The sequence below is a fragment of the Mixophyes fleayi genome, chromosome 1, assembly GCF_038048845.1.
Source record: "Mixophyes fleayi isolate aMixFle1 chromosome 1, aMixFle1.hap1, whole genome shotgun sequence".
Lineage (NCBI taxonomy): Eukaryota > Metazoa > Chordata > Amphibia > Anura > Limnodynastidae > Mixophyes > Mixophyes fleayi.
The window spans coordinates 150,029,292-151,182,724 of NC_134402.1; the positions used below are offsets into that span (position 1 = coordinate 150,029,292).

Consider the following 1,153,433-nt stretch of genomic DNA (forward strand, 5'->3'; position numbering starts at 1 on the left):
CCTTGTGCCACCAAAACATCTCTGATCTGTTGAAGTATGAAATCCACAAGACCTCTGAAGGTGTCCTGTGGTATTTAGCACTAAGACATTAGCAGCAGATCCTTTAAGTCCTGTAAGTTGTGAGGTGGGTTCTCCATGGCTCGTACATGTTTTTCAGCACATCTGGGGAAATTTGGAAGTCAAGTCAACATCTTGAACTCTTTTTCATGCTCCAAAAAAATCGTTCCTGAACAATTTTTGCAGTGTGACAGGGTGAATTATCCTGCTGAAAGAGCCCACTGCCATCAGTGAATACCATTGTCATGAAGGGGTGTACTTTGACCTACACACCCTCATTGCTGCTTCCCTGACACCACACAAGCACCAGAAGGTTATGTAAAAGGTTAATTCCTTTCCACCAGGGCTGGCGCTAGGATCAACAGTTCCCTCAGTCTGAGGAGGTCTGTTGTGGCTTCACTGCGCATAGGCCCCACTCATTCTGATTCCTGCACTGTTCAGAGTGGGGACTTGAAATATAAGGGGACACATTGTCTGCGCTGAATTTTTTTTCTTACAGCAGACAGACTGAGAGAAGCCTCTGTAAGAGTGGCTTCACCCACCCATTGACTGAATTAAGATCAATGGTGCTGTGCTATGCAAAGGCAAGACAAATCCGCAGGTCTGTCACCTGTTCAGAGGTATATGCAATGCCCATACAGACATCCCCCAACTTGGCTCAGTAATTATTGATAGTTGTCTAACTAACATGACTTCAAGGCTATGTAACACCATAAAAATTATAACACCAGGCAAGTCTTGGACTGAATTCTTACAACTGATAATCAGGGGCGGATCTAGACTTTATGTTTAGGGGGGGCGATTTTGCATAATCACGCCCCTCCTTTGCTCTGATTGGCTGGCCTGCATTAACCACGCCTTCCACCCGTGATTGGCCCGGCCCCCTCCCGTTGTGGTCGCCGGCTGGGACCACTCTGATTGGCTGGCCCGCATTTAGCCCGCCCCCTGCTCGCGCTTAGCCCCACCCCTCCCATTTTAATCGGCGTCTGGGACCTAGCTTTTTGCTGCTAGGGGGGGCGAATGCCCTGATCGCCCCCCCTGGATCCGCCACTGCTGATAATAGACACAGAAAAAGCTATACAGACAGTAGGAGGAAAAGACACCACCATAGCTGCATTATCCACATGTGTAGAACATATAATGAAACAAAATATAGTAAATCAGCGCAGAACTCCAGCAGCCTCCCATGTCCAGACTCTGATCCACATATACAGTCAATACCAATAAATTAAAACACACAACTTGGACATAGGATTGACACTAAAAATTGTTATGAACTATCAATGGTGTATGAAATTATAAATATTAATATGTTCCTCTTTTCTTTCTCCAAAATGATTCTTAAATGATATGGAAGATATAAAGTTAACCAGGAAAATGTCTGTAAGCAACCTTTTCCCTTGAATCACTGGTGCTGTATATTTCTTTCAGTACGATGTTAAGGTATATGTCTGTCCAAAACTTAGTCAATGATTCCGAGTTGTTCTCTTTCTTATGCTCTCTCAAGGGGATATATGAAACAACAGAAAAAACTTATCATAATGCAGACTTGTACATGTCCAATTTGAAACATACACCCCAAGTGTACTTGACATGCAGTACCCAAAACCCACAGATGACTCACTCTGTGATACACCCCTAAGGGAGTGCACTTACAGGAAAGGGTTTTAAACAACGTTGTGTAATCTCAGATACTTTCTTAATTTCTCTTTCAGCTTGTAGAGCTCCCTCGGAATAACAGTGTATATCAGAAAGATATGAGAAAAAGCACTAATAGAATGCATTACCTCTTTTATAAAAGGCTTTATTGTAACAGAAATAAAAAAACATATATACAAAAAAATCCGTCCTATAAACATCCACTTAAATATGGACTTTTACTCCAATGGAGATGGTATAACACGTATAGAATATATTTACTCCCGAGTAATTCAGGTGAGTAGCTGGCAATTTCAAACACACGATCTCTAGGGAAGAGCTGTCCTGATTTCGATTTAACATTCTTTGTCAAGGCATAAAGGTCTGAGCTCCCAAACACATGTTTAAAACGCAAATTAAAAAATAAACAGCTTGGTATTCATTTTACACCTGTGTCATTTAGCAATAAGAATTCCTGTAACAAAACTGACTAAATACATTATATACATCCCCTAAAACATAAACGCAATAAGTAATAATAAAATGAATCATTCATATCTTTTGCTAAAATAAAACAATACGCAAAGCTGTTTATTCGCTGTTCATAGACTTTGGTGCTTCTAATTAGATATTAATTGACTCCTGACATTGCAATTTGAAATATAAGCTTAAAATCCTTATTACCTATTGTGACTGGATCACTGATAAATAACTTATGGTATCAATTTATTTAAAGAAAATAGTGCAGGGAGCTTATTTATATGATTGCAAATGTACTTATTTTTGACATTGTGGTTATTTTGGTAAAAGGAATATCTTTATTTATGAGACCAGGGAAAGAAATTTGTATCTTGTTTAACCTTGCTAGAGGAAATGCATTAGTTCCTAAGGTATATATCTGATACAATAAGCCTTTGTGGATGGAGGTCTGTTGTGTATTGTGATGTGGGAAAATGGCTTTTTTTGGGGTTTGTAACTTTTTATGGGCATGTGTATTCTATAGCTGGCTGAAGAAAAGACCAATGTTAATTAGATCTTTTGATGTGTGAGGGTCCACTTGAAGACACAGGAATGTTTAATTAAGACCTTGCTACTAGATTTCCTGTGTCTAAAAACAAGATGCAGGGCATTTCACAGATAAATGTAAACATTGTAAGCTTTGCAATGCATGTAAATCCATGTTTGTGTAAACAAAGGGCATCCTGATTACCCTTTGAGGCTGTGACCAAACTATATAAAAGCACTTGTATTGAAAGTTGTTCTTCTGATTTCATCTGACCTTAGCACTGGTACCTCCAATCAGCATGACTGCAAATGAACATCACTTGCTTCAAAAACCTGCTTGAAAATATCTTCCATGCTGAAAATCCTGTGACCTACAGATTAGACCCAAAATCTAATCCGTTCCCGGCTGTTTCTGAGGTTTGGACCCAGTTTTTCCGGTATCACCGCTCTGCCTGCTACCCTGCAGCTCTGTTCAGTGTGATAGGCCAGGGAGGATCCATCCACAGCAACCCTGATCCATAATAAGAGGTCAGGAGTACCAGCCCAGGTACACCAGTAATGGGGTAAACTCGCAGCGTCAGTTACACAGAAGAAACCCAGTACTGGATGCCTGTAAGAATTCCAGTGGTGGCAGCATTTGAAAGCCCCTCCTACTGTGGCACGAGGGCGCATTTGGGATAACGAAAGGGAACAGTGGCAAAGTAAGCCCAGTCAGTTCCCAGCAGCAACAGACAGGGTGGCATAGGCGGTCCATCCTGTCACAACTATGATGTAACTTCTATCTCTAAATGGCTAATATAAAATGACACACACCAGGAATTCCTTCAGTGGTGAGTTATGATAAAAACTCTTCCCCGAAATTACTGTCTCTATTTTTATGATTCTGAAAGTCCGTAAACACTAATTACCTTGCACAAGAATCACAGGACTTTTGCCTGAGAACTTCTCACCACAAGACTGCGTCAAGAAATGGAGCGATGAATCCTTCACTACTGGAGTGCTATATTACCGTATAGCTATTAACTCACTTTTCACCTCATATAATCTTTCTAGTATATAATTATAGAAAGGTTTTATAAGAGGAACCATTTGGTTTCAAAATCATTGCTTAAGCCTTTAGGGGACAGTGTATCCATAGAGTAAATCAATCTCATCTCAGCTTGGGCTAGTTCTACATTAGAGTTCTTTTTCCTCCAATCATCTTCTATTCTCTTTAATCCACAAAAAAGTTGAAACGATTTCTCATCACAGTTGTGATGTTCTTTGAAATGTGCTGATGTAACTCGTATCCTTTCTTAATATTTCTAAGTATCTTAGAAGTTCTACCTATACATTTTTGTTGCACATACATTCAATCAAATGCAGTTTTTTGAATTACAAGCCATAATTTCCTTTGTGTTGTATACTTTACATTTAGTGGAAGATTCTACTTCTACCATTTGTTAGTGTCCTTCCTTGTATTCCTGCACACTAAACAAGAGCCACACTTAAATAAAACCCCTTTGATGCAATGATTTCCCGTTTGGGTTTTGAGAGGCAACTTGTCACTCACCGGACCGTGAGTGCCTCTGCGCTGGTGCGGGGTTCTCTAGCCTTCCTGCCGACGCCTGTCCTGAGCCGCGGCCGTCCGCCATCTTGATGGACTGCACATGCGCAGCATCCAAGAACTTATGACCTTTGCTTTTAATCTAATTGGTGGATCAGGCACCTCTCCCTATTTAAGGCACCTGTGCTCATTACATCGCTGCCTGATCTTGAGTCTCATTCCCTGCGAGTCTCTGAAGGTGTCTCCTGTGTTCTGCTAGTGTCCTCAGCTTCCTGCTGATTACCTGCTCTACTCATCGGGGGTTCCCATACCCGCTACTGATTCCTGTATCCTGCTCGTGTCCTCAGCTGTCTGCTGGATTACCTGCTCTGCTCACCTGCGGTTCCCATACCCGCTACAGCCGTTCAGCGCTCCTGCTGTGCCTGCATATCCTCGTGGACAAGCTTCTCTACTCATCAGCGGTATGCTTACTTGTTATTGACTATCAACTGTTACTTTGCATATCCGCCTAGGACAAGCTTCTCTACTCAGCAGCGGTATCCATACCCGCTATAGACTATTAGTTGTTACGCTGCACATCTGTTTGAAACAAGCTTCTCTACTCAGCAGCGATATGCATACCTGTGATTGACTATCAGTTATTATCCCGCATATCCGCTTAGTACAAGCCTCTACTCAGCAGCGGTATACATACCGTCATAGACTATTAGCAGTAACGCTGCATATCTGTTTGGAACAAGTTCCTCTGTGCTCTCATTGTCTTCATACAGTTATTGACTCTTTTCATGCCTCCATTCATCCGCACCTGAACAACTCCTCACTTACTAGCAGTGGTACAACTTGCTATACGCAGACCACTGACTTCCCCGCTACCTACCTGCACCTGGACAAGTCTTCTCGTCACAGCAGTGGTACAACTTGCTATACGCAGACCACTGACTTCCCCGCTACCTACCTGCACCTGGACAAGTCTTCTCCCATCACAGCAGTGGTACAACTTGCTATACGCAGACCACTGACTTCCCCGCTACCTACCTGCACCTGGACAAGTCTTCTCCCATTACAGCAGTGGTACAACTTGCTATCCGCAGACCACTGACTCTCCCGTTACCTTCCTTCACCTGCTCACGTCCACCCTGGTCTCCGTGGTTCAAACCTGCCTTTCCACTATAGATGCAAGTCGCTGACTCATCTACCAATATAGCTGCAAGTCGCTGACTCATCTACCAGTATAGCTGCAAGTCATTGACTATCATCTATTCCATTGGCATCCTCTCTCCATCTGCTGTTATATACGTTCCACTATTCACCCTGCTGCCAGAGGACTGCTGTGCAAACTCCGCCCCTCTGGTAAGCATAGTCAACTGGTGAATCCTGGGCAGAACTCCTAGTGCCCGTGACACAACTTTTGACAGGGTGATTTTTTAGAGTTAATGCCTTTCTGTGTATGAATTAGGATTTCCAGAGATAATTCGCTGCAGCAAGGGATCTTTTGTTACAATGGGCCAATGTCTCCTAATATTTTTTTCTACATTCTTATGATATGTATTGTATTGTGTAATGAATGGAATACCTGTTTTATTGTTCTCTCTATCTCTAGGAACTAAAAGTTTACCACTATCAAGATTGTTCATTTGTTCTATGACCTTATATAGATTAACTCCCTCCTATTCTTTTTCTAGAAACTGTTTTTTTTTTAATTTGTGATTGTTCATGAAACATATCAGGTTCTACACAGTTACATTTAATTCTTTGGAACTAGATAACTGGAATGCTCTTCTGCCATTTGTGCTAGTGGTTGTATTAATGACAGTAAACAAATTTGAGTCAGTGGGTTTACTATAGTTGCTTGTTAATACCTGATTTTCTTTGACATAAATCCTTAGATCCAAAAAATGCACCTCTTCCCTACTAAATCAAAAGTTAGTTTAATGTTTAAAGTATTTGAATTTAATTCATTACAAAATTTTTCCAAAGATGCATTATCCCCCTGTCATATAAACAAAATGCTGTCTATATATCTGAACCAGGAAACCAGATTCACCCCCATACTGTGATATTTCCAAACATGGGTATCCTCCCACCACCCCATGAACATATTCACATAACTGGGGACAAATCTGGTTCCCATGGCTGTTTCTTGATTTTGTACATAGAAATTATCAGCATCCCCCAAAAAATATTTTTGAGCAAGAACTCTATCCCTTCAACAACAAAATCTTTCAAACCATTTTCCATTTCTGTTTTATCCCAAAAATATCTCACGGACTGTAGTCCTTTTTCATGATTTATAATCACATAGAGTGAACTAAAATCTGCGGTAATTAGTTTATACATATCCTGTCATTTTATGTCTTTCAGTTTCTTGAAAACCTCCATGGTGTCTCTTAAATGTGATTTAATAGATTTCATAAGTGGTTAGAGATGAAAATCCAGATAATAGGATAAGTTGGAGTTCCTTGGATAGTTGTAACTAGCTGCCTTACATGCAGACTCACACCTGCCACTACTTCCATGTTTCCCTTTCAGACAAACAAGAACTGTTTTAAATATCCCAACCACTTGCTGGGCTATGCTTAGCTAATGGGGAGGTGGGTCTCATTAAATTGGCCCTTCTTTTTACTGTTCAAGTGAATAAAGCAAACCCACTTTGGTCTTGCAAAGGCCTTTGATACAGTGCCACACAAGAGGTTGGTTTACAAAATAAGGGAACTGGGTCTAGGAAACAACATTTGTACTTGGATCGAAAACTGGCTAGAGAATAGGGAACAGAGAGTTGTGATAAATGGAACAATTTCTAATTGGTCAAAAGTTTTAATTGGAGTACATCAAGGTTCCGTGCTGGGGCCACTCCTTTTTATTATATTTATTAATGACCTTGGTGATGGTTTAGAGAGTAAAGTTTCTATTTTTGCAGATGACACTAAACTCTGTAAGGAAATAAAAACAGAGCAAGATGTAGCTTCTCTACAGAGGGACTTAAATAAACTGGAGGATTGGGTGGCCAAATGGAATATGCGGTTTAACATAGATAAATGTAAGGTTATGCATTTAGGGATCAAAAACAAGCACGCAATCTATAAATTAAATGGGATTAATTTAGGGGAATCTATAATGGAAAAGGATTTGGGAGTGCTCATAGACAGTAAACTTAGCAATAGTGCTCAATGTCAAGCAGCATGGAGGGATTGCAGGAGAGCCAAAATAGGTTGAACTTGATGGACTGGTGTCTTTTTTCAACCTCATCAACTATGTTACTATGTTACTATGTTACACCTGTCTTGTAGACTATCCCTTGAAACAAGAAGCAGAGACAGGGGTGAAATCCATCATGTTCCACCTTCTACAAAAATGGATTATTGTCCCTGCCTCCAGCCATTTTGTAATTTTAATTGTCCAACACTATAAATGCACATGCTCTCATTGCTCTCAGGGACCACAGCCGAAATTCATTGCGCTTGAATGTACAGTAATGGGTTCAGGCTCATTATCTTTTACAAATCTCAGAGCAGTAATGTTGGTTGCAAACATCGTAAATATTATTCAGCTGCTGAGACTACAGCTGTCCACAATTTATCTTTTAACATAGAGCAAACAAAAGTGCAGTATGACGGAACAGTATTAGCCCACACTAACTAGGATCTAACAACTATCTAGGAACACTAGTAAGTGTGGACTCCAAACAACAAATGGTGCCTTACTCAGTTGATACCCCGGTCCTTAGAAAACATGACACCTAATTAGTGTCCACAATTTATGCAATAAGTAAAGAGAAATGTATTAAAAAGATGTTGTGATAAAAAAGTTTGTGAGTTTAATGCATTTTTCCAATTTTTCTTATGAAATATGTGTTTAATTGTAAACAGGATTTCTACAAACTAATTCCTAATGCTGAAATGAATGTCATTTAATTAGCATTAATCAAAGACCCTATATCACATTTATTTAAAATGTTCCCAAAAATATCACTCATGAGTGCTCTATGTACCATTATTTGTTTTGATAACTGAATAGTACAGCTTTGTTTGCTCAGAATCGTAAACACAATTCTTGATACCTTTTTGAACTGCACAGCACAACTTCTCTCTGTATTTTGTGTGATCAACTTTACCCAGGGCTTGATTATTCAATAGGCCGATTAGGTTGCAGCCTAGCGTGTAAACTTTGCGACAGGGAGAGGTATAAACTGAAATTTGTTTTAAAATATAAGAGAATAATTGTTCTCCAAAGTAAAAAGAAAACATGAAAGAAAAATGTAGTAAGGTTTTAATCTTGTCATATTTCCATGGTGAAGACTGAAGATAACCCCCCCTTCCTTCAGTAGTGCTCTTTTGCACTTCCGCTCAGCTATACAGTTCTGATTTTAATGAAAACTACATGAGTGACAAAGATTACTGTGACCCATATAAAAAGCCAAGTGGAGCTGAGTTTGGAAAAACACACAAATGTCAACATTAGTGGGGAAGTGAAGGAAGAAGGATTTTAAATTAATGTTAAGTTTGTTTTAACTTTTAGCATGTGGAAGACGAGTGGGTGCTACGAGAGTATTAACCTAGGGCGGGCTGAACCCTTAGTCAGACGCAAAGTATATGGTGAATATTTGTAAAAAAAACATTGGGTGAAATGGATATAATTTGGTGGCACAGACAGTTGCGCACGCAGGGGGGGGGGGGTTTCTGGGTCTCCAGAAACCCCCCTCCGCTAAAAAAGTGCCCTACATATTGGCACTGTACTATACAGCAGCCGCAGCACTGTCTAAGAAGCGTTGCCGCGGACGCTTCCTTGATGGCGCCGCGGCTGCTGTATAGTACAGTGCAGCCGAAATGGAGGTGCCGCGCCTGCGCGGGCGGATGCGCGGCAGCTCTCTAGGTTTTTTTTTTCTGGGGGTGGAGGAAACCCCCCCTGAAAAATCCTCTGTGCGCCCCTGACAGTGGCATACTAAAGGTGTATATCAAAGGGTATATTTAATGCATAAAAGACTTGTGATGAATAGCATTTAGGGCACTACAATTTTTGTACCTACCGGTTCCAACGATGTAAATACGGACATGCCTATTAGACAGTGTGTTTTTCTAGATAAATAATATATAGCAATGAAAGAATGACAAAACCCATATAGAAAACAATTTTATTAGACAAATCATTTAGACAAATTATACACAGAAAGCTCTGCCACTTGTAACGGAGGCCTCCAAAAATCTTTTCTGTATTTTTCATTTTAAATAGGCAGTACATCAAAATAGGCCTATTTTAAATACTGTACATGGCTAACAGTTATTTCATTTTAGCTAAATTTCACTGCAACATCTGGCATGTCTCTACATAGCTTTATTATATATATTTTTCGTTTTAACTTTTAAAATCCAATATGCATGAGACAAAGGATGTCGCAAGGGTAAACAAGATGTGCATGCTTCCAGACACTTGTACCCTTAGAAACAAAATGGCCTTCGCATGATTAGAATAGAAACAGATCTGCCTTACACAGTAGACAATATTTGAAGATTTAGTACAAAAGCATTGACAGTACAAGATGCACCCTGGAGAACCAGCATCAAAAATATGTATGAAGAATATATATATATATATATTTTTATTTTTTTTTAACATTTTGCTAAAGCAAATTGTGAAACATATAAAGATGAAAAATAACGTCTCCCGGGCTCCACCCATCTGTTAAGTGCATGCCTGCGCCTGGGTGTAAATAAACATATTATGCATAACTAACTAATGTCAGACAGACACTATAGTGATATTAATAGTTTTACAGGTAAAAAACTGCATGTCACAGTAAACACAATCAATGCTGTCATCCTTATCATTCATTTACTGCATTACTAAGAGACACACAGAGACTTATTTAATAACAAATTGCAAATAGAACAAATGTTTTATCAACTGGAATTAATTTTGATCAGTCTAGAGGAAGTTAGACTATTGGAATATAATATACAATGTGTTTGGTTGCTTTGAATAAAAGCACATTTGTGCTCTGTGCTCAATGTTAATAAATAAGCCACTTGATATCCTAATACCCAGAAGCCCTTTGCAGATTTTACTTTACAAAATCTCATGTAAAACTGCAATATTGGTTTACATTACAAAATACTAGTATCGTCCCGCTGCCTGTTGTAGCTGATACTATCCACCAAGGTGTGTGAGGTAATATTATAATGCGACAGACAACTGCTTCATATCTAGAATTGCAACCATATATGAACAGCAAACTAAAGCCTTGCACAATTTAATTAATAAGCATTAAAGGATAATTCCATCATTAAATTATATATGTAATAAAGCTAATATTTGCCCACAAAAATATGTCTGTGTTTTTGTTCTAATATTGAGACCCCGGGTGTAACGTCTGAAGGAGCTATGAATTCTAGTAGCAGTTTCATGACGTATATTTTCAAAATGCAATACTGATAAGGGACGGGCAGCATCCAGTTACATCACAGTATGAGCAATAATTGTGGCAATAAACTACACCCACATCAACCAATGCAACTTATCAAGCATTACAGCATCACTAAACAGTATCTGTAGCTCCCCTGTGCCATTATCACCGAGCTGCCTGCTGCATGGTTACAGTAGCTAGTGTTTGTTCTTATGAGCTAACACCTGTAGAGAAGACTACACAAAATGTAGCTTGAAGTTGGAGGGGTGGGTGAGACAGTTTCAGGGTTGCATAACAGTGTCTGCTAGACTGCTACCCATAACAACCTTAAATACATAGATTACTATTTTGTATTACGAAATATGTATGTTTGGCCTAAAATACTAAATCAAAGCCACTTGTTTGAAAGTGGAATTATCCTTTAAGAGTCATTTCAAACATTTAATAACAACCAAGTTTCAATATAATTTTAGTACAGTTGACATAAGTGTTAAAACACATCCCACTCCTTTACATTTTAAATAATTTAATCCTGAAAATATTGTCTGGATCTAGTTATTGTTTAAGAAAATATATCTTTGATGGTAAAGTTATACAGTTATACTGTGGTGTAGCCTCATCATTTTGGATTATGTTAAAATAAATCCTTAAAGAGTTTTTGGGATCAATTTAAGTGGGCCTGTCATGAAGGTTTTAAAAATCTGAAATTAGTAGTAAAATATGAATAAGGTAAAGCTGTTATTGACGTGTCTGATTCTACAGATAAACATCTACATAACTGTTCTTCTCCCTCTCATTTTGTGTTAAACAAAATAAAATTAACTGTTGGCTGTTGAACTTGTAAGTCTCTGAAAGTTGATTATGTAGACTTAGTTAGTGAAAGCACATTTGATGGTTAGAGCCCATCAAAAGTCTGTGTAGTAAACTGAGAGTTTAGGTTGTAAGGGTTTGTCCCCATGGGTATTTTCTTTTAGTTTTTTTTTTAATCTTTGCTGAAAAATGAAGAACAGCATATACATATTTTTAAATGCATTTTTATCTAAGCAATCTATTGTCATTAGGCCATAGTTGCCTACTCTCCCTGTATGTCTGGGAGACGGCTGGATTATTGACAGACCAGCGAGACTCCCGGGGGAGTATTCAAATACTACAATAATAGTCTGCACAAGCTAGACAAAGGCGGCTAATGAGCTCTTTTGTAGTCTTCTATCTAGAAAGCTGAAACCATTATTACACATTCTTCACCACCATTGTTATATGCTGTTTATTAAAGAACAATTGTGGACTGCAGAAATGTGATAGCTCATGTTATGCAGTGATATAAAGCCCTGCAATGTAGGACAGTGGTATGTGATAAGCTCTTGCCATTACTTTGGCACCATTTCTATTCATGGCATCAAGCTTCTAGGTCACCGATATGACGCAGGACATTCAGGATATCTTCTATTTACAATATTCAGGCAACAGTTAAAAAACTGGAGTTTGGTGTATATGCTCACAATACAGATCTTCATTCCCTGTAGTAACTTTAAATAATATCCTCCACTTGTAGCAAGAGGAGGCGGTGAGAATATTATCTGGTATAACCAATGAGTGCGCTTTTAAATAAACTAAGTTCAGTACTTTTCTCTACCCTGTTGAAACAAACGGAAATCGACACATATAAAATATAGTTTTTGGGGTAATGAAAATAATAGATGATGGTTTATTGATACCATTTCAGCATCATAACTATAGGTAGCACTTTACTGTATAGCAAGAGTAACGTAATGAACTGTCTTCTATCTGCTGGTTGTTTTGTGTAAAAAATAAGCGTTGGCAGGGCTGCTTAGTAAACTAGTTATTGCAGTATAGGGGAAATGTTGCTGCAGTAATAGTGTGTTACTACATCTTGTACTTTAGTATGTGGAATCTTAGGTAACAGAAATACTCTGATTCAAACATTGGAGCATAAACAGAAGCAGCTTAACTTGGGGGTATTACCCAATCTCATTGTACATTTAAACATAGCTGAAGTGGAACCCTATGGATTGAACACTACTTTAATCTATGGAAATATCAGTTTCCAGGGTTACTTTTCCAATTTTCTACAGTACCACCCTTTCTATGGGCCCGAGTCATTAAGGAGAGCAAAGCATAAAAAAGGAGTAACTTTGCACCTGGGCAAAACCATGTTGCATTGTAGGGGGAGGTAAATTTATAATGTGGGGACAGATTTATAGTTGGGGTAGGGCATGTCCTAGATCAACTTTAAATTTCAGTGTAAAAATAAAGCTATTAAGTGTTTGTGTGATAGATTAAAAAAACAGCCAGTATTTAACTTATGTGCAAAGTAATAAACTAATTTGCACCCCTTGCATTGTAACATGGTTTGTCCCGGAGAACATTTACTCTTTTTTTGCCTTACTTTCCTTAATGACTCAGGCCCTATATGTATCATATCTGACATCCTAGTATTGTAAAACTAATTAAGGCCACTCAACAATGCTCATGTTTATAGCACAGCTCAGATTTGAGTTTTTGAGCTTGATCTATATCTCTCTATCTATTGTTAAATCGCATTGTTTTTCTGTGTTGAAAATACATTCCATTGTCAACCCTTCCATGCGGCTGGAATACAAACAGAAACTCTACGACTGCAAACTATTCAGAAACTGGTGTATAAATTTTAGATTGCATTTCATGTTTACAGGAAAGAGGTGAAGGATAGCAAAACACAGATATCATATCCACTCAAGAGAGACCCTTTTATAGGGTATGTGACCTTTTCATTTACCCAATATTAAACTTGTGTTAATATTATATTTTACATTGTAGAACTCTATTGTTTCACTAAAGCAATAAACAGAAAATCCCATCAAACAGCAGATTCTGACCTTGGTTTTTAAATGATTAATAGATTGCATTATAATATAGCAAAGGAGTGGGTTCATATATTAGGCATTTTATGACAGATGATATAAAAACAACGCACCGTTTAAATTGTAAAGAACTTTCTAAAGTATACATTTCTGTTGTATATAATACTTTTTAGGTTTTTTTTCTGTTTTTAATAAAGCACTATTGTATGAGATATAATAGTTTGCTCCTACTCACTCTTGCACAGATCTATGCCCATATGTTTGTATACTTCATGTCTCTATGTTATGCATAATGTTGGAAATCTGGATAACGTTGACATTAGCCAGGTATTATATGCTTGGCTAAAGTTAAATCATATAGATCCTGAGGATATTTTTTGGACCTTTGTGGTTATGATGAGATTTAGGGCAATGGGCAAATACAATTCAAAGGGGTTTCCATTTTCCCAATTGAAAACCCAGTCATTGTAATTGATAGCACTGTAGACACAAGATTTTGATACGGGTTAGAAGGCAGAGCCTGAATTGTACATTTGTTTCTTTTCACAAACCAAAAATAAGCGAAAGCTAATAAAAGTATCCATCTCAACTCTATCCCTTGTCATTGCAGAAAATAAACATAATGTCAACATTGCCCAGATTGTAACACTATCCACAGCATATACACACCTGTGAATGCATACACTGGCATACATACATACAAATAACTGAGATGGTGCGGGATTTCACGCATAAACTGTACATAAAAAAAAAAAATCATTTAACTTGATTAAGTAACTTATGCACTGCTACAGTGCAAACATATGTGTAAATGTATTCTTTACTGGCATAGTAATGGCTTTTTTGTAGTCCTACTAAGTTGCATTTTTTTTTTTTACATGTGGGCTGATTAGGGTTTGTTTCTATACTGTAGGGTTAGCCTTTGGTCCACACTTACAGGACACGGCAGCAGCAGAGTATATAGGAGAATCAGCAAAATCGACTAAAGGAATTTGAATTATTGCAGATGTCAAACCAGAGAGAGAGATTCAAAATACATTGACATGTATTCAAAAATTAACACAAAAGAAAAACAAATTGAGGCAATGAAGTGAATTTCGAAGTTCTAAAACACATTTACAGACAAAGGATTGGGGGAAGAAAAAAGCAAGGAATCAAAATGTTTTTATTAATAATCTGGATATAAAAAAATACATCCATGTTAGTCCCATCATTTTACAGATGCTCCTGCAAAGAGAGTCCAAAAAAAAACCAACAGTGAAGAGACTCTCTAAAGCTCATATGGAAGTACCTCGGTCAGGGTCATTGCCAAGACTGAGCCCTAGAGAAGGAGTTGGCTGGTAAGGAATAGATGACATAGTTTTAATTGGACTTCGAAAAAATCCACCATTGGGAGCTCTGTGCCTGAAAGGACCAGTTCGGTGTTCAGGCACATTGCCAAATGCAAAACCAGAAGCAGCTTTAGTGGACAAGTTACGGCTAAGTGTCTGTATTTGCTCTGGTATAAAGGTCGTAGTGGTTATATGAGTATTCCTAAAATCACTAATTTGCTCCAGAGTTTGCCGTGTTGGCAATGTGTCGATGTCTAGTGGTGTTAGATCGACCGATGAGGAGGAAAACTGTTTATGAGGACTGTCGTCATCAGTGCACAGGCTGTTTACACGTCGGTGGAGATGTTCCAGGTCAATTTCTTTGTCATCCTGGAGGAGAAAAAGAGAGGGAGATGCACAGTATTCAGTAGGAACCATAAATATATGATGTTGGGCCTAGCCAGACATCAACTACCAAACATACCAAATAAAGTACTACAACTATACTAAACATAGTAGCCATACATGACAGTAAATGTAAAAGAAAACTAGGCTCATATACCTTTGGTAAAAAAACAATTCAAAATCGGAATACATTTGGGTAAGACTCATCATTTTATTGATGACGCTTAAATTATGTCATATTTTGGCTAGTGCCTTTTACATAATCAAGTTGATACCTGTCACCTACAGACAGTACAGATAGCCATCTTGAAAATTGAAATCAATATTTGTAAATACACTAGGAACCATTCATATCATTCAAAGCCATGTAATATCATCAATTCCTAGTAAATGGCTAGAATGCATTGAATACAACATTTGGGGGGGCAAATGTTTCATCTGCAGAATAAATGTTCTACCCCAACAATGGCACACATCTGAATGAATTGTCATCAACCCAGCACTCTTCATAGACTATACGTTTGGTGATATATATATCCTGTTCGGTTTGCTAATTTTTTCAGCGACTTTGCTCATTTATACTGGATTCACTTGAATTTTTTAAGCCGAAAAACTGTCAGTCTCCAATGAGTGCTGGTAATAGGCGTACTTTAAATGCTTACTACAGAATCAACAAGAAAATGATGAGAAGCACCATAAAATCCAATTAAAAATATGTTATAATAGCTGGTTTTGCTTTAAATGAACATACAAATACAGGAGTTTATTTCAGTTTCAGATTTTGTTATATCTAAATACTAGGAGGGTGAAGTCAGTGACCAATATAACCACTCCATGTTTATAATATTGTGTCTTACTTAATGGATTGATGATGATGTTAGATTCAGGGCAACATTGTAATAGTCTCATAAAAATGGCTAGAATGCATTGAATACAACATTTTGGGGGGCAATAGTTTGCATGTTTCATCTGCAGAAAAAAATGTTCCAGATTCTACCCCAACAATGGCACACATCTGAATGAATTGTCTCATAGAAAGCTATAACTTTCTAAGTCACATTAATACCTAGGGTAATATAACCTAATACAATAGTAAGACAATAGTAAGAATTCAATAGTAAGGCAAATATGTCAATATCATGTAGAACTTCATTTGGAATTCTGCTATCATTGTCACCCTTAAAGTTGAACTAACCCCATAAATAAACACACATGTTAAAACCTCACACAATAGTCATATATGTGATAAGTGGATGATACATTCTGACTTACATCATTTCTACAATCTCAGATTTTGCTGTCTGCAAACTGCTATGAAAGCGTCTCACAGTTTTGTGGTATATATATTATTCCAGCAAACAGTAAAATTACTTAACTTAAGGTAGGGGGGGGGGTGAAAGGGGGCGGGGATTGGCAAATCACATTATTTTGGCCCCGTCCCCACAATAAAATTTTGATTTTGTTGCCGGGGACGGGGCCAAAATGACACGATTCGCCATGAATTACGTCATTGAGGCCCGTCGGGTACAGAATGCGGAAGACTTGTCTGCTCTCCCAGGTGTCCGGAAGACATACCCAGAATTTGGGAGTCTCCCGGACATTCCGGGAGAGTTGGCAAGTATGATTTACACATTGATATATTTTCAATAGTTCAGAGAAAAATGTTCAGTTATATATTTGCATTACTTTTAGTGTCTCTGATATACTCTTGTAAGAGCCAAATAAAAATATGTATTAAAAATGTCTGCCTGCCACCTGCTCCTTATTTGAATTCATATCACCCAGTCAACTATTTCACCCTTTTCAGTCTTTTAAGTGTTTTTTTAAAATGTACTCATGCAACATTGCTCAAAAATTTTATTTTGAAATAAATACAATACAAAATGTTATTATTGTGATATAATTGTGCGTTTGAACATTTACATATTACATTGTGCTTCACTTGTGCTGGCAATGCCACTTTTCCAGCATCTTTGCTCTGACCAACGATTTGCACTGATGTTGCAGTGGACACCTGAGACTACAGGCAGTGAGGTCAAAGAAATCAGAGTACTTGGCTTACATCATGTGAGCAAATTCTGATGAGAATCATTTGAATGAGTCCTTAATATACATAACTGAGAACTTCTGGAGAACTATCACTCGGCAAAGACCCCTTAACATTCTCCTAACCGGGACTAAATGCAGATACTAATGTTGAACAGCAAAAAAAATATATGCATAATTAATTCAGTTTAGACCAGGAAAAATCCGGTGGGATATTTGTGTGGAAAATGGTAGTTTAGGATTGAGCACCAGATAAAATAAATTAGCAAGTATGGAGATAAAGGCTCTTTCCAACTTATATCATACCTGTCACAATAAGCCACACTGCAGCAGGTGCTGTCATTATTTGAACAACTGGGACACGTATCAACCTAAAAGGCAGCTGCAACTGTTGTGCTACAGATATTTACTTGTAGAATTGGAGACAAATGAATGATAACAAAATATTGTATTTACAACATGTAGCTTTAAATAATTTTTACATGCTGTCAACTGAGCCCAGATGATGCACATCTTCTTAAGAATAACACTGTACTCTTTTCAGCAATCAGAAACATTGTTGTCAAAACTTCCTTTGCAGTCAATATACTCTCATGTCTATTTATGATTGTATTTGATAATGTTATATAACACTTCGTGCTTTGTCTATCTGCAATTTAACAAAAAAGATGTTGAAAACAAACTATGATTTTGATTTAAAAAAAAAAAAAAAGCTAACATTTGCACATAACACATTGTGTAGTAATTGAATGCCTCTAACACACTGCAATATCTGCTGATGTGTAAAAACATATGCCGTTCTGGGCATATATTTTAATAATGATGAATGTATGAAATCCTACATTGGTGAAGTATATAAACTACAGCTGCAATTTAGATTTATTTTAAAAGGAAAAGTATAGAATAAAAAAAGCATTAATAACTGAAAGAGGTGGAAATTCTCCTACAGCTGAAAAAGGCTGCCCATTATTTTATTAGTGGCAGTTTAACACCATAAAATAAAGTAACTAGAGTATGTTGCTGTCGGACTGTATAGCGAGGTTGATTTATACTTTTGTATATAGATCATTAATAATGTCAGGAATATGGATAATGGTAACATCTCCTTGTTAATGCCAACATTATCTAGCTACCTTTGGATGATTTCAAAAGTGAATATTAGACAAAGATGTCAGTCTGACCCATCTCAAGACCTTTTGACCAAATTAAGCTAGGCTTAAATAACTGGTATGTATAATAAGCCTGTTACATTAATCAAGCTCAGGGATAGGATTATGTCTCATGTGATGTAAGCATTTTATTATTACAGAAATATAGTATTAAATCTTATTTATATTGTAATCTTCATAGATTCTGTATCCCACTGAAATGAGCATTTTCCAGCTCTACAAAGACAATAATGGGGAAAGAACGGCAGCGATTAAAATGAACTGCAAAACACTAGCATTTTGGTTTCTGTGTAATGTGAAGGGTAATTTCACTTGAGTGATTAAAATGCTAACTTTTAACTGTCGCTTTATTGCTAAATCACAAAGACATAAGACATGTCAGAACTATCAATTATATAATCATTTCTTTGTTCCGAATCTTCATTCGTTATTATGTATCAGTATTTTAAACATTAAGCATCAAGCATTTTAATTACTCACATGACATTACTATAAGTATAAGTTCATATTAACTTTTTTTTCTTTTTACATGGGATCATATGAGTGTATCCTAAAAAAAGAGAACTTGGTAGAGATTGTGTTTTCTTGAATTTTGCTCTATTTGTGCCACAGCATTGAGTCAACCAATGTGTGGAATTGTGCAGGAGGAAAGCAGGACAATTGTTCCCAAAAAAGTCACTCAACTGACATCTGGTTGATGATGGTGGAAATGTTTTTTCCAGAATATCTTATAAATGATATATGGTCCAGATCTGGTGACTAAGAAGGCCATGACATATGAATAACACCAGTGTCATGTCCATCAAACCACTTATGCACACCCTGTCCATCAGGAAAGAACTGGCAGGAAAATGGTGTGATGTACTATTATGCAGCAATTAGAATTGACCTTGACTTTTAAAGGAATGACTATACCCAAGGAAAATGTACCACGTAGTTTAACAGAACCACCAGAATTGTTTACTGTTGAAAACAAGCGCTGAGAGCTACAGGCTTATATATATTTAGGTTGGCACCACACATGCACTCATCCATTTGTCGAGAACATGATGAATCAAGATTATTCTGAAAGTAACACTTTCTTCCACTACTCCACTGCTTGGGAGTCCATTGCCTGTGTTCTTTGCACCACTGAACTCAAAAATGTGAAGACAGTTTATGTTCATGCATTGCAACTACGAATATAATATCCTGCTTCTAAGGTTCTTGTAAGAAATTGATTAAATTGGCTGCTCATGGCGTATGCACTTTTGACCATTGTTGCCCTTGGCTGATGATGCTTTTCACTTGCAGTGCCATGCTTATACAATGTTGCAAGTGAGCAATCACACCTCTTTCAAAATGTAAATGATAATTATAGACAGCCAGGACAGTCAAACATTTTTTTACATGCTATTACCATACTGGGGTGTTAGTTGATATTTGGAAGCCCATTCTTTCAGTGTGCTTGGTTTCCCTAATTTATACAGATGTTTCCATTCCTTACTCCATTACTTGTATCTGCAAGACAACATGGACAAAAGTATATGGACAGCTGAACATCCATATATGCTTGTTGAACATCTCATTCCAAAACCATGGGTATTAATTTGGAATTGTGCCCCATTTGCTATTTTAACAGCCTCCACTCTTCTGGGGTGGGTTTCCACTATATTATAGAACATGGCTGCAGGGGTTCACATCCATTAAAACACAAGAGTATTAGTGAGGTCAATACTGATGTTGGGTGATAAGGCCTGACACACATTCAGTGTTATAATTCATCCCAAATGTTTTTTATGGGCTTGGGGTCAGGGCTCTGTGCAGTCAAGTTCTTCTACACCAAACACGGGAAACCATTTTTTGATTGATCTCACTTTGTCCACGGGGGTATTGTAATGCTTGTGTGCAGCTGCTTCCTCATGGAAACCCAGTTTATGAATCTCCAACAAACAGTTCTTATGCTGACGTTGCTTCCTAAAGCAGTTTGTAAAACAGTAGTGAGTGATGCAACCGAGGACAGATGCTTTTATGGGCCATGCGCCATTTTGTGAGCTTGTGTGGCTGACTGCTTCAGGGTTGAGTTGTTGTTGATTCTCGACAATGTACACTTCCCAATAACAGCACTAAAAGTTGACTGGGGCAACTCTAGCAGGGCAATAACTTGGCAAACTGACTTGCTGGAAAGGTGGTATCCTAGGACATTGCAATGTCGAATGTCACTGAGCTCTTCAGTATGACCCATTCTACTGCTAACATTTAACTATGGAAATTGGATGGCTGTATGCTTGATTTTATACACCTGTTAGCAATGGGTGTGGCTGAAATGGCCAAACACACTATTTAGAAGGGGTCTCCATACTTCTGCCATGTAGTGTATGTGCATATATCTTCTGACTGCACTATGGGCCCTCAGTGACACTGGAGATGTTCATCCCCCTTTGTCTGAGCCCCGGATGGCCATTCCTCATTCAATTTAGCCACCCTTGTGTGTTGCCATCTTGGACAGTGATCTTGATTGACTATGTGTGGGGTCAGCATAACAACAACTCAATCTAAAATAGCTTCCAATTTTTCATCATCCCTTTCCTCTATTTTCCAGGGGGTCAAACACCTTACATGCAGAATTTATTTGAAAAAACTAAGTTGCAGTTTTGCAGACTGTAAAGAGTGACAAAATTTACTTTTATCTAATTCATCCGTTGTTGTGTATGTTTTGCTTCTCCTAAATGCTAGATAATTTACACATCAACTCTTCTGTGGTATACCTGGGAAATAGACACTCTGCAGGTTGCCAGCTGTTGTGAAACTACAAGTCTCAGAATACTGACTTTTCTTGTCCAATATATCTGACTGAATTAGGATAGCATTGGCAACATATAAACACAAATATTATTCATATACTGATGGTGTTTCAGTGATACATAAAATAGCTATTGTCCTGTAATTACCATATTTTTACATTTTACTTGTTCTTAATATTTGAACCTTTCCTCAATTTACATGGTACTTACAGTGAAGGCTGGTGGCGAATGCCTAGTAAGTTTTGGTTTGTAATTATGAAGCAATAAATAGCTGTTGGGCTATCAGTTTTGGTCTCCACTTGGGTTGATGAGTGATCCATTAGGCCTTGAGCTTATCAGAAGAGATTCCTGGCCACAGATGTCTGCCTGTAAATAATAAATCCTATTATGTTGTAGCGGGGGATGCCAGACTACATTTCATAGATATGTTATATAAATATGAAAAACCATAGGGCAGATTAGAGTAATCTGCTTGATTAATCAGGATTTTTTTTGGGCCAGGGTAGCATTTTGATGCTTTTCTTTTGCTGCAAGATAATGATGTATTCAATATCAGGTAAACTGAAAAAGTAAACTGTACTGTACTGTAGAACTTCAGTACTCTAGACTACTAACGTTCAGATTAGTCTTTTGTAGACCAATCTATAGATGACAACTAAAACTACCAAAGCAATAATCAAGTCGTTCAATACCTTGATAAAATAGTACAGACGTGCTGTCCCTCATAACACCATGGAGACAATATGATTCAGTTGGCTGATGACCCAACAAGCATGCTGGTGAGGTCATTGACATAATTGATTTTTGTACTTAGCAGATCAAATCCATTCATTATTTGATTAGGCACATCAAATTAAATGGGGACCACGCATGCTTCAAGGTCACAACTAATAGCTGATAGGATGTTATGGGCTACAGCACTACCATGCTTTTTATATGCTAATAAATAAGCCTTGGCGTATGATCATGTATGGAAATGTTATAGTAATAGAATGGAATAACATTGAGTGCATAATGAATTGAATGAATATGGTCCAAAATATTTGACCAACAAGAGAATCATCTTAAAAAGGTGCTTTAGCAAAAGTAGTATCTCCATTCTACTCATACAATGCCCAAATGCAAATGCCAGTAAAATATCCATAAACATATTTACTTTTATATCAATTATTACATTTCAAAACATGATAATATACAAAGTTGTCCAGATTTATGCTGCTAATATTATATAACAAGTCTAAGTATATAAGATTATTAGAAACAAAACAACAAATGTATCTGGTTGTATTCACAAATTTTGTCTAACACATGAAACAATGACAGTAGTAATAATAATCCATAGGGCTAAGTAATTTTTGGGCTATTAGATGTCTGTTTTAGGCTATGCATTGGGACCTATCATAACCTATATTGCATGAAAGGTTTACATGACACTACAGATGAATCAATGAATCATACTGATATAATTCTACAAGACTGGAACTAGTGTCATTTTGTATGATTCCCTACAGCTGTGTTAATGGAAAAGTGCTAAAAGGCATAAAGCTATCAGATCCAATTCATCAAGGTGTTATGTGCATTTTACTATTCAGGTTATGTCTATTTTAAGTACAACCTAAACCAAAGGTTTAAGTATATTCTCTGTTTCTCTGTATTCACTATTTCTGTGTCTAAATGTCTATTCAACAAAATTAGTTTGAAACACCCCAGGGTGTTTGTCTAGTGTCACATACAAGCTCTTTCCCGTATCTCCCCTTATTTACCAGCCCCGACACAGACGTTTGCATGCTAAAGCAGATTGGCCATAGACCTTACCGGGGCTTTTTGCCTGTAGGCAGTGAGCCAGTGACAGGCAGTGTGCACATAGTGAGCTGCAGCAGGTCCTGCTCAGCAGACATGCGGGTCCTGTAATCAAATGCTGAGCCTGCAGCCTTTAGTTATTGGCAATGTGTCTGAGGAGGGCAGGCTGCTTGATCTATTTCTTTGGGTTTGACCAGCTATGCTTGGCCAACCCCTGCTGAGTGAGACATGGGTTGAGAGCTGAGAATGAGACAGGCTGAGAGAGGTAGCTATGAGAGAGACAGGCTGAGAGGTAAAAGAGACACAGACTGAGAGCCTATAGAAAGACAGGCTGAAAGATGCAGCTAAGAGAGATACAAACTGAGAGGTAAAAGAGAGAGGCAGATGTGAGAGAGATATAGGCTGAGAGTGAGACATTTTGAAAGTGGCAGTTCTGAGAGAGACAGGCTGAGAGATAAGCGAGAGACAGATATGAGAGACAGGCTAAAGCTAGGTACACACTACACGGTTTTCGTCCAATAATCGGCTGAATCAGCCGACATACGACCGCTCGTTCAAAAGTCGGGTCAGTGTGTACAGTGACACGATGGTCGAAAGTCTGCCCAAATGGACGATTATCGCCTCATTTGGTTGGTCGTACCATTTAATATTTTCGTTCCAATCTCGTTTCCGCTGTGTAGTGTGTATAAGTTTCCGACCGATCCACAACAGTGAGTATGAAATTACAGTAATTGCTCAGGACAACATGGCTGTAAAAAGTCGGTAAAGGGACGTCCGCTCTTCCCTTTATCGTCCTAAACAAGGCTAGTGTGTATGCAGTCCATGGACCGAGCGATCGGACTATCGATCGCATGTAAAATCACTCGGCATTAAAAAGTTGGTCGAAATTTCTGTAGTGTGTACCCAGCTTAAGAGAGAGAGACAATCTGAGAGGTAAAGGGAGAGAGGCTGAATGAGACAGGTTCAGAGTTTGGAGAGAGACATATGTATGAGAGAGCACTGCGAATCTACTGTTTTACCACATCCCAAACGTTCTCTATTGGTGACTTTAAAGGCCATAGGAGTACACTGAACTAATTTTCATGGAACCAGCTTGAGATGATGTATGTTCTGTGGTATGGGATGTTATCCTGCTGAAATTAGTCATTAGAAGATAGGTAGTTTGTGTCCATACAAGGATGCACATGGTCTGCAACAATATCCTGATAGATTGTGGCATTTAAATAATGCTCAATATTTTATTAAGGGTCTAACATGTGCCAAGAAAACATTTCTGACCTTGCCCTCTGACCCTACTATCTGCATGTCGCAGCAGAAATCTTGATTAGTCAAACCACGCAAAGTTATTCCAGTCTTCATCTGTCCTGTCTTAGTGAGCCTGTGCCCTTCTGTTCTTAGCTGACAGGAGTGAAACCTGGTGTGGTCTTCTGCTGCTCTAGCCCATCCACTTCATGCGCTTCTGCATAGCACTGTTGTAATGCATGATTATTCAAGTTATTGTTGCCTTCCTGTTAGTTTGAACCAGTCTGGCAATTCTATTATGACCTTTCTCTGGTACAAGGCATTTCAGGCTGGAGACTAGGACCTACACAGGGTAACTACAAACAAGGTATGAGCTAGTGGGTAATCATATGGCTGTAATCTGATAATGTTATTGAATTGATATTATTATTATATTGTTCTGTGTGTATTTTCCCAAATAAATCGCACATTTATATTTGTACCTAATCCTTTATGTGAGCGTTTTGTACCCACTTGGGGACACTCGAGACACGTGTCTCCACAATGGCTATTTGGAAATGTAATATAGGATTAGCAATAATTTTTGGCTAATAGCCCCTTAAAGGTTCAACATTTAGTTATGTTATTTCTCAATTATTTATGCTTCGCTCCCCACTTTTTTAGCATCTGAATATTTTATTATAAATAATAAAAATAAATGCAGGAAATCCGTTTCAAATAGACAAAGCACTACAATCGTGTGTGACACTTGTACTATTGCACCAGCTTGTATGAGCATTTATTCAAGTGTACATATATTTTCTTGCTGCCCTGATCAATTTATATGGACGGTGCACATTTTAAGCCATGCATTCTCTCTCTATACAAACTGCTAATGTGAAAAGTCAAGTTGAAGTAGATGCAAGGTTAAGCATATAATTTTTTTTTTAAACCACTTTTACACTTGGGGGAAAATGTATCAAGCTGAGAGTTTTCCAGCGAGTTGGAAAAGTGGAGATGTTGCCTATAGCAACCAATAAGATTCTAGCTATCATTTTGTAGAATGTACTAAATAAATGATAGCTAGAATCTGATTGGTTTTTCAAACCCACCGGAAAACTCTCAGCTTGATACATTTACCCCTTGGTCTTTTCAGGAGCATTGAATCAGCCGACATACGACCGCTCGTTCAAAAGTCATATTAATTTATTGAGAAATTTAGGGGACAAGAGTGCTGTTTTTAGATTTTATTTTTAAATAATATTTGTGGAGTATATGTTAAATACATTGGTTTATTTCACCATCATTCCCGATATAAACAGGACATTCACGACTTCTGCATCTTACAAGGGGAGGAGCTGTATGATTTACTGATTGCCGGAGCTGCATTATTTAGTGGCATGATCTGTAGCTTGGGGGCATGGTTTTAATTATCTCTATATCCAAATTGAAAATGTTGGGACTTATGTTATTTAGACTGTAAATCTGGTCAGCATGTGCAGACAGTTCTTATACTTGAAAACTCATTTCAATTATCTTGCAAGTTGAAACACAATCTTTGCTGTGAAAAGCTCTGCATAATGCCATATAGCCTGGTACTATGGCAAAACAGCAGATTCCCCCCACAGAATTGAAAATCAGCAGCTGAGTAGAGGCCATTGTTTGTCCTGCGGAGGTTTGAGAAGATAGCTCACAGATGAACTGAAGACATACTTCACTCATGTGTGATCTGAAGGAGGTAGGTGAGACAAGCACTGACAAGTAGGCTGTTAATTACTGTCACAGTATTAATTACCCCTGATCTATGTAGACATCACTGCAATTTTCTTGCGCAGATCCCAATACTGCCAAATTTGCAACAATTGTTGCTTATGCAACACTAAGCGATATTTTATTTTAACAGATGTTCTAAGAAAAATCCATTGTTTTTAGTTCTCAAACTATAAGTCTAAAATATACCTGCAGCAATATTCTGTTCACTAGGATCTAGTGACTGTAGTGAGGCATCAAATCACTAGTCCCTAGTTATCAATAGATGTCATTACCCACTTTTGGCGACTGCTTGGTTCACTGGGAAATGTTTACAAACCAGTTATATCGGCACTACCACCTAAATTTTACTAACCTGATTATTCCCCTAGCTAGAGCTCCGGGGCTGCTGAATGCAGCTGTATCTCTGGTGTCTCCTCTGGCTCTGTTATACTGAACCAACAAATCTATTTTGTTCACCACATTGAGGTGTAGTGGGAAGACCAATCAGAAGCTGAATCTCTTGTCCTCCCACTCCCACCCCCTTTTCCATAGCCTTTTTTTTCGTCCAGGACTGTGAGAAGAGCAGTGGTAACAGCAGGTTAGTAACATTTGGTGGTACAGTTTGACAGTACAGTTATAAGTATTATTCACAATATGCTTTTATTATGCAATTTTGAAAACATTAACTTAGTCATAATTGCTCTTCATTTAGATATGATGTACATCTGTTATGATGATGACATTTTTACCGTTGTAAAAATCATGGAGTATGAGGTCCGTCCATAGAATCTTTACTCTAAAAATTATATCATGGTCAAATCATTAAATCTGAGTGGGCCAAGTGGAAACAATATGTACTGATCATCTGAACTTGAATTGTGATGTTACTTCTGCTTCATGTTATGTGCAGATATTACAAGGAATGTAGGCTGCAGTTGCTGCAGAAGGAGTGTTCATTATTTTTTTTTTTAATTTATGGATTAATTTAAAAACTATCACACCTTGAGATGACAAGGTATAGCTAAATAGGAAGTCTACTATTCCCTCCCTTAGTTAATATTTAGAACTTTAATGAAAACTGCAGCATGTAAAAATGGTCCAAGGAAAAAAATACTAAAAGGGGAAGGGATGTGGTGAGGGCACATACTAGAAAAGAACAATTTGTATGTAGGAACTTCATATGTGTACTGTGTTACAATCTACTCTGTGCTGTTGATGACCCTCTTCCTTCTATTATTTAACTATCAGCCTGTAAATTCCTGCTTGCCCTCATTCTCCTACTTACATCATGGCACTGCCCCTGTCACATACAGCCCTGTTCTCACTGACACAATCACATGACTGACCAGATCAATGCAGTCTGCCAGATCACTGCATTTCCTGAAATACTTTGTGTTCCTGTGAGTAGTCTAAAGTCTGGATTGGCTATAGGTTTGTCTATTGCCACCACTTCAAAACTAGGAGCTTCTAGGTCAATACGAAATAAAGATTGAAAACCTGAGCCAAACAAACCTTAGAAATGTGAAAAAATAATCTGTTTGGGTGAAGTTTGTTGTTTTTATGTTGGGCCAAATGTGTACAATTAAACACATGTGCAAATCATTAAGCAATAGACAAACTCCTAAACCTTTTACAACTAAGTATTAACTGTGTTGAATAGATGGCACTGTAACATCTGGCTGGTGCTTCCAATGACTATTATTATGCCCCTATGTGTAGGTGCAGGTACAGTAGATCAATCAATCAGTCTGACTATGAAATGAATTATGCAGGAACACCCTGAAAATAATAGTAATATATAGTTCTGGTACTTGTGTCTGAATGGAAAACATGTCATTACTTGTTTGTAGTGTTGATTATTACCTTAGACATACTAGACCTTGGCAAGATTAGTACGTAGCTTGTCCTGATAAACCAATTGATCTGATTTGCATTATCCAGCAAGAGGACAGAGGACTGTATAACAAATTTCCCACTTCTTTCATTTCAGCTTTCTCCAAAAAACAGTCCATAAATCTCCACTATAGATCATTAACTCAAAGGGCCTGGTTGATTCATGCTCAGACATAAGTCTGTTTGTGTGCCTTATCTTGTGTGATATAGCTCTGTGCAAGCTCAGAAACTGACCTTACGCCAATGAACGCAATTACATGCAATTCACATCTGAACGCAAATAACACTTATGACTGCCTACGACCTTATTGGGAGGAAAAGAGCTGATGAACGTAGGCCATGTACAACTCAGGTGCAGCCGATTCAAGTCCTATGATTCTCGTAAGTACACCTGGTTTCAGCCGTATTACTTACACCAGCTATAGGGCAGGTGTAAGTGATGACTGATGTTGAAGACTGACATGGCATAATCCTTGTTTTAAAAACTACGCGTATGTGTGCCACTAGCTAGCACAGAATTTGTGTATGCAAGTAAGCTTAACTATAAGCTTTGCAAAGGAAGCTTGACTACACGCATTGTATAGAATGCATTAAAAGAAACTTGATTTATAAATTTAATGCGAAAAATAAATAATAATCCATATTTTATTAATGATTAGACTATTGACAATTTTTAATTTATTTTATAATTTTACATTTTCTTATTCTGATGTGACCTTTCAGTGAACAGACGCTTGTGTGTATAGTGCAGTCTGTTGTGTATCTACATACGGCAAGTATGGTTGGAACTACGGAACAGTTTCGTGTTCTGTTTTAAAATGCAACTTGTGTCCAAACATAAATCAGACACAAAGGGCTAGATTTACTAAGCTGCGGGTTTGAAAAAGTGGGGATGTTGCCTATAGCAACCAATCAGATTCTAGCTATCATTTTGTAGAAGGTACTAAATAAATGAAAGCTAGAATCCCCACTTTTTCAAACCCGCAGCTTAGTAAATTTAGCCCAAAGTGTTTATGTTCCCATAATTATACTCATGAGTGTCCAAAATTAAGAGGAGAAGTGGCAACAAGTTCCTATAACTGTTTTACTTTATTTGACAACCAAACTAAATATAAGGTAGGTTTTATGTCCCAAGTAAACATAAAAGCAAATTTATATATCCCAGTTTCTAATTTAAGAATCGATGGAGTGCTACTCAGTTGAGATTCTCATTTCAGAATTTTCAGGGAACTGAAAAGAAGTTTCCATTCTTTCTGTCCTAACCGTGCTATTGGATGGGCAATAGAAGACTAATTCTGCTGCTATAATGAAGAGTTTCATTGCAGCGTCACAAAGGTGTACATTTCCTTTGCTTCAAATTTTCTATCAAAATAGATTTTCAAAAAAATGTTACATATGAATGCCAATGAAAATTGTACCAAAAGTTTAAAACATGTTGAAGCTTAATTGAATTTCATTTATTTTAATGAGACAGTATTTTTTTTCCCCTACAATTTAAAAGGTAAAATGCCGCACATAGCTTTGGTTGTTGATTTGCAGAATTTAAATGTTTGACAGATGAATGAATGAAACATTCAATACTATTCAATCTTGATCGAGTTTATATGTTTCGTAGTTCCCTGATAGAAATATATTTGAAAAAAGTGCCATATGACACTAATCTAAGAGTTGAGCTTTCACCAGCTGTGTGTAAGGATAATAAGTTATCCCACTGACAGTCTCTTGGTGGCCTCCAGCTAAAACAGCAAAAGAAGAGAACGCTACTTTACAATGGTGACTGAGAAGAAGGGGACTGGGCAGGCAATGAATGGCTCTACCAGGGGAGCATTTGACTTGGTGTTAGCACCAACCAACAATGTTTGCAGCAATCTGCTTTGGTTTTTTAAATATTTGTTTAAACAATTGTGAGATATTCTATTTATAAACTGTTGGTTTAAATGAGTTTTTGAGCAATGTTAACAATGTTTAAGTTAAGGGACAATTATTCAAGTTAAATCACTAACTGGCTAAACATGGATTTTTTTTAAATAAGTTGGTATAGTAGCAGGACATCGTTTTGAATACCAAAATATGGAAGGTACTCTTAGAATCATAAGAGGTTACACTAGCAACATTGCCCAGCAAACAGTCACTGATACCCAAATCTAAAAAATAATGATAGTTCTGGGTGTATTTATTGTAAAGCTCTTGTGCAAGCAGATTGAGTACCAGCTGCAGCCTGAAATATTGTACACTCTATTAAAAATCTGCACAGCATATTCTATATTAATAATGATGTCATTTGTCTCATGCCATGCTGTTGGCCTAAGTACAGCTGAAAGGACATCTGGTGTTAGAAAATCTGATAAGAAAAAAATGGACACACACAAACCATCTTTTTCCTGTATTGCCAGTAGTGCTGCTCTTTTATTGTAAATGGTTTTTATAAGGTTTAATTTCAATATTTTTGTGAGTTAATTGATCATGCTGAGGGCTAGCAGGTTGCTTCTCATCAACCGTATGTAGTATAAGAGCTAAAAAAAACCTCACAGTGTAATATTTTATTCAAAAATGCAACAAAATCAGCGTGTTCCAGATAACAGAGAACATAGAGGAGGCTGAGAAGTTAGTGTTAAAAAGGTATACATAGGGGGCCTGATTCACTAAGGAATGTAAGTTCTTTTGTGTGCCGTATTTTGCGTGAAATTGCTCTGCGCATGTTCACAAACGTATTATACGCCAATGAATTCAAGTGCATGCAATTTAAGTTCGACCACAAATAACAATGTCGTCAGGCTACGACTTGAAGGGTAGAATGGGAGAGTGGCAACGTAGGTGATGTACAGTAAGAGCGTGCCAATGTCAAGCGCACACACATTCATCCAATTCAAGCTCTGGGCATCTGTCAGGTTCGTAATTTTTAGCCGTACACTTGCACCAGCTACAGGACAGGTGGAAGGGCTGAGTGACAGTGATGACGGAAGCGCAGGCATGCCAGAACATGTGTTTGCAATTATGAGCAACTGAAAAAAATGCATTTTATGTGCAGTAGACATTAATAAAATCCTGATATATGTCTTTATGTTAACATTTTTTTTAAATGTATTTTTATTAATGATTAACAGGTTTTAATGTTTTTAATATTTTTTTTCTGTGTGTTCTGATGGGACATTATATTACACATATGAATTGTATGTATTCTGCAGTGTGTTGTGTGCATACGGAAGTGCCATATAGTCACAGAGTACGTATACCCGTATTCAGCTGGAAATGTTTCTTCAGATCTGCTAGAACTTGAATATGGGCCTACGTTCGTGCAGTTTCCATCCTTTTTTTTTAAAAACAAAATGCAAATTGGGTTCACTTTAGTTTCGCTCATGAATCAGGCCCAGGTGCCTCATTTAGACTAAGGGGTATATTTACTAAACTGTGGGTTTGAAAGAGTAGGGATGTTGTCTAGAGCAACCAATCAGATTCTAGCTGTCATTTTGTAGAGTGTACTAAATAAATGCTAACTCGAATTTGATTGGTTGCTACAGGCAACAACTCCACTTTTTCAAACCCAGAGTTTAGTAAATATACCCCTAAGAGTTAATTGCAGTGTAAAAATAAAGCTGCCCAGTATTTCAATGCTACATGCAAAGGCAGCCAGTAATTTCCCTACATGCAAGAAAAACCAAATAAACACTGCATTTGCACCTTGCATCGCAACGTGGTTTGTCCAGGAAAATTTTGCAAATTTGCACTCTTTAGCTGCATTTGCTCTTAACTGTAAATGAGGCCCAGGATGTTCATCCATAAGGAATAATTATAATAAACATATTCTGTTTACATGTATTTTACTTTCTTAAGCATTATTGATGAGTATTTGAAAAGGTTTGCTTTTTATCACCATTTGAATATAAAGTATATACATCTAGTTTTTCTCATCATCCTGCATCAGCCTTTATGCAAGGAGGAAGATATGGAGCGTATTCAAAAGCTTAGAGTTTGCATCGCTTCTGCATGACCATCATAATTTCAAGCATCTGTTTACTTCTTCCTTTTTGGCTTCAGATTAGAATTTGGCAGCACAGCTAAAAGATACAGTGGATTATTGTAGAAACCAAATGTACTCGGTTTTCCTGGCTGCATGAGAAATGAGCTCTGGGTAATTCATCACATTTTTAAATATTTGATTCATGTGACCTACTTTGCAGTTGGATACTATTATATGCTGATCTCAAGCTGTTGTTTTTAAAACATTAGGATACAGGTTATTTCAGGATTCACAAAAACAATTTAACAGGTATTGTGTCCATGTCATCCATAATGTTACTGGAATTCCTGTTTAAAGTTGGGGTGAAGTCAGAAAAGAAAACGACACACGTTATTTTTCCAGAGAAATACATTGTTCTACATCATATTAAATTCTATAAATAATTACCTCTTTGGAAGGTACTCTTGAGCCTTTCCTCTTGTTCCACCATGTTTCCACCATTGCTATAAAGCAGGACACAACAATGCCAGCGGCAAGGATGCAGAATACTCCTGCAAAACTTTTAATATCCAGGGCACTGCCTTTGTGTTTAGGTTCCACTGATGAATACAGGTCACAGTGTCCATTCTGTGGCCACCATTTATGCTTTAATAGGTCCATGTCCCCACTCTGCTGGAGTTCCAGGATCCTGCCGGAGACATGATATGCAAAATCTATGACCAGGTTAATCAAACAAAAAAGAACTATTGTGTTTTACTTCTTCTACCCTGCAGACATAAAAGAACATTCCCATGAAAGTCATCATAGTCAGGCCCATAACCCACAAAGAATGTACACATCAATACAATCTACAGAAATGTGTTGCCTCATGTAATATATAGAAACAAAATGGTGCATGTAATCACAGTAGCCTATAGGGTCAGTTTCATTGAATCGTATTGCAGCTCATCCATCCCAATAGCCATCATATAACACTTTCTGCCTAATGACAGGAGTTCACAAAGTGCGGGTAGAGCAATGTTTTTTTTTTTGTTGGTTTTTTTAACTTTCGTTACATTCACGGTGTGGTCAATGCATCACAGTTTAGCACTTTGTTGAGGTTCTTCCACTGGGAACCACCCGTCCCTGAAAAGCCATTTCAAAAACCTTTGCCACTGGGGTCTACCGATAATGGGGGATTCAAATTTTCTACTGATTGATGGGCAGTGTGTATTGCATGTGGCATCTGATTGGACAGGACCCATAATGTGCATGAATACAGTACCTCCAGCAGCCATAGCTCTTTTCTCATCCTTGTACCATCACATGAGTGGACTGGTTACTTTCCCCCAACTAAGTACACTCATCGTCTGAAATACTCTGTGCTGATATCAGCATTCTGTCAGTCTGATTGGCTAAAGTTGTTCTGACTCGCCCCTTTTCAGAATTGGTGACACAAGAAGAGGTTTATACAATCTTCTCTCAATAAACAGCAACACACTGAAGGTCATTAAAGATCAAGTGGGATAGAACTATTGAGTGCAAAAGCTATTTTTACCTATCGAGCCATCATGTATCCACTGCTTCTCCACGTAATGGGTTAGGGGTAAATGTAAAATATAAAACAAGCACATAGTTACTGTGGGCCTAATATAGAATGGAACATAGACGGAAGCAGGTGTATATGTATGATGCCGTATTAAGAAATGTGTCCAGGTTTTGATGACTAGCAGATGCATCCGCTTGACCATAGACACACCACTCAGACACTTGCGTCCAACTTGCAAACATGTACAAAAAACTTTAATTCTATATATTATGAACACAATTGCTATAAAGCATCATTTACACTTGAATACGCTAGCTAATACAGCAGGAAAAACTTCCCCACTTGCATACAAAAAAGTAAAATAAAAGTATGTTTGCTTCCACACGTTCTGCAAATCCTACTCTATGGCCAAGTGACTACTAAATTCTCAATAAGTGACTGCAAATCATTCAAAACCTCTAATTACAAGTGGCTCGCTAGTATGGGAGTTCAGCATCATCATCATCAGCTACTTACACCTGCCACCGACCACCCGTTATCAGCCATATCTGCGACTACATCCCATTCTGAATCCATACGCAATTGTTTGAATGTGCCTATGTTAAAACACTCCTTCTCTCCCCTGTTCACTTTAACAGATTTCCAGCAAGAGCAATGGTTAGTGTCCTGAGAAAATCACAACACAAGGAATGTGTAGTAAGCAATGCTTTGAACTGACTTTCTCTCTTTTGCAACCCATTAACAGCCCCAATTAGAGCTACTTTGATGTATTCCATTTGGAACATAAAACACAGAATAATTAACAAATAAATATACCATATTGTTTTGATTTACATAACACAAAATTACTTGGTTTTATTACAAATACATACAATGTCTGCCATACCATTATTTACATAATACAAAAGTACCATTGTAACATATTCCACTTATACATTATAGGCCTAATTAAGAGTTTTATGCATTAAGTCCTAAACTTATGAGTTGATATTCTGTCCCAAAAATGCGGTCTCTTGTGTATCAAGATACTTTCAATTCAAAACACAGCAGTATTTCTACATCAGGGGGTAAATGTATCAAGCTGAGAGTTTTCCGGCGGGTTTGAAAAACTAATCAGATTCTAGCTATCATTTATTTAGTACATTCTACAAAATAATAGCTTGCATCTGATTGGTTGCTATAGGCAACATCTCCGCTTTTCAAACCCACCGGAAAACTCTCAGCTTGATACATTTACCCCCAGGTGTACAAATGCTTATACTACGCCCAACTATAGCACAGAGATGCTGCTTGACAGTGTTTTCTATAAATCAGGAAGTTGCATTACCCTATCCATACACAATAAAATGTAATGAAGTGTCACATGCACAACAGATAATAGTGTCTTAACAGTGTTGTTAAAAAATGTGAAACTGTAATTAAACATTGTTTCCTGCAATAGTTATGACAAATGACAAATCCAAATAGAAATCCACAACTTGACATAATATAGCCAAGATACTAGCCAATTAAGTACTATCAGCTGGATGAGTAAATACGTAAACAGGCAATCATAAGCCACTATATAATGATACTGGTGTCATCATAATCATCAGCACATATATTTACACCAGGAATCCAACATAAAAAAAGAAGTGCATCTGGAGATTCGTCCAAGTCTATTTAAGTCGGAGCTCCAGGGGCATGCTTCAGTTAAGTGTACATGACCCTCTTTGCATATAGTATCAAATAAAAGTATTATAAATAGAATACCAGTAGCACAAATATAATACAAATATAATACAATATAAGCAAATCTAAAATAGAAAACAGATATAAACAGTTTATAAATGTAGGACTTCCATCTTATGGCAAAAAGTCACAATTCATAGCATGGCTAGCATGATCGATAGAATTTCTTCTGCTTCAATGTGTCCAGACATGTGAATCCAAAATTCTCTCAAAAAAAGAAAAAATAATAAAATATCTAGTGTAGTATATTTCAATGGATTAAAACATATCATGCACACACAGAAAGTTCCACGATTAGGCCTAAATAGATGTACCACTTTATATTCTAAGACCCAGAGAACCTAAGCTCAAAACTAAATACGAATGCTTTTTTTATATTAGTGCAATATGGAAATGTGCATTTCCCCCCCCCCCCCCCCACAAATATATATTTACTCTAAATGAGGCCTCCTGATAGCAGTATTTGTATTTAAAGAGAGAGTTATACAATGGAATTCTTATATTATAAATGACTTTTGTGCAGAGATTACAACTTGTTATAAGTGGAGAAATAAATATAAAGGGCTCCAGTTTAAACAAAGAGTCTTTCTTGAACCAATAGGACTGTACAGTGAACAGCTCTCTGGTCATTGTAGTGTAGCCATTATGATGCTTGTGCCTGCACTGTCCTACCTACAAGGACATTTTTAAAGCCTCACCTCATACCTTCCCTGCTCAGTAGGGTTTGCGATCTAGCTTTTGGTGTTTGGCACACATGGAAATAAAATGACTTGTCCAAGAGATCAAGGAGCTCACAACAGGATATACCAATTTCTTGTTACTTAGTATTTAAGTCACCTTATAAATCACACATACATTTCTAATAAATGGGATAGCTGGAACAAAGATGATTTTCTTTTAAAACTTGTGTGACCAACTTATAAGCAAAGAACTTGTCTACAAGCATTTTACTTTTCTGCAATTTGTCCACATGGTGGCAGCCTCAGTACACTGAATATTTCACGCTGCAGTTATGAGGCTATAAAGAAAGCAGTGGCAATTATTGATCTACCAGACTGAAAACATGCATTTTACTCTTAACCTTTTTAATGTTTTATTTTAAATTCAAACAATTATCCATGTTGCAATACCCTTGATAGTGTTGATGTAGAAATCTATTGTTCAGTACATTCTAAAGCCTGGTAAGTTAAGTTTGTACTGGAAAATTGTTCACAAGTGAACGGTTACATTCCCATTGGAGTTTCCTAGCTCATACGATCTAAAAACAAGACAAAGTGCCCATTTCTCAACCCACAGCACTTTCTTACTTGGTTAACTCACTGAGAAGTTGTAAGTGGCATAATAATTGTGCACCGCTCAGCACCTAAACAATTATTCTGTCTTAAAAGAAGTTTATTTTCCAATAAGGGAAATAAAAAAGTGTTATTTAGAGCTGGCGTGGATCTCTTGTCTCTGGCCTAGCTGTGTGACAGATGTTTGCAAGATGTTTCCTCTTTACCTGAGTTCTGTGTGTTTAGTAAAAGTGGCTGTTGTATTACTACTAATTAAAATATAAGTGCTATTAGGATGTACTATAAATGGAATTGTAATGATAAAAGCTGCTAAAAAAAAATCGTTAAATGGTCACTAAATCTAAAATATAGTAAAGAGAGGGAACTGTACATATGGGGCCTGATTTAAGTCCAGATGTACGACTGTTCGCATAGCGTGTCTTGCGTGATTTCATATTGCACGTGCCCAGATACCAAACTTAACACAATTCAACGTAACGTATCATAAGAAAAGCTTTGAATATGGTCGTAACTATTCATACTCTTTTTCAGCATGCAAATTACAGCCAATTTGTGTCCAGACTTGAATCAGGCTTATTCTGTATATCTGTAAATGTTGGCAGTAACTCTGTTATATATGATGCCATATTTAAGTTTTAGTGGCCACTGAGTAGGAAAAGCTGCTGTTTAGGGTGTCAATTTTTAACCCTTTCAGCACCGGAGGACTGTCTCGGGAGGCCTGACTGATTTTCACTCTTTAGTGCTGCATCAGATTTTTCCAGGAATAAACAATTTTATTTTTCTATTCATCCAATTCTTATATTATTTTTGTATTGGGACAAATAGGCATTATTATTTTTGTATATTTTGGTAAACATCCATTTCAGTGTAAATGCATTAAAAAGAGGGGGCAAGCAAAGATAAAACAACACATTATCCTTCCCTTGGCGACTTTAGAAATGCTCTTGGTTATTACTTTACTTTGCTTCCTTAGGCTGGCCACACAGTGGCATTAGTAACACCAGGGACAACGCTTGCACTTATGGCTGGGAGGGGGGTCCATGGATGACACTCCATTCACACCAGTGATTTCAAGTGAATAGGACAGTCAGCATCCAGTAAATGCAGCACCGCACACATGCTCATGACTGCAAGGGCAACTGCGGGTGCAAGTAGGAACAGAGTCATTGGAACCAATCACTTCTATGTCCAAACCCGTTTACATGAATTAACCAGGGTTAATATCTGCAACTGATTTGTACACCACTGGGTAAGGGGCTTAAATTACTCACATGGTAGCATTCTGGTAAATCCTTATTACTAATCTAGCAAAAGAAACTGTAGGTGAAGAACGCACTAAAATAGAGAATATGAAAAGAATATGAAGTGTGTTTAATCTATGTGAAACTATTTTATTGAGAAAGTATAAAAAATAATTAAAACATTGCAAACGTGGGGTTAAAACAACCAAAAAATGCAGGGATAAGACATTCCACAGGGGATTAATGTTAGGCCCTTACCTACTGGCATGATTCTACTAGCAATTTTAGTGATGGTACCAGCATGTAATTAGATATAACAGAATGGCGCCTATTAAGTTTTAATGTCCCCCACACCCACTTACACGAGCTTGTAATCTGGAGTAGTGGCGGCATGGTTATGTTTATTGGATGCTGCCTATTTACTTATGTTTACTGCAGTGTCCCTCATTGAACCCCCCAACTGCAATTGCAAGCAGTGGTTACCAGCCCATGTCGCTGTCATCTTCCTAACACCAGTAGGTAACCAGCCTCATACTAAAAATCACTTCCACTACTAACAGAAAAGCATACAATAATAATTATGATACAATGAACCAAAGCAAAAGTACAGTAATAGTGATACAATAAATCAGTAATAACAATGAGTCATATAAATGAACCTGCTTGTTAAAGTTCACTGATGCTTAGAAAATCAAGTGTACACAGGGATGTACTAGGAGCTGAACCACATGTCCTGGGCTTTAGGCGTGAGCAACAAAAAAATGTCTAAATGGTAAATAAAGTCCAGCTTGTTCCTAAGTTATAACATTGTAGTAACAAGTAATCAGAAACACAATAGAAATTAACTGAATATTGAAGAATTACAGATTAGTCTGAGACCATATGCACAACATGCAGTGTATACCACCCTGCTATAACATCGACAGGTTGCACCACAAAAAGGGTTATGACTTTGTCCAGATTCTTATTACACCTGTGATAGTGAACTTATATAGTGATCTCATCTGAAGTGCTTGACGGTAATAAATATAACTAGAGCTATCACAGATATTTTCGTGTATTATCCATGTTAATGGCTTTTATGGTATGTTGTGCTAATACGAATATGCGCCTAACATTTACTGAAATATGATCATGTGTTTACACGTATAGATGGAATATGAGCATATTGACCTTTTTGTAATATCTCCTTTTGTCAAATGTAAATATTAAGAAATAAATGTATAAAACATAAAAAGACAAACTAGATCTGGTTTCAAAAAAGGTGTTACCAGGTTCCCCTGCCATTCACTGGAGTCAGGGGCAGGCTGGGCTGGGGGCAGGGGTATCTGCCTACTTAGCTGGTCTCCATATTGTGCCAGCTGGGGCTGGGTCACTGGGCCACCTACAATTTTTTTTCTTTAAAATGTTCCTAATAGGTTGCTGATTCGAGTCTTGTCCCCCGGGCTAAAATTTGCCAGCCCCCTTGATTAGAGTGCCTTTGTCTTGCTTTTTGTCTTATAACCCGTTATCTGTTTTGAAAACCTGTCTGTCTTGTTCATTCATCCAAAGGAAACCAGACAAAAAGAGATGTGTCAATGGACAGGGGAGAGAATACTTTTCACTGAAATGCTAAAAAGTCCCTCAGTGATTTTTTTTTTGGGTGGTTTTCGGTTAAAGGCAAAAAAAAACCAGAATCTCTATTCATATTTATTAATGTTTTGTTTGTAGGAATGGTCAATGTTTCAATTGAATGGATCTGGTAAAAATCTATATAAAATATGTCTGTGTTCTTCTGCACTAATTATTTTGAGCTTAGAGTGGCTTTAAATTTCTTTATGTCAATCCAGCCTTCAATTTTTCTTAATCGCTAACACCAAAACTTTAGTGATGTATTATGGAAATGAGTACTGTGTAGGTAGCTCATGCACTTGACACTGTGAATAAATTTGGTTTGTATAAACCAGCACAGCAATTATTTGCATCGCCTTTGTCTCCAGAACCAACATAACGTCTCCTAGTTTACAAATGGCAACAGAATTATTCCCCTTCTGTAAAACAGACAATGAGTTGAGGAATCAAATTAGCATCATGATGAATCTTAGGAGTAGCAATGACTAGTGAACTTTAATTATTGTCTATCAGGTGTGTTTATGTTAGCAGTAAAAGTCAAGCACTCATTATAGAAATGGCAGGCATTATCTTTTGTAAAATGTAATCTAGGCAGCGAGTGAATAGATAATCAGGTTAATGAAAGCTAGCTAGGGAGATACAGGGGAGCAGAGCAATGAGACAAGGGTTCCCACTGAGAAATGAGGGCATAATTGCAACTGGAAGGAGAACACATTCAGTGATCTTTTAAAATGTCATTGTCAGTCTTAGGAACATAGTGATATTTTCATTCTAGGTGGAAAAAACGTGTATTTGTAAAAACCAGAAACCCACTAAATATTAGCATTATTCCATAAACAAGAAATCATGGAACAGAATAAATACTAAAATTATGTTTGCCTTTCAGTGGGTACATATTGTTAGAGGCCAATCAGACCTGGGGGTATGTTTACTAAACTGCGGATTTGAAAAAGTGTAGATGTTGCCTATAGCAACCAATCAGATTCTAGTTGTCATTTATTTAGTACATTCTACAAAATAGCAGCTAGAATCTGAATGGTTGCTATAGGCAACATCTCCAGTTTAGTAAATACAGCCCCAGGGGTGTAAATGTATTAAAGTGCGGGTTTGTAAGCCCACACTTTTTTTACTGATTTTCTGTGCAGTTTGGGAACAGTCAGATCTACTAAAGGCCGCATAAATTATTATAATTTTAAATCACATGGTTTTAAATCTCCATCCCATTTTTTTTTTAAATGGCAAGTATACAACTGTGCAATATATGACTACAGGGTTTGCAAAACCACACATCAAACAGAAAAACGGCAGGTTTTTTAGACATGGTTCTAATAAGTTAGATAGCTCAAACTGCAAGCAGAGAAGGGGGTGCCATAAACATATTATTTATGAGGGCAATCATTATTTATTCATTAAGGGGGCAATATTTATAGTAATCATGTGTAATAATTGTCGAGGCAATATAAATACATTTTTATATTAAAGGGTCAATATAAATGTATTATAGTAAGTGGGCAATAAAAATATATATTTATATTACAGGGCAATAGTATTTTATCTATGAGGGCAATACAATTTTTTGATGTTGAACACTTATTATATCATGATGGGTGTACCATTTATACTGTAGACTTGTGACACTACAAGTACAAGCATACATACTGACCTCAGACTACAAAATCAGCTTTTTGGCAGTTTGAAAGTCCCAAACTGTCACACATTGCCAGTGCTTTGGGCGTTTACTCTCTAAACCACAGGATAGTACATCCTACAGTTTGGGGCTGAAAACCACTGGCAATGTGTGCATCAAAAAAAAAGTCGGTGGGTGACATGCATGTGCATTTTAAATGAAAGTTCTTTGCGTTTTCTTAGGTTTATGGGTGCCCAAGTCACGGTAGAACACATGAGTGTGGGAGTGCAATTCAGGGTAGGCCACAGGTGTGTGGGTGCACAAGAAAGGAGACGGCACAGGTGTGTGAGTGCACAAGAAAGGAGACGGCACAGGTGTGTGGGTGCACAAGAAAGGAGACGGCACAGGTGTGTGGGTGCACAAGAAAGGAGACGGCACAGGTGTGTGAGTGCACAAGAAAGGAGACGCCACAGGTGTGTGGGTGCCCAAGTCAAGGGAGGGTATATTGACCTATTTAATGTCTTGATATAATTTTTGTAGATATGTGAACTCAGAGAAAAGCATCTCTCATGTTGTATGTCTATTCAAGATAAGTTCTCAGAGTTGCGTGAGTGGCACAGTGCCGTTTACCACTGTATCTGTACCCTGGGGCAAGCTGTGATGTCTGCTGGTTGCTGGAGCTGCAGCCATGTCTCCAGCCCCCCCTCCCGTCTCTACATCCTGATAATCTCCCGTAGATTCCATGGATAAGTCGGACTCCTGTGGATCCCTCCCCCTCTTATAGGCGGACTTACACTGAGCTCAAATTTAACCTAGCGCCCGAGGGCCCATGAGGATGCTGCAGCAGCAGCTGAGGATGGAGAGGCTGGTGTTATTGTTAGCTTGTGGAATATCCCAGCTGTGCTGGGTAGAGAGCTATATTGCAGGGCACTCATATCATAGCGGTGTATTGGCGGATTTGGGGGAGGTAATGGGTGTGGGTGAATGTGCAGGTGGTGGTGTAGATGATAAAGGTGATGGAAGGGGAAGTGCCCCCTGGTGTTAAATGCTATTGATGACTGAAAGGTATTATAGCCTCATGCATTCATGCCAGTTGCCGTCCCAGCTGATGTCCCTCACCCTGGGATCTCCAGACCCTCCACTGCCACAGCCGCAGGTCTCCCACCAGTTTTTCCTTTTGGGCTCAGGTTGATTCCATGTGTGCATCCTTCTTGAGCAGAGTCTTGGTCAGAGTCAGAGGCCGGTACATGTAATTCGGGTGCTCCTTCATGTGCCTCATCACAAATTACTACTGCTGGAGCTTACATTCTGTCAAGTGACTACTATTCCCATGTAACAGTACAACTTGTGTGTCCAAGCAGGATATGGGGCAGGAGGTGGCCGAGGGAAGTCCTGTGTGCCACGAGTGAACTGCACATGAGGACGTAGGGGTAGGCCGGCTGTAAATGGCAGAGTGCTGCAGGTACAGCAGAGGGAAAGAGAGGGAGCAGAGGGTTACCATTGTTTTTGAGTACTAGGTGGTGTACGCGTTGAACGAATTCCTCGGCACTATGTTGTGAATCTGGACAGTTGGCAGCTCACGTTAGGCATCAAGGGAGATAAGAGTGTACGGGGGAAGTGCATGACATCACTTTTGTTACACATTTTCATCTCCACAAATGATTTTTAATAGGTACCGGCAATGAAGTTTAACTTTAAAGTGCTGTTTAATAAATTTCCTCCCAGGTCTTGTTAGAAATAGAATTCTTTTCCTTCCAATATTAAAAGAAAAAAAATCTTTATTTATATTCATCAATGTATCAAAATGTACAACAATTCTCAATTTGCCCATACACATGGCGAAACAGCCAGATCTCTGTGCAGTTTGCATAGCCAAACAGGACAGATCTGGTTGCTCAGTAATCGAGATGTGCATCCAGATCTCACAAGGTTCAGTACAGTCAGAATTTTGCAGTTTCCGAATGATGTACAGTTTAGACGTTGATCATTATTTCTGGTTGTTTATGGCCTACACATGCAGCAATTTATGGTATTGGATTAGGGATTTAAAAATTGGAAATGTATAACAAAAGACCTTATAATGTCTTGAGGGTACATTCTCACAGGCAGTTATAAAACTTGCTAAAGTACCTGCACCATGTTCAATTGAAGGTGAATGCAGGATTACAGATTGTTAAAAAAGCAGTCCATGGAATAGTGACCAGTACTAACGGTACTGACTTCAAATACCTCATGGACCCTTGAAGCAACAGGCTGCATTATTGATCCATTTGGTGTTTGAAGTCAATACCCTGAGTATTGAGACTGTAGTCCTTTTAGTGATTAAAGGATCACTAATTTGAGTACTAGATGTATTCATCTCAGCACAGAAAAATACACTGTTGGTGGTACTATAGTCTCTTATGTGTACAGACATTTAATATGGCTTTGTTGCAAATTCCATATATAATTTTAAATTCCATCACTTCTGTCATAATGAGTACAAGGCCAATGATTAATATTACGTACATTAAAGTTATCTTTGTAAATTTCACAGGTTCTCAACAAATGAATCTTCATAATCTCACGGGCTCAATGCCAAAACCATTAACAAGTTATGTTTTATTCCATCCCTTTCTTTGATGGGTCCTGCTCTTAGAACATGACTAATACTACATCCGCACATACCTTGACTAAATAGTTCCAGCAAAAGCATTTCATTATTATAAGATTAGCAAGCTGGAATTTCAACATTTTAGTATTATTGATGCAACATGCAAACTGACAAGACTGAGATGATTAAATTCTATATCATGACACATGAAGCCCAGATTGCTGTAACAACTGACTGCACACAATGCTCTGGAGCTGCATGACTGACTCGTTGAATGGCCTCTAATGTCGGGAGCTTTTCTGTTATATTTAACTTTGTGAAGGATGTATATTTTGAAAAGTGTTTTAGTTTTTTGCCAATTACTGCAGTGTTCTTCATAGAAAAATACATTGTGTGACTTGTATAAATGTAACATTATCCAGTAGAAGAAACATGATAGACAAGCAAACATATACTGTAAAAAAAAGTATGCTACCAAACCTCACAATTTATTCCAGTTGCTGTAGATGTTACTTAGAAATAGTAGGATAACACTTGTATATTAAGAAAACTATGCCAAAGCATTACCATTTAGGTATCTATTTAACTAGCTGCAATAGGCAGGGGTGAAGGGGTTAACACAGGAGAAATCGGATGTTTTCTCCTACAAAACTACATTTTGTTTGTTATCACAGCCCACCCCCCCTCCCGCATGGCATCTGTAATGTTATGGATTTATCAAGCAGCAAAATGCTTGCTTTTCACTGCAAACTAACAAAATCTCACGGTGGCATTAGACAAGCGATTCCTATGGGGTCCTTTGAAGACAGAAGCGCTTTGTTTGATCCCCCGCTGGGTCAAATCCTATGCGCACGCATGTGCAGACTTTAGCCAAGCATATGCATTTCACTGTCTGCATTAGACGACATCCTAAAAACAGTTTTTGTAGAAGGGGCAGGAGCAAACACAGGATTTCTAGAGGGGGTGTTTCAAGCCACCATCATACAATTGATGTGGCTATCATTTTAGCTAGTTCTAGGCCATTCTCCAACCCCTTGTATTTGCACCATTTACTTCAAATACATGGGCAAGTAGTGCCCCCGATTCATATTATGCCACAAACAGAAGGAATCAGAGGGGAGGAACGGTTCTGTATGATCTGCAGCCATGCAATGTATGGTGGCTGGTGCTGGGGGAGGGACTAGCCTGCCAGTTAATTATTCCAGTCAAACGTTCCATTCCAGGGCTGGAGGAGTCGTTATGGGCAACCGGAAACCCCCCTAAATGCGCGTCTGGAGGGGTTTTTTGCCTGGGCTCTTAAATGGGAAATCACACCCCTATGTTATGCAATTATCCTTACTTTTAATGAAAGTGCAGTAAAATGATTATAGAAACCTATTCTCACATTAACCCAGGTGCATCAAGAGTCTGACTACAGGGAAAATAAGTATTTCCAGCTAATAATTTGCAATAGTAAAAAGTTGGACTGCCTAGACCTACATTTATTGCTTGATTCTTTGAAAATAGAAACATGTTAGGAAACAATGTCACATTTTATTTAGTATAGCAGCATATGTGGCAAAGTCATGCAGAGGCACTGGGGGAAGCTACGCCATAGGCATATATTTACTTATTGACATTTATTTATATAGCTCCAGCATATTCCTTAGCGCTTTATATTTGGGAACATCTGGGAACAGTTGGGAACATATATAGGTGAACATCAGGCAGGAAAAAAACTTGTAAACCCTGATGGCTCCTGTTGGATCATGGAGCTGCTGTCTGCCTATTGGCTAATAACAAATGTGTTTCTTCTCAAAATTCTATCAACATGCTCTGTAATTGACATTCATTTTTCTTTATCCTGTACGGAACTCTGTCAGAGTTCAATGTAGGATAAATAATGGGGCTTCTATTAGCAAATAGGCTGAAAGCAGCAATGTAATTCAATGGGAGCTCTCAGACTATGCAAGTGTTCCTATTGTCAGAGCCCTGATGAATGAAATAAGTATGGGCAATAGGAAATGTGCTCGGTGGAACACTAGTACACTAGACAATGGATTCTGTTGTACACTGGAATAGGTTGTCTTGTATACCCAGCCACCAGATAATGGGATCTTTTGTGCAGAGAGCCAGCTAAGGAATGGGCTCTATTGTACACTGGGCTATCCAAGAATGATATATTTTGCACAATGCATCACTTGAAATCAGCTCTATTGTAGTCTGGGAAAATAACAATAGACTCTGTACTGTATACTAGTCACCAGGCCATGGTGCCTGTATTGTATATTAACCACGTGTCAGTTGGTTATGTATTGTGTATTAGTCACCAGGATATGACATATGTATTATAAACTAAACACCAGTCAATGTAATGTGTGTTGTACATAAGCCACAATAGAATATGGTATATTATACACTTATTACAAAAATGGGGTTCTGGGTCACTGTATTCACATATCGTGGGCATTCGATGTCCTGATATAATATATAGAGCCATTTTTAGAATAATGTATAAAGTCACTACTGTGCCAAGCAAGTGGGGGCACCACTGGCTAATGTGAAAATAGTAATGGTGGGGCTGGATTTTTTTCAGGGCAGGAGGGAAGTTCAGAGAAAAATTGGGTACGTATTAACGCAAGCATTGGTTCTAAAGTTAACGGTCCTATATTTGTATTATGTTTTAAAAATGGCATTGAATCTAAAATATCAATAAAATGATTGTTGCTTCATTTATGTACTGTCAACATCAAACTATAAATTATGTTTTCTTTGTAAAGTGGCATGTTTAGTTGCTAGCAGGATTCTGCATAATCAAAGACTGACATCGGGATTGTGTTGAATATTAAACAGTTCTAGTAAGATTCTATATGAACAAGTAACCCCAGCGCTCTATAACACTGCCGCCTGTCCCACTGTGGATTTCACCTATCCACAAATATTATATAAACAAACAAAAACGTGGAACCTGGCACTATACAAAATACCATAAATAGCTCAGATACTTAAGGAACACTGCAAACAAACATACTTCCAATCTCTTATCTATGCTCAGGCTTCTAACCCCAAACGCCTTTTCAATACATTTAAATCTCTTCTCAATCCTCCCACCCCGAACCCTCCATCTACTATCAATGCCCAGGATCTTGCTTCCTACTTCAAGGACAAGATGGATAAAATCAGACTAGAAATGGTATCCTCCTCCTCGACAAGCAATCAGCTCAATTTCTTCCCACTACCCTCTGACACCCTCTCTTCATTTGACCCCACAAATGAAGAGGAAATTTTTACTCTCTTCTTATCTTCCTACTCTACCTCCTGTCCTCTTGATCCTATTCCCTCACAAATTGGTAGATGCCTGTCTCCTGTGCTCATTTCACCTATAACTAAAATCTGTAATCTCTCACTCTCTACTGGCATCTTTCCATCACTATACAAGCATGCAGTGATTACTCCTATTCTAAAAAAACAAGATTCCGACCCAAACTCTCTCTCAAATTACCGTCCCATCTCTCAGCTCCCGTGCCCCTCCAAGCTTCTAGAGAGACTTGCCTACACTCGCCTCACACGCTTTCTTTCCGCAAACAACCTTTTGGATCCTCTTCAGTCTGGCTTTCGTTCTCAACACTCCACAGAGACTGCGTTGACTAAGGTTGTCAAGGATCCTTAGATTCTAATTCTCCTGGATCTCTCAGCTGCATTTGACACTGTTGACCACTCTGTTCTCATACAAACGCTGCAATCCCTAGGGCTTCAAGACATTGTACTATCCTGGTTCTCATCCTACCTTTTTAATCGCTCTTTCACTGTTAATTTCTCTGGGGCCACCTCTGCTCCGCTTCCTCTATCAGTTGGAGTACCGCAAGACTCAGTGCTAGGTCCTCTGCTGTTCTCTATCTATACCGCTTCTCTTGGAAATCTAATAAGTTCCTTTGAATTGCAGTATCATTTCTATGCAGATGATACCCAAATTTATCTATCCTCTCCTGATATCTCGACATCTGTATTGTCCAGTGTAACTGAATGAAATAAAAACATATAATGTAGCTTTTTTCCTTTCATACATAGTCCATCACCAAACTGTTTATACAGATATCAACCGTATTATCCCACCATCAATATCCTATCCACTTACAAACAGTGGAAGAAATCAAAGCCTTCAGATAAGATGCTCACTCATATTTCCTTCCTTTTTCTCTATGTCACAAGATTCTCAGGAATAAAAAATATTTTCACATGTGTTGAACATAAAACCAATTCATATAAAAAGGTAGAAACGAATAGCCTTCTACTGGGGTAATGCAAGTGCCTCATCCTCTGGACAAGTCAATGAAATCACATCAAAAATAAGATGGTAAGTCCCGGGATCAATGTAGGGGCCTGATTCATTAAGGATCTTACTGTAATTCTGCTTTGCACATAAGTTAAATACTGTTTTTTCATGCAGCACACAAATATTTGATAGCTGATTTGTACACTGAAATTTACAGTTGATATTTGTGTGCTACATGAAAAAACAGTCAGTATTAACTTATGTGCAAAACAGAATACTAATTTGCACCCCTTGCATTGTAACATGGTTTTGTCCAGGAAACTGAAATAAGAAGTTTCTCAAGTTAAGATCCTTAATGAATCAGGCCCCAGATGTGTTTCCGATCCTGCCCCAGAAGCGGCTATTTGTTTCTTCCTTTTTAAAAAGATTAAATACTGTTGTTGAACTACAAGTCCTGGCAGCCATTTACTGCTATTATATGCTGGCATCTGGGGAACTACAAGTCCCAGCAATTGGAATTAATAGAAGTGTCAGCATGACCTGTCAATCCGAGCATTCTGGAACAATTCCACAGTAGTATTTTTTACTTTGCAGCCAGCCCAATTGCTTTCAATAGGACTGGAGGTCAGCACCTGCTCAACGAATCACAAGCAGCCAGTAAGTAGGCATAGTTTGTGATTGGCTGTACTTTTCCCATTAATTTCTATTGCAATGCATATCAATGGGCTTTTTACTCCAATTGCCTTATCTAATGAATGGGAATAAACAGTGAATGGGAATAAACAGTGATTTTTCACAGCACAATACAAACCGATGGATTTAAAAATAAATCAATATTTATTAGATTGGAGAGTTTGACAAATTAATTATATTTTTATTTATGTTTGAGTGTTTTTTATTTACTGAAGAATATCGCCTATTGATAGGTATCCCCCCTAAAGTCAAGAGCCATCATTCAAATGCGGAATGAGAGAAATATTCTTTGCACCAGCTTTGAAAATTTAGCTCACCTATACTTGATATATATGATACATGTGTGTGTATATAGTGAAGAGCAGCAGTGAACTGGACATACCTCCCAACTTTCCAGCCTGTATTGATAGGGAAGATGGGACAGAGTTCTCAATTTGGGATTGTCCCACCTAAATCGGACAGTTGGAGGTATGCATACTCCTATCTATTAAATTAGCCTTGTTGTATGAAAGATTTGAGCTGCATTTATATGGGAATTTACATTTTATTTTTCTGAAACTTGCAGTTTTATCTTTTTATATATATTACTAAAAATAACATTGTACTAATGAACATGCAGTACCTTGCTTTCTAGAGTACCTCAGGATACGTAAACAGAATAAAGAGCATGAGAGTGGGTTTTTAAGAAAGCAATGGTTAAAAAAAGAAATGCTATAAGCTGAGCTCAGGTTTAATCCAGTCTCCAATGCCGCAGTACAAAGATAGAAGCCTTTCAGTGCTTGCTAAGTTTATTGATTACATTTAGAACTCTGTGATTTGAATTTCCATAGAGGCAGGCAGTCTCATAAACTTTTAGTCTGAATTATCCACCCAAAGCAGAATGCAGGTTACTATTCTAGAAAAATAGAAAATTAATTCCAAGCACTGAATATTCGCTCTTATTGTTTTCGAAAGACTATAATAATGACAGATGTCTGCTTTGGAATCTGACAAGTAAAAAGCTCCATTTTAATTATATTTGTCATTATTTCTGTTAGTCTTTCAAACAGACTTGAAACAATAATAGTTTTCAGGGGCAAATGCAAGATTTCACAGGGAGTGGGAAACCAAAATACAAAACATATAGTATAATGGAAAGTATTAAAGGGGGAACATGAGATTTTCATGGGCACCATTACAATTTTCATGTACTAGACTATTTTTTGGCAAATGCCACATCACCTATACACACAAGTATGGCACATATGGATTCTGCCCTAACATAGTCTTCAAAGGACATAACACAATAAATATACATTTTTGAATTGAAGGGCTCCGTAATGTTGCCTGGTGATAATACATCTCTCTTCATTTTTTAAAAAATATTTTTAAGCCTTATTTTTGAAAATATTGATTTATATATTTTAGTCACCACTATCCCTTGTAGACAAGCTAGTGGTTTTATGCAAGGATTTATGTGTGCCCTTATTCACCTGCTCCCATACCTCTAGTGTATGTACAGATACATAAGTAAGAAAGAGGCCAGCCTGTCTTCTTTACCTGTCTGCAAATTTGAGTCCTACTGCAAGAATAAGCATCATTGCAAAGAGAGCAGCAAAAGATCAGTGCATTTTCAATCAGAGGTAATACAGCTCAAAGATGTTAAATGATTTTCATTAATACTAAGTACATTCAGATTTTGGTGTTTTTTTTCCAAAACACACAGATGAGGAGTTAGTAGCATGATTGGTCAGTGAATGACCAATAGAGGAGCATTCATTTCCCTCCTCCATACCTTTATAACCACTCTTACCAGACTGCTGCTTTCTATATGTAAGGTGGGCCAGTACTAAAAATAAGTAAAATTGTAAAACATGTTTGCATGTTTCACTAAGGGAAATTGCCCTTATTTGATTCACATGGAATTCCTTCTAGTTTTGTTCTGCTCAGAATTCCAAGTCCTGCCAAACCCTACCATAAAAATGACCCACCTGCACACTGCATGATAACAGTAAAATGATTAAAGCTGGGTGTACACAGGACTCCCATTTACCACCAGCCAATCAACTCTTTCCCATGCAGGCCGCTTGTGATTGGCTCACTGTGAAGGGGAGTCAGTCTTTGTTCATATGGTGTTTTGTAGTGTGAGTGGAGTTGTGTCTCGTTTGGACTCTGACAGTTCAAAAAACAAAAAAATATTTTATTTCCCAATTATATCACTCTATCACTCTCCTCAGGCATTGTCCCATCCTCATTCAAACACGCTCTTATCTCCCCTATCCTCAAGAAACACAATCTTGACCCCACCTCTCTTGCTAACTACCGCCCTATCTCTCTTCTCCCATATGCCTCCAAATTACTTGAGCGGATTGTCTGCAGCCACCTCACCAGACACCTCTCTGACAACTCCCTCCTTGACCCTCTCCAATCCGGCTACCGCCCCTTCCACTCAACCGAAACAGCCCTGGCTAAAGTTACCAATGATCTCCTATCAACCAAATCCAAGGGTCACAACTCCATACTCATCCTGCTCGACCTCTCCGTGGCCTTCGACACCATGGACCACCCCCTCCTGCTGCAAACTCTACTCTCTCTCGGCCTCTCGGGCTCTGTCCATACCTGGTTCACCTCATACCTTGCTAACCGCTCCTTCTCTGTATCCACCTCTGGTTCTTCTTCCACCCCCTCCCCTCTCCCTGTTGGAGTCCCTTAGGGCTCTGTTCTTGGCCCTTTACTCTTTTCGCTCTATACTTCCTCCCTTGGATCCCTACATCTCTTCTCCTGATCTTTCCTCCTCCCTCCTTTCTCGTGTAACTGACTGCCTCTCAGCCATCTCCTCCTGGATGTCTTCACGCTTTCTTAAAATTAACATCTCCAAAACTGAACTCATTGTCTTTACCCCACCCAGACCCCATTCCCACCATGACCTCTCTATAATCGTTAACAACTCCACTATCTCCTCTGTCACCCAACTCCACTGCCTAGGAGTCACTCTTGACTCCTCTCTCTCTTTTGCCCACCACAATCAATCCCTTGCCCAAGCCTGTCGCTTGCAACTCCGTAACATTGCCCGCATCCGTCCCTTCCTCTCAAGATGCCACCAAAACTGTCATCCATGCTCTCATCATCTCCCGCCTCGACTACTGCAACCTCCTCCTTACTGGCCTCCCCTGCTCCCACCTCGCCCCCTTCCGCTCTATACTTAATGCGGCTGCGAGACTCATCTTCCTCTCACGCCGCTCCTCCTCTGCCTCCCCTCTCTGTCTTGCCTTACACTGGCTCCCCTTCCCCTACAGAATCCTTTTCAAACTTCTCACCACCACTTACAAGGCTCTCTCTCAGTCTACTGCCCCTTATATCTCTAACCTCCTCTCCATTCACACTCCCGCCCGCTCCCTGCGCTCGGCCAATGATCGCCGCCTCTCCTCCACTCTGATCACCTCTTCCCACTCTAGAATACAAGACTTCTCCCGAGCTGCCCCCCTTCACTGGAACGACCTCCCTCGCTCTATCCGTCTCTCACCCAATCTGTGCTCCTTCAAGCGGGCACTTAAAACTCACCTGTTCCTTAAGGCCTACCAACCATCCACTTAACCTCTCACCTCTTCTGGTTCTCCCCTGCCCCCTTTCTCTCTCCCCGTTGCTTCACTGGCTCCCTTATGTACCTGATTCTGTTTACCCTCCCTTAGGATGTAAGCTCATATGAGCAGGGCCCCTCTCCCCTCCTGTCTCCACACCTGTTCTTCCGCTCCGTCTTTACAGTATTTGCCTGCCTGGAGTTTCTGAAGTTCTGGTACTTTGTGTTTATTGTTCTGTATTGTTTTACCCTGTATTGTGTACTGTTTGTGCTGTGTACGGTGCTGCAGATACCTTGTGGCGCCTAACAAATAAACGATAATAATAATAATAATAATAATTATATGCAAGGCAACTATCATGCACCATACTCCATTGTGGCTGCTGCATTTGTACTAACAAAGTTCATGGTGTTATTAGAGAATGCATGAGTATTAAAAACCAATGATATCATCTAGAATAACTCAGTTCATTTACCATCTTAACTGCTGAGCATTAGAAGACGTTCATGTGCAGCCTCGGACTGGCCTGCCGGACAGTCGGACTATGCACCGGTAGGCCCGATGCGTTGAAACTCCGCTCCGTCCGCTGTTAGGGCGGAGCTTACGTGGAACACCTGACTGGCGATATCGGTGGTGACAGCGCGGTGCAGAGAGAAAAAGGTCTTTCATGCATTCCTCTAAATAATTTACTTTACAAACAACTTAGGCATTCATTTACAGTCATTTACAGTCTGTTTTCTAAAGACGTCTTCACCATTGTCAAAATTTTCACCAATTTTGGCCAAAGGTTGCAGTGAGCTGACTGACTAAATATAGTGACAGAGCAGCTGCACAAATACATGGCAGTTTAGTAAATGATAGAATCCCTATGAAACATAGTGGCAGACAGGATGACAGTTTAATAACGTAAGGGACACATTTAAAAAAAGCAGAACACTGGCTGATACCATGGTAATTTTAGAAAAGAAGATATGCCAAGGTAAGCCCACCCCACAACTGAAATGTTTTGGGAAAATCACTGAAGCATATAAAGTTTGGAATTCCACCTAATTACTGCCTCTTGCTTCAGTTGGTGGTACGGCAGGTCATTTTTTTTAAGCTGCTGTAATAATCTACATGCAGGCACTGGATGCCGAAAATGCCCAGGTATTTTATGAGCACAGACAGATTTCCTGCACCAACCTCTTGTTTTTTTAATAAATTCTGAACAACCAAGTTTTGTGTGCAAAGCATGGTTTTCATGGAACATGGAAATTCAACCAGTCGTAATGCACACACTATGTTCACACCATTAGTGGCAATGTGGAAGTCTGGGCAGAGTCTTAAAGAGATGAAGCATTTTGTTATGACATTCCTGAGTTTTTCCAAAAGATTGCACTGGTATGCTTCTGACTGAAGCCAGTGAAACAGACAGTAACTGGACTCTGAGCAGCACACCGCCCCCCAAAAATATTTATTGATTTTAAAAGTGTTTGACTATGCAGGCAATTGAGTGAGGGGCAGTATCACGTCTGTACTATCAAGCGTCCAAAAGGCAGAGCGCTGTGACAGCACAATCTAACTAAAACAAAACATTTTTTTTAAAGAAACCCATTATATTAATTTGAATGATATTGTGGAGCAGTGTCTGCATTGCAGGGTAACTGTACTAATACTGTCAGTAGTAATACTTTTTCAACCACTATGAGTAAAAAAAGGGTCATGTGGGAAGATCTAAATCAAAACAATGCTTGTCAATCTCAAAGAAAACATTAGCTCTTAATGTAAGTCTTAAGGTGAAAAGTTACTGTGGTGATTTATCTAAAAAAATGAAAATAGCTAACTTATCCATATACCACACACAGTGCCGTAACTAGACATTTTAGTGCCCTGGGCGAGACAGGGCACCGGCGCACCCCATCTTAGTGGGAGTGACCTTTGTTGAGTGGGTGTGGCCAACCTACTGTGGGGGTGTGGCTAGCACTTTTCCTTCTATGTGTCTCGCTGATATTCTTGAAAGCTGTAAAGAACCCCAACAATAGTGAAAAAACTTGTATCTAGAAGAAAACCTATACACACTATGCAATATATATATATATATATATATATATATATATATATCTATATCTATATAAGCCTAGCGGCGTGTGTTAGTGTGTGTGTGTGGAAAAAACAATTTTCTCAGAAAGGGCTCATCCAATTGAGCTGAAATTTGATATACTGACATTATTTGACAAAAAAATTATAATAGTGAAGTCAGTTAACTTCCATCATCCCCCTTTCCCCCCGTGGGAGGGGTAGTAAATGATACATTTACGAGTTGAGGGCTCAAACTCTTGACTCCTTCCGGAATGCCAAGGCACAGATTAAGATTGAAAGTTGGAAGCATTATTATGCTATTGAGAAATATGAATGTTAAGAGAGGACTGTGCAATGGCACTCGATTAGTAGTGACAGCACTGAAAACGAATGTGATACAAGCAGAAGTTTTGACTGGCTCTGCTGAAGGAGACTTATGTCCATCCGAAACAGGACTGCCGTTTAAGCTAAGACGGCGGCAGTTCCCTTTGAAGGCGGCATTTGCTATGACCATTAACAAGTCACAGGGTCAAACACTTGACCGTGTGGGTATTTATTTACCAGAGCCTGTCTTTGGCCATGGACAATTGTATGTCGCATTTTCACGAGTACGGAGAAGCAGTGATGTGAAAGTGCAGGTTATGAATACTGCCCTTCAAGGAAGACTAATTGAGCACAGCGATAAGGTGTTTAGCAGAAACGTTGTGTATCGAGAGGTTTTAGAACAGTAAGACGATGGAGATTAAGGATGTGGCGATGAAGATGAAGGATGAGGTGATGGAGAAGAATGATGAGGTGGTGACATGTGGACAAAACCACGTTAAAAAAGGGCGCTTACGTCGGGAAGTAACGCTCTTCCCCTGAGGAGGCCTGGCCTAGCCCCAAATGCATGATAAGAACCTTTTTAACACCTTAAGTAGCTTGATTTGACTAGAATGCATGAGTATCATGCATGGGTTAACTTGTATATATATATATATATATATACACACACACACAAAAACTAATAATTTGACTTACTGTCCTTCTCTCAGTGATGGGGTGCAAATGAAAAAACTGGTTCGTCCACTGTACCCTAAGACAGGTCAGGTGGCGTGTTTCTCCTTCTCTAGTTGTTGTACCTGGGCCTGGTCTGGGACACAGGTGTAAGCCGCTCTAGTTAGGAGTTCCCAAAAAAATTGCTTAAAACAAAAATAAAAGTAATATAGCAATTTCAGACAGTGTAGCCTTTTCCTGTACATACTACACACAATCCCAAACAAAATGTACAAACTTGGCAGAGTGAAAGGTGATGGTGTATTGGGAGAGGTACAACTCATTTGATGGTGATATCAGCCAAATATTTTCCTGCATATTAAAAATATATAAAAAACCTGCTTGAGATATATTTAGGGATATCCTTACAAAGAACTAAGGATCAAATAAGGTTTGAGGTTATCATAGGGCAGACTAGATGGGCCAAGTGGTTCTTATCTGCTGTCAAATTCTGTGTTTCTATGGAGAGATGCTAGCACGGTGTAGAATATTAAATGATTTGGTGTGCTGGGAATATAACAGAGGCATGTGGGGGAAAAGCACAGATTGTATTATTAAAGTGACTTTGTCTTCCAGATTTTGCATATCATCATCATCATCACCATTTATTTATATAGCGCCACTAATTCCGCAGCGCTGTACAGAGAACTCACTCACATCAGTACCTGCCCCATTGGAGCTAACAGTCTAAATTTGCACATGTGACTGTGGACAATTTATTGCTTCATATTTCCCTTCTCTTCTATACGTCTGTATTCTTCTTCGCTATTCTTTTTCTATATTCTGCTGTCTGAAGACAGTCCTCTTCTACCTTCCCAGTCCAGCCGCTGCTGTAGCTCCTGGCTCTTTTCGGCTCCTCTGTCCCACTAGCAGCGTCATGACATTGTGACGGGGATAGAGGGCAGAGTTCAGAAGCCAGGAGGAGTCGGGTCACCCCCTCCACACAAATGCCAGCCATACTGTTACATGCAGGGGGGGGAGAAGGGGAGACAAAGGCTTTCACTTGCATGGGGGGTGGCAGAGACTGGTACACACAAAGGGGAGGGGGCAGAGGCTAACACATGAACACACACACACAAACACACACACACACAGAGGGAGGGGGCAGAGGCTGACACATACAAAGACACACATACACAGATGAAGGGGGCAGAGGCTGGCACACACACAGGGAAGGGGCCAGAGGCTGACACATACACACACACACACACACACACACACACAAAGGGAGGGGGCAGAGGCTGGTACACACTGACACACAGGGAGGGGACCAGAGGCTGACACATACACCCACACACACACAGAGAGGGGGCAGAGGGAGGAGGCAGAGGCTGGCACACACTGACACACACTGACACACACGGGGAGGGGGCCAGAGGCTGACACATACACACACACACACAGAGGGAGGGGGCAGAGGCTGGCACACACTGACACACAGGGAGGGGACCAGAGGCTGACACATACACACACACACAGAGGGAGGGGGCAGAGGCTGGCACACACTGACACACACTCACACACAGGGAGGGGCCAGAGGCTGACACACACATACACAGATGGAGGGGGCCGAGGCTGACACACACACACAGGGAGGGGGCCAGAGGCTGGCAGACACACACACACTGGGAGGGGGGCAGAGGATTACAAATACACACACACAGACACACACAAGGGAAGGGGGGACAGAGGCTCTCCCAAGCAGAGAAGGAAAGGGGAGGAGACAGAAGTTGTGACACACAGGAGGATGTGTTACAAAGACAGAAGATGTACAGAGGTGAAGCTCCGCCCACTTTTGTATAAGCTCCACCCCCTCTGAAGTCCGTGAAACTGGAGGTATGCCGCTGTCTGTCACACACAGAGATGGGGCCAATTTGAGGGAGAGAGACTGTCCCAGGGGAGGTTAGAAGAGGAAGCTCACATCATTAGTTTCCACGGGTGGAACCTGAACAGCATGGGCTCGCCGGCACTCTGCAGCCTGCATTCACAGAGCCAGGACACAGAGGCAGGTAGCGGGCAGCTGCTGCGCCCCCTCTGGCTTGCTCCCTGGACGACGGCACCGCCCGCACCACCTAGTTACGGCTCTGACCACACACAGTGGCAAGAGTAGGCTCAAACCATGACGCTGTTTTGATAGTAGTGGTCATACACATAGTAGAATGCTCTTGACAAAAGAATATATTTTGTCCACTGCTAATTAGTTTACTAAAATACTATTACTGCCAGTAGCTACTAATTGTTTAAAAAACTGCTATTTCAAGATACATTACCACTTACACCCTGTCCAACCCTCTACAACCCACTTTATGAGCACAGAATTGTAGCAAACGTCCTACCCACATGCTATCATTTGGAAAAAGGCAGCTGTGAACAGGATATAGAAAGAGAAAAGTATCTGCACTAGGTAAATCTCACACCAAGGTCTATTGATAGGCTCTCTAATATATTGTAGCCTATCAAAAAACAGGATGTTTATAATATAGCAAAGAGCATCCTGAACGGTGCACCCATACACCTGAAATGCAATGTATACCAAAAGTAAGAGAAAAAGGCAGGTGACTGAGGGGCACTCAGAACAATGGATGAGTGTATTTAATTAAATAAAATTCGATTTTATTGATATGCATTAAAATTTATTTGATAATTCATCCTATACCCAAAAGCTGGCGAAATATTAAAACCAAAAACAAAAACAAAAATGGATAAAATTGCAGATCCACTGCAAATTTAGCTCGGTGATCCTATATTGATTAATAGGCTCTAAATAGAGAGTATCGCTAATGTAGGTTATTATATAAATGTATTGGTAACAAGGAAAATGATATATAAGTTTCCTTTCTAAGGGTTCCCTAGTAGCAAATGAATCTCCTATATTGTCTCCAATGATACATTATATCTCTAACAAGATGTCTGTGTAATTGAGAGAAACCCCTAGTGGTGACTTATAAATAGCTATCTAATGAGCTATGGGGTTAATATATCTCTGAGAGAGTGTGATATATGAACATAGAATCAATTCAAGGAGTTGCGTGGACACCCTGATATGAGAACGCTGAATAAACCAATATGAATCTCCCTAAATACCCTCTATTTCTGTGAGGAGAAATCCCTAAATCATGGGGTAGGGGAGATGGTCTAAGTTTTTCCTACTAAATTAGCGTATTGACACACAGAGCTAAGAAATGCCAACGTGCGTTTCGCTAATCAGCTTTATCAAGGCTAACCAGAGCCTTGTTCCTGTGTGTCTTAAATAATGAAAGTCAGGTCAGCCCCTGATGACGTGAGCAGATTCAGCCAATCACGCCACAGTGTGAGTGACTTTGATGGACGTACTTATCAACCAATGGAAAAGATCGAGGACGATTAGGCTCCGCCTCCATGTCGCCGTGATAGGGCAACGGTAAAGAAGCAGGAAAGAGATCATAACTGTTCAAGAAAATAACAAGTATAGTCCAGAGATAAAGCATAAACAAGGATAAAGTTCCATTAGTAAACACAGTGTTGTTCCAGACAATCAGCTAATACTAATGGAGTATATCTAACAGTAATAGTTATATATACTTTATTCATCTACAATCATCCCTATTATAATGGGGGATAAATTGTAATTCACAAATCACAATTCTCAAAGTGGAAATATACTCATATATGTGTAAGTGAAGGGTTATATATCTGATGTAATTATTGAATCAATAAATATGAAGCTATGTATAGCTATAATGCAGGATTATGAATATAAAGGATATCAATGTAAAAATTAGCGATGGTAAGTCATAATACTGTGTTCCTTTATATATGAGGCAATAGTTATAGTATTAATGGGCCGAGATAAAGAGGGAAAAAATTCCCAGGCCCGATTGGTATATATATTACCCATATGATATCATATTAAATCACTATAACATAAAGACTGGACCAGTGAAAGAGGAAGAAAGAATCAATGAGTTATGGTGATCCATGATGATCACGTGTAAAAGGTGAAAGGTAAGTATTATTAATATATTCAAGTAAGGATGGCATAGTAAATGCTGGGAAGACCTGAAACAGGAAAATAACATTAAAAGTGATATTTAAGGACAAAAAATAGGATGCGTGCAAAAATATAGTGACATACAGTGTTGTAAGGGGTATAAACCCATAAGAGTGTGAATAGAAAAGACCTATTCCAAATATTACCGGTCATAAATCAAATATGCAAAATCTATTGATTATAGAAAGGCAGAATAACTGTTATAGTCATTCAATCCATTTGGAAACATACAACCCATCAGAAATTTTTTTTTAGTCTCTTTCCTCAGTAGTTGTGATTGTAAATCACCTCCTCTTAAATTTAAAGTAGTTTTCTCCATAGCAAAAGCTTTTATATGTTTTGGATCGCAGTTATGAAGATTCATAAAGTGTTTGGCTACAGTTGTCAATTTCTTAAAATTCTTCTGGTCTTTCAAAGCATTTATGATGTTGCCAATGTGTTCCAGGAGACGTTTCTTAAACGGACGACTTGTCATCCCTATGCATTTTAATCCACAGGGACAGGTTAGACAATAGATGACTCCATGGGAGTTACAATTTAAGAATTCAGTAATATGCCAAATCTTCCCATATTTGTCTGTATATTGTTTTGTTGGAATAGTAAATTGGCAAGCCTTACACGTACCACAATTAAAGAAACCTTTCAGTCTGTTATCTTCTTTTTTTGGGGGTTGTAAATGGCTATGAACCAATTTATCTCTTAAGTTTTTGGATCTACTCCAACTAAAAGCAATATTTTCATCCAGCTCTTTCTTAAGGTCTTCGTCAAATAGTAGTATGTGCCAGTGCTTTTGAAAAATGGTTAATAAGTTGGGCCATTCTGCACAAAAAGTGCCTACCATTCTGACTGGAGCTTTGTCCTTAGTTGGATTCAGAGTTGGATAGATAAGAGTATGTCTATCTCTCTGATCTGCAGAGATTTTGGCTTTCTGGATGAATTTATTTCCATAGCCTCTCTTCTTTAGGCAATTAGTAAGTTCTGCCGATCTAGTTTGATATGTTTTAGTGTCTGAACAATTACGTCTCATGCGCAATAATTCCCCTTTCGGAACACCTTTAAGGACTGGTGGGAAATGGGCACTTGAGTGGTGGAGAATACTATTTGTAGATGTAGGTTTTCTGAAGATGTCAGTCTCAAGGGAACCATTTGAATTCTTATAGATAGTAAGATCTAAAAAAATAATAGTAGTGTGATTGATTTCCGATGTTAATTTTAGGTTGAGGTTATTAATATTTAGAATTCTTGTAAATTCCTCGAAGAGGTCTTTCTCCCCCTCCCACAAGATAAAAACATCATCGATATATCTCAACCATAATATGATATGTTTAGTGAAGTTCTCATATCTTTCACTAAAAACCACCTCTCTCTCCCACCAGCCTAAAAAAAGACCAGCAGGACTAGGGGCACAACATGTCCCCATAGCTGTGCCCCTCATCTGTAAATAGAATCTATCGTCAAAAACAAAATAGTTTTTAGTGAGAATAAAACGCAATACTGCCAGAAGAAAATTACTGAATTACTAATTTTATTTAATTAAATACACTCATCCATTGTTCTGAGTGCCCCTCAGTCACCTGCCTTTTTCTCTTCCTTTTGGTATACATTGCATTTCAGGTGTATGGGTGCACCGTTCAGGATGCTCTTTGCTATATTACAAACATCCTGTTTTTGATAGGCTACAATATATTAGAGAGCCTATCAATAGACCTTGGTGTGAGATTTACCTAGTGCAGATACTTTTCTCTTTCTATAAACTATTTAAGTGAGGTTTTTTCCTCTTCTGCTTATCCTGCACAGGTATTATAAGATAAAAAATAATTTCTTTTATCCGATCTGTATAAATTTATTCATTATGACAAGTTTCAGCATCTGTCGCGACCTTACAGATAGGCAAAAAAAATGGACTAACAATGATGAGTTAGAATTTTTGAAAAACACTACCACACAGGAGGGCAATTTGAAGGGATGGTCTGAAATCTTAACAGAGCTAGAATCACATATGTATAAACAAACTAAAACGTATTGGAACAGAACGATGTTTAATAATTATATTGCGCAAAAAATGATACCGAGGGGTCTCCGTCCTAAATTATACCCAGCATTTGAATTGGCTACAGAAGTATTAAAAAAAGACTGGGAGACCACCCTAACCAAATGTTCCAATGATTTAATAAATATATTGATTAAACATGACACGATTCTTCTTGAGCAGTATGACAAAGAGATCACTGCTCTTGGAGACAAATTAAAGCAATTTGAAACTTCTGAAAATTTTCAGACAATGTATGAAAAAATGAAGACGGACCTGGATAGCTATGAGTAACAGATCATAGATAAAAAAAGAACTAAGTTTAATCGGGATAAACAGGATTATGCTCAGGACAGAGTTTTCAAATGGGATAATCGCTCTACCAAGCGCTCCGTTACTTCTTATAGTACCTCTGAAGTGGATTCTTCAGAAGGAGAGACCTCTTCTAATCAATCTATCAATAGATATCCCCTCAGAAGGGATTTTTTAGGACAAGGCACTTTAAGAACAGACAAAAGTGGCCCAAATATAAGAAGACGCGAAGGGGCAAGAGGTGTAAATCGTTACAATCAAACATTAGATTTAGAAGAAAAACCTTATCGTCGGAGCCAAAGGAGACAGAAATATTAGATATGAATCTTAGAGTTATTAATCTCACTGATAGAGAACTCTCTCCTCATCACATACGACTTTTAAGTAAAGGATTATCTTACTCTCCTGTCCAATCCATGAATAGATTTGAATGGGAAAAAGACCTTTCCCTTTTTGCAAGAAAACTACTTTTGAAAAAACTATTTTGTCCTAAGTCTGATGGAATTGAGACTAATGTTGAGACTTATAACCAGAGTAATATAGATATGTTCCCACCAATATTGCCTAATACCATGACCTCGGACGTTACACTTGATAGTGAAATTGACCAACATGCACTCACTATTTTAGAAGAATTACAAACTGCCTCCTCTGAACAATCTATGGAGACTTTTCCTAAACCTCAAGTAATACTAAAGAAAAAATCAACATTCATGCCGAATATCAATACATGCCTCCAAGTTAAAGTCTATATGGATCTCGTATCGAAAGATTTAGACAAACTATATGTTAAAAATATGAGACATATTAGATTATCATCTAATCTGGATAAAGACGAGATTCAGGCTCTTAACGACATTGCGGGATGGGAGGACACCATCATAAAACCCTCAGATAAGGGGGGCAATATTGTTTTATTACCAAGGGAAAAATACGCCAAGGAAGTTTTTCGCCAATTAGGTGATACTACCTGTTACCAACGACTTATTTTTAACCCCACGGCTAACTTCACATCTATATATAAGAACTTGATTAACTCGGCATTGAATGAGGGTATTATATCTAGACAGGATTATGAGTATCTTTGTGTTGAAAATCCAAAGACACCTACGTTATACATCCTGCCAAAGATACATAAATGTGAATGCAATCCCCCAGGGAGGCCTATAGTCTCCGGGATTGGAGGACTCACCGAGAATGCGAGTGTTTATGTAGACTCACATCTACGCAAGTTTGTGTTCAGCCTACCCTCATATACAAGGGATACTTTGGATGTATTGTCCAAGATTCAAGATATTGTGACAAATGAAGATACATGGCTAGCACGAATATTGATCATAATCAGGGTTTGGCTGCAGTCAGATATTTCTTAGAAATGGATAGACAAACGGATTTCAGTAATTTTCTTCTGGCATTATTACGTTTTATTCTCACTAAAAACTATTTTGTTTTTGACGATAGATTCTATTTACAGATGAGGGGCACAGCTATGGGGACATGTTGTGCCCCTACTTATGCTGGTCTTTTTTTAGGCTGGTGGGAGAGAGAGGTGGTTTTTAGTGAAAGATATGAGAACTTGACTAAACATATCATATTATGGTTGAGATATATCGATGATGTTTTTATCTTGTGGGAGGGGGAGAAAGACCTCTTCAAGGAATTTACAAGAATTCTAAATATTAATAACCTCAACGTAAAATTAACATCGGAAATCAATCACACTACTATTAATTTTTTAGATCGTACTATCTATAAGAATTCAAATGGTTCCCTTGAGACTGACATCTTCAGAAAACCTACATCTACAAATAGTATTCTCCACCACTCAAGTGCCCATTTCCCACCAGTCCTTAAAGGTGTTCCGAAAGGGGAATTTTTGCGCATGAGACGTAATTGTTCAGACACTAAAACATATCAAACTAGATCGGCAGAACTTACTAATCGCCTAAAGAAGAGAGGCTATGAAAATAAAATCATCCAGAAAGCCAAAATCTCTGCAGATCAGAGAGATAGACATACTCTTATCTATCCATCTCTGAATCCCACTAAGGACAAAGCTCCAGTCAGAATGGTAGGCACTTTTTGTGCAGAATGGCGTGACTTATCAACCATTTTTCAAAAGCACTGGCACATACTACTATCTGACGAAGACCTTAAGAAAGAGCTGGATGAAAATATTGTTTTTAGTTGGAGGAGTGTCACGGGCACTAGGAGTCTTTACCCAGGGATCACCAGGTGATAGGCTTACCAGAGCAGTATAGGTGGTAATATGGTACTCTGGTAGCAGGGTGATCACGGAACAGGAAATAGCAGATGATGAGATGCTCAGGAAAGTCTATGACTAGCAGCACTGGCAATATGGAGGTAGTAATACACGAGGAACTGTATGGACAAAGGACACGTGAAGGTAGTCAGTGGTCTGCGGTAGCAAGTTGTACCACTGCTATAGTGAGGAGGAATGTCCAACAGAAACGAGGAGGTGATGAGAGTCAGCGGTCTGCGGATAGCAAGTTGTACCGCTGTCTGAGTGAAGGAATGGAATCCAAGTGGAGGTATCCGGGGAGTCAGTGGTCTGCGTTAGCAAGTTGTACCACTGCTATGTGAGAGGATACTGGAACAGGTGAAACTGTAAACAGGAGTCAGTGGTCTGCTACTAGCAAGTTGTACTACTGAATATATATGTGAGGAGGTGCACGGGGAGAGACTGCAACACAATATATACACGGGCACCTTGACTTTGATCCACAGTAATATGCACAATATAAATGTATAAATGACTGAACAACACTGCCAATATAGAAAGTCTCTTGAAGTAATCCGGCATGAGATAACACAGTCAATGATGGCAGTAGAGTCAGCAGATAGTACACTCCAGAGGAGAACCAACACAGTCAATGATGGCAATAGACTCAGCGGATAGTACACTCCAGAGGAGAACCAACACAGTCCAGCAAGGTATGCAATACACAGCACAGTCAATGGGAAGTATGCATACCGTGGTTCAGGAGAAGGCAGTCAGACAGGAGTGCAGAGATACCTGAAGGGCAGGAGGCCAGCAGGATACAAGTCCCTGGATGGGTGAAGCAGGGGTCTAGCAGGTGCAGCGCACAGGTAGGTAGACCAGCAGGGAACACAGGAAGGCGTGGAGAGCGGATCAGCAGTAGATGGATGAGTAGCGCTGAGAAGTAACAGCAGCGGGTCTCTGCGGGAACACGGAGGTAACCAATAGCAACCAGCAGGTGCAGTAACGATGGGACACCGGAGCAGAGTAGAACTGGAACAGATGATCACGGAGAGTAGCGGGTAGCAATAGTGGCAGCAGACTCAAGGAAACACGGTAGAGTAGACAAGGACTGAAGACTGAAGCGCACAGAGGCAGCGGATAGGAATCAGCTAAACAGTCACGATGAAACACAGACGGGTTGCAGGTTGAAGACTGTAGTGCACGGAGGCAGCGGGTAGGAATCAGCTAGCAGTCACGATGATGAAACACAGACGAGTTGCAGGTTGAAGACTGTAGTGCACGGAGGCAGCGGATAGGAATCAGCTAGCAGTCACGATGATGAAACACAGACGAGTTGCAGGTTGAAGACTGTAGTGCACGGAGGCAGCGGATAGGAATCAGCTGGCAGTCACAATCATGAACAGGTGAGTGGATGTGGTTGAAGCCTGTAATGCACGGAGGCAGCGGATAGGCATCAGCTAACAGTCCCAATGATACATGGTAGAGTTGAAGTGATTAGAAGACTGTAGTGCACGGAGGCAGCGGATAGGAATCAGCTCACAGTCACGATGATACAGTAGATGGTAGAAGTGGTATGGGAACCACAGTAGCGGAAGTGGTTTGGAAACCACAGAGGTAGAAGTGGTTTGGAAACCACAGGAATCAGCAGGGCTGAATAAACAAGGAAACACAGGAACACCTTCAGAGACTCATGGGGAATGAGACTCCAAGATCAGGCAATGTGGTGATGACCACAGGTGCTTAATATAGGGAGGTTGCCTGATCTGCCAATTAAGTTAAAGGAACATACACTGGAGGTATAGAAAGGGCTGCGCATGCGCAGTCCCTCAGGATGGAGGACGGCCACGGTTCCTAAATGTCCGGGAAGAAGCACTCACAGTCCGGTGAGTGACAGTACCCCCCCTTTTAAAGGTGGGCACAGAACGCCTGGAACCGGGCTTGTCCGGATTTTTGGAATAAAACTTCTTCAGAAGGGCAGGAGCATTAAGATCTTCAGCTTTGATCCATGAACGCTCCTCAGGACCAAAGCCCTTCCAATGAACGAGGAAACGGAGGACTCCTCGCGAAATTTTTGCATCCAATACCTCAGTAATCTCGAAATCCTCCTCCTGATGAACTTGAACTGGCTGCGGTGCTGAGGAAGGAGTCGAGAAACGGTTAATGATGAGAGGTTTGAGCAAGGACACATGGAAGGCATTGGAAATCCGAAGATTCTTAGGAAGAAGAAGTTTAACACATACTGGATTGATAACTTGAATGATCCTATATGGACCAATAAAACGAGGGGCGAATTTCATAGATGGAACCTTCAAACGAATATTTTTGGTAGATAACCAGACACGATCTCCAATTTTTAGTGGTGGAATAGCCCGCCTCTTCTTATCTGCGAAAGACTTATATTTGTTAGATGTCTTCTTTAAACAGGTTTTGACCTGAGACCAGATATTTTTGAAGGTCTGACAAGCAGTCTCCACAGCAGGAACTTGGGTGGGCGGGAGGGCAGGAAATTCCGGAAAAGACGGATGGTGACCGTAGACCACAAAGAATGGAGTTTTGGATGATGACTCATGGTACATGTTGTTATGGGCGAATTCAGCCCAAGGGAGCAATTCTACCCAGTTGTCTTGGTTGGCTGAAGAGAACATCCTAATAAAAGTCTCAAGATCTTGATTGACTCGTTCCGTTTGTCCGTTAGATTGCGGATGGTAAGACGATGAGAGTGCTAATCGTATGCCCAAGGTTTTACAAAGGGCCCGCCAGAATCTGGAAACGAATTGTACTCCTCTATCTGACACAATCTCAGACGGACATCCATGGATGCGGAAGATTTCTCTAATGAAATGTTCAGCCAGAGTAGACGAGGAAGGTAAACCGGACAGGGGGACGAAATGAGCCATCTTCGAAAATCTGTCTACCACTACCCAAATAGTATTGTGATTCTTACTTGGTGGCAAATCAGTAACGAAATCCATACTAATATGGGTCCAAGGCTTGGACGGAATGGGTAGTGGTCGCAGCAACCCTGCTGGAGTTCTGCGGGAGGATTTGAACTGAGAACATAAATCACAGGAAGCAATAAACTCTTTGACGTCTCTCCTCATTGAAGGCCACCAGTAACTACGAGAGAGAATCTCAAAGGTCTTATGTTCACCGGCGTGTCCAGAAAAACGAGAGGCATGGAACCACGAAAGGATTTTCCTCCTCAGAGTAGGAGGCACGAGGGTCTTCCCAAATGGTAGCATTTTGGTGGATGAAGCAGCCAGAGAAATACATTTGGGGTCTAGAATAGCATGGTTGGGAACCTCTTCTACATCAGAGGACGTCACAAAAGCTCGAGATAGAGCGTCAGCTTTCTTGTTCTTAGCAGCTGGTTTGAAGGTTATAATTAATTCAAAACGGGAAAAGAAAAGAGACCATCTTGCTTGACGAGGGTTCAGGCATTGAGCAGATTGCAAATATGACAAGTTCTTATGATCCGTGAAGATCGTCACCGGATGGCGAGCTCCTTCCAACAAGTATCTCCATTCCTCTAATGCAGCTTTGATGGCCAGCAACTCCTTGTCCCCGATAGTATAGTTTTTCTCTGCGGGCAGAAGACCCCGAGAGTAGAAGGCACAAGGATGTAATTTTTGTTGCTCCGAGCGTTGGGAGAGAATAGCTCCTAAGCCCACATTAGAGGCATCTACTTCTAGGAAGAAGGGGAGTGTCACATCAGGTTGTCGCAGAATGGGAGCAGACGAGAAGGACTCTTTGAGGATTTGAAAGGCTTGGAGAGCCTCAGATGACCATTGCTTAGTATTAGCCCCTTTTCGAGTTAAGGCCACAATGGGAGATGCAATGGATGAGAAGTCTTGAATGAAGCGTCTATAGTAATTGGCAAAACCTAAAAAACGCTGGATGGCACGAAGAGTAGTTGGCTGAGGCCAATGTAGTACAGCATTTACTTTGTCTGGATCCATCTTCAGGCCAACTCCGGAAACTATATACCCCAAGAATGGAATCTGGGGTAACTCGAATGAACATTTTTCCAATTTACAGAACAATGAGTTTTTCCGTAGTCTGGAGAGGACCTCTGCCACATGTTGGTGATGAGAAGGCAGGTCCTGTGAGAAGATCAATATGTCGTCCAGGTAGACAACGACACATACATATAATAAGTCCCGAAAGATCTCATTGATGAAACCCTGGAAAACCGCGGGGGCATTACACAGCCCGAAGGGCATTACTAAATATTCGTAATGCCCATCTCTGGTGTTAAACGCGGTCTTCCATTCGTCACCGGAACGGATTCTAATTAAATTGTAGGCACCACGAAGATCCAACTTAGTAAATATCCGAGCTCCCTTGATGCGATCAAATAGCTCAGTGATCAGCGGAATGGGATACCGATTCTTGATGGTAATGGCGTTGAGTCCACGAAAATCTATACAAGGGCGTAATGATCCATCCTTCTTTTTGACGAAGAAGAACCCAGCTCCAGCGGGAGAGGTGGAAGGTCGAATGAACCAACGCTGGAGATTCTCCTGTATGTACTCAGATGTGGCTTGAGTTTCAGGTAACGAGAGAGGATAGACCCGACCCCTGGGAGGAGTCTTGCCAGGTAGAAGGTCGATCGGACAATCCCAAGAACGATGAGGAGGAAGACGTTCAGACTGAGCTTTATCAAACACATCGGCAAATGAAGCATACTGAGGAGGGAGTCCCGGGGAGGAAGATGAGATGGAAGATTGCTGTACTTTAAGAGGAATAACTTGAGAGAGACAACGATGGTGACATTCAGGCCCCCAAGACGTAACTTGAGGGGTGCGCCAGTCAATCTGGGGAGAGTGACATTGAAGCCATGGAAGGCCTAAGACAATCGGACTTGTCGTAACAGGAAGAATTAAAAACGAAATTTCTTCATGGTGTAGTACACCAATCTGAAGGGTTACTGGAGACGTACTCTGGGTGATGAGACCATTGATGAGACGTGATCCATCTATAGCCGTCACAGTAATGGGTGTTTTTAAAGTGATCACTGGTAGGGACCATTGATTCACTAGTGATTTAGAAATGAAATTTCCTGCTGCTCCGGAATCAATCAATGCCTGTGACTCAAAGGATTTGGTAGCAAAGGAAATCGTAACATCGAAAGCGCAGACTTTAGATTTCATAGACAATGGAGAGGACTCCAGGGACCCTAACTTCACCTCTCCAGAACTAGTTAGGGCCTGGCATTTCCCGATTTCTTAGGGCAAGAACTGAGCATATGTGTGGAATCAGCACAATAGATACAGAGTCTATTCTTTACTCTTCGTTTCCTCTCTTCTAAAGATAATTTGGAACGTCCTATCTCCATGGGAATCACAGAAGGTGAAACTGGACGAAATTGAGGGTTTAAACGAAGAGGTGCTTTAGCAGAAGTTGTTTTCTCAGATTCTCTTTCACGAAATCTCATGTCTACACGATGGCAAAGAGAGATCAAATCTTCTAGTGACGAAGGAAGCTCTTGGGTAGTCAGTGCATCTTTAATTTTATCGGAGAGCCCCTGCCAGAAGGCGGCAACTAATGCTTCAGTGTTCCACTGAAGTTCAGAGGCTAAGATCCTAAATTGAATGACATACTGTCCTACTGTATGGGAGCCTTGTCGCAAACGAAGAATGCTGGAAGCAGCGGAGGTCACACGACCTGGTTCATCGAACACACTTCGGAACGTGGAAATGAATTTGGCACTATCTTGTAGAATTGGATCGTTTCTTTCCCACAGAGGGGAGGCCCAAGCCAGGGCTTGTCCAGAAAACAATGAGATAAGATCGGCCACTCTGGAACGATGGGTAGAAAAATTTTGAGGTTGGAGTTCAAAATGGACTGAACATTGGTTAAGGAAACCTCTACAAGTTTTGGGGTCCCCGTCATATTTTGACGGAGTAGGCAGGTGAAGCGTAGGAGCTGTAGACACCTGGGATGGCACTGGGGAAACGGAGGAAAGTACAGGAGCTTCAATACTAGCTGTAACAGTCTGTCCAGATGTTCCTTGGGAGGTTAACGATTGGTAACATTGAAGTAACAGCTGTTGGCGAGCATCCTGTTGCTCCACACGGCTGACCAGATGCTGCAGCATCTCTTTAGCAGTAGGTTCCGTATCTGGGTCTGTCATGGCCTGATCTTACTGTCACGGGCACTAGGAGTCTTTACCCAGGGATCACCAGGTGATAGGCTTACCAGAGCAGTATAGGTGGTAATATGGTACTCTGGTAGCAGGGTGATCACGGAACAGGAAATAGCAGATGATGAGATGCTCAGGAAAGTCTATGACTAGCAGCACTGGCAATATGGAGGTAGTAATACACGAGGAACTGTATGGACAAAGGACACGTGAAGGTAGTCAGTGGTCTGCGGTAGCAAGTTGTACCACTGCTATAGTGAGGAGGAATGTCCAACAGAAACGAGGAGGTGATGAGAGTCAGCGGTCTGCGGATAGCAAGTTGTACCGCTGTCTGAGTGAAGGAATGGAATCCAAGTGGAGGTATCCGGGGAGTCAGTGGTCTGCGTTAGCAAGTTGTACCACTGCTATGTGAGAGGATACTGGAACAGGTGAAACTGTAAACAGGAGTCAGTGGTCTGCTACTAGCAAGTTGTACTACTGAATATATATGTGAGGAGGTGCACGGGGAGAGACTGCAACACAATATATACACGGGCACCTTGACTTTGATCCACAGTAATATGCACAATATAAATGTATAAATGACTGAACAACACTGCCAATATAGAAAGTCTCTTGAAGTAATCCGGCATGAGATAACACAGTCAATGATGGCAGTAGAGTCAGCAGATAGTACACTCCAGAGGAGAACCAACACAGTCAATGATGGCAATAGACTCAGCGGATAGTACACTCCAGAGGAGAACCAACACAGTCCAGCAAGGTATGCAATACACAGCACAGTCAATGGGAAGTATGCATACCGTGGTTCAGGAGAAGGCAGTCAGACAGGAGTGCAGAGATACCTGAAGGGCAGGAGGCCAGCAGGATACAAGTCCCTGGATGGGTGAAGCAGGGGTCTAGCAGGTGCAGCGCACAGGTAGGTAGACCAGCAGGGAACACAGGAAGGCGTGGAGAGCGGATCAGCAGTAGATGGATGAGTAGCGCTGAGAAGTAACAGCAGCGGGTCTCTGCGGGAACACGGAGGTAACCAATAGCAACCAGCAGGTGCAGTAACGATGGGACACCGGAGCAGAGTAGAACTGGAACAGATGATCACGGAGAGTAGCGGGTAGCAATAGTGGCAGCAGACTCAAGGAAACACGGTAGAGTAGACAAGGACTGAAGACTGAAGCGCACAGAGGCAGCGGATAGGAATCAGCTAAACAGTCACGATGAAACACAGACGGGTTGCAGGTTGAAGACTGTAGTGCACGGAGGCAGCGGGTAGGAATCAGCTAGCAGTCACGATGATGAAACACAGACGAGTTGCAGGTTGAAGACTGTAGTGCACGGAGGCAGCGGATAGGAATCAGCTAGCAGTCACGATGATGAAACACAGACGAGTTGCAGGTTGAAGACTGTAGTGCACGGAGGCAGCGGATAGGAATCAGCTGGCAGTCACAATCATGAACAGGTGAGTGGATGTGGTTGAAGCCTGTAATGCACGGAGGCAGCGGATAGGCATCAGCTAACAGTCCCAATGATACATGGTAGAGTTGAAGTGATTAGAAGACTGTAGTGCACGGAGGCAGCGGATAGGAATCAGCTCACAGTCACGATGATACAGTAGATGGTAGAAGTGGTATGGGAACCACAGTAGCGGAAGTGGTTTGGAAACCACAGAGGTAGAAGTGGTTTGGAAACCACAGGAATCAGCAGGGCTGAATAAACAAGGAAACACAGGAACACCTTCAGAGACTCATGGGGAATGAGACTCCAAGATCAGGCAATGTGGTGATGACCACAGGTGCTTAATATAGGGAGGTTGCCTGATCTGCCAATTAAGTTAAAGGAACATACACTGGAGGTATAGAAAGGGCTGCGCATGCGCAGTCCCTCAGGATGGAGGACGGCCACGGTTCCTAAATGTCCGGGAAGAAGCACTCACAGTCCGGTGAGTGACAAGGAGATCCAAAAACTTAAGAAATAAATTGGTTCATAGCCATTTACAACCCCCAAAAAAAGAAGATAACAGACCGAAAAGTTTCTTTAATTGTGGTACGTGTAAGGCTTGCCAATTTACTATTCCAACAAAACAATATACAGACAGATATGGGAAGATTTGGCATATTACTGAATTCTTAAATTGTAACTCCCATGGAGTCATCTATTGTCTAACCTGTCCCTGTGGATTAAAATACATAGGGATGACAAGTCGTCCGTTTAAGAAACGTCTCCTGGAACACATTGGCAACATCAAAAATGCTTTGAAAGACCAGAAGAATTTTAAGAAATTGACAACTGTAGCCAAACACTTTATGAATCATCATAACTGCAATCCAAAACAAAAGCTTTTGCTATGGAAAAAACTACTTCAAATTTAAGAGGAGGTGATTTACAATCACAACTACTGAGGAAAGAGACTAAGGGCTAGATTTACTATCAGGCGTGATGCATGGCGGCTTCAAACCGCCATGCATCGCGGCGGTTTTCCGGCGTGTTTGCATTGCAAACAGCCGGATTTACTAATGGGCGCATTTCAGCTTCAATTTGAAGCCGCCGGCGATGTAACGGCGGGATGTAATGCTCAAAGCCGCCGGCGGCTTTGAATAGAACATGGCGCTTTTGCTTTAAATGACGGCGCTTTTGTGTAAAGGCGGTTTTTTTGAAAATTACACCTGTCTCCTGGCCTGTTACTATTGGCTATTTTCAAACTCAGGAGATTTGACATCACAAGCCCTATATAAACCACTGGCCTGACACTTTTTTCTCTGATAGGGTTTAGAGGAGTTTTGTGAGAGGAGTTTGGAGGATAGTGGTTTGCTGAGAGTTGGTGTTTGGTGGATTGGTGGAGCGATATCTGATTGAAGTGTGAGTAGTCCTGTGGTTTTTTCCTGTTTTGTACATTTATTTTCTCATTTATTTTCTGTCTTGTATTTTTTGTATTTGACTTGTCCTCTGTCTGTGTTACTTGTGTGTGACTGTGTGGAGAGTGTGTCTGTAGGTAGTGTAGTTTGTTCTTTGTGTTTGTAAGTCCTTCAGTGTTTTGTGTTTTTCTGTCTTCTGGGTAAAAATGTCCAGAGATAGGAGGGGAGCAGAGGCTGAGGAGAGGGAGATGGAGGTTGAGGGGTCAGAGGAGGGAGAGGGAGAGGTTGAGGAGACAGGACAGAGCAGGAAGACCAAGACAGGGAGGAATGTGCGCTTCTCACATGATGAGAATTGTGTGTTGGTGCACAATATCATTCCCTGCTACGAGGTGATCTTGGGGAACCTGGCAGCCCGGACTCCGCTAAGGCGGCGCCACCAATTGTGGGGGAGAGTGTGCGACGCTGTTAACGCGGTGGGCCCACTAAAGAGGACAGTGGCGCACTGCCGCAAGAGATTTTCGGACATTAAGAGGAGGTTGAAGGAAAAAATGGCCCAGGAAAGGAGGTCCACAAGACGCACGGGTGGTGGCCCCCCTCTTCGCGTTGAATATACCAGCTATGAGGAGGAGCTGCGGCAGATAATGCCCCGTGAAATAGTGGAGGGAATTAATGTGCAAGACACAGATTCGCCCTCGTTTGCCCAAGGAGTTGGTGAGTGATTTGTCCTTTTTAAGCTAACAATATTGAAAATGTTTTTTTATTGTAAAAGTGTCTTTTTTACTCAATCAGTATGTAAAGGGCAATAATTTTGTTTATAACTGTTTTTTAATGTGCAAACACATGTCTTCCAAAGATTTATTATTTGTAAAAGGCTTTTTGCTGCAAATACATTGTATGCTTTTTCTAATACATCCAGATTCACCTGGACCACAGTTGAGTCCCATTCCTACAGCTACACCTCCACCTTCAGTCAGTGATTCGGCCACAGAAGAGCAAGCAGGTGTGTGATTTATGTTTTTGTGCTAAATAATGGAGTTAATTGTTTTTCTGTGGAAATGTTGCTGGCAAATTTTTTTTTATTAAAATATGGTGTGCTATGCGACCTTAGGGCTACATTTACTAAACTGAGATGTTGGCTAGAGCAACCAATCTGAATATACCTTTACTTTATTTATTGCATTCTACAAAAAGAGAGCTCAAATCTGATTGGTTGCTATAGGCAACGTCTTCACTTTTTTACACACGCAGTTAACTCAAAATACCCAGCATGTACTACACAGAGGGAGGACTGAAATAGGATTTGTGTACCCCAAGGCACGGTCTAGCCAGATATTGCGTAATAAATCACAATATTTGTAGGTTACAAATACTATGCTTTTTTAGCCCCCTCAACCATACATAGTTCATATGATACTGGGTATTAAAAGGATAATATGTGCATCCTTAAGCAGGTAGCATAGGACAATAAATCATTAATGCAAAAATTGTGAAACAATCTGTAGTTTGTAAAGATTATTCTTTCCTATCAAGTGTTCAGAATGCAATATACAAACATATTATATCCTATATACTTACCGTCATTTTCATACACAGGGCCCTCTTCATACCAGGCACCTCAGGTGGAGTCCCTCCAAATGTCCCCTGAGCCAGATGAGCAAACCATAATCACCCTGGAAACAGTGGATGCCCCTGTGTCTGGTTTCCAGGATGTTGCACCTGGCCCTGCTGAAGCCCCAGCACACCAGCAGCCGGCACCTCAGAGTATGGACCCAGCCCGTGAAATGGCGCAGTCTATTGGTGCTTTCCAGCAGCAGCAATCAGTCTTCATGGAGAGCCAAACTCACAACATTTCCCAAATTGCGGCCCAGTTGAGGCGGATACACCGCACAAATAGCCAAATTCCTGCTGCAATCAATCGTCTGGCTAATGCCTGGGAGCAATCCAATCTGCAGATGGCCCAAATGACTGGGGCTGTGGAGGCATTAAATTCCTCCGTTCGCGAGGGGAATGCGAACCTGACCCGGCTGGCAGGCCAACTGCAGCAAGAACTCATTGCCCGCTTGCCTGCACCCTTTTCCTCGGCCACCACAAGTACCGCTAGTACGCCAAGCACATCGGCACAGAGTACTCCTCCAAGGAGAGGTGCTCGCACCAGGGGTGGGCCAGGGAGAGGACAGAGTGGGGCAAAACATAGCGATATGCAAGCAAAAAGGCGTCGCTAGCGCTAACACATGACTATTGCCTCATGCTTTTTTTACTGTGTATAAGCATTATCCTTTATTATTTATTGTGTTGTACTGCAATAAATGCAGTTAAATTTCTATGGTGTCAGTGTTTATTTTCTGCTAATTAAACAAGAGTATAGTGATGTTTTAAAAAACTAGGCACTCAAATCATTTACACATTGCCCTCTGACTGTCACAAACATTGCACTCACATCAAACACATTTTAGAGAAATAAATGTTTTTCCTATTGTGTAGTAGTTTGTAATGAGACGGACTCTAATCTGCCTTCCGCCCTCTGTGCTCTGCACATCACCAGATGTGACACAGACCCCTTCTGCTTCAGTGTGTACTGCACTAATCGGTGGGGTAAATTGATGTAATGCTAGATTATGTATAAAACAGCCAGCCAGGATAATATCAGACCCCTTTTCAGGTGCATACATAACCACCCCACCAGATTATTCTAGTAAGCTGAACCTGGTTTACCAAAGTACAAATGTACGCTATAACACACCTCTACTAGTGGGTTTGTGCCTGAATTTGTGCTGTGCAGATGTGTGAGGATGCAGCAGAGGAGTCATCAGCCAGAAACCCATTCTTTATTGAGTACAGTTAAAATTGCTTTTACACTCTGTTAAGGGATTTGTTGCAATATTAAACAAATGTTGAACTTAGTAAAAAAATTGCATCGTGGGAAAACAGAAGAGAAAAAGAAACCCAAATTACACTGCCATTACAAGACACTGGCCTTTTAACATATACAATCCCAAAGGGACAAACTTTGCACATGAAATGGCCCTTTCCCTTCTGTTCAGATTGACCAAATACCTCAAACAGCACACTGTTTGAACAATCTCGCCGCTCACAAGCAGCGCTTTCATTTTGGTCTTTTGAATGGCGGTTTTCCGGCGCCTTTATAAACCCCCTAATAGTAAATCTGGCTGTTTGTATGTGGAGCATTGTTGAAACCGTCACGGCGCTTTATACAGAGGCGGGTTTGAAAACATCATTTCTGGCCGTTTGGATGGCGGGTTTAGCGTTAGTAAATCCGGCGATGGCTAAACCGCCGGCAAACCCGCCGAAAGTCGGCGGCTTTACAAACACGCCTGATAGTAAATCTAGCCCTAAAACATTTTTCTGATGGGTTATATGTTTCCAAATGGATTGAATGACTATAACAGTTATTCTGCCTTTCTATAATCAATAGATTTTGCATATTTGATTTATGACCGGTAATATTTGGAATAGGTCTTTTCTATTCACACTCTTATGGGTTTATACCCCTTACAACACTGTATGTCACTATATTTTTGCACGCATCCTATTTTTTGTCCTTAAATGTCACTTTTAATGTTATTTTCCTGTTTCAGGTCTTCCCAGCATTTATTATGCCATCCTTACTTAAATATATTAATAATACTTACCCCTCACCTTTTACACGTGATCATCATGGATCACCATAACTCATTGATTCTTTCTTCCTCTTTCACTGGTCCAGTCTTTATGTTATAGTGATTTAATATGATGTCATATGGGTAATATATATACCCATCGGGCCTGGGAATTTTTTCCCTCTTTATCTCGGCCCATTAACACTATAACTATTGCATCATATATAAAGGAACACAGTATTATGACTTACCATCGCTAATTTTTACATTGATATCCTTTATATTCATAATCCTGCATTATAGCTATACATAGCTTCATATTTATTGATTCAATAATTACATCAGATATATAACCCTTCACTTACACATATATGAGTATATTTCCACTTTGAGAATTGTGATTTGTGAATTACAATTTATCCCCCATTATAATGGGGATGATTGTAGATGAATAAAGTATATATAACTATTACTGTTAGATATACTCCATTAGTATTAGCTGATCGTCTGGAACAACACTGTGTTTACTAATGGAACTTTATCCTTGTTTATGCTTTATCTCTGGACTATACTTGTTATTTTCTTGAACAGTTATGATCTCTTTCCTGCTTCTTTACCGTTACCCTATCACAGCGACATGGAGGCGGAGCCTAATCGTCCTCAATCTTTTCCATTGGTTGATAAGTACGTCCATCAAAGTCACTCACACTGTGGCATGATTGGCTGAATCTGCTCACGTCATCAGGGGCTGACCTGACTTTGATTATTTAAGACACACAGGAACAAGGCTCTGGTTAGCCTTGATAAAGCTGATAAGCAAAACGCGCTTTGGCGTTTCTTAGCTCTGTGTGTCAATACGCTAATTTAGTAGGAAACGCTTAGACCATCTCCCCATCCCCACGATTTAGGAATTTCTCCTCACAGAAATAGAGGGTATTTAGGGAGATTCATATTGGTTTATTCAGCGTTCTCATATCAGGGTGTCCACGCAACTCCTTGAATTGATTCTATGTTCATATATTACACTCTCTCAGAGATATATTAACCCCATAGCTCATTAGATAGCTATTTATAAGTCACCACTAGGGGTTTCTCTCAATTACACAGACATCTTGTTAGAGATATAATGTATCATTGGAGACAATATAGGAGATTCATTTGCTACTAGGGAACCCTTAGAAAGGAAACTTATATATAATTTTCCTTGTTACCAATACATTTATATAATAACCTACATTAGCGATACTCTCTATTTAGAGCCTAATAATCAATATAGGACCACCGAGCTAAGTTTGCAGTGGATCTGCAATTTTATCCATTTTTGTTTTCGTTTTGGTTTTAATATTTCGCCAGCTTTTGGGTATAGGATGAATTATCAAATAAATTTTAATGCATATCAATAAAATCGAATTTTATTTAATTAAATACACTCATCCATTGTTCTGAGTGCCCCTCAGTCACCTGCCTTTTTCTCTTCCTTTTGGTATAAGCTGTGAACAGGAGTCAGCTATATATTGAAGATATTGATTCAAAACTCCAGAAATCCATTACTTTAATTAAATTTTACCTCGTTCTCAGATCAGAATTTGGCGCGAGAAACCAAGTCATGACTCGGTTCGACTCGGTACCCTAAAAAATTGGGTCTGTCGGATTTCTCTGAATCAAAACCGTTCATCTCTAATAATGACGTTAGAGGTGAACATTTCAATCAGTGGTCCATATAATTTGCTTGTCTCCACTGTTTATCTAGAAAAACATGCTCCATATTTATATACTGTTTAAATTGGATAACATCAACAATAATGGTTTTTCTTTCGGAACTCTACTGGCATACTTTTTCAAGTGTCAGTATAATAGCTATGCCATACTAGCATGCATTTTGTACATCAAGTGCAGGGAACGTGACAACGTAATTAATGTTATCACAATTTGCATCGAAATGCATCAAGGCACTGTCCACTTTCTAAGGAGTCTCCTCAGACATTCTGTATGATCTTGTCTTCATAACCACTTAAATAATAAACATCACATATTAACAAGATAGCATAATTAATAATTCAAAGTTATCCCATAACAATTTTTAGCATTTGGATCTTATAAATGGTGGTGGTCCCACAGTGGAACACCCACATGTCAATGGTTGAGAGAAAACTTTGGAAATATATAAAATTAGATATATGATGATTCATCCACCTTAATGAGTGAACTTTGTATTTTTTCTTACAAGGTTTATTTCAAAACTCTTTTATCACCTGTCTCCATATAACCAGGTTTCTGCGTGTTCTCACACTTTTTTTTTTACAAAAAAATCGCAGACCCTGGAGATCCTTTGACATCGCTGTCCAAACAGCAGTAGAACATTTATTCGCAAACTATAAATAGCATCCTGTTTTTTTTTTTACTAAGATATTAATTACATACTAAAGAGAACTTTTTCTGTCAATGTTAAACAGGTGTACAATATTATTAAACATAGTTACTTAGTATTGAAAAAAGTAAGCTATTAGATCACATAGCAACAACACGACATTGCGACAGAGCGTCAAAAATGCTGGAAGGACACCTCGCCACAACATGACATAACGACAAATCTTATTTTCTAAAGTGCTTTTTTGGTCTATTTACCAGAAAATTTACTAATATATGAAACACATTGCAAATCGGACCCGCACATAACCAGATCACCGCACTTTTATATATATATATATATATATATATATATATATATATATATATATGTATATATATATATATATATATATATATATATATATATATATATATATATTATAAATAGTACAGAAGACACATATAAAATACAGACATTACCATAGCTTGTTGTAATATTCTCAACCACTGTAAAAGTTTTTCAATAGTTAGGGCCAAGACACTTAAGAACTTTAAATCTGTTCACCCCAGTGTGAACCCTAGCTAAGCTAAGCATAGGGATTATTTCTCCCTATACTAAATGGATCGTCAATGCACACGGGACTTTTAGAAAATGGATGATATGCACCACTTTTCATGATCCTCCATCCATTTTCAAAAGCAGACAAAGCTGAAGGGTGCTGTTCATGTAATTCAGTCAAAATATATTGCTTTTGAAGAGCTTTTGTAAAGAGGAATGGACCAAATTACCTCCACAAAAATGTACCAAATCATTGTTTCTAAAGTTACTGTACAGGTTTGATGAATGTATTCAGAAAAAAAGGAAAACTACATTTTGTGCTTTATCTGTTTAGTTTGATATGCTGGGGAACATTTATAAAAGCTGGCACAAAGAAAATATGTAGTGTGGCCCATTCCAGCCATTCAGATTCTGTCATCTGATTGGCTGCTATTGGCAGCGCTACCTAATATCCACATTTCTTTTTAGAAATGTCAATCTCTTTATTTGTTGGCTGGAATTAGATGACCAGATCAGATTTTAGGCTAAATTAGTGAATCAATTGAGATAATTCTGAAGGGTTTGCAAACTTTTTGTTGCTAATATAGACTATGCAGTGGTATCATTAGCACTCAAACACAACAGAGATAATTCATGAAGAGTAACCAAGGCACATAGAACACGTTGATGGTCCGCCCACCATGTGTCTCCTCTCCGCAAGTTGAAAAATCTTTAGGAGATGCACTGTGCAAAAGTGTAAAAGTCATAGCAAATTCCAAATACTTACTCCTTTAGTACTATCCCTTTTTAATTAAATACACTGTACAATTGTTCCTTTAAAATGTTTATCAGTTAAGCATTATTTAAGGTGTAAATATATTATAACAGAGGGTGTCATGTGATTCTCTTTCATTTCAGGAGATTCAATAATTTGTTCTCCTAAGCTTTAAATTAACAAATGAAGAAATAAAAATAATTGCAACATAAGCTGTATGCCCACTTTCCTAATTGTCAAGCAGTTCTGGTACTAGTCAGCCTTGGCTGATTTCCACTATAATGCTGAAACCACAAACTTGGGGGTTATTGAATACATTTAAAAAGAACATTCTTCTTTCTTAAACTGACATAGTCCAAATGTTACAATAACAAAACAAAAAGCCAAAGTCAGGCTAGCCAGTGAAGGGGAGTTTCGAGGACTCTTGACTTTCATCATTTAGGGCTAGATTTACTAAGCTGCGGGTTTGAAAAAGTGGGGATGTTGCCTATAGCAACCAATCAGATTCTAGCTGTCATATTGTAGAAGGTACTAAATAAATGAAAGCTAGAATGTGATTGGTTGCTATAGGCAACATCCCCACTTTTTCAAACCCGCAGCTTAGTAAATCTAGCCCTTAGTGTTGGTCTGTGGTAGTGTGAAGGTTGACATTTTTTATGGCGAATATTTTTTTTCATTTGGACTACATTGGTTCAAGGAAGTAAAATTAGAATTTTTTAAATTGAATAACGTGCAGTTTTTACTCAAAATCGATTTGAAAATTGCATGTGTTAACATATTAGACAGCACTTTATAGAGAATGTGTTTCTATTATCCACATCAGTCCCTGTCCCAGTAGACAGTACACATTTTCTACCACAAACACAAGCATTAATCTACCAGCATGTTTTGGAATGAATCCCATAGTGTCCCTGCTATAGGGAAACTAGCTGAAGCTAATTGAGAATTTGGGTAAGAAATCAAGCTGCTTATTTTTAATTTATTTTTTACTTTAAGCAGCATGGTCTGTCTTTAGAATAGATCTGTAAACTATTCCACTCTTATCATATGTATACTTAAGAGAATCAAACAATAAAAATATCAAACAATAACTATAACTCAAGGTAAATCTTCTCGCCATTTGAAACATGGATCCTGTGAATAATGTTTCCAGACTAAAAATAGGTTACCATCCATTTCCCCTTTCACAGCATTATAGATCTCAAACAACAAGTCATACTAGATACAATAATTTGTTTCTGTGGATGCAAAAAGTTTTAGTACATGTATTTGAGTAGGGATGTCCAGTTGATCAATGTAAAGACCCCATTTCCTATAAAACCGATGAACCACCTTTTTGACAGGAGGCAGAGTTGCCCACCTACCACAGTTAGGGATGCTCAGGGTCTGTTGTTTTAAAAACGAGTGCCCTCGAACTTAAGCAATCCGAGCCGGCTCTGTACTTTCACGCGACGTTGGAACTGAAATCGAGGCAAAACGTCATCAGAGCATCGTTGGATCTCACAAGTTTTGAATTCCATAAGGGTAGCAGCGTTCTTAACAGTCTCCACTGCCATTGCTCAGCGTCATCATTGCTCACACAGAAACCAGGAGGGGTGGCAGTGTTCTTATCAGTCTTCAGTGACATTGCTCACACAGAAACAGAAGGGTTGGCAGGGTTCTTGTCAGTCTCCAGTGACATTGTTCTGTTACATTGGTCATACAAAAACAGGAGGGATGGCAGTGTACTTACCAGACTCCAGTAATATAGCTGTGTGCCATTGCTTATACAAAAACAGGAGGGGTGACAGTGTCCTTGTCTCTCTCCAGTTACATTGCTGAGTGCCATTGCTCACACAGAAACAGGAGGGGTGACAATGTTTTGTCAGTCTTCCGGACCATAGCTCAGTGCCATCGATACGGCAACCAGCTGCTGGCACCAGTCATGATGATACTAATCCTTCTACATCATCTACTAAAGCCTATGCTCAAGGGCACAGTGGGCTTAAGTCAGTGAAACTGAAATCCAAAAAACAAGCTTTTACACTGGTAAAGAAAAAACACCTCTTTAATAAAGGGAAAGTTTACTGTAGAAAAACATAAAATTGCCAACATGCTATTCTATCCAAAATATTAACAAGCATACCAACATCAGCTAGCTCCATTCTCTCAGCTAGATCCCAGCACCTGCAATGTGCACTGTCATTATCTTCACCATCATTAGTGTGTACATCATCCTCACACAATACTAATTTATCCCTGCTGGAATCCACCGTTACAGAAGTCTCTGCACTTTGATGTAATTGCCAGTAATGGCCTTCCTCGTCTAATTTGTATTTCATTTTACAGCAAAGCTTGCCAGAGAAACTGAAGGAGGAGAAGTCATTGTGTCAAGTAGCACTTGAACTGTTAGCTTGCTGGCCAGGAATTCATTGCATCTCTTGAGATCTGTGTCAGTTGGAAAGAAAGAGAAAACACAGTTCTTAAACCCAGTATCAAGAAAAGTTGCCAAAATGTAGTGATCTGATTTCAAGATGTTGATAACTCTTGGATCCTGGCAAAGCGAATAAAGTACTTCATCTACAAGTCCAAAATAGCTTGTGGAATTTATTTGTTTCATCTCCTCCTTCAATTTCTCTAGCTGCTGTTCCAAAAGTCTAATAAAGGGAATCACTTGACACAAGCTAACAGTGACTGAACTCACTTCACAGGCGACTACTTCAAGTGGTTTCAGCACCTTGCACAACACAGAAAGTATTCTCCACTGCGCTGGACTAAAGTACATCCCCCCTCAAATTCTATTCTTCTTTCAGCTGCTGCAATCTCCTACATGCTATTGCAGAATGCCAAAAATGATCCGAAATATTTTGAGACACAGACAGCATCTGCTGCATGCCACTGTCATTTTTTTTTTTAAAAAGCTCTCTACCACCAAGTTGATTGTGTGAGCAAAACAGAGAATGCGATGGAATTCTTCCTGCTGTAATGCTCTAACAATATTAGTGGCGTTATCAGAAACCACATATCCTCAGAAAAGTCCAAGCGGGATAAGTCATGCTGCAATGACATCCCTTAGTTTTTCAAACAGATTGTCAGCAGTGTGCCTCTTAGTGAAGCAGGTGATACACAGACTAGCCTGCCTCTGAAAGATCTGGCGTTGTTTGTTAGATGTTGCTGCTGTTCCTGCTTCTGAAGGCGATTCACCAACCCAGTGGGCTGTCACAATCATATAATCTTTAGTTTTCCCTGTTCCACTTGTCCACATATCTTTGGTTAAGTGTACAATGGGTAGAATCGCATTTTGTAGCCCAATAATTTTATTTTTTGTAACCTCTTGGTACAGGTGAGGAATTGCTGGTCTAGAAAAATGGTGTTGATATGGAATTTGGTAAAGGGTACACAGGACCTCAATTAACTGTCTAAAACCTGTTGCAATAATGGTGGATATTGGACGCAGATCTAATACTAGCATAGCTGCCATGGCTCCTGTGATCTGCTGTGCGACTGGATGACAGCTGTCATACTTGCTTCTTCTTGCAAAGGATTGTTTAACAGTCAATTGTTGTAAACTACTAGTAGTCTTTTTCTTGGTCTGCTTCTGGGTTGAAGATTCACCCTCAACAGCAGGAGCAGCAGCAGCAGGCCTAGCGTTCAAGGATTCTTCTGAGGAATCCTGGATAGGGGAGGAGTCATCTAGCTTTAGCAACTTGAATGCAGGACTAACTCCGATCACTAGTGAGGATATTGATAATGAAGGTGTTGGGGGTGTAGATTGCAGGTGCTGGGATCTAGCTGAGAGAGGGGAGGTAGCTGATGCTGGATTGCTTGTTCTTATTTTTTTAGTATATGTTTCTGATTTTCCCAAGAGCTTGCCATGAACTTGCTTTAAAAAGCATAACATGGATGAGGTTCCTAGATGTTTAAGGTCCCTACTTCTACCTACTGTGGCTTTAGAAATTAAAAGTACAGAATGAGACTCAATCGCCAGCAGCTCTGAGATTGCAGATTTCAAATTCTTTTGTGGAGGAATGCCAATAAATGCCCCTGGTACTCTTTCTACACCTTTATCTCCTTACAATAATCTTGCTCTATAAAATTATCTCTTATTTCTGCACTTCTCCACAAAACCACCAGAGTGTCTACTCCATAGTTTGCTAACAATACCTTCACTCTCCCAACTCCTTATAAATGCCTGTCCAAAATACTGTTCCTCCTGAAATGCTAAGTAAGAGCACAACCTGCTGTAATTCCCTAGATTATAGGTTGTAGCAACTTGCAGCTAGTGTTTAGAATAAGTAGTGTGGGCAGTTCTACAATTGTATATTGCATAGTTATATTGATATATGTATGATAGCACTATATTATATATTGGATGTAGGTGATTTGTCCCTAGAGGGTTTGGAGTGGGTATGAGATATTATATCCTTTGTTGTATTTTATCATAACTATGTATTTTAATTTGTTATATTGATGTACAATATTTATTGTATTAGTAGTGTGTACTTGGATAGAGGATTTTATTTGGGTGAACTTGGTTTAGACACTGCTAAATTTCTTCCTAGTGCCCCTACAACTAAGCTATGCAAAATGCTTATGACAGTTGATGTCAGTGAAGTTTAAGTAACATTTGTAATGGCACAGAGTAATATATACTACATTAATAGCACCAGTGGTCAAAGTGGAGGTATAAATAGGGGTACGCCATACAGCCACTTCTCCAAGTGCCTTCATTGTAAAACTATCAAATTCCATTGTAGAGCACTGTAGCCCGGCGCTCCACTGCAGTAGAAATGAGTGATAAAGATTATCTAAAAGTGTAATGACAATGTCTTATGATTTTATGATACAAATGTATATACTTTTATTACTCTGGCTAGAGTTAAATCACATAATAAAATGCAAATCATAGACTTGTGAATAGGTCTCTCATGGTACATACGATAGAGATGACCAAAAATATTAAGCTGAAATGACCTACCGGTATATTTCAACCAAATGTAGATCTTCATAAAAACAATGTCCCAAAGAGATCAAATGCGATTCCAATGTAATTAAGAAGAATATTCCGATAGGTAAACTCACAGTTTATAGGCAGATGATCTCTTGTATCTGGATGGTCTGTCCTCCTTAGCCGTGCTGGGCAGGAACAAATTAGTTATAAGTCCAATGTGATCCAAAAGTCTATTCCGATGATAGGGCTCACAGTTTGTTAGTAGATGATCACATAGGTATGAATGGTCCATCCGCCTTAGCTGTACTGTGCAGGGACAGTAGAGTTATGTGTTGTCTCATGGTACAATGATCGTTCAAGTAGCACATGCGCAAATAAGATCATTGGAAATGAGTATTCACCGGTGGTAGTGTGTATAGTCCAAACCAACGCGTTTCAACTTGTGACAAGGCTTCCTGAACATATATAAGTGTCTGTTCGCTGTCCCTTGTTTAAATATCCCTCATTTCGATCTATGATTGGTGGTGAAAGGACCCAGGGAGAAGTATCTGTATCTAGCATTCCAATAGGTGTCGTTGCATCACATGTTTCGGTTGCTAGGTGACAATCCTGTCAGCAACTAGGTTCGATCTACACAAATTCATTCATAAATACTCTAGTGTATGTAAATGTGCACCCACACTGAAGAATGGAAAGGATACTTTATGCTGTTTAAGGGTTAAAGGAATTGGTGGCACTAAGGCAACCTATATTAAACACTACAAAATGATAAGGCAAAAGCATATGCGATGACCAAATAAACACTGTATAAACACAATGAATTTGTGTAGATCGAACCTAGTTGCTGACAGGATTGTCACCTAGCAACCGAAACATATGATGCAATGACACCTATTGGAATGCTAGATACAGATACTCCTTCTTGGGTCCTTTAACAACCAATCATAGATCAAAAGGAGTGTTCTACAATGCTCTACATTCTTTATTCTCTGAGTGGCAGGGAAACCACTCAGATCTCCTGAGGCAGCACCACCAGTATTTACACTACTTCAGGTAGACAGCGCTTGTTTTTTTCCAGAATATCAAATTCCATTCACTTACATTCCCATTACATTTTTCATACCGCCACTACTAAATGTCCACTTCAAGCACTGAATAGCACAGTATGGCTACTTATGAAAGCAGCTTTGCTTCCTCAGGTAATAACATATCACTACAGGAGAAGTGGGTTAGAGAAGCTTGCACTGTCCATGTATGTATCTACACAGTAATACATACTGTAGTTTTGGGACTCATAGGCTGGTGTCAAAAGGGGTTATCAGAGAATTCCAGAAAACTGAGCACTTCTGAAAGTTTTTATACTGTTAAACTGAAATGTTATGGCAGTTGAAAATTTGGCCTGTGTCTATTTGTGGATTTAAGAATCATATACTGTACATGTTCTGCCGAAAATTAAGTTCAGTTTAATGGACAGACTGTGAAAAAAAAGAAGGTGCAATAATGACAAACAGAAGTCTGATTTTTGACAGACTATTACTGTATCTTCATAAAACAGGTTTATTTTTGTCCTATAAGACTGACAGATCAAATAAAATATATGTCTTAATTAAACAGAAATTAACATTTTCTTGAAAGCAATATAAGTTTGATTTTTTTAGACTGTAGAATTATGTTTTGATTTTGAAATGTTAGTTTCATAAGATGCTAAATTTAAAGGGCATTTCTACTTTTGGAGAAGACTATTTTAAATAAATTAGTTCTTAAGTACTTATAAATCTCGAGTCTTCAAGATGAAGCTCTGGTTTGATATGGTGGTTAGAAGGCTCTAACTGGTAATCCTTGCACATTGGCTAATCCTTTGTGGAGGATTGATCCTGAGCTATATTGTACAGGAATGAGGTGTTAATTCAGTGGTTAAAAGGAAAAAAATACAAAAAGGTTTATTGTGAGCTACAATGATTAGCTTCACAAAAGAATGCACATAAAGATAAGAAAGATCAGTCCATGGTTAGAGAGATGAGCTGATGATGAATGATTTTGTGAGTAAACACATTTTCTGACATTCAGTAGAAGACAAGAAGTAGTACAACATATCAATATTCTTTCTGGCTTAGTTACACTTTACACTGTGATCCTTTGCATATATTGATAGGTAATCCATAGTAACTGAACAGTATGCATTGACTCTGGATCTATTTACAGACTTCAAAGTAAATACAGTAAAACTATAAATAGTAATTCTCTATTGATCAGATATTTTTCACTAGTGGACAAGTTGGAGACAAATGTAGATAAAACTTACATACTAGTGTAGGGTTGGAAATCTATTGCTCGCATGGCCCTTAGAGCATTCCTATCTATATATATATATATAAATATATATATATATATATATATATATATATATATATATATATATTGTATCAAAAGGAGGCAATTAGCTGGCAATATGCAGAGAAAGCAGGGAAGTAGAGTAAAACATTGGCACAGTTATGTACCTAGGTGGAGGTTAAACCAGGTAAAAACATATGTGTAGTTTAAAATTGGTTTACTTACATGATTTAAAAGCTGCTTCCTCTCAGCAAACAGACAGGGTGGGTCTGATAGTCTAAACAGAGCCAGGGATGGGCGTTTCCTTTTAAAGAGAAGGTGGGTGTGTCACCTGTCCATCAAGCTAGGCCTGTGGGAGGAGTGTCAGGTATAAAACCCTGCTTGTTTCATTGTTCAGGGAGATCAACACTGGGCTAGCTTGCTGATCTGGACAGAGAGTTGGACTATGTATAGTAAGCGTTGAGGGTCTCCATAATTGCTGTGCAAGTATACGGTGTCAAAACATTATTACCATCCTGACAATAAAGAACCATAAAAAGGAAGAAGTTGTACGCGTGTGCTTCTGCAGTAGCGGGCTCTTGCCACAAGTGGTGTCAGGAGTGGGATGCTCTGGGAAGCAAGTTTCCGCTACCCAACCCGTGCAGACGTCAACATGGAGGAAGTACTGAGAACCCTCGTGAATGTGGCCGCTGTGCAGCAACAGCAGCAAGCTCAGATGCTACAAGTCGCCGAGGCACAGGTGGAAAACACAAGGCTCTTAAGAGAAGAGTTAAGCCAGGTGAGGCATGACAGAAATGAACCACCTGGTCCTGTTCTCCAGAAAATGTCACCAGCTGATGACGTAGAAGCATATCTGGTGTCTTTCGAGAGACTTGCAAAAAGGGCAAAATGGCCTCCTAAAGATTGGGCTGAGAGACTGGCGCCATATCTGACTGGTGAAGCTCAGCGAGCTTATATGGATCTAGATGAGGAACGGGCCTCTGATTATCTATGTCTAAAGTCTGAGATATTGGCTCGCATTGGAGTTTCTGGGCCAGGCAGAGTCCAGCGCTATCACCAATGGCGCTATGATAAAGAAAAACCGGTCAGAGCGCAAGTGGCTGAGCTTTCTAAAATTTTAAAGAAGTGGCTGCAGCCTGAGGGGAATTCGCCTTCTCGGATTATTGAAGTTCTGGCGATAGATCACTGCATCCGGGGGCTGAACCGCGATTTGCAAAGGTGGGTTCTGCAATCAGACCCACAAACTTATGAAGAGCTTGCCACCGTGGTAGAAAGGTTTTGTGCGCTACAGCAAATGACTAAAGAACCTGCATTTGTGCCAAAGCCGCTGCCCCGCCAAAAGCCAGGTTTGACAATCCTTGCCACAGGGCCCAATGGCAAAACTGCTACGGACAGAGGGCCAGGTGCAAAGCTGTCTAATCTGAAGTGTTTTGAATGTGGTGAGCCAGGCCACTTTAAGGCAGAGTGTCCTAAACTACAGGAACCCATGGACTGTTCCGTGGCACATATTGGACCTGCATTTCCGAGCTGTTTTACCATGAGTCTCACATCAGGAAGTCCTTGTTTGTTCTGGGTGACTGTGCTAATCAAGCAAAACCTTGTTCTGGCCTTGGTTGACTCGGGGAGTGAACTCTCATTGGTTTCCAGCTCTGCTTTACCCGAAACCATAACTTCTCGGTTTCCCAAAGTGAAAGTTCTTTGCGTACATGTCACAACAGAGGAGTATGAGAGAACAATACTACCAGTCACACTCAAAGACAAAACTGTTATGGTGGTAGCTGCCATAGCACCTAAACTCCCATATCCACTCATTTTGGGGCGAGACTTCCCACTGTTTAATGATGTCCACGGTGAGCGGATCCGGTCGGACATGCCGGCAACTAATGCAACGGTCAGGAAGCCTGGTCTTAAAGGAACCGCCTAAGAATCCACAACATCTGGACATCGATCTTTGGGAACCGCCAAACCGGAATGCCATCCTGGGAGTCACAGCAGGAGTTCCACAAAAGCATCCAACTGTGGGGAAACATGGACAGTCCAAACTAGCATTGGTCGGTCATGTCGCAGATGAGCCCACCCCGCCTGTCAGTGAGGATACGGACTGGTTTCGCAATACCAATTTTGTTTCCTTTGCAGGACTTTGCTCGAGACCAACTTAATGATGCCACTTTGGAACATGCCTTTAAAAGTGTGACTGACGTAAATGGGGTAGGGAAAGCCGCCCAGCCTGCAGAAGGTATACCATATTTTATTGTTAAAAATAATTTCCTGTATAGAGTTGCTAATGTACATGGGGAAAATGTAGAACAATTAATGGTTCCTCAGGTCCATGTAACCCTAGTGTTAAAAGCAGCACATACACATGTCTGTGGGGGACACCTAGGGGAGTATTAAACACAGGAACGAGTTCTGCTTAGATTTAACTGGCCCGGTGTACACATGGCAGTGAAAAAGTATTGCCGGTCCTGTCCCATTTGTCAGAGAACCTGTCCCAAACCCATGTACAGGGCACCTCTCATTCCAATACCAATAGTACAAGTTCCCTTTGAACGGATAGCTATGGACCTTGTGGGGCCCCCGGAAAAATCCGCACGTGGGCACCAATATATACTAGTGGTGCTTGACTATGCAACCAGGTATCCAGAGGCAATTCCCCTACGAAACATAAAGTCCAGCACCATAGCTAAAGAACTTGTATTGATGATTACACGCTTGGGAATACCCAAAGAAATTCTCACAGATCAGGGTACTCCATTCATGTCTAAACTGATGAAGAGCATGTGCCAGTTGCTAGAGGTTACGATGCTTCACACCTCTGTATACCATCCACAAACAGATTGCTTGGTGGAACGCTTTAACCGCACATTAAAGCACATGCTCAGGAAAGCAGTGGCTCAAGAGAAAAAAGATTGGGACACTCTTATTCCCTATTTGATGTTTGCCATCCGTGAGGTACCTCAAGCTTCAACAGGGTTTAGTCCCTTTGAGTTATTGTTTGGGAGACAGCCCAGGGGTATCTTGGATATGTTAAAAGAAGGGTGGGAGCAGCAAGGTCCCAGGGAGCCAAATCTGGTACAATTTGTGTCCCAAATGTATGAGAGGCTAGGAAAGATAGGGCCCATTGTGCAGCAACATGTAAAAGAGGCTCAGGAACGACAGAAGAAAAGTTATGACAAAAGTGCTGTTGTTCGATCTTTCAAGCCTGGGGACAAGGTCCTAGTCCTGGTTCCTACCCAGGAAAGCAAACTTTTCGCCCATTGGCAGGGTCCATATGAAGTTCTAGAGGCTGTCGGTCCTGTCAATTACAGAGTCCAGCAGTTAGGTAGGAGAAGGAAGGAGCAAATATATCATGTGAACCTCCTTAAACCCTGGCATGATGAGGAAACCTCTCCTCAGGTAGTGAGTACTGCCATTGAAAAGTCTGAAGTGCCCATAGAGCCAGCCTTGTCCATTCAGCAAAGGCAACAGACTAAAGAAATGATTCGCCGGAACAGTGATGTCTTCTCTTCCATCCCTGGGCGCACTACCTTAATCGAACACGACATTGTCACTGTGCCAGGAGTCATTGTCAAGCAGAAGCCATATCGTATTCCAGAAGCCGGACGTGAGAAAGGAGGTCGAGAAGATGCTCCAGTTAGATGTTTTTGAAGAGTCCACTAGTGAATGGAATAGTCCCATTGTGCTTGTCCCAAAACCCAATGGAACAATTAGGTTCTGCAATGACTAGTCTAAACAGAGCCAGGGATGGGCGTTTCCTTTTAAAGAGAAGGTGGGTGTGTCACCTGTCCATCAAGCTAGGCCTGTGGTAGTAGTGTCAGGTATAAAACCCTGCTTGTTTCATTGTTCAGGGAGATCAACGCTGGGCTAGCTGGCTGATCTGGACAGAGAGCTGGACTATGTATAGTAAGCGTTGAGGGTCTCCATAATTGCTGTGCAAGTATATGGTGTCAAAACATTATTACCATCCTAACAATAATGAACCATAAAAAGGAAGAAGTTGTACGCGTGTGCTTCTGCAGTAGCGGGCTCTTGCCACAATATATCTATACACACTTGATAGCTTATTTGTACACTGAAATATAAAGTTGATATTTGTGTGCTCCATGAAAAAAACAGACAGTATTTAACTTATGTGCACAATATAAAACTAATTTTCACCCCTTGCATTGTAACATGGTTTTGTCCAGGAGACTTAAATAAGAAATTTCTTGCCTAAATTCCTTAATGAATCAGGCCCGTCATCCCTAAGCCGGGATGAGACCTTAACTATTGTAGTATCTATAGACCCATCTCTTAATTGAATGTGGATTTCAATCTGTTTTTTCCAACAGACTAAATAAGGTTATTACTTCACTAGTACACCCAGAACAAGTTGGCAAAAATTGTCAACAGACTAATCTCTACTTTATAACAAAGTTATTACAATGGTGTAAATATGATAAGATATTTACCATGTGGCTTATTACAACAGTAAAACAGACGCCCCTATTGTGACTAAATATTTTTGAATGCATGATAAAATCTTGCTAGCTTGTACTGCAGCCAGTTGATGTGGAGCCCCATGGTTAAGTTACTTGTGAACATGTATACCTAAGTTTCCAAGAATAACACCACTATTGTACATTACACATCATTTACAGATTAAATATTATGAATTTGCTACATATTGCAGAACTTTGCATGGCTTTTAAATTGAAAAACCAGGGGAGTTTAAGCTTTACTACAATGTATAGATTGTTTTACATTTAGTTTCATTTTAATTGGTTGATGTGACCTTACTGCAAACAGTTACATTCTGCGATAAGGATTTGTTGGAAATTATGTGATGTATGAAAAAAATATATAAAAATACATGTTGAATGCCAAATGGTTCCATCTTTTTAAAAGCTTTTCTAAATGTAATCATTAGATAGGGATATTGTTGCCATGCCAACATAATTTATAAAATTTGTTATTCTAGTTTTTGACAGCAGCAATCAGAAAACTTGAGCCACAAAATAGTGATAAAATCAAAGTTAGATATTTTACTTTTAAGATGTGTGCTGTTGAATGTGGTATCAGAAATCATTGAAAGAAAAAGTCAAGAAAATGTCATGTATTCCGGTAAGTGGTAAAATGTTAAAATACTGAAGACATTTATGCTCTATTTTAGTACTTTCTGTTCACTTTTAACACCTTATCATAACCAATTCTCAAGCCTGCAGACTTCCAATGGTCAATTTTTTAAAAGTGACTTTTAACTTACATGAAGCCTTAAAGAAGATCTTATGATACTTAATTTTTATATATTATATTACAAGTTGAATTGAACTATGGAACCTTTCCATTAATGTTAGATAAAGGATTTATTTAGAAAATTAGTTATAAATTGTTCACTAGAAAAAGCAATTTTTTAAGGAAAGTCCTTTCCATATCTCAAATAAAGTGACTTTTTGCTTCTTACCTATTTACATCTCACTTTTTTAAACATAGAATACCAGTGAAGAATATTTTCATTTTAGAATTTATTTTATTTTAGTGCATGCAACTGGTGCCGCACAGGCACTTTTTAACGTTGCCTTTATCTAGTCAAAAAATAATTTATGAAGCAGAAAAAGGAACAGTTCAGTCTCCTCTTTAAATTTATGACAAAGCTCATGACTTTGCAGAGCAAGAGAGCAAAAAAATAGAAAGGAAGTTAGTATCTAGAGCTAGGCCTAACAAATACATTACATGTCACTTTGTTATCAATGACGGTAAGGCAGCCTATAAAACTCCTAGAAGGAGACATTGGGGAAATGGTCTGCCCATAAAATTAGATAACACACACTATGCTGGGCACAGCTATAGTGTGGTCTGATCAACCATTAGGTTGATCAGGCTGCTGGGTCCTGGGGACGCAAGTGCAGGCTCACTAACAAGCTTCTTTTTTTTTCCTTCCAAATGCCGGCGATTGGCTTCTTCCTCCTCCCTAGCCTCAAGGGGGTGGTCCCGCATGTCACTGTACCCAATCAGGCTGAGCAGGCAGCTAACAGCACACCCAATGCTTTTAGCTGCCCTCTCAGTGCAGCTGTAGTGTGCTGCTTAGTGTGGTCACATGAGATCTCACATCTCTCGTGACCACACATTCAGTGCATTCACTGACAGGACAGCTAACAGCATTGGATGCTGTTAGCTGCCTGTCAAGAAGATAGAAGTGCTGGTGCCTGGAGAGAAGAGGAGCAAATGACAGCTAGGTAAGTGCAGTTTGCTAAATATCGTGGGGTGCGGGGGTGACACATCGGTTGTAGAGGAGTGGAGATGACTGGGGAGGATTAATGAAATGGCAATGGGGAGTTAATGAATTCGCTAAAGGGAGGTTAGTGAATCGGCTAGAGGGGGGTTAAGCAAATGGCAATGGTGGGTAATGAACTGGCTAGGAAGGGGGGGTAATGAAATGGGGAGTTAATGAATTGGCTAGAGAGGGGATTAATGAATTGGCTAAAGGGGGGTTAATGAATTGGCTAGAGGGGGGTTAATGAAATGGCAATGGGGAGGTAATGAATTGGCTAGAGGCGGGAGTTAACTAATTGGATAGGGGGCGGATTTATGAATTGGCTGCAGGGGGTACTTAATTGACTGGGGTGTGGGTGAGCAAATGAGTGGTTGGGTGTGTGATGAAATGGATGGGGAGGTCATAAACTGTTGTTAAAAATGATGGGGTGGATGAATTGGCTGGCTGGAGGAGCTGTTGAAATAGCTTGGGGGGCAGGAGCTCTGTATTGTGTGGTGTGGATGTTCTCAGTGGTCTCAGCGGTCACTAGAATACTAAATACTAGACAGATGGGGCTGGTAGATGTTAGTATATGATTATAAATAATTTTCATATATTTTATTGCTAGAGGGTTGTTTTATTTGGTCATAATGGAGTGTTGTGTTTGTGTTTGAATAATTCAGAGTTTGTTACCAATTTGCATTTTAATACAATATTTGCACATTTTCAATACAGAACTCCAAATTTCCAGTAGCCAGCCAACTAACAACAATGCTCTAAGAACAAGCAAAAGAAAAGATCAGGTAGTCCACGCTGCAAGATCAGGTTAGAGAGAGCGGCACATTTTGTCTAATTTTGAATGCAGAATTTTACTGTAATGACATTTTAATATGTTTGCAGAATGAAGTGTTTTATGTATTAATTAACGTTTTACAATTTTGTGTATACATACGTTAAGGATTTGCATTTATTTAAATAATAACATATATACAGTGGTCAAAGTGGGCTGGTAGACAGTGGTATGCTATACCGCCACTTCTACTGTCTTCATTGTAAAACTATTCAAAATTTCCACTTTGACCACTATATATAGTGTATTATAGTGTATTAGTCTAGGGCAACTGGAACCCTTACTCAGGCCCTGGAAATTTAGAAGCAGTCTTAAGGAAATTTAGAAGTGGCGGTATGGAAAATGTAAGTGAATGGAATTTAATAGCTTTACAATGAAGACAGTTGGAGAAGTTGCGGTATGGAATACCACTGCATAACAGCCCACTCCGGCCACTAGCTATAGCTAGAAGAATGTTCTTAAGGATGTACTTGGCTTGGTGAGAAGGGCATTCCATCTAGTATGACACTATGACACATGGTATTCCATATGTAAGGTAACAGGCAAGACAATTTTATGTGCAACTTAAGAAATAAAGATTAATATTGTAATGCAATTTGTGCTGAAATTCAGAAAGTAATTGCTGTCTTTGCAAGAAACCAACTACTACTGAATATTAAGTATATAGCTAGTGAACTTTTCCCCACTGTTTCACACTTTAGTAAACATACAGCACACAGGAAGTTTTGTGTTTCTTAAGCATACATTGCTTGATGCTTAAAAATAACAAGTTCTCATTTGATGGGAGAGGGTTAAAACTTGAGGTTCCCTATTATTTTCAAACAATAAAATGAAGAACTTGGCAGAACAGGTATTTTGTGTATTATTATGTTCTACATGCAATTAATTTGTTGCACCTATAACTGTGTAAAAAGCAGTTTATGGACCTCAATAGATGTGCTGTTAAGGCATTTTGGCTCCATTGTCTTTGTGTAATAGTTATGTCATTATTGATCGATAGGCCATCCAAGCCTTTTCACCTTGTTGTCAACTAACAGCCATATATTTTCTAATCTAATTTTATTAGTGAAGTAATCACCCATCGTCTGAGAATGACAGTTTTCTCAGTTGAAGGATTTCCGCAGAGGCAGCATATAGCAAAGTATTTTGCTTTCTTTATTATCTGCCAAAATAACTTGATGTGCTATAACTGAGATGACCTGTAAAGTATAAACTGAAATGTATTCTCAGCATCAGGTTAAAAATCCTTCAGGGAAGCGATAGATAAGCATCTATATTAAAGAGCGTGCACTCAGGAAGGCAAAATCTCATTGTTGCTATTTTGTGAATGCTTCAAAGTGTAAGCATTGCGGTTGGAGGTCGACCTGTTACAGAGACAACTAACAGTCAAGCTGCTGCCTCGTTCTGCATAACATGCTGAGGAGCCTGCAGGAAATCCATAAAGACAGTGATACAATTGTATGAAACATTTCAACTTTTACTGACATATTATTTATTTTTAGTGAAATATTATGTTATTTATGTAATTTGAAAAAAGGGAAATTATCATAAACCTAGAGAACAAATTGTCTCATGAGCTGGAACTTCATGATGCTAAATCTCCGGTGTAGAGCATACTCTAACCTTGTAGGGTAAATGGGTGTCTCTGGGATGATCATGGGTATGGCCTCAGGGGCGCACGCAGGGGGGAGTTTCTGGGTGTCCAGAAACCTCTCCCCTCCGCGAAGAACAGTGTCCCTACATAGCGAAGCGTCCGCGGCGGTGCTGCATTGCAGTACAATACAGCACCGCCGTGGACGCTTCTTTGACAGCGCCGCGGCTGCAGTTAAGTGCAGTGCCGGCGAAATGGAGCTGCTGCGCATGCGCAGCAGCTCTTTCTATATGTCCCCCCCCCCCCCTTAAAATCCTGCGTGCGCCCCTGGGCCTAATATGATTAGATTTTTCATTTGGGATTGTTGCGTGTTGTGGATTACGCCACTTATCTGCTCTTCTGTAACTACCAGTAATACACTGTACACTGAGACACTCTTTCAGGTAGACAGTGATAGAGCAGTGTAGACGGGGGTCCACACCTTCATAACTACAGGGAAATACTGCTTGTGTAGAAGATCCATACTTGGTCAAGCTATAAACCTTATTATTATATTAGAACATAAGTGAATTAATATTTTATTTACCAAATGCCATGGATCTTGAGGGGTTTGCTTTTGTAAGCTATTTGGCAAGGTTTAATCCTAGGAAATCTGCAGATAGCTCAGAAGGCTTTGCCATTGCTTGTGTGGTGTGAGGACTGTGAAAAGTCACCCCCGATTTTGTTGCTATAGTTAGTTAAACATTATTGCAGGGTCATTCAAGTTTCTTCTTGAGGTATACTGTGATAATACATAGTAGTTTGCCTATGTTCTCAGTTTTGTACCTCAAAGTTATGGAGCTTTTAACAATGCCTTTGGACTATTCTTTCCCACCCTCATCTATTAGTCCCGTTTCTCAACTGAGCAGTATGATTCTTGCTGTGATGTCATGTTCACACTATGCTTCCATGTAATATCATAAGGACACACTTGTGATGTATTTAAGATAAATTTATGGGCAGCACGGTGGCTCAGTGGTTAGCACTTCTGCCTCACAGCGCTGGGGTCATGAGTTCAATTCCCGACCATGGCCTTATCTGTGTGGAGTTTGTATGTTCTCCCCGTGTTTTTTCGTGGGTTTCCTCCAGGTGCTCCGGTTTCCTCCCACACTCTGAAAACATACTGGTAGGTTAATTGGCTGCTATCAAAATTTACCCTAGTCTGTGTGTGTGTGTATATTAGGGAATTTAGACTGTAAGCTCCAATGAGGCAGGGACTGAAGTGAATGAGTTCTCTGTACAGTGCTGTGGAATCAGTGGCGCTATATAAATAAATGGTGATGATGATAAAATATAGGTTAGCAAATAACAATAGGTAGAATGAGGTGTTATACAGGTACAGGAAGATGTTTGAGACAAAAGTGCAATATTTTCCTAAATTTGTGTCACATAATGCAATGTTTTCATAATTTGCACCTACTTAGGAAATCGGCTCCAAAAACAGGTTTTTTACATAACTCTTATAATTATCTTGTTAAGTAAAATAAGGGTAGTCTAGAAACTGGGAGGAAACATAACCCATTTAAATATGCTATTTTATTCAACACCTGCATCTCCATTTCTTTGTGCAATTATAATAGCCTGTGGGGAAAGAATAAATTATACAGCAAAGGAGTAAATAAATGAACATTTATTTGCATCCAATGTAGCGTTGTTGCCACAAGCATATGTCTAGTTTACGTTTATGCTTAACGCAAGCCTGCAAGGTCTTATTTTATCCACATATTTCCCCCTTCAACTTAAAACACATTAAACATCAATTATTTATTTCAGTCCAGGTTAATTCAATTGGGAAAAACAGGAGCAGAGCAATGTATGGAACAGCATAGGTATGGTAAAGAAATGAGAGAGAATAAACACAATTTATTCTATTCTTAAATATGGCCTCAGAGCATTTATGATCCGGCATTCACGATCAATCCAAGATTAACATACAGACTGAGTAATAAATGAATGCAGTGCTGAGTTGTACCTAGGTGAAGCAGATATTAATGCTAAGCATGCTGAAAGTCTCTCCTTTGTCATCTGTCTCTTAGCTTTCCAGTGTCACTGAGGTAGAGACGGAAAAACACCTAATTTACTTTACCACAAGGTCTGAAAGCTACAAAAGCTAAGCCTGTAAAATTGGCCTGAAAGTACTGACGGAGAATCCCATTTACTTCAAAGTAACATGATTAGTATTCAGAGAAAGAGAATCATTCCTTTCAAGGGATACCTACGAAAATGAAATCAGCAGCAACCGTAGTGATAGCATTTAAATAAATCACTAAAAGGAGGCTAGATGCAATAATATGAAGTGGGATTACTCAAGTGTGCCACGGAATGACTTGAAAGGGACCCAGGGGACAAGGTGCAGGCTGGACCTCATGTTTACTATTATGCTAAATATCCTATCCTACTCAACAAAGAACTAGCAGAGCAGGCAGCATTTTCCATTCACTATTGTATAGAGTGCACCATATACTTAAGTGAATAATGAAATGCTGCTTTACAATTACGAACATAATTATATTTGCCATTTCAAATGCTAATCTTGCTTTATTTCTGTATACTGTTGTACTTTAAGGCAATGTGTTACTATGGTAACTGAAGTATAAACAATTATGCCAAACTATATTCAGAAAACACTATTAGAGGAATTACGTATTGTTGAAATGGCTGCGATGTGTCAACATGATGTGGTGAAATTACCAAATAAAGCTTATTCCTAAAGCAAGGTATACCTTTAAAATAGACACAGTGCATGACTTTCTATTGTCTGAAAGTAAATAAGTAGTGGAGCAATGGCCCATTATTACTAATGTGAATCGCTCAAGGCTCTGGTATGCCAAGCAAACATTTCTGAATTCAGCTGTTTGGTTGAACTATTGCGGTTTGTGCATTAAATGGGTTGAAACAATGCAGTTTATGCTTTTAAATGCAAGTGATGACATGTTTTCTGGTTCATGCTATATACGTACTGTTTTGTACCATATTATTGTTGGAAATGTTAGTAGTGAAGGTGGCAGGATAAAGCTTATCTCCATACCGCACATAGTTATATTAATATATGTGTATTGTGTGCACCGAAAACCTCTCTGTATACCCAAAACTGGCACTAAAATACAGCAATCAACATCAGTCCCAAATAGAAGCTTATGGCATATGTAAGAAAATCAGTGTATTCACTAACACACCCCAATAGAATACCTGGGGGTAAATGTATCAAGCTGAGAGTTTTCCGGCAGGTTTGAAAACCCAATCAGATTCTAGCTATTATTTATTTATTACATTCTACAAAATGATAGCTAGAATCTGATTGGTTGCTATAGGCAACTCTCCACTTTTCAAACCCGCCGGAAAACTCTCAGCTTGATACATTTACCCCTTGGTGTCCACATACTAAAAGGGCAGTTATTTACATTTTTTAACTGCAGTGACACAAAGACATGTACACAGTCAAGATTTCTATGTAAGTTGAGAGAACCAATAAGATCGCAAATACAAGACAGAATCCTTAGTTAATCTTTTGAGGTCTCTAGGAAGGATCATCCCAGTGGTGGCAAGAAGCAGTCTGCAAATATCCGGCTTAGTGGGTTGAGATTATATTATTATATATTATTATTATTATTATTTATATATATATATATATATAAAACACTGCTGGTTTCTGACATAGGTATATTGGCTGCTGGCTGTCTGACACTGGTAGTTCTGCCTTTGTCATGTTCTCCACTTGTATGAGTGAATGTCTCTGCGAACAAACCTAACTGATATATTGAACTGATTTTTTTTATATGACGTTAATGTTATTTCTAAAAAAATAAAAAGTCTATCAACCGTTTCTAAATTCTAGCTGTGTTCATCCACAGGATGTCAGGAAGTTAAAGGAGAATATGGATCTAAAGAAGATGGATATCATTGCATTACAGGAGTGTGTGTGATATGATTGGCTCACATCTAATCATGGGGTGCCCTCTTCAGACTCAATATACATATGTCAATTTGACTGAAGGTACCCTAAAAATGTGTAGACATTTTTTAATTTCTTAATTTAGTGATTGAATATGACTGTATGATAAAATTGTATTTAAGATTAAAATGACAACTTAAGACCAGTTTCAGCTTCATACATAGTAAACTGATCTTATATTGTTCATGTAGAAAAAAGTGTTTGCAGACGCTGACAAAGCAGTTTCACTTACCACAATTAGAGCAAGAAACTTATTGACTAAGACTATTGACAAAGTCATTCTATGGAAGATTTATTCTGAAACATTACCTTCAATAAACAAACTCCTCATGCAGAGCGTAAGCATGAACGTGGTTGTATTTATTTTTGGTGTCTTCCATTTGTAATGAATGTTTTCCCGTGCATACGTGTTCTGGAGTTAAAATCTATAGCAATGCAGAGTGTTATATGCCAGTAATTGCCATGTTTGCTATCACAAACGTGTGGCATACAATCCTGTGCACCTCTATTTGTGCAGGTTCATGTAGATTGCTGCTAAAGTGCATGGTGCACTTACAGCGAATGCATTTTCTTTTTTGGGGCTTCACTGAGCATGCGCCACTCCCCTGCACTGAAGAGCCTATTCTGATCTGTTTAGAATGGAGACTTGGAGAGTAAGGGAGAAGGCACCTGTGCCAAAAAAATATATTTCTTCGCCATGGACGGGCTGGAGGAGCATCCCAGCAACTGTGTCCTCCTGCTTACCAGGATTACCACGTTCAGTCGGTCCCATAGGAAAAATGAGAGGTGGAATTGCTATATATGTAAAAAATTAGATAAAGACAAATTGTAATAAAAGGCAATGCTGAAAGGATTGAGAATATTTGGATAATTTTAGTAACTGAGAGAGATTTGTCACATTGGAGCACCACCAGAACAATATGAGGAATTTAATATTTTCTTAACAGAGGAAATCACAGAGATATCAATAAAAGGTGAGATTATAATTATGGAAGATGTCTGTATGTCTAATTTGCAAAAAAAGCCAGGAGTAGTTATTTTCTGAATTGCTGGCATGGGACATCTCTCAGACATCTACTTGGGGCGCCAAAACACAATTTATCAATGCCAGATTTAGTGGAGATCAGATTTTAGGTGGAGTGCAGAAACAGAGGAATATACTAAATAATGCCGTTTTTAAATGAAACAGAACGTTGAGCTAAATACTTTAGTAAAATGAAGAGAAAGCCAATTTGGTTGTCCAAACAAGCGATAAATGTTAAGAAAACTATATCCAAGAAATAGAGACAGGCGCAATCAGAGGAGGATAAAAGAGTATATCAATCTAGTTTAAAGGAGATTAAACACATAAAAAAAGGTATAGAAATAGTAATGGTTAAAACTGAGGGGATATGTTGAAGGAGACGAAAATTTGCAGATTGCACAAATAACTAATTTTGCTCGGTGTTTACTGTTGAAAGATATACCTGACTGTACTAGAGATATCTATATAGTAGAAGAGGTGTTACTTGAACTCTAAAAATAAAAAGTAGATAAGTCAATTGTCCAGATTGTATATATCCAAGTGTATTACAAGAACTAAGCATAGTGCTTGCAGTGCCAATAACCAAATTGTTTAACCAGTCCCTGCTGATTGGTGTTATTCCAGGTGACTGGCGAATGGCAAATGTGGTTCAACTACACAAAAAGGCAGTAGATGGGAATATGATAACTATAGATCTGTGAGTTTCACATTGATCTGTCATCACATCGATAGTAGGTAAATAAATGTAATCATTAGAAAAAGAGAGGAATTTTTGACTATCTAGAGCCAATAAAATTACAAGATCCAAGGCAGCATGGCTTTTTTACTTCGTAACTAAAGTAATAGATCAGGATGGATAAGTATCTAATATAATATACAACAATTAAACTGATTCAGGAACAGAAACCCAGTGAATTATAGACAGTGGATAATGGAAAGAATAAAGGTTTGGCTAAAGGACAAGAGACAGATAGTTATAGTCCATTGTGTAAGCTCAGATAAAGGACTGATAAACAGTCCCAGCATCAGTTCTAGGTCTTGTTTTGTTTGATGTACTCATTAGTGATATTACTTTGGTCTACATAGGAAGGTATGTTTTTTACAAATGAAAAAAAAAAATGTCACAGGGTTAATAAGAGGATTCCTGGAACAATGGGACACTTTGAAATTTGAGGGAGGAATACTGACAGGTAACATAAGAAGGAACCTTCTTACAAAAAGGATGATAATCAGTTAAGGTGGGGATTCATAGAGTATAATAATTCATGAAAGCTTTTGACAAACACATTGTTATTCTTAAGCCTTAGAGATTGAAAATATTAAGAAAAAAAATACAGCTCCCAAATGAAACCACACACAGGTAGGGCAAGTGTAATAGCCCTGTAGGTTCCTTCTACCATCAACTTCTACATTTCAATCATTTTGCAGATCAACATAGCAATGATTGCATAGGAGCAGAAGTTTGCACATGGGGTTAGGGAGAGTTGGTGGGAGTTAGGGTGTTCCATGCTAAGTATGGTGTAAGTACACTTAGTCAGGATAGTCAAGATACTGCAGAATACATCCAATGCCTATGTGGAATATACATTCGCAAAAAAAGGCACATAAAAAACTATTCAATTAATGTCACCTGTTAATAATAAAAGCATTAATGACCAAAAAACTTTAAAACTAAAAAATGTTTTTTTATTATATTATTTCTTTCATAAAATACATTTATTAGGATGATATTAATGTCTACTGAACATAAAATATGTTTTTACAGTTGCTCCTGATTGCAACATGCATACGAGACTGTCATCACTAGTAATAAAAACTTAGACTAGCCCTGTAGCTGGAGCAAGACAAACGGCAGAAAAAGAAGTAACTTTGAGATGCTCAAAGCTTGAATCGGACATGGCTGTGGGCGCTCCAGTTTGACATGCCCTTATTGTAGACTGACTATAGACGAACGCCTTGTTCTCTCCCAGAAATTGTAGGCTGTAGTAAGTGTTCTTTGCATACAAAGATGGATTGAACATTGCTGCTTTTCGTTGTGTATGGTCCAGTTCTGGGCATGCGCAGATTAATTTTGCGCATGATTCGCACACAAACGGCAGACACATTCCTTGATAAAACAGGCCCATTATATGCATGCATTAGGTTATAAAATAAATCATATTTTGAAGAATATACAGTATGTGTTGCCAACAATATATGCATTACAATTGTCTTTTAACTAGTGTTATTCAACTTTGTGAAAATAATGTATGAGCTTAAATAGTGTAGGAGTAATTAGTTTTCATTATCTAGCTTTCAGTTGCTAACTGTCACATCGCCAAGTTGTGAGTAAATATTCCCCTATGCGTAGGTATCTCATTTATAATTTCATATGCTTTGCTAAAGTGGGCAACAATGTGAGATCAACATTTACTTTATATTCCACATTGCCTAAACAAATAGTGAAACAGAGTAAGTAGTTTTTGAGATGTTATAGTTTTATAATATAGTTTTCAATAACAGCTTTGCAACTGCTAAACACGCGAACTCTCAATTGCAGATTTAACTATAAATGAGTTTAGTGCCGTTAGTTCTATTCATTGATTTGCGTTTGCACATAGCCACTGGAGAAGACTTTACTGGTTGGAGTATGGGAGCAAGCCTAATTCACTGTATGTGTTTTTTCATGAATAAAGCATTAAACAGTTGTTATTATAGACTAAATCTCCAGGTATCAATGGGTTTTGCGTGCTGTATCTTTAATACCACAGGATAAAAAATCCTCTATTACATGGTTTGCTACAAAAAGATTTGTTGCTATTGTCAGGAATTATTTATAAATCTGCTAGAAACAAGTTATTATTCATTTCATGTATTCATAATTCACTGCGTATATATGTTGTGGCTTGTACATCTTAATTAATGGTATCTGTGTAGTGATTTATAAATAAAACATTTGCAATGTGTTGCAGTATGAAAGAAATACTAATGTCAATGCCTGCATTTTTCTGTGATTGTAGTTGAAGTATATTCATAGGTTGGTTCTATTGTACCATGTACCCATCATAAGGCGGTGACTTCTGCTTGATTTAGCTACTTCTGGCAAACTACTATGTTTGTTCTGTATTATCTCCCATTCAGTAATATTGGTTCCACAATATTAAGAGAATAAAGGGCCAGTGTCACAGTAAAATGGAGAAGTGAAGTTTGGGGATCCAACGTGAAAGATTCCACTCGGCCCTGTCTATTTTTATACATGAAAGGTATCTAGCAATACGTTACCTGGTTCCACATGCAAAGATGGATGGCCTTATCCTCTTCCAGGGTGAAATACATTATTTGCCTACACAATGAGGAAAGAATAATAGCTTGGATCTCGTGCCTCTATCTTGCCTTTCAAATCAGGGACCAAAATATTGAGCTCCCCCTCGACTGCCGTTTCGCCTTCTGGAAAACCCAGATCCAGCTACCTTGCAATAGTTGTAGAAAGTAATGCAAAGGCTTCTGCAACATTAATACCTCAAAGAGGACTTTTGTAACACTAATGCCGAATTCTCTGCTGCCCCATTTGGTCTATAGATCAGGCAACTGATATGAGTGGGCAAATCAATTTTCTGCTGCATGAGAACAAGATTGAACATGCAGTTGACTTTTTAAAGCAGACCAGTCACCTACATATAACTGCACATTAAATATCATCGTCATCATAATCATCATCAGCAACATTTATTGTTATAGTGCCAGCAAATTCCGTAGCGCTTTACAATTGATTGCTGAACAGACAATACATAACTAAACATATGTTTACTTTTACTATATCTTACATATACATTTAACTTCTTACACATTTGAATATTCATGAGTATTAGTAAACGAGAAAAGGAACAGCCCATGCACTGACAAGTTCAAAGAATTTTTTTTGGATGTTTGAAAGATCAAGAAAGTAGAAAGCTGTCCATGAAAGTACCGGCAAGTTCGAGCAGTTTGAACCAATTTAAGCTTAACCTGTTAGAGCTCCGTCAAAGTTGCTCTCTGTTTTCAATAATCACATTCGTCATAAAGCAAATGAGTTTGATGTGATTTAAGTGCGTAGAGTGTGAATGCGTTTGAGTTATAGTTTTCTTATCACATTTGACTTTCTAGTGCCTTCTTTCTTCAAAACTATACCAATTACCAGGAGACTAGAAGAATGAGGAGTGGTAAAACAATACATAGATCATTATGTAAAAAATCAAATAAAACTAATTATAATAACTAATTTAGCTTTATAATAATATATTTTATATAATGTATTTTATATATTCTTATGTTTTATTTTATTTTATTGGGGAGTGATTTGAAAAACAAGTGTAGTTAGAAGGGAGTGGGACACAGTATATTACATTTTTTAAAAGCAGCGTCAGCAGAGAGAACAGTTGATCAATTTACTCCTGCTGGTAGGCACAGCTCTGGCCCCTCTGGGGTGACAGTTTCTGCTCTGAGTGAGCTAATTCTAGATATAGTGGAAAAAGTTGGGAGTGGTTTGGCCCCCTTCAATCTCAGCTGAGTCAAGTCATGGATGCAACTCTGAATTAGAGGAAGGACTTGTGAATGTGGGTTTAGCAGAGATTGTTGAAAATCTAATATAATATGTTAATGAACTGCTTTTAGGAGACAAATCAAATAGGTGCGAATATTCTGTATTCATGATCGTGAGTCATTTTCCGTGAATAAGCATACATGATTCCCATTGCACAATTAAATGTCTATACTTTTTTTTAGTGTTTGTGAGCCAAATGAATTAACCTTGCAACCATATTTTTTTTACAATAGTAAAGTATAGGTTAGTGTAAGTAATCCAATTCAATAGAAAAGCCTGGTGAACGCAATATAATCATGAATGAAAAGGTACTCAATTCTCTCAAAATAGTTCTCACCTCAGTGAAAAGTTTTAGACATCATTATTTTTTTTTATCAAAAACTTAAAAATATATTACAGAATATCAAATAAGCACCTCTGTAAAATAGAAAATTATAAAAATGATTTTAAGATGAAATAAAACACATAAACTAAATGATTTATCCCATCTCAATCCCCCTTACAACATAACAATGGTACAGAGTGAGAAATGTAGGTTGCACAGATAGGTTGATTGTGGTGACTATATGAAACCAATGGGTTTTGGCATAGGTAATGTTAGACAAAAACATAATCAGAGGCATGTGAAATGGAAACATAATAAAATATCCAGAAGCATGTGAAAAGGAAACATAATAGAATTTCCGTAGGCATATGGAAACATAGTAGAATTCCTAGAGATCTTGTGACTCTAAAAGAATATATATGTCAACCTCTAAAATTGATAATTCTCCAAAATAACAGAGTTGAAAGAAAGAACAGGTAGACCTAAACAAATAAATGCTTCAGATGTACGTTTAAATAAAATTTAGCATCAGGTTTCTCCTGAGAAATCTTTTTTATGTAATTATTCGACAAACCAAACAAAATCAAGATTAGATCAAAAGTTTCAAGAAATAATAGAACATTTCAAGATAGCCTTAACCAATAAAGATGGAAAGAATATCTTGAGAAGGAGAGGAAAAGATTGTGTAAGAAGGGATAAAAAAAAGAAAGAATTTTAAGGCAATTTCCAGTGATTTCTAACCTTTCAAAGGTTCCTCTCAGAAATTTAGAGTTTGGACTTTTAAACAAGCTTTTATCATTTTCATTAACTTGCAGTGCTAATCTTTTTAATCAATTTATTGAATGGACAAAAAAATCATTAGCTCCATTGAAACATTAGGATTCCATGGGAAATCAGATTTTGGCTTCTGATTTGAAACCCATATCTACATACTATTCGCTTGAGTGAAAAGGGCGCTATGTTGACCTCTTCTTTGGATTGGTTAAAAAAGACTTTGAAGATTTAACCAACAATAAGGTGAAAAATAATTACATTTCCTAAGATTCAAGCTTTAAAATGTTTATTGGCAAAACAGAATGTAATAAAAAAAAAGGCTGACAAGAAAATATGTTGAAGAAGCATTTAGATTACTAACCATTAAAAAAATCAAAATCCTATATAGAATTGAAAACGGATCATATCCACAAATATGTTAATGAACTTGAAAATCTTGAAGAAAGGAAGTCAGTTTAATTGTCTAATTTTGGAATTTCTAATAATAATCCAAAGGTAGCAAAAGTTTACCATCTTTTTAAGATCTATAAGGATTTGGTTAATCCTATGGTACATCCTATAGTCTCTGACATTGGGTCTCTGGCATCAAGGACTTTGGAGTATATAGATATTTTTATAAAGTGGTATGTTTTAGATTTGGACTCCTATATATGTGACTTATATGTCTTACAAATATTGAATCACTGCCAATGGAAGACAAGTTACAAATGGAGCTCAATAGACTTTCAGTCTTTGCACAAAAATAGGGGTGTAAACTAATGTATCAAAGGAAAAACAATACTTTATATTGGAATGCATGATATTTGTGTTTGAGCACAATTATTTCACATTGCTGGATAACTAGTCCACTATTACTATAAGTACTAGTTGCAAACCTGGGCACAGCCATGGGAACTGTATTCACATCCAGCTATACAAACCTTTATATGGGTAGCTGGGAGAGTGACATTATTTGTTAAGATTATCCCCCATCTAAACATATTGTTATATATTAAGAAGATGAATTAACAATATTGTATTGCTCTGGAATGGGACTAAAGAGGAGTAAGAGTCCTGGATTTATTAACTTGCATAAAAATTAAAAAAAAATCTTAAACTTACAACAAACCTTGAGGAGAATAAAATTGAGTTCCTTGATCTAATATTGGATGCAAGTCAACTCTGCATTGAAAATAAAATAAAATATCTACATATATTACTATTTTAAAAAAGTTGACAACAACATTTAGTTAAAATACTTCAGTTGTCACTATAGCAGCTGGAAACAAAATATCCTTTTTTTTTACAGTTTGAAACTGACCCTTATTAGATATGTTTGATAGGTGATCAGTAGTTTATACTAATCGAATGGGAATGTGGATATCCAACAACATTATTAATTAGGCATTTGAGAAGGCATGGAATGTAGAAAGAAAGGAGTTGATACAATACAAAAACAAATCTCAAGCAGATAAGGAAAAATTATTTTATCTTTTTTTTACTCAATATAGTACTTCAGAAACAAACATAAAGACTATACTGAGCAATCATTACCATATTCTCAAATTGAATCTAGTGCTTGTGAGTAACCTTCCAAAGAAACCTAATATGGTACATAAAAAGGCAAAAACTCTAAAATCATATATTTCCCCAAATTGCTTAGACGTGAAAAAAGCCTGAACGTACACTCATTTTCTTAAAGAATTGAAAGGCTTTTCTCGCACATAGTACATGTAAAGTATGCTAATACGGGGGATAAAACCTTCTCTGATATGGATAAGAAAAGAAGAAAGAAATGGAGAGAAAATGTTTTATAAATTGCAATACCACTTTGTTAAATAAATAAATAAATATATATATATATATATATATATATATATATATATATATATATATATATATGTATTTATATCAGATAACAACTATATTCAAGAATATATATATATATATATATAGGAAAAATAAATACACTGTTGAATATTCACATATTATAATGTCTGTAATGTCATTGGCTGAGAGATGCTACTCTCTGAGTCAATATTATGATGGGTATGAGCAGTATATTGTAAACAATCCCTTTCTAACCTTATGAGTCTTGGTACAAGGGGCAATCTTGATAATTATGTTTCCTGTAAAACAGCTCTCCTATGACCTAAATTAATTGGTTTGAGTCTAATAGACTGAAATAAACATGTTTACTTTATTGTTAATATATAAAATTAGTGAAGTACACTATAATTATACTCTGTATACTGTTAGATCTCTTTAGATACTATTGTCTATATGTGTGTGTGTACTACATGCAAAAAAAGGCAATATTTTCTCAACATGGATAAAAAAGCATGTGTACCTCTTGCTGTAAAACTGCACCTTTTAGCTTTGCAACTAACTCAAAATGAGACCCTACATCATTATTTGCTTTGTGGGATAGTTCTAGATTGATATGCTATCCCAAAACACAGATTTCACTGTGACACCTACTACCCTTATTTTGCTACAATAAATCAATATTCTATTTAACTTGCATAGATAAAATAAGGAATAAATTGAAGATGAATTTGTTCTTGAGCAACATATCAAGTTATGGCAAGATATATTTTAACAAAATATTGTCATAAATCAACATGATCTAATGTCACTGGGCAGAGTTTGGTAGTGATGGCGGTTGGTGGGTGTACAGTAAAACCAACAAATATATAATAAAAACTGAAGACATTCACTAATTCCTTTGGCTCTGGTGCAGGAAGTGAGACCTGAGATTTAGCTGGTATCCAATGCTTATGCATCTTTATGCATGCTAACAATTCTACATTTGCAGGTGATTGGTGTCATGGTCTATTACTATGCACTGACAGCACTGAATACCCTCTCAGAATGGACTCTGACAGCAAGACAACTCAAGTGTTTTATTTGCCATTTCAGGCTACATATACAATTGTGATATCCAATAAGAAAGATAATCTTCTTCAGTGTTTCGAAATATCTTCTTAGTCATCTATGCCTCCACAGCTTGTGCTGTAATACTTGACCTAGAGGGGCAGTTATCTCGACTGACTGTGAATACATTATTTATTAAGCTTTCAACACCAAAAGCAGTGGCAGAACTAGACATCTGTGGACCCAATAGCAATATTTTGTATGGGACCCCATGCATGCCAAGGAAAAAAAACAAATGTAAATATGGAGCATTGACAGGGGAGGCCCCATAGCAGATTTACCCCCTGATGATCTTGTAGCTCTTATCTATTTTTCTTCCTTTTTTTTCCTGTAGAGAACAATCTACATAAGAAAATTAATTTTGCCTACCTTGTAGTAAAAAATATCCTTAAGTTGGCTTTAAACCTGTTTTAAACCTGGGAACTGAAATAGTTGCAATTAGGTTGTCTATCCAGTATTTGAATTAATGGCTGTCAGGCAATACAGCATTGCCTCAGCGATTATCTCTATTTCTTAATCTCTATCACAAACAGCATCAGATTTCTTATCTTTACTATTTCTGCTGCTAGTTTGTTATAATTTGATCAGTGATTTGTCCAGGCTGATTTACTCCACTTACTACATTAGTAGGCCCTTCAAAGGACTTTATCAGTTGGCATAAGTCCCCTATTTGTTGCCTTTGCTATGTATTTAAACATTCTGCATCAAGCATCTTAATATGATCAAGTAGTCATTGATGGCTATCTGTTGTTCATTTAACAGTTTAAGCATTTTTAGTGCTATGCCATTGGTTGGGAACCTCCATTTTCAGTTTGTGCACTGGCAAATAGTTTTTAATATATTATCATTGTTGTTTTTATTATTATTATTATTATTATTATTATTATTATAATTCAGAGCAGTATATTAAGGGAATTAAAAAACCAACAAATAACATACAACAAACAATGACATGAAACAAAAGATAAATATGCCCAAACACTCACAAAACGCTTACAATCTTAATTCGCAATCTACTGGTATAACAATTATAGCTGCTGGGGACACTTGTTGAAGGATAGAGTCACTGTACTAATTCTTGACTCCAGGCAGTGTGCTAGATTCTGGATATGGGCAGTTGTTAATTTCTAACATAACACTAGTTTCTGGCTCTGAGCTGTTGACAATTACAGGCACCGTGCTAGATCCTGGCTCTGTGTAGTTGGTAATGACAGGGACTGTGCAAGTTCATAGTACTTATGTTGTGATTTCCACCACCTTCTGTATTCCCCCCACCACAGAGCACTAAATATCAGGCTTCGCCCTACTATAGTTTACTTGCTCCAAACGTGGAGCTGGAACACGCATAGCTTTGCCCTGCTTTCCCCCTAGCTCATCATTAGTCTCATTTTGGAATAATCCTGCCTTCTCCTCAGTTATGGACCTGCAACCCTTCTTTCATTGATCCAGCAGTGAGTGCTCTTTCTGGAAGACATATTTTCTTTATGGAGCTTACCTCCACTGATTTACAGGAGAGATACTGCATATTAGTATATTCAATTAAATACCTATATAGTAAATTTCATAATGGGGATGCATTCCCCCATTGCACTATCTTGGATTCTGATTGTTAGCAATGGGCCTCAGTACGAGAGTTACTTTAAATCCTCTACAGGCTGCTGCTTGCGTTTGGCTTGCACCCAAAGGATCCTCATGTCACCAAGTGTGAGCGGTACATGATTGTACATAGTTCCAGCAAAATTGCATAGAATATTTCCAAATGTATCTAGTTTGTTTTAGAGCTGTGCAAACTGGAGGGCGCTCTGTCCCACATTTGATGGGACCGTCCAAAGCTGAATATTTTTAATGTCACTAAAATCCACATGCCAAATTCATCATCCTATTCTCTCTTACTCAGACACATCAAAGTTTAATCTTGCATGTGTTAAACTCTGCAAAATGCTAAATAGTTCACTGTTAGAAAAATTTGAACCTCCTTTACTTTCTTCTATATGGTATGTATTATCACTATCACATCATATGTAAGTCTTGACTTGTAACCTGATTTAGCGTTGGCTTCTGGAGAAGGGGCAAACATAATGACCCTGACCGTTCGTCAATAGCGAAGATGTAGGGCTTGATTCATCTTCGGACGACGTCCATTTGCATAGCTCTGCTCATGCCGAGAAACTGACTTACCATTGATGAATGCAATTACATGCAATTCATGTCAGAAAGTAAATACACTTATGACTCCCTACAACTTGAGAGGCGGACATGGGAGAGAAGGAGCAGACCAACGCAGGCCATGTACAGTAAGGGCGTTCTGACGCAGATGTGGCCGATTCAGTCATGTATTTCTCATAGGTATACTTGGTTTCACAGGTATCGTTTGTGCCCGTTATAGATCAGCTAACTGACACGGCATAGACTTTGAATTAAAAAGTACACGTATACCTGTCAGTAACTATCATAGAACAATTGTATGCAACTAAGATAGACTATAAAAACACATTGTATGTAAGCACAAATTGAAATCCTCTTTATTTTTGTAGTTAGTGTAAAAATAAAAAATGGTTATTTGAAAATAAATTTTTATATAAATTATTATACTGTTAAGAGTTCATCTTTTATTTTGCACTATAAGCTTTTATTGTACTTACACGTGTGCATATACTGCAGTCTGTTCTGTGTGTCTACCAGGGCCGGACTGGGAGTAAAAATCAGCCCTGGCATTTCAAGCATACAGGCCCATCTCTGTTGATGAGCAGGACAAAACTGTGTGCCGCTGTGCAGCATTATGTTGGGGGCATGGTCAACATGGGGCATTGATACATACATTATAATAAAACATTACATTTATCAGGCCCTCCCCATAATGCCACCCCCCCACCCCAGAAACACATTACAACACCCCCAGCCCACTGTACTTATCTATGCTTCTGATGCTGCTGACATCCATCAGAGTGGGAACTTTCTGTATAGTGAGCAGGGAATCTCTTAGTCTCACAAGATTAATAAATCTCATGAGACTTAGAGCTCCTCGGCTTCCTCTGCAGGCTGTGTCCTATCCAGGGACTGGGAGTAGCTATCCGCTCCCTCCTGCTAACCAGAGCTGGATTAAGGCTCGGGGGCCCTAGGCACTTAAGACAGGGGAGCTCCTATGATGTAATATGATTATTAGACACATTTTCAACAAATACACAGGCAATATTGTGAGCACTACTGTTAGGTGCACACAGTTCTGCCTTCACAAGCAGTACAATGTGAAGTAGGACATACCTCCCGACTGTCCTTGCAGTCAGACCAAATCCTGACTAAGCGGGACAGTCACCCACCAAATTCAGGACAGTTGGCACACTGTCCGGGTCTCTCCTACCTGTCTTGTCATTGTCACCACTTGTGGCTGCTGGTGTCTTTAGATCAGTTGCTGCTTGTCTGGATCCTGGAATGTTGGAGGCCCTATTAGGGAAAAGAAATGGGTGCATGAAATGTAGAAAACTCCAACCAGCACCGGTGTTAAATCAATATAGCACCCACGTTTTAAATTTAGGCCTCACTCCAGCCCCAACATTAAAATAATAGTATTCACATTTGATAAATACATCTATTTCCCTTCAACTAGCACTGACATTAAATAGTATATACATTTAATATATATACCTATTTCCCTACAACCAGCCCCAAACATTAAATTAATAGTATTCCCATTTAATAAGTTAACCTATTTCCCTCCCTCCAAACAACCCCAGCGAAAAATTAAATAGCATTTATGTTTAATAAAAATAACCATTTCCCACAATTATCTCAGGCATTAAATAATTCGTAATCACATTCAATAAATATACCTCATTTCCCCCAAGCAGCCCCACATTCACTTAATAGCACACATTATAGTCATATACTGTCCCCCACACACATTATGGTCATATACTGTCCCCCACACACATTATAGTCATATACTGTCCCCCCACACACATTACAGTAATATACTGTCCCCCCACACACATTACAGTCATATACTGTGCCCCCACACACATTACAGTCATATACTGTCCCCCCACACACATTACAGTCATATACTGTCCCCCACACACATTATAGTCATATACTGTACCCCACACACATTGGCCATTTTTATTGTCCCCCTCCTACAGTCATTGCCCCCTGCAGACATTTTCACCCCCCCTTCCCCCTGCAGACATTTTCACTCACCCCCCTTCCCCCTGCAGACATTTTCACTCACCCCCTTCCCCCTGCAGACATTGTAACTCACCCCCCCTTCCCCCTGCAGACATTGTCACTCATCCCCCCCTTTCCCATGCATACATTGACACTCACCCCCCTTTCCCATGCATACATTGTCACTCACCCCCCCTTCCCCCTGCAGACATTGTCACTCACCCCCCCCTTCCCCCTGCAGATATTGTCACTCACCCCCATTCCCCCTGCAGACATTGTCACTCATCCCCCCCTTCCCCCTGCAGACATTTTCACTCAGCCTCCTTCCCCCTGCAGACATTGTCACTCAGCCCGCTTCCCCCTGCAGACATTGTCACTCACCCCCCCTTTTCCCATGCATACATTGTCACTCACTCCCCCCTTTCCCATGCATACATTATCAATCACTCCCCCCCTCTTCCCCCTGCAGACATTTTCTTCGCCCTGCAGACATCACTTCTCCCGTGCAGTAATTTTTAGTTATTGCCCACCCCAGCCCCCCTCCGCAGTACCTGTCAATATCCCCTGGACGGATTACAAAGAAAAACAGCGCACCAACTTACCGAAGGGTCCTGGGCGGCTGCGTCGGCGCGATGTGACGTCATCGCGCGGCCGCGCGGAAGTTTTAAAAAAAAAAAAAAAATTGCGGGACTGGAACCGCAGGGACCGGACCGGCCCATACAGCCATCGGCCCTTCTGGCAAATGCCAGAAGTGCTAGATGGCCAGTCCGGCCCTGGTGTCTACGTATGACAAGTACTGTTTAGGCAGAGCGTACTGACACCCAGATTGACACCTAAACGTATCTTGAGATGCACTTGGATTTGAATATGGTTGAAACTACACACAACTTTTTTTAAAACGCAACTTATGTGTAAGTTGCGGCCAGACTTGAATCAGGCCCATAGCTCATGTGTTCCCGCTGTACTCTATTCCTCCCTTGTGGTTTCACTCTGTTTCAGAGCTGCTTTGTTGTAATTGATCAGGAGGGTCAAATGACATGGAGAATAATATTGTCATTGTGCTGTTCTCATGTGTTTTGTTTTTATCTGATATGCGCTGTAATCCCCTCTGTACCTCTTCCCGTACTCCCCTGTTTATCTTTCTGTGCCCCCTACCTGTTTTATTTTTATGCTTACAAAGTACCAATAAAAACTATTTATTTAAAAAAAAATGGTAAGTAAATGACATGTGCTTCTCTGCAGTTTACTGTTGTAAAACACTGGGTGTTTTAATATAAAGCTAAATTTTATATTTTAATTGGTTGGGAGGGAAGATAAATATTAATTTTGTAGAATAGTATTAATATAATAAGATGGTTAGATTCATGTAAACATGGTTAATATGACATGGGGTTTAACAGTAAGGTACAGCATACTTTATTTTTCATTCTTTTTTTATTTAATATTTTATTACATTTACTGTAGGTACATTTTACTTTTCATATCTGACTGCAGCCTAATTACTGTTCTGCAATGCAATTCTGAATTATCGTGCTACACTGTACATATTAACAACTACACAGTATCTTCTCTTCATATAATTTTCAGCAGCTGTTATGCTTAGACAAGTGTACTTCCATTGTTTTGTAAAAGTGTAGCTTTATTTGCCATAGGCACCTTTTAATTGAAAACCATTTCTAGTTCTATCATTTAGAACAAAGTAATACTGCTCATTTCAAGCTCTTACAGTGTTCCCCTGACCGGTCACCACTTTCACAATACAACAGCTGGTAGTGACATGTGAACCACAAAACAGACATTCCTGTCCCATGGCCGCCGCACAGCTCCCGAGAAATCCACGGGGAGGGGAGGGGGGAAGGGGCTATGAATCTTACCTGCATTAAGCTGCTCCTCTCTGCTCTGTCTCCTCCCCTCCGCTCACTGACTGTCGGGCTTGATATCATCATCACGGCCCGACAGTGTCTGTGAGTGGAGGGGAGAAGACAGAGCAGAGAGGAACAGCTTAATGCAGGTAAGATAAGAAAAGACGTGGGGAGGGGGGGGGCAGCGCCGATTTTGATTGACAGGGTACCTGCGGTGGGGGGTGCCAATATTTAAAGTGTGCCTGCGGGCGGGCGGGGGGGGGGGGGCGCCGATTTTCACAGTGTGCCCAGGGCGCCAAGGACCCTAGCACCGGCGCTGAGTGTGAACACTCCTCAGTAGCTGCTTCTGTATGAGATCTACTCATTCAATAAGTGGTCACTAATTTTAAATACCAGTTGTTATTAGATACCATCTTACATTCATCATCATCATTACATTCGTGAATAAACACAACTTTGTGACTCAACTTATTATTTATGGTAAAACAATTTGACTACAAAATAAGTGTCCGTTACAGGCTTAAAGCGCAAGTGGGATGCCGTGATGCTTAAGTTGAGGATCTAGGGTCTGATTCATTAAGGATCTTAACTTAAGAAACTTCTTATTTCAGTCTCCTGGACAAAACCATGTTACAATGCAAGGGGTGCAAATTAGTATTCTGTTTTGCACATAAGTTAAATACTGAATGTCTTTTCATGTAGCACACAAATACTTGATAGTTATTTGTACACTGATATTTAAAGTTGATATTTGTGTGCTACATGAAAAAACAGTCAGTATTTAACTTATGTGCAAAACAGAATACTAATTTGCACCCCTTGCATTATAACATGGTTTTGTCCAGGAGACTGAAATAAGAAGTTTCTTAAGTTAAGATCCTTAATGAATAAGGCCCCTAGTGCTGATATTGGTGGGTTTTGCTGCTGGTGGATTTGCTGGATATCGTGGGTTTTTACTGCTATGTCCTTTTATTTTGTTATAATGCTGCTCAGACAAGTAGTTATGATGACCCAGTGAGCAGTAATAGTCATATAGTTAATGCCTCTATGGCCACTACTCCACATGTTGAGATACACAATACAACTACACTCCACAACAGCTACACCAAAAGTTCTTTGTCCTAACCATTTGTTCACAAAATAAAAAATGCTCCACTCTGCCCTTATACAGTATTTTTAATTGGAACTTCAATTTCAAACTTCAAATCGAAGTTCGATGCTTAAGGGCGAGCTACGAACCTTGAACTCAAAAGTGTAGTTTAAAGTTCAATTTTAAAAAATCTTCACCAAACACCAAACTACAATCAATTTGTGAAAAAGTCCTTGAAATTCAACCAATTTTTGATCTGGTTCCAAACTTAAAGCATCTCTAATCCTGAGAAACATTCTATGATATTTATAAGCGACATAAGTTCAGTATTTTGGCACAGAATGATCACATGGCTCAGTGCCATGGAAGCGTCTGCCTATATCAGCTAATTTAAATAATGCCTAATAATGCCTGTGGAAAACAGTTTTATAGCAGATTGTATATTGTCAAGTGTGGTCAATCCCAATGTTAAATGAACTGTAAAACTGTGTTTCTCATCCTGTGCTGTGTTACCATGATCCTCGAAAGCAGCCGTCTAAACCATATACTTGTAGGTTTTATATACAGATCTACAGAACGTTAAGAACATGCATATACAAAAGATATACGTATATAGACAATAAAGTTATAAAGTAAGTTTATGGAAAAGCAATGTTTCTTCTTCCCAAACTCAATGCCTATCATTATGAGGGGCTGCCAGCAAAGAGAGAAAGAGCAGAAACAATAAGTTAAAAGAAAAAAACAACAATATTTTCTGGGCAAGACAATATAAGTAATTACTGGTATTTTTTACTTTAGATTCATAAAATGTTAATTACGTGCTTAGAAACCTTTGGAACCAAATGGTTTCCAACATTAATGAGTACACAATATAATTAAGATTCACACAAGCCTTTGAACCACAAATCCAGTTTTAAATGCATTTCTCATTGCTTTTCTAGTGAGTGTTTTATTTGTGTAACTAGTGAATTATTCCCCACAAGAGCCCTGTTAGGGCTAAATGTTATGCCTGCCAGCGATCATCTATCTTTGAGGCTCTGCTATATTCTTTATATGAACACTGTAAATCGTCTTTACAATAAAACCCCAAACAACACTGACTCAGCAGGAGATACTGTAATATCATTAGCGACTGCAACATTCCTTGTTCTTTAGCAACAGAAACAGCAGGCCCTGAATATTTTAAACACCGTCAAAAGTGTAGTTTGATTTTTGGCTGTACATATATGATTTACATAGTTAGTACTCCAGCAAAAACCTAAGGAGAAACACAAAGAACTGTTATTTCCCATTATCCAAGATTACCTTCGTAAACATTGCTATATTTATAGAACTAAAATCCATGCCAGCAACAGGAATTCAATTTAATGTTCATCTTAATATGCAAAATGCTTTGCAGTCATTGAAATGGTTTGCATTAATTCCAGTAAAAGCAGGTGCATGGGTTGTAGTTTCTTGGTCATAATTGTGTACTCAAAACGATGTTAGAAAAATTAATTATCATACCTTAAAAAGAATTAAACAGGTATTAAATATATATGGAATATAATAAAATTGTGTGTCCTCTTTTGAATGATCATGGCATATTTAAAAAAGATTTAACAAACTGTACCCACCCTTGTAATACAAAAGGAACTTCAACATCCAATCTCAAAACTCAAATTTAATTTTATGGTATCTTATTGTATGAATCTTGATCTGTGAAAAATGACCAAATGACTTGACCCACAGAATTCAGAAATTGTAGCCTAACGGCCTGATTTGGATTGAAGTCACATTGTGGGTCCTAAAAATAATTTGTACGAAATTTCAGTAGCAAGTAACTTGCATTTGCTACTCCCTGTGCCTGTAGAGGAAAATCAAGGTGGCACATCTGCAAGTTATGTCCAATTGCGTACATCTTGCAAGTTTTGTTTTAAATTTTCTTACCGTATGGAGTACAGGATTAAGACTTCATATGACATTATTATAACCACCTCTTGCACCCTCCTAAAGGTTTTTACTGTGCTGCTATCCACTTATGTTATTCCCTACCATGCCCATTCAGATCCCTCAACAGCCTTCAAATCTCTAAATGCTCCCTGAAAACCCATCTATCTAGAGCTTACCCTATTCCCGCCTTTACTACTCATACTGGTACACCATGACAACTGTCCCAATCTTTACTCTGAGCCACACTTGCTCCTCTTGTATCAGCTGTGCCCTCTTTCCACTTGTAAGCTCTTTAATAAGCAGGGTACTCCATACTAATTGTTTACATGTCTGCATTTATTTTGTGTAGCTTGTATGCTTCCTCATCATCAACATTTATTTATATAGCGCCAGCAAATTCCATAGCGCTTTATGCTTTATGCTTTATGGATGGCATGTGCTGCTGAGCACTGTGGCACATCACAAATCAGTAATAATAATAATAATAATAATAATAATAACATTAATAGCTGAAAATTCGAACTTTTAAAGCATATATTAATTCTTCTTGAAAGGAGAGTCTGAGCTTTGGCATCCCCCTCCATTCCTTATGCAATAGAACGTGACAGACAGTCATTTGCTCTTGTTTTTTTTACTTTGCTGCAACAATGTTGCAGCTCTGAAAAACAGCTAATCCTTACTGCTGCAAAACAACTACTGAGTGTAATGCATGGGTTCTTAAACTTCTTTGTTCCAGCAACCCCTTTGGCAGTCTGTTGAAGCCTTTAGATGTTATCTTGTAGCCCACGGACCAATCCGTGTTACAAATATGACACTGCTAATACTACTTTGGTTTGTTGCTTACCTTCATCATTGAAGGAAAAGATAAATTTCAGTTAGTGGGTAGTGAAAATAAACATCTAAGTTTGTGGTCCCGGTGAAATCTTTTAAAAGGTTCCCCAAGGGGTCTTTGGGCCCCATGTTAAGAACCCCTGTTATAACGGAGAATTCCACCTAAAATGTATTTATCAGCCAAGAGCCTCTTTCCTAACAACTAGTAGAACTACTGAGATCTTTACATGTCAAGCGACTCCGCAGTTCAGAAGCAGTTATCTGCCGACAATATTTCGGTCAGAGCAGAAAGTAAATAGCGACAGAGCCATGCTAAACTCTGTGGGATACTAATAGCCAAGAAGAAGTCAGGTCAGCCACTGAAATAACTATGTGAAGGACCAAGCGGTGATTATGTTTCTTCAGACCAGGTGCACAAGTGACTATTAGAAAAACTTTCTCCAATATGAAGCTGCCACTGCAGTCATCAATGGATGACTCATAGCTTACCACGTAAAGTACTCTTAAGTATATTTTTTGCATTATAGCTACCAAAATAGTCCTTACAGTATATGACAAATTGTGTGAGGAAGAGAGCAGCTACAAGAATGGGGAAGGATATTAGTAGTCATTGTATATCCCTTGGTGATTAAACATTTTATTAGTATCTCACCACACAAGGTAAATGTCATGTTAACTATGTTACAATTAGGATACTCTATTAATTGACTGAAGACATTGCAGGTTTTTGACTAAACAAGTAAGTTATTGTCATTGAATGGTTGCCACTCCCATATTTTTAAAAGAGCTTTTGTAATTACATGATGAGAAGTTTAGTTTGGGATGAATACATTATTTCCCTATATAATATACTGACATGTTCTAAATACGGCGAACTGTCTCATTGCAGCCCACTGGAAAAATGTCACCCCGCCCACAATGTCCACTACCATACAAGGTATATAGTCCACGTAAGGAATGGAGAGTATCACAGCCACATTACATAACATCCCCTCCGCTTTCCAAGCTGTGTGGACACTACTTTTATGCAGACCCTCCACGGACAACTTTGATCTTATATTTCTACTATATTGCCCTTACCCCATTAGAGACTCTCCTCTTCTTCCCTCACCCTCTTCTCACTTTCTCTTCTCCTCTAAAGCTTCCCTTTTTAATACCCCCCCCACCTCTCTCCCCTATTTGTTTCCCGAAAACAGGACACTTGTGTCCTTTTTGTTTTGGCATTTCTTAAATATTGTATGAATAAATATCTAAAAATGCTCTATTTGTTCTAGTGCTATGTAAATACCATACTCAGTGGATGAAGTGGTCAGGTATACTATGGTATGTCATACCACCACTTCCTTACTGCTTTGATTGTAAAACAATCAAACTCCATTCGGTTACATTTTCCATACCATCACTTTTAAATCTCCACTTCGACAACTGACTATAATAAAAAGGTCTGCAGTGATGGGAGGGATTTAGTGACAAAGCAATTATTAAACTTTTTTAGGGAAATTTAATTAGTCACAGTTAGCATCCTGAAAATGTGTGGTTTGTCCATGTGAATGGCTGTTGATTTTCAATTTAAGTGCTTTTTGTAATCTGCTGATCTAAATGGCTCTGACCCACTGAATGTTAGTAGTTGTGTTTATGAGTCTTCCATTGTTGGGCCATGAAAACTTCTTCTGCTGTAGACATGGTAAACACAAACACAGCATTGTGCATTTGCACTGTCTCCAATGGTCAACTCTGGGATTCCAAACTGCTGAAATGCTGGTGTATGTGGATTCTCCCAAAATATTTGCAACACAATGAAAAGTTACAAGTCTTTGAGGGTAAGGGTAAATATGACTAAGGTAAAAATAAACCTCTACCTTTTAGCAACAATTATTCGAGGAGTAAATGAATATGTATGTTGACATTTGTGCAAATGTGTAACCATAAACGAGATAATAGCTATACTTTAAAACAAAATAAAATTACACTCTCACTTTCTGCTATACTTCTAGTTAAGTTGAAGTTTAAGTTGAAGTATTATACTACTTATTAGTCATATCAGTGAAATAAAGCATCAAGCTAATAAATGTTTTGCTGGGAAATCTAAAAGTCTAGATAATTCATACATATGAATTTTATATTTTTGCATTCATTCAAGCTGATGCTGGATCCAGATTTGTTGCATATTAACCTATGATATATACAGTGCTGAGCACAGAATCCATCAAATACAAATAGACACTGCAATCAATTTGATGTATTTTAGAGCACTAGGTGATAAAGATTTGCTTAACATAATAAATGGTTCACCTACTGAAAGGCACTCGCATTAGAATGACACTAGTTAAGCAGAAAATGACTAAATGACTCAATATTATACACAACAGACTATTATTTTATAGAGTGCAAAATGACAAATGTATTTTTGCAGAAACAATAAGAATACTGTTTATTTATTTTGGGTATTTCCCTGCTGCTAAGAGTTACTGTCTTATATGACTTCAGTCTAAACATGGTAACGCAATGGTTCATAACACTATTTAAAATAAATTCATCTAAATGTGTAACTATTCAGTTACTCATGAAAGCATTTATAATAGGTAACAAACACAATTTTCTACAATAAATTAAATGAATAAGACTGTAAGAAACTGTATATCGGAAAAAAAAGCAAGTATGGCAGAATGAATATTATAGTCTGTGCTAGCTTCCAAGAGGCTTCAAGGATAAATATGACAATATATGTACTGGTTGTGACAAGCACACATGCCTGACAAGTAAATTGGTAGTGTTCCTTAAAGACACACAGTACACTTTATCCATCAAGTAAATATAGACCTGTTATCCCTGTTCATCATTTGAAGTGGATATATGTGATAATGCACTCCTCATAGGCAGGCTCCCATGGTGTGCCGTGTGTGCCCAATTTGAACTGGGGGCACTACTGGGGGTATTTCTAGACATAGTCCTGTCTAGGCGGCGTTAGACATACCCCTTCAGGGGCAATTTGTGTCACAGAGTATGCCTTTTTAGGTTTCCCTAGGTGCACACCCTAATGAAATGTGTTGCACACATCTATGGTTCACCTTACTGTGAAATATAATGATATTAGATGTCACTGAGAATTTTTCGGACCATATTAGTGCATGCACGCAGCCTCTATAGTCATTTCTATTAGCTTTATATTTCATGCGGGGTGCATTATTTCTTAGTAGATGTGATTAGTAGTTTTATGAAAAAGAAACTATAACATTTTAATATTTAAGTTGCAATTGTGTTAACTTTTGTAACTGGGGTCTGAGGGGGAGCCAGTTGCAGACAGATGATGGCCTGTATTTTATATAATATAATTTCTAACTGCATTGCATTTGAATGGAGCTAATAAAGGAGAGGAGATATACATACTGTGGGCCTGATTCATGTTCAGACATGAGTACATTTGTGTGCCTTTTTTGCATAAAATAGCTCTACGCATGCTTAGTAATAGACCTCCCGCAAATGTACACAATTGCATGCAATTCATGTCTGAACGCAAATGACACATACAACTTGAAGGGCAGAGGGTGAACGTAGACAATGTTCAGGAAGGCCATTCTAATGCAGTTGCGGCCAATTCAAATACTGGGTTCCTCTAAAGTAAATATTTTCCCTGTAACATTTGCATCAGGTACACGGTAGGGGTAAATGCAGACTGATAATGATGACTGTTATGGCATTATCTTTGTATTAAAAACTACATGTATGCATGCCACTAGATAGCAAAGAACATTTGTATGCAAGTAAGAGAAAATAAAAACACATGGTGGACCTCATTTAGATTCGGAGGCAAAGTCCGTTTTAGGCTCATCCAACAAAAAAACACTATCATGCATGTGCAGAAAGCAATATGCCTGCATCTTGGACACTTGCGCCTAAAACAGACTTTGCATCCGACTCTCAATGAGGTCCTGTATGTACAGCACACTTTAAGAACAACCTGATTTATGTATTTAATGTAAAATAAACAAAACTTTTTTTTATTAATGATTATAGTATTATAAGTTGAGTTCTTAATTTACTAATTATTTTTATAATATTTTTGTTTTTGCATATGTTCTGATGGTACTTTTTATTGCATATATGCATGTGCATATCCTGCATTGTATTCTGTCTGCTAACATAAGTAACACAGAGCGCACTTACACCCAGATTCAAATTGGTTGAAACTATACTCAAGTTTTTTTAAATGCAAGTGGGCTTCTTACATTTTTTTGGGAATAATGGACAGTAATTTTGGGGACTCCATCTATTTTACTGGTACCAATGAAGCACTTGGGAAATTTGCCACTCCTGGTGGCCAAATCTTGTTAAATACCTTGGTTCCCCTAGCCCATGGAGTTAGAAGATACTTAGGGCTTTTCAGCCTGGGGCTGTTGACCTTTGGGAGGGGGACACACTGTTCTTTAAAGCCCACCTGCCCATAGAGGCACCAGTCCTTAGCTGACCAGCCCGGGGGCTGGTTTTCACTATGTAAGAGGGGGCCCTGCTGTAAAATTAATCTTGAGGAGGAAAAGCATAACTCAAATTTGTAACATCTCTAGTGATTTTAAGTGCAAAGCAGACATAGGCCTGCAAACTATATATTTTTTTTTTGTGCAAATATTGGCTTGGATACAAGCAGCTGGAGATTTTTTTTAAATGATTTGACAATTACACAAAGCAGGTTACTATAAATTAGTGCTTCCATTCTGTTCTATGAATGTTGTAATTATTGGATTTGCATCTTCCTTTTTATATTTGGCACTCTATATATTTCTTACAATGCCACATACTCCAGCAGAGCACAAGCTTTTCTAAGCAATGTTATTAGCTTCCACTGACTAACATGTCATATGAATTCACAAACTTCTAGAACGTTATAAGAAACCATTAATTGGACTTTACTTTGACAACATATAATATTAAAACATACCACCACTATATTTAAGCTAATCTTACAAAATAAGGAAGGTATCTTAAGAAGCAAAAACCATAAAGTGAGACACCATTGTATTATTAATAGGTTTATGCTTCAATAACTGGAAAAAAAGTCATTTTTAAATGTGTTGAAGCAACTTTTAACAAACTAACAGAAATACATATATGCTCATATATTTAATATTAGGGTCTGTACTTTTAAGAGAACGGGTTGCACTATACACATATTGCATAACAAGAGACACGTCTTTAGTAATTTTCCATTACTGCACAATTCATGAGCAAAACAGATTAGATAATGGTCATATGATTGTATTTCGCAATCATCGCCAGATATGTCCAAAGAAATATTGGCACCGTTAAAGGTCAAGCTGACCATCCAATAGAACATGTTATTTTAATGAAAGAGTGCCAGCACAGATGTAAGCTGGGAAGGTGTGTTTTGAAGTTAGAAGGAGTTTCATATTCTATAAAAGAATAAGTTAATCAAATATAGGGTGTCAATTGGCATTTGAAACCCTGGGCGTATGTCTGCTTCGTCCAGTATGGCTGTATCTATGTATAATACCTTTTTAATAAATTATAGAAATATTATATTTTGGAAACCTGCTCATCTCATTTAATTTTTAAAGAGACAGAAAGAAAATAACTTATACAAATGTTACTAGCCCTTATTAGGTTTCAACACATCTGCACTAGTGTAGAATGTATGAGTACATGAGCAAGAAAAAAAGAAAGAAAAGAAATTTCCCAATTATTTTCTTACTGTTTGCCTTCACTCACTACGAATACAAGAAAAGAAACTTACCTTTGTGAGAATATATCCCTGTAAGGACTGCCATGTTGCAGTGCTATGCCATAGCCTCTGTCTGCAATTGTATTTGCTACTGTATAAAAGGAACAGTCTTGATCATTTATTGCTACGTACTCCAACACTGCTGCATCCCACACAAAAGCATAATTTCCATGTTTCACCTACAAAAACAGAATATACAAGGTAAGTGAATTTCATATACTTTACATCTGTGCCACATGCAGGATACATAAGACATACGTGAATTAAAAACGTGAAAATATCTTGTTAAATGTTAAGCATAATATGAACAATCTTAAATACTCAGCTTTATTTTATATCTGTTCTGTGTATATTCCATAAGCATTCATAGTGTCCTTAGATCAAGAGTGTGGACAAATTGCAAAATAAGGAATGACTCCTAACATTTGGTGCTTGGATTGTGGTACCATCAACCTGTGAGGCCAGATAAGCTCCTAGTATATTATTATTATTATTATTATTATTATTATTATTATTATTATCTTTGACTTATAAGGCGCCACAAAGGGTCCACAGCGCTGTACATTACATATACAGAATACAGAACCAAAACACAACATGATACACAAATATATACAAACACAGGTGACAGGGTAAAGCAAATCAGGTTATATCTGACAGATAGTGAAAGGGATAGTAGAAATCAGCAAGAAGAAGGCCACTTGTGTATTTATGAATAGTAAATGATTCCTTGTAATTTTGTATTCATTTGTGTTTTAGATGATGTTGTATTCTAATCAAATTGTGAGATCTATTCCCCATAAACATAATATTGAACTATGATTGGAGATGCAAAGCTGGTATCCTCTTCCTTGACTAGCAATCTGCTCAATTCCATCCCAACACCCTCTGACACCCTCTCTTCATTTGATCCCACAAATGAAGATGAAGTATCTACTTTCTTCTTATCTCCCTACTATACCTTCTGTCCCCTTGATCCTGTTTCCTCATCTCCATCGGTAGATTCCTGTCTCCTGTACTCATTCCACCTCTTACTAAAATATGTAATCTCTCTCTCCCTGTATCTTTCTATCACTATTTAAACACTCAGTGATTACTCCTATTCTGAAACAAATTTCTCACCCATATTCTCTATCAAATTGCCATCCCATCTCCCAGATTCCATGTTTCTCCAAGCTTCTAGATAGAATTGCCTACACTCTCCTCACACGCTTTCTTTCTGCAAACAACCTCTTCAGTCAGTCTCTCATTTGCAACACTTCAAAGAGACTGTATTGACTAAGGTTAATGATTTGATCACTGCTAAATCTAAAGGCCATTACTCTCTTCTAATTCTCCTGGATCTCTCTGTTGCATTTGATGCTGTTGACAACTCTCTTCTTATACACACACTATAATCCCTATGTCTTCAAGACAATGTCATATCTTGGTTCTAATATTACCTATTTAATCGCTCTTTCAGTTTTAGTTTAACTGGATCCACCTCTGTTCCAATTCCATTATCAAATGAAGTACCACAAGGCTCAGTACTAGGTCCTCTGCTGTTCTTGATCTATACCACTACTTATGGAAGCCTAAGAATCTCCTTTGGATTTCAGCATCATCTCAATGCAGATGATATCCAAAGTTATTTATCCTCTCTGGATCTCTCGCAATCTGTGTTGTCCCATGTTGCTGACTGTCTTTCTGCCATTTCATTTTGGATGTCCTCTCGCCAACTCAAACTCAGTCTTTCCAAAAAAGAGCTAATAATTTACCCACTCCACAACAGTAGTTAGTTACCTGACATTTCTATTTCTGTTGACAACATGGCCATAAATCCCATCCCGCAAAGCCCCCTGCCTAGGTGTAACAATTGTCCAGAGGGGTGATAGATACATGTGTTAGCCTGGTCTAGCATTGGAAAAACAGAGGTGCGGAGTCTAACGGGTCCCCCAGTTTTCACCAAGATCTGCTGCAAGGCAGGATGGACTTTTTCTTCGGGAACATGCAGGTTGAAGCCCTCTGATCAGCCACTAGACGTAACAGAGTGGAGAGACTAACAGGCCGGGATCTGGTACACAGGCAATAGTGCACTACGAAATCAGGATCCGAGAGAGAATGGTCAAAATAAGCAAGAACTGGTACATGAGAGGTTAAGAAGCAGAAGAACTATCCATAAAGAAATAACAAGGGTATCCAAGGTCAGCAGCAATACAGCATATTAGGGAGTCAGTCTGGTTATGAATACCTGTTGGTCTGACACAACTGCAGTGTCAGGGTAAGCTTTATATATTCTGCAGGTTTGAATATGCCACCTCCCAGCCACAATCATGTGGCCATCCAAACCAGGAAGTGCTGACCTCTACACAGAGGCAGAGGAAATCAGCAGCACAGAAGTGTGGAGCAGGTAAGTTTTGTTACATTCCCATTCCCGTGCACAGGACTTTTTTTTGGTCTACACTCACTATGTGGAATTCTCTCCCTCACACAATAAGACTTTCCTCTTGTCTTCAAACCTTCAAGCATTGTCTAAAAACACGCCTCTTCATGCAAGCTTATAATATTCCTCACCCACCCTCTTAACCTCCCCAGGTTACCCTATTACAGCCCTTTAGAAGGTTCACACAAGGCTACAACCCTCTTAACCCTGACTAACATTGCTGTGTGACTGGATCTTATAGCCCACTAACTCTGCATTCTGGATGGACCTACATGCAATGGATGGTAACATGGTTTTAAGCCCAATTCCTTGAGAAAAAAAAAAATCAACTGTTCCCCTTTACCAAGAGGGAGGGGACAGCTGATTATTTTTTCTCAGTGTCATAAATGCCTTTAGTATTATATAAATTAGTGATACTTAAGAGAAAAGTTTCAAAAGCAACTAATAGGTACTTACAAGTACAAGTGGACCACAACCTATTTGAACTATCATCATCATCATTTATTTATACAGTGCCACTAATTCCGCAGCGCTGTACAGAGGACTCATTCACATCAGTCTCTGCCCCATTGGAGCTTATAGTTTAAATTCCCTAACACACACATACAGAGAGAGAGAGAGAGAGAGAGAGAGAGAGACACTAGGGTCAATTTGATAGCAGCCAATTAGCATACTAGTATGTTTTTGGAATGTGGGAGGAAACCGGAGTACCCGGAGGAAACCCACACAAACACAGGGAGAACATACAAACTCCAGCTATTTGTACATGAATTAACTATGACCAGGGCTTACAAAAAACAACTATATTTTATTACTATTTTGTTATTACTACTTTTTAATCATCCCATCATACTCCAAATGTTTCCCACCTGTAAAGCCCAAATTTCTCAGAGCAAATAAAAGTCTTGCTTTGCAACATATTTAATATAATTTTATTGCATGGTACTACAAATAATACAGATGTGTAAAATATAAAAGTTATTTACAACTGTTGTTTTTTAATGAAATAAATTACAGTTTAACGGTAAGCTGAACTTGCCACCAGTATTGCCACCTTCATATCTCTCCCATTACCCTACTCATATTTCTCCCATTGCCCTACTTAAATCTATTTTCTTGCCCGCTTATATCTCTCTTATTGTGGTCCTCATATTTAAGCTATTGTCCCCTTGTTTCTCTCTCATTCACCCATCATATCACTCTTATTGCTCCCTCATATCACTACCATTGTCCGTCATATCTCTCTATTGTCCCCTCATATATCTCTTATTGCCCACTCATATCTCTCTCATTGCCTTCCTCATATCTATCCCATTGTTCACTCCTATTTATCTCATTGCTCACTCATATCTCACATTGTGCTCCACATATTTATTCTATTTTCCCCCTCATTTTTCTCTCATTCTCCATTCATATCACTCTTATTGCCCCCTCATATCAATACCATTGGTCCTCATATCTTTCCCATTGACCCTCTTATCTCTTGCATTGCCACCTTTGTATCTCTCCCTTTGCCACCTTCGTATCTCTCTCATTGCCTGCTCATGAAAAATGGTTAACATAATTATACTTAACCAATAATATATACTGTATAAAATTAGCATAAATATAGGTTGTGAGAGGAATGCAGGAAAACTCTTCAAAGGTTTGTATGTGCTACCCAGGTTACGACTATACAAATCTTTCACTTGATCTGGCTATTTGTAATATAGATAACTTGGTGTGCTGGAATGGTGAGTGATGGGGAGTATCTAGCTCCATTCTGGAATTTTTGAGTTATCTTTACAGAAACATTTCAGGTGTTGTCTGTAAGGCAGCTTACAGTCTAGAGAACTGCCAAGAGGTGTGTTCATCCTTTTTAAACAGGGAATCCACTTTTGGACAACTTTCCACTATTGGAACTACCACGTAGCTATTAGGTTTGGTGGCTCCCCAGGATCCCTTGTCCGTTACCTGAAGCTGGAAGCCACAGAGAGTAAATGCATGATAATCTTTCTGGGCTTCATTGAGCTCTGTGACATATCAGGTTACACTCCCTGCACAGTCACAGTGCCTTTGGCTCATGGCAGGTCCCAGACTCAGGTAAGATTTCAGAGGGAGAGAGGTACATTAACGATGACTTGTCCAAAAGCGGTTTTCCATTTATAGTGTATGAAATATTGTCCAGAAGATGGCAAGACAAGTCAAACTTCAGTGCCACTTAACACTAACAGTTAAATCAAACCATAAAATATTGTACAATGTAGTTTGAAGGTTATAATATAATGGTAGAATACATAAATATCATACATTTTGTGTTTTATTGTATCTGTGCTAGTCATTATGATAATTATGATGTGGCATTTCACAACAAGTGTATATTGCAGCAACTCAAATCCCTCTGTTTTCCCTATGATAGTTTACATTCTATATTAAGAGTCCCCACCCTTTCCAAAATAATATTTGCTGCTCTGACTGCTCCTGCCATAAATGGAATATGTAGCTATCAAGTTTCTTACTGCATAACCATCATATTATTTTGCTCTACTACAGCCATTTTCAGTATGTTTTGAAGTGTTAATGGCATTTGTACTACTTTGTAAGTTTTAGCAATGTCAAAGGCTTTATTTAGGCTAAGATCAGTACTTTGTTTTTGTTGTTCTTTATTCCATTAGGTTGACTGTTATTGAGCTAATTATGAGCTTTAACAATGTCAAGTACTTGTTTTCTGATCAGCACCTTGATTCTTTATGAAATTAATTCAAAAGTCCTTATGCCACACACCATTTCATTAGCTTCAACGATTGAATTATAGCTAATGGTTTTACTATTTCCACAATAGATTACTTGCATTCTGAACCTGTTAAAACATTTGTCTTATTAATGCTATAACTGTAAGTTAGGTTTGTTGCTATGAATACAGTTTAATTTGTGGCTTTGCTTGCATTTCGTCACGTGCTACAATTATCACAGGTTCCCAAAACGTCCGTAGATTTACAGATTAATCATCATCCTCATCACCATTTATTTATATAGCGCCACTGATTCTGCAGCGCTGTACAGAGAACTCATTCACATCAGTCCCTGCCCCATTGGAGCTTACAGTCTAAATTCCCTAACATACACAGACAGAGAGAGAGTCTCTAGGGTCAATTTTGATAGCAGCCAATTAACCTACCAGTATGTTTTTGGAGTGTGGGAGGAAACCTGAGCACCCGGAGAAAACCCACGCAAACACGGGGAGAACATACAAACTCCACACAGATGAGGCCATGGTTGGGAATTGAACTCATGACCGCAGCGCTGTGAGGCAGAAGTGCTAACCACTTAGCCACCGTGCTGCCCAATGTTTTTTAAACTATCTTACAGTGGTAAAGGTGTGTCCACCATGTTGAGTCATTGGTTGAAATGGAATAAAAAGAAATAAGTGAATCAACCCTGATAAATCATTTTTTTTTTTTTTTAGGTTGGACATATATGATTTAATTTGTATTTAAAGCAAAGTAATTAATGTGGCACAGTCAGTGTATTCTAATATAGCATTTGTTGTCCCATAATGTATCTGATGTACAGTACATGATTAATCTGGTCTGGCTAGCTATGCCATTCTTGGGGCCCAATTTTATTTTAAGTCGAAAATTATGTCTAGATGTCTGATAGTAAAGATATGTTATGCTGGGTCCCTTTGCTACAAAGAGTTATATGTGTACTGATTGTTTCCAAAAAGGACCAATCCGTTTCCAAAAAATACCACTCCCTTACCTAACCCTACTGTTATCAGTAGGGTTAGGTAAGGGATTGGTCCTGCCAGATTGAACATAGTCCAGCAGGAACCTTGGAAATGAGCTCCAAGTAACACCCAAGTCTCTTGTGTAATGGGTGCCTCATCTAGTGGAGGTAGGTGATGGTGACTTCTAGGGCAACTAGGAATTGCCAGCTCCAAAGATCTCCTCTTAGCAGAACAGAATATGTAGCAGCCTATACGTACTCCACTTTTCAGTCCATGTTCAGATATATTGATTTATTTTGTTTGTGTCTCCTCTAAAGGGTTTCCTGTATTGAGATATTCCTTCTTATTGATGAAAAGTGAAGAAGTGAAAAGTCATTTAAGTGGATGGCACACAAGTTGAAATATACAAATACCTACACTTCCATTAAGGATCTCTGTTACTTTTGAATGACCCCAAAATTCCCGGCTTGGTTTGTGTCCCTGACTCTCTTTACTCAAGCACCAGGTCACATCTAAGGATACATTTTGTAATTGTTTCATCCATTCTTCAAAATATAAAAACATTAAACTTTAAACGTAATTAAAAGTCATACATATTTTAGCTAGTAATGCTGGTGTTTAATCATGGACAGGTGCAGGCAGACATGATTAGACATGGAGGACACTGCTATACACCACGCTGGTTGTCTAGTAATGGCAACTGGTGTCCTCAGCCTATCAGACGGCAGAAGGTACCATCTCGCTCTGAGTTGATTGCTGATATCTATACTGACAGCGTCTAGCAGCAGCTACCTAGCTAATCTGATCATCAGCACCAGTGCAGCTAATCAGGCTGGACTCTTCCCATTGGCCTTTCTATGAATAAATAACTTTCTGTTTATAACCTGTGCTGGTGACGGTTTCTGCTAAAGCTGTTGTTTGTACTGATCTAATTGACCTACTGTAGTTATCCGATGCCTGGTTCATTAAGGAAATTTAAGCAATAGATTGAGTAAGTTTTCTTACTTAAATTTTCTGGACAAAACCATGTTGCAATGCAAGGGGTGCAAATCAGTTTATTATTTTGGACATATGTAAAATACTGGCTGTTTTTTCTATGTAACACACAAATACTTGATAGCTTGTGTGTACACTGATATTTAAAGTTGATCTAGAACATGTTCTACCCCAACTATAAATCTGCCATAACATTTTAAATTTACCTCCCCTCCAATGCAACATGGTTTTGCCTTACTTACTTACTTTTGCTTAACTTTCCTTAATAAATAAGGCCACCAGACACTACCTAGGATTTCACTGTTTTCTCCTGTCCCTGACCTTTGCTTGTTTTATGGAACTAATATTAAACCTCTTCCTTTCTGATCTTGGCCTGTTAATCCGATTTTGCCCTGAACTCTGCCAGCCCTGAAATCAATCTGTACTATTGATTAATTCTATTGAACACAACCAGTCCTGACTTCAGCTTGTCTTTTGATCACGCCTTTGAACTCAGTCTTACTTTAGGCCTGTAATTTGGAAGTATCTTGCTATTCGTTCTATTATCTGCTATCATAAACCGATTTTACCATGAGCTAAGACTTGGGGGCAACCAAGTGCTTTTGGTACATATTGTGTTCCTTGGAAAGGGGGCTGCTATAAGCGTAGACCTCATAAGGATGGTTTTAGTAGTTTTTGATCCCTTCTAATATTGCTTTAATATTAGTATGATCAATCCTCCATGAAACAGGTGCTCATTTGCATCATGTGTTCCATCTGAAAGTATTTAGCAGAATGTTTTCTTCCATGCAAAACTGTCATGATCACTTCTTTATTTACAATACTAAACTGTGTTGTATAATAAGCTACAAACACAAAGCTTACTTACTACCTAATGAACTTCTTAACAAAAAAAAGCCTATTTCACAGAAAATGGGCAAACCTTTACTGGTAATTTCCAGTTCATTAGCCAGGAACAAATAATGCAACAAATCATTGGAATCTATTTTAAAGTAAACTATTCAGCCTGTATTATTAAAGTAATTTACACAGTGTAAATATATCTAAACACACATACTGCAGGACGCAGTGAGGCAGTAAACAGTGAAGAGCTGCAGCTTTGCCAGTTAAATCGTAAAGTAAAACATGACGTTTACAAGACTTTGCATTTGTCACACTATCCTGATTTTTATGTTCACATAACTCCAAAGTTACTGTTTCACTGTTTGCATACATTTACATTTTGCTTAGCTTGTTACCTTTTCTGCAGGCATAACATGACCCCACTAATACATTATAAAATGAATCTCATTCACATCAGTCCCAGCCCCATTGAGGCTTACAGTATAAATTCCCTAAAACACACACACACAGACTAGGGTCAATTTGATAGCAGCCAATTAACCTACCAGTATGTTTTTTGGAGTGTGAGAGGAAACCGGAGCACCCGGAGGAAACCCACGCAAACACAGGAAGAACATACAAATTCCTTACAGATAAGGCCTTGGTCAGGAATTGAACTCATGACCCCAGTGCTGTAAGGCAGAAGTACTAACCACTTAGCCATGGTGCTGCATATAGAGTCTCTGTTGGAACAGAGAGTGAAAGGTAGAATGCTTAAAAGTTGTTATTTCATTTTTTGCACAGTGTCTACATATATTGGAGGTACAAATTTATTTGAAAAATAATACAGACAATGTCTTTGTCATCTCTACTCTGCATAAACCCTTCAGTTCCTTAAACGATGTAGATTTATTATATTTGTTATTGCTTGTCGTGCCTACTGAATCGCAGCTGCATCTAGTTGCGCATTTACTTTTCATCATCACTGTTTGATACAACTTGCCAGTACGTTCTGAAAATAGGTTGTCTAAAATAATTTCATCTTGTTAGGATATGTTAGCAGAATTTTCAAAAACTACTTTGCTTTATATACAGCAGACAAATGTTTGCCACGCATTACATTTTTATAATTCTAAACAGTGGTCAAAGTGGGGGTGTATTCGGTGGTATGTCATACCACCACTTGTCCTACTGCCTTCATTATAAAACTATCAAATGCCATTCACTTCCATTCCCATTACATTTTTCATACCGCCACTACTAAATGTCCACTTAGACCCCTGATTCTAAACCAGTTGCATAAAAATGAAGATACATTAGCAATACTTTTCTTTGCTACATTCATTCTTAACATTGTGGGGTTGTCAAAGTACATTTCCCTTTATTTTTTTGACTGTGCCAGATTTAGGCTTATTGCTTAGTAGTAAATTTCCATCTTCTATTGATGGCGATCAATCAAAGATGGAAATTTAGCACCAAGCAATAAGAGAATGGGATAAAAGTAAATGCCCAACTTCATCATCCCTCTGAGGGTGGCTATCACAAGAAAAGGCTTTATATGACACATGGAAATATTTCTGGCCTCGACAGTCTGGGAAGATCTGCTCCTTTCATCAGGATCAGGCATAAATATAAGCTATTGTTAGTAAGATTAGGAATTATTAGGAAAACAGCTGGAAAACGTATTGACTTAATTGTGGAGGTTTCCAGGCCCTCCTGAAATTTAGAGCCTAGAAAATGTAAGACTTTCTCTAGTCTCCTTGGTGAAGAGTGTCCTATTTTTGAAATTACCTGCCACAATAACAAACATTTTATTATAGTAAGGGTTATAGCCCTTGTTCATGGATAAATTAAGCATTAATATCTATATAAATAGTATAATCTGTGAGAGGCTGTGAAATAAAAAAAAGAGCAATATCACCATCCACATGCAATAGGGCAGAGTCTGCAGAAGGTCCTGGTTCCCAGAATCCTCAGTAAGATCGCACTGGAAAGTACCAGTTGTGATTACTGTCCTTTGAGAAATAGATGGATCAAGGGAAAACAAATTTTGGAAAGCCAGACTGTGGACCAGGTCCTCCTTAATCTTGTATTGTACCCTAAACAAAAGGGAGGTACATGGAATGCATAATGGTACTGAAGTTTTCTCTACAGGAACAATAAAGCGTTTCCGGGGACCATACCCTGGACATAAATGTCAGGACTGGTACACAGGCTGAAGATGCAAAAATCTATTTTTGCTTTCCACAGAACAAGTGCTGATCTCTGGAACAGTGCTGCTTTCGAGATGAAAGCACTCAGAGAGATTCTCTGTTGGGACAATGGATCTGCTATCTCATTGAATTTTAACATGTTTTGAGGTGGTTTCATTTCAGCATAGACCAGTTCCAAGTCTTAAAAGCCTCCTTGTAAAGATTTTTGGTCCTTGTTCTTTCCATTTAATTGATGTAAGACACTGCTGTCCTGTTGTCTAAGCAAAGAAAATTAGATTCTCTGTGTATATGTCAAGGAATTAGTGCATTAAGGGCTAATTTGGCCACACTTAGTAAATTAATATTGAGAAATCATTTGTGCCTCCATCCAGAGACCCCTCACAGCTCAATCTGGGGTAACCTCTTGCCATGTGCATATCACTATGACATAATATTAAGAGTTAAGTAGAACTAAAGCCAAAAACTAAACACAGTTGTATTGAATCTTATGTAGGAATCCTCTTTTTCTTTACCTGCTTTTTAAAATGATAAGAAAATTATTGTCTTTTTAAATGGGTTCATACTGTCTCTAATATACAGTAGTGAAATCCTAGAACTGGTTTTAATCAGGAATACTCTACCTGATTATTTAATTTTAAAAACTGTGATACACATGCAAAGGAGATTAATGAAAACAAGGCACTGACTTAAGGTGGACTTTCATCATTAATCGTAGTGCCACTAATTATGCAATGCTGTAAAGAGAATATTAATTTTGTCTGCAGCCAAAGTTTTTGGAGTGTGGGAAGAAACTGGAGCACCAGAGGAAACCCACACAAACATGGAGAACATACAAACTCCACATAGATAAAACCCTGTTCAAGAATTGAACTCATGACCCCGGCGCTGTGAGGCAGAAGTGCTAGTCACTGAGCCACATGTCAGTGAGCCCCTGCTAAATATTTTCCCTAATAAAGAGATAGAGTTGTGTTGACTCTTACAGAAAGTCAATGGAATGTTCTTTGCAATATAATCAATATCTTGTGGGATTTCTTTACACTTTACCATACATACATAAAAGCTGGTTCAATAGATTGTTGTGTTCTTGTCTTATTTTTGCTTCATTCATTACACTGCCTGTGTAAAATGATATAACTTCAATGTGTCATCAAATTTAAAGCGATGTGTCCTACCCAAGTTTTGATTGTGTAAGGAATACTTATTATTACTATTACTATTATTATTACTTTATATTATATTTATAAGAACTAGACCTATTTAAAAATGATACAATTAAATCTACAAGAACAGATTTGGAATCTTTGATGCAATATCTGACCCCAGTTTTGACAGTCATGTTCAATTTCAATTTTGCTTGAAAGGCTGCAATATGACTTGATTTTTAATAGCTAATTTTTAGAATAATTGGACGCAACTATTTACAGTGTTCTGGTTTTATTTCACATAGAAAAAAGCTCTGCGACTGTTCATAATGGGAGACAAACTAGTTTTATTAAAGAGATTGGGTGCAGGCACTGTTATTTAAAAAAAAATCTAAATAAAAACACAAAAATTGTCTTGACATTCTTACTATTGGTTGGTTATATCTGTGTCAGTCACAGAGGAAATAGTACTATCAAGTTACAAGTGAAAAACAAATTAAAATCTGTGTATACAAAAAAGGTGGTAACATCTTTTAAATTCAAACTTTAGTGGGCTTGACAATGGTTTGATTCTGTACCAAAATATGTTTATACAACTGTGGTCTGTAACTTAGTGTTGGCACTTCTTCTTTTATTTGATCGAGGTCAAGGGATTGCCATCAGTATCACAGCCAGCATAAGACTGTATCTCATCAGATCCCAGAATTGCCCCCAAGACATTTCACATATAGATAAGATAAATTCTTTTGACTCAATGGTTTGAGAAAAAAAAATATTGTTTTATTTCAGTTCTAAAAATTTTTTTAACTAACATATTGAAAGTTGAAAGATAATTTCAATGACAATATAAAATATATGTAACAGATGGATATATTATTAGATGATTATTGATGTACTGCACAAATTTTAAAAATGTGATGTAACAGACAACCTCTACTTGTATCTGAAACTCCAGAAACAGCAAATGTAAATGAATGCCAACTTTTATAGTTGTGTAAACTTCCATCTGCTAAAATTGAAGCTGTCATATAACAGAATTCAACAATATTCACAATGGAACATATTTAAGAGCAAAGGGGAAAAGAGAGCAGTGACTTAGAAAACTGAAGACAACTCTCAGTTCATGCAGAAAATCTCTGTAAGGTTTTGCAGCATTTGATAAAACAAAACTTCAAATGTTAACTCTGCCAGCCTAAATCAGTCAATTTCTTTTAGCAGCCCAATCCATAAAAGTTGGGGAAGTAAAAACAGAAGTCACGTCCTTGTACAGTGATTTTCAAAAACAGCTCAGTTGGCACCATTTTAATTTCCCAACTTTAAATGACGTTTGCCATTCTGTCTTTATGTATTACATCCCTAATTAAACTGCAATTAGTAAAACAATATTGTACTATGAGAAAAAATACATAGAAGTTTGGCAAAAACGGCATATTGAATATAGCAGTCTGTCTATCCAGGATTATAGAGATGGTCTTTATACTGATAAAGAATTGGGTTAACTGGTGAAAATTGCCATCCTAAGGAGGTGTTTTTTCTGACGAATAGCATCCGATATATTTTTGAAAATGGATGTGAGTCTTTGAAAGGTCCATAAAAACGAAAAAAAAAACATGTGATAAAAGTCATAGCAAAACAAGCACTCACATATGTAGACTTCGTTCTAACCTGAGTACGGGAACTCCAGAGCTTGCATAAAAAAAGGGTAACCAGGAGGCACTCACATGAATTTTCCAGGGATAATAGGCTTTAGCCATAACAAACTAAGTTGATAAATATAGTGAAGGCAAAACAGGTCTAAACCCATCGAGGCACGGATTCCACAAGACCTCTGAAAGTGTCCTGTTGTGTCTGGCACCAAGACGTTAGTAGCAGATCCTTTAAGTCTTGTAAGTTGTGAGGTGGGGCCTTCATGACTTCTTTTTCTGGCACATTCCACAGATGCCTGATCGGATTGGGATCTGGGGAATTTGGAGGCAACACCTTGAACTGTTTGTCAAGTTCCTCAAACCATTCCTGATTAATGCTTGAGGTGTGGCAGGGTACATTATTCTGCTAAAAAAGGCCACTGCCATCAGGGAATACCGTTGTCATGAAGGGGTGTAATTGTATGTATTGTATGTTGTATCAAAGTAACATCCACATGAATGCCAGGACCCAAGTTTCCCCTGCAGAACATTGCCCAGAGCATCACACTGCCTCTGCTAGCTTGCCTTCTTCCTATAGTACATCCTGGTGCCATCTCTTAACCAGGTAAATGACGCACATGCACCCGGCCGTCCACATGATGAAAAAGAAAATGGGATATATCAGACCAGGCCACCCTCTTCCATTGCACAATGGTCTAGCACTGACTTGCCCACCTGTGGCTACACCGACCCATACACAGAAACCTGCGATGCACTGTGTGTTCTGACACCTTTCTATCATAGCCAGCATTAACTTTTCAGCAATTTGTGCTACAGTAGCTCTTCTGCAGGATTGGACCATATGTGCTAGCCTTCGCTGCCTACTTGCATCTATGATCCCTGGAAGCTCATAACCCAGTTTCACTGGTTGTCCTTTCTTGGACCACTTTTGGAGCACTACATGCTGTATTCCTTGAAATATTAGGCATGTGGAGTAACAGTTTACAATCAGGTGGAAAGGGTTAGGGAATAGAGGTAGTGAGGAGGATATTTCTAGATAGGCCCTTTAGAACTGCATTATACCAGGTACATATAAGTATATGTGTCACTCACCAGACCGTGAGTGCCTCTGCGCTGGTGCGTGGCTCCCTAGCCTTCCTGCCGACACCTATCCTGAACCGCGGCCGTCCGCCATCCTGATGCTCTGCGCATGCGCAGCTCCCAAGAACTCTTGTGACTGTTGCTTTTAATCCAAATTGGTTGATCAGGCAACTCCCTATTTAAGGCACCTGTGTGCATTACCTCATTGCCTGATCTTGGAGTCTCATTCCCTGTGAGTCTCTGAAGGTGTTCCCTGTGTTCTACTAGTGTCTTCAGTTTCCTGCTGATTCCTGATCTACTCATCGCTGGTTTCCATACCCGCTACTATCTCCTGTGTACTACTAGTGTCTTCAGTTCCTGTGGATTCCCTGTGCTACTCATTGCTGGTTTCCATACCTGCTACAGTCTCCTGTTTCCTGCTTGTGTCCTCAGCTGGACTCTGATTACCGGATCTACTCACCTGTGGTTCCTACACTCGTCTCTGCCGTCCAGCGTCTCTGCAGTCCCTGCATCTCCGTGTGGACAGACTGTTCTACTGAATAGCCGTATGCCTATCTGTTATTGACTTTCTATGTTTACCCTGCATATCCGCTAGGACAAGTTTCCACGCTCAGCAGCGGTATCCATACCCGCTATAGACTGTTATTGTTACGCTGCATACCTGTCTGGAATTAACCATACTACTCAGTCCTTATATGCATAACTGTGATTGACTTTGTTGGATACGCTGCATACCCATTGGGATCAAGTTCCTCTGTGCTCTTAGTGTCTGCATCCTATAATCTTTGTATGCTTCCACTCATCAACACTTGTACACATCCTCACCTATTAAGCAGTGGTACAACTTGCTATACGCAGACCACTGACTTCCCCGCTACCTACCTGCACCTGGACAAGTCTTCTCACCATAAGCAGTGGTACAACTTGCTATACGCAGACCACTGACTTCCCCGCTACCTACCTGCACCTGGACAAGTCTCTTCACCATAAGCAGTGGTACAACTTGCTGTACGCAGACCACTGACTTCCCTGCTACCTCCCTGCATCTACTCACGTCCATCCTGATCTCCGTGTTCAAATCTGCCTTTCCATTATATCAGCTAGTCGCTGATTCTTTGACCAAAGATTGTGCCAGTCACTGACTTTCCTATTGTTTATTGGCATTCTCTCTCCATCTGCTTTGATATTTGTTCCGCTAGTCACCCTGCTACCAGTGGACCGTTGTGTGAACTTCACTACACTGGTAAGCCCAGTCATCTGGTGAAATCCTGGGCAAGACTCCTAGTGCCCATGACAATATGTGTCTTTATGTGTTATGCAACAAGCTGCGTATTGCCATCTTAAGCAACACTTTATAAATGTATTCTAAAATAAGTCTTAACACCGTCAATGTGCTAACATAGAGGATTATCAATCATTATAAGAATGGTCTCAATAGCTGTCAATATGTTTATATAAAGTTTACACATATTACTATAATGGATAGTCCTGCAGATAATCTAATAGAAGAGTATATTTGATTTTGGCAAAATGTCAGCATGTTTGTTACATTAACGATTATTGGATATGCAGTTTAGAACAAACACTGTGTATAGCATTTGAATAACCACGCCCATATTGGGAATTTAGGATTGATGATCACACTAATGGACATTCCCCAATGAAGTCGGGACACAGACGAAACACGTTGGAAGTTGACAATACAGAAAATAATATTTTCCCTCCCTCCTTATGGCTCTCCACTCCCCCCCTCCCCTCCGTCTTTGCCTCCGCTCTCCCCCTTTCCTCCTCCTACCCTTGCGTCTCTGTCCGTCCTACCCTCCCCTTAGATTGTACGCTCCTTCGAGCAGGGCCTCCTCTCCTCCTGTTCTCCACCACCTTAACTCTGCTCTCCAGCTCCTTGTCTCTTCCGTGAGGCCCTTCGACCCCTCTAGCTACCCAGCTGGGGCTCTCGCCTGTCATCTAGCTGTACTTTGAGCTTCCGAGTTACTGTGCTTTTTGTTAACTGTTCCGTGATGTCTCACCCTGTACTGTATTTCTGTCTGTCCCTGTACGGCGCTACGGATACCTAGTGGCGCCCTATAAATAAATAATAATAATAATAATAATAATAATAATAATAATACATTGACCCTTACAGGCTTCTATCACTTCCACCGACCGGAAACAGAATACACGCTCCTGCTGGCTCCTTAGAAAGACACAACATTGTGGCAGGAGAACAGCGTGAACATGGTTTATGAGGAGGGGGGAGGACACTGGAACTCTAATGTGATCAAGTTTTAACTTTGATACAAGTGCAATTATGGTGCAATAAAGTGTTTGTTATTGATTTTATTACAAGTGCCATATTTTCTTTTTCACTATCATAAATAAAACTACAAGCAAGATAGAGACATTCTAAGGACAGATTAGGAGAAGGCCCATTATTGAGAATCTACATGCATATGCATTATTTATCCATGTAAGCGCAATATTATTTGTACGTCTAATCCAGAAGGTACTTCACCATAGTGCTGTGTCTTTTTTTTATTTGCATGGGACTCTGGAATTTGGACAAGTATACAAACAGGAGTTTCGACAACAGGGATAATAAGCCACAGAAAAGAAAACACAATATAAGGACACTGAACTCCCCAGAACTGTAAGATACCTTTTATTGGCATCATATTGCAATCGTTCCATCTCTAATTGCAGAACACTCATATTTTGTTATATCACCTAGATATATAGGCCACTGTACTATTAGAACATTACATCATATATGAGAACCATTTTGAGCAGTGCCAAAACCTAATTTTATTTTCATATACATTTTTAACAAGGGAGGACAACCCTTTACCACTGGGTTTAAGGCAGCATCTTTCATATCTATCCACACTGTCTGATCGGTGGGTGCTTATGTGTATATAGTAAGATAGATAGCCTGTCTACAGACTATATTTAGTAAATCCAATTATCAAACCCCCTTATCTAATACAGCTAGTGAAATAACTACAAGCCACATAGAGAATACTCTGAATATGATATGCATAACTGGGTTCAGAAGAACTGATTGACCTGTAATTATCACACTTTACAGGGTAATTGTTAAGTTTAGGTATTGACAAAATGTAAAAGGACTGGAGGCCAATGTCTGAGCAAAGAGATTAGCTCACAGAGCTGAGGCAAAATCCAATAGGTCAGGTTCAAGGACATCTACCTATTTACGGTAAAACAAATAGCCCACCAGCTCATCTGACCCTGGGGCACTAGAGTTCTTAAGGTTGCTAGTGATGGGTAAAAGCTCATTACTGGAAAATTAATGGTTAGGATAAATCAAGTTTGCTTGAGAAATTTATGGCAGCTTTAGTAGAAAGTAGAATGTAATACAGTCCAGAGGAACCATCACTTTATTGTCCTTGTCACAATAAAAATAAAAGCATTTTCTGATTGGGTTTCTATAAGAATGTTTAGTTGCTGTTTCAGTGCCTGAATTTCTTACAGTAAAGACAAATATCAAGCTAGACAATTCCACTCATTCATCTTGGACAATCTATATAAAATGTTATTCAAGCAGTCTTCAATAGAACCTGTGGGCTTCTTGAACACCAGTTATGTGATCCCTCTGAATTACCTTAATAGCTAGCGATTTAGTGATAGGAATGATGCTTTTAATCTGGCTCCATCTTTCTCTGCTAACATTGTGTAGTTAATTGCAGTGGACTGTAGTCTGGCATTTCGACAACAGAGAATTGTATGGGCCACTAATTCCATAGCTACATAAACTGTTGGAAGATAAAGTAGCCTTGTCTTTTTTGCTGGAGGATAAGTAGTATGACTCTCCTATTCAAGGGTGGAAGTGCATTGTCGGGTCCACAAGCAAAATCTGTGTATGAGCCAAGCCGCACAGTTCTCACTTCCCAGGTCCCCCTCTCCACTCTCGATTGAGCACACTGAGGGCCTCCACTCTGAAGATGCATTTACTCTGCACTTTTGAGGTGGGTGTGGGGGCCTTGGAGGTGTCTCTGGGCACTGTAGCTAGTGCACTGCCTGCATTCACTATAGATCTATCCCTGCTCCCACCAACATCAAGAACAATCGCCTTATGACAACATCAAAGGCTGGGCCTCAGAAAGGTGGAAAATAGGTTGAATCAATGGGAATTTTCAACTATTCTGCCAACTGGTATTTACTCAGTGACTGTGACTTTCCAGACTAGTAGCCTTCTATGAATCCTGCATTTAGCCTGAGATTCATCACTTCTCTATGTGCCAAAGTTCAAGGGTACAGATGGTGCTTATTTTACTTGCAAAGTGTTAAGTACATTGGCACTAATCCTGATTTCGATACCATTGAGGTAAAATGAAGGATGCAGGGTCATTGTGGTGTGATCAGGCATGTTCATAGCACCTCTGATATCATGGGAATTAAATATGCTCTCTATAGACTTTCATATCCTTGCTGTGCTAAAAACAGATTGAAGCCCTGCTGATAAATCTATCAGATCAGGTACAGAATTTTCTTTCAGAGTAGTATTTTTTCCCCGGCTGAAACATTTTTCTATCTCTCATCAGGTGGTGATTAATACCTTGAATGCTAAAGATAAGTGGGACTCATTCTGTAAAGTGCTTAAGATGAGTTCCACTTGTCCTCATCATTTAAGGGGTTAAGCAAACCAACAAGATCCCTTCTGATACTGCTAAAGGAAAGGAATCATTCCTGCAGCAATAATTTGTGTGCATGTGCATGCTGGAGTCACAGAGTGTGCAATGTGAAATGTCAGGGATAGGTGTAGTCTCTTCTAGAGTCTATGGGGCATATTCAATTACGGTTCCGGTCCGCAGTATGAAATTGTGCGTTATTGCCGGTATTACGGTACCGCAATAAAGCAGATTTTCGTACGCAACCCTATGGGCTGCGAACGGAAATCCACATTATTGCGGTAAGTTAGATTAAGTTCGCGGCCCATTCACGGCCCGCTCCGGCGCGATCCCGCGGACCGGAATTGTAATTGAATATGCCCCTATATCACCCTATCCCTGGCACTTAGAAAGCTGGGGGTAAATTAAGAAATCCTCATGCATATGCTACCCCTGTTTAATTTTAGCTTGCTGATTAAAAATGAGCAGGAATTAAATAAACATGTGAAGAGCTTACAAGTCCCCCGCACAGCAGTGAGAAAATGCTAAGTGGCGAAGGGGTTAAATCACACATCAGAAATGCAGTTTATATAAAGAAAGGAATATAGTTATTCCGTACATGTGTCTTACTATTTTCAGTGTTTGCGCATTGAAAATGATCAACCTCTTACTATAAGTATGTGTTAATTCTTTGATTTAACTCCTGACATACATAGCCAGCAATAAAGATTGTTTCTATTCTATTTGTAAGCAGGATAAAGTATGAAATAGAGTTGAGAGGGGGCAATCCCTAGCTCCACCCTAAACTTTAGTGTAAAAAAGCTGCCCAGTCTTTTCTTATATGTAAAAGCAGGTAGTGTTTCCCCTGCATTTGCACCCCTTGCATGGTTTTTCCAGCTGCAAATTTGCTCCCTTTAGCTGGATTTGCTCCTATCTCTATATGAGGTCATTTGTGTTGTGTGTAGAGTCTTCTTGATATATTTCACTAGCCATACATTGCTTTTTGGACTTTTGGATGCTTTTTATAATAAAAAAAGAGTGATCAGTTAGTTTCTGGCTTTACATGTGTAATTTTCTCACAGTCTTTCTTAAAATTTTTAAAATTTTTGTATGTTATATATTTTTTAGTGACAGTGTTTGAGGTGGGGGACTTTTATTTACTACCTATAACATATGCATATACACTTACAAAGACATGCATTTTTTTGCCCTGTTTATACTGTGTATATAGTACTTTTACTAATGAAATGTTCTGAAACTTTTTATTGAATGCTTATTAAATTCTTTGCCTATAAATATAGTATTCAATCACTTGAATCAACAAGAAAACATTATGTTTTAGCGCTTTTCTATGGCTATAATAGCTGTTAGCCTTGTATTTCAAGGACGTTTTGATACATATTTGCCATGGCAACCTTTTTTTTGTTAACAATTGCGTACAAGTTTGTTCTGTTCCTTTATTTTTCATTCATCTGATAATATACTCCACAAATATACAGAATAGAAAGGTCTCTGTAATCACCATTTTATTTTCAGTCAATTTCATTTACTGTCATCTGTAGGTTTAGAAATGATATGCTTATATCCTTATTTTTACATTTTGCAGCAGCCAGTTCACAAAGGCTGAAATTGATGTAAGCCAGTATAAAATGTAGCAGTGTGAGAGGAATGCCATGGTAACTTACAAAATGATCTATCTTGTTACAGATAACAGAGAAGGGAAAACTTGACAGAGAAAGAGTTAATTCAGAAAAAGGCAAAGGCGGATCAGTGCAATGCCAGGGGACGGGTGATGCTTCTGCCTCCTGGGTCCCTCGCTCTGCTCTCAAAATAGCAGACAGGTGGCTTCTTCTGAGCATGCATCTGTACACTGTGCTAGCTCCAGACCAGCTTTTGCTCTGAAGAGGTCCATGCTTTGGTCTTCTGAGGGATGTAGTGGGGGCCTCGGAGATGGAAGGGACCATCACATCTGAGCTCTATAGTGGCAGAACCCAATGAAGTTCCACCACTGTTCATTTGGGATTCTTTTGATTGCATGGATATTGCCTTGGTATTGCCACAAGAGCCAGTCAACAGCACACGCCTTTAATTTAAGCCCCTGATTATGTGGGGGGAATGAGCATCCTGTTGATTTCCTCAGAAGACCATTCATCAGCCAGCTTGGGCCACATTTGGTGTGTGCCAGTTAAACAGTTTATTTGGCTCACTGACTTGGCTTCCCTCAATCAACACACAGGGAGTGTCCACCGTATACCCCCATCATCATCATTTATTTATGTAGCGCCACTAATTCCGCAGCACTGTACAGAGAACTCATTCACATCAGTCCCTGCCCCATTGGAGCTTACAGTCTAAATTCCCTAATATAGACACACACACACACACACACACAGACAGACAGACAGAAACTAGGGTCAATTTTTGATAGCAGCCAATTAACCTACCAGTATGTTTTTGGAGTGTGGGAGGAGACCGGAGCACCCGGAGGAAACCCACGTAAACACAGGGAGAACATACAAACTCCTCACAGATAAAGCCATGGTCGGGAATCGAACTCATGACCCTAGTACTGTGAGGCAGAAGTGCTAACCACTAGGCCATTGTGCTGCCCAAAATAACAAATACCACTTTCACATGCACAAATTAATGCCGCAACATTTTCAGAAGATTTTTTCTCAAGAGACTTAGTAAATCACTTATGTGTAAGCTAGTACATGCCCTCTTGCTTTAAAATTTTGGAAAATACATAATGCTAAAAACAATTATTAACACATGCACAATACATTGATGCAAATAAATTATATGTGTGTGAGGCTCTCATGATATTTGTGTATGAAAAGTTCTAGCTCAACTATGGTAATTTACGAACCTAAGAAAGTACAAAGCACAGTACAAATACTGAATTAGTGGTGTCATGTGCTTATTTTTATGCAACTGCATCCATTTGTATGGGGAAGTGCATGGATCTACTGGCCAAGATGGGATGTTTCTTCTTTAATGCACCTGGTCCTGCTCCCACATGCAAGGACAAGATTATGTAAATGAGATCTAGTGGCAAAGAAGATGCATTTAGGGCATTAAACTACACAAAAGTAACACATGTAATAAACATAGTGTCGATGCCTCCTCAGTTTCATGATTAATTTAACAAGTCATGAATGAGCAAAATTATAGGAAACAAGGTTTTGATTGTTTCCAATGCACATCCACACTCCGGAAAACATAGACTCTTATTCTTTTTCTATGTGAAATGCTGAAAAAAATTGAAATTCCATTCATATAAAAAAAGAAAGTAAGGGCATGTTCAAGTAATTGCAACCCAAGTAGAGCTAGATGCAGGCGCAGCCACACCTGTCAGGAGGTTTGTTGATGCTGGATGGCTTGTGCAACAATATGCGTGGATGAAGATGAGGCAGCACTAGTTAGTCCCTTTTGATTGGCTCATTGTGTATTTGCACTAGAGCTGATATAATAAAGTCATTAGTGTGCCACCTATATTATATGAAGTGTAGCTGTCTATTTGTATCACTTAAGTGATAAGTAATAAAAAACTTGAAAATGCAAAAATTACACATATGTTATTAGTTCCATCGTGCCTTCACTCTCATTGTTAATTTAAGCCATAAATTAAGCTAAGTAACCAGTATTTTAGGATAAAATCAAAAGTTTACACTAATGAAGTGACAGTAGTAGGAGGCAAGACTAAGCACAGATTGGTTTATCAGGAGCAATTTCAAAGACTGGGATGAGGGCGTGCACCGTCAAATGTCCTTGGTGTATAAACAAGCACGGGCAGCACGGTGGCTAAGTGGTTAGCACTTCTGCCTTACAGCACTGGGGTCATGAGTTCAATTCCTGTCCATGGCCTTATCTGTGAGGAGTTTGTATGTTCTCCCCGTGTTTGCGTGGGTTTCCTCCTGGTGCTCCGGTTTCCTCCCACACTCCAAATACATACTGGTAGGTGAATTGGCTGCTAACAAATTGACCCTAGTCTGTGTGTGTGTCAGTAAATTTAGACTGTAATCCCCAATGGGGCAGGGACTGATGTGAGTGAGTTCTCTGTACAGTGCTGCGGAATTAGTGACGCTATATAAATAAATGGTGATGATGATGATGATGATAAACAAGACCAGCCAAAATAAATAACTAAACTATTTGCCTCCACCTCCCCTCTTTCCAAAATCTCAGCTCAACGCTTTATTAGTTACCGACAGCCCTTTTCTTGCCTGCCCTTTTTATAAGCTCTACTGTCTGCACCTTCTCTCTCTCCATTGTACATAACCTGGAACAACCCTCACACCCACAAATCACTTTTATTGGTCCTCTTTCTCACCCACCTCCTCTTTTTGGTTATTGCTGACATCTCCCTCCAAATATAGGCCCCACGCAATCCCCACTATACACTCAGACTTCCCTGGCATCCACTTCAATCCCTCAAACCTCATTCACATCTCTCCATTACCCTTCCTCCCCTTTCCTGTGCAGAAATGTTAACTCTGCTATATCCACTAAGAAATTAAATTTGCAGATTTAAAGATTTGAGTCCCACCTACTAATAGGATCAAATGAAAACAAGGTCTCATATTTTTTACGTGTTATTTGCAGTCTGATTTTCTTTTTTTGTTTGCTCACGCAGTCTTACTCTGCAGGGAGAATTGGAAATGTTAACTCTATTGCTTTTGTCATTACTAGACTTTTCACCAGGACAGGGCTTATTGAAGGTGCATATTTTGTGCAAAGTGCAGGCCATCTCCCACTGGTTGCAATGGACACTCTGTGGAGCTCATGTCTCGTCTCTGATCAACCTCCAGCATTTCCAACTTTGACTTCCACTCTCTGATCTCAAACTATTTAATTCTAACCTTGCCTCCAAACTCCCTTACCCATGTGCACACAGTGACACCTAAAAGGTCTTGATATAATCCTCTTCTGAGTGTCAATTGTACCAGTCTTATCTCCTATTACTACCCTATCCTGCTTCAACAAACAGGTGTGAATATTTGGCACTTATAATGCTGACACAGTTTAGAAATCCAGATCCAGAAATCATGAAGACTATCACTGCGACAAGCTGAAAATGCCCACTTACTATATCATAGACAAGCAGTGTATCCAGAAGTTGAAATCACCCCTAGATGTAAAGAGCGACTTTCCTGAATATGTACAGTGTCAAATGATGTAAGTACTAATGGTCAGACTGAAAAAGGCGCTTTTAAAGCAGAAATGCTTGGACCCACCGCCTGTATAATATAAATCAGGAGGTGGGTCTAAGTATTGCCTCTTTGCGCCGTTGTCAGTCTGACCATTAGTAGTCACTGTACATATTCGGGAGGAAATTCTGGAGGTAATTTCAACAGCCCGATATACTGCCTGTTTATGATTTAATAAGTGGGTATTTTCATCTTGTCGCAGTGATAGTCTTTGTGATTTCTGGGTCATTGTAAACTGTGTCGGCATTATAAGTGCCATTAAAGTGAGTACCACCGAATCTAGCAGTCTTCTTCTAGTACACTACATTTATAGTAGTGCTAGGCAAGGCAGCTGCACATCTCACATGTCCTAAACGCTGCAGTGAGACTGATATTCCTCTGGCTGCACCACTCTGCTAATTCCTATACTGACTTCTCATAGCCTTAAGAATTCAATTCAAGCTATATACCCTGACCTTCAAAGATCTCTGCAATACCTCCCCTCATACATCTACGACCTTGTTATGGGGCACCCTCCCTCATGCCTTCTTAGATCTGCCTCTGACTGGCACATTTCTTTCTGATTGCCACCTCTCATGTCTCCATCTTATGAAACTCCCTAACCCACCTGACCAGAGTATCCTTCATTCTTCAATCTTTCAAGAGCTCTCTCAAAACCCACCTCTTCATTATAGTGTATACTACCATCCGCACACTACCGCCTACCATTCTATTCCTCATGCTCTTATTGTCTCAGCATTACTCTTTAAATTGTAAGTTTTCTCAAACAGGGCCCTCTCTACCCTGTGGCTCATATCTCCACCTTCTCCATCAACCTTATATTCCTTGTTTTGTTTCTATGTATGGTTTGTGCTTATTTATGTTATGTGTTGTTGTACTACATTTATGATGTGCATATATCAAAAAAGTGATATTTGATAAAAGTAAAAATGGAGTTCTGCCCATCAGAATCATGTGTTGCTTCCCTTATTACGTGTGTATTTTGCTTAATGTTTACACAATGTGGTAAAACAGTAAAATAACATCAGAGGACCTGGTCACAGGTGCTCTTTAGTACATGACTTTATTTACCCTCTTTCCTTTTAGAGACTATTTTGTAAAGCAGACCGATTAACCACATGTGTTCTGCTATAAATATATACTCACATTACAATGTGGACTTATATAGTTGGCTTTGGTCACATTGCGTTTACATAAATGGCTTATTGTGTTCATGTAAATCATCATCAGCTATTTATATAGTGCCACTAATTCCGCAGCGCTGTAAAAATCTGATTCCTTAGCACAGGCCTGACCAACCTGTGGGTCTCCAGGTGTTGTGAAACTACAAGTTCCAGCATGCTTTGCCAGCTATTGGCTGGATATCTACTTGCAAAGCATGATGAGGATGTAGCCACCGGTTGGCCAGGCCTGCCTTAGCAACTCTCTAACACCTTCTGAGTACTTTCTGAGCAATAATATGTGGCAAATGAACCAGCAAATATGTGAATACATTCAGTTTTATCCACAATATAGTAAACACTATACAGTAGAGCTCTTGCCTGACACACAATAATTGTCTGACACAATAATTGTTACTCGCTCAGCAAGGGGAGTGAATGGATCCTTGTGGAAGAAAAATAATCTAACAATATATTTTATTCAGACACGGAGAAAGGAATGTGACATAATATCGTTTCAGCCTAAATAACTTTTCTTGGCCTTGGTAATGAATGTTCAAGTGGGCATGCCTGGTGTTAGACAGAACAAATCCCATTTAAATAAATCATCACTTTGAATGCAGAGATCCTTCCATGCTTCTAAATAAATACAAACAAAGGTAAGAAAAAAATAAAAGCTGAGATGCAAACGAGGATTGTCACAAGACAAATGTTATATATATGTGATTATTCATGAAAGTACTCTCATGACAGCTGAAATATATTGCATGAATGTGTACGTGTTTCCTTCTGGTCAAGACATTAACACTGGATACAAAATGGGATTCAATGCAGCCGGTAATTAACTAACTCCAACCACAACTTATATTGTTAAAAAAGTTAAACAGTAATGATAAATATTCTAGCCCTGTGTACTTTCTGATCCAAAGGTAAGTCCAGAGTAGCCCTCCTCACTCTTGCTGAGGCTTGTAATTCTCCAGTCTGCTGTTAATGCTCTCTTTCATCATCATCATCATCATCAACTATTTATATAGCGCCACTAATTCCGCAGTGCTGTACAGAGAACTCACACACATCAGTCCCTGTCCCATTGGAGATTACAATCTAAATTCCCTAACACACACACACAGACCGAGAGAGACTAAGGTCAATTTTGATAGCAGCCAATTAATCTACCATTATCTACCTAGTGTGGGAGGAAACCGGAGCACCCGGAAGAAACCCACGCAAACACGGGGAGAACATACAAACTCCACACAGATAAGGCCATGGTCGGGAATCGAATGCATGACCCCAGCTCTGTGAGGCAGAAGTGCTAACCACTGAGCCACCGTGCTCCCCTTCTTTTAACTTTCCATTTGCATGAGGGAAAAAGAGGGATTCCCCCATGCAAAATGCACTATGCACCAAAGTAACTAAATAACATTAAAGAACCTGGTTCTACTTTTAGAGACTGCTTTCTGGGCTACTTCTGCAGGTTGGCAGATGTTCTGGAAAATTCTCATTGTAGAAACAATAAAACGGAGTATCGAAGTTCCAAATTACTACCACTTTAGGACCACCTCCTTCATTTATTTCAACTTGTCAGTTTTTCTCCTACAACACTGCTCAGGGTTACCCTTGTTTATGGCTTAAATGAATCATGGGTGAAATGATGTGTCCTTATTACATGTTTCAGTTTTTATGTGTTTGACTATTTGTATTACTTGGTAGAAGAACTTTTTGAATTTTGGTTTCCTGCAGAAGAGCAAATGAAAGGAAATTATAGGTTAGGTATAAGATTAACTCTACTGGACCTCAAGGCTGGAAGAGATTTCAAGTGTTTTTTAGTGGAGAAAAAGCTGTTCTACCTTCAACAAATCAGGGAACACAACTGCAAATATTTCTTCTCCACCCCTTTATCACATGAAAATAATCCTATCCTGGAAAATAATCTAGTTTGTTCAAAACAGTACAAAAGTAGTGGATTGGGGCTACTAATTTATCAAGGAACACCCTCAATCTGCCCAACATCTGCCATCAGTCACTTCAAAGGCCACCTTGGCCAGCAGATCCATGCTCTTCTCTTTACATCTAGGCACACTTACACAAAAGTAAGCATGTGACATCACAAAAGAGTTATGTTGAGATTTTCACTTCTGCAGTTGGCATATTTGATCTCCTACAAGGCTGCACTACTTTTGCATCCTATTACCAGTTAGGACAATAGTATTTATTAATGCATCAAAGCCTCTTTGATACTTAGGGAATCACCTACCAGAACTAATAAACTCACTTTTGGACAATAAAATATTTCAAGCCTGTTTCTTACTTAGCTACATTAAATAGATTGTAAGCTTGTGAGCAGGGTTCCCTTACCTCTCTGTTTGTATGTATTACCCAGTGTTGTTTAATGTTTGTTCCCAATTGTAAAGCGCTATGGAGTTTGCTGGTGCTATATAAATAAATGTGATGATGATGATTAAATTCAGAAAAGAAAAATGGCTATTTCGCTGTTTTTAAATACATTCATTTATTTTAATAATATGCAATAAAGTTGTTTTTAATTATAAGTTACAAAACAATCTAGTACTATGATGAAGTAGATAGGACTCTTCTGTGCACAAGGACAAAAACTCTTTTTTGAATTTACCTGTGTGCCAGTTTGATAGTAGCACCCCAAGAATAGATAAATAATTATATTACAATTAATGGAAGAACAGCTCCTAAAACACTTTATTGGTGCGACAATTTCCCTAACTCTATTAGCTAAATAACATACCTGAAATAACGGTTTCTAAATTGTTTGTTTTAAAATCTGTATTTTGGTTCTGCAAACTATGGAAAAGATGCTCTGAACTCCATTAAATAAAATCCTTTAAGGGCCTTTTTATTGTAGAGAGCTTAAGAATTTTCTGATATAATCGCCAACGCCATGTGATATTATGATGCCCCAGAAAGCCTTGCAGGACCAGCATTTTAAAGCTCCAATAGAAAAGTAAGTGTTTATAGGGGAACTGATAGTAGCCATGGCAGATATAAAGCCATAGACCTGGGGGTAAATCAATCAAAAAGTGGATTAAAAAACGGACATGGTGCCTATAGCAATCAATCAGATTCTAGTTATCTTTTATTTAGCACAGTCTACAAAATGACAGCTAGAATCTGGTTGCTATTTGGAACATCTCTACTTTTTCAAACCCGCAACTTCATCACAATCATCATCATCATCATTATGGCGAGGAACTGAATCATGCAAATAGCCTGCAGTGTCAGCTCTGCCCTTAAAGACCACTCTTCGTTTATTTAGCTAACCTAGTGAAGCGTACATCAATGACTTATGCTGCAGCAGAATGAATGAAGCGACTGGATTTTCTCACTCTCCTTCACTCAGGATGCAGGTAGCGCAGATTTACACTGAACTGTCAACAGCAGCTCAGCGTCTCTATGTTCTCACTAAATGTTATGCTGCCTTTGGATGCAGTCAGCATAATTTTACCCAGCACCAGCATCTCTACATTCCCCAAAGGAAGCTGAGGAGGAAATTAAAATCATGCAGGATCATCTGTTTCTTTCCATTTTCACCAGCTGCTAAACAACAAAAATCAAAACAGTACCGACCAACCAGATGAAGCGATGATCGGCACTTTGGGATGACTTTGGATCATCGGGTAAGTATACACACTCACAGATATCTGGCCAATCAGTTGTATATCATCTGATTGGCCCGATAATCTGCTGAAAACCGTGTAGTGTGTACCCAGCTTAAGTTCTCCCTCAATACAATGGGGCAGCACAGTGGCGTAGTGGTTAGCACTTCTGCCTTACAGCACTGGGGTCATGAGTTCAATTCCTGACCATTGGCCTTATCTGTGAGTAGTTTGTATGTTCTCCCTGTGTTTGCGTGGGTTTCCTCCGGGTGCTCCGTTTCCTCCCACACTCCAAAAACATACTGGTAGGTTAATTGGCTGCTACCGAATTGACCATAGTCTCTGTCTGTCTGTGTCTGTGTGTGTGTGTGTTAGGGAATTTAGACTGTAAGCCCCAATGGGGCAGGGACTGATGTGAGTTCTCTGTACAGCGCTGCGGAATTAGTGGTGCTATATAAATAAATGGTGATGATGATGAATACAAGATCAATGGGAATTTCTGCCATTATCGTCATAAGAGGAAGATCCTACACCCGTCTATCATTAATTGAATTGTGGCCACTGGGAACAAGATAAATCACAAAATACTCCTATGACTTTGTATTCACTACAATGTGAATAAAGCGTTGTTAGCTTAAGTGAATAATCTAGAGGTCAATTATTTCACTGCAGATGTAATGTTTACTTCTAAAAAGGCAGTGATATAAAACAAATTCCCTCAAAAGGAAATAATAGCACACTAGTAGCATAAGATCACTTGAACAATGGGGTCCCTAAATCCCATACAAATACTTTTTTCTGATATTGTCCCTGTTTGTAAGGATGTATGGTGTAGACAAGAAAATAAATAGAATTTTAGACCCTTGCATTGATCTGTTGTTTTTTTTATTTTGCCTGGCAGGCCAGATGTTATTTATTCAATTCTGACACAACAGTTTGTTGAAGCTGGCCATACCCTTACTTTAAATTTCCTTTTGACACTTGTCAAAAAGCAGCATTATTTTGGTTTATTTATTTTTGCTTTGCCCAAGTAGTTCTGTCTCTCCTAAGGCACAGAGAGATCAGAAGACAGCTTTCTGCTTGTTTAAATCAATAATTTCAAACTGTGAATGAGAGTTTCTATTGTCAATTCTGTTATGAGAACGTAACAAGCTACTAACATCACACTGAAATACAAAACGGTAAAAGAGGGACTTTTAGTTTATTGAACGCAGATGCACTATATATACATACAAATAGCGCTGTTGAATATTTTGACCAGAAACCTGTTATTCATAACGTTCAGGAAAAGTCGAAAAATAATTTACACCCATACACAGAAACACACACGTACAAACACACACACTCTATGGGCTAGATTTACTAAGCTGCGGGTTTGAAAAAGTGGGGATGTTGCCTATAGCAACCAATCAGATTCTAGCTGTCATTTTGTAGAAGGTACTAAATAAATGAAAGCTAGAATCTGATTGGTTGCTATAGGCAACATCCCCACTTTTTCAAACCCGCAGCGTAGTAAATCTAGCCCTATATCTATATTGATGATAGGACCATGATTTATAGAGGGTTTACAAACAAAAATTCCACATATTTTGCCTCAGGTTAGCACTATCTTATCATCACTTTAAAACATGTGATTTTGCGAAGAAAAAAGTAAATTCAGAGCTTATGAAGACCAAACATGCCCAATCACAAATCTGTGAGGTGCATGAATGCAGTTATCATGTATATCCACCAGGGTCTCCCAAGAGTGCACAGATAACTGAACTCAACTATGCTTAAAAAGACCACCCAGATATTACTACAGCAGGTTAATATTGACCCTAACATGCTATTAAAAGCTAAAAACTTGTGAAGGCTAGGTTTTCACTTTAAATTAGGTATTCATACTATATGCTTCATAATTATAGAAATAAAAACACACACACACACACACACACACACACACACAACAACAAACATTGAGACTAAATTCAGTTTTATTGTTTATACTTTTACTTTTATCCTTGTTCACAGTGAATTACCATGTTTAAAACTGATGGTATTTTTGCTTTTGTGTGTAGCTTTTCCTGATAATTTACCAGAAGGGTATAACAAGAAATCACTGTGTCCATAGCTCCAATGCCACACTCAATCTCAAAATGACAACTTCCATTTCAACACTATGCACTAATAACATTGTACTGTGTTACTGTGTGTTTAACTTTTACTTTCTACAAAAAAAAAAACAGCAAAAAAAAACCTGCTAAAAGGTTACACTGTTCTGTGTGGTTGTTGCAGCACAGCACAATGTGCACACCCTCTCTTAACTCCCCCACAATTTAGTGTCAGGAGTGTTTGCCTGTCCCCATGACCAAGCTCTATAACTCCTGACTCCCTCTTGTTGAGCACCATTCAGGTCATCATCCTCATAAAGTACAGTGCATCTGGAAAACAAGGCAGGATGCTGAACAGAGTTCATTGGCTTGGAGTGATGCAACTATCAGCAACCAGTAACATAGTTTGTGGGACTCCTCTACACTGCTTTGCGCTTACAAATAAATTGGACGCCGCTGCTTTTGGTTATGCGTAGAGTGATTTTACTCAAAATTCAGCACATATCAGCATTTACGTTCCTTAATTAATTAGTTTCGCAATGTGCACTAACCAATAGCAAGCAATTGCTTGCTTTCATTGTCTAAAGTGCCTTTATCAGATAAAAGCTAACTGATTGGTTGGTGCAGTTCAGTGCTACTCTAGTTCCCAAGTGCAATGTTGGTAAATGTTCCTTTTTTATCTCAACAAGTTTTTTCCAAGTTGCCTCATTTATATTTTCCACTGTATACACATACTAAACAATAAGATGAAGTCATTAGACCATCCCAGTGCAGAGATTCCCAGGCGTGCCTGAGCCATCAGATAAGCCATCTGGTGAATAGACAGACAGCTTCTACAGATCCCTGAGATAACCGAGCTGCATAATTATATGTTCAAATCAGGTTCTAGACAAGAACTTTATGGAAAACAATCTGCATATCATATTTATTAGAAAAAAACAAGTGGAATAAAAGTTGGAATAAAAATATGTGGTAAGCAGTAGGACATTTAAGTATATGTATATTTTGGCATTGGCTATTCTATTTTGTTTAACATTAAATCATGTTTCCTAAACTTTATAATGTCCCCTGTAGTATATTACATGATCCTCTTTTTTTAATTACATACTTAATGATTGGGGGTATTTTGTACCTCAATGACCAGATCAATGTTTATTGCATATTTGCAATGTTTTGGGTTCACTGGGATAAAGGAGTCGCTGCCTGCATAAGTAGTACGTTTTGGGAATTATGAATCAGATAGTATTTAATGGGGGTTTGGCCTCAAAGTTGTCCATCCAGGGTGTCCATGTTCTTTTGAAGCTGTTAGTAGTGTTAATCAGAGTAGCAGAGGTGTGTTCCGTGCAATAGATGGACCATATGCTAGTGATTGTAACTGTTAATGGAGGAGAGTCCATAGTTTTCCAAAAAGGATGCACTTTGGCACTGGGCACATTTAAAATGTGGTTTATGAGTTTATGAGTATGATGTTGGGTATCTGGTACGGATCTAGGTAGAAGGGAGCACAGTGGGAAATTTGGAATCTAAATATCAGTTATGAATTTTATGAGTTTGTGTATTTTGGTCCAATATAATTTTATTTTAAGTCCACCAAGTTTGCAGTAGGCTGCCCCTTGGCCACATGATCTCCAACACAGGTTTTAGGTATTTGGAAAGATAGAGCGAAGTCAGGTTGGCATCAAATAGCACCCAAAGAATAGCATGTATGAGTTCTCTATGATTCTACAGATATTGAGGTTGTAGCTAGATTAGCTTTGATTTTGGTCCACTTCCCATGGTTACCCACAGATCCCTTTCCCATGCAAGTTTGTGCAGTTCATTTTTTTGCTGATTATGTTGCAATATTAGCTGTTATAGAGCAGAGATTAAGCTCTTGGATAAAAGCATAGAGTTGTTGGTATAAATTGTTACATATAGCCCCCAGATATTTAATGGCTTTAATAATGGCAGCTATAATTAAGCTTTAATGATAAGAATATCAATGGGTATATTCAAATCCAAAATCTCAGACTTGTCTGCATTTATTTTATATCTGGATAGATCACTATATGTTTGGATTTATCTAAGTAAACTGGGAGTGTGATGTGGAGTTTGGTTATAGTCAGAAGTACGTTATCGGCATAGAGTGTTATCTTATGCTGTTGGGAGCTGATGGAATACTTGATTTATTTGTCTTATTGCAGATACAGGCTGCAAGAAGCTCCATTATCAGGGCAAATATTAAGGGCTGTCGGGGGCAACCACGTCTGGTGCCATTCTGGAAAAGAGTTAAGATAAAACTGTTAGTAAGGACAGACACGGTTGGGTTAGAAGGCGATTGTGATCCCCATGCTCACCAGGATCTGCTACATAAAGGAGAAAGCCCCCCTATCAAAGGTATTTTATGCACTGATGGACACCACCAGAGCCTAGAGGTTTTTGCGATTAGTTACATGAATCAGATCAATGATCCTCCTTGTATTTTTGCTATTTGTTTTAGATTTATGTTGAGAAGTGTGATCAGCAGATAACTATCTGCGCCTGTGGAATAATGACCTAGTTCAGTTATGACAACTATCTGTTCTAGTCATAACCTTGTCAAACTTTCTGCTGCTAGCAGAGAATTGAACGGACCTACAAGCAAAAGGAATAGGGAGTCTGCAAATATTTTATAGTAAGTGGGGTTATTTGCTTGAGAGATTTTCTCCGAGGTAATCTTGTTGTTGAGGAACAAACTTTGTGCGCTAGTCAGTTTGGCAGATGACAGGTTTGGAGAAGATTCCCAAGTATGCTCTGGATCTATTGTTTCAGTCTGAATTTTGTATAGAGATGTGTGATATTCGTTGAATCGCTGGGAAATATTTTTTGGATTATATGTAAGTTTACAATTTGCTTTCCTTTTCATAGTACTTCTGTTGGACTCATAAGAGGGTTTGGGCAGCTTTTTTGTTCCCCATTTGATTTAAATAACCCTTTAGAGACAGAATTTTGAGATAAGTGTTTTTCTTAGGAAATCTTTGATGTATGGTCGCTTGGTTTAAAATTTTGCCTTCTAGAGTTCTTATGCGCACTCTCTCTGCTTTTTTTTGTACTGCAGATATGTTTATCATGAACCCTCAAAGCATGGCTTTCCACAAGATTGATTGTGAGTTCTCAGAGGAGTGGTTATTCCCTCTGTAATCATTAATTGCATGGGAAATCTCTAAGATATACTTTGGTATAAGTAATAGAGTCTCATTGGAATGCCATAGAAATTGACCCTGCGACAGGTCAGAGATGTTGATCTCTAGCTCAACCTCTAGATGGTCTGATCAGGATACTGGGGATATCAGGACATCTTACAGTTTCTGTGTGTATAAGTGATCTATAAGAAAATAACTGAAGCATGAGTAATACAGGGCTGAGTAGTGAGTGCAGATAAGCTGATGGATAAGCCATTCGCCATGCATCATATAGCTTGTACAGTTTTATTTCTGCTGTTAGATTGAGGGCTTCTTTATTGTCCCCACAATCTACTACTTTATAAATGTAATGTGTCGATTTGGATCTTATATTGTGTTAAAGTTTCCTCCAAATATAATCATGTTTCTGGGAGTTTGCTCCAGCTTTTGAATCAAATCAGTATAGACAGCACCCTGCTGCACATTCGGGGGCCTGATTCATTAAGGCACGCATACTAAGCGCAATGTGCATTCATTTTGAAACACACGTAAATTGGGTATATGTACACCCTGCATTCAACAAGGTGCTGATGGGAAGATACGTGTGATGATGAATATGGGTGTAGATCTGCTCTGCTCTTCGAGACAAGACACTGCAGGATATATATAATACATATGTGGAATATAAAATCACAAAAGAAGGCACAGAAAAAAAAAGATATTCAATTAATGTCACCTGTTAATAATATATGCATTAAAGAAAAAGCATAAAAAAAATCAAAAAAAAAAATCTATGGAATGCATTCATTAGAATGTCATATGCATACACAGCCATCATCACTAGCTGAAAGATGCCCAGTGCCTGAACCTAACGACGCACCTTCCCCACCATGTTTCCTTCCTGAAATCATACGATGTAGTTAGTGTCCTTTACTCTAGAAGATTAATTGCAAGTGGACGTTTTCTGAGGCGTATCTGGGCATTCACAGTGTAATTATGCGCATTATACGCACAAAGTCGTTGTTTACATGCCTTTATAAATCAGGCCCTCATAGAGTTAATCAAGGCACAGAAAATGGGTGTTTGATTCAGTAAGCAGACTAATTTAGCAAATCTACTTTGATTGTCTAGGATAGTTTTCTCTACGATCAAATGGGCTCTGTGATTCACCAATATAGCTGTACCTCTGCGCTTTGCTTTCGCAGTCGAATAATAAGCATGAGAATATTGTTTGATTGCCAGTGAGGAGTATGGGCTTTAAAGCGAGTTTCTTGCATCATCTTAACCAACAATTCGCTCATATCACAAATGTCACCATTTGGTCATGCTAATCAATTTTCAGCTTCGTTAAAATAAGCTCAGTTTCATGGAATAAGAGGTGTATGATGTAACAAAGCAGAGGTGATCACCCTTGGTGCTGTACATTCACAGTCTTCAGTGAAAGCGCATACTCATTATGATCACTTTAAAGAACAAAATTGCTCCTTGCGCCAAGATCTGCAAGCATTCACTGACAGCCGAACCTGTGCAACAGCAGCACGCTGACTCACGTGGCCGCCATATTTACATATTTAATGAATAAAAAATAAAGTTCCATTCATTGATGCGGTAGCTTTAGAATTGATATTTATAATTGTTTGTAGTTAAAAAAGGGTTCAACTACTGTCTTCCCATCCTTCATTTACTGGAAATCAATGTTCCTCTTATTCTTGCTGCCAACAATTGTAACTATTGTTTGAATTTCTTGCTTCCACAGTGAATAGTAGAAATGGATAGGCCTCACTGGTTGACACAAAGGCATTGCGCTATTTGTGGCATGCTGCTGTGCTCTACTCGATACAATGCATACTTACATGCTTTTTATAACATAATTAAACATTGAAGTATATTCCTGTAAAAAATGCATTATATTTTATCATGTTGTGTCAAATTTTATATTGACTATACTGAATGGTACATTTTCATCATATGACAAATCTAAATTATAAACATTTGTCTAAGCTGAGGGTTATAATAATATAAACCTTGTACCTCTAATTATGCTTATAAAATGCTTGCCTCTAAGTGCACTTTGGCTTTATGTTTCTTTTCAAATAAAACATGAGATGTACAATACTTGTTTGAGAATCCATTTTCATCATGAAAAACATCTTACACTTGTAGTATTCCCAACAATTTGCTATGACTCATTGAAAAATACTTGTGATTAATTACTAAGGCAGAAAGCTTGAATCTTTATGATATTATCATCTGACCTTCTGTTTTCTCAAGCTTAAATATAACGTCAAATAATAATTTCAGAAAAATAAATGTCGTAGTTAGAAGAGTGTGATGAATGTACTATCTTTCTTTCTTATACTGCTAAAACAGTAAATTCTATAAATATGAGTGAAAGAAAAGGAAGTAAAACATCTATCTATTTTTGATCCAGCTCTCTAGAATAACACCAAGTAACACACAGGAGAAGAATAAAATGTTGAGAAGGTGTCATGGCTGCAGTGGCGGATCCAAGGGGGGGGGGGGGGGCGATCGCCCCCCCTAACAGACACTTGCTGCCGACGGCTGCACAGTATGTGCAGGTCCGTCCAGCCGTGACAGGCAGGGACAGTGTGCTGCCCGGCTGCTCTGACTGTGTTTAAAACACAATCAGAGCAGCCGGGCAGCTTACTGTCCCTGCCTGTCACGGCTGGACGGACCTGCACATTGTGTGCAGCCGTCGGCAGCCTAAGATGTTAGAAAGGGGCGGGGCCTAAATCCCCCCCCCCCCTAAATCGCCCCGGGTACAGCATTTTTCTAGATCCGCCCCTGCATGGCTGTTTCTGTTAAGCCAAACTCATGAAATGTTCCAGCTCTGTAACAGCCCTACTTCACCAATCCTTGTTTTCTGGAAGATTGGGGACAGAACACTATAAAGGAAAAGGACGGACAGCCATGTATCTTGATTGATCTCACCTAGAAATCAGCCAAGATATCAGGGTTTCTACAGGTGAGTAGTTGGGTGTCAGCATTGACAGCCCCGGGCAGGGGCGCACACAGGGGGGGTTTCTGGGTCTCCAGAAACCCCTCCCCTCCGCTAACGAAGTGCCCCACATAGCGGCACTGTACTATATAGCAGCCGCGGCGCTGTCAAAGAAGCGGACGCTTCTTGGACAGCACCGCGGCTGCTGTATAGTACAGTGCTGCTGAAACGGAGCAGCTAATTATGTATATGTATATATATACATATATACACATACATATATATATATATATATATATATATATATATACACGTATATATATATATATATATATATATATATGTATCTGTATATATGTATATATATATATGTATGTGTATATATGTGTATATATATATATATATATATATATATGTGTATATATATGTATATATATATATATACATATGTGTATATATGTATATACATATGTGTATACATACATGTGTATACATATGTATATATATAATCTAATATATAAATGCTTAGTGGCGTCTGTCTGTCTGTGTGTGTGTGAAAAAAAAAAACAAGTTGCAGCGCCACCTGCTGGGCAGAGTTATACACTAACCTACTAAATTCTTAGTGTGTGTGGGAAAAAAAAATAAAAAAGGGCTGAAATTTGGTAGGGCTCAAACTCATTTTCGTGAGGTAATTTTTTTTTTTAAATCCAGTATTTTTATTGAAATTTTTTAAGATATAAACATACTAAACAACAAAAAGAAAAGAAAAACAATCGCATACATATCGGAATTTAATGATGGAACTTACAAGATTACATTAAAGCATAATAATAATGTCACGGGCACTAGGAGTCTTTACCCAGTATCACCCGCTGATGGTCTTATCAGAGCAGTTGAGTTGGAATATGATACTCTGATGGCAGGGTGATAATGGAACTGGAAACAGCAGATGGTTAGAGAATGCTCAGAAAGTCTATGACTAGCAGCACTGGTAAACAATAGGTTACTGAACACGAGAATCTGGATGGACAAGGACACGTGAGGGTAGTCAGTGGTCTGCGCACGGCAAGTTGTACCACTGCTATAGTGAGAAGAATGTCCAGGAGTAATAAGGAGGTGGAAGTCAGCGGTCTGCTTATAGCAAGTTGTACCGCTGTCTGTAGTGAAGGAATGGAATCCAGGTGAAGGTAACGGGGAAGTCAGTGGTTTGCGTGTAGCAAGATGTACCACTGCTTATGTGAGAGGATATATGCAACTGGTGACACAGGGAAACAGGAATCAGTGGATTGCCTCTAGCAAATTGTACCACTGAATATATATGTGAGGAAGGACACGAGGAGATAAATGCAATGCAGAGTCTTGATCCCACGTTGAACTGCACACAATAATAATAATGAATGAACAACACTGCACAGATAAGCAAAGTCACTAGAATAGTCCAGCAAAAGGAAACACAGTCAATAATAGCAATAGTCTCAGAGGATGGAAACTCCGGAGGAGAACAACTCAGTCCAGATGGATATGCAATACACCAGCACAGTCAATGAGAAGTATGCATACCGTGGTTCAGATGAGCAGGCTGTTAGAGATAGCTGCAGGGATACCTGAGCGGCAGGGAATAGACGGGATGAGAAGTCTTTGCAGAATGGAAGCGGCAGGTAGGTGCAGTGCACTGTAGGTAGGCCAGCAAAGACGGCAAATACTCAGGAAGCAGTAGTATATTGAATAGAACAGCAGGAGACCACAGGAGAGTTGAAGCGATGTAGCAGAGCTGGAAGCCGAGGAGCGTAGACTCGATGCTAACAGGCAAGTTGACACAAATGAACACACTGTAGAAGCAGAAGGCAGCGGGTCAGCTGACGGCAGGTAGAATGCAGACTGGAGCGCTGAGACGAGCAGGACTCTGTAGACACGCTGAAGTAGCTAACAGGAATCAGCTGGAACAGTAGCGATGTAACACAGGAGAGTTTGAAGTAATCTGTAACTGTAGATACACGGAGGCAGCGGATAGGAATCAGCTGCTGGAGTCACGATGAAACCCAGGAGAGTTTGTAGTAATCTGTAACTGTAGATACACAGAGGCAGCGGATAGGAATCAGCTGCTGGAGTCACGATGAAACACAGGAGAGTTTGTAGTAATCTGTAACTGTAGATATACGGAGGCAGCGGATAGGAATCAGCTGCTGAAGACACTAGGAACACGAGGAATAGAAGTGGTCTGGAAACCACAAACGGCAAACAGGAATCAGCATCAGCTGAACACACGAGCAGGCACTGGAACACCTTCAGAGACTCATGAGGAATGAGACTCCAAGATCAGGCAACGTGGTATTGACCACAGGTGCTTAATATAGGGAGTGTTGCCTGATCAGCCAATTAAGTTAAAGGAACAGAACTGAAGGTTAAAAGGGACTGCACATGCGCAGTACCTCATTATAATGGACGGACACGGTTCCTAGCTATCTTAGAAGTAGCACTCACAGTCCGGTGAGTGACAAATAATAAATGTGCTATATTCATTCAGGATCATACATCGTAAATGCTTGTACATAAGTATGTTACACATGCAGGGTTTATTACATGGACTCAGATACTTATTATAAGAACTGCGGTAGCCATACATTTAAGTAGATAGAGCATCTGTACTAGATGACATAGGATAGAATGGAGACTCTAACCATCTGTACCATATATTCTCAAATTCCTTCAGAGCCTGTCTGCTAGTATAAACAAATCTCTCGTGCCTTATGGTGGTATTGACCAGTGCCTTCCAATTTTTAACCGTGGGACTCGTCGGGGCCAACCACAGCCTCGCTATACACACCTTAGCCAACATCAATAACTGTGAAATGTACATTTTTGTCAGTTTATTAACTTTCCCCTTCAATCGGAGCCCAAAGAGACAAGTGGCCGGTGAACTAAAAGACACTTCAATTCCAGTAACCTGAATACATCTCCTGATCCTTCGCCAGAAGATTTGTATACATGAACACTCCCATAGAAGGTGCCAAAAGTTAGCATTGATCGAATTGCATTTCGGACAGTTAGGGGTAGCATCTGGGCGAAATTTTGCCAATCTAATAGGGGTAAAGTAGGCCCTGTGTAAGATAAACACCTGTATTTGTTGAAATTTTAATGATGAAGTATAACCTTTAGTACTGTCTGTAACCATTTCCCACTCCTTGTCTGATAAAGGGCCAATATCTATTTCCCACTGATTCCTCAAACCATCCAAATCATCTGCAGTGGATTCATACAGAAGACATGAATACATTCGAGAGATCAGACCTCTATAACCCAAGGCCTGTAATTGTTTCCTCAGTGGATCCACCCCAAACACCAAAGTCTCCCCTTTAAATTGTGTGTTTAGGGCGTGTCGTAACTGAAGGTAAGAATAAAACCTTGTTCTGGGTACAGAGAATTCCCCAACCAACTGTTCGAAGGATTTAAGTACATTTGAATCATAAAGCTGACCTACCGACACCACACCCAACCGAGACCACTCCCTGGCCCTCTTCACTGTATTCAACTTCTCAAATTTCTTTGCCCCCCAGATAGGAGTATATGGATCAATGTCAGTTTGTTTCATTATTTTATTACAGATTGTCCAAATCTTAACTGCCTGAATCAGGAGCGGAGGAGCCCGCATACCAGGCCGCCCCGCCAGCAGTGACTGTAAGGGAGTGTGATTAGAATTAAATTGGTGTACCAACACCCAATGTAGCTCATGGTAATCGGGGTCCGAAACCCATGCCTTAAGATGGACCAATTGAGAGGCAAAATAATATAATTTCAAGTTAGGAAGTGCAAATCCACCAGAAGATCTGGATCTATACAGCGAGCTGAGCTTGACCTTAGCCCTTCCCCCTCCCCAAACCAATGAAATCAAATAGCTATCAATGCATCGGAAAATGGAGGGTGGAATATATACAGGTGACTGCTGGAGTATATATAAAAACTTTGGCTGCACCATCATCTTAATTAAATTTATCCTACCGGAGACAGAAAGTGGGAGCTTCTTCCATACATGAGTTTTTTCTTTAATGTATTTAATCTGGGGCCGCAAATTAAGTTCTACATATTCAGCGGGGGTATTAGAGATCCATATTCCCAAGTATTTGAATTTCGATGCCCATTTTAACTGTAAGCCTTCTGGCACTGTCACGGGACACTCCCATCCCAGAGGGAACACGCTAGATTTATCCCAATTAATTTTTAGGCCGGAAAAAAACCCAAATCCATCAACCACCCACAGCAAATGTTTTAGGGAAGTGTCGTGATCTGAAAGGAACAACAGCATATCATCTGCATATAATGCCACCTTATCCTCTCTGTGCTCTGATCTAAGTCCCACAATTTCTCTATCATGCCGGATCTTACAGGCCAGCGGCTCTATTGCTAATGCAAACAGGGCCGGAGACAACGGGCATCCCCAGTCTAGTACCCCGCTCTAATTGAAATTGTTGAGAAAGATGCCCATTGACACAGACCCGCGCCACTGGATGTGAATACAAAAGTTTAACCCATTTTATAAATTCCGGGCCCACTCCAAATCGGGACAATACCTCCCACAGGTATGGCCACTCCACCGAGTCAAACGCCTTGGCTGCATCCAAGGACACCACAACTTCGCTCTCAGAAGAGGGTGACCGCACCTGCAGGAGAGTATACAGCTTTCTAAGATTGATAAACGTGGACTTGCCCAGCATAAATCCCGTCTGATCCGGATGAATTAATTCCAGCACCACTCTACTTAACCTCAAAGCCAGTAATTTTGCTAGAATCTTAACATCATTTGACAAAAGTGAAATCGGGCGGTAGGACTCAGTTTACAACAAATCTTTCCCTGACTTAGGCAGCACCACCACTATTGCCTCTGCCATTGAAGGGGAAAGAGCGCCAATCTCACCCAGCTCGCTGAATGTATCCAACAACCTAGACACAAAAAAGGGCCGGTGTTTTTTATATAATTCAATTGGGATTCCATCTACTCCAGGGGCTTTACCATTAGGGAATGACATAATAGCTATATCAATCTCTTCAAGAGTAAAGGGTGAGTCCAAAAACTCCCTACTATCATCGGAGAGGACAGGAAGGGAGATACCATTCAAATACTGCTGTAACGTATCCATGTCATATCTGACCTGTGACTTATATGTATTCGTGTAATATTTATGAAATACCTCAACAATATCAGGCATCAGATACTTCTTAACCCCACTGTCATCACAGATAACCGATACTGCCGCATCCGCCCTCTCCGCCCTTGTCAGATAAGCCAGGAATCTAGCATTTCTATCGCCCTCTGCATATCGTACATGCTTAGAAAACAGAAATTTACGTTTGGATTTCTCAAATACATACTCTACCCACTCTCTCTGGGCCAACTGCCATGTTCCCCTTGCAACCTCAGTTTTGTCCGCAATGTATTGTGCTTCTAAGGATTTACACTTTTTCTCTAATATCTGTTCTTTTTGTCTGGACGACTTTTTAATTTCAGCTATGCCAGCAATTAATGTCCCCCTTAGGAAAGCCTTAAAAGCGTCCCGAACTAAAGGTGGCCTTGCTGTTACCAGATTATCTACAAAGAAGCCTTCCCACTGTGTCACCAAGGTCGCTCCTGTACCCATCAAGGAGAGCCAGAAGGGATTTAATTTCCAAAAGGACTGGCCTCTATCAATTGCAAAATCAATAGATAGGCAGAGGGGCGAGTGGTCAGAAATTCCCCTAGCCCTATATTCCACGCTCCTTACCAGCGGTATCAGAGAGTGTGACAGCAGAGCCAGATCAATTCTTGAAAATGCATTATGTGATGTAGAAAAGCAGGAGAATTGGACATCTTCTGAGTGCCTCAAACGCCATACATCTACTAACCCCTTTTCCTCAACCAGAGCAGAAAAAGCCGACTTAGAGTTGCCAACTACAGCATTTTTCTCTCGCCATCTGTCCACCTCTCCATTTATCACATTATTAAAATCCCCTATACAAATGGCTGGAACATCTGGGAACAATGCCATGCATTCTCCACATTTCCTTAACACCTCACCATTATACGGTGGGGGTATATATACAGCTAACAGAATCACCGGAACCCAATTAATGACAGCCTTCATCAGTACAAACCTTCCCCCTGCATCCACTTGAATTTTTTCCAAGGAGAAGCAGAGACGTTTATGTACCAATATAGAGACCCCTTGAGAATTAGTCGTGTACGTAGAGTGGTATGCCCTAACCTACCCATGCTTTTTTAAGGGCGAGTATTCTATCACCGTGTAAGTGAGTCTTCAATAGACAAACAATATCAGGATCATTTTTTCTAATTTGTCTTAGTACAAGAGAACGTTTCACAGCATTATTTAGGCCCCGCACATTCCAGGAGAGAATTTTCAGCTCCTTATCAGATGTACCAGAATACATATAATAGTAGTCCCTCTTATCTCACTACCCCGCATCCCACACCCCTGCAGAGCATACATTGACATACTTATATGCACATATAATCCTTGTCTATATATTTGCGATAACATTAAAACTACCCACAACTTAAATAACTTTAATACTAAACCCATACCCCCACCCTGTATACTCCACCCAACTTAAGTATACCTTAAACCCTAACTAAAATTACCTTAAGATATTCAGCAGGCCAGCACACTACCAAAAAAGGTCACCCGCCAACCCGCAAAATACCAGAAGATAGAGGAAGGAAAAGGAAGGAAGGAAAAGGGGCGAATTGAGACAAGAGAGGAAAAGAACGGCCTTAAAGCCATGGGCTCTCCAGCCCATTACATATTTTATTTTATTTTTTTTACAGTGGACCTTTCAATATTAGTTTGAAAATCACAGACCCCAACTGAGCGAAACACATTTTTTTTTTTTTTTGCACCACAGAAGAGAAATTACATTATGTATAGCAAATACCATGCATAATATCAATGACAAATCAGCAATGTCCAAAGGACTATCAGGAGAGACATAAAAAAGTATTCATCCAGCATCAGCGTCCAGCAGCAGCTAGGCGGTCCAACCAAATTGCAGCCTCTCGGGGAGTATCAAAAAAAATTGTAACGGCCCTCCAAAACCACTCTCAACCGGGCAGGGAAAATCATGGCATATGGGATCTGTAAATCTCTCAATCTTCTCTTCACCGGAATGAATTGAGCCCTGTTCTTTTGTACATCCAGAGCGAAATCAGGATACATTGCTACTCGCTGACCATTGTATTCCACTGAACCTTTCTGCCTAGCCAAGCGTAGAATGGTATCTCGGTCACGATAGTGCAACAATTTGGCTATGAAGGTGCGTGGGAGGGCTCCAGGAGGAGGTGCTTGAGTTAGAATACGGTGGGCCCGCTTCACTGCGAATTGGGCTGCAAATGAATCTGTACCAAACAGTTGGATTAACCACTTTTCCAAGAAGGATTCTGGGGAGACACCTTCTGCTTTCTCGGGCAATCCAACCAACCGAATGTTGCTGCGACGCAAACGCCCCTCCATTTCCGTAAGCTTTTGTTTAAACAGAGAGGCTTGCGACTCCAGACTCACCAACCGGCCCGCAACTGGTGCAGAAATGTCCTCCAATGTTGACACACGTGTCTCCACTTCACCCACTCTCTCCCTGATTTTTTGCACGTCTTGCCGGAGAAGAGAGAGGTCCACCTGCACCTCTCCTATTTTATCCGTAACACGCTTTTCAGATGCCCCAATGGCCTCCAGGACCTGCTGTAATGTAACTTCAGGGTCCTCCAGTGGAGCCGACAAAGGGGGGGTAACGGGATGTGATGCATCTCCTGAACCAGAGGCTGCAGTGGAGGAGCGAGCAAAGCGGTCCAATTTTCCCGCTGCGGTGGACTGGTTATGTTTGCCCATAATTTCACAGGAAAGATGGGATGATATTTATCCTATAAGCTTATATGCAACACTGTAACCTGTATAGCTTTAATTACATATAGGTGTACCGCTCAGATTGTATTGCTAGCAGTGCATTGCAGCCAGTTATCTTCACAGAGAAAGGTATATCTCCTCCAACAACACTGATAATGATAATCAAATAAGTCCAGAGCCCAATTCAGTTACTCCTCACTTGTACAAGGATATAAATGTACCTGTATCAGATGGATATCACAGGCTGTGTTCACCTAGGCCAGTATGTGGTATTACAGAGGCGCTATGTCCCAGCAGTCATCAACTGCCACAAACTGCCACAGACTGCCTGTAGTATTCCTCTACCCAGATGCTCAACTCTTTCTCTCCCAGTCTCGGGTATAATGGCAAGAGCACTATCAAAACAGGTACACTATGTACAGCAACTATTCGGATGCACAGTTTTGGGTCCAAAAGTTTCTTTATTCCACTATAACGGAGATCAACAGGATATCTGGGATGGAGAGCTCGTAACTGTGCTTGCTACTCCATGCTCGTCCAGGCCACGCCCCCTTCGTGAGGTAATTTTACCTCATGAACACACATGTGTAGAGGTGTGCGTTAGTGTGTGTGTGTGTGTGTGTGTGTGGAAAAAACTATTTTCTCAGAAAGGGCTCATCCAATTGACCTGAAATTTGGTATACTGATATTATTTGACAAAAAAATTAGAATAGTCAAGTCAGTTAACTTCCATCATCCCCCCTTCCCCCCGTGGGAGGGGTAGTAAAGGCTAAATTTACGAGTTGAGGGGTCAAACTCATTTTCGTGAGGTAATTTTACCTCATAAACACACATTAAAAAGGGCGCTTGTGTCGGGAAGTAACGATCTTCCCCTGAGGAGGCCTGGGCTAGGCCCAAATGCATGACAAGAACCTTTTTAACACCTTAAGTAGCTTTATTTGACTAGAATGCATGAGTATCATGCACGGGTTAACTTGTGTATATATATATATATATTTATATATATATATGTATATATAATGTGTGTATGTATAATGTATATATGTATATGTATAAAGATTTAAAAGGAAGGGATAGAGCTTAGGGGAGTGATAAAGGAGATAACAACAAACACCGTATCCCATGATCCTGCATATAAAAGGGGTACTATTTAAAAAATACTTGTCCACTGGAACCTGTTATTATGTAGAGGGTTGTACATGATCCAGTTTAAATTCTGATCTCTGTTTTTCACAGCAATTGAAAAGAGGAAGGAGTTTTTCTTGCCATAATGAATGTCATATGATTGCTTGTGAGACGCTCTTAACTAACAGCAGTTGGTAAGTGAAAAACTCTTTAACGATGAATGTATTTCAAGCAACTACATAGACAAATATGACAAGATGTTGTGACATCAAATTTAATAGAAAAAAACATGTAGTTCACCTTTTGTATGCCTTCTAGAGATTCCTGAACATTGTTTTCAGTTCCATTACTCCTGTTAATCATCCGCCACATTTGGGAATAGATGCTGTCCCTCTCAAATGGATTCATCCCTTTCACCCGAACATGCTCGTAAACAGCAGAGTCGAAGACCGTACCATAAGGAATATCTGTCTGCCTTGAAAGATCCTGGAGAGACCTAGTTTTATGAAAAATACACCAACAAATATTTCTTTACATGTAACAGTAAAAACTCCAAGTCAATATAGTAAACATACATTTTAGGCACTTTACATCACAGTCACAAAAGCTTAACAGCTTTTTCCTCTGTTCGGCTACAAATTACTTAAATTCACAGTTTACCATTTCAAATGCTGCATAGTTGTTGTTCTATATGTGTTTCTGGAGTCTCCAAGGAAGATATGACATTTATTTAACGATAACATCTAATGACGTCCTCAAGGTTCCAATGCAAAGCATTGTTTGTACAGGATCGGCATGATTTTTGTTAGGTCTTCCTTGCAATTAACAGAATGCATTGAATCAGTTGTCAATGGTTAACTTTACCAAACTGTCTACATCGCAAATCAATTACACAATATATATGGATATTATGAGTACATTTATTATATCCATTGATATTTAAATTCTATATATTTTATATTAGCAAATTCAATCATGCCTGAAAATATGTTTTACTCTTTACCATGAAGAGAACATTACAGTTCACTTACGAACAGTGCTTTGATGTGCAAAATGTGCAGTAAATCAAAGCAGCCAATCGGCAATTAGCTTTTTAGCTCAACGTGAACAATGAAAGCAATGTTTGATTGGTTGCTATGATATTGTACAAATTTTCTCTGTCCATTCTAAAAAAACTATTTAAGATTACCATGTTATATGGCCAAATTAACATCAAATGAGTAATTTGATCATTCACTATGAAAATGCTGTGCCATTTTTGCAAGGGATATCTTGCTATTTAACTACTAAGTTGCTTGTTAATAGGATTGGCCACTTTTTCTATTATAACAGACAATTGCAAGCAGTTGCCTACTAATCAACATTTGAGAAAGTAGCTGTTTCCTGCCTACACAAGGTATATACACCTATAATATGCATAAATACATATGATACATTTTTTGAAATGTGTTAGGAACATAACTTCTAAATGAAAAAAAAATATGATTTTCCTTTAAACAGTCTGGACAGATCACAAGTGATAAAATGGTAAAAACAAGTGTAATAATATAAATACATCATTCATTATGTACTAACGAATGACATTTTCAATGTGTTTAGAATTTCCACTATTTGATATTCACATGGACACAACACTTAATAAGCCTGTAAACACTTATTTTACATTTAGTAAACCTTCTGTATATACATCAGCATACATATTGAAATTTGTATGAATTTATTTTTTAAGATATTTTACAGGTCCAAATTAGTGTTAGCTCTCTGTCAAATGAAATGATTGGCCACTTGGTTGTGCTTTTAGTCCAGAGCAGAAATGTAAGGACTTCATTTTTTCTGTCTATTACCTGAAAAAATTGTAGTAAACTAAATATTTTTCGCAGGTAAAATATTGCTTTTTTAGCCATAGCATATTAGTTATAGTATATTTCCATTATGCTTTTCCATCTTATGCATGGATTTAAATTTACTTACAGTCATAAATAAGTTTATGCTGTTTTTGCTAAGGAAAGCAATAGGATTCTCTAGCAAGTGTACCGTGTATCAATATTACATGTTCGGTCAAAGCTATTATTTTTAAACAATTCTCAAAGAACAAGCTTGCCATAGTTTAACACTTAGGGGGTTATTTTCTGAAGGATTATAATTTGTCCCAGCTTGTTGGATGTTTGTTCTCATAAAACAGTCGCAGTAGGAAAAATTGAAATGAACAAAAACATAGGTTGGCTGCAGGATACTGGCTTCAACTAGTACATCAACACATTAGTAAATGGGACACATCTATGAATGTCTATGTATATTCTGATGTTAACAAAGCACTCATAACAATCTCTCAAAGTCCATGTACTGCTTCCACTCTAAACAGTTTACTGTTATCTAAATATACTACCTAACAAATATTTACTATTGAAATTTAGCTGCATTGAAATACCATCCACCAAGTGTACACTTGTTTCCGTGTCATTTGCATGTGTTTGCGGTACTACAAACCAATTAAACATTATCAGCATTCTCACTTGCTTTGCAAATATTTAGATGTTCACAATAAACACAGTGACATGTAACCAATCTGGCAAAATCAGTAACTGTACAAGGTTTGGTGGAATGATATAATATGAACCAAAATAATTAAATTCAGAACCAGTTAAACCAATTAAACTAATGGGTACTTTAACTAGCAAATAGCAATGACATGAAGAAAAGCAAATGGAAAACATTCACCTGGTCACAAAAAACATTTATGTACAAATATAATGATGCTATTAGAATTGTCTGTCACTGAAGCCTATATGCTAGAAAGTAATTAGTTACTAAATAATTGGAGAAATAACTGCTCTGTTCATTAATTTTCCAATCATTGCTTTGGAACAAGATACCCACACAGTTCCATGCAGCACAAGTTTTCCAGAGATAAAACTGCAGTTTGTAAAGTCATGTCAAGGCAGGGCAAGCATTTAACAAAACTGTTATATTAGTTGTGTCGTTATATAAATAAATAACTGGAGAATGTCTGGCTAAGTTTTCCAACTTTTAAGTGCAAATATCTTTTTCTATTCTGAATGTTTTTCTCTACATGTGAAGTTCTTATTTTTCTTATTTAGCATCAGGACTTAACAAAAAATAAAGGGGACAAAAGAGGTCGGCTCAGGGAGTAGGACATTCCCTTATTGTAACGTCAAGGGGAGGGTTGCTTGCTCAACTTGAATACAAATTCAAAAGAATGTGCCTGAACACACAAAATGAAGTTGGTCATAGAAGCACTCCAGTACAAAATATCCATAAAACCAGGTTTATTGTTTATTCATACTAAAAATCCCCTATTAAATCCTATTACTATACATGTCCAAGAAGAGGCAAAATTGATTCAAATTAAGAAAGAAAAGAATGACAATAAGTGAGAGTAAAATCAGAAATGAACCCTCCAGTAGAGCAGATTGTAATAATCTGTTATGTGATGATAAAAGATTTTTGTGAATAAATCACAATTAATGTATTCAATGTTGTCGTTATTACAATAAAATTGTTTTATTTAATCTGAAAATATTCTCCTACCTTTTTATTGAACCTACCACAAACACATAATAAAAAAATTATTGAACATGTCTCATATTGGGATGTTGGGATGTTGTAATGCAATTGCATATAACAGGGTAAGAAAGTCCTTATATTCAAGGGACCCTTGCGCAAATAGGGATAAAGATAAAGATTACAGTATTGGTTTACCCAAAGTGTTTTGTTTCTATAAAGTGATTCCCATTTAGTTGAATCTACAGAGAACTGTGTTACTAAAAAGTAACACTTTGTTAAAACGGAGTAGTAGCAATTCTATATTTAATACAAATATTACAAGTTAACAGATTGCATCAACCTGTCACTCAGAACTACAATATTATATATCTTATTCCCTAACATTAAGTTATAAATTCAAAGGGATTCTCCCTTTATAATGTTGTTGATTCCAGAATCATGCAAATCAAATCAAAATGCAAAGGATTAAAGGTTGTATATTCTTTCTGACATTCCATATCAGTCCAATTACATGATCTTACTATTGTATGCTACTGGATTGATTTCAACCTATTAGATCAAGGCCTATAAATCTCAATTGTATATTTAATATTTAGTAATGAAATGTGGGTAGCTGTACATATCCTCCACATTTACATTGCATGTGGTCATTAAGGGGAATTACTACATGTTCCGTATAACACTCTGTTAACTAATAATGGTTCATTAAGAGGAAACCTACGCATTTCAAATAATTTTGTTTATCTTGTTGATATAATATAAGTTCACTCAAGGAACCTCTATATGTCCCCTTTGGTATTATGATCCCTGTCAGGTAACATATAGTCATTCCAATCTCTGTATATTCAGTAAGTTATTCTGTTGTCTATTATATCTTGATCTATGAAGCTATTATCAGACTTTCTTATTATTTCCCTTGATAACATAGCTCCCACTTGTAACATCGTGTTAAATATTGGTTTGTAAACAAACAGACATGTAATTGCGGCCAAACGCTGCTTGCCAGCTTTAACTTCTGGGTTTGCGACATCATCTATGACACACAACCCAACGCTCGTTTCGCCCTATGAGCTTAAACATGGGAATCACCCATCTGCTCTATTAAGGTACATGGTATAGTAATGAACCTTGTACAGGCGTTGCCTCCTTAAATTATTACCTGAACAAGTCGGATCACATTGAGTCTCTTCAATGTGACGTCAGCCACCGCTGCCAGCTTCTTCAGGGGCTGCAATTGACAAAAGTCTACCTTGGAAGCTGTCATTCATTTCAGTGAGTCGGCAAATATCTCTTTGGTTTCCTCCTGCCGGGGTAAGTACTGTCGGGTTTTCCACGGCCGGAAAACTACCACCGATTGATATTATGTTTGAATCCATATTTATCCTCAACATCAAGAGACTTGGTCATAATTATACATATTTTTCATGTTCCACATTTATATGATCCTTTTACTTCTTCAGTTGTTTTTGCGGGTAAAGTGGCTCTCAACCAATTTGTGTCCTAAATTAGATGTTCGTTGGCAGCTGAAATAGGCTTTATTGCCCTGACAGTTAGCTAAATATGTGTCTGATATTAGCATCAACCAATGTCTTTGTACAATTGTTTGGATATCTCTCAACTCTCGACAAAAATCTCCCACAAATCTGATCTTGTTGTCGTCCAAAGATTTGGAACAGATTGTTTCATCTCGATTTTTTAAATCAGCCCGTTTGTAAGCTCTTTTTATAGCTCTTTGACTATATCCATGTTGCATCAGCCTCTCACTTTGTTCTTCTGCTCTTTTATGATAGTCGCATTTATCCGAGCAATTATATTTCAACCTCAGAAATTCTCCCTTTGGGATAGTTTTAATCACTAGGGAAAAATGTGAGCTATTATTGTATAGTATGCTATTAGTAGCTGTACTCTTTCTGTTCAGATCAGTTTCTATTTTGCCTTCTGATATTTTCTTAATAGTGATATCCAAGAAGTTGATACTTTTTAGATCCATTCCGTATGTAAGTCTCAGGTTGCTGTCATTGTTATTTAAAATCTCAATAAATTGCCTGAAGACTTCTGGACTTCCCTTCCAGAGGATTAAAATATCATCAATATTGCAGTATATTGGCATCAGGACTTTCAGGTACATGCTAAACTACTGCCTTAGAAAGTTCTAGGACAAGAAAAAGAGAAGGAACTTGCCTGATAATGGGATGTTTAAAATATATTATTATTATTATTATTATTATTATTATTATTATGGTTATAATTGCATAGAACACTGATAGGCAACATGAAACCCTTGGGGGGGCAGCACGGTGCGGCCCTCTAACCTTCAAAAGGGCCTCACATTACCTTTAACAGTAATAAGTTAAAACAATACATTTCATCAAAGATAGAGGCACTTATTTGTAATAACACATCATGTGGGCGATATTTTGCTCTAGTTCTGAAAATTAAAGTAAGTAAAATAAGTAAGAAACCTGAATTTTTATAGAGATACAGGCGCCAATTAAGTGCATAAATTTGCACCTATATATTATACCTAAGTAATGCATTTGTGATCGGAGTATGATTACACAATGCATACATTTGCTCAAAGCAACTACTCCTGTGTGTGTCTCATAGGTTCTTGGTGCAAATGTGAGATGTCATGTGTAAACCCCACCTATCTGTGTTTTTTTTACCCTCAATCTTATTATATTGAATCTAGTACTTTTTTACCTTAATGTTGCTATTGAAGTACTTTAGCCCTTTTTATCCTTTGTATCATATTTTAAGTTATGACAAGCTGAGCAGCAGCAACAGTATAATGTCCACATTTACCATAGAGGTACACATAAGTATTTATCTAAGGAAGCAGATGAGTGGGGGTGACACAAAGATAGAATTTAGTATTATTTAATTTTTTTCTATATTAAATTTTACTTTGTCCTCTTACTCTGATCTCTGATGCTGAAGTCTATATTGCTGGCAGATTGAAGGTGGATGTGTGATGTAAGAGGTTTGGACACAACCACTTTTCTCAGTCACCCACCACTGTGCTATTGGAGCACATTGATTGGCCACCATCTGATGTTCCTGCCTCTCTCTTAGTCAAATGTTCCTGTCTTTCCTCCAAAGTTGAGTACTGGAAACATGAAATGTGCAGTTCAGGAAGCAGCTTTGACTTCAAACTCTGATCTTTGGATGACCACCCTTTAATCTCATTCCACACTGGGAACATCAAGAGTACATTCAATAATAATGTGACAGTGACCCCTGATGGTACTTGAAGGGTGTAATATACTAGATAATGAGTGGCAGGTACAGAGCCATATTTACTATACAGACACACATAGGCTTGTTCCTAGGATGTCAGGGGAATTGGATTTTCACAAAGATATAATTTCAATAGTTTCTTCTATATACAGTCATTTGTCATCCGCCTCCATTCTGTAGTGCCAAAGGTCATGTTGTGGGCAGTTGGGAAGTAGGTGCATGATGTAAAGGGATTGGAACTAAAAGAACATGTCTATCTCATAGCCTTCTTTTAGGCTTAAAGGAGATAATAATTGTAAACAAAAATTCAGAACACTTCTTGTTGTACTAATTTATTCTACAAATTCCCCCCCTGGAAACTGAATGAGTCAACTTTATTTTTCATGGTTCTTAATGCTCCTGCCGTCTACGTTTGCAACCACTGAGTCCTATATTCCACATATTAGTGTCAGTGTGATCATGTGTCTCATTGCAAAAATTAGAGGAACTGTAGTACTTTGTTGAAGTATTCAGCTTATATGGTCATAATTTCTAATGACTGAATGGCATTCAGTATTAATTTTAATTAATCTATTGTTTTGAGAGCTAGTTTAAAAAAGGTTTTCTTTCTTTACTAGAACCTGTACTTTGTCTGTTCACCGACTGCCATGCTGAAACTCTACATACGTGGAGATTAAATGAACATGACAGATATTCTACAGTTCATTTTAAGGAGTCTTACATAATTACATTACTCGTTTTTCCTGGTTCCTGAGCTATTTCCTCAGTATCAATTAAACATTTATCGCAACTAGTTAATTGAAATAATGTGTAAGAAATATGAAATCCTTGATATTAGTTGTTTCATTTAATAAAAAAATCTCCCTGCACAACGTACTAACTAATGCAATACGCTGCATAAAATATCATAGTTGCTTTTCTGCTTTTCATCAAAGATGACATGTAGCTAAGCAAATTGGCTGTACGGTCTTTCTATTTTAAATAAAAAAGCCTACCCACATACAAACACTATTAAACATAATTGCCGTGCACTGCTGAGAACATTCCTTATTCCCACTGATTGTTTTTCACAATAATTCTTGTATTCTTATTCTTTCTACCCACGAGATTTCCCATTATCACCACTCACTGGCTAAATCACACCCTGCATTTCCCGTGAAATATTTGTAGAGCACTTCAAAGACAAAATTGAGCTTAACACAGGAAAATTCCCTTCTGGTAACTTTTCAGTAACTACTCCTCTGAGACTACTTGCAAACCTACTATTTGTCAAATATTCCGTTCATGACACCTACAGTATTCGCAAAAGGATCTATGTTCTAATCTACTTCCAGCTCAGCCTCTTTCCTACTACATATGCAATCATGGGACAGTCCAGTTGGAGGTCTATAGTATGTCTAAAATGTTGCCACTTGTTCAGAAAGCCTAAGTTGACCTCATAAGGCAGTCACAAGAATATGTGTGTAGACTCAACTACACACCCTACTATAAATAGTACTTTATCAAATAAGTGGTCATAGAACATGGGAATTGTGATTGCTATATACAATTAAGCAGAAAAAAACCATCTGTTTAATCTACCACAGAGAACATAAATCTTTCAGCATTTATATGAGAGATTAGTGAAATTTTCAAAACTGTTTTGTGTAGTATCTGCTATTGTCTGCTTATGGCCACAAAATTTCCAACATTTCACTGGTGGGTAGTGGTTCCCAGTCCTATTCCAACCATACCACACAGAATTATGAATTGACTGTCATCATCTCAGTTCTATTCATAGGCTTTAAAGCAAAATGCTACTTTTCCAGTGAGAAACTGCATTCTGCAGAAGGGTGAAGCAAAGAGACACTGATAGATTCACATCTGCAAAATGACCTGTTTAGCAATATATAGAATTTCACTGCAATGTCACTCATCTCTAATTTAAGTACACTGATACAGCCATTTGCCTATAGAGGCATCTGGTACAACACAAAATACATAAAATAGTGTATAAAAGGTACCTGTCATACAGTATATTGTGTATATATAAAGTTTACCATTATCAACTGAAACAATGGGAAATCCACATTTCTGTAGTGCATGTGCGTACCAAATGGTGTACGCATGCACCTGTATCTAGACTTTTGTGTATCACTGACTTGCATACCCTTATGCCTGTAGAGCAGGTCAGGAGTGGGCAAGCAGAGGCTGATTACAGTGAATGCATGTTCATGTAATTGTGACACAACTGGACATGACATCATTCATCGATGCCCCATTTTCCTTTCACCAGTTTACATAAATGTCCTCCATTGAGATGCTGCATCCAATGATAACCAAACCAAACATTAGCATATGCTGGTCATACATGCTCCAATATCACAGTAGATAGTGAGCAATTGGTCAACTATTGCATTATAATGATCCTATTAAAAATCAATATTGAATAACTGTAGATGACTTCTAATAGACTTTGCATGTGGTAATCTTTTCACCACATGTTGTAGGGTGACCAAATTGGATTAATTAATTGGAACTTAACAGACACCAAGGGCTTACACCAAGTGGTAGGAACAATCTCTGTGGGACTGGTTTTATATATTCTAAACTGAACTACAAAATACTACAATTGGCTACTATGAATCCATGAGAATGCTCTTATTCATTTATCTGTGCACCAGTTTTTAGTAATGTCTTATAATGCTAAAGTTTCCCATGATGGAATAAACAACTGTCAGTAAAAGCAAATGACATCTAGACATGTAAATTATCTAATGCACACAACAGCTTGTAGATAGAAATCAGAATATCTTTAGCTGAGCTGCTGTTTCCTGAGCACCCACTGCCCACTATATTTACACACAATGAGAAGTGGATGAACGATCTGCACTGGAATCACTGCTACAAATTAACTAATTGATTAAATAAATAACTAATTGTTTGAAACACATTCCATTTCAAAGTGCATGTGCTTAATTTTATGTCTTTTCAGTCATACAATTAGAATGACTTTTTCTTATCTCAAGTGTAACTTAGTGTTGCCAATCTAAGTTCTCTGAGAATACAATTTAATCAGTGAAAAATAAATATAATCATTCCTTCAGCTAATTGATGCCTTTGCTTTGTAATTATTCAATGTTAGGAGCATCCATATAATTATTTCCAAGAATGCTGCTTTTTGTTTGGAGCAGTTTGTCAACTAAACCCTTCTGGTTTTAACTTTGGTCCCTCATGAATACCAATCTCTCTAATTACATTCAGTTTATACTGCATACTATATTGAATAATGTGTTTGCTCCTTTTATTTTCGGAGGTTTCCAACTAATGCTTCTTCAGCTGAATACAAAATCCTCAGAAAAAAAAACTAAGTGTCATAAATTATATTAATAGGAAACATCTTGTTTAATATTTTCTCTTTTGAGCTGTGTAAGGCTGATTTTTCTGCTTAGTTTTATTATGAGGTGGACATAATAAATTAATAAACAAAACAGCAGCACTTTTCTAAAATACTTATAATGTCAGGCAATGAGGTTAGGGTAATATGAGATATGTCTATTCTTATTTACAACAGGGATACAAATGTATGGTAAGAACATGAATACATAGTAATACATAACTCATAAATGTCAGTGATGAAGATTCAGATTCATTTAATAATATGGTGCACTGGCACTTTGCAACCCATAGCAGCCAGAAGAGATACCCTATGCTTTAAGTAGTCAGGTATAACTGGTCAAAGAATACCAATATCTGATTGGTTGCTTTTACAACATACAATATATATATATATATATATATATATATATATATATATATATATATATATATATATATATATATATATATATCTATCTATATATATGTATATATATATATTTATATATATATACATACAAGTTAACCCGTGCATGATACTCATGCATTCTAGTCAAATCAAGCTACTTAAGGTGTTAAAAAGGTTCTTGTCATGCATTTGGGCCATAGCCCAGGCCTCAACCACCAACCACTCCCCACTGTCACCCCCGGCAACCACCAACCACTCCCAACTGTCACTTCTCCTTCAAGAAATATATATATATTTTTTTTAAATCTTTATAAACACTTTTAACAATTAACAAATTAAATTAACAAATTAATAAAACATCTTAGTATACCAAATTTCAGCCCTTTCTGAATTTTTTTTTCCACACACACTAAGAATTTAGTAGGTCAGTGTATAACTCCGCCCAGCAGGTGGCGCTGCAGCTTGGTTTTATTTTTTCCACACACAAACAGACAGACTAACACACGCCACTAGAGATTTATATTATAGATATATATATATATATATATATATATATATATATATAATTATTGGAAAAAACTGCACTCACATCTTCAAGTAAATCCACTTTGGGTTGCTCCACAATAAATCCCATTTCCATAGTAGCTAGCACATGTTCAAAAAATAGACAGGGCACTCACCATTTAAAACAGATAGATTATTGTTTATTTTCAATCCAGTTCCTTTATATTATAGTCGACATTTCGGTCTTGGATGTAAGACCGAAACGTTGACTATAATATAAAGGAACTGAAAATAAAGAATAACCTATCTGTTTTAAATGGTGAGTGCCCTCTCTATTTTTTGAATATATATAGGTATTATATGGAATGTGAAAAAGCACTTGCCATCTAAACCCAGCAGAAGGACCACATGTTCATGAGGATACAGACGATCGATTCAATATGAACCAGAAGAATTACTAAGTCACTATATGATCAATATTCATGAGTCATGACAAATATACATGTGGCACAGGTTTTTAGTGGATCTTAACCAAATATTTTGCCTCAAATATCTTAAATTATGGTAAACTATAGACTATTGTATAATTTTGTAATATACCAAGTACAGCTTGCAAATAAAGTGTGTTTAAATGAAGAATGCATATTCAGGTAGAAAAGTTGCTGGCAAACATTAACCCACCTCCTCACCAGCACCCTTAAATATGCAATAATTTAAACAATAACTACTCAAAAACGTAAATAAATGTATGTAAATAAAATCATTACGTTAGGTATTTCAACTTGAAATAGAATATCTGCCTGAAATAATCTGTTGAATTCCCCAATGTCATTTGACAAATAGATTGTGAATAACTGATTTTAATTAACAGCATTGTTTACAATGGAAATAATCAGTCCAGAGCTTGTTTCTATGGTTTCATATGTTGTTAAATAAGATGAGGTTATTCACAATCTATATGAAATGGCAGTAACAGTGATTTTGAGATTTCAAAACACAAATTCAAGGAAATGTTCTATTTCAAGTATCATGTGTTATTCTAGTAAGCTGTTGTACCCAAAATATTCAGCAGAGTTATCTTTAAAATATATTTTCCATCTTAAAGGCAAAGGACATCTATACCGTATTGATTATAGAAAGGTGTATAACTAAAACAATTAATAAGCAATTCTCTCACAGATCTTCACATTTTTGGGGATACTTACTGAATAGAGCTTTCAATTCTTGATACTGTCAAAAAGGCCGCTAGGTTTGCTGTATAAGAAGAAATGACAATTAAGGCAAACAGCCACCATGCTCCCATCATCATTCGTGTTGCTAAAGTAGTATAGGGGACATCACCACCTGTTAAAAAAGATAAAAAGCATGCAAAGAAATAAGTATGTAGTTTGTGAAAACGGGCAGTTCTTAGCAGCATCAGTCTATATAGGCTATGTGTTTCAACTGCAATGTTATTGAAAGCTTCACTTTTTAGAAGACAGTTGAATCATGCACTGATGTCTCTCATTTTTGTCCCATGATGGGTTCATAGTCTTGCAGTTTAGATGGCTTTGGCAAATCTCTCCAAGTTGGCGTTGTTAACTATCCTGTTTTCTTACTGTTTTGCAATTACAATTAGCTCAAACAGCTGCTGCAGCCAGTCAAAATAGAGTAAGGGAAGGAAGCTGGATTAGAAATTGTACCATCAGTAAGATTGTTTCCACGGGCACTTGAACTGAAAGACTGAGACACATAAAAGGGGCAAAATGGTACCAGCCATTGATGGTCCAGCTGGATCCTTTAAACCACATGTTTTTCCTCCTTTTTAAAGTGTATATATATATATATATATATATATATATATATATATATATAAAGCTTGTTTAAATAGGGAAAGCTAGTTAAAAGAAACTGATAATGTACAACAAATACAACTCCATATCCTCGTTCAAAAGTGCAGAGATGCACAATTATCTCTAAAGCACTAAGGGTCTCATTTAGAGTCGGACGCAAAGTCCGTTTTAGACGCATCTAACTAAAAAACACTATCACGCATGTGCAGAAAGCACCAAATCCGCCTGCATCTTGGACACAATTAACACTTGCAACTGCTTGCGACTCACTACGAGAGAATGGGAGGAATGTGGAATTGTGAAGGCGTGACCATGTAAATACATCCTAGTCGCAGTGAGGCGCAGACGCAACACACGTCAAAACAGGGCTAAAGCTGTGCGGCAGGAATTAGGTGGCGCAAGCGTTAGCTAGCTGCAGGAACTGCTCACAGCTCCATAGGGTATTAAGAGTGGGACGCAACTGGGGTTGCTTGCCACTCGTAATACCCTACCAAGCTGCGGCACACTCCCTACACTTCTTAAACGGACTTTGCGTCCGACTCTAAATGAGGTCCTAAATATCTAAGGATCTAAATACTGTATACTACTGTAGGCACAACAGTCTCTTCACAAAGAACACATGCAATTAAAGACTACAAATATAAATCAATTAATAAAGAGAAAACCAAAGGTGGAATATGATGGCTCTATATGCCTTAATACATTGGTTCAGGTGTAGGCCATATGCAATTAATATTAATTAACTGATTTACCTAATTTATTAGGAATTTGGAAGGTTACATGTGGCCATAGTTTAGCAAATAATTATATAGTATTTCAAAGACAGCAACATTTACCACTTTTACCAAATGTATAGCTTTTTTGCATTGAAACAGAAAACAATTCATAAGCTTCTTGAAAATTTATGGCAGACATTACTTGACATTTCTTTGGACCTGGTAAGGTTTTCCTTTTCCTTACCACAGACTTCCACTTCGATTTTTAATTATTATCCTTAGTGCTATTTTGGTTAATTGAAATATTCCTTACTTACACATATTATTGCAACTACTCGATCTTAAATGTTATCAGAATTGCCCATTCATAAACTGTTGGAATCAGTTTTACCTAATGTATAAATATGATTTTCTATTAGTAATCTATCATATCATTGTTTATTACCATAAAGACCAGCAATGAGAAGCAATTTGAAACATGTTACTGAATGGATTACTCCACATTCCTGACAAAGCACTGAGATGTCCAATATCTGCATGAGCCATTGGATCACCTTGAGAAACAGATCATGAGTAATCTACACAACGCTTTAACTTATGACTCATGTCCAAAATGTGCTCCCTTTATTGAGCTAAATCAATATCTCGCACAGTGAGCGGCACACTGCTGTTTCTCACTGACTTGGTTTCAAACAGTTTTTATACTTCAGATAAATGTATTCTTGCAGTACTAAGAAAGATTCCCTTCTGCACATTTCTCTTTTTAATTTCTCCCTCGCCATAAGTATTTGATTAATGATGCTAATCCTAAGAATTTCATTCAGTGCTGTAGAGGTGTCTTAGCTTCCACAAAACAGAAATAAAAAATGACAGATATAATCTGTGCAGTTTCTCATTTCCACTCCAGATCTGTATTTCTTCTTATCAAACAAACTCATTTTCTAATCCAATGGCAACAGCGACAGAATGCAGCTCTAAGATCTTGTATTCCTTTAGACCAATCTAATAATACGTTACCTTATCTCGCCTTATCTAAGAATACATATCATGATAACAAATGCTTTTAAGACTTGTTTTGTTTTACTTACAGAATATGCAATTTTGCCTATTAATTTTGACTCATAAGTCTCAATGAAAAGATAGTGGGAAAATAGAAATATCCATCATATGCAGTTACTGTTCAAGTAATGATTCTTTGCAAATATGAGAACATGCAGCATACATTCATTATAGCTGAGTGCTAGCTATCCATGAATAAGTGATTAGCTATTTTTCATATCTTGAAGTGTTAATAATTACATAGCTTCGTTTGATCCAAATTTAGAAAATGAGAAAAAGAAAGAAAGAAAGAGACTACTTTAACGTTAACGGTCTTGTTGTGATGAATAAAATTTTTACAATAGGCTATATTTAGTACACAGTATTCCATGATTTTTGGAGTAAACAGTATGCAGAATACTATATCACAAATCTACATTCTGCTGCATTTTATCTGATCATAGTCTTTGTAAATGCATTAGTAATAATGTAACATTACAAGTGTATACAAAAGTTACCATTAATGAATGGGTAAATTGGAGTGTTTTTTGTGTTTCCAAATCATTAGGTGGATAGAGTAATCCAAATTGCAGTTTGTATGACTCCCTCTGATCAGAATGTAACATTCTGCCACAGTTGAGACATTTTAAACAAATTAAAAAAAACTCACTTGTATTATTTTACAAAATATCTTAATACATTTTTTAATGTTTAACCTTGAATTGCAATACAACATTCTTGTGTGCAAACCACTTAATAGTCCGTTCTACTTCTTATACTGCATATTGCTACAAATGTAGGCACAGATTTGAGCATATATCCCATAAGTGCATATTAATTTTGCACTTACATTATAGAAGATTTACAAATTGGTCAGTGGGGTTTTTGAGGGCTACTTTAATATGGATTTCTGAGAATTCATGGAATACAAAGATATTTAAACATTCAAACACAGTATTGCCTTCAGGCCAGTTGAGGAGCCAACAACCTCTGTACTTCTTGGACCAATGTAATTTTTCTATATGTCTTCAAATTGGGAATACTGCATCTGCAAACAGTATGCACCAGTATGACATGAAAGAGCAGGACATTTACTTTCGTTCACTCTTCTTCTACCTATAGAAAGGGCACTTGACACAGTGGGTCTGATTTAGGGTTGGACGCAATTCAAACTGGTCAGCGCAAAAAGCACTTTTAGCAAAGGTTTTGTCTCGGTTTGCACTCTGACTGAGATTGATCTCCCTCTTGCACCTCTCTGCGCTTAGAGAGGTGGAACGGGGAAGGTAGTGGGCGAGCCTAGCAATGTAAAGGCGTGTTCACGCACTTTACGTGCTATGCTGAGATTAAAGCAGTCACAAATAGGTGTACAGGAGACATATCTTTTGTGGGTGCTTTCTAATGGTGCAACAAGACCTTGCTACATTGAAAAAAGAAGTTAAACAATAATTACACTTTAAAAAAAGTGTGTACCCCCTCCCAAACAGCTGGACCAACCCTAGTGCTGTTTGGGAAGGGGAAGCACAATTGTTTTTTTTATATTAATTTATTTATTCATTTATCTGCTTTACAGGGCTGCTGTGACTGAAACACTTAAGTGTATCATGCACACTGGCCCATAAGACAGACAAAGTGTTTTATTTATTAAGAACCTCCCTATCGCACCAGGATAATCCTTGAAACTCCACGTGAAGGGATATACTGAAATAAGTTATTAAGATATTTATATCATATATAGTACAACACCTAGAGATCGGTGCACCCACACAAGTTATCAAAATCTTAAAGAAAAAACTAGAGAACACCTTATGTGTCTTTGGGGCACTCAGAGCAAAAAAGAATCATTTAAAACATATCCAAATTTTATTAGTATAAATTAAAATAATAACAGTAATACACAATTAGAAGTAGTGAAATATTAAAAGCAAGTGTATGGTATAATTGACCAAAAAATCAAAAACTGTTAAGATCAATAGAATGACTATCGAAACGTGCTGTTTCTCCAATAATTCTGCATTCATTAGATAATAACTAGTTAAATGGGATGGAGGTTTGTGTTTGGATATCTGCCCACATGTAACTAGTATTGGGCTGGATTGAAAGTCTGCTAATCAAATAGCCATGTGTAGAAAGGTAACCACTTCAGAGATTGTTTATAGTGTTATAATTCAGATGCTCATGGGAACCCTACTACCAAGACTCGTATTATTAGTAATACAAGAACAAATTACTATGTTCCTGCTAACTATATAAGTTTCTTTCCTTCTTGTAAATGGATTAGCATGTGGGGTGAAACTAACGTTTACAAATGTTCCACACCTAAGTTATAAAAGAACAGTGCTCCTAATCATTTATAGGAAAGCCATAATAAGCTGAGTATATAAGCAGCTGCTATATCTTTATTGCAATCGCTAAAGAATCTAATCCACGTAGCCTCAATAGTATATTAATAAGTAACGGCAGACTTCTAACCATACTAAACCCCGCAACCCCCCAGTATAAAGAAATTATAATAGCGTATAAAGCAGAGGAGAAAGCAGCACGAGTAACACAGACGCGCGTTTCACTCTGCTAAGCTTTCTCAAGGCAACCCGATCCGGTGCTTCAATAGGCTATTTATAATACAAGAGCCGCCCACTAGTGTACGTCATTTTAGGCGGATACCATGGCAACTGTAAACAACTCGCATTCTCGGCATTCACAAGCCGTTTCTTGTCAGACATTATGTTGAACAGATATCATAGAGACATTGGACGCCCGATATTGGCAGCATGCTAAGTAGCATTTCCTCATGATGAAGGTAAGGTTCAAACAAAATGTAACAGAGAGCAAAACGGATACTGATCTGTCTGCAAGGAGGTGTTAATAAAACACTCTCTATCCTGGTTAACTGATATGGAGTTTATTGCATTCATTATTCTATTATTAATTCATAACACCATGCAATGAATGAATAGTCACCAAGGGCTTAAAAAATTAGGATAAGAGATCCATACCTAGATGTCATAATTAAATTAAATAAACTTGAGTTAATGGATATGTGCTTAAAAGTGAAGAATATTTGGCAGTCAATATATTGACATTGGATTAAGGGTAAAATGAAGAGGAAACCAATGTACTATCAAATATAGTCAAGAGTATCCTAATGAGAGACATTCCATGCATAAATTCATAGGGACTCCAAATTATAGCTAGAAGAGCAGTCCCAAGTAATATCTTTTACATCATAAGGGCGTATCAAAAAAAATGCAAAACATCCTAATATTATAGAATGTACCTAAAATTATTAAAATAGAACAAAAACTGTAGTCATGTGAAATACAGCAAAATAAGTGTAATAAAATCATAAATAAAATAGTGTGTAAGTGAGTCAGAAACTATTGTGCAAAAAAAAGACCAATGCGAAAGGGACCAAATTGGATACTCCATAATCTATAAATACATAAAGAAATGTGCTCGAGTATTGATTACACACTATTTTACTTATGATGTAAAAGATATTACTTGGGACTGCTCTTCTAGCTATAATTTGGAGTCCCTATGAACTTATGCGTGGAATGGCTCTCATTAGGATACTCTTGACTATATTTGATAGTTTATTGGTTTCCTCTTCATCTTACCCTTAATCCAATGTCAATATATTGACTGCGAAATGTTCCTCGCTTTTAAGCACATATCCATTAACTCAAGTTTATTTAATTTAATTATGACATCTAGGTATGGATCTCTTATCCTAATTTTTTAAGCCCTTGGTGACTATTCATTCATTGCATGGTGTTATGAATTAATAATAGAATAATGAATGCAATAAACTCCATATCAGTTAACCAGGATAGAAAGTGTTTTATTAACACCTCCTTGCAGACAGATCAGTATCCGTTTTGCTCTCTGTTACATTTTGTTTGAACCTTACCTTCATCATGAGGAAATGCTACTTAGCATGCTGCCAATATCGGGCGTCCAATGTCTCTATGATATCTGTTCAACATAATGTCTGACAAGAGACGGCTTGTGAATGCCGAGAATGCGAGTTGTTTACAGTTGCCATGGTATCCGCCAAAGATGACGTACACTAGTGGGCGGCTCTTGTATTATAAATAGCCTATTGAAGCACTGGATCAGGTTGCCTTGAGAAAGCTTAGCAGAGTGAAACGCGCGTCTGCGTTACTCGTGCTGCTTTCTCCTCTGCTTTATACACTATTATAATTTCGTTATACTGGGGGGTTACGGGGTTTAGTATTGTTTAGAAGTCTGCCGTTACTTATCAATATACTATTGAGGCTACGTGGATTAGATTCTTTAGCGATTGCAATAAAGATATAGCAGCTGCTTATATACTCAGCTTATTATGGCTTTCCTATAAATGATTAGGAGCACTGTTCTTTTATAACTTAGGTGTGGAACATTTGTAAACGTTAGTTTCACCCCACATGCTAATCCATTTACAAGAAGGAAAGAAACTTATATAGTTAGCAGGAACATAGTAATTTGTTCTTGTATTACTAATAATACGAGTCTTGGTAGTAGGGTTCCCATGAGCATCTGAATTATAACACTATAAACAACCTCTGAAGTGGTTACCTTTCTACACATGGCTATTTGATTAGCAGACTTTCAATCCAGCCCAATACTAGTTACATTTGGGCAGACATCCAAACACAAACCTCCATCTCATTTAACTAGTTATTATCTAATGAATGCAGAATTATTGGAGAAACAGCACGTTTCGATAGTCATTCTATTGATCTTAACAGTTTTTGATTTTTTGGTCAATTTTACCATACACTTGCTTTTAATATTTCACTACTTCTAATTGTGTATTACTGTTATTATTTTAATTTATACTAATAAAATTTTGATATGTTTTAAATGATTCCATTTTCCTCTGAGTGCCCCAAAGACACATAAATTGCACACAACTCTATATCAGGCCCTGTTTCATCAACTTTTCTTGCCTTTTCTCCCTTTCCCCTGTCCCCTACGTGCATGATGCTATTCCCACTACTCCTACTAATCTATCTATCAGCATGAAGAGTCTGAATTTTGGGACAATAATTACTCAATATTAAATTTTTTGCATGGCAAAAGGGGAGAGTAATTGAGTAAACTTAGAAGCTCTATGCAAGTGGTACCATTGTGGATGATTTAGGCAGCCACAGTATCATCATGCACAATGGCTTTATTATTTAAAAATCTACTGACAACAATTACACTATAAACTTTTTCTATTAGCTGAATGCCTGCAATTTCATTGGTTGAGATGGCAGGAATTTTAACTGACTAAACTTAAGTTTCTGAATATATAAGAAATCATTTACAATTGTACGGAAAGCCCATCTTTTTAAGCGTAAAATATGCTTTATTCTACTGCACATATACGCCAGAAGGTTTGGATAAGAAATGTTGATCCAAACCTTGTTAATACCACAATATGCTGAGACTGAAGATGTCAATTAAACTAAACAAAGAAACTAAATTAAAATAAAATGTTGTAATTTTTTCTGTGGTTGTTTAAATTCCAGATTACCAGAATGACAATGATAATCTGTGATGCTGATCATGACAAAACCTCTACTTCTCCTCAGAACTGATATAATTGACATAATTTAAATTCGCAGCACTTGACAATACACTTTCTTTTTACCAGTGATTTAGAACAGACTGAGACATTTAATACAGAAGTGACTAAACTGAAGTCCTTAGTGACCACATTGTTGGGTATTGAGCAGTGGTTATTTTCATCTAGTAATAAGTGGTCTGAGAAGTGAATATAAAATAAATACTCACTATGGTACCTGCTGACATCTATGCACGTATCACAAATACAGCTTTGACTAAAATTTGAATGTTCCTCAAATAGCTGCCAAAAGCTTTCATTTAGATAGACAACACTATACTTCGCTTGTAAAAAAACAGCTAACTGCAAAAATTCAGTAGGGAATCTTTTTTACTAAAAATAGCTATTTAAATCATTTGAGTGAGGTGAATTAGCCCTGATCACCTACAATTTCTGTGTAAATGAAAAACCATTATTCCATGTGAATGTATTACACATTAAAGCCACAGAAACATCCAAGTATCATATTGTCTTTTCAGAGATCCTGATTGGCTAACCACTTTGGTGCAGTACAAATTTGGAAAAGAAGAACAGTGACTGGTTTTTAGCTCTAAATCATCCTCATGACTGTCATACATATAGATGTTGATCAAAAACCACAACTGAGTGATTGATGATTTGCTATAAGCAAATGAGCACAAATGGCTAGTTGTCTGATCATCTATTCACATCCTTCTCACTTATTCACTTGCAAGGCCAAAGGGACTCCACAGCTGCTATCAATCATGCTAAATAAGCTCCAGGGATTGCTTGGAGCTGACACAGAGAGGAATGCAGTATGAGTGTGGGAGGGGAGTCGCCATGCTGTAGAGGCACTGTGACCGCCCATACTATCAAAGAGATGGACTAAGGAGCGTCTGTGAAATGCAGCACAGAATACTACACCCTAAAGCCGGTCTGCCCACTCTATAACTTTGGCTTTTCAGCTGCCGGGGGTTATTATTCTTATTATCGTAGATTTGTAAAGAGCCAAAATGCACCGCAGCTCAATACATCAGGGAAAAGGGGACACACATAAAACAAGAACATACAAGGCAGACAAAATAAATGCAGACCTGAAAATCTTAGCAAAGTGCCCCGCCCACTGACAACCCACCAGTTTCTCCTCCATTCTAGAGCTGTCTGTCCTCCAGTGGTGAAGGTAAGTAATACTCTAATACCCTCAGCATGAGTTTCTCTCTCACACTGTCCCTTCTGTCTCCCCTCCCTCTCTTCTGTCTCCCCCTCAGCCTGAGCCTGTCTCGCCCTCCCTTACTCCCTTCTGTCACCCCCTCCCACTGTTCTCTATTGCACAGGACACTAAAATATATAGATAAGGCCCTGTCTTAAAGACAATGGGCCTGATTCGTTAAGTAACTTAGGCAAGAAATTTCTTACTTAAGCCTCTTGGACAAAACCATGTTAAAATGAAAGGGGAGAAAATAAATTTTCTATTTTGCACATAAGTTAAATACTGTCTGTTTTTTCATGTAGCACACTGTTGAGAGACTGGACTCAAAAGTGTAAGAAACACGATTAGATGCTATACTTCCTATCAGGGTCGGACTGGTCCGCTGGTGAGCGGGACATCCCCTGGTAGGCACCAACCCTGATTGCTCCCTTCTTCGTTGTTGGAGGAAGTGGGTACCTTAAAATAATAATAATAATAATAATAATAAAAGAAAAAATTAGTATATATACTCACATGAATGTGGCGCCAGCGCCCCTCCTCCCTCCTCTCTGCTCCGTTCGCACTGAATGTTGGGCGTGACATCATCACGCCAACGTTCAGTAAGGAGCGGTGCAGAGAGGAGTTGGCAAGAAGACAGAAGAAGAAGGAAGCCAAAAGAAAAGGTAACTGAAGGAACGAAAGCAAAGGGAAGCAAAGGCAGCATGGCAGAGAGTGAAGGAGAAGCAAAGGCAGCATGGCAGAGAGTGAAGTGGGAGCAAAGACAGCATGGCACAGTGTGAAGGGGGGCAAAAGCAGCATGGCAGAGTGTGAAGGGAGAGCAAAAGCAGCATGGCACAGTGTGAAGGGGGGTAAAAGCAGCATTTCAGTGTGTGAAGGGGGGCCAAAACAGCATGGCAGAGTGTGAAGGGGGCCAAAGCAGCATAACATAGTGTGAATGGGGTCCAAAACAGCATGTCAGAGTGTGAAGAGGGGCCAAAGCAGCATGGTAGAGTGTGTAAAAGGGCCAATGCAGCATGGCAGAGTGTGAAGGGGGGCAAAAGCAGCATGGCACAGGGTGAAGAGGGGCAAAAGTAGCATGACACAGTGTGATAAAGGGGGGCCAGGAGAAGGGGGAGCAAAAGCAGCATGGAGGGCACAGTGTGATAAAGGGGGGCCAGGAGAAGGGGGGAGCAAAAGCAGCATGGAGGGTGCAGTGTGATAATAAGAGGGCACAGCATGGTGATGAAGGGGCACAGTAATGTGTGTGTGATTGCACAGCGGGCCTGTGGCAATGGAATGTGTGTGTGTGGTAGGTGGTAGCTAAATAATGGGTGCTATTTTGTTTGTGGGGTGATGGGGCAATTTAATTTTATAGTGGGGACTATTAATTTAAGATGGGGTGGTTTGGGGGCTATTTAATGTGGGGCTGAGTTTGAGGAGCATGAGGTCTATTATTAAATGTGAATATGAATTATTTAATGGCATTGACGGTTGCGGGAAATAGATATATTTATTATGTTTAAATGCTATTAATTCATTGCTGGGGCGGTTTGGAGGGAGGAAAATAGGTTTATTTATTAAATGGAATTACTATTACCTTAATGTTGGGGTTGGAGGAAGGCCTAAGTATTAATTGTGGGCCCTATCTACTCAACGCCGGGGCTGGTTGGAATTTTCTAAATGTACCCAAATGTATATTTTTTCCAAATAGGGCTCCCAACATTCCAGGATCCAGACAAGCAGCTATTAAAAAAACCAGCATCCACAGGTGGTGAAAGTGACAAGAACAGGTAGGATAGTCTATCAAATGTTCTGATTATAGTGGGACAATCCCGATTTTTGGTGACTGTTCTGCCCAATCTAAGGGGCAGGTCAAGACTGTGTACTCTTTATATACACACTGCATTCTATATATACTACACTATGGTGCTAGCTGTCCTTCATGGACTAACCACTCCCCCTCTAGTATCTGGCCTCGCCTCTATGATGGCTGGACACACCCCCTCTGGTGGGCCCCTAGCGTTACAGTCCCCGGTGGGTCCTTCATGCCCCAGTCCAACACTGCTTGCTAGTATAATCCTGGAGTATCAATGTTGAACATAATTGATACTCCGGCACTTGAAGAGTGCACTGAGCAGGTTCTTACAGTGGTTGGTTGATTGGGGATTCCCCGCATGTTTCATCAGTACTGGAGGTTAGTGGTAACACCTGAGAGTGGTGTTATGTCATCTGTAGCCTGAGGCTGAGCATAGCTTGGTTCTGTTATGGATCCTAATTGGGAAGGCCAGCAATCAGTGGCCTGCTGTGTGTTGGAGGAAGGCCAGTGATGTCTAAGACTGCTGATACAGAGAGGGATGATGGGGGATGCCGGCAATGCTGGTTCACCCTCACCTCTGAAGCCTCTGCACCCTTTGCAGTCTCCTGCTCTGATCTCAATAAAGTGGAGGCCTCTTCTGACCGGTGCATGCCCACTGGGAACATGTAACGGACTGAATGCTCAGAAGAGACCCCTATTCTAGTCTACTGAAAAAGATAGGGAGCCCAGGAGGCGAGAACAACATTGTCTGGCCCCTTACCAGATTTTGCTATGAGACTGAGAATGCACTGTTCTGCATCTGTTTTTAAGGATTTACTAAGGAGTTTTGCTATACTTCCTTATCATGAGCTAAAAACTTCTAAAATGTACAGTTGTTTCATGTTTATAATGCAGTTAAGTCTGTTTAAGCATTTATTTATTTTTATTAGTGACACCCAGCATTTTTAAAGATGTGGGTAATTATCTCATGAATGTGTCTATGTTAACTAATGATATTTCATAAAAGGAAAAATAATCTATAATATAAATGTTAGTCTGTCTGTGTGTGTGGAAAAAATAAAACCAAGCTGCAGCGCCACCTGCTGGGCGGAGTTATACACTGACCTACTAAATTCTTAGTGTGTGTGGAAAAAAAATTCAGAAAGGGCTGAAATTTGGTATACTAAGATGTTTTTAATTTGTTAATTTAATTTGTTAATTGTTAAAAGTGTTTATAAAGATTTAAAAAAAATATATATATATTTCTTGAAGGAGAAGTGACAGTTGGGAGTGGTTGGTGGTTGTCGGGGGTGACAGTGGGGAGTGGTTGGTGGTTGCAGGGGGTGACAGAGTGAGAGGAGTGTATTACTCAGGACCGCTGAGAGAGATCCCTGTGTCTGGATAGACATCTGGATAGATCTGGCGATGAAAATGAAGGATGAGGTCATGGAGAAGAATGATGAGGTGGTGACATGTGGACAAAACCACGTTAAAAAAGGGCGCTTACGTCGGGAAGTAACGCTCTTCCCCTGAGGAGGCCTGGGCTATGGCCCAAATGCATGACAAGAACCTTTTTAACACCTTAAGTAGCTTGATTTGACTAGAATGCATGAGTATCATGCACGGGTTAACTTGTACTTCAATAATTCTGAAGAACAATAACATGTATTATGATGAACAGTACATGAGAAGCAGAGCCGTAACCTAGAAATGTTAGTGCTTGGGTCAGAAGGAAACTGATAACCCCTACCCTCAACTACTAACCTTAAATATAACATTTTCCCCTTTCATCTTTGCACTCTGGGTGGTTGCCCCTCTCGCACAGCCCTAGTTACGGCCCTGATGAGAAGTGTAAGTGCAAATCGAATGAATGATAGCTGGACAAGTTGGATATATGATATTTCATACTGTCAACTGTTGTGTTGTGAATGCAGTAATGCTGTGATTGACTAGAATATTGTTTAGCACTATGCAAATCTAGTGCTGTGATTGGCTACAGACTGGTTCTAACCCTGGGAAAATTGAAATATTCTGGTTGTATACAAATTGGTCTGCTTGACCTGTGGGTATTAAGATCTCCAGCATTATTATATGAAATACAATATGAAATTAAAAAGTAATTTCTAGAAGTGCCTGCAGTAGATGCAGTGGGTGCATTTTAAGACATTGAGTAGATTTAGTAGATGTTAGGAAGCATAGGTGGAGTTTAGAATTAACACATATCTAGGAAAAATTAACAAATCTATCCCCCACTGAAGTCATTCTGCTTACATATCTTACATATGGTTTTCTATTGATTTGTTTCTGCTTGATTTTTTTTCTGTTTTCTTATGTGCCGATACATGTACACCGATCAGCCACAGGATTAAAACTGACAGGTGAATAACATTTATTGGCGCCTGTCAAGAGGTGGGATACATTGGGCACCAAGTGAACAGTCAGTTTTTGAAGTCAATTTGTTGGAAGCAGAATAAATGGGCAAGCATAAGGATCTAAGTCGTCTAGTCATAAAGATGACTAGATGACTTGGGGTTAGAGCATCTCCAAAATGGCAGGTCTTATGGGGTGTTTTCATTATGCAGTGGTTGTACCTTACAAAAGTGATCCAAGGAAGGACAACTGGTGAACCAGCCACAGGGTCATGGGCACCCCAGGCTCATTGATGTGTATGGAAAGCAAGCCTATCCAATCTGGTCCAATCCCACAGAAGAGCTATTGTTGCACAATATGCTGATAAAGTTAACAATGGCTGTGATAGAAAGGTGTCAAAACACACAGTGCATTGCAGCTTGCTGTGTATGGGTCTGTGTAGCAGCAGACCAGTCAGAGTGCCCATGCAGACCCCTGTCCACAACTGAAGCACCTATAATGGGCATGTGAGTGCCAGAACTGGACCATGAAGCAATGGATGGCAGGGGTTTGATGAATTACATTTTCTTTTACATCATGTGGATGGCCAGGCACATGTGTGTTGTTTACCTAGGGAAGAGATGGCATCAGGGTGTACTATGGGAAGAAGTCAAGCCGGCGGAGGCAGTGTGATGCTCTGGGCAATGTTCTTCTGGGAAACGTTGGGTCCTGGCATTCATGTGGATGTGGATGCCTTCATGGCAACAATATTCCCTGATGGTAGTGGCCTCTTTCGCTCTGTCACACTGAACTGATGGTTCAGGAATGGTTTGAGAAACATGGCAAAAATTTCACGGGGTTGACATGGCCTCCAAATTCCCAAGATCTCAATCCAATGGAGCATCTTTGGGATGTGCTGGAAAAACAATACTGAGCCATGGAGGCCCCACCTCACAACTTACAAGACTTAAAAGATCTGCTGCTAACGTCTTGATGCCAAATACCACAGGACACCTGCAGATGTCTTGTGAAGTCCATGCCTCGATGGGTCAGAGCTGTTTTGGTGGCATGAGGAGGACATGCACAATATCAGGCAGGTGGTATTAATGTTGTGGCTGATCAGTGTATTTCAAAGTTCTTTAATAAATAGTATGACATAAGTGGTTTGGAAAAAGTGTGAACTATTTTAAGAAACACAGCATTCACTCATATAAGAATAAGATATGAATTGTTAAAATATATGATTTGAATTATTAATAATAATAATAATAATAATAATAATAATAATATTGTGAATTAGAGATTTTGGGTGAATCATGTCTGATGGAGGAACAAGTCGTTTTGCAGAGGTGCAGAATTCCAGTGATAAAATTTTGGATCTCCACGTTTGCATTGTATTTAGAAATCCACATTTCACTGAATGAATAGAGCTGCGGTGGATGTGGTCAATTTATTCTGTGCTGTGCTGTGGTTGAGGTAGGTCTGGGAACACTTACGGCAAAATTCCACTGGTGAAATGTGTTACATTTTGAAGCCAAATGTGGAACAAGGGGAATATTTTGCAGAACATTATCCCTCATCTCTAATGAAAACACTTAATAAACATTAGTTACAATTAAATGTTTTAGCTCAATTCAGCATGCTTATATTCCAATTTTCTGCATCACTTCTTCACATCTTACCCAAACAGTATTTTATCATAAAATTCATTTTCATTAAATAAATATATTTTAAGTCTTAAGAGTTTTTAATAATTATCTAACAATATTGATGTAAGCTGCATAATATCTTTGGTATGTAATTAAAATATGAAGATTTCAGCTGTGCCCTCTTCCACTTAAAATGTGAACTCTCTCATGAGCAGAGCCCTCCCTACCCTTTGTTTTCAGGTCTGCATTTATTTTGTCTACTTTGCATGTTCCTGTATGTGTAGCTTGTAAAGGATGCAGAACAAACAAAATAGTATGATTTTAGAATTTTTTTCACAGTTAACAATGGAGAGCTTAACATAAGAAATATTATAACCTGCAATTCCCGTAATGTAATATACCTGCTACAATGCAAGCGTAGTCTACATTACATTGGGAGAACCTCACGCCCATTAAAATTCAGAATAAGTGAACATCTAAGAAACATTAAAAAAGGAATGACCACCCTCTCAGTACCTTCACATTTCAAGGAGAAACCTAGTTGCTCGATCGATTCAGTGATTTCTTTCTATGGAATAGATGGGAAAATAAGTGAGTCGCCAGAATTAACAGCCAAAGAAAGGGGGTATATTTACTAAACTGCGGGTTTGAAAAGTGGAGATGTTGCCAATAACAACCAATCAGATTCTAGCTGTCATTTGTTGTATCTACTAAATACATGATAACTAGAATCTGATTGGTTGCTATAGGCAACATTTCCACTTTTCAAACCCTGCAGTTTAGTAAATATACCCCCAAACCTCTGGTTGGTATCTCTTTAACAGACAGTGACAACATCATTCTTCCTACTTCCCAAGTTCGCTGCCTGTGTGCTACACTTGTCTTCAACACTATATTCTCCTTTATTCCTCACTTTCCCAATTTCCAAGTCATACTACTTCCACCTGCGCAACATCTCCAAAAATTGTAGCTAATTTGAGCATGGCGGATATGTTCTCCCCGTTTTGTTCCAACTTGAGCATGTTTGAGATTCATCAAGCTTAAATAGCTTCATTGTATAGTATTATAAATGGTTTTCTATGTGAACACAACCTCCAATTTAGAACAGTACAGTTCACTGTTTGAATTTAAAATTATTAATAATACTGTAAAAATGTAGATATAGAAGCTTCAGTTCTAACCCTCTTTCACAACATTTTCCAAACCAACATAATTATGTTGCCCTACTAAGAATTTTTCCCATTGATATCTGGCTGGACCCATATGCAATAAGTGGCCCTATGTATCAAACTTCTATTTCCCTATTGATTGTAAGCCTGCGTGTAGGGCCCTATTACCTCTCTGTCTGTCTTTATTATCCAGTATTGTTTTATTACTGTAGTTATTCCCAATTGTAAAGTTCTGCAGAGTATGCTGGCGCTATATAAATCAATATTGATAAGTAAAATAAAATTGTAAAAATAATTTCTTCTCCCTCCCCTTCTAGACCTCTTTAAAGGGAAACACACACATCAACAACCATCAGCATATTATACCACACTTCTTCATTAATCTGAAGATGTGCATAGCAAACAAACACATTCATGTCTATTATGCAGCATAGAACATTAACTTGACCATGAACTAATCTCAATGCTATATACCGAAAATAATACCAAACCCATTATTTATGACTAGATATATTCAGAATGCTTGAATTACATGCTAGATACATAGCCGCTGTGTTAGCTTTATTTAATCAGAAAATTTCCCAAACACACACATCAATCACTCTTTTGAAGAACAACGCCATATAAGTAAATTACCCTTGGAGCAGGGATGCCATGAAAACATAAGATATAATCTGCTTAAAACTGAAAAACGTGAAGCCCCTATGCCGAATGAGAAGACTTAAACCAAACTCCCAAATGCAAATGTGTACAGCTGCCAAAATTGGTCTCACTGTCAGCAAAAATCTTGCAGGAACAGCATTTGTGTGAATCACATTATTAGATATATTGTATTGCTTATGCTTGTCCTTCACCTAAGATGGAATTTTGGATCCATCCTAAAATGAAATTAAACGGGGACAGGTTTTCGTGTATGGAAACTGACAGTCAATGAGAGGGCTAAAAATGGGAAGTATTTATGAGAAAATGCAGTGGAAAATACCGATATTACCCATAGCAACAAGTCATATTCTGACTGTATTTTTTCTAGTGCAGGTTTGGAAATTAAAACAAGCATATCATTGGTTGATATGGGCAATATCACTATCACATTTTTACTTTGTAAAAATCTTCATACTTGTCTTCCATTGGTCATATTCCCAGTCCCATCTTATTTAACTTTGGACAAGAAGGTCACAACTGCCATAAATTAAGTCAAATACTGCTTTCACTGACATAGCATATCAAAATATTCAGGGGGGAAATGTGGTTATAACAAAAATGGTATAATGAAAAACTAAAAAAAAAATTACGTTTTGTGTCAGACCTGTAGCCAGAAAGATGTAGTGGGTTTCTTGGACCCATCAGTATACCTGATGGTAGCATTCTGATAGTAAAAGTAAAAACTCACACTTGCCAAAGTACGGTTTAGTCAAAGTCATTTTTACTGAATTTTGATGGGCGGTTTGTAAACCATTCCATATCAATGGCAAAACCGCACAATAAGCATAAATTAGAACTGACATGTAAGTTTTGAGATTTTAGAAACATATAAAACACACAGTACGTATGTCAAGTTGTGATTTACAAAACCGCAAGCCAAAAAGTATGAAAAAAATCCTACACACCTGATTCTTCTAGCTGAGATAGCTCAAACCACATAAAGTTTGCATATAGTAAGGAACTAAAAAAATATGCATATATATTTACCCAATTCCATCCAAATACCTTCCCTGGGCCAAGCAGTTTGAATTGAACATATATAAGTTTGAAAAAGAATCTTCTATCTTTGTTTTTGACCATATTGCAATAGGAGGTAAATCTTTCTAACTTGTCTTGATCTGTAATAGCCTAAGGGGCTAATTCATTTACAGAGTTACACCACCATACATTACAAGAGTAAGCTGAAGCATGAATATGAAAGAGAGTAACCTGGACTCCCCTTAGTCACCAGCTAGTCACATCACTAGAGTTTTTATTTTATTTTTTATAATTGTGCCTCTTTTATTTACTTATTTTTTACAAATTTGGTATAATTTGCAGGGGTTATAATTGTGGTCTCCCTGTTATAATAAAGGCTGTCTAAAGCCAGTGCTGGTTGAGAATTTTAATGGAAGGAGGCATCCTGCCTGATTTTTTAATAAATAATTTTTGTAGAAGTTTTGCTTGGCCGGATGAAACCCGAGCTGTTATTTTGGGCAAGTGCCATCTCGACAGGCAGAGAAAACCTGACACTAAAACCAGATGTTTAATTCACATACGATCTTACCATGCAGCTTGGCTTAAAGACCTGCAGTTTAGCTATTTTAAACCAACACACATCACATACGAACCAACAGTTTGAAATCCCATACTGATGCTTCAGCTATGTATGGCGATTAAAAAACCACACACAAAAAAAGCAGCTTAGTAAATCCTTTATAGGATGCAGTATTGCTTTTTATATGCCCTAATAAGTCATATGTAAACTGGATTATATCATACAATGAAACCATGTTTGGAATAAAGTCTTTCTTCTAATAGGGAAAATAAAGAAGACTTAGATCTTTAAGACATACAATATGCAAATAAGCCTGTACTATTCATGAGAAAAGGATCCTAGATAATGCCTTTGGCAGGGCCCTCTTAAGAACATCTTGGGCCCCCGGGCACAGCAGTGCACTGGGGCCCCTATATATACAAAAAAAATAATTATTATATATATGGGCCCTGCAGCCAAGGGGGGCCCGTCGGAGGAAGCCCAAAAAAAAAAACCTGAAAAAAGAAAAGAAGAAAATACTTACCGTGCTGTCAGCTGGTGATCCGGCTCCCTCCATGGTCTCCTCCTCCGTCGCGCTCCGCAATGGATGTTGGGCGGGCGTGATGATGTCACGCCCGACATGCACTGCGAGCGCGACGGAGGAGGAGACCAGGGAGGGAGGCGGATCGCCAGCTGACAGCACTGTAAGTATTTTCTTCTTTTCTTTTTCCAGGTTTTTTTTTTTTGGCTTCCTCCGACGGGCCCCTTTGGGCTGCAGGGCCCCCGGGCACCTGCCCATTGTGCCCTATGGGAAAGACGACCCTGGCCTTTGGCAGTGCTTTCAAATGGTGTTACCGATAAGTTTATCTACTTGGGTAGGAGAGTTTTATTAGAAAAACAGAAGGCAAACTAAAGCATCATGCGGATTATCGGACTCCTTTTATTAAGCACAGAAGATGAAATAATCTGCCATCGTCTCTAAGTTCACCTGATAGAGTATCCATGAAGCTTAATTCATGTCTTCCTTACCATACACTATCTCAGGCAAAGTGAGGCTGTTTGTTAAGTATACTTTTTTGCACTGTCTTTATTAGAAAAGCAATTAACAATCATGTGCTGATGATATTTGGTAACACAAGTTTTAGAAGTCTCAGACAAGTGAAGAAAATGATTTAACTCAGGAGGAAAAAAAAATGCAATTACATTGCATGTCTGTCACTTCCAATTATTCTGGTATTCCCATGTGCTCTTGGGTCAGTAAACAGTAGAGATTTAGCAAATAAAGTTTGTGTTACATTTAAACTGAATGTGAAATATTAGATGACAATACTAATGAAAGTATTTCAATACCGCACTGATATTTGGTAGCCTAATGGGACTTTATGATTAGATCTCTACACTGTACAGTACAGTCCTCCAAGTAGTTGTCCTATTTCATTTCCAATTGTTGTTTTTTTCATGCAGACTAAACTGTCATTTTTCAGATTATAGCACAGGCACTATCTATTCTCCTATTAGCTAAGCACAGAAGGAAAATGAAGAAAGAGAGACAATTAAATTAATATAGGTCTTTCGAGTAAACAGCTTCAAGGTAAAAACAAAGAACATTCAGCAATTAAAAATCAATTCAAAAGGCAAAATGCAGAATTATTTTACAGGCTTAGTAATACTGCAATTGTTTTATGCTGAAATAAATAGCTAAATGAAAGCACACACTAAGTTACATTTCTAATATCAAATTATATTTTTTCATGTAAGAAAGTATGTACCTAAAATAAACATAGTCATAATAGATAACATTGTTATTATAATTATTATTAGATATTATTTCAATGTATCTGGAGAATTGAGACAAAATAAACTGCATGGAAATCTCTTAATAAACTAGTTTTACTATTTATATTTTATACATTGAAATACACACAGGGTCAGATTTTAAATTTGACATACTGTATATTGCAATGCAATATTAGCATCTGCAGAAAACAGACATTGCAGCTGTAATGATACAGTCGTTCTAGGTGTGGGAAAGTGCATTGCAGGGCCTTATAGCAAAAGTTGGGTAGGGGTCGGGCAATGCCACTCAGCCTCCCAACTCCCCCCCGATTTGCTCTCAAAAGAACAGAGAAGGGTCCTCTTCTGAGCATATGCAGTCTGCTTCATGAAGAAGTCTCCACTCTGCTCTTATCAGAGAAGACTCTACTCTGCTTTTTGCATTGAGAAGTGCTGTGGGACCCTCAAAAAAGTGGGGCTCCCTCCATTGTGGCTGTATGCCTTGCACCCATGGCTGTTCCACTACTGAGTCAATCTGTACAGTTGTATTCATGGGGCCCTTTGGTACTTTGCTTAGTGAACATGCAGTATAAAGTTGCAGGCTATGTTTTTTTAGAATACAGCCTATGTTTTTATTAAATTTACCTTGCTGAACAAAGGATCCATACACAAACCACATGGAGTTGTAAAGTGTTGTAGAAGTCATAGATCCCATCTGCAGGCGTGGAGGATTAAGCCAGTTCAACAGGTAGACCAGAAGGCCCACTAATAAAACAGTTCCAGCAATGCAGGCCCACAGCGATAGGTCAAATGGTGCCAAGCAGGCAAACATGTCCACAGTTTTCTCTGCTTTTTTCAAAAGCACTCCCACTGAGTAATCCATATAGCGGGATGTGAAGTCTACTACATTCTCTCGGTCAGGTGTGATAGTCAAGGCAGAAATCCCCATGTCAGCTCTCTTTTGAAATACAGAAAAAAAATAAAACAATTAAAGATATATTTAAAACAAAAAATAGCAAAACAGCAATGAATACAGTCAGTGGTTTAGAGCAATTTATTGTATCATTTTGCTTTCAAATTAATTTCCTTTACAACGAATGTGTGTATGCCCATACTACTACTACTACTACTACTACTACTACTACTACTACTACTACTACTATTACTCCTACTACTACTACTATTACTACTACCACTATTACTACTACTACTACTATTACTACTATTACTAATACTACTACTATTACTACTACTATTACTACTACTACTATTACTACTACTACTATTAATACTATTACTACTACTACTACTACTACTACTACTACTATTACTACTACTACTACTATTACTACTATTACTACTACTACTAATAATAATAATATAAAATTACTGTATCACTAATCAAATGCATGTGAAAGATGCACTTTAAAGTACTGGTCACCTTATGTGTAACACATTGTTATTTTAAACACAAATGTAAAGCCCAAATTTGCAGGCTACTATGTTTGTCACTCAATAACAAGCGGCACTTGCTTCTAGTAGCTATGCCCACATTGTATGTATCTGAAATATAGGTTTGGGAAGCAATTATGTTTGACATACAACTTTTAATTTGCTTTATAACATTGTTTTATCATACCTTGTACTGTTAAACTTTAATACAAGCATTTCTATCAGCTAAACTACCACAGAATTGGCATATTTTTTCTGTAAAATTCTGCCAATATCACTATTAAACATTTAGAGTAATTAATAATAGAGTATTTATGACAGTGCATAGTCAGGTATGAATTTATAGAAATTCTGCATAGATGTAAAGTAACAGAATCCCAGGGCTGACAGGCTGTTCATTATTTCATGATCGTATTACAATATTGTTTTGATGTATATCTACAAACATTTAAAAATCAAAACTACAATCTCTCCTAAACCTAAGACGTCTTTGGATATTGCTTACATGATCCAAACAATAAACGTTTTGGTACTAAGATGTTAACATTCAGTTTGTGATCATAATAATCACATTCATCAGCATGACAGCAAAAAACAGTTACTATTTCGCCATACATAGTGGTCCATATATTAAGGCAAATGTGAGGATACCGACATTAGCTAGGATGGCAGTTACCCTCTGTGGGATTCATCTCACTCAGGTAGACCAGAATATATCCAAAATAAGACTTTATTACGACAGCACAACACCACAAGACCTCCACAAGATATAGTGTAAATGGTAGCTTTTGTCCTCCAGCAGCCTCTTGCAGCCAGCACTCCAAAGTAATAATCTCAGTCTTTTTCAGAGTCTTATCCTCTCGCAATATTACCACTACCGTTTAGCTAGACAGTTACCATGTTGCCCAGCCTGGGTTACTGGCTCACACAGACCCTTTCCTAATAGAATTCCTCCAACGGCACTATAATGCCTGCCCAGAGTCCTTTTCACTGATGTCTTTTACACCAGAATCCTCCAAGCTAGAATAGCTCTTTTGGTATTCTTCTCTCCCTATATTCTTCGCTGTATACACAGGAAGTAGGGTCAAATGTCTCAATCCTCCCCCTTACAGCAGGGGTCTCTCATTGGACACTTTAGCTGTTAGACATACAGGGGGGTATTCAATTGTTGCTTTTAACATGCTAAAACAAAAAGAAACGAGCGCTCTAAAAATATTAGCGTTAATACGGTAATATGCGCGTAAATACCGTTAATACGGTAGTTTACTCGCTGAATTTCATCTCGCAGCTCAGGTGGCTGCGAGATGAAATTTAGCAAGTAATTACCGTATTAACGCTAATATTTTTAGAGCGCTCGTTTTTTTTTGTTTTAGCGCATTAACGGCAACAATTGAATACCCCCCACAGTCTCTGTTACCTCGATTATACAATGGAATGGCTTGACTCAATTAGCTTGTTTGGCTGGAAACACTAAACATGGGGCTACAATATTACATCAGGGAATGACACTGCACGCTTACATGAAACAATAAGACTTTTGAAAACATTGTATCAGCAGTGTTACACCATCTGAGTCTGTAATACATTTTGATACAATAACAATTATATTGATACATATTAATACATTTCCCAGTGCTATCTCAGCCAGTATATTACTGTGGAGGCACATTGCATATCATCTAGAAGTTCTAACCTAATCACCTTTCAGATCACTCGTTGACCAGGGTTGCCAGCTAGTTAACTCAGACATTATATTGATTACAAACCAAATCTAAGCTGCACCTCATAACAATGGACATTTGAGACAAATGGTAATTACCTTAGCTAATATGAAGGAAAGAGCCTCTTTCCTCCATATTTGCCTCTTCTTGGCCATTTGGCCATCTGCTGAGTTGCTTGTCTGGAAGGAGTCAGAGTGAAGGTGAGTACGTATGGTAATAAGATTAATCATATACACTACAGGGCCTGAGTCATTAAGGAGGGCAAAGCAATAAAAATGAGTAACTTTGGACCTTGGCAAAACCTTGTTGCATTGGATAAGGAGGTAAATTTAAAATGTGGGGACAGATTTATAGTTGGGATAGGTCATGTTCTAGATCAACTTTAAATTTCAATGTAAAAATAAAGCTATCAAGTATTTGTGTGCTACATGAAAAATCAGCCAGTAATTTCCTTACATGCAAAATAATAAACTAATTTGCACCTCTTGCATTGTAACATGGTTGTCTAGGATCAAATATACTCCTCTTTTTGCCTTGCTCTCCTCAATGACTCAGGCCCATGGTGTATTGTGCCAACTCCTCCCTTGCTCAGAGGTCAGGCCTGCTCCATTTTCAGGCTTCTATCTGTATTGCAATGTATGCAAAATACCTATGCATGAGTGGTTTGAATCCTTGTATAAACAGCTGTGAAAGATAATACTTACATTTGTCAACCTCTGACATCACTAGTCAACACAGATAATAACACTATGGTGTTTATGTTAGGATATTCTTTATCCATGTCAGAGAGTGACAAAGGCAGAATGCTTCACATTCGTTCTTCTACAGCAGCAGTGGTGAACCAGTGACGCTCTGAGCTTTGAAATGTGGCTCCTGGCCAGGAGCATCAACTAACTATAGTTGTCCAGGCATCGGCAGTGGTAGATTGGAAAATATTCAGCTGCTAAATTGACCGAGAGCAGCCGCATCTTAAAACTTCCTCTGAACAATGCATAGAGGCCACAGTTTCACAGACAATCCAATCAGGGAAGGAGGAGAGAATGTAGTGTAGCCTTCCTTCTTCCTCTGTGCAAGTAAGAGGGCATGTGAGATCTTATGGGCATGTAAGGAGATGTAATGGATTGTGTATAAGTCTTTAGGCATGTTGGGGGGGTGGTTGATTGGCATGTTTGGAGTATATGGATGGTCTAATGGCATGTATTGGGAATTTGGGTATATCTGATGGCATGTGGGAAAATTAATGGGAATGTTCGGAGGTCTGATGGCATGTATAGAGAATTTGGGTAGATATGATGGTAATTGGGGAGGTTGATGGGTATTTAAGGGGCATGTGTGGATGTCTGATGGCATGTTTGGGGAATTTAGGTACATCTGATGACACATGGGGAGGTCTGATGGCATTTAAGGGGCATGTGGTCAGATCTAGTGGCACATGGGGAGGATTTTATGATTATTCTGAACATTTTGGCAATGTGTTGGATATTTAGTTTTTTTGCTTAGCAAGTTATTGTAAATTATATAGTTATATTTTCAATGTATGTGTGTACAGTATGTATGCACATATTTACACTGGGTACTTGCATATGCACACATATATAAAAGGTAAAGTTGGCTCTTTGCAGTACCTATAGATATTTTTTGGCTCTCAGTCTCTGACTGGTTGCCCACCCCTGTCCTACAGTTTTGAACAATACTTACAGCTTCTTGTCTTCAGTCCTGTCCTAATTCCTTAAATTTACCCCATTATACTGCACACAAAACAGTACCACCCCTGCATTTGTTCATTCTCCAGCCCGTCCCTCAGCAACAACCATGCACAGAACCTTCTTGCATGAAACAAGCTGGCATATTTCCTTTGATCATTAAAAACAAATCAAAACTAAACAAAATACTAAGTATAGAAGTACATCCTTTAACACAATAGTAATGAAAATTCTATTCCCTTATATTTCACAGTAAGGGGTGTATTATATGATTTATAAAGCAAATGTCCGGCTATTATTTTTGCAATCTGAAAATAGCAGTGTTGCAAATTATACTTATTTGGTAAAACATATTTTGTCGGGTTTCCATGATTAGCACATTCTCAATGCAGTGATAAAGATTACACTAGCTTAAACAACTTTCACTGTTCATGGGTTCATACCAGCAGTCAAGCAACAGATTGTCTCACATATACAACAATGGTTTCCCTACAGGAAGGCAAAACTGTTGGTTGATCATAGATTACCTCCTTTGAATTCCTTTCCATAGCCATATGTTAGTAGAAGATGTCAGGTGTTATTACTATAACATTGCCCCCTTACTGGACATTAGCCACAGCTCCAATATTTACCAGTTCTCTTATGTTGTAAACATGTCTCTTTGATTATCAAACTGTCTAGCAATCTTCTTTTCTAACCACCTTTTTATATGAGCATATCGTGACTCAAAAATTATACAGATAACACATGAATGCAGAAAATGAAAATCTAGAATGCAAGAGACATCGTTTCTAAGACATTTGCACATGCTCATAATTATGTCAATAGGAATGTCTGGATATGTCAGAGAAATTTAACATGAAAAAGTCAAGAAATAAGAATCAAATTACACTGACTGCAGTCTCATGGCACTTGCAATTTTACCATGAAACGAGATACAAGAACCAATTAAGTGACTGTTTGAATGCTGCAGCAAAGGTCTGAAATTACCTGGATAACAGCATGAACTTGTGTGAGAATTGCATAAAAAGAACCCTACAGATTTCTTCATGTCAACTTATCATCTAGAAAGAAATCTTATCTCCCACACACCCAACTCCCTTAAGTTATTAAGAACTGGGTGAACACACAAAATAATACACACTATATTATGGTGTAGAGATACATTCACACAATGGTACAAATAAATCAAAGCACAGACTTTTATATTATATGCAATGCATGTATTTGTAAAAGCTATTTTAGTAGAAGCATTTATTATATAACTAATAATAATAATAATAATAATAATAATATATATATAAAAAAATGATAATAATAATAATTTAAGTGTATGTTTTATTAATGCCCAGTAAACTTGGAAGGATGAGCAATTTTGCATATAAAACCTATTTTTTCATCATGATTATGTTTGGTAGTAAAGATCAATAATTATCAACAGTTAATGCAAAGAATGTGCAATACATACTGCTTTCTCTGTATTTTATATATTTTGTTCCAGCCTCCTGTATGTCTTAAAACATTTTTTAATAGCCTTAAATACATATCCCATTGATTCAGTTTTTGCTTCATCAGGTGTCTTGTATCTAAAGTTCTATGGAGAGACCAGCAGCATGATTGACACTGCTGGTTTTGTATACTGGATATCTCACATTCTGTCTCACTGCCCTTAGCGCTGCTATTATCATGCATCAGCAGTACAATTATGGTGGAAATGAGGCACATTTGTGAGACTTTGGTAATTGACAGCACATTACAGGTACTTGCAAGTGGGTAGGTATATTCTAATAACTACTGGGTAAAAGAGTTAGAAAGATACCTAACACAGAGGCTGTAGCTGAACATATAAGTACAGGAAATAACCACCAAACCACTGTCACCAATGAGACAGTGTACAGATATCTCACAAAATTGGTAATCTGTATACTATGTCCTATGAACACAAATCATCACCAGTTGATTGTATGTGTATATTTGTTAGTGCATTTTAAAAGCATCTGTGATCACAGTCTCTTAATTAAAATAGTATAATTCATGATAAAGGAGAATTCTACCACTGGAGGGAGTCCATATGATTCTGCTGCATCAGGTCCCTGAAGCCTCCAAACGTCCTGTGATTGATGCTTTAATAAATATTAAATAAATATATATATATATATATATATATATATATATATATATATTACATCAGATTCAATGATACAAAAAATGACTGTCAATCCCCAAAAGGCCAGATGGTGATACTGGAAAATATCTATAAATGCAAAGAAAGGGATAGGGCGCACAATAGTGTAGTATTTAGGAATATATTTCAAAATCCTTAAATGAAATATATATATGCGTACCAAACTGTCAATTTGTTCGAGCATGTCGGAACCTCATCCCCGAGTATTCAGGATCATAAAAAATAGGTTTTGTGTTTTGTGATATGTACCCAGAAAAAGCAGAACAAAAAACAGAGCTAGTGTGTTATCTTAATAAAAAGCAGAGAGTGCACACCATTCCCACTCCAGTTTATAGATGCGTACCAGATATAAAACAAGCATGCCTCTACCACGTGACGCTGTGGTACAGGCGTGGCCACAGAATGTTTCAGGATCCATTTTTTATAGTGTAAAGCAGAGGTAAAAAGTCACTGTGCAGACACAGGAAACAGTGGACTATTACACACTACTGGATTATATACAGATAAGCTTTTGCTTATCTATATGACACACATCTAATATATAAATGTCTAGTGGTGTGTGTTAGTCTGTCTGTGTGTGGAAAAAATAAAACCAAGCTGCAGCGCCACCTGCTGGGCAGAGTTATACACTGACCTACTACATTCTTAGTGTGTGTGGAAAAAAAAATTCAGAAAGGGCTGAAATTTGGTATACTAAGATGTTTTTAATTTGTTAATTTAATTTGTTAATTGTTAAAAGTGTTTATAAAGATTTAAAAACTATATATATATATTTCTTGAAGGAGAAGTGACAGTGGGGAGTGGTTGGTGGTTGAGGCCTGGGCTATGGTCCAAATGCATGACAAGAACCTTTTTAATACCTTAAGTAGCTTGATTTGACTAGAATGCATGAGTATCATGCACGGGTTAACTTGTGTATATATATATATATATATATATATATATATATATATATATATAATCATCACCATTTATTTATATAGCGCCACTCATTCTGCAGCGTTGTACAGAGAACTCACTCATATCAGTGCCTGCCCCATTGGGGCTTACAGTCTCAATTCCCTAACATACACACACATACACACAGACTAGGGTAAATTCTGTTAGCAGCCAATTAACCTACCAGTATGTGTGGGAGGAAACCCATGCAAACACGGGGAGAACATACGAACTCCTCACAGATAAATATATATATGTGGAAAAATGAGGTATTAATATCACCTCAACCTGTCAAATGCGGACTATAAATACATATACGTTTTCTAGCCCTCTGGTCCCCCATATTTCTCAGTCATATTTAGACTTATGTATATTTTATTTTGAAAGTAGTAAAAGGTCTCCCTAGCACGTATTGTTATCTTGCAGACTAGTCCATTGTTTCAGTCTAGGCAAAAGGGTTATTGTCCACCAGTCCTGTATGAATGTACATCACACCAGGGGGTCTCCTGTCTTCCTTTAGCTGTGGGTCTGTGTGTGCTAGGATAAGAAAAGGCCCACAGACAGAGCTCTATGTTTAATGGCAGAGGACTGCATTGTGTATTTAAATGTAAAGGTATCTGGATCCTGATCTCTCCTGTTTAAACAAACTTTGCTGTATAGCCACAGAACAATACCTGTTCCTAATTAAATCAGGAGTGACTCATCTGCTATCACTTTGTCTGTATATTTACCTGGGAAAAGGTAAACACAGAAAAGGACCAAGCAGGCAGGTCCTGGAATTGCTGATTAGGTCATTTTTGGGCTTAAAAGACAGCTACAGAGGACAGCAATTTGACATTCACTTGAAAGTGATAGCTGAAGTCAGGCTGGCTTTGAAATATAAATTTCTGCCCTGACAGGAAAGGGACAGTCAGTCCCTGGAGTACTGCCGTTGCCCTGATCTACCTCTCCAGCTCTCGGGGAGCTGTGTGTCCACCAAAAGCGGAGTGACAGGGACTTAGGGCCGCTACGTTTGCTGGTAGCTGAAGAAGATATATATAATTGATTATTATTATATTTATAATTTTCCTTCCTTAAATAACTATTGTCTCTATATCAAAGTACATAGCTTTTGTCTGAAGTGAACTGTGAGGCTCGGTACATTTACATATCAAAAGAATTGGCTTCCAATCAGATACATCAGCCCATCCCACAGAAGTTTTGTAATTACCTTCTGAAGACAAAACTGTCTTTTGGGATCAGACTGATTACGCAGACACACACACCAAGGATTCTCTCCCTGTTTGGACTGAAAAATAGTAAAGTATATATGAGCCCTTTAATAGGGCTCTACTGACATTGTAAATATGAGTAAAATGTACTCTGTGTATTGTTAGTGATCTATAGACTATAGGAGCTACAATAGGCTGTGTAGTAAACTTTGTTATAAAGTCACAGACCATGTGGTGTAGCTGTTAAGAAGGGTTTTGTTTAGGGTAACACTGTAAGCATAAAAAGTGTAGTTGCACGGGTTCGTCATAGAATTAGATGTTGTCATTGTAGTAAATGTTAGTTTGCTTAAGAAGTGATGCTGTTTAAGGGTTTGAAATTAGTAATACCTCAGGAGTTTGATTGTATCAATACAATAGACTTCATACTTGAATAGTATTGTATTTGATGTAGCAATAGTGTGGCTTCTCTGTGAATATCTACTAGATAAAGATTTATACTGTATTGTGTAACACTGTAAATATATATTGAAGTTCTGGTTGTTGATTTTAATACTGACTGTATTTGGTAGCTTGTCTGGCTGGTGTGTGTTCTCATCCCCTCCCCCCTATGTGTGTAATTGCTACTAGTTAAACAGATGTGTGATAAGATGAAAAGACTTCTTTGAATGTTGCTTTGAAGTTTGTAGAGATCTCCCCTCCTGTTAGACAAGAAATGTTAGTGAACATTGTGTGATAACTGCTGAATAGAGAGCTATTTGTGGTGGACTGGCTAATACTGCTTGCAATGAGTAATGGGTCGGTCCTGACTTTACATTGTTAGTAAGTGAGGCCTTGTGAGCCAACATGAGTTTGCAACAAAGCATGGCAAGTCAGCCATTTTGGATGGTGACTACATTGTAAGAAGAAGTTTCATTATGGTCTGAGAGACATACACACAATCACATGCACACACACACATGCATAATTAACAAGAAATTAATAAGTTATTGTACCTACACACAGAATGCCATCTATTATATGTACCTTGTGTAAGATTATGTTATCGAAATTATATTATTACATTATTGTACAAGTAAAGATTCTATTTCATACATATATATCTGCGTTGTGGTTATGAATTTATAATGTCTTGATATAGGAGATACTATATATATAAATTTGTGTGATACAGTAAATCAGGTTTAAAGGTCTGAAGTAGGCGTGTCATACGTGGGAAAGTGTAAATGCATATGGTAAGATAACAAGTTTATCCAGATATAAAAGAAGAAGATAGCGTGCACAATTATGGCGTAAATACGGGTCCTCTAACAGTAGCCTTAAAGGGGAGAGGGGGATAAGCTTGGATGGTTAGACAGCAGTCCCTTAGAGTGACAAGGATACTGGTGAGGTGGTTGCATTATACCCTGTATGTTGTCTGTACCAGACTGTAGTGTTATTTGTTGCAAGTTATTATTTAAATATGTTTATTGCTGTTTTATGCTACCATTTTGTTAAATAAACGTATTTGTTTTATTTCGGATATTTGCCCGGGTGATTTTGAACATTAGGTAGGTATTGGGTAGGCCAGCTGTGCTGCGCAGAAGGTTACGTTAAACCTGGTATCCTCACAATATATATATATATATATATATGTATATATATATATATATATATATATATATATATATATATTTATATATAGATAGATAGATATATAGATAAATAGATATATGTATATATATATATATATATATATATATATATATATATATATATATATGGCAGCATATATATATACATATATATATATATATATATATATATATATATACACATACATATTTAGAATGTACATTATTACCACTGGCTTAAATCTAACACTAGTTTTGTTTATGTCCTCATCTGTGTTTATGAAAATTAAATATGGAAGTGGAATCAACAACACCACTACCTCTTTTTCTGAGCACGTAGCAGGTCAAGAGAATGGTACATTAGAGGTAACTAAAACCCAGGATTTAATAGTTGAACTGTAAACTTCACTCAATACTCAAATTTAGATTTTGGTTAGAGTTTTAGAGGATGTATCTGAGGAAATTTGAAAACATTTCCCCTTTAAAATATTGAGTTGTGTTCATAAAAAATGAAATTAATTTAATATCAGCTGGTATTTATGTAACATAATGTTTCAATAACTAGAATAATGTAGAATTATGTGATAGTATTATATATAGTTATAGCATTATTCTCTTTCTTTTTATCTCATATTTAAAATGGTAAAACCTAAAAAAAAATGTTTTCTGACAGCCCTACAGTGAATTGGAGTCATGCCAGAAAAACATGACGTTGGAGTGTAACAAAATGGCTAAATTCTTAATCAAAAGTACGTTTTTTTTAACCACATTTTAGAATCACTTTTCTCTGCAGTGTTTGCATTTTCTGTAAAGATCCATAAGAAATTCACCACTCTCCATCCAACTAGTCATTTTTATTCTGACTTCAAGATTCATCATTTTGACAAAAGGCCCAGCACAGCAATTTCTAAGTAGATGCAATGAGCCTGTAAAGCTTGTGGTTTTGTTCTATGGCTAAGGTTAATAAACTTAACATTCTCTCTTTCCCCCTGCACCTGGCAAAACTGCTTAATTCTTTTACACCAAACGCAATTGTGCAATTGAAATTAGATGTGGTTTTCTGTCATGTGATATATTTGTTGTAAGCAATTTAAAGGGTGATTCAAACGTTGTCGCTTTCTTTGTTAAATTAGCATAATAGACCAAAAGAGGCTTATTTCGCAAGTACATTACCTGTTTTATATCTAATCTTTGGTTAGATACACGCTGTCACAGAATGTATCCAAATGTTACATCTTATTTCAAGAATCTTAATCCTCTGATGAAACCGTCATTCATGACGGAGAAACGCGTCAGTGACCTCACTTCTGGGAATCCCGATCAGCAGCGAGGAGACTGTTAGCTGCTTTTATACATACCCCTCCACACGCTCTCCGGATTTACAATCCAGTTAACTTTACTTGGTGGACATTTGTGTCCTAACGATCGCTTTGCTTGAAGCTGGTTACCAAACGAGAGAACCTCTCTGACACATATATTGGTTGTCTATTACTGGATACAGGTGGCGTCTTAATCTCTATTATATGGAGTGGTGAAGGTCCTTAATTGGACGTGACTTTGTGCATTTTATCACACTTATGATGACAGGAGTACATCTAACGAAATATATTTTTTTATGCTCATATCAAACTATCTTAAATACTATTTTTTATACAAAGAATTAATACATCAGTCATCATATGATGATTTAAATGCTGGTGAGCCTTAATTGAATTGTGCAATCTGGATTGCTGTAGTTGTGGGTTATTAGGCTACTTTTAGCCATATATGTGCATTATCTGTGTTTATTATTATTTTTATGTTAACTTAATTTTTTATATAACAAATAAATTGACTAATTTTATCAGTGCTTCCCTATTTTATCTTCTTACTCCAAGTCTCCATAGTCATGGGGATGGGCATAAGCACTCTCTATATGCTGTATATGGCCCCAAATCATGTCATATACTCAGCATCAAAAATGTGAAATCACTAGCACAAAAAGCCAGTAGGAGGTACCACTTAGACATTGTGTATGAAACCAATCAATCAGTTATAGAACCGGGGGCTAGGCTAACCCAAAAATGAGGTAAGACAGTTAAAAAGTCAACTAATTAATTGTGAATTCAGTCTTATCCAGCTGTTTTTTCTAAACAGCACAAGGAAACAGATACTATGTGAAACATAAATAGCTTAACTAATATACAGTAGCTTATCTAACACCTAAGTAAATGAAACAAATGTAAGATTACTTTATTTAATAACTTGTCAAAATGGTGGTAATTTAATTTGACAATTACCAATTTTATGTAGACCCTAAGGGTGAAATATTAAATGCCCTGTCAATGACAATCTTTATTTTCATTTTAATTAGTATACTGCTAACTGTTGTCTCATACTGTGGATATACATTATATCCTGATAGCCTGTTGGTGCATATTCAAAATGAATATAATCATCTATCTAAGATCTCATTTATAGGCAATGATATACTCGTTCTTCGGATATACTGAAGAAGGAGCAAGAGATTGTTATTTATAAGGAGCTTCTAATCATATCCTGCCAGGAAACAATGCACCTGATGTTTAGAGATAATGTGCTATAATGTGCTGAAAACATATTATACATACTAGAAAATAGCAAAATCGTTTTTTTTTTTTAAGTTCATTGGATTTTGGGGATCTTAAGTCAAATTCCGAAATGTAGGAAAGAGATCATCAACAAATGCAATAAATCCTCTAGACACTGCTATTGTGCAGTATTTGTATTTCAGGGCATTGCTTCCTCTGTAGCCTCTCTCTCACTCATGGAACACCAATGTAACAAGAAGGAAATGAAGTAAAATATTTGATGTTCTAGATCAGACATTATTGTTATGTTGGGTAGGAATAAACCTAGACTGATCTGACAAAACTAGAACTAGTATGTCAATGGCTTAAATAAATGTGGTAAATGAAGCACATACGGTTTAGTCATAATGAAAAAGTAAGTGTTTGGAAATTTGCATTAATTACAGCATGCAGAATAATAGTAGACTGTGTTCTGCATTTCTCTTAAGAAGACAATTGCAGACAGGCAGACTATTAGGCCCATAAGTGCTGTTCTGACATCACAAAATTATTGTGTCACTCATTATCATCATATATTTATATAGCGCCACTGATTCCGCAGCGCTGTACAGAGAACTCATTCTCATCAGTCCCTGCCCCATTGGAGCTTACAGTCTAAATTCCCTAACACATACACAGAGAGAGAGACTAGGGTAAATTCTGATAGCAGCCAATTAGCCTACCAGTATGTTTTTGGAGCGTGGAAGGAAACTGGAGCACCCAGAGGAAACCAATGCAAACACGGGGAGAACATACAAACTTCACACAGATAAGGCCATGGTTGGGAATTGAACTCATGACCCCAGCGCTGTGAGGCAGACGTGCTAACCATTGAGCCACCATGTTTCCCAGTCCACAAATGTATTCTATTGGACAGCACACAGATTTACACCAAAAAATGACATCTATTACAGTGTTACCAAATCCTTTGCAAAATGTTAGAGGGGCAGATGGGAGGTTTCCCCAATTATGCTGGATAAATCCTCCATTTTATTAAGTGAGATTTTATTTTGCCAGAAGAGATATTTAAATAATCTGATAGAGGTGGGGAGTGCTCATAATGGATGCATGTTTTATGCAGCACTTAAACGTTCTCTAAGCCATTGGGAAACAATTCTTTTCCATCAATTTCATCTAAAGCCCTTGCTCCATTTAGGTGCAAATAATGCTCAGTTGCTTAAATATATATGTGTACATGAAACATAAATATATATGTGTATATGAAACATAAATATATATGTGTATATGAAACATAAATATATATATATATGTGTATATGAAACATAAATATATATGTGTATATGAAACATAAATAATTATGTGTATATCAAACATAAATATATATATGTGTATATCAAACATAAATATAGATAAAACAAGAATTATAAATGGTGAAAATTTTAAAAGTTTAAATGAATGAATATGGTCTGACCATGCTATATGATGACAGTTTCATTAGAGCTTATCAGACTTTGTTTATTTCCACAATGAACGCATACAATCAATGCTCAGATGGACCATAGGCTTACTCAATGGGGACCTGCGCATGTTAAAATGTGCGCATACTCCAGTACACCTAACCCATGTATTAAAAATAAGAAATATCTAAACATGACAATTGATGTAAAGATGGGTCTAATAGCACTTTACTATCGTGAGTTATTTAGCATATTAATGGGGTCCAATGAGCAATATATTGGAAAAAATAGTGAAAAGTTCAAATTAATGAGGGTGGATGTCTAAAAGTACTTGGACATGACTTTTCTTTTAACTTCCCAAAGCTGCACATATTACAATGGTAGGCCACTAAGTGCAGTGAGTGCCTCAAACAACTAAAGAAATTGCTCACTGCTGTTGCATACATTGCCAAAAACAGGGCTCAAGGAGTCATACTGGCTAGCCTGGTCCTATCCAGTTGTTAGTAGTCCACAGAATTGTTTTTTAGATCATTAATTGAAATCAAGTGTCCATTAATTTCATAAACATGTAATGTGAATATTATTAATATATTGTTTCTCATTTGAAGTGATTTAATGCATAACAGTGAGGCAAGCATAAATCTGAGCTCAATAATATTCCCGTTTACTTGTATGTACAGTTTATTTTTAATATGATTAATGCAAACCTTTTAAAAAAAAACGGTACATATTCTCGATTGCTCATTATCCATGCATATATATTTCCCACGTAATCATAATATAAATATTACCACACATTAATAAAACATTACCAGTTGATTAGATGCATAAACTTATTTACAATTTATCATAATCATTACTATTCCCAGTACAATGAATTATTCATAGGGTATATTCAGTGAACATTATAATCTGATGAAATATGGAATTACTAAAGTTATCCAATCTCGCTTCTTAAATTATGATAGTTGATATCCGAAAGAACAGATTCTGTTATCCAATTGTGTAAGTGTAACTGTAAGTAGATAAATTACCATCATTAGATGACTTTGAAACCAGAAATAATTTACAATAATCTATGGCTTTCATACAAGAGTGTTTGAAAATAACACATTTTCCAACCTGTTAAAATGTAATATGACCTAGTGTTGTCTTTTGATGGGATTACTGTGTCACCCATACTCAGAAAAGAGCATGTGCTGTATTACTAATGGGACCTGTGGTGTAGAAGGAGATTCTTATTTTCAAATGAAACGTGACTATGAATTCTGTATTTCGTAATTCCTCTCAAGTGCTTTATTATGTATATTAATTTTTTTACCGACAAATAAAATAGCTTAGTGCTAATATATCAATGTATTTCTGAGGTTGTCCACTTGTAGACAAATCTCTCAATTTCAAAATCATCTTTCCTCATTAGTGCCTTGGAATAAGTCCCCTTATGCCCGGATTTCTGCTGTTACCTGTATGTAGTCTTCATTACTCCACTAAACAGATAACACACACCACATTAGTTACATACGCCCATGATGATACAGTGCTAGACATGGAAAAGGGAGTCCTAAGGGTTGGAGAGACCACTGTCAAAGCACTAATGTGGGCTCTATTGAAAGTGAACGGACTCATTAGAAAAAGTGGAAACTCCTTCATAAATGTTATGTTCAAGTCTGACAAATATGACTGTGCCATCAGTACTATTTCTCGGTCATCTCTCTTTTTACATCATATTACCTCTTTTCAGTCTCCTACATGACATCACTTCCCTCTCCTTTATGTCTTTACGCTAAGAGTTTACCACTGTTTACATTCGCTAGTCTACAACTGTGCATGTGTCACAGAAAATCACAAACTACCAATTTTAATAGAAAAAAATAGATGTGATAGCCATCAGTGCTTATTGATGAGGCCTGTGAATTCAGTGATTCAATAAACACTGCCCAGTTATGTCATTATATTCTGCATTGCATTTGCATCTCCAACTACCTTATCTTTTAAAACAAACATTAAAAATCAGGCACAGATTTATAAAATACAGTTATTCTATGATTATTCCCTTAGATACAACTGAGGCACTGTGTAAAATTCCGTTTGGGACATCGTGATTGTGTTAGTGCACTTAGACTTATGGTAAAGTACATTGATTTATAGAGCAAGATCGAGTATGTACACTGATATTCCTAGTTTTGCAGTTTTATTTAAAATGAAATCAAGGAGTGAAAGAAACATATTTAGGGAAATTCCTTGCTTTTATGCAAGGGTGCACCGTCATTTTCACTCTGGAAAAATGCTTGAATTTTTCACTATTTCCTTTGTGCCTCGTCTTATACTAGTGAATGACATAATTTACAACTCCCACTTGCACATTAGCAGAGAAGAGTATTTCTAGGCGGACTAAGTCCAAAGCAAAAAAAGCTTTGATGTCCTCTTACTATAGATATTATTTCAAGTCAAAAATTAGGCTAAACCAAGCAATATTTTAGGAAGAAAAGCTACAGTCAATGAAAGTGGTGGTTGTAATGATTTTGGCCTTTACTATGATGTTTACGCTTTTTTAGTGTCCTCCCCAGTTGTTTTCTGCATTTTTGCTTTTAATCACTTTTATTTTTTTATTCTCACGACAGGAAAATGGTTTGTTTATTTGCAATACCCCATGATAGATGAGCGAGTGAAAGTCACATCCCTTGTGACGTGTGAGGTGGATAAAGCCTTGAGTGACCTGTTGAAATTGCTCGTAGAACCCAAGTGTAATGTGTAACTCAGATGTCCCTCCTATTCAAATTATTACAAATGACCTTATTGTTGCATAGGTGCAAGTTTTGTCTATTGTGATTGTTGCTCGAGTAAATGCTTCAGCTACCTGAGAGAGAGGCTGTGGAATGCAAATAGAGTCCGGTGATATGGTAGAAATGATGGAGTTAAGATCAAGTGTACAGTTCAGGAAGTGAGCTAAATGCTATGAGCGTTGGTGTTTGCTCTGAGAGACACCCAGGAGGTTAAAGACTGTATTTGCTAGTTCCCCAAATGTAGCCTAAAACAGAGTGAGGATACCCTGAGGTATGTGAGTACGCTGGTATGACTGCAACCGTGTAGAGGCAGTGTAGTGGGAGAGATAGGAGTGAGAGAGACAGCCAAGTGAAACTACTGTCAATGGAATGGGCTACAGAGTAAACTGGTAAAATGTAAATAAAGATCTACCTCAATTATTTTCATTAAATGAGATGGCATGATCCCAATTCATTTCAACATGTTACAAACATTTCTTTCATGAAACTAACTTGTACAAGGACATGTGTTTGCTGTGCACCCACAGGAGTCTGAGATGAAAGGGACAGAGCTACAGCCAAGTGGTTGACACAAAGGTACTACAGAGGCAGATGCAATAGAGAAATGCACCTTCACCATGCACCAGGCAAGTAAGTATAATATACCCTTGGATGTCAGCAGAGATGCCTGAACTGGCTACAAATAATTTCTTGAACAGGTTTGTTGAACCGGTGGAAAAATGGGAACATTCTGCAGAATTTTTTGAATTTTTGATCTATTAAACAACTTGAGTTAGATTTGTTAGAATCTAACAGGTTCGATCATGCTGAGTCTGGTCTACCATGCTTGAGCTATGCAAATCATCTTGAATGTGTTTGAGTTTAAATTGATACATTTTAACTTGACAAAGAATAAAAATATGCACTTCAAACTAATTTTAATATTACTGAGGAATGCAATATGTGACCCTAAAAAGTACACTGAGAATGGTGAATGTGAGGCCCACATTTTGAATCAGCCTTTTTCAAAGTGTATTGTGATGATGGTCATGGTTTTCAAGCCAATAATATATGATTGCATTTCGAACTAGTTCAAAAATTCCAGATTCTCTAGGTGTCAGGGACATTGGAATTCTATGTTAGGGCATTGTAACAAATCCCCCTATGACTAGGGGGACGAGGAGAAAGATGCTCCACTTCCTGCAGGGAAACACTGGTGATGATACCACTACTGTCACTGCTGGTGCTACAGACAACCCGAGTTAGTACTCCTGGCAGCACTGGACAGAGAAACCTCATAAACATAGATCTGTCTTTGTGCTAAAGACACTTGATTACTTTCTGTATTCAAGCCTTTTTACAGCATGATGTAAAATACATTCTTTAAAGGGTAGGATATGAGCTTGTCACATGATGCTCTCATCCAACCCCAGGAAGACCTTTAACTCATGACAATAGTAGGCAGCTAACAGAGCTCTGAAAGTTTTCATACTTAAAACAGTTTAATACATATTAAAAAGTTATCTAATAGTCTGCAAAAGAAGATATAAACTTACAATCTGTTTTTTTCTAGTAATATAGCAAAATAAGTAATAACAAATAGCAAATGGCAAAAAGCAAAGCATATGGGGGTAAAAATAACAAAAAAACAAATATATTTTTAAATTCTTATGTTATACATCCATAATGAAGTAAAGTATTTCATAACTGAATGGGGCCTTTTTTATTGAGTACACATAAACAGATGGATGGATCAAGTAAACTCAACAGGTTTTCCTATTTTTAATAAAAAATCCTAAAAAAAATTCTCAAAATGATATACAGGAAGGGAAGTACAATTAAGAATAGTGAACTTTCATGGGAAAAATTGACCATGAATTTATATTGGATGATTGTACCAATTGAAATAATTTGAGCAACCACTTACTTATACAATAAGCAAATTCCACAGATGCTTACTGGATACAGCATGTACCCACACTTAAAAGAAATCCTATGTCATTGAAGGTAACCGTTAGACTGCATTGTGGCATTTTTATATAGCACCACAACAAACCTTTTGCTTAAAATACTGTTTTTTTATGTTTAAAACAGAGTTTCAGCTTTTTTATGCAATGTCCTGTAATTGGATGTGTTTGACACACACGCGCTTCACCAATGTCTGACAAAACAGTAGCTGCATGAACAATGATGGGAGGATTCATAAACCCTTCAAAATACTAATATCAGTAGATGATATGGGCCTGATTCCTCAAGGAACATATCTGCCGCTTTTGTTAGTATTGTAGGCAAAATCACTCTGCGCATGCTCAGAACTGGGCCATATGCAAATAAACGCAGCAACATTCAATGCATCTTCGTATACAAAGTACACTTACTACAGTCTACAATTTCTGGGAGGGAACGGGGTGAGGAAATAACTTTCACCCGTAGTCAATATACAGTTAGAACGTGCCAAACTCTAGCGCACGCAGCAATGTCTGAATCATGCTTTGGGCATCTCAAAGTTACTTGTTTTTCTGCCTTATATTATTAACAGGTGACATTAATTCAATATTTTTTTTTATTTTTTTCTGCTCATTCTTTTGGGAATGTATATTCCAAGTAGGCATTGGATGTATCCTGCAGTGTCTTGTGTAGTAAGGCAGAGCAGACCTACATCTGAATTCATTAGTGCACATATCTTCAGATCCATTTCTTGTTTAATTCAGGAGTACACAGAACCAAATTACATACATAATGTTAGGCTGCTGGCCCTGATCACCAACCCACATAACTAGATGACGGAGATCTTCGCCTATAGCAGCCGCCTTTCCCTTAGAGCTTGATGCGCTCACCGGTACTCGGATGCCCTCAGGACTTGGCTCCACGTGTAGTGTGGGTTGGTAATTTAGGACCACAGCGGCGGGCCAGGAGACTGGTAGGATTCAGCGGTTTCGTTTTATTAAGTGTATCAGCACATCTTGTTCCTCCTCATTACATTGAATGATATACCCAGTGTACCAGATGTTATCATACACTGCTGCTATGTATGTTCCAGGTTGCAGATCACTTTTGTCCACATTTTTTCTGACTGAGGCCATAGTGACACTAACTTTGGTTCCTCTTGTCTTTATATCGTCTGATGGAAATCGATAAATGTGTAGTCCATCATTACTAATAGGCCGAAATTGGGGATGAGAACGTGTTCCTGCCAAAGTGTTTGCCGTTTCTAGAGGGCTATGCAGCTTGGTTTTGCAGTCTTGTATTTCGTTTTGTGACACGTAAAAAAACTTTATGCCATGTACATTTTCATTTGCCCAGGTCCAAAGGCGGCAAGATGTGATGGGTTTCCACTGCCTGCAGACTGGTGCGTGTGGCTAGACGTTTAACTGTCCCTCTAATGCCATCACATGGATTCTTACCATGAGATGTTGCAAAAAATTTCATTCTGCTTGAATGTTGACGTCATACTTATAGAAGCATAAATTAAAAATGTTTTTGCAGTTCTTGTATTGTGCACTAGCACCATCACTAAAGTAGTAAACATACTCCAATTTTGACAATAGTATCGCTAAGTGTTTTATAACTACTGTAATGAAGGCATGCACAGTTATGGCTACATGGTCACGGGTATCACTAATAACGCACATGCCAACACAGTTTAAAGTATCACAATCATCTTGCCTAAAATATACAACAAGCTCATAGTCACCATGTTCTTTGGTCCAATTCAGTGACATAACTTTTAAGCTTTTTCTGGCTCCTTTTTTGTGAGACAAGAAAGGATTACAGCATGTTTTCTGAAATTCTTCATACCTTAGCAACAGAGGCATGATGGTAGCAGACTGAGGTTTCAGGATCATTGGTTACTGCATTTGAAACTTTAGTTCTCAGAATCAAAAGTTATTTTCCTTCATCTATAAAGTGGTCCCAGCTATGTACTTCAATGGTTTTTGAGTAGATAGTAATATGGCAGTCCGTATTTAAAAGACTACTAAAGGAGCAGCTGCCATGATTGACTCTTTCTGTGTCTCCCTCTCTCTTTCTCTGGAAAGTTTCAGTTTTGGTCTCTCTAAAGGGAATCCCCTTCCCATCAGTTTGTTTGTTTCATTTCCTTGTATGGGAGTTTTATCCCATTGCCTCAGTTTAGTTCACTTTTTTGGTATGGTTGTTAACAATGTGTAAATTATGTATGCTGTACAGCAGTAATCGAGCATCAACTTCATTATTTTTTCTCTCCACTATGAAGAATCTAGCGTTTTTAATTATATTCAAAAAACGTGAGTTTTTGCCGTAACACAAAACATGAGGCAGATACAGTAATTTGGTTTGGATTTTTGGATTCGGGAGGAAGAGTTACCTTAGGGCTCCAAATTTTGTGTTGATTCCTTAATAAAAACCCGTAATACTTCAAATAAACTGGATAAAGAAGCCGCGATTAGTAAATTATTTAATAAATTGAAAATCTTAATCAACTAATTGTCAGACAGTCAAGATATTTGGCAGAAATAGTTGTTTTGACATCCTCTATTAACTAAAAAAAATTCTTAGAAATCTGAGATGGGTGGTGGACAACCTTGGTTGAACTTACATGAAATGACCCAAGTGTATTTTTAATAGAGATGCTCAGGCTTGGATTCCTGAAAACCGAGCCCACCCGAACTTAGGGGTTTCGAGTACCAAGATGAGTCGGCTCGGTACTTTCGCGCTATTTCAGAATCCAAAACTAGGCAAAACGTCAATGTCACGTTGTCGGATCTCGGATCTCGCGAGTTTTGTAATCTATAAATACCGCCCTCCACGGCGATCTAGCGCCATTTGAGAGAGGGACAGAGAAGGGGTAGGACAGAGTATAGAGCAGTTGGGCAGGCAAAGTGATAGATGAGAAAGAGCAGGGTGGTAGCAGTGTTAGAGAAAGCTCCATTGCTGAATTTGTCATTGCTGAAATACAAATATAAATATACAAGTTCTTGTAGGCTTTTTTTCTTAATTTTCACTACTAAGTGTTGGGTCTAATATACACCCAAATTGAAGTGTTGCTTTGGTCATTTGGTCATTGCTGAAATCCTAATATACCAGTCCTTGCAGTCTTTTTTTCTGAATTTGCACTACTAAGTGTAGGGCCTAATATACAGTTATACACACAAATAGAAGAGCTGTGTTGGTAATTTTGTCATTGCTGAAATAGTAATCTACAAGTCCTTGCAGTCTTTTTTTCTTAATTTGCACTAATAAATGTACGGTCTAATTTACACCCAAAGACGAGTGCTCCATTGCTAATAGTCATTGATGAATAGAAAGACAAGCAGGCTTGTCTTCTGAATTTGCAGTGTTATATTGATAAAACAGACACATAGGAGGAGAAGGAGAAGAGGGAAACAGAAAATTAATAATCTTCCTCTTCCTCAGGACTGTCAATGGTGTTATAGTCTCTTAGTAGCCTGTGGATCAGTCTGCGACAGTCCTGGATGGTCTTCGTCTCCCTTTTAAAGATGAGGTGATTCCTGGCAATCCAAATAGCGTCCTTAAAGCAGTTCATTAGGTGCCAGGCCTCCTGGATTGCCCCAATGATGTGGGTCCCAGGAAATAATCGATAAAATACCGGATGGTATGAAAGGCAAGTTCTGGGCACACTGTCCTTATGTTCATGTTCCAAGGCATCCAACAGTGCCTGTGCAGTGGGGCAGTCCCATAAATACGCTGTGCTGTTTCCCTTCTGGTTATGCAGAAGGGGCAGTGGACATATCGGCACAGGTTCCTGGAATGCATGAATGTCCTGAGAGGCAGATCTCCTTGGATAGCCATCCATGCAATGTCTTTGTGTCTATTAGTAAACTCTTAGAGGCCACATTCTCCCACAATGTATTTTGTTGTTGCAGCAGGGAGCTTTAGCTCTGATAAGCTTGTGGACAGTTTTTGGCTTCCACAAATCTTGTTTAAGTCTGCAGATGGTACTCCCTCAGAAATTGTCCAACATGCAGGTAAAACCAAGGTGTAGTCCAGTTGTAAGGGAAGGAGCTGTCCCACTTGCCCAACCAAGGGTCCTCCAAAGAGGCAGGAGGAAAAAAGTGAGTCATGAACTTCCCAGCAGAGCAAATGTTCTTTTCAATAAGAGTTCTGTGGATGCAGTTACAGATAAAGAAGGCGCGCAGCATGGTGGGGATATCCAGGATCACTTTCCCACCTTTGAGGGTCTCCTTGTTCATGACCGCCCACTTCACTCTGTCCATGTATTAGCTGTAGAATTACCCCAGTTATTCAAGGAATGGGTGGAGCGATCAAATGAACCATAACTGATTTCATGATTCAAGGACAATTCCATCTTGCACCACTTTTCTTTTCCGCCACTGCTGTTTGGCAATATTTACTAGATGTGCTAGGAATTGTCGTGTGTTTGAGTCATTGCTCTGTCGCTTACCATCCAACCAGGTCGCTGCAGTATTGGTCCAAAAGTGTATGGAAATAATAATGTGACCTGTGGGGTGGTCAAAACTGACTGCAAATTACTTGAAATTAGTGATATTGAGGTTAATAATAATGTAGGATAAAAAAAACAGCAAAAATGATGTGATTTTAGCATATTTTAAATTTTTTTAAAAAAAATACAGATCCAAAACCAAAACAAACCTAAAACACGCAAGGGTGGTTTTGGCAAAACCAACCAAAACAAAAACCCAAAGGTAATCCAGATTCAAAACCAAAACACGGGGGTCAGTGAGCATCTCTAATTTTTAAGCATCTTTTGTGGGAATCAGTAATAGAAAAAAAAGATTATTTGCCAAAAATTAATAAATTTATCAATATTGCAAATTGGTTTTCATTGTTGTATGTTAAGACAACTGATTCATGTCTGAATACGCCATATCAAAATGTCTGATCTATTTTCATTAATAAGTGCTATGGCTTAGTCCTCCTTGCATGTGTGTGTGCATACACAGCTTAATAAATTACATCTCCTATACAGACACGTATTGATTATGCTCAACACATTTGATACGTGAACTATCATGTTTGATATAAGCCAATAGACCTTAATGTTTCATTTCCACTGTTATTTTTAGTGCATTTTTATAACTTCTGAAACAAAACAGCAAAATGAGCATTGGAGTGCACTGATAAGTAAAGCAAAGCTTAATAACCCAAATTATGATGCATGGTCTTGAAGTTCCAAAGTAAATTCATCAAAGGAAAAAATATAAATGAGAAAAAAAGCACATGCCTTGATCACAGGAGAACAAAGCGTAACATCAGAAAACTGGCCAAATGAATATTATACTGTAAAAATAAGGAAATGAAAAAAGTTCCATTTGATGGAAAGAAATGTAATATTGTAGTACAATGACTTACACCGCAATAAAAGAAAACAAACATAAAACACATCATAGTAATAATTATATGTAAAAATTGGTTATGCTGTAAAGGGAATATTTGGTGTTTAATGTGGGTTGTATTGATCCTGGCTTCACCTTTCAAAATATAAGTCAAGGTGTGGATGAATAACCACCTGCTTACTGAATAACACCAGAATATATAACGGGAAAGTATTTGTGAGCAGTTTTGTTTGAAGCCCCAAAAGTTCTATTCCTCATCATTCAGACACATTGCCTCTTCAAATTTGCAAATTGCAGTGAAATAATATTTTGGGGGGGGATTAGCTACAAATTGCCGGATACCAGCTTCTCCTGCCCACTACCTGTGAGACAGATATAATCTCTGTGAGCACAGGCGATACACAACACTGCAGGTAGTAGCTAGGAAGTTTGCTTAAAAGTCAAAATTCAGTGACTTTGTTTTAGGGTTTCTTTTAGTTAGAGTTAAGTTTTTCCTGTACCTGACTGTGTGCTGTGTCTGTTTCACACTCACTCAGTTTACATGCACATTTATCACCCTAAAGCCCTGGGTTCTTAATGGATCTATTCAGTCACGTGCTTCTTTATGTTGCGATGCTGAAGATCCATCCTCCTCTTCAGCGCATCAGGGACATGTAAGAAGAGGGATCTCCTGTATTTACAGGGTGCAGCTTTGGCCAATATGCCTTCTTCCATATTTTGGCCATGACTGTTGGTTTTGGACTGTCAGCTTGGTTTCAGCAGCAAACAATGCCAGCAATGGGTCCATGTTTTGGTTATGTTTATAAAGGGACTGGTGAAGCATTTTTTTTACATTTGTGGAGGGATAGCTGTGGAGCCATACATGGTCTGAAGCAGGTAGCAGATGGGTGCTGTGTACAGGGCAACAATAATTTCACTTTCAAAAATTGATTGTTATTTCTTATGTCTTAAACTTAAACAGCACGGTGGAATGATGCTTTGTTTCAAGAAATTATTTCCCAAATCAAGCAGAATTTGGCAAACAACCCTTATAACAGGTTTAATATTTACAGTAATAAAGAAATGTCAACATTCTGATGCTCTTTACATAAAGGGGAAAAAATACATATATAGATGAGAATGTATACTGCTTTCAATGGTTGAAATTGTTTCATCCACGATATAAGACTTGAAACAGGACTATCCTGTAATAAACTAAACAGTGGATAGAAAAAAAGTTTACATACCTTTTTAATACACTAATATCCCACCAGATAATTGCTATGGGAGGCATACTCTTCATGCCCCTGCACTGTTTGTGTACATGTGAGGAGCTGGCATCCACTTCACATGTGGTGAAGTAAGGGATGCTGGCCACATGGATGGGAGGGAAGGGTATGAGCAGAGGCAGAAGGGAAGGGAAAAAAACAAAGGGATGGGGAAGAAACAGAGGGGAAGGAGAAGGAGGGTACAGAGACGTGGGGAGTTATGGTGCAAAGGGGATGGGAGGAACAGGATGGAAGCCTGAAGGGACGAGGAGCAGCCCCCCGACCCTGACTGGCTGTGCACCTTGTCTGTCAACCTAGGGATCCTTCAAAATGTTCCTCTGCCTGGCTGTACAACTCTGGATGCAGAGTGGGCCCACAAGACAAGCGGACAGTGTGGTGTCCCCTTAACTCATGGGCCTGTGTGTACTGCACACCCTGCACTTATGATGGATATGTCATGACCAGTTAAGATGACAATGTATTCCATGGGCATGTGTACAACTAAATTGTCACACACCAGGCTCTCAGGTTCTGTCACTTACCTCTTCGTTGCCTTTGCAAGTTGTCCCTGCGATCCTCAGGCTATGCTGGTTTCAGACCTCTGTGTAAGATGCTGTCCAGTCTGTCTCCACTCCGGAGATCCCTCCAGAATCAGAGTATGGGTGTGGGCATCTTGGATTTGATGCCTCTCAGCCAATCAGCTGATAACAGCCTCCATTTCAGATTCCCTCCAAAATCAGTCCATGGGAACTGCCATCTTGGATATAGTCACCTGATCCATCTCAGCAACTCAGTGTGCTGCTTCTGCCCAGCTAATTGCAGTCCTGGAGCCCTTACCTGTTGCCAGTGCAACATTGTATTTCAAACACCAACCTGGTTCCTAGCAGTTTGCAGTCTTGCTATCTATCTTGCTTCAGCCTTGCTATTAATCCAACTCTGACAGTGCAGTCTGCATTCTAGTTCCAGTCTGATTCCAACACTCTGGTTCCATTCCAGCATGCCAGTTACAGCAATCCTCTTCCAGCATTTTGGTTCCATTCCGGTTACAGCAATCCTCTTACAGCATTCCGGTTCCATACTGATTACAGCATTGCGGTTACAACAATCCTCTTCCAGCATTCTGGTTCCATTCCGGTTACAGCAATCCTGTTACAGCATTCCAGTTCCAGTCTCATTACAGCAATCCTCTTCCAGCATTCTGGTTACAGCAATCCTCTTCCAGCATTCCGGATACAGTCCAGTCCAGCATTCTGGTTCTAGTCCGGTCCAGCAATCCAGTTCCTGTTTGCTCTCCTCTAATAGTGTAATTACCATCTGCACCAGTCCATTCACTACATGCAGAGGAACATTATCAGGCCACCCAGCTTTGTCCACATAGTCACCAGTCCAGCTACAGAGACACAACCCAGTCTGGGTACAGACAGATCCTGAGGCTTGACATAAATAGCTAATGGCACCAATGACAAGTGGAGATTTGTTTGTCAGTAAGTACATTGTAACAAACACAATGTTTTGTAACAAAAATGTATTTAATCGGTATTTGCACACTTAAAGATTAAATGGTACTAATGACAACTGCAGAAAAATATTTTACTTTTCCAACAGTCAGTTCAAAAAGATGATTAAGTGGATCAGTGTTTCTACACTTAAATGGATAGTGATGCTAAATATAAAAGGAGAAAATATTTATTGTGTGTGTGCTATCTAAAGATATACCAGTTTCTATAGCAAGCAATGTATTGTCTGGGTATTTTAACACATATACGGTACGTGTATACAGAACAGTGAGAAAAGTTCAAGTGAAGATGAAGATTAGAATAGTCAGAGGCCAAGCCACAGGGAAGTCACAGCTCACATCACCAGGGCCGCCGAGAGGGGGGGGAGCGGGTACAGTTTACCCGGGCCCGGCCATGCCAGGGGGCCCGGGCCGGGCCCTCGCTGCTAATTAAATTTATTTATTTTTTTATTTTATTTCCCGCGGGGGGGGGGGGGGGGGGGGGTGGTCTTGGGTTTCTTGGGAGCTGTAAGAAGAAATTAATTAAAAAAAAAAAAAATACTCACGTGATCGCGCGGCGCCGTGTCCCTCCTCTCCTCCATTCACACTGACTGCCGGGCGTGACGTCATCAAGTCACGCCTGTCAGTCAGTGAGGAGCGCCGCAGCCAGCAGGAAGAAAGAAGACAGAAGAGGAGACAGAAGAGCAGAAAAGAAAAGAAAGAAGTTGACAAAAGGTAAGTAAAGAAACGGAGAGGCTAGGGGAGGAAAACAGGGAGGGACAGTACTATAAAGAAAGGGGACAGAGAAACAGAGGAGGAAAAAAAGGAGAGAGCCACAGAGTAATAAAAAAAAAGTGGGAGAGAGGAACAGAGGAGGAAAAAAAGGAGAGAGCCACAGGGGAATAAAAAAAAAGTGGGAGAGAGGAACAGAGGAGGAAACAAAAGGAGAGAGCCACAGGGGAATAAAAAAAAATTGGGGAGAGAGGAACAGAGGAGGGAAAAAAAGTGGGAGAGAGGAACAGAGGAGGAAAAAAAGGAGAGAGCCACAGAGGAATAAAAAAAAATTGGGGAGAGAGGAACAGAGGAGGGAAAAAAGTGGGAGAGAGGAACAGAGGAGGAAAAAAAAGTGGGAGAGAGGAACAGAGGAGGAAAAAAAAGTGGGAGAGAGGAACAGAGGAGGAAAAAAAGTGGAAGAGAGGAACAGAGGAATAAAAAAAGTGGGAGAGAGGCACAAAGTAAAAAAGAAGGGGGAAAAGCAGCATGGAGGTCGCAGTTTGAGCATAAGGGCAGCCTATGGATGTGTGAAAGCACCTTGCGCACCAGAAGCTGTTGGTCCACGCTGACACTTTCCCCTGCTTGCAGTAGCTAAATTGGGGCTGTGAATGGGCGAGTATGGCTGGGGACCCATCCACCCTCACTATCACCTCAGTGCCCCAAGGGTCAGATATTTTGTATTTGTCTTACCTATCCACTCTCGGCACCCCTGAGTCCAAATTCTATAAATAATTTTGTTGGCAAATCAATACGGTTTGGGCAAGAAAAAAGTGATGCAGGCAGTGGAGAGACAATTGCACATCTGTAAGATTGTGTTTGCAATCAGTGTAGTTGTGATGAAGGGGCACAGTAATGTGTGTGATGGCACAGGGGGCTTGTTGCAATGTAGTGTGTGTGAGGTAGGTGGCGGCTAATTAATGGGCGCTATTTTGTTTGTAGGGTGATGGTGAGGCAATTTAATAGTAGGGACTATTAATTTAAGATGGGGTGGTTTGGGGGCTATTGAATCTTGGGATGAGTTTAGGGAGAATGAGGTCTATTTATTAAATGTGACTATGAATTATTTAATGGCAGTGATGGTTGCGGGAAATAGGTATTGCTGGGGCTGTTTGCAGGAAGTGAAATAGGTTTATTTATTAAATGTGAATACTATTATTTTAATGTTGGGGCTGGAGGAAGGCCTAATTATTAATCGTGAGTGCTATTGATTTAAGGCCGGGGCTGGCTGTAATTTTCTAAATGTAGCCATTTTTTTTTCAAAATAGGTCCTTCAACATTCCTGGATCCGGACAAGCCACAACTAAAGAAACCAGCAGCCACAGGTGGAGAAAGTGAGAAGAACAGGTAGGAGAGAGCAGCACAGTGTGTGAAATGTTGTGATTCTAGTAGGGACAATACCAATTTTTGGTGAATGTTGTGCCCAATGTAAGGTGTAGGCCAAGACTGAACTGTTTGTGTACACACTGCATTGTTTGTATACTACACTGTGGTGGTAGATGTCCTGAAAGTCAGGAGTGCTTGAACATATGTGACGCTCCGGCGAATTGAGAGCCTAGTGGTTTTTATGTTAGCCACGCCCCAATGGCACGTTTGCCACGCCCCCAAATGCATGACCACACCTCCCAAAATTTTTGCACCGCCGTTTGGCTAGCCACGCCCCTGAATGTATGACCATACACATAAATTGTTTTGCGCCGCCATAAGGCGGCGCAAAAAAATTTTGGGGCTTACTTGAATATGAGGGGGGCCCCATGAATTTGTTGTACCCGGGCCCTGAATTCTTCTTGGCAGCCCTGCACATCACAAGTCACAAACACAAGCACAAATAGTGGTATCCACATCCTCTTTCCCCTATAGCAATCCATGAAGAGTATCAGAAGGCCTGTATTTTTCCCTTTATAATGCTATAGACAGGGCGCGGACACCTTCTCCCTTAACTTCCAAGTGCCCTCAGAGCTGGGATAAGAATAGGCACACAGAGGCATCTCACTGTTGGGGAACTGTGTATGCGGAAATTCTCAGCACCAACACTGGGTGTAAACATATGACATTTGTTGACGCTTGCTGAATTGTTGGTGAATCAGACTGGTTTGCAAATGAAGTCATGAATTGAAAGTCACTGAAATTTGTCAGAAATCCAGAATTAGTTGAATCAATTTTATCATCTCTATCTGTGAGCAGGCTAGTTGCCCTGTTTTATTTACTCGGTTTGTGCAGACGCATCCATTCTTTGACATCTGCGTAGTTGATTAGTTTTCACATTGTACAATTTCAATCTGCTGACATCAGACTAATGATGCAATAGTGGGGGTGGGCACTGCAACAGTTATCCATATAAAACCCCCATCATGGTATTTTTTTTTTTAAATTCAGGTATTAAAGACAAATGCTCCTAGAAAGTGTATATAATAAATATTTCTGTATTGGTAGGTAGTTTAATTACAAAATAAACAATTAAATATCTGATTTTTTGCAAAGGTGGGCATGTCCTTTAAATTCTAACTTTTAACTGTATGAGCGCTGATTCGTAATTCCGTTTCCGCTCATTATGTGTTTTGTATCAATGTGAAATTATTGCCTTGCTATACCACTCATTTTTTGATTATTATTGATGTATATATTTTATTGACATAAGATTTTTATACCCTACTGTCTTTTCCCACCCTATCTGCGCCTTATCCCAATCATTTTTTGCAATCTAATCTGTGGGCATATTTTAAGCAATCCCTAGGGAGGAGAGGCTGCATTCCCAATTTCCTATCCCCTATCCCTGGAGGAGCGCAGGTGAAGCATCTCCACATTTGCTATTATATTTAAATTCTAAACCTACAAAGCCAATTTTTTGAGATTTTTCACAGAAATATGTCCACTTGATAATTCCAAGCTCCTGTCTCAATCCTCCCAGAAATTCTGTGCTTGCTTGTAAAGCCACCATCCTTGAATGAGAAATACAAAAGGGGGAATATTGCCCTTCCAAATGTGCAAAATCAGCTTTTGTGTTCTGGTGTATCATAAATAATCCCCAAAGTCTCAATTTTGTGGGGGGGTCCAATCTCTTTGAATGGGTTCTTTTTAACCATGACTCCAGTGACCAATGTACACAATTTACTAGACAAAGAGTCCTTAAATAGAGTGACAGTGAAGTCAAATGGACATTGCATATTCCAGATCAGGCTAAGGCAGCAGCACTTATTGAGTGAATAAATGGGCTGTTAATAACAGATAAGAAATTTACTAGTCAGTACCTTGAAGGGATGGAACAAGATATTGACTCAAGTACTGTCCATCCTCAATAATACTCAGTTGGATCACATCCTTTTTAAGACACATTAATTAAGGGGTAGAAACAAAACCAAGAGCACTGAACTTAAAATCGGTGTCCTTACATGCTAGAATACTAGGAGGGCAAACAAGGGTAATAATAACTGATGAATGATGATGTAGAAACAGAGGAGTCAGGCAGGAAGTTTACTCCTGGTTAAAAACTATCCAGCAGGAAAAGGAAATTCTGCAGTATCATAGGATGATTCTGTCCTTTTATTCTCAGATCAATGTAATACATAAATAGGGCTACACTGAGTAGTATTTTAAGAGAAAAACTGAAAATTGGAAATGAATAAAGGACGCCATAAAGAATACTTGCCAACTCTCCCGGAATGTCCGGGAGACTCCCGCATTTTTTGGGTGAGTGTGGAAATCTCCCGAATTCTGCCCACTTCACTAGGAAGTGCCCCACTTCCTAGTGAAGTGGGCAGAATTAGCTCCCAAACGCTTAGCACGTTTAGCACCGGCCCCCGCTGTCAAATTACGCGTTTTGCGTCATGACGTAACGGGGCAGGTCCAAAATGACGCGCATTTTGGAGCCCCGCCCCCGTCAAGCCCACCTCCCATTACAGGCTCCCGGAAAACAAATCTTCAAAGTTGGTAAGTATGCCATAAAGTGGTGATATGGTGGACTTTAAAGTGTCATTTGTGTTCTTTCTACCTTGCACAATTAAAGTCGGACCAGCAGAGCACTTTTATGGGGGCAGCTCAAAATTCATATTGCATTAGAAAGAAAATATTAGTATCAACAGCAACTGACAGGGCACCCTATGACTAATCTACCTATTTAATTATTAATATTGATATATATTTTAATGTTCAATGCATTTTATCATCAGAAATTTTCACCCAAAAATCACATCACATATATTACAGAAAAAGGGACAGCTATAGATCTGTTTGGCAGCTCCTCCTGTTATGAGATTGTCATCTATACAGTGAGATATGGGAACAGCTAAAATTAGGCCATTCAGGTGTCAAATTAAACTGAATTATTGCAGACTGTATCTTTCACATACACGCGGCAGACATTGTTAAAAATAATATTTCAGTCATGCATATGTGGCTTCTGTTTTAGCATACCCAAACAGTAATGGAATTCAAATATAGACAATTATCACACTGATAAGCAGAACAATATTTTGGCTGTATGTAACTTATTTTTTTTATAACAAAATATAAAGTAATTAAGTGTATTTGGTGCAAATGTAATGCAAAATAGCAAATATGCAGCCAAATGCCATGTGTAGCAAGTCTGAAAAAAGCAAGATAAATGAATCAACACCTTAATTAAAGGGTACAACATATTCAAATAAACTCTACCCATTTACATACACCCCAGTGTGCATGCAGTGTTTGCGGTATATTACTATTATATGTGGCATACTGCAGAGTGTCAGGGAGGCAGGAGAGTAGTTGCATGGAACTACTATAGACCCTCCAAATGGTTTCCATGCAGACAGCTGAATATAGCATCTGTGCACCACTCTATAAGCAGTGGCGCACGCAGGGGGGGTTTCTGAGTCTCCAGAAACCCCCCCCCCCCTGCGCTAACTAAGTGGCCGCCATAGCGGCACTATCCTATACAGCAGCCGTGGCACTGTCAAAGAAGCGTCCGCGGTGGTGCTGTATTGTATACACATACATGCGCAGCAGCTCTCTCGTGTGGTTTTTTTAAATTATTTTTTGGGGTCGGGGGGGGGGGGGAACCCCCCCTGACAATCCTGCGTGCACCCCCGAAATACTGAAATACAACAAATATTTAACATTACGGGGAAGTCAGATTCATACATGGGGTGGAGTGAGTCACTAATTCATTCTAACCATGAACCCCTTTAACGAAGGATCATCACAGATCATCAGTAAAATGTATTACAGAAAACGCATAGTACACTGAAAGTTCATATAACTAACATCAAGTCAATGCTGATAAATACAAAGCAATTCACTTCATTAATCTGCATTTTGTAAATGTAGCTGTATTTATACATTTGTTATACATCTGCTAAGGTGTCATTAATGCCCTAAACAAAAACACAAAATGTGAAGTAAAGAACCAATGGCTGGTCAGGGGTCACTATCCTGCCTGTATATCCTCTATTGCCCACTATATAATGAAACCTCAGCCTGAGGTTGTACTATCTATTTATAGATTTGTTCTCGCCATGTCTGCGTGGGTTTCCTCCGGGTGTTCCGGTTTCCTCCCACAGTCCAAAAACATACTAATCAGTTAAAAATAGATACCCCCCTTGCACCGAAACACCCCTTTTGCATTGATCTCTACCATTTTCACACAGATGTCCTATCTATTCTTGTATGAGAGCAGGGATCCTATCCATATTAGCACGAGAAACTCTACAGTCTACAATTTACCTTTTTCTAGCAAGAAATTCCTCTTTTTCCTGGAAAATTCACTTTATAGAGTGGAGGTTCTGGCCCTCCATCACAGAGATGTTCATAGTGCTTTGATTGTCTTTCTGATCAGAACTCATAACCTTGAATGGTCTCAGAAACTCCACACAGTAATGTTGAGGTACCAGGTGGAAGAGGAGGCATTGCATCACTGGAAATATGGCCAGCACTTCTGACATCGCAGCAGGTAGGCAGATGGTGGTGTATAAGGGGCAATGATGCAACTGCAGTTGATGTGACCCCTGTTGCTACTTAACAATATTTAATAATAATCATTTAATGCATTATTGTGCATAATTGGGGCCGCACGTTGGCAAAGGGGTTAGCACATCTGCGTTACAGCACTGGGGTCATGAGTTCAATTCCCGATTATGGCCTTATCTGTGAGGAGTTTGCATGTTCGCTCCGTGTTTGCGTGAGTTTCCTCCGGGTACTCCGGTTTCCTCCCACACTCCAAAAACATACTGGTAGGTTAATTGGCTGCTAACAAATTGACCCTAGTCTGTGTCTCTGTCTGTCTGTGTGTGTGTGTGCGTGTGTGTAAAGGAATTTATATTGTAAGCCCCATTGGGGCAGGTACTCATGTGAGCGAGTTCTCTGCACAGCGCTGCGGAATTAGTGGCGCTATATAATTAAATGGTGATGATGATGATGATATTAATGTTACAGGTTGGTTATTATAGGCCCCTTCACCATAGACAGTATCTATTTTATGTTCACCGGGAATATAAAAAATATTAGAGAACGAATAGTATAAAAATATTTAAACGTCAGTTCAAGCAAAATTTGAATGACTCCAGATTACATGATTGGAATTTTCTTTCACTCCCAAGATTTAGGAACTGGTATTGTTGTCGTGTCAAAAGAATGCAAGAAAATATTGATTTTATGAACACCATGACGGCTAGTTTTGTCTTTGAATTTGTGGGAGTACATAAACAATGCACACGATTCAAAACTGATGTATTATCTACTAACTAAAAACTTATGTTAAAATGCTTTAACCTTAGGAATATTTTTATGTCTGTATAGGTTTATTTCTGGAGCATGAATGAATACATGGCACCACTGAGTACACAGCACTAATTTACTATATACACTATATGGACAAAAGTATTTGGCCACACCTGCTAATTATTGAATTGAGATGTTTCAATCAGACATGTTGCAAAGAGGTGTTTAATATCAAGCACCTAGCCATGCAGTCTCCATTTTCAAACATTTGTGATACAAAATGTGTCGTTCTGAAGAGCTCAGTGACTTCAAGCGTGGTACTGTGATAGGATGCCACCTTTGCAATAAGATGGTTTGTGAAATTTCATCCCTGCTGGATATTCCACAATCAACTGTAAGTGATATTATTAGAAAGTGGAAGCGTTTAGGAACAACAGCAACTCAGCCAAGAAGCGGAAGACCACATAAAATGACAGAGCAGGGTCAACGACTGCTAAGGTGCATGGTGCATAAAAGTAGCCAACGTTCTGTTGATCCTATAGCTGAAACGTTCTGAACTTCTACTGGCATTAATGTAAGCACACAAACTGTGCGTCAGGAGCTTAAAAAAAATGGGTTTCCATGGCTGAGCAGCTGCATGTAAGTCTCACATCACCAAAAACAATGCCAAGCATCGGATGGAGTGGTGTAAAGCACACCAACACTGGACTGTGGAGCAGTGGAAATGTGTTCTGTGGAGTGACAAATCACGTTTCTCTGTTTGGCATTCAGATGGGCGAGTCTGTGTTTGGCGGTTGCTGTGAGAACATTACCTGCCTGTCTGCATTATGCCAACTGTGAAGTTTGGTAGAGGAGGGATGATGGTATGGGGCTGTTTTTCAGAGTTTAGACTAGGCCCCTTATCAACCAGTGAAGGGCAATCTTAATGCTTCAGCATAGCAAGTAATTTTGGACAATGTTATGCCTCCAACTTTGTGGCAACATTTTGGGGAATGCCATTTTGTATTCCAACATGACTATGCCCCAGTGCACAAAGCAAGGACTATAAAGACATGGTTTGATGAGTTCGGGGTGGAAGAGCTAACTGGCCCACACATAGCCCTGACCTCATCCCCATTGAGAACCTTTGGGATGAACTGGAACAGAGAATATGAGCCAGGCCTTCTCGTTCCAACATCAGTGCCTGACCTCATAAATGCTCTGCAGAAGCGGTGGACAGCCAGTGGCTCTAGAGCCACATGTGACTCTTTAAGCTTTGAAAGGTGGCTCCTGGGCGGGAACTTCGAAGAAATATAGTTGTTCAGGTGCCGGCAGGAGCAGATTGGAATACATACAGCTGCTCAACTGACTGAAAGCAGTCGTGTCTTGTGACCACCTCTTAAAAATGCAGGGAGGTCACAGTGTCACAGACAATCCAATCAGGAAAGGAAGAGGATAAAGTGTAATGTGCTCTACCACCTTCCTCTGCACGGGCAAGTAAGGGGCATGTGAGATCTGATAGCATGTGAACAGGTATGTAAGGATATGTGATGGTATTTGGGGAGATCTGATGGAATGTGTGTAAGTATGTCGGCATGTGGGGAGGTTTGATTGGCATGTGTGGAGTATTTGGGGAGGTCTGATGGCATGTATGCAGAATTTAGGTAGATCTGATGGCATGTGGGGAGGTTGATAGTCATTTAAGGGGCACATGTGGATGTTTGATGGCACGTATGGGGAATTTGGGTGGATCTGATGGCATGTGGGGTGGTTGATGGACATATAAGTTGCAAGGTGCATGTGGGTAGGTCTGATGGCATTTAAGGAGAATGTGGGGAGATCTGGTGGCATGTATGAAAGCTAATGGGTCAGTAAGGGGCATTTGGTGGGGTCTAATGAGCATGCAAGGGGTATGTGTGGATGTCTGATAGCATATATGAGGAATGTGGGTAGAACTGAAGGGGTGTGTGGAGGTTGATGGACATGTAAGGAGAATGTGGGAAGTTCTGGTGACACGTAAGGGGCATGTGGTGACATCTTGTGGCAAGTAGGGAGGTCTGACTTGCGTGTGGATAGGTATATTGACATGTAGGTAGTTCTGATGGGTATGTACGGGACATGTGGGGAGGTCTGCTGGCATGTAAGGGCCATGTGTTGAAATCAGGTGGCAATTGAGTTCTGATTTGCGTGTGAAGTGGTATAATGGCAATTGGGGAGGTTTGATGGGCACATAGGAATATATGATGGGCAAGTGGGTAGATTTGATGGCATGTAGAGAGGTGAAATCCAATGGGCATGTAAACAGGTCAGAGGGGCATGTTAAAAAGTCTGAAGTATAGTGGATGCTGTAGCAGTGTGAGCTGCTGTGAAGAGACTATAGGTAGCCCTTTGAACTCTCCTTCTCTGTAAAGTAAGTCTAAATTAAGTCAACCTGGAAGACAAGGGTCAAAGTTCAAGGCTAGGGTCAAGTATTTATAGTATCTGAAGTTTCACTTGGCAAAGTAAGGCTTGAAGAAGGTTTCATAGGTTTCTATGAAGTATTTTGGGGGAAACCTTAAGACTTGCTCATATATTTGTCATATTACGAAAAAAGGACTGATAGAAGGAAGCTGTTGTGTGTATGTTCTGAGGAATGTGATAGACACACATACATTGTACATGTTCAGCAGGTTGAAATACTTTAATATTGAAGTGTATTAATAGAGGCTGCTTAAATGGAGTACATCTCAAGACAAGCCATGATCCATATGTTTTATACGTTGGCATGCAAAGTGCTCATTTACCACTAGCCTAAATATGAACACGTTGCCTAAGCTAGAATATGTGGATTGAAAAGGAAAGGTCTCCAGAATTATGGGCACAACCATAAACAGATGAAGACAAAGAGTTATATTGAGAAATACTGATGGAAGATGGAACGGATTAGAAAAGAACCTACTTCTCTTCATTCTTCTTAGCATGCAGTAACAGATGCAGAAAATAGTGGTCAACTGTATCAAAAGGTACAGAAAGTTCAAGGAGCATAAACACTGAGCTGATACCTTAGGACAGCAATGTATAAGTTAGTAGTATCTTTAAAAAAAATCAGATTCTTAGGAAAGTGCAGTGTAAAAGCTCAAAACCATCCAACTATTTATGGCAAATGACAAAAAGGTTTCTAAACTCTTCTACAATACATTTTATGCACCACTGTTGCAGTAGATACAGGAATTCATATATCTCACAGGATCAATTCAAAACCCATATGGCCAGGTTTGGATATTATTGATTTATGCATTTTCAAGGACAGTGTTAATTCAGAAAATGTGTTTTTTTATGACCTTCCTATTTTCCGATCCCATTTGTCAACACTGTTCACTTCACAGTGTCTTTGAATGTTGATTTTTTTTAATCACATTCACCTTTTGCTTATAAATGAAACTGTGACCTTGGGCCCAGCACTCTATTTCTCCTTGCCTCAGTTAATAAATATTAGATGCTACTTGAAGAAAGGATTTATTTTACCTATTTCCTCTTACAATATTGCAATCTCCAGAACATGTCAGGAATTAAACTTATTTAAGAAAAAAATATTGAAGGTATGAGTTGCATATAGTAATAACACATTTCCTGAAATTGCCTCTGAAAGCAGAAAAATGCAAAATATAGTGACCAAAAATAGAATTCTATTTTTTTTCATTTGTTTTTTGTTCCTTAATTCATAATATTATCTTTCATACCCTCATTCACCTTAACTTCAGTCATAAGTAGGATTTTCAGATTCTGAGTTAAGGATTTTAGTAAGAGTAACGTTTGGATGAATAAAGATTCCCATGTGGTTATCACTTCCAGAAGCTAATTTGGAGCTATACTATTAAAGATAGTATTTATAATTTATGACCTCCTTAATTTTAATAGGCAAATTACAGATTTCATTTGATACTCATAGACATTATTGAATAGGAAGATTCGATACTTGGAAGAATTCTAAAATGTGGGTTCATTGCATTCACAGTCTATATCTATAATAGTTCTTTTTACATACTTCTGTTTTTCAGCTAAAGGTCAGTTTACATAGTGTCTTGTGCACTATGCATTTACTAAATAGAATGACTTGATTCTCCTTCCACCCAGGAAGAGCATGAAATATTATTGCTCGCTTTATATTTATGCAGAATAGAATATCTCTTCTTTTAAGTGCAAATGTTCAATGTAAAATGTCCTTTAGTTTAAATATGAGAGGTCATTTTTGTACTGTATTTGTGATTCTGTGTCTGAAATCTAAATATTATTAGATTAACAATACGTTATTCCACCACCTTATGTATCAATTGTTCTATTGCCCTTTTAAATTCTAAGCTCATTTGGGCAGCACCATCTTTTTGGTGTCATTGTACGGTGTTTATTTGTATATTTTATCAATGTATAATGCTACGTAATATGTTGTCACTTTATAAATAAAGGCTAATAATAATGTTATTAATGATGATGATGATAATTATAATGTGATAATTATTATCTAAGAATAGGTGATGTGCAATAATACTTTGTGTGTTCACTTTTAGACTAGATATTTGTAAAGGAGCACAGTAACTAATAATAGTAGTGAAATTTGGGAAAGGGAGTTTATGGAAACTTCCAATTAGTATTTAATGAAGCAATTAGTTAGAGGTTAATTAGATATACGCTGGGGATTCATTTTTATTTTTTTTCGGTTGTTCCAGATTCAACATATAGAAAAGCATCAAAGTCTTCTAATAAACCAGGTAGCAGTTCCAAAAGTACAAATTAATATATTAATATCCACAACATGGTGAGTGCTGCCAGAGTTGTCACTGTTGGTCACCATGGAGTAGGCAGGACCTCCGGCCACTGATGCATCCATATTTGTCACAAACAATGCTGCACACATAATCTTAAAGTAAATTTTGGCTGATTCCTGGCATAATACTGTAAGTAAAAAAAAAGAAAAAAAAGCCTTTTTCACATTAGAGTACTTTTTAAGTCATGGTCACACTCTAAAATTCTAGAATGTGCTAAAAATGAGACAATTGTCCATGTTCACAATCAGGGCCACCATCAGGGGGGTACAGATGGTACAGCTGTAAGGGGCCCGGACAGACTAGGACAGACTAGGAGGCCCGGGTAGACCTCTCCATCTGTCCGGGCCCCCTAGTTTGTCTGGGTCTCCTAGTCTGACTTCCGTGACTCTCCTCTCTCCGCGATGCAGCGGTTATCAGTTACTGATAGTTACCGGTAGCGCTCCCAGCCATAACACATTGCATAGTCCCCATTGCACTTACAGCACTGTTAGCAACACTGCATATGTGACAGTGGCGCTGTTTAAGAGGTTATTCAATATTATATGTCAGGAATATGTTTGTCATTGTGTTACCACTGCTATTTGTGCGGGGCTTTTATGTTTTTGCTTTAATGAGTGAGACCCAGCTCCAGTACAATATTATCATCATTTATATATATAATCTAGAGATGTTCATTGACCCCCGTGTTTTGGTTTTGGTTTTAGTTTTGGATCTGGATTAAGTTTGTGTTTTGGTTTTGGTTTTGGCTTTGGCAAAACTGCCATCATGTGTTTTGGTTTTGGGTCTGTATTTTTTAGAAAAATAGCTAAAAAATGCTTAACTCACATAATTTTGCTCTTTTTTGCTCCTACAATATTATTAACCTCAATAACACTAATTTACAGTAATTTCCAGTCAATTTTGACCATCTCCCAGGTCACAATATTATTTTCATCCACTTTCGGACAAAGACTGCAGCGACCTGGCTGGATGCTAAATGATAGAGCAACGAAACAAACACACAGCAGTTCATAGCACATCTGGAAACATTGCCACACAGCAGTGGCAGAAAAGAAAAGTGGTGCAAGATGGAATTGTACTTGGGACCTCCCACCCACCCTTATGTAAGATATTGAAAAGGACATGTACAGTTTAACAAAACAAACACTCCAGCGACAAGGAGTGGCTGAAGTTCTTGGTTTGTTTGGGCCCCCACAAAATAAGCTACCAATTTCTTAGCTGCCTTAAGCCCAACAGTACTGTCAATGAAATCTACATTATTAAACCATGTCTGCTCGTGCTGCATCTTCAATCCTTCTCCTTTCTGGATACCTCCCTCTCATCCCTGAAGAACTTCCAAACTTATGTAGACACAGGAATGGATATTACAACTGGAGTGGCATTATATCTGCTTCAGACAGACTGTGACACGGAATATGTGGGCAGCATGGAATCCGTCATATTGGAATACGATGCATTGAACAGAGATCTAAACCACTATATAGACGCAGTTGAGGAGACCGTACTAAAGTTAAAACGTGACCCACCGGATAAGATCCCGTATTTAAGAGAGCTGTACATGAGAAATAGACTGCGCTTCAGAAGAATAATACAGAGAAGGCCCTGAGGCAGGACAATAAATATGTCCAGTTTAAAAAACAGCTAAGAGACCTGAGAAAACAAATGAGTGTGTCATATGCCCCTGCAGACAAAGATTTGGAAGATGAAGACGAGGAGATCGCTGTCACCCAGAGCACTACTATAACACAGTTGGAGATGGTGAACCCAATGAAAAACAAAGTATGTGGTCACACGTACGAGAGAGAAGCAATTGAAAGGATGATTGAAAGCAAACTTCAGAAGGGTAAGTCTGCCAGTTGTTCAAAAATTGGCTGAATCACTCTGACGTGAGCATATCCGATTTTGTTCCAGACAATGCACTAAAAAGAGCCATAGACATTGACAGCAAAAAGCAAGGTCCTCACTGAGCTTAGTATCAGCCCCAATCCCAAAAAATATTAAAATATAGCTAGGTACCTTTGGGGTAAAGTGCAGATTACAAACTTTTTGTGCAATACTGATGAAACAGCAGTAAAGTGAAAGGTTAATAAACCAAGTACTTCAGCGACAAGGAGTGCCACTTTTGTAGCTGAAGAGCTTAGATGGCTTGGGCCCCCACAAAACAAGTTAACAATGTTCTTAAGGCACCTAAGCTAACAGTGCTGTTAATGAACTCTACTGTGGCAAGCTGTTGTTGTCATCATCCTCAGCCTCATCCTCACCCTCATCAATGTGTACATTATCCTCACATATTATTAATTCATTACTACTGGAATTTACCATTACAGAAGTCTCTGTACTTTGATGAAATTGTCAGGAAAGGCCTTCCTCGTGGAAATTGTAGTTCATTTTGATGAACATCATCTTTTCCACATTTTGAGGAACCTTGATAGCCTCCTACACCGATCGCTGACAAGGTTCCCGGCTGTGCTGAAAACTCTTTCTGAGTAAACACTGGAGAGTAGGCAGCTTACGTAGTGCAAAGCGAGTTGGTACAAGGGTCTCCAAATTCCCTTTTTTTCTTCCCAGCATATAAAGGGACTGTCTGATGTGTCTATTTCTATGCTGTCGTTAAAATAATCCTTCACCATCCTTTGGATGTTGATAGTAGTATCTGGTTGAGCTACGGCAGAGGTATCACGCTTTTTGGTCAATTCTTTTAGACCAGACAAGATGTCAAAATATTGTGCTGAGTCATCTGCATCATCCCTGTATCTCTTGGGAAAGCTAAGTTTTTCCTAGCAGCAGTTGAGTGAGAAACTTAAGGAGGAGATGCCGTCCTGTCACGTAACACTTGAGCTGTCATCTTGCTCACCAGGAGCTCCTTGCATCTTTTCAGATCTGTGTCAGTTGGAAAAAAAAGAGAAGACATAGCTCTTGAACCTAGGGTCAAGCATAGTCGCCAAAATGTAGTGATCCGATTTCCAGATTTTGATAACTCTTGGATCCTGGCGAAGCAAATAAAGTACTTGATCTTCAAGTCCAACATACTTAGCATAATTTCCTTATTTCATCTCCTCCTTCAGTTTCTCAAGCTGCTTTTCCAAAAGTCTAAATAAGGGAATCACTTGGCTTAAGCTAGCAGTGTCTGAACTCACTTCACAGGTGACTACTTCGAGTGGTTTCAGCACCTTGCACAACATAGAAAGTATTTTCCACTGTGCTTGAGTAAAATATATCCCCCTTCCTTTCCCAATGTCAATGCTTGTGGAGTAGGTGTGGATGGCTTTTCGCTGTTCCTCCATCCGCAGAAGCATATACAGGGTGGAATTCCACCTGGTCACCACCTCTTGCCTCAGTTGGTTATGAATTTTGGTAACGGGGACACAAGACCTCAATTAACTGTCTAAAACCAGATGCATTAATAGTGGATATTGGACGCATATCTAATACTGGCATAGTCGCCATGGCATCTGTGATCCGCTTTGCGACTGGGTGACAGCTTTCTTACTTGCTTCCTCTTGCTAAGGAGTGTTTAACAGTCAATTGTTGTAAACTACTAGTTGTCTTCTTCTTGGTCTTCTTTTGGGATGAAGATTCACCTCCAGCAGCAGCAGCAGTAGGACTAACGCTCAAGAATTCTTCTGAGGAATCCTCTATAGTGGAGGAGTATTCTAGCCTTAGCAACTTGGATGCAGGACTAGCCCCGATCTCTACTGAGAATATTGATGAGGAAGGTGTTTTGGGTGTAGATTGCAGATGCCGGGATCTACCTGAGAGAAGGGACTTGGCTGATGATGGACTGAACTTGCGAGATCCGACGATGCAAACATGACGTTTTGCCTCGTTTTTACTTCCAAGGGCATGCGAAAGTACCAGGCCGGCGAAGTTTGGGTGGGCTCGGTTCTCAGGCTCGGTTCTCAGAGAACCGAGCCTGAGCATCTCTAATATAATTATATGCAGCACTTTAAAGAAAAAAATATAATTACTAATTATTTTTTGATAATTAAAACTTTAAAAATTGTATTATTTATATAGCATTGTTTCCTCAAAAGGACGACATATTTTTGCAGAAGTGAGGCAACTATCTTGGAAGCAATCATTAACATCAGTCCCTGCCTCAATGGTGCAATTCATTAACTAACACAAATATACACCTACACACACACACACACACACACACACACACACACACACACATTCTAGGGTACATTTTTCAGTAGTCTATTAACTATACCACTATGTTTCTGGAATGTGGGAGGAAACAGAACTCTATGGGGAAGCTCACGCAAGCACGGGGAGAACATATAAGCTCCATACAAATAGTGCCCTGGTTGAAATCAAACTCTGCAAGATAGCAATGCTAACTACTGTGCTATCACATTGACCCAATATATGATACATGATACAATTGTAGTCCCAGCCCAAGCTCTGTGAATGAGGAATGCTAGGGACAAATTCAATTTTGCGTGATGTGCTGACTCATGTACTATCTGCACCGTATGTCAGGGGAGCAATTCAATTCAGGGACCCATGATTTTCCTTGTGCCTTAAATTATGCTCATTTTTACTTACTGGAGCAAAAATGAGCCAGACTTAAATTGTTCCAGTGGCATTTGGTTCTGATAATACATGAGTGAGTCACTTCGCTCCCCCATATATGCAGTGATGGTATTTTCTCAGCAATTAATAATAATGGTGGTGTAACTATTTAAGCAACATTTGTAACATTCTGTAAAGGGAACTTGTTATTGGTACATTTCAAACACTGCCCCACACAACTTGTAAAAATATATAAACAGAGAAGAAGAACATGGGCAGCATAGTGAACTGAAAAGTAAATCATATTGCATCTTTTCCAGTGATATCAAGCTGGGATAACCAGATGAAGCCTTGGCTAGTCACAGCTTCCTGACAGTATTAGGCCAAGAGCACACAGGCATTTGATTACTGCTTTTACGCCTCCATGACCGCAGCAGTCAATATTCAGGATCACTGATACTTAGGTAAAATGGATGTTCAGTACACATGGGTTTTTATAGAGGATAAATCAAAAACACAGCGGGTCTGATTCATCAACAAATGCAAAACGAACATAAAGTGCGTTTTTAAAAAAACCAAAAAAAAAACCTCACATACATCGGGTATACACACTTCCGTAGTCAACAAGGAGTGTTTCTGGAGATACATCTGTAGATAAATACGAATCTAGGTCTGCTCTGGTCTAACAGCCAAGGCACTGCAGGATATGTCCAATACATATGTAGAATATCAAGTCATAAAAGAACGCAGAGAAAAAAAAAATAATTATGTCACCTGTTAATAATTTAGTCATTAAAGACTAAACATTAAAAATTAAACAAAAATTTTATTACCCCACCCCATACAATACATTTATTAGGATGTTCATGTCTACTGTATATAAAAACATTTCTACAGTTGCTCCTGATTGAAAACACATGTTCCAGGATGCATACACAGTCTAGTAATCAGCACTTACACCAGACCTGTAGCTGGTGCAAGTGTTACGACTAAAAATCATATACCTTTGAGATGCTCAAAGCTTGAATCTGACGCAGCCGGGTGCGCTGCTTGAGCTTGGCACACCCTTACTGTCCCCTCCCCGTTCTGTCCCTGAAATCATATGCTGAAGTAAGGGTCCTTTGCTCTCCAAGATGAATTGGATGTTTCTGCGTTCTGTGGCGTGTGGGCCGGTTCTGGGCATGCGCAGAGTAATTGTGCACATTATACGGAGCAAATCACCATTTATACTCCTTAATGAATCAAGCCCAGCATGTATGATTTTATGTCACTATTGTTCCAATGTCCGTTTTCTTAAAAACATCTGTACGCTGAAGATTTTTATTACTTAGGGATCAATGATCTTGAAGATCGGCTGCAAAAGTGCTGTTTTCATGGAAGACTAAGTACAGTGGTCTAAAGCTGGAGCAATCATATCTGTGTTCCTAAGTCCTTATTTATATTAAATAGCGGTAATGGTAATGAATAATTACATTTAGCATTGAAATTATTTAAGTAATGCAGTGTTTGGATTATGAATTTTGCCTATTATTGCTTTTTATTGTGCTATTATTTCCAGCTCTAACTTACCTTGAACAGTAGTTCACCAATTAACCCATTCCATGAACCATCCTCCTGAGGACTTCCATACTTATGATCTGGAGCAATATATATTTCATATTTAAATCCCAAATAATTTGATAAGGCATCGAGGACATCAATAGAAAATCCTTGGTATTTCTTTGGCTTTCCCAATACATTTTCTAATACCATCACAAATGGTTCTTCCTGTAGAGAGCAAACAGAAAAAAATTAGTTTATTATTATTATTATTATTATTATTCATAAGAGATATCAATGTTTATAATAGATGAGTTCTGATGTCATCACTTCAGTGTTCATTGGGAAATCTTGTGTTATTAGGATTCCTGTGACTTGTATGAAGCACTTGGCATACAGCCTTCTGCTTTTATATGTTCATGGGACTCCTCAGTGACTTCTAATATCCATGTAATTTACTGTAGATGTGTGTGTTATCACATGGTTTTTATCCCATGAATTATTATTATTAATTTGTTTGTTGGATGAAAGAGGAGAAAAGGAGCAGAATAAAAGGAGCAGAATAAAAATACAAATATAAATATTAAGCATTTATGCTGGCTTTATTATATCACACATTTACAACTTTAATTATATATCATAAGTATGCAATATAGGCCATAAAGATTTGACAATCATGTACATTTTAGAGAAAAAGACTACATTTATCCACTAAAAAGTGGAGAGAGCAAATGTACTAACTGGGTGGCAATCCATGTCAAGCAACAATATTTGAAAGATCAAAATGAACTATTGTACGCTATGCAGATCATCAAACTACTCTAGGTCATTTTGTAAACATCGAGTATTATTGAGCTCCTGAATTCAGTAAGGTTTCTGGGAAAGGTAGCAAGGGGCAAATTGCTTCCCATACATAGTGGTCTATATAGAGGGCTGTGCAGAGCTATGTAAGTTACTCATTGGTTCACAGCAATTACACAGGAACCAGTCGCTATTAGTGACAATCTGGTTCCTCTACACTTGCAGTAGCCAAATGGTCACCAAATATATCTGTATGGCCTGGTGTGTGAATGCATTGTCCAGCAGGATATACAGTTACATACTGCTGCATTGCAAATATAACCGTTATGTTACAATGTATGTGATTTTATGGGGGGAATTCAATTCCCCCCGAAGTACCGCCGCGCTAAAACTATTACTGTTATTATGGTAATAGTGCAGGTTAATATTACCGCAATAACGGTAATATCTATACCGCGGCAGTACTTCGGGGGGAATTGAATTCCCCCATATGCATGATATTTTGTTTATGACATAATGTTCATGCTAAGTATTTGAGTCTGCTGTACTATTCACTATGATTGCCAAGCACCATAAATACATTTTTCTTTCCTATACCCAGGGGCGGGCTGGCCCGGGGGGCAGCGCCCCCTCCGGGCTGCTCAATTTTACTGGTGTTAGGGCCGGGGGGTAGGCCAGTCGGCCGCCCCCCCGGATGCATTATAGTCTATTTTCACAGGCGGCTGCATCACAATATACGTGATACGGCCGCCTCAGCGCACAGGCGGCCGCATCACGTGACACATCAATGACGCGGCCGCATCGCGTGTCACGTGATGCGGCCTCCTGTGCGCCCCCCGGGCTGACATCTGCCAGCCCGCGCCTGCCTATACCAATCATGCAAAGTATTCACTGTTACAAATGTGCTGCAATCCATGATATGGATGTCATACTAAATATGCTCTTTTTCAATAAAACATACAAGTATTATCCTTTTTTTCCCAGCAGAAATGTCTTACTTCCCATTGGTAATACCTTAGCCTCCATTTCTGACTATCCTTCTCATTCTGACCCTCCTCCTCAGAGATATAATGGGAGGTAATAATAACAGTGCCCCTCACCAACTCCTGTTTGTAAGATGAAGTTGCTGTTTAATAAATGCTTTATTGCATGCACTGTTTAGGAGAACTGCTACACCTAATAGGAGATCTGGTTTATTTTTAAGTTAATCAAATTGTTAAAGAATCAATGTGTGTGTAGGTGACAATAGATCTAGTATGATCAGATAATCAGAATAGGTTCATACAAAAAGATCTGATTGAAGCTAATTGAAGAGTGTGTATTATAATCATACAAACTCTCCAAGATTCCTACACTGTGCATGCAGTGGAAATGTACTTCTCTCTGCCAGATCAAAATTGAAATGTTCATAAATCAATTGTTATTATTTTGGTTTATAGAAAGATGTAAAATAATGGTATATAAAGTGATTGTATTTCAATGTGTGTGCTTCGCTACCGTATGGATGTGATTTTACAGAAGATCAATTGTTTGACCAAAAACAAAAGCAAATAAAAATGATGAGAGTATGGTACTCTAGTATGTGCAACTTGGCAACATTTTCCTATGTTTAAAACTCTTTGACCAAGGACTAGAGCATACTGATATTTGTTGCTTCTATTCTGATACAAGAAAAATAATAATATCAATAATTGCCACTTAATTCTCAACACACTGGTGCATAATATTACAGCTATAATTTAATGGAACAGGAATTTAAGCAATTTAGTGCTGAAAGAGTAGGGGTGCGCATGTCCCCCAATAGCTCTTAGTATATATATATATATATATATATATATATATATATATATATATATATATATATATAAAAATATATATTATTATATTATTACTATTTTTATATCTTATTATATATTATACATTATTATGTTTCTTGGCAACTGAGAAAAAATTGCCTAATTATCTACTCTACTATCATAACAAAGAAAAACTGTTTTAATTAAAGGTAAAAAAAAAACCTTTGTTTATCCAATCAGATAACTACAGACAATAGTTTATCTACATAATGCTGAGAACGAAGCAGCTGGCCGGCAGAGAGTCTTTTAGAAAGTGATGTAGCCTATGTTCAATAAAACTAAAACAAAGTAACCTGTTTTAATTAACAGAGTTCTTCAGTAGGAGACTATTTGTTTTTATTTGTAATTGATAGACATATGAATAGTCACAGTGTTGAATACAGACATGCAAGATTCGAGTAAAATGACCATGTTTAATAGCCATCTGGAATCTATATATTTGTGGATTGAATAAAGAAGGAAACAGGTCCTTGGAGGGAGTTTAAACAGAATGGAATATATGAATATATTTTCTAGATATATAAAAATTAGATAAACCAGTTACAGACTTACATTTCTTTTTTATTAGAAGTCTGGTAAATTTCTTGTCAATTCATGACCCAAACTCTAAAAAGATTCAGCTTCACTTGTGATTTCCTCACAAGAATACTAGCACTATACTCCTCTCCGGCGGCCAGAATTCTGATAACTGGCTTTACATCATCCATAGTAAAATTATGTAATGGTACAAGACAGGGATGCCCACACTCAACCTTGCAGAGGCAAAACAAGCAAACTGTGGGCCTCGGTGCAGTGAAGCGTGGAGGAGGGAACCGGGGCCTACAGCTCACTAGTTCTGACCCTCTGCATCTGACGTGCAACTAGACCCCTTTATCTCCATGGGCTCCACATTTGCTGCACCAATGGTAGTTCTGCTACTGTCCCCTTGATATTGGCATTGATAATAGAGCCCCTGGAGGCCAGGATATGAGCTTCCCAGGATATTTAAAGAGTGAAGGTTGGGGACTCCAACTACAAGATGGTCCCTATAAGCTGTCCCTTTTTGCAGACAATATTCTCTTACCCTCACACAACCACGTGTTATACTTCCTAAATTGTAAAAAATCATTGAATATTATGGCAGAGTCTCGGGATATAAAATATCTTGGAATTTCTATTAGTTAATGTTACAAAACTCTCTACAACTCTCTCTGCAAGAAGACAAAAGACATTGGGCTAGATTTACTAAGCAGCGGGTTTGAAAAAGTGGGGATGTTGCCTATAGCAACCAATCAGATTCTAGCTTTCATTTATTTAGTACCTTCTACAAAATAACAGCTAGAATCTGATTGGTTGCTATAGGCAACATCCCCACTTTTTCAAACCCGCAGCTTAGTAAATCTAGCCCATTGTCTCTTAGAAACCTTTGAATATCCTTCCCAAGTTATTATACTACTTTCAGACCCTCCCAATAGCTATCCCACTTTCGTCGTTTACTGAGATACAGCAGGTGTTCGCCAAATTTATATGGAATGGGAAGCCTCCAAGAGGTAATCAGTCAATTCTCAAGAAAATAATTATTGCAGGGGTAAGAGGGTTAACTGACATCAGTCTTTACTATTTGGCTACCCATCAAGCACAAATAGGTGCGACATATGCTCCCCTTGGCACTTTTAAAATCTTTGTCTCTTAATTCTCTTTCCTCCCTGTGGGAACTTCCTAGAGCATGTAAGCATGTTAAAAATATATGCTTCTGCCAACACTTAGTTCTGCTTTGAAAGTATAGGACACATACTGTACTCTTCCAAATTCAGACTTTCCACCGCAATCTCCCTGATTACACCCATATGGGATAACCCCAAATTCCCTCCAGGTCAGCCATCTGGGTTGTCTAGATGTTGCTCAAGCATGGGTATCCCTTGTCTAGCTCACCTTATTCATAATTCTCACTTTGCCCTATTGGAAGTTAGACAACACAAATTCCCCTTGCTGGGACTGAAGCTATTTGAATTCTGCCAAGTTTGAAACTTTGCCCATTTTCTCCCAACTTGTGACGCTTTTTGCCCACCTATCCCATTAAAAAAATCTTTGCTCATGAACCCCCTCTTTGACGAGGTATGATTACATAATTTATAATATACTTTTAGGTGTTATATCTGGCACCCACCTAATACATGAATTAGAATAGAAATCGTATCTGAGACCACCACCTGAAGAGGAGGCATGGCAGGAGATCAGAGAGAATAGGATCTCATTCCGCATTAGTCACATTGCTTAAAGAAATACTTTTATTATTGTATTATTACACTAATTGTAACAGTAACATGTGTCTGTTGAAAATAAAAAGAATTCTGGTAAATATAATAACCTGATCCTATTCTACAAGACAAACCACAGATGAAGATGTTCTTTTTTTAAAGTATTTAAATTTATTAAAATATTTCCAAAGCATTTTATGGCACAGCGTACATACACTAGAATGATTGTGTAAAAGACTCTACATGCATGATTTATAAAGGAAAGTAAGGCAAAAAAAGGAGTAAGTTTTGTCCTGGACATACAATGCAAGGGGTGCCAATTAATTTATTATTTTGCACATAAGGAAAATCATGACATTTAAAGTTGATCTAGGACATGCCCTACCCCAACTATGAATCTGCCATTGCATTTTAAATTTACTTCCCCTCCAATGCAACACGGTTTTGCCAAGGTGCAAAGTTACTCTTTTTTTTGCTTTACTTTCCTTAATGAATCAGGCCCTACATGTTCATTGAAGATTTGTTTTCAAGCACATAACTAAGTGTGCATGACGATATTTACTCCATTTATTTACGCTTATAATGCTTAATGATATCTCTACCTTGTTGTATTGAGAATCTGCTGTTCAGAGCAACCCAACCGAATATATTTTTTTTTCTAAAAATATCAGTTTTCAACACTGTCTTTTACGGATCTCCCAGATTATAGAAAGAATGATGCATAATTCAGAAATTACTTATAAAGAATAATGATGTACCCACCTTTCTAATGCTCTAGTTAGAATTTGTTCTTGTTTTGGGAGCTTGTACAAGTGGTCTTAATTATTTTATTTTATTTTACTTACATGTTGTGTAATACCAACACGCAAAATGTGTTGTATGCAGTAAAGTAAAATCCTGAAGGTGTCATATTTTTATCAACTGCTTTAAGTTTTTGCTACAGAGGAGAATTTCACTTCAATGTTACTGTGAGCAATTTAATTCATTGTTGGCAATTCTGATTTCAATTGTCAGTGTTAAATGCATTTTTATTTTTATGCTCAGTAAGTGTAACAGATTTAACCATTGACATATTTAAAAATTTGGGATATATTGTTGCACACTTTGCATACCTAAGCTAGAGAGAAAAACAAAAACGTATTTTCCTTTATTTGTGATTTTAGAATACTTTCAGCCCTTCTGCTCTGGAAATAACCCTCAAATACAGCGAAAAGAATATATTTTAATCCTGATAATGACAGAATAATTACTAATAAAATGTCAAATGATAATTATAAGCTTTCCCGGCTACTGTATGATCTCTTTCATTTTTTCATCAAATACTTGTCAGCAAAGGACAACTTGTGTATCTCTGAAAACTTGTTCTCCGCTCGTAACATTATTGAATCTCTAAAATACATTATACTGCATGTTATTAGAGTTTCACACAAAATGCGTATTCCACAATGTGGTACTTGAACATAATTTTCAGTCATCTTTAATCCTTAATTATTTTCTTTGTCAAAGAAATATACCACCTGCAAACATCTGTGTTCTTGCTAAGCTGGGCGTACACTCGTTTACTTGGTGTAAAATATGCAAATGTTTTTCTGTGCACAGGGCTGCCATCACTGTGGTACAGGAGGTACTAGTGAACATGGCCAGGCTGGCCTGCAACGCGAGGCAGTAAGACACTGAAGCTGCTTGTAAGCCTTTTTCACACCACCAGGCTCCTGTACAAGGCAGCAACCAAGAAGTGAGCAGTTACAGATGGAGGTGGACTCCTTGTGGGGTTGGCATTGAACACGAGAACAGCAAGAGTGGGACCTCTACTCACAGATCTTCCACCCCAATGGAAGTGATTATTGTCATTTTAACGTTAAAAACCTCTGCACTTTTACCACCATCTCATCCACCACTCCATTCTTTATTTAAATCTGTTTCGCGCTGATTACCCCTGTCGAAGATGAATAATTGGAAGAAGTCGGCTAAATTGATTAATTTTGGTTTACAGTGCAATTACAATTAGTACGCTTCATCATACCGGGGTCAATAATGCAATCGCACAGGTAAATAGCACATACACATACATTCACATCTACATTTGTAAATAGGACACATTTATTAAAGTTCCGACCCACATTAATTTATTTAGTAAATGAATTAGAGATTATTTATACATAGATAAAACTACAGTAAATGTAGTAATGGTTCAGGTCCTCAGAAATGTATGGAGTATGGATTCAGATTAATCCATATTTAACCAGCAGAAATCCGGTATCAACAGAGGAGCGATCACACATAGCGATTGCTAGTTATGTATAACACGAGATTAATACTCAAAAGCATTCTGTCTATGGGTCAGTTTAAACTGTTTTTTTGTCAGGAAGCCACATATGCAACAGATGGAGTGAGTTGCCCCGACATTTGGAAAGAGGATCAATTGAACTGATCTATGAGCAGCAGTCTACTGCAACATCAGAAACCTTGGACCAATGAAGAACTTTCTTAGTGTTATCTGTGTACACTTCTGACATCATCGTTTATTTGTAACTAAACTGTATATAAACTGGCCTCTGGTACAGGAACAGTCTCTTTGCAAACAGATATTAGCTTTGATGTCTGTTCCTGGATCCGGGGTGTGCTATGTGCAATGTATTTGTTTATGCTTTCTTTTATACTTTATCATAGTCTGCTGTAATTCTGCCATATTTTGCTATTAAATCTCTTTGTGCGTTGGAACCACATTAATCACATTGGAAAATCTTTATTGGTGAGATAGTAATAGACATAACACCCCACACGACAATGATTTTGCATCTCTGGGTAAAGAAGCTGCATCTATACAACTGTCATAAGAGATGCACCTACACACAGGAATTTTATCCCCCAACCATCACTTAAACACACCATTCAGGTATGCAGGACTGATATGAGAGTGGTGTGGCCGGTGCGACTGCCCAGGGCGCAAGATTTATAGGTGCTACCCAGGGCTGTCTAAAGAGCATTATAGGCCCCTGGGCAAAGAAGAGAACTGGGGCCCTACCTACATAACCCCTCACAGGAATAAAAATGTAAATTATCGATACAATTAAGCTAATATTTATTGGTACCTATAACAAAATTAGTGTTTCAACAGTAAAAACATTCTGTACTGCAGAGATTAATTCACACAAACTTTTGAACAATGTAACATGAACTTTGAAGTTGAAAAACAAGAAATTCAACATAAAAATTGTACTCAGTTTGTAAATGATACAGATGGAGATGGCACAGTATGAAATTACAATGAGTTATTTATTATTAATCAAGTGTTCAGCACAAATGTTTTATTAAAGAGGGATTGAAAATTCTAAATAAATCTCCCAGAATACAAAATAGTATGCAAGCCAATGGGGCCCCTGGGTAAATGCCCAGCGTGCCCATGCATTAAGATGGCTCTGGCACCACAGTCGCCTACTATCACACCAAGCAAGTTCCACAGAGTTTTCACAGAGCGAAATGCTGTTTGAGTGGCTGGGGAGAGGGGGGGGGGGCATCATGCTGCAGAGGTGTTCCACACTACTATCATAATAGTGGACGGAGAAGCAGCACAGGAAGCGCCTCCTTGAAGCTAGTCTGTCCTCCATCTTGACTATTTGGCTGTCGAGAGTTAAGGAGCAATCTTGGCAAGATGCTTCTCCCCCTTTGACAGACCACCATCCTCTTCAGCTCAGCAAGCTGCATGATAATGCTCTGCCCCCCAGAACAACCCACCAGCTTCTCCATTCTAGAGCTGCCTCTCCTCATGCAATGTAGGGAAGAAACACTGTAATACCATCAGCATGAGTTTCTCTCCCCCTACCTCCCTTCTGTCTCCCCCTCAGCATGTGAGCCTTGCCCCCAGCCTGTGTGTCTGTCTCCCCTTCCCTCCCTGCTGTCTCCCCCTGAGCATGTGACTCCCCCTGAACCTGTATGTCTGTCTCTCCCTCCCTCCCTTTTGCCTATCCCTCAGCAAGTGAGTGTCCTCCCTCCCTTCTGTCTCCCCTCAGCATGTGAGTGTTTCCCTCAGCCTGTGAGTCTCCCCTTTAGGCTGTGAGCCTGTCTCCCTCCCTTTGCTCTGACTCCCCCTCAGCATGTGAATCTTCTTCCACCTCAGCCTGTGATCCTGTCCTCCCCTCCCTTCTGTCTCCCTTCTGTTTCTTCGTCTATCTTCTCTGTCTTCATAATCTACGTCCATAATCTCTCGCTATTAAGTTAATGGAGAAAGGAACATTTAATGTATTGGTGAGGGTTATTAATTTAATGGGACTAGGGGCTATTCATTTGGTGGGATTATTAATTTAATGGGGGTTTGGGCTATTCATTTAATGGGGTAGGTGCTATTCATTTAATGGTGGTTGCTATTCATTTATTTGTGTGATGATTGTGATGGTGGGTGCTATTTGATGTTGAGGTCATGGTTGCGACTATTAATTTAATTGGGAGTGGGGTGATGTTTGGGCGCTTTAAATTGAATGTGGGACTTAGTTGTGGTAGAAGAAGGCCTATTTATGAAATGTGAACATTAATTTACAGTCAGGGCTGGTAGGGGGAATATGCATATGTATTAAATGTGAATAATATTAATTTAATCTTGAGAAGGAGGCCTAATATTGAAACATGGATCCTTTCATCTAATGTCAGGGCTGTAATTCACTATTGTCCCATTGTTATTTAGTCTCATTTTTCTGTGTTTATATTCTCATTGTAATTTTATTTTTATTTTCATTTTAATTTTATCATTATATTTATTTGATTATTATATTTATTTATTTTTATCTTTATATTGATTTAATTAGTTTATTTTTTATTTTTATTTTGATCTCCATATCCAGTACATATCATTAGTATTGTAACATCAATCTTCTGATAACATGTGGGGAAGTCTGATGGGCATCTGGGGAGTTCTGGGGGGCATGTGGGGAGGTCTGTGGGGCATGTTGCTTCTTCAGGCATCATGACTCCACGCTACACCTCTGCGTCGATCGGACACAGAAGGGTCGGGATGTCAGAAAGATGTGGGTGGCCCTGCCATATTCATTTGTACTGGGCCTAATTTCTGATGGCAGCCATGGTTATGTATGTCCACTAACATGTGTATGCCTACGTTCATATGCAAACTAGACAGGGAATAGGAGCAGGGAAGAGACATGCAAATTTGGACCAAGTACAGTTAGGGTTTATTTGTGTACTGAGGAATACCCACACATAGACTCATATACACCTGTCAGTAGCCATATCACTTGCGGGTACCTGAGAGCTGGTGCAAATACACACTGATGATCAGGCGCGGGCTGGGAGAGGGATGGCCGGGGGGCACACAGACGGCCGCATCGCATGAAATGGGATGCGGCCGCCGGTGAAAATGTGCTATATTGCACCCGGGGGGGGGGGGGGGGGGGGGCGGCCGGCCGGCCTACCCCCCGGCCCTAGTAGCGGTCTGACCGAGTGGCCCGGGGGGGCACTGCCCCCCTGCCCCCCGGGCCAGCCCACCCCTGCTGATGATGTTGATAGTCCCCAGCACTAGCTAGCGGCTTCTGATTGGCTGAATGTGAAGTCACCTCTGAATCTTTCTTTATTTCACGTGCCTATATTATGCATACTTGCCTACTTTCCCAGAATTTCTGGCAGGCTCCCGGACTCCTGGAAGAGTAGGCAACCCTCCCGGATCCTAACAAATGCCCAAAATCACAGCATTGAATGTCGGGGGAGGGGCTTAAATGTGTCATTAAGCCCCACCCCTCACTATTCAATGGCGTGATTTTCAGCATTTTATAGTAGTGGGGTTGGAAATATGGTGGCGCAAAGACGTCACCGCGCCCCCTCCTACTCCTGTCACATGACCTGTCCTTTAGGATCTCCTGGAGGACAGAGTCACAAAGTTGGCAGTTATGATATTATGTAATTTTGTCAGCATATATTAAGATGAATTTGTTGCTAGTTTGTCAAATTTGCTACTTGAACTTGAGAAGGAATATTATACCTGCTGTATTATAAAAGTTTTTTTCTTTTAAATCAAACCAAACAGCAAATGCATTTTTCACTATCAAAACAAAAGTTAACAAACTTTTCCTGTACTTTTGACCTAGCTGGATGTAAGTGTATGGGTGTAAATATTCCTAATGTGCCTCTGGCACATATGCGACTGGAGCAGAGACTGATGCATCTTAAGATGGCTCAGATTCAGACGATGGGCGTAAATATGTTTTTTTTTTACATGCAGATTTTTAGAACTTATCAACGTGGCCCTATTGTATCATCATCATCATCATCATCATTTATTTATATAGCGCTTGCAAATTTTGTAACGCTTTACAATTGGGCACAAGCACACTAATAAAACAATACTGGCTTATACAGACAGAGGTAAGAAGGTCTTGCTTGCAAGCTTACAATCTATGTGACAATGTGTTCAAATCTGTTGCATAAGAAAAGATAAATATGTTCCTTTATAAAAAAATGATAATCTTGAATGTGAAGCTATTTGTACTTACAAATATACGTGTGCATCCATTGTATTATTAGAGGGAATATGATAATAAGGAATTATGTGTGTGGAGGAATGCATAGCATTATTTTTGCTGTCCTTGAAACTGCCATTTGCAATCCTACAATAGACCATTCATTTCAGGAAGGTCAACTTCTCTTTGTATGTTTACAATGAATGTGTGCATTTTACAGGCAAATGGCAGTTTGAAAAGGTAATTTATAAAATTGTAAAATGTGTGCCTCCTGCATTGCATGAGCCATTTGTATATCTTTTTTCCCAGATGCATATTTTGAATAGAACAGAATTTGCAGGCAAAATGTGTAACACTGGCTGGGTGAATAAGGCATGGGTTTAAAATGTTTTATACATTGGCTCAACAAAAGACACTTAGGGGTAGATTCAATTCCCTGCGTTGTTCTTTAGATGTGAGCCGCAAGTCAAAATCTGTATGCAAATTACCGTAGTTACGGTAATAATACATATGTATTACCGTAGTAATGGTAATAATATGCGGCCTGCATTGATTTAAAGAACAAAGCTGGGAATTGAATCTGCCCCTTAAAACGACAAAGTAAAATGATTTATAGCAAAAATCACAATCCAGTGTCATTTGCCTTTGTTAACTAGTCATATGACAATGATATCAAATTATTAGATTCACCCCAACTACAAAAAAATATCACACAGGTTATATTTCCTGGCTTCCTATCAATATTGGTGTTTTAACATATTCATTGGTATTAAGTGGTAGTATAAAATCACTATGGCTATATAATAGCAAAAATAGAGATGATTGTAACGTCTGTTTCTATCTTCACCAATAAAGATTGTCTAATGCGATTAATGTGGTTCCAACGCACAAGAGATTTAATAGCAGAATACATCAAAACTAAACAAAATACATGAAAGTATAATCAACACATTATGCTTGCGTACTGGATCCAGTAACAGTGATTCAATCCTGAATTCAGTGGCCAAAGAGAGTGAGTGATACAGTCCAGTGGCTTTTTATGCAGTTTGAGTTGACAAAACAACATTGATGATGTCACACTGTACACAAAGATAGTAATAAAATAGTTCTTCATTGGTTCAGGATTCAGGTTATTCAAATACAGTGCAGGTCATAAGTCAGTTCAAAGGTTTCTTCTACAAAGGTGGGGGCAACTCACTCAAACTGTTATGTACGTGTCCTGCCCCACGAAACAGCTGAAAATCTGGTTTAAACTAACTCATTAGCAGAGTATATGTGAGAATTAATCTTACACTAATCATAAATATTGATCGCTATGTGTGATCACTTCTCCGATGATACTGGATTCCTGCTGGTAAAATGTAGATAAATATAAGACCAAAGACCATACATTTCTTAGGACCTGAACCATACATACCTTTAATATAATGTAGCATAATCTCTAATGCTTAATAATAAAAGAATGTGAGTTGGAACTTTATTATGAATGTGAACTATTTACAAATGTAGAAGTGAGTGTAAGTGTATTTGCTGTTTTTCCTATGTAATCGCGTATTTAACATTTGCATGCCGATGCGCACGAATCACAATCACCCACAATTCTGTAACAACTGATATTTATTCATTAAAAATGACTTCATCCAATTATTCTACTTCGACGTGATGCATATCTAATGGGCAAGTTAATCATTCATGTCCCTTTTCTCAAGTTGGCAAGTCCCATCAGATCAAGTTGCCATTCAAGTGTCACATGCAGTGGGGTTATATTTCCACATGTTGTATTTCTATTGTGCTTGTACATGTGCACCTGATAACCATTGTTTTTATTTGCATTTTGGTTAAACTTAACTTTGGTGTTCAATTTATAGAGAACAGATCTCATGCTTACCATCTTAGCTGTGCACAATTTTTGCTGTTCACTTTTTATTGGTGGTGAACATTTTTATGTATTTTGTATATCAAGAACTGTATAAATGCTAAATACAGCCTTGGATGTATAACTTTACGTTTTTATTATATGAACAATAGTTGCAGTTGATATCTCAGTAAATAAATTCAATGCAAGCACTACCCTACACAATCCCATTAACACTCTGCAAAGGACATCATTAAGGGGTAAATGTATCAACAGATTTTCTGTGATTCTTCCAGCGGTATTTAAAACAGCAAATTTATTAACAACAAGACCCAGCGTGTGCGGTTGGTAAATATATATTTTACAACCCAATACGCAGCGCTTTGCCCTTAATAATCCTGCTTTTCAGTATAGATACTACCACAAATATTGTACAGTACTTGGAATCAGTTACATTCCCATGTCATTGAAGCATAAATAAATGTGATTATGTTAATTATGCATAAAAACAAAACAAAAACATCACATGGTGTTATGTGTGAAAATTATAAGCTAGTTTGGTTTCACATTATGCAATTATTGTAATTGAGACATAAAAAAAGACTAAAGAAAGAGCTTTTGACGTTTCAAATATGTAAAAATAATGACAAGGGGTTCTGGTGGGAAGTCCTCAGCAGGTCAATGAGGTGAAAACTGGTGATTTTCTGATAACTGATGATTTTCACAGCAAAAAAGGATAATAAATGAGCAACATATGAGAATTAAATGTTATTTTATATTTTTATGTATGCCACACTGTTTTATTGTAGTAATAATAATAATAATAATAATAATAATAATAATAATGATATACATTTTATTTGGAATAATGGTAAATTTGAAACCTCTGCAAAACATCTTGCAGGATTTTCAGATCTGGAAATAGAATCTATGTTTGGATTTTTATACTCATGGATTTCTAGCTCTTCCTTTGATGAACTTCATTTGTCTCCTTTAATATATCCTATTTTGTTGTGTGAAAGTCCCTTTAGTACTAGTGGCAGCTCATTTGCAGATCTTGGTGAACTGCCATTTTGAATTACATCATGCTTACAGCCTAATTAGGAAATATAAAACAATGGGAGATCAGAGAATGTCAGCTTCTGAGAATTTAATGGAAGCTGAAGTAAACCCGAATTTGACTCTGTTCCCTGAGGCATGTTTTTTGTTTGAAGCAGCTTTTAGCCTTATAAAATTCCAGGCTTTAATACTTGGACCATGACCATGTCATTTCAAGATTCAGTACAACGCATATACACAATGATACATTGACAGATGTCAGGTAGATGAAAAGAAGGACAAGTGGACAGACACATAGCGGACTAAAAAAATAGATTGGTCAAAACTAGATATTTCAATCGAATGTTTGTCATTACTCTTTCATTGCTAGTAAACAAGTAAATTACTCAACCTTCACTGTATTATTTTCTTAACCATGAATATCTATGTTGCTAGAGAACAGGATAAGTATATTTTTCTTTTTATATCATGCTTCTTGTAGATATGTTTACAGTACATTACCTGTGTCATCAGCATTTGATGCCATCAATATCCCATGCTATACGCATCATGTGCCACCAGCCCTATCCATATTAGACTATCTATTCTTCACTATCTAAAAATGATATTTTAATTTATTAAAATAGCTGCCCGTTTGGTAGACTATGTATATGTCACGGGCACTAGGAGTCTTTGCCCAGGATATCACCAGATGATGTTCTTACCAGAGTAATATAGCTGGTACTATGGTCCTCTGGTAGCAGGGTGACAACGGAACAGGAGAATCAGCAGATGGTGAGAGAATGCTCAATGAAAGTCTATGACTAGCAGCAACTGGTAATGACTTAGATGTATGAACATGAGGAACCAGATGGACAAGTAAACGTGAGGAGAGCCAGTGGTCTGCGTACAGCAAGTTGTACCACTGCTATAGTGAGGAGGAATGTCCAGGAGTAGAGAGGAGGTAGTGAGAGTCAGTGGTCTGCGTATAGCAAGTTGTACCACTGTCTATAGTGAAGGAATGGATTCCAGGTGCAAGTAGGTAATGGGGAAGTCAGTGGTCTGCGTATAGCAAGTTGTACTGGAAGGCTTGAAGGGCCTCAGAGGACCATTGATTAGTATTGGCCCCTTTACAAGTTAGGGCCACAATAGGAGATGCAATCGAGGAAAAATCTTGAATGAAGCGTCTATAGTAATTGGCAAAACCTAAAAAACGCTGAATTGCACGAAGAGTAGTTGGCTGAGGCCAATGTAATACAGCATTCACCTTTTCTGGATCCATCTGAAGACCAACTCCGGAGACAATATATCCCAGAAATGGAATCTGGGGCAACTCGAATGAACATTTTTCTAACTTGCAGAATAATGAATTTTTCCGGAGTCTGGAAAGGACCTCTGCCACATGTTGATGATGAGAAGGCAGGTCCTGCGAAAAGATTAATATGTCGTCCAGATAGACGACGACACAAACATATAACAAGTCCCGGAAGATCTCATTAATGAAACCCTGGAAAACAGCGGGGGCGTTACATAACCCGAAGGGCATTACTAAATATTCATAATGCCCGTCTCTGGTGTTGAAAGCTGTCTTCCATTCATCACCAAACCTGATTCGAATTAAATTGTAGGCACCACGAAGATCTAACTTGGTAAAGATCCGGGCTCCCTTGATACGATCAAATAACTCAGTAATTAATGGAATGGGATACCGATTTTTGATAGTTATGGCGTTAAGTCCACGGAAATCTATGCAGGGGCGTAATGATCCATCCTTCTTTTTTACAAAGAAAAACCCGGCTCCAGCGGGAGAGGTAGAAGGTCGAATAAATCCTCGCTGGAGATTCTCTTGGATGTATTCAGATGTAGCTTGAGTTTCAGGTAACGAAAGTGGATACACACGACCCCTGGGAGGAGTCTTGCCAGTTTGAAGATCAATCGGACAGTCCCACGAACGATGAGGAGGAAGACGTTCAGACTGAATTTTATCAAATACATCGGCAAAAGAAGCATACTGAGGAGGAAGTCCCGGTGAACAAGGTGAAATGGAGGATTGCTGTATTTTGAGAGGAACGACTTGAGAGAGGCAACGATGATGACATTCAGGCCCCCAAGACGTAACTTGAGGAGTGTGCCAGTCAATCTGGGGAGAATGACGTTGAAGCCATGGAAGGCCTAATACAATCGGACTGGTCGTAACAGGAAGAATTAAAAATGAAATTTCTTCCTGGTGTAATACACCAATTTGAAGGGTTACTGGAGACGTACTCTGGGTGATGAGACCATTAATAATGCGTGATCCATCGATAGCAGTCACAGTAATAGGCATTTTCAAAGTAATCACTGGTAGGGACCATTGATTCACGAGGGATTTAGAAATAAAATTTCCTGCAGCTCCAGAGTCAATAAGTGCTTGGGACATGAACGATTTGGTAGCAAAGGAAACCGTAACATCAAAAGCACAAACTTTAATTTCGTAGAACATGGAGAGGACTTCAGGGACCCTAACTTCACCTCTCTAGAACTGGTTAGGGCCTGGCATTTCCCGATTTTTTTAGGGCATGAATTGAGCATATGAGTAGAATCAGCACAATAGATACAAAGTCTATTTTTTACTCTTCGGTCCCTCTCCTCTGAAGTTAATTTGGAGGAACCTATCTCCATAGGTATCACCGGAGATGAAACTGGGCGAACTTGAGGACTTGAGCGAAGAGGTGCTTTAAATGAAGTTGTTTTTTCAGAGTCTCTCTCACGAAATCTCATGTCTACACGGTGGCAAAGAGAAATCAAATCTTCTAGAGAAGTACCGGGTAGGTAATTCTTGAGTAGTCAGTGCATCTTTAACTTTATCAGAAAGCCCCTGCCAGAAGGCGGCAATTACAGCTTCAGTGTTTCACTGAAGTTCAGAGGCTAATATCCGAAATTGAATGACGTACTGGGCTACAGTACGAGAACCCTGACGTAGACGGAGGATGCTGGATGCAGCGGAAATAACACGACCAGGTTCATCAAATACACTTCGAAACGTGGAAAAAAATTTGGCACTATCTTGTAATAATGGATCATTACTTTCCCACAGAGGGGAAGCCCATGCGAGAGCTTGTCCGGAAAACAAGGAAATGAGATAGGCCACTCTGGAACGATGAGTAGAGAAATTGTGAGGTTGAAGCTCAAAATGAACTGAGCATTGATTTATCTCCATCATATTTTGAAGGAGTAGGCAGGTGTAGCGTGGAAGCAGTAGACACCTGGGATTGCACTGGGGAAACGGAGGAAGGCACAGGAGCATCAACAGTAGCTGTGATATTTTGCGCAGACGTTCTTTGGGAGGCTAACGCCTGGCAACATTGCAGCAATTGTTGTTGGCGAACATCCTGTTGTTCAATACGGGTAACCAGATACTGCAGCATCTCTTTAGCTGTAGGTTCCGCTCCTGGGTCTGTCATGGCCTGATCTTACTGTCACGGGCACTAGGAGTCTTTGCCCAGGATATCACCAGATGATGTTCTTACCAGAGTAATATAGCTGGTACTATGGTCCTCTGGTAGCAGGGTGACAACGGAACAGGAGAATCAGCAGATGGTGAGAGAATGCTCAAGGAAAGTCTATGACTAGCAGCAACTGGTAATGACTAGATGTATGTACACGAGGAACCAGATGGACAAGTAAACGTAAGGAGAGTCAGTGGTCTGCGTACAGCAAGTTGTACCACTGCTATAGTGATGAGGAATGTCCAGGAGTAGAGAGGAGGTAGTGAGAGTCAGTGGTCTGCGTATAGCAAGTTGTACCACTGTCTATAGTGAAGGAATGGATTCCAGGTGCAAGTAGGTAATGGGGAAGTCAGTGGTCTGCGTATAGCAAGTTGTACCACTGCTTATGTGAGAGGATACTTGAAACTGGTGCCACAGGGAAACAGGAGTCAGTGGTCTGCGTTCAGCAAGTTGTACCACTGCTATATATATGTGAGGAGGGGCACGAGGAGATGAATGGAATGCTGAGGATTTACGGGCACACGGAACTTGATCCCACGATGATAACCACAATACAATAATAACTGACAAGTGCTGCTTGAAGTATAAAAAGTCACTATAGAGATCCAGGTAATAGATAACAAAGTCAATAGTAACAATAGCTTCAGTAGATGGAAGACTCCGGAGATGAACACAACACAGTCCAGACGGATATGCAATACAATAGCAAAGTCAATGGAAAGTATGCATACTGCGGTTCAGGAGAGCAGGCTGTCAAGGAGACGTGCAGGGATACCTGAACGGCTGAACGCCGGCAGGAGGAGAGACCACTGGAGGATGGAAGTGGTAATCAGGTTGGTGCAGCGCACGGAAGGTAACCAGTAATCAACGGAGCAATACTCAGGAAGCAGTAGTAAGTAAAACTGGAAACATGATGAACACGGGAGAGTTGAGGCTGTCTGGTATCCGGCAGTAGTAGCGGAGGCAGCGGAGGGAAGGCACGCTGAACACGGGAGAGTAGAGGCGGTCTGGAATCCGGCAGTAGTAGCGAAGGCAGCGGAGGGGAGACACGCTGAACACAGGAGAGTAGAGACGGTCTGGAATCCGGCAGCAGTAGCAGATAGGAATCAGTGGAGAGCTGACACGATGAACACAGGAGAGTTGAGGCGGTCTGGAACCCGGCAGTAGTAACGGAGGCAGCGGAGAGCAGACACGCTGAACACAGGAGAGTTGAGGCGGACTGGAATCCGGCAGCAGTAGCAGATAGGAATCAGCTGAGTGCAGGCACGATGAACACAGGAGAGTTGAAGTGGTCTGTAAACCACAATCGAAGTAAACAGGAATCAGCTGAAGCTGAATACACGAGGAAACACAGGAACACCTTCAGAGGCTCATGGGGAATAAGACTCCAAGATCAGGCAACCAGGTAATGATCACAGGTGGTTTAAATAGGGAGGGTTGCCTGATCATCCAATCAATTAAAAGCAACAGGTACTGAAGGTTCCATAAGGGCTGCACATGCGCAGACCCTCAGGATGGCGGACGGCCACTGTTCCTGAACACAGGAGAAATGACACTCACAGTCCGGTGAGTGACAGTATAGTTCAGATTGATTGCTCAGTTTGAGATAGAACTTTAAGAAGCGTTGATTTCTTTCACTAAATACAGATGAAGATTGGTCTTAACCAGTTTATCTAAGCAATTTGACTACACATATGATGGATCAGTCCCTAAAAGATCAGATTATAAGGTGCCTGTAGGCAGTGAGTATGACTAGTGATTGATGACATTGCTAAGAGAATTTTTTTTCTGGTCAACTAACCATAAGATTCAGTGAGCCTTTGGACTTAAGTAAATGGACAGGGGCGCTCTTAAGGGGGATTTTCAGTTGCTCAGAAACCTCCCCTTGTTCTAATCACATAACCTGCTAGCTCCCAGGAACCTCTCAGTTAGTATCTGCATTAAATAAACTATAACACATAGTCTAGCGGTTAAATGTATTATACAGCGTTTTGTGCAACTCGATAAAATTCAGTGACATTGACAGCTAAATTTTAAACGGCAATGTATTTATAGGCAAAGTCTAACTATGAACACATTTCCATTTTACATTTAGCTGTCAAAATCACTGAATATCGGCTAGTTGCACAAATTGCAGTATAATACATTTAGCCTCAAGGAATTATTTTTGTGAGTATCAGCATATGTTTTCATGAACACTGGCCACAACAAAATGGCTACCCTAATTGAACTTACTTAGTTTTTGGCTCTAGTGTATCATTTTTACTTATGTTTTGTATCTAGTGCTCTTTTGTTTTTCTGATATATAGGCCTATATAAAAACCATAACTGTAAAAGGTTAACGACCTGTGCTCTGCAGTTTGTGATGTGAAGCACTAGTATTAATTTGGTAACATGGTCAGATATATGCAAAGGGTGTTAATAATTACATTAATAGTAACCCTTTATGTCTCTTTTTTATATTACATTTTATTACATTTATGTAAATTTAACCCCTCTAATTCTAGTTTTTATACATGACTACTACGCTAGTACATAATTTATGCACATATGGACCACTGCACAGTACCACTTCTCTTTATGTAATTTTCAGTGACTGTTATGTATGGAATGTGGATACGTGTACTTTCATTGTTCTCTATATTCTGGGCCTAGTTTTTTATGTACAGTTGTGATACTATGGGTGGTCCATGCTTGAAATTTGGGCCTCTCCTGTAAAACTGACTAGCATTCTACCACCTAGAATAAGGTCCTAACGCTTGTTTCATGCTCTGACAGTGTTTACTGCCTCACCCCCCCTTTCACACAGCTGCCTTTGCTCAATCAATCATGTGGCTCCCACTCAGATGGGGTGATGCTGGAGTAGAGAAATATGACAGATATATCTGTCACATGGTATCACTCTAGCACCTGAGTGGTGTCATTGTGTGGAAAGCGCAAACACTATTCAGCAGCTACTTCTGAATGAGTACTACTCACCAAATACGTGATCCCTAATATCTGTTATTAGATAACTTCTTAAGCTTTTGAACTCACCCATACTTATTATTTACAATACAGCAATTTGACTGCAAAAAAGTATAAGTTGTTGGCTTAATGGAAAACATGTTTTTTTTCTTTGTTCCAAAATCAAGCATTTCGTAACCCCTCCTTTATATATCCTGCTTTTGCCCCTGAATAGGTCTCCTATAGTGAGCAGCAGGATCCATTTTTCATGACTAAAATGTCTTTTGTCAATTTACTAAAATAGTTCAGATTTACAAAACAATTGGGTACATTTCTATATACAGTGCAGGTATATAATAACAAATATAAATGTTCATTTTGAAGTTCATTAAAACCTGTCCATTCTCTATTAACATATTACAAATTGCACTTTGGATGGTTTTTAAAAGCATACTGTGTGATAAATGGTACAATACATGAACTACAATGCTTGTACCCCTTTGTAAAAAACATGGTTACAACTGTAATCAAATTCTTACTTTATCATCAAGATAAGATGTTACTTGCTTTTGAAAAATAATTTATTGCTGGTTTTGCCCAGATCTGAGTAGTCTGTTTAAGTCAGTGCAAATGTTTTTTAAATTAACTACCAGATATATAAACATTTTTTCACAACTAATCAAATCCAGTTTATATACTGATACACACCTTTATACATCTTATATATCCATATATGGGCAGTACTTCTGGCTCACAGCACTGGGGTCATAAGGTCGATTCCTGACCACGGCCTTATCTATGTGGCATTTGTATGTTCTCCCCATGTTTGTGTGGGTTTCCTCCAGGCACTCAGGTTTCCTCCCACACTCCAAAATCATACAAGTGGTTCGTAAACTGTGCGCCACGGCTCCCTGGGGTGCCACAGCGATCTCACAGGGTGCTCAAGCCAGGGCAGGTGGCAAGTTGGGTAAACAAGTTAGGGGACTACTTGGTAATGATTTTGGCTTAGGGGCTTGAAAAATGATGGCGACCCTAAGGGTGTTGAACTGAGCAGGTTTGAGATCCACTGTACCAATAGGTTAATTGAATGCTAACAAAATGAACCATAGTCTGTGTTTTTGTCTGTGTGTCTGTGTGTGTTAGGGAATTTAGACTGTAAGCTCCAATGATGTGAGGGACAAATATTCTCTGTACTGCATTGCAGAATTGGTGGCGCTATATAAATAAATGATGATGATGATATGTGCGCATACTGTATATACATCAGTGTTTTCATTATTTTTCTTTTACTTCTATTAAATTTATTAACTTTTTCTATCATATTAAATCTGAAAAAACTCAGAGCAAAAAAGAAAAACAACAGTTTGAGCTGGCAGGCAAATGCAGTCATACATTCAATTGAACATATCATCAAACAAGGTCCTTGGGATCAGGGCCGTAACTAGGGCTGTGTGACAGGGGCGACCGCCCAGGGCGCAACGCTGAAGGGGGGCGCAATTTAGGAATATTTTAGGTTAATTTCGTTAAAATTGAGGGCTAGGGGGTCGGCATTTGTCTTTCTCGCCCAGGGCACTAGAATTCTAAGTTACGGCTCTGCTTGGGATGTGTTAGTGTATACAGGTGAATATCATTTTTGGTGAAAGCGGTTTATTTTTAATTTCCATGAGCAACATCCTTTTGTTCTATTTGGAGCATACCAGCAAAATTAGACAAAAGTAAGCAAAAGTACAGATGTAAAGCATGATGATTCTCATAGCATTAGTGTATTTATCACTAGATTTTTTTATGCTATTTATCACATTCATTTACTTACTTTGCAATTACTCCTCCTACTAACTCATTCATTTATTCGTTTTAGTTTTAGTGTAGTGCTGTGGTCGCCGATATTTATTGGGTCTTATTCATTAAGGAAATAAAAGCAAAAAAATGAGTAACGTTGGACCTTGACAAAACCATGTTGCATTGGAGGGGGAGGTAAATTTAAAATGTGAGGACAGATTTATAATTGGGGTAGAGCATGTCCTAGATCAACTTTTAATGTCAGTGAAAAAAAAAAGTCTTTGCGTGCTACATGAAAAAAACAGCAAGTATTTTCCTTATGTGCAAAATAATTAACTCATTTTTACCCCTTGCATTGTAACATGGTTTTGCCAAGGTTCATAGTTACTCATTTTCTTGCTTTACTTCCCTTAATGAATCAGGCCCCTATAGTTTGTTGTTATTGCCCTGCATTAAATATACAGATCCGTAGATACATATAGAGGGTAAACTACAATACATTAATGAAAATTGCTACCTCATACAGATCATAGGCAACACTGTGATCATCCATAGACCCATAAATCATACTTGCCTACTCTGCCGGAATTCCCGGGAGGATCCCGAATTTCGGGGAGTCTTCCTGGACTTTTGGAAGAGTAGGCAAAGCTCCGGCATTTGCCAAAATTTGCAGCATTGAATGGAGGGGTGGGGCTTAATTGTGTCATTAAGTCCTGCCCCCTCTAATGAATTCCGGCATTTTATAGTGGGGGCGGGGCTATTGTGACGTGACGATGTCACCACGCCCCCCTCCGACCCCACATGAATTCTCCCCCGGATCTTCCAAGGGGTGGAAATCATAAAAGTAGGCAAGTATGCCCTAAATGTAATCATTTATTTAGTCTTTATCTGGACACCTACATTTATTTATAAAATGCTATGGAATATGTAACAACTTTCAACATGTTGGAATAAGTTAAGAACTATACTATCTACTGTTCTGGAAAGTGGGAGTTTTTCTTTCAGTAACATCCAGGACAGAAGGCCACAATCTTTAAAACACAGAGCAGTATGAATTTTAGGAATTAATACATGTATGTAGGAGAGTGACCTGAAGACCCATTCAAAAATATCAAACTGCAGGTATAGTAAACAGTGTAAAATCTATAGCTGTATCTATTGGTCACATCCTCCTCTGTAAATGTAAGAAGATATTATTTCATTTTGCATAGGTGCTAGAGAAACCAGAGGATCAATATTAAATTTCAGCATAGAGAGAGTTTTATTTATGGGATTTTCTCATAAAAGGTATTGCAGAAGAGTCAAGTAAATCAATATGTCACATACTGCTTCCTGTAATACATATAGCACCACTCAGATGACGAAAATGAAACTTCAAGTGTGTTGGTTTATCTATCTTGCAATTGAGGAAAGGTACAAAAGTGCAGTTAGTCACACATCAGAAAGCCTGTTGGCAGTTCAATTTGAGAGGGCAAATATGGAGAGATATAATAGCCACCCTTGATGAGTGCACCCTTCCAGGGCAAAGTTAGTAGAAACATGAAAATGAGTTTGTACTTCAGTCCAAGGAACATGATAGAAAAGTGATACTTATCAGAGAAAAGTAGTGCTAAATCAGAGAGTTACAGCAGTCTGCACCCTAAACACTTATGTCAAGTTATGATGTATCTAGGACATACTTGAAAACAAAAGATGTCTCTTAATCAATGTATTCCTGGTAGACTACATTAGAAATAAAAAAAACCCAATAATCATTAAGCCAGTGTTACCTTGTGTACTTGGTACCTGTTAGGGAGGATAATGCTAGATATTGAGCCTCATTTAGAGTAACAAGTAAAGTAAAAAATATTAGTAAATTTGCTCTTTGGCAAAACCATGTTTCACTGTAATTTGCACAGACAGAGAGATGCGTCAGCTAGACTTTTGATTTGATTATATAATTCGGTTTGCACTGCATGAACGGTTAAATCATGTTTGATATAAGTAACATTAACTTCAGATAATCTTGAAAATTGTGTTTTTGCATAAAACTAAAATATGAGGCACTTTTTTGTGTCTAGCCCACATTCAGCGAGAACCACTATCTTAACACACTATGCCATGTGTTTTACCATACAAATGGGACGAATAGCACAAACATAGGTGCATGATGTAAAAAATTGGCTTATCTGCTACAGATGCAGTTTATTGGGGAACCCTTTTATCCCGCTTTTGGGTATTTTCAGCATAGAAAACACAATATTTCTTCTGACGAACAGTAGGTTGGTTGTGCATGGGTCATATGAATCTCAAATTCAAGGTGTTCAAAATAACATGCCTCATGCAATCACTTGTGTGAATGTCTTTACCCTTTTGGTCTTGCCTTCTGTAATCCTTGACAGTTTTGCAACATAAAGGGCAGTGGCAATTCACATTACAAGAGGAAAGGGAATTAGAGTTTATGCTTGGTGTCAAAATTCTTCCAAACAAATGACCATGACTCAAAATAGGCAACTTTAAATTTCACATTAGTTGTTACTAAACTACACTTCCCATGATGCATGTCTGTTTTACTTAATTCTGATCTACACAAAGAAAACAGTGAGGAAAATAGGATGTGTCAGCAAACGTGATTATATATTTTCTTTTTTTAACATTCACATCAAAATGTTGTATTTGAAGCACCGAGAGCTTTTATAAACATTTAACTAAGAAACATCAATGTCTATAGAACAAACTAATTTACTTTTTTGTCCTCTGAAATGGAGCCATATTGATAAAACCTTTATTTCATGGAAAATGCCACATTGATCTAGTATCGGCAAGTAGAGGCTTGATTCCACTGCATTGACTAGGCTCAGCAGTCTTCATTAAGCAGTGACTTTTTAAAATCCTTTTCATCCACACATAGTCAATAACCTATTAATGTGTGTGGGAAGAAAATGAAAGGACAAGTAATTGTGTAAGGAAATAAGAAAAATAAACAAGGAGCTGCAGTCCAGGTTTGAGCTGTGATAAACATCCTTTAGAATGGCAGGAGATCTTGTCATACTGAAATTTCGCTCATGAATGGATTTTGCAGTCTGCAATGCAACTGCAAATCACAATGCGTTACCATCTTCTGTCAAGACATCCCTTATGGCAATACACACTTGCTGTAAATTTCATAAAATCATGCAAGTGGTTTAAATAAAATATGAAAATCATTAAAACAGATTACAGTCATCATTGCATTGCTTACTTTATCCATGTGCTACAACAAAGCATTATTTATAACATCGCTTGTCTCGCTGCTTCAGTGGCAACCAGCCTGGGACGTCTAGAACCGGGGTTTGTTGAACATTTTAGGAGGGGGGGATACTTTTAAAAATAATATTTATTGATGTATTTGGTTATTTATTTTTGACTTACGGCAGGCAAATCATCATCATCAACACTTAAACTTTCACCAAGGTTAATGGACATGAAAAAGATAGACCTTCTAACAGGCATATATAAAGATAACTATATATATGATGCATTTCTAAGGGGAGTGCTTAACCTGCATGTACATGAGTTTACTGTACGTCACTTGCATGGGAACTCCCCGATCTCCAGGCACAATGGGCCACGAGTGCATGATATGTGTAACTGTAAATGCGCACATAATAATTTGGTGGCTGCGCAGTGCATCAAAACAGATTTTTACATGGCGCATATGAACTGGAGTCAAATGGTCACCGTAGGGAGAAAAAAATCTTTCAGTTTGGACTAGCTGTAATAAGTTTAGCATAATTCCCAATTAATTTTCCTGTTAGCAAACAAGTTTGATGACCCCTTCATTTGGGTTTGCTCATATTTATCTATTTATCCCATCTGCATAGAAATAACATCTCATGTAATCTCATTATTTGGCATGTTGCCTGTAAACATATATAGTTTCTGAGGAGTTATTTGGATGGTTTAACCTCCCAACTGTCCCAATTCAGTGGGACAGTCCAACAGTTTTGCCCAGGGACATATTTGTGGTGGTAATGTTGGGTGAAGGGAGGTATGTAATGGGCATCCTAGTGGTTTACAGTGTTATGCTGCCCTCTAGGGGTGTGGCCACATCCCCATCATGGTATGGCTGTGCCCCTATTTTGCCGTGGTCATGTCTCCTGTCCCGCTGGTTGGAACAAACATGTTGGGAGGAATGTTTAAAGGCATCAATCTTCTCTTTGATAAATTGTACCTACATCATACATATGATAGACCATTTTCTGTCCTGTCAGGCACAAAACAGTGCCCATAGCAAAACTTGAGTATGGGCCCTGTGATGCTCCTGTAAACTCCTAGGCTCCTCACTATGCTCTGAGAAGAGCAGAAAGGGGTCCTCTTCTGAGCATGTGCAGTCCACTCAGAAGAGACTCCGCTCTGCTCTTTTCAGAGCAGAGAGGGGCCCTCGGGGGGTGCTGCTGGGGCCTCGGGGAAGGGGGTGCAGGTCGTTCATTATTTACCTCCATGTCCTGTGACGGCATTACACCTTGCACTCATGGCAGTCCTGCCACTGGGCTAGACACAAATTTGGGGAAATGTAGCTGTCTTTTGTCTGCAGTCTGGCATTTGTGGAAATGGCCACGCCCTGCAATTATATCAGATCTCACCTTATGAAGGTATTACATTTACCTCCATAATAAACTGCTGTCCCAAGTTTTTGTGCTATGATTTTCACAAATGATTAACATTGCCAGGAGGGCTTTACAACAAGATAATGGATTATGAGACATATACATAGTAACAGCTATCTGTTGGAAAAGTTTAGCTTTTCTGTAGATAGCAGCACTGTGCAGTAGCTAGTATAGACAAAAAAAGTGAAACAAAAATATAATGATACGTATCTCTCGACACCCACATTATACAAAGGAAAAGCAGTACGTAAGGACAACCTTTAAGATTGTTTTCCTTTTTTCTGTGACATTTTCAACATATTTCTTTGTATATTTCTTTAAGTATGTAAAATACTGGTCATGTCATCATATTCCTATTTCTGGAAACTTTGCAAGTTCCCGCCTTTTCTATATAAAGATTACATTCAAAAAAAGTCTACATGAATGTGTGGATATCGCAACTGAGTGTTAGAATGTGATATAGCTCCAGCTAGACAGTATTAACCCAAACTTCTCCTCATTGTTTATTATTCTTACTAATATGGAAAAGCATCATTTGCAAGCACTGCTATTTAGCAATACCTTCTAAAAAGCCATACAATTAGTATTTAAAAGCCTAAACCCTGATTTTTTAATATTGGTATATTTGATTGTAAACGGAAGCTAAAGTTTATTTTAAAAATTTGTTTTTCTAGGTGGAATGTGTGCTGCATGTGAATTTGTAAAAGCGAACTTACCAGCACTGTGGCCACACGGAGCACTACACCTCGCATGTTGTTTTCTAGCTTCCTGTCTGTCAAAGATCCGTTCAGTCCAGTCACAGGATTCCACGAGCCAAGCTGAGTGGTAATAAAAACAGTTGTCAGGATCAAAGCTAATTGATGTGGTAATACAAGGAAATTACGTCAATAAATTATTGCATTCATCGTACTCATTAGACACATTAAGTACCTTTAACTGGAAATATCCATATGAAATTGTTCCAAAAAGCATCATGTCACAAAATTTCAGTGAATGCCAAAACTTTAACTCTTGAATACATTGGAGCAAAATAAATATTTTACTATCAAAAATAACTTCATTTTTTTACACAGTGAAGCACTTAAGGCAGTAAACCCACATAGGTTTTTTTTTCTGTCAATAGCAAATTAAATACATTTTAAGTTTGCATTGCATAGTCATATTTCTTAGCTGCCCTCCTACAAATCATTATCTCCTTTTCAAAATCTCTGGACGGCAGATAAGAATGGCAGCCAGTCCAACGCACAGACTCAGAGCTAGATTTACTAAGCTGTGGGTTTGAAAAAGTGGGGATGTTGCCTATAGCAACCAATTAGATTCTAGCTGTCATTTTGTAGAAGGTACTAAATAAATGAAAGCTAGAATCTGATTGGTTGCTATAGGCAACATCCCCACCTTTTCAAACCCGCAGCTTAGTAAATCTAGCCCTCAGACTCTCAGTATGTTGAGGGGGGAGAAGAAGGGGGAGGATTTTGCACTACAGACTGAGCTCACAGGGGCATTCCAATGCTTTTCTGCTTACTACAGCTTGTATCATGTGATTCTAGTTGCCATGGTAGTCATCTGATACCGTGGAAACTGTTAAGAAGTATAAATCATTGGTAGCAGCCTGAATAAACAACCTAAGGAAAATGTTTTTTAGCAAGATTCTTCTTATAGCCTGTCACAGTGATGTCTCGTTTTTTCATGGGACTGCTGCTTTAATAATGCACCTTGTGTATAAGAAATTTTGAATAAGGCAGAAATTTCACATGGGATGACATATAAAAGTGATATCTAAAGTGTTCTAAGATTTTAGTCTATTTTAGTTAAACAACGTTATTTAGTATATTCTAATGGACATATAAGATATAATTGCACATTAAAATGATTGCAAGTAGTGACAATATCTGTAACACAGAGAATACAAAAGCTTATACAGTATGCTGTCTAGTGAATTAATTACATATATGAATTTAAATAGTGGATGTGGATTTAAGTAGGGTATGGTGCTTTATATTAATAGCCAAAATGATGTGGTACAACATTTTGAAATATAACCCATAAAGAATAGAGTATTTGAAAGTGAAGCACATGATCTGATTAGTGACACTTATAATTTACATTATATATGTGCTGTTCAATATGACATTTACATCCCAACACTGCAATTTATTATTTATATATTTATACGCCTGACAGAGATGCTTGAACTATGGAATATGCACAGTCTTTTAAACATTAGTCTGCCAAACCTAATTGTTGCCTGGCTACATACCGCAAATCACTATGCAGCCAAACTGAGGTGGCTGTAAGCAGCATGTTTTATGTGGTATTTATCTATAGTATCCATATGGGCTGCTGGCTTATGGTTGTGCACTGAACTCAATTTATTACGCGTCCCTGAATTAGAGAACCAGAATATAGAAATGGTATTTTCGTTTATTTGGCCATGTAGACACCATCTTCCAGATATGATCTTTGGCATTTCAATAACTAAATGTTAGCTTAAAATCAATAAACAAATAAATATAAAATAAATATGATAAGGTAGAAAAAACAAGTATAATACAGTTATTTTTGCAAGAACATTTTTAGTCTTAAATAACTGCATTGTTTTTGAAACTGTCAGAAGACTTTGCTATCATTTTAAAGTAAAAATTTATAAAATTAGACATGTTTTGATACTGAAGTCCATTCGTTGCTTCCATCCTCACATTCATGCCTTTTCTCGCAACTTTAGCCCTTTTAATAGAACAACCTATATCCTCTCTCCTCTATGAATCCTATCTTACCATGTGTTTGCTTAATCTATTCTATCTTATCTCCTTCTTTCTTATCCTATTTTCTTCAATATTTATTCCAACCTTATCAGATTCCTTTAACTTATATCACTTTCCCCTCTTCCTTTAAACATGTTATAATAAAAAAAATCATCAAAAGTCCTCTTCACCCCAGGTACTCCCATGCAAAACCAGTCTTGCTTCTCCTCTTTTCATCTGAGCTCCATGAACAATATATTCATCTGGAGTTGTCAACTTACCATTCCTCTAGTTTCCTACTAGACCTCTACAATCTGGTTTCTACTACTCAGTCCTCTAAAACAACCCTTGCAAAAGTTGCCAGTAACTTAATCTTACTACTGCTAAACGTAAGATCACTACTCTGTGATAACTCTCTGTTACTCCAAGCTGTCTCTTGTTTGGGAATCCAAAATCTTGCTCAATCTTTGATCAGTGTCTGCCATACAATCTTACATTCCAACCTTGCCCTCTCTATGTCGGTGTACCACAAGGTTTTATACTTGGAAATCTCATCTATACATATAGTCTTGGGCAGCTTTGGCTTTTAGTACCCTCCTTCCGTTCATCGCTGATGATACCGAAAACTATCTCTCAGCTTCTTAAATCTCTAATGGATTTTGTTCCGACCTGACTGGCGAGTAGCTGTCTCCTTTATCATGTCTTCTTACTGCTTAAATGCCAATATATATAAAACTGAATTTGTCATTTTTTCTCTTTACCTGTTCCCCTACCAGATAGAGAAATTACTGCTGATAACATTCCAATATCTCTATTTAAGTAGCAATCTGTTCCCTGGCTTGCTGCTTAGGGGTCATTCCATTGCAACTGTCTCCTGCTTAAAAAAATATGTCTTATACTGTATGTCCTTTTCTCACTCATGATACAACTAAAATACTGGTGCATTCTCTAATCATATCCTGGCTAGACTATTGGAACACCATCCTCTCTTCTGCACTCCAGTCTGTTACGGTAGGAATTATGCAGCACCACTTAAACATCATTTCTTCCCACTCTTCAAATCCTCTCTGCCTGTCTCTAGACTGTCTGTCTATAGTACACAGAGTAACATTCAAATGTCTAAGCCTGTGCTATGCATGTGATCACTTTTTCTCTCCTTCTCTGATCACCACTTCTCACTCACACTTCCAGGATGGATATAGATGGTGTTTTATATTAAAAATGGAATGCTCCATTTTTATTACAAATTGAGATATCAATTTAAAGTTATAACAGCAGGAACTGGATTCTAAAAAGTAACATTGTTTATACGTGGTTAAATCTGCACTTTATAGTTAATGTTCTCTTAAGATTAATTCCTACTGTAGGGATTTATACTTTATTTAAATGGTATTGCTCTAAAAAAAAAAGCAAAACCCCAAATATTGAAAATGTGGGTGTCAAAAACATACTTAAAATATGAAAAACTGTATATGTGTTCCTGTATCCATTTCTGTCATATGATTCTGCACATATTCAATGTTGCTGGTGGAAAATTAATTTTCATCAAGTAATGTTGATTTTATGGATACTTGATGTCATCTAAGGCAATGATTTTCTTCTTGCAATGTGAATTATTGCTCCCCTTGTAATACTAGATATTACTATATTTTAAGCTCTAACCCTCTGTTTTAAATATTTTTTATTAGAGTATATTTACAAAATCATATAAATACAATAATAATTTAATAAATATTTATTGATAATGCATCTTTTGTAAATACAATAAAAAAGGATGTTTAAATCAACAATCCAAGTTTACTCATATGAGGATGAGGTGGCATTAATTTTGTGGGAAGTCACCGGAAAACCAAAACCCAGGTGCAAGAGTGAAAAAAAAACCTTGAGAATGGGTCTTCAATTATTCTATAAAACCCAATATTTCCATATTTTGTAGAATGACTTTGTGGATATATTAATAATGCAAGTCATGTATTGCATGCAGTAGGTCAACCACAACCTATTTAGGGGAGGGGACTAATAGGGACTACCAGTCAGCTGCAAGCTGAATCGTGTCAGCCGGGATTAAATGCCTAACTAATTTGTAGAGATGTTCACTGACCCCCGTGTTCTGGTTTTGGTTTTGGATCTAGATTAACTTTGTGTTTTGGTTTAGGTTTTGGCAAAACCGCCCTTGCGTGTTTTGGTTTTGAATCCCGATTTTTTTTCTAAAACTCCTATTTTTTGCTAAAATCACACATTTTTGCTTCCTCCCCCCTACATTATTATTACCTCAATAACACTAATTTCAAGTAATTTCTAATCAATTTTGACCACCTCACAGGTCACAATATTATTTTCATACACTTTCAAACAAAGACTGCAGCGACCTGGCTGGATGCTAAGTGACAGAGCAATGACTCAAACACACGGCAGTTCCTAACACATCTAGGAAACATTACCACACAGCAGTGTCAGCAAAGAAGAGTGGTGCAATTAGCAATGGAGCAATGGAGATCTCCTCTTTGTGTTTTACCTATATAACACAGTACAAAGTGACTGCAGATTTAGAAGACCAAGCCTGCCAGACCTATTATTTCTATTTCAGCAATGACAATTAGCAATGGAGCTCTCCTGAATGTCACTGGAGACTTTGAAGAACACTGCTACCCCTCCTCTTTCTATTCTATCTATGATGCTGCCCAACTGCACTAGAGACTGCCACCCCTTCTGTGCTCATCTGTGAAATGGCGCTGGATCGCCGTGGAGGGCGGTACTTATAGAATCCAAAGCTTGTGAGATCCGACAACGTAACAATGACGCTTTGCCTCATTTTCAAATCCGAGGATGCACAAAAGTACAGAGCCCACTCGGCTCGGTACTCGGATCTGCTAAGTTTGGCTGTGTTCGGTTCTCGGGGAACCGAGCCTGAGCATCTCTACTATTTTGTTTTGCTTTCAAGAGGCCAATTGGAGGGGACACAGAAGGAGGAAGAATTTCGGAAGCAGAGGAATATTCATTTGTAACACAGATGCAAAGGGGTAATTTATAAATATACATAAACCAGCGAGTTTATGACATTCCCTAATTCATTGCATCATCTTCAACATCTGTGATGTCCAACAATACAACACAACTATTTCCCTAATATTGACAGGTAGAGCTGCTAACAGTTCTAGTCCTCTGGTTTATTTCTGCACTGTATTGTATTCCATAAACCTCAGCAACAAATTAACTTAATTTAGACAGTAAGAAGTAATAAGACTGTAAAAATATTATGATTTTGAAATGTAAAACTTTGTCACATTACAGGAGTTATTTTCTAAAAGCAATAGATATCAATGTTCAACATTGACTATGTTCTCATCTAGTTGTTTTTCTTATTAATCTATTTCATCTATGTTGTGAAATTATTCAGCTTGACAGATAAGGAACACTGTAAATGCCTGGAAGATAATTTACAACAATGGACTGTAAAGGTATTCCATTAGATTGAAAGGCTAATTAACAATTGTGATGCTCAATAATTCAAACATTTGATTGTTAATATAATTTGTCCTAATCGATTACAGTTTGCCATTCTACACATTGTCAAGTGCCTTTGTTTGACTCATTCCTATGCACCCCATAGTAGATCTCTATCTTTTTGTGCTGGGCCTTAGTGTAGGTTGTGGACCTACATTCTGATTAAATGGTGGGTGGGTGCATTTGTCCCCACTACCAGACTAAATCCAGGACTGTCATTGAATGTGTGTCACACATGAGTGTTGCACGCAGAATAAATTTACCTAAATGCATAAAAATGCATAAAAAGGAGCCAGTCCCTAAATATTGACCCTCAACCACTGGCCCTGCCTTCCCTAACTTCCTTACTTCCACCAGAAAGACTGACGGCTAGAACTACCACTCATTATATCTCTATAGGAGTGTACACAATCAGACATAATAGTTATTCCAGTTTTCTCCCACTGTCCCTACTTATTTCACCATGGCCTTTTAGTCTAATAAGCCAAATAAATGATTATTTTTGTCCCAGGATATAAGTGGTGTCAGCAGCCCTTACAGGGAAAAAGGAGGAGTTGTTGAAACTTGAGACACCATGAAACCCTGATTGTTCTCTTTTTCAAACATTTTCCATAAATAAACAACATTTACAAAATTAGGCTATCCAAATTTCTGAAATTTGGAATCTCTCGAAACTTTATGAACTGATTCAGCCACCTCTATTAATGGATTATTATAAATTCAGTTCAGGGCTCTAGAAGTTCTAACTTAACACAGAGACATGTTAAGCAAGAATTTAATTGATTAATTTATAATAAATTGATAACTATAGCAAACAAAATAATATATTATAACATATACAAAAGACACTCATGATAATTCTAACAAACACAAAAGAGCATCAATCAATAAAATAATTACAGTAAAACAAAAGATATCAAGAAGTTAAATATGAAGCAATCTATGCATTTCACTGTCAAATTTTTTTCATGTCTTTATTTCTGATCTCTGACTGCTTCTATACCATACTTGACTACTCTCCCGGAATTTACAGGAGGCTCCCGAAATTCGGGGAGTCCTCCTGGACTCCCGGAAGAGTAGACAAACCTCCTGGATCCTATAAAATGCCGAAATTCATGGCATTCAATAGCGGGGTCCAGGCTTAGTTGCGTCATTAATCTCCGCCCCCCGCTATTCAATACCTTGAATTGCTGTAATTTTAGTGAAGGTGGGGCTATAGTGATGCAACAACATCGTCATGGCCCTTCCTACCCTCTGTCACATGACCTGAACTCCGGCATCTCCCTGAGTACAGATTTAAAAGGTAGGCAAGTATGTTCTACACCCCCTAGAATTTCATTCCTATTGATCTCTGTCAAACTCTGTTGCTTGCAAGGTAAACTGAAACACTACTTCCAAGGCCTCTACTCTTGTTGCAACCACTCAACCATAACTGTACTGAATATAATTATAACTGTAAGCAGACATCTATATCTACCTTTCTGTTTGTATATTGTCTGAAACAAATGTTGTGGTATTTTTCACATATTTTTTGTGCTATTGCTTCTGTTTGAATGGCTTAATGAGTCAAGACTCAGCTTTGATCTTTTATTCAGAACCGAGCAGGGAAGAAGATTGTATTGCAGCCACTTGCAAAAACAAGAGTTTGTGTTGCTTTATGGGAAGTTTAAATAAGCTGCAAGGGTGGGAATTTCATATTTTAGTTGGTTTAAGTAGTGACATCCTCTTATCTCTGCAAAATTATCTAATTCATGCATTACTTCTGGAGATGACTTATACTTTCAATACGATGCCGTTTAGGCTCTATTTAACGAATTCAATAAAAAAATACAAACATGACATATTAAATAGAAAAAATATATGTTAAAATAAGTAAAAAAAGAAGACACACACGCACACACACACACATTGAGGTCCTGATTCATTAAGGCATGTAAATTGAACGTTTTGTAAAAAAATTTTAAAAAAAAAACGCACATATATCGGGAATAAGCACATACATATTCAACTACAAGCACATCATCATCATTGAACATGGACCTAGGCCTATATGGCACCTATATGGCACCTGCTGTATTGAGACAAACACAACACATGCACAATACATATGTGGAATATAAAGTCACATCAGAATGCACAAAAAATAAAATTAAATATAGTCACCTGTTAATGATATAGGGCCTGATTCATTAAGGAAAGGTAAACAAAAGTAAGCAAGTAAGGCAAAACTATGCTACATTGGAGGGAGAGCTCAATTTAAAATGCAATAGCAGATTTATATTTAGGGTAGTGCATGTCCTGGATCAACTTTAAATTTCAGTGTACAAATAAGCTATCAAGTATTTGTGTGCTACATGAAAAAACAGACAGTATTTTCTAGAGATGAGCGCACTCGGATTTTGTGAATCCGAGCCCACCCGAACCTTTCCTATCCGAGTCGGATCCGAGACAGATCCGGGTATTGGCGCCAAATGAAAACTTGAAACCGAGGCTCGGCGTCATAATCCCGCTGTCGGATCTCGCGATACTCGGATCCTATAAATTCCCCGCTAGTCACCGCCATCTTCACTCGGGCATTGATCAGGGTAGAGGGAGGGTGTGTTAGGTGATCCTCTGTCCTGCTATATCTCGTGCTGTTCAGTTCAGTTCTGTGCTGTGCTCTGTGTTCTGCTCAGTCCAGTGGTGCTGTGTCCTGTGCTCTGTCCTTCTGAGTTCAGTGGTGCTGCTGGGTCCTGTGCTGTGTCCTGTTCAGTCCAGTGGTGCTGTGTCCTGTGCTCTGTCCTTCTGAGTTCAGTGGTGCTGCTGGGTCCTGTGCTGTGTCCTGTTCAGTCCATCGGTGCTGTGTCCTGTGCTCTGTCCTTCTGAGTTCAGTGGTGCTGCTGGGTCCTGTGCTGTGTCCTGTTCAGTGACAGTCCAGTTGTGCTGTTTCCTGTGCTCTATGCTTCTAAGGGCATAGTTATTTCCCCATTATTCCCAAGTGTTTTAAAAAATAAAAAAAAGTTATAAAAAAAAATACAAAATTTTTTTTTTTTTTTTTAAATTAATTACAACTAAATTTGCAAAACCAATCCTGCAGTATAAGCCCATTGGTACTGCAATATTACCAAGTTCACACATTCAGCAGTAAAGGTCCAGTGGTGCTGCGTGCTGTGCTCTGTCAATTTTGAGTTCAGTGGTGCTGCTGGGTCCTGTGCTGTGTCCTGTTCGGTCCAGTGGTCCTGTGTCCTGTGTTCTGTGCTTCTAAGGGCATAGTTATTTCCCCATTATTCACAAGTGTTTAAAAAAATAAAAAAAAGTTATTAAAAAAAATACAAAAAACTAATTTAATTTTTTTTTAATTACAACAAAATTTCCACAACCAATCCTGCAGTATAAGCCCATTGGTACTGCAATATTACCAAGTTCACACATTCAGCAGTAAAAGTGGTACTGCAATATTACAAAGTTCACACATTCTGCAGTATCAGTCCAGTGGTGCTTTGTCCTGTGCTCTGTCCTGCTGAGTTCAGTGGTGCTGCTGGGTCCTGTGCTGTGTCCTGTTCAGTCCAGTGGTGCTGTGTCCTGTGCTCTGTGCTTCTAAGGGCATAGTTATTTACCCATTATTCCCAAGTTTTTTTTTTAAAAAAAAAAAAGTTATAAAAACACACTAAAAAAATAAATTTAAAAAAAAATAATTATAACTAAATTTGCAAAACCAATCCAGCAGTATAAGTCCATTGGTACTGTCTGCAATATTACCAAGTTCACACATTCTGCAGTATCTTGTGCTACATATAATGGAGACCAAAAATTTGGAGGATAAGGTAGGGAAAGATCCAGACCCACTTCCTCCTAATGCTGAAGCTGCTGCCACTAGTCATGACATAGACGATGAAATGCCATCAACGTCATCTTCCAAGCCTGATGCCCAATCTCCTAGTACAGGGCATGTAAAATCCAAAAAGGCCAAGTTAAGTAAAAGTAGCAAAAAGAGAAACTTAAAATCATCTGCGGAGAAACGTAAAGTTGCCAATATGCCATTTTACGACACGGAGTGGCAAAGAACGGCTTATGCCCAGGCCCGTGTTCATGACTAGTGGTTCAGCTTCACCCACGGATCTTAGCCCTCCTCCTCCTCCCCCCCCCTACAAAAAATTGAAGAGAGTTATGCTGTCAGCAACAAAACAGCAAACAACTCGGCCTTCTAAAGAGAAATTATCACAAATCCCCAAGGCGAGTCCAAGGGTGTTGGTGGTTGTCAAGCCTGACCTTCCCATCACTGTACGGGAAGAGGTGGCTCGGGAGGAGGCTATTGATGATGTAGCTGTCGCTGTGGAGGAACTTGATGATGAGGATGGTGATGTGGTTATTGTAAATGAGGCACCAGGGGGGGAAACAGTTGATGTTCATGGGATGAAAAAGCCCATCGTCATGCCTGGTCAGAAGACCAAAAAATGCACCTCTTCGGTCTGGAGTTATTTTTATCCAAATCCGGACAACCAATATATGGCCATATGTAGCTTATGTAAAGCTCAAATAAGCAGGGGTAAGGATCTTGCCCACCTAGGGACATCCTCCCTTATACGTCACCTGAATAACCTTCATAGTTCAGTGGTTAGTTCAGGAACTAGGGCTAGGACCCTCATGGGTACAGGGACACCTAAATCCTGTGGTCCAGTTGGATACACACCAGCAACACCCTCCTCGTCAACTTCCTCCATGATCTCCATCAGATTCAGTCCTGCAGCCCAAGTCAGCAGCCAGACTGAGTCCTCTTCAATATGGGATTCATCCGAGGAATTCTGCAGCGGTACGCCTACTACTGCCACTGCTGCTGTTGCTGCTGTTAGTCGGTCATCTTCCCAGAGGGGAAGTCGTAAGACCGCTAAGTCTTTCACAAAACAATTGACCATCCAACAGTCGTTTGCCATGACCACAAAATACGATAGTAGTCACCCTATTGCAAAGCGTATAACTGCGGCTGTAACTGCAATGTTTTTGTTAGACGTGCACCCGGTGTCCGCCATCAGTGGAGTGGGATTTAGAGGGTTGATGGAGGTATTGTGTCCCCGGTACCAAATCCCATCGAGATTCCACTTCACTAGGCAGGCGATACCAAAGATGTACAGAGAAGTACGATCAAGTGTCCTCAGTGCTCTAAAAAATGCGGTTGTACCCACTGTCCACTTAACCACGGACATGTGGACAAGTGGTTCTCGCCAAACGAAGGACTATATGACTGTGACAGCCCACTGGGTAGATGCATCCCCTTCCGCAGCAACAGCAACAGCTGCCTCAGTAGCAGCATCTACAAAATGGCTGCTCGTGCAAAGGCAGGCAACACTGTGTATTACAGGCTTTAATAAGAGGCACAACGCTGACAACATATTAGAGAAACTGAAGGAAATTATCTCCCAGTGGCTTACCCCACTTAGACTCTCATGGGGATTTGTGGTGTCAGACAATGCCAGTAACATTGTGCGGGCATTAAATATGGGCAATTTCCAGCACGTCCCATGTTTTGCCCACACCATTAATTTGGTGGTGCAGCATTACCTGAAGAGTGACAGGGGTGTGCAGGAGATGCTTGCGGTGGCGCGCAAAATTGCTGGACACTTTCGGCATTCAGCCAGTGCCTACTGCAGACTAGAGGCACATCAAAAAACCATGAACCTGCCCTGCCATCACCTCAAACAAGAGGTTGTGACGCCCTGGAACTCCACCCTCTATATGCTGCAGAGGATGGAGGAGCAGCAAAAGGCCATTCAGGCCTACACAGCCACCTACGACATAGGCAAAGGAGTGGGGATGCGCCTGAGTCAAGCGCAGTGGAGACTAATTTCCGTGTTGTGCAAGGTTCTCCAGCCGTTTGAACTTGCCACACGAGAAGTCAGTTCCGACACTGCCAGCTTGAGTCAGGTGATTCCCCTGATCAGGCTGTTGCAGAATCAGCTGGAGAAAGTGAGGGAGGAGCTGGTAAACCATTGCGATTACACCAAGCATGTAGCTCTTGTGGATGTAGCCCTTCGTACGCTTTGCCAGGATCCGAGGGTGGTCACTCTTTTGAAGTCAGAGGAATACATTCTGGCCACCGTGCTGGATCCTCGGTTTAAAGAGTATGTTGTGTCTCTGTTTATGGCAGACACAAGTCTACAGCGGTGCAAAGACCTGATGGTCAGGAGATTGTCCTCTGAAGAGGACCGTGACATGCCAACAGCTCCACCCTCATTTTCTTCCACATCTATGGCTGCGAGGAAAAAGCTCAGTTTTCCTAAAAGAAGCGCTGGCGGGCATGCTGATAACATCTGGTCCGGACTGAAGGACCTGCCAACCATTGCAGACATGTCTACTGTCGCTGCATTGGATGCTGTCACAATTGAAAAAATGGTGGAGGATTATTTTGATGACACCATCCAAATAGACATGTCAGACAGTCCATATTGTTACTGACAGGAAAAAAAGGCAGTTTGGAAGCCCCTGTACAAACGGGCTCTATTTTACCTGAGTTGTCCCCCCTCCAGTGTGTACTCGGAAAGAGTTTTAAGTGCAGCGGGTAACCTGGTCAGTGAGCGGCGAAGGAGGTTGCTTCCTCACAACGTTGAAAAAATGGAGGAGGAAGTACACACTGCAGGGGGAGAGGAATCAGAGGTTGAGGATGAGGACGACATCTTGCCTCAGTAGAGCCTGTTTAGTTCGTACAGGGAGAGATGAATAGCTTTTTTGGTGTGGGGGCCCAAACAAACCAATCATTTCAGTCACAGTTGTTTGGTAGGCCCTGTCGCTGAAATGATTGGTTTGTTAAAGTGTGCATGTCCTATTTTAACAACATAAGGGTGGGTGGGAGGGCCCAAGGACAATTCCATCTTGCAACTATTTTTTTGGCCTTATGTGAGCATTCAACAGTCGTTTGCCATGTTCAAAAAGTAAAAGAAAATGCCAACAAATTCCATAAATTAAATCAAAAGTTAAATGCCCAGTCAATATTTAAAACAAGAGGTTTTGACGTGCTAGAATTAGTGTAGTGTTATGATGTTATAAACACTAGACTTGGAACTTGGAGGAGGTATTGTGGCCCCGGTATCAAATTGGGTACCGGGGCCACCCCACTACGCAGTCCAGATACTTGTTTGGTGGAATTCTGACCAGTTGAGGGTGTATTTATTTTATTGTGGCCCCGGTATCAAATTGGGTACCGGGGCCACCCCACTACGCAGTCCAGATACTTGTTTGGTGGAATTCTGACCAGTTGAGGGTGTATTTATTTTATTGTGGCCCCGGTATCAAATTGGGTACCGGGGCCACCCCACTACGCAGTCCAGATACTTGTTTGGTGGAATTCTGACCAGTTGAGGGTGTATTTATTTTATTGTGGCCCCGGTATCAAATTGGGTACCGGGGCCACCCCACTACGCAGTCCAGATACTTGTTTGGTGGAATTCTGACCAGTTGAGGGTGTATTTATTTTATTGTGGCCCCGGTATCAAATTGAGTACCGGGGCCACCCCACTACGCAGTCCAGATACATTTATTGGTGCGAATCATACAAGTTCAGGGTTTTTAATTTATATTGTGGTGACCACTCCTCTACGCAGTCCAGGTACATTATTCAGTGCGATTCAGACCAGTTGATGGTTTTCTTATTATATTGTGGTGACCACTCCTCTACGCAGTCCAGATACATTTATTGGTGCGAATCATACAAATTCAGGGTTTTTAATTTATATTGTGGTGACCACTCCTCTACGCAGTCCAGGTACATTTTTTGGTGCAATTCAGACCAGTTGATGGTTTTCTTATTATATTGTGGAGACCACTCCTCTACGTAGTCCAGGTACATTATTCGGTACGATTCAGACCAGTTGATGGTTTTCTTATTATATTGTGGTGACCACTCCTCTACGCAGTCCAGATACATTTATTGGTGCGACTCATACAAGTTCAGGGTTTTTAATTTATATTGTGGTGACCACTCCTCTACGCAGTCCAGGTACATTTTTTGGTGCGATTAAGACCAGTTGATGGTTTTCTTATTATATTGTAGTGACCACTCCTCTACGCAGTCCAGATACATTTATTGGTGCGAATCATACAAGTTCAGGGTTTTTAATTTATATTGTGGTGACCACTCCTCTACGCAGTCCAGGTACATTTTTTGGTGCGATTAAGACCAGTTGATGGTTTTCTTATTATATTGTGGTGACCACTCCTCTATGCAGTCCAGATACATTTATTGGTGCGAATCATACAAGTTCAGGGTTTTTAATTTATATTGTGGTGACCACTCCTCTACGCAGTCCAGGTACATTTTTTGGTGCGATTAAGACCAGTTGATGGTTTTCTTAGTATATTGTGGGGACAACTCCACTACGCAGTCCAGAAAGATACCTCGTTGCAACGTTTTGGACTAATAACTATATTGTGAGGTGTTTAGAATACACTGTAAATTAGTGGAAATGATTGTTATTGAATGTTATTGAGGTTAATAATAGGGTAGGAGTTAAAATAAGCCCAAAAACTTGATTTTTGAACTTTTTATGCTTTTTTCAAAAAAAATCCGTATCTAAAACCTTAAATCCGAACCAAAGCCTTTCGGCAGGTGTTTTGCGAAACAAATCCGAACCCAAAACATCGCGAAAATCCGGATCCAAAACACAAAACACGAGACACCAAAAGTCGCAGGTGCACATCCCTAGTATTTTCCTTATGTGCAAAATAATAAACTCATTTGCACCCCTTGCATTGCAACATGGTTTTGTCCAGAAAAGTTGAGTAAGAAAACATACTCATTTTTTGCTTAACTTTTCTTAATGAATCAGGCCCATATAGTCATTAATGCAAAATCACATATATACAAATTGTAACATAAGATTTTCGCTCGAAGATAAAACAATCAAATAGAAATCTCAATATGTTCTCGTGGAGGTAACAGGCTGGTTTAACACTAAAAATCAATCACACTGCAGAGCTCCGGTGCGAGATTAAGCAGTGAAGAGGTACGGAACCAACCATTGTGGAGATAATACGTTGAGTTACATTGGATGTCTTTATATAAGAAACTTGTTACACTGTAGAAATCCGGTGCGGGATGAAACAGTGAGGAAATAATGAATCAACCTCTGTAGGAGATGACACGTTGATTTAAATTGGATATCTTGGCGGATCTCATATGTGGGAAGATCCGGTGCTTGATTAAGAAGTGGGCAACACAGAATTAGCTTGCGGAAAGAACGTAGTGAATTATGTTGAACAGCGGAATCCAATAAACACAACACACTGTAGAGATCCAATGCAGGATTAAACAGTGAGGAAGCACGGGGTATCAACTTTCTGGAGGAGATTACACGCTGTTTGGAACTGGATAGGCCCAGAATGTATATATAACTGTTATTAAAGGCCAAAATATACCAATTCTAAAATAAAGTAGAGATATTTGTCTTCATATAAATTAGAAGCTGTAGAATAAAAATAGGGATATATTTAATTAGCTGACTTGATTTCTTAAAAATAGCTAGAAGAATAATGAAAAAGCTAATTTTGCTAACTTATTACCCATACAATTCCCATAATTTTTTTTTTTTTACTTGACTATTGTACAAAAAATATATTAATTATGTTTTGGTAGATTAAAAAATGTTAAAAAAGTATTGTTCACGATGCTGCACAAAATGCAACAAAATATCAAGGGCTCCTCAGGTACAAGTTTGGTACCGACAATAGCAACAAAAGGGTTAATACATGAATTGGGCTTTAATGAACAGTATTTAGAGATAAAAGTGTAAAAGTTGTAATTAACTAAGAGGAAGTCCAAAGTAATAGGCTGGACGTGGAAGTGACGTTTTTTTTTTACTTTATCCTACATATGCATAGCTGCCTGCTCAAATTCCTGCACATGGAGCCTGATTCATTAAAGATCTTAACTTGAGAAACTTCTTATTCCAGTCTCCTGGACAAAACCATGTTATGATGCAAGGGGTGCAAATTAGTATTCTGTTTTGCACATAAGTTAAATACTGACTGTTTTTCCATGTAGCACACATATACTTGATAGCCTATTTGTACACTGAAATTCAAAGTTGATATTTGTGAGCTACATGAAAAAACACTCAGTATTTAACTTATGTGCAAGGCAGAATGCTAATTTGCACCCCTTGCATTGTACCATGGTTTTGTCCAGGAGACTGAAATAAGAAGTTTCTCAAGTTAAGATCCTTAATGAATCAGGGCCAAGATCCTTAATGAATCAGGGCCAAGATCCTTAATGAATCAGGGCCAAGATCCTTAATGAATCAGGGCCAAGATCCTTAATGAATCAGGGCCAAGATCCTTAATGAATCAGGCCCATGGTCATACACAGTGGAGTAGTGGGGACATTGCTGTTTCTTAAATGTTTATTAGCCATGTTATTAAAGAAGACTTACAGTGTGATTATGTTCCAATACAGACTGTATCTGCCCTTTTCTTAGTAGTAAAGAGCTCCAGTACTTTTGATGGTATTGTGGTGCTTAGTTCCCAAGGGAGTATTTACCTATTTTAATTTATATTGTACTGTTTATTATGGATAGTCACAACATAATAATAACAACAGTACCTTGTATCTAGTTAAATAACACACATATAGGAATAATATTTAATGTAACATTGCTGCCTTATCCTACATGTTTACAACATTGCAAGCCAAGCATGTATAAATACAGGTGCACAACAGTGTTTATCAACTGCTGGAGAGTGAGAAATCAATAACACATCTACTGCTGAGAAGTAACTGTAATGTCTTTAGATAACATGCCTTTTTCACTCCCAGACACATTTTACTTATCTCGTCAAAGGTGTGAGTTCCTAATATTGATTAGATTGATATTGAACCAGTTAGCAGCTCATTAACTCCTGAGCACAAAAAAAAAAAATCATCAACTCATTATCAAATGTAATAAAAGCCAAGAAGATGTGCAACTGCTAATACATTCTTGGCAAGCTTAGTATAAATATAATGCTACACATGAGCTAAACAAACAGCATAACAATGCAGTAAATAAGGGGTCAGTAAGGAAAAGTGACCATAGGCAGAACTGTACAGGCATGGCGAGGTTGTTAGTGATTTATTGATAACAATTTTTATTTTATACAAATTTGGTGTATACGGTGCCTAATTTCTCAGATCAATAACGGGTTAATCATTAAATATAATAGTAAATTCTCCAGACGTTTCATTAATATATTCAGTTAAGTGTACATTGTTTTGTAAGAAAGACAAAATTAATCTTATAGTAATTTTCCATTTACTACCATTTAATTGTTACTAAATTTGAAATGACAGCATAATGACTTATTCTTCATATAAAGCATTCATTTGGAGAAGGAGCTTAGTCAAAGGCTTGTCATGCGTCATTGAAGATGTAGTTCTGCAGATTGCACGATGCTGACGTATATTGTGTGTCAATAGTAAAAAGATATTAAAAAAAATAAAGGTCTACTACCATTTATAGCATCTTAAAAGATGCCGTTACTTAAAAATAACATTAGTTTAAGTACCTTTCCCCAAGTGGGTTTAGTGTAAATGAATCTCACCAGTATTGAATATATAACCACTAAAACCCTTAGTGCTGTATACTTATGTTTTACATGTTTCCATAAGGTGTCCCAAAACACTGCATTTTATAGATACAGGTAAGGGAGCTGCAGTTTTATATTAGTATTTGCCACGGGATTACCTTGTAAACATGTTTAAGTGCATGAGATATAGGGCTCGTAGACACAGACCGGGCTCTCAGAATTATAGCACAGTTAAAGCACACAAACATTCCGAACAAGTTACTGCAGGTCAAGAATTTATTGAGTTTTTCAATTTTCAATTATTGCAATGTTCCCTGATAATAAAAGGAAACTGCTCATAGATGAGAGGTCACGGGCAATAATTTATATTGACTTGTGTATAACTCAGAAATGTTTTTGCTGTACAGAACAAACTTTGTTGTTTTCTAATGTATTTTGTACACTGTAAATTGATTTACACTATATAATACTTTTTTACTTGCACAGAGTTTGAAAACTTTGGTAAAGGTATACACGTGATTGTCCATCCACTGGCACGTGATCTAGGGGTTTTGTTCATAATAGAATAATTTTGTCTCTTTACATTAACAACCATGCTGTGACAACTTTTCTTGAAGAAGAAGCTTGCTGAAAGAAAAGAAGTCATACGGTCTATTTAATTAAATAGTTATGTGTGCACAAGTGTGTTATAATCCAGAGCAGCCAATCAGATTTTGAATTTTATTTTATTTAAGCTTATGAAAATGAAAGCAAAGGTCAGATTAGTTATATTGCATTTTTGTGCATATTGCACTACATTATTAAATAATGACTACAGTGTGATTATTATCCAATCTAGACTGTCTCTGCCCTATTCTTGGTAATGATCTCCAGTACTTTTGGTGGTATTATGGTGCTTCCTTCACAAGGGACAATAAGGTGCCCTAAAGGCAGCCTTGTTGTGAGTCCTACAGCTATTTTACTTTAACAAATGACAGCAAGGACAGCCAGGGTAAGATATATAATACAGCCCCATTATTATTATCTTTTATTTATAAGGTGCTGCAAAGATTCTGCAGTGCTGTACATAGAGGTTAGAACATATGACAAAATAACAGTACAAAAGTTACAAAATTATATAAATACAAACGTGCAACAAGTAATATAACACCTTTGTCCAGAATACAGTATAGCCAGTATATAATATATACTGAAATTGCCAGAATGTAACAATTTTACAACCTCACACCCTTTATACAGAACAATACCCATGCTGCTAGTAAATACTGTAAATCCCACAAACTCAACTTACAGTGCAGCTCTAATGCTCTCAGTATGCAGCACAGTTCACATATGATGTCCCTAATATACAGTACAGTTTATGTGCTCCCAGTATACAGTGCAGCTCATCACTCATATTCTTAATATAAAGTTCAGTCCCCATATTATGTCCTTAATGTACATTACAGCTTCCATGCCCAACAATAGAGGACAGCTCCCACTCTCTTGTTATACAGTACATTTCCAGTGCTCCCAATATATAGTACAGCTTCCTTGCCTCATTTCTCGGTACTTATAGCCTCTGTGGTTTTCCTCATTTCCCCTCTTGCCTCAAGTCGTGAGCCCATTATATTATTGCCCATGTTCTCTTATGTCTGTCACCATTTCTCATCTGCCTTCTTTTGTGATCTATTTCCCTTTGTCTTCCCAGCCCCCCTGTCTGCTTGTTTGATCTCATAGATCCATGTGCCTCTTCCCCCTTGTTTCTGTAGACTGATCCAGTATTTGTAACATTGAAGCCTATTGATCCACTACAAGTCAGTGCTGCTGCATGTTGAATTGAATTAGAGGGCACTGTGTGCTTTCAATGATACATTGGTTCTCTAAACATGGAGGCTATGACTCTCTCGCGACCGGTGATAGTTACTTTTTAAGGTGGGTATTGAGCAATCAGTGAACTTCTCAGAGGTGGGATCCCTTCCTTTCTATTTTTAGGGGACAGCATTTCTAGGGTTGAATTTCTACAAATCCATACTTTTAATACATTCTCCCATTAGCTAACTCTATTAATCTTGCACTTTATATGCTATAAACAAAAATCCTAGACATCCAGGTAGCCAGCGCCATTTTTTAGCTTAACAGTTTAACATATGTTCATTGTTTTCACATACTAGTAAGAGAACAGAGGTCCCACTCTGCTCTGAGATACACAAGATGCAAAAGCATATGTGCAGGAAAGTATGAGGTACATAAAGGGCACATAAATCAGATCTGGTGGTAGCTCTGCAAAATAAATAAATTAATAAATCAAAATAAAAAATATACATTAAGTTTTTTTTGTATTGTTACACAAAACCAAAGTCTGCAAGTTTTGTTTAAGAAGGCTTGGTATATTTCATCAAAATGAGTGTAATTAAACCTTCTTATAACTGCTGTACCCTCAAGCCTATTTTTTTCCAGCCGCCTTAATAAAAAGATTTCCTGCATTTGACATCAAAGCACACACCACTTTCTTCCATGTAAGAGCTAAGCATCCTATACCCCTGAAAGTGACTGTGGGTTGTGTCCGGAGCTAAGGATGTCAGTCAATTAGAGTTCTGTACTGTGGATTTTATTGCTTGAACTATAGGGATCTTGAGAATCTTAATTATACTGTTTTCTTTTTTTTACAACTACATTGATTGTTCTATCTTAGAATCGACTTTGTGAACATCCCCACTTTGTGACTCTGCTTTTTATCTAAGCTTGAGTAAAGATGGATACATTTGAACAGATTTGTAGTCCATAACTGGACAAAACAATTAATGAGCTTGGTTGCCAAGAGTAGGAACCAGCAGGAGCTTTTAGAGAACCAGGATAGATGGACATCCATTGAACTCAGTGTAAATGGTTCCCATAAGTTAATCACCATCCGCAATATTTTAGGTGCATTTGCTATTTCCTGAAATTAGCCTAGTCGTAATAATATAATATGATGTCAGATATAGCCATACATGCTCTATGAATGTGTTGAAAATATAAGTAAAGTACTACAGACAATGGAAGAACAAGATATAAATGCCAAACCTTGCACATTTACGCCTCCACACATAAACATGTCCTAATTGCACACTGGCGGCAAAGCAAAGCTGTGCAAATGTTTAATTTTGTGACCTTAAATGAATCTAGCAAGACAAGTCAAGGAAACCTCATGCTGATGTATTCAGGTACAGACATCAGTTTGGAAACACATTTTCCTTGCTCATAATCAAAAACAGTAAAAAATGATATTTAGTGTTGTAGCTGTACCCTCAAGCCTTGTTGCTTCTAAGGCAGATATCTCTTGTTCCGACTCTAACTGTAAATGTAATTTCAGATATCCCCAGATACTCATTACTTAGTGTTTGGCATCAATTCATGCATATGTTATACATTATTTATCTATGTATTCTAGTTTAGTACATGGTAGATATACTACATTACTAGTTATAGCCATTACTCTTTGTGGAAACACTTACTTAGTTGGTTGCTCTCAAAATAAGTGCAGGATTTTGTCTCCCAATTTAATTAGCAATAGCTAAAAGCAGTTAATTTGTTCAGATTGTTGATGGGTCCAATAGCATTTGTTGGATCCCTACCAAGCAGCTCAATGTCTCATGTTCTATTAATGTAGGTAAACTGTCATTTAATCTGTAATTTTTCATGTTCGTCTTTTTACTCTTGCCTTCAAAAAGGCTCTTTGAGGGTTTAAATACACATGATTACTGACACATTAAAGTAGCAGTATAAACTACACTGCTTCAATGAATTGAAAAGTCATTGGAAATTAATTTACATTCAGACAAAGGGAAAAGTATGATCACAGGATTCATTTTGTCCGACATAATATTCTCTTCTTATATTATTCCACTGGCCTTATTTTCTATCTATGTACTCAAAAATATCTGTTTAAATAGTAAACCAAAGAATATTATAGGGACACGTAATCATTGACTTGATCCGCATAAATGTTTGTAATGTTTTTTTTATGTCTTGAAAGCACTAGTGAATCACATCTAAAGCATGATTTAAAACACAAAGGAAGTAATTAACAAAGTGCTAAACATCATCTTCTGAGCACAATTGCAGTGATGGACCCACCATGCACTTTGTGAGTGAGGAGTGGCTGAGGGCTACTATCACAGTGATTACTGACAACTAGTAATAACAGTCAGAGTGGCTCTGAAGAAGTGATTGCCCCAATTCCACCAACCCAGCTTACTAATAGTACTGGAAAGCAGATTTTTTTGTGGGTTTTAATGTTATGTGCAGTCTCATTATGTAGGATATTAATTATATGTGGAGTTGGGATGGTTTGGGGGCTATTAATATTATGTGGTGGTATTAATCTAATTTGGAGTTGGGGAGTTAATATATTATATGGGCTATTAATGCAATGTGGGGTCTCTGTTAAATGCGTGGGCTAATAAATTAATTTTCAGGTCTCACTGGGGAAATATTGATATTAATATTGAGGTGAAAAAGGCCTTTATAATAAATATGAATGCTATTAATTTCACATTCATAAAATCGAAAACAAAGATGGCGCTGCCAATCAACAATCTTATACTCCAAAAGTGTAATAAATGTGAACTAAAATCAAACTCTCTGTGACAAGTATTGAAATTACAAAACAGCAAAACTTCAAAATGTTCAACCATCTCAATGTTTCCGAAGCCCAATTTCTAATTGATCAAAAAGTCCAGCAAAATATTTGTGACATTAATTTTTTTTGGATCTTCCTCCCACTTCTATCACATAGATATAAATAATAAAGCGAAAAAACCCCAACATAGTGTAATACTGTAAGTAATAATAATTAATATAGATAAGCTCCCAAAGTAATCTTCTCTTAGGTAATTAATAATAGTAATCAATACCACAACGTGAGCAGCTCAACACCCCCGTTGTGAATGCACTCACAGAATATTTATTGTAACATCCCGTTGTATATCAAAGATGTGTCATCTTCTTAGAGCCAATCACTTTGTGTATAGGAAAAAGGAAATACCACTAATAGTGTATTATCATTTACACATAATTAGATTCTAATTTAGTGGATACTGGTTTATAATTCTATGAAGGAATATTTGAACTTCTTCATTCTACTATTTATATTGTATAAGGGGAAGTCTCTCCATGTGCAGACTGGAGGTTGATCATACTAATGAATTGAAAGGTATCATCTGTGCTAACACATGTATGATTGGTTGGGGCTTCTTTAAAAGAAAATGGGTTTATTAAATCACATATACATTGATAAAGATTTTCAACACATGGTTTCTCTTGTGAGGAGGTAAGAAATAGTCTTAGATTTTCCGTCCTCCTTACATATATTTTAGTTGGATATGTATTACTTGTGTGCATTTGGACTTTCATATCAATAGAATAAGAATTTCCACTTATCATTATGCATTAATTAGTGGTTTACACAGTATACAATAAATTGTGAATTATAAAAAGTTTCCTATCATTAATTCCATGAGATGGAAGAAGTATACAAACATGTATTATTTAGAGATGTTTGAGGTTTATCTTCCATGTAACTAAATGTACCTGATTAAGGAAACTAAGCAAAGGTATTTATGGATGTAACTTGGATGGGAAACCCAACAGATACAGAAGGTTCAGTATATTACTGTTTTTGAAATATCGATGTAGATTTTTTTCATCATATATAGATCATTATAATAAATATGATTGTGATTCTGGATGTTATTTGCCTGTAATGATGATGTATATAGCACGTGTATTATTTAATAGAGTCACTGATGTATTTTATGTACATCGGGTACATGTTGGTTTGATCAGAATATAATATATTTTTCTTCTTTTCATTTTTTACATCTTGTTTGATCTCACTTCAGGTTAGCTAGGTTAAGGTATATACCTGAAATAATCTGCAGTATGGACATGATTGAGAACAACTGTACGTTTTTTGTGGGTTATTCGCAATACCAGCTAAAGCTACCTCATCATAGTAAAGCTATGCCATATATTAAAATAGGATCCCAAGTCGTATTATTTTATTTATTATATTCTCCCTTTTTTATATATTCTTATCAAACACCTAGAACTATAGATGACAATTTAGTGAATATCTACTATATAAATGCCTAGTGGCGTGTGTGAAAAAAACAACCAAGCTGCAGCGCCACCTGCTGGGCAGAGTTATACACTGACCTATATATTTCTTGAAGGAGAAGTGACAGTTGGGAGTGGTTGGTGGTTGCCAGGGGTGACAGTGGGGAGTTTTTAACACCTTAAGTAGCTTGATGAAGGATGTGGCGATAAAGATGAAGGATGAGGTGATGGAGAAAAATTATGAGGTGGTAACATGTGGACAAAACCACGTTAAAAAAGGGCGCTTGCATCGGGAAGTAACGCTCTTCCCCTGAGGAGGCCTGGGCTAGGCCCAAATGCATGACAAGAACCTTTTTAACACCTTAAGTAGCTTGATTTGACTAGAATGCATGAGTATCATGCACGGGTTAACTTGTTGTTTTATAATTCTGTAAAGGAATGTTTGAACTTCTCCATTCTGCTATATATATTGTGTAAGGGAAAGCTTCTCCATGTGCAGACTGGAAGTTGATCATACTAATGAATTGAAAGTTATCATTTGTGCTAATGTATGTATGATTGGTTGGGTCTTCTTTAAAAGAAAATGTGTTTGTTAAGGTCCCATATACCTGGATTTTCAAAATTAAAAAGCATTAGTGGCTAGTACAGCTGGAGATTACGCACTGCAGTGGACTGTTCCTCCATTCTTGAAATATGCAAAAAGGAAAGCCGCCCATCTTGATACCATTGTGGGGAATATATTTCTATGTGTATATCTAATGTGATTGGTGTAGGAGTCCACCTTTTATCCGTGTGGATTAATCTCCATCCGGGGATCATTGTCATTGTTGTTTTGAAGAATGTTTTTATCTTTTTAATAAATGTGTAAATGATAATGCACTATTAGTGGCATTTCTTTTTTCCTATGCATGGAGTGAGCTGATCTTAAAGGAATATTGCACGTATTTGGCTTTAAGAAGATGACACATCTGTGATATACAACACGATGTTACAATCAATATTCTGTGAGTGCATTCACAACGGGGGTGTTGAGTTGCTCACATGGTGGTATTGATTACTATTATTAATCATAACCAAGAGAAGATTACTTTGGGGGCATATCTGTGAATTATTATTTACAATATGTTGTTTTTTTTAGTTTTTTTTTGTAAAACTATTTCACGTGGGAGGAAGATTTAAGAAAAATTGATGTCACGTATATTTTGTTGGACTTTTTTATCAATTGGAAATTGGACTACAGGAACTTTGAGATGGTTGTAAATTTTGGAAATTGTAGATTTGAAGTTTTGCTGTTTTTGTAGTTTCAATACTTCTCACAGAGAGTTTGATTTTAGTTCTCATTTTTTTTGCACCTCTTGAGTATAAGATTGTTGATTGTCGGCGCCATCTCTGTTTTTGAATTTTTGAATATTGTTTGTTTTTCGACTTCACGGATCAGAAGCCAGAAAACAGAGGGCAGCTCTTGATAGTCAGCGCTAATACACTAATATCTTTTATTAATTTTCGATTAATTTCATGTTGGGGATGGTGGGGGATAGGTCTATTTATTAAAAAGGAATTCTATCTCTTCAATGTCAGGGTTGTCAGGGAATAGATATATTTAATAAATGAAAATGCTTGGAATTCAGTGTCGGGGCTGGTGGGTGGCCAAAAGGTCTATTTAAATTGGAATGACATTAATTATATTTCCGGAGTGGTTGAGGAGAAGTGGGCCTATTTATTAAAAGTAAACACTATTAATTTAAGGCCCCTATTAATTTAATGTTGGGGTTTGTTGGGGGGAGGTGAATAGTACATATCCATTTTCCAAACATGGCACCAACAGGATCCGGCCAAGCATTAAATGAGCTCAAGACACCAACAGCAGCACGTTGTCAAAGTTGCAAGAACAGGTAGCAGAGAACAGCACAGCCTGCCAACTGTTCTGATTCTAATGAAGTCATGATTTTAGTGGACTGTGCTTCCAGCATATATGTTTATTCTTGCCCGTGGCACTAATATGTCTAGTTAGGAATCTGTGTATAATTGTGATTTGTGTGTAATAGGAGGATACTGTGTGTGTTTGAGAACTGTGTAATTGGATCGGTTGCAGGTGTGTGTCTTATAATAACATTTAATTTATCAGTATGTTGATCCACCCCAACAAAAAAATCACACTATATTTTTTTTAAATACATTTTCATAGTAATTTCCTTTACTATATCCAAGATAGTTTCCCCTTGCTACTTGACTTTTTAAATATACAAATCTAATTGCGATGTGCTGGAAGTGAGATCAATCAAATCACACACATGCGCACACTCAATCAATCACTCTCACACATCTACATAAACTGGTCAGACACAAATGTTGAGGTGTTGGTGCTGAAGATTAAATAATATAGTTTGGTTATAAATCACACAGAAAAAGATGAAGAAAATGCTAAGCAAGTACATATTTGATCGTTTTCATACTTTATTACTTTTGTCTGCTGGCGCTTGATGGATGATTTGAAAATTGGAACTGAGAGCACAGATTTTCAAGTACCTATTTGTGACCTATCACAGGAAAGCCAACTTCAATAAGCTGGTATATAGGGCATGAAGACAAAATGAAGATAACACTCTAAGTTTATATAACAGTGGGGGTTAATATGGTATATTCTTCATCATCATCATCATCATTTATTTATATAATCATAGGAAATTTGGAGATAAAAGGTCATTTAACCAAAATGGTTGAATCAGTTATTATAACCTTCACAGTAGCTTTACAGTGTCCACACACATAATGACTGGATAATTTCTGGTTAAACAATATGATCATTGAACAATGATATTGCCAATCAATTTTACCACCCGTAAAACTTCCATCCTGCACACAACAAGCTGCATGCCCACAGTACTCTTTCATTCTGGCTTATGGAACTGCCTCTGTAAACGATTTTTGCATGACCATTTGAGAGATTATGGGTCTGGTTATAAATGTGCATGGTGGAAATAATAAAAAAAAACACTAAATATCCATTCTACTATCAGTTGAGAATCGCTACCCTCCCCCTTTGATTAATTTATACTTTTCATTTGTTTTCCTACAATACTGCTCTGTTTAGTCTTATTCTTATCTTGGGTTAAAATGAGAATAAAGGCACATTAGAGCCATTTTGTTTGTTTGAATGTTATAATCTAATACATGCATTGCACCATCTCCAAAAACAGGTAAATATCCAGACCTTTTGCAAGAAAAAAAGGTTATGTGGCCTCTTAGGGGACACAAGCTAAATGTACCTTCTATATCTACCAGTTAGATCCTATTTAAGTATTCATGCCCTGCATAACCCAAAGCAGTAATGTGCATTCAGAAATGAGCCCACCTCTCTGCTCAGCTCCTCCAATCTTAGACCCCTAATGACACAGCCAGTGCTACGTGCAAAACCTATGTGCATTACAGAAAATTAGATTCATTGGCGCAAAAACAGGTCGACATGGCATGATCACGGGAGGAAAATGTTTGCTCTTTCATAAATGACCCTTACAATATGACCAATAATGCTCTCATTCAAATAGTTTTACAGCAAGCAGTCAAACACAGTTTGGTTTGCCTGAGTTGTGTGATTTTTTATTTCACAAACACATTTTGATTATAGGACAACCAAATCAATGCATATGTGACACCTTCGCTGTGTGGTGTGCCCCATAAACACCATCTTATAACAAAAATATGTTCTGGCTACCTTTTTCTGCACCAGATGACAAAGAATACTAAAAATGAAAGAATCTTAAATGTAATAGAGATTTATCCTACTATGGCTCATGGCGACTCAGCTCTATGCTTCTTGGTGTGTTTGTACAAACTGGTTCTGATATTCTATAACCAATTTCAATCAGTTTACCTCCCCTTTTGTCTGAACACAATGGTTTCTCATCAGGATAATGTTGCAATCACAGCACTCACCAAGAAAGCCCTTTTTTATTACTAAGCCCACTTTATCTTTAACAAATTTTGGCTCAACAGTGAAACCAAATTGCAATTGCTTTGCTGAATGCCACTGGAGGAAATCACACTTAACCCTGGAATTAGAAATGTATTCTCTACTCTTATAAAAGTCCAGCATATTTCACCTCTGCTTTCAGTGCCCAACAGCTTGCTAATGACTTTAAATAAAAATGTTGATGCTATCTGACAAGATTTCTTACAAGATTGTTATAACTCTCACAATCCTGGTCAACACCATGGTCACCAGCAGCCATCAGCTTCTCTAGACCTGAAAATAAGAATTTAGTAACTTCTCTTCTTTCTTCTTCCCTTCTCACCTCCTGTCTAATTGATCACAACTCACCTGATATTTATCAAACCATTAAACCAAATGTTTAAGCTTTCTTTCCAGTGTCATATCTCTCTGTGCCTCTAAGCCATAATTATTCTGATTCTCACAAAGAATTATTCTATTACTTCACCTGTTCTATTTTTTTTTTCAAATCATGACCCATCAGAAATGTTCTATTCTTCAAATAACCCTTTTAAAAAGACATCTTTCTTTTGTGTCTGAATCATTTTCAGTTCTCATCTTTACTTCCTTTATACCAGCTTTCTTAAACAGTATTTATGTTTCATGCTTTAGCTTCTATTCTAAATTGTAAGCTCTCATGAGAATGGTCCACTTTAACATTTGTAGTGAGGTATGTTGATGGTTTTAAACAAATGTACATATTCCTATGATCTGATATTACTCCTATAAAAATGATACAAAACAAAATTTCAAGTAAAAAAAAAGACTCCAGCTGATTTAATGGAATACTAACATCTCAAAATGATTTAGCTAATGTTAAAAATATCATATTACTCTATTCAAATAATGCTTCATTATCTGATTGGGTGAAACACAACCAGCAGTGGACACAAATTAGGCTGGATACACACTACAGAAAATTTCTCCCGATGAGATATAGTTAAGGATTTTACTAACAACTAAAAATAAAAAGTCCCGATCAGCATGCTGCTTCATATGTACACACTGAGAGGCTGATTCAATTCGGCCATGTTAGTCTAGGAGTAACGCGGCGCTACCGTAAGTTTAACGGTAATATTTAGCACTTTTTACCATAGTAATGGCAATAGTGAGCAGGCCACATTATTCCTAGAATAACACAGCCGAATTGAATTGGCCCCTAAACATGTTTTACATGATTTACCTTCAGATCAGTGATCTCCATCTATCTCCATCAGCTGAAAAGTTTGTGACTCTGCACACTCCACAGACATCTATGGACACTGCCGGTCCAGAGTGCATACACACTGCAGATTTGGAATGACGTTGTTCCATCGTTGAAAGAGATTTTTAGTTTAGTTTAAAAATCAAATGAAGTGATACAATGTGCTTTGGAACGATAATCGTTTATCGTTGGAGCGTACACACTAATGTGATATAGCCCTGAACGGTCATTTATCATGTGATTGGCCCGATAATCATCACAAAACCCTGTAGTGTGTACCAAGTTTTAGATTATTTAGCTTGGTGCATGGCCTTTGCCTGTCTAACAAGGTCTAACAACCAGTAACAACAACAAAAAAAAAGATCACAGTGTCATTTTCCAAACTGTTTTTTAAAGCAATGTGTTCTTTGCCACTCGGAAGGAACTAGAGTTAAATAGGAAACTCTATATCACATTGATTTACTTCCTTGGATGTTTAGTCATTATCACTTACCACTTAAAAAGCATACAATAAAAGCAAAGAGCAAAGCAAACAAACCATTTTGTATTTATACTTTCCTGTCTTTTGATTTCTTTTAAGATCGCACACTTAATTGAAATTTTGCCTCTCAGCAAAGTAAAAGGCTCTCAACTTACTCAATAAAAGCTATTACAAAGTTAATTGAAAGGATTAAAAAAGTACTGCAATAAAGTTCACAAGATACACAGTTTTCAAGTGTATTGTTAGTTACATTTGTATGGTAGTAGTATAAAATCAAATTGTTTTAACCATAAGACAGTCTGGTGCCCTCCTACTAAAGTTAGGAATACATTACAGTATCATTCATACATATAAAGCAATAATAGCTTACACAATATAGCTGCCTCTGTTCTATCTGTTTAATCAGCTATACAATGTGACAAAGGCAAGAATAAGTAGGAAATATTGTATTGTTGTACTTTATAATGGAGGAGATAGTGACATTCATGTTTACTTGGACAATGCAGGGAATTCACAGCCAAACTCCACAGAAACAAACTTGCCATCTTTCAATCCATGCCTATGATGAGGACTAACTGCAAAATTCAACCAATCGGAGGACTGCTCTCTCTTGTAAAGATTCAAGAGCATCTTTGGCGGAATAGTTGTAATTGCTATCTTGGGAATATTGAGATACCTAGGACCAGTGTTCCCTCTAAGCTGAGCAATCTGGAAAGGAAAGAGTTAAAAGGTCACTCTAATGAGGGCTCCACCCAAAAGGTTTGCATTCACAATCTGCAGGATGTTTCCTAGTAAGATACAGGTTTAACTCAATCATTTCCAGATTGCTCAGCTTAGAGGGAACACTGCCTATGACTACTACTAGTTTTAAGCCTTTTATAAACCATGCTTACCCCTTGTTTACCAATTACAGCCTATCTATATTCTAACTACCAAAAGGAGAATTTATTTTGTATTTAGTTCCAATGGAAAGTGAACTAGTTACAGTTAGACATGTCATTTTAATATGTCATTTTCTTGATTCACACAAGAGTTCTCTTAGATCCAAAGTGGAAACCCATGGATTCATTTTTACATGGAAATGTATTATGCTGAAAGTTTATTGCCTATTTAGATAAGTAATCATGTTTCTCAGAAGTAGAAAATGAACCTCTTTACATTCTTGCAGAACAATTCAGTTTGTGCCGGCAGGAGGCACTGAAAGGAGACACAGTATAACAAGCAGTTATTTTAATATGATACATCTTTCTCATGCCCGAGGACAATAACAGTCAAATACTATTAGATAAAAGTACATCTCACCTTGGAAACTTTATACCTTAGCTTTTTGAGGGACAGAGTCACCTCAATTTAACAAGTAGTTCACCACATTTAGCTGAGCACTGTTACCAAGCATAATGCACTTTAAATTCCTTTTAGTGTAGTTATACACAGCATACTGCATTTTAGATAATACTTGTAATGCACTTAACTCTATTGTAGCGAGGCTGTCAGGAGTGAAGGTGTTTTCACCTCTTGACTTAATGTGTAAGTGGCGTGAAGTATTTTCCCAAAGGAGCTTTTGTAAATCTTGTACAAGGGATGTAATAGCTACTAATGAACTAGAAATTTACAAATAATACTTCAAAAACATCTATTAAAACGACTATAATCACAATAATACCATTATAAATAATAGCAATGAAAGTGCGTGCTCAATGTACATGTTACAGTCTTATGTTATTCATACCTGTATACTGAAGTGAAACCATGAAAATTGTATTAGCATTCTTATGACATGGAAAACTGTAATGCTATCGGTAAAAATAGATTTCTAGGTGTTGCCAGTTGCACTTACAAGGAAGCAGAGCTCGATCATCCATTAGGCAACATAGCCTCCCTCTTAGGGCAGAGAGGGCTGAATTACTCGAATCTGTTTTTATGTGTGCTTTGGTTTTTGTTTTGGGTAAACGGGGGCCCAAACCAGTTTGGCTTCTAGGGCCCCAGGGTATCTTAATCAGGCTGTCGGGAAGACAATGATCCATTGATAGTCTCATTTAGCAACATGAACTATGATTTAATAGATTTTCCCAACCATCATTTGAAATAACACAAGTGCATTTAAAACACATGTGAATCAGGTTGCTTTGGTTTATCGAACTGCTGGGTTACCAATAACAGTAAGCAATGACTATAATTATTCCCGAATGATCCCTAGATGTTTATCAATTAAACCTGATATATATATATATATATATATATATATATATATATATATATATATATATATATGTGTGTATAAATACATTAAGAAATGTAAGTACCCATTGGAGACTGGTGAGGTATCTGTGGGGGTACACATACAGAAGGACACCAGTTATTTTAAGAAATGCACTATACTTTAGAATAGTCATACAGGGGTAGATCCTGCCAGATAGGATTTTCATTAAATTTGTCCCAATCATGCAAGATCCTACTCTTCAGCCCGTCCCGCCAAGTGTCTGGATCACTTTTATCCCTTTCGCAGCCTGTTCGTGTGGTTGGAAAATGACCTCACACACAGGCCAATTATGGTCATATGCTAACTGCATTTTCCATCATGCACAATACGGGTTTTTAATGGGATCATTTTTGGCCTTGAGCAGTGTTGGTTTTAACAGATTAATCCAACATTTGGATGAATCTTTAATGTCTGCATAGTAATACTTTTCAGTGCTAAATGTTCTATTTGCTGTTGTTTTTCTGGCATAATTGTGCTTTTTCGTGATGACGTGTGATTGTTTTCTATAGTTTTTGTGCATTTATAGCTGCACATTCGCAAAATTTTACTACAGCGTACTCCTTAATACATCCCAATATCAGCGTCCTCCGTCAAAAAATAAGTTCATTTATTTCCCATTATAAACATATCCGCAATCATTATATATAGTAATAAAACCCATGTTTACATCATAAGGCTTGGTTCTATGTGACTACATATGTGATTTTTAGTAACCTCACAACATCCCAATGTTCATTAATTACATTAACCACCTTTCACTTCTCTAATCATGCAGAGAAGGTGGAGGCAACATGTAAAAGTGACTACAAGTATCATGCACTGAAAGTGATTTATCATGTGGCTACTCTATCTAAATTAATTTTCCTTCAGGCTTCACAATTACTTTTCACTACTCAGTATTAAATAACCTTGCTTCATCCTTGTGTTCCATAATATCAATGGCACAGCAATAAGCTTCCGTGAAAAGGCTAAACAGAACAATGCCTCCACCTAATCTGGAGTTATTGCTAAACATATCCTAACTGTTCAATCTCTCTGTTTAGAACTGCCAGTGTTCCGGTTTATATTAATCCTCCACTGGTTGAGTTATTTTGCTAAAGGGAAAAAATATATAATAATTACTGTCTTGTAGAGTTATACAGTACAATTTGTGCTCGGCTTTACCTAATACAGATGATATTTGCATTTTGAAATGAAAGCAAATTAGGTTTTCTCTCTTTTTTTTGCATTTTCATGGATGGCATTAAAGGCAATAAAATAACCCAAATAATTGCAATTGTTAAATGGAGCTTCAGCAGCAGAAGAACAAATAATGAGCATTTTCTATATTACTTTGATAACATTTACAAGATGTAAATACTGTGTGCACATTCACTTCAAATTAAATTAATCATTTGTGAAGGATTTAATTTAAAAAAATGTTAAATTAATGAAAGCATATATACAGTGTCAACATAATTATTTCAGTGTTAAAGCTTGAGGATTTCCAGGAACCAGAATATACTATCCCAAAACTGTCAGATCAGCAGGTTTTTGTAGCTCTTGGATTCATCTTTGTATCACAAGACAACATAATGATGGCATTGTAGTATAATGGTTTGATGAAGTTTCAATAAGAACAATTTACCTTTAATTCGCAAAATAGAGCAATAATAATATCTACACAGGAAATCTGTTGTAGATAAATAAATTATACCCTGAATGTGTCACATATATAATTCAATCCCTAGGCTGGTGTTTGTTTAATTTATGAAACTTCCCCTTGCCTTTAAACAATAAATCTGCAGTGTTTAATGAGAAAGACCCTTTTGAAAGTCCATAAAGGTAGAGCAATACTGGTTTATTTAAACATTATGATCAAGCTCCGACAAACATATGGGATCTATCTGATTGGGTACCAACCCCACTTAAGTCACTATAAATGCAAAAATACTAACGTGTAGAGGACACACTGCGTAGCAGCAACTCAATCACACTGTTTAACTAACAAATTATACTCCTTTTCTAAATGCACCAGATTAGGGTTCCTTGTCATGTATTTTCTACTGTCTGGAAATCGCTATCAAGTGGCACATATGCAATAAGGTAAGGTTTCTTGCCTAAAGATGTAGAAGACAGGGATAAAGATGTATAGACTGTTACATGCCTATTATCATTGCCTTGGCTGCCCGTATTACAGAGAAATATTGTCCTTATTACTACTGCTGGCAGATTACTGGGCATTACTGAAGCTGCAATATAACGAGACATGCTACCTCCACAAGGTTCCTGCTGCTCCAGTCATTGCTCCTCTGTGTTGTGCTGATACCTAAAGTACCTTGGCAGGGAGTGACATGTTGAAGCTTGTCTACCTAAGAGATCTCCTTCAGTAGCTAGGTTCATACAATACACTCTCCTGACCACACATGTAACTTGCTTATACGGGTCGCCATGACACCACAAACCATAGGCACCATTTTGTACTATCCCTCTATACCTTACACACCATTGGCATGATATTCCTGCACATAATAAATATTCCAGCATGACAGTCCATGAAAGTCTATTCAGGGGTATGCCCCTTTTCCTCCAAAGCTCCTTTTTCCATACAGTTCTTCAGAGAGCACACATGACTATTGCTACTGTTGTGCTATGTGCTTATTACTGGAAATAGCTGCTGGAATATTAATTGCTATTGCGTGATATATATATATATATATATATATATATATATATATATATATATATATATATTGCTCATATTGCTCTGTACTACTACTGATTGGTATGTGACTGGTCATATCACTATTACTACTACTGGGCATATTCCTGGGCTTATTTTCACTGCTGAAGATATCAATTAGGTGCCAGGTTGGATATTATTTGTATACTCTGTATTGTAGCCCGAATGTCCTTTGTATTATATACTAGTCACCAGAATGGCAGTTGTATTTTGGAACATTCTGGAAAGATGTCTGAGACAGCATTTTCCTCTATAAAGCAGACATCAGTTGAGTGACTTTCCTATGAATAAATTTCTGCTGCATCCTGCCACCCTATATATACTTACCTATTTAGAAGTGCTAGAATATCCCAAAATGCAATTGTCATTCTGGTGACTAGTATATAATACAAAGCCCAGGCGGGCTGTAATACAGAGTATACACATAATATCAAACCTGGCACCTAATGATATCTTCGGCAGTAAAAATAAGCCCAAGAATATGCCCAGTAGTAGTAAAGTAGTAATATATATATATATATATATATATATATATATATATATATATATATATATATATATATCTATATCTCTGTATCTATCTATATCTAGAGCTAGATATCTATATGTGTATATATATATATATATATATATATATATATATATATATTTATATATATATATATTAGAAACCATGTATTAGAGACATTAAACGTACCATTAAACAAATATTCCAAATGCTCTTGTCTCAAACACAAAGTTCTCTAGCAGAAATCTTTGTTATTTTATGTTAGTAAAACTATCCCACTTTAAATATGTGTGTGATACATTTCCATCAGCCTTACTATTACGCCACAAGGATCACAGACTTTTCCCATCTTTTATTTAAGGCACCTTTGACCTAACGCTACTGGAGCAGCTGGGCACTGCTGATACACTTGCTGAAAGCTAAAATATTGATGACAAAATTAATATATTTATGTTCTGAAATTACACCAACTGTCCAGTCATATAACTGTTATTACAGAATCCAGTTTAGATCATTTAATTATTCCTGCAACTTATTTGGATCCATTTTATGAATGTTTTTAGTTTATAAACATATGCACTCTTCTGTGTATTTTGTACAGCATTTAATTTCACTTGGAGCTTTAAAAAGCTGTAGAACACATACAAGGTCTGCAGTAGAATGTTGATGTAAGGGTGAAAAAGCCAAAACCTCTAGTATTTACCAAAACCTTACATTAATAATGAATGAAGATACAACGAACTCTCGATTTATTTTATATTTTATTTATGACCAGATTCACTTATGGGTTTATTGTTCACTGCTATATCTGATGACATCTTTGTGATCTTATATTAGACAGTTCCAAGATATAATTGTATATATAGGAAATTTGTTATTGCTGGTTTATCAACAAAAAGGCAATTTTATGTAATATAGATTTGTGCATATGGCTACCTGATCACTCACAGACCTCCTAACTTTTTTGTTGTAATCAGTCACTGTATTTAGCTCTAAAATTATTTTTCCACTATAAAGGGAAACTGCACAATATTAATATCTGAACAATAACCTTCCTCTACACAAGTAGTAAAACTTGAACATCCATATGTGGGTCAGGAGATAATCACTACCACTAGCGATGTGTTTTGCAAACAATAACTAACTATAGATAAATCTTCTCCTTTATAATAAAGGTCTGATAATACACAGACTCTAGGTAATCTTAAGTATGGATTATAACTTTAGTGATTGTGGCACTGGCGCTGCTACACATTGATGTATGTGCAATGACTGTGATAAACTACATCTCCCAGCGAGCGCCGTTGCTGCTCAGAGAGAAGAAGGAAGGAGTTGTACCTGCAAATAGACCTGCCTGCCAAGAGCAGGAAAAAGAGGAGCCAAGAGGGAGAGGCAAAGCCAGATTTAAGGAAAGACAGTGAGAGTGAGAGAGAGAGAGAGGGAGATAGAGGGAGAAAGAGGGAGAAAAAGGATGTGGGAGGAGCTTAGACACAGAGATTTTAGGAGAAAGGAAGGAAACGGAGCAGAGAGGGAGTCTGGAGATCCAGAGAGGAAAGAGATAAGGAGATCAATTGTACTGGATCCAGGGGCTGGAGCACCCACTTACCATTTGGGCCAGAGGGGTACACCACATCACCAGATTCAGGAGATGAAGCCCAGCAGGAGAAAGGGTGGAGAGACTACAGATGAGTATCACTGGTTATTTCACTACTTTCATGAGTTACGGACTGAGATATTGCCAGTAGGGTGAAGATTATAGGGATAGAAGATTATAGGGATAGAGAGATTAGCTCAGAAGAACCTGTGCTGTTATGTGGTAATATAATTGTTATGGACTGAGTTATTGGCAATAGGGTGAAGAGTTGGGATAAAGGGGAATAACCCTGAAGAGCATTTGTTGCCTTGAGTTTTGAGGTCTAGTGCAAATTGCTTGCGGCACTACAGATGCAAAAACATTAGAGAGAGATATTGTAAGAGGCCATCTTGGTAGAGGGAGTGAGAAAACATATAATTGCATACAGTTTGTGACCATTTAATAAGTCTATTTATATGTTGATGAAATTCAATATTTCAGCATCTGACAATTATTTGGAAAGGACAAGATTCAAAGGCCCATTGAGCTCCAAGTTGCATGCCGCTTGGGTGTAGGGGAGCTGCATATATACAGCAATGTTTATGCTAGTTATGTCTATACTGTATATGTATATATATATATATATATATATATATATAATAGCTGCACTATTTTGATATGTTCAATAAATGTGATTCAATTTCATGTCTCTGAACATATGTTAGTGGTAGGCTGGGGGTTCCCTAAGTCTGCTCCTGGTGTTTGTGGCCCTGGACATTTCCTAATAACCCATATGTCAAGCATATGTCAAGACTTAGGTGGAGGCACTGTCAGCTTCAGAAAAGTAAGAACAGTCTACTATACATTTATATACACACAATTCCCAGGGCAAACAGGGCTACATGATGTTTTTATACTGCTATGATTCAGTGGTAGCAGGTATGGATTACAGTGATCAAGCTGATAACTGCACCACACAGTGCTATGAAGCCACCAACCATTAAGTCTCAGTCATTTGTGTTTTCCGTGGGTGAGAGCCATTTCCCCTCTACCTAGCTATAGAACACATAAGGGCTCATGCAGAGCTGAACATAAGTCCTATGCAAAAGCGCAAAATGCACTTTTAGCTTCAAATGCGTAGTAGAAAGGATTATATCTGTTGAAGCTGTTTCCTCCCTGGTGGAAGATACGTGCTGATAATGATGATCCTCTGCACGGACCATGCAATTTCGGTAAAACAAGTAAATGGAGAGCGAGTCCAGTCAGCATGGGGCTGAATAACCTAGGGGAAATGGGCACACACATAAAATGCCCCTCCCCCCTTAGAATTACCCAACCTTGTGCGTGCTGAATAGCCCTGGTGCAGTAGGAGTTGTGGGTTAGTAACTGCAAACGAAGAGATAAATTGGCATTTTATCTGTGGTGCACTACAGGTCCCAGCATGCACAGGCCATTATTAAGAGGTTGGGAATGTTGGCACATGTAAAACTGCAATTACCAGCTTACCCATGGCTGCCAGGCATGCTGGCACTTGAGGAACCACAAGTGCTAGCATGCCCTAGTATCTAGTGTCTACTTGGACCTGTACTGCACCATAGAAAAATGTTAATAGAACACAAACACCGATTTTCAAATTACCTTCATTTTGCCAGCAAGAGCACTAGTACTGTTTTAGATTGTTTTAGGGTGGTGAGACATTTTTTTTTAAAATGTATTTATTTGTTGGGCTTAGCATATGCGCTGCTATGTACCTTACTAAAATATTTTTTTTTGCATACTACTGACTCTTAAGATACGTGCAGCTCTGAAAACAGAGTAAACTACGGGAAGCATAAATTGCTCTGTACATAAGGCCTTAAATGCTGTAATTAAACACACAGTTCATTTCCTCACATAGGATTTCCCATTACAGGGCTGTAGGACTTATTGATATACTTCCCATTAATCCCAAGGTAGATTCTGATCCTAAACATGAATCAGAAACTTTACCCAATAACTGCACATTTATTTATAAAGTACCAGTACTCTGCGGCAGACAATTATGTAAACCAAGTAAGCATAAAATATATTGTATATTAACAAGGATGAAATGTTATACTCAATAATGTTGCATAGATCTGCTAGTTCATGTGCAAAACTGTACATAAACTTTATTAAGGAGCAGATGTTGATGAAGGATAAAGAACAGGGAGATGTATGATCAATTATTGTAGATAAAGAGTAAAAAGCATGTGATGAGTGGTTGGAGGTTATAAGGCATGGCGGGCCTGATTCATTAAGGATCTTAAATGAAGAGGTATTTTATTTCAGTCTCCTGGACAAAACCATGTTACAATGCAAGGGGTGCAAATTAGTATTCTGTTTTGCCCATAAGTTAAATACAGACTGTTTTTTCATGTAGCACACAAATATAAACTTTAAATTTCAGTGTACAAATAAGATATCAAGTATTTGTGTGCTACATGAATAAACAGTCGGGCCTGAGTCATTAAGGCAAAAAAGTAAATGTCCTCTGGGACAAACCATGGTACAATGCAAGGGGTGCAAATTAGTTTATTATTTTTCACATAAGTTAAATACTGGCTGTTTTTTCATCTAGCACACAAATACTTGCTAGCTTTATTATTACAATCAAATTTAAAGTTGATCTAGGACATGTCCTACCCAAACTATAAACCTGTCCCCACATTTTAAATTTACCTCCCCCTCCAATGCAACATGGTTTTGTTCAGGTGCAAATGTTACTCCTTTTTTATGCTTTGCTCTCCTTAATGACTCAGGCCCTCAGTATTTAACTTATGTGCAAAACAGAATACTAATTTGCACCCCTTGCACTGTAACATGGTTTTGTCCAGGAGACTGAAATAAAATACCTCTTCATTTAAGATCCTTAATGAATCAGGCCCGGCATCATCAACTAAACTATGCAAAATAAGATCATATGAAATTTGATTTGTTATCGCTCCTAAAAATTATGTTTGTCTAATTGAACAAAGTACTTTTGCTGAAGCTCAGCAAAAATGCTAATAGTGGAAGGTGTATGACCTGGCAAAGGGGAAAGGATGATTGCAGGTATACACAAACTAGAGAAGAGATGTAGTTTGGTGCAGTATTGTACTACCATTCACAGCACTCACAACATATTCGACTGCAGTTTAAAGGCAATGGGACTGATTCATCAAGGAATGCATACTGAGCACACCCAAGTTCAGCAAAGAGCGGATCTAAAGATACGTGCGCTGAAGAATTCGGGTGTAGGTCTGCTCTGCTGTACTACACAAGACCCTGCAGGATAATAATACCTATGTGGAATATAAATTTGCAAAAGAACGCACAGAAAAAAAAATAGATTCAATTAATGTCACCTGTTAATAATATAGGCATTAATGATGAAACAGTTAAAAAAGTGGTGTTTTTTTCCATTAAATACATTTATTAGGATGTTCTTATCGAACATAAAATACATTTTTATAGTTGTCCCTGATTAGAAACATGTTACAGCAATGCATATGCAACTATCATCAATACTAATCAGGGCTTGTTCTGTAGCTGGAGCAAGAGATATAGCAGAAAAACAAGTACCTTTGAGCAGGGCCGTAACTAGGGCTGTGCAACAGGGGCGACCACCCAGCGCACAACGCTGAAGGGGGGCGCAATTTAGGAATATTTTAGGTTAATTTGGTTAAAATTGAGGGCTAGGGGGGCGGCATTTGTCTTTCTCGCCCAGGGCGCTAGAATTCTAAGTTACGGCTCTGCCTTTGAGATACCCAGAGCTTGAATCGGACGTGGCTGCGTACGAGCAAGCCTGACTCGCCCTTACTGTACATTGACTATGGGCGAATGCCCACTAACTGTCCTGTTACCTCACTGACATTGCAGGCTGTAGTAACTGTCCCTTGCGTATGAACATGAATTGAACGTTGCTGTGTTTAGTTGCGTATGGCCCAGATCTGGGCATGCACAGATTAATCATGTGTACGATACACACAAAATCGACATATACATTCTTTGAGGAATTGGGTCCAATGTGTCTTGTTCACACTTGCATATGGGATTATTGCATGTAAGATACATTTAGAGTGGTTTTTTTGTACAATTTTGTATAATAAAGTATTTGAAATCCTAAAAAATAAGTTGCCATATATTAAAAACACTATCAAAACAGAGCCCTATTTGTGAAAAAACCCAAAACGTGCTTGGATTCTCTAACAAATAAAGTTACTCTTGTTTAAACATCACACAGCAAATATGCAAACATGTGTCTGATCATGGAACTGTAAAGAACTTCAAGTCATAAAGAGAATGTCCAACTTAAATACCACCTACCTTCCCATACATCTCTTCACAAATACCTGTCAGCTCGATACCTCCGTTCTGTACAAGATCTGCGTCTCTCATGCACACTCATTACCTGCACCCATTCCTGTTTTTTCAGGCTGCATCAACTTTAATGGTATTCCCTACTTCGCACATTAAGACTTTCCCTCTTAACCTCCCTAAGTTACTCTATTACCACACTTTACATAGTTCAGACAAAACAACAGCTCTGACCCCCTTACCAACATTTCTGTGTGACTGGATCATGTAGACGACTAAGCACTTTTTACTATTGCAATCCGGTTGGACCAATCTGCAAAATGTAGCACTTAGCCTCATATATCAAACTCTCATTGTTCTATAGATTGTAAGCCTGTGAGCATGGCCCTACTACCTCTCTGTTTATCTGTATTACCCAGTAATGTTTATAGTTGTGTTTGTTCCCAATTGTAAAGTGCTACTGAATATGGTGAAGCTATATAAATAAATGTTGATGATGATAATAAAAGTGCTCAACAACATGCATCAACAAAGGAGGCACAATTGGTGCTGATTGGTCACTAATATCATAACACAGTACCCGTGCAGAAGTTTCAGTGAGTAATCATGGAGGCCCCTAATAAAAGACCCTACTTGACTGCCACATAGAACAGGAAGGCAATATTCTTAGCTGTAGAACAGTTACTATATATAACAACAGGTGTAGCATAGACTATAGTTTTATTATGTATCATGTATTGGGGCAATGTGGTATCACAGTATTTAGCATTGCTGTCTTTGGGGTAATGTGTTCAATTCCAACCTTTCTGTGTGGAGTTTGTATTTTCTCCCTATGTTTGCATGGATTTCCAAAAAAAAACATATTGGTAGGTTAATTAGCTTCTGACAAGATGGACCCTAGTGAGTGGTAGGGAATTTAGATTGTAAGCTTCAGTGGTGAAAGGACTGATGTGAATAACTAATATCTGTACAGGGCTGCGTAATATGATTGGTGCTATATAAATAAATGGTAATAATATTATATTTTGTTAGATATTAGTTACACATTTCCTTGTGGCAGCTTCTCATTTAATGTTCACAGGTACATGTTACCACTATATCCTTGACAGGAGAATACTCTATTCCAGTTTGTTTATTTCTCTTTATATCTGCAGAGGTGATAATGATAGTAATTTATCTAACCATCAAAAGTACAGCTACAGAAAATAGACTGTACATTGCATCTGCCTAGCAACAAGCAAACATTACATTACATTGCATTCAATTATTCACCGACCCTATTTGAATGCAAACTGGCATTTTAGTGACACGGGGCCTGATTCATTAAGGATCTTAAATGAAGAGGATTCTTATTTCAGTCTCCTGGACAAAACCATGTTACAATGCAAGGGGTTAAAATTAGGGATGTGCACCGGCGACTTTTGAGGTCTCGTGTTTTGTGTTTTGGATCCGGATTTTCATTATTTTTGGGGTTCGGATTTGTCTCGCAAAACACTTGACGAAAGGTCTCGGTTCGGATTTAAGGTTTTGGATTCAGATTTTTTTTGGAAAAAACATAAAAAGTTTAAAAATCAAGTTTTTGGGCTTATTTTCACTCCTATGCTATTAGTAACCTCAATAACATTCAATAACAAGCATTTCCACTAATTTACAGTGTATTCTGAACACCTCACAATATAGTTATTAGTCCAAAACGTTGCAACGAGGTATCTTGCTGGACTGCGTAGAGGAGTGGGTCACCACAATATATATTAAAAACCCTGAACTTTTATGATTCGCACCAATAAATGTACCTGGACTGCGTAGAGGAGTGGGTCACCACAATATATATTAAAAACCCTGAACTTTTATGAATCGCACCAATAAATGTACCTGGACTGCGTAGAGGAGTGGGTCACCACAATATATATTAAAAACCCTGAACTTTTATGAATCGCACCAATAAATGTACCTGGACTGCGTAGAGGAGTGGGTCACCACAATATATATTAAAAACCCTGAACTTTTATGAATCGCACCAATAAATGTACCTGGACTGCGTAGAGGAGTGGGTCACCACAATATATATTAAAAACCCTGAACTTTTATGATTCGCACCAATAAATGTACCTGGACTGCGTAGAGGAGTGGGTCACCACAATATATTAAAAACCCTGAACTTTTATGAATCGCACCAATAAATGAACCTGGACTGCGTAGAGGAGTGGGTCACCACAATATATTAAAAACCCTGAACTTTTATGAATCGCACCAATAAATGTACCTGGACTGCGTAGAGGAGTGGGTCACCACAATATATATTAAAAACCCTGAACTTTTATGAATCGCACCAATAAATGTACCTGGACTGCGTAGAGGAGTGGGTCACCACAATATATATTAAAAACCCTGAACTTTTATGAATCGCACCAATAAATGTACCTGGACTGCGTAGAGGAGTGGGTCACCACAATATATTAAAAACCCTGAACTTTTATGAATTGCACCAATAAATGTACATGGACTGCGTAGAGGAGTGGGTCACCACAATATATTAAAAACCCTGAACTTTTATGAATCGCACCAATAAATGTACCTGGACTGCGTAGAGGAGTGGGTCACCACAATATATATTAAAAACCCTGAACTTTTATGATTCGCAACAATAAATGTATCTGGACTGCGTAGAGGAGTGGGTCACCACAATATATATAATAAGAAAACCATCAACTTGTATGATTCGCACCAATAAATGTACCTGGACTGCGTAGAGGAGTGGGTCACCACAATATATATTAAAAACCCTGAACTTTTATGAATCGCACCAATAAATGTACCTGGACTGCGTAGAGGAGTGGGTCACCACAATATATATTAAAAACCCTGAACTTTTATGAATCGCACCAATAAATGTACCTGGACTGCGTAGAGGAGTGGGTCACCACAATATATTAAAAACCCTGAACTTTTATGAATCGCACCAATAAATGTACCTGGACTGCGTAGAGGAGTGGGTCACCACAATATATTAAAAACCCTGAACTTTTCTGAATCGCACCAATAAATGTACCTGGACTGCGTAGAGGAGTGGGTCACCACAATATATATTAAAAACCCTGAACTTTTATGATTCGCACCAATAAATGTATCTGGACTGCGCAGAGGAGTGGGTCACCACAATATATATAATAAGAAAACCATCAACTTGTATGATTCGCACCAATAAATGTACCTGGACTGCGTAGAGGAGTGGGTCACCACAATATATATTAAAAACCCTGAACTTTTATGAATCGCACCAATAAATGTACCTGGACTGCGTAGAGGAGTGGGTCACCACAATATATATTAAAAACCCTGAACTTTTATGAATCGCACCAATAAATGTACCTGGACTGCGTAGAGGAGTGGGTCACCACAATATATTAAAAACCCTGAACTTTTATGAATCGCACCAATAAATGTACCTGGACTGCGTAGAGGAGTGGGTCACCACAATATATATTAAAAACCCTGAACTTTTATGATTCGCAACAATAAATGTATCTGGACTGCGTAGAGGAGTGGGTCACCACAATATATATAATAAGAAAACCATCAACTTGTATGATTCGCACCAATAAATGTACCTGGACTGCGTAGAGGAGTGGGTCACCACAATATATATTAAAAACCCTGAACTTTTATGAATCGCACCAATAAATGTACCTGGACTGCGTAGAGGAGTGGGTCACCACAATATATATTAAAAACCCTGAACTTTTATGAATCGCACCAATAAATGTACCTGGACTGCGTAGAGGAGTGGGTCACCACAATATATATTAAAAACCCTGAACTTTTATGATTCGCACCAATAAATGTACCTGGACTGCGTAGAGGAGTGGGTCACCACAATATATTAAAAACCCTGAACTTTTATGAATCGCACCAATAAATGTACCTGGACTGCGTAGAGGAGTGGGTCACCACAATATATTAAAAACCCTGAACTTTTATGAATCGCACCAATAAATGTACCTGGACTGCGTAGAGGAGTGGGTCACCACAATATATATTAAAAACCCTGAACTTTTATGAATCGCACCAATAAATGTACCTGGACTGCGTAGAGGAGTGGGTCACCACAATATATATTAAAAACCCTGAACTTTTATGAATCGCACCAATAAATGTACCTGGACTGCGTAGAGGAGTGGGTCACCACAATATATTAAAAACCCTGAACTTTTATGAATTGCACCAATAAATGTACATGGACTGCGTAGAGGAGTGGGTCACCACAATATATTAAAAACCCTGAACTTTTATGAATCGCACCAATAAATGTACCTGGACTGCGTAGAGGAGTGGGTCACCACAATATATATTAAAAACCCTGAACTTTTATGATTCGCAACAATAAATGTATCTGGACTGCGTAGAGGAGTGGGTCACCACAATATATATAATAAGAAAACCATCAACTTGTATGATTCGCACCAATAAATGTACCTGGACTGCGTAGAGGAGTGGGTCACCACAATATATATTAAAAACCCTGAACTTTTATGATTCGCACCAATAAATGTACCTGGACTGCGTAGAGGAGTGGGTCACCACAATATATATTAAAAACCCTGAACTTTTATGAATCGCACCAATAAATGTACCTGGACTGCGTAGAGGAGTGGGTCACCACAATATATTAAAAACCCTGAACTTTTATGAATCGCACCAATAAATGTACCTGGACTGCGTAGAGGAGTGGGTCACCACAATATATTAAAAACCCTGAACTTTTATGAATCGCACCAATAAATGTACCTGGACTGCGTAGAGGAGTGGGTCACCACAATATATATTAAAAACCCTGAACTTTTATGATTCGCACCAATAAATGTATCTGGACTGCGCAGAGGAGTAGGTCACCACAATATATATAATAAGAAAACCATCAACTTGTATGATTCGCACCAATAAATGTACCTGGACTGCGTAGAGGAGTGGGTCACCACAATATATATTAAAAACCCTGAACTTTTATGAATCGCACCAATAAATGTACCTGGACTGCGTAGAGGAGTGGGTCACCACAATATATATTAAAAACCCTGAACTTTTATGAATCGCACCAATAAATGTACCTGGACTGCGTAGAGGAGTGGGTCACCACAATATATTAAAAACCTAAACTTTTCTGAATCGCACCAATAAATGTACCTGGACTGCGTAGAGGAGTGGGTCACCACAATATATATTAAAAACCCTGAACTTTTATGATTCGCAACAATAAATGTATCTGGACTGCGTAGAGGAGTGGGTCACCACAATATATATAATAAGAAAACCATCAACTTGTATGATTCGCACCAATAAATGTACCTGGACTGCGTAGAGGAGTGGGTCACCACAATATATATTAAAAACCCTGAACTTTTATGAATCGCACCAATAAATGTACCTGGACTGCGTAGAGGAGTGGGTCACCACAATATATATTAAAAACCCTGAACTTTTATGAATCGCACCAATAAATGTACCTGGACTGCGTAGAGGAGTGGGTCACCACAATATATTAAAAACCCTGAACTTTTATGAATCGCACCAATAAATGTACCTGGACTGCGTAGAGGAGTGGGTCACCACAATATATTAAAAACCCTGAACTTTTATGAATCGCACCAATAAATGTACCTGGACTGCGTAGAGGAGTGGGTCACCACAATATATATTAAAAACCCTGAACTTTTATGATTCGCAACAATAAATGTATCTGGACTGCGTAGAGGAGTGGGTCACCACAATATATATAATAAGAAAACCATCAACTTGTATGATTCGCACCAATAAATGTACCTGGACTGCGTAGAGGAGTGGGTCACCACAATATATATTAAAAACCCTGAACTTTTATGAATCGCACCAATAAATGTACCTGGACTGCGTAGAGGAGTGGGTCACCACAATATATATTAAAAACCCTGAACTTTTATGAATCGCACCAATAAATGTACCTGGACTGCGTAGAGGAGTGGGTCACCACAATATATTAAAAACCCTGAACTTTTATGAATCGCACCAATAAATGTACCTGGACTGCGTAGAGGAGTGGGTCACCACAATATATATTAAAAACCCTGAACTTTTATGATTCGCACCAATAAATGTACCTGGACTGCGTAGAGGAGTGGGCACTGGGCACCACAATAAAATATATAAAAAACCTTCAACAGGTCTGCATTACACTACACATACGGCTGCTCCTCCATCCTCTCCATCATATACATGTTGGAGTTTTAGCGTGTGACAACCTCTTGTTTTTGATAATGTCAGTGCATTTTGAATATTTTTCAATTTGCCCCACACCACTGAATGTACTTTATCTATGATACGCATCTATCTATCTTGACTGCGTAGTGTGGTGGCCCCGGTACACAATTTGGTACCGAGGCCACAATATAATTAAAAAACCCTCCACGTGTCAGAATTCCACCGAAAAAGGGTTTGGACTGCGTAGTGTGGTGGCCCCGGTACACAATTTGGTACCGAGGCCACAATATAATTAAAAAATAAGCTATCAAGTATTTGTGTGCTACATGAAAAAACAGTCAGTATTTAACTTATGTGCATAACAGAACACTAGTTTGCACCCCTTGCAATGTAACATGGTTTTGTCCAGGAGACTGAAATAAGATACCTCTTCATTTAAGATCCTTAATGAATCAGGCCCATAGTTATGTATATAACTACCGTTGACAGGTGCTTGCCATTTGAATGGTAGGAAAAAGCAAGTGCAGCTAAGTGGTCACTTTAGCTGTATTCAGCTTCAAGCGTATCTGAAGAAAGGTCTCTTGTTGAATATGGGTGTAGGTACGCTCTGCAAATATTTGACACTTGTCGTATTGAGACAGACACAACTAGAGATGCTCACTGACCCCCGTGTTTTGGTTTTGTTTTTGTTTTTGGATCTGGATTACCGTCGTGTTTTGGTTTTGGTTTTGCAAAACCGCCATTGCGTGTTTTGGTTTTGGTTATGGTTTTGTTTGGTTTTGTTTTGCTATTTTGTTGGAAAATCAATGTTTTTGTGCATAAAATAACCAAATTTAGTGCTCCACCTGTTTCTTGGATAAGTAATGTAATTGTAAAGCTAATAAATTAGCAAAAAAACAGTTTAATTCCTGGTAGGTAGGCCTTCATTAATTCTCCACACAAACCAGATTGTCTTCCTCTCCATCTATGCATATTGGCAATGCAGCCATCGTCTTTGGGTGTATATTACACCCTACAGTTATAGTTAAATATGTAAAGAAATGGACAAAGGCAGTTTGGTTTCTGTCTCTCTAGGCCCCCCTCCACTTGTAGAAAATACTAAAAAATTCAGCCGTTATAGACTGTACAATATCAATTGAAATAGACAAAGGCAGTTTGGGGGTCAGTCTGTGTATGACACCCTACCCATAATGAGAAATTGCCAAAACAGCAGCCTTTCAAGACAGTACCTGATATGGAAATGCCCCAAGTCCCTTTCCTCTTTGGGGGTAGATTGCATCCTAGACATAAATAGAAAGTTTTAAAAAGATATTATCGTCATCATCTGGAGCTTTATCCTCACCCTCATCAGTGTGTACGTCATCATCACAGACTATCAATTCATCGTCGCTTGAATCCGCCATTAGAGAACAGTCAGTGCTTGGATGTCTTGGATGGTGAAGGCCTTCCTCATAGAAGATGTAGTTCATTTTTATAAACATCATTTTCTCCACATTTTTGGGAAGTAACCTTCTACGGCGATCACTGACTAAGTTCCCGGCTGTGCTGAACACTCGTTCAGAGTACACACTGGAGGGTGGGCAGCTTAGGTATTGCAAAGCAAGTTTGTACATGGGTTTCCAAATGGCCCCCTTTTCCTCCCAGTAAGGAAAGGGACTGTCTGACATTTCCATATCAATTACCTCTTGAAAATAATCCTCCACCATCCTTTGCATGTTGTTTATACTCGTATTGGTGGAGTTATGGGCAAGGTGACACATTTTTTGGAAAAATCCTTCAAACCAGCCCAGATGTTATATTGTTCTGGTCTGCCCCCTGCATCTTCCCTGCTTCTTTTTGGGAAATTTAATTTTTTACGAGCAGCAGCTGCTTGAGAAAGTGAAGGAGGACACGTCGTCAAGCCCAGGCCCAGTTCAGCGGCCAACTTGCTGAGCAATAGCTCCTTGCAAAAATTTATATCTCGTTAATTTTGAAGCAAAGACTCAATGTAGGTCTTAAACCTTGGATCAAGCACAGTGGCCAAAATGTACTGATCCGAGTTCAAGATCTTAATAACTCGAGGATCATTGTGAAGTGAATGAAGTACTTGATCGACAAGGCCAACATACTTTGTGGAATTGCTTTATTTTATCTCCTCCTTCAGTTTCTCAAGCTGCCTCTCCAATAGTCTAATTAAAGGAATAACTTGGCTCAAACTAGCAGAATCTGCACTCACTTCACAAGTCACAACTTGAAATGGTTTCAGCACCTTGCACAGGGATGAAAGGATTCCCCACTGTGCAAGAGTGAAATACATGCCCCCTCCTTTCCCAATGTCATGCCTTGTGCAATATGCTTGGATGGCTTTGCGCTGTTCCTCCATCCTCTGCAGAATGTACAGGGTGGAATTCCACCTAGTTACCACCTCCTGCTTAAGTTGGTGACAGGGCAAGTTAAACTGCTCTTGGAGCTGCTGCAATCTCCTACATGCTGTGGCCGAATGCCTGAAATGGCCTGAAATCTTACTGGCCACCGAAAGCATCTCCTGCCCCTCACGGTTATTTCGTAGGAAGCTCTGCACCACCAAGTTGATGGTGTGAGCAAAACAGGGAATGTGCTGGAAATCACCCAGCTGTAATGCTCGCACTATATTGTTGGCGTTATCAGAAATGACATATCCTGTGAAGAGTCCAAGTGGTATAAGCCATGTATTAATCACATATCTTAGTTTGCGTAACAAATTGTCAGCTGTATGCCTGTTAGTGAAGCCGGTGATACAAAGAATGGCCTGCCTGTGACAAATGTTACGTAGTGGTGTACATGCTGCTGCTGTTCCTGCTGGTGAAGGTGAATGACCAACCCAGTGGGCTGTCACAGTCATATAGTCTTTGGTTTGACCACTTCCACTTGTCCACATATCTGTGGCTAAGTGGACAGTGGGCAGAATGGCATTTTTCAGCACAATCTCTACATTTGTACACACTTTCTGGTATAGTTGTGGAATAGCTTTATGGGAAAAATGGTGTCGCAATGGAATTCTGTAACGCGGATACAAAACCTCAATTAACTGTGAAAAACCAGCTGTGTTTATTGTGGATATTGGACGCAGATCTAACACTAACATTGCAGCCATGGCGTCTGTGATTCGCTTGGCGACTGGGTGACTGCTGTCATATTTGCTTCCCTTAGCAAATGATTGTTTCACAGTTAATTGTTGAAATGTGGGACTGCTCTTTTTCTGGGCCTTCCTCTGGGCTGACGATTCACCCCCAGCAGCAGAAACAGCAGCAGCAGTGGGACTAACACTTTCTTCAGAGGAATCAATAATAGTGCAGGAGTCATCCAGCCTTAATAAGTGGGATGCAGGGCTAACTCCGAGCGCTACTGAGGATAATGATGAGGATGGTGTGGTGGGTGTATTTTGTAGCCGTCGGGATGTCGGTGACCGGAGGGTCCTAGCTGATGATGGAGTGCTTGTAATTTATTTGGAAGAACTTTCAGCTTTTCCCAACACTTTGCCATGAACTCTCGTCAAATGGCGTAACATAGACAAGGTTCCAAGATGGTTAAGGTCCCTCCCTCGACTGACTGTGGCTTGACATACACTACAAATGGCTATACAGTTGTTGTCTGGATTGGGGTAGAAATAATTCCACACATAAGAAGTGGATTTTTTAGTTTTATGGCCTGGCATGACAATGTCCTTTTTCTTGTCACGTGCCAGAATTGCTGCCACTGGTGCAGGACTTACACAAACAACCTCATCCTCATCAACATCATCATTATCGCCCTCGTCGCCTACACAAATCTCCCCCTCATCCTGTTTTATTTCCATAGTGGCATCCTCAATTTGTGTATCACCGGCTACACTCGGGCTATTAAGGCACACATCAGCAGAACTGCTGAAAGGGTCACTCTTTATGGGTACACTAACAGAATGCTCACGATTAGACATCCCACTGTTGGATGGACTCTCCACAGGGATTGGTGTCATTTGTGATTCAGAGCAAACATTATCCTCTAATGCCTTACTGTTATCTTGCAGCTCGGCTTTGACGCGTAACAGTAGTTGTGCACCACTTGTAGGCTCGTTAACATTTTTGGATCTGCCACTAATACAGAAAGGTGAACGCCTCATTCTCTCTTTGCCACTGCGTGTGTAGAATGGCATGTTGGCAAATTTTTTTTATCGGCACTTAACTTTTCCTCAGTTACACTTCTTTTTCGCTTCAACACAGTAATTTTTTTTTTGGGGTGTGTTTTTTTGACTGATTTCAAAAGACTGTGTAGTTTGACATCGCCTTGCCCAGATGATGTACTGGGATCACTACCATCAGGACTGGTGACAGAACCTGGTTACTCATTCTGCTCATATGTGGACTGATTTGAATCCATTCTGAGTCCAAAACACTTGTAGTGCTACAAATTGTTTTAGATACTGCTGACAAATATGAATTTTGACAGCCAGAACAGATGGATGTGCATGTGCACAACCTTGGCATCCCCTTACCGTACTTGACTTTGTGCATACGCTCCTTCCCTTCCATGTTCCGTCTATTAAATCTTAGTGTGTCTGAAGTGTTCTTTGCGTTCAAAGATTAATTGGTTGTATTTGCGTTTACGGGTGTATAGCTCATTTCTGAGCATGCACAGTGCAATTTTCCAAACAATGACATCACATATTTTCATTCACGTTCTTTAATGAATCAGGCCCATAATGTTATGCTAGAAGGCATGTGCATAATGATGCAGTCATTGTATGTAATGTTGTTTTTATGGGTCCAATATCTATATCTGTTCTTGACTTTACCTCTCCCAATTAATTATTAGTGATATTAGCCACCTTCCCTGACCTTGCCTGTACCATACCATTCTTTTTGGGAAATTTTCACCAACTGAGTTTGAGATTATCAATATCACTAATCCTCCTGACCCAGTTATAGCTCTATTTCCCCACTGCATGATGTGCATTTATGTTCTAATACAAATTCTGCAGGGAAATACCTTGATATAGGGAAATCCACCTGGGCTTTTCGTAGGTTCCTAGATACTCAGCGCAATAACAAAGATATGCTATTCCTCTATTTAATCATGTTCCAACTGATGATGACCTCAAACTAACAATGATCTTCTGTCTACCAAAGCTGACCACACACAGTTCAATGCAGACACTCAACATGATGATCTCAATTTTAATCTGATGCTAGATCTGTAACTGATTGTGTCACACATGTCTTAAATACGGTTCTGAGTAACTGAATTGATTTGTGCATCTAGTGCATCATTGGATGATCAAAATTATGCTGACAGAGCAATGTTTGATTTGAAGGAATTAAAAAAAATTTCAGCCAGGAAAGAGTCACATTGAACAGAATTGTCAGCTTATTTTTTAAAAAAATACCAAACTGTCTGACCAAACATTGTTAATTATCCAATTGCAAAGCACTTCGGAATCTGCAGGCCGCTATATAAATAAATGTTGATGACGTTGAAGATGAAGATATCCTCCAAATGCAAGCGTGACCAATTGTAAAAAGCAAGCTGAAAGCTATCATAAAATCTCATCCTTTATATTTAAGATATCTACACTTAGATATTAGTAGTTGGAACATACAGTATGTGCGGAGCCTATATCTATCTAGGCATGTAAAAAAGGACTGCTCATTAATGTTATTTTTGTTTCTTACTCTTAGAGTTATACCTTAAATAGGCAAATGAATCAAAGCACCTATATTTAAGAATAAGCTAGAAATAATATTTTGTTACCAAAACAGAGTGATCTAAGGCTGTAATATATGTATGTGTAAACAGAACAAACCAGCACCAGTTATTTAGAGTGTAACTACAAACTGAAGTTTAATGCAAAAAATACAAATACATCGAGAGCGTTACAAGGACTCAGCCCAGTCTGTTTCATTTAGAAGTGCTCACCTTCATTGTTGTTATGGACATTGCAAAGTGTAATTTTCTATTTCTTTTGGATATGGTTGTGTATTGAGTGCCTACCCTATCTAGATTTTATATATATATTTATGACAGCAATACAAAGAAGCATGTGTAATCACAATTTTTTTGCAATTACAGAAACATAAACTTAATTAGAAGGTTTTCTAAGGATGCTATCCATACTCTAAAAATACATTTTCGTATTGATGCATTAAATTCAATTAGTTAAATTGATGTGCATAATTTGGGTATATTTCAAGCTGCTGTACATTCACAAGTTACACTGGCCACCTCCAGTGAACACAGACTATATCTAGATCAACTCAATCAAGAGACAGAAAAAGTTTCCTGCAAAAGAAAGGGCAATCAAACCGCCCTTTCAAGAGGTTGAAATTTATCTGAAGGAAAGCTGTAGTCTTAGATCATTGCCAGCAGCTGGAGAGAAGAATCCATTTTATAATTATGGATGTCAAATGGATTTTGTTTGTTAAGTAGGCTGTGAAATTCAGGCAGATACTTCCAATCACTGGCATATTCCTTTAGAACAACCACATTTTTTTCTTTATATATGCGTATGTATACATATATATATATATATATATATATATATATATATATAAAAATGTGGTTGTTCTAAAGGAATATGCCAGTGATTGGAAGTATCTGAAGTGCTGAACAGCTGTAGATATATTTTAAATTACCTGTACTTTATTATACCTGTGTTTTATATGCATTTGGTAATGTACATTTTTCTACAACTGGATAACAAACCTATATATATATATATATATATATATATATATATATATACACACATGTATTTAACAAAACATCACATATTACCATGTTGCAATTGATACAGCAGACAACTTTTATCTAGACATTCTACAATACATTCCAAAACTTAAGACTCATCCACTTTAACTGATTGAGAAAATTACTGTTTCATTGATCTAACATGCTCTATGTCAGCCGCCTGTGTTTTCTGATAAAGAACTGCGGTAGGTGCTGAACCTGATGCTGATAAGATGGTTTATACAGCACACGGATGACATATAATTTAACTGAGCGTGCATCTCACGAGGGTGGCCTTGTCTGCTGACAGCATAGGACAAATAACAATATGTATGTGCAGAATGAAGCAGAACTATACCTCTATACCACAAATGTGTTTGTGAAGTAACAAATTTCAAGACTTAACTTACAAATAAGACCAATTTTTGCAAAATATATTTATGTCATTCATTTCTGCACACAGTTAATTTCACTTTTTAGCAAGGACTCCTTTATTAAATCATATCTAATTAATGTTTATATATAGAGAGAGATAGATATATAGATATATATGTATATATATATATATATATATATATATATATATATATATATATATATGGATATATAGATATATATATATATGGATACATTTTCCATTTACTGTCACTAATGTTCTCTAAAAAGATTTTCTATATTTTTCTATATATTTTTCTTCTAGCTTTTGAATGAAAGTTATATTATGATTTATTATTTCAACTGCCTTCCGTTCCTGTAGTGTGTATGAAATTACAACCAATTTTTTGACCAAGTGCCGATAGTTCCTTAAACAGTGACTTCTTTCTGGGTGTGTGTATGTAAATTTCTGATGATCATACCTCTCCCATGTGGTGTGGGCTCGGAACGTCAGTCAAATGGGAATAATGGGCTTTTAATGGAGAAGCAACAGTAAACCTGTTTATAACGTTCCATATGATATAAATGTGTTCCTGTGTGCAAGTGTATACAACATGTATTCTTACCACACATAAAAATACATATTCTAAATAAAGTTTCATGTATTTCCAGAAGTGATAAGTGACCTTATATTTGATTTGCAATTCTTATATGCAATTACTTTTAAAATCAAATGACATCATATTCTTATATTTGTGTATGATTTATTTTACATATTATACAGTCTGGGCCAAAAGTTTTGAGAATGCCGCAAGTATTGGTTTTCACAAAGTTTGCTGCTTCAGTGTTTTTAGACCTTGTTGTCAGATATTGCTACTAAGTAAAATTACAAGCATTTCATAAGTGTCAAACGCTTTTATTGACAATTACATTAAGTTTATGCAAAGGGTCAGTATTTGCACTGTTGACCCCTCTTTTTGAAGACCTCTGCAATTCATCCTGCAATGCTGTCAATCAACTCCTGGGCCACATACTGTCTGATGGCCGCCTAATTCTTGCCTAGTCAATGCTTGGAGTTTGTCAGAATTTGCGGGTTTCTGTTTGCCAATCCGCCTCTTGAGGATTGACCGCAAGTTCTCAATGGGACGAAGGTCTGGGGAGTTTCCTGGCCATGGACCCAAAATGTTGATGTTTTGATCCCCAAGACACTTAGTTATCATTTTTGCCTTAATGGCAAGGTGTTCCATAATGCTGGAAAAGGCATTATTCATCACCAAACTGTTCTTGGATGGTTGTGAGAAGTTGATGTTTTTGTCACGGGCACTAGGAGTCTTTACCCAGGGATCACCAGGTGATAGGCTTACCAGAGCAGTATAGATGGTAATATGGTACTCTGGTAGCAGGGTGATCACGGAACAGGAGATAGCAGATGATAGAGATGCTCAGGAAAGTCTATGACTAGCAGCACTGGTAATATAGACGTAGTAATACACGAGGAACTGTATGGACAAAGGACACGTGAGGGTAGTCAGTGGTCTGCGGTAGCAAGTTGTACCACTGCTATAGTGAGGAGGAATGTCCAACAGAAACGAGGAGGTGATGAGAGTCAGCGGTCTGCGGATAGCAAGTTGTACCGCTGTCTGGGTGAAGGAATGGAATCCAAGTGGAGGTATCCGGGGAGTCAGTGGTCTGCATTAGCAAGTTGTACCACTGCTATGTGAGAGGATACTGGAACAGGTGACACGGGAAACAGGGATCAGTGGTCTGCCTCTAGCAAGTTGTACCACTGAATATATATGTGAGGAGGAGCACGGGGAGAGACTGCAATACAGAGGATACACGGGCACCTTGAACTTGATCCACAATAACTTGCACAATATAATAATGACTGAACAGCACTGTAATAATAGAAAGTCACTGAAACAATCCGGGCAAAAGATAACACAGTCAATGATGGCAATAGTCTCAGCGGATAGTAAACTCCAGAGGAGAACAAACTCAGTCCAGCAAGATATGCAATACACCAGCACAGTCAATGAGAAGTATGCATACCGTGGTTCAGGAGCAGGCTGTCAGACAGGAGTGCAGAGATACCTGAACGGCTGGAGGCCGGCAGGATGCAAAGTCCCTGGAGGGTGAAGCGGTAATCAAGTAGGTGCAGCGCACAGGTAGGTAGACCAGCAGGGGAACAAATACTCAGGAAGCAGTAGTATGTAGAACTGGACTCCTGGAGGACCCTGAAGAGTAGCGATGGTCTAGACGAGATGAAAGCAGTGAGGCGCAGATCCGATGCAAACTGGCGAGTAGAGACCAGCAGGAACACTGAGAAGCACGGAGAGCGGATCAGCTGTTGTAGACACGAGTAGAACTGAGGAGTAGCAGTCAGCAGGGCTCTGCAGGAACACGGAGGTAGCGGATAGCAACCAGCAGGTGCAGCCACGATGAAACACGGGAGAGCAGAGCTGAGCTGGAACTGTTGAGCACGGAGAGCAGCGGATAGGAATCAATTGTAGCAGTCTCGAGGAAACACGGGAGAGATGAGATGAGCTGAAGACTGAAGCGCACGGAGGCAGCAGATAGGAATCAGCCAAACAGTCACGATGAAACACAGGAGAGTTGAAGTAGATTGAAGGCTGTAGTGCACGGAGGCAGCGGATAGGAATCAGCTAACAGTCACGATGAAACACAGCAGAGTTGAAGTGGTAGGAAGACTGTAGTGCACGGAGGCAGCGGATAGGAATCAGCTAACAGTCACGATGAAACACAGCAGAGTTGAAGTGGTTTGAAGACTGTAGTGCACGGAGGCAGCGGATAGGAATCAGCTAACAGTCACGATGAAACACAGCAGAGTTGAAGTGGTTGGAAGACTGTAGTGCACGGAGGCAGCGGATAGGAATCAGCTAACAGTCACGATGAAACACAGGAGGGTTGAAGTGGTCTGGAAACCACAGGAGTAGAAGTGGTCTGGAAACCACAGGAATCAGCAGCGCTGAATACACGAGGAAACACAGGAACACCTTCAGAGGCTCATGGGGAATGAGACTCCAAGATCAGGCAACGTGGTGTTGACCACAGGTGCTTAATATAGGGAGTGTTGCCTGATCAGCCAATTAAGTTAAAGGAACAGGTACTGAAGGGTTTGAAAGGGCTGCGCATGCGCAGACCCTCAGGATGGAGGACGGCCACGGTTCCTAAACATACGGGAAGAAGCACTCACAGTCCGGTGAGTAACAGTTTTAGTACCACATGGCTGTGTTCTTAGGCAAAATTGTGTGTACGCAAAGTTGTAGGTAAACTTGTTGTAGATAACACATAAATCGGAAATTTCTGTGGTGTGTACCCAGCCTAAGACTTGAATCCATGGCCCCAGAGCTGTGAGACAGCAATGATGACTACTGTGTCAGTAGCCTATTTAACAGCTGTGGTAAACTACTTATGAAAAATATCACTTTATTTAGTGATAGCTGATCACAACTCTGGGTAGTATTTTAATCTACAAACCTTGTATTAGGCCCAGATTCCCAAATCACTACAATAGGATTATTGTGTAGTTATGGAAATAATTACCAGTGGACAAAGACAGCAATAGTATGTTATACTGAAAGTCAATGTTATACATGCTTATGTCAACGATTTGTTCGCACCAAAACCTATAGAACATCCCAAAGGGGAATACTGTGAGGTTTTCTGAAACTGATCATAATCTGTCTTCATTGTAAGCACAATTGTATTCTATATCCCCACATATTTCATGTTTTAACGCAATTATAAAATAATAGTGACTCTTGGCTGCTTGCCGTTCTAAACACATTTATTTTTTTCCCCTGAGTGCACAGATTAATAAAGTATATTCACAAAGGATTTTCTAAAGCAAAAAATGTAGAGGGCATCCATTAATTGTTAGGAATTCTACAGCAAGCACTATTCCAAAGATAGATGCATATTATTTCATGTTTGTTATTACGCCTACCAATTTTATAAAGAACAGTATAGGTGTTCTCAACACAGAACATTAAAGCTACCAACATCAGCTTTTAAATGAAAATTATACAACTAATACTGTACATTACTTTAAATTAATTTTTTAAAGCTTCAAATGTAAATGTGAACGTTTCCAATTCACAAAACGGAAGCCGTTTGTAATTTTACAAGTTCCTTTTACAAGGTTTGAACACTGGTTGACTGCTTGTCATCCCCACAGGATTATTAGTCAACAACCTATTGATAATAACAATTTCAAGCTGTTACTTGATGTGTGCCCTGGTGGGTTCTCTCATCATTTAATCATTTTCTGCTTACTGCCTATTTACGCTGTTCAGTGGGGTCTGATCACAATACATCTAGACTCTGAAAATCTTGTGATCATTTTTGGCCATGGGTATATTTTCATAGGCAACTGTTTTAATCTACAACATATCAACAATTAATACCACTGACTAGGAAGTTGAAAGCATTCATTACCAAGAGCAATCTATAGTTATTAATCTAAAGAAAAAGGACTTTGGCCAGGCAATCCATTGTGAGATCCGTTGAATTGTGTGTACTTATCTCATTAGCACGTACACATATTTCATAGGGTGGACAGCTGGAGTCATCTCTATGCAGGATATCTATTTCTCTTCTGTACAATCATTTCTGAAATCTGTTGGTCTAACTGCAACATGGAGATTGCATTCTCTTGCAAGGTGTTATCCATCACAATGCCAGGTATGCTGATACTGGATCAAACACTACAACAATGTGCAAGGACATCTCCAGGCAGATGTAGTAGGTGGTAATGAGTGGGAGGTGAAAGTAAAGCAACAATCGTTCAATTAACATGCTGTAGTTAAATGTTTATATCTCTTATCTCCTATAGATGTAATTACAAATATAAAAGTGGTAAGCACAAAGACTTATATTTTATATTTTATTATTTTTATTTCAAATCTGAATATATCTAATACAAGTGATACCAAAGATAAACTAATTGTATAACTATTATTATTATTATTTCTTTTGAACCCATTAATGCCTATTCATTGTCTATTTATATTGCACGGATATGGGCTTTAAACCTAGGCATCCTGTTTTAGCAACACCTAGCTATGATGGACATACATATGTGATTCCAGAGAGACTATCAATGCCACTATGAACGGATGTTGACTTCGATAATTTCTACACAGTGTCAATAGATCACCGAGTAGTGTATATAGGATGTGGTATTTCAGAAACCTGTCTTCCCCTGGTGATCACATTGCCATTATTGTAACTGGTGTTGACAGAACTTTGTGCCTTCAGTTGTGTCTGTGTCCTGGTGCTCTAAAGTGATGTGTACCTCAGCTGGTGTTTTCTTTTTACTTCAACTTCTCCTGCTGATTTTGTACTGCAATGCCTATTTTTATATCTGTCTTCATCCTTATATAGATCGCTAATTGCATACATACAATTGTTGGCAACTCTAGTAGCATATATAAGAAGGACAACTGAGTATCAGTGAATGCATTAAGTTTTTAGGGAAGAGGGCTGCTGTAGGTGAAGTTCACTAGTAGCCTGGTATAGTAGCTGACACCCTGGTGTCACTAGTGAACATTACAGAATTCAACTGTTTCATTAGTGCCTGATTACCAGATAGCCCATACAATATTTTCCCTGATCTTGACCCATTCTGCAGCTAGGGATTTGTGTTGGCTCACCTCAGGTGTAGGGTGTATATTCCACGGGGCCCCCAAGGAGTGTAATGGGCTTTGTTATAAAAATCCATAGCTCTCAACAGCTGCTGGCTAACTAGAGCATAGTCTGAAAAAAGCTAGAGGATGGTCAGAAACAAACCAAAGTCAGTGCTACCGGCACAATGTCAAAATTAGCAGCTCACCTAGGTCAGGGACAGTCTGCACAGGTTTCTAAATACCAAACAAGGAGATTTGCAAATGGGTGACCTATACTTGAATCAGCAAGACCAGAAAGACAGTTTGGCGCAGAAACCCCCTTTAAGGGTGGGCACCAAGTGCAGAATGGAACTTGTCTATATGTGGGCATCAAATGTATCCAGGAATGTTCTTCTGAGCCATAGTTTTCCTTTTGATTAACCATAAAAATGTACAAAATATTCTTAATCTTAAATTCCCCTTCATTATCCAAGAGTATAGTCTTTGAAAGATGAATAAGCCACAGGATTTCAACAAGAATAATATAGAAAATGTTTTATATGGGTGGCACAGTGATTAGCAAGGATGTCTCTGAGCAGGGCACTATCTGTGTGGAGTTTAAATGCATAGGTTTCCCCCGTGTTTCTGTTGGTTTCCTCCTGGTGGTCTGAATTCCTCCCCAATATCCAAAAAGCTTTTGGTAATTTAGTGTTTGTGTGGTAACAAATTTAAACTGTAGCAGGGACAGATGCAAATAATTAAAAATTTTCTGTAAAGCACTGCTTAATATGTTGAGGCAATATAAAATGTTTTTTGGTACAGCCATGTCCTATCTCCAGGTATTACTAAAAAACGTTTCCTATGGTGTTCATTAGCATCCTTTCTTTTTTACAAGAAAAATCCGTGTGAATAGCTACTTCAACATAAGACCAAACATTGAGAGATGAGTGACAGCCGAATCCCCTGAAGGGAGGTGTCAGGGATGAGTGCTATAAACAATAAAGAAAGAAGTTTATGAATGTTTTTGTTATGAGTGAACTCTGCCCAGGAAAGCAGCTCTACCCTGTCATTGTGATGAGCAGCAACATAAATACCAAGGAAATGCTCCAGGATCTGATTGACTCTTCTGGATTGTCCATTGGATTGTGGATGTGTTACTGAAGAAATATTTTAATTGATTCAATATTTTGTCAAAAAGCTCTCCAAATTTTTAACAGAAATTGTCCTCTATGATCCTAAACAATTTCAAGGCGATAAGCCGTATAAATGAAAAATGTATTTGATGGCTATACTGGCCAAGAAAATCATAGTAGGAAGACTTTCAAAAGGAATAAAGTGAGACACGGTACACCGCTACCCAGATTGCAGTAGTTTAGCCTTTGGAGATCAGTAAATCAATCAATTGAAGTTTGAGTCCATGGTTTTTTGAGTATATTAAGATGGTTCAAAATATCTGTAGGTAACTGAGAAGGTGTGTTTATGTTGTGCACACATAGTATGAATCTAGACAGACTACTTTAGATCTTTATAAAGACCAGTTCTCTGGTAGCTTCTGTGAAAAATATTTTTTTAAATTCTTGGATGCTCCACAAAGCCAGAGACCCATGAGAACAACACACTTTTATTGCACTCAGCCAATGTTAGACCATCACTACCCAAACCCGACCAATCGCAAGCAGTCACAGGTGTCAGATGCAAACAAATCTGCATACGTGTGTGGCTTGTTTTGTGGACATCCACAGTACAAAGTTATGGTTTTTACACTACACAAATGGACATACGTTCAACTCGTCATCAGGCCCAGTATACTTTTTTACAGCAATTTATATGTGGTGCTTACACTGTGCTGAATACGTGTCACTACATTTAAATTGCACAATACAATAATTATGGTCTCAATGTCTGCTCATTCACACCATAGATTAAACAAGTTTTTACATAGTGTGAACAGACCTTGAATTTCTTTTTCTGTATATTGTCTATGAACCGGATCTATAACTTTTTAATTGGCTTGCAAAAATAGACATTATTTTTTACCTATGTACATTTGACATGCACATATATCAAATGAGGAAAGCACTTTCCAGACCATTGCATCATTAACTTTATAGAAAGAGAGATAACTGAACCATGACTATTAGTTCATCAAGTAATGTAGCAGTGATTCTTTTGTTTCAGATATTCATTCCTTCTTAACTCTAGATTAATAGACATACTGAGCCTGGCAGTCAGACATAATTTACTATATAATAATTTCATTTCTGCTGGTAGTAATCAGTTTTCTAGGTCTCATATAATTTTATACTGTGTCTTGCTGAATTGCATTTTTGTTGGAAAGCATAGTGTGTGTAGGAAATCTTATTGTTAGTTAGAGATTAGAGAAATGTAAAAATGTCAAAACTGTTCCAAAAAAGATGCACCTCATTCTGCAATTGGTCCAAAAATGTTACATATTTTGTTAGTGGTATTTGGCCTTTAAGTGTTCCCGGTCCTAGTCCAACCACACCATACAGCAGAATAAATGATCATTGGATGCATTTGCGTCCCATAGGTAAGCAGTAAAAGACACCCGTGTAATAAGGTGAATATATATGCATATTTTCATTCGTACACAGATGTGCATCACTAGCATGTGTGCCAGGTTTATGTCAGGAGTAACACCCCATAAAGGTTTAGAAAAAGTTTAGGAATATCTTAGGGATGTGGCTTGACAGTGTTAGTAACAAGTGTGACTTCCACATTATGCTATTCATACACAATAAAATAATGTAATGAATTGTCACAACAAATTAAATTACATACAAACATATTTTGTTTACCACTTTGAAAATCAAATGGGAATGTTCTTTCCTGCCCCAGACCAAATGGAAATATCAGTTAAGCAATGCAAATAGATTGCTTCATATAATCGAGCAGCCACAGTAATGAATTATGTCATTTCATCTAGAAAGGTCTGCTGCTGATCGTCATAATAACTGCATCTTGTGGCACCAGGCCACTAGCACCATCAAGCGATAAGCCTCCTGATAAGTGTATTTGCAGCCAGGTCCCTAATTTTACTCTGTCTATGCTTGCCCGCACCATCCCTTCCCCCAGTATGCAACTCCAAATGTCAGGGGTTATAAGTGTACGTTTTGACAAAATCTCCATACGACCGAATGTGTACGCATTTTTTAACATAGTAACATAGTTGATGAGGTTGAAAAAAGACACCAGTCCATCAAGTTCAACCTATTTTGGATTTCCAGCGATCCTGCACTTATATTTGAAATTGATCCAGAGTAAGCAACCTAATCTGTTTCAATTGTGAAAATCCCCCCAGACCCATTATTGCAGTCCTATTTTTACCCTATATCCAGTACTATCCTTCATTTTAATTAACGGTCATATCCCTGGATCCACTTTTCCGCAAAAAAATTGTCTAACCCTTTCTTAAACAGATCTATTGAATCTGCCATCACAACCTTCACTGGAAATAATGCTCTTGTGCAGAAAATGTATATTTTACAGACAAAAAACAGAAATGCATCCAACTGTACATGAATCTCACAGTGCACAATGCCATTACGCAAACAGGTATTGCCAGTAGCTATTTATATTTATATGATTCAAGTTGCCACATTAATAGGTGGAAACATAACATTCAGTTTCCCCAGTTTTTTGAAAATTAAAGGAAATTACAGCACTACTGATTTATTTGTAAGAGCTATTTATATTGTATGCTAATAGATTTCGGGAGCAAGGCTATCCAGAAACCATCATCCAAGAGGCCATCATGAAAATTAAAGCAAGACACTGAACAGGTCTTCTCAACTATAAATCACGAAGAACATTAAGCAAAGACTGCCTTTATATTACACAATATAACAGTGAGTTTTATTTTTTAGAAACCTAAACTCTAAAGGATATGATAGGCCCTAGCTGTTTGGGTCTGTGGAGAGTTTGAGATCTGATTGGTTATTTACTAAGAATCAGTTCAGTTCTATTAAATGTACAATAACCAATGCAACACATTTCAATTTGCCGGTGGGATAAATTATACCTTTATGGACTCTAGAAATATTTAAATTTTCAACATAAAGACATGTTTGTGCAAGCACATCAGTTATCTGCTAGGTTGTAATATCTAGGAAAACCAGGCTTCATCTTAAACTTAGAATTCAAGAACACGTTAGGAATATTAAGAATCAGTTAGATAATCATTCAGTTCCAAAACACATTCTGTATCACTGCAAAGTGGACCCAGAACATTTATCAATTAAGGCTATTGAAGATGTAAAATTTGGGAGAGAAAGCGAATGACCTACAGAAAACACTAGCACATTAAAAATGTATTGAAATTTCAAAGTACAAACCCTTTATTCTCACAGTTTAAGTGAAAGATATTAAATAACCACTTTTATTTAACATATTTTATGTATTAATATTGTGTGCCTCAGCTGAATGCTTAATGGTTTACTGAGAACTTTTTCTGAATGGAGAGCATCTTACTGGTAGTGTAGTTGCTCTCGGAACTTATAAGGGAGGATGTCAGTGATGTAGATCATGTCCCTGTTTGATGATTGGACAAAACGAGTAGAGGAGCAGTTGTCACTCAAGAAGTTTATTTGATGTAAGTGGTTTCAGATCTCTAGAAGCAGCAATACATTGGACTTAAGATGTTTGTGTCTTAATATATTCTTCTTACTGTGCTATGCCTTATTGTTTTTCTGAGTGCACATATCTGTGGGATTGCTGCTATCTCTGCTCACTTCTTTTTGGAATGATTTATACCAATGCTGTACAGTGATCTAAAGGTTTTGGGAGAGATAAGAGTTGGAAACTGCAAAAGTAAGACTTATATGATCTATAGATAAGATTTTCTGATCTGATTATCTGGAACATGGATAATCCCTTATTGCATGCAGTGCAGCTGTCACTTACTTCACTATATGGCACCTCTATTATATTTTCCGATGCAAGTTGAATACCCAAGAAGCAAAATATGGCTTTAGAAATGTGGAAAGGTTTGCTTTCTACCTTCTTATTAGATCTAAGGACATATTGTGACTTAGCAACCATTTACATTCACAGTTTACTTGGAGGGTATAGAAGGCTCCAAAAATTTTGGTTTACAGGGAGCCTCCCAAATTTTGGGAAGAGAAGGCCACACTCCTGGATCCAGCTTCTCCTTGTAAAGTGGACGGGGCCTTAATCACAAGATTTGAGTGATCGGGTCCCAACCGACTCCACAGTGTGAGGATAGGATTCACCCCCCACACTTGCTCCTTGGGCTCCTTGATATATGTGTGTGTGTGTGTGTGTGTGTGTGTGTGTATATATGTGTATATATATATATATATATATATATATATATATATATATATATGTCTAATTGATCCTTACAGACAGACCAATACTTACCAGATCAGCATAGTACTTGGTATGAATATTATTCAGATCTTTAATTAACCTTAATCTTCTCTCTTGTCCTGAAGTCATATTGTGCTCAGGTCCGGATTAACCCGAGGTCTAACTGGGCTACAGCCCAGGGGCCTCGGGCATCCAGGGGGCCCTTGACAGAGCTCAGCAGAATTGTTGATCGGGACAGGGGCGGGGTGCCCCCGGCCCGATCAATGCTGAGCTCTGTCACTGCAGTCCTCCTTCTCCGGCGCTCAGTAATCTCCTTACTGAGGAGATCTCGCGAGAGTGTCACGAGATCTCCTCAGTAAGCAGCTTACAGCGCGCCGCGGTAGGAGGACCGCAGTGACAGGAGAAGGTAAGCCCTTGGAGGGGGGGCGGTCGGCTAACAGGGGGGCCAGTCTGCTAACGGGGGGGGCTCACGGGGGAATGGGGGCCCCCTTAGCCCAGGGGCCTCCATTCCGTTAATCCGGCCCTGATTGTGCTGCCCATGTCCAAATGTTCAAAAATAGCTTTCCTCTCTTTTCGCTACATTGAACAATAACAAATTATGGTTCTTATCTGCAGTAACCCCTTTAAGAAGATTATCTATTTATAACATAGCAATTGTCTTACAGAAATACAGCACTTCCATGGAATTTTATTTATTATACAATATAATAGTGGCATTACCTAGGCGTAGTAGACACTGAAGAATTAAACTGTACTTAATGCATTCAGAAAGGATGATGATATCTGTATTGTATAATTAATGATGGCTATAGAACTGGTACTTGGTAAACTCTACTTCTGTACAGTACATTGAACATTGATTATATGCACACAGACCATTACACATTCACATTGAAATGTATTTGTTGTTCGTAATGATGATGTAAAAGTAGCTCTATATACCATCCAGCAGCCCAAACACTTCTATCTCTTTAACTATACAATGTATATTATTGTCATTAGGTATTAAACATTTGCAGGACAAAAGGAATTCACTGCTTTATGTTGAACGTTAATAGAACATGCTGGCTGGGCTATAGCTGTCCATTTTTTCTGCAACAGAGGACTTTAAAACAATAATTTAAATATCAGAAAGATTAGGCTCAAAACCAAACAGCTGGAAAAACATTATGCTTTACATCAATCTTTTTGTTGTCCAGAAAATGTTATTTCCTGTATAACAAAATGTGTGTCTACATTAGCTTTACACAATTTGTGGGAGAATTGCCTGAAAACATCCTCCTTCTGCACAGAGTAGTCCTAATGTCAAACTAATATGGTAATGTCGTGGTATCATATACACCGCTATATAAAATAAAGCTCATACATTTGTATATATAACAGATAGATAATACAACATAACTAAATTGTACAATTAAAAATACTTCTCATTGTTCAATGAACAGTTAACCTGTTATCTGCAATTTATATTACCATGTGGTCTATTGTAAATGTATCATATCCCAAACATTAAAGAGCAATAGTCCATCATACTAATCTGAGTACAGTTAATTGTCTCAAATGAGTTCCATGAGTACTGGTTAATCATATGCTCTGGAAATTTAGCATAATATTTAGTTGACTGGGGGCATATACTTGTGCAGGGTGTCCCTGGTGGCCTGGGCTGCAATTGCCTGTGGTCTTTGTCGGCCCGGCTAGCTGTTGGTTATGGGCCTTCAGAGGATCCCCCTTCCCCCGATTACATGAGTGTTTAGCAGTCATAATGTAGAGTGATGTGGAGTGAATACAAGTGTGTGCATGGTGCAGTACAGAGGAAAATGGGCACCAAGCCATCTCAGTTCAAACATGAAGCAAGCTTTATTTAACTCCTCTAACTCCAGCACAATAATCATAACAGTTGCAATGCTATATTTACTCTTAAGAGGTGTGTATAGAGGTGTAAGATTGCTACTTTACTACATAGTTTTCTCACTGCTCCTGCACAGTCTCTTAATTACAGCAATATCAATGTTGTCGGATTACATGCCAACTGCTGGGAGCAGTAGTTCCACAGAGACAGACTGATTGTATCACAGAAGTTTCTCAATGATTTCAATTCACCCGACCACAGGCATGCAGACAGCCAACCACATAGATCCTCCAAGACTTCCATTCCATTTTCCAGGGACTCTCTCCTTTCATGAGGCACAATATGCCCTCATCCAGGGACTCTTCTGTCATACAGAATCCACCTCCTTGACAGCAACACTCCCAATTAGCTGCGCAGGACAGTGCAGCAACCACTCTTCACTGGCTAGGGATCTTTCCAAGAGGGATACTCTATGGGGTACCTGTAGAAAGAAGTTCCCAGACTCTCACTGCCTTTTCTCCCTGTAGTGCCAGCCTGTGTCTGCTATGGTGGTGTTATTTATGGGGCACCCCTGAAGGTGGGGATTCCCCTTGCTGGTTATTTGCTGTGGGCCTTCTACTGTTTGGACTCTGCCCCACCTCTGTACACTGGCCCTAATGACACCTGCTTGTCAACATATTGGGGCCAGCCCAAGCTCTGAGGAGAACCCCTCTGGTGCCGCCTATGAACTTAATGTGCCACCAATGGCACCTGCGTTGTACCACTCCGGGTGACCCTAGGTGGTTTTCTGACCACTGGCTCCCAAACTCCAGGGAAGCCCGGGACCTCGTCCTCATCGGTCTCGGATAAACAGCAATATGGCCGCTGTCTCTCAATTCCCGGCAAGCTCACATAATCAGCAAATCTAAGCTCCACTCCATTTCCCTGGTGACGTTGCTCTCCACATCACCAGTGCCATGCTATGTGAGGCACTACCCTCATCATACTAATACATCCCCAACAGTGACCTTGTGTGCCGTCACCAGAGGAATGGGGCCTAATTCATGCAACTCCTCTAGTGTCTTTTTCTACAACATTATAGTAAAGATTTTAGAATGTACAAATAAATGGTAATAAATGGCACACTAGGCCACATACTTGTGCCTTGTAGATGCACTTTAGTTCTAAAATCAGTTCAAAAGCTAACTTGCATGCACACATACTGCTTTATCTGCATTTACCACTGAAAGGCCCTTTCCCACTGGCATCAAAATCATGCTAGAAAAAGCACATAAATGATATGGGAATAGAACCCTTTGGGTCCAATAACTTGTTTTTTTAGATACTGCCTGTTCTATGGGGTCAATGGAGTTGCCTCCTTTTTCTCTCACCCTGACCAGAAGTGTAAGACCTGGTTGCCTCTACCAATCAAATACAATTGCATCTAACATGTGGTGTCCCTGATGTATTCCTAACACCAGTGTGTAACCAGTCTCAGGTTAATGAACTGCCCTGGAAAGAAGTACTGAGAGGAAGAGCATGCATAAAGTGAAACAGACCTCAGTGCAACTTTTGTTACAACATAATAAGAACATTAAAGGGAAAAGTTACTCTTGCAATAATGCACTAAGTACAGGGTAATGCACTGGAATCTTCTCTATTTGTATGCACGTGTATGTGTACATACATATCCACATTTTAAACACAAGGACTAATGGCATCTGGATTAAAAAGTAATATATTTAATTGAAGCTTGGCTCACATGCTTTATTTTCATAGCAAATGTAATTAAGGGAATTAAAATTACAGTCAACTCCCTGTATAAGGTAAAAAGGTGCACTAACGGCATCATGAGATTTGTATACACAGACAAATGTCAAATGTCATTCATTATCTATGCATTCAATAATATAATGACAACATAGAATATCTTCTCCAAAGATAGTAGTAAAACATATTTTGTATTTTTGGTGTTAAGATTCCCAGAATGAAATCAAGGTTAAAACGCTTTAAAAAGAAAACAATAATGAAGACAGAATTATTACAATTTAGTTCCTCTGCCTCTTTCACATTATTTGCCTCGATTTTACTTACATGACAGAGTCAAGTGTTAGCCACCCTTTTAAGTAAATCAAAATTTAAAAATTTGTATATGTTAATACCACATAATGATAATTAGCCATCATTTTTGGAGTGCTGGTTCATACTTCTTTGTTGATATATTTGTTAAGTGTTGTAATTATAACAATGGCACACATTACCTTAATCTATTAGATGTTAAGCATACATATCATATAGCAGGCTAGACCAGGGGCATGTGACTGCAATACCCAGAATCCTCAGCAAATTAGTATAAATTTTAGATGAACAAAAACTGAAAGGTTTTCTTTCATTGCTTAACACTTTTTTCTGCCTTTACTTGTGTTAAATCTAATAATGTAAAATGCCACTATAAAGGCCTGATACTTACTGCTGTACTTACTCTTTTTTTAATATTAGCAAAAAAAATGAATAAGTTTCACTTTGAAATGAGCTACAGCATCTCTGCTGAAAAAAAGTAAACGTATAATGTGTGTGGTAACACATTTCCAGGATTTTCTATGCCTTAAAATGCCTGTAAAATGTATTTTATAATGCCAGTGGGTACAAGCTTTACTGAGCATATTACAGTAAAATACAATTTTGTCAAATTGTCAAATCAGTCCCATATCAGTACATCCTTTCATTTGTTTTAGGAAATAAAAAGCAGAAAAGAAAATGTAGGGCCAGTTATGCTGATATTTTGGTTGATAAACGCTAAAAGTATTTGACATCAGTCAAGTGAGCTCATTATTGTGTGCACCAGCTTGTTTCATTTATCAAAATGAATTATGAACTATATAGGGTGGGCAAAATCAATAGTGTATGCCTTTATTTGCTTGGCAGAAATTATACACTCAACACATAATCACAAATAAAAAACATTCAAAAACTGCTAATTTCAAAACTTCACAAATAACCTTTAATGCCATTTAGTTGTGCATGCAGTGACCTTTTCAAATGTTACACAACAGATAGTCAAAGGTTTTCCTGCTTATTCCTAGTTTGCCATGTATCTCAAGTACATTGGCATCATGGTCTTAGTGATGCAGCCCAGGGGGATGTCACTCACCGTGATGCTGATGACATCAGGCACTGAACCTTATCCATCACTTTCAGGTCTAAACTGTGTTGAGCTTAAGGCCCCACTAAGCAACTGTATGGGCCTAGAATTTTATTCTTACTTTGTTTTTCTCCAGCTAAATTTCCTGCATGTCTGTTGACTTACAGGATTTATTTCTTTGTGTTTTTCGACTTCTGTAACTGTTGATTACATTATTGTGTTGCCAGTATGCCCGCAGTGCTTAAAAAGCACAGCACTGGGGCAACATGTATCTTCTGTGAAGAGAAGTGCTGCCCAGATTATTTTGTTAGAAAAAAATGTGGCTAAGTGCCCTAGAATAGTGCTACCACTTAATAACAATTTTATGGTGCTCCAACTATAAGAGCATAGGAAATTCTTCTGTCTGACCTCAATGTTACTGCTCTTATGAGAGTATCCAACTAAATGCATCTGTAATCTGAAATCCCTCTTTTCATTGTAATAAGCTTAATCATGTTCCTATTTATTTTACTGTGATCAAAAATTGCCTCAGGAGATTTTAAACACATCAAGAGTGAATTGTACTATACTGAAAAAAGTTATAATGGATTCATCTTTATTTTAAGATATTTACCAGTAATCACCCTGTCATTACCATGACTAGACTTTAAGAAATTGTAATGATATAGAAAACATAAAATCCCTGATTGTTAGCAGGTCTGTCGTTTTGACTTAAATGTTTTTTAACAGTTGTAACGATAATATTTTAGAGTCTTATATTAGAAAGTAATATTATAAATATTGTTCAAATCATTACTTAATATTGAAGAACTGTCTTGGACGTCTTCTATCTCCATCCTTGTTAAAGAGAATTCATACGAAAGATTTTACAGTTGGTACCTGGTCCCCAATGAAATGCATAGGATCTATGATTCTAATTCTTCACAGTGCTGGAGAGTCTGTGATGAGACCGATTCTTTCCTCCATATATGGTGGTTCTTCCCTAACATATCTGCTTTCTGGGACAGCATCGCTAATCTTCTGGGCAACATAACTAAAGTCTCTACTGCCAAAACCATTATGCTTTTCTCCTGGGACTTCCCATAAAGGGATTACATAAATATACTGATAACTTAGCTGTAGAAATCCGTGATGCGGCCAGATCAGAACATCTAGTAGCCCTCTCCCTACGTCTAGTCTATACCAGAATATGCCATTTAGTGACTATGAAATAAATCACAGCTTATTAAAATAACAGATCTCACCAGGGCCCTCTTAACAACATTTTGGGCCCCCGGGCAAAGCAGTGCACCGGGGCCCCTATATATATATATACATATATATATATATATTTAAAAAAATGATTATATATATGGTCCCTGCAGCCCAGGGGGGCCCGTCGGTGGCAGCACAAAAAAAAAAAAACCTGAAAAAAAAAAGAAGAAAATACTTACCTTGCAGTCAGCTGGTGATCCGGCTCCCTCCCTATCTCCTCCTCCGTCGCGCTCTGCAATGGATGTCGGGCGGGCGTGATGACATCATGCCCGACATGCACTGCGAGCGCCGCACGGAGGAGGAGACCAGGGAGGGAGCCGGATCGCCAGCTGACAGCAAGGTAAGTATTTTCTTCTTTTTTTTTTTCAGGTTTTTTTTTTGTGCTGCCTCCGACGGGCCCCACTGGGCTGCAGGGCCCCCGGGCACCTGCCCATTGTGCCCAATAGGAAAGACGGCCCTGTATCTCACAACTTCACACAAACTTGGGGGTATATTTACTAAACTATCTGTTAGAATAAGTGGAGATGTTGCCTATAGCAACCAATCAGATTCTAGCTGATAGTTTGTAGACTGTATTAAATGCTAACTAGAATCTGATTGGTTTCTCTAGGCAACATCTCCACTTGTTCAAAACGGCAGGTTAGTAAATATACCCCTTGGTGTCTATGGTATTTTTCTGCGATAAACCACCACTGGCCCCAGCTTCAACCTTAGCCTCAAGCCCTATATTACCCCCATAACACCTTATACTGTTTCCCTCTAATTTTCCACTCACTTTATAATTGCATATACCATGCCAAAACATTTTTTATACACTAGGTCGGCGGTTCCCAAACTGTGCGCCGCGGCTCCCTGGGGTCACAGGGGTGCCGCGATCGCCCTAGAAAAAAAAAGAAAAAAAAAGAAAACAAAAAAACTTACCCATCATCCAGCGCCGGATCCTCCTCCTCACTGACTGCCGGGCGTGACGTCATCATGTCCGGCAGCCTCAGTGAGGAGCAGCAGCAGAGAAGACGTCAGGGAAGAAGGTAAGTAAAGGAGAGTGAAGGGGGGCACTGAAAGACACGCTGAAGGGGACAGAGAGACACTGAAGGGAGACACAGAGAGGCTGAAGGGGACAGAGAGACACTGAAGGGGGACACAGAGAGGCTGAAGGGGACAGAGAGACACTGAAGGGAGACACAAAGAGGCTGAAGGGGACAGAGAGACACTGAAGGGAGACACAGAGAGGCTGAAGGGGACAGAGAGACACTGAAGGGAGACACAGAGAGGCTAAAGGGAACAGAGAGACACTGAAGGGGGACACAGAGAGGCTAAAGGGGACAGAGAGACACTGAAGGGGGACACAGAGAGGCTGAAGAGGGACAGAGAGAGATGCTGAAGGGGGACACAGAGAGGCTGAAGGGGGACACACAGAGAGGCTGAAAGGGGTACAGAGAGACACGCTGAAGGAGGGTGGCAGAGAGACACGCTGAAGGAGGGGGGCAGAGAGACACGCTGAAGGAGGGGGGCAGAGAGACACGCTGAAGGACGGGGGCAGAGAGACACGCTGAAGAGACACGCTGAAGGAGGGGGGCAGAGAGACACGCTGAAGGGGGGTCAGAGACACTGAAGAAGGGGGACACAGAGACACTGAAGAAGGGGGACACAGAGACACTGAAGAAGGGGGACACAGAGACACGCTGAAGGGGGGGACAGAGAGAGACACTGAAGGAGGAGGGAAGAGAGAGACACTGAAGGAGGAGGGAAGGGAGAGACACTGAAGGAGGAGGGCAGAGAGAGACACTGAAGGAGAGGGACAGAGAGAGACACTGAAGGAGGGGGACAGAGAGACGCTGAAGGAGGGGGACAGAGAGATGCTGAAGGAGGGGGACAGAGAGAGACACTGAAGAAGGAGGGCAGAGAGACACTGAAGGAGGGGGAGAGAGAGACACTGAAGGAGGGGGACAGAGAGAGACACTGAAGGAGGAGGGCAGAGAGAGACACTGAAGGAGAGGGAGAGAGAGACACTGAAGGAGGGCAGGGGCGAACGGAGGATTGTCGGGGGGGGGGGGTTTCCCCCCCGACCCCAAAAAAACCCCACCCCCCGCGAGAGCTGCTGTATAGGACAGTGCAGCTATAGCGGCCACTTAGTTAGCGCGGGGGGGGGGTTTCTGGAGACTCAGAAACCCTCCCTGCGTGCACCACTGGAGGGGACAGAGAGACGCTGAAAGGGGCACAGAGAGACACGCTGAAGGAGGGGGGCACAGAGACACTGAAGAAGGGGGACACAAAGACACTGAAGAAGGGGGACACAGAGACACGCTAAGGGGGGACAGAGAGAGATACTGAAGGAGGAGGGAAGAGAGAGACACTGAAGGAGGAGGGAAGAGAGAGACACTGAAGGAGGAGGGCAGAGAGAGACACTGAAGGAGAGGGACAGAGAGGACACTGAAGGAGAGGGACAGAGACGCTAAAGGAGGGGGACAGAGAGATGCTGAAGGAGGGGGACAGAGAGATGCTGAAGGAGGGGGACAGAGAGAGACACTGAAGAAGGAGGGCAGAGAGACAGTGAAGGAGGGGGAGAGAGAGACACTGAAGGAGGGGGACAGAGAGAGACACTGAAGGAGGAGGGCAGAGAGAGACACTGATTGAGAGGGACAGAGAGACACTGAAGGAGGGGGACAGAGAGACGCTGAAGGAGGGGGACAGAGAGACGCTGAAGGAGGGGGACAGAGAGATGCTGAAGGAGGGGGACAGAGAGATGCTGAAGGAGGGGGACAGAGAGACCCTGAAGGAGGGGGACAGAGAGACACTGAAGGAGGGGGACAGAGACACTGAAGGAGGAGGGCAGAGAGAGACACTAAAGGAGGGGGATAGAGAGAGATGCTGTAGGAGGGGGACAGAGAGAGATGCTGAAGGGGGGTCAGAGTGTGAGCTGATAAAGAGGGACACAGAGTGTGAGATGGCAAAAAAGGGGGACACAGGGTGTGAGATGGCGAAGAGGGGGACACAGGGTGTGTGATGTCGAAGGGGATACAAAGTGATATGATAAAGGGGCACAATGTGATGGTGAAGGGGTCTAAATACATCTTACGTCATTTTGACCCAACTACTTAAAAAACGGGACTACCCGGTAATTATTTTTGCTTAGGGGTGCCTTGGAAAAATTATGGTGACCCTAAGGGTGCCTTGAGCTGAGAAAGTTTGGGAACCACTGCACTAGGTACAAACATCCGAGTGTTGGCTGATATCATCACTGTTGTTATATGTATTATTTCTGATTACTGTTTACTATGTATAATTGTTTGTATATGGTTTGTCAACTGTTATATACAGCATTTCTGAAAATGCAAATAAAGTGTAATATATTAAAGAAGAGCTGGCTTTGCACATTTTAATTAATATGGTTTAGAATAAATGTTATAGCTCTAATTTTAAGGGCAAAAAATTAATTGGTGAAATACAAGAAACCCTGTTCAATTCATTGTATGTCTTACTACATCTGGCTGCTAGGTAAATTATTTTTTGCAGAATTTGCTTGCCATCTAAGGCTGCCAAGAAGATCCTGAAACACAAATGTTCTTGAACCCCACAGTAATTCATAGAAATAATGATGAATAAATAAAATATCAGGTACATCCATCAAAACCTCAACCTACCTCAGAGAAAGTCAAGCTGTCAATTTTAGAATAAACTTCAATAAACTTCAATTAAAACTCATCTGTTCCTCAAAGCCTACCAGTCTTTGACCTAACCTCTATGCTTGTTCTCCTCACCTCCCTTCTCCCTTGTCCTCGCCTGATTCCCTCCATTGACTCCCTCTTGTGCCTGCGGCCTGTTTGCCCTCCCTTTAGTATGTAAGCTCTTTCCTCCTGTCTCTATACCATTTATTTTCCCCCAACTTCACACTGTACTTGCCATGCTTGGAGATATTGGTGTCTTGGTTTTACTCCCTTAGTGTTCTGTACTCTTTCACCCTGTATGGTCGAATGTTTGTGTTATGTACGGCGTTGTGTAAATTTTAAAAGTTAATAATAATAATAATAATAATAATAAAAGGCCCCCAAACTGCTTGTTTACTATATTAAATATCAATAAAAGTGGAAATAAACATGTAAAATAAACTCCTAATAGCAAAACTGTTTATATTTTTGACGATTATATGTGTGGTTTGTAAACTGTGAGACCAACAAAAGGCAAAACAACACATCAAAACCAATGTTTTCAAAGCCGCAGTTCTGTAAAGAATACAAATTGTTTAATTTATGAAGTTGCAGTTTGCAGAAATAACACACAAAGCCGCCAGAAAAAAGGTACATTTTTAGGCATGATTCTGATAGATGATACTGTATGTTGTTTGAGCTTTTCAAAACAATAGGGAAACAACATTGACACATTCAAATTTATCTGTCTCAGTCCTTACTTTCATTAACTAATGTTTAGGTTTTAGGCTAAATCTTATAACTTTTTGCTGCCACTTGCAAATTGTCCAAAATCATTATTCCCCCTATAATAATAACCCACTCATAACAGGTAATAATCTTTAATTTCTACATAGCAACCTGGCAATTCCGGTGCTCATTTACTACTGTAAAGTGTAATGGGATATATGTTATATGCTACACAGGTTTGCACTTAATACAACACCTAGTACTAATATAGATATTACAGTCAATGAGGAAGACCAGATGGTCTGCATAGAAAAGGCAACCTTGTAGGCACGTACACTCATTTCCATGCAGGCTGAGACCAGGAAGCTGAGTGTGTAGTGCCTGGAGTTGCTGGCTGCATAATTACAATTATCTACCATTGATAAGGAGGGATAATCATGATTGAGAGGGTAGATTAGTTAATAAATGGAGTATCATTGGGATTACCTCTGCTGTATGTAGGCATATTTACAATGAAACAAACCTTTGAAAATAATATCACTAAAATCTACATTTTCAGCATTTCAATTGAGAAAAGCTAAACTAAGTTTAATATTCAATATGCTTTAAGATCAAATTATACAGATTGTTCCTCACATTCATTGATTAAAAAAAACAAAAACATTCAGCCTGATCTATTTACAGTCTCCAATATTCAAGCAAAAAACTAACCTAAAAATTCTTTAATTTCTCAATTAGTATTTCCCAATCCAACATCCTGAAACAGTATTGACAATCTACTGTATGATCAGGGACAGATTAAGGGCCACAAGGGATTGGGGCTGAAAATTATTGTCACAAACACCCCAGCCTGTCTCAGATACAGCAATCTGAACAGCTGGTCATGACTGGTGTTACCTTAGTTACTTAACAATGAATACACCTTTTCTGCCACCACAAAGGATTTATTATGGTGTCCTTACGTTCACCAGAACCACTTATTAATGTTTAACACTTAAACCATATACACATGTATCATGAGCCTCTCTGGGCTTCGTAAATTCACAAATAATTACAGAGAACACACTAGATTAAATTTATTTAATCTGAAAAATGTTTCCAAGGCTTATTTACAATAATAACAAAGATATGTGGCAATATGTGGCACAAATGAGTTTCAGAAAATAAAATAGAAAATAAAAACCCAAGTCCCTACTTACAAGTTCAGGAATTGGCATGTGAGGAGTACATATTGAGAAGAATGGCACATTTCAGTCGTAATAGACCCCCTCAAAGAAATGAACACTGTACTACTGATACAAGGGATTTTTAAACCATTTCTTTTTGGCTCTTCACACCCCACTTAGGAATTTTATTTTCACCTAAGCTAGATGGATGCCCAAAATAACAAAGGGATTTTGAAGTAAATTATAGATGTCCTGAGTCTTGACATTTCACAAGATATGAGTTCTCACCTCTGCTCGTTCGCCCTTGCTAAGTCTAAAGCTGGGTACACACTACAGAAATTTCGACCAACTTTTTATGCCGAGCGATTTTACATGCGATCGATGGTCTGATCGCTCGGTCCATGGACTGCATACAGACTAGCCTTGTTTAGGACAATAAAGGGAAGAGCGGACGTCCCTTTAGCGACATTTTACAGCCATGTTGACGTGAGCAATGATTTTAATTTCGTACACACTGCAGCGACATTTGCGGGAAATGTAACGAGATACCAAAGACATTAGCATAAAGGGGCAGAGCTTTTGCTATAGATAACACCCAAAGCTGCATAAAAAGAGAAGGCAACACTGTCTCTTCATTCATTTCTATAAAATAGAAGTTTAGTTATAGACATTAAATTTAGAAAAACATTTAACTGCTAAAGTGCAATGCAATGAATATTCCCTAATAATAAAATCCCTTCGTATGTAATGGAATGCTCCATTCTCAGCGTGCATCATCGCTGATTGGTCCACAGCAGAAACGAACGCCCATGTCTGAGTGTATAAAATGACAGAGGAGCCTGTTTGGCACCGAAGAGCGTCAGAAGATGGCGAGTGAGAAAGTGTCAGTGGGGGTTGCAGGTGAGGAGAATATGTCAGTGGGGGTTGCGGGTGAGGAGAAGGTATCAGTGGGGGTTGCAGCTAGGGAGACAGAGACGGAGACAGAGATAGAGTCAGAGATGGTGCTGGAAGGGCCAAAAACTGTTGGAAAAGTTAAGGTGGGGGATGGAGATACTCAAGAAGAGCAAAGAGCAAATCCAATGAGCCCAAGAGAGGTGGAGATGATGGTCAAAGTACTGGACCAGGACAACAACAACATTAAAAAGGTCAGTAGCATGTGTAGTCTACCTGCCAGAAGGACTTTATTTCATTCTAGTTTCACACGAAGCAATGTAAACTAATTTGTAACCTAATTTTTTTATGTCAGAACAAAGAATTAACGGTGAGAAGGCCTGTTTAAATACCACTGATGCCACTAATGTTACACCTGTTAGCAAACAAGAAAAAATTGAAAAAGAAAAATATACTAAAGAAGTTCTACACGAAGGTATTTCAGTGAACATGTGTAGACAACTAAATGCTTTGGGCACATAATAACCAAAATGGCGCCTGTTTTCCAGAATGTATGGATGTTAAGCCCGCTATTATTGCGGTTTCGCCACAGGGACCAAAATATAAACTGATCTTGAGCAGTGTGAAAGGTGAGAAAATGAGAGTATTTATGTCATTGAATATAAATTACAGATATAGAAGTTAAATGGTAAACATTTTTTTATTTCCTTGTATCGTAGATAAGGAACTCAAAGGGAATAGAAACCCAAGCGACATCAAGACCTGTTCTGCCACAAACCAGTAGCACCTTTACAAATACTAAATACTAAAAACAATACATTGCAGTACTCTGCGCTCTGATTGGTTTGGGCGCACTCACTTCTCATGCGGATCTTTCAGACAGCTGTGTGTGTAAAAAATGTTGTACCTTTTTCCTGCAATAAAAATGTTGCTTGAACACTGTGTGGTTTATTCTGGGTACTTCACAATTATAAGTTAATGAAGGTTAATATAACTTTAATAGGTTATAAAGGTAAAAGTGTATAAAGAGTAAATTTGAATACATTGCCGTCATAGACGCAAAGGGTAATAACACACGTGCTTTATACAAGTGTAATGGTCTGCAGCCAGTCAGGTGCAATAAACATCAATACAAAACACAAGTCAGTGATGTGCGGATTCCGCACCACGTGGGACTGGGACAGACATCAAAAAATTTACATACACACGCCCCCCAGGTCGAGGAAGTATCGGAGGATTGTCATGGATTGGTCGGAAGTTTATACACACTACACAGCGGAAACGAGATTGGAACGAAAATATTAAACGGTACGACCAACCAAATGAGGCGACAATCGTCCATTTGGGCAGACTTTCGACCATCGTGTAACTGCACACACTGACCCGACTTTTGAACGAGCGGTCGTATGTCGGCTGATTGAGCCAATTATTGGACGAAAAGCCTGTAGTGTGTACCCAGCTTAACTCCTCTGCATATACAAACTATTATAGATTTTATCTGTCTCTGGGCCTGGCTACTTTCACAAGACCATTGACACTTCCCTAGGTCAGACTCAGGTCAGTTAACAAAATACACTTTGAAAGGTTTCATAACATATTCAATGTTATACATAAATCCAACAGAAATTAACAATCATCAGATATACTACATTTCGTCACAATTATAAAGGGCCTATTGTGAGAAGTGCCGTCCCACGTGAAATGTGGCAAGTGAGTGTGGGTGTGGCCAGCTGTGATGTGTTAGATGGCCCGCACCATGGAGGGCATAGCTTGCGCTTCCATCCAACCACCTATATCTCCCTAACATCCTCCCTTATATAAAGAGAGCACCACTATCTGGTTCACACAGCATGTATGTAAAGTGAAGAGTGGAACTATGTCCCAGCAGTCCCTCATCCCAGAACAAGCTCCTGGCTGATCATGATAGTCCCCTAAAAGCAGGACTATCTTGATGGAATTGTGACAGTTGAGCGATAAAGGTATGTTATCTTATTGACCATTGAAGTAGAAATTACAAACAATGGTCGATTATTTTTATTTATAAATTGCTCAAACAGAAACATATATATATATATATATATATATATATATATGTAAATCTAATTATCCAAACATGTGGTTGAAACTCAATGTATAAAAGCATGCAGACATGGTCAAAAATTGCAAAATTGTTCAGATGAAACACCAGGATAGAGAAGAAATATGATCTAAATGTCTTTTACTGTGGAATAATTGTTGGTGCTAGATGGGTTATTTTGGTTCCTCAGAAACTGCTGATCTCTTGGGATTTTTGCACACAACAATCTCTAAAGTAAGAGAATGGGCAGCCTGGTTCCAGCTGATAGGAATGTGACAGTAACTCAATTAACCCACGGATGGTATGCATGAGAGCATCTCTGAATGCACAACACAACCAACCTTCAAATGGATGTGCTAAAGCAGCAGAAGACTACACAGCACCTTTGTGACAGCCACACAACACACATCACCTTGGGACTGCCACACAATAAAAAGCATCCTTGTGACTGTCACACAATACATAGCACCCATGTGACTAACAGAGGGCAACCTTGTCACCACCACACAATACAGAGTGCAACCTTGTTAATGCCACACAATACAGAGGGCCACCTTGTCATCGCCGCACAATACAGAGGGCAGCCATGACACCGCCATCTAATACAGAGAGAAAAATATGATTTTTATTGATGCAATTAAACTGTACAGTTAATGTGTGAGAATGTGATTTCCAGCTGTTGGTCATTTTCATACCCCATAGCACCTCAAATGGCCAAAGTAGAATGTATAAGATTTGTTATATATAACTATTTTTTCTTCAAGTGTTCATACATCTAAGCAGACTTTAAAATACAAATAATCAAACACAGTTTACTGTCAGTGGCACCAGGGTACAGGGCTGCCACCAGAAATTGCGGGACCCAGTATAAATGTAACAGGCAGGGCCCCCCTTCTACCTTCTCTCACCTCACCTTCCTTTTTAAATTATTCTCTACCCAACATTTGCCTTCCTCCCCATTCTTCACAGTCACTTCCCCATCGCCGGTTCCATCTAACCCTAGCAGTAGTTTACTTACCTCTTTGCATCTTCTTGCTGTCTCCTTTCGGCTCCTCTATATTGACAGCGCTTTGATGCTATTAATTTATCTGGGACTGGAGCAAATAGCGAAAGCTGTGGGGCCCCCACATTTTGGGAGAGGAGGCAGACATGCTGCCTACAAGGGGAAGGCGGACGCAATTTTTAATTACGCGCAGATGTCTCTCCCCACACCTTCTCTCACATCTCAGGCACAGCTTCTGCGTAGAAATGGCGCCCACTACTTCCCTTAATTCACTGTGGAGGTCTAATATATTTGTATGGGGCCCCACTCTGCTGTTGGGTCCCATACTGCTGTACTCCCTGTACCCTGCCAGGGTATAATCTCCATTGAAAAAGTTGGTAATTCAACGTTCTAACTTGGGGAGTGAATGGGCCAAGCCACTTGTTAATGAATAGACTTAGTAGTATAATGTGCTCTTTGTGTAGTTTTACTACACCAGAAACATTTATTTATCTGTTCACTTGAAGTTCTTCAGGCATGTTTAAGCATCACTGTGTAATATTCTGTCCGTGCTAATCTCATTAAGAAAAGTGAAGCAAAAAAAAGGAGTAACTTTGCACCTTGGCAAAACCCAGTTGCTTTGGGGGATAGGTAAATTTAAAATGTGATGGCAGATTTGTAGTAAGGTAGGGCATATCCTAGATCAACTTTAAATTTCAGTGTAAAAACAAAGCTATCAAATATTTATGTAATACATGAAAAAACATTTGCACCCCTTGCATTGTAACTTACTCCTTTTTTTGCTTTACATTCCTTAATGTGAGGTGTAAGGCTCTTGTTAGCAAGAGTTTATGACTTGCATGTATCCTATCATGCAGTTTATTTAATGATTTGAAGCATTATTGTTTTAGCAACAAATAAAGCAAAAGGACAGGAAACTGTTCCTAAACTCTATATGGATGTTGAAAGAGTACAGAAGAGGAAAGCTTAAATAATGTGCCTCTTACTATATCAGAACAACGACATGACCAGAAAATGCAAAATAGCCAGAAAGTAAAGAAAAGGTGAAAACAAAATATTGAAAAATAGACATTTATACTTCCAAACGTGCCATTAGTTACTTTTGAAAGTGAAATTACTACATTTAACAGATATAAATGATAAATTCATTAGCATAGCTCATTGATTTCTTACCTTGCGGACATTCCTACCAAGTTCTTCTCCATAGTTTGTTCCAAGAATTTCAAAGTGGATATTTGGATTTTCACCACTTTCGTCAAATTCTAACACACCTGTCAGTCCAGATATCAAACCCTAAAAAAAAGAAAAGGTAATTCATAGAATGAAAATATGGCAGCAAAATCCTGAGTTTTGTCACAATAATCTTAGTTGTGAGGTACAGAATGTTACCGCTAGTGTCAATCTTTTCCTTTCTGGAAGAAGTGTTTTTCTGGTATTTAACATGTCTTTCGTCACCTCTGCTATAAACCCCCTGAGCCATAAACACTGAAAACTATGGAAAGAAACCCACCGCCAGTCTAACTAATAATTTTAAAGTAGTTAAAGTATTAAGGATCAGATGAATCATCAAGTGGATGCACAATTACAAATCCAAGTCAACTAAACAATCTGCTTGTGTTTGTACATTCTTGAATATTGCATTGAGGCTTCTTTGGGGTAGATACTCATAAATAAATAAATGTATGTACGCTCTTGAAATGGAATACTAATTTATACTGTGGTTCTGAAATGATAATAGAGGTTTGGATAACCTAAAATGAATTCAGATATAAGACTGTGTTGATTAAAATATTAAGGTGTATTTTATTGTTTTTTGAGGGTAATTGCAATAAACAATGTTTTATACCCAGAAGAGTATGACATACGACTAAAAAGATAAAATCACATTTTAATATTTCTAATCTCTTAAAATATTAATTCATAAATGGATTTTAACAACATATGTATTTAGTAGAAAGGGTGTAGTTGCCAACAGAGGGTTACTGATGTTGTCATACCTCCACTTGTATGAAGACATCTGAATAGTAAAAAAATAAATCAGAAAGAGGGTGTGCTGATTCTCATAGATGTTGGGGTCCTAGTGATCAATCTCATAGTTCTGTCCAGAAAGTAGGTTTTATGGTAGCAAAATATAATTTTTATATCTTTATCTTATCAATATTCAGAGAGATGCATAGTGCAATGAAGTAATGCAGAAAGGACACATATGTTTGAATTAATATCTGCCATTTTTTATGGGAGTCTGGCAAAGTTACACAAATTTTAAGTATTGTATAATATTATATACTTTATCTTATTAGGCATAAATGACAAAGTGCTTTCCACTTCAGAGTTCATTTGGCCAATAATGTAAATATATTCAGTTTACATTTTTGTTAAAATGTTCTTGCCAATTGGTCCTATTTGCCTTTCCAGTTTCTGTCTAGCTAATAAATATTTAAACTATATTGCTCAATCAATGAAACATTATCTGTAATTGTGTAATTATGGTAACTGATATGCGCATTGCTACAAGTAACTGGAATTCAAGATTATGGGGAAGGGATGGTATCCAGTTGATTTGGAAAACAATTTAAAATATGATTTAAACACTTCTGCTACATGCTACACTAAGAAGTGTTGGTATATATATATATATATATATATATATATACATTTAAGTAGTTCATTTTAAATTGCTTATATCAACCATTTGCTTAATATTAGCTGTAATTTGAGCCTATGGTATATTGTTTCATTTATAGCAATCATTAATTTATAAACAAAGTATAAGCTCTACAGTTCATTATATTTATCGGCAAATTAAACTAGAAAGTGATGGAACAAACAGTAATGCATTGGGCACTACTATCCTGTTATTTTCTTTAGAGATTCATGTTAGATAGATAGATAGAGGAGATCCCCGGGACACAAATACTCTTTATCGACCTCACAGCACACATATACATGACCTAACATTAAACCCTGTAATACATATTACTGAAGTAGGCATTTGGCCACAAAAATGTATCCCAATTATAACTGTCAACCCTTGAGGGAGACATCATCATGGATTCAATAACTATTTTGCAGCACACCGTCACCTCGTACCAGTAACCCAAGGCAGAAAGCTGCACCATGTGTCAATGATCCATTTATAATCTTGTTGGCTGTTCAGTCTGGCTGAGTGAGCTAATGAGCAGGGTAGTAGAATGAACAGATTGATTACACCTTCAATTTATGTGTGACTTAAACCATGTAAACCACTGTAAGCGCCAGAACAGCGCTGCCACACTGTAAATGTATCACATAAGCTTTCATTAGTTTGCAGATTTGCCCCTGATTTCACTGTTGCAACCAATTGTTAGACACACAGTTATGTTATGGATGTGTAGGCTAAGAGACCTAACCAAATGGCAAAATATTTTTAGAATATTAGAATGTATTGCTTCATTTCTTAAATACACCGTGCCACTTTGAGTTAAAACACTTATTTCATAATGTTTTTTTCACTATGTACGTCTTATGTCCCCCCCAAACAAAAACAGTTTGTGCTGTATGCAAATGTCCTATCTTGGCTTGAGAGTTGAAAAGTGTATAGTGTTAGGCCGGTTACTCACTGACATTCTGTATGCATCAAAAAAACGAAAATGTAAACTGCATGTGAAAATGCTTATAAATGCCATACCTTTGCCCATTTGGTTAATATGCGCTTGACATATTTGCAAATGCATCCAGGATACAATCACCATGGAGCTTTTTAATAGCTTATTAATTTCAATGGTGTTTCCAGCGTGTGCACTACATGTAGAAACCCCACTGAAATGAATGGAATAGTGAAATGACTCGGACAGTGTCCTGATGACCAATTTACTTAAACAACCCCAGCACCAGACAGCATGTGCTGGTTCCTACTGAAGCAGAGGGCAACGTTCAATTGCCCCTACTGAAAGTAAATCCAGCCCTAGATTGGTCAGCCTGGGCTGGCTACCACCATTAACAGGAAATAATTCAGTGGGGTGTCATAGCGGAACTGACTAAGGCTGCTTCCCCACCCAAAGACTGCCAGCCATGCATTGAAACGACTTGGAGCTTTTCTGATACCTCTGGGCTGTGGGTACCACAGGTAAAATGACATTCTCCTTGTCCATTAAAATATCATGTTCTTGTAATCAATGGGTAATAAAAACCCTCACAAAGAACAATGCACACTGCTGTACTAAGAACTCCAATAGAGAATTACTGTGAACTGAATCCACCAGGACTCCCCATAGCCACTCGGCTAACTACATGTGATTTCTTATGCTTGCCACAATATATTTTACTTAATAAATCATTTACTTTCTATTGATGTTGGAAAGGAAAATGAGCAATGCTGGGGAGCTCCAGTATTGTTCCTTTAATTGAGTATTTACATGTAGCACATAACCTTATTGAAATAAATGAACAACTTAATCACTCTAACCCGTTGTCACTGTGAAGGGTCAGCTCTTCTTACTTGCTATCTATTTACCCTTACCTAATTTCCCATAGTACTTTTGCTTAACTTCTCTCTCAATTTCCCTGCTGTTAGGTAAGTTAAACAAACTACTATTCCTACTAGTGAGCATTGGTGTCCTAAACAAAAACAAGCAAACATTTTCCAAGAAGATTGGCCAAAGCTGTCTAACTTTAGAAAATGAGAATTAATAGAAGACACTTTAATGGGGTGCTTAGTGCTAATTTATATAGGTCATCAACTCCATGAGCTCCGCTTGATAGAAGGGAGGATCAAAACACCAACACACTCAAGGACTTTCTTAGACTGATTCCTGAAGAGTCAGAGATCCCCTATCTAGAGAGTATGCTTTTTACTGAATGATTCATAAATCATATTCCAGAATCTATATGATCCTGCTCAGCCACAAATGGAATGATCTAATACTCACTTATTCTCTATCTTCCTACCACACTGCCATTTCTGCCGTTCTTTCCAATCTTGCACAAAGACACCCTAGAGCAACTTTCAGAATCAATGAATCCTTATATATGATCCAAATATTAGTTCTCAAATATAATCATTCATCAGTCAATCATCACTGATTACACTGAAAATAATTACATGCCTGAAATTACTAGAATGATATTCTGGGTGACCACAAAGGTGTTTTGATGGGTTCACTTGATAGTTTTGGCTTCTAGAACTAAATGAGGAAGATTAGCTAAAACTCAGTTAACAAAAGTTCCCAAAACAACCCCCACTCCCTAGATGCTATCACTCTTCAGAAAATTCAAACAGTAAAAGGAGAGTTAAATCTCCTCCTTTTTAATCAAGCAGCAAATGTAGATGGTTGAGACAATAATATTACTAGAAAGGGCAGATTCAGTTTTAGCTTTCAAACTCTGTGCTTGAATTTCAGAACACAATCTCCTGTCTGTTAGAGATTCAAAAGTTACCTTAATTTATTACCCAAATCTAATTAAAAAAGAATTTCATCTGTTATCTAAATCTATATAATCTTCCACAGCTGCCTACTGCCACAGCCAAAAAGTGTCAAGAACAATTAATTGACAAATTCCTTACAGAGACTAACCTCCGTAAATTCTCTCACCAAGCTATGAAAGAGCGTATTTCCGACTCACAGCTGAAGGCATTTTGCAGGCTATTAAGGTACAAAAATCAGACAAAGCCCCTGACCCAAGTGGCTTTTTTGCTGCATGTTATAAAAAAAATTCAGACATCCTGATATCCAAACTTCACATCATGTTCATTAAAATTCTAAAAGGAAACTCCTGGTCAAGGAATGACCTGGAAGCCAGAATCACAGTAATACATGAGGAAGGTAAGGACATGACATCCACAACTGTACTAGTTACCACCCCATGTAGTTACTAATTAACGATATTTCACAATATGTCAAAATGTTAAAAATGTTATTGTGCTTCCTACTCTGATTCATTATGATAAGGTTGGATTTATCCTAGGTTGACAAGCAGAGATAATACAAGAAGGGTTATTGATCTTATTCACATTAAACACCAGGAAAACTCCAGGCATTATATTGTCCCTAAATGTTCAAAAAGCCTTGTTCAAGCTCTTTAGGCATGAATGGCCTTTATCACTCTTAATATTTGCTCTAGTGATAATGCCACTTAGCAACTTCCAGATCTGAACATACATTGTTTGAAAATAGAGGACTTGGAGAGTAATATATTTTTGGACAGTAATATATTACTTTTTGTTCTGTTGACCCTTCAGCATCCTAAAATATCCCACCCAGACCTCTTTAAAATAATGGACTCTAATTGCACATATTAGGTTATAAAATAAAAAGTTGAAGACACTGTTGTTTATAAGGTCCCCTCAGGACAAGCATTATATCTTCTCACAATTACATTTTGCATGGCACAAAAAATAATCAAATACCTAGGGGTTACATTACCTACTCTTATGATTCACTCTGCAAAGAAAATTTCAGGGATCTAATTTCCAAGAGTAAGTCATATATTTATTCTCTATTAGGGCTTTTAGACATAGAACTGTTTTTTTTTTTTTAATAATATTGTAAGTCCTTGGGTTCTGTTTGAATATACTCTTTTTTTTAAAGTTTGTATTTGAAATATGTTAAATTAAAAGTTATTAAAAGAATAATGCAATTCATATCCGAATGTAAATGACATTTACGATGGCCTACGACTTGAAGAGCGGAATGGGGTGGGATGGAATGGACATAGACAATGTACAGTAAGGCTGTGTATATGGTGTGCTGACACATATGTGGCCTATTCAAGCCCTGTGTATACTTGTTTTAACTGTATCATTTGCACCAACTATAGGGCAGGTGCAAGTGTGGACTGATAGCGATATACTGTTATTTAGTGTATTGTGCCGGCGGCTGTATTGCCTGCTGGCGCTAACATGTCTATATTGTGACCTATCAACAGTCACAATGTTGCCATTTTAATCACGTAAATCCACTGAACCTGTCGACATTTCTGACTGATGCTATTTTCTTGTCAACAGCCTGACTGTCAACAGGTTCAGCATAGACAGATTGACTACTTCTCATTGCACATTTGCTTGTGCAACTACTGCACTCTATTGTATTTGTTAACATGTAGCAAGTACTCTTTAGGCAGAGCGCAATTACAAATAGATTCACATCAAAATATTCACATCGAAATACATATACAGTAGAGATCCGCTTGGATTTGCATATGGTCAGAACTACACTCAAGTTCTGCGCTCTTATTTAAACCGAAACTTGTATTGAATCACACCCTATGGGACAGATTCAGTTCCCTGAGTTGTTTTTTAGAACAACCTAGGCCGTGTTCTAATACCGTTACTATGGTAATTTCAATACTGATTTTTCTGCAAGTTCTGTGTGCCGCGAACAAAAATCTGCATTAAAATTACCGTAGTAACGGTAATAATGCGTGGTCCAGGAATTGAATCTTCCCCTTAGTGTTTACTATTTTTCTTTGTTCTCTCATTAATCTCGCACATTAATTTACACATAATGTATTTTCTAGCTACAATGTCTGAGAGAAATACAAATATAAGATGTTTAAAAGGGCACGGAACATCTCACAAAAAGGCAGAATGTAACTGGATAACTAGATAAACTATCCAGCCATGTGTTACCATCACACAGATTTATTCTCTCAGTTTCTTACATTTCCCTTCTAAATTAAACCTGGTACAATCTTGAGCAGTCTCTTTAACGCACAATTAATACAATTATTTAAACATGGCACAAATGGTAATTTGCAATTTGGTAATGTAATTTTAGTTGTTTTGTTTTTTTATTTTTGCTATCATAGAATTATACATAGATTTATTTTTGCATAATAAAAAATATGTAGGCTTTATAGAACTGGCAAGCTAATTAATCTATAATGAAAGGATCATTTAAGATCCAGTCTCAGAGTGCATTTCCTCTTCTTTTGGGGCACCATGTCCCTAGTGTTGCACTCTTGTCGCAGTTTTTACTGGTACATGCATGGCAATGACTGCAGCATTTTGCTTCTGCTGATGGAGTCAAGTGAACTGGACTTTTCTTTGTTAAATGTGGCCTGGCCACAGTAAATGTGTCTGATTGTAAGCTTACATGCAACAAGCCACACAAATTGTGTGCAGTGGGACAGATAATCTAATGAACTTCAAGGGATGTACATTGTGTGAAGCGTTCACAGGTTTTAGCCTTTTTTATCTTTTTATCTTGGCAATATGACTTGTTTAATAAATGTCCTCTGTGGAGGTAGTCATAGGCCATTACTTTCAATGGGGTACCTCTTGCACCATCTAAGTGCATCTAATACTGGAAAGATCATTTATATGTGTACAAACACCAATGTGATTAAACATATAAAAATGTGACACCTGAGATGAAGTTCCACCGTGCCAATGCCCTGCTAAATGAGGCTTTGTCTGTATACATAATTTTTCCAATGAGTTTACATTAAGATTGTTTTATATACAAACACATTTATAATGGTTCACTTGAAAAATATAATTGGATAATTTAGTTCAACAGCTTGTTCAAAATACTTTGACAGATCTTCTCAACAGAAACAATAGTAAAAAAAACGTGATAAAGCCAAATTATCTAAGGGAGGTTGCGTGGCAATTTGTATGATGCAACGGGTACAATTTTTATTATTATGATAGGTACTAAATATTCATACTGTTAATAAGTAATCTATGCAATAATAATAATACCATTGATTAAGCAAATGTAAGCCACTCCTAAAATATATAAATAAATAATATATGCCTAATATTTAATCCATTTATTTAGTTAATTAAAACTAGAATCCCTTTACCTCTCTACTACAGAACAGTTCTGCATAACATGTTGTTGCCATAGAAAATAGATTTATCAGAATTTTTCATGCTATGTTTCCTTATGTTCCATATAGTCATAAAACTTAATGAGGAACATAAGCTTGTTTTTCGTTTTTAGTGCCTAATCCTTCTGTGTTGTCTTCCCATGTAACCAGCTTAGCTATTAGCATTACACCAATAATTAACCAATCAAAATAAAACCATATTCCCAATGTTTGTTATAATTAAAGAGAACATTGTCAGTACTGGCAACGGGGATTTTAGTATCTTACCTATCCTTGATAAATTGTGCTGACACCCTAATTGTTAAGTAAGTATTAGAAAAGGGGTTGTTCCATTCATTCATTAGTGGAGACACAATTTATGTATTTAGAGAGCAATTAACAAGGAGGTAGTAAGCAATTAATTAAAGACTTTTGGAAGCAACTAATTAGGTAAGATGATGCAATTTATGGGGGTAGTTAGAAAGTAATGAAAAGTTTTAGAAATCAATTAATTAGGCTTAGAAAGCAATTGATTAGGGGCTTTAGTAGCACCCACACTGGGATTTAGTAAGCACCTCCTAAGAGATGAGTTAAAGTATATCATAGTGTAATAGACATTTTATTCCGATAGGCAATACTTGTGGATGCTTGTTGAGTATTTTGCAGTGCCATTCACAATAAACATACAGTGTGTCATTTTATGATGCAATAGGCTATGCTTGTCACTACAAAACCATTTATTCTAAAACAAATCAACATATGTAACTGGAATTTTTAATTAAAATGTAAAATTGCATTTTAATTACAATTCCTGTCTGTCAGTTTGTGAGGAATGGGGTATTCATAGTAATAGTAACCTCCTAGCACTTTATTTTTGAGATTGCTTGTTTGTAATAAATGTGTAAGGCTAGAACAATTTTGTATAAGGATATAAAAATAAAACACAGTAATACATTATACATTAATAATACAAAACATAGTATGAACAGTTTTACAAGCGGAAGCAATATTTTTCATCATATATTATTAAATAAATGTGTTAGAAGACTGAGGATCTTTATTACCTCCAAGTTCTACTTGGAGGTAATATAGAAGCACATGTTCAGGCTTGAACTGGATTTCAAAGAAACCACAAGATCAGGGGCAGGCTGGGCTGGGGGGCAGGGGGCATCTGCCTCCCGGGCTGATCTGATAGTGGGACACCTCCTTTTTGTTCTCCTTTAAAATGCTCCTAATAAGCTGCTGAGTTGAGTCTTGCTCCCTGGACTACAATTTTCCAGCCCTTCCCTGCACAAGATGCACTGGTGGGCTTCAATTGGATCTTCACTTTTTTTGCTACATGGCTCCAAACATTTTGGAAATTGTGACACAGGCACCCTTCTGGTGATGCACACATGGACAACTTGTTGTATAAGGTACTAAAGAATACTTTTATTGTTCAATCGCAATGAACAGCATAAACGTGGACATGATGACACCAGGTGACTTAACACTGACTAGATATACTTTTTGTCACGGTATACTAGAATACAGACCCCTGACCTGCCAAGACTAACACTCACCAGAGGCGCGGAGTCTAACGTAGCGGCTGGCCTTCACCAAGAACCGCCGCAAGGTGGTATGGACTTTGCGGTGACCGCCACGCAGGTCGCGGTCCTCCGGTAGTGGAGCAGGTTCCACGGAGTTCGGAGAAAACAGAGTTTGAACAGAAGTGACCACTGAGACAGCGAAGCTGTATGGAGTACTGCGGACTGCAGAATGACCACTGGAATAGCGGAAGCTGTACTAGTTGCCTGCGGGTTGCAGGATGACCGCTGGGATAGCGGGAAGCTGTATAAGTTGCTACGGGTTGCAGGATGACCGCTGGGATAGCGGAAGCTGTACAAGTTGCTGCGGGTTGCAGGATGACCGCTGGGATAGCGGGAAGCTGTATAAGTTGCTGCGGTTTGCAGGATGACTGCTGGGATAGCGGAAGCTGTACAAGTTGCTGCAGATTGCAGGATGACGCTGGGATAGCGGAAGCTGTACAAGTTGCTGCGCATTGCAGGATGACCGCTGGGATAGCGGAAGCTGTACAAGTTGCTGCGGAATGCAGAATGCTGTAGAGAAGCTGTGGATTGCAGGATGCTGTATAGAAACCTGTGGATTGCAGGAGGAATACACTAGGACATCCAACTGAACCTAAGAACAGGCTCAGGGTAAAGGAAGAGGAAGGTTTAAATACTGGAGGAAGATCCTCCAACCAATAGAGGGCAGTGGAAGGCCTTAAAGCAGAAATCGGGGCTGCGCATGCGCAGACCCATCCAAGAAGGCGGCCGCCATCGGGACTCCGCCAGGCGCCGAAGAGGTAAGAGAGCCGGGTCCCAACTAGCGGGACCCCGGCGTGACACTTTTTCTGTCTGGTCATTGGCCACTGTTTGGCATTGGTCACAATGTATAGTAGAACAATACAGGTTTTTATACTTAAGAATCTTCCCATAGCCTTAGCTTGATGGACAGGTAATGCTATCTTGCCTTTAGAAGGAAGTTCTCTGCAGGTGTTCTGTAATTGCTCTTCACAGCAGACAAACTGTTAGCTTTGTTGTTAGACACTTTCAAACCATTTTCAAAGCATGTTAGTTAAATCACACTTTACACTTTAACTTTGTCACACGTCTTACACCTATATGTCTTAACCTAGATGCACTGTTATACATGTGTAGAACCTTGCCTGTAACCTTTACCTGCAGACTGACAGCTGAATAGCTAAATCCTCACTTTGAGGGCTGTGGCAAACTACTCTTTTTGTCACCAATAATTTCTATATTATATTGCATACTGTACAGTAAGGAATGTATATACCGATATGTGCCATACTTTGCATAGAATGCTCAGAAATGGACTATACCCCAGTGAACACAAGTACATCCGATTTTCCTTTAAATACAAAGGAAACTTCCGACAGCCTACAATTTCATGGGTGGAAAGGGGGAGGGAGGGGGTCGTATGCATGCAACCAATGTACAGTAAGGGCATGCCAAGGTTGAGTGCACGCACATCCATCCGATTCAAGCTTTAGGTATCTCTAAGATACGTGATTTTCAGCCATATCACTTGCAACAGCTACAGGGTGTGTAAGTGCTGAGTGATAGTGATGATGATCACGTGTGCATGCTAGAACATGTGTTTGAATTCAAGAGCAACTGTAAAAATGCATTTTATGTACAGTAGACATTAATAAAATCCTGATAAATGTATTTCATGGGGAAAACACTTTTCTTTTTAAAGTTTTTTTCATTAATGACTATATTATCAACAGGTGACGATAATTGAATATTTTTTTTTGTTGCCTTCTACAGAGAATTTATATTGCACATATGTATTTTACAGTGTGTTGTGTCTGTCTCAATACATCAGGTGCTGTATATGCAAAGCGTACCTACATGCGTAGTCAAAACAGACATTTCTTCAGATCTGCTTCTAGTTGGATACAGGAGTTTGTTTGCCCGAATTTTTTGCGTATCAGGCCTATAATATATTATCTGTGAATCAGTCCTTGTTTCAAAATATCCTGGTGGACACTTAGCAATAATTATTAAAGGTAATTTTCTACCTTAGTTCACAGTAGACACTATATATTTAAAAAAAAAAAACGGGACCTTATTGAATTAATGTCCTAATCATTCTGATCTAGAGTTTGCAGCCTAAATAATTACTTTGTGTTAAATGAAAAAAAGACAGAAAAATAATTTTCAAACATGAACCACCAAGGTGAAATGCATTATTTATTCTGAAGGTGAAATTCCACTGCCAATCTGTTAAAAAAATGGGGAAATGAGCAACAGAATTCTGTAGAGAAAGTTAGCAAACTTGCCAGTCACACTATGTTGGCTGAAATAGTGAAGCCCCTCGTTCCTAACGCTGCAAATATGTGACGAAAAAATCAGATGAAAAAATATAGCTATGTATAACATGTTATTTTTTTCTTATATACATTATTCAGCTTAGCAATGGCCAATCTTTAATATAAATGTGATCTTACTTTCTCATCACCTGTAACTAGGATTAGCGTTTAAAATGCACAGTAGATATCTGTAACTTGAAAAATAACATCATTGCTTAAAATATTTCTAGAGTATAAAAATAAACTTACTACTAAATGGTCAAACTTTACTGAAGACATCTAAGTTAGCAAATTTATCATCTAAACTAATCTTATGGACCTTCTGACAGGCTCCGCTATTAGTAAGAGTAATGTGCATTTAAAATTAGGCACCTCAGCCAGCATCATTTTTTCCTCTCATTGCAAAATAATGATGATGAAAGACGGAGTAATAGCTACCTTCTTGACAGTTTCCAACATAGATCGACCTCCTTGCCAAGGCTTTGAGTTCTTCTTGATGCAGGTGAGGCTGGCCATGCTGTGCCACTTTCGATCTTCCAGCTTCTTGTGAAAGGCATTAGCTAGTAAGATCACAGTGTCATAGATATACAGGTTGGTGATCTGTAAAGGATTAGATATTGATCATTAGCCACTGATTTTGAAAAGAGCTGACAGCCCTAAGTAAAAATCATAACACAGTTTCTTCAGCTGCTTATAAACTCATTGTCTTGCAATTACTGTTTTCACCTGGCTGAATGTACAGTCTTTTTTCTTTCAAAATTAGTCACATCAAGCTTTGTCATTTATGATGGAGGGATCCTTCAAAGTGTCCTGCCAACTGCTTCATTTTCTTTTGACCTTTATAATTGTAATAAAAAGACAGGTGTTGCTTTGAAAATGAAAGCACAAATTGTATTCCCTGGACAGATACTGTTATATGCTTTAAATCAGCTGACATTAAAGCAAAACAGACATGTACCAGTTGGCTATTTCTACAGAGATATATTTCACAGCCACAGCATATAAATATAGGCATTGTATATATATATATATATATATATATATATATATATATATATATATATATATTTACACTACAACTCTTTCAGAATTTGTTAGCATATTGGTGTGAAAATTACCATTACAAATTTAACGTATTGACAGATACAGTGTACTCCCCTTCATTACTTTGTAAGATTTTTCTGTTTTTATTTGCACATTTTGCCAAAAGCTAGTGGGTTGATGGGCCAGGTAATTTTTTGGGATTAGGGATGCCTTGAAAAAAGTATGGAGACCCTAAGAGTGCCTTGAACTGAGAAATTTTGTGATCCACTGAGCTCGGTTGGCTTAAGCAAGAGCCATCATCATCTGTTCTCATGGCAGCTCTTGTCTGCTAATACGCATGCGCCCAGCTGCTCCAGATTTTCCTCTGTACTAGTAACTAAGTCCCTGCTAATTCCATTCAATAAATCTAGCAATCACAAATAAAAATATAATGCAAGAGTAATATCCTCTACCAAGATTATGATGGACAATTCCACTTTTGAAATGAAAAAGAGAAATATCTCAGTCGAAATTATGCCGGACTCTTCTTTATGCCAGAGTTGGGAGTTAAATGTATTCTCCTCTTCTGCCTTCGTCTGCCCAAACGCTGATTTAGGAGACTCACCGCCTACCCACTAGCTGGCAATCGTAATTCCCTAGAACAAATTACATTTCCAAAACAGAGATTCTTGCAAACTTCTGTTAGCTCTATGACTCTTATTGTTGTATGTTGGCAGCATTTATGACATTTTGCTTCTACGGTGTTATTTATGACAAGGTTTTCTTTAAGGCTCTTCCAAGAAAGAGCCTTGTGAATTCATTTATGTGAGGTTTATTATACAAAGGAGTAGAAGGAGCCCACAAGATCACATTCCTGCTATATCTATTTCATACATACGTTTATAAATTACATACACAAGGCATGCTTAGAGGAATTCATTTAGTTATATTGTTATAATGGCACAGAACTGTAGCACTGAAATATAAAATAATTGTGTTAAGCATATCATATAGCTTATGGGTGAATTAGTTTTCCTGCTTCATAAATTTGGTGAATTATTTTGCAAAAGGGTATTGGCAGAAATGTGCCAAATATTTTACACAAACTGGAGAATCAGGTAGCCCCATTTAAAAAGCAGTGGAGACCAGAAATAGAATATCTCCGAAACATTGCTGCTCTCCCATTATTTCCTATAGGAGCTGGTTATGCAGTGGTAACAGTACCAACCCCCCTCAACCATTGTTCTCCATGTTAGTTAAATAATTAAATAATGTAACAAATGGGAAGCACACTCTCTCCCCCCAATCCTTAATCTCGCTCAGTGCTAGAAAATCTGTGCTGATTAAAACTATAACAGGAGACCACATCAGGATTTCCCCTGCTATAGTTAAAACCAACCCCAGGTTGGTTAGAACAGGGCTGGTGCTTCTATGGGGAATGTAGAAAATACAGACTTTATTACATTAAACCTACTCTATTACATTAAACCAAAACCATATGTTCCTCTTTCTTGAACCAACATAATCCAAATAGAAACAGAAGAAAAAGAAAACAAAGAAAAGTTTAATTTAAAAAATTACCCCTGCACACTAGAGTTGACCAGTACTAAATGATTAAATCCAATTGACTGACTAGTAAGTAACAAGTGCTTTACCATGCTGCCTGGTGAATGGGACACCTGAGGGTATATTTACTAAACTGCGGGTTTGAAAAAGTGGAGATGTTGCCTATAGCAACCAATCACATTCTAGTTTTCATTTTTCAGAATGTACTAAATAAATAATAACTAGAATCTAAATAGTTGCTATAGGCAACATCTCCACTCATTCAAATCTGCATTTAGCAAATATACTTACTAGTCTTAAAAATTCCTTATATGTCCAAAGGCCCTAATTCATTACCCTAGCTCTCACAGCCTGGTGGCTGGAGGAGAATCTGGGGAGGAGGGCAGGTTTACAGTTTTTATTATTTACTACATCAAACAATGTAGACCATATGAAATCAGAACTGATGACAGGGTGCAGAGTGAGTCTTTTTTATTAAATTTTGAATCTAAATTCGTCCAACTTATGGCTAACCAAAATTTCTGGTGTTTTAAATACTTCTGTTTATGGCTGCAGCAAATTTGCAGCACTGTGTCTTAAATGCTTTTATGCACTAAATACCTAGAGACATAAATGTTATTTTGTTATTTCAAAGTATATAAAAAATGCAGCCTACATGAGGAAATCTGTTTGTAAAGTGCAACTAATATAACTAATCGTAACAGTAATGCATGTAGGTGAATTTCTTCAAGTTCAGAAATTTGTCTTAACTTTTAGCAATATTTCAAGTTAAAAAAATGACAGGTTACTCTGGAATGGGAGTAGTTTCAATATGTTAAACTTTTAGCATTATGGTAATTTTAGAATTACTAGGGGTCAATTTAGACTGACAGCTGCAGTGGAAATATGCAAAATTTGTGGATGTCTTTTTACAATGAGGGCCTCATTTAGAGTCGGACGCAATGTGTGTCTAAGACGCGTAGGGGTGGGAGTGTGCCGCAGCTTGGTAGGGTATTATGAGTGGCAAGCAACCCCAGTTGCATCCCACTCGTAATACCCTACCGAGCTGCAAGCAGTTCCTGCAGCTAGCTAACTACTTGTGATGTCTGTTGCGTCTAGGATTTACTTACAGGGTCACACGTTCACAATTCCGCATTCCGCCCTTTCCCTCATAGTAAGCCACAAACTGTTGTAAGTGTAATTGATAGTGTTTTTTTTGGTCGAAGCGCGTAAAATGGACTTTGCGTCCGACTCTAAATGAGGCCCTGAGTGTGCATGTATTGTGTGCATGTTTTCAATAAGCTTGCATTTCCCTAGTCTGAAAATGTATTGTGATATATCTACTAGGGATGTGCACCGGCGACTTTTGAGGTCTCGTGTTTTGTGTTTTGGATCCGGATTTTCATTATTTTTGGGGTTCGGATTTGTCTCGCAAAACACTTGATGAAAGGTCTCGGTTCGGATTTAAGGTTTTGGATTCGGATTTTTTTTTTAAAAAAACATAAAAAGTTTAAAAATCAAGTTTTTGGGCTTATTTTCACTCCTACGCTATTATTAACATCAATAACATTCAATAACAAGCATTTCCACTAATTTACAGTGTATTCTGAACACCTCAAAATATAGTTATTAGTCCAAAACGTTGCAACGAGGTATCTTTCTGGACTGCGTAGAAGAGTGGGTCACCACAATATATATAATAAGAAAACCACCAACTTGTATGATTCGCAGCAATAAATGTACCTGGACTGCGTAGAGGAGTGGGTCACCACAATATATATTAAAAACCCTGAACTTGTATGATTCGCACCAATAAATGTACCTGGACTGCGTAGAGGAGTGGGTCACCACAATATATATAACAAGAAAACCATCAACTTGTATGATTCGCACCAATAAATGTACCTGGACTGCGTAGAGGAGTGGGTCACCACAATATATATTAAAAACCCTGAACTTGTATGATTCGCACCAATAAATGTACCTGGACTGCGTAGAGGAGTGGGTCACCACAATATATATTAAAAACCCTGAACTTGTATGATTCGCACCAATAAATGTACCTGGACTGCGTAGAGGAGTGGGTCACCACAATATATATAACAAGAAAACCATCAACTTGTATGATTCGCACCAATAAATGTACCTGGACTGCGTAGAGGAGTGGGTCACCACAATATATATTAAAAACCCTGAACTTGTATGATTCGCACCAATAAATGTACCTGGACTGCGTAGAGGAGTGGGTCACCACAATATATATTAAAAACCCTGAACTTGTATGATTCGCACCAATAAATGTACTTGGACTGCGTAGAGGAGTGGGTCGCCACAATATATATTAAAAACCCTGAACTTGTATGATTCGCACCAATAAATGTACCTGGACTGCGTAGAGGAGTGGGTCACCACAATATATATAACAAGAAAACCATCAACTTGTATGATTCGCACCAATAAATGTACCTGGACTGCGTAGAGGAGTGGGTCACCACAATATTATTAAAAAACCCTACACAGGTCTGAATTCCACCCAAAAAGTTTATGGACTGCGTAGTGTAGTGTTCCCCACAATATTATTTTCAATTTTTGCAGCAACAGTCAACGTTTTTTAATATCTGATACACCTCTATCTGGACTGCATAGTGGAGTGGCCCCGGTACCCAATTTGGTACCGGGGCCACAATACCTCCTCCAAACATGGTACAGACCATTCGTCATTGAGATCCCATCAAGTATGTTAAAGACAGACAGGGTCGAAGTGTTATTGGTTGACTTTGTAAACCAAAAAACTGTCCCTGTTGCACATAGTCGTGCAATGAAGACTGACTTTTTCATTTAAAGGCACCATCTTTCAAGTGTAGTGTTTGTAAGTCTAAGTCATATTATACTTTTGGTAAAATTGGTTTATTTTGTTCCTCTTTATGGTAACTACTAATAGAATTAAAGTATTAAATAGAAGCGGCAGTTCCTCTTTATGGGAATTAGTAATAGAATTAAAGTATTAAATAGAATTAAAGTATTAAATAGAGTGGTATAGAGTTGTAGTGTGGTATAGATAGAGTGGTCCCCACAATATAATAATAAAACCCTCAACTGGTCTGAATTCCACCAAACAAGTATCTGGACTGCGTAGTGGGGTGGCCCCGGTACCCAATTTGATACCGGGGCCACAATAAAATAAATACACCCTCAACTGGTCTGAATTCCACCAAACAAGTATCTGGACTGCGTAGTGGGGTGGCCCCGGTACCCAATTTGATACCGGGGCCACAATACCTCCTCCAATTTCCAAGTGTAGTGTTTATAACATCTTAACACTACACTAATTCTAGCACGTCAAAACCTCTTGTTTTAAATAATGACAGGGCATTTAACTTTTGATTTAATTTATTGAATTTGTTGGCATTTTCTTTTACTTTTTGAACATGGCAAACGACTGTTGAATGGTCACATAATGCCAAAAAAAAAGTTGCAAGATGGAATTGTCCTTGGGCCCTCCCACCCACCCTTATGTTGTTGAAATAGGACATGCACACTTTAACAAACCAATCATTTCAGCGACAGGGCCTACCAAACAACTGTGGCTGAAATGATTGGTTTGTTTGGGCCCCCACACCAATAAAACAATTCATCTCTCCCTGTACAAACTAAACAGGCTCTACTGAGGAAAGATGTCGTCCTCATCCTCAACCTCTGATTCCTCTCTCCCTACAGTGTGTACTTCCTCCTCCTCACACATTATCAATTCGTCCCCGCTGGACTCCACAACCACAGTCCCTCTGTACTGTCTGGAGGGCAGTGCTGTACTTCATTGAGGAATTGATTATTCATTTTTATAAACATCATTTTTTCAACGTTGTGAGGAAGCAACCTCCTTCGCCGCTCACTGACCAGGTTCCCCGCTGCACTAAAAACTCTTTCCGAGTACACACTGGAGGGGGGACAACTCAGTTAAAAAATAGAGCCAGTTTGTACAGGGGCTTCCAAACTGCCTTTTGGAGTTCTACCACGTCACTACCTCTAGTTAATTTAGATTGCAAGGCTTGTAAATATAAATACTTTGAAGATAAAAAAAGCAGGCTGCACAGACTGTTGAGCTAGAAAGTGAAATTAAATGGACCACGTTACTTTGGTGGCTATCTATGCCCCCCCCCCCCCCCGCCCTACACTTGTAGTTGAATATAAATAAAGCAGCCTGCATAGACTGTAGAACTAGAAATTCAAATATACAAAGAAATGGACAAAGGCAGTTTGGTATCTGTCTGCATCAGATCCCCTCTCCACTAGGAGTAAAACAGGAAACTTTTCAGCCGTTATATAATCTAGAATATAAATAGAAATTGAGAAAGGCAATTTGGTATCTGTCTGCATCATAATCATCAACATCCTCCTCAGCGCCAGCTACATCAATATCCTCCTCCCAGTGTACAACATTCACACCTTCATTAGCCAAATCTGTAACTGGACTGTGGGTGATCCTTCCAGCAAATGCAGAGGGCGTGCTGCAAATGCTGGATGGAGTCACCTCTTCCCGTACAGTGATGGGAAGGTCAGGGTTCACAACCAACAACACCCTTGGACTCGCCTTGGGGATTTGTGATGTCATCTGTTTAGAAGGCAGAGTTCTTTGCTGTTTTGTTGTTGTTGCTGACAGCATAACTCTCTTAAATTTTTTGTAGGGGGGGGAGGAGGGCTTAGATCCTTGGGTGAAGCTGGACCACTAGTCATGAACACGGGCCAGGGCCTAAGCCGTTCCTTGCCACTACGTGTCGTAAATGGCATATTGCCAACTTTACGTTTCTCCTCAGATGATTTTAAGTTTCTCTTTTTGCTATTTTTTCAGAACTTGGGCTTTTTGGATTTTACATGCCCTGTACTAGGAGATTGGGCATCGGGCTTGCCAGACGACGTTGATGGCATTTCATCGTCTATGTCATGACTAGTGGCAGCAGCTTCAGCATTAGGAGGAAGTGGGTCTTGATCTTTCCCTACTTTATCCTCCAAATTTTGGTTTTCCATTATATGTAGCACAAGAGAGCGTACCCCTAAGCCACACACACTCGGCAAAGCCTTTAAAAATTATATGCGGCACAGGAGAGTAGCACTGGACTTATACTGCTGAATCAGTGAACTTTGTAATAGCAGTACCACTGGACTTTTACTGCTGAATGTGTGAACTTGGTAATATTGCAGTACCAATGGGCTTATATACTGCTGGATTGGCTTTGCGAATTTGGTTATAATTATTATTATTTTTTATTTTTTATTTTAGTTTTTTTTATAACTTTTTTTTTATTTTTTAAAAACTTGGGAATAATGGGGAAATAACTATGCCCTTAGAAGCACAGAGCACAGGACACAGCACCACTGGACTGAACAGGACCCAGCAGCACTACTGATCTCAGCAGGACAGAGCACAGGACACAGCACCACTGGACTGATACTGCAGAATGTGTGAACTTTGTAATATTGCAGAACCACTGGACTTTTACTGCTGAATGTGTGAACTTTGTAATATTGCAGTACCAATGGACTTATACTGCTGGATTGGTTTTGCAAATTTGGTTATAATTATATATATTTTTTTTAATTTTTAATTTTTAATTTTTTTTAACTTTTTTTTTTTTTTTTTAAAAACTTGGGAATAATGGGGAAATAACTATGCCCTTAGAAGCACAGAGCACAGGACACAGCACCACTGGACTGAACAGGACACGGCACAGGACCCAGCAGCACTACGGAACTCAGCAGGACAGAGCACAGGACACAGCACCACTGGACTGATACTGCAGAATGTGTGAACTTTGTAATATTGCAGTACCACTGGACTTTTACTGCTGAATGTGTGAACTTGGTAATATTGCAGTACCAATGGGCTTATACTGCAGGATTGGTTGTGCAAATTTTGTGGTAATTAAAAAAAATGAAATTAGTTTTTGGTATTTTTTTAAATAACTTTTTTTTATTTTTTTAAACACAGGGGAATATTGGGGAAATAACTATGCCCTTAGAAGCACAGAGCACAGGACACAGCACCACTGGACTGAACAGGACACAGCACAGGACCCAGCAGCACCACTGACCTCAGAAGGACAGAGCACAGCACACAGCACCACTGGACTGATACTGCAGAACACAGCACAGCACAGCACAGCACAGAACTAAACAGCACAGCACAGAACTAAACAGCACAGCACGAGATCTACCAGGACAGAGGACCACCTAACACACCCTCCCTCTACCCTGATCAATGCCCGAGTGAAGATGGCGGCGACTAGCGGGGAATTTATAGGATCCGACAACGGGATTATGAGTCAGAGCCTCAGTTTCAGATTTGAATTTGGCGCCAATACCCGGATCTGTCTCGGATCCGACTCGGATCGGCAACGTTCGGGTGGGCTCGGATTCAGGAAATCCGAGTGCGCTCATCTCTAATATCTACATGTCCAACCTGTGCACATACTTTTCTCTCTAGGAGAAAAGATGTAAAGTCCTACACTCTCATCCCTGCCAATATTCGTTTCTTTAATCCTCTTTATTAAATGAACTTGACCACAGTACTGATGTTGAAATGCTTATTTGACCCTTATATTGTTATTAAACATCTTGGGAAAGTAAGTGATTTTGGCCAGGTTTTTCATTAATGTTTTATGAATGTTTGGTGTTTTTTGTTAGTAAACCTTTGCTTACATTATTTTTCAGTGTGTGTTCAAAATGGATTATTATTGTAGGCTGTTTGTGCAATGAGATGCTTAGTAATTTTATGCACATTATAGAAATGCCATTAAGTTTATGCAACCAAATACCATTTTTGCATATTTAAATATCAGAGTCCAGCATTTTGTTCTTGGGTTTTGTGGTGAACCAGGTACAATACATGCCATAATGTAATTGCATTTACAGACCACGTCAATACCCCATTGTACTTTCTATGTATCTCCATAAAGCCATCTTTTTACATATGTAGACAAAATAAAATCGCTCCACTGAAATCGCACTCTCCAACACAGTACATAAAATAAATATTTTTAATAATTTCAATCCAGTTAATACACTTACTGACAATGCTTCTGAGAATATTAAACATCATCATGATGCATGAGCTACAGAAGCCAACACTGAAGGATTGAAAAATTCAAAACAACTATTTTACAATTATTTTGGCATATTGCATATGGTAATGAGATGTTCCTATTACAGACTGGTCCAAGTTTCAGTACACCTTTCCAAATTTAAATCCATTGTTTATTTGATGGTTTATGTACTCTCTTTGTGGAGAGCTAAGTTTAATATTCATTTGTAAATTTTAGGTTTTAAACTCTTAGGGCCTCATTTAGAGTCAGATACAAAGTCCATTTCAGGCGCATCCTGCACATTTCCACTGATGGGCATGCGCAGTAAGCAACAGTTCCCTGCAGTTCCGTCTACTTTTCAGACGCAAGTGTACACTGCGACAGCTTGTGTCTCAGTACAAAGGAAAGGGTGGAACACGGAGTTATGTAAGCATGACCGTGAATATTTCAGATACTATGGGCGTCTACCTGCAAAAACTACCCTAGTCGGATCAGGACACAGGCAGAACACATGTCAAGCAAGACTGAAAAAGTGCGGCAGGAATTAGGTGGTGCAATAAGTTAGCTAGCTGTGGTAGTTTGGCAGGGTATTACGAGTGGGACGCAACTGGGGCTGCATGCCACTCGTAATACCCTACAAAGCTGTGGCACACTCCCACTCCTGCTCTTTCATGTAAGTCTTAGACGCACAATGCGTCCGACTCTAAATGAGGCCCTTACTGTGTACAAATCAAAAGAGAGAAAAAGGATGAATAATGGTATAATTTGCTATGAATTAGATTACCATGTTTCCTAGCTACCCCCAGGATGTCCTGGATTTACCATGATCATCCAGATTATTTTCCCAGAAGTCAGACTTCCAATACATCAGGTTTGACAGCAAGTGGGGAAAAATACAATTATAAAATACATTTTTTTACTACTGTAATGAGCAATGACACCTAAAATAGATGACAATCATATGTTGAGAAAGTTCCAAGTGACATCGACATTCTGTATTCCTTGATGGAAAAATGGGAGCTTTAGTTATGAGATAATGAGAAAAGTAAAATGAGCGACACTATAGTGAAGTGATTTTATGTGGTCATTGGTATCTAAGATTTGAAATGCATTTATCTGACTTTTTGCTTTATCTATGTAAATGAAACCACCGCATCACCTTTACTCTTTCAGTGACATTTAAAGGGAAAAAAACATTTTATTTTTGCAAAGAATATGTCTATCTGATTTATAACTTTTACTGCTCTCAACTGGAATGAGCTAGCCTATTTATTGTGCTATAAGAAGAAGTGGGTTCACTAAACCTTTCATTGCTAAAGAGATAGACTATTAATTATGAATTGTTCTGCTCTATATCCCTCTTTATTTGCAGTTCAACTGGGAATAATTGACTCTTTTGTATAGTTATGCAAGCTTTCCAAAACATGAAAGTGTTCATGAAATAAGTGAACATTCTGCTGATGACAGCTGTAGAGGTGAGTGATCTTGCACATTCACACACTATTTTGCTTATTTATTTGTATAAATAAACATTTACACATTTTGGGTAAAGGATAATGCAGAAATACAAATAAATGCTAATTACATTCTAAATAATTTAGTCCACCTGTAAAAAATGAAATCTGCATATACAAGGTGTATAAATATTACATTTCACTTCTTCATATCCAGAAAAAATAATATTGTTTCCTGTAGTAAATGTATACAAATAGATGCACATTTTTAACTTTATTTAGTGTTCAGCTCAAGGTTTATCCTCCAATTGGAGGGGGGATTCCAAATGTCAAAGGTAAAGTATAATGGGCAGACAGCAGACTTTCATGGGCGCTATTTGACCCTTATTGTTTGTGAAATGGCACATCACATCTTGATATGTGCGTAATGCACCTAGAAATGTCACAAGGATGGTATTCTTCTTCCCTTGGGGAAGATTAGAGGCAACTGCAATCTTGCCGTCCCACAAACACAGGATTATGTTTGATAACACGAAATCTTCAAAAACTGTCCCGTAAAGCAGAACATCACTGGCGTAAATCTCGAAGCTCTAATGACTTCTTCACATATACTTCTGTCTACCACTCCTATCGAAATGCTCTGGACACTGCAAAACAAACATACTTTCAATCTCTTATCTATGCTCAGGCTTCTAACCCCAAACGCCTTTTCAATACATTTAATCATCTTCTCAATCCTCCCACCCCGAACCCTCCATCTACTATCAGTGCTCAGGATCTTGCTTCCTACTTCAAGGACAAGATTGACAAGATCAGACTAGAATTGGTATCCTCCTCCTCAACAAGCCATCAGCTCATTTCCTTCCCACTACCCTCTGACACCCTTTCTTCATTTGACCCCACAAATGAAGAGGAAATTTCTACGCTCTTCTTATCTTCCTACTCTACCTCCTGTCCTCTTGATCCTATTCCCTCGCAAATTGGTAGATCCCTGTCTTCTGTGCTCATTTCACCTCTAACTCAAATCTGTAATCTCTCACTCTCTACTGGCATCTTTCCATCACTATACAAGCATGCAGTGATTACTCCTATTCTAAAAAAACAAAACTCCGACCCAAACTCTCTCTCAAATTACCGTCCCATCTCTCAGCTCCCTTGCCCCTCCAAGCTTCTAGAGAGACTTGCCTACACTCGCCTCACACGCTTTCTTTCCGCAAACAACCTGTTGGATCCTCTTCAGTCTGGCTTTCGTTCTCAACACTCCACAGAGACTGCGCTGACCAAGGTTGTTAATGATCTGATCACTGCTAAGACTGAACGCCATTACTCTCTCCTAATTCTCCTTGATCTCTCGGCTGCATTTGACACCGTTGACCACTCTCTTCTCATACAAACGCTGCAATCCCTAGGTCTTCAAGACACAGTTCTATCCTGGTTCTCATCTTACCTCTCTAATCGCTCTTTCACTGTTAATTTCTCTGGAGCCACATCTGCTCCGCTTCCCCTATCAGTTGGAGTACCACAAGGCTCGGTGCTAGGTCCTCTGCTGTTCTCTATCTATACCGCTTCTCTTGGAAATCTAATAAGTTCCTTTGGCTTTCAGTATCATCTCTATGCGGATGATACCCAAATCTATCTATCCTCTCCTGATATCTCGACATCTGTGTTGTCCCGTGTAACTGACTGTCTTTCTGCCATTTCATCTTGGATGTCCTCTCGTCAACTCAAACTTAATCTTTCTAAAACAGAGTTAATAATATTCCCACCCGCCAACAAGAGCATACCTGACATTTCTATCTCTGTTGATAACATGACCATAAATCCCACCCCACAAGCTCGCTGCCTAGGTGTAATCCTTGATTCACGCCTATCCTTTGTTCCCCACATTGACTCTATATCTAAATCATGTTACATACATCTAAAGAACATTTCCAGAATCCGCACATATCTCACACAAGACACTGCTAAAACCTTAATTCATGCACTAATCATCTCCCGCATTGACTATTGCAATTCCCTCCTTACTGGTCTTCCCAAAAACAGACTCAAACCCCTAAAATCTATTTTGCATGCTTCGGCAAGACTGATTTTCCTTGCAAATAGCTATTCCTCTGTTGAATCACTCTGTATGTCTCTACACTGGCTGCCTGTCTTCTACCGAATCCAATATAAAATACTTTTACTAACCTACAAGGCCATCAACAAAGCTGCACCAACATACATCTCCTCTCTTGTCTCAAAATATCTCCCAACTCGGCAACTCCGTTCTGCAAAAGATCTGCGTCTCTCATCCACCCTCATTACATCCTCCCATTCCCGGTTACAGGACTTTTTTCGGGCTGCACCCACTCTATGGAACTCTCTCCCTCGCACAATAAGACTCTCCTCTGTTCTACAAACTTTCAAGCGTTCTCTGAAAACCTACCTATTCAGACAAGCTTATAATATTCCTCAACCACCATCTTAACCTCACTACCTTTAGTCTGTTACACAATTTCACACAAGACAACTACCCCCGGACCAACATTGTTGTGTGACAGGATCATTTAGCTTATGAGTCACCCTACCTTTGCAGTCTGGCTGGGCCAAGATGCAAAATGTATACTTAACCTCATGTGTCAATCTCCCATTGTCCCATAGATTGTAAGCTTGCGAGCAGGGCCTTCTCACCTCTTTGTCTGTTTTACCCAGTTTGTTTATTAGTTTATTACGTTTGTCCCTAATTGTAAAGCGCTACGGAATATGTTGGCGCTATATAAATAAATGATGATGATGATGATGAATACATTCTGTAATTTGTCTTACAAGTAAGTGGAGTGAACGCATGGGCTGCATATTAAAAAACGCTTCCATTTTTCTGAACTAGAATAAAGGACACCAATATGTCTCAGTCTTGAAATATTTATTTGAGTAATCTCAGGATAGTTAAGATAGTACAGTTTTTGATCCATTAGAAAAACAGACTGACAGGTAAATACTTTAAAAATGATATGTTTACAGCTACCTACTTTTCTCATACCTGTCTCCCTGCACTAACTCAACCCTAGCTTGATGGTGGCCAGAACATGCATCTTTATCAACATCATAAAATGTTTAAAGAAACTGAATAAAATATCTACAAATTGCAGAAGATCAGCTAAAGGTAATTGTGCCTAATATTCTAGAATATTATGGATTGCTGGTTAAAGATCTTATAGATAAAATGAAAAAGTGGAATGTAAAATCTACAGAGGTGCCTTTATTATACTGTTTTCTTGCATGAATAGGAGCTTCACAACATTACTTTGTACTGTTGGGTAACCCTGCTCCTTCCACTGTTTTTAATTCTCAGTCTGTGACATCCTCTTTGCCTCCATTCCCTTTTTCACATCATGACACTTCTTCTGTCACATGCAGCCCTGTACTCACTAACATAATCACACCTTGGGCAAGTCACTGATTCGCTCATGATCAGCACACTCATCTCCTGCTGCTGTGAACATATCAGTGTCAAATTGATTACAGGTTATTCAACTCCGTACTTCAAATCTGAGGACCTATCGAATGAGCAGGAGTTGAGAAATGAATATAATAAGATACTGAGAGAGAGAGATTTTTACCTTTGAATTTGCGTGGTTTTTCTTACTCAACTGAACTGACAGTGGGGGTGCTTTAGCCCCAGATTTCATTACTTAACTGATAAACATGGAAAGGCAGTGGGGTTGGAAATTGACACCTGGGGGTAAATGTATGAACCTCCGGATTCTTCAACTCCGGCGAGTTCAGCGTCTTCAGCGCTTAAATTTAAAGCAGCGCCGCTGTAAATTTAAGCGCTGAAGACGCTGAACTCGCCGGAGTTGAAGAATCCGGAGGTTCATACATTTACCCCCTGATGTCATACATTGTAAGACTTTACATTTTTGCAAGAATTGGCCGTTTCCAAATAATGAATTGGTTTTTGCAAGTAGGACTTGCTAGTGGCTCCTGATAATAGAACCTCTGCCATAAATAAATTAAGTGAACACTTGACAAAAAAGATTAAAAAGGGATTTGGTGCAACAATATATTTTTTTAAAAAAGTAAAAAAAATATAAATACATTCAATTTTAATTTTTTTTTAAAATTAAAACTAGATTTACACTTGATGTACAAGTTACTGTTGTTTTTCTGCCTGTATAACCTATATTACAGTATTTGCTTCATTAGAGCGTTGGTAAAACATTTCCTTCATAGTATGAAACGAAGAATAAGGGCTGGCATGACTTAAAACATATTATACTAATCCTGAAAACATAAAATAATTAGCTCAGTCAGACAACATTGCAGTTGCTCAATTAGATACTTTTTTTGTGTTTTGTCAGCTTTTCTTAAACATAGCTATTGATGCTTAAAACAATTCAAAGGTCAACATGTCAAAAAATTATAATTCAAAGGAATAATATAACCAATGCATTGGAGAGAAGCATTAGAAAAGAGTGAGAATACTTTTTTAAAGTATAATAATATAATATAAGTGTTAGTGCTATGCCAGGGTGCTCAAACATAAAATGACCACAACTTTTTTCTTTTATTAACTTTAATATGTTTACTAGGGACCTCATTTAGAGTCGGATACAAAGTCTGTTTTAGACGCGTCGACCGAAAAAAACACTATCACGCATGTGCAGCAAGCACCATATCTGCCAGCATCTTGGACACAATTAACACTTGCGACAGCTTGCGACTTACAACGAGAAAAAGGGCGTAACACGGAATTGTGAAGGTGTGACCCTGTAAGTAAATCCTAGACGCACATCAAAAAAGGGCTAAAACTGTGCGGCAGGAATTAGGTGGCGCAAGCGTTAGCTAGCTGCAGGAACTGCTTGCAGCTTGGTAGGGTATTATGAGTGGGATGCGACTGGGGTTGCTTGCCACACGTAATACCCTACCAAGCTACAGCACACTCCCACTCCTACACTTTTTACACAGACTTTGCGTCTGACTCAAAATGAGGCCCTAGATGGTCATGAAGGGTAGCTTCCCCAGAATATTATAAATATAATAAAATTGATTAAATAAGGTTTTAACAAGGAGGGAGGTTTACTAGTTACTATTCACCGGTGCGGTTGCTACATTTTCTTTATGACACTATACAATGTGAAACACTTGCATCTAGTCTGTTTATCTAAAGAGGTTATTGTCTTTATAAAAAAAATGTCAGATATTCAGTCCTGACAAGCAACAGGATATATGTGCATATTATATTTTTTTTAGAACTATAACAATTTTTCTCATTTAGTTGAGGACGTTTGACAACTGACAGCTGTTGTTTAATATTTGTGTGAGTTTTAGTTGCAGTGATTGTACAGTTGTTACGCTATTTAATTTAAAACTTACAGGAAAGCCGTGTTTCTTTGTGCTGACAACACTATATACGTTCTCACCAGCCAACAGTAATATGAAACATAACTCATAACTGGGTATATTTATGACAAACATAACAAAGGGAAAAGAAAACGAATGTGTTTAAACATACTAATGATACTTTTTGACTTTCCCAGTTATTAAGGGTTACCCAGTTTGTCTGGGCTGTCACTTTATAATTGTAGTAACAGCAGACAACTGAAATAAACATGAAATGCAGAATAAATCATACTGGGGATCTATTGTTTCAATCTCATTAAGATGTTCACTGTAAACAAAAATCCTATGATTGAATAAAAATATCATTATCAAAGTTATGAAATACAGTTTTGACAGTTTGGAACTGGAATAGATACTTTGTGTGTGACTTTGACGGTGGTAGTAGAAGTTGACTGCCAAAGGCAAATGCTTTATCTGCCAAATCTACATTGGGTTTACTGTCTTGGCAACCAGGCCAAACATCAGAAATATCTCTTATAGCATCTCATGTCTGACTTGCATACAATGGCACAGAGCAAAAACAAACACTAATTAATGTAAAACAATAAAAGTTAATTTACTTTCGAATTTCAGTCATCCGTTTTAATTCTTAAAAGCATTACCGTGTAAGCAAAAAATGTTGTTTGAGATAAGGAATTGGAAACATGAGTGAAATGAGTTTCAAAATATGTAAAAGGGAAAAAAGATCAAACAGGTTTTCTTTAGCTTGACTCTCATAAGACTTTCTGATTGGTTAGTAATTAGTAAGCAATAATATAAAGTGAATTTCCTTTCAAATTGCATTTACATTGAAATGCACTGCTTCCCATACATAATGTATTATTTATATTTTGGGAGCCTAAAGATCACTAATCTAATTGGCTCATTTATCATTAACAAAGCTGGGGTTAAATGCTGCATGGGCTGAAAATCATTCCTTGCTCTAATTAAAATTATAGCTAAGATTAAGGTTTATAGGTCATCAAACAGCACTAGATATAGTCACATGGATAGATATCATATATCTTTGAGATGCAGGTGTCCTCCAGGCATAGCATAAAGGTGAGCTGCTGTAGGACACACAGAATGGTCAGGAGTTGATTGCATGGGGTTTTGTAGTAGTGTGGAATATCACAAAGGGTCAGAATGAGTGTGGGGATGGATTACAGAATTTCTTATGAATTTTTTACTATATTGTCACTCAATTGTTGGTATGGGGGGGACGCTAGAGACCAAGTAGATCACTTTCCACAGGCAAGGCAGATGTAGCACTATGGAAGGACTGGCACCATTCACTACAGTGAATTCTTGGTACTGGTACAGGAGCTTGAGCAGCTTTTGGGGTTTGCCTGGGGGGCAAATTTACTGCAGAATTGCTGATGGTGCTGCTTTGTTGGGAATATTCTTCCAATAGCTGCTGTATCACTGCAGCTGGGTCTTCTGGAATGGAATTGGCTAAACACCTGAGGTGAGGGGAGGGGGGGCGGGGAGAGTAGCTCCCTCCCCTTTTGACAATCTGGGGGGCTGCTCCCTCCCCTTTTGACACTCCCTGTGAAAGTATGGATCTGCATTTACAGAGCGGGGAATTACCTCATTCAAACATATTCCTAAAGCATATATGACATTAGAGCTAATATTGCAGATCAAACTGTGAGACATTAGCTCATCTCTATGTGAAATGCCACATATGAAAACGCTTATTTCTGACTTAATGAATAATTATTACACCTACAGTGGCAGGGGAGGTGCTTAAGTGTTATCAGCATGGGACTGTTCCTGGGAGGGCCCACATTCTTTTGTGAGTACGATTCCTCTAGAGAATTCGGCCCTATTATAAACAGCCTGAGGCATTGTCCCACTATAAGATAGTGAGCCCACGCTGTGGGTTTCCATGTTATGGTATGACCAGCCCAGTCTGTCATAGCCTGGCTGAGGATTTTGCAGGGGAGCCTATGATGTTTGCCCCTGCATGCATGCTTTCTTATCTATTTATTTATTTTCACTTTTTTAAACTATACATTAAATTGGCATCTCTAGTATGTGATGGACACATCAAGATAAGCTTAAAACATTGTATCTTCCTGCAGACGCATTTTAACAAACACAGTATACTGGGTTGCCCAGCTCTTAAGATATGTGTAATAAACACGTAATTGCATAAAGTCTGCCACACACATTTTACATGTACATTTTGGATGCAAATCTGTCCAACTCTACGCAAGGCACTCAGACCATAGTGGGGTTCACTTACACTCAGAAGTTGTTTAAAACAGAGGGCCAGGGTCAGAAGAGCTACATTCATTTCTGGCTGTGATTCACACACTGTTAAACCAGTTTTGGTAACAGTTACTCTACAAGAAAAAACCCATTGGAAAAGTTTTCAGAACCTACAAAAGCATCTGGAAGTGGTTCAGCAGAAATTGAAGTTTGGCTGGATATAATGGGTATTCCTTTATCTGACACCTTAATGACTAATTTGTGGGACTTCGTCCTATTAATTTTTTACAAGAAGGAACAGGTAAATTTGTAAAATGCTCTATTATGAGTAGCTGATGTTGAGTGCATGGTGCTATACTGCCTTTTCGAGGTTCTTGGGTTACCTCTTGGTAAGTTCTCAATTTAAAAACACATATATGTATGTTTGACCCAAAAATAGTAACTCTCACTGATTAGAGTTAAGACCAAGCGCTGTGACATGGCGGGTGGTTTATCAAGCATTTGCAAATGTGTGTAACTGAGAATTCTGCATTTTTATTTACAAGTAGAAATAGCAGCTTTGTTACTGGTTAAAAGCAGTGTGCTGGGGATTTTTTCTCTGTATTTGCTCCTTTCAGTGTAACCCCACCCTTTCAAGCATCTGCTGGTAACCTATAAATTGAATAAGCAACTTTCCTCTCTGTTTTAATTTGCTAAATGTGTATTATTGTGCCATTTGGAGTGTGAAACTTTGTTAAGAGTGGCATTTTGTTAGCCTTCTCCACAAATATAAAAGTCTGAAAGCTGATTAGTTCTTGTAAGATTTCTCATGGTGGTATCCAGGTATCAGAAGTGTGTTGGTGGAAGGAGACTCATGTTTTTTGTATACAAAAATTTGACATAAATATAGACATGTGTGGCTTCTCTTTGTCTATAATGCAGTGATTCAGTTTTGCCCATTAGTTTAATAATTTTTGCCTTATGTGCAACCAACCTTGATTAGTTTTAGAATTTTACACTTGTCTGTATTGTTGGATTACCTCAATAAGATATAATTGGTAAGGAATTGCGGGAACTTAATTAGGATTGGAGCTGCCCTAGAATAATCCAGAGGGGGTTGTTCTGGATCATCATCATCATCATCATCATCATTTATTTAAATAGCGCCAACATATTCCGTAGCGCTTTACAATTGGGGACAAACATAACAAACTGGGTAAAACAGACAATGAGGTGAGAAGGCCCTGCTCACAAGCTTACAATCTATGGGACAATGGGAGATTGACACATGAGGTTAAGTCTACATTTTGCATTTTGGCCCAGCCAGACTGCAAACGTAAAAGTGACTCATAAGCTAAATGATCCTGTCACACAACAATGTTGGTCAGGGGGTAGTTGTCTTGTGTGAAATTGTGTAACAGGCTAAAGGTAACAAGGTTAAGAGGGTGGTTGAGGAATATTATAAGCTTGTCTGAAGAGGTGGGTTTTCAGAGAATGCTTGAAAGTTTGTAGACCAGAGGAGAGTCTTACTGTGCGAGGGAGAGAATTCCATAGAGTGGGTACAGCCCGAAAAAAGTCCTGTAACTGGGATTGGGAGGATGTAATGAGGGAGGATGAGAGACGCAGATCTTGTGTAGAACAGAGTAGCCGAGTTGGGAGATATTTTGAGACAAGAGAGGAGATGTATGTTGGTGCAGTTTTGTTGATGGCCTTGTAGGTTAGTAAAATTATTTTATATTGGATTCGGTACAAAACAGGCAGCCAGTGTAGAGACATACAGAGTGATTCAACAGAGGAATAACAATTTGCAAGGAAAATCAGTCTTGTCGCAGTGTGCAAAATAGATTGTAGGGGTTTGAGTCTGTTTTTGGGAAGATTAGTAAGGAGGGAATTGCAATAGTCAATGCGGGAGATGATAAGTGCATGAATTAAGGTTTTTGCAGTGTCTTGCGTGAGATATGTGCGAATTCTGGAAATGTTCTTTAGATGTATGTAGCAGGATTTATATATAGAGTCAATGTGGGGAACAAAGGATAGGTGTGAGTCAAGGATTACACCTAGGCAGCGAGCTTGTGGGGTGGGATTTATGGTCATGTTATCAACAGAGATAGAAATGTCAAGTATGCTCTTGTTGGTGGGTGGGAATATTATTAACTCTGTTTTAGAAAGATTAAGTTTGAGTTGGCGAGAGGACATCCAAGATGATATGGATGAAGATTAATAAGATCTGGATTAAGAATGACAGCACAAAAACATCAAGAAGGATGGCCTGATCTCATTGTCTTATTCCAAGGATCATCTGGCAAGAACTTATTCCATAAAATCTCTAGCCATTACTATATGTCACTAAGCAATGGAGAAGTGAACAAGGTTACTTAATAAACAGATAGAGCACAGTCTAATAAATTAAATGGTGCAATCTGGCAACCATTTCCGGATCATGCTTCAATATTCATACCTCTCCATTTATTTCAATGATAGAGGGGTGGATTTAAGTGCAAATGGTGCTATTGACATGTCATGTGACTGGCTCTCAATTGGACTGTTTACTACATTACCATGTGCTCAATCTGTCAATAAGAAAAAAATAAATTGGGAACGATTGAATTGTTTATTATTTGTCACTTTAAAATATTTGGACATAATTGTTAATAAATTGTTAACTCCAACCACTGGATGCAGTTCCTGATAGCCTGGTTGGTATATGACATTTTATGTTTCCTGCATTATTCTACAATAGCCTTAGAAACATTAAATATATGTCTAAAAAGTGTTTTTATGCACTCATGGTAGACCTAGCCCTGTATTGTCCGCACAGCTTATATTGTTCATGTATGCAAATGTTCAACATTACTGTACCCTGTTCAGGCAGAAAAAAAATCATGCACTCATAATTAGAACACAGTTTGATATAAACTTTGCGCTGATTCCAATTCCCCAGTTTGTGCAGGGCTAATTAAAATGTATTCAGCAACCCACTAAAACAGCTGTTGTTGAAAACAAAATTCTTTTTTAATCTGAAAAATTGATATTTCTGTACAAAATGTAGAGCAGCTTCATAATTACTGCAATTGTTTCTATTTGCTTTACTCGTAAGAAAGTACAGTTGTTTTTTTACATTATCAAATGAATTGAAAAAAAAAATAATTTGTTTCCTAACTTAAACACTGTGTATGTCTAATCTTTTGGAGCTATATGTTAATTATCATAACAAAATGTATTACTTCTCCAGTGACAATGTATATTATACTTATCCTAGTAAGCATTGATTTTTTTTTAGGAGGTCCTGATTTTTTGCCATCAAGTCGGTGGAACCACATTCTATACATGCAATGTATATATCTTACATGGACATTTTTAATGAACATGTGAACAGAAGATTGTGTTAAATCTTATACCTCCATGCTTTGGGAATATGGGTCCTTTGGGTCACAAAGTGAAGTAGATATTCGGTGGTTGCCAGGGAAACAGCGTTGACTCATATTATGGGGCACTGGAAAGGTCTGCCGAATAATTGTTAACCTTCCGATCGACCTTCTGACTAGGTCCTGTACATCCAGATCATTTATCTCCTGTGAAATAGAAATGGAAAATATTAGAAAACTTAGAATTTATATTACAATGTATGCAAATATAAACAAAGCAACTCATCCATAATAACAAATTCCTCTGATTAAATCATAAAGTATACATGTAATATACATGGCTAATCTTGTTTACTCTCTCTAATAGAGTACTATTGGCATAAAGATTTAAAGCATCTCTTGGGATTACCGTCATCGGACTACAACATATTTTTTCTTTGCCTTTTCAAGTGTAAAGTGCATATATAAAAATAGGTCAATAGCATGAGGAAATATATTTAAATATTAACATATTATAAAAAATACAGTAAAGAACATGACATCCAGATAGGTCTTGAAAAATGCAAAACAGCATATAAAATGGAACAAAGACTGTCTGTTTACATATATTACAAATTATGTCCTCATTATGTTCTGAAACAAAATGAAAAGCATATTATAGTAACAAATTACATCCAAGAACTTACAAGGTAAAACAATTACCCAGAACAATGTGTAAACTATTGATATAGAGAAGGATGAATTAATCATAGTAAAATCTTTAATGGACAGTTTCTGAATTAATTTTATCCCTCTTGCAGTCTGTTAGAACTATATATATTAACTAAGACATTATTAGAAGAATAATTACACTCTAATATTACCCCAGAGAAATGTAATTATTTTTTTATTGTTGCTTTCAGGACTGGACTAATAGCAGTCCTGGCAAACAAACCATACCAGCTCATCTGAAGTTAAAGTGATAAAAAAATGTTTTACACATGTTTTTTAAGTGGATATCAAAAGTAGTGGCAGTCAGTATTCATCAGCACTACATTATTATTCAAAGTGATTATGAGCATGTTCTAACTCTGTCCACAATATCATCCCCAGTTTCCTAGTGGTCCCAAACAGTGACAAACGTTTTTTTTTTGTCGATAGTATTGCATGGTCCCCAATACTATCATCTTTATTGTCTAGCATTCCATACAATATTGGCTCTAGTCTCTAGTAAAGCCAAACATTACAGAGACAAGAAAATGTCACTAATTGGGGGCACTAAGTAATGCCCCCAATAATATATTCTTTAGTACCCAACATTACTCAGAAAACTATTTTTAGCAATACCAAAAACTGTTCCCTGTCCATCAGTGCCACAAAATGTTCCCAGTAAGGTTCAACATCAACCAATAATGGTAACAAACATTATTCTTAGTAGAGGCCAACACTGTTCAGAATATTATCTCCATTATTAACCCCAATTTTTCAGTTCTTAGCATTACTCAGCGATGCCAATAAAATTTTCTCTAGTAGTGCCCAGCAATACTCCCTAGAATACTATCCACAATAGGGTCCAGTATTAACTTATTAGTGCTCAAAATATGATCCCCAGTAATTTCAAGCAGTGCCAAGCATTGCCAACAGTTCCCAGGACATTATTATATATTATGAAACATGTTCTACAAAACATCCATGACAAAAATCAGTTACACAAACATAAAAATCGCAAAAGTCATGCTAATTTATAGTGCAAGGCCTTATCAACACAATTTCAAATTAGACCTATGTGAATCCTATACAATACTTGTGATTTGTTAACACACAACCTATGAAAATGAAGCAAAGTGAAAATGAAATAAAAAACGTATTGAATCAGTGGAGCATTTGGTAGTCACAGAATGCTATACATTCACAATGGTATTACAAAATAAATAATGAAAATTAACAAAATACATTTAAAAACATCTATGCTACATTTTTGCATACTTTGCATTGACATTGTATGACGTCAATACTGTTACAATAAATAAATAATTATAATAATAATAATTACCAGCTAACCATAACCGAATAATTGTGTCACTAAATAAATCATGGGAGTGATTTATGAAGCACCAAAATTGACTATGCCAAGCACATAATCCTGTGTAATAGAGCTGAATGCCTCAATATGCGCAAATGGACCCAGAGTTTTGCCAAGTCTCATGGGTCTATGGAGCAATATCATCATCATCATCATCATCACCATTTATTTATATAGCGCCACTAAATCCGCAGTGCTGTACAGAGAACTCATTCACATCAGTCCCTGCCCCATTGGAGCTTACAGTCTAAATTCCCTAATATACACACACAGACAGAGAGACAGAGAGACTAGGATAAATTTTTGATAGCAGCTAATTAACCTACCAGTATGTTTTTAGAGTGTGGGAGGAAACCGGAGCACCCGGAGAAAACCCACGCAAACACTGGGAGAACATACAAACTCTTCACAGATAAGGCCATGGTCGGTAATTGAACTCATGACCCCAGCGCTGTGAGGCAGAAGTGCTAACCACTTAGCCACCGTGGTGGCATTTGTGGCACAGTAAAAGTGTGCACCAGCTGATTGAGTAGGTACAGAGTGTGTCTACCAGTTTTGCAGTGTAAACATGACATCTCATGAGATCTCATTTTTTAAATAAGAAAAAAGGGTGGGAAGGCACATTTTTTAGAGTGTTCCTATGATGCAGTCACTTCCACTCCAAATAAACCCCTTTTGAATTTAGAAGAGATTGGGTCTCATCCGCTAGTATGAATCTACTACATTTTGTAACTTCAGTTGCACTTTGGTGAAGAAGTTATTTCTTTCCCAATGTAAAAACAGATCATTAAACAAACAAAAGTGTCACTGTAAAAAAAAAAGAAGACCCCAGTGTCCCTTAACTGTCATGATTAATTTAAACTATAAAGTAGGCTACAGCAGTATTTTATTACAAAATTGAACAAATATAAATTAATGAAAGGGATGGTACTAAAATAGTAAGAGATTGCACTTGATGTGACATTTACATTTTTTACACAATGCACGTCTTCAGATTTTTCCAACTCTTTGCAAACCTAGGCCCACTTTTAGATGGCGGAGGTGTCCACTGACAGTGGAATGTAGGTGTGCACCATGAAGGACAATCTAGAGCAGGGGTCAGCAACCCCCGGCATGCAAAGCACTTCTGTTTTGCACGCTGGCACTGCAGCTGTCTCACTAAAGCAACCAATGACGGGCATACTATGAATAGGGGAACAATTATGTGGCATACTATGAATAGGGGGGACAACTATGTGACATACTATGACTAAGGGGGACAACTATGTGGCATATTATGACTAGGGGGGACAACTATGTGACATACTATGACTAAGGGGGACAACTATGTGGCATACTATGACTAGGGGGGACAACTGTGGCATACTATGACTAAGGGGGACAACTATGCGGCATACTATGACTATGGGGGACAATCATGTGGCATACTATGACCAGAGGAGACAACTATGCGGCATACTATGAATTGGGGGCACAGCTATGTGGCATAGTGACACAATTATTTATATATAATTATATATATATATATATATATATATATATATATATATATATATATATATACCCAACTGGCACACCTGGGCTTGACTAGATTTGGGCCAGCACATTGATAGAAAAAAGTAACCAACCCCTGATCTAGAGCATCTAGACCAAATGGTGAAAACCAAGGTGATGTGCGGAGTACATTCGTTAGCTTTAGTAAATGAAGTCAATGTCTCACTTATAATTTAAGATATAACAATAGTGGTCAGCAGCATCCAATCAATAACCAACAAATAAGCAGTACATTCATATATACAGTAAATGAAGCATACATATATGTTGGATTGTTATACAAATAGAATCTAATATGTTTCACATATGTATGAATGAAGTAATAGTATTCACAAATTACATTAAGTCACATGGCTTCCCCATCCCCCACTGTATGTAATTGGCTGACATAACTACTTCCTGACAATACTGCAAAGTACAGATGGGGCCATAACAATGACCGCTCTCTGCAGCTTACTATAATATGTGGACACATAGGACATCACAAACAATATATCAATTTTTTTAAAGAGTGTATTACTGTGCACCTCACCAGACAACAAGGAGCATCATTAAAATATGTGCTCTTTCCGCCACTTTACTATTCCCATAATCTCGCTCTCCATATGAAATTCTGTTTATGCACTGCTCACCAAAACTAGGCACGCCTTTGCACCTACACCGTACTTAGCAAGTTACACTTTTACTCCACCCAACTGCTCCCATCAGCTAGTGCAAATTCTGATAATCTGTAAACGCAGCTGTTTTGTTTCTGCAAACCCATGAGTTTGGTAGAAGTCTAAGTCATCTGTGTAAATTGCTGTACACCCCCAGTTCAGACAAAAGATCTTCACAGGTTTTTAGCATTTAAAACTCTGCACTTATGGGAGAGGAAACTCTGGACCTTGTTTACATAGTGCTGTAAATTAGAAAAATGGGTCCATTCATTAAATAAGTTTTTCTGTTTTTCTCCTAAAGTACTACTTGATTTAGTCTCATATTTTTTTTTCAAACAGTCATGACGGGGCTTCAGGGCTGTCTTGATTACAAGTAGCATTTTGGCTGTTTAAAGTCTAATCTCCACCAGATGCAGCTGCAGGTGAGAAAGTTAATAGTTTCTTCTCAGTAGTGAATATGAATACGCACACTTCCACATGCATAGAATAGCCAGGGCTGGAATTAGGGAATAGAGGTCCTCGGGCTAAGGGTACTGTGAACCCCCCATTGAGACCCCATCCCTCGAGCGCTTACCTCCTTCCGTTCTTCTGTCGATCCCTGTAGTGCTTTCACGGCGAGCAGTAAGCTCCTTACTTAGGAGATCTCCTGAGAGTGAGACTATGACTCCTCAGTAAGGGGCGCACTGTGCACTGCGGAAGCACTACAGTGACAGCAAGCAGCTAACAGCATAACATTTACTGTTAGCTGCCTGCCATTTTCCATGACACGATAGCCAGAGCCGATGAATGCCGATGGGCCCCCCAGATGCCTGAGGCTCCTGGGATCTAGCCCAGTTAGACCTCGGGTTAATCCGGCCCTGAGAATGCCCCTAGTATGTGCAAGCCCTTTCACTTTGGTGGAAATCTAAGTGCACCACTGCAAATTGAGGTGCATGACTTAGCCAAAGAGGATTCTCCCTGCATCTATGCTGTTTTACTCTTAATAAATTACCTCCATTGTTTCCTCTTTAATGATAAGTGTCAGGATCAGGCCTAGATTTGCAGGGTCAGCATTCTGCTCCTTTTGCACGTTATTGTTTTGTTTTTTTTATTGTATACTATATATTAATATTTGATTATAGGACTAAATTACTTCAATTGATTTATTTTATATAGATGAATTGATTGCAGTGGGGGAGCCATGGTGATCTACAGCAGTAGGGGTGGCAGTGATGTGACAGAAAAAGGCACTTAGTAGGCGCAAAAATGTAAATCCAGGCTTGCTCAGCATCAAAAATGGTACTAGTCTCAAGGAGTGACCCAGTCACTGATGACACCTTGATGCCACATCATTGCTCACTGTTTTCAAGGGAAAATATTAGAAAACAAAAGTTTAATCTGACCGATATGTGTTTGCTTCTGAAATCAGTGCTGTTTTTTTGACTGGCTGAAACTGAGCTAAACTAATTAATTGATGTAAATTACTTATTTCACTAAGTAAATGTGCCAAAAATTCAGTGCTAAATTATATTTGCTGATATAGCTGATATTTCTCATGGTCATATGATATTTGCTCAAATTAGCAAATCAGCACAAAAGTCAGAACAAATTAAAATTAATTCGATTTTATTTGTCTATACAATGAAAATAATATGTATTAGGTTTATTATACATCAATTAGTTAATAGATCCCAAACAAAAAATGAAGTGGAAAATGCTAAATAGACACAGTAAAATCTACGATTGTAGCAAATCTCTGACATTCAACGACTTTGACAAAATGGCAATCGATTTAAAGACAACTTAGTCCATGCCATAGACCATTGGTTTTTAAACCTGACCTCATTGACAACATTACATATTAATTGTAAGCTCTCATGAGCTTGAGTTGATTTCACAAGTTGATTGTATCCTCCCCTACCCTCTGCCTCATATCTACACCTTCAACCTTTTTTGGCCTTGTCCTGTCTCTATGAATGATTTGTCTTTGTATGATTTTTTTGTATTGTGGCGACTTTTTTATTGTATTGTTTAACTAGGAAGAGATCTGCAATGTATGCACTGTTGTTGAGACATGAGACATGAGAACTGTAGGCAACACCAATAGCTAATTAGTGGTAATACAGTTAACTGTATTTGCTACTTTGCAGCACAGTTAAACCTGGCAGACCATTGATATCCTGATATCGAGAGAGGAAAGTTGCACAGATGACTGCATTTTTATATAGGGCATTTATTCCACTCTAGGTTGACAGATGAAGAAGGAAAGTTAGATATAGAAGCACTAAGATATAATGAGGCACAAAAGCCATAAACCAGGACCATGTGCTGTCTTAAATCAATATTGCCAGATGGAAAGTAGAGTAAAGACCGTATCAAAAACTGCTGAAAGACCAAAGAGGTTGAGAACTGAGCAGTGGCCTTGGGAATTACTAATATGAAGGTCATTAGTTACTTTAGCAAGATTGGTTTCAGCTGAGTGAGTAGTGCAAGATTCTAACTGGAAAAGGACCAAGAGGTTATTAGTGTTGGGGAAGAAGAAATCCAACTTTTACTAAGCATGAACATTTGTAAGGGTGTTTACTAAGTGCAGCACCAGCACACTGCCGCTTAATAGGTTTCATTGTACCTGAATAATGCCATTGGGGCTATTTATATACACATTCAGCTCTGCTAACATGAAAAATGCCCTTTGCACTTTGACACACTTAGTACAGGCTTTTTTGTAAATGGGAAATTGAAATAGGATTTAGTACTGAAGCACTTCCTGGCCCATATCCATGTCACTGAATATCATTAGTGGCAATAAGCTGCTCATTCTACTAAAAAACTTAACCAGACTACTGGAAATCCCTTTTGTAAAACAGAGAGACATCTGCAGGCATGGAACATTAGGAGATTTGGAAATGAAACGCAGAAGTAGGAATATATAGAAATAGAATTAAAGAAAGCAGGTGTCTCTAAATGTCATGAATGGCCTCTAATAACAGGCTGAAGATGTATATATATATATATATATATATATAAATTATATTTAATAACAGAAGGTAGTAAAAATTAATTTAATGAAGAAGAATTTATATAAATAATTATATTTCAAAATAAACAAAGAATTTAAAAACCCTGATAGCACCAAGTATGCTAAATATGACACATGATGAGAAAGAAACCTTTCTGACTAAGAGTTCTAATGGATTTTTTAGATACTCTAATTGCAATATGTGTAACTTGGTACATTCTTCCAATAAAACCTTTTCCCACTATTCAAATATTAATAACTTCAGAATTTATAATCTAATGAACTGTCGAACCCCGTCGGTGGTATACTTATTAGAATGTCCTTGTCATTTAAAATATGTAGGAAAAACAAAGAGAGCCCTCAAATTAAGAACACAAGAACATGTGAGAGCTATTAAAAATAAATCTGAAATTCATTCGGTGTAAACACCATAATGGTGACTCTAGTGGACTAAGGTTTAAGGCAATTGAACACATGGTACTGGGTAAAAGAGGTGATGACTTGGCAAACAAACTCACATATAGAGAAATATATTGCATTTTTAAATCAGGCACAATAGCACCTTCAGGCTTGAGTGAAGCATTTGAAATAGCCCTTTTCATTAACTAATGATCTCTCTCTCTTTCCTTTTATTTATTTTATTTTCATTATCGTTTTTATTCTTGTTGTCCCCTCCTTTGTATGGATATTTTGTTCATATAGAATATGTTTATGTATGACCACTATTAATTATATCTTATATATTATCACTTATATATAAGTGAGACATTGCCTTCATTTACTAAAGTTAATGAATATACTCCGCAATTCACCTTGGATTTCACCACTCATCATCATCAGGTTTTTATATAGCGCCACTAATTCCGCAGCGCTGTACAGATAACTTATTCACATCAGTCTCTGCCCCATTGAAGATTACAGTCTAAATTCCCTAACATACACACACACACACACACACAGACTAGGGACAATTTAGATAGCAGCCAATTAACCTACTAGTATGTTAATTGGAGTGTGGGAGGAAACCTGGAGCACCCGGAGGAAACCCACCAAAACAAGCGGAGAACATAAAAACTCCTCACAGATAAGGCCATGGTCGGGAATCAAACTCATGACCCCAGTGCTGTAAGGCAGAAGTGCTAGCCAACAGGCCACTGTACTGCCCATTGGGTCTAGATGGTCTAGATTAGGGGTTGGATACCTATTTCTATCAGTGTGCCAGCTAAAATCAAGTCAAGCCCAGGTGTGCCAGTTGGGTGCATATATATTTATATAGAGATATATATATATATATATATATATATATATATATATATATATACACATTCACAGAGCGATAGCTGGATAGATAAGTAGAGAGATAGCTTATATAGATATGTGTGAGTGAGAGAAAGAGAGAGAGGGAGATAGATAGATTATAGAGATATGAGATAGATTATATATATATATATATATATATATATACTCAGTGGTTGAAGTGGAAATTTAGATGTGGCAGTATGGAAACCTAATGGGAATGTAAGTAAAAGGAATTTCATAGTTTTACAATGCAGGCAGTAGGAGAAGTGGCGGTATGGCATACCACCGTATACACCCCCACTTCAACCACTGTATATACTGTATAAATATATATATATATATATATATATATATATATATATATATATATATATATATAAAATATATGGACATATATACGGACACTTGACCATTACACCAACAGGGACTGTAATGACATTACATTCAAACACATATACTTTAATATAAGTTGGTTCCCCCTTTTGCAGCGATAACAGCTTCCACTCTTCTTGGAGGGCTTTCCATAAGAGTGTTTTTGTGGGAATTTGTGCCCATTCACTCTGTAGAGCATTTCTGAGATCAGGCACTGTTGTTGGACGAGAAGGCCTGGCTAGCAATCTCTGTTCCAGTTCATCCCAAAGGTGTTCAATGGGGTTGAGGTCAGGGCTCTGTGCGGGCCAGTCAAGTTCTTCCACACCAAACTCACCTAACCATGTCTTTGTAATCCTTGCTTTGTGCACTGGGGCACAGTCATGTTGGAGAAAATGGCCGTACCCAAACTGATGTCACAAAGTTGAATACATAGCATTGTGCAAAATGACTTGGTATGCTGAAGCAATAAGATTTCCCTTCCCTGGATATAACGGACCTAGCCCAATCCCTAAAAAACTGTTTCATACCAATATACCTCCTGCACCAAATTTCACAGTTGGCATAATACAGTCAGGCAGGTAAAGTTCTCCTGGTATTCGACAAACCCAGACTTTCCCACCTGACTGCCCAGACACTTTTCAACTGCTCCACAGTCCAGTGTCGGTGTGCTTTACACCACTCCATCCGACGCTTGGCACTGGTCTTGGTGATGTGAGGCTTGCATGCAGCTGCTCGGCCATGGAAACCCATTCCATTAAGCTCCCGCCATACAGTTCTTGTGCTTACATTAATGCAAGTGGAATTTCTTCAGTTATGGAATCAGCAGTGCGTTGGAAACTTTTAAGCACTATGCGCCTTAGCAGTCATTGACCCCGTTCTATGATTTTACATGGTCTTCCCTATCGTGGCTGAGTTGCATTTGTTCCTAAATGCTTCCACTTTTTAATAATATCACTTACAGTTGACCATGTAATATCCAGCAAGTATGACATTTCACGAACTGTCTTATTGCAAAGATGGCATCTTATCACAGTACCACGCTTGGAGTCACTGAGCTCTTCAGAATGACCCATTTTGAATCACAAATGTTTGCAAATGGAGAATGCATGGCTAGGTGCTTGATTTTATACACCTCTGGCAACGGGTCCGATTGAAAATTCAATAATCAACAGCCAGGGTCAAATAGTGTGTGTATGTGTATATATATATATATATATATATATAAGATTCAGAAATACAAGTGAATAGATTGTAAATCTGTATGTTCACACAAAGGTATTTAAGCTAATCATGGGTAAATGAAAACACCCAGGAGGCACCTGTACAAAAACCTGTGATACACCTATTGCCAGCAAGAAACCTGGCTGCCTTCTCCCTGTACTACAGACCAAGATCTTTAAAGAGCAAAAAGGAACTTGATTTGATCATCTGGAGAACAATCTCATGAAGGAGTGCTATCTGAAATAATCCATTAACTATTTTATCTATTGTACATGTTCTAATTTTATTAATTATTAAAATGTGTTTTAATTTCTGCACTAACAGCCTTTCATTTATATCTGAACATATGTGCTTTTAACAGCTTCTGTTATACAATGAAAAAGGGTAATTGGAAAAAGAAAAAATCACCTAACATCTTTATTACAAGGTCATTTTGGTATCCACACTACTCCACAGTACAAAAGACCGACTCATTTTACCAATAATTCTGGTATGTGCATACATGTATTTTAATTTATAAAAGAATTTAGAGTAATATCACCATTTGGGCATCTCACATTTCTTATACGGTTACTGTTACTACTGTTGTCAACAGGAGCCCTGCAGGGAGACTGCTGTCCTCCAATTGAGGGAGTGATTACTGCCAAATGAACTATATGGATGCTTGATGAACTTATACCATTGACAGGATACTTAATAATGTGTAACTTACCCGAACAACCATCAGACTATCAATCACTTTGTAATATATCTATTATAGAAGGAAAGAGATGAAGAGAATACACTATGACACACCTGCTGACATACTTATCTCACAATTTTTTTTTGTACCTGTATTAAATATAGTGAAATAGACGAAACACTAAGTATTAGCTATTTCTACTAATTTTCAATTCAACTATTTTCTTGTAATTCCCATTGCATCTTTCACTTCTATTTACCTTTTAAGACTTTTCACCTATCACGTCTAATCTTCGGTGGCACATTGAGATTAGCACTGTGACACACAAATTTAAAGAATCATTGAATTGGAAATTAAAACAGAAAGCTAATAAAGTAAGATTTTTAAATTTGTTTGTTGCAGATTTACATAGTAAGTTTCAAATTGGCAAATGGGAAATAGCCATTGGAGTCACTCATTTTTCAAATCTCAAAACAAAAACACCATAATTACCAATGTTTGCAGTACTAGGTATAGAACAGAGAAAACTTATGACATATCAATTTACAAAATCGCCCTATTAAAAGATCGCCTTATTCCTTTAATTGTTTCTAAATATATTGCACATGAAATAAATGAGCTATTGAAAAGCATGGAAAAAGCTCTGCAAATAAAAAAATAAATTGGGGTTTTTTCATCTCGTGGGAGATCGGCGTCTTTGCAGCTAAAATTTAAAGGGGCGATGGCTTGTAAAGGCAAACTTGCCTTTACAAGCCATCGCCCCTTTAAATTTTAGCTGCAAAGACGCCGATCTCCCGCGAGATGAAAAAAACGGACTTTGATACATTTACCCCACTGTGTTAGAGTTAGGTTGCAACCCTTCCATATTAATGCATATGTTAATTGAAGGCAGGGCCGGATTAACCATAGGGCTAACTGGGCTACAGCTAAGGGGCCAATGGCATCCAGGGGGCCCTTGAAAGTGCTCAGCAGCAGTATTGATCGGTCAGGGGCGGGGGCGCCCCCGGCGCGATCAGTGCTGCTGAGCACTTTCACTGCAGTCCTTCCCCGGCGTGCTGTAGTCTCCTTACTGAGGAGATCTCGTGAGTCTCAGTCTCACGAGATCTCCTCAGTAAAGAGTGTACAGGGCGCCGGAGAAGGAGGTAAGTGCTGGAGGGGGGGGGGGGGGGCTGGCAGCTTGGATGACAGGGGGGGGGCCCCAATGGGGCCTCCATTCCCTTAATCCGGCCCTGATTGAAGGTGTGGGCTGTGGGTCACTGTGAATTTATAGATCTGATATTTCAGTCCCCTGAACTCTGAATAGAAACCTCAGGTGCATTCAGCAATATTTATTCAGGATTCTGTATTTCACTAAGATTTTTCATTAAATCCCACTTTGTGAAATGTAATTTGTTCATAACAGAAGCTCCAAAATATATTTTTTCATTTCTATCACATAGTGCAATCAAAAGAATATAATTGAAATACATCAGTGCCAGTTTTAAACAAAAGTATATAATCATCTTACAGCAAAAATCCTTGCTTGGTATGTGTTAAGTCCCTTTCTACTGTGCAGAAGAAAAAAACAATGCTGATGTACTGTCAAGACATCATTTGAAACCTTATACCAACTAAATTTCTTTGGTTTGTGAATGAACTAAACTGGTTTATTTTGTCCCAAGTTACATTGATGGGTTCTTTCATTCATTTGTCATTTACGCTCAGTATTAAATATAGATTTTCTGAAACAAACTAACACCTGACATCTGTTGTACCTAGTGTAATATTCTGCATCTCTGGTCGATTAATCCTTAATGTACCATAGATAATGGTTTTCTCAGTACAAGATGCATTTTTTTATTTATCATGCATCCTTTCAGTACAATTTGACAAAAAAATTAAAGTACAGCAATGCATAAGTTGACTACTTAAAAATAGATGGGTCATGTATATTTAAAACAACTAGCGTAAACAAACTAAAGAACACTTATCAATATAAATAATTCTAGATTGTAGCTCACTTTATATGATATGAAAAATCACAGTGAAAGTCAATGTTTTACACAGTTTAAAAATAATATTTTAATTATGGGTTTCCTTTAAATTAACATAAGGATATTTTGGTAGTATACATGTTAACCAAGGTATTTAATGACTTCTGTTACATCATGGTGTGTTTGACATTTCCCCTTGTTAGGTTCCTCCTTTCCACATGAAGCAATTATATAAGTCCACTCCCGTCATTATCCAGGCTGACAACGGGGAAGATATAGTGCTATCTGCATGGCTAGGTGAGAAGTTAAAGTCTAATAGCTAAAAAGAAAAAGAAATTATAAAAACTCACTACACGAGCATAGCATGAGTACAAAATAAGATAAAAATAGTAATTACTGAGGCAACAATAATGAAAATAAAATGACACTATAAAACTAAGATTAAATGGAAGATACTCCCTGTGTCAGGTGTGTAGTCTGCCAATAAATTCTCGGATACAACTTTGGTGCAACCAGGATAAGAAGGATCAGTAATTGAAGTGACAGTGCAAGCTCTTATTATACCCTACAGAAAACACAGAGATGACACATTGAAACTACTGTTCTCTGTACTCTGCCACAGGATATAAAGTAATGCCCCTGTTTTATTCACTAGGTCTCAGCAGTTACAATAGTAGTCATTCATGTGTATGAAAATTCCAGGTCTTACTATACTCTAAAGAAAAAACATGGATAACAAGAGGTGTGGATAACAAGGCTCCCACTTCAATTAATGAATTCCCACAACAAATTAAAAATATTATAAATAAATTGATCCTAATATTATGAGAAAAGCATAAAACACTTGCTTATATAATATCCATGTTTTACAACACAAGCTGCAAGTCAGACTTTTATGACTGACTCCTTTCTACAAATGTCACATATTCTAAATACTGAGATCCTAATCTAGCGAATCATTACTTTCTAACCAGGAAGAGAGTGCTTGAAACACTAATGTCCATATGTTTGTTGTGAATGCTCACAGTGAATGTTTCTGATAGCTGTCATCTGACGCTAGTGTTGTAAATCCTCACAACTTAGAACATTGGTACCAATCTTTTATCATCGCATTTCTGTGAATCAGAATTTGAATTTTGTGAATGACTCCCAAGGCAAAGGATACATATTAAAAGTATGACCTGACAATAGTGAAAGTTGGAGCCCCTGGCAGCTCTTTCATGCCGTAAAAACCCTACTCCCCATTTATAGACTATAACTCACTCTGGAAACATACTCCAGAGTTGCTATTTTAGCTGCTTCTTGTTTCACCTCCTTCTGGCTCCTTTATGTGTTGCGGCACCATTCATACTGCGGTCACAACTGCAATTCCGGGAAGAGGTGAAAGAAAAAAAAACGCCTCTGATGTATGTTGCTTCAGCATGGGTTGGTGCTGCCAGAGTGGAGCCAATAAGTAAATTGTTGGAGAAGGGAGAGCGTGGGAGGGGAGAAGAGAGGGAGTGGGGCAAAATTAGAGGAAAGAGAGAATAAGGGGTAATAAAGAATTTAATTAATATGTCTATCATATTAACATTAAATACTATGACATATTTTAATTTATTTTATTTAATTTTATTCTAACATTCTTATAAACTAAAACTTATTTGTAGAGCAGTAATAGACACTACAATTACAAAAATGAAAATGGCACTGCAAAACTACAAATTAAATCAAAAAAGAAAAGAAATGACATTGGTGCTGTGGGTCTACATATTCTAGACTTGTAAATAAACATTAATGTGGGGGCCACTTGATATTAGTGACAGGTATGTTAGTATTTTACTCAGTCTAGATTATTTCATTTTTATGATTGTTTTACTAGTAGTGTGGAGAGGAGTTGTTTTTTTTGCCTTTTTTCAGACTTTCTATTTACTTACACGATGACAGTGTCTCGGGTATGCTCGGCACCACTCTGTTGGCTCCTGCAGTCCCCTGCTTACATTGTGTTTTAAGTGTACAAAACTTGTCCAAAATAATACAAGATTGATAGGACTAAGGACAATCCAGAGAGTCAGCAGAAGTGAACAGGAGCCAGTAGATCAGTTTTGCATGCACCCAGGACTTCTGGGTTACTGCTGGACTTTTATATTTTATCCAAACTGAATTTTCATTTTTGAGTGGAATCACCCCACATGGTAACCCATAGTCCATTTGCAGAAACATATATCAAAATAGACAACAGAATAAAAATGATATACAAATGTAACAGTTATTGGTTACACTGCAGTGGAACATAGTCTACATGTGGTAATTTGCTCATACAGGCAATTAATCAGATGTGAAATTTGTGAATTATATGTGCTAGCTCCTCACCTTTCTTCGGCATATATGAACGTGCACAACAATTGGGGTATTACTGTAATGTTTGTGTGGCTAAGTATTAATGTAATGTGTATGTGTGTTTTGGGCATGGATGCTCTGTGGGAGGAGATGGCATTAATGGAATGGGTGTGGGAGGTGGTATTAATTTAATGTGTGTGTGGTGGGTGCTATTAGTGTAATGCAGTGGGTCTATTAAGGTTATACAGTAGTACAGTAGGGCTATTAATGTAATGTGGGGACTGGTGGGTATATTCATGTAATGTAAGACTATTACAGTAATTTGGAAGTTGGTGTGGACTATAATTTGTATAGTTTGGCTGTAAATGTAGTGTATGGGGTATTAATGCAAAGTGGTGGGGTATTAATGTGTTGGGGTATCTGAGGACTAGGTTTGTAATGTGAGGGAAGGTGGGGCTATTTTTGTAATGTGAGGTCTATGTAATGTATCAGCAACTGTGGAGTAGTTATGCAATATGGATTCTCTGTATTAAATGTAGGGGATTATAGCTAAATGTCCACGTTAGTTGGGGTAAGGAGGACTGCTTATTAAAAGCAACTGCATTTAATGTTGGGACTGGTTGTGGGATTTAATGTTGGGACTGGTTGTGGGATGGAGACCTGGGGTGTTCAGTTTTCCAGTAGATGAATAGTACCTATCTCTTTTCCAAACAGGTCCATAGCATTCCAGGGTCTGCACAACCAGCAACTGAGCTTAAGACACAAGCAGCAGCAGAAGGCAGCCAAAGCTTCAAGAACATCTAGGAGAGAGCAGCACAGTCTACCAACTGTCCTAATTCTGGCTGGATAGTCCTGATTTTGGGGAACTGTCCTAACTTCAGGGTCAGTTGGCAGGTATGTCTTGCTTTCTAGTGCTCTCGCAATTCACCTTTGCCAGCAGCTTTTGCCCTGCTACAATGCTTGTTGAAAAGTAGGTCAGTGAGCTGCATTGCAGTACACAGCTCACACTGCTGGAGAGTGCTGGTAACATCACCAGTGGGAGTTCATTGGGGGGCTTGGGCCACATGTGACAAAGGGAGACTGGGAAGGGTATATATCACATATGTCTCCCCACCATTCTCCCCTTGTTACATATGGGGGGCACAAACACTTCACTTGCACACAGGCACCCTAAATTCATAAAACGCCCCTAGCTAGGTGAAAGAAAAGAAGCAGAATCATGTACAAGTAAATCTCTTTGCCAGTGAGAACAATAGGACGTACCATTTGACTCCATTGTCTCTTTGCTGATTATAGGTACTTTATGCTAATACTGCATTTGCAGGAGACAGCCAGGTCACACTCTGTACTGCAGATTTCAGACTTGAAAGAGTGTAAAAATGCAAACATGCAACACATTTACCTCACTTGTGCTAGCTAGGTTCTTTAGTTCCAAGAAAATACACAGTCACCTTCACTGTCACTTAAGCAATGTCATTTAATGAGTATTTGGCTTTCATTCGCTTAATCATACCAGATTATGCTGTATTAATTTTCAGTAAAATAAGCTTCAGCCAAGAATCCAACCAAACACTTCTATCTGGCATCTCAAACAATGTGTTCTCAAAGAACCCTCTAAACATTTTAAACAATATTTTGCTTTTAAAATATATCTAAACAACAAGATTGAGGTTTTTAAAGGGGAAGTCACTGCAATGCTATGTCTAGATTTTATCTGAAAATGTTCTATGTGTAGTGACCCAGGCAAGTGCAGTCATCTGTCTACTTTAGAACCTACTGCTGTGTCATGTGCCCAAAGTCACTAATTTTAAGTAGCTAGAAATCCAATTCCTAATACTCCATTCATGCATTGAGAAAACTGGATTTGTACCACGCGAGTGCATGCAAGGGTACATGTTAGATACTAGAGAGTAGAATCTAGCAAATATTTTTTATTGTTTTATTGTACCCAAACATATTATATATTTTATACATTTTGTATCATAATGACACAAATATTCAATGGGCCTGATTCATTAAGGAAAGTTAAGAATAATAGCTGTTAAATAATAGCTGTTAAATAATAGCTGTTTTTTCATGTAACACACAAATACTTGATAGCTTATTTGTACACTGAAATTTAATGTAGATATAGAAAAAAAAGCCAGAATTTAACTTATGTTAATAAACTATTTTGCACCCCTTGCATTACAACATGGTTTTATCCAGGAGAAAACTTAAGTAAAAAAATGAGTACTTTCCTTAATGAATCAGGCCCAGTGTTAGTAAATTAGCTTGAAATAGATTTGTCTAGTATCCCAAATATATTTTTCTTGTTTTTACTTTTATTTTTAATTTTTTTCACTTTTGAACCAGGGGAGGCCTTTAGGGGTGATTAGAAGCTTACTAACTTAAGCAGCAGTTACAACTAAATATATGTCAGCAAAGTGATACCTAACCTAGATAGATGGCTAGCTTAACTATCTGGAGGACTTACTGATGTCACATGATGACTTCACTGAGATCTTCACTGACAATATAGAATCGCTCTGGAACTTTCATACTGTATATACAGTGTTCATTTTGGATGCTGTTTAAGCACATTGCAGAGCCAAGAACCAAATAACAGGTTGTGTTCCCATCACTACACCCAACATTTCATTAATAACCATAAATGGGAGATGAAGAGGTATGCAGGAAGATAGATGCCTGATCTCCTTGATGTCATTTAAAGTGAAACAGCATTATAGCATCACCAGATATGGTGTTTCTAAATGTCAATTATCGTAAAGTTATGTGGAAATTTAAAAGTATACAGCATGGCTATACTGTATGTTCTGCTGTACACTGATTTTCCAAGGTTGCATTGATGGATGGCAATTAGAGCATAGTAACCATCATCAATCAAAGGAGAGTAGCTGCAAAGAGACCACAGCTAAACAGAGCACTGAGGAGCACAGCCAATCAGAACAGAGGGCCTCGCCAATCAGAGTTAAGCAGATTCAGCAGGTCAAAAGGAGTGAAACAGCTGCCATTCAGCTTCTCAGATTGCTGCAGTCACTACACTGTTTGGCTGTGGCAGTTCTTCTATAATTCTGATGAAGTTGAGGAGTTACATATGACTGTGACATTGGACCACTTCCAAATTGCTCCATTTAATATTATATTTTGCAAATTGGCTACTTTTTTATATACTTTTTGTTGTATATTCTTGTATATATTTATACTACAGAAGTGTTGGACCCATGCTAATAATCGCTAGCATAATACTAGGAGCACAAGGTGCAATATTGTGTTGGGTCACAGACTGGTATGTTTGGCCACAGCCTGGTATTTGTTGGGCATAATTTGCTGGTCATTTGAGCTGTATAATAACAATATTTTAGGCAATTCTATGTGGCATTCTTAAATATAATATGCAGTATTATTAAGCTGTGCTAAGCATGAACAAATCTGCCAAGTCACATAAAACCACTGTCACTCAGTTTGTTAACGTGTTACATGGTGAGTTTACTTGTGGTGAGCATGATAAGAGTGCACACGCGATGAGTTCCAGCACACTGATTAAGTTAGGCTTTAGCACAATGATTGTTATGACCATGCTTCCTACTGTACTCCTGCCACTCGGCCTTCAGTTCTTTAGGAAGTACAACCTTTAGCACCGTGATTGATTTCAGTTGGTCTTTCTCCTAATACAGTATATTATTTCTGGAATGCAGGTCTGTTAATGAGTCAAGAGGGGTCAGTACTCTGGGTCATGATCATAGGGGCACATGAGTCCACGTGAGGACAGTTGGATCTGACCAGGTAGTACTTATATTTTTGCTATACTATGCACGTTAATGTGCTCATATAGAGTTGAATATAATTTCTATCTAGCTGTAGACAGAAAGAAAAAAAGACACATTTTACACGGGTATGTAACTTACATCGGTGGTTAAGCGCCTTCAAGTTAACTGTCTCCTGACAGGAGCGTCTAAGTCTAAATAACTTGCATAACACAACCCCATCTTATCAGGTTCTGCTTCTTCAATTATAAGGGGTTGCAAGCAGCTCTAAACATATGATACAAGTCAGTCTTCATATGGCTGCAACTGTAATTAATGCTCTGTTGGCCAGAAGTAAAAAACACATTTTACACATTATACCGCGCTTTGCTTCCAACTCAACATGACCCCCTAAATATTTATTTTTTACTTGTTGATAAAATGTATATCCTTGTCACCACAGTGCACATGCTTAGACTTCACTTTTATTGTAAAATAAGTAATTATTATTTTATAACAATGGGAACAGTGAATAGCTAATTTTCTAAAGAATGGCAGGTGTGTTCAAACAGAATTGTACATTGAGACTAAGGTGTTAGTGGACCTGTGTAATTGTATGACAATCAAATCCGAGTTATATGCAATCATTTATTTTATCTTAATAAACAATGTACCATGCACATTAGATATTTATGTTTGCCATAAAAGTATATTTGTTTCAACATTGTGACATGCTAAATAGTCACTTTTATTGTACACCAACTACATTTATTTTTCCTCATACACATATACAATTTGTTGCATATCTTGAATTGTGCTACGAATGCTGCTTGAAATATAGTGCTTTTGCTGTAAAAATATGATGATTTAAATATCAGCACCATGTATGCATGCTGAAGTAATCTGATAGATAAGTGTTTTCACAGGACTCGCATTTAAAAGGATTTCAATTTGACAGATCTACATGAATGTTCATGTAAAGAATATAGATACACACCCCATAGTTGGGCACTACTCCCCTTAATATAATCTAACCCGTTGTGCAATAGATATCCCCCAATGCATTAAGAATTTGTCATCGGGTTATTTTCACTGCAATGCAGCTGCAGCTCATAGCTCAGTATTAAAGCCATCAATGGAGCTCTGTGGAGCGGGGTCTATGCATCAAGTTGATTTGACACTTAAAAGATGCGGAAACAGCTGATTCCGCATATTTTATGTATGGTTGCTATGTATAACATGCCTAGCGGAGGAGAAATGGCAGAAATCTCCTCCGTTTAGTCAAATACCATGCAGCATCGCAGTCCCTATAGATGAATATGGGGAATGAGATGTTCTGCTATGCATTAAGCTTTGATAAGCTTTGCATGGAGCATAAAATCTTAGGATAGCGTTACCCGTCTTTTCCTATTGGATACTGCTGAAGCCTCTCTGGCTTCGCAGAATCTGTTACAGTGGAAGTGATGTGCGCATGCGCAGAGCACTTCCTCCTTTCATCAGCAGCGCTAAGCTGCAGGTAAGCAGGAAAAAACCTTTGCTCCAGAAGGGTCACTTCACAGGTGCTCCCAGAGAAGCATGATGCATTTCAGCGGTGCATATTTAGTGGCATTGCATTATGTTGATGCATAGGAATGTAGTACTCATTGAATGATACTTTATGATACATGCTGAATGGATTGGGCATTGGCACAAGTGAAACTGGGTGGGGGAGTTACAAATGACTTTGGTTTCTAAGATGGTTAAATGGATAAGATCTTTGTTGCATGATAGAAAACAGAGAGTTATAGTAAATGGAGTGCATTCACAGGATGGAAAGGTTACGAGTGGAGTACCACAAGGATCTGTACATGGACCAGTGATTTTTAATATCTTTATTGGTGACATTGCAAAGGGAAACTGAAGGGGAAGTATGCCTTTTTGCAGATAACACAAATATATGCAAGAGGGTAGACACACCAGGAGGGGCAAAGCAAATGATTGGTGGTCTAGGTAGGCAAGAGGAAGGTCAAGAGAGTGACAACTCGAATTTAATGCCAAAAAATGCGAAATCATGCACTTAGTTTTAAAAACCCAAAGACTAAATACTAAATAAATAAATAAATAAATTAAAGGCACTATAATGGAAACTAGTGAGGAGGAAAGGGATTTAGGAGTCACTGGTTCAGGTGACTTAAAGGCAAGTAAGCAATGTAACAAAGCAATAAGTAAGACAAATTGAATGCTTGGTTGCATAGGTAGAGGAATCAGTAGCAAAAAGAAAGAAGTAATAACCACTGTATAGGTCATTGGTACGGCCTCATCTAGAATACTGTGTTCAGTTCTGGAGGCCATATCTCCAGAAGGATATAAATACATTAGAGACTGTACAAAGAAGGACAACTAAAATGGTGCACAAAACTTACCCATTAAGACTAAAATATTTTAATATGTATAGTTTGGAGCAGAGAAGGGAACTGGGGAACATGGTAGAAACTTTGAAATACATCAAGGGTTTTAACAAGGTACAGGAGGAAAACATTCTTCAAAGGAAGAGAAATATTAGAATACGAGGACATGCACTGAAACTGGAGGGAAGTGGATTCAGTGAAAATTTGAGGGAAAAAACAACCTCACAGAAAGGGTAGGGGATAAGTGCAATAGCCTCCCATCAGAGGTGTTTGAGGGTTATACAGTAGAGAAAGTTAAACATGCTTGGGATAGACATAAGGATATCCTTGCAAAGAATAAAGGATAAAGTAAGATTTGAGGATACCATAGATTAACAATTGGGCAGACTATATGGGCCAAGCAGTTCTTATCTGCAGTCAAATTCTATGCTTCTATGTTCTTATGGAAACAGTATATTCAGACCAAAAATTTCAAGACATACATTTTATGCCTTAAAAGTAGAGATGGGCGGGTCCGGTTCTCCGAGAACCGAACCCACCCGAACTTTGGGTATCCGAGTACCGAGCTGAGCAGCTCGGTACTCTCCCGCCAATTCCGAATCCAAATCGAGGCCGAACGTCATTGTGACGTCGTCGGATCTCGGGACTCGGTTCTCGCGATACTTCAACTTTATAAATACACGCCTCCACAGCAATCCATCGCCATTTGACAGAGGGAGAGAGCAGGGTGTAGTCATAGGCTAATTAGAGCAGGGACAGAGAAAGAATACAATATTGTTCTTGCAATTGCTCTAACCAAAATCGCTAGTGCAGAGAGGAGGATAGAGGTTTATTATTTTTTCTTCATATTTGGCACTCCCCAGCGCTTTTGGGTTGTCCCCCATAATTGTGCATTAATATTTCTGGCTGTCAAAAGTCATATCTGTCAGCAGTATCTACTCAATAAATGTTAGCACTCCTCAGTGTTTTTGGGGTGTCCTCTCTAATTGTGCATTAATATTTCTGGCTGTCAAAAGTCATATCTGTCAGCAGTATCTACTCAATAATTTTAAGCACTCCTCAGTGTTTTTGGGGTGTCCTCTCTAATTGTGCATTAATATTTCTGGCTGTCAAAAGTCATATCTGTCAGCAGTATCTACTCAATAAATTTTAGCACTCCTCTGTGTTTTTGGGGTGTCCTCCCTAATTGTGCATTAATATTTCTGGCTGTCAAAAGTCATATCTGTCAGCAGTATCTACTCAATAATTTTAAGCACTCCTCAGTGTTTTTGGGGTGTCCTCTCTAATTGTGCATTAATATTTCTGGCTGTCAAAAGTCATATCTGTCAGCAGTATCTACTCAATAAATGTTAGCACTCCTCAGTGTTTTTGGGGTGTCCTCTCTAATTGTGCATTAATATTTCTGGCTGTCAAAAGTCATATCTGTCAGCAGTATCTACTCAATAATTTTAAGCACTCCTCAGTGTTTTTGGGGTGTCCTCTCTAATTGTGCATTAATATTTCTGGCTGTCAAAAGTCATATCTGTCAGCAGTATCTACTCAATAATTTTAAGCACTCCTCAGTGTTTTTGGGGTGTCCTCTCTAATTGTGCATTAATATTTCTGGCTGTCAAAAGTCATATCTGTCAGCAGTATCTACTCAATAATTTTAAGCACTCCTCAGTGTTTTTGGGGTGTCCTCTCTAATTGTGCATTAATATTTCTGGCTGTCAAAAGTCATATCTGTCAGCAGTATCTACTCAATAAATTTTAGCACTCCTCTGTGTTTTTGGGGTGTCCTCCCTAATTGTGCATTAATATTTCTGGCTGTCAAAAGTCATATCTGTCAGCAGTATCTACTCAATAATTTTAAGCACTCCTCAGTGTTTTTGGGGTGTCCTCTCTAATTGTGCATTAATATTTCTGGCTGTCAAAAGTCATATCTGTCAGCAGTATCTACTCAATAAATGTTAGCACTCCTCAGTGTTTTTGGGGTGTCCTCTCTAATTGTGCATTAATATTTCTGGCTGTCAAAAGTCATATCTGTCAGCAGTATCTACTCAATAATTTTAAGCACTCCTCAGTGTTTTTGGGGTGTCCTCTCTAATTGTGCATTAATATTTCTGGCTGTCAAAAGTCATATCTGTCAGCAGTATCTACTCAATAATTTTAAGCACTCCTCAGTGTTTTTGGGGTGTCCTCTCTAATTGTGCATTAATATTTCTGGCTGTCAAAAGTCATATCTGTCAGCAGTATCTACTCAATAAATTTTAGCACTCCTCTGTGTTTTTGGGGTGTCCTCCCTAATTGTGCATTAATATTTCTGGCTGTCAAAAGTCATATCTGTCAGCAGTATCTACTCAATAATTTTAAGCACTCCTCAGTGTTTTTGGGGTGTCCTCTCTAATTGTGCATTAATATTTCTGGCTGTCAAAAGTCATATCTGTCAGCAGTATCTACTCAATAAATTTTAGCACTCCTCTGTGTTTTTGGGGTGTCCTCCCTAATTGTGCATTAATATTTCTGGCTGTCAAAAGTCATATCTGTCAGCAGTATCTACTCAATAAATGTTAGCACTCCTCAGTGTTTTTGGGGTGTCCTCTCTAATTGTGCATTAATATTTCTGGCTGTCAAAAGTCATATCTGTCAGCAGTATCTACTCAATAATTTTAAGCACTCCTCAGTGTTTTTGGGGTGTCCTCTCTAATTGTGCATTAATATTTCTGGCTGTCAAAAGTCATATCTGTCAGCAGTATCTACTCAATAAATTTTAGCACTCCTCTGTGTTTTTGGGGTGTCCTCCCTAATTGTGCATTAATATTTCTGGCTGTCAAAAGTCATATCTGTCAGCAGTATCTACTCAATAAATGTTAGCACTCCTCAGTGTTTTTGGGGTGTCCTCTCTAATTGTGCATTAATATTTCTGGCTGTCAAAAGTCATATCTGTCAGCAGTATCTACTCAATAATTTTAAGCACTCCTCAGTGTTTTTGGGGTGTCCTCTCTAATTGTGCATTAATATTTCTGGCTGTCAAAAGTCATATCTGTCAGCAGTATCTACTCAATAATTTTAAGCACTCCTCAGTGTTTTTGGGGTGTCCTCTCTAATTGTGCATTAATATTTCTGGCTGTCAAAAGTCATATCTGTCAGCAGTATCTACTCAATAAATTTTAGCACTCCTCTGTGTTTTTGGGGTGTCCTCCCTAATTGTGCATTAATATTTCTGGCTGTCAAAAGTCATATCTGTCAGCAGTATCTACTCAATAATTTTAAGCACTCCTCAGTGTTTTTGGGGTGTCCTCTCTAATTGTGCATTAATATTTCTGGCTGTCAAAAGTCATATCTGTCAGCAGTATCTACTCAATAAATTTTAGCACTCCTCTGTGTTTTTGGGGTGTCCTCCCTAATTGTGCATTAATATTTCTGGCTGTCAAAAGTCATATCTGTCAGCAGTATCTACTCAATAAATGTTAGCACTCCTCAGTGTTTTTGGGGTGTCCTCTCTAATTGTGCATTAATATTTCTGGCTGTCAAAAGTCATATCTGTCAGCAGTATCTACTCAATAATTTTAAGCACTCCTCAGTGTTTTTGGGGTGTCCTCTCTAATTGTGCATTAATATTTCTGGCTGTCAAAAGTCATATCTGTCAGCAGTATCTACTCAATAAATTTTAGCACTCCTCTGTGTTTTTGGGGTGTCCTCCCTAATTGTGCATTAATATTTCTGGCTGTCAAAAGTCATATCTGTCAGCAGTATCTACTCAATAAATGTTAGCACTCCTCAGTGTTTTTGGGGTGTCCTCTCTAATTGTGCATTAATATTTCTGGCTGTCAAAAGTCATATCTGTCAGCAGTATCTACTCAATAATTTTAAGCACTCCTCAGTGTTTTTGGGGTGTCCTCTCTAATTGTGCATTAATATTTCTGGCTGTCAAAAGTCATATCTGTCAGCAGTATCTACTCAATAATTTTAAGCACTCCTCAGTGTTTTTGGGGTGTCCTCTCTAATTGTGCATTAATATTTCTGGCTGTCAAAAGTCATATCTGTCAGCAGTATCTACTCAATAAATTTTAGCACTCCTCTGTGTTTTTGGGGTGTCCTCCCTAATTGTGCATTAATATTTCTGGCTGTCAAAAGTCATATCTGTCAGCAGTATCTACGCAATGGATTCAAAGCAGTCCACATATGATCTAAATGAGCAACCAGGTTCTGTCACCAGTCCTGATGTTAGTGTTCCCAGTACGTCATCTGGCCAAGGCGATGTCAAACAACAGAGTGTTTTCAAATTAGTGCAAAAAACAAAAACCAAAAAAAAATTTACTGTATTGAAGCGAAAACGAAGTGTAACTGAGCAAAAGTTAAGTGACGATAAAAAAAAAATTGCAAGCATGCCATTCTACACACGCAGTGGCAAAGAGAGAATGAGGCCTTCACCTTTGGCTATTAGTGGCAGATCCCAAAAAGTTACCCAGCCTACAATTGGTGCACAACTACTGTTACGCGTCAAAGCTGAGCTGCAAGATACCAGTGAGGCATTACAGGAGAATATTTGCTCTGATTCACAAATGACAACAATCCCTGTGGAGAGTCCATCCAACAGTGGGATGTCTAATCGTGAGCATTCTGCTGATGTGTGCCTTAATAGCCCGAGTGTAGCCGGTGATACCCAAATTGAGGATGCCACTTTGGAATTAGAAGAGGATGAGGGGGAGATTTGTGTAGGCGACGAGGGCGCTAATGAGGATGTTGATGAGGATGAGGTTGTTTGTGTAAGTCCTGCACCAGTGGCAGCAGTTCTGGCACGTGACAAGAAAAAGGCCATTGTCATGCCTGGGCATAAAACAAAAAAATCCACTTCTTATGTGTGGAATTATTTCTACCCAAATCCAGACAACAATTGTATAGCCATTTGTAGTGTATGTGAAGCCACAGTCAGTCGAGGGAGGGACCTTAACCATCTTGGAACCTCGTCTATGTTACGCCATTTAACGAGAGTTCATGGCAAAGTGTTGGGAAAAGCTGAAAGTTCTTCCCAAAAGAATACAAGCACTCCCTCATCAGCTAAGACCCTCCGCTCACCGACATACCGACGGCCACAAAATACACCCACCACACCATCCTCATCAATATCCTCAGTAGCGCTCGGAGTTAGCCCGGCATCCCACTTAAGGCTGGATGACTCCGGCACTATTATTGATTCCTCTGAAGAAAGCGTTAGTCCTGCTGCTGCTGTTGCTGCTGCTGGGGGTGAATCGTCATCCCAGAGGCAGGTGAATAAAATGAGCAGTCCTACATTTCAGCAATTAACTGTGAAACAATCCTTTGCGAGGGGAAGCAAATATGACAGCAGTCACCCAGTCGCCAAGCGAATCACAGACGCCATGGCTGCAATGTTAGTGTTAGATCTGCGTCCAATCTCCACCATAAACGCAGCTGGTTTTTCACAGTTAATTGAGGTTTTGTGTCCGCGTTACAGAATTCCATCGCGACACCATTTCTCCCGTAAAGCTATTCCACAACTATACCAAAAAGTGTGTAAAAATGTAGAGATTGCGCTGAAAAATGCCATTCTGCCCACTGTTCACTTAACCACAGATATGTGGACAAGTGGAAGTGGCCAAACCAAAGACTATATGACTGTGACAGCCCACTGGGTTGGTCATTCACCTTCACCAGCAGGAACAGCAGCAGCATGTACACCACTACGTAACATTTGTCACAGGCAGGCCACTCTTTGTATCACCGGCTTCACTAACAGGCATACGGCTGACAATTTGTTACGCAAACTGAGAGATGTGATTGATGCATGGCTTATACCACTCGGACTCTCCCCAGGGTATGTCATTTCAGATAACGCCAACAATATAGTGCGAGCATTACAGCTGGGTGATTTCCAACATATTCCCTGTTTTGCTCACACCATCAACTTGGTGGTGCAGAGCTTCCTACGAAACAACCGTGAGGTGCAGGAGATGCTTTCGGTGGCCCGTAAAATTTCAGGCCATTTCAGGCATTCAGCCACAGCATGTAGGAGATTACAGCAGCTCCAAGAGCAGTTTAACTTGCCCTGCCACCAACTTAAGCAAGAGGTGGTAACTCGGTGGAATTCCACCCTGTACATGCTTCAGAGGATGGAGGAACAGCGCAAAGCCATCCAAGCATATTGCACAAGTCATGACATTGGGAAAGGAGGGGGGATGTATTTCACTCTTGCACAGTGGGGAATCCTTTCAGTGCTGTGCAAGGTGCTGAAACCATTTGAAGTTGTGACATGTGAGGTCAGTGCAGACTCTGCTAGTTTGAGCCAAGTCATTCCTTTAATTAGACTATTGGAAAAGCAGCTTGAGAAAATGAAGGAGGAGCTGAAAGCAAGCAATTCAGCAAAGTATGTTGGCCTTGTCGATCAAGTACTTAATTCGCTTCACAATGATCCTCGAGTTATTAAGATCTTGAACTCGGATCAGTACGTTTTGGCCACTGTGCTTGATCCAAGGTTTAAAACCTACATTGAGTCTTTACTTGTAAATGAGCGAGATGTGAACTTTTGCAAGGAGCTATTGCTCAGCAAGTTGGCCGCTGAACTGGGCCTCGGCTTGACGACGTGTCCTCCTTCACTTTCTCAAGCTGTTGCTCGTAAAAAATTAAATTTCCAAAAAAGAAGCAGGGAAGACACAGGGGGCAGACGAGAACAATTTAACATCTGGGCTGGTTTGAAGGATTTTTCAAAAAAAAGTGTCACTTTGCCCATAAGTCCATCCAATATGAGTATAAACATGCAAAGGATGGTGGAGGATTACTTTCAAGAGGTAGTTGATATGGAAATGTCAGACAGTCCCTTTCCTTACTGGGAAGAAAAGCAAGCTATTTGGAAACCCATGTACAAACTTGCTTTGCAATACCTAAGCTGCCCACCCTCCAGTGTGTACTCTGAACGAGTGTTCAGCACAGCAGGGAACTTAGTCAGTGATCGCCGTAGAAGGTTACTTCCCAAAAATGTGGAGAAAATGATGTTTATAAAAATGAACTACATCTTCCACGAGGAAGGCCTTCACCATCCAAGACATGCAAGCACTGACTGTTCTCTAATGGCGGATTCAAGCGGCGATGAATTGATAGTCTGTGATGATGACGATAACACTGATGAGGGTGAGGATGAAGCTGAAGATGATGCCGATAACATCTTTTTAAAACTTTCTATGTAAGTGTAGGGTGCAATCTACCCCCAAAGAGGAAAGGGACTTGTGGCATTTCCATATCACATACCATCTTGAAAGGCTGCTGTTAGGGCAATTTATCCTTAAGGGTAGGGTGTCATAGACAGAGTGACCCTAAACTGGCTTTGTCCATTTTTCATAATATTGTACAGTCTATAATGGCTGAATTTTTTAGTATTTTATACAAGTGGAGGGGGGCCTAGAGAGACAGAAACCAAACTGGCTTTCTCCATGTCAATTAATATTGTACAGTCTATAATGGCTGAATTTTTTAGTATTTTATACAAGTGGAGGGGGGCCTAGAGAGACAGAAACCAAACTGGCTTTCTCCATGTCAATTAATATTGTACAGTCTATAATGGCTGAATTTTTTAGTATTTTATACAAGTGGAGGGGGGCCTAGAGAGACAGAAACCAAACTGGCTTTCTCCATGTCAATTAATATTGTACAGTCTATAATGGCTGAATTTTTTAGTATTTTATACAAGTGGAGGGGGGCCTAGAGAGACAGAAACCAAACTGGCTTTCTCCATGTCAATTAATATTGTACAGTCTATAATGGCTGAATTTTTTAGTATTTTATACAAGTGGAGGGGGGCCTAGAGAGACAGAAACCAAACTGGCTTTCTCCATGTCAATTAATATTGTACAGTCTATAATGGCTGAATTTTTGGGTATTTTATACAAGTGGAGGGGGGCCTTGAGAGACAGAAACCAAACTGGCTTTCTCCATGTCAATTAATATTGTACAGTCTATAATGGCTGAATTTTTTGGTATTTTATACAAGTGGAGGGGGGCCTTGAGAGACAGAAACCAAACTGGCTTTTTCCATTTCTTTACATATTTAACTATAAGTGTAGGGTGTAATATACATTCAAAGACGATGGCTGCATTGCCAATATGCATAGATGGAGAGGAAGACAATCTGTTTTGTGTGTAGAATAGGCCTACCAACGAAGAATTAAACTGTTTTTTGGGATGATTTATTACCTCAACAATTAGATTACTTGTCTCTAAAACAGTTGGAGCACTAAATTGGGTTAATTTAGGCCCAAAAACATGGATTTTCCCAAAAAATAGCAAAACAAAACCAAACAAAACCAAAACCAAAACCAAAACACGCAATGGAGGTTTTGCAAAACCAAAACCAAAACCAAAACACGACGGTAATCCAGATCCAAAACCGAATCCAAAACCAAAACACGGGGGTCAGTGACCATCTCTACTTAAAAGTATCTTTTATGATCGACAAAATACTGCTATCGTAATACTGTTTAATATAAATAGCTTATGATGATGATCTATTATAGCAGGAAGTGAGAGATGAAGATGGGGGAAGTATTGCTAATTTTCTTAAAAATGGCACCTGTGCTAGTAATTGTACATTGCGACTAGACTTTTAATTCGGTTACTGCTGAGTTTTAAAATTGCATGAGAAGCACATTCAAATTAGTTATAAGTAATAGTTGACTTGCATTAATAAATTGTTTACCATAGTTCACATTTTAGCATCTAAATATGCCCAGTTGGGACTGGATTCTCTTTTGATACATAGAAAAAACATTTAATTTACTGATCTGCAGTTCCGTCACTATGTTGAAAACTAACATATGCCTTGCACAGTCATACTCAATTTAAGAATCCCTGTGCAAATATGATTAACACTTTGAAATAAAATTAGAACACCAATTACCTCATTTATAATGATCCAGTGACAGTCAAAGGCAACCAAATTAGTCTCAACGACCTGCAAAAGGAAAACAATGAGTAGGAGTCAGCAAAAATCGCAAGTAGGGCACATTCAATCATGAACAAACAGAAATAAAAATCTCTGCCAGAGCTTTATCATTCAGATGTAAGTTGATAATATACTGTTATACCTTTATTTTTCTGCATAATTAAACATTGAAACAATACCCTTATTGAAAAGCCATTTTAAGGAAAGAAAGGGGATGATATTGCAGAATGAAATGTTCTAAACAAGTATTTCAATAAGTAGGTTGCCGAAAGGTAACTCAGTGTAGGATTTTATTTCCAGTGTGTGTATGTGTGTTTAAATAAAAATATTTAATGTATTTAATTAATCACTTGACTACTGTAACCTCCTTCTCTCTGGCCTACCTGATTCTCACCTTGACCATCTTAAGCCTATCCTCAATGCTGCTGCCCGCTCATTTTTCTCTCACGCCGCTCTGTCTCTACTGTCTCCCTCCAACAGTCACTACATTGGCTCCCCATGGCCTACAGAATTAAATTTAAACTCCTCACCCTCACCTTTAAAGCTCTTAATCAATCCTCCCCTCCCTACATCTCCAATCTCATCTCTACCTACACTCCTACCCGCCCCCTCCACTCTGCTTGTGATTGACACCTCACTACTTCACTGATCACCTCTTCCCACTCCCATCTGAAGGACTTTGCCTGGGCTGCTCCCCTGCTGTGAAACAATCTTCCACATTCCATCAGGTTAGCTTCTACTCTCAAAGGCTTCAAGTGTGCCCTTAAGACTCATTTCTTTATTCAAGTCTATCAGTCCTCCTCATAACTTCCTTGTTTTGGCTCTCTTCCTCAGTTTGTGTCTCCCCCTTTCCTTTAGTATGTAAGCTCTCAGGAGCAGGACCCTCTTTCCTTGTGTGCTCCTTCTACTATTCCATCACCCACTGTACCTCTTGGCCTGCTTCCTTAGTCCTGTTTTCTTAAGCTTAGGCCTACTTCACACTGACTTCTACCATCACTTTCATTCATTGTCCAAGAAATAATTTGATCTGCATTACCATGTTACGTGTGTGTGTGTGTGTATATGTATATTTATATATTTTTGTTCTTCATATTTTGTTCTTTATGTATCATGTTGTGTCATGGGTGACTGTTTTCTGTATATGTCATGTACGGCGCTGTCGTCTAAATTAAAGATAATAATAATAATAATAATAATAATAATAATAGATACCATCTTAATGTAAACTGGTGAAATTAGAAAAATCTGTTGAAAACCTTCAAGGGCAGGGCCTGATTATTCAATAGGCTAACTAAGCTGCAGCCTAGGGTACAAGGTTTTTGGGGAGTGCAAAATTGTGACAAGGAAAGGCATAAACTGAAATTAAATTTAAAATATAAGAGATTAGCTGTGAAGGAAGGAAAATAGGGAGTGAAGGAAGGCAGTTTTCAAATTAGGCAAATTGTTACAAATGTCTAAACACATCACTGTAAGCTGAAAGTACACATTAGTTATAACTTGGAATGGTGTTTGATTGGGTGCTCTCCAAAGTGGCACAATGAAAGAAAATAAGGTCTCACAAATGGGCACAAAAGGTTCAAAATGACATGTTTTCTGTTCCTTGTACCAAAATTCATAAGAAATCGTCAATATATAAATAAACGTATGACTCTAAATGTGAAAACTATCACTTCAAAATAATTGTCTCAAATTCTGTACACTTAAAATTACTTTTTACTTAAGAAGACAAAACAACAATGAAGAGTATGGTGCTTTATACAAGACACACTTGTGAGAAGAAGAGAAAAGTATTGCTAAGGACATACTGGAGCCGTGCTGCCACAGGTTGGCACTAATATAGTTCATTATTTCTTCATAAAACAGGAGAAACCATAGGAGGTGATGCCTACCAACATGGTGAGAACATTTTTCTGTATACATCTGTATACAGGAAACTCAAATATTGCTAAATACATTTGTCTTATAAATAAATTCAATATAATAACATGCACAAAGTGATTTTGGAAAGTTCTGTATAGTAAATTATGTCATATGCACATTTGTACATGTAAGTCGATCAAGGATCTTGTGTGTGTCTTAGAACATGACCGAAAGTATGGTTTATACAAAATGTCCAACTTCGGGCACTTCAAATGTTGGGAGGTAATCTTACAGCGTATGGAAATAACTGTAACAAAAGACATTGTTAAGGTAGTAGAGACAGTTCTATCTCCTTTCTTGGCACATGACTGCCCATTTGCAGGCCTAGATTTGGGGTGAGACTTTGCTGATTTTTGTGTCCCCCAAATTAGAATTTTCCTTAGCTCACATTTTGAGAAGCTGTTACAGACTTGCACTATATGCTGTGTAATGCTTATTGTAAAGCAGCAGTTTAGATGTAGCATTTATTACACCGTTACTTTTTTTTGTCTGGTGTTGCAATAAATCTTTTATTTTGCAACCTAGCACCCACTTCAAAATAAGATAATCATTTCAGCACTGTATTTCGCTTTCTAAATGAAATAGATTTAAATAGACGAAGACGTAATAGCGTAGCAGCATGTCAGTTCATTATAAATTCCAAGAGCTGCCTGACAAAAGGCTGAAAAACATCTGTAGGCATTTCACGGGTAACTTTAGCTCACTCTAATATCTCTCAGGCACGTCTTTGCTCAATAGGATCTGACAGCTAATCGCATCTGCTGTTTTCTGTTTAAGATATCCTGATGATCAGTATTGATTAGGAGTAATTATGATAAATGAATTGTTCTGCATATCCATTCCTATTACTAATGCAAACAAATATTCAGCCTTCTAGGCAATGGTGTGTTACAGATGCTTCCTTCTGTCTCTTCCAGTGATTAGACTTCCAATCTCAAGCACATGTAATCCTTCTTCATAAAATATTTGTCACATATTGGCATATTAGAATGCATCAGTAAGGGTAAAGCTTCTAGCGCCTCTAGATAAGTTTCAGTGGTTCAAATGTTTTTGTTGCAACATTAATTAAGAGCTGCATCATTAGGGATTTTAATAAAAATCATTAGAGTGAAAGCAGGCTTTAATTTAGGTTTCGTGAGCAGTGTTGTTTCATTATCATCTCAATGATGATCAAATATAACTGTAGCTTTTCTCCTAGGAGCTTTGTGTAAATGTGGGCTAAATTGGTCTTATTTTGCCAGCCTGAAAGTATTAGACAAAGAAGAAACATTAAGTAATATAACAAAAATGCTCACAAAATGACTGCACATGCTTCTATGATCTAATACAGACTAGACACTACAGTACTGTAACCAGAGCTGGATTAAGGTTTTTGGGGGCCCAGGGCACTTTAAACAGAAGGTTCCCTATAGTCTAAAATGAAGAGCATAGTATCATCCTTCAAAGTGTTGCAGGCTTCTGCTGCTTACATTTCAGGCAGGTGGCAGGCTGTGACAAATCATTCCTGCCCTGTTAATTCTAGAGGACGGTCATGCAGTCATTGAATCTGTGGCTACCAAGCTCTGAGGTGTGTGCGCTGCATAATATCTTAGCGCTATATAAATAAAAGACAAAAATAGTAATAATTAACATGAAATTGAAGGCTTTCAGAAATAATATTGGTTATCAGTATACTAGTGGACAACAACCCCAGGGTTGGAAATTGGGGAGATGTGGCCATGTCCAATAAAGGGCCTGGTTTGCCTAGTTGAACCTAGCTAATGAAATGTAAGAAAACTTGCTATTTCAAAGAGCTGTGAAATATGACACAATCGGATGCCTAGTGAATTGACAACTCTGCTCACAAATAGCCTTAGGTCCTGCTCTGGGTATTTGTTTCTAGGGAAAGTGATAAGGACTTTCACAACTACTAGCATAGACAGATATTAACACTATAATTTTGACACTGAGGTCTGTACTATAAAAGTATCAGCCAGTACTAAAAGCCAATTAGAGTGCTGTGGGATGCCTTGAAGTCGCATAATAGCTTCCGTGTCCCTTCACATAGGATAAAGTGTACCTGACCTGCAGTTTAAAATAAATTATTGCAGTGCAGCCTACGCAAAAGCCTAGTTACAATGTATATTTATTAACATACATGTAAAACATGTCCCGCTCTGTCTTGTGCTTTCTGCTAAAATAATGATATACTCACTCAAATCTATCTGTCTTTGTCCCTGAAATGTTTCTTTTTGTTACCGAGATAATTTAGGTCATTCTTTAATGAGAACAATGCGCTGCATAAGTCTGACTTAGAGAGATTACCGAAAGCTGGGAACTGCAGATATCCCTGTGCAGGGAAGTATATTAAAAGATGCAGTATTTTTTTCCAGGCAGACATGCAATCAGTTTGCAAGCAAAGAAGGGAAGCTGATAATATCTTGCAAAGTGATGGGATGCAGTCCTGGTCGGATGTTGTGTGCTGTGCGCACGAATCAGATAAGGAAAGTCAAGCAGGTTAGAGGCTGCAACAGAAGTGGGAGTATCTGGTCCAGCTACTAGCACCCCCCCTCTCCCTTCCCCTTATTCTGACTCTCACTGTAACCTATGTCTGTGGAGCACAAAAACGTTTAAACCATGGTGTACATAAACAGGCAGTTCAATAAAGAAAAAGCATATTGCTAGAAAGAAAAATAAAGGTGTAAACCGAAATGGAAAACAAACATACATTTAGAAAAATCAGGGTAATTAGTACCTTAGTTTCTTTTTATATGTTAGAGCTCTCTCTTTCTCTCGCTATCCTTTTCTTTCTCTCTCTGACCCTCTTTATTTACTCTTCACATAAGCACCAATCACTGATATTTACCTTTGTAAATGTCAGAAAATTGTGAACCTCTTTAACATGACTCTGTTTTAAAAAACGCCACTGGTGTTTGAGCTAACTGAAAAATGATGTACAATGATCAAATTAATTGTCCTTCTTGCTTCAGAAGAGCAGTGGGTCAATGCCAGGCCAAGATTCTTTTTTAATACAGTTGTAGATTAAATTATGGCAGAAAAGAGGGATGATATATAGGCTTATAGTATTGTTACACAGTGACAATGCAATTATGCTTGTGTGTATGTAGGACTAGAATGGAATGTGTGGAGTTTGGTAAATTTGCCTTAGGTGCCAAAAATCTAATACTAGCACAGTTTCCTTTCACTATTCCGCCTTTACTTTTTCATCTTACTTCTCTCCACATCTAGTCATGTGGTAAAAATCTACAGCTACTCAAATACCCAGAAATCTATATTTCTAAATACGAGCAGCTTATTTGCATACTGTGCCTATATTGTAACTTAACTATCTTTGTAAGTCTATTTATTATTTCAATACAGATACCTTGCAGAAATAATCTATCTATCTATCTATCTATCTAATATTTTTCTATTTATTATCTATCTATCTATCTATCTAATTTCTACCTAATATCTATCTAATATCCATATAACATCTATATGATATCTATCTATCTATCTATCTATCTATCTATCTATCTATCTATCTATCTCTGTGTTTGTTTATCTATCTATCTATCTATATATCTATCTATCTATCTAATATTTATCTATCTATCTATCTAATATTTTTCTATCTATGTATCTATCTATCTAATATTTTTCTATCTATCTATCTATCTATCTATCTATCTATCTATCTATCTATCTATCTATCTATTTGTTATCTATCGCTATATTTATCTGTTTATTATCTACTTATCTATTTATTATCTATCTCTCTATCTAATCATCTATCTATCTATCTATCTAATATTTCTATATATATATTTATTATCTATGTATCTATCTATCTATCTAATATTTTTCTATCTATGTATCTATCTATCTAATATTTTTCTATCTATCTATCTATCTATCTATCTATCTATCTATCTATCTATCTAGCTATCTATTTGTTATCTATCTATCTATCTATCTATCTATCTATCTATCTATCTTTTTTGCAAATGCAGCACAAATGTTTCTCTAACATTGTGCCCCTCATATTGATATAACCATTTTGCTGCACATTACGCATATACGCCTATATTTTCCTGATTATAGTCACAGACGAGATAGTCACATGTATACTGGCACAGCTATATGGTAAGCCTGATAATAAATAAAATGTGTTGTACAACAAGTGGGCTATTTTCACGGGATATTGGCAATAAACAGTATTAAATATACCCCAAAGCACTTTCTGTATAGCTGTAATTACATTATGTGGGATTTAAGCTTAGAAGATCATATGTAAATGCAGATTCTTTTTAAATAGCATTAAATATGGCCAAAAGCTGGTGCTTCTAGTCTGCAACACTCATGCATGAGTCATTATGCTATAGCGATGAATGGATACATATCACATAACCTATTGCCTTTGCCTGCGGTGAATGTGAAACGGTCAACACCGTTATTGTGTGGTCTGCTGTCATTAGACATACTAGCAATTACGCTTGATACAACTGAAAGCAAAACTCTCTCTTTTACTGTACTAGCGTATATTTTTCATTTTTTTTATTTCCTCTACATTTTCTGCACAGTTGTACAGCCCAATGACATATGTCTGCCATTTTCAAAAGAAAATGTCAAATACATGATATTTTAAAGAATATTTTTATACCATTTTTTAAATGTAAAGAGTGATGGCTTTATATACTGTATATAACATCATTTTTCCTTTTCTTCCTCTTCCATAATATTTGGTGTGCAGGGGAATTTTATATACAAAATGAAGTTGCATCTGCAGAGGCTTTGTGTTGCGAGGAAAATAGATTCCATTATAATGAAGCCCATAGATGGGCTGGAACAACGATGAACTGAATTATGCACCCAATCCACAAAATGTTTTTTTTTACCATGAAATTGTGTAAGATGCATACTTGTTATAACTTGTACTGTGTTCATTGGGGCCTATTTATCAAACATTCCCCATGTGTTAAACCCCCCGAAAACCGTTGTTTACTATGTATTATTGAAGCATTGCAGCAGATATCTCAGATATCTGCTGCTTTGCATTTCCTATAGTTTTTCTGAGCACTCCCCATAATAGTGTATGGGAAGCGCACAGAACCGCTATGTATGAAAGGCTGCTTAGAGAATTTTTTCAATTTTTTTACATGATAATGTACTCCATCTGAAGCTGGCGTACATTAACATATCTGAAAACTTTTGCGCTGTCCAGCTCTGCTCTGAAGAGAAGAGCTGGACAGCGCATGTGTGGAGGGATTACATGATCCCTCCCTGTCACTTATCGTACCTTTTGCCTTCCAAGCTGTTAGTGCGCATGCACCAAGTTTTCGGTCGGTGCATGTGCACTAACAAAAAAAAAAAGAGAAGATCACCGCAGCCTTCAAAACTGAGAAAATACTGCGATCATCAGGTGAGTCACTTCTCAGGGAGAGCAGGTTATTGGCATTGTTGTCCCTGAGAAGTTTTTTAATACATTGCCGTTACTTTTCAATCCTTATCAAGGAGATAAGGATTGAAAAGTATCAAGTGAAAAAAACAAAGGGTCATAAATACACCCCAGAATCAGCAGGATACCACATACAGTCAGGCTCGGATTTTACCAGCCATAACCAATAAGCTAAAGGTCTATTTATGACCCCAGTGCTATAGGCATGAATATGTATCGCTGCATAATGAAGTACTGCTGCAATTTACCACACTAGGGCTGCTCTGGCGTAGTCCACACTGTTCCACTCTTCACAAGGAGCCTATTGCTGTTGGTGAATGGAGATAGTGCTATGCACATGCGCATTGAGCTATCCCAGCTGGATGCCATTGAAATCCACAAGTAACGCATAAGATTTTTGCATGTTAATAAAGTTAGTAAGGCTGCTGTCCCGATAAGCAATAAGTTCCAGAAATTAGGTTAAAGCCAGAGAAATCTACATCAACTCTTTGTTAAATAACAAAAAGAGATGAGATAGCCTTGTGCCGGCATTTCCAATGGCATTTTGGCTCTTCACCACTTCTAAAATAGACTCCTTAGTCTCAAAATGTTACCAAAAACGCACCAAAATGTTTCATATGCAGAACTATAACAATAAACCAAAATGTTTCATATGCAGAACTATAACAATAAACCAATATGTTTCATATGCAGAGCTATAACAATAAACCAAGTTGACCACATAAACAAATACAATATACAATACCAATACAGAAATTCTGGGTTTATCTTCTCACTAAATTGACCACATATCCAATAATGAACTGATCTATATTGGATGGCTTTATTGTTGGGTATTGGGGACACTTTTTGTCATATACTGTGATATCTGGCCAATTGCTCGGTATCAACGCTAATATCGTGTGTGTGAAGCCAGCATAAAACTTTCAGGAGCTTATCAGAACTAAACATATTCAAAAGTGTTTGTGATTGCAGGAGGAAGATATTTTCTTGCACACAGCTGACTTCCTCTAATTAATCACATCAAACAATGCCGCAGAAAAAAAATGATTTACATATTAGACAGACATGTTGAACACAGTTGCACAAAAAAGAAGCAATGCATTATTTGAACTTTCTAAATGAGCCTTTCCAGAGGACTAAATTTCATTTTTAGCAGAACAGGAATGATAGAATGAGCATATCATTTTAAATACGTGCATTATTCTATTCACACGTATTATATACGTATTTCTAAATGCAGAATTCTGGCTAAAGACGCATATTTACAGCACCTGTGAAACTGCTCTTAGGTACGCTTCTGTTGCATTCTCCTCCAACATCAACATTTATGATGCTTAGACACTGAAACTGTCTACTTTGCTTTCGTATAATCAATAAAACGTAATAAAAAATTGTTTCTAACTAAAGTGATTTGTGGATGAGTGACCTCAATTATGTTTGAATAATAAAAACAGATACTTTATATGAAAAAACAATTATATTTTATTTACTCTCTAATTCACTGTATCCCTTTGGGGATTGGACATAACTTGGAATCAATTTCACTAAACTATTCCCTGTCTACCTATTTTAACCTTATTGCATATAATTGTGAAGTTACATGACATAGCTGTATTTGAATTACTATGCAGTGGATAAAGATTTTTATGTGGATTAAATATAGATGCTGAAATGTTAGCATCAATTGTTATTGCTATTGGTGAGCAGATTAAATGAAAAAAAGCAATTAACTGTATATAACCAGAAGTATACGAAAGTAAGCATAGCCATCTATCAAGCATGTTAATTGCATATTTATCAACAGAAATCTAAAATAGAGATTGTACAGCCATGGCCAAAACTTTTGAGAATGACACAAATATTCACAAAATTTGCTGCTTCAGTGTTTTTAGACCTTTTTTTCAGATGTTTCTATGGTATACTGAAGTAAAATTACAAGCATTTCAAAAGTGTCAAAGGCTTTTATTGACAATTACATTAAGTTTATGTAAAGAATCTATATTTGCAGTGTTGACCCTTCTTTTTGAAGACCTCTGCAGTTTGCCCTGGCATGCTATCAATCAACTTCTGGGCTACATACTGAATGATGGCTGCCCATTCTTGCCTAATCAATACTTGGAGTTTGTCAGAATTTGTGGGTTTGTTGTTTGTCCACCCGCCTCCTGAGGAATGACCTCAAGTGCTCAATGGGATTAAGGTCTGGTGAGTTTCCTGGCCATGGACCTAAAATTTCGATGTTTTGATCCCCGAGCCACTTAGTTATCACTTTTGCCTTATAGCAAGGTGCTGCATCATGCTGAAAAAAACATTGTTCATCACCAATCTGTTCTTGGATGGTTGGGAGAAGTTGCTCTTGGAGGATGTTTTGGCACCATTCTTTATTCATGGTTGTGTTCTTAGGCAAAATTGTGAGTGAGCCCACCTCCTTGGCTGAGAAGCAACCCCACACATAAATGGTCTCAGGATGTTTTACTGTTCTTATGACACATGACTGATGCTCTTACCTTTCCTTCTCCGAACAAGTGTCTTGGCAGATGCCCCAAACAATCTGAAAGGGGATTAATCAGAGAAAATTACTTTAAACCAGTCCTCAGCAATCCAATCCCTGCACCTTTTGCAGAATATCAGTCTATCCCTGATGTTTTTCCTGGATAGAAGTGGCTTCTTTGCTGGCCTTCTTGACACCAAGCCATCCTCCAAAAGTATTTGCCTCATTGTACTTGCAGATGCACTCACACCTGCCTGTTGCCATTCCTGAGCAAACTCTGCACTGGTGATGCCTGATCCCACAGCTGAATCAACTGTAGGAGACGTCCGGTCGCTTGCTGGACGTTCTTGGGCGCCCTGAAGCTTTCTTCACAACTATTGAACCTCTCTCCTTGAAGTTCATGCTGATCCAATAAATGGTTGATTTAGGTTCAATCTTACTAGCAGCAATATCCTTGCCTATGAAGCCCTTTTTGTGCAAAGCAATGATGACTGTATGTATTTCCTTGCAGGTAACCATGTTTAACAGAGGAAGAACAATGACAAAGCACCACCCTTCTTTTAAAAATTCCAGTCTGTTATTCTAACTCAATCAGCATGACAGAGTGATCTACAGCCTTGTCAACACTCTCACCTGTGCAGGGCCATCTTAAAAACATTATGGGCCCCCGGGCAATGCAGTGCACCGGGGCCCCTACATACATATACATATATATATATATATATATATATATATAGATGTATAGAGATACAGATATAGATATATAGAGATAGAGATAGATAGATGTACTTGCTCAGTGACCCTTGAAGGTTTTTTTTTGCAGGTTTTTTCTTTTGCAGGATTATTTATTCTAATAAAGAGCCCTGACTATGGGCCCCCTTGCTGCCCTATGCGACCCTATGCATGTGTGGCTGTAGACCTGAATAGTATATATTGCATTGCTTGTCATTTAAATCAACAGTTGTTTGGAACCCCAAGGGGCATATTCAATTAAGAAGGCAAATAGTGGTTATGCGCGACTGCACACTTCCCATTACCGCAACATTGCAGATTTCTCCCTGCACGGTGCGAAGGGAAATCCACGGTGTTGTGGTAATGTATTGGCACTTTTTGTGCGCATTCATGCGTAATCGCGATCTCCCTTCTTAATTCAATATGTCAAGGTACCATTATTCTGATACCCCATGTGTCAAGATGCCTTATACTGAGACCCCATAGACAAGGGATGTTTAAAACCTCATGAAATGTGTTTTCAAATACAATACAAAAAATATCAAGGGGCACCAGTACAAATTATGGGGACCCCAAAAACCAATATATTAATGCAAAATATCTGTATACTGTATTTGCTTTTTTCTCTCTCTTTTGTTTTGACCCAACCTTTAGTCCATATTCACATTTGTGCTGGAAGTGTGTTTGATCATGGTGCACTAAACACAATCAATGTGTCAAGTGCTCTTGAACCGAAGGCAAGGTGGTGCAGTCATGGGGAATATTGATATGACATTCACTTCTGCTTACATTATAATGATCACTAAACTACAATACACTGCAAAGTTATTTCTACTGCATGTTGAAGTTTAGAGGGTATTACAATGTAACCATGTAGGAGTCAATCTTGCCTCATTTCTAAGTGCGGTTAGTGGCCCACTGACTAACACATTTCTAGAGGTAATAGGAACAAATGTCTGCATAAGATAAGAGCAAACTTTTTAAAATGACCCGCCTCCCACAAGGCTGATAATTACCATGCACACACATGGTTAGTAACAGGGGCAGCACAATTATTGTCGATGCTCTAGCACCCACAACACACATAGGGCACCTGTATAATCGGGTTCCATGCTGGCCAAACATTATCAGTAAGTTGCAAACGTACACTTCTCATGTTTTTAAAAAATTACAATAGTGTCATTTTTATACCATGCCATGTTTTTTTCAAATAAAGTAGTTTTATTGAGATTTTTTTACTTATAGCATACAAATAACACATCTAACATCCAATTTAAATAAGCATCTATCTCTACCTATGTCGCTATAAACATTATACAGTGATATCTTGTGAAGTTTTAGGCTGATGATACCATCATAGTATTTTTATTGCACTCCAGGTTAAATTTATTGGAGCTGCATGACTCTCCAAATCCAGCATATCATCCTGATGAGGGTGGATAACATTACTTGATTTATACCAGTGGTGCCATATCTTATGGTATTTATGTATGGCCTTTCTACTTTCATACCTGAACCGCTCATGCCTCGATACTTCAGTAACTATATTAACCCAGAAGGGGCGAACGGAGGATTGTCGGGGGGGGGGGGGGTGTTTCCCCCCGACCCCAAAAAAAACCCACCCCCCACGAGAGCTGCTGAGCATTCGCAGCAGCTCAGTTTCTTCAGCGCTGTCCTATACAGCAGCGCTATACAGATCCTAGGGCATGACAAAGGTGTCATAGGTAGTGAGAAGGAAATGCAGTCCCATATTTGGCTCCAGAAGGACTTGACAACTGGGCATGACCATAAAAGTTGCCAAAAAGTGCCCTCAGTGATACCACACCTGGAGCAGTCCCATCGCATGCATCTTGGCTGGTGTTAAGCATACTCTGTGTACCATGCAAAAATGAATCTGCTGAAACTTAAGACAAGATATGGCATGTCTAGTATTTCCCACCACTATATTCCACTCTTCAAAAGAAAGAAGCCCTAGATTGGCTTCCCATTTTATTCTGAACAGATCTAATCCTCTCGGGGACACCTGAGGCAATAATAAGGCATAGAGCGCAGAAATAGTGTTATATGACTCTACAGATTGTAATATATTTTTAATCGGAGAAACTGACATATGAAGCAAACCCTCAGGAAACTGGGCATTCAGTGTATGTCTCAGCTGCAGATACCGAAAGAACTGATTGTTGGATAATGGGAAGGTCGCTCTCAATTGTTCATATGTAGCTAATTGATTGTCTATATATATTTAACCAGTGGTGTGAATTCTCGCATCCTTCCAGAGCACTGAACCCTCCAACACAACCAGTTTCCTGAAACCAGTATTGAATAAGGGAGTGTCCGGGTCTAACCCTTCACCTCCCATGAGAGCATGTAATATTGCCCAAATAATTGATGCCTGTCCTATTATAGGGGTCACCTCTGTGCTTTGATAACAAAACCTGAAAAGCTCCAAGGGAGGGGTCCGTCTGCTCGCCCAAGAAGTTTTCGAGAGTGGTGTTCTGTGTATCGCCTAACCAGGAGACCAAATGTGTAAGCTGAGAAGCAAGATAATAAGATTGGGCAGGGCCAGTCTTCCTGAATTTTTGGCTCTATATAATGAGTTAAAGCACACCCTAGCTCTCTTACCACTCCAGATCAGGGAAAGGAGATGTTTATTAATGTTTTGGAAACGTTCAATGGTAGATACACTGGGGAGTGCTGGATGGGTATTAGTACTTCGGTTGGATCACCATTTTTATTAGGTTGATCATACCTTTGACAGTGAGAGGCAGCTTACGTCATGTATGGCTATTGGTCTTTAAATATTCTGTTATTATTACCATACATGTTATTATTAGGTCATTTTAAGTGCTGTCCGTTAGTTTTATAAAGATCAGGAATATATTTAGAACTATTGCTATAAATGTGGCAAAGAGAAAATATATCAGGAATTATTATTTCCGAGAAGTCTATAGTTAATGCTATAAAATTAGTCTTGTTAATTCTGTGTACTTCATAGTTCAGTGCAGTAAAGTAATTGCTGATTCTTTTACAATTTGTCCTGAGTGTTTGCTTAGATATTTCAAGTGCAGCTTACATAAAACAACATTTTGAAAACATCTTGCGTAAATGTTTCGCCTTATAAGTGTCAAGAACACTATAAATGTGTTCTTGACTTTGTATAACATATAGTTTCTCCAAATTGCTTTATATGGTAGTTATCACTGTAACCCAAACTGTACTGCACTATATATTGCTTTCATTGTCCTTTTTTTTTTCTTTCGTATGTATCCTGTGTATTTAATTTGACATTTTGAAATGTGCTTCAATTTACTATGTTCAGTGGCATTTTTACTTGTGTTTAATTATATTGCTTTTGGGTAGCATTTATAAGAATTCTATTTGTTCCATTTGTTTTTTGTCTTAGACACATTTAAACACATTGGGAGGTCTACAATCTATAATAATGTATAAAATGGTAGTAAAAATGCAATTTAACAGACCTAAAAAACTTGAGGCCCTCACTTAGTGTCACAAGAGGCCCTCACATTAGATTTGCAGACATATACAACTGTTCCTCAAAATATTTGCCTTGTTCTGTATTTGATAATAACATTTTGAACAGTTTGCCAGCATAATTTAGCCTTTTATGTTCCCAGTCTTATTCCAACCACACCACACAACAAAATTAATTGATCATTGCTGCCCCAGTCATATTCATTTTGCAAAAATCAAATCTACCAATACAGTGTGGAATTGTAAAGTAAAAACAGAACCTGAAGGTTATATTGGTTCCGTCCCAAAGCCTGATTTGTGTGAAATGTTTCCGCAATTTCTCTCATCTCTACTTCAGGGGGTAAATGTATGAACCTCCGGATTCTTCAACTCCGGCGAGTTCAGCGTATTCAGCGCTTAAATTTAAAGCGGCGCTGCCATGTAAAAGGAAACTCTTTAAATACACATCAAAATCACTGGAAGAGCCTTAGTTTATCCTTGCAAGGCTGTAAATTGCCCATTACTGATTTAAATATTATTACTGTATCAGACCATTGTGCAGATATGGTGGTGTAAAGGGCCGTTCCTGGCTGGGATAACACCTGAGGCATCTGTGGACCTCTCTCATCATCATCTTTAATTTCCTTAGGAGGCATAGACAATGTTTATTAAAAAAAAAAAACAACAACATAGGGGCAAATTCAATTCCTCACATTATTCTTTAGAAGAACATGGGATGCACACTATTACTGTTACTACGGTAATGGATGCGCATTATTACCATAACTACTGGAAATCCAGCGCTGATTTTTGCTTCCAGCTCTGTGAGCCACAAGAAAAATCTGCGTTGAGATTACCGTAGTAATGGTAATAACTGAATCTGCACCATAATATTCTAACAACAACATAGTATTTTGTGGCGGGGTTGGGTAGGGCATAACAGTACACACTTCTTATTGCTACAAGAAGAGTCTATGGTAATCGTGTCATTGTCACTGGCTAATCAATGTACCTCCTTGTGTATGATAGTACATGGGCAAACAAATTGTTTTTTTAAGCTATTTATTTATAAAAAATATAAACCATATGTCTCAAAGCAGGAACACCCATGATAATGCAATAGTCCAGTGATATAAAATTAGCTTTTTCAACAGTTACCTTGAATTACAGATTACATTTGTAACGATTACATTTATACGTCTGTCTCAGGAAAACTAATAAATTGGTGCTACCTATTGTTACAATTAACCAAAGCCACCCCCCAGCACAATATTGTCCTATTGTACTATTACCAATCAACTAACTGTAAGAATGTTACTATTGTTTTATGTTGGAATAATTTAAAGTGACACTTGAGCACTGCAAATGGTATTCTTACTACTGTACTTGTTTAAAACTCCATCTAGTGTCATAACAGATATACGTCTGGTATATCATATGTCAGATAAAACATGTCATTGACCTCCATGGAGTGTTGTTGCATTGTTACAAAATTTTGCCACTCATTGTTTTTGTAAATAAGATTGTTATTGAGAAGGGCTGAAAAACTACTACAGAAAAAAACATGATAATGAGGATATAATAATGCACTTTGCATTTTGTATCCATATGGGAGGGAGGGGGGGTTGGTCACACTTGCATGAAAGTACAGTAGCACCTCATGAGGAAATAAACTTGATAAGTTATTTTATTTTTAATCTGTGAAGTGACTCTTAAGACTCTTTTAGGACTTCAATATAACAGAAAATCTATGCCACTGTCGGAGTCCAAATGCAGGTTATTAGATTCTATCCCTACTAATTCTTTTAGTTCAGGTGCATCAGCTATCTGAGGGACAGCCAATCAACTTACTTACATATCGATGGCTGCATATGTGTTATAACTATGTGCATGCGGGTCAAATATTGTTAAAATAATATGTTGTACATTAAAGTTTATGTAGGGTGTCAAGGATGGTGAAGGCCATAAAAAAGCCTTCGAGGGCCCTATTCAGTCCTCTGTCTGGCAGTTATATAGCCCTGAGCTAGTAGATAAGTGGCAGTATCAACCAGATATTTCCAAGCTATTGGGCTTTCTGCACCTAAAATGTAGAGAAATGTGTAATAAATTCCTTGTTACATAAGACTGCAAATTAATAAAACTATTACAATTATGCTATAATTAACTGAATTAAAACACTTCTTGTGGTCTGAGAATTTTTTGGGAAAAGATGTAAGTAAACACCTAAGAGCATCAGTCAGTAAAATGACCCTGTACCTGGCAGAGGATAAAATACAGCTCATATAAACCGCATTTTATTTGTGGTTAGTATTTGAAACTTTATTCTGTACTTTTCATATAGCAAGTCTGCTCTCAGAGTTCAACTCTGTGTGTACAAAAGAGCAAAGGAGCCTTGCCTGGTGTTAACAAATTTCACAGCAATTATCTACTCTCTGACAGTAAAATAGAGGATAATAGGGATATATGTATGTGGGTAGGAGGAAAATAGGAAGCATGTTATTATCAAAGAACAGAATGCTCGCATTGCAGGCTTTTTCTGCAGTGTTTTCGCAGGAATTAATGTTGGACAAATTTAGTACTTAGAATAAGACTATTTGGCTTCTTGTTACTTTAGAACTTCAACACAGTTAACATGTGTCTCATGGGACTATTGAGCGTATGTTCAGCAGTTGTGAATTTCCACTGTGTCGACCCGCAGAATACAATATTTGCTTTAACTACTGGCATGCCAGAACAATTCAGCGCTGCATAGAGAGGAGTGCATTTAATATGGCACAAAGGGTAATAAAACCATCCTTAGCATATACAGAGTGTGCTTAGATAATTTAAAACTTTCCAGTAAAGGGCATGGAGGAACAGAGAGTTTTATCATCCAAACTGCTAAGTAAATTTGGAATGCAGACACCTACATTGCTGGCTTGGTGGTAGCTGCGCTGTACTGAGCACATAAAAGAGGAGGCCAGATTGGAAATCTACATAACAGACAGCGAGCAGGTAATAATGTTTATGCAACACGCGTCTTAGGCTAATATGAAGCTAGACCACTGTGCATTTATATTGATTGGTAGAAGAGTCAGTGAAGTGGTTTGAAAATAAATCAGAATATGGCTAAAACATTATGCAGAAAATAACAGACTTCTGTAAACATGAGCAAAATACAAACTTTTTATTTTACTTTATACCTTTTTTGTTTCTTAGTTCTTTCCTATTTATGCTTGAAACAAATTAATTCAAAGTAATACTTTATAGTTGTAATAAGAGATAATGGAGATAAGATATTATACATGCTAAAGTTTTATAAAGCGTTTCAGTGTGCTCCATTTACATACTTGATATGCTTAAAACCTGATATTAACCTTTAGTTTTTATTTTTTTAATGTAATTTCACTTGACTTTTAGTAGTGAAGTGGGAAAAGGAATCAGGAGAAGAATGTGTGTAATATTTCAATATAACAAAGAGTAAACTGGACCTGTAATAATTTGTTACAGCTTCCACAGGGTCTTGCTTGAAATCAATTACTATAGTAATTAAACAGTAAGTTCGTTAGTAGCCCTCATCAGACCCTGTTATCAAATGTCCTAATCTACTCAAAATAACATCTAAATTAGAAAATCAACAAAACTGCCTGTGTCCCCTAATATGCCCAGCCATACTCCCATTCTACAGAAAACACTCCCTCAATCTGATAGGTCGCAACACTTTTGCCCATGGTGAACTGGGGCTATCCAATGTGAAATAGAACTGTTGTGGGTGTATGCTTAAGTTTCATTTAGAACCAGCACTGATTTATCCAATATATAGAGAATGCATTTATTATTACTAGAGCTTATTTAGAAGATGCCACAAAGTGCCACTGCGCCAAACATGGTGGTAGTACAAACTAGGAAGATATAGTTCATATAAACAAACAAAAATAGAACTGAAATGCACAGGTAAAAAAATGTACCACTACAAGAATGGAAACATAAATCAAGTCATATAACTAAGGACAATTCTCAATTACGAGGTAGGCAAGGGTAACCAAAGCTGATGAGGGGAAGGAAGCGAGTGGGGAAGAGGAAGGAGTGATGGAGGCAGCAAGAGGAAAGAGTGTCCCTCTTACAATCTTAATCTACATGCAAGCACTTCCTCCCTCTTCACCATACATGCTCCCCCCCCTCATTACAATAAATGCCCCCTTCCTTATTACAATATATGCCTCCCCTCAACCTTCCTCATCACTGTAAATGCTTTGCCCCCATCAGAATAAATGCTCTGCTCCCCTACCCCCAAATCATAATAAATGCCCAATTCACTTACCTGTTGTTCACACAATGCAGCAGCTTCTGGTTCCTGATAGACAGGAAGGGCAACATGCAGTGATGCGTGCTCCCAGCCTATCAGTGACCGGTAGCCGCAGCATCGCGGATGGTGGTCAGGCTAAACAGCCTGAACAGACCAGGGGGCCTGGATAGACAGATGGGGTCTGTCCGGGTCCCCTATTCTTTCTGTAACCCTCACAGCAGTACCTGTTGTACCCCCCCCCCCCGATGGCGGCCCTGTCTACATGCATTCTACATATTGCTAGAGTTGAAGAGAAATAAAAGTAATATATAGAAATGAAAATGGCATTATATGTCTGCTATTGGTGTGCTTGAATGTTTAGCTATTGGACTTAAAGATAGGCTTTCCAGACAATGTGCAGATCAAGCTCTGTCAGGAAACACAGGCAGTACTAAAATACTTGGTACATTGACTATATAGTCAAGCTAATTGGTTAATTGGATGGTAATTAGAAAAAAAGGCTGCATTTTTGGCTTGAAGATTTAATTACACTGCACTGATTTATAATAATGATCCATTGTAATAACTACAGTATTACATGTTTTTTTCAACTATTATGTTTTGTCTACTTCAAATCCTAGAGAATTAATGAGCCTCTCAGGCCACGGAGAAGAAAGAATGTGTTTGCGTAATGTTAAAGATTGCACTGACAGACCATGTTCTATTTAGCTCTGTAGCTTTTTTTTTTATATCATATTGTACTTTAGTTTACTGTAGTTCCTTCACGATTGCCTCCCTGCCTGAGAAAATACATGACCATTACAATAATACTCTGCATAGGTAGATGCATATGCCTAGCACTGCCATATTTTGAGTGGACGGTGTGATTGCAGTTCTCCACACAATCAGGAAATATTGTTTATGAAGTTGAAAGAAGGAGCAATAACCCATGTGGCCACCAAATGTCTTTTTTATGAAGTGGATGTGACTGCAGAATAAAATCTAGGCCAGATACTTATATATATATATGCAATGTGGATTTTTTATTTGACATAGGGAATGCATACAAACTGCACCAGAAAAATAATAATGTGTCTCCTATGCTAGCTCTGAAATTAAAAACATGGGGCCTGATTCATTAAGGATCTTAACTTAACAAACTTCTTATTTCAGTCTCCAGGACAAAACCATGTTACAATGCAAGGGGTGCAAATTAGTATTCTGTTTTGCACATAAGTTATATACTGACTGTTTTTTCATGTACTTCAAGGAGAGAAGTTCAATAGTTGTGAGGAAAAACATCAGGGACAGACTGATATTCTGCAAAAGGTACAGGGATTGGACTGCTGAGGACTGGGGTAAAGTCATTTTTTCTGATTAATCCCCATTCAGATTGTTTGGGACATCTGGAAAAATGCTTGTCCAGAGAAGGGAAGGTCGCTATCATCAGTCCTGTGTCCTGCCAACAGTAAAGCATCCTGAGACCATTCATGTGGGGTTGCTGCTCAGCCAAGGGAGTGGGCTCACTCACAATTTTGCCTAAAAACACATGAATAAAGAATGGTGCCAAAACATCCTCCAAGAGCAACTTCTCACAACCATCCAAGAACAGTTTGGTGATGAACAATGTCTTTTCCAGTCTCAGGGATCAAAACTTCAAAATTTTGGGTCCATGGCCAGGAAACTCCCCAGACCTATTTCCATTGAGAACTTGTGGTCAATCCTCAAGAGCCGGGTGGACAAAAAACCCCACAAATTCTGACAAACTCCAAGCATTGATTAGGCAAGAATGGACGGCCATCAGTCAGTATGTGACCCAGAAGTTGATTGACAGCATGTCAGGGTGAATTGCAGAGATCTTCAAAAAGAAGGGTCAACACTGCAAATATTAACTCTTTGCATAAACTTAATGTAATTGTCAATAAAAGCCGTTGACACTTATGAAATGCTTGTAATTTTACTTCAGTATACCATAGGAACATCTGACAAAAAGGTCTAAAAACACTGAAACAGCAAACTTTGTTGAAACCAATTCTCGTGTTATCCTCAAAACTTTTAGCCATGATCTAGGAGGGGTGTGTGTGTCTGTTGAACTGGATTTAGGAATTGCTCTAGTTATATAAAAGGGTGTGGAGGAATTCCTTAGTGTACTGGTTATATGTTCCATATTGTAAATGTTCCAAACTCTCTTATTAAAGGCTGTAAGGTTTGGAATGTTTTGACTCTTCAACTAATTTCTGTACATCTGCACGTTGGCTAATTGTAGTGCTATCTGGAGTACACTTTGTAACTCAAGCTGTGTTGGATGCAAATGGGTAAAACAAAAAAGGCTCTAAAAACCTGCATGTAAAATAGCGTATTTATGTAGGCGTCTCAAGATCCATCCAGCTCAGCACCAGTCACATATGCGCAGGTTTAAGTCAGGGATTCCTACACCCAAACAGAATTTTTTTTTAACATTTGTTTTGATAGCAAAATACGTTTGCTGTTAGGTTTGAATTAAATAAGAAAAAAACTCTATAAAACAGCAGGTATAATCTTCCTTCTTGAGTAAGAATGAAAGCAGCAAAAAGTGAATTCCAAAATAAGTCTACAAAATATATTATAGTCATGATTAAGGAAGACAGCACCTCACACCTTCACAGGTCAATTCGCAATTAACCAGTCAGAAATGGATAGCTAGTGCTATTATCATCACCGTGTATTGCATCAGCCCTCAGGTGATGCAGCTACTATCTGAGTCTTGATGCAGGTCTGCCTCAATTCTCAATCGTGTGAACATGCCTATACCATACTCCGCTTGCGATTTCATGTGCCTGCCCTCTCCCGTTCATGTGCCAGATCTGCATACAGATGAAAGAGTAACCACTTTGCATTCTGAAAATTTGCCTATTTTTTACAGTGCAACTTACACACAACTTGGCAGTAGCCCCTTTATGTTCACACACAAATGTAATATTTTCAATTATATTACTTGCAAGTAAAGTATTTATTAATAAAGAAAAACAATAAAAATACTACCTCACAATGCTTTTTCACCAAGGGTGAAATTTAAGAACACAAATAACTATTATAACTATAGAACACAAATAGTACATGGCCTTTTTTTCCTTTTTTTAAAAAAAACAAACAAAACTGTGTTTGCGTATCTTATATTCCCACATTGGCTGAAGTTTGGTTTACTGCAGTTTTCTCATCTTTTTATGGATACAGTTAATCCGGGAGCAAATACAGGATGTAGAAGTGATACAGTACTGTTTGCATTATTGAATAAGTTTTAAGAGTCTTTCAGAAACATTCATTTTGGTCATGCCAGGTATTTGTATCTGTAATGAAATCCACTTTAATCAAATATTTAAATGGCCATTAGCTTTGTACACACTATATAGAAATTACTTTTAAACTGAGTACATCATAGTACTGGTAAAAAAAAAAAGATAATAGACAAGGAAGTGCAAAACAAACCCAACATCTGTGGAAAATGCATTGAACAGAGCAATGTAAAACCCTCCTGCTCTATCTCTTTGTAACATAACAGATTGCTGCAATATTTTCAACTGCTGGTGCAAGCTGTGGCTGCCATGTACAAATCTGTCTATTTAAGCCTCTCAACAGTCCCGTTAGGCATCGTCCTGCAAAATGCCAGTGTTGTTGTCCAAGTATCCGCTAGCCACCATGATGCATTGGCATCATCTGCTTTATTTCTCCAGCTGGAAAACTTACTAAGAGGTAGAATCCAAAAACTGTCTGCCAACATTCAGCTTAGTGAGCTGGAGTTTGCATGGCCACAAGCAAAACTTCACTCTGAGGTTTAGCTAACGTTTCTTTTTATGTGCGTCTATGGGAAAAGAGTCCATTATATTAAATACAAAGTGATAAATGTGACAGCTACAGACAGCATGTATAAATAAAATAGCCTTGTACTGTAGTATTCTCTGTACAGTGATAAGCAGACATTTTGTACAAATACACTATACTGTGAGATACCTTGCACCCATACTTTTATAAGATTTGCTAACAGTTTGATATAAAAGGCCTGTACAATGATAAATGTATTGGAGTTGTTTGTTAAAAAAAATATGTGGCTTTGGCTCCTAAAATGTGTGAAACTCATAATATAGCAGGAATAAATTCTGGCTCTTGTGAGAATACAATTTCGCTCTATGCGGGTGATATGCATTTATCTACATGAATGCTCACATCTCACTTCCTACTCTCATTAAAGACCTTAAAGAATTTGAACATATCTCAAATGTCAAAATTAAGAATACAAAATCAGAAGCACTCCCTTTAAATATGTCGCTACAAGCAATTTAGGCCTATTTCAATGTTGAAAATAAATGGTAAATGCTTCAACTTGAATAACAATTTGAATAACAACTTGAATAAAAATTTGAATAACAACTTGAATAATCTATCTAATACAGCAGGAACAACGACCTGACATGCATGCAAAATTTTTTTTTTTAGCTATGACACACTGGGCAAATGCTAATCTATGGCTGAGCCACTAATAGAGTCTCAATAAGTGTCTGTGAATCATTCGGAAACCTGTAATTACAAGTGGTTTTCTAGTATGGGTGTTTGTCATCATCGTCATCTGCTACTTACACCTGCTCCTGACGACCCGCAAATGAAACAGCTTTATTAGCTGTATCTTCTACTTTGTCCCAGTCTGAATCCATGTGCAGGTCCTTAAGCACACCCTTACTGTGCACTGGGCAGCACAGTGGCTTAGTGGTTACCACTTCTGCCTCACAGTGCTGGGGTCATTAGTTTAATTCCCAACCATGGCCTTATCTGTGAGGAGTTTGTATGTTTCTCTTGTGTTTGTGTGGGTTTCCTCTGGATGCTCTGGTTTCCTCTCAGACTCCAAAAACATACTAGTAGGTTAATTGGCTGCTATCAAATTGACTCTAGTCAGTCTATGTGTGGATATGTTAGGGAATTTAGACTGTAAGCTCCACTGGGGCAGGGACTGATCTGAGTGAGTTCTCTGTACAGCGCTGCGGACTTAGTGGCAAAATATAAATAGATGATGATGATGATGATTGCCTACATTAGAAAACTCCTTCCCTCCACCGTACCACCTCATCAGGTGTAAGGAGTCTTAGGGCACAGCTGCAGTTGCATACATTCTGAATAAGCGCTCTGAGAAAAGTACAAAGATATGCAAATGGGCGTAAATCTCACTCTGCAACAGGCCCTGTGACTCTCTGTGTGCTGCAAACTTTATACAATCAATAAATAAAAACTTGAAAGATTGGAATAACCTTTATATTTCATGATTGGGAAAAATAGCAGCAGTTGTTAGGAACCCCTCCAGCCGGCACAACACAACCCGGAATCTACTCTGCCAGTCAGGTGTTCACTGGAGCCCCTGATGGTGGGGACAGACTGGGCCGCAGACTGACAGAGGGTCGTGAAGTGCGTACCAGCTGGGGAGAACCCAGGCAAGAGGAGTCAGGTCCACGCAGAGGTCAAGGGCCGGCAGCAGACAACAGTATCGATGAACAAGCTGAGGTCAGGGGTCACAGGCAAATAGCAGAACGGGTAAACAGGCCAAAGATCAGGGTCACAGGAAACACGAGCAAGGTCCAAATCAAAGCCAAGGGTCATACACGGGGAGTCAAATAGAGATATCAGGATACAGGACAGGAACTAGCAGGTTAGCAGACTGGAACACAGGAGCTATAACCGGCAATGAGGCAGCAGACCTCATTGCCTTAAATACCAGTGGCCACCAATCAGAGCCTAGCTCTGAATTAGACACAGCCCCCAGCATAATTAATAGGTTGCATTAATTAGCCCACAGGCTAGAACACATGGTGAGCGCTGCGCCCGGCTTCCTCTCATTGCCGGGACGCAGCGCTGAAGCGTCCTCTTGTTGCCCCAGCAACGGCCGGGTCAGGGCCGGAAGTGACGTCCCGGTCGCCATAGCGACGGCCGGGACGCAGGTGAGTGAGTCGCGGCAGCTGGGCACCGCCGCGGCTTGTAACAGTACCCCCCCCTTGAGGAGGGGTCGAGGGACCCCGACATCCAGGTTTTCTTGGGAACCTCCTGAAGAATTCCTTCAATTGTTTAGGGGCGTGGAGTTATCTTCGCGGAACCCAAGATCGCTCTTCTAACCCGCGGTTCCTCCACTGCACCAGGAAGTGCACCTGTCCTTGCACTTTTTTGGAATCTAAAATCCTTTGAACCACATATCTTAGTGGCTTACTCGAACTTCCCCCAGGCACCGTTGAGGATTGGCTAGGATACAATACCGGCTTCAACAATGAACAATGAAATGTGTTCGGAATTTTTAGTGAGCTAGGAATCTTCAATCTAAAAGCTACCGGATTGATCTGTTTGGTAATCATGAACGGCCCAATAAATTTAGGCCCTAGTTTTTTACAAGGCTGTCTGAGCCTAAGATTTCTAGTTGATAGCCATACTTTCTGGCCCACTTTGAATGGGCAGGTGGTACGGTGGCGATCCGAAATTTTTTTGGCCGACAATGAGGATTTTTTCAAGGAGGACTGAACTTTCCCCCAAATTACTTTCAGATCAGCAGCTGTGGAATGAATCTCCGGAATACCAGCAGATTTGAGAGAGTACAGAGAATTAGACCTGGGATGGAAACCGAAGTTACAGTAGAACGGGGAAGTTTGAGTACATGAGTGAGATGAGTTATTGTAGGCAAACTCTGCCCAAGGCAGCAAAGAGGACCAGTTGTCATGGAATTCTGAGGAATAACATCGGAGGAACTGTTCAAGTGCTTGGTTAACCCTTTCAGTTTGCCCGTTAGACTGAGGGTGGTATGCAGATGACAGACTGATCCGGATTCCGAGGAGGGTGCAGAAGGATTTCCAGAATTGTGCTATGAATTGTGAACCACGATCAGAAACAATATCGGAAGGAAGTCCATGGAGCCGGAAAACATGTTGTATGAAGAGAATGGCCAGATCTCGAGGTGTAGGAAGCCTGGTTAATGGGATGAAATGTGCCATTTTACTGAAACGGTCCACCACAACCCAAATAGTATTATGTCCTGCAGAAGGTGGCAAATCAACAATAAAATCCATGGACAAATGTGTCCAAGGTTTTGCAGGAATGGGCAATGGAAGCAATTGACCCACCGGGCGAGTCCTGGGGACTTTGTTCCTGGCACAAATTTCACATGAGAGGACATGACTTTTGACGTCAGCGGACAAGGATGGCCACCAGACCGTACGGGAAAGAATCTCCAGCGTCTTATAAACTCCAGGGTGCCCAGCAGACCTACTATTATGCGCCTCTGCAAGAACTGCCTTCCTTAGATGGACTGGAACAAAAAGACGTTGCTCCGGAGTAGTATCAGGGGCTAATTTCTGGAATCTCTGAAGTGTGATACTCAGATCTTGGGTTAATCCAACATGGATTATGGAAGGAGGAATAATAGGCTCTGGGTTCGAAACTGGAACGTGGTGTGCCAAGAAACTTCTGGACAGAGCATCTGCCCGGACATTTTTGGAACCCGGTCGATAGGTGATCAGGAAATTGAACCGGGTAAAGAATAACGACCAACGGGCCTGTCTGGGATTTAGACGTTTGGCCGATTGTATATATTGCAAGTTCTTGTGGTCGGTAATGACAGAGATCTGATGTGGAGCACCCTCCAGCCAATGTCGCCACTCCTCGAAGGCCCATTTGATTGCCAACAGTTCCCTATTCCCGACATCATAGTTGGCTTCTGCTGAAGAGAACTGACGGGAGAAATAGGCACACGGGTGTAGACGATTAGTATGAGGGTCCTTCTGTGATAGTATAGCCCCAGCACCGACGTCAGAGGCGTCGACCTCAAGAACAAATGATTTAGCTGGATCCGGGTGTCTAAGGACCTGAGCGGAGACAAAGGCTTTTTTCAGGCTTTCGAATGAGGCTACTGCTTGAGGCGACCAATTAGTTGGAACCATTCCTTTACGGGTTAGGGAGACAATGGGAGCCACGATGTCCGCAAAACCTGGAATGAACCTTCTATAATAATTGGAGAAGCCCAGAAACCTCTGCATTGCCTTAAGGTTGTTTGGTTGCACCCAATCTAGAATAGCCTGAACCTTAGTTGGATCCATGGAGAATCCCTCAGAAGAGATTATGTAACCTAAAAAGGATACTTTCTGCACCTCAAACTCACACTTTTCTAGTTTGGCGTAAAGGTGGTTCTCTCGCAGTCTTCGTAGTACTTGTTTAACGTGATTCTGATGTACAGACAGAGATCTGGAATAGATGAGGATATCATCTAAATAGACGACCACGAAACTACCAAGAAAGTCCCGAAGAACCTCATTGATTAAGTCCTGGAATACTGCAGGTGCATTGCTAAGACCGATCGGCATAACCAAATATTCATAATGGCCAGAGTGCGTATTGAATGCCGTCTTCCACTCGTCTCCCTCCTTGATACGGATGAGGTTATACGCTCCACGAAGATCGATTTTTGAGAAGACAGTAGCACCTCTCAGCTGATCAAATAATACGGAGATGAGCGGAAGGGGATAGGTATTCTTGATTGTAATAAGATTCAATCCCCGGTAATCAATACAGGGTCTTAGTCCTCCGTCCTTTTTGGATACAAAGAAGCATCCTGCTCCTACGGGAGATTTAGATGGCCTGATGAAGCCCTTCTCCAGATTTTCTTCAATGTATTCCTGCATGGACTTGGTCTCCGGACCAGAGAGAGTACAGGCGACCCTTAGGCAACTTGGAACCAGGAATAAGCTCGATGGCACAGTCAAAGTCACGGTGAGGTGGTAAGGTGTCAGCAGCTTTCTTGGAGAACACATCCCAGAACTCATGATATTGTGAGGGAAGCTGCTCCGGAATAGACTGAATCACCCGCAGGGGCAGTGACAAGCAGGACTGTGTACAGTAAGAGCTCCACTGGACAATTTCTCCTTTTACCCAGTCCATGACAGGGTTATGACGGGAAAGCCATGGGTGGCCCAAGATCAAGGGAACTGATGAACAATCGATAAGAAGGAAGGTTATTGACTCTGAATGGAGAGCTCCGATTTTTAATTGTAGTGGCGAGGTCTCCCAGGAAATCTTGCCACCAGGCAACGGACCTCCATCTAAGCCACAGACAGTAATAGCGGACTTGAGTTTTACCATCGGAATTTTAGCAGCGCGGGCGAACCCGATGTCCAGGAAGTTGCCTGCAGCTCCACTATCAACGAAGGCGGACAGGTCCATTGAACGAGCACTAAACATGAGCTGTGCAGGGATCAATACGGCGTTTTTCGGGGAGACAATCTGCAGACCTAGGTGAACCTTCCCCTCGTTCCCTAGGCATGCTCTTTTCCCGGCTTATTCGGGCAGGAACGGGAGAAGTGGCCTTTTGTGCCGCAATAGAGACATAAGCCCTGTGATCTTCTCTTGTCTCTTTCCTCAGGGGAGAGACGATATGCCCCCAATTGCATGGGTTCCTCACCATCCGTGGGAACAGGAATGAAGCCGGATAGAGGTGATGATGTCTCCTTTTCGATTCTCCGCTCTTTAAATCTCCTGTCGATTTTAATGGAGAGGTGCATCAGATCCTCCAGAGAGGTAGGAGATGGGTACTGCACCAAAGAGTCTTTGACCTGTTCCGACAGGCCAAGACGGAACTGACTCCGCAAGGCAGGATCATTCCATCCACTATCAGGTGACCATCTACGGAATTCAGCGCAGTTTTCCTCTGCCGAGCGCCGGCCTTGTTTCAAGGCCCGTAGATGAGCTTCAGCGGAGGCAATACGGTCCGGGTCGTCATATAGTAGACCTAACGCCTCGAAGAAAGCGTCTACTGACTGCATGGCAGGACTGGTCTGCGGCAAGGAAAATGCCCAGGACTGGGGGTCACCCTGTAGAAGGGAAATGATAATCCTGACTCTTTGATGCTCTGACCCGGAGGAGCGGGGTCTCAATCGGAAATAGAGCTTGCAGCTCTCCCTGAAATTCCGAAACAGGGACCTATTTCCAGAGAAGCGATCCGGCAAGTTCATCTTAGGTTCACAGACGGAACTTGGAGTGGGTTGTGACACTTTTGCGGCTTCTTCTTGAACAGACAGACGCTCAGCCAATCCCTGGATCATCTGATATAAGGACTCAACATGGGCTGCTAGGGCTTGTGCCGGAGACGGTGAGGATCCACTTGCATCCATTCCAACCTCGTCTCCGTGAGTGGGCCGGTTATAATGTTAGGAACCCCTCCAGCCGGCACAACACAACCCGGAATCTACTCTGCCAGTCAGGTGTTCACTGGAGCCCCTGATGGTGGGGACAGACTGGGCCGCAGACTGACAGAGGGTCGTGAAGTGCGTACCAGCTGGGGAGAACCCAGGCAAGAGGAGTCAGGTCCACGCAGAGGTCAAGGGCCGGCAGCAGACAACAGTATCGATGAACAAGCTGAGGTCAGGGGTCACAGGCAAATAGCAGAATGGGTAAACAGGCCAAAGATCAGGGTCACAGGAAACACGAGCAAGGTCCAAATCAAAGCCAAGGGTCATACATGGGGAGTCAAATAGAGATATCAGGATACAGGACAGGAACTAGCAGGTTAGCAGACTGGAATACAGGAGCTATAACCGGCAATGAGGCAGCAGACCTCATTGCCTTAAATACCAGTGGCCACCAATCAGAGCCTAGCTCTGAATTAGACACAGCCCCCAGCATAATTAATAGGTTGCATTAATTAGCCCACAGGCTAGAACACATGGTGAGCTCTGCGCCCGGCTTCCTCTCATTGCCGGGACGCAGTGCTGAAGCGTCCTCTCGTTGCCCCGGCAACGGCCGGGTCAGGGCCGGAAGTGACGTCCCGGTCGCCATAGCGACGGCCGGGACACAGGTGAGTGAGTCGCGGTGGCTCGTAACAGCAGTTACAAGGAATATCCTACCAAGATTGGGGCAGGACTGATGTGAATGAGTTCTCTGTACAGCGCTGGGGAATTAGTAGCGCTATATAAATAAATAGATGATGATGATGATGATGATGATGATGATGATGATGAAGATTGCTTTATTTATTTTGCACTCTAACAGTTTCATCTGACACACTTAGATCTTTTCAAAAAACAGATCACAGCGTAAACATTGGTGGCTGATAATGCTGCAGCCTTATCATAGCCACACATACTTTGCTCACCAACAGTTGCAAAGGTTATTCCACTATCTTATGAATCAATTGTTCCCCACAACGCTCAGATTGTAAGCACATATATACACAGCCATTCTTACCTTCAGTTTCATGTAATTGTATGTTATTGGTTTGTATCGTGATCCCCTCAATGTATAGCACTATGTAATATGCTTCTACTTAAATTTATAACTAAAGGATAACAATAATGATAATATTAACTCAGATTTATACTCTGCATGGACTTCAGGGCATTGCAGTGTGACCCAGGAAAGTCACGAATTTACTGCTCATTGCAATTTAACTCAGAAACACAAACAGGGTCTGATAACAAGGATTGCAGGATAACAGAAACAGACTGCGGCCAGATTACAGGAATTAAAAATGTGTAGTGCCGTATACATAAAGCTCAACAATAATTTGGTGTTGATTACAGGGAGAGCCACTCTCTTAAGGGCCAGGCAAGATGTGCAGCTTGCTGTTTGCTAGAGAAAGAAGTAGGACTGATTAACTATAAAACTGCTGGACTAGCACATGTCCATGAAACAGCAGCACCTATGGTAAGAATAAGATACTACAATTACAAGGTCTAAAATCTGCAGAAACCAGAACGCCAGAGCCTTGACATAATAAAAGTGTGAATATCCTAGCTTCTGGCAGAAGCATGTTCACTGCAGCTGAGAAATAATATGTGACATAATAATACTGTCAGCTTTCAGTACAGATGAAGCACATTGCGCTTAGACGACTTGAATAAACGAGTGACTTCCGCATGTCCACTTAGTTTCTGCCCCCTGCTATCTATTAAATACAATGGAGGGAATGAGGTTATTGCAACCCAAACTGGCACATTCACCTAATTTTACAAGATGAGGTTAGTTAACGTCTACTCATACCAACATGTAATTTAAATAATGCTTAAGAATTTATGACACAGAGAGGGAGGAACACAAAGCTGATTTTTTTTTCTCAATGATGGCATGTGAATACCTGTACATTGCAAGTAGATTTTTGCTCAAACTGCAGTATACTTTAAGATATTAGGACAGGTAGCTTTCAATGAACAGCCTCAGTCGACACAATACACTTTAAAAAACTGCTTCCATAAGTGAGTGACTTTCAGATATGTTCACTAAAGGTCTAAAAGCTCAGATTTAAAGCAAAAATGAATGTTTATTTTGGGGCATTATCTGCAGCAAACAGGGATTTAAATGTTGGTGATTCCTTAAAACCACTATTCATGTCATTGTGAACTCTGAGCACAGCGATATCTGCCCCTTGCAAAGAGATATCATTCATGCTCATGTAAAAATCTATCCTAACCAACCTCTTTTTTATGTTTAATAGAGGAGGACCTCTAGTGTACTATTGCAGTGTTGTTTAGATGTTTCATAGCCACTTCCAAGTTCTTGGCTGCATAACGCCGAACTTTCCACCAGAATGTTGCAACTCTAAGCTACACCTCCAACAGGATCCGGAAAAGCAATTGGCTGGGACATCTTTATCACCTGGAGTGTACCTTAACCTGGTACTCCATTACTGAGAGGCTGGTAGAGTTATCTAAATTGTACTGGAATATTTCAGGCTAATACATTTTCTCTACTAATACCCTAACATCCCTTCTCCCACAAATTCGTGTTTCCCTGCAATGAATTGTTAAGATTTTAAATTAGCAATATTTATATTATGTTAATGGTGTGTTTAGGGTCCTGTGGAGCTGTCAAAGCTCTTCAAAGGTACTAAGCTCATCAGTGTATAGCTTGCAGGTAAGACCAGTACTCAAATGTCAGGAGATCAGCCTCTGTTGTAGAGCATAGAATTAGCAGTTTCCATTAACCTCTACTAGTTGGTCTCTAACTGCTTTGACCAAGCTTTAAGGGTGCCAGAACACATCCCTGGTTGAAAGCCACCAGAGAGTGAGACCAATCATGGGGTGAGAGGGCCAAGGAATCTTATAGATCCATGGAACAATATTTGTTGGTTTCTCCAATGTCTGTTCCTCAATTGTCACCCATTTCTTGTAAGCATCCAAAAGGGTCCTTTCCAACACTCTGATAAGCAACATTGCTTATTAATAACATGAAAATAGGGAAGCTTATTTTCTCATAAAATATCTTGATAAATATTAGTATTTTCCCACTTCAAACAAAGTCTCAGACTAGGGTATTCATTTTGATAATGTCCATCCTTACCCCCCAGCCAAGGAGAACTTGCAAGAGTACCAGCCCTTACATTCACCGTAAAGCATGGTAATGAATGACCCAAAATAGCCCTTTTACAGTTGAGGAAGTTCTGTTGTCAGGCCTAAATATATAATATGGGTAAGGTGTCAGGCAAAGGAAAATACTTGTTGGATGCTGTTGACTGTTGAAGGAAGCACTGAAAGTTTCAGAGCCACTGGTTTGAAATTATTTATTTTGTAGTTAGATAGTTCACCAAAATTTTTGAGTTCCACTACCAGGTTGGGCAGAGAAACCATTGGGTTAGTGATGATTACTAATAGATCATTCACAATTATAGACAGAGTATATCCCTTCCCCCCAGTCCGATGCTGGAATTGTCTGGATTTGACCTGATTCACTAACAAACAACTCCATTTGGAGGATGAAGATCAGAGTGCATAGGGGGCATCCATGTTTAGTCCTGTGTCTAATGTGGGCCTGATAAAGATACATTGCTTTTAGTATTTTAACTCTCACCATTCTGTTCTTAAAGAGGGCACATGAGTGCAAGAATGCTATGTACATTTTGAAGTTTTTGTAAAACAAATTAAGATTGAAAAATTATGTTTTATCTGACAATTCAGAAAAGTTCTTTGCACAACCTTCGCAAGTTTATTTGAAAATCGCAAACATTGGTTTGTCATAGAAATGTGAAACATTTGATCTGTAGTTTAGAAGATCATAGTTACTTCTTTTTTTATAAAACAATATGGATTTATCATTTTAATAATTATCCACTTGTGCTTTGATCTTATACATGACTGATAAGTCAGCATTCTCTCCATGTATATATGAAACCACAAGTTACCATTGAATTATAGACACATATTTAATAGCTCATAGCTAACTACTGCATCTGTTTTACATTTATGCCTGTAAAGTATTAATGCTGAAACCTGTATCAATTCTATTGCGCTGTACAGACATGTACCCGTGGCCTTTCTCTAGAACAACATCTAGTATATCATATATTCCGTAGGGATACAATTCTAAGACTATGGTGGGGAATGTTGTTAAAATCAGCAATGCCAATGGCACACACTATATATCTCTACATTATTGCACGTACCATATGGTACTTTGATTGTTATCATGGTAAGCCACAGCCATTCCAATGATAGACAGGACTGAGGCAATGCATTAGAAAATAAACAGTGATGTATAACATGACTAGACATGCAATTCAGAAATCCATTTTCTGTGAAATAGTCTTAGAATCTGGTTTCCCAGCAATGCCACTTAGATCTGCAATGAACATTATGTTTTAAGCCAGATATTAAACTAGAGACCTGCAATATAAAATATGTCATGTTTTTAGTAGAAAGCGTTTCAATTAGTAAAATGAAAAATAGTGTTGCACATTAAGATATAATTTTAATAAGCAAGCAGTATTCACAATTATAACACATCTTAACTCATTGCTGCTCAGTGTATATCGAACTCACAAGTTGATTACTAAACAAAAACATCTAAATAATGTCTAAATAAAAGTCATGTCTGGCAGTGCAATATAATTAGCAGCCTATATTAAATAATATATATTGGAATGTAAATTAGCCCCTATAAATAGCAGGTCATTAGTTATTGACAGCAGGGCTCTCTACAGTTTTCATAAGCAGCCTTTGGAATGATTAAAGTTATTAGGAGAAAAGGAACTCAAGCATTATATGGGCTCCACACTTGACACAGAGGATGAGTTGTGCAATAGTTGTGCAGCATCCTATCTTGTGTCCTCCATGGCTCATTTGTAATTTATTTTATTGTTTTCCCTGCAAATAAAAGGGCTCATGTGGAGTTGAACGCAAATTGCGTTTTTGGCCTATAATACGCTTTTTACATCTGAGCATGCGTACAAACCACCAGTTGCTGAACTAATGCTTTGGGCTCTTGCACAAAAGTAAAAAAGTGTATTACACAAAAATGCATTTTGCATTCAACCCAACATGAGCCCCACAGTACTTACCCATTCCTTCATGAAGCAGATAACCAAATCCTTGGAATGATAAGTGGGTGGAGTTCATGTCAGAAGGCTACTTTGTTTCATATTCAGCTTCCATATAATTAACAGAGACCAGGGGAACATCTGTAGAACCTCATACCCCAATAATGCAAAACAGCCTCTCTGAGCTGAAGATAGCAGTGAAATATACTAGTCTGGTCCATTGGGTTGGTTCCTGTATCATAGACATGCATATTATACATAAAATAATACAATAATTGTTATTTCTTTTTAAAAAGCAAAACAAAAACAAAAATACATCATCTCCTCATCTCCTTGTTTGAAAGGTCATAGTTAATTATCCTGATCCTGCATAATTCAAACACTGGCTAAAATGTAATAATTTCTTGCACTAAACGATGCCTGACCTATTCTTCTATGACACAGGGACCATAAATAAAGGTTTCACAAGTTTCTCTTCTGTGTGTCTTTTTTACTGCTTTCTTATTTTGAGCCAGTTACAGATGGGGTCATTATTGATTCGGTAGATTAGTGCATGTTAATCTAATTCAAGCCTAACTCAATAATGCTCTTTTACGGTGAGTTTAGCAGTTGTGTATGCTGCAAAAATACTATTGCTAGTTTATGTGATTATTTATCCAATAAAGGCTGTTCTATTTATATCTAGTCTTTACGAATCTATGTTTTCAGTGGCACCAAAAAGTGTGTGCTGGTCACCATAATCACACCCATCATGTATTATGTCTAATGCGTTGTGACATTTGTTTGAAAGAGTGCAGAAAGTTTTTTTATTTTTTGTTGTGTTCAAAAGTTTGCAAAGGTTTGTGCTTGCCTACCTATTTGTACTAGGAAAATAAACTGTTTGTGTTAAGGCAAAAAATTATAGATGCCACCTACCAAATAATTTGAAATCCCAATTTTATTTTTATCTTTCAATATGATTAGACTGACTTCTGTTAGTGACCCGCTACGTAGAATTAATATTAATCTAAACAAATCAAGGATAAAGTCGCCAACAGAAAACAAAACAATACTAAAGTTGGACTATTTAGATAGCAATGTTCACTAGTTATAAAGTGGAAAAATAAAAATAGGTTGGTCAACCCAAATGTCCTCTATGACAAAAAGAGACCCAATAGAATCTCCCTTTTAGAATATTTAAATGATAATTAAAGGCCACCGTAGAAAGGGATGAAGTCTCAGTTTCTCCTTTATTATTATCATAGATTTTTAAGGGGCCACTCTGCTCCGCAGCGCCAAAAAAACAAATAGGCTCTTCATACTAAAAAAACAATAAATATATAAATAATAGTTAATGAGTGAAAAAAAACATAAAACAATATAATTTCGCAAAATACATTGTGTTTAAGTGTCTAAGTAAAATGTATACCTTTTTGGACAGTTTAATATGTATTATTTTTATTTTACTCATTAACTACTGTATTATTTATATATTTACTTATTGTTATTTGTATGTAAAGTTTGTTTGTATTTTACAAAGTTTGAGCTCATCCAGCTCCATAGTGACCTTTATTTAACTGTTTTAAGTGTTGTTGTTGCATATGTTTATTCATTTGTTATAGAGGACACTTGGGTTCACCTATTTTTACTAGAATTAATGTTAGTTCATGCCATAGAGAACTGACTTTTCAAATGATTTTAAGAATAAATTCCTACAGTTACAGTTTAGTTACTATACACTGTCCTACTCTCCATATTTATGGACGTGAGGCAAGGAGTCGGGTATTCCTGCTGATAGTGTATCGTGCATCTGTCACACAGTAATACCACCATTACATTCCTGCTGCTTTCACAGCAATGTTATGTTTTAAGCACCAGCATTTCCAACCGAGGAAATCATTGATGCTTCATAAATTATGCTTGCAGTTCATTCTTTCACCCGAGGGGGTAAATCCTCAAAACTCTTTTACAACTATGTGAAGACAATACTTTGTCTAGATAATACCTAAGAATTATGTTTGCTTTAGCAAATTATGGCTTTGAGATTGTTTTGACAGTTTTCTACAATGGTAACTAAGCGGAAATAAATATGGAAAACTGCATAGTGCTTACTATTTCTAGAATAAGCTGACACAAAGTAATACTTTTTCATGTCAGGTAAAAGTATTACATGAGGTGGTTATGAAAATGTTTCAAATAATTCTGGCTTTAACATAGTATATTAGCAGAGACTTAGGGCTAGATTTACTAAGCTGCGGGTGTGAAAAAGTGGGGATGTTGCCTATAGAAACCAATCAGATTCTAGCTGTCATTTTGTAGAAAGCACTAAATAAATGAAAGCTAGAATCTGATTGGTTGCTATAGGCAACATCCCCACTTTTTCAAACCCGCAGCTTAGTAAATCTTGCCCTTAGTTGCTTTTTGTGGCCATTCACTTTAGCACATTTGTAGCTTTATGTATAGCAACTAATGGAATGAGTGTGACAGAGATACACACAGCATATATAAGATTATCACTCGATTACCAGTTATATTAAGTCTAGAATGTAAAATATGTCTCATAACTGTCCAAGGAAAATAATTAAAAAAATGTTCTACTGGAATGATAATATTTTGATGGTATAAATATTGTAATACACTCATGTTAGAACTGATTCTTCAGGCAGTGGAGTCCTAGGTGACCCTCAGCTTAATTCAATTACACCTTTTTATCACTATAAATGTATTTGTTTAATCTAATAATAGATGCATCCATTTAAAAACAAAATCTGTGTTTGATAAAAAAAAAACAGTTTCTGTCAATTCTAACATTGAATCTAATCAAATGAGCCCACACACAGAGTTTCTTTTGGTTGAAAACATCTAAACTGGCTGCTCTAAATGTCTGCATTATAGTAGATTTACGCAGCAGGCACTAGGTAGCCTTCTCCCGTACTGTGAACAATACTAGATAAACCACAAGAAATTAGTTAGCTTTAAAATACTTATAATTGAAACACAACACATTTGTTGCCTGGATAGGAAGCTTTCGGTATCATTTTAGTTATTACATGTTGAACTGACTGACATCCAATCCTCATCTACTTAGAACTACTGCAATACATTCTAAATGCTACAGTGTTCAGTGATTACACTGATATGTGGCACAGTCAATTGCTTTGTAATCATTAGTTATGGTAGCATTAGTGAAAAGTGTAAATATTAAGGCAAAGGAATGGATCTAAGAACAAGTCAGCTCCCCATTATAGCCATAAATTTCCATAACCTCTACTTCAGGAACGTTCCCTCTAAATAAAATAAACATTGTTATAGCTTGTTGCCATACACGAGAATAAAATGTAGTAAGATGATAAAACAAGCCTGCCTCACATGCAATTCTGTACACATAGGCCTGTATGACCTTCTCAAATGTTAGCTTTTTACACTGACTGGTCCTCCAAATACTGCAAATAGCAGAATTTAATAACAAGTGCTTATTGTAAGGAAAGAAAAACAGTAGACATTTCAGTAAGAATTCTAATTTTAAAGTGCCCAAGAGTGGCACAAACAGATCATCGGTGAGTATGTGCCAGCGTTATTTTCTAAACTAGTGAAGAGAAAAACAATCAATCTATCTATTGCATTCTTATGGCTGTATGGACTGTTATTGGAACCATGGCTATCATGCCATCAGCAAAATATTGGAAATGGTATATTGCAATACATGTATTTCCTGACTTTGTAACTTTGTTTGCAAATCCACCTTGCAGATATTCAATAAGCTACATGCACACTGACAATTGCACCATCTTATTATCTGATATATTCCATCAATTATGATTTATTTCTCATCTATAAAAATACATATTAATTAAATTATTCCATTGCATTGAGTAAGAGAAAGTGTATATATATATATATATATATATATATATATATATATATATATATATATTTATTTGGTCTCCATAATTCCCTCACTGTTACCATTACAGAAACCTTGTTTTTGATTCTGAATTTAATAATATATCCTCTTAAGTCAGGTAATGAAAAGAAGTGGCACTGACAAAATTATTGCTCCAAAACTTGATATTTGATAGAACAGCCATTAGTTAAAATAACTGCAATAATCTACTTCCCATATCCATGAATGAGCTTCCTGTACCTCTCTACTGACAGTTTGGTCAGCTCTTCTTGAGGTCCCTTAAGAGAAGCCATCTATATGCTTTGTGTAATTTCCAAGTCTGGAAATCATGATTCTGTTTCATGTGCGGACATATATCTGTTTGCATAGCGTATCTTGTGTGATTCGCCACCGTGTATGTCCAGAAACGTACATTACGCCAATGAGTGCACATGTGAAATTTGCAACTTGAGAGTCAGAACAGGGAGGGAATGAGTGGACTAACATAAGCCATGTACAATAAGGGTGTTTAAGCGCAAATGTGGCCAATTCAAGTCCTGTGTTTGTCCTACAGGGCAGGTGTAAATGCTTGATGATAGGGATGACCGTCATCAGTGGCGGAACTACCATTGGTGCGGCAGGTGCAGTGCACTGGAGCCCAGGGAGATAATGGGGCCCACTGCATGGCATATGCATAGTGTTGGGGGCCCCGATACCCTCCTTCCCGCCTCCATGCACCAGGGTCCACAGCTTGCTAGTTCCACCTCTGACCGACATGACATAGCCTTTGACCTAAAACTGACATGCATCTGTGTCAGTAGCTATCACTGAAGAACTGTATGCAATAAAGATATACTATCTAAATTTACTGCAAATATATTGAATGCACACAGTTATCTTTATTTATGCAAATAATGTAAAACAATTTTTTTTAAAAAACTAAATATTCAAATTTCTTTTTAATTATTATACTGTTAAAAGTTTTTATTTTCATTTATGAGACAATAAAAGTTTTATCCTAATGTATCTAGAGATACGCTTGAATTTGAATACGGATGGAACTATGTGTGAGTTGCATGCCCGTTTTTAATACGGAACTTATGTCCAAGTTGCATTCAGACATGAATCAGACCCCTTGTTTCTCACTCCTACAAAATTCTATGGGTGTTTTATAACTCAAATGAAAACCATGTATCCTACTTTTTGGTTTGATAAACTATGGAATACAGTTTCTTGGGTGCAACACAATACCTGCACCAGCTTTTACTACATGGGTTAAATAATCATATACAGATTGCGATAAAGAGCATTATTGGGTTACACGATGGGATAATATAAAATTCTTCACCAAAATATGCATTAATAAAATAAACAATCATTTACAGCAAAAGATGTCATGGTAACATCATGTTGCCCTCATTATATAGACACCTACATTGGATCTCATTTGTTGATTCTGGGGACACTTTGCTCCTCAGAGGGTACAAGTAAGAAAGACCAGCACACTACTGTCTAGAGGGACAGAAGTTCATGCACTATAATCTATTTTTATTGTAATTTTAATAATTAATCTGCAATAGATATACACTTCTAAAGCCAGGAAACAATACAAACTGCATTTAATAAGCAATAATAATTTTAGTATGTATGTATATGTAAAAAGCAGCATTTGATATATCTAGTGGGATTTGTGAAAAGTAATCTTGTTTTTAATTGGAGCTGAGGTTAATTTCTCAGTAGGTTTCACTGTAGTACTGTGGTCAGCATCACTGTCTAACTGCATTGGGGTCATGGGTTTGATTCCAACCAGAATCATATCCGTGTGGAGATTGTGTGTTCTCCCATTGTTTGCGTGGGTTTCCTCTGGTTGCTCTGGTTTCCTCCCACACTCCAAAAACATACTGGTTGGTTAATTGGCTACTGTTGAAATGAACCGTAATGTGTGTTTGTGTGGTAGGGAATATAGATTGTAAGCTTCACAGGGGCAGGGAACGATGAGAATGATTAAATATCCCACGTAAAGCTGCATAATATGTAGACACTGTATAAATTAAGATAAATGCTTAAAAAATGTGTTATAGTTCTTCGTGTGTTTGTATTTTCTACTGTCATCTGACCATGGACATTGGCAAATTAATAAATATATATTTTAAGGCAAATTAGACTGGCAATGGTCAAGAAGCATTTCTCAAATTTTGTATTGGTTCTAGTTTTCTACCTTTCTGAGTGTTGCCTGTTTCCAATTAAAAATACGCAATGTTTCAAGCCTTTTTCAAGCTGACAGCTTTAGTATTTTCTATGTACATTTGAAAATGAATTAAAAATTTGAAAATGAAAATGGTGCATTCTTATAAACACAAATTACTTTCAAAGTGATTGTGTTTAAATTCATATCTGTGCAATTGTCCAGATTATACTGCACAGTAATACATCACAAAACATTCATCCCTACACTCTATCCTGTACAGGTACACAGTACAGGCTACTTTATTAAGTTATAAATATATCACATTACAAAAAACATTCAGTGGTGTTGATGCGGCATCAAATTTTATTTTACCATATACTAGGCTTAATTTACGATGCTCAAAAAGGCTAAAGCACATTGAAAATTCTTTTGGTGGAGCCATGCTCCTCGATTCGCACAAGTGCGCCCACGTTTCCATTAAAGCACATGAGGTTGCAGGGCAGAGTGGATCTGTTTGCAGAGTACCAGATGTTTGCACTGGACGATGGGGGCAGTTGGGCAGAGTGAGGTCATAGCTTTGCGGAGCAGTGCGAAAACAAGATTTCATTTCTTGGAGAAATATTATTGAAATTACAAAAAGGGGTGGAGAGGGTACAGATTTAGGGGTGTTCCTTGCTTAAATAACTGGATAGGGGCACTGTTATTTCCACTCCAGAAAAGGAGCTGAGCTTTACTCCAGTTCGGAGAAGGTGGAGATCATCATATACTTTTAATGGAACACATATGCTCACTTTGCCTAATGTAAAAGACACAAAAGTGCCACATGTAATAAAGGTCAACTGAGGTCACCTCACCTACACAATTAAAAAAAGAACATTTTTAGCTAATGAAATCAGTGGTTCTAAAGTAGTTGTAGGTTGGATGTCTACACTTTTACACCTTTTCAGAATTTTCCAACCTTCTGCACAACTATGCACACTTGTCAGGATAAATATTATCCTATATGTAGTACAGATATTTTAGTTATGTTTTACAGATATTTGATTTATGTTTTAATAAGAAAGAAAAATATAGAATTTGCCCAAATACAGTCATAAATTTACAGAGGTTACGACAATTGTCAGTGTTCTGTCCACTGAAAAGTAAAACATGGCAACTGAGTTTCAGAAGCTTTCAAATTGTCTTGTCAGCTTGCAGTGTAATCAAATTGTCCCATAGGTGCTTATATGCCATCTGATCACTCAACACTTCTTGGAATGAGTTTATAAAGCTGAATTGTAACAAAAGATTGATGTTTCCAATATCACGCTTGAAAACAGCTAAATTAGAACAAAAACCTTTCCTGTTTTCACAAAACAAAATACTATTCATCTTGTCCCTGGTGAGTTTATCTTTAGGACATCTGAGTTTATCTGAAGTCATTCAGAAACATCAGCTTTGTCAGCTATTTGTTGTTGGTGTGCTTGACATACTGTATTGCTCACCTTCTGTATTAATGATCTTGATGAATCCAAGACAAGTGACAAGTTGCTTAAGTGCTCTATGTAGTGGATGAATCTGACTGTGTATTATTGAGTAGGAATCATGGTGAGCAAATATATACTGTACCATGTGTACTGATCAATGTCACAGAGGGAGACAAAAAAGAGAGATGGAGAAACAGGGAGTTGGAAAGATGAAAAGAAGGAAAGTGAACAGGTAGTAGGAAAGACACAGACAGCAACAGAGAGAGAGAGAGAGAGAGGGAGGGAGATGGAGAGAGAGAAAGAGACACAGAGAGAGAGAGAGAGAGAGAGAGAGAGAGAGGGAGTGAGATGGAGAGAGAGAGAGAGACAGAGAGACAGAGAGAGAAAGAGAGAGAGAGAGAGAGAGATAGAGAGGATTCTTGCCAAAATATAAGGAATCTGATGCTAAGATAAAGATGATATTGCCCACCTTTATAGAGTTCTTTAGTCTATATGGTCTCTTCAGATTTGTAGAGGAACACTTTATACTGCATCTAAACCTTTTGTTCTATTAAGATCTTGACCTGATCTGAGCTGAATATCACCCCAAGTGAGAGGTATTGATCCACACAGTGACTGGCAGAAAAGATTACATTGTTGTTGAGCTGAAGATACTGATTATGCTTTAACAAGCCAGTTAGATATTAGATAAAGCTTATGTCATGAAATGTTATTTCAGAGTTCAATTCTGCATACAACATGTTCTTGTCTCCAGATATTCCAATCAAAGCACTTGTAGAAATTGAATGAGGAATTTATGCTGATTAGAGTGCTGTCTCATGGAGCATGCACACAGAGGTCCTGAGTCATTAAGGCATGTATCTGCCGATTTTGAGTGTACAAATCCGGGGGCGGGGGGATATGGCTGTGAACACAGCCCCGTCTGCTATGGGCGCGGACGCAATGGACACTTACTACAGCCTACGATTTTGGTGAGTGAATGGGGCAGAGAAGGGGCATTTGGCCTGTAGCCAATTAACAGTAAGGGCGAGCCAAGCTTGAGCGCCTGCAGCTACTTCCGAATCAAGCTCTGGTCGTCTCAAAGGTACTTGTTTTTCAGCTGTATTTCTTGCACCAGCTATAGGACTAGTCCTGAGTCCTAGTGATGTCAGTATCATATGCATGTTATAACATGTGTCTGCAAACAGGAGCAATTGCAAAAATGTCCGTTATGTACAGTAGACATTAAGGACAAACTAAAAAATATTTTTCAAAGGGAAAAAAAATATATATAAATTTATTTAATTTTTTTTTAAAGAAAAATTTCCATTTATAATAATAAATGACTATATTGCTGGCAGGCAATATTAATTGCTTATTTTTTTCTCTGTGTGTTCTTTTGAGAGTTTATATTCCACATAGGTATTGTACGTATCCTGCAGTGTCTGGTCTAGCAGAGCAGAGTAAACCTACACCCGTAGTCATCACCACATGTATCTTTAGATCCATTCCTTGTTGACTTCAGGAGAATGCAGACCCAATATAAGTACGGTTTACAACAAACGTACGATGCGCTCAGTAAGCCTTAATGACTCAGACCCAGAATGTCTGAGAGTACTTTTGCTTTCAAAATAAAATGCGATAGAGCAGTAAACCTCCCAGGTGCAGCTGTGTTATTTCATCCAAAAAGACAAAACAGTGATGTAGACAGAGTAGTGTGGATGTAACACAGCATTCAAAGTATTTCTGTATACCCACAAAATTCAAGTATAGAATAAAGGGTTTATTGTACATGAAGAAAATCAAAAATTCACTTGTGACTTCATTCTCCCCACCCTTGATATATGAGTGAATGTTATTTATGTTATGTTATACAAATGGAAAATCAATTTGGACCTAATGAGAGTTTTGGGACCTTTTTTTATTTAAACTTTATGTAAAAAATGTGTGTATATATATTGTTTTTACTTTTTGGTATAATGATCTTGCTGCATCATCGTTAATTATGGTCGATTAATCCTTCCCACATCTCTCACAGAATGATAGCATGCATCATGGTAAGGCATACATAAGAAAAGTGGGACAATTCCAGTTGTAAATACTGCCTGGCATGCTCCTAATTTATTAGTATTGTCAGACTTGCCCCATTTCCCAAGCTCATAATGTGTGAAAGCAGAAAAGACAAAACAAGCTGCACAACCACCACTTTGGGGTCCTTTTCTTAATATTCACAATGATTTAATTCAAATAACGTTATACGTCTAAATATGTGATTGTTGCTGTATGTATGTACTCTGGATAGGTTTAAGCTTACCCATGTACAAAGATACATAGCATTGAAGTTATTAAAAGTTGATAAAGAAATCTATTCATCGGTTTGGTATTCTACTCACTATAAATATTCACAGAGGCACACACTTTCCTGCCAGGTTACAAAAGAAATTTGCAAACCATCACAGATCAACAGAAATTTCAGGGTTAGTAGAAAGATATTATGAATAAGCAAAAACATTTTATGTATTGAGATTAAAATGACTGGACACACTCTAAATTGACTTTATGAGTAAAGCTGGATACCCACTACAGGTTTTTCACCCAATTATCAGGCCAATCACACAATAAACAACCGCTTGGCCCAATATTGCATTAGTGGGTACACTCCCACAATGAACAATTATCGTTCCAAAGCGCATCATATTGTTTCATTTGATTTAATAAACAGACTAAAAATCTCAGTCAACTATGGCACGATGTTATTCCAATTCTGCAGTGTGTATGTACTCACGACCAGCAGTGTAGGCAGATCTCCATAGAGTTTATAGAGTCACAATCTTTTCAGCTGATGGTTATGACAGATGAAGAGCACAGATCTGAAGGTAAATCTTGTAAAACGTATATAATGTGTACGCATGAATCGGCATTCTGACCGTGACTTTCAGGCGGTGGTAAAATTGTTAACAATATTGCATCAGGAGAAATTTTCTGTAGTGTGTACACAGCCTTAGAGAGCCACTACTAACAGAAAGAGTGGACAAAGCATACAAACCTATGAGATTACCATCTACACCACCTGTTGCTTCTGATTTTGTTTACTTTTGTTGATACTAATAAAATAAGTCAGTGCCTTTAATTCATAGGTCAAAGCTGCCTTAATTAAAAAGCCAGATTTCAGATTCAACCTGGAAAATAGGCCTATGTAAAGGTACACCAGAATAAGTTATTCTAAGATCCTCACTGGAAGGGACCATATCAGGTACTACACACCACTTATGCTGCATTACCATGTGATTAAGAGGTGATATTTATTCACTTACTTGAGCATATTTGGCTATACAATATGATACCTAAAACAATCACCACTGCCTGACTTGTGGAGTGATATTGTTCACTTCAGTTGCTGTGAATAACACACAAAACTATATAGGCATAGGTCTGCTTGACTGGCTTCTTTCCACTTTGCACTTTTTCCTCTGTTATCTTCTCAGTAACTTTTTAAAGCTATGCAGGAAGTATTCAAGCACTAGTTATGGTCAATTAAGTCACTAGTTATGGCCAATTAAAAAATTTGGCTGAATTTCAGAGACTTTAAGGAGTCCATCCAGCCTCGGACTGGCCTGCCGGGGAGCCGGGCTATCCACCGGTAGGCCCTGCTGCATTGAAGCTCAGCCCCCTCCGTTGTTAGGGTGGAGCTTCCATGCGGCTGACTCCCGACCCTTCCGACGGCGACACTTGTGCTAAACACACTACCGCGCAAGGGGAGAGAACCGCGTCTGGGCTCTCTGCACTTGTTTTTTCAGTGTCAGCAGGGGAATGAAGAGACGGCGATGAGGAGGTCCTGTTATCCAGCCGCCCAGTGGAGCAAGAATGAAGGACACCAAAGCTTTGCACAGGTAAGTGCGCGCCCAAGGCAGCAGGCATGAAAGAGGGAGAAAGGGGGGGTCCAAAGCAGCAGACATGACAGAGAGAGAAGGGGGACCAAGGCAGCATAGCAGAGTGTGAAGGGGGGCCAAGGCAGCATGGCATGAAAGAGGGAGAATCGGTGGCAAGGCAGCATGGCATGAAGGAGGGAGAAGGGGGGCCAAGGCAGCAGGTATGAAAGAGGGAGAAGGGAGGCCAAGGCAGCATGGCATGAAAGAGGGAGAATCGGGGGCCAAGGCAGCATGGCATGAAGGAGGGAGAAGGGGGGCCAAGGCAGCATGGCAGAGTGTGAAGGGGGGCCAAAGCAGCATGTCAGAGTGTGAAGGGGGGCCAAGGCAGCATGGCAGAGTGTGAAGGGGGGCCAAGGCAGCATGGCAAAGTGTGACAAAGCGGGGCCAGGAGAAGGGGGGAGCAAAAGCAGCATGGAGGGCACAGTGTGTTCATAAGGAGGTGATATTAGGGCAATTTAATTTTATAGTGGGGACTATTCATTTTAGATGGGGTGGTTTGGGGACTATTAATTTAATGTGGGGCTGAGTTTGAGGAGCATGAGGTCTATTTATTAAATGTGAATATGAATTATCTAATGGGAGTGACGGTTGCGGGAAATAGGTATATTTATTATACGTAAATGCTATTAATTTATTGATGGGCTTGTTTGGAGGAGGGAAATTGGTTTATTTATTAAATGTTAATACTATTATTTTAATGTTGGGGATGGAGGAAGGCCTAAGTATTAATTGTGGGTCCTATTGAATTAACGCCGGGGCTGGATTCAATTTTCTGAATGTACCCATTTTTATTTCCAAATAGGGCCCCCAACATTCCAGGATCCAGACAAGCCACAAATACAGAAACCAGCAGCCACAGGTGGTAAAAATAACAGGTAGGACAGTCTGTCAAATGTTCTGATTCTAGTGGGACAATCCCGATTTTTGGTGACTGTTCTGCCCAATCTAAAGGGCAGGTCAAGACTGTGTACTCTTTATATACACACTGCATTCTTTATATACTACACTATGGTGCTAGCTGTCCTTTGTGGGCTGTCAACTACCCCTTTAGTGTCTGGTCTCGCCTCTATGATGGCTGGCCACACACCCTCTGGTGCGCCCCTAGCATTGCAGTCCCCCGGTGTGCCCTTCATGCCCCAGTCTGACAATGAGTCCATCCCAATTTGCCAAAAATATACTGAATGAATAATGCAGTGTAACTGGAGTGTCAGGACAGTTACAGCACATAAAATAAAAAAAAGTAAATCAATAAGCAGATATCTACAGTCATGTCTAAAAGTTTTGAGAATGACACAAATATTATTTTTCACAAAATCTTCTGCCTCAGTTTTTATAATGGCAATTTGGATATACTCCAGAATGTCATGAAGAGCGATCAGATGAATTGCAATTAATTTCAAAGTTCCTCTTTGCCATGACAATGAACTTTATCCCAAAAACAACATTTCCATTGCATTTCAGCCCTGCCACAAAAGGACCAGCTGACATAAAGTTAGTGATTTTCTCATTAACACAGGTGAGAGTGTTTATGAGGACAAGGCTGGAGATCACTCTGTCATACTGATTGAGTTAGAATAATAGACTGGAAATTTTAAAAGGAGGGTGGTGCTTGAAATCATTGTTCTTCCTCTGCTAAGCATGGTTACCTGCAAGAAAACACGTGCAGTCATCATTGCTTTGCACAAAAAGGACTTGACAGGCAAAGATATTGCTGCTAGTAAGATTGAACCTAAATCAACCATTTATAAGATCATCAAGAACTACAAGGAGAGAGGTTCAATAGTTGTGAAGAAAGCTTCAGGGCGACCAAAAACGTCCAGCAAGCGCCAGGACAGTCTCCTAAAGTTGATTCAGCTGTGAGATTGGGGCACCACCAGTACAAAGCTTGCTCAGGAATGGCAGGAAGCAGGTGTGAGTGCATCTGCACGTACAGTGAGGCGAAGACTTTTGGAAGATGGCCTGGAATCAAGAAGGGCAGCAAAAAAGCCACTTCTCTTCAGGAAAAACATCAGGGACAGACTGATATTCTGCAGAAGGTGCAGGGATTGGACTGCTGAGGACTGGGGTAAAGTAATTTTCTCTGATGAATCCCCTTTCAGATTGTTTAGGGCATCTGTAAAGACACTTGTCCAGAGAAGGAAAGGTGAGCACTACCATAAGTCCTGTGTCATGCCAACAGTAGAGCATCCTGAGACCATTCATGTGTGGGGTTGCTTCTCAGCCAAGGGAGTGGGCTCACTCATAATTTTGCATAAGAACACGAGAATAATACCAAAACATCCTCCAAGAGCAACTTCTCCCAACCATCCAAGAACAGTTTGGTGACAATGCCTTTTCCAGCATGATGGAGTACCTTGCTATAAGGCAAAAGTGATAACTAAGTGGCTCGGGGATCAAAACATGGAAATTTTGGGTCCATGGGCAGGAAATTCCTCAGATCTTAATCCCATTGAGAACTTGTGGTCAATCCTCAAGAGGCGGGTGGACAAACAAAAACGAATTCTGACAAACTCCAAGCATTGATTAGGCAAGAATGGACAGCCATCAGTCAGTATGCAGCCCAGATGTTGATTGACAGCATGCCAGGGCGAATTGCAGAGATCTTCAAAAAGAAGTGTCAACACTGCAAATATTGATATTTTGTATAAACTTAATGTAATTGTCAATAAAAGCATTTGACACTTATGAAATGCTTTTAATTTTACTTCTATATACCATAGTAACATCTAACAAAAGGTCTAAAAACACTGAAGCAGCAAACTTTGTGAAAACCAATACTTGTGTCATTCTCAAAACTTTTGGCCATGACTGTGCAGCCTTATAAAAAAAAGCTTATAGCCCCTCAGACACTTAACCTTTGTGGATTGTGGCAAACAACTGCTCTCTGTGACTATTAGTTCGGACTGAAATACACTCTCGTAGTTATCTGTCTGCTCAGAATAGCTGTATATTTGTTTGGCATTATGGTGACTGCTGGAAAAAGAATCAGGTTCCCCATATTCCCATGAATTATGTCAACAGTTGCTGCCACCAAGGAGGCCGTACAGGTAAAAATGGATGCACATATATTGATGAAATGAAAGTTGAATTCATTGGGTCAAAGTGCATCCATCTCTGCCATCCGCATGCCAAGCCTTCATCTCTAGTAATGATTTCACATGGATATAAAGCTGAAAAACTACTACACAGATTCAGAGAAGTCAATGCGGGAATACAATAATTAAAATAAACAGATATATTTCTTAGGCATATAATAGCTAGATGAAATTTGCAACTAAATTTCATGCAAAATCAATTTTGTGACCGAGCAGGTCCTTTCCCATTTGCTTTGTCATTCCACACTGTATTTGTAAAGTCATATTTTTTACAGACTTTTTAGGGTGTAATTTAGAGGTTATTGCCAATTAATTCTTCTCTGTGGTGGGGTTTGAATTGAGGGCATAACAAAAATTATAGGGGAAATTCTTTGCAGATCACTTAAGGTCAAATTCCGCTGGAGAAATGGACAGATCTAGACAGAATTCAGCAGTTAAATGCAAAGTGATGGTCAATTCTCTAAGATGGTATTCCTTGATGAAATTACCTTTTACACTAATATGCCCCTGATAGTTTGTTTATTTGTTGCTTATTTTCAGATATAAAATAAGAAATATAACACAAAATTCCAATTACTAAGTATCCCTTGCTATTTTTCCAGATATTGGTTGCTTGAATCGATGCTATAGACAACCTGCAGTGCAGGTGACTTGTATAAAAATTGTGAAAAAATAAACAAAACAAAAAACAAGGCATAATACACAGCTGGAAGTCAGAAGCCATTTATTTGATATTAGTTCTTTTGGAATCTGCAGGAAATGCTGAATTTATCCAGACATCACAGGGATCCCGACAATTTAACACAGGTGGAGACCAATTAACTTGTGAGATTCTGAAGGTGATTGGTTACACCTGAGCTAATTCAGAATTGCTTTTGTGAAAAGGCTTTTTTCATTTAAGTGTATAGCAAAAAAGTGAAACACTTTAAATGGAGGTTAAAATGGTATAAACTTTCTATAAGCACTAGAACCAGCAGGAGCTCTATAGGTTTGGTAGGTCATAGCATTTAGTTGACACCCATGATGCATGCCTTTATAGTAACAGCAGGAATAATATTGCATTCTTCTGAACTACTTTCAAAAGAGCCATGCAGTGTGCATTGCATATTTCATGTTTTTCCACTTTTTAATGACTAGCCTAGAAAGATTACTACACTAAGACAAACTGGAGCAGTTCTCTGAATTAGTAGGAGTTGGATGGACTAGGAAAAAAAAATCTCAGCTGAAGTTTCAGGGCATGGTGTTCCTGAGCCCAATATGTGGTGTGCAATTGGGAGTTTGTTAAACTCACTACTCATTAAAAACATGCAGCCCAAGTTACAGCAGTAGGAAACAAGTGTGAATATATGGGGAGCAGAGGATTTTGTACTATGAGAATGTGTCATGATGAGGATTTTTCATATAGTGTGTAAGGTAGTCATGAGAGGGACATACTGTTTACTGGCATAGGAATAGTACTGTGTGTACAGCTGTCACTAGTCTCACTGTGCATGCTGGTATTGGACAATAGTTTATCAGCGTGACAAGTGTACTATATACTGAGTATATATTGCGTATTACTATGGGGTTATACTGCATACTTGCAGGATATTGGTATTCATTTTGTTTTTAAAGTACATAGGGATGGACTGGATGAATGGATAAAACATATTGGAGCAGGCATTAAAAACTAAAGTATGTGGACGTTAGAGCCTACAAGTGTACATTGTGTCAATATAAATGTTGTTGCCATAACTTAAATGAGTAGTTTTTGTTTTGATGCTGGTGTAAAGTAGTGATCAAAGTAACAGTACATGTTTTTAATAATGTTCACCACACACATATACTGTATGTCTTTGTTAGATTGGGCAAGCAATTGAATGGTAGCACTTTCAGTTGTTGCCACCAGCATCAGAATGGTTAAGTATAGCCCTGTAGTATACTTTTTACAATGATCCGTTTCAAATACACAATATTATACTCACGTTTTATGAATAGAGGGTGTTCAGTTTGACCTTTTTTTACATCTGCTAATACACAATGTAATATATAATCCTTGTAGAATCAGAAAATAATATCTTATCAACTGAAATATTTTCCTAGTTACATCATGTCCAATCTGATGGGCAAGAAAAGTCTTATATTCTAGCACAGTTAGTTTTGTGTTAGTCATCATGACCCAACTGCCTCTTGTATTATTCATTGGTCTAGTCTTGTGTAATTTTATTTAAAGAGCTACTCATGGTTATTTGAAATGCATTCTCCAATTGATATCATTTTAGTGTAGAAGTTGCTGTCACACTGCCCCAGGTCTTAGAAAACTCTTTGGATTTTAAGAGATAATAATTCTGTGTCTTAAAGTTAGCAGGATATATACAAAAAAAACTATTGATAGCTATTACTTATTGAATGTGTATGATCAATGTCTTGCCTTTGCAAGATTGCATTAGGAATTAACTGGTGGATAACCAGTTCTAATTAACTAGAAAAGTAAATGTGGTAAACACCTTGAAATATCGCTATTGCCATACTGTATAAGAACTATTGGGGTTCTTGATTATATTAGAAGTTTGTTCTCTGATACTACATCTCTTGCACTTTTTTCCTAATCTAAATGAAAGCTTCAGATGTTTCTATATCATTATTCCTTTCCTCTTTTTTAATATTCTAGCTTAGAAAAGTTTGTCTGACTGACAGTAATCTTTCATTTACAGAATTTCACCAACTATGGCTAATCGCCCATTTCTTAATTTAAATCAGTGCTTCCATTTCCACTTCAGAATTTTTACAAATCTATATAGTAAGAAAAATCAATAGTTTGTTTTCTATTATAAAGATATCAATGTGGAAGCTATGTACGTGAAATCATAGAACAGTACATGACATGAATTGCTAAGGGTCAAGATCTGCTGGATTAACTCACATGGTCATGTGATGTTAATATTTTAAATTGTCATGACAAATTATGTTTTGTGACAGTTGATCTATGACTGCTCTGTTTAAAGCTATGCAGGTCATATATTCATATTAAAAAGTAAAAGTATAGAACAAAGCAAGTTGGATTTTGGTTGGTTGCTGAAGTTCAGTAAATAAAAACGCAATCATCACAGCCAATAAGAATGCTGGATTCTTGTTATTAACTGATAGCAGATGGGTAGTTATGAATATTCGGGAGAATGTATGTTTTTTTTAGGAGGAGCTGGGCCCATTTTATGAGATTCTTAACGTCATTGAAACGATATACATTTTAGCTCAAAACATTTGTTTTATATGTGTCACACATCGCAGCAGTTAACCATTCATTCTGGTCTCTGTTCATACCTGTTTCTCTTGGTTTTCACACCCTACATTCACTTACTGGTCTGAACTGAGCATGCGCATGCCTGGTCTTGTCTAAACTTCCTGCATTCACTTGATTGGCAAATTGCCTGTCAGCCCTTTCTATTTAAAGCACCTGCCTCCCTACTAAGGTACCAGATCTTCAGGTCTCCTTACCTGCTAGGATGTCTCCTCCTCTGGCTCCTGTTTATTGATTCCACCTTCTCACCTCTTTGTCTGTTTTACCCAGTTTGTTTATTAGTTTACTATGTTTGTCCCCAATTGTAAAGCGCTATGGAATATGTTGGCGCTATATAAATAAATGAGGATGATGATTATCCATTGGATTCAGCAGCCACGCTGCAGATCGTTGCGCATCACCTCTGATCCTGCTCCAGGGCTTCCAGCTCATCAGGACCTCAGCACTTCATCATCCTGCAACCTTGCTCTTTTGTGCATACCTGACTCACCTTCTCTATGGTCTAGACGCTGCTGTCTCTCTGCAGACCATTGTACCTCTCCTCAGACCCTACTCCAGGGCCATCCTGTTCACCAGACCATCAGTGCAGCAGCACCACAAAGACTTTTGCTCTCTCTTGTTATCTAGAACTTCCACTTTTCCGTTGCCACCTCTATCCCCTGACCATCCATCTAGTCTCACTCATTGGCCGCCCTAGAGGATCGGAACCTGTGGTAAGAGAGCTGCTAAATCCACGTCCCCTTGCGGGGATCCCTGGTGAAAAAATCTCTTTCGTTAGAATCCACGCCTCTTTGGGGGTAGGACCCACCTTACCAGAATTAGAAGCCCATCCTGACTCTGAATCCGTGACAATATGTCTATATATTGTCTATATAAAATGTGGTCATAATGAAAGAAATTTTCTTATATAAATAGTTTTGTTTTAAAACGATCCTTTTGTGTCGCTATTTATTTATTTAATTTTTTTAAATGTTTCTTTGGTACAAAATGTCCAATAGGTCACTTTTAATCTTTTTAAAAGAATGAATGTTATAGCTATTTAGAGATCTTTATTTCCATCATGACGGAAACTGTCACAGAAGAGGTTGAGTAATCTAGAGTCGTATAGCAAAGACAAATTATACTTTGTGTTCAAGGAGTCTTAATCCAAAATCAGGTTATGTATATTACAATACTACTGCATTTGAAATATTGCAAACAATGTTCCTTGATGATGCAATGAAGGTGTTGAATATAAAGCTTAAAATAAGATTACAGTATGTAATTTGCTATAGTTATTCATATGCAGTTTTTACTATAATTTAAACTATTCATGAAAAGGCATATGATGAAAGAAAATAATGCAAAATTTAGTACCATACCAATTACTCACAACCAAATTATTGTGTGTTTATTGAGAGTCTACAAAAATTCCCTGTAAACTCTGCAGTGAAACAAAATACATTAGAGAGATTTGGTAGCGTCACAGGTGAGGAATAATCGTACTCTTCATTTTTAAGATGGAAGTGAGAGAATGGATGTGGAGAATAAATGAGGGGAAAACTCAAGGCACCCAGGCAGCAGACAAGAGTTACAGGGGAAAGTTTTGTGTTGGCTGTGGGGAGATTTGGAGACTCTAAAGGAAAAGAAGACGGTGAGCTCAGTTTAGACATACTGAGCTTTAGTTAACACTGGAACATTCATGAGGTGATAACAGAAAGACACCTGGGGGTAAATGTATCAAACTGCGATTTCTGTAAACTGCTGATATTCTGAGGATTTGACAGCTAAATTTTAAATGGCAAGGGGTAAAACTTGCTCTTAAAAACATTGCCATTTTAAATTTAGCTGTCAAAGTCGCCGAATATCGGCGATTTGCAGAAATCACAGTTTAATACATTTACCCTCTGGACAGACAAAAAGAAGAGAAAGGGAGAGGTAGAAGGAGAGGTACAATTTAATTTCATCAGCATTGAGGTGGTACTTGAGAAAGAAGTTGATCCATTCATTAAAGGAGGACAGTGCAGATAACCGAGGATAAAGCCTTGTGGAACCACAACGACAAGAGGAAAAGAAGAAGAAGAGGAGCAGAAAGTAGAAACAGAAGAAAAGGTTTGAGCATTAAAAAGTGGACCAGGAGAAAACAGTCCCTCAAAGGCCAATAGAGTGCAAAGTGGAGAGGTCCAGGATGATGATTACAGAGAAGGGACCCTTAGACTTGGCAGAGAGAAAATCGTTGGTGACTTTGGTGAAGGCAGTCTCAGTGGAGTCAAGGGAACAGATACCTGATTGTGGAGAGTCACGGAAGGAGCATGAGGAGAGAAAGCTTGTGAGATGGTTATATAAAAGCTGCAGAAGTAGTTTGGAGATGAATGGGAGGAGATAATTTGGTAAGTAGTTTGAGAGATGTTGAATATAGGTGAGACAAAGGATATTTAAAGTATGAGGTGAAGATGCAAGTTGAAGATATGGGCTAAGCAGGCATTGAGAGAGAAGGAGTTGAAGAAGTAAGTGGACATGGTATCAAGCGGGCCTATAGATGTGCAATAAGATTACAGAACAGCATGGACCTCATAATAAGAAATGGGGAGGAAAGAACAGATAGTGGGTTGGAAAGAGGGGAAGAATGTGAACAAAATAGGTGGGACGTGGCAGGAGGAGATTTCATGACAGAAGGTATCAATTTTGGTGGCGACGTAGGCAAAATTGAGGGCCATAAGAGATGAGGGAAAGAAGGAAATGGTAGGAAGAGGAGGGAGTTGAATGTAGCACAGAGGAGAGTTTGAATACTATGTAGAAATAGGAGACAATGTAGGTTTATTAAGTGAGAGAGAAGACTGAGCTAAAATATAAAATAATAAATTTGAAGTGTCAGAAGTAAGCATTAGAGCAAGATTTCCCCCAACAGCGCTAAATGACAAGTAATAATTATGCTTGTAGTGCCACAACTGGTGTTTAGAGCACCAGAGGCTGTGAATGGTGTCAGGTGCATCCAAGTCAAGGGCTGAGGTGAGAGTGTGGTTATACAGGGAGACAGACAGATCAGTGCATGAAAGAGTGGTGATAAGAGAGAGGATTGGTTCACATGTGTAAAAACAGTATCAAAGCATTGAGATGACACTAAATGAGTTTGGAATTGGGTGATGGGAGAGGTGCATTGAGCAGGGAGAGGTTGAAGCAAAGCAGGTTGTAGTCAGAGAGTAAGAAAGGAGAGTTGGAAAGCTGGATATACAGCAGAAACAGAAGAAGACGAGATCAAGGGAGTCACTGTTACAGTGGGTGGGAGTAGAAGTCCATTAGGAGAGGCCAAAGTAAGAGGAGAGGGAAAGAAGATTGATGGTGGCAGATTTGGTGTGGTTATCAATAAGGATATTGAAATCATCCAGGATTTGTGAGGGTAAGCCAGAAGACAAAAAATGGGGTAGCCAGAAGGAAAAGTTATAAAGGTACTGGGAGAATGGACCAGGAGGACAGTAGATGACCACTACACAAAGGTGGATATGATGGAAGAGACAAATGGAGGAAACCCTGAAGGAGGTGAAGGATAGAGATGGCTCAAGGGGAATAATCAAGAAGGTACAGCAGGGAGAGAGATGTCAACACATTTATCTTGTTGGTCTGCAGGACTAGGGGTGTGGGAGAAGGAGAGATCACACCAGTAGAGAGCTGCAGGGGAAGTAGTGACAGTGGAGGACAGCATAGATTCAGTGATGGCAAGGAAGTTATACATATATGTGGATATGATCTAAGAATGAAATAAGACCCAGTTAGGTGTGCTGCAAGTTATAGAAGAGTAAGTATGCTGATTCATAACTAGACATTACTGGGTCTAAAAAATACTTGTTATTAATATTATTATTTTTAATATTATATTTAATTTTTGAAATATAATAATATTTTATAAATAAAATATTTTGTATACATTATGGGTTTCTGGGAACTCTAATTGATTTCTACCTTAATACTGCATTGCTTCATTTATATGGTATCATATAGCAAGGTGACAAAATACAGCAAGCATACTAATAGTCATTATTGTGTGTCAAGCAACTGCACCTAATTTGCAGGAGTCTTTCATATTGTAGGTGATGGTATAGCAACATACAAAATTAAAAACTCCTATTTGCAGTTGGGTTGCATTTCCATAGCCCTGACAGGCTAAGCAAGTAGACAGAAGACTTAAGGAGACATCATAGCACTAAGATCAAGCAGGAGGATGCAGGGAGAAAACACATGGGGCAGAGAAAGAATCCCCCAAAAGTTTGTTGTTTTAATATAATATAAGAAAATAGTTGTTCTCAAAAGTAAAAGAAAACATGAAAGAAAAATGTAGTATGATTTACATCTTGATGTATTCCTATGGTAAAGGCTGAAGACAAAGAGTCCTCCTTGGCAGGTGCTTAAGAGTAAGCAAATAGGAGAGAGTAATACCACGTATTAGCCTGGTGTGGAATGCAAATTGGTGCTACAAGCTTATTACCTTAGGGAGGCCTGAAACCTTAATCAGTCCCTGGGTCTCTGCAAGTTGCCCTATGCCTGTGAAAGTCCATCCCTATCACTTACTAAACTGATCAATAAACTGCCTTGAAATTAGTCATATGAGTTACAGCAAACTTTTTCTGGTTCCTGAATCTTTTTCTTTTTAATATATCTGCTATTAATAGTAATTGCATACATACCAATATTCCGAATTTGAAAATAGGGACAGATTAGGCCTTGGCCATACCTACAATCCATTAAAGCCATGCATTGATCCATTATTATCGTTATGAGCTTAGATCTGTAAGGAGCCACAGTGCTTTGCACTGCTGTACAATAAGGAAAACAATGCATGCATAAATCAGGGATATACAAGTTAGACAAAATAAATGCAAACATGAAAACAAAGGGTATGTAGGAACCTGCTCATTAGAGAACTTATATTCTAAGTGAATGAAAAATACATCCAAGTTATGCCACGATCCGCATAAAGCACATTAATTTTAGACAATTTCATGCATCTTATCTGGTAGGCCACACTACTCAGGGTTTCAAAATTGTGGGCTGGATTACCCATTAAGATATGTAATTGGCTGTTAGACAATGTAGGTAGCCCAGGAAGGGGAACACAGATGTCTGCATGACAATATTTTTTTTTTAAATAAAAGGTGTTATAGAGGAAAGCAGGGCCCAGATTCTGTGGGGGGTATCTCCCATTGATTGATTTTACAATCAGACTAGAGCCTATATGATTGCTTGCTAAAGAGAGATAAAAGAAAAGAGAATTTGTCATGGATGGGGCACTCTGTGAGTTTATTATATGAGCAATTAAAATGTTATTTATTAGAAATGAATTAAAAGAGAGTCTGAACACCAGAGATCAGAGAAGTGTGTGCTGAGCACTGATTGGAGGAGCTCAACACATGCGTCTCTGAAGAGGGAAAACCCTCTTTATTAGCATTCTATTTAGCAAAATCTGTTTGTGAGAGTATAGATTATCAACACAATATGATGATGTGTTTAATGGAAAAGGCTTGGAAAAGTTAGATTGAGTAAAATGTGTAACATAGGTAATTGTATGGTGTTAGTTAAGTATGGTTTTAAATGCTAGCATGGGAATGATAGTGCATAGTTATGTCTTACAATACAATCAGTCTTACACACAAACACACATTATCTTACAATCTGATTGCACACAATAACTTACAATCTCTCTTACACACACTGTCCTGATTGCATGCACACACACACACACATTATCTTACCATTATCTTACCATCTGATTGCAAACAATCTGATTGTACACACCTTGTGTCTTACAATCTGTCGTCTTTCTTTGTCTTCACACACACACACACACACACACACCAAATCCTCTTCACACACACTAAATCCTCTTCACACACATGTACTGTCTTACAATACAATATCTTTTACACACACATTATCTTGCAATCTGATTGCACACACACTGACTTAAAACTTATTGCACACATACAATTCTTACACACATACTGTCTTACAATCTGATTACACACACACTGTTTTGATTGCACACACACACACACACACACACATTGTCTTACAATCTGAACACAATCTGATTGCACACACATATCATGTCTTACAATCTGATTACAGTAATATACACACATATATATATATATATATATATATATATATATATATATATATATATACATATATATATATATGTAAAATGTTTTCTTAGTAACATAGATAAGAGGCATATTTACACATGTATAAGATACCTGAAGCAGGCAATGCATTGTATTTCATGTAAAATGTATTATGCGTTCTACACTGTTATTATATGTGTAAACACCATTACTGAAAATATCTATTGTTAATAAGAATGCATATTATCTTTAATGAGACTTTGTGGAAATTCTTTCTTGATATGATATGATATGATATAATATGTATTCTTACCTCTATTAAGCTGTGGTAATCAAAGTAAATAGAGCATACATTTAAAAAGAATGATCTTTCTAAGAGCTGGGTTTAAATTGGAATCAGCGCTGTGTGATAATGAAGTTTGTTTATTAAATGGTTATTACAATATTAGCATTAATAGTATATTTGCCACATCTTTGGCTCTTTGTGCTTTCAGATTAGCACAGTAAGTAGCAAATAAAATAGCCACCCTTTTACAGCCTTTTGCTCCTTAATGTTCAGCCTTATATTTATTATCCAGGCATATAACTATGTGATTAAGAGACGATAACTATAACTGTGTTAGTTACCCCAGGGAGGGAGTTATAGTTGCTCCAGGCTCAGTAACTGATTAGGCAGGATCACCAGGGCTTGCCCATGGATTTCAGTGTTGGAGCATTGGTGATAACCTGGTAACAGCCAAAACCATCAATCAATTATTAAAGTAGCTTTTGAAGAATTGAAAAGTCAAATCCTTTTGTTTTATTTATTTTTTCCTATGCACAAATGGAATAGAAATATTGTACATTCAAAATAATGTCATCTATTCAGTGGGTTTTGTGGTTACGAAACTTACAAAATATGAGAATGTGGTTTGTGCAATACTTAAGAAATAATTAAGGTTATTTCTGACTTCAGTATTATGCAAACCACGCTCCAATTTTCCCATAAAAGAGTCTGCAATGAGTATAGTACACGTATTTGGCCTTGTACTCAGGACAATTAGACACATAAATCTGAGTTATCCTTTGGTATTGCTCCAATTATATTAAAGGAACCACGGTAAGAATTATTAAAAAGGTTGTTTATTTGTATGTGTGGGATTTTTGTTGGTTTTTCCTCAACTAAATATTAGTTACAATTAAACAAAATATATCTGTAATTCACTTGAGTAGATAAAGAAATAAAAATGATAAAAACAATGACAGTGAGTGCTGTCTTGAAGGCATTAAGAAACTGTTGCATTTGTTCCTGGAAGTAGAAGTGCCATTTAGCAACTGATTGATAAGATCCAACTTGAAATGGTATCATTTTCTTCGACAAGCAATCAGCTTAATTCCTTCCTAGCAACCTCTGACACCCTCTTCTTCATCTGATCCCACCAATGAAGAGGAGTATCTACTCTCTTATTTTCTTCTTACTCTACCTTCTGTCTTCTTGATCATATAACCTCACAAATTGGTAGATCCCTGTCTCCTGTGCTCTTACCTCTCTGTCTGTACGTGTTAATAAGTCTTGTTTTATTACTGTTTGTTCCCAATTGTAAAGCACTACGCAATTTGCTGGCGCTATATAATAAAATGATGATGATGATGATGTGCAGAACACATATTATTAGTATTTATTAAAATAAGTTTGTCTAAGGCTGGGTACACACTAAAGAAACTTTCTCCCAATACGATATCGCTATCGATTGTAACGACTAAAAGTCCTGATCAGCATGCTGATTCATGTGTACACACAATACACATTTTATAAGATTTATCTTCGGATCTTTTCTCTTCATCTGTCATAACCATCAGCTAAAAAGATTGTGACTCTGTAAAGTCTATGGAGATCTGCCTACACTGCTGGACGTGAGTGCATACACACTTCAGAATTTGCCTGACATCATTCCATCGCTTATAAAGATTTTTTTCGTATGTTTATAAAATCAAATCAAACGATACAATGTGCTTTGGAAGGATAAAATATGATCGTTGGAGCATATACAGTAATGCGATATTGGACCTAAAGGTCGTTTATCATGTGATTGGCAGAGCCGTAACTTAGAATTCTAGCGCATGGGGCGAGAAAGACAAATGCCCCCCCAGCCCTCAATTTTAGCCAAATGAACCTAAAACATTCCTAAATTGCGCCCCCCTTCAGCATTGCGCCCTGGGCGGTCGCGCCTATCCCACAGCCCTAGTTATGGCCCTGGTGATTGGCATGATAATTGGGTGAAAAATCTATAGTGTGTACCCAGTCTAAAAGTTCCTTAATCATGTGCTGTAATGAAAGATCAGATATTCGTCAATTCATTGCTATCTGACTTCTCAGTCATCTCTTGTATTTATCATTTTATATCAACAGTTTGTCTGTTTGTACATATGCATCTCTGTATATAAATGTCTCCCCCTAATCACAATAAAATGTCCTGCGTGGTTTACAGAAATGCCTAAAAGGCCAATATAATTCACAGAAGAATCCTTAAGACTTATATTGCTCTCTAATGTCAATCAATTATCATTTAAAAAAAAAAAAAAAAGACAGACAAGCACAGCGCTCCTTCTTTACTTGTTTCACATATATATATATATATATATATATATATATATATATATATGTACAGTATGGTCTTTTTTAAGAGATTTCATCATGGCAACAGTCAATCGACAAGGACTGAGATTGTATACCTGAAGTAAGTCAAAATAGCAATACTCAAACACCACTTTCATATGTACATATAAATGCCTCAACATGCAGCTTTAAATAAATGTTGAAAATGTTCACACCGCAGGCTTAGTAATGTGTTTGTATGTGCGTGTCCACAAATATAAACATTGTGATATGCTGTAGGAACTGTTAATTACATTATAGAAATAACCATTTCTAATCATGCAAATTATACATGAAAAACATGTCATTTGCAAGACAAATAGCACAGCAGTTGCTCTGCCTCTAAGAATATAGATGCTAATGAAGCTCATCATTAACACAAAGCCAGTGCTCATCATTTCTTCAAGTGTATTTCAAAGTTTATGTTGAAAATATAGTAACACTTTTTGAATGTGTGAACAGAGGTTTTCGTTTGGATTTCGCGGCTCTCATAAAACACTTCATTAGGCAATCTGCATATAACAAACTACGTTCAAAGGCAGTATGATTATAAGCAGTGGCTGATAACTGTATTGCTGTGATCTCTCCTAGATTTGCCAGGGGGCCCGGCCCTCCCTCGCTCTGCTTTTATAAGCATACACGGGGGTACGTGCCTGTACAGTTAAGCCCCTCCAAGCCCCTACCATCATAAAATGGCGCTAGTTCCACCACTGAATGTAAGCATAACTGTATGCCAGTGTAGAGTGGAAAATTATTTTGTAATTAAGTGGGCATATATAAAAAAGTCCAAATACAAATTTTAACATGTAACTATTTATAATCCAGACCCCTGTACACTTGCTACATATTTGTGCCTGCCCGATTCATCGTTTCTTATTTTTGTCTTCCAAATTTAAATTCTGATTAAACATACTGAACGCTACAAAACACAACTTTCTTTTCATTTATCATTAGCACCATATCTATCTAAGTGTTAAAATCATCAGCCAACTAAGTTGCGATATCAAGTAATGTATCTGCTAAACCAAAATTAGAAGAAAAATGTTGTACTTGTCATTATTGCCATTAGCTATATGGTTGTAAACAGACAAATATACATTGTGATTGACATTAGTGACAGGTGCAAACACAGGAGTTTTAGAGAGGATTTTCAAATATTTGATTTCAGAGGAAAAACAAACTTTCTGCAATAAGCAAACAGCAGACAACTTGTTGACAAACATCAAATTGCTTTAAGTACTTCACAAAGGTGTTGATTACACAGAAAGAAATATTCAAAGGTCACAAGGGTCAACAAGCTGTTGCTTACACAAAATAAATATTCAAATACTTTTGGGTATACAGGTTTAAAATATAGCCTTCCCATTTGATATGGTTGGGAACATGTTTGGAGGGGTGTGATACAGTTACATGATCAACATTTATATGGTCGACACCATAATGTACAGTCATGGCCAAAAGTTTTGAGAATGACACAAATATTATTTTTTGCAAAATCTGCTGCCCCAATTTTTATGATGCCAATTTGCATATACTCCAGAATGTCATGAAGAGTGATCAGATGAACTGTAATTAATTTCAAAGTCCCTCTTTGCCATGACAATGAACTTTATCCCAAAAACAATATTTCCACTGCATTTCATTGTTCTTCCTCTGTTAACGATGGTTATCTGCAAGGAAACACATGCAGTCATCATTGACATTGAAATTTTGGGTCCATGGCCAGGAAACTCCTCAGACCTTAATCCCATTAAGAACTTGTCATCAATCCTCAAGAGGTGGGCAGACAATTAAAAACCCACAAATTCTGACAAACTCCAAGCATTGATTAGGCAAGAATGGGCAGCCATCAGTCAGATTGTAGCCCAAAGGTTGATTTACAGCATGGTTGTCCAACCCGCGGCCCAGCATGCCTGTAAATGTGGCCCAGCAGGAGTTTTGGTTGTGGCAAGGGGGCAACACTGAAAAAAAAATCCTGCAAAAAAAAAAAAAAAAGAAAATACTTACCCTGCGGTCACGTCAGCTGGCGCTCCGGCTCCCTCCCTGGTCTCCTCCTCTGTGTGGTGCTCGCAGTGAATGTCGGGGGTGACATCATCACACCCGACATCTATTGCGTAGCGCAGCACAGGGGAGTCACCTGCGCGAACTATCAGCAGCAGTGAAAGATTATCCAGTATCTTATTGTTGTTACTCTGAATTTGGACTTTCTGCACCATGCAATTATGAACTAGCTGTGTTCTCTGTATGTATCTAATATAAATATTAAGAGATGATTGTATTTTTAATATTTTAAACCATTTTAAATGTGCAGTGCTGAGTAGGGTGAAATTATCACCCACTGTTACCCTCATCGGAGACTGCTCCATGAGCCATTTTTCCTGCCACCCTATCTTTAAATCTCTGTAGATTTCTATTAGTCCTCCTGATGCTACCTATATCGGTGACCATTTCAAACTGGTCAATAAAAAAAATGATTCATGGGTGCAGAAAGAGAGGAAAAAAAAGTTTTTGGCATTTAATTCTCCGAACCCTACTAAGTGACAGATGCAGGTAAGTTCAATTGTAGCTGTTAATGGGACTACTGCTTTAATCATGATTCTGCAACAGGTTTCCTAACTCTTACTAACTTCATTTCCAAGTAAGTTTAATATGTTAACTATGTTTTCTATGGTTTTTTCGATGATCAGTTATCGTTAGGGTTAGTGCATTTTATGTGCGGCCCAAACCAACTCGTCGTCTTCCAATGTGGCCCAGGGAGGCTAAAAGGTTGGACACCCCTGATTTACAGCATGCAGGGCGAATTGCAGAGCTCTTCAAAAAGAAGGTTCAACACTGCAAATATTGACTCTTTGCATAAACTTAATGTAATTGTCATTAAAAGCCTTTGACATGCTTGTAATTTTACTTCAGTATGCCATAGCAATATCTGACAAACAGGTCTAAACACTCTGAAGCAGCAAACTTTGTGAAAACCAATACTTGTGTCATTCTCAAAACTTTTGCCCATGACTGTAGACAGTGTTAGAAAGTCAACAATACTGACATCAACAGTATTATTATGTCAACAATTCAAATGTAGACAGCATTATTAGGTTGACAATTCATATGTAGACAGTATTATTAGGTCGACAATTCATATGTAGACAGTATTATTAGGTCGACAATTTGAATGTAGACAATAATATCCCTAATCCTAACCCTATTCGTAGCCCTAACCCTATCTGTAACACTATCCCTAATGTTAACCCTTACCATATAATACTGTCTACAGTACAATTGTCATCCTAACTTTCTGAATGTCAACAAAATCAAAGTCTAACTGTCAACTGCATCCCGTTTAGAGTTTAGTTATGGACATAGCTATGTTCATGAATATGCCCTAAAATTATTAATTAGTCTCTACCATTCATGTTCATCTAATTAACACCCCCTCCTCAATTATTATGACTGTGAAAAACAAAGATGGCTCGTAAAACCCAAGAAGCAAAGAAGTAAAATGTGGTGCCCTATGATTGTGGATTGTTGACCTGGTCTTCAAAAAAATACAGAATCACTAAAAATGACTGCAGCTGTAATTTCAAAATGTCCCCACAACTTTACCTTTTCAAAAACAATTATTTTGTCTGAACAAACATTTGATTTATTTATTAAGTTCAATTGGGCCTGCAGATGTTGCAGGATCATACACATAAAATGCCTTCATAGGCGGTTAGATATATATTTAAGGCAAGAGCAGGAAGTGGGCATAATAACTGTAGGAATTGTGCTCACTGTACAAATACTTTCTTGCTGTATTCAGCACACATCCTGTGACCTCCGCATTTTAAAATCTATTCTGTTTTTGACTTTGCTCACAAGTTTAAGTAGAACGTAATGACAGTCATTAAAAGGATTTTAGTCAAAAGAACCTTGTGAAGAGAAATAGCTTAACTAGGGGAAAAATCCCATTAAAGTCCATTGACATAATCACAATTAATTTATATTTTTCAGCGAGCAAGTCACTTCATCTTTAAAGAACAGTACAAACACATACTATATTGAATGTCACATTAAAAGTAATTATGGCCATTTACCACACACCAAAGAAAACCTGAATAGTTTAATGTAAAAAGGTAATTTGTCATTAGCAGGGGGAAGAGAAGCACACCACAGCTAAATCTATGGCAGTTTTAAAATAAACGTGAACATACTGTATATGACTATAAATAGAAATGAGTCTGTAACCTTAACAATCCTTGTGATTCCCCATGGAGGAAAATTAATTTTGACTTTAAATATGTGGAATATTGGATATTTAACTGTTGAAGTGGAAATAATACCCATTTTCTAAAGAAAACTTTATTTTTCACTTAATGTTCAGTAAACCGTATAATATAGGCATATGCCACTTTGCACAGAGAAAAGTATTAATTTGCTTATCTTTAGTCATTTTCATGAGTGAGAACACATCTGAGATAAGATTAAATATCAGCTATAGACTTCTATTCAAGTTCTAGTTCTCCCCATGACCTGAAAAATTACTAGACATTAACTTTAGATCCAAACTTCTCTCAAATATGGAACCACTCTTTGTTTTTTTTCAACTAGCCGAGCTTCACAAAAATAAATATTCATTTTAAATTACATTTAACTAAAATATTTTTTTTTTCAGTAAAATTTCTGTTCAACTACATGTAGGGCATAGAATAGGTTACAGCTACTATTTTTAAGTCTAATGCCTCCATTTGCATGACAAAGCTGTATAGTAGTGATCTACGATATTGTCACTCACCGGACTGTGAGTGCTTCTTCCCGGACTATTAGGAACCGTGGACGTCCTCTATCCTGAGGGACTGCGCATGCGCAGCCCTTTCCAAACCTTCAGTGTATGTTCCTTTAACTTAATTGGCAGATCAGGCAACCTCCCTATATTAAGCACCTGTGGTCAACACCACGTTGCCTGATCTTGGAGTCTCATTCCCCATGAGCCTCTGAAGGTGTTCCTGTGTTTCCTTGTTTATTCAGCCCTGCTGATTCCTGTGGTTTCCAAACCACTTCTACCTCTGTGGTTTCCAAACCACTTCTACTACTGTGGTTCCCATACCACTTCTACCATCTACTGTATCATCGTGACTGTGAGCTGATTCCTATCCGCTGCCTCCGTGCACTACAGTCTTCTAATCACTTCAACTCTACCATTTATCATTGGGACTGTTAGCTGATGCCTATCCGCTGCCTCCGTGCACTACAGGCTTCTACCACATCCACTCACCTGTTCATGATTGTGACTGCCAGCTGATTCCTATCCGCTGCCTCCGTGCACTACAGGCTTCAACCTGCAACTCGTCTGTGTTTCATCATCGTGACTGTTTGGCTGATTCCTATCCGCTGCCTCCGTGCACTACAGTCTTCAACCTGCAACTCGTCTGTGTTTCATCATCGTGACTGCTAGCTGATTCCTATCCGCTGCCTCTGTGCGCTTCAGTCTTCAGTCCTTGTCAACTCTACCGTGTTTCCTTGAGTCTGCTGCCACTATTGCTACCCGCTACTCTCCGTGATCATCTGTTCCAGTTCAACTCTGCTCCGGGGTCCCATCGTTACTGCACCTGCTGGTTGCTATTGGTTACCTCCGTGTTCCCGCAGAGACCCGCTGCTGTTACTTCTCAGCGCTACTCATCCATCTACTGCTGATCCGCTCTCCACGCCTTCCTGTGCTCCCTGCTGGTCTACCTACCTGTGCGCTGCACCTGCTAGACCCCCGCTTCACCCATCCAGGGACTTGTATCCTGCTGGCCTCCTGCCCTTCAGGTATCTCTGCACTCCTGTCTGACTGCCTTCTCCTGAACCACGGTATGCATACTTCCCATTGACTGTGCTGTGTATTGCATACCTTGCTGGACTGTGTTGGTTCTCCTCTGGAGTGTACTATCTGCTGACTCTACTGCCATCATTGACTGTGTTATCTCATGCTGGATTACTTCAAGAGACTTTCTATATTGGCAGTGTTGTTCAGTCATTTATACATTTATATTGTGCATATTACTGTGGATCAAAGTCAAGGTGCCCGTGTATATATTGTGTTGCAGTCTCTCCCCGTGCACCTCCTCACATATATATTCAGTGGTACAACTTGCTAGTGGCAGACCACTGACTCCTGTTTACAGTTTCACCTGTTCCAGTATCCTCTCACATAGCAGTGGTACAACTTGCTAACGCAGACCACTGACTCCCCGGATACCTCCACTTGGATTCCATTCCTTCACTCAGACAGCGGTACAACTTGCTATCCGCAGACCGCTGACTCTCATCACCTCCTCGTTTCTGTTGGACATTCCTCCTCACTATAGCAGTGGTACAACTTGCTACCGCAGACCACTGACTACCTTCACGTGTCCTTTGTCCATACAGTTCCTCGTGTATTACTACCTCCATATTGCCAGTGCTGCTAGTCATAGACTTTCCTGAGCATCTCATCATCTGCTATTTCCTGTTCCGTGATCACCCTGCTACCAGAGTACCATATTACCACCTATACTGCTCTGGTAAGCCTATCACCTGGTGATCCCTGGGTAAAGACTCCTAGTGCCCGTGACAGTAAGATCAGGCCATGACAGACCCAGATACGGAACCTACCGCTAAAGAGATGCTGCAGCATCTGGTCAGCCGTGTGGAGCAACAGGATGCTCGCCAACAGCTGTTACTTCAATGTTACCAATCGTTAACCTCCCAAGGAACATCTGGACAGACTGTTACAGCTAGTATTGAAGCTCCTGTGCTTTCCTCCGTTTCCCCAGTGCCATCCCAGGTGTCTACAGCTCCTACGCTTCACCTGCCTACTCCGTCAAAATTTGACGGGGACCCCAAAACTTGTAGAGGTTTCCTTAACCAATGTTCAGTCCATTTTGAACTCCAACCTCAAAATTTTTCTACCCATCGTTCCAGAGTGGCCTATCTTATCTCATTGTTTTCTGGACAAGCCCTGGCTTGGGCCTCCCCTCTGTGGGAAAGAAACGATCCAATTCTACAAGATAGTGCCAAATTCATTTCCACGTTCCGAAGTGTGTTCGATGAACCAGGTCGTGTGACCTCCGCTGCTTCCAGCATTCTTCGTTTGCGACAAGGCTCCCATACAGTAGGACAGTATGTCATTCAATTTAGGATCTTAGCCTCTGAACTTCAGTGGAATACTGAAGCATTAGTTGCCGCCTTCTGGCAGGGGCTCTCCGATAAAATTAAAGATGCACTGACTACCCAAGAGCTTCCTTCGTCACTAGAAGATTTGATCTCTCTTTGCCATCGTGTAGACATGAGATTTCGTGAAAGAGAATCTGAGAAAACAACTTCTGCTAAAGCACCTCTTCGTTTAAACCCTCAATTTCGTCCAGTTTCACCTTCTGTGATTCCCATGGAGATAGGACGTTCCAAATTATCTTTAGAAGAGAGGAAACGAAGAGTAAAGAATAGACTCTGTATCTATTGTGCTGATTCCACACATATGCTCAGTTCTTGCCCTAAGAAATCGGGAAATGCCAGGCCCTAACTAGTTCTGGAGAGGTGAAGTTAGGGTCCCTGGAGTCCTCTCCATTGTCTATGAAATCTAAAGTCTGCGCTTTCGATGTTACGATTTCCTTTGCTACCAAATCCTTTGAGTCACAGGCATTGATTGATTCCGGAGCAGCAGGAAATTTCATTTCTAAATCACTAGTGAATCAATGGTCCCTACCAGTGATCACTTTAAAAACACCCATTACTGTGACGGCTATAGATGGATCACGTCTCATCAATGGTCTCATCACCCAGAGTACGTCTCCAGTAACCCTTCAGATTGGTGTACTACACCATGAAGAAATTTCGTTTTTAATTCTTCCAGTTACGACAAGTCCGATTGTCTTAGGCCTTCCATGGCTTCAATGTCACTCTCCCCAGATTGACTGGCGCACCCCTCAAGTTACGTCTTGGGGGTCTGAATGTCACCATCGTTGTCTCTCTCAAGTTATTCCTCTTAAAGTACAGCAATCTTCCATCTCATCTTCCTCCCCGGGACTCCCTCCTCAGTATGCTTCATTTGCCGATGTGTTTGATAAAGCTCAGTCTGAACGTCTTCCTCCTCATCGTTCTTGGGATTGTCCGATCGACCTTCTACCTGGCAAGACTCCTCCCAGGGGTCGGGTCTATCCTCTCTCGTTACCTGAAACTCAAGCCACATCTGAGTACATACAGGAGAATCTCCAGCGTGGGTTCATTCGACCTTCCACCTCTCCCGCTGGAGCTGGGTTCTTCTTCGTCAAAAAGAAGGATGGATCATTACGCCCTTGTATAGATTTTCGTGGACTCAACGCCATTACTATCAAGAATCGGTATCCCATTCCGCTGATCACTGAGCTATTTGATCGCATCAAGGGAGCTCGGATATTTACTAAGTTGGATCTTCGTGGTGCCTACAATTTAATTAGAATCCGTTCCGGTGACGAATGGAAGACCGCGTTTAACACCAGAGATGGGCATTACGAATATTTAGTAATGCCCTTCGGGCTGTGTAATGCCCCCGCGGTTTTCCAGGGTTTCATCAATGAGATCTTTCGGGACTTATTATATGTATGTGTCGTTGTCTACCTGGACGACATATTGATCTTCTCACATGACCTGCCTTCTCATCACCAACATGTGGCAGAGGTCCTCTCCAGACTACGGGAAAACTCGTTGTTCTGTAAATTGGAGAAATGTTCATTCGAGTTACCCCAGATTCCATTCTTGGGGTATATAGTTTCCGGAGTTGGCCTGAAGATGGATCCAGACAAAGTAAATGCTGTACTACATTGGCCTCAGCCAACTACTCTTCGTGCCATCCAGCGTTTTTTAGGTTTTGCCAATTACTATAGACGCTTCATTCAAGACTTCTCATCCATTGCATCTCCCATTGTGGCCTTAACTCGGAAAGGGGCTAATACTAAGCAATGGTCATCTGAGGCTCTCCAAGCCTTTCAAATCCTCAAAGAGTCCTTCTCGTCTGCTCCCATTCTGCGACAACCTGATGTGACACTCCCCTTCTTCCTAGAAGTAGATGCCTCTAATGTGGGCTTAGGAGCTATTCTCTCCCAACGCTCGGAGCAACAAAAATTACATCCTTGTGCCTTCTACTCTCGGGGTCTTCTGCCCGCAGAGAAAAACTATACTATCGGGGACAAGGAGTTGCTGGCCATCAAAGCTGCATTAGAGGAATGGAGATACTTGTTGGAAGGAGCTCGCCATCCGGTGACGATCTTCACGGATCATAAGAACTTGTCATATTTGCAATCTGCTCAATGCTTGAACCCTCGTCAAGCAAGATGGTCTCTTTTCTTTTCCCGTTTTGAATTAATTATAACCTTCAAACCAGCTGCTAAGAACAAGAAAGCTGACGCTCTATCTCGAGCTTTTGTGACGTCCTCTGATGTAGAAGAGGTTCCCAACCATGCTATTCTAGACCCCAAATGTATTTTTCTGGCTGCTTCATCCACCAAAATGCTACCATTTGGGAAGACCCTCGTGCCTCCTACTCTGAGGCGGAAAATCCTTTCGTGGTTCCATGCCTCTCGTTTTTCTGGACACGCCGGTGAACATAAGACCTTTGAGATTCTCTCTCGTAGTTACTGGTGGCCTTCAATGAGGAGAGACGTCAAAGAGTTTATTGCTTCCTGTGATTTATGTTCTCAGTTCAAATCCTCCCGCAGAACTCCAGCAGGGTTGCTGCGACCACTACCCATTCCGTCCAAGCCTTGGACCCATATTAGTATGGATTTCATTACTGATTTGCCACCAAGTAAGAATCACAATACTATTTGGGTAGTGGTAGACAGATTTTCGAAGATGGCTCATTTCGTCCCTCTGTCCGGTTTACCTTCCTCGTCTACTCTGGCTGAACATTTCATTAAAGAAATCTTCCGCATCCATGGATGTCCGTCTGAGATTGTGTCAGATAGAGGAGTACAATTCGTTTCCAGATTCTGGCGGGCCCTTTGTAAAACCTTGGGCATACGATTAGCACTCTCATCGTCTTACCATCCGCAATCTAACGGACAAACGGAACGAGTCAATCAAGATCTTGAGACTTTTATTAGGATGTTCTCTTCAGCCAACCAAGACAACTGGGTAGAATTGCTCCCTTGGGCTGAATTCGCCCATAACAACATGTACCATGAGTCATCATCCAAAACTCCATTCTTTGTGGTCTACGGTCACCATCCGTCTTTTCCGGAATTTCCTGCCCTCCCGCCCACCCAAGTTCCTGCTGTGGAGACTGCTTGTCAGACCTTCAAAAATATCTGGTCTCAGGTCAAAACCTGTTTAAAGAAGACATCTAACAAATATAAGTCTTTCGCAGATAAGAAGAGGCGGGCTATTCCACCACTAAAAATTGGAGATCGTGTCTGGTTATCTACCAAAAATATTCGTTTGAAGGTTCCATCTATGAAATTCGCCCCTCGTTTTATTGGTCCATATAGGATCATTCAAGTTATCAATCCAGTATGTGTTAAACTTCTTCTTCCTAAGAATCTTCGGATTTCCAATGCCTTCCATGTGTCCTTGCTCAAACCTCTCATCATCAACCGTTTCTCGACTCCTTCCTCAGCACCGCAGCCAGTTCAAGTTCATCAGGAGGAGGATTTTGAGATTACTGAGGTATTGGATGCAAAAATTTCGCGAGGAGTCCTCCGTTTCCTCGTTCATTGGAAGGGCTTTGGTCCTGAAGAGCGTTCATGGATCAAAGCTGAAGATCTTAATGCTCCTGCCCTTCTGAAGAAGTTTTATTCCAAAAATCCGGACAAGCCCGGTTCCAGGCGTTCTGTGCCCACCTTTAAAAGGGGGGGTACTGTCACTCACCGGACTGTGAGTGCTTCTTCCCGGACTATTAGGAACCGTGGACGTCCTCTATCCTGAGGGACTGCGCATGCGCAGCCCTTTCCAAACCTTCAGTGTATGTTCCTTTAACTTAATTGGCAGATCAGGCAACCTCCCTATATTAAGCACCTGTGGTCAACACCACGTTGCCTGATCTTGGAGTCTCATTCCCCATGAGCCTCTGAAGGTGTTCCTGTGTTTCCTTGTTTATTCAGCCCTGCTGATTCCTGTGGTTTCCAAACCACTTCTACCTCTGTGGTTTCCAAACCACTTCTACTACTGTGGTTCCCATACCACTTCTACCATCTACTGTATCATCGTGACTGTGAGCTGATTCCTATCCGCTGCCTCCGTGCACTACAGTCTTCTAATCACTTCAACTCTACCATTTATCATTGGGACTGTTAGCTGATGCCTATCCGCTGCCTCCGTGCACTACAGGCTTCTACCACATCCACTCACCTGTTCATGATTGTGACTGCCAGCTGATTCCTATCCGCTGCCTCCGTGCACTACAGGCTTCAACCTGCAACTCGTCTGTGTTTCATCATCGTGACTGTTTGGCTGATTCCTATCCGCTGCCTCCGTGCACTACAGTCTTCAACCTGCAACTCGTCTGTGTTTCATCATCGTGACTGCTAGCTGATTCCTATCCGCTGCCTCTGTGCGCTTCAGTCTTCAGTCCTTGTCAACTCTACCGTGTTTCCTTGAGTCTGCTGCCACTATTGCTACCCGCTACTCTCCGTGATCATCTGTTCCAGTTCAACTCTGCTCCGGGGTCCCATCGTTACTGCACCTGCTGGTTGCTATTGGTTACCTCCGTGTTCCCGCAGAGACCCGCTGCTGTTACTTCTCAGCGCTACTCATCCATCTACTGCTGATCCGCTCTCCACGCCTTCCTGTGCTCCCTGCTGGTCTACCTACCTGTGCGCTGCACCTGCTAGACCCCCGCTTCACCCATCCAGGGACTTGTATCCTGCTGGCCTCCTGCCCTTCAGGTATCTCTGCACTCCTGTCTGACTGCCTTCTCCTGAACCACGGTATGCATACTTCCCATTGACTGTGCTGTGTATTGCATACCTTGCTGGACTGTGTTGGTTCTCCTCTGGAGTGTACTATCTGCTGACTCTACTGCCATCATTGACTGTGTTATCTCATGCTGGATTACTTCAAGAGACTTTCTATATTGGCAGTGTTGTTCAGTCATTTATACATTTATATTGTGCATATTACTGTGGATCAAAGTCAAGGTGCCCGTGTATATATTGTGTTGCAGTCTCTCCCCGTGCACCTCCTCACATATATATTCAGTGGTACAACTTGCTAGTGGCAGACCACTGACTCCTGTTTACAGTTTCACCTGTTCCAGTATCCTCTCACATAGCAGTGGTACAACTTGCTAACGCAGACCACTGACTCCCCGGATACCTCCACTTGGATTCCATTCCTTCACTCAGACAGCGGTACAACTTGCTATCCGCAGACCGCTGACTCTCATCACCTCCTCGTTTCTGTTGGACATTCCTCCTCACTATAGCAGTGGTACAACTTGCTACCGCAGACCACTGACTACCTTCACGTGTCCTTTGTCCATACAGTTCCTCGTGTATTACTACCTCCATATTGCCAGTGCTGCTAGTCATAGACTTTCCTGAGCATCTCATCATCTGCTATTTCCTGTTCCGTGATCACCCTGCTACCAGAGTACCATATTACCACCTATACTGCTCTGGTAAGCCTATCACCTGGTGATCCCTGGGTAAAGACTCCTAGTGCCCGTGACAGATATTTTATATATTTATATTTATAGCAACTTGCTGTTGATTTTGATTTACTATTACTATTATTTTGTTTTCTAAAAGTATTTTAGTAACAAAACTAAAGTGTAATGTACTATTATATTCTAAGATAAGTGTGAAATCAGGATATTAAAAGACATATTTTCATAGCACTTGCCATATAGAGGGATATAAGATCATTATCACCCAACAGAACACTTAACACTTATGTGACCTGCTGCCATACAACAGAAGTAATACAATATATAATCTGTGATGACATAAATTGATGTACAGCTAAAATTATAAGCTATATATAGTTAATAGGAAAAATACTGACAACTGCTCACCTGCTGTGTCAATGAAGACGTATGTCATGGCAAACACATTAATAAGACCTACTTTGGCCAGAATATATAGATTATTTTTTAGTCTCTGAGCAATAAAGGACAATTTTGACAACCTCTATTTGTTTTCCACAGACAGTGTGACCTTTAGGAGCTGTAGCCTTTTTCTTCTGTGCTAGATAATGAAGATATAAATGAGGCTATTAGCTCTACCACCTTTTTAGAAGAAGATATGAAAAATAATATTTCTCCAGTATCTTGGAAGTACTGTATGAAGGTCCTCGGGTTACATATAAAAACAATATGGGTCCTCATTTTGAAAATGTTTGTTAAATATATATTGTAAGCCTTAGTTAAGTTACTGTTGCTAAAACAAAGGTCACATTCTCACCTAGAAGTATTGACCTGACTTTAAATGTCCCTTTTCATTGGTAGCCAAAGTTAATTCAAATATTTAAAGATACACAATAAATTATTAAAAAATATGAACCTCTCTGAGACTACACTCTAGTCTAGACTCAATATAATTAGAAATAGAAAGGATAATAAACGCAATATACTTCTCTTAGGACTGGCAATATCGAATGAATCATATGCATGTATTTTACATATATTCTCTTTAATAATAGCAAAATTAGATAGAAAAGTAGAATAATGCTATGCCCATTTTTTGAGGGGAGATTTAGCTATACAAAGGCACAGTGAATTTATTAGTATGAAATACTGTATATTTTTGTTAAATCATTTATTATTTACATTAACCCAGATCTGACTCTATGACACAAAAGGCACCCATAGACAATGATGTTTCCACCACTGAGTTTCAGTGCTTTTGTTCACACAATACAACAAACAGACTTGATGCCTTCAGGAGAAATATTTTGATCTCCTTTCAACCAGAGCACATTGGACAGAATCCTTCATTTTCAATCTACATGTGCTTTTGGCAGCAAAAATGAATTTCTCTATTCCAATCAGATATGGGAGACATAAAACAAAATAAACAAGGTCACAAGGGCTGTTGTTTGGAATCAAAGTTCCCAAGTGCATCTGCATGGTTAATTGTGACATAGTCATAGTTAAAGTGGCAGCAAATCTCTCCTTTTAAAAATGAAGATTTCCACTATGGTTTGCAGTTTGAAGATAGTGCTATACAGGTGGGAAAGGAATTGTGAGTAATTTGGTTGATGTTAGGAAGCCATGAAAGAGACTAAAGTAGAAATTGAGGGATAATTTGAAAAGCAAATAGACCTATTGGCAGGAGGCTGAAGTTTTCCAAGCAATAATCCTAGTTGCTAGTTGTTTAGGCTACATATTTAACTGTGATTCATTTATCTACTGTACCATTTCTTGGACTATGCAGTATAGTTGCTATGTAGGTTCCTGTGGTTACAGAATGGTGCCAGGCATATTGAAAATAAAGTTTAACCCACTTAGCATACTCTTTAGCCACAACAAGTTATATTAACTATATACAACCTGTTATAAGATTGTTAATGTCATGAATACATGTGTTATAAAGTATATCTGTTCAATGTTTTAAATGTCATCAGGTGGTTTCTCTAAGCACAAGTGTATTGTGTACCATGCCCTCTATAAGACCCATTATCACATTTGTGATGCCCAGGTCACTGGCAACACAGACTGTTAGTGCCGACCGCTGGCACTACTCTTGCAGGACGTCATCTGCTAATGTTTGACCATATTTCACAGGACGTGCTGTTTAGCTGGAAGCATGATTTCACCCAAATAGGCTGGAAAAGTTTTAAGGATGTGTCTTTAGACGGTCAAATACAAGGGTGATCATGCTCTATTGTGTATAAATGGTACCCCATTGTTTGATTTCCGGGAAAGTAGACTTCTCTGACTAAAGCAATGCAGGGTGCCTGCTGACTACAAGGTGGAGCTGGTGACAGACATTCTTCTAAGCAGGTCACAATCCAGAGAGACTTTATAATCATAGAGCTCTCCTTTGTGACAGGGTGATAGAATAGTGCCACTTTATTGGAAATGAGTTTTCTCTTTCAACAGTGCTGATGAAGAGTTATGGCTCCTGTTAAACTGGTTAAGGATCGTTGGAAGGAACTGTGTGTTGCAGCTGCAAGACTCTGTGGACTTTGCTACTTTGGACTGTGCTACTTTGAAAACCTGCCAAAATCGGGCAGATATCTAGCTTGGTCCCAAACTTGCTGGTAGAGGAGTGGAGCATTCATCAGCAGAATCAGTGCTCAAGGAACAATCATTATAGCCCTTTTAACATAGGGTTGTGTGCAAGGCTTGATATGGTGAATCTACTGTTACTTATTCATGTAAAGAACTGTGATTTCTGCAGTGTGATTTTATACAAAAAAGCATGTTTACTTTAACCAGTTATTTGTCTAGGTGATTTTCAGAACCACAGAGGTACCACATGTGCCAAGCTGGTATACAATGCTGCCTCTGGGTGAACCAGCCGCCTGGTGTGGCAAAAGGGTTATAATTATTATATATTATATATGAACCCTACATCCTCATGCTTTCCTTCATTTACTTGAACTTCCCCACAAAACCTATAATTGCTTTTTTCTATTTCTCTTTTAGCAACTACATCCAGCATGTGCTAGTCATGCTGTGCAAACTCAAGCTCCCTTGTCAGGGGTAAGTAATTGAATCAGCCTTGATCAGTGGCTAGTTAAGGCATTTTCAATCCTTTCTATGCAAGAGACCACCTTCCAAATTTGAATAATAAAAACCTGTTATTCAAAATAGTTATTAAATTGCACATGCTGCACCTAATGCCTACTTGGTGGACATTGATGACAGTCCCGTCGGCTACATCTTTCATAAGGTGCACAGCCTTTTAATGTCAACATTAAGCAGGTCAAACTGTGATTGTATAGTTGGGCTGGTGGGTGTCTAAAAATTCACTGAGTAATGTTTCTCAGTTTAGCACATGAAATAATATAACTGTTTTATTTAAACTGTTCTGGAGTCTTGCATAGAACATGACCTGCATCCTATCTACATAAGACTGTTATAAAACATAAAAACATCAACTATATTACATTATAACAACAGTAAACTGTAGTGACTGTATGTTCTGTTAACACCTATTTGTTTATGTTGAGAATGTCAATTTGGGGATTTTACAGGTTTCTGGAGCCTTTCACTGTAAATGATGTTCATTGTATCTTCTGCAGTTCTAAATTATTTGACCCAATCAGCATTTTCTTCCCTGCAAAAGATGTTGAATTTTTTGGTTGGTTAGAGGTGATATAAACCCAAACTCTTCCCTTTACTTATGGAATGAATTTTGGAACTGTCAGTTGAGATTTCTTGGGAAAGAACTTTTCTTTTTGCACTTTGTCCAATGTAAAAACATGTGACCTCTATGGCAAATGCAGGGTCAGTAGAAAGTGAGACATTGAATGAAAACAGTTATCATGTCATAATTAATTTAAAACATATATTAGGAGGAAATTTAATTGTTTTAATTAATTATTGGAGGGTTTGGTCCTTAAGTAGTAGGCAGTAGGTTGGACTCTATAGCGTGTCTACTGTTTGCACTATGCACATTTTCCAGAGTATCCGCTAACCTACAAATGTATTTTTGGGGGCTGTTCACAGATACTGGGAAGTGGGCATACACCTTCAAATACACGTAACAGACAATTAAGCGCACCAGCTCAAAAAGAGAAGTAGCACGGGTCTGCATTTCTGTCACTATAATTGATTGTTATCACTTGCTACAAGTAAAAAATGTATCATTTATTATGGAGCAGAAATACAAATTATTTTACATCAATGATATTTAAAAAATGGTCTTAGACACCTTCAACAGTACAAAATAGCAACTATTAATCTTTTACTTTGAAACTAATTAACATTTTCAAAATGACCTCCATTGACAGTAATACAGATTCTGGTTTAGCACCTGACTGAGAGAGGGCAATTTTACTGAGCGAGGAGTTAGGATTTTCTTACGTATTTTTCTGTTGACCAGTCCTATAAAATATATTGAATTGCTATACTAATTAAGTAGATATGATTTCATTTTTTGCTACCTGTTTTTGACCGGTATTCAAGTATTTACATCTTAATCTATTAGGGAAAGTAGGCTTGGGGTTGAAAATTGTGATGAGCATATTATTTTCTGAATAAAACATTTTTATTTTTATTCTTTGCAGCTGTTACCGCAGTTATTTTTAATATCAGGCACAAAATAAGTCCTTGATTCATGGACAGAATAAGATGAACCTTTACTAGGGAAGGGCCAGAAGCTTAATATGTTTAAGTGGAATCCACCAGAAAATCTCATTCAGATTGATATTTAAAACCATTAATTAATGTATTTCCCACTTTCATTATGCGAGGTGCTTTAAAACACATTGTATGTTGTCTGACTTTTTTTCAACAATATAAATATAACGTGAGAAAGATCATTAGTATTAAAATGTGCAATTTGCAGTAATTATAATTAATTGGTTCAACTGAAATACAATTTTTATATTGAATACAATGCTACTGAGACGGCATACACCGACCTTGCTCATTCCATATCATATCATTATCTTTTCTTTACAGTATTTCCGGGTGCCAAGTGTAGGGTTTATTTGTATTTGTTGCCAAACATGTATGTGATTTTAGATCTTCAAAAGAAATTAGTATTAAAAAATATAGAAATGTATATTCAAAATAAATGGAAGTAAAAAATATTTTAATATATTCCACAATTTCTAATAACTATATTGTTGTGTTTCCATAAAATATACTTTTTCCCATAGGATAAACCTGTATTGATTTTCCCCCATTAAAAAAATTAATTATAAATTACAATAGTTAGCAATTACTATGTCGCATCCGCTAGCTTGAACACATTTTCCAGTACAACCTGAGAGTTTTTAAGAAAGTAGCTGAGTTGTGATCAGTAAGATAATATGATTCCAGTCCTGACCAGGGATTCAATGCACCAAGGGAATAGTACTTCTTTGATTCTAGTGTTTGTTAACTTCTATAATGATGCCACATTTATTCTTCCAACCCATTAACAGCCAACTGAATGGAACTCAGATATTAAAGAGAAAAAAATAAACAAAATATGAACAAAATTTTAAACAAAATATACACTTTGGGTCTGAATCATTAAGGAAAGCAAAGCATAAAAATGAGTAATCTTGCACCTTTACATTTCAATGTAAACATAAAGCTATCAAGTATTTGTGTGCTTGATGAAAAAACAGCCAGTATTTATCTTATGTGCAAAATAATAAACTAATTTGCACCTCTTGCATTGTAACATGGTTTGCCCTGGAGAACATTTGCGCCTTACATTCGTTAATGACTCAGGCCCTTTGCTTTCACCCTTATGGACTTTTGGGGTATCTGTTGTTGGCGTTACGATCATCGGGGTTATGACTACCACCGCTTTTTTCACCCCTGGACTGAGACGATTTTGCCATTTTTGGGGCTGATAGGCTTTCATAATCAGTGCTAGTCATTTTTCTGTGAGGTATCCACACTAATCATACCTTGTTTTTCAAGACTTTGTTATGTCTAAAAACACCATTGTTTTATTTGTATCCCAAAACTGATAGACACAGTTGTTCCTACAACGTCTTAAGAAAAAAAAAAAAAAACATTTTCTTTACCCTATAAAAGTGTGGGCACTGTATATATAACTATGGCTGCCATTCCTTGCTAAATTCCTCAAGGTCTTTTTTAAAAAAAATAGTATTGAATTTTGTTTTATATTCTCTTTTTGCATGTTAAAAGAGTAACAACAGTCCAAATGTATTTGGACTGTTTTTATTTGCTGCAGTATATTGTTTATGTTGTCTGGAGATCACAATCTGCAAATGTTTGAGGAGACTCCTCTTTTTTCAAATGAGGGTACCACCAGGTCTGAAGAAACCAGGATGATGGATATAAAGAGCGTCTTAAGAGCCCTATCAGACCTTTCTCCCCATAGTGCTATAGGTTGCCTGACAATTTGTGACATTGAAATATCAATGGCTCCACCAATTTCCTCAGTGGTGGAGGATAATGGAAATATTCTCTTCTCATACTGAGTTGATGCTTTATGATCAGTTTTATGTTTCCCTGGGTACTGGTAGGACTTACACTTCCCTGTCATGGGGTATACCAGCAGGGTGAGTCCCACTCACCCTTAACAATGAAGGGGTTAAAAAAGAGTTACAACGGTGTTGTAGCAAAGTAGACAGTGTTATATTTTCTAAATAAATTGATATAAGTCAACTTAAATATCCAGCTCACAAATAGATAGGTTAGAACCAACTTACATGTATTTACTTTTTAACTTGAAGGTACCTGAAAAGTTAATAAAATCATTTAATTATGAATGCAGAATAAGAATAAATATATTCTCACCGCACAAGGGTACTACATAGACATTTAGACAACACTAGTAGATTTACTAGCTATTTTAACGCAGAGATAAAGTTATTGTTGAGATTTCAGACAGAAAATGCTATACTTAGTTAGAAAACATACACTATGGAAAGTGCTGTTAGATAAACGTGCCAAAAAATACACACATTAACTTGGTTGTTAATAAATCAGCCAAATTACACCTAGAGAGATAGAAAAAAGCAGCATCCCTAATCTTCAGTGAAAGACAAAAATGAAATTTAATGTGTGTGATAAATTGAGTGTGTATGTACAGTGTATTATGTGACTATTTACTCAATTCATTCCTTGTTTATTCCTTTCTGCAAGAACACGCTCATAAAAATGTGCAGTGAACTTCAAGGGCCCAATTTAGAAAGAATTTATGTGGAGAATAACCTTGCGTAATTCATGTGCAGGGACAGTAAAATAATAGTAGCTTGCAAAACTGTAGTAGCTTCAGGATTCCACAAGACCAATACATCTGCTTGTCTGCTTGTCTGTATGCTAAATGAAATCTTCCTGCAGGTACTTTACGATGTACACAGGGGAGGGCAGGCAAATTTTAGGCTTGAGTCAGCAGCCAATTAAGAACATTTTAAATGAAAAAAAATGCAGATGTTCCCCTGCCCCCCAACTCAGCCTGCCCTGGATGTACAGTAAAAGTGTAAAATGTGTACAGATAAACAATATTATTGCAATATAATTGTCTGACAAATAACAAAATACTTTCTTCACTTGCAGTCAATATTAAAGCTTTTGGTTCATGTATACTGTTTTATTGTAAAAAACACAGCTGGAAAATCTTGGTTTGTAATGAAACTACATATACTGTAATATCTGTAAATATAGTGGTCCACAGACAAAACACCTTAGCAGGTTCCAACTTGGCAGATTGTATATACCGTATGTAAATATTGGCAATATATGTATGTATACTGTACAATACATAATATATAACATGTGCTTTGCTATAATTTTTGCTGGTCCCCATGAATATGGTTTGTGGTTATCTAAGTGAAACTGATTGAGTACTGTGTCTCATGTAACATATTGTGATAAATATGTCCGGTACTACTTCACATGAAACAGAGCCAAGCCTTCCACCATTTGTTGTAGACTGCAGGTGTCCCCTAATGGTGATTGGCAAAGAGGCAATAATTGCTAAAGTAAATTAAACATTAAAATAGAGACCCTATGCATCTTGTGGTCAGTGGTGAGGCTGCTGCAGGGGATCCAAGCCAGTGAGATATGTGCCAGATGGTGTGTTATGCAGCTTTATGATTAGGACCTTCTCACCTAAAGACCAAATAGGAACATATTATAACCTGAAGTATACTATACTGCTCATCAGGTGGCATTTAACTTATAATCTCTTAAGTCTGGCAATGATTATCTAGTATAAACAATTCACTTTTATTCTGTTCAGCTGATGTCCTCAAAAAAGATTTCAACCTATACAATCTCTGCTGTACAAGCAAATGTGACATGTTGCTCCATCTAGCAGGGGTAGAACCATGCATCACTTGTTTTGGAGCCTGGCGATGCCCATGTAGACTTCCAGGGGCCCTGTACTGCAAAGAGCATTCTTTCTCAAAATTGTTTCATATATTACCAGAATTTTTCATGTACAGATTCCTGGCATGACGATGGGGACCAGGTTCGCCCCAAGCTTTGCTAACCTATACATGGGCTACTTCGAAAATGTCTTTGTTTGGGATGGTGAGTTCAAGGCAAACCTGGTCCTCTATGCTAGATAAATAGATGATCTGTTCTTTGTTTGGAAGGGTAACTATGCTTCTGTCACACAATTCATATTATTTTATGTATGTATGATATGTAATTTTCACTATTGTATAATAAATATTAATGCTTTTAACTTTAAGGTTTTGAGCTAACTGTTTATTTTTGCTTTGATTTATTTATAATCAATTTTCAGCACAGTACTTTTTTCATTATACTTTTTCATTGGGAGGCTCCACAACCTCTATGGACAGCTGCTCAATTTTTATTTTTTTTATGTTAGTTTACACACAGTGCCCAAGGGTGTTATTTCTTTTGTGTTTTTCTGGGGGCGGGGGGGTTTACCAGAAAGTTGTAAAGCTCTCTGCCTGAAAGACGTACACGTAATTTACAGTCTTGCTGATGAAGACTGGCTTTAAATTAATATTTTATTGAAAAAATAAATAAATAAGCTGGTAAACACAGCCACAGCCAGATTTGAACACATTTAAGGGTGAATATACACTTAGGCAATAGGTTTATTCTTCCACTTGACATATATTTATTTTTATATAATATTTTATACATAATTCATGGAAGTGTTATGTATACATACAAGTTCAGTACATTGATATTTATATGCAGGAATCATTATAATACATAAGTATTATCTATGCATCACACGGGTTGACTCTTTGTGAATCTATAAAGCACTTAAAATTTTGCAATAATGTCCTTGAAGTGACCTGACAATAAAGCCTGGACAACTTTTATATTCAAGCTTAATAATGAGCTTGAATGGAAAATCTTATTGCACATTGTAGTTATATATGTGAACATCCTAAAGTATCTTCTGGTTAGGCAGAATTGCACAATTAGCGGCATGTTTATTTTTGTATACATGCTTGTTCTAAACAACCTCGTTAGCTGCAGCACTATGAATTGAAACACTGAAGAAAGAAACAAGCAGCCATTAACAGGATATTTCTTACCTCAGTAATGAAGGATTTGGCAGTAGTTGGACTCATAACGAGAATGGCTCTTCTTAGTGTGTCCCTGTAGCGATTTAGCTCTTCAATGCGCATAGTGGCAAAGAGTCCCGTGATCATCTTATTAATGTTGTTTTCTACCTTCTGCAAAGCTACATCCATTCCCTGCTGAGATACTCTATCCAAAAACTCCTGTATTCCACGGATATCTAGGAACATCAAAAGTCCATCAAAATGCTAATCGGTTAACAGAAACACATCCATTAAATGCCTATCCTGGTTTGGAAGTCATTTTGCTCAGTATCATGAAATGGAAGGTTAAGCTGCACATATGCTAAACTGCATTGCATTGCCATTTCAAACTGGACACAAATTGCATCTGTTATAAAGTCTACACTTGTTTTCTCTTAGTAGCATTAACAAAATAGCAAAAAAGAGAAAATCATTTATTTTATTATACCTATTTGTGTTTATTTAATACAGTAAATGTTCTTTCATTTTTATTAACTAATGTCTAGATACTAAAACATCTGTTTTATTATGACTACAGTTGAGGCAGCAGTATTTAGTAGCTTAAACTTTAGACAGCAATGTTATCATGCTATATTGCTGATTAGGATTGTGATTGCTGATTGGATGTAACAGTTTTACTTTATTTAGAACCCTGCTTATCTAGGATTACTGAAAACACTTTTTCAGTGCAAGTTGGGCCCCCAGCTCTTTCTTCTATTATTGTGAATACTGTTAATTAAGTACATGATCAGAGTAACATAGGTGCCTGTCATTGAGGCTCATTACATACCAGAGAGGAAATCCAGGAGGTCTGTTGTTAGGGCATCGCTAAAGTGTATATGTAGACTGTTTGTCTATTTTTATATAACTGTACATGGCTGTGTGACAAAATATGGTCTGAGCAAATTTGCACAGAATGTTGGACAGGCCTTAATAGGTTGAGCATATTTGACTATACAAGTGGACTTGAAACTTACACCCATTGGAGTTGGCAGAAATCAGTACTATTTCAGTAATTTAATTGAAGTTCCTTTCTCCAGCTAGATGAAAACTAAAGTATATAAAGATAATTTTGTCTAAATATGTGAACAGAAACCAATGTGTTTAGCAAAATGAAATACCAATATTCAGCAGGTGAAATACATGCAGGCCTGATGTCACATTACTTTCAGGCATTACATAAAAAAAATTAATGAAGGTCAAACAGGCAGTATATTGGATAAAAGATAAAAGTTAAAATGAATGAGGCATAGAAGGCTACATATGATAGGAGACTATGCTTAGTAATGGTGTTGTTTGTGTAAGTAATTCAGTTTTGAGTTCTTTCTTAAAAACTGTAAAGATGCACCATGAAAATCCTGCTCAATGCATGTTAATATGGGGGGAATATTAATTACAATTACATTTGTATTGTATTGCAGTCTTAATAACAGACTTGAATGTACAATTAGAAAAAAATGATCACACCTCCAGATAACAGAAGTGATTAATTTGCCCAAATGCACAGTCATTTGGATGCATAGATCACTATTGCTAATATCCAGTAAGTTGTCACTTTTTATATTGGATTATGTGGTCGGGGATTGGGTCTGAAAGAGTTAACTTGGTTTGTTCAGAAAAAATATTGTTCAAGATTCAGGCCTACAGCTTTGCAAGTCACAATATGCTTTAGTGTTATTAACAAATTTCAGGGACAGGCAAGAACTGCAACTATGATATGTAACAGTTATGTCCGGTTTCACAAGACATGAATATCTTTCTTTGTAATATTTGCTGATGTTGGACTTTGTGATTTACGCTTGCGCAGTGCTAAAATTTCTACGTGACCAAATCATTATATATAGATGATGATTTGTTTTCATAAACTCAGAGCATATACTACACCCCACCTGTGCATGTATTTATTGTCTCTCTGGCCATACCTTATCTGATCCCTGACCACTGAAGAAATATCGCTATTAGGTCAAATCTCTAAATGGGTGTATCTACTGTCGACTGCAGGACTTTTCCTTCCTGTAGGCTTAAATGTATTGTTCATATGTATAACATATATTAGAGAAAATGTTGTGCACTTATATTGCTCCAATCATAGTTTTCTTTACGCCGTAGACTCTTTTAACCTTATAATTGTTTACAATATAATTATTATTTAATTTTAATTCAAGCATATCCATTTATCATCAAGGGTAATTAATCCCTACCAAGGCTTAAAAGCCACATTAGCCCATCATCTAGCTAAATGAAACATCACTAGAATGTTCCTTTCTAAAAGGAACACCAGCTGATGAGTCAGTTTTATAGTGGAAATTAATTAATTTGCTTTAGTGTTAAATGAAACACCATGGCAGTTTAATGAGCATCCTCAACACATTATATTCCTATAGTAATGATAAAAAAAACTTAGGGATTTTAGTCTACATCTTGTTGTCCTCACACATTTTATGCATGAATACTGTCACTGGATAGCTTACTCGTAAATGCTGTAATGCAAATAAAATAGTTCAAGTAATAACCCAAATTAATAGTATGTTTATTGTGGCACATAGAAGCATAGAAAATTTCATATTTGGCATGAGGCCAAATGAGTTATTAATGGCTTTAAGACTGTCAGGAGACACACTTGAGGATATTGCAGTCATCAGGCAGTTGAAATCAGCCTCAGGCTAATAATGAACATTTGAAATCGATTAAGAAAAATGTGATTATTTATATTGTACGCTTTCCCAGGAATTATTCTGTTTACCCTACCCAATTATATACTTGGAATGCAGAAATAGATGGGAGCACCGTGGAGACAGTGTCAAAAGACAAAAGGTCTGCCTGGTGTCCTCTGTCTTGTAATACTAACACCATCATGTCCCTCTATGTCACTTAATTAAATTATAAAAATGCCAGGTCGGCATTGGGAATGACATCTGCTAGAAACGATTAGTGAGTCTAACATACTGGCATTAAGTTTTGCTACCAGGAATAAAAAAAAAATGTTAGACAGCCATCGTAAATGTTAGACAGCTATTGGAACTGTGCATAAATTGAACTTTTATGTGATATTTATTTTTACAAAGTATTTATAAAGAATGTTATGATGGTAGTGAGGGTAGTGCAGGTCTTCAGTATTTTTGAAATAAAAACTGCTATGACTCTGTACATTTGTTTTACATGGATTTTTGGTGAAGCTCATCTTAATTTTGTCCTACTCAAATCTGTGACCTGAACCTGGGATGTTGGATCACTTTTTGCACCACTTACTTCATTACAGTGATGCTGGGGCTCAGTGCTGGTATAGTACATTAATACTATTTGAACTGTATGTTTGGATTCAGTACTCCAACACTATGCAACCAGCACAATCTGGCATCCTGGCAACACAGTGTGAAGCGAGTGATACAGTAGGTTAAATTGAGGAGGGGTTATCCAAATGTAGACAATACCATTAAGTGTTTGCCTTTTGTACACAAACTACTAAGATGTGACTTGCATGTCAGACAAGTTTTAAAAATACTATTTAAAAAACAAAACATTTTTTCTTAGACACACAAATGCTGCATCTATATTCTAAAGGCATCTTAATTTGCAGAAAGAAACTTCCTAATTGAACAAAGCAAGGGGAAGGAAGACATGAACATGACAATGCAAAACAGTTTTAACTAGATGTTAAACTGTTACATGGGGGGCAGAGGGGCTTTAATGGGATGTGAATCCACTTAATTTAGGAAGGGTATAAATTTTGTTTTCCTGTATTATTGAACTCACTATTCCGCCAGATCGGACTCTATCCCAACCTTCAGTCTTTCAAGTGCTCTCTCAGAACCGACCTCTTCACAATATCTTATCCCACCCCCACCTGATATTACTCCCTTTGGACACTACCAATTACCATCCTGTCCATCTAGCTTCTATTATATCAGCATTTTCCCTCCTTCTAGATTTTAAGTTCTCACAAGCAGGGCCCTCTGTCTCATGTCTGCGTAGTCTCCATTAACCTTATATATCTGTATTCTGTTTCTATGTATGATTTTTTTTTTTTGTACCAACTGTCCAGCTTGATGGAATTTTGTGGTGCTTTGTAAATAACCGATGATATTAACGATGATGTGTTGTGCTATTGGGAAGCATAGCATGCACACTAATATGATACTTAAGGTTCCTGATTTTGTACAGGTACAGGTATTTGGAAGCTTGGAATATCTAAATACTCTCTTAAATTTATACATTACTACACATTTTTAATAGTCAATTCTTAGCATGGACTATCCCCGCTCACATGTCACTGCATAAAATAGTGGATGTAGCCACATTTCTTTTGTATATATGGATGTAGGATATTCTACATATTTATGTAGACTGTGCAGATTAGGATAAGGCTTTCAAAAAACATAGAGAGGATTATTTAGAGAATTAGGGAAAAAAGTCTATACAAAATAGTTCATTTTAAATGATGAATTGCATTTACACTAAGTTCCATAGCTTACATATGCAGATCAATGTCATTAAACATGAACGTTCCCCCATATAATTATAATTTCTGATAAAATCATAATTTTGATGGTAAGCTGTATTTCAAATGCCAGTTTTGGTAGAATTTAAATGCCACTTGGATTAACAAAGAGAAGACAATGATGAGCCGGATCTGTCGGAGAGTACTTTGCCTGTCTAATTATTACTGCAGACCTTTGTTGTTGACCCTTTTTTTTATTCTTACCTATCACTGTCACTTTCTTTAGGAAAAGCTGGCAGCTTTGACATTAATGATTAATATTTTTGCAAAGTTAAATGATGCAAAAGAAAGTAATTTTCCTGTTTTGAAATAATATCATATTTCCCGAGTAGGAGTCAGGATTACTTTAACTCAGTGCACTATAAGCATAGGTATTAAAATGAAAGATTAAGAAAAATTATCTTTATTTTATCCCAACTAACTAAACAAGATCCATAATGCCTTCGATAAAAAGTATAAGAATTTAGCTATTCTTTCTGAGACAAGACATCCCAAGCTTCATAGCCTTTAGTTAAATAGTAATACAGACAGGGTCATTGGCGAAGTACATGGACAATAGGTGTACTTTAATGATGCCACTGGCTGTATATGAACAATATAACAACAATATATTAGAGCAGAGTGGTGAGCATTACTCTCTCATGGTGCTGAGGTAATGGGGTTTCTTCTGGGTGATAAATCTTGTCTGTACAGTGCTGCTCTTGGTGCTATATAAATAAACAATGCTAAAATAATGGTGGAAATGCATCTAATTTAATTACTGTCTGATGGAGTATAATACCTAATCACAGGGACCCACAGCAAAATTTGGGAGGGGTTTAATCCATGCCTGAGGCTCCTGCTCTGCCAGAGAGTGTGTAGTGAAGCCCAATTTGGGCTTTCAGTTGTGACAAAATTGTATGGGCTGCCCAGTGGTAGTTCCACCTCTGACTGTTGGTTACAATAGGTCTGGAAAGATATGTGGTATTTCATCATCATCATCATCATCATCACCAATTATTTATATAGCGCCACTGATTCCGCAGCGTTGTACAGAGAACTCATTCACATCAGTCCCTGCCCCATTGGAGCTTACAGTCTAAATTCCCTTACACACACACACACACAGACAGACAGACGGACAGAGAGAGAGAGACTAGGGTCAATTTTGATAGCAGCCAATTAACCTACTAGTATGTTTTTTTGGAGTGTGGGAGGAAACCGGAGCACCCGGAGGAAACCCACGCAAACACGGGGAGAACATACAAACTCCACACAGATAAGGCCATGGTCGGGAATTGAACTCATGACCCCAGCTGTGAGGCAGAGGTCCTAACCACTAGGCCACCGTGCTGCCACGGTGGTATTTGTACATTCTGTGTAAAGGGTATACAGTGGATGGAAAATGGTTTGAGGCACCAAAGTTACTCTATGTACAGAATCAACTGACATAAATTTATCCAGGACTGAAGCCCACCAGGGCTTGATACCTTCCAATAAATATACATCATGTATGTAAGTGAGATCTATATTTATTAAATTCTAAAGAACAAAAGCATGCCTTATGTTACAATTGACATTTTTTATATACAGGGGTGGGATCTGTATTCAAAATAGTTGGAAATTTGTGCTATAAGGGAAGTTTCTGTAAATTGGGCAACATGCATAAAATGTGCTATAACACATTTACTAATGATACCTGTTTTCCCCACAATGCCATTAGTATGCCCCCCTCACTCATTATCTTATATAGCAGTGCTCCTCAGTGACTTCGGTAGAGAAGGTCAGTATCTTTCTGTATGCATGACATGAGGACCTAGTTGCAGTAATTTGTCTCTTAATTTTCTTTCTTTTTCTTTCTGGTTCTCGAAGCTTTCTGAATATTATGGCTGTGAATAAAATGTCTGTAATATATATATATATATATATATATATATATATATATATATATATATATATATATATTTAATAAATATAATCTATACCTGTATATGTTTTCTTACATGCATTTGTCCACACCTTTTCTACATTTTACATTGCATTTGCTTATACCTTACAAGAAAAAAAATATTTTAAAATGCTAAGCAGTTGGAATATTTTGGTTGCAGCAGTATATTATGTAACAGAATTAGTTATATATCAGGATGCTTAGCTTTTCACATTTCCATTTTTATGCAGTCATGTCTCTGGCAGACTAAAATATAACATGCAAATATTTTGCCACATGAAGAATACTTATTTTATACCTATTCTTTAAACATTGATGAAGCATTGCAGAAGCATTCCTATATTGTATGCAGAATGTGGAGGAAATTACCATAGTTGTTGTCGTAAAAGATAATAAATTTCTGCCAGCCATATTCTGTGACGACTCTTAAGATAACATCATTCAGATAGACTGGAGGGCGGACAGACAATGTATAATCATCAATCCTTTTTTTCCTGTTGAGTCCACAACTACTTCTTGGCGTCCTCGCTGTGGCTCGTTGCATGAAAAGATGAGGAATATGCATAGCATCTGCCAGAGATTGCAAAGACCCCGCTGATGCACATCCGATAGAGCTGACAAGGGCCAATATGCCTTGGTTCATAAGGTCACAAGCTGAAAGAAACAAAATTATATTTCAGATGACAGTGACACATGTTTGCCAGGTTACTTTGGCTTAATATGGCTGACATATCCATGCTAAATGTAATAATATATACAGTCTACAAATATTGAGAAATTAATGTTTTCAAATTGGCTTATACATGATACTTGTTTTTATGGGTGATGCTCAATTTATAAGCCCAGTTTATACACTTTTTTAAATATATTTGTCTTTTCCACTTAAATGTTATTATTTTGTTGCAAAACCACATAAATAGATATTGTATAAACATAATGAAAAGACAAATAAAAATATAATTCTGAAAAAAAATGATATGTGTGATATTTGTTCGTATTTATACCCAGTAATATTCTTCATATTATTATTATTATTATTATTATTATTATTATTATTATTATTATTATTATTAAATTAATAACTGTTGAGTGCTGTAATACAATTATCATATAAGGTTTTTTTAAATGTATTCATTAGTGATATTACTTGTGGTCTACAAGGAAAGATATGTCTTTTTGCAGATGATGCAAAGATTTGTAATAGAGTTGATGCCCCAGAAGGATTAAAACAATTTATAGAAAATAGAGGAATGAAATTAAATTAAATATATCAGCATGCAAAATAATGTGCGGATCAAAAATCCCCAAAAATACAGAATGAACAGTGATATAATTTCAACAACAACAAAGCTAAGGGACCATGTAGTTATAGTTTCAAATGCTTAAAGTATCGGCAGTGTAGCCAAGCAGTAGGAAAAGCTAGTAGAATATTTGGCTGTATAGGAAGAGGTACTAGCAACAGAATGAGAAGGATTACATTGACACTTTATAGGTCGCCGGTAAGACCTCACCTGGAATACTGTGTACAGATTTGAAGGCAAAATCTCCAATAAGACATAAAAGAGAAAAAAGAATCAGAGAGGGGCTACTAAATTGGTGCATGGGCTGCATAAATCAGGAAAGACTTGAAAAAGAGTTGAACATATAGAGCTATGGTAGAAAATGGGTGGAGGGGGTAAGTGAGAATTATATATATATGAAAGATACAAATAGAGTTCATAAAAGTAGTATATATATATATATATATATATATATATATATATATATATATATATGTGTATATGTATATATATATATATATATATATACTTGCAGCATACACTTTGAAATTGGAGGGAGGGATACTGAAAGTTAACAGGACTTTGATAGAGGAAGAGTAATAGATCCATGCAATAGTTTCCCTGCTGTTGTGGTAGTGACTCATAATAAAATATTTCAATAATGCATGGGACAAACATAATGCTATTGTTAGGATTTAGAAAATATTAGAAAGAAAAAAATCTCTCTGGTAAGCGCAGGACTTTGATATGGGATTCTAATTATTTCTTTCATGAATTTTGTCTTTACGCTGTTTTGTTAATCTTTACATCAGATAACTTTTATTTTGCCTATTACTTTTATAGTTGTCATAGCCACCTGTTAAACTCTCCTCTATTGTTTTTGTCCTTTAATATTTTACACTGGAGGAACCTAGAGGTTGATTCTGGTTTATTTGAAAGAGGAGCTGATGGGAGGGATAGACTTGAAAATGAGTAAAGCACAATCTGATCTTCCTGTAGGTAACATATGGCGTTCCCCTTGGACATCCGCATTTTGTGAGCATTGATTATTCAAATTTAGAATACTTAGTCAAGTGATCTATAGTATATAATATTGCATCCATTTTTCTTATTGATTTTTTTGACCCTTTTCACTATGCAGTCAAATTATAGTATTATTAATAATTTTCTTTTTGCAAAGACAGGTCAAGAACTAGAAATGAATTATATAGGTGCCCGCTGACCCATTTTTGGTGAGACAGTATATCTTTCTGAGCTGAAATTCCCCTGTCACTCTTAACTTCATAATTGGTTTTCTTTGGGTGATATTGATTGTTATGAATAAACTACTGCAGTGTTTTAGCTGTGTATTGTTTTATCCAAACGTCTTCTTTGCAAACAGCTTTTTCTTTCTAACCAATCTTGTTTCCCTCTTGATCACCTGAATTGTCAGATAGTATGTAGATATGAGTTCCCTGTAGGCTGGATATTAGTATAAAGAAAACAGAAAAAAATCAAATAATTGAAAATCTGTTGGTAAATTAGCCATTGCCATTTTAAAAGGGGTAGTTATATTTGTAAGTCCTTGTATTGAGGCATTCCATTAGCGGTGGAAAGAAAGGTGTAAATGATATATATTAATTCATTGTTCATGTTAGGCAGTAATTCAGCAGAAAATATTGTAAGTCTCTCACAAAAGAAAAATATTCATCCTTTGGATTAAAATGCTGATAGTTGAACACTGAACAAGAGGCAGTTTTTTTTTTTTTTTGCTGAAATGTCATGATTTAAACAGTGTGAAAGTGCATGCATTTTTTTTCAGCCAGTTTTGCATTAACAAATTCATTTTGGCTAGATACCTTTCATTGAAGTGAGATCGGTTGTCTCTGTGCATCAGTGATTTCAGATATTTTGCTACAATATTTGCTAAATGCTTGCCAGGCCGCTGTTTTATGAATATAAAAAAGAATTGCTAACCATTACAATACTGTATATCTAAGTCTCCGAGGAAAGTGAGCATTTCTTCATTCTCTGAAAGCAATTTCCCTTTTCCTTTGAATGAAATCATTTGACGTATGTGAGAAGGTCTAAATAGTGGCAGCAATTTGTGCCATGTAAAATAATGGGTGTCTTATATATATTTTAATGATAAATCCAGAAAATAGCTGAAGTCTGATAAAATCAATGAGTTTCTTGCATGATTCATTTTAGATTAAAGCTTGTGCAGCAAATATTAATTTGACAACAATGCTCAGTATTCCAGATCTATGCAATAATACATACACTCCGAGCTCTTCTCTAGCTTGTATTTGTGTGTAGATAGAATAGAAGACACATATTTCTCACTTGGTGCATGGTCACAGACCATTAGCAGTAAATACACTGGTCTTTGGGAGGAATAAACAGTAGTAGAGCATATTTTACATATTTTATATTTAGTTATTAAATTGAGGAAAACCTGTAAACAGGTTCCAGATTGCTAATTTATTTCAGTACCACATAGTGACTTATACACTATGAGCCTGATTCATTAAGAAAAGTAAAGCAAAAAAAATGAGTAACATTGCACCTTGCCAAAACCATATTACATTGGAGGGGGAGGTAAATTTAAAATGTGATGACAGATTGATAGTTGGGGTAGGACATGTCCAATATCAACTTTAAATTTCAGTCTACAAATAAAGCTATCAAGTATTTTTGTGTGCTACATGAAAAATACAGACAATTTTTAACTTATGTACAAAATAATAAACTAATTTGCACTCCTTACATTGTAACATGGTTTTGTCCAGGAGCAAACTTACTGCTTTTTTTTGCCTTACTTTCCTTAATTAATCAGGCCCTATGTTTTTATTGGAAAAAGGGGGGTCCTCTATGCCCTTATTTGTCTCTGCGCTGATAGCTCAACTCAACCTCTGAGTTGAGCTTCTGGTAGCACTACGCACATTCCTTGGTGGCTTCCTTCATACTTCCCAGCTCTGCTACTAGTGTATTGAGATCACTCTATATTATGTGCTCTCTCAAGATAGAACAGGGGCTAAATGAGACCCTATGAAATAATCTGTTAACATGTTGTCTGTAATCTGGCCACATTGTCAGCCCACTCAACCATTCTTGTCCTGTTTTGCAACCTACCTGTGTTCCCAAGACTGCTATTTTTTGTTTAAAAGCTGTTGTGTCTACAGATGTCATATAACCCAGAACAAATAATCAAATGCCTGCTGTAATTTTCTAAACTGCACTAGAAACAGTGATGGTATTGCAAATGTTAGTTTTAATTTTATTACTATTAATATTTTATTAAGCAACTCTGACAAATACCACTGTCTACATTACCATCTGGAGTTAAATATAAATACAGAGTGTATAACAGTCTGATATATTTTTTGTGAGCTAAATCAGTCTTGATATATATATATATGCTTATTTTTTTATTGCTTACTGCTTTCTCTAATAATATTTTTATGAAGCTGGTTGAGTCTTCATGCCTTTATTATATACTAGTTACATTGTATTATTTATGCTTATGCTATTGCTCGTAGACACATTTAATTTTGTACTTCAGTTGCCAGGACAGCGACTAGACTTCTTTCTCTGGAGGATTAGAAATTGAGTGCACACTCTATATCTGCTATTCTCAGTAAAAGCCAGGGATATAAATCAAACAAACATTTTTCAAAACATTTGAATTTTAATACAAGAAGATGATGTTTTCTAAAATGTTGATTTTGATCAACATATATGAAAACCCTAAACAGATTTGTTTGTATCATTAAATATGTGCTGATCTATTGCGAAAATGTAACTATTGTCCCAATATTACTAGTATTCACATGAACCAAACCTGAGGAGTGAACCAAAACTGTGAATTTCAGTCTTCTCTAGACAAGGAGTATTGGTATAAGTCTTTCTAGAGGAAAAACACGTGCTTCTAGGCCAGTTCTTTTATATTCTACCCTATTGGGTTTTTTAAATCAGTTTAATTTATAATACCATTACTTTGTTTTTAGTTTATTTTGGTCCTCTGCATAGTGTTATTTGACACACTTTACCTTATTTTCTGTATCATCACAGCTGGCATGCCGTTGCATATTGGCAGTTGGCAATTTAGTATGTACTTTTTTGTCATTTTGACACTGTGAATTTTATTCCACACTGCTATATTTGTCACTATTTTTCTAGCATTATTATAACTAGTAGTAATTAATTAGACAAAATACGGAGGTATATTTACTAAGTGGCAGTTCCAACAAGTGTTATTAAAATACACTTGAATCTATTTAGGACTCTACCGAGCCTCACCATACCATATGTTGTTTTTGACAAATGTAATTGTATATACTTTCTGATTAAATTTGTGAACTTACAATAATGTGCCCATCTGGTGATTTACTGCTTTGAGTGGATCCTATTTGCATGGTGCAGGAGCAATTCAAACAGCACCAAGCATAGAACAAATATAAAAGCTGAAAGTGATGAGATTTCTCATTTCTGTTAAAGTTTGATTAATAATCTGCAGAAAGTTCCACCTGTATGCCACGTAAGTATTAAATTACACATTGCAGGTCATTAATCAGGGACCATCCTTAATATATCCACTACATACACTCATATAATCTCATATCCCAACATTTACACCTATTCCATTATTTATTCCCACTCCTATACAACATTCATGGTCATAAAACAGACATACAGCTAAATGCCACCACATCATAGGTACAGTCCACAATACAAGCATGCCACACACACACATAATATAACATACATCTCCTTCCACTTCCTACACAATAACTTCTGGAAGTCAGGGTTCCAGGAAATGGCTTTGGCTTCTTACTCATCATCCTCTGAACTGAACCACTATTTCCAGAAACTTTAAGGTCTTATAGGTAAAATAGAATCTCACATTTGCTTTGGTTATTAATTTTCTATGTTAGTTATATAAGGGCAATCCAGTTTATTTACAATTATATTTCCTTTGTTAAACAATCATTATATAACAATAGTTAAACAAATGTAACACTTTTTTATAATTGTGATTCTTATTGCAAGGTAAATTTTATTATTTTTCCAGGGTTGTTCCCTGGCAACATAAACAAATTATTGGGCAAATTGGTCTCTTATTTAGAGTGCATAATCTTGATTCCTAACAGAAGTCCATGCTATGCCTTCCAATTTGTGGAAAGGAAGTTGTGAGAAAAATATGATGCTAAGGATACAATATTAGAAATCATAATGCAACTGCTATGAACATTATCCAAGACTCGTGCACCAATATGCATGTAATGATTAAAGTGCGCGGCTGTTAACATGTTATTATTATGCACAGTGTATCTGTCATATATCATATGTTGTCATGTTATCGGTAAATTATTGTATATTGTGAGATAACATTTAAAATATGCCAGGCTGGTGACATGAAAAAAAACGGAAAAATGTGTTTGATAACTGTTCTTTGTAAGTTAAAATGACAGACTTAGAATATAGTTATTAGTTGGGTTATGTCATAACGTAGATAGCAAAGAGTCCATAGTTTATAGATAGTGTATGCATATGGTTTCAGTTATTCAGCCAAGCCTTGGTCAACATTCTATCGTTTAGTCAGCAGCCTGGACATTGTTTGCACAGTAAGCATAACCACAGAAAGTCCTGCTGGCCCTGATGGCAATTACATAGCAAACCCTCTAATTAATAACAAACTGTATTGAAAGCTAAGAGGATATTGTGTTGTGCTCTGTATAGATGGGATTATATTGCACACCTGTAATAGCAGCATGTCTAGCAGAGCTTTACTAATTGAATAGGTTAAATCAAGCTGTGAATCCATGACAGGTTAAAAGGAGTTTAATTATTTTTTCCAAATACACATTTTGGTAGTAAAAGTAAGTCTTGGGAGCAAAGGAGTGTTGGAGGAGGCTATTTCTGTAGCTATAAAAACATGCATGCCAGAGTATAAGGGGTATCAGTGGGTGTGATCTGGTGGTGAGTGACTGGAAGGTTCGTCTCCAAAGCCCACAAAGTCAGTGACATACTAGTTTGGAGTGATGGACTGAAGAGGTCATACTCTGATGTGAGTAATCTCAACATCTGGGAACAGTGATGAACTAATGTTATCTGGGATTTGGCTATATAATGTATTGGGACTTAGCCATCGTGTTACCATCTTGGGACATTGCCTTGTCACTTGTTGGACTATTGTTACCCACCTGGTAAAGAGAGCATTACTTGTCAAAAACTGTTGTGATTCTATTATCATACATTGTTACTTAATAAAGTACTGTTGTATTTTCATCTGTCGCTGGCTTGAGTGATCTAAGAACCCCATATCATCACAGAAGTCCTAACAATTGTAGTCTTCTTGTTTTATACAAAGTTGACCATAACAATTTGGTAATGCATTCTATGAGACTCTCCATTTTTTATAATACATGCCAAAGGAATATTCCACCAAACTATTTATAGCAACTCATTAAAAGTAGCAATAGTTATCCAATGTTAGAATGAATTGAGGTGTCTTGCCTGCTCTCTTGATCACCTCTGTCTAGTCATCACTATTTTCAGAGCAACCAAATATATCAGAGGTCTCATATTTGTGTAAAAATGTATCTTGGAATGAGCAGTAACACCAAAAAAATACTTGCTTGGGAAATCATTATAATCTTTCTATACTCTTATAACAATTTGTCCACCACTTCCTGAAACCCACAATTACACTTCCTGTGATTAGGAGGAAATATGTATTTAACAGAATATATGCCACAGGAAGTACTGTATGTAATTTTTGTTCTTTTTTTACCAAAGTTGTTTGTACACAATACAGCAGCAAGGCCTCAGGAAAGGTCTGAAACACATTAATGTTCATGCTATTAATCTGCATTGAATGCTTTTTTAAGCAATAAGATATGTACACACTTTAAGTAACTTTTACCTTGCTTTTTTTTTTCAATGCCCATGTGTACAAGCTCTTTATTATTATTATTATTATTATTATTATTATTATTATTATTATTATTATTATATTTATTATTAAATTTTATTTATAGGGTATCACAAAATTTCCATAGCGCCATATAGACAACAGGCATTGGACTATACAGGGTAAAACAGTACCTAACATTAAACAAAAATTACCAGGACTTCAAGTGCTCCAAACAAAGCAAGCATGGTGAGATTAAAGCAGAAGAATAAGAGAGACAAGAGGGAAGAGGGCCTTGCTCGTAAGAGCTTACATATAAGAGGGCAGACAGACAAGAGGCACAAAAAGAGTCAGAAGAGGGGATCAGCCTCAAGAGGAGCTAGTGGCAGGATGGGCATGGAAAGGTTGAGGTAGTCAAGCATGGAGAAGGGTTAGGTGGAAGGTTGCTCATCTGAGGAACAGATGAGTTTTGAGTGCCCGTTTGAAGATGTACAAATTAAGGGACAGTCGGATGGAGCATGGGAGGTCGTTCCATTGGAGGGGGGCAGCCCGGGAGAAATCTTGGATTCTGGAGTGGGATGAGGTGATCAGGGTGGAGGAGAGATGACGGTCATTAGCTGTTTGCAGGGAACAGGATGTAGTGTGAATGGAGAGGAGGTTAGAGATATAAGGAGCCGCGGAGTGAGAAATGGTCTTGTAGGTAAGGGTGAGGAGTTTAAAAAGGATTCTGTAGGGTAAGGGGAGCCAGTATAAGCAAGGCAGAGAGGGGAGGCAGAAGAGGAGTGGTGGGAGAGAAAGATGAGTCCTGCAGTTGCATTGAGTATGGAACAAAGGGGGAAAGGTGGCAGAGGAGGAGGCACATATAATAAATATGTTTTGCCAAATAGAAATACATTATGTTTTACTAAACATTTAATAAAGTAATAAAAGTCTTACTTATGAATAGGGAATATATTATCTTAAAATTGGAACTAAAAAGACTGGTTCATATTTAACCATTACTAACCAATTTCTGCAGCAATAGACCCTACTTCTTTCAACTGTGTCCCAGGATTTTAAATACAGTTATTGCCAGTTAACACAAGTGGGCGGTCCAATCCCTTAAAGTGAACATGATGATGTATTATATGTTATAGGTTTTGTGTGACATATATTTATACTATAGACATTTGAAGGAATTAGTACTGTACATATATATTTGAAAATGTAGAAAGATTGTAAAATGTATGTATTGCAAAACCATGCAATCACTGCAGAAAGGGAAAGGGTTAAGATTTAATGCCAGTGCTACCAATCATTGTAAGATCAAATCTCTCAAGCATAAAATAAACGGAGAATAAGATTGGGGTGGAAGGGCAGTGATAACCATTAGATGAACAGGGATTGCTTGTTGCATTACTGCATTTGAGGGCCATTTATCATTGACAGAGTAGGGTGACACATTGTAATCAGCTATATAAATAATGAGCTCTCTTTAAGTTCCACAAAGTGTAATCTAATAACTATGCTTTCAAGTAGGTGTGAAAAATAGCAACACAGGTTTTTATAAACAGGTACTAATTTTATATGAAGATTTAACATTTTTATTTTGTTGACATTGGGAAAACTGTATCTTTCCATGGTCATTTTATGCATTTGTTTCCTTTACTAAACTTCTATCTTAATCTGTCTTACTTCTATACCTGTCTTCTATATGACCTAGAAAAAAAGACTTTCATTATCTTGGCAAATGATAATATTTTAAGATGAAAATAAATAAGTGAATTTTGGAGTGCACTGCTTGATATTTAATTGTAGTATAGTAGCCTGCATCCAGTGGAGTACTCCAGTGTTCTTTACCAGGACAAACACTAAATGTGCAGTAGATGGGCACATATCAATTAAATTATAACTGAAAAAATTACTTATATAGGATGGTTTGTATGTCTTCACTGAGTAATATGTATTTAATTATGAAACACAACGAATAAAAATGAGGACAAAAGAATAAATTGTAAATAGATTTTGTAGATGGTAAAGAGTACAGTGAACATGCATTGATCAATTATATATCAACCTACTTAGCATGGGTGTAGCAATTGTATGGTACTGTTTAACAGAAACATTAACAAATGTAGAAAACTGTGGAACGCGCATCTTAGTTTATTAAAATGCACCTTCTTATATATATTTATATATATATATATATATATATATATATATATATATATATATATAAAACCAAAGACCAAAGTGACCAAAACTTTGACTATCTGCATTTTTTTTTTTAAGTTTACTATTAAAGTCATTTCATCTTTTTGCAGTCCTGGATCATGCACCCCTTTTCCAATTTTTTATGTTATTGAAACATTTGCTTCTATCTTGGAGTAGTAGGTGAATCTCTAAGATATATGCGTACGGACCAAACTGGCACACACACACACACGAGCATATATATATATATATATATATATATATATATATATATATATATATATATATTAGATAATGTGTAAAAACCCAGTCCCATCTGGAATCTGGTTTATAGGGAAAGGTAAGCTGTAAGTGTAGTGGACACTGTAATAAGCTGTGAAATCTATCCCACCTCCATAGTCCATAGTCACTAACTTAAATCAATCATTTCAATCATTCTGTTAAGCAGGACACACTTGCTGCAATATTGAGACTGTGTGTGTGGTCTCAAGACAAGCATGATACTTGTTCATCTTACATTTGTACTAACCGCTCTTCTGCTGGAATTATACACAGTTTTATCTCATCCAATTATGCCTACCACATACTTTTCAAATTACATAATTTACCTGTTTATATACCACTCTTTAAAATATACAATCAGAACAAAACATTGTCATTATCATACGGTATTCTTTACACTCATCATATAGAGCTCAGTATCCATCTACTTACTTCTACGTCTGACTGCAAAAGTAATTTAAGTAATTATTTTACACACATTTATCACTTTCACGTATATAATTAAATGTCACATACATGGAGTCTTAAGAAGTGAGTTTCTCAGTGCCTTGTATTACACCCACATGCAAAAATTAGGTTGTGTGGGTGAAACATCTAAAAGATCTTCAAAGGGTGGGGGGTGAGGGTGTTCCCAGTTCAGTGAGTGGCTGGAGAGAATTTTTCTCCCAACTAAATAAATTGACTGCTACATGTCCTATGAAGTTACAGGGATACATGCAAGTGGACACCAGGTACACGTTATATATGCAAGTGAAGGTATAGGCGCAGTTCAGTAAAATAAAAATTAGTTCCAATGTTTCTTTGCTGCCGTGGACTTCTAAGACAGAAGAAACAAAAAGGTTTAGAAGGTGTTTGACAAATATATAAACATGAGTGATATTTCCCAGAAGTCTCTTCCCCCCGAATATGATAGGAGTTAAAGATGAGAAGAGCTATGGAACATTTGGTCCTTATTACATCTCTCACAGAGATGCAAGGAGCCAATGAGTGGAGATTCTGTAGCATATTCTCCAGCAATGTCTGGCACCACATCGCTAGCAATTAAATTCCTCCCACAGTTTCAAGTCAAAATATTTAAACATCACACACACCCATCATCTTCTTTACCCCTAAAATGTGTTTGGCTTTGGACATTTTACTTGGGCATAATTTATATGGGAAAATAATTGACAACATTTACCTCTGAGAAGGTGTATTTGTAGGCTTCAAATTTTACAGGCAATACAAAAGGTAAATGATGTACGTAGTGCAATATTTCCATAAATTACTGCATACACATTTTTTGTTACATTATTCAGTTCCACTGGATTCCATAAAGATACAATTTTAGGCTGGGGAACTGCACATCAACACAGAAAAGAGCATTCTATTCATTATGCCTTAATACAGAACAACTTAGTGGAGCATCCAGATGATATAAAATAATGGCAATGAGAAATAGTATTACTTTATTATAGGACATTGGAAAATAATGTAATACCCAATAACTATACTAGTTCCTTGACTACACATTGGAACACAAAAGCATCATTCTTAATGAAGGCATAATTTCGTTTTGATTTAGTTACAGTAATGGATACTAGCCATACATAAAATATACATTGTTATACTAGATATAAAGTAGTTAATATTAACAGTGACAGCTAGAGCCTTTTTATTATATTACTTTAGGAATATCAGATAAAGGACTAGTATATTTTTAAAACCAGCAATATTGTTTTGCCTTACCACATCAACAGAATACAATTGAACATTTATGTAAAAAAATAACTTTCTATTATTCTGTAAGAAATACAATACTCAGTAATAAGTAGAAATGCTCACAGGATAATATTTCAGGGGACTTACAGCAACATAGCGAAATGTATTTTTTCCTTTTTTTTCTTCTTTGTTGAAGTCAGGTTAAAATGCTTAAAAGCTAAATGCTTCTAGCTACCCATCAGATTGCTATCGGCCATTTCAACTTCTACTTGTCAAGAAGTTGATCTTTGTTGTCTGTATAAGCAAGGGCTTCAGGTGAAAAGAAAGCTGCAAGGGTGGGCTTGAATTAAGTATGGTGCATACCCATGGGTACTTAACCAAGGTTTGCTTAGCCAAACCAAGGTAGTATTCTGTCTGGTATGTTGGCTCTTAGCTATTCTATTTCAAGTTTGATTGGCAGTGTCAACTCACTGGTTGTGCCGGTACTGAGCTATAGAATGTACAAGAATTACAAATCCTTCTATAGTTAAAAAACAAAATGAAACAATCCACAAAAAATTAAATATGTTGCTGAAAGTTATATACAGATTTCAAATGATATCTATTCAGTACAAATAGTTGTTTTTACTGTTTCAGATTTACTTAGTTGCATAGATGCTGTGGCTGTATTCATACTGACAAAGGTTCAATTAATTATTTTAAGCAGTTATTGGAATACATTATATTCATGGAAATTGACTTTACAGGGTATTGCATCTTAGAGATGTTAGATATGGGCGATCAAATTAACTCAGTGGTACCAATGGTACTGACACAAAACTACAGAAACCTATTGCAATAAATATTGTATTTGCATGCAACATACACACATATATATATATATATATATATATATATATATATATATATATATATGCAGGTTGAAGTGGGATGTGTACACGCTTTTCATACTGCCTTCATTGTAAAACTACTAAATTCCATTCACTTACATTTCCATTACAATTTACATACTGACACTTCTTTGTGTATGTATATATATAAAAGTATATGGATATATATATGGATATATATATACACACACATTTATATATATATATATATATATATATATATATATATATATCTATATATATATATATATATATATATTTATATATATTCTTTATTCTCTGCACTGCTGCATCTTCCGAAGGTCATGTGAAGACAAATATCACCAATGCTGGGCAATTAACCTGAGATTACAAAGTGTGTGGGACAGAAGTAGTTCCTGGATTCATTCATGTGATGGATTACGTACTAACTCACTGCCTGGTCGTAGTCTGCTTGTGCTGTGAATTATGTATTTAATTGTTACTTCACATAGGTTATATTACGGATGACCAGGGTGGTTCTTCTATCGTCATTTTACTTGTAAGCCAATTGCTTACTAAATGTTTGTTGTTAATTTACTATCATTAAAAAACAGTTTAGTGACCTTGGGACTGTAATATATATTAGATGTATGTGACAAGCAGTGTGTCCTCAAAATATCCTGTAAGCTTTTGGCTCTATCTATTAACCTCTCTGCTATATCTAGAAACCAGTATGGGTGGTTGATGTATAAATCACCAGGCCCAAGTAGAATGGTGCTTTGATTATTTTGATGGCAGTGGAGACAATGCCTTAGAAGGCAACAAATGATAATCTATTGCATTCATCTCTAGTCGTTTGCATCTGTAACATTAACAAAGCCAAAAATATATTTGTAAACAAAAAAGTGCATCCACCACCAGACTCATAATCCAAAAGATACACAAAAATAAATGACCTGCTATCCTCATACTGAAAAACACTGAAAAAGTGATTGATTATATATCTTGGCCATTTATATTTTGTGTCCTATCATCGATGGACTTTAGAGGTAAAACTTTACAGGTAAAACCCCTACGACTAGATTTACTAAACTGCGGGTTTGAAAAAGTGGAGGTGTTGCTGATAGCAACCAATCAGATTCTAGGGCCTGATTCATGAAGGATCTTAACTTAAGAAACTTCTTATTTAAGTATCCTGGACAAAACCATGTTACAATGCAAGGGGTGCAAATTAGTATTTTTCATGTAGCAGACAAATACTTGATAGCTTATTTGTGCACTGAAATTTAAAGTTGATATTTGTGTGCTACATGAAAACACTGTCAGTATTTAACTTATGTGCAAAACAGAATACTAATTTGCACTCCTTGCATTGTAACATGGTTTTGTCCAGGAGACTTAAATAAGAAGTTTCTTAAGTTAAGATCCTTAATGAATCAGGCTCCTAGTTATCATTTATTTAGTACATTCTACAAAATGACAGCTAGAATCTGATTGGTTGCTATAGGCAACATCTCCACTTTTTCAGACCCGCAGTTTAGTAAAATATACTCTCTAATGTTTGTGCTTGTGATAGAACTGTTTGCTTTTAAAATGCTTTCCAATCCATTGATCACGAGCATCTGCTCTGGAACCATGACGCGTAATATTTCTATATATGCGGTTGTGGAGAAAGCAGGGTGACCAACTTCAGGACCCCAATGGATGTTTACAAACACCCCTTCTTTCCTGCATATAACCACAAAATATGTTTTCATTGTGCAATAGCATAACAACTTTGTGCAGATTTGATACAAAGGGATCCAGGATTATATGCATATTGTTATATGGCACCATTATATATGATATTGTGTGTCATGTATGTACAAAAGTTAGCTATCAGTTGAATTGTTTAAATCAATGTTTATGATTGTATAAATTGTATCTAAGTGTTCATTAAAATCTAGCCAGGTGAGATAATATGGATTCATTTTTTAATCACTGGGACCTTAATGAACTTTTAAGACCATGGGGTAAATGTATGAATCTCCGGATTCTTCATCTCTGGCGAGTTCAGCGTCTTCAGCGCTTAAATTTAAAGCGCCACTTTAAATTTAAGCGCTGAAGACGCTGAACTCGCCGGAGATGAAGAATCCGGAGATTCATACATTTACCCCCATGTGTTTGTTCACAGTGAGATTTATAGTCTGAGGACAGATGTGTTAAACATAGAACCAGGCCAGGCATGATGGCACCATACAGTTCACTATGGGAAAGATTGCTACAGCAAGGGTATAAAGCTAGGATGCACACTTTTTTAAAAGTGTGCTACTGTGGAGGAAAACTGAAGAGGGATCCAGGTTCCATTAGTGCATCATATCCAACGTTAAAAGACTCAGATCCTGCCTGCTGCCTCAGATGTTCGATTGTATGGTTGCTTACTCTGCTACTAACTGCTGCTACCCATCACGTGTCCAGCGGACCTAGTATCTGGACATTCTATGCGAATATTGCCAGTTTATCCAACGCAAGATAGTGGGAGTAAAACTTTAGCTGTATATTGGAACTGTTGTATGCACAGTGTGAATTTGCAATAAAACACAGCCCTTTGAATCCAGTTTGTGCTCAAGTGATTGCAGAGCTCACTAGAAGGTACCAGACCTGGTGTCTTCACAGTGGACAATGTCCTTTTGATGATTAATGAGTCTTAAAAGTGATTTCCAATTCCCATTCCCCAGTTCTAGAATTTTATATCCTAGCACCCATAAAGTTAACCTAGAAGAGTGCCTTCAGATGGCTGTGTTGCAACATTAAATATCTGGGTGTCCTCATTACTAAACAATATCACCAGCTGTTTCAAGTTAACTACCCTCTATTGATATCCAAAATCTAAACTGACCTCAACACATGGGTTAAGCAATTTTTCTCCTGGACTGACTGTATCAACTTGGTTAAAATTAACGTTTTACATAAGCTCCTTTATGTGTTCTTAACTTTTCCCTTACAAGTTTCCTCCTATATTTTTAAATCTCTACAGTACATCACATTTGTGCTAAGTGACAGACAAGCATAATGCCATCTATTCTGCAGCAGTTTACTCAGGGAGGTGGCCTGGCCATCCCAAACTAAAAAAAAAAAATGATCTGGCACAACTTGCCTAGTGCATGCAAAGAAATACCTCTTCATCCTCCAAGGTTTGGCCCAGTATGCTCTCTCAACACTCCTCTCTCTTCTGGCTCCCCAGACATCGGTGACCATGAAGGGCTAAATGTCTTCTTGTTATCTTGTTCAATCTGGGACTATTCTTGCAGACTGCCCCCTAAGGCCCAATCCCACCCACTAGTCCCACTCTAGACTTCCCCTCTGGGAAGGTCCCTGACAACTATCATAAGCAAACTCTTTCTAAGTGCTTCAGAGTGCAAGGTCCAGCTCCTTCCTTGACATATAGTGATATTGCCTGCAGTGATTGCCTTTTTCCCTCTACCTTCCCCTTTGCTATAGTCAACATCTCTACTTTTTCAAACCAGCAGTTTAGTAAATATACCCCATAGACTCTATTCTGAATAAAAGTACCTTTCTTATACGTTTCCTATATCATTTAAAACCCAATTGTTTGGTTCACTTGCTTTGTTAACTTGTATTTGCTGAAAAAACCCTTGACCTACATGATGAATAAGGAAAGAGCCATATCTCAACCTAGGCCAATTATGCTGAGAGTTCAATATATCCCTACATGCATGGCACATGTGATATCAGTTATTACATTATAATCTATAATAATACAACTGTAATCTACTTTTTCTAATTAAATAATTGATGCTACAACACATTTAGGGTAGTGCCACAAAGCACTACAAAATGCTACTGCTTTGTAACCTGTTTTAATCTCTGCTTTTGACCGCTGTATTTTCCTCCCATTTTATTCTATGTAGCTCCTGGGGGTCCTCTCACATTTTACAGCTCCCACCTGAGCTTTTTGAAGCTCTTCATAGAAATCGGTAGGGAAGAAAAGACAGAGATGAAAAAACATTAACTGAAAAACATTAGTGTTGTGTAGGCCTGTGTAACATTCTCCTTAATTTGTATTATTTCTTCCTGCCATAGGTTATTTAAATTAAAACTTAGTAGATAGGACACAACAATATTTTACAGTAAATGGCTCACGTGAAAGGTGCAATAATAAACAATGTAATTTAATCATATTTTTTCACAGTTGTGATATTATAATAAGCAGGAGTACTCGAAAACAGGCCTTTATCACATAATTCTAACTAGCTGCATATGCCTTACAATTATTCAATAGCATGTCACACATTTCTGTATTTTTTAGAATGCATGTACTTTTTTTTTTTTTAAATAAAATAAATTCTACTATTGTATTTTTTTAACTGCATTTATATTTACTTATTAAGTTTCTTATGTGTAAGATTTGGATATTGTTTGTGGTCCAAATAAATAAAAAATACAGTAAAGGCAATGACATAGACATGATTCATAGTTGTCAACATCTGCTTTAAATTTCCAGGGACACTTTGTTGCTAGTCAGGTCCATCAAATTCCCATCCCAAGTCTTCTAATTGGAAATTATGCACTTCATCTCCTAACCTGACCTGCCAGTAAGAATGCTCATAATATGTATTTGGGGTATTTAAAACATGATTTATTATGCTTGGCTAAGGGACCTTACAGCAATGTGATGAATGTGGCTAAAGAAGGTATCCCAGGAGTGCATGGGAGCATCAATGGATCAGTTCACGTCCAACCCTCAGACACTGTCTTCAGCCAGGTATGCCTGCTACTGGCATCCAGACACTCTTCTGTACTTGTATTCCAGCTTAGTGAAAAGTTTAGTAAAAGAATAAGCAACAATAAGACTAAGCTCATGTACATGTGCCTATATGAAGAGATGCTGGTTCAGTATACATAGCTATCTTAGCAAGGTAGAAGATTGATTAAGACAAAGTAGTTTCCATGGCTTCTTTTCCACTTTTTTCATCATCAGCTTCTCATACAAAGCACAAGAATTTGTAATTGGGAAAATGAAAACATGCAAGCAAAAAAATAATTGGTATAAAGGGTTATTATATACTGTAGGGATATACTGTCACACATGACTGTCACATACAATGCAGGGAAAATAATGCTGAAATGATTAACGTACCTCAGAAAATAACATGTACAGATTATAGTTTATATTGCTATATTATATATTTGGACAGACCAAGAGAAAAAGTATACAAAAAATTACATCCTGACAGAGAGATGTAACAATTTGTTGCACCATAATTGGGCCCACAGTGTCACTTCTTTGTTAAATTATATATTTACGTCCAATTTACAGAAGTGGAGTCATGCATATTGCAACAATAACAGTTGGGACCTCTCAGCATAATAATGAAAATATCTCTTGAATGATTCACTTTGGGTATACTGGTTTGTTACAGGACCACTCCTATGGGATGGCCAAGTAATACAGTTGTTTCATGCTTAAGCACTGGCTTAAATTACAACATAAATAAATATGAATCACTTTTATATAATATTATATATCAAGTTATAGGGGGGAATTCTATTACCCCTGACACTAAGCCGCTCTAAGTCTATTTCCGTTAATACGGTAATTTTAGCACAGATTTCTGCTTGCAGCTCCCTGAGCCGTGAGCAAAAAGCCGGCATTGAAATTACCATATTAATGGTAAATATTACCATAATATCAGTAATAGTGAGCAGGCCATGTTACTTTAGACAGTAACGTGGCCAATTGAATTCCCCCCCCATATAATTTGAAATATTTTGCTATTTAGAAATAAGTCAATATTTTGAATGTTTCTAAACAACATTGTTAATCGCTAAAACGACAATTATGAGTCTATATTCTAGCAGCTCATACATTAAAAAAAATAAATGCAATGATTATGCAGTATACTATAAACAGGGCAGTTTTATATATGGCAAGAGGTGCAATAGCCAATGTTTGATCTGGACAAAATAAAAAAATAATAGATAAAAATCCACACAGTTCACTTAAGGTCAAATTCTGCCTTAGAAACATTAAAATTCAACATTCAAATGCGGAACTAGATGAATATTCAATTTAGCAATTTTGAACATTTCGCTCATCCCTACTACCATCCAGCATTTGTATTGCAGAGCTTAGACTAATAAGTCAATTAAATCAATTATATAATTAATTATATGAAACAAAATATTAATTGCTCTCAAAAGCTAAGAAAATAGGAGACAAATAGGAAAAAAAATCATTGTATAATTTGTTCTGGGATGCTTATATTTCCACCTTGGTAATACTGATTGAATACAATTTAAAAAATAGTATATATTAAGAATACCCCCTAATTATATGCATCCAAATATATGTTTTAAACCCATGCATTTATTATGTTAATGTTTTAAACAAGAGATGTTATGGATGTATACATTGTGTCAGGTCTGATAGAGAGTGATGGTCTGCTCTGTACTTTAGGAATTAAATCAGGAACAATTTAATCACTAGTGATTAGGCTCATTTCAGGAGATTATTTCTGTGGATATGAAGTTTGTACACAGCGATAGTAGGGATTCTGACACAAAGATGGGCATCGTCTGAGCCATGTCCCAGCCTAAAATGAATCCAGGGAAGATATGAGAGTTAATTACTTCCCAGTGATTATACTCTTTTGCAAGTATTGTGTGAGAATTAGATATCCCATACATCGTGGATTCATTACCAGTAGGGGGTCCCAAACGAGAGGAGCAGCACAGAGGAAAAAGATGTGTCATTTGGAGATGCCAGTAGTTATGCCTGTCTTGGAGAATGTCACATGAGACCACATAAGAACCAGCAACAAGGACCATCTCACACTCATTTTCTTAACCATTTATAGAAAGTGTTATAATTGTGTTTGGTTTTTTTTGTATTAATAAATCCAGTGCATATTTTCTTCCGTTTATTTGCCTGGGTATGAAAGTATGTTCCCACCTCCATGTACTGAGGGTAAATAGTCTGTAGATGCAGCAGTATTTTGGCACATTCTTAGAAAATATTCATTTGCTGTCATGGGTTCCTTGAAGTCTCTACTAGAATAAAAGTAAGTAGCTTTCTTTCTGATTGCATTTATATTAATAATGAGACATGACATTATCTCCTCTTATTTTTCTCCTCTATATGGAGGCTCCTGCAAGAGCGACAAGAGCAAACCCCAACATTCCTGTCTTTAGATACAGATGCCAAGAATACATGCTAGCCTTATTCATAGACAGTATAATCACAAACCCATTGGTTTCTATTCTCAACCTGAAGTCTGAATTCACTTACTATAGTGAACTCTCTAACTTTAAAATAAACTAATTAAAACCAGTTCTTCAGAATATAACCACCCCTCAGTGAATACTTATTGGCTTGCAAAAAGCTTTCCCTTTCACTTGACATCCTCACATTCCGATACCTAGGTGTAACATTAACCAAAGGCCTATCTCAATTGTTTTTATTTTTGAGTTTGGAATTTTACCTCATTTCGTCCAAAATGATCTGCAATTTTATGAGCTGGCAATCCTAGGGATTTTCATGAATGGATAGGGTCAACATAATTAAAATCAATGTGATACAGAACATCTTGTATTTAATGTAAATACTCCCAATAGATATTTCTCCAAAATTCCAAAATGACATGCAATCTTTGATTAGAGACTTTGGGGGGTGAACCAATTCAGATTTGCACAAGAGATTTTCTGAAAACAAAATGGTGGTTTTTAACTTCCATTAGCATCTAGATATTTTCAAGCTGTAGTACCTCCACACGTCCTGGAATGGACCAAACCTATCCCTGTCAAGCAGTGAGTCATCCTAGAAGACCATTAATTTACCTCCCCTACTTTTGTAATAGATACCACCAATTACACACGCCACGATAAGCACCATTAAGGCATGTTTCCTAACATCTATCCCTATTTAACACCCTTAGCACCATACACTAACTTCACACAGAAATGTCAAAAACACCCTTACGGCATGATCAGAGTCAGATGTCCTCAAGATCCACCAACTCATAGGTCAAAATGGAATTTATACTTTCCCAGAGCTCATGGAAAAATTCTCTCTAGCCATTTCAGACTTGTGATTATATCTTCAGATATTTTTTGAACATGGTTCACAAGGATTTAACTCCATTTGAGAATCTTTGTATAGTAGAGCATTGTCCAAAAAACTTACAATGGGAGCACAATGCACTGGTACAATGTTATAAAAGTATTAGCTGAAATTATGGGTGAGTTAGTATCGGAAGTGCCAGAGTTTTAGCTCCACAGATAAATATCCTGATTTCCAAACACAAGACATCTCTTCTTAAATACATGAACAATGCAGCAAAGTATTTCTGCCCACCCACTGGAAATGCTTATCTCCCCTTACTTTAAAGGAATGGGTTAATAGACTAGATTTCTATTTGGACGTATAAGACCTTTCACTGTCATCTCAAGATCATTATTTTGAGTTTGTTAATACCTGGTTTTGATGTTTGGAATACAAACAAGCCGATAGTTATAAAGCTCTTCTTAATTAATAGCATTGCTTTTATTTAGTTGATATCCTTTCTCAACTGACCTTGTTGGAAGAATATTTATTTTACTCCCCAAGTCCTTTCTCTTCATTCTGGGATAGTGGTTAGCACTACTGCCTCACAGCACTGGGGCCAAGAGTTCGATTCCAGACCATGGCCTTATCTGTGTGGAGTTTGTATGTTCTTTACGTGTTTGTGTGGGTTTCCTCTGGGTGCTCCGGTTTCCAAAAACATACTAGTGGGTTAATTGGCTGCTATCAAATTGACCTTAGTCTCTCTCTCTCTGTCTGTGTGTGTGCCAGTTTTGTTCTGACTTCCCTATGGCCATCAGGTTGGTAACCCTTTTATCACAGCACACTATAGAGTATAGGAAATCTGTTTTTTTGCTTAAACTGGGATCTGTTAAAGGAAAATCACCAAAGGATCCCATATATACACTGATAGAAAGGTACTGATGTATTGAAGGGAACTGCCTTAACCCTCCCATTATCTTCTTCCTCCTTTAACTAGTATGGTAGCACTATATAAATAAATAATATGCTTGGTATAATTTATCTGATATCCTCAATAAAAAGAGATTATACAAAATAAAATTGTATACACAAATGTTGTCCATACAGTTGTCTATACCATTTGGGCTTACAACCTTTGGTTCCCTAATAAAAGGGAGGAAAAGTTATCTGCTCAAAATCATAGATATTTGACACTGGAATCTAAGGCAGAAATTCTAAAAACGCCTCTTGATGTTAATAGTAAAAAATAAATGAACTAATTTCTTATGACACTGTATTAATATCTATCTATCTATCTATCTATCTATCTATCCATCTATCTCTAAACACATAAACATACAGTATGTGTTTATATACATATATAAAATAAAATACGTTACTTAGCTCCTTCAATTTTCAATTTTTGACTTAGCTTCTTTTCTACTCCACACACTAATACATATCCCATGCAACCATTGGCTGAAGTCTTTCCTAGTATTACATATTTTGTTTTCATAATTGTGAAAAATAAATATGCTGCTAGCTGTTGATAGAATAATGAGATTTCTAGTTTCAGTCATGACTCTTCTTGAGAAGTATGTAAGCGACTAACGAGCTTTACCAGGAACTGTCCAAAATCCAGATGTCTTTACAGAACCAACTGTTCCTCATTAATGAGCAAGTATAAAAGAACACCTGTTCTAGATATTTTTTATTTACAATTAGGACTGCACTACACATATGGACATAAATAGCAATAAGTATAGGATAAGTATTTAAAATGATCAGTATTTCTTAAAGGGCTTGTCCACTTTTGGACCGCCCCTTCTTAATGAAACCTTCTCTTTACATATACCAAATTGGGAGGTCCTTTCCTCTAACCTTCCCATTGGTTACTGCATTATTACTTCAAAACCCTTCATTAATTGCTATACTGGATACTAATACACTGATTATGATTAAGCAAATGACACCACACTGAAATAAAATCATATATAAATGAATGATTTTCACTATAAGTTGACTACTTTACAAAAATGCCGTAAGCCAATTCAGAGATCTTTTTTTTTTAGCACTTACAGTATTTATACTGTGAAATTGAGCAGTTTTTATTGTCTTTTTATTAATATGATATTTTCATGATTCATGATCCTAACAATATTGGGCAAAATTTAATTTACTGCAATTTACTGCAATTAACTTAGACAGAAAGGTGAAAAAATTACTAAAGTGCAGTTTTAAAAACAGATTTACTAAATGCTAAACTGTTCAAAAACTGCTGGAATTCAGGTCAACATTAGGCATCATTGTCACATGAATACAAGTGCCACGCTGGATCTTGTAGTGCCACAAGTATACACTAACAAGGTATCTCACCTCTCAAGATCACCTGGCTTTTTTGCCATTTTTCTGGCAGTTTGCTAAACCACATGCAAATTGTGAATCGACAAACATCGCTGGCTATTTTGGTTTTCGCCCTAAAAACCGCTGTATAGTAGACCCTGTTGTTTGTAGGTGGAAGACAACTGCGATGTATAGCACTGCTTAGTAAATGTCCCCTGGTCTCATTTCCAGTGTCTTCACATACTGCATATGTCTACACAACTCCTATTAGCAAATATCAGAGCTCTAACACAATTCAGTCACTTATCCTATGATACCTAAATATCATATAACAAATAAGTGGAGCTACCTAGGGAAATAAAATATAGAGCAAGCTCATGGTTCTCAGTGCAATATTTAAGACACCACAGTAATCTGTAAACATGAATTTTCCATACTTTCATTTATTTTTAATTTTGGCTGTCTGACTGAAAGCTTATTATATAATGAGCTGTAAGATTTTTACACATGCTTTATTTTTCTCGTGTTTATGAGAAGAACGCATTTTTTTTAGGTACAATAGATAGAAGATAATAATAATAATAATAATAATAATAATAATAATAATAATAATAATAATAATCTAACATAATATTATAGAACATTTTAAAGGAATAAAAATACAGGTAGCTCTGTGATTCTGTGCAAGGTAGCCCACAGATGCCTCCTTCCCCACAGCCCGCCAGCCCAGCCAGGAGTTGATGTCACTGCCCAGCGTCACATTCCAAGACTGAAGGAAACAGGCGATGGTGCCCCACCTTCTGTCTACTAAGGCAGCAAGCAAATTGTGTCTCTCCACATTTAAAAAAGAGAGTCACCCAGCCATTGAAAACCTTCCACTATAGCAACCCAACTGAAAAATCTAAGGGAGTGTCATTTTTTATCCATAAATTTTTAAAATGTGTCTGAACAATTCAGTAGGTAGATTCTTAGCAAAAGCACAGTGGAGTGGTGGGTGGCTTCAACATACATTTGCAAATGTGTGTAACCAAGACTTTTGCGTTTTTATCTACAGTGGAAATAGCAGATCTGTTGCTGGCTATAGCAGTGTGCTGGGGGTATTTGTCTGTGTTTGTTCCTTTTAGGATAACCCCACCCTTTCATGCACCGGTTATAGCCTATAAATTGATTTTAGCAACTTCCATTTTCTTTATTTGTCTGAGAGGCATGTTGGTGTCAGTAGCTGAGGGGGAGTTCTGACATTGGATTGCTATTTGGAGGCTTCTGGGGTACCTCTTTGGTAAGTTAGCTCTCAATTTAAAAACACATATGTATGGCCCAAATATATGGGACGCTCATGTTTAGAGTAGGACCACCCTATTAGCAAAAGCACCGTGGAGAGGCGGGTGGCTTCAACATACATTTGCAAATGTGTGCAACCAAGACTTTTGCATTTTTATCTACAGTAGAAATAGCAGATCTGTTGCTGGCTATAGCAGTGTGCTGGGGGCATTTGTCTGTGTTTGTTCCTTTTAGCATAACCCCACCCTTTCATGCACCTGTTATAGCCTATAAATTGATTTTAGCAATTTCCATTTTCTTTAGATTCTTAGTTATCAAATAAACAGTTGGCTCTCACAAGAATAACAGTTAATATTTACACATAAAATCATGGTCATGCACAAATTGTGCTCAACAGCTATATGAGTTTCAACAGGGATTATTATCCTAAGGGGAAACCTTAACCTGATATCAGGACCTAGATTAAACATATCATTGGGTGTTTCAGTTAGTTCATATCTGGTGAGTGCTCCATAATAGTACAAAGGATATTCAAATGTATCCCCCTCCCCCGCAATCTGAATTTGCATCACGTGGTCCAAAAAGCTAAATCAGCCATTAGACAAATAACATTCTCTGACAATGGCATTTGTAGTCATAAACCCCTCCATTTAACAATGGAGGGGTTTATGACTAAAAACGCACCCAATGACACTTCCTCTATTTTTAGCTTGGAGACAATGTAGTGTGTTTTCTGAACCCTGATAGAAAATAGGACCAGAATAAAAAAAAAAGTGAATAAAAAGATCTCTCGATACACTAGCACGCTCTAAGCAAAAGCAATTTGAACTGAAAGAAGTATTTTACTATCATAATGCAAAAATGTTTGCATTAGTTAGGCAGGGATACTCTGAATATAGCAATAAATTAAACTACTGTTAAAATATTTATAAGAAAAACAAGCTGTGGTATATATATAATGGAACAGACTTAGTAAATATCTGCCCATCTCCTCCCTACACCAATTACACGTAATCCACTTTTTACTTTGGGCTAAAGTTTGAGCCAATACAAAGGTTTTTGGTAGAAAAAACACTAAGTAGTATTTGTTGTGTTTGAGAGGGACCAGCTAACTGTAAAAGAACACTTACCGGGTTTTAATAATGTTTCTGTCTAGGATCGTATAGCATATGTACAAATCAAGCATTACATAAACAAGCTCCCAGCTAATCATGACATTACTAGACCACCCACCACCATATTTGAAGTTCTATTTTAAGATAAAAAAAACAAAAGGCCACATTATCATTAAGGTTTATCATCTAGTGTTAATGAGAGACACAGATCTGCCCTCACCATCTATACAAATATGGGATAAAGAACTGAGTAAAAACTTGACTAAGGACCAATGAAAAATCTTGTACCATAACCATTCTATAAACTTTTTGTGAGATTGTATTAAACACCCAAACTATATTTCTTATACTTTGGTTAGTGATTAGTGTTGCAGATGCAGTCTGCATGCATCATGCAGTACTGCAAAAGGTTATTTATTACATATTTTTGGCATGAATCACCCATAGTGCAATTTTGAAAGGAAGTCGCAAATATATTCTCCCCGGTAATGGGAAAAGATATTCATCTTGGTCCCTGGCTAATGCTATTATATTTGACATCAGACTCTATCTCTAGTTGCATAAATAAAGTTCTTCGGCATATGCCAAACATGACTAAAGCACTAATTCCTAGATATTGGTGGTCATCTGTGATGTCTTCTCTTAGGGAATGGTTCAAAGTTATGCAAAAAGTATGATTAATGAAGAGTTTTACAGTTATAACACAATAGAAAACAGGTGTTGATAGGCACATGGGAAAATCTGACAACTTTACTAATACCCACCTACTTCTTTTTATTGACAACACTGTTTTTATATTTATTAGGGGGGTGTTATAATGACTACTAAGCGGGCATATAACTTGAAATGTGCTACCAGACAAGTAGGCACACACATTAAAATAAGAACTGACTGGTCATTTCTAATGTAATTTATAAAACTAAAGACAATTTTCTATCTTTAAACATAATCAGTGACCCAATGTTCTATTCTGTTCAGGTCTTGTGATTTTTCTAATAGAGTTCATACCGATTTGTATTCTTAGTGGATTGTTTAAAATTTGGCACAAATAATTGAGTACTATCCATATTATACATAAAATGTCCTTTCTATTTAAGTTTTATAATGAAATGTAATGGTTAGAATAAAAAAGTGAATGTAAATGATAATGATGAAAAACAGAACAAGTAGAAATATCTAATTTAGTTCAAGTTGGCCATTTAATACTAACCCAGTCCAATGTGGCAGTTATTTCTTCTTAAAGAGCAAGTGGAAAAGTAATGTATCACAGGATATTAATTATGTAACACTGTTATATAATATGCCTAAAATAAATGAATTGTTTAAGAAGATGTTGCTTCTCTATCTTGTATCACTCTGGCATCCACATGACAATTAGCCATGCGGATAACGTAGTGCAAAAGCCTAAATCTGAGTGATTGCCTTACAGCACAGATTAATGGATCCATTCAAATGGGCTTGCTTCAAAGGAAATATCTGACATATTTCAGCCACAAAGACAGTGATTCTAAGAATGTTTTCACGTGGACCAATCAGTCTGCCACACATGATGTAATTTATTCAGCCTGATCGTTGATTGTCCAGACTGTGGTGCGGGGAAACACATGCACCCTAAACACCCCAACTCCCGTCAGGCGCCATCCACTGAAAATAAACACGCTGAATGAAAGACATTATATAGCTCATTTTGTGGTTTAGGCGTCTCGTGTCTAGGTTCAGCTAGTGATAGCGCCAATCCTGACTGTGGTCAATTTGGCCACACACATGGATGGCCAAATTGTAACACACAAGGATGTTTTGTAGATGATCCAAACATGTTGACAAGCCACAATGCTTCCTTTGACTTGGGAACCACAATGTGGTCAATGTACATCAGGAAATACTGCAATACAAGATTAATGTCACATCTAATTCAATCAGATTTTGGTTACTCTGGATAATTGTTTTGGGCCCACTACTAAGAAAACTCAGTAAACAGTACCAAGAGGCACAGTCCAGCACATTCCAAATACAGTAGTTTTAGAAGTTTGAGCAGCCTGCAATAGAACCTGCAGTTTAGCTACTTATAAACACTTTGGGCTAGATTTACTAAGCTGCGGGTTTGAAAAAGTGGGGATGTTGCCTATAGCAACCAATCAGATTCTAGCTTTCATTTATTTAGTACCTTCTACAAAATGATAGCTAGAATCTGATTGGTTGCTATAGGCAACATCCCCACTTTTTCAAACCCGCAGCTTAGTAAATCTAGCCCTTTGACTAAGTTGGCTTTAAATAGTTGAAGTAGAATATAATTATGTATATAGTCCATAAAATTTGTAGGCAAACTGTCAGATGAGCAAATAAATGATCATGGGAGACATTTATGTAGATGGAACTGTACACCTTTACAGTAACAATTATGCAAAAATAAGTACAGTACATTATTAGTGAAATGTGCTAATTATCTTTACCCCTGTTTGTCTTAATTTTCTCTGCTATTTTACCTCTTAGTGCAAACTAACAGTACAGGTTTGAAATGGTGACCACATGGATCACTATGTGTAGAATCCAAATTCTGAACAAGCCTTTTCAGAAGGGCTTATTACTGTGCACTCTAGACATATTGTAGTTAAAACTGAGTGTGACTTTCTTATTATAGGATCATAAAATTGGATGCTGATAAAGGCAGCACACATAAATCTTTTGTTAAAATGTTTTGCAAGTAACAAAAAAGCAGAAAACTGGTGGACTGCAGCTTCAATCACAGACAACTGAATATGACAGCAAACATTTCCAATTATAAGTAAAGCAGACAATTATCTAAACATCAGAAAGCCAAATGAGCTCATTATCTAAATATCATGAAAAGAACATTTGTTTTCTTTGAAGATTTTTCGTTTTTTCCCACAAAATGTCTGTAAATGAACCTTAGTACATCCTTTTATAGAATCAATCAGTATACAAATGAAAGTCTGAAGATGTCTGAGTATAGATTCATTTCAGCTTGTTATGCCAAATAATCAAAAAGCAATGCAGGTTTTAACCACTTGTGAGATTTTTTAAGCAGTCTCACAAATGGTTTCATGGAAGCTTTAGAAAACTGTGAACACTGCTGTGTGGTCAAACCACAGGAAGGTAAGTAGAGAATGGGATAAGGAATAGGGCACAGTGTGTCAATAAATAAGGGGGCACAGGATGGTGCAGAGGAAGGAGGCACAGTGTGGTGATGAAGAAGGGTGCACAGTGTGGTGAAGAAGAAGGAGGCACAGTGTGGTGATGAAGAAGGGGGCACAGTGATGAAAGGTTGACAGTGTGATGAAGGAGAGGGAGCAGTATGATGAAGGAGTGAGAGCAGTGTGATGAAATGGGAGCAGCATGATGAAGGAGTGAGAGCAGTGTGATGAAATGGGAGCAGCATAAGGAAGGAAGCAGTATTATGAAGGAGGGGAGCAATGTTATGAAGGAGAGGATCAGTGTGATAAAGTTAACAAAATTACATTTTACAAAATAAGGTGCCGTTTAAAGATGCTGATGACATGTTAATATCTACTGTGGTCTGTGATCATAATAAAAACCTGTAGTGGCAATGCAAATAAGCACTCATCACCTATATATACTAAATGCAGCCAGATTAGCTGATCTAAAATTGCAGCACATCCATTCATGGCATGAAGTGCCATCATATTATAGTGATTTCCCTTGCCTCTAACAGCCTCTCTGCTCTTTCCTTGCCTGTGCCAGCTTCTCTGTTCTTTCCTTGCCTGCACCAGGCTTTCTGCTCTTCCTTTGCCTGTGCCAGCATTTATGCGATTCCCTTTCCTGCACCAGCACCTATGCTCTTCCTTTGCCCGCACCAGCCTCTATGCTATTCCCTTTCCTGCACTAGCCTCTATGCTCTTCCTTTGCCCGCACCAGCCTCTATGCTATTCCCTTTCCTTCACCAGCCTCTATGACCTTCCCTTGCCTGCACCAGCCTCTCTGTTCTTCCCTTGTCTGCACCAATCTTTCTGCTCTGGCTTTGCCTACACAAGCCTCTCAGTTATTTCATTGATTTAATTATCTAACTATCATTATACTATATTGGTAACTGGTCCATTATAAGTAATATATTTTTATTAAAATGCCACCCCTCTGTAATTTTTTTCTGGATCAGTCCCTGTACAGGTCAAATTACTAGACTGAATTTCACAAAGGGAACTTAGCACATCCATGTCACCAGTGACCAAACAACAACATAAATCATTGCTTACCTAAGTTTCAATGTGATCATCAGATCAGATTTTGATCTTTCAGAATTATTACTTTTTGGGCCATAAGTGGAGCTACATCATGTTAATTTCATCAAAAATTTGTGTGGACATATTTAAGCTGCATATAGTGTTTCTTAAGATTGCTATGTTGAGACAGCAGTGTTCATTTTATATACTGCCTTGTAGCTACTAATATTTGTCCACTCTCACAGTAAGTGGCTTAATGGTTAAGGCCAGGAAAATATTTGAAAAAGTATTTTTCAGGCAAATCAATGTGACCTTCTAGCTTGAACCCTTATTGTATATATTTTGTATTTATTCGTTTGGTTTTCAGTTGCTTTGTTAGACTTGATCAAAGGGAAAGTGGTAATCATTAATGCAGTTGATATGGTGAGAGGCAGGAAGTTGGTGGCCTGGACTAATAGTGCAGGCTGCATGGCAAAACTGTAGCAAATGAAGAAAGTACACTAAATTATTTCGATGAGAATCCTTAAAGGCTAGAAAGAAAGTCTAAAAGAAACACAATGCAATTGAATAAAGTATAAGTAATTTAATATTAAGTAATAGGAATAACTTATTGAAATAAATTGACCTTATGAATATAACCAGTAAAAAAAAAGACATTTTTTTACATTATATATTTTAAAAAAAAATGTAATTATATTTCAAAATGCTTATGTTAAAATGTTAATTGCTGTTTTTCATTTGGCATTTGTGATTAGTGTTTTTGGTTGGTCAAGCCTGCAGCAAATACTGCTCTTGAATTAATTTACAGTATAACACATTTTTCCTGTCAAGATTTAATATGTTAACATTTACCTCTCTGTTACATAAAATAATGTTTTAAATAAATTGATCTCAGAAATAAATAATTCATAAGTATACAAAAGGCAAGTTGTCAGTTTAGAGGTCGCAATAGGTACTGGAAAGGGAGGGGTTAAGAACAATACAAGCACCTTGAAAGTGGTTGATTTATATTTGCAAATGTATGTAAATAAGAAATCTGCATTTTATTAATACTTTAGTATTGCATTTTTTTGCTGGTAGCAGCTGAATTCTGGGTGTTTTTTTTCCAATTTAACCCTTGCCATTGAAGCTCCTGTTGCTACCTATATGTTACCTTTTGTATACTGTTGTTTGTGAATTCTGTATGGAGGCCAGGGAGCACTGGCCCTTCCAGTGCCTGTTTGATTTTTTTTATGTATATTTCTTATTAAACTTAGCTCTTAATTTAACCCCTTCACTGCTAAGGGCAAGTGGGACTTTCCCTGCAGATATATCCCATGACCTCAGCAGCGCACAGGGTTCCAGAGAGAAAGAGCGGTGAGCATTTCTTTCCTCCACCATTATATAACAGGGGTGGATCAGTGACATCATCAAACAAATGCACAATGACCTCACAGGACATCCATCACAGACGCAGCAGAAGAGGAAAGAGCCAGGAATGGGGAGAATCTTTTAAAAAGCCTTTATATTCCTCATCCTGCATCATACAGATACTTTTCTCCACCAGACAATATATCCACCACACTACAGCAAATAAAGAAAGAGTCCAGGGATGATTTTCCCATCATGGCTGCTATTGGCACAAGAGTACACTTGTTTGAAAGAGTTAAGATTACTGTTTCAAATGGTGGTTCTTCTTAGTAGATATTGTCATGTGTAATCACCAGACAATATAGCCAGTATAGTACGGCAGATATAAGACTGTATACACAAAAATTTGTATAAAAAAAAGAAACATGAAAGAACAAGGAAGAAAAGAAAAACAAAAATGGGATAGATTTATTTAGCAAGATATGGTAATGTAAATATTTTTCAAACCCTTATTTTTTAGATGTATGAAAAACTTGATTTTACCACCTTCTAGAAACTACCAACCAGTCTAGCCGTGGGTTATAAAGAAGCCAATACATTGTTGCAAAACTCAAAGTCCTTTGAAATAAACAAGTTATTATTTGGACCAGGTGAAATTCGTAAATATATGTGAAACACTATGGCACTCTCATTGTATACAATTAGGGCCATCCTATTAGCATAAGCACCTTAAAAGTGTGATTCTGTTTTATTTCCTATTAGAATGAATTTATGAACACCAAGTTACCATGAAAAATAGCAACCATTTTGAACATTTTAAAGACTTCATTAAAGAAAATAAGTGAAATTCTCTGACTATCAGAGAACCCAGCAAAAGCTCTCTGCAGTTAATCTGTGCATTATAGTACACCTGAAAAACATTCTGGACCTGATTCATTAAGGAACATAAATGCTGATACGTGCCGCACTTTGCATAAATTCGCACTGCGAATGCCCAGAACCAGTCCATATGCCAGTAAACGCAGCAACGTCCAATTCATCTTCAAGCTCAAAGGATACTTAACATATCCTATGATTTCAGGGTAGAAACGAATGGGGGACTGTGTGTATGCACGTAGTAAATGTACAGTAAGGGAATGTCGAGCTTGAGTGTAAGCAGCAGAATCCGATTCAAGCTTTGGGCTTCTCAAAGGTACGTTTGTTTCTGTTGTATCATTTGCACCAGCTACAGATCTGGTGCAAATGCTGATTACTAGAAATGACGGTCGCCTAGGCAAGCTAGAACATGTGTTTGCAATCAGGGGCTGTTGTAAAAATGAACTTTATATACAGTAGACATTCATAAAATCCTAATAAGTGTATTTTATGGAGAAAAAAAATATATTTTTTAAAAAATGTTTTGTCATTAATGACTATATTGTTTACAGGTGACAATCATTGAATAGCTTTTTTTTCTGTCTGTCCTTTTGGAAGTATCCTGCAGCATATTATCTGTTAGAGCAGAGTGGACATAGACCAGTATTCATCAACAGACCTATCGTTACATCCACTCCTTTTTGTCTACGTATGAGCATATGCCCGATGTACGTGCATTTTTTTAAAAACCCCACATTACGTTTGTTTTGCGTTTGTTAATGAATCAGGTCCTTTGTGGCTCTCTGGAAATTACTGATTAGTTTAAAGTGGAATGTTCCTTTAGGTTATCATGCAAAAAAAACATACCAGTCAACAAATCTGCCTTTCTCTATATTCATGCATGCAATTTAATTGCCTTGACTGACTAATTGTAATCTTCTGGGCACAGAAATACATCTGGCCTCTTAGTTGTCCCATGATGACAGATCTCGGAAAAACTATTTTGAAATTCAGCTGCACAATCTTCGCCTTATGCTATTTTACAAAGATATTACTGCTCTTGCCTGTCTCACCATTCATACATGCAATTTGATTGATTTGATCGAACAATTGGAATCCTTTAGGTATAAAGCTACATCTGGCATCTTAAACATCGAGTAATGACTGCTCTCAGAAACACTACTTTGAAATCTGTCTTCCATTATTGATTAGTTGTTTGATTTTACTCACTCTCTTACTCTGAATAAATCTATATTTATTTAAAAAAATAATATAGCAGCATATGTTGTTATATTATTTGGAATAGGCAAATTACGTATCTATCATTGTTGGCCAGCCTATGGCATTGTGGCTAAGAATGACGTGATGTGTAGTTGACAGCAGTTGCTGTGCCTGTGGATACTTACTTCTGCAATACATCATCATCATTATAGCAGACCACAGGCCAGTATACTAGTAACCTAGAGCACAATGATCTACTGTATACACATACATTAAAATGAAATCGGCGGTAAAGATAATCTTATAGTATCAAATCAGTTACAACAGTTTAACAATACACAACTTGGGCATGTGATAATTAAGGTTAGGTACTGGCTGAAGAATTTTCTGACCAACTTGTTATCTACAACGATTTTACCATCGACCGAAGCTCTGATCGATCAGACGATTAATGTGTACACACTCGTCACGTTTTAGACAATTAACGAAAGACCGACCGTCCGGCCAGCGACTTTTCACAGCCATTGTCAGAAGCAAAAATTTGAATTTCACTGAAACGACATACAAGGTCCATATAACAATATGCTCAAGAAATTTAAATAATGGGCAGAGCATGTTTAATAGTAACCACCCAAACCTCATAAAAAGAGAAGGGAACACATTTTCTTCATTCATTTTTTAGCACATAACTGTGTACAGTGTATGGAACTCGGAGGGAGAAAAGAATGTTGGTAGTCATTTGAAGGGTGTGGTCGAGAAGATGATAAAGCTCAACGAATATTTTCAAAAATTAAATGCAAACATCAGTGATGTTAATTTTTTTTTACAAAAAGATACAAAAAAACCTCATGGGGATGTTTCAGAAGTTTATGCCACAGAGCACTTGCCAGTTTAAATGTTAAACAGTCCAATCTTATAGTAGTATAATTATATTGAAGCTTTATAATTTTCCATAGTAGAATGTTTGTACACTTTTCAACAATGAGTGGTTTATTCTGTGTATTTTAATAATATATGCATTATCCAATACAAATGTTAGATCAATTACACTGTTTTTCCTACACCAGAGGCACTGTCCCTGAAGACCCATATCGTCCATGAAAGCCCAGTTTAAACTAGTTTCAGTTTATGCAAAAGGACTTAACCTCCCAGAGAAGCGGTCCCGCGCTTTAAAAGAGCTGAGACAGATGGCTGAGGCAATCAAATCCATGCTGTCAGGCAAGAGTCCAGGCCCTTATGGCTTTTCCATTTCATACTACAAGACCTTTAAAGACAAGTTGGTACCCCTGATGGTGTCAGCCTTTAACCCTATCTCCGCACACTCCTTCTTCTCTTCACAAAGTTGAGAAGCACACATAACAGTGATTCCCAAGGAAGGGAAGGACCCGGCCAAGTGTCCGAGTTATAGGCCTATCTCCTTGCTGAACATGGACATCAAGTTATTTTTTACAACTTATAGCAAATAGGCTAAAATTCATGTTCCCAGATCTGGTCCACTATGACAAAGTGGGTTTTGTCCTGGGCCGTGACATTCAGCAACGGTGTCAATGTTATTATCCACCGACTAGGAGAAGGCTTTCGACCAGATGAGTTGGCCTTTTATGAGAGGTCTCCTAGAGTATATAGGCCTAAGCCCAATAGGACTCCATAGAATCCTAGCTCTATACCGACAACCCACTGCTCACATTAAAATCAATGGAGATCTGTTGGAGCCAGTCACTATAAGCAATGGCACCAGACAGGGTGTCCACTATCCCCTCTCATATTTGTCTTATGTATGAAAGCTCTGGCCAGAGCCATCAGGGCTAACCCGGATATATCCAGAATTTGAGTATGCGGCGTGGAACACAAACTTGCTTTATTTGCAGATGACCTCCTGGCTGTGGTCACCAACCCGGTAGTTTCCTTACTTAATCTAGTCAATGAATTCCAAAACTTTGGATTTCTACCCAATTTCAAAATTAACTACACCAAATCAGTAGCCTTGAATATTACTACCCCAACCTCGATGGTGGTGGGTCTCCAGCATGCCTTCCCTTTTGCTTGGCACCCCTCCCAATTGAGATATCTAGGCGTGTTGCTCTTGAATTACCTCTCTCACTTGTTTGATCTAAATTTTAAACCACTTTTGGGTAGTCTCCGGGCAGACTTGAAAGAGTGGCAGAATAAAAGTTTTTCCTGGATAGGACAGATCAACATTATTAAAAGGAATGTACTACCCCGATTTCTTGACCTCATGCAGACACTACCAATCCATATTTCCTATGTTTGGTTCCAGGGCTTGAAACGCCTGATACGTGACTTTGTGTGAAGTGGGAGACATCCTAGGTTTAAGCATGATATTCCCGCCATCGACATTCAAACTCTGTCTGCAGGCAGGGATTCATTGCGTCGACCAGCTGGTGAGTGTAACAGGAATGCTTTCCTTTGCAGAAGTCCAGTCTAAATGGGAACTACCAAATGCAAAGATTTGGAAATATCTGCAAATTAAGCATTTATTGATGTCAGGCCTCCCAAAGGAACATATCACTAGGAAATTTACAGACTTTGAGACTCTATTCTGTATGTCATGCTGCCTTCCACATTCTCTTTCTATCATATGCAAGCTTCTGGTAGAACATCTATTCAGCTCTTTGCAGTAGTTTACTGGTGAATGGGAAACTAAATTAGAAGACCGTAAATGGGCAAAAATCTTTCAAATGACTCATGCATGCTCATCCTATGTCTCGATCTTAGAAACCCATTGCAAAGTTCTCACTAGGTGGTATAGATGTTCCGCACACCTGGCTAAAATCCATCGCAGAGTTTCTAGATCTTGCTGGCTATGAGCTCAAGGCCCCAGCTTCCTACTCCATATTTGGTGGGACTGCCCAATACTGCAGCCTTTTTGGTCTCAAATGATAACTCTCTCACAGAAACTATTAGGCCGGACAATACCTGACTCCCCTTCATTTTGGCCCTTAAAAAAAAAAAGTGCCTTTATCCTGTTCCAAAAAATCTCTACTGAAATGTCTCATATCAGCAGCGAAGGCTGTTATATCAGTTTGGTGGCGATCCACCTCCCTGCCCACTATCCGAGACTGGTTTAATAGATTGGAGTTCTATAGGTCGATGGATGAAATGCTTCTTTCAGCAGCAGAATTATTCAAAATGTACTATGCTATTTGCTAGAGTTTACAGAATTGACAAAATTTCTGACCTTGTCCACCAAAACTTCTCCCCAACCATGACCCCACAGTGTTTACTCATTTATTAGAATCTAAAGGTCTGTTTTTTCAGCATACTAGCGGCTCTCTAACCGTCAACCTGTTGGGTTTGGAAATACAATAACACTTAAATACTCAACACCCCCAACCTACTGTTTCTAAACTACCCATTCCCTTTCTGTCTTTATGTTGTCTGTTATAAGGATATAAGATCCAGATACACTTAGCTGTAGTTATGTACATACTCCTCCAAAATAGCCTGGCGCCGTGATTGATGCTTTTCTAACGTACAAAGATGCCGAGTAATGTAATTTTTTTTGTACCTCAAGTATAACCTGTTTATGTGCTTTCCAAAACTCAATAAAAGTGTATTTTGTAAAAAATAAATAAATATATGTAATTACGCAGGCAGACAAATGTAATAAACATTTTAAACATACAAATTTTGCATTTTAAATGAATGTGTATTGAGTGTACAATAAAGGGACAAAGGACCATAATTATGGAGGCAGAGAAAAGCAATACACATATAAACAAAAAGTTGACAAAAAAAACAGACAAAAACACCACACCACATGGGACTGGTACAAGCATCAGAAATTTATATACACACGCCCCCAAAGGAGCCACAGCTCGAGGAACTATCGTCAGTTGCTCGTGGATTGATCAGAAATTTATACGCACTATATGATCGCTAGGTGATTGGGAGGAAAATATTAAACAGTACAACCAACCAAATGAGCCGACAATTGACACTTTGAGACAACTTTCGACCATGGTGTCACTATACACACTAACCCAACTTCCGAACGAACAGTTGTATGTTTGCTGATGTGCCGGAAGATTGGATGACAAAGGTCCAATTTATACCTAGCCTGAGACAGAGAAAATGAGTGATTGATTTAAAAAGATATTTGGGAGTTGTGTCCTTCAAGTCTATTTTGGAGAAAATGTTACTGGTGAAATGTAGAGACATGTTATGTCCCGAACTTCATGAACCATCTCCATGTGTTTACATATTATTATTCAGACAATTTACTTTCAATTAAATCCCTTCACAGCAAGGTTTAGCTGCATTTTGTTGGTAAATATTCTAGTCCATGCCAAGAAATTAAAATACAATTTCAATCTGTATACCCAATAACTAAAAAGCTGGTATGTAAAATCTTTCTATGAATAGATTATATAATGTTCTACCTATGCATAATGCATAATAATTTAAGCAATGACAAAACATCAAAAAAGAATAAGATATGTCACAGAAATAGACAATAAACGGAATGCTGAACAGATGGAGGAGATTTAACATAATGCCTACAAATATGCAACAAAATACAAAAATAAATCATCCAGTTACAACACAATATAAATATCTACATATCGATCCCAAAACAAATATTTGGTTGGTTTTAAAGATTAATGGTTGTTACAATTCTATTATGGATAAAAGTCAGTCATTTGTTCTATTACTAGGAAAAATATCTAGTTGCTACTATTGAACTAATTTGCTATGTCAATCAACCATGTATGTTTTTTAACATAAACAAGTAAGCAAACAACTTAAATACTTGGGGCCTGATTCTTTAAGGATCTTAACTTAAGAAACTTCTTATTTCAGTCTCCTGGACAAAACCATGTTACAATGCAAAGGGGTGCAAATCAGTATTCTGTTTTGCACATAAGTTAAATACTGACTGTTTTTTCATGTAGCACACAAATATCAACTTTAGATTTATGTGTACAAATAAGCTATCAAGTATTTGTGTGCTACATGAAATAACAGTCAGTATTTAACTTATGTGCACAACAGAAAACTAATTTTCACCCCTTGCATTGTAACATGGTTTTGTCCAGGAGACTGAAATAAGAGGTTTCTTAAGTTAAGATCCCTAATGAAATGAGGCCCTTGGTGTTATTATACTTCTATTATAAACATATTTCTTCTCTTCATCCATATATTCATAATCGAGTTAAAGAGGCTTTTTATCCATAATTAACCTCTACACTAAATTCTCTGATCCATTATACAGCTTCTCCCATTATGGTACTTTTTTATTGATTACCTGGTGATACTAGCAATGACTATACTGCCTCCAAGCTCTGTATAACACTTAGTTCACAATTCAGAGCAGTATGGAGACTGTTTTACAGATTTTCAGATCTATGGGTCCATAGAAAGATCCTGTAATATTTCTACTTAGTTTCAATAAACTGTAGGCAACAGTACATCAGAATGTCTTACTCCACTATAATGCGCTAAATATGCTGCTGGGAGTAATAGCTTGAATGTTACGCAGAGCTTGGAGAAAGCATGGACATAGACAAAACTTCTGGCTACAGTAGGTCCAATTAATAAAATAATCATCAATATGGAGACAGAGATTTAAAGTTTAATTATTTTTAGAGAAACCCTTTAAAATAACAAAATAAAGTGGATATAGACTAAGCTTGTGCCTGAACAGGCTTTGCAGGGGTGCCTGTAAATTATATGTCCATTATTTTTTTCTTTTCAAAGTTTGTTTCCTAATAATAGATCCATTTTGCTAGTTTGTCTTGATTCCTAAAGAGCTAAAAGTTATCCCAAACCCCCAAGATAGAACATATCCCTGTTTCTGTAGCTACAACTAGGTCAGACCTTGAGTAAACTACACATATTTGAGGTCTCCATATCTATTAAAATAATTCTAGGATAATTTTTGGGATTACTATGAATATGTAACAGTAACTATGAGAAAAATATGGAATAATATATGTATATTTCATCTTGAGTTGTGTGTGTAAGCCATGCAGTTGTATATTATGTCAAATACATAAATAATCACCCTCATTTAATCAATCACATCCAGAAAAAAAGACATTCTCATTTTTGCATGTTGGTATAAAACTAGGAAGACTCAGATGGCTAATTCATACTCAGCAAGAAATGTCTACAATGCACTAAAGTCCTCCCATCCCTCCCTTTTGCACCCTCAATGAAACCACACTCTTGACCCACAAATGTATGCACATGAAAATAAAACTGGGTGCAAGTACAAAAAAGTAGTCACTTTACATAACAAAAGAACATTTGAGCAGTGGGTTTGCACTTTTTGCTATTTATGAATGAGCCTTATGGGTAAATTTACAAAAAAATTGTGTTTGACCACGATTTTAAACTGCTACACATCACTGGCGGTTTAATACTCCAATCCACCACATTTACTATAGGTCGGATTGAGGCTGTGATGTAAAATGTTTGGTGATATATGACAAATGGAAAACAGCTAAACTGTCGGCGGTTTGGCCAAAACCGCCATCAAAACTGCCAGGAGAAATACAGTTTCTTTTATACCTGCTTCTGATTGGCTTGATAGCTCAAACATGCTGTTTGATGCACTGGATTGTAAATGTTGCGTGACCTCGCTTTACCTGGCATTTATAATATTATACTTAGAGACTTGTATATTGTACTGGTTATGGTTGTGTCTTGGTGCAATAGGACTAAAGGTATGTGCAGGTAAAATGTTTAACTACTTTTGGATATTTGTAAAATTGCAGCAAAATTTTGCATAGATCGAGTTTTCACAACAGAATATATGCAAGCGGCAATCTTTGAGTTCTTATTTTTATTCACCATGCTGCACTGGTAAATTCACATTTCCTGCAATTATTAGTCTTTAAATAAAGTTGAGACAACAATGCCCAATTCAATTTGATGTATTGTGTGATTGGGGTAGGACTGAGAACAGCTAAGGACAAATTATGTTGCCAAAATGTGCGATATTTCGTAGCCAAATGCGAATAATTTTTCACTCCACTCTCCAGTGAGGATTAATTGCACATTTCTTCCAGTATTATTTCTCAGGCCATAATCACAATAATTTCCTTGGATTAACAGTTCTTTATGCTCCAAATTCCTCTGCTTTTGGTTATAAATCTGTATGAGTAAATTAATTTAATGGCTATGAAAGTGTCTTGATTTTTTATATATTTATTACCATCCACACTGCATATAATTATTTTATTAGTTTTATGGGATCTAGTTTTTATTAAACAAGAGTACCAAGCATTATGTATCACTGCAAATCGCAGCAGTACATTATGAAGCACTGCTGCAATTTACTATGCCAGGGCTGCTCTGGGTGCCCCGATGTAGAGCCCCCACCTCAATGAAAACTTTTGTTCTTGCACCTAACGCTGCTGGCAAATGGAGAAAGCGCTATGTGCCTATGCATAGCGCTTTCATCCGTGAGGGATCCAACAAAGATGGAGAGGTTCAGCTGGATCCCACTGAAAAATATAGTATTACTATTCTGTGATGGCATTATTTTGCTGCAAAAACCTTTTTCCTAACCACTTGTTAAATAGACCCCTTAGTGTTTTATTGTTTTTTTAATATACTGAAGTAGCTATTTGTGGTCACTTGTACCTAAAAGTCTGCTAATTGTATTTATTTGTCTATAAAAACATGGAAAACTGGATCTTTAGAAAATCAAGTCCCTCTTTCACCATCTTAATGTTTGAAAATATGCTATAATAAAGTTGGAAAGACAATTTCCTGCTCTGCCTGTCTTGCCATATAAGCAAAAAAATAAAATTGATGCTTCAAGACATAACTCAACAGATGCTGTCATATGGGATAGTGGAGCTGTTTGACACTTTTACCTTGGGTGCTAAAAATACTTGTCCATTTACCAGTTCTATAATATCTGGAGGAGCAGTTGTTGCATTTTCCAGAAACAATGGGTCATCCATGAAAATAGGCTGAATTATTGGCTTGATTTGTAACAACATTTCATTCCTAAAATTACATTGAAGGAGTTGTAATGGGGCCTTAAAGGACATGTCCATTCAAATGTTATTTGTATGCATACATCTATTAATAATTTTGTATTATTTATTTATTAACCTTTATTTATACGGTGCCAAATGAGGTCCATATTGCTGTACACATGGCAAACAACAGTGCAATACAGTAAACAAATAACATTGCAACTTTTTAGAAAACTCAAGGTTCTGGCACAATGGGAAGGGAATGGGAGAGAAATATAAATTATTCTCATATATTTCAGTACCAATTTTGTGCCAGAAGATAAGTATAGAGGTATTTGCTAGTACCAATAACAATTATGCTCTAAGATAAGATCACTCACATTGTTAGTGATTAAAACTTGACAGTAGATAATATCAATATAGGTAACAGACTATTATGGTAGTGAACATCTGCAGAGTAAAGATCTGGATGTTTTAGTACATAATTGTTTTTGCTACTAACAAATACCTCTATACTTATCTATACTTCTGGCACGACATTGCTATTGAAATATATTTTAAGCATTCACATTGTTCTCCCTGTTGTCTTTCAACCCCTTCCCATTGCACCTGCACCTTCAGTTTTCTAAAATTTTGGTCATTTTTCTGGGTTATTTGGCCAGCTTCCAATCCCACCCTCCCCCACCCCCAATTTGGAAGCGCTATCTGACAAACATTTAGTGCTATAACACTCCAACATTGTTTGCAAACATTGTGTTTCATTTATCTGCCCCCCTAAACTTCTAATTGAATTACTGGTGCAGATCTGTAAACATATTGTGATAGTTGCAGCTTTGTATATGCCCGGAATTTCTGCTTTTTTAGCCTGCTATTTGGGCCGCACCAAGCTTATCCTGTTTATATGTATTTATTTTCACTTTATCTATTTACTTTTTTAGCGTGCATCATCTCTTGAATTAAACTCTGCATAAATGAGTAATACTTTAAGGAGTGGATACTGTGACACAGTTTTAATAATATCTGTTAGGTTTCCTAGAGAGTGGCCGCATTTGCAAATTAATAAACAAATCTAATTAAAATGAATAAAGGTTTTGGGCTAGATTTATTAAGCTGCGGGTTTGAAAAAGTGGGGATGTTGCCTATAGCAACCAATCAGATTCTAGCTTTCATTTATTTAGTACCTTCTACAAAATGACAGCTAGAATCTGATTGGTTGCTATAGGCAACATCCCCACTTTTTCAAACCCGCAGCTTAGTAAATCTAGGCCTTTGTGTTAATTTAAATACATTGACTATTAAATTAGTAGTTATAAGCAAAAGTCAATGGTATTAAATATTGTAAGCAACTTATAATAGCTAATATTACTTAGAATTAATTCAACTGTAATGTTTCCTAACATCTTATAACATTCTAGGTCATGGGTTTGCTTGACCTAGAATCCTTTTCAATCTCAAATCTATACACTTATTAGAGATAAATTTAGTAAGCACTCAACCGATGTTGTTTTAAACTGCATTTGCTGCTGTTCTATGAGGTTCTCACAATTGCTTCATCACATTTCAATATTACATGACTGGTGTGTGATCTCTCTACTATACTGGTGAGCACTCTTTCCTTCTACCATAATGGTGACCAATCTTCTCTCTACTATAATATTGGCAAGAAATGGCCTTACATTTTCACTATTGGTGTACAATATTGTTTTATTCATATGTTATTGGTGCACACTCTTATTATCACAGAACTATCAGTTCATGGTTTTCTCTCTACTACAATGTGGTAAGCTCACTTCTCTCTACTGCATTATTGGTGATCAAATGTCTGTCTACAACACTATTGGTGCACAAACATTATTTTTCATTATACCGGTGTACAACCCTCTTTTTTTCTACATTATTGGTGTGTGGTATTATCATTTCAATATATGCTATTCTATTTGTGGCATTACGAAGTTTTCTTATATTTACAATATATAATAGAAAAAGCCTTTTTGAGCTGGAAAAATATGACATTGCAATGGCTATGTTGTGTGCTGAATGTGCAAGCGGATTTAAGTAGGAGTTAAATGACACAGAGAGAAAAATACATTGGTACTATTTTCAATCTTAAATTAGTGTGATCTTAAAGAAGTTCAACGTTTCAGGCATTAAAATATAATTGTGTACAGTGCTGTGTAAAAAGGAAACTGCTATGCAAAAAAATAACCGCCATTGATGTGGCATTTAGTCTAATAGTTTCACTCAACATATTTTGGCTCTTAGTGGAGAAAGAATACTTTTCATGATGGGCCCACGGCTCCAAGGGAATGGGTGTATGTGTACGTACGTCGTATTTAGATTTGAAGGTGCATCGAGGACTGAATGAGTATTAAATTCTGCCTGACAGCAGAAAACACCCTCAAAACCTTTATTCAACTTGCAAACATGTATAAAAGCCTTTAATTTCATAAGTTAAGAACACAATTGAAAGAATAATTCGTAGACCTCTAATTACAAGCGGTTCGCTAGTTTGGGCATTTATCTTCATCCGCTACTTACATCTGCCCATGGCCACCTGCAAATGAAACCATTTCTTCACCTGTATCAGCAGCTATGTCCCAGCCTGGATCCATATGCAATTACTTTAAATTGCCTACTTTAAAGCCCCCCTTCCCTCCCCAGTCATTTTTATATAGACATAAGTGGTGGTAGGCAGGGTCATAACTAGTGCTGAGCGGGAGCAGCAACCACCCATTCAGGAAAACCTGAAGGGGGACGTGGGATAACTAATATTTTAGGTTAATTTAATTACATTTTAGGGCTATCCCCAGGCACTAAAATTTCTAGTTACGGCTCCGGTGGTAAGAGCCACAAAGTTGCAGATCTGAATAGCTGCAGTTGCGCAATTCACTTTCTGAGCATACGCAGTGCAAAAAAATTTAAAAATAAACTATGCAAACAGACTTACATATCACCCCGAGTCAGGCCCAGAGCATCATTTAGAGTTAGGGGCAAATCCAGGTAAAAGGTGTCAATTTGCACCCAGACAAATCATGTTGCTATATGAGGGGTTCAATACTGCCTGCTGCTAAATTTGCCACCCCTGCAGCTCATTATGGATTTGCAAGGTACTACATTGCATCTTCTAGCTGGATGTATTCTAGCTCTAAATGAGGCCCATACGGTACATTAAGCCACAGCCTTAAGTTTTTACTTGGAGAAAATATTCAGCTCTTTGGAGGAGTAACACCGTAATCCTGACCATTATCCATCATTGATTCCTTGTTAGAATGAATGCAATGCATGCTGTGCAGTCTTGTTCTCATGCTGAGAGACATTTTACACCCATTAGTAAATAGACCTCATAGAATAACATGCAATGTTCAATAATGATACTTTATGATGTTGTAATGGCAAAACATAATGTTTAGTCATCACTCTAATACTTTTAAACTTTTCTTTTTGTTCACAAACCTTTTCCAATAGCTTTAACGACATGCGCTATGTTCTGGCTGCATGATTATAGGAAATTAATTTTTGTCTCATGCTAAATAATTATTGCATTAGGCTAGCCACTAAAGCATGATGATAATGTAATTATTGCAGAGTAATTAATTAAATATAACCGGAAAACAGACATTATCTACCTGTTAGAGTCTAAAATTACACATAATGTTGCAATTGGCAGGCAATCCTGCTGAAACTAACTAATGCATTGAATGAGAAAAGTGCAATTTTCAACATTTTATTTTACACTTAATGCTTCTTCATAGCAATGATTGATATGTCTTTTCCACACTTCCATTTTTTATAATTCGTTATCGTACAATAATTTTATTCTCCTCAATTGTTAATGCAAACGTGGTTCATGGTGTAATTAGAAGCTGCCTGAGCTAAGCTATGGGTTGGCATGGAAACAGTCAACAAGGTTCTTATCCTAGAAAATATAACATGCTTTGTTTTCACACTACAAAGTACTCATGAATAGAAATAGTTGAAATATAAATAAGTTAATATAGAAGAGTTAAATAGATAGATAGATAGATAGCAGAACAACCAACCATTCCTTGACGAAACCAACCACCCGCTTAGAGAAAGGATAACATGCAACAACGCATGAGTAGTATACCTACTCCAATGCCCATGCGAACTACAGTACGTGGGAAGAAGAACAAGGAATCTATAGACAAGAATACAGGAACACATAAGGAACATTAGTAAGGAAGCACAAAACCACAGCGTGTCAGAACATTTCAAGACGCATCCCAACCATGACCCATCCGGACTGCAATTCATAAACGTCAAACACGTCAAGAAACCATGGAGAGGGGAAGACTTGGTAGCACTCATCTCCAGAGAAGAATCCAAATCGATCCACACACTGGGAACCCTAACATCAAATGGTTTGAACATAGACTTTGACTCAGGAACCTTCCTCTGAATAAGTACTGAATCACATCTATTTATCTATACCCATACCAACTCTTTACTATAACAGTAATATCTTATACCAATAATCCCAATTCCCTACATCATAGCCACAAATTATAAACACCTCCACCATAATAAACACAAACAGTAATAATTAGGACCATACATCCCCCCACACCCAATGCTGCCAAAATGCCACCCCCTCCACACATACCTTCCACCATGATTGACTCTGCCTTCTCACCAATCACAGCCCCCACTCACACCAACATGCTATTGGACAACCATACTACCTCCTACTATAAAGACAAGCCCACTCAGCCAACACAACATCCCTGACGAAGTCCCAAGTGGATGAAATTTGTTGGTAATAAGAATACAACACCACCTGACCCAGACTGCAAAGAACCACTACCATCCAAGAACATCCAACCCACAGTGGAACGCATCGGTGTGGATGCGTTCCACTCACTGAAGCTGAAACTGGAAGTTCATCATTTGGAACACAAAGTGCATTCCACTATGCAGGAAGAGCCGTAAGAAAGCAGGAAGAAGCCACCGGGCCCTGCAGCGGAGTGATTCAGCCCTCAAAAACTGTTCTTATCAGAGCAAATATACTTTGTCGAGCTGGGGCTCCATTGGGGGCGTGTGTATGGAAATTTCAGATGCCTGTACCTGTCCCACGTGGTGCGGTGTCTTCACATCACTGACTGTTAATTAGATGATTGTCAATAGAAAAGAAAAGGTATCCGCAGTAGGTAAATCTCATACCAAGGTCTATTAATAAGCTCTTAGTATAGCCTATTAACCAGAACACTGAACGGTGCACCCATACACCAGGAAAACAGTATATACGAAAAAGTAAAGAAGAAAGCAGGTGACTGAGGGGCACTCAGAACAATGGATGAGTGTTGAATATTAAAATTAAATTTTATTGATATACCTTAAAATTATTAATGATAATTCATCCTAAACCCAAAAGCTGGCGAAATATTAAAAACCAAAAAACAAAAACAAAAATGTATAAAATTGCAGATCCACTGCAAACTTAGCTCCGTGGTTCTATATTATCTGATAGACTCTAAATAGAGAAGTAAACTAATGTAGGTAAGGTTTACTGATAGTATAAATTGTTTATTGATGGAAAAGAGATATTTTCCTTATCATAGGGTTCCACAATTGCCAAAGTGTCTCCTATATTGTCTCGACCGATATATTGTAACATACAAAGGTGAAATGCCTATATAATTCAGGAGAGTCCCCCTAGTGGTAGCTTTGATAATAGTTATCTGTTGTATAATGATAGGAGAGCTCAAATAAATGCATATGTATCTGGCAGACTGTGAAACATATATACATTTTTCAGTGAATCACATCGTGGAGACCAGTCTGTTTGGAGATAACATGGACACCCTCGATTTAAAATGCTAGATAAGTGGATATAGATCTACCCCAATACCCTAAATCTCGGCAAGTGGTCTATGTATCTAAGGGTAGGGAAAATGGAACACATCGTTTTCTACTAGTATTAGCTAATTGGTACACAAGGAGCTAAGAAACGCCAACGCGCATTTCACTTTATCAGCTTTGTCAAGGCTAAAAAGAAGTGTACTTCTCTATTTAGAGTCTATCAGATAATATAGGACCACGGAGCTAAGTTTGCAGTGGATCTGCAAATTTTATACATTTTTGTTTTTGTTTTTTGGTTTTTAATATTTTGCCAGCTTTTGGGTTTAGGATGAATTATCATTAATAATTTTAAGGTATATCAATAAAATTTAATTTTAATATTCAACACTCATCCATTGTTCTGAGTGCCCCTCAGTCACCTGCTTTCTTCTTTACTTTTTTGTATAATTAGATGATTGTAACGGAATAGCAATAGCAGTAGTCTATTGCACTGATGCGTCTAGCATATGGCAGCCAGTTTAATAAAGAGTAGTGTTATACCAAAACAACGTTTTTATGTGTATTGCTTATGTCTGCCTTCTTAATTAATCTGCCTTTATTGACTAATATTTGTAACATACCCAGAATAAACCACGCAGTGTTAATGCAATAGTTTTATTGCAGAAAAATTTTCAAAAATATTTAGTGCAGAATAATAAAAGTTATAAAAACAGTACTACACTTTAAAGGTGCTAGTGCTTTGTGGCAGAAATGTTCCAAACATATAACTTTATAACTATATAAAGTTATACTTTTGGGACTATATAAAGTTATATAGCTATATCTTTAACCCGTACAGGACTATTTTTGGGTGTTAACTATAGTGGTACACATGTTGTCACTGAAATGTCTGTGGGTGTAAAAATGATAAAGGAAAGAGTTCTTTAGGAGTTGAGGGTAATTTAATATTCTCAGCACATTTGTAACCTAATTTCTGCAATGTGAAAACTTTAATATTCTAGATGAGAAAAATTAATTGACATAAATGTATATTTTATAACAATAATTGAATTAGTGGTTCTCAAATGACCAACACATGTGAGCCAGTTAAAATCTCAATTCTTCTTTTTATGGAAGGCATGGTTCATTTAGGTTAAATAATCGAAAATCCAATATGAAAATAACATGTGTCTCTATTAATAAAATTAAAATATAGAGGACTTTCACAGGAGGCAGTAACTGATAACAGTACATGTAGTTAAGTGATAAAATGTATCAATCTAGCTCATTGTGGTGAGACACAATTTTGGTTTGTTGTGGCTAGATCTGATGTGGGGGGTAACTGTAATTAACTACATCCATAGATTGTAAGCTTGCGAGCAGCGTTCTCTTACCTCTCTGTCTGTATGTATTACCCAGTATTGTTTTATTAATGTTTCTTCCCAATTGTAAAGCGCTACGGAATATGCTTGCGCTATATAAATAAATGGTGATGATGATGATGATGATGATAAGCCGATGATTAACTCTGGGGTCTCAACAGCATCCTAATATACTTTAAGCGTTCCACACATTTTAATCCTTCAGGCGCATTTGATATAATATGCTAAAATACATATATCTTAAGGTACAATCCACTCAGAATATACACTCAAATGCTTCCTTTTTAACACATTTTACATGTGCATTTTTGAGGCAAATGCGTTCAGTCTAGCATCAGGAACACTATGTCCAATGAATGAAATATAATTAAAGAGGAAATAGTGCTGTTTTTTAAAAAAGAAATACAAGTTGTGAGCAAGTATCATTGAGCATATAAAGGACTAAATGCTAACAAATACAACTAACCTCCCCTATATTATGAAGATAACTGAATTTCCAAAGATTTTTAACCTGTTTTACTGGGACAAATGCCATCAGTCATACATTGCTTAACAGGAGCGATTGGATGAATGAGCAACTATCTTTTGGAATCTATACTTACATTTTGATGATTCCTGGGCATAAGTCCATGGGCCTAGATCAAAATGTTGCAATGTCACTTCCTTGTTCTGAAGAACATTTTTACAGATTAGATTTGAATGGAAATGGATTTGTCACTTAGTGTCCTCACAATATGTCAATGACAGGACAGTTGTTAAAATACTATCAGAGTAACTATTAGCATGTTGTAAAAGGACTAAAGGGGAAAGGGAAATAAATAATAATTAAAGAAGCATAACTAAATTATATTTTTTTTAAAGATGCATAACAATGTTGGCAATGATTTATAAAAATACTTTTGTAACCATATGAATCTTGCATTTTCTACAGGGTTAGAATTGTTTTATATATGCTTTACTTTTGAATGAAGAATTATACCTATTTTAAAAGCATATACTCGTTATGGACTGATACTCTGCAAAGGAATAACAATCAGGAAGCTGTATGAGACATTGTGCAACATTTCAGCATTTTAGTGGCTGGCAGCAATTTTAAAAGCTCAGTGTGGCCAAAGGAAAAGCTGTTTAGTTTCAGCCTTTCAATAAGAATAATAAATCAAGCCTTGACTTTAAGGTATCTGGAAAATGAGTGACATTTGTCTTTAGTAAATAAACTGTTTAAATGTATTATGAGCAGAAGTTTGAACAATAGTGATGTGATGCTAAGTTAAAATATTATCCATTTTTCAAATCAAGACGTTCCATTTTTTACTTTAACTAATCAGTAAAACATGTTATATATAAAAAAAACTGTGGATATATATATATATATATATATATATATATATATATATATATATATATATATATATCAACAAATACTACAAGTCAGAAGTATTTGACAGAAGTACCGATGTTCCAATATATGCTCTCTTCATATCAGGTCAGATTCAGGTGAGGAGATTCATTGAGTTGAACACCATGATTACTCACAGTGACCATTATACGAATATCATCATCATCATTTATTTATATAGCACCAACATATTCCGTAGCGCTTTACAATTGGGGACAAACATAGTAAACTAATAAACAAACTGGGTAAAACAGACAAAGAGGTGAGAAGACCCTGCTCGCAAGCTTACAATCTATGGGTATAATCAGGCCCGGCGCTCCCATTAGGCAAGGTTGGGCAATTGCCTAGGGCGCCGGGCTCTGCAGGGCGCCTCAAAATAAAAAAAAAATGACTATGGTCATTTAAAACTGTGCGGAAATCCACGGGGAGTAGAGGGGGAAGGGGCTATGAATCTTACCTGCATGAAGCTGCTCCTCTCTGCTCTGTCTCCTCCCCTCCACTCACTGACAGTGACAGGCCATGATGATGACATCATTACGGCCCGACAGTGTCTGTGAGGGGAGGGGAGAAGACAGAGCAGAGAGGAGCAGCTTCATGCAGGTAAGATAAAGAAAGACATGGGGAAGGGAGCAAAGCGCAGCGCCAATTTTGACAGGGTACCCACAGCGGGGGGCGCCGATTTTTAAAGGGGGGGCGCCGATTTTCACACTGTGCCTAGGGCGCCAAGGACCCTAGCACCGGCGCTGGGTATAATCAATACTCAAGAGAATGCAGCCACAGCAATATCAGTGATTTCTAGTGTGTTCTAATAGAGTTCAACCCAAAATATTTATGGCTCCACTATGCATTAAACAACCGATGAACTTTTAAGCTGTCATGTTGGAGATGTGAGGTGATAGCACCTAGCTTATACACATATTGTGTTATACTTCTTCATTTTCCAAAAAAACTCATATATTTTTCTGAACTTGGATAAGCAATGGATACTCAACATCATTAAAATGTACTGAAAATAATAAAGTGTCTAAAATGCCTCAGTGAAAATATCTATGCTGTCCTACCCGTCAGTGAATAATGATCCAATGAGCACAGAAAGTGAACTAATTAACACCATCTTCAGCTTTCAGCATTACATTATTTACTTTGCGTTTGTTATTTTTTTTATTATCACCTATAAAGCATGTTCCAGATTACCTAATTTATAATATTATTATTTTTATCTGTGAAGGCTAGAGCGTTCCACTGCATTACAGAAAAGTGCTAATTTAAAAATAATATTACCAAGTTGTAAAATGCCAAAGTAATTTATTTGTTGTCGTTGTTGTTGGCGAAGATGTCATCTTGCTAGAACGCCATGGAGCTGAACATGTACTACAATGTTATTTTATGATAAACTGACAATTAAATCATTGTAATGTGAATTTAAGAAGAGCAGCTCTCCCATCTCTATTTACAACACCATAGAGGCACGTCACTCAGAGCCTTTGTCTAACCAAGTAGGTTGCCATCCGCTCTTTGTTATGAACAATAACTGTGTTCCTCTCTGAGTGACAGGAGGAGATGGGAGTTCTAATGCCAGTTGTATACTCTAATGTGCCATGGTTTTCATTTTTCATTAGGGGGAATATTCTAGAATATGTTAGGGTTCTAAACAATAAACACAGGCAGTTTTTTAAAGGAACAGTCCTAAAATACAAACAAGTATGCTATGAAAAGTTGTAATGCAACATCATACCTTCTATTATTCTGCAAAAAAAAAATAGTTACAGATGTGCACCCTGAGCCTGATTCATTAAGGAAGTTAGGTAAAAACATTGAGTAAGTAGTCTCCTGGTCAAAACCATGTTATAATGCAAGGGGTGCAAATTAGATTTCTATTTTACACATAAGTTAATTACTGTCTGTTTTTCATGTAGCACACAAATATCAACTTTAAATGTCAGTGTACAAATAAGCTATCAAGTATTTGTGTGCTACATGAAAAAAAAAGACAGTATTTAACTTATGTGCAAAATAGAAAACTAATTTGCACCCCTTGCATGGTAACATGGTTTTGTCCAGGAGACTACTTACTCAATGTTTAACTTAACTTCCTTAATGAATCAGGCCCCACATTCTCATACACAAACACTTATCCTTAACTGCTCCTCTGTGCATATTTTTTGATTGTTCTTATTAAACTTAAAGAACCTGAGTCTTTAAAGAGAGCAAAGCATAGAAAATGAGTAACTTTGCACCTGGGCAAAACCATGTTGCATTGGAAGGGGAGGTAAATTTAAAATGGTGGGACAGATTTATAGTTGCGGTAGAACATGTCCTAGATTAACTTTAAATTTTAGTGTAAAATAAAGCTATCTAGTATTTGTGTGCTACATGAAAAATAAATAACATCCAACATTTAACTAATGTGCAAAATAATAAACTAATTTGCACCCCTTGAATTGTAACATGGTTTGTCCTGGAGAACATTTACTCCTTTGTTTGCCTTACTTTTCTTAATGACTCAAAGAGTAAATCAAGCCAAAACTATTTAATTGCATTTTCTGAATAGGATAATGTGTAAAATGATTGATATAAATGAGTAAATGCAATACTAACTCTTAATAAAACAGAAATAAATACCTTAGATGTCAGCTCAGTGTCCATTGTTTAGGGACAAAAATTACACCAGGCTGGCATAATTTAGAGTTAAAAACGATGTTGCAATGCAATGGGTGCAAATGGATTTATTATGCATCTATGCAATTACTTGTTCTCTTGCTTTACACCATACAAATATGTATTTTTATGACATAACTGACACAATTCTGTTCTCTGAGTGGTTGACTGTACGGTGCTGCAGAATCTGTGGTGCCTCATATATTATATAAACATTGATGATTTATTTTTTGTCATGCAGGGAAAATCCTGGCTGCCTTTGCATGTAGCACGCATATACTGGACAGGTTTACATTTACACGCCAATTTAGAGGTGATCTAGGACACTTACCCTTTCAAACTGTCTGCCCATTTTGGGATATGCATTCATATTAGTACCCAGTTAAGAAGTTTACTTCTGATGGGAATGGTACCGAAAATAAGACAAAATATTTATGTGTTGCAGAGTAAAAATGTAAACAAACTAAAATATTGGTTTACAAACAATAATCATAACTCACATTTGGCAACAAAAATACAGAAAATAACTCATTGTGGTGCTGCTCTATATTTCAAACACTGGTCGTATTTTGGCAACGGAACACACACATACACACACACACACACACACACATAGACACACACACAATTTCTCCTCTTGTTATTTATAAAGATGCATTCAGCAAGAGACAATCCTCTATAGTATGTTTCAGAAATATATAATAGAGTCTGCTCCGAGCGGAGAAAAGTACCAAACTGGGATCTCAGTCTGTCATCCACATCTATATATCTTTGAGTACATATAGATTTGTAGATTTTAGTACCATCTGTGCAAGGACCAGTATTATCTATATAAAGTGGGGATCACTTTACGACCCATTGGCAGCATCTGGTACACAACCGCTTACCCAGAGAAACACTGGTAAAAACTTTTGACACTGTGTGCCTGACTCATTAAGGAAAGTAAGGCAGAGAAGTTTTTTCCTGAACAAAACCATGTTACAATACAAGGGGTGCAAATTAGTTTATTATTTTGCACGTATAATAAATACTGGCTGTTTTTTCATGTAGCACACAAATACTTGATAGCTTTATTTGTACACTGAAATATAAAGTTGATCTAGAACATGCCTGACCCCAACTATAAATCTGCCATCATGTTTTAAATTTGCCTCGCTCTCCAAATGCAACATAGTTTTTCCAAGGTACAAAGTTACTATTTTTTTTTTTGCTTTACTTTCCTTAAGGAATCAGACTCTCTATGTACTAGAACTCAATGCGGATGGCATCACTCTCTTTATACACAACCTAATAGTGTAATAAAATGCATTAATGTGTTGTGTACATTAAAACCACTGACAAGTGAAGCAAACAGCATTGATTATCTTGTTAAAATGACACCTACAAAGCGGTGGCATAAATTAGGCAGCAAGTGAACAGTCAGTTATTGAAGTTGAGGTGTTGGAAGCAGGAAAAATGGGAAATTGTAAAGATATGAGTGACTTTGACAAGGGTTAAATTGTGATGACTAGACATCTGGGTCAGAGCATCTCCAAAATGACAAGTCTTGCGGGGTATTCCCAGTATGCAGTGGTTGGTACCTACCATAAATGGTCCAAGGGAGCACAAACGGTGAATCGGTGAAAAGGTCATGGACTCTGAAGGTTCAGTGATCCAATGGGGAGCGAAGGATAGTCCATTTGGTCCAAGCAAACAGAAGAGCTACTGCTCTTGCTGAAAAAGTTAATACTGGCTATGATAGAAAGGTGTCAGACCAGACAGTGCATTACAGCTTGCTCCATTTGGAGCTGCGTAGCCGAACACCGGTCAGAGTCCTCCACTGAAAGTACCTAAAATGGGCACCTGAGCGCCAGAAATTTACAATGGAGCAATGGAAGCCTTGTCTGATAGATCATGTTTTCTTTTACATGTGAATGGCTGGGTGCATGCGCCTGACGAAGAGATGGCACCAGGATGCACTATGGAAATAAGGCAAGACGGCGGAGGTAGTGTGATGTTCTGGGCAATGTTCTGCTAGGAAACCTTGGATCCTGGCATTCATGTGGATGTTACTTCGACACATACCACCTACTAAACATTGTTGCAGACCAAATACAACCAGTTATTGGCAATGGTATTCCCTAATGGCAGTGGCTTCTTTCAGCAAGATTATACACCCTGCCACACTGCAAAAATTGTTCAGGATCAGTTTGAGGAACATGACAAATAGTTCAAGGTGTTGACTTAGCCTCCAAATTCCCCAGATCTCAATCCAATCGAGCATATGTGGGATGTGCTGGAAAACCAGTCAGAGTCATGGAGGCCCAACCTCACAACTTAAGGGATATGCTGTTAACGCCTTGGTGCCAGATGGACACCTTCAGAGGGCCTGTGGAGTCAGAGCTATTTGGGGGACCTACACAATATTAGGCAGGTGGTTTTAATGTTGATATATATCAAATACAAAATAACTCCTTCACATTAATTTTGTATCCCTTTAGAAATTAAACAGGAGGTCAATCTGCAAGCAGCCAATCAGTACTCATAAAGTAAGGTACAGGGGATGTAGGCCACTTTCCTCTACAATTTAGAAAAGTGTTCTAACAGAAAAGAGTAAGGAAGAAATTTACCCTTTTGCCAAAGCACATGGTTTTTGGCAGTTTTATATGCGGTTTATAAACCACGCTATTTACTGCGCATCAAACAGTATTGTTCATATCAACCCACTATAAAAAAGACAAACTTTTATTAAAGAACCAATATGAACTTATTATTTTATTATAAAGGAAATACTATTTGGTTTATAATGATGGCATGAATAATTTATTGATGACAGGCATAAACATATTAATAGTGTAAATTCTTTCTAAAACTTTGAAACCACCAATGCTTAATTGCAGTGCCACCAGAAAAAAAATAGTACACTAGCACTTTAAGCCAGTGTAATAGTCATTCCCACTAGAGTGTTAAATCCTTTGACATAAATAAAAAGTCTCAAATATACAGGAAGCGTCTGCTATATCTTAGTGCAGTGTATAATGCTGAAAACAGGAAATTAAACCATACACATGCTGAATAAAACATTTGGACTGCAAAGAGATTTCCAGCTTGTAAAATCCTTCACCAAAACATTGCTTCCAATCCTTGATTAATTTAGATGTTTGCACTAAGGATGTGATAAACAACACAGCAGTGGTATAGTAACTGCTAGCTGAAAACATGAGACTTAGCAAAACTATACTGATCAAACGCTAACATCTTTTGAAAAGCTGTCCGCCTCCTCAAGTCAAAACCATGCTATTGAAAATAGGGAGTATTATGTAGCAGTCCTGGCAAATCAGGAAGTAATTCACTTTTTTTTTATTCCCTGGAGCTATGACAGAATTCAACTGTATTTGCAGAATTTGAATAATTTCTCCTACATGTGCCCCTAATTTGCATATATTGTAATGTCGTATTTGTTCCAGTCAGGAAAAAATATTCTTCTATTTTATGTGAGCTGCTCTCTTGTGCCTGAACAGCAGGGTATATTTAGAGCATCTGCATATATCTACAAAACAAATGCAAATTTGGAAAGCCTGTGCGACAACTGGGACACAATATGAACTGAAAACAAGAGGGGTGCATGATGAACAGTGTCTATTTAAGGTGTACTCCCCTTTCAACATTTTCATGGTACATTCGTGCACTTATATGACATTTGGAAGATTTTTGGCAAGTGACTGGAATACCTTCAAAAATCCGACTTCAAGATATTACAGGATTTACAGAAGTAAGTGTTGTGTTGTAAAAAATCTGGTCATTTAGACTTGCAGATTCCCCTTAAATTGTCAGTACTCCAAAAATATGCAACTTACACTCACTTCATTTCATTATACTATTCTACCAAATTTAAAGTTCATATTGTATATGTTTCTCTTCCAAGTTAATTAATCTGATATTCCATAAGGACAGACATGGTCTGCCCAGGCTGTCCCATCACGCTGAGCAGACATTTGCAGAATTTGTGCAATCAGCAAAAGATGACATCTTGGCAGGCAGATGAGATTTGGAAATCCTGGCATTAAAACATTATGCAAAAAGGTTTTAGGGTCCATGATCACAATTTTTTGGGTTTGTAAATGATTCCCTTTACTTTAAAATGAGGTAAAAGCACAATTCTCCTCCCTCATAATTTGTGTCATTTTAAACGTCAGTTATGTACTCTAAGATACCCTGTGCACCTGTATAGTTACCTTAAGATGCTCTCTAAGGGGTGAATGTATCAAGCTGAGAGTTTTCTGGCGGGTTTGAAAAACCAATCTGATTCTAGCTATCATTTATGTAGTACATTCTACTAAATTTAAGCTAGCATCTGATTGGTTGCTATAGGCAACATCTCCATCTCTATGCAAGTCATATGTTATTGTGATTTCTTTTCTTTCTCTTCATATACTAATAATGTGTTTCAGTTCAGTAACATAAATAATTGAAGTACTACAGCAAATCAGTCGTAAATATATTTTTGGGCACTGATAGATCTACTTATATTATATTATTATATAATTATATTATTATATTATACTGCAGATTGGAAAAAGTTCCTAAATTCTAAAGCATTTTCCCTAAATGCTTTGTATTTTCTTTTTTGAATTTTCAGTTGAAGCAGTGATACAAAGTTGAGCCTTCAACTCTTTCAGTTGTCAGGTAGCCATGACTGGCCTATATTTTAATTAGTTTGCGGAGTGGCATTTGTTTCAATTATGTTCTTCTAAAGAAAGTTTGCCTTCCCAATATTACTGTTAGATTTTCTGTGGTTGGCTGTTGTACAGTCAATATTGTTTTATTATACTTGCAGTCATTAGTGTCCTAATGGGCACATGTGCCCATGTGCATGCTGTAGCATCACAAGTATGTACTTTAAATGTCCCTATCTGGAAAAATTAAGTGTTACCACATCAGAAAAAAAATATTATTGCCCCACTGGTAATAAAATAGTATGCCACTACACTATAATAAAATAAAATAAAATCCCTTACATATAATCATTAATGAAATTTAGCCCACTAATTTATTTATAAAATAATTTGGCCACCATGAGATAATTAATAATTTTTGCCCCCTAAACAAGAAATCATGATTAACCTCATAATTAAAACTTGTATTGAGCCTCCTGTTACGTTAAAAAAGCCAGAGCACTCTAAAAGCATGCTGTTTAATTTTCTGTTAAATCTTGGGCGAGTTTCTGTTTCTGTTGAATCTCGGGTGAGTTTCTGTTGAATCTCGAGTGAGTTTCTGTTGAATCTCCGGTGAGTTTAACTAAACCGCCAGCGTTAACGGTGTTTTAAAATCGATGGATATTGGATTTTGAAATGTCAAAATCGCAGATTAATATATATGGCGACTTTGTACATAAAATCGTTGGGGATCTCAAGCGATTTGCAGCTATTTGAAATCGCTGAAAAAATTGTACCTTGATACTTTTACCCCATGGTCTGTTTAAAAATGATTAAAACTCTCCATGTCTGTCCAACACGCTAACTTTTCCTTACCATTTATGCCACCACCAAGGGGTTTTTTCTGAAGAGTTCACACTCTCGCTTTAAACTAATCTATCACAACTTGCTTTCATCAGAGTTATCATAAACCAAATGACCTCCTCTATTATAACTGTCACGTGAATTTGAAAGAACCCAGCAACATGAACTTATTAAATAATTTAACATGGAACAAATTCTACAATGTTTAAGATGAAAAAACAATTAACAAAAATGACATACAAGATAAAATACAATAGTTTCTTTAGAATAAACAGGAATAAACAACAGAAATTATAAACTCATGAATGACCAAGTTTGCTGATTTCTGGGAGAACAGGAATAAAGAAACACTTCCAAAAGTGACTCCCAAAAGTGAACAAATCTGTTAGATTTACTCAGTTTCTAATTTTAGTGAATGCCCTCCACACAACTGGCCATACATTTCCTTCATTTATATACCAAACATGACTCCTATAAGTATTTTCCTCTATTCCAACTTATCCCAGCTGCTCAGGCAGCCTGTCCAGATATGCTGAGATATCACAGATGTCACAGAATCACCAAGAATGGGAGCAGTCTGATGATGGATATCACTGATGTTATTGATATAATCTTAAAGAGAGATTCCAAGAGCTTCAGCTTTACAACCCTTGCCATAAATTGGTATTGGGCACTCATCTGTAACTAAGTGTCTGGAACTCTAATCATAAATATCTCATGGGTAGAGCAGAAGAGTTTAAAAACTAAATCTAAGAGAAAAAAAGTATTTTAGTCTGCCCCCTGCTCAGTTTTAACCCCTGGCTGAACACAAAGTTCATCTGAGCCACACCAAGCTAACACTATGAATTTAATTCACAAACACATATTTGCAGTTTTATATGACTAGTAATTAGCTTGCATATGACAGTGGGGATAGTTTGCTTTAACTGGAAGTGTAATAGTTAAAAACTGACAAAAGTGAACTAATCCACATGCTTTGAAACCTTACATTTACATACTTGAAGGCAATTACAGTACAATTAGAATACATTTCTACTGGATACAAAATCCCAGTGTATTATGCTACAATAGTGTTTGGATGATTCAATTTATTCTCCTAAACCCAGTTTATGAGTGACTCATTCAGTAAAATAATTAATTTAAATACTAAATCATCTAACCATAATAAAAATAGAACAAAGAAATTATATTTGTACAGATTATTCACATGTAAATGATGTAGTATTGTGAAATATTTTTAAAACCAATTTAAACTAAACAGAACAACTATAAGACTCTCTCCTTGTCTCATGTCATGATTTATTTAAACATATATAGAGTATGTGGATCAAGAGAAACTTGTAAACATCACTGTTAAATTGAAACTGAGTGTATCCAAAATTTACTAGAGCCTATTTTAACATGAATCACTACTATTACAATGACAACCATATGGACACATTTTGGCTGTATAAATGTAATGCTAGTGGATTTCTGTGTGTATTTTTAATCACACATGGTCATTAATGACACTCAATAAAGAAAAAGTAAATTATATTCCAATAGCAAGCATATACTATTTTAAATTTAAAATTGGAAATGATAAACTTTATTACAGTAAAAGGAAAATAAACATAACAAACTGTTAAGAAACAGGAGCTCTCCTGTTTATTTGATCTATCATCTGTGCAATTACTTCTACCACTATGGTCATTCCTGTAGTTCACTGATTCAGCTGGGTGCTTTGCAAATAGTTACAAGCTTCATGTGTGCCTGCCAATCATCCTGCAGTTCTGATTAGTGCTGCTGCCTTTATAAGGCTCTGCCTGGCAGCATACCAATGTTGGGGATAGTTCCTGCTTGACCTAGTGTCCCTTGTATCCTGACTTGTTCTGCTATTAGTGTTTGACCCAGACTGTTTATAGGAATTGCTGTCTTCTCCACTTATGACTCTTTGATTAGCTCATATCTCTATCAGCCTTGATCCCTGGCTTGTTTAAAGTATTCCCCTGTCCTCTACTACTATTCCCTGTCTGACTCAGTCTGAGTTATGTCAAATACATTCTGGTTGCCTGGTACCTGTTTCTGTGAGCTGTCCACACCATCAGGCAAGTACCAGACTGCTCCACATTAACCTTTGCCTTCCTGTTCTGCTAATATATCATCATCATTTATTTATATAGCACCACCAATTCCGTAGAGCTGTAGAGAGAATATTTGTCATTTACATTAGTCCCTGTCCCTGTCTGAGTGGAGCCTACTATCTAAATTCCCTAACACACACAGAAACTAAGGTTAATTTTTGCTAGCAGTCAGTTAACCTACTAGTTTGTTTTTGGAGTGTGGGAGGAAACCGGAGCACACCCATGCAAACATGGAGAGAACATACAAACTCCACTCAGATAAGGCCCTGGTCAGGAATCAAACTCATGACCCCAGTGCTGTGAGGCAGAAGTGCTAACGATTGAGCCACCGTACTGCTCCATATCCTGGTTGCTCATTACCTCCTACTGTGCTCTGTCCTCTCCACCGGGCAGGTACTATATCAACAACTGCTACTCCTGAAGCCTAAGTCCTGGGGTCAATCGAGTATTGTGGAATGTAACAAGGTCCTCAGAAAGGGGGCTGCTAAAGGTGAACATCTTGCAAAGTTATTCTAGCAGTTGAGGATCTCACGCTACTCTGCCCTTAACACAAGCATAGGATTAACATGAAAGCTCTCAACTGAGAAAACTGAGAACATAACATTTTAGGTGTGAACACTCTTTTTCAGGAGTACCACACACCCAAAAATTTTATTTTGTTCTATACTTGCATTAATAAATATATATGGATCTCTAAATGGTATCTATGTGCAGCCTTTAAACAATTTTTGCATGCATACTTTGAAGTTTTTTGGGGGTGTGGAACTTGTTCTTGGTTAGCACCTTGCACACAAAGAGTTAATAGGGCAGCACGGTGGCCCAGTGGTTAGCACTTATGCCTTACAACACTGGGGTCATGAGTTCAATTCCTGACCATGGTCTTTTTGTGTGGAGTTTGTATGTTTTCCCGGTGTCTGTGTGGGTTTCCTCCGGGTGCTCCGGTTTCCTCCCACACTTCAAAAAAATACATACTAGTAGGTTAATTGGCTGCTATTAAATTGCCCTTAGTCTCTCGATCTGTGTGTGTTAAGGAATTTAGACTGTATTTATACGCATTATTACTGTAATGACGGTAATAGTGTGTGGGGCGCGTTACTTTTCGCTGTAACGCCAACAATTGAATATGCCCCTTTATGTAGTTTGAGAGTTCCACTAATCAGGCACATGGGAATGGATATAAAACTATTGTAACCATTTTAGATAGTTGATAAGATGTACTAACCAAAGATAAACTGTGCAACAAAGAATATTTTAGGACCAAGCCACTTAGCTCATCACACAGCTCCAAAGCTATCAAATTTTAGTCTTCGGAAAATCTACAGTCCCTCTAGGGTGCATGTACTACTGTGTACTTGCTACAACTACATTATCATGCAAAGACAGGGATAGATCCCAATATCCATCATGGATTGCCATTAATGTAGAAGCACCATGCTGTTTGTAATCTGTGTAGACTTTCATTATGAAATGTGTCTAATTATATTATAGGCATTGATGTCAGCACTCAACAGTAGTGCTGAAATAAGTAGTATTTAAGACATAATTATGTTGTATTATATGTTTTTTTTTTATGCAGATTGCTGCTTAGGCTTTGTCTTACCAGGAAACAGGTGTTAATTTTGATCTACCCCATTATACGTGAAAACTATTTTAATTAGAATGCTCCAAGTTTTTTTTTAAACTGAAACAGCTAAGCATTACTTTACATAAGGTAGTAGATAGGGTGTTAATCTGGTAACAGGAAACATAAATCAGAAGGTGCTGTGCTATAAACCTATACAAAATAATTTTAGAATCAGATAACTTAAAAATTGATTGCCAACTGAATGTCTGAACAACAGGAGCACTTCATGGTGCTTGAAGATTTTATGATTAAAGGGATTATCTAATGGCATAAATTCATATGAAGTTTTACACTTCATTACATTGCTGTGGACGTATCAGACCTTTATTATTATTTAAGCTATCTTTCCCTGGAGAACAGCATAACGCATTCAAAAATAAAACTATCTTTTACATAGATCATTATCATTCCACTAACTAAACATTTTCCAATATTAATTATACCAATAGCTAAATCATTTATTTAAAATTAGAAAAGAATACACAGTATCCAACTTTTTAAAAGCGATAACCATTAGGCTCACGTTATAATATAGAGAAAATAAAGCAGTAAGCAATCCAATTATTCATTTGTCACAGAGAAAAAGGAGAAAAACTGTTGTCATTTCAGGGTCACAATTGATAAAAATGTCAAAAATGACTACACATAAACATGCAAATAAATTAAACTAAAATGAAAAAATAAAGAAATTATTTATTCTAAGGGCTAGATTTACTAAGCTGCAGGTTTGAAAAAGTGAGCATGTTGCCTATAGCAACCAATCAGATTCTAGCTGTCATTTTGTAGAAGGTACTAAATAAATGAAAGCTAGAATCTGATTGGTTGCTATAGGCAACATCCCCAGTTTTTCAAACCCGCAGCTTAGTAAATCTAGCTTTAAAACTCTTAGGGTATAATGAATATATACAATTTAAAACATGTATATGCTATTTGCAAGCCTGGATGGCATTACTCGTCTATCTGAGCTTTGAACACAAGTAGATCCTATACACTGAAGCAAAGTCATGAAGAAATAATTGTGTCCAATTTACTCCCTCACTAACTAAATAACTTTAATTCATTCACTTTGGGGCTGATTTAGAGGTAGACTAATTTCCGCGCCTAATGTACGTAGGGAAAGATGCATGCAAAAAAACTTTATGCCTATGCGTCTATCTGAAAATAATAGTATTTGCGCCATCAAGCATAAAAAGTGTGTATTATTACCTCTTATGATATCATAGAGATGTGGCTCGACAGTGTTGTGAAAGACGCATTTTCTTATAAGTACACAATATAGTAATACAATGAAATGCCATATACAAAAGAGAGAATATTGTCTTGACAGTTATTAACAAATGAGAAAGAATAAAACGTAGTTAAATAAAAATACCTCCTTCTTTGTTGTTTAGCACTTTAAAAATTAATTTGGAATCTTCGTTCCTGCAGTAGTGTAAAGTGAAATGTCAATTAAGTAATACAAATAGATGGCTGCAATATGATATAATATACACATAATGTTAAAGATTTAAAAACTGGAGAGATCAATTAACCAATCAGAAGCAGTTAGATAGTGCTGCTGATAGTCAAAATCATCATTTCATATTGTTGTACCAACCCTAGAGTATACACAAAATATATATCTCCAAAAAATGAGGCTCCACAATTAATTGTGTTGCAGTTACGTGAAAGTACCATTACTGTACTCAGTCCATGCTTGTCACTCTCCAGACATAAGGCATATACATTTTTGGTGTGTTTACACAGTGCATAACTGTGTTTCTTCCACACAAAACAATTTCAGTATATTGATTCACAAATCTTTGTAAATCAAAACAAACATAAAACTAATTTGAAAATTTTAGTTTGATGAAAAAATGTGTATACTGTACATATATTCAATGTGTTTTTATTTTTGACTTTTTAACATCATTTGGTCATCAAAAACAACATTTTTAGAGACAATTGTCCCTCCTTTGAAAACCCATTTGCTGGCTGCAAAATCTTTTGGAAACTTGAAATCTGCTAAAACATTTCACTTTTTACAAGTAAGAAAATAACAACGTGGTATGTGTTTGTTTCATATTAATTTACCACTTTGTATACACTTAGAGCTAATATTACTGCACGATGTAGCTTGTTAGGAGGAAAACAGGTTTGTCATCACATTAAGGAAGATCAGCCACAATTTGAACAGAACAGGAATGCCTTATAGGTTGGACTAGGAACTCCTCTTTTATGTATTTATTACTATTAATATTACTTTAATTCGGTTGCATAATTCCTGTTGTAAACGCTTACTGACCAACCAAACCATAACCAGTGATTTCTGTGCACATTAGCCTTTCAGCAGCAGATGGCTCATATTGAACTTACTTATGAAGACATTAATTCTGAACATGAAGGGCCTGATTCATTAAGGATCTTAATTTGAGAAACTTCTTATTTCAGTCTCCTGGTCAAAACCATGTTACAATGCAAGGGTTGCAAATTAGTTTTCTATTTTGCACGTAAGTTAAATACTGCCTGTTTTTCATTTAGCACACAAATATCAACTTTAAATTTCAGTGTACAAATAAGCTATCAAGTATTTGTGTGCTACATGAAAAAACAGTCAGTATTTAACTTATGTGCAAAACAGAATACTAATTTGCACCCCTTGCATTGTTACATGGTTTTGTCCAGGAGACTGAAATAAGAAGTTTCTCAAGTTAAGATCCTTTATGAATCAGGCACGAAGTCCCTGTTAGTATTTAGAAAAAACACCTCACAATGGGCTAAATGTAAAATGGAATCACATGAATTCACGGGAAAAGACATACATTTTTATCTATCTATCTACTTAACACTGAACTAACTTGTGGACATTTACATCTATCTATGACACCTAAAGCATATACATAATATTATCTATAATATTAGCAATCTTCATTTGTATGTCACATCTTTTTTCTAATGACGACCCGGAAATCTACTTAAAAGATTGCAGAAAATGTATAGAATGTAGTGTTGGTCATTCATTTTTAAAAACTTGTAGATACAGATTTAACTAGTTTGTTTTTGGCAGTCATCATGATGGAGTGAGCATTGCTAAACTCACAGATTGGGCCAGGTCACACTCATATAAAAGATAATGTGAGTGGGTAGGAGAAATGCGATAGAGGCCGATGCATTAACATGCTCTAGACAAATGCTGGAGCATATGATTCCTCTAAAACAAATGTTCTCCATCTGTACAGATAAAGAACCATTACTGGGAATTACATTCAGAATGCACAATAAAAATAGATGGACTGTGCAGAGTGATACATGAACACTAGGGAAATTTTCAGATGTAAAAACTTTAGGGATAAAAATAAAACAATTAACATTTTTAATGTAACTGTTATAGAAAGTTAGGGTATTGCACTTGTACCATCTTGAGTTCAGAATTTGCGCAGAATAGATTTGAAATTTGAAGAAACAAAGAAAAAAATAAAACATCACAATTATGCATTTAAAGTACAAAAATAAAAACATAGTTTAAATCACAAGCAGATAATGTTAGCATTGAAGCGGCTAAGTAGCATTTGCCAGAGGACTTAAAAGATACACCTCTGGAATTATAACTGTGGGGTTTAAATACTCTACAGCTTTGTAGTTAATTCACAGTATGCTTCTAATAATAATTATATATGTTTAAAAATATCATATTACAATGTATACTTAATATTTGTAAAATGAAATGTTTGAGAATACACAATATATGTTTTACCATGCAGGATGCTTCTAATCATACTCAGAAATCCCCTGGTTTATCGGCTGATGAAATTTACACCCACATATTTAAAACACATAAATTTAAATGTGTGAACACATCACATTAAATGGCAACTTCCCTTTCTCAAGTATGCCATAATTACACTGCTAAACACCTGAATTAGCATAATAGTAGGAGTCAGGATTATTTTTATGGCTATGTAAATTTTACTTTCAGGATTAAAACATACTTAATCTTATTATTTTAAATATATTATTCACTGTGTTGATTCATACACTGACAGGTCTTTCATTTTTTTTAATTCAATTTCCCAAGTATAAAATATGGTAGCATGGTTGGCTTGTCATTAACTTTTCCTGCATCATGTACCAAAATAACTCATTTGAAAACTATATGGGTGTCATTTGGAATATGCAAATGAAAACTAAATTTTTCAATCTTCAGCAATTAACTGGTAATTATATGCTTGTAGCTTTTTGACACCTCTATAGTAAAATAATCTTGTGTATTGGAATTGATATATTTTGTGCATGAATTTTTTCTCTAAAAAAACGTTTTTCCAGTCCTACATTATAGCCTAGATTTACTAAGCTGCGGGTTTGAAAAAGTGGGCATGTTGCCTATAACAACCAATCAGATTCTATCTGTCATTTTGTAGAAAGTACTATATAAATGAAAGCTAGAATCTGATTGGTTGCTATAGGCAACATCTCCACTTTTTCAAACTTGCAGCTTAATAAATCTAGCCCTATGTTTTTTGCACATTTGTTTTTACAATTCAACTATCCATTTAAATAGAAAAATAATACTAATAATAGTCTGATTATTGTTGACACAATCATTATACAGCCAGAGAGGCACTATGGGACTGTACTGATTTTTTTTCAAGTGTGCATTGATGATAGTAAATGATCACATATTAATTTTACTTTATGCTAGGTTAAGTCATGTAGTACTGGCCATTCAGTTTTAAAGGCTTATAGATACAGATGGAGCTAGTTTGTTTATAGCAGTCAGTGTCATCAGGTGCCTATTGCTGGGCCAGGTACCTTTAGCCCTGCCACACTTCTATAGAAGATAATGTTAGTGAGTAAGACTAATTCGATATAGGCCGATGCATTTATGTGAATTAGAGAAATGCTGGAACATATCATTTCTCTAAAACCAATATTCTATTGGTTTTACAGAAATGGTTTCATAATTATCTCTGCGGATAAAGAACCATTTCTAGGAATTATGGGCCTGATTCATTAAGGAAAGTTAAGCAAAGGTAAGCAAGTAAGGCAAAACCATGTTGTATTGGAGGGGGAGGAAAAGTTAAAATGTGATGGCAGATTTATAGTTGAGGTAGGGCATGTCCTAGATCGAATTTAAATTTTAGTGTACAAATAAGCTATCAAGTATTTGTGTGCTACTTGAAAAAACAGCCAGCATTTTCCTTATGTGCAAAATAATAAACTCATTTGCACCCCTTGCATTGTGACATGATTTTGTCCAGAAAAACGTACTAAATTTTTTGCTTAACTTTCCTTAATGAATCAGTCCCTATATTCTGAAAATTAAAAAAATAATATATCTATAAATCTTGGCTTGTGCATTTTTGTAAACGGTTGAAAGGTTGTTAAGTGTTTTGTAGCCATAAAGAGACATGCACAATAAGCACATAATAGGTTTTGAAATAGCTTATTAAAACAAAAACCTATTATTATGTAAATGTAAAATGCCCTCTAAATTTCTCTAACTTAACCTACATGTACATTATATTATGAGTATGATACAATATATGCATATAAATTGTTGTGTGTCATAGCTTTCTTCCCTTTCAACAAACTTATAACATCATAGAACATGGATATTACTTAAACTTGTACATAGATAAAGAACAGGATTTTGTATGTGTCAGGCGCCGCCCCCGCACTTTCCCTCGGTGCTTTGGACGGACGCCGGTCTCCTCTTGCTGTCTCGTCCCGTTGCCTAGTAACGGGGCGTTCTTCCAGGTTTCGTTGCACACACATGCGAGGTGAAGTCCCTCATTTCTGTCGGCGGTCAGCTGCATCTGACCGCCGAATCAATCATCCTCCTATCACAGGCAACTTCCCCTCATTTAAGAAACCTCTCAACAGTAGTCTGTCTTGTTTCCTGGTGTTCTCTTTTGTTTATCCTTGATACTGCATTTTATGTCTGGTTTTGACCTTTGACCTACCCTCTGAATCCCCCCTGTGTAGTGCACTATCGTTTGGCTTGACCCAGATTGTTCAGCTATTACTGTTCACACACTACCACACTGGTGACTAACTCATAGAACCGCAACCTGCGCACCTCATGCAGCCAAGCCCATACTTCCTTAGACGGGGGTCCCTGGTTAACACTGGGGGTGTGTTAGACTCCGTGCTTCCCTGCATGTCAATAGCAGCCAGCAGTGATTCCAGCATTAAATACATGACAATATGTTTTTAAATTGTGTGTGTATTTTAATAAAATAAACTACATCTTAATATATATTAATTCAGGAATACCATTATTCACAACTTTTTCTCATGAAACTGATATAAGTCATACATACTTTTTACTAGGTTTATAAGAATTTAAATTTTTGATATTATATAAAAATGAAATAAAATAACCAGAGTGAGACCATGTATTGTCATTCTATAAAGTGTATGACCATCCATAAGTCATCTGTATATTGAGGCTCTTACTAGCATTACTAGCTTGATAAATAAGAACTCGGAAAACTAACTTCAAAAGGCTTTTAGACCTGGGAAAAAAATGGTAACTGTACTAGTAAATTACTTCTAAACTTAATTTTGAGCCTCTGAAATTGGGTTTAGTACATTATTGTATAATACAGTTGTGCCCCATCAGCAGGTTGAGTATGTGTTTTTATTAGTTATGTGCTATTATTTGTCAAAATAGAGTGTGGCGCACTTTTAATAAAGCAAAAAAACTTGCCTCCACCCTCATTTCACCTGGTAGAATCTGTCCTTAATGGTAACGCTTAACTTAGCTCACAAGCTGAACTAAGGTAAACGTATAACTCCCAACTGTCCTGATCTAGATGGAACAGTCCATATTTAAGGCGACTTTCCTGCCATTCCTCCAGTTGTCATGTTTGTCTCCACTGCCAGGATGTTAAGAGGTATGCCGTGCTCACCATTGTGAGTGGGCACATCATCATGGTAATTCAAAGTGAGTTTTAGAAGGCCTAGTGATTCAGAAAAGCTGGACACATGACATGCTCCCTAGCATGCTGCCATAAAGCTCAATCAGGGCTTCAAGCCATAAATAATACTTATTTACTCACATACAGGACTCAATTGGAGTTAAGAGCAAACCCAGCTAAAGCATGTAAAGTTCTACCCCTTCAAACCATGTTGCGAAGGAAGAGCTGTAAATACGTTTTTTCCTTTGCATGGAAGGAAGATACTGCCTTTTTATATATTTAGCACATAGATATTGGGAAAGTAGTAACACTCCAATTTAGAGTTGAGCGTGACCGTAATTTGTCAACAAATAAATTTTGTCCTCCCCCGCACCACAACATGTTTTTTTCGCCATGCAAAATTGCACTTTCTAGCTGGATTAGCTCTTAATTACCAATGAGCAGACCAATTACAATGCTTCTTGTCATTTGAGCCCTTTAAGCTGGGGCATATTAGGAGTATGAGTCTGACCTGTGAGATAAAAGAACAGAAATTAGCTCATTCTTAGCATACTAAATTGCACTACTTTTGGTATCCTCTCCCCAGCTAATAGTGAATGGGAGGCATGTTTTTTTCTTAATGATTTAGGAGCCAAACACTTTCATAATAAGGTCTTCCTTTGTAAGTCTGACTTTAGGATTGATGAATGAGACCATTTGTCATATTAAGGCAGTGTTTATATCGGTCTTGCTCATTCTGTAGTACTACGTTTATCTCTTTTAAACTAAAGCTTTCTGACTTAGATTTACAGAATAAATATTTTGGCACATTTCTCCAGCTGTGCTATGTTTTCAGTTTGCAACAGGCAGCAATCTGTCTGCTGGCAGCTGTTATCTCACATGCATTCTTATTTTACAGCAGTGTGAAATAGCAGCCTGCCACATGAATAAAACATGTTCTCTCTATGCCCCACTGTTAAAATTAATGGGGCTTATTTAGCTTTGCTAGATTTTTTAAAGACTTTTCTTTTAATGCATCATTGTGTCTAGTAATATTTATCAAAATGCTTTCACGATGTTAAGCAGCTTACACTGCAGGGTATCACTGATCTTTTTTTGTGTTACTTATTTGTGTTTTCTAATACATCATTGGTGGTTTAAGTTAATTCTATTAACATTTCCACTTAATATTGGAGTTTAATACTCATTTTACAAAGTGGATTTATGAGTATGGCATCTTCTTGGGTACACACAAATCAGTCATTAAATGCAAGAGTTAGAAAACCTTGTTACAAGTTGCCACCTTCAGGATCAAGTCCAGGATGTTCCAGGACATATTCTGCCTTTCACCAAAATATTCATATTTATATATACGGTTAAGGTGTCTTTATCTGCTGCTCGTTGAGAATGTCATACATAGACATGATCACCAAATGGCCTGAATCATGTTTGGATGTAAGTCCGTTTGTATGCTGCATCTTGCGGGAAATAGCTCTGTGCATACCCAGAAATGGACCTTACGCCAAGGAATGCAATTGCATGCAATTCATTTTTAAATGCAACTATTACTTATGACTGCCTATGACTTGAGAGGTGGAACGGGGGCGTGAAGTGGGGGTTGAACATAGGCAATGTATAGTAAAGGAGTGCTGATAGAGATGCAGCTGATTCAAGTCCTGTGTTTCTCTTAAGTACGCCTGTTATCAGCCATATCACTTGCACCATCAATAGGGCAGGTGTAAGTGCTTACTGATTATTGATGACTAACATGGCATCTGTCATTGTATTAAAAATTACATGTATGCATGCCACTAACTAGCACAGAACAACTGTATGCAACAAAGATCAATCATAAAAACACACTGTATGTACAGGAAGCATTAATAACATGTTGATTTTTAGTATGTATTTAATGTAAAAAAAAAATGAAACAATTTGTAAATCCATATTTTTATTATTGTGTCCGAGCACGAGTCAGTCCCCAAGTGCCTTTTGCTAGGCCACCGTGAGTAGCTGTAGGAAAAGTAAGGGTAATTTTTAAACGCAAACACAAGCCACAATCAAGAGAAAGTGGCTTACAGTTAGCGCTCCAATGCCATTTTGAAGTGGCAAGTGGAATTAATAATGTAATTGAATTTGTTTAATTCAGAACAAGTGGGGCCCTGGGAAAAACAGTTGCATGGAGCAGCCACCAGAGCTCCAGCTAATGTAGAGAGAAGCTGAGTTAGAGTTGCAATACTACAGCTATTCGGTATTTCTGCACTAGAATGGGTTCAAGGCACCTTTGTTCCCTGATATACCCCCATCATTTTCTATTGTCTGTACTTCTAAATTGATCCTAATCTGGAACCTGTCAAATTAGAAAAGATTAGATCATAGATTTGAAATAGATCAATATACTAATCCAATTGGGTTTGCTGTAAAAAAATTTTTTTCAATTTTCCAAAGCAATAAATCACAGTATTGATTGCAAAGGTCCATTTAATAATGTGGGAATATTTGAAGGTCTCTCCACTGTGGAATGATTTCAAGTAAGCGTCATGGACCCACACCTCCCAGTGCTTCTTTTCTATTTGTCCTTGTTCTGGAACTGATCTGTAGATCTGCATGGATAACCCTCTCCATTAATACGATTTGCAAGCAAGCTGAGAAAATAGCTTTGCTGTCTGTTTAAAGGTCTATAAACGAGCATGCGATTAGATACAACAAATGTTATTTTCAATACATTTTGTTGTTTTTATTTATATTTTTGCAAGGTTGGCAAGTCTGCTAGCTATAAAACCGTTATGGTGTGAAACATGGCAAATTATTAAGATAGTAAAATATTTTATGTAACCTTTATGTCTGCAAGAAAAATACTTTATAACCACACTATTGTAATGCTTGTAAATATAATCTACACCAGAATGAAAAAAGTCAGTACTAGAAACAGAAATTCAGCAAAAATGTCAAATAATAACAGCAAAAAGATATGTTCTAATATGTGAAAATGTACATACCTCTACATGTAACTTACTCTTAATGTTGATTCAATGTTGTGCATTCTGTTGGTGCTCTGTGAAGCTGTCAGCTGCTGCGGCAGTGATATGAGACTAGAGGCTCTAATCCCAGTATCTAGGGCTGGGTTAGATACGATGCCTCTGAGGTTCAGTGATAACTATGTGAGATTTCACGGTAAGTTAAGTTATTTTTCTCCAGATAATTTTATCAATTTATGTAGTCACAATGTTGAACTGTGCACATACATAATTGAGAGAGATATCCACTTTAGAAGCATTGCATCCTGCACTTTTAGTGGGAATGAAAATAAATGGTCCTTTTAATGCACATATATACATTATAAATGCTTTCAATAACAAGCAACACACCAAATTTGAGTTGCAAAGTTTACTACAAAATAAAAGACAACGAATCAACACAGATCAAATTCTAGGCTTCATCAAAAGTTGGGCCTGGGAAAGCAAGGTCTAGATTCACTGGCCACAAGGTGAATAGCAAATCTTTATGCTGAACCTCCACTGCTTCATCATCATCATCATCATCATCATTTATTTATTTATAAAGCGCCACTAATTCCACAGCGCTGTACAGAGAACTCACTCACATCAGTCCCTGCCCCATTGGTGCTTATAGTCTAAATTCCCTAACAAAGACAGACAGACTAGGGTCAATTTTGATAGCAGCCAATTAACCTACCAGTATTTTTTTTGAAGTGTGGGAGGAAACCGGAGCACCTGGAGGAAACCCACGTAAACACAGGGAGAACAAACTCCTCACAGATAAGGCCATTGTCGGGAATTGAACTCATGACCCCAGTGTAAGGCAGAAGTGCTAACCACTGAGCCACCGTGCTGCCCACTGCTTGTTTCATGCCGCATGACCTTCTGCCCTCTATTTGAAAAAAAGTTTCTGAGCATGCACAGTTGCATTAATGTGCCATGCATGGTTCAACAGGTACTTAGCAGAACATAACAAAGGTGGCCTTTTGGCAACAATAGCAATAGTGCCTCATTTCCAAGCAAGCTCGTCAAACATGACATACTTTTGGATATACTTTTGAAAATGTTTGCTGTCTCCATGTAGTGCTAACACTAGAGACTGAATCAATTTTTGCTCAACCATCAGACAAAATTAAATGGAATGAAAATGAGCACTATGGCAGAGATTACTGAGAATTACATCCATCAAACTGTGCATAGTAATGAAAGTGGCATTAAGCAGTCACCCATGTCTTAGACATAAAAGGAAACATTGATAATTGCTTACTTCTTTGTTTACAACTTATAGTCATTGTATTTTGTATCTGTGTTTTAACTCAAATACGGTTAGCAAAATTGGACATGTATAATAGATAATAGAGCTGACCTGGGGTAGATCATGCTATGCCTGGAGATCCACTCTCTTTTTCTCCCTCTTTTAACAAGGATAAGCCCAGGCTATCTAGCTCTGTAGCTGGATGAGAAATATTGCCCATTTTTAGATATTTAATGTACAAAGCTTTTCTCATTTATTTCAAGCACTCATTTATTTCATCAGGTTTTTCTTCATGTAGTACATAAGCTGGAAACACCATTGAAATGGATGGGCTATTGAAATAAATGAGAAAAGCTATATGTTGTTTGCGCTCTAGATGTATTCACAAAAGTATGCAAAATATAAACCGTTAGTACACTGCATGTGAATTGCATATTGGACACATAGGGCCTGATTCATTAAGGAAAGTAAGGCAAAAAAATGAGTATGTTTTATCCTGGACAAAACCATGTTACAATGCAAGGGGTGCAAACTAGTTTATTAGTTTGCACATAAGTGAAATACTGGCTGTTTTTTGATGTAGTGCAAAAATACTTGATAGCTTTATTTGTACACTGAAATTAAAAGTTGATCTAGGACATTCCTTACCCTAATGATAAATCTGCCATCACATTTTAAATTTACCTCCTCCTCCAATGCAACATGGTTTTGCCAAGGTGCAAAGTTACTCATTTGTTTTGGTTCACTTTCCTTAATAAATCAAGCCCATAGTGTTTACATGTGTTTTCACATGTTGTTTTCACTTGCTCTCTCAATGCAAATGCACTGTCAGTGCTTAAGGGCCCTAAGAAAGAAAAACAAGTGGTCTGGTCTTGGCAGTAGGAGGCTGCTAGGTCCAGACTGGCCATCTGGCACTTCTGGCAAATGCCAGAAGGGCCAATGGCTAAATGGGCCGGTCCGCATGCCCGTCGATCAGCTGCACCCTGCACGCTGCTCAGCGGACGGAGAGTCAGTGACGTGCCGAATATGAAAGTAATCACCTGGAACGGCACCACGTGACAGGTGGAGTCCCATACTTGCATTGGCGGCAAGTCACTGACTCTCCGTTCGCCTACTAGCATGCAGGAAGGAGGTGCTGCTGCTTTGGATCAGATGTAACAAGGTAAGTGTCTGTGTGTTTATAGTGTGTCTATAGTGTGTCTGTGTGGCTATAGCGTGTCTGTGTGGCTATGGTGTGTCTATGGTGTGTCTGTGTGTCTATGGTGTGTCTATAGTGTGTCTGTGTGGCTATGGTGTGTCTGTGTGGCTATGGTGTGTCTGTGTGGCTATAGTGTGTCTATGTGGCTATAGCATGCGTGTGTGGCTATAGTGTGCGTGTGTGGCTATAGTGAGCGTGTGTGGCTATATTTTGCATGTGTGGCCCCATGTTGCTATAGTGTGCGTGTGTGGCCCCATGTTTCTATGGTGTGCGTGTGTGGCCCCATGTTGCTATAGTGTGCGTGTATAGACCCACATTGCTATAGTGTGCGTGTGTGGACTGTTGAAGTCGTATAATTGGATGAACGAAAGTATATTGGTTTAATATTGGTTTGCCGTGCGTATTGCGAAGCGTACGCCACGTGTTACGTGGCGTGACGCGATCGCACGGTAAAATACGCACGCACACACTCGCATTACAACAGTTAGTTATTTATATAATTTCATATTGGTTCTGTTACACTGTAATTCAGGAGCAGATAGTATTCGGTTTATTATTAGTATATATATATATATATATATATATATATATATATATATATAGTGATTATATGTACATTGTAGTGTTATTAAAGGTTTAGGTAATAGGAAAGGTGTCATGCCTGATATATATATATGAGTATTGAGAGACTGGGAAGAACGAACAGACAATAGCCCGCCCACAAGTGTTGATGAAAAGAACTGATGACATTATTAGAAGTGTGTATATTAACGCAGGCTGAAGGAGATTGCATATGACATTATTGATAGACATAGGATGATGCTATTGATGAACATGAAGTGTTTAAATGTATTCTGAGCTTAAAGACATGCGTTGGACAGAAGAACCTGTTAAACTTGAAGAACTGTAGTAGAGAATTCTGTATAGCTGATTCATGTTCTACTGTACCTTGTACCTTTCCAAATAATGTATTAAGTGTTTTATTGCACCCTTGAAGGGCATACAAAAGGTTATCTCCAAGCTCCAGAAGTGTACGGTTTATAGTTAAAGAAGAAGTCGTTTAGAGGATTAAGACTTTCTCTTATGATAACTTGTTTAGATCTACGAACAGCGTGGACATACACCAAGGGGGATTTGTATTACATAACAATGAAACGTGGTACTGAGATCCTGCTTATAACATCTTTAAGGTGATAGTTTATTGTACTATCAAAGGGTGGACTGTTGAAGTCGTATAATTGGATGAACGAAAGTATATTGGTTTAATATTGGTTTGCCGTGCGTATTGGGAAGCGTACGCCACGTGTTACGTGGCGTGACGCGATCGCACGGTAAAATACGCACGCACACACTCGCATTACAAAAGTTAGTTATTTATATAATTTCATATTGGTTCTGTTACACTGTAATTCAGGAGCAGATAGTATTCGGTTTATTATTAGTATATATATATATATATATATATATATATATATATATATATAGTGATTATATGTACATTGTAGTGTTATTAAAGGTTTAGGTAATAGGAAAGGTGTCATGCCTGATATCATATTGAAGCCCTAATTATCAGCAGCTGTCCGGTGCGGTCGGCGAAGAGATCGCACATTGCATACTTTAGTTATTGGTATTAGAGAGTAAACCTTTGTATGATACTGGCTATGAAAAGGAGCAGACCCCCTGGAGAGAAGACCCCCACCTTTGGATTCCTTAGATTGAATCAACCTATTACCTGTCTGGCCTAGACCCACCCAACGTCTGGACCTATAGAAACAATCTACGTCATCTCTATTGTTCACAATGAAACACTGACTGTATATATATTAGCTGCATCTCACTGGGGCCTCAGTCAACTCTGACACAATATTCTATACAGAATATTGTCCATCGGGTCCCGTGGGTGCGCATGCGAGCGCATGCGATTGCTTTGGTATGTATTTATCATTTGGTATTGGCTGTGCTGTACTGTACTTTATCATAATATAATAATGTATTGAATTGTTGACTATTTACATCTGCTAAAATAAATCACTTTGTGCTTTGGACACACATTCAATTGATTGGGCAATGCTTATTTTAAAACAATAGAATTACTTTAATAATTTGGGGGCTCGTGAGTTAGGAGTTACGTTACCGGCAGGTATGCAACGCTTACGATATTCGGTTCCTCAACAAAGGGTGGATTGACGGACGCGTCGCATAAAGCAGGAAAGAACTTAATGCGTCTAATACCTGTGGTTCACTGTGTGTTGCGAAACCGAATGTCCGTTGTTGCATAGACTGAAGGAACGCTAATTAGAATCTAGGGACAAGAAAGAAAAATGTTTCTTTTTATTGTCGTTTTATGTTTTAAAGTGTATTGCATTGCTGAGCGTATGTGTATTTCCTGCTGTGCGTACGCGAACTTCCGGTAGATTTTCCACATGGTTAAACAATCGGTTTGATAGTTATACATGCATAGTATAAATCACTTGTGAAAACCTCTGGGACATTATTACTATTGTTGGGAATTCTTTTATTTTCTGCGCAGAAAAGGTGTATGTCTGTGTGATTTGTTGACTTTAAATACACTAAGGGTTTATCTATTGCAAAATAGAGTGTCAGTTGCTGTTTGACGAGGCAGGTGCCCAACTGGTGTACGGTATACAAGGCAGGTATACCGGGGGGGGGGCGGAAACTGAATAAGTTTTCGCGACGTGCACCCAAGGGTAATTGCATCGTTTACTGATAATTAGTATCTGTAAGCGTTGCGATTGCACCGCACGGCACGGATATTTCTGGGACCCTATATTGTGGCAGGATATTTTTATATTCCCGGGACCCTATATGGTGGCAGAATATTGAAAGCCGTAATTGCGACTTGGGAGCAACGGGGAGGAATTACGTGGTAAGGCTGGTAATTGACTTTACCGGATGCTGTTGAGCGTAATAAACTCAACAGATTTTGTTGGAGAGTCAGGGATAATCGAGGAGCTGATAACCCCTTAGTCCGCATTGATATTTCTGTATTAGCGGTCCTTGTTTAATACAAGAGGAAGCGAGTGGACGCGGCTTGTAGCAAATACGTCCACGGCCGGTAAAATATCTCTAGCAGTAGTGTTGAAATTTGTGGCAGGATATTGTATTATATTTCTGGAACACTAATTTGTGGCAGGATATTGTATTTTATTTCTGGAACCCTAATTTGTGGCAGGATATTGTATTATATTTCTGGATCCCTATTGCTCAACATGGGTGCTAAGCATACGCTAGAGATGGCCAATTTACTGCCTAAGGAAGGCCTTATTGATTCAGCGAGATGTCTCATGTGTAAGAAATATGGTGCATACGCAACTGTGTATTGTGACACGTGGGTCAAGATGACCAAAGATTCTGATAGGCCTTTCCCAACAATAGGGAGTCTTAATGCAGAGGTGCTAAATAACGTAAAAGATAAAGTACGGTTGATTAAGTCAACGAAAGTGAGAAATGCACATAATCATTGTTTAAAATCGTGGCAAATGGAAGGTAACACGTGGCAGAGCAGCGAACGCACAGCGGAAGTGAGTGTAAGGAAAAACACGCGTTCAGCGGAAGTAAGCGTACCGGAAACAAGCATTCCGCAAGTGTGCATTGCAAAGCGTGGCGAACTGAGCGCAAACACACCCCCGATAAATTCGGTCGGGGCGGGAAGTACAGCCAATACCAAAAATGTAAAAACTGTAACTAGTAAGTTGTATGTTGTTTAAAGTAACGTTAAAAGTAATGTTTCAGGACAAAGAAGAGGAACGGTCCCACCAGCAGGGGCAGCTGCTGAAAGTGGTGAGAATAATGAAAAGGTTAACACAGGGGGAGACATCCATTGTACTGCAGCAGCAATTTCAGCAACTAGTTTTAGTGATTTGGTAGACTTACATCCTGTCTGCACAGCAGCAGTTCCCAATGGGAAAGCAGACAGGAATAGTGATGTTCCCTTAAAACATGTAGCAAAGCATGATCCATGCACTAGGTCTGAAACATTTTCAATTTTGTCTGATTTCCCTGATCCTAGGAAAGATTTGACCAAATGTCAGCAGTTTATTAGATATTATGGTAATGTGTATGAGCCAACTGATAACGATTGGCGAGTATTATTGAAGACCTGTCTTCCTCTCAATACTGACATACAAAAGTTCATTAAGGATTGTATGCTGGAGGAGGATGAATCCTTAACCAAGGATGAAAATTTAGGACAATATTAAACAAATAATCACACGGTTGGCCACATATTTCCCAGTGATAGTGGACTGGAGTAAAAATTTTAGTATCCAGCAAAAAGATAGTGAAAATGCAGCAGACTATTTTTGCAGAGCTTTGATAGCAATGGGCAAATATACTGGGGTACCAGACATAAAAGATAATCTATATTACAGAGAGGTTGCTGTTAAAGTTCTAATGGATGGCCTCAGGGAAAACTTGAAAAGAAGGGTGCAAACTTCATTACCATACTGGAAAGGAACCACTGTAAGTGCTCTCAGGGAGTCAGCTATAGAACATGATAAAAGTATAAATAAACAGAAAGAGACACTAAGTGATAGGGTAATGATAGTAAGTATCCCAGCACTAGAGGGACTACACACACGACCACCAGCATACAACCCACATAATAAAAAAACATAGAAAAATCAGGTGTTTTAAGTGTAACGAAGAAGGCCATTTCGCAAGAGATTGTAAAAAAGAAGAGAAACAACATGAGTTGAGAAAGTGTTTTAGATGCACTAAAATGGGACACCAAGCACAGGACTGTACAATGACAAGAGCAGAAGCAAAGAGACTTGGCCCATCTAAGGGGGAATCACATAGACACCCACAGAGACGGCGCACACAAGTCTCGGAGACTTCTCAACACTTTCCTGTGCACCTCATAGCAGCCAATGCCTGGGGGGAGAAATATAGCCGACTCTAGGGTTTAAACTGTGGTAAGTAATAGTGTGCAGGGAACGGATTTAAAAAGGTAATCTTTGTTGATTTCGTTTGTTCGTTTTATGTTGTCACATGTTTGTTCTCCTAAATCGCTGGCTGATGGCAAAGAATAGAAATGTTTGTTTTGTTTGCTGTTTTAAGATAACTATCTTGTCTTTCTTCTCACAGCTAAAGGGGACACAAAAGGAGTATAGACTTAGTGATCAAAAGGGGAGATAGAGAAATAGAAGAATCACTCTTGAAAGACAAATTAACAATAGACAATTGGAACACTCTTTTGTTTTAGGCTGCAGTGACTCATGATAATTTGTTTGGCTGAGAATCATTATCCAACAATGAAGTATGTACATACTTTGCTCCAAAATATCGTTTTATGTATTTCAGAGAAAATATGAGTCACTAAGAGTAAATTTTTACATTTCTCTATTATAAGTTAGAAAAGTCCGTTGAAAAGGTATGTAGTCAATGAGATACCGAGTTCTTAATGAACAAATGACGGACGACACTGGATTGCACTGTTAAGACCCCCTAGCCAAGTATGGGGAGGAGTCATAGTTAGCAAATAGCTAAGGGGAACAGTGGAATGAATACAGCCATTTCCCCATAGAGTCAGAGTCCAATCCAGCTGTCATTTTATTGTAAAAAATCTCCCTTTCTACATGTATGTTTGTATTCAAACCTTTGTATTCCCATCATTCATTGCTTTCCTATTTCTCATTCTTTACACAAACGCTAGTCTCTCTCCCTCTCTCTCTCTCTCTCTCTCTCTCTCCCTCTCTCTCTCACCCTCTCTCTCTCTCTCCCTCTCTCTCTCTCTCTCTCCCTCTCTCTCTCTCTCTACCTCTCTCTCTCTCTCTCTCCCTCTCCCTCCCTCTCTCTCTCTCTCTCTCTCTCCCTCTCTCTCTCTGCTCTGGTAGAGATAAAATCAGACACAGTCCCAACAATGGGGCTAAAACATATTTTTTTTTTTTTACATAAGACAAATTCAGAGATACACACACTAGATTGACATAAGTTACAGAAACAGTCAGGGGTTTTGTTTTCATGTATATAGAAATTGCTGATTTTTAAGCAAAAAGGTTCTGTTGTGGAAATACGATTCATGTTTTATAGATTGCATATCTGGTTTGTTTTTTTTGTGTTTTATGATTCGTGCCTCCTGTACAAAATTGTGCCTTTATATGGAGGCACAAAGGGTGGATAGGAGATTGCTGGAGGTTAGGCATACAGATATGCATCTCTGTATAGAACATTGGAGTAGGATTTTTACCACAAGATACGACATAATGTGAAACCCTAGAAAATGTAGAATTTTAATGTTTTATATTTTTTTCACTGTTAGACAGGCATGTACTGGATACTGTTATATTTGAAGAAAGTCTTATAGAAAGAGACCCCTTTGCCTTTCCCACTTAGTCAAGTAGCTGAATATGAGGTACTGAGAATGACATGTGAGTTGGCAGAGGGAAAATCGATTGATATACATTGGTCTTTAGCATTTTTCTAGTCTAGAGGGCGATGTTGAGGTGACTGAGAAATCGTTTTATAGCAATACCAGCACATGATTAGGACACTACATAGAGGACTTTATACAGTGACACAGTTACCAACTGAAGTAGCTGCTAGTAACGTCCACACTTACACGCACAACCATACATGGCTGTCATACCAGGGAGAACATAGCTATCAAATAGACAGCAGGGTTTTATGTGACAGTTAACAAATCTATGTTGTGTTTTGTTTTTCGTTGTATTGTTTTAGTTTTAAAATGTGAACACACACACACATGCACGCATACACATATTGGTTAATATAGGAAGATTTGTGTTACCCGAGGGATAAACTGTCTGGAAGGTGAAGAGATGTGGTGAGGAGTCTGGTGGACTCTGGAGAGATGGACAAGGTAGACCAATAGAGCCATCTCATATCCCTCCTGCTGATGGGTTTTCCTCCAGGTAAAACAAATACACGTCATCCAATTACCACCATGCAGGATCCTCAAGTATACACTGGTGTACCAATGAAAAATGTCTAGGTAGAGGTGTATTGAAATGTGTCTAATGTATTACTGTATCATACTCAAAGCTTTTGTTATTTAATGTGATAGTCCTAGAGTTATAATAAATGATAGGGGTATTCATGTTATTGATGATAGATGTATAATGTATGAGTAGTGGTAACAAATCACATACTTTCAATTAGCCATAAACCAGTGTTAACATAAAGTAGTGGTACTCGGTAGAATGAATTGAATAGAATAAGAGTTGGAACTTGATTGAAGTGCCACTAGTCCTTTCCCGCTACCAAAAGATCACTCCTGGGCAGACTCCTAACTTGTCAGTTTTTGAAATGTTCTTGACCCCTCGTGAGATGAGATTGTAACTGGGAGGCTAGGTTAGACCTTGAGAGAAGGTAAATAGTGAGACAGCAACCGAGAACGTCCAAAACACTGTTTCCTGAAAGGTCACACTAACTGTCAGGATGTTGGATCGGGAGAGTAAGTTGTGGAGCAGTAATTTCTTAAACTTAGGTTATTTGCCAGACAGGTACCAGGTGTAGGCTACCAGCCTCACGGCTTCAAGGGTAGCAGAGACACACTGGTGCCCATACCACCCACTGCAGAGGGGCCAACACTCAGAGAAGGATCCAAGGGCACTCATGAGTCTGTACTGGAAGGCCTCGAATGCAGTTAGTAGCACCTGAGCCAAAGGCTAAGACTGTTGTCCAGCATGAAGTTGTAGTTTTTCCTGTTTTGTGATCTCTCATTTCACTCTCTTCTCGGGATGGTTAATTCTTTTGATTATTGGCAGGTGACAAAGACTGGTTCAGGTAGTGATAATGAGGTATTGGGGAGGAAGAAGTTAGTAGCATAATCAGTCCAGTCAACTACTCTATTCAATTCAGGGGTAAAGGAAAATTTGGAAACCTTGGAGCTTGGAGAAAATGCGAGGGGCTATTGTCTGAGTAGCATTACGTCCGTAAGTACGGCGACCCCATGGTTAGAAAAAGGACACACCCAGCGATGCCAGTCCAGTAATATTCGGACTTGAGCGGGCATCCTTGAGAATGATTATCATTCTTGGGAGGGTAAGGTTTTAGACCAAACAAAGTGCTGGGCATGCTCACACGTGCCTCAGTGATTATATCAAGTAAGATTAGTTCTCTTTCCACTAAATATTCTTGAGGTACCCGAACTATAGGCGGGAGGTCACTAAGGGAAAAAGTAGGACACCTAGGTCCCTTAGTCTAAAGTCTCCCAATGCTTTGCAAGCTGATCACTGTTAAATCTGAGTATTGAGAGACTGGGAAGAACGAACAGACAATAGCCCGCCCACAAGTGTTGATGAAAAGAACTGATGACATTATTAGAAGTGTGTATATTAACGCAGGCTGAAGGAGATTGCATATGACATTATTGATAGACATAGGATGATGCTATTGATGAACATGAAGTGTTTAAATGTATTCTGAGCTGAAAGACATGCGTTGGACAGAAGAACCTGTTAAACTTGAAGAACTGTAGTAGAGAATTCTGTATAGCTGATACATGTTCTACTGTATCTTGTACCTTTCCAAATAATGTATTAAGTGTTTTATTGCACCCTTGAAGGGCATACAAAAGGTTATCTCCAAGCTCCAGAAGTGTACGGTTTATAGTTAAAGAAGAAGTCGTTTAGAGGATTAAGACTTTCTCTTATGATAACTTGTTTAGATCTACGAACAGCGTGGACATACACCAAGGGGGATTTGTATTACATAACAATGAAACGTGGTACTGAGATCCTGCTTATAACATCTTTAAGATGATAGTTTATTGTACTATCAAAGGGTGGACTGTTGAAGTCGTATAATTGGATGAACGAAAGTATATTGGTTTAATATTGGTTTGCCGTGCGTATTGCGAAGCGTACGCCACGTGTTACGTGGCGTGACGCGATCGCACGGTAAAATACGCACGCACACACTCGCATTACAACAGTTAGTTATTTATGTAATTTCATATTGGTTCTGTTACACTGTAATTCAGGAGCAGATAGTATTCGGTTTATTATTAGTATATATATATATATATATATATATATATATATATATATATATATATAGTGATTATATGTACATTGTAGTGTTATTAAAGGTTTAGGTAATAGGAAAGGTGTCATGCCTGATATCATATTGAAGCCCTAATCATCAGCAGCTGTCCGGTGCAGTCGGCAAAGAGATCGCACATTGCATACTTTAGTTATTGATATTAGAGAGTAAACCTTTGTATGATACTGGCTATGAAAAGGAGCAGACCACCTGGAGAGAAGACCCCCACATTTGGATTCCTTAGATTGAATCAACCTATTACCTGTCTGGCCTAGACCCACCCAACGTCTGGACCTATAGAAACAATCTACGTCATCTCTATTGTTCACAATGAAACACTGACTGTATATATATTAGTTGCATCTCACTGGGGCCTCAGTCAACTCTGACACAATATTCTATACAGAATATTGTCCATCGGGTCCCGTGGGTGCGCATGCGATTGCTTTGGTATGTATTTATCATTTGGTATTGGCTGTGCTGTACTGTACTTTATCATAATATAATAATGTATTGAATTGTTGACTATTTACATCTGCTAAAATAAATCACTTTGTGCTTTGGACACACATTCAATTGATTGGGCAATACTTATTTTAAAACGATAGAATTACTTTAATAGGACCCACGTTGCTATAGGGTGCGTGTGTGTTTGGCCATGTTCATATAGTGTGCACGTGCGCAGTATTTTAAATATAGCGTGCGTGTGTGTGTGTGTGTACAGTATTTTAATATAATATGTGAGGGAAGGTAGGATCTTAATATAGTGTGGGAGGTATGCTATTTAATGGTGGAGTGTAGGTGAGGGCTTATTATTTAAGGTTAGGTAAATGAACCTTTAATTTAATGCTAGGGTGATTTAGGGCAAACAATTGAATATGGTGCTGATTTTGGAAAGGACGACTATTTAGTAAATGTGAATATTAATTATTTATTGCCGGGGATGATTGTGGAAAATGGCTATATTTATTAAACTTTAATGCTATTTAATTTATTGTTGGGACTGTTTGAAGGGAGTGAAATATGTTTTGAGTAAATGGGTATACTGTTAATTTAATGTTGGGGCTGGTTGGAGGGAAATAGGTCTACATATTAAATGTGAATATTATTATTGTGGGGACTGGAGGGAGGCCTAATTATAAAGCGTGAGTGCTATGGTTTAACATCGGTACTGGTTGGAGTATTCTAAATCTCATGCACCCATTTTTTTTCAAAATAGGGCATCCAATATTCCAGGATCAAGACAAGAATGAACTGAGATAGAGAAACCAGCTACTACAAGTGTGAAAGTGACCAAGACAGGTAGGAGAAAGCAGGACAGTCTGCCAACTGTCCTGAATCTGGTGGGACAGTCCTGAATTTGGGTGACTGTCTCATTTAGTCAGGATTTGGTCAGACAGCAAGGACAGTTGGGAGGTATGTCTCGCTTCACACTGTACTGCTTGTGAAGGCAGAGATGCGTGTATCTAACAGTAGTGCACACAGTTTTGATTGTGTATTTGTCTAAAATGTATCTAAAATAATAACCCCCCTGTCTTAAGTGCCCCGGCCACCCCAGAGCCTTATTCCAGCTCTGGTGATACTTTAGTGGTTCTTGCATTGATTCCATTGCCTCCTTCTACCTTGCACTGGTCCCATTCTCAGATCACTTTGTTGAAAATATGGCCAGCCCCCATTGCACTGACAATATAATTAATCCTGCCTCCTTTGCACTTAGTATATCACCAGCAAACACTTGGAGCTGTGTTCTTCTGACAGTAGTGCCTGTGTATTTGTCTAAAATGATAACCATGTTACATAATAGGGGCCCTGCTGTCTTAAATACCCTGGCCCCACTGAGCCTTAATTCAACCTTTGTTTAGGGGAAGGGAACTGATATCTGCTCCCAGTTCCCAGACACGACACAGACTGCAGAGCAAGCCAAGGAACTCTAAGTAACACAAGATTTTGTAATCTCATGAGACAAAGAGCTTCCCTGCTCACTATACAGGAAATTCCCACCCTTATGGATGTCAGCAGCACCAGAAGCATAGATAAGTACAGTGGACTGGGGGTGTCATGGGGATGGCGGGATGTGGCTGGGAGGGCGTGATAAATAATGTTTTATTATAATGTATGTATCAATGCCCCATGTTGGCCACACCCACAACAAAATGTGGTCTTGCCCTAGTTTCTTTCCTGCTGGAACTGAGGTGGGCCTATGTACTTTAAATGCCAGGGCTGATTTTTAGTCCCAGTCCAGCCCTGGAGGCTGCCATAGGTGCATCAATTTCCTGAAGATAACTGTCACAAGATGAGAAAGATTTGACACATTTTACATGCGTGCAGCTCCCTTAAGCCTTGCCTCGCAATTTCCTGTTATAACAACATTTAATTATGTTGTGTGTGTTTGCGTATGTCTTTTTTAACATAATTTCTTAGTTACATGATAACATGGCACAGATTCACAATCTTAAAATCATTTAGACGTAATATACATTTCACTTTTGAAATCATCATATTGTAGGTAATCCAAAGCACAAAATAATTTACCTTTCAGCCTTGAATGATTGCATCTTGACAACATTTTCTTTTTCAGTTTATAAATAAGCTTATGGTGTACTTTGCCTCAGCACAAGTTTGTCTAGACTGATCTATGAGAGTGTCTCTCCTTGGACTGTTGATTTCCACGCATCTTAATTTCAAATGATAATGGAACCTTCATTTATATTTCTTTCAGTAAATTAAATGTTATGACTGTATATAGCTTGCATCCATAAAATATGTTATACTATAACCTGACTTGTAGCGCTTAGCATACTAAGTATAAGGAATAAGATTTTGCAAGTCTTTTAACACATATGTTCATTTGCGTCTTAGGCTAGAGGATTTTTAATTGGTTTAAACCACAATTTTTAATTCAGATAAAGGTCTCTTTGTATCATTCACGGCAATGTGTACTTTATCATTTATTGTCCTCTTAAGCTGTCTCCTCTATGTGTCCTCTTGTCTTGCAGTCGGTCTCCATTAACATATTGATGACTCCACTCTTAAGTGTTAAAATTTGCTTTTCTGTCACTTCTTTTTTTTTTTATTTGCTCAAGTAGACTGTTTATAGGATTTTCAATGATGACAAATTCTAATGTCTATCATAACCTATTTCTCATGCATTTTTTTTTTACCAAGAGTAATTTAGGGTTGCATTGATACAGGTTTAATACATCCTCTCTTATTTAGAGTTTCATTCGGTTAGGCACTTAAAACTAAACTAAATATGGACAGCACTTGCATGGCAAGAGCAAAGATAGCATAGCAAGCATTTGAGTAGGCTCAAAAATATGTTACAAAACTCAAAAGTCAGATGTAACTATAACCACATATACTCAGAGGTGCAATGTTATCATGTCTCCATATTTCTGCGCTTGTATGTAGGTGTCCCCGAACCACCTTTCCAAAGTGTAAGACACTGTATTTTTTTATATAAACGACACAATATACGTGAGCAAGATGTGCAAATTTAATACAAATGGGCTTGCAACCAGCTGTAATTCAGGCTCAAAATGTGAACCCCTTATTTTTTTATATCTTTTTTTCTTTTTTTACATAGTTTTGGTTGTTTAGCTACTTGACTGCTATGGACAAAGGATGCACTCATATTATTTGGCCAAAATTTATTATAGGACTTCAGGGTTGGTTCTTATTTGTGATGGTGCAAAAATCCATATTTCATGGTTTGTTTCTATCTATTATTTAGATTATTATATGATGATAATATATGATTTTCTTTGAATGGGTAAATACGTGGCATAAAAACAGCATAAAGCAGACTTGAGTCCCATTTACAAAAGGTCATCCAAACTTCAGCTTACTTATTCTACGTTAGTTGTTATTTGAAGTTTCTAATGTTTTGATTGGTTGGTTTTAGTCCAGCTCACATCAAACTAGTTTACACCTTAACATTCAGAGATGAAAACACCTTTAGACAAGAGCTATTCATACTCTATTAACGAAAAGAAAAAAATATGTTGTATAGCTATCAAAATCTTCAAATAGCACAATATATCTGTATTGACAAAATAAATGATATTGAGAGCATTTTAAAAACAACTAGAAATTCATTATAATATAATAAGCGATATACATTGTTATAATGACCAAAATAATAAACAAGTTGTGTGTATGAACTTTAATTTAAATAGATACTGCACAGTGGGTGAATCTTTTCGTCCATTTCTGAAATTCATCCTAATTATTCACCATAAATGTGCCAAATAGTTTAAACCCCCTGGAGAACTAGGCCAATGACAGTGCATGGAATGGGATTTTCTTGTTCATAATTAACCTGAATATATAGTGAAGATATACTTCATGTTAGAAAAGTGTTTGTATGGGGCTTCTGAATTTTCTACTCTAACCCTAAACATCCTTTTCCTTCCCCACCCTGCTTTTTTCCTATATAAACATGTTCTTTTATTCTAAGAAGCTACTAAAAACCAAATCAGGTACAAAAGTTACATAAGTATGATTGCTTATACCAACTCAGTATACAGGAACTATGTATATGTGTATATAATATTTTTAAGACATGGTTTGGTTTCTAGGCTTGAAAGATATTTGCTTGGTGAGTGCAGAGAAGTACATACAAACTACTTGTTGGAGCACTAGCTGAGACATTAGTTTTATCATGGAAGTCTACTTGGCTTCCAAGTCTTCCATTATATTTGACAATTGAAAATATCTCTACATATAAATGTTTGTTTTTATTTTTCAGCTTTATAAAAAACAAAATTGTTGTTTTTCTTTCTGGTGTACTTGATTGTGTAAAGTAATTTCTGTAACCACGCCAACCATTTCCAAGTCCAAACTGTGTGCTCTCTGGGGAAATTAGTGGAGGGCAGAGGTACCCGACTGTCTCCGTTTTTGCACAGATTGCAGTTAACTAACATAATGTCCTTTACAGAGCTTTCTCTTTTCACTGTGAAAAACTACCAAGACAGAGCTAATCATCAACAGGATCTGGGATACCAGGAACCATTACATCAATGGTTATCTGGAACATCACAGCAACAGATGAATCCTGGGAAGATAATGGGTCAATGACAATTGCTGCTGTTAAGTTTCTGTAGCTAATGATACCATAGCAGTGCAAATAACAGAAGGAAACAGGACCTCTGATCAACTTGATCAAATTGCAGAAACACCCATAATCTGGCTAGCAGTTTCAGAGCTCTCTCTTCCGGATGCTATGGCATGGGCAAAATCTGGGGCCACCAACGCCGCCACTTTTGTCACAGACAATTGTTGGAGCATCCTTTGAATCAGTTCATCTTTACACTGTTCCAGAGTCTAAAGGATGTCAGAGCACTCCATGCTGGAAATGTCATTCTCCAAACCAGTACTACCCAACAGGGCTGGAAAGCCTACATTTAGTGTAACAGCCGTGAGAACTTCTCTGTCTCTCACGTGTACTTTTGATTCACCGGCAAGAGATTTGCGATCAGTTCCTTCTCTGACCAATCACAACCTGCTTCTTCCTGTTACGACTCTGCCTATACATTGTATGTGGCAGCAGTTTCTTAAATCCACCAGAAGTGCTGCATTTCTGCCCCTGAACTTTATACCATGCCTGTAGGAGTTAATCTCCTAACCTGATTAGAACTGCACCTATCTCACAGCTTCAAATACCTGCCTCAATCTGTGCAGTTCATTGTTTATACCTTGCTGTTGCTTGTCTCTTGTTTATCCCTGTTCCAGTTTTGCTTTGCAGCTGTCTGATCTCCTGTTGTGACCCTCTGCCTGATTACTGGAGCCTGCTTGTTTGGCTGTTGCCCTGACCTCTGCCTGGCTACTGGATTCTGCTTGAACTCTTGTTGCCCTGACCTCGGCCTGGTCACTGGACTCAGCTAGTCTGCTTCCCTGGACTGCCTCATGCCTATGGCAATCTGGAATCCTGACCCCTGTCTCCTTAGTCTGGAGCCTTGTGCCTCCTGGCAATTGGGTATCTCAATATACTTGTCCCTGCCTTTAAACTGTATTTGTCATTGCTTGGAACCTGCTGCTTCTGTGGACTATTCCTGCCATTCATCAGACCTGTTTATATTCAATATACTTGTTCCTGCATTTAAACTTTATTTGTCATTGCTTAGAATCTGTTGCTTCTGTGGACTATTCCTGTCATTCATCACACCTATCAGGGGCGGGCTGGGCCGGGGGGCAGGGGGGCATCGGTCCCCCGGGCCGCTCAGAGTGACCGCTGTTCGGGCCTCTCAGGTGGCCACATCATATGACACGCGATGCGGCCTCATCATCAATGACGCGGCCGCATCGCGTGTCATGTGATACGGCCACCTGTGCGCCCCCCGGGCTGCATGTTGTCAGCCCGCGCCTGACACCTGTTCATAATTGTGTATTGGAGTATACCTGTTTATTCTGCTTCCTGAAATCTGCATATTCCACAAACTCAATCCTCCTTCACATATTGTGCCTAAATAAATAAAGACACTTGGGTTTTCTATTGCTTTTGCCGTGTCCTGAATTCACTAGGAATCATAACACTTCCAGTCTGTGTCAGTGTAGCAGCAGTGACTGGTAGTTAGGGGTGGGTGTATTAGAGGGGAGAAAGGATGTGCTGGAGAATGACTAAAGACTTCCGTTGCCACTTCCAAGTTCCTGCCATAAAGCAAAATGCTCGGTTGGCTTGATGGCAAAAATACTCCTGTCTACGACACCCATAATTTGGGAGACACATTTTTTCCCAGCATCTTAGTAACGGTGCTTCTTCTTCTATTACTGTCAATGAAAATATGCTGAAATGTTTTCTAAAGCTTTTCTATTTGATTAATGAAGAAATTTAGTGTTATGACAGAGTATGGTAAATAGCAATGTAATTTTCTTACTTAGTACCAACTGTATATCTTTCAAAGTACCATGCAGATAATGTGAATTTGAAGTAGAAGAAGCACATAGCAGACAAAACTGCAGCAGTAGACTGATGTACAGGATGACTGTATTTACATGTGTGTGATGTTATAAAAAATATTTTGTTTTCCCAGCATAGGGGAGAAAATGTATTTGTCAGAAATGTATTTCACCCATCTTTTCATATATGAATAAAAAATAAGTTAGAATCAATTCTTCATTCCTAAATTAAACCTAAGAGGCAATTTGGGGAACAATCAATCACTAAACACATTAATTACATTACATAAACAGCTATTACCTTGTCTTTTGCTAGGCCCTGCTATTTTTAACAGTCACTGCTTAATTTGAAAGTAAAAAGGAATTAAAGACCTATGTTGCTTTCAGTCAATTTCTTGCCTCTGGAGTCAGAACCAGCCAATAAAGCAATTTACAGCTGTGGGTCAACAGTAAAATCACTTCATTGTTGACAACATGTAATGTGAACCTCCTAAGTAACAAAATTCTTTACTATCACATTCAGTATTGTAGACTCACCAGTGTTAATTGTTCCTCTCCAACAGTTTATTGCAGCTTATTAATGCTATCGACTGTTTTAGGAATTACGAGACGCTGAAAGACAGAGACGTGCCATGAACCAAAATTATCTGGTTTGACAGGGAAATATTGATAATCTAGTAGTCAAGTTGACTTTGTTTACTGTAAGGGCTGGTATAAACATAAATTAATGTGTAAAAAATAGAAATGAGAAGATAACAGAGTGGGAGTGACAGTATGGAGGAATTACTGACAGTACGCATGAGCTGTTAGGAATGCTTCAACCCAATTACATTTTACTGTTACATTTTGAATCATATAGTTTTTGGGACTGTAGCCTGGTAGGATGCTTGGGGTACAGAAGACAGGTAATGGGGGAGCACTGAGAGTCTATATATAATGCAGGGCCAGTGAAGGATGATATCTTATTTTGGGACCACCGTAAATCCCCATTTCTTTGCATTAACTATTAAATAGTATGCATTAGGTGAAATAGATAAATAGAGAATTGTTTTAAAATGGAAAAAAGTGATAATTTTTCCATGTTCATCTGTCCTGGGTAAAATGTGTAGAGTAGTAGAGGCAGTCACTGCTGCTTATATTGTGTGGCTGCAGATGTCACTAAACTATTGCTGTGGCTAGGGTCTTATTTGGTTTTATTTCAATCCTAAAATTATTGTCAAGGTTTATCATTTAATAAGGTTTCATATTTTACAAGAAGAGTAATATCTATTGTAATTTGCAGATGGCACAAATGAATGATAAGCGTAGAATTGGTGTGGCTCTCAAACTAGGCTGTGAAAAACTGTGACAATACATATTTGTTTTGAATAATAATGTTCTGCATTGCCAATGCCTTCATCTCAGGGGGGGCAATCACTGGGCTTCACCTTGTGTCCTGGGCCTAACATGCCTCTCTCCGTTCCCTACATCATTTTGGTAACTGCATGAGTGAGCACAGTGACCAGTAGCACGAGAGGAGTATGAACAGGAGAGGGAGTAGAAGTGCTCTTACATTACTGCCCTGACTGCTCTCACCATATCAGTCACCTCGCTTCCACTTGCTGTGAGTAGCAGGTAAGTGGACCAGAACACTGCTATTGATGCTTTCCATTAAACATATTTCTATAAAAAAAAAATAAGATGGCTGTTTATAAGAGATGCTTTAAGTATATAATAATATTTTACTTTTACTCTACTAACATTTCCAAACTGAGTAATGATACATACGTGGGAGAAGTGTATTAACTGAATACAGAAATGCAGGTATTATACCTAAACTGAACTGTGCAGGCATTTTCAGCTACTTAAATAAATTCAATTAGCATAGTCAACATATTTACCTTTAGAATATTTACTATACTTTCTATTATTAGCTCTTCAGCACAGCATTGAGAAATGTTACACTTTTTGGTAGACATCGTGTCAATTAAAATATTTTTAAATCATGTAAAAAATTAACATTAATTACAATAAAAGATAGCAAATTATAATTTAGTGGCTTTCCTTTCACAGTGTATTCGGTTTGTAACGGTAGCATTAAAAAGTAGGCTGAGGCTGGGAACACTGCCACATAAATATTCATATAACTGTGTGGCTGTGAAGCATGCCGAGAATAGGAATACCATTTATTTTACAGTCCCTTGGCAAAATTTTAGGACTTTTTTATATTCAGATAGAGGAATGAAGTCTTAGGAGGATTTATCATGGTTTTAAGTAAAAGCTCCTCTTTTATTAGTTGTGCATTGCCTTTGACATGAATTTCACCATGAGCATGCTTCATTTCCAGGAAAAAGGGCTGTTGGTATTCCTTGATCTCAGCAATGCTCTGCGAATCTCATTATGAAGGTGCATTTAGTAAGTGTTCCATGGCAACACCACATGACCTCTGCAGAGAGATAATATAAAATCATTGAGCTTTTTAACGTTAGTCCCCATATATTGCTTATCTTTTGATTATGTAGGTGAAAGTTATAGTTTTCTATTCTCTTATCTATGTCTCTTTTTTTTTTAAGACAGAATTAAATTGTTTTCAATTAGGCATAAATCCCCAAAACAAAACATGGCTAGTAATAATCAACAATTAACCAATTTAATTTTTAGTTTTAAAGGGACATATAATGAGAATGCAGCAGGCAGAAGCTTCAAGAAATGCTTTGGGGGATAATCTTATTCCTGTCAGTTTCCAAAGGAATGTAACCTCTACAATCTCTTCAATTCATGTGCTAGCAAAGCCTATTAATCCAGTCCAGGACTAATTCCTCTATTCATCTATGTTTTAAATACTGAAGGAAAAAGCAGTTTCACCTTATGAAAAGAATACAAGCCTGCCGAGAATATATGTCAGTGGGATGTATTAGATAACATGCATTTACACACAGAACATCTGTCCCTAAGAATATTCAATATTGAGCTTCTCATAGGATTTAGGTTTGTGAAAGAAACTTAGATTTAATTTGTAGTTATTTATCAACAAATCTGCAGTGAGCACCTTCAGCATTAAGTGATTGAACATATATATCTATCTATCTATCTATATATATATATATATATATATATATATATATATATTATATATTTACCTATGTACATATATATCATTGTTTTTAAATTACATATTTGCATATCTCATGTTCAGTAAAAACTGTTTAGAATTGCAACTGGCTGAATTGTAGTACTTAGAGCACCCATTCTTATTCTGTATGTTAGAACATGCTGAACTCAAGGCAATATGATTGCACTAGTTGGCTTTAACTTTTATGCTCCAACAGATGAATCTGCCTTTGTTGCACAATTAAACGGAGCAGTTACAACCTATAGATAGAGCACTTTTCTTTGGAACATAACGTGCAATTATATAAATGCTGCACTCTGACAGTAAATGTTAACAGCTCTTTGATTCAACAAGGACAGCATTGCGCTGTTAGAGGTAAACGAGTGAAAGGCGATCAATCCCTGTGATCAATTCCAATGTATCAATCCTGTCAAAGTAATGTGTTCTATCATTCATGGCCACTATTAAAGTTTCTGCATTATATTTATGCCGCTTCCTATTCGACCTAAGTATTACACTTAGGCTTAAGTGTCAGATGAGAAGTGCCATTGCCGCTTTAAAAATAGTGATACAAAGGTCGCAATTTGAAAATGATGTACAAACAAGATGACCCCCTTACTAGGGATCGTGATTTGTTCTAACACTGCCGGGAACTTCTTCTGTCATTGTTAAGGTCAGTCATCATTTCTTCTAAGTCGGGGAAGTCATTTTTGTTTTTTACCCTTTGTGGTAGTCACTGTCGGTGATACCACCTCCGAAATTTCGTTCCCCGCCTTATACCAATGTACTGTAATCCACAGCAACAATTCAAATCATAGCTATAGTTTTTCTAGCACATTAGAAAGTGAAAGCAAACACATAATATGTTAATATGGGTTACAGCAAACCTGTACACACTGTAATACCTTAATGAATTAGTGTAATGTAACATAAATTTCTCAGAATGAGTCAATTTTCAAATGTTGTAGAAATCGACAGCTTTGTATTAAGGATGAGCAGGCTCGGATTTGCTAAATACGAACAGCCCCGAACAGTGCGGATCCGAGCTCGATCCGAGCACTGTTCCGGTATTCCCGGCGGACTCCAAACTCAAAACGAGGCGTTTCATCATAATCCCGCCATCGGATCTCGCGAGATTCGGATTCTTTATATTTCCCGCTTGCCGCCGCCATCTTCACTCGGGCATTGATCAGGGAAGAGGGAGGGTGTGTTAGGTGTCCTCTGTCCTGGTCATTCTGGTGGTTCTGTCCTGGTCAGTCCAGTGGTGGTGTCCTGTGCTCTGTCCTGCTCAGTCCAGTGGTGCTGTCCTGTACTCTGTCCTGCTCAGTCCAGTGGTGGTGTCCTGTGCTTTGTCCTGCTCAGTCCAGTGGTGCTGTCCTGTGCTCTGTCCTGCTCAGTCCAGTGGTGGTGCTGCCATTATTCCAGTGGTGCTGTCTTGTGTCCAGTACAGTGGTGCTGCTATAGAAGTTTACTGATCCTGCAGTATAAATCCATTGGTACTGCAATATAATAACTACGTTCAGTGATCCTTCAGTATAAGACTATAAGTCCATTGGTACTGCAATATAATAACTACTTTCACTGATCCTGCAGTATAAGACTATAGGGGGTATTCAATTGTTAGCGTTAACGAAAAAAAACGAGCGCTCCAAAAATATTACCGTTTATACGGTAATATTGCGCGCGAAAAGCGTTAATACGGTAGTTTACTTGCGGAATTTCAGCTCACCGCTCAGGGAGCAGCGAGCTGAAATTCCGCGAGTAATTACCGTATTAATGCTAAGATTTTTTGAGCGCTCGTTTTTTTTCGTTAACGCTAACAATTGAATACCCCCCTAAAAGTCCATTGGTACTGCAATATAATACTTACGTTACCTTTTGGCCTAAAAACAATATTGTGAGGTGTGAGGTGTTCAGAATAGACTGGAAATGAGTGAAAATGAATGTTATTGAGGTTAATAGCGTAGGAGTGAAAACAAACAAAAAAACAGGATTTTAGTAGTTTTTATGCTTTTTTTTTTAAAAAAAAATCAGAACCCAAAACCTTGAGGGGGGTGTTTTGGCAAACCCCATTAGAACCCAAAACCTTAAGGTAATCAGAACCCAAAACCCCAAAAGTGGCCGGTGCACATCCCTACTTTGTATGCATACAGTTGAATTGATCTGGAGTTACAAGAGAACAGAATTTCCTAGGCAGATTCAATAGATATGTTTAAGAAAGGGTTAGACAAATTTTTAGCGGATAGATGTATCTAGGGATACAACTGTTAATTAAAATGTAGGATAGTAGTGTATATATGGTAAAAAAAGGACTGCAATATTGAGTCTGGGGGGATTTTCACAATTGAAACAGATTGGCGGTTGCTTACTCTGGATCAATTTCAAATATAAGTGCAGGATCGCAGGAGATCCAAAATAGGTTGAACTTGATGGACTGGTGTCTTTTTTCAACCTCATCAACTATGTTACTATGTTATGTTACTAGTCAGTGTAATGTCACACTGCATACTGCAGGAGCGTTTGGAAAATCATGGTGTTCTAGACATTACCATTGGCGTCTCTAGTGCAAATCTATTTTAATGTAACGGAAATAAATAGGATGGTAAAATAGATATCTCTATCTTAATGTGTCCATTGCTTACATAAACATTTTGGAAGCTTGTTGTAAAGTAGTAGTACTCCATCTTTATTTATCTACTCCATAAAAAATTCATATCCTAGATTATAAAACAATAACACATAAAATAATGCAATGATGATACACTGAAACAGTTTAAAACTAAATGTGCTGTATTTCTTCATAATAATATATAACATTTAAATTCTAATTCTCAGACTTAATTTGCCTAATCCTTGAATTTTAAAAAGGAAATGAGAAACTCTAAATGCTACAATAAATTACCTTAAATAAGTTTAATAGCTTAAAATCAGGCAAGATATTTAAATGTCATTTAAGTTTTTCTGAAGCTCTGCTTAATATTCTCAACATTTGCAAAGTAATTCAAATAGGTAAAATTTCTCCTTAATTAAATATTTTGAATCTCTATAGATTTTTCTTAAGGAAAACATTTTTTAGTCTCTAACATTAATAATACAATGTCTACAAAATGTTTTAATTTATAGTTCTACTGTTTACCCATTCATTCATAATTTTCAAATTGTACACGGATATGATACTAATGTGAGCAATTATCTAGCAATTTGAGATTTTGTAGATTTTTCATATAAAAATACAATGTACTTGAGTAATTTCATTTGAGGCTATATATTCATTTAACGTTTAAATAAACCAGTCATCTTCTGATGTATTCTTAAAGGAAAAATGCTTGATTTTTAATCTTTTTAAAAGTACATGCCCTTAATTTAGAATAAAAATACCATACATATTTTGCTAAATTTATGCAGCTGTACTACACTTTAAGGTGATCTTGTGTTAATCAGCAGTAGAAACTCGGCAGTCAGGGACATTTTACTAATCAATAATTTGAAACCTAAAAAATGCGATGCCTGGTGATTTTGAAAGCACAAGTAGTGCAGTGAGCAGTAAGGCTAAGCCCACTCATGGCCATCTCTTTCTATCTTTTGCTTAAGAATGGTAGAATGGAATGGTTAGGAGGCAAACAGCAAAATTGACATACCATGTGACTAGTGCTTGACTGTGATTTTTTTTAGAAGGTAACATATATGATCTTTAACTCACCAGCTATACTAAATTACTAAAGGCACATCTGCCAGGCAAGATCTGTTCCATGTAAAATCAACACCAAACACTGTAACACAATAAACACATCTTTAGTTGTGTTGTGCTTTAATTTTTTTCTTATATTAAAAAAAGATATATATTAATAGATGCATATTTGCCATTGATGTGCAGTACAATAATGTAGTAGAACAGTGATGGGCAACAGCATTTTCGGTATAGTGAAGCCACTGACTTCTCCATAGGGCTGCACATATTTTTTAGAAAACTATAAAATAAAGATAAACAAGAATATATTTCATATTTTATTGATACCTCGCCTGCACTTATTTGGACAGTACCAAGTATCTGTTGTTTTTTGGTCTGCTATAGGAACTGTAAGTCAAAGCGTACAGGAGCTGTAACATCATCTATGTGGTTTTACAGTTCCCATAACCAATGATGGTGCAGGGTTGCCTGGAGACCTATGGCATAGACTCACTTTCTATTTGCATAAACCAGAATGCTGTGTCTAGTAATATACCTGTTGTAACAGTAATACCGTATAATATGGCAGCAGTTGCAGCAGCACCCAATAATATGCCAGGAGCAACGATAATGCCTGATATCATGTCAGCAATAGTAGAGTTGTACACTAATATGCCAGCAGTAACAACATTTCCCAGTAACAAACCTACAGTCATATAAATACTCAGTATAAGATTCAAGTATTAGTAATGCTCAATAATATGAATGAAGTAGCTAAAGTGACTGGAAAATTGGCAACAGTAATAGTAATGGCCTGTAATATGGCATAAGTTCTCACACCACCACTGCGGTGCCTATGTTTTTCTTTTCTTCTCCCAGTCCAGATTCTAGTCTCACTAGTCCTAAAACTTTCCCAATGGTTCTAAATGAATCATGCCTCTAATCAGTCACTGACATGAAATTAAGCTAAAATCTATGTTTATGTCTATTTTGTAAGCTCACATGCTTCATGATGTAGGCAGAATAGGGAAGGATTGCATATGGCCCATGGACTGCCTATTGACAACCAGTTAAAGCTCAAATATTATGCAGCTCATACAAAATATAATCAAATGCCACAAGTAAAAAAAATGTTGATTAGCTATGAAGAATCACAAAATGACAAAGAGTAGCTCAAGTTTCCTGGGATTTAAAAAAAAGTGAAGACAGCCCTCAAATTCTGGTAAAGGAGAAAAGGTTACAATAAAGGTGATTATTTGATTAACTACACATATCACATCAAACTAATAATCAAAATGAATAAATTATTATCCGTCTACTTTAGTTTTTGTCATGTTTTCTTATGTGCTCAATATTTTGATCCAGTAGATTTTACAGACTGTTTTTTTTAAACAAGAGCTTGATTTGTATATTAAAGTGTATAATGTATAATGTGCCTGTAGTTGTTCATATTACTACAAAATTGGATGGAAAGTTTGTACTCCTGGTAATAAGCTATTTAAATTGTTGGGAAGTAATGTTATGTTATACATGTGTAAGGATTATTCATCTGTTAATATACATTCCCAGTCCCATTTTTGGTTCTAAAATAAAAATTCAAGTTATTAACAAAAAATAGTACGTTCATAGACGTACTGAGAAGTAAATCCATGGATGATTTGACGAGTGTCTATTAACTCTTTATGCAAAGACAGTATCAATTGTGCAAATAAATGCTAAAAATTTTGTCAGGTAATGTAAAATCTGTATTTCCACAAATCATTTGTACATCTTGCATTGAAGGAACCCTAATATATTTCTGTTTAAAATTGAATACAGTCCTAACTAATTCTAATTAGACTTTTCATGTATATTGATTGTGGAGAATGGATGTCATGAAAACCTTTTTTTCATTAAGTTGCTGAGTTTTCTTTTTTGTGTTATAAAAAAATCAAAAGAATGCAAAAATAACTGGATGCCATCAACTAAATTAAATATGTATGTATTAAGTATGAGTTTTGGAAAATGAATTTGCATTTTCAATATTAAAGCGCTTTTTTTCTGGCAAACTTTAAATAAAATGTATGCACTCTTTAGTCATCTCATAATTACATTCCATACTTTAAATACATGTGAACTATTGACTGATCACTCTTATAATTTAGCAATCACTTACCCTTATTGTTCTATTCTACACATGAGCCCTTATAATTAGATAAACTTTTGAAGCTTGAACAGCAGCATGTATTGAGGGGCAACAAACAGTAATACATTTATTAAGAACATTCAAATGTTTGTAATACAAAAACTTAAATCAATGATTTCTATTGCACAGTCGGCATATGCAATAATAATTAATTTTTTCAATAGGAAGGTATATTAGGATTTACCACACTAATACAAATTTACTGTACATCATATTAAAGGCGAATTTTATCCACATAAAATTGAACTCAAGGACTCAACGCTGCAAGGCATCAATGCTTATCACCGTGGCATTGTGCTTCGTGTGCTTCTTGTGAAAGCCTTTCCATATTGCGTTAAGTTGTATTTTACATGTTGTGGCCCTTTAATAACAGCAACATGAATTGTGCTCCTTACAAATATTGTGTAATGAGTGAATCTCTGAATTACGTGTAATATTGGGTCAAGAGTTCTATTTTCAACAAATCAATTCAACAATCTTTTATTTCTGGTTCATTTAGGTTTGCAAGTTATTTAAAGATCCCATGAGATGATTAAAACAAGCCTGAATTGATTCATGTATCTTTAGCCTTGAGCTATGAAAACAGGTTTCCTTACATTCATAGTACAATCCCAATTTCCTGTTGGTTAAAAGCTAAATGAGTATGTGGGCAGACTGAGAGGGGTGAATTTTGCCTTAAATTTTGTTTTTGGAACTTTGGAAAGTATAACAAGACAACATTGAGTTTATTAAACAGTATGAGAGAAACAATATAGAAGCCATTTTAACTCAGCTACAGGTTCATGGATTTCAAGGTGAACATTCTAAACATATCATTACATGTCTGAATTAGGTAGCTATAATCGCACTCTAAATTATTGGTAACCATATAGTATATATGTATGGAGTTTTCTTAAAACTTCTATTTTAACATTACAATTTCACAAGGTTTAGTATGAATTCTGATCACATGGTCAAATATCTTTTTCCAGAAAAGGTGACAACTTGTTAATTGGATGTTCTAGAATCTACTAATGTTTTTTTCAAGTCAGGCAGAACTAGAAAACAAGAACATCTATTGATCAATAATCAAGGAACTAGGTACTAGCACAGAAGAACAAAGACACAGCCAGAAAATGTCATTCAATAAACAGCTTACAAAATATAATGACTTTATCAGAGTTACATGCCTTTTGTGCTGTAAAAGTGTATGCTGTTCACATATGTTCTCCAAAGTCTCTCTTTGCTTAAAGCATAGCTACAACAAGTATGCATTTCTCAGTTAGATTTTTAGTATTAATAGTGGTAGATTTTGCAAATTTGCTGATAACATGTGATAAGGGCATTACACAGTGTTGTTACTGCCCCCGACTAAATCAATAGGAACAGTACCACAATATGGGGCTAATTTAGACTTGGACGTACTTCTGTTTTTCTCTTTGTGTGAGATATGCATTTTCCTATTGTGCATGTGCACCAAATATGTGGGCGCATACTTCTGTATATAGTTGTTGTGTATTGTTGACTTGCATCTTCTTACGCCTGGAGAGACGGAATGGGGAAGGGAAGGAATGAGCAACATGTCGGTCTAAAACGTGTTCATGTAAATGCAACACTGGTGCTCACTGGTGGTAATATACACAGTGATGATTATTACTATCAGCAGTACTATCTAGCGTATCTTATTGACTAATAATTCAATGACCACTTTATTTGATAATACCTAAGTCATTACCGTTACGGTTATATTATATTAAGTTGCAGCTGTCTATTCCCATAACTTAATTCACATTTCCATTTGGTTAACTGCAGAAAAGACAATTTCCATTGGATTTTTAAAGGGGAAAATAACATATGTTTTTATTTAGCTTAATTTTATTTATTTAGATTTCATTTGTATTTGCATTAATTACATGTTATATGGAAATACTACTTTTATTAATAATTGTCAAGATACTTCTCTCTCTTGATTATATGACAATTGTGTACAATTGTGACAAGGGTGTAACACCCATGGCATTGCCGGCAAGGTCAAGCGGAGGGCATGATGGAGTGAGGAGTGGGCCTTGAAATAGGTAGATGCAGTGACATGGACAGCCACATCACTGTCAGTAGTGGCAGAGTTTAATGGTGAGGCATGAAAGTTCCTAGCACTGAGATAGGAGGCTCACATGAGGGACGAGAGTCTACAGGGACCCTGGTTTCTCTGAGATTTTGGTTGGTGGCCATCTTGGAATGCCAAAACCCAAGAGGAAGATTCTGGGTCTCCTTTATGATCCCGCAAGGCCACAACTTTGTGAATTCATTTCGGAGACTAAGGGGTAAATGTTTTAAGCATCATATTTAACAAATCGCTTATTTTCGATGATTGTGACTGCCATATTTAAAACTGCAATTGTATTAAAGGCAAAACCTGTTGAATTTTGCCTTTAATACAATTTACCCCTGGATCCCTTCAAAGGAGCCCTGTTAAGAGAGAGGGAAATGCATGATGGATGCAGGGGTACCCCAGAAGAGGCCACTAGGAGCAAGGGTTATGTTCAGGGGAAACAGTCTCCAAGAAGAAATCACCAGAACATGTCGACTGCATGGCAGCTGCCTCGGGAGAACACTGCATGGAAAAAGAGGAGGGGAAAGCTCCAATGACTAGAGCCTCCAACACTAAAGACGCCTAGAGAAAAATGAGCAATTGAAACTGCTGCATGGAGACCAGTGTAGGTGCCCTTGGTAAGTGAGAAATGTTTTACAGGCCACAATAGTGATAATAGAAGGAGAGGAGCTGCTAGAGACTGTTAAATCACAGGAGGACAATCCCTGGATAGTGGGATGTATAAAGCAGAAGCAGTTTGAGCATTTTGTACAGTAGGAGAGAGCGAACAGTTTCAGAATGGTCACTAGGAAGGTCCCTGGAGTGTGGGATATATGAGAATGGAAGAGTCCCCAGATATTGGAACATTAATTACATTTCTAGATGAAGAAAGTCCTTTAGAGAGAGGTGAGCTGATGGTAGCAGTGTTGCGAATGCAGAAGAGGGTCTCTGGTGTAAGGGATGGTGTGCACGAAAGCGAGTTTCTGCTAAAGATGATGAGGTGCAAGAATTTCTGATACTCAGTCCACTGTGTGTCTGTGTGTGAAAGAAACTGCAACCAGTAATGCTATGGAACTACTGTACCCAGAAAGATCATGAATTAAACCGTCATCCATATGTATCCACTGTCATTATGACTAAGTGTGTGCTGGAGCAGTTGCCGATAATGGATCTTATTTCATTACAACCATTAACTTTATGTGCTGAAGGAGAAGGCATTTGAATAAAGTTATGTTTATTTATTATGAGACAGTATAGTGCTCAAGATTTCTTTTAACAATTTGCACTGCACCAACACTATTGTTTACTCCACTTTTCTTGTGTTAAACACCTGAGTATTTAGGAAACCCTCTGATCATGTGCCATACCCACGTCATATCCTTAGCTGAAAAGGAGGGCAACAGGGAGTGTAGTACTACTCTAAGTAAGTGCACATGCAGCACCGGCAGGGTTTCACAAGGGTAATGCAAATTTAGCATTTCCTACTAACACTGTCAAACAACATTACTTTATTATCTCTACACTTTCTTTACGCTATCTATATGCTATCCTGGGGAGTGAGTTTACACACTTGCTTTGCATGACATATGCCCAGTGCAAAAGCTACTGGTTTTGAAATGCGTCCGGCTGAACATATATATGCATAAATATGCTTTATTTACTTGGGGCTTCACCTACATTATTGTATGATAGCATCCAACTCTTAATGAGCCTCTAGATGTCCAAGAAATGTGTATTCATTTAAAATAGTGGTTCAACACTGTTAAAAACAGTACACTGAGAGTACAATTACTAATAAGTAAATTAGTCTCAAATGCAGTATATAGAATTTGGCAACCACTAGTGCTAGTTCTGGGGGAAAAAACAGTTCTGAGAATGAATTCCTATATAAAGAATGAGGTGTGAGTACAGAGTGAGGACCGAGGACTGAATGGTGTGCCTACGTTCTTAGAGTGGGTAGATGCCAGGAGAGAAAGACCACATGATCCAATTTCTTCATTTGGGGGCTTTAAAACAGCAATGTCACTTATATATATGAATGTCAGAACACACATCATATAACATATGTTGCATATTTTGTTTGTTGCAGCCCAGTAATTGATTACTTATCTGCATGAAGTGATATGAGTCGGTTGCTTGAGAGTCATCAACATATGTGAGTATTCATCTGAATGCGAACATTCTATAAATTATTAGACATGCTCATTGTGCCCCTGAGAAACTTTTTTTGACATCAGTACACAGAGCATACACTGATGGGTTGCAACATTCCAATGGGCTCTGGTGAATATTACAATTACTGGTTCAAATTGCTTGCGATTTTATAAAAGTGAAGACCTCCAAGAATGCCTCATACTACAAACTTTTAAACTGGTCTCCTTAAGAGCAGCCAAGAAAATATAATACATATCATTTTAAAACTACTGCATTGATCCGCAATGCAATTTTTCTCAATGATTGGGTCACTACTAAAGGTGGCCACATTTCTCTGGGACCCAACACAACAAAAGAAGAGGGTCCAATGGTAGTGACACCCCACATGCAGGGACTGATTAAGCTAATGTATTTTGAAAAGGGCAAGTTAGGAACTTAACATGTCCTTTAACATATTACTTATTCATGTTAAATACATTGTTTTAAGTCAATGCAACATATGTACTGTAATGCAACTGTAGTATTATTATTATTATTATTATTATTATACATCACCATTGTAAGCCTAATTGATTAAACATTTTGAATCATATACTAATTTCCCCCCTGTTCCTAAAATAATATAGGTTATATTCAATAACTAAAAGTATTTATACATATTTAACTACTGATGCAGTAATCAAATGTGATCTATTGGTTAGCATATTGGATAATCCATAAACTGTTAACTTTCTATGTCACCTGATTTGTTATTTAGAAATGTTTTGTTTAATTACAGATTGTTTTTGATTGAGGTTGACTAAAACATGTAATAGCAACATTCAGTTTCTCCTTCTCAAGAATATTAGTATTTTTTTTTTTACATTAAAATAGATTGTTCAATGTTTTTTTCTTCCATAGCAGAATTTAATCATCTGTTATAGAGTGTAGTATGTATTTTCGTCTTTGAATAATTGTTGTTCTTGAGAGTGATTTCTTGGCTAACAATTTAAGAGGTATTAATATTTAGCTCAGGGGAGAATTCATCCATTACTATCTTCATTACCCATAGCAATACTTAAATTAAATAACTAGGCTTCAAAAACAGTAAAACATACTAAATAATCAGAATTTGTAAGACAGGATCTGGAATACACAGATAACGAGAAGGATGTTTATTCTAGTTAAACATTTCCGTGAAAACCTCATAAAAGGTTTTGCAGGCCTACTGGAGCAATCTGGAAAACATGGTATTTTATGAGGTTGATAAGCATAGATATATGACCGTCGTTTCAACTGTGTACTTTATATTCAAATCGATTTGAAGACACTAAGCAACATTAGAAATTATGCACGAATTATCTATTCATTACTTTAACGCAATTAATACTTTATATTCTGACCGTTGAGAAACAAAAGAGACACAGTTAGAAAACATCAACTGAAAATTAGGAGTCAATGGGATAAGGGCGTAAAGTGTGAAAATGTACCAATGATTGATTAAGAATCAAGCCAAGTATTAAACAATACAAAAACGCTAGTCTTATAACTCAGAGTATTAGCTCTTGTTGACATATGTTACATTGATGATTACCTTTTATTTACATAACCACTGTGGCCTTGACAGTGTGCCTGCAGATCTGCAGAGTGAACTATAAAGATCATACAATGTAAGCTATAAATTCTTGAGGCTAGTGAGGAAGCTGATTGCGTCATACTCACATTATTTGTTCAAATTTCCATGAGATGATTTAGAGCTAAGAGTTTTCTTTGTGGTGGTTGGCTACTTGTAGAAGCTTATGAAAGCTACAGACCACATCACAAGATAATGTATTTAGTGGATTGTATTGCTTTTGAAATTAATTGTATTCATAGACAAAGAAACATAGATACGTACATCTGGTGATTTAAATGAAAGGACTACTACCCCATGTTTATTACAATGCTGAAAGCTGAGCCCTAACTCTTAACCATAATTTGTATATAAAACTTAAGCAGGGAACTAAATAAACATTTTTTTCTTTAGTTTTAACATCTGTTACTTCACAGTATAATATCAGGGAAATAACTTCATGGATAAGTTGTTGAACAAATCCTAAGGGGCATATTCAATTAGCCACGTTACTCGCAAAAGTAACGCGGCGTTAATAGTATTACCGTTATTACGGTAATTCTAACCCAGATTTCAGCTCGAAGCTCCCTGAGCTGCGAGCAGAAAGCCAGTGTTAAAGGTACCGTAATAACGGTAATTACGCGCACTATTAATATAACGGTAATAGTGCGCAAGCTGCATTACTTTTGACAGTAACGAGGCCAATTGAATATGCCCCTAAGGATTTAGCCCGACTACAGTACATCTTACTTAGAGTATGCAGCCAGTTCACGAATGTGATCTTTCGTACATCCATGTCAATAACAAAATTAGTAATTTCTAATGTAAAAAGAGGAGATCAAAGAGAAATAACGTTGCTACATGCAGTAGCAGTGCCTGAATCCATTATATATACTGCATATATTACATAGAAACCCATTATTACAGATGCTTGAAATATTTTGAAAATGGGCCATGAACTAATTGGTCACAAAAGTTTAAAAATGTGCTAAATTATCGAATTTTAGCAACTTTAAAAAATTCTACAATATTTCAAGACAGTTTGAGCAGATTCCAGATTGTTCAAATAGTTTTGAATATGTTGAGTCTGTTCAACCTTCATCATGATCAACTTCGATGCTTTTGATATATGTGTCAGACATTTGTGACTTAAATCTTTTGTCATACATCTAGCAACGCCCAGCTTCCATTTTAGCATCTCCCGGTTGCATTTTAGATTAAATTCCAGAATTTAGGTTGAACTACAAACAAACCAGTCTGCAATAACACTCATATCGTTTGAGCTTATTAACCCCATCTTGCTTGAAAAGTTTGAGCATGTCTACTGGAAACCAATAAGGAAAAAAATTTTTTTTTGCTGCTTCTAAGTGTTAAAATCAAAAAAAGAAATAAAATTAACCAGACACTGCCTTGAAAGGTCTTCCCTCAAAACTCTCTGTGCAAACAAGAAGGAGGCATGTGAGAGTAGGCACAGATACATTTAAAGAAGCTAAAGGGTTCAGTAGCTGAGACTGGACTAAAGATGCACTGGTTAACCAAATGAAGAGCTTTCAATAACACTGGCTTATAGGGGTGGGTGACACAAAAGCAATTATTATTTAAATTGAACCCACATTAAAGCATGTCGGGAGTTTGCCAAAAAGCATAAGAGTGAGAATTGGAAAAGGGACTAAAAAAGAGCTTTATTCTTTATGAATTCTGCTTTATTCCTCACATCCAGAGTCCTGTCGACTCCACCTTAAAAACATTGCCAGAATTCGCCCTTTTCTTATTCAACATGCTACCAAAACTCTTATCCATTCTCTCATCATCTCCCGTCTTGACTACTACAACCTCCTGCTATCTTGCGCTCCTGACACCCGTATATCCACACTTCAATCCATCATATATGCTGTTGCAAGACTGATCTTCCTCTCTCACCACTTCACATTTGCTGCACCACTTTTCAAATCACTACACTGGAAAATTACTCACCCTTATCTACAAAGCCCTCAACAACATTACCCCTGCATACATCTCAAATCTCATATCAAAATACTGTCCCTCCCGCCCTCTTAGATCTACTTCTGACCTGCGCCTTGTTTTGTCTCTGGTAACCACCTCTCACTCCTGCCTACTAGAATTCTCCCGTGCTGCTACCCACTTATGGAATTCCCTACCACGCTCAGTCAGACTTTCCAACAGCCTTCAATTTTTTAGATGCTCTTTGAAAACCCATCTCGTTTTTAGAGCTGACCTTATCCTTGATAACACTATTCACACTAAGGCACCCTCACAACTATCCCAATCTCCACTCTGAAACACATTTACTCCTCTTGTTTCAGCTGTGCCCTCTTCCACTTAGAATATAAGGTCTCTAATGAGCAGGGTCCTTCATACCCTTTGTTTTCATGTCTGCATTTATTTTGTCTGCCTTGTATGTCCCTGTTTTATGTATGTACTGTTTTCCCTACTGTACGAAGCTGCAGAGTACTGTGACGCCTTACAAAACTACAATAATAATAATAATATGGACAAAGTCCAAAGCAATATGTGTGGGGTAAATCTAACATTGCACACACTTCAATAACTCCATATCTACAGTGAAATATGGTGGTTTTAGCATTATGCTGTGGGCCTGTAACTCATCAACAGAAACTAGACATCTTGTTAAAATAGAAGGAATAGTGGATGGTGCAAAGCAAATGGACCTTATTCCATTCTTCAAAAAAATCTGAAGCTTGGGCAAATGTTAATCTCTAAGCAAGACAATGATTCCAAACACAAGACCAAGTTAAAATTGGAGTGGCTCAACATTAAATAGCTGAATGTCCTAAAATGGCCCAGTCAAAGCCCTGATCTCAATCCAATTTAGAATCTGTGGCACTATATGAAATCTGGTGTGCACAACCATCTGACTATCCTAAACAGCCTGGAACAAATACGTCTGAAAGATTAGGACAAAAATACTCCTGAATAGTGTGCATAGTTGGTACACGTCAAAAGACTTAAAAGTGTTATTACTGCAAAAACTTTTTTTCTTAATATGTTTTTGTAACATAAAACAATGTCACATTAAAAAAAATTGCTTTTCAATTATTTGAAATACAAATATCAAAGCATACAAAATTTCAGTATATGATTTGTTTTATAAGTGTGAAATGATCCAGTTTCTCCTTTATATATTGTAATCATTGTGGAAAAAAAATTGATAAAGCCGTAAAAGCCCCTGAGAGCCAAAAATATTCTTCTTGCTCCTTTTTTAGTATAGGATTTGTCTGACTCCTAACTACTGCACAATTTTAAAATGTGCGCTATTCATAAAACAATAAATCATAATGATAGAGAATTTTTGTGTCTTTTATTTTCTTTGTAACAATATCTGTTTCCTGTGCTCATCTTAAATAGTCCAAAGAAGGCTTTTATGTAATGTATTAGACGAATGTCAAGATGTTGTAACAAACACCACTTAGTTACACACATACACTAAGCGAAAAAGGAAAATTCTGCATTTGCTTTTTATTCTAACAACTAAATGGGCTTTCATAACTCTAAGTCATAATACCATGGGATCAAAAGAAGCATCGAGCCACTTAGTTTGACAATAAAGTGATATAAATTCCCATTTACAGTGCAGTGAAGATGCCCTGATACTGAGGCAACTGTTTCACACTTGCAACAAAAGAATTCAAGTTCATCTAAGAACACTAGACTGCTAAATAAGCTAAAGAAAGTGTAACTTTCACCTATTAAGGAAAGTACAGTACATTGCCTACCACATCTATAGTTTAATGAATGATTTAGGCACAGAGTGCTATACATATGAACAAACTGCTTCTTAAGAAACTTCACTGCAGTCTAGATAGGAGCTAATTTTGATACCTCCATGTATAAATAACGCAGATAGAACTGGGCCTAAACATGTTTAATACCATGGTGAAGCACAATAATGAGGGCGCTTCTTCTCTTTAAAAGCCAGTTGCTATGACATTACCAAGGACTGACTACTAGAAGGCAGATCTGTGCTTCTACATTTCATACTTGTATCAGGTTTTGCATGCAAGATATTACTATTGGATCCATACTGACATGGATCTAATATTGACTGATGTATTAGATACTAAGAAGTATATTGGATCTATTATTGCTTAAAATAGTAATGATAGGGGATACGTATTGGAGACATTGTGGATAAAAGTGTAGAATTAAATAAATAAATAATATAAAATTAATAATATATTAGTACATTACATATTTCTGCTTCTATAACTGTGTCAGACCTAAAATAAAGTATATACAGTATATTTGCTATGCCTAGAATCTGGAGACAACTAGGCAATTACATTGTGAAGGATCCATGCAGCCCCAAACTATTCAGCCTTGCCTACACAATAAATGCCAGAGAACGGAAGTCTTTCTTATTGTTTTATTCAAAATGGATACCGTTTTGCCATCAGAAGTAGAAGTAACATTTATTACAAATAAATTCTAGTACATTTGGAATCCACAGATTTGACTCAGCGTATAAGCTTCTACCTATATGCAGCTGGTATCAGAGTTTTACAGCAAAGCAGCTTATGTGAAAATAATTCATAATACGATTAAAGGTATTACAGCTGTAATGAAACATGAAGTTATTTTTTTAGAAGCATTGTTAGTTTTGCTACTTCTTAAAAGCTACTATACGTTTAGCACAATGTTCTTTAAAACACAGTCAAACCCTAATTTTATGTTTTTCAGGAGACCGGGGAAAGATTGGTGTAAAATCCGGAAAATTGTAAATAGAGAGAAAGTCTAAAAACAACACAAGGCAATTTGCAATAGACTTCAATAAGGAGTGAAATCCAGAGAAAAAGCAGATTGTAAGCTTGTGAGCAGGGTTCTCTTACCTCTCTGTCTGTATGTATTACCCAGTATTGTTTTATTAATGATTGCTCCCAATTGTAAAGCGCTACGGAATTTGCTGGCGCTATATAAATAAATGATGATGATGATGATGATGATGATGATGAATTCTAAGTTTCAACGTGGTCTATAATATTGCAAGGATACTTATCCATGGATGTTTATGAAGATCTTCCATCCAATGTTGTTTTATCTCTTAATAATTTTTGTGGATATAGACATTTTATTCTCAATATTTAGCATATTTTTTTCCGCTTGTGTGTATTGTGGGCAAGGAAAATAGAGAATTTAAGACAAAGGGGTGGGCAGTCTCTGTTACTCTGATTACATACTGTACAGTCTTTTTTAAAAATACCAACACATTGATGCATTCTACTTTAGCCAAATAGAGTTAAAAATGGAGGGCACAGTTAGTGGGAATGTACCATGATAACACACCGTGTCAGATCACAAAAATTGTCAGATCCCACAGTCCACCAATCCTGATTTTCGGTTCACATGTGCTGAGTGTTTCAGGAAGTTTGGATTAAGTTAACTAAAATTGCCAATGGATTGCTGATAGTTTTAGTCTTGCCTTAAGCCATATATACATTAAAACACCTACAATCTATTTTGCACGCAGCGGCTAGATTGATTTTCCTTACTAACCGTTATTCCTCTGCTGATGCTGAGCCACTCTGTCAGTCTCTACATTGACTGCTTGTGTATCAACGAATCCAATATAAAATTCTTCTACTAACATACAAGGCCATCAACAAAATTGCACCAACATACATTTCCTCACTTGTCTCGAAATATCTCCCTACTCGACACTTCCGTTCTGCACAAGATCTACGGCTCTCCTCCACTCTCATCATATCCTCCCATTCTCGGTTACAGGATTTTTTCCGGGCTGCACCCACTTTGTGAAATTCCCTCCCACACACAATAAGACTTTTCTCTAGTCTTCAAACCTTCAAGCGTTCACTGAAAACCCACCTCTTCAGACAAGGTTATGATATTCCTCAACCACCATCTAACGCAAGTCAACAACCCTCTGACCAACATTGCAACACACACAGCCCACTTAATACTTTTACCTTTGTGTTCTAGCTGGTCCATTGTGCAGTATGATGTAGCACATGTCCTTGTGTTTCTAACTCCCATTGTCCTATAGATTGTAAGCTTGTGAGCAGGGTTCTCTTACCTCTCTGTCTGTATGTATTACCCAGTATTGTCTTATCAATGTTTGTTCCCAATTGTAAAGTGCTACGGAATTTGCTGGCGCTATATAAATAAATGTTGATGATGATGAAACACAATAAGAAAGAAAAATATTCCATAATGCCTTTATATTCAATATTATATTAAATATATATATTTTTAATATATAGTAGACATTAATATAATACTAGAAAAAAAATTGTCCAAATTCTGGCTCCATGTATCCTCGCTCGTAATATAATAAACTATAAAATATTTTCTCTTTACTTGACATGAAATCTTCATACTGTGTATAATTTGCACTTCAGTCAGCTGCATGTTACTGTATCGTTGAAAGAGAACAGCAGCAAAGAACAATACATTTCAATTATAGCTGACTCTCTTTGCTTTGCAGCAGTCAGCAATTTTGTGGTAGTTACGTTGTTTTACCATCCACCTGCTTTAGTTGTTACATATCAGTTATTTTAACTATAGATGGGAAAAAAAAAAACCAGAAAGCAAAAATAAAACACTCGAGACATTTAGCAACTATATCCTAATTTACACCTTCACAATAGCTAGTTGGCAAATGTCTCTTCAACTGTGTGGCAGTATCTGGTACAAAACACATTACCATTTGACCAAGCTACAGACACATACTTGTATTTTTAAAAGAAAGGTCGCAGAGTTGATCAGATACAATTCCATTAAAGCCGAGCTGTATTACTTCCAAAGTAATTAGCTTTCTCTTCTTGCTTTCTTATCTCAGCATATGCGAATTATCAACCAGGCTAAATGACCATCCTGTCACAGACACAGTTGTAAGATGACTTCTATTAGCCTCTGGATCAACCACACAGAGTATATTCAGTAAGATACTGTATTACAAACTGCAGAAGAAAATAATGTATACATTTGAAGCATACAGTCCCAGTTCCCTCTACGAAACAGACTATTGTCAGGGTAAAATAACCACAGCATGAGGTTATCTTTTAGATTCCTTTACATATGGAGGTTTTGGTTACAGAACATTTACAAAAGTGTCTAATGCCACCAAAGATTCTAGATTTCATTATGCATATAAGAAATGATGCTGCACACTGCGAATATGCCTAGGCTGACCTCTAATAGTGAGTCAGAGCAGCACTTTTAGTAACTCCAATATATTCAGCTGAGTATGTCCATAAAACATCATCATAATCAGGGGCAAATTGAGAACTTAAAGTGACCCTGGAAAAAATTCTGAAAGTGGCCTCATGTGAGCAGTACCAAATCAATGATAGGCTTGGCCGATATGACGGTAGGCAGAATTAGTACACAACTTGCCCTACCCACATCAGTTTTAGGCAAGGCTAATGCAATACGTAATGGTAGGCATTGTCACAGCAACAGAAGGTGGCGCCTGTCACAGTTGGCGGAGCTAACACACAAATAGGAAAAGTATTGCACTGGTAGGTAAATTACACACAAGTAGATAGAGTCAGTACACCAGTGAGTGGACTACACACATTATTTATGTGAGTGGAGCAGCTTAATCCAGCAGTAGGAAGTTCCCAGGATTAGCATTATTTTTATTGTAGTTGGGTCTCTCACTGGTTCAAAAGCCTCTGTAGCAGTATAAATAAATTGAAAAGACAGATGGTGGTGTGTGTGCCCTTACCTCCAAGAAGAAGTTCCACCCTCCCAATGCCCACTATACCTCCCAATGCCCTCCGTACCTCTTCTTGGGGGAAGCGGTGGCTTTCAAAGATAAAAGAACAGTACATGTTTTTAAATATAAATGTGATTACTAGTAAACACACTAGAATGAACAAATAATTTTTTTTTTTCCGTATACTAATTGAAAATACTCCCATGGATGCGCCATGCAAAATGTATTGCAAGGTTTACACTGTTTGGCATGATGATTTGGCCACTATTAGTGATACATATACAATATAAAGTGCATACTAGTGACCACCATACTATACAAAGAGCATCTTAGTAACCACCATACAATGCAGAGAGCATCCCAGTGACTGCCATATAATACAGCGAGTATCCTAGTGACCGCCTTACAATACAGAGAGAATCCTAGTGATCGCCTTAGAATACAGAGATCATTCTAATGCAGTGGTGGAAGCAGGGGGGAGGCTGAGAAGCAGACAGAGGATCCTGCCCTACCACTTTGATTGTGTTTAAAACAAAATCAGAGTGGCCGGTCAGCATCCTCTGCCTGGTCTTTGCCGCCAGGGATATGCATATATTGTGCTGCGACAGACAGCCTGCCACCCCCACCCCACCTCTAAGAAAAAATCTAGGTCTGCCCCTGTTTTAGTGACTGCCTTACAATACAGAGCAATGTACGTTACAAGCATGTCACAAACGTAAATGGGTATGGTCTCGCTTGGCTGTTGTTAGATGTATCCAGTAGAAAGCAGCTTACACTATTAACCAATCAGAGGTTGCCTTTAGCTAGTATGTCAGCAGCCATGCCTGATCACTAGAGGGATCTTCAGTAAGCTTGAGGAAGTTAGAAAATATCTGGAGCCTCAATACTGCTGCATGGGCTTTGAAAGGGGAGACTTCCTGTCCCACAGTTTTGGGTCCCATAGTAGCTACCACTCCCTAACACTACAGTGGTTCTGCCCCTGTCCGGTGCGCATAAAAATGTTAGGATGAAAGTAGCAGATTCTGCTATGTGCAAATTCGCAGAAAATCTTTAGGCACATTTTCTTATATGTTTCTCAGCATTTTTTATTTCTGCTATGGATACTACTGCTTTGATACATCAATAGCTTTTTCCAGCATATCAGCGACAGGCTACATAATTTTACATTCATTTAAATGGGCCTGAATTCAGCAGTTTTTTTATCTGGTAGATGATAATGCTACATGAAATGTTGGACACTTTGGAAAGTAATGTGCTGCTCTGCCAGCAAAGAGCCTGTCTCACACTTTAATAATATGAATTAGCAGGACATTTCTGCTGCTTTTTATTGACGTATAAAACAGTGCTTCAAAAATATAGATGTGAAACCAGACTATAAATACAATGTAATGATATAGTGTTTTAAGAGTATTTAGGGGAAAAAATGGGCAAGATAATGTAAACTAATATACCATGTAATGTATTCTTGTAAGACCAAGTTAAATAATGGGAGAGATAGAGATAAATAGGTGGCAAAAGCTAGAGACAGGGGTACATAGTTACAAAATAAGCCATTAATAGAGACAAATGTATAATAGATCTTGCCTTTCCAGCTCTAACTAGCATACAGACAATCTGTTAATATAGGGGGACATTGCCTCAAGCCCACACACAAAACAGTTGTAGATAGTCAGTATTAGCTAACTTACAGGAAAGAGATGTCTCACATGATTAGCCTCCCTGCTTTCTCCCCAGGTAGGGAGGCACAGTTAGAAGGCTGTCATATCCTTTTATTTATGCCTTTCAGCTGTAGCTTGCTAATCAGCATGTTACCATACTGGGAAGCCAGAAGACTTGAACTGGAATGGAGGCCCGTCTTCTCTCCTCCATTTATTCCATGGTCCCTTAAACCAACTCTCACTTCAGAACTTTACAACTCATACATAATTTCCCTGGGGCTTTTAAAACCATAAGACAGAAACCTTGGACAAACATATACATAGAAGAACTAGTTTCTTAGTGCTTCTCTCATATATTCTCACTCCTGTTTTGACCTAAGGACAGAACACTTGTAGCCATTAATAGAGACAAATATATAATAGATCCTTCCTTTCCAGCTCAAACTAGCACATAGACAATCTGTTAATATGGGGGGGGGGCATTGCCTCAAACCCACACACACAACAGTTGTAGACAGCCAGTTTTAGCTAACTTACAGGGAGAAACAAATACATAGAAGAACTAGTTTCTTAGTGCTTCTCTCATATATTCTAACTCCTGTTTTGACCTGAGGACAGAACACTTGTAGCCCCTAGGCAATAAACTAGAGACTTGCTATATGGCTTCCAGGCCAATATGAAATAGTTAGTTAATTAATCAATTAAGATACAATTAATTTGAATTTAGGAACTAAGAAACACCTATTTGGAGCCATTTAAAATGTATATTTATAAAGATCTGTAAAACATGTTTGTTTTTTTGATAGGTCAATGACTAAGTGTGTCATTTCCCCTTCTACTCTTTCATTACACAGCAATTTTTTTTAGGTTTGGGCTTCATCTTATTCAACAGGGATATATTTACTTCTTTAGTATAGGAATGTGAATTTTATAATATTTTAAATATTTTAAGTGTTTTTAAAATATACTTTTTTACAATTCTACTTTTTTGCAAGTTAGAGCAAAACCATCTTATTTACCTAAAGATGTAATCCGTAAGTTCTTACTAGAGTAGTGATATCAATTATAGTATTATGAGACATTCCGTTACATGTCTTCCATCTCTCCATGTGAATAGCTAGCTGCAGTTCCACTTTTTTAAAAAGTACTCTTATTGAATAGCTACAAGCCAAAGGCAACTTGATTTCTTTAACTGACCCAATTGTCCCAAATCTATGTCCCAGTTAAACTAACTAGTAAGGTATGCAATTGTTGGCACTCCCACCTTCTTGAAAATGGCATATATCATTCTTTATTTGTTTTCTTTTCAGTGTCACACAGGATTAAGACATTATTTAATTGGATATTTTCCTTTTCAAAATTAACAGTATGAGTTTGTTGCAACTGCTAAAAAAATATTATCAACATTACTCCATTGGTTCATTATACTGTGTTTCAAGTTTTAGAATATTGGTTCACTAATTCAATTCTGTACTAAGATGATCAAATCTCACTGAGTATGTGCAATGTGGATTGGACATATGTAATTGTTTCTTTAGAATATATCTAGAATCAAATAAATGTGTAGGTATAGAGCTGGGGCCACATGCTATATTGACTAAGGCTGGGTACACGCTACAGGGTTTTCAGCCGATTATCGGGCCAATCACCCGATAAATGACTGTTCAGCCCAATATTGCATTAGTGTGTACACTTCAATGGTGACTGACGATAGTTCCAAAGCACATCTTATTGTTTCATTTGATTTTTAAACCAAACTAAAAATCTTGTTCAAAGATAGAACTATGTTGTTCCAATTCTGCAGAGTGTATGCACTCATGATCAGGATCTCTATAGAGTTTACAGAGTCATGATCTTTTTGGCCGATGGTTACGACAGATGAAGAGCACAGATCTGAAAGTAAATAAAATCGTTTATAGTGTGTACACATGAATCAGCATGCTGATTGGGCCTTTTTTTTATCAGTCATTGGTAAAATCGCTATAGATAGATAACACATCGGGAGAAAATTTTTATAGTATATAACCATCCTTACTGCATCCATTATCCTATGTTTACTAGTTAGTATTGATTGGTATATCTGGCTTGACTTGTTAGATGCACTCAGTTTTTTTTTACTTAAATGATTAACACTGGATTCACTAATCTACATTTCAGTTATGAGCAGTGAATTAACACAATATTCACAGAATATATTGAATATACAATTTTTAATTATTCACATGAATATTTATGTACACCTTTGTATTGCTATATATGCGCATTGCTTTGATTGTACATGGCTTATTCAGTTAGGTATTCACTTATGTGTGTGTATTAGTATTAGATGAGTATTATAACTATAAACTCTAAGGTTTGACTATTCCTGCCAAATATGTGTTGTTTATTTTAGATGAATGTATATTTTTATTTGTTTGTACTTTCAGGTATTTTTGCTTTATTTTATTTTATTCCTAATCTTAAATTCAGGAGGCCCTGCTTTTTATTTACCAGCACTAGAGAATTCTGTGTAAAGGTGTTTGCATTAAATACATTTCACGTGGATCTTATAATACGAATAGGTAGAAGAGACCCAATAAATGCCTCTCTTGCACTGTCCTGGGACTCCCCTCTATAAGGGAAAGCCTTTGTGGTCTCTACTTAGTGGCATCAGAGGGGTGTTGATATCTTAAAACAGCAGGTCAAAATAAAGAGGACATAACCCTTTGTTTGAAAACAATGGGTGGCAGGCATGTATTTATAATGCATGTGATACAACAAATCAAAGAGTTACATGATATCAACATTCTCTTTGTGATCTACATACATTTTAGAAGTAACATTAAGATTCACAGCTTAAAACAAACGTTAAGAGAAATATAGACATAGAAAACTGCTCAGATCAATATATTTACAAAAGGAATATGAACAAAGAGAGTACTGTCAGCTAAATCAGCGTCTATAGTAAATCTGAATACCAATGAATGACAAATCCTAACTACTTCCAAATCATGAATTGATTATATTAAATAACTGTTTTCCAAGGTAATCCAGGACACAGAATTTTTAAAATGCGTAAAATGTACATTTTTTTGCTTGATTATGCAATGCAGGAGAAATTAATCATGGTCTTATGATTGAAAAGTCTTGTAATGCAGAAAAACTGCAGCTCCACAGTGGTAAACAAATTAGCAGTCATTACCACATAGCTTGGTCTAACCAAAGCATGTTCAGAATAACAATAAGGAGATAGAGAATTAGCTGTAAAGCACAGTCATTATCATACCAGTTATCTGATGTACACCTTCAGCAATCGTATATTATGGTGTACATTCAATCAATAAGTTCAGACCATCAGAGACGTGTTATTTTATAGCTCTTGTCCTATTGCTTTTCAATTTTATGCATGGTGATTTGGTAACAGCTTGTGAAACTTAGGTAGGTGTTTGAGTTGTGCACATACCTTTATTTTTGAATGATGTATGCAACTGCTAACATTACTGACTAATTTACAATATGTGTTTGTGAAAACATGCATATTTGTCTGAATACATAACATTTGCTAAGCAATCAGAGGTTTGCATATGAATTAAGCCTGATGTAGGGAATATGCCATATTGGTTTGTGTAGGTGTAAATGAATAATTGTATTGATGTGCAGCAGTGTTTGTCATTTACATGGGAAATTACACCATAAATAGACTCTATGAGCTTTATTTAAAAATAGGAGTAAATCCAGCTAAATGGCACAAACCATATTGTCCTTGCAGGGCTGATGGTTTTGGAGAGACTTTAGGAGTGGATGCATCATAGCTTAACTTTAATTCCCATTGTCAAAATTTATCTGCCCAGCATTTGTGTACTACAGGCAAAGGCAGACAGTATTTTATATGCCTGGCAAAGTAACATTGCATTTGCACCCCTTGGTTTGTAACATGGTTTGTCCAGTTGTAAATTTGCACCCTTTAGCTGGATATTACCCAAAAATGTTTGTTGCTTGTGCTATAATAACAAAGCTTTTCATACATGACACACTAAATTCTGTGTTGGCATGACATGGCCCCTATACTAAGCAATAAAGTCATACAGTATAGATGGTGCACTCTGAATTAGAACACTTTGCTCAGTATGTTGCATGTACAATGTTTTCAAAAAGACAGCAAGTTGATAGTGGGAACTGGTTATAAGCTAGAAATAATAGCTCTTAATTGGTGGTCGCTGCTCTCAGCCAACCGGATGCCTCTCACTTGCCTTGGAGCCCTTTCACTTCAAGCTTCTCCCAGATAATTGCTTTTAAAACAGCAATTGGAATTCAATGTAAGGGTAGCATAGGAACCCTTAAAGAGTGCTTCATGTGTACATGTGTTGACTGGAACTCCATTACAATTTTTTATCATTCAACCCCTAATGATGTTCTTATTATACCATTGCAATTGGCATTTTAAAATATCATTAGGATTTTATGAAATATTTGAAAGTTCTCTATGCCAAACGTGTTAAACCTAGAATCTGAAGATGTGCCACAAGTGATGCTTAAAAATATTTTTTTTAATTAAGAGGCTTCAACAGTAAGAGGTATCTTAAGACCTCATCTTTGCACCTCATCATTTACCAAAACCACTTCTGTCATTGTCTCCTATTCATCCCGTTTTGTCTCCACCTCTCTGCGTGTAGACATATATCTGTATCTAGTTTTTTATTTATCCATGTCTTGCATTTCCTTACAGCTGAAAATGTGTAACAGAGAAGGGAGCAGGCATAAGTACAATAAGTGTGTGTTCACATAAAAGAGCCACAATTAGTCATGGGCCCATTATAGGTATGCCTTTTAGAAGACGGGTACCGGAGGGCTGGTGCAAGTATACGCAATGGTGATGATGACTATTAGCAGCACTATCTAGCCGCTTTGTAGATTGTGTATTGACTCCTCCAGCTGATTGGACTTAATTCATTAGCTTTGCAGCTATACATTATTATACCATGTTTCGGACGTCTATTTGTATTACTTAAACAACATTTTCATTTGTGTTTTTACGTAATTACATTTTATTTGGAATATGCAACTTTCACAATTATTAATAAGACAATATTCTCTATTGTGTACATGACACTGTATTATTTAATTATTATTATTATTATTATTATTATTATTATTATTATTATTATAAATACAAATAAGGTAATGTGCCTTTAGCATTTTACTACTAACACTCTCAAGTCACATCTCTATCACAATAATCTCTATGCTCTCATGGGGTGTAAATATACACATTTTTTATTCCTGACGTGAGCTTGGCGCAAATTCTACTGGTTCTGGGCTGTGTTTTTGTTACCTACATACATTCTGAGTGCATGAAATGCATTCTGAGCACATAAATAAGCCCTAAAATCTCTAACTTGCTCTGCAGTGGTTTCCACTTAACCATATTAATTCCTCTAACTATACATTGTCTAAAATGATACATTGCACATATCAATGTTAATGTCTCTAAAAATACAAAAATTCACACTTTCAATACACAACAAATGTGTAATTTTTGTGGCTTACAAATCTCTTGTATAAATAAATTTGACTATGAAAATACATTTTTGATTGGTTGCTATGGGCTTTTGTACATTGTGTCTTTATTTTGCACACTTTATTCACAAACCTGAAAGGGGGTGTTCAAATCTTTTAATCCAGTCCACTTTCAGTAGTTAGACCTTGCTGGCATGCTCCTATGCCGTTTATTATTGTGTATAGTTATCTCACTAATTCCCTTTCATATGTGTAAGGAAAGCAATGTTAGATTCTGTTGGTGCTAAGGAGAGGTGCACTGTTTTAGATCTTTTGCCAAAGTTGAAATCAAACCTCCATAAGAAAGAGATGGTGTTTGAGTTTCATGTCACTGCAATGATAATTATTGTGTGCCCAATGTTTGAGGGAATAGTGTCTGGACATCTTGAATGTGAAGTACCCCATTGGCCTATGCATGAATGGAACATATATTTGGTCCTCCAGATGGATATGAAAACTTGCTCTCTAAAATAGATTATTATGCTTAATTGAGCTCCTATTAGACCTCATAATTATGCCACTAGTTAATTACTCACAAGCAAGGTTTTCTACCTGGCAACCACGGATACTGATATTGTTATACCAAGGACTCATGGTCACTTTTCTGTGTCATTTAGGATACGATAGAGATTTTATAGGCAAAAGAGACTTCCACCTCCTGGCTGAACTAATATGACCCAATGTTACAACTAATCAGCTCAGTAAAGACATGCACGTATGAGGATAATACTTCCCTCCTTCACTATTGATTTTGCATCTACTCATTCATTATCATCATCATCATTATCTAGTTATATAGCGCCACTAATTTCACAGCACTGTACAGAGAACTCACTCACATCAGTCCCCGCTCCATTGGAGCTTACAGTTTAACTTCTCTAACACACACACACACACACACACACACACACACACACACACACACAGACTAGGGTCAGTAATATAGCAGCCAATTAACCTATCAGTATATTTTTGGAGTGTGGGAGGAAACCGGAGCACCCGGAGGAAACCCACGCAAACACAGGGAGAACATACAAATTCCACACAGATATGGCCATGGTCAGGAATTGAACTCATGACCCCAGTGTTGTGGGCAGAAGTGCTAATCACTAAGCCACCATGCTGCCCAAGATATTGCCCTTGACCCTAACATTACACAAAGTGAGATACCAGGTGATGTCAGGCGCCTTTCCTGCAAGCACAGTTGGTGTCAGGGAGGGCTGCCTACCTACCCTCACTAGCGTGTACCATTGTTATGCAACGGGAAGCTTCTTCCTGTTTTCAGGTCTGGCAAAACGGGCGCATGTGCAGGACGACCGTGTCTCCATTGCTAGACAACAGGGACGCCTGCTGCCTCTTCCTGTCTGCGGTCAGCTGTTTCTGACCGCCGATTCCACTGCTACCAATGAGGAGTCACCGTACACTATTTAAAGCTGGCTCTGGCACCATGAGGGTGCCAGAGTATCTAGGTCTACCTATGCACCCGCGCTCCTGTTTGCTTCTCAGAATTCTGCCTGACTTCCTGGATTTTGACTTCTTTCTGACTGTGCTTTTGGATTTCCCTGTGGCGGCATACTTCTCCTGGTTTTGACCCCTGGCTTTCTGGCTCTAATTTTGCCTGCTCATTCTGTAACTTTATTGCCCACACGGTTTGACCTCGGACTGCACAATAACGTTTATTCACTTATTACTTTGTTGGTAGCTAACTGGAAGGGCCGTGACCTTCACGTCTCTTAGAGTGAACCCCAAACTCCCTTGCGGGGGTCCCTGGTAGAAAGCAGAGGTGTGTTAGACTCCATGCCTCCTAGCTTAGCAGAGCTAATACCAGTAGGTAAAAACCTTCAAATCCGTGACAGGAGACCAGTATCAGGAGGTTACCTCAGAATTCAGGGCTATATATGTGTGTTGTACGCATTTTATCCAATGTTTAAGCTGACATATAAAACTAAGAAATGTTATACTTACTAAAAGCAGCATGGTGCCCTGGGTGTGGGAGGAGCATTCAAAATCATGACTCCTCCCCTTTCAGTGATAATTCTTTTATAAAATCACAATTGGAGTAGTTTACTGTATGTTAGTACAAAAACCTCTGTATGTTGTATTCTCTTTATCCCCTAACACCTGCTGTATATTCCAATGGATATACTGCACTTGAATAACATTTATGTATGTACTTCAAAGTCAAGTTCCTATTTTTGTTGAGTAATTACCTTCATAAAAACAAAAAAAATTACAATATTCTGACTTTCAGACAGAACCGGTTACACAAAACATATTTGTGCATCTTATAAGTAAATCATTCACTTAAAAACAAAAGAAAATAACACAGTGTCTACAAAGCAACTGTAAAAAACACACCAAATAATGTCAAATGTGAAGGTTATATATTTGCTGTCACAGTATAATGTAGAACTGAACAGTTCTTGCTTTAGGCCTGCACTAATGCAAAAAATAAGTTTTAATAAAGGATGCATAGCATCTTCTCACTGATGGCTGAGGGGGAAAGGGACGTGAAGCAAAACTTAGAATTCTACAGGGGTTTTTCTACTGATTTGTACTGATGCCGGTTTTCAGGAAGCAGCCAGGCTCAGTCACGCTGCGCTTCCTTCCTCCGGGCTACAGTGAATGAGTGTAGCCAGAGAGTCATCATATTCCAATGCAAAGAACATTGCATGATCTTATCTATCTCTCCGAGCTAGAGGGTTATTTATCAATCTCAATAAAGTTTCTTGAAGTCTCCCAAACACATATTTGTGTCTTTTTCATACATTTTTTTTCATCACTCCATGAAAGTTTGCTGCAATAAATCATTCTGTGTGGGTAGTAATGATTTTTCAGTCTGTATCAATATCTGTGATTGGAACCCTCTGATTGACAAATCCTATCAATTTACATACTTTGTTGATTAAAGCCTATCGTGACATCTATTCTAATTTCCTATATTATGCATCTATTCTCTTACACATGATGTTTTTTTCAGAATGTCTGTATTATCTACCATATGTGCCACAACAATAAGTTGTGGCACATTTCTCTGCATGTTAGTTAAATAAAATTACATGTCTATATTCAGAAATTGAAACAAATAAATAAAAAAATTGGTATTACTAACACAAATTTTATTTACCTCCATATATACAAATGTCTAAGTCATTTTTAAGCTCACTACAGTGAAAATGGCACCAGTGATCACAAAACTGTAATTTTTACCTCCATACTGAATGCATAATGCATTTGCAAATAGTAAATAAGGTGTTAAATAGATTGGTCTTTAGAATGATAATCACATATAAATAATATAAAAAAAAGTATATTTTTTAGTTTTTGGTATTTTGCCTGTAAAACAAGTGGCTAACCTGGTGGTCAAAGTTTATTTCTTAAAAAAATTGTTAGTATTTTTGTAAGATAATATTTTACATGTAAGGCTTTGTACATAAAGGTGTCAATTTTAAGACAAGCCTATAAAATGCACTTTGATGATTTAAAAAAATAATATAAAGTAATGGACCTGCTTCTCTTTGATTTGCATCAATTTCTATGTTGCATACAGCATTCAGGTAATGCTCGCTTAGCATATGCCGAAATGTTCAGCAAGTGTTTAGCAAGCATTCCAGAGGTTGCTTATGACCTGTTGCCATGGCAAGTGCTGAGAGTGGACCTTATCACTGAGAGAGGACAGCAGAGAGGAGTATCAAACAAATATTCTAATGCTGTGCCAATATTAATGTGGTGGATTGTGGCAGAGCTTTCAGAGTTGTATGACTCCTCCACACCTTGTTGCTGTGACTGCTACAAGAAGAACGTGACACGGCTGGTCACTGTGAAAAGGGTGACTTCTGAGTGGAAGCATTTTTAAAAAAAAGAATTAGATCAGCAATATATTTATATATACGTAGATAAACAGAACTCAAGATGTGCATATCATACAAAACTTAATTGTCCTGGTTCACCATAAATTATTCACATATGCAGCAAAACATGTACAAAGTATAGCATGATGGGTAGTCAAACGCAAGTGAAATGTTACAATGTTTTGAAGATCACTTAACAACTCCTTTCTCAAGCGACATTATTGTCCAGTAAAATACCCTTTAAATACCTATACAAGACCCACCACTATCATTAGTGAGCACCAATAAAGACTGCCAGTTGCCATGCATTTTCACAAAAATCATAGTAACAAACCAAATGCACAAATTTGAATAGATCTAATAAAAGCATATATAACATAACAAGCATCATCAACCTCCATGTCCAAATCCCATGTGCATCCCCAGAAATACACTCTCAGTTCATTATACATAATAACTCCACAATAACTGTAATTCATCCATCTTAATCAATCACATTTATAAAAGCCTCAGACTAAAATCACATCCATATCACAGACAAATGCCTATAGTCTCACCACATGTACATATATACAATTCATAACACAAACACATATACTAATACAACATACATCTCCCTACACTTCCACATCAGCAGCCTTTGAAACAAGGGTCTTGAAATATGGGATCAGCTCCCTAAACATCATCCTCTCAATGAAACCTCTATTTCCAGGACCTTTAAGGACTCAAAGAATTTGTAACTAGAATTTCTCAGTTGCTTTGGTTGATTCTTTGCAAAATGTGTTTTATATTTATAAGAAAAAAATAAAAAAGGAAAGAAGTCGTTACCAAAAGAGCAATATACACTTTTCTATATCATCTTCATGTTTCGTTTCTTTGTATTAAACAAGTAGTACCTAACACTATTTACAGAAATGTAAAATAATCTTTTGATTAACAATATTTTTCAAGATTGCATATTGTTATATTGCCAGGATAATTTAATTTAAAGAAGGAAAAAAATATATATTGGGCGCATTTGTTTCTTATTTTGAGTACATATCCTTGATTCCGAAGAGATGTCCATGTTATGTGTCACAATTCTTATAAAAGGGACCACGATTTTGTAGCCCACTCTTTGGCGTACAGTTATGTACTAGACATGATGATTTCATGACCATATCAAGATTTAAATAAATCTTAATTTATTAGAATAAATGCCGAAGGCACACATCATGGCTCAGGTGATCATTGAATAACTTCTAAGTAAATTAAATTATCTTATAAGATATGGCGTCATTATATTTGTTAATATTTGTTAGAAATCCTAATCAGCAACAGACATATAAGGAAATGTTCCTACTCCTTTTTGCAACCCATTGACACATTTTTAAAGAAGTCATAATCCCCTTAACTGCCACTGAAAGTATAGTCTATACATCAATGATCCTTTATCAACTCTCTCTAAATTGCCTTTAAATCAACTGAAAATAACTTAATGGATTTGTAAAATGTTGAAGCACTTTTAGGTGGCATCAGAATCCAGGTGTACTTGCCATTCAATGCACCAATGACATTTGGGAACTGTTTTCTAAAAACTCCCCACTGATAACTTTACATATCCTATAAGACACATAGTGCCATATCCTTTTAATAAAATATCAAAAATGTCATTCTCCCCCCACCAAAAAAAATGAATGGTTATAAACTGTATTAGAAGATATGTGCAAAAATAAAAACAATAATGATTTATATTTAAGTCATTTCTAGTTAATCATAGCAACCTATCACCAAATTTAAGCTATAATTTGCATGTTATTACAAAACCTTTTTAAAAACAGCACTCAGCAATAGAGTATGGATAAAACAACCCTGATAAAAGCAAAACATTTTCTATTTGAAGCCAACTGGATTTCCTGTGACTACACTATGTAATATAGGGTACTTTTATACAGTTAATGGAACTTCCTATTGGCTTTAAATAGTCATTTTATCTTGTAGGAGGTTCATTATATCATATGTATAGCATAAGTATAATACAATAAGAATTGCAGGTTGCAACATTAAATTAATTTAAGATGACCAGCAGGTTCTTTAGTGCTGATATAATAGTCAACAATTTGATGTTGGCTTTCATGAGGTTTTGGTTATACAATCTCCAAAAGCTCATCAAAAAGATCACTAGTAATATAGATATAATCATACAATTGTTTATGGTACTTTCACTATTCCATAAAGATGGTAATGAAATGTCCCTTGCTGAGGTGCTGAAACAACCACTGGTGAACCCAGTACCTCTGGAAAATTGTCTGCTCACTGAAATACCTCCTTCTAACCATCACCACTTTTTGAACAAACAACTGTAGCATAAACACCAAATTGGTGTATATATTCAGCTTGGAATGAGCAGACGTACCAAACAATGCTTGCTATCTCACAACAATTAATCCACACTTCAGCTTACATTCACACAACACACACATCCTAGACTTAAAATTTGGTAGTACAACCTTTGGTCAAATTGACTCCAAACAGCCACTTACTAAGCTATGGATAAGCTTCCTGCACCTATCTACTGGTAGTTTGGTAGAGCCTTCTTGTGCAAACTGCTCAAATTCTCCCAGGTTTGGAGGTTGACTTCTCCTAACTCCTATTTTCAGATCGCTCCAGGGGTGTTCTATGGAATTTAGATCTGGGCTCATTTCTTTCCACTTATATTTGGTGTCATTGCCTTGCCCGAAGACCCATGACCATTGACAGAGACCTAGTTTTTTTTACATTGGGTTTAACATTGCAAAATGGAATAGCAATCTCCAAACTGTATGATGTCGCACACAGGTTTAAGACACCCAGTGCCAGAAGCAGCACAGCAACCCCAAAACATCACCTCCATGTTTGACTGTAGGGCAGGTGTTTTTATCTTTAGAAGCTTAATTTTGTTTCTGCAAACATAGGGATGGTGTGATGATTACCAAAATGCTCTATAATTTACACAGGACATTCACCCAGAAGGAATTTGGCTTGATCAGGTGTTTTTATTTTGTCAAACTCCAGTCAGGCTTTCTTATGTCTGTCTCTCAGCAGTGGGGTCTCCTACCATATAACCACCTTTCATTGAGTTGAGTTGGTGGGAGTTGAAACCATTATACCTTGTGTCTGATGAACTGCTTTAATCAGTTGACTGCGGTTCTTTTTTTTGACCATTCGCAGAATCCTGTGCTGCAATCTTCGAGCAAGTTTTCTCTTGAGACCACATCCAGGAAGATTGACAACAGTGGCATGGGCCTTAATCTTCCCACTAATAGGGCATATTATTAAACCAGGAACTATGATTTGTGGTCTTCAGATTGTTCATGCTTGGCAACAATCATCTGTCTGACCTCCTCAGACAATTATCTGTCTTTTTTTCCTTTTCTCCATGATAATTGCAGTGCATGCAGTGATTAAAGACAGGAGAGCGAGTCCTTTTATCTATTCAACCTTTTTTAATGAGTGATATTTATATTGCAGGCACTTGCTACTCACCATGTGTGGGTTCCATTCCAACGTGAAGTCTAATTAATTCTAACTACTTCTAAAAGGTGGCAATAATTTGGTCTGGGCCAGTGAATGATCTCTGTGTGGAATAAGCTAGGATATTTTTCTCCTTTGTGTCTTATTCCACTGGAAACCAAAGAAATATATATGTGAATATCAAAGTTGTTTCCATTTTAACAATTTCTGGAAGAAATGCTGCATTATTATATATATATATATATATATATATATATATAGATATATATATGTGTATATATATATATATATATATATATATATATATATATATATATATATATATATATATATATATATACACACAGTTTAATTGGGTAGCCTAATAAAAATATATCAGCGAAATGCCACTGCTCTATAAACAGATACTATAATCTATGTGTTCATCAGTTTGATCTGAACGCAGTCATTCAGCTTCTATGTGGTTCTCTAGGAGGGACATATTCAATGTTGGCATGTTTTTTGCACACAGTGAAAGAACATATTTTATAGGGCAGCACAAGGTTTACCTTTTCCTCTTAAAGCTATCTGGAAAACAATAAAATCTTTATGTTTTTGAAGATAAGAAATAAGAAAAATCTGCTACTTTCTATAGCCTCCATCTGTGACTGAGTAAGTGCTGAAGCATATCAATTGAATTTTTTTTTCTTATTTTTTTTTTTAAGTGTCAGTGACAAATATTACATTTTCACAGAATGGTTACCCATTATAGTAGTGAAGTAAAATGATTCAGAAGTCAGCTTTTCTTTTTCAAGCTTGACGAATAGGTCAGTTAGCTCCTGATACCATGCTATTGCTAGACTGGATATCTTGATGAATTTTTGTTAAGAAGATATTTTGTGAGAAGCGGCCCATATTAAAAAAGAATACCCTGGATGTAGAAAGCGTTATTGCTTGTTTTAGAGTGGGACATTTTGCGTATCTTGTACTTGTGTGCACTTGTAATTCATTACAGCGGGAGCATAGACACACAAGTCCACTGCATTGAGATGTGTCCTATTTTGAGTTCCACATATGGTCGAGATATGCCTTTTAGGAGGCATCTCCTTGCATTTTCCATGGTCCTGGTGCATGATGCTGAATGCATCTTTGCGCAGAACATATAAAATGTAACTGTAGAAAGTTTAGGTGCGTAGACAAACGTGTAAGTGTACAGACACGTTTTACATGCATTTTAATGCCTAACTCTAAATAAAACCCTTAGTTGTCATTTCTACATTCTATATTTCATTTTGAAGATATTGAGATACTCTGAGTTTAATTACAAACATATTAAGAAGTGATAAACCTCTAAAGCATGTAAAAATTACTGAACACATTACCCTTAAAAAGTCATCTTATCTTGTCTGATAAATAGCAACTTAAGCATTATTTCAGTCCTGTGTTCTCAAACACATTATTAAAGACACTCTAACCTCAGAAATTTTCTTTGCTTACTTGTGCCTACTACTGGCGTTACATATGTATATTTGTGACAACTTTATCTTCTAGACATTTCAGGCCCTTTGACACATGGCTTTAACGTCAATGATTTGATAGCTTTCTTCCAAAGATTTTAGATCCAGAATAATACATTAGACGAGACCTTTCTGTTGTAGTGAGGGAGGATTATTGCACATGAAAGGGAAGCTTGAGAGGATTCCGAGACAAAGACATTAACAATGACAGTGTAGTGAAAAATATGCCCTGCCATCATGAGTCTAGTAAGACATTTGCAATAGCTAGACAGTCCTGCCACATGGAAGATTTTATACATCCCTCTCTTCATATTTTAGTTAGCTTAGTGTGAATAAAGAACTTTAACAATGTGAAACATAAAGTTTATTGAACTACTTAATATAGTCAATATTATTAGTAAATGCAGAAAGCCAAATATTAGCTAATTTAAACCAGTTCTACAAATTTTTACAGCTGACAGACATTTTTGCAACAGCCCAGAACTATCAACGTGACCTCCAGATTACCTTGTGCGAGCCTCTAGCTCCTGCGCACACTTCTGGTTTATACGATACTGAAATCTTCATTCACTCCATGCAGCATTTTGCTATTAAATTAATTCCTGCCTGATAATTAAACAAACATAAAACTTACTTGTTTGTTTCTTTGCCAGTTGAAGCAAATAAACGATAGCTGTAAAAATGTTAATATATTTGTAGAATCACCCAAGTTCTATTCTGACCTACTGGGAGAAATTCTAATATAAAATAATAAAAGTTATCCTTTGTTTAAATTACAAATAAATAAACTCCTTTCTACAACCTATAACGTTTCCTAAATTAGAGATAATTACACATATTGGGCCTGATTAATTTTCGGACATAACCTTAACGTACCTTGCATTTAAAAAACAAGCACGCAACTTGTGCGCATGTATGGCCGTATTCAAATGTAAGCAGATCTCAATATACAATTCCATTTGAATCTGGATATAAGTACACTCTGCCTAAACGTTACTTGTCGTATGTACGCAGACAGTACAGACTACAGGATACGCACATGCATATGTGCAATATAAAGTCCCATCAGAACACATGCAAACAAAAATATTATAAAATAAATTAAGAACTCTTAATACTATAGTTATTTGTAAAAAAAAAAATTTAAAATTATCTTTTTGTTTTTACATTAAATACATAAATCAGAATGTTCTTAACGTATAGACTACATGGACTGGACAGGCCGTATCTATAGCTTCTTTTCCTTGCATACACATGTTCTTTGCTATCTAGTAGCACGCATATGTGTCATTTTTAATACAAAGATTTAGTGACAGTCATCACTATCAGTCGGCACTTACACCTACCCTATAGCTGGAGCAAATGATACAGCTGAAAACCACAAACCTACGAGAAATCCAGGAGCTGAACCATCCACATCTGTGTTAGCATGCCTTTGGTATACCCATACTGTACATTGCCTACGTTCATCCACCTCTTCCCTTTCTCGTTCTGCCCTTCAAATCATAGGCAGTCATAATGTTTTAGGACATGTATTGCATGCCAATATGTTGATTGGCGTAAGTCCTTTCCTGGCCCATGCGCAGAACTATTTCATGCAAGATCCGGCACGCAAGTGGACTTATGTCTGAAGATGGATCAGGCCCATTATGAATCACAATAAATGGAAGAAATATGTAAACACACATATTTCTAGAGGCACCTTGAATGCTTCAAAGCAATCATGAGTATACTTATGGAAGAGCAGATTTATTTAAAAATGCTACTAAAAGGAGGACCCATCCTTCATAAAAAATGTAAAATTTACTCTGATACACTAATAAATAAAAAAAGTTATTTTTGTCTAACTAGCGCATGCTGAAATGTGTCTGCTGTGAACCTACAAAGTATCCAGGTTATTAAGAGGTTAAATAAGGACATTTATAAATATTTTATACATTTATGTTTTTTTTTTACAATATTTTACGTTACCTTTTGTCTATTAATTGTGCTTCAACTTTAGAAGTATATTTGAAGATAGCTCTTTTACATTACATTACCAAAGAATATATTTGATTACTCCAACTTACTTGATTAAATAAATTCTTGATTGCAATCTAAATAAATATTTAAAGCCTTTATTTTAAAATAAGTTTTTCTGTGTAGAAGGGATATAAATTATGAAGCATAATACATCAGAGTTCTAGGCCACTTCATTATTTATTTATCTTAATGAAGGTTTGAGTTGAAAATGCACTATTTTTGCAAATCAAGGGAGTATTCAGCATGACCTTAAAGTAAATATTGCACATGAGCCTTATTCACTAAAACTGCACTCAAACCATATCAGCCAGGCATTTGCGTTCATTATCTAACCTGAAATGATAAAAGCTAATTGAAGTTTCTTTCTTTTTTTGGGTGGGGGGGTCTAGTAGTTTAGTACATAATCAATATCATTGTATACATAGATGAGTTTACACTATATTTAGTTCAACGTTATTGTTAAGCTTCAACAATTATCATAGTATTGTCAATATTTAAAGGGGCTGAGTATTTAGTAACAAAATATTGCAAAAATCAATGCAGTATATTATGATATATGTAGAAAAGTAGTGCCCATTGCAGCCTATAGGCAGTGGACATTTAGCAAACAAGGCGCATTTAGCATGCATACAAAAAAACATTTCATTGCATTTTGAGGCATAATCAGGGTGTAGCTGCTAGGCCCTATATCAACATTTGGAAAGGTCCCTACATCACCACCATCCAGAAAAAAATATAATGAAACAATAATGTCTAAACAGTCAGTTGGTTCACAGGCATCTGAGGGTTACAGGAACCATCTGCACAGGGTTTCACACCAATTAGCAGGCCAATAGAGTACAGGTGCCTTATGCAGTTGTTTTTATCAGCCTAGGGTTTTATTCACTTTTATGCTATTTTCCTGTACAAGGAAAGCTCAAAGTTATGTATGTATGAACACTGATTTGTGAATGCTATTGGTAACATTAACAGAGCAAAATAGTGCTTGCTATGTGCAGGAAAACACAGCGTAGTAGTTCAGAATTTAATAAACATGGCTACATAAAGCACTCATATGCTGTTGCTGTTGGCTATTAGCCTTAGGGGCCTGAATCTCATCAGACCGCTTGTTTCTCCAGGCCTCATAGCAACCAAATGGCAGCATAGGCTATTGTTATGTACCTGAAGTATAAACCTGAGTTGAGATGTACTATAAAGTCATAAATGACTCCATAGTGACACATATAAATGAGGGCTATGGATCTATATGTGGTATTATCTGCCTGTGACTATCTCTCTTGATTATTAATGCTAATTTATTATTACTCATAATGTTCTATATTTTTTTACTTATCTTCAATATCATCAACATATATTTTTATAACACCAGCAAATTACGTATCACTTTACAATTGTGAACAAGCAATAATAAAACAATAATGGGTAATACATACAGACAGAGAGGTAAGAGGGCCCTTCTTACAAGCTTACAATTTATGGGACTTATGATTTTGATTTTGGTATTCAACTGCATTAAACTTAATATCAATGTACTCATTGGGGCTCATTTAAAGTTTCCATTTGTGTGCAATTCCATATTGCGCAACCACACCAAAATGCTTCAGTAAATAAATGTTGTTGTGTATTAGAATTACGGACCATTATACCTGGAGAGACAGGAATGGGGTGGGATAGCATTATTAGAGTAAAGTAAGGGTGTGTATACATAAGTGTAGTGACCTAATGAAACCTGGATGCTTCCCCAATATGCTACTTATCATTACACCTGGAGGCTTGGCGTGATGTGTGATGATAATGACACCAGCAGCAATGTTTAGCTGCTTCTGATTGGATGTTTTCATATTGATCCTTCTAGCTGATTCATTCATTAGCGTCACAGCTATAATATGACAAATTGCAGCCATCTATTCAGATTTCTTATTTGTTATTTTCATTTGGGCTCTAATGTTATAAAGCAGTTAACAACAGATGGTGTTTGTATATCATTACATTTTATATGGATAATGCGACTTTCGCATTTATTAATAACACTGTAAGATATGTTTCTCTCTTTTTGTGTATATCACACTCATTAAATCATATTGTGTACAAATACGGTAATATGACTTTGGCATTTTTAACACTTCAAGCCACATCACTACAATATTTTTGGGTGTAAGAAAATGTATTTTTATGCTAGACATACGCCGGATGTAGATTACTGCTGTGTTTTGAGTTGGACATGTCTTGAGATATGAGCAACTTTACATACACATATAGCTCTGCAATTATTGCAACATAATTTTTACACCTCTCTAAAGGAGGCCCTTTAAGTTGGTTATTGATAGACATATTTTTTTAAGCTATTTGCATAATTGTTGCCTATGCCAACCTTGGAATAAAAAAACCAGCAAAGGATGGCTTCATGACACATAAATTTCCTGCTGAAAAAATAGTATAACAGAAGTGTAGCATGGTTAGAGTCGGAGTTTGCTCCTTGGATAGCAATCAGAATCACAGCTGAGCAGATGTGACACATTGAAAGTAGGGTGGTATTATAGGGAAGTGTGGTGGGGTTGATTTCTCCCCATTTATTTAATACAATGTTTGAGGGGAAGGTGGCTTTAAACCTTTAGGCCCCTTGCATAGAGACCACCCATCTATTGGCTCTTCCAATGTCCTGTGGCAGCATGTGCACTTTGTACCAACAGGGATAAAGGGGGAGCCTGAGTAGGTGCTGGCTCCAAGCATCAGACACATTAAGTGCTTTAATAGAAACTTCTGATAGAAGATAATCAGAACTCTATATGCAAATGTGATAAGCTTGTGTATTGTAATTTGAGTATTTGTTTTAAAATACATACAAAAGTAAATATATCATACTGATTGTCAAAATACTGTGTAAGTTGTTACTCATCAGTTGATCTTCCTGTCAGAATAGACAGGTCACAGTTGGTATTCAGATAAGTCACTGATCATACAGTCACCATCTGGTCTTCTTGGCTGATCTTTATGCAATGAATAGCTCAATATTTCCAGCCACAGGAATCAAAATCAGCAAACTACAGCAGCCGTAAGCTGTAATTAAGGGCTATGTTTATTTAAGTATGAATCTGAAAACCGCGCATTTTAATCTTAGTGCAGCAGATCCTGCCAGGCAGTGCCCATCATTTTACAACACAAATGCTTTAATTACATTCCTAATTCTGGCACAGTTTTATTTAATTCACTTTTATTGAGACAGCATTTCAGACAAAACAAAATAAGTGTGAATAGTCTGATTCTCAAATCCTGAAGCCTGCAAACACATTCCACATCTGTATACATTTAGCTCAGTGGGGGGAGACGCAGAAAGGATGGCACATTGAAAAATTTCTGCAAAAGCCACCGTGACATCACACAACTAATATTACGCTTCTTGTGCTTATTATAACGTAGATGCGTATGGGTGTGTCCGACAAAATAGACTCTTTTGTAGAGGAGTTATTTATGGCAGGATCTGAGCAGATGTAGATAGCAAGTTATTCATAAATAAGCAAGAGTCAGATTATGCAATGGAAACAAAAATTACAAGAAGATAGCACATACTTAAAGGAGTTCCAGATTTCGGAGGCATTGCTCAGATGTCTGCTTTCACAAAATGATTTTAGTATTTAACCATGGGAATTGATGTTATCCACTAAGTACTGTATCCTCTAATACTATTCGGAAACATTTGTTTAGCCTGAGAGAATAATGTTAAGCAAACTTACAAGTAAGGACATTTAAGCCAATGTTCAACATATAAAATGTTAAATTCAGTAAGTATGATATTTATTTAGACAGCCAAGATATGCCATTAGTTTTGTTATATAATCAAACCTCCCATCCATTCCTATTTCAGCAGTAGAGTCACGATTTTAGGGATCTGTCACTCCTGGGGACATATTTGTCCCACTGATGGCATCGTTGGGAGAACGGAGATTTCTAATGGGCAGTCTTTGCAGCACTAGGTTATGGCTACGCCCCCATTGTGATGTGTCCACACCCCCATTGTGATGTAGCCATACCCCCAATCCGGGTGCCAGGAACTGATATGTTGGGAGGTACGAGTAATAGTTATTAAAAGGTAAAATAAGTAGTACTTTGGGATAAAAAAAAGTTAAAATTGAAGTTAATAAAAGGAGAAGTCCAATATGATAGAAGTCAGGATTTAGGTTACTTTTTCACTTTTGCAAGTCATGCACATTCAGAGCAACAATAATTCACTAGCCCAAATTACATTAAATGATTCTTCACTTACAACATACAAATAAACACACTACAATCATATGTTAAACAGGCAAACAAACTTTGAAGACCAGAATCACTCTTATGGATCTCCCCTGCTACGGAGAGGGCTGAGCAGAAACAAGTGTGATTGGTAGAAGTCCCAGTAATGAGTAAGTGTGGACCCTGATAAATACAGTGGATGCTGATGGTACAAGGGGACAAATACCCACCAAAGTACTATTATTAGAAAAGCAGAGGTTCAAATAATGATCATACTTAATATGGAAAACCCATTTTAAGATATCTTGGATTTGGTTACAATGAATAACAGTGATTTTGTGAGGCAGTTGTTAATGAAAACATACTAGCCAGCCTAGGCTTTTCATTTAAAACATAAGAGTGAGGGGACAAACCATTCCATCTGTATGTTCTATACTGGATCAGGGTCTTTGATTTTTGCAATTAAACAAGTATGTGAGAGGGTACGATGGGGCTGAATATGTACAGTAAGTGTGGTTCATATGTGTACTGTTGTATTTGGAATAATATTATTATTTTTATTTTCTTCTACATTTTTTTTTTTTTTTTTTAACTTTTTATTAGAAACATCTTTTCCCATAGAAAATGCATTACAGAATTTCGAGAGGTTAAACAGAAATAAATAACACATGTTTACATACAACAGGTTCTCTCGCACTTGGGAGATAAATATATATTTATCTATCTAATATTGCAAAGATGTTATTTTAACTTTTCAAGTTTGTAGGGTATAAAAAAGGGGGGGTATACAGGGACCAAAGGGAGGGACGGGGGGGGGGGTGTAAGTGATTCACGCATCCAGTAAGAGAACAGGTATGTTTGCTTAGCAATATCTTTCCACTAGAACTGAAGTGGAGATTGATTGTGATACATGGCCCATGGGGTCCAAGTTTTGTAGAAGGAGACGGAGGAGCCCCTCAGCACACTAGTAATGTGCTCCATTTGGTAAGTGTGCCAGATCCGACTGCAGACCATCTGGAGTGTTGGTGGTGTGGAGCTTTTCCAAGAGGCCGCTATTTGACAAGTGGCAGCACTGATGATGTGCCTAAAGAGTTTGTGAGCAGATCTAGTAAGGTCTGGAATGGGTAGTGGCAGTAAGATGTGCTTAGGGTCAGGTGGTATGTGGGCATTTAGGATTGTTGAGGCTAGAGCAAGAACTGCTGCCCAGTATGAGCGGATCCCCGGACAGTCCCACCATATATGCATGAATGTTCCCGTCTGACCACAGTTTCTCCAACAATCAGCGCTGGTCTGTGGGTATATTTTTTGTAATCTCGAGGGGACATAATACCATCTGTGCAACAGTTTGTTAGCATTTTCTTTAATGCGGACATTTATAGAACAGTGAGCCGTACCATCAAATATATCCGACCATTCTTCCTCATCCAGTACAGTCCCCAGGTCAGCCTCCCACTGCGCCTGAAAGCGATCCTTAACAGGCGGAGTGACAGGAAGTAAAGTATTATATAGAATAGAAATGAGACCTTTGGAGGCTGGGCCCGAAAGACATAGATTCTCAAATGTGGTGGATGGCCTGGAAGAGAGTTGAGCCTTGACTGTTTGGTGGTAGTGCCTAATCTGAAGATACTGATGGAACTGTCTCGGAGGAAAGCCACACTGTTCAACTAACTCTGAGAATTGTGGAAATAATGCTGTTCTGGTTATATGATTGAGTAACAGCAGCTTGCCTTCACCTGCCCATTTCATATACATAGAGCGAGATAATCCGGGCGTAAAGGCTGGGTTAGACCACAAAGGTACTAGAATCGAAGGGGTAGGAGAGAGGGAAGCTAAGCGATTGCATCTAGACCAAATTGATAAAGACAGGGCCAGAACTGGATGGGCTCGGACAGAGACTGGGCGCTGTGTAGCTGGTAGCCATAGTACAGAGCAAATCGGTGGGCCACCCAGTATGTCCGACTCTATGTCCACCCATATCCTAGTTCCAGGGGGAGAGTGCCATTGTACACACTGAGCCAGCCTCGCAGCATAATAGTAATTGCGGATGCTAGGGATGCCAAGACCACCCGCGGCGGGAGAGCGCTGTAGGATGCGAGCAGATATCCTGGGTCTCTTGTTCGACCATATAAACTGCATTATTAATGTTTGTAACTTTTTTAGGATAGAGGGGGGGACCCTGATAGGGAGAGTGTGGAAAAGGTATAATAACCTTGGGAGCAAGTTCATTTTCACAGATGTTATCCTTCCCACCCAGGATATCATGAGTTTATCCCATGCTTTTAAGTCTTTTCTTATACAGGCTATGAGAGGGGGGTAATTAGCCTGGTAGATATCTTCCACTTTTCTGGTAAGGGTTATGCCCAAGTATCTTATGTGTTCGGAATTCCAGTGAAAGGGGAAATTTAATTCTAGGAGTTTCTTTAACTTAGGGGGAATATGGAGGTCAAGGATATCTGTTTTGGCTGTGTTCTTCTACATTTTTTATTTGAGACAACAGCAGGAGAATAATTGAAAAAACAGCTCAAAGCACAGTTAAGGTTCTGTCCAAAGCTAAAAACGATAGAAAACTGGGTTTTTAATGCTATGGGCAATCTTAACTGGCCCCACCACACAAAAAATCATAATTACATAATTTATAAAATGAATTATGTAACTTATATAATGAATTATATAACTTATATAATTAGTGATGTTACTGATTATATCACACAGAACATTTCAACCATTATTATATCACTGATCACTGACATCACACAACATCCCTAAAGACATCAACACTTGCATCAGCGATCTCATTGATCAAAGAGGTCACACTAATAAAATATTGTTCAGCAAAAGAACATTAGCAAATAACTTTTACTGTATTATGCCTATTAGGTTATAAAAGCAAATGTCTTTTTGGGTGCTGTAACGTAGGGCAGACTTATACCTTTCATCAATGTTAGTGAAAAACCCTTCATGTGCTAAAAAACAAATCTAATTTCTAAAATAGGGAAAAGGCGCAATAGGAAGGGTAGAGGTTAGGACAGGGGTCTTAATCTAGTACCAAAGTTATAAATATGATGGATTTTTGCTCTGTATTTGTAGCACGGTGGCTTAGTGGTTAGCACTTCTGCCTCACAGCACTGGGGTTATGAGTTCGATTCCTGACCATGGCCTTATCTGTGTGGAGTTTGTGTGTTCTCCCCATGCTTGCGTGGGTTTCCTCCGGGTGCTCCGGTTTCCTCCCACATTCCAAAATTATACTAGTAGGTTAATTGGCTGCTATCAAATTGACCCTAATCTCTCTCTGTCTGTCTGTCTGTGTGTGTATGTTAGGGAATTTAGACTGTATGCTCAATAGGGCAGGGACTGATGTGAGTGAGTTCTCTGTACAGCGCTGCGGAATTAGTAGCGCTATATAAATTGCTGATGATGATGATGATATTCCAATTTGTATGAAGAATAACTGTAGATTGACTGCACAAAACAGACAACACTCAGTTCTAGTGCTCCTATCAATACCTATAAGCAAACCCTGTTCACATGTGCAAAGTCTCTTTGTTGAAGTTTTTCTTGTTCCACCTTGATTTCTTCGTTGTTATAAAATGCAAACAAAGGGAGATAGAAACGCCAATAGTGTTATATCGCAAAAACAATTTATTCTAATACAGGTTAAAATAAAATTACATTTGGTAAGTCATGATGTGCATATAACGGTTTCTTTACACCACTCGGCGCCTCCGTGACTTCTGGGTTACTATGCGTTTCGTCATTTGACTTCATCAGGGGATATCAAATTGGATATCCCCTGATGAAGTCAAATGACGAAACGCGTAGGGTTCAATGAGAACTGAGGACGGTTACTTGACGAATTGTCAAGGAGAAGCACTTGTCTAATCCCTAACCACAGTGAGAGTCTCTGGACTTAAGGACTGTAAAGAAACTGTTTTTAATCATTTTTAATAAACCATTTTTAAGAAAATCTTATCTCACATACTTTGAGTCCATGCCTTATCTTTCACCAAACTCAGTTTATCAAATTTTTATCATAACTATTTTAAAAACGAAAATATTTTATGGGATGTACACGCAGACATGTAGCATTCCCACAGTACATTTTTATGGTACAGAAATTGGTATAATTCATACAGTTAGTAGGAGGATCTATTTAGCTTGAAATAATACATGTTGTAACATATATTTGTATTAATATATATATTTGGTAATACATAAGTTTAAACTAACATGTAGGTTTGGGGCATTTATTATATACACAGAACCTAAATTGGGGTTTAAAAAAGTTCTCTATGAAGTCACCCTTTGATATGCTTTGGACTACAGACATGTGCAATATAATTGTAACTTGTTGGAACAGGGACACTATAGAGAAATCATCTGCAAATACTTTCAGTCTCACAAGGGTACTGTACTGTATTATCATGCAAATCACAGAATTGGAAAACAACTTCGGAAGCCGAAAAACTGTATTCACCGTATTGGTGTAGTAGTACTATGGGGTATATGATCTGTGAAAAATGTAAAACATTAAAATTTAAGACAGTAAAACATCATCCTCATCATCATTTATTTATTTATATATCGCCACTAATTCCGCAGCGCTGTACAGAGAACTCATTCACATCAGTCCCTGCCCCACTGGAGCTTACAGTCTAATGCCCTAATATAGACACACACACACACAGACAGACAGAGAGGGGAACAGACAGACAGAGAGGGAGAGACAGACAGACAGAGACTAGGGTCAATTTTTGATAGTAGCCAATTAACCTACCAGTATGTTTTTTGGAGTGTGGGAGGAAACCGGAGCACCCGGAAGAAACCCAGGGAGAACATACAAACTCCACACAGATAAGGCCATGGTTGGGAATCGAACTCATGACCGCAGTGCTGTGAGGCAGAAGTGCTAACCACTAGGCCACTGTGCTGCCCATGCTGGACTACCATTTCAAGGCCTTTACCTTGCTCTTCTGACCATGCGTTGGAGCTAACACATATACAGTGAAATCCCAAATGGGGGCCCAGAAGGGGCTGCAACCTCCAAAGTGGCGGTAGTTCCCCTAATGTTTATAATTCATTGGAACACAAAATATACAGTGATAATAATACAGTAATGCACTCTATTGTCGTTATATAGAACAGAGCAGCCAAAATGTAGTCAATATGCAATGTCATGACTTATGAAATGGAAAAATAACAAGTAGATGAAATTTGTATTAATTTACAAATAATGCTTTAAAGCAGCAATCCCATGAAAAATGAGGTGCATTTAGTTTTCAGAAATCATTGTAGCAGGTTATAAGAAGGATGATAACATTTACTATTTTCCTTGGTTTTTTCTTCAGATTCTATTAATGATTTATATTTCTGCACATAGACTACCATGGCACCCACAGTCACATGGCACATGGCACATGATATAGTGAGCAGAGACATGCTGAGAGCTGCGAGGCTGTGTTTGTGTAACTGGCAGCTATATTTATTTTCCATCTCCAGAAAGATTTTGAAAAGAGATAATAATTTGTAGAAGAACAGCTAAGGATACTTAATTTGCAATTGAAATAAATAAAAATAAACTTTCTATATGGAAAAGCTTCTTTAATTGGCAGAAGTAAAAGCAATTAATCTGGAAACAAACATAATTAGGTAAATAAAAGGTAGTCAGGCAGGGGATGACTCTAGAGTTTGATGTGAGAAAGTATTGGTTGCTGCCAGCAGGATTTCTTATCCCTGTCTTTAGCATGCTGTGAACTGTTAATTAATTTACAATACAAATGCTTAGTAATTAGACCATGAAGACATTTATCTTTGGATATACTATATTTTTTGATGCGTCATTAAAAACTCTAAGGATGACATTACATGACAACATCTAGATGGATAAAATCTGAAATGTCTGATAATAAGTCTTCTCATTTTAATGTTGCCTCATTAAATGAGAAATCATAGACACATATGGTTTACAGATGTGATTCATGAGAACAACTTGTGCGTTAGGCCAGCTGTGTTTACACAAATCAGCTTGGCTTCTAGAACGCAAGATCATTTCTATTATACCATTCTGATCCATTCATTAGCTGTTGTTGTGACATTGATTATTTTTATCTTCAAAACAGGTATAAAAAGGACAGTATTACATGTTTGTCTGTTGGCAACATTCCAATCATGGGTGCCAAAGTTGCTTTCTCTGTTCAGCGCTCTCCATCCTAACCTAATTCATACCATTAAACAACATGGCGGTAATCAACAGGGAGGTGCAGCTGAACTCATTCATTACTTGGAGCCCGTGCACTCCGCCCTTCATTGCTCACGGGACCTTTATACAATATTCCAATTATTCCATATCTCTTGGAAAAGCCATATCACAAAGCAAATGGAAGGAAATGTTAGGATAACATAGATACAGAGTTTGATGAAAAGAACATCCATCAAAAATAACCACTAGTATATAAACCTATCATTAACTATACACCTACAGTATAGTATTATAATTGGATTCGAATTTAATACTAGGTGAATTAGAGTGCTGTGCAAAGATCTAATCAACAATAGTAAATAGTAGTGAATCGAGGACTTTCACAAGCACAGCAAGAGCCTTTAGAAATGAAGGACTGTTGATATCTATGTGGTGGTAGCTGCTTCCTTTTCCACAAAGCAAAGAAAGTGCACAAGGACTGCTCATATCCATTTCCAGCATAAAGAAGTACATTTGTTAATGATGATAAATTAAATCAGATACCTTTCTTGTTTATTACTTACATGGTAATACATTACAATATCGATCTGCAATGATAAAGAACACTTCTATGTATTGACAACCGTGGATTCAGTATTCTAAAACTAATGTGGGGCTAAGATACAAACCACTCTCTGCTTCTTGTCAAGTAAAGCAATCAATCACAGACTTTGTACTTGGCTTCTTAAATGGACATAAGATATTAAGCACATGAATTTTTAAACCAAACAGTCATACTATCCTATCTAGACAAGTGTATGAATGGGAAAAATTGTATCAAAGCCATGTACCAACTACTTTAGGCTTCATACTGTATTTTTAATTTAAGTGAAAATACATATAGTTCAATATATACACTGTAGTTTGTATAACACATACAATATTATTTCAGTAATAACTCAAGGTTTTATGTTGTGTCATATAAATAGATCTTGAGCGCAACTCAGAAGCTCAAAGGTCATTAGCTCAATATTCCTACTTAGAAACCAAGGATTTGATGATCAGTACAATAGCCAAAATCAAGGTAAAACTATTTTGTTCAAGATAATAAATGAACTTACTTCCTTTTTTTATGCACATATTTAGAGTGTGCCGCATACAAGATATTGATCCATTTAGGGGTAATCCTTGACTTTCATTTGTCATAAGCCTACACTTAAATTGTGAATTTACAAAAGCGAGTTGCTATGCATTATAGAGCTGCTAAAAGTAAATTATTTGAAGATATAATGTATGAGTCAGAACATATGTCAGTACAATTTACAATTTCTTTTATAAAATAAAATCTATTACTGGAAAGTAATTTGACTATTTAATTTTAATTCAATTTGGTTTAGCATATTTACCTGAGTTGAGAAAGTGAGAAAATATGTTTAACGGAAAACAATAAAAATGTTATATAAAGATCATTGATATTTTTACGCGTGCTTATTATGTTGTGGGTTTCTAGGATATTAAAATAGGTATAAATTGTATCTTCCTATAGCAATTAGTATTGAAACATGCATTGGTATGCACATGACATGGCTTCTACCTCGGTAGATAGTTATTTATTTCCACTATTGCTATATCTGGCATGCAGTACTCTAATAATTATAACTTATTAATTAACAATGCCAACTCAAGGCATGATTGACATGTGCAGCCGCGCGGGGAGCCAAGCCCTAGGGGGTGCCTGGTCCGATACACAGATATTCAGATCTTATAAAGGAGTGCAATGTGATGAAGGGGCATAGTGTGATGAAGGAGGGGAACAGTGTGAGGGAGGAGGGGAACAGTGTGAGGGAGGAGGGGAACAGTGTGATGAAGGAGGGGAAACAGTATGATGAAGGGGAAACAGTGTGATATAGGGAAAACAGTGTGATAAAGGGTTTAATTTAATGAAGGGGGAAAAGTGAGATGAAGGAGGGGAACAGTGTGATGAAGAGTGACATTGTGATGAAGAAGGGACCAGATTGATGAAGGGAAAACAGTGTGATGCAGGAAGGGTACAGTGTGATGACAGAGGCAAACAGTGTGATAAAGGGTGATACTGTGATAAAGGAGAGACTGTTTGATGAAGCGGAAACAAGTGTGATGAAGGAGGGGAACAGTGTAAGGAAGGAGAGGACCAATGTGATGTTGGAGGGGAGCAATGATAAAGGAGAGGGAGGAGTGTAATGAAGGATGAGAGCAGTGTGATGACGGAGGGGAGCAGTGGGAAATACTTATATATATATATATATATATATATATATTATGTACTAATATGTTCTGCGTCATTACGTTTTGCTCTATGTTTTCTCTAAGGCGCTTTGGACATTTGTGGTGCCATATAAGTAAAGGATAATAATATATAAAGTATTATATCTGTCTCTTTCTGTCTCTGTATATATATGTATATATATATATATATATATATATATATATATATATATACACATACACACACAAGTTAACCCGTGCATGATACTCATGCATTCTAGTCAAATCAAGCTACTTAAGGTGTTAAAAAGGTTCTTGTCATGCATTTGGGCCATAGCCCAGGCCTCAACCACCAACCACTCCCCACTGTCACCCCCGGCAACCACCAACCACTCCCAACTGTCACTTCTCCTTCAAGAAATATATATATATATTTTTTTAAATCTTTATAAACACTTTTAACAATTAACAAATTAAATTAACAAATTAAAAACATCTGATTTTTTTTTTCCACACACACTAAGAATTTAGTAGGTCAGTGTATAACTCCGCCCAGCAGGTGGCGCTGCAGCTTGGTTTTATTTTTTCCACACACACACAGACAGACAGAGAGACTAACACACGCCACTAGACATTTATATATTAGATATATAAATATATATATACACATATATATATATATATATATATATATATATATATATATATACACACACACACACGCACGCACGCATGTATGTATGTATGTATGTATATATATATATATATATATATATATATATTACATTGCATTATTTCAATTACAACCTTGAGAGGCCCTGGTATTTCTTTGTTTCCCTTTTGTGAAATATATTTTGGGGGGAGCGGGCCCTGTTCATTAACATGTGAGTGTCATAAAAAACACATTATAATGTTTATTATAAGCACATAGAATGAATTCAGATAATTCATATACAGTAATCCTTCTTTATACTGACAGATTAAGGCACATTTTAAACTTGACATTAGAATGAATTTGACATTGTAAAGAGTGGAATAACAAAATGTATTAACCGTAGAAGTCATGAAGAAGTTCTGTAGACCAGTAAAAGTTCTTTTAAATCCAGGTCAATAAAATTTATATAGCCCAAACATATACAAATATATATATATATATATATATATATATATATATATATACACACACACACACACTCAAATGCTCTTTCCAGTTCCACATGGTGTCAATGCTGACTTGAAGAGTTATGTCTCCTCTATGTAGCCGCAACTACTCTTTTCACAAAGCAGGAAGTTGAATTAAATTAACTTGCAGTTTTGCTGAAATAGGTACAGTGCTATACTCCAGGGGTTTAGAAAGGAAAGATGATATAACCTTAGATTTTCACCACTTAGCACCAAGGACGGGAAAAACATCTTGGGATACAGGCAGTAAAATATAACATTTTACTAGTGTGCTCTTCTTAAATGAAAAGTTTTAGCAGCAGCAGCAATATTTTGGGGATTATTTTACTACTTTTTCAAGCTACTTGTATGCTATATGTATGGAAACATAAGCTAAATGTATAGTACTCCAGTTCAGTAAATATCAAGTTTCACTCTTTCTTCTTCTCATATCTAAGTGACCAAAAAATGGACAAATCACTCACTTACTTCAGCTATGGATTATTAATAATCCATATACATATACTTTACAAAGAGTATATTGTGAAGTTAGTTGAGCTATATTCTTCCATACATTCTTCTCTGCATTGCTTGTTAAGTCTGTGTATGGATGATCCCTACTTTCAGATCTATATTAACTTTGTTGAATGTTGTTTAAATGGAGCAGCACTCAAACTCACTTAGAATCTGTAGCTGCATATCCATGTAATAATAATGATCATTTAAATACACAGACATAACTCTGCATGATTAAGCATGCACATATTGTAGAACACTTGTTGAACAGATACAATAAAAAAATTATGGTATTCTGTTAGTCTACTCAATAAAAAGGATCTGTAAACTGGTAGTGTTCAAAATTACATGTTTGTATCTTAAATTAAGGTTTTAACATGCATCTTAACCACTTGGCTTTTTAATTGTCACAAGTTCTCTCCTATGTATTTTTATCCCAGGTTAGTGAATATGAGTATTCTTTTGAAGAAATGTGAACTACTTTTATTAAGTGGAAAAAATACAAATGATTTCTATTATATATAATGATATAAGAAGGTAAGTATTGCTCCCACATAGCATATAGCCTTATTTGCAAACTATTTGTTTGCATTCTTATTTCTTACAGAAATGTAAGGCTTCCTTGAAGCTGAGACAAATAATCATCATGACATCAAATGCTCACCAGGGACTTGAGACATGCAACATCAATTTAGTTTTGCTTTATATACCATAAGTGTTAGATAAGTGCTGTTACCAAAATGGTATGGAATAATTCTCATCAGTTTACATTAGCAAGCACAAACTAGTCCCACTTATAATTCAAAAGCAATAGGTTAATGCTTTTTTCCCTTTCAGTATTTAGATCTCCTAAATACACTATCAGCTTACTCTAAATTAAAGCGAGTTGCATGAACAAACAGTAAAGATAGTAATGACTGGCATTTATTTAACTGAAAAGGCTGCATGTTCTACATTTTCAAGAACATTACACAAGTTTATACAATTATACTCTTCTAGAAGTAAACATTTGTCATTCTCTAAAATGCAAACATCAATCAAAGTTTGCAAAATGAATTAGTAGCACAGACAAGAGAAATGTTTTAGCAAATTTCAAGTTCCTTCATGTATAAAAGTTTTGCAGCTTTTGAATCATGTAAAAAAGAATGAAAAGAGCTTCGTTGTCTATAAAATTTCATTTTTTAATATCAATTAAGAAGTTGTACAAATACATATCATAAATGACGTTTTATATCCATAAATACTTTTAAACAACATTATTTGCTTTAATCGTAACAAAAAACATGAACAAACGGTTGTTCCAATTTTGCTATCATGTCTCTAACCACAATTTACTCATCTGTAATAACTATGCATATAACAAGAACACATTGTATTTCTTTACTTTAGAATTTAAGTATATAACTCCCATAATTGAAAACAAAACACATATAACTACATAACTTAAATCACATCTAACAAAAAATGCCTATTTAATGTAGAAGTTTAAAAAAAATGAATACTAAATGTTATTTCCTTGTGTTTCTTTACACAAGGGGCCTGATTCATTAAGGAAATTAAAGCCAAACAATGAGTAACTTTGAATCTTGGCAAAACCACGTTGCACATAAGGAAATAACTAGCTGTTTTTTCATGTAGGACGCAAATATTTGATAGAAATTTTTTTACACTGAAATTGAAATTTGATCTAGAACATGCCCTATCCTAACTATAAATCTGCATCACATTTTAAATTTGCATCCCCCTCCAATGCAACATGGTTTTGCCAAGGTTCAAAGTTTTGCTTTTTTTTTTTTTGCTTTACTTTCCTGAATGAATCAGGCCCAATGTCTTTAGTCCTCCGTTTGGTAACCTGCAGCTCTGTGATATTAATAGACAGAGGTTATTGATGAATTTATAGATTATAATTTTACTCATGATTAGCATGCTAACTCTCTTGCCAAAGTATTTCTCATTTGTTTTCAGCAGTATGTGTAATTATTCACATGAAATTAACATTAAATTATGCTGTGTTGTGAATATTGAAACCGTGCTAAAATTGGCACACCATGTTGACCTTTACATTGTGATTAATAGAACACCTAAAGCCGTACAAACCTAATAATACTGAAAAGGTATTTCAAAAATGATTATTTGTTTTACATGTGTGATGAGCTCTTTCACAAAAATTAAATATAACAAAATAGCTATAAGCACATTATTGTTTGCAAAAAAAATGGAACAAAGTGGTAATGATTTGTTTATCCCTCTCATTAATTCCAATTGTAATTACAAGAGATGACAGGTGTTTATTGAACTGAATTAAATCTATAACTAGCAAAGTCACTAATTAAGAATGTAACATTCATACAGTAGATAAAATTTGCTGGTGTGTTAATGAGTTCTAGCTTGTATAGTACATGTGGACTCCCACCTTGGACCCTTTAGGAGTTGCTACCCCAGCTACCCCTAGAGGGTTAGCAGGGGTAGCAACTCCTACTGGGTCCCAGAGGTCCTCTAAGCCGCTGGATCCAGTGTAGCTGCCAGCCTTGCAAGGAATTTGAGAGCCCAGAATACCAGTATTTTAAAGCTCTACCAGTACAGGGAAGGGAACGGTGGTGTTTCCTTTCTCTCTGAGCAGAAAAAGAAGTGCAGACCAGTGGACATCAGAGGAAAAGGAAATACATCTTCCTACTTCCGTAACACCAAACTCTGTCTTGTCGCTGTACACCTCCAGTCCAACCGAGGAATTGCTGGGTATCCGACCATCAATATCACACAGCAAGTATCCACATATATTTGAATGACCTTTTCTACCTAAATCAGCACCGCTGGCACAATTGGGCACGGAGGTCCATTGATTGCAATAATACAAACACTGTTCAGGATCATACATTGCATTCTCTATTTGTCTCTCAATTATGGAAATTGGCATGATCTCTACAGCATAGACATTGATCATTCATCTTTATTGGAATACCATTTGGTCAACTTTTGTTATCTCTGGCAATATACATTGGAATTCGATTCACTTGTTCATTTGCCTGGACACTTGGCTAGACTAATTACATGGTCATTCCTTTCATTTTTAGCTGGTTATAGCCTTTTATATGTATATGTTTATATGCATAATTATGTATATGTGATTTATGTGGGTTATACATGGTTTTTATGGCATTTATGGTTGATGAGTATTTGGTTTTATATTTTATCAGGACTTGTTTGTGTGGTATTAGCCACGTTTTTAACAATAAATTATATTTGATTTGATTTGATTTATATTTGATTTTTATGATTACATTACCAGGCTGTCAGTATATCACTCATACCTGGATGTACCGATATTATATTTTTTCATTTATATACAACCTATATTATTGATGAATTATAATATCCTAGTACACCATTGTTAAGACAACATCATTAGCCAATGAGCGCCTAACCTTTATTGTATATCAGAGCAAGAGGAGGCTTCGTGTGGTTATAGTAAGTGAGGGGAAGGCAAGGATGGCGCACCCCTATAAAATTTGGGCCACGTAGGACATTTGTCTGTCTGAATATTTATAACGCTTGTTACGATAGATTAATAAAGCCATGGTTTGCGGTCTAATCTTGTTTTCTGCATATGGCCCCTTTTTTTTTACATCAACCCCGGGTGATGAGGAGGAGGGCAGTTTAAGTAGAGCATTCTGGACTAACCAGTAAGGTATTGATGTGTACAATAATCTTTGAGCGTTAATATGAGTCAGACAAGATCACTTTATTATTCTGTATTGTTTATCCCCTCCGCAAACGTAATTTTTTATTTGTTGTTTTTTTTTTAAAGACCCTTTTATTTGTCCAAAAATGCCATTTGCAAGAATGAGTCTTTTTCTTTTGAATGGTATAATTTTGACATGAATCTAAGAGGAGTGATTAATTAAATGAAAAGTAAATGAGGCATTTAATAGCAATGAGACTGATAGGCACAATTATTTAAGATGTTGTGAAACACCTTGACATTTGGAATCAGTCAAGCATATATATAAAGACTGGCAAAGATCTGTAAGCTAGCGATGCCCAGAGAACACAAATCGCTATTTAGGGCATAGGGCATTAGTAACCTTTTCACAGATTGTTTTGAACTACGTTAGCATTATCCTTCCTTATAAATGGCTAACTGCTTCACAATACATGCTAAAAGCAAAGGACCCTCATTAGAATTTCACTCCATTAGTGCAAATGTCACTGTGCAGCTTATAACATGGTATAACTGAGCTTAGTTTTTAAAAAGTCTTTTAAATGATCATCGCCTATGTACTGATCAATCATTTTAAGCATTTCTAATCTCAGAATAGCACTAGGTATTTGTGCATATAGCTTTTGTCACATGAATGTGGCTGTAAGTAACTATCAAACACATGAATAGAAAAAGTCAAAGAGACACTCGGTGCTTATACCCACTGGCATTTTTAGATGTGGTTTACATGCAATCTAATGTCTGTTAAATGCTTGTATATAGATATGAAACTACCAATGTTCTTAGTGCTAGTGTATTCCTTGCTTACTGTATTTATTTTGCAAGCCTTAAGAGAATGACAGTGCCATGTTAAATAAAAAATGTCTTCATATATGCTCCATACTGACCCGTCAGCTTTTTAAAGTATCTCGCAAAATGAACTCTTGTTTTTGTGCAGGTTGTGTATAGTTACACACATAACTACACATATCTTGCTGTAATGAGCAACCCTAAGACCATCCATAATACACATCTACTCACTCACTATTCATCTGCTCGATCCAAGTGCAGATCTGTCGATACAGGCACACAATCAGTAAATACCCTTTCACATTCATATATGACACATGCCAACACCTACAGAGCTCTTTCAAAATCACAACAGAATTCTAGGAAAGAACAAGTGTGATGGGGTCCATCTATATTTGAACAATAGTTCTCAGAACTATAATCATACCCCATTATATAAATATCATTGTAATTATTTTTTTTTTTGTAGTTTCTGTGTTGGAGTACAGTGACTGTGCCTTCACAATCGACGTGACAGATATAAATTGAAAAAAGTATTCCCAGTGAAGTAGAAGGCAGTCTGTTCTTCAAACAGAATTATAGCAGAGTGGAAGAAAATAAACACAAGTCATGTATGTCATAGTGATGAGAATGGAACTGACTCTGCCAAACTTTCTTGCCTGAACATGTAACAAATGAAAGAATTGTGTTTATACCGACAGCATAATAGAATCTGCATGTTTTAAAGAATAATATTGCACTGCATAATTTTATTTTTATAACCTATTTGTAAGCTGGAGATTTCTACTGGGATGTATTCATTTTTAATATTTACATAGCACCAAAGTATTTCATAGCACCTATATTAAAACAAGACTGGGTATTAACAATCAGACAAAGAGATATGGAGGACCTGCTCACAACCTAACCCCCTTAAAGATTGTGCTAAAATACTCTGTCAACCACTTTAATCCCTTCTATACTCACTACAATAGGACGTCGCATGACGTCAAGAATATTGGTAGATTTATTTGATATTGTTGCAACTATGTTAAAAAATGTTTACAATCAGTTAAGCATTTGTACTGCAGAGAAGCTGATACATTAATATTTTGCCTTCATCCAGGTGATGATTTTGTACATACCGCCATTAATTTGAAATTCACAATGCACATTCTTAGGGTCAGATTCAATTGGCAGCGATGTTCCTGAGAAAATCGTGGCCACACTTTATTACTGTTTATATGTTTATGGGGTGCGAGCAAAAGTGAGCTATGCTTTCACTAAAAGTGAAGTGTTGGTCATGGAATCATTTGTGTTTGTTGCAAAGGTTATTTGCAATAGATGTCTTTTGTGTAACATGCCTTGCTGGCTCTCACTAAATAGATGTCTTTTGTGTAAAATACATATTTGAAAAGTGGGTTTTAGAATGGAGTTTTGCCTGTGTTTTCTCCCCCCCCCCCTCACCACAGGTCTCCCCTCTCCTCCACCTCTACACACACACACCTTTAGACAATAGTTTGTCAAAACACAGGCACAATGACTTGTATATTCATACAACAGGAAATTGACTGCAATGTGTTGTATGACACAAACTCTATTGAGTTTGTATAAATATACTTTTTACTGTTTTATAATATATACATATGTTTTACAATTAGAATGCTAATAATACAACACGTTTTAAATTAAACTATATTTTGTGCATAGTTTTTCTTGAAGATATGAGCATAAGTTATTATATGAATATTGATCCTGTGGATTTAAGGGAAAATATGAATTATATTTCTTAGGTTAAATCAGAATAACCTTTGCAAGAAGTTGGTTGACGGTAGTAGTCATAAATTACGTTATTAAATGGTCATCCATACATTTGCCAGACTATTAAGGAGATTAAAACCCCATAAACACCCTAGAGACCCATTTACAGTGCATATATATAAATCTGCAGCTGGAAGTCCAAAAACAAGACCTAATCTCTAGGACCTCAGTGGGGGCAGCCACTTTAAATCCTTTTGTCATGGGAGGTTGTCAACCCTCTCGCCCATTTATCCCAATTAGATAAGTCATTCCCACAAAATGAAGTCTCATTTATCCACTTCAGTAAGCAAACCTAATTTGGGCTTAGCAAGGAACACCCTGAATCTGCATCAGTTTTATACTTTTACAGTATCTTAGTGTAAGATAGTGTCTTTACAAGTAGGAAAATATTAGCTTGGGGTGATGAGCTGATTGGGCAGATGAGGGTGCCCAGTATACCGACATATCTACTAACATTGCACACTGGCATATGAGTAATTAGTGTGCACAATCATTTGTCATCTTATTGATCAATTGTTAGTTCATATGTATGTAGCAACAAAAAAACAATCCTGATTCAAAATTTGTCATTCTGACTTACCTATGTCCGATGATGACCTTATGTGTCTGTGTGTGTATATGTCTCTGTATATGCACAGACAGAAATCATAAGACTCACCAATGGTTTGGAATGTGCATGCTTGAAGCATTTTCCAGACAGAAATCTACCATAACCTATCGCTCTATGACTGTGCAGAGAATGGTATATAAAGACAATACATGTTGTTTTGTAGTATAATGATTAGTGGCGCACGCAGGGGGGGTTTGTGAGTCTCCAGAAACCCCCTCCCCTGCGCTAACTTAGTGCCCACCATAGCGGCACTGTCCTATACAGCAGCCGTGGCGCTGTCAAAGAAGCGTTCGCAGCGGTGCGGTATTGTATACATGCTTCTTTGACAGCGCCGTGGCTGCTGTATAGGACAGCGCTGCCGAAATGGAGCTGCTGCGCATGCGCCCCCCCCCCCCCCCCCGCTGACAATCCTGCGTGCACCCCTGATGATTTATATGTTGTGGATGCTACAAAAGAAACTTTTTCTGTGTACTAAACTTCACAATATGGTGCACTTGACCTGAAAAGAAGATTGCAATTGTGATGTACTAACCATTAAAGTGGTAAGGGGTTGAATTGCCGATCAGCACACCATGTGAATCGGGCTTGATTACATTGTTTACCTAAAAATGTCATGCCTCAACTGTACCAGTTTGTTTATTTGAAAGTAGAACTGCTATGTGATCAAATTTTACAGTAGGATGCTTAGTGTAAATTAAACAAAAGATAGTTTAGTGTGTAATGAACCGAGGAAACTGTGTATTTTTGAAATGGTTAAGAGGCTTGAAGTATGGTTACTCTAAAGAGTGTTATATTTAATCTAAAGTAGTTGTTTTATATGAAGCTGATATTGATATGCTCCAAAATGACTTGGGGTTGGGTTCCACAATTGTATATAATATTATCTGCAGTGGGTGGTTGGATTTGGCAGTCCATATATAAAAAAGGCAACATTGATAACAAACACAAACAAACAAAATGGAGCCAGTACTAATTTAAGTCTTATACACTAATTAAAATCAGTCTTTTCATTATTTTAGTACATTATATATTGATTTGTATGTACCATTTGGGTATATCAATGCATATATAATTTATTGACACTGCTATCAATTTGTAATGACATTACTAGTTTTTTCACACTTACGTCCTACACACAGTGGCGTATAGCGTATATTTTTACTTTAGAGAGGCACTGTAGGTGATTAATATTAATTTTCAAGGGATTCCTTTTTCTACAGCTGAGCACTTCTGCATCTTCACAGGGAGACCTGCAATGTCGCCATGACAACCGTTAGTAGATGGAAATACCAAAAAGGATCTATTAGCATTCAGCTCGTCAGTTTACTAATTACAATGGATATATTAGTTTCAGCAATGTGAGAGACTCATTACAGTGTATTGTGGGTTTTTAGGTTCTCCCTTGGCTAAAAAAGAAAGAACTGTAATAAAAAAAATATTGATAAAATACTGATTGATAAAACAGATGTACAGGAGGTATTTGGTTGTGCCCAGATGCCACTGGGGAGAGTGGCAGTATGACCCATAACCTTCTGTTTACACCAATATTAGTCTCCTCAAATTATATAATTTATCTCACTTTATTTTTCTGTAAACATCAAAGCTTTGGACCCTGGCAATCTGTATACTACATAGTATACTAATGACAGCTTTCTTTATCTTTGGTCATTATGAGAAAAATGACATGCATTGGAAAATGACTATTACATTTTCACATTGCAACCTCTGAACCATGTATATCGCTACTGTCTGTGTGGACAGCAAAGGCAGTGCAATATAGAGTTCAATGGATCGCTAGTATATTTACTAAACTGCGAGCTTGAAAAAGTGGAGGTGATGCCCATAGCAAACAATCACATTCTAGTTATCATTTATTTAGTACATTCTACAAAATGACAGCTAGAATCTGATTGGTTGTTAAAGGCAACATCTCCAATTTTTAATACCTACAGTTTAGTAAATATACCCCTAGGTCTGTGAGGGTTTTCTCACGCTGCGTTTTCTACAGGTCTATATTGTCTTCTAAATCTAGCCCTATTGGACAGCAGTATGTAGAATCTATAATGAAAACAATATTTAATTCTGCACGCAAGGTTAAAATTGTCTGCAAGGGCTGGAGAGTGAAAACTTAAAGGCGCTCCCTATTTTGCATAAGCAAGGTTTTGATTTGAGCACAATCTCTTGTGTTCAAATCAAATCCTGTTAGTGTTACCTACTATCTTCAATAAGATTTTGTATGTACATAATAATCCAGGTATATTGTTTGGTGCAAGTAAATCATAATTCAAATTCAGAAATCCATACATATGACACTTGGAAATCAACCACAATGTACCTTTACATTCCTTTCCTGAGTCCAATAATAAATAAATTAGTTGTACATTTCAAGAAGTAAAAAAATCTTCCATTTCAAGAGCGAAAGTTTTTTTTTAAATTTGCTCTCTCAAACACAAGGGATGCCCAGAAAACACGATACAAGGACCCCAACAGCATCCAATTCGAATATCATAGCTGCAAAGCAAGTTAAGCTAATTTTTAATGCACAGTCTGATTATAATTTCACCGTGTCAGCTAGAAAAACATCTCCAATGCAATTAGGTCAGGTTCACAAGAAACATGTAGATCTCCTTCTTTTTATGAAACAAGTATCCACTATGCGAAATGAGGCTTAACCAGTCTATGGCTTTCTGTGTTACTCTCTGTATGGCACCAAGTACTGTATAACAGTAGTGTGTCCTCCAAGACATCTATATGGTTCTGAATGGCAAAATGGCTCAATCAGCAGGCAGTTTGAGCAATCTCGCTACTCACAACTACCTCTTTTAATTTGAGATGTGGCGGTTTTGCAAACCCCAGTTTAGTAAATATGGTGGTTTGTATGTTCATCATTGTTAAAATCAGGATGGAGATTTGGAAAGTGGTGGCTTAGAAAAATGTCAATTCTGGCCGTTTTAATGGTGGTTTGGGATTTAGTAAATCCGGAACCGCCAGAAAAATCGTTGCAAAATGGCGGTTTCACCAATCCACCCATTAGTAACTCTAGCCCCAAGGCTTGCAAGTGCAAACTTTTTTGCATATTGTTCAAATACATGCCGTATATGCCCAATATGCAAAAAAAGTAGGTAGAAATACCTCAAAGTAATTATTGTACTGTGTACCAAGTGAAAAAAATGTAGTGCCACAAAGTTGAACTGCTTTGGTTTATTGATCATTAAGGTGTTAAGGTGCTGTAAGATTATGTCCCTTAGTATATTAAATAAATATATTTCCCTGCAAGTGCTACAACTTTGGATGTTTTGAAAATTCATATTACTGCAGTGGTATGTCCTTGACAATCTCAGTGAATACACAGTGAATACACAGATAAAGGAACACTCTGTGCAAAACTTTAACCTTTTCATAAAGATTTTTCAAGACATTTTCCATTCTAAAAGACATTGAGATAAAAAGAGCTATTTTCATGATGTTTTGTGTTTGAAAGTTCTTGGACTTTGAACTGAGATTCCAGTGAGCCTTTTATTTAATAAAGACCAACTCTCTCTAATAAAATAATTCTAAAATGATCAATTATATAAACTGTTTAAATGTATATAATTTAAATTATACTTCATTGATTAATTCCTAATATTAATCCAGTGGAAATTGTTATTCTGCCTGAATAAATCTCTGTTGGGCAGTAACTGTCAGCTCTGGACATCAGTGGTCATAAGATAATGCAACTGAATCCCTTTATTTCAGCAAGAACCACCTGTTGCACTAACTAGAACATCTGTCTACATCCGTATGTACCAAATAAAGACACATACCACTTGAGTGAAATCATCTTAAATATGTGTTCCATAATTGTGTTCTTAATCAATGAGGGAATAATAAACCCAACCTATACTTGTAAAAGCACATGCATATCAGAACCAATAACAGAAAGACTAATCCCAATATAAAAACTACCGCTTCTACAGACCAGAATCAAAAAACAATTCTCCAAATCTATGTTTCATAGTTATTCTTTTAAAATTTATTTGGAATTGTATGATTTTGTATTGAAAATCGGTATTAAATGTTTTTACATGCTTTTTACACATACATCCCAGAACTGCCAGTCACCTCAGAAAAGAGGAAATAGGCAGCTATTGGTGAGTGAACGGCCCAATCACTGATCACTTCCTCCTGTTCTTTTACGAGTAATGTTGAGAAAAGAGACAGAGGGATTTTACTATTCTTCTCCTCACCAGTGCACTTCTCAAACATCAGTAGGAGGAAATTAACAGTGACCAATCAACCCCCTTAATCTCCGGTCAGTGTCTGAAGAACATTGGCGACTGGCAATCAGAGAATACATTGCAACAGTGGCATGGTACACCAGAGTATTTTTCTTAGTATTTTTTTCTGCCACTTCGGGAGAGGAGGCAGACACCATGCAGTGGGTGGTTTCATGTTGCATATGTAATTACTGACAGTAACTAACAAAAAGGGGCAACATGTAAAAACCACTGTAGTAATGAAATCAGTGTTTACTAAGTCAGTTTACTGAAGAACATATTTTATATATCATGTTATGGCAAATTGATTGGCTATAGTTATTAATATCTTTAATTATGATCCTGTATTTAAAAGTAGTAATATATTACACAGCAACATCAGCAGTGATAAAACACATATATTGGACATAATTTGAGACAAAAGGCAAACCTTCCAACATTCCCAATGGAAATATTAAGACAAATTATCCATGTCACTCCCCTTTCCTGTGAGTACAAGTCCTTTCCATGGGAGGTCACACTTCCATTGGCTTTCAGAAGCTGGAACTGTTGGTGAGTAAGTAATTAATTATAAGGCCAGTCATGTATGAAGCTATTGGGGTACAACATGCCAAATAGCTATCTAGGGATGATCCTCGAGGATCTGTGAGAGTAGTTGGACTGAATAGGCTATCTTCAGGCTGCATACATTTATTGTTTCAATCATAGATCAAAATGTAACACAGAATTCCCATAAATCTATTTTTCCATTCATACCATAAAAAATAAATAGGCTGTGTTAAATGTATTATTATTTATTAGCATTTATTTATTTAGGGTCAACATACAATCTAAAAAAAATCTTAAGACAAATATAATATCTTTTCATCTCCTTAAGATTCAAAATTAGCATTCATGCAAAAAAAATCCTGGGTTTAAGGCATCATATATCAATAAGCCAGGGCAGCCAACCAAAACTTCTTAGCTGCCGAAGAGGGTGTGGCCACACATGTTTGGAAGCTTTTCCCACTACACAGGCAGGCCATGTCCCCTTTCCTTTCTCTCAGCACCCCTGTAAATGATATTGGCATATGTTTTCATCTGAAAAATAAAGGGTAATGCATCAGATGCTTCTAGTCTCTGTCTCTCTCCCTTTTAATTCTTTGAGTTGATACATTAGAAAACAGGATACAATGATAGAAGTCATTCAATTTATTCATCTGTAGAAAAGGATTCCATGAATCTATGAGATTTCCTAGATCATTTGTGAAATTAGTGGAGAATAATAAAAGCGACAGAGTATTTGAGATGTGGACATGAGAAGAAAACAAATACATCAAGTGAGTGTATATTCATAAGGGGTGTTGCCTCCCGGATTGAAGATTTCAAATGTGAAATATGTGTGACTTTATTTGAATTGGTTTTTTTGAACCTTTTGGACATTGTTTATTAGTTGGGATATGCATCACCAGCTCCATTGTCAGAATCTGCTTTTTTAATATATATCATATTGGGAGTGGCACCTTGTTTAGTTTCTAGAGATGACTACAGGGACTTTCAGGTGTGTAGAAGAGAAGTAGGAATTTAATTCTGCATTATATATCACTTGTGGGTTCCGGAGAGGTGATGCAAAAACACACTGATGATGATGACAATCGCCACCACCAGCCAGTTGCTTCTGAATGGCTGATTGTAGATTAATTTCTTAAATTGATAGTGCTTTCTTCATTGACCGTGGCTCTATTATTAGATTTTTGGTCATATTTTAGTATCAGGATTTGCTACTTTTATTCATACACAAGAAGGAATATATACCTGCTGTATTCTAGAGGGTTTTTAATGTAAATTAAATCTAATAGTAAATGTGTTTTTCACTATCTAAACAAATGTTAAAACCTTTTCCTGTGCTGGTGACCTGGTTAGGTATAAGTTTATTTGATGTACGCCTAACGAAAACCTGGCTAATATGCTAGATCTGGTGCAGATCTGAGTGCATCTTGAGATGCCTTCAACATCAGACCACGTTTGCTCAACAATTTATTTAACAATTTATTTAATTTGCCTTAGATATAAGAAATATGATATGAAATTATAGTTAAATTATTGCTCATGTAAATGGTATGTTTAGGTGTTAGGTTTTTTTAAGGGAAAATATATTTCTGTGACATGACAAAAAAAGAAACATGTGCCTATAAAGCACAGATATTCCCAGACCCTGAAAGTCAGAAGTGCAGAGAGATAAATGATGAATTGTTGGCAATTCACTTGTTGCTGAGAGGCACTTACTATGATGTTCAGTCATCATCATCTATTAATATATATTTATATAGCGCCACTAATTCCACAGCGCTGTACAGAGAACTCATTCATATCATTCCATGCCCCATTGGAGCTTACAATCTAAATCCCTTAACATACAAACACACAGACCAAGAGAGACTAAGGTGCAATTTAATAGCAGCCGATTAACCTACCAGTATGTTTTTGGAGTGTCAAATAATGCTGATTCCTGCATTGCATTTGATAATACAGAGTATGATTTCTTACATTTAAAAAACAACATTATCATTAATTAGATCTTTTAAAAACTGGAACATTTATATGCTGTGCTTTTCATTTTATGTCAGAATGAGTAGATGATGCATTTGTTTCCACTTTTAACACCTATATTTTGTAGTGGTATCTTTATTCTGATAAATAACCTGCTGATCTCCAAAAGGCGAATTCCAGGTCGACACATTCAGTGATCAATCAACCAGCAGACACAAAGGCTACAGAAAGAGAGTAAGGTAAGCCAGGTCTCTGAGGACAATTGCTATAATGTGTTGAGGCAGGTGTTAATGATGCGAGCCTAGATCCATAAACGTGATATGAACTTAATACCCGAGAAGGTAGTTCTAACAATAGTCAAGGTTCAAGCCATTTCACAGATGAACTGGCATAAAGATTGATCGCCGCACACTGCTTGTTTATCAGGATAAACTTTGGAATTTCTTTACTATCAACAAGAAGAAGCATGTACAATGCATGTTCTACTTTTCACTCTTACCACGCGGGAATACTGTGAACTTGCCCTTCTGGTATTTATTCAAAGAAAAGGCTTTTGTTATTTCTTTGTAGATCTCTTACAAACTATTTGAAAGTTATTTCTGAAAAAGTCTTTGTTTTGGTAATAAGACTATTCGATCCACTATTCTTGCAAGACAAAAGACTTAGAAAATAGAGATAAAATATAAAATAAAGAAGAATTACATGAAATTAACTCAAACAACTCTGATACATGTTAGAAAGGGTGGGGGGAAGGCACTTTATCTCACATTTGATGGAACTGATCAAAAATAGTGTCATTTTGTGATAAGGTGCATCAGCTCATAAGAGATAACACAGGTACGGCATACCAACTTGTCATTCATTCTCTCTTCTACATCGTCCCATAACCAATGTACCAAAGCAACTCTCAGCCATTATTAATCATGTTTTGAATTCTACACACTTATTAATTGCTTCACATTGGAAAAAAGGGGAACCACGGACCCTAATAAAAGTGATTAATACAACTTGGCAGACATATCATTTACAATCAATTACCAGTATTTTTAAGGATACTTATAGTACATTTGTCTAAGAATAGCCCTCATGCACTATGAGATTAATATTTAATTATTGTTCCTAAATCCTACTTGAATTAATATTATTAAAATATTTAGAATTGCACCTGTGCCACTCTCCCACCCCCCAATAAAAAACTACAAGGCCCCGGCTGTAGAAAGAGTTATATTTCATCATCATCATCATCAGCATTTATTTATATAATAGTGAGCAAAAATAAATGGATATCAGCAGAGACTGCGCTAATCCTGAATGCTACTAATCCTCCTAAGAGAACCACACTAATGTTCTCAGGAAAGTAGTATTAAATGTATATGGATAGGAGTATTACAGCGCAAACAAGAGTGTTCACACACACATATATATATATATATATATATATATATATATATCATGTAATCTTGCAACAACACATGAAATTAATAAATAAAAAATATACTTACATTTTCTAATGATATATTTTTTCAGTAGTGTATTCAGATTCTTTTCTCCAAATTTTGAGATGAATGGTGTGTGATATAAAAAACAAACAAATATTACATAGTGTGATACAGTTTAAACAATAAACAAAGAAATCTCTAAACTTGAACTTGAATATTCTTCTCAAGGTGCCTTGAACTGATTAAGTTTATATGTTTATCCTTATGTGATTGCACTTACTAGAAAGCAAAATTGTATTCGCCTATAGTGTTAATAACACATAGGGCTAGATTTACTAAACTGCGGGTTTGAAAAAGTGGAGATGTTGCCTATAGCAACCAATCAGATTCTAGCTGTCATTTTGTAGAATGCACTATATAAATGATAGCTATAATCTGATTGGTTGCTATAGGCAACATCTCCACCTTTTCAAACCCGCAGCTTAGTAAATCTAGCCCATAATCTCATAATATTGGATCCATCACCACAACAATCCTTCTGTGAGAACACTTACAAGATATATAATAAATAAGAGCTTGATATTAATTGGTCTTTAGAGCCTCATGGTTGTATAAATGACTTTTCTTTAATAAGAAGATCCATGAAAAAAAATCCTTGAAAAAGACCTATTTTGGAGGGTTGAAACGCGTTGGTGAAAAAAAGGGTTACCAGACTGACAGTGATTGGGATTCCTGATATACCATCCATAGTTCCAGTGGAGTGAGATGTGAGCTGTACCCCGGGGACTTCTAACATACTAAGCCTACATTTATTTCTAATCTGGTAGGAATCCAATCACACTGTTGTTCCAGTGCTTTCTTTTAAACCATGATGTGCAATAATTTTTTTTTATAGTTTATGGTCATGCATCAGTATATCTTTTTTCATGGATATTCTTATTCAAGAAAAGTCATTTATACAACCATGAGGATCTAAAGACCAATTAATATCAAGCTCTTATTTATTATATATCTTGTAAGTGTTCTCACAGAAGGATTGTTGTGGTGATGGGTCCAATATTATGAGACTATGTGTTATTAACACTATAGGCGAATACAATTTTGATTTCTAGTATGTGCAATCACATAAGGATAAACATATGAACTTAATTGTCAGGTCGTAGGCCGTTTTAGGAATGTAGCAGAGCAAAACACTAACCGGTATTAGCACTACTGAACTAGTAGGTGCGGAGTCTAACATACCCCTGGTGAACCCCCGCAAGGAGGTTTGGACTTCGCTGCACAGGGTACGCAGGTCGTGGTCCTATTAGCCAGTTGCCGGTGTAGTGTAGAAGGGTCAGACGGTCTGGGTCACACCAATCGGGAATATGCGGTACCAAGGGAAATCCAAAGGAGTAGTCGCCAAGCCGGGGTCGAAGTACAATGTGGGTCAATCAGATAGTGGGATAGTCGCCAAGCCGGGGTCACAACAGGAAAGCAGGAACAGTAGAACTCACAGGAAATCAGGAGCAAAGGAACCAGTAACACAGGCTAGTAGACCTGTTACTCTGGCAACCTAATGGCGCCAGAGTTAGGTTTAAATAATGGTCAGGAGGACCTGATTGGCAGGAACAGGAAGCGGCAATCAGCGGAGGCAGCGGCGTCCCGTTGCCTAGCAACGGGACAGAGAAAAGGGCGCATGCGCCCGACAGTAAGGAGAACCCGGAAGGACTCTGGGGCAGCCAGCGGGGAGGACAGACGTCCGTTCCCCGACTGACAGGGGATCAGCGGGAACGGCGTCTGACATTAATCAGTTGAAGGCACCTTGAGAAGAATATTCAAGTTCAAGTTTAGAGATTTCTTTGTTTATTGTTTAAACTGTATCACACTATGTTATATTTGTTTGTTTTTTAGATCACACACCATTCATTTCAAAATTTGGAGAAAAGAATCTGAATACACTACTGAAGAAATATATCATTAGAAAATTTAAGTATATTTTTTATTTATTAATTTCATGTGTTGTTGCAAGAATTACATGATATATATATATGTGAACACTCTTGTTTGCGCTGTAATACTCCTATCCATATACATTTAACATTTATTTATATAGCGCCAGCAAATTCCGTAGCGATTTACAATTGTTCTTATCCTCATATCGGGATGTAGAATGAATAAATTATGTTTTTGAGTAGAGAACTTTTTTAAATATAAAACAGAGCATTCCGAGATGCACACTGGGCCACTATTCTTAATATGACATTTGCTTGCCCTACCAATGCTAACAAATAATGCATTTATATCCTTGTAATTCTATACAGCAGTGATTTCAATTTAGTTCATTGCTATACTTTGGCCAGCTTTTCTATGATATATTAATAAGCTCTGCCTCTGATGTAACCAGAGATGACTTACTAATTGGCAGTGTGTTTGTCGCCTAGTTGTGAAAGGTTAATTTCTATTGAAGCACTTCCCTTTAGGATAACAATGATTAAAATTATCTTAATTAACAATAGCAGATATTAAGCATCTCAACTACATAGTCCAAAGATTAACTAAATGTATAAATGTCAAGGAGGATAACTTTATAACAAGATCCTACCATACCAAGTGTGCATATAGAACATTGTGCTCAGTCCTAATAATTAATGCTTTGCCTATATTTTGTTCTCATACAGACTGCATTTAAAGGTTCATTTATTAATCATATTTGTCTTGTATATTTAAAATGCAGGAAAACCAGAACTATAGTATACTTTATTCTGTAAACCACAGAAGATATACAAGCAGCCTACTTCTCAATTCCAGTAAAGTGGTCACATTCTTATATGAAAACCCAATTACATTACTAATGTGCTATAGTATATGTTCTTCTTTCCTTTGGTAATTATCTCCAATGTCTCAGAGTTTTAGCAGAGTAAGGAACAACTGGTGTATAAATGGCATATAAAATTGTAATTTGAAATACTCACAGACATGATTTGACAACATAGGATTTTGAGACAATAGGAATATGACTCAAAAGAATATTTTGGTTTAAATTACACAATATATCATTTTAAGAATCCGAGTTTATTAATACGAATTGTAATTTATAAGTAAGATATTGTCATACATTCTTTTAAAAAAAATTGCAAATGGTAAGTTTCAGTGAAATTATGGGAGTTTTTCCACAGATGAAAAATGCAGCTGAAAAAAATTAACATTTTTGAGTGTATTTACCCTGACTGTGTTTTCTCTGCTGAACACAGTAAGTAGACATTCAGAGGAAAAATATCTTAGGGGTATATTTACTAAACTGTGGGTTTGAAAAAGTGGAGATGTTGTCTATAGCAACCAATAAGATTCTAGCTGTCATTTTGCAGAATGCACAAAAAAAATGATAACTAGAATCTGATTGGTTGTTATAGGCAACATCTCCACTTTTTCAAACTCGCAGTTTAGTAAATATACCCCTTAGTGTTTTTCAGGTTATGAAAGAAAAACCAAAGTAAAGACAGCTGCAGAAAAAATCCTGTCAGAGTGTATATAAAGCTAAGCGTGACACCTATATTAGGGATTACAGTATCAGTAAAGTATAGTATTTGTTTGTGGTATTCTCTACTCTGGCCCAAATGCGGCAAGCACAACATATGCTTGTCTTATTTTTGTCTTTCATTACATTATTATATTTTATATTATTATCTTTTTCACTTTAGCCTTTAATCCTTTTTGATCTAACAAGAAAATTACTGTGCTAAAAATTCTGTCTGACAATACCCTTTAAGAGAAATAGTCTTCCCTTGTAATCAAAATACTTGGCTACTAGAGACAAGACCTAACCCCTTAGCAGCTGCCAAGAGACAGAGGTCTGGTGATCAATCGTCTCATTCTTGCTTCCTAGCTGGAAATTGGGGCCCATGTGCCATACGCATCACCTACAGCTGCAATCGGACAAGAGATGCTTCACTGAGTAACCTATTAATTGTACAGTGTCAACTCACGTAATGTCTCCCACCTGGAACGGAAAGAAGGCAACAACCCTATATCAATTATGGTTATGAAAACCTGTCAATAAACACAAGTTCTTCACACTATTACATATTGAACCACTTTGGGGATATTCAAGGGTAAGATACTTTGGTCAACCAGCTCAAAACATGCTGTCAGAGTTAGAGGATCAATAACACAAATTGGGACATAATAATGTATCTGGAAAACAAGGGAAGGGTCGTGTTCAGCAATGTGTCCTCTATGAAGTTATGATATGTGTATGTTATCATGACTAATAGCTGCAAAAACTAGTTATATTTCTAAATGATGGGCATACTTTTAAATCATTGTTTAAAAATGGTAACAATCAAAATGATAATTAGGCTGTGCCACTGGCATTATTGCATTTATTTATGTGTAATATGCTTCACCAGAGCCTGCAACATTCAGATTTTATTACACCCGTGTAGCAGAGATACAATATATTGGAAGTGATTTTTGCTTTATTGTCATGCAGATGTCCTGACCCCATTTCAGTGTAATAATGAAAAGGAAGCATTCTATTTACATGTGCTACACATTGATCAATGGAAAAAAAATCTTATTTATTGCAGTCTAAGATACGTGCCAGAACAGGTGCATGAACGCCGCAACATATTCATCATTAACTCAACAGAGTTTGTGGCTATATTTTTTTCCTGAATAGTTTTTTTTTCCTGCTTATGTTCAGTGTAATAATTGTTTTGCAGAGGGGAGACATTGCAATTTAAAAAGATATGTATATATATATATATATATATATATATATATATATATATAGGAAAACAGGGATACTCTGCACTCTCCAAACACAATCAATGCTATATCAAGTACTGTTCTATATTAAAAACAGGGAATGTTAGTTCCACATATTGCAATATATGTTTAAGCTGACCAACTTATGCCAAAGTCTTATATATATATATATATATATATATATATATATATATATATATATATATATATATATATCATTAGAGATAAACAAACTACCCAGACCAAAATCTGTGTTAGATAGCAGCAGAATTTGTAATTACAGCCTTGCATAGGTCTGATTTGTCCGGGCCACAATCACTAAGAAAATTAAGTTTGAAACTATAACACCCATTCACTTGACCAGAGTTCATGACTTGACCCCTGACCTCACTACGCTCATATTTGCCATGGAATGTCCAAACAGAAAAAATTATTTCCAGAGAAAATAAAATGATGTGTTTCCAATCATATCAGTGTATTTATTACTGTGCTGCTAATACCAGACATGTTCCTACATTTATGTATGTTCCAGTAGAAAACAGTACCTTTCAGTAGTGATCTCTTGCAATACTAACATTATATTTGCATTTACTTTTTATTGGGACACCATATTGTTTTCCTTTTATTGGCTACATGGACCAGTCTTTTGTTTTGCACACCTAGATTCACTGCAACTAAACAAGCCATAGCTGGATTCTCTGAGATTCCACATGAAATGTAACTATTAACATCCTAGATAGAACTCAGACTATCTGTTAATTTAATTATTCTTGGAAAACATTTTATAAGAGTTTCAACTACACATTCGCTATGATTTTCTGAAATTATATACAATACCCATATTCTCTAAGATCGCTTTGATTTAAATATTCTAACTAACAAATGCAATTATATTTTGTTCAGGCCTATATCATTAAATGCTTCATAAAAGCAATATAAAAAATGCATAATCTGTTTTATGATCAATTTCATTAAGATACTAGCAACACAGAAAGGCTTAGAAAAATGAAGCCACGTTGCTTTGTTTCAGTTATCGAATGCTTGCTTGTCAACTATAGCACTTACAAAAACGCACACGAAAAACAGAATATCTGTGTTTATTGATGGACAAGAACATCTCTCTTTCGTTGGAGCTTGCTCGTCTTATCATTTTTAAGACCCTCATTAGCTGCACCCACACATTTAAAATCATTATGACAGAATCATATCACAAACTCTGAATATTTGCATATTTCAGCAACAGATTGTGTTTACTCGAGTTTGCGTCTTTGCCACCATTGATAAACCTGCTGTTGTGTGCACCAGTTGATTTGTTTTTTCATCCAACGGTGATATTACCAATCGTCTACTGCACATGTTCACCTATTCTCGATGAATGCCACATCACATCACGTCGTGTCACCCAGAAGTCCCACAGGAAAACATGAGACTTCCGGTTAACGCGATGCAACGTGAAGCAGTAAACAAGGCTGGCGAATGTCACTGCAGTTATGTAGAGTCTCCGAGAGTAACACGTGGTCTGGGTATTATCATTAACAAGTATGATTAAGTAGTTTTGCCCATAAAGACCAGCTTTTCTCTTTGGCCTTCTAATGTTAAAAAAACAAACAAAAAAAATTGTTTACTTTCAACTAATATTTTGCATATGGTTATTTTTATAGATCAAAAGTGCATTATCCATATATTGTTCTAGGATGAATATTGTACTTACATTTTTCTGATGTTCTGGACATCTGTTGCATCATGATCATAAAAGTTAGTGTTCATATATAAATGGTTTAAGTTTACTGCTACACTAGCTGAAGTATGCAGCATTGCCCGGGTTTAAATCTTCAAGTTGTTAACTTTTTTTTAGTTCACTATATCAGACGCCTACTGTATTTACAGTTTCCCTTGGACGATAATTTTTTGGGGTAAATGTAAACTGCTAATAGTTTATTTTGTTTTAAAAAGATTACCAAATTTGAAATACTATTAAAAGTTTAATTATTTTATATCTCAAAAAATAATATGCACTTACCAAATCCTTTTTAAATAAATCTTGCTAATCAATCCAAATAATTTTCTTTTTTATATTAAATGTCATCCAAATCCATCCAGTAGAAAGCCCATAACAGGCCCCGAGACAAAGTTCTGCCCAGCATACACCAACAGGAGGTCTGACCAGGACCCCAACCACTACTGTAGGCATCCCAGACCAATTGACACCCCTCTGTGAAGTTTTCGTCCAAATCCATCCAGTAGAAGGCCCAGAACAGGCTCCCCAGGTCAAAGTTCTGCCCAGCATACACCAACAGAAGGTTTGACCGGGACCCCAACCACTACATTAGGCATCTCAGACCAATTGCCACACCTCGGTGAAGTTTTCGTCCAAATTTATCCAGTGGAAGGCTCAGAACAGGCTCCCTGGGTCAAAGTTCTGCTCAACATACAGCAATGGGAGGTCTGACATGGACCCTAACCCCTCTAAAACCTGACCAGGATTCAACAGGACCACCTCACATAGGTTTTATCCCAATCGCCGCATGAGCGTCCGAATGCACAATCGGACAGAAAAACAAACAAGCAAACATACCAATGAATTATATATATAAGATACAATATATAAGATGCAGTTTTTATATATTAGCAAATTATTTGGTAAATAGACCAAAAATTTTATTTAGAAAATAAGATTTGTTGTTTTGTCGCATTGTCATTATGTCGTGTTTTGGCGAGGTTTCCTTCCAGCAATCAAACAATTGTTTACAACCAAATAAATTATTTTTCCAAAATGTGGCGTTCTGTCACATTGTCGCATTGTTGCTATGTGGATTAACAGCTTACTTTTTCTATGCTAAATAACTATATAGGATTCGGCAGCTTTACCTTGTGAGCTGTGGAAGATGTTCGCCAACAAGCAAACAGACAAAAAACACAAATGTATTTCTTTATATATATATATATATATATATATATATATATATATATATATAGAGAGAGAGAGAGAGAGAGAGAGAGAGAGAGAGAGAGATTGGATGATCTAGTGTGAAGAAAGTAAAAAGTCATATATGAGCTTAGACTGGCACCTTTTGATTTCTGTGGCTGTACAAATATATGTGAGTTACTTTTCTGTGTTAACTCATTACTCAGAAGGACAATAATTTGTTCTGTGATATAGTGGCCATTCATAACTGTGTTATGTTCAGAACTTTTTTGACATAGTATAAGCACAATGAATGCACTATTTATACAAAGCTTTCCCTTGTGGAAAATATCACTATTTTCTTTAACATTGGCATAGATTCTGCATACAGTGTGACTTTTCTGGTTTGATGCATTACTGTGAAAAATATTAAAGCCTTAAATTTACAGACCTGCTATTTCAAAGCTATATCTTATAGCAGTAATCTCACATAGAAGGCTTTTTTTAAAATAGCAAGTTATTTAGACATGCATCTTGTTTTTAAAATCTCTTGAGGGCAGACAAGTATCGCTTCTAGTCACACAAACAGACTCTGATTCTCAGCACGTCATGTGAAAGCAGAAGGGGGAGGAAGTGGAGGATTTTACAGTACACAGAGCAGACAGAGCTCAGAGGGGAGTTCCAAAGCCTCTCTGTTTACTACATCTTATGCGATGAGACTGTCACATGACACTGTGGAACTCTGCAACATTATAAATCATTAATAGCAACCTGAAGAAACAAACAATGAAAAAATGTTTATTAACAAGCCTCTCTCTATAGCGTGCTACAGTGATTTATGTTAAAAAAGCACACCTCATTTTTTCATGGGAGTGCTATTTTATGGCATTGTAATTGCATAGGCCTTGCTCTGACAACGCATAAGAGATGACCAAAATTTTCAAAACATTTTTTTTCTAAATATATGTTGCCAAGAAATGTAATACATTTCGCTGGTGGAATTTGTCCTTAAGTGTTCACATTCCAACCCCTCCACCACGGAGCAGAATGACATGACCATCACTGTCCATGATAATGAATTCTGCAAAATACTAATGAACAATGACATTCTGTAGAACAGCAAAGCAAAAGCAGAAGTCGAATATTGTATTGCTGGAACTACTTCTCTTCTCATCAAAATAACCTGTTCTGCTATGAAAATCAAGCAACACAAATTTTTGTTGCAATTTTACTCAATTCTAGGGGGTCAATATATCAAGCTGCGGGTTTAAAAAATGGAGATGTTGTCTATAGCAACAAATTAGAATCTAATTATCATTTATTTAGTACATTATACACAATCACAGATAGAATCTGATTGGTTGCTATAGGCAACATCTTGACTTTTTGCAAACCTGCAGCTTGATAAATTTACACCTAGGAGTGTCATTATGGCAGAAAAAATAACACTGCAGAAAAAATTACTAATACTATATATAATTAATACTTATATCGGTATTAATGCAACATCCAGGGATACATTTGTGCTGGACTGGAACATCCACTGTATTATTATTTTTTTTTTAATAATTGCTATTATCCAGTATTTAGCAGGTGCTAACAGTTGATTTAGTCCCGTAGAATTAGTAAGAGGTACACAGACATTATATCAGCAAAAGTTTCAAAACTGTTCTGCCAAACATTTGCCTCATTCCGCATCTGAGTGCAAAATTTTTGCTTCTCTACCAGAGTTTGGCCAAAAATGTTCCATGAATAATTTATCCAATCAGTTTTGTTTCCACCAGAATGCCCCTATTAATTTTTTTTGTGTCACCTAGTCTACACTATTTTTATATTCCAACTGTACCACAAAGCACAATAAATCCCAACTCTAACTATTGATTAAATTAAGCAAAATACAGAATTTACAAATACACTATGGAATGGCTACTGAGCAAAATGGTGAACCAAAACGGAACTTGAATATTGTACCTCCTCAAAATTTTATTTTTCGAAAATTACACCAAAACTTCATCCATCTCTAATTACAAGCAGAAACAAAAGAGTGAAGAGAGGATGGCCCATAAGAGCTTGCAATCTATAGTGTCTCACTGTATGTATCTGACATGAGATACTATACAATAGAGATTTACAAACATTTTGGGCTGTTTCTCAGTTTCAATATAATTTGTCACCCTACTCATTAAGGGGGCAGGTTTGTTCTAAGGTTGAACAATTATGTACTATGATTTAATGCAGCACAGGAAATTTTAGAGAACAGACAGTTTTTTACATTTAGCATATATAATAAAATATAATAAGTTGTACATAAATAGTACTGTGACAAGTTCAAATATTAAATCATAGGGTTAATGTCATGCACAGTAGTAATGACCAATGTAGCTACATCTAGAAATTGAAGTAGAATGTAACAGTTCAAAGGCAATTGCATATAATGTTGTTTTCAGATTAAAAAACACAAGTCACTCTAAGCTGAGTGATGATAGAAATATAAAATTACTCCTATGCTTCCAGAGGTTACAAAAGCAATAAAGGATAATAAGGTGTATACGATGTTTATGATATACCACAATAATCAGTTGCTCATAAATGAAATAATACTTTGTATATAAAAGACCTGTATCTACAATCTCTGAACTGCTTCACACTTCATTAGAAAAGAGTTATATATATTTGTTCTTTGATATTAAAGTGCCATTATAGACGCGGCTTGAGAGAAATACCAGGGGAAAGAGCAAATTAAAGGTGACATGAAATGATATTTCCACTATGGGAGATCACCTGTCAAAGATGGTCAAACAATTCATAAAGCAGATCTATATCCCTTTCCAGATTGTTTGCCCAGGGATCAGGTAAAATAAAAGGTAAAGCTAAAAAGCACTACTTTTGAAAATGATGTGCCTAAAGGCTAGATTTATTTCTCACTCACTTGGTTAAAATGACCTTTCAAATGGCCCTGTGAGAATTAAACCAGCAAATTAAACTGTGTTAGTCACCCTGTGCCAGATCTCATAACTGAGTGACAGAGATGACAGCTTCACTAGGACCCTGTATCACAAGTTCATTAATTGTGGATGCTATGTGACACTCAGATTGAAAAGACACGGTAAGGCCTCAGGAACTTAACCAATAACATTGTCAGAGATTTATTCTTATGTGTCCCTGACAGTAAAGTTATAATGCTACTTTAATCCTACTTTGGAAAATGTATGGCGGAAAACAGTCTGTTTAAATACAAGATACTCACATAAAGCATAATACCTCTAATTATAAATAGAGTACAGCTTATTTAGAATAATGGTGTGATCAAGTGCGTATTAACGCTGCCCACCTCCAAATGCATTGTACTCATATAGTAACACCATGGAGTGTATCTTTCTATCTATCTATCTATCTATCTATCTATCCTGTATCTTAAAAACTCATATAGGCAGAAATGTCTGAAGATGTATTTACAAAAGTCCACACTCAAATGCAAATATCGAGTTGTAATTTTGGAAAAAAGGGTCAGACCTCTTCTCACCGATTTAAAAAGAAAAAATAGGTAGCATGTGCTGTTGATTCACCCCCGCAACCCACTCCTCTATTAGCTTTCTACTTCCTGCTACCCACACCTCAGTCTTCTGGCCTGTAAGCACAGTCAATTTTAGATGGTTGTGCACAGAGTGAGAAGCTTGTATGTCGAATTATTTGTGCATGAAAGATACAGCTAGAGGCAGGTGGAGGGTGGTTGGCTGAGTAGTTTTTACTAGTTGAAAGTCAGCCATGAGCTACATAAGGGGCGCTGCAAAATTTTAACTTTATCTCTATTCTAATTCATTACAATGTGACACCAAACACATATGGGTATGGAGACTGGAAATACTACAGTTGGACATATCAAATAGAAGTATAACATTTGCATTAACCAATCAGAATCAGAATCTATGTAATGTTTATTATTATTTTGTATCCATTTTTTTTTGTAATTGTTGAGGCATATAAGAACAGATGAAAGCCACACCCAGATTGAACCTTACCCTCTCCAGGTGTCTATGAAGACTGATTGGGGTTCCCCTGGCTACAAGGGCTAGACAGATGTGACCATGAAGTGAAGCAAAGTTGAGTAACCAGAGTAGATTTTTTTCTTATTCAATCTATTTCAGTGTTATCTCATAGTATATTCATATTTGAAGTAGATTTACTAATTTTACTAAACTTATTAGTGTTATTTCATTTTACATTTATATTTTGCTTTATAATAAATATCCTCTAACATTTAGTTTTTGTTAAAATCTTCTTTTACTTTTTATTGCATTGCTTTTGAGTGTGTTATCACATTTTTATATGTTTTGTTTTTCTTGTTGCAATAACTCCTTTACTTGATTAATGTACAGCTCATCTCTGCTTATTAAATCGCTGCAGTTTACCTAAAAGAACCCTAGAGTGGGAATTTTGTCACTTTACACTATGACATGGTTCAAACAGCTACTAGTAGTTGCTATGGTTCCTGTACTACACTGAGCTCTTACCAACTGTCAGAGTTTAGTACGGGACAGAAATGGCACTGACAGCCAATGCTGACAGCTGCTGTGAATGGGATTGTAAGAGAGAGCAAGCTTAGGGCAGTGGCTAAATATATTTTACATCAAACATGGGGCTGCACATTAGTCTTGGCATCATATTTGACTCAATATTAGTCTTGGCATCAGAAATGTCTCTGCTTATTAGTCTTGACATCAATTATGTCTCTGCAAATTAGTCTTCGTACCAGTAGGCATATTAAACTTGGCAACAGGTATGACTTCCATAAAAGCCTGCCCTGTTAAGTCTTTACTGAACTGGAGATAAACCAAGAATCTGCTATGTCTACATACCGTATGCAGTCAGCTATGGTTCAATAAACATGCAGCAAGGTAAGCTTCATGACATAATGGGGGAAACTTGCAGGTATGAAAGGAACTGACAATATTACTGGGGCTGCTTGAAACAGGTAGTCTATTTAATTCCAGTCTCCAGATCTAGATAGATCAAATATATTTTTTAGTCTTATCAAATATAATTCTGGAAACTCAATCATGTTTTGCATTGATTTTTACTGATTTTATTGTTTGTCTTGCCCCTTACTTATATTTATATTGTTCTGATTATATTTTGCCATTTCATCCTGGATGTCCTCTCGCCAACTCAAATTCAATCTTTCAAAATCAGAGTTAATAATATTACAACCCGCCAACAGAAGTTACCTACCTGACATTTCTTATTCTGTTAACAACATGACAATAAATCCTACTCTGCAAACTTGTTGCCTAGCTGTGATCCTTGACTCAGAATTATCCTTTATTCCCCACATCAACTCTATATCTAAATCATGTTACATGCACCTAAAAAACTTTTCCAGAATACGCACATATCTCACACAAAACACTGCAAAAACTTTAATTTATGCACTCAACATCTCCTGAATTGACAATTGCAATTCCCTCCTTACTGGCCTTCACCGAATCAGACTCTAACTCGCACAATCTATTTTGCATGCAGCATCTAGATTGATTTTCCTAGCAAATCGTTCTTCTGCTGAGTCACTCTGTCACTCTACATTGGTTGCCTGGTTTTCACCGAATCCAATAAAAAAATACATAAAAAAACTGCACCAACATACATCTCCTCACTTGTCGCAAAATACCTCCCAACTTGACACCTCTTTCTGCACAAGATCTGCATCTTTCTCCCACTCTCTTCACATGCTTCTATTCCCAGTTACAGGACTTTTTTAAGCTGCACCCACTTTGTGAATTCACTCCCTCACACAAGAAGACTTTCTTCTAGTCTTCAAACCTTCAAGCGTTCTCCGAAAACCCACCACTTATAAAATTCCTTAACCACACTCTTAAACTCCCTATGTTACCTTATAACCACCCTTTACACAGTTAACACAAAACAACAACCCTTTGACCAACATTGCTATGATGGCTGGATCATATAAGACCACTAATCACTTTTTACCTTTTCAATCTGTAGCACTTAACCTCAAGGATCAAACTCCCATTATATATATTAATATATAAAAATTGATGATGATAGTATTGCTGATTGTCCGGCGCTGTGGATTCTGTGTCGGCCTTTTAAACAAGCTAAAATACTGATGATAATGAGATGTTTTGTTGTTTGCAGTATATGGGTTAGTTCTTGTGAAACAAAATTGTGATCTCACAGACAACATATTTCGTTAGCTATTATAAGGCTATATGTATTTCATAGCTTTGCCTGGATGGAGGATAGTTCTAGTACTTACTAACAGAACCTATTGAACATTATTGTTTTACTTTACAAGAATGAAGGCTACTGATACAACTTGATGAGAAACTCCTGTATACACTATTTGTGAATAACAAGAAAGCATGGATTATCCTTTAACTAAAGTTATTTAGGGACGGAGCAGCAATTGTGTGTGATTTTTGCAAGGAGCAAAGCTAGAGAAGAAGCTCTGAGTGAGGCACTGCCATTTCCAAATGTTTTATGAAGCACAGTTACTTTACATACATTACTGAGGTCATGTAATCTATGTAGCACACTTTTGATATCTTGATCTAAAATCTGAATGAATCCTCCCATAGACAGAAATAGCGACAATGCCTTATGTGGCGCACACACATACAAATCTATGAAGGAAGAACAATTTTAAATGCATTCCTTTACCACTTTGTTATTTTTCACTGTGCTGAGCCTATTTTGGCACTTTTGGAAACATCACATTCTGACTTCAATATCAGAAAGATATACCTAGTTTTTTTTAAGGATACTTTACATTTTCAGAATATATTATTGGTTTCTTTATATCCCAAGACTAGGCTGAACTCAAGTTTTTGGAAAGTAGCACAATAGCGGAAAAACATGCATGTTTAAACTGTTTACTAAAAAAAGTTGGGCAAACAGTTAAAGGGATTGTCAAACCTATATAAATTGCTGCAGATCTCCCAAAAGAATAACGCTCCATTTGTATGGGTTGAATTTCCATATTTGTTGCAACCACAATTTTTGTCTCTGTGGGTTTTTTTTTGTCAAATATGAGATGAGTGTATTGTAAAAGTTGACCACAAATGATCAACAGACAATCAATAAAAGTAGCTCTCATCTTTCAAATGTGTGTTTAACATATTTTGCAAATGGGGCAAAGAAATTTGGATTCTAAAATTACCGCCCCTTGTATTTTCATAAATATTGTGGATTATTCTGTTTGGTGATCATTATTGATTTGAAAGAGGGGGAGCAAAGGAGCCCCCACTTAAAAAATATATAAAGTAAGGGGGGCTGGTTCCAAAAGAGTCCCCCTTCTAGTTTAAAACATTTTTTAAATTAAAAATTAAAAAACAAATCAACAGAACACTCTAATTTGAAACAGGGGACTCTCTTCTATAAAATGAGAGTACCTGATTATTTCGGAGCGGTGGTTAGATCTCAGCCTTTAATTCTCCTGTCTAATATCTTTCTATTGCCTGCTTATTAAACATGATGAACAGCCAATAATTTAGTACCCTATTTTAAAAGCGAGCACTCTCCTCTTTAAAATAATTTATTATAGAGCAGGAAATGAGAGGTTTTTTTGAGCCCTCAGTCCTACATACTTTAATGTCATTTATTGCCTACTGATCAAAATGACTAGTAGGTAATATTCAAACAATGACACCCTTATTTGTTAGCCAGTGATAGAAAGGTCCCCTTTATCCCTGGCATTTTCTCTGCTCATTGCTAAAGGGGCACATGCATACCTATGTTATGATGTCTTGACGTGCACGTGCATGTTGTTGAAGCACTACAAAAAATTCCATCACTAATGGTGGACAGTGTTCATTGGGTTTTACTGTAACTTCTTAACTGCAGGCAAGTGGGACTCACCCCTCACAGTTTTGTGCTTCAGGGGTTAAATCTACAATACACAGATTAATATATATATATATATATATATATATATATACACACACAGGGCCACCATCAGGGGGGTACCGGGCCCGGGCTCACGAGGGGGCCCGGCAGCACGCACTTACCAGAGGGCCCACCAGAGCCGGATTTAGACCTCATAGGGCCCTAGGCAGGATACTGGTTTGGTGCCCCCATTCGTGAAACAATATTAACTTTTAATAGGTTCTAGAAAAGATAGTGCAGACAATGTTATACCAATAAATATTAACTTTTAATTAAATCCTTACATAAAAAAGAGTACAAATAATGTTGTATATAGCTTTAAATGCTAAGAATTCTTACCCCAAACTTTTTTTTGTAACTATACACTTGACATAAAACATACTGCAAACAATCTTCTATTCCAATTTTTGCTGTTAAATAGAATATATTAACTTTAAACGTCTGATATCAGAGAAAATGTCAACTATGTCCTAAGAAAAAATCCCTAATCACTAGATACAGTTTTATTCAATTACTTTTAACAAATATAACATCCCTTTACAATTCTACAGTGCTATTCTGCGTGGTTTTTTTTTTGGGCAAAATCATCCACTAGGTTATTGAAGTCCAGTTGTTTAACAAGACCTGATTCCACAGATAGCAAAGATAGTGCTGATAGACGATCTTGGCCCATGGTGGTTCTTCTTTTATTTTTAATTCTTTTTAGACATGAAAATGACCTCTCTCCACTGGCATTAGCAATAGGCATACATAAAAAAATACGTAGCATGGTTTCTGTATTGGGGAATGTATCCATAAGATCATGGTCAATTATATACTGCCTCATTGCCAATGGGTTACTCTCCTCAGGCAACATTGAAGAAAATTGGATAAATTCTTCAGTAAAAGAATCTTCAATGTCGTCTGGATAATTGTTCTGCAGATTATCTGCCAAACTTCGCAGCTCATTTATTGGTATTCCAGATGATTTTAGAATTGCAAATCACCTATTGATGTTTTCATAGGACTTATTTCGTTTATTCAGCTCAACAGTAAGACGATCAATTACTACATTGATGGTATTGAAAATGAATTTTTCTCTTGCTGTAAAAAGTGTTTCAGTGCTGCTCTCTCCCTCATCATGAAAACATTTTCGTTTCTTTGTGCGCTTTCCTTCACCTCGATAAAAATGGTTGGATGCCATTTGTTTAGCTTCAGTTTCAAAAGTGTCAAACAAATCTCAAATTTTTTGCACGTAATTCTCTAGTGAACTGTAGAGTTTCACTACTTCATCAATACAGACATTTGTTTTTTGCAAAGTCTTACTTGTTGCATCCAACCTTTCAAGAATGTTCCCCCATAAAACAAGCAAGATGGCAGTTTCAAATCTGTTAAGTTGCTTTTCCAGAGCAACTGCTTCTGCTCGAGCATTCGCAGGTTGTTTTTCTGCATTCTTCAATTCATTGAGTGCATCACCAACATGCTTGTAGCCTCGTCTTAATGCTTTTGTAGCATCAGCACGAGCTGACCATTTTGTGCTTGACAATCTCTTTATGGAAAGATGTCCAGATGCTTTGCTGAGATGATTAGCGAGTATTTCACATCGATGAGTTGATGAAGAAAAAAAGGTGTAAAGGCACTCTAAGAAATTAAAGAATGACACAGCTGTTAGACAAGAATCAGCAGCACATGCTCCAACTAGATTGAGTGAGTGAGCAGAACAAGGTACATACAGTGCTAAAGGATTGATTGCACAAATTCTTGCTTGCAAGCCATTGTATTTGCCAGACATATTGCTGGCATTGTCATAGCTTTGTCCTCGACAGTTGCAAATGTCAATATCTTTATCAGAAAGCACTGTTAGTAATGTGCTTTCAAGGTGCTCTCCAGTATGGGAATGTATTGGCACAAATCCTAGAAATCGCTCCACTGGTCCATCCTTGTTCACATATCTCACAACTATTGCTAGTTGATCAACATGACTTAGATCTGGAGTGAAGTCCACAATAACCGAAAAATATTTAGCCTTTTTGAGTTCATGGACTATTTTTTGTAAAACTTTAGCCCCTATAAGCTCAATAAATTCTTAAACTGCGGTGGAGGACATGTAATTGCTTACTCCACTTCCTGCTCCTCCATATTGCTTGATATGATTTTCAAGAAATGGACCAAATTGTGCTATCAGTTCTAGACATCCAAGGAAACATCCATTCTGTGGAGAACCAAATAACTCATTAGTCCCACGAAAGGGTAAACCACGTCCCCCTAGGAACTTGATAATGGCAACAACTCTCTTTAAAACTTCTCTCCAGTAATTTTGTTCTTTACCCATTTGTAAAGCAAGGGTGTTGTCTATCCGACAACCAAATTTGGCTCATTGTGTAAATTTCATTACACAGCTGCGATGATCACTTGAGATTTCATGGTCCTTAAACTTTGCTCCAGCATTTTTCCAATCATTAAATCTGGATGTTACAAGGGCATGTGATATACTGCTGTATAGTTTACAAGGGATGCAAAATACAGTGCCTTTTGATTCAGAGTATATAAACCAATCCCGATGAACAATTTTGCCATTAATTTTTTTTCTCCAAAAGAGATCTGGAGTCAGAAGTCTTGCGCAGTCAGAATAGATTCTCCTGGATGCTGAAAAATCTGTGAAAGTATTTTTTAATGGATTGCGTGAAAAATACTCTCTAATGGACTCGGTTGTGTTATTACCCAGTACCCAGTCAGCAGGATCATGAGAATAACTTACAACAATCATTTTTATGAATGTATCTTGTGATCTTGACAAGGGAGTAGACAATTTCTGAATGCTCTCAGTCTGAAGATCTGCAATTTCTTCTCACAAAGCAGAAGAGGTCTGTTGTACATTTGCTTCTTCTATGTCATGGGATGGTCCAGACATCAGGCTTGTGGTATTGGAGGTTTCCTCCAAGCTGGCAGGGAAAGTATCCTGCTGTTCACCTGTATCCATGTGTGCAGTCATACTGAACTGCGAAGTTCCTGGTCTATCAAAATCTGGTTCAGGTTCCTCAGAAGACACTGTAGGAATCTTCGGGGTTTAGAAAAGCTGCATAATTTTTTGTTGTTTCAGTGCTTCCTTTTCCATCTCTCTCTTCTTCTTTCGTTTGGCAGACCCAGATGGTTGCTTATGCATGTTATCTTGTAGTTTTTCTACAGAATAAGAAAAGTTAATAGCAATTGTATTACCTACTATACCTTACATTCTATTTTCCTGCTGAAAATGTCATCATTATGTATTCAGCTACATCCAAACAAAACAGCAAAGTCAATAATCCTACACAATTGACCCCAAATAAATTGCCATTGCAACAGTCATGCCTAAATATACAATAAATTACATAGTTGATTAGTGTTGTCCAAAAACCTTCAATATGTTAAACATATTTTAATTTCCAAAATCAGTTCTGCACTTTCTCTACCATCTGACTGCAGCTGTTGTCTAACTACAAGCCCCTAAAAAAGACCAATCACCCGCCTTTAAACATAAAGACATTATTTGTTCTTTCGCATACAGATTTCTCTACCGATACAGAAATACATATAATCGTAAAAAAGGACTATGAACCATATCCTGATTGAAGGAAGCTCCGCCACATAGGTCTATTTATAACCTACTGCCTTTCCCATGCAGAAAAAGCAATAAGCATATGGACATGTTTGAACCTCCCATTTGTGTTTGCATATTCTTGTAGTATCCATCATGTCACATGTCAATACTTTAATGTATGGTAGAATTTGATCACTTTATTTGCATGTGATATTTATACAAGATTTAACCCAGTAGGTGTAAAGTCTGTGATCATATAACATTCAGAGGTCAGCAGCCTTACACACACTTAACCAATTAATTTTCATGTGTATGTAAATATAATTTACTACTGTGTGTAACACACACTCCCAGAGAAGACATGCTCCCCCCACGATTTTGCACTATATTAAGACTTGTAGTGTAATCAGCGGAATAGGTACTATCTTCTGGGTGAGCAGCAGCAGTAAACCACACAAGTCCAGACGTTTCACCATAGCAACCACAGACAGTTTATTCACCAACTTGTAAACAAAACAGAATATAATCAAAATCCTAGCCGTCTGGCTACTAGACAATACATTTAGCAATACCCTTTTTCAGAACTACAACTTATTGTTGTTCACTGCAGCAGAGTGTCTGAGGAGGCAGCTCATCTCCTCCCCAGGTCTAAGACACTGGATGCATATCCCAGCTGCCTTTTCACAGACACCTCCCATCTCTTGATCAGTCTGTTTTAAAGTACAACCGACAGGAACCTAGGACTTATGTACCTGCTATTTACCACTTGCCCAGAGCTTCTGTCACAGACTGAAGAGTGCACATTTTTACAATAGAGATAATTACATTTTAATAATAGGATTTTTACAATAATCGTTTAGAATGATAACTTTTCATTACTCACATTTGCTGATGAAAAGAAAGGTTATTTCAGTCCCTGCAGGTTGATATTATTGGTCCAACTCTGCGCACTGTACCTTGATCCTCTGTATGATGTCACTTCAGTCCCTGCACGCCCAGACCAAGCACACTGGGCCTGTGTAAGCTCTCACAGCTCCCTCCTACAAAAAATGTATTTGGGCAAATAAGTTGAAGTACAGAAGAGAAAAAAATGTCCCCTACTTCATCAATTTTGCTCCTCCTTCACACTGTTTCCCCTTTAGTACACTGTACTCCCTTCATCATCACACTGTGCCCTCCATCATGCTTTTGCCCTTTAATCATCACACTGTGCACCCTTTACCATCACACTGTGCCCTCCATATTTTTGCTCCCCTTGTTTATTTACCCTCACACGGCCTGTTCCATATTGCCATCATGCCACCTCATATTTAATATTGCCATCATGCCCCCTCATATACTTAATATTGCCATCATGCCCCCTCATATATTTAATATTGCCATCATGCCCCCTCATATATTTAATATTGCCATCATGCCCCCTCATATATTTAATATTGCCATCATGCCCCCTCATATATTTAATATTGCCATCATGCCCCCTCATATACTTAATATTGCCATCATGCCCCCTCATATATTTAATATTGCCATCATGCCCCCTCATATATTTAATATTGCCATCATGCCCCCTCCCTTAATACCTGTTTCAAACTTCTCTGACATGGCCTCTCCGTTAGTTAACTTACCTTCTATTGTCCGATGTCGCGCTGCCGCTGCTCCTCCTCTCTGCTCAGCCAGTGCTCCTCGCCGACTTCTTTCTGAAAATCACGTCGGGAGTGACGTCATCACACCCAACGTCAATTTCAGTAGGAGAGGAAACTGCCAGGTCCCACCGGTCAGCTGACTTTTTTTTTTTTTTACACATCTTTATTTTCGCCGTTATGCCGGCGGACAGAGGGGGATGGCAGGCGGAGGGGAGCGCCCCTCTGCCTTGCCTACCCCGCTCACCGTCGGCTCTGACAGGGCCCTCTAGGTACTGCTGGGCCCTAGGCAGTTGCCTAGGGTGCCTAGCGGGAAATCCGGCCCTGGGGCCCACTGTCTTCCAGTCCCCGGCGTCTCCTCCGATGCTGTCTTCAGCCTGGCTGTCACGGTGACATCCAGGAAGCAGAATGCGATCACTGGGGCAGAGCAATCATTCCCCTGCGATCATGTGATCTTCCTGTGACAGCCAGGCAGTTGTCAATCGTGATCGCAGGGGAATCATTGCTCCGCCCCTGCGATCATGTGATCCTCCCTTCTCCCTGTCGGTCAGTGATGGTGTGGTGTGACCTGACGTCACACACAGGGTCGTCTTTTCACTGGGCACGATGGGCAAGTGCCTGGGGGCCCCATAGGCCGTCTTTTCCACTTTCTTAATTACAATAAATAATCCTGCAAAAAAACAAAACCAACAACCTACCTTTTGCGGTCACGCAGTCAGGTCAGGTGGCGATCCAGCTCCATCCCTGTTCCCCTCCACCGTGCTGCGCTCATACTGAATGTCAGGCTTGACATCATCACGCCGAACATTTTAATTGAGGAGCGCAGCATGTAGGAGCCACAATGCAAGAAGCAACGGAGAAGCAAGCGACAGCGAGGATTCAAAGAAGCAGAAAACAGACAATATGAAAAAAGAAGACAAGAAGGGGGTGTAATCGGAAAAACAAGGCGATTGAAAGGTAAGTCAAGGATGGACTTGATTTTTTAGTTGCTGTACTTCAAGGGTGGCAGAGCAAGTACATTAAAGAAAAGTTATATATATATATATATATATATATATATATATATATATATATATATATATGTATATTTATATATATATATCTTCTTTTTTTTTCTGTGGTTGTGTAGGTAAGGGCCCCAGTGCCCTGCTTTGCCCGGCAGCCCATAATGTTGGTAAGATGGCCCTGGTCACACAGATGTTCCCGCCGCCGCTGAAGAAGGAGCAAGGAGCAGCTGCAACATCTCGGTAAGTATATTTTCTAAAACTGCCATATACCAGTATAAAAGCCTGATTTTGAATCAACACATGTAATTATTGCCGAGAAACATAGCTGCACCTTGTAGTGATCAGATTAACCTGTGTAATCCCCTGGAAATGTTTCTGAACCCATAGAAAGCACAGTTTGTATGAAACAAAGTGGCTGCTATTGAACTCCACAGTACTCTTCTCAAAGACTGCTGCTGCTAAATCAATTTATGTCAGTTTTGTACTGTGTTACTCTGCCATGCGCAGGCTAAGTATGAGTTTATTGAGATACTATAGTATATATCTCTTTCACACAATATTTATGTACACATTATGTACTTTATGAAAAAAATCAGTATGCTATTTCACAATTTCCTGTACTGAGGTGATCTGGTTATGAACTAATCAAACAATCAGAAAAACCATTGTATAGCATTGTATATAATAAAGAAAATAATTAGAATGTGCAACTCATTATATTCTAATTATTTTTTAGTTGTTTTATTTTCAAAATCTCCACTTTTTTGTTCTTTCATAGCATGCACGCTTGCTATGGGAATGCTTCTTAATACACAAAAAATACAATAAACGCAACATCATCGCTACAACACTCTGTGAACATCATCAAGAATTTAAAGATGGGGAACGATGAAACAAGAGTATTCCGGCCTTCCCTGCCCAAGAAATCAACATTTTGGTTAACAGTAATAGGCACAAAAGCTTAATTCAAAACTGAATAATTTGTTTCACATTAAGTGGACCTGTGGTAATCTATCAATTAAAAATTAAACAGGATTTTTTTTGGCAGTGGTGCTTGTACTTTACTTGCACCTTGTACTTTAATGGCACAACAGCAGTGCATTGCCCCAATTTGACTGCTCTCTTTCTGCCTTTTGTACATTAAAACACCAGGTTGAGATTGTTTTTGTGAGTGTGAAAAGCTTCCCAAAGTGTGTTTCCCATATCTAGGAAAAAATGGTAAAAAATGGTCCTTGGTGTTATGAATGGAGAAAGAGGGCAGGCTCCATTCATCTGGCCCATTCCAGGTATTTTGGGCCTCCAGCCCAAGTGTAGGCTCAGGGGTGTTTACAAAGCAGTTAGGCTGGACATGCAGTTTCTCACTGTGTGGGGACTGAGGCTGCAAAATCTCTGTAAGAGCAATTCCTTGTATCTGCCTGTAGGTAAACTATGCTGATACTTCTCAAGTTTTGTTTAGATGCGTTGGTCAGGAATGACATATTTTTAGCGAGTGCTGGACAGGCAAGGTGTTTAATTTTGAAAAAAAAATTCTCTGCTTAATAAAACTGTCTTGTGTGACTAACCTGCTGCTACATTACCATAGACACCGTAATAGATGGCACCTGTTCATATATATAAATTGTTCATATATATATATATATATATATATATATATATATATATATATATACACACATATATATTTATATTTATATATATATATGAAGTTCTATTTAACATATTTTAAGTATTTACAACATTCTCTCAGAACATGTTGAGGAACTGTTAATAAAACATATTTCTTATTCATCTGATACTCTAAGCACTTTTACGCTATTTCAAGTTAAAGTTGAACTTTTGTTTGGAATCCAAAACAATAGTTGTTACCAAGGTATTGTGAAGTTACATTGTAAGAGTTTCTCCTCCAGCATGAATATCAGATAGTATGTATACACATGCTGGTGTATATTTACAAATAACTGTATATATGCTAATGAAATTTCTGTTCAAGAATAGGATGATGAATTATTTCAACATAAAAATAGCTGTCAAAAACATGAACCTTTAATTGTGTAAGAGTATAGTGATGCTGAGTGACTTATTTAAGTTCATTAAAACATGTTCTGACTGACACTTGTCCTCTTTATCATACATGGGTATAGGATGATCCATATGAGCACTACAAATTGACACATTGATGGTCACACCAGGTAATACTGTTTAAGATTATCTTAATGATTTTCATGTCTGCTACAGTTGACGCCACTAATGTGGATAAATATGCCTGTTTAGTCAATATGTTTTTGCACGCCGATTGCACATTTGTTTACCTGGTCCAGTCACTGCCTACTTCCCATTTCATTGAGCTAAACTTATTCTGGTTTTTTTTCTGTACACTGTGAGTTTAACTCTTATTAAGTGAGTTTATGACTGAAGAACATAAGGGGAGAAAAGGACTACAGTTAATTCATGTGTAAAATGTATGGAGTTTGTGATGTTAAATACATTGGTTTATCAGTACCAAATAGCAGATCAGTTTAGTCTTGTGCAAGTGGCATGTGCAGAAGACACCACATTGAAAACACTGCATTGCAGTAGAGAACACATTTAGGTTTATTTAAATATCTTGAGCACAGTAATTAAGCCTTGTTTTTGCACTGCACTTGACACATAACTGCAACATGGTGCATCCAACCTCCGTAGAAGTCTGGCTAAAATACAAAAGTTTTTACTAGTAAATAGTAGGGATGGATAAAAACCCAGAAATTCTATTTGCTAATTTTGCATCCGAGTTCAAACAAATCGTTGCAAAGTATGTTCATTGCAATTTGTCTCACATAGTCAAAATTCAACCATATTTGTAAAGTGAAAATGGCCGTGAGCCTACAAACCAAGCACCATGCTGACAAATGTACAACTTATTTTTTGCACTTTTTCACCTTTAGTCGCTTTGACCATTCCAATATCCAGAACAAACCTGTGTACCAAAGCATTGTACAGCACGCGAGTCCTTGTATTGCCCCTTTAACAGCCGCAATGACACTGTCGCCGTGGAAACTGACGTCTTCCTGGGCGGCATGTTCAGTCGTTGAAATGATTGCACTTCCCTTTTTCCAACAGCCGTGAACGTCAGCGTGTCAGCCATCCGTGGTTCGGGATCCTGCAGTCGTGGTAAGTATTGTCAGGTTTTACTAAGCTGTGATTTCAAGATTTTAAGTACCACTGGTACCATTGTACACATGTGTATAACATAACAAAAATGCTTGTTTTGAGGTGCCTCTATAAATTATCCTCATTGACTCCAAATTAACTGACAATAGTATTTTAAAGATTAATTTGTTAGACATTTGGGTCCTAATTCATTTTAAAACGCAATGTGAATGTAATTTGCGTTTTTAAAAAAATCAGATGCTAATAGTACGCAGGTCAGCCCGTATTCAATACAAGCAGATCTCAAGAAACATTTCCATTTGAATATGGGTAAAGGGCGCTCTGGTTACACTTAACTCGCCATATGAAGAAATACAGAACAGACTGCAGGATAGGCACATGCATACGTGCATTATAAAGTCCCATCAGAACGCATGCCCCAAAAAATCCATTAAATAAATTAACTCTCAATAGTATAATCATTATGGCATGCATATGTGTAGTCATCACTATCAGTCGGCTGTGCTGTAGCTGGTGTAAGTGATACAGCTGAAAAAACACGTACCCCAGAGATGCCCAGAGCTTGAAGCAGACGAATGTGTGTGCGCTCGTCTTCAACACGCCCTTACTGTACAATGCCTTTGTGCGTCCGCTCCTTCCCGCCCGCATTCCACCCTTCCGGTCGTTGGCAGTCAAAAGTGTCTTTTGCGTTTGGACATAAATTGGATGTAATTGCGTTCATTGGCATAAGGTCTATTTCTGAGCATGCGCAGAGCAATTTCTCACAAGATATACAGCACACAACAGGACTAACATCCGAAGACGAATCAGGCCCTTGATATTTATTTTTTAAAATGTAATATTAAAGTTAATTAACAGCTCTTTTTAAATACATAAAGTATTCTCTCAGTAGAGTGTCAGATGGTAATTTTTATTTGTAACAGAGGATTTTAAAGCTCAATGACTGTGTGCTCGGAACATGATGCAAGGTTCTTATATTAGTAGTAGAGTAGGGGATTGTGGATGCTGGTTACAATCTAATGCTGCTGCTGCTGCAAAATGAAAATGTGAGCGCGTGTAACAAACAATGTTATTTTTATCTACTGGATTATCAGACATCCATCATAGTGTCATGTTTCCCTGTTGCCTCTGCATGTTCTGATTTGTTATCTTTCATTTGAAGACATACAGTACAGTAGATGGCTTTGAATTCAAATGAGTTGTGAAACTTTCATTGGGATTATCGGATGGTGCATTTATCACAGTGAAATATTTAATTGTGTTGTTTAATACGTATTAATAATCTCAAATATATAGTAGTGTCTTGTAATCAATCTTACAAACATTACATTTCAAGTGAGGCCTTTAAACCACTTGTGAGCTGCATTATGTTCATATAGAATAGAGTTGATACTTATGAAGAGTCAATGTGCCATACATATGGGTGTTCAGGGCAAAATAGGGATATTGGATAGCGGAGCATAGATGTAAAGACATACTTTGTTCAGAATTATTCATGCATATCCTTAAATGTCCATGTGTATAGCCTTGTTATTGCTTCCCTCATAGGGACAATGATCTATTTTCAAGATCCATCATCATCATTATTTATTTATTTATATATATAGCACCACTAATTCCGCAGCACTGTCCAGAGAACTAACTCACATCAGTCCCTACCCCAGCAGAGCTTACAGTCTAAATTCCCTAACATACACACATACAGACAGACTATGGTCCATTAGATAGCAGCCAATTCAACCATTAGTATGTTTTTGGATTGTGGGAGGAAATAAAAGCACCCAGAGGAAAACCATGCAAACACAGTGAGAACATACAAACTGCATGCAGGGTCGGGAATCAAACTCATGATCCTCACTAAGCCACCATGTTGCCCATCCATCTGTGATGCTTTCTGCCCTGTTCAACACTAGCAGAGAATAATAGATTTTAGACAGGTAGGGTAATACATAATCAACTCCCATGTAAATGAACCCTGAAAAAATCCCCACAATTTTATAATATCATTCCTGGTTTAATCAACATATGATAAGATTGTGAAATGTGGTTTGCCTGAAAAAGTACAAAATATTCCAGTCATAAAGGGATCAAAATGTTACTCCCATTTAAAGTGAAATATCCACATCCATGCCATCTTTCATTCACAACTATAACAATCATGTTTTTATCCCCTATAATTACTCAATTGGCAATTCCGGCCATCACTGACAACACCCTGCACAGAAACAATTTAGCAGAATAAAAACATAAATTACATATAAATCTTTCTTCCCTGACTATCCTGCTTCAGTATAATAATCTATACATGAGACCACGTGATAGTATTTGACTGCACTATAATATTAGATGTGAACGGAAAGAGCAGAGAGAACGGAATTATTTTAATTGAGGGTGGAGAAACCAGTTACACATAAATATATGTTATACACTGTTTTGATGATAGCATGCCTTACATTCTTTTCCTATAGGCCATTTATTTTATGCACACAATGTGCATTGAAGGGGGCAAAAGACACTTGGGAAATCATAGCAGATGTGTTGTAATGCATAGTATAGTCACATACATTAATCTCTATGCAGGATTTCATGTTTGTTACATATCTAATAGCAACTAAGCACAGTGCAACAGCCATACATGGTAACCTTTGCGTTGTGCAGGAATCAGCAAGACCAACTACATAGGTAAACCTCTGTATGATTTACATTGAAATCAAAATTAATAAAATACTATCATGGATCCAAATATATCCATGTGTGCCATTTTAGTCTAATTCACCTGTCTTATCAGGAGGGTTGGCTTACGTAATGTGTTGAGGAATTGTTATTTGCATGTATACAAACCACAACAAAGAGAATAGTCTATCCTTCAAAAAGATAGATGTTACATAATTCTCTATTTTGACTACAATCCATCCACTATCAAATTTGAATGAATACTTGTAATACTTGAATAATTATACCTTGCCCAAGACAGCATAGAAAAAAGTGTGACTAAGGACAAATTTAAGATATAAATGTATGTATTATACAGGTTTAAAATGCCAAAAGAGGACATCCAAACCCCAAAAGTCACATTTCTAAATGTTAAGCACAGAGTCGAAATGTAATGTTCATTATCTCCATGACTTGACCCCAAGACTCTGGTTAAAAGTAAAATGTTAGAGTATTTAATTTCTTTTAATCACAAATGACAAACACATCATCGAACATTCAATTAAGGATTCAGGAAGCAAAGCAGAGCAAGGATGGCAAATTAATTTCAATTTCAGTTATTCATTTTCAGACCTATCTTATTAGGCCTTAGTTTTTTTTTAATCCACCAATAAGTATATCAATTCTGTTACCTATGAGACAACAAGCTATATTTTTTTACCTGTCAACATTTACCTGCTTTTTATTTGTTTTTGTTGAGTCATAGTTATGTAGTTAACATTACAATGCTCTTTATAAATTCACATATTACATATTTCATACTCAAACTTATGCTTAACTTTAAATTACTTTTTTCTCTTTACTTTTCTCCACTGTGTGCTAAGATCATAGAATACAGTTTTAGAATATGATCAAACTACTGCTATACTACTGCCCTGCAATATGACCCTATCTTCTGTAGAAAATTGGCTAAATCCTTTCAGCATATGGTAGGGTTGTATGAAATCATATTTTAGTTCTTCTTTGATTTAATCTACACTTTAATCCCTGGCATTGCCATTCTCCCTCGCAAACATACTGTATATATCTCATAGGACAATATTCACAGGATACGATTCCCACATGTCAAATATGTGTTAAGATCAAAATAATGCTCATACTGTTGAAGTAACTATGACCCTAGAACACCATTTCAGTTTAAACAGCTCTGTTCTTAAAGAAAGTACAGACATTTGAAAAAAAATAATAAGCAAACAAGGCACCTTAATATCAAGTTTTAAATGTCAACCTATGCTAAATCTCAGGATGTTGACCTTTGTAGTGTATGATAGTAAAGCTTTAATCATCTCTGTGCAATAGATTGGTTTACTAATAATTATTGTTTTCAAGCATAGAAAATAAATAGCTTTTAATCATATAGCCTTCAAAATGCCAATTAAAAATATATCACTGGATTATTGGCATACAGTAGTATGACGTTTTATTAAAACTTGCAATTAAAAAATAAATAGGTTTCATTTGGCTTTCACAATAATTTGTAATTATTAATGTTGGTACATAACATTTATGCATTTGAGGTCATTAACAATAAGTTATTTTTATTCCTTCATTACAAAGACAGCATTGGGAAAAGTAAATTTATTTAGAATGGATATACATCACTTTTAATGAGACAAGTTCAGTTTATCACAGTTTATAATCACATAGCAAACGAATAATTAGTCATTCAGCGTGACATGGAAGATGTTAGACAGTATTTCTGTCACATAGCATTACCCATTAAACTTTAATTACTATGCTATGACTAAGTATAATATCTGCAACCATTTGTTGTTCCCTTCATCTATGTAAAATGCCCATATTTTTGAACAATAATTATTAAGGAGCAAAATCAGACTAAGAAGGACAACAATAAAAATATCATAGATATAGGGCGTGGCTTGGCGGCCATCCTGGATGGTCCTCTTCTCTGCTAGCTCTCCCCTAATCAAGCTTTTACCCCATTTGTCTATACCCTCACCCACACCTTATTACGCCCAGCACCTCAACAAACCTCCCCGCTACTTCTGGGTACCTTTCTCGCCCCTCTAGCTGCCGCATAGCACTTTAACGGCAGCGGGGCCCTTTGGCGTCTATAACACTTTACTTCCGCCCTTGCCTCTCCACTCGGGCTCTGATCAGGGGCACAAAGAACTCACCATCTAAAGCGGCCAAGCTTTCTATCCGGCTGCTCATCTGGCTACCCGAGATTTGTGCCGCCGCAGAAACCGGAAGTGCGCTCACCCGAACTTCCGGTCGGCCACGGAGGAGATTCCAAAGGAGGGGATTGCTCGTGCTGACACCTGGCTCACTCTGGAGGTTTAATTACCCGCCGCAGGTTACCACCAGCTGCAGGCTCTGTGTATTGACTCCTACAGGTCAGTCCACAAGACTGGGGATAATAAGCAGGACTCGGTGGGACTCATTGTGGGTCTCAATAACCCCTTCACTACCCGAAGTCTGAGGCACACATTCCCCCTGTGCTCACACTATATCAACAAGGGTTGCCACTTTATTCTACCACATCCAGACACCTCTCCATTTATTGTGCCTCCTATTTCCCTCACAGCCTTGAAGGTGTTGAGGGATCACAAAGCAATTTGTGGATCTCGGTTCAGGTTCTGAAGCCATAGGAGAGCGACATCCACCCATCCCCACTGAGTGACCTAAGTGATTTTCGTCTCTACACTTTATTACTTGGACTCTGTCCGTTACCCTGGATAGAGGATATATTCATCTGATTTAATTTCCTCCTGATTACCCAGTTCGAACCACCTATGTTCTAATTCTACTCGTCCCGTGGGAGCGGGTCATTTTCTGAAGCATTACCCCGAATGTAACCATACCACCTCTGTTATCATTCATTCTATCTGGTTGTGAGCTTTCTTGGAGCAATCATGTCGCACAAACCAAAAAAGAACCCTCCACCTAAAAACACCCAGTATGTTCTCCAGAAGCGGCAAGGCTGCGCCGCCATCTACTTCTGCCCCGGCATCTCCGAGTTCTGATGCTGACACTCCGCAGCCCTCTTTGGCTGATATAGTGAAACAAGTGAAGGCCACTATTCAGTCAGAATTCCGGGCTTTGGTTACAGAGTTACGCACGGAAATCGCTGCCCTGGGTGTTCGCACCGACTCTCTGCAAAAAACAACTACTGATCTCTGTGTCTTCCAGACCCAAACTGACCAGGATATAACAGCTATTCGGGCCGACCTTGACTCTCTCAAAGAACAGTTTGAAGATCAAGAAAACCGTTCCCGACGGAACAACATCAGGCTCAAGAATGTTCCAGAGTCTATCACATCTGAGGAACTACCTTCATACTTGCAGGGCTTATTTACTTTCCTGGTTACAGACCTAGCCCCTGACGATTTCCGCTTAGACCGTGCACATCAGGCTCTCTGCCCTAAGCCTCAGCCTTCTCAACCACCCAGAGATGTCATCACACGTCTACACTATTACTCCACCAAAGAGAAGATTCTCGTTGCTGCTCGGGACCATCGAGACTTTTCCTATTCTGGTACTAATCCTCTCTTCTTCCAGGACCTTTCTCCTATTACACTGAAGAAACGTGGAGACCTAGCTGACATCACTCAACGCTTACGATCGGCTGGCATCTGATATCGTTGGGGGTTCCCCTTTCAACTTTCTTTCTCCCATGATAACCATTCATACTTAATCAAGACCCCGGAACAAGGTCGGGACCTGTTACAAACTTTGAATTTCCCAGATCTCCCGAGCTCAGCTTCCACCACGTCGACAGTGACCCGTAAACGGCCTCCTCAAGCTGAATGGTCCTCTTCGTAAATATTGCTAATTTAAATGTTCTTTATTCTATTGTTCTTTATTTGTCTCTCTCGACTTAATCTATACAGTATGTATTCAATGTTTCACTGTTCACACTTGCTCGGGGTCCTGCCTTGATGGGGGTGATCCTAAGACTTAGCCTACTTCCATTTGTATGTGGGCTACTCTCGGGCCATATGCCCTGTCCCACCGGCGCTCCCCCTGAATGGCTAGACCTCGGACCAAACTTACTGCTCACAATCTAGGAGGCGATCACACATGTTTTACACTCTGTTGATGCTATGTTAATTCTTTTCATTTTTTGATTTGCTTATTTATCTTGTTTTCCCAAGATTTGCATTAACACATGATACTGCTCTATTCCTGTCCACTGTTTAGCATGTATGTATATTTATATATAAAAGCTGTGCATATCTTTTGTTATTTCCCCTCTAGATGGAGGGTACCGTCTCGGCGGACATTGAGCGGCGAGGTTTAGCTTCTATGTAACTGTTTTCTATTCAAATTCCACACAATTGCCGCTGGGTGGCCGCTGACATGGTTTGGTTCCACTCCTATGTCTTTTGTAGATTCTACACAATTGTATAATCTAACTGTTTTCATTGAGGTGATTTTTACTCAGGTTTTGGTTTCGTTTTGTTTTCCGTGTTTGGTTCACATGTATAATGTTTCATTTTTCCTCATTTGGTAGTCTCATTGCTCCTCGCTTGGCCTACTGTCCCGCTCCCACGACCTTCTAGCGGTCAATCTTTCCGTTCACTTTTGACTGTCCGTGCCTTGCCCCCCTCTTCCGGTACCTATGTTGTACCTTTCGTTTCTATTCCAGACCGGCTTCCCTTCGGGGAAGATGGTCTCCCACTTTCCCTTTTCTATCCCCTTTCTGTCCCTATTCACTAGCACTCCTACTAGCTCCAATCCTCCAGACCCACCATGACCCTCAAAATTATTTCCCTCAATGCTAATGGCCTCAACTCTCCCACCAAATGCACAATGGCTCTTCAGCGCTTTAAATGCCTTAAGGCAGATTTTGTTTTCTTACAGGAAACACACTTCAAGATTCCCCACCCGCAATTGACATGCAAGACATACCCTCATACTTACTATGCTTCCTCTAATAGTAAACAAAGAGGTACTGCTATCCTCATACATCGCAACATTCCTTTCTCAGTGGAATCCCAATACTCTGACCCTCTAGGCAGATATCTAATATTGATCGGATCTCTAGGTTCCGCTAAGCTCACACTAGTGTCCCTTTACGCTCCCAGTGTGGGACAGGGTGCCTTTTTTCCCGCATTTTTTGAACAACTCTCCACCATAGCCCAAGGTCAAATAATTGTAGGTGGCGATTTCAATTCTACCCTGGTCCCCGGGATGGACAGCTCCCTTGTTTCCTCCTCCTACACCTCCGCTTATCGAGAATCTAAAACTTTGGTATCCCTCCTCAAATCTTACGACTTCTACGATGCTTGGCGCCTCGCCCACCCCTCTGGTAGGCAGTACACTCACTACTCAGCCCCACACAACATCCACACTTGCATTGACCTCATTCTCATAGATCGCTTCACTACTCAGCAGCTTGTTGATTCCGATATCCTACCGGTTAGCTGGTCTGACCATGCTCTGGTCCTGCTCGAAATCACCTTTCCCCGCCCGTGCTCTTCCCCCCCAAAATGGCGATTGGATGACACTCTACTTCTAAAGCCCGATCAGATCTTCTCTATCTCCGAATCCATTAAGGAATTTATCTCTCTGAACTCTTCGCCAGATATTTCGCCCTCCATTCTTTGGGAAGCACATAAATCTTCGCTCCTCTTCTCAGGGCTTGATCTCTACACTCTACCACCTCTTCGTTAAATATAATTGCCCTCCTAAAGATTCTCATGAGCTTAAATGGGAGGAGGACATGGGGGAGTCACTCTCTCCTGAGGAATGGGTTAAGATTCATCTGAACCTCTCTAAGACCTCTATTTGCACCAAGATTAGCGAAAACAGTCGCAAGATCTTTTACCGCTGGTATCTGGTCCCTCACCATCTTCACATGATATACCCAGACTCCTCCTCACTATGTTGGCGTCAATGCGGTCGGGAGGGCACCCTGTCTCACATATGGTGGCACTGTCCAAAACTACTTCCTTTCTGGAAGTTGGTCCATCGGTTAATTTCTGACGTCACTCAGATCTCCCTGCCCCCATCCCTGTCGTATTCCTTACTCTCGCGCCCTATTCCCAAGGTATCAAAAACAACCCAGAAACTCATCACACATATACTCACCGCAGCTAGATGCCAAATCGCTCTATTTTGGAAAAACCTGAGTCCTCCCTCTCTACCATCGGTTATTAACCGCACATGGCAAGTTTACCATATGGAATATATGACTAGTATTCTTCGCCGTACTCCTGTCCAATTTGACAAGGTCTGGAGTCCTTGGACTGAGCACCACGGAGCCTCCTCCCCCCTCACACTTTAAGGCCCTTGAGCCTCAATTATCAATCCTAAACTCTGTCATGGTTCTTTATCTTAGCTTCTCTACACTTTTCTTTTCTTCGCTTTGGCTAGTGATTCCCCCTTTCCCTCTCATCCCTATTCTCTCCTCTCTCTTTCCCCTCCCTCCTACTCACCTTAAATTTATCTATGCCTCTTCATATCGTTAACAATATGTTGTTTATATTTCGTGGAAACTTCATTGCAGCTTTCTTCCACTTGTACTGCCTGTTTCCCTTCTTGTCTGTATTGTAAAACCCAATAAAATATCTTTAAAAAAATATATATATCATAGATAAAGTGCATAATTATTTCAGTACATGATAAGCTGTGGTGTGGACACTAAGCCACCTAGCAATTGGGCTAACTGGTGTGGACACTGAGCCACCTAGTAATTGGGCTAAGTGGTGTGGACACTAAGCCACCTAGTAATTGGGCTAAGTGGACACTTAGCCACCTAGTAATTGGGCTAGGTGGACACTGAGTCACCTAGTAATTGGGCTAGATGGACACTAATCTATCTAGTAATTGGGCTAAGTGGGAGAAAATATAGCAACTGATCTTGCTATATCTTAAAACAAATCAAATACACAAATAAAATTTACCAATGAAAATAATAAGTCTAAGTAGTCAATGTGTTTGCTACATAATGTCTGGCACACTTAATTGTCCTCATAATTAAATGCTTGGAGACCACTTGCATACATGCAATGGTTTAATTAAAAACAAATATTATATACACCTGTCTGTAAGAGTTCCTACAGTTTGCAAGGGCATTTTCAAACAAGAGCTACATCGTAAACCTAAAAAGCATTGTTCACGACACCATGTTAGAGCCATGGCATCTTAGAATTCTTTACAATGACTTATGCTCTCTACTGAGATTATAAAAGTCTGGACACCATTCACTCCTGTAGGCGCACCAGGTGGGCAGATTCACAAGCAGGTCCTGTTGGGAAAGAGGTTACCCGTTGCAGGTTGGCCAGGCAATGATGTGACTAATACACAGAGATGCAATCCAAACACACGTTGGAACTGGTAAGAGACAGAACTCTAACACCAAACTGATATTCCAGAACACGCCCTGAGACCGTTGCAGGCATCTTTTAAACAGTCTTGAATTTGCACAAGGAAAACTCTGCCTTGCAAGGGTATTTCAGGGTCAACTAGAATGTCATTGGCCAGTAATTTCTTAGAGTTTACCTTTCCTAAAACAGATTTGTGGAAGTCGTATAATTGGATGAACAAACGTTTATTGGTTAATATTGTTTTATCGTGCGATTGCACTCAGTATGCCACGCTACATGGGGCATGGCACTATCACGCGGTAAAATACGCACACACACACTCGCACTAAAACATTTACTTATTTATATATATTTCATATTTATATTGATTTCATTCCACAGTGATTTATGAGCAGATAGTATTTAGTTTATTATTAGTTTATATATTATGATTATATGTACACTTTAGTGTTATTTAAGGTTCAGGTTATAGGAAAAGTGTCATGTCTGGTATCATTTTAATCCCCTATTCATCAGCAGTTGTCTGGTTCATTCGCCGAAGAGATCGCACATTGCATACTCTAGTTAGTGATGTTAGGGAATAAATACTTAAAGTGATACTAACTGTAATGTGTAAATAGACTAGCTTAAACTGGTTTCTGGGCGGGAGAATCATCCGGAATGTTGACCCTTAGCCACGTCATCTGCATTGTTCTCTCTGTAACACTGAGTGTATATATTATAGCTGTGCTGGCACTGGCTCTAGTCTACTCTGACCACAGTATTCTAGAATGAAATACTGATCGCTGGGACCAGTGGGAGCACAGCTAGCGCAAGCGAGCGCAGCGGTATGTATTTATCTTTTGGTATTGGCTGTACCGTATTATAATCATGTATTGAATTGTTAATATTTTACATCTGCTAAAGATAAATTACTTTGTGCTTTGGAAACACAATACAATCGCTTATGCAATGCGTATTTGAAAATGATAGAATTACTTTAATACATTACACACCCGTGGGGTCCCCGCATTGCCCCCTTAATAGCATAAATCTAACAGTCGCATTTCCAAGTGACGGGAATGTCACTGACGGTATCTTCCCATGCTGGAATTGTTCACAGTCCTTTTTTAGGAAGCTGGAAATAAGTGCAGGTCTGCATTACACCATTCGGAAATTTCCTAGCGATGTCAGTGGTGCCGGGATTCTCGCGGTCGCTAACACTTACTCTACCCATACAAAGCAATCAATGTTCTGGACTCGCCCAGTCAAAATCCAGACCTCAGTGAGAGTCTGTGGATTCGAAAATTGTCATTCATCAATGGTCCACAATCATCCTGATGGAAAATAATATTTCAACAGTAGAATAGAGAAAATATATCAGTGTCTGGATTTGTAAAGCTGGTAGAGATTTATAAAATAAACTCACAGCTATAATTTCCAAAAAGATGCTTCTACCATTCTTTCAGACATCACATGTCGGTCTGCGCACATTCCCACCCATTACGGTATTGAATCTCTTCTCACTTTTCCTCGTACCCCATAGAGCTGATATTCAGCCAGAACATCAGCACATTGTTCTGGAAACACATCACGCTAAATTAAATCTCCACTATGGCATTAAAAAAAATTTTCTTTAATAAAGAGTGAAAAAAAATATTAGGATTCCATGATGTAAGAAAATGATATGTGATAAACACCAAAGGAGAAGATACTTCTTATAGCCACCAAATTTCATAGTTTAATCCATTGCACAATAAAACAACATTCTCAGGTAGCCTGCAAGTTACTATTGTGATGCTAATTAGATTTATCAGAGTGCTGCTCATAAGCAATGACGAGTGTTGATTTTATTTTAAGAATCCCATTCATCTGAATTAAGAGACATATCTAAATTCTGGAATTGATTTTGATATGCTCCAAAAGAGATCTATCTGCACGTAACTGAAAGAATTTTAATTGAAGACAGCCCTCAATTGTTCTATATCACCTGCTTTTCTTTTTATTTCCAATTTACTGCTAATGCTTTTTGTTGAATTTATTTAAATGTGATAATAATATATAATATTAATGGCAATGGAAATAGTCTAAATGAAATCCAGCTAATAAAATACAAGTGAGAAACAAGATGTTTGTTAACCACTAAATTATTCAGTATTTTTCCAGTTGAAAATGAAGTATAACTACTGCTATCATGACTGAGTTTTATCCTCTCAGTATGGTCCGCAGTCTCATTTCAATCCACATACCTGGTCTAAGTCAGGATTTCAGCATTTCATTTACGTATTAATGCAGAAGGAGGCAAAGCTATAGTTAGGCAATGGACAAAATACAGTCTGTTGCTCAGAATTGTTTACATTTTATTTTAATATTAAAGATTTGAAATAGTTGTTTTTTAAAATAATATTTAGACTATGTGAAATCAGAGTCTATGCATTTATTGTATTTATGAAGTATTTTGTATCTGTAGCCAGAAAATGGAAATGGTAGATATGTCTGAATTTTAAACAGTACAGATCATTGTTGCTCATCCAGCAGAGGCATCTATGATGAACATTTCTACTTTGCTTGGTGTAACCAGAGGAAGTGTCCAAGGCTATAACAGTACTCAGGAAGGATGGAAAAACATCATCTGCTAGGAAGAACTGTGATAGAAAAAACTAAGCTAACTGAAACAGACCGAAAGGTGTATATTAACATTTTTTAAAGCTACTGAATCTCAGTAAACTGCAGCACGGAAATTTCTGTTCAATAAGAGCTACATAAAGTCAAAACTTCATTAAAGTTGTTGTTGGGCAGCACAGTGGCTCAGTGGTTAGCACTTCTGCCTCACAACACTGGGGTCATGAGTTCAATTCCCGACCATGCCCTTATCTGTGCGGAGTTTGTATGTTCTCCCCGTGTTTGCGTGGGTTTCCTCCGGTTTCCTCCCACACTCTAAAAACATACTAGTAGGTTAATTCGCTGCTATGAAATTGACCCTAGTCTCTTTCTCTATGTCTGTATGTGTGTGTGTGTGTTCGGAACTTTAGACTGCAGGCTCCAATGGGGCAGGGACTGATGTGAATGCGTTCTCTGTACAGTGCTGCGGAATTAGTGGCGCTATATAAAAAATGGTGATGATGATAATGTTGCACACAACTCGCCACAGACTGTAATTGTAATAAGTGACAAAGCTGGTGTACTGACCACAGGAAGTGGAGAGGTGAAATGAAATGTTGAGAAGGTTAGATGAATCATCCTTTGCACATTTTGCATCATCGAATAGGGTTCATGTTTGGAAAAGAAGAAGCCTACAATGCTAAATGCTTAGTAGAAGACGGAGGACCTTTACTCATCTGTGCAGTGATATCATGATATTTGCCAACTCCCATTATCCCATTTTAGGTGGCCAGGTGCATCCAATAGCACTAATGTGGATTGTAATTTTTTAAGGATGGTCTCAGTCTTGTTTGAAGATCATGACTATGAAGTCCATCATCTGTTGTCAGCACAATTTACAGATTTACTTGAGTTTATTCTATGAAGAATGCTTACTGTAGTAAGATTAAAAAGCAGTACAACACCATATTAATAAACACTTTTATGTTGAAGTCACTGGTGTTAGCATTATTTTGTCCACATCCTACTTAAATCAGGAGTTGTTAATGTAACTTTTGCAAAGCAACATGAGTAAATCACATTGCCATTTTCGATGAGTATAAACCATGGGACAAAGCAAAGTGTAAAAAAATTGTGCATGCATGATTTTCTAACATGTCAAAGTGATCAGTGTTGTAAACCATCAATCATTTGAACAGCAAAGTCATGCAGGCACAACCAAAATCAATGATCTGTTGCCTGCATGACATTTGCTCAAGTTGCATGGGAAAAACTCTTACCACACTTCTTTCATGTTCTCTCAAGCTGTAGTACAAAGTATGGTAATTATGAGGGTTTGGAGAATCACACACAGCAAAGTCTAGTATTTGATGAAGCAACATTTGCTAGCATTTGTGAGATTGCTTTGAAAATAAAACCAATATAATAATGAAATTAATAGCTATGTATTGACATATTTACCTAAAACACAACACTTTTAATGTTAAAGTTGCTGTATAGCACATTAAAGTGTACTGATACTAAATGTATTGTTGTTAATAACTCAAGATTGCCTGTGAAGTTTCTATACAAGTGCTACATTTTGGAGGTCACTGGTCATAGGCAAACCGAGGGGAAAGGGGTTTCCTAGTGCCTGGAAATCCTCTCCAAGCCTGGGGCACTGTATAATTGAGGTGGCTGGACCCTGCCCCCGCTTCACATGGCTCTGCTTGAAAAGGGAGAGCTGCGTGCACCTAACATGCAGCATTGCCCATGTATATTAAAGAGCAGCCAAGCACTGTCTAATATTATAGCCATACCCCCATGCATGTTGGTCACGCCCACTAGTGGCGTGGTGTGGAAACCCCCCTCCACAAATCCTGCATTCGACCCTGCTGATATCAAATCTGGCTTCTATAATCTGTCCTTCTCATGCCAAAAATGATCCAAATTTTTGCCATTTAAAATCAGTCACATATGAAGCACACATATTGCATTGCAATCAGTTCAGTTACCTTCAGCATGCTTGAATAATGCCCAATGCAAACATGCACTATGCAGTGTAGCCAGGTCATGTCTATTTGACATTTCACTATGTTTTTTTGTTTTAACTGCAAGCAATATTGCAGTACACAAACATGTTTTGACAATGATGGTGCACAATTGGGCTAAAAGGCACATGCAATCAATGTATTGCACCTTGATCCTTAATCATGGAAACATAAGGAACACTATTATTGTGAAATGTGAATACAGTTCTCTCACATGTAAAAATATGTATTATATTTTCAATTCTGATTGTATCCAAAACTGAACAATTGCACAGTACATATATCAGGAATTGGTGGATAAAACTTGATACAGGAAAAAAAAAAAAGATTTCTATTGTATGTGTCAAGTTATTACAGTCATGTCAGCTTAGGCAAGCTATAAAAGGTGTATTGCACAAATTTAATATGAGAAAGTGACAAGCAGTGAAAGTTTGGATCTTGTAATGATAATGGTATGGTAAAGTGGGGAATAAGACTATTATAGTAAATGAGTACTTTTCAGGGCTGAGATCAACTGCTCTTGTACTATTCAATTACACTGTCCTTTATAGATCATCTTGGAAATGGTTGAAAACTGTGTCTACTGAGGTGGCAAGGTTGACAATTCAATTCATCTTTGCAACCCTTGTTCAAGCCTCTAATTTGCTGGAGCTGCCTTTGCTTAGCCTACGTCTGACAAATATTTGACAGAGACAATGCTTTAAAAATAAGTTTCTCCCATTAAGTAAAGTTGATAGGCGAGTTATTTTTGACTGAACCAAAATACACTGTTTCAGTCCTAATGTAAATACAAATTGTACAGTGCTCTACGTGTGATATGTATCCAAAATGTACTTAACTGGTTCCTAACCAGCTGCTGTATTTATATGTACATTATGTCAGCTGGTAATGCTGAGCACACTGTCCTGAATTCCAACATTGGATCCAAACCCAAGAATCCAGATCAAATCAGTCTTGCCTGTCCAAATGCCAATGTGAGTGTTGCAGGCTCAATACAAAAGCATTATAGTTGAACATGCTGATATGACCACATATATACATAAGGAAGGAGGGATAAAGCTGGAATTCCAGATATATAACAATAATTCAGTTTCATTACAGTTTTATCTATTTGCTGCTCATCTGACTGCCAGGATCAAGTGGAGCAAGTTATTAACAGTTTTCAGGTTAATGAGCAGAATGAGTTTCATCCGTATCAATTGTATAAGTAAATGAATTAAGAAAAATTTTAATAGATGAATTTAGTTAAGATCATTACAAAAGGTTGCATAGGCAATCTCTTAAAGGATTATTCCACTCTCAAACAAGTGGCTTCCATTTAATACAATAGGCCCAATAATACACAATTGCTTGGGGATTTATTTGGGAAATTCAGCATTACTGGATATTTTTTAGTGTGTAACGAACATATGCAGGTTTGGGACCGTTTGACCGCCACTTCCTCTTCAAACTTTAAATTTATTGTTAACCCTATATGCAGTTCTTACCTCTAAGGATACAAACAGTAAGAGATACTGCTTTGCAGAGGTTCAACTATGCTGCAGTGGATAGGTACTACCATGCTGCAGTGGATAGGTACAACCATGATAGAGTGGATAGGTACAACCATACTACAGTGGATAGGTACAACCATGCTGCAGTGGATAGGTACAACCATGATAGAGTGGATAGGTACAACCATACTACAGTGGATAGGTACAACCATGCTGCAGTGGATAGGTACAACCATAATAGAGTAGATAGGTACAACCATGCTGCAGTGGATAGGTACAACCATACTACAGTGGATAGGTACAACCATGCTGCAGTGGAAAAGTACAACCATGCTGCAGTGGATAGGTACAACCATGCTGCAGTGGATAAGTACAACCATGCTGCAGTGGATAAGTACAACCATGCTGCAGTGGATAGGTACAGACATGCTGCAGTGGATAGGTACAACCATGCTGCAGTGGATATGTACAACCATGCTGCAGTGGATATGTACAACCATGCTGCAGTGGATAGGTACAACCATGCTGCAGTGGATAGGTACAACCATGCTGCAGTGGATAGGTACAACCATGCTGCAGTTGACAGGTACAACCATGCTGCAGTGGATAGGTATAACCATAATACAGTGGATAGGTACAACCATACTACAGTGGATAGGTACAACCATGCTGCAGTGGATAGGTACAACCATGATAGAGTAGATAGGTACAACCATGCTGCAGTGGATAGGTACAATCATACTACAGTGGATAGGTACAACCATGCTGCAGTGGAAAAGTACAACCATGCTGCAGTGGATAGGTACAACCATGCTGCAGTGGATAAGTACAACCATGATGCAGTGGATAGGTACAACCATGATAGAGTAGATAGGTACAACCATGCTGCAGTGGATAGGTACAACCATGACAGAGTGGATAGGTACAACCATGCTGCAGTGGATATGTACAACTATGCTGCAGTGGATATGTACAACCATGCTGCAGTGGATAGGTACAACCATGCTGCAGTGGATAGGTATAACCATACTACAGTGGATAGGTACAACCATGCTGCAGTGGATAGGTACAACCATGATAGAGTAGATAGGTACAACCATGCTGCAGTGGATAGGTACAACCATACTACAGTGGATAGGTACAACCATGTTGCAGTGGAAAAGTACAACCATGCTGCAGTGGATAGGTACAACCATGCTGCAGTGTATAAGTACAACCATGCTACAGTGGATAGGTACAACCATGATAGAGTAGATAGGTACAACCATGATAGAGTGGATAGGTACAACCATGCGGCAGTGGATAGGTACAACCATGCGGCAGTGGATAGGTACAACCATGATAGAGTGGATATATACAACCATGATAGAGTGGATAGGTACAACCATGATAGAGTGGATAGGTACAACCATGCTGCAGTGGATATGTACAACTATTCTGCAGTGGATATGTACAAACATGCTGCAGTGGATATGTACAACCATGATAGAGTGGATAGGTACAACCATGATGCAGGGGATAGGTACAACCATGCTGCATTGGATATGTACAACTATTCTGCAGTGGATATGTACAAACATGCTGCAGTGGATATGTACAACCATGATAGAGTGGATAGGTACAACCATGTTGCAGTGGTTAGGTACAACCATGCCACAGTTGATAGGTACCAGCCATGCTGCAGTGGATATGTACAACTATTCTGCAGTGGATAGGTACAACCATGATGCAGTGGTTAGGTACAACCATGCTGCATTGGATATGTACAATTATGCTGCAGTGGATAGGTACAACCATGCTGCAGTGGTAGGTACAACCATGCTGCAGTGGATATGTACAACCATGCTGCAGTGGATATGTACAACCATGCTGCAGTGGATATGTACAACCATGCTGCAGTGGATAGGTACAACCATGCTGCAGTGGATAGGTACAACCATGCTGCAGTGGATATGTACAACCATGCTGCAGTGCATATGTACAACCATGCTGCAGTGGATATGTACAACCTTGCTGCAGTGGATAGGTACAACCATGCTGCAGTGGATAGGTACAACCATGATAGAGTAGATAGGTGCAACCATGGTAGAGTAGATAGGTACAACCATGATAGAGTAGATAGGTACAACCATGATAAAGTAGATAGGTACAACCATGCTGCAGTGGATAGGTACAACCATGATAGAGTGGATAGGTACAACCATGCTGCAGTGGATATGTACAACCATGCTGCAGTGGATATGTACAACCATGCTGCAGTGGATAGGTACAACCATGCTGCAGTGGATAGGTACAACCATGCTGCAGTGGATAGGTACAACCATGCTGCAGTGGATAGGTACAACCATACTACAGTGGATATGTACAACCATGCTGCAGTGCATATGTACAACCATGCTGCAGTGGCTATGTACAACCATGCTGCAGTGGATATGTACAACCATGCTGCAGTGCATAGGTACAACCATGCTGCAGTGGATAGGTACAACCATAATACAGTGGATAGGTACAACCATACTACAGTGGGTAGGTACAACCATGCTGCAGTGGATAGGTAAAACCATGCTGTGGTGGATAAGTACAACCATGTTGCAGTGGATAAGTACAAGCATGCTGCAGTGGATAGGTGCAACCATGGTAGAGTAGATAGGTACAACCATGATAGAGTAGATAGGTACAACCATGCTGCAGTGGATAGGTACAACCATTATAGAGTGGATAGGTACAACCATGCTGCAGTGGATAGGTACAACCATGATAGAGTGGATAGGTACAACCATGCTGCAGTGGATAGGTACAACCATGCTGCAGTGGATAAGTACAACCATGCTGCAGTGGATAAGTACAACCATGCTGCAGTGGATATGTACAACCATGCCGCAGTTGATAGGTGCAACCATGCTGCAGTGGATATGTACAACCATGCTGCAGTGCATATGTACAACTATGCTGCAGTGGATAAGTACAACCATGCTGCAGTGGATAGGTACAACCATGCTGCAGTGGATAGGTACAACCATGATAGAGTGGATAGGTACAACCATACTACAGTGGATATGTACAACTATGCTGCACTGGATAGGTATAACCATAATACAGTGGATAGGTACAACCATACTACAGTGGTTAGGTACAACCATGCTGCAGTAGATAGGTACAACCATGCTGCAGTGGATAGGTACAACCATGATAGAGTGGATAGGTACAACCATGATAGAGTAGATAGGTACAACCATGCTGCAGTGGATAGGTACAACCATGACAGAGTGGATAGGTACAACCATGCTGCAGTGGATATGTACAACTATGCTGCAGTGGATATGTACAACCATGCTGCAGTGGATAGGTACAACCATGCTGCAGTGGATAGGTATAACCATACTACAGTGGATAGGTACAACCATGCTGCAGTGGATAGGTACAACCATGATAGAGTAGATAGGTACAACCATGCTGCAGTGGATAGGTACAACCACACTACAGTGAATAGGTACAACCATGTTGCAGTGGATAAGTACAACCATGCTGCAGTGGATATGTACAACCATGCTGCAGTGGATATGTACAACCATGCTGCAGTGGATATATACAACCATGCTGCAGTGGATAAGTACAACCATGCTGCAGTGGATATGTACAACCATGCTGCAGTGGATATATACAACCATGCCGCAGTTGATAGGTACAACCATGCTGCAGTGGTTATGTACAACTTTTATGCAATGGATATGTACAAACATGCTGCAGTGGATATGTACAACCATGATAGAATGGATAGGTACAACCATGATGCAGGGGATAGGTACAACCATGATAGAGTGGATAGGTACAACCATGCTGCAGTGGATAGGTACAACCATGCTGCAGTGGATAGGTACAACCATGATGCAGGGGATAGGTACAACCATGCTGCAGTGGATAGGTACAGCCATGCTGCAGTGGATATGTACAACTATTCTGCAGTGGATATGTACAACCATGCTGCAGTGGATAGGTACAACCATGCTGCATTGGATATGTACAACTATGCTGCAGTGGATAGCTACAACCATGCTGCATTGGATATGTACAACCATGCTGCATTGGATATGTACAACCATGCTGCATTGGATATGTACAACCATGCTGCAGTGGATATGTACAACCATGCTGCAGTGGATATGTACAACCATGCTGCAGTGGATATGTACAACCATGCTGCAGTGGATAGGTACAACCATGCTGCAGTGGATAGGTACAACTATGCTGCAGAGGATAGTTGTGCCCATGCTGCAGTGGATATAAAGGTAGTGTTTATTGTTGCTATTTGATGTATTTTATATGAGCTGTAATCTGCTGTCAGAATCACTGCACACAGAGCAGTGTTTCAGCATGGAAGTGTTTATAAAAGATATTTCTGGGGTCACAATAATAAAACAAAACAGACACATTTCATGGACAAATATGAGCTTTAAAACACATTAATTAAAGATAGAATGATCCCTAAAGTTTTGTCTGTCATTTGAATTTGAGCAATAAAAAACAACAGAGCAATTGATAAGATGGAGTATAAATGAAGGATTTGTATTTTTTTATTCACTAGAGTAAATGACTTGGAAAAGATGTCTGAACAAAAGAGATTATGTGTATCTTTAACGATTCAAAAATAACAATGAAAGCAGTCAAGGCATTATGAATGGAATGAAACTAGCAACGATTTAAAAACAAAGTTTACGCTTCATTAAGTCTCTACAATTGCATTTGAAATTGACAGTATAAAGTAAATTGGTCATGAGACTAAATGAAGAATGAGTACTAAAAACTGAAGAGGAGAAAAGTTTTCAGCAAAACAATATATTCAAGATGTGTGAAATATTCTGCTCTTTCAGACTTTTCTATGGCACCTAAAGTTTCTTAGGAAGTCCTATGAATTGCTATTTAACATTCAGCACTGAAGCACAATATTTAGCACAATCTGTAACATATCCAGTAGTACAAGAAGCTACGATAATTTAAACGATCTACACTAAAAACAAAGAACAAGTTGGTTTAGTGAATTAAGTCATACTTGCCTACTCTCCCGGAATTTCTGGGAGGCTCCCGATCCCGGAAGAGTAGGCAAACTTCCCGGACCCTGTAAAATGCCGAAATTCACAGCATTGAATAGTGGGGGCGGGACTTAATCGTGCCATTATAGTATAGCTATAGTGACGTAATGATGTTGTCACGCCCCCTCATACCCTCTGTCACATGATCTGTATTCCGATCTCCCAGAGTACAGATTTAAAAAGTAGGCAAGTATCATTAAGTGTTATTATTTACTGCCTCACAATCTGGTGTTTCAACCCCATTTGCTTAGCATTAGAGACAAAAAATTCTCTCTATTTCTTCTGCAAAATGCCTTGTCCTACCTATTGTTAATTTCAGGTTTCGGACAAATGTTCCCTAAAACTGAAAGTCAAATTGTTTTGAAAATATTTCAGAACACAAACCTACTAAAGTAATGTTAGACATCTATGAAAAATAAATCAAAGAGAAAATAATGATGTTGCCCATCAGATGTTTGCTTTCATTTTGTAGACTGCACCAGAATAATAATAGCTGGAATCCCAACTTTTTCTTTGCACTAGTTTCTGAATGGTGTTCTGCATGCAGGGCCATCTGAACAGCATTATGGGCCCACGGGCACACCTGTGCACTGGGGCCGCTACCTACACAACCACTCACAGGACTAAAAATGTATATTATCAATAAAATTAAGCTTATATTTATACATACCTGCAACAAAATCAGTGTTTAAACATTAAAAAACATGCCCCCCTTCTGCCCCCCCTATTTCACACTGTACCCTCCATTGTGTTGCCTTTGCTTTCCTTTTGCCCCCCTATTTCACACTGTACCCTCCATTGTGCTGCCTATGCTTCCCTTCTGCCCCCCATATTACACTGTACCCCTCCATTATGCTACTTTTACTACCCTTCTGTCTAACCTATTCCACTCTACCCCATCACTTACTCTCTATTGCATGCTGTCTTGTGAATTCTTCTTTTCTGACTTTCTCTTCTGTCTCTACTTCTGTCTTGCTCATCACTGATCCTCTCTGTGCACTCGTCACTGATGTCGGGAGTAATGACGTCTAGCCCGACAATCAGTGTGAGCGCAATAGGGAGGAGGGAATGAGTGGAGAAGGGAGGGAGCTAGATCGCCACTTTGAAGAGATAAGATTTTTTTTTGTTTTTTATGGGGCTCCGAGCCCCTATGACCCTGGGGCCCTGGGCAAATGTCCAGCGTGCCCTTGTAAAAAGACGGCCCTGTCTACATGGTGTGAATTTATTCGTTATTCATTTATTTGTTATTGGAAATGAGACATATCCTTGGGGTACGATCAGTGTCATGTGATTCCTTACTGACATTTAAAAGCATGGTAAAGCTATCTGCTGTGCCTTATCCGAGTTGGTACCATCTGCCAAGCTTTTACCTTTAGAGATAGCAAAGTGCTCAGCAACAGGTTTTGTTCCCACTTCCCAAGTTACATCAGGTCTGCTGGAGCGGAGAGAAATGTTCCTTATTGAAGTTATTAAGGTAAGGTGGTTTGATTTTAGTTGCTGTTATTTCTTTAATGTTATTACTGTAAGAGTATGGTATTACAGGATCAATGAAACCTAATTACAAGTAGCCTTGAATAGAATTTTTACTAGTAAATCACAAATATATATGTTCCATACCTTGAAAAAACATGCAATTTTGTTCATATTTTCTTAATATTTGATTTGCAGCCACTGTTCTCTGTTATCAGTCATTCTGCAAAATGTGGCTAAAAGTGTAAGGTTACAGTGTCATACAATGGACTGCTGAATGTAGGAGAATGGTCTTGTCATGACCATCATCATCATTTATTTATATTTTGTAGCGCTTTACAGTTGGGGACCACGACCTTGTCTCAAATATTTTAGGCTGTTATATACCGAAAAACTGTCATACAGCTTAAAAAAATATTTTTTTTTGTTTTTTGGCCATTTAGAATGTTGTCCATGGAGCCATGTTTTATTTCACTAAGAAGTTTCAATTTACTTTTTCTTCTGCCACTTTATAGTTTTCTGCCCACTGCTTTACTCCTGCCAGATCCTGCACCCCTGTGCGGCACCCTGGCTTGGACGTCATGAATGAGCGTAAGCAGGGCCGCCGAGAGGGGGGGGGAGCGGGTACAGTTTACCCGGGCCCGGCCATGCCAGGGGGCCCGGGCCGGGCCCTCGCTGCTAATTAAATTTATTTTTATTTTTTTATTATTTTTCTCTGTTGCGCTATTTTTTTTAAAACTTTTTTTATTTTTTTTTCCCGCGGGGGGGGGGGGGGGGTTCATGGGAGCTGGAAGAAAAAAAAAAAAAATACTCACGTGATCGCGCGGCGCCGTGTCCCTCCTCTCCTCCATTCACACTGACTGCTGGGCGTGACGTCATCAAGTCACGCCTGTCAGTCAGTGAGGAGCGCCGCAGCCAGCAGGAAGAAAGAAGACAGAAGAGGAGACAGAAGAGCAGAAAAGAAAAGAAAGAAGTTGACAAAAGGTAAGTAAAGAAACGGAGAGGCAAGGGGAGGAAAACAGGGAGGGACAGTACTATAAAGAAAGGGGACAGAGAAACAGAGGAGGAAAAAAAGGAGAGAGCCACAGAGTAATAAAAAAAAAAGTGGGAGAGAGGAACAGAGGAGGAAAAAAAGGAGAGAGCCACAGGGGAATAAAAAAAAATTGGGGAGAGAGGAACAGAGGAGGGAAAAAAAGTGGGAGAGAGGAACAGAGGAGGAAAAAAAAGTGGGAGAGAGGAACAGAGGAGGAAAAAAAAGTGGGAGAGAGGAACAGAGGAGGAAAAAAAGGAGAGAGCCACAGGGGAATAAAAAAAAATTGGGGAGAGAGGAACAGAGGAGGGAAAAAAAGTGGGAGAGAGGAACAGAGGAGGAAAAAAAAGTGGGAGAGAGGAACAGAGGAGGAAAAAAAGGAGAGAGCCACAGGGGAATAAAAAAAAAATTGGGGAGAGAGGAACAGAGGAGGGAAAAAAAGTGGGAGAGAGGAACAGAGGAGGAAAAAAAAGTGGGAGAGAGGAACAGAGGAGGAAAAAAAAGTGGGAGAGAGGAACAGAGGAGGAAAAGAAGGAGAGAGCCACAGGGGAATAAAAAAAAATTGGGGAGAGAGGAACAGAGGAGGGAAAAAAAGTGGGAGAGAGGAACAGAGGAGGAAAAAAAAGTGGGAGAGAGGAACAGAGGAGGAAAAAAAGGAGAGAGCCACAGGGGAATAAAAAAAAATTGGGGAGAGAGGAACAGAGGAGGGAAAAAAAGTGGGAGAGAGGAACAGAGGAGGAAAAAAAAGTGGGAGAGAGGAACAGAGGAGGAAAAAAAAGTGGGAGAGAGGAACAGAGGAGGAAAAGAAGGAGAGAGCCACAGGGGAATAAAAAAAAATTGGGGAGAGAGGAACAGAGGAGGGAAAAAAAGTGGGAGAGAGGAACAGAGGAGGAAAAAAAAGTGGGAGAGAGGAACAGAGGAGGAAAAAAAGGAGAGAGCCACAGGGGAATAAAAAAAAATTGGGGAGAGAGGAACAGAGGAGGGAAAAAAAGTGGGAGAGAGGAACAGAGGAGGAAAAAAAGGAGAGAGCCACAGAGGAATAAAAAAAAATTGGGGAGAGAGGAACAGAGGAGGGAAAAAAAGTGGGAGAGAGGAACAGAGGAGGGAAAAAAAGTGGGAGAGAGGAACAGAGGAGGAAAAAAAAGTGGGAGAGAGGAACAGAGGAGGAAAAAAAAGTGGGAGAGAGGAACAGAGGAGGAAAAAAGTGGGAGAGAGGAACAGAGGAATAAAAAAAGTGGGAGAGAGGCACAAAGTAAAAAAGAAGGGGGAAAAGCAGCATGGAGGTCGCAGTGTGAGCATAAGGGGGTACAGTGTAGTTGTGATGAAGGGGCACAGTATTGTGTGTGTGATGGCACAGGGGGCTTGTTGCAATGTAGTGTGTGTGAGGTAGGTGGCGGCTAATTAATGGGCGCTATTTTGTTTGTAGGGTGATGGTGAGGCAATTTAATAGTAGGGACTATTAATTTAAGATGGGGTGGTTTGGGGGCTATTGAATCTTGGGGTGAGTTTAGGGAGAATGAGGTCTATTTATTAAATGTGACTATGAATTATTTAATGGCAGTGATGGTTGCGGGAAATAGGTATTGCTGGGGCTGTTTGCAGGAAGTGAAATAGGTTTATTTATTAAATGTAAATAGTATTATTTTAATGTTGGGGCTGGAGGAAGGCCTAATTATTAATCGTGGGTGCTATTGATTTAACGCCGGGGCTGGCTGTAATTTTCTAAATGTAGCCATTTTTTTTTCAAAATAGGTCCTTCAACATTTCTGGATCCGGACAAGCCACAACTAAAGAAAGCAGCAGCCACAGGTGGAGAAAGTGAGAAGAACAGGTAGGAGAGAGCAGCACAGTGTGTGAAATGTTGTGATTCTAGTAGGGACAATACCAATTTTTGGTGAATGTTGTGCCCAATGTAAGGTGTAGGCCAAGACTGAACTGTTTGTGTACACACTGCATTGTTTGTATACTACACTGTGGTGGTAGATGTCCTGAAAGTCAGGAGTGCTTGAACATATGTGACGCTCCGGCGAATTGAGAGCCTAGTGGTTTTTATGTTAGCCACACCCCAATGGCACGTTTGCCACGCCCCAAAATGCATGACCACACCTCCCAAAATTTTTGCACCGCCGTTTGGCTAGCTACGCCCCTGAATGCATGACCATACATCTAAATTTTTTTGCGCCGCCGTAAGGCGGTGCAAAAAATTTTTGGGGCTTATTTGACTATGAGGGGGGCCCCATGAATTTGTTGTACCCGGGCCCTGAATTCTTCTTGGCAGCCCTGAGCGTAAGAACGCTTAGTGGTAGTTGTGTAGTTGAGGACATGATGAGACCAGGGCTCAGCACAAAGATGACATATTGAATAATGTTAGGCAAAATCTTCTCATGAACAATATTTGCATACACCTCGATACAAATACTTGGTATGACATTATCTGTAACCTATGCTGTTAAGCAATCACAATATTTGCGAAGACTTTACTGGATTTTAGGGATAGGCTCCAAGTGGTCAACATCAGTGATACTAAGGTTTAACAAATGTGACAGCACAATGTTTCATGTTACTAGTACTGTTCACTATAATGACAATTGGTGCATTGAGTAGCAGACGCGGGCTGGCAGGTTTCGGCCGGGGGGGGGCACAGGCGGCCGCAATACGTGACACGCGATGCAACCGCGTCATAATGATGCGGCTGCATTAAGTGACACGTGATTATTACCGTCAATTACACGTCAATATTACTTGCCGCCGGTAATATTGAGAAATTATTTCATCCACAGGGGGTGGCGGGGGGACGCGGCCGGCCCGAACAGTCGTTAGACTGAGTGGCCCGGGTGCCCGCTGCCCCCTGCCCCCCGGTCCAGCCCGCCCCTGTTGAGCAGGAGGAGTTATTAAAATGTATGAAACATCTGCAAATACATGTTGCAATATGTTTTTTGAATCAACTCAAAACTCAACAAAATAATCTGAGGCTCTATGTCAATGAACTGTGTAGACTCATAAATCTGTTTCAACTGTTTCACTCATCTTTAGAACGCATTAAGTTGAGATTTAAAATACAAAGATTCTTAGCGTAGTCGTAATGCTACTTTTTCTCTGACCGACCCTTTCTTCATTTTCTTATCTTCAGAGAAGTAGTAATATTAAAAATACCAATATTTAAATATTACAATCAGAGCCTGATTATATAATAGGCTGACTAGGCGGCAGCCTAGGGTGCAAGGATTTTTGGGGGGACCAAGATTTGGGGCTACAAAATTGTAAGGAAATGTGTAAACTGAAATTCATTTTAAAAAAGAGAGCAGTTGTAGACAAAAGAATAATAGTTGTTTTCCAAAATAAAAATAAAACAAGAAAGGAAAATGTAGTAAGGTCTTAATCTTGACATATTCCCATGGTAAAGGCTGAAGACAAGTCATCCTTGAGCGGGCACTTCAGGATAAGTGAGTAGGAGAGAAAAGGACGGCACCAGGTGCAGTGTAACAGTCTCCCCCTCCCCTCCACCTTCACCCCTACACCCTCAGTAATGTCTATTAATTCCTCTATTCCTCTATACAGTTCTGATTTGAATGAAAACAGAATGAGTGACAAGGATTGTCGTGACCCTTTAAAAGGCCAAGTGGATCTGAGTTTCGACAACAAGGGAACATAAACATTGGTGGTTGGAGGGAGGGTGGTGAAGGAAGCCAGATTTTAAATTAAGGACAAGTTATTTTTTATCTTTAGCCTATAGTGGTAGGCGAGGGGGCACTGTGAGCATATTAGCCTAGGGCGGCCTGAACCCTTAATCAAGCCCTGATTACAATATTTTCAAATAATATTAATTTACAGAATTGGTTTTTGCATATTGTAAAGATCTGCCATTAAAACAAGTTGAGGACCCATGACAAATCATATAATTTGTTACTGCATTTTATAAAAAATATTTGAAAAATTTGTTATTGTAACACAGTAAAAGTCTAATTCACTGCTTTTTTCATAAGCATTCATTAATAAGAGTATATTGCATAAACATTTTCAGCATAATGTGGCAGATCTACTGCTACTGCATTCTAAATTGCGTATGTACACTTCATAGAGTATGAATAAGCCCATACCCACAGGTTTATACAGAAGTCCCAGTCTTTAAATGAAACATAATTGGATAGAAGAGCATACAATATTAAATTGTAGCCATTATCTAACACAGTACATAGTTCAGTGCAGCTTAAAGGGATTCTCCACCTTCAGATCATTTCCGTTTATTGTCTTGTCTTGTACACACAATCCTGCAACGTTTAATACATTATCTCCGGTTTATTTCTGCACTTTTCATCCTTATATGTTTATTATAAAAAAAAGAGTTATTTTGTTTCATTACACCTTTAGATGACACAAACTCTGCAGTGTCCTCGGCATTGGATACAACTGTATTGAGAACAAGCATTAGTCATATCCATGAGCCAAGAAGATAAATAACATAAAAACATATAGCAATGCATAAAGAACTAAATAATAAAATAAGCTGCATAAAGAAGTTGCGTGAAAGCATGTACAAGTTAATAAATTAAGTTAACAAATAAGAAATAGCCTTCTGAGCGATTTTCAGCACATATTTTACAGTTCTGACTCAAATGTTATTTTCTCCATCCATGTTTATATATGTAGTGTTCAGTTATGCGATTAATACAGATTTTGTGTTAATAATGTAGCACTGTAGGACATTAATGATAGCCAGGGAAAGTACTCCGTATAGGCAGAGATTCCTTATTTTTTCATTATTGCACCTGTACCTTTTTTTTTGCACAATCTGATATGCAGCCAATACAACGTTATTGTTTGAGAGAAGGGCGCCGCTTGTGAAAGCACACAGAAATTGGCCTTACATTAGGCAGTTTAAGGTGGTCAATAGGAGTAACTAACCTATTTATGGGACATTGTGAAAGTATAAAAGCAATATTTAAATGAACTAAAGGTAGCTTTGACCAATCCAGCTATGAGGTTCAATAGTCAATATTTGCATGGAATGCAGGTGTCAAAAGTCCAGATAGTAAATAAGTATCTTTGCAAACCAAAAATTCTAAACATACACCTGAATAAAACATACCTCATTTCTCATCTTAACTAAATAAGTAATTGAATAAAACAGGAAGAAATTAACTTGGAAGTTCATAAACTTGGTAGGCTAATGGAGTTGCTATATCTTATTGGAGCTTTACTCAATTTGCAAAGGGAACACACCATACAATATAATAGAGGAAGACGTCATATCATCATGACCATTTTTTTTTATATAGCGCCACTGATTCCGCAGCGCTGTACAGAGAACTCATTTACATCAGTCTCTGCCCCATTGAAGCTTACAGTCTAAATTCCCTAACATACACACACACACACACACATACAGACACAGAGAGAGAGGGACTAGGGTCAATTTTTGATAGCACCCAATTAACCTACTAGTATATTTTTGGAGTGTGGGAGGAAACCGGAGCACCCGGAGGAAACCCACTCAAACACGAGGAGAACATACAAACTCCACACAGATAAGGCTATGGTCGGGAATTGAATTCATGACCCGAGCTCTGTGAGGCAGAAGTGCTAACCACTTCGCCATATGCAGATTTATAATTAAAGAAGATCATTTCGATTTTGGTAGAATCATTAAATTATCAAAAATATGCAGTCTTGCGTATCTTGGTCCTGACAACCTCCAATCTGGCAGGTCCCTGTGAAGGCTCCAATGGTCCATCTCTAGCCTCCTGTCTCCAATTGCCATTTGCCTGATACAAACAGGCAGGAGTGATATTGATGCCCCTACTCTGTTAAGTTCTCATTTCAAGACAAGTAGGTGAGAGGAGAGCAGTCCTTGACAATAATAGCCTTAAGGATATCTCACTGGATCAGAATATCGCAGCACATAGGATAAGGAGAACTATGTAATTTATCCTGTCATAAGGTATTCCAACTCACATAGAATTTAAAAAATGTAATTGCTTTAACATTAAACATTTATAATTTATAGGTTAGTACACAAGTACCCTCATTATAAAGTAAGCACTCAACTACGCACAGAGACATGCAGGTATACCATGCGTTTAGCATAAACCATACAGCAGTTGATAATAAAAACAACCTATAAATGAAGTACATATTGCAATTGCAGGAGATCACTCAATGTCACAATGAGACTTTTTAATCAACAGCAAACGAGTTAAAATAATAGATAAATAGATTTATAACATATAGCATATAGAACAGTATATTTGTATAATTCTCAAAACTTCTAAAGCTTATTGTTGTGTTTCATGCATTGGATCTGCTGAATTTCCTATAGATTTACTATGCCTAATGTATGACTTTCATGCTTAAACCCTGCATTGAATAAAAAAGCAATAGCAACTCTCTGTACATACACAAAATAGTGAATTGATTTCCAATGAGCAGTCTGTGATTTCAGTTCTCTAAACACAGAACGGCTTTTGTGCTTAACATATTTCAAAATCAATGTTTTTTTTTTTACTTATTTATTTTTCTTGTGACAGGGGTGCACACAGGATTTGCTCTTTGACCATGCTATGTAGGTTGTTTGGTAATTTGAGCGATGCCTATAGTTTGTAAGTTTCCTACACTAATGAAACATAATTTTAGGGAAACATTGTATTTTATGGTGCAATATTTTGCTGTGGTAGGATAGAGTGAACTTATAAAAACATTAAAAGAGCCATGTAGAAATTAAGATAAAAGCTTTAATGCAAATAAGTTTGGCATTTTTGAATCATTCATATTGTTCAATTCAGAACAAATAGAACATTTGTTTCAACACAGAAAATGTTTGTGCAATTTAGATCATTTTTTTTTTTTTACTGCCTTGGGTACATACTTGATTTTATTCACTTTATTCTGTTTAGCAACTGATTTATGCTGTTGACATATGTTTACACGAGCAAGAGATTTGTTCTTACACTTCAAATGAAAATATGTTTCTCAAATAAATATGACATTGACTGTATATCATGGTTTAGGGTGTTCTTCCTGAGCTTGAAATAATTATGAATTCATTTTGGATCATAAGGAGAAAAAGTGATGAATAGCTGTAATACAGAAATATATATATATTATGCATGAAGAGCTTGCCTCTGTGAAACATTGACTTTTCGCCTCCATTTGTTTATCTTTGTTGATTTTTTTCGATAGCATTATGTTTTGTACACAGTGGATCTTGACTCCTACAGTTTGCATATATTATGGAATACAGTTTCTAAAAGGTGCACTCAAACACCCACAGAAAGCAATCTATTGAAGATGTGCAAACAGATTAACAGATTTAGGTGCATGTTTTAATATCCTGCAAAATTGTCTGTGAAAATATAAAAAAAAGGCAAAATAGGACAAGACTCCCAATTGCAAAAAAAATGAGTACCGGTATTGTTCCATGGCGTGTTGCTTAATATACACACATACCGGCTGCATCTGTACTCAAGTTTTGAGCAGACTTGTCAAAATACTGCAGAATCTGAACAGCTAATTATTTTAGCTCTATTACTTGCAGAAAAAAAGATATCCCATCTCAGTAAATCCTGATTTTTTCACAATGTCTTATATAAAGGCACAATTTCAGTAATGTAATGCTGCTACCAACAAGTATATAGTAAGCACATAGTGTCACGAGCCGCGGCGGTACTCACAGCCGCCGCGGCTCGCTTCTGGCTCCCTCTGGCGTCCCGGCCGTCACCTTGACGACCGGGACATCATTTCCTCCCTCTGCCCGGCCGTCGCCAAGGCAACGGCCAGACGCTACCACACAAGCGCTGCGTCCCGGCGGTACTGGTAGCCGGGCGCATGCGCATAATAGACAGCCGGTGGGCTGATTTCATTAGCGTTAACAGGCATTAGCCTGCAACTGTGTAGGTCAGGGGCAAGCCTTGATTGGCTCTGCTGATAACGAGGAAATTAACCTGCAGGAGTGTGTTCAACTGCTGATTGGTCTGTGTCTGTATTTAAGGCAATGAGGTCTGCTGCCTCATTGCCGGTTATAGCTTCTGTGCTCCAGTCTGCTGACCTGCTTGTTCCAGTTCCTGTATCCTGTTATCTACGTTTTGACTACCCGTGTTTGACCCTTGGCTTTGTATTGGACTTCGCTTTTGTTTCCTGTGACCCTGATCCTTGGCTCGTTTACCTGTTCCGTCTCTCTGCCTGTGACCTCTGACCTCAGCTTGTTCATCGATACTGATACCTGCTGCTGGCCTTTGACCTCTGCGTGGACCTGACTCTTCTTGCCTGGGTTCTCCCCAGCCGGTACACACTTCACGACCCTCTGTCAGTGTGCAGCCCAGTCTGTCCCCACCATCAGGGGCTCCAGTGAACACCTGACTGGCAGAGTAGACTCCGGGTTGTGTTGTGCCAGCTGGAAGAGTTCCTAACATCATAACCGGCCCACTCACGGAGACAAGATTAGAATGGATGCAAGTGGATCCACACCGTCTCCGGCACAAACCCTAGCAGGCCATGTTGAGTTTTTGTATCAGATGATGCAGGGATTAGCTGAGCGTATGTCTGTTCAAGAAGAAGCCACAAAAGCTTCACAATCTCCTCCAGATCCCATCTGTGAGCCCAAAATGAATTTACCGGATCGGTTCTCCGGAAATAGAACCCTGTTTCGGAACTTCAGGGAGAGTTGCAAGCTCTATTTTCGGATGAGACCCCGCTCCTCCGGTTCTGAGCAGCAACGAGTTGGGATTATTATTTCCCTTCTACAGGGTGACCCCCAGTCCTGGGCGTTTTCTTTGCCACAGACCAGTCCGGCCATGCAGTCCGTAGACTCCTTCTTTGAGGCATTGGGTTTACTGTATGATGACCCGGATCGAGTGGCCTCCGCGGAAGCTCATCTATGGTCCTTGAAACAAGGCCGACGGTCGGCAGAAGAATACTGCGCTGAATTCCGTAGATGGTCACCTGACAGTGGATGGAACGACCCTGCCTTACGTAGTCAGTTCCGTGTCGGCCTATCCGAACAGATTAAAGATTCGCTGGTGCAATACCCATCTCCTAGCTCTCTGGAGGATCTGATGCACCTCTCCATTAAAATTGACAGGAGATATAAAGAGCGGAAAACTGAAAAGGAAACGTCATCACCTCCATCCGCCTTCGTTCCTATCTCCCAGGATGGTGAGGAACCAATGCAATTGGGAGCATATCGTCTTTCCTCTGAGGAAAGAGACAGGAGACGGTCACAAGGCTTATGTTTATATTGTGACGCAAGAGGCCACTTCTCTCGTTCTTGCCCAAACAAGTCGGGAAACGAGCATGCCTAGGGAACGAGGGGAAAGTTCACCTAGTTCTACAAATTGTCTCCCCAAAAAATGCGGTATTGGTTCCTGCACAGCTCACGTTCAGTGCTTGTTCTGTGGGTCTGTCGGCCTTCATTGATAGTGGAGCTACAGGTAACTTCTTGGACTTTGAGTTTGCCCGCTCTGCTGGAATTCCACGGGTTAAACTAAAATCCGCCATCACGGTATGTGGCTTAGATGGTGCTCCATTGCCAGGCGGTAAGGTTACTTGGGAGACCCCGCTACTACAATTGAGGATTGGGGCTCTCCACTCCGAATCTATAGCCTTTCGTCTCATCGAATGCCCGTCAGTACCTTTAATTCTAGGTCACCCTTGGCTATCCTGTCATAACCCTGTCATAGATTGGGCAAAAGGAGAGATTGTCCAGTGGAGCTCTCATTGTTCACAGTCCTGTTTGACATTACCTCTACGTGTGGTTCGGTCCATTCCGGAGCAGCTTCCCTCCCAGTACCATGACTTCTGGGATGTCTTCTCCAAAAAGGCTGCTGATATTCTACCACCGCACCGGGAGTTCGACTGTGCCATCGAGTTAATTCCAGGTACTAAACTACCCAAGGGACGTTTGTACTCTCTCTCTGGTCCAGAGACCAAATCCATGCAGGAGTACATTGATGAAAATCTGGAGAAAGGCTTCATCAGGCCATCCAAGTCTCCAGTAGGGGCTGGGTGCTTCTTTGTGTCCAAGAAGGACGGTGGACTCAGACCATGTATCGATTATCGGGGACTGAATATGATTACGGTTAAAAACACCTATCCGCTGCCTCTCATCTCTGTACTCTTTGATCAATTAAGAGGAGCAACGGTCTTCACAAAAATCGACCTTCATGGTGCTTATAACCTCATACGCATTAGAGCAGGTGATGAGTGGAAGACGGCGTTCAACACGCTCTCTGGCCACTACGAATACTTGGTCATGCCGTTTGGCCTTAGTAACGCTCCTGCTGTGTTCCAGGATTTGATTAATGAGGTGTTACGTGAGTTCCTGGGACACTTTGTTGTTGTCTACTTAGATGACATTCTCATATATTCCAATTCATTGCCGGAACATCGGAGTCATGTCAGACAAGTCCTACAGAAACTAGGGGAACATCATCTCTACGCTAAACTTGCAAAAATGTGAGTTTGAGGTAAAGAAGGTATCCTTTCTTGGCTACATTATCTCTTCAGAGGGTTTCTCCATGGACCCCACCAAGGTCCAGGCAATCCTGGATTGGGTACAACCCAATAACCTCAAGGCGGTCCAGAGATTCCTAGGATTCGCCAATTATTACAGGAGATTTATTGGCGGTTTTGCTGACATCGTGGCTCCTATCGTCTCCTTGACGCGCAAAGGAGATGATCCGGCTGTTTGGTCACAGCATGCAATAAATGCATTCAAAACCCTAAAGGAAGCTTTTGTGTCCGCTCAGGTCCTCAGACACCCGGACCCGAAGGTACCATTTATTCTCGAGGTAGATGCTTCTGACGTCGGTGCTGGAGCTATCTTGTCACAAAAGGATCCTCAGACTCACCGCTTGCATCCATGTGCCTTTTTTTCCCGCCAATTCTCCTCAGCGGAGACCAACTATGACGTGGGAAATCGAGAATTGCTAGCAATTAAATGGGCCTTTGAGGAATGGCGACACTGGTTGGAAGGCGGTGCACACCATATCTCCGTTATAACGGATCATAAGAATCTGCAGTATATTCAGTCAGCTAATTGTCTAAACCCCCGTCAGGCTCGGTGGTCACTGTTCTTCACCCGATTTAACTTTATTATCACTTATCGTCCTGGTTCTAAAAATATTCAAGCGGACGCCCTGTCCAGAAGTTTTCTGGCATATCATGCCCCAGTCACTAACCCAGAGCCTATTGTTCCTGTATCCATGGTCCATGCCGGATTAACTCAAGATCTGAGCTGTACCTTACAAAGGTTTCAGAGGTTGGCTCCTGACAACACTCCGGTAGGACGGTTGTTTGTCCCAGTTCATCTAAGGAAGACAGTTCTTGCTGAAGCACACAACAGTCGGACTGCTGGACATCCTGGCATCTACAAAACACTAGAGATACTTTCCCGTACCGTATGGTGGCCGTCTCTGTCTGCTGACGTCAAAAGTCACGTCCTGTCCTGTGAAGTTTGTGCCAGGAACAAAGTTCCCAGGACTCGCCCGGTAGGGCAGTTAGTTCCCTTAGCCGCTCCTGCTAAACCTTGGACACATCTATCCATGGACTTTATAGTTGATCTACCACCCTCTGCGGGACACAATACCATTTGGGTCGTGGTAGACCGGTTTAGCAAGATGGCGCATTTCATTCCACTAGCCAGGCTTCCTACTGCTCGAGATTTGGCCCTCCTATTCATTCAACACATTTTCCGCTTCCATGGACTCCCTACAGACATCGTCTCTGATCGGGGTTCTCAGTTCATTGCGCAGTTCTGGAGATCATTCTGTACCCTCCTGGGAATCAAGATTAGTTTGTCATCACCGTACCACCCTCAGTCAAATGGGCAGACGGAAAGGGTTAACCAGTCTTTGGAGAAGTTCTTGCGATGCTACACGTCGGAGTTCCATGACAACTGGTCCTCCTTGTTGCCCTGGGCGGAATTTGCCTGTAACAACTCCTGTCACTCCTCCACCAAAACCTCTCCGTTTTTTTGCAATTATGGTTTTCACCGCAGATCGAACTCTTTGTATTCTCTCCAGTCCGTTGGTATCCAGGAGATCCGTTCCACTGCCAGGGATCTCAGAGTTATCTGGAAGAAAGTGCACTCATCTTTAAGACAAGCCTCACTTGTTGCAAAAAAAAATTCAGACCGGAACCGTACCACCTATTCTCTTAAGGTAGGCCAGAAAGTCTGGCTGTCTACAAAAAATATCAGGCTGAAGCAACCTTGTAAGAAGTTGGGCCCTAAGTTCATCGGGCCATTTTTCATCATCAAGCAGGTTAATTCGGTTGCATTCAGGCTAAAAATTCTGCGCTCCTTGAGAATTCCCAACACGTTTCATTGTTCTCTATTGAAACCAGTACTTTATCCAAATCAAGTCCAGTCTTCGAGTTTGTCTGGGAGAAATGCAAGCAAGCCACGAAGATACGTGGTTCAGAAAATCCTGGATTCTAAAAAAGTGCAAGGGCAGGTGCACTTCTTAGTACAGTGGAGGAATCGCGGGTTAGAGGAACGGTCTTGGATTCCTCGGAGACAACTTCATGCCCCTAAACAGCTGAAGGAGTTCTTCAAGAAGTTTCCGAGAAAACCTGGATGTCGGGGTGCCTTGACCCCTCCTCAAGGGGGGGTACTGTCACGAGCCGCGGCGGTACTCACAGCCGCCGCGGCTCGCTTCTGGCTCCCTCTGGCATCCTGGCGTCACCTTGACGACCGGGACATCATTTCCTCCCTCTGCCCGGCCGTCGCCAAGGCAACGGCCAGACGCTACCACACAAACGCTGCGTCCCGGCGGTACTGGTAGCCGGGCGCATGCGCATAATAGACAGCCGGTAGGCTGATTTCATTAGCGTTAACAAGCATTAGCCTGCAACTTGTTCCAGTTCCTGTATCCTGTTATCTACGTTTTGACTACCCGTGTTTGACCCTTGGCTTTGTATTGGACTTCGCTTTTGTTTCCTGTGACCCTGATCCTTGGCTCGTTTACCCGTTCTGCTTCTCTGCCTGTGACCTCTGACCTCAGCTTGTTCATCGATACTGATACCTGCTGCCGGCCTTTGACCTCTGCGTGGACCTGACTCTTCTTGCCTGGGTTCTCCCCAGCCGGTACACACTTCACGACCCTCTGTCAGTCTGCAGCCCAGTCTGTCCCCACCATCAGGGGGTCCAGTGAACACCTGACTGGCAGAGTAGACTCCGGGTTGTGTTGTGCCGGCTGGAAGAGTTCCTAACACATAGCACACAGAAAATTAGGAAAATAATAAATATATATTTTACATAAGTTAAATAGTCCATAATATAATAATCCAATAAAAAGTTAAATATATCATGTAATTAAGAAAATTTTCAAGTGTAATTCCAGACTTCTTGGTGACATCAAATTCTAAAATCTTCTATGCAAAAGCTATAAACTTTCAGTATGTTAAAAACAAGGCTATTGCTATCAAAAAATGCCTACCTTGATACTACTGTATATCTACAATATACTAATTCAGCATCAGATGAACTGTTTTAGAGGAAATGTCATTGCATATTGTAATACTAAGATATTTTTTAGTTTTACAATAAATATATTCATAATGGGCCTGATTCATTAGGGCGTTCAAAACGTGTTTTTTTTTTAAATTTAAACACATGTAATTCGGGCATAGATCACAACGTCCGTATTCAACTACAAGTGGATCTGAAGAAACATCTCTTGTTACATATGGGTCTATGTACACACTCTTCTGACATACACAATATATTGCAGGATACATGCAATACATATGTGGAATATTAAGTTCCAGCAGAACACACAGAAATTTTTTTATCATCACCTGTTTTTTAAAAAAAAACATTTGTTTTCCAATTTTTCCCCCATAAAATAAATTGTTCAGGATGTTAATATTGTGTACTGTACATAAAATACATTTTTACAGTTGCTCCATATTGCAAAGACATGTTCTAGAACACATACATGACCGTTATCACTATCACTCTGCACTTACACCTGACCTGCAGCTGGAGCAAATGTAACAACAGGAAAATATGTACCTTAGAGATGTCTTGAATTGGCAGCTGCTGCGTGCACTCGAGCTTGGCACTCCCTTACTGTGTGCATATGCCCATTCCCCTCCCCATTCCGCCAATGAAATCACAGGCTGACGTAAGTTTCCTTTGTGCTGGACGATGAAATGGATGTTCTTGCATTAAATGGCATGTAGTCCATTTCTGGGCAAATTTCAGAGCGATTTAACACAACATACGTCATGTATCGCCATGTACATACAGGGGCAGGTTGGTCTGGGGCAGTGGGGCATCTGCTTCCTGGGCCGGTCCCATATTGGGCTACCTTGGGCTGGGCCACTGGACCACCTGCATTTTTTTTTCTTTAAAATGTTCCTAATAGGCTGCGGAGTCGAGTCTCTGCCAGCCCTCACCTTTGTAAGTGTATAATGAATCAGGCGCATTATGTCTTTGAAAATAATGGTGGTCACTTGTGACAGAGAAGTGCAACATTTTCTTTAGCATCTCTTCACCTGCCTCTCTAGTCCAAAGAGCACAAGTGACCCAAATGGAAAAGGGCCTCCTTGGCAGGTCTAGTGAGAATAAAATGCATGAAATTGAAAGGATTGTATTTCAGAATCCACAAAAATTTAGCATACCACAAACTCCCCTTTGCCTCTTTATAATAATCTTGCCCTGTAAATCAAAATCCCACATTTGCACATGTCCACAAAGTTGTCCACACTTATACCCTCATCCCAGCAGCCAGTGCAAGTGTTTTCCTAGTGTGGTTTTATATAGCTAATAAAAATATGTAAAATTGTTACATAAAAAAGCTATAATCAAATAATAATCTACCAACCCCATCTCACTACAGAGAGCATTCTAGTAACATCTATAGAATTCAGAACATGCTATTGACTTATATACAGTGGTGGATTGGGAACTTAAAGTGGCCATGAAAAATATTCTGGAATCGCCTTGTGGTAGGTATAGCCTTATTGTAAGTAGGCGGGGTCAAATCAACAGGAGGTGGACCGCCACTGTGGGTGCCCCTATGCATTTGGATATGGGACTGACCAGCACACTTTAGACAGTGTAAGGCCATCCCCCAAACACTTCCACTTTAAGGACACCGGCTCCCCCTTAAAGCAGGTCTGCATGAAACGGGATATACCTCCTGACTGTCCCTGCAGTTGGGACCAAGGCCTGTGTGCGTAAGACAGTCCCACCACAATCCAGTAAGTTAGGAGACAGTCCCTCTCCTGCCTGTTATTGTAGCATATACCTCATCACTGGATAGACCTTCTCTTGCTGTGTCTGGTGTTTAGTTGCACTTCCTGTTCATAGACAAAGCGAGAATAAGAGTTCTCTTCCCCTCTAAACTGCTTCCATGCAGTGTTGGCAGTCACACATCAGGAAGCAAAAGCTCCTGTTGCTGACCTCTGACACTGCCAGGGGGGCAGGCAGGGGGAACACAATATTTTTTTGCTAAAGAACAGGGTGCCAATGCATTAAAAATCACCCCCGTTTCATTGAACACACCTATGAAATAACATGGCACACCTATGAAATAACATGGCATTAGCTATTCTTCCAGAGCTCCACAAGTATCAGTTATACTTGAGGATGTGGTTAGATAAGAACTGTTCTTCCAGGTTCATTTAATTTCCCAGATTACAGACAGCTAAGCGTGAGGACAAACATTATCCACAGGACACTTCATGTTAGGGAGGCCTTACTTTACAGAACACAAATAAATATGGTTATTTTCTATGAAACCTACCAGGCCCTATACAGTAGGGATGTACAGTGTCTGATTTCTGCAAATAGTAAACGTGCACAACAATTTACATCCACTCTGTGCTGCTGACAATCACTCATTTACCTGCACTACACTTGGGCCCATGGTGAGGATAGGAACATGTTCACTTGTGATATTGAGCAGATTTTATGCACATACCACTGATGGGAGAGGGTGGGAGTAGATAGAGCAAGAATGAGGAAGGGGAGAGATGGATCAGGCCTGAACCATGCAACATATTTATTAAAGTGTCTGGTCCCAGGGGAGGGGGCAGCCATCAGGAAGCCCCCTATACAGGATATATAAAAATATCTTTCTAACAGAGGAGATGAATGGTTGTCAGCTTGCAGGGAAAAGTCCCGGTGATACCTATGGCTAATCCGCCCCTGCCGTTATATAATAAACACAGTATTCTAGTGACCAATTTACAATACACAGAGCAATATAAAGGCCTGTATACAATACAGAGATCACTATACATCACAGGCAGTATTCTAGTGAACTCTATACAAGACAGAGAGCATCCGAGTGACCACTATACAATACATACAGCATTCTAGCACACTATGCAAGACAGAGGGTACCGTAGTGAAAGTTTACAATACAGAGAGCATTCTAGGGATCACTATATAATACAGAGAACACCTTAATAAAAATTAAGAATTCTTGTGCCCACTAGTCAAAGGGCAATGCATAATAGTGACTACTATTCAATGTCAACTCTGTTCTGGAGGCTGCTATAAAAATTGACACTGAAAATCTGTGGTGGCCTTAACATGCAAACCACCCCAAATCTTATGGTGGCTTTAGTTTACATACCCCAGAGTTATGGTGGCTATACTATACAGAGCCCAGATCTCTGGTGGCTTTATAATGCAGTCCACCAATTACTGTTGAGGATAAAATACAGACCCAATTTCCGGTGGTGACTAAAATAAATGATGTTGGAGAAGTTTGACACCTTCCTACATTAATATGTTTCCACCATATTCTGTCCATGAGGTGCAGAATTGGGTGGCTCCTCATTATTTTTCAAAAACTTACACATTATTCATATCAAATAGACTTTTTAGGATTGTTGATAGATGTTATATTTTCCTTGGTGATCATGTGTTGAACTTTATTTGTTTAACACTGAGATGAGGTTGGTGATTGGCCATGATTAAAAACCAACATTTTTGCTGAACCAGTAATGTTATAGGTAAGTTTGGAAATTACTGTATGTTAAATATCTGTTACATGTTTCTACTGTTATGTGCTACAAAACATGCCAGTGCTTTATAAATTAAGCATAACAAAAACAAAAAGTCTGTATTTCAAGTAATACATCAATAAACAATTTCATAAATTTTCTTACAATATATACACAGTATGATCACCTGCTTTGCTGCTATCTTTACATGGTACTGATGAACGGGGAGTCTGGAAAGCACAAATGCCAATGCAATTTAATTTGAAGCAAGACTCCTTTCAGTAGTCTGTAGTGAGCATAAAGTTTCTATGAAGTAATGTCTTGAAATATAAAGAAATTGACAGCAAGTCAGTAAATGATCCTGACACAGGAAATCTGTATAGTATATGTAATTGGTTATTCTTTATATTGCTTCAAATCCATTATTAACCGACATTTCATCTGAACAACTGTATGGTAAGGAAAGAAAAGTACAGTGTCAAGGACATTTAAAAATAGCTTGGTTGTAAAGAGTGCAAAAATGTAGCTTACATTTCTCTGTTAACTTTACTGTATGTCTGGACATGGTTTGGAAGCAGTATTTATTTGTTTCCATGTACTATTTTAGTACATAATGCAGGTGAATAAATAATGCATCAATAATTAGCAGCTTGTCTAATCAAATAAGACCCAACACACAGTGCCAATCCACTTACTATTAAAATTCTATAGGCTGATAGGGAACAAGCCACCTGTTGGTCTTGCCCTGTGTACTCTCTATTGTTTTGATTGGCTGTAGCTTGTCTACAAATTTGTCTAGCTATTGGGTATTCTATAATTGTTTCAGTTTGGTTTAGCCCTGCAAACTTTCTAATGTCCTGAACCCTGTGTATGTTGAAATGCTCTGATTGGCTACAGCTTTCCTGGCCCTGTAAACGTTATATTGTTCTGATAAACTATAAGGTAAAGTAGTATTATGAACATTTTAATGTACTGATTGACTACATCTCGATCTACCGCTGTGAATATTTTAATTAATTAATTGATTGACTACATGTTGGCTTTTCTTGTGAATGTTCAAATTTTCTGAATATAGTGGACAAAAAAGAACACTGTCCCGATTAGCCACTCCCTGATTTAATATCTTATCTTATCTTCACACAGTCAAACAATATATCACCTCTATTTTGCCAGGAAACCTCTCCTTACTGCCTTTACCAGTCACGAATCGCACTCTGAGCACTCGTGATTTGGAAGTGTTTACTGTATGGGGTTGCACACGATTCCAGATTTGCCGAATCGCCCCCAAACAGCACTCACACAACCACACCCACTTCGGTTTTGCCACCACCTTTTTAATAAGGGCAATAGGACCCAAATATACTGTTTCACACTGGCACGCATACCTTGTCACACACAGCTTAGCAAGGCATACAACAGCAATTTAAGGGTAAACACTTAAGCCCTCAAGGCTCTATGACACAAATGTACATGCGGGACACACACTCAGCTTGGTATACAAATGTACTCACAATTAACACTTCATCATTTAAAGGGTTAGCATGGTCAAGCGATCTATCTCTTCTAAACAGGCAGTGAATTAATTCAGAGAAATAAGGACATCACTATTAAATGTTTAGATTTACTACACAAAGGGTACAATGCTTACAGGTAATAAAACAACTAAGATGACATACATACCGAAACAGATTTAAAAACAAAAAGACAAAGTTTCAGAATATAAATTTACATGAGTTTTATAATCTATGCCATGGGAAATTGGCTTGGAAAACAGACAGCTTATCAATGAGAATTGATTTCCCAAAAGACTGACAATTTGTCCCTTCACAACACAGCTTTTTAAGTAAAATCAAATGGGACGGCATTTACAGGGGCAGTGTGGATGCTAATGTAGGGGCGGAAATGTCCCCTGGATGTCACCTAGGGTTTGTTCAAAACTATTCCTAGGTTTTGACCTGTCTTAACTTTTCTCAGATATATCCCAGAGACATAACTCCCCCGTCAATAAGCCAGTCATAATCTCCTGCAAATTTAAATACCACACAGGCCTAAATTGAGCTTATGCTCATTTCCTCAACTTCTCTGTGTGACAGAATGCCCTTTAACATGCTATTTAGGAATATGATATTGATCACTACTTTATTGAGTTTAAATTGCGTTTTGGAAACTAAATAATATTTGTCTATATAAAATTCAGCAAACCATAATACTTATGTAAGGCCACAAGCTATGAACAACTCCCTTAGAGTTTCTCTCGGCATCAAAAAACTCTCCTATATCAGGATGTAGCTCACCCCAGGGGCCTTTGAAGGTGCTCATCTTTCCCTGAAAGTGGTGCTGTTATCTTTTAACATAGAGGGGGGTAAAATCACCAGGCAAACACACACCAGACCCTCTAACTTTATTATACCTTAGTAGGTCAATTTATTAATTGATTCAATTTATATACCATATTTACACTGCAGTTATGATTAGGCCTTGTTCCCAACAATTATGTTATGGGTTAATCCCTATAAATGTAATTAATCTATGTTCACTACAAACACCTTTTTGAGTAATAGAGTATTCGGCCACCATGTGAGACCAGTGAAGACTATCAATGTCGGAATTATGCAGGAGAGATGCATCACCATTCTTCCACTAGAAAGTCATGCAACTGATGACTGGATGATGGTGGTGGAAACCCTGTCTCAGGCACTGCTCTAGAATATCTTGTAAATTCTCAACTGGGTGCAAAAATGGCCACTAAATAGGCCATGACATATTTTCAGTGTCATCAGCTCATCAAACAATTGGGTGAACACACATGCTCTTTGTCTTCCCGGAAGACACCACTCCCATCAGGTAAGAAATGCTGCAATATAACATGAAGATGATTGCATTGTACCATTTAGTAGCAATTAGCATTTACCTTGCCTTCTAAGGGAATGATTGCACCCAAATTATGCCATGAAAATGTGCCCACAGTAATATGAAACCATCAAAACCATATTTACTCAGGGCTGTAGAGTTCTTTAGGTTGGCGCTAAAGTGCATGCATCATGAATTTGCAAACGTGCTTTGTAAGATATGATGAGCAGTTTATGCACTACAATCTATGATATTCTTCTCTATGAAGCTCTTTTTTTATAAAACTGGCTTCTTGAGACAGGGTGAAATTTGCTCTCAATAGATCTGCAATTGATTAACTGTTTTACCTTGCACTTTTGAATTAATGTACAGATATTATAATCCTGTAGCAACTTTTATTAATACAATGCCAGAGCTTTACCACTACCTAATGTTCAGTACTTCTGGCCACTGTGACCCTAATATCGCCAACTTCAGCTGTAGATATACAACTGGGTCCCCATCTCAAGAATGCTGGTTGTCTGCTCCAATATAATCCTCGGAACGTTTGTGGAGCCATACTCCCAATAATCACAAAAGCTCTGATAATCACAAAAGCTCACACTGCGATGTTCTATGGTCCATTCTCCACTATCTCCACATCTCTACCAGTTTTGTAGATTAAGGTTATTCTCTTCAGCTTTCTTATGCACAGCTTACCAAGACTGCAAAAACTTTTTCTCTGGTTAACAATCATAATAGTCCCAGGAAAATAGCAGTGTTCAAAGTACTACTTTAATTCCTTTTAACGGGTTAAATTCTTCCCTGGAGCAGGGTTTAATCCATGACACCTAGCAAAGTCGAAACTCCTAGTCACTCCCAACAAGTCAATCACAACTGTTCTGGTAACTGTCTTATATTACATTTTGGTCCCCATCTCCAGGGTGATGTCTATTTTCCCATCGTAGATGAAATTAGCCCAAAACATTGTCCCAGGACCTCAAAGATAATCATTAGTGATCGCATTATGCAGCGTATTAGCCTTCAATGTGATTATCCAGCAGACATATATTTATCTGACAATATTAATTATTCAATACCAAACACATACAATTGTTGATTATCTTGTTTACCGGTTACTCCTCCTAAATTTTACAGGTTATGCTGTCTGAGGCCTGAGCATGGTTATGCATAAATCACATACTTAGTTGCATATCCAAATATCTGTAGTAAACACTGTCTAAATAGTTAGAACAAAGGACAGGGAATTCCCACCTTTGCAAGAGTGTTACTGCAATTAACATGTTGACAAAATAAATGTCTTTAAAAGTTATAAACAGAGTGAGAAATTAAAGGCTAAGGCTGGGTACACACTACAGTGTTCTCAGCCAACCAACGGGCCAATTACCCTATAAACGACCGTTCATCCCAATATTGCATTACTGTGCACACTAACTCGATGAATGATAGTTGTTCCATAGCACTGACCATCGTTTGTTTTGATTGTTCAGCAGAATAATAAATCTCGTTCAGCTATGGAATGAACCTTCCAACCCGCAGTGTGTATACACTCATGATCAGGATTTCCATATATTTTACAGAGTCATGATCTTTTCAGCCGATGGTTATGACAATTGAAGAGCACAGATCTGAGGGTAAGTCTTTTAAAGCATGTATAGTGTGTGCACATGAATCGACAGGCTGATTATGACTTTTTTTCAGTTCTTAGTAAAATCGTTATAGATAACACATTGGTTTTTAAAATTTTGTAGTGTGTACTTTTAGTGTGCCTAAAAAGTACATGTTTTTACAATCAATATTAATGTGAGGAAAACGAGGTACAGCAATGTTGTTGTTTTTGTTTACTCGCAGTCCTTAAGCCCTTTGTTGCCTGTAGCTGATAATGTTTTTTCCCTTGGAGATCCATAGTGACTTCCCCCTACACACCATTGTTTGTGAATCACTAGCAAGCTGAGCTGCCTTGGTTAATAAAGCTTCTGCTAAGTGTGCCCCAGCAAGCATCCAGTTCCAAATTCACTAAGGTCACCATTGTAGTCATGCCAGTCATAACTACAGGCATCCAGGTTAGTCCACGTTTATAAACAAGTCCATGTTTAGATGTTCTATGCTTAATTAATACATAAGTACAGCTGTATGGCAGCTGTGACTTTCAATATAGTTGGTGGTCATCTTAACTCAGGTGTTTCCATTTTATTGTCCACGGTCCTGCTTGAGTGGCTACAGGTTGATGTAGCATGCCACTTGTACATTATACTGTAAAATTCATGTCATAGGTGTGCTGGGATTCCAAGTAAAAGGTGATTAATACAACATGATATGTTAAAATTAATTATAACAGTTTCATACTTTAAATGTGTTGAAATATAATAATGCTACTATTATAACATGAATGATACAAAGCTACAGTTGTGAGAGAAAGCACTAGGGGCTAGATTTACTAAGCTGCGGGTTTGAAAAAGTGGGGATGTTGCCTATAGCAACCAATCAGATTCTAGCTGTCATTTTGTAGAAAGCACTAAATAAATGAAAGCTAGAATCTGATTGGTTGCTATAGGCAATATCCCCACTTTTTCAAACCCGCAGCTTAGTAAATCTAGCCCTAGGTGTCTATTACTACCACTCTGGAAATTAATATGGATTTTGGCTAGGGTTTGCTTGTGGTTCTAACATTCCTGTTTTATAATCTGATGATTGCAGAAGATGTCTATTGTTTTATGTTAATATATGTCTTTTCGGAGATTTTTTTACATGGTTGGCCCCATTGTTTGTATGTTGTAAAAAGGTTAAACTGCGGTCAGCACAGCATGTAGGAAGCTTAGGAAGTACGGCTCATTCTTAAAAATACTCTCCACTTGACGTATGGGAAAATGTAAGAGTCACATATTGGTTCTCACTTAAAATATACTGATTCATTCCCGTCCTGTGACAACACACCACTTTTTGGTAGTAGGATATGGTTCATATAATCCAATTGTTATATTTATTATGCATTATCCAGGACCATTTATTCCCCTCAATACAAAAATTATCAGGAGAGTATTACTGTGATATTTTTGCAGATATTCTCTATGAGAGAAGTGTGTTTTCTCGAACATTAATATAACTGTTAGAGATGCACTATCCCTTTAAAATTAGTAGCTAGTCAATTATTAAAAGATTCTATATTTATCAATCACAGTTCCTCCTGCCACAATGTAGTATGCTAGTAGTAAAAAGTATCCTTCAGGGGGTTGAATACTGATTATGAATCAATAGGTTTAAACCATGTGATCACAATAAACATTCCCCAGCTGGGATAATCACACACATGTACCCAGTCTCTCCCCCGTTTGTCAAGCAATACTACGGCATATTCTATCTACATCTAATCTGGGGTAATAATATTACTATCAATGCTACGGATCTTCTTATAGAGATTCTATTTGCCATAATAAAGGCTTCACAACTGTAGGAGCATTCCTAATCGGCAGTGTAAAAATACACTGTCATCTAGCACTGACGCACATTTCGTCTTTGGTTTTGTCAAAATGCCAACCCGAGGTCTGTCCCTGAAAGATAATTTAAGGCGGGTGAGCCAACCAATGTTTGAAATGCAATTATTGACATGTCAATGTCGGCAGGTTAGTTACAATCGGATGAACCAATCAGCACTTAAGTTAGATCATATATATTTATAAACTTGTCACCTTTATTATTTAAATGTTAATGTACTATTATGTAGCTCATGTTGTCAAATCTTCTCTTATTTAATGATATGATCTCTATATTTTGTGTAACTGTTAGTGTTATTCTTAAAATCGTATGTATAGATTATCGCCTCACCTATGGTGTTTACATTTGTAAATGTTTATCCTTTGATTACTTTATTTCATTGACTTGTAAACTGTGTTTACTTGTACTTATAAGGTAATTAATTAAAAGAGAAGGTAAAAATAAACTGACGCTAGAATGATAAAATGAGTGATTATTAAAATTAGTGATAAAGGAAAAGGGGGTGTAATAATTAGGAAAACCTAACACGTACTATTAAATTCTATTTGTAATTATTTAATAAGATATGTGTGTTTATATTCTGAATTAGTAATAGTGTAAGCTTCACCATTCATGGAAGGAGTAATGGTTAAATATAACAGGTTTTGTAATTAACATTAAAAAAATAGTACATAAATTTATAGTGAAAATGTAGTTTAACATAATATTAGTGATTGATCCTCTGTTAAATTATTAATGATACTACCTTTATATTATATAATTTGTATCTTAATTTCGTGTATAACTTAGAACTATTTGAAAATAGTGTGATAATATCTATTTTTAGGTATGTTATGTTTAATTATTAGGAATATTAATTACTGTTCATCATTTTTGGAAATATAATTAATTACTAATCTATTTATCAGTGGATGTGGATGTGTGTCCACATCCTATCTAGCCCAATTGTATATTGTATGATATTATATTGTTCTAATCATTTTTTTCAAAAAATAGTGAAAAATAAATGAATCCTTTCTATAGTGAGTGATTATTTAATTTGATAACTTCACACCTTCTAATATTTAATTGCTTAATCCCAGAATCCATACAAAGAAAAACAATTCCCCAGATGAACCACCCAGAAGAAACACCAAGCAAAAGAACCCACCAAACAAACAAGATCATTTTTTTATGCATTTAAGCACTAATACATACCCAGGATGCTCAAGCATATATCTATATATATGTATGCCTATAGCATTCATGCATGTGTGTCTTTGTTTAATTGATGGTATACAATCACCGTTTAATCCATCTGTACAGGTAAGGGAAAATATAATACATATAAATGTGAATTGGGAAACATATCATCTTTACATGTCATTGCAATACATTAATGATTCTCATATAAAGGCCACAATATCTGTTGTAATGTATTATATATACTTAACTTGAAATAAGTTTGTTAATATATTTCACTAAAGAAAGGTCTAATAATTGATATTTGAATATAGACCTCCAAGTATTACAGGTGTTAGATGTTACTGTGTAAGAGAAATATCCATCTGCTTTCCCTTTTTAGTAATACTGAATACAAATCACCTCCTCTTATGCCTAGACTGACTTTTTCTAGGCAGAAGGCTTTCAGATCTCTGAAATTACCTTCATGTTTATCTAGTCTTATTTTATGTCTCTTATCATAATGATCTATTATCGAAGTTTGACATATTATGGAATCACGGGCTTTACATTTACCACAGGAATAACTCCCTGTTATTTTCGGTTGTTTTGGCGAATGTGTGCTCAGATGACTATGCACCAGAAGGTCTTTAATATTTTATGATCTTCTCCAACTTATTGATATTTGCTCACTTATCAAATGTTTGTTAATCTGAGCAATTCCTTCTAAGTCTAATGAATTCACACTTCTGTTTACTCTAATAATTGGAGGAAAGTGTTAGCTCTCATGGTGCAAGAGACTGTTTGCGGCTGTGTGTGTACAATATAGATCACTAACTATCCTCCCATCCTGATTTCTCTTGATTTTCAATTCTAGGAAACAAACTTCATCTTTGTTGTTCTCACTTGTTAATTGCAGATTGATATCATTCCTATTTAACTTTCCAATAAATTCTTCTAATTGTTCTCTCTGCCTGCCCACATATTAAGACGTTGCATATTAAGACGTTATCAATATATCTCAACCATATTATCACATGATTGGTTTACATTTCATTTTCTTCATTAAAGATGTACATCCTCCCCCGCCATCCTAAGTACATGTTAGCATATGTAGGGGCACAAGCTGCCCCCATAGCTGTGCCCCTAACGTGCAAAAATAACTTATTGCTAAATATAAAGAAGTTTTTTGTTAGTGCGAATTCTAAGAGTTTCACTAAAAAGTTATTGAATTCTATATCTTGGCTTATTGCAAGAAAAAAATTGATGTATTGTACTCATGTTCAATGATGAATACTGGTATAAAGCAATTCCACATTGCAGGTGGCTAACCGCACGTCTGAGTCAAAAGAAATGTCATATAATTTTTAAAGAGCATCCATGGTGTCCTGTGTATATGATGGTAGGCTTCTCACATGATGTCGCATGTGCACATCAATATAAATATAAAAATTTAATTTGTACAGAACTTTGTGGCTATGTCATAACACAATGTTGTAGATACTAAACTTTTATTTTTATTTGTTGTTCACACCTCAAAAAGATGGAAGCAAAAAACTGCCATAATTACTAGTAATGTGTGCAGAAACCTAGCTGCAAGGTTACTAGGGAACCTTGGGTCTAATTAAATCACCTCCTTAGGGCTTCATTTAGAATTATGAGTAAATCCAGGTTCAATTTTACACCTTGACAAAACCATATTGTGCTATAGAAAAATATTAAATTGGGAGCAGGGGTTGTCCTAGCTCAATTCAAAATTGCAGTGATAAAACAATGCTTACCAGTATTTGTTTATTTCATGCTTAAGCAGGTAGTATTTTCCCTCCACGCAAAATAAAATTATATTTGCATCCCTTACTGCTCAATGTGGTTTGTCCAAATTTGCTCCTTTTGGCTGGATTTGCTCCTACCTCTAAATGAGGACCATAGTGTGGGAAAATTCCTAATATAAAACCACAGGTGCAGCTGTATGATTGGTATATATGTATATATACACTATATGAACAAAAGTATTCGGATGCTTGACCATTGCACTAACAGGAACTATAATGGCATTGTATTCAAATACATATACCTTAATATGGAGTTATTTTGCAGCGATAACAGCTTCCACTCTTCTTGTAAGGCTTTCAACAAGATGTTGGAGTGTTTTTATGGGAATTTGTGCCTATTCATTCTGTAGAGCACTTATGAGGTCCGGCACTGATGTTGGACGAGAAGACCTGGCTTGCAATCTCTGTTCCAAAACATCCCAAAAGGTGTTTGATGGGGTTGAGGTCAGGGATTTGTGCGGGCCAGTCAAGTTTTTCTACACCAAACTCATCAAACCATGTCTTTGTAGTCCTTGTTTTGTACACTGGGGCACAGTCAAGTTGGAATAGAAATGGCTATCCCAAAACTGCTGTCACAAAGTTGTAAGCATAGCATTGCCCAAAATTACTTGGTATGCTGAAGCATTAAGATTGCCCTTCACTGGACATAAAGGGCCTAGCCCAAACCCTGAAAAACAGCCCCATACCATTAAGCAGGTAACGGTGTCCCGGCATCTGCCAAACCCAGACTCATTCATCTGACTGCAAACAGACAAGTGTGATTTGTCACTCCACAGAACATGTTTCCACTGCTCACAGTTCAGTGTTAGTGTGCTTTACACCACTCCATCCGACACTTGGCATTGGTCTATGTGATGTGAGACTTGCATGCAACTGCTCGGCCATGGAAACCCATTGCATTAAGCTCCCACCGCACAGTTTTTGTGCTTACATTTTTGCCAGTGGAAGTTCGGAACGCTTTAGCTTTGGAATCAGCAGAGCGTTGGCGACTTTTATGCACCATGCGCCATTGCAGTCGTTGACCCCGCTCTATGATTTTATGTAGTCTTCAGCTTCCTGGCTGAGTTGCTGTTGTTCCTAAATGCTTCCACTTTCTAATAATATCACTTACAATTGACTGTGGAATATCCAGCAGGGATGAAATTTCACGAACCGTCTTATTGCAAAGGTGGCATCCTATCACAGTACCACGCTTGAAGCCACTGAACTCTTCAGAATGACCCATTTTGTATCACAAATATTTGCAAATGGAGATTGCATGGCTAGGTGCTTGACTTTATACACATCTGGCAACGGGTCTGATTGAAACACCTCAATTGAATAGTTAACATGTGTGGCCAAATACTTTGGTCCATATAGTATATATAAAGGACATAGACTGAAAACACAATTTAAACTTCTTTATTAAAAATCTGTAAAGTAGTGGTGGCTGGAGACTAACCACCCCTCCATTTGTAACGGGGTTTGATCTTAAAAAAAAAAGAAAAACATTTAATTGTGCCTTAAACTTTGTTTTCCATTAATTCTTTGAAGGCAACTTTGTTTGGTTAGCTCCCAAAATCTACTATACTTATTGCAGCTACTTTTATAATGATGGCAAGGAGCTCAAGGAAACTGGGTATATGGACAAAAAGAATGTCCTTCTGGGGCTTGGTATAATCCATAAGGACATAAATATAATGTTGGCCTTTTATGGGAACTGGAAAAGGAAAAAAGTGGTTTTGGTGACAGCAACCAGTGAGATATTTCATTTTCTAAAGGGTACTAGAAAAATAACTTCATTGTTCAGTTAGCAGCACCATATTTTTCCTTTGAACTTGTTTTCATAAATATCCCCCAATATAATTTGCCAACAATGTGTAAACAATTTAGTAAAAATGTTTAATAGAATGTCTTTTTCTCAGGTAGTATTTTTCAAATATAACATTATACTGCAATTCATTTTCAATACACTTAACTTTGAAAGGAAATGACAATGTATATTTTTGAAAAAATAAATCTTTTTATATGGTTAATATTTTTTTCTTTCCCATGTATATATCTTAACGAATTTTTGCCACAGAAAACAATTTGCATTTTGAAGTTGCAAAATCGGCTCTTGGACATTGATCCTTACAAGTCCAACAAAATCAATAAAACAATGTTTAATTGTGCTTACAGTCTCTTAATGAGATATAATTCACTAGTCTAGTAATATGAATAGCTTTTAATGGCTATCTGGCAGAGAGATGATGCTTGTAGGGTTCTTTTTTCAATTTGAAGGATGAATAGGTACTTGATAAGCTAATGTCAGTATATTTAAAATTGAAATGATGAGATACCCTATGAAGACAATTAACAAAATCCAAATATAATGACTACAATGCACAATACCACCAGCACTGCTAATGCATAAGATAACTATTGATCTATTTGCATTGAGCACATAAACAGAAGCCAAAACAGAATAAAATAGAAGACAGTGGGCACATTTACAAAGTGCCTAGCAAGGCAAACGTGAAGAACCTCCAATGTAATCTATTTCATCTATTCAATATCCTCTGTTGCCAATCGTTCCAAATATCTTTCAAATGCACTTTCCTGAGCTGAATCAATTTATTGAGGAGAACGATACTTCTAAATATGCATTAATTAATACAGCCCAGCTTACTGTAATAGGAACATAAGTGGCCTTTCAAGAGCATTTTGCACACAGTATAAGGGGTCAGGAAATGTATGTCTATATACACACCCACTTTTGTCCACGCAAACACTTATGAATACGTTTATATTGTGCAGAAAGTCTACCAACCCAAGTTCCAATGCATTACAACTCTCATTAAATTACTTTATTGTAGCTTTACTATATATATATATATATATATATATATATATATATATATATATATATATTCTAACTGATGAAAGGAAAGGAAAGAAAAGCAAAGCGCCTGATAGTGTAATATTTCTGGAACTTTTAGCCACAAAAAGGTGATATTGTATATGCTTACCGAATAGATTCTTTGATAAGGCGTGTAAAGTAAAAGCTGTGTGCTTCGCAGGCTGCACCCTGATACTGTCCAAGGCTCCACACCATATGCAAGATAAATATGGAAAGCAGAAATAGTGTAATATGGTTTCAGTATAATAACCAACACCAAAACACCTCGTGGATGTAATTGTGCGTACCAGATAATAAATACAAATTGCTTATCTGTAGTAGTAATCAAATCACAAATCTCTTGATGTCTCTTTCCACCTCCTTTTATAGCAGGTACGGTGTAATATAAAGAAAGAATAATAAATTAACCTATCCAGGTTAATGTATAGCAGGCAGGAGGGATTCCAGCAGCAACCAAGTCTGCCTGAGTTTGACTGGTGGTTATATATATATATTGGGCAACATGGTGGCTTAGTGATTAGCACTTCTGCCTCACAGCACTGGGATCATGAGTTCAATTCCTGACTATGGCCATTTGTTTGTGTCGGCTTCCTCCAGGTGCTCCGGTTTTCTCCCACACTCCAAAGACATACTGGTAGGTTAATTGGCTGCTAGCAAAAATGACCCCAATCTCTCTCTCTCTCTCTCTCTCTCTCTCTCTCTCTCTCTCTCTCTGTCTTTGTGTGTGTGTATATTAGGGAATTTAGACTGTAAGATCCAATGGGGCAGGGACTGATGTGAATGAGTTCTCTGTACAGCGCTGCGGAATCAGTGGCGCTATATAAATAAATGGTGATGATGATGATGATATATATAATATTTATGTACTATATATAAATATGTTAACAATTTATGTATGTAAAATTACTACAGTGAAGTTTTTTGTAAGTGTCAGATATATGTGAATTAAACTATTCATGCAATCTGTGTTCGAGTTTGTGATATACTTGCAATATGTGTGCATGCTTTTTTCTTAATGAGATTATGACCTACTAGCATCCATGGAACAACTAATAAAAATTGTCCATTCTTGCCTACACTTCCAGAATGTCCAGAAAACTCCTGGAATATATGGAGAACTGCTGGACTCTTGGGAAAGTAGAATAATCTTTTGGACACCTACTGCGCCTCTCGAACTGCTGGCTTGCACATACAAGTTTGCTCACTTGATGATGCAAAGTCGTGCATGAGTGCTGGCTAGCACAGGTGCACTAGCAAGAATATGCATAGATGAATGAGGATCCTTCTTATTCAAGTGTGTCAGCATATGGCTTGTATTATAAGTAAGTCATTCTTCATTGTTATTTTAGATGTCTTTAATTTTTTTCTTTAATAATTTATTAGAAGTTTGATAGAAGGAATTTTGATAGAGAACTTAGAGCCAAACTATCAAGCAATCTTAATGTGATAAAATGTTTATTGCAGCAATCGTGTATTTTTGCTTTGCTCTATTATTCCACCCTGTTTTCACAAGTGATTGGACCCCCATGCAACTACTTGGGAGACCTTATTATTTATTAAACAATTTCACTAATGTACTGCTTGGTTGTCCCCAACATTGCCAAAACTTTTACAGTACAATAGTCTTTCCTTCAGTCATGCTACACTTACAGCCTCGGTAGTGTACCACCAATGCACAAACTCCCCTTGGCTGCATGCTGTACACAGTAATGTTCCACCTGGTGGCGCTGAACACACCCCTGGGCTGTATTAGGTATGCCCACAGGTGGATTTATACACGCCCCTTGGGCAGAGCAGAGCACAACCCCTTCAGGGCGGTTACAAGCAGTGTCTAGGTGTTATTTATACAATATCCATGAAAGTATTATTTTTTAAGGTAGGTAGTTATAAATTACCCTTAATATCAGAGGGAGAAATCTCCTTATTTGTTTTTCTAGGGTAGTTAGAACCATTCACAGATCTTATGCTAATATAGTAATTACTAATGGCCACTTCCAAATGCTCCTTGTGCAATCTATATTACCTGATGTGAGTAAACAGTCACATTAATGGCCACAAATATGGATAAGAAAAAATATATTAAATTAACATGCATGGCAACCTTTTCTACACACATATGTGTGCACTGCACTTCACCCGTGATCCTCAACGTAGTATTCAGCATTCATGGATTAACAAAACCTGTTTTAGTGAAATATAAAAACCATGATCAAAATTAAATCTATATGTCTAATCATATAACTTAATCATCTTGAGTTTTGCAAGTCGAGTGCTTTACAAGGATCACAGTGTATCGATTTAAAAGGCCATTCAAAGTTTATTACACATGTAATGTGTGACTTTAAAATTGTGCCATGCCTGGATAGATGTTCTCATATAACATCTGTTGTTTTGTCATTAAATTCTGGAAACTAAAAGCATGAAATCTATATTTTACTAAACTACTTTTCATGTTATCTGTGATTTAATACAAATTCCGTATAATATCCTTAAAAGACATAGCAATGAAAAATACATTATTATAATTCTAAACTGTTGTATTTCTGTTTCCTCTTGTTCAATAAAAGAACTAAAACACCATATCTGAGACATATGTTGATCAAAGAAGTGTCTCTTTGTGTATAGTTCCTAGTGAATTAATAGCCTGCATAAGTAGTTGTTCAATCCTCAAAATGGCTACATCCATTATGTTTAAAAGTAATGCTTTAGTGTTGTCATTGGTTACTAGTGAATTGCTAGCCTACATACTTATTGTCTGCCTCTACTGTGTGAAGGCAATGGATCTACTTTAATAAATGAAAATAAGCAGATGTCACTGGTTATGTTTTATATAAAAGGCTATATTCCCATGAACATAACCTCAGTAGCTGTGGAACTGCTGTGGGTGCAGGAAGTGCGGCCATTACAGGCCTTGAGGTTCGGGGGCCCCTACAATGCTGGTGAACACATCATATGTTTCCCCTGAGACTATTGCTCTGTTCTAAAAAAAAGCAGAGCAGATCCTTTTCTGAGAAGTACATGTCGGGCCCCTACCCAAATGTTGCAATGGGGCCCAGCAATGCAGAGTTTCACCCTGCAGTTCAGCCTAGAAAACCTGTCACTCTTTGAAAGTGACAGGTGCACTTTGATAACGGTATAAATCATTGTTGTACAATAACAATCCGTGTCTGCATTTACTGCACAATTTAGCATTGAAAAAATAATATAATTTACTATCCATACATACAAAGAAATGAGAACAATAAAGCAAATCTAATACAATTCTGAAAGTAATCATGTGCTTCCTATTATGAGCATGTCTGTATAATGAAAGTAAACTATATGTTTAATGAATTTTCCATGTTAGTTTTTTCACATTTTTATTAGCTGAAATGACACTATATTTGTATGAAATAAAAAAAAATGCTGCTGTTAATTTCTTTATCCGTAAACTACTTCCATGGGAGGAGATAGCTTTATTGTACTGCTGTGCCTGCAATGACTAGCTGAAACACACTTCCTCTGAACCTCATAACAGTAAAAGCTTGATAAAAAATTAAATTCATAATGTACTGCAAAGTTTGTATTCAGTTTGAGAGATGAGAGAATGAAAGTAGTTTGTGAACTTGGAAGCAGAAGGACTATTACCTCAATATAGTAATCTAACAAAAAAAAGCTTGAGATGAGAGACATGAGGTTTTGCTTGTAGTTTTCAAGGTCTCACAAAAAAGACTAACATTTATAATCTATTTATTTGGGGTCTTGTTGTCTATTGTAATAGCTAAAAATTAATTTATTTTTCACTACTTCTTATGGGCGATTATATTAAAACACTTTCAAGAACCTCGACCAACTACTTAAAGCTGCACCCATCCAGGTTCCAGTGGGCGGCTCTATGTGCAGCCATTTTTCCCAGGGTTCTGCTGGTTCTTCAAGACTTTAAAAAATCTCTTGATTTCGACTTGCGATTCGCTTCCCTGATCACAGCACTCTAGGTTTTCATACGAGGCTGGTAGAGCCAACAGAGAAGCTGCATGCATGAAGTAGCCTCTTGGGCTTCAGCTAGAGATGGGGTGCCCTGCCTTAACACCTTACACTTTAAGCTTTGAAATTTACATTTATTAAATGTATTTTTGTCTTATTGCTACAGATGCAATACATAATATTGAAAAGATTAAGGGCTAGATTTACTAAGCTGCGGGTTTGAAAAAGTGGGGCTGTTGCCTATAGCAACCAATCAGATTCTAGCTTTCATTTATTTAATACCTTCTACAAAATGATAGCTAGAATCTGATTGGTTGCTATAGGCAACATCCCACTTTTTCAAACCCGCCGCTTAGTAAATCTAGCCCTAAATCTTAATACTAAAATGTGACCTGTATTCTACCTATAGTCCATCTCCCATCTTTGCTGAATTAATGTTAGCATATTACATATAACACAAACATTAAAACATTATATACGCTAAATACACATGAACATGCAAACAATAAATGAATGGGGAATTAGTTTGGACGCATAACATAAAATTATGTCACTTTCCAATACTTTACATATAGATATACATATATGGGAATCTAATAGATTTGTGATCACACACTGGTGGGGTCTACTGGTCTGTTCGAGCATCAGTGTTAGGCAGTGAATTTGACTCCCTTTTAGAATTTAGGAGAATGGCATAATAAAGTAAATTTTGGGGTACTTAAGGATGTTGGCACGAAAATTGTATACTAACATGCATTCCTTTATTTTCTTCCACGTAATCACATAAAAATGCTTCAGGCAGCTGTGTTTTGAATTTGTTTTACATATGTTGACCCTATTGAATTGAATGAATAGAAAAATGAATGTTCAATACAATACATTAAAAACAATGCGAATATTTGAATGGGACAATAGAAAATAATGTGTTGTATTTTTCATGAGGTTTTCATGTATTCAGAATCTAAATGAATCCACAGAGAGAGTGTGCAGGTTTTCTTTTAAATAAATATCTAGAATATTAATGAGGAGGATTATTACTATTGTTTACTTATATAGCTCCTATCATATTATGCAGCGATATAAAGAGAATATGTAGTCATTAAACTCAGTCCCTGTCATATTGGAGCATACAATCTAAATTCCCTACCACACATACACACAGACACTAGGGTCCATGTAGTCAGAAGCCAATTAACCTACCAGTATGTTTTTGGACTATGGGAGAAAACCAGAGCACCCAGAGGAACCCACGCGAACACAAGAAGAACATACAAACTCCACACAGATAGGAATCAAACTCATGACTCCACCTGTGAGGCAGCCATTCTAGCCACTGTACCGCTAAGCTGCCCATATAACGACTGATTATTATTATTATTATTATTATTATTATTCAGTAATAGGACATGGATAGAGAGAATATTCGACTATATAGGGTTATAGAGTTAAGACGGATGGCAAGAGAAAATATACAGCGCTGGTAACTGATAACCACTGATGGATGAGTTCATATGAAGATGTAATACATAACATTTATTAAAACACATGCAACAAACAAAAAATAAAATAAATAAAATACACAAAATGTGAAATGGTATATGACTCGGATAGCCATTACTGCATAGTACCTAAACCAAAAGGCTAACCTGGGCACCAAAATACATAATGTATGTCTCAGTACCTATCCATACATAATGCGATAGTGGTAATATTATAGATGGACAGATCCATCCAATAGAATATCTCCTGAGTTTATTGTTCGCCTGTCTAGATAGACATAGATATTAGGCCAAATCTAGAAGAAAACATATGTATTATATTTGTAGAAATTTAGTATTCATATAACTTCAATAATAGATGAATATTCCGGTTTTAGAGTCAATAAAAACATGTGCAAATCGAAAACCTGCTCCATATGAAAAGATAATAACTGTGCTGACCATATGCCGCCTGATCCAAAAGAACATGGAAATCCACTAATGTGGGTTACCTTAGGTAAGATGAACAACCCCGTTTTTGTTGCTACCACAGATCTCCAGTAGGTAAGTGTAGTTAAATGACAGTCTGAAATATCCACGCTGAGAGTGGTAACTAATATGTTGAGTGCACACTAAGCAATTCTCCTCCCACAGTTGTCCAGCAGCATGTATTCACCGAAATGTTAGCCGGTGTCTATAACAGCTTCCCTGGAGAATAAGTGTAGGTATGGAACTGCAGGTGCAGTAGTTAAAAAGTGTTATTGTGTGAAGTAGATCATAGCCTAACGCGTTTCATCATAGAATACAACTTCCTTAGAGGCATCAATGGATTCTCTACCTTCATTATTGTGTCATTTTATAGACCTGCTCTCAATTTAATTAGCTAGCTGGTGCTGCATTAACTCTAAAGCTTATCTCACTGGTAATTCAAAATTGTTTGAAAGCAATTAGAAAACAAAACCAAGATTTACAATAAAATAAACCTCTAATAGTAAATTTAAAAAAAAGTATAAAATCATAATTTAAACTCATCTCACAAACTCATCCATGTATTCCCAATATTATTTAAATGTGAAAACAATGCTAATCTCAATTCCTACACTCATTTTATTATTCCTTTGTTGCATGTTTTTTATTAAATGTTATGTATTATATCTTCATATGAACTGATCCATCAGTTACCAGCGCTGTATATTTTTTCTTGTCTTGTATTTTCAAAGAGCCCACAGACTCTTTTTTTCAGCAGCAAGTTTCTTTTTTCCAATATCGTGTTCCCAATTTATTTTCTTATCACCATCTATCAGTGCCAGGACTTTGTTTTTGTTGAATTAAGACGGAACGCACCCAGGCTTAATCAAAATTAACTATGCTCATTAGGAGAAATAGGCTTGGATTTGCCCAAACCTATTGAAATCCCCATCAAATTCCCTATCATCTAACACTGTCATAACATCTAAAAGGGGTAATCACCACATTTATAATATCTATAAGAAGGACAATACATGCTCATATGGCTAATGGAAAGGAACCCAACAAGAAAGAACCATGATCTTGGTGTTGGGCTTGCTATGAAATGGTCATTTAGTTTAGAAATAACATTAGAAGTATAAGCTTGTTTATATATATGCTGCAATATTTGAATTTCATTTTGTATAAATGACTTCATGTCTCTTTAAGAGTGCATACAAGTAAATCAGTAAAAAAAAACTTTAAAACACTACTAATGTGTACCATTTCTCAAAGTGATTATATTCCCTTTAATCTCTGTGAAGTGAAATTTATTGCAGTCAGTGGTGCAAAACTCAGAAGTGCTGGGATTTCCTGTCACTAGCAATCAATCTCAAAATTTCAGGTAGTCTTTATCAGCCCATCTGTGTTACAGCACTGGCTACATAGATTTTGGATAACACCAGATACACTCTGACTCATTCTCTCTGTACTGTAGACACCCCTCTATTAAGAAGCATCATAATTTACACCAGTGAAACACCTGTCACTTTCTGCTATTTCCAAAACATCTGGAGTAAGACAGCGTAAAGTTAGGAGACATTAATAGAAAGAAAACATTTCAGACAGCTGCGCTACATTCATTTGATTTTGACCTTTACAGCAATGTCTTGTCAATCTGAAGATTACCACTGCTAAAAACAGCAGTATGGCACATCTGACAATTCAAAATGCAGAGAACATTCGTAAGCTGTAATAATTTGATTGAAGACATACTAATGATACTGGAACTAGTGCAGACTGATTGTTTTTTTTTTTTTAAGTCAGCTCCATTTAATTCAGCTTTAAAATGATTCAGAGAATTATCATATATACACTGATGCAACAGCTTTCCTTTCAAAAGAAGGTGCAATCTGGTGCTTGTCACAGTGGATGATGTTTATTCTGCCTGCATGCAAATCTTAAGGCAGAGGGACACCTCCAAGACAGCAGAGGGTGCAGGGTCCAGTCCTTTGCAATAACCACAATGAAGAAAACAGAAAAAGAGATCTTCAAAGCCAAAAAATAATGCAGTGATAAATCATTTCTCGTGACCCCCTATTTTGAGAAAGGGTATTGAGAAACATTGACAATATACTGTATATATTTTTATATCCCTGCAATATTTTTGCATGTCTATTTTTTCATCAACATACACATTGCACAGAAACATACTCTTCTATATAATATGATTTATATGGAGACATCCCAAAAGACATGTGAGATTTGTTGATGTTTTCAGATTGGTTTCTTTATATTCCATGTACTATGATTTGCTTGATTCTCCATTGGGCATAAATAATTTCTTAAATCTGAACTAACTTGAGAGTTAATCTGGAAATTTCTGAAATTTTAACACATTTTCTAAAATGAAAAAAACAAAACAGCTTTTCCTATGTTCTACGCAACTCTGCTCTAGGCTATGTAATATTGCTTTTCAATGAGAACCGCATTTAAGCAATTTTCATATTCTTGCACGGTATTCTGTGTGATTTTTTTTAAAAAGTGCTGCTATATTTATTGCACTGTTTGCATGGAGCCCTGGTCACAAAATTGACATAGAAGTTTGTGATCTGCAGATTGAAAAAATCCGGCTTAATGTGTGGATTTTACTTTGAAAACTTTACAAAAAAATGCATTTGAAATGGCCATTTACATTTTTTCTTTGCTACATTTCTTCAAAGTGGTTTAAAAGCACAACATTAGGTTGTGTTCTGTTTTTTTAAAGCTAGGTGTTACTCTCTGTCTACCTTTACTATAGCGCTATTGTTATTATGCACTAGCTTGCCCAGTGACCTTGACAGTTTTAAATGAACTTGACAGAACACCCTAGTTATCACCAAACACGTTTTGCTAACAGGGCTAACAACACAATAGCAGATAGGAAACCAGGAGCACAGTCCTCCCTCCCAAGTGCGTTGTGCCCAAACAGTGAGCAAAATTATTGCCCAGGTCCCCTTACACTTCATACTTCCATATATTTGTTTGCAGGTGGATAAATCATTTAATTAGATGACTGCACTCTGCTTTCTATGCCGATTACTCTATAATTCTGTCTGATTTTAGTTCTTTCTCTAACTGTGCACTTTGCAGCTGGAGGGTATGCTATAATAAATAGCTGGATAGCTACAGCTGTAAAACTCACACTTATCTTTTATCTCTTGATTTATGCCTTAGAATATATGCTTTTAGAATGGTTTCAAAAGTGAAGTTAGAGAGGTAACATACATACATCTTGAGATTTTGCCTCAGTCCAACTATTATTAATATAATGTTTAAAAAAAATCAAACATTATGATTGCTGTATTGTTTCTGTTCTTTTCAGTTGTCATGGATTTTGTGATGAATATTTGGTCTGTGCAGTTTACAACTCTTTCGTACTTACCTGTTATTGTTTTACCTCTAAAAAAGCTTAACAATTCAGAGTGCTCTAAGCTGAAGTGAAAAAATATGGCTTACAGTACATATTTTAAATGTATCAACATTCAGTAAAAAAAACACAAATATTTGCAGTCAATGAAATGTATGTGCTTTGTGAATTAAATAACTATGTGTGTTTGTCCCAGTCTAAATTAATAAATCAGCAACATTTGTGGACTCAGCAGAGGTAACTTGCAGTGCAAAACACACATAACGGAATACCAGATAACTAAAAGAACTGCAAGTGATTGACAGTTATATCGACTCGAGAAGCAGGTACACTTCCAGTTGTACAAACTTATTGAGGGGTCTCCGTGAGGAGTCCCATGTTTGGGGGAGTTCATTTAGGGTGTGCCTGGTCTTCTATAGCCATTACATAGATGGTCTATTGTGTACTTGGAAAAGATTATATGGAATCAATTCACAGTTTTATTCAGCACTTCACAACTCTAATATTGTCACAATCAGCAATCACCTGAGACTGCATGGCGTGTGTGAAAAAGGGTTAATCAAAAACAACCACCTGGTCTGTCTAAAATAATAAAATGCTTCCCTATCTATGCCACATAGTGTCAGATCTTCATAAAAAACCTTGGTGGTGGCATAATTAGTAAGGCACAGCTAGTGTGTGGCATAGATAGGGAAGGAATTATTCATTTTAGACAGATTAGGTAGTTGTTTTTTGATTAACCCTTTGTCACACACGTCACTCAAGGTCAGGTGAGTGCAGATTGTGACAAATTGGTGGCAAGCTTGTGGGATATATTTTTTTAAAAAATGTAAGAACTTAAGTGAATTAGGGATGTGTGATTCCTGAGAGAGGATATACAGACTAATTCACCAGAGACTGAATTTAATGTTTAAAACACTATAAGACGTACAACAATTAGCTTCTTCCTCCCCTTGTTGTTTTTATTATCTTTTTTATTTGGCATTATACTGTGAGAGATGGCTGCTGCTTATGAGAAAAGTTCCAAAGAAGTTTTAATTGCCCTCTGTGAGCAGCGACGTCACAGGTGGACAGATAAAACTAAAAAGGTGCTGCTTCGCGCATTAGTAAAGGATGATGTAAAGAAACAATGTGATATGGAACCTGAGCTGGGACTAAGACAGCACCAGAGGATCCACCTGGGCACATTGTCCCAAATCCAAAGGATCCACTTACCATGATGAATATGACAGAGCTAACAATGTCAGCTGTGAGGTGTCTCCTGCCACAACAAAACAGGAAGGGAGATCATCGAACACCTCACCTGGGCACAGGACAGCCCGACCAATACTTTCAGTGAGTATCGCATGATTGTTTTTGGTCTAGGCTACAAGATGAGCTTTGTGGAACAAATGGAATGTCTAGAGGAGTGTTTTTAGTATGTTCAGGAAGAGGTATATTACTGGGGGAGGGGGTGCTCCATACCTTATTCTGGCAAGATCAGTGTCACCGGGTGGCTGACGAAAGGTACCACCTGCAACAGCTTATTTTGCCAGCTGGAGAAGCAACTGCCCAGCCTATAGGGGTGGCCCACAAGGAAAAGATACACCTCCCAGCTACAGTCAATGTGGGGTATGCTACCAAGATATTGTATCCGGAGGCCCAGTTTACTCTGCTGAGGAAAGCTGATGATGCTAGCAGCATACTACCACAGGCTGCACAAAAGTTCCTACTGGAGAAGGCTTTTAAAGAGGACATAATTGTTGATAAAACTATTTCTGTGAGAGAGGTGGAAGTTTCTGAAAATATAACCCCAAATTTGTTAGTGGGTACTGATCTTGGACGATTAATATCCCAATATGCTCCCGCAAATATTGTTCCTGCTATATCTATTTCTGTTGAACCATGCAACACATCTCAGATAGCATGTGACATGCTGAATCGTTCTATGAAGTCCCTTTGTATAAAGAACCTGAAATGCTCTGTGATCATTTTGGATCTTGTAATGTGATAGAGATATGTGAGGGTGATACGAGATAGGTGCCAGTGTTACCTCTTGCAATTATGTGGATTTATTCGAAAAACCTGATAAAATCAGGGTTAATTTGGATAACCCCAATAATAGTGAGATCTGTAATGATGTTAATGTCACATGTGTTACTCTGGTAGACAGGGCTGCCAAGAAGAATTCAGGGCCCAGGTACAACAAATTCATGGGGCCCCCCCTCATAGTCAAGTAAGCCCCAAAAAAAATTTGCGCCGCCTCACGCCTTAAAAAATTTAAGTGTATGGTCATACATTCAGGGGCGTGGCTAGCCAAACGGCGGTGCAAAAATTTTGGGAGGTGTGGTCATGCATTTGGGGGCATGGCAAACGTGCCATTGGGGTGTGGCTAACATCAAAACCACTAGGCTCTCAATTTGCCGGAGCGTCACATATGTTCAAGCACTCCTGACTTTCAGGACATCTACCACCACAGTGTAGTATACAAACAATGCAGTGTGTACACAAACAGTTCAGTCTTGGCCTACACCTTACATTGGGCACAACATTCACCAAAAATTGATATTGTCCCTACTAGAATCACAACATTTCACACACTGTGCTGCTCTCTCCTACCTGTTCTTCTCACTTTCTCCACCTGTGGCTGCTGGTTTCTTTAGTTGTGGCTTGTCCGGATCCAGAAATGTTGAAGGACCTATTTTGAAAAAAAAAAATGGCTACATTTAGAAAATTACAGCCAGCCCCGGCGTTAAATCAATAGCACCCACGATTAATAATTAGGCCTTCCTCCAGCCCCAACATTAAAATAATACTATTCACATTTAATAAATAAACCTATTTCCCTTCCTGCAAACAGCCCCAGCAATACCTATTTCCCGCAACCATCACTGCCATTAAATAATTCATAGTCACATTTAATAAATAGACCTCATTCTCCCTAAACTCACCCCAAGATTCAATAGCCCCCAAACCACCCCATCTTAAATTAATAGTCCCCACTATTAAATTGCCTCACCTTAACCCTACAAACAAAATAGCGCCCATTAATTAGCCGCCACCTACCTCACACACACTACATTGCAACAAGCCCAAATGTGCAATCACACACACAATACTGTGCCCCTTCATCACAACTACACTGTACCTCCTTATGCTCACACTGCGACCTCCATGCTGCTTTTCCCCCTTCTTTTTTACTTTGTGCCTCTCTCCCACTTTTTTTATTCCTCTGTTCCTCTCTCCCACTTTTTTTCCTCCTCTGTTCCTCTCTCCCACTTTTTTTCCTCCTCTGTTCCTCTCTCCCACTTTTTTTCCCTCCTCTGTTCCTCTCTACCCAATTTTTTTTTATTCCCCTGTGGCTCTCTCCTTTTTTTCCTCCTCTGTTCCTCTCTCCCACTTTTTTTTTATTCCCCTGTGGCTCTCTCCTTTTTTTCCTCCTCTGTTCCTCTCTCCCACTTTTTTTTATTACTCTGTGGCTCTCTCCTTTTTTTCCTCCTCTGTTTCTCTCTCCCCTTTCTTTATAGTACTGTCCCTCTCTGTTTTCCTCCTCTTGCCTCTCCATTTCTTTACTTACCTTTTGTCAACTTCTTTCTTTTCTTTTCTGCTCTTCTGTCTCCTCTTCTGTCTTCTTTCTTCCTGCTGGCTGCGGCGCTTCTCACTGACTGACAGGCGTGACTTGATGACGTCACACCCGGCAGTCAGTGTGAATGGAGAAGAGGAGAGGAGGGACACGGCGCCACGCGATCACGTGAGTATTGGGTTTTTTGGGGGTTTTTTTTCTTCCAGCTCCCAAGAAACCCAAGACCCCCCTTCCCCCCCCCCCCCCGCGGGAAAAAAAATAAAAAAAGTAGAAAAAAATATCGCAAGAGAGAAAATTTTAAAAAAAATTAAATTAGCAGCGAGGGCCCGGCCCGGGCCCCCTGGCATGGCCGGGCCCGGGTAAACTGTACCCGCTCCCCCCTTCCTCTCGGCGGCACTGCTGGTAGAATCTAAACCTGTTTTTCCACTGACAACTTGTCGAGAGATAGGGACAGGTGAAAATATTCCTGCAAATGTGTTACTTGGGACTGAATTAGGTAGGATGCTATCTAAGTATGTTTCCACTGATGATGTTGTGGACCTGGCTGAGAGTACCAATGTTTTGTCCCAGGTACCAGGTTGTGACAAGGAAAAGGTTTGCTTTATTGTACCTGAAAAGTATCATGATGTTAGTGCCAGAGCTGTTACTGTGGTAGAATCTAAACCTGATTTTCTACTGACATCTTGTCTTGAGATAGAGACAGTTGACAATATTCCTGCAAATGTGTTACTTGGGACTGATTTAGGCAGAATGCTATCAATATGCCTCTAATTATGATGCTAACTCTGCTGAGAATACCCATGATTGTTCCCAGGTACCAGGATATGACAGGAAAAACTTATGTTCAATTCTACATGCAATGTGTAAACTAGGATGTGACAGGGAAAATGCATGTCTTATTGTACAAAAAATTTGTAAACTGTCTGAAGTGTCAGTGTTTCCATGTCAGGAAGCAATGCAGGCCAGGTTCTGAGAATTAACCCGTAAGTGGAAGGGAGGAGGGCTGCCAAAAGGTAACACTGACCCTGAATCATTTTCTCTAACCCCCCATTCCTCCAGCTCCTGCAATAATAGATGTTTGATGACAATATGGTAAATTGTAGGTTTGCTCATTCTAGTCCTGTCCTTTTACAGACACCGTGCCCTGAGGTAAGGCCAGCGGGCAATATTACTATCAATGATGCACATGATACTGATTTGGGTAGAATGCAGGGCCGGGCTGGGCTGGGGGGCAGGGGGCATATGCCCCCTGGGCCAAATCTCAAAAAAATATTCTATTTTTGGTCTCTATTACTTGGTGGCTGGCCCCTCCTCCGGGACCAGTCACCTTTTCCCAATGGCCATGGATGCTAAGGATCCGACTCCCTTCCCTTCACTCTTTGTCCTCTCCTACTGGTATCACATGGGACGTGAACCATCTGACAGGTGGTCACCATGTGTGAAGAGGATCATCCGCACAGAACAAGGCAGGCACGGGCTGGCAAAGTTCAGCCCGGGGGGGCGCATAGGCGGCTGCATCACATGACACGTGATGCGGCCACATCACGTGTCATGTGATGCGGCCGCCTGTGCGCTGACGCGGCCGCATCGCATGTCTTATGATGCGATCGCTTGTAATATTCATTAAATATTGTACTCAACGGGGGGGCCAGCCCAAATAGCTGTCAAACAGAGCGTCCCAAGGGCCCGATGACCCCCTGTCCCCCGGCCCAGCCCGTCCCTGGAACAAGGTAAGTGCTGGTGGGGACGAAGAGGTAGTATGTTAGTGTATAGTGTATAGTGTGTGTCAGGTTATTGTGTGTGTCAGTACATTGTGTGAGGGTGCCAGTGTATATATTGTGTGTGTGAGGGGACTAGTGTATATATTGTGTGTGTGTGTGGGAGCCAGTGTATATATATTGTGTGTGTGGGGGGCAGTGTATATATTGTGTGTGAGAGGGGGCCAGTATATATATTCTGTGTGTGAAGGGACGAGTGCATATATTGTGTGTGTGTGAGTGGGCTACTGTATATACTGTGTGTGAGAGGGGGCCAGTGTATATAGTGTGTGTGTGAGAGAGAAAGAGGGGGCCAGTGTATATATTGTAATATTGTGTGTGTGTGTGAGAGAGAGAGGGAGGGCAGTGTATAATGTGTGTGTGTGTGTGTGTGAGAGAGAGGGGGCCAGTATAATGTGTGTGTGTGTGTGTGTGTGTGTGAGAGAGGGGGCCGGTGTATATATGGTGTGTGTGAGGCAGGGCTGGATTAAGGGAATGGAGGCCCCTGGGCTAAGGGGACCTCCATTCCCCCGTGAGGGCCCCCCCCCGTGATCGGAGCTGATTGCGCCCCCCCACTTGTGATCGGAGCTGCCCGAGCTGCCGCCCCCCCCCTCTGGCACCCTGTACTCTCTTTACTGAGATCTCGTGAGAGCGTCGCCGCCGCATCGCATGTCTTGTGATGCGGTCGCTTGTAATATTCATTAAATATTGTACTCAACGGGGGGCCAGCCCAAATAGCTGTCAAACAGAGCGTCCAAAGGGCCCGATGACCCCCTGTCCCCCGGCCCAGCCCGCCCCTGGAACAAGGTAAGTGCTGGTGGGGACGAAGAGGTAGTATGTTAGTGTATAGTGTATAGTGTGTGTCAGGTTATTGTGTGTGTCAGTACATTGTGTGAGGGTGCCAGTGTATATATTGTGTGTGTGGGGGGCAGTGTATATATTGTGTGTGAGAGGGGGCCAGTGTATATATTCTGTGTGTGAAGGGACCAGTGCATATATTGTGTGTGTGTGTGAGTGGGCTACTGTATATACTGTGTGTGAGAGGGGGCCAGTGTATATAGTGTGTGTGTGTGTGTGTGTGTGAGAGAAAGAGGGGGCCAGTGTATATATTGTGATATTGTGTGTGTGTGTGTGTGTGTGTGAGAGAGAGAGAGGGGGGGCAGTGTATAATGTGTGTGTGTGTGTGTGTGTGAGAGAGAGGGGGCCAGTATAATGTGAGTGTGTGTGTGTGTGTGTGAGAGGGGGCCGGTGTATATATTGTGTGTGTGAGGCAGGGCCGGATTAAGGGAATGGAGGCCCCTGGGCTAAAGGGGCCTCCATTCCCCCGTGAGGGCCCCCCCCCGTGATCGGAGCTGATTGCACCCACCCCACTTGTGATCGGAGCTGCCCGAGCTGCCCGCCCCCCCCCCCCCCTCTCTGGTGCCCTGTACTCTCTTTACTGAGATCTCGTGAGAGTGAGACTCATGAGATCTCCTCAGTAAGGAGACTACAGCGCACTGGAGAAGGACTGCAGGGAAAGTGCTCAGCAGCACTGATCGCGCTGGGGGCGCCCCCGACCAATCAATACTGCTGCTGAGCACTTTCAAGGGCCCCCTGGATGCCATAGGCCCCTGGGCTGTAGCCCAGTTAGCCCTATGGTTAATCCGGCCCTGGTGAGGGGACCAGTGTATATATTGTGTGTGAGGGGACCAGTGTATATATTGCGTGTGTGTGTGTAGGCCAGTGTATATATTGCGTGTGTGGGGGCCAGTGTATATATTGCGTGTGAGAGGGGGCCAGTGTATATATTCTGTGTGTGAGGGGACCAGTGTATATATTGTGTGTGTGAGGCAGCTTCTGTATATATTGTGTATAAGAGAGGGCCAATGTATATACTGTGTGTGAGAGGGGGCCAGTATATATATTGTGTCTGTGCGTGCGTGTGTGTGTGTGTGAGAGGGGGGCAGTTTATATATATTGTGTGTGTGTGTGTGTGTGTGTGTGTGAGGGGAGTCCTGTGTATATCTTGTGCATGTGTGTGAGAGAGAGGGGGCCATTACATTGTGTGTGTGTGTGTGTGTGTGTTTGTGTGAGTGAGAGAGAGAGGGGACCAGTGTATATATTGTGTGTGAAAGGGGAGCAGTGTATATATTGTGTGTGAGAGTGTGAGAGGGGGCCAGTGTATACATTGTGCGTGTATAAGAGGGGGGACAGTGTATATTTTGTGTGTCTATGTGTGTGTGAGAGGGGGCAGTGTATATATTGTGTTCGTGTGTGAGAGGGGGCCAGTGTATATATTGTGTGTGTGTGTGTGTGTGTGTGTGTAAGAGGGGGCCTGTGTGTATATTGTGCAAACTTGCCAACTTTCTAAAGTTGGCTTCCGGGAGCCTGCCGGGGGAGGCGGGCGTGATGGGGGCGGGGCTCCAAAATTTCCATCATTTGTAACCCCGTAACGTCATTTTATTCCCGGTGAATCACAGCATTTTGGACCTAATTCTGCCCACTTTACTAAGAAGTGGGCAGATCCGGGAGATTGCCACTGTCTCCAGGGAGTCCGGGAGACTCACGCGAAATGCAGAAGTCTCCCTGACATTGGAGTTGGCAAGTATGATATTGTGTGTGTGTGTGTGTGTGTGTGTGTGTGTGAGAGAGAGGGGGCCAGTGTATATTATGTGTGTGTGTGTGTGTGTGTGTGTGTGTGTGTGAGAGGGGGACAGGGTGTACATATATTGTGTGTGTGTCTGTGTGAGAGGGGGGCCAGTGTATATCTTGTGTTTGTGTGTGTGAGAGGGGGCCAGTGTATATCTTGTGTTTGTGTGTGTGAGAGGGGGCCAGTGAATATATATTGTGTGCGGGAGAGGGGGCCAGTGTATATATTGTGTGCGTGTGAGAGAGGGGGCCAGTGTATATATATTGTGTGTGTGTGTGTGAGAGAGAGAGAGAGAGGGGGGGCCTATATATTGTGTGTGTTTGTGTGTGTGTGAGAGAAATGGGCCCAGTATAGTGTGTGTGTGTTTGTGTGTGTGTGAGAGAAATGGGCCCAGTATAGTGTGTGTGTGTGTGAGTGTGAGTGAGAGAGAGAGAGAGAGAGAGAGAGAGGGGGGCAGTAAATTGTGTGTGTGTGTGTGTGTGTGTGTGTGTGAGGGGGCTAGTATATTATGTGTGTGTGTGTGTGTGTGTTTGTGTCCCATTTTCTGCTTCTCGCAGCAACAGAACCTTGATCATTTGTGAGTTATCAATTGTGTTTATCCTTTTTTATTTTACAATAAACCATTGTATTGTATATTTGTATGTCATTTGTTAATTGTTAATCTTAAGCATTGTGGATGTATTTTCCATATTAAATTATACCTAATAAGTTCAAGTCTCTGTGTTCTTGTGTATTCATGCAACAGTTTGGTCAAAACGCTATATAGTTTAAAACGGGAGAGCATTGTGGTTTATGTTAAATCTGATTAAGGTACATTTTGATAGATTAGTTCTATGGGAGAACCTAATTTTGAATCTAAGTATGTTATGTATTTATTGGAATTTTAAATGTGACCTGCAGTATGTTGGCCACACTATATGCAAGTTAAAAATTAGACTTATAGGGGCATATTCAATTGTCGCCGTTTTCCGCAGCGTTAAAACTACTACCGTTATTACGGTAATAGTAAGCTGGATTTCAGCTCGCGACTCCGGGAGCTGCGAGCTGAAATCCAGCGAGAAAACTACCGTAATAACGTTTTTTATGCGCACTATTACCGTAATAACAGTAATAGTGCGCACGCCGCGAGATTTCGGCGTTTCCGCCGACAATTGAATATGCCCCATAGAGCATAAAAGCAGCATTGCACAGAAATTTAATACATATATAATACCTGCACATGTCAGGGATTTTCAAAAGAGTGCCCCAAAAGATATAAAACCCATTCATGTAATTACAAATTAAACACAAACAGCAAGGGAAGAGATAGATTTAAGAAATTATGACAACACAAAGTGTACTGAATTTTTAGACTCAGAACTCTCTCCCCTTATATTTGAATGAAACTATCGGTGAAAGTAATATTTACAATAATGTCCATGTTTGCTCTGATACATCTGTTAACTATCTTTTACATTTTTATGTATTTTTTTTTATACATTTTATATTTTATTTCAGTCACCATTTGATCACTATTTTTTATTATCAATAATAATTGTTATCATTTTAAATCAAGTAAGACCATGGCAGCACAGCTCTTTATTCATATCTGATTTAGTGTACCACTGGGGATGCTAACTGATTTATTTGGATTGTGTGATTCAGCCCTGTTTCACGTATCAAATATTCACTGAGACTCATGAGAAGCTGAGAAGCTTTTTTATACGAAATTAAAACAGCTTCTGGATTTGGAAGGAGATACAAATATAACCACAGAGACTATTACATGTTAGAACTGTGTTTTATATTCATTCATTTCATTGCCTATATAGTAGTACTCTAGAGTTTTAATGCATTTATTCTATAGATAAAATATAAAGTTAAGTAATTCAATCAATATAGGTTTGTAATTGTGGGAGTTGTAGGCAGGTTGAACACAGCCACAGAGGGTGAATAACAGGCATTTGATTCTGAGTGATTAACCCACATGTTGAATCTTCCTACTATTGTTTCCCATATAAATTAAGATTGTGTTTGTTTTTGCCAGCAATTGTTGGATTTTGTTGCTACATATTGTTGTTATAAAAGAGTATGGTTTATAATTGCCACTTAAGAGCACTGCACTCATTTACTGCATTCATACAATTTTGGCATATTGTTGCTCAGAACGTCGGCTGTAAGCAACTGCTGTGAGAAGGTTTAGCTCAATTTGTTATGTATTTGCATGAGATAAAGGTTTATATTTTAGATATTTTCTGTTTATACATTGTATTTCATTCTATGAGGGTTTAATCCTTTCATTTTAGTGTATATCAGCATGCATTTACAGTATTTGCTTTTTTATAAACTTAGAACAAATATTCAATGCACATACATTTTTCCTTTCACATATTATCACAGGGAGCTATACATGCATTACATAATATTTTAGATTGTCTAATAGAGTGTGGATACTATTTGCCTGTATTTTACTTCAGCTCAGACCACAGATGCTACACTGTATAATAAAAACAAAATTTAAAAAAATGGACAGCATGCCACCACCCCAAATCTTTAGCCCCCGCGCAAGACAACCTAGGTTGGTTTCGACTCTAAAAGGAAGACCACAGATGCATTATACCAAAATGTATATATCACACACAGGGCTAGATTTACTAAGCTGCGGGTTTGAAAAAGTGGGGATGTTGCCTATAGCAACCAATCAGATTTCATTTATTTAGTACCTTCTACAAAATGACAGCTAGAATCTGATTGGTTGCTATAGGCAACATCCCCACTTTTTCAAACCCGCAGCTTAGTAAATCTAGCCCACAATGTTAATATAAAGTTTAATTTAATAAAAGCGCCCCCCCCCCAAAAAAATAAAAAAAAAATAAACTGGTGGTAAAAGAAGTCCTGGTGAATGCTGTTTTTTTAATCATCTCAGTGCTGTTATATTAAATGAGCACGTGGGTTATTTTTTTTATGGGTGTCTGTTTTATAAATCTGGACTATGGTGGATCAAGAAAGAAGAAAAGAAGATCTCTCCTGGAATGCATCAGCACTTTGTTGAACAGCCTTCAGCTGGTTTTCATTATAGCAATGGAGTCCAAGTCACCCTATTGTAGTGGAAACCAGCATAGGTCATCAAGCACTGGTTGAAGATTAAGAGAGGGGGGCACACTGCCTGTTTTTTTCTGCACTGTGCAACACGTCATGTCTCAGCTAAGGTAACCGTCAATCACTTTTAGTTCTCCACAAGTCCCACAAGTGTATTTTTTTATGCGTGTGAGTATAAAAAAATATTCACCTAAATAGAACAGCTGTGGAGGTTTTAAAGGTACAGATATTTTGGATACTATGTTCAGAGGTGGATCGATTATACTTTGTAGTTTTGTGGCAGTCGGTGCAACAGGAATTATGTCCAGGTGAAAGGACGCATACATTGAACTAAACACTAACAAGCCTAGGAGCTAATGTCCCAGATTCAGCAAAGAAATTGAAGCTGAAACGTGGTTGGATATTTCAGCAAGACAACAATCTAAAACATACATCAAAATCAACCACAAAGCACTTAAAGGAACAAAAGAGAGGTTTTGTAATAGCTATCACAGTCCCCAGACTTTAATATGGCTGAAAATCTATGGGGACATCTGAAACATACAGTGCTCAAAAGAAGATTCAAGAATATTTTTGAGCTAGAAGAGTTCTGCAAGGAAGAGTCGTAACAAAAAAAATCCTAAAGATAGAATAAAAAGACTGTCTACAAGAAACATAGGAAAGCTGTGATTTGTGGCAAAGGAAGTGTTACTAATTACTGGCTAACATGACACTAAAACTTTTGCCCATGCCACATTCAATATTTTATTTTTATTTCACTTATTAAATGCAGCCAATAAATAATAACTGTGAATTAAAATGTACAGATAGATATACATATATGTAAATCTAAGTATATGTGTTGATACAGAATTTTGGAAGGGTCTTTTTATCAAAGTGTGATAAGCCCTATGTCTGGCAAAAACACCTACTCTATATAGCCTAGGTTCCCAAACTGGGTGCCGCGGCGATGTCACAGGGGTGCCATGACCAGGTAGAGAAAAAAACCCAAAAACTTACCAATCCAGCTGTGCCCGGGACCCAGCATCCTCCTCTCTCCTGCCGCTTGTCACTGAATGTCAGGTGTGATGACGTTACGCCCGACATTCAGTGACAAGCAGTGACCCTCTGCCCCCTCTGCGGGATGGGCAGAGCAAAGATGCAGAGAGAGCAAAGCAAGGGGGCAGAGAGGACAGAGCGAGGGGGCAGAGAGGGCATAGCAAGGGGGCAGAGAGGGCATAGCAAGGGGGCAGAGAGGGCAGAGCGAGGGGGCGCAGAGCAAGTGGTGATGATGCAGGGGCACAGAGCATGGATGCAGGGGGCACAGAGTGAATTAGCTCTAAATTATTCTTTGACAGAAATATAATTGAAAAAAAAATATATAAATATTATTTTCCCTTGGATTTATGTGTATTTTTGCATACAACTAAATAAGTATTTCTGTCCTAACCTAAATACTTATTACGTTTTTTGACCCAGCTGCTTATAAAATGGGACTGGTCGGTAATTATTTTGGAGGGGTGCTTTGAAAAAATGATGGAGACTCTAAGGGTGCCGCGAACTGCAAAAGTTTGGGAACCACTGCTATATATCAATGGGGTATAAGACTCGCGAGTGATAGTTTCCATATTTAATGATCTAGAGTGGCGATAAGTGATGACAGAAAATTAGCCCTATTACCTCCCATTGATCAATAAGCCCTTTAGTGTGCTATTATGTTATCTATCTTTAAGTGCACTCCTTAAATGTCTATATTTCATTAGTAGCAAATAGTGGGGAATACTACACAGTTCAAATAATATATAACATTTATTTCCAGTTTTAATCTGAATATTAATATTTAAATTTTATAAGCAATTATTAGAACACTTAAAATACTTTAACTTTTGATGGAGTTAAAGATCACGCACAAAGTAAAAAGATAACAACAACTTTGGAGATCAAAGCAGTAAGTAATCCAGTGACCAATATACTGCAAATCCAATTAAAATCTAATCCACTAACATATAAAAGCTATTCTAGCCTTCTTGGCATATATTAGTAAGGAATTACCATATCAGTATTGAAACTACTTCCATCCATGCATGCACACAGCCACTAAATTCAGTATGTATTATGTACTAAATAACAGGCCATGATCTTCTTTCGTGTACTAGCATTGAAGATCTAGGTGATTGCAAAGTATATTAATTAAAGTAGGACTAAAATTCTTCATTGCACAAAGTAAATTATTTTGTAGCAGAAAGCAAAAGTGCTTATTGGAAACCGATCAGATGTTTACATTCATTGTCTAAACATTAGTATAAAAATTCAATTAGAATCAATGAGGTTGCTCTGGGTTATAGGGTTTCTTCACCTTTTTCTTGTGCACTAGCGTTCACAAATATCCACTATGATATTTGATTGCATACAGCCCAAGGGGTGCTAAATTATTTCACTACGCATAATTGTCAGCTGTTTAAATAGGTTTATGTTCTCTATGTAGAGTATGTAGGTAATTTGCTGATTAGAAATCATAAATCATTTATATGAGCAGAAAACAAACACGCCTATGTTATTTGCTTTTTGTTTAAATAAAACATGTTAGTGTCATCATCATCGTCATCATCATCAACATTTATTTATATAGCGCCAGCAAATTCCATAGTGCTTTACAATTGGGAACAAACATTAATAAGACAATACTGGGTAATACATACAGACAGAGAGGTAAGAGAACCCTGCTCGAAAGCTTACAATCTATAGGACAATGGGAGTTAGAAACACAAGGGCATGTGCTACATAACAGATGCTAGTGTGTTTACAAGGTGCAAACAAAATTCTGCTATGCTCCGTGACCTATTGAACATAATCTCAAAATGGTATACAGTTAGTAATAATAATCTCAAATTAGTATATACAGTACAATTTGATGTCTTGTACAGGCTGTCCATTATTCTTTGTGCAGCTTGTGTTTTCCATATTAGTTTTACTTTAACTTGGCTTCAATAAATTAAAGGGATGCTATGTAAATGTATACTGCATGACCAATATACATGTTAATTAGGAACAGATATTACTTGATGTAGGGAAAATAATTTCACTGAACTGTGTAACTGCTTTGCAGATCAAATAATAAAATAAAAAACCCATAACAGATGGAGGCTGGGAGCCAGGATTATGCGTAGTTTTAAAATTATGTGAACCTGCTGTTGTTTGTGTATAACTAAATGATCCACTAAATGTATCAATGGTGCCCACACTTCCCCTCCCACACTACTTCCGCTGGGCTTAGCTATCCAGATGATCTCTGATATTACAAAGGAGCTGGTACGTCTACAAAGGACTGCTGTGACAAGGACATTGTCATCTCTAATATTTCCATTAAAGCTCAAACAACAGTCATGATTTAAATATTAACGTTACCTATTTAAATGAAGGTGTAGAAGTCTTTACAACACAGCAGACATTGCTGACATTTATTCTCCAGCTTATTCCCAATGAAAAGAACCTGATTTGTATTTCTTTATTATATTTTTAAGGAGAGTTTACAATGTGGGAAATCTATCTGAAAATCACCCGATTTTAAGTTTAGAATCAGATAAACAAAAAAAATACTTTCCTGTGTTGCCTGCATTGTTTGCCAGTTCCTGATGAGTAAGACAGCAGTGTGAAAATGCATTAAGTCTTCATTCACATTTGTGTACTGGGTGACTTCTGGTAGGTGTAATAAAATGCATGTTTTTTCCAATGCCTCCTTCTCAATTTTATGTTTCGCAATGTATTGATCTGCACTCACACAGTCAATTGATGGAATGAATACATTGTAGTAAAGAAGAATGCTAAAGTAGTATACAAGATATATATATATATATATATATATATATATATATATATATATATATATATATATATATATATATATATATCACAATAGTTTAGTCAAATGACTCCAAGGGGTAAATGTATCATACTCCGGTTTCTTCAAGTCGCCGGAAATCGGCGGGTTGACAGCTAAAATTTAAAGCAGCACTGCCTTGTAAAGGGAAACTTGCCTTACAAGGCAGCGCTGCTTTAAATTTCAGCTGTCAACCCGCCGATTTCCGGCGACTTGAAGAAACCGGAGTATGATACATTTACCCACAGGTATATTTGATTTGCACTAGGGAAATGTTCTTAAAATATTGTTCTCTCAATATATTATATCTCTTTACTTCATTGTACTGTTGTATGTTTGTATGTTATCTGTTCATCTCTTTCTTCTCTAATTTGCATCACTCTTTATCATTCACTCCAAATATATTTGTATATACACAACCAGTAGACATATAAATGTGTATTTTGCTAATCATTCTTGCAAATTATAGAATTTTTAAAAAATTCCAAAGATAAATTGCACATAATGTGAATTTAAAAACTGTAAAATATTTTCCTATTTTTTTAACATTAAAATTTAAATGATTTTATTTTTATATGCTAACCTTATGGTAACAGTGACAAACATAACGGCATCAAATATAAAGAACATAGCGCAATCTATTTAGATGTCAAAAATTTAACTAGAATGTGCATTTATGGCAAGTAAAATAAGCTGTGTTTTGATTGAATATACTACGGTATATTATTTCTCTACTATACAATTTAACATGCATGAAGGACAGTTTACCCAATTTCCATATTCCACACCGAAAACATCAAATGCTATAGAAGTAACATATTTCCAAGAAAGCTCTAAACATTAACAGTAGCTAGTTCATTGGTCTCTATGCTAACTCTGCTGGCAGTAAATCTTTTTCCCTTTGACATAAGCTTTAGGACAGAATTCTGAGCTTTCTTTGTCCAGTCCTCTCCCAAGCTTCCCAACTGTCAACTCAGCTCTGTAAATAGATACAGTTCTGAGAGAGCGCTCTTTGTCATGGACATAGGTATACAAGCAATAATGCAAGGTACACTGGAGTTGTGTTAGCATCTATTAAGGCTAGTACAAATGTACATGTCAAGTGTAGACATAACGCGTTTGACATGCATTTGTTACTTGCATTTTTGCAGCTCAGTAAGAGCTCCTCGTAGGGTTCTACAATGTGGATAGCTGTTTTCAAATCAATGAAACACAAACAGAATGGTACTGCAAAGCTAACAAATGCTAGTAACGTTGATTATGGTACTAGGAACAATATTTCATAGTGTCATATCTGTTTACATGCAGTTTACTACCACTAAAACAGTGAGTAAAACTGTTTGCAATTAACACCAGTGGGTATTAGTCCTAAATATGCTGGGAGAAGGTGGGAAAGAATCATTGGGAACAACAAATTGTCTTCTGGAGGAGGTCTGATAGAGAGGAAAGAACACTTTACCGCAGGAAAAAGGATTAATCCCCTGTTCATTGTAAAATTAATATTGTAAGAACTGCATTGACAATTTGACATTTATGTTTTTTTTTACTGGCTTCTAAAATGGAACAAGTGTAGAGGCACCACCAGTTATGTAATGAACCACCTCTTTTTTTTCATCCCTATATCCTAAAACACCCTATTGTCTGCTACAATCATTCCATTTTGTTCCCTTAATTGTTTTACCATTCTAGTACACTTCCCAAACAATGTGCTAGAATACAAAAGTGTGTACTGCTGCTATTTGTGTTTGGATTAAACTGTAGCCCTAAGCATAGACCATGTGTAGTAGACCAGTATGCAAGTATTTATATACTTATATTTTATACATATGTTATATTACCATCTCCTTAGAATTGAAGATTTTCTAAACACTGTAAAGAGTCTACATGTCTCATCATAAAACCAGTCTTGTTCTTCATATTTGACTCAACATACAACCAAATTTACTTTCTGTGGCCTCATTTAGAGGTGGACAAAAATGCTCCTTTGGCACATGTACAAAATAATGAATACAAGAAAAAGAGTTGCACCTTGTGATATGAACAACTTCAGAAAAGCACTAGTCTTGTACTCACTGCAATACTCAGTGTGTGTATATATGCCTGACGGAAGCGCCAGATATACAAGCCTTAAGTGCAGGTAGTTAAGCCCCTTTACATAACAGGTGAGTGCTTCTGATTTTAACTGCATTTTAATAGTGTTAGAAACATATGGGTCAGTGTAGGACCCACATTTATTGAGGTAGCCGCTGGGATGCAGGCTTAAATCTTTTGATCAAAATATGAACCAATACCTCTTTTTTTTTATTTGATAGACACACACAGATATGCAATGTAAAGACATGAGCTGACAACTGTCTTTTTGTTAGGTGTATGTACAATCATGGCCAAAAGTTTTGAGAATGACACAAATATTGGTTTTCACAAAGTTTGCTACTTTCAGTATTTTTAGACCTCTTTGTCAGAAGCTTGTAATTTTATTTCAGCATGCCATAGCAACATCTAACAAAAAGGTCTAAAAACACTGAAGCACCAACTTTGTGAAAACCAATACTTGTGTCATTCTTAAAACTTTTGGACATGACTGTACTCCATGCAGAAGTGGCCTGCTCTATTTGTCCACAACCTAATTATGTAATAAAAACATGTTTTAATATGTTAATACATTGTGTACAAATAGGGTTTTATTACATTTGGAAAAGCAATGAACATCATTAAGGTTGCTGCCTCTTCATCCTTTCATGTCATTTCAACAATCTTGCTCCACAAAATAAAATCTCATTTTCGCACTGCTTTGTAAATCTAGAAACATCAGTGCACCTACTCTGTATTCAACAAGAAATGTCCTTCACATGCCAACTCTTTCTATTAGCCAGTGGCAAGTTTCTCTTCTCAACGAACACCATCAACTTGCTCTGCAAACCAATGTGCTTTGGTGGACTTATAGATGCAGCTGTACAAAGCAAGGCATGCAGCACTACCAAGACATTTCGACGCTGTTTCTTGGCTGTTTTGTTACTGTACATTGCTGCATTGCTGGTTAAAGAATATACCTAAACAAGAGTAAAAGCATGTATTTTGTTTAAATAATAAAGCCAAAGAAAAATGCACCATTTTTGAGGATTGTATTGTATATATAATCCAGAATATATTTTCAGAATTATTACTAAATATTTACAATTTCATAAAATAATTTGCAATCCAAAAGGCCTCAAGCTAAATAAAGAACTATGATGTTGCAATGTCTTGAAAAACCCCATGGAATTTAAGTTTCTATGTAGTAAGGCGTAGGACACAATAAAGAATTAACGTAAAGCTGGCAGGTTGATATGATGACTGAATCTAAAGCAGCGCATGACATGGTTGAGTTTGTAATGCAAAGATCAAAAATAACCTTCACCTTTTGCTGAAAGGATAAGCATTATGTTGCACAGTTATGAAGTCCTTAGGGGCTTAGTTCAATGGGAAAAGACAAACCAATGAAGCCATCTTGAACATAAGCATTGCTTATACAATGCTATTTTTACAGATGCTAACTAGTAGAAACTTTAAACTTAATATTGTATGTTAATATTTTTTAAATAAATACATAGTGGTAACAATGTAGCAACTATTATTCATAAATGGAATGCAAAATTTGAGTCAATAAACTGTGCCCCTAAAAGGGAAGCTTTCAGACCTGTATGTTTACCAAACTCTTGGCGATGCCTAGTGGTAGCCGATTTTCTAGAGCTTGTTGCCGAATGATATTTTCAGCTTTACGATTCCTTAATCCCCATTTCTACTTCCACTCCTGCTTATATATGTTTTTTTCAGAGAAAAGAAAAGGATGTTGAATGTGATTATTGGGATCTCTACCAAAAATTTGGGGGGTGGGCCCAACAACACATGTCCAATGAAGCCCCTGCTCTGTTCTTCTGAGCATGTGCAGGAGTCAGCGCATGTGCATTGAAGCACCGTTTTGGTTTTCTTGTTTATTTTAATATCAAATGCGAATGTGAACCTTGATAAAACAATACAATGTTCACCATTTAAAGGCAGTGCGGCCACAGCACACTAACTGGACTGAACCTATCAATTGTAACATAAATAAGATTGAGACCCTTTAAACAGCCAAACTTAATTAAATTTTGAACTGGCTCAAATTATTTGAGCATCTCTACTTCAGTATCTCATACATGATGCAACGTAATTGTCAGAAACAGGCCTCTTTAGTCTTTTCACCATGTCTTAGCCCTGTACACTTACTGAGGACCTGTCAAACCCCTGGTTTAGACATGAAAAAGATACAGTTGATAATAAATATCAGCTGAGTAAAGTAGTATGTGAGGCACTCCTGTCTAGAAAAACTATCACTATAAAATCAACTTTATTGATAATTGTTATTGAAAAGATTGTTGTTTAAATATCCAAATGTCATATAGATTGGCGAATATAAAAGATAGAAGTGAAAAAGATTGAAATGTGGTGTTGAAGAATTAAAAATGACCCATAGGGAGATACGGTTGTCCTTGGTAAGTATTAGGTTCGTATTAAAAATACAATACGTGAGAGCTGATGTGAACCCCTGGTTTAGTATGCACCCATGTATAATGTAGAATCCTTTTTAAACTACATTATACATGGGTGCATACTTACGTAATCCCCCTTAACAATAGCAATAATTGCGTCGGCATGCTCAATGACATCATCAACTGCAGCCGCCTTTTTGCTTCATCGTCATTGGCTGAAGTCGGGATGAAGAGGAATCGTCATCAGTCAAGGTCAGGAAGCAGCCCCTTCAGAATCCTGATTTCGGGGTAAGTCTTGTCGGGTAGTCAGCATCGATATGCTGACTACCACCGGAAAATTCATATTTTGGGCCAGTGCATGAAAGTCTCTATTATTTGGTGGCTGGCCCCTCCTCCAGGACCAGCTACCTTTCACCATTGCGTGGCCCCTCCTCCCCTCCTCGGCTTGTCACATGGGACACGCACCACGTGACAGGTGCCGTCCTATGTGTGAACAGTACAGTGCCGCAGATGTGCAAGTGGAATAAGGTAAGTGTGTGTGAAGAATATATTGTATGTGTGTGCGTGTGTGTGCGTGTGTGTGTGTGTATGTGTGCGAAGTATATATTGTCTGTGTGGGGGCAGTATATATTGTGTGTTTGTGAGCAGTATATATTGTGTGTGTGAGCAGCATATATTGTGTGAGTGTGTGTGGACAGTATATAGTGTGTGTGAGCAGTATATATTGTGTGTGTGTGGGCAGTATATATTGTGTGTGTGTGTGAGCAGTATATATTGTGTGTGTGAGCAGTATATATTGTGCGTGTGTGTGTGAGTAGTATATATTGTGTGTGGGTGGGTGAGTGTGTGGGGGCAGTATATATTGTATGTATATGTGGGCGGTATATATATCACGTATGTGTGTGTGGGCAGTATATATATTGTGTGTGTAGTATATTTATTGTGTGTGTGTGGGAAGTATACATAGTGTGTGTGTGTGTGTGCGCGTGCAGGCAGTATATAAACTATAGTATGTGTGTGGGGGGGCAGCATGTAAATATAGTGTGTGTGGGGGGGTAGTATATAAATATAGTGTGTGAGTGTGGGGGGCCAGTCTATAAATATAGTGTGTGAGTGTGGGGGGGGGCAGTATATAAACATAGTGTGTGAGTGCGGGCTAATTATTTTATGAGTGCTATTTTATTTGTGGGGTGATGGTCGGGCAATTTCATTTATTGGTGGGGCTATTCAATTTAATATTGGGTCCTATTCATTTAAGGTGAGTTGGTTTGTGGCTATTAATTAAATATGGGACTGATTTGGGGGCTATTTATTAATTGTAACTGTAAATATTTAATTTATTGCTGGGGCCGTTTGGAGGGAGGGAAAAAGGAGTATGTATTAAATGCGAGTATTATTAATTTAATATTGGGACTGGTTGGACGGAAATAGATCTATTTAGCAAATGTGAATGTTAGTATTTTAATGTTGGGGGTGGAGGGAGGCCTAAATCTAAAACTTGTGTGCTACTGATTTAACACTATGGCTAGTTGGAGTTTTCTAAATCTCATGTACCCATTTTTTTTCCAAATTGGGAAGTCAGAACTGTGTGCACCTAGCAGTAGTGCACACAGTATTATATATAGATAATTATACATTGTACCAAAAACCACCCTTTAAGGATGGGCCGCTACTTATGGGCCAGTGTTGTGTGCTTGCCCCCGGACTAAAGTCTGCAGCCCTCCCCTGCCTACAGGATCTAAAGCTGGCCCTCACCCTTATTGTGATATGAAAGATAAGGGTATTAATAGCAATTAAACACTCAGTGGTAACAGTGAGTTGTGGAGGACACACTGCACTCTGAAATCACGAGATCTCAGAGCTGAATGAGAGACAGCTGAACAGCTATAGGAGCTAGAGAGTTTTCACACTATGATATAGAAAATGTAAAGCCTGCCGGTCCAATTGGAAGAAACACTTAAATATTTATGTACTAATGACCAACTGCATTATTATATAAATAATGAAAAGTTACATGCTCTCTTTAAAATGAAAAATACTGCAGAAAACTACATATAAAAGAGATACCAGCACATACACTTATTTATTTCAAAATATTTTGCACCTTACAATTTCCATTTGAAAGAGAGGAATAGGAAATGCATTTGAAGGTAACTATAAAAGACTGTTTTTATTCCCCTACTCATGCGTCACACATAGAACCAAACACGCTTATTATAGACTGCATTCACCCAATTACCTCTATATGAAATACTGACCTCTCCATTAAGATACAAAAGTGGCTAAATATAGCTGTAATATTGCAAAATGAACATCAATTTACTTTTATGTGTATTTTACATTATGTACTATTACATATTTAAATACAGACGAGAAAGCATGTATGCATGATTAAGACACACAGCATCATGTTCTTTTCTATTAATTAGAACAGAAAATATATGCCCACTCACATACTGGAGTGCAATGAAAGCTGTTACGCTCCAAGTAATGCTCATTTGCAAAATGAAGGAAGCCTGTGCAACAAAGATTGTGACTTCTCTCCTCCTGGAAGCACCTTCTGTGATAGCACGGCCACATTGGCATAGCACACTCTTTACAAAATATCACACCTGTCTACAATAGCATGCCAAAATGAAATATGCAATCTGGGCTTCAAGACAGGAAAGGAAGCAATGGGATTCTGGCTTGCAGAAATATTCCTCAGATTGAATGTACAGTATGTGATGATATTTAGGCTTCAACAGAAAATACTATCATTTATTCATAACTAATAAAAGAAACAGGGAAATGAAGGATCACCATTGAGGAATTAGTGAGGTGTATTCAAGCAGTGCATGTGCTCTGCAAATACATAGTAAATTATTTTTAATTCCTAACCGGTTCACAATGAACTATTATTGGGCATTTGTAATATATTGAAAGCTGTGCATTTTAATTCGCAGTAAATTGATAAATGTGTATTTTTATTCACAAAGGTTTAGAGTTAGTAAGCATACTTAACTGCCAGATGGATGTCCCCTGGATAGTTTAAAAAACAAACAAACTGCATATTCCCTGGTTACGGATAGCACTATCTTCTCCCTAAATAAACAGGTATATATAGGCATTGTTTATTTTACACAGAGAACATACTTTCATTGTATATCTGAATGTAAATTGAAAAATGTGAGCTCAGGGGCGCACGCAGGGGGGGTTTTGGTTCTCTAGAAACCTCTCCCCTCTGCAAACGGACGGGCACTAAACATTGCCCTGTACTGTACAGCAGCCGCGGCGCTGTCACATAAGCGTCCGTGGCGGTGCTGTATTGTATACAGCACTGCCGCGGACGCTTCTTTGACAGCGCCGCGGCTGCTGTACAGTACAGCATCGCCAAAATGGAGCTGCTGCGCATGTGCGGCCGCATGCGCAGCAGCTCTCTCCCCCCTTAAAAATTCTGCGTTTGCCCCTGGAGCTCTTATATTTTTGGCCTTATCTGATGTACATTACATAAGAAATCAGCAGCATCTCTTGTTACACTTTTTTCTACCTGTAAGTGCCACGGTTGCATTTGTTACCCATGAAGATTTTAAGTCCTCTGCAGACAGCCAAAGCAACAAAACCACTTATATGATACAATAATGTGACAAAAATTACATACAGAATTATTGCAGTATTGTAGCAAAATAAAACACCTGTAAAAGGAAAAATAATGTGTTCTAATGTAAATTATATGCAGACAAACACAGTGGGCCTGATTCATCAAAGCACGTATCTGACCATTTTGTGAGGATTATATGCAAAATCACTCTGTGCATGCCCAGAACCAAGGTATACAGAAGTGAACGCAGCAATGTTTACTGCATCTACATAGGCAAAAGACACTTACTACAGCCCACAATCTCTGGAAGTGAATGGGTCAGGGAAGTGGCGTTCACCCGTAACCAATGTACTGTAAGGAGGTTCCAAACTCGAGCGCACGCAGCCATGTCTGAATCCAACTCTGGGCATCTCAAAGTTACTTGTTTTTCATCCATATCTTTTGCTCTAGCTACAGGTCTAGTCTAAGTCCTGAGTACTATTGATGACAGTCTTGAATGCATCTAGAACATATGCTTGCAATCATTATGTTAAGTAGACGTTAAGATCATCCTAATAAATGTATTTTGTAGAAAAATAAAAAATATAGAAAAGTTTGTTTTTATCTGTTTTGTTCTTAATGCTTATATTATTAACAGATGACATTAATGGAATCATTTTTTTTTCTATGCATTCTCGAATGTATATTTCACATCCTGCAGTGTCTTGTGTAGTAGAGCAGAGCAGACCTACACCCAAATTCATCAGTGCACGTATCTTTGTATATCCTTTTCTTGTTAAGCTTGGGGAGTACGCAGAGCCAATTTACGTGCATGTATAAACAAACGCAGAGTGCGCTCAGAATGCATGCCTTGATGAATCAGGAACAGTCAGAGTATTGTCTTAGACCACCAATGGGAATAGCTTTTGGAAATGCCATGACTCCAGAATAGATATACCTAAGGTTGCTGGTGGTGCTTTGTTTCACGAGCTGCTAAGAACACATGGCTAAATATGGTTACTAATTGAAGACAAATAAAGGGTTTTAATGAACAACCTCTTTAAGGTGACAACATGCTGTACAAACATACTAAGGGATACGTACAATTTATATTTGAGATGACAGCAAAAGCAACCACTAAATACAAGGTTAGGTTGTTTTCTCCCACTAAATTGCATTTGTATTTTCTGAGAGCTTTATTATTTATAGCTATAGCATATTTATAGCTATATATTTTCTGTATAAAATGAACTGTCAACATCTAAATTGCAAATAAGGGGTAAGTATGTTATCTGTTGTCAAGGCAGCTTTAAAAATAATTCTGTCTTCGACAAATGCTCTTGGTATTATTACTTTCATAACCATGGAATGTCTGTGTATATATGTTTGCTATGAAAATATCTGAAACAAAATGGAGCAGACTAATAATTTCAAGTTAACAGTGTCTAGGAGACCTGTGAATCTAGCTACCCAGGATACAAGAGGTGAAACACCACAATACACAGGTGTATTGGCGAGGGCTGTGGCAGCTGTACATTCTAGACAATTAATTCCCATGACAATTTAGTGAATCTAGCCATAAAACGCTAAAATGCCACTTACGCTAACCATATTCCCATGTCATTAGACAAGAAGCTTTTTTTAAAGACTTTACCTACAGATTTTAAGGCAAAAACAGCATGAATCAATGCAGAAACCATCATAAATACATTGTCTCACAAACTGAAGTTACCTACACACAGTGGAAGCAGCCATTTTGAGATTGCATGCTATCAATCCACTAGAACCCTTTGACAATATGGAACTAATACCTATTGTATTGATAAGTTTTAAAAGGCTTTCTTGTCGTAGTTATTGTTTCACTTCCCACTGTGTGTAGGTAATAGTTTTACTTCATTAACTTCCTATCAATGATCAAAACTTCGATTTTTTCTGTAATTTTTACTCTTGGCATAAGAAAGTCTATGGCAAAGAAAGGGTTGAGAAACTCTAGCCCAAGAGAAGAAAGACATTCTCTGAAAATAATTCAGGGATTGGACCAAACAAAGAATGGGTGTGGCTGTGAGTGAAAGGGTGTTCTGGAACAATGATTGTTAGTATTAATAGATTATAGATGTTCACCTCTGAACTAAGCATCTTGCCAAGATATAGTAGCAAGATCTATGATTATCCAATGCTGATGCCTGCAATAATAATTTAAAAGTAGCTTACTAGGCTTTTAATATATCACGTGCTATAAGCTAAAACATTACAAGCATCAACCAAGTTTGAACTATGGGAGATGCAGGGAGTGCAACCTCTAAGGGCTTTGGAGGTGAGGAGGGGAACAACCCTTCCGGGTTACCCTTATCACCAACACCTCTGCTCCTCTAAAAGTCCTGCCATGATCTCAAAAGAGCAGAGTGGAGGACTCTTCTGAATCAGCGCATGTGTACTGGGGACATGTGCCACACTGCGCATGCTTGAAAAAGGCCTCTGTTCTTTTCTCTTGAGAGAAGAGTGGGGGAATCCAGGGGGTTCTTTGGATTCTACACAAATTTTTGCTACTTGGCCTGATGATGCCTGTTTCACCCTCTAAATAGACCACTTATTATCTAGCCATTCATATTCTGGTACTATTGTAAATAAGTAATACAATGTACTTAACCATAGTTTTCAACCAAGGTTTCCCAGTTAGTAAAAAGTAATTTATAAACGTATAAATAACCCACTAGAAGTATTCATTTCTACTGTTTAGTCCTGCTGAGACTTCTGCAAAATTTAACAGGTTACTATATGTACCTGCACCTTTCATGTGACAATTCACTGGAAATGTGTTGGTGCCTGTCCTCAGATACCAGCTTTACCTTGCCACCCATTTTATGTGAAATCCCATTCCTGAATCCACATTACTGGATTGGATATTAAAAGTGAATTATTGTTAAGTCATATTATAACTGTATTGTCACTAAGTCCATGTGGTATATTTACTAAACTGTGGGTTTGAAAAAGTGGAGATGTTGCCTATAGCAACCAATCAGATTCTAGTTGTCATTTTGTAGAATGTACTAAATAAATGACAGCTAGAATCTGATTGGTTGCTATAGGCAATATCTCCACTTTTTCAAACCCGCAGTTTAGTAAATATACCCCCATATGTTCATTCAATAACCAATGACTTATCTAGTGGGGAAAGAGCATATTATTAGATGAAGAGAAAATGATTCTAAAAGACAAATGAACTTTAGTACAGGTCCATATTTGTGGAATGAGCCCATGGGCCAGCCATGGGATGGCAGAGGTATAGAGGTGGCATATTGCCTGTCATCTGAGTGCTTGATCACATTTTTGTTATGCATGCCTGCCAACATAATCAATGATCATTTTATATTACTGTTACAATATATTTATGTTGATTGGACAGGGGGAGTTTGGGGCTTTAGAGATAGAGGCTTAGGAGAAAGTAGGACAGGAAGAGTCACAAAAGTGACCAAGGAAGGGTAAAAAAAAGGCACATGTAAACTGCAAACAATCAAATAAGATCAATGTATAAATAGGAGGCCAAGGACAGTTACTACTGGAGGAGAACCTTGTGCTGGTTATGACTGAATTTACTTTTGACCATCTTATAATAACAGTTTCAGAAATATATAGGAGGGGGACTATAGCAAGAGCTCACTAAATTCAAATCAATGAAAATGAAAAAAATCAATATTTGGACAACATTGTAAAGCTGTTGATAAATATTTGAAATTACTTAACAAAGTCAAAAACATTAAACTTTTGCATCAGGGAAAAGGAATCATATAAGGTTTTTAAAATATTTGTTTACCTGGATTGTCAATAAAAGTTGATAATCTAAAGTTGTCCACATGAAGAATAGAACTATAGAGAGAGGGTTATCTCAAAATACATAAAATGATTTTGGGTGATAAATTGCTGTGATTCAACATATCCCTTAAGGCATGTTACTGTGTTAGATTACTCATAACAGCACATTATTATTATTATTATTTATTTGTAAGGTGCCACAAGGTATCCGCAGTGCCGCACACAGTACTAACAGTAGACTATACAGGGTGAAACCATACAGAACAATGAACTAAAAGTACCAATACTTCAGAAACTCCGGCCAGTCATATGCAGTAAAGACGGAGCGGAAGAACAGGTATAGAGACAGGAGGGGAGGGGGCCCTGCTCATACAATTTTACATCCTAAGGGAGGGTAAACAGACCAGGCACAAGAGGAGCCAGTTGAGGCAAGAGGAGAGAAGGGAGGAGGAGAGCTAAAGGGATGAGATGGGGGTTAAGTAGATGATTGGTAGGCTTTGAGGAAGAGGTGAGTTTTGAGTACACGTTTGAAGGAGCACAGAGAAGGAGAGACACGGATGGAACGAGGGAGGTCGTTCCAGAGAAGTGGGGCTGCACGGGAAAAGTCTTGGATTCTGGAGTGGGAAGAGGTGATAAGAGTGGAGGAGAGGCGGCGGTCGTTGGCTGAGCGCAGGGAGCGGGCAGGAGTGTGAATGGAGAGGATTATAGATATATAACGGGCAGTAGAGTTGGAGAGAGCCTTGTAAGTGGTGGTGAAGAGTTTGGAAAAGGGGAGCCAGTGTAAGGCAAGGCTGAGAGGGGAGGCAGAGGAGGAGCGGCGTGAGAGGAAGATGAGTCTTGCGGCCGCATTGAGTATAGAGCAGAGGGGGGAGAGATGGAAGTGGGGGAGGCCAGTGAGGAGGAGGTTGCAATAATCGAGGCGTGAGATGATGAGTGCGTGGGTGACAGTTTTGGTGGCATCCTGAGAGAGAAAAGGACGGATGCGGGCGATGTTGCGTAGTTGGAAGCAACAGGCTTGGGCAAGGGCATTTAATTTGTGATTAGAAAGTATAATTTGTGCCTTCTCTAAATCAGAGTAAACTCCATATGAAACATGCTAGTTCAATGCTTTAAAAGTCAACCAAAAATAATACTTACTTATGTCAGCCCACACTTACCATGATTATAGTTAGAAACAAGTGAACAATATATGTGAGTTCAGAGTCATTACATTATGTGGGAAAAACTAGGGAGGTGACAGAGGCAGAAAAATATAAATTCTTATCTGTAGTTTTTGGTCACGGAAGTGATACATATGTGAACTAAAATTGTTAGGAAGTCAGGATTTGGATTTAGCTGACAAATGCAAAGCTTCCAAGAACCTCTTAGTACTCAGCCAGATCTAAAACTAATGCATTATGTCAGCGCATCCCCACTACTTATACCAGTTACTTCAATTTACTGTATGACTTTATCACTGTATGTCAAATGTTTGGATTTAGTTTGGACTTACATTTTAAAAATGAGCTTCCGAAAAATGTAACAATGCTGTAGCTGTCTGACAAACAGGTTATCCTTAGGGCTGCAGAGTAGCTATTAATTTTAAATGGTGTCTTTTAACTTTAAGGCAGCAGAAAAACCAAACTTCAGGCTAAACTAAATCTCATCATGTAGTGGTGTGCTGGTTCATCCTATTTATCTATTCAGGATAGGAAAGCAACCATTTAAATATAATGGATGTGTAAAGATGATAGCCAACTCTGAGTTATTCTGTGTACTCCCACTAATTTTAAATATTGGAGGTCTCCAACACTCAAACTTTATTCTAATGCTTATTCCCCTGATATATATATTTTTTTTTGCATGTGCATATCATTTTAGAGGTCACATCGTTATTTCCACAAAAGAGGGTCTCTATCACTATCTACTAGTTTCCAATTTCACAGACTCCCACCAGAACATCACCAGCAGCATATTTTAAGATTTGGTAAACAATCTCAACAGAATTAACTGGGCCATGACATATATAACATGCTCTATTGTCTGCTAATATGGTGGAGTTCCCGCTTCTAATGCTCCACATCCTTCCACATTTCAGTAAAATTCAATTCACAGCCAGAAACCGAACGCTACCATCAAGCCGCCCGTCTCGCACAGGCTGCCTTGAGAACTTTTTTTGCAAGTTTGGTTCTTTATTAAAGCTGAATTACAGCAATCTATATAGGAAATGTGGGTTGACATTATTGCCAATAGCAACAGAAAATCCCTCACCTTAACTGAATATGTAGCTGAGATTAAAAATCTCAGTTACATATGCATTTAGGAATAGTAGGTATCAGGTAGAGATGCTCACTGACCCCCGTGTTTTGGTTTTGGATCTGGATTACCGTCGTGTTTTGGTTTTGGTTTTGCCAAACCGCCCTTGCGTCTTTTGGTTTTGGTTTTGTTTGGTTTTGATTTGCTATTTTTTAAAAAAATCAATGTTTTTGGGCATAAAATAACCAAATTTAGTGCTCTACCTGTTTCTTGGATAAGTAAGGTAATTCTAAAGCTAATAAATTAGGAAGAAAACAGTTTAATCCCTGGTAGGCCGTCCTTAATTCTGCACACAAACCAGATTGTTTTCCTCTTCATCTTTGCCTATTGGCAATGTAGCCATCGTCTTTGGGTGTATATTACACCCTACACTTACAGTTAAATATCTAAAGAAATGGACAAAGGCAGTTTGGTTTCTGTTTCTCTAGGCCCCCCTCCACTTGTAGAAAATACTAAAAAATTCAGCTGTTATAGACTGTACAATATAAATTAAAATGGACAAAGGCAGTTTGGTATCTGTCTGCATCAGACCCCCTCTCCGGTAGGAGTAAAATAGAAAACTATTCAGCCGTTATAGAGTCTAGAATATAAATAGAAATGGACAAAGGCAGTTTGGTTTCTGTTTCTATAGCCCCCCTCCCTCCACTTGTAGTTAAATAGAAAAAAAGCAGCCTGCATAGACTGAACAATATAAAAAATAAATGGACCAAGGTAGTTTTATAGCTGTCTATGACCCCCCCCCTTCCTCCACTTGTAGTTGAATAGAAAAAAGCAGCCTGCATAGACTGTAGAATTAGAATATAAAAAGAAATGGACCAAGGTAGTTTGATATCTGTCTGCATCAGACCCCCTCTCCACTAGGAGTAAAATAGAAAACTATTCAGCCGTTATAGAGTCTAGAATATAAATAGAAATTGAGAAAGGCAATTTGGTGTCTGTCTGCATCATAATTATCAACATCATCATTAGTGCCCTCATCGCCTACACAAATCTCCCCCTCATCCTCTTCTATATCCAAAGTGGCATCTTCAATTGGTGTATCACCGGCTACACTTGGGCTGTTAAGGCACACATCAGCAGAACTGCTGAAAGGACCCTTCTTTATGGGTACACTGTCACTAACAGAATGCTCACGATTAGACATACCACTGTTGGATGGACTCTCCACAGGGATTGTTGAAATTTCTGATTCAGAGCATACATTATCCTCAATTGCCTTACTGTTTTCTTGCAGCTCGGCTTTGACGAGTAATAGTAGTTGTGCACCACTTTTAGACTCCAAATTACTTGGTCTTGCTTGGTCACGAGAGACCGTACAAGTAGAAGGCTCGGTAACATTTTTGGATCTGCCACTAATAGAGGAAGGTGAAGGCCTCATTCCTTCTTTGCCACTGCGTGTGTAGAATGGCATGTTGGCAATTTTTTTTTTATCGGCACTTAACTTTTCCTCAGTTACACCTCTTTTTCGCTTCAATACGGTAATTTTTTTTTTGGTGTGTGTTTTTTTCCCTGATTTCAAAAGACTATGTACTTTGACATCGCCTTTCCCAGATGACGTCCTGGGAACACTACCATCAGGACTGGTGACAGAGCCGGGTTGCTGATTCTGCTCATATGTGGACTGCTTTAAATCCATTTTGAATCCATTGAATTTATCCATTTGAATCCTGCTCGGCTCGGTACTCGGATAGGCGAAATTCGGATGGATTCAGATCTCGGGGAACCGAGTCCGCCCATCTCTAGTATCAGGTAGCATCAGGGGTTTCCATCAAAGCCAGTAAAACCCTGCAAAATGCAGCATACTGCTACCTGCTTTTTCAGATTGTGAAAACAAGCTAATTCTGGCTAGGCAATGAACTGCACTCTTCTCAAACCTACAAATTCACAATTAGAGAGACAGTTTAAACTGGAAAGGAACGCTCAAAAATCACAAAAGTCTGCTACTTCTCCTGCTTGAGTATTTTGAACTCTCATATGTTGTGGAATCTTTTGAATGTTATTTGGAAATTTAAATATTTTTGATTCCTTCTCCCTGTTGCCTTAGTTGTATGCGTTGGACACTCAGCCTCAAAATACCAAATTACGTATGTTGACAACTGTTACTGTAGCTTATTCACTACATTTACCTCTAAAAAGAAAGAGGTTGGGATTTTAATTAACAACATATTGGATTTTGTTCTGGAATTATAGTAGACTTAACAGACAATATTTAATAATCATTTGTTACCTGTTAACATTAGCTTCTGTATATTGGCCAAAAGCTGGCATATGTGAATTCCTACATGAATTTTTGTAAACATTATTAACTTATGTGAACAGATAAATATGAAGTGCGCACAGCGGGCTGTAAGTAGGGAACTGTCAAGAGATCTAGTGAAATGGCAGCTGAAATAACAGAAAGTCCACTTTCTAGTATACAAAATATTAAAAGGGATTCAGCGCTCAAATTAACACAGACCTAGTTAGTATGAAGGATTGTCTAAGTGTCCCTAAAAGGAAGTATAAGTCTCTAAAGCATGACTAAAGTGTGCTGGTGAAGTACCAGAGTTAAATATAGGATAAAACAAATCAAAATTTAATGATCAAAGCACAATATATAAGGTTACACATATAAATCATTATAAAAGTAAAGATGAAATCAATACTGCTGATGCAAACAGTGTCGAACAGTAATAAAAAAAGTTTGTTTATAGTAAACTATCATTGGTTGCTTATAAAGTTCCTGCTTGGTGGTGATTGGTCTGAAGCTTCCAGTTATGGTAGATACCATAGAGATACTGCGTTACTTGTCTATGTATACCTGTATAAATGTTCCATCGTTGTTCCACGCTAAAGATGATTTGAGCTGTACAGATCACAATAGGATGTGCATTGAGCATTGTAATGGATTGCATGGTAATGGATAACTAATATGTACCTCCTGTTATTATTATATTTATCTCACCTGTGTGTAATATAGTACATGTATTCATTCAGTCACCAATGAATCAATAAAGAAATATATAGTGCATAAAACGAGTATGGTACATAGGGTTATGACGCAACTTAAATAGTGAAAAAGCAACTATAAAGTATCACATGTTATGGGATTCATGCTGATCAGAAGTAATGATTCTATTATTCAGCGATATAAGTGGAAATTGCGTACAAATAATATTCTGTATGAACAGAATTGAGTGAGGGGGTAATTAGATATCCCCAACTTATTGTGGAGCGATAGGTAATGATACTGTGGTGAGAGCCTAAACTATGTCTATTACTGTCTCTAGTTTACCATTAGGCTCATGGATCAGCGGTGTCTACAGCATTGATGTATCAAGAGGCCAATGGTATAGACTCAACCAACCAGTCTTCTGAAACCAGTAATGGGTTTTCATTCATCTTCATTAGCCTTCAGACTTAGGCTGATGGACTTTTGGAGGCATTTATATCCAAATGCCAGTTTCCATTTTACTCTACTTCTGTCTCCAATTTTGTTCTTGATATTAATGAGTACATTGAGGAGTATATTTGCAGAAAGAGCTTGATGATACCTGGCCTTTATTACTCTGGGTGGCACATAAGCCACTTGCTGGGGTGGGCTTTATTAATATTGGGACATAGAAGAAACATTTTAAATTGATAATTTCCTCTTGAAATGAGAGCTTAGAAGTTGAAATGACAATATCACAGTGCCCATTGGCGCCAACTAACTAAAATCAAAGAGGCTAAACAGGCCTTGAACTTATGCCAAATGCATGGTGCAGAACAGGCATTGGGCTGGACCCAAAATTGTTATTATAATAATTTTTTTTAGCGTTTACATGCAAACTGAAAGGTGACTCAGACAAGGTATTCATCAAACGTAATATGTAACTGTAAAACCTCTGAAGATTTCATCTGTCTTAGAATTTTATAGGAACCTAAGAAATAATAAATCAAGTTTAACATGTAAGTCACAATGTGCAAGATACAGAACAAGCACAAAGTGTAGTACACACATGCAAGAGACATAATAAAAGGACACAGAAGTGGGTGTGGTGGGAGAGTACTAAAAGTTACTAGGAGAGGAGGCCCTACTTATGAGAGCTTTCAAGATCAATTCATGGTTTCTGAGCTCTCTCAGACATCTGGGGGTAAATGTATGAACATGCTGGTTCTTCAACACATGCATGTTCAGCGTGTTCGGCGATTAAATTTCAAGCGGCGCTGCATTGTAAAGGAAACTTCCCTTTACAATGCAGCGCCGCTTGAAATTTAATCGCCGAACATGCTGAACACGCGGGTGTTGAAGAACCCGCATGTTCATACATTTACCCCCTGGTGGGAACTCTTGAAAAAGGAAATAGAAGACACTGTCATGAAATTACAGCTAATTGTTTATACCCTTTTCTTGTAATTATGTACATAAAAGCTGTTAACAATGCCATCCTGCAGAGGGCCTAAGTACCAGAGGACTTTTTTGCATGCATATATAATGTATCTATGATTCCCAAGTCTGAAAGGGACTGTACTCCATGAAAGAAACTACTGGCCAATTAATGGCCTATTCTAAATATAGATTTAAAAATGTTCACAGGTATATTAGCTATGATGTTGAATAGGTTTACCCTTGTTCTGATACATCTTAACCAAAGAGGATTTATCCTAGGTCAATAGACAGTAAATAATTGTCAGAAACCTTTTTCTATAATTTCCCTCACTGATTAACATTTAACATCAATTTATTTTATTTTACCCCTAAGGCTAACATTAAGCACTTTTGCATTTTATCAAAATAATTCCAAAATATAAGGGCAAAATTGTCCACTTCCCTAATGCCATTTAGTTTCGGAGCCCTTCTTCTAGGCTAGGCACTCACATCCAAATGCAGTATTTTGAAATATGTTATTTCAGCCTGATAGTGCAAGATAACTCTAAGCAAATGACTTATTTTACCACCTTTATTCGTTTAGCAGACCTTTGGCTTTTCAAGTGAATACCAGCAAAGTATTGACAATGCCTGTTTATTTGCCTACTCAGTGGATAATAGCCATACTTAAAGTGTTTCATTTGAAATAGGCTATATGTACAATTTTATTTTACTCCAAAATATGATATTGCTTTTCTGATTTTTTTTTCCAAGGCATTCTTATTACTGAAAGAAAATATAGAGGAGTGGTCATGATAACACATATTGTGGAAAAACCAGACGCAAGCTAGACAAAATTGTCCTCTTGCCAAGAATAGTATTCTTGTTTCAGTTTATACCAATAGCTGTTCCTACAAAAGTCTATAATTCAACAACAGTGAATGATAGTTACATTAATATTAGTGCAGTAAACTTCAAAAGACTGCTATGAAGATTATTTACATCAAATGAAAAGTGGGGTTTTCTTCAATGACTATTATTCAACAGGTCAGTTAGCTATTTTGATTAAATGGCAAGTCAGTCCCTTACTTTCAAATTGGGTCTCTTTGCAATTAAACCGTTGCCATTGTGAGCCATGCTTTAGCTCATAGGAAATTCAGCAATATATATTGAAACCGTGTGTCATGATTGCCCTCTAATAAGATTTTATCTATAGACTACAGTGACCTTATTGATTACAATTTTAGACATAAGACAACCTACATGCTCTATCTGAGGCATGGATATAAAGAAATCTAAATTGGGATTAGAGCTTTTAGACAAGAAGTGCAGGAAGGTTTAGAAAAAAAACCCAGAAGGTCTAAGTTGCTCGTAAGGAGGCTTCTTCAAATATTTTAATGAAGTGGTAGTGTTTTTGACACCCTCTATATTTAAAAGTCATCTCACATGTGTAACTAAAAATTGCTTTAGAAATTGTGCTGCGAATGGCAGAAAGTCTCAAGTGTGACTTCTCCTGTGATTTTTCCTTTTATTAAAGAAAGTTATTCAAATATTTTGCCCATTTGCCTGGGAGCTGTTACTCAATTTCTCTCCTCAGTGACTCAATAAAGTGACCAGGAAATTTAATTTACTTATTTCACAATTTTTCGCTGCGAAGTGGAAGTCCCCATGACTCTCATTTAATATTATTCACGCAAGACAGAATAAGAGCATAGTCTTGGTAAAACTGATCCCAATACCCAAGATTGTTGGCTGGCTACAAAATAAAAAATGTTTATATTGGAAATGTGATTTCTTGGAGGTGCAGAATGGTTGATTTTTGTATTTTCATATTTTTTCATATGATTATAATATTATTATAATTATTTTTTAATTATAATTATTATTACATTATATTAATATAACATTATCATTTTTACAACACTGTAAACACATTGTTCTCTGTTGTTTACTTATGTGTTTGCTGAAAATAACAGATAACAGTGGACATGTGCTACAATTGTTTTTTGCAAAAAACAATACAAAATGTATTATATAAAATATCAAAACAGGAAGTTAGAGCTTTTGAGCCTTTTCAGTTATTTTTTTCCCTTGATCCTTTAACTTGCAAATAATTTTGCAAATGTGAACACATGCATGTTTACATTTTGATTACACATTTTAAAATATTGTTTCAGATTATAATCATTTGCAGGGGCATATTCAATTGTTTGAATATCCCACAGCGTTAAAACTATTACCGTTATTATGTTAATAGTAAGCTGGATTTCAGCTCATAGCTCAGGGAGCTGCGAGCTGAAATCCAGTGTGAAAACTACCGTAATAACGGTATTTACGTGCACTTTTACCGTAATAATGGTAACAGTGTGCGATTTTGTGTGAGATAGGGTGAGATTTTTGGCGTTTTCGCCAACAACTGAATATGCCCCGCAGTCTGGAAACTGCTTTTTAGATACAGTGGGCAACAAAAAGTATGTCACACGTAAGAGTTCTTATATGATATAGTTCTAGTACACATACAGACAGAGACCTTTAATGATTAATTAAGCCATTGATTTACCATTTTAAGGTGTGTTTTTGGCCAGGCTAAGAGCACTTTTTATAATAAGTTTTCTACAGCAGTGTATGGGTGTGGGATAGAACACCCTATAGATAGATCAGAACATTGGAATGATCGCAGCAGCACAGAATAGTTCAGGGGATGAATGTACTGATCTTGTTGGAAGAGTGACCTGAATGTGAGTAAGTAAGAGAGAAAAGGGCAGCATATGCTGAGGCAGTGTTATAACATAGGGTGGACAGTTTGATTTCTTAGGTAGAGACTACTAGTCAGGGTAGATAGCATGTCATCATCATCTCATCATCATCATTTATTTATATAGCGCCAATAATTCCGCAGTGCTGTACAGAGAATGCACTCACATCAGTCCCTACCCCATTGGAGCTTAGAGGGGGAATTCAATTCCCCCTGAAGTACCGCCGTTATTATGGTAATATTCAACCAGCTTTCTGATCATAGCTCAGAGAGCTGCGAGCAAAAAGCCAACATTAAAACTACCGTAATAATGGTATTTACGCGCATTATTACCGTAATAACGGTAGTAGTGCGCTACGTTACTTTTTCAAGTAACGCGGCCAATTGAATTCCTCCTTTACAGTCTAAATTTCCTAACATACACAGACAGACAGAACCACAGACTAGTGTCAATTTGATAGCAGCCAATTAAGCTACTAGTATGCCCTCAGTAGCATACAGAGAATATGAATTGTTGCATCGATACAGGGTAGAGGAAAAACAGGACGGTGCCACTGAGTTTAGTTATGTTGTATCAACAGAGCGAAATGTGAATATTTAAGGGTACCATAAAATATTGCAGAATGGGACCGCTAGAGGAAGGAGTAGTGATATTAGTCTCAAAGTGATGCAGAAATATTGCATCTTTATAATTATTGCATTTAATTAGCATATCCTGCAGTTCCTGTGAGATAGAAATTTATATTATGTGTTCCTTACTTCTTCAAGCACTGACTTCTCAAAATAAGGCTAAGTTGCAAACATTCACAAATACATGGATAGCTAAAACTCTAATCAGTGAGATTACCCACAGTGTGACATATATTTATGTGTTTTTTTAAAAAGAGAACACAACATACCAGGAAGTGCCCCAAAACAGGCTCTGAAGTGACCAACTTTCCTTGGCATCTGCTAACCCTAATACAAGCCTCACAAACAATAGTATAGAAAAGCCAAGTTGCTCAATTAACTTATATATAGCATTAGTGGCTTAAAGGGGAGGTGTTAGATACGAATAGAAGAAAAAACTAAGTCCTGAGCATGCAACTTTAACCAGCAAACAATACTAATAAAAGCTGTTTTTAAAATATTAATAAAATGCAGAAGTCCCCATTGCATACACATACAAACGTATAGTAAAACAACTGGAGAAAAAATAGAGAAATAAGTGAACTCTCACTATTTAGAGTTAGGGCCAACGCTTTGATATATATATATATATATATATATATATATATATATATATATATATATGCCACTAAAGCAATTTGACAGTTTCAAGTAATCATTGGTGCTGGAAACAGATAAGTGGGACCTCTGTGGTTTGCTCTATTTGTATTAAAATCCATCCCCTATCCAAACACCTTTTTGCTACCTATACATTGATTGAGTAACTTTTTTATACTACTTCTCAAAATAAGTTTTAATGATGTATCCATGAAAATGCTCTTAATAATAGATTTAGATCTTAAGCAACTTGCCAGTGTGCATTTTTTCCAAATACTAATTTTGGCTGTGCTTTAAAGCTATTTATATGGCTGGCATGCAACCACAAGAATTCATATTAGGTTCTTTAGTTTCTTAGTTCTTAGCTATCTAAGGGTTTTGTAAATTATGGCTGTCTGGGGGCTTCAAACACCTGGCAGTTCAAAAATAGCATTCAACCAATTGTTGCTGTTTACTCCTGCTGTGTCATGTAAATCACATCTTCACCCATGGTTGTAGACTCATAGACAGGATCTTCTCCACATTTGTACTGGATTACAATTTTTTGAATATACAGTAATACAAAACTAAGGTGTACAAAAGTTTCCTTGGAACTTGGTGTTAATAATGTAATTGGCAAAATTAGTTTAGTGGGGGAAGTCATATTTGAACCAGTCTCGGATCAATTTTGGAGGCAAGTGGGAAGCTGGAGACAGTACAATAGGTGTACAGGATAAGGGTCAAGTAAGTAAAACATATTCTTTCTTAACTGCTATCTACAGAAATAAGAATTTTGTTTCCACCATCTTTAATTAGACATATCATCATCAAAGGAGGGGCATTGTTATGTGTGCAATCAATAATGTCTAATCATGCAATATTTCACTTGATAGCTTTCTAATATTTCATGGTTGGTGATTTACTTTTGTTTGTTTATGTGAAAACTATATCCATGTATTAATTTTTCATAGGTAATATTCTTAGGTTGAAAACAAAGTTATTGCCTTAATCCAAAAATGCTGATAGAATAACTTGACTTGTCACCTACAATACTGCTCTTGAATCAAATGCTAATATACTCCTTACCATAACATTTTCCCTTCTTTTTTAACAAATCAGATGAATGGAATTTTTATTTTTATTTTTATTTTTTTTGTATAAATGTTGGGTTTTGACGCCACCTTCAGAAGGTTGACATCTGTAAAGAGAACAATCCCCATGAGATGATCCTTTATGTGGCACAATGTTAAATGGATCATGTTTGAATCCTCATTCATCTCGCTCGCATCGGCATTAAAGTGACCTACTTAAATTTTGTTCATTTACTATACTCTAGAATATTTCAGCTTGTTCAAATATTGAAATAACACAGCTGAAAGGGAACACACTGTATTCCAGGCAGGAATGGCAGGAATAAGATGTAGAGCCACACAAAATATGATTCTGGTCTAAAGCTTGATATAAAATTTACTCCCTCAGGCTGTCTTTTCTCATGGGAACCAAAATTGTATTTCTCTGATTATTCCAGCACAACTAGAAACGCAATAGACAATTGTGCTGAAATAGTTTTAATGAGTCAGTGGTAAAATGTTAACACCTAACAACACAGTCTGCAGGCACATTTCCCATCTCACGTTGTGTCTATAAATGACGTTTGAATGCAATCCAGAAATTACTTACAAAACAACAGCTAAATATAGGTCAGGTTATTTACACACATTTGATTTTCTCACTTCCACCATACAGGGTGAAAGAGGATGCAGTCACTTAAGGAAAGATCTTTTTGGCCTGAGTAAAACAATTTAAGTAGAGTAGTATTAAACACAGTCTGCCCCCGGAGACCTCAATACCGAGAACTCATTCTCTAACATCATTACCCACCAAATCAATGGGCATTGCATTCTGTCAGGACCCCTGACCACACTAAAATAGATAAAGGCAACACATATGAGGTTGACATTGCCTTTAGTGATGGCTTCATTATAACTGAAAGTAGCCACGGCTATAACAGTCATCCTAAGCTTATAACATATATTTTAGCTTAACATATTGAGGCTTGAATATTTAGAACTTGATGTGAGATGATACCAAATTAATCCATTTCTTCAATGTTTATTCATCTACATTTCTTCTATAAATTTATAGAAGTTGTTGACTTCATTACATTTTTCGAGTTGTACAGAATCCAGTAAACATGTGACATTATTATATTTATAAATTCTTGTTAAAAGTATTTGTTTGAATGGTGTCAAGTTATACTGTAACCTATTATCAGAACTTAATGATGTTATTATGTCAATATTCAATATGAATAGATATAATACATACCCCAACTGTAGATGACAAGGATATTTAATGTTACCTTTGAGTGACATATTTTGCATAAAAAATATCTCAGTCTGCTGTCTCATGCTTTAATATATTCAAACTGAACATTAGACATTTAGTTAAAGGTAACACCCTATGATGTTACTTCCCTGATTTCACTAGGACATCCCCCAAAAGGGGGCAGTCCCAGAGCAGTGTAGAAGAGATCCTTATCAGATGTTTCCTATCTTAGAGCACGCTATATACAGATAAAGACAGAGGGCCTGAGTCATTAAGGAGAGCAAAGCATAAAAAAGGAGTAACTTTACACCTGGGCAGAACCATGTTACAATGGAGAGAGAGGTAACTTTAAAGTGTGGGGACAGATTTATAGTTGGGATAGGGTATGTCTTAGATTAACTTTAAATTTCAGTGCAAAAATAAAGTATTTGTGCTCTACATGAAAAAATAGCCAGTATTTTACTTATGTGCAAAAAACATAAACTAATTTACACCCCTTGCATTGTAACATGGTATGTCCCAAAGAACATTTGCCCCTTCTTTTGCCATACTTTCCTTAATGACTCAGGCCCAGAGTGTTTAGGCAACCCTAAAAGTGCATTAGGCTCGCCAGATTGCACAACAATAAGTTGGCCGCTCTATTTTATGTCATTGGGAGCAAACCAGAGTTAAGCTTGAACTTTGCGATTGATGCTCCACAAGACTGGTGCTCGTTTGTCTCAAAAGAACACGTTTTATCTGTATAAATACACACAGAAGAAATCACAATCACAGGTCTTATCAAAAAGGCTGACATCTTTTTGTCATGTTAGTCATCACTTTGGTCTGTGTCTAAAACTAGACACAGACCATTACCATAAAAATAAAAAATCACTCTGTTGGATAAGACTGTGAGTGTAGACTTATGCGTGTGTACCAGTTTTGGCAACCAGGGCACCCAGTCTTTAACTGTGTAAACTATTAATTATGTCATTGTAAAAAAAAGTAAAAATGGCTGCCAGTAGCGTTAAGTACAGCATGTATTTATATTTCAGCTTTGCGGTGCATCCACTTTTGGCAGGCATTTTGGACATGCATGTTTGGACATTATTATTATTATTAATTTTTATTTATAGGGCGCTACTAGGTGTCCGTAGCGCCGTACAGGGACAAACAAGTACAATACAAGGTGGGACGGCACGGTACAGTAAACAGTAAGCACAGTAACTCAGTAAGCTCAAAGCACAGCTAGAGAGAGGGGGAGGGAAGACCAGCAAGCGCTGGAGCCCAAAAGGAAGGGCGCGGATGACGGGGAGACCCCCAGAGGGGTGGGGGGAAAGGTAGCTGGAGTTAGAAGTGTAGGAAACAAGAGGAAAGATGGCCCTGCTCTAGGGAGTGTACAATCTAAGGGGAGGGGTAGACAGACAGAGAGACACAGGGATGAGAGAGAGAGAAGGGGGAACGGGGGCAGAGTCAGGGGAGGGGGAAGAGGGGGGAGAGGCAGAAAAAGGTAGGAAATGCATGTTTATCTCTGTTAGCCTCTTGGTACAATGACTTTCTGGCACCTGTGCATATTCTGCTTCTGGTCAATCTCCTGTGTATATCCTGCTCCTGGTTATCTGCTGTGCATATCTTCCTCCTAGTTAATCTCCTGTGTATATCCTGCTCCTGGTTATTCTCCTGTGTATATCCTGCTTCTGGTTATCTCCTGCACATATCCTGCTTATCTCCTGCACATATCCAGCTCCTGGTTATTCTCGTGTGTATATCCTGCTCCTGGCTAATCTCCTGTGTATATCCTGCTTCTGGCTATCTCCTGCACATATCCAGCTTCTGGTTATCATCATTCACATATCCAGGTCCTGGTTATCCTTCTGTGCATATCCTGCTGCTGGTTAACCTCCTGTGTATATCCTGCTCCTAGTTATCGCCTGTGCAGTACCTGATCCTGGTTATTCTCCTGTGTATATTCTGCTCCCGGTTAATCTTCTGTGCATATCCTGCTGCTGGTTAACCTCCTGTGTATATCCTGCTCCTAGTAATCTCCTGTGCAGTACCTGGTCCTGGTTATTCTTCTGTGTATATCCTGCTCCTGGGTAATCTCCTGTCTATAACCTGATTCTAGTTAGCTCCTGCTCAATACATTAACTGGTTATTGACTTTGTATTCCCTGTTCCTGGTTTATCCAGTGTCTGCACCTATCTGCCTAAGAATATCTTCCCTGTGCACTGAACATCCACATCTTATTTTACTCTCTAGCAACTGTTTCCTGGAATATTCCCTGGCCTCAATTTTTGCACTTCACCTCAACTTGTTAGTATTTTGGAGACTGGTAATCCTCTCTTTAATACTCTAGGATGGTGACTATTAGCTCGTAATAAGGTATTTCTATCTGTGGTTTTAAATATACCAAAATTTATAATTGGTTATCCTTCATCTGCTATCTTAATAACCACATGTAGATAGTGGATTTCTGAAAAAGTGCATATGTGAATTTTATCACTCTGATTAATAAGTGTCCTCTAAGAGCCATATTCAATTGTCCTCGGGATTGCCAAAAATCCTGCTCAGGGAGCTGCGAGCTGAAATCCAGCGAGAGATTATACATATTAACGGTAATAGTTTTTCCGCGCTCGAACCCGCGGACAATTGAATACCCCCCTAAGAGTGACACAATTGTTTTCTTATTACCTGTCCAGAAGAGAAGATATTGTTGAATACTTCTAGTTAACTAAACAATAGGTTTCTTTCTGCAAACATAAAGCATTATCATGTGAAGGAGCCACATTCAAACCCATGGCACATCATCATTATCATCATCACCATTTATTTATATAGCGCCACTGATTCCGTACTACTCTACAGAGAACTCATTCACATCAGTCCCTGCCCCATTGGGGCTTACAGTCTAAATTCCCTAACACACACACCAAGAGAGACTAAGGTCAGGTTCGATAGCAGCCAATTAACCTACCAGTAGTTTTTGGAGTGTGGGAGGAAACTTGAGCACCCAGAGGAAACCCATGCAAACACGGGGAGAACATACAAACTCCACACAGATAAGGCCATGGTCCGGAATTGAACTCATGACCCCAGTGCTGTAAGGTAGAAGTGCTAACCACTTAGCCACCGTGCGGCACAATCTGACAACTGATAATAGAAAATCACATCAAACTAGAAAAAAATTTCTACATAGGGTAAACTCCAACAATTGCACAAACAATCAAGCTGTTGTAAACTGAACACATGTATGTAGACTGCACGCATCTACTGTACAAATTGAACAATTACAGATAATAAAAGGACATTTTTGTAATTTCAATAAAAGGCTTGTTGGATACTTTAAGTAGGATCACTCCTTTTGCACTCATGGCTGCATATATATGTCAAAGTAATGTGAAATTGGTTGAAACAACCATCGTGTGGTTAAGTTTTAGAGTGGTGACAGGTAACCTGATACACTTCAGGGTCCTCTAAATGTTAATAATAATATATATGGAGAGAACAAATCTCATCACAAAATTCTAAGCTTTGTCGTGATGGGGCACAAAGTGGCTAATGTTTCATATTTGTATTTTCTTGCCTTGCAAAATGTGATCTGCAGATGTGTATCATTAGATTCAATAAATTGGTTGAGCTATCTAATTATATATTTCTGCTTGGTAACAACAATATTGTTATTTTACTATTTTCCTGCTAATAATGTTGTTTCAGTATAAAATGTAAAGGAAGTGACCTTCTGCTCTTATGGAAATAAACATGGCTCATCTGAAGGTAAATGTAGATCTTAAACACTTATTTGCTAATAAACCAGAGGATTTTTTGCTAATATTACCATACATACAAAATAATAGTAAATCAATTTGTATAATGTTTCTAGTAAGTGTATATTTGTACATTTAACATGGTTATTATTTTGTTTTCAGGATAAAATTGAGTTATCGACAGAGTTAGTTTTTCCCATTAATGAGCAGATCATTTGAATAGTTGATGGAAGCATAACCTCTAACAGGTGTGCACTTCCAGTTGCACAAAATATGTCTCACAGTCGTATTATGTGATCTGCAGGAACACCATTCTTACACTTAGAATGATGTATTGGCTGACCTAATCTGCTGGTGCCTGTCTATTTGGAGTAGCCGTAGTGAGTGTAAACTGATAGGCTGATCATTAAGGCTGGGTATACAGAATTTTCGGACCAATGAGTTATCTACAACGATTGTACCAAAAAAAAAAGTCCTGATCAGCATGCCGATTCACACTATACATGTTTTAAAAGATTTACCCTCAGATCTGTGCTTTTCTTCTGTCATAGCCATCAACTGGAAAGATCATGACCCTGTAAACTTTATGGAGATCCTGATCGTAGGTGCATATGCACCGCAGGATTGGAAGGACGTTGTTCCATAACTGAATGAGATTTGATACTCGTTCATCACTTCAGTGTACACACTAATGCAATATCTGGCCAAACGGTTGTTTATTGCTTGAGTGACCCAACACTGTAATGTGTACCCAGCCTAACCTAATACTATGTTTTTACGTCAGTCATTTCCAATAAGCAGACATCAGTAAATTACTCAACGAAGAAGTCTCATCTATTTACCCTCCTCCCAGTCCCAGCCAATATAGTATTATATTGTAAATCTGTCATGGTTGGGAGGAGCAGGAGGAGATTGGATTGCCCTGATTATGTATTATTATTATTATTATTATTATTATTATGTGACTAATCCCAGACATCTCAATCTAAAATATTATTTCCTTAACCCTCAATTGATCCCTTGGAAATGTGAGAAAGAGTTGGATTCATTATTCACATCCCTGGTTATGTTCTCCGTTACAAGGTCTAAACAACTAAGGGTTTAATGTGGAATATACAATATCTATCTAAGTTATAGGTATAAAATATTAATAAGCAAACACTTTATTTGCACCTACTCTGGCATAACTAGCAATTAAAATCTAAAATGACCTCTACCCTGAAAATTTAAATAACACATCAGAATGTATCAAATAGTTAACAGCATATACTATATGAGAAGTACAACAGAGCATAGCTTGTGACCTGCTGCTAATTAGGGGCACATTTACATTCAGCGTCCTCTATGCTCATTAGTATGTCCTTGCCATGCACCAGATAAAGGAGCAGGCTGTTACATACTTTGTAAATGGTCACAGAGTGGGCACAGCTGTTATGTATGTTAAGAAAGCGAGCTGAAAATAGACCCATTAGTAAATGAAGCTCAAAGTGGTAGCCTGTACCAAGCCAACATTAACTCTATCGAAATTCATTTAAAAGCTGCTAAAAATGTTGCAATGTTATATAATATATGCATTTAGAGATGTAATAGTTACATATCTTGTGAAAGGCAGTGACTTCTGAAAAACACTGACATGTACACTATCGCTTTTTCAATTTTATTTTCAGAAATCAGTAACAAATTAATGATGGAACAGGCCTTTAAATTTCTAGACATCTACTAATCTATTAAATCTGTTAAATGTTTTGACAGTTTGTTAAGTTACTCCTATCAAAGCTAAGGAGCAAACAGTGTAACACTTTTTTTCATAGTTTCTTAGGTGTCAACTAAGTGTGTACAAAACGCCAAATTTCTGTTACTGTGTAGTGTATGAAAGATAAGAGATTGCAAAATCTACTGTAATGCCATTTAACTATTTCATATTCAGTTTTATATTTTTAAGACACAATAACTATTTTTTTTATATATTAGACTTATTAAGTTGTTGTTTTTTTATATTATTTATCTAATAGAAACAGTATTATAATTGTTTGGCAATATTTATCTATCTATCTTTAAAGACAAAGGGCTAGATTTACTAAACTGCGGGTTTGAAAAAGTGGAGATGTTGCCTATAGCAACCAATCAGATTCTAGCTGTCATTTATTTAGTGCACTCTACAAAATGACAGCTAGAATCTGATTGGTTGCTATAGGCAACATCTCCACTATTTCAAACCCGCAGTTTAGTAAATATACCCCAAAGTATTATGTTTATCTGCCTTTTTATCTATAAAGTTAACTATGCATGAAAATCATTGCAGCATTTTTTAAGTGTCGTGTTATTGATCTTGCACCTATTGCATTTTGTCTTCCACCGCTGCATAGGGATTTACACTAGAATGGATATGTATGAAAAGAGAACTGTTTTACACTGTAATAAGAGCAGATAGCAATATTTCCTGTGTATCATTATTGCAATGTATCGGAAGCATAATTAGTTGAACTCATGCACATGTTTGTTCAATTACACACAGAACAGGTTTTCCTTTCAGCATTAGCCAGAAAGCGGCATTAACAGCTACTTTCAATGGATTGTCATTTGCTCAACTGCAAATTCAACAAGCCCGCAGTCAGGTGCCAATATTCCGAGGCATTTGATATACATTAATTTCAACCTACACACTTCATTTCAAACAGAGACATCCCTGATATCTTATTACTTTATGAATTATTTAAGACATAATGAGGGTAAGACAAACAGTACTCTGAGAAGAATGCATAATAGTTCAATTTAGAAATGGAGCAGACAGTTGACAGGCCAAAATGCATAAAGGGTGCATAGAACCTTCTGAACCAACGGAAAATGTTTTGCATATCAGAGTGTAACATAAAAATCATAGTCACAGAAATTCAGGTGTAAGAAAACTAAACATGATTTACACTGTGTCATCTAATTATACATAGGTTCAGCTACTTTCTGTGCATTTATTCACACAGCTAGACACACTACAGAAGAGATTAAATCAAATGAGTCCAGAGGAAGTATAAAACCTAATGAAAATACATCTTCAATGGAAATTAGAAGCCACGGTGGAGTTATTTGACCATATATAAGCTCAAGGTTGTAGACTTAGTGCTTGTATACAGACCACAGGAAACCAAGGTGACTTTTAATATCTGTAATAATTTACGGTAGCGGTGCATTATTCCTTACAATACACATAATATCCTAAAGAAAACTGAAGAGAGGACATCAGAATTCACCAATTATAAGCAATAACATCAGAACTCATTGATGAAATAGATATTATTTATAGGGGTTTAAATATATATATATATTATAATAACTTATGTATTGTATTGGTTTGTATTGTGTTGTGAAACATTTCTCAGTAACTTTATTTTCACATGACTGCTTTTACACATTTTGGGCATGCAGTTGCTCATGGCAAGATGACAAAAATTAGATTTCATTCTACATAAGATTTATTTAAATGAGTTACAAGGGGCGGAGACATAAGACTTGAAATTTGTCCCTATTCTGTATTGAGGTGAAAAGCTTCTTTATAATGCAAAAAAAAAACTAAATTTGAAAACCTGGATGGATGTGTTTTACACCACAACCTTTTAATGATCAAACCTCATGCACAGTTCAACAAATGTAAATCATTAAAATTGAATAGTTCATCCATGTGACATTTGAAATAAAGCCATCCTCAATGGTCATGGGTCATAATACAGCTACATGAGTGCAGCACACAAGACATAAGATTTTTTTTTTACATTAGGTAGGTTAATAAAAAAGTTGTCATATTTTCCAGAACCGTACAATGTCCTATATTTTGCCTTTTTATATAATTATTAGGGGGGAGGAATTTACACAAAATGTAGCATATTCCATTAAATAAATGATTAACCTCTGCTGTATTACCAGTTAGTTCCTGTAGCTTGCTCTGCAACTCAGAAATACATTATATTCTTTTGTTGCTGATTCTTCTACTGCAGCTATTGAATGTCAGGATGGCTCCACACAGAGATGACTGCTGTTGCAGGCAGGGATGCTGGTTATTCCAATAGTTAGAGGGATGTCATCACTCAAGGAGGCAAGGTGCTGTGGCTCCGATACACCATATCTTGTAGTGACATTGCTATTTGATCCTAATTGCCTCTGAACTTTTAGGCTGTTTTCATAGTTATCATCGTGTTGCAGCTGTTTTCCCATTCAATGCTGCTTACTTGCCACACAAATCCTTGTGAAGGTTCAATGGAAGCAACATTGACCATGAACTAGTATTTCAAATGTTTATCAATACGTAAGAAGAAGTGGTTTTGAAAATAATTGGTCTGAATATATTTCAGACTAATTAACTAACAGTTTGATCGAACAGCTAAACTGTTATTGATTTATTTTATAAGTGGTAAAGATTCTTTGCACGTTGAGATTTAGGGGAATAGATTTAACACACCAGTCATTTAGGAGGCTTAAAATGAAAACGTTGTTGTATTATTATTTTCCTATAGTGATATTGTAAATATCTGTAAACATGTATGCAAATATTAACAAGTAACAATCTCATGAAACCTGTAATTAAAATTATTCATGAGTCTAATAAATTATATCTATAGACCTTTCGACTAACAGAGGATTTACAAAGGACAAGAGGACCTCTGCAGAGATTGGAAGAATAACACTTTCTTTTAAGTACAGTACATAGTATGCAAGAGTACTTCATAAGCTGTGAAGAAAGGTAGCTTAAAATTGTGTGTATCTCTTTTAGATAAAAGAAGACACAATGCTGTTGAATTTTATGTTGAATTTTATGTTGAATTTTATAGTGCAGTTTTAGAGAGAGGGGAAAATAATCCTCATTAGAGGGTATTGCATACAAGATAATTATATTATAGGAGGGGATTTTTTGGAGGGGGGGGGGTATTCATCAGAAATAAAACAGGATAGAATGGAACCTAGTGAACACTAGAACTTGATTGTTCTTATGGACTTGATTTGTGTAATATCTATGTATTTGTGATTTAAAAATACATACACTAATTATATATATATATATATACACAAGTTAACCCGTGCATGATACTCATGCATTCTAGTCAAATCAAGATACTTAAGGTCTTAAAAAGGTTCTTGTCATGCATTTGGGCCTAGCCCAGGCCTCCTCAGGGGAAGATCGTTACTTCCCGACGCAAGCGCCCTTTTTAATGTGTATTCATGAGGTAAAATTACCTCACGAAAATGAGTTTGACCCCTCAACTCGTAAATTTAGCCTTTACTACCCCTCCCACGGGGGGAAGGGGGGGTGATGGAAGTTAACTGACTTGACTATTCTAATTTTTTGGTCAAATAATGTCAGTATACCAAATTTTAGGTCAATTGGATGAGCCCTTTCTGAGAAAATAGTTTTTTCCACACACACACACACACACACACACACACACACACTAACGCACGTCTCTACACATGTGTGTTCATGAGGTAAAATTACCTTACGAAAATGAGTTTGAGCCCTACCAAATTTCAGCCCTTTTTGAATTTTTTTTCCCACACACACTAAGAATTTAGTAGGTCAGTGTATAACTCTGCCCAGCAGGTGGCGCTGCAACTTGTTTTTTTTTTTCACACACAGACGCCACTAAGCATTTATATATTAGATATATATATATAGCTAAATAGATAGATAGATAGATAGATAGATAGATAGATATTGATATCTATATATAACATCACGTCTTCCCCATTTCTACACTAAAATAAAAGCAAACTGATGCAACTAACCAGCTAACACATTCACTGATTGTTTCTCTTCTTGATAATTGTTACCAGGGTTGACACTAGAAATTGCGGGATCCAGTACAAAGGTAACAGGCTGGGTCCCCCTCTTTCCTTCTCTCACCCCACATTTTTAAATTATCCTGTACCCAACATTTGGCTCTTTGATCCCATCTCCCATGTTGACTACAGCCAGCCTGTCCCAAGTTCTATAAAACCCCTGTAGTAGTGTACTTACCTCTCTGCTTCTTTTCTTCTTTTCTGCTTCTCCTTGCTAGCTCCTTTTGGCTCCTCTCCATTGAAGCGCTGTGACGTAATTTCTTACACCAGGTGATGTCTGCACCAATTTGCTGGAGGAAAGTTTCTGAATTTCCTGAAAACTATTCTTTGTAGCAAAGTTTATAAAATTCCCAAAGTTCCCATGTCTTAATTCCATTATCTTGCTAAGATATTTTTACTATAACTCCTACATCCACAATATGTCCTACTGTTACATCGACTTCCAATATGCACCTCAATGTCTTTATTCCTGTTGTTGCTCAGAAACCTGAGATGTCAATTCATACAGAAAAACTGATCAGATGACAAAGGTCATCCTTGCGGATACACTGCCATAAAACAAATACTTGGGCCTTGTGTTTCATTTCTTTCATCCCCTTTAAGTTGTAAGTTATACCTAAGGGATATCACCTTCTGTTTCAATGTACATTCATGTATTGATTTTGTCTCCTTGATTGTACAGGCTAGGGATTTTGATGATGCTATATAGCAAATTTAAAATAATGTTATAAATAATATTCCTGATGCACCAATTACATTGATGTGGGACATCCAGTTTACCTATAGAATAAATGTTAGATTGCTTTCATCTAACTTTAAAGCATTTATTTTTATATTATTTTTAATGCCGGTCTTTGGCCTGATTCAGGAGTAATCTGGAGGAGGAATTTAGGAGCAAATCCAGCTACAAGGTAAACTTTTGCATGTTGGATGAAAAAATGTTTTGCGCTGCAGGAGGGGTACATTTAAAGTGTGCAAACAGATTTATATTTGGAAGAAGGGGCACATCCTAGCACAACTCTAAATTACAGTGTTAAAGCAAAGCTGCCCAGCATGCCCAACATGGTTTGTCCAGGTGCACATTTGCACCCTTTGACTTGATTTGCTCCTAATTTTAATTGAGGCCCTAAAAAATTATTATAGGTTGCCTTAATTTTATTAATGTATATGAATTTTAAACTTAATGTATACACCATTATTAAGATCATGTAAATGTAATTTTCATACATCAGTCTCAAATTATAATGCTGCATGGGCAGTATCATCCATAAGACATACCAATGTTTCTATTTAACATGTTATATTTTACACCAATAAGAAAATGTTTTGTTTTCTCATTTTAGCCCTTTTGCGAACATTTAAGATCACTCTGCAGCAGTTTAAATTATTTTATGTTTATTTCACATTATCTCCTTATATCTGCTTTAAATGTAATACTTAATGCTTCTTTATTTCTGGCATGACCAAAAGCACAATCAAGCCCATGAGCAACAAGGAAGGCAATGAATCAAGGGGAATTTCTCATTAATTATACAGTTACCATAAATCACTTTCCTGGTGCCTTGTTATACTCCCAAGAGTTTACAACATGACATGGGCGGATACTTGGAGACAGAATCCAGAATATAACTTAATATACTACAAAGAATATTATTGCTGTTCTAAAACAGCTATTGTCACCTGAAAACATGTGCACAAAACATCAATATGAGTAGTCAGAGTATTGTACATCGATACTGTATGTATAATACATCAATATGTGGTCTATAAAGCAAGGTTTAATCATGGTATACACACTTATATTGGCTACACATTTTAGAAATAAAAGACATATAAAAAATTAATTATAGGGGGCGTCACCACAGTAACTCATCAAGGTTTTCACTGTTTTGCTGTTTTATATAACACATTGCCTGGCATACAGCTTTGACAATCACTTTACAGTGTATCAGATTACATTTTTACATTGGCTTTTATGGTCTCATCAGTCAACTGTTGCAAATCCCAGCAGTTTAGAAAAAAAAGTGCACAACGGCAAGCCAATCGGTGCTGTAATGTGATCTGCAATCTGGCAAATCTGTTTTCATTTCTCCCGCTACCTGGCTGATTGGCTTAAGTCGCTCAATATATTATCCCGTCAGCGGAAGACTTGAAACAGAGGCTCACAAAGTGGCACTGGTGAGTTAAGAGTGGTGGCCCCATTAAAACAAGACCCAAAAATCAGATGAAAGCAATGAAAATATACTGTACTTGGGCTGTTCAGCATGTATTTTCATATTAATGCTAACAGTTAGCAGATCGAGTATTTGCTCAATGGCCTAACTATGATTTTACTGGCTAGTATATGATGACAATGCTATTGCAGTGCAGAATATTGGCAAAATATAAAGCTATAAGGTATATGAGAGTAACAGAGATTTGATTCTTAATTTAACAGCACCAGAAACATATATCATGAGCCTTCAATGTACATGGATTCTACTGGGTAAATCCCCATTTTCTAGTGTAATGATATTGATTTCTTTAAATACATTTAAGAATAGAAATACACAATAAATCTAATATATAACCAATATTTGGCTAATAAACCTTAACAAACATTATTTTATATGAACTTCGTTAAACTGCTGAGATCTGAGAAGTACAACACACGTAATTATGTTAACAGGATGCAGATGATAATTTCTTCATTCTCTAAAGTGGAATGGATATTTTATCTATAAAAATATATAGTTAGAATTATTGTTAGTTTTCATGAGGCTTTCAAACCTAAAATTTTGCTTCCACAACTGTCTATTCAACAACATAAATTCCACTTATAAAATCTCATTGTTCAAGGTCTGTAAGATTTAAATAGGATGCTGCCCATAATGAATAATTTTACATGTCTACAATAAAAGAGCAGAATGGAAAAACAGAATAATGAATACATAGGCATCCATTTGTTACAACTGCCTCTATTTCTTTTGTCACTAAAGAGAGATACATTTGCCATAGTTTGGAGGAAATATATTAAGGTCTCATAGCCCACAATGTAACTCCACTATTTGCTGTTCATATGCAGTGATAGTACTGTAGCAATTTTAGTGGTAAAATATGCACAACCTCAAATACTTTTGACCTAAGGAGTAAGTTTTACTGTATACTAGTAGATCTGTGTTCCCTTTCAAAGTCTAATTAGGTTATGGGAAATTTATTAGGTTAGAAAAAAAATAATAAAATATATCTCCTAACCTAATTGGGCATCAGAAGAGAATATAGATGCTCCCAGCTTGCATCAAACTCACACCTTTAGTAAATCATCTCATTAGGGTATATCGGCAGTTGTGGAGTTCTGTAGCACTTACATCCATTACAATGATTTAAGACACCTACATTCATACTGAAGCACTCATGCCCTTTTCCAGCTCACAATTTCTGAAACTACTTAATTATCTGAAAGCTTCTGCCAAATTTGCATTAGGGTGATCTCTTGTTTCTTACATGACTTCGCAGAGCAATGGAAAACATGAGGGAGGCATCACTACCTGAGGTTGTTCATAAAGCATTAAATAACAATAATGAGTTATGTTCACTAGTTGTAATCCATAGAGCAAACAATCAGAGATTCATCCTTTCCTCAACATTTCTTATTTTGTGGGACAGTGAAAAAAATTGATGCAGAGAAAGGCCCACGGTCTACCTTACTGGAATGGTCATAAGGAATTGGGGAGATTTTTGGGAATTTGGGAATTGGGTAGTTCATGGTTGTGGTGGGAGCACATCAGTGGAGTGACAGTTTTCTCACATTTTATTAATTAATGTTAGTAAATATGCATTCATTAGACTGCTGTTTAAAGCTAATATTTGATTATTTGCTAGATTATGTCACCTACTATTTATTAAATTAGCCTATTTGTGCTCACAGTGTACTAACGATCCAGTTTCTTTCTTAAATGTACTTGATACTGTACATAAGTACAAACATGCTCTACATCAGTAACTACATTTCTACATGGAACACATGTTATGATGCTATACGTACTGTAGACAAAATAAGCTAAAACAGCATGTGATATAACTTCCTTATGTGTAAGACAAAATATAACAAATACAAAATAAAATAATATAATCTATAATTATGTAGTCCAACACAAAATGTTTGTGAGAAATTATACAATTTCAATTATTATAAATTGTATATTGTAAATAAATTTCAGCTATATTATATAGCAACCATAAATAGTGTTGCTTTTCTGCATAAGTGTGGGGGATAACTACTAATAGGAGGGAATATCAGTTTTACTTTATTTCTTTGCCATTGTTCATGAAGAGCACAATATGAATTGGGTTTTTTAAGTGTACAACTTATAAATTAATATTATAATGAATCTGAATACTGTAAGTTTGATTCCTATGAAAGCAGACCAATATTTTTTGTTACAATTCCTTTATAAAGCTACAAGGCTGCACATTGCCGGCAAAGGGACTAATAACCTATGCTGGTCATCACTGACTACACTGCTGAATAGCATTTATAAGATTCACATTTAATAGGGATGCACAAATAAATTGCATCAGGTGTGAAGCCTCATTTTTTATATTATTATTAAAATTATTTTAACATGTTAATACAGCAACCAATACTTAATTATTCAACACCAATATCAGATAAAAAAATAGAAAAAAATCTTAAAAAATAATAATAAATACATAAAAATAAACGAAACAATAGCAATTATTCACCATCACATAGGATAAATCTGTTGCCAGGTCCTGTACTAGTTTAGTCCCTGACTTACCCTGATGTTGCTCTATGAGTTTCATATGCTCTGAGATATTTAGTGTTTGCACTTGATCTGCCAACTCTGGATTGCTGCAGTGCAGCTTCTGTGCAGTGAGCCACAGGCTCAGTTAATGACATGCAGCATCCTTTTCCTCATCTGTGTAAACCTGCATAAGGCAATGGCCTAATGACCTGCTGCTTGTAATTAGAGAGCACCTGAGGCTTGTTTAAGGTCAATATAAGCAGCATCCTGTGAACAACATATCAGTTTATTGAGATTTGTCTCCTTGAATCATTACTCCTGATCCTATTGTTACCTGGCTATCTTTCAGTGTTTGACCTTTGGCTCTTGGATGACTAAATTCTCTGGCTTTTCCCCCTGGCTCTCAAATGACTACATTCTCTGGCTTTTTCCCCTGGCCCTCAAATGACTACCTTCTCTACCATGTCTGTCTGTGTGTGTATGTTAGGGAATTTAGACTGTAAGACCCAATGGGGCAGAGACTGATGGGAATGAGTTCTCTGTACAGCGCTGCGGAATTAGTGGCGCTATATAAATAAATGGTGATTATGATGATGGCTTTACCCTTGGCTCTGGGTCCCTGGACAATCTTTGGTTTTGCTACTACATTAGTCTTTTAGACACATTTTCTGTACTTAAAGTATTGTAACTGTTTTCACTAAAAACTCTTCCTCTGTACTGTAATCCGACAACCCAATATTTACAAACATAAATCTAAAGGACCTGGCCGATGTTACAGATTAAGCCAATTTTTTTTAAAAAAAAGAATTAATAACTGGAAATGGCTATCTTGAATCAATCTAGAAAAGTACTGACATTTATTAATAATATATTCCACATACAAAGTACTAACATTTATTAATAATATATTCCACATATAAAGCACTTTACAAACTTGCGATAGTAACAGATATTTTCTTCTTTAGTTTACCTAAATTAAAAATCAATGATCGCCGCCTCTCCTCCTCTCTTATCACTTCTTCACACTCCAGAATCCAAGACTTTTCCCGTGCAGCCCCCCTTCACTGGAATGACCTCCCTCGTTCCATCCGCCTCTCTCCTACTCTGTGCTCCTTCAAACGTGCACTGAAAACCCACCTCTTCCTTAAAGCCTACCAACCATCCGCATAACCCCTTCATCTCCTCCACTTGCTCTCTCCCTTGCCTCATTTGGCTCCCCTTGTGCCTGTTCTGTTTTCCCTCCCTTAGGATGTAAGCTCACTTGAGCAGGGCCCTCTTTCCTCCTGTCTCCTCACCTGTTCTTCGGCACCGTGTTTATTGCTTTAACCTGCCTGGAGCTCCTGAAGTACTGGTATCTCTGTTTATTGTTTTGTACTGTTTCACCCTGTATAGTGTACTGTTTGTATGGTGTACGGCGCTGCGGAAATCTTGTGGCGCCTAACAAATAAAGATAATAATAATAATAATAATAATAATTATATGGATATTACCATCGAACAAATTAAATTGTCTTGTATGAAAACTACACCTTTAATCCAACCTGTTAGCCATTGATGAATGCATTAATGCAGAGTCTTGATCGTTTAAACTATTCTGCTTTAAAAATTATTTAAAGTAAACGAAAAACCAAATAAATAAGAAAAATGTCCTGCTGTGAGGTTTCCAAACTAAATACTTTTACAGTATATAACACCAAGTGTTCAAAATGTAATTACAACTAACAAAATCTTCTTCTTGTAGGATATTTGGGTCGGGGGAAAGAAGAGATTGTGAGATTCACTGGCCGAAACATGCATTTTTAAAGTTTACACTGAGTACCGAAAGTTTTCTCAACTTTAAGAACATATCAGATCAAAGCAGAGCAGATACTTATATACAATATACAAATATAATACAAATATACTAACATGCATTCAGTAATCAAGTATTTAGTAGAAATTTAAGCATGCAAGTAGGTACTTAGTGGAATGTATATGTATATAAGTAGAGATGCTCAGGCTCGGTTCCCAGAGAACCGAACACACCCGAACTTAGCAGATCTGAGTACCGAGCCTTGCGCCCTCCAAATTGAAAAGGGGGCAAAACGTCATTGTTATTTCGACGGATCTTAAGTCTCGCAAGTTTTGGATTCTATAAGTACTGCCCTCCACAGCGATCCAGCTACATTTCAAAGAGGGACACAGAAGGGGTAACACAATTCTTGGCAGTCTGTAGTGCAGTTGGGCAGTGTCAAGCTAGAAAAGTAAGAGGATGGGTATCATTGTTCTTCAAAGTCTCCAGTGACATTCAGGAGAGCTCCATTGCTCCATTGCTAATTGTCATTGCTGAAATAGAAATAATAGGTCTGGCAGGCTTGGTCTTCTAAATCTGCAGTCACATTGTACTGTGTTATAAAGGTAAAACACAAAGAGGAGAGCTCCATTGCTCCATTGCTAATTGTCATTGCTAAAATACAAATAATAAGTCTGGCAGGCTTGGTCTTCCAAATCTACAGTCACATTTTAATGTGTTATATAGGTTAAACACAAAGGAGAGAGCTCTATTGTTCCATTGCTAATTGTCATTGCTGAAATAGAAATAATAGGGCTGGCAGTGTTGTTCTTAATCTGCAGTCACATTGTACTGTTATCAAAATGAATTCACAGCAGTACACAGAAGACCACGAGAACTAAGCAGAGTAGAGTAATCCCTCTACGTCATCTGCTAAAGCCTATGTTAAAGTGCAAAGTCAGGGAAACAAAAATGTAAAAAAAGCCTTTTACCTTGGTCAAGAAAAAAAGACCTGCAATCCAGGCAAAGTTATCTGCATAAAAAAATAAAATTGCCAACATGCCATTCTACACACGCAGTGGCAAGGAAAGAATGAGGCTTTCACTTATCTCTATGAGTGCTAGTTCTGCAACTGTCACTGAGGCATCTTTTTGTAAGGTCAGTCATGACCAAGCAAGACTTTCTCATTCGGACTCCAAAAGTGGTGTCAAATACTTTTACGCGTGAAAGCCGAGCTGTAAGAAAACAAAGGCATTAGAGGTAAATATATGTTCAGATTCAGAAATGACAGAAATCCCTGGATTGGTCCTGATAAATGCACGCATCTCAGGGGGGTCAGCGCTCATTGCCATCTGGTAGCTGTAGAATTACCACAGTTATCCAAGGAACGGGTGGAGCGATGAAATGAACCATAACTGATTTTCTGATCCAAGGAGAATTCCATCTTTCACCACTTTTCTTTACTGACACTGCTAAGTGGCAATGTTTACTAGATGTGCTAGGAGCTGCCGTGTGTTTGAGTCATTGCTCTGTTGCTTAGAATCCAGCCAAGTCGCTGCAGTCTTTGTTTGAAAGTGTATGAAAATAATACTGTGACCTGTGAGATTGTCTAAATTGACTGCAAATTACTTGAAATTAGTGTTATTGAGGTTAATAATAATGTAGGGGGGATAAAAAGCAAAAATATGTAATTTTAGCAAAAAAGTTTGGATTTTAGGAAAAAACAGAACCAAACCATGCAAGGGCGGTTTTGCCAAAGCCAAAAGCAAAATCAAAACACAAAGTTAATCCAGATCCAAAACCAAAACCAGAACACAGGGGTCAGTGAACATCTCTAGATATAAGTGGGTACATTTTAAACGGAAAGGGGTATGTTGTAAACATCTATAGCTAATGGGAGCTACTGTATTTTGCATGGAAAAGGTTAAAAAACCTTACCATGAGATATAGAAATAGCTAAGCGTTACTTGTTTGGATGCTATTTTCATAAACAATATTTCCAAGTATAACATTGCGATTTTTTTGGTGCAATAGAATGTCATTTAGCTGCTACAAAAGAATGAAATATAGAATTGTGTTGCTCCACATACAGTTGAATCATTAACATAAAAATGTATGACATCTATAAAAGTTAATATGCATAACACTAAAAAGCTGCTAGGCAAAAGAGCAGCATGCAAATGAAAGCTCTGGGTATTCAAAATTCCAAAAGCAGCAAAATCCATATCATTGTCTGGTAGATAGGCTCATTTCTTTCTACTAAATATAATAATAGCGGAAAAATATTTATGGGTTTGTATTTTATTACTTTACAGGCACACTACAAATGATTGCCCATTAGTGCTAAAGAAAAACTTTTGATTTGCAGCCAAGCTTTTTCTTATCCCATATATTTTTTTTAAAGTATTCAGAGAAGCTTGTTAAGAGGATTCTGTTATTGTTTTCAATATCCCACAAACCATTTCCATATTTGTAATAAATAAAAACAAACAGAAAGCATGACATCAAATTTACAATAAAAAGAGTAATGTGAAGCAATCTATGCCCAATAATTTTGTGCTTGTGTCGATTCAGACAGAATATTAACAACGTAAAAATGAAGCTCCAAGACATAAGAATTGGTAATTTTTTCTGCTTTATTTCCCTGGAGAAATATTGAAGACATGCAGCATATAGAGCACATACAAATCATATACAAAGAAATTTACCATTACAGCACACAACTCAACCTCTAATGGGTATTATTAAGATATACTTTTCGATATCTCTTTACACTGGAGCGTTGAAAAGCAACCCTTGTTAAAAGTTTGTACTGTGTCAGTGCCCTTAATAGAGCATTCAAAATATGTCCTGAAAGGCTCTAAACCTTTAATATAATATAGTAAATTCAGAAAATGATGAAAAACAAATCAAACCACCCAGTTTGACCGACTGAGCATTACACAGTATTGTCAATATGTTTTTTGTTTTATTTTTTTTTTACTTGGAAACTGTGTATGAATTAAACATAATAGTATAATAAATTGCTAAAATATTTCCTATCCTAACATATCTGTATATACCTTAAATATTTAATTACTTATAAAGACGTTTGTATGGAATAAAACTTAAGAAGACCTAGGGCAAAATGTATTAATCTGCGATTTGTCTGTTTCAGCGATTTCCTGGGGCAAATGAGAACCTGCTGATGTATGAAAGTGCAAGCTGAAAGTAAATTGTCAGTACACTAATGTTACCAAAATCGACATGCTACAAATCGCTGTACCTCCTTTTGTCCATTCTATGAATACAAGTCGCCATCTCTATGAAGCTGCAATATTGCAACACGCTGCTTTGGATAGGTGAGATTAGTAAACACTTTCCTCTGCAGACCATTGTTAACAAAACAGGAGGCACAATACAAGTTTTAAATATGAGTGTAATCATGATTTTTTGATGAGTGGCAAAAATTATTCTTAATTATCTTACGGGGGCCAAATTAGTTTATGAATATATTATAGAGCCTAACTTCATTAATGATTATATGTAAAGGATTTTTTTTATTTTATTATATTGTAGTTGTATACTATTTCATTACCAGTGTGGCAACTTTTTCTGATGTGGCAATGCTTAAAATTTCTAGATGCGGATGCCATTTAAAGTACATACCTGTGACACTACAAGTGGCAGCATGCGCTTGTGCCCATGTCTATTTGTACTTTAAATGGTGTCCCTATCTGGCAATATTAAGTGTTGCCTACTCAGAAAAACAATATTATTGCCCCACTGGTACTGAATTGGTATATCACTATACCACTATAATATAATAAAATAAAATAAAAATTCCCTTGCATATAATCATTTTATGACTAATGATAAATTTAAGAGACAGGTAGGGGTGCAAAAATAATTTCCTTCTCTATTGCTTTACTTACCTCTTACCATTTCTATTGCCACTTATTATCTTTCTACCGGGAAACTTCATTACCTCCCATCTGTGGATTGCTGTAGTTGGTATATTAATGTTGTCGGCAGCATTGAGCTCAGACTCAGTCAGGGGTATGACACTCACACATAGCGGTAGCAGCCCATATCGTTACTACGGAACCCGGTGAGTTTCAGGCCCCTAAGACTATCAGCATATGAGTGCTTTGCATTCCCATATTCTAGGTACATCTGTACGTTTTTGCTACACAGAGCGGGTAACATACATGCTAAACTCCTGACACACAATTTCCACTTTGCTCTATGAATGCTGCCAACATCATTCATAGAACTAATCAGTGTTTGTTTGTCATATACTTAGCGCTTACACCACCTGCTACGTGCAGGAAAGAGCATATAAGTGCAGAGTTTGCTAGACTAATAAACACTCATAGAGTGGTGTTGTGTGGAGAGGTGTTTCTGTGGTCAGTATTATTCCTAGTTAAGCCCTGGACTCAGTCATAATCAATGCATGACATGACATATAAAGCATGATTACCATAAAGTGCATTTACTTAATGTATTCTTCTCACTTAATAGATGAGAAGAGGAGACCATTTCCCTTTCACTGATTTATGAGGTGCACTTAGTTCCATGTAAAATGTAATATTAGCTACATAGTAAGAACTTATCTGAAAACCCTCTAGCCAATCACGATTGATCCTTACCACATGTTACTCCAGTGATGATTTAATTGAAAATCTTTTAGTTAAGAGCATGGTGTAGTTTGAACTTTGTGCTGTTTTATGCTAGCTGAAACCAAATCCATCAATGGACGGTGACACAATGCAACATAACAGATCACATTAGATCAATGCCCAATGATATTTGAATGGTATTGTTATTTCACTTTTAGTGGCTGCTAGGTGTGAGTAGATATAACTTATAAGAGTCACCTACTATTTCCTCCACTAATGATCAGTGTATTAAAATAATTTTTGACGACATTGTTTGGTGCGCCATATTGTAGATGGAAATGGAAGGGCTGACAGAATGGCTGGGGCCAAATGGTCTAGGGCAAATGTGTTTGGTTGAAGCCTGATGTGATCAGATTGGAACATGATAGGGTACGTGAAATGTTAAAAACAAATTGGTATTCTGTTTTGGGAGGAGAAATAAAGGGAAATTAGAAGTTGCATATTAAGCTATGGGGATCTGAAAGAGGGAAAAGTTAGCCGACAAGATTAGAAACTGAACAGAGGTTAATAAATAATGTGAAGATACTGGGTTTATCTGGCCCAATGCTACCCAATTCATGCTGGCTGGCCACCCACGGGTGCCTTCCTATGCCAGGGAAGTTTACCCAGTACCTTCTAGGGTTCGTATAGTCACTCAGGCAAATGAAAGTAAAGTAATACATTTATTGTAATAAAAAAACAATCACTAGATTATTATGTACACACAGTAAATAAATGCCAGGCAGGTTTACCACATCATCTGTCCCTTACCCTACTAGCTTAAGGAGTTACAGTCACCTAGCTGTCCAGACTTGACGACCCATGGATCTCTCTCAGCTGTATATGTAGACCCTCGTAGAGAATGACAACTCAAAAACAGATATTGCACCATCATTGAATTAAATCCAAGAATGAATATCATCTTCCGCCCTGGAGTGGCTCCTTATATCTAGGGTTAAATTTCCACAGTGCTTTCCCCTCCCTCGGCAAACCCCTGAGTCTCTCTCTTTTTAAACATTGGTAGGTCCTGGATCAGGGAGTTGGAGGGGGGAGTGGAGATGAGCTGTGCTTCCACAGAAGCCCCTGCTGGGACTCAGACAAAACATCTGGACTAGTCCTATGGAGAACAATGGATACTAATTGGCTTCCCCCACCTCCAAAGATAGGGTAGCAGTCAGTCTCTCCTTAAATTAACCCCTTACACTACTTTGTGATGTCACAGGGTCCCCAGTTGTTCCATGACTTCCTGTAGAGGTAGGAGGGAGGAGAATGAATGCAGCACCAGCCCCCTCACCTGTATCCTGAACACCACCTGATCTTTACCCATAACCCACCCGGCTTCACTTTAAAGACAATGAATAACAATCTCACTGCCATATCACCAACATACAATACACAATATACATATTTACAATGAGCTACAATGTCCCTATATCCACATGTAATTAGACATTGCAGTGGTATTCTGTTGAGCTGGGGAACAAAAGCAAGGGCTATAAGAAGTACATGCTATAATCCACATTTTGTGAGAAATGAGAAACAGGCTGGTTACGGTGTTATCAAACTCGTTTTGTCACAAATATTATAGCAAAAGTCAAAGGAGAGGGATAATGGAAGGAATTTGGAAGCATATAACTAAATGTGGTAGAAATAGCAATGTTAAAATGTTCCAGAATAACAATTTTTATGGAAAAAAGGTCTAAAACTGAGATATTGAGCCAAGAGGATTGTAGATAGCTGAAATATGTAAACAAACAAAACTAAATCATCCGAGATAATGGACTTTAAAGGATGGAAATGTAACAAATGTTACCATTGGGATGATCTGAAAAGTGAGAAAAATTATTAACATATTGAAAAAGTAATTTAAAACACACATATGATATATAAAACTATTTTAATGGAGAAAAACAAGAATCTCAGATGTGCTCTTTGCTTAATTTATACTCTAAGTAAATGCATTATCTTTCACAGTATGCTTGGGCTAGCAGTGCATATTGGGTCTGCTTCTTATGCAAGAAAACTGTAATGTATTGTTTTATATAATAGTGTAGCAAATGGATGCTTTTTGTCTGTTTTTAAGCATTCATTTGGACTATGCAGTCAAAAATATTCAGTCTGCTGTCCAAAATTTCAGCATGTTGCCCTTTTAGTATTTTTCCTTGTGCATGTGTCTACATGGTACTTTATAAATAATATGACAGACAAATCATTCTCTGTACAAGATGTAGTACTGAGCTGCCATTTATTATCAATAATAAGTTCTCATGTGGCTTTAAATTAAAAATGTTAACAGAGTTGTGAAAATTATATTTTAGTATAATGGAAAAGATAAAATGAGCTGAGCATAATGTTAATACTGGTTCCTTAATGATGCTTAAATTGGAACTTCAGCATAAAGATGGAAACACATATAGAGGGTTGCAAAAAGATAATTGTGGGTTGCACAGTATGTGTCAAATGATTTGTGCTTTTCGTTAAAAATGCTGCCTATTAATATCTGGCATATTTGATGCTGTTAATCAAATTGTTCAGTGTGGGAGTCATTGTATGCAAAGATAAAAAATGTTAACATAAAGGTGTGAAAATTATACTAGTTTGACCATCATCTGTTCCATACTGTATAAACTTTAAACTGCGTTAGGTGAACAAAATACCCAAGTAGGTACAATATGTATATTCAAAGCTAAAATTGCAGAAAAAATAAAAAGGGTTATATGCCACAATGACTGATATATTACAAAGTCTACTAATTAACCATATTTGTGTTCTACTTCCCACCACTGCAAAGGGCCCAGATACAGGTAAGATTATTATTGATTGTGAATTTATAGTTGTTAAATCTGCCTTTTACACAGGTCGTTTAAGTATAAAACGAGCCTCATTTATGAAGTTCAAAACGATTGTAACACATGGGCACATGGGCCTCAATTTATGCTAGTGCTCCTAGATTTCACCAACGTGCATGGGTTTGTGGTACAAAAAGATTGCGTTTGTGGGAGGAGAAGAACATATTAGGAACTGGGGTTTATTGCTAAGTGTAAGAATAGGCTCACTAGTCTTTCTAGTTTTGCGGAGAAGCACATTTCTACACACACTTTGCCTAATATAATAAAAAGATTCTAACACATAAAAGTAGCATATGTGATAAAGGTAGTTACAAAGTCCCCCAAGTCAAGCAGTATTTTAGGAAGCAAACGGAAAAGTATTATTTAATGTAAGGGGTGGTTCTAAATTGGTAGGTGGCTGGACTTTAATTTAACTTTTGCATAGTGTTACTCTAAGATTTCTGGCTCCTGAAAATATAGATGCAGTTTTAGTTTGACACCAAGGTATTTTGCAATGTGCTCCATAAATAAATGAGGTCCTCAGTGCAAATGCCATCCGTACCACCAACTGATTTTAAATATGCAAATATAAAAAAAAGGGGGAAAAAATATACCAGTAGCATCATCGTATTACTTCAAAGATAATCCATTCAAAGATACGAAAACAGTAACAGATGTTTATATATTTTAGGACAGGATACACCACAATCGATGATATTTCAAATTACAGAGTTCATACAATTGATTTCCTAAAACCCGTATGGGATTAATTCTAGTCAGTAGTGACATAGGGCTAGATTTACTAAACTGCGGGTTTGAAAAAGTGGAGATGTTGCCTATAGCAACCAATCAGATTCTAGTTAACATTTATTTAGTACATTCTACAAAATGACAGCTAGAATCTGATTGCTTGCCATAGGCAACATCTCCACTTTTTCAAACCCGCAGTTTAGTAAATATACTCCATAGTGTCTGTGGGGATATTTAACAACACTTGGTAGCACTTGCTACAACTGGGAATGAGACACGAAACTTGAATGGAAAGAAATCTGTAGATTCAAAAGAAAACATAAAAAAATCTCATGAAATATTGAATGAATTTACCAGACGTAAAATTTGTATTATTCTGATATATTCTGTGAAGTATATTACTTAGATCATCTTAAAACATACTAGCTTGATTTGGACAGCAAAGTATGATCGGTAAATAAATCCTGTTTACTATCATAGGAAAAAGATTAGTTAGCAAATGGTATATATTAAACAAAAAGGAACAATGCTAAGTTAAAACTTTGTTGTAAGCTGGGTCCACACTATAGGCTTTTCACAAGATTATCATGCCAATCACAAGATAAACGACTGTTAGGTCCGATATCGCATTAGTGTGTATGCTCCCATGATTATGTTTTATCAAAGCAAAGCACATTAAATCATTTGATTTGATTTTATAAACTGACTAAAAATCACTAGGAAAGATGGAAAGATGTTAAGTAAAATCTGAAGTGTGTATATACTCACAACCAGCAGTGTTAGCAGATCTCCATAGAATTTACAGAGTCACGATGTTAACAGCAGATGGTTATGATAGATGAAGAGCAAATTGTGTAAAATTGTGTATGTGTATATACATGAATTGTCATGCTGGTTGGGACTTTCAGTCATTGGTAAAATGGTTAAAGATATAACTTCGGGAAAATTTTTCTGTGGTGTGTACCCGGCTATAGATTTGTGCTAAATTCCTGATTAGGACAAAATTACTTACACGTTAACCCGTGCATGATACTCATGCATTCTAGTCAAATCAAGCTACTTAAGGTGTTAAAAAGGTTCTTGTCATCTTCATCGCCACACACACATGCCACTAGGCTTTTATATATTAGATAATGCTAAGAATTTAGTAGGTCAGTGTAGTATATAACTCCGCCCAGTAGGTGGCGCTGCAGCTTGAGCACTCTGTCACCCGGTAGTTTTTCCCATACACACACACACACACACACACACACACACACTAACACAGCATGTGTGTTCATGAGGTAAAATTACCTCACGAAAATGAGTTTGAGCCCTCAACTCGTAAACTTAGCCTTTACTACCCCTCCCATGGGGGGAAGGGGGGATGATGGAAGTTAACTGACTTCACTATTATAATCTTTTTGTCAAATAATGTCAGTATACCAAATTTCAGCTCAATTGGATGAGCCCTTTCTGGGAAAATAGTTTTTTCCACACACACACTAACACACGCCGCTAGGCTTTTATATATTAGAAGATAATGCTAAGAATTTAGTAGGTCAGTGTAGTATATAACTCCACCCAACAGGTGGCGCTGCAGCTTGAGCACTCTGTCACCCGGTAGTTATTTCCACACACACACACACACACACACACACTAACACATGCCGCTAGGCTTTTATATATTAGATCTGCTCATATTCTTTGTCCACTCTTAAATGACCCATATACAGTGCAAAGTCTAATATATATATATATATATATATATATATATATATATATATATATATATATATATTATACTACACATTTTGTTTTATACATGCACCACTTCATTTTTTAGCACATGTATTGTATGGTATAATGAGTGATTCTTAGGAGTTAGATTTTCCATATATGCTTTTTGAAGTAATTTTGACCATCGTGCTTATTACTCATCTTTTCCTATAATGGCCCTAGCAACCATCCTCTTTAAATGATGTAGCAGTGCTCCTCATATTGACTGTGTAAGACATTTATCATATTTGAAACTTTCTTAATTACAGGTAGTCCCAGTGTAGCCTTGAATGGGAGGCTTGGTGGCTAGTTAATAAACAAATAAGTTAAAAGCTTAAAAAGTACCTTTCTATTTCTAAAAGTTGTCCACAAAAGAACAAACAAACATATACACTGGAAAAAGTTCATAAAAACTAATGAGTGTTTTAGACATATTCAAGTGTTAATTTTTAGTGAATTTCCGTAAACATTTTTCCTGTACTGCATTTTTACAAATGCAATCTATTCTACTGGTAGCATGTTTTATGGCTTGTCTTGGTGCTGCTTTCTAAAATCTTCAAGTTTTCTATAGTATCATTGACTCTTATTTGTCCTTTACTTTTAATTATTTGTGAAAAGCATATTAAAAGCAGACTAGGCCCTGACGGTTAAGAAACCGAAAGAGTCAAGCAACCAGTATGGTTCTATGCAACTGTATCAAATTTTATGTAATTTGTGAAGTTATATAAATGCACAAGTATTTATACTTATTCTTAACACCCCTAAAGGTAAGATGACTTTAGTGCTTGGATAATAAAGCTCTTTCCTTTTTTTTTCTTAATAAATTAATAACTTATTTGTCTACATAGCGTCGATATGCAATTTCACAGTTTGGACCTCCAATTAACCTTTAATTGAATATCAAAATTCTACAGCATCAAAGCCTTTCTCAGGCCTAAAATGACAATATACTGATGTTGCTTAAGAAAATATGCTGCATGTGTGTATGGATAAAGTACATGAGAAATAATATTTTACAAATTTCCCCAAATCAATTCTTGAACATTCAATGAAATATATGTACATCTTAAAGGTTTCATAATATGTAAGTTAGATTGGGGGCATGAAAAAATTAACCTGTTCTTGTACAACATAATGGTCTCTTTCTAAAAAATCAGTTCTGTCCTAGAAACATCTATTCAATAAATGGCTTGAAGTTCTGCAATCAATCACAATTAGCGGACATTGCAAAGTAAAAGAATAGACATTACTGCAGTACTTTAGTGTAGAAAAATATATGTCAAATATTATATTAGTCATTTTTCAACAAAGCAATCCCAGCAAGTTTATTACTAAATCTACAATCAATGCTATATAGTAAATTAATGCCTTTTTGTCATATAAATCCTATAGTATGATCAAGGTACACCATGCTTGCAATTCTGAATAATTAATAAAAATAATCTAAGTAAGGATTGGCAATGTAGTAAGCCACAACAAATATTACATAATACATAGCTGAAAATTGACTTTTGTTTGAGGTCAACTTTTTGGATTGACATGCGCAGCCATTAGCACCTAGAAAGGATACAATATTGGAGTGTCATCTGGATTTTTCTTTATTATACAAAGCCGAATAGTCAGGTCAAATCACTGTCCAATTCTCTGAGCTTCACACTCACTGAATATAACTTTCCTTGATTTTTTCTAATGGACTGCTTGTATTATGCTCATTCACCTTCTACTGAACTTGGGAAAAAAAGGGACAATGGGGCACCCATTATGGCTAGTGCTATGTTTGTGAATTTAATAACGCTAAATGCATTGAATTATGTACACAGGAAATCATTCACATCAGTGTAAAACTCAGCATAAAAGACATTGCATGTCATACCAGACATAATGTGGCTTTAATGACACTCAGTTCTACGCAGTGCCATTTTAAATGACCCATATACAGTACAAAGGCTAGTGTGGACAGAAATGAAATAAAAAAATCTCACTAAAAAACAATGTTCATTTCCTAAAGCAAAATATTTCTTGTTCCGCCTATTATTTAATTTCATTCAATCAATTAGTCAGTCGATCATTTTCACCTTCCAACACTAGAGGTTTTATGCTAGAGAGAGGTCTTTCATGTTGAATGTGTCATAGAAATATCCCACAAATCACACTTTCAGTTTTTAGCTATATGAGATTGGCACGTGGGCTGCTTGGATGTAGACTATATTTTTTAAATCCTATTGATTAATGTCACATAGCATTTTAACATTTAAGAAGTGTAGACTATAGTCTATCTAATAGATGGACAGATAGATAGATAGATAGATAGATAGATAGATAGATAGATAGATAGATAGATAGATAGATAATATATAAAGGCTATGTACTTTTAAATATAAGGAGGTTCTAATGAATGCTGGCAATTATTTTGGATACACGATGGAAAAAAATATATGTAACATAAATCAGGAACTTGCAATCCCAATAATATACTTTTAAACAGTGATAGCTTTATTTAATTGTTATAGCACATTTCTTAATTTTGGAATACATGGCATGATATACAGCTCCTTTGTGATGTAGACAGTAATAAGTTAAACAGTAAAGATCTCTACCAGGATTCAATATTTCAGCCCTTCTTACGGCTCTTAATATGTCTTGACAGATGATCCAATAAAAGGCAAAATTAAAAACAAAATTTAAAATTCCAAATAAAAATTTCAAAATAAATAAGCAAACAGTTAAATAAACTCTTAGGGGGGTATTCAATTGGCCGCGGGTTCGAGCGCGGAAAAACTAATACCATTAATACGGTAATCTCTCGCTGGATTTCAACTCGCAGCTAAATTACCGTATTAACGCACGATTGCCGTAATAACGGTAATCGCGAGCGGACCGCGGGATTTTCGGCAATCCCGCCGACAATTGAATATGCCCCCCCTTAGTGTTTGTATTATTGTGATTATAACACAAATACAAATAGAAAGTATAAATAAATAAACATAAAGGGTGCAATTTAATATTATAAAATACTGCTCCCATAAACAGTGCAAAATACCTTTACTAGTAGTTCATATTTGTCATATTAAAAGATACCACACTTAAAATGTAGTAAATGTATCACATTTATTTAAGAAATATCTAGAAATAGGTTTTCAGAGCTTTCATAGCAGCTTCTGTGGCAACTTTGTAGTAGATTGTTTAATATAAGTTAATTGGATCCCCCCATGTCCTCTTAATCCAAGCAGCTATCCATGAGATTATTTAGCAGATTTTATTTATTTTTTGTGGACATTTTGGATGAGTTTTTATCTTCCTGACATCTCAAATAATTAATTGGTTTACTACATTGTAATACTTGTACTAATTGTGACAGTTTAGGATATATGACTAGTCTATGCAGATAACTTTTTAGCTGTGTAATAATCCAGAACATCTCTCTTAGTCAACGAGTGTTCTAAAATTACCTTGGGAACAATCAAGTTTCAATGTTCAGATATACAATTCTTCTGTTATTACCCAACTTGAAAATGCAGTTTCTGTTTAAAATGTAGAAGGAAATTTCATCTCCAAAAACAGACACATCTTACACACGTATGTTAAGCCAGATGCATCTAAACTGATTGTAATTATCAAGCTGATTATCAGTTCATAACTTACACCAGTGATTGAGCACACACAAATTTCCCATGTCCTGACAGGCGCTTCTGAGCCTGAGTCTCAGTATACATAATTGCATTTGTTCCAACACACCCTTACATGCCCCCTTGTTCTCCCTCTAGAGTCATAAAAGGCCACAAACGGTCATATGCGCAGGATTTGACTAAGGTTATATATGGCCATAAACTTAATTAGTGCTTTTTGGGCATGCGCAGAATAAAAAAGCATATTATACTTTCAAAACCTAGCTTGCGTCGAACTCTACATGAAACCTTTTGTGTTTAGCAATTAAGTTAAGAATACAAACATTATATCCTTCTATAACCTGATAGCTAATGATCCTGCTATTAGCATTTATCAGCTAAAGAGTTATTAAATTATTTTCTAAATTAATTATAATAATAATAATAATAATAATAATAATAATAATAATAATAGTAATAATAATAATACCAATCTAATTCACATATTGATATTGATTGATAATAATAATCTTTGTGACTGCAATTTGAATTATTTTACATCAAAAGAGATATGCAAAATTAGTCTACACGATTGCATATGAACGCATATTGTAATTGTTCAGGCACAGTTTCCCTGCCCAATTGAGCTTACAGTACAATCTAATTTTGTGCTTGGGATACAGGGAGATATAGTGAATTGGCCAATGTCACAGTGAGCTGTTCCAAAGTTTCCATGTAAGCTGTTCATTCTGTAATTGAAGGAGTCATGTTAGAAAAAATCCATTGGGCCAGGTTTGTCTGAACAGAAGATATTTTAGTAGCTCTCACTAGATGAAACTATTAACACTTTTATTTCGCAAGTGCACAGTGTCCAGAGAACACTAGCTGACACTGGTATTAAAATGAGGGTCTCCAATAATTCTCAGGGAATGATTTACTAAAGCATTAAGTTTTACATCAGCTTGTCAGGTCTGTGTGTAACCTAATGTGGTTAGATGAGAGTTAAAACAATTGCCATGACTGGCTGTTGAAAATGAACAGAGATTTGCCAAGTTGGAGTAAACCGTGCACTTTTAGTAAATCACCCACTCAGTGATACTGATTCAGAGGTTTTTTTTAACTATGGATCATATCCTTATACTGAAAAACCTTAGTAAAACTCATCTACCAGATTTAATTTATTTAACAATGTAAAGTAGCTGATAGTAATATTGGAAACCATACCTGCTAGGTAAATAGCAATATTAGCTAATAATCTGCTAATCTGATTTATAGCAATCAGTGCTAATTAGTAATATTTTCATCAAATCCCTGAACTATTCAAAGTTCTTCAGTGTTTTTTCACATAATCATATAAATCAAGTAGGGCAGAAATAGTATGATAGTTAAGAATTAAAGGAAAAAGGGGAGGAAAGAGGGAAAGGCCGCACTAATTGTGAGGAGTAAGATCACCTTTATTATACAAAGATCCAATTAATTATTCCATCACTTTTCCTGAATCAAGGAGTGCATCTTAAACCCATAGACAATTATGATTGAAAAACATTATAAGTTAAAAGTCAGGGAAATATAACAAACAATTGTGTAAGTGAATAAGTGACTGTGATTAAGTCACTGGATGCACCTAACTATGTCTGTTTAAAATGAAAAGATTATCATAGAAACAACCACCCTGTAGCCCTTGCTAAATTAGATAGATTATCAGCGTAATTTAGGAATACCGATAGTTCGGCAGTGATTTTGATATATAATCAGCGTGGACATCTACTTAGAGGTTTTTCTAAATAACCGTTAGCCAGATCAGCGTGATCCACAATATCCTACTTATATTTAAAACACCAGTATTGTTAGGCTCAGACCCATGTTAACAACCTAGTTAATTGGAACACTACCATAGCAGTGGTATAATAGAGACTAGCTACAATAGCGATGCTTTATTGCAACAACTTTATCAAGCATTGGCAACACTGTAGGTAGAATAAAATAATACAGGTGACACGGAGAAAATATTGATTAAAATACAATCCAAGATGTGGATTATGGTGGCCTTATAATAAAATAACTAATGGGATATACATTAATAATTTAAAAGGAATATAGCTATCCATAGAATATGGAGGGAGTTACTTCAATTTGAAACAAATCAAGTTGTCCCTTTATTAGTTTGGATGATATGATATTATTTCAACAATTAATAAAGACTATTAGGTGCCTCAAGTTATTTTAAAGGACACATGTTGTCACTTATTCACTTACACACTTGTTTGTTATATTTCGATGACTTTTAACTTATAATGTTTTTTAATGACTCATAATAAAAGTTATATTTTAATTACCATGAGACATTCTACCATCATATTTTGATTGAATATCATTTAGGTGTAAGCAGTGCATCAATTTCAATAACCTCCTTGATTTTCCCTTCAAGCAGAAATAGTATGAGTCAGTAATATAAAATCATGCTTGCCCTCCTTGAAGATCTCCCATTCAGGAAGGGAGACCTCCGTGCAGCTTCCTGGGGGCATGGCTATGCAAATTGCATCTTTAGACCCAACCACTAAACCATATTAATTTCGTCCAATTACAGCAGGGGTTGGGGCCATGATGATGAGATTAGTCCACCAACCCCCCCCCCCCCATCCCCACCCACCCACTTCACTGACGAACAGGGCAGGATGCAGGAGGTTGCCCTGCTCTCTCAGGAGTCCGGGGGAACTCCCAAAAATTCAGAAGTCACCCGGACATTCCGGGAGAGTAGGCAACTATGTATAAAATGCAATGCTTATTTGTGTAACCCTACAGATTAGGTTATGTCTTCCTTAAAATCTTAACAAACCCATAGTGTGATGGAATAGGGAAATATCACAAAAATAGAGAATAATTAATATTTACTTTGTTAGCATATAAATCCAATTGAATAGCTTTATAGTACATGTAGAGTACATGTAATATAGTTGTGGCTATGAATAAGGCAGACTAAGTCTCAAAAGTGATTTGAAGGCTTGAGACAGTAACTTTAAGCTCCTGGGGAGGTGTCCACAGCTGCATGACAAATTATATTCTGTGTGATGTGGGTGAGTTCTGTCGGTTCAGGTTCCTAAGAAAGAGAGAGAGCTGATGCCGACCGTGTGAAGATATGCTCGTTTTTACCTCAGAGCCTCAGAGAACAGCCAAAAAAGCAAATAATGGTGGAGAATTGGGCACTGAGTGACACAGAATAGCAGAGAGAGAGAACAGGTTTGAGGGAAACAGAGGAAATGCTGTAAGAGAAAGCTTATGAGGGAAATTTAATAGCGAAAACTAAATAAATGAAATTTGAAATTATTAGAAAGGAAAGAAAGACAAAGACTAATAAGAGGAAACAGAGCTGATTAACATAATAATATAAAAAGAGGCAAAACAGAAACTGAAGGAGGGTTGTGGCACAAGACAGGTTTGAGAATGAGACATCATAGGTGACCAATTTATTGTAATTGGATAATGATATCTAAAATATCATCCAGCAGCTAAAGTTTGCAGTAATGGTTGCTAATCCCTGAATTTTGAATTTAAAAAACGAAGTAATCAGCGCTGAAAATAATAAAAATGAATAGTAAAAAAATAGCAGAATTTCATACATATATTGTAGATCTAAATTCTAAATATATATATATATATATATATATATATATATATATATATATAAATATATAAAAATATATGTATATATAATTCAATAGGTGGCAAATTTTATACTGTGGAATAGGTAAAATACATAATTTTATTGCATAACAAATATACTGTATATTAAAAAACAATGTAAACAAAATATTCCAAATATATGTATATATTAAATATACATAAATGAAATAGAATATAACACAAAGGAATCGATACAGCAGCTGCAGGTGAATTAGATCATCATCATCGTCTAATCATTCCTAATTTCAATAGCAAAAAGTCTAAAGATCCACAATGGAATAACTATAGGAACTAAACACAGTCCCAAATATAAGCATATATAGATAAGAAAAAATATTCACGTATATTACAGCACCCGCATTCTGTGTTAAAGGGCTGAACCTCCAGTCTACTGATAACATGATGGGAATGTTCTCTTTAGGTAATACAGACTGGAAGTGCTTCTCAGCAACAAATTGCACAGATGTTGTAATTATATACTAGCAGGTGTAAAGCATGATAATTGGTTCAATCACTAAAAATGTCAAGATAATTGGGAATTTCCTACCACAATGTCTCTGAGGAAAGTTGTAAACTGAAAACTGAAATGTTAGATCAAAATGGATTAAAACACCCCCTTTTTAACACAGTTGTCTGACTGAAATCCTTGAGTATTGCCTTAACAGGAACTGATACTTGGTACCTTTTATCAAAAGATTAGTACTGAGGAGGAAACAAGGGGATGTAAATATTGTTTAACACTGGGGATTGCCAATTTTCAGTGAAAATATATATATATATATATATATATATATATATATATATATATATATATATATATATATGTCATATACTTTTTATAATTTAGATTTACAATATATGCAGTGCATTTTCATATTTTTTTGCAATTACAGTACAGGAGAGAAAGAACAGAGGGAGGGAGAGAAAAATAATACTTCATAGTTTTTATATTTTTTGGGGAAATATAGCATACTTTGTGGAAGCAAATACCAGTGGTCGAAGTAGAAGTTTAGAAGTGGCTGTTTGGAAATGTAGAAGTGGTGGTATGGAAACTTTTACATGGTGGTATGTAAGTGAATGAAATTTGATAGTTTTACAATGCAGGAAAAAGAAGAAGAGGAGGCCATTTATCAGCCCACTTCAACCACTAGTTGTTATCTGATATTTGCAAATTCTTTTTTGGGGAGAAATATAGAACCATTTATTATAGCAAACCATTGTTATATCTTCATTGAGAAAAACAGGCTAATAAAAAAAAACATTTAGCTATTTCACCTTTATTGAGGAATGCAAAATTAAGGATAGAAATTTATACTGGCTAAACTTTTATGAGAAAAATCAATAAAACTGTTCTGGTATATTAAAGTACCAAAAAGTGTGATTTAGAGAATCAAAAAGTGGATAAGAAGAAAAGAGAAAATTAGTCAATTAAGTAAGGAGATGTAGTTAAACAAAGATGTAAAGTCTATATCAGAAAAGTCTGCAGCTTAATGCTTATGACAAGAATAAACATAAAGGAATAGACCACAATAAAGTAAGAGTGAGATAGGGACAGATAGGGCAGCAAAATGAAAAGACAACAGTAACAGGCTAGAGTCAAATGGAGAAGCATTCCTGGGGAGCCACAGTAATCATATACATTCTATTAGATCAGGTAAGTGTTGACATTGCAGGACTGCACATTATACTTCACATTTTAAGCAAGGCTACAGTGTTTCAGACAATTATCGGGCAGATCAAACGATAAACGACTCTTCGGGCCGATATCGCATTAGTGTGTACACTGCAACCATGAATGATTATCATTCCAAAGCACATCATATGTTTCATTTGATTTTTAAACCGGACTAAAAATGACGATCAACGATGGAACTATGTCGTTCCAATCCTGCAGTGTGTATGCACTTACGACCAGCAGTGTCCATAGATCTCTATAGAGTGTGCAGAGTCACGATCTTTTCAGCCGATTCATATGACTGATGAAGAGCAATGATCTGAAGATATATAGTGTAAAACATGTTTAGAGCGTACACATGAAACAGACTTTTTTATTTCTGTTGTTACTAAAATCGTTAAAGATGTCACATTGGGAGAAATTTTCTGTAGTGTGCACGCAGCTTAAACCCTTTACAGGTGAAGAGATTAATATCTATTGTCGTACATAAAATATATTACATTACACAGAAGAGAAACCATGCAAGATTGAACATAGCAAAATAACATATAACATAAAGTAATAGAATCAAAGACTCATGCCTTACTTAATACTCTACTGGAATTTACAAGCTCTTAAAGCTCATTTTCTTTAATGGAACAAAGGACAGTAGGCTTGAATCAGAGCTTTAAACAATGATTTTCTTTAGACATCAAGGACAATTTGCATTGTTATGGTTTTTTGATGCATCATACTTTGTCAACACAGTAAAAGGTTCTCTTGTGCACTAACTTTGTGAAAATCATGTTGTGTTAGCATGTCATACTATTGTTTAAGATAATTGACAACCTTAGCTTGTTCCATTGTTGTACTAAGTGATAGGTGTCACAAAGAGGTTTGCCTACCCTCTTCCACACTTGTTATTAACAAACAAAAACAGTTAATATTTTATTAAACTTTAAGGTTTTATTAAGCAATAAAGTCTGTGCAAAACAGGCACTGCTTCTTTGTAATAATTATGCAAATTTCCGCACAGTAACTGTACTTTAAGAGTAAATTAATTTATATGCTAGTTGAAAAAATATGTGTTTATAAAATTCCTAAGAACAATTGTTTCAATCTTTTAATTAAAAAACAATTAAATTAACACTGCTGCTAATGATCATGTAACTATGTTTTATGACCAGAAAACAAACTGTTTGCAAAGTAGTTTTATTTAAATACATTATGCATTTTATTAAAAAAAAATACTAAAGGCCTATAAAAACAAATAGTATACTCAAATTAGTATAAAATTACTTGTAAACCATGTGGGGAACTAGTTAAATAAGTATCAGGTAAGTAAATATTATTTATCCCTAGGAAGTCATTTAATATGAATAAAAAAGAAGATTGATTTCTGGTGCTAGTTAAAAAGTTCTTCTAAATAGATAATGATCTGTCTTGAAAAAATGCACATGCGTTTTCAAAATAAGCAAAGAAATTTATCACTTATAAGACAAAAGCAACAATAACAAGCAGATCATACACCACATAAACAATATAAGTTAATGATATGCATTAAATAAAATTATTGAAATATTCTACCAATCAAACACATGGGAAAAGGTTCAAAATTCATTCTATCAGTTCCAAACTTGATTGGCTGCAAATTGTAATTTGTGGGAACAGTTTTGAACACAATTCTTTTTGTCTGAATGGTTGAGAGTTTTCAACCAATCAGACCCCAGAGCCTGCATAAGTGACTTATGCAGAATCTCTCTGAAGAAATCACCTTTAAGGGGATGAAACGAGTCAGATAGAATACTATAGCAACATAGGATTTTTTCCAAAACAACTTCATACTCCTTTTACAAGAAATCGCAACGGAGGTTCAACTGGTGCGCACCACAGTGACGTCGGCTGCACGCTGAGAGCAAGCGCCTTCCATCGCGATCAGCGTGGAACAGTGAGAGCCCACCACGGAGCTCTGGCTTTCCGGATTAAGAACGAGGAAAATACTCAACCACAGGATCCACAATTATTTGCAAGTATCGGTCTCTTTTTATTACATCGCCAGGGATCTGGTAAGAGACTTTATACTTTCATCTGCATAGAATCATATGAGATCCGTTATACAGCGTTGTAGTTTTTCTCCTCTGAAATAAACAACTACAGTTCCATACTGCAGTGACTTATGCTATGTGAGAATATCTTGGTTGGTGGAGACCCTCCTGCGATTACATATTTAGTACAGGAGTATGTGGCTGGAATTAGCTGGATTGCACAATACGTGAAAAATATAAAAAATATATTTGGACAATTTTTGTAGGTGCACCTACTTTGAGATTTGTCCTATGTGGCACTGATGCAATTTCACATGGTAGTATGTGGTTTAAATTTTAATACCAATTTTATGTGGATTATATATTGTTTTAATAAATTAATTTAATAATCTTTGTGTGCACAAGTACTTTTACGGCAGACTGGGTATACCATTGCAATTTTGTATTTGGTTATGTATACTTTTTTGGGGTGCAGATCCCCAGCGTTGGTACCTAGTCTGAGCAGTCAATTTTAGTACCGGATAAAGATTTACATTTATTGTTGGCTGTTTTAGAAGTAGTTGGGTCAAAAAATTGTAATAAGTATTTAGGTCATGACAGAAATACTTATTTAGTTGTATTCAACAATGCCCCTCTGCATCCAGACACTTTGCCCCCAGACACTCTGCCCCCTCTGCCCCCAGACACTCTGCCCCCTCTGCATCCAGACACACTGCCCCCTCTGCATCCAGGCACACTGCCCCCTCTGCATCCAGGCACACTGCCCTCTGTCTCGCTGTCCCCTCCTCTGCCCTCTCTCACGCTGTCCCCCTCCTCTACCCTCTCTCACGCTGTCCCCTCCTCTGCCCTCTCTCACGCTGTCCCCCTCCTCTGCCCTCTCTCACGCTGTCCCCCTCCTCTGCCCTCTCTCATGCTGCCCCCCTCCTCTGCCCTCTCTCACGCTGTCCCCTCCTCTGCCCTCTCTCACGCTGTCCCCCTCCTCTGCCCTCTCTCACGCTGTCCCCCTCCTCTGCTCTCTATCACACTGTCTCCCTCCTCTGCCCACTGTCCCCCTCCTCTGCCCTCTGTCCCCCTCCTCTCTGTCCCCTCCTCTGCTCACTGTCCCCCTCCTCTGCCATGCTGTCCACCTCCTCTGCCACGCTGTCCCCCTCCTCTGCTCTCTGTCCCCCTCATCTGCCCTCTGTCCCCCTCCTCTGCCCACTGTCCCCCAACTCTGCCCTCTGTCCCCTTCCTCTCTGTCCCCCTCCTCTGCTCTTTGTCCCCCTCCTTTGCCCTCTGTCCCCCTCCTCTGCTCTCTGTCCCCCTCCTCTGCTCTCTGTCCCCCTCCTCTGCTCTCTGTCCTCCTCCTCTGCCCCGCTGTCACGATCCCTCTCACTCTGCCCCGCACCAGCCATAGAAAAAAGAAAGAACACAGAAACTTACCAATCCACGCGGCGCCGGGACCCAGCTTCCACCTCTCTCCCGCAGCTGTCATTGACATCGATATTCAGTGACAGCTGCGGCAGAGAGGTGGATGCTGGGTCCCGGCGCCGCGCGGATTGGTAAGTTTCTGTGTTCTTCCTTTTTTCTATGTCTGGCCCGCGGCACCCCAGTGACAGCGCCGCGGCACCCCTGGGAGCCGCGGCGCACACTTTGGGAACCGCCGGGATAATTATTAAAAAAAAGAACTGCTTTTAACTGGCTAGAGAAACATGTGCATTTCCTAATAGTCTTTAATATACATCTAAAGGAATTTCTGTGCTGCAGCCTGACCATTAATCATGAATCAAATGTAAATATCCAGAGTGCTCCAAGAAATGTCTACATTAAAATTCTTCTCTTGTTATTGACTTGATAAAGGGTTTCTCAATCAATATGTTGTAATAGGTCTTATGAGAAGGAAAAATAGGTCAGTGCAGAACACTTGCTTAGTTGAATTACATTTTTTGTCACATGTCTTGTTAAAGATGCTATTAGTCATTAGAGATGAGAGATTCTATTCAGAGAATTTTCAATTTGTCCTGAATGGGGCTGATTCCTATTGTGTAAATTGAATTTGTAAATCACCAGAAATGTAGTGAGCACAGCCTGGAAAATATCCAAATGATCTAAAATTAGTGGTAGAAACATGAGGAAAAAATCAAATACACACATAATGATAAGGATGTATAAAAGAATACTGCTAATTTCCTAATATATCACTATTTATTGTTCCTATAAACAATATGTAGAAGCCCACTAACCTACTGAAAGTCAATAGTTTTTTTTTACCTGTAAACATTTGAGATTACCCATTACTTAAGTTCCATTTATCTTGACAATAGAAAGCCACAGGGGAAAATAAATGGAACAGATGAGAATAAATGACTAGTAGAAACTGTTAATGTGCCTAAAGTTTGTGCAGACGGGTGGCTGAATCATTTACAAATCTGTGAAAAGACAACTTATTCTGTTATCACTTCACACCCATGAAAGTGCAATGAAGAAATAGAAAGCTCAGGAGGAAACAATTTATAAGACAGAAGCTGCATTGCAAACGCCTTATATATGACCTTCATGTAATGTTATGCAATTCTTTATATTCCCCAAACCTGTGGAACCTATTTTGCAATCTGGCTGCTATCACAATATATAGGCTTGTGCAGAGAGAGTTTAAGCTTTTAATGCACCTGAATGAGCCATATTAGTATAAATAATTATGTATTTGGGAAGGGATGGAAAGAGAACTCTTTTTTGAACTAAAGTTGGTCAATGCAATATCGACAGCCATATCAGACAATTTGACCAGTTATGCAAAACGTGTGACTTAAAATAGTCCTGTTAAAATAATCCAATTATTTTTGGGTTCGAAAAACCAAACACATGTTGTTAGTTATCTTCTGTTGCAATAACAAGCCCTAGCTTAAGTCAAATGTGATTTTACTGTTTAGCCCAGATGTACCCACGTGGCAAGCTTAGCCAGTGACCCTATAACTTAGCATTTGGGCCAAGCAGCAGCGTCAGTTAATGTGTTGCCAGCTTGGAGAATAAAGGTATAGCCCTAGTAACTTTGGTTAATGACAACACAAAGAATTTATAAGAAATTCCCTGATCCTTTCTTATGAAACTCTACACTATGATTTAGTTATTTCATTACTTGGCATGACAAATGTGTTTTTTCATATCCAATTAGTCTGAAATGTCTCTATGCTTTAAAATTTATTTTTATGATTAACATTGGTTTCCTACAGCTTGTGTTGTACAATATATTTTTGATAAATACAAGCTTTTGATCAATTGTAATATCTTTAATTAAAACATGTATCATCTTTACTTGTATGTAGGCTGTGATTTTTTTTTTTTTAGGGTAGTAGAGCTGTAATTTGTTTTAATAAATTGATCAGCTTATTTAGCTCATGTACAATCCAGTGGTAATGTATATATAGCACAATTTACAAGAGTACCCCAAAGAAAAATTATTCAACAAAGATTAATATTAGGTAATAATTTGAGAAAAAATAAAAGAAAAAGAAATGTAGGACAGACACGTGATAGTAAAATAAGCTTATTAGTATATCATCATCATCATCATTTTTTTATATAGTGCTACTAATTCCGCATTGCTGTACAGAGAACTCACTCACATCAGTCCCTGCCCCATTGGAACTTACAGTCTAAATTTCCTAACACACACAGACAGACAGACAGGAACACAGACTAGGGTCAATTTGATATCTGCCAATTAACCTACTAGTATGCCGGAGGAACACGAGGATAAGTTATATTTATTATTGGTTTGAAGTGGACTGGATAGAAAAAGTTTGGTATTGGAAAAAGTGTAAGAAACAAAATTCTAGTTTTATATACTTTAAAATATTACATATTTTCTTAAGGCAGTGTCACATTATGTTAATCCTCTTTGTCAGTCAATTAGTAAGGATTGTGTTTAGATCCCCACAACGGCCAGCGTTCAGTGACAGGACCACTGGGAAAAATAAAAACACCAAGGGCCTGGTTCGTACATGAATTTGCGTACCGTATCTCTGTGTTTCTTCTCACAGCGCATGCACAGAAAGTGAACCTACTGATATGTGAATATTCCTGCAACTTTATGGCACTTACAACTCTTTATGCCTCTAGAGGCATGATGGGAGAGGGAAAGGGTGTTGCAACATAGGCAAAGCTGTGTTGAAGCAATTGCATACAGATTCAGACTGTGAGTTCGGTGGAGATAGGGCTGAAGAAGCTGTTTTATTTATGGATGGTCAGGGGCAGGTGTAAATAGCAGATAATTATGATGATGATGATGATGAACATCTGAACTAGCGAACAGCTTGTAATTAGAGTTTTGCGAATGATCATCCGATGCATATTCAGACTTTAGTAGTTGCCTGGTCACACATGTCTGGAAGTTGTTCCAGTTGTATTCATTATTATTAAAGTTTAAATGATGCTTCACAGCAATTGCACTCTTAACTTATAAAATTTGCAAGACACAAGTTAGAAGCAAGTGTCCGATGGGTTTCTCTTATGTCAAGTGGACGCATCTATTACTCATTCAGACCTGGGAGCATCTTCAACTCTGAATACAGTGTACATACACATAAACTTTTGTGCACCTTTTTCAAATGCAAGTTACACTTACACATGTGTTCCACTCTGAATTAGGTCATAGATGAGTAACATGATATCACACATTCAGTCTTTTAGACTCCCCTGAAATGTTGGCGCTCTAGGTGACCATCTTTTTTCACCTGATTGTGCTGGCTTTTCCTGTGGATATATAATAGTAACTAAATACTTACAAACTATGCTTCATTAACCATATGGATGCTAATATAGCACTACCACACCCTGTGTTTCTCCTTCTAATAGAAGACCTGCATGTTGGAGGTGTAAAGGCAGAGGGGACATTTGATGAAAGAGAATTTTAAAAAAATATTTAAAATGTAAGCTTATTGCTTATTTAATTATGAGTGCATTTTCCAACAGCCAACATGCTTCAAAATGCCAGTGCATTAAGTGAAGGAGCAGATACATTATATTAAGGACTTGAGATGCTCACACCTTGGGGAGGGCTGGCAAACTTTAGCCCGAGGGGCAAAACTTGACTCAGCAAACTATTTTAAAGGGAAAAAATGCAGGTGGCCCAGTGACCCAGACCAAAGGTAGCCCATTATGGGACCGGCCCGGGGGCATATGCCTACATGCCCCTGCTGAAATCGGTCATGGTTTGTCTTTCGAATCAAAGTGGCTTGAAAATTCTGGAATTTCCTGAATTTTAGCAGTTTTGGTGGGCTTTTATTATGAATAGTGACCCACCAAAACAATTGCAATTAAACATTTTTCTTCAAAATATCCTTAATTTAATGCAAATTGCAAGCATTGAACACAAACCTTAAATGCTTTCTCTGAACCTCAATCGTGAATGAAGTTTGTGAACTGTGAATGGCACACGCAAACTGGCAGGAGCTTTCATATGCCAACCACATGTTCTTTCTACAATCTCCAAAATCTTACACGAGCACGAAGCAGTGGCATCACTATGTATAAGATGGTGAGTGAACAGTAATTCTATGGGGGAAAGGCAACGAATTGTGATGAATAAATTAATGGGAATAACTGTGCATTACTCATCTTTTAAATGTTCCTAAAATGGTGCCTCATGGTAGCTAAATAGTAGTGTCTAGAAGAAAAGAATATTACAGTTATTTTTATTATTATTATTACTTATCCTTTGTTACTACATACAAAAGTTATTGTAGACTATAAAACGGATATATTGAACCTATTTACTTAAAACAGAACAGTGTTCTCAGTTGATAGAACAAGGTTTATGTGCATAAATCAATGGAATGCTTATTTGAGATTAATTGTATTAAGTGCTGGCCTGTGATTGTAGTGCTGCCATGATGTGACCTCTGTGATTATTTGATGATTGCATTAGTCATTGCTGCTTATGGAAAGCCCTCACTCTTCTTCATACTCTGTAGTTGATGCTGGCTGTATCTTTATAATAAATTCCAGGCCACTGAAAGCCACCAGGACTTGATTGTTGGTTGTAAGTGGAATGTGCTGAATTTTTTCCAAAATAAATTCATTGCAAATATATGTTGTTTTCCCCTTTAAAAATCCAAAGGCAGTGTTTTTTTTCTGCAGTAGATCAAATAGAAATGTCACATAATGTCAACTAAGTAATGCAAACTTTAATTAATATAGCCACAATGCTAATGAATGAAGTACTTTCATCTAGAGGTATCCATACGCAATCAGCCAATCACAATCTGCTAGCTAGTGCTGCTGATGGTCATCATGATCATAGCAAATTGCTGCACCAGCACACACAATAGATACGCCTATCCTGTGTATTGATCCATGTTACATTTACATGTCTTTACATGTCCTATGCTAGCACGACCCTTTCATACCCTGTTCCACCTCTCCAAGCACAAGACAAAATCAACAATGTGCAATAAACGATATATGCACATATGAGTACACAAGTTTGGTGTACATGCACAGTACTAAAATGTGTGTATTACACACAAAAACAGACCTATGTCCAACTCTAGATGCATAGAAGAGTACCTTGAAATTTATTTCAAACAGTTACATTTATGTAAGTATCTGGAGAAAGTGTTCAGAAGACCTTATCTTCTTGATTATATTTTATTCTGTTATACTTCTACTCAGCAAATATGTCAATATCAGAGGAATGGAAAAGCCACATCAACTGTCCTGATATATGTAATAAACACCCTGGCTTAGTGCTAATAATCCAAATTCTCCAGGAATGTATGGTTGCAAAATACAAACAGCAGAGGCTTGTTTATCCTCCACTGAAAACCAGCACAAATACTTACAAGCCAGCACTCTGATACAGCCCCCCCCCCCTCTCGTGCACCCATCCCTCCCAACTCATATGCTATATTTAGGAGCAGCATGGCTTTAGAAGGAGTTGTCTACCTTGGACAATCACTTTAATAACTCTAGAGCCTCTAATTTAAATCCAAACCAATATTTAACTTCAAGCTTAATCTAGTCCAGTTTACAAACATTTATTAAATCATTTTAATTAGCTCAAAAAATTGTTCAAAACAAAACATCAAGAACCAAACATGATACTCTGTGTTTCTTGTAAATTATGTTGTACTGTTGCACAGACTATAGTCTGGTGTTCATAAAGCTTACTATAAAGCATAAAGTATAATCACTACAATACACGGTTATATAGAATACATAGTTCTGAAAGTTATTTTGGAATGCTTTAAGTGGCTTGATCTTCCTTTCTCACCTCGCTCAATCTGGCACCACTTTGCAAATCCCTACACTGGTTTCTTGTGCCCCCCCAGAATCAAATTCAAATTACTCACTCTTATCTACAAGCCCTCAACAACAACACCCCTGCATACATCTCAAATCTCATATCAAAATACTGTCCCTCCCACTCTTAGATCTACCTCTGAGCTGCACCTTGTCTCGTCTCTGATAACCACCTCTCACTCCCACCTACAAGACTTCTCCCGTACTGCTCCACTCTTATGGAATTCCCTACCACGCTCCATCAGACTTACCCACAGCCTTCAATTCTTTAGAAGCTCTTTGAAAACCCATCTCTTTTTTAGAGCTTACTTTATCCTCATTAACACTATTCGCACTAATGCACCCTCACAACTATCCCAATCTCCACTCTAAACCACACTCGCTCCTCTTGTTTCAGCTGTGCCCTCTTCCCTTTAGAATACAAGCTCTCTAATGAGCAGGATCCTCTATACCCTTTGTTTTCATGTCTCCATTCACTTTGTATACCTTTTCTTTTCTTGTTTTAAATATGTCCTGTTTTATGTATGTCCTTGTCTTCCCGACTGTACGGCGCTGCGGAGCACTGTGGCGCCTTGCAAATCTACCATAATAATAACAAGTGGCAAATTCTTTGTGAATTGTATGATAACTACATATGTTTATTTGCTCTAAAGAATGAACACTCATCTTTACTTTGTTGCCTATAACAATGCTTTACTACCACTCTGCCTACCAGACAACTGACCATAATAGATCAATTTGGCAGTCTTTGCTATCTAAAACTGCTGTTCGGTGAGATATGAGTGAAGCATTCATTCAGCTTTTGGCATCAGAATTTGCTAGACTATAATTAGTAGCCATTTCCAATAGGGTTCATTTATCTAAATCAGAAACTAGCAGATTCATCACTTTAGTAACATATTTACACTGTGCACTGCCTTTTACTTTATATCCAGTGATTAACCATTACTCCTCTGTTTTTCCTATTCACGGATTAAAAATGTGTTAACCAATTTGTGAAGTGAAATTAGCATAACTCAAATTAATTTGCTAATTTCCCATAATGTGTAGCATGAGTCATTGCTCCCACTGAACCTGTTATTTAATAGAAAATGCATCACACAATCACAAACATTGTGGAATATTTGCTAATTGTGTTAATGTCTCTAAGGTATAAACCTGAACAATGGCAACAAATCAGAGGTCAACTTTTATCTGCCCAGAGCACAATAAGTACAAAATAATAATAAAAAAACAAATATTTTATTCAGACAATACCTGGTTTATTAAATGTTACCTTTTTTGGCTACATGTATAATATATATTTTTTGTACTTTGGTATGTTTTTTCAAGCTTTGTATTTATTTTCATTTATACTATATTAGTTCATTAACTGTTTTTTTTGTAGATCAGCTTGTGTGGTTAAAGATCTTGGACACTGTAAAATCCAATTGTGTTGTTTTATTCAATTATGTTGGACACTTTTTTATTCAGTCTCCATATCTCATATTATCCTATCAAACATTTGATTTAAAAACAAATCAAAAACACAAACATATACAGCAAATACTGTATATTTGTATTAAATTCCAAAAGATGCAATTTGCATACAACTCAACATAACCAGCACTGGTTATGTTGAGTTGTATGCAGGGCCGGATTAAGGGAATGGAGGCCCCTGGGCTAAGGGGCCCTCCATTCCCCCATGAGGCTCCCATGTGAGCCGCCCGCCGCCCCCCGTGAAGCCCCCCCCACAAGCACGTACCTGTCAGTACAGTCCTCCTTCCGCGACGCGCTGTAAGCTTCTTACTGAGGAGATCTCGCGAGAGTTCACAAACTCTTGCAAGATCTCCTCAGTAAGCAGATTACTGAGCGGCGCCGGGGACGGATGACTGCACTGACAGTGCTCAGCAGCATTGATCGGGCCGGGGGCGCCCCCACCCCCGGACCGATCAATAATGCTGCTGAGGACTTTGAAGGGCCCCCTGGATGCCCGAGGCCCTGGTCTATAGCCCAGTTAGACCTCGGGTAATCCGACCCTGGTTGTATGCAACACGTGATACAGTATTTAGGAGAAGCAGTAAAGTAGCTGCAAAATAATTTAAAAATTACATTTAATTGCATTGGCATATTACACATTAATATCTTTCTGTGATGTTTAGCAATTTCCGTAGCAATAATTGACATTTTACCGGCAAATGTTACTAGAGACTTCTTTCTCTCTGGATTCATATGTGCCCCGCTGATAGAGAATTCATATAATTTTAGATAGACTCCATATACATTATACTTTCGTTTGACATAAGCTTTAATAAAACTTACATTAAGTAAACCAAAGCACCATTGTGTAAGAAAGTTTTAAGGGCATGTTGAAATGGATGGATATATTTTGTATATAAATAGATTTAACACAGAACATTATTTCTTTTAATTCACTAGCACAAAAGAAAGTTGACATGGTTGCTGTAGTTTTAAAGGAAAATGCAACCCTATGTACTTATGCGCAATTGAAAAATAACCCCATATGGCCTTAACAATTATTCTTACTAATGTGTATATATATATATATATATATATATATATATATATATATCTATATCTATATATATATATATATATATATATATATACTGTACACACTGGGCTTGTATATGGTGGTATGTCATACCATCACTTCTTTTACTGCCTTCATTGTAAAACTATCAAATTCCATTCACTTACATCTTCCATACTGTCACTTCTAAATATCCACTTCGACGATAGATATATAGATAGATAGATAGATAGATAGATAGATAGATAGATAGATAGATAGATATGGATATATAGATAGATATAGATAGATATAGATATAATAACAAGAAGAAGTAACGTGCGCCATAGTTCTATAAGACTCTATATGACTCTGATAGGAGATTAGGAGATTCTCATGCTCACAGTCCTGTTTGTTTACCCAGGATAATATAAAATCTGTAGAAAATACAAAAGGACAAAAAGGTATCTCCAAGTGCAATATTTATGACTTGCAACCTTATTTCAAAACAATAAAAATTGCATCCACATTAACGATCATAAACAGCCTGTCTGTATAATATGGTGATCCAGTATTTCACATATAGATCTGATGTATTGACGGAAAAAAACAAAAACAAAAAGGAGAAAGAGAAAAAGCAATAGTGCAATATTGTTTTCCTCAAATTGAACATCTGTGTAAAACCAGACTTATAATGTGTCTTTATGCCATAAGATTTTCTTTCTCAAGCAGGTATCCAAAAAACCTGTGGTACTTCACCACAAGTAAAGTCTTCCCATGGACAGAATAACTGAATGATCCAATGCTTTGACACATCACCCGTGACATATAAATAAATTACACACATATCGACGATCACATAATAAAGCACATCTCCTTTCTCAATGGGGTTCTTTCAGATTCAGATATCTTCAGTATATTCTGCTTCACTCATTGTAAAATGCACACAGCTTTATATATATATATATATATATATATATATATATATATATATACATACACACACAAACACACGCTATATGAACAAAAGTGTTCGGACACTTGACCATTACACCAACAGGGACTGTAATGACATTGTATTCAAATACATATACTTTAATATGGAGTTGGTCCCCCTTTTGCAGCGATAACATCTTCCACTCTTCATGGAAGACTTTCCACAAGATGTTGGAGTGTTTTTGTGGGAATTTGTGCCCATTCATTCTGTAGAGCATTTATGAGGTCAGACACTGATGTTGGATAAGAAGGTCTGGCTCGCAATCTCCATTCCAGTTCATCCCAAAGGTGTTCGATAGGATGAGGTCAGTGCTCTATGTGGGCCAGTCAAGTTCTTCAACACCAAACTAATCAAACCATGTCTTTGTAGTCCTTGCTTTGTGCACTGGGACACAGTCATTTTGGAGTAGAAAAGGGCCTTCCCAAAACTGTTGCCACAAAGTTGGGAGCATAGCATTGTCCAAAATGACTTGGTATGCTGAAGCATTAAGATAACCCTTGATTGGAGATAAGGGGCCTAGCCCAAAACCCTGAAAAACAGCCCCGTACCACTATCTCTTCTCCCCTCCACCAAACTTCACATTTGGCATAATGCAGTCAGGTGGGTAACGTTCACCCAGCAAAGCCAGACTCGCCCATCTGACTGCCAAACAGAGAAGTGTGATTAGTCACTCCACAGAACATGTTTCTACTGCTCACAGTCCAGTGTCGGTTTGCTTTACACCAGTCCATCTGACGTTTGGCATTGGTCTTGGTGATGTGAGGCTTGCATGCAGCTGCTCAACCATGGAAAACTATTCCATTAAGCTCCCACTGCAGAGTTTATGTGCTAACATTAATACCAGTGGAAGTTTGGAACTCTTCCGCTATGGAATCAGCAGGGAGTTGGCCACTTTTACACACAATGCGCCCTAGCAGTCATTGACCCTGCTCTTTGATTTTATTTGGTCTGAGTTGCTGTTGTTCCTAAATGCTTCCACTTTCTAATAATATCACTTACTGTTAACCATGGAATATCCAGCAGGGATGATATTTTGCGAACCATCTTATTGCAAAGGTGGCATCACAGTACCATGTTTGAAGTCAAATGTTTGCAAATGGAGACTGCATGGCTAGGTGGCTAAGCATGGCTAGGTGGCAAGGCTAGGAGCTTGGTGTTATACACCTCTGGCAACTGGTCTGATTAAAACCCCTCAATTCAATAATTAAAAGGTGGAGCCAAATACATTTGTCCATATAGTGTATATATATCCTACTAGTCCAAGGAGGATTATTTTGTAAAAGACTGCAAAGTACAAATGTACAGTTACTCATAGCCACCAAACAGCAGTAAACCATTACCTTGTCTATCTCTCCTGAACCCCTGCACTAAATCTGCAATAACTGTAGGTATGCAATTCCACAATCCCTGCACTATCCCGCCTTAAATCTGCTGTAGCCACAAGCTGTGGATGATTTAAATAAGGGAGGGGGGAAAAGTAAAAAGCTTGATACATCAAAGTCACTCCCCCCTCCCAATTCTGCATTAAATCTCTAAAACACACAGCTGTTTGACAGATGGATAAAGTGGTTAGTGCCCCATCTCCTTCACTCAAACCACCATCTATTAAAATACAGGCATTTATATTTAAAAATATTTTTTTTAATGGATTTACAGCATCAACAATGAGAAGACAATGCACACCTAGATATGATGCAAAGGTAACTGACATGTCTTTGAAAGCAGGTTCATTTTAACTAAGTTTAGTTTAGTGACAAGGAATTGGTTAGGTTAAGTAGGAGAAGTGGTGGCTACTGTAAATTAAGCAACCATTTTTAGGAGACTTCCAAATGAATTACACTATCATATTTTAAACACATGGCTAGAGCCCTGTTTTGTTGGGTAAAAGTTGATGATCACTTGCCATAAGTTGGCATATAACAATACCTGACACTCCCTTTTTCTTTTACCTTATTTTAAAAATATTTCCATTCTCAGAAGTTTGGAGGCAAGTTTCTATGAAATTTGGGGTGTTGGGTTTCTATTCTGCATAGAAAGAAATACACATACCAGGACCCAACCTTAATCTCAAATAACTTTAATTACGATAAGTTCTTGAAATGTCCAGGTATGTATATGTCCAGGTATCTATATTATGTACACCATACATTTTAAGTAATTAGAGTGGTTGTAATTTGCGAGCATCCTTATATATAACATCACACACATCTCACAGTGCAATTATCATCATCATATTCATCATTTATTTATATAAACTCCACCAATTCCGCAGCGCTGTACAGAGAACATTTGTCACTCACATCAGTCCCTGCCCCATTGGTGCTTACAGTCTAAATTCCCTAACACACACACAGACAGACTGATGGCCAATTTGATAACAGCCAATTAACCTACCAGTATGTTTTTGTGGGAGGAAACTGGAGCACACTGAGGAAACCTACTCAAGCATAGCTAGAACATACAAACTCCACACAGCTAAGGCCATGTTCAGGAATCGAACTCACAACCCCAGCGCTGTGAAGCAAAAGTGTTAACCATTAATTATAGTATACTTCTGATTTTCCCAATTATTTCCCAATTGCAATATCAATTAAAATGAGTTAACTGATGTTAACTCAGTTTCATTCATTCAGTCTAATTACTGAAATGTAAAAAAAAGTTGGAAAATCAGAGCACTCAGCAAAATTGAGTCAGTGTGGCACAGAAGGTGCAGTTTTGTGTACTTTTTGACAGATGGATAAAGTGGTTAGGGCCCCATCTCCTTCACTTAAACCACCATCTATTAAAATACAGGCATTTATATTTAAAAATATTTTTTTAATGGATTTACAGTATCAACAATGAGAAGACAATGCACACCTAGATATGATGCAGAGGTAACTGACATGTCTTTGAAAGCAGGTTAATTTTAACTAAGTTTAGTTTAGTGACAAGGAATTGGTTAGGTTACGTAGGAGAAGTGGGGGCTACTGTAAATTAAGCAACCAGCAGCTTTATGCTTGAAGGACAATGCATATTGGCTAATATTCCTGTCTTATACTGAACGCTGATTGACTGGCAGAATTGAGTGCAGGCTGGTAACAGCACTAATGCTAATAGTTGCTGTGATTAGGGAATCAAATCACCTCTTGAACAGGAATAAAGAGATAGAGATAGCGATAGCGAAAGAAGGACTGCAGTGGTACTTGTACAGCCAAAGCCCTTGTTAAATAGCCTTCCCCATTGTTTGATAAATAGGGAGGAGCCATAAAATGGGAAAGAGGTGAACGGTCTTCTCTCCCCTTCATACCTTGCTACCAATGTGTATTCCTAAAAAAAACTTTCTACACAGAGTCCTTTTACAAATCCTTCAGTGTATATAAACCACTACATTATTCCAGCATTGTACAACAAAGTGCAAATACCCCATTTGTCCATGCTACATGTTCAATACATATACACTTAGACTTTCACTCTCATCTACTACGCACATAACCTTTATTCTCATCATACACTATTCAACACTTATATTCAAAAACCATTACAAAACTGTACATTTCTCTGTTTAAATTTGCTTTAATAAATCCTTAATTTAATTTATAAGAGCAGCCCATTCCAAAGCCCCACCCACACACACCATAAAGTTATAGCCCACCTTTAAAACAACTAACCATAAGCTCTCGGTTCTGTAAATGAAGACAAGAGGCCACTAAAACATCTAGAGAGGGGCGTACTCCCCATCAAAAACTACACTCCTCCATCTGCTTCAACGCCTCATTCAACATTAAACCTCCATTAAACACACAGATGTGAATGGTTTGAGTGAATTAGAAAATTGCTATTATTCTCTTTGAATAGCATTGCCTGATAGCTTTTCACATTTCTGTCCTATAAAGAACTTTGAATATCTGACACTTGACTGAAAGACAAAACAGTGCTATCTGACAGTGCTTATAGCAGCTGTTAGCGGGGTCTGGCAGGGACTGATAAAATTACTGCTCAAATAGCGAGAAAGTGGGAGAGGTCAGCACAGCAACATTAGTTTTGCCCCCAAGATGTAGCCCTTATTTTCTTTCTTATTGATAGGGTCCCTGCATGTAAATTATTCATTCATTTAGTTTCTAATTCTAGAACATGAACAGTGGCATATTTAGGAGTATTGTAGATTCTGACTCTTTAAAAGCCCACAGTTTATAAAAACACCATGAACAAATTATTGAAATTACAGCCACCTACAGTTTTTGCGTTGGATGTGTGAACTTTATTTTCTATAGAGGTCTGTTTCACACATATTATTGCTGTTTTTAGTGTTATATATTATAAAAATATGTTCAATGAATGAAAATAGAATTATATTTATTATATAAATACTCAGCTTCAGAGTAATTATTTAACACCAGTAGTAGGCAGGTTTGTTTATTTAAAGCAGATATTTATTTAAAGACAATCCCTCCTTAATTAAAATACCCCCCCCCCCCCCGCCCCACACACACACAAAATCACACATGTATAGCAAATAGAGGGGGACTATTTGCCATTCTAGTTTTCAGTTTAGGTTAAATTATTATACTTCAACTAGCTCATATGTGTTCAACAGTGCTCTATGGAAGAGGTTCCACAGAACTCTATTGATGCAGGGTGGATTTATTGAGCCCTCCAAAGCTTTGAGCTATCTCTGTACTTCAGGTAATATGTGGCAATCACTGGGGTCTACCCTATTTGCTGTACATGGGGGCATGTATGATGAAGGGGTTGTCAGAAGTGCCAGGATCCCCAGCGACCTTCTGCCCTTAAGTTTGCGCATGTGTCAATCCCCTATATCAGTGTTTCCCAAAACCAGTCCTGAAGTACCCCTAGCAGTGCATTTTTTCCATATCTCTTTGCTGGAGCACAGGTGTATTCATTACTGACTGACACATTTTGAAAGATCCACAAGTGGTACTAATTATTTCACTTGTGACCTGGAAAACCTGCACTGTTAGGGGTCCTTGGGACTGGGCTTGGGAAACACTGCCCTATATAACTATGCAGTCAGAACATAAGGTGGACGTAGCCAGGATTTTTTTTTCAGCGGAAACATGTTGACGGGGTGCTCCAATAATTGTGACAGCTTCCTGCCCCCTCATCGGGGCTTAGCATGTTATGCCAGCCATGGTCAAAAGTGGACTTAAGTCCACAGTGGACAGTCCTTTTAAATTTGCCAGGGAAGGGTTGCTGCAAATGGTTGGGTGCCATGAAACAAGTACAATAATTTATTACAGAACCTGTTCACATTTTTAAACGTTCTAATGCTTTCATTGCTACAAGTTGGTTCTAATCTGACTCACTTCAGAAGAGTCTATATTCAGACACAGAAGACCAGAAACAAAAACAAACAATAAAACAACAATAGGTTATCATCCTATGGAAACATGCTTATAAATATAATTAATTGATGAAATACTCCATAAGATTTTTTGCATGGAGGTTTAAAAAAAAACTGAGAACTATTCTGCACTGTCCAACCATGGTTAAAATACAAAATAATTATAGACTTGTACAAGGTACAAGGGGGATAACATCCACTTTTTACATGACTGATATACTTGAAACGAACACTGGAACATTTAAAAATAATAACTGTAACAAAATCCACCATACAAATAAAACTTGATATTCATTTTAGGGTTCCTACCTTCCTGTACAGTCACAAAAGGATTACTGCCATCCACAAATTTCTCAGTAAACGTAATTTTTTCAGTTTGCAAAATATCTTCATTCAAATTTAGGTCGTCGACTGCCATGCGAAATACTTCATAGTCTTTCCTAGCAGATTCATCAAAAATAGCCCCTGAAAATAAAAAATAAATAAAAAAATTAGTAGGTGATAGAAGGGATGAAAATACAACTATGAACACCTGTCATGGCAGTTTAATCCAATGTCAAAACAAAATTGTGTTGCTGTGAGCGAAAAATAGGACATTCATAGTTATAAACTGTTGCCCATAAACATAAATAACACATTGAATTTGCTCCCATATGAACGCTACATAGTTGTGGCTTTCTGACGCTTTGACAACTGATGCTATATAATGTGTCAGGTATAATAGGTCTTTTTGTACCTTATTCAGTAAGAAAAAGCTTTCTAGTCCATGTACCATAATAAATGTCTCTGACTGTGCATAATCCAGCTAAAATAAAGCAGATCTGGGGTGACACTGCGGCTGAGTGTAGCCAGCCGTGTGAAGAGCAATTGGAATGCTGTGAGGACAGTCAGGATCCACTAATGCTTTTTATTTCTCTTCGTCATTCACACACAGTGACCAAATGTAAAACATTTAATTCATGTTAAAAGGAATATAATTTATTCTAGGCAGCCCAGGTAGCAATTTAGGTCATTGTAGACAGTTGCAAGGTTAATCACTCATTTTATGTGTTTAGTGAAGTACAAAACAAACAAGCCGCAAGTTTCACATTTTATACACAAAAATTCGGGTCAATAGAAACAAAATATCTAAATGGGTTGATTTCCAACTTGGACTCTGACATTGTATCACAACAAAGCTGTGTCTGAAGATTTGTCCCCTGAAGGAAATATTTGAAACTGCAGGTGGTTAGGCATGATGTACTAAAAGTAACTATATGGCATCTGTTTTAACCTCCACCTTATCCAATAAAGTATGGAGGGGAAACACCACCCCCTTTTTTAACATCTTATTGACGAGAGGCAACCTTGCGTTTATCATGTATTTATATCAAACACAATTTAGTTGTTTTACATAATAATTAAGAATTACAGCAAACATAACAACATATTTTCTGTTACACTCTACTACAAGTTAAGTTAATAGAACCGCTATGTGCATTTTAATACAATTAACCATAGACTACTACTGCTGAGTTAAAATAACGCTGGTAAACACATGGTAGGTAAAGAATGATAATTACAGAACTGTCTATTCAAATCTATCTGCTTTTCATGCTCTTTAGCACAGTTGAAAAGGTGAAGGGTCATGCATGTATATAGCAACATTAAAAAGTGTGACGTTATTCTTATTTTGAATTCCCAGAGGAGTCTGGATTTTCCTAAAGTAATATGGACATTTTGAAAACCGCTCTACAATATATAGAGACATAATAGCGGTTTTCTCATTTATTATTACACATATTAATAAATCTGAACTTCCTACCATATAAAACCAAAAAGATTGTCTTATTAAACAAAGGTAAAAAACAAAATGTTGTAATAGTAGGATACCTATTTTAGTACAATATACATTAAAAAATATAGGCACCATTTTGGCATTTTTTGCAAAATAATCTTGAGAGAATAATGGCTCACATAAACCAACAGCAGGTGCAATTTTTTTCTTTTTGAAACCAGTTTGACTAATAAATCACAATTTTGTCAAATATTTGGAGGAACGTACACAAATAATATTCATCATGGTACCACCACTGTAAACATAGCCTTCAACATGTTCCCAGGGCTAAGCCAGATTATAGACATACTAGATCAAGACCTTTAAAGAGTATGAAAGATTAATAGGATAGAAAAATGACAAGCGAGTAGCTGCCAAGGATTTGGGCTACACTTAGCTGAAGAAAGAAGGTAATTGTATCCTACAGGGAACATCTGTCAAGGCGATGAATAGCATAGATTCAAAAAAACATAACAAAAAAGTAGCAAAGTCTGTTTTTCTATTTCAAACAAATATATCATACTAATCTGTTTTATCCATGAGTGCATTCGGAAAAATATTTCAAATAGCCGTGAATTATGAACATTACTGAGAATGAAAAGTATTATCAATTACATTTTGGACAATAGCAATGACACTCGTAGATTTCATACTTATGAAAAAAAAGACATCAAATAAGATACATTTGTAAAACCAAGATACATAGAGCAAACTGAATGACCTGGTCAAGTCAGGTATCAATTAAGATTTTAGCTACAATATAATCACTTTGTAAGTCACAAAAATAGTTCTGAAACTCTGCATAGGTTGTATTGACTGTAGTGTAACGTAAAGTCCTTTGTTTATTCTAACAATATAGCTTGGGGATATACAGAATTTTAAGATAACTTTTTAACAGTATGTTGACATGCATTTTTACTAGAATTTTAATTGTGTTTGTATGCTATCCAATGCTTTCAAACTCTGGAAAGTTGATGCAATGGTATTTAGTGTCAGACCAGTTTACATGCATTTTATACCCATTAAAAACATATGTACACACATTTACAACATGCAAGTGGGTGTGTAGCTTCAAAAAATATGGGGAATTGTATTAACTGGCAGTTATCTAAAATCGATAATTTCGGCATTTTGACAAAATTATTTAAAAAAAGTGCAATTTTATTAAAGGTAAAGCTAGATAGGCTTAGCCGTTAATATAACTGATGTTTTAAATACCGACTGCAAAATCAGAAAACCAGTGTGTTTAGATAACCGTCAATTAATACATATACAGATAATGTGCATTTTTGTTTTCTGATGTATTTTGCTTTTTGTTGAGACAGGAGTTTTATTGTTTGATGTTGTTGATTTGTTGTTTTTTTTTTAGAAAAAAAATTAAGTGTTAACAATAGTAATACACTTGTCCCATGCATTACTGAATAATTTTACTGTATGAGTTACATCTGCTGATAAAATGTCTCATGGATCTATCCACCTATCTGTAAAAAAGTTATTCCTTTTAAAGAAAGCTTTATTTTCTATACTGTAGGTGATCTTAGTGTGTGTGTGTCAAGATCAAAAAATAGGTCCACATTACAATATTGTTGGTTCACATGTTGTTATAGTGGGTTCCTATTAGATTTGATATCCTGAGCCGTTATAATAATGTTAGGTGGTGCAGCGCGTCTTGTGTATTGCTGAGCCGCCGTCGCCGTTTGGTTTTGTTATTTTCAGACGTGCTTTACCTAACACTATTATTCCTACATAATGCTGAGCGCCAGTAAAGTCGTCTTTCCTCTGCTGTCAAGCGTACAAAGCGAAGCCCGAAAGGAGTCCTGATGCTGACAATTCAGCCACAGATAAGCCATTGTATTACTTCTTTCTGGTACGTGTAATCACAATTGGTGTGTTGCAAGCATGGATTGTGTGTTTTAAAACCCACTGGTGTCTACTGTGATGGAGATCAGTGAATTATTGCACTGGGTGACCAAGTGGTTCTAGGAGATACTGCACTATTATTGATTTCCATGTATTTTACATATGCTGCGAGATCCAGAAGGAAGATTCCATGTACCAAAATGATGTCCATATGTTATGAGCTCTGATCAAGTCTCTATCTGGTACGCATATTATCAAACGGAATCATTGTGCTTTATTTTAATAATAGTACACTATGAGGCGTCTCCTTGTTTTAGATCTACTGCTAGTCTGGATTGACCATCTGGTTTTTGGAAACTGGGCTGCCGCCTGAAAATAGGCTCATTTGTACCCTCAGACTACTGATATTCGGATATATTTTGGATGCCATTGACTGAGACTGTGAAATAGCGCCATTTTCACCTATTGTTGCTATATATATATATATATATATATATATATATATATATATATATAATAACAAGGAGACTTATTTTCCACACTTCTCATACATAGAGACAGGTGAGGTTCCGGGAAGTCTGTTAATTCCGCAAACAGACAGACTCCTAGCCTGCACGCACGCAGGTGCTTTAATGAGGTAATTAGATTGAATGGAGGAGACTTGTGTGTGTAAAAGCTGAGCTGTACAGTTGTGTTTGTGATTGATACTGGAAGAGCTGGCCAGTCAGTAGAGAGCTGGACTGTGTTTAGCTTAGCATTAGGGTCACCAGGAATATAAACAACATGACATTGTTTACTGGACAAAGTATTGTTCTTTATTGTGATGCAAACAATAAAACACCCTTTTTTGAAGCTGTCTGTGTCTGATGTCTGTGGGGTGTCAGTGTCAGAAGAGCTGCAAGTGGTGTCGGAAGATGTCAAAAGTGCTGCAATATACAGTTATGGCCAAATATTGACACAAATATTGATTTTCACAAGCGCCAGGACAGTCTCCTACAGTTGATTCAGTTGTGGGAATGGGGCACCATCAGTGCAGAGCTTGCTCAGGAATGGCAGCAGGCAGATGTGAGTGCATTTGCACGCACAGTGAGGCGAAGACTTTTGGAGGATGGCCTGGTGGCAAGAAGGCCAGAAAAGAAGCCACTTCTCTCCAGGAAAAACATCAGGGACAGACTGATATTCTGCAAAAGGAATGCTGAGGACTGGTGTAAAGTCATTTTCTCTGATAAATCCCCTTTCAGCTTGTTTGAAGCATCTGGAAAAATGCTTTTCCAAAAGGTGAGCGCTACCATCAGTCCCGTGTTATGCCAACAGTAAAGCATCCTGAGACCATTCATGTGTGGGGTTGCTTCTCAGCCAAGGGAGTGGGCTCACTCACAATTTTACCTAAGAACACAGCCATGAATAATAATGAATGGTACCAAAACATCCTCCAAGAACAATGTTCCCCACTCATCCAAGAACAGTTTGATGATGAACAGTGCCTTTTCCTTTATGATGGAGCACCTTACCATAAGGGAAAAGTGATAATTAAGTGTCTTGGGGATCAAAACACCCAATTTTTGGGTCCAAGGCCAGGAAACTCCCCAGACCTTAATCCCATTGAGAACTTGTGGTCAATCCTCAAGACACAGGTGGACAAACAAAAACCCACAAATTCTGACAATAATTGATTATGAATGAATGGGCGGCCATCTGTCAGTTTGTGGCCCAGAAGTTGATTGACAGCATTCCAGGGTGAATTGCAGAGGTCTTCAAAAAGAAGGGGGAACACTGCAAATATTGACTCTTTGCATAAGCGTAATGTAATTGTCAAAAGCCTTTGACACTTATGAAATGCTTTTAATTTTACTTCAGTATACCATAGCAACATCTGACAAAAAGGCCTAATAACACTGAAGCAGCAAACTTTGTGAAAACCAATATTTGTGTCAAAGATAATATACATTAAAAAAATGACTGATCTGCAGGGCACTGAGAGTAGTTTGCAAATAATAATAGAGACACTGACCTCTGAGATAAAAGCAAAAAATGTGTAAATAATTTTGAAATATATTTTGATATGCTGTATAATAAGTAGTATCTTGCCTTTACTATATATGGTAGAGGTGCTCGGGCTCGGTTTTCTGAAAACTAAACCCACCCTAGCTTAGGGGATCTGAGTAGGCTCGCGAGTTGGCTTGATGCCTTCGCACGTCCCCATATCTGAATCAAAGCAAACGTCATCGTTGCATTGTCGGATCTCGCTGGTTTTGAATTCCATAAGTACCTCCCTCCCTAGAAGATCCAGTGCCATTGCTCACACAGAAACAGGGGTAGTAGTTTTCTTGTCACTTTCCATCCTCCAGTGACATTGCTCAATGCCATTGCTCACACAGAAACAGGGGTAGCAGTGTTCTTGTCACTTGACAAAAATTTACTGGAAATGACTGGAAATTAATGGTTTTGAGGTTAACAATAATGTAGGAACAAAAAAGGAGCCAAATTCTGTGATTTTAGCAAACAAATAGGGATTTTAGAAAAAAATAGGGGTTCAAAACCAAAACACACGAGGGAGGTTTTGCCAAAACCAAAACCAAAACACAAAGCTAATCCAGATCCAAAACCAAAACCAAAACATGGGGGTCAGTGAACATCTCTAATATATGGACAATTTCACTGGCCCATGTCATGTGCAGAATGACCAGTGGAAAAGGCATTGACTCACAGGGCTACCATGTATATATTATTTCTTACAAATGACTTTGCTTGCAAGATAATTGCTTACTTGAATTTTGCGTATGATTTTTCCCAGGCGTTGCACGCATATGTTGTTAGGAAATGGAGAAAGACACTTATCACTGTATTATGTGTTTTAACAAGGAGAACAATAGTCATTTACATCAGGGCCATCTTTTCCATTGGGCAAGATGGGCAGCTGCCCGGGGGACCCACGGGCAAGGGGGCCCCATAGGCATGGCTCTTAATGAAAATAAATAATCCTGCAATAGAAAAAAACCTGCAAAAAAAACCTACAAGGGTCACTGAGCAAGTACATCTATCTATCTATATCTCTATATATCTATATCTATATCTGTATCTGTATACATCTATATATCTATATCTATATCTAGGGGCCCCGGTGCACTGCTTTGACCGGGGGCCCATAATGTTGTTAAGATGGCCCTGATTTACATCAAAAGCTAATCTTCAAGCCAGAGTTTGTGCAGCCACAAATAGGTGCAATTAAACAATTGAAATAATTCTTCTGAGATATATTTTGGATTCATTTTTTACATCAAATGAGAAATATATTTTATTTGTCCATATTAAAATAACTAAGAAAAGAATCCAGTGAACATTCTATTTAAAGTTCTATGAAAAGCTAAAACCATAACTAGCCCTATCCCAAGGAGTTTCTAAATATATTTTGAAAATGTAATAAAATACGAATATTTTATATGGAGGCAAGTTCTGGCAGAGAACATAATCTTGTAACATTGAACAGTTTAAATGGATGCAGAATTTTATTATATTGCTCCCTGGACATTTTAGATACCACTTTCTAATGACAATCATGAACTCTCACTACTCCCAATGCCCCAAACCACTCACTTCCCATATCAACTGGAAATTTCATTCAGCTCAAGCATTACACAGGGAAATTATTTTCATTAAAATTAATTAGCTCTGTGATTGTGGTATTTCACCAGTTTAAACATTCAGGTTAGCTTGACATGATGGATTGCTTGGCAGTGTTACAGATGGGACTAACAGTATGTTCACAATAAATAATAGGTCTAAACAAGGAAAACACAAATGAAGCAAAATTCTTGGAATCAAATTTTCTCAGTGTAAATGCATTACTAGTCCAAGTCTGGCAACTTAATTAAATAGAGGTAATTAAAATGCTAAGGAGTACTTGGCTGCAGAATGGGCCAGAAGTATGGTGTCAGAACGCAATGGCAGTTTTAGTTTTGTTATTAGTTTGCAAAGTCCCTTACAACCTTAAGCTGATGGGATTTGAGAAAGTTGCTTACGACAGACACATTTGTACAGTTCCCAAGAGGTATTAAAAAGGGTTCTATTAATTAGAGGTGCATTTAAAACTGGCAGAATAATGGTGTAAAATGCATAATTAATTGCTGCTTAATTATGTCCTATATACTTCACAATTGCAAGTAATCTTGAACTGTTTCCATGACAATAATATTTATTCTAGAAACAAATATAATATATAATTCTTTCTAGACAAAAGCCAGAAGCAAGCAACATTGTAGGGAGATAAATAGTCTATAGAAACGTGTTTGTGTTAGTGTTACCTTATAGCTTATTATAATTTTATAAACATATGAGGATGTGCATTCTATTGTCTGTGGTAGCTGAAAAGTCCCCATTCTCATCTTCTACAAATACAAAAACATTGGGATTGACATAGTGTACCCGATATCTGTTCAGCTAAGTTATAAATGGAACACAAATGCACTGGGATAAAGGTATCAGTGGTGTACCACAGGGATTAGTGTTGTGCCCTGCCATTTTTAATTGTTGCATTATTGAACTTGTAAATAGCCTGCAAAGTACAGTGTCCATATTTGTTAATGGCACTAAGCTATGTAGGTTTATTAACTGGGAACATGATACATGTCTATTGAAATATTTAAACAAAATGTATATGGTTAAGCTAATGCACCAAGGCCATGGTAATAACTATGCTTCTTACACATTATGTGGAAGCCAATTGGGGAAAACTGAGATGGAAAGGGACTTACTAGTTGCAGAAAGCGTAGCAATACACTAGGCCAGACATCGTATGTAAAGGTGGATAAAATCCTGGGATGTATAAAAAGCAATATATGCACATAAAGGTAACATACACTCATACAAAGGTTAAATTCTAAAGAGAGGTTAGAAAAATTAGGTTTGCTTACTTTGAAATAAACGTGACCTAATTCATATATATAAATATATTTGAGGACAATACAAAGGTTTGTCTAATACACTTTTCATCCCAAGGACCATACAGACAATAAGTTGTCATCAACTGCGATGGAAGATGAAATGATTTGTGTAGAAAGAGATTATTTACTATTAGGTTACATAAGCTGTAGCATTCCTTACCACATGAAGTGGTGACAACAAATTCACTTTAAAATGGATTTCATGCTTTTTGGTTCAATTTATGGTGTGGAGGTGAGCTAATTTTACATGTGATAATGGGCTGAACTAGACACAGAGGGCCTGATGTGACATGCAAAGGTAAGTCCCTTTGCATGTCACATCTTGCATGAAATTGCTCTATCCCTGCTCTCAGAAATGGATTTTATGCTAGTGAATGCAATTGCATGCAATTCAAGTGTAACCACAAATGGCACTTCCGATTGCCTGTGACTTGAAGGACGGAATGAGGAAAGGACAGTAAGGGGGTAAGGGCATGCCTAGGCCAATTCAAGCCCTGGTGGGCATCTCTTAGCTCCATGTTTTTCAGCCGTATCACTTGCACTAGCTAAAGGGCAGATGTATGTAAGTTTCGACTGATAGTGATGGCTGACATCAGTGCCGTAACTAGACATTTTAGTGCCCTGGGCGAGACAGGGCACCGGCGCCCCCATCTAAGTGGGCGTGACATTTACCGAGTGGGTGTGGCCAGCCTAATGTGGGGGTGTGGTTAGCACTTTACTGAAAAAATTCTGTTACACATATTTGCAAATGCATGAAAACTAAATGCTTGTATATATATTTATATCTATATAGATATATGGCACTGGTTCTATATTAAAGTACAAACCAAATTATTGATATTAGAAGACAGCCGGAAAATCAAAGGGACATTGTCTCATGAGAGATCTTAATCATAAAGGCACTGACAGAAGCAAAAACAGGATATTTTATAGGGGAGAATACATGATTTTTATAGAGGTAGAAATCAACTTTCCCTTTCACCAAAACAATCTGAATCATATTGGATGTATATAATCTGCTAAATTCTACATTTACTATCAGTAGCAAGCATTAGAGATAAATTCTCTATAAGAAAGTCAGTGCAACTTCATATTATTCTCACTAAATCCTGTCTGGAGGGGAGATCCCAGGCACATACAGCCCCCTCCACTACCCTCCGTTTCCTATCACTGATCTGTAACAAAGATCTACAAAAGTCACAACCTTACCGTGCAGGATATACAGGGGACACTTTGGTAAGTTGTGTATCTGGGAATTGTCAGTAAGTTGTGTATCCGGGAGGTTACAATTCATTCAGGGCATCAGAAGCAGTGGAACGCATGTGCGTTCCACCGAAAACAGGAAGTTCGGCATTTGGAACGCAAATGCGTTCCAAATGCCGAACTTCCTGCTTTCGGTGGAACGCACATGCGTTCCACTGAACTGCTTCTGATGCCCTGAATGAATTGTTGCTTGGATTAGAGCGTGGTTTCTTCTGGGCACATAGGCAGGTAACGGGCGGCTGCGCCCCCTTGGGCTCGCGCCCTGGGCGGTCGCACCGCCCGCACCGCCGTCGTTACGGCTCTGGCTGACATATACGCATACCAGAACAAGTGGTTGCATGCAAGTGAAACCGCGTAAGTGTATTTTATGTACAGTACACATTAAGAACATCCTTTTTTATGCATTTCATGTAAAAAAAAAATATATATATTTTTATTAATGATTATAGTATTAAGAGTTGTTATTGTATTTAATTTTTTTTCTGTGTTCTGATAGGACTTTATATTGTACATATGCATTGTGCGTATCCTGCAGTTTGTTATGTCAGTCTGCATACAGCAAGTACCATACAACCAGAGCGTACTGCTTATACCTATATTCAAAAGGGCAAAGTTTCTTGAGAGTCATTTTTACTTGAATACGGGTGCTTGTGCATAAAATTTACGTAATTTAAAAAAAAATGCAAATTACGTTCACTATTGCATTCCAAGATGAGTCAGTGGGTGCTCTGTGCACCACAGTCCACAAAATAGTATATTGGGAACAACAGATAATTTTAAACTAATCAGTGGGAATTGCCAAATAGTATTAGGCTGTACTTAGTGGTGCTGACATACGCCAGACATCCGCTGTGGAGTCCACCTTCAAAACCACCATAATTACATATGAGGTTTGAAGATCGCCCATTAGTTTACTCAATGCAAAAATGCACTTATATATGCATGCATTAGTGTAAATATGTGCATTTACCATATATTGATGCACTGCTCCACATTACTTGTCCGATTCTTAAATAACCACCACTTGTTTTCTACAGGTAGCTTCACTTATTGTATGGGTTACAAGTAATAATTAATGATTATTGCCAGCTGTTTTTTTTGTTTTTTACATAGTTATAGCGTAAAATAATAATATGTTAGGATTACAATTATATTGTTATTCTCAAGGCTTGAAATGATAAAGCATGTCAGTCAAAAACACTCAGGTAGTATTTTCATGGATACTTGTTGCTGTAGCTGCTAAGAACCTCATATCTTCCTACATGAATCATTCTGTATTGTGGTAGTCTCTGCTGAATTACTAATCTGTTGTGTAATGTGGGTTTTTTTCACGTCAGTTCTTTAATTGAGGACAATTTACTGCAACAGAACAAAAGTGGAAATAGAACATCTTGTATAGGATAAAATAGTACCGTTTTAAGATCTGACATCTATGCACACAACAATCTATAAAACCTATGCAGACATGGACCACTGTACCTCCCATCATTGAATGACCATTGGATATGATTATAATAGTTCTGCTGCATTTTGAATAGCTTCATCAAATGCACATCACCCCTAAAAAGGATCATACTCCAAAGGGCAATTTCATAGTCAACCTGTGCAGACACTTTGGGTGATCTTTTTTAATCTTTTTACCGTTACACACAAGCATCTTATTTCTGAACAATAAATGCTTGACACACTGCCTAATATAACATGTAGCCCACTTCCTCCAATTAAGTTAACATTCTCCTTCTTTCTCCCAATGAACTGCTGTGTAGAGCTAACATAACTCTGGACAATAAAGTGATGCTCAAGTTGTCTGTACTTTGAGTGTCATGTTTATGGATTTTCTGATTTGCTGATTTTTAATACAATGGTTTACTGCACCTAGACAGAGCAAAAGGTTTTGCACTGCAAGCAACGGCACTGCATTCCCTATTTATAGTTTTGTAATAAATTCAGAAAAGAATATGCTGATCAAACATGTACATCTAGTCCTGGGTTAAAAGACCCTCAGCATTGTCTGTATTTTTGTCATATATGCAGGTGGGTAAATTAAAATGCTTACATCTAATGAAGGATAAAAGGAGATATGTACAAAGTACAGATATATAGAAGTAATGGATACATATAGGAAACGTACAATCATTTAAGTAACATGTAAAATAAAAAAAGTAATATAATGAAATTTAATTTTAAAATATCATTTTGTTATGAAATGTTAATCAAAATATTAATTCATCCTCATATTATAAGCCATGAATGAGTGCTGTGTTGTTGTAGTGTCATTTTTCATATGATGTAAGTTTTATTTTTTTGTTTTTTTGGTGCTCTCTTCCCTATTTGAGAGAGCTGAGAATACATTCTGACTCCTAGGTAGACTGTTTTTACTGACTGATTTTCTGGTTTGACTTCAGTGTCTGTTTGACTTCACCATTTTGCTGATTCCCTTGACTTTTGGCTTGCGATCAATGCTATGCTACTGTTTGTGATTTGTTACCTCGCTATGATATTGAACTACTATTGTTTGCTGTAATTAAGAAAATAGTCTTTACTATTTTGTAATGTGTAAGTTTAGAGATTCCCATTTTCTAGAATACCCGTGCTCCAACAAGGTTACAAAAAACATAAGTGTTATGCCATCACACTTTTAATGTGTTAATTTGCATATGCATTGAACTAGTTTTATATTCTCTCTCTCTCTCTCTCTCTCTCTCTCTCTCGTGGTTTTTCTCACTAATATGTATCTATGTCAATATTAAGTAATACAATGTATTTGGACCCATGCTACAGTATTGCTATCTGCCACCTTGTGTAAAATGTTTTAGCATTAATTCCATAACATTGCACTGCAACATATCTTTTTAATTAATAGATTCCTGGAGAGTGATAATGTATGATAAAGAATAATTACAGTATATGCATGATGTTGGCTAAAATGCATAAGCCGCCAAGAGTTCCCTTAATCACTATAAAATAAAGATATGAGACACTTGTTTGGCATATGAAAGGTCACAAAAATTTTCTTGAAAAATAAATTTGAATCAGAATGGTGGGCAATAAATAGCAGGACCAATCAGCCTTCAGCCATATCCATAAACCGGCAAACTTCTTGAACTAAATATGGGGACACTTCTATGCGATGGAGCTCAACTCTACCCCATTTGGCTCATTAGCTGAGACCCATCTGACCAAGCGGTGCTCCAGATCTGTCCCGAGGGTAGTAAACTAATTGAACATCCCTGTTAGGGGAGAGTCCCCAACACGTCACCCGAATGTGTCATAATGGTCGCTGATTTGACTGTTTTCCAACAAGTGGACCTCTCAGGAATAAAAAAAATGAGCAACAAGCAAAGCAGACAGACGAGCAAAATAAAAGGGCCCGGGCGGGAGCCGGGAACTTTCCAGAAGGCAAAAGAAATCCGTCATCGCCCTTATAAACCTTTCCTGGTGTAGCTCGTCCCTGAGCCCTTAAACTGATTGGCTAATGATTTCCCACTCCACCATATTAAGTTAACTCAGTGGTTCCCAAACTTTTGCAGTTCGCGACACCCTTAGAGTGTCCATTATTTTTTCAAGGCACCCCTCCAAAATAATTACCGAGCAGTCCCATTTTATAAGTAGCTGGGTCAAAAAACGTAATAAGTATTTAGGTTAGGACAGAAATACTTATTTAGTTGTATGCAAAATTACACATAAATCCAAGGGAAAATAATATTTTTATATTTGTTTTTCAGTTATATTTCTGTCAAAGAATAATTTACAGCTAACTCACTCTGTGCACCTGCATCATCTCCACACTCTGTGCCCCCTGCATCATCTCCACATTCTGTGCCCCTCTGCATCCACACACTCTGTACCCCTCTGCATCCATACACTCTGTGCCCCCTCTGCATCCACACACTCTGTACCACCTCTGCATCCACACACTCTGTGCCACCTCTGCATGCACACACTCTGTACCACCTCTGCATCCACTTACTCTGTGCCCCCACTGCATACTTACACTCTGTGCTCCTCGTGCATCCGCAAACTCTGTGCCCCCTCTGCATCCACACAGTCTGTGCTACCTCTGCATCCACACTCTGCGCCCCTCTGCATACACACAATCTGTGCTCCCTCTGCATCCGCACACTCTGTGTCACCTCTGCATTCACACACTCTGTACCACCTCTGCATCCACACACTCTGTGCCCCCTCTGCATCCACACACTCTGTGCTCCCTCTGCATCCACAAACTCTGTACACCCTCTGCATCCACACACTCTGTGGCATCTCTGCATCCACACACTCTGTACCACCTCTGTATCCACACACTCTGTGCTCCCTCTGCATCCACGCACTCTGTGCTACCTCTAGATCTACACTCTGTTCCCCCTCTGCATACACACAATCTGTGCTCCCTCTGCATACACACACTCTGTGCCCCCTCTGCATACACACACTCTGTGCTCCCTCTGCATACACACTCTGTGCCCCCTGCATCCACACCCTGTGCCACCTCTGCATCCACATACTCTGTGCCACCTCTGCATCCACACACTCTGTGCCCCCTCTGCATCCACACACTCTGTGCCCAGTCTGCATACACACACTCTGTGCCCCCTCTGCATCCACACACTCTGTGCCCTCTCTGCATCCACACACTATGTTCCACCTCTGCATCCACACACTCTGTGCCCACTCTGCATCAACACACTCTGTGCCCTCTCTGCATCCACACACTATGTTCCACATCTGCATCCACACACTCTGTGCTCCCTCTGCATACACACACTCCGTGCCCCCTCTGCATGCACACACTCTGTGACCTTCTGCATACACACACTCTGTGCTCCCTCTGAATACACACTCTGTGCCCCCTGAATCCACACACTCTGTGCCACCTCTGCATCCACATACTCTGTGCCACCTCTGCATCCACACACTCTGTGCCCCCTCTGCATCCACACACTCTGTGCCCACTCTGCATACACATACTCTGTGCCCTCTCTGCATCCACACACTCTGTGACCCCTGCATCCACACACTCTGTACCCCCTGCATCCTCTCTGTACCCCCTCTGCATCCTCGCTGTGCCCCCTCTGCATTCTATCTGTGTCCCTCTGCATCTTCGCTGAGCCCTCTCTGCCCCATCTACATCCACGCTCTGCCCACTCTGCGTCCTCGCTGTGCCCCCTCTGCATCCTCGCTCTATGCTCTCTGCCCCCTCGCTCTGCCCCCTTTGCATCCTCGCTGTGTCCTCACTGCATCCTCACTTTGTCCTCATCCTGCCATGGCCTGGAAGAGAGAAAAGAAACAAAACAAAAAAACACACCAATCCGGAGGCGCCCAGGACCCAGCATCCTCTCTCCTGCCGCTTGTCACAGAATGTGACAAGCGCGCCTGACATTCGGTGAGAACCAAGGAGGGAGGAGGATGCTGGGTCCCGGGTGCCTCCGGATTGGTAAGTTTTTTTTTGTTTTCTTTTTTCCTTTTCCTGTCCATGGCACCCCTGTGACAGCGCTGCGGCACAGAGTTTAGGAACCTAGGTGTTAACTCTTGCCAAATTCAATATTTCTCTTTACGATAAACAACCTCTGCAGTTATGCTACTTTGGGCCCTCCGTTCTGTCATATGATATTTAAATTAAGAGACAATGAATTTTGGTTAGTTACACTGTGGCTAGGTCCAATGAACTTTTCTCATGCAGATAGATTCAGCTTTGGTTTGTGTGATGTGTGTTGTTTGACTGTATAATTCATGTGTGCATTATACACTGCATTACAATGAGCATCAGAATACTGAGAGAGAAAATACATTCAGTGGCTAGAATAAAGTATTCTTATAAAGCTGTCAGCAGAAATAAGGGTAGAATTACACACAGTGACTGAAGCATACCAAAGCTAGTTATCTATGCTCTGAGAACAAAGAGATCCTCTGTTAAACTATAAGTATGACTGATAGTTCCATTATATTCCACCAATTAAAATACATAACTCAATTGAGACTCAATTTCTATCACATATTGTGTGTGTAGTAGATTAAAAACCACAGAGAGTTCAGAGTTCATTTAAACAATCCTCTATTGATTTTGCTAGTTCCTGGTATTAATCCAACTTTGAATTGCCAGTCATTTTATATATTTGAAATGATCTATCAATACGTTACAACAACAGGAATATAAACAGGAATATAAACAGGTGGAAAAATAGAAAACCTTGACATGCAATAATAAGAGATATAAAAAAAAGATATTTTACATTTAAAGATAACACAAATCTATTACCATTTAGACTAGTGGTCAGGGAACAGGGGGAAATTCCCCCAAATGGGGTAAAAATTAAATTCCTGGGGATAATGCTGCCGATTCACATGCTGTCAGTTGGATTGTAGACCCCTTTAACTGTGAAATTGCTGTTGTACCAGAAGAGCCTCAAGGGTTGGCAGAGGCACTTCTTGATTTTTGATGCAATAATAAAGCACGTATTGCATTTAAAAACAAAGCAGATCTGTCATATTTTTGGATGTCAACAGCTGCTAAGGCATTCAAAATTGCACATGAGGAGGCAGTCAAAAAGTTGCTGCCTCTTGCAACAACCTACCTTTGCGAACAAGGATTTTCCACTCTAGCGAACATAAAAACAAAGCAGAGATATCGATTGGACACTGAAGACTATCCAAATTGCTCTGACATCAAAATGTCTCAATATTGATGCTCACGTATCAAAAATGAAGCAACATCATTTGCTTTGCCAAAACCTGAAGTTTTGAAGTTGGAGCTTTCAAAGAAATTTTGAATAGATTCAATAAAATTTTGAATTCCAATAATTAATAATATATGATTTCCTTCCTTTCAAATCAGGGGGTAACGTCGGCGTATCTAAATATATTTTGGGGTAAAAGGTAAAAAAGTTCCCTGACCCCTGATTTAGACAGCACTTGCGATAGTGGTAACTTGAAAAATTGTCAGTAAATGTTTTTAGTTTTATAGGGGTTCTCTGCTAAAGTTTAATATTCAGCCTAAAACTGCAAAGGCTGACACCTACTCATGCTTTAGTTGGGGGTTTACAAGAAAGCCCACCGATCACTGCCCAGCATGATTTGTTGGGGTTTTTCTAGGGCTGTAGCTGGAGACCTGTTGCAGCATTACAAGGTCACTTGCATGTACATGTCAAAATGTCACAAAATGGGAACAACATGCTCATTCAAGGAATAAGTGCTGAAAATACCTGGGATAGGTAGAATCTCTAGCAGAGCCTCAATCGCCCAATCACTGGCTCAGAAAAACTTGGGGGCACCAGGAAATGTCTACTCTTTCAAATGAGAGTGACTCTTTTTAATTCTTTACTGCAGATTTTTTTGTTCTTTATACAATAAATTACATTAAAGTGGATAGGAGAAGAGGGTGCCCTAAAAACTATAGATCTCATCACCCTGGCTTCAAAATAAATAGGAGAACCCTAGTTTGAAAGAAGTATTCATAATGAGGATGCATCTGTTTAATTATTATAGATATGAGAAGTGAGCTGGCTCAGATATATATATATTGTTTAACTACTCTATTGCTTCAATTCTAAGATGCACCTTTTTCCCCATATAAACATCTCTAAAACTGGGGTGCATCTTAGAATAGCAGGCAGAAGTTTAAAACTAAAACACCAGTTGTGGTCTGTATATGGAATCAATATAAGAGAAACCTTTATGACTTACGACTTGAATCATCATATTGGGGAGATCGTGTGTGCGAATTACTTGCTAACTCCCAGGTGGTAATTATTCATTTGAAAATCTATTCAGGCTTTGATTATTTTCACTCCATATTTGAACCTATATTTCTAGGTGACTTTTATTTTGAGAAGATCATTGCTATAGTACATTATATGAATTGAAGATAGCTACTATCCTAATTAAGGATCCAGATCCTATATTATTATTTTAGAGTTTTATTTTATTCATATGATTCATTTTTAGTGTGCGTCTCATAATCGATGGCATCTTAGAATCAAAGAAATATGGTAGAAGGAGTGAAGCTTTGTTAGCGCCATGATCCCACTCCTCAGGTGGGGAATTCAAATAGCCACGATGTTCTGAGGTACACCGCGGCCGCAGGATTTTTACAGATATCTCAGCTGACTTTTGCTCGCACCTCTATGGGGTGAAATGAGCAAAGATGGTACGGTAAAAATGAAAAATGCACAACAGCGATGTTCCTCAGAACATCACTACTAATTGAGTTCCCCCTCAATATTGCTTAAAAATATGGTAATCTTTGTATGAAAGAAGTTGTTTGAAACTAAAGTCCCCTTTTTATTTCTTGTCTGATGGAGAATTGTGATCAGTAAACAAACAAAAACACAATACTGTTGCAAATATAAGGAGGGGACTGTCTTGTAAAATATACAGGGGGCTCTCTTGTAAAATATGCATGGGGCACCCACTTTCAAAAGAAGGGATTCCCCACTTTCAAACAAGGGAGATATTTTTTTAACACCCCTATTTATTTAAATACAAGTATTAGGTGCATATTTGCTATAAACCAATACAAATAGTTTTCTAATCTTTGCGGATTATTCGCACAAAATCGGCATTTACGTTCCTTGATGAATCAGACCATATGTCTATATTTTTAATCTATAAGTACCGAACCATAAAAGCACATACACTTTTGAGTGAAATATCTCTAGTGCTTCAAAGTGTATTTTCTAAATCTTCTTTTTCCCATTCATTAAAACTTTCCCGATAGAGACAACGCAAAGCTGTTACAGTCAGACATCAGATGCCAACATATATCTGACAACCACAAAACAAAACATCATCTGCTAATAAGTAAACAAATTTTTTACAGTAATCATAATTAAATTAGCATTGTATGTTCTTCCCAAGAACATAATAAAACAGAAATTCAGGTTTCATCACATCTGTTTAATTATAAGTTTTAATTTTTATCATCTGTTCAATAATATTTTAACTTAGACAAATCTGCTTGGCCTCGATCCCCTGGGGTAACATTCTACTTAGCACATCAACCTGAATGCATGTTACTCCTTTACATTAGTTAACTAACAGAGTTTATGACAACTGTAAATGGAGAAGACTGACATTTAAATTCTCATCTCAGCAGATACAGCACTGGTGAGATATTTTCTATAACAACTGCAGAAGGAATGAAAATGAGAAAAGCATTTAGTATCTGAGAAGTAGCAAAAAGCAAATATTGAATGCAATGAAATAAGTGCTATTCAGATGAATGCACCTGAAAGATAAAAACCCAAATCTTTCCAGCTCCCTGAGCTTTAATTAGCGAACCGCTTTTGAGAATTCAGCAGTTTCTTACTCTGCATATTCATCTACCTTTTGAGTAGATGAAACATGGCTTCATTGTTGCAGAAACCAAACAAATTTCCACTGCATTATTTATCATTGTCAAAAAAAGCAGGAAAACTGAAAACTTAGTCAGCTCATCCCTCATAGGTTCATATGTCTTCCTGTATCAATTTATTTGGCTTCTACTCAATCCTTCTTACAAAAACAATGTAGCTTACTGAGCATGTTGCTATTGTGGGCTAGATTTACTAAATGTTGAACCTGTGTAATGACCTGCAGTATTAACTGGGGATGTCTTTGCACAGAGTTGAGTTTCCACAGAGAAAGCCATGTAAAAAGTTATTTTAATTTTAGAAACCTGATGGAAAAGACATGGATGCTTTATCAGGTAACACAGTGTTTTACATAAGGTTCCTTATCAAATAAAACAATGGTACTGACAAGTAGGTTTATATGTAGCTACAAAAATGTTATGCACCCCAGTAATCACCACTTTTTAGAGTCACTAAGGTCTCATATTCCAGCCATGCTAGCCTTAATTATATGCAAACAGGACATGATTTTTACACTTGCCCCTGACCATGCCAGGATGCTATTTTTTTAATGCATATCTCTCAACTGCTCCGATTTTGGAGAGACAGTCCCAATTTGAGGGGACTGTTCCACTGTCCCATGGTTACTCACGCTAGGGACAGCTGCCTCTGGTATGTGCAGAAATTAAAGGATGTGCCCCAGCACCTCAAAAGCGCTAGGCATGTTCCTGGGATCCTGGCTGTGGTCATGCCCCTAATGTCATGCTCCCTCCTCAGAGAAGGCATGACCATACCCCGATTAAGGATTTTTCATTGTTCAGGGGTTATACTGTTTGGAATCCTATGCTTACAATATTAATATAGGACATTGGAAGTTTCAGTTTTGCCAATTCAATATCATCATGCATCAATCCCTTCCCATTCTTCAACCCCTCATACACCTATGTGTTGTCTACAAAAAAAAAAAAAGACAAAGTTGCATCAATAATGTAAATCCAATATGGGAAAAAATATATATTCTGCAAGTGTTGCTGCTAATGTTGCAGGTATAGAGAAGCAGGCAGCTGGAGTGCATTTAAAAACTGCCCCTGCCAAGCATGGTAAACACCTACATTAATTCAATACATTTATTTTTTAACATAGAATTACACCATTGAATTGCACTTTGTCTATTCCTCTAACTTCAATACGTGCATTTTTCAGCTCACAATTACACTATTAGATTGCACTTTGTCTATTCCTCTTACCTTTTCATTCATAGTTTCAGTCTGTATTTGAAACTGATCAAACCACCATAATTTCTAATATGAATTTAAACCATTGGCCCAATAGTTTTACATTTGCTGACTTATTCATTCATCAAACCAATTAAGTTTGAGCTGAGAAGTTTGAATATGTTTTGTCAAACTATGTTTCAGTCTGTCCAGAAGCACTTGTTTAACAGTACACACAGCTCCCCAATGTTTAACCAATCAGGAGCTGCTGGAACAATAATTGCCGGCATTGCAATCCCTTTATCATAGTAGTCTGAGACCTCTCTTCTCACCCAGCAAATTAATGCCAATTTATAAATGTGGAGAAAATGCTTCACTTTTTTGATGAACAGTGAATCCTAGTAATCTGCAGGAATTACTATTTACAGCAGACTATTTACAGCCTCCCATTGAGAGATAGATAGAGGGGAAAACAGACAGAAAGACAGAGAAAGACAGTGACATAGAGTTCTATGCTTATGCAGAGTTGGGAGTATACCTGTTTGTTTAATATAAAATAAGCAAATGTGTACAGCACATGCCCACAAAAAAATGCAAACATCAATGTCCATAGTTTGACCTGACACTTGCTCTTTCCTATGGTTGGAGTGGTGGAAAGGGGGAGGGAAGGGGCAGTAAAAATGAGAACAAGTTCAGTAAGTTGTGTGATTGAGGCAGACCTACACAGAGAGGCAGATATGCCTGACAGTAGCCATATTACTTACGTGTGCCTGAGGCAGGGGCGGGCTGGACCGGGGGGCAGGGGCCGCTCAGTCTAACGGCTGTTCGGGCCGGCCGACTCCCCCCGTCCCCCCCCCCTCCCGTGGATGCAATAATAGCTTAATATTACCGGCGGACGGATACGCGATGTGGCCGCGCCAGCACACAGGCGGCCGCATCACATGACACGCGATGCAGCCGCGCATTATGACCGCATCGCGGGTCATGTGAAGCGGCCGTCTGTGCACCCCCCCCGGGCTGAAACCTGCCAGCCCACGCCTGGCCTGAGGACTGGTGCAAACACACACTGATGATGATGGCGGTCGCCAGCACTAGTTAGCTGCTTCTGAGTGGCTGATTGTGGATTCCACCTCTGAAGCTTTCTTCACTGATCTTGTCTATTTTATATGTTTTTGTGGGCATATTTTAGAATTATTTTTTTCTACTTTCATTCAGAAGACTTGTACCTGCTGTAGTACAGATGGGTTTTAATGTAAATCGAACATATTAATGAATGCATTTTTTGCTATCAAACCCAATGTTTAAAAAAGTTTTCTTTTACCTGGTGCATATGCAATTCTTACAGCGCTGGATGCAAAATGCCTCTGTTTCAGCACATGTGAGTAAATACATTATTTTATGTGCTTTTGATTTGAGCGTTTTGGTTTTCTTTACGCATAACAGTTGTCAACCCTGAATGCTGCTGTTTTTTTTCAAAATTTTATTTGTTGTGGCAGTGACTATCCCTGGCAAAAATACAATTGTCTTTTTGTTTTGTATACATATATGGGAATTTATAGTGCCACGTAGCTGGTACCACATACAATATGGGATATACCAAGCGTGGGCTTATTTATTGCCAAGCAGCTGGTACCATATATAATGTGGGATATGTTTTTTCTCTGGTTTAGTGACTATCCCTGGAGCTACAAAACTGCAGGTAAGTTAGTAGTATATATTGTGTTCCACAGTGGTTTCTTCCTTATGTAGTCTTATGCTTATCAAATTCCTATGCTCACAATACATTTTCCTGGGTGTTGCAAAACAAGCCTTCTGCCTCCACAGTCCTATTTTCAATGTATACTTGATGTATACAGCATAACACCCTATGTTGCCTGCGCCAGGCATAATGCCCTCTACAACTTTAGAGTCTCATAGTAGCTGCCACTATGAATAATTACTTTTTCTGCGTTTCTCATACAACAGAAGTTTTCCTAGCTGCATAGTATAATTATAGCATATATTACAGATTCCTAAACACACCCAGGGGACCTGTAACCGCCATGTACAGTTATCCTGGTACATAAAGCATTAAATAATGATTTGTCTGACTGAAGGTGTGATAACAAAACAAAATAAAAGTTACATGTTAGCACTGTCAGATAAGAAAACAAGTTAGATTAAAAAAGCCAAATAATAACAAAAAGGAGCATGCATGGAACAAACATGTATTAGCGTTTTTTATGTTGTTTTTATTATTATTATTATTATTATTATTAATTTTTATTTATAGGGCGCCACAAAGTATCCATAGCATTGTACATGGACAAACAATGGCACAGTACAAGGTGAAACAGCACAGTACAAGTAAAAGTAAGCACTAAAACTCTGGGGGCTCAGGCACAGCATGAAAGAGAGGGAGGGAGGGGAAAAGTGAGTATAGGCAGGTAACTATGGCCCAAGAGGCTGGGCACGGATGACAGGTAAAGAGTCACTGAGGGGAGCGGAGAGAAGCGAGAGGAGACAGAGGGCAGAGGGACCGAGAGGAGGTGAGCTGAGTAGCTGGAGTGCGCGGTTAAAAGTGATGGAAACAGGAGGTAGGAGAGCCCTGCTCAAAGGAGCGAACAATCTAAAGGGAGGGGAAGACAGACAGACACATGGATGAAACGGAGAGATGGGAGAAGTGGAGACGGAGTTGAGGAAGGGGGAGAAGGGAAGAAGGGATGAGAAAGAGAGGTAGCCGACCGGTGGGAGTTTAGGCATGAGACTGGAAGGCTTTAAGGAAAAGGTGGGTTTTTAATGTTCGTTTGAAAGAGGACAGAATAGGGGAAGTTCTGATGGAGCGGGGGAGCTTGTTTCAATGGAGGGGAGCGGCGTGGGAGAAGTCTTGGATACGTGCGTGAGAGGAGGTAATCAGAGGGGAAGAGAGGCGACGATCATTGGACGATCGCAGTGGGCAGGAGGGAGTGTGAATAGAGATAAGGTTAGAGATGTAGGGAGCAGTGGAGTTGGCGAGGGCCTTTTAAGTCAGAGTGAGGAGCTTGAAAAGGATTCTGTAGGGGAAGGGGAGTCATTGAAGGGCTTGGTAGAGTGGGGAGACAGAGGTGGAACGGTGAGAGAGGAAAATAATGTTTCAAAACATATAACACTAGTGGGTTAGTTCAAAACACCTTTCTAAGTTAGCTACCACCCAATTCATTGGGATCTTTCCCAGGAGCCATTATACAAATTGAGCTGTTAAAGCTCAGCATTTGACAAACAGTAGATAGAGGGAAGAACTAAATACTATAATAGCCTTAGGGGGGAATTCATTTTGATGTGAGGTGCCGCAATGTGTCTCCGGAACAGCCCGTGTAGACCCATTATGATGGAGTTCTTTCTCAAATCTCCGCTCAATTTTCATATGAGCGGAGATTCTGTACTGATGTTCGCAGCCAGTCATCACCAGCAATTGAGTTATCCGCTTAGAATGACACTCTGTTATATACGATTGTAAAATAACTATATAAAATAATTTGTTACTTTAATTTGATGCAAAAAGAAGGACTGGACTACATACGATATTGAAAAGAAACATAAACATTAGTAAATATAGCTGTTAAATATAAAAGCTATAGAAGCATCGAGGACACAATGTTCTTGTAATGCACATAAGATGCACATAATTAAATTTAGCATAAATGTCAAACAGTAATCACATAAAGTAAGTCCTTTTCAAATATTATAATTCATGTAAACCTAGAAAGTAGAATGCTGCGTGAAGATATATTATTACCAATTTGATATGATGAATGAAGTGTAATGAAATCCATTGTAATTTCAACAGTGATGATCTGCGGGAATCACATGTTGTCTTCTTTACAGAAGTGAGAGAGCTGTCAGTCCTGGCAGGCTCAACCTGTCCTAGAGATTCAATCTGCCAGGCTGGGAGTTGTACAAATGCACCATGTGGTTGGATGACTGTGACTCGCATTCACTTTCACTATATAATTCCAGCTGACATAACTAGAATCTCTCTTTGTTATGGCAGCTCCATTCCTGATTGTCAAAGATGCAGTTTAGGGGTCCTTATCCCACAGGTAATTTAAGGATCCAAGGATTAGACACCTATTACATTGCTGGGAGGGTTTAAGTAAAGAGATGGTTTTAATTTAATATCACAAGAGATGGTATAAGTTTAATCTTAAAGCAAAACATTGAATCTGCTATACATTCATGGAAAAACACTAACATTAATCAAATAGAATTTTTAGATGTTTTATTGCAAACATTGCTGACATATTTATATCAACTTTTTTCCCCCAAAAAATGTCATCTTAATAATTTTTGAAGTACTAGGGATATGCTAAAATTTGTCTGTATTATATCTTTCCCATAGATAAATACTATTTACGTTTCATATTAACTGGAACAGAAAAATAGGGATCAGGAGATAGTTTAATCAGGTTTCATATATCACACAGGTAAAGCATGCTGTACTTAATCTCTATGCTGGAAATAAGAACTGAGGGCAGAATTAAGCAAAATGGAAATTAAAAGCTGAGGTTGTGTTCATAGCTAAAGTACACCTCTCTAAAGGGTTAAAAATATAGCAGGGGATGGGGTACATCCATCGGTGTCTCTGTGGAAAGGCCAATGTTCAGTTAATAAAAGTGTTGCGTGGAGCACGAATCTACCTCTAGGATCCAAGAAAGGGCCTTAATTTTGTGCCCTTTCTAAACTTTTTATGATGGTTCCTAATCTAGTATGGTATTCATGATTTCTTGAGGTCCTGAATAGTTGTTTTTTTTGCCAGAAAACACTGTGAGGTTGAGGGCCAATGATTGATAGGTGCATATTAATTTTGGAAATTTTTAACTAGTTTCCCTTTGAACATTCAGCTAGTGTTTTGTTGCAAGTATCAGCCTTGTTGGTTGGCTTGTGTTTGCGCTCCTTTCAGCCCAGAAGGGGTAAGGGTTCTGGATGGACCAAGATAATTGATCCCCTTGTGAAGGTGAAGTATAATATCTGCACCCGAGTGAAAGTGTTACCCACAATGTTTGATATCCAAAGAGTAATTGACCTGCATTGGGATATTTGGTTATGGGCCTTGCCACACTGCCTGCTGTTTTCTCCTCCAACAGTTTTTTGGTACCAAAATAAACTCCCTTTTTTGTCACAATTACAGTCTTGCCCAAAAGTTTTGAGAATGACCCAAATATTATTTTTCACAGAGTCCACTGCCTCTAATGGCAATTTTACTCCAGAATGTCATGAAAAATGATCAGATGATTTACAATTAATTTCAAAGTCCCTCTTTTCCATGACAATGAACTTTATCCCAAATACAACATTTCCACTGCATTTTAGCCCTGCCACAAAAGGACCATTTGATATCAGGTTAGTGAATCTCATTAACACAGGTGAGAGTGTTGATGAGGACAAAGCTGGAGATCACTCTGTCATGCTGTCTGAGTTAGAATAACAGACTAGAAACTTTAAAAGGAGGGTGGTGCTTGAAATCATTGTTCTTCCTCTATTAACCATGGTTATCTGCAAGGAAAGACGTGCAGTCATCATTACTATGCACAAAAAGGGCTTCACAGACAAGGATATTGCTGCTAAATCGATTGCACCTAAATCAACCATTTATTAGATCATCAAGAACTTCAAGAAGAGAGGTTCAATAGTTGTGAAGAAGGCTTCAGGGCACCCAAGAACATCCAGCAAGTGCTAGGACTGTCTCATAAAGTTGATTCAGCTGTGGGATCAGGGCAATTCCACTGCAGAGCTTGCTTAGAAATGGCAACAGGCAGGTGTAAGTGTATCTGCACGAGCAGTGAGATATAGACTTTTGGAGGATGGCCTGGTGTCAAGAAGGCCAGCAAAGAAGCCACTTCTCTCCAGAAAAAACATAAGGAACAAACTGATTTTGTTCAAAAGGTACAGGAATTGGACTGCTGATCACTGAGGTAAAGTCGTTTTCTCTGATGAATCCCCTTTCAGATTGTTTGGGGCATCTGGAAAAACTCTTGTCCGGAGAAGGAAAGGTGAGCACTACCATCAGTCCTGTGTCATACCAACAGTAAAGCACCCTGAGACCACTTATGTGTGGGGTTGTTTCTCAGCCAAGGGAGTTGGCTCACTCACAATTTTAGAGAAAACAACTATATTGCACTAGGAGAATCCTTCATTTCCTAGGAAATGGAGTAAACTTATTTGTATTCTGTTTATAATAAATCCATCAGCCTAGAAATGGTGCACCCATACAGAGTACTAGATAAAGAGATTTACAGAAAACAGAACATGTGTTTATGGGCACTTGAAGGATAGTAGAATAATATAAAACATATTTTCAAGTTTATTGATATGCATTAAAAATGATAATGTCACATATTTTAATAATATTTAGAGTAGTGAAATATTAAAAAATGGAAATGAAATGATTAACCAGAGATTAAGATTAACTGATAAAACCAGCAGTGATACTGCCAAAATGCCCCTACCCCCCAGTCTTAAATACAAATGTCTTAATAAGTACTCAAATGGTGTTCAATGTAATACGATCCTCTATTGTCGTATATGACAATTGTATTTCAGACTGGGGGGACGGCGCGTTCTGGCAGTATCACTGCTGGTTTTATCAGTTAATCTTAATCTCTGGTTATTCATTTCATTTACATTTTTTAATATTTCACTACTCTAAATAATATTAAAATATGTGACATTATCATTTTTAATGCATATCAATAAACTTGAAAATATGTTTTATATTATTCTACTATCCTTCGAGTGCCCATAAACACATGTTCTGTTTTCTGTAAATCTCTATATCACTCACAATTCTCCCTAAGAACACAGCCATGAATAAAAAATGGTACCAAAACATCCTTCAAGAGCAAGTTTTCCCAACCATCCAAGAACAGTTTGGTGATGAACAATGCCTTTTCCAGCATAATAACTTAGTGGTTCGGAGATCAAAACATCTAAATTTTGGGTCTATGGCCAGGAAACTCCCCAGACCTTAATCCCATTGAGAGCTTGTGGTCAATCCTCAAGAGGCGAGTGGACAAACAAAAACCCACAAATTATGACAAACTCCAAGCATTGATTAGGCAAAAATGGGCAGCCAGTATGTGGTCCAGAGCTTGATTGACAGCATGCCAGGGCGAATTGCAGAGGTCTTCAAAAAAAAGAGTCAACACTGCAAATATTGACTCTTTGCATAAACTTAATGTAATTGTCAATAAAAATCATTGACACTTCTCCTGCGCTCTATTCCCAAGATATCAAAATCAACTCAGAAACTTATCATACATATACTTACTGCTGCTAGATGCCAAATTGCCCTTCTTTGGAAAAACCCGATCCCTCCCTCCCTGCCCTCTGTGATCAACCGCACTTGGCAAGTCTATCATATGGAGTATATGACTAGCATTCTCCACCGCACTCCTGTCCAATTTGATAAGGTCTGGAGTCCTTGGACTGAGTTTCACAGAGCCTCCCCTCTCTTGCATTTTAAGGCCGCTGAGTTCATCATCCTCTTCTTACTTTTCTTCCTATTACTTTGGCTAGTGATTTCCCCTGTCCCTCTGACCCCTATTCTTTCCTTTCTCTTTTCTCTTCTACCAACCCTCCCTAAATTTGCTTTTGTATTTTCATATTAATAACAATACGCTACTTATATTACGTGGAAACTTCACTGCAGTTCTGTTTTACCTGTATTGCCTATTTCCCTCATTGTCTGTATTGTAAAACTCAATAAAATATCTTTTAAAAAAAATAATTCGGTCAGTCCCCAAGAGGCGGGTGGACAAAGAAAAACCCACAATTTCTAACAAACTCCAAGTACTTATTAGGCAAGAATGGGCAGACATCAGTCAGTATGTGGCCCAGAAGTTGATTTACAGCATGTCAGGGTGAATTGCAGAGATCTTCAAAAAGAAGGGTCAACACTGCAAATATTGACTCTTTGCATAAACTTATTGTAATTGTCAATAAAAGCCTTTGACACTTATGAAATGCTTGTAATCTTACTTCAATATACCATAGGAACATCTGACAAAAAGGTCTAAAAACACTGAAGCAGCAAATCTTGTAAAACCAATACTTGTGTCATTCTCAAAACTTTTGGCCATGACTGTACATCTGGTGTCAATTATACCTAGCTAAATGTTAAGAGGATAAGAGAGATTATGTATGATAAGAACATCAACCATTAAGCATGTGATATGTTATTTTCCAGAGCTTTCCTCTCCGCAATGTGTGTTTTCAACTTTTGGTGAATAAAAGCGTCATAAAATAACATATGAACACATTTTTCAACTAAAGAGAAAACAGTAATATATCACTCTGTTCATTATAGGACTTGGAAAATAAATAAATTCAAAAACACTGTCATTTGACATGACTTGTCTCTTATTTATTAAGTTGGAGTTTCACAGACTATTTACATATTGGTTGAAAAGACCCCTATATTTAGTGTTCATTAAAAAAACTTTGTAGCAATTCACAACTTTAAATTAGTTTGATCTTTTTATATCAGCATATAACGTCCTTGGTGTTATAAATTTAGACTGTTAAATCATTAGTGTTATGGTTTGTTTTTGTCTCTGTAAACAAAAAAACCATAACACTACTTAATCATAATGATGTTCTGAGAAAGGTCACATCGGAAAAAGAAATACAGTTTGTTTCCAGGCCTTTAACCCTTATTTGCAATATTTATATTTCATTCATGTACTGTTCAAGAAACCAGATACATATTTAGGTATATACGTATTTTTTCTTTACAATACCACAACATTTTAACGTTGTTGTGCTCAAATAAAAATAAAATTAATTGTCATAGCATTTTACTGCTATCTTACCATAACATTCCATGCACCTTTCCTATTGATGTCATATTGCTTCAATAACTTGATGTACAGAAAAAAACAAAATACAACCATACAATAAGAAAATTTATAAGCATAGGAAGCAAAGGCCGCTAATACAAAATTATTACGTTGGCTGATCTTAAAATATAAGGGTACGACACATTATGATATTTATTCTCATACCCTCACAAATTGGTAGGTCCTTAGCTTGTGTACTCATTACACCTATAACAAAAATATGTAATCTATCTCTATTTACTGATATCTTTCCATCACCATTCAAGCACGTAGTGATTACGCCTACTCTAAAAAAACAAAATTCTGACTCAAACTCTCTCTCAAATTACCACCCCATCTCTCAGCTCCCATGCCCCTCCAAACTTCTTGAGAGAATTGCCTACACTCACCTCACACGTTACTTTTATGCAAACAGCCTATTGGATCCGTTACTGACTGTCTTTCTGCCATTTCTTCTGCGTCTCTCTTCCACTCTCATCACTTCCTCCCATTCTCAGTTACAGGACTTTTTTCAGGCTGCACCCACTTTGTGGAATTCACTCCCTTGCACCACAAGACTTTCTTCTAGTCTTCAACCCTTCAAGCATTCTCTGAAAACCCACCTCTTCAGACAAGCTTATAAAATTCTTCAACCAGCCTCTTAATCTCCCTAGGTTACCCTTTTACCACCCTCTACACAGCTAACACAAGACAACAAACCTCTGATCAACATAGTTGTGTGACCGAGCATACAGCCCACTAAATACTTTGTAACTTTTACATTCTAGCTGGACAAATATTCAATATGATCTGGCACTTACCCTTGTGTATCAAACCATTGTCACATAGATTGTAAACTTGCGAGCAGGGCCCTTTTACCTCTATGTATGTAAGTATTACCCAGTATTGTTTTATTACTGTTTGTTCCCAATTGTAAAGCGCTACGGAATCTGGTGGCACTATATAAATAAATGATGATGATGATTCATTGAGAAAATTTTAGACCACTAAGAAAACAATGGTGATAGTCTCATTACTTATCTTCTTAAAGAAAAGTGTAAGTGAATTTCACTCTTTTTATAGATATAATTCTTAATTAAGAGACATTTATCAATCATATATGTAAGCATGAGAATCTTAGGGCTTATGTTTTATATTTATGTTTACTAATTATTTTATCCAAATGAATGTTTCTATATGTATGGTATGCAATAACAACTTCTACTTATGGATTTGATGACAAATAAGAGTACCATAACAAAAGAGCTTTACCTAAACCATTTCTTTGATCCATGCATGTGGTCTGTCTAGAAACAGGGGCCTTCTGTTCTACACAGAAGTAGGTGAATCTGTCTGCAATTCATCAGCTCCTTCCATTAACATATGGATGTATGTGAATGTGGTATGCCTTGCATTAGAGTGACAAGTACTGGTTTGTTTATGTTTGTGTAGACTTTGTTTTAATGTGTTGATTGTAAAATGCTGCAAAGTGATGGATGATGGTTAACAAAATGTGATATTGTGAATTGCTTCCAAATGTAGTTTGCATACTTGCATTTTATTTAACTTTATTTTACAATGTATATTTCACCAGTAATAACTTTTTTGTTTTTTAGAGTACCCAACCAACTTTTATAATGGTCTTCTCAAATTGCTTTTTCTTTTAGCATCACATTAGAATAAATGTGTTTTTGTTTTGTCTTTTCTGTTGTGTATGTGGAGAACTGGCAAACTGGCAAAGATAGGATATCCTTTTGATTATTCCCTAGTTACTTTTCAGTGGCGCACGCATGGGGGGTTTCTGGGTCTCCAGAAACCCCTCCCCTCCGCTAAAAAAGTGCCCTACATAGCGGCACTGTACTATACAGCACCGCAGCGGACGCTTCTTTGACAGCGCCGCAGCTGCTGTATAGTACAGTGCTGCCTAAACTGAGCTGCTGCACATGCGCGGCAGCTCTCTCGCTTTTTTTTTTTTCCAGTGGAGGGGAAACCCCCCCTTAAAAATGCTCTGTGCGCCCCTGACTTTTATGGATTGAACAAAAGTACACATTGTAATTGTAAATGTTTTACATTATGCCAATAGATGGCTCCAACGCATCTATTCGCCCCAAATCTCAGGCTTGGAGCAATTGGAAATATGGGGTAGAGGTGATGGCCACAAATTGATGGGATGGAGTATTATTTGTAGAGTTGGGGTGTTGACATGCATTTGTACATGAATGGCCAACACCTAACCAAAATACATCAGTTGTTGCACAGCATGGTTGATATATTCTTAATGGGCATTTTCAGCTTTTGCATTACTATTTTTGTTAATATTTTATTTCACTTGTTTATTTAGTTACTTTAGCTGGAAAACCAGAGCTGCTTGCTGTGTACAGCTATTTGTACTGAGCGGTTCAGACACATTGACTTTGAGCTAATGACACAGAGTTGAGTGTGAGCAGGTGTCTGTATCGCATTTGAAATTATAAATGTTAATGTTAACTTGATGTGACTGCAGATTTTTCAAAACTCTTCTCTCAGACCCTTACTGGAATCTAGAAATGATTTCTGTACAAAGTATATAATCCCATTATCGAAGACACAAAGGATTCTCTTTGGATATGAGATTATTTATTACTAAATAACTTATGTAGTTAATGATGAACAAAATAATTTTAGCCATGCCCAATAATGCAACATACTGTCTTGGGAGGATTCTTGCTTTTTCTTAAACAATTTACATATCAAGGTTTTTCACAGATACAGAGAATATGAGGAAAAGTGGTGAATAATAATATTATTAATTATTTGCGTTACAGAATATACACAATAAACTATAATAGGCAAAAGGGAAGTGTTTTTAGTTATTGTTTTATAGCAGATACATACCCAAATTATATAACAATATAAAACATTGTAATAGTTAAAATGTGTTACTTTAGTGTTTTAAACTAGTGCATGTATAATGATATTTGGAAATATTATTTGTAAAGTGTTATACTAATTGCTTTGTTGGTTTGTACAGTAGTTGTTTACTCACCATGAAGAAAGTTTTCCACCACCATTGGGTGCTGTAAGTTAAAATGTAATTTAATAAAAGTCTAAAAACAAAAAAAGATAATGGTTTCATTTTCTATAAGATTCTTACTGGCACGTGCCCAAAAATTCTTATAGAAATTGGGTTACAAGCAAAGGGTATCACTCCTGGATCTATAATGTGCACATGGTATAATTTCCTTATTTGACTTAATAGAAATTATTGTGTGCATGTGGTTCAGGGTGTTTGCAATGGGCATTGTTGATTTAATATGGAGAGTGTTCATATTTTGAAGCATGGGAATATCAAGAAACAAACATAAAGGTGAGGGCAGGCATTTTTTCTCAATCCCCTGCCAAGATGACCATCTTCAGTATTCCTGCCAAAAAAGACATCTGCTCCTCCTTTGATTCTGAGGAGTCACTACTAACTACTCTTTAGATTCCAAATAAATAATTATAGTCCAGGGAATTACTGTTCAGGATTCAGACAGTTAAAATCATTTACAGTGACCTTTACACTATTATGCTTATTATACACCCTTCCATAAAGACCCATGATAATACTACTTTTACCCATTCTCACCTTATGGTGAGGATTTTTTAGCAAATTATTTAGAATATTAGGTTAGCAGTGAACTCATTTCTGATCTCTGCTTTAAAGACTCTCCTCTCAAGTAGCATGATAATGAGCTCCCTATATGCCCCTACACCCTATCTACGGAAAGGAGATAAATATTCCTTTCATTTTCTTGTACAGCTATTTATGACTTTCCCGCCCATATTTTGTTCTTTGTTCACCCTACATTATATTTTGCAGGTCATATACTATATCCCACTCACTGCCATTTACATGTTGTGACTTGTGTTTATGAATGTTTTACTCACTGCTATTTGCCGGTTCTATAACTTCAAAATAATTTTCCTTGCAATACTGTAATGGACCTGAATCACTTTTACATTGTAAAGTTTAAAGTTTGCTTTTTCTTCCAGTTAATAGGCAGGGATTTCATTCACCTAGCAAAAGTATTTTGGCTTTCATTTTTACAAATATGTATACAGGAGATCCACTTCTCTGCTAACTTAGCCCCTTACTTTTTTACATTCCTACACAGGTTTACAGATCTTGTTTTAGGAGAAGGGGTAGAGGAATAATAATATCAAATGGAGATACTGATCCGGTCAGAGGTTTATCCATTGTGATGTAATTCCACCCACATCCAGGAATCTGCAGTAGAATTTGAACTACTCAGCAAACTATGGCAAAAGCATGGAAGTCTCAGTTCCTTCATGTAAGGTAAAGAGAACAGTTCATTGATAGATGGTAAATGGAAACATGACCAGTGTCCTTAATATGTGCTATGAAAAATGTAACACTCCAGAGCTACAAATATTCTTGCCATTGATTTTTCCCATTGTTTCCATTTCACCGTTGCCCAAACTACCTGTCATTATATGCTCTAAATAAAATAAGAATATCCAAGACACGGTACCATTTGGAACATGCAATGAGGAACAATTATTATAGAAAAGTACAGGTCACGGTCTTTGATGAACAGTTTATTTCAGTGTCATTACACTTGAGCTACTCTCTACAGATATAATGTCAAGCAATTAGATTACCTCGGGCAGAAATGGGCTTATTATGTTGTCTTACCTATTTCATGCTTTGACTAACAATTCATGAATTGACAAAATACTAGGGGCCAAACAGAAAATACATGTCATATATATTACCTAAATGTTCTTTTTAGATTTCATGTTTTTATAATTATCGTGCTTCCTGCTAAAAAAAAGTCTTGCCTTATATATAATTCAGAACAGAGGAGTTGTGATTCACTTCAACCAATTCAATCAACATATTTTGAAGCCTATGGTTTGCATGGCATTTGTTTTATTATGATTTAACACCTCATATAAGCCTTTAGCATCATTATGTCATTAAGGTCCTTTTAGCAAAATGAGCTCTATTGTCAAGCAGATGTTCATTTCAAAAGAGTATAGGTAAAATGCTTTGTTTTGCCATTGCCATTGAACTGTGCTGCTTTAAACCTGAGATTTAATCTGTGTTTTGACTCAAAATAATGAAAATACAATAAATACATTGATACTATAATAATATAAATAAATACATTGATAAATACATTGAGTGCTGGGATTTATAGCATATTGGTGTAAAATAGTATTGCATTTGCTCATACTGTACCTAGGACCATACTTTTTAAGAATAATATTCAGAGTATAAGGGTATAGTTGGAGCAGGTAGTGTTCTAAAGATCTTCATAGGCAGTATTAAACTGTAGTTTTGTTAATTATTAAATGTAAAAATTAAAACTTATTTGTGTGTGTCCAAAGGAAACATCATCAAGATATGGAATATTCATTAATACATTTAAAACATCTAGGGTCTTGCATTATGGGAAACATGCAAGCTTTGACTGTTCCATGTAAACAAAGCAAGGAATAATGTGCACTTTATTGTAGTTTATAAAGATATTACAAACCACTAAGGTATCTTCACAATCTAAACAAAATTGAATATGTTATATATTACCATATTAAAATTGTGTGGGCAATGTGATTTTCCAGGGCATTTCTAAGGACCATGAACTGGTCATGCACTTTGAAATGCTTTAGTCAGACAAGTAGATGATGTACGCTGTTGCAGACCTGCGCATATAGGGAGTCATTTATGCACTTTTTTTGGTTCATAAATTACTCTTATAGATATAAGATTCAGCTGTTTAGTGAATAGAGTTAAAAAGAAGTTAAGAATAACTTTTGCATGTCAAAAAGCTTGTACTATAATGTTTGTAAAAAATATATAGGTGTATTATTTTCTGATATTTATTAGAATCCCATGTTGGATTTTCACATGACTGTTTTGCACCCACTAGTGCAAATTGTTACTGCTGGGTAACAATTTGAATGTTAAGATGGTGTCTTTTGTAAAGGAGCATTTTATTTTCACCGGCTAATGGATAAACTAGAGCATTGCTAAAGTTTACTATTTAACATTGTAATTTTGCAACTATCTGTTCACTGAAATAGCTAATACATGATTTTGTTATATTCAAGAAATGGAAATGAGTTACCACAGATGGAAACTGATGATAGATGTCAAACGGGAGATTGCAGTATTAGAAACTTTCAATGAGACATTACGTGCTTATTCTAGTCACATAAGATGAAGCAAGCATGCCGTTCTATACAGTGAATCTAACAACCTAAAACCTATAATCATTTATTATGACTCTTGACATAAAGGCAATGTAGGTTATTTGTTAATATTACTCAAAGATGCAAATCTGCATTACATGCACAGAAACCAATCAGAAATTAGCTTTTATCTGTTTAAAGCAAGTTGCTGAAAGTAAACATATGATTGGTTCCTGATCGGTTTCTATGGGTTTCATGCAGATTTGCACAATTGATGATTTTTAAATAGCTATTACCAGTTATCATCAGTTATTTAATCCCTCTATGGGGATGAAATGAGCGCTATATTAGGCAAAAAAAAATATATTTATGAGAGGAGATTGTATAAGATGCTTGGATGAGGGAGTTTTATTTGTCAATTTACAATCACAAAATATACTGGAAAGTGCAGCAGAAGCAAAAGAAAACAATGAGAATAAACCGTCTAATATATTACTTGTTGTGACATGATAAAGAAATCACAAATCATTGCACTTTTTACAATGTGACTCCTTTGTGAGTTTGTTGAAATAATGAATTGTATTTTCAGAGATATTTGCAGAGGAATTATGTTATATCACTTTAGTATACTGGTAAGGAAAATAAAGATATCCATGTGGTATGTTTAAATGCTTATTAATAAGTAGGATTATTATGTTTCTAAAGATACATCCCCCTATCCAGTAGCTAGACTATAGTTTGATAAGACTAGACAAATTTATTTGAACGAACAAACCCAAGTGTCATAGGCGTAATGATTTTACTTCTGAACTGCATTGACCTGATAATAAGCAAGTACAGTTTCACTGAGACTGGAAATTGACCAAATATGGTGAGCTTGACCATGAGAGACAGGATGAAAGGGCATATGAAGCAGGGACAATCCTTATTAAAGGTACGAAAGGAGGTATCAAAAGTAGCACATAGAAGACTTTTCTTACATTATGGCAAACAACCAAATGCTCATTCGCAAAGGAAATGATGTACCTACAAGTTAACCCGTGCATGATACTCATGCATTCTAGTCAAATCAAGCTACTTAAGGTGTTAAAAAGGTTCTTGTCATGCATTTGGGGCTAGGCCAGGCCTCCTCAGGGGAAGAGCGAATCTTCCCGACGTAAGCGCCCTTTTTTAACGTGGTTTTGTCCACATGTCACCACCTCATCATTCTTCTCCATCACCTCATCCTTCATCTTCATCGCCACATCCTTAATCTCCATCGTCTTACTGTTCTAAAACCTCTCGATACACAACGTTTCTGCTAAACACCTTATTGCTGTGCTCAATCAGTCTTCCTTGAAGGGCAGTATTCATAACCTGCACTTTCACATCACTGCTTCTCCGTACTCGTGAAAATGTGACATACAATTGTCCATGACCAAACACAGGCTCTGGTAAATAAATACCCACACGGTCAAGAGTTTGACCCCTCAACTGGTAAATTTAGCCTTTACTACCCCTCCCACGGGGGGAAGGGGGGATGATGGAAGTTAACTGACTTCACTATTATAATTTTTTTGTCAAATAATGTCAGTATACCAAATTTCAGGTCAATTGGATGAGCCCTTTCTGAGAAAATAGTTTTTTCCACACACACACACACACACACTAACACACGCCGCTAGGCTTATATATATTAGATAACTTTAACTCACACTGTATTCTTAAAATATAATTCTGTATGACTTCAATATTGAAATAAAACCTTCATTAACTATACTTGGATTCCTTTATCATTTCCTTATCAGTACAAATGAACACTTAAAAGTTGATTATTACAGTTTAAATATCATTATATAACATAAAGCATACATCAATTTTTAATTGTCAATTTATTCTGTACCACATACTTTTTAACAAATTGTGATTTACATATCTGTAATAATTGAAATGTGTTCAGCTAACTGCTGCGATTATTCAGTCTTGTAGCATAGTTTAATTGTAACTATCAATCGGAACATACAATATAAATATTTTAGACTTCTGTGAAACAAATCAAAAAAATATTTTGTTTTGTCCGTTATACAGCACAACAAACCAGCTGCTATTTTTCCCTAGCAACTATTTTTTCTCTTTCTCTGGGTATAGTGGATATGTAACTTAGGCATCTAGTTACTACATAATTATTGCAATGGCCAAAGGACAAACATATAAATTAAACACATAATCTGTATGTTCCTTTTAGTTAACATTAGCTGTAATTTTGCAATTAAATTATAAATAAAGTCGCTCCTTTTCTCAAGTTCACAACTAAATTATGATTATTATAGTAAATTGAAAACATAGTCAGTGTTGACTGTGCTGTGGATGAAATATAAATACATTTAAATTATTTAATCTGTTCGAAAGAACTCAAATCTGTAAGAAGAAAAGTTTTTGAATAATGTAGGGATACCAAATATCTCTCTCTTATGCAGAAACAAAGATAGATTCAATTTTTAAAATGCTTTAAATTATTTACTTTCATTTATATTTTGTATTTATTTATTTAATGAAGAGTCTGTCTCGAGTCTCTGCTATTATCTAATAACAGCTAATTTTACACTTGGATCTATAGATGATGGCAGACAGGTGAAGTCTAAAATAGATCTTCCTTGTAGTTTCCTGAACTTATTATCAGCATATTGCTGATTATGTCTCTGTGACATCCAGGGCCGGATTAAGGAAAGGGAGGCCCCCGGGCTAAGAGTATTGTTAGCCCCCCCCCCCCCATGAACCCCCTCCCCCTCTGCATAAGTACTATGGTGACAGCAGGCAGCTAACAGTGTAACATTTGCTGTTAGCTGCCTGCCATTCTCCTTGTACAGATGACAGTCAGAGCCAGGGGCGGGAACGCCCCGACCCGATGAATGCTGGTGAGGCCCCCAGCTGCCCCTGGGCTGTAGCCCCTTTAGCCCTATTGTTAATCCGGCTCTGGTGACATCACATAGTGTCCTTCTATCAAAGTGGAAATTATGTACATGATAATGGTTCATACCCACCATAACAGTCAGCTTTAACATTGGCTGAAGAGAAAAGCCCAGCTGTGGTCAAAATAAAGGTACAAACAGTAGTTGGAATCAGGTTAAATATAGCAGTCAAACTTTACCAAAAAATGTATCTAGTATGTGGCCTATTTATTTTTACATGTTTAATCATTTTATTAACCTTAAAGAAAATGGAGGATGAATGGCTAAACCTTATAGCATTGTCAATGCCAAAATGTAGAATGTATTAGTTTGCTATCTTGTGTGCTAATAGAAGGAAAAAACATTTAATAATAATGTCCTGGAGGGATATGGTCAGTTAGCATTTAAAACAAGTGATCCTTGCAGTGATCATGATCTGGAAAATTAGGGTACTAGCTTTGTAATTGCTGTGAAATGGATACAGATTTCACAGACTGTAAAGCAGGTTTGGACTTACAATTGCCTGTAATCAATGCTTTTTACCACATATTAGGAGAAATGCTATGATTACAAGGAAGGGTCTTTGTTCATAGTTCTGTTATGTAATAATTACATACATCAACTACGTTAGATAAAGTAGTTAATACCTCATTATTGAATATGGTACCCCCATAATGAGGTACTCAGCATCATCATCATCACTGTTTATTTGTAAGGCATTACAAAACTCTGCAGTGCTGGGCAGTCAGAGTCACAAATCTAACAAAAAAAAAATCACATATAAAAAGTGAACACATATAAGATTGAAGAAGGAAATGCAGACATGAGACAAAGGATAGATCCCTGATCATGAGAGTTTACAGTGTAGAGGACGAGGGCAACACTGACACAATAAGAGCTAGTGGAACAGGACTGGGCATGGGACTGGCGCTGATAGAATGTATTCTTTTTTTGTCCAATTTAATAGAAGATCTGTTGTACTTTTTATTCATGTAGCAAATATCATGCAAGTACTTACAAGAAAATAATGGAAGTGAAAAGGAAATACAAATGTATAACTGGAAATGATGAGCCGTGCATCAGCTTATAAGTGTAAAATATAGGATATTGTATTTATTGTACACAAATTTGTAAGGGGGGCACACCCCTGTTGGTAGGTGTGCTGCAGCATGAGACACGCTGCGTGCACATCGGATCAGTAGTGATAGCCTGTGCAGGCTGAGTGTGCAAGAAGAGAGCGGGTGGCGCATGTGTGTATCGTCCATTGTGGAGGGCTGTCTGACTGCAGCTTACAGCAGGGAGAGGAGTTCAGTGACAGTCTCAGTACTCGTCTCTTACACACTTCAAACTTCAAATGTGAGTAATTAAAAGTAATAAAAAGCAACAGTCTCACTTAATATAATTAATAAACAGGCTTTTTCCAAGCTTTCTAAACATGTATGGGTAGCATGGCACAGTCTAAAGGACATTATTGTGTTTGTGATGTGTAACTCTTTATAGAGTGAGGGTGGGCTTAAGTGTAAAAACTGCTAATATAATTATTAAATATTGGCTTCTTCAATAGTTGAAGACAAGTTATTTAGATTTACTCAGACAAATATTTGCACTGACTTTTAATATAATTCAAATAAAGATGACATACGTACTAATTTTGTGAATTTTGACCAAATACGTTTATAATAATAATGCAAATATGGTCAATCAGATGACTATAATATCCCATCAAAATCTAATTCAGTCAAACATGACTGACAGAATGACAAATCCATTTGGACAATGGCAATATCACATACCACATGCATGTCATCATGGTCCAACTGGAATAAGGAAGTTCTATACAAATATTTAATATTTAGTCGTTCGCCCAGATATTTGGCAGATTTGAGCAGATCTAAATATCTATGGTCAATTTAAGACAAAGAACATTTAAGAAATCCCATGTTGTGACCCAAGGACACATACAAGCGTATGGGTTGTCTATGTAGTCAGAAAGGTGAACATTTATGTATTTGTTTGCTATTCCGTATCCTCTATAAAATCTATAAATACTGATATTTACATATAATACCATACATAATGGCAACTAAAGTCAATGAATTTAATAAACATCCTTTTGTATGCAAACCTTGTATTGATAAACCTAACTTACTATTAATGATTTTCCCCACAAAACTAGTTGAAATATATAAAAATTGGGGGCTATCTGAAAATGATTTATATTAAAAAAAAATATTTCAACAATTATCTAAATACAATGTCAAGATGATAGACATCTCGGTGGATAGATAGATTCTTACACTTTGGAAATCTTCAAAGCGCCTCATTCAAATTCTCATACTGTGTTAGGCTGTCATGTCATATTGATTAACAACAAAGTCACACAATAAAAACATGAGTTTGATTGCTAAATGAGTTACAGCTAACTAGAGCAAAAGTAATACAAACATAAGTAATAATCTCATCTATGTATTTACAATGCTACATTCATCCCATTGCATTTTTTATGACTACTCTATTTATTTTATGCGCTCTTTTAGCTCCTCTTAAAATATGTAATAAATAGAGATTAAAGAAACAATTTATCAGCCTTCATCCAATATCAGACAATTCAGGCGCCATAAATCAGTTTTCAAATTTAACAAAGTTCAGTTGAGAACTGGTTTTAAAGGAGCAGTTGAAAATCCTACAGATGACGAAAGGCGCTGTTGACAGTCACTTCTCTATTCACATCACATCATTATTACTAACAGCAGTCAATGATCTCAATAGCGCAACTAATTCAGCAAGAAAGTACCATGACATTGTTTTTTATTTTCTTTTAGACTTTATTTAGGTCAGCCTTTGATACAGCAGCCAACAAAAGCTGTTTTTTATAACTTTGCTCTAGACTTGACAGTATGGTGCAGAGAGTAGCTCCCAGCTTTTAAGATAAGGAACAAGTAAAAAATAAATAATTTAAAATTAAGAGACAGGCTGTCACGAACACGCTCCCAGCTGCTGTGACTTTGGGGTGTTCGCTGTATAAGGTCACACACGATTTCAGCCCGCAGTCTCTCTCTACCTATCACACAGGTTATAGACCTACAGAATCGGCCCTAAACACAGCGCTCTCACACCCTCAGACACTTCAGGTTTTGCCACCATCTATTGAGTACGGGCAATAGGACCCCAATATACTGTTCCACACTGGCACGCACGTTTCTAGCTATCCACAAACTAGCAATACCCACACCAGCATGCACAGGGTTTACTCTTCACACCTCCAGACTGTTACACAAATGTAAATGCAAGCACACACAGCTTGTTAATCAAATGTATCAACAAATCACACACTGGCATTCCAAGAGTTAACCTGGTCGAGCAATCTCTTCTTCTAATAGGCTAATGGATCCGTTAGAGTATCAAGGACGTAACTTATTAAATTATAGATTTAATATACACAATACAGGGCATTCAGATATAAAGAAAAATAATGAATAAACAATTGATAGAGTGACATAACAAGCAAAAACATTTTAAAATAAAAAGGGATAACAATACAATACTCACTTATAATCTGTATGCCTGGGGCAGGCAGAGAAGATAGACAGTCCTTCAATTAGATTGATCCCCAAGAAGCTGACAGTTTGTTCTTACAGAACACAGGTTTTTAAGCAACATGAAATGGGATGATCTTTACAGGGGCAGCGTTTAATGCTAAATGAGGGTTGTGGCCTGGGACACTTTTCCAATCCACATTTACATGTTGCCTGATTTACTAACCAATTCTACTATGTGATATATTTTTTCTGGAGAGCGTTACATTGATCCAATTTTATCATTAATAAATCCCCTATGACTTTGTTCATCTTTTGATATCAAACACGCCTAAATATAGTGCATTCGCAGAGCTTATACTCGTTTTCTTCATTTCTCTGTGGGGCAGAATTCTTAATTTAACATATGAGCTGCCCTTCATCATGCTATTGAGGAATATGTGGTTGATCACTACTTTTATTGATTTTAAGTGGCATATTTTAAAACTGAATTCTTTTTTGCTATATAGTATTACATATAGGCTATGTCAGCACATGGCCTCTTTGAGCCAGACCACATGCTGAGCGGTACCTAAAAGTCTATTCAAGTGTAACAAATAGTCTAGATCTCACCCTGGGAGTCCTTTGAAGCTGCCCTCCCCAGGTGACACTTCTATCTTCACACTGGGATGTGCAAAGCCATCCAATAAATTTACATCAGACTCTCTGACTGCAAATCTTACACTTTAACTTACCAATTGATTCGTTTGATATCACCTATTTACACTGCAGTTATGAATTATCCCTTTTAAATAACTGCAAGCTCTCTATGTTCACGACACAGGTCCTACCATGCAAAAAAACATAAAAAACCCTATGTTTGTGCAAAAGGTTTTGTCATATATAGGGCACACGGCAGGTCTGCACTTATTTGGCTTTATACTATTTATACCTTTAACATTTTAATCCAACAACATAGATAAACTGGGCTTGTTTTTAATACATGGATCATTAATGGTTATCATTAATAGAGACCCCAGACAGCAGCATAACTGTCAAAATGTCTTAACTGATTGTGTTTTATAATCACCCATTAACAGCAGGTCCACTGTGGACAATCACCAACCTACCAACCTTCAGTCAATGAGCATACAGAAATCAAATATCAAAATCAGATTTAATTGGGATGAAACCGTTATTACTCCAAAATCTTAGGTAGTAGGTTATTGCTAATAAGTTACTAAAGTAAATTGCCCAATCAATCTGTTGATATCTTTCTGTAGATTAAAAGATTGTAATTACCCTATGCTAATAGGTGGAATAACATATATTTAGTTTAAATATTTCCTAATTAGGACAAACACATGCCTAGACATAAGTCTTGTTGACAAATTTCACTTCACATATTGACATTGACTTTAAGTTCAATTTTTATTCAGTTTTAACAAATACATCTGACATTCCATTATAATGTTTTGCACCGCTGCAAAAACATGTTAAACTTGACATTTGTGACTATATTTAAGTCCAATCACATATGTTTTAATTGGGAATAAGCTTTATATAATTACTTTTTCAGTGGAAATGAACTTTAACTGTTAAGAGAAAGTGGCTGATTATCCCTATTCATCTTCACTCATTGTACGAATAGTACCACTCACAGATATACTAACAAAGAATGGAGGGGTTAATGAAATAACTTTATCTTTGTCTGCAATCTGCACTATGAACTCCCTGTGTAAAATAGGAAAGTGTGTCATTTCTGTTAACAACAGCTATAACTTAATAGTATGTTACACTCCGTATACAATTTATGACATTTGTTAGTTAGCTTTAGTATCCAATGGTACTGACAAAAGTTATTCCAAATTCTAAATATACAGTATGAGAAGACAGGCTGAAATAGAAACAAACAACTATTGTTCACAAAAGTACTGCGCAATACACAGATTAAATATATACTTTTATATTCTAATATTTGTAAGGTGGAAGATATAATCATCAAGTATATGTATAGTGTATTTGGGTTTAGTGGATGTAGGTGACTATTTTGTACATGTCACAAATAGCCAATAAACCTTTTATTGACTACACTCAGAGTGACTGACCTGGCCTGCAAATAAAATCTCATATTTGCAGTGGTTCCCTGAGAAAACAATATCATATATTTCATCCATCTATATGTCCGCCATATCAGATTATGGTTTACATTTCTTGATGATGTCTTACTCTTGTGGTTGGACACAAGGGAGGATTTTGTCCAAACCAAATAATCCATCAATAAGAACAATGTTCACACGCCCGCCACATCAATAAAAACATCTGGATTTTTTTTATTTGATTTTGAACATAACTAAATATAAATGAATCAGACAAGAGCAATAGCTAGGCTACAGTCACAACTTTACTGCTTCATTACAATTGTTACCATCCATATCCAGCTAAAAAAGCTGTCCATTGTGGACACATCCTCTGGTTGCATCACAATAATTACAGAGACTTGAATTTCGTTTATAGCAGACAGAAGATCTGAAAAATAGATTTGTCTCTAGGAAATATGACACATTTAGTTGGTAAAATATTAAACATGTTTAATCTAGGGGAATTACTGACAGAAATAAAAAAAGCGAAAAAATGCACAAAGATATAAAAAAGATATTCTTCAAAATATGGAAGCAATGCTTATTTCAAAGGAACATATAGATCAGAAATAATGGACACTGAGAGATATGTTTGAGAGCATGGTTCAAATCTTACTGTCAGCAACCGTATAGTGAACAAGTTCCATTGTCGCCATGTAACACAGGCTCCAAAATTAAATTTTAATGGGTGGCTTGTCAAAGAAAGCAAGCTTTTGAAGAAATAAGGATTACATGTAAGCAACTTAAGTATGGTGGTGCTAGGATAAACACAGCTTATAGGAATAAAAATAAGTTTAATGAAGGACTGATATATTATTGAACGAAGTATCATGCAATAAACAATAAACATATAACTTAAAATGTATACAACAAAATATCTACAAGTCAAAGATTATAATAATATACAATATATAAACAAGCTAAATTATAGGTGATGCCCCACAGATGCTGTTAACTCCATGTGTAAAGTAAGAATCTAATTGTTCCAAATTGAAATAATTAATTTCTATGAGTAAACTTGGTGGTGTTCACACAATTGCTTTAATCACTCCAGCAGTAATGAAAATGTTAACAGCACTGTTTGGACAAGTGTCTCTAAATCGCTTAATAGAAAAGCCCTGCAGATCCTGTTACACCAAACATTTTAAGGACTCATTATCAGTGAGATTGACAAGTGCTGAACTTTTTCAGTTGTGATGAAAATGCTATTAAAAAATGAAGCATGATTGGTTTTAAAGCTAGGAAAACACTGATTTTTCAGATCACATGTTTGACTTCCACACAGATTTGCAGGTAGTAAAAACAATAAGCATATTACTGTTACACGATATTGTGCACATTGTAGTATCTAATAAGGCCACACATTTTCTTATGTTTCCTATGTTTTGTAACTTATGTCCTTGCCATGATTCATATCATAAAATTGTAATTAAAAAATGATAAAATGGTGTGAAATTATCTACACTAAAATCGCTGTTACACAATGGCATGAGCTACAGATAGCTTTTGATAGCATCTCTGACCACCTAATGTCCTGAGAGTTATAGATTGCACACATGTTGGTCTGAGGTAACCTCAACACAGAGCATATATATATATATATATATATATATATATATATATACATATATATATATATATATATATACATATATATATATATATATATATATATATATATATATATATATCTATAATATAAATGCCTAGTGGCGTGTGTTAGTCTGTCTGTGTGTGTGTGGAAAAAATAAAACCAAGCTGCAGCGCCACCTGCTGGGCGGAGTTATACACTGACCTACTAAATTCTTAGTGTGTGTGGAAAAAAAAACTCAGGGCTGAAATTTGGTATACTAAGATGTTTTTAATTTGTTAATTTAATTTGCTAATTGTTAAAAGTGTTTATAAAGATTTTAAAAAATATATATATATATTTCTTGAAGGAGAAGTGACAGTTGGGAGTGGTTGGTGGTTGCCGGGGGTGACAGTGGGGAGTGGTTGGTGGTTGCCGGGGGTGACAGAGCGAGAGGAGTGTGATACTCAGGACCGCTGAGAGAGATCTCTGTGTCTGGATAGACATCTGGATAGATGTGGCGATGAAGATGAAGGATGAGGTGATGGAGAAGAATGATGAGGTGGTGACATGTGGACAGAACCACGTTAAAAAAGGGCGCTTGCGTCGGGAAGTAACGCTCTTCCCCTGAGGAGGCCTGGGCTAGGCCCAAATGCACGACAAGACCCTTTTTAACACCTTAAGTAGCTTGATTTGACTAGGATGCATGAGTATCATGCACGGGTTAACTTGTATATATATATATATATATATATATATATATCAGGCTTCTCTGCTTGGCTCCTCTGTTTAGCAGTCAGATGGGCGAGTCTGGGTTTTGCTGATGCCGGGAGAACGTTACCTGCCTGACTGCATTATGCCAACTGTGAAGTTTAGTGGAGGAGGGATAATGGAATGGGGCTATTTTTCAGGGTTTGGGCTAGGCTCTTTTTCTCCAGTGAAGGTCAATCTTAATGCTTCAGCATACAAAGTCATTTTGGACAATGCTATGCTTCCAACTTTGTGACAGCAGTTTTGGGATAGCCATTTTCTATTCCAACTTGACTGTGCCCCAGTGCACAAAGCAAGGACTACAAAGACATGGTATGATGAGTCTAGTGTGGAAGAACTTGATTGGCCTGCATAGAGCCCTGACCTCAACCCCATTGAACACCTTTGGGATGAACTGGAACGGAGATTGCGAGCCAGACCCTCTCATCCAACATCAGTGCCTGACCTGATAAATACTTTACAGAATGAATGGTCACAAATTCCCACAGAAAAACTCCAACATCTTGTGTAAAGTCTTCCAAGAAGAGTGGAAGCTGTTATCGCTGCACAAGGGGGACCAACTCCATATTAAAGTAGTTTGTTTGTTGCTTGCTTGTTGTAAAATAACTTCCACAGCACTCAATGTAAAGCAGCCAAATCTTATATAGTTATTTACTATCACAAGAAAAACCTATTTAACCACATAGTGATAACACAACATAACGACAACACGACAAAGCTACAAATCTTATTTTCTAAATAGCATTTTTGGTCTATTTACCAAATAATTTGCTGAGATATAAAAACTGCTACACCTTACAAATCGGACCTGCGCAACTCCAGTTGACCCTGCTTAGATCTTATATATAAAATGTATTGGTCTGTTTTATTTGTTTGTCTGTCTGGTTATGCATTTGGACACCCTTGCACTGTTTCGGATGAAACCAATGTGGTCCAGTTGGATCCTGGCAAAATTTTAGGGGGCTAAAGTCCCGGTAAGACTTCCCGTTGCTGTATGTTAGGCAAAAGTTTGACCCAGGGAGCCTGTTCTGGGCCTTTCTCTGTATGGACTTGGATGAAAACTTCACAGAGGGGTGGCAATTGGTCTTGGATGCCCAATAGAGTGGTGTACACTGGGCAGAACTTTGACACAGGGAGCCTGTTCTGGGCCTTCCACTAGATTGATTTGGATGACATCTTAGCTGCTAATTATTTTTACAGTGTTGACAGTTACAACCAACTCATTGATAACTTTGATATCTTTTGATGGTTGAAGAGCAGGTATAAATCTGGTATTGTGCTTCTTTATGCCCCTGCAAAAGTGGCCGATAACATTGTAGCTTGCTGTCTATCTGGCTTTACTATAACTTAGGCCTATTCATATACCAGAAGATAGCAAGGAAACAGGGGAGCTATTACCAATAAATAAAACTTATAGCGCTAGAATGGTTAAAAACAATAATCTGTGATAAGTGAAATGTTAAGAAATAATAAAAATATATAAACTATACAATTATGTTGTTCCTTTCTTAAACACCTTTTCTCAGTACATCTAAAATAAAACATAAGAGAAAACAAAAGCGTGGATAATACATAGGTGGGAGGCAGATAAAATAAACAATAATTCAACAATACTAAAACAAGTGTTCTTCAATAAGCTTTTTACTTATGATCAGTGCTGTAAAGAAATAGACAAAATTATAATATTTTGCTTTATCCCATACAAAACTGTTTTTATTTAATTTTTCTAGATGATGGGTCACTTTTTATGACCTTACTTTGACCTCTACCTTTGCCAGCCCTGTTGCAGACACTTTGTCTTGGAGGAGTAGCTGTCACAAATGTTGCAGTTGAGCTGCCACCACTACTCTCAATGGAAGTAAACACAAGTGATAGGCTTGCTAACAAACCATGGTGTAACTGGGAAACAGAAGCAAAACCCTTTGAATTAAATTCCCTGAAAAAGCCTGTTAAACCCTGTAATGCCCCATTGGCATTTGCAGTACAATTGTGTGTATTAGTTTGAATGCTACATAATCTTAAGCACTTTTGTAAGTGGGCCTTAATTTTATACATTTGCTAATTTTGGAAATGTATGAAGTCGATTTAGACTTCATCAGTTACACCCAACTCACATACAAATAACACAGACAGAACACAAAACAAAAAACACAATAAACAGTAAGCAGAACAAACAAGTGACATGACAACAAAAAAACATGACAACCCTCATAAATTGGTAAATAACAAGTATTTACTAACACCTGCACAAATGTACTCTCTTATTCCCTATCTTCTCTAGCCTCTTTACTTTGGCCCCTATCAAAAATAATAAAGAAGTGGCAATCTTTTATTAGATGTTCTGAGGACACAAACCCAGATGTATAAGAGCCAATTAATATAAATGCAGTAAAAAGGCATGTTTCAAACACAGGTTTTGGGCTGAAAAACGGTTGTTTGCTGTAAGTCGCCACACATAAGATGTGGTTTCAGCTTTCAATTCACAGAATAGTAAATCGCGCGGTTTGCAAATCACATATAAAAACGTCCCCCAATATGTTGACAGAAAATAATAAATTTGATGTTAGATTTTTTTTCTGGTAAAATAAATTTTATTTACACTTTTTCATATTGAGCTGCTGTTCATAATTTCCATGGCCATTTTTCTACTCTTCCTTAGCAGTCATACAGATCAAGGTAAAAACAGCATATATTAAATGGATACTGCATATTTTCCTATATTTGGTATGTAACAAATTATATAAAACACAAAACAATTTATTGAGGTTTACAGCAAGTAATTTGCTTTATTTATAAAACGTGCCATACTCAAAAGAAACATAATTTCAGGGACATATTTTTCCGAAAGTACATTGCAGTCTAAATAACTGAACTATCTCTCAAAAAACTAATATTACAATGTGGAGAAGGGGTTTCAGAATTTTATTCCTGTTTTCTTTAACACTCCTAAAAGAAGCATAAAATATATTAATCTTTGATTTATATAGCACATGCAGTTTTACCAAGTACCGTTCACACAGCTGTTCAGGCTAATTTTGTTTTGGTACACAGGGGACAAATTTACTAATCTGTGGTCAAAAGCCAGTAACAGTGGGATTTGAAAATGTGTCTCTAGAAAGCCTGGGACATTGAAATATAATTACATTGGTGATTAAAAAATAAAGTAATGACATGGTTGCAATTGCCCCTACATAGTGCTTACCTGCAACCTACTCTGTGGACACAAGCAGCACAGGGAATGAAGGCCAAAGAACAGGGACTCCACAATTCAGATGAAGGGAAGGTCTTAATTATCCCAAATGTTTTTCAACCTTCGTCATAGCCTTTGACTATCAAGATTCTCCTTCCCTTTAAAGTAAGCAGCTATAAACATGCACCCTATTACTACAAACAGCTTAATACTACTCAAATTACTATTCCCCCCCTTTTTATCACTCTACACTCTCAGTTTTTACATTATTAAGAGAAAGATCAGTACTGATGACGTTATCAACCACCTTGGTTTATAAATGGTTCATATGGCCCATATTCTTTTAAACAGTCCTATATTTTCTGTCCTACCTAATCACCAAAGTGACACAGGACCTGGATATTGCGGGAAAGGGGCAAATGTGTTACACAATGATAAGATCAAGAACACGCAATGGAATAATTTTAATGATTCGTACAATCAACAATTTCTTGTATCTTTTTTTTTACAATCCCCCACCACTGTATTTTCGTACTCATTACATTTTACCTGCCCACTTCCTCATTTTATAGATAATTTATATTATGAAAAGCTTCACTTATGCTCGTTTTATGCTAAAAACAAGACAACTATTCAATAGATGAAGACAGTGCTTTATATGCCAAATATGCATGATCTGTGTGGTAATTATTTATTTCAGTGCAAATATATCCATAACACGGACAATATGACACCACATACATTAAACATTATAGATATATTTGCAAAGTTTGCTGTATTCATTTAAAGTGTCAGGCCCTTGACCATTAGCAGAGGCAGTGCTAACTGTATCATACAACAATCCAACTTCAACAGAAAATAATTTTCTGAGCTGTAGATTTGTTCATTCCTTAGGATAAGTTTGGAAAATCCATTCAGATTTAATTCTTTAAGTATCTTTTAACCAATTGCTGAAAATACTATATTATTATTATTATTATTTATTATTATCTATTTATTTATTTATTTATAAGGTGCCACAGATTCCGTAGTGCTGGATACAGAAGTAAGTAATAAATAGACGAGGTAATACATATAAGTAGCACAGATGAGTGTGAGTAATGCTATTAGGACTCTCACAGAGTGCAGCAAAAGACGTGACAAAACGGAAGAGGGAATGAGACAGTAGACAGATGTGGGACAATAGATAGAGAGGACCAAGCCCACGAGATCTTACATTCTAGAGGGAGGGGTGGTGAGAGACAGTATGACCAACTGGGAAAAGATGGAGATGGCAGGCACAGAATAGGGGTAATGAATAGAATGGTTAGGAGGTGGTAGTATAGGCCAGCTTGAAAAGGAGAGTTTTGAGTGAGTGTTTGAAGGACTGAAGGTTATGGGAGAGTAGGGACAGGGTAGGGAGTTCCAAAGATTAGGGGCAGCACGGCAGAAGTCCTGGAGGCAAGCATGGTAGGAAGTAATAAGAGGTGAATTGAGGCGTAGGTCAGAGGCAGAATGGAGTGGTTGGATAGGTAAGTACCTTGAGACAAGGTCAGAGCGGCGGTAGGCAGCATATCGATGTTGACTACCCTGACACTACTTACCCCGATGTGGAGAGACCGAAGCGCTCCTTCCCCGACCAGCGTGCAGGATGACTTCTGTGTAAAGTGACTGGAAGTTGTGGCAATCCCTGAAGAAGCTGGTGGCAGCTGATGATGTCACCAATAACCGCGACGCAGTCATCGGTGCTGTGAAGGGGGTAATAGTTACATTACCCCCTTCACAGTATCGGTGACATCATCAGCTGCCACCGGCTTCTTCAGGGATCGCCATGACTTCCAGTCGTTTTACAGAGAAGTCGTCCTGCACACTGGTCGGGGAAAGAGACCTTCAGTCTCTCCATGTCGGGGTAGGTAGTGTCGAAATAATGAGCATCATTATTTCGTACCCAACCCGGTCAGAGATGTAAGTGGGAGAAGTGTTGGTAAGGGCTTTGTAAGTGAGAGTAAGGAGCTTCAACTGATTTCTGTAGATGATAAGGAGCCAATAAAGGTATTTAGGCAGAGGAGGAGCTGAAGAGGTGTTATGAGAGAGGAATATGAGCCTACCGCAGCATTCTGTATGGATTGAAGGTCAAAAATGTGAGAGTCAGGAGGGGCAGTGAGAAGGAGGTTGCAATAGTTGACACGAGAAATGAGAAGTGAATGGACCAGGATTTTGGTTGCTTCCTGAGAGAGGGATGGATTTTCATGATGTTACGAATGCAGAAGTGGCAGGATTTGCTGAAGGACTGGATATGAGGGGTAAAGCTAAGGGCTGAGTCAAGGGTGGCTTTAAAGCAGCAGGGTTGGGTAACAGGAGAAAGAGTGATGTTGTGAACCAAGAGGGAGATAAAAATGAATATTATTTAATCCACCCATTAATAATGTAGTGGAAAGAAAAAAATAAAGATTGCCCTGGCAGCAGGAAGGATATCTTGTTGATGTCAATTCTGACTTATATATGGTATAATGTACCAAATACTGTAAATTAGATGGATATTAGAATTTACCAAGGAGTTTGTGGCCATATAATAGCACATAGACAGCCAAGTATTCAAATATTATTTGAGAAAGTGTTGATGTTCCTCTCATTTGAAATTGTCCAAAATTGCCCGATTAAGAAATAAATCACCATTTAGTAAATTTGACAGTTTGGATTTATTAGGCCGATTTTCAGTTATTTGAGACTGAAGAACAAAATTGTCCTTTTTTGAAGTCCGTCCCGTCTCACTGTACCCTCATCTCTGCAGTGTTTATTTATTTACAGTACCTTGGGCATATCCTTTATACACTGCATGAAAATAAAAGTTATCTGCGCAAAGGGGAGCATTTATTAAAACTCCAACATCATATAATATGTGGGGCTTTAAATAGTAAAATGTGACAAATAGATAGACATCGTTTGACAATTTTATAAACGTTATAAAGATGGCTTCAATAAATCTACCACATTATGTTACAACTTTTCTCTTTATCTTTTTCTTAGCACTAGTAACACAATGCTGTAATCTGGCTATTAACATGGACCATATACCATATTTTATCAGTTCTCATGCTTTTTCACCATTCGATTATTTAGAGATAGAACTTGATCCTATTGCTTCTCATGTTGGCAGGACATCAACATACGTTGCACACGTGCCTTATTCATGTCCAAGTCCACATGAGTTAGCTCATCGAACAATTTAATTTGTTTGTGTGATTATCTGCACATCATTCCAAACAATGTCCAGATTTTTACATGGCAACTGTTGGTTTACTAAGAAAAGATTCAGAATGAGGACTCTTTTGGTAGAAAAAAACAGTCCTTACTTCCTTTTCAACTATTTAATCTAGTATTGTCATTTACATTTGTTTTAATAGTATTCAGGTGATTTAACGATTCAATCCATACTGATTGTCCATCTGCATTTTTATTCATGATTAGTTTCTAAGCTAGTGAATTCCAAACAGGGAAAACAATTATGCAAATACAATCTGCCAATAAACAGCATGCATTCGCAGTGCTGCCTCTTGCTCCTTGCTTAGAAAATGTTTCAATCATACTAACTGCCACTTCAGCAAAGTTTTCAACCTTGTAATCAACTGCTCTACTGCCCAATGATATTGCACCTAATGTATTAACCTTTAAAAAGAGAGGTCTGTAAATCCTATCTGTGATTATGCTGTTCTACAATCCTGTATATCTGCGACATCTGCAATTATCTTGTGAGTTTATCTGTGAGACGTATATTCTGTTTTATTCATAATCATTCCCTGTCACATTTTATTAGGATTTTTTACCAGATTTGTATTGCTAGCAAATGTAATGGCATTAACATACACAGTATGTTGTATTATGTTTGATATATTTGTTTGCAGTTATTCTTAACCTGTGTTTCTGGATATATGTGTTTGTTACAATAGAGAGTTGGGTGTGCTACAAGTTTTTAGTTACAAAGGAAGTTGAAGATATGGCATACGAATTATTCTTCTCAATAGAAATAAAATAATTAGCTATTTTTTTCCTTGGTTTGACAATTACAGCTGTACTAATAACATTTTAATAAAGCTAGCTTCTTTGCAGGAGCAGTGAGCTCGAAGTGAAAATTAGCACGCCTCATTAAAAATCTGTTTTTGCTATCTGCACACAGTTACAGTAGGTTCACATCGCTCATTGTACCTAGTTTGCTGCATTTCCCTGGTGCTAGGATGCAAAGGAAAAAGATCAGTTCAAAGCATTGCCTAATTCCCTGTTTGCACTACACATTGAATTAAACTTTTCCTGCTTCCTTCAAATGTGTTGCTCATTTGACCCTCATTAATTTATTACTGTACATGGGAAAGTATATCATCATCAGCTCTACTTTTATTTTAAATGTCTTATGTACAGATTTTTGCTTATGTTTTAAATATATTGCATAAAACTATCCACTTGGTTTATAGTGTGCACTTTCCATGATCATAGAGAATAGCAAATAGCATTGAAACACCTTGGAGTTTGTATTAAAATGAAGAGCTCTTGCATTTAGAACAAGTTCTGCACCGCTATGTAAAGTAAGGAAATATCTTGCATGCATAATGAAAATGTTCACAACTATGATTAGATCATTATTCATCTTACAGTGAAAAATCAAAAAGCAGAGTAATAGTAGGTTCAAAAGCACTAGGGTAAAACTAAGCTTATTATATCAATATAATGTAAAACAGGAAATAAAACTTGCGCTTTTGGAAATTATTACACAAGTAAAGGTATTGTTACACAGGTTGCACACGTAAAATTTTGCACAATTAATATCATTTAATCTGCATATATATTTGTAAGTACTTATATGCAGTGGTATTTCTACCTTCATGTAGTCTTCCCCACTCTTTGTTCACCTCCTAAACCATATCATTTACTGCATGCACTGACTATATGAGAAAGCTTCATTGTGTAGCCAATGTTTTAGGAGTGCGTGTGATTGGTAGCAGTAGGTGCAGTATCCTCCCACTACTTTCACTGCCAGTTTCTGTCATCTCACTCTTCAGATATTGACATACAGGCCTATATACTAAATACTATTTCAGCAATAAAAACCTTCTACCACCGTGGTCTATTAATAAAATAGAGTTGGCGCCTGATACTCTGCTGCATAATTTTTTTAAAATTACTGGGCCTGTGTTCAAGATTTCTGCGCCCCCCCCTCCCCTCACCAGGAGATATGGCACCAGTGCCTGCACAGAAAATATCAAAGACTCTAGCACCATATTTTCTATCCTCTGCACAGACGTAGCACCATATTTCCAGCTCCCTCTTCAGATGCAATCAGTCCACTTACCACCCCCGTAAAAAGTAACAGAAATATGTCGCAGTTGTCACTCTTCTGGGTGCAGAGCGGGCAGCACAGGGCCCCTAGGCTCATGGGCCCATGTGCACTGCACACCCTGCACCCATTATAGCTACGCCACTGCTTAGCTGCCCATATAACTTACATTACTGCTTCGCCGGGCCAATCTCCATGCGCACTAGAACTGAAAGCGCGGACTTGAGTTTTCACTTTCACTTCTTGGAAAAAATGAAAAATAAATGTATAGAATACAAAAGAACAAAAGAAATACTTTACAATAATTCCCATGTGAAAAAATGCTTGAAATAAAATAAAAATAATAAAGCTTTTTGTTCACTGAATTATTATCTGTTGTGGCCATTCTGAGTTAACAGAAGAAAGACTGCTGCGGTACTTGCACTGCCACAGTCCTTGTTAAATAGGCTTCCCTAAGCTTTGCACGAAGAAGAATTTGCCAGTCACACCCAAAAATATTTTCTCCAGAGGGGGGCTATTGCTGGAAGTGAACCTTTGATAGACTGAAAGGGGATCTATTTCTGTCAAAAACACTAATGTTCGCCAGAGATAGGGCTTTTATCTATTTAATAAATAGATCAGTTAATGAGTGTGCTTCTAGTGAAATATCTCTCTCTGTATTTTCATGTAATCTATGCATGAGGAAATAGGTAAATGCCATGGACTAGGAAGTAGTATGTAGGGTCCAGAAGAACAAGTGGTACTTTTACCTCTGCTGCCCTTAGAACTGTGAAGCCTCTGTCTAGATTTTCACTTCAGCACACAGTAGGAACTGCCCTGGTCATATGAATTTACATGTGAGATGGTATTTATGGCTAAGTTAAGGATTGTACAGTGCATAATTTGGGGTGGTCAGCATTTGACTACTGCATACAGTTTTGCTGCTGGTTCAGAGCAAATCAGGAAGGTTGCTGACTAAGCTAATATGAAGATCTTCCCTTGATGCATAAAAGGACCAGATTATGTGCTTAGCTGTGAACATAACATAAACTTTAAACTATGGTCTTAGTTCCCTATGGGATAATATCCCTGCAATTATTTTATATACTTGGGATGCAGTGGCGGATGAAACTATGGAGAGCTAATTTTAGGTGGGGTGGGGTACAGGCATACTTACTCTCCAGGAATAGCCGGGAGACTCCTGAATTTCTGAGAGCGGGAAAAACTTCCAAATCCAGGCCAGATAGGAAAGTTATGAAGGGGTGGGCCTTAGTGATGCAACCCACATGTCACCGTGGCTCTGCCCCCTCTCATAATAGGCCAAAAATGATTATGTCCGCTTCAAGTGCGGGGCTAAGTGACACGGTTAACCGAGCCGAGCCACTACACGCCCACCTCCCCCGGATTCAATCTTGCCAAAGTTGGCAAATATGGGTATAGGGCACTTACAGAAAAACATTGTGTATGCTGTGTTTGAATATCACTTAGTAGCTAACGCATAGGACATCTTCACATTATAAGGAACACACAGAACAACAACAGACAGTTAATAATAAGTGGGTCTATTTATTAATATGCAGCGATAAGGCTTATTTTTTGACCACCTACCACTGCAATTTATCAATAAAATGCCTCCTGGGCAGCAAAATTATACTCAGACTGACTTGGCGATACTGACCCTAAATGGTTCACACGTATACAGTATAACTGAAAGCCTAGGCTTGTTGGATGAAAAAAATGTAAAAATAGATTCAACTTATTAAAAAAAAAGGAAAACATGTTTAAGAATATTTAAAAATCAAAGAATTAAGTATTCTTTCAGTGATTTCCTTGTTATCGCCATCCTGTGTTGGAGATTACAGAGCAATGACTGTGGCAGTTCTTGTACAGCCAAGATCCTTGTTAAATAAGCTTCCCTGTGCTTTGCATCTGGAAGCTTATCCCCAGCAAACCCAGTGAATCTTCCTGGTTGATCTACCACCAATAATGATGCTATTTAAATCAATGATCCTTTGATGAATAGGACAAGGTCCTATTCTCGGCAAAAACACCAGTTTTTGCTCTCCATAGGTTTTTCACCCTATGATAATTATGCCCCCATGTGATAAATTATCATCTGTGCACTGAAATAGTGCTCAATCTTGGGTCAAATATGGATAAGAAATGTTGTACCTCCATGTGTATTGTAAGGATAAGTAAGGTGTTTGCAAGGTATAGTTTATCCCTTTAAAAATAACAAAACATAATTAGGCTCCACATTTATATAGAAGTAGATGGAAAAACACAGTACATTTTTGGAGCTTTGCAAAATAGTTACTCCTGAAATAAATAGTGTTCCAAAATAGAAAAGCATAAAAAAACATAGCAACAAAAAATATATGCATTGCTAAGTATAGTTTCAAAGACCAAATGCAAACAATAGACAAAATTAATATGAATAATTAGGAGTGTATGCCATCTGTATGACTCATTAATGTTACAGGAAAATGTATTACAATGTTTTCAACATATTTCTGATAAAGAATTAAGATAAAATGTGGTTGCTGGCAATCCATTTGCTCTAAAAGCAATTTTCAGATATGTGCAACTAAAATAAATAGTAACCTTAATATAGGTAGATAGATAGATAGATAGATAGATAGATAGATAGATAGATAGATAGATAGATAGATAGATACATTTTTCCCTTTCAATCTTCCAGCAAATACAAAGTTGCAATATTATAAAACATGCTATTACATGGCTTTCTTGGAAAACCCAGGAAAATATATATATATTTGTGACTAAACAGCTTTAGATTTGCTTTAACCTAAAAATAGCATATCTCAGTTCTGAAATGCCCTGCTGTTCAGATTATGTAGAAATACCAACATTCTGGCCAATACTTCTACTCAGAGAAGAAAAATAAAATGCATACAAAAATGTAATTTAAGCAGAATTAACTAGATTTAAAATTGGCTGTATTGACCATTTTTGGAAGGTCTGCAAATGCCTATGCAGCTTTGTACATTACAATTCCCTAGCTCTCTGACTAAGTGATCCTGATATATAGAAAATCTACACAACCTATCAATCTGTTCTGACATAAAAATATAATCCTGAAAAGGTTTACAGGTAAATTGCAGTGGAGCCCTCAGCAGGAATGCTTTAAATTCTGAATTATTTAAAAAGACTAACATAGGCTGATACATAGTTTAGCACCATCAATTTGGATCAAGATTATAAATGTAACAATAACACATTCAAGTGCTCTCCAATGGATACTTTCTTATTCGTTTTTAGACATGTTCAAATAATTTTGCAAATACCATAAAATAGTATTTATTTAGATAAGATCCCAGCTGGAATAAAAATGAACTTTTGCTTTTCAACAATGCGATAAATTAAATAATGGCAAACCTTTGAGCTCAAAATGGCTTTCCATGTCTAAGGTTGGTGATGTCACCTTGGGAAAAAAGTCAACTTTCATTGATTCATATGACAGTTTTATTAGATCCTTTCTTATTTCATTAAACATCAAAAACTCCTAGCTAAGCTAAATCTAGAATATGGCTTTCTACCATCCTTCTATTACTCATTTACTCATCTGGAACTAATAAATGAAAGGAACCAGGTCTTCAGGGGCATTAGAGGTGACTGCTTTTTGCGGACCAGTATTGCTAAGTATGACTGCTAATGCATAGCAAAAGCAACACATTTTCTGATTTTAACTGACAACACTATAGACATGTAGCTAAGTATAATAAAACTATAAAATGCATTGTGCAAGAAACTTACTAAGGGCTAGATTTACTAAGCTGTGGGTTTGAAAAAGTGGGGATGTTGCCTATAGCAACCAATCAGATTCTAGCTGTCATTTTGCAGAAGGTACTAAATAAATGAAAGCTAGACTCTGATTGGTTGCTATAGGCAACATCCCCACTTTTTCAAACCCGCAGCTTAGTAAATCTAGCCCTAAGACTCTAAAGAGTATATTTACTAAACTGCAAGTTTGAAAACCTAGAGCAACCAATCAGATTATAGTTAGCATTTATTGTACATTGTACAAAATGACAGCTAGAATCTGATTGGTTGCTATAGGCAACATCTCCACTTTTTCAAACCCACAGTTTAGTAAATATACCCCTAAATTTTATACAAAACTTGGGACTTGTTTGTCAAATGAAAATGAATAAATTATAACAGAATTATGGGGGAAACTCAGGCTTTTCTTCACTTGAACTCAAGTTAGTATGTACATCATCACAAACTGTAATTCCTAAATTAATGTTATCTGCATTGTGTTATGTACACTTATAAATGCTTGATGTGTTCTGATCTCAAATATTTTTGAAGCAGTAAGCTGGCATAGCTATCTAATGGACTTAAAAAATGAGCACTAGGTGAATTTGCTCTGTTTCCAACAGAAAAAGAGACCAAATGAAAGTCCTTAAAATTGTTTCTATCTTAGCCCCCTTACTATTTTTGAAAGTCAGTTGGCTCACCAGAAGTTAAACAGACTGTTTGTATAATGTAAAATATTCTCAGTCAATAAATAATACGGCACTCCTAATTCATGCCAAGGGCAGTCAAAAAGTTATAGGAGTCGAAAAGCCTTTATCCTGTGAATATAGAGACATCTAAAGATTGTATCTCCTGAAAATAAACATTCCCGGGTAATGATTTCTAGTTTTAGATTAGTATTGTCTTCATAATACATGTGCACATAAAGTCAAGTCAATGAAGTGTAAATTTCTCTACATGTTTTTGATATAATTGATTTCACAAAGCAATTTAGGGTTGATTATGTTCATAACCTTCAGAGCATACTTACTATATAGGCGTAATGTCATTATCTGCTAATCAAGTTAGGCAAATAAAATTATCTAATATTCTACCAACTTAAACTTTTGTTCAGTTCATACAGGGCTAATGCTAAATACAGTCCAAGAATATTTATCCTCTATACACTTAATTCAATATAATGTGATAAGCCAACATTAGGTTGGTGGACAGTGAGCGATCAGGGGTATGTGTTTGACTGGATGTACATAATGGTATTATGTTTCACTTTATTTGATTTATATGAAAAAAACTGTGGACAAGTAAAACTAAATACTATATCAGAAGCATTGTTACTCACATGCTCAAATTGTCCATACAATTTACTAAAGTGGGCACCAGCTCTAAGAGGGGCCCATCCAGCATGTATAATACAAGGAAAATTTAAATTACTTACTACGGATTTCACAACATCATTAATCAAATATGCATATATTTTAGATTATTATTTAATCAATGCCTAAAATATGCATCAAACATTTTTCCAACTCCACAAAGTGGCCTTATAACTGTTATTACTGGTGTATCCTGCAAACTCCAGTTTGGCATTGGCTGTTCTTGCACAGCTTTTGATGTTAATATATTTGTACAGTTGTGTGGTTGTTTGTGAGAATTCAGGCTCACACTTTAGTTATTTGCACTTCATTTAATTAGTACCAAACTACAGTTCAAAAATGTCATTAAGCCCCAGGCCGGTTTCTGCTTGGTATATTGCTCATTTATACTAATGTGTTAGCAAAGCAGTAAGCGTACATTAAAAATACGTTTTATATCAGGCAAAAGTTAGCTATTTATATTATACAAATGAATAGCAAAAAGAAGACAAAGCATATTTTCATACATACAAATATTATGACAGAACATAACAATGATTTATGGCATACATACGTTACTTCTATTATTGCAACACTTGATTTTACAATATTGTTTACAATCCTTGAAATCTTAAAGGCTCTAGGATTAAATATGAGTCCCCTAGGCATTTGATTCTCCAGTAATAACACAAATCTGTCCGTTTCTTATTGCTGCTGTCTGAAACATCAGATCTAAGAAACAAGGGAATACTGTCAAGTGAATGCTCTTCAAGAAGAGCCAAAGCCACTGGGATTATCAACGGATCTCTAAGTGTTTAGGCTGTAATAGTTTGCATTATACACTAATGAAAGCTTCTTTCAAACTTTCAAAAGGGGAAATGAAATGGAATCAATCATATGGACATGTGGTAAGAACACTTATACACACAAGTGAAAAGTTGTAATATTGTAAAGTGATGCAAAGGGTGTGTGTGATTATGTTGACTATTAGAGACAGTTTGAACAGTCTTCAGTGGTCTATTGTGACATTTATCAGGTTGTATTAATGCGTCCGTATTTATTAAATAGGAACATTGAATGGTTGAGACACAAGATGTTTTGGGTCCAAAGATTTTAAAGGTTTTAAATAGAGATGGAGCCTCCTGTGGTATAATATTCCAATAAAATAAATACTAAAATAAAATGTAAGTAAATATACAAAACAGAGTTGATTTTAGAGCACATCAGAGGAATCTGTCCTAGTTACAAGTATTTTTTTTGGTATTTCCCTTTATTTTGCTTTGTGATTAACAATAGGAATCCATTTTTTACACACATCTAAAATAAGTTTGTTTTACAGTAATTAAAATATTTTCAGTATTATAGAAAATATGTTCTACTTTACATAGTAGTTATTCTATTCTATTGATATGACATAGCTGATATAACTTGGAAACCTTTGCAAACAGCATTCAGAGAATTCTAATGGAAAAATGGTTTGGGTCTACAGTAGAAAGAACAAACCTCACCTTTTCCCAAGGACACTAATGAATTATGCCAGCAGGGAACCAATTTTTCAATATATTTTTGCAAGATTCATACTTTATAATTGAATCTTGTAATGTGATCTATGAGTAAATATACAACAGTCCTGTTGTGGTGGCCACGTAATTAATCAGTTTATGTATTCTCTGGGGTTTATTAATAATTGGCCATTACATTACGAATTAGCATGCCTTTTTTTAGCGCCATTGGCCTGGTTTTGAACACTGCAGTGTAAACACTGGAAATTTCTGCTTGATTCAAATCAGAATGCAAGATGCAGTTTATAAAAGAGACTAGAACAAGAGTGTAGTTCTGACCGTACCTACCAAGCAGATCTGAAGATGCATTTCAATTTGAATCTGAGTGTGAGTATGCTCTGCCTAAACAGTACTAGTCATATGTTAACAGACAGAACACAGTGCAGTACACGCACAAGCTTAATGTGCAATATAAGGTAGAGATGTGTGCTTGTGTTTTGGTTTTGAAACTGGTGTTGGTTCTAAATCAACTTCGTGTTTTGGCTTTGCTACCAGTTTTGTCGAACAAATGCGAAAGGTTTTGGTTTTGGATCTGGATTTAATTAAAAATTGTGAAAAATTGGCAAAATAATGTAATATTGAGCTATTTTTGCTACTATATTATTATTTATAGCATTAACATTAATTTCCAGCCATTTCCAGTCTATTTTCTAATGATCCCTTCACAACAGTCCCAATTTTTACCAGATTTGGCAAAAGTCTGCAGCCGGCTGTCTTGATGAAGGATTTTGTAACTTTGCCATCATTGTATTTGCTTTCTCTGATTCAATTAAAAAATAATAAACTGCATAGTGTGGATTTCACCCTTTCATTGCAGCCAAACCTCCTTCGCGTGTTCGGACTTACTACTACTGTAAGTGAATAAATAAATAACCATACGGACACCAAAGCAAAATTTGGCAAAAGGTCATTGTTTTTATTTAAACCAAAATAGTGGTGGAGAGAGCGATGAGAGTCAGCTAACAACTAATAGGAACACCAAACAGTGTAAGGTCAGATTGCTAGTACACCACTGGTTAGAGGGTATAATCCTTTACGAAGTTACAGCTTCATATAAACTGTCATATGCTTTTAGAACCAGCAGGAGAGGTCTTCACCTTCACTCCAGCAGAGTTGGATGCACTCACAGGTACTGGAATGCCCCAGGACTTAACTGAAAGTAGCAAAAGCTTATGAGTAGGAACCAGTAGCACATCGATAGGAGAAATGGGGCTAAGAGCACGTCCTCCACATCCACTCAGGAGACAGCAATAACTTAAGTACAGCCGCACACCCCGGCTGCCTGTAACTAGCTGGGATGCAGTGGCAATGTGAGGCATCCCGGTTGCCCTGACATTACAGTGAGCATACCCCTTCTTGGGGACCAGCTCTGCTGCAAGTCTCGGGCAGTCCCGATTACCTTGGGGTTGGATGAATCTTACCCCGGGGCAATGATTTTTCCACCCTTCCTCTCACATAAATATTTACGAGCCCCATGGTTTGATTCAGAAGGGCAGCATTACGGCACAGAGCATAGAAGGAAAACAAGGTAGAAAAGCCCTGCTCTTGGCAACCAATTAATGCTCTGGAAAAGTATTGTGTGCCTAATCTTTAAATTTTTGCAGTATGGGTGCAGGCCTCCTTTGTCTATTTACTTAAAAAAAATCCTAACTCAATTAATTCAAAGCACTGTCCATCCAATGACCTCTGCCTATTTCTGCAGCTTCACTGTCTTTGATGGATGCCCTATTAAATTCAAAATATACTGTGTGTCTAATCTTTGTATTTTTGTAGTATGGGTGCAGGCCACCTTTGCCTATTTACTTTCCAAAATGTCTAAATCTATTCATTCATACCACTGTCCATCCAGTGAGCTTTGCCTGTTAATTTAATTACATCAACGCTCCCAGGCTGCCTGATACCAGCTGGGATGCAGTGGCAGTGTGAGGCATTCCGGTTGCCCTAGCTTCACAGTGAGTACACCCCTTCTTGGGGACCTTCTCTGCTGCAAGTCTCGGACAAGCCTCATTACACCGGGTTGAAGGCCACCTTTTTTTAAATATAGATTTCACTGAATGACCCTTCCAAAATAGACAGGTATTGAAAAATAGAAAATATTCGACTATATAGTGCTTTTTTTGGGGGGCGGGGTGTAGCTGTGTGCTGACCCTCACACACAACCTTTTTTAAACATAGATTTCAATGAATGACCCTTCCAAAATAGACAGGTATTAAAAAATAGAAAAGATTAGACTATATAGCGCTTTTTGGGGGGTGTGCAACAGTGTGCTGACCCTCACACACAACCTTTTTTAAATATAGATTTTACTGAATGACCCTTCCAAAATAGACAAGTATTAAAAAAGAAAAAAAAGAAAAGATTAGAATATATAGCAGGTTTTTTTGAGGGGTGTGCAGCTGCATACTCACCCATGCACACAAATTCCCTTTTTTAAATATAGATTTCACTGAAAGGGGCTTATAAAATAGACAATTATTGAAAAATAGAAAAGATAAGAATATACAGTCATGGAAAAAAGTTTTGAGAATGACACAAGTATTGGTTTTCACAAAGTTTGCTGCTTCAGTGTTTTTAGACCTTTTGGTTAGATGTTGCTATAGCATGCTAAAATAAAGTTACAAGCATTTCATAAGTGTCAAAGCCTTTTATTGACAATTACATTAGGTTTATGCAAAGACTCAATATTTGCAGTGCTGACCTTTCTTTTTGAAGACCTCTGCAATTTGCCTTGGCATGCTGTCAATCAACTTCTGGGCCACATACTGACCGATGGTTGCCCATTCTTGACCATCAGTCAGTATGTCAGAGTCAACGAATATCAGCGAGTTGCAGAACTCACAGGTTAATACTTTTACCCCCAGGACTTGAATCGGCCACATGCGCGTCAGCACGTCCTTACTGTACATCTGCCGTCTGCCCATTCCTACCCTTGCTTCGCCCTGCAAGTTGTAGCAGTCATGTAATTTGCATTTGAATATGGACTGCATTCATTCATCATCATCATCTTCTCTCTATATAGCGTCACTAATTCTGCAGCGCTGTACAGAGAGTGCGCTGACATCAGCCCCTGCCCCATTGGAGCTTCTAAATTTCCTAATGCACACACACACAGAGACAGAGAGAGAGAGAGAGACTAGGGTCAATTTAGTAGCAGCCAATTAACCGACTAGTATGTTTTTGGAGTATGGGAGGAAATCAGAGCACCTGGATGAAACCCAAGGAAACACAGGGAGAACATACAAACTCCACACAGATAAGGCCATGACCGGGAATCAATCTAATGACCCCAGTGTTGTCAGGCAGAAGTGCTAACCACTAAGCCACTGTGCTGCCCCAGTGCATTGGCATGAGGTCAGCTTCTGAGTATGGCAGAACTATTTCACGCAAGATACGACACACAGACTTGCATCCTAACATGAATCAGGCCTTTTATGTTTGTGCAAAATATTTTGTGTATTCATTGTGTCTTCCTGCAATTTCCTTTAACATCGTGGAAAAAAAAGCCAAATCGAATCACTGCCTACCCACCTGTTTAAACTTGTCCCTCATTATGGTGAACTTTTGTTGTTTTCTATTTTTGCAATTTAAAAAACATTGGCATGCTAGCACAAAAGTATGTGCATGCCTGATCGTGTGCATCATGCAAGAACAAACAGCACCCACTTGAAAATGGTGATTAATGTCATATTGGTATTAAAATCAAGACGTGTTACCTGATAAAAAAAAGATCTGTGCTGCCATATAAAGCTTCATACTTTAGTGGGTCATTTAATTGACTTGCATACATATAAAATATTGCTTTAGCAATTTTGGCAATTAGATCAATAACGAATTGCTCAAGATGGTGCGCAGATCAGTAACTCTTATTCGCCCACCATCCTGTAAAAATAATTGGGCCCTTTGCAAAAGATGGCCATGAGCAGCAGCCTAAAACTAGAGCAGAAGGAGCAAAAACAGTTATGCTACAAAAAGAAAAAAAAAGTAATTGTTGAAAAAACTGACAACTCAAAATAATGTGAAAATTGGCTTAATCAAGATTATAAATGAAAGCTGTCACAAAAATGTATTATAATATTTAGCAATGTCTGTAACTTATCAAAACACTTTGCAAATGGTTGGTCGGTGTGGTTACTTACCAGTTCTATTTTGTTTCATTTCCAGCTTCCAATAGCATTAATGATTATTTTCTATGCATTATGTTTCTGCAATTTTCTGCTATAATAGGGCATCCATCAAGACGTTCACTTCAAATGAAGTCAAGTAAAGGATATCTATTATTAATGTACTAATTAATCACCATATTTTATAGAACTTTAGATGCAGTTCTCATTATATTAATCAGTAAAAGCTTCTGCCTAATTAACAAGACTGTGAAAAGTGCCAGAAAAGCAAAATAAGTTTATCTTCATGAAAACACCCTAAATGGACTTTTTGCAAAATATATAGTAATGGATGAATGTAAGAAATATTCTTCACAGCACCAGTAATTTATTCTATTTTAAAATAACATTTCATTACAGAGCTTAGAAATGCCCCAGGTTAAATAACATAGGCACGCTTTTCAACTTTAATGCAGAATGATTGCTGCCACTTATTAAGTATTATGCACAAATTATGTATTGTTCGACACTCATGTGCATATTATATGTACAAAAATGAATGCATTTGATTTGTAATGTTTTAAGATGTATAAGATCAATGCTGTTTCAAATGGGTTTCAAATGATGCCATTTAAGTTAGACATATTTCATTACAACCTGTAAGATAATTTTAGTTTATGTAGATCTATACTCATGTCCATCTGCTAATGTTGAATAACTATTACAATGTGAACAAAACAGAGAAGGTACGTAGGAAAGATTATGGAAGATGGGAGATTTACATCTGTCTGATGTGGACCGTAGTGGTTCTGCTACAGGTACAAGAAGTATAGACATCTTCAGGGGGCTTATTTCAAGCAATTGTTGAAGGACTCCATTCACATAGAAATCTTTTCGAATTAATAAGACAGTTGACAGAGTATCAATGGTAGTGTGGGGGAGAACTTGGGTTCCAGTGTTTAATATGAAGACAAAAATAATTATATGTTAGGAGTACTTTCTCTGTAGAAATTGGAAAATAGGTAAGTGATTCTTTCAGAGAGTGGGGGATTTACAATGGAGTGTAGGAGCAGTGGGAAACCAGTTGGCTTCTCTAAGAAAGTATAAAACATTGCAGAGGAAAAGCTATGGGATAAGGACAAATAAGCAGGCTAAGAGGAAGGATCATAAAATAGTATGTTTGTTTAAGGAGTACAAGGCTAGGAAAGAAATTGCACATAAAAATCGTGCATGTAAAGACTCAAGCTGAGAAGAAAATGGCATAGCCAGTAAGTCATGGGAACAAATCCCTTTTTAAAATATATATGTGACATGAGAAAAAAAAAACAATGTAAGAATATAAAGACAAAAGACAAACGGAGAAACACTTGTGGAAGGAGGTACGACAACGGCAGATCATCTAAATAGGAGATCATTTAGTTTATGATAACTCTGATAAAAATTGTAAGGGATTAGTTTAGATAAATTATGGAGAACCAAAGTGTCAGATCTTCACACAAACCTTGGTGGTGGCATGATTGATAAGGTAAAACTTAGTGTGTAATGTAGACAGTGAGAGCTTTAATCATTTTTAAACAGACCAGGTAGTTACTTTTGCTTAGCACTTTGTCACACACACATGACGCAGGCTCAGGTGAGTGCTGGATCAAGACAATTGGGTTATAATTCCTTGGCTATCGTTGTCACCAGGATAGAGCATCAGGTGACCAGGTGGATGAGTACTGCAAATGTGGCTCTTGGAATTTGGTTGGTAGCCATAGTAGCCAAGGCCCTTGGTGGTACTTTTTTTGCCCAGTACTTTCCTCTCCTTAATATTATAATGGACATTAAATAAATGATGTGGCTACATTCCCTGCACTGTTTGTTGTTGTGTCATTTATTTTTTAAGAGCACTTGTGGGACTGAGTTCCCCTGTCTAAGATTATGGAACAAACAGACTGAGACACATACAGACTTACAAACTGAAAAGCAAATCAGACTAACTGACTGCTGTTTCTTTTTACAAAATTGTTCAGAAAATATTTTCAAATACATCCAAAGTAATATTGATATGTTAACGTCAATCCATGAGATATTTTAAATTTCCACCAATTAGTCAAGGAAGTACTGGAATTCTGACCAGAGTCAAGTTGCTGTTTGGCATGAAGACTGGTATATTTGATGTACCATTCAGAAATTCTGTTTCAATTAGTGATCCTTTATGATCATCTTAGTGAGTGCCTGAAATATATTACTTTTTGGATTAATCTTTCTTTGAGTATAGATATAATACCCTATGCAACAAGGGCTGGAAAATATGAAAAGTGGACAAATGTCTCACGGACACAATCATTTTAAGAAAAGCACAAGCAACTTTTTGCTTATTGTTTTTCATTAATTTTATTCATTGTGCCTGCATTTTTGAGTCCAAGGGTTATATTTACTAAACTGTGGGTTTGGAAAAGTGGAGATGTTGCTTATAGCAACCAATGAAATTCTAGCTGTCATTTTGTAGAGTGCACTAAATAAATGAGAACTAGAATCGAATTGGTTGCTGTAGGAAACATCTACACTTTTTTAATCCCGCAGTTTAGTAAATTTACCCCACAGGTCTTTTTAGGTTAATTACTATAGAGCAGGGAAAAAGGGCAAACAAAAAATCTAAGCAAAAAAGTAAAAAACTGTCTGCATCATTCCCATCAGTATAGGTTTTTTAGATTGGTTTTTAAAATGTTTCATTTCCCTGGTTGGCAGTTTTAGTGAATGTTTGGTGATTTCATTATTATTATAATTTCATTATTATGTTCAATCCCCTCATCTACATTTAAAATGTCCAACTCCAGTATGGCACAAGCAGATGTGCTGTTTCTAAACAAGGGGTTAATTTGTTTTTACTGTGTGTGTTTTCAGCCACCCTCATAGTTTGTATTAGTAATAAGCTTAAGATATTTGTGAGAAGTGGTTGCAAAGAAATCTGTTCAAATAATACTACTGCAATGCAGATCAGCGGATGTCATTTCACTCCCAGATATGTGCCAATCACTCTTTTCTCCACCAGCTTTTTTAATTCACATTGAGGTCTTTTCAATACACAATAGATGGTGCACCTTTAATGTTAGGGAACTTGTGAAATGAGGCAGAACACAAGAAATAGCTATTTAAATGACACAGTGGAGAGACATAACAATTCTTAAAAGCCTACGAACCAGACTCTTACACATCTCTCGCAAATCCTTTTCTTCTTTCCGCATTTGAGACAATTTATACCCACAAGAGAACTAACTCACTAAAAGCATTTAGACATTATACATTAGCCACGCTTGGGTTCTATCTAAATAGACAAAATGACAAACAACTTAAAAGCAATGTCACATTAAAAGTTTAGTCTGTATGTTTGTATTAGTCTTGTCTGTGAACCTATTGATAGAACAAGCAAATAAATCAATAGTGCTCTCAAAATAATCAAATCATAGAGATGATATGTTTTACATGTAAACATCACACTGATTCAAATCGGAACTTAACTTGCACGCAAATTGCGGTTTAAAAAAGAGCACAGAACTGGAGCGTAGTTTTGACCGTATTCAAATTCAAGCTGATATCAAGATGTGTTTCAATTTCAATGTAGGTGTAAGTATGCTCTACCTAAAAGGTAATTACGGTATGTTAACAGGCAGAACAGAGTGCAGTATAGGCACAAGCATATAAAGCCACATCAGAATGCAAAAAAATATATATATTATAAAATAATTTAACAACTCTACAAAGTATAATCATTAATAAAAATATGGACGGTTTAAAATATATGTATTATTTATATTAAATTAATAAATCAAGATGTTCTTATTGGATACTGTACATGCAAAGCGTTTTTATTATCTATCTAACTTGCTTTGTAGAATGATGCTCCTGCAGAGCCTAAGAAAAGAAGAAGAGGATTTGTATCACATCAAAACACAAAAGTATGGTCGCACACAGAAAGGACTGTCCTCTATTAATTATAGAATAATATTATCATCATATATAGATGAGGTGCTCTCTCATATGTTGAAAATCATAATAAAGGGAAGAAAAAGAGAGAGAAACAGGAGAGGCACTCAGGTCCCCAAAGAAATATTACATATTAAAACTAAATTTTATTGAAAATTAGGTAAAATTTGGTGGACTTTCAGAAAATAGGATATTGTAGGACTGTAATCATTTATCTGAGTGCACTGTACATTCAGGCTTAGAAGCCTGTGGGCACATCTTGCTCAGGAATATCCTGTGGACACATATTTCTCAGGAATAGCCTGTGGTGCACATGTGTTTGGAGACACTTCTGGAACACATTTAATCAAGATTAGCCTGGGGCCACATGCAATTCAGGTACCAGGCCTGTAGAGACAAACTCAGGTGTTAGGTCTGTCTCCAGTAGGAGGTTAGCCCTGTAATTGTAAGCCCGCTTAGTTCCAAGTGGCCATTTTTCATTAGTCTCTTAAAGACCTGTGAGAACATATTCATTGTGGGCCTGATTAAGGATCTTAAATGAAGAGGTATCTTATTTCAGTCTCCTGGACGAAACCACATTACATTGCAAGAGGTGCAAATTAGATTTCTGTTTTGCACATAAGTTAAATACTGACTGTTGTTTCATGTAGCACACAAATACTTGATAGCTTATTTGTACACTGAAATTTAAAGTTGATATTTGTGTGCTACATGAAAAAGGCCCGTGTCCTTACCCTTAATCATCAGGCCCCTCATTAAAGGTAGGCTTTTGAGGTGCTTCCTTGGTACTGGATCCAAACCATTAAAGGCAGGCTTTTGGCATATGGTATTGTATTGCCTGTGGTTCTGTGGATTGGCTCACTTGAACTGTGGGAATTGTAAAAATTGTATTGCAATATACCTAGTGCTTGAACTTAATGTTGCGCAACATACTGGTCAGATAGAGCGTTGTTAGGACCAGGGTGCTTCTGGTGTTGTTGTTGTTGTTGAAGTTAGCACTAGATTGGGTGGTATATACTAGCTTGGTAGACAGCTCTGTGGGAGGGCTATTATGTGTCTCCCCTTTTACTAGATGCCATTCCTGGCGGTCACAGGCAAGAATCGAGAGCAGAGAGTGACTAAATGATGAGTATCCCTGTTCGGTTTTGTCTTTCTCGTGGTGAAGCCCTCGACAATAAATCAGTGAGTAAAATATTTGAGAGGCAGTCTTCCCTGTCATAAACCCTGCACCCAGACCCAGACCAAAATTGAGGTGTTGCCAATTGAAGTTCAGTACAAAGTCTCCACTTCTGCCCATAACCTTGGACACCCTTACATTTCACTCTGTATTATTTAACCCAAGTAATTGTTGTGGTCTCTCACCTAGACCGAAGCGGCATGTGGGGAGCTATGCTGAGTCGGTACACAAAAACAGCGAAATAAACATAGAATTTGATGGCAGATTAGAACCACTTTTCCCATCTAGCCTGCTTGTATTTTAACCTATGGTAGCCTCAAACCCTATTTGATCCTTAGCTCTTTCTAAGGATAGCCTTACGTCTATCCAAATGGTACGAATAGTAAGTCGACCGATTGTGATCAGGTAAGAACTCTGCGCTAGCTATGGCAGGCATACAAGAACCTACCCTGTAGCTGGTGCAAACGATACGGCTGAAACAACCATACGTATGAGAAACTTAGGACTTTGCATTCTACATGAACTGCATGCAATTGCGTTCATTGGTATAAGGTCCGTTTCTGAGCATGCACAGAGCTAATTCCCACAAGATATAGCACGCAAACAGTCTTACGTCCGAACAGTAAGCAGGCCCTATATGCCCACTCTTCCATACAAACATTTTTCAGATGGGAACCTTTGCACCTTTTAATTTTTTTTTTATTCTAAATGCACTTTTTTACTGGATATGAGCAATGCTGTATACCTCCTCCCTAATGTATCCATGCTATCCAAGCATTTTATAACCACATAGTTGGCCACAAAACAGGCCAAACATTCCACTGGAACATGATCTAGATGCTAATCTTTTAGGTCAAGTGGTTGGATCTCTTCTGGCTTCATTCTATCCAATCAATGCAGTTAGAAGATGACTGCACACACATGCTATGTTGTTACAATCAACTACATTTTCCATCATGCTTGATTATTATCCTATTAATTTATAATTGATCAATAAGTAAATCAATTTGCTAAATTCAGTACAGTTCATGTTCATGAAATGCTCATCTACAAAGATGTAACATATAGACTGAAAAAATTATACACATACAGACTTAAAAAACATATCAGCCTAAATGACTGCTGTTTATGTTTAGAAAACTTTCTCATATGTCAAAAGGAATAGTAACATGTAAGTTTGAATTTAAAGTAAAATAGATTAAAGTCAATCCATGAGATATTTTGAATTACCATCACACAATCAAGGGTGCACTTACAACTGGCACCAATCAAGCTGCTGGCATGAAAACTAATCATGTACCATTGTGAAATCCTTTTCAGTTAGTGAACCTTTATGATCCCCTTTCTCAGTGCCTGAAATATATTAATTTTCCCATTCATGTTTCTTTGTTTACAGTGTTATATCCTGTACAACAGGGGCTGGAAAATAGCAAAACCAGCCAAATGCCTCAGGCATACGATTATTTTAAGAAATGCACAAGCAAGTGTTTGCTTTTTTGGCCTGCATTTCTATTTAAAATTGTATTCAATATGCCTGAGTTGTTTTATTGCTCTTTTTATTGTCTTACCCCCAACATTTTTGATTATTGGAGAGAAAAAAAGAAGAAAAGATAAAATGCATAAATAATAATAGGCAGACTCTCCATTCTGTTGCATGTTTCACAATACTATGACTCAGAAACTGTGGCTCAGTGACTCCGTTTTGGGAACCTGCATATATAACAAAGATTTGAGGTCTGCATATTCAACGGAGATTTGAGAGCCTAGTGAATAGTCTGAATTGCAACGCAATCATAGATTTTGGGAGTGATTTGATGGTCCTCATTTCAAAGTGATCAGATATTTGAGGTATTTTCACTAGATATTTGTAATTTGTATTGTATACTGTTTAAGAGAATGCTTTCTGAATTGTATATCAGTCTCTATCACTACACAAATTAATATGTATGACAATCACTAGAATACTGTCTGTATTGTATAGAGCTCATTAGAATAAGGTTTTCAGTAAATGCTGGTTTAGACAGCACTGTGTTGCACTTAATTATAGCTCTTTAAAAATATTTTGTATGCTCAATTGAATGTGTAAATCGATGCCCATGTTTTTGAGCAAGCCCTGGGTATAATGTTTGTGTGAGCAGCATATAATATATATGTTTTCCTCTCTCACCGTTCCACCTCTGTCTCCCCACTCTACCAAGCCCTTCACTGGCTCCCCTTCCCCTACAGAATCCTTTTCAAGCTCCTCACTCTCACTTACAAGGCCCTCGCCAACTCCACTGCTCCCTACATCTCTAACCTTATCTCTATTCACACTCCCTCCCGTCCTCTGCGATCGTCCAACGATCGTCGCCTCTCTTCCCCCCTGATTACCTCCTCTCACGCACGTATCCAAGACTTCTCCCGCGCCGCTACCCTTCATTGGAACAAGCTCCCCCGCTCCATCAGAACTTCCCCTAATCTGTCCTCTTTCAAACGAACATTAAAAACCCACCTTTTCCTAAAAGCCTTCCAGTCTCATGCCTAAATTCCCACTAGTCGGCTTTCTCTCTTTCTCATCCCTTCTTCCCTTCTCCCCCTTCCTCGACTCCGTCTCCGTCTCTCCCGTCTCATCCATGTGTCTGTCTGTCTTCCCCTCCCTTTAGATTGTACGCTCCTTTGAGCAGGGCTCTCCTACCTCCTGTTTCCATCACTTTTAACTGCGCTCTCCAGCTACTCAGTTCACCTCCTCTCTAACCCTCTGCCCTCTGTCTCCTCTCGTTTCTCTCCGCTCCCCTCAGTGACTCTTTACCCGTCATCCGTGCCCACCCTCTTGGGCCATAGTTACCTGCCTGTACTCACTTTTCCTCTCCCTCTCTTTCTTGCTGTGACTGAGCCCCCAGAGTTATAGTGCTTACTGTTACTTGTACTGTGCTGTTTCACCTTGCACTGTGCCATTGTTTGTCCTTGTACGGCGCTACGGATACTTTGTGGCGCCCTATAAATAAAAATTAATAATAATAATAATAATAATAATAATAATAATATGTGGGCACAGCATATACCTCTATGTAATCAGTGTTCAGTATAATGTGTAAATTATGCTGAGCATAGTTAAGCATAGTCTGTGTGTTTCTATAGTGTTGGGTACAATATATATGTCATCGCTGTTGAGAATGTGAGCACATATGGGTATAAAGAGTATGTGGGCTCTGCTGGGTTCAAAGTGCATGCAGTCACTACTGAGCACAATGTTTTAGGCATACGTTTTGTGTAGTCACTGCTGGGCCGGCATGCATAGTGGTAGAAGGGAAAGATTGATGCTGGAGGGTGGTACCATATTCTGACTCTATGACATGGTCTGTTTTTCTCTCTATGGGTCATTGCTGAGCTGATTATTTCATGCTAATCGCATCTATGTTTTTGCCATTTCAATACCATAACCTGTGCATAGGGTCCAGGTTCTTCTATAAACTGGCCCTGTTCCACTTGTTACAGAGCCAATCAGCTTCACCTCCAGCTTCTTCAGAAAAAAGTGGGTTTTGGTAGATATCAGGTACAGGTGGTATGCATTGTGGTTTGCAGATCCAGGTGTGGCTCGCTGTTCATAGGTCTGTTTTAGGTGTACCTCCTTAAACAGGTTTGCAGAGGAACCTACTGTATATCACTTGACTCATTATGTATCTGTTCCATGTTAGAATACATAATTGCCATTGAGGGGAAACACAATTAAATATTAGAATAACTTTGGTAGCTGTGTAAGATTACTTTATAATTATCATATTATTATTTAATATGTATTATATTACATTGTAGGTATACTCCTCCTTTAACGTTGCATCACATTTTTTGTAGATAGAATTGTAGGGCAAATAAAGGTGAAGTCTCCTGATTTAGACTGCGCATTATAACTGCACATATCATAACCAATGCATATTCATTAAATGTATATAGACTTTAGAAAAAAAATAATGATGCCTTTTAAGTAGATTAAACTTTGTTTTACTACTTCTTCTGTCAACCTTGGTTTGCTCCATATTATTATAGTTAATTTTTTGATTTTTGTGCAACAGCAAATTGCAAAATAATGAAGCTTGCCTGAATCATTTTAACACAGATTACACAGAAAAAGACAGAGATTACTGATTACTGCAGTGAGGTCTTTTAAATTCCTATAGGTGATTACTATGTCCAACTAACTGTAGGAAAATAGACCTTTGTCATCAAATATACTAATTACATTTATTAACCTTTCCCAATATATAGTGTTTCTTTCTCAACACATGATAACATGTACAGTAAAGAGGTCAGACCAGAGAGACAACCAGCAAGATATTTTATGGGCAGTGGAATCTTTAAACAATATTGATAAAGAGATTAAAAGTATGTTGCAAAGTTATGGCTGCGGTAGTAGTAGATTTAAATCTGAGGGTAGAGTAAAGCTGGGTACACACCTATGCAATTATCATGCAGATCACATGATTCATGACCGCTTGGTCAGATATTGCAAGAGTGTGTATGCTCCCACGATCATGTTTTATCATACCAAAGCACATTGCATCTGTTGACTTGGTTTTCTAAACTTCCTAAAAATCACTATATACCATGGAACGGTGCTCGTTCATGATCATTTCAGCCGATTGTTATGAGAGATAAAGATCACAGATCTGAATATAAATTGTGTAGGCGTGTACGCATCAATCGGCATACTGATCAGGACTTTCAATCGTTGGTGAAATCATTACAGACATTGCATCTGAAATATGATTGTATATGTGTGTACCCAGCTTAATTTCTGGAACACCTCACATGTCACAATATTATTTTCATAAACTTTTGGACAAATACTGCAGCGACCAGGCTGGATGCTAAGTGACAGAGCAATGACGCAAACACACTGCAGTGTGCGACAGTACCGAGCCGGCTCGGTACTCGGATCCCCTAAAGTCGGGTGCATTCAGTTCTCGAGGAACCGAGCCTGAGCATCTCTATTCCTTACTAGACTTCCCAAAATCAGACTCAAGACCCTACAATCTATTTTGCATGCAGCGGCTAAGTTGATTGTCCTTGCAAATCGTTTTTCATTAGCTGAGTCACTCTGTCAGTCTATACATTGGTTGCCTGTTTTTCAACGAATCCAATATAAAATTCTTCTACTAACATACAAGGCTATCAACAAAATTGCATCGACATAGATCTCCTCACTTCTCTCAAAATATCTCCCAACTCGACACTTACATTCTGCAAAAGATCTGCATCTCTCTTCCACTCTCATTTTACTTCCTCCCATTCTCGGTTACATGACTTTTTTCAGGCTGCACCCACTTTATGAAATTCCTTCCCTCGCACCACAAGACTTTCCTCTTGTCTTCAAACCTTTAAGCGTTCTCTGAAAACCCACCTCTTCAGACAAGCTTATAAAATTCCTCTACCACCCTCTTAATCTCCCTAGGTTACCCTATTACCACCCTCTACACAGCTAACACAAGACAACAACCCTCTGACCAACATAGCTGTGTGACTGAGCATACAGCCCACTAAATACTTTGTAACCTTTGCATTCTAGCTGGACAAATATTTAATATGATGTAGCACTTACCCTTGTGTATCAAACCATTGTCCCATAGATTGTAAGCTTGCGAGCAGGGCCCTCTTACCTCTCTGTATGTATGTATGTATTACCCACTATTGTTTTACTATTCTTTGTTCCCAATTGTAAAGCACTACGAAATCTGCTGGTGCTATATAAATAAATGTTGATGATGATGATGATGATGATGATGATGATGATCATGCCATCTTTAAATAATTGTTGGCCTTCTCTATATTTAGTCATTCTGTGGCAGCGCTGAAGCCCTAAAGTCAGTGATAAGATAGTCTCCAAAACAAACAAAAAGAAAAAGAGGCGCTTTTTTTTCTATATTTCTATATTATATTATTGACCACCAACCAGCTTATAATTAAAAACACAAATTTTATTATTCTTATATAAAATCATCAAAATTAATCATAAAAAATATAGCCACATAAAAACCATATAAAAACATAAAAATATTTTATAATTCCACCTTGTTAAACAATACTGGGGGTGCATTCCCCATTTAAATATCTCTTACATTACACAAAGTATGTACGTATAATTCGAGCAAGTTATTTGTGAAACAACAAGTGTCACAGAAGACTGCGGGTGAGAGCTGCAGCTCTCTGTTGATATCATAGACTGTTCCATCAAGGAAGAAGGCTGTTGTACTATTAATGTGGTTTTAGGTTTGGATGAGCGGGATTTAAAAGCCCAAAATAAAGTGTTGAAATAAGTGACTAATTATTTCATTATACTACACAGCCGGAAATTTTCGGAAGATTTACTTGTGGATATATACAATCAGTATTTTGTCTCAAAAGACACATTCTTTGTGTAATGTAAGATATATTTAACTGGGAAGTGCACCCCCAGTGTTGAATATATGGATTTTGACTCCTAAACAGGAAAACATCATTTCTTTAACAAGGTGGAATTGTAATATATTTTTATGTTTTTATATGGCTATATTTTTTATGATTCATGTTGGTGATTTTATATAAGAATAAGAATAATAAAATATATATTTTTAATTATAAGCTGGTTGGTGGTCATAATATAATATAGAAAAAAGAACCTCTTTTTCCTTTTTGTTTGTTTTGTTTTCTTAACATTGGTTTAGAACACACTAATCCTAAAAAGGGGCTGCGTTTTTTTTTTCTTTTTATGAATTGGTATTGAATGTAATATTAAAAATATATGTTTTTCTTTTTAAAAGAAGTTTAGAAGTTTTTGATTGATTCAACATATGAATATTAAGTAAGCGTTAGATTTATTTATAAGCTACTCACCTACTTAAGCGCCCATATAATTCCCTCAGATCCAAGTCTTAGGGTACTTTTTGTCTGTTTTCCTGTTATAGTCTCCTCGCTGACTACAATGTACTCATTGGTGGATTCTGAAATACTGTGAAATATAAACTTGCTAAATGAACAGAAGGGACCAATCTTCCTTGAAATCATTTAACTATGATTGAAAAAAATAGAAATTTTAATAGACATTTACTTCCCTCACAAATATATGTTGTTTCATTTATTTCTTCCATGCATCTCAAGTCTTGCACTATTATTAATTATGTTTATTTATATAACAATTTATATCCCAATTGTAAAGTGCTACGGAATTTGCTGGCGCTATATAAATAAATGATGATGTTACACAGCACTGTACAGAGAATATGTAATCATTCACACCAGTCCCTGCTCTACTGGAGCTTATATTCTTACTTCCCTAGCACACACACCTACCAGTATGTTTTTAGACTGTGGGAAACCCATGCAAACACAAGGAGAACATTCAGAGCCTCATTTAGAGTCGGACGCAATGTGCGTTTAAGACATGTAGGAGTGGGAGTGTGCCGCAGCTTGGTAGGGTATTACTAGTGGCAAGCAACCCCAGTTGCATCCTACTTGTAATACCCTACTGAGCTGCGAGCAGTTCCTGCAGGTAGCTAACTGCTTGTGCCACCTAATTCCTGCCGCACATTTTTAGCCCTTTTTTGACGTGTGTTGCTTCTGTGCCTCACTGCGTCCAGGAATTACTTGCGGGATCACAGTTTTGCATACTGCCCTTTCCCTCGTAGTAAGCCGCAAGCTGTCGCAAGTGTAAATTGCGTCCAAGATGCAGGCGGATATGGTGCTTGCTGCACATGCATGATAGTGGTTTTTGATTGATGCGCCTAAAACGGACTTTGCGTCCGACTCTAAATGAGGCCCTCAAACTCCACACAGGCCTGGCTGGAATTAATTATCAATATAAATAAATAGAGTATGATTGATACATATTTCTGGCTGCTTATGTTAAACTAAAATCCATATCTTGCTATACAAAAATCTATTTAATTGTGTGTGTTTATTGTAGAATCAGTTTATTAGCTTAATTGGTAAATACAATATTCTTGAAGGAACATACATTTGAATTATATACATTGACTGTAAAATGTTTTCAACCGCTTTGGCATGTTTCATTTTTTTACATTATGGAATCACAATGGATTTATTCAGGAATTCTTATTATTGATCATCACACAATGCTCTGTAATGTCAAATAAAAAAATTAAACAACTAATGTTTTTCTTAATTAATTACAAATTAACAGACTATTATTGATTACATAATTATCCATGCCCCATTGATTTAATAGCTTGTAGAAGAACCTTGCGCTGCAATTACTGCTATGAAAATGTCTCTATCAGCAACTGCACATATGGACATTGCCACTCTCACCCATTCTTCTTTATAATATTAAAGTGGGTTGCATCCGGCCCTTCCTCTCCCAAGATGCCACCAAATGCCTTATCCACTCTCTGATCATCTCCCGCCTGGACTACTGCAACCTCCTCCTCACTGGCCTCCCCCACTCTCATCTCGATCCCCTTCGATCCGTCCTTAACGCTGCAGCTAGGCTTATTTTCCTCTCTCGCCGCTCGTCTTTTGTCTCCCCCCTCTACCTAGCCCTTCACTGGCTCCCATTCCCCTTCAGAATCCTCTTTAAGCTCCTCACACTCACCTACAAGGCCCTCGCCAACTCCACTGCGCCCTACATCTCCACCCTCCTCTCTATTCATGCTCCATCCCGCCCTCTCCGTTCTGCCTCTGACCGTCGCCTCTCTTCCCCCCTTATAACCTCCTCCCACGCGCGTATCCAAAACTTCGCCCGTGCTGCCCCCTCCACTGGAACAAGCTCCCTCCCTCCATCAGAACTTCCCCTAATCTGTCCAGCTTCAAACGGGCCCTAAAAACCCACCTTTTTCTTAAAGCCTTTCTGTCTCCCACTTAACTTCCTACCTTATCTTCTGCCTCTGTCCCCCTACTCTCCCTCTCTCCCCTGCGTCTCTCTGTCTGTCCACCCCTCCCCTTAGATTGTACGCTCCTCTGAGCAGGGCCATCTCTCCTCCTGTTTCCACCACTTCTAACTCTGCTCTCCAGCTACTTAGCCCTCCTCCTCGAGGGTCCTCCACCCCACGTCCACTCTCGCTCCCTCCTCCCCCCTGGGGGTCTCCCTGTCTTCCGCGCCCTCCTTCTTGGGCCCCGTCGTTTGCGGATCCTCCCTCCCCCTTCCCCGCCCTCTCTAGCTGTGCATTGAGCGTACTGAGTTGCTGTGTTTACTGTACTGTGCTGTCTCCCATTGTATTGTGATTTTGTTTGTCTCTGTACGGCGCTGCGGATGCCTTGTGGCGCCTTATAAATAAATATTAATAATAATAATAATAATAATAATATTGCTTGAGTTCCTTCAGATTAGGTGGGTATCATTGGTGTCCAGCAATTTTCAAATCATTCCAAAGATTCTTGATGGGATTAAAATCGGTTTCACTCCTGAGCATTGTGGGTTTTTTTTATTTAAGTTGTTGATGCTTTATGCTGTATGATTTGCATCATTGTCCATCTGTAATTTTTATCTTCTCCAAAGACTGAGATCTCTGGCAAAGTGCAACATGTTTGTCTCCAAAATTTGTCTCTTGCTACATCCATTTTTCCCTCTAATCTGACAAATTTTTTAGTCTCAGAAGTAGAGGAGTATTTTCATAGTATTTTGCTACTGTCATTATGCTTCTCGGCAGGTATGATGACCCTGGGATTATACATAGTTTTGCGCAAAACATAACAACTAATAATAAAGGAAAAAGTTTGATTGTGGTCTAATCTGTGTGCGGTCTAATGTGTTAAAAATGTAACATATTTGCTCTTAGTGTACCTTTGTTCCCAATAGAATATCAAACTCCCCATTTTATTTTACAGTTACCCCTCATAGAGTACTATGTAGGCTGTGAATTTGAAAATTTTATCATGTCCCCCACTAGAGATATTAAGGGCCAATTTTAGTGAAAAACGGACACACAAGCAATTTCAAAGTGCTCTAATATAAAAAGTAGACAAGATAGATAACTCAAAATTTGTTTGTCAAATCTTTGAGTATATAGGTATTCCCTAAAAATACTGCTGTGAAATTGTATTCTTTGCCACTGAAATAAAATCCAAAAAAGGAACTTTAATTAAAATGTGACAATTAACTTTGGGCTTAAATTTCAGTCATAAGGAAGAGAGGCAGGAAAATAAATATGATGACAAAAATGTAGCTTGAAATGTGCTGAAAATAATGCTTTTTATCCCAGCTTTCTATGACTTTTCTGAACTGCGATATTGCATTTACTCCACACTTTAGCAACAGCAAAAAATGTCATACGTCATGATACAAAAATGGCCGCCATCTTCATATGACAGTAAATAGAAATAAAGTATTGTTGGTTTCTAACTACTAACTTACAGGGGTCATCACACACAAAAAATATTTTTTTTTTAAAAAAAAGGTTGAGCGACCAGGACTGGTCCACTCCATATGGATTGACTCAAATACACTGGAGCAAGGCTAAAAGTTGTAATACAAACATGCATATTTTTTTTACATATGTACATAGTTGAACCATCGAAGTAGAGGAAAAAATCCTCCGAAGGGTAAATTTATCAAGCTGACGGTTTTAAAAAGTGGAGAAGTTGCCTATAGCAACCAATCAGACTCTCGTTATCATTTATTTAGTACATTCTGCAAAATGATAGCTAGAATCTGGTTGGTTGCTATAGGCAGCATCTCCACTTTTTCAAACCCACAGTTTGATAAATTTACCCCCTGGATGTTAATTGGCAAACAAATTATCTTGTTTAATACCAGAAATTATAAGATTTATTTTTTTGTACATGTTCTTCTGGGTATATAGAAAAAAGACAGCTGCTTTTCTGATTCAATATGGCAAAACCCAAGATAATTTTAACTTCCAAAAACTGTCTTGTTTGTGTGGACAAAACAGTATCAATCATTTGGCTGTGAAGGACATGTCTTTGTCAGTTATGCTCTCTATCTGTTGCTGTCAAAACAATGTGCTCCAATGCATTTTCATATTGACACCATGGAAAATATGATTCTCAAAATACAAACTTTCTTTTCTTGCCATATGTTTTGGATTTCTGATAAAGATGCCCTGCAGAAGAGCTGGGGAAAGGTTGCTTTTGATGGTTATAACTGCAAGCTTAAATGTGTTTCTACATTTTTATCATTTCACTTTAAAAGACAATATATATTATTTCACAACTGTGAGGGTTTTGTATGAAAGCAGAACATTATTTTGTTATCTACTTTTTTTAACTTATTCCACATATGTTGGAATTAAAAAGGTATTTCCTAGGAGGTATATTTAGTCATAACAGTCCAAGTAAATACAATTAGGCCTGTCAACATAGTGGGTTCCATATACCATGGTTTCTATTTAGTTAGCTATTGAGTATAAATTTAATGTATACAAGATATTGATTTGATAGCCTGAGAATTGGCCAAATAATTTTATTACGTTAAATGTATAAATGCTGTGGTGTCAGATGTTGCATTGTAGCAGTGGGTTTTGCTTTGTGATGGAGTATATATTAGTGGGTTCATTACAGTACAGATGGCCCAATCGATTTGTCTAATTCTAAAATTTTGCCAAAATTCAGTGAGACTCACTGTTTGTCCCTTTTAACCAATATTTTGGTGAATAAACATGTTTTGGATTTCTGCACCCACTGGAGAGATGGAAAGCTCTATCCCCATTTACAAAGCAGTAGTGACCAGTGATATATTTATGCTGGAATGCTACTTGTCTACCATTATTTCCTATCGCAGCTAGATCAATAAAGAAGAAAACATTATATATTTAATAGAATTTTGAACAAGGGTTTTGTGGATTCTTTTATTCAATTAAACACTATTTGAAAATTTGGGATGCATCTTTTTGGTATAATGATGAATAATTTTAAGGACATCTGTCCATTATACTGGACAATGATAAAGTTACAATTTCAGAGGTCTCAATCTTGTTAATTACCCCAGCTCCAACAGTCCAATACAGTTGGGAAGAGTTTCAATACTTTCATCCTCTGGGAGGGATGGCATATTGTTTTTTGCATCCCCCCATAAAGGTACCAAACCTGCACTGACCAACCTGGGGCTGGTTTTCAGTACTGCAGGGCCGCCCAGGGACTGGTTGTTATTTTTATTATTTATATAGTTATTTAAGCAGCACACTGTACATAGGGATTGCACTTCTCCACTGAACAGGTCCCATTTAAAGAGTAAGCCTTTTCAATTACTTTTTTAAACACTGTCGACCCTGGGAAAAGAGACTAGTTGCTGTGGTTGCGGATCACTTTACTATTTTTTGTTATTTCGAATTTAAGCAAAATCCATGTAGCTACAAGTGACAAAAGTGCCTTATTAGGCAGACATGCACATATCAAGGTCAAACCAAACAAAATAAAATGGGAGATGTTGTGCAAACGCATGCACAGATAAACCATCAGAAAGCAAATAAGGATATAATCTAATCTATGCAATTATTGTTTTAGAAATTATAAACAAATTGAACAGAGTGTATAAAAGATAAAAACACCACACTAAAGTACAAATATAATAACTTGATTGTATTATGAAATTGCATTAAAATTACTGCATTTCTAGATTAAAATGATCTATTGGCTCAAAGTTGCACCCGCTCAGGTCTCTCTTGATAAAACGTTGTTTCTTGAGATGTTTTGAGATGTAAGTCAGACAAAACATCTATACTGGCTAAGAAGTAAAGTAAAACCAGTCACATTGCAGTTGTTGGCCACATTTACTAAGCTGTGATTATAAATAGCAATGTGATGTCTCAGGCAAGCACTGGCCCGGAATAACTTGTCAGATCTTAATTGGCAAGTTTATTGCATTTCTATAGGACATCTTATCTATCCATCTATATATATATATATCTCTCATTCCCTTCCACATTGATTATTTACAGCACATTATTATATTTATTAATTTTTAATGCTATTGCAGGTGCTATTAAAGTTACCCTAAAATGTGATAGATGATATATGATAACTGTGATTACTAAGTGGACATCTACAATACATGTGCAATACATTGTTTGCGCTCAGACTGAACAAGTGGGCAGAACCTGTTTATTGGGTTCATAAAGACAGTTCTTCTATTTACATTTAAAGGTAAAACACTATACATAAAACTGTAATATTGATGTTTTGGTTTTGAAAATGACATTATCACCATTTTCATACCAGAAATTACTTAACTTTTTACTAAGTTCAGATTTTAAAACCAGCAAGTAAAATTTTATAGATCTCGAATTCAACTCTTTATTTGTTTTTTTTTATATCTTTTTATTGCATTTTTTTACATTATTAAAAAAAGTACCTTAACAACATTAAACTAAAGTTAAACCCATGCAGGGGCAGTAACAGTCTCATAAAATCAAACTTACAATATTTAAGTATAGTGTAAATCAGAAAATACTGGTGGTTAAACATGCAATATAAGAATAAAGAAAACAATTTTTATTTTTGTGGTGTCCTTAGTCACAAAAAAAGTGGTCTTTATCATTTCAAATTAAACATATATATCTATAATGTCCGAGTATTAAAATAGTAGTGGATAGGTGTCTGTCCAGGGCCTAGTACTTAAGAGAGATCCATCTCCCACAGTACCTCCGTAACAGAAAGAGAAATCCTCCACCGATACCAAATTTCCTCATATCTATTAGCCAAATTACGACTAGTATACATAAACCGTTCATGTCCTGCAGTATCATTTACAAGATCAATCCAGTCCTTTAGAATAGGGCCCTACGGTGCCTTCCATTTTCTGGCAATGATCACTTTCACTAACATAAATAGGATATTGACAAGTAACCTAACGAATCTATGTGTGTTCTTGTTTAGACCCAAGCCAAATAAACACAATCTCGGATTAATGGAGGATATTCCCACATCTAATTTTAGCATACACTTTCCCACCTCTTGCCAGAAGGATAACACCACTGGGCAGCTCTATGTCCTATGCCAAAAGTCCTCTCTTGCGCTCCCTCATCTGGGGCAAAGAACTAGCCATCTCCCACCAAATTTGGAGAGTCAGAGGGGAGTGAGGTATGCCCTATGTAAGAAAAAAAACTTAATTTGGTGAAATCTGGCAGAGGCAGTAACTTGATATGAAATTTCTAAAATATTACCCTAAGCCAGTGTTTCTCAACTCCAGTCCTCAGGACCCACTAACAGTGCAGGATTGCCAGGTGACCAGTGAAATAATTATACCAGATGCTACACTGTGTCAGTCAGTAATGAATACACCTGTGCTCTAGCAAGGAGATATGTACTGCTAGGGGGTCCTGAGGACTGGAGTTGAGAAACACTGCCCTAAGCCTTATCACTAATCTCACCTAGTTCAGCTTCCCATGTGTGTCGCAATCTCTGAAGACCATCCATGCCTTTGTTTTCCAAGAGAATTGAGTATATAGATGAGACTTGGTGCTTTGTGTCCAGCCTCGCTAATTGTATCTGTACTGGGTCTACAAGTAGATCTGGGCTGGCCCCCCTAAACTGTGAGATCAAGGCTTGTCTACGTTGTAGATATCTAAAGAAATTACTTCCAGGTAATTTGTATAATCTCTAAAATTGTTCAAAGGAGTGTAATACCCACCTACATATATTTGTCCAAGATGGAGGATGTTATATAAGCGCCAGGCCTCATCTCCTCCCATTTTTACCAGTTCACCAAAATCTGAATGACACCACAATGGGGTGTTAGGATCATTGCCAGAATTATTTGTAATTTTAAGCGAAGCCCACCAAATACTTAGAGCCTGTATTACCAGGGAAAGATCCGCTATAGACCGTCTACCAGCTAAGTGAAACTGGGCTCTAGAGTGCTTAGAGCCCGTTTCGGAGATTAAAGGGTCATGAAGGTACGAGACTGCAGCCACATGTTAATATGTACTAACTGAGAGGAAAAATAATAAAGTTGCAGATTCGGTAGGGCTAGTCCCACTGACTTCTGGGATCTACATAAAGTAGTAAACTTGACATGAGCTTGTTTATTCGCCCACACTAATGAGGAAATAAAACTGTCAATAGTACTAAAAACAGATTGGGGAATATAAGTTGGCATTTGTTGTAATACATATAGAAACTTCAGCTGAAGGATCATTTTTATCAAATGAATCTGACCCTTATCTGTCAGTGGCAACTGTCTCCAAGCATGAATTCGGCTTTTGAGATAGTCAATTTGAGGCAGAAGATTATATTGAACATAATGACTGAAATCATTGGAGAGTTCAAATTTAATAAATTGTCCCCGAGAATCTCTTCATCTGCAGCATTTAAGATTTTCTATGAAATATTTACAAACATCAATGTATAGTTATAGAGATATTAGTTGTTAAATATTAACAAATTAAAAATCTAACATTGCCCAAGAGGGAAATGCAATATCAGACTTAATTGACGCCTTAGATCAAAGTCAGAACATGTGAAAGATATATAGTTTTGATTGCTCTAGGCAGACCTCTCAGTGAGTACAGTAATTGTTACTCAAGGGGACTGTTTTAAATGTAACTCTGGTAACTTTGATTTACTAGCATTTCCTTTTAGACACAAGTAGGAATTTTGCAAAATTCTTGTGGAATGTATGTATCTGTTTTGCATACCGATACTTATATGTATATGAATGACACTTATAAGAAAAATTACCAAAATTGCTCTGCGTATTAATGGCTTCATTCCATGTTTGGGCAAGGAAATTCACATGTTTTTACAGCAGAATTTGACTATTGAAAGGTACACACAAAATCCACACTATAATTCATCATCATCATCATCTATGTACAGAGAACTCACTCACATCAGTCCCTGCCCCATTGTATCTTACAGTCTAAATTTCCTAACACACACACACACAGACAGACATAGAGAGAGACTAGGGTTAATTTGATAGCAGCCAATTAACCTACTAGTTTGTTTTTTGGAATGTGAGAGAAAACCGGAGCACCCGGATGAAACCCACGGGGAGAACACACAAACTCCGCACAGATAAGGCCATGGTCGGGAATTGAACTTATGAACCCAATGCTGTGAGGCAGAAGTGCTAACCACTTAGCCACCGTGCTGCCCATATAATTGTTTGTTTGCCCAAGTTTTTCCTGTATTATACTCCATACACACTGCAGGGCAGAATTATCAATTCATTCTCATGATTGTCAGTGAAATCGGAACACAAAATTATATTGCAGACACTTCGAGCTTCTGCAAACTTCCTATTTCGCCACAAAAATTCAATTTTCACAAAATAATTATTGACAACAGAAAATCAAAAACAGTGAATTTGCATATACTTTAATGAAAAATGCACAGCTTTGCAGAGATGGGAAGGCTTAAAGGATTTGATAATTGTGAATGCATGTGCTGAGAACAGTTTTTATGTGAAGACACCAATTTCTTTGAAAAAGAAAAGATGTGGGAGTTTTGGGGGGGTGGCAGAGGATGCAAGTAACAGGAGAGAAAGAGGACATTATGCAACCATGCCCCATAGACTTGTGGAAGCTAAGAGACACAGTATTTTAAACACTACACAGAAGACAAATAAATGCTAATGACTAAATTGATGTTAAATTAAGCTTGAAGTAACTATAGCTTTACATAAACATATGTTTTATTTTTTAACTTCAGTAGGAAAAAATACACATAATTAGCTGCCTTCAAATTATACATTAACCATTATTTCCTGTTAAAATAACAGCTTCCAAGCTGTCACAAAACAGTTGATTTTGTTGCACTATTAACCAAAGAATTTAGATCTGTTATAAAAAGTCACGTCTATTACATTAGTCTTTTTCGTGTACTGAGCATAAGAAGGATGAAAGTTTGACTTTCTTCTTTGAAATTGTGATATGAATTCAAAATACAAACAATTGGCGCTGACCCTGACACAATGTACATTCATAAATTCACATATCACATAAGACTGCAACAATTCTTTCTAAGTTATAGATATGATGCCATAACATAGATAATCTCAATAAACAATGGACAATAAACCAAAATGTGATTTTTGGTGAATGAGAGAACCATTCTAAAAATCCACAAAAGTGTGAAGTTTTGCACAGGGGGATGAAGTGATTTATATGAACATACTACTCTATATTTTCTTGTATTTTGTTTTCCTTTTAGGACAAAAAATTGGAAATACGTCCTCAAGAATTAACAAGGTGGAAGAACAGAAAACAAAAAATTTGATGGACATTTTGGTAAAAATTAATCAAGTTTTTTGATTGTATACATTTTGGATGATTGTTCATTGTTTATTGAGATTATCTACGTTATGGCATCATATCTATAACTTAGAAAGAATTGGTGCAGTTGTATGTGATATGTGGAATTTATGCATGTACATTGTGTGAGGGTCAGCGCCAATTGTTTGTGTTTTGAATTCATATCACAATTTTATATCGTTGGGCTTTTTTGGTGGAACCCCAAAAACACACCATAAAGTGGCGTGGTGAACCTCTAAAGCTTTTTCATATACAATATCAGTTCTTCAATTAAATGTTCAACTCAGATCTAGGAATGAGGGAAGTCACCGTGGAATTTTGCACTGACTGAATTTCACAGGGAAACAAGTCATTCCTCAAAGGTGTGGCCATCCAACATTATGGCATTTGAGTTCTGCCTTTGTGGCACTATTCTGCAGAATGGCCATTCTACACTGTATTTGCAGACCCTACATTTTCCTGAACTACACTCTGCACTGAGGTGTAGCTGGAGTATAATAAACTAAAAGTCTGGACAGACTAAAAATATAAAGCAGCTCCAGTTGGAACAAAAATGATAGGGGGAAATCTGTAAGAAACACTTAAGGCCACTTTCCACTTGCAAAATTCTGAATCCAAATACAAAATAAGGTGAATTTTCCATACAAGTTTTCAAATCAAAGCATTAAAAGGCAAACACTTTTAGATATACATTGCTAAGTCTGCTCCCCACTATGTACCCTCCCTTCTCTCCCCTTACCCTTTACTCTTAAAACTTTAATAAACTTTATTGATGTAAATAAAAAGCAAATACTTTAAAATGTTAAAAAGTTTTTTAATTGTATTCAAATTAGTTTCCATGATTTTCAGTTAATGTATTAACTGAACAAAAAGAATCCAAGCAGAGTAAGACCAACTAATGCTTTGCTACGAGCTCAAATGCACCTCTTTGTCTGCCTAGTGCTCTTGAAGGTGCATGCCGATCTTTGTAATACAAATAAATGATAATAATAATTAAAAATAATAATAATATTGATACAAATATTTTGTAAAAATAGCTTTTAAAGACTTTTACTTTAAATTTACTGTGTATATATAGCTCCTTTTGGCTAGCTAAGATCACTTTTCATGTGAATAATATATGAGTGTTTCATACATTGTTAACATGTTAACATTTCTTATATATCAGTCATTAGTCTTTTTTATCTCGTCATCAAAAGCCTTACACCCAATACTGTATGGGATAAAGCTGACTGCAATATGGTCCATGTATAAGAGATATATTTTATTTCATTACCTTCTATTAAATGAGTAGGAAAATGTCTAATCTGGTCATGTTATTAAAGTTTCTACTGCTCTTTGGGTACAACAAGAACATGTTAACTAACAGATTTCCTATAAGCTGGATCTAATAGTAACTAACATTCCGACTAATATTAGATTCACTCAGGATCTTACACTGGGGTTCTCTAGTCGCAGTTCTGCCACTATTGATCTGTGTACACAAAAGAATATATTTGCATTTCACTTTTTGCAAAGACTACAGGATCTGGACATTTTTTATTATCTTTTTCAGTGCTCATTTCAGATTGATATATATTTTTTTGTTTTCAGATATCCATTTTGCCAAATTGGAAGTTTGTGCACAATCAAAAACAGACTTGTTTTCCTAATACATTTTGTTTACGTGACAAATACTTCCTTTTACCAGATTTGTTTTCAAATGCCCTTATTTCAATTCACTGAAAAGCATTAGCAATTTAAAATCCATTAATCTACACCAGTGATAACACATTTATACCGTTTGGGGGTAGAGTTCTTCAAATATATAGAATGCAGAGAGTTTAAAATAACCAATTGTTCAATCAATCATAAAAAAAATGTTACAGTAAATTGCATTTTATTTTCCCCCCAACATTATTTCCCTAATGTAATGTGCTATTTGAAAGGGCTGAATAATAACTAAAAATCAAACTGGGAACAGTGATTATTAGGAAATCATTATACCGATTAAGCAGTAGGAAACAAATTGAGTGCTATTCAAAATAATGTTAAACTGCCCAGGTCACATTTTGTGATTGGAACATGCTGGGATGTGCTTCATTAGAAATGTGTTGTGCTGTTATAGGAAATAAATCACAAAATATTCACTGAATGCTAAAAATAGAAAAAAAAATGACAAACACCGGACTGTGAAAGTATTGCAACACTAAACACTAATCAAGGCTCAGACAGTGGTTTGCTTAGTCACGCCTCCCCAACTGTTGTGATTTCATACACATCCTTCCATCCTGGGGTTTGAAGTGGGTAATTTATCAACAACAGCAAGATTCCAGCTTTTAAATGGCTGGAGAGGAAAAATTGTATGGGTGAAAAACGACTTTGTATTTATTCCAGTAAAAGGGAAAGATTATATTTTAAAAAAGGTTGCTTATAATAAGCAATTTTCACTGCCATGCAAATTGAGTGAGACATATGATTTATCATTAATAATCTCCTAGCCTGTAATATGTGTTAGATTTGTTTTCATATTCCATGAAATCCATGCATCAGTATTTAGTATTTACCCATCAAGCCTTGCACAACTGTAAGATGTAGAATTTTTACTCTTACTTTCTAGAGGGTTCACAAAGAGCTGGAAACCTAGGACCAAATTATACAAATTACTATGTCAACACTCATGTTAGCAGCTATCTCTGTTATTAGGTATAATATTCTGAATGCTTCTCATATGTGTCAAAGCTAAGAGCAAAGTAACATACCATAATCTTGTTTAGCAGTTAGAAAAAGCTAAACGAAAAAATACTGCAGTGTAATAGGTAAAACAAGCCATACATAAAAAAGTACCAAACATAAAAAACAAGAACAATAAAGATTTATGAATAAGAATTAGACAAGAGTCACAGGGTAGAGAGGACCCTGCTCATTAGAGCTTACAATCTAAAAGGAGAGGGCAATGATGAAGAGCTAATGGGAATATGAGTGGTGTTTGGTTAGACTTCACTTTCTCTGTCCAAGAAGGGCAGAACATGATTGGGTGATTGAAGTTACTATTTCAGAAACCTTCTGTAACAGTAATGATATAGTAGTATGTTACATGATAATACATTTGTTATAACTTGTGTTTTGCAATGTACAAAATTCTAACAGGAGTTATATATAATTTTTTATTGGCAAGTTGCGTTACAAGAGATAATATACTATACTAGTAATGTTTTTTTTTTCCATGGAGAGTGCTGGAAATGGGTTTTATATACAAATAGTGTACCTGAAGTGGAACATTTAGAAAAATGTCTTACAAAAAGAGAACCTATGGAGGGCCACGTGAAGGCTGGGGATTGCTTGTTGGATAGTCCTGTATTATAAAATTTATATTCTTATCCCTTCCTCTGCAATGGCATTATTTACAGTAATAGGTCTTTATGTATTAGTTTGTTAAGAAACAGGAGAGGAATATAGAAAATCACATAGAATGGAATAGATGACACATGGAATAGAGGCAAATAGTAAGCGACAGAATGACAGTTCAGTGGAGGGAGCACCGTTCCCCATGAACATGGATTAGGTGCATATATATATATATATATATATATATATATATATATATATATATATATATATATATATATATATACATATATATATATATATATATATATATATATACATATATATATATATATATATATATATATATATATACATACATATATATATAACTTAATTAGTGCCCATACATTCACACATTACATATAGTTTGTTTATATATGTATGTATATATATATATATATATATATATATATATATATATATACATATATATATATATATATATATATATATATATATACATATATATATATATATATATATATATATATATGTCTGTATCTATCTATCTATCTATCTATCTATCTATATATATATATATATATATATATATATATATATATATATATTTATACATATATATATATACACATTACACATATATATATATATATATATATATATATATATATATATATATATATGTATGTAGTGTGAGTGTATATATATATAGATATAGATACAGAAATATATATATATATATATATATATATATATATATATATATTATATATATATATATATATATATATATATATATATAGTATATATATATATATATATATATATATATATATATACATTATATTTATATATATATATATATATGTAATCTATATGTGATGTGTGAATATGTGAGCACTAATTAAATTAGTTGACATCTACTTACATCAGATGGATATTCTAAACCATGATTCACACTATACTAATGTGATCCCACAAAATATCATGGTAGATATTAGTCAGGCATTAGCCATTGTCACTCTTTAAGTTGATTTCAATCTGTTCTGTTACTAAGCAAATATTGTGTGCACATAAACTGAATTTTATGATTAGATGTAGCTGTTTTCCTATATTATTATAGGCATCCTTTTTTTTTGCAGTCTTATCTTATTACAGTATGTATACTGTGAGATTGTGTAAGTTCTGCTCATTATTTCACTTTGCAAACGAGGGTTTTGTGGTAAATTGCCAAAATTTTCAGTCCATTGTACATATTGCTAATATAGACAACATGCTCCTCTCGGCATAAGCTCTCCATCTGTGCGCTTGGAGTTTAGTAAGACAGCTCGACAGATTTACCTATACTTTTCAAGACCATCTTTTTATTTTCATTGATTAGTGATCTAGGTAAAATAAAAATCATTGTACATCCAGTAATCGCCAAGCACAATATAAATGTGTCTTATATCTTTAGTTAACATACCATAGAATAAAAACTTTTCCTTTCTAATAAAATAGAGGTAACATTTCAAATACATTATTTTATTTCTCTAGAGCAATATTACCATTTCCAGAGGTTGGCTGAAATTCAACCTTACTGTATGATTTAAATCTCAAATTAAAATACATACGAGATTCCCTCTGATGAAGTTACGCTTGTAATGAAACGCGTTAGGGATTAGGATTGACTATTTGTCATCCTTTTTTATTCATTTAATACCATCTGTATTTTTATTACTTATCATTGATGCCTATGATGCAGGCTCTATTTCCACAGAACATCTAAGTATTGACAACATTAATTCATCTGGCTTCATATGGAGAGTGGTTTTATCTGACACAGTCACTTCCCTTACCGGCCTCCGGTTCATTGGAGCCCAATTTATTCACTGCTAAGGTGCCGTGTCCGGGCTGACTACGAACACAGCTGCATATTGCGGGCACAACGCCAACTTTATTCAATCAGCTTACCGCTTACGGACCTACAAACTCTTCCTGCCACAGTCCGAGCGAGTGCAGATATAATTTGCATGCTGTGTGGTGCATTCCCTATGACTGTTTAACTATCCTCAGCACGGGACATCAGGTGCAGCTCAGGAGATGAGCCTCTAGTGGAGATTTACCCTTAGCGGACCCGTGAGCGACTTACGATCACCTTCACTACTACTTGGCCTGAGTCAGTGAGTTCCGATACACTGCATTGCCCATGCTTGGGCCTTACTCAGTACTCTGGTACAAAGGTGACCTAGTATTCAAAGTTTACGAGACATTTACTACACAAGGGATTTGAGCTTCAGCTATAATATTTATGTGTCATCCATTTGCATATGGATACTGAGACTTTACCACTCGTCCATACATGATTCTTTTCATGGTTATATTGAGCACTACGGCATACAGTGGCTATCTTGTTGTGGGAATTACTCCCAAGGCTTTTTTTCATGTTTATCTGCTTTCCTATTCCCTTGGCTACATTGTTTCAGCTGACAACACCCACAGAGTAGCACTGTGGAATATGGAATAGCATGACATTTTAGTATTTTATTCAGTGTGTTTATTTTTATTCAATTTATTTACTGTTTGTATTTTGCTGACTAGGTCACAAGTGTACTGTGATCTAATTTATGTGGAGTCCTTTCCTCCCTTATGCTATCAACAGCATCTATTGTTATTTGTATGGTTTTATATGCATGGTAATAAATCTATGTTTATACTGACGATATGTAACCTAGATTTTTTTATTATAAATTCCTTTCAACATTGTTTGACAGATAGGTTTGAGCGCTGCATACATAGCATTTTTACTGTCTGTTTGTCGGTGGGCACAGCCACCTTGGTTTTGCAGCAGCTTGCCTTTCTGTTACTTATCACTATTTTTGTTATGCAGATTTTATATGACATTTGGCATATACTGTCTCTGTCCAACATAGCGGTTGGTGTATTATTTGGCGCCATAGGGTCTGTATTTTTTATTCAAATTAAAATACACACTGCAACTTAAAATACACACAGTAATGTTCAAACAGTATGTTATCTATTGTATGTAAGCTATTCTGTGTCTCCTGGTTACATTTATTTTAAAAAAAAATCAACTTTGACAGAACTTAAATGACCACTAACCCCAAAAGAGAAGTGATCAGATATGCATCCTGAAGGAAGGGGTTATTTACAGTAAGGGCAGTCAAGAAATGGAATTCACTGCCAGGGAAGGTTGTGATGGCTGATTCAATAGATAAGTTTAAGAAAGGGTTAGACAAATTTTTAGCGGAAAATTGTATCCACTTAATTAAAATGAAGGATAGTAGTGGATATAGGGTAAAAATAGGACTGAAATATTGGGTCCGGGGGATTTTCACAATTGAAACAGATTGGCAGGAGAGTCAAAATAGGTTGAACTTGATGGACTGGTGTCTTTTTTCAACCTCATCAACTATGTTACTATTTTACTATGTTACTATGCATACCTTGTTTATTAATGTGTTGCCTTCCCACTCCTTTACTGACAGATAAAGCTCCTCCTACGTCTTTAGGACAGTGTCCTGATGGAAGCTGATGCAGGTCTAAATATTGATTTTGCAGTTGTTTGAGTTGATTGTGCCAGGCCACTTGTTTACAATTTTTTTTAACAATTAATGTTGAATCACACTTTAATTTTGTTTTTTGTTTTGTATATTTAATGGTGTACTTCACTTATTTATAGTGCGTATATGAAAAGCTGACAAACTGAGAATTGTAATATATAATTTTGTGCAAAAAATGTCCCGTTTAAGTGACAGTCTTTTGTGAAATAATTGTGTATCAAGAAAAACTAAAATCTACAAAAGATCTGCTTCCCCTTGACAAATCAATTCTGTCCTCGGGTGAGAAAAACATCTCTTACCTACTTTAGCATCAACAACACTAACATTGTATAAATACAGGTGAGCAAAGGAAAACCCTAGTACTTATAGGTTGCCAGGGTGCAGCCAGGACAAATCACTAAATATAATAAATGTAGGCACCCAATAATTAGCATAGATACACCAACTATTATGTATGACAATCCTTTCTGTAACAAATTACAATATGGTGTTAGGGTATTTCAATCAATTTACAAAAAAAATCAGAAGAAACAGGAGTTGGTTCTTCACTACCTTTCCCTGGAGATAAGCTGTAGTGCTTTATACAACATGTATTGTTCTTTTTATCTGATAAATTTCCATTAACTTTATTGACATAATAGCCTACTCTCCCAGAATGTGGCAGATTTTTTTGGGAGACCTTTCAGACTCCTATAACATTAGGCCACCCTCACAGATCCAGTTTTTTGTGAAGTGGGCGGAAGTGGGCAAGAGCCTTGATGGTGCAATTCGCTCCATCAGGCCCCACCTCCACTGCGTGAGGATGCAATTCTTATTGTTGTGGAGCAGTAAGTGTGGCCTAATGATGCAAACTGCATCATCCTTATCCTGCATCTGCTGCATTATGATGCTAATTGCTCACGCTCCCCATATGCCCCTTTGCCCTCCCCTGCGGCATCACCCAGAGGTCCAAAAAGTAGGTAAGAGATCTTTTTCTCACCCGAGGACAAAATTTATTTGTCAAGGGGAAGCAGATCTTTTGTAGATTTTAGTTTTTCTTGATACACAATTATTTCACAAAAGACTGTCACAAACGGGACATTTTATGCACAAAATTATATATTACAATTCTCAGTTTCTCAGCTTTTCATATACGCACTATAAATATGTGAAGTAAACCATTATATATACAAACAAAAAAAGAAAATTAAAGTGTGATTCAACATTAATTCTTAAAAAAATTGTAAACAAGTGGTCTGGCACAATCAATGTGACAGAGTGAAACTTTACTCTACTGTGGTATTGTTTTATCCTGTCCTGCTGTCTTAACAGCTAATGTTCATCCTGCTGTGAATTATTGGAGCTGTGAATTATTGATAGCAATCTAATGATGGTACGCAGTAAGTGTTATCAACTGCAAAATATAAAAATTATTTTTGTGCTCTTTTATTATATATCTATCTATACCTATCTATCTATATATATAGAGAGAGATAATTAGATAGATAGATATTTTTATAAACTGTATACAATATAATATATGTGTCAGTGGCGGATCCAGGGGGGGGGGAGCGATTGGGGCGATCGCCCCCCCTAGCGGGGGCTTGCTGCCGGCGGCTGCACACTATGTGCAGGTCCGTTCTGCAGTGACAGTGTGCTGCCCGGCTGTTCTGATTGTGTTTAAAACACAATCAGAGCAGCCGGGCAGCACATTGTCACTGCCGATCGGACCTGCACATATTGTGCAGCCGCCGGCAGCCTTGAAGTCAAAAAGGGGGTGGGGCCTAAATCGCCCCCCCCCTAAATCTCCCGGGGTAGGATACTTTTCTAGATCCGCCCCTGATATGTGTATATATAAATGTGTATATATATATACCGGGCAGCACAGTGGCTAGGTGGTTAGTACTCCAAGGTTTTGGTGTTTATCCCGCACATGGTGAGGAATCCACTTAAGGATGATATAGAGAACCTCCTATTTTGATTTACTTGACTATATATATATCTTCTTCTTTTTTTTTGTCTGTACGTATGGACGACCTATGATGAAGAAAAAGAGAAGAATTGAAAAGACATTTATGGACTTTATGATTTATGTATATGACTGATTCTAGCGCCTATTGATCCATCTTTTTTTGCTTCATATAACATGTACCTAGCTGAATGTATATGCCTCGTAGTCTTGTTACTCTCTAGACCTCCTTATTCTCTAGATAGAACTTAATTTAAATGTATTACACACTATGATATTATATAAACAATGTGTTAGTAAAAATTGGTTGCAGTCCTTAAGGTTTTAGAAAATTGTCAGTAAAAAATAAGTTCATGAGTTTATGTGTGGAGAAAAACTAATCAAACAGCAGAGATACCAAGGGATGCAACTTAAAAACACTGTGGGCTTCATTTAGAGTCGGACGTAATGTGCGTCTAAGAATTACATGAAAGAGCAGGAGTGGGAGTGTGCCGCAGCTTGGTAGAGTATTGTGAGTGGAATGCATCTCCAGTTGCGTCCCACTCGTAATACCCTGCCAAACTACCACAGCTAGCTAACTTCTTGCACCCCCTAAATCCAGCCGCACTTTTTCAGTCTTGCTTGACATGTGTTCTGCCTGTGTCCTGATCCGACTAGGGTAGTTTTTGCAGGTAGACGCCCATAGTATCTGAAATATTCACGGTCATGCTTACATAACTCCGTGTTCCACCCTTTCCCTCGTACTGAGACGTAGGCTGTCGCAGTGTACACTTGCATCTGAAAAGCAGGCGGACCTGCAGGGAACTGTTGCTTACTGCGTATGCCCGTCAGTGGAAATGTGCAGGATGCACCTGAAATGGACTTTGCATCCGACTCTAAATGAGGCCCTGTAAGTCCTTTCCTTCTTTACTTTGCAACACTGCACATTGGAAACAAAATTGATTCTTTAGGCTACTCCTGTGATCTGCTCAGGACACACCCCAATCAGTCTTCCATATCCCCCCCTCCCCCTTCCTAATCACATGTGCTTCTCTCCAAGAAAATCCAGGAATGGCACATAAAAAAACATTTGGGGTGTATACTCACCTTCTAAAAGTGAAGACTGGATATATATGTGTTTTAGTATATCCTTAATCCTTGCCATTTTAACTTTTTTTTTTACACAGAGTTAGCTAATTTTCTAGTAGTGAAAAACATACATTATACCATACACCATAATAGGTCATACTGCATGTTTTTTTTCTAAACTACTTGTTTACACTATCGGTACCTATTTTGTTACAATCAAGACTCTGTAAGTTGTTATGCAAATATCCACTGAATCATATACTATGGTAGGGTTCTATAAAGAGGCATGTTGAGAAAACTTTTAATACAATAAGCATTTCCATACCTCCCAATATTCCAATCTTTTGAATCAGAATAGGGTTATGGCCACCTCACAGTGGAGGTGTTGTCGTGTCTCCAGAGACATGGTTACGTGAATATGCTCTTTCACCACCACGTTCGTTAGTGAGAGAAGGCACCCTCTCACTGCTGCTCTGCAAAGGAATGGCAATGAGCAGGACATCCCTCCTAAAATTCTCAGCTGTTGGACTAAATGTCCTAGATGTTGGCATGGCAATGCAGAGGTATGCTTTTAACAACTGAGCCTGGGTGGTTTTTATGAATCAGTACATTTTACACTGTGAAAGTGTTGAACTAAAAATAGTGGAATTGTTAGATTTTGCTCTTGAAGAATCATTATATGCATACAGTAATGTTTGAAGAATAAAGGTAAATGTTTGCTATTCATTAGAGGTGGTAAATCTTTGATTCTTACCAGAGATATACGTAAAAGCAATGAAAGATATGAAATCAAACTGAATGTAAATGACAACAGTCCCTCTCCTAACAAGTATAGAAACATGTGTATACTTTCCAACTGTCCTGGCTGGTAGGAAGATGGCACCTTAGTTTCCAATTTATAGGTGGTTTCCTGGTAGCGGAGAGGTATTGACAGTGTCATGTCACTTCAAGTCAGTTAACAAGCCCCTGGGATATGTTGCATGCTGCCATGTGGTGTGACCACGTGCCTAATGCTGCATGACCACATCCGTTTTCAGATTTCCCTGTTTTCTGGCTGGACAACAGGGCCAGACTGGTCATCTGGAACTTCTGGCAAATGCCAGAAGGGCCAATAGCTAGATGGGCAGGTCTGCATGCCTGGCCAAGCAGCAGCACCTCCTTCCCGCACACTGCTCGGCGGACAGAGACTCAGTGGCGTGTCGCCTATGCAAGTAATCACATGGGACAGCACCTGTCACGTGGGGCCGACCCATGTGATTACTTGCATGCCTGCAGTATTTTAATATAGCATTTGTGTGTGTGTGTGTGTGCGCAGTATTTTAATATAATATGTCAGGGAAGGGAGGATCTTAATATTGTGTGGGAGGTAGGCTATTTAATGGTGTAGTGTAGGTGGGGGCTAGTTATTTAAGGTGAGGTGAAGGAACCTTTAATTTAATGCTAGGGTGATTTAGGGCTATCAATTGAATATGGGGCTGATTTTAGGGAGGAGGGCTATATGTGAAAATGGCTATATTTATTAAACTTTACTGCAATTTAATTTATTGCTGGTACTGTTTGCAGGGAGGGAAATATGTTTTGAGTATACTATTAATTTAATGTTGGGGCTGGTTGGAGGGAAATAGGTCTACTAATTAAATATGAATATTATTATTGTGGGGACTGGAGGGAGGCCTAATTATAAAACGTGAGTGCTGTTGTTTTAACACCAGGGCTGGTTGGAGTTTTCTTAATCTTATGTACCCATTTTTTTTCAAAATAGAGCATCCAATATTCCAGAATCAAGACAAGAAGGAACTGAGCTAAAGAAACCAGCTGCTACAAGTGGTGAAAGTGACCAAGATAGGTAGGAGAGAGCAGAACAGTCTGCCAACTGTCCTGAATCTGGTGGGGTAGTCCTGAATTTGGGTGACTGTCTCACTTAGCCTGGATTTGGTCCGACTGCAAGGACAGTTGGGAGGTATGTCCAGCTTCACAACATACTGCTTGTGAAGGCAGAGCTGTGTTCTTCTAACAGTAGTGCCTGTGTATTTGTCTAAAATGATAACCCTGTTACATAATAGGGGCCCTTCTGTCTTAAATACCCTGGGCCCCCTGAGCCCTAATCCACCTCTGGTTAGGGGAAGGGAGCTAATAGCTGCTCCCAGTTCCCAGACAGGACACAGACTGCAGAGCAAGCCGAGGAGCTCTAAGTATCACAAGATTTTGTAATCTCGTGAGACAAAGAGCTTCCCTGCTCACTTTACATGAAGTTCCCACCCTAATGGATGTCAGCAGCACCGGAAGCATAGATAAGTACAGTGGGCTGGGGGTGTAATAATGTGCCTGGGGGGATGGCAAGATGTGGCTGGGAGGGCGTGATAAATGTAATGTTTTATTATAATGTATGTATCAATGCCCCATGTTGGCCACAACCACAACACAATGTGGTCACTCTATTTTCAGGGCTGATTTTTAGTCCCAGTCTGGCCCTGCTGGACAATGTTATGAGATATGCATATATAAACATTTTCCAAATCATAGCAAGATACTTGATTTAAAATTGTGTGACAAATTCACTGGATTATTGCTAAGTCACAAAGGTATTTGTCAGATCTCCTGCCTTGTATACACTAAAAGCAGGGAGATTGTTCAGCTCTGTGGGGAAAAGTTTACCAGAGTATGTTCACAGCAGACTAATTAAGAGTTGCACCTGTGTGTGGTCTGTAAAAGGTTGCAGCCCTGATCACTCTGTGATTCAGACCTGGGGAAGAGGCTGGCTGTCTCCTGAGAGAACCTGCTAAGGGTGACCAAATAACATTTGTTTGGCATTTGAATCTGGGACACAAGGTCTCAGACTTGAAAGAGGGCCTCTATGGAATGTTTAGTTAGTGCTGGACTGGCAAGGCTTTTGTTTATGTTTTGTTTATGCTCAATAAAACTAACGGAGGTCAGTTGTACCAGAAATCCTGCATTTTCATAATTTATTGCTACTGTTCAAAGCCATCTACCCAAGGTGATGGTACCTGATCCCCTGATTATGTCACAATTGTAAGTACAGTAACATAGTTCTTAAAATTTAATATAAGTTCCAATAAATTTTAAGCAAGGGAAATAATTGCATCAAACAGAATACTGTCTGAATGGATCTTCATCCATAAATGTACTTAAATCGCACTATTTAACTTGAATGTCAACGTCAATGTCCCTTTATCCCTTTTTAAATATTTCACTACATGAACAATTAACGTATAAAGTTAACAGTATAAGAAAAGATAGTGATACCTGCATCAAATATACAGAATTTAATTTTTTTGACTGTGTGTGGTCAGTATTGAAACGTCAGCACATTTCCAAGGACAATTTCCAGGGACAATTATTTCAAGCCTGGGGCTGTCCCTTTCAAGTTAGAAAAACTGGTAGCTACAGTATGTAACAAACAATGTGGTAGATCCTAGTACCTTTTTTTTTTTATCTATTTCCCATTTTCCTATATACAAGAAGACTGGTTTTCATATTACAAAATGCTTCCCCTTTAGACATCATCTTTCTTTTAATATTTTAAGTTGTAAATAATATTTTGAAACATTTTACAAATTAATATATAAATATCAGTAACATGGCTTCTGTTTTCTTTACAATATGGCAATAAGATACATAGGAAACATGTAATAGTTAGGGAAATCCATGCAAATGATTATTAAATATCTATAACTAGATAACAATACCTTTATAATACTGTTGTAAACTGAAATATATTTTGCTGCACTTACATTTTAGTTAACCTGTGATGTTTAATTATCTAGAGATGATTGTTTTTAAATCCCTGGTGCTCATTTTCACCATTATAATGAAAATGTATTTGTGCATTGAACAGATACATTCTTTTCTTTGCAAAACAAAAAGCCAATTAATTCCAGCTCTGAGGCATTGAGTGGTTTTGAGCAAACAAAAAAACAGCTTTTTCAATGGAATTCTTCAAATCTGAAATATTAAGATGTGATCTTCGTAAGGTTGGGATTGTGTGTCAGGAAATTAACTTCTCTAGGATTTTGGCCATAAGAATATATAATTAAGCATAAGTATATTTTTTATTGTGTGTCCTGTACAAGCAGAGGTACTGCCACCTCCCCTCCTCCCGTCAATCTGGTCATTGACTGCTCATTGCCAGAGTGAGCACAGTGACTGACACAGCGAGAGCAGGAGAGACAGAAGAGGAACAAAACCTTCTTCCCCTCACTTAGCCCTATTCTTCTCAGGCTATCGAGCGCCACACTAAAATGATGGCAGGAAGAAGTGCAGGATTATTGTGTCACCCAGCACTCTGCAATCAATTACTGCTGTGCTGCCTGTCACTGCAGCACTGAGGGAAGGGGGAGAGGCATATTGGGACACAGTTTTTAAGAAAGGAGGTGAGGTAAGAATTTTGTCTCCTTCATCACTAGCTGCAGCACGAGACAAGGTTCTCACTTCATGGGAGAATCAGCCCTGATTATATGCCTCCATTCTCCAGAGCAGGATGTGTGTCTGATCAAGAATTTGCAGTCCTTTGACTCTGACTGTATTCTAGTTCACTCAGCATCTATGTGACCAAGTGCGCCTGAGTTCCGAGAGGGAGAGGCTCACAAACACAGTATGACAGAAGAAGCTGCAAAAGTCAGGGAACGAGTTTGAGAGAGATTACAAGGTGACCTGTCCGGGAGCCAAGCAGAGTGACTGACTGTGTTTGCTCAGAAAAACACCTATGAACGAAAATCTATTTTTAAGCTTATTGAGAATGATCAGGGATAAAGAGTATACCAGGGCTCAGTGTGAGAGACAGCTGTTTAGCTGTAACTGTGTTAGACCCAGACAGGGGCTGGCTGGGCTGGGGGGCATCTGCCCCCTGGGCTGGTCCCATAGTGGGCAAACTTGGGCTGGGTCACTGGCACAACTGCATTTTTGCCCCTTTAAAATAGGCTGCTGAGTAGAGCCTTGCTCCCCAGGCTAAAACTTGCCAGTCCTCCCCTGGACCCAGAGGTGACAGACAGGACGGTGGACCCATCGTGCAAGAATTACAGCTCTGTGCTAAGTGTTGCAATATTGCCAAATAACTGTGCTGGAGTGTAAATTGTTAGATATGGAAATAAAGCTACCTCATTTATTTACATCAAGAAAGAAGTGGTTTGTGCCCATTAATACTTCATCTCTTCCTCTCCTCCTGTTCTCCACCACCTTAACTCTGCTCTCCAGCTACTTGTCACTTCCGTGAGGTCCTTCTGCCCTTCTACCCCTCTCTCTACCTGTTGGGGGCTCTCACCTTTCATCTAGCTGTACTTTGAGCTTCTGAGTTACTGTGCTTTTTTGTTAACTGTACCGGGCTGTCTCACCCTGTACCGTGTTTCTGTCTGTCCTTGTACGGCGCTACGGATACCTACCCTATAAATAAAAATTAATAATAATAATAATAATCTCTTATCTGTAAATCTTCTCTTGATGTAAACACTAACTTTTCTGTTTGCTGAGTTGCCCAATGACCTGAGAAACTGCACTGCAACCCAGGTGGCAGACCCAAGCACACTCTAGGAGACAAAATACACCTACACCTCTTACCAGATAAGCAGGGGGCTACAAATAGATATAATACAAAATGTGTCATGAAAATCATTATAAGATTTATCACTGTAGCAGGAACTACTATTTTTTTTCTACGTCAGGAAGAAAATGAAAAGCAGCAATTATAAAAAAATAAACAAACAACATTTCCAGCATATTAAGGCTACCACATCCAGTGGGTAAATGTATGAAGCTGAGAGTTTCCATTGGGTTTGAAAAGTGGAGATGTTGCCTATAGCAACCAATCAGATTATAGCTATAATTTTGTAGAAAACTAAATAAATGATAACTAGAATCTGATTGGTTGCTATAGGGAGCATCTCAACTTTTCAAACCTGACGGAATCTTGCAGCTTGATACATTTACCCACATGTGTCTTAGTGCACTCTCTGTCAGTATATAGCCACCTAGTGCATACATTTGTGGAAGTTAGTAGATATGGAGTGAGATTACAATGGTCAAGGCTAAACATACTGTAACATGTGAATATTTTGTCCAAACAATAATTTTGCTTATTCATTTGCAACTGTCAGCCTAAGGAAATGTATAAACCAGGTAAAACGACTCCATTTGACATCAGATGCAGTCCGCTCCTCCCAGTGCCAGGTCTCTAGAGATTATTGACCTATATAGTAAATGCAACCTTCATTCTCACTAAAAAGCAGGACATACATAACATAGTACTTGCAGCATTTCAGGTATGTCATGCTTTTTAGTGAATAAAAAGCTCACATTTACCATAGAGATCAATAACTTCTATAATGACAGGCATTCTAGCTGCAGTTAATTGTACCTTAAACAAAACATTATTATTTTACCAAATATATATACAGCCCAAGGGTCCTCACATAGCTAAACTATCTGCAGTGCATCTTGATACTTTTCACCTTAGATCACAAAAATGTTATATTGTTTTTTATAATAATTTTAAATAACTTCTACATTTGTAAAAAAGCTGTATAAGTAGTTTACTATTTGGAAAGTATTAAACAGAACATGCTAAATATTTAAAGATTCCTATTTTTCACACTTCAGATGTAGTAAACCTTCCTGTTATAAAACAGAAAAAATATTTGATTCTACAAATGATATAAAATGTGCAATCATATGTGAATATTACAAGCTTAGAACATGAATTTAACAAAATGTCACTCAATAAAATGTTCCTCGATATGATTGAAAGACAGCACATGCTATTTATTATGGAAATAAAAAACAATCAGTTTTACAGATGTAGTATTCCTTAGTATACATTTTGTTGAAACACAGTGCACCTCAGTTACGCCTTGAGATGATACAAATTTTTCAAACCGTTCCATCGATTGTTCGACACATCTGGCTACAGAAATTTGCACATTTCTCTACTGGAATTAGAGCATAAATGTTCTGTGTGTAAATCCTATTATTTTTATTCTGCAAGCATTCCCAGTCTAAACCCAACTACACCAAAGAGCAGAATTAATTGACATTGTCTTCTGAGTTCTGCAAAATGCAGAATTTACAGTTCTGGTGTCGAATGCAATTTTGTAGACGGGACAAAAGGAGAACTCAAAGATTGTAGAGCAGGAGCCTGGCACATCTGCAAAATGGCCTTGTCCACTGCAAAATTTTATTTGTACAAAGTGTTGCTCCCCTCTAGTTACATCTATTAATTTCTATTTTGCTCATAGTGAGCTACAATAATGTTGCAATAAAGTGTTGTTGAATATGTACTTTGCTGTTTATAAAATATAATGTAATAACCAGATATTTGTCTTGCGTTTGTCATATAGGATTAAGCTATTTTTGAATTATTTGATGTTTTTCATTCTTTATCTTCTAACGCATATCCTGTTTTGCCCTAATTTATCACTAAAATGGGGATTAAACACCTGGTACACCTATTTTTTTCTGGCACTTGTGTTTAAATATGAGGTCACTCACATGGCAGTTCATTGACAAAAGTATCATTATGTGATCAAAACATTAACTGCATTTTTTTCTATGTCTACTATTAAACTTTTTTGATCTTTATGTAAGCCTGTAGAGTGCACCCGTTTCATCTGAATATATACTGTATATATAAATACAGTGGTCGCAGTGGGGGGTGTATACGGTGGTATGGCACACCGCCACTTCTCCTACTGCCTTCACTGGAAAACTATGACATTCCATTCACTTACATTCTCATTACATTTTTCATACCACCACTCTACATTTCCACTTTGACTATTGTGTATATATATTATGATGTTTTGAATAGCACATTTTGAATAAATCGAAATGTGTTTCAAATCGACCATATCTTTGGTACTTACTAATGTATACTGTATAGGTTATTATATTTTTATCATAACATGATGATTTATTTTAATAATATTTCAGTTTTATAAATATTCCAAAACTACCTAGAGAGTTCCAAATATGGGGAGAAGCGTGAGCAAAGTTGGAGGTTGGTGGTGATAGGTGATGAGAAGGGGTGAAGCTTATTGACAGAACTTATTAGGCAAGTAAGGCAGTATTTCATCATCATCATCTATTTATTTATATAGCGCCACTAATTCCACAGTGCTGTACAGAGAACTCACTCACATCAGTCCCTGCCCCATTGGAGCTTACAATCTAAATCCCCTAAAATACACACACACATACACACACAGACCAAGAGAGAGAGAGAGACTAAGGACAATTTAATAACAGCCAATTAACCGACCAGTATGTTTTTGGAGTGTGGGAGGAAACCGGAGCACCCGGAAGAAACCCACGCAAACACGGGGAGAACATACATACTCCACACCGATGCCTTATCTGTGTGGAGTTTGTATGTTCTCCCCGTGTTTGCTGGTCCGGAATCGAACTCATGACCCCAGTGTTGTGAGGCAGAAGTGCTAACTACTGAGCCACCGTGCTGCTCATTTCTTGACAAGGTTGGAGATGTAGGATGAGGAAGTGTTGAAGAGGGCTTTTAAGTGAGAAAAAGCAACTTGAATTGTATTCTGGAGGGAATGGGAAGAACCTCGGGAGAGGAAAATTAGTCCTGACGCCGCACTCAGCACAGATTTTAAGGGGGCAGACGTAAGCAAGAGAGAGATGAGACAATTGCAATAAGCAAGGAGAGAGATGACAATAGCGTAGATGATGGACTTGATTGTATACATGGAGAGGAAAGAGTAAACCTTGGCAATGCTGCAAAGATAGGGGTGGCAGGATAGGGTGAGGGACTGGATGTGGGGAGTGAAATTAAGGGCAGAATTAATCATTACCCCCAGGCAACACGCATGGAGAACAGGGGAGAGGGGGACACTATCAGCTTTAAGGGAGATAGGAGGAAGGGATATGATGCTAGGTGGTAGAAAGATGATAAGCTCAGTTTTGGATATGTTGAGTTTGATGTAGCGTCCAGACATCCAGGTGGAGATGACAGATATTTATAAGTTATTTCCATATATTATAGAAAAGGAGAAAGAGAGGCATCCTTGTAGTGGAGTATTATTAAGAATATGGATGCAGGCACAAATATAATGCACATACAAATATGCAAATACATTTCTGAAAAGGCTTATTTATTCCTCAGATACCCTTGTGAACCTGTCAGGTAATGGAGTAGTCAGTTTTCAACAGGGTGAATCCATTTCATGCAATTATAAAATTGAAATGAAAAAAACCAGAAAAAACACCTCTTATAGGACTATATATTAAATATTTTTTTACATATTACTAAAAGTACATAAAAAAACCTAAAATAAAAAGGGTTAATCCGTATCCAATATTGCAGAACATAAACATTTGGCTTGTTCTCCCATGTGTAGCCTGGAAGTGTGTTATTTGTTGCCTTGCGGGTGGTACAATCTCTCCTGTTGTCGCTTTTGTAGATGAACCAGAGGTCAGCTCATGTGAGGGATATCCTTTACATGAGTTAATCTCTGGTGGAAGGAAGCTGGGCAAAGGAGTATTGTGGCCACCTTCCAATGCATTTTCTTCTGTTTCTCAGCATCGGTATTGATTCTGAGGAACGAACAGGCTTTGTGAGGCAGAGGAGGGGGGCAGGTTGGGAGCACAGACAAACCAGGACCTCACTGCTTATGTGCAACTCCCAGATGCTCCTACCTGCCTGCATTTTCCCAGGAAGTTATAATTTTTTCCATGAACATCAACTCACCTAAAATGGCATAGTTCAGGTGAATCATCGTGTGCTTGGTTGCATCAGGGAATGTATTGGGCATATGGGAGCATGGCCTAATTTGACCCAAGGAGACTGTTGGCAAGTATAATCGTTTAACTGAATAAAAAGCAGTTTGAAATCCCATTGGACCATTAATAGAGCTGCTGATCTGCTAGCAAGTGATTGCTCCACTACTGTTAAAGTATAGCTAATGCTGTATCACTATTTATACGAGAGTTCTGCAGCAGATTGTTGGGTACCCACAGATATGAGCCAGTCTCCTGTGATATGAATGATTTTATGGTGGGTGTATAATGATATAATCACACCTTTCAAGCGTTCCACCAAATGTAATTGCTTTGTGTTCGAGACACAATGAAAATATAAAGCAAACATTCTGATATTGTTTACATAGGGATCATTAATCCCTAGTCTGAAACACATGTTGGTAACATGGGCACAAAAGCTGACTATGTTGATTACAGATAGCGACGCATAGGCACGTTTGCTTGAAACAGAGTGTTAAGAATAGAGATCAGAGTGACGTGAGGCCAATGCAGCCATTAAGAACTCACACAGATCTGGCAGTGAATACCAGGAAAGTATCATTTTATTAAAATGTTTATATTTTAACTAATTGAACTTCATTCAAAACAATTTATTTTTACATTTTGGGTGAAGTTCTTTTAATAAAATTTTGTGTGGAGCTGAACCTGTTTATGCACAAGCACGTGCAACTGTGCAAAGAAATTGCTTTGTATTGCTGCAAACAAATATTACTGTTTCCTATTGTTTTGATTACAAAAATAGACCCCAATTATCTTATCTGTTTCAGTGTGAACATTTTTACTGAGAATAGTTATTGTTTGAAACTTGCTAAGAACTTAACTCAATGAGATGTGAGGAAGTGTGATGGAATGGGGAAGTATGATCCAGTGCTCAATGAGACAGTTAGTTTTGAGTGTCCTTAATCCAAATGCTGCCAGCCTTCCCATGTCTCTTATACTAATTTGTCACATTACTTTTATAACTGTCTTCTACTCTTATGCAAAGTATGGCAGTAACACATAATACACATACTTTGTTAATAAAAATTACCATAAGGTCAAACGTATAAGTAAATGAATCACACTCCACCAATGCACTTGACATGGCAACGGTCTTTATGAAACTATCATACGTACTCCTTTATCATACAACACTGACTATCATAATACTGAATATTTCTCTGGGAAATCTAGCGTGTCCCAAGTCTTTGTGTAAGAAAATGCCAGGCAAATCATACAAACCTTTTAATGATGTACACCTGAAACATATTATTGGATGAGACCTCAAGGGAGTCATTTTTATCAAACAACACAATTAACAACACATCACTTAAATTGTAAAATCATGCAAAGTGGAATTAATGGTATAATGACAGTAAATAATGTTCTATTCTTCTTGCAAACTAGTCCAACTGTAGATTAAGAATTGCATCAGACAGTGACAAATAAACCTGATGACCACAATAAGTTATATCACTTTGCATGATTATCTGTGTAGCTGAAAATGTATTTGTATAGATTGTAAGCTTGCGAGTAGGGTTCTCTTACCTCTCTGTCTTTATGTATTACCCAGTATTGTCTTATCAATGTTTGTTCCCAATTGTATAGTGCTACGGAATTTGCTGGGGCTATGTAAATAAATGTTGATGTTGATGATGATTGTTGGCTGTACACAAATGAATTATTTAAAAATGCTATTTTCCCAGGCTCTGACAACTTTAAAGGATCCTCTTGACCAGACTGTATACTTAGGGCCTAATTCCTTAAGGAACGCCGTTTTCAAGTACAAGCATTTCAAGTACAAGATCACAAGAAACTACTTGAACTGCACTTCTGCAACTTTAGCATAGAAAGTAGGAGGAAGGTACACAGTGTCCTCTGCTGTGCCATACTGTATGTCCTCTTTACATGCTACTGAAGTGGTGGAGGTTGGGAGAACGAAGATACAGATGTTCAAATGTGGAACTCTCCTAAAATGTCTAGTAGACATGCCAGGTTGCAAGCTTTGATTTGGCTATTTCAAGGAAAGCTAATGAGCTAGTGCTTAGGTTAGTGTACTATGCAACATTGTAATTATGTTATAAAACAACCACCAAAGAGTATAAATGTATGAAGCTAGAAGAGGGTAATATAAGTATTAAGGTTGAGCAAACAATAACATTGATGCAACTCCTTTTTTATAAGGAATAGCAAAAGTATGTAGATGTTACCTTAGTGTCCTGTCTCCTGTAAAAGCTGCTGACCTGCTCATTTGTTCTTTTACTTTGTCAAGGAAACGATAATTGACCTGTAAAGTTATTTTAACTTACAATATGGGGTACATACATTATACTACTAGGGTATTTTTATTATTATTATTATTATTATTATTATTATTATTTTGTTTGAGAATTTCTACTCAAGCAATGCTATACATTTTCATCCACTTGTTCTTTAGTATCCACCAAACATAATTTGCGCATTCTAAAACAGGCTTCTATCAAACTACAAGCCATTGAGCTCACCAATCAACATGAGAACACTTTCAGCTAACTGAAAAATGAATGGCTTGATATTAAAACATATGTTGTAAAAAACAGCAGACCGTTTTTCCCAATTCATTGCACAGTTTTACAAAATTGAAGGAAATTATCTCTTCATTGGTGTGGTGAAATATGGTAACTATCAAACCAGGTAATTATTTTTATTATTTTTGTTATTTAGAAAGCAACAATCATATTCTGCATTCTACTGACACAAAGGACACTGAGTCGCCTGTTCTTAAACACTGTTTTCACCATGGAACAAGGTTCTCAATGCATCTCTTTACCGGCAGTGGTGCAGTAAGGAGCACATGCATGCCACGGCACCCCTCCACAGAACTGAAGTGCATGGCAACATGTGGGGACGAGTTAACGTGGAAATATAAAACAATCATTAGCAGAGAGAAATCCTGGAACATTATGGGTTACAAGTATAACTGTTATGTGCGTTGTGTGTTTGTGGGTGACATGTACATTGGACACATTATACAGCATGTGTACTGTTTTTAGAGTGATCTGTTGTGGTGGTGTCAGGGCTCTTTGGATTTTGTGAGCATCGGAGCTGGGTTCAAGCTGTGGACATTTGAGCCTGCTGCATTTATTTTGCATTCTTTAAACAAGTCCTAACATAACTGGCAGAAAATCTGCTTTGAATACACTTCTTGATGAGCTGGTGTCACCCATTACACATTCACCTCTCCTGCCCCTTAGAACAGTGGGAACAGTGGGCTTTACACTGCTCTATTGCTGTATACAGCTCTCTCTCTCTATTGCTCTGCACCCCATTTTTTACTCTGTCCTTATTTATCTGTTGCTCTGCACCTCTTTCTATTGCTTTGTATCCCTCATAATATGTTGCCCTGCACCTCTTTAACTTGCTCTGTTGCTCTGTACCTCCTAGAGTTGCTCTACACCTCTTTCTGTTAGTTTGTACTACTTTTATTCTATCTGTTGCTCTGCACTCCTTTACTGTGCACAACAGCAGTGTCTGTTGCACTGCACCTCTTTCAATTGCACTGTATATCTCTGTCGGGTGCAAAGCAACAAAGAGAGAGAGAGGTGCAGAGAAAAATATATAGTTTGGGGCAGAGCATGAGAAAAATGTGCAAGGCAAGAGAAAAGGATGCACAGAGCTGCACAACTCAACAGATAGAAGTGCAGAGCAACTATACATATCTCTATCACACTTGCAGACTGTTAGCCTGTTCACTGTAGTCTGATGATTGCACTCACTCTGACAAGTAAACGTGGAAGCTATTAGCTATGGTGGTCGTGGATTTTTGAATAGCAAATCCTTCATCTTCAGTTTGGTTGAGACCACTGCGATCATCTTCCCATTCAAATGTAAGTACAAACAACATGCATGCTCTAGGGGCATGCCCTGCCTCCAAACTTTTCCTTTCTCTCTCTCTTTCCATTAGTGCATCAGGTAAGTCTATGATTCTTATCTGCAGCAAGAATTTTGAGAAACTTTTAAACATTGCGCATAAAGGTGACATAATATAAAATTAGCAGACCTGGAGTGATCCACCCCCTGTGTCATATGTAACACACCACAACCCTGCATGAAGGCCAAATAACAGGAGCCCTTTAACTAAAATACTGAAATCAGGAGAAGAGGTTCAAGAGAAAGGGATGGTAGAGAGTAGGTAAGTGTAGACATGAGCCATTGTGCAGGGGGGGATCCGTAGACAGAATATGATACAGGAGCGACCTTGTTTAAACTAAAAATATTTTTTAGCTAAATGGTTTAAGAAAAATGGAACGGAAAAGGCATCAGAAGGATGTGAATCAATAAAGAAGGGTCATTTCTATTCCCTTCCCTCTTTTCCTCCACCAAGGCATCATATTTTTGTTTGGATCATTTTTAAGCTTTTGCACCTCAAAAGAAATGTCCACTTTGTACACATGAAATGATGTATTAGACTTTTTCTTCACTAATTAACACCCTATATGATATCTCATGGTTTTGCTTTTTTTTTTACAATTGATCGCTGTTGTAATATAATCAATGTTAAAAATATGGGTAACTATTTAACGCTTTTTTGATGGTCCAATCAGTAACTTATATAGAGTCTGGCAAATGCCCCCTTCTACCTCTCTTCATTTGGCTTCTAAACTACATTGTTCCTAGAGACATATGTGTATAATGTGCCTCTATAGGAAACAAAGTTAGTACATCCACATTTTTTATGTTCTTGACTTGAAATACACTTCACCTACAATTGGTGTACTTCTAAATTAAACAGGCATGTAAGACATTGTGGGACAGCAGGGTGGTGAATGGTTAGCACTTCTGCCTTACAGATTCCTGACCGTGGCCTTATCTGTGTGGAGTTTGTATTTTCTCCCCGTGTTTGCATAGGCTTCCTCCGGGTGCTCCGGTTTCCTCCCACACTCCGAAAAACATCCTGGTAGGTTAATTGGATGATTTTAAATTGACCTTAGCGTCTCTCTCTGTCCATCTCTCTGCAGGGACTGATGTGAGTTTGAATGCGCTGTGGATTTAGTGGCACATATAAATCAATAGATGATGATGATGAAGATAACTATGTTACTAAAGGGAGCCTAATACCAAAAATACACTTAAATGGGAGGTGTTATGGAGGGCTGATCACACAAACTGTGGATTCTGATGTTTATTTCTAACCTCAATACAGTTAAGTGAGATGAATAACGAGTGGCTACAGTTAGTACAAAATGATCCCCTCTACCGAAGAGGCGCATGGTTAGGGGAAATAGCATTTTCTCCATCTGCACATTAAAATTTAAGTTACTTTCATCCTATAGAAACATTCTGATTTTAGCTCTAAGTCTTTTGTATTTAAAAAGGTTTCTTGTATTCCTAATTAGAGTAATTACAATGGCTTTAAGCATTCAGAGCTGTGAATGTATTTAGGTAACATAAAGAAGTTACTGAACAAAAGAACACGTGTTTAGCAATCTTGTCCAAGAGTGTAGTATATTTGTCCCTTCCACCGCAGAAAATTCCAAAACACTGCTCTATTGACCCTCATTAAGCTATAGACTTATTCAGAAAAGCAATGGCCTCTGGACTATCCTTATTGCATTTGTTGTATTTCTGATATGTGAACTTTTAAAAAAATCAGCATATCAGCACCACCCTGCAGGCTGGGCACATCTCCTGAATCTAGAATGTACAAATTGCACCCCATTCACAGAAGCACTTAACGTAAATGTCAATCTGGTTAAACTTTAAAAGACATTCTAGTATGTTTACACATCAATTATTGTACAGCATTTCATACCTAAACATTAACATATAAATAAAGTCACTTAATTCGGGTAATTTTTTTATTCAAATATGTTGTGTGCTAGTGGTTTGATCTAACAATATACCGGCACATTGTCACCGTCTGATAATCTTGTTTAATTTATTGTTATGATTCATATATTTTAATCTAGGTCTAACGATAATTAAGGAAAATCTTGTAAGGTAAAGAATACTGGGGTTCATCATTTACCTGTCTCTCAACTGGGACACACTGAGTTCTGAGATCAGTGTTTTATGTATTGTATAAGTGAACACTACCCATAATGATGACTTCAAATGCCACCACATCCCTGTTTAATTACATCAGTCGTATATAAACATATGCTAATTACATCAGTTGTGTATAAACATATGCTGGAGGAGGACTGATATGTAATGAAAATGGTAGGTAACATTGTTAATCTGTAACTTTGGTGCTTTTATGCATTATAAATTCGAACATTTTTTTTCTTCAAACAGACAGCACACAGATCATTAGGAAACTACCAAGCAATCAAGTAATGTCAGTTTGAGGAAATTACTCTATCAATGTGTTGGGCTCATCCCACACCTCACCTGCACAACAATAAAAGAAACCTAATAACATAAAAACCTTTCTCAATTGAAAAATTGTAATAATAATTTTAATACAATTTTATTAAATCACTCTTTGTAGTAGTCTATGTATTTGTGTTAGGATAACTAGCAATACATGTGTATCAAATAACCATGTGTGAAATACATTAAGCAGGATATTTAACTAAACATCATATTTACCAATGGAAGGCCATGTTTGTTATTCATTTCTACACCCACACTACTTAAAAGGTTAACCACTATTGAACAAGAGAGAATAAGAACTTAATCTACATCCCAATGTAAGGATTTTACTTTAAAATAATGAATCACAAAATGTTAATTCTACTCTATCAATCTTGTCATAGTGATCTAATAGGCTTCTTTACAAATATCTTAAGATCTATTGATAATAATATTTTTAGTCAAATAGAAACAGTTAGCTAAAACTATTCTCAAATGGGGAACACTACACCTTAGTGGTATTTCCATGAAATAGCTTTTTACAAACACATGTACTGTTCTATTACAACACAACATTACTACAAATCAATTACTCATGAGTACTCTACTTGTACTGTACCACACAGCATTTTTTCAGTTAATCACATTACAGTTAGATCTAAAAAGATTTGATAAAATCTCAGCACTTTTTTTTTTATTACTTTCCATATGCATGTTTTGAAATGAGAAACAAATTTGAGAATTTGGGCAATTATCTATTTTCGTGATGATCCATTGACTGGATTCTAACTATAAATGATTATACGCTACGTGTAACAATTATCAATTCACCAGTTTCATGGCAACATAAAGTACTCCATAAAAATAGCTAATCCCCTTGTCAAATGCACTAATTGTGATTCAAGTTAAATTAATTGTCTGAATAGCTTCACTGTTTCACTTTAGAACAATTCATGTGTGGTCGCATGTAGCAAATATGCAAATATAAGATACTGCAGGAAATTAGCTGTCTTGTCACTTCTTTTTTTTTTATTTAAACAACTGCTTTAGCAGTAAGAAATAAATTAAGGTTGAAAAAGTGTATTTATGCAACACAATAAATAAAAGAATAAACCAAAAATGAAATATTTTCTTAAGCCAAGGTATAGAGTATATTCAGTTAAGAAGTAATTTCAAGTGCTACATATATAAAAAATAGATAGCATTGAACCAGTACAACTTATGATCATGGATTTTGGATTTGTATAAAACATATCATCATCATCAGCAGCAACAGCTATTTAAATAGTGCCACTAATTCTGCAGCGCTGTATGTCCAATTGTATGCCATAATATAATACAAGTGATTTGTCCATTGCCTCATTTTCTACCTTTCTATCTTATATGTCTTTACTGTCTTATTTTGTTTTCACAAACTCACACATTACATTTCGTACTTGACCCTGAGCCATGTAATATTTTAGGCACCTTTTTTAGGTTATCCATTACTAGTGAAGTTATACATATCTGTACCAGTATAGACTCAATGCTTTACTCTGTGTGTTTAATAACTTGGATATAAGCCCACTTGTTAAAGGCTGCAATAACTAAAGCAGCAGACAATATTATATACTGTAGTGTGTTCATATAGATTTGTCCATGTCTCCCTTTCCTTTGCCTTCATTACTCTAATACATCCGAGGATTTTTATTGATATATATTACAGAACTCATTTATCCACTGTCAAAGCAAAAAGTAATTGATAATGTTCCAGAAAGGAGCCTTGTAAGGCTCTTATTTCAACTATATTTATTTAAATGTGTGCCTGCTTTAGACAAAAATGTTGCTTCAACATTGATGATTTGGATTTTTCTTCATTATGTTCCCATAAAAAGGAGTTGCATGATCTGATTTCGGGCTCAGTAGAGAGCACAGACCCTGATCATTAGTCTACAGAAAATGGGGTGGAGGAGGAGAATTCTTGTGTTCTTGCATTAGTGATCTCCTGCCCACTCCCTTCCTAAGGGGCCCTGCGTGTTCAGATTATAGATTGCCAGCCTGTGCTGGTGTACAGGAATCAGTGCAGTTTATCGTCTGTGTTGCTTTATAACCTCTTCTGCCACACATGCTGTTTCCATAATAGCTACCTCCTTATGCCACAAACATAGACATATTATGTGCTATATCTCTGGCAAAACTATAGGAGTGTGATGTTGATATTGTTTGCAAAATTGAGAGACAGTGGATGAGAAAAATAGAATGGAGATCTATGCGACTCAATACTTGTGGCTATTACATTCAACTAGACATGCCTGTTCCCCGAAAAACTCCCTTCATTGCATCCTTGTTGCCAATAGGTGGGGCCCTCAAGCTTTTGGCCACTCACAGGTTCCTGTAAGAGGAAATCCGCACACATTTGCTTCAGAATTTTTTTTTCCTTTTCTGTCTGCTAGCGTTTGTGTCCCACAAAGGCTGAAGACTGCAGCCCAGGCACATGAATGCAGCCTTTTGTAAGCCTCCCTCAGCCTCACTGGTTCTCAGAACAGTGGGTGTCCAGGCTGCATGAGATGATGTGAGCAGTGGTGGATCCCACAGTGCATCTCAGTCAATCACACCTGTCACAAAAAAAACAACTCTTCAAACAGCATGACAGTCTTCAGAGAAAAGTAAAATGTGCACATGCTTTAACATGTGTATTATTAAAAGATATCCAAGTAATGTAATGCATTAAACATTTTATAATAGGTGTGATTAAGAAACACCTGATGATTTCCACATTCTTTCATTGCTGATTTTCCTGCCTCAGGTTGTTATTTTTCAGCTGCTTGCAGGTAAATGCAACAGGATGCAACAACTATATCAGGTTAGTATCCTGAAAAATAATGCAATGTGAGTATGATATATTGCATTAATATAATAAGCATGCATACATGGAGAGGTGACTATAATCAATCAATCTATCTATCGATCGATCGATATAGCCATCTATCAATCTATATGAAACACAATTAATGAGCATCAGAAAATATTCAGACAGAGTTACTGTAAGATGTTACAGTTGCGGAATATAAATGATGTAGGTAATCTTACCGATGTGGATGATTGAGTCTGATCTGGAGTCTGCTCTAGTTCTGTCCCAGGATATAGTCCAGAAGACGGACAGACAGATCATTGCATGCAAAATGTCCATCTTCTTTTCTGACTGCTGACCACAAATCAGATCTTCATAGGAAGCCTGAGAGCAGTGTGGAGAGTTAGACGGATCTCAAAAGAGTTTAATCCCGGTGTTTTTATGGGGTTAAAGATGGAAGCATTGGAGATAGAGACCAGGATTGATTGAACAGGGAAAAGTCTAGAGACAACTAAGAAATGATGTGTTTCCTTGATGCCAATCCAAGCAAAATAGTTGATCCTCAATATGTCACTAAAATATCCATTGAGCATCCAAAGATATGCATCAGAATGATTTCACATGCACCGTAGAAATTTCTCCATATAGCCGCATATACTAGAGCAAACTGCAGAAAATGACAGTAATCCTTCAGGATCCTAGTGCAGATCTAGCTCACAGAAATCCTTTTAGATTAACAGGGATAAAAACAACATACATAAACATGCATGGGTAGTAATAGTATATAGCCTTTGCTTCATGTATCCTCTTCTATTGAGCAATGTGTGACCAATGTGCACCGGAATACATCAGCATCCAACTGCAAAAGTAAGGAGCTGTTGTATGAATTGGAGCTTCCCCTTCGGTATGCACTGGGATGTAGAAGGAAGCGAGCATCCGGATGAAGTGAAAGGTTTATCCTCAAACAGGTTGAATGTGCAGTTTAGATGCCGCTGTATGAGAGCTGTCTGGTGGGTAGCAGTGCTGAATAACAGAACGCTCCCAGTTCCCAGCTCCAGCAGCAGACAGGCAGCCAGCACGTTGCCTAGAAATGAATCACCTAGGAGAAGCAGGGAAATACAGAGAGGAGATAAGAGTACCATCAAAGCCAGGGAGAAAGACAGAAACAGAGCTGGAAAGGCATTTAGCTCCTCCCTCCTGTCCCTATCTGCAATGCAAGGGGAAATAAGACACAGCTCACAAGTTTTCACTTGGCCTTTGAAGACAGAAGAGGGAAGAGGCTATACTTGAAATATAATTGAACCGTAATATGTAAATATACACACAAATATATGCTGTACCATTGCTCCACGTACCAGATGCATGCTGCTCACTTGCAACATAATACTTCGACATAGACAGGTCATGGAACATGCTAATTAATTTTATTCATCCCCACTCGGGCAATCCAAGTAATTGCTTGATGTTCTAGAATATTATATAGCAGTATACTTGATGTAGGGAATACGACTGTTTGAGTTACCCTTGTGTCTACTTTTTTATGAATAGGGGACATTAACAACAGTTGTAAAGTCATATGTTTAAAATGTATACTTCTAGTTGATCTACTCAAAAAATAACCTAAATAAATGTTTTTTATGTATTATGTGCCATTATGCAATGCAGCAATATGGTTAATTTCAGCAAATTAGGTATTCAGCTGTAGGATGTGTAGAGCTAAAGATACCTAGAAGCAGCAGTTAGAGAAATTCAGATTTCTTTGAGTACAGCAATGATCATGACCTTGCTGCTATACACACATCCTAACAAGAGATTTCTTTGATTCTTTTCACTTTCTGTTCCACTGCAAATAGCAAGAATTACTATGCAGTTTGCAGAATGCTCCAATTGGACATATTCAAATAACATTTCTTCTATATATCAGCTTACCCTCTTACAAGCACATACATCCATATGATGTAAGCCAGTTTTAATGTGATATGAGCATAATTTATATATAGCTTCAAAAGTGAAATGAAAGACGTATTTAAAACATAGGATTTAAAATATGGACAGGTAAAAAATGATCTCTTGTCTGAACTGACATATCTATGTCATTTGTGATTCAATAATTCAAGTTGATAAAATAATTATTTTAAACTTTTGTTCTCTTGCCTTATATTAGAATGCTTTTCTGGGGCATTAACTATTCTCTTGATGCACAACACTGTATCTATTTGGGTACCCACTGGAGAATCTTTTATATTATAAGATCTATGTCATTATTAAGGCCAGATTGTCACAGTGTGTCTTGCTCTACAGTATTTTATCATCTATTCTGGATAATCACATTTTCACCTGTAGAATGTAACACTTCCCTTGCCATAATAGACAGAATTGGGCAGAATTCTACAATAAACAAGTATATTGCCACTGCTGGTGCTTGGTAATCTAATACATTGGGGTGAATTCCCTTGCAAGGTGCCACGGAGTGCCTCCAGAACATACTCTACAACCATGTAATATCACAGATTTTTCCTTGCATTGCACATATGCAAACATGAAAATCTGTGATGTTCAGATACCGTAGTACCTAGAAATGAGCACAAACAGACATAATGTCAGGTGGCTCATTGCAGGGAACTCCTGCCATAGTGTAATCATTTTTTTGAACCCTGGTACAGCAAATTCTTGGGGCCACACCACAACCTGGTACATGGACAAGCTAGGCCCACAGGTAGGCATGGGCCCGATACTCTGCATCTGCTCCCCTACGCCTCTTGGTGCCCTTGAGTGTAACAATACAGTAGCTTCCATCACACCCTTTTCACTTGGTTCATAAAGTTCACCTTATTCCACCAGAGCTATATAAAGATAAATAAGCAAACAATCTCTTAAAAAAATGTTAAAATGAATTGTTTAAGTTTAATGGATTTGGAAAGATAAATGAGAAAAGAAGAGAAGAGTACTGCGGTGCATTTAAGAAAACTATTACAAGGAAAACTAATTTTCATACATATCCATACATGTATACCATGATAAAAAAAAGTAGATTTGGAGAGTATGATTGTAATTGACCCCTTATATTCAATATCAATAATTCATGAGCTGCTGGTGGTTCAAAATATTCGTTAGAGAATGTGGACTAGCTGCATTAATGTGATTCTTCGCAGATATGCAAAAGTGAGATTTTGATCAGTGGAGCAAGACTGTCTAATGACCTTCAAGGGGTGGAGACAGGACTGTTTTAATAAGTTGGACCTTCTGTAGACTTATTAGTAGTGGAGCCTGGATAAGAGAACTCTTGGCAACCCAGAAACATTGGAAACCTTCTATATTAAACAGAGGAGTCTCACTGATGGCACCACAAATGTATTATTTATTTATTTGTAATCTATATAGCACCCTCATATTGTAAAGTGCTGTACTGAGGATATCTAACCATTGGCACCACTCCCTTCCCCATTGGGGCTTACAGTCTATATTCCCTCAAACACCCAAAAATACACACTAGGGTATATTTTTTTGTCAGCAGCCAGTTAAGCTACCTGCATATTTTTACAGTGACAAAACTGGAACACCTGGAGTAAACCTAATCAAACATGGGAAAATACAAACTTCCCACAGATGGTTCCCTGGTCAAAGTCAATTGTAGTTCTGTGATGCAGCAATGCTAACCACTGTGCCACTGCACTGTCCATAATAGACCCCTGTCTATATAAACCTTGTAAGTGTGTACACTATGCTCTATGCAGAGCGACCAAACCTTTGTCAATATTTGTAATCAGAGTTTTTAACAAGTGAAAGTTTTCAGATAGGATCTGATTGTGGGAATCAGAAAAGCTGCTAAATGTTTCCTTGAAATGACTGATCCTGTCTTTTGGGCCTGAAAACTATAATTGTGGAATATTCAACGGAAGGAGCACTGTCTGGTTCTAAACAAATGTCAAACTTCTTTAACATATTTTTATTGACTGGGAAGACACTAATGATATATCAATTACAGGGCATTCTTTGCCATCAGTTACAGGGTATTATTTGCCATCACTCTCTGAATTGCAAAGTATTACCACTTTGATATGACTTGATGGCTTTTAAAGCAATATTAACTAGTCCAGAAATTTCACAGTCAGGGAACATTGAAACAAAGGGGTCCGTTGTTTATTTCGGATTCATCCACAAGTTGACAAGACAATATTGGTCATTACTGTTCTTATCCATTTGGAGTTTTTGTTGGTTTGTGTAACAAGGAAAACAATAGACATTTAAGTTAACCAGTTGTCATACTACCAGAAACAATGCAAATATCCAGAGGAAGATGTCCCATACATTAGAGAAGCCAAAAAGGAACTTCAGAGTCAAGGTGTTACATAATACTCACCTTGTAATGTCAAACGAGGACGGCACATGGAGCTTGAGTTAACAAGTATACATCACAAGTTTTCCATTTCATAAATTGCAATATTTTTTTTGTTTTAAAACAACATTTTTTTATTGGTATAACCCCCGTCACTACAGAAGTTGGCTTTGTTGAGGGTGCATTAAAACCACATCACCGGCAGTCTCTGAGGTGCAAAGGCACAGAGGATGAAGGGGAGCCACATTTGGCACCAGATGGGCATTGTACATGAGAGTGTACATTATTGCCCTGAAAGTGGGAAGTGTTCAACGGGAACTTGTTAATAGAGAGAGAGAGACTGTATTCTCTCGCTCAGACTGTGGGGAATGTTTTAACTGCAGCCGATCAGCCTCAGGAAAGTTGTTGGTATGTGCCTCTAATACTTTAAATCCAAGTAACTGGACAGAGAGGGAGGCTCCTGACCTGGTTGAATGTGTGTGAGCTGTTAAGACCGCAGTCAAGATCAGGGGGTAAATGTATCATAGTCCGTTTTTTGCATCCCGCGCGAGATTGGCGAGATGACAGCTAAAATTTAAAGCGAGCTGCCTTGTAAAGGGAAACTTGCCTTTACAAGGCAGCGCCGCTTTAAATTTTAGCTGTCATCTCGCCGATCTCGCGCGGGATGCAAAAAATGGACTATGATACATTTACCCCCAGATCTGCTGTAGAAACCTGCTGGCCCTCTGCATACAATGCAGACAGATGTATGCACCAGTAGAACAACATATACTTTTTCTGCATAGTGACTGAGATAAAAGTGTAGTTCCCTACTGTTCCTGAATTGTGAGCTTCAGTATAGTCTGTCTGTATTTAAATAAGCAAACTATTCTATCAAGCAAAATTAAGTATTCTACAGGTATTAGACATTAGGTATTCTACAGGTGAAAATGTGATTATCCAGAATAGATGATAATATACTGTAGAGCAAGACACACTGTGACAATCTGGCCTTAATAATGACATAGATCTTATAATTATAATTTATCCTTTTATGAAGGATTGTGGAAGCTACAGAGATGCATAAAACAAATGAGGAAAATGGCATCTCCCTTTGTATATACATTTCCAGTTTCCAGTAGGATCCCAGTAATAGCATACAGCATGCTCTCATACATAAAAGGGACATACAAGGTAGGCAAAATAAATGCAGACATAAAAACAAAGGGTATGGAGGACCCTGCTCATTAGAGCCTCTAAGTAGAAAAGAGCACAGCTGAAATAAGTGGAGTAAATATAATTCAGAGTGGAGAATGGAATAGCTGTGAGGGTACATTAGTGTGAATAGTGTTATCGAGGATAAGATCACGTCTAAAAAAAGATGGATTTTCAAAGAGCATCTAAAGATTTGAAGGCTGTAGGAAAGTCTGATAGAGCATGGTAGGGAATTTCATAAGTGAGGAGCAGCACAGGAGAAGTCTTGAAGGCGGGAGTGAGAGGTGGTTACCAGAGACGAGACAAGACGCAGATCAGAGGTAGATCTAAGTGGACGGGAGGGACAGTGTTTTGATATGAGATCTGAGATGTATTCAGGGGTGTTGTTGTTGAGGGCTTTGTAGGTAAGGGTGAGTAATTTGAATTTGATTCTGAAGGATACAGGGAGTCAATGTAGGGATTTGCAAAGTGGTGCAGCAGAAGTGGACCAGTGAGAGAGGAAGATGAGTCTTGCAGCAGCATTTAGGATATGTTGAAGTGTGGATATATGGGTGTTAGGAATGCCAGTAAGCAGGAGGTTGCAAGAGTCAAGACGGGAGACGATGGAAGAATGGATAAGAATTTTGGGGGTAAATGTATCAATCTGAGAGTTTTCCGGCGGGTTTGAAAAGTGGAGATGTTGCCTATAGCAGCCAATCAGATTCTAGCTGTCATTTTCTAGAATGTACTAAATAAATGGTAGATAGAATCTGGAAATCTCTCAGCTTGATACATTTACCCATTGGTAGCATGTTGAGTAAGAAAAGGACATATTCTGGCAATATTTTTAAGGTGGAGTCGACAGGAATTTGAGAGAGTCTGGATGTAAGGAATTAAGCAGAGGGTCGGAGTCAAGTGTGACACCAAAGCAGCAGGCTTGGGAGACTGTGGAAGACTGTGAAAAAAGACTGTGTAAATTACCTTTCAGTGCTAATATAGCGTATATGTCCCATGTGCTTGTATATATGATGACCCCAGTATATAGTGTAACTTGACTTCCAATGTCAAATTACTTACTTCCACTACATGATATGCTTTCTATTGACTATAACTGAAGTCGTTGACCAATCAATGTCACCAGTATTTTCTTTTCCCAAGCACTACTCTCATCATGAAAGGAAAGCATTTCATAATCTGTTTATATAATACTTATTCATTTACAATTACCTTCACTGTTATCCTACCTTTCCACAAGGTTGACCATAACAATTATTACCTCCTGAAAATTTTTGACCTCAGGCTTACCTCTCCTTGAGAGATGAGTTTGAAAACTGTTACATCTCAACGTCTAATTAATAAGAATAAGATTAGGACAATAATTTTATTATGTTGTGGAGTGGGTATGTAAAAAGATGTTGGGTTAGAACGTAGCTCCCTTTATCAAAAGTTTCTTCATAATGTAAGTTCTTACAATAATAGTCATCCCCCTCTGAGATCACGGACTATGCAACATGTGTATCACTGGTCTCCCCTGTTGGCCAGCTCTTCTTTCCCACTTAGTGCCAACATTCAGTGCCATATTTTGCATCTGTCAGATAAAGAATGTAGGCAGCATTAAGGGATTCCTAAGATTGCCCAGACCAACTGTTAACAAATCATTTATGAGCCATAAAGATGCACAATGCTTCTTTATGTACACTTAAATGTCCTCAGCACATTTTAAGGCACACTCATTCTTCACAATCCTTGGAAATACCATGAAAAACCAGCTTTAAGATATGCAGATACACCTGAATGAACTGGATAGTCCCAGTTACTGCATGTCAGTAATAAGCTGTAAACTGTAGATTATACTGTAACTTTTACTGTACTGTAAAAACCAAATTTGTAAGAATTATATTAAGCAGCAGAACTGCGAATGGTGCAGTGATCGTCTCACTCCAAAAATTACAATGCTAAATAGCACACTGTCAACTGCTTGGCTAACTTCGGCATGACCGGCACCATATCAACGCCGCAGTGATACATGGGGCTCTGGGCCTCCGAGAGCAGCTTGATTGAATGCAAGTTTGCACCTTCCAAGCTGTAAAAGATTGCATCTACAGTTAATAGCCGTGGGGCTCTGTCATGAAATGATGTCCCCCTTTTTCACCCCCTACGGATGGCCGTTATTAGAACACCAGGCACAAAAACAAGGCAATTTTATTACGGCAATAACAGTGAATCAGTAATTTGAAATAAAATGTAAAAAAACTTGCCTAGAAGACATAAGTTACATTGAAAAACAAAAACGGTAACTGACAGGTCATTTTTAATGTAGTCTTTATTAAGGTGGAATATTAATGTTGTAAATTAATTTCCATATTTTTCAAGCAGAGCTTGCCATGTTAAAATCAGGTAAATCAAAGAGCAGGTGAACAATACTGAATCATATTTGTCGATTCCTATATGGCATCGATGGATAATCCATGCAAAACAAATATCAATGAAGGTGGTAGACTCAAGAGGAAAGCGGTAGTTCGGATTAACACAGAGAGGTCCAGACATGTTTTGCTTGCAAGTTAGGACTAGCAAATGGAGGGATTATTTGCAAAAAAGTAGAGATACACCATACACGTAGCTGTGAAAACACACCCATGGATGGGCTTAACTATAATATTTTAGCAGGGAAGGAGTAGGGGATCCCTCTCTGGCTGGGTCTTTAGTGCAGGCTGGAGCTGCTAAAATATTCAGATATTAGCAATCAGAGATAAGCTGTTAAAATCTATTTTACTCCCAGATGCTGTATTAACTGTTACTTTCGTTCAAGCAGAAGATATCTACAATATTTCCTTCATTAGCCTATGGATAAATGATTCTGTAACTAAAATTTGAGATATTCAGGCGGAAATGGATATTTTCACCTGATGTTCTGATATTTATTGTTTTAATAAATAGGACCCATAGCGTATTCATCCTAACCAGGGCATATTTAAATTAAGTATTATACATACAACTGGAGCCAAAATACTAAATATTGCAGGTGCCTCACTATATTTAGTCAAACCATTTCTGTAGTAAACTCTTGTCACACCATTGATACTTTGTATGGTCCACATTCTTGGTAAGCTTAAAGTAAAATGGAGGTGGGGAAGAGGACTACCAGACCTGCAGTATGAGAATGAGTATACTTTGTTGTATTAAATACTGCTTTATCAATAGCACCATTGATGAAATCTTGCTCCCTTATCAGTAGTGCTCATTTCATGTTACTAGGGATCAGACTGTAGCTACTGCGCAGCTGCATACTGTTGAGTATTTCCGTAGATAAACACAGTTTCTAAAGAATTTTAAACATTCCTTGTTTTCATTTAGAGATGCTCACTGACCCCCGTGAAGTGGTTTTGTTTTTGGATCTGGATTAGATTCGTGTTTTGGTTTTGTTTTTGGTTTTGGATTTGGATCTGTATTTTTTAGACAAATTGCTAAAATCACATAATTGTGCTCTTTTTTTGATCCTACATTATTATTAACCTCACTAACACTAATTTAAAGTCATTTGCAGTCAATTTTGACCACCTCACAGACTACAATATTATTTTCATACACTTTCAAACAAAGATTGCAGCAGTTCTTGCCAGTGATAAGAAACAGGCCATTGTCATGCCTGGGCCTAAGACCAAAAATCCATCATTATTAATCCGGACTAGAAAACAGATAAGAAACATAAAGAAGAGAAATAGGCGATAGAAAGGTAAGTGAAGAGTAACGAATAGAAGAATAATAGAGGGCACGGGCACAGTATCTGATACAGGGGCGGGGGAGGGGGGACCAGACGGTGCATGATGAAGAAGGACAAACAGGAGCATAATGGAGGGCAGTTATTTTTAATGTGGGCAATTATTTTTACACAAATCCTGAGAACAGTTGTCTAGCCATTTGTAGCGTTTTTAAAGCCACACTCAGTAGAGGTAGGGACCTTAACCATCTAGAATCCTCATCCATGTAACGGCATTTGAAGCGCAGTTCATGGAAAGCTGTTGGCAAAATCAGAAACTTATGTTAAAAAAGTAACAACAAGCAGTCCAGCATCATCTACCTCCCTTCTCTCATCTAGATCCCAGCACCTGCAATTTACACCTCCAACACCTTCATCATTCATATCCTCACAAGTGATCGGAGTTAGTCCTGCATCCAAGTTGCTAAGGCTAGATGACTCCTCCACTAGCCATGATTCCTCTGAAGAATTATTGAGCGTTAGTCCCGCTGCTGGAAGTCGATCTTCAACCCAGAAGAATACTACTAGTAGTTTACAACAATTGACTGTTAAACAATTCTTTGCAAGAGGAAGAAAGTAAGAAAGCTGTCACCCAGTCGCAAAGCAGATCACAGACGCCATGGGGTGTATGCTAGTATTAGATCTGTGTCCAATATCCACTATTAATGCAGCTGGTTTTAGACAGTTACTTGAGGTCTTCTGTCCCTATTACCAAATTCCATCACAACACTATTTTACTAGAAAAGCTATTCCTCACCTCTACCAGAAAGTTCGTAAAAATTTAATCATTGGGCTACAAAATGCCATTCTACCCACTGTACACTTAACCACAGATATGGGGACAAGCGGAACTGGGCAAACTAAAGATAATATAAATGTGACAGCCCACTGGGTTGGTCATTCGCCTTCACCAGCAGGAACAGCAGCAGCATTTACCCAAGTACCACACATTTTTCAGAAGGCTACTCTGTTTATCAGCGGTTTCACTAAGAGGCATACAGCTGACAATCTGTTACAAAAAGTAAGGGATGTCATTGCAACATGGCTAATCCTGCATGGACTCTCCTGAGGATATGTGATTTCCGATAACGCCATCAATATTGTTAGAGCATTACAGTGGGGTGAATTCCATCACATTTCCTGTTTTGCTCACACAATCAACTTGGTGTTACAGAACATTTTAAAAAATGGCAATGACATGCAGGAGATGCTGTCTGTGTCCCGAAAAATTTAGGGTTATTTTCAGGATTGTGCAACAGCATATAGGAGAATGCAGCAGCTGCAAGAAGACTAGAATCTGAGGGTAATGTACTTTAGTCCAGCGAAGTAGTCACCTGTGAAGAGAGTGTAGACACGGTTAGCTTGAGTCAAGTGATTGCCTTAATTATACTTTTTGATAAGGAGCTAGAGAAATTGAAGGATGAAATTAAGGAAAGCAAATCCGCTAACTATATTGTAATTGTAGATCTAGGACTTAATTCGCTTTGTCAGGATCCAAGAGCTATCAACATCTTGTAATGACGTCTCTGTTTCAGTTTCTCTGTAAACGGCTTCTCAGAAAAAATGTAGCTTTCCCAAGACACCCAGTGTAGATGCAGATGATTCAGCACAACAATTTGACATTTGCTCTGCTCTAAAAGAATTGCCCAAAAATCGTGACAGCTCTACCATAAAATGAACTACAAATTTAATGAGGAAGGCCATTATCGGCAATTACATCAAAGTACACAGACTTCTGTGATGGTGGATTCCAGCGGGGATAAATTAGTATTGTTTGAGAAAGATGTACACAATGATGAGGGTGAATATGATGACAGTGTAGATTGCAGGTGCTGAAATCTAGCTAAGAGAAGGGAGCTACCTGATGCTGGTATGCCTGGTAATATTTTGGGTAAAATGGTATCTTATGTTTTTCTACAGTAAACTTTCACCTTTTTTAGAAAGGTTTTTTTTTCTTTAAAAGGGTACAAGCTTTTTATTTACATTTTTATTTCCGTGACTTAAAACCACTATGCAATTTTACATAGGCTTTACCAGATGATGAACAGGGATTACTATCGTCAGGACTGGTGGCAGCAGCTGCCTGCTGCTCCTGCTCTTCTGTGTATTGCTGTGAATCAATTTGGATAACACCCTACACTTTTTGGTGCAAATTAAAAAAAAAAGCCTGCAAGGACTAGTATATTATATTTGTATTTCGGCAATGAAATATTGAGCAATGGAGCTCTTGTCTTTGGGTGTGTATATAACACCCTACACTTTTTGGTGCAAATTCAGATAAAAAGACTACAAGGACTTGTATATTTGTATTTCAGCAATGACAATTAGCAATGAAGCTTTCTTTAACACTGCTACCACCCTCCTATTTCACTTCTGTAAGTTTGCCTGCCCAACTGCTCTACACTCTATCCTACCCCTTCTGTATCCCTCTCTCAAATGGCGCTTGATCGCCGTGGAGGGCGGCATTCATAGATTTCAAAACTCGCGAGATCCGTCAACGTCACAGTGAACTCGTTTTAGAATCCGAAAAGCGCGAAAGTACCAAGCCGACTTGGCTCGGTACTCAGTTCCCCTAAGTTTGGGTGTGTTCGGTTTCCGAGGCACCGAGCCTGAGCATCTCTATTTTAAATATGAACTAACTCTAAAATGTAAATCTATTATTCTGCATTTTGGAAGCAAATCAACGTTCATTCTCTGTATTTTATAGAGAATGAGGCTTGTGGAGCACTAATATCCATGTAGGCAGCAAATGAGTTCTCTGAGAACTTAAGCACAGTGGGTATATCAGAAATTCGGTTGATTAGGCAATTAAGCTGGACATTACAGCTATTATAATATACGTTTAGGCTATCATGCGAGATATGAGGTATTATATTGGACATTGGGACTGTATTGTTGGAATTTTGAGGATTATGTTTTATGGTGTAATTGTGTTAGCTGGATATATATTTTCAAAGTACTACATATTATTAATGTTTGGCATATCATATTACATACTGCTTTGCACATTGAGAATAGTATGATGAACTTTGGGATTATTAAGTGGCACTTTGGGGTTATTATAATGGACATTGAAACTATTATGTATGACACTGTTTAATATACTGCACAATTGAGCCATATAATATTGTGAACTTTGGGGTTACTATATAATTTGCAGTTTCAAAAGAGATATTGGGTTATTAGGCTATATAGTATTACTATTATGATGCATATTGAAGATATTGTGCTTCTCATTGTAAGTTTTAAAATCAGCTTTCACTACTTTACTACTTCTTTCATACCCACACAGGAATACATTTTCTAGAGGACAACTTAGCAGCTTTTATGTATATAAGAGTCTATATTTTGCATATAAAATATATATATATAAAGGAACAGGGCGCCACATAGTGTATTACCACAATAAAAACACAACAAAATTTGTGAGAGTAAATGAAGTGTGATAGATTGAAAACACACAGGTATATTATGATTCTCACAATGCAGATAGAACCAACAAAGTGATCAGATAAAAACACTCATGCCGATATACTAAAATCCCGGGTGTGATCACCAATAATACTGATTATGCGTACCGGATAAAAAACCTTCTAGGCATATCTGTGAAGTTGTTGAAGTGTCCAACATATAGATGTCTCCCAATCCTGCAATTCTCATCGATCAGGGGGATCACTGGCAACCACTTGAACCTCAGTAGCATAATATAATAAAAGAAACTAAAATAGTATAGTACTGTATATACCAGAATTTATTAAAAAAGTAGGTAACAAACTCACATAAAATCATTCGCAAAATTGCATATAAAGGTATATTTGATGGTACTCATCTGGACAGACATGTGTCCTCCACAGGGCAGATAGTTGTCAATCTCAATGTATCCACAACGGATAGATACCACGATATCCTAAATGTATAGCAATCCACGATCCTCAACGCGTTTCATCCGTAAAGTAAAAGGACTTCATCAGGAGGAAAATATTCAGAAATAAAGATAAAGTCGCGGGACCCGACTTTATACAGTGCAGCGCCATATTGGGACTCTCAATCTGAGGCACGCAACGTCTACCCATGCAGACGCGATGACGTGTATGGGGACACTGTATATCAGCGCATGCGTGTTCACTCAGCGGCATCTCATTAATACATAATATAGTGACATATACACAATCTCGCTATAACAGTTACATCAATGAACATATTCATAAAATTAGACAAGTATACCCAAGACAATAGAGGAAAGTAGTAACAATAAAACCACTTATATGCTCATGTAATGAGTCTAAAATACGTAAACATAGTATAAAAATAACATCTAAAATCACACTACATGATGGTAAGTAACCCATAGTGCTTTAAATTCCAAAATACAAAAAGAGAGCTGAACAATCATTATAGCATAACTTTAGGTGTGATTGTAATAATCACCTCATAGTGAGTAACCACAACCACATAGATAAACAATGTACTAGTGAGTGCATATTATTATAATATGCTGAAATAAACTGATAGTGATAAACCGTGAATTAACCCATACTACATATGCATTAATGGCACTTATATATTATATATTAAGGCTAATGATCAGTCATGTGATAATGCACATAAGCTAACTAATAAGTAATAAAGAACCCATCTTGCAAAATTGTTATGCAAGATGAGATAATGTGAAACCAGGACCTATTATCATAGGAAACCCATAGAAAATAGTGACAACTAACAAGATACACCAGCTAAGAGATAGAGTATCCAGTACAATTGTAAACAGAACCTGTGACTAGTCTACTATAGAAAAGGAGCCACTTCGTAGCTATCATTAAGGCCAAATGGAGTGAGTTTTTAATGTAAATATCCAATACATCTCTCTTTGAGACAATTTTTTATGTATATCACCTCCTCTAGGGCCAAGTTCGACTTTTTCTATGGCCATAAATTTAAGGCATTGAGGATCTGCTTGGTGTTTTTCTACAAAATGTCTGGAAACAGAATGACTCAGTACTTTGTTCTTTATATTCCTGACATGTTCTTGTATGCAAAGTTTCAAGGCCCTTTTAGTCTTTCCTATGTATTTAAGGCCACACTCGCATTCAAGGAGATAAATAACTGAAGAAGATAAACAATTCAGAAGTTCCTTAATCTGGAACTTCTGGCTTCTACTAGAATTAAAAAAAGTTTTATTAATGGGAGATGAGAATTTATAAATGTTGCAATGATTGCAGCGAACACTGCCTTTAGTGTTCAAAAATGAGGATGAAGAGGAAATATTGGTAGGACACTCTCTTAATCTACTGGGCGCTAAAATGTCTTTGAGATTACGACTTTTTTTAATAATGATATTTGTTTTTACGGGGAGTATATCATGTAAAACCGGATCATTCATAAGAACGTTCCAATGTTTGTTCAGGACAGCCCTAATAACCCCCTCTTTGCTGTTATAAGTGGTAATAAATGGGACAAAGAACTCCTTTTTATCAATTTTAGTGTAGTAAAGAAGATTGGAGCGTTCTAAATTTTTTGTTTTCTCTACGGCTTGCGTTAAGAGAGTTTCCGGATATCCCCTTTGTTTAAACTCCTCTGAATACAGATCCAATTGTACATTGCTGAATGTCTCTTCACTACAATTACGTTTAATCCGATGAAACTGAGAATATGGTATATTCATTTTACATTTCTTGACGTGGGAGCTATTGAAATGAAGATAGCTGTTAGTATCTACCGACTTCATATAATTGCGTGTGGTGATAAATTCTCCTTGTCCTAATAAAATCAAGTCTAAATATTCAATTTGAGTTTTATCGTATTTCATAGTGAATTTGAGGATAAAATTTTGTTATTGCTGATATACAGAAATTTCTTTTGGAGACAGGCCACATCTCCCTTCCAGATTAAAATAATATCGTCAATGTACCTTTTATAAAATATAATATTGTCAGAAAAAGTACTAGAGGTGTATATGAATTGCTCCTCCCACTCACCCCAAAAAAATATTCGCATAATTGGGCGCAAATACTGTGCCTATTGTGGTACCACATGTCTGTATGTAAAATTTATTAGAGAATTGAAAATAATTATGTGTTAATATATAACGAATAAGAACACATATAAATTCCTGTTGTATAGAAGAAAGACTATTATCATTTTCTAAAACATGTTTAACTGCCAAGATTCCTTTATCGTGTTCAATGGAAGTATAGAGAGCTTGAACATCGATAGTGACCCAATAGAAGTCATCATCCCATTTAAAGTTTTGAAGAATCTGCAGAATATGTGTAATGTCCTTAATATAGGATCTCAAAGACTGTACATGCTTACGAAGAAAAACATCCACATACTTTGAAACATTGGAGGTCAATGAGTCGATGCCAGCGACTATTGGCCTCCCTGCTGGATCTACCAACATTTTATGAATTTTTGGCAAGTGGTAAAAAATAGGCAGGACAGGATAGTTGTTCATCATAAATTGAAACTCATCTTTGATGATGATGACTCTATGTAGTGCATTTGTTAATATATCTCTAAGTTCCACAACAAAATCACTGGTAGGATCTCTCTCCAATGGGGAGTAAGAGGATGTATCCTCAAGTAGTCTTAAAGCTTCCCGTATATAATCTGGTCTATTTTGTACCACAATACCTCCTCCCTTATCTGCTTGTCTAATAATAATGTCAAAGTTATTTTGTAAATTCAGAACTGCTTCATTTTCTTTGACACTAAGATTAAAAGGGACCCGTGCATTATTAGTTTGTTCACAAAGATCCCCTGTGACTAAATCCTGAAAGATCTCAATGTGTTTGCTTTTAGATTCTAGAGGGAAATATTTAGAGGGAGGTTTTAGCCCAGACTTAGAGTTTATTTCAAAATTATTGACAAGGTTTAAGTCTTTCTTGGCAAAATGCCTTTTCAAGGTTATTTTTCTGATAAACTTATTAATGTCTATGTATAACTGAAACTTGTCAGGACCTTTAGCTGGTGCAAAAGAAAGTCCTTTTTTGAGGACAGAAACTTCAGATTTAATAAGAACATGATATGAGAGATTGAATATCCCCTCCTTTCTTAAGCTAATATTATCAATTAGACATGTCTCCTTTTTTGGTTTCTTGCATCCTCCTCGTTTGCCTCTTGTTCTGAGTGCCTGCGTTTTAGAGGAGATGCCCTTATAGCTTTTTCTTTGAAAGTTTGTTTCCATTTCTCCCTTGGTGTTGGATATGGGGAAAAACAATTCTCACTATCACTATCAGCACTTTCTAGTGGTGTAAACCTATTTCTAGAAGTATGGGATTTCCACCACGGTGGTCTATTGACCTCAAATTGTGGAGCCCTAGACCAACTGTTAGTTTTATTGGGAACTTTATTCCGAAATGGTATTGGTTCACTCGATTGGTCAGATTTATTATAAGTCTTGGATGTACCAAAAGATGTTTTTTTCCAAGTTTTGATATTATTTCTTTCATAATCGTGTTTGTCTCTGAAAAATTTCCTTTCCTTAACTCTAATGACTTCTGATTCAACTTTATCTAGTTTTTTGTTAAGAACTACCTCATTCTCCATAAAAAGGGGATTATCTTTATGTGTTTTTAAAACAATCTCCTTCTCATTAATTTCACTTTCTATAGTGTGAAACATTTTCTTTTTTTCTTGTATAATGAGTTCAATTAAGTTGCACAAACATTCATGTAAGATATTATCCCAGGCTTTGAGAAAATCAGAGTTATCAGTCCCAAAAGTTGGGGACTTATTAATTCTTAAGCCTCTGGGTATGCGGTTAACCTTAATGTAATTTTCCATGCTCTTAATGTCCCACCATATTTTTGTCTCTTTGATGAGAATTTTTTCTAGATCCCAAAATAAGCTATCTAGATCATTGTCAGGTTCTACTGGAACAGTTCTACCCTCAAAGATTTTATGGCAAAGATCAGATCTTTGATTCATTCTATTGCCAGATTTCCACATGTTGAATTAGCACAGATAGGGTATGCAGCCAAATATCTGTAACACCTTCGTTATAAAAATACACACAACAGATACCCAAAACAAGGGGGTGCGTGACCCACTTCTGTGTACAAAGTCAATATATAATAGTATTGCTTAAAAACAATACTGGTGTAAACACAAAGTCCAATTTACAGGAGGCAGCCAGTCCCAAAAACAGATGGTGAATCTGGAATATCTAAAAAAGTAAAAAAGGAACAGGGCACCACATAGTGTATTACCACAATAAAAACACAACAACATTTGTGAGAGTAAATGAAGTGTGATAGTTTGAAAACACACAGGTATATTGTGATTCTCACAATGCAGATAGAACCAACAAAGTGATCAGATAAAAACACTCGTGCCGATATACTAAAATCCCAGCCGTTCACAGTCATGCATTTATTTTACATATTCAACTATGTTTCAGACTTTTTTAAATTAGGGGCCAGATAAAAGCAAATGTAGTTGACCTTCTAAGAGTTTTGTTTTCTTCAGGCCGTATTTTGAAATGCTCTCAATAAAATCTTATAGCATTTACATGTTAACGTTGCTAAAAATTTAGTGCTAGGTCAGTGTGTTTACCGGAAATTAGGGAGTACAAGGTAATGACATTCACTGAGCTCTGGATCCGTGATGCATCTGTGATGCATTTAATCAGAGACCTTTGACATTCTGGAAAAAATTCTTGGCACTCTGAAGGTCAAAAGATTTAAGTACACCAGCTATATGAAAGAAACTGATTATTTAACAGGTGTATAATTTGGAATTCTCCCTGAACACAATTTGTTGCTACAACTTATCATTATAATCCATTTCTTGCCCAACTACATTAGGATTGAATTGGATACATTTCCTTAGACCTATGAAATGATCAAACCCAGGATTGAGGATCCCCTGCATTGAACCCTTACTGGCGGTCAGCACTAGTGAGTTGGTGGCTCCTTTTTATGGGGCGTAGGTGAGTTTTGTTTGGCTTTATTCTTCCTGTTTAAACCATGATATATAGAGAAATAAGAAAACTTTACTTTATTTAATGAAGTTGGGATCAAATGTTTTGGGAGTCTTTTATTCAGCTAAAATTTCTTTTAAAAGTTTTTTTTTTTTTACTACAATTTTTGGATAATGGCAGGTGTCTTAGAAACCCCTGTCCATTGTACTGGGACCACTACTATGGTAAAGTTGCCACTCCAGGGGTTATAATGTACCCCAGCATACTAGGTGGATGGACAGCATTGATCAGGCGGCCTCTGGGAAGGGGAGAATGTTGTTTTTTGCATGCAATTCCATAGATTCTCCTTATGGCTTCCCTGCTATAGTGAGAGGTTCTATCACTTACACCTTATCTACCACCATTTGAGGTTAGTCAGCTTAATTGATTTGCCAGGTCTGCATTGGAGAACTGGTGGAACACAGAGAAAAATGTCTGTATGTAGCCCATACCACAGCTAGAGGGTGTAGTGTATTATAAATATATATTTATATTTTTGTTTAGGTGGTAGTGCTGCTTTAAAAGTATATACATTGTATTTTATATTACTTTAAACAGTGGTAGTCTTGAGAAATGAAGAGAGGAGGGATGTAATTTTTTTAATATTCAAATCTGAGCAAAATTGTGGCAAACAGAATTTCTGGTGGATTATATATAGCTCTGTAGATCAGTAGGAAGAATGCTGAAAACAGTGCTTCTCTGTCTATTGCTAATTGGAAAGACGCAGAGTAAAAACGGAAATGTGAGCAGATGCAGATTAGTAACTATGTACCGTACCCCATATAAATAGAATCAAATTTATATTAGCTAGTATAGAAAAATATACAAAAATTATTTAATATTCTTCAACTCACACAAAAAAACATAAAATAGACATACTTTCATATTATGAGTCCAGGTATTTGCACATTATTTGAGTTCTCTTGTGAGAAAAAAATAAATAAGAATAAAGCTATTATCAAAGTTAATTAATTGTTAAGGGTTTTTAAGCGTATATTCCCTGTAGGTTAGGACACAGTTTTGTGCAGCTGTTAAGTTAAGATATAATACAAAAGATGTAGGTAGCTATTTGTTAAGTGTTTTCAAAACTTATAACTAAAATCATTTATACTCAAAATGACAGACGGGTAGGGATGGCGTGTCTAAATATTTCCTTTTATTGCCAATTGTCTATCTTGCCAGCAGAAACTGACCGAAGGAGGTTTCTTTCAAGATGTGGGGACTAGATTCTGGCAGAACCAAATCTCAGCTGGTTGCCTAGGCTGCCATTGCTGCAAGACATAATTCTCTACTAAGTGAAAGGTTCGGAACCAAGGCTAGAAAGAGACACAATTAACTATTTTCTACCTTATTACGTTATAGAACAATGGTTTTAATAATTTTAGAAAACAATGTTTAATTGTGATAAGCAATATGTTATGTTTGTAAAAGCAGTCATTTAGAAAAGAACACCTGAATTTCCTTTCTTTAAAACTGAATTTGAACTTTCTTTCAAAAACAAGATCTTTAGTTTATGAGGAAAGCTTCACTTATCAAGCCCCAGAACACCTGTCTCACACAACTACTCTGCAGGCTGATTTTTTTTTTATTACAGCACTTTGATCAGCAACAAACTTGATTTTGTTTTTTTTCCTGCCTGCAGTACAACTGGAAATACATATCAAAGGTTATTTATAAGCTACAAAACATGTGACATCACAATGTAAAAGCTGATTCTTTGCTTGTGATAGAAAACACTTATTTTTGCTCAATTTTGTCCCTTTGTATGGGTAAGCACCAGAATAGTGCGAAACCCCAGCAATGAGTGAGTTGCTGTTTTTACTGATGAATGGGCAATTCACTGGTCTAAAATGTAAAATTGTGCTCTTTCATAACACTGTGCACCTCGTTTATCTCATGTTAATAATTTCTCTGCGCAAAACTAAATCTTGAAACATTTTGCATGGTTTCATAAAACTTGATGCATTCTACACTTAGATGGAGATGTCCAACTCCATCCATGATGCAAACTGCACCAAATTGTTTTTGCAAACATAGAAACTGTGAGTCCTTGAATAATTTGTAATAGTCTGTTAATAATAGATCAATGTATCTTAAAAGCAAGAGTGAACATAAAGTTCTTTGAACAACATTTGAATAAAAGTTATTGTAGCTATATAGTCACTTTTTCAGGATGGGTGTGTTGAAATATCAGTCAGAAGAACAGTTCAGGACAGAACCATGGATTGAGAACCAGAGGAATTTCCAGCCAATTCCAGGGTCAAACACAAGATAATCAGAATATTTTTATTCCATCTACTTATGTCTAAGTTTGCAAGTTCGTTTGGACAGGGCCATCTCTAGCTTCTGTTTAAAGACTTTGTATGTAATTTGCTTATGTCATCACCATGTCAATGTGCAGTGCTGCATAATATGTCAGTGTTTTATACATAAAAGATAATAATAATAAAGATGACTAAACAAGAAACACTGGAGAAGCATTTCAATAAACCCTCAACTTGCTGGCTTATAGGGGGGGATTTGGTTGCCAGTCTATGATAAAATATAAGGCAGGAAAATTTTGCCAATGCACAGAAGTGCAGAAATTTTGGCTCCAAAATATCACCCACAGATGTAGAAAGTGCCAGTTGCCTGCTTTTGGCATAGCAGGAAAGTTCATATGAAGACTTCAGGTCTTCAGTCGCATAGCAAGCATGCCAACCTAGGTAATTATTCTATGGATTACACTTTATTACATTACCCTTCAGTCTTCCTTCCTCCAGTTTCAAAATGTGTCTCTTTGTCCTATAAATATAATTTTTAAACAAAATACACTTTTGAATTTTTTGTTAGAGCATATAGCACTTGTTTAAAATGCCTGCTGATCTGTTATCACAGATAAATGTCTCTTTCTTTAATTAAATGTATTGCTTTAACTTTACTCCTCATCAATGGAAAGTGTCTGCAAGTATTGGGGAAAGGGAGTGAAGGAGCTTGGAGGGAACATGGTCAACAGGTTGAGGAGGAAGAGGGTGGTTATCTCAGACTCATGTACAGTAGGGAAGGAACTGATGGTGACAGCATGAGGGAAGGGAAGGGTGATTAGGGGAGTTGAATATAGTGAGAGTAGATTTCATGGTTGATAACAAATTTGTCTTTAAAGCAGTTAAATCATGAGCAGTGATTGAAGAGGGACCAGGAGATGAAAAAGTATAGAGAAGTGAGTTGGCATTGGTAAATGTGTGGCGGTGTTGTTGGAGAGTTTGAAGTACTTTTATTTGTTGAGAGAGACAGAAATGGAGTAGGAAGAAAGGATGCATATAGTCAGTGTCAGAACAGAATTTTCCCCATTGACACTATGCAGAGTGGGAGCAATTTTGGATGTAGCGAGTCAATAAGTAGTTATAGAGTTGGATTTTGGGGCGTCAGAGACAAAGTGAGCTGTCTAGGGCAGCTGCATAAAAGGCATCGGAGAATGTGGTATTGTAAAAGGAAACAACAGTTTTAGGATATGCCTGGAAAGAAATGGGAGTAAGGAGGGGTTCTAGAGAAGTCGAAAAGAATTCGCTGTGTGCCCATGGGTTGGCAGGGAGAGCAGGAGGTAGGTACAGGTAGAAGGAAAGGATGATTGTGGTCAGAGACCAAAAAGACTGAATAGGAAAAATTACTAATGTCACAAAGTTGGAAAAAGACAATGTTGAGGAAGTGACCATCGTTTTGAGAGAAAAAGTCCTTTGGATGATACCATAGGAGGAGTTGAGTGAGAGGAGACAGCAATGCTTATGGGGATGTCATTGGGAAAATTCAAATATATGGCATTTAGTGTGTGTAAGTTCATGGAGAGGAAGTGGGATAACCAAGTTGGCAAGAAATTGGGAGGGAGTATGACACTGTAGGTGCAGTCTTAATTAAAAGGTACTTATATGAATACGGTGCTTAAAAAAATATAGTATAGTTATATATCCTCTTGTTTTAAAAGTCACAACACTTTCTTTAAAGTGAATGTTCCATAGGTTCATAATAACCCTTATGATTGGAAAAGGATTATTACTTTGGCAGTAGAAAAAACTAATAATGTCAAACAAAGTGTAGTATTTAAGAATTTCACAATGAATATATAAGAATCCTCCACCCAATTCCATGCCTTAAACACCACGTGATGGTCAGCAGGATGAGGAATGTGAGTGAAAGAGAGACTGTCATAGGAGAGTGCAGCAGTGGAGGTGGTGTCAGAGGGTAGGTCCAGGTTTTAGTAAAGTCTAGGAGACTGAAGAAGTTGGAGAGGAAATGGTTGCAGGTGGAGTGTTTTGCAAACAGATCTTGCTTTCCAGAGTGTACAAGAGAAGGGAAGGTGGGTGAGTGGGTATGAAAATTAGGTTTGAGGATTGGAGATATAAGGTGATGGGGATGGGGATGGGGCAGTGGCAGGGGTTGGGGCAGATGTCACCAGCAACCATGAGAAGGAGGCAACTGGGAAAGATGATAAGAGCATGGGATAGGTTGGAGAAGGGGTAAAACAATGCAAATAATTGCCTGTGTATTTGTATACCAATTGGCATTTGCCAAGAATGCAAAATCAATTGTATTTTGAGAGAACCAGTATGTTGTATTGAGGGTCTACATGACTGCCAGTTACACATGTCAGTCAGTTAGTCTGTTTGCAAAAACGTTGTTGTCTTTCTTCTCTCCCACTGATCACCTTCCTTGAACCCCTGCACCCTTCACCCACTCATTTGCTAATCCATCCTCTCCCTTTCTATCCATCATGTTCCTACTCCCTTAGTCTTTCACCATGTCTTCTTGCTCTCATCCAATACCCATCTTTAATCCCTGGTCTCATCTCCCTCCCAGATCCATCTCCACCCCCATGCACCAGCAGCCATGCCAATGTAATCCATATCTCGCCATTTTCCGCTCTCCATTTCTCCTGTGCTCTCTGGAATACCTCTTTCTCTCCAACTCTCTTAATCTTTTTGCATCACTGAAGCCTTGGCTTCCACTGATACTGCTTCCTCCACTGCTCTCTCCTATGGGGTCCTCTCTTTCACTCCATCAGACCTGATGACCTCCCAAGCGGCAAGGTGGGCATCCTCCTTTACCCCAATTGTACCTTTTGTGTCATTCACCCTTAGCCCTACCTTTCATTCTTCTCCACACTAGTCCACTCTGTATGTATCTTCTATCCAATCCATCTTGGTATCTCACTCATCTATGGCTCCCTGGCACCACTTCCCAATTTCTTGATAATTTTGATGCTTGGCTTTCCCACTACCTCTCCTCAGACCTTTCCTCCATCATCCTAGATGATAACATCCCCACAGACACATCGTCCATCAAACTTCTGGAGATGGCGCTTTTTTCCTCCTTTGGTCTCTCACAATGGACTTTTTCCCTCACCCACTGTCTCGGTCACTCCACTGACCTTGTCTTTGTTATGCACAATGATATTCTCCCAATCAGTGTTAGCGCTGGCTTAGCAAGGCACGGAGTCTAACGGCCTCCCTGGACTTCACCAATAACCATTGTAAGATGGGATGGATTTAGCGGCTGGGACACCGCAGTTCGCAGCCCTTGGTTCAGGCCACTGATGTTAGAGACAGCAGAAAGTGACTACCAGACACCAATGAAAAAATAAGCAGTACCTGTGAGAAGTACAGGAGAGATGTGTTGTTTCTGAAGTAGCCGAGGTCTGGTACACGAATCAGATGGCAGCAGTATACAGGGAGAATCCGTGAGCGGAATCAGAAGATTAGCCAAGGTCTGGTACACTAATCAGATGTCAGCAATACACAGGCAGAATCTGGGAGTGTAGTCAGAGGATAAGCCCTGGGGTGGTACACAGAGAGAATGTGCACCAAATTGGTACAGGGGAGTCAGACACTGCATAAGCTATTGCGATTCTTATATAGGAAGAGGAAGTTCAAATTCCCCACTGGAGATCACATGACAGCCAGAGCCGCGTACCCGAAAGTCCCCATGCAGCAGACAGGACAGGAATTGGAGTGTGGAACAGGTAAGTTTCTTACAGTCTTCTTCCATCAATGTGCTTTTTCTGACTTCTCCAACTCTACCTTTCCACTCTCTGACCCCCATCTCCTCTCCTTCACTCTTTCCTTATCTCATTATCTCATGCACCCCTGCCCACACCTAAATCTACCCTTTCTAGAGATGTATTTTTATATCTTGTAATCCTTCTGTTTTCGCTTCTTTCACCTTTCCCCTCAATTCTACCTGGCCTGCCCCAACCAGGCGGCTTCCCTCTGCAATCAAACCTTCACCACTTCTTTTGATTATGCTTTCCCCACCTCTTCTGTCTGCATTTGCTGCTCTAAACCCCAGCATTGGCATTCCAAAATTATTTGGTTCCTTGAAAAATGCACCCATACCGCCGAATGCCACTGGAGGAAATCTTGTTACTTGGTAGACTTCCTTCATTTCAAGTTCATCCTCTCATCCTACAGTACTGCTCTCTCCCTCGCTAAACAATCTTTCTTCAAGTTTCTCATCTCTTCATAGTCTTTCAATCCCCACTACCTTTTTGCATTTTAAACACACTCCTTTGCCCCCCTCCTCTTCCCCTCTCATTCCTTCTTACTGTCACTGAACTTATCTCCTTTTTCACTTTCAAATTTGAAACTGTCAGATACAAAATCTCCTACTCCCATCACTCTTGTGCCACACCTACCACTCCACCTTCCTCTCCCTCTAGCTACCACCTCTTGTGCTCTCGTTGGCCTAATGCTAATTGCGAATTCGGGAGGACCCACACATTTTTTTTCACGATCTCGCCACAACCAGCACTAACCTGGCAACACTAGGGTTAATACTATTTAGAGGGGGGGCAGCGCATAATAATAATCACATTTTTAACATAGTAAAGAGCCGGTGGCTCAGACGGACATGGGTACCTGCAGTGCCTGTGTATAAAGAAGGAACAAAGCAGCCCTTCGCCCGAAACCAACGGGCCATGGATTTTGCGATCCATGATTTAATGAATTCCGAAGCACGGAAACCCGAAATAGGGGCGACATATTCTGAGCACGTGTTGCTCTCAGAATATGTGCCCTAATGAATCAGACCCAGAGAGTATCCACAAACATTTTCCCCTTGGTTAATTCAGTAAAAAAGAGAGCAGAGATGCAAGTTCCTTTTCTAAATTTATAGACGTGAAAATTTTTTGGATGCTAACTGATGTTAAGAAATAGGAGCTCTTCTGTTTGTTTTATCTATCATCTGTGCAATTACTATTACTATTATGTGTAGGATCATTCCTGCAGTTTCCTGATTAAGCTGGTTGCTAGGCAAATATTTACAAGCTGCAATCAGCTCTCAGTCTGGCAATTTCCAGTGTGCAGTCACCCAGCACACTCATGCAGCTAATCATCCTGTAGTCCTGATTGATGCTGCTGCCTTTATAAACCTCTTGCTGGCAGCATACCCACACTGATGATAGTTCCTGCTTATCCTAGTGTGCCTTGAATCCCAACCTGTTCTTCTATTAGTGTTTGGCTTGGATTGTTTATAGTAATTGCTGTCTTATGCACTCCTGACTCTTAGCTTTGTTGAATGGGTTTGTTCTCATATGTCTACCTGCACTGACCCCTGGCTTGTTTAAGGGATTCCGCTGTCTTCTATACTCTTAAACCCTAGTTGCTCACTGCCTGCTGCCATGTGCTGTCCACTACATCAGACAAGTGCCAGATTACTCCACATTAACCGTTGCCTGTCTGGCTCAGAGTTCTGCTAATATATCCTGGTTGCTCATTACCTCCTACTGCAGTGAAGGCTAACCTGTGACACTCCAGGTGTTGTGAAACTACAAGTCCCAGCATGCTTTGCCAGCTATCAGCTAGTTATCTACTGGCAAAACATGCTGGGGCTTGTAGTTTCACATCACCTGGAGTGTCACAGGTTAGCCATCACTGTCCTACTGTGTTCTGTCCTCTCCACCAGGCAGGTGCTAGGTCAACTTCTACTACCTGAGCCTAAGTCCTGGGGGCAAACAAGTACTGTGAAACGTAACAACTTCCTCAGAAAGGGGGCTGCTAAAGGTGAAAATGTCACAAGCAGTTGAGGATCCCACACTACACAGCCCTTAACAACTGATTGACTTTTTTACATTTAATGCACTGTGACTCTCCAGACTCTGCAGTGGGCATTAATAATTTCCTGCACTTTGGGAAAATTGGAGCTGATTTGCACATTGTTTAATCAATAGCGAAGCTGTGAAAATAGGCTAAATTTGCTCATTTCTAGCAAAAACTTTTATTAGAACATCATGATGGTGGTAACTGTGTGAGACAAACTATTATTTTTGATGGGTGGCACATAATGGATCAGGGCATAATGATTCAGGGTATTCCTTGCTAAATGTATGCTTCATTCCTCAATTGCAAAATTAGATGTCTTATCAAGCTATGCAATATTTAAATTGCAATGAATTTTATACTATTTGGCATTTAAATAAATACCAGCATCACTGTTCTCTAAATCTCTGATGGCAATGTTTGTGAGGTCTTATTAGGCTTATTACAGTTTAATAAATTAATACAAATTGTATGTGCAATTTAAAACTAGGTAAAGATGTTACTTGTTTAAGCACTGAGAAGCTATGACCCTAAACAGCGCGAGGTCAGCAGTGTTTCCAATATCTTGGATCAGTGAAGATTAAGTGTGTTGTGTGCAATTATGGCCATTTCTTAGCTTATAAGTGTCAAATGGGAAATATATTTATCAACTGCAATGGCAATTTTTTAAAAGAAATAAAAAGTATTAAAGATAATTGCTTTTAAATGTTAAAGAAAATTTGGTGTTTGGATTAAATACTTGTTATAAGACATCTATCTTGATACTTTTTCTACAATTGTAGTTTGCAAAGTGTACAGACTATCAGGACCAGAATCATGGAATGGCAACAAAGGTTAGCACATAATTGCAGTGCTTGACGGCCAATGTGAAGGCTACTTATGTCATGCTTTATATTTATTTTTATTTTATCGTTTGCAGACTTAAAGCAGAACTTCCACATACCCTTATTTCCTTTAAATAGCAGGTTAAGTACATTTTAAACATGCATAAAATAGCCATTTTTCTTAGCTGTCCCCTTATAAATCATTATCTCTAGTTCAAAATCTCATATACCATGTTAAGCTGGGTACACACTACAGAAATTTCGACCAACTTTTCGATGATCCGATCGCTCGGTCCATGGATTGCATACACACTAGCCTTGTTTAGGATGATAAAGGGAAGAGCGGACGTCCCTATAGCGACTTTTTACAGCCATGTTGTGGTGAGCAATGACTGTAATTTAGTACTCACTGTTGTGGATCGGTCGGAAGTTTATACACACTGCACAGCGGAAACGAGATTGGACCGAAAATATTAAACGGTACGACCAACCAAATGAGGCGATAATTGTCCATTTGGGCAGACTTTCGACCATCGTGTCACTGCACACACTGACCTGACTTTTAAACGAGCGGTCGTATGTCGGCTGTTTGAGCCGATTATTGGATGAAAACAGTGTGTACCCAGCTTTACTAACAATCCCTGCAGAGTGATAAATCATTGAAAGCAGACCGAGGAAACAAAGCAAGGTAAAATTGTAAATTACCAAAATTCTTTTTATAGCCTACCACAGTGATTTATGTAAAAAAAAATACATCTCATATTTTTTATATACATATATCACACATTTGTTTTCATGGGACTACTGTTTTAAAGATAGCATATGTGTCTCATGTACATCATTTGCAAATCAGGAACTCTGGACGCAGTGAGCATCATTTAAAGTTGGATTTGAAGATGTGTCGAGAATGTACACACACAAATAATGCAGTAATCATTAACAACTAAAGTCTGGCATATAGATGTATCCAGAGGAAAGATATAGCAATTATAATCACTGACCTAAAGGCCTAGGAAGATGTTGATAATGATGACTGCCATATCTTCCATTCTTAAAATAAAAAACAAATAGATAATTTAAATAAATAGGGTGCCTCCCTCTCCCCTAAAATCCTTTACCATCACAAGTGCTATACAACCAGGGCTCTAAAGAAGATTGAGAAGCTCATTAACAAAAAGAACTAAAAGGTACAGCAGAGTCAGAATTCATGTTCATTGGCTTATATATTAAAGCATCTCCTAAATATAAAAATATATATATATATATATATATATATATATATATATATATATATATACAAGTTAACCCGTGCATGATACTCATGCATTTTAGTCAAATCAAGCTACTTAAGGTGTTAAAAAGGTTCTTGTCATGCATTTGGGCCATAGCCCAGGCCTCAACCACCAACCACTCCCCACTGTCACCCCCAGCAACCACCAACCACTCCCAACTGTCACTTCTCCTTCAAGAAATATATATATATTTTTTAAAAATCTTTATAAACACTTTTAACAATTAACAAATTAAATTAACAAATAAAAAACATCTTAGTATACCAAATTTCAGCCCTTTCTGATTTTTTTTTCCACACACACTAAGAATTTAGTAGGTCAGTGTATAACTCCGCCCAGCAGGTGGCGCTGCAGCTTGGTTTTATTTTTTCCACACACACACAGACAGACTAACACACGCCACTAGACATTTATATTATAGATATATATACACATTAATTACTGAAAGTGTTGTTGGTAAAACATGACTAAGAAACTCTGGTCCCAATAATAAATGTACATGCAATTATCTCAGGATTACCTGCATATTTGTCATTATTAAATATTGTAATAGTTGAAGAGTAAGTTTCACGTTCACAAGTATCAGAACTTTAACCAAGACACTTGGGAACTTATCTTGTGTCAATTTAATCAAGACTTTGTATAGCTTGAGGAAGTATCAGATGCAAATTAATGTAATAGTACAACATAAAATTAAAGGTGTATGTACTAGTGTAGAGTTTGTATGGGCACATTATTTGCTCCAAGTTTTGCAAATCACGTGATGGGCAATTAGAAGATAGATAGATAGATAGAAACTAGTAGGTTAATTGGCTGCTATCAAATTGACCCTAGTTTCTCTCTCTATGTCTGTCTGTGTGTCTGTTAGGAAATTTAGACTGTAAGCTCCAATGGGGAAGGGACTGATGTGGCGGTACCATAATTGCTCTTTATGTGTACGGCCACGTGATGCCATGATCCCGGAAGCTAATTGAATATGCCCGGAAGAATTATATAAATTCTTTAAATACAAATAGCTATCTTCCTTATAAGTGTGGCAGTGTAACCAAATGGAAAATTAGCATTCCATATAGTCAATTTTACTGTATTAAAAGAAATTGTAGTTCAGAGATATTTTGCGAAGAGCAGAATTAAATATATGCTAATAGTTTTAGAACTAGAGGATATCCAGAAAAGTGATTAGTGATGCCATTCTGTTTCAAAACATTTCATGAACAAACATAATTATATCCACGATATTTATCATTCAATTGAATGCAGAAAATGAAGATAGAGGAGGTGATATTCAAAATAAATGTCCCAACATCTTTATGTAGCGCATACATATTAATCAATGCTTTACAGAAAATATTTAGTTACTTTTATCAGCCATCTATGTTCCCTATCACATGGGCACACATGGACACACACACACACTAGGTTTAATTTTTGTCAGAAGCCAATTAACCTACCAGTATGTCTTTGGATTGTGGGAGTTAACAGGAGCACCTAGAGGTAATCCATTCAGACATGTAAACTTCATGCATCAAAGTACCTAGTCGAAATCAAAACCACGACCCCGGTGCTGTGAGGCCACTGTGTTGTTCAGAATTGTAGTAATAGAAATACCTGCAGGCAGGGCCTGATTAAGGGTTCTGGCCGCCCTAGGCTAAAAGGGCCACAGCGCACCCCCCCACCCCCCGAATAATAGGTGTAAAGGAATACTCCTGAATATGAATTTTCAGGTGTAATCTCCAGCATTCAAATTTAGACAGATTGTGCCGTTGTCTCTTACCTGTTCTTCCTCTTCTCTCATGCAGCTCTGTTGTCCTCTTGGTGGCTTCTGAAGAGTTGGCGTCCTGTTTTGAAAATGCAAAAATGTATTATAATGCAAAATGTTAACAAACCCTGAATGATTAGGCCCTTTAGTTAAAACAAAACACTCCATTATAGCCTGCTAAAAGTACCCCATTGTACAGGCATATATAAGCAATATCTGAATATTTGTGGTCAAATACAAACCTCTACCAGCCCCACCTCACTAATGTTTAGTATTCTAGTGATTGCTGAGACCACAGAAAACATCCATGTAACCGCCACACAATCATGAGATTATGCCCCCCCAAAGCTGCTTTATTATTTAAATACTCTCTGCAGTCATTTTCCTTACCCCCTCTTACAGCCATTGCCCCCTGCAGCCATTTTTATTACCTCCTACACTGCACCCATTCCCCCCTGTAGCCATTTTCCTTAACCCCCACTGCAGCCATTTTCTTTAACCCCCCTGCAGCCATTTTCCTTACCTCTCACCCTGCATCCATCCCTCCCGCAGCCATTTTCCTTACCTCCACCCTGCAGCTATCCCTCCACCAGTCACATCAAAACCCCCCCAGTCACATATATCAGCCCCCCTACTCTGCCCTCCTTCACACATATCAACCTCTCCCACCCTATAGATTTGCATGGCAGCCCCCGCTCCCATGCTATAGATTTGTATGTCAGCCCCCCTCTCCATTCCTATAGATTTGTATGACAGACCCCTTCTCCCTCCTTATAGATTTGTATGGCAGGACACCCCTCTCCCTCCCTATAGATTTGTATGGCAGCCCCCCTCTCCCTCCCTATAGATTTGCATTCCAGCCCCCTCTTCTCCCTCCCTATAGATTTGTATGGCAGCCCCTTCTCCCTCCCTATAGATTTGTATGGCAGCCCCCCTCTCCCTCCCTATAGATTTGTATGGCAGACCCCCCTCTCCCTCCCTCTAGAGTTTTATGGCAGTCCCTGCCTATAGCATTGAATGGCAGTCCCTCCCTATAGAGTTGCATGGCAGTCCCTCCCTATAGAGTTGCATGGCAGTCCCTCCCTATAGAGTTGCATGGCAGTCCCCCCTCACTTATCTGTAGTTGTGCTGGCCAGCTTGCTCCTCGCTCCTCAAATCAGCAGACAGGAAGTGAAGACTTCCTGCTTCCTGTCTGCTGCACAGTATTATGGGCACCCATACAGCAACAGACAGCCTACCGATTGGCTGCCTGTTGCTGACCACTGACCACCAATGCCTTTGATCATCATCACCACCTCCACCCACCCTCGCGACACGGCGACCCCCCGCGACAACACCCCCCCACCCCAAAAACAAAAAATGAAAAAAAGTGAATGAAAAAAAATATATATATATACCGGCAGCGCCGCGCCCCCCCCGGGACCCAGCGTCCCCAGGCTGCAGCTTGATCAGCCTAGTGGTTGATCAGGCCCTGCCTGCAGGTTAGAAGGTAAAATACAAAATGAACAAGCAAACTTTAAAAATATATAGAAAACAATCACTATAATCATTTTGTTTTTTTTCCCCAAAGCTCAGTTATGATATATTTATTTCTACCGTTCTTTATAAATGTCTATTTTTTGTACAGCCATAGGCATAACTGTTCTTAAAATGTTTGCATTCAAAAACTGGTTAAAGTCTACTTGCCCAAGTCATTGAAATTGACATCCGATTTTCTGTGGTCTGCGTCTAATCCATACGGATAAGGTATTTCCCATAATCTAAAATGAATCAATATTGAATATAAAGAAAAAAACTTGGATTAGTAAAAAATCTATTGAAAACTAAATATTACTTGAACATTTATCGAAAGAAAGTTGCTTTTCTCTGCAGTTCTTGTACTAAAACACTTTTCATGCCTATTGTTGCAAAACACCTTGAGCATTATTCATCAGGCTGTGTTATGTGTTATCATGATCATTTCAGCTGTAACAACCAAGTTAGTCAACGGGAGTTATGGCTACAATGGTTTTGCCTTCCCTACCTAATTATTCCCCTTTGGATCTGATTATGCAGAATTTTGTTAGACTGAGAAAATAAAGTACACTGTAAACCATGGTTGATGTATAGTAGAGTAGTACAGATGTATTATCACTGAGAAGCAGCTTTATGTGAGTTAAGAAGATTAAAGGCAACTCAATTTTAAAATGCTATACTATTGCTTAGATGAATGTAGATTGCTGCTGTTAGTGGTTACTGTGCTCTTTTTGATCAAGTATGCCTTGCTATATAAAATGCACCATGTTTACTGATACTGTGTATGTGGTGTTAGGTCAATGTAAGATATTTCAATTAGCTAGTAAACCACTTTGGCTGAGAAGTGACTTAAAATGTTGCAGGCATGAATAAGAGTGCTGGAATTCATTTGAAAATGTTTTACTGATAAACTTAAATGGTGGGTGAGTTAAGTGAAGGAGCAGGGCCTCTGAGCTACTGTACCTCAAAGCACTTTTATTTTTCAAGAGGCTGTCAGAGCTGTTCAGGACAATTTGGCAGGACAATGATCTAGACTCTTATATGAGCTTTCACAGTAAACAAACAGCTGTGGAGCAAGTGTAGTAGAACAATAAGCGCTGCTGAAAACATCCCCTGTGTCATGGTTCTAGGCAGAAATATAGGATCCCCAGTTCTGTTTAACTCAACATTACTCTACCCAGAGGCTCGGAATCTAGCCAGGCAGGTTATCTTCACCAGGAACCCCCACAAAGAGGTATGGGCTTTGCAGCCACTGCTCCGCAGGTCGTGCCCCCCTGAGAGAGTGTTAGCCGAGGCCAGTATGAATATCGGAATGGTAGTAACTCCACAGAGAGATGCCGCAAAACAGCGAACTGAACTCGAAGAGAGGATAGTTGTGGATGAGTGCCACTGACCAGCCAATGAGGAATCACTGGAGCAGCAAGCTGAATGCGAGGATGTAATATCTGTAGATGAGCAGCACTGAACAGCAAAAGAGGAATCAATGGAGCAGCAAGGTGAACACGAGGAAGTGATATGTTTGGACCAGTAGCACTGAACAACAGCTGTGGAATCACTGGAGCAGCAAGCTGAATAGCAGGAGCAAAAAGGAGCCACGTCCTACTAATAGTCAGAGTGAGACTTAGAGAACAGGCAACTGACTGCAGGGTCAGATGCCTTAAATATCCTGCTGATAGATTGCAAAACCAATGATAGAGGGAGAGAGGGCTAAAGAAGAGATAGGACCTGTGCATGCGCAGACACAAATCCAGAGACACAACCGTGGTCCCGACATGTGATACATTGTTAACTAACTGTAAATACATCGTCTCTATATAAAAACAATTCTTCAGCTTCAATTCTAGAATTACCCAGCAATAAACATTCAATATTCACAGCATATATCCTCTTTTGCTAAAGCTGTGTCCTTTTGTCCATGGTCTCCGGAGAAACCTTAAACTCGAAACTGAGTAGTTTAAATTTAGTTTGGCACCTTTTGCAACATCATAGGCTGATTGACAGGCCAAGCAAGTGGACATGTCGTTTATAAAACAGGCGGGAGTAGGGATCTCAGGGTTCTCACATCTTTACTCTCACTAGCAATCCCACAAATTTATGAACTATAAACAGACTAGAATGTCAGATTTGATTTACAGGATGCCACACTGCTCTGCAGTGCTGTAAAGTGGAAAAAACGGGCCTTGTTCATGAAAGAGCTTACAATCTAATGGGAAAAGGGCACAGCTGAGACAAAAGGAGCGAGTGTGTTTCGGAGGTAAGATTTACAGTTGGGAGGGTATACCAGTATGAGTAGTATAAGTAGAAGAAGTGTTAGTTCTAATAAAGAGATGAGTTTTTAGAGAACATTTAAAGCTTTGGTTGCATCTTAGGTAAGAAATGGGAGAGAGATTGGATGTGTTGAATAAAGAAGAGGGCAGAGTCAAGTGTGACTCCAGTAAAGCAGGCTTGAGAGACTGAGGGAATTGTGGTGTTATTGACAGTGTGGAAGACGGTGGGGGAGATGTGAGGTGAGGTGGTGACTTTGAGAGGAGGGAAGATGATAAGTTCTGTTTTGGACATGTTGAGCATTAAGTAGCATAGGGAAATCAATGAGGAGATTGCAGAGAGACAGTTGGTTTCAAGAAATAGTACAAAAGGGGAGATGTCAGGGAAGGATCAGCAAATTTGTGTGTTGTTAGTGTAGAGTCTACTGGAGACCAAAATGAACAAACTAGTTCACCTTGAGAAGAAATGTACAGTGAGGAAAGCATCTGACAGAGAACAGATTTAATAGCGTGAGTGGAAGGATGGTTGTCTCAGAGGTAGACACTGAAGGAGCAATTTCATAGGTAGAAAATGAGCCAGAAAAGAACTATGTCATTAAGGTCAACAGAGTGAAGGGTGTGCAGGAGAAAAGGTGATCAACACTGATGAAAGCAGGAGAGAGGTCCAGAAAAGTGAGTATGGAGAAGTGACCCTCATACTTTACTGTAAGTAGATTGTTGATCACTTTTGTGAGTTCAATCTTAGTGGAATGTTGGAGGCAAAATCCTGATTACAGAGAGTCAAGAAGGGAATGAGAGGAGAGAAAGTGTGATAGGTTGTTGTACAGAAGTCTCTCAAGTGTTTTGAGGCAAAGTGAAGGAGATAAATTGGGGAAAGTGAGGATGGGTCGAGAGATTGTTTCTTTAGGATTGTTGAGATGAGTGCATGTTTGAAGGAAGATGAAAATGTGACAATGGAGATAAACATGATGAAGAGATGAGTTAGAGTCCTAACCTTGCATCACTCTCACAATATACTGTAGACATAAATGTAGCTAAACCGAGCTGCATTTTAGGAGAAAATGTTGAAAGTTAAAATTAATGAAAGAGTTGACCCTAAAGTTGCAATAAACAGGAAAGTGATGTTTCTCTTTTTACTATGCTCATTTTCACTCAAACTTGCAATCTCACAAAATCTTTTTTTGCTAATTAAAAAAAGGTCAATAACTTAAATCAAAAAAATTTGGTATGCACGCATTTTTTGGACCTTGTAAATTACATATAGTGTTAAAGCTCATAGTCATGTGAATGGTCAGTGTAAAAATAACATTGCTTAGTTCCTTTTAGTGCTATTGACTTTATTCTTTTTCAATGGACATAAATCTGAATTAGATTATAATCCACATAGATGAGATTTTTTATTTCAATGCTCAATGTAAAAGTTAAAATTGCACTGAATAATCACAGACTATGTTCTTTGTTAAGTTTGAAACTCACTCTTATTCTTATTTGGAAATCCATTGGGATTTCATGACAAACTAGAATAAAAATGTTGAATAGAGTTCAGCTGAATAAGGATACTATAAACTATTTGAACAAAAAGTATAATATAATGGGAAACATGGGAACACTTCTTACAACCATTAATATAACTGGTGTGAGCTATTACTTTATGCGTAGCAATCTAATTTGAACTCAGTTAGAGATATTGAAAGAAGGCAGAGTTTACTTGCTAAGGTAGTGGTGACATGTACCTGATAAAATTGAGGCAATTATTGGTGCATTATTGAATTCACAGCATTCAATAATGTACCAGCTTTTGTTGAAAATTTAAACTACTTGTGTATAATATAAAAATATTACCCACTTTATGGATAAGAGTGGAAAAGATGGGAAAAGGGTTTTATTGAGTGTTTATTTGTAACAATGGATATTTTATAAGGTGTGTTTACTATTAGTTCTTTGTGTGGAATTATAGGCTTAAACGGCCCCTGCTGTCAGGGTATGCTGATGCTTGTCGTTATACAAGTTTCAGCATGCACTGGCAGTCATGGATATTCTGGAACTTTTAATTCTACAAACCCCAAAATGCTCAAGCAATCAATGGCTGCCAAGGATTGCTTGGACTTTTACTTCAAACACTAAATTTATGATTACCTAACTTTAACACATGCTGCCCCTCATCATCCCTGAGTGGTCAAGATCAGTCTCAGTACTATTCAGCACATGGCTGGTTTTCTTTGTTTTGTTGCAGGTCGGATTCCCCCAGGGAATGCAGCTCCTTTCTGACCACATTGGGCTTGGCTAAACTTATGATAATTTAGAGGGGGCTCCCATGCTGTTTGTGCCTCTGCATTAGCTCTAACCATCCCTGACTGTAAGCATTGGTGCTGGTCAAAATTTGAAGAGACGGCTACGCCATTTCTTTTTAAAATATATTTATTTTAATCACTGTTATAAATGCCAGTCATCATCATCAAGTTTATGGTCATGAGTGAAATAACGTTACTGCAGTCAAATAAAGATATACATAGTGTAATAATGACGGGATTCATATCAAAATAGAAGGGTAGTATGGGAGAAAAGAGTTGGTGGATGTGTCATCACATAATTGGAAACATTGTCAATATGGTTTATTTATAAGGTGCTACAAAACTTTGCCACACTGGACAATCAGTACAACTAATATACAAAAACAAAAAATCATTAAAAAAAATAGGACAAAAATGCAAGATTGACAGACAGGGTGTAGACATGAGACAGACTTGAAGTGTGTTATATAAAAGGTCCTATTTTGGGACTCAAATTAAAATCTTAAACCAGATTACTATAATAATGAGAAAAGTATATAAATTAATTACTATTAATGTATAATCTATTTATAAAAAATAAGAAGTTTGTTGGCGAATATCTACCATAGCTCTCAAGGTAAAGCTGCCAAATTTTACATAGTTATTTAGTATCGAAAAAGTAAACTATTAGACCAATAGAGACAACGCGACAATATGACAGAGCGGCAAATATTGATAACATCAGTTTTTGGTTGTAAACAACGTTTGACTGCTGGAAGAAAATCTCGCTACAACACGACATAACGCTAACGTGACAGCAACAAATATTATTTTCTAAATAGCATTTTTGTTCTATTTACCAAATAATTTGTTAATATATAAAACTGCTACACATTACAAATTGGACCCTGCCAACGGGGTGACCCTGCTAGTGTTAATATATGATGCAAATAATAACTGCATGAACAATGGGCCTGATGTAAGTCCAAACACAACTTGCAGGTAAGTTATATTTCTAAAAAAAAATAAAAAAATACAGAACCGCATTCAAATACAAGCGTATCTCTGGATTCATTTTGATTTCAATCTTGGTGTAAGTGTGCTCTGGCTAAACAACTAGCTATATGTAGACACAGAACAGGCTGCAGTATACGTACATTAAAAGCTCACATCTGAACGCATACATTTTTTTTACATGAAATAAAAGAAGAACTCTTAACAGTATAATAAGTTAAAGAATTATTTATTTTCAAAATATACACTATACGGACAAAAGTGTTCGGACACTTGACCATTACACCAACAATGTAAATTTAATGACATTGTATTCAAATACATATACTTTAATATGGAATTGGTCCACCTTTTGCATTGATAACAGGTTCCACTCTTCTTGAAAGGCTTTCCACAAGATGTTGGAGTGTTTCTGTGAGAATTTGTGGCCATACATTATGTAGAGCATTTATGCGGTATGAGGCACTGCTGTTGGATGAGAAAGCCTGGCTCACAATCTCCATTCCAGTTCATCCCAAAGGTGTTCGATGGGGTTGAGGTCAGGGCTCTGTGTGGGCCAGTCAAATTCTTCCACACCAAACTCATCCAACCATCACTTTGTAGTCCTTGCTTTGTGCACTGGGTCATGTTGGAACAGAAAAGGGCCTTCCCCAAACTGTTGCCACAAATTTGGAAGCATAGCCTTGTCCAAAATGACTTGATATGCTGAAGCATTAAGATTGCCCTTCATTGGAGATAAGGGGCCTAGCCCAAATCCTGAAAAACAGCCGCATACCATTATCCCTCCTCCACTAAACTTCATAGTTGGCATATTGCAGTCATACAGGTAATGCTCTCCTGGAATCCACCAAATCAAGACTCGCCCATCTGACTGCCAAACAGAGAAGCGTGATTCGTCACTGTACAGAAAATGTTTCCACTGTTCCACAGTCCAGTGTTGGTGTGCTTTATATTTCTCCATCCAACACTTGGCATTGGTCTAAGTGATGTGAGGCTTGCATGCAGCTGCTCGGCTATGGAAACCCATTCCATTAAGCTCTCGCCGCACAGTTTGTGTGCTTACATTAATGCCAGTGGAAGTTTGCAACTCTTCAGCTATGGAATCAGATGCGGAGGTAAGCCCGAGTCTGCCACAAAAACACTCATGCACAAAGTATATAATTAAAAAATGTTTGTTCTAACATGTAAAAAACCATAATAGGTACAACCAATGTGGGCTGTTACCGGTGCCAAAACAATTGGTAGCGAGGTAGGTGCACCTACACGCTAACCAGATATTATATATACACCAGTCCAGCAACTGTATAAAAACCGTTCAACTCTATTATTATAGAGATTATGATATGATTTTCACGGAATTTCCAAACCCTATTTAGGGATAATAATAAGGAGAATAAAGTGGTGTGTTTTATACCAAAAGGACAGTTTATGCGCATACGTCGCAACTGTTCGGATAAAGATACCTATTTAGATCAGGCTAAGATATTATCCAAAAATTTCCTAGATAGAGGGTACCCTCCCCTACTTGTTAAACAAGCATTTGAAGAAGTAGAATTAATGAATAGAGGAACTCTGTTGAATCCTAATAATGGGACTCTTGATCCTGAATTAAAAGAGATTGCAGGGGCTAAAAGTGATGGGAAAAGGGATCACAGTAGAGTCAACAAAAATAAGGAAAATACAGAATGGGCTTTTATTTCTAAATATAATGAATCTTCTACAGCAATAAGAAAGATATTATGCTCTAATTATTCAATACTAAAACAAGATCCGGTTTTGAAATCTATTTTACCAGAAAAATCAATAGTGGTTTTTAAGAAAGCAAACAATTTAAAAAATTTATTGGCACCAAGTTTTTTGAAAAGACATTCACAAATAAAAATAAAAAAGTCATGTGATAATTCTGGAAGTAGTGGTAGTTCTATGATGGAAACACAACCAAAATGGTTCGCCTCGGTTCCAGATGGTTCTTATAGATGTGGTGGAACCCGTTGTATAACCTGTAAATATATTAGGAATAAAGAAATTTCAGTGGAAAATATAGAGTCAAAGAAAATGTATAATATACGCGGTTTTATTAACTGTAATTCTTCTTATGTAATTTACTTACTGAGGTGCAGTTGTAACCTATATTATGTAGGTCGTACGACAAGAAAACTTAAACTGCGTTTCAATGAGCATATAAGAAATATTTTAAAGGGTTTGAGGTCTCACAGTGTGTCGAGACATTTTTGTGATAAGCATGATAGTAATCCAGAAGGTCTCTCTATTACTTTTTTGGAGTGTGTTAAACCTACAGCAAGGGGAGGAGATAGATATAAAAAATTATGCAAACAGGAGGTATACTGGATTTATCTCTTAGATACATTGTACCCTATAGGTTTAAATGAGTCTCTTGAACTTAACGATATTATATGAATGAGTTTTTCTAGACAACTAGATGTCTGTCTGTGGAGTGATCTCTCTTTTTCCTTTTTTATTTATTATTATATATTTTTTATGTTCTATGTCTGCCTGTCAGTAATGGTAGAGTCTGGTTTCTACAAAATCTTAAAAATTTTATACCTTTCTGATTATAGTCTAATGTTTATTAAAATATGGACCTAATAAATAGCAATTTTGCTAATGTCAATTCATCCTTATGTTAGAATGTCAGCTAAATAGAATAATATATATGTATATTTATATTTTCAAAAATGGTTATGTGTGTAACTTGATAAACACTATGTGTATATATGTGTAATTATATGCATATATATATGTGGAGGAACAACTAAGTGTATGGATACTTATATGTTTTTAAGAAGAAATGTCAAAACAACAAGAGAACATCACTACATATGAAAAATGTCAACTTGGAAATATGTGTAGATCTTTGTTTGTGTACATATATATATATGCTTTTTCTAATGGATACAATACCATCTACAAGTATAGGGGCGAAACACTCATGCACGAATTACAAAGGGTTAATTTTTTACCAGGTGTTAATTGTTTGCAATTTGCTGTGGTCTTAAAAGACGACCGAAGTCAGTGTGAAACTTATCTCTGAGGAAATCGCCTATATGGGGATGAAACGCGTCAGGTGAACAGCAATTATTTTAACTATTCTTGTGGACTATAGTACAGTGCCTATACCAGTGCATCTTTCTACCAACCGTTCACCTTTACACTTTTGAAGAGTCCCGGAGAAGACGGGGACGCACTTCTATGACGTCAGTCACTAGCGGGACCACGCGCTAGTGTTTGGAGTTGATGTGGTGAGAACAAGAGCTATACACGGAGCTCCGTATAATATCTACATCTAGAAGAGGAGGATCCATGTCGGTTATACAGTACATAGTACATATCAAGGTACCGGTCTTATAATACATCGCCCGAAATTGGTAAGAGACTTTTTGTTACCTTTTGACATTCCGTATTGGATTTTATCAGTTATTCCGGAGTTGGACCTCCCAAACACACCACTTTATTCTCCTTATTATTATCCCTAAATAGGGTTTGGAAATTCCGTGAAAATCATATCATAATCTCTATAATAATAGAGTGGAACGGTTTTTATACAGTTGCTGGACTGGTATATATATAATATCTGGTTAGCGTGTAGGTGCACCTACCTCCCTACCAATTGTTTTGGCACCGGTAACAGCCCACATTGGTTGTACCTATTATGGTTTTTTTACATGTTAGAACAAACATTTTTTAATTATATACTTTGTGCATGAGTGTTTTTGTGGCAGACTCGGGCTTACCTCCGCATACCTTGGTTGTTATATTTATCTATTTTTGGGGTGCAGATCCCCAGCGTTGGTACCGAGTCTGAGCAGTCATTTCAGTGCCGGACTAAGTTATATTTTGTTGATACTTTTTTCTGCATATCCGGCATAGAATATGACTTCCCTATCCAGTTTTGAGGATAGGAGTAGGAGGAGACAATCCTATTTGAATTGTGAGTCTGGTCGCACCAGTGTCCCACTCAGAGAACATAGCTTGAATAGAGATTTTAACAAATTGGAAAATCTATTGAAAGCTGAGATGAGACACTGGTGGGATGGTATTAGTCTACAAAGATATGTAGATAAGAAAATGGTTCCAAGGGGTTTAAGACTGTTTAAAACTTTCCCATTTCAGGACGATGTTGATATGCTGTCTCAATAGAATCTGATTTTAGACGAATGTTCTATCTCATTAATGAAAGTATTGATTAAATATAGGGAAGAGAAAGCTAAAAACCTATCTAAGGAGATTGAAGTTATTAAAAACAAACTAGAAACGTATGAGGAGATAGAAACCCTTATTCAAAGAGATAAAAAGACTAACGAGAGAGTAGTAGAATATGAACGTCAATTAATACAAACCAAAGAGTCCAAATATGACAGGGATGTACAAGACTATCAACAAGATAAGGTGAGGACCTATAATACATTTAGGAGGGAAGGTAAATCGGAGAGAAGTTTTAGTGGGAGAAGATATGGGGAGATGCGATCTCAGTTTAGATCTTCAAAAAGAAATTATGTCCCCTCTCCTTTTGGAAAATATAGAAATTCACCACATAGAAGCAGATCTATTGAAAGAGGGAGAAACCACTTTGATAAAACACATCGACAAGATCAAAGAGCAGTTAGACCAAAAGTCTCCAAAGAATCTTACAATAATGACTCAAGAGTGTCAGAAGATGATGACTCAAGTTGGGCAGTTTCCTCAAATAGAAATAAAAATAAAACTAAAAATAACAAAAATACAGAAGCAGTGTCTTTTTTAGGGATACAGCAGTCACAAAAAGAAAAAGGAAAAGAGATATTACATCCAAATCGGTACCAATTACTTTCAACAGGTACAACCAAAAAGAGATCAAGACATCTATCAGAAGACAGGGAGGATACATCAGATCTAGACACCAGGAACTGGAACTAAAACGAGGCAATATGGACGAATATATAGAAGATTCTATTGTTCAGTTCAAGGTAGATACAGATACTAATCAGATGAAAGATATTATAATTTCTAGTAAAGCCAACATTACAAAGAGGGTGGGGAGAGATAGAAAGAAAATGGTAAAGACTAGTAAGATTAAAAAAGAAAGAAAAAATCCAAATAAAGAGAGTGGAAACAATGATAATAACAAAACTAAGAATAAAATTAAAAATAAAAAAAGAGTGAAGAATCATAAGAGAAGTGGAGATTCTAGACCCCTTGATAAGAGAGGAGTCTTTAATCTATCAAAAAAAGTTGAGCTTGAACTCCTCAGCAAAGGATTGAACTTTGCTTCATTAACAGGTCCCAACCTTTTTGAATTATTCACGGAACTAAATAGGTACATGAGATTACTCTGCCGGAAAAAATATTTTATGAATAAAAATGTGAAAATTAAAGGATCAGATACTACTTGCCAACCCATTGTTGTGGATACTGATCAAGAAGTCCAGGCACTGGATATTTTAGAAGAATTATGGGCTCAGAATAACTGCGTAGGAGATTCTCCCACTACTATTTTTGATATTAATCAACACAATACATATGATAGATCTAAATTTAAAGCAAAATCAGAATTTTTTCCATTTTTTATGAAAAGTCCACAAATGGACTGTTTTTATAAAGTAACTATGGAACAATTTAAGGATTTATGCTCTCAATCTAATGGTGCAGATAGGAATAAGGGAAGTAATACAAAAACCAATAAAAGAAAGAGACTTGCTAATTTATCATTCCAAGAACAGGAGGCTTTAAAATTGTTACAACAGGATTCATCTATCATCATTAAAAATGCCGATAAAGGTGGGGGGGTGGTTATACAGGATCTGATAGATTACAAAATAGAAGCACATAGACAATTGGATAATGAGGTGTTCTATAAGAAGTTACCTAAGAACCCTGGAGAATTATATAAAGTATTATTGAAGGATTTTTTGGATCTAAGTGTAGAAGATGGTATAATTCCAAAAAGTGAAATGGGATTTTTAAATGTATCTCATCCAATTACACCGATATACTACCACTTACCAAAGATTCATAAACAACTACAGTCACCTCCTGGGCGTCCCATTATTTCAAGTCTTGGATCACTGACAGCCAATCTGTCGAGTTATGTAGACTTCTATTTACAACCATTAGTGACAAAATTAAGATCATATATACGGGATTCATCACATTTGTTAGGTCTACTACAAGATATTAGGTGGGAAGATAAATTTGCGTTCTTAACTATGGACGCTGAATCGCTTTATACAAATATTCCCCATACGAAAGGGATAGAGGTGATAGAAGAAGCACTTAAATTAAATGGCGAATTGCCAGTTGAACTGCAGAAATTTCTGGTAGATTCAATATTTTTTATTTTAACGCACAATTATTTTCTATTCAATGGTAATTATTATTTGCAGACTAAGGGGACGGCCATGGGGGCGCGCTTCGCCCTGAGCTACGCCAACCTGTACGTGGGAGCCTTTGAAGAGTCCCACGTGTGGGCGGGCGAGTTCGGGGCGGACCTCGTCCTCTATGGCCGTTATATAGATGATCTGTTTTTTATTTGGAAAGGGGGAGAAGCACGAGCACGAGCTTTTGTTGATTACATGAATCAGAATGAGTATCATCTTAAATTTACTCACAAATACCATGAAACAAACATGGAGTTTCTTGATCTGTCCCTAATGGTTAAAGATGGTAATATTTCCACCTCCACTTTCTTTAAAAAGGTAGATTGTAATAATTATCTCCATTTTAAAAGTGCCCATTATCATAAATGGAAAAAGAATATACCAAAAGGACAGTTTATGCGCATACGTCGCAACTGTTCGGATAAAGATACCTATTTAGATCAGGCCAAGATATTATCCAAAAATTTCCTAGATAGAGGGTACCCTCCCCTACTTGTTAAACAAGCATTTGAAGAAGTAGAATTAATGAATAGAGGAACTCTGTTGAATCCTAATAATGGGACTCTTGATCCTGAATTAAAAGAGATTGCAGGGGCTAAAAGTGATGGGAAAAGGGATCACAGTAGAGTCAACAAAAATAAGGAAAATACAGAATGGGCTTTTATTTCTAAATATAATGAATCTTCTACAGCAATAAGAAAGATATTATGCTCTAATTATTCAATACTAAAACAAGATCCGGTTTTGAAATCTATTTTACCAGAAAAATCAATAGTGGTTTTTAAGAAAGCAAACAATTTAAAAAATTTATTGGCACCAAGTTTTTTGAAAAGACATTCACAAATAAAAATAAAAAAGTCATGTGATAATTCTGGAAGTAGTGGTAGTTCTATGATGGAAACACAACCAAAATGGTTCGCCTCGGTTCCAGATGGTTCTTATAGATGTGGTGGAACCCGTTGTATAACCTGTAAATATATTAGGAATAAAGAAATTTCAGTGGAAAATATAGAGTCAAAGAAAATGTATAATATACGCGGTTTTATTAACTGTAATTCTTCTTATGTAATTTACTTACTGAGGTGCAGTTGTAACCTATATTATGTAGGTCGTACGACAAGAAAACTTAAACTGCGTTTCAATGAGCATATAAGAAATATTTTAAAGGGTTTGAGGTCTCACAGTGTGTCGAGACATTTTTGTGATAAGCATGATAGTAATCCAGAAGGTCTCTCTATTACTGGTTTGGAGTGTGTTAAACCTACAGCAAGGGGAGGAGATAGATATAAAAAATTATAAACAGGAGGTATACTGGATTTATCTCTTAGATACATTGTACCCTGTAGGTTTAAATGAGTCTCTTGAACTTAACGATATTATATGAATGAGTTTTTCTAGACAACTAGATGTCTGTCTGTGGAGTGATCTCTCTTTTTCCTTTTTTATTTATTATTATATATTTTTTATGTTCTATGTCTGCCTGTCAGTAATGGTAGAGTCTGATTTCTACAAAATCTTTAAAATTTTATACCTTTCTGATTATAGTCTAATGTTTATTAAAATATGGACCTAATAAATAGCAATTTTGCTAATGTCAATTCATCCTTATGTTAGAATGTCAGCTAAATAGAATAATATATATGTATATTTATATTTTCAAAAATGGTTATGTGTGTAACTTGATAAACACTATGTGTATATATGTGTAATTATATGCATATATATATGTGGAGGAACAACTAAGTGTATGGATACTTGTATGTTTTTAAGAAGAAATGTCAAAACAACAAGAGAACATCACTACATATGAAAAATTTCAACTTGGAAATATGTGTAGATCTTTGTTTGTGTACATATATATATATGCTTTTTCTAATGGATACAATACCATCTACAAGTATAGGGGCGAAACACTCATGCACGAATTACAAAGGGTTAATTTTTTACCAGGTGTTAATTGTTTGCAATTTGCTGTGGTCTTAAAAGACGACCGAAGTCAGTGTGAAACTTATCTCTGAGGAAATCGCCTTTATGGGGATGAAACGCGTCAGGTGAACAGCAATTATTTTAACTATTCTTGTGGACTATAGTACAGTGCCTATACCAGTGCATCTTTCTACCAACCGTTCACCTTTACACTTTTGAAGAGTCCCGGAGAAGACGGAGACGCACTTCTATGACGTCAGTCACTAGCGGGACCACGCGCTAGTGTTTGGAGTTGATGTGGTGAGAACAAGAGCTAAACACGGAGCTCCGTATAATATCTACATCTAGAAGAGGAGGATCCATGTCGGTTATACAGTACATAGTACATATCAAGGTACCGGTCTTATAATACATCGCCCGAAATTGGTAAGAGACTTTTTGTTACCTTTTGACATTCCGTATTGGATTTCATCAGTTATTCCGGAGTTGGACCTCCCAAACACACCACTTTATTCTCCTTATTATTATCCCTAAATAGGGTTTGGAAATTCCGTGAAAATCATATCATAATCTCTATAATAATAGAGTGGAACGGTTTTTATATAGTTGCTGGACTGGTATATATATATATAATATCTGGTTAGCGTGTAGGTGCACCTACCTCGCTACCAATTGTTTTGGCACCGGTAACAGCCCACATTGGTTGTACCTATTATGGTTTTTTACATGTTAGAACAAACATTTTTTAATTATATACTTTGTGCATGAGTGTTTTTGTGGCAGACTCGGGCTTACCTCCGCATACCTTGGTTTTTATATTTATCTATTTTTGGAGTGCAGATCCCCAGCGTTGGTACCGAGTCTGAGCAGTCATTTCAGTGTCGGACTAAGTTATATTTTATGGAATCAGATGCGCCTTAGCAGCCATTAATCCCGCTCAGTGATTTTACGTGGTCTTCCGCTTCATGGCTGAGTTGCTGTTGTTACTAAACATTTCCATTTTCTAAAAGTATCACTTACAGTTGACTGTGGAATATCCAGCAGGGATGAAATTTCACCAACCGTCTTATTGCAAAGGCAGCATCCTTTCACAGTATCACGCTTGAAGTCACTGAGATCTTCAGAACGAGCCAATTTGTATCACAAATGTTTTCAAATGGAGACTGCGTGGCTAGGAGCTTGATTTTATATACCTCTGGCAACGGGTCTGATTGAAACACCTCAATTCAATAATTAACAGCTGTGGCCAAATACGTTTGTCCATTTAGTGTATATACAGCATCTTTAAATTTTTTCCATAAAGATTATTTCAATGTGTCCATGCAATACATTTTTATAGTCTATCTTAGTTGCATACAGTTGTTCTGTAATAGCTACTGACACGCATATGTGCTCTTTTTAATTCAGTCATTACTATCCGTCAGCATTTACACCTGCTCTGTACTAGGTGCCAACTGAGCATACTTGCAAGAGACACAGGATTTGAATCAACAGCATCTGCATTGGAACACCCTTACTGTACATAAGCTACATTAGTCCACCCCTTCTCTTCCCATGTTTCGCCTCTCTAGTCATAAATGTCATTTGTGTTCAGACATGAATTGCATGAAATTGTGTTCATGGGCGTAATGTCTGCATGCATGGAGTTAAATCACACAAGATACGCTACAGAAATGAACGTACATCCAAATATGAATCAGGTCTAATGTGTTCTGTTGTAGTCACTTTAGTGTTCATTAGGGAAACTTATGTATTGTAAGTAATAATGTTTTATCTGCTGTAAATTATTGTGAATATTATAAGTAACTTCAGACCTCTGTGACTTGTAAAGAAGCACAGCCTACATCTACATACTTTATACAGTCACAGAACTCCTCTGTGACTTCTAATGTCCATACCATTTTCAGTAGGGAGTGAATTATCCAATATACCATCCAATATACCATCTTCCATCTAAAATAGGAAGGGCATTATCCAACATACCATCTAATATACAATCTACAGTAGGTAGTACATTATCCAATATAATAAAAATTAATAGAAAGCTGTTGATACTGTAATAAGTAACATATGTGGTAAGCTTGTGACCACATTCCCAGAATATTATTTTTTTGAAACAAATTACTGTATCAAAACATGTAGCTATTGGCCTCAACATTCTTTCATTGATATGTGGTCAGGTAATTAGTATCATTAGTGAATGAGAGCCATTATAAACCTATAGTGTTGGCCACATACACTCATGCTCGGTATTAACTGACCTGTCCTTAATGTTCAAAGTTAAGTCATACAATTAAATTACTTAATTTTACATACGTAATGATGACAATTTCACACACATCTTCCTTTGATAATAATCGCGTATGGGTTTCTAATAATGCTTTCTGTACATAAATGATTGTTTATTCACTTCTAAAACTTAAAATAGGCTTTCATGGCACCCTGTCGGAACATGCAAATACAAAGAAATATGTCAGTGTCACATAAACTTATACATAGCAAAAAAATATTTTTGTTGAAGAAAAATACTAGTAAAGCATTTTCTCTGCAAGTAAACCACATTGCTTATGAACACAAACAATCTTTACTTACAGTGCCTATAGAATATTATCATACCGTCTTAAAATCATTACCCTTTGTCACATTACACCACGGAGATTGAAATAAATGAAATCAAGCTTTTACCAGCTGTATTTACACATACAAATCCTCAACATCAAATTGAAAATAACATTTGCAAACATTATCAACTGTTAATATAATTTAAACCAAAATATCTGATTTGGATAAGCAATCATAGCCTGAGAGTAACCATTATAAACTTGCTCAGGTACAACCAATGACCTTCCTGATCACTCAACAGGCTAACTAGCCATGATCTGACATTAATTGTAGTGGTTTTGATTTCTTCAGAAGAAAACCAGCTGTAGTGCATGTAAGGCAAAGAATTATTATTATTAATTATTATTAATTTTTATTTATAAGGCGCCACTAGGTGTCCGTAGCGCCGTACAGGGACAAACTAAATAACAATACGAGGTCAGACAGCACAGTACAGTAAACAATAAGCACAGTAACTCAGTGAGCTCAAAGCACAGCTAGAGGGCAGAAGTAGGGCACGGATGACAGGGAAACCCCCAGAGGGGAGAGGAGGGAGCAAGAGGGGACGGGGGGAAGAGGGTCCTCTGGGAGGAAGGCTAGGTAGCTGGAGAGCAGAGTTAAAAGTGGTGGAGACAGGAGGAGAGATGACTCTGCTCAAAGGAGCGTACAATCTAATGGGTGGGGTAGACAGACAGAGAGACATGGGGGAGGGAGGGAGAGAAGGAGGAATGGAGGATAAGGGAAGGGGGATGAAGGGGAAGAGGCAGAAGATAAGGAAGGAAGTTAAGTGGGAGACTGGAAGGCTTTAAGAAAAAGTTGGGTTTTTAGAGCCCGTTTGAAACTGGACAGATTATTGGAAGTTCTGATAGAGGGAGGGAGCTTATTCCAGTGGAGAGGGGCAGCGCGGGCGAAGTCTTGGATACGCGCATGGGAGGAGGTGATCAGGGGGGAAGAGAGGCGACGGTCATTGGCAGATCAGAGAGGGCGGGAAGGAGTATGAATAGAGAGGAGGGAGGAGATGTAGGGTGCAGTGGAGTTGGCGAGGGCCTTGTATGTAAGAGTGAGAAGCTTGAAGAGGGTTCTGTAGGGGAAGGGGAGCCAATGAAGGGAAAGGTAGAGGGGGGAGACAGACGAGGAGTGGCGAGAAAGGAAGATAAGCCTAGCGGCTGCGTTAAGTACAGATCGAAGGGGAGCGAGATGAGAGTGGGGGAGGCCAGTGAGGAGGAGGTTGCAGTAGTCCAAGCGGGAGATGATCAAAGAGTGAATAAGACATTTGGTGGCATCTTGGGAGAGGAAGGGCCGAATGCGAGCGATGTTACGCAGCTGGAAGCAGCAGGATTTAGCGAGAGAGAGAATGTGGGGGCCAAAGGAGAGAGAGTAGTCGAGGATGACACCGAGGCAGCGAAGTTGGGGGACAGGGGAGATAAAGGTGTTGTCGACAGTGATGGAGAGGTCAGAAGGGGGTGCGGTGTGAGAGGGGTAAAAGACTATGAGTTCTGTTTTGGCGAGGTTAAGTTTGAGGAATCGAGAGGACATCCAGGAGGAGATGGCAGAGAGGCAGGCGGACACCCTAGAGAAGAGGGAGGGAGAGAGATCAGGAGAGGAGAGGTAAAGTTGAGTCTCGTCAGCGTAGAGATGGTAGTTGAGGCCGTAGGAGCTGATGAGTTCACCCAGGGAAGAGGTGTATAGAGAGAAGAGTAAGGGGCCCAGAACAGAGCCCTGAGGGACCCCGACTGGAAGGGTGGACGGGGGGAGAGAGATCCAGAGGTGGTGACGGAGAAGGATCAGTCAGCAAGGTAAGAGGTGAACCAGTACAAGACTGGGCCGGAGAGGCCAAAGGACTGGAGGGTGTGGAGGAGAAGGGGGTGGTCAACGGTGTCGAAGGCAGCAGAGAGATTAAGGAGGATGAGAAGGGAGAAGTGGCCCCTGGCTTTAGCAGAGAGGAGATCGTAGGTGACTTTAGCCAGGGCTGTTTCAGTGGAGTGAAGGGGGCGGAAACCAAACTGGAGAGGATCAAGGAGGGAGTGTACAGAAAGGTAGGAGGAGAGACGGCTGCAGACGAGCCTCTCGAGAATGATGGAGGCAAAGGGGAGAAGTGATATGGGGCGATAGAGGGAGAAGTGGGGTCAAGATTAGGTTTCTTAAGGATGGGGGATATGAGAGCATGTTTGAAGGAGGAGGGGAAGATGCCGGTGGAGAGGGAAAGATTAAAGAGGTGAGCGAGGTGGGAGCAGGTGGTGGGGGAAAGGGAGCGAAGACGGTGGGAGGGGACGGGATCCAGGGAACAGGTGGAGGGGGGGAGGATGAAATGAGAGAGTGGACTTCGTCGCCCGTGGTGGGGCGGAAGGAGTGGAGGGGAAGGTGGCTAGGGGGGGAGTACGGAAGAGTGGGGGGGGTGGATGAGAGAGAGGAGGAGGAGATATCAAGACGGATGGCCTCAATTTTAGAGGAGAAAAAGGAGGCGAAGACGGAGGCAGGCAGGGAGGAGGGGGTGGGAGAGGGGGGTGGGGCCAGGAGAGTGCTGAAGGTGGCGAAGAGGCAGTGGGGGTTAGAGGATTGGGAAGAGATGAGGGATTTAAAGAAAGATTGTTTAGTGAGAGAGAGGGCAGAGCTGTAGGATGAAAGGATGAATTTAAAGTGGAGGAAGGCAGCCAGGGAGCGGGATTTTCTCCAGTGGTGTTCAGCGGTACGGGAGCATTTTTGGAGGAAGCGGGTAAATTTGGAGTGCCAGGGTTGGGGTTTGGAACAGCGAGGGCAGACGGAGTTGGCAGGGGCGACCGCATCCAGAGCAGAGGTGAGGGTGTGATTGTAGAGGGAGACCGCCTGGTTGGGGCAGGCCAGAGAGGAAATGGGAGAAAGGAGGGTATCGAGAGCGGAGGACAGAGAGGTCGGTTTAAGAGCGTCGAGGTTGCGTATGGACAGAGTCGGTTTAGGCAGGGATAGGGAAGCAGGAGAAGAGGAGAGAGAGAATGAGAGGAGATGCTGATCGGATAGAGGAAAGGGAGAGATGGAGAAGTCAGAGAGACTATAGAGGTAGGAGAAGACAAGATCAAGGGAGTGACCAAGGCAGTGGGTTGAGGAGGAGGTCCATTGGGTGAGACCAAGGGAGGAAGAAAGGGTGAGCAGTTTGCTGGATGCAGGGTCAGTGGCATTGTCCATGGGGAATATAAAGTCGCCAAGGATGATGGAGGGGAGGTCGGAGGAGAGGTGGTGAGGAAGCCAGGTGGCAAAGTTGTCGAGGAAGAGGGAGGTGGGGCCGGGGGGGGGGGGCGGTAGATGACGGTGACACGGAGATGGATGGGGTAGAAGAGGCGGATGGAGTGGGCTTCAAAGGTGGAGAAGGAGAGGGCGGGTTCAGGGGGAATGACACGAAAAGTACAGGTGGAGGATAGGAGGAAGCCCACTCCCCCACCTGGGCGGGCACCAGGTCTGGCGGAGTGGGTGAAGGAGAGGCCACCATAGGAGAGGGCAGCGTGGGAAGTGGTGTCAGAATCGGAGAGCCATGTTTCAGTAATGGCAAGGAGGTTAAGCGAGTTGGATAAAAAGAGGTTGTGGATAGCAGTCAGTTTGTTGCGGACTGATCTAGCGTTCCAGAGGGCACATGAGAAGGGGGGAGAGGAGAGGGGGGAGATGGGGATGAGGTTATCAAGAAGGGCAGTTCGCGGGGGAGGGCGGTTAGGAGCAAGAGAGGTAGGGCGGGGGGAGAGTATGGGTATGGAACAAGAGCGGGGTTGCATAGTAGGGAGAGAGATGGCAAAAAAGAGGGTGTAGGGAGGAGGAAGGGAGACCAAGAGCGAAGGGGTGAGGTCGGTAAGAGAGGGGAAGTAAGATAGAGCTAAAGATAAGGCAGGGAGGGCTAGGAAGGCAAAACAGGAAAAGTGGCAATGAAGGCAAGGAGTAACAGAACAGTGAGATAAAGAGGACAGAGAGATATAGATAAAAACAGGGCAGGGAGACAATTGCAAGAAGGAAGACAACGGGGAGACAATAGCAGTATGGAAGACAATAGCAGTATGGAAGACAATAGCAAAATGGAAGACAATAGAAAAATGAAAGACAATAGCAAAGTTAGGGCGTGGAAGGCATGGACCAACAGGACAGAGAGATACTAAGGGCAATGAGACAGGTCAGAAAAGACCGGTCCAAATAGTTTAAAATATATATAGTAACAAAAGTAAAATAGTAACAGGTAAGTGTAAAATCAGGAAAAAAGAAACAAAACAGAGTAAAGGCAGGTAAAAAAATATAAAACAAAACAAAATAATGGTAGGTAAAATAAAATCAGGAAAAATAAAACAGGTAAAGATTAAAATACGGAAAAATAGTATCAGGTACCAATCAAGTCTAAGGTGCAGGCAAAGGTGTAGATCCGGGGGAAAGAAGGAGATTCAGGCGATCAAGTCTGAGGTGCAGGCAAAGGTGTAGATCCGGGGGAAAGAAGGAGATTCAGGCGATCAAGTCTGAGGTGCAGGCAAAGGTGTAGATCCAGGGGGAAAAGTTAAAGTCACGGTGAGGAGGTCAGTTAAGGACGAAGACAATAGCCACGCTGAAGGGGTGAGGCAGAGTCACAGGTCCAGGGAGACGGTTGTGAAGAGCCGGAGGCTTCGAGTGAGGAACAGGGCACCAGGTGAGATGAGGGGGAGCAGGAACGTGGAGAAGGCATCATAGGATAGAAGAGGAGCCACGGCAGGAGGTGGTGGTGAGGTGAGGAGAGCCAGCAGGAATGCCGAAGGCCAGGAGCCCGGGGGCACCATCCGATGGCGATGCGTGGAGGAGGAGGAGGAGACCTGGGCGAGGATGGTGGCAGCGGCAGTTCAAGGCAGGGGAGGAGAACGGCACTCGAGGCCAGGGCTTCAAGCCGGAAGTAGGCCTCACGGACGTGTAGGCGGGCCAGGCAGCGGAGATCCGGTGGAGGCAAGAAAGCCTGTGGGGACAGCTGGGCCGGAGGACCAGGAAAGCCAGGAGCAGAGACAAGGAGGCAGCTGCGGTTCAAGGCTGGGGAGGAGACCAGCACCCGAGGCCGGGGATTCAGGCCGGAAGTAGGCCTCACAGACGTGCAGGCGGGCCAGGCAGCGGAGGTCCGGAGGCAGGAAATCCAGTGGGGACAGCTGGTCCGGAGATCCAGGAGAGCCAGGAGCAGAGGCGAGGAGGCAGCTGGGCCATAGCCAGAGACACCAGGAGCCGAAGACACCAGGAGCGATGAGCCAGGAGGCAGCGGGCCGGAGCTGGGGGCTCGATTAGGTGGCACTGCTGGATGCAGCCGTAGGGAGGATCGCCGATTGGAGATGGAGCCGGAGTCGGGTGAGTCGAGGTAAGTGAGGCGGGTGGAGGAGGGAAGGACAACGGGGAGGCGCCGGGCTGCTCCACGGGAATAAAGAGCCAGGGATATGACCCCAGTGGAGAGCTCACGCGGCACGTCCTTCCTCCTCCTGAGCCGCAGTCTGATGAATTCAACATATTTGGAAAGGTGATTTCAAAATGGCTCCAGGTTAATGTTGTGAAACCCTCTCAGTACTGTTCAAAGCATTATTAAGATGTGGAAATCATATGGCACCACTAACACCTCTCTTAGATTGGGCTCCAAACTGAGCCAGGAGGATATTGATCAGGGAAGCTACCAAGAGGCCAATGGCAACTTTCAAGGACTTACAAGTCTTTATGGGCATATCATCTGTCTCTTTCCTTTCTGTGAACGCTAATGCGCTCTCCAGCATGAGTATTTTATTCATCTGTATATGGATTTGTATTGCAAGTTTTACCTTGTGAGTGTAATGATTTTATTTATTGATTGTCATCAAATGAAAGGGTAATACACTTCTAAATAACTTTGGGAAATTTCTATTGTGGAGAAAGCCCAAATGCTACTTGTTGTGGATGAATCAAGGCCATTAAACAAAAATTGTTTCTATTATTATGTGTCCTAAGGGGTCATCACAGGAATGTTTTGCTCTATGAGTGACTGAAACCCTGTTTTGGAAAAGGATCTTTTCACTTATTTCTTGTGTACAATTATTGGTGGAGGACTATATGGATTGAAACATATTGCACTATATATTCTCTGTTATGAGTTTGCAGTACAGTTCCTCCATTCAATAAGGCCTTATGAAAGCTGAGACTTGAGAAAATTAAGTCTCTCACAAAGAAGAGTACCGCCATCTCCAAAAGTGTATGTGAGTGCTTAATGTACGTATAGTCTTCTATTTTTATCTTTTGCTTTTTTTGGGACTTAGTAGAGTTTCTTTCTATATGTACTAGGCTGCACACAATAGGAGCGCCATAATCTATCCTTTCTTTATATACATCGGTCTGTACAAGTGACAACTATCTCACAAGCTTCACACAAAGCTCCCATGTATGGCAGGGTGGCAAGAAAGAAGCCTCTTATGAAAAGGTGCCCCACTCAGTTTTCTTTGTGCTTTGCAAAAAAACACTTTGAATATTCTGATGTCTTTTGGCATTGTGGCAAAAGGTTGTACGGTCAGATGAGACCAAGATAGAACTTTTTGGACTGAACTCCAAGCGCTATATTTGGTGCACACCACCCAAAGCACTGAGGAGCAGCACAGGAGAAGTCTTGTAGGAAGGAAAGAGAGGTGGTTACCAGAGACGAGACAACGCACAGGTCAGAAGTAGATCTAAGAAGGCGGGAGGGAGAGTGTTTTACTATGAGATTTAAGATGTATGCATGGGCAGTGCACGGACGTGTTCTTGAGGGCTTTGTACGCAATAGAGACTAAATTGAATTTGATTCTGTAGGACTCAGGGAGCTAGTGTAGGGATTTGCAAAGTGGTGCAGCAGATGTGGAGCAGTGAGTGAGAGGAAAAACAGTCTTGCAGCAGCATTTAGGATGGATTGAAGTGTGAATATATGGGTGTCAGGAATGCCAGATAGTAGGAGGTTGCAATAGTCAAAACGGGAGATGATGAGAAAACGGATACGAGTTTTGGTAGAATGTTGAGTAAGAAAATAGCATACTCTGGCAATATTTTTAAGGTGGAGTCAACAGGACTGGTAGAGATTCTGGATGTGAGAAATAAAGCAGAGGGCAAAGTCAAGTGTGACACCCAGGCAGCTGGGTTGGGAGACTGAGTAAATTGTGGTGTTATTGACAGGGGAGATTGTGCCAGAAGTAGAAACACTAAAGGAGCGGTTCGATAGGTAGGAAGTGAACCAGGAAAGAACTGTGTCACGAAGTCCAATGGAGTGAAGGGTGTGTAGGAGAAGAGGATGATCAACAGTATCAAAGCAGCAGAGAGGTCCACGAGAATGAGTATGGAGAAATTACCCTTATATTTTGAAGTAAGTAGATTATTGGTCACTTTTGTGAGAGCACAATAAAGAGTATTACCTTTCAGTGCTAATATAGAAGATATGTCTCATGTGAATGTATATATGATGACCCCAGTATATAGTGTACCAGGTGTTTGCACACTAATTGCTCAAGTAGTTTGGAGGTAAAAGGGAGGAGAGAAATAGGTCAGTTGTTGGAGAGAGAGGCTGACCGAGAGATGATTTCTTTAGAATAGGTGAGATGAGCACATGTTTAAAGCAGGATGGAAATGTGCCTTTAGAGAGAGAGACAGGTTGAAGAGGTGAGTTAGAGGTAGGCATGCATTGGAGGAGAGGGATTCATATGTCTCATGTGAATGTATATATGATGACCCCAGTATATAGTGTACCAGGTGTTTGCACACTAATTGCTCAAGTAGTTTGGAGGTTAAAAAGGAGGAGAGAAATAGGTCAGTTCTTGGAGAGAGAGGCTGACCGAGAGATGATTTCTTTAGAATAGGTGAGATGAGCACATGTTTAAAGCAGGATGGAAATGTGCCTTTAGAGAGAGAGACAGGTTGAAGAGGTGAGTTAGAGGTAGGCATGCAGTGGAGGAGGGAGCGGCGAAGTTGGGAGTGAATAGGGTCGAGTGAACAGGTTGTAGGGTGAGATGATAAGATGAGTGCAGAGACTTCGTCTTCAGTTACTGAAGAGAATGAATTAAGGGTGGATTGAGCAGTGTAGGTAAAGGTGGGTACAGTCAGTTAAGTGAGTAGAATTTGTCATGAGGAAAAATCTTGTCGAATGGTGTCAACTTTGTCTTTGAAATAGGTGGCAAAATCATGGGCAGTGAGGGAGAAGGAGGAGGTGAAGGTGGGCAGAGAAGTGAGTTGAAAATGGTAAAGTGAGTTAGAAGACCGGGTGGATATTAGAGATTTGAAGAATGCTTGATTGGCAATTGAAAGGGCAGTGCTGTAAGATGAAAGGGTGAATTTATGGTGGAAGAAATTGGGATAGGAACAAGATTTCCTCCAGTGGCGCTCTGCAGTGTGGAGAACTTTTGCAGGTAGCGCATCTGTTTATTGCGCCAAGACTGGGGTCTTGATCATCGGAGACTATGTGTAGTAGCTGGAGCTGCATTGTCTAGGGCTGAAGTGAATGTTTTGTTATAGAAAGAGACAGCCTGGTTAGGACAGAAAAATGCAGTCCCTGGAGAAATAGGTGTTTTAGTGAAACTGAGAAGTAGATTGGGTTAAAAATAGTTAGGTTTTGTTGTGTATGTGTGTATTTGGGTGCAGGAGGAACAGCATGAGGTAAGGTGAAGCTGAAGGAAAAGAAGTTGTGGTGGGAGAGTGGGAAGGCTAAATTGGAGAAACTATAGATGCAGCAGTAGCGGGAGAAGACAAGGTCAAGGGATTGCCCATCACAGTGGGTGGGAAATGAGGTCCATTGGGAGAGACTTAAGTAGGAAGTAAGTGAAAGAAGTTTAGTGAATGTATGAATGTTAATCACACCAGGAGGTCACATGTGTTAAGATAGGTTCACAGATAGAGCTCTTTGTTTAATTACAGAGGACTACATTGTATATTTAAATGTAATGTGTCTGGATTGTGATCGCTCCTATTTAAACAAACTCTGCTATATAGCCACAGAACAATACCTATCCATAATTATATCAGGATTGACTCATCTGCTATCCCTTTGTCTCTATTTTTACCTGTGAAAAGATAAACAGAGAAAAGGACCAATCAGGCAGGTCCTGAAACTTCTGAGATGGTCATTTATGGCTTTAAAAAAGAGCTCCAGAGAACAGCAAGGAGGCATTCACTACCCAGTGAAAGCTGAAGTCAGGCTGCAATTGAGATCTAGATCTCTGCCCCTGACAGGAAAGGGACTATCAGTCCCTGGAGTACTGCCTTTGCCCTGATTTACCTCTCCAGGTCTTGGGGTGCTCTGTGGCTGCCAAAAGTGGAGTGAGAGTGACTCAAGACCACTGCCTTGCAGGCAGCCTCAAAGGAAAGATGGGGAGACAGCAGTCCCTGAGAGTGGCTAGGATACTTTTGAGGTGTTTTCATTATACCCTGTATGTTATCTGTGTCAGACTGTAGTGTTATTTATTGCAGGTTATTATTTAAATATGCTTATTGCTGTTTGGTGCTACCATTTTGTTAAATAAACCTCTTTATTTTATTTATTTATTTGCCTGGGTGATTTTTAACCATGGATAGGTAGCAGAAAGGCCAGCTGTGTGGCACAGAGGGTTACATTAAACCCAGTATCATCACACATATGCATGCTAAGATATGTGGTTGCAGTTAGGAGCAACTGTAAGAAAACATTTTATGTACAAAAGACATTCATAACATCCTAATAAATATATTTTATAGAGGGGGAAAAAAGAAAAAAAACTCTTTCAAATTTAATGTTTTGTTATTAATGACTATATTATTAACAGGTGACATTAATTGGATACTTTTTTTCCTTTGTGTGTTTTTTTGGCACTTTATATTCCACATATGTATTGGACGTATCCCGCAGTGTTTTGTCTGTTAGAACAAAGCACACCTAGAATTCCACAAAAGCACTGGGCTTGCGAGACTGACAGAATTGTGGTGTTATTGATGGAGAGGCAGATTTGAGACAAGGTGGTGACTCTGGGAGGAGAGAAGATGATAATATTTGGACATGTTGAGCTTTAAGTAGTATTAGGATATCCATGTTGAAATAGCATAGATAGTTGATAGTACAGAAGAGGAGAGGTCAGAGAAGGAGAGGTAGATTTAGGTGCAGCAAAGGTAGTACTGGAGGCTGAATGAGCGACTTAGTTCCCCAAGAGAATAAGTGTACAGAGGAAAGTAGAGAGCCAAAAACAGAGCCCTGCAGGACCTCAAAAATATAGAGACTGTGGAGGGGAGCATATGACAGAGGTAGAGACCATGAAGGAGCAGTTCGATAGGTAAGATGTGAACCAGGAAATAACTGTGTCACAAAAACCAAAGGAGTGAAGGGTATGCAGGACAAGAGGTTGGGACTTTCCCCTGTAAGGAGTCGCACTGCTCTGTCTCCTTCCGCGCCTCACGTCCAGGCTTTCATGACAACAGCCGGAACGTCACTTCTGGTTCATCTGTCTCGGCTGTTACCTAGGCAACGGCCGGGATGCTCATTCATTCATTCTTGCACCTTGTCCAAGTGGCTGTACAGCCGAACAGGCACGCATCAGGGTTGTAGTTTAATTAGATTGTGGCGCGTCCTGACAGTTGTGCAGTCAGGCGCGTGCATATTTCTTACATATTAATTAAGCAGCCACTGGGGGTAATCATGTGAGGCTTACGATGGTTCAGGATTGGTTGTTTTTAGTATTTAAGGCAGGCAGTCTAAATTCCCTAATGTAGACACACACTCACACACAGAGAGGGAGACAGACAGACAGAGAAGAAAGACAGACAGACAGAGAAGGGAGACAGACAGAGAAGAAGGACAGACAGACAGAGACTAGGGTCAATTTTGATAGTAGCCAATTAACCTACCAGTATGTTTTTGGAGTGTGGGAGGAAACCGGAGCACCCGGAGGAAACCCACGCAAACACAGGGAGAACATACAAACTCCACACAGATAAGGCCATGGTCGGGAATCGAACTCATGACCCCAGTGCTGTGAGGCAGAAGTACTAACCACAAGGCCACCGTGCTGCCACAAGGCCACCGTGCTGCCCATATGTGTCTTCCAACCGAAAAAAATAGTTTAAACTGACCAATAATCAAAGTGCTTTTGAGCATTAATCTCATACCATTCATAACTCGCAATCTCTACTCTGTCGACACCAGATTTCTGCTGATAAAATAAGGATTATTATGAGACCAAACTCTTCTCATTTTTGAGGACCTGAACCATAATTACCTTTACTGTAGTATTATCTATGTATAAATAATCTCTAATACATTTACTAATAGATGAATGGAGATTGGAAATTTAATAAATGTGTTCTATTTACAAACTGTAAATATGTATTGTTAAACTGTGTGATTGCGTTATTAACTGTAGCATACTAATCGCAATCATACGGTAAAACAGTATTAATCAATTTAGCCTACTTCATCCAATTATTTGACTTCGACAGCACATAAGATGTAACTTCATTTAAAATGTTTTGTATTCTTAATTAACATTCTAATTGTAAAACTCATAAATATATTATAAAACAGTAAACCGAGTATATTTTATGAAAACTCAAAAGGTTTTGTTTAGTCTATTAACATGGGTGGTATAGCACAGATGTTCATACAGTACATTACATTAATTGTTGGATTTATAAATATGCAAGTTATTGTGTGTGTGTGTTTCTCTGCTATTGTGTGGTGTGTCTGAAAAAGTGTCTATTGTAAAGGGGGTGTGTGATGTGCTCTGATACAGTGTTTGTATGTGTTGGGGGGGCTGTGGGGGAGTGGAAAGGAGGAGAGACACTCATTCTGGACTCCATATTAAGCATTCAAAACACACATTTCAACCTTCCACATACATTCAACAACAATATAAACCTAAAATCTTACCCAAAATCATATTCTCATAAACTCCATTTATCTCACATTCATTATACATGAACCAAAATCATATATCCTTACACTATAAATTCAATTTATCTCACATATAAACTTCTACTATTTATTCTTCTATTATTTAATTCCACTTATCTCTTTCAAAGTCCAAAATGTGTAGTGCAAACATCATGCATTGCAATAACCATTGCACACTAACCACAATCATTTCTAATCTCACATGGAAACTTTATAGCAAAGATATTATTTATCTCACATAGGAGCCATTTTGTCCAATCATGGTGATCATATTAACTTACAATAGCAGCCATCTTGAAAGCTTAGATTTACATTGATGCATATCATACCATAAACTCAATTTCTCCAGCAATAAACTTCATTATTTCAAGAGTTTGAAATTAAACTACCTTCAGTTATTTCACAATCCATTCTAAATACCATATGAACTCCAGGACATACAGTTTAAACCAAAGACAAAGAATACACACTCTATATATTCCATTTACACACCATAATACTATTCCACTCTGTCTCATAAATCAAATATATAGTATAGTATAACAATTAAACAGCATTGCAGGAGTTTATAACAACATGGCACATTGTCGGCCATCTAACCACTTTATCTAGTTATGCTGTTCAATTATAATCCTATCTCAGATGTATATAATTCCTATTTATGCAACACAATCACTATACACACAGTCACATATTAATCACACAATCTCCATTATCAAAAATTACAATTCTCATTCGGAACATCACATTGTCTTACAAACTCTATTCACAACATTGCAACTCTATTGCAATACATGCAGCTATGCATTTATATCACCTTCCTTTCAAAAACACTATAATTCATTTTCACATACTAGCCAACCTCTAATATAAATGGCCTACCAGGCCACCTCACACGTGCACAGACCTCCATTACATTCAACTTACCGTTTCCGTCAGGCTGGAGCTGTGTATGTCCCCCTAAAAGGGGGGGGGCAGAAAGAAAGAGAGATTCATTGCCTTGTGTAACATAAGAAAATACTTTTCTTTGGGGTGGAGTAAACCTTCCACAGGAATTGGCTCACAGCATTTGTTATGTAAATGTAGACATTTGCTCAAGCCTAACTATTCACACAGTTATACCAGCCTCATGGTGGGGGAGGAAACTGTTACTTTTTGTTAATTAATATTAATTCAAGCATGGCTGAAAGTGTAAAAGATAATATATTAGAAAATGGAATATCCTTATCAAATTCCTTGTGTTCTCATCTGCCATTAATATTTTTACTTTCTGTTTCATATTTATTTTCCTACAAAATCTTTCTTATCTTCAAGGTTCATTGTTCTCTTTTGGATAGTATTTTTGCACTCTTTGATATTCTTTTATAGTTCCTTGTATTGTACCCTGTCTATGTGAAAGTTACCATTTATATGTTCTAATACCTGGTAAACAGGTAAGTCATCTAGCAGAGAAGAAATGGGGACTAATAAATCAGGAACACACTGTCAGATAAGTAAGTCAGGGTTTTACACAGGAATGAAGATTCATGAAGAAGAAAAAGAAGGCTGTCACACCAGATTGAACTTTATTCAGCATGGGTCATACCAGATCGTCTCCCTTTTATTTATTTGTGTATCACTTGCAAAATTGGTGTAAAATATTTCAAATGTTAGGAGGTGCTACCACAATACTTGAATAAACTTGCATAAAGAAGAAAAGAGAAAAATTGTATTTGAAAATGGTTCACTTGTCTAGATAATGTATTTCTAATGTACTTTTCATAATGAGTGACACTTCATATTGCAAGTTAAAATAATATATTTATTACATTTCATTAAAATTAGGAACCAGCAAAATTGAGTTAAAAAGGTAAGTGTTAATGTAGTGAATTAAAATGAACACACACTTTGAGTAAGTTGAAATTATTATTATAGATCCTCTTATTAAATTATTACTTTTGCAGTAGCATTTTTATTTCACTGGATATTATTTATTCAACTTTTTGGATAGTGGTCTATTTTAAGTTACTATCAACACCAGTAGATTTAGATGGTTCGGTCACACACCTTGCAGACTAGTGCTAACTGGGAATGCCGGCTACATTTTCTTATCAGCAGCACAGGGGCAGAGATTAACTGTCGGTATTGGTAGCCAGAGAATGATGATGCTATATCTAGTTTAGGTATTGTAATTAACGGATTCAGTCAAAGACCTTACAGGCCACCACTACAAAAGGGAGCTGGCTGCATATTTGTATCTATAGCACAGTGAACATAATTGTCAGTATTGGTAACCAAAATATAATGATGGTATATTTAATTTGGGTAAGCTAGAGGTATTATGACTCTAATTCCAATCTGGTATCATTTAGAATCCTGCTGTGTTTTATTTTTGTTATCTGGCAGCGCAGATATTATGATCGGGCATAGTTGTACTACATTAAAGATATAGTTAAGATCGCGAGTCTCTGATCTTTTATTAACTTGGTTTCAGTTTGACAATTGGTTGACCTCTCTAGGGATTGTAGTCATGGCCGAAAGTTTTGAGAATGACACAAGTATTGGGTTTCATCCAGTTTTCTGCTTCAGTGTTTTAAGACGTTTTTGTCAGATGTTGCTATTGTATAGTGAAGGAAAGCTAAAAGTATTTCATAAGTGTCAAAGGCTTTTATTGACAATTATATTAAGTTTATGCAAAAAGTCAATATTTGCAGTGTTGACCCTTCTTTTTGAAGACCTCTGCAACTTGCCCTGGCATGCTGTCAATCAATTTCTGGGCCATATACTGACTGATGGCCACCCATTCTTGCCTAATCAATGTTTGGAGTTTGTCAATATTTGTGGGGTTTTGTTTGTCCACCCGCCTTTCAATGGGATTAAGGTCTGGGAGAGTTTTACGGCCATGAACCCAAAATTTAGATGTTTTGATCCTCGAACCACTTGGCTTTCACTTTTGCCTTATAGCAAGGTGCTCCATCATGCTGGAAAAGGCATTGTTCATCACCAAACTGTTCTTGGATGGTTGGGAGAAGTTGCTCTTGGAGGATGTTTGGTACCATTCTTTATTCATGGCTGTGTTCTTAGGCAAAATAGAGAGTGAGCCCACTCCCTTGGCTGAGAAGCAGCCCCACCCATGACTGGTCTCAGGATGCTTTACTGCTGGCATGACACAGGACTGATGATAGCACTCACTTTTTCTTCTCCAGACAAGCGTTTTACCAGATGCCCCAAACAATCTGAAAGGGATTCATCAGATAAAATGACTTTACCCCAGTCCTCAGCAGTTTAGTCCCTGTACCTTTTGCAGAATATCATTTTGACCCTGTTGTTTTACATGGAGAGAAGTGACTTCTTTGATGGTCTTCTTGGCACTAGGCAATCCTCCAAAAGTTTTCGCCTCACTGTCCGTGCAGATGCACTCAAACATGCTGCTACCATTCCTGATCAAGCTCTGCACTGTTGGTGCCCCGATCCTGCAGCTAAATCAACTTTAGGAGACAGTCTTGGCGCTTGCTGGACGTTCTTGGGCGCCCTGAAGACTTCTTCACAACTATTGAACCTGTCTCCTTGAAGTTCTTGATGATCCGATAAATGGTTGGTTTAGGTGCAATCTTGCTAGCAGCAATATCCTTGCCTGTGAAGCCCTTTTATGCAAAGCAATGATGACTGCACATGTTTCCTTGCAGATAACCATGGTTAACAGAGGAAGAACAAAGATTTCAAGCACTACCCTCCTTTTAAAGCTTCCAGTCTGATATTCTAACTCAATCAGCATGATAGAGAGATCTCCAGCCTTGTCCTCGTCAACACTCTCACCTGTGTTAATGAGAGAATCACTGACCTAATGTCAGCTGATCCTTTTGTCGCAGGGATGAAATGCAGTGGAAATGTTGTTTTTGGGATAAAGTTTATTGTCATGGCAAAGAGGGACTTTGAAATTAATTGCAATTCATCTGATCACTCTTCATGACATTCTGAAGTATTTGCAAATTGCCATCATAAAAACTGAGGCAGCAGAAAATAATATTGAAATAATGTGAAAAATAATATTTGTGCCATTCTCAAAACTTTTGGGCATGACTGTAGTATAATGGTTTTACCCTAATGTTTTAGGACAAGAGGTTTGATCCATTCTAATAGTTCTAGCAGTTATTATGGCATTTGATAAAATTGCGCTGTCATCTTTCTGAATTGTCCTCTTGTTTATCCTTTCTAGGAATTATATTGTAATAATTTTCTCTAATATTTCAATTTGAGAGGTTGGCAAATACTAATCTAATCTGATCTGAACTCTGATGGTTCTACCGGTCATTGCTGCATATGAGAAACTACGTCTTCCTGATTAACTGGTCTATAATGCTGCTGTTATATTTGTAGTATAGCAAATAATAAATGTTCAAATTATATGAAGATAACTGCTTGTGGTGTGAAACGCCAAAGTGCTTTTCGCTGTCAAGGCAAAAGACTATCTGGCTCAGTAGGCCCTGAGAGTCAGGGCATGGTGGCAATTGTGGTTCTCCAAGTCACAGCATGCACTGGCTGCCATGGGTATGCTGGTGCATGTAGTGCGTCAAGTACCAGGTGCCCAGCCTGGGCTGACTGGGATTTGTAGTTCCACAAATTAAAATAGTGTTTTACACATTTTGCACATACTTAATTATCCCACAGCCACCGCCCCAGGGGTGTGGGAAGAGCCCTTGTGCTGTCAGGGGGATCCACTGCTATGGGTTCCCATGCTATGGTGCCACTAGCCCTGGCTGGCTAAGACTAGTGCTGGTTGTTAGAGAACCGGGGGGGACTCTGTACTCTTTGTTCCCTCGATTTTCATCTGGCAAGTCCTAGGCTGGCAACATTAGGGTTAATATGACTGTGGATGAGGGGGGGGGGCACTGTGTTTTTTCAGTTTATTTATTTTGACACTGATTGCGGTGGATCAGCTGTATAGTCGCCGGACCTGATTGCATTGCCATTTCATTGCTGCAGTGTGACTGTCAGCATTTTTACTGTTGGCAATCACACTGTAGCTATTTTCTATGTGTCTAGATTTCTTCCATGTAGGTATTTAGGCTGTCAGGATTTCTTCATTATTCCTTTTGGCAACCATGGATCACTCTACAGATCATGGGCATACATGTAACAGTACTGGCAGTAGTAGTACTTTTACAACCTCTACTAGTAAAAATGGTAATGTAAGTGTAAGAAAGCATCGTCAAAATCCAAACACTGTTTGTCAAATTCAATCTCAGAGAAAACATCAGCTCCCGATGTAAGGAGGATTAAGAGAGTAGTTTCTAATGAATGTGGTGTTCACTGTTGCCCCTAGTGGTGGGGACAGACTTGGCTGCAGACAAACAGAGGGTCGAGAGAAGTGTACCAGCTAAGGAGAACCCAGGAACAGAGTGTTCTGACAGACAGCAGCGTGGGGTCCAGGCCAGAATCGAGGCCGGCAGTAGACAATGTATTCAGAGAACAAACCAAGTTCAGGGGTCACAGGCACAGGTTCAGGATCCAGGGACAGGCGTAAGATCAGGGTCACTAGCAGAGAATCAGAATCTGGGTTCAGGCAATAGATCAGGGTCAGAAGCACAGGTTCAGAGTCCAGGAACAGGCAATGGTCATACACGGGAAATCAATCTTAGGTTAAACACCAAAAACAGGAACAAGGTAGCAGGCAGCAGTACTGAAACAGGACGCTATAACAGGCAGTGAGGCTCAGACCTCACTGCCTTAAGTAGTACTAGGAACCAATCAGGACCAGGTCTTAGAGTAGTCACAGGTTTTGCCTAATGGCAGGAGTGCAAATGGCCAATAGGAATGCAGTGTTCCACTGCATAGTATCTACTAATGTGCCCAGAACAGCTAATAATAGATAGCCATGATTGGCTAAACTGACTGTAGCACACGCGCCCAGCTGTTAATCAGCTGGCCGGGCACGGCGGCAGAGGATCCCTTGCGTCCCAGCTATTGTCCAGACAACCGGGACGCCGAAACCGGCAGTGACGTCCCGGGCGCCATAGCGACGGCCGGGACGAAAGTAGGAAGGTAAGGGCACCGCCGCGACTACTAAAAAGGAGTTTCTCAGCGTGGAGACGCTTTTGTGACATCCAACATTGCTCCTCCGGCCCATAACCCTTCCAATGGACTAAAAACTGGACTTGACCCTGAACTTTCCTTGAGTCCAAAATTTTTTCAATGATGAACTCACGGTCTCCATTTACAAGCAGAGGCCGAGGTCTTTTAGAGGAAGATTGAGTGAACTTGCTAGGGGCAACAGCCTTCTTCAAAAGAGAACAATGGAAAGTACGCTGAATTTTTAAAGAAGGTGGTAGTTTGAGTCGGAATGCCACTGGATTCACTTTCCTTTCAATCAAAAATGGTCCGATGAAACTGGGACCAAGTTTCTTGCAGGGTTGCCTCAATTTGATGTTTCGTGTGGACAACCATACACAAACTCCTGCTTTTAATACACATGGACCACAATGGCGATCAGCAAAGGCTTTAGACCTGAGAGAGGCTTGACAAAGTGCGGAATGCACTTTCTTCCAAATGGACTTCAATCGAGATATAGCAGTAGGTGTCTTAGAACATCCAATGGTAATGGCAGAAGAGAGAGAGTTCGCTTTTGGGTGGAAACCAAGATTGCAGAAAAACGGGGAGGTACGTGTTGCAGAATGGCAAGAATTGTTATAGGCAAATTCTGCCCAAGATAAGAGAGAGGACCAGTTGTCATGGAACTTGGAAACGTAGATGGGTAGAAATTGTTCCAGGGATTGATTGGTTCTTTCGTCTGACCATTTGACTGAGGGTGGTAGGCTGAGGACAAACTAACTTTGATTCCGAGGGAATTGCAGAAAGACTTCCAGAACTGTGCAATGAATTGGGACCCTCGGTCCGAGACGATGTCTTCTGGAAGGCCATGGAGACGGAAGATATGGGTAATAAATAAGGTGGCCAAACTTCTGGCATCCGGCAATTTGAGTAAGGGTATAAAATGTGCCATCTTCCTGAATCGATCAACAACTACCCAAATGGTGTTATGACCCGAGGACAAAGGGAGATCGACAATAAAGTCCATGTAAATATGGATCCAAGGCCTGTTTGGAATTGGCAAGGGTAGAAGTTGACCTGCAGGATAGATTCTGGAAGACTTGTTCCTGGCATATTCTGGGCAGGCGCGGACATAGTTTTCCGCATCAGAAGACAAGGTGGGCCACCAAATCCAGCGGAAAAGTATTTTTATGGTCCTCTGGATACCAGGTTGACCTACTGAGCCGTTGTCGTGGCATTCAATGAGGGCCGACTTTCTCAGATGAACTGGGACAAACAATTTATCAGCAGGTGTCTGAGCTGGAGCAATTTTCTGAAAGTGGCGGAGTGTGGCCCCAAGATCCTGAGTTAGACCGACATGAATGGAGGTCGAGGAAATTATAGGTTGCGGGTCAGGAGGCTAAGGATGGGATGCCATAAAACTCAGAGACAGAGAATAAGCCTTGGTATTCTTTGATCCTGGACGGTAAGTGATGAGGAAGTTGAACCAGGTGAAAAACAAAGCCCAGCGGGCCTGTCGAGGATTTAGAGCTTTGGCGGTCTGAATGTACTGAAGGTTTTTGTGGTCAGTGAAGATGGTAATAATGTGAGATGCTCCTTCTAACCAATGCCGCCACTCTTCGAGGGCCCACTTGATGGCCAATAACTCCCTATTCCCAACATCGTAATTAATTTCGGCATATGAGAATTTCCTGGACAGATATGCACACGGGTGCAATTTTTTGCTTTGAGGATCTCTTTGAGAGAGAATGGCGCCTCCTCCTACATCTGAGGCGTCTACTTCTACAATGAACGGGAGCTCTGGATCTGGATGCCTGAGAACGGGTGCAGATGTGAAGGCGACTTTAAGGGCAAAAAAGCTCGCCAACGCCTCCGAAGACCAATTAGCTGGGTCTGCGCCCTTCCGGGTGAGGGCAGTAATAGGAGCCACCAAGGAAGAAAAGGAGCGTATAAACCTACGGTAATAGTTGGCGAAGCCAAGGAACCTTTGGATCGCCTTGAGGATAGTAGGAAGAACCCAGTCTTGGAGTGCTTGGACTTTACTGGAGTCCATGAAGAAGCCAGATGAAGAAATGATGTAGCCTAAGAAGGCCACCCTGTGGACTTCGAACTCGCACTTCTCCAATTTTGCGTAGAGGTGGTGTTGACGTAACTTCTCCAGAACTTCCCAAATCTGTTGGTGGTGCTGAGACAAAGACCGAGAGTAAATTAAATATCGTCCAAGTAAACTACCACGGTCTTACCCAGGAATTCACGTAAGACATCATTGATTAGATCTTGGAAGACTGCCGGGGCGTTACACAATCCAAATGGCATCACCAAATAATCATAATGCCCAGAGAGGGTATTAAAGGCCGTCTTTCATTCGTCTCCCTGTCTGATGCGGATGAGATTATAAGCGCCCCGCAGGTCAATCTTAGAGAAGATGGTGGCAGACTTGAGCTGGTCAAACAGAACAGAAATCAAGGGCAGCGGATAAGTATTTTTAATTGTGATTTTATTCAGCCCACGATAGTCGATGCAGGGTCTCAGACTGCCGTCTTTTTTGGCCACGAAGAAACATCCAGCACCTACAGGAAATTTGGAGGGAAGAATGAATCCTTTCTTTAGGTTCTCCTTCACGTACTGTTTGATGGCTTGCGTTTCAGGGGCAGACAAAGAATACAGATGCCCTTTGGGCAATTTTAACCCGGCACAAGCTTGATAGCGCAGTCATAGTCCCGATGAGGCGGGAGAGAGTCAGCCTTCTGTTTACAGAACACATCCCTGAAGTCCTGGTAGTGTGCAGGCAACAATTCCGGACTAGGCTGCAGAGTTCTGAGAGGCAGGATCAAACAAGAAGTAGAGCACTCTGGACTCCAACGGATGATCTCCCCTCTTTTCCAATCAATAAGAGGATTATGACTTTGCAGCCATGGATACCTCTGAATCAAAGGAGCGCAGGAACAAGTGATCAGGAAGAAGGTGAGTTCTTCCATATGGAGAGCACCTACAGATAAGCGGTCCAATGGAGTCTTGGCGAGTATTTGACCCCCAACCAGGGGACTACCATCCAAGCCGCAGTCGGTGATGCTCGAATCCAGTTTGACTTCGGGAATTTCAAGGGTTTGAGCCAACAGAATGTCGAGAAAGTTACCTGCTGCACCGCTATCAAGGAAGGCCGACAAGTCAGTGGAACGATGTCTGAAGGCTAAGCGTGCAGGGACTAACAGAGAGTTTTCCGAAGAGATTATTTGGAGACCAAAGTGCACCTCTTCTCCAGCACTTGAGTCTAGGCGTTTCCCCGCCTTGCTAGGACAGAAACGAATTATGTGACCCGCTTGACCACAATACAAACAGAGACCTAGAGAGCAACGTCTGGAACGTTTTTCTGGAGGCAGACGGTGAGCGCCCAACTGCATGGGTTCTGGAGAATCCGGAAGAGTAGGACCAGACTTGGGTGGCAAGCAAGGGAATATAAAGGATTCTTGTTCAGTTTTTCTCTCTCCGATTCAACGGTAAATCTTAATGACAAGCTGCATCAAATCTGAACTAGGGAATCCTTAATTTGCTTGGTAAGGCCCGAGCAGAGTTGACTCCGCAGTGCCGGATCATTCCAGGCACAATCAGTTGACCATCGCCGGAATTCCGCACAATATTCCTCAGCAGAACGACGTCCTTGCCTTATTGCCCGGAGATGAGACTCAGCTGAAGCCACTCTGTCTAGGTCATCCTATAGCAACCCCAAAGCCTGGAAGAAGGTGTCCACGGTTTGTAAGGCTGGACTTGTTGGTGGAAGGGAGAAGGCCCAAGACTGAGAATCACCCTGGAGTAAGGAGATAACAATCCTTACTTGTTGCTGTTCGGAACCAGAGGAGCGTGGTCTCAGGCAGAAGTATAACCTGCAACTCTCCTTAAAGTTGCGGAAAATGGACCTGCTTTCTGAGAATCGATCAGGCAAATTCAACTTCGGCTCTGGAGATACGCCAGAGGAGGCTTGCTGAAGTTGCAGGTTTCTGGAGGCCTCTTCTTGAGCTGACAGACGCTGGGCCAATCCCCGGAACATTTGATACATGGTGTCAACATGGCCAACCAGAACTTGAAATGGAGATGATTTGGTTCCGCTTTCATCCATTCAAATTTTTATCTCCGGAATTTCTGTTTAGGCCGGTTATAATGTTAGGAAACCCTACAGCCGGTACATCAAAACCTGGAGTCTGCTCTGAAGTCTGGTGTTCACTGTTGCCCCTAGTGGTGGGGACAGACTTGGCTGCAGACAAACAGAGCGTCGAGAGATGTGTACCGGCTAAGGAGAACCCAGGAACAGAGTGTTCTGACAGACAGCAGCGTGGGGTCCAGGCCAGAATCTGGGCCGGCAGTAGACAATGTATCCAGAGAACAAACCAAGGTCAGGGGTCACAGGCACAGGTTCAGGATCCAGGGACAAGCATAAGATCAGGGTCACTAGCAGAGAATCAGAATCCGGGTTCAGGCAATAGATCAGGGTCAGAAGCACAGGTTCAGAGTCCAAGAACAGGCAATGGTCATACACGGGAAATAAATCTTAGGTTAAACACCAAAAACAGGGACAAGGTAGCAGGCAGCAGTACTGAAACAGGACGCTATAACAGGCAGTGAGGCTCAGACCTCACTGCCTTAAGTAGTACTAGTAACCAATCAGAACCAGGTCTTAGAGTAGTCACAGGTTTTGCCTAATGGCAGGAGTGCAAATGGCCAATAGGAATGCAGTGTTCCACTGCATAGTATCTACTAATGTGCCCTGAACAGCTAATAACAGATAGCTATGATTGGCTAAACTGATTGTAGCGCGCGCGCCCGGCTGTTAATCAGCTGGCCAGGCACGGTGGCAGAGGATCCCTTGCATCCCGGCTTTTGCCCAGACAACCGGGATGCCGAAATCGGAAGTGACGTCCCAATCGCCGTAGCGACGTCCGGGACGCCAGCAGGAAGGTAAGGAGAGTCGCGGAGGTAACTGGTATAAGGGAACGATAATTGTGGATCTGAAAATGAATGTGTTGTACTTGAACAAGACAATGGGGAGAATTATCATGATTGTGTTGAACTAAGGCAGCCACCACTGGTACCACCTCATGCTCATGATAAGTGAATTGTCTTGCCAGAGCATAAGACCAAATAAGCACATCTTCTGTTTGGAAATGTTTTTATCTCAATCCAGACAACTTTTTATAAGGTATTTGTGGCCATTGTGACACCAAAATAAGCAGAGGTAGATCTGTTGATCATCTAGGCACCTCCTCCCTGTAACATCATTTGCAGCAAGTTCATTCAAGTTGGTTTTTATAAGGTGGAAAATTGTGTATAGTTGCAAAGGGAAAGAGTAAGCAGCATACTTTTACACAATTGTCTGTAAAACAAGCGTTGGTAAGAGGAACCAAATATAACAGTCAGCATTCTGTTGCTCAGCAGATCACTAAAGCCATGACAAGCTATATTAGCATTGGATGTGCATTCAATTTCCACCATCAATGCATCAAGTTTTAGCGGATTAGTTTAAGTCATGTGTCCACTGTACCAAATTCCATATTGATTCCATTTCTACCAAATATCAAATTCTCAGCTGTACTGAGAGGTGAAGCAAAAAGTAATTCATTCCTTAGAAAATGCCATTGTACTGACTGTCCACTTAACTACGAATAGGTGGACAAGTGGTACTGGTCAAACAGAAGACTACATGACTGTGACAGCCCACTGGGTAGGTGTATTGCCATCAGCAGCAGCAGGGTCGATAAACAAGTTGTGGAACTGTGGAGTATGACCTTTGCACACTTTTTTTTTTGCAGCTCCAAAAAGACTATATAGCAGATACATCTGTACCTGAATCTGATTGGTGAAGTTGTCATACGGCTGGTTTGTAGCGTAAGAATTCTGGAGTCCAGGAAATGCAGATGAGCGGCTGTAAGTATTGGTCTGCTGTATAATGTAAGGCTTAATATACCTGAGACATTACACTAGTATTACTGCCAATTATTGATACCATAAGTATAAAGAATAGTGCCAAGGTTTAGAAGATCCTGGGTACTGTGGCTATGGACTGCTCATCAGTGGCATTAACTGGTTGTTCCAGTTGGGTGGTTTTGGTTACAGTGATGCAATCTGAGTAGAGCTTTCCATAATGCATGCTGTCTAATGTTCAAAATATAGTGTGCGTGATCTTTCACCATTTTTCTCGTGGGTGCAGCTCACCTTCACTATCTACTTGTTTAAATGTCTACTTATCTACTCTTCAGTTCAGCAACCACCAACCAAAAGGTTCACTTTTGTGGGGCCCCAAGAAATTATGAACTTCAGCAACATAAGAGTCAGTCCCTGTCGCTGAAGTGCTTAGCTTGTTAAACTATGTGCATGTCCTTTTTGGTGTACTCAAAACTGAGTTGTTCATCCTCCTCATCTTTTCGCATAGTAGTGCTAGCACACAATGCCAGATCTGTCAAAGGCAAGCTCTACATTGTATCGCTGCTTGCACTAAGAAACATAACAGTGTCAATCTGTTGGTAACACTCAGAGCTGTCATTTTTGGCATTCAGCAACCGCATGTAAAAACTTTATGCACACTGCTAAGCCACTATGTTTCATAGGTATTATATCTTTTATTAAACTGCCATGTATTTGTGCACTGTTACTAATTTTAGCCAGCCAGCTCGCTGCAGTCTTTGGCTAAACTTTGATGAAACTTTAGACAGTTATGAAGAGATCATTAGAAAATAGACTGTAAAAGACTGTAAATGAATGTTAATTGTATAAAGAGTAATTGTAGGAACAAAAACAGCTTTAAATCACATGATTTTACCTATTTTTCACAATTTGTAATAAAATCCAAGTCCAAGTCCAAAACCAAAACACGTGAGGATTTTTGGGCACAACCAAAACCAAAACAAGAAGATGATTTTATCCAGGTCAGTATTTACACTTTAGGTATTTTCTCCTTGACAGTATTTATAGTGTCAGTATTTTCTCCATGTATGTTTTTTTTATCCATGTCAGTATTTAAATGTTGGTATTTTCGCAGTGTAGATATTTTATCCATGTCAGCATTTTACACTGTAAGTATTCTCTACATGTAGGTATTTATACATGTCAGTATTTACACTTTAGGTATTTTCTCCTTGTCAGTATTTAGACTGTTGGTACTTTCTTCATGTCAGTATTTATAGTGTTGGCATTTTCTCCTTGTCAGTATTTACACTGTTGGTATTTTCTCCATGTAGGTATTTTCTCCATGTCAGTATTTAGACTGTCTGTATTTTAATGTCATTATTATTTCTTTCAGTATAATTTCCATCTGAAATTAGTATCCAACCTGATCGGAAAGTGTTCACTTTGTTAATTGGATCAATTTTGTTGAGAATCACAGGCATTTTTTTAAATGAGTTGTTTTTTTTGCTGAGAATCTTGAAATTATAATAAAACAATTAAAGGCTTAATATTTTACCTAAGCATTGCTAACAAGCTAACTATAGGATACGTGGAATGTTCAGAGTAGTGTGTATTACAGTGGTAGGACTATTTCTGTGTGTCTCCCCTATGAGGGTTTAATCTCCCTTTGATACTCCACCCCTTCTCCAGAGATGTAATGATGCACACGGTGCAGTTCTTTTTCCATATATGGTCAGACAGTTCGCAAATAATAAGGTATATACATTTTTGTCCTAGTTGTTTATTCAGACAGGGCAGGGAGCTGATCTGCTGCAAATCCAAGAATTTGATTGTCTTCTATAATATAATAAATCTTTCACACTGTACATAATATCTGAGCAATCAATGTCTTTATCAATATGTTCAAAAATATTACTTCAACAAAATGTATCGCTTGGGTGACCAGGTTTTCTTTTTATTTAGGTTTAAAAACAGTTCAAAGTATCCACAAAAGAATGCAGAAAAATGTTATCTTAAAATTCAAAAATGTATACTTAAAAAAGAACACCTTCAACGATATGTCCTGTCCGTATTAACAGCTTGGCTGTGAAGGGAAAAACATGAAACAGGTTAAAGCTATGTGCACACAGGTGTTTGGTAATTTTGTCCCACTCTCTGCTTCATTTAGAGAAGTAAATAGATGAGAGATGGAAGGTCATCTGCAGACCACCAATCTCTATGAGGTGAGAAAAGTGCAGTGCACATTGTCATCTTTCCAAAGTGGATAAAGGAGCAGGGAAAGGCAAAACAATAATATTCACTACTTTCTCCTATCCCTGCTCTGCCATCTGGTTTGCATTAACCCTTTAATTACCAGGTTACTTTGTAGCTTTGTAATCAAACATATTTTTGCATATTTGCTATGTGCTGGCATAGTAACAATACATTGTTAAATGTTTGTATTTGTTGTGAATATTAAGTGAATTTTTTTATATTTTTTGTGTTTGGGTCCAGTTTTAGAAGCATTTTTAAATAAATAGTAATTTAGTTTTTAAGGTTATGAAAGTAAATTAGACAGAAATAGTAATATGATTATACTCATAATCATTTTTAAGCAAATAAAGCTCCTCTATGCAGGGCCATCTTAACAACATTATGGGCCCCCGGGCAAAGCAGTGCCCCTAGATATAGATATAGATATATAGATGTATACAGATATAGATATATAGAGATAGAGATAGATAGATGCACTTGCTCAGTGACCCTTGTAGGTTTTTTTTGCAGGTTTTTTTCTTTTGCAGGATTATTTATTCTCATTAAGAGATGTGCCTATGGGGCCCCCTTGCCCGTGGGGCCCCCTGCCTGCAATCTGTGTAACACAACTCCCTAAGCGAAGTTGTTAAAGACTAGTCTCACACTGCACGGACTGATCACACATCATTCCACAGACTGACCCCACACCCTTCAGCAGCACACCCAATTAGCAGTGGTATATGCTATTATGTAGGCCCACATGATTGTTTTTTTTCTTGCCATTTTTTGAACTTGTGTTCAAGAGCGTTTCTTTTAAAGTGAGATTTTTTTCCCACTCAACCGTAACCCCGCTTGGTACATTTACTTGCATTCACTGCAATTGGAGTCAATTAAGAGTACTCTCCATTGCCCTCCCCCCCAACTGCAAGTACTCATGATTTTGTTTGACATGTGATGTCAATGTTTTTTAACAGACCACCATTGAGTAAAAGATCCCCGAAGAAGCCAATCAATCTCAATATGCAAGAGTCATACAGCATTTAATGTAGCAAAAGGATTGTATTAAGTAGAAATGTATTGCGTACCGAGAGTAAAACCACAAAGTCTTTTAAGTCATCAGAATTGTTGTTCAAATAATATAATTTGGCATAAATTATGTAGAGGGACAGTAAACCAGTACCAATAAATCACAATGTCATTATAATGTACATTTTTTTTTTTTAAATGTCTTTGTAGATTCCATAATAAATATAATCAAAAGATTGTCAGTGATGCTTCTAAAGTCAATTGAAATCATGTAGTGCAGTCTAGATGCATTCACAGAGACTAGGTTTTCCGACAGAAATCTTTTGTTCATATTGAACGTTTTACTCCAGGTGAGTTGACAAAGCAACCACAAGCTTTTTTATTTAACATTTCTTTACCAATTTCTAATTCTTATTATTTTCTGTAGGCTCACCTCGGGCATTATTGTACTGTTTTTACTAATCACAGTTATTATTATTAATATCCAGTACTTAGAAAATGCCAACAACTGATGTAGCTATGTACAATGTTTAAGATGAGCACAGAAATAAAAAGAGATACAAAAAAAATGTGAAGACAGACATAAAAATCATGTGAAAAGGTGAAAAGGGATCTGCTCATTAAAGCTTAAACGCTAAAGTGTAAAAAGGGGAACAAGCGACAATAAAACTGTTGTAAATGGAGAATGTGAGTAGGATGGTGAACTAAGTGGGGTCAGGGTAAGCTTCTCTGAATAAATGTGCTTTCAGTGACAGCTTGAAGTTTGAGAAGCTGGAGGACAGTCTAATTGGTTCCAGTATGGGAAAGCATTCCAGGAGCTACCCTAGACAAGTCCTGTAGACGTGTGTGCGAGATGGTAACAAGACAGGTGGGTAGTAACAGGTCTTGGGCTGATCAAAGTATATGGTTAGTAGAATAATTTGAGAGGAGGTTGCATATGTAGGATGTTATTGTTAGCTTATATTTGTGTCACTATAATGTTTAAAATATATGTAGAAATTATAGAAAATAAGAATATTATTATTACGATCGTATATATATACGATTTGATGTGCGGTTTGTAAGTCCTCCGATTTACTAAAGGCGAAATTGAACATCAAATCGTCAAAATTACATGGTCTCAAGCCACATTTGTGGTTTGGAGACATTGCTGGAATACAGAGCATCCCATTGATCAAGCGTCGGTTTGCCACACCGCTACTGAATATTAGCAAAAAATTGAAAGTGTTAAAATAAATAATTAAACCGATGGTAACATTTTTTCATTTATAATGGAGGTACCATTAGGCAAATGCATACTTCCACTTATAGTGCACACTTGGGGCACTACAAGTGGAAGTATGCATTTGCCCTATTTGCATGCTGGCGCTTGCAGTTCTAGCAGTACCAGCATGAAGAATACCGTCAGTTTATCGTGGTGCTTCTAGTGTCTACTATATTTTGAAAGTTTTAAAGTGGTACCCGAGGACCAACTGTACCAGAAAAGTATTACCAGTACCAGTTATTGGGCCAGTATTCTCGAGGAGCAGGAGCCTGATCATTTTTAGGGCCCCCCAAGAGGACCAAGTGGGATGCTGCAAATGCTGGACTGTTAGGGAATGCAAGGTAGGGGTGATAAACCTGCTCTTTGGATATGAAAACAGCATCTGATTTGTGTTTCTCACTTAAGGCCTGATGTAGAGTTGGGTGATTTTTACACTTAACTTGTAAATGTAAATTGCATCCAGCAATTAACACAGTATTCCAAGTCAAATGGATCTTTAGATCTGTGCAACTCAGAATACTATGCAAATCGCACAGTCACAGCAGACCTGTAAAACAGATACATGAAAAAATAAATGAATGTAAAAACATAAATTGTGCTTCTCCCCCCCAAACAGCACTAGAGTTGGTTAAGCTTTTTGGGAGGGGGTGTACACCTTTTTTCTTTTAAATGTAATAATTTTTTTAAATTCTTTTCTTAATACTGCAAGGTCTCCTAGAGACCTATCTGCAGCTGCTTTCTACTCATCATAGCATGTAAAGAGTGTGAACATTTCTTTACATTACTAGGCTCGCTCACTACCTTCCCCCGTTCCACCTATCTAAGTGCAAAGAGGTGCTAGTGGGAGATCAATCTCATTCTGAATGCAAACTGAGACGAATCCTTGGCGAAAAATTCTCAGTTGGACTTGCTTCTGACTCTACATCAAGCCTTTAATGTTTGTTTATTGGTATTTTACTCTAACCTGATGACTGCTGCAGCATTGTATATGTGCCCACTCCACTCTGCAATGCTCCACAATTCATTGATTGGAACTCTATAAATATAAGCATTTAGTTCGTCTTTCATTACAGATAACTTGATGCAATATGGACCTTGTTATATTATATTATCTTATATGCTAAGAAAAGACTTTTATCAAATTCATTAATATTTTTTAAAATATATAAAAAACATAAGCGGTTTTGGCTTATAAAGTCTCTTTATAGCCCAATGAAATTGTAACTTCCTTCAGAAAAGCATCCAAGTTAATAAATGTTCTCTTACTTAACAGCAGATCAAAACATTCCAGTTAAAAATGATCTGACTTGTACTGATGCAACTCAAGTATATCCCTATAAATATTTCATCATATTAAGCTTTTTCATTAATTAAGAAGAAACATAATTTTCTGAAAATGAATACAACTGTCGTTAGGATTACTCAATTTAATATATTTTTGACAATCTTATTATAAAGTGAATGAAGAACTTAGATGGTTAGAGGCATTTTGATTTAATAGTTAGGAATAGCAAAAGTCCAAAACATTGTTGAAACGTATGCATATTCTCATTAAAATGTGGCTACCTTGCTAAACTGGCAGTGCTTTTTTTGTGTTTCCCATGGGGAAGACTTAACATTTTGCTCTTAAAATTTATAGAAGCAATAACTAGCTTAAAATGATTCGAATCTAAAATACTATGTGAAAATCAAAGTTACTTTTCTGTTATGAGCGATTGTCAAGTTTTCAGTTTACATGGATCCTTGACTTGCTATGGAGCGAATTTTCTTCCCCACTTTTTAAGCTGAGGTCTTTAGAGTCAATGTTTCGTGACAAATAAAAAGTCTATCTAGGTCATGAATATAGCAAAATATATACTTGGAATAATATAATGGATCCTGTAAAAAATCTATAAAAAATAAAAAGACCAAAGCACAAAATTATTTTTTGACACGCTTTGTCATTTATAGACGTTTATTGTAAATATTTTGTTCACTTTTCTGTAGACTAAGATGTCCAGGATTTGATATTTCAAATTACAACTAAACAAATGCCAAGTTAAAGCAAATTACATCAGATGTCTTGTTAAAAAGTTTTCATGTAGCTCAGAGATGTGTACAACTGGCAGTGCACCACTAGGTGACTTGCAGTCCATCAGGTTTTATATAGTCCAAATTTTACTGGACCTTGTATTATTGAATATACGCTTGTACACAAAATTTACACATGTCCAACGGAGCGGAGAAGGCTGGCAAGTGTAACACTACAGCACAGCATAAATGTGTGAACTTCTTATTAGACAGGCATAGTCTCAGTAAAGCTGGGGTACACACTACAGTTTTTTTAACCAATTATTGTGCCAATCACACAATAAATGACTGTTAGTTTCGATATTGCATTAGTTTATACGCTCCCACGATCATGTTTTATCATACCAAAGTACATTGTATTGTTTGATTTTATAAACTGACTAAAAATCACTATCAACAATGGAACGATATTGGACAAATGTGGAAGTGTGTATGCACTCACGACCAGCAGTGCAGGCAGATCTCTATAGAGTGTGCAGAGTCACAATATTTTCAGCAGGTGGTTATGACAGATGAAGAGCACAAAGCTGAAGGTATATTTTGTAGGTGCGTACACATAAAGCATGCTCATTGGAACTTTCAGTCGTTGGCAAAATCATTACACAAATTACAGAAATCACATCTGCAATAATTTTCTGTAGTGTGTACCCAGCTTAACACTGACACAGAATTCTGTGTGGAGGAAAGCTAGGGCCTTGTGCTTGTTAAGTAAAAGTAAAGTAGAAACAGGTTTTGATAAGCAGTAAAGATGTCCAAAAAAATTTAGCAAATTTTGAGTTTCAAAAAACATGATATTAATTGATTAATCATAACCATAAAATTATTTTTTAATGAAACTTGTAACAAAATTGTATTTTAAATAGTCACTCTATATGTGAATTACATTATCGCATTATAAACTTAATTTCATATAGAAGGAAAAGAAATGAAAGATTGCACTTACATGTGTGAATATTTGACATGCTTTTGAATTGCTTTTAATTGGTTGAGCAGGACTCATTCGAATTAAAAGGACATCAAAATACCACGGGCCTGGGTCATTAAGGAGAGCAAAGCATACAAATGGAGTAACTTTGCACCTGGGCAAAACCATGTTACATTGAAGGGGAGGAATTTAAAATGTGGGGACAGATTTATAGTTTGGGTAGGGCATATCCTAGATCAACTTTAAATTTCAGTGTAAAAATAAAGCTATCAAATACTTGTGTGCTAGATGAAAAAACAGACAGTATTTAGGTTAAGTACAAAATAACAAACCAATTTGCACCCCTTGCATTGTAACATGGTTTTGTCCAGCAGAAAACGTACTAATTTTTTTGCCTCTACTTTTCTTAATGACTCAGGCCCCATATGTGCTTCTGGTGCACTCTTTATACTATTTTAATGCACTGATCACGATTCCATGCATTGAATTGAATGTATCACTTCTAGATGTATGTGCAATTCAAGAATCAGACAATTCCAAATATTACCAACTTCAGGTCGATAGTAAAAGGCTCTGTCACTATACATTGAATACCCTAGTTGCAGATACACTAATGTGCTTACATGTGATAGAAGGTGGTGTGTATTTACGCAACAAACACAATGTCATCCACCTAGTAAACCTAGAAATACATTTATCAGTTTTATCCATTTGTCACTGTTGACCAATGTATTGAGCGTATTGATGTTCAGTAAGGCACTGATGTGGCACTAGAGCCTGGGATTACTGTCGAGGATGAAAAGTGGGGTAGTTGACTACAAGGTGACGCCAGAAAATAAAATCTATGAGAGGTAGAGAAAAATGTTGGAAAAGCTAGGGACAAAAAAAATAAAATATCATTTATAAAAATTTTGGCAAGCAAACGAAAAATTAAGTAAAAAATTAAGTAAAACGTCTAAAGAAATAATTAGGAGGGGAAGATAAGAAAGAATATAGAGGTAGTAGAATGAAATGTAATAGCAATTAAGAAACTGTTGTGAAAAATTCTCAATTGCTATTACCTTCCTTCCATTTTCTCAAACTTTCCCTGGTTATTTTTGTCCATTTTCACCCTTTCATTCCACTTCCTGATTTATCTTCTCCTTTTTTTTTTAAGTTACGCCCCCTCTGGCATTGTTATTCACACCTTCTGGTGACTGAATGCATGCCCCAGCATGGACCCAGAGGAGAAACTCAAGGAATGGTTGCTTAGCAACAGAAGGCTGGTATGAGCTGAACACAATAGAAGTGGTGGTAGAGTGACAGCTGGGGCCCCAGGACAGGAAAGAGGAGATGGGGCTCAGGATCCCCCGACAATCTGGAGAATGAGTCCATGGCCTGCTACCACGAGAGTCAAAGTACATTATAACAGAGAGCATAACAGTCAAATGAGGCAGAATAGACAGCATGAATAAGTTATAGACAGGTAAAAGACAGACTGATAGAGGAGTGTAATGTGACAGATTACAGAGAGAAGTTACCTCAGATTATAAATGTATAATTGAGAGGAGAGCTCAGTCAGGGTATTATATGCTGCATTACCTCAATATACAACTATATAATGCATAGGAGAACTAAATAAGGAGGTTGCTTAGTGGTTAGCACTTGTGCGTCACAGCACTGGAGTCATGAGTTTGATTCCCAACCATGGTGTTATCTGTGTGGAGTTTGTATGTTCTTCCTGTGTTTACGTGGGTTTCCTCCAGGTGCTCCGGTTTCCTGCCACACTCCAAAAATATAATGGCACTATTAATTGCCTGCTATTAAATTGCCCTTATTCTCTACCGGATTTAGATTATAAGCTCCAAAGGGCAGGGACTGATGTGAATGAGTTCTCTGTACAGCGCTGCGGAATTAGTGGCGCTATATAAATAAATAGATGATGATGATGAGGAGGTGGTATGCTGAATGAATTACCTCGGAGTGTAGTTTTGTGAAAGAAAGGAGAGCTCAGTCATGGAAATGTACTGAATTGCCTCAGAATGTGGCTGTATGACAGTGGGAAGAGATCAGTCAGGGTGTAATATGTGTGACTGAGGTACATTTGGCAGAGCTGCCATCAGAAACTGTGGGGCCCATTACAAATCAAATAGGCAGGGTACCCTGCTTCTACTTGAGCACCCGCACCCCTCAATCCAGTGGTGGTCAAGCCATGACTTCCAGACCTCCCCATATGCCCATCCCCACATGCCCCTCAGACCTCCCAAAATGCCACTCAAACCTCAAAACATACCCCATAGCTCTCCCCACATGTCATTACATGCCCCTCAGATCCTCTCACATGCACTTTACAAAAGAGACAGAGAGAGCGATAGAGAGAGAGCCTGGTCCTTTAATGAACAGTGATACTTAGGCAAGAGAGATATCTTGTTCATTGCACCGACAGTGGGCAAGGTTTTGCTATTATAAACCCCAACAGAACCCCACATAACATTAAAACTCACCCTTAGCAATAATACCCACCCTACATATTATAGAAAAAAACCACTACATAACATTAATCACCCCATGTCACTTGCCTATCTTCCAAAGCAGCTGGAGCAGGGAAAGTAGGAGGAGAGGGATGACATGGATAGGAGAAGAGAGTGAGCGATAAAAAATGATAGAGGGGAGGGGGCAGGGCTAGAGAAGAAGACAGCTCATTGGTGGCTTGTCGTAGGGAGGAGCCAGTCACCAGGAAGTACAACAATGACAGTTGTTGAGGCAGTTAGCCTGCGGGGTCCAGACATTGCCGCTTTAAATTATCATTCAAGTAAGTCGCGCCCACATCACACTGCACTGCCGGACAGGTCTCCAGATGCAATCGCCGCCTGTCAGCCTGCGGTGCCATCGGACATCTCCCTTGTCATCTTTCAGATAAATCTGCTTCTATTTCAGTCGTCTTCTTCTGCAATCGGGGTTTTTATGTAGGAATCACACTTGTTGGAATACTCAGAATCGCTCAGCCGTACCCCACCTGATTTTCACGTAACCAGTACTAGGCAAACCAGTCGGGGTAGTTGGCACTTTAGGGAGTGGGGTCCACAAAAAAAACACGCAGGCCCCCTCTAGGAATAACCAGCCCAGTGCTAAAAGCACTAAGGCTCTGTCTATGCCATTTCTGTTTGTGGAAGTCTCAGCCAGCCTGGGCTGCCATAAACAGTCTGGGCATACAGATGCTTGTAGAACTATAAGCACTAGCATACCCATGGCAGCAAGGTCATGCTGCCACTTGGTGAACCACAAGTGCCAACATGGCCTGACACCCATGTCTGGCTGTGACCTGTAGTTCTAAAACAAAAATGTAAAGAAAAAACCACAACACCCTTTTTAAACTGCAAAATTTTAATAAAATAAAACCCCAATAAATACATAACACACCCTCTTTAATACCACATCTTTTTATTTAAAATAATAAAACCCCATATACTCACCAATATGATGTCTTCTTCTTTTGTTAGCAGCTTTAAATCCAAAAATGCTTGTAAACCATGTCCACAAATATTTGATTCCAAAATTAGGTCCATGAAATATTTTCCAAAATATTTGTAATTCCAAAAGTCCATGCTTGTAAACAGTCTTCTGTTCTTTGGGTCAGGGGGACCCCCATTTGTAAAAATCCATCTTGATTGAAGACTTCTTTCTTCAGGTCAGGGGGACCCCCATTTTCTATATCCAAACCGGAACATGCTTGTTAAAAAAATAAACCCAGTAAACACACGGGAACTATTCTTGTACAGTGTAAAAGCAACACAATGCTAATAAGTATAACAGAGCCGCAATCTCTATTTTTAGTCTAAGGGGTTCCAATTACAGCGTGGGAATAGATACATTTATCTATTTTTACATTTTTGACAGCCGCCGGGACCTGCTGCTGTATTGCCCTGCAGTGTTACAGTGATGTGTTTGCTAATCTTGCATCTAGGAAGCAGCGTGTTGTATATGGCAATTTTCACCTAAACACAGAGTTAGCTAAACACTGGAGAGTTGGCTACACACAGGTGTATTTATTTCCCAGAAAATCTCTAGAGATGACCAGCTACTTTTAAAATCAGAGTAAAAAACGCAGCTTAATACATCTAGTGACTGTCTCCCACAGCATTTAATTTGTAGAGCAGGTAAGTCTTGTGGTGTATTACTGTATTGTCTAAATCAACCAAACATACAATAGTTTGTACAATGGCAGTCAGTATTCTGTCAAACAAGTGTGTAAGTCAAATAATTGGATGAAGTAAACTAAATTGATTAACATTGTTTTACTGTGCGATGACTATTAGTACACCACATGTAATGATGCAATCGTACGGATGAACAACACACACATTTACATTCGCACTTACACTTGAAAATAAGACACATTTATTAAGGTTCCAATACACATTTATTTATTAGTAAATTGCATTGAAGATTAATTATACATAAATAATATTAAAGTTAAGGTATGTATGGTTCAGGTCCTCTAAAAGCTAAAGAGTTTGGTCTCATATTGAAGCTTATTTCACCAGCATTAACCCAGTTTCGACAGAGTAGTGATCGCATCTTGCAGTCACAAGTTATGAGCAATATGAAATTAATACTCAAAAGTACTTTGTTTATGGGTCAGTTTAAACTGGTTATTCGGCGGGAAGACACATAGGCAACAGCTGGAGTAAGTTGTCCCCACCCTTGGAAAAAATCAAATGAACAGACCTATGGCCAGCAGACAAATGGAACATCATTAACCCTGGACCAATGAAGACCTCTCTGGTGTTATCTGTGTATATTCATGACATCATCATTGTTTATGCTAATTGAAGCTGCATATAAGCTCCCTGGGTCCGTGTTTTCTTCCTCTCTTCCTGACAACAGACAACATGAGTGTACCTGAACCTGGGCCCAGGGGAAGCGCATGCGTAATGTATTCGGTTTATAATTTACTGTGTATTATTATATTTTATTTCATTTACTGTCTATTCATTATCTTGCTTTGCTGTTATCCTGGTATATTTGGCTATTAAATTTCTTTGTGCATTGGAACCCACGATAATTGCATTGGATAATGTTTATTGGTAGCGATAAAACGAACATTACACAAGGTACAGACTAAATATCAGAATATATATAGTTTTTTCCTGATAAAACCACATTGAGAATCCACATATACCATATATAATAGAGTAAGTTCAAGATAATTCCATAAAATCATTATATAAATCCTGTATCATATATACTAGATGTACAGATATCCTGTGGTCCCCCTTTGGTGTTATGCTTCCATCAACATGCAGATGTAAATCAGCTTTAATAAAGGGTCTTTTCGTTCTTTCTTTTCCCTTATATCCTTTTTCTTCTTACTCCCAGATATTCACTCATAGAAAAAGATCTATGTTTAGCCACTATACAAGCAAGAACTGGACTCCATAAGTTTGTTATATGCAGCTGGAAGGAGAGAATCTGGTAGGAAGATTAGCTGTTATCAATAATATCTTTTATGGGATGTAAATGATTTTAGATTTATCTGGCAATAAAGTTTTTAAAAGGGTAATCAATCTAGATCCGGCTTTGTTCTCTCTGTTTCCTATTCTATGAAAGAATATCTGGGAGTGAGAAGAAAAAGTAGAAAGAACAAAAGACCCTTTATTGAAGCTGACTTTCATCTGCCTGTTGATGTAAGCATAACACCAAGGGGCAATCATAGGATATCTATCCACCTAGTGTACATGATACGGGATTGTTCTAAAGATTTTAAGGAATTATTTCAAACTTACTCTATTATATATGGCATATGTGGATTTTCTATGTGGTTTTATCAGGAAAAAAAATCTATATATATTCTGATGTTTAGTCAATAGAATTGTACAAATTATTTTATGTTTGGTTGATTTAGTGTTTTAGTGGTATTCTATTTAGTTTGTTCAAGGCTGCTGTGGTTATTGAAGCCCCCTATATCTATTTTTGTGTTATTACTGTAAGGTACTAGGGGTATTAATATTATGTAGTGGATGATTAATGTAATGTAGTGGCTCTTAATGTAATGTAGGGGGTTGGTGGAGGCTGTTGATTTAATGTCCGGGGTTAGCGGAGGCTATTAATGTAATGTGTGGGTATTAATGTAATGTGGTGGCTAGGCATATATGGGATTATGGAGTGTGCCAAGTGGCCTGATTCTGACAGGACAGTCATGATTTTGGGGGACTGTCTTGCACAGAAAGAAAAGTCAGTAGGTATGTCCCATTTCACGCTGCTCTGCTTGTGAATGGGGAGCCACATGCATCTGACAGTGGTCTCACACTGAGTCTGTCAGGAGGTATGTCCCACTTCATGCTGCTCTGCTCATAAAGGAAGAGCCACGTGTAGAGCTTCATGTAGGAGGTGACACGTGAAGAAGACTAGAGACCTCTTCCTCTGTATAATTCAGCAGGTAGGAACATGTGTGGTGTGGATTAGGGCTTGGGGCATATTTGACAAGGGGAGTGGCGATGCATAGACGAGAATGGGTGATAGTATATGTTACATATGCCCTCTGCAAACTCACTTTTGTACATGGGCATCCCTACTATTCTCCTCTTGTAATGTGTACCCCCATTGTCACATGTCATGGGGGTAAGGAGCATATGTGTGCAGTGTATGGAATGCCTCATAATGAATGTTTCACAAGTAGTTGAGACTAGTGTGTTGGGTGGGGGTCCATGGTGTACTAACTGCCCAGGGCCTCAGATCATCTTTATTTGTCATTGTTGCCAAACAATGATTTCAGTCATTCATGAAGCAAGAACCATGTCAGAAAAACAATGTGTCAGCGTGCTCTTAATAACCATAGGCAAACCGAGGGGGTTTCCTAGTGCCTGAAAACCCCCTCCTAGCCTGGGGCACTGTATAATTGAGGTGGCTGGTCCTTGCTCCCACTTCACGCAGCTCTGCTTGAAAAGGGAGAGCTGCGTGCACCTAACAGTAGTACACGCAGCATTGCCCATGTATATTATGGGGATAGGAATAGTTGGAGAGCAGCCAAGCACTGTCTAAAATTATAGCTACGACCACTGGCGGCATGGTATGGAAACCCCTCTCTACAAATCCTGCGTTTGCCCCTGATAACATCATGTCAGTGGTAATGAACTTAATACTGTAATTCAACAAACGTATGAACAGAAAAGAGCAGAAACATACTGGACTTGCACTATAGTGCATTCACCTAATTATGATCTGCTGGGATATTGGCAAAAGACATTTGTTTAAAATTTTCAACATTTGCCATGAAAACAATTTCTTGTCCATGTTCTACTTTATAATTTAATTGTTTAGTGCTGTCAGTGTCATTTTACAGTCAGTTATCCCTACACAAATATCACAAGAGCAATAAGTATGATACGTTAAAAATGTCAAAACAGATAATAAACTGCAAATACAACTTTTTTCGTCTGAATTGTGTAATTTCTTCAGCAGAACCCTCTTGGCATATGTTAACTTGTATAATAAGAAGATAATCTATGCTGTAAAGAATTGCAAAGGTAGGTAAAGTAAAAGAAATCCTCTTTTTTTACAATCATGCACCTCAATTTGTGTTGGTGCGCCCTATTTTAAAAAATAATTTCTGCCAATATGCATAGGTTAACCAGGCATGATGTGGCATTTGCGCTGGCTGATGGGAGGATTTGGGCAGATTTAGGGCATTGCAAACTACACATAGTTTTGCCTACTCATGCAAAAATTATATTTTACTGTGCTAAATAAAAGGAGGCCATTGTCCATATTTAGGGGTGTTCCTTGTGAAAGGACGCATAGCTATTTCCTTTACACTAAAACGCTTGGATTCTGGAAATGCATCTAAAGTAATCGTTTTGGACCAGTGAATCGAAGCAAATAGAATTTCAAGGGTTCCATTCAGCTCTATATTCATCCATGACTTTTATGATTCTATCACAGCTTGCAATGTAACAAATACTCATACTAAATATCTGATGGACCTAAATAAATCAGTCTATCTCTCTAAGCAGGAGCACTAAAACTCTCAAATAAAATCTAGTAGTCCATGGAAAATAGTAATTAGATATTGCATTGATGGTTCTTTTACTTAAATGTCTAATATATGATGTTTCTTTTAGTTATAAATATGCTAAAGGCACACCACAGATAAAGAAAATTAACATTACATCCAATGTTAATAAAAAATGCATACTAAAAAGAACATTTATAACTAAGTGTGATGCTTATTAAATCATATTGAACTGTTAAAGACAAGTTATCAACGATATTACCTTCATAATTTGAATTTGCAATTTATTTCATGACACCCCTGGGGCAGTGTGTGCCAAGGTTATAATGAAAACTTAAACATAGATTATGCACTATTGTGGAACTATAAGTCCAAGTAAGCCAGGATAACTATTGATTGCTTTGGCATGCTGGAACTTGTGGAACTAGAAGCTCCAGTATGACCATGGCTGACAGTATCGCCAGACCATGATAGAATTTGTGGAAGTACATATCTAATAGATAAAAAAAAACTATGCAGGTTATATCAGGTTATATCATCATATTATCACAGGTTATATACTACAGTTTGTTATAATATGGTCCTCTCTCATAGGCTGTGTCATCCACACTATATCATACAATGATAGGGAGTTAAAAAAATTGAATAGTCAGTTTAAAGCGAGCAAAAGCTTACTTGATAGATGTGAGTGGCCAGCTAACCTTTTCCTCTGTAATAATTCATAGCAGACTGCTCCCGTATAAACAGAGACACACAAACTTGAGTAGTCTGGGTTGTTTAAAAACATCCCATTCTCTCTGAGTAGGTATAGATGATGCAATAAGTGTTAGATGTAAATACACATGTATTAAAGCACATTTTCAACTGCAGACAGGGATCACCCAGTCTGCTGTGCTCTCTTCTGTGGGTTTCTCACCCAGCAAGTGGCTGATAGGGAACCCCTGTCCCCTCGTAGATGGAGAAAATAGTCCAATATCACTTGTAATCACTCTTTCACAATGTGGGCTCTCTCAAGGGAGACAGAAGGATTTGGCAGAGTGTTTCCAATGTCTATTCCAATGGACGACTGTGAATGGACTGGATCTCAAGGGTCTGTATCTCTAATCAAATAAAGCAGCTTCAATAGTCTTAGAAATATATGTATTTAGTATCGGCACTGATGCGTTTCGTCATGCACAATGACTTTTTCAAAGATTTTTCTAGTATTACACTGTTGGATCCTATATAGTCCTTTCAATTATCATTTGCCAATCACATAGCGTTCAGTTAGAGATAAATAGCTGTATGTATACTTGGACTCATTGGCTGTGATATTGGACCCGTCCAAATAAACAAGCAGGAATAATTTGTTAAGAACTCTGCAAATTTAGTTCAAAAGCATAAAAGTATGAAAATATAAAATACCAAAAACTATGATAAACCATATTATACATACTTATATAATTGAATAAATCCAGGAAATGAATGAACACGTACCAACGGTAAATCTCACACAGTTGAGCGGCCGAATATAACTATGACTATTCATTAGTATTGCACAAGAATACATCGAGTTGTATGATATACACCTATATGGATAACGCTATCTCAAAGACAGTTCTAAAATAACAACAATAATAAACAATATAATATAAAATCCACACTGAAATGACACCAACTGCCATATCTACATTTTGCTGGCTCAACCAGATGAGCCACAGAAACTTCTAACAGTATAAGATAAAATATTCAAATATCTCTCTGTATCAAGAATAATAAAACAGGAAAAGACAATTGTCTGAATGACCTATCTATAAATAATTCAAAGTGAAATGTAATCCTAAGAGAGGCCAAACATGATTAAAACTGCAAAGTATGTCAAACCTACTAAACCACACTTAATGGCAAAATGTAAAACTCATGAATATCACTTTTGTTTTTAGAATATACAAATTTCCCTTTCACATAGAATACGAAACATATCCCTACGACATGCTGTAGGCCTAATATGTTCTATAATTATAACATTACATTTTGCTGGATTTACATTGTGTACCTCCATAAAGTGTATAGATAAATTATAGGAAATAAGTTTATAACATATGCTGTATCACCTTTAAAAAAAACGTTATTTTAAAACTTTCTCCTGATACATGAGAGGCAACTTGATTGCATTTATTTTTCATATCTACATGATGTACATCCCATTTTTTGCATTTATAATTTCCTTTAGGTTTTTCCAGGACATTAGATATCATCCCAGTAGAGTTTTTCTCTTCTGTCCCCTTTTTATTTAGGTGATCATTTTTATCAATATTTCTCTTGATTTTTTTTTCTAATTTTGCATTAAATTTTGAAATAAACTTAATATCCTTCTTTTTTATTATATGGACTTTGAGATTTTTGTGTTTTAGATATTAATAAAGAATCACGTTCCAAAATACTAACATATTTATAAGCTTTATTTACCAGGTTAACAGGATAATAATTTATACAAATATTTATTTTAAAATAAAAATGTTATTTAAAATACAATTTAATATGACATTTTATATTTTTTATCTTTACATTACTTACGTAGAGAAGATTTCAATGTGTACTGTACATGCAATGAGGTTTTACATTATATCTTATTTGCATACTGTTCTGCTACTACTGGCATGTATACGTGTACTTTTCAATTCAAATACTATGCCGTGTCAGTCAACACTATAATTTGGCGTTTACACTTGACTTGTCATGTGTGTAAAAGGTATGGCTGAAAATAAGCATTACTACAAACACAGGGCTTGAATCTGTTCTTCATTGTTTATGGTAGCCCTCTAAAAATCCCAGATCCCTTCCTTGCTTTTTCTGAAGGTCCTGCTGTGGAGTGGTAATTGCATTCATTAGCATAATGTCCATTTCTGGGCATTTGCAGATCTATTTCACGCACGATATGCTACGCAAATGAACTTATTGAAATGGCCCAAGTTTCTGGTAGAGAAAGTTTGTAGACACAAACACAAGGGGGAGTATGGCTAAGAATAAGAACAATGGGACTGCCCCATATACAATGAGGTGGCAAAACTTTGGATTGTTGTTTGTTGAAGACATCCCAAAAGACGATATATTGAAGTGGTTTTCTGTAGTAGCCATGGTAAATTCTTCTGAGGTGTCACTTTACTAATACAACAAGATTGACATAAAGAACCCCATGCTAGAATTTAAGTGGTGACTCACGCTTAGGGCAGGATACAAGCAAACGGCCTGTTTTAGAACTGTAAATGCATAAGTTATTTCTGAACCTCCATTCTCTCTCTTCTGTCTTTTCAGGAGATAGATGGGAATGACCTTGTTACATTCGTACTTTTGAAGAGGACTGGAGAGCTTAAAAAGGAAGCCAGTCTAATAGTGGACTGTCTGAGTTTTTCCTTCTCCTGAGAATGTTCTCTAAAACTAATATCAATATGATAACATACAGATATCAAATCATCAAGTGAAGAAGTTAGCTCATGAATTGCAAGCTCATCTTTGATTTAGTCTGAAAGACCCTGCCAACATGTTACTAATAGGGCTTCATTGCTCAACTGCAATTCCAAGGAGAGAGTACAAAATTACACCACATATTGTCCTTTGGTCTGGAAATCTTGAAACCACCATAGGGGGCTAGCACCTGCAGAAGTAGTACATTTGGGTCCATAGAAAATACTCCAAAAGGAAGTGATGAAAGAAGTGCTAGAAAGTAGAATTGGATCATTGCGTTTCCACAGAGGAGAAGCCCAAGGAAACAATGCAAAAAAAATAATGTAGGCCACTTTAGACCTTTCAGTAGGATAATTACCCATGTGTAATTCAAATTTAATATCACACTGGTTAAGGTAACCGCAGCAAGACTTGGCTGGAGAAAGTATTCTGAGTACACTGAGGCTGTAAATGCTGCAAAAGCTGTAGTGGCTGGTAAAGAGTGGTTAACTAGAGTCTTCTGAAGAGTATCAAACCAGGATGAGACCCTGTGAAGTCTCTGTTCTAACTGATTTTGCATTGCCTCTTGTTTGTCAACAAAACCCAAGAGATCCTGGAGTAACATCTTATGGGATGGATTACCATTATGGTCAGGAATTCAATATGTCTGGAATCACATGGGAACTTTAGGATTCAAATAGTTAGTCTGATTTGACTCTTCCTGCAATGAAGGTGCGAAGTCTAATGGATGGATCCTTGGGCAAGCGCACATGTGCGCATGACCAAGGATCCAAGATGTTAACTACCATCTTTGTGCAATGTCAGTAGCACTAAGCAACTGTGAGAACCCTCGGTGGCATCGGAAAGAAGAAAGAGAGCATGCCGGACTTCAGTAGGTGTATCAGAAAGTCTGGACACTGACATAACCCAGTTCTTCCTTCTTTATGGGACCCCCTCTAAAATTTCTAGATCCTTTCCCTGCTTTTTCTGAAGTTCCTGCTGCTCAGAGATAAAAAAAAACATTCTAATAAATATCCCATCTAAGCCATAAGCAAAGCTACATCTTGTCATAAAATGTCTGACAAACCAGGAGATAAAGTCTAATTACTGTAAATATCAGATTACAAGTATATACTATGACTTTGGCTTTATGATTATTTGAGCTTTATCAAATAATACAACAAAACAAGTAGATTCCATTGTTTCACATAATAAACTACTTCCATCTTTGCAGATACCAGCGTATTCTATGTATCCTCTGGTTATTAATCAGTTTTCCATATTTAGTAATCCTCCCAAATCATTGTCAGTGGACGGACAACAAGAATTCGAAGTCAGCCGTATTCTAGACTCCAAAATATCCTATGGCTAACTAGTCTATTTAGTGGATTGGGGCTATAGGCCAGAAAAAAGTTCTTGGTAAAAGAATTTGATGTCCATGCCCCGCTATAAAAAAAGGTTTCAATACAATCACACCTAACAAGGGATGTTCAGTGGTCACCTATAAGAAGAGAGGTATTGCCACTTACCTGTCTATGTGGTTATGTTGCCTCAGATGCTTTGCACCAAATGATCACATGCATAGTGCTGTGCATGCCTGCACACACTGCAATTTTTCTGAACCCACTCAATTTTGTACCTAATCATCACAGCTGCTTAGGTACAAAATTGTTCGCTGGTGTGTGCATTTGGGTACATGCCCATGATTTGATTGGACCTTTTTTAAACCTTTTTTTAATCCGTTGTGTTTTTGTGGCCAATGTCTAAACAATGGACTCTTAGTTGACTAAGCTGTCTGCTTTTTTACTGAATGACTATGCATTGTTCTGACTTGTTTGACCACATTTATACTTGTGATGCTGATATCATCCATAATCAGAGCAAGCAAAAATAGATTGAAAAAGTGAAATAAAGCCTTTTATTTACAATCAATTGTTACTTGCTCTGATTATGTATGGTGTTCTGATTTTGCAGGTAAGCCACCAGCCCTGACCTCGGCCTGCATCTACCATAGGTCCGTCTGTCAGCAGACACCATTTAGACTTCCCCCTATTTTAGCCTGTGTCAATCACTAGGGGCATAGTGAGTCTACATCTGCACTTGTCATGACAGCTGGTATATGTTCCACAAATATTGTCTCTGATGGCATTAGGCTTAGCATCTCCATTACCAATATAAAACAAATGTTATTGCTTTAACAAATGAGATAAATATAGTATTTATTCACTGGATAACTCCAGATCTCCACATACAGCACTGTTTTTTATGTAATGTATAATTGTTAACATTTAATCTTTTGTTCTTGTTAAAATATGTGTCATAAATATGGAACAATAATATGAAAAGGGTGTGATAACAATGTATAATATTGTTGCTGTTTTAAATTAAAAAAATATGTTTTTGGAATTTTTTATTCAGTCAATAGAAAATGGTCCACAACAGCATGAATAATGTTTTATGCAGAGAACTCCGTGACCCAATCAATAATTGACAAGTAAACAGAACACAATAAGACTGCTCTCAATTCTGAACAAATCCCAAATGGGATTAAAGCTGTCTCAGAAGAAAAACTGCAATAAAATGAGAGTAGATATTTTTTGCCAGGTAATCAGAGAACAGGTGTTTTTGAGGAACGAAATTAAAAAGTATGACAATAGATAATTATTTTCTTTCATATTGCTTGCTTGTAGCTCCCGTCGTCATTTGGCAAAAATCCATATTTAAAAAAGCAAATGCTTTGTGCATGCTGTGCCGGTATTTCTCAGGATTATTTCAGTTTATGACTAGTGTTGCATGAAATGTTTACTAAGTTTACTTCAATTTGTTGCAAGATTAATATTAATATAAAACATTTCCCTAAACTGCTGCAAGTAGCACAATCAGCATAGTGCCTCCTTATTTTCTACTTTAGCTGGACCCTGTCATTTGTTATTGAAATATACTACTTGAGAGACCAAATGTATACACTTGTGGGGTACATAGCTAGAGTTAAACCAATAGCCTGAAATTAACTATCATGGGAAATTATGTTTATTCCTATGTTTGCCTTTGCTTATGTATTGTATGTTTTGGTGAGTTGAATCAATTTGACATTTTATTTTTGTTATATATATTATGTATCTGTATTGTGCCTGCCTGTTCTATCTCTCTACCCCTTTAAGTCTGTCTCCCTTTATCCCTCTAACCATATAAATCCCCAAGCTTATTCTACTATGTTGCCCACCACCCACTTTTAACCCCCCCCCTCATACTTTACCTTCCGCCTCTTCTTCTTAAGGTGATGGAGCTCTGATAGCTGTCGATCAGAGGTGACGTGGACCAATCTGAGGATGGAAGATAAGCACAAGTTTATGATTTAATTTCTTTTTACCTTGTTTCTCTGTAAACGCCTGCGATAAGATTCACTGGCCAGCGACAGGCTACCCCACGCGAACTGCACTAGTAATTATGGCGATACATTTACCACTACTGTTAACATATAACAGATTAAAATAATTTAATCATTTAATAAAATGCTTTATTCCTTAAATAAAGCATTTTAATGCATATAGTTTTTGTTTAAATTTTTTTTTATTTTTTTTACATTTTATCTATTTTTAAAAAAAATGTTCCACGTTAGTGAAAATGAAAGCCCAAATCTGGCAAGCCAGCTCAAAGACCGGCCTGGCAAAGCAGTAAGTTAATCGGGCCAGAATCATTGGGGCAGTTGAGAATCTCTGAGCTGTCCTGGTGACATTTTTTTTATCACCTTGATAAGGGACAATATTTTTTTTTACATATGACCACAATGGTTCTATGATATAAAAAAAGGTCCCTATATCTTTGAACTGGATCTCTTGCTTTTAACTAAAATAAAATTCATCAAGCTCGTGATAAAGCTAGTTTAGACAAGAAGTACAAAATGACTTTGCTATAAAAATAGAAATAATCAATAAATCCTTTTTTTAAAAATGTTGTTTTTGTGAAGTGTGTTTGCTAATATAGTAAGTGACCTTAAAATATCAGATTTTCTATTACATAGCATTTCACTTTGTATAGCAAAGAAAGCTTCCCATGTGTATGGACTCCGTTCCCCTGTACTGTTCTGGGGAAGCCACACTGGTGAAGCAGACAGGCCAGAATACATGTTGCAAGTTAGTGGGCCTTCAGTCAGTGACACTTTACTTTTATGAGTGCCTCTGGCTCTTCATTGTTGTGGAACTAGCCAGAAGGCTAGCTAGAACTTGCCTTTCAAACATAGGTGGAGAACCAAAGATTACACAGTTATACAGCCAGGCACATAATACTTTTAAAGTAGAACTGTTTTCATATTCATGGTACTAACATCAATAAGAGATGGGACACTGATCATGCACTATGGACCAGTGCTGTGTGATCGCCAGGAGAGCACACATTAGTTGCAAAAATGCTGCCAGTCCTGCACAGGGCTGGATTAAGTGAATGGAGGCACCTAAGCTAAGGGGGGCACCATTTCCCCATGAGCCCCCACTGAAATCCACCCCCCCACCTGTGAGCTTCCTGCCACCCTTCCCCAAGCACTTAACTTTTTCTGTTCTCCTGCTATCACTGTAATCCTTCTGCGGCACGCTGTAGGCTCCTTAGTGAGGAGATCTTGTGAGAGTGAGACTCACAGTAAGGAGATCACTGAGCGCCGCGAAAGGACTACAGTGACAGGCTCAGTAGCATTGATCAATAATGCTGCTGAGCACTGTCAAGGGCCCGTGGATGCCCGAGAACCCTGGGCTGTAGCCCAGTTAGACCTCGGGTTAATCTGGTCCTGGTGTTGCACTATTCCATGTCCTTTGTGGGCTTGCATGGTGGCGCATTTCAGTAGCGGTGGGAAGGGGATGCCATAGCATGCTGTTGGCTCCACACTACACCTCTGGCTAGCATTAATATCGCTTAATCACTCTGTTAAAATGATACGGTGTTGCAGTAAATGTGGACTGAAACATCTTCAGCGCATAATTGCTACCTTGTGACAGGGTAGGTACATTCCCACTTCACTTTTGTGTAATAGTATGGAAGTTATTAAGCTATATTAATGCTGGTACTTTAACAACATGAAAAGCTTTATCATAAAAAGTACCTATTTGGCACTAGTGTAACTGACTCAATGTAAATTATATATTGGGATTTCACAAGGAAAATGGACTTTAATAACAATGGGTGGACAGACTGGTGATTAATACAACAAAAATGTGTTTTGCAGTTGACATCTTAGTGGATTGGCTGGATATTTTCATGCCTATACAGCTAATGTTTTTTAAATTCAAATTGTGTATTTGCGCCGGGCAGTGAATGTCAAAAATGCACCAGTTGAGATAATGATTTAGAAATGTATTCAAGGGCATAACTAAATATAGGTGCATGGGGAGCATTTGCTATGCAGTCCACAGTTGAAGGGGGGTCCACATTTCAAAGTAATTTTGCTACAGGGCCCACTTAAGTCTAGTTACACCGTTGAATGTATTGCCTGGGTATTTGTACACTTAGACCTATATACTCAAGTAGCAAACAATGTTAATGAAATGTGTAGAATGAAATAGATTCTGTTCCAGTCATTGCGTAAAAAACAATACACTGTCAAGATAGCAATATTATTTTTATTATTTTGGTCATATTTTGTTAATAAAGGCTGACAAGCTATGCAGCACTGTACACTGAGGGGATCAAAACATAAACAAATTGCATACAATGACATGAAATAAAATGCAAAGATAGCTCTGCCCAAATGAGCTTACAATATAAGAGGTCTGGGGAACACCTGATACAAGGAAGTGGAATAACAATTGTATCAGCTGGATGTGTGTGGTTATTACAAGGCAGCAGCATTATCAGCTACAAATAATAAAGTAGTCCTTGGTGGATGGCATTTCTGTTCAGCTACAGTTTCTGTATCATGGGTGAAACAAGGAGAAACAGCGGAAAGTGGAGACACTTTCAAAACCTTAATCAGCTGCTGTCAGTCAAACATTTACCATTTATAATAACTGAACCTCTGTCCTTTTCTGGTTGTGAAGAAGGCTTTTGCCTTTCTGCTGCATGGGCATGCTTGTGATTACACAGGTCTGCAACCAAAAAGCTATTTTCATAATTTTATCTGATTCTTATGTTTTTTGGTGCGCTGAAATCGAAAATGGCCACCATTTTTTCCTGGGACATCAGGTTTTTTCACAATCTAAACGTGCCTTGGTCAAACAGTTAGCTGGAAATCACTAAATTTCAAATTCATAATACTTGGGGGAAAAAAAACTGAACATGGAAAAACAAATTTCTTTTCACTGCCAGTGCTCCCAAAAACATGAAAATACATGTTTATTGGTCCTGATGGTGATCACTGCATTGTTGAGTGTGCTTGCTAGGGCCTGCCCGGACATGTTCTTTCATGCATTAATTTGTTCTCTGATTCCTCCACAATCTCGTATTTTATTTCAGTCGTCATCCTGCTATTGTCTGTGTGGTTCAAAATTAGTGCAATACCTCCAAGAAAGTGTGTACATTTGCCTGACAGTTCCTGTTTCATATGTGGAGAGTTCATGGTGAAAAAGCAGCAGAAACTGCAGAAACCAAAACTGGTTGCTATGTGGGGATTTAAAAGTATTGTGTATACTGTTGGGAAAACAGGCTGGGTACACCAAATACCCTTGTTTTCTATGTTTATGGGACAGTAGAGACCGACAAAATCACTGTAAGCAAAAATGTTGGCCACCAAGAAGTCTAGTTGTTGGTGAAAAGAATGTTCTCAGAGATACATTGGTACCCCCTGAGAAGATTTTATTACCACCACTCCATATAAAGTTAGGATTAATGAAGCAATTTGTTAAGGCAGTTCCCAAAGATAGCGAATGCTTCAAGTACTTGGGATCCAAGTTTCCATGTTTAACGGAGGCAAAACTGAAAGAGGGGTTTTTTGTTGGCCCGGATATTAGAAAACTCATATCCGACAAAGACTTCATCAGTTTAATGACTCCAACTCAAAAAGAAGCATGGGTTGCCTTTACAGTGGTCATAAAAAACTTTTTGGGAAACCAAAAGGACCCAAATTACAAGGAAATGGTGGAAACAATGTTGAAAGCGTTCCACAAGCTTGGTTGCTACATGAGCTTAAAAGTCCATTTTCTCAACTCACACCTTGACTATTTTCCTGAAAAATTGGGAGCAGTGAGTGTAAAGCAGGGAGAACGTTTCCATCAGATATAAAAGAAATGAAAGAAGGTATCAAGGGAAATGGAGTGTTACGATGATGGCCAGGCTGACTACTGCTGGATGTTGTACAGGGATCTTCAGGAAGCCACCTACAAGAGGAAAAGCTCAAAAAGAAGTTTAGAGTTTAAAAAAAAAGACGATTTCACAAGCAATCTACTTGAGTGTGGTGTTAATTTTGTCGTCACCTGTGCAAATGAGTTAATATTTTCATGTAAATAAAATATTTGCGTTAAGAGATTTTTTTAAACGATGACCACCCGTTTGTTTGAAAACCTGATGTCCCAGGACAAAACGGCTGTCATTTTTGAATTCAGCGCACCAAAAAAAGTAAGAATCAGTCAACTAAACCAAAACAGCTGTCCAAAAATGTTTTTTTTCCAGACCTGTGTTACCTATCAATTTGGTGTAGTTGTGAGTAGCCTGGTGTTCTATTTTAGTTATCTGCTCACTGTTGGAAACAGAATCAAGACATATACCCCCCATGTGCAGCAACATCTGCTCTCACCAAAGTGGAGATCACCAAAGAAGGAACTGACATGGCAATAGCAATAACAGTTGACAGCCATGGCAGTAGAACTCACTGGGTCCAGCAGCTAAATGAGATGGTATTAGATCTTTTAGTCAAACCGGCTCATTGGCACCACTTTGTGCCTTCATGAAATTTAACCAATTTAATATTATGTGAGAAGCTGAAAATGTGGGAGGCAGCACAGATATGATCTAAATCGCAGCCATCTCTGCCATACATATGAACCAATAGCAATCAATGTATTCCCTGGGGTACATGAACACCTATATAGGTAATGATTAGTACAGAATCAATGGGTTTTGGATTTCTTAAAGTAGTAAGTTAAATAAAAGGGGATTATGAAGATATTAGCAATTTATACAATGGAAGGAAAAACTACACAATTATATGGCTAATTAAGGAGAATTTTACATAAAAATAGGTAAAACAGTTGCTGGACCACTCAGATCACAACATGCCAAATACAGGAAGCCATTTACAGAGCACACCACAAATAGCCTTGGTTTTTCTATTGATGTCTCTAGATGGTTTACCGAGGTCATTTCAAGGAGCACACTTACTCCATGCAGTCAGGAGAAGCCTCTCTAATCCAGAATCTATGCTAAGAGGTTAAAAAAAAATTAGAGAAGGCACAATTACACATGTGTGAAAAGCGTTTGAAGTTCAACTGCCTACCACTTTTTCGACTAAAGTACAGCAAGGTTCAGGCTTACTTATGATCATGAGAGTGAGGGGACATCTGGCCTGTCTTTAGTATACATGGCACATTTGTGTGCCTAAAGTTTTCATTTTCCTGTTATATAGCTCAGCTCAGCTCTGAATTGAAAAATGTCATGTTCATTTGCTCAGTGAAAGTGTACTTGCATTCCTTCATGCAGCAAAAACGCTTCTTAACAGACAACATCTCCAGCACTTTATCCCATTTGAATAATATTATACAGCAAGCTGAAATCTCCTTTTAGTACTGTTCCACAAAACTAGATGCATTGACTAGAGTGGTTACTCTGTACTTTTCTATGATTGAGCTTGCTCTGGCCAACTTCATCCATTAACTGGTGGAGATGTCTGCTCCCCTGCAAATGCTTTAATTTTGCTTCATAAACCTTCTGCGTTTCAAAGAAATCGAAGCACTTGCACAAATCAAGGTACATAGCAGGACTTAAGCTATTTTTTTCTGTACATCAGCCATTTTTGGCTTTATAAATAACCTCAATGTGCACAAATCCATTGAATTTTAAATTCGGAATTTATTGAATTGATTTTCACATCACTTGTGAATGTCTTATGTATGAAGAAACTTATTTCCAGTGAATGCACCATGAATATGCGAAATTGGTCTTGTCATGGAAACTCTGTTGTTGATTTATGAACATGTCTCTTTATAATATTCTTTTGCAAAATAAATATCACAGATGAGACCATTTATATCTTCTACATTATTAGCATATAATTATTGGACTGTTATTAGGGAAAGTATATCTCAGAAACTGATAGGAACAACTTTGTTTCCTTTTTAGTCGTTTAGGCATATAATTTATTTTATGTAATTATATTCCTTTATGGACTTAATGCTGCTCTGTGTTTTGACTACAATTCTTCAAGCTATTACCATGTGTATGTGTATGACTGGCAGCAAAGAGGAGTAAATATTCCCTCAATTTATACTTGGTCCCTACATACAGAAAATCCATACATTTTATAACATTCACTAAAAGTAATGAATAAATTAATTAATTAATTATTGTATTTAAAAATAATGTAAACATTCAGACAAATGTGTGTTGAAGCCAGTTAATAAACTTTTAAGATACAGTGGCAATGCTAAAATATTTTTTGCAAAACAAGTCATATCTATTGCCATTTCACATGGGTAAATAATTGTGTTTTATAAGTTTTCCCAACACAATGATATGTCAATCCCAATTGCTATTAAAATTTTCATTACCACATGACCATGTAATTAAGGAAAATGATAGGTTCATTTATGGTGTGCTGATACAATGCACCAGAGCACAAACATTGGAATTTTCTGTGTTGTTCTTTAAGTCTCTGATCCTACTTCAGTTCTATATATCTCCATCTGCATGCCAAAATATTACTTGTCCATGTGAAAATACTAGTTTGGGCAATGCATCTAAAATTCAGCAGTGCAATGGGTGTATCAAAGTTGACTGTAGGTGACACAGATAGGAGGATTTTCTATGTTAGCTATTGCTATGGAACACACTGTTGGATAGATTTACTAAAGAGTGGCTTGATATGAGGTTTGCATTTGGTGTGGTTTTCAGTCCCAAAGCACAGGATTTACTATTCTGTGCTTTGGTAGCTGAAAATTCAAACTACATCTGGGGGTAAATGTATCAAGCTGAGAGTTTTCTGGCAGGTTTGAAAAGTGGAGATGTTGCCTATAGCAACCAATCAGATTCTAGCTATCATTTTGTAGAATGTACTAAATAAATGATAGCTAGGATCTGATTGGCTTTTCAAACCCGCCGGAAAACTCTGAGCTTGATACATTTACCCCCTGATGGGCTAAGCCGCATAGTATAACTAGATGAAAAACAACTGGCTTTACCCCTTACATTGTGCAAGAGCCCAGTGCTATTCAACATTGAGCATAGCTGAGGACCACTGTGCTCTTCCTGGTACCCCTTGCTGGTGGGTAATAGTTTAATTAACTACTCATGCCACCATTATTAATAAAATAAATATTAGTGCCCTCGTTATAAATAAAATTCTGTAAAATACGTAGGAAGCCACTTTCATTTGAGAACAGGTTTGAAAGCAAGGCTTGAACTGCAAATGTGAACGAAGACGAAAGATGCCTATGAATATGTTAATATATTTCATTAACAGGTAAATGTTCATAAAGTATTATTATTGGCCATGTATTCCTAGTTACATGGACAAGTATGGAGAGTTTGCTTTTAATGATGTTAGGTTTTAGAGGGTTTAATTTTTTGATTAAATCTAACCGATGATCAGTCAGTGGACATTTCAATCACAGACAATGAATAGATTCCCCACTAGTTTTCGCCTGATACACATATGGTCTACTGTGTCTGGTAAGTTACTTTCCGCACTCCACGTAGGGATTTAGCTATTTTAGTCTGACTTTAGCAATGCAAGTGGTATATTGTCATATTGATTACATAACTATTAAAGGATAATACACTAGGATCTCTGCTTCCTGTTGTTTTTTTCTGGGAGAATACTGATTCATGTTAAGAGTATGTACCAATAAACCTACAGATAACAGATAACATCAATAAAATGATTTAAATCTAAACTTACATGTATATCTTTTAAGTAATATTTGTTGTGGTGACAGGTGGCATGAGGTTATACACATGCAGGGCTGCCAAGAGGAATTCAGGGGCCCCGGTACAACAAATTCATGGGGCCCCCCCTTATAGTTGAGCAAGCAAAAAAAAAATTTTCAGGGGTGTGGTCACACCATTGGGGCGTGGCTAGCACATCAAAATCACTAGGTCCTGAATTCACTGGACCGTGACATTTGTACAAGCACTCCTGACTTTCAGGACATCTAGCACCCTTGTGTAGTATAAGAAGAAAGCAGTGTGTACAGAAAGAGGTCAGTCTTGGCCTGCACCCACTGGGCTCACCAAACACTCACCAAACATTGGCATTGTCCCTACTAGAATCACAACATTTAACACACTATGGTGCTCTGTCCTACCCGTTCTCACTTTTACCACATGTGGCTGCTGGTTTCTTTAGTTGCGGCTTGTCCGGATCCTGGAATGTTGGAGGACCTATTTGGAAAAAAAAATGGCTATGTTTAGAAAATTACAGCCAGCCCCACCGTTAAATTAATAGCACCCACAATTAATAACTAGACCTTCCTCCAGCCCCAACATTAAAATAGTATTCCCATTACCCCGCAAACAAAATAGCAACCATTAATTAGCCACCATCTATCTCACACACACTACATTGCCAAAAGCTCCATGCCATCACACACACATTACTGTGCCCCTTTATCATCACCATGCTATGCCCCCTTATGATCACACTGCGCCCTCCATGCTGCCTTTGCCCCTTTCTTCATCCCCCTGTGTCATGCTGTCTTTGCCCCCTCCTTTCATCATCCCCCTGTGCCATGCTGTCTTTGAACCTCTTTTCTTTAAACCCCTGTGCCATGCTGCTTTTGTCCCTCTTTTCTTTAACTCCCTGTGCCATGCTGCCTCTGTCCCCCTTTCTTTAACCCCCTGTGCCATACTGCTTTGTCCCTCCTTTCTTTAACCCACTGTGCCATGCTGCTTTTGTCCCTCTTTTCTTTAACCCCCTGTGCCATGCTGCCTTTGTCCCCCTTTCTTTAACCCCCGTGCTATGCTGCTTGTCCCTCCTTTCTTTAACCCCCTGTGCCATGCTGCCTTTTTCCCCCTTTCTTTAACCCCATGCCATGCTGCTTGTCCCTCCTTTCTTTAACCCCCTGTGCCATGCTGCCTTTGTCCCCCTTTCTTTAACCCCTGTGCCATGCTGCTTGTCCCTCCTTTCTTTAACCCCCTGTGCCATTCTTCCTTTGTCCCCCTTTCTTTAACCCCCTGTGCCTCTCTGTGTTTCTCTGTGCCATGCTGCTCTTATCCCTCTTCTCTTTAACCGACGCCGGCGCCGCGATCACGTGAGTATGTTTTTTGTTTATAACTACCCTGCACCCCCCACCAACGGCCGAGCCCCCCCCCCCGCGCCGCAAAAAATAAATAAAAAAATAAATAAAAATGTAGTTTTAAAAAAAAAACGTCTGCACTAGGGCCCGGGCCGGGCCTCCTGACAAGCCCGGGCCCGGGTATTTAGTATCTGCTCCCCCCCTCTCGGTGGCCCTGTACACATGCATTATCTTTTTCTGTTTTCTATGAGCAGAGGAGCATACAGAGGAAGATTTGACACACCAGTAAGAAATGTGAGGTTTTGAATACATGGATGTTTAGTGAGTAGCATTTGAAGAGATATTGGATTTCACGTGTTTGTATGGTCTACACATAGTGCTACGAAGCTGGCCTGTTAGCTGAAGTTCAGTGGCTGACAGCAGATTTACAATAGAAAGCCAGATTTATACAAAAGGAGGTAGTCAAACGTATGCCTGGATCAGCACACAAGCAGGTAGTCAGATGTATGCCAGAGTTGGTACACAAGCGGGTAGTGAATATGTCACAAGGCACAGGAGCAGGTAACAGGAGATGAGCAGACAGAATACTCAAGCAAGGTTTCAGTCAGGAAGTGCCTTATTATAGGCCCAAACTGAACTATTACTGGCCATCTTGTATAACAGCACTGGGGTCATGAGTTCGATTCCCGACCATGGCCTTATCTGTGTGGAGTTTGTATGTTCCCCCTGTGTTTGCGTGGGTTTCCTCCGGGTGCTCCGGTTTCCTCCCACACTCCAAAAACATACTGGTAGGTTAATTGGCTACTATAAAAATTGACCCTAGTCTCTCCCTGTCTTTCTCCCTTCTCTGTCTTTCTGTCTCCCTTGTCTGTCTGTCTCCCTCTCTGTCTGTGTGTGAGTGTGTGTCTACATTAGGGAATTTAGACTGTAAGCTTCAATGGGGCAGGGACTGATGTGAATGTGTTCTCTGTACAGCAGTGCAGAATTAGTGGCGCTATATAAATAAATGGTGATGATGATGACGATGATAATGGCAATTTTAAGGGCAAGTTTGATAACAATTCTGACCTCTGGTGGACAGATTTGAAATTATCTGACAGTTTTCCTAACAGTTTTTTATCCTCTTTTGCTCGGTTTCTTTGGATATGTCTGACTTACTTTACATAGCAGTTGATGAGTATAGACATTCTCTTCTGATTACCACAAATTGACATCTGGACCGTACCTCTGCCATTTTTCGAAATATCGCAGTTTGTTTCAAAACATGCATTCGTCCAGAATTCCTTCTCAAGAAACTTTTCATGTTCATCCACTTGAACAGGATCTGAAGGAGGCAAGATGTGAGCAGGAAATAGATTGAACATCATCGGTTTTAGTAAAAAGATATTGTCAGGACCCCAGCGATAATAACATTTTATATTAAACCAAAACATATCATGCCACAGTCTATCACAGCCAACATACAAAGCATAAAGAAAACAACTCACCAGTATCTCATAGTGTGCTATTGATCCACAATTTTCCAGGTATGCAGACACTCTTTCTTCTTCAGCTACCTGAATAGCAGCGGTCCTGGATCACTGTCATTCCATTTTTTTGGCACACACGCAGCTCCCCAAGATCTGGAGATAAATTAGGTTAACTATAGTAGTCCAGGGACCAACTGTCCCTTGCCGTCAGCAGGCAGAGAATATAATTTAAATGCCAGACTGTCTTAAGTTATCTCTCTGTAGTGAATCCCATCTTTTTGTTTTGGGAGCTGTCTATTAAAGGCAGAAATGCCCTCTTTGGAGTTCTCGGACCTGTCCTTTTCTGTGTTTAATTGTCAAAGTAAACATATAGACAAAGGAGTAGCAGATGATGCAATTAGGGTGTTGTTTTGTGGCTGTACAGCAGAGTGGCTTCTACAGACAAATTCACAGCCCAGAAATAATATTTACAAACAAACATTTAATCCCTGCATTTTGTGGGACTGTGTTAGCACACACAGACACACAGCTAAACAAAGGCTGTGAGAGACCCCCCGGTGTGATGTACATTCATGCAATAATTTGGTGGACAATGTCTGTCTGTCTATCTATCTATCTGTCTATCTATCTTGCACATGATTGGAATATAGGGGGAACCAAATGGCTATAAAACTTTATATTTTTCCAGTCCATACTTTGTGAGAAATAAGGTGCAGGCTGGTTGAGGAGAAGTCAACCTTTTGTTTCATCACACAGGGAATTAAATCATTATGATCACACAGGCAGGGAGAAGAGGAATATACAATTATATATTTATCACAGAATGCTATAAAAACTGTAAAACAATAGCAGTATATAGAGCAATACTGATAAATATCAACCAGGATAACCACCAACACCCATAATTCCCTCACAGCATCTCAGAGTCTATATACTGGTAACCGCTATAGGTTCTCTATAAATTATTTAACCAGACCAAGTTGTTACACTCCCAGGACAAGTTAGAGCTAGAAAAGTGGTTCTGATGCAGTTTCTGGATCAACCGCAATGAAAGCACACCAATATGCTGGGAGTGCTATAGTTCCGGACAACCTGTTAATCCCAATCACCAATATAGTCTGTAGAATCTGGCCAAGTTGTTTTTTAGTACCAGGCCAAGTTGCTACCAAAGTTAATGGTGGTATTGCAGCTGCTGGATCTGATCTCTACAATTCCACTCCCCAGACAAACTGTAGCGAAATGCCGGACCAAGCTGATGATTCTATACACTTGCAGTGCAATGATCTCCAGCCAGCTGTTATTTCTGATTTAGTCTCCTGAAAGTTCTGGCTGCTTGACCAATCAGATCTCTACCAATGTGGTAGGGACTTGAATCACAGTCTCCCTACTCCAGTAGGTTCACCAAATAGATAGATCCTCAAGCTCCTCCCTATGGAGCACAAGATCACTGCAGCAGAACCTTCAGCATGAATGCATCTCAGGCACAGAGTTGCAAGTAAAAGCAGTGATGGAGTTAGTAGGAGAAAGAACTCCAACACCAATTCCTTTCAGTCTAAAAACATCCTGAGGCTCCTTGAAGGCTTCTTTTAAGCAGTCCAAATTCCCCCAAGTGGGCCTCCACCCTGCAAGGTTATCTCAGCTTCACATAGGATGTAATTGGCCGGAAAGTTATTAGGGGATGGATGTGGGAGTGGAGGGAAGCAGCACCCCGTTGGTTCCTCTACTGCTGGGTTGGTGCTCAGGTGTCTGGTATAGTCTCTGGGAGAACAATAGCAACTTAAACCCATTTATGAAGAGGTTTGACCTGGATAAGTGACAGAGCCTTTTTGTTCTAACCCTTTTCTTCATTTTGTGAAGTTGAAAGGGCTTCTGCTGATGTCAGCTTCCTGTTCCTATAATTTGGGAGATCAGGTATTGCAGTAACTAAGGATGGCATCCAGTCTCAACCATTGGAAAGCACAAGCCTTGGAAAGCACATGTCTAAACATAAGTGCATCCATAAATCTGTACACTTTGCTTATTCAGTTGTTCCTTACGGTGGTCTGAGGACCTAGTAAGTTATTATTCTCCGGTTACATCCACAGGATGACATAAATCCCTCCCATCAAAACACGCTGGTTCTTTACACACTGGGCACTGTTCTGCATGGGGGCAAAATCTACCACTCCCAGTAGTGTATTATACAGTCCTGGGGATCAAGGACATATTAACCACAAATGTCTCTTGCGACAGAATGTACTGATGAATATGACATCTATATGAATAAAGTTCAGGCATATAGTTTCTTAAAGAATGAGTGGCAGATGGTGTGGTGTTAGACTAAGAGCCCTTCTCATCACAGATTTAATAAACCTTCATGGATTCTGGAAGTTCAAGTTGAAAGGTAATTTGATTGACTTGGGATTTTAAAGTAATTCTGGACCTAGTTTAGGGATAGGCATGCTTACGTTAAGATTTCAGGTACAGAGTCAAACTTTGTTGCCAGTATTTAAACTAGTGCATCTACAAGGGTCTGTCAGCAATTCATTTATGACTACCCTGTGCATGTTGCAATATTTCCTTTAAAACATCAAGGTTATTTTTCAGAGACTGTAGTCTAGAAATAACAGCTGGAATGGAAGAATCTCGTGAAAAATTAGAGAGCATGTTTGGATGGTATCCCATATTGGCATAAAATGACTTTCTTTAGTGGATTTAATGTATGAAATCTCTGCCAACGGAAGAAGACAATTAATCTAATTTAAGTCTCAGCTGACAAATATAGCATTGTAGATATTTTTCCAAAGTCTGGCTGGTGCTTTATGTCTGACCATTAGATTGAGTATGGAAGACAGTTGATAATTTAATATTATTGTTAAGAGCAGTAGAAAATTGCTTCCAAAAACTTGAAGCGAATTGCACTTTGATGAGAAACTACACAATCAGGTAATCAATGCATCAAAACACCTACCTGATTAGTAATTCTGATGGTTTTTTTACAAAAGGAAGTCCGTGATAGGACACAAAGTGGGCCGTCTTTGTGAGTTAGTCAACCAGAATTGTATTCATGCCTTTAGATGGTGGTAAATCAACAATGAGATCCATTGATATTAAGCCCAATGGTTGAGCGGGAACAAGCAAAAGCTATAAAAGTCCATGTGTATAAGAATGTGTAGTCTTAAACCGAGTACAAACCCCGCAGAACTATTCAAACTTTTAAACATCCTCCTTATATTCTGGTCACCAGAAACACTGAGATAATAATTCATGGCTTTTTTTAATGTCCTGCCAGTTTAGAGTCATGAACAAATTGCAGCAATTTTAACAGTGCCACTACTGGAACATAAAAATGATGTTGATACTCATTTTATTCTGTTAGGTTAATTGTAAGAAAATTAGGGATTAAAAAGGATCAGGTCCAATCCATAACCTTCTTTGATGTCAGATAACAGCTCACCATTGCCAATAACTCCCAGGAAATGTATTGGAGAAAATTATCTCTTTTGGCTCAACCTAGAGTAAGTCATCAATTTATGCTCTGGCTAGGGCATCGGCTTTCCCATTCTGGGATCCTGGTCTGTAAGAAATAATAAAGTCAAAACAATTTAGGAATAAACTTTATCTGGCTTGTTGGAGTGAAAGTGTCTTTGCAGACCGAATAAATTCTAAATTCTGGTGGTCTGTGAGCACAGTTATTAATATTTATTATATATATATATATATCTTACACCTTCTAACAGTTGTCTCTTTTCAGTAAATGCTGAAACAGTTATTAAAAGTTCTTTATTATCCACCTCCTAATTCATTCATGAGGGAGTCAATTGACGTGAGAAAAAAAGCTCATAAGTGCAACACTATCTTCTCTCCTATTATATGCAACAATATTTGTTTGACAGCAGAATCTGAAGAATCTCCCCTCAAAATAAAATGAAATTTTGTGTTGGGATATATTAATATGGGATCTGTTGTAAGCTTTGTCTTAGGTAAAAAGAAAGCCTTTTCAGTTTTTGGAGACCAAAGGAGGAATTTTCCCTTCTAGGTTAATTGAGTGATTGGGTATAACAATTTTTGAGAATTCTTCAATGAAATGTCTATAACATTGGCAAATCCTATGAGCTTCTGCACCCCTTGAACATTTCTTGGAGTCAGACAGTCTACTAGAGTCTGAACTTTGCTACAATCTATTCTTAAAACTTGAGGTGAGATGGCATGGTCCACAATCTGGACCTGTGTTTGATGGAACTCACACTTTTCCAACTTATTGCATAAATTATGTTTTTAAAGAAGCTCCAGCACAATTTGAACTTGTTGCTGACGTTTTTCTTCAGAATTTGAAAAAAGAGTATGTTATTGAGATAGAAGATAGCATACTGGTCAATTAAATCCCTAAAACGTAATTCACTAAATTTTGAAATATTGCAAGAGCAGTCTAAATGCCATCACTAAATATTTGTAATGTCCATAATTGTTTAGAAAAGCTGTTTTCCATTCATCATCAAATCATATGCAGATTAAGTCTAATTTAGTGAAAAAAGACCCATGAGAATTATCTCTATTAATTCAAGGATAAGCAAAAGATGATTAAGATTTGAATTGCAATATCATTTAATTCTCTATAATCAATATTAGGTTGTAATGAATCATACTTTTCCTTCGGAAAGAGAATTAGTGCAACTGCTGGAGATGTTCTGGCATGGAAAAAATCTAGCTACATTTTATACAGATATTTCTGAAGAACCTTCAATTCAGATTCTCCTGGTGGTTAAGTGTGTCCACAGGGTAGTTCACTAGGGGTATATTGCAATAACTGAGCATTAAAATGAATGGGAGATTGAAATAAATGTGAAACACTCAGAGATTTTTAGAACATCAATAGTAAATATTTTTTTTCAGAAAAAGCAACCAAAGGGATCAAAATAGCATGCATTTAAAAGAAAATCACTGCTTAGCATATTTGAAAGTTGAGCCAATGAATTCCTTTTATTTGTGATTTATGTTGATTTTAATTAATTTAAAATTATTGTAAAAATCAATTCATATTAGATTCCCCACACGTTCTTCACGGGTTACAAAGCACTAGAGCATAAATCACTTATTGACATTACATAAGTACAGATAAAGCTTTTCTTTAACATCACACAGTATCATCAGGTGATAACAGGTTCACATTGTCTCAAGAGCTGACACACATCTGCTGTGGGACTGTCACTTGCTTTTCTCCTTTTAGTCCTTCTACCTCCAATCTGAAATATTCCTGATTGATCCTTGTGACGAAACGAGTGTGATAACCCTGTGACCATTCTGTTTCTCGTTTCTCACATAATGTGGATTATAGTACTTTTTATAGCCCTTGCTCTTGTTTCCCAGCTCACCAGACTACAACTGCCTTGTCCAATTACATGTGATTAAGGGCACATTGTAGTTCAATGTAAATATGTATATTGTGTATTATATTTTGATGACTTGCAGTAAGGTTATTCATTGTCTTTAAAGTGAAGCCTGAGGGATTATGGGTAGTGATCAGGTTGCCAGGTGCTGGAGTGGGAAAACTAATTAGTGTCCATTGTTCTCACCAGACTAGTCCAGACAGGCCATCTAACAGGGGAGGTTCTGTGGAAGGACAGTTCATCTTCACTCCCCTCTCCAACCCCTCCTAGTCCAGCACTGACCAATGGTTAAAAAGAATAGACCCAGGGGTTTGCCCAGGGAGGGGAAAGACTGTGGAAATTAAACCTGAGATATAAGGAGCCACTCCAGGGCGGGAGGGGGTGTTCATTGTGGGATTTCATTCATGAAGAGTGCAAGATCTAGTTTTTGAGTTGTCGCTCTCTACTAGAGTCTATATATGCAGCTGAGAGAGATCCATGGGTTGTGAAGTCTGGACAGCCAGGTGACTATAACTCCTTAAGCTAGTGGGGTAAGGGACAGATGATGTGGTAAACCTGCCTGACATTTATTTACTGTGTGTACATAATATTCTAGTGTTGTTTGTATGACAATAAATATACTGTTGTAATTTTTTAAACTGCATTTGTCTAAGTGACTATACGAATCCCAGAAGGTACTGGGTAGACTTCCCTGCCGTAGGAAGGCACCCGTATGTGGCCAGCCAGCGTGAAGTGGATAGCATGGGGCCAGAAAACCCGGTATCTTCACAATCCTACTGACTAAGGAAACCAGAATTTTCATCACACTCACATAATAATCACATTAACATGCACCCGTGTTCCAGGATTCAGCTCTGACTTTCATTAATCACTTTCGAGAAACTCTCACCCTCTCTCAATTCTGAGCTTGACTCAACACTTTCAGCTATGGATTTTGCTAATTCTCCCACTCTGATCATAATAGACTTTGACACCACCAAAAATGCATTACATTAAATTTTTACATTTGTTCTATTACTGCACACTGCTTTTGGGATGTGCAAATGGAATCTTACAAAAAGTATAGGGCAAAGCATAGAACCTTCAAGGAAGTGCAAAAAAAGTTCTTTTTGTGGAGAGAAAAAGGCTCTGCAACTTCTGCTATCCTGGGAATGTCATCATAAATGCACTCTATCGACCTTTTGCAGGTTATTTAAATATCACGAACTGCAGAATAAATCCCATATTTGCAAGCAGTCACAATATGAAGTAAATGGGTGCACTAAGCCTGCACTCAGCAAGGAATGTCCCCATGATCCCAGCTCCTGCATCAAAAGGAAATGGGCCACTTTGCCATATGGTATCTTGTATTAACAGGTATGTTCACCAAAATGTCTTTTGCACTGTGGTCCTGCATTTTTGCAGCTTTAAAATTTATCTTTTTCTTATTGTTTTGTATGTCTGACATTTATTTTTTTGCACAGAACAAAGAAAAACAAAAAACACTCAGGTCAAAGTACTACTAAAACCTTTGAACCAAACTCTTAATGAATTAAAATTTTTAATTTTGTCTAAAATACATAAATAATGCACACCTCTAACTATAAATAAGAGGCACCAAAATGATGAAAAATGGGTAAAAGCAACCAAGCCCTAACTGACACTTTGTGGGTGGAGAGATATGCACAAACCACTTTCACCAATAACCATGGGGAACTCTCACCATGACCCAACAACCCTCTGCCTCTTCAAGTCTTCAACAGGTTTTGGAAGTCATAGTCAGAAAAACATGTTACTGAAAGGATAGGTGAAGTCCAATAAGACCTATCCCTAATCCGACAAGATCTACAAAAAATGAGAGAGAAAGTGGAGGATGTGGAGCACAGGATATTTCCTATAAAAGCCGAGATTTTAACACTTGCTTGCTTTCAAGCAAAGAATTTGGCAAAGACACCTGTGCCTCACTTTGGAGTGGAATGGGCTCATCGCCTTCCCATACAAAATCCACAACCAGGTTCACACTCTATAACTTTACAGTGAAGTTGTTACATTTCAAAGATCAAGACAATGTTCTTAAACTGGTCTGGCAGCAAGGGGCTTTAAAGTTTGAGAACCATATTTTGACTATTTTCTTGGATTTCGTTTTGGATGTGCAAAAAAAACATACATAGTTCACCCAATTTAAAAGAAGATTTCATGACCAGCAACTTCAATTTTCTATGCTTTTCCCCTCGAGACTGTGGGTCTTTGCTGATGGTAGAACACACTTTATTCTTACTCCTAAGGATGTTTCTGACTGGAATGATGGTCCCCCCAGGTGAGTGCCCAAGTGAAACGTTGAAATGGCACCTCTACCGGCAGGATTCTACAATATTCAATTTATGATTGTTTGGGAAATGTGCATGCCTATCTAATTGAATAACACTTTGCAAAGTCTGTTGGAAAACAATGTTTTCTGGTTTGTATGCAATTAATAGATTGGGTGTTCTTCCATACCTTGGACAAGCTACACATTAGTTTTTTCAGCTGGGTTCACTTTTGTCATGAGAGTCCCCTGCTGTCATGCCACTTCATAAGAGTCCCCCATTTTCTTATCACCTCCCCCTTCTATTTGTCTGGAGTAATTAACTCTGCTTAGAGTTGCCTAGCTTTAGTTGGTGCCCCAACTTTATGACTGTTTTTTCTCTCGAGGATGGAGGGTTAAGATATCCAGTTATATCTTTTAAGTGTATAAAGGGTGGAAACGAGGTTAATCAAGGGTAGCTTGATTCATGTTTGCTATTAGTAATAAGATTATTTAATTTTTCATTGTAACAATTGATGTTGTGAAATTTAGCTATCATATCTGATTACTCAGGAAGAGAGAACGGTGGCTAGTGATGGGTTTGCATAGCTAGTGGTACAATGATCTAACTTTCATCATTGTTATTGGTCTAAGTGTATGCTGGGAACATGGAGGTGTCATTTATCTGTTTTCCTATGTCTTTTTCTCTTCATTGTCCAATTTGCGCAGGGGAGGACATCTGGTGACATATTTATGGTTTGTTTTGACAACGTTAATAATGGCTCCAAATAAGGGCTTTGCCATAGGACTCCATCTGCTTTAATGGAATGTGAGCTAAAAAAGTCTCTTGTTCTAGAGCATGTTAAGAGTTTTAACCCTGAACATAGTGTGTCTGGTAGGACACATTTTGCAGGCAGTCACATTCTAGCTCTTAAGAAACCCTGGATGAGGTAGGCTTACCACGGTGTTCACTCCTCTAGCTCACATGGTGTACCTGTATTAATAAAGAAACATTTACACTTTGTCTTGGAACAGATCCAGATTGAACCCTATGGTTGTTTTATGTTCCTTCATGCACTGGTAGATGCCTCCCCTCTTATACTTCTGGCAATGTACATTCCTCCCCCTTTTAATAACTGTGTACTCAGGTAGGCAGCAGCATTTATTGCCCTCTTCTCAAACTCCCCACTAATTTGTAAGGGCGACTTTAAAAATGTCATAGATGGAGGGAATTTGCTTCCATTGACAGATCTGGGTCGTCGTCATTTGCCAGGTTCATAACTGGCCTGGATTTGGCTGACATTTGGAGACACAAGTCACCTCACATTAAGCAATTTTCTGGCCACTCTACATCACATAACATTCTATCTCATATTGAACTTGCTTTGGTCTTTCATAGTCGGACCTCCTTGGTTTGAGAGATAGAATATCTATCTAGGGGTATATCTGACCATTAGCCTATTATGGTGTTTGCTGACCTAAAACAACTATCAATGACTAAATTCTGGAAACTTCTAGGAAAATGCAAACTCAACTAGAACAAGGACATTGTGATCTTGAAAGTACTTATCTTTCCTCACATACAACCTCCACTCAGCTTCAGTGGATCCATGCTCAGAGGGAATGGGCTGATCATTTAGTTGGTAAGTCCAAATGAAGACTCCTTTTCTACAGACATGCTTTGTATGCCAAGGGGACAAAAGTGGCAGTCCTATGGCTTATTTTGCTAAGACAGAACTACAAAATAAAAACATTATCATGATTTCATATGCTTGGGATACTACATTTTTTCATAGTGACCAAATTGTTGGGATTTTTTATGGCTATTGTAAACATTTGCATGTCTCTTAGGTACACTTTTCACATCAACAGCTAAATTACTATCTTTCTCGAATATACTTTACCAAATTTTGTCATCTAGTCATTTCCCTATAATAAGGCCCCTGGTGTGGACAGGTTCCCCATGGGGCCATGGAAAAAAATTGACACATTTTTAGTTTCTTAATAATAAAGGTTTCTTGAAACCTTTAATAATCTACTAACTGTGACCATGTTACTGTCTTCTATGTCTTTGGCCTAATTATTGTCATCCCAAAAAATGGGGAGGATTCACTGCTTCATGAGTCCTATCTGTCTATCTCTTTACAGAGATGTTAAGATTCTTGCTAAAGTATTAGTGATAAGATTGAATATTGTCATAAACCAAACAATTCACCATTCTAATTAAGAGGATCCTTAAACCCAAAATATTATACATGTTACATAGTACCCCTTTATATCTCCCAGGCTGGATTTTTTCAAACATAAATAAATACCTTTCCTCTCTGGTCCTGGGGGAAAAAAGTGGTGCACATTAAATTGGTTACGCTGCACCAGACAAGAGCCTCAGGGTGGCCTGGCTCTTTTTGATCTAAGAGCATATTATATATTCACACAGTTGTGGGTTTGAGAGCCTCCGTGGACATGGCACTCCTTCTCCAACAGTCAGAATTAATCTGGAATTTGATACATGTGGCATTGGAGGATACAGATATTGATCCTGATTCACCTGACTGGGGAAACTCCAATCTTAAGGAGTTAAACAAGTTGAAAAATATCTGTCATAAATTTTCTATTGGTCAATTTTATGTAAGTACTGGTAATTGCTTAAAAATCTTTTGGTTAACTAAATGAGATATGCCCTAGCACCACAATATAATGTTTTTTAATCTCAATTACTCCAGATCTTCTTGAAGAGTTTCTTGAAAGAGTGAATTACAAAAAAATGATATCATATTTACCTACTAATATCCTTCTCCACCTTGTCTCTGACAATTTAACTAGCCTAAAAGTTAAATGGGAAGCTGACAGGAGCCTCAATGATGAGGAATGGAGCTTGGTCTTGGGTAGCACCATAGATGCTACTTTGTGTACTAGATTTCAGCAAATCTGATTGTATATTTTGTGCAGGGTATACTTCCCTAATCTCTCTCTACTGAGACAGAGGCCCATCTATCACTGCCCCAAATGTGCAATGGACTCTGCCTCCTTCTGGCACCTATGGGAGTGTTCTGGGATTCAAATATTCTGTGTTGTGTTGGTATTAGCTATACAAAGAACAGGCATTGATATACCTCCATTTTTGTAAAAGTTGCATATTTGAAATTTAGAATATAGAAATTAGATTAAATATTAAATAAATCCTCCTCCCAATATGTAGTTAACCTTTTTGTTTTGCCCAAGATAGTTATTGCTAGAACCTGGAAGGCTAGTATATTCCCTAGTTTTCACACTTGGATTGCCAAGGTGAATGATGCAGGCATAAAAGATATACTTATAATTCTGGGAATTCCATGCAGAAAATCTATAAGATCTGGTCAAGCAGGTTTACATCCAGAGATGCTGTTTAATCGTTCACAGATGCTCTGAAGTAAGTCATTGAGCAGGGTGCCCAATTCGTTCTATCTAACTTGTTTTCTTTATCATGCACTATAATTAAATATGTATCTGTTAAAGTTGTTCCACGGTATATTTTTGCCAATTTTTCTTCTCAATAATTCAAAGCAAGCAAGTGGGCAAGAAACACAAAAGACAAATGCAAGATTAATACCCCCTAATCCCATTTCCCATGGTGCTTTTAAATTGTGTAATTATGTTTGTATTATCTTTTACAGCCACTTCCAAATGTAATCATTTCCAATATTTTTTGATCCCAATAAAGTTGCTAAAAGGCTTTCCCTTAAAAGATATTTTGCCAAAAAGGATAAAAATTCATATACAAATTCAGTTCAGAAGGAGAATATAATTTAGTCTAACTTTTATCCTTTGGAATCAAAGTTCAGTTGCAAACACATTTTTTAGGAGATGGTCAAAATGATCTATGTAATAAAAGTAAAACCAATTTAACATCACATGGAAGACAAGTCTTAAAAAGCAGAATTATTGATAAAAGAGGACAAGTGTAGGTGCATATTCATATTGAACAAAGAGGACTATATAAATGAAGCATACTGATTATTGAGTGACAGAAAATCCTATAGCGCATTACAAAGAGATCCCAATATTGAATTTGTTCATTCCCTTAAAAATTAATTGCAGATAGGTTTATGTAAGGGCATCATTAAGAAGCATAATTATCAATATATTTTACAACTCCATTCGAGCATCCTAAATGGTATTTTCTTTCAATAATCCATAAATGTTTAAATAACATATCAGGGTGACCAATTATTGTTTATTAGCAGGGTCACTCAGCATTGCGCGTGTCTGATTTGTAATGTATAGCAGTTTTTATATATTAGCAAATTATTTCTTAAATAGACCAAAAGTGCTATTTAGAGAATGATGTTTGCTGCTTTGTCATGTTTTCGTTATGTCGGGTTGTGGCGCGGTTTCCTTCCAGCAGTCAAAAAATTGTTTGCAACCAAAAAATGATGTTTTCAATATTTGTCGCTTTGGTGCTTTGTCGCATTGTTGTGTTGTGGTCTAATAGCTTACTTTTTTGATACTAAATAACTGTGTAAGATTTGGCAGCTTTAATTTGAGAGCTGTGGAATATATTCGCCAACAAGCAAACAAACAAATTCTTATATCATATATATGGAATATTGATTTATTGACTTCACAAATGTTGTGCTCTTTTTCAAATACAAGTCCAATAGTTAAAAAAGACCTAAAATCTACCTCTGCATATGGTCAGAATGAGAGCTATGATTCTAGCAGAAGTGTATAACTTTATAAGACCCGCACTTGTGAAGTTATACATACAGCATGGTTATATGAAGCATTCGTGTGAACTTTAAATCATAGTTGCCTACTGTCCCAGAATGTCCTTTTTTTGTGAGTTCTCACGGTCTCCCGGGAGAGCAGGGCAACCTCACACTTTCTGCCCTCTTCGTTGGTGAAGTGGGTGGGGGCAGGGCTAATTGTGGCATCCTGGCCCCACCCCCTGATGTAATTGGTCAACACTACTATACTTTGACAAGGGGCATGGCCAGGATGACGCGATCCGCATGGCCATGCCCCCAAGATGCAGCTGCTTTGGAGTTCTCCTGGATGGAAGATCTCCAAAGTTGGCAAGTATGCTTTAAAACATATATGATGTCACCAGAGCCTGCATAATGTGCTATTCAGAAATAAAGTCTCAGCTCAATCATATATGACTACATTAGGTCTATATAATAGGCAATAGGAAATCCTTATACCTATATCCCTGAAGAAGTCCAGAAATCTATAGCATGCTAGTATAATTCTCGATGACTTTGATGTTCTTTATGGCCACTGAATTACCTATCCTCCTGAGTGTTATCTATCTCCTGATATCCAAGAAGGTAGAAGGGACTGTATTTCCAGGATATAAATTTTCCATTGACTGATTTGCAACTAAAAAAATTATATTCTGCTTACCCACAATGATAATACAAGAAAAAACAAACCCAACAAATTGTTGAGGTGCTAAAATTATTGGACCCAGGTGAGATACATATATATTAGTAACTCTATTTAATTAGTAACCTCTTGGTGCAATATTAAACCCAAGAACAATGCAATATAATTGGATGAATTCACTTATTATAATACATATCATTTATTGTATTTATAAATAAATAAATCTGTATATAACTTGCAACAGATCAGAGTGAGTAGTGACATAATTCAGATCCTGTTCTCACACAGTAATTCAGTGTTGGAGCTTGATGTGTTTCATCACCAAATGGGCAATTTCATCAGAAGCTGTTTAATAATTATATAGTTCTATGTGCTCCAAACTCACTAACACCACAATCAATCCACATCTAACACATGTGATCGCAAGATGCACTTTTCAATTATTTAACACAAATTAAAAGTCAATTTTATCTGTGTAGTGACTTTTTTTTCTTCTTTATATCCTTTTCATTCTCTTTTCAAAATAAACGGGATTCATTTCTTAAAAAGAAATCAGATCTTTAGTTCATCATCACTGCAATCTTCCCGATATAATATTAGGACTTTTTATTTGTTCTCCAAATGAATTGCTCATCAAAAAGAAAAATATGGATATAGTGAAGTACAGGTTTAATATTGTGATTTTCATTTGATTAAATGGACATTGCGGGCCTGATCCATTAAGGAAGATAAATGCCAATATGTGTCGTATTTTGTGTAAAATCGCTCTGCGCGTGCCCAGAACTGAATTATATGTCAGTGAATGCTGCAACATCCAATTAATCTTTGAGTGTAAAGGATCCTTACTGCAGCCTACAATTTAAGGTGCGGAATGGGGATGGGACTGGGCGTACGTATGCAGTCAATGTACAGTAAGGGTGTGCCAAGCTCAAGCGCTTGCAGCAGCATCCAATTCAAGATTTGGGCATCTCAAAGATATGTGACTTTCTATCGTATCACTTGCACCAGCTAGAGGTCAGTGGTAAGTGCCGATTGCTAGTGATGACATCTGTGTATACAATCAGGAGCAACTGCAAAAATGCATTTTATGTACAGTGGACATTAATAATATTGTGGTAAATGTTTGGACAGGGAAAAAATAAAAACTTTTGCTTTGTAACTATTTTGTCATTAATGACTATATTATTGACAGGTGAGACTCGTTGAATACTTTTATTTTTTTTGTGTGCACTGTTATGGAAGGAAGGAAGGAAGGAAGGAAGGAAGGATAGAAGGGTCACAAAGCTTATCAGATTTTGAGATTGACTAAATGTTTATAGTTATGTATATTATAATGGGGCATTGGGAAACAAGTGTATAAACAAAATATATAATGCCCTTTATATATATTAATGCCCTGAATTAATATATTCCAAAATTGCAAAGGATGGCTAGGAGAAAAATTCTTCGAAAGCTGTGTGTGGACGACTCCATCTATCAATGCTAAAGGGCGATGTGTAGCTTCAAAAAATTTTTTTATATGTTCTCCAACATAATTGCAAAATTATTTTTCCACGTTGGAATAATCAGCCCTGGTGTAAATCCAAGTCACCCACAAACAGTTTAGCGAGTCACTTCCAAAACTATGTGTCACACGTAGAGATGTTAACTGACCCCCGTGTTCTGGTTTTGGTTTTGGATCTGGATTAACGTTATGTTTTGATTTTGGTTTTGGCATAACCGCCGTCGTGTGTTTTGGTTTTGATTTAGTTTTTGGATCTGTATTTTTTAGAAAATAGCTAATATATGCTAAAATTACATAATTTTGCTTTTTTTCCCCCTACATTATTATTAACCTCAATAACACTAATTTCAAGTCATTTGCAGTAAATTTTGACCACTCACAGGTCACAATATTATTTTCATACACTTTCAAACAAAGACTGCAGCAGTTCTTGCCAGTGATAAGAAGAAGGCCATTGTCATGCCTGGGCATAAGACCAAAAAATCCACCTCTTGTGTGTGGAATAATTTTTACACAAATTATGACAACAGTAGTCTAGCCATTTGTAGCACTGTAAAGCCACAGTCAGTAAGGGTAGAGACCTTACCCATCTAGGATCCTCATCCATGTTAAGCAATTTGAAGCAAGTTTATGGAAAACTCTTGGGAAAATCAGAAACTTATGCTAAAAAAATAATAGCAAGCAGTCCAGCATAAGCTACCTGCCTTCTCTCAGCTGGATCACAGCACCTGCAATCTACACCCCCAGCACCTTCATCATCACAAGTGATCAGAGTTAGTCCTGCATCCAAGTTGCTAATGTGAGATGACTCCTCCCCTATCTAGGACTCCTCAGAAAAATCCTTGATTGTTAGGCACACTGCTGCTGCTCCTGCTGCTGGGGTGGATCTTCAACCCAGAAGCAGACCAAGAAGAAGACTACTAGTAGTTTACAACAATTGACTGTTAAACAATTCTTAGCAAGTATTAAAGCTGTCACCTAGTCGCAAAGCGGATCACAGATGCCATGGCGACTATGCTAGTGATAGATCTGCGTCCAATATCCAATATTAATGCAGCTGGTTTTAGACAATTAATTGAGGTCTTGTGTCTCCGTTACCAAATTCCATCACTACACCATTTTACTAAAAAATCTATTACACACCTCTACCAGAAGGTTCGTAAAAATGCAGTTATTTGGCTGCAAAATACCATTCTACCCACTGTACACTTAACGACAGATATGTGGACAAGCAGAACTGGGCAAACAAAAGATTATATGACTGTGACAGCCCACTGGGTTTTTGATTTGACTTCACCAGCAGGAACAGCAGCAGCATGTACCCAAGCACGTTACATTTTTCAGAGGCAGGCTAAAAGAAGCATATTATTATTATTATTATTATTATTATTATTATTATTATTATCGTAGTTTTGTAAGGCACCTCAGTGCTCCACAGTGCCGTACAGTAGGGAAGACAAGGACATACATAAAACAAGACATACGTAAAACCAGGGCCTGATTAAGGGTTCTGGCCGCCCTAGGCTAATATGGCCGCAGCGCCCCCCCCCCCCCCCCCCGCCTCCTCCGAATATATAGGTGTATAGGAACACTCCTGAATATGAATGTTCAGGTGTATTCTCCAGCATTCAAATTTAGACAGATTGTGCCATTGTCTCTTACCTGTTCTTGCTCTTCTCTCTTGCAACTTTGTTATCCTCTCGCTGGCTTCTGGAAAGTTGGCGTCCTGTTTTGAAAATGCAAAAATGTATTATAATGCAAACCCTGAATGATTAGGCCCTTTAGTTAAAACAAAACACTCCATTATGGCCAGCTAAAAGTACCCCATTGGACAGGCATATATAAGCAATATCTGAATATTTGTTGTCAATCAAATACAAACCTCTACCAGCCCCATCTCACTAATATTTAGTATTCTAGTGATTGCTGAGACCACCCATGTGACCACCACACAATCATGAGATTCTGCCCCCCAAAGCTGCTCTATTTTTTAAATACCCCCTGCAGCCATTTTCCTTAACCACAACCCCCCCACAGCCATTTTCTTTACCTCCCACCCTGCATCCATCCCCCTTGCAGCTATTTTCCTTACCTCCACTCTGCTAGCTATCCCCCCTGTCACTTCAAAACTCCCCCAGTCACATATATCAGCCCCCCTCCTCTGCCCTCCTTCATACATATCAACCTCTCTCCCTCCCTATAGATTTTCATGGCAGCCCCCCCCCTCCCACCCTATAGATTTGTATGACAGTCCCCCTCTCCCTCCCTATCCATATGCATGACAGTCCCCCCTCTCCCTCCCTATAGATATGCAGGGTAGTCCCCCCCTCTCTATAGATATGCAGGGTAGTTCCCCCCCTCCCTATAGATATGCAGGGTAGTTCCCCCCCTCCCTATAGATATGCAGGGTAGTTCCCCCCCTCCCTATAGATATGCAGGGTAGTTCCCCCCCCTTCCTATAGATATGCAGGGCAGTTACCCCTCCCTATAGATATGCAGGGCAGTTCCCCCCCTCCTTATAGATATGCAGGGCAGTTCCCCCCTCCTTATAGATATGCAGGGCAGTCCCCCCCCCTCCCTATAGATATGCAGGGCAGTTCCCCCCCTCCCTATAGATATGCAGGGCGGTTTCCCCCCCCCCTATAGATATGCAGGGCAGTTCCCCCCCCCTCCCTATAGATATGCAGGGTAGTTCCCCCCCCTTCCTATAGATATGCAGGGCAGTTACCCCTCCCTATAGATATGCAGGGCAGTTCCCCCCCTCCCTATAGATATGCAGGGCAGTTCCCCCCTCCTTATAGATATGCAGGGCAGTCCCCCCCCCATCCCTATAGATATGCAGGGCAGTTCCCCCCTCCCTATAGATATGCAGGGCGGTTTCCCCCCCCCCTATAGATATGCAGGGCAGTTCCCCCCCCCTCCCTATAGATATGCAGGGCAGTTCCCCCCCCTCCCTATAGATATGCAGGGCAGTTCCCCCCCCTCCCTATAGATATGCAGGGCGGTTCCCCCCCCTATAGATATGCAGGGCAGTCCCCCCCCCTCCCTATAGATATGCAGGGTAGTTCCCCCCCTCCCTATAGATATGCAGGGTAGTTCCCCCCCCTTCCTATAGATATGCAGGGCAGTTACCACTCCCTATAGATATGCAGGGCAGTTCCCCCCCCCCTATAGATATGCAGGGCAGTTCCCCCCCCTCCCTATAGATATGCAGGGCAGTTCCCCCCCCCTCCCTATAGATATGCAGGGCAGTTCCCCCCTTCAATTACCTGTAGTTGTGCCAGCGTCGCTCCTCTCCTCAGATCAGCAGATAGGAAGTGAAGACGTCCTGCTTCCTGTCTGCTGCACAGCAACAGGCAGCCTGGCGATTGGCTGTGTGTTGCTAACCACTGACCACCATTGCTTTTGATTGTCGAGCCCTCCACCCCCCAGCGGCGACCCCCCCCCCTCCCCCACCCCGAAAAAAAAATGAATGAAGGAAAAAAAAAAATTAAAAAAAAAAAATATTTTTAAAAAAAAAAAAAAAAAAAAATACCCACAGGGCAGCGCCCCCCGGGACCCAGCGCCCCAGGCTGCAGCCTGGTCAGCCTAGTGGTTGATCAGGCCCTGCGTAAAACAAGAACAGACAAGGCAGACAAAATGAATGGAGACATGAGAACAAAGGGTATGGAAGACCCTGCTCATTAGAGAGCTTATATTCTAAAGGGAAGAGGGCACAGTTAAAACAAGAGGAGCGAGTGTGGCTCAGAGTGGAAATTAGTATAGTTGTGAGGGTGCATTAGTGTGAATAGTGTTATCAAGGATAATGTCACCTCTAAAAAAAGAGATGGCTTTTCAAAGAGCATCTAAAGATTTGAAGGCTGTGGGAAAGTCTGATTGAGTGTGGTCGGGAATTCCATAAGTGGGGAGCAGCACGGGAGAAGTCTTGAAGGTGGGAGTGAGGGGTGGTTATCAAATTCGAGACAAGGCGCAGGTCAGAGGTAGTACCACTGACAACCTGTTTTAAAAACTAAGGGATGCCATAGCAGCATGGCTTATCCTGCTTGGACTCTCCTGATTTCTGATAATGACGCCAATATTGTTAGAGCATTACAGCAGGGGGAATTCCATCACATTTCCTGTTTTGCTCACACAATCAACTTGGTATCACAGAACATTTTAAAAAAATGACAATGACATGCAGGCGATGCTGTCTGTGTCTCGAAATATTTAGGGTCATTTTCGGGCTTGTAGGAGAACACAGCAGCTGCAAGAAGAATAGAATTTAGGGGGAATGTACTTTAGTGCAGCGCAGTGGAGAATTCTTTACGTGTTGTGCAAGGTGCTGTAACCACTCAAAGTAGTCACCTGTGAAGAGAGTGCAGACACTGTTAGCTTGAGTCAAGTGATTCCCCTAATTAGACTTTTTGAAAAGCAGCAATAGGAATTGAAGGAGGAAATTAAACAAAGCAATTCCGCTAATTATGTTGGACTTGTAGATCATGTACTTTATTCGCTTCACCAGGATCCAAGAGTTATCAATATATTGAAATCGGATCATTACATTTTGGTAACTATGCTTGATTCTAGGTTTAAAAGCTATGTCTTCTTTTTCTTTCCCACTGACCCAGATCTCAAGAGATGCAAGGAGCTCCTGGTGACAGCGTCTCCTCCTTCAGTTTCTCTGGAAATTGCTGCTAGGAAAAAACTTTCCCAAGACACCCAGTGGTGATGCAGATGAGTCTGCACAACATTTTGACATTTGGTCTGACCTAAAAGAATTGCCCAAAATCATGACTGCTCTTCCATAAAATGAACTAAAAATTACATGAGGGCCATTACCAGCAATCACATTAAAATACACAGACTTCTGTGATGGTAGATTCCAGCAGGGATGAATTAGTATTGTTTGAGTATGATCTACACACTGATAACAGTGTAGATTGCAGGTGCTGTGATCTAGCTAAGAGAAGGGAGCTAACTGAAGTTGGTATGCTTGGTAATATTTTGGGGAGAATGACATATTGGCAATTTTATGTTTATCTACAGTAAACTTTCACCTTTATTAGAGAGCTATTTTTTTGTTTAACAAGGTACAGGCTTTTTATTTATATTTTTGTTTCCCTGACTTAAAACCACTATGTACTTGAAAATAGACTTTAGCACATGAGGTAGAGGGATTAGTGTCATCATGACTGAGACTGGAGAGTGACAAGAGCAATGCCACCCCTCCTGTTTCTGTATGAGCTATGGCACAGTGGAATGTCACTGGAGACTTTTAAGAAAACTGACAGCCCTATTATTACAAGTTTTCTTTCAGCACTGAACGCTGCCACCTCTCCTGTTTCTGAGTGAGCTATGGTACAGTAACATGTAACTTCAGATTTAGACCAAGACTGTCAGCCCTATTATTTCTATTTCAGCAATGACAATTAGCAATGGAGCAATGGAGCTCTCCTCTTTGTGTGTGACCTATATAACACCATAATATTTGACTGCAAATTTCAGAAGACCAAGCCTGCCAGCCCTAGTATTTGTATTTCAGCAATGACAATTAGAAATTGAGATCTCCTCTTTGTGTGTAACCTATATAACACCATATACTTTGACTGCAAATGCAGAAGACCAAGCCTGCCAGCCCTAGTTTTTCTATTTCAACAATGACAATTAGCAATGGAGCAATGGAGCTCTCTTCTTTGTGTGTTACCTATATAACACTGTACATTATGTGACTGCAGATTTAGAAGACCAAGCCTGCCAGACCTATTAATTCTTTTTCAGCAATGACAATTAGCAATGGATCAATGGAGTTCTCCCCAATGTCATTGTAGACTTTGAAGAACACTGCTACCCCTTCTATTTCTATTCTACCTATGACGCTGCCCAGCTGCTCTACAGACTGCCAAGAACTGTGCTACCCTTTCTGTGTCCCTCTGTGAAATGGCGCTGGATCACCGTGGAGGGCAGTATTTATAGAATCCAAAACCTGCGAGTTCCGACGGTGTAACGATGATGTTTTGCCTTGATTTTCAATTCCAAGGACCCGCGAAAGTACCAAGCCGGCTCGGCTCGGTTCTTGGATCTGCTAAGTTTGAGTGTGTTCAGTTCTCGGGGAACCAAGCCTGAGCATCTCTAGTCACACGCAGCCTTTTCAGTCTCCCCCTGGACCCGGTGCCTGGTGCTTCTCCCTCATTACTCAACCACTCTTCATTCTCATTACTGCAAATATTCTGCTCTTTAGCAGCATTCGCTGATGTCCTGGGGGCAGGAATTGCAAACTTGCTTGGCTATTTAAACTTCACTGTGAACTCTATTCAGTGACAGAGTATCAGGTATTTCTACATTTTGCTTTCTTCTGTGGCTCACAGTCTACTTTGCTGTTCCTGACAATTTCTAGTGTATTTCAAGTTGCTGTCTACAGCTTGACTTCACACTATTCTATTTGGTTCCAATTCTGCTCCACAATCTCCTGCTGTATTTCCTGGATCCTCATCCCAGCTTGTCCAGAATCCTCCTTTGGCTCTGGTTTGGCACTTCTCTTTGTGTACGAGACCTTGGCTTGCCCAACACATCTCTCTATACTGACTGGGCACCCTGCTATCAGTAGATACCAGCATGCCATATCAATACTTAATACAAATAAACTTCACTAAAGTTTAGAAGGGCGATTGTATAAAATTTACCTTGAGACGATAGGGGACACACTTATTGCACTTTAAACTAGAATATGTGCCTTAACAATTTAGCAGTGCTAAAAATGTGTCAATATTGACCAAATTACAAATTAAATATTCCAATTCACAGACACTTTTGAAACAGTGCTGGATGAACACTGTTTTTGTGTCAGTGCATATTAAAAAAAGAAATAGTGCATGATGTCTATTGTTACTATAAATACTTCTTCTCATTCACAGGTGCTGGATATGTGGAGGCATCACTGGCACCAAATGCACCATCTGGCACATGCAGAGGAAAAGCAGACTCCTACAAACTGCCAAAAAGTGTGCCTCATTGACACCAAAGATAATTGGGTACCATAATTTACGGTCATGGGCGAATCTTTAATTATGTAGAGTAGCTGGTCACTTCTGATTTTCTCACTGGTTGTTTTCATTTATCTCTGACAGCAGCTGTTGTTGGTTTCTATGTTATTGTATAAAAAGAGAAAGACGAGCCATGACTGTATGGTATGAGTGGTAAACACCTTCAGACAAGTTACGTGCACTGACAGTATATGTAACACACATGTCAGACCCATCCTATAAATATTTTGATCTAGTCAAGCTGAGATTTTTTTTTCAGTTTTACAGTTTTTATTTAGAAATACTACATATTAATTTCTAAAATTTTTCAGAATTGCAAAGGATAATCTCTAAGGACCTGATTAATGAAGCAGTATAAATGCCGATACATTGCGTATTGTGCACACAATTACTCTTAACCTGTGTCCAGAACCGGGCCATCTACCAGAGAATGCAGAAGCAGCCCATTAATCTGCGAGTGCAAAGGACCCTTCTACAGCCTACGATTTCAGGAGATTGCTTCTAGTAAAACTCAAATGCACATAGCAGAGTCAGATTCAAGCTTTGGGCATCTTAAAGGTTAGTTGTAGCACTTGCACCAGCTACAGGTCTGGTGTAAGTGCCGATTATTAATTATGACAACTGTGTATGCATGCTAGAACTTGTATTTGCAATCAGGAGCAACTGCATAAATGTATTTTATGGAAAGTAGACATTAAGAAGATCCAAATAAATGTATTTTATGTAAACAAAAAGTAAAAAAAACAACCTTTTTTAAATGCACTATTTTATTAACAGTTGACATTAATTGTTTTTATTTTCCTGTTCGTTCTTTTATTACTTGATATTCCACATATGTATTGGACATATTCTGCAGTGTCTTGTTTGCTAGACCAGAGCAGACATATACCTGTATTCATCAACAAACACATCTTCAGATCCACTCCTTCTTGAATTTGGACATGTGTATACCTGATGTATGTGCGTTTTTTTAAAAAAGTTTTGCATTTGTTAATGAATCAGGCTATAAATGTCTAAATAACATAATATAGTGTAACTCAAACTTGAATATTAAATCAATAAAAACAACTCAGTATACAGATGTGGACAAATTTGTTGGTACCCTTCCATGAAAAAAGAAGAACCCATATTTTTCTCTGAAATAGCTTGAAACAGACAAAAGCTATAGGCATCCATAATTGTTTACTCCATAGTTAATAGAAATCAGACTTTGCATTTGAATTTTAATTCAACAGAATATTTTAAATAATAAAACAATTGAAAATGGCATGGACACAAATGACCCTTAACCTAATCTCTGCAATCAAATGATGTCTGCAGAACTCAGTGAGACTTTTGCACCTATCAACATGTAGTTTTGCCACCTCTTTCACCTGTGTCAGGTTTTATGAGTGCTTCTCCAGACTTCAGCACTTTTAATAGATGTTTGATAGGATTCAGTTCAGAGCTCATAGAAGGTCACTTCAGAATAGTACAATGTTTTGTACTTATCCATCCTTGGGTGCTTTTAGCTGTGTGTTTTGGGTCAATATCCTATTGAGGGACCCTTGACCTGTGACCTAGACCAGTGGTTCCCAAACTATTTCAGCTCGCGGCAACCATAGGGTCTCCATAATTTTTTCAAGGCACCCCTCCCAAAAAATTACCAAGCAGTCCTGTTTTATAAGTAGTTGGGTCAAAAAATCATAATAAGTAGTTAGGTCAGGACAGAAATACTTTTTAAGTTGTTTGCAAAAATAATACACAGGGAAAAGAATAGATATATTTTTTTCAATTATATTTCTGTCAAAAAACAATTTACAGCTATCTCTAAGAGGAATAGGATCAAACAAAATAAAACAACAATACGTAAAAAAAATCATCACGCTGTGTCCCGTCACCATTACACTGTGCCCCTTCATGCTCACACTGCCCCTTCACTATTGCTCTGCGCCCCTTCACCATTACACTGTGCGACTTTATGCTCACAACGTGCCCCTTCATGCTCACACTGCCCCTTAATGCTCACAATGCCCCCTCACCATTAAACTGTGCATCCCTTCTTTCCTTTCCCCTCCATCACTGTTTCCTATCACTGTTTCCCCGCCGTTCCTTTACTTACTTTACTTGGCCTTCTTTTTTTGTCTTCTTTCTTCCAGCTCCTGTCTGTGCGGTTTTTCAAAGTCGTATAATTGGATGAGCGAAAGTATATTGGTTTAATATTGGTTTGCCGTGCGATTGCGAAGCGTACGCCACGTAACACGTGCTGTGATGCGATCGCACGGTAAAATACGCACGCACACACTCGCATTACAACATTTAGTTATCTATATAATTCGTATTCATATTGGTACCGTTACACTGTAATTTATGAGCAGATAATATTTGGTTTATTAGTAGTATATATATACATACATATATATATATATCTATATATATAATGATTATACGTACGCTTCAGTGATATATATGGTTCAGGTTGTGGGAAAGGTGGCATGTCTGGTATCATACTGGAACCCTATTCATCAGCAGCTGTCCGGTGCAGTCGGCGAAGAGATCGCACATTGCATACTTTAGTTATTGATATTTGGGAATAATCCTTTGTATGATGCTGGCTATGAAAGGAGCAGACCCCCTGGAAAGACGACCCCCACCTTTGGATTCCTTAGATTGAATCAACCTATGATCTGTTTACCCTGGACCCACCCAACGTCTGGACCTATAGAAACAATCTACGTCATCTCTATTGTTCAAGTGTAACACTGTACTGTATATAATCATCGCTGCACACCCCCTGGTTCTCAGTCAACTCTGACACAGTATTCTAACAGATATACTGTCCACCGGGTCCCGTGGGTGCGCAGCGAGCGCATGCGATAGCATTGGTATGTACTTATCTTTTGGTATTGGCTGTGCTGTACTGTACTGTATCATAATATAATAATGTATTGAATTGTTGACTATTTACTTCTGCTAAAATAAATCACTTTGTGCTTTGGAAACACATATAATTGATTGGGCAATGCTTATTTGGAACCGATAAAATTACTTTAATAATTGGGGGCTTGTGAATTTAGGAGTTACGTTATCGGCAGGTATGCAACGCTCACGGTATTCGGTTCCTCAACAAAGCGAGGATTGGCGGACGCGTCGCATAACAGGAAAGAATGCAATGTGTTTAAAACCTGTGGTTCACTGTGTGTTGCGAAGCCGAATGTCCGTTGTTGCATAGACTGAAGGAACGCTAATTGGAATTTAGGGACAAGAAAGAAAAATGTTTCTTTTTATTGTCTTTTTACGTTTTAAAGTGTATTGCATTGCTGATCGTATGTGTATTTCCTGCTGTGCGTACGCAAACTTCCGGTAGATTTGCCACGTGGTTGAACAATCATTTTGATAGTTATTATATGCATAGTATAATTACTTGTGAAAGCCTCTGAGACATTATTACTATTGTTGGGAACTTTTAATTTTCTGCGCAGAAAAGGTGTATAGTGTGTGATTTTGTAACGTAGATACACTGTTTATTATTCATTGTGCTCAGTTGCTGTCTGGCGAGGCGGATTGCCCAACTGAAGGACGGTATACAGGGAAGGTATACTGAATGCTAAAACGGGGTTTTCGCAAAGCGCTACCAAAAGATTGCAAGGTTTGCTAATAATTAGTATTGGTAGGCTGTGCGATCTAACCGCATGACAACCATCAGTGCGAATTGGTGAAGCAGCTAGGAGGAATTATGTTGGAAAGGCTGGTTGATTGTATCGACTTTGTTCTCCCAGTTATAATAAACTCAACAGATTTGTGTGGTTTAGCCAGGGTATTGAGGAGCTGATAGCCCTTGGGTCCCACAGTGATATTGTCTGTGTTAGGGGTCCTTGTTTAGTACAAGAGGAAGCGAGTGGACGTGGCTTGAGCAAATATGTCCACTGCCAGTAAGAGATCTCTAGCGGTGAGTGTAGCAATTGTTGAAATCAGTATATCTGTGTTCTGCATAGAAGGTTGTGGTAGCCGGGCTATCTAAGAAACTGTTCAACATGCGTGCTAAGCATATGCTAGAGATGGCCAGTGTACTGCCTAAAGAAGGCCTTAGGGATACAGCAAGGTTTCGTATGTGTAATAAATATGGTACATACGCAACGGCTTATTGCAACACAGGGGTCGAGATGACCAAAGAGTGTGTTAGGCCTTTCCTAACAATAGGGAGTTTTAATGCAGAGGTACAAAATAGGCCTCGAATGCAGTTAGTAGCACCTGAGCCAAAGGCTAAGACTGTTGTCCAGCATGAGGTTGTAGTTTTTCCTGTTTTGTGTTCTCTCATTTCATTCTCTTCTCAGGACGGTTAATTCTTTTGATTATTAGCAGGTGACAGAGACTGGTTCAGGTAATGATAAGGAGGTATTGGGGAGGAAGGAGAAGTTAGTAGCATAATCGATCCAGCCAATTACTCTATTCAATTCAGGGGTAAAGGAAAATTTGGAAACCTCGGAGCTTGGAGAAAGTGCGAGGGGCTATTGTGTGAGTAGCATTACGTCCGTAAGTACGGCGACCCCATGTTTAGAAAAGAGGTACACCCAGCGATGCCAGTCCAGTAATATTCGGACTTGAGCAGGCATCCTTGAGAATAATTATCATTCTTGGGAGGGTAAGGTTTTAGACCAAACAAAGTGCTGGCATGCTCTCACATACCTCAGTGATTACATCAAGTAGGACTAGTTCTCTTCCTACTAAATATTCTTGAGGTACCCGAACTATGGGTGGGAGGTCACAAGGGGAAAAAGTACGACACCTAGGTCCCTTAGTCTGAAGTCTCCCAATGCTTTGCAAGCCGATCACTGTTAAATCTGAGTATTGGGAGACTGGGAAGAACGAACAGACAATAGCCCGCCCACAAGTGTTGATGAAAAGAACTGATGACATTATTAGAAGTGTGTATATTAACGCAAGCTGAAGTAGATTGTATATGACATTATTGATAGAAATAGGATGATGCTATTGATGAACATGAAGTGTTTAAATGTATTCTGAGCTTAAAGACATGCGTTGGACAGAAGAACCTGTTAAACTTGTAGAACTCTAGTAAAGAATTCTGTATAGCTAAGACATGTTCTATTGTATCTTGTACCTTTCCAAATAATGTATTAAGTGTTTTATTGCACCCTTGAAGGGCATACAAAAGGTTATCTCCAAGCTCCAGAAATGTACGGTCTATAGTAAAAGAAGAAGTCGTTTAGAGGATTAAGACTCTCTCTTATGATAACTTGTCTAGATCTACAAACAGCATGGGGGATTTGTATTACATAACAATGAAACGTGGTACTGAGATCCTGCATATAACATCTTTAAGGTGATAGTTTATTGTACTATCAAAGGGTGGACTGTCAAAGTCGTATAATTGGATGAACAAAAGTATATTGGTTTAATATTGGTTTGCTGTGCGATTGGGAAGCATACGCCACGTAACACGTGGCATGATGCGATCGCACGGTAAAATACGCACGCACACACTCGCATTACAACATTTAGTTATCTATATAATTCGTATTCATATTGGTACCGTTACACTGTAATTTATGAGCAGATAATATTTGGTTTATTAGTAGTATATATATATATATATATATATATAATGATTATACGTACGCTTTAGTGATATATATGGTTCAGATTGTGGGAAAGGTGGCATGTCTGGTATCATACTGGAACCCTATTCATCAGCAGCTGTCCGGTGCAGTCGGCGAAGAGATCGCACATTGCATACTTTAGTTATTGATATTAGGGAATAATCCTTTGTATGATGCTGGCTGTGAAAGGAGCAGACCCCCTGGAAAGACGACCCCCACCTTTGGATTCCTTAGATTTAATCAACCTATGATCTGTTTACCCTGGACCCACCCAATGTCTGGACTTATAGAAAAATCTACGTCATCTCTATTGTTCAAGTGTAACACTGTACTGTATATAATCATCGCTGCACACCCCCTGGTTCTCAGTCAACTCTGACACAGTATTCTAACAGATATACTGTCCACCGGGTCCCGTGGGTGCGCAGCGAGCGCATGCGATAGCATTGGTATGTACTTATCTTTTGGTATTGGCTGTGCTGTACTGTACTGTATCATAATATAATAATGTATTGAATTGTTGACTTTTTACTTCTGCTAAAATAAATCACTTTGTGCTTTGCAAACACATACAATTGATTGGGCAATGCTTATTTGGAAACGATAAAATTACTTTAATAGGTTCCTCACTGAATATGTTGGGCGTGATGATGTCACCAGAAGCCCTGCCCACCAGATCCCACAATCCTTTTGTTCTCAACAAGCATATTTCAGTAATCACACCAAATCGTGCATCTATGAGTAAAACCCTTCCTTAAGGTAAAAGCAGCTTAACCTGTCTGTACCTTTCCCAAACACTGTTCTGGTTATTACACGGTGGTAAATTACCCCCTTTTCCACAAAACGTATTTGCTTTTTGTTGTTCCGAGTGCCGCCGGATTGATAAGTATTTTAGTTTTCTTCTGGCTGCGGCATCCCTGTGACAGCACCGCTGCACCCCAGGGAGCATTATTGGGAACTATTCTCACTATCCTTCTATATAATCTGGGGCCGATTTTCCTCTTGTGACTGCATCCAGGAAGTTGGCTTTAAATTTCATCACTTTTCAGGAGGAATGATGCATTGTTTCAACAAGTTGTAAGGTACCAACAAATGTGTTCACATCAGTTCTTGTTATCCAAGTCATATGCTCAGAAAAAGTTTCCACATCTTATTATTAAAACCAAAACCTAAATTTGACCCCTGTTTATTAGACCCAGATAGTAGCATGTCCTTCTTTTGAGATACTAATATGTTACAACCATTTCATTTAGTGAACAAAAAGAATTACCAAATAAGTGACTCCTTACTCCAGTATTCTTAACCTGTTGCTGTCAGCAAATGTTCCACACTATATCTGACAGAAACTAAACCCACCAGACCTAACTATTCTCCGGCTTCTATTCAGCCTCAAAAGCCCCGCCCACCAGATCCCACAATCCTTTTATTCTCAATAAGCACATTTCAGTAATCACACCAAGTTGTGCATCTGTGAGTAAAATTATTCCTTAAGGTAACAGCAGCTTAGCAAGTCTGTACCTTTCCCAGGTCCTGTTCCGGTTATTACACTGTGGTAAATTACCCCCTTTTCCACAACACGTATTTGCTATCAGATTTTGTAATTGGATTGTATAAAATAAATAAAAATAAATATAAAAATATGGTATAAAATAAATAAATATTATGTAAAAAATACGTAAATACTGAAATAACAAAATTATACACATCAGAGTGGAATTTGCAATTTCTTATTGAGTAATCCATCATTAACTAACCAATATCACTGTGCCACCAATACCAATTGCAAATGTAATCCACGCTCATGTTCCGTGCTCATTTTCTAACGCAAGTTGCGTGCAGGTTGCTTCTGTACATGAATTGGGCCCTATGTGTTCAAACTCATTAGTCAAAATACGTTGCCCTTCATTTGGGCTAATTAGCACCTTAGGAACAAATTGCATACTCTGCAGTGACTGGCTCAGGATGGGTATGAATAATTTTAAACACTATTACCTGGCTCCCCAACTCACATAATGCATTCAATACTGTGCCACCAAACCTCTAAAATCTGGTCTACACTTGAAGATGACTCTTTCAGGGTTGAGTCCTTCTCCTCCATAATGTGGGTTCCTTGAGTACACCACCCTAAATTATTATCAGAAAATCTCACAATTTCACTCTCACTGTAATTCTGGGCCTCTGAATGTGACAAGAAAGGAGTTTGTTTGCGGGGAGACAAGAAAATTCCTTCTTCCACTCCATGAAGGGTTATTGACCGACCTTAAATAAGGAGTTTTGTCACTTACAGTCAGAATCATACACAGACCGAAATAGTAGAGCATGCATACATGTGGTTGTGTAATAGTTAGTGAGCAGAAAGCCCTCCTACTGGATGCAGAATCAAGGCTCCCCTAAGTGCAAAGATAACTTGGCTTTTGTTCTGCTTTGTTCTGCTCGTGAGCGGATACTCCTGTGTGACTAGCTGGTAGTGTATAAAGATTTTTGCAGGTGACAACTGGAAGATAGTTGTTGATGGAAAGAAACTTCCAGAGGGGACACCAGTGACAGTTAAGTTCAGAAGTTTGGGTTGAATTCTGTGAGATATTTGTATAAGTGGAATAAAAAGACTCTAGACCATGTTAACTTTCCTATGTCTGGCTATCTTGATCTGTACATTGATCTGGGAGAATTACAGACTGCGTTATGTTTATAGGAGAATATCAGAGATCCAATAGATTGTATGATTGCTGTGAGATTTTTTTTAAAAGATAGGAATCCAAAAGGCAAATTAACTTTATCTTTATGTTACCTTTTTAATCAGATATTGTACAGAATGTCTGTGCTCTGAATTCACTTGGAGAGTTTGTGCCCCTCCCTTTCTGTGTGTTGGAAAGAAGGAGAAGGGACTGCGTGGGGGATTGATGCTGCAGAATTGCTCATTAACAAATATTGTACCATGTGCCAGAAATTATAAAGGAAAAAATGTTTCGGAAGATGAAATTGCTGTGGAATAATGTTTGGAAAATAATAATTCAAGAGTAATTCAAATGTATCTGGAGTACTAACAACAAGCACTTAAATTTAATCTGAGCAGAATGTTTTGTTTTTGTTTAGTATGCTGGGACTTGTTGTATCATAGCTGTATCAGAGCTGTAGACTGTGGGAGATCAGTCCATTTTTTTTTTCCTTTTTAGTGAGTTGGTGAGTGTCTCTGCTTTTACTTCACAGTAGTTATTCGAAAGTGGAGAATGACATCTGTTCTCTGCTAAGTATAGACAGAGACAGTGTTCTATACTTTTGTGAGAATACACTGTGATACCATGCTGGGATTCCAACTAGGATGCTTGGTTCTATTGCAGCTGTGTGTCAGTAATTTTTTGGTGAGACACTATGTGATTATGTTGCTTTTATAAGATAAAGATTACTAAATAACTTGATGTACTGAACACTGCCACACTAATGCCCATTAATGATACAAACAGTATCAGAGAGATGAGAGAGTAAACACCACATGATTGTTTACAAATAGTGGAGTAATAGATCTAACACTGTATCATAGATGGTAATTGCCACATGCATACTGAAGCTCTCTATCGCATATATTAAGAAAAAAAGCCTCTTAGAAGTCTTCCCCCCTGGTTACCTCCTCCCATGCTCGCATCCAAGACTTCTCCCGCGCTGCCCCCCTCCACTGGAACCAGCTCCCCCGCTCCATCAGAACTTCCCCCAACTTGTCCAGCTTCAAACGGACCTTAAAAACCCACCTCTTCCTTAAAGCCCTCCAGTCCCCCACCTATTGACCTCCTCCCAGTCTCCCCCTACCCCCCTCCCACTCCTGTCCCCCTCTTATCTCCCTCCTCTTCATTCTCCTCTCCCCCCTCTCCGTCTCTGCCTCCGTTCTCCCCATTCCCTCCTCCTACCATTGTGTCTCTGTCCGTCCTACCCTCCCCTTAGATTGTACGCTCCTTCGAGCAGGGCCTCCTCTCCTCTGCTCTCAAGCTCCTTGTCTCTTCCGTGAGGTCCTCCTGCCCTTCTACCCCTCTCTCTACCCCGCTGGGGGCTCTCACCTCTCATCTAGCTGTTCATTGAGCTTCTGAGTTATACCACTTTCATACTGCCGCCCCGGCAATATCCCGGGTTGTTAACCCAGGATATTGCCGGGGCACAGGGCAGTAAAGATAACAAGATTCCCGGTTCGGGCGGGTTCATACTGCACCTGCCCGACCCGGGTTTTAGAAAAAAAAAGTGTCAAAAAAGATTTTAATTAAAAAAAAATACATAGGAAATGTTTTACTTAACTTATTTTCAACCAGCGGTGTCTCCAGTGCGTTGCAGGCTGTCAGGGGGACCTCTGGGTACTAAAATGATGTCATTTCTAGTCCATTAGAAATGACATCAATTTAGTACCCAGAGGTCCCCCTGACAGCCTGCAACGCACCGGAGACACCGCTGGCTGAAAATAAGTTAAGTAAACATTTCTTATGTATTTTTTTTTTTTACAGTATGAATGGTGAGACCCGGGAATTACACGGGTTGCACCATTCATACTGCAGGCTAGCGGGGTTCAACACGGGAATTACCCATCGCAAAATCCCGGGTCTAAGTCCCGGGATTTTAGACCCTGGATTTTGTGGTTGGACTATTTATACTGCACCAAGACCCGGGTTTTTTAGCCTGCCTCTGCAAAAACCCGGGTTTTTGGTGCAGTATGAATGGGGCATTACTGTGCTTTTTGTTAACTGTACCGTGCTGTCTTACCCTGTATCGTGTTTCTGTCTGTCTCTGTACGGCGCTACGGATACCTAGTGGCGCCCTATAAATAAAAATTAATAATAATAATTGTTGTTGCCTAAGCAAATAGCAGTGATTGAAACTCAATCACACTCATCAGGGCAAGACCAAGTGTCATAGCAGATGCAGCTGCAGCTGACAAAAAGGTATTGATGTCCCTTTTATACGGTATGTTTTTAGTATACCTGATGAACAGACTGTAATATCTTTGCGATCAGCTTGTTCTCAACAGGAAGTTTCCAGATGGAAGGATTGAGGATGTATCACTGATATCCAAGGATTGTGGCACAGTAAAAAATGAAAGCCAGTAGCACCTAAGTCCCTCCTACCTGCATTGGTTGATCTTTTACACACATGTAGGTAAAAAAAAGACATGGTAAGTCAGAAAAAGACCTACTGGTATGCTCCTGTATTCTCCACCTTTGTTGCTAACCATTGGGTGGTCACCTCATCTGTTTGTGGAGCAATCCAGGCAGGCCAGTGCACATAGACCCTTCTCATCCCCCCATCTACAGAAGAACCCTTCCAGGTAAAACTGACTGACTTCATCCAACATCTTAATATGAGAATGCTACAGTATGTACTAGATTTGTGTAGATTTGTTGTTTGTTAGTTGTAAAGTAGAGATCTATCCTGTGGCCTCACACACTGCTAATATGTATACAGGTATGGGATGCCACAGGTAATCTCCTTCGATCTAGTCACCTACTATACTGGACTTGTGTTTAAAGTGATGTGTGAGCTCTTAGGGGTTAAACAGCAACTGAATACCCATTATCACACACTGGCTAATGGGAAAGTTGAAAGCTACAATGGTCTCTTGTGTAACTAGCCATCAAAAGAACACCAAGAGGACCTCTGAACATCTCCCTGTACAAAATGTTATTTGGGAAACTCCTCAATCTGTTGTTAAGCCCTTTTGAGTTAGCTACAGCCCAGGATGTGTCAGTAAACTTTCTGATAATAATGACTAATCATTTGAAGGAGTTGCAACCACCTGCAATATACACACAACCATAGCTGCCTTCCATATGCCACTCTTTAAATGCAAGAGACATAAGGCAATGATTAGAGGAGAAGCTGACATGGATATATGCCTCTCACAGCAAGAATGTAACTACTCCTAAACTGACGCCTAAACTGGACGAGGTCTTTTCAGACAGTCAAGAGTTGCGCAATCCTGCTGTACTTGATTAAAAAAAAAACTCCTAGGTCCTTCTGCGGATATAATAACACCCTCAACTTTAAGATGGCAACAGGCTACTCCAGGGAGTTCAGAATCGGCCCTGCTGTGAAGTGGATCATTTTCTTTTGTCTCCTGCACATGTGAACTCTTTATTACAGATACATGCTAAAACTGCTAATACTATGAATAAAACAAATTATTGGATTTGTAGACATCTGACTTTATATGCTAGGGATAGTATTCTCATTGTTGCAATTCCATTATCTTGGGGAAAAATTGTAAAAATTGATTGGAGTTTTGTTCCTCGTGCCTATGTGACTAACAGATGTATGGTATATTTTCCCCCACTGCTGGTCCAACTAGTAGATGTTAATAATGTTTTCTTCCTTCAGCAGGTGTTTTTGTCAAATAATTTGATGGGTTAGGAAATATATAATATTCTATTACAAATGAGACTAAAGAAATCCTTAAAGATCTTAATGAGAAGCTTGCACAAACTAGAAAAATACAAAGCGGATTGGCTTTGGATCATATTCTGGCCTTAGAGTGTACAAGCTATGCTCTGATAAGACAGGAATGTTGTAATTGCTGGAATTTTGCAATGTTAAGTAATCAAACAACTGCTTTGGTCATGCTAATATTCAGTAAACAGTACTCTCAGCAGAGACTATGCCTATATATTGGGTGCCTATAGGGACTCCACTGTTCAGTACTTGTTATTTTCCCATCTATTCTACACATTATTCTCCATGTGTTGTTTGTTTCACAACCATCCTTAGTTGTAAGATGTCTAGTGTGTAAGAGCAGGTAGTTAAATCCACCTGTTACTTCTGCAATGACTAGGTCTTGATTTGTGTGAGGATGGAATTCTCAGAGGAAGCATTGTTATGCATTTTATGGAACTTGGATGAATTCAAATAATAAATGTGTACATTTGCTTATGCTTAAAGAGATAATAAGAAAAAATAGTACACAGAAGGAATAGCTTGCTCAAGTTGGTTTCTAATAAAGAGGGAGATAAGACACATTTCTGTACTTGGTTGAATGAAGTTACAAGAGAAACCTGATGAAACCAGATGCACTGAGAACCCCTGCAAGGTCAAACAATGCATAGGGTGGAATCTGTCCAGCAACAAGAAAATTAAATAAGACTGTGTAAATGCATTATGTGTTGCTCAGGTTCTTATAAGAACACTGCACCCATGCTTGCATGCCTGAATAAAAAAGCTCACATTTGGATCTTTGGTTTATGATTTTTGACTTATACTGATTAGTAAAATCCTAGCTATAACACCCTCAATTTGTATGATGTCATTATTGATTTTTATTCTGATCTTGTGTTTTGATCTGATCATTTTATTCATGTTCCATCATTGTTTATCATGCTGACCTTTCAATAATAAACTATTTAAAAAGGCACTATAATATGTTTGCATCTCAGAACAACTATACTGCTCTATGTTCCTTCCAACCCTTTTATTTCCTAAACTGTTGTGTCTAGCATTATGCTGTGTGTCTTAATAAAATGGCTCCCAGCCTAGTGCAGAACACCCTACTCTAAACTTAGATGTGGTGTGGGACTATATTTTAATAAATTACCCAACAATTTCCCATGGGGTTATTCCTTTCCCATGCTTAGACGGGTGGGATACGGTGTAACGGTGTGGAGAATTCCAACACCAAGGACACCTACAATAAAAATCCGAATGTGTAAAAACTATTTGAATTTAATCAGACTTACCTTCAAAACAATGTTCCACATGTCCGATCACAATATGATGCTCCCCGCAAGTTATTCCGATACACACATGTCCGACATCAAACTTTGATGTCATTGCGACCTGAATAAATCTTAATTTAAAGCGGCAATGTCGGGTTAAGTGTTTAAACACTTAACCTGAGGGATCCTGCCATTGCCGCTTTAAATTAAGATTTATTCAGGTCGCGATGACATCAAAGATTGGTGCCGGACATGTGTTGTGATCAAAGATGTAGAACGTTGTTTTGAAGGTAAGTCTGATTAAATTCAAATACTTTTTTACACATTCAGATTTTTATTGTAGGTATCCTCGGTGTCTGAATGATGGTAATTGTGAAAACGATTCCCACCGACTTAGACCAATCTATACATTAACTACACTTAATCACTCCATAAACACATTAATTATCCAGTCCCTGCAGACTGTTGCGCTCCTTATACATTGTACATTTAACCCTTTGAGAAGAAGAGCTGCATAGTATTAGTGGTAGCAGGAGTGCTCATTCTTCCTTTACTCTCTGAGCTTTGATTGTTTGAAATGTCAGATAGCTGGTGCACAAACACAAGGCTGAGGGCAGGTAGCCACCCATCTGATAATAGATAAAGACAGATAGGGTCCTCAGTTCAAGGGCCAATAATCCTCTACCATTCCTCCTACATGGTCCCAAGCGTAACAAGTTAAGTTCACTGTCCACAGTGCTAGAATGTTTTATTAGAATGTCTCAACTTAATCTCTCATAAAGCAACAGAGTGAAACTGGTATTATCCACAGCGTTAGGCTAAGAGCTGGTATCTTTGTACCTCACTTGGCAGTAGATTTACATGGAGAGGGTCCCTCCTCTGGTTAAGCTGTTATTTGATACTTGCCTCACCGAACCCCCATTTAGCACCAAAGGGAAGGGGAAAGGGGGTCAAGCCCAAAAAAGGGGTTTTGGTATTTTTTCTCCTATAGACTACACCAAATTGGGCAAGGAATATCTTCCCCACTTTGAGAAGGATTTTCTTTTATTAATTGTTAGCCATACACTGGTTATAATGGTACTGTCCTATTGTGTGATATATAATAATGATTGTAGCCAGCAGTATGGCTAAAGTATACGTGAACCGTACATTTTTCCATTATATGATATAACCACAATTTTCATATAGAACTTTTGAATATTAATAATGTTTTCTATGCCGAACAATTAGCAATGTCATTTCTTTTCAGCTATTTTTGAGATAGAGCAATTTAAAAAAAAGTATAGAGTAATTTTCTTAGTGGAAGTTTACATTAAAAATCATAGGAGGAGCCTTTTATGATGTCCTGTGTGTTTTTCTTTAATTTAAGTTTCTACCTATTACCAGTTTGGATATATTTAAGCAAAGAAATGTAACATTGAAAGCTAAGGGTGGCAATGTGCAACTGTAATCTTTCAGTGAGAACACATCAAAGACAAATCTGTTAGAATATAAACTCCTGCTGCTGTATTCTCTCCTTTTAATTTTGTGATGTCTGCGAAAGCGCCAACATTAGATTTAATTTTTTTTAACTTATTACATTTTTATTAACTGTTGACTAATAATAAGGGGTACAAAAAATAAAATAGGGGGCACCACAAGGGAGGGCAAATCAAAAGGGTAAAAGGATAAATAGCAATTAACAGACATATTCATTCTTAAGCATACACATCATTAGTTTAAATGATAAAAAAAATTATATAATACACTTTTTGGATTAGGAAAAAAGACACACATTTTGTAATTTTACCAGCTTCCTAAAGTTTCCTCTCTACTTGTTCTAGGATACATGAGGATTGGAAGAAGGTAGGGAAATAAGAGATAAATAATTTTACGATGGTCTTCCCAGTATTAGTCATCCAGTTCCATACTATAGAAATGCCACTTATGCCACTTGACCAGAGATGAAGAAGCAGATGTGGAGTATTTGCAATCAGTGGTCTCCATTTCAAATCTATTTGTACTTACATTTTTAATTTTGGTTATGAAATGAGGTTGCGGGTCTTTCCAGTGTTGTGCTTTTGCAGCATGTGTGGCTATCAGTGTATACCCTACCACATATTTGTCATATACTAGGAAGGATGCAGGAAGTCATTGGAATAGTGCTAGTTTTGGGGTCAGTACAATACTGGTTCCAGTTACTTGTAAAATCAGTTTAGAGGCCTCTGACCATAAAGGTTTTATTGTAGTACAAATTCAATGCCTTGCTCTATGTTCTCCAACAAAGTTTGGATTATGTGGGCCAAATTTTTTGTCATTTAGATTCTATGAATCATCTTGGTTAACATTTCTATATGATAAATGCATTTAGATATACAATTACTATTAATGAATATGCTATCCCTTTCTTCATTTGAGGACTAACTTAAATTAGTTTTCCCATTGAGATTTCGTTATAGATAAAGGAAGTTATTTAGGTGAAATTATATAGCTTTACCAAAATGTGAAATCCCCTTTGTGGGACTGGGAGTTTAATTTAAACAATAATAAATGTGGGTAATTTATTTTAAAATATGGTAAAGAATGTAATTGTTTCCGATGACGATTTTGGAGGTATTTGTGAAAATCTCGAGAAGTTAACTGAAATTGACTTTGTATTTCATCAAAATTTATCATCATCATTTATTTATATAGCACTAGCAAATTCCATCGCACTTTATAATTGGGATTGTATTTGAGAAAAGGAAAACAAATCTAGCGCTTGAAAAAGGTTTTGTAAGTTGGTAATACCATTGTCTGGCCAGTTAATGTCAGTTAAGGTTGAAGTCAGGGATCAATTTAGACAGTCCTTTTCATACATAATAGCAAAAACGGAAGTGAGAGATCATCTGAACGATCAATAATTTTATCCCATGTGTGGATTTTTGTTTTATTTATTTTTCCAGATGAAAGTTTACATTATGTTGTAGAGTTTATTTATGAAATATTTAGGCACTTACTTGTAGCTGTTTTTTTTCTGTAGCCAAGACTGTCTGTTGTGCACTATTTTGTTATTCTCCAGCCTAAGGGCTCTGCTTTACTGTGGGGTTAATCACAATAAACATTTCACATAATTTTGATTCATGCTTCGGAAAGACACACTGGGCCTGATTCACTAAGGAAAGGAAAGCGAAAAAAATGAGTAACTTTTCACCTGTGCAAAACCATGTTGTATTGGAGGGGAAGATAAATTTAAAATGTGGAGACAGATTTATAATTGGAGTAAGAAATGTCCTAGATCAACTTCAAATGTCAGTGTAAAAATAAAGCTATCAAATATTTGTTTGCTACATGAATTTTTTTTTAACTTATGCGCAAAATAATAAACTAATTTGCACCCCTTGGATTGTAACATGGCTTTGTAAAAGAGAAAACGCACTAATTTTTTTGCCTTACTTTCCTTAATGAATCAGGTCCTCTGTAATTCATAACAGAAAGGATCACTGGCCAAGTAACAAGAAGGGTACTTGTAATTAGTGAATTTGGGGGGGCTTATGAGGTGAAATATATTTCTTTGGCCCTTATAATATGGGTCTTGTGTTTAAAGAATGATTGTATCCGTTTGTTTGGAGCCAAAACCACTAGCATTGAACGATAAAAGAAATGGTATCTATGATGTGGTAGGCTAATTTGGTGGAACTGTGTCTGCGTCAAAGTCTTGTAGCTGAACATTCTCAAGCCAAATTTAATTGTGCATATACATAAGGTTATCTACTGAGTAGGGGTGGAAGAAGTTCTAACACCTGAACAGAGAAAAAAGTGAAGGGGATAACTTTCCATTAGGAAACTAAAGTATTTGTCACAAACCAGGGTGTGACAAAAAAACGTGTGCTGGGGGTCATGGTCTAAGTCTTACTACCTAAAAACCATGAAGAGTTATGAGTGTTTATAAAGTAACCTATGAAAATATTGAACAACTGAAAATAACACATAGTAAACATATGAAAATAGCATATATAAACACAAAAAACAACTGTGTATACAGTATAAAAACAAGTATTTAATATGGTTGCATCAAAGATCAAGGAACACAGACACAACAAACTGTCCGACCGCTTAAAAAATAATATAGTGATTATGTCTTCACAGTACTGAGATGGCGGTTTTAGATCTTAAAGTAACAAATGTACTGCAATGAGAAGAAAAAAGGCAATTAGACAAAGAAGAGAAAGAGAAACAAATATAGCATCCTTGCCAGTAACATTAAAACATGCATTTATTGTGAATATTTTTCACTGTTGATGAAGTGACAATGCTTCCTCTCCATCCTTTATCATTTAATCTCCATCCTTTAGATAATTCTCAAATTGATTTCTGGTGAGGAAATAGTGGTTGTTCTGCTATTCTGCTTTATTAACTTCACAGAAAAGACCTATCTATAGGTAATTTTAGCAACTCTAAAAGTTACAGTGATGGTTGAAATAATCTTCTTTTCACCAGAGTTGCTGGAGAAACATCAAGGAAAACCTATAGTTCTCCTAATACTTTGGAAGTAATTGGGGAAGATCTAAATGCTCTGAGGATTTTTTCCTTTGAGTGCCTGAGAAGTATGCCCCTTAACGGATTGGCTGAAGCTTGCCAGGGTTTTGGTAACCTGTGGATTCAGTCGATGACTAAATTTCTATTAGCCATTGAAGGTAGCAATTTATTTGACAAATGCTACAAAGCTGAAACAGGGAAGATCAATTGGTTTTTGATAACTTTAATGAAAGTAATTTATGAGAGCTTAGTGGAGATAAACAGGGAGAACGCGAAGGCTTCTTGTGGAGAATGCAGGGTAGCCAGCTTGAGTAATAATAACTGATTCTGGGAGATAGATTTGGGGGAGGTTGACTAGACAAAATTTTGGCAAGCCCAATGAACCCTTCCTTAGCCTTAATGAGAAATGCCGCTGATAGCCACATTGATCTTGTGAGCTATGTGTGTATAGTTTGGGAGGATGGTTGGCACTACAGAGTCTCTGGGCCAGGGCAACAGAAGCAGCTTGTACTCCCATGGTAACAGTGAGCTCAGCTACTGACTCATGATACAATATTTGTGAGTCATTTCAGGAACCATAAGACCCAGTCTCAACTTATGCGGAAATCATTTTGACCAGGTATCTTCAAAGATGCTAGCAGGTATTATGCCTCTTTTGAGGTCTGCCAGCATCTTGGGTTACAACCACAACTGGTCCACTTGCAGCCATTACCTATTGTAGGTGAATCATTTCAGAGGGTAGCTGTAGATTTGATAAGGCCCCTGAAAAGATCTTGTCTGGGCCAATTAGACAGTCTGCTTATCCGGTGAGCCCTAGTTGCTTGGCATGATCCATAAAGAGGTGGAAGAAAAGTTAGCATTGTGAGTCATTGTGACATCCCATAGGCCCTGGTCTTCCAGAACAAGGACAAAAGCACTCACTTTTGCATAGATTGCCAAAAGTTGAATTAGGTTACCATGACGATGCATATCCAATGCCCTGTGTGGATGAACTACTGGACTACCTGGGACGGCACTCTATGTTTTTACCTTAGATCTTAGCAAGAGGTATTAAAAGATACTCTTGACCAAGAAATATGCTAAAAACATGACTTGACTACCAAGAAATATGTTAAAAGATGACTTGGTTCCCAGACTGCGAATAGGCCTTTGTACAACTGAAGAATGTTCAGTTGTACTGTGTTAACCTCTCTGGACTTAGAAAGGTGTTTAGTAGTTACGGTAAGGTAAGGAGTCACACTGAGCCAGGTAAGGGAGGAAAGTTGGGGCACCCGGTAGTGTACCTCTTGTGAAAACATGTGGACTGAGAAAAGACATACACATCCATTGACAAAGAAGATACAGTGCCTTGCCATAGTGTGGGCACTTAAGAAACTCCAGCCATACTTGTATGGAAGGGAGTCCACCGATCATAAGCCCCTTAGCTGGCTGCAGTGGATGGCTAGAGAGCATGGGCAACTTTAAATGTGGAGCCTAGCATTACAATATTTTTTCATTTTATAATCTCACCCAAATAAGGCAAGCAGCATTGGAACACATATGGGCTATCTTGGCAGAGGAACCAAAGTCTTCTCCCCGCACACTACCTGGCTCAAGCATCGGTACATATTTGTCCTCTGAGCCAGAACTCTATTCCCAATTTAGTTGACCATATTTAGTTAAAAGTTTATGTTTATAGATATCATACTATCAATTTGATGTTCCTTAAGATTCAGCCAGGTGGGTGCCAGTGATATGGGATACATTGTTCAGTCAAATGGCCTTAATGAGCTTTGCAGAATGTGTGGGTTGGGTTAATTTCACAAGTTTTTTTCTGTTTTTTTTTTTAAAAAACGGCCCAATAAATATAGCCCCATGTTACTCCAGACATTGTGGCACCATGCATCCCGTCCATGGGAAAGATTGCTAGGTTATTGGTTTAAAGAAGGAATGCAAAAACATTGAAGGGGCGCTACTTTGGGAGGAGGCTGAGCAGGGATCTAGGTTCCATTGGCTGAAATTTCCATTGTCAATTTAGCAGGTCGTGTAAGATGGTATTCCAAGCTAGAGCTATTCTGTGCTACTTGAGAGAGCTAAAGACTTGCCATCTAACAACAATTGCTAAAATCTGCTATATCTCATTGAATCTGAAGATTTGTGACACAGACATTAAAGCGGCTATTGAGAGTGCTTCCAGTGCAAACTTTGGGGTAAACATTTGGCTCTATATAGGAGCTGATATTGAAGTAAAGTGTGAATTTTCAATAAAACCCACCATTAATTATCTCTTTAGTGTTGTGACTGAGTGATTATGTAACCCACTAGAAGGTACCAACCCTGTAACCTTCACACTTCCTGAGAATGAGTATCAGCTCTTGAAACAAGCCTTGGTGGTAGCAAGATTGGAAAGGTAGGAAGTAGCTTTTGAGACCTTTTGTCCAACACACACCACACAGGCTCAAGTGAGTGCTGACATGTGACAATCTATTTGAGGATTCAAGATAAAGGATTTCTTGGGACCCGTAGCATAATTTAGGTGATTTAGTAGAAACATTTAAGTTTCTGATCTTTTCTATCCCAGATAATACTGTACATAAATTGGTTACTTTCTCATCATAAATTTGCACAGACTTATTACTTTCTGATTGTAGATAGTTCATAGGTTTATTGCTTTCTCACCATATATAGTGCATAGATTTGTTACTTTCTCATCTTAGGTAGCAGATGTGTGGCCTCTGATAATGTTAGGGGTAAGTGTATTAAGCTGTGAGTTTCCGGCAGGTTTGAAAAGTGGAGATGTTGCCTATAGCAACCAATCAGATTCTAGTAAGAATTTTTTTAGTACATTCTACAAAACGATATTAAGAATCTGATTGGCTGCTAAAGGCAACATTTCCATTTTTCAAACCTGCCGGAAACTCACAACTTGATACATTTTCCCCTAGGTGTCCATTTGTAGTTATTCACCTCTATTTGGTTGTTCGCTCATAGAGCAGTATAAAACCTCCAGGACCACTCAAAATGTTGTTTTTCCATCTATGCAAGTGTAGCGTATATATTCTACTGTCCAGTTCTTGGTGTCTATTTTATTGGGGAACTTCAGCTCACTTATAAATGACAAATGGAAGGCTATAGAGAGATAACTACCAGTATCCTAGGAGATTCATAGATTTTAAAGACAGAGTCCGTCTGAGAGATATAGTGAAAGTTCAGATGTGCCTGGCCGGGCATTCACAAAAGGGACTGTTCACCCCAGGGCTAAGTGAGGGGAGGCAGTGGCCCTTGTTCATGCAGCAGACCTGTACCCTCATTTAATTCATACCTGGAAATAAAAGATATACTAATAGTATAGGTAAAATCTGTTCTTCTTCTGAAAATGTGTTTGTGTGAAATTAGTTAGAATTTTTCTGAAAAAAAGGCTCAGATGAGTCAAGATGTTTTTAAATGCACAGGAGCAATAACAATCGATATCCTTTTGGCTTCTTAGCCAAGTCACTCTCCTCTGACATTAGATTTTAATATAGTCCAGGGACTTCCTCAGACTCCCATCCCACTGCTGCACTGACCTGGTCACTGCAATACATTCTGTTGGAGTATTGTGATTTCTGTCCTAAAACTCTCTAAGAATTTAAGTTGCTGAAAATAAACAAATAAATGTATATGCTGCCCTTTGGTGTGTAGGGATGTTAATAAAAATGTCCTTTGAGTAGTTAGATCTCTTACCGCATCATTGGGACGTGTCAGTGTGGTCACACACAGGCTGATAACACTAATTTTCCGACATAGTAGAGTAGATTATCTGCACTTTTTTAATCTAAAAATGTATAATGCTGCCACTTAAGGAATAGGTGCAAAATAGGTGGGGAACTTCAACCAGATAAATTCCCAGGATGCAGAGTGGGTTCATATAAAATATGGTGCAATGAGTAGAACAGATATTGATGAGTCACGTATGTTGTGACTTGACAATCACAGTAGAAATAATATGAAAATAGCAGCACGGTGGCTAAGTGGTTAGCACTTCTGCCTTACAGCACTGGGGTCATGAGTTCAATTCCCGACCATGGACTTAACTATGAGGAGTTTGTATGTTCTCCCCATGGGTTTCCGCCGGGTGCTCCGGTTTCCTCCCACACTCCAAAAACATACTGGTGGTTTAATTGGTTGTTATCAAATTGACCCTAGTCTGTGTGTGTGTGTGTGTTAGGGAATTTTGACTGTAAGCCCCAATGGGGCAGGGACTGATGTGAGTGAGTTCTCTGTACAGCACTGCAGAATTAGTGGCGCTATATAAATAAATGGTAATAATAATAATAAATAATAATAATTACCCAATGCCAGAACTGAGTAATAATAACAGCAAAAAAATAAAGCTTGTATACCAGAAATTAAATCAGCGGTTGGGAAAAGAGTTTCCTTTAAGCCTTTTTCGATTGCTGCATAAAAGTCAATATCAATCAATGATAATGTTCCAGGGCAATGGGAGTAAAGGTGAAATCAAGGTCAAACAAAGTTAATAGTGATGTCCCAATGTTTAGCTTCAGGCCAAAATGTATTAATACACAGTGTAATGATAATTGTTAAAGGAATTGTAACTTACATTTGTTCCATTAACTTCAAGTCATCCAAAAGAGTCTGGGTTACCTCTCTCTACTTCTAAGGAAAATATGCTTTTTTTTCTTCACAGATTAACCATATGCAGTGTGGCAGAATTTCAACTACTGTTGTCGAGCTATATTTGTCCCAAGTGATTTGAACCACAACCACAGTTGGTAGAATCAATTGAAAGAAATATAGCTCCACAACAGTAGTGTGCTCCAGCTTGGTTGCCCGTATTGTACACTGACTATATGTATACGCCCAGTCTCCTCCCATTCCGCTCATGAAATTGTAGGCTATCACAAACTTGAAGATTAATTGGGTGAAGCTCAATGTTGACTGGTGTTCAGTGTCTTACAGTCTAGTTCTCGGTAGAGATGTTCAGTGACCCCCATGTTTTGGTTTTGGATCTGGATGATCTTCGTGTTTTTGTTTTGGCAAAACCCGCCCTCATGTGTTTTGGTTTTGGATCCCTATTTGCTTTGCTTAAATCCCTATTTTTTTAAAAAAAAATAACATATTTTGGCTCTTGTTTTTGTTCCTACATTATTATTAACCTCAATAACATTAATTTCCAGTCATTTCAAGTTAATTTTTGTCATGTGACAAGAACACTGCTACCCCTCCTGTTTCTGTATGACCAATGGCACTGGAGAGTGACAAGAACACTGCTATCCATGTTTCTGTGTGAGTAATGTCGCTAAGCAATGCCACTGTAGAATGGAGAGTGACAAGAACACTGCTACCCTTGTTTCTGTGTTGTTATGAATCCCAGTGCATTCACGAAGAGCAACAGAAGTGTAAGGCAAAGTGTCTTTATTCAGGTAAATATATTAACAAAGATAACTCAAATCCACGGATAACAGGTTCCGAAAGAGACTGTATAGTAAAATGGCAGGAACAAGTATAATAAGTTTTACCCCAGTCCAGAAGGCACAAGGCTGTCCAGGAAAGCAGACAGAGTCCAGGGATAAAGCAGTGATCAGACAAACAAATCCAAATAGCCAGGCAGAGATCAAGCAAATTAGCGAGGTCCAGAAGTCTGTCCAAAAGGTCAGGGCAACAGGCAGAATAGCGTGGTCCAAGGTACAGGCAAATGATTTCGGGTCTCAGGCAAGCAGGTAAGGTCCAAGGTACAGGCAGGGGTCATACACAGAAGTTCAGTCCAGCAGGTATATATCAAATAGCACAGGAGCAGGTTAGCAGCAGCCAGGAACAAACGGATGAACTGCTCAGAGCACAGCTAGAGGCAGGAACTTAAAGCAGTGCAACAGGTGCAGTTCTAATTAGCATCAGACAAGGAGATTAACTCCTTCAGGCATGTTGCAGAGTTCAGGAGTAGGACAAAAGCAGCACCTCTGATGGCTTATAGGTACTGCTGCCAGATACAAAACAAAGGCAGTCATAACATGTGTGTGCAATGGCTCCGGAATTCCTGGGGAGGAAAGTACTTATGCAATCCAAAACCCGCGAGATTCCAACAATGCAACAGAGACATTTTTGCATCAATTCAGATCCAAGGACGTGCGAAAGTACTGGGCCAGCTTGCGAACCTATTCGGATCCCCTAAGTTCAGGTGGGCTCGGTTTTCAGAAAACCTAGCCCAAGCATCTCTAGTTCTGGGCATGTGATTGTAGTTCAATTTGATGAACACCCGTGTTTCAACATATTTTGGGAGCAGACGCCTAAGACAATCAATGTTCTCCGGCTGTGCTTTCGACTACACACTGAAGAGTGGGTAGCTTAAGTACACCATAGCTTCTCTACCATTCTACTAATAATATGAATACAAAGTGTATCAGACATTGTAGAGATGTCAATAATAAATTTTATCCATTTCTTTAAGTCTTACTAAATGTCGTAATAATCTTACACAATGGTGCGCTGAGTTGACTCATCATCAGTGTGACTCTTAGAAAATGTCAATTTATTTTATGGCAGTAGTGTCACTCACCGGACTATGAGTGCCATTTCTCCTGTGTTCAGGAACCGTGGCCGTCCACCATCCTGAGGGTCTGCGCATGTGCAGCCCTTATGAAACCTTCAGTACCTGTTGCTTTTAATTAATTGGATGATCAGGCAACCCTCCCTATTTAAACCACCTGTGATCATTACCTAGTTGCCTGATCTTGGAGTCTCATTCCCCATGAGCCTCTGAAGGTGTTCCTGTGTTTCCTCGTGTATTCAGCTCCAGCTGATTCTTGTCTACTACGATTGTGGTTTCCAGACCACTTCAACTCTCCTGTGTTCATCGTGTATGCACTTAGCTGATTCCTATCTGCTACTGCTGCCGGATTCCAGACCGCCTCAACTCTCCTGTGTTCAGCGTGTCTGCTCTCCGCTACCTCCGTTACTACTGCCGGGTTCCAGACCGTCTCAACTCTCCTGTGTTCATCGTGTCAGCTCTCCACTGATTCCTATTTGCTACTGCTGCCGGATTCCAGACCGTCTCTACTCTCCTGTGTTCAGCGTGTCTCCCCTCCGCTGACTTCGCTACTACTGCCGGATTCCAGACCGCCTCTACTCTCCTGTGTTCAGCGTGTCTCCCCTCCGCTGCCTCCGCTACTACTGCCGGATACCAGACAGCCTCAACTCTCCCGTGTTCATCATGTTTCCAGTTTTACTTACTACTGATTCCTGAGTATTGCTCCTTTGATTACCGGTTACCTTTCGTGTGCTGCACCAACCTGATTACCGCTTCCATCCTCCAGTGGTCTCTCCTCCTGCCGGCGTTCAGCCGTTCAGGTATCCCTGCACTTCTCCTTGACAGCCTGCTCTCCTGAACCGCGGTATGCATACTTTCCATTGACTTTGCTATTGTATTGCATATCCGTCTGGACTGTGTTGTGTTCATCTCCGGAGTCTTCCATCTACTGAAGCTATTGTTACTATTGACTTTGTTTCCTATTACCTGGATCTCTATAGTGACTTTGTATACTTCAAGCAGCGCTTGTCAGTTATTATTGTATTGTGGTTATCATCGTGGGATCAAGTTCCGTGTGCCCCCCGTGTATCCTCTGTATTCCATTCATCTCCTCGTGCCCCTCCTCACATATATATAGCAGTGGTACAACTTGCTGAACGCAGACCACTGACTCCTGTTTCCCATTGGCACCAGTTTCAAGTATCCTCTCACATAAGCAGTGGTACAACTTGCTGTACGCAGACCACTGACTTCCCCGTTACCTACTTGCACCTGGAACCCATTCCTTCACTATAGACAGTGGTACAACTTGCTATACGCAGACCACTGACTTTCACTACATCCTCTCTACTCCTGGACATTCCTCCTCACTATAGCAGTGGTACAACTTGCTGTATGCAGACCACTGACTCTCCTCACGTTTACTTGTCCATCTGGTTTCTCGTGTTCATACATCTAGTCATTACCAGCTGCTGCTAGTCATAGACTTTCCTTGAGCATTTTCTCACCATCTTCTGATTCTCCTGTTCCGTTGTCACCCTTCTACCAGAGGACCACAGTACCAGCTATATTACTCTGGTAAGAACATCATCTGGTGATATCCTGGGCAAAGACTCCTAGTGCCGTGACAAGTAACATTTTTAGGAGGAGCTGAAGCAGTGGACATGTTAAGTGTTGTCACAAATGCCCAGCCTGTCCCAGATACAGCAATCTGAACACCTGGCTGTGACTTGTATAACCTTAGTCACTTAGCAATGAATACACCTTTTCTGCCACCACAAAGGATTTACTATGGCGTCCTTACGTTCACCAAAACCACTTATTAATGTTTCACACTTAAATAACATACACATGTAGCATGAGCCTCCCTGGGCGTAAATGCACAAAGAATCACGGAGAACCTACTAAATTAAATTTATTTAATGTGAAAAATGTTTCCAATGCTTATTTCCGAAAAGGTAATAAACAGACATACAATAGGTTGCACAAATAAGTAAAAAAAAAAAAAATAGGAAATAAAAACCAGAGTCCCTACTTACAAGTTCAGGAATTGGCTTGTGAGGAGTACACATTGAGAAGAATGGCACATTTCTGTCGTGGTAGACACCCTCAAAGAAATGAACACTGTACTACTGATACAAGGGATTTTTAAACCAATTCTTGTTGGCTCTTTACCCCTCACCTCAGGAATTTAATTTTCAACTAAGTTAGATCGATGCCCAAAATGACACAGGGCTTTCAGTGAAAATTATGGATGTCCGGCACCTGGCATTTTCTCTGGACCTGACTTCTCACCTCTGCTCATTCTAAGTCCTTTGCATACACAAACTACTCAGAGATTTTATCTGTCTCTGGGCCTGGCTACTTTTAGAAGAAACTTTCACAATATACTTTGAAAGGTTACATAAAATATTCAGAGTGCTATACATAAATTCAACAGAAAATAAAAAACATTTCATCATATGTGTAATTTGAACAAACAGATTGCTCACAAGTAGCTAATTACATACATCTATTCAGATTTGTGTCAGTTGTAAAGAAAGACATTACATATGTCTGAAAACTAGGATCTAGCATGTTTGTCAAAATATAGTGATCCAGTTTCAAGATGCTGCAAACCCTGATCTACAAGGCAAACACTTAGCAGCATTGCTTACATCCATATCCTCCTTTAAGTTATCTAGCTGCTTTTCCAGTAGTTTGATTAGGGATATGACTTGGCTCATGCTGGCAGTGTCTGAACTCACTTGCTTTACAATTTTAAATAGTTTGAGTAGTATGCATAAAACCAAAACTATTCTCCAGTGTGCTCAAGTAAGGTAATATGCCCCCGCTTTCTATCTCATATGAATGTCTTGATGGCTTGTTGCTTTTTCTCCAGTTGTTGAGGGATATCAACTGTGAAATTCCACCTTGTTACTTCCTCTTGCTTCAGTCGTGGCATTGCAGATGATATATTTTTTGCAGCTGCTGCAACCTTCTAATTATGGTCACTAAATACCGAAAATGCCCAGAAATTTTACGGAGCACATACAGCATCTCTTGCACTGACCTCTCATTTTTTAGAAATTCAGAACCACCAAGATTATTGTATATGCAAATTATGGTACATGTGGAGATTAACCCAGTTGTAATGTGCACACAATGTTTGCTTTGTTATCACGAATGAGGAATCCTGAGAATAGTCTTAGCAGGGTGAGCCATTTTGCTATAACATTTCTGGGTTTTTCCTCCCCCTCCAATGCAATATGGTTTTGTCAAGGTGTAAAGTTACTTCTTTTTTTGCTTTACTTTCCTTAATGAATCAGGCCCTTTGTGTTTAATCTCCCAGTATAGCTGTGGAATTCCTGTTTGGGAGAAATGGAATCGAGATGGAATTCGGCTTGAACACATGACCTCAATTAATCTGCTTAAACCTGATGCATTGATGGAAATTGGATACATATCCAATCCTGTCATGGCTTACAAATCCCTGTGCAACAGGATGCTGGCCATACTTAGTTCCTCTTGCAAACAATTATTTCACAGACAATTGTTTTGTAAAACTATGCTTATTCTTCTTGGCTTCCTTCTGTATAAAAGTTTTACCCACAGCAGCTTCAGCTCTAGCAACCAAGGATTTTTCTTTGGAATCAGGGACTACATTAGAGAAGTCAGATTGCATTTGCATATTGGATGCTAGAGTACATATTAATATTGAGGAGGTTGATGATGAAGGTGTTGATGGTGAAGATTGCATGAGGTATTCGGCTGGTAGATGATACTGTACTGCTTGTTACAATAAATTAATTTAATGCATTTGATAAACAACTAGAAGGAACTTGATGTGACAGGGAGGAGGTGACTAGATAGCCCCTATTTATACTTATTGTGGCATCACAATGGCTACAGGTGGCTTGACAAATGTTGTCTGGGTTGGGATAAAGATGTCGCACACAAGAGTTGAGTTTTTTGGTGATTTGCCAAGGCATGACAATGTGTTTATCATTGGCATAATGGACCACTGGTGGATGCCGAACTTGATCAACATCATCCTCATTATCTTGTTCAAGTACAACATATTCATCATTGTCAGATGCACAATTATCCCCCTCATCCTGTTGCATAAGTTCCAAAGTAGCAGCCTCAATTTCTATGTCTAAATCATCATTATTACTACTCAACCTCACAATTCCAAATGGTTGAAAAAATTTGGAAAGAGGCTGCTCTATAATTACAGTGTCAGAATCTGAAATGTCAGACTCGCACATAGCATTCATGGACACCCTTAAAGGATTCTGTGAATGCCCAAGTCTCAATATTCTTTTCATGCACTGATGTGGCTGTTTTGGAGGTAATGAACCCACACTCAGAGTGAGAAGGTTGTGTTTGGGAAGTTACAGAAGATTCATTACCGTGTTTTGTATTCACTTTTGCAATGGACATGTAAGAGCATTAGCAGAACCACTACTAGCAAAAAGTGGCCATAGTCCAAGCCTTTCTTTGCCACTGTGGGTAGTGTATGGAATGTAAGTTAGTTTCCTTTTTTTTAGACACATTGCCACATTCATCAGTAACTTTTCTACTAATCCGTGCATAAAGAGTTTTCTTTGATGATTGACAAATATTGTTTAGATTTGGAGCGCCCTTTCTTACACTTTATTCCCACATGCCCTTTTGTTACTTGCAGAGACTGAAAATGTACTGCTATTGACAGTAAAAGTTATCTGATGCTCCTAATCTATAGAGTGATCAATGATGGACAACAAGAGTAAATTTATTTGAAGTTTGAACTAAATGTAGCTACCAGCACACCAGGTGAATACCTAAATAGATAGGGAAAGGAGGGGCTGTTACTGTAATTCAGAGACTGCTCCACAATATCATTCAAATTAATTCAATTGGTTCCTTAAAAAAATGCTTTGCGTTTTTTTTTGGGGTTGTGCTGTCAAACACAGCACCCTGCTTTTTTAGTCACTTGCTAGTACAGATATGATACTGTCCCTCACAAAATAGCCTTCACATTCTAACACTTGGATTTTAAAATGAAGAAATACTTTTTTTGGGGGGAGGGGGTATACTGCTCACAGTCAAACACCATGACTTTTGTGGAAATCGCCTTTTAGAGAATGGATATGAGATTAGTAATGATAGTTACAAGTGCTGGATAGTATCAGAACATGTATTTTATAAATAATTCATAGATTATGTAAATTGAATTAAAAATGAACAATACTTGAAAATCATAACAATATAAAAAAAAAATATATATATATATATATATATATATATATATACATATGTGAAATAGAATCAGACAAAATCAGTCGGAAGTATAGAAATAATATGAAATATGATGAAACATAATAGGGGTGAAAGTGCAATGGTGTCTGGTGTTAGTTTATAGATGTGCAGGAAGTATAGATGAAAGTGGGGTGGACAGATGTGAGAAGTTAGCGATATGTGCTATGTGGTTGGGAATTATGCATGGAGGAATGAGCTTAGAATTATAGGGAACTATGTGAACACGTGAATTCCCTTGTATGTATATAGAATGAATAGGGGATACACAACAAAAAAGCTATGAGAACATATGTAAAATTATTAACATATGAATAAAGAATAAAGTAGCATTGCATACTTATAAATCACTTGTATAAATAGAACATAAATAAAATATAAAGCTACATTTGTCCATCTTGCAGTTGTGTTTCATTGTAAACTGTTCTACTATGTTCTGTGTTATTTATATTTCTGTATGCTATTACTATGTTCTATCATTCTTATGTTCTTGAAGTGCAATCAACGCACTGTAATTTGCATGGGAAGATGATTAAATAAATTTCATTAGATGGTTTACAGGAGTTGAGGGTACAAAAACTCTTCAAAGGTTGGTTGCTTTTCAGGATGTGATGTGTGGTTTGTTTGGTGGTGATGGGCCTATATATTCATCACTTTTAAGTATGTTCCAGTATTTATGATCCATTTCATTGTTAAGCAGCTTGTTTATTATTATTATTATTATTATTATTATTATTATTATTAATATTAGTATCTTTTATATATAAGGCACCACAACAGGTCCATAGTACCGTACATGACATTTACGAAACGCAATGATCCATAACCCACTACATGATACATAAAAAGCAAAATACAAAGACCAGACATACTGAATAAACAAATAATATACAGATAATGTGGTAATGCAGATCACATTATTTATGGGACAGTGAATGAGAGTGATGATAATTACCAGTGTGAAGTAGGCTTGAGTTTAAGAAAACAGGGCTATAGAAGCAGGTCAAAAAGTACAGAGAGTGATGAAATAGTAATTGGAGAACACAAGTAAAAAAGGCCGTTCTCGTGAAAGCTGACATTGTAAAGGAAAGGGATAGACACAATTTGGGTGGTTTTGAATGGGGTAGAGGGATGTAAGCCGTGACAAGAGAGTTAGGAGGAGTGCTGATAGGCTTGAATAAGGAAATCCTAAAGGCATGCCTGAAGCCATTGAGAGTGAAAGCTAACCTGATAGGGTGTGGGACATTGTTCCAAAGCTGTGGAGCAGCCTGGGCAAAGTCCAGGAGGTGGTAGTGAAAAGAGGTAATCAGTGAAGTAGTGAGGCGGTTATTGGCAGAGCGGAGGGGGCGACAGGGAGTGTAGGTAGAGATGTGGTTGGCGATGTAGGGGAGGATTGATTGAAAACTTTGAAGGTGAGGGTGATGAGTTTAAGTTTAATTATATAGGCCACTGGGAACCAATGTAGCAACTGTCAGAGAGGGATGACAGAGATAGATCAGCAGGAGAGAAAAATTAGGACGGCAGAAAGAAGGGTGCGGATTTCATTTGCAGATACTGGACTCAAAGAAGATTAGGATGGTGGGAGGGTGTAAAGGGAAACAAAGTGAGTAGGGAGGGGGGAGAGAGTTGGGCAAGAAGGGACTGACAGACGGAGATGTCATGACGTATTGACTAAATTTTGGGGTGAAGTGTGTAGCAAAGTTGATAGCAGAGAGTGAGGAGAGGAGCGAGAGTGGTTGAGGGGAGAGGAGAAGTGGGTGCTGAATGTGGCAAAAAAAGGCTAAGCCTTCCCTTAAATTGTCTCCTTAAATTGTCAATGCATTTAATCAGATTCCTTAATCAGAGATGACACAACTAGCCCCAGGCGCTGCTTAACTAATGTGTATCCAATGCGCATGCGCCGGACTGAACACCTGCTGGGACACGTCTCAGTGTAATTAAATGAAGAGCGTCCCAACTGTTGCTTAGCTGACAGCCGGGATAACAAAACCAGTAGTGATGTCCAGGTTGTCATACTGATGGTCGGGATGCAGCCTGTAACAACACCTCGAGCCACCTCGGCTCGTAACTATCTGATCCTCTTAAAGATTGCTGGTGCAAAGATGGTGTGAATGTCTTACAAGAGCTTTTTGTAAAGGGTAATTTCTACTTAATGTAATAACTAATGTTTCCAGTAATTTTCTTTCCCTTAACCAGAAGTTTCATAAAGTTTATGGAGCAGTATTCTAGTTCATTGAACCAAGCTTCCAAGAATGTGCTATTGTCAGTGGTTCCCAAACTTTCTCAGTTCGAAGCACCCTTAGGGTCTCCATACATTTTTCAAGGCACCCCTAAGTCCAAATAATTACAGGGTAGTCCTGATTTTTAAATAATTGGGTCAAAATAACGTAATAAAAATATTTAGGTCAAGACAGAAATACTTATTAAGTAGTTTGCAAAAGTAATACACATAAATCCAAGGAAAATTGTTAAAAAAACAATAACATTTATTTCAAAAGAACAATTTACAGCACTTATTAACAGGAATGCGATCAAACAAAATAAAACAACAATATGTACAAAAATGTGCTTGGTTATTAAAGTATGTTATAAAAATAACAAACTTATTATTATTTATTAATGGGATGTGTGTGCATTACAAAACTTTTCAAATCTTGGAATCAGCTTGGACACTGCCACCCTTATTTCCTGTTCCACATTCATTTTCGGTACTTGCTTTTTATTACAGCAACAGCCACAGATATGTTGTTGCAAATGGAACGAGGAATCGCTGTGCTTTAGCACTTAGCAATGGATATTCATCTTTAATGGATATCAAAAACTCTTCAAGTCCCATGCTGCTAAATTTTACTTTTAAAGACTTGTCACAGGAAAGCTCAATGAGTTTTTCTTCTATAGAAGTAAATTCAGATGGGGCATTAGTACTGAATGGGTCTTGGAGCCATATAAATTTCTCCATATTCTTTGAAAAATATTTTTCAAACCAGTCACTGAGCTTTGTTAGGTGCTGCTCAAAAAAGGATTTAAGTTCATGGGGTAAATGTATCAAGCTGAGAGTTTTCTGGCGGGTTTGAAAAGTGGAGATGTTGCCTATAGCAACCAATTAGATTCTAGCAATCATTTTGTAGTCTGTACTAAATAAATGATAGCTAGAATCTGATTGGTTTTTCAAACACGCTGGAAAACTCTCAGCTTGATACATTTACCCCCATGTGTCAAGTAAACATCATAGGATGTAACAAACTGCTGCAACAGGGGGAAGCAGTCATTGTAATCATCTTCATTTAATTTTTCATAAAAGCAGTTTCTTCCTTAAAGCTGATACCTATTCAGAAAGTTTAAGAATACGTATGTTGCATCCCTGCAGTGAGAGATTTAATGCATTCAGTTTGTCACACAGGTATGCTAATTTGGACAAAAAATCAGTATCCAAGAAAGTATTGGCACACTCGTGTACTTCTTCTTCGAGACAGGAGTAAAGCATACATCTTTGTACATCTAGCTCGCGATGGCTCTTCAGTGGCAATGTACTTTCCCCTGTCTTTGAATTACGGCAGGGGAAAGTACATTGCCACGGAAGAGCCATCGCGAGCTAGATGTACAAAGATGTATGCTCAGAGACCATATAGTCACACATTTTTTAAAAAAACCTTGCCTTCTGTGGTCGAGTTTTTATGAAGTTCACCACTTTCAACACGCTTTCCATGACTGCATTCAGTGGAGGACACAGTTGCTTTGATGCAAGAACATCCCTGTGGATAATGCCACAGGGAAGCCCTTGCATCAGGAGCCTTGCTTTATATGAGTGCCTGCAATACTCCATAACAGCCAGACATAGACCGACCACCATCAGTACAGACACCAAAGCACTTTGTCCAGTCTAAGTTGTTTTCACTCATAAAAGTTTCAATGATCTGAAACAAGTCTTGTGCCTTTATACCTGCAGTGATACTTTTACAAAATAGAAGATCTTCCACAATATTGTCACCATCAACAAAGCGTGTGTAGCAAATCAAATGAGCATCCTTATTACTGTCTGTTGCCTCATCTACTCGTAGTGTGAATTCCTTCCCATTCATTTTTTCAATCAACTGGTCATTCAGATCTTCAGCCATATGTTGGATTCTGTGACTCATAGTATTGCTGGATAAAGGTACCTTTGAAAGCAGATTTTCCGCTGATTTCCCAACCATAATGGTTACCATATCCACTGCAGCCGGTAAAATCAGTTATTCTGCAATGGTGTGAGGCTTTTTACTAGAGATGTTCACTGACCCCCGTGTTCTGGTTTTGGTTTTGGATCCCTATTTTTTCTAAAATCCACAGTTTTATTACTAAAATCACATAATTTTGCTTTTTTTCCCCTACATTATTATTAATCTCAATAACACTAATATCAAGTCATTTGCAGTCAATTTTGACAATCTCACAGGTCATAATATTATTTTCATACACTTTCAAACAAAGATTGCAGCGAACTGGCTGGATGCTAAGCGACAGTGCAATGACTGAAACACACGGCAGTTCATAGCACATCTAGGAAACATTGGCACACAGCAGTGTCAGTGTAACAATACTTACCTTTCCTCCACTCCGCTGCCGCTCCGTCGGACCCGGAAGCCGCACTTCCGGGTTCGGCGGTCACATGACCGCCAGACCTGGGCGGGGAATTCAAATCTGGACTTCCTATTTAAACAGCGCTCTGATACTCTAGAAGTGTCAGAGCAACTTACCTGTTCCTGGCTCCTGATTCCTGTGTCCTCCTGGTCTCAGCTCCTTGTGTGTATTGATCTCCTGTGTACCGACCCGGCTTGCTAACCCTTCTGGACTCTGTTACCCCTGTGTACCGACCCGGCTTGCTGACCTTCCTGATTGCCTGTACCCCTGACCCGGATTGTGTGACGCTCCTTTCTCTACACGTTTATCTGCCATCTCTGTGTACCGACCCGGCTAGCTGACTTCGCATCTGTTCTGGTGACCCGTGTACCGACCCGGTTTGATTGACTCCGAGATTGTCTCCCGTATCTGTCTACATTGCCTACCTGTGTACCAACCCGGCCTGTCCGACTATTCTCATCCTGCTCCTATTCCGCTGTACTACATCTTGAGGCAAACCTGAGGACCGCGACCTGCGACTCCTGGCAGCAAAGCCCATCCCACCTTGCGGCGGTTCTTGGTGAATACCGGGGAGATCGTTAGAATCCGCGCCTCAGGTAAGCCAGCGCTAATCAAGGTTAGTAGTATATCCAGTAATCCGTTACAGTCAGAAAAGAAAAGTGGTGCAAGATGGAATTGTCCTTGGATCATGAAACCAGTTATGGTTCATTTGATCGCTCCACCCGTTTCTTGGATAACTGTGGTAATTCTACAGCTAATACATGGCGACGAGCGCTGACCTCCCCGGGATGCGTGCTTTTATCAGACCCAGACCAATTCAGGATGCCAGACAATGCACTAAAAAGAGCCATTGTAATTCCCAGCAAAAAGCAAGTTCATCGATGAGCTTCGAATCAGCCCTACTTCCCTCAAAATTATAATATAATGAAACAGCAGTAAAGTGGAAAGTAATACATATACTTGTCTATTTAGACATCCATGCTTACTTTACTTCTGTAAAAATAATCCTCCACGATCCTTTGGATGTTGATAGTTGATAGTAGGATTCGATGGAATTACAGCAGAGGTGTCACTAATTCTGGTCAATTCTTTTACAGTAGACAAGACCAGGGGGTAAATGTATCAAGGTGCGATTTTGCAAATCCAGCTATTTTCTCGGGAGAGTTGAAACTCGCAGATGTATGAATCTTGTTGTGTTTCTGTCAAAATCGCTATTTCCAAAATTGATAGAGATCAATCTCCTGACTGTTTGCCAGTCTAGCTATACAAGTCTCAAATGCATGAAGCTGCGATCTCCTGAGTTTGCTTTAAAACACACTAGATACAACATGCTGCATTCTAGCAGCGTGTTGAGTAGGCACATCACTGTTACACTGGCCTGCTATAAAGCCGGAGGTCCCGGCAGCTGTCAAAACTGAAAAGATAAATAAAAGTTAAAAAAAAAATGTCAGGTCCCTCCTCTATTCACAATTAACCCAAGTGCTGCCAGCCTACTGCTGGTTACGTGAAAATCGGGGAAAAATTTAGCGTGGGGTCTCCCCGATTTTCACATAACCAGCAATAGGCAAACCAGTCGGGGTTTGTGGCACTATAGCAGGTGGACACGCGGCAGAGGTCCCCATGCTGTTATGTGCGTATTGTCGCTAACCAATAACAATTGTCGAACCTCGATTTGTGTTTCCAACGCACAAAGATTTATTCGCAAATAGTAGAATAATATGCTCAAACGAAGTGATAATAAATACAGCCGTTACTTATCGCAGGTGCTCTGGATCCAGTGTGCAGTCATTCAATCCTGAAGTCTGAGGACAAGATGTCTGAACACTAGATGTGAAGCTGCTGCTTATATCCACACAGAAATACGGTAATATAATGAAGATGGTATAGCTTGCATCTATTGGTCCAGGTCTCAGGAAGGTCCAAGGGGTTTTCAATCATTGGCTAGTTCATCCTAAGGAATCCAAAGGAGGGGGTCATCTCTCCAGGGGGTATGCTCGGCTCTTCCTGCCAAGATTCCTTAGTCTTAAGTAGTTCATAATTCCCTATCATTCATAACTTGTTTATGCACTCTGCGATTCCTTCGCAGAGTGAACCAAACAGTGTCAAATGTAAATAGATTTATTATGATACCACTCATGATATGATTCCTTCAACATGTTCCATATATTTCACTAATATGCATGTAACTTTAATATAACATATAAATACTACTATATTTCGACATAACTGACTATGTGTTGCAACTACCATTAATGTGTACTATTTTATAAGTATGCGTGTTTGTGCGAATGTATGGTAAAAGACCAATTACTGTTGCTGCCACGTGTAGTGGATGCGTACGCCCTTTCATGCCGTAGCGTGCCCTTGTACGTCATAGCGTACCGTACGCATCTTTTCAGACAAAGAAAACCAAGTTTGCTCGACTTTAATTGAAAGGACTTTATACAAATTGGCTGACTTCGACAGCTCCACCCTTTGATAGTGTAATAAACTATCACCCAATCACCGTTTCAAGTTCAGCATTATACAATACTTCTTCACACACCATGATCTCGGTATCTGGTACCACCCTTTCAGTCTCTTTCTCAGTGTTACTCCTATGAGACCGTTTTCCACACTTCAACACAGTAGGAACACATTTGACAACTAAACCAATTGCTAAGATGACACCCAGTATAAAGAGAAGGAGCTTACCTACACTAGCAACCATTTCCTGTACCCACTCCCCCAGACCGGAGAACCATTTCACAGGGTTCAACCACGAGAACCAACCCGCTACCTTCTCCCCGACCTCATATAATGAAGAATTGTGACTCTTTCGAAATTCCCATTTCAGCTGCAAAATTTCGTCCATCTTCCGGTCTATAACCTCTTTAGGGTCATCCGTATTATTAGTGATGTACGTGCAACATTTGACACCGAACTGGGTGGCCAGTGTTACACAGTACCCACCAGTAATAGAGGTGAGATAATTTAGTACCAGTCTATGTTGCACCAACTCTTTCTTGTATGCTTGTAGCTCCCTTCCAGTATACCTGAAAGTGTCATCATACATCTCAGTGATATTATCTATTAATTTAGCTAGGTCTTGGATATATTTAAAGTTTAATGTTCCCCGAGCGGTCCTGGTGAGATCTAGAGCAACCATAACTTGGAAACCAGCAGTTTCACTAATCAATTTTGTAGCTATGGGTTCCTCACCAGGAATCATATTTCTCTTGCCACGGTGTTCATACTGTGTGTGTATGTATGGTGGTGATGTAGTCTTGTGAATACCAACCATTTCTTCATGAGTAATAGTCATGATTTCAGAAACCATTTTAGCTAAGAAACGCAAGCCCTTGGAACTCTGAGTCACCCAGGAATAAGCTTTCCTTCCACAAACAAAATACACATCATCAGGGAGAACATAAGGAACAGTATGCCCATGAATTATATCACACAGAGTTTTGATAAAACTACCCATGCCTAGTGTCTCCATTTGCTCTAGACACGTGTCGGCATTAATGACATTTTTACATTTATCTGTAGAGACTTTTCCAATGGATACCTTCTTATGTTTGGTTATACGCCCTAATTTGTGACTTCCATCAACATTCCTGCCTAGTAGTGACCTTGTGAGTCTCCCTCTAAAATGAGTGTGGCGAGCCATTGTCTGATCTGATAGGTCAGCCTCCCAATTCTCCAGGCGCTTTGCATGAGATATATTTAGGCACAGCAAAGATCTGCCTATTGAGTATTGTCGAAGCGTCAGACTAGGGGACCTAGTGTTATTGTACCTTCCGTCTATGGGCCTCCTACCCCTCAATTTGAGTACTTCGGATATGTTTAGAGGGAATGGCACTAGTCCTATATTATGCTGCCCTTGCGGCACGTGAGAGCACACCCAACACTCTGTCTGGTTTAGCACCTTACCCACCAGGGAGTGATAATCCTCCAAAGGATGCCCGCCTATATTCAGAGTACTGGGGGACTGGCATCGTTGGATGCATCTCTCTTCAACTAGGGAGTCGCAGAACTTGCAGATACAATACTCATCAGACAATAGCCCCTCACACTGCCTCCGAGTTCCTGAGCTAGCAGACCTTTTCATAACCCCCGGACCAAGTTTGATAATGGGCTGCTCTGAGTATCCTAATAACTTTTCCTTTGCCTCCATCTCATCCGTATCACTACCAGAACTCTCCTCCGTCCTCCATCCTCCTTCACAAAAATAGAATGTCCTAGAAAGAGTAAAAACAAGGAAAATCCTGGAACAAAAGAAAAACAAAAACTGCCACTCCATCGCTGGAAAGATAGTTCTGGGGCAACGTCTCTGGTTCAGGTGTCTCGACTGCAGGCTTTAGGTCTCCCGGAACAGACTCAGAAGTGACAGATCTATGTCGTCGGTCTTAGTTTTATCTTGCACTTTCTCCGGATTATGGACTCTCCTGCAGTGGGTGGAATGGACTCAAGTGTCTCTCTCTGCAACCTTCAATGATGTAGTACTGGTCAGCAGCACTTGGTTTGGGCCTTCCCAACGGTCTGTAAAACAACCTGAACGTAAGAAATTGCGGATCATAACATAGTCTCCAGGTTCAACATCATGACAGTTCGTTTCTGGCATACCAGGTGACAGCATTTTTAGTTTTTGTTGTTGTTGCTTTAGCTGTCTACTCATTCTTATAAGCTATTGTACAATGACTTCATTATTACACTTCAAGTCGTCTTGTGGACTCACGATCAAATGAGGCTGTCGCCTGAACAGTATCTCAAAGGGGGACAGATTAAGAGGAGGTCTAGGAGTGGTCCAAATGCTATGGAGGACCAATGGCAAAGCCTCAGGCCATGCCAACCCAGTTTCAGCCATTATCTTACCAAGCTTGTTTTTTATAGTACCGTTTACTCTCTCCACCTTACCACTGGCTTGTGGTCGGTAAGGGGTGTGAAGTCTGCTACCGATTCCCATGAGTTTACACATATTTTGGAACACATCACCAGTAAAATGGGTACCCCTATCACTTTCAATGATTCTAGGGATACCGAACCTACACACAAAGTCTTGTACAATTTTCTTTGCAGTGAACACAGCAGTATTAGTGGCTGCCGGATATGCTTCTACCAAACCGGAAAACACATCAATACACACTAACACATACTTTAGATTCCTGCACGGTGGTAATTGGATATAGTCAATTTGTATTTTCTGAAAAGGTCCGTCTGTAAGAAAGATGTGGAATGGCTCAGTTGGAATAGTTTTTCCAACATTTTTCCTCAAACAAGTAAGACATGACATTGCTTTCTTACCAGCCTGAGAGGAAAATCTGGGAGCACACAAGTATGCTCTCACCAGTTTGCACATACCTTCTTTACCCAGGTGAGTGAGACCGTGTGCTGCTTCAGCCAGGCTTGGATAGTATGTTCGGGCAGCTACAGGCTTACCTTGTCCATCCCTCCAGAGTCCTGATGACTCTTGACCACATCCCTTTGCCTTCCAGACCGCCCTTTCCTGTAGGGAACACAAATCTAGCATTTTAATTAATTTCTGCATGTCTAATGTCTGAAAAACCATCATAGTCTCGGTCGATATAGTCATAGGTTGCCCTGCTGCCCATTTAGCAGCTTCGTCTGCCCTGTTGTTGCCCAATGACACTGGGTCTTCTTCAAAGGTATGGGCTTTGCACTTTATGACGGCTACTGTTCTGGGTAACTGTCACGGGCACTAGGAGTCTTTGCCCAGGAAATCACCAGATGTTGGCTTACCAGAGTAATATAGATGGTAATAGGTACTCTGGTAGCAGGGTGACAACGGAACAGGAGGAACAGCAGATGGTGAGAGAATGCTCGAGGAAAGTCTATGACTAGCAGCACTGGTAATGAGTAAATAACTGTACACGAGGAACTAGATGGACAAGGAAACGTGAGGGTAGTCAGTGGTCTGCGTATAGCAAGTTGTACCACTGCTATAGTGAGGAGGAATGTCCAGAGGTAGCGAGGAGGTAGTGAGAGTCAGCGGTCTGCGTATAGCAAGTTGTACCGCTGTCTAGGTGAAGGAATGGAAACCAGGTGAAGGTAGATAACAGGGAAGTCAGTGGTCTGCGTATAGCAAGTTGTACCACTGCTATGTGAGAGGATACTTGAAACTGGTGTCACAGGGAACTGGAATCAGTGGTCTGCATATAGCAAGTTGTACCACTGCAATATATATGTGAGGAGGGCACGAGGAGATAAATGCTATGCAGAGTATACACGGGTACACAGAACTTGATCCCACGATGATATCACAATACAATGATAACAGAGCAGCACTGCTAAAGTATACAAAGTCACAATAACAATCCAGGCAAATAGGAGACAAAGTCAATGGTAGCGATAGTCTCAGTGGATAGAGGACTCCGGAGGAGAACACAACTCAGTCCAGCTAGATATGCAATACACAAGCAAAGTCAATGAGAAGTATGCATACCGCGGTTCAGGAGAGCAGGCTGTCAGAGAGACGTGCAGGGATACCTGAACGGCTGAAGGCCGGCAGGAGGAGAGATCACTGGAAGGTGGAAGCGGTAATCAAGTTGGTGCAGCGCACGGCAAGTAAACCAGCATGAACGAGGCAATACTCTGGAAGCAGTAGTAAATGGAACTGGAACATGAAGACACGGGAGAGTTGAGGCAGTCTGAACTCCAGTAGCAGAGATGGAAGCAGCGGAGCGCTGACCCAATGAACACAGGAGAGTTGAGATGAGCTGGAACTCTGTAGAAGCAACGGAGGCAGCGGATAGGAATCAGCTGGTGCAGACACGATGAACACAGGAGAGTTGAAGTGAGCAGGAACTCTGTAGAAGCAACGGAGGCAGCGGATAGAAATCAGCTGGTGCAGACACAATGAACACAGGAGAGTTGAAGTGAGTAGGAACTCTGTAGAAACAACGGAGGCAGCGGATAGGAATCAGCTGGTGCAGACACGATGAACACCGGGGAGTTGAGGTGAGCAGGAACTCTGTAGAAGCAACGGAGGCAGCGGATAGGAATCAGCTGGTGCAGACACGATGAACACAGGAGAGTTGAAGTGAGCAGGAACTCTGTAGAAGCAACGGAGGCAGCGGATAGGAATCAGCTGGTGCAGACACGATGAACACAGGAGAGTTGAAGTGAGTAGGAACTCTGTAGAAACAACGGAGGCAGCAGATAGGAATCAGCTGGTGCAGACACGATGAACACAGGAGAGTTGAAGTGGTCTGGAAACCACAATAGAAATAACAGGAATCAGCAGGAGCTGAATACACGAGGAAACACCGGAACACCTTCAGAGGCTCATGGGAATGAGACTCCAAGATCAGGCAACGAGGTATTGACCACAGGTGCTTTAAATAGGGAGTGTTGCCTGATCAGCCAATTAATGAAAAGCAACAGATACTGAAGGCTTGAAAGGGCTGCACATGCGCAGACCCTCAGGATGGCGGACGGCCACGGTTCCTAAACACACGAGAAGTAGCACTCACAGTCCGGTGAGTGACAGTAACTGTATCGCTGTCAGAAGTCCTTTTATGTGTTGTGAGTGTGCCACTGGTGTACCTGCTGCTGTCGTAAAGTTTCTAAGACGCCAAAGGGCCCCAAAATCGTGCACTACCCCGAAGGCGTACCTAGAATAAGTATATATATTGGCTGATTTACTCTCTGCCAATTCACACGCTCTCCTTAGTGCTACTAGTTCCGCCACCTGGGCTGAGTGAGGTGGGCCAAGGGGTTCAGCTTCTACCACATTCTGATCGTCTACAACAGCGTAACCAGTACATAGCTCTCCCGTCTCTGTCTGTCTATGACAACTTCCGTCTGTATAAAACGTAAAATCTACATTTTCTAAGGGGGTGTCACGTATGTCAGGCCTTGCAGTAAAGGTCTGATTCAGGTGTTCCATACAGTCATGCGTGTCAGTATTCTTGCCTAACTCATCATCAACAAGGGTCTCCTCACCTCCCACCCTTTGTGTCTCTAGAGACACATACGGAAGGTATGTAGCTGGATTTAAGGTGCTACATCGTTTGATGGTGATGTTTGAGGGTGCCATCAGGGCTAGTTCCCACTTTGTGAATCTAGCTGAAGAAACATGTCTGGTTTGGGCTGAATTTAACAGAGCTGATACAGCATGGGGTGTATAGATAGTTGCTGCTACACTTCTGAGACATGTTGGAAGTGATCTTGCCACATTGTCTAATTGTGCACTGTAGTATGCTACCGGTCTGCTAGCGTCACCATGTTTCTGTGCGAGGGCACCTGCTGCACAACCATCAGCTTCTGTACAAAATAGCTCAAAAGGCTTTTCATAATCAGGTATTCCCAATGCAGGTGCTCTAGTCAGACTGTCTTTAAGATTAAAGAACGCTTGCTCTGACTCTTCTGTGTGTACGACATGTTCTGGTTTTGAGGAAGAGACTAGCTGCTGCAATGGTAATGCCAGAATAGAAAAACCTGGGATCCAGGATCAACAATATCCACACATCCCCAGGAAAGTACAAATCTGCACTGGCTCTGCGGCAGAGTCATGTGTTGTATGGCCTCAATCCTGTCGGTTGTCAGGTGTCTTAGCCCCTTAGTGAGGCAGTGTCCTAAGTATTTGACCTTAGTCTGACATGGCTGTAATTTATCCTTTGCCACCTTGTGCCCTGTTTGCGAAAGATGAAGCAACAACAATTTAGTATCATGTAAACAAGACATAAAAGAATCAGAGCACAACAACAAATCGTCCACATATTGAATTAGAACATACCCATTGTGGGGTTGAAAGGATTGCAAACAGTCATGTAAGGCTTGGGAGAAAATACTGGGGCTGTCAATGAACCCCTGGGGTAGTCTGGTCCATGTGTATTGCACTCCCCTGTAGGAGAATGCAAAAAGGTATTGGCAGTCAGGGTGAAGAGGGACTGAAAAGAAAGCAGAACATAGATCAATGACAGTAAAATGACTGGCAGATGGTGGAATCTGCATGAGGATGACAGCTGGATTCGGCACTACGGGGAATTGGCTCTCAACAACTTTATTAATTCCCCTTAAGTCCTGGACTAATCTATAGCACCTTCCCCCATTCTTCTTCACAGGGAAAATGGGACTTTTTGCTGTACTGGCTGTACGAATTAAAATCCCTTGTTGTAACAGCCTCTCAATAACAGGATATACCCCTAGTTCCACCTCCAGTTTTAATGGATACTGTGGGATTTTTGGAGCTATCCTACCACTTTTTAGATTGACCATGACAGGGGCTACGTTTGCCATCAGTCCAGTGTCCTGTCCATCTCTGGTCCATAGTGAACCTGGTATTTCCAGCAACATCCCCTTTACTTGAGATTGACTGTGTTCTATAACAGTAGAGTGTAACATTAACCTTTGAGGGGTGTCCAATATGTCCTGTACCTCATGAGCGACCTTCTCAGGTATATCTAGGAACACACCATCTGAAGTACAGTATAGGACACATCCCATTTTACATAACAAGTCTCTCCCTAGCAAGTTAGTAGGAGCCGCTGCAGCCAAGAGAAACGAATGCTTAGTATGCAGAGGCCCGATAGTAACTTCAGCGGGTTTAGTTAGAGGATAATGTAACACTCTTCCCGTTACTCCCATAGCTGGAATGGTTTTACTGGTCAGCTGTAGATTAAAAGGAGAGGTTATCGCAGATCTGGCCGCCCCTGTATCTACAAGAAAAGTTTGTTTCCTACCAGCTATGTCAACTATCATTGTTGGTTCTTCCATCTGACTCTCAGTTAACCTCACTGGCTGTAGACTACAGGTATGACCTGACCCCTAGCGCTGACTATTGCTTTCCCGTGCAGAATTTACTGCTGCGACATGCGCGGGCAGGCGTGAGTCTTCTAGTCTATGTGAATCCCTCCTTGGAGGATATCTATGTGACCCTTCATTAGGATTATACCTTCCCTTTGCACAATCTTTTCTCATATGTCCTTCTTCTTTGCAATTGTAACATCTCAACATTCTGCGTTTCCCGTTATGTGGGTTATATGCTGGTGGTCGTGTATGCATTCTCTCTAATGCCTGTATACTCACCATTATCAACTTGTCACTCTTTTCTTCCCTTTTCCTTAAAATATTTTTGTCATGTTCCACAGCAACTTCTCTAAGAGAATCTACCGTGCTGCCTTTCCAACCAGGGGTTGAGGTTTGTACTTTTGTTTTTAGATTTTCCTTTAAACCATCCATCAGTACTGTTACCGCTACTTCCCTATGATGTGGGTTCTCCCTTATATCTGATACCCCCGTAAACTGTCTCATTGATGCAAGAGCTCTACCAAAATAATCCGCTGCAGTTTCACTGTCTTTTTGTTTTATGGTGAAAGTCTTACTCCAATTTACCACTACTGGAAAATATATGGCTAAATGTTTGACAATTTTTTCTATATTCCGTTGGTTAATCTCATCAGTCAAGGTGTCATCTTCTTCCAACGAACAATCTTTAACAAATTTTTGTATGTCAGTATTGGGAGGAAGACAAGCCCTCAACACTACATGCCAATCCTTATTGGTTGGTTTGTGAGCATTTCCTAAGTCTTTAACAAATTTCTGACACTTAGCCAAATCTTTTCTAGGATCTGGGAATTCAGTCATAATGGAACATAATTCTGATCTAGTCCAGGGACAATGCATTGTAACATTTCTTAAAGGAACTACACCATCCTTATCTGGTTTCCCATTGGGAACTGATATTGTGCGGACTGGGTACGCACCCACTGGTTCACTGTATTCAGAAGTCACTACCGGATCTGTTGTTTCAAGATTTAGGACGCTTTCACTCCTAGTGATCACGCTACTCTCACCTATCTCAGCCATTTTCTCATACTTACGCTGAGCCTCTAGTACACTAACAGCATGGGCAATGGCCGAAATCACAGTGGGTTCATCTTCATTTTCTGATACACTTGTTTTAAACTGGCTTAAAACAGGAAACAACTTAGCAATTTCTCTTTTTTCAGTTTTAATAACGGCTGGACTTACCCCTCCCACCACATAAGGTGGCGGGGGCGCGCTTGCGCTGATTTCGCCACGCTTCTCAACGGTTACGTCCGCTTTGCGCTACGCCTACTTCCGCTTTGCATTCGCTGCTCTGCCACGTGTTACCTTCCATTTGCCACAATTTTAATCAATCATTATGTTTATTCCTTACTTTCGTTGAGTTAATCAACCATACTTTATCTTTTACAGTATTTAGTACCTCTGCATTAAAACTCCCTATTGTTGGGAAAGGCCTATCACAATCTTTTGTCATCTTGACCCAAGTGTCGCAATACGCAGTTGCGTATGCACCATATTTCTTACACATGAGAAATCTCGCTGAACCAATAGGACTTTCCTTAGGCAGTACCTTGGCCTTCTCTAGCGTTTGCTTAGCACCCATATTGAACAATAGGGTCCCAGAAATATCACAATATCCTGCCACAAAATAGGGTTCCAGAAATAACACAATAATCAGCCACTAATTGTCAACACTACCGCTAGAGATATTTTACCGGCCTGTGGACATGTTTGCTACAAGCCGCGTCCACTCGCTTCCTCTTGTATTAAACAAGGACCCCTAATACAGAAATATCAATGCGGACTAAAGGGTTATCAGCTTGATCACCCCTGACTCTCCAACAAAATCTGTTGAGTTTATTACGCTTGGCAGCATCCGGTAAAGTCAATTACCAGCCTTACTAACGTAATTCCTCCCCGTTACCCCAAGTCGCGATCACGGCTTTCCTTGCCGTGCGGTGCAATCGCAATGCTTAAAGCTAGTCTGTAAGCGATACGATTACCCTTGGGTGCACGTCGCGAAAACTTATTCAGTTTCCGCCCCCGGTATACCTGCCTTGTATACCGTACACCAGTTGGGCACCTGCCTCGTCAAACAACAACTGATACTCTATTTTACATCAGATAAAACCTTAGTGTATTTAAAGTCAACAAATCACACGACATACACCTTTTCTGCGCAGAAAATAAAAGAATTCCCAACAATAGTAATAATGTCTCTGAAGTTTTCACAAGTGATTTATACTATGCATGTATAACTATCAAATCGATTGCTTAACCACGTGGCAAATCTATCGGAAGTTCACATACGCAAAGCAGGAAGTACACATACGCTATGCAATACAATATATCAAAACGCACAATGACAGCAAAAATAAACAGTTTTCTCTTTTGTCCCTAGGTTCTAGTTAGCGTGCCCTAGACAATGCAAAACGGACATTCGGTTTCACAACACAGAGTAAAATTCAGGTTTTGAACACATTGCGTTCTTACCCGTATATGACGCGTCTCCACCCTTTGTTGCGGAACAGAAATCCGTTGGTCTTGCGTATCATCGGCAACGAAAACTCCAAAGCTCACGAGCCCCCAAATTGTTATGTGCGTATTGTCGCTAACCAATAACGATTGTCGAACCTCGATTTGTGTTTCCAACGCACAAAGATTTATTCGCAAATAGTAGAATAATATGCTCAAGCGAAGTGATAATAAATACAGCCGTTACTTATCGCAGGCGCTCTGGATCCAGTGTGCAGTCATTCAATCCTGAAGTCTGAGGACAAGATGTCTGAACACTAGATGTGAAAGCTGCTGCTTATATACACACAGAAATACGGTAATATAATGAAGATGGTATAGCTTGCATCTATTGGTCCAGGTCTCAGGAAGGTCCAAGGGGTTGTCAATCATTGGCTAGTTCATCCTAAGGAATCCAAAGGAGGGGGTCATCTCTCCAGGGGGTATGCTCGGCTCTTCCCGCCAAGATTCCTTAGTCTTAAGTAGTTCATAATTCCCTATCATTCATAACTTGTGTATGCACTCTGCGATTCCTTCGCAGAGTGAACCAAACAGTGTCAAATGTAAAGAGGTTTATTATGATACCACTCATGATATGATTCCTTCAACCTGTTCCATATATTTCACTAATATGCATGTAACTTTAATATAACATATAAATACTACTATATTTCGACATAACTGACTATGTGTTGCAACTACCATTAATGTGTACTATTTTATAAGTATGCGTGTTTGTGCGAATGTATGGTAAAAGACCAATTAGTGTTGCTGCCACGTGTAGTGGATGCGTACGCCCTTTCACGCCGTAGTGTGAGCTTGTATGTTGTAGCGTACCGTACGCATCTTTTCAGACAAAGACAACCAAGTTTGCTCGACTTTAATTGAAATGACTTTATCCAATTTGCTGACTTCGACAATGCCATAATGACAAACCAACCCCAGACTGTCCAGCGCTGGGCTGTATTCCCTAGGGAGTGGGGTCCTCCGAAAAAAAAGAGCGAGCCCCCCTTTTAGGGACAACTAGCCCAGTGATGAAAGCACTAGGGCTCTTCCTACACCTCTGGGCGGTGGGTGTAGGGTAATAAATGGCAATATAAGTTGAAAAAAATAAACAGACGTAATTTTTTTTTTGTGAAACTACAAGTCCCATCCAACCAGGGTGCCATAAACAGTGTGGGCATGCTGATACTTGTATAAATACAAGCACCAGGATACCCATGGCAGTCAGGGCATGTTGGCACTTGCAGAACTACAAGTACCAACATGCCCTGACACCCACGGCTTGCTGAGACCTGTAGTTCCACAAAACAAATGTTAAATAAACCACCACACCATCATTAAAACCACATACATTTAATAAAAATAATAAAATCCCCATAAAGACACTAAGCACCCTCATTTATACTACATATCTTTATTAAAAATAATAAGGATTAAAAGCCGCTGACAACAGATGAAAACATCAGTGGTGAGTATATGGGGATTTAATATTTAAATATTTTTTTTATTTATTTTTATCAGTTTTGACAGCTGACAGGTCCTCCGGCTCTGTAGACAGAGCAGTTGATAACTTTTGGACTAAAATTTGCAGCAATTTTAAAACGCTGAAAAAATCGTACCTTGATACATTTACCCCAATATGTCAAAATGTTGTGCTCAGTCATCTGCATCATCAATGGGTGTCTATGATTTTTACTAAGCACACAACAGTATTTAGCACATGTAGGTAACATTGGCACACAGCGGTAGCTGAAAGGAAAAGTGGTACAAGATGGAATTGTGCTTGGGCCATCCCACCCACCCTTATATTTGATCTTAAAAAGGACATGCACACTTTAACAAAGCAAGCACTTCAGTCACAAAAGTGGCACTCCTTGTTGCTGGAGTGCTTGGTTTGTTTGGGCCCCACAAAACAAGCTAACAATGGGCTTAAGGCACCTAAGGTAACAGTACAGATAATGAACTCTACTGTGGCAAGATGTTGTTGTCATCATCCTCAGCCTCATCCTCACCCGCATCAGTTTGTACATCATCCTCACACATCATTAATTCATCACCGCTGGAATCCACCATTACAGAAGTCTCAGCATTTTGATGTAATTGAGGGGAAAGGCCTTCCTCGTGGAAATTGAAGTTAATTTTTATGAACATCATCTTTTCCACATTTTGAGGAAGTAACCTCCTACGTTGATCGCTGACAAGGTTCCCGGCTGTGCTGAAAACTCTATCTGAGTACACACCTGAGGATGGGCAGCTTAGGTAGTGCAAAGTGAGTTGTACATGGGTCTCCAAATTCCCTTTTTTCCCTCCCAGTATGTAAAGGTACTGTCTGATGTGTCTATTTCTATGCTGTCGTTAAAATAATCCTCCACCATCCTTTGGATGTTAATAGTAGGATCAGGTGGAGTTACAGCAGAGGTGTCATGTTTTTTGGTCAATTCTTTTAGACAAGGCCAGATGTAAAAATGTTGTGCGGAGTATTCCGCATCATCCCTTGGTCTCTTGGGAAAGCTAAGTTTTTTCCTAGCAGCAGCTGAGGGAGAAACTGAAGGAGGAGACGCCGTCCTGTCACGTAACACTTGAGCTGTTATCTTTCTAATGAGGAGCTCCTTGCATCTCTTCAGATCTAGGTCAGTTGGAAACAAAGAGAAGACATAGCTCTTAAACCGAGGATCAAGCGCAGTTGCCAAAATGTAGTGCTCCGATTTCCAGATTTTGATAACTCTTGGATCCTGGCGAAGCGAATAAAGTACTTGATCTATCATACTTAGCGGTAATGCTTTGTTTAATCTCCTCCTTCAGTTTCTCAAGCTGCTTTTCCAAAATCCTAATTAAGGGAATCACTTGACTCAAGCTAGTAGTGTCTGAACTCACTTCACAGGTGACTACTTCAAATGGTTTCAGCACCTTGCACAACACAGAAAGTATTCTCCACTGCGCTTGACTAAAATACATCCCCCTCCTTTCCCAATGTCATGGCTTGTGGAGTAAGCGTGGATGGCTTTACACTGTTCCTCCATCCGCAGAAGGGTGGAATTCCACGTTGTCACCACTTCTTGCATCAGTTGGTGGCAGAGCAAATTAAATTGCTCTTGTAGCTGCTGCAATCTCCTACATGCTGTTGCCGAATGCCGGAAATGTCCAGAAATTTTACAGGCCACAGACAGCATCTCCTGCACATTCCTGTCATTTTTTTTAAAATCTCTGCACCACCAAGCTTATTCTGTGAGCAAAACAGGGAATGTTATGGAATTCACCCAACTGTAATGCTCTCACAATATTGGTGGCATTATCAGAAATGACTTATCCTGAGGAGAATTCAAGCAGGATAAGCCATGCTGCAATGACATCCCTTGGTTTTGTATGACTCTTAGTGATGCCAGTGATACACAGAGTAGCCTGCCGCTGACAAATGTGACGTACTTGGGTACATGCTGCTGCTGTTCCTGTTGGTGAAGGCGAATCAGCAACCCAGTGGGCTGTCACAGACATATAATATTTAGTTTGCAGAGTTCCGCTTGTCCACATATCTGTGGTTAAGTGTACAGTGGGTAGAATGGCATTTTGTAGCCGAATAATTACATTTTTACGAACCTTCTGGTAGAGGTGAGGAATAGCTTTTCTAGTGAAATGGTGTCCTGATGGAATTTGGTAAAGGGGACACAGACCTCAAGTAATTGTCTAAAACCATCTGCATTAATAGTGGATATTGGATGCAGATCTAATATTAGCATAGTCGCCATGGCATCTGTGATCTGCTTTGCGACTGGGTGACAGCTTTCATACTTGCTGTGTGAATTGTTGTAAACTACTAGTAGTCTTCCTCTTGGTCTGTTTCTGCGATGAAAATTCACCCCCAGCAGCAGCAGCAGTGGGACTAACGCTCATGAATTCTTCTGTGGAATCCAGGATAGTGGAGGAGCCTTCTAGCCTTAGCAACTTGGATGCAAGACTAACTCCGATCGCTACTGAGGATATTGATGAGGACGGTGTTGTGGGTGTAGATTGCAGGTGTCGGGATCTAGCTGACAGAAGGGACCTAGCTGGTGATGTACTGCTTGTTGTTATTTTTTAGCATAAATTTCCAATTTTCCCAACAGCTTGTCATGAACTTGCTTCAAATGGCGTAACATGGATTAAGTTCCTAGATGGTTAAGGTCCCTACCCCGACTGACTGTGGCTTTACATACGCTACAAATTGCTAGACAACTGTTGTCAAGATTTGGGTAAAAATAATTAGACACATAAGAGGTTGATTTTTTGGTCTTATGTCCAGGCATGACAATGGCCTTCTTCTAATTACGTGCAAGAACTGCTTCCACTGGTGCAGGACTTACACAAACAACAACATCCTCATCAACATTCTCATTAGCGCCCTCGTTAGCTACACAATTATCCCTCTCATCCTGTTGCAATTACAAGGTGGCATCCTCAATTTGTGCATCACCGGCTACACTTGGGCTGTTCATGCACACATCTGCAGAAATGCTGAAAGGGACCATCTTTATATGTACACTATCAGAATGATAAGGATTACACATAGCACTCGTGGATAGACTCTCCTCAGGTATTTGTTTCATTTCTGAATCTGAACATATATTTTCCTCTAATGCCTTACTGTTTTCTTCCAGCTTGGCTTTTACACGTAAAAGTATTTGGACACCGCTTTTGGATTCCGAATGACAAAGTCATGCTTGGTCACGACTGACCTTACAAGAAGATGCCTCAGTGACAGTTGCAGACCTAGCACTCATAGAGAAAGGCTTCATTCTTTCCTTGCCACTGCGTGTGTAGAATGAATGGCATGTTGGCAATTTTATTTTTTTATGCAGATAACCTTGCCTGGATTACAGGTCTTTTTTTCTTCACCAAGATGAAAGCTGTTTTTTTACATTTTTGTTTCCCTGACTTACAAACACTATGCACTTTAACATAGGCTTTACCAGATGATGTAGAGGGATTACTATCATTATGACTGGTGCCAGCAGCTGCTTTGTGCTCCTGCTCTTCTGTGACCTGCTGTGAATCCATTTTGATAACACTGTGCAATTTGACTGCAAATTCATAAGACCAAGCCTGCCAGCCCTAGTTATTCTATTTCATTTTTTTGTGTAATTTGTTTTTTATTAAATCTTCAAAATTATTACAAACATGAAGTACATGTAACAAGTAAGGCATGTTTCAAACTTAGAGTCACAGATAAGATTCATAATCTAAGCCACAGTAAAGTAACTTTGTTTTTTGCAAATATACAATACCGAACAATTATATCATCATCATCACCATTTATTTATTTAGCGTCACTAATTCCGCAGCGCTGTACAGAGAACTCACTCACATCAGTCCCTGCCTCATTGGGGCTTACAGTCTAAATCCCCTAACATACACACACACAGACAGACAGAAAGACACACAGACTAGGGTCAATTTGTAGCAGCCAATTAACCTACCACTATGTTTTTTGAAGTGTGGGAGGAAACCGGAGCACCTAGAGGAAACCCACGCAAACATGGGGAGAACATACAAACTCCTCATAGATAAGGCCATTGTCGGGAATTGAACTCATGACCCCAGTGCTGTAAGGCAGAAGTGCAAACCACTTAGCCACCGTGAAGATGTAATGACATAAACATAAAAGAAGACGATGAAAAGCTAAAGAGAACAGAGGTAAGAGTCCATATGGGAGGGGGTAACTCCTCGAGATGTATAAAGCCCAGATAAAAGAGGTGTCCACAGGGTTCACATGTAACGTGACCTCTCGTATAAGCATCTATCAACATTCAGATCTCAACTGAGAATAGTTAACCCGAGCCGATAAGAGAGCGGCAATATTGCCGCGTATTCAGTGATTTTCTTTTGGTTGGAGAAGTATATGTCCTCCATAAGCCAATAAAGGTCAATCCGTCTAAACCACTCCCGTATATCAGGAGACCGCCAGTGGACTGGGACAACTGCTAAGGCGGCATTACATAGATGCCGAAGTAAAGATTTTTTGCATTGAGAAATTGGTATATTTGAGATACTAAATAACCAGAAGTCTGGTCCATCTGGGGCTGAGATGCCTCAAATCTTCTCTGTAACAGTTTTTACCTTACTTCAAAATGTTGTTATCACAGGGCAGGATCACCATATGTGGAAAGTGGTTCCTAGTCCAGAACCACATGTCCAACATGATCCCGAGCCATCCGGGTGCATTTTGCTAATTTGAGAAAGGCATCTGGCCAACGGGAGAGGACCTGGTATAGTATCTCCACCACAGAGAGGCTAGAGGAGCTCGTCATCGTGTATTGGAAAGCTTTGGTCCAAAATTGTTCAGAGGTTTCTCTCCTCAATTGTCTGTCCCAAGTACTAGCATAAACAGGTCATTTGGAGTAAAATAAGTTAAAAATGAGTATTTGGTATATATTTGAGATTATATATTTGGGTTCGGTGGAGACGCAGCACAACTCCTCAAAGCCGGTCAGACCCCTACTCGCACCCTCCATAACATTTCTCGATTGTAAATAGTGTCTCATTTGTAGGCAAAGCAGTAAAGCAGATAGGCCTAGTCTGTCCTGTGAAAGAGAGAAGGCATGTACTCGTCCATTAACCACCAGCTGGCCACAACGAAGCGTCTTTTCTGTGTGCCAAGTTCAAAAAGCCCCTTGTGTATGTCCGGGTGTAAAGTCAGGATTGGCAGTCAGGGGAGTAAGAGGTGATGGTGGGTATGATATAAATTTTAAGTTCAGAGTCTGGTCCAGTATTGAAGAGTGGGCCCAATTGTGGGATGTGAAGTGTGTGCGAGTTTGGGCAACCAGGGAAATATAGTTGTGGAGACCCCCATTGCATGTTTTTCAATATGAATCCACTGCTTAAAGAGTGTCGTTCTAGTCCACTCCATCACCCTGTTTAGAAGTACCGCCTGATAATATTTAGCAAAGTCTGGGGGCTGAAAGCCCCCCTGAGTCTTCCGCCTGTATAAAATGTCATGGAAAAATCTGGGTGGCTTACCAGCCTAAACAAATTCGCGTACCAATGTTTATAGATCTAAGAAGAATCAGAAAGAAATATGTATTGGGAGGGTTTGGAGAAGGTATAAGATCTTTTGAAGAATATTCATTTTGATAATATTTATCCTCCCTAGACATGAGAAGCCCCGAGAACGCCCGCGGCCAAAGTTTGCTCGAAATTTGGGCATCATTGGGACAAAATTAATTTTGTATAAGATGGAAAGGTCTTTTGATAGCAGTACCCCCAGGTATTTAATTTGAAAGGGATGCCAGATGAAGGGGAATGAGCTTTTAAGACCTTCTGCAACGAGCGGTGGGGTGGAGATGTTCAGAGCCATATATTTTGTATAGTTGATTTTAAAATTGGACCAAACCTTTCAAATTCAAGCATTAAATTGGGTAGTGAGATTAAGGGATTGGTTATCATTGCTAATAGGTCATCTGCGAAGAGAGCCAATTTGTGTTCTGTTGTCCCCACCCTCACCCCAGAAATATCAGGATCTTTTCTAATCAACTGGGCAAGTGCCTCCACATATAAGACAAAAATCAACGGGGACAACTGCCATCCCTGACGTGTGCCATTGTAAATGGAAAATGGCTCAGAGAGAGAGATCCATTAATCTTAATGCGCGCACTTGGGTTCTTATAGAGGGGAAGGATTCTGTGAAGACAAATCAGACCCAGCCCGATGTGCTCCAGCACACCTTGTAGGAATTGCCAGTCCACCCTGTCAAAGGCGTTCTCAGCGTCAGTGGATAACAATAGGGCAGGAGAATGACCTCCTTTTATGTGGTGCATCAAGTCAATAATCTTGGTGGTGTAGTCTCGCGCCTCACAGCCCGGGACAAAACCTACTTGGTCACTATGTATTAGGTCCGGTAGAAGGGTTTTCAGGCGGTTTGCCGTCATTTTCGCAAAAATTTTTAGATCTATGTTTAATAGGGATATCGGACGATAACGGGAGCACAGGGAGGGGTATTTTCCATCTTTAGCGATAATTGTAATTTGTGCTTAGAGTAACTGTCGGGAGAAGCCTGAATTATCAGAAATCTCATTCAAAGCCCGTAGAAGGAGGGGATTTAACATCTGGCCGAACATCTTGTAGTAGCCAATAGTGAATCCATCTGGCCCTGGACTCTTACCAGTTGGTGTGGAAGCAATGGCTTCTTTTAGTTCATGTATAATGAAAGGTCGGTCTAGTATCTCCCTTTCCAGTTCTGAAAGCGTAGGGAAATTGCATTTCTTGAAATAAGCTCTAATGTGTTCCCGTTTAGATCTGAATCTATCAGAGGAGGAGAACTCGCTATATTATACAGCCCAGAGTAGTAGGCACGGAATGCTAATGCTATGTCCCCAGTCAAGTGGCTCTCCCTCACTTTTGTATCTTTTACTTACTTGATAAGGCCGCACATTGGAATCTTAATGCCTGAGCTAACATTTTGCCAGGTTTGCTGCCCCATTTAAAGTATTTATATCTGCATCTGTTATGTGCCAATTTCCTTCTGTCATCTAGTAATTTATTAAGAACAGTCCTAGCGTCTGTCAATTTCTTGTAACGCTCCCCCAGCCAGAGAGGATTTATGGGTAATTTCCAAATCTCTAAATTTAATTAGGAGTTTATCTTTTAGAACATTTTTTTCTTTTTTGACCTTCGATCCTAATTGGATGATCTTTCCTCGTAAGACACATTTATGAACCTCCCAGATGGCAACTTTAGACATTTCAGCGGAATCGTTAAAAGTGATATAATCTTCTATAGCGGCACGTAATTGGTCTCTGCAGTAGGTGTCATACATAAGGGACTCGTTAAGTCTCCACGTCCATTGTTTGGGGGTATTAAAAGGAATATGCATAATAAGGGTCTGACCAGGTTATTTGGCCAATGTCTGTCTGTTGAATCAAGTGAAGGTGTCTGTGACTAACTAGAAGATAGTCTATTCTGGAGTATGTTGTGTGGGGGGTGTGAATAAAAGGCGTAGTCTCGGTCTAGGGGGTGTTTAAGACGCCAGGAGTCTACCAGCTGGAAGTCATGGAAAGCACGCCTTACCTTGCAATATATACTACCCGAATGTCTCGGAGTTCCCACCGAAGCATCCAAAGTCGTATCCAGGGTCCAATTCAAATCACATCCAAACATCTCTATACCTTCCAATCGTGGTTCGAGATGGTTCAGGGTTGCTGCTAGAAAGGATGCCAGGTTAATGGTTGGTATATAGACATTGATAAATGTAAATTGTTGATGAAAGATCTTACATTTCGCAAGTAAACCTCTGCCCTCGTCAAAGTAGTGGTTTGATAAATTAGAGATTTGTAGAAACTTAGATAATAAAACCGCAACGACCTTTGTTTTCCTTGCAGGGTTATTATTAAGGGGTGCTGAATCTAATTTGAAGTGAGTTTCTTGGATGAATTCCACAGCAGCCCGATCTGAATAGAATGAATGTAATGCCTGTGACCATTTTTCAGGAATATTTAAGCCCTGAAGTAAATTGGTTCCCTAAAACATTATTAACTGGCGTCATTGCTTAGGGGGAATCTGGGTAGAGTGTCTTCTTAAGACAGGAGGAGTTTGGTGGTGACAGAGAAGAGAGAAGAAGGGAATAGAAAGGAGAGGAACAAAATGAGGAATGCACAGGAATATAAGAAGAAGGAAGAAACATTTGATAAAGGAAAAACATGAAAACAAGTGCAATGTATTGCACCTGTGGACCATGTGGGGGTCAACCCAATACATGGTGACGGGTCTGAAAAATCAAGCGATGTATAGAACAAGGGTAAGGCGACTACTGCCCTCCAAAGATTTTAAATACAAAGTCTATTATAAACATTCAAACCGAAAAATAATTATTTGAATTAAATTAGATAAAGGTAAGTAACCGAAGCATAAATCTGGGTTTGATATGTAATAGCACTTGAGAACAGACACTACTGCAAACTACAAATCTACAATCATGAGAGATGATGTTAAAATGGAATATAAACTACGGGGCAACAATATATCTGCACCAGAAAACAAATATGAATATGGTTTAACTATGCAAACATATCAAATAAAGTCTAAACATTCCAAAGGTTTGGAGCTCCTTAGAAGATTATGAATGATAAGTAGGAGGTAGACTACTAAAACCACTTTCCAATTCAAGGTGCTGCAGGCAATTCATAGGTCGGAACATTTGTAGGACTTTTGCTTGGGTGATGGACTTGTTGCCATTGCTCCCGTTGCAGGAGGGGTGGAGGTCGGAGCTTAGATGAGCTTACCTGCCATTCTGGTAAGGATATCTGAGCAATATTCAAAGTTGAGCAGAAAGTATTAAGATCTGTGGAGTCTCTTAGCAGGGCCTGTTTCCCATCACAGTTAGCGAGTAGACTAAAAGGGAATCCCCATCAATATTTTATTTTGCGTTTGCGGAGCTCTTCCTTTAGAGGTCTCAGAGAGCGCCTCTGTTATAAAGTGTGCCAGGAGAGATCCTGGAAAATCTGGACTCTATAACCATTAAAGTCAATGTTGTCCAGGTCTCTGAGTTTCTTCAAGATTTCTTGTTTTTGGGTGTGGTAATGCAATCTGCAAATTATGTCTCTTTGTTTTTCTATAGCGAGGGCTTTGGGGTGCAGGGCTCTATGGGCTCCATCAAAGATGATGCAGTTTGATGGATCAAGTTTCAACATGTCATTGAAGATCTTTCTAAGGACATCTACAATCCCCTGGGGAGGAACGTCTTCCGGTATACCCTAATTCGTAGGTTGTTGCGGTGTCCCCGATTACAAAATCATCTACTTTTGCCCAGAGATCTCTGAGTTCGGAGCCCTGGTATGCAATCACCTCTTGTAGCTTAGCAAAATACTCATTAGAGGCGTCTCTATCCTCTTTCAAAGAAGTAAGTCTTGCTGCTAGATGTGAGTTGTCTGTATGGATGCTGGAGATGGCAGTGGATATTGTGTCTTGCATTTTATGTTCCAAGTCCAATATATCTTTTTTGCTGGATAAGGAATAGATATGTTGCAGAATCTTGTGTAAATATGCAGAATCCTTAGGAGGTGAGTGTGACGTCATGGGTACAGGATCAGTTGCTCGTTTCGGTGTTGTGCTGCCTGGTGGGGACTAGATGTAGCGATAGAGTAAGATGCCTTGAAATATTGGTGTAGATCTGGATGCGCAGACTGAAGTAGGTCTGTTAATGTGAGGTTACTTCAGATATTAGTCATTAATAAAACATTTAGGGAGGAACGGTCAGCCACATTTCCATATTAGTTCAGTACATGCGGGGGTTAGTGGCGGTCAGGCACCAAGAAGTTATCGAATGTGCTTCCGGATCAATAACACTGACCTGATGTAGCATATAGTCATATAATCCAACACTGTATAACATCTGATAATGGTTGTGGTAAGTACAGGTGTAATATTGACAGGACCTGTCACGTGAAATCAGATGATTAGTCTTTATAACGATTGAGAACATACAGTGGTCTAAGATGCAGGGTTTGAATGTAGCAAATGCATAGTACTGTAGTTTGCCCCAAGTACAGATGTGTAGATCAAAACTACGACATACAATTTACTTTGTGGTGCAGTAGGGGAGACCTCTGTGTAACACTCTATTTGTCATTTGAGGTTAAGAAAGTAATATTAAATTTTGCCACAAGGTGGCAGCAGAGAACCAAGAGAGCACGATAATCTAATACAAGCTGAGGCAAACTGTTGGTGTCCGTTATGGCACCTAAGCCACGCTCCCTAGTAGCCCTAATATTAATATATCTGGAACCAGATATCGTAAAACAGATCAAGTGATATTTGGGTGAGTATTATCTGAACAGAAACATAAGTGACAGTGAGTAAATAGCACTATACTTGCAGTTTGTTTTTTTTTGGGTCCTCAGTCAGATCATCTGCGGTGTATTCCAGTGAAGAAAACTTGCATTGCCAGGTTACTGAATCTTAGGATGGTGAGAGTACAGCTTCCATAGTGTCAGAAGTCCTGACCTGGGTAATGTTATAATAGAGTGGTTGTGAGGTCCCCGAGGCGCTTCCCAGTTAGGAATTGAAGTAGGTAAGAAAAGATGGGGTCTGGGACCTTTGCAACTGGAAAAGACACGTTTGTGTGATCTCGAGTGATGATACCTGCCACTTGCAGGTTGTAGCCAGGAAAATATAAAATACAAAATTCCCAGAGCTTGCGGGATGCCGACCCCTGGATCCCGTCACCTCTGAAAGCTGTGTAGCTGGGTACATTTAGCAGTCAAATAGGATGTCACTGCACAAGTTTTGCTTCCGTCACTGTCACCCTCCAGATTAATTATGACTGGGGTCCATAAGTTCAGGGAAACCTGATGAGCTCCGGCTCAGTCACACTTCTATGCAGCAATAACAATTAGCAATGGAGCAATGGAGCTCTCCTCTTTGTGTATTACCTATATAACATCGAACAATTGGACTGCAAATTCACAAGACCAAGCCTGCCAGCCCTAACATTTCTATTTCAGCAATGACAATTAGCAATGGAGCAATGGAGCTCTCCTCTTTGTGTGTAATCTATATAACACTGTAAATTGTGACTACAGATTTACACTAATCCTGCCAGACCTTTTTCTAGCAATAAGTAGCAATGGAGCTTTCCTGAATGTCACTGGAGACTTTGAAGAACACTGCTACTCCTCCTTCTTCTTTTCTACCTATGACGCTGCCCAACTGCACTAGAGACTGCCAAGAACTGTGCTACTCCTTCTGTGTCCCTCTGTGAAATGGCACTGGATCGCCATGGAGGGCGGGTACTTATAGAATCCAAAACTCATGAGATCCAACAACGTCACAATAACGTTTTGCCTCCATTTTAATTCCGAGGGTACTTGGATCTGCTGAATTCGGGTGTGTACGGTTCTCGGGGATTTGAGCCCGAGCATCTCTACTTTTTACATTTCGCAACTCTATATGCCACCTTGTAAGATGCT

At 38.1% G+C, this 1,153,433-nt stretch overlaps 1 protein-coding gene across 2 annotated transcripts; it reads right to left on the reverse strand.

The window, feature by feature from the left end:
- Window positions 1–9,360: 9,360 nt before the first annotated feature.
- On the reverse strand, window positions 9,361–968,984 carry GRID2 (glutamate ionotropic receptor delta type subunit 2). Of its 2 annotated transcripts, none has more exons than XM_075201703.1 (16): window positions 968,092–968,964; window positions 851,370–851,525; window positions 511,180–511,464; window positions 504,377–504,582; window positions 422,110–422,163; window positions 391,987–392,160; window positions 370,372–370,533; window positions 358,431–358,550; window positions 277,024–277,125; window positions 249,249–249,446; window positions 203,915–204,227; window positions 183,172–183,310; window positions 171,232–171,427; window positions 125,093–125,259; window positions 32,289–32,529; window positions 9,361–15,204 (listed from the first exon to the last, which is right to left on the reverse strand). In XM_075201703.1, exons 1-16 carry the CDS (start codon window positions 968,189–968,191, stop codon window positions 14,782–14,784), a joined length of 3,036 nt encoding a protein of 1,011 aa, XP_075057804.1. In that variant the 5' UTR covers window positions 968,192–968,964; the 3' UTR covers window positions 9,361–14,781. The 2 variants fall into 2 exon arrangements, with proteins under 2 accessions (XP_075057804.1, XP_075057813.1); XM_075201712.1 differs by lacking the exon at window positions 9,361–15,204 and adding an exon at window positions 21,436–21,583 and having other exon boundaries at window positions 968,092–968,984.
- Between the last annotated feature and the right edge of the window lie 184,449 nt (window positions 968,985–1,153,433).

Excerpts from the sequence above, each read along its gene's own strand:
- GRID2 (XM_075201703.1), bottom strand. The coding sequence starts at position 968,191 with ATGGACATTTTGCATGCAATGATCTGTCTGTCCGTCTTCTGGACTATA. Across the intron at positions 370,534-391,986 it reads CATATTCCCAAAGCATGGAG|ATCACCAACCTGTATATCTA; the intron begins GTATAAGATTTA and ends AATCCTTTACAG. Across the intron at positions 171,428-183,171 it reads AGAATTGAAAGCTCTATTCA|GTCTCTCCAGGATCTTTCAA; the intron begins GTAAGTATCCCC and ends TCATAAAACTAG.